The sequence below is a fragment of the Eubalaena glacialis genome, chromosome 8 (assembly GCF_028564815.1).
Source record: "Eubalaena glacialis isolate mEubGla1 chromosome 8, mEubGla1.1.hap2.+ XY, whole genome shotgun sequence".
NCBI lineage: Eukaryota > Metazoa > Chordata > Mammalia > Artiodactyla > Balaenidae > Eubalaena > Eubalaena glacialis.
Genome location: NC_083723.1, coordinates 90,690,499 through 91,843,931, shown reverse-complemented (window position 1 = coordinate 91,843,931; position 1,153,433 = coordinate 90,690,499). Strand labels below are relative to the sequence as shown.

Below are 1,153,433 nucleotides of genomic sequence, written 5' to 3'. Positions count from 1 at the left end.
GAAGCTATCAAAAACACTGTATTTCTATATTTCATGAAATATTTACAGATAATGACAAGTTTGCTGAAATTATGTAATCAGCAATTCCTAAATTGGTACCATTATAATTAATGTTTATTTGAAAATCCTGAGGGACGGAAGAAACATCTCCAGTTTTGTAATGATATGAGGTATTCTCCTGGCTGCTCTTCCAAACACCTGGGCTAACACAAATGTAAATCACACAGTGCTAATTTCTCCATATTAATGAGGGTCAAGTTTTACTGTTCCCATAGCTAATTTAAAAAAAATTTCCTCCCTTTGACACTATTATCAACAGATTCTCAAACATAACACTGAAGAATAGAAACCTCCTCCATCATGCTTCTAATATCTCATCTCTCTTAAAGATCCTCTTGATTGCCATTTCTAATAGTTTTGTCTGATGTATTGTGCTATAGTATAAAGAACCTTGTACTTGGGTTCTAAAAACCTGAGTTTCAATCCTTTAGCTTCTATTAAAGGCAAACACTGCTCCTTTGAATTGCAATCTCCACATCTGTAAAGAAAAGATGATAGCTTGGTGAAAGGGACCTTTAAAAAGTCACTTGCTGGAGCTGCTATCAAAACAAAACAAAACTTCAAAACAACCAGAAAATAACAAGTGTTGGCAAGACTGCAGAAAAACTGAAACCTCTCTGCACTGTTGGTAGGAATGTAAAATGGTGCCGTCACAATGGAAAAACAGTATGGCAATTCCTCAAAGAATTAAAAATAGAATTACCAAATGATCTGGCAATTCTACTTCTAGGTATATACACAGAAGAACTAAAAGCAGCATCTCAAAGAGATATTTGTACACCCATATTCATAACAGCATGATTCACAATAGTCAAGAGGTGGAACCAACCCAAGTGTCCATTGACAGATAAATGGATAAACAAAATGTGATACATATAATGGAATATTATTCAAACTTAAAAAGGAAGAAAATTCTGACTACACATAAACAAATCTTGAGGACATTATGCTAAGTGAAATAAGCCAGTCACAAAATATATACCATATGATTTCAGTTATATGAGGTATCAAGAGCAATCAAACTCACAGAAACAGAAAATAGAATGGTTGTTGCCAGGTGGTAGGGAGAGGAGGAAATGGAGAGTAGTTGTTTGATGGGTATAGTGTTTCAGTTTTGAAGATGAAAAAGTTCTAGAGATTGGTTGCACAATAATGTGAATATACTTACTACTGAACTGTACATTCAAAGAAGTTAAGAAATTAAAACAACAATGAGATATCACTGCACACCTATTAGAATGACCAAAATCAAGAACACAGACAACACTAAATGCTGGCAAGGATACAGAACAACAGGAATTCTCACTTATTGCCGGTGGGACTGCAACATGGTACAGTCACTGTGGAAGACAGTTTGGCAGTTTCTTACAAAACTAGACACACTCTTACCATACAACCCAGCAACTGCACTCCTTGATATTACCCAAAGGAATTGAAATGTTATGTCCACACAAAAACCTGCACATTGATGTTCATATAAGCTTTATTCATAATTGCCAAAAACTGGAAGCAACCAAGAAGTCCTTCAGTAGAAGAATGGATAAACTGTGGTACATCCAGACAATGGAATATTATTTGACAATAAAAGGAAATGCACTATCAAGCCATGAAAAGCCACGGAGGTACCTTATATGTATATTACTAGGTGAAAGAAGCCAGTATGAAAAGACTACATACTGTATGATTCCACCTACTGTATATAACATTCTGGAAAAGGCCAAAGTATAGACAGTAAAAAGATCAATGGTTTCCAAGGGCTGGGGGAGGGAGGGACGATAGGTGGAACACAGAGGATTATTTAGGGCAGTGAAACTATTCTGTATGATACTGTATTGGTGGATATATGTCACTACAAATTTCTCCAACATAGAATGTACAACACCAAGAGTGAACCCTAATGCAAATTACGGACTTTGGGTGATAATGATGTGTCAGTGTAGATTCATCAATTGTAACAACCATACCACTGTGGGGGTGGGAGGGGGAATACCCATATATATGGGGGGGCAGGGGTATATGGAACATCTCTGTACCTTTCTCTCAATTTTGCTACAAATCTAAAATTCTTCTAAAAGAATGAAGTTTTTAAACTGAAAAAATAGTTAAGAAAATGTTTGTTATTTGTATTTTATCTCAATTAAAAATAAAATCAGTTGCTATATAAAATTTAACTTCTTGAAAGTATTCCATATCAGTTTGCTATTTATCATTATCCCTCAGTGTTATTATCCCCCCAAAAGAATAATCATAAAAGTATAATAAAAATATAATAGGGGACTTCCCTGGTGGTCCAGTGGGTAAGGCTCCCCGCCCCCAATTCCGGGGGCCCGACTTCCATCCCTGGGCGGGGAACTAGATCCCGCATGAATGCCACAACTAAGAAGCCTGCATGCTCCAACTGAAAAAGATCCCGCATGCCACAACGAAGATCCCTCATGCCGCAACTAAGACCCAGTGCAGCTAAAATGAAATTAAATAAATAAATAAATGTTTTAAATATATATATATATAATAAAAGTATAGAGCTATATAGAATGTATCTAAGTATAGTTCCTTTATATGGAAAATCCAGTGGAGCTTCAGAAATGTCACAAGTCTTCTACTTAAATTGACTCCCAGACTCCGCACTGGAGACAGGAGCAAGTGGAGTATTTCTATGAAGAGAGGACATTTCTCCAGTGGCAGAGGGGCTCTTTTTCCACTCACCAACCTAGTCTCTTTTTTCTGTCGGTCTGAGGGAGTGCGCAGTCCACAGGGCACAGCACTGAAAACGGCTGAGAGGACAGGTGGAGGCGATTGTAAGAAGCAGGCTCCATGAGTGCTGAGTGACTATTTGTCACAGCACTCTTCTTCTCTTCCTCCTTTGTCACAGCACTTCCTCCTTTGTCACAGCACTTTTCTTCTCTTCCCTTCCTTTCCCCCAGAATGAAAGTCTCATGAATGCAAAAACCAAGATAAGGCAGTGACCTTTCTCAAGGCTCCAAAGGCAACCATGGTGACAGTTCAGCTATTCTCTGGAGAATTCAACAGATAACCAGTTGGAAGAAATGTTCCCCCCCCGCCCCGCCCCTTTTTAGCCGTCTTTGCCATAAAGAGAAAACCAAGGTAGTAAGTTGGGCTGGCTCTCTGTCTTTCACAGGTGGGCTAACTTGTAAAGGAGGTCCAGTTTCTTCTCTGTTGACCGTACACCACTACCCGCCACCACCACAGTCATGAGCACCTTCTCTGTGCCAGTCTCCCATTCAGAGAGGGTCTCCACCCCAGCCAGCCCTCTCCTTCCTGCTCCAAAGACTCTGTAGACAAACATTCCAGATTCTAAACTTTTCCCCCCTCCATTTCTCATCCCTCTTCTTCAGAAATGAAGGCTTTTTCTGTGCTAAATTTCTCCGACTGATGACAAACTAGCTAAAATGCCATACTGGTTGACACTAGGTTTTAATTATTAAGATTTATCTCCAGAATAATTTCCATTTTATAACAGTATTCAAGGCCCAAACATAAAGTAAATATTTGTAAACCTAAGGTGAGAACCCCAGGCACTATATTACATCTGCCAAATTAAGGGACCAGGCAGTCTTTTTAGTGCCTTTCAAATCACGTCAAGTGATTAGCGGTCTGCTCTGCTACGCTAATCCACTTTACTCTTTCAACTTTGCTCATGCAGCTGTTCTTTCGTCACCAGAAAAGCCCACGGGGATCCCCGGGAAAAATAATAAGATAGCGTTTAGGTGATAAAATAAGGTCTAACCTCTTCTTCTCGGTCCAGTTTCACCTGCTTATAGTGGGTCGTGTGCAGAGGCTTTGTGCCTAACGCGTCAGGTCACAGTTTCCAGAGCAGACTTCTGCACGACACCTTATTCAAGATGGCGGCGGCCTGCCGTGTGCAGAGACGCTGTACCCCGCACTTCAGTCTGAAGTGCCGCGGGAGCAGCATAGCCACGCCTGACCCACGAGAACGCTCCAGTTCTCCCCACCCACCCGCGAGAACTCTATAAACCAGCCCCGCCCATCGCCTATTGGGGAGAGTTGTGCTCTATGGTGCGAGCTCGCATCTCTCCCTTCTTTCATCAAAGAATCAAGCTTTCTTTTGCTATGGAACCGAACTGCGTCTCGTTCTCTTGGCTCGAATAACACCAAGCAGGAGCACCCTTCCTGGGGACTGACTCGTGAGGGTCGGTAACACTTTCAATAACTACGTACTAAGCCCATGCTGAGTACAGGGTACTGTACTTCAAGCATTTCCTCAGCAACCCTACACACAGCCTTTGCCCACTGCTCACCAAAATGCGAAATAAAGACACAGAAAGAAGAAAGGAACTCACTACCACACTGGTAATCAAGACGGAAGCTAGCCTAACTCTAGTATGTGGGAAAGAGTAATGCTAATTCCAAAGCAGGGAGAAGATAGAGGCATCTTCTCAGAGATAAGAACATAACATTTCCCACCTCCAGTGTATAAAAAAGAAAGCAATAAATAGTGCACTGCTTTTAAGGCCTGGATCCTAACATAGAATACAGTAACTATTTTACACAAGTAATTAAGATTCGTGATAAAAACTGTTTTCCTGTTCAATGTTACCATTGTCTCCAAATAAGCGTGGTTCTTCTGCAGTTCCTTTACCTCTGGTTTAAAATAAACAATTGAACAGGCTTTAATTTCTCCATTTTTATATTATACTGCTTACTTAATCCTTTATAATAAAATGATAATAAATTCAACATATTGTTGCCAGATTTGCATAGATGCCTCATTTATGCATTCTCTTTTTTGATAACAGCATTTCATGGCTGACTCACATCCAGTGTAAAGTATGCTAACACTCCCAGAGCTTACAGTTTCTTTCCAATATCACCATTAACTATTCTTCTCCTATAACTGATTTTTATTAGTTTCTGCCAGCCCTATGTTTTTAAAATAGTATCTGAAGTGCAGAACAGTTGCACAATCAACACAATTCAAGTGAATTCGGTTTTTTAAAGAGAGAGCACCTCAAAAATGTAAATAAGAAAACAAAAGCTGACCTCTGTTCTCAAGCAAATCCCACCTTAAAAAAATTGTTTTTATCTAGATGCATTTGAAACAAGTTAACAATTACTGGAGATGACAGTGAACTGGCATGAAAATTACTTAAATTATTCCATCTGGAGAAAAGAAAATGGAAGATAATCATAGATTTAAGACGTAAGGGATTATTTTAAAATGTATTCCAAATAGCAAACCTGTCCAAAAATGTATGCTCATTTATAGATGAAGAAAGAGAAGTGTAAATTAATCATTGATCAATATAGAGAGAGGAACAGAAAACTTTCTGAATCTGAGGGTCTTTTTAGTTTGTTTTGTGCTCCAACCAGTATGCACTTCTCCATTTCAAATGTATCGCCAAATAATCAGAATGCAAAGAAAAGAGACATGAAGAAAGACTTCAAGCTTAAAATGACATAAGAACAAAACAGGAACATATTAGTAGCTTAGGCATAGCCACGTTTGCAAGCAACAATTTTGTGGAAGATAATAAACTATCATATGGGTACAAAGGACTAAATGTTCACTGCTGACTCTCTAATGTTATGGAAAACGTTCACTTTTACAGCACTGTTTCCTTTATTAAATATTATGTGCCATAGCCCAGATGTAAATCTGACCTAGCTTTTGGTACAAGATAGCCCATGAGAATGCTAGAAAAGCTAAATGTCAGGATTATGCAGAGCCAAAATTAGCTGAGCAGGGATAAAAGTGTGGAAAGATATACCCCAAATTGCTAACAGTGGTTGCCTCTGCAGGATGGAAGTAGAGCTGGGGAAAGAGAATTATCACTTTTAAATCATGTATTTTCTGTTTAAAATTTTTTGTTTAGATTGGTTAAAATGATCATATGTTACTTTTATAATTTAAAAAATTCATTACTGAAACTTCTGACCAGATGTCAAATAATGTTGCTTCTCAGTTGAAGCAATATCTGACTTAAGAGAAACAGCACTTACTGATGATACACAAATTCCATTCCCTGAATTGTATCTCTACCTTTTCTCCCTCTATTTGGACATATCAACAGCCCCACAGAAAAGTCCCAGAACTATTGCCAGGTGAGCTATCATAAGACGTAGAAAAGGAGAAGTACAGGCAGGCAGAATTTTTTTTAGACAATCCTTACATTCAGAAGAGTAAGGGAAGAAGTTGTGAAAACAGTGAACACACCCTGAATCCAGTTTCCCAAATGGAACTTCTTGCTTGAATATTGTCCTGCATGCCCAAAATATTTCCTGGTTTGTTTGGGTTTTTTACACTTCAGTTATTACACCATAGAATGGTACTATAGAATTCTACCAAAAAGATAATCCTCTGGTTTACATCTTTCTTTAAAATACAAATTCTTCTTGAAAGGGTAAATGGCTCTCCACTCTTCACACACTAGTAAATGTTAGTTTAATCACATGTCCTCGTAACAGCCAGCTGAAATTAGACTTGCTGATGAGAGAAAAAGCATATGAGAGAGCGTAATTACCAATGGGAGACCTGGATGAAGAGGACTTGGTACAAATGAAAGCATGTAAGCCTAGGAACTACAAAAGGGCCCTGGAAAGTCATAACAAAAGATGGGTCATAAAGGAAGGTAGAGGATACCAGAAAAACTGTGGACTGCAGAAAAAAGCACCCAATGAAAAAAAATAGACTCCTTCTGTTTCCTTCACCTTCTCTTCTTTCCTCTCCTTCCTTCTCTTTTACTTCAAATACTAAAGCAAGTATGAGTACCACATGTGAGTTATATACAGTGGCCTAAATAAACTTCAGCTGAAGCTCCCTCCTCCATCCCTCTACCACAAAGACTCACCATCACCTCCCACAGACTAAACACACAGTCGTTTGTCCACTGCCCAGGAAAAGGTTTGAGAAATAGCTCATTGAACACTGCCAGACAGAAGTATATTTTGTCAATGATGTTTCTATGGACTGGACGTTTATGCCCCCCCCCAAATTCATATGTTGAAACCTAATCCCCAATATGATGGTATTTGGCAGTGGGACATTTGGGAGGTAATTAGGTCATGAGGATGGAGTCCTCATGAAAGGAATAAGTGCCGTCCTTATTCTCCATCCTGGCCTGAGTCATATTGCCTCTGCCAAAGACTCATATTACACTCCATTGTAGGTTTTAGAGCTCTTTGGAACACAGACCTGAAACAAGACTCAGGGATTCTAAGATGAGCCTTCTGTGCATCCCAAGGACAAAGCAAATCAGCCAGGAATAGAGATGGCTGTGCCTTTTAAAACTGTGGTCATGAAATCCAAGCAGGACAGCCAGGGATAGAGAACTCACTACACACACCATCAAAAGTGGTTGATAAAGTGAGCTAAAAGAAAGAGTGACATTCACTAGAGGTGTTTTCTTAGTTTCCCAGTGTCATCTCTTAATTGAGGATGCCTAATACTTTTAAGGAGGACTGGGAAGATAAGTGAGATAACACACAAACTGTTTGGAGCACTCAATTCAAGGCCAGGTATCCTAGGATTAGCTAGAAATATTTACGTATTATATATAGGCCATGGGGCCTATATAAATACGGGACTTGAGGACAGGGGGAGGGGGAAGGGTAAGCTGGGATGAAGTGAGAGAGTGGCATGGACATATATACACTACCAAATGTAAAATAGGTAGCTAGTGGGAAGTAGCCGCATAGCACAGGGAGGTCAGCTCGGTGCTTTGTGACCACCTAGAGGGGTGGATTAGGGATGGTGGGAGGGAGACGCAAGAGGAAAGGGATATGGGGATATAGGTATATGTGTAGCTGATTCACTTTGTTATAAAGCAGAAACTAACCCACCATTGTAAAGCAATTATACTCCAATAAAAATGTTAAAAAAATATAAATAAATAAATAAAATAGATTTAAAAAATCATTAAACAATTTTTGACCACCAATTTACATTAACCGCCCTCATACTTATGCTTTCCCAGATATTTCACCTTTCTTCTTCTCAGTATAAATGCACTAAAAGAACAAAAGCATTCTGCTGAAGCAAAAGTAGTAAAAGCATTCTCATAGGCAATGGCTTTTATGCAAACAAAATCCAGAGGACTTGGGAAAAAATGGAGCTTATGCAGTTTCTTTTGGGGACACTTTGGTTTCCCTTGTAGCCTTTCTGATCTCAATCTCAATTTTTGTAGTCCATTTAACATATACAGGTGATGGGAGGATTAGAACTAGAGTCCCCTAGTGGAGGAACAGAAAAATGTGTGTGAAGATTATGGAATTGTAGAATAATGGGTAACCGAGAGCCAGATGGTCCAGATTCAAAATCTCAGCTCTTCCCCTCACTAACTGCATGACTGTGGACAAGTTAACCTCTCTGTGCCTCAGTTTCCTCATTTATAAAGTTGGGATAATAAGTACCTGCTTTCCAAGTTTGGATAAATTGAGTAAATTCATATAAAGTGCTTAGAACATAGTCTAACATATAGTAAGACCTCAATAAACTTGACCATTAATATTGGAAGCATCATATTAACTTTTGTGGCACTTTAGGAACTCATACTGTGGTTTACTTGGAGTTGTCACTGGAAGGTAAGAAATGAGACTGCAGAAAAAGGCTGTCTTTACTCTCACGATCCTTTTGAGAGCATTTCAGCTTGTAAATGGAGAAATATAAAGGTTTCTTAATAATGATTATGATTAATAATAATGATTATTATAATAATAATGATTCCATAATAATAATAAAGCACAAAATTTATAATTTACTTATGAGTCAATGAGATTAAATTATCAGTGTGAAAACTGAATAAAAAAAGGAATAAAAATTTTATTCCCTGTTAACCAAGTGAATTTTAGCATTGGAAATGACTTTCCACTTCTTTACATAACTATAGCAAGGACATAAACATTAAAAGATTTCTGGTCTTGCATAATTTTAGGTTCAACCATAGTTAAAGGAAACAAATAGGAATAAATGTGGATACATGCTGAAAAACTTTGCAATAAGCAAAGAATGATTTTTAACACTAGAAGAATTATTCATTTTACCGGACAACTTAATGTCTTACATAACAGTGAGATAGAAACTAACACCTGCAGGTAAGACAGGGTGGGTGAGAGAAGCTGATATTGAACAATTACATAAAATGACACTTGGCAAACAGAGAAAACCAAAGAACGACTGCAAATGTTCCATCACTGGTAGTTTGATACTAAGGAGTAGATAAATAAAATAAGAGAGGAAATTGGGAGGCATGTGAGGAATTGCTAAAACAGAGCTATGAGTTAGGAATACAAAGTTGCTTTAAAAAAGCATCAGAAATTTTCCAAATAACATGGATTCCCAAGTATTGCTTAATAAGAACTTTGGATGGAATAATACTATAATAGTCTCTGCAGCTTCAAGCTTTCTTGCTGTCCCCAAAGGCAAACACATAGGGCTTCTGGTTTAAGGGGATGACAGAACCAAAATGCATGGGAAAATCATGAAGTTTAAGTAACCTTATTATGTTCTTATGACTAGGTTTCCTGATCTATGGTTGTTGACTTCTGAGTGGTCATTGGAAGAACCACTGGACTTCTGCTTCTTAGGACTTACTCTTGAATATGATTCTTTAATCTTCCCCTGTCTACTAGATCTTCAGCCCATGTCTTTTGCCTAGAGAGAGACAACGACAACCGTTCATTCAAGAAGGACCCCCATGCAGACCTGAGGACCCAATCAGTGAAGAGCAAATATCAGCTTTTCCATGCAATGGATGACAACCAATTCAACAGGTTCCTATCCTTCATGAGCATGTTGTCTTTGGAGCATTTCCTTACAAGGAGTCCTATTGTCATTTGATCACCAGTTTGAAATATATTATTGCAATTGCAATATTTGTTGTTAACTCTTTAAAAAACACAAAGTGATGAAAATCACTGGATGTGATCAAGTTCAAACAGTCTAAACTATGCTCCCAAACTCCAAATTGATTCAAATTAAATGATGATTTTAGGGTTAAAATATCTCAATAAGAAATCTAAAAGTTAAAAATAAGCAAAATAACAAAAACATCTAAATACCAGAGTAGTCTTCTCTTTAGTTTAATCTCATATTGATGTTGTTTTTTTTTTAATTTTTATTTATTTATTTATTTTTAGCTGCGTTGGGTCTTCCTTGCTGCGCGCGGGCTTTCTCTAGTTGTGGCGAGTGGGGGCTACACTTCGTTGCGGTGTGTGGGCCTCTCATTGCGGTGGCTTCTCTTGTTGTGGAGCACAGGCTCTAGGCATGCGGGATTCAGTAGTTGTGGCACACAGGCTCAGTAGTTGTGGCTCACGAGCCCTAGAGCACAGGCTAGTTACACCACAGCATGTGGGATCTTCCTGGACCAGGGCTCGAACCCATGTCCCCTGCATTGGCAGGCGGATTCTTAACCACTGCACTACCAGGGAAGTCCCTCATATTGACGTTTTAAATGTACATACCATCTTTATACTTCTGAGCTATTAATCAACACTTCTGTTTTCTTTAATTTTTTGCCTCTTTTGATGTAAAATAAATTTTAAATGTAATATTTAGATATTAAAATTTTCCACTTTCACATTTTTGCAATTCTCTTAATCTGTGCTTGAAGTTAAGGAATCTTCAAAAATATTTTCATACCTTGAATGAGTAGCATTGCCCTTATTTACAAAGGGTCTTTACTCTGAGATAATTGATAACAGAATTATATTTATGAGGATCCAAGGCCCACAGTACCAAATGAGTAAATATGCATTTTCTACAGTTCATCATAAAGCTTAGAGCATGTAAAAATTTTCTCTAAGAAAGTAATTAAGATAAGTTGAAAGAATAATTAATAATTGTATGGGTTCATTTTATCCTGTGGTTCATAACTTTATTCTGAGCCAAATATTTTTAATTTGTAAAGTTTTATGATTAATGTCATTTGATCTAAATCAAATTCATCAGTCCAAATTAAGGTATCAATGTAAGAAGCTTTAGTAATCAATCTTTGGTTTATTGCAGCCATCAAATCATTTATCCATGAATAATTTAGATCAATTCAAAAGAATCATATCTTTCAGCTATACATTTCCCAAATATGTGTGGTGAGGAATAGCAATAATTGTTCAATATGCTACTAATAACATTATTTTATTTTCACAAAAATCGACTTTATATCAAATTGTTTTTCATTTTTATTCTTTTCCCTCTCTTGTTAAAAAAAAAAGAATAATATACACTTTCAGATACCTGCATTCATGGCCAGATTTTTTTAATGAGTCAGTTAGTTGGTGGATCCATATATTGCTTGAGATCACCATCAACTCTTCTTATTAGGCATTTATCTCATCAAGGCGTATATATCAGATGATTGTCAAAACAATCAAGCTTCTTGAGGGCAATTTAATGTTTCCTTGTAAAATAAAATACCACACAGAGAGAAGTCAGTCAAACAATAAAACAATAAAAATTTGAAGCTAAAGTGTTTTAAATTCTAGTAAGAAATAGCATGAAATGCCAAAATGTATGAATAGAATGTCTCCTTTCATGTGAAAATACTGCTAGGCTTGGGGGTGGGGGTGGGGGTGGGATGAACTGGGAGGAGATTGGGATTGACATATATACACTAATATGGATAAAATAGATAACTAATAAGAACCTGCTGTATAAAAAATTAAATTAAATAAAAATAAATAAAATGGCAGATATGTTGATGGAATATTTATATGGGAAAATATGTGAAAAATGTTTAGCAAAGCTATGTGTCCACTGATAAAAAGGGCCAAGGAAAAAGAATTGAAGAATATGAATAGAGGACATACCGTTGACTAGAAAAAAAAAAAATTACTGCTAGGCTTAAACAGCTATCATACTGAGACTTGATATTTTACAACTTAGGGCTCTTCCATAACTATGCAGCCAATAAGCTCCATCTCTAAACATATTAACAGTTTATATCCATGAAACCTAGGTCATAGAACATTAATGTGTATCAGATGCAGATGGACAACTCAACAGGTACAATTCTTAAGACAATTATAATTGGTGCTATCCTGAGGGTATGGATGGAAAAGGAGGTTGCCAGGGAAACAAAACCAACTGACTGGACATGTATGGCTCTCAGATGCTTTATGATACCACTGAGTACACGAGGGCACATACAGAAGAGCATACACAGAGGGTGCATTGATGTATGTGCAAGAGCTCATTGGCTGTTGCCATGGAGGCAGCCAGTAATGGTGTGCAGGGAACAAACAGAAGGACATAAAAAGAGATGACTGTGCCACATGTACTGAGAAAGAAACCTGTGAAATTCTCTCCGCTCATTGGCCATCACTATGGAGACAGCCTTTAAAAGCCCATAGGAAATGGAAATTAGATTCTGGTTTAAACACACACACACACATATACCTCATAGAGGTGAGTATAAGCATGAAAAATATTTAAGGTCAATTTCATAAGCTGTTTTCAGGAACAATTACTAACATATAGCAAAATCCCCCTAGACAGAAAACATTGACATTATTCAATAATTATAGAGAGTATCTTTTTTCCTACCCTGGTATTCATTTCAAAAAGTTACCCATTTCACTCAATTTTATCTCTAAGTTGTATGTCAGATGCCAATACCACTGTATGCTGTTAACAGGTCACTCTTTCAAGTAATGAATACAACCCCTTGCTGCAAAGCAAGGGCTTAGAGACCTTGAAACCCTGATGTTTGGCAGGTAGACATATTTCAAGTTTTATCAGCTCTTTATACATTGGGTAAATGTTTTTTTGTGATGCATTATTAACAAGGCTCGTCAGCACCCTGTTATGTAAAAAAAAAAAATCAGTTGAGCTTTAACTGGCTACTCATGAGGCAGAAAGGAAATCGAGGTTTCTTAAATTATCCTCTTTTGCTTTTTTTTGCATGATAGTAGTTTGCCCTGACTCAATTACCAATACAACCATCATCTCTTGAATTCTTTTCAATTTTTCATTTGCTCTAACCTCCTGCTATGTGTAGTAGCTGAGCGGCCTAAAGCTTAGGTTTATCTTGGTCCCCAAAAATACACAGACATATACAACTTGGTCTAAGAAAAATACGTATTGTAGGAAAAAATACAAAAATGATGACTTTTGAGAATATGGAAATTAATCGCCACTACTTATTTACTAAGAAAAGGAAAAGGACTATTCTAACCATGGAATGGAGCTTGAGAGAGAGGAAAAAGAGAGTCACAGGTGGCAAAACCCCCTAATTTACTCCTGGCAACTTTAAAATGGAAATTCTACAACCAAGGGAGGCACATACTTCTGTTGCAAAAGTCAAAATATTAATAGAGGTATAAGTTACTGCAGAATGTTCTGAGTTTCCCCTCTAGCTGGGTGGAAGGGTTATATCTTCTGCCTGAGAAAGAGAGCACTAGAGAGAGAAAGGCCGAAACAAGGGTAGACTTATCTACCAACTCTATGCAGCCAAACATTTAAAACAAACACTTCTGTCACCCAAAGGCATAGCCAAATGAGCTAGTTGATGGCAACGTAACTGAGTCCTCATTGTAAGTCAGGATGCCCCAAAATTACAAATTTTCTTGGCTAGGGGTCAGCCTGTATTTGGAACTGATAAAGTTCTATCCACGTACTTGGTGTCAGAAGCAATCGTGATCCCAGTATACCCTACTAACAGTTGTCGAATACATCTGCTGCAAGCTGCCTGCACAACAGTGTGACAGATAAAGAAGCATCAGAACTATTAAGAGGATAAACTGGATCTTATCAGTTAGACTGAAAAGTGTGCTTATATGGGCTCTGAAATGTTCCACAGTATCTAACTTTATTTCCTCTGATGCCTAAAAAATGTGATTCGGCCTTTAAGCATGACTGGTATGTTATTTTTAGGCAGAGGGGGAAATCTAGTTCAGTGTCACTATTAAGTACCATGTTTATATAGGTCTTTTTATACTAGGATTTGACCTGAACTTTTAGCAAGTTGAGGGGTGGGTTGTGAAGCATATTATCTCATTCCTTTGATCCTAAACACTATCCCCAAAAATTTCATTTGCAGAATGAGTTTCATTTTCAAAGGACTTACTATAAATAATAATAATAATAACTTATTTCATGCTATCATAAAGGTGTAAAAAATTTTTAGAGAATTGTTTCATTTTCCTGGGGGAGTCTAATGCTCTTATTTTAGGTTATTTTGCACAGAGATCATTAATATATTTTAAGCTGATAGACTTTTCATGCTCTAAATTTAGTTACCACTCTACAGATCTTCAGTTGAAAAAAAAAAAACAAAACTCTAGGGGTTATTTCTAAGATACATACCTGAAATTCCTGTAATTAGCCAGCCAATAAATGGGAACACCTAGGCTATGGCTTCCAGATCCAAAAAGTCTGACTTTCCATTACTGTATAATAAAAATAAAACATTTATTTATACTCAATTATGTTACTTCTATAAAATATTTACTCACATTGTGATGTTATATTTCAGCAGTAAATATAGCAAAGTTTTAACATTCCTACAAATATATTCATCAAATCAGTAAGAAAAGACACAAAAATCACAATAACAGATGAGAAAGGGCATGAATGAATCAACAGTTCACCTAAGATGATGACTAGAAAAAATGTTCAAACTCACTAAAATCTAAATATGCAAAATGAAATAATATTTTAGCATATTATAGTTAAATTGCCCAAAATAAATAATGATACATCTTAGAGCTTACAAATTTAGAACAAATGATAAAATGAAAACGATAGCTTTTAAAGATCAGATAATTTAGATCAAAGTTTGAAAAAGTACAAATATTTGGGCAAAAATTTTTTTTTTTGGCCGCACCGTGAAGTTTTATACGCTGGACCACCAGGGAAGTCCTAATTGGGCAAAATTTGAGAGCATCTTCATTAACTTGTAACAATTATGAATCTTAATCCAATTATATTCCCTACAGATTTAAACAGAGTATTGTTGTTGTCAAGTTTTGGAAGTCCAAAGTTCCTCAATTGTTGGAGTTAAAATTTTACTGCACCTTTTCTCATTTTAATAGTTATCTATGATCTCAGCTTACCTTTGACTTAGCTAGTGAATTCCCCAGAGGTTTAACTCCCTTTGCCTCCGAGTTCTAACTTTTCCTGCCTTATAGGATTTGACAGAAAGAGCCCAAGGTTGAATATGTCCTATATTTCCCAGTATAACTTCCATGTGACAGCATTTTTCAAATCAGCAGAAAAATTTCCTCTTCTGAACATATTTCTTTTTCATGCCCATTCTTCTTCCTTTATGAAGCCAGGACTGGTTTAACTCCAACTTTGCACTGTATACTTAGGCTCATATTGCATTGTCCCTTGGTAATGGGTACAGGAGGTTTTAGATCACTCATAAATCTACTTGTTTTTGTTGTTATTTAAAACGGCATGCCCTTTCCATTTCAAAACAGACTATAACATACATTTAAACAGATATATAAAATTGTTTCTTTCTCTACACCAACTAAATAAACTGTCCTCACAGTTGCTCAAAAGCACAGATTCAATCTACTACAACATTTTCCTAATTCAGTGTTCCTTGAAAACAAACTACAAATTCAGAAATTTCATCATATTTCTTAATGATATGACTATATTAAACTTTTCATAAAACAAATAATGTTCCATATTTGGAAACAGATAAAATATCTGTGATCCCACACTAGCTTACCAGACACTTTCAGTCATTGGAAATAAACTCTGTATTTTCAGTAGATAAATTATTTTTTTAATTCCTATTTAGATAGCACCTAATAGCAAAATTATAGTTTCTAAAAACAGTAAACTTGATATAGTCTTCTCCATTTTTAGTTAAAACATTTTAGTTTTGATGGTTTCCTTTATTCACCAGGAAAAAAATTCTAACTTTGTCATAATAGGGGAAAAAAATTACCTTTTCAGCCTTACTTTTTGCTAACCCTTTCCTGCCTGCTATTATATCCATCTGCCTGAAATACCCTTGAGTTTTTTCTTCACATTTGACAGATTTGGTATTATTTTTCAAGGCCAACTCAAAGGTCCTATATGAAGCCATCATTAACGACTAGATTTGAATTACTTACTGCATTGCACTGCTGACCTAAAACAAATAGATTGCCAGTTATTTCTCCATCAAAAATGGGTTTATTCGAATTCAGCAAAGAATTGTAATTCGGGGGGATTGGAACGAAGATGGTAGAGTAGAAGGACGTGCTCTCACTCTCTCTTGTGAGAAAACCAGAATCACAACTAGCTGCTGGACAATCATCAACAGGAAGACACTGGAACTCACCAAAAAAGAGACCCCACATCCGAAGACAAAGGAGAAGCCACAATGAGATGGTAGGAGGGGCACAATAACAGCAAAATCAAATCCCATAACTGCTGGGTGGGTGACTCACAGACTGGGGAACACTTATACCACAGAAGTCCACCTACTGGAGTGAAGGTTCTGAGCCCCACGTCAGGCTTCCCAACCTGGGGGTCCGGCAACGAGAGGAAGAATTCCTAGAGAATCAGACCTTGAAGGGTAGTGGGATTTGATTGCAGGAATTGGACAGGACTGGGGGAAACAGAGACTCCACTCTTGGAGGGCACACACAAAGTAGTATGCACATTGGGACCCAGGGGAAGGAGCAGTGACCCCGGGCGAAACTGAACCACACCTACCTGCTAGTGTTGGAGGGTTTCCTGCAGAGGCAGGGGGTGGCTGTGGCTCTCCGTGGGGACAAGAACACTGGCAGCAGAAGTTCTGGGAAGTACTCCTTGGTGTGAGCCTTCCCAGAGTCCGCCATTAGCCCCACCAAAGAGACCAGGTGGGCTCCAGTGTTGGGTTGCCTCAGGCCAAAAAACCAACAGGGAGGGAACCCAGCCCCACCCATCAGCAGTCAAGCGGATTAAAGTTTTACTGAGCTCTGCCCATCAGAGCAACACCCAGCTCTACCCACTGCCAGTCCCTCCCATCAGGAAACCTGCACAAGCCTCTTAGATAGCCTCATCCACCAGAGGGCAGACAGCAGAAGCAAGAACTACAATCCTGCAGCCTGTGGAACAAAAACCACATTCACAGAAGGACAGACAAGATGAAAAGGCAGAGGGCTATGTACCAGATGAAGGAACAAGATAAAACCCAAGAAAAACAACTAAATGAAGTGGAGATAGGCAACCTTCCAGAAAAAGAATTCAGAATAATGATAGTGAAGATAATCCAGGACCTCGGAAAAAGAACGGAGGCAAAGATCGAGAAGATGCAAGAAATGTTTAACAAACACCTAGAAGAATTAAAGAACAAACAAACAGAGATGAACAATACAATAACTGAAATGAAAACTACACTAGAAGGAATCAATAGCAGAATAACTGAGGCAGAAGAACGGATAAGTGACCTGGAAGACAGAATGGTGGAATTCACTGCTGTGGAACAGAATAAAGAAAAAAGAATGAAAAGAAATGAAGACAGCCTAAGAGACCTCTGGGACAACATTAAACATAACAACATTCACATTATTGGGGTCCCAGAAGGAGAAGAGAAAAAGAAAGGGACTGAGAAAATATTTGAAGAGACTATAGTTGAAAACTTCTCTAATATGGGAAAGGAAATAGCCACCCAAGTCCAGGAAGCGCAGAGAGTCCCATACAGGATAAACCCAAGGAGAAACACACCGAGACACATAGTAATCAAATTGGCAAAAATTAAAAACAAAGAAAAATTATTGAAAGCAGCAAGGGAAAAACAACAAATAACATACAAGGGAACTCCCATAAGGTTAACAGCTGATTTCTCAGCAGAAACTCTACAAGCCAGAAGGGAGTGGCATGACATATTTAAAGTGATGAAAAGGAAGAAACTACAACCAAGATTACTCTACCCAGCAAGGATCTCATTCAGATTCGATGGAAAAACCAAAAGCTTTACAGACAAGCAAAAGCTAAGAGAATTCAGCACCACCAAACCAGCTCTAAAACAAATGCTAAAGGAACTTCTCTAAGTGGGAAACACAAGAGAAGAAAAGGACCTACAAAAACAAACCCAAAACAATTAAGGAAATGGTCATAGGAACATACATATTGATAATTACCTTAAACGTGAATGGATTAAATGCTCCAACCAAATGGAGCTGAATGCTCCATTGCTGAATGGATACAACAACAAGACCCATATATATGCTGACTACAAGAGACCCACTTCAGACCTAGGGACACATACAGACTGAAAATGAGGAGATGGAAAAAGATATTCCATGCAAATGGAAATCAAAAGAAAGCTGGAGTAGAAATACTCATATCACATAAAATAGACTTTAAAATAAAGAATGTTACAAGAGACAAGGAAGGACACTACATAATGATCAGGGGATCAATCCAAGAAGAAGATATAACAATTATAAATATATATGCACCCAACATAGGAGCACCTCAATACATAAGGCAACTGCTAACAGCTATAAAAGAGGAAATCGACAGTAACACAATAATAGTGGGGGACTTTAACACCTCACTTACACCAATGGACAGATCATCCAAACAGAAAATTAATAAGGAAACAGAAGCTTTAAATGACACAATAGACCAGATAGATTTAATTGATATTTATAGGACATTCCATCCAAAAACAGCAGATTACACTTTCTTCTCAAGTGCACATGGAACATTCTCCAGGATAGATCACATCTTGGGTCACAAATCAAGCCTCAGTAAATTTAACAGAATTGAAATCATATCAAGCATCTTTTCTGACCACAATGTTATGAGATTAGAAATGAAATACAGGGGGAAAAACGTAAAAAACACAAACACGTGGAGGCTAAACACTATGTTGCTAAATAACCAAGAGATCAAAGAGGAAATCAAAAAATGCCTAGAGACAAATGACAATGACAACACGACAATCCAAAACCTATGGGATGCAACAAAAGCAGTTCTAAGAGGGAAGTTTATAGCTATACAAGCCTACCTCAAGAAACAAGAAAAATCTCAAATAAATAATCTAACCTTACACCTAAAGGAACTAGAGAAAGAAGAACAAACCAAACCTAAAGTTACCAGAAGGAAAGAGATCATAAAGCTCAGAGCAGAAATAAATGAAATAGAATCAAAGAAAACAATAGCAAAGATCAATAAAACTAAAAGCTGGTTCTTTGAGAAGATAAACAAAATTGATAAACCATTAGCCAGACTCCTCAAGAAAAAGAGGGAGAGGACTCAAATCAATAAAATTAGAAATGAAAAAGGAGAAGTTACAACAGACACCGCAGAAATACAAAGCATCCTAAGAGACTACTGCAAGCAACACTATGCCAATAAAATGGACAACCTGGAAGAAATGGACAAATTCTTAGAAAGGTATAACCTTCCAAGACTGAACCAGGAAGAAACAGGAAATATGAACAGACCAATCACAAGTAATGAAATTGAAACTGGGATTAAAAATCTTCCAACAAACAAAAAGTCCAGGACCAGATGGCTTCACAGGTGAATTCTATCAAACATTTAGAGAAGAGCTAACACCCATCCTTCTCAAACTCTTCCAAAATATTGCAGAGGAAGGAACACTCCCAAACTCTTTCTATGAGGCCACCATCACCCTGATATCAAAACCAGACAAAGATACTACAAAGAAAGAAAATTACAGACCAGTATCACTGATGACTAGAGATGCAAAAATCCTCAACAAAATACTAGCAAACAGAATGCAACAACACATTAAAAGGATCATACACCATGATCAAGTGGGATGTATCCCAGCGATGCAAGCATTCTTTAATATATGCAAATCAATCAACGTGATACACCATATTAACAAACTGAAGAATAAAAACCATATGATCATCTCAATAGATGCAGGAAAAGCTTTTGACAAAATTCAACACCCATTTATGACAAAACTCTTCAGAAAGTAGGCATAGAGGGAACCTACCTCAACATAATAAAGGCATATATGACAAACGCACAGCAAACATCATTCTCAATGGTGAAAAACTGAAAGTATTTCCTCTAAGATCAGGAACAAGACAAGGATTTCCACTTTCACCACTATTATTCAACATAGTTTTTGAAGTCCTAGCCTTGGCAATCAGAGAAGAAAAAGAAATAAAAGGAATACAAATTGGAAAAGAAGAAGTAAAACTGTTACTGTTTGCAGATGACGTGGTACTATACATACAGAATCCTAAAGATGCCAGCAGAAAACTACTAGAGCTAATCAATGAATTTGGTAAAGTTGCAGGATACAAAATTAATGCACAGAAATCTCTTGCATTCCTGTACACTAATGATGAAAAATCTGAAAGAGAAATTAAGGAAACACTCCCATTTACCATTGCAACAAAAAGAATAAAATACCTAGGGATAAACCTACCTAGGGAGACAAAAGACCTGTATGCAGAAAACTATAAGACACTGATGAAAGAAATTAAAGATGATACCAACAGATGGAGAGTTATACCATGTTCTTGGATTGGAAGAATCAATATTGTGAAAATGACTATACTACCCAAAGCAATCTATAGATTCAATGCAATCCCTATCAAATTACCAATGGCATTTTTTTACGGAACTAGAACAAAAAATCTTAAAATTTGTATGGAGACACAAAGACCCCGAATAGCCAAAGCACTCTTGAAGGGAAAAAACGGAGCTGGAGGAATCAGACTCCCTGTGTCTTCAGACTATACTACAAAGCTACAGTAATCAAGACAACATGGTACTGGCACAAAAACAGAAACATAGATCAAGGGAACAAGATAGAAAGCCCAGAGGTAAACCCACGCACCTATGGTCAAGTAATCTATGACAAAGGAGGCAAGAATATACAATGGAGAAAAGACAGCCTTTTCAATAAGTGGTGCTGGGAAAACTGGACAGCCACATGTAAAAGAATGAAATTAGAACACTCCCTAACACAATACACAAAAATAAACTCAAAATGGATTAGAGACCTAAATGTAAGACCGGACACTATAAAACACTTAGAGGAAAACATAGGAAGAACACTCTTTGATATAAATCACAGCAAGATCTTTTTTGATCCACCTCCTACAGTAATGCAAATAAAAACAAATGGGATCTAATGAAACTTAAAAGCTTTTGCACAGCAAAGGAAACCATAAACAAGACGAAAAGACAACCCTCAGAATGGGAGAAAATATTTGCAAACATATCAATGGACAAAGGATTAATCTCCAAAATATATAAACAGCTCATGCAGCTCAATATTAAAAGAACAAACAACCCAATCCAAAAGTGGGCAGAAGACCTAAATAGACATTTCTCCAAAGAAGACATACAGATGGCCAAGAAGCACATGAAATCTGCTCAACATCACTAATTATTAGAGAAATGCAAGTCAAAACTACAACGAGGTATCACCTCACACCAGTTAGAATGGGCTTCATCAGAAAATCTACAAACAACAAATGCTGGAGAGGGTGTGAAGAAAAGGGAACCCTCTTGCACTGTTGGTGGGAATGTAAATTGATACAGCCACTATGGAGAACAGTATGGAGGTTCCTTAAAAAACTAAAAATAGAATTACCATATGTCCCAGCACTCCCACTACTGGGCACATACCCAGAGAAAACCATATTTCAAAAAGACACATGCACCCCAATGTTCATTGCAGCACTATTTACAATAGCCAGGTCATGGAAGCAACCTAAATGCCCATCGACAGACAGACTAATGGATAAAGAAGATGTGGTACATATATACAATGGAATATTACTCAGCCATAAAAAGGAATGAAATTGGGTCATTTGTTGAGAGTTGGATAGATCTAGAGACTGTCATACAGAGTGAAGTAAGTCAGAAAGAGAAAAACAAATATCGTATATTAACACATATTTGTGGAACCTAGAAAAATGGTACAGGTGAACCGGTTTGCAGGACAGAAGTTAAGACACAGATGTAGAGAACAAATGTATGGTCACCAAGGGGGGAAAGCCTCAGGGTGGTAAGGGCAGTGGTGTGATGAACTGGGCGATTGGGATTGACATGTATACACTGATGTGTATAAAATTGATGACTAATAAGAACCTGCTGTATATTAAAAAAAATAGAAAAAACCTATTTATTAAATAAAAAAGAATTGTAATTTAGGATCTGCAACCATGGCAAGCCATGTGCAAGTCCCCAGAAAAAAATGGAGAGGAGAATTCTTTCATAGAGGGGAAAAGGAACTTGGGAGGCCTATAGTAAACAAAGACTCCATGTCTTTTCATTGGCTGAATTGTGACTGTCTCTCATTGGCTGAGCTCTTGCCAAGAAGGAGGAAGAAGTCTTCTTCCTGTTGGGCTCCCACTATTGTTGGTCATAGGGCATGAGAGCTCCCGCTTCTGGTCACCTGACTCTATTTTTTTGTTTGTTTGTTTTGGTTTTTCATTTTTTTGGCCACACCCAGCAGCTTGCAGGATCTTAGTTCCCCAACCAGGTATTGAACCTGGGACCCCTGCAGTGGAAGCACGGAATCCTAACCACTGACCTGCCAGGGAATTCCGTGACTCTATTTAACTGAGGTTTCCTTGTATTAATTTTTTATAGCACTATCTGTGATCTCCTAGGTCTTTGTCCACACTTCTTTTCTAAACACTTGTTTTCTTTTATTATATTATAGACATATGTGTCATCTCACATATGTCTATATCTCCTTCTAGACTGTAAGATCCTTAAGAGTAAGCGACATACCCTGTTTACCTTTATATTTTCAGGATCTTGCAAAATAGCCGCTATATCAATAAAATACTGCCACATAAACATTTAATGAAAAAAAAATCATTATTGAGATTATAAACAGGCAGAATGGTAAAACCTATAAGGGAAGCAAAGTACTTCTTTCTCTGAAACAAGAGGAAAGAAAGTTGTCCATATATAGCATTGCTCCTTCATGAAGGTGTTTTTACCATTTCAAAGTTAAGGTTAAAAATCTTGGGGGAAATACTGGTTCAGCTAATTATGAATTTGTGTCCTAGATATTCATACTTTTAGTTTGGTCAAACTACAAATAGTTGTAAATAAATTTTACAAGATATTCTCCAAGGAAGCAGGAATAAACAAAGAATGTGGTCCAGAAAATTAGAGAATAGTTCAATGGGGTGATTAACATCCCATTCATTATCAGACCAGGCTGTCCTGAGGAAGAACACACTCAGCTTAAACCTATTTTAGGACCAGGGCTAGGAAACAAGAGTCTATGAAATCTTGAATGCCTGCAATATCTAAATGTACAGGTATCCTTTTCTTCTTCAAAGGCACTGAGTATTTATTTTGGCTGAAACTTTTGAGTGGGCTGTGTGATACTGTGATTTATAATAAGAAATATATATCTGGTCTTTATCCCCATTAAAGTCATAGAGCTCCTAAAACCCTTGGAAATTCCTAGGTGACAAAGCAATAAAGGTGTCTTTTGTTATGTTCTTGATGTGACTTTTGGAAAGCCCTTGAGTAACCTAGGGTGGGGACTGATTGCCAAGGGAATCAACAAGGTGATTAAAGGGATGGACCTTTCAGTTGTACATCCTGACCTTCCTGGGAGGGGAGAGGATCTGGAGTTCAATGTCCAATGGACAGTGATTTAATCAATCATGCCTATGTAATGAAGCCTTCAAAAAACTCAAAAGGATGGGGTTTGGAGAGCTTCTGGGTTGGTAAACATGTGGAGATTCAGGGAAAGTGGAACTCCCAGAGAGCATGGAAGTTCTGAGCCCTTTTCCCGTACCTTACCCTGTTCATCACTTCCATCTGGTTGTTCCTGAATTATATCCTTTTATAATAAATCAGTGATCTAGTGAGTAAACAGGTTTCCTAAGTACTGTGAGTCGCTCTAGCAAATTAATCAAACCCAAGGGGAGAGTCGTGGGAACCTCTGATCTAAAGCCAGTTGGTCAGACATACAGGTGATAACCAGAGCTTATGATTGGCATCCTGAGTTGGAGGAGGTTGTTGGAACCTCCAATTTGTAGCCAGTTTGTCAAAAGCACAGGTAAAAACTTGGACTTGTGACTGATTGGCATCTCAGATGAGAGGAGGCGTGATCTTGTAAGACTGAGCCCTTAACCTGTGGAATCTGATGCTACCTCCCAGTAGATAGAGTCAGAATTAAAGAACACCCACCTGGTAACCTGAGCATTGCTTGTTGGTGTGGGGAACACCCCTCTCCAACACACATACACAAATTGGAATTGGGTCTAAGAACCCCAAAAGAGAAGATTTTAGATAAACTAGTTCTTATTCTTCAAGCTAGTCAGTAGCCATTCTTCCACACAAGCAATTGTAAAACTGTGCCTATGCTTTGAACAGAGTGAGCAGAGTGTGCAAGTAAACACACAGACTCTTGGTCCTTTTCTCCAGACCCCTTCAAATTTTCCCTCTTCTGTAAACCAATCTATCTTCAGATATGTGTTAATATCATTAGGCTCTAGCTTCTTTCATATTTACTCTTATTTTAAATATATTTCTAGGTGTAATTCTCTTAACTTGACCCACAGATTTGCTAATTTAGTCAATTATATGAAGGTGTTAGTAATTTAGCTCTTAGAATTTCACTTTAATTTTTCTAGTTGTAAGATCATCTCACTCTAGCCTTTAATACACTGTCTCTAATTCTCAGTGGATTACATAAATTATATCTGTACAAACCTAATGTTTTAAGCCTTTATGAAGACTACAGTTGGACAAAAATAATGTCCTTAGGCAACTCTCATAACCATTTCCTACAGTCAATCAACTCCATTCTTACTGAAGGGGAAGATTTTTGCAAAACTTGACATTGCCCAAGTTAGGCAGCTTGTTCAGCAACCCTGAAGTGTAGACATCTAATCATCATTAATTGAGGAATCTTCCAAGATTTATTTGTTCAGCTTAGACTTTCTAACCCTTGGAATTAGATGTATCATGGAGACACTGTTTTATGGGCCTCCAGATAAGGTAAAAAGGTTTTTATAATATATTAGCCATAAGAGCTACAGAAGATAAGTTCTTTTGAAAACATCTACATCATTTCCTTTGGAGTCAACCTTGATCCTCAGTTCACATTCAATCTTCAAGAAATTTTGATGGCTCTTCTTTCAAAATATATCAGAATCTGACCATCTCTCACTCCTCTCCCCCTCCCATGGCAGTGCCAGCACCTCTCTAGACCACTATGAATTACTACACCTTGAATTACAATCTGCCCTCCATGTGCACCAGTTTTGCATCCACGGATTCAACCAACTGCAGATTGAAAATATTTTTTTAATTCCAGAAAGTTCCAAAAAGCAAAACGAGTTTGCTGTGGGCCAGCAGCTACTTACATAGCATTTACATTGTATTAGGTATTATAAGTAACCTAGAGATGATTTAAAGTATGTAAGAATGTATGTATATTATATGCAAATACTACAACATTTTATATAAGGTACTTGAGCTCCCTCAGATTTTGTTACCTGCTGGGGCCCTAGAACCTGTTCCCCACAGTTACCGAGGGACGACTGGACTATAATGGCCTCACAACTGCTCTATTTCTATACTTTCTCTCCTATAGGCTGCCTTCAACACAGACATTAAAACATTAATCTGCTCTCCTCTGCTCAAAACCTTAGAGGGGTTCTCCTTCATTTAGGGAAGAGAGAACTCCTATTTCTACCAAGAATGTGGAAGAATAAAAGACCAAGCATTGCCAAGCATTCTGGCAACAAAGGCTGATTTTAAGACCTATTTTAGAAATTTTCACTAAGAAAAGAATATACAATTTGGGAAAAGATGCAAAGAAGACATACATACACATCAAGATCTATGTGCCTTCATGAAAAGATGCTCAACATCGCTAATTACTAGAAAAATGCAAATCAAAACTACAATGAGGTATCACCTCACACCAGTCAGAATGGCCATCATTAAAATGTTGACAAATAACAAATGCTGGAGAGGGTGTGGAGAAAAGGGAACTCTCCTACACTGTTGGTGGAAATGTAAGTTGTTGCAGCCACTATGGAGAACAGTATGGAGGTTCTTCAGAAAACTAAAAATAGAACTACCATATAACCCAGCAATTCCACTCCTGGGCATATAGCTGGTGAAAACTTTAATTCAAAAAGATACTACATGCACCCCAACATTTATAGCAACTCTATTTACAATAGCCAAGGCATGGAAGCAACCTAAGTGTCCATCAACAGATGAATAGATTAAGAAGATGTGGTATATATATATATATATAATGGAACACTATTCAGTCATAAAAAAAGAATGACGTTTTGTCACTTGCAAGAACATGGATGGACTTGGAGGGCATTGTGCTAAGTGAAATAAGTCAGAGAAAGACAAATACTGTATGGCATTGCTTATATGTGGAATCTAAGAAGTACAACAAACTAGTGAATATAACAAAAAAGAAGCAGACTCACAGATATAGAGAACAAACTAGTGATTATAGTGGGGAGGAGGGGTAGGGGCAATATAAGGGTAGGGGAGTGGGAGGTACAGACCACCGGGTGTAAGATAGGCTACAAGGATGTATTGTACAACATGGGGAATATAGCCAGTAATCTGTAATAACTGTAAATGGAGTGTAACCTTTAAAAATTGTTTAAAAATTGTATAAGGACTTTCCTGGTGGCGTAGTGGTTGGGAATCCGCCTGCCAATGCAGGGGACACAGGTTCGATCCCTGGTCTGGGAAGATCCCACATGCCGCAGAGCAACTAAGCCCGTGCGCCACAGCTGAGCCTGCGCACCACAACTGCTGAAGCCTGCGCGCCTAGAGCCTGTGCTCTGCAACAAGAGAAGCCACCACAATGAGAAGCCCCCACTCGCTGCAACTAGAGAAAGCCCGCATGCAGCAACAAAGACCCAATTCAGCCAAAAATAAATAAATAAATTTATTTTAAAAATATTGTATAAAAATTAAAATTAGAAAAAAATCCTATGTTCCTATATTCTGGTGAGGAGTGGTCCTTACAAAGGTCTACTGCCTGACTCTCAGGGACTGGGGCTTACTTCCTGGTCCCCACTTCTACCCCAGGATACCCCAGGCTACCTGGGTGGCACTCCTAACGCAAAAGCCTCTACCTCGGTCTCAGTCACTTCTGGCCTGAAAATTGCTGCTCCCCATTATAGATTTATTTAGTGGAGATGGAAGGAGCTTTTTCTGCCCTCTTTTCAGTTATGACCTGGGTGTTTGCATCTTCTGCTCATTTTTTCCCCTTTGCCCATGATAAAAGCAAAGAATTTTTTTTTCAAAAGGTTCAATTAAAAACCTAGAGTAAGGCTAATGGACAAATTAAGTTATGTTGTCAGACTTAAATCTTGAAATAATATGTCAGAAAGTCTGAAGAATTGGTTAACCTATTACCTTTTCCTCAAACTGTTCACAGAATTGCAGTGTTTCAATCATAGTTATAAATCCCAGGCCTTTCAGACAAAGAGTTCAACCACAATAACAATGCTGTAAATAGGCACAATTCTTTTTCTCTTTTATCCAATATAGTCATTACCTAAATAAAATATACGTATCTGGTCTGTCCATTCTGCTTAAGGTGGAAATAAAGTTTTACAGGATTTACCTTTTTAGCGTTGAATTTTGTGGAGATTCAAAATGTCATACATGGGGCTTCCCTGGTGGTGCAGTGGTTAAGAATCCACCTGCCAATTCAGGGCATATGGGTTTGAGCCCTGGTCTGGGAAGATCCCACACACCGCGGAGCAACTAAGCCCGTGCACCACAACTACTGAGCCTGCGCTCTAGAATCCACGAGCCACAACTACTGAAGCCTGCGTGCCACAACTACTGAAGACCGGGTGCCTAGAGCTCATGCTCTTCAACAAGAGAAGCCACAACAATGAGAAGCCTGCCCACTGCAACGAAGAGTAGCCCCCGCTCGCTGCAACTAGAGGAAGTCCACGCGCAGCAGCGAAGACCCAACGCAGCCAAAAGTAAATAAATAAATAAATTTATAATAAAAAATAGTTAAAAAAAAAATGTCGTACATATGTCCATATCTCTACTGACAATTTCCACGTCAGGGAATGTGTGTGTATTTAAGGGTAACTGAAACTATTAGAAATAATAAGAAAATTCATGTCCATGGGTTACAGAGCTAATATTAAAAATAACGTTAACTTTCCAATATTTAAGCAACAACGATACAAACTGCAGTGGAAGAAATTATCTTTTACAAGAACAATAATAAGATTAAATGTCTAAATATTAACTTACAGGAATTTTATAGAATCTCTATTCCTAAAACTTTAAAACTACACTGAGGAGTGTATAAAAAGATTTAAAAAAATTATTATGCACACTATCCACTTGTATACAAGGGAGACAATATTGTCATTTCCTTTCTAAATTACTCTATAGGTTAAATGCAGTCACAAAACACCAAAAGGATGATTTTTGCACCTAGACAAAGTTATACTAAAGATCATTTGGAAAAATAAACACACAAAGATGTTGAAGAAAATTCTAAAACGGAAGAGTGAATGGGGCTAGCCCTATTAGCTCTTAAGACATCGTGTAGTTTCCATAATTAAACAGATTGGAACATGAAAAGAAATAGATCAATGAAACAGAACAAAGTCAAGAAATAGTGTGCAGGACGCACAGAGATGTCCTTTATATTAAAATTGTGTTTCACATCGATGTGGAAAAACTTCTATATGGCTAAAACTAAAATTATAACTGTAAACAAAGTTAATGAACACATAAGGAAAAATATTTGTAACATGTTAAAAAAAGATTAATTTACAAAGAACTCATATAAATTAATAAGGAAAGAAAAGATCATTTTGTAAGAGAGAATAAGAGGAATGAGTTGATTTTTTTTTCTGGAAAAAAGCACGAAAATGGTGCCTATCATTACTTTACACAAAAAAGACTGTGGTTGTGAGTGAAGCTGTTTAGAGAGAGATGGGAAAAAGAGGCTCTACCTTTCAGTTTGTATCTTTCTCTACAACATGGATTTTTCTAATTATATTCAAGTATGTATTCATTTAACATGTCAACATATTACCTGGGTGATGGGATTTTAGGCCAGTATTTATTTTCATTATTTTATTTATTTATAAATAAACCCATATTATTGTTATTTTTAACATTTTAAGGAAATTGCTCTATATTGTCTATAATTTAATTTAGAATACCACAGTGTAAATGGAGAGATATATATGAGTTTCGATTTAATTTTACCGTAGGAGCAGGTAATTATCATTGAAGTGTCCTAATCAGGAACATACACTTCATGGGTGGTTAACTGGCTTTGAATAGCTCTAACTAAAACAATCCAGAAACACCTACACCAGCCTTTCAAATATCTTTATCTCCAATCAGCACAAGAGGCTTTGATACATGTTAGAAGTAATTTTTCACCGTGAAATGAATAGCGTTTAAGATATATGCATTGGCTAGAAATATTGTACAGATTTTCATACCTTTGAATGAATAACCTAATATCTAAGCAATCCAATACCCTACACCTTTTAGAATAAAACACTGATTTAGGATTATAAATAAATTGTTTGGCTGCCTAATGGCAGATTTTCTCAACTGACTCTAACTAAAATGTTAGTTATATTTGACATTAAAATATAATCACATTCATCTATATTGAAACTTGTATGCAAGATTCTGTCAGAGTGCCTAAAATGATACAGTTTATAGAGCATGATGACTTTTCCCAATAAACATTGCTATGTAATGTTTGTATGTGTGGCAAATTTGGGCTTGCTTTCATTATGACATTACACCTTACGGTGAAGCTATGTGGGAGAAGACCTACAGTCTCACCTAACTTTTAAGGGAGGTCACTCCACTTATCTACCTCAGAAGCTTAATTATTATGAATGACCAAATTACCTTAGGTCAATTTACAACACATTTATAATAGGGGTCTTAGAGGTGGCAGCTCTGAGAAGGAGAAAGCTTGGAAACAATCTCAGCATGGTATCCTCCCTCCCAGTTATCATAATTAGTCTCCAGAAATATAGACATAGAATTCAAAATGTAAGATTTAATCATGGCTTTGATAAGGGTCTTTGTATCTCTTTATTAAGCTTATAGAGATATCTATCCTCCTTTTTCTATGTCACTATTATATTCCCAATTCTCCACTCCAATGAGCCTCTTTGCCAGGTGTATTACCAAATCTTCTCTGGAGATATGCTAAGTATTCTGCTGGTTTCTGAATTTGCATACCCAAGGGCTTGTTTAGGGCCTTTGATCATTCTGCTGAAAGCCTTGACAAACTCTGCTGACTTGAAAAAATTCTGAATTAACAGTAAAAATAGAACCTTCATAATGTAAATTTCTCTGTTTTCATTCCATTTGTCCACATTTAGAATTGCCAGGCTACCTGAATTATCTGAAATAATAAACATTTGGGCAAAGTTTATTTTCTTGCTAACTTTATAGGTATGTGTCGTTTCTTAATTCCCCATACAAAAATTTAAATTATCTAATTCTTTGTACATTTATTAATCAACTCTTGGAATTTCATTTAGGTCTATTTTAAAAGTATTTTCTTAAAATCTAATGTAGTGTCTAGAATAGTTCACAGAAATTTGAATGCCCTACCTTTGCAAATCTAAATCTTCTGTGTATTTGATGGATAGTTTCAATCTTGGCATCTCAAGTTTCAATCTCTAGCATTATTAATTCAAATTATAATCAGAGTTTCTTCCGTCTCATACCATCCTTCCCTATGTCCCTTAACAAAACAAATTTAATCTTTTCATCTGGAAACAGTTCATTCCACATCTTGCCATGAGCTCATTACACTCTCAGATCACCTGATATCTGTGAAAACAGATGTCTGACAATTATTGGAAACAAAATCTGTAAAAGGTCTCTGAGATATCTGGTTCAGCATCCTTATTTTAGAGGTAAACTGTGTTTCCCAGAGAGGTTTAGCAAGTCTCTCAGTTATTCATCAACTTAGAGTCAAAGCTGAATTATTCAGAACCTAAATTTCCTTACTCCCTTAGGCCATTTCCCTCAAGGATACCACACCACTTCCTTATTCAATTGTCTGAATCACTAAGAGCCAACATTTCAGCAGTGGAAATATGGTGAAGTTGAAATAAAATCTATATGGAAATTTCAAGCTTTATTGTTTAGATCTAGAAAAATACCCTAAGGAATAGCAACATTAATTCTTTGACATTTTTTAAAAACAACAACAAAAATACTATCTCTTTTATACTTTCTTCTTTATATTCCCAGATTATAGGAGGTGGAGAGGACCGTAGTCTTATTTCTCTTTCCTCTCTTTGGAGCCATCACGTAAAGTTAGGAACCCTTAAGCTCTTGCTCTGATCGAGCCATTCCTGAAGCATCTTTTTTACGTTCCATTCGTTGTGTAATAATTTTGCTTCTAACCCTAAAACTGTCAACATTTTTCCTTGTCCTGTTTTTCAGCTTTACATGAATTGACAAAGGATGAACAAATAGGTCAATAAATGAATGAGACTGTAAAATGGGTTCTTCTATTCTGAAACCAAGGTAATTTTTCCGTTATATACAATTAATGCTTTCTGATAATTGGCAAAGAACCTGAATGGTATTGTATCCAAATGACTGACTGACTCCATAGCATCAGAAATGATGGTGATAATATGGGGTATGCTACCCAGAAAAAGCAAGGTTGACATCTACCAAATTATGTACGAAATCTAACATCTGTTAGAGCCATTCAAGGTGCAAAATAACTTAGTGAGTTAACATATACAATAACTTAGAAATGTCTAAATATTGTTAAGTTGTTGCTGATTAAATTTTTAAAGATTTAGTTTCGCATTTTCTTCTTTTATTTGATCATATATGTTGTATTGAGCTTTTAAGTATCCCTCTCTTAAAAACTCTAAGTTATTTTTGCTATCTAATCTGCACTGTCAATGCAATCCCATTTCTCACTCTTGTAGTGTAGCTCTTTTTTCTTTTCAAGTACCAGAAATAAACATTTAACATTTGCAAACAGAAAACTCTGTGTTTCTACATGCATGAGACATGATACACTTGGAGAAATGATTATCAACTGAATTCAGATATGGGAGAATGAAAGATGTCAATTTTTAAATGTTTTTTCACTTCCTTAAGGAATCTCAGTGATCAGCTTCTGTGAACTTTCTTTTCTCATCTGTATAACAGGGATGCTAAACTATATAACCTAAAATCTAATTATAGGAAATTAAAATAGCCACTTCAATGTCTATCCCATGATTTATCATGGTAATATAATCAGATAATAATATGGTCCAGCAATTTGTTAGTCAGCAAATGCATCTCCCCTTTCATGCTGCTTTACTAAATTCAGGTTTTTAATAAACATTCATTTCCGAAAGGTCCATAAAGGTATAATTATGAGATTTTCCCATTATGGTGGCAGGTCTACAGAAGAATGAAGTGATAGTCTCTGATTATAAAATTATAACACATGCAATATGAGAGACACTATGGTAAGCCTAATCAGCTTGCTATAAAGTATTCAGAATTTTAAAGATGACATACGTGGACATTCTATGAAGTTGCAACTGTCTAATCCATGTAATTGCTCTTTTTTTCCACTTAAATTTTGAACTATTTCCTTTGTGTGGTTAGAACTGGAAAAAGAAACTGATAATAAATCAGCATTATACCATGTATTGGAACACTCAGTAAGTAAAACATCATACATTACTATTATAAAATTATAAAAAATCAATTATGGTATTGGGTTATAGATTCTTATGATAAAATATTTATTTTGTTTAGCAATACTAGCAATATAGTAAAATGAACTAAACTGGAAAAACTAAAAATCCCCCTCACCACTTTGTCAAGAGTACACACAGGAATGATGAAAGATTCCTTATTCTGTTTGTTTAATGTTTGGATTTCAGTGATGCCTATCTCTGAAGATAATCTTGAGTGGCACATTTGACATTATATGAATCTAAAGTAAGTTTGATGCCACATTTTCAAATACAATGAGATACTGCATTTCAATGTCAGTTTCCATGTTTCTAGAGAATTTCAGAATCATGCAAGAAATCTTAAGAATCAGGTCCTATCTTCTTATTTGTGAATATGAATGATTTCACAATATAAAGCATAGGGAGAGGAAGAGAAAATTTAAGGAAAATAATAGTATTACCTGGTCAAAGAAATCTAAATAGCTTTCAGTTAGAAACCCTAGTAATTAACATCATGTGTTTAATAATGAATAGTCAAGAAGGTTTCAATCTTGATGTATTATACTTCTTGGGCTACTATAACAAAGTATCACACACTGGGTGGCTTAAACAACAAAAATTCATTTTCTCACAGAAGTCCGGGAGCAAGGCACTGGCAATTTTTGGTTTCTGGTGAGACCTCCCTTCCTGACTTGCAGAGAATCACCTTCTCAGTGTATCCTCGCATGGCCTTTCCTCTGTGCATGTATGTGCAGAGAGAGTGAGCGAGCTGTGGTGTCTCTTCCTCTTCCCATAAAGACATCTGTTCTGTTGGACTAGAGCCTCACCCTTATGACCTCATTTACCTTCAATTACTTCCTTAAAGGCCTTATGTCCAAGTACAGTCACATTGAAGGTTAGGCTTTTTTTTTCCTTTCTTTTGTGCTGTGCCATACAGCTTGTGGTATCTTAGGCCATGCGGCATGTGGCATCTTAGTTTCCTGAACCTGCGCCCCCTGCAGTGGAAGCACGGAGTCTTAACCACTGGACCGCCAGGGAAGTCCCAGAGGGTTAGGCTTTTAACATAAGAATTTTGTAGGAACATGATTCAGTTTATAATATTTGGTATCCATTGGAAATCCCTCAAAATATTTCTCTCTCTACTTTATGTCAAGCTAGCAATAACTGGTATAAGATATTTATTAATTCTGACAATTGCAAGAAATTTATTCTCAATTAGCAAGAACATCTCAGTATTCTCATATTATGATTTTAGCCTTTACCCCCAGGAGAAGAATACAGAGGCATTATAACACAATCTAGAGGAAATACATTTTAAGACATTTTTTCCTATTGCTGAGTAGTATTCCATTGTATAAATAGATCATAATTAGTTTATTAAACTGTTGTTGGCTTTGAATTGTTTCTGCTATTAATATTTGTTTGCAAGTATTTGTGTGGACATATGTTTTCATTTCTCTTGATTAATTACCTAGAAATAGAAATGTTAGGTCGTAGGGCATATATATTTTACTTTATAAGAAACCGCCCAAAATTTTTCCAGAGTGGCTCTATCATTTAACACTCTCACCAGCAATGTATGAAGTTTCCAGTTGCTCTACATCCTTGTTGACATTTGGTATTGTCATCTTTTAAATTTTAGCTATTTTAAGGGTATGAAATGGTATTTCATTGTGTTTTTAATTTACATTTTCCTGATGACTAATGAAATTGATCACTTTTTCATATGCTTACTGTACTTTTTAGTTCTAGAATTTCCATTTGGTTCTCTTATATAGTTTCATTTCTCTGCTGAGATTTGCCTATCTGTTCACTCATTTTGATCATCTTTTTCCTAAGTCATGAACATCTTAATAATTATTTCTCTAAAGTACTTGCCTGATAATTTTAACATCTATGTCAACTTGGGATTTCTTCCTATTGATTCTTTTTTCTCTTGACTAGGGATTATACTCTTTGTTTCTTGGTATGTCTATTACTTTTTGATTGCACACTGAATATTATGGATGATGTATTGTAAAGACTCCAGGTTTCATTATATTTCTCTGAGAAGTGTTGATTTTAGTGTGACTAGGCAATTGTTACTGGCTGATATCCATGAACTTGTGGAGGCTTGATTTGAAAGAAGCCAGACACAAAGGCACATTTACAGTATGATTCCTTTTATAAGAAGCTGAAGAACAGGAAAAACATTCCTATGGTGACACAATCAGAACATCAGTTGTATATGGGGAGTGGAGACTGAATGCAAGGTGCACAGTATAATTTCCTGGAGTGATAAAAACATTCCAAATCTTATTTGAATTGATGCTTACATGATCGTATTCAACTGTTGTAACTCACCAAACTGTATGTACATTTTTCTCAATAAAAATGGTATCAGAAGGTATCTGTAGACTACATATTCACTTATAAAATTTAAATTCCTCAATACCATTAGAGAATATGGACCTATTGCATATAATTATCCTCCATGAATAGTTATCACTATATATAGTTTTCCATGCAATCAAATATAAATTCTAAATATAGAAAGCAATGAGAAAAAAAAAAGGAACAAGAAATTTTTCAAACTTACAAAACAGTGCTTACTTGGGAAAGGAAAACTGCAAAGATATTTTCTGTTCCTTGTTAAGACTCTTTTTGCCTTCAGGATTCAAAGTTACATTCTAAGAGGGAGAGAATTCAAATTGTTCCACTCCTCTGGAATGGATTCTGTGTCCAGCTAAAGAGAATAATTCTTTATAACATGGCATTTTATCTTGCATATTTATCTTATCCTAAAATATTTTAAGTTAAAAAAATAGTGACATATTGAAAGCAAACTCACACTCTGATAGAAAAAGTTGTCACTAGTGGTGCATGGTCAAAAAACAAACAAACAAAAGGCAATAAAGGAGTATGTCATCCTAAAGCAATGGTTCTCAACTCCAGCTGTACATTAGAATAACCTAGGCAGATTGTAAAATAATAAATACAAAGTCTTAAGCCTCACTAATTACAGCAGAATCCTTGAGTTATTATTCTCACTGAAATAAAAACTTCATGAGGGAAGAGCTGTTTTTTGATTTTTTTCTCTTTTGTTCATTCTTATATCCCCAGAGCTTAGAACAGTTCCTGGCACTAGTATGCTCTCGATATTTGATGAACCGGTGAGGAGTAAACAAGTTATTACAAGACAAGGACAATCTTGGTCTTGTTCAAAATGGCAGAATTCTTCTAGATAATAAAGAATACAGCAGTGTGAAGAAGTTATTTTACAAAAATGTCTGATGATTTGTATTCATTTTATTTATTTTATTTTATTTGTTTATATTTTATACAGCAGGTTCTTATTAGTTATCTATTTTATACATATTAGTGTATATATGTCAATCCCAATCTCCCAATTCATCCCACCACCCCCACCCCCCCACACACATACGTCCATACGTTTGGTGTCCATACTTTTGTTCTCTACATCTGTGTCTCTATTTCTGCCTTGCAAACTGGTACATCTGTACCATTTTTCTAGATTCCACATATATCCGTTAATACATGGTATCTGTTTTTCTCTTTCTGACTTACTTCACTCTGTATGACAGTCTCTAGGTCCATCCACGTCTCTACAAATGACCCAGTTTTGTTCCTTTTCATGGCTGAGTAATATTCCATTGTACATACATGTGTACATACATGTACCACATCTTCTTTATCTATTCGTCTGTTGATGGGCATTTAGGTTGTTTCCATGACCTGGCTATTGTAAATAGTGCTGCAATGAACATTAGGGTTCATGTGTATTCATTTTAGCTGAAAATTATTATACTAAGCATTTATTGAGCATTTCCTATGTATCAGGAATTATGCTCAGAGTAAGGTATACAAATGTTAATAAGGCATAGTTCTGCATTTGAGAAGCTTCCAGTCTGTTAGGGATTAGTGGTAAAGAGAAAGTCTAGCACAAAAACATACATCTATTTATTCATTCATTCAACACTTATTTATTAAGCATTTACTATGCATCATGGACATATGTGCCAGTATATGCAGTGGTAAACAAGGCAAATATGATAACTCTCCTCCTGCCTAGTGAAGGAGAAAGATAATAAACAAGAAAAAAAAGAATTACAATTTGTGATAAATATTATGAAGGAAATGATTATAATGTTGTGATGGAGAATTTGGGTCAGAAAAAAGGCACTGTTTTGTATTGGATGGTCAGGAAATATCTCTCTAGGGAGAAACTTTAATGATGAGAAGAAGCCAAGAATGCAAAGTACATAGAGAGTTTCTAGCAGAAGAAATATGTTAAAAATACTTGAGGTTGGAAAGAACTTAGCATGTTCAAGGACCTGAAAGAATCCAATGGCTAGAGCATAAATAGAAAGTAGAACAAGTTGAAAGTGGAATAATAGATGGGGATATTAAATTCACAGCCTTGTAAGCCATGGTGGAAAGTTTGGATTTTATTCTAAGGGCAATATGAATCTATTAAATGGTTTTAAACAATAAAATGGCATGATACAATTTATATATTTAAAAGATTAAAAAGATTTCTTTTTCCAAATGTAAAATAGATTAGAAGGTAGACAAAATGGAGGTGTGAATATTAGTTAGGAAGCTTTTACAGAAGTCCAGGTGAGTGATGACAGAGGCAGTGAATTACAGAGGTTCCAGTGCAGATGGAGAAAAGTGAGCTGCTCTGAATATATCCAAAGAGAGATTTGATAGGACTTGGTGAGGAATTGAATGTGAGTGAGGGAGAGAGAAGAATCATTAATGACCCGTAGGTTTCTGATTTACAAGAATGGGAGGATCAAGTAAATATGTACATAGATGGGGAAGAATAGGTCAACTCCAACATTTAAAGTTTGGATAGAAAAGGAACCAAGGAAGAATAAAGAATAACCAGAGAGGGAGCAGAGAACTCCAGAGCATGAGGTATCTCAGAATCTAAAAATCTCCCTAAAAGAGGAGAGTATTTCAAGAAGGAAGAAGTGATCAAATATGTTCAATGGGGCTAAGGGCAGAGAAGTATCCACTGGGTATGGAAAAGTGAAGGTTGTTTGCAATCTTGATTAAAGCAATTTCAGTAGAATTATTGGAACAAAATTCAGATGAAAGAGGACTGAAGAGTAAATGGGAAGGAAGGCAATGGAGGAAGCAGGAGTAGAAAACAGTTTCAAGAAGTTTAGTTTCAAAGGGAAGCAGAAAAATGGAATGAGAGTTGGTATTGAATCAAGAGGAGATGCCAGAACATATTTGTACATTGATGGGGATGCTCTAGTACAAAGAGACTGATGGTTCAGGGAAAGAGGGAGTATTAATAAAGAAGTCTGAGGAAGGAGCATGGTAATTGAGGATGTCCTTGAGAGAATGATGACCTGTGGAATCTAAGCTGGACAAGGAGGGGAGAGGGTATGAAAGCTAAACAAAACTATGAATAAAGAAAGCTAAAAATAAATAAATAAATAAATAAAAATTAAAAAATAAAGAAAGCTAGAAAGAGCAATGAATACTTGACCTTCTGAGAAGGAAGCATGCTTGGAAAAGGAAGAGGACGACCCCATGGAGACATAAGGTTGAGCGAATGTTGTATTGTCTTCTGAGGCTATTATGGAGAATGGAGGCAGCGAAAAGAGATGAAACTTGAAAGCTAGTTTTTGAAGAACACTGCATGCCTGCCAAAGAATTTGAACTTAATTTGTTAACAACCATAATTATTAAGACTCTTAGAGTTGCAAATAACAGATATCTACTTGGGTGGTATCTACAATGAAAGGGGATATTTAAAATAAGGATATAGGTGTCTTACAGAATTCAAGAATGAAAAAGAAGTAACGGCCTGTGAAGCACTGGCATATAGTGTGTTTATTGTCACTCATTTCTCCTTTTCTTTTCTTTTCCAGTCTGTTTACTTCTTCTCCATTTCATATATTAGAATATGGTGACTCCATTGCTCATAAGTTTTTACAGGAGGGAGAGAGATTGAACCAGTTCAGGCATCTACTTCTGTTTCAATCAACTATGGCTGGAGAGTGGGTTGTCACTGAATAAATATGGTTTCTGGAAGCCCATTCCTGTGGATCAGTAGCTGAGCTCATAGAAGATAATATTTTTAGAAGTTAAGCAGGCAACCCTCAAATCATCAAGACATGGGAGGATTTTTTTTTTTAATACGGAAGTAACATGATCAAACCCAACATTTAAAAAGATAACTCTGGCAGCAATATAAAGAATACATAGATATAGAGACAAACTAGATTCAGAAAGGTAAGTCGAGTTAGGAAACCACTAAGAAAAATGCCAAGCAAAAAAATAAAACGAACTCGGTTTGGGACAGCAGTAGTAGCAATGGAAAGTCATGGATGGATATCAGACACATTTCAGAGGTTGGATGGACCAGACTTTAATATAAGCAGTGAGGAAAGGTGAAAAAGGACCAGACTTTAATATAAGCAGTGAGGAATGGTGAAAAAGAAAAGATTACTCCAGGATTTCTAGCTTGGGCAACAGGGTAAATATGATTGCTGATAACTGAGACATGGAAAACAAGAAACGCAACAAACAAAAAAACCCCACCAAGGTTTGAGGGGGCAATATCGAGACTGAAGAGTTACAGTAAATCCAATGACAGATCCAAAGCTCAAGAAAGAGTTGAAAAATCAGTATTTAAGAGGCACAATGGCAATAGTTGAAATGTTAGGATTGCATGAGATCATTCAGGAAGATCATGTAAAGTGAGAAAAGATAGTAACTCCCTTGGGAAACTCCATCAGAAGAGATGGAACTAGGAGAAAAGTAAAGAGCAGTCAGAGACGTTAGGGAAGAATAAGAGATAACTGTGTCTTAGAAGCCAAGAAAGAGCTTTACAGGAAAAAAAAAAGATCAACGATATCAAATTCTGCTGGAAGGAAATATAGACTGAGAGCTGAAAAGAGGCTAACATATTTGGCAATCACATGATTGCTAACCTTTCTCACAGCAATTTCAGTAGAGTGGTGGGGGTGGAAGCCAGAATGCAGTGGTTTGAGAAGTGACTGAGAGAAGAGGAAGTGGAGGCAGTGCCTATGACCTGCTCTTTCCAAAAGTCACCTATAAACTAGAATATATACCAGCATAGAATGATTTATTCTATTAAAACTTATTTTTTTCACTATTTTGGATTGAACTAAAACTAAATCATTGACAAAGCTCCAAATGAATCATGGACTCCTTACTCCCAAATATCTAGAGATCACTTTATCTTTAAATAAGTTAATTCTGTGGCCTCTTAGAGAGGTAGATAAAATGATACTATATCTCGTCTGTATTTTTACTGGTTTTCATGCCATGGTCTTTAATGATTTCTCCCATCATCATTCCTTTTTACTCAATCTCAGCTCTCAGACACATGACCTTTTTGCCAATCTCATTAAAGCTTGTGCTCATTTTCTCAAGTTTCCTATCAATCCGGGTAATTTCTTCCTACACAAAACCCAGTCTCTTATTAACTGGCTCATTACCTTGAGTTAAAAGTTTAGAAACTTCAAACTGAAATCACTGCAGTGTCCTGAAAAGAAACTACTTTTGAAGACGCTGACACATCTGTAAGCCAAGACATTTTTTAGATTGAATTCATTGTTTTACAGCTCCAATTTATTCCTTGTCAGGTTCCTATTTTCACCCGTTTTCCTTCCTCACCGTAATGGTACATTTATTACTCTCCAGGTCATAACAGTTGCAAACATCTGGAGTAGTAGAGGACAAAAATCAGTTAATGTGTTGATCACAGCTCTGCCTGTGTTGATAGAGCTAATGTGGTTCAGAAAATGTATACTATTAATGTTCCTCTAGTTCTCTCTCCAGTTGAAGACAACTAGGTTAATAAACATTTCTCCTCATTTATTTGCATGCTAACTAGTTTTATCTTTGCATTTTTTTGGCTTACCTCACTGATGCTGAACATCCTAAAAAACCGTTGCTACTTTGGATCAGTGAGAAAGACCAAGAGACATGAAGTGAAAAAAAAGAAAAGGTTGAAAAAAATGTAATAAAATAAATGATCCAAACTCATTATACCTAATGGTAGTTAAAAATCTTCTTTGGTAGTACAGGTAAACGTCTCCTCAAATAGATTTTTTTACAAAGCATCTATGATAAGTTCAAGACATACATCACTTCAAGCAGAATAACGTCTCCTAAAAAGAACTAAGATGCCCCAGTATTCAGCTGCCCTTTCTATCAAACATTTATTTAGTACATATTTCATGGTGGTCACTGTGATATAGAGATATGGGCCTTGGTTTGTGTTTTTGAGAACCATATCGTGGGTTGAGGAGAAAGAATATGCTATCCATAGGAAAGTAAATAATAATATAAGACAGTATATTTTCAGTGACAAATGAATTTTACAGATTATAAGAGCTGTCAGATTCCATATTGGTATTAGCATACCGATATGGAATAATTTAGAAAAGATTTCATGAAGGAAGTGCTCCTTGTGCTGGATCTTGGAGGAAGTATAAGACGTAGGCTAGCAAAAAGGTATGGGGAAGACATTATAGGCAGAGGACCCAACTTAAACAATGATCCAGAGGAGATGTAGAATTGCTGAAGAATCAGGCCTGAAGGCCTGCAAGTGTCTTTTGTGCTCTGGAGGAAGTTAGCCACCATGAATAAAGTCTAACCACCCTGAGCCTATCATCATGCTGTGAGAAGCCCCACCTACCCATGTGGAGAGGTCACATAGAGACCTGAGGCCACTGGCCCGGAGCTCCCAGCTGAAACAGACAGCACCAGTATGCCAGAAACATGAGTGAGGCCACCTTGGAAGTGGGTTTTCTAGGAGTAATTGAGCTACTTACTGGATACCATTGCTCAGCCCTGCCTAAATTTTGGAATTTTGAGCAAATAAATGATTGATACTATTTTAAATCATTAAATTTTGGAATGAATCACTGCCTCTTTTCTTGATATGGGTTAAAATAATAACAAGCAAAATTTATCTGTGAAGATCTCTTGCTTCAGTATTATTCACTTTCCCAACTTTGTCTTCTCTACCATGTAGCATAAATCTTTATCCTCAAAATCCATATCATATGATGACTGGTTAATTTATTTTTAAAAAAGATCAAAATGTTCCTTCTTTTTTTTTTTTAACATCTTTATTGGAGTATAATTGCTTTACAATGGTGTGTTAGTTTCTGCTTTATAACAAAGTGAGTCAGCTATACATATACATATATCCCCATATCCCCTCCCTCTTGCATCTCCCTCCCACCCTCCCTATCCCACCCCTCTATGTAGTCTCAAAGCACCGAGCTGATCTCCCTGTGCTATGTGGCTGCTTCCCACTAGCTATTTTACATTTGGTAGTGTGTATATGTCCATGCCACTAGGGGAAGGACAGGAATAAAGATGCAGATGTAGAGAATGGACCTGAAGACACGGGGAGGGGGAAGGGTAAGCTGGGACGAAGTGAGAGAGTGGCATGGACAAAATGTTCCTTCTAATGTTATTTATCTTTTAACAAAGGAAGATAGGAATATCTTTTTATTTATTTATTTATTTTTGGCTGCGTTGGGTCTTCGTTGCTGCATGCGGGCATTCTCTAGTTGCAGCGAGCAGGGGCTACTCTTCGTGTGGCGCACGGGCTTCTCATTGCAGTGGCTTTTCTTGTTGCAGAGCACAGGCTCTAGGCGTGTGGGCTTCAGTAGTTGTGGCGTGCAGGCTCAGTAGTTGTGGCTCGCAGGCTTAGTTGCTCCATGGCATGTGGGATCTTCCCGGACCAGGGCTCAAACCTGTGTGCCCTGCATTGGCAGGCGGATTCTAACCACTGACCCACCACGGAAGTCCCAGATAGGAATATCTTTAAGATGCAAGTGCTGAAAAGGATGTAGGGTGGGAATGTAATGAAAAAGAAAGAAAAGGAAAAGTATAAAATCACCATATAAAAGCCCCAAACATCCAATTTAAGCTATATTGCTTCAGGTTATCTAGATCACAATTTTTCTTTGCTTGATTTCTCTACTTAAAAGTGTATGTCACTTCCATAGGTTTTTTTTTTTCAGTTGAGAAAAGTTAATTACTAACTATGATTGCTTTATAAACCTCATATGCCAATTTATTACAGGCTAAAATCAACTTGACAGATAAATATTTTAAAATAATAAACAAACAAAAGATTTTCCCCATCTCATGCTTTTTCTAAAACATGTAAAGTGAACCAAAGAGTAAAACAAAAATGTATTATACTTCTCTTCAACTGGTCTGCCACTAGTTCTCTTTAACTAGTCTGATACTTTAATGGGAATTTTCTTTTTCCATTTAAGAAAACATATTCTCCTAAAATTAAGTAGCACATATTTCAATTCAACACAAAAATCCAGTCTCTATCCCTATCAACTTTTGGGAATTAAACCAAATTAAGAATTTAAAACTTTGTCTATCGCTTTCTATTTTAAAGTTATGGACACTGTTAAGAGATATAGTCAAGAATTATTTGATATCTCTCTTTCACTTTTATATATCTTCTCATTTAACAGATATGCTAAGTCCTTGCTATTTTTACACTAAATTTATCTAGGTAGCAAAATAAATAACTAGTTTGTATCAAATTTCCACTTACTTTATTTTACAAATAGTACATAAATAAGAATTCCACTGGTTTGCATTCTCTTACTAGTAACTGCTAACTTCATGAAAATATAGACAATCTCTCTTTTTTTTTTTTTTTTTTTTTGCCACTGAAGCCACAATACCTAGCAGAATGTCTGGCATATAATAGGGCTGAATATATTATTTTTAACAGATTTATTGAGGTACAATTAATATACAACCAAGAACATGCATTTAAAGTATACAGTGTGACAAATTTTTACATCTGTACAGACTCATAAGACTATCACCAAATTCAGGATAATAAACATATCCATTGCCCTCAAACGTTTCCTCATGCTCCTTTGTAATCCCTCCTATCATGACTACTGACCCACTTTCTGTCACTATAGATTAGTTTTCATTTTCCAGAGTTCTATGTAAGTGAAATAATAAAGTATGGTTTGTTTTCTGTCTAGCTTCTTTTACTCAGCTTAATTATTTTGAGATTAATTTTTGTTGTGTGAATCAATAATTTATTTCTTTTTATTGCTGACTAGTATTCTGTTGTATGGCTAAACCACAGTTTGTTTATCCATTCATCTGCTGAGGGATATTTAGGTTGTTTCATTTGGGGCTGTTACACATAAAGCTGCTGTGAACATTCATGTATGTCTTTATATAGATATACACTTTGATTTCTCTTGGGTAAATACTTAGGAGTGGTATGGCTGGATCATATGGTAGGTGTATTTTTAGTTTTTTAAGAGTGTCAAACCGTTTTCCAAAGTAGTCGCACCATTTAACATTTGCACCTGCATTGTGTGAGAATTCTCCTTTCTCTATGTTCAAGGCAATACTTGGTATGGCCAAACTTTTAAATTTTAGTCATTAGCACTGATGTGTAGTGGTATCTCATTGTGATTTTAATTTGCTTGCCCCTAATGACTAATGATATTGAGCACTTTTTCACGCACTTTTTGCCAACTATTTGCCCAACCCCAGGTCATAAAGATTTTCACCTAAAAGTTTTACAGTGTTAGGTTTTATTTTTAGGTCTGTGTTCTATTTGGAGTTTAATTTTATATATGGCATGAAGCAGGGACTGAAGAACATTGTTTTGCACATGGATGTCCAATTTTTCCAGCAGCATTTGTCAAAAACACTATCCTTTCTCCACCAATAAGCTTTGCAACTTTGTGGAAAAACCAGTTGTCTATACATGTGTGGGTCTATTTCTGAATGTTCTCTCCTGTTTCATTGATCTATTTGTTTCTCTTTATGCCACTGCCACACTGTCTTGATTATTGTGGCCATATACTAAATCTTGAGATCTCCAACTTTGTTCTTCATTTTCAAAATTGTTTTGAATCTTCTGAGGTTTTTTTTTTTTTTTTCCACATGAACTTTAGAATCAGCTTGTCAAGTTCTACAAAAAGGCTTGCTTGGATTTTGATTGGGATTACCCTGAATCTTTACATCAATTTAGGGAGGATCGACATCCTAACAACATTGAGTCTTCTGACCCATGGCTGAATACATTTTTAAGGGATAAAAGAAGAATTGTTGAAGTTCAGTTTTAGAATAAAGAATTTTCAGAAGCTCTAGGTAAATTAGAAATATCATGTTTATTAAAATATTATGGGAGGAAATTTTGATTTGGCTTTGCAAAAAACATTCTAATTATACTTTTAAAATTTGGGGGAGATAACGGTCAACTTTAGGAAATGTATTGTAATTGCTTCATTCTTTGACATATAACACCTTGTAATTTCAGAACTAATACGAGATCTTTGGAGCATGCTCTACCTTTAGAAAAAGAAAAAGAAAATGGTGATTTGGTGACAAACTATTAAAATCTAAAGGGAGACTGATGAACATTCAATAAAAGAAAGTCTAGATTTAGCTTCCTGCATCCAGGCTATTTCACTTTTTCAGGCCCCTTAAAAACAAATAATACCTATCACATTCATTTGCTTTTGTAATTTTTTAACTTTTCAAACACTTTCAGTTCACGATTTTCTTTTATTCATACAACTTTGTGAAGTAAGAATGACAAGTCGCCATCATTGGCAGCTGAGGAAATTGAGGAACTCAGCATATAACAGATCACCAAAAGTCACAGTGAGAGCTAGTGAAAACTGCTTTCAGGTCACCTAATTCTCTTCTGAGATGTTTCTTCACTAGACACTTCTGTGCAAAAAATAGAACTCACTCTAGCTGTTCGAATAGAAAAGGCATTTATTAAAGGATGTTAGGTGTCCCCCTAATCTCCAGAAGGACCAGTGAGGCAGACTTGCAGACTACCCAGCCCAGATCAACACCTAAGTCAGACCCAGTGACTAATGTGCTAGGTCAGACCTCACTACCTTTGTTTTTTGGCTTAAAGGGCAAATGTTGGACACTAGAAGACAGGACCTCGGTCACTATGATCCTAAAAGACCCACACCAGCACAGTCTCCCTCAACGAACCAAAAGGTTCCCTGTAGCTTCTGCTTCATTGTTCTGCCCTTTTCTGAACAGACAGGTCTCTCCAGAGAATATGATTAGCAGAGTCCAGTCACTTATTTGAGCCTACATTCATAATGGGGGAAATTCCCCAAACATAAAAATGAAATTTAAAAGGCAGTGAGTAGCCTCAACATGGCAAGGTACATGTCACAAAGCATTCTTAAAATCAGTTGAGTCACCAAATGACAGTGGTTTGGGGGTTGACAGGGATCTTTTAAATTGCCACTATTTTCCAAATTTTAAGCCATGACTCATTAGAACACCATAAAAATCAATGTAGTGTGCTCCATAGTTTTAAAAATTAAAATAGAATTGAAAATACCACCATGGATTGCACTTAGGGAAGGTAAGTACCGTCTGGTGAAACTTTTGTCCTCATTGTATGTGTCTACATGTCTATATATATGTATATGTACAATATATATGTATTCATACATATGTATAATATATATTTATATTTGTATATATATAGTGCATATATATATATATATATTTTACTGTGAGTCGTGGTGAATATAAAAAATTGAAAAATGCTAGTCTAATCCAATCTCTTCATTTTACATTTAAAGGAGAAAAAATAAGGCTCAGAGAAATCAAGTACCTTGCTCTGGCGGTTAGCATAAAGCTGGAATCAAGATGCAGAAAATCTCTCAGTCCTACTCTGCATTATAAGGACATTATCTATCACCTAGAAGAATACTTCCCATTTCCTATGTAGATCTTCTCCTACATTAGCCTTGTTGTAGTAATTAAATGTATTTCATAATTAGTAAATCACAAAAATATTGTAAATTTCATAGTTGCATTTGGAGTGAGGCAGTAGTTAATTGTTACCACTTGCTGTAGTTAATACTAGTCTTAACACCATTCTGCATATTAACTCTGGAAAGACAGCTAACCTCTGTTATTTTAAAGATTTTTATGTTGGCAGATATGTTAAGAATTGCAGGTGACACATTGTACTAGTAACTATAAACAAATTTTTGAAGAAAATAATTTTATTTTCAATAAATAGAAGGAATTTTAAAGTTGTAATCTGCCATACTGAATGAAAACATATCAATGAAAATATTTCTTTTCTTGCTGGTTCTCTGCTATGTTTGTTTCTATCCAAACATTAAATACATATTCCAAAAAAAGTTTCTATGATTTGAAATAAAATTTGAAAAACAAAAGCTTTTCAACAGTTTCTCTAAATGTGCCCAATTAATGATACATTTACACTTTAAAAATTTGAATTACTAGAAACAAAGTACTTAAACTTCATGGATATTTTTATATTAATGGGTAAGAGTTATACAAATAATATATAAATATTTTTAAAAATAATATAGATTTTACTTTTCCGGTCCTCATTTTAACTGAATTTCTAAAAATTCTATTTCTAAATAGCCATGAGCCAAAGATTTAGCCAGCTTGTAATATCTCTATCTTCAATAATAAAGAGGTTCATCAAGTCTTTTTGCACTATTGTACACCACTGTGTATTTTATAAACAGAAATTTAATATAAATACTTCTATCACACATTAAAACCTAATTGCTTTTAAGATTTTGATGATAAAGAGGGTCAAAGAGGAGTAAAAAATACCAATGATTAATGCTTTAGATAATCAAAGAACCCCAACTTCCATTGTGTAGGCTTCTCCCTCCTACAGGAAAACTCAATAAATGTAGCAACGAAAAGTACACTTTTGCAAAGTGCACCCAGAATCTTTCTATTTGCTAACTCAGCGCCACCACCCAGATTTTGATATGGATTCTACAAGTTTACTTTTCATCACCAGTTAATATGTTTTGAACTCATACTGAAAATAGAATGCACTTTACTTTTACATGTTGACTCTTCTCGTTGCCTGTGGGAACTTGTTTTCCTTACAAAGAATATAGCTGCAAACAAAGAAGACACAGTATTTTTCTTGCCAAGGATATTTTCCTATACTGAGTGGTTCTTTGACATAGGAAGCTTACTATGACATACCAAATGTGCATGGGAAAGGGTGCAAAAGTCCATCAGGTAAGGTAAAGAATGAGGATGAGAAATTTAGTTATCAGGGCTTTAGTTTAGTGCAGTCGTTAGAAATGTCTCTTCCTCCCAGACTGTTTTGTCCCGTTCAGTGAATACTGTTTTATTCCAACATCCCTTTTCCCAACAGCCATTTAAAATAATGAGAAAAAAATTTTAAAGATATTTACAGTAAATGAAATTCTGTCACACATAGAGAGGGTAGGGGGAAGATGCTGATATTTTCCTGAGCATAGGATATGCTCTTTGAATATGGCACTAAACCTACTTTCTGCAGTGAATTCTTCTTACCAGCAATTGGGACAATTATTTTACTTAAATGGAAAATCTTGTTACCATTCTTCTGCTACCTTAACAGCCAGAAAGCTTTTCCCAATATTACTAATCACACTGGAGGAAGATTATAAACTCCTTTTTATACTGTGGTCTATGGCTGGTTGCCATAGCCCTCCAAAGAAAATTCAGTATTGATGTATCTCAGGACATGTTGGCCTTTGCCCTATGTGAATTCATTCAAATTTAGAATAAAATCTAGCTGTTTAGTTTCTAATCTTGAGTTGCTTCTCGAGAAAGTATGAAATCAAAAAACAAATTAAAAATGTGGAGCTCTTCAATTTGCTTGAAAAATGACAACTAGATAGTCTTAAATAAGTTCCTTTTACTAGCTCTTATATTAGTATTTAGTGTTAAAAATTATGCCAACCAGAATAGCCAGTTAAGAAACAGCAGAAAATTCCCACATGTTTCTTAAAAATAGAGACCTTTAAAAAAAATCTCATTAATGACTTTGTAAATTGTACTACCTATAGTTGGTAAGGGTGCAATCAAATAGACACTCACAGTTACTGCTGGAGGTGACGTAAACTACTACCACTTTTCGGAAAAGACAATTTGACAATATACGTAAAAAACCTTAACATCTTCGATCCTTTGATTCAGGAATTCAACTTTTAGAAATTTAGTCTAGTGAAATGTATAATTAAAGAAATGGACAAGCATTTGTGTACAAGGGTGTTCATCAAAGCATTACTTGGAATACAGAAAAACTGGAAAAAACCTAAATATACAATAGCTGGGAATTGGTTACTAAAACAATAGGCTATTCATATAATAGATTATCACATAGCCATAAGAAATATCTCATTTGAAATAAGTATGTACAAGCAAAGGAAAAAAAAAATCACTGTTATCTTTCAATGCTGGGTTTCCAGGTGACTTTTACTTTTTCTCCACCAGCTTTATTGAGATGTAATTGACACATAACATTGTGTAAGTTTAAATTTAAGGCATCCAATTGACTTGAAACTTTTATAAACTGCAAAATGATTACCACCATAGTATTAGCTACCACCTCCATCCCATCACATAGTTACCACTTCTTTTTTTGTGATGCAAACATTTAAGATCTACTCTCTTAGCACTTTTACTTTCTTTACTCCTTTCTGTATTTTCCAGGTGTCCTTCAGTGTAACCTTTACTTTTTAAAAGGACTTTAAAATTCATATGCTAGTAGTCGCATGGAGGGAAAAATTTTTTTTAACTACAATTCAGTACAAATGAAATTTAATGTTCTCTTTACTATGATTATAACTTCCAAATATTTGCACCTCTTTCTGCCTCCGATAAATATTAAAATATGTAAGAGCCAAACGAGGTTATGTCTTTTCAAGCTCCCTTTTTTCCCAAATGAAATCCCCCCAAATAAGACCCCATATTCTCATGAGGCATATCCTCATTTTATTAGGCATGTCCATGTAATTTCTCCTCATAATTACAATTAGTTCTTATGAAGTTTATCTTGTGTTTCATCTGCTTCTTCTCTGTGCGGGTAGGGACATAATCTTCCATCTTAAATTTCACCAGTCTTCTCCCTTCACTTCCTCCCTCTTGCTCCTCCTATGTTCTGGAGAGTGTATGCTACGTTCTTCAGGGTCTTCTTTATTCAGAAGGTGCCATACAAAACGGTTACATAACGCAGGCTTCATTCATATTTATAAAATTACTGATCAGATAGTTATTGCAACAATTTCCAAACAACATCACGTAACCGACAACTGCAGTGCGGTGGGTGGAGTGCGGGGGCTACAACCTAACACAATTCATTAAGGGCTCTCAGCTGGTTGACTCTCTGACACTCCAGCAGTCTCAGTACCACTTTCGAAGCTAATGCGGAGTCCCTCTCTCTCGCTCTCTCTCTCTCTGGAAAGCAGCGCTCCACCTTTCTGGGGCAGAAGTCAGTAACCATATTCCCCACAAGCTTCCCATGAGAAGACAGAAGAGGAGGGAGGTAGAACAGGTTGCCAAACCCACTTAGGCGTTCGCATAGATTAACCTACCAATTAAAAGGCGGGAGGTCACCCAAGCCAACTTTAAAAGCGCTCAGAGTTCTGACGCAAATTAGACCAAGGCAGGCTTTCTCTGACACCCGGGCCACCACAAAAGTTCTTGAGGGCATCTGTTGTGGATTCCCCATCTTTTCTTTCCCCTCTTCCATCTTATATTGTTTTTATTGGCCCGCTCCTCTCCCCAAGTTCTGTGTTTTTCGCTCAGCGCTAGCACTAGAGGCATTAACCATTGTTGACCCGTGAATTAAGCCAGTACTTGGCAGCCAGACCTCTCCTTGCGCCCACCAAAGCATCCACGCCTGGGTCCCTTAAAGTGTAAAATTCTAGTGCTGCCAAGTCACCTCTAAAGCACTTCTCAGGCCTACGCAGCTAAAGGGAACCTACAACCGACAAGGTGCAGCGGGGGCTCAGGTAGAGGACCCTGGCTGCAACACACCAGAATATAACTCGCAAAGGGGGGTAAGAGCTAGAAGACGAAAGAATGCTGGGCGGTACAAAGATGCCCAACCTAAGCAAGCTCAGACGCGCAAGCGCGTGGCTCACGGCGCGTCTCCGTGGCCTCACCACAGCGCCTGCGCACAGGATCCCCGGAGCGGCGGGGAGAGGAGAGGAGTAGTCGGGCCTGGCGCTCCTACCGCCTCAGCAACTCCAGCCTGCAAGCTCCGCCTCCTTCAGCTGCTCGCCTTCCCAAACAAGCGGGTGCGTCCCTGGCGCTCTCCGTCCATTGGCCCTTGGCCTTTTCCGTTTCCGCCCAGCCCTCCAGAGTCCACCAATCAGCTTGTGCGTTTGGGTAAGTGGCCACCTCCTAGGCTGTCGCTCCAGGTCCTCTGCCTCCTCCCGCTGCTGCCTCCGCTGCTGCCTCCTCCTTCCCCACCTCCTCCGTCAGGCGGGTGGCTGCGGGGGCCTGAGGGGCGGCGGCGGCGGCGGCGGCGGCGGCAGCGATATGGAGCCGGGGGCCGGCGGCCGAAGCGCTGCTCGCGGGCACGGGGCCAGGCCCCCGAGCATTCCGCCGCCCAGGGAGCAGGAGCGGAAGCTGGAGCAGGAGAAGCTCTCCGGGGTGGTAAAGAGCGTCCACCGGCGGCTCCGCAAGAAGTACCGGGAAGGTAAACAGCGAGCTGAGCGGGGGGAAGGGGAAGCCTCGTCGCCCCCAGCCCCTTGTCAACCGCTCCCCTCCCCCCAAGGGGCCACCATTACAACCTGAAGGAGCTGCACGTCAGCCCCTGCTAGGGCCGCTCTCCCAGGTCCGGACGCCCCCTTCTCGGTCGAGTACTCGGTTGGCGTCAGGCGTGCTCCTCCCGCCCCCTTTTCTTCGAGGGCCCTTCAGGAGAGTTCCAGGCCTGTGGAGGAGCCGAGTGCCCACCTCCCCCATCCCCTGTGCCCAGCCGGGGTGCTGAGATTGTTGTCACCACACACACAAGCACGTAGATCCTCACACAGGAGGTGGAGGTCGCTCGCTGCGAGAGACATGAAGCTAAAACACGAAGGCAGGTAGAATCCATTCGAGAAAGACGAACTGAAAGAAGCCCGAGTTACCCTTCGCTGCCTCGCGCCTGATCAGCCTGTTTGATTTGCTGCCCCGTCAGACCCCCTTCCTAGTACCTAATTCCTGCGGCTTTAGCCCGGGCCGGAGCTTCCTCGCATTGGCTTCCAGGGCTGCGAAGTCAGCAGGCCTTAGAGCTGACTAGACTTCACCTTGTTAAAAGGGGGAGGGGTTCCATCCTTGCCACCCCCCCCCCCATTCTTCAAATGCTGCATCTTAGGGTTTACTTAGGCGGGAGAGGAAGAGATGTGGGGCAGGTTCTCAAAATACTGTTTAGATTTGACTAATCCGTAACTACCAAGCCTCCTAAGGATACAGATCCCGGTGAAGCCGACCGTCGCTGGGAACCCTTCTTATGGAAGGTCTTGAGCAAAGGAAGAAGCCATAGTAGCTTTTGCTTGGGCCTGAGGAGGGTTTATAGTTGGGATCTACAGTTATCCTTGGTATTTTAAAATATAGGCTCTTTTACAGAGTTATTTTATAAGAAACTAACAGTGAAAATTCCCAGTTTTTTCATGTGCTCAGGAGACATTTCTTCTAAAGATCAAAACGAGGGATAACTTTCTTCTGTCTTTAGCTTAATTGCAAACAAAAGTCGGCAGTCTTATACTTAGTTAAGTTAGGATTAGAAGCAAAATTATGACAGTGAAGGAACAGATAGGTAAGATCATGTTACTTTCGAGTTACAAACACTTTTCAATTACTCTGGAAGATTAAAACTAAGTGTCTTTTGTTCTCTTGAGTGTAGGTGATGTGTTTCATTTTTCAAACTTTAAATTCAGAGTTTTTTCCCCTTGGCAACTCAAGCCTCGATTTTTAACATAGCTGCTTAAATAGTCGTCCTCAAAGCTAACCTATAGTTATTGTTTAATAGGTAGCAATAGAAAGAGACTTATCGGGCATACTGAGATGTTGAAATTTGTTTTTTAAAAGAATGCTTTAAACCCCAACCCACAATTTATTCAATAAAATGAGTAGTTACCATAGCAATCGTTGCATCATTCTTGATATTCAGAGAGTGCACTTACATAATGGCATTCAATGTAGGTTCTTGTGTTGTTTGGAGAAATGAGCAAATAAACGGACACACTTTATCATGCTATTTTGTATAAACTTAAGCAAGTACATCTTTTTAAAGAAAAATGGGTAACATAATTCAATTTCCATTTTTACCTTTTTATAATTATTATTCATTATTAACTTATTCATAAATGAATAGATTCCACTTAATATACTACTAATGTGTCATCATGTCTTCAAGAGCTGTTTATATTTGCTTAGTTCTCACATGTTGAAACATGTCTTTAAGCCTGAATATTAACCAAGGGAACACTTGTTTATAATGAGAATTAGTATTTGGAAGTTATGAGAGCTAGAATAGATACATGTAGTGCATAAGTGAATGATCTAGTGTGCTTTAGGACAAGTAAAGCCCTGGCAGTCTGTAAACATATGAATGAGACTGTTCTTTAGGCGTTTTAATGCCCTGAATTCCACCAATGATCTAGACTTCTCTAGGCTTTACTCTAATGATATACAAAGCCCCATCAGTGAACTAGCAAAGTAAAAGATCCTTAAGAGCATGCCCTTTCTACCTTTATTTCTGACCTGTAGGTCAAATCTTAGTTGTGATTTGACAAAAATCCATGAAAAAGCCATCTGTGAAAAAGTCTGATTATGCACATAATAATACCAAAGAAGTAATTTTTAGTGCTTTCCTTTGAGGTCTTAGTATCGTTATAATATCATTTGCAAAGTCATCTCTGGTTATAAAATAATAATATAAATGGTGCTTAGGTTCTAGGTCAGGTTACAAAGGCCTATTTGATCAGTAACATGCCTGCACTGTAACACCAATAACTATGGAAACTTTACTCCTTTTATAACAATATTCCTATCAGAAAATGCAGTGAAAATTCCAGCTTAGAATCTTGGAGTGTTAAACTAGAAGGAACTTCAGCATTTATCAGTGATTCCCAAACATGGATAAACAGTAGACTCATATGGGTGCCTTTTAGAAAATTACTCCATTCCACCTCAGATGTACAGTTTCAGAATCCCTATCAATGGTGCTTGGAAATTGGTCAGCCAGATTTTGGACTGATAATCTAAACTACTTCCTTCCTTTTTACACATGAGTGAGCTGAATCCTAAAAATAGTAAAATAACTTGCTTGAAGTTTGGATAGTTTATCATTAGCACAGAACATATTTTATGGGAATAATGTGTTTTTCTTTCCAATTCAAAGCCTAATGGTGTCTCCAAATGTTGTTGGAGTGGGAGGGAAAATGGGAAGCAGGAAGTAGCCCTAGAATTTGTGTTGGGTAAGAGGATGTAAACTGACGGGAATGGGGCAATCCCTGGGATAGGTATGGTTCGCTGAGTTAGGGCTATGTGAGGTGTGGGTTTCTTAGGGAGTTATGGCAAAGAAGGAAATAAGTTGGGGTAGAATAAAGAAGGAGGCAAAACATTCACTGGATAGTAAAGACAGGAGTGAGACCTGGATAAGGAGTGTAGGGTTGGATAATATAGTTTTCCCTTTCTTTATCTCTGGTAGTGGAATTGAACATGAAGCAGGAATAAGATTGAAAATAAGATTTTTCTGATGTGGTAAAAAAAGGTTTCTCTCCATCATTCCCAGTCCATTTGTCCAAACTGATGCTTATTGTGGCAGTGAGCAGGCTTGGGGTAGGGGGTAGTGGATAGGATTGTAAAGACTAGCAGGTAAGTTTAATGCACTCTTTTACCACTTTTCCCCTCTCTGCTCCATTTTACTGCCTGTCCTGTGTCACCACTTAGAGATCCTTTCCCTATTTGTATAAGAGTAGAGTGAGAACTGGAGATAAACGTCAGTGTTCCAGGCAGTCCTGATATCTGAAGTAGTTACCAGAAGGAAATGGTAGGGAAATGTTTAGCAATGGTGATGAGAAGGGGTGTTTCTGGTATCAGCCATTTATAGATAAGGGACAGTCTTTTAGACTGAGTTTATATAAATGGAAATATGCTTGTAGATGTAGGTGTTTTCTGTCTTTGCTATACAGAATTTTCAAAATAATGGCCTTGATATAAGCCAAAAATATTTTAAAATATATCATAGGATTGGAAACAGCTTTTAAATAAGAAACAGCTAGTTTTTCTTTCCAAACAGGGAGTTTGGAACAGGGAGTCATTGTTTAATCAAATCTGCCTGATAAGTGCATATCTAATTGAGAACTGAAGTAGAGCCGTGTGTATTTTCAGTTGACTTTGTATGATTTTTTCCATAATCCTAGTCACATAATCTTATTCTTGTAATGATTGTTATTATGCTTGGCATCTCTTTTTAAATTGAAAGTATCCGTGTAAAAACTACAAGAAAATGTAAAGGCTACAGCTGTTAGGAATAAAAGTATGATCCCCATTCCATTTAGTTTTGATTTTTTAACTTATCTTGTGAATGTCTTTACTTTAGCAATTTTCATCAACTTAATTAAGTCTGAATTTACTTATTCTATATGCCAAAACAGGTTAAACAAGTTTGTCACATAAACCCGTGTAGGTTATCAATCAGACAAAAATAAAAATGCACGTTAACCTGTTAACAGTGATATTCTCAAAGTTATGGTTTAATGGGAGATCTTTATTATACTTTTCTACATTTAAAAAAGTCAATCTTATTAGTAGCAATGATAATATTATAAAAGTAGTTAGAGTAAGTACGACAGATTACTGATACTGAAACAGAAAAGGAGAACACAGAGTAGGTTGGTTCTGTAGACTAAGTCTGGAAAACACTGTGTTACAAAGGTTAACAGCTGTGAGCAGCATTTTAAGAGTCAACTATTAAATAGCCTAGTTTAGATGTTTAATTCTTATTTATTATTGAAATTATTCTTCCTTGTTTGAGACAAAGAGTGAGCTAGAATAGCAGTTTAGGATAAGCTGAAAAATACATTTGTGATTGAGTTTTCTTTAGCATACATCTAAAATGAGAATTGTAGGGGGGAAGGAAAAAAACCTTTGAATTAGAAATAATTTTAAACTAAAACCAAAAGGTCTAAAAATGAAAGAATAAATGTATCGTTAGAGTTTTTCCTGAAACAAAGTTTTGAAATTGTTTTTAAAATTAGGATAACAGACTATGTGTTTTTAACTGAAATTTTCTAATTTTTTTTCCTTCGGTGGCTTTCAAAACTGTTTCAAAATACAGACAACTCCATGACCCCAAGACACTTTTCACAGGTTCTCCTTGTTTTACTTTTTTATCAAGTGAAGTTTTACTCTTTTTTCCTTACGTGGTCTTTTCTGATTCTGATATAGAATCTGAAAGTGCTGTTTTTTGTGGTAGAATCTTTGCTCAATCAACAAAATAGGTGAAAAATGTCCACAGAAATGCTTGTTAACTTTGCCCTAGGAGAGTTTGAACTGCCATTCTAGCAGGGGAAAAAAAATGAAAAGAGTTTAATAATTAGTAACACTAAAAGATAAAGGGAACATTGATAAACAGTCAGCTCAGTGAGGTACACATAGTATATTAACTATTTGATTTTGTTATTTCTAGTCATCTTTGTATCTTTTTAGGAATTTTTTGTATTTCAAAAGATACGGTAAAACTGAAAAGTATTGGTATAGATCCTTTGATTGTTTTGTGGGAAAAAATATAACAACAAATGCAGTGGATATTAGCCTTGATTCCACATCAGTATCATCTCTGGAACTTTGTGGAACACAGGCATCTGTATTATTTAAAAGCTCCATAGATTATACAGTGGACAAAAGGGTTGAGGAACACCTAGCTAAAGTACTATAGATTGGAGTAGGAAGGAATCTAGAAGAAAGTAGATCAGCTAGGAGACTCTTAACACTAATCTATTTTTTAAAGGTGAATAATAGCATAAATAACAGTGGTGATCATGAAAATAGAGAAAGATAAGTCAAATAGTCAAACATAAGTCAAAGTGAGAGTGAGCAGTTTTAGTGAAAGTAAAGGGGAAAAGAGTCAATGATGATGCCAAGATTTCTTGCCTGGAAAAATGTAGATAGCCATTTCCATCCAGTTTGGAAATGTCTGTGTTGAGGTGGGAGCAGGGAGAAAAGAGTAGACAGGCAGGTTGGCTTGTCATAGGGATAGTGGTAATGATTTAGTTTGGAAGGTATCCCTTGGAAGTGAAGGATTGGAAACTCTCTCTTGAAGTTGCAGCTTTGAGGGCAGATGAATGACCCAGTGGAGTGATGATAATGTATAACTGAGGACAGATCCTTGGAAGATACCAGTAGTGTCCAATTTTACATAAGTACTGCCCATTCTACCATATGCTCCCATGGCACAATTGCCTTGCTTTTATCATAGTTATCACTTACCAGTTCACTTGTCTTTCTCACTGAATTTAGTTACTTGAGTAGGACTCTGCCTTTTATCTTTGTATCCCTAGTACCTAGCACCTTGCCTTGTAGATTTAAGGCACACACACACAAAAGAAAGAAGCTGATATACATATTTCCTTATAGTTTGAGTCTAATCTTTTTGTATTCAGAACTTTTACATTTTAACTTTGGATACAAATTTTTTGTAATGAATTTATGGTCATATCTTTTTAAGTGAGTATATTAGATTAACCTTTTGAAAATGGTCCAAATTATCATTATTAGTATCATTCCATTTTTTTATTAAAAAAACTGTAAATAGTGGCAAATATAGATTAAAAAAAGTTTTTGTTCTCAGAAAATGAGAACTAAAAAGGATATTGTGTGTGGTATAATGTGTCTTTGTGTGTGTGGGTATTAAGATGATAATTTTGTGTATGTGTGTATATATTATATACTCTAACTTCACACACAAAATTTTGCAACCCCAATATCAATTGCCTAAATTTTGGAGGTGAAATTTGTACTAGTTGTAAAATCCAAACATCTGAGAACCACTGATCTAAACTGTACTAATTTATTGTGCTTTAAGTGTAGATACATTGATGCTCATTGCAAGGGTTATTTTAGAACCCCATGCCTTTAGAGAGACATCTGAGTATCCCCTATTCTCACTTATACAGAAATTGCTCTACTTATATAGAAATTCCTATTCCCATTTATATAAAAATTTAAGTCCCAGAAGTTTCTCCATAAGTCCTTTGCTTACACTAAACAAGAGATCTGTGTGATGGTACACATTTCGGTAAAGTTGTTTCACAGGGGAATAACAGATACTGATGCCATTGATTCTAACTTTTCTTGATTCTTTTCTATGTCTTGTACAGGATGTGTTCAAAGTTTTACATTTCAATTAACTGTTTTTATCATAAATATGTTTATAATAAGAGAGTGCTCCATGCACAGAAGATGCACCATGGGCCAAACTGTGTTTATAAATGTGAACTTTTATCTATGCAGTGTTTTGTTTTTTAATTAAATTTGACTCTTCAGTTTGCCCCAAGTCTCAATTGCTCTGTGTATTATTTCACCAGACTTTTGAGTTTACAGTCTTGCCATAGACCCATGGCTTTAAGCCATGGCTGCACAGTGGATTCATTTGGGGAGCAGTGAAATAAACGACCAGTTCCCACTTCAGACCAATTAAATGAAACTTCTAGGTGATTCCAGTGTGCAGCCAGAGTTGAAATCACTGCCAGAAATCTGACAAATAATGCAGTTGCAGAGACTAAATAACTGTATTTGACTGACAAAAGACCATTTGTTTGTGGCTAGTAGAGTCAGTGTACTTTGCTTTAGTACAAAGCTTTGCTCATATCCATGAAAGTTCATAAATTAAAAACTCATAAAGAGAGGCAAGGTGGTATAGCGGTTATGAGCATGGACTTTGGCCCTTGACTGCCAGGTTTGATGTGTGCCCTTGAGAAGGTTACTTAATCTCTCTATACTTCAATTTCCTTATCTGTAAAGTAAAATATCTGCCTCAGTGGGTTGGTATTAGAATTAAATGAATTAATATTTGTAAAGTACTTAAAACAGTATCTGGTACATAGGAAGCATTACTTGTGTTAAATACATAATTTTGAAAATAAAAGGTGTATCTGTAGCTACCACCTGGATGCATTAAGGGCATTGAAGATTGAATGGTTTCTGGAATTTCTGTCTAGACTGTTCTATAGTGTCTTTCTTCTTCAGTATTAGGATGGTTGTAGTGTTTTTTCTTTTCTTTTTTTTCTTGACCACCTTTGCTTTTTGTATTTCTAACTTTTTATGTGAAAGGTCCAACCTTTTTAGCACATTAGAACACTAGGTTTTTCCCCTTATCAGAGAAATGACTAGTCGCAACACGTTAGGTGTAAGATGCAGGTTTGCAGGTGGTTCGTTTGTTTGATTCTCAGGAGCTGCTTCAACACCAAACATCTTGGATGTTTTTGTCCCACATCTATGTGTGTCACTATATCAGATGCTCAAGAATACTGAGAAAGCTGGTCTGTGTGTGGTTTAACTATGTTCGTGAGACAATCGTGTCCTGATCACTTTGTTTTAATGTCTTGGAATGGCTGCTGAACTTGTTTCCACTTGGTCATGAGTTTCTCTGCTTACTTCATATTAGAGAAAATGACCTTTAAATGTTCTTTGAACTTGAATTTGGTAATCTGGTCATCTATTTGGTAATATACCTAAGTAAAAGTGAAAATTTTCTGAATTTCTAAAGGTTTAAGACTTGTTTGTGATACTCAAGGTAACTCCTTGTTTTTGTTTTCAGAGTATTTGATGACCCTCAAATTTAATGAAATATAGTTTTTATTTTGTAACTTATGCTGTGTTCACAGCACGTCATATTTTAAAATGAAATTTATTGAGGTACAGTTTATATACAATAAACTACACACAGTTAAAGTATATAATTCACTGGGTTTGACAGATGTATACACCCTATATATCTTTTACCACAATCAAGACACAGAACATTTCTGTTGCCCCCCAGATTTCCTCATGCTCCTTTGCGTCATTCTCTCACTCTATTCTTGGTCCCACTGATCTCTTGTCCCTGTAGATATGTTTTCATATTTTAGAATTTTATATACATGGAATCATGTGATACCTTCTCCATTGCATTGTATGCCATTTAAGGACCACAATAGTGCAATGTTAATCTTTGGTATCGTGACTCACAAGGCTAAACTGACAAGAATGACATGCTATTCTTATCTTAAATTGGCCTCAGATTTACACTTGCTAAATGTCTTATCTTCTGTGCTTTATATTCTGTCTTTTTATACTGAGAATTAGAATAGAGTTATTGAAAAAATAATATTATTTCTAATGTACTTCTAAACGTCAAATGGTCCCAGCATGTAAAAATGCATGAACCTTAGCACCTCTTATTCATTTTATTCATTTACAAGTAATTCTTTATCTATGTAATGTGTTACCAATAATTTCTTCTTAATCTTATAGATTTTCCAAAAAGACCTATGTACTATAATCAAAGAATTTAATAGATGTGATTGCATTTCCACTTGCAAGTTTGTTTTTTTTGACAATAATGTGAAGTGAAAAAAAAAATGATATATTAGCTTAAAACAGTGGAGAGTCTTCAGAAAATTGACTTTGAACCTATTGGTTTCCTAAACGTCTTGTAACTAATGTTTTGAGAACACTGAAGTATTCAAATTTTACTGCTTATTCATCCCTATTATCTACTGACAGTTATGAACTGTAATTTGAATTTTACTCTAGCAACTATTTAATTTGTAATTTTTGGTGTTTCTTATAATTTTTGAGCATGGTGAAAATTTAAATATTTTCTCCCCCATTAATGGGGCACCATGATTAACTTCTATAGCTTATATAAGTTATAAATCAAAAGTAGTCTTTGCCTTTCAATTTATACTTTCTAATGGAAAAAATCACACCTGGTTTTAATAGAAAACTCTATATAAACAAGTGACAGAGTACTATAAGGATGGCAAATGCATATAGGGGGGAATTGTAAGATGATCAAATGGGAGGCAGGTAAATCCTCTTGAAGAATATGGGAATTCAGTTATGTTTTGAAGGAAAGAAATTTGCTATACCAGATGGCATTAGAGAGGTTAATTCAAAAAGGAAGAATAGTATCCATTCTAAAGAGACAGTTTAGAGATTCCATTGGTTCACCTGAGTTTGGACCTGTAATACAGCTGTTCTTGAGCAACAATAAATAACTCCTTAACTTATTATACTTGGTTCTTACAAAGACAGCTGCAGTCAAAGTAATAATATCTTAACTAATCACAAAATTCTTAAAAATGGAACTCTTTTTTTTTTTTTAACAGCTCTATGACGTATTTATTTTATAACTGGAAGTTTGTACCCTTTGACCCCCTTCACCTATTTTGCCCACTCACCTACCCTCTGCCTTTGGCAACTACCAGTCTGTTCTCTGTATCTATGAGCTTGCTGTTTGGTTTTCCTTTTTGCCTTCTTAGATTTCATAGAACTTTGTCTTTTTAATCAACTAATGAATGTGCTATTTTTTCCTAGTTATTGTCTTTTCATAGGAAGTAACTTATATTTATTCTTCAGTTGTTGCATATGTTTGTGAAGGTGAGTTTAGTCAATAATTATGGTATTATCCTGACAGTAGGACCATGCTTCAGAATAATTTGGTTCATCCGATTTCCATACTGAATTTGGTTTGGCAACTTTAAGTTGACATCACTTGTGTTTTGAATTATTAATTAATTTTTTAATTAGTGTTTTTAAAAATTTAAATGTAAAGAGAATATAATGAATAGAAGTCATGTTAATGTGAACTTCATTCTAGAATTTTATGAGACCATCAGGTGACTTTATCTTTAAGACCTGGAAGAGCTTTAAGTTGATCTTAAAACGATGTATTTGAACAAATGAATACTGATTTCTTCTCTAGATTTATTATTTTAGTCTGACTATAAAATGTTTATTAACTATTAATTTCAAGTTAGGCTGCAGGACATATATATATTTAATTGTGCTTTCTAAATATAATTTTTTAATTACCCAGATTTCTCTGTGTTAGGGCAAAGTCAAATGTATGCATTAATAAGAGGTTTTCCTCTCCTTCTCTCCATTCCCTTCTCTTCCCTTCCGCCCTCCCCCCTTTTCTCTCTCTCTCTCTCTCTCTCTCTCTCTTTTTAACTAAGATACATTCATATTTTTATAGGATGCCTGTAAGAAATAAGTAAGAAAATAGATTATTAATCACAATGATTTTGAGTCATCACAAATACCAATATATAAAAATCATTATAAAGCTAATTATTAATTCATTGAGACCTCCGATTGATTGAACTTTAATACTTAAGCATTTCTTGTTCTGTTGAGTAGATTTTTGATGCAGACCTCAGGAAGTTCTTAGTTCTTGATTTACCTTTCGATAATGAAAAAGTATTTCCTTTTAAATAAGACAATCTTTTAAATATTGGGTGACCTAATAACTAAAAGATAACAACAACCAAAAAATCCTCAGAATTGAGTTTCAACATATTTTTTTGCATATGCAGTTTGACCAAGTTAGCAGCAGAGTTTTGAATTTGTATACTGAGCACTGGTGAACTTTAACTTTTTTTGACTTTTAGAACCCAAATCATAAATTATTTTGAAAATACAGTGATTAAAAGGTAAATAGCATTATTTTGAATACTGTAAAAACAAATAATGGGCTGTTATGGAAAAAACCTGAATTTTCCCATTCTGTTTTTAATAAATTTATTTATTTTAAAAATAACCTTTCAAGGGTATTCTGGAAAGTGGAATTTCTGAAGGCTAACTATATTTTTTGTTCAACTTTGTAACCACCAGACATGTAACATAGTGTATACCTAGTAGTTGGGGTTTGATACTTTTTGTTGAATAAATACATGATTTAAAAGTTCTGGATCCAGAGTGGCTTACATGGACCATAGTGAATATGTCAGGTGCATATCTCTATTAGAGCAGATACCACATTTTAATACATCTTCTCCCCTTCCTTTGATGCCAGTGCTTGCTCGTTAACTTTATTATTCTCTGTAGTGTTTGACCTAGAGTATTTTTTCAGCAAATCTGTTGAAGGAATGAAAAGTATGTACAATTGCATTTAGTTTCAATTATATATTAAGTGTACTGACTATTAATCACATTAATCTCAGTATCAGCATATTTAGAGAGTCTGGAGACTCTTAAATGTTAGTGAAAACATTAAATTGAAGTTTGCAATCAGTTTGATAGGCTTACAGACAAAATGTGAATCCTTCCTCAAAACTTTAGTAGAGCAGATAGTAAGCCTTAAAACTACATAAAAAATTGAAGTATTTAAAGAGAATTTAGTTAAATTTAGTTTAGGATTTAGTTTAATTCTAAATTTAGTTTAGAATTTAGTTAAATAGTTAAAATAGTTAAAGAGAATTTTGAGTGTGAGAAACTAGAGGTCATCTAAAAAGCTGAAGGGCAGTAGGTTTCCATATATATGTAAACTCATCTTTGTATCTCATAACTAGTAGAATAATTCTAGAGTAAATTGAATTTCACAGTATACATGTCATAGTAAGGACTCTAAGAATTTATAGTAGATGCCTTTGGCGGCTCACATAGCATACCATTGGTCCTGGGGTGTGGTGGACAAACACTGTGAGCCCAGAGGCACTCGGCCCTGACAGAGTCCCATTTTAAATGTGTGTTGCTTTCTTTTCTACTTTTCACCTTTTTCCAACACTGATGGAGCCCACTGAGGGCATCCCCTTTTTCAGTGCCTAAGTGTAGACTAGAGGTACAGGTTGTTAACAGCCTTCAGTTAACGGGGGATAGTAACTGATAGATAAATGGTCCAGCCTCCCATCCTTTCGGTATACAATTCCAGAGGCTTTCTGTATGCTTCTGTGTTGCCCACAGCAGCAGCCTCAATAATGCACCCTTGTATTAGCATTTTCTCCTCCCTTAACTTGCTCTCCCACTCCCTCACTCCTGTTTCATAGGGTTCCCTCCTAAATAGACTACTTGAACCCAGGTCCTTGTCTTAAGTTGTACCTTCTGTAGAATCTAAACTAAGAAGTCTTAAAAAAAGGAAATCTGTTTAAGTATGTTAAACATAGCTTTTCCCAAACGTATTTTTTTTTAATTTTATTGCATTTTTATTTATTTATTTTATTTATTTATTTTCATATTTATTTTTGGCTGTGTTGGGTCTTCGTTTCTGTGCGAGGGCTTTCTCTAGTTGCGGCAAGTGGGGGCCACTCTTCATCGCGGTGCGTGGGCCTCTCACTTCGCGGCCTCTCTTGTTGCGGAGCACAGGCTCCAGACGCGCAGGCTCAGTAGTTGTGGCACACGGGCCTAGTTGCTCCACGGCATGTGGGATCTTCCCAGACCAGGGCTCGAACCAGTGTCCCCTGCATTGGCAGGCAGATTCTCAGCCACTGCACCACCAGGGAAGCCCTTCCCAAACGTATTTGATCATAGAACTTTTGTTTGAATGACTTCTATTACCAGAAAATGTAGTAAATTTATGTATTTATAATATGTACATTACATAAGACAGTGAAACTTACATATTCAAACAATGGACCTTTTAGAGTTGACGATATCCATCTCAAAAAAAAGATAAAGCACCTTTAAAATAATACTGTACCTTAATGAATCATTTGACATCAAGTCTGATGAGTAAAGTCAGGAATAGTCTTATGAACATCATAGGTTTATTAAAGTATCATTAATCAAAATATTTGTTTCAAAGACTTTACTTCCTGTAGTCCTACTTAGATACTTGATAAATAACTACATCTGAAAGATGTTACCAAAACTGAGGGGTTTTTCTTTGAGAATGTAGAAAAATTTGTTTGCCTGCTTGTTTTCAGTGGACAGTTATTGCCAACCTGCTGTATAACAAATTGAGAGCCCTGTCACTACACAAATATTAGTGATTAATGAAAATATTATTGTATAAGAACGTAACCATGAAAAAAGAGAAAGCTTTTCATCCTTTTGGGGTTTAAAGTTAATATTCAGACCAAGGCTGAGACTGATACATATTCATCTTAACTGAGCAATGTGTGTGTGAGGGCATGTTTGTACCCTTATTGCTCTTTCTGGTATTGGTCAAACTAGAAGGCTAATAGTTTGGTTTTCAACTCAGTACGTGCTGGGCTAAGTGCTTAAAATAACCAGTAAAGTTTTTCAAATTTTGAATAGATAAGTGTTGTTAACTTTGAACTATTATAATTCCTTTTCTGTTAAAAAAAACCCAACTCTTAAATACTGGAATCTAATTGTCTCACCTGGGGAAAGAACTTGACTATAATTACCATCCCCAAATTTGGTTGTTGTGTTTATGTTTTTAAGTTTATTCTGTCACTAGACAATTGCCTATATTTGAACATGTGGCAAGAGAACCTAAATTATGTCTAAGAACATTGATTGAGGCCAACTTGATAATTTTTGTTTACTCTTTTACCTTTACAATTATGTAAATGTTATTTATTTGGCTGTGGCATATTCATACCTTTCTTTATCAGAACTCACATTGACTTTTCAAATTAAATATGATGACTGATCTAATTTAAAAAGAAAAAAGGTAGTAGCTGGAAGTAATGCTGTGGCCAGATAATGTAGTCAGCTTATAATTTTTATTCATCTTATAAAGACTCAAAACTTTGGAGAGGTTTCCAAGGTAATTTCTCTAGCAACGTTTTTGCACTAGGATTATAATTTTTTAAGTGTATGCCTACAGCAAGTCCAAGTGTATCAATACACAGCCATTTAACTTGCATGCTAATTTATGTTGCCATCTCACCTATCAACCCCTTTTAATATAGAAAACTGATAAATTTGTAGAGATCCAAGAAAATAACATACAAGAAGAAGGATTAAGTGGCTTCTCTGTTGCTGCGAGGTCATATTGCCCAATGGTAGCAGGACAATTAACGTTTGAATGCCCAGCCATACTTGTCCCCTACCGGGATGTTTTTGGTTTATAAATTGATAACTTGTGTATGTCTACTTATATTTATTAGTTTTATTCAGCTTCACAAATCCATCTGTTTAAAATGGTAAAATTTATTTGGTTATCAAATCATCATGGTTAAAATGATGAATCTATTTGCATAAAGGAACTTCGAAAATTATGAAGTTTAAACTTCATGGAATTTTACTTCATGAGTTTGCTTTTATTCATCTTTAAATAATTGTAGATTATGCTGAAGCTTTTAAGAGCCTGACGTATTTTAAGTCAACTTAATTTATTTTTTTCCTTGTTTTTAGTGGGAGATTTTGATAAGATCTGGCGAGAACATTGTGAGGATGAGGAAACACTTTGTGAATATGCTGTTGCAATGAAAAATTTGGCAGATAATCATTGGGCAAAAACTTGTGAGGGCGAAGGTCGTATTGAATGGTGTTGTAGGTGAGTGTTTTTATGAACTAACATTTTTGGTTTCTAATGTATTATTTAAATTCTTAAGTCTAAATAATGCCGTATATGATTCATTGTACCAAAATAGAAATGTTTTAAAACAGATGATGTCTTTTAAATAGCTTCTCCCCATTGCCTCACTTTCTCTCTGTTTATTTCATTCACCTTTTTTTAATCAAAATGTTTTTCTTTGATATAACTTAAATTTCTTTGTTTCAACTTTTTAAACGTATAACTTTAAATACATTTAATATGTTTAATTAAGCATTGGTACATTTAAAATATGAGATTTAGCACTTGACTCATCATTAATAAGTTATAGTATAGAAATTTCTTTAGACAATTATATTTGGATTCAAGTAAAAATGAATACTTTCAATTCTTTAAAGCTGAAAGCATCTTAAAAGTTTCCAAATCCTGAATTTTTATATGTGATTCAGGGTATTCCAGCACTTATATTGACTTTGGATAATGTTTATTTTCTCATAGCAGAGCTTCTAATTTTAAAAACATCAGAAAATGGAATACTGCTGATCATTTCTCTCAAGTGGTAAAATAATAAGAATGAATTTGTGTATTGACTGAATTTAAAAATCACTTCCCAGAAAACAAAACATTATCTTTCTGCTTGGACAATAAGTTTATGGTAACTTCAGGTTTATATTTCATTTCAATTATTATTATTTTTTTTTTTTTATTTAAATTTTTTTTTTTTTTTTTTTTTTTATTTATGGCTGTGTTAGGTCTTCATTTCTGTGCGAGGGCTTTCTCTAGTTGTGGCAGGTGGGGGCCACTCTTCATCACGGTGCGCGGGCCTCTCACTATCGCGGCCTCTCTTGTTGCGGAGCACAGGCTCCAGATGCGCAGGCTCAGTAATTGTGGCTCACGGGCCTAGTTGCTCCACGGCATGTGGGATCCTCCCAGCCCAGGGCTCGAACCTGTGTCCCCTGCATTGGCAGGCAGACCCCCAACCACTGCGCCACCAGGGAAGCCCTCAATTATTTTTTATTCAAAGTTTCTGTTTTGATTTCATTTAAAAGTTATGTAATAGTGCCTATTTCATTTATTCAACAAATAATCCAGAGAAAAATATGTATTTTACTTCATTCTTTTATTTATTCATTTAATAAATAATTTTAAATGATTGTCTACTGTGTACCAGTCACATCATAGGCACTGTGAGTATAGCACTCAACCAAACAGATAAAATCCTTGCTCTCATTGAACTTACATGCTAGTGAGGGTTAGAAGCAAGAAACAATACATAAATCAAATATACACTAGGTCAGATAATGGTAAGTGCTGTGAGAAAAATAAAGCAAGGAGAAATAAAACAGTTTTAAATAGGGTAGACAGAGAAGGCCTCACTAAAGTGATGTGTAAAAGACATGAAGGAAGTAAGAGAGCAAGCCTTAACAAGTCCAGAGGACTTGAGACAGGAGCTTGCTGGCATGTTTCAGAAACAGCAAGGAGACCAGTGTGGCTAGAACAGAATGAGAAGGGGAGAGTGATAGAAAATAAGATAACAAACAGCTAGATTTTGTAGGATCTTGTGGACCATGGTAAAGACATTGGCCTTTATTCTGCATGAGATGCGAAGTCATTAAGTGTTTTAAGAAGAAGAAGTAACAGGATCTTATTAATCTTTTGAAATGTGTCAATGATTTTTAAGAACTAATTGTACTGTTAAGATAGACTATAGAAAAGGCAAGGATGTTAGTAAGGAAACCAGTTAGGAAGCTGCTACAGTAATCAAGGCACAAAGTTATAGTGAAACAGTTCTCTTGGAGAAGGAGAGAGTGAATGGACAGACGGTGTGGTAGGATTAATGCTCAAATGAGTATAATGACTTAAGAGAGGAGCAGGGGAGATGGTGATGTATACATGGTGGTGATTATGATGATATGTAAGAAGTGAGCTGAAAATGTGAGGTAGGTGAGGAACAGTGAAAAGATTGTTATTATCAATGGATTGTGGAGCCAAAGAATTGTGGAGTTGAGGAACTAAAGGAAGGAGCCAGAATAATAAGAAATGAGATGCTTGGGATTAAAATGTTTGGGGTTTTTTTTTTTTTTTTTTTTTCTTTTTCTAGAGGAAAAATGGTTATAAATGTGACTATTCTACAAAGTATACATTTCTCCTTCAAGCTAAGAAACGCAAATTGAGGCATACTACTGAGCCAAATATTTCCCTTGTGATACAAAGTAATAATGTAATCCAATCAGAAAGTCAGTACCATCGCTATTTAAGACCAGCATTCTTTGCTCTTAGCAGCACTGCTTTTAAATTAGTATTCCAATACATCAGGCAAGCTCTCAGACTTTATTTCAAATACCACTTTGATATGTGGTATTCTCATAGGAGCATTTGCTTGTACCTTCCAGTTGAATAATGAATATGCCTCCCACTTCACTCTTCTTTCTTTTTCCTCAGATTTGTGTTTTTATCAATAGTTTTTGTATCTACATGTGTTCTGAAAGAGGTCATTTTTAGGCCAAACTGCTGAAAAAGAACATTAATAAGAATTTAGGTCAAACTGCTGAAAAAGAACAGTGGCAAAATATGGTAAAAAGATTTTACTATGGAAAGTAATCCCAAGAGAAGTTTTATAGTGTCTTTACTTTAAAGTTAAAACTAGGTTGGGAAAAAAGGCTTCAAAGCAATATTGAATTTTGAAATGAGTTATCTGTAGTTCTAACTTGGGTTATATGTATTTCCTTTCCCTGTTGACAGTTCTAAGAGAGCAGTGTCACTCTGAAAAGCTAAAATCAGCTTTAAAACGGGTTTGACAAAAATTCGCTTCCAGTAGTTATACTAAAAACTTTAGAGGAATTTGATGTGTGAAATAAGTCTTACTGACATTCCCTTGCTGAGATTTTGTTGACTGTTTAGCTTGAAGAATTATACATAAGATTTCTTTCTAAAAATTAGTAAAATTATATTTGTAATATGAAGTATTTAAATTAGAAACAAAACACAATATAAAGTTATAGTTGTATGTTTAATAAAAGAATTTGCCTTTTCTAACTCTCCACACAGAGGAACATATAAACACACCATTTCCTGAACCATTTGAAAGTAAATTGCAGATGACATGACATTTCATCTACATCTCCTACATAACCACAATACTATAAACACATTAAGACGATTAACAGTAATTTCCTAAAATATCTAGTGCATAAAATTCAGATTTTTGTTATTGTCCCCATAACATACTTTATAATTTTTTTCTCCTAAATCAAGGCTTGTGCTTTGGTGGTTAAATTTTTTAGGTTATTGTTTTTGTTTTCCCTAACATTGTTTTTAGAGATATGTCAGTTGATTTGTAAAATATACCACATTCTGTATTTTGTGATTGTTCGTTCGAGGTGATTAGTAGCATTGTTCAAATATTCTATATATCCTTACTGATTTTTCTTTTTGGCCTTCTATCAGTTACCAAAAGAGATGTTTCCAAAATATCATTTTACTTAATTTTTCTATAATAATTTGGCTCTTCTTTAAAGATTTCATTTTTCTATTGAAGTTCTCCATATTTTCATGTATTCAGTTAATATTTTTCTCTATTAAAAAAATTTATAATAGTTATTTTAAGTCCTTGTCAGCTTATTCCAACATAAAATTAATCTGTGGTTCTGTTTCTTTTGGCTGTTTTTTCTTTTGGTTATGGATCATTTTTTTCTGCTGCATTGTATGTCTGGTAATTTTTTAAAATACACTGGGTTGGCCAAAAAAGTTTGTTCGGGTTTTTCCATAACAGCTTACAGAAAAACCCAAACGAACTTTTTTGGCCAACCCATATATACTGGCATTATGTTTAGAAGAGACTGGGGTAAATATTATTTTCCCAGAGAGGGCATGGTTTTTTCTCTGATAGGCAGCTGGGATAAGAGATTGAACACTTCGATCTCATCAGGAGTTAGGCTGGGTTGAAGCTGGATTACCACTTTAGATAGTTTCAGTTCACATCTGGCTTCAAATGCCTTGAGAGTGAGTCCTGTTCTGTGTATATTACAGGTACCAACCTGTAGCAGGACTCTGGGACCTAAGCCCATGGAAGAGTGCAGAGAATTTTCTTTGCTTTTTTAGTCCCACTCCCAAGTCTCCAGTGCTCCCCCCTCCCCCACCTTTTTCTTACTTGAAAAAAGACCTATGGGGGGAAGGCAGGAGAATGGGGTGAACAATCTCTGCATTTGGGTTTCTTAAAGTTTCCAGTGTGTCACTCCATTCTAAGCAGCCATTGAAAGCTCTGCTGCTTTTCCTTTAATCAAACAAAATTCCTCTACCTTGGAAGGCTTGATCCTTCACCACTCATGCTCCTTTTCAGCAAATGCACAAAGTGCCTGTGGTCCCTTGCATTAGACCTCTTTGCATACTCAGTTCTCTTGATTTCTTTTTAATACATTATTTTTTAGATTGTGTAGGTTTTTTTCTTTTTTCCTAGTTATAGCACAACCAGGGGTCTGTTGTGATTATCTGTATCCTAATCCAAAACTAGCTTTGTGTCTTTTTTTTGGATTTATTTGATTGTTTTATCGTGGTGCCATTTAACTACTTCCTCAGTCTCCTTTATTATAAACTGAACGTTGAGTCTAAAGTGTTGATTCAGGTCCCAGATTTTTGCCAAAATATTTATTAGGTGAAACTGCATACTTCACATTGCATCACATTACCAAGTTCTTATTGTCAGGTTATTCCACTATTAGAGACGCTAAATTTTGCCATTTGGTTAAGGTGGTAACTACTAGATCCTTCCATTGTAAACTTATGTTTTCCCTTTGTAATTAGCAAGTCATACGTAGAGTGACATTTTTGGCTTGTGGATCAATCCTGTCTCCCAACAATCTTTCAACTAACAGGTTTACTCCATTTATTAAATAAATTGGGGGTGGTAAAATGATTTTTTTAATTGTATCATTCGTTGCATTTATTAGCGGTCATTCTTCTGTAAATAAAAACTTTCCCTTATGAACAGGGAATGATTACATGTTTTCTGGAAAGGCTAGGTAAAAATAAACATATACATGTAATTCTTTCTGTTTAATTAGCAATTTTCAGAGTAAGGAGTTGGTGTAATAGTCAATTCCAATTATGACAAATGAGTTGTGGTTTTGTTGTTGTTTGGTTGGTTGGTTTGGTTTTGGTGGGTTTTGTCTGTTTGTTTTTGGAATATCACTGTAGGCTCCTGGATTCACTTTTTCCATCAGTCTTTGATTTGTGTGTGTGTGTTTGTCTTCAAATTAATCCGTATTTAGCCAGTGGGAGCCTCTTCAAAGCTGGCTTCTTGGTTCTGACATCACCTTTGAGCACTTCTTGCTATCTACTACAAGATAAGCTTTACCTTCCCAGTCAAGACCTACAATCAAGGAGCCTTAGTTTCTTGTAGTGAGAAATAGAAATTAAGATCTGGGCACTAGATACGCTTCTGGGGTGTCCTTCCTTCTAGAATTTTTCACTGAACAGAAATATATATAGTCTTAAATTCGTAATTGATATTTACTATTCAAATGTAACATTACAGGGTTTTTGCCTAACTTCTTTGTTTTATATTTGTATATTATCTCTTCTGTTACTCTGAAGGACTTAGTTTGGAATAACATCAACATATTTGCTTTGTTCTATAGGTCACATAAAATGGTTTCAAAATTACAGTACCAATTCTACTTCTAACAATAAACTGAGTGAAGTTTAAGATTTCTTTGCAGTTAGTTCTTTCATCTTTAGAACATATCTCACTAAGGGTCACAATACTGTGTTTAAAAGTTACTTGAAACAATTCTTTTGTGTATGGTTATGTTACCAATTTACTTTGCAGTTAGTTTCACTTTACTTTGTTTTATGGGCTTTTTTCCTATTTTCTTTTAATCTGGGGGAATATAAGGCATTTACATGGTTCAAAAGTCAAAACTTGGGGCTTCCCTGGTGGCGCAGTGGTTGAGAATCCGCCTGCTAATGTAGGGGACACGGGTTCAAGCCCTGGTCTGGGAAGATCCCACATGCCGTGGAGCAGCTGGGCCCGTGAGCCACAACTGCTGAGCCTGTGCGTCTGGAGCCTGTGCCCTGCAACGGGAGGGGCCGCGATAGTGAGAGGCCCGCGCACCGCAATGAAGAGTGGCCCCCGCTTGCCGCAACTAGAGAAAGCCCTCGCACGAAACGAAGACCCAACACAGCTAAAAATAAAAAAATAAATAAAGTAGCTATTAAAAAAAAAAAAGTCAAAACTTTACAAAAAGGTATACTCAGAATAGGCCCCCTTCCATTTTCTTCGTTTCTTGTTTCTCCTTTTTGCAGAAATAAGCAAATTCATACAATGTATATACATGTATCCATCCTGTCTTATCTCTTCAAGTGGTACATGTCATATACTCTCTTTTGTACATTTCATTTTTACTTAATATTATGTCATAGAGATCATTCTATTTGATATTGTATTAATCAGGGTTCTCCAGAGAATTGGCTCATGTGTTTGTGAAGGCTGACAAGTCCCAACATCTGCAGGATGAGTTGACATGCCAGAGACCCAGGAGAACCAAACCAATGGTGTAATTCCTATCCTGAGGCCAGCAGGCTCGAGACCCAGGAAGCGCTGCTGTTTCAGTTTGAGTCTGAAGGCAGGAAAAATTCAGTGTTCCAGTTCAAAGGCAGTCAGGCAAGAAGAATCTCTCATACTCTGGGGAGGGTCAGCTTTTTTGTTTTATGCAGACCTTCAAGTGGTGGGATACAGCCTACCCTCATTAAGAAGGACAATCTGCTTTACTCAGTCTACCCATTTAAATGTTAGTCTCATCCAGAAACATCCTGACAAAAATACCCAGAATGTTTGACCAGATATTTAGGCACCCTGTAGCCCAGTCAAGTTGACACATAAATTGACCATCACAAGTATATAGATGTCTTCCTCATTTTGTTAAGTTACATACAAGCTTTTTCTGTTACAAATAGTGCTGTAGTGAATAACCTTGTGCATATTCATTTTGTATTTTTGGCCTTGTATCTTTGTAGATTTGTAGACATGGAATTGCAGAGTAAAAGAGTAAATGCATACGTGATTTTGTTGGATATTGCCACATCACCCTCCATAGACGTTATATCATTTAATTCCACCAGCAAAAATGACAATACCTGTTTCTCCAAAATCGTACCAACAGAGTATGTTGCCTACCTGTTGAATTTTTGCCAGTCTGATAGATGGGAATTGATATCTCTGTGTGATTTTAGTTTACGTGTCTCTTATAAATGATGTTGAGTACGTTTTCATATACTTAGGAAATATTTGCCTTTTTTTTCTGTGAATTATGTGTTTGTGTTTTTGATGCTTTTTTTCCTAATGGTTTTTGGTCCCTTTTTTCTTGATTTTTTTTAGAGCTCTTTATATAATTTAGAGATATGTGCCCTTTTTCTTTGAGTTTGTATCTTTTGCCATGCAAGTTTTTGTTTTGCCATGGAGAAGGTTTTTGTTTTCACGTAATCAGATATATCTGTCTCTTCTTTTATTGCTTCCAGATTCCAGTTGTCTTAGAAAAGCTTTTCTGATTCCCAGACTGTAGGAATTCCTATTAGAAATTCACTCATGTTTTCTTGTAGTACTTTTATGGTAATCATTTTTTTTTTACATTTAGATCTCTGACCTCCTTGGAATTCATTCCAGTGTTTGTTGCAAAGTATAGATCTAACCCCCCCCCAATAGTTATTTATTTCTCCAACATCATTTATGAAAAGGTCTACCTTTTCTACAGTGATTTGACATATACTTACGTGATATACCAAGTTTCCCCACAAAATTGGTTCTGTTTTAGGACTTCCTGTAATGATTCCTTGTCTATATCATTTAATCCATGCTATTCTATAACATTCTTCCCCCTCCCCACCACCATTCTTCTTTCTCAGGATTTTCTTGGTTATTCTTGTTTTTTTTTTTTTCCATATGTACTTTAGAATCAACTGGTCTAACTAAATTTTTTAAAGTTTGTATTGTTATTGGGATTACATTAAATTTTTTAATAACTGGAGAAAAGTGGAATTTTTATAATGTTGAATCATTGTATCCATGAAAAAGTTATGTATCCTTCCATTTGTTCTAGTCCACTTTTGAATTTTCAGTCGTGTTTTAAGGTTTTCTGTATACTGATTATGCACATTTCTTATTATGTTGATTCCTAGGTACTTTATCATTTGTTGCTATTATAAATGAAATCTTTCCTTCCGTTGTATATCCTAACAGGCTATTGTTTGTATACATGTGGAGGCTTTTGATTTTTGTATGTTTTACATCCTGTTTTACTGAATTCTCTTACTGTTTGGATTACTTTGTGATTGATTCTTTTGGATTCTCTAGGTATATTATCATATCTGTGTATACATAGAGTTTTATTTCTTTCTCTCCAATTCATTTGACTAATTATTTTTCTCTTGTCTATTGCATTAGCTATGTTTTACTCATTCAGTGATGTGTGTGGTATGTCCCCATTATATAAGTTGCTGGCTTTTTTGGCTGATATATAGATACAATTTAACTGTTAGGAAGTATTCACCAAGCTCTGATTGATTGATTTTATTAGGAATAGCTGTTGGATATTGTTGAATGTCCTTTCAGCATCTATGGAAATGAATAAGTTTTCTCCTTGATTTGTGAATATAGTGAATTATATGGAAGGATTTTTTATATTGAATAATCCTCATATTCCTGAGATACATACTCCTCGGTCATGTTTGATTCTGTTTGTTAAAATTTTATTTCATATTTTACATTGATATTTATTTTTGTATTTTGTATTTTATATTTCTGTATTTTTTGTAGACATTTTCACACCTAATTATCATTGTATTTGCTCCATAAAAAATGACTTTAGAAAAGTTTCCTTTGTTTATATGGTCTGGAACTGTTTAAATAGTTTTGGCGTTGCCTAATTTGTACTTGTGTGTTTTATTTATAGAGGTGACTGAGTGATGGCATGGAGAGGTCATTGCCATTGAAAGAATTTATTACTTACATTTCCTGAGAGAAGGGGGTATGCCATGTCACACAGGGAAGCACCACATTTGGTCAGGAGGCAGAAGCAGGAGTGAGGGGAAAAAATAGACCTACCTGATCCTTTATAGGGTTTACATGGGAAAGGCAAAGCAGGGTAAACAGTATAGGACTGGCTAGTTTGAATAATTTTGGTGGGCTTTGGAACATAGGAGCTGTCCCTAACTGTCTGGTACCTGGACCTGGGTTAATTTAGGGTATGGGAAACATGGACTTGTGTGAGAGTTAAATAAAGGAAATGGTTGGGTTGCACATGAGAGGCGTGCTCCCAAGTAAGTTGTTTATTATCTTTAGGAATTAGCTAGCCTTGGGAGAGGCAGTTTCTCCCTGGGTCTGTAAGGCCCTCCCAGATATCAAAACATCCTAAGTTACAGAAAATTAAAAGCTTGATAAATACAGGGGTTATCTGGTTTTTGAAGCCTTGGTAGAATTCCTCAGTGGATACTGATGCTTTTTGATGAAGCAACTCTTTGATAACTTTCTCTTATTTCATCTATGAATTTTGGTTTTGTTTAAATTTTGCAATTTAACTGCAAAATTAATTGCAGTTTCTTAATTCTACCAGTAATCAAGAGTCAAGTTTAATAAATTTTCCTATATTCCTATATCCTATATTTAGTATACTTACCTAGAAAAATCACGTTTCATCTAAGTTTTCAGCTTTATTTGTATAAAGTTATGCAAATTAAAGAACCAGTTTATGTATTTATCTGTTGGTTCTGTTTTTTCCTAACATTAATATCTTACTCCCTTTTTTTGGTTTGTTTACTCTTTTCCCCTAATCCTTTGAGTTGGATATTTATTTTATTTATTTTGATTCTTTCATTTGTATTGATATAAATATTAAAGGTCTGAATTTTCCTCAGGTCACTGTTTTAGCGCATTTCCTAGATTCTGACCTGTGGTGGTTTTGTTATTGTTTTTTAGAAGTTCTGTGATTTTTACTAGTACTCTGCCTTTGACTCCAGAGTTATTTAATTTTTAAAAAAATTTGCAGGTGAAATGAATTTTTTGTTTTATTTTGTTATTAGTTCTAGCCTTATTGCATTGAGATTGGATGATTTTGTCTGTATTATTTTTCCTATGGCTCTTACTGTAGTTTTATTTGTGACCTAATACATGTATATGGTAATTTTTGTGAATATTCCATGTGCACTTGAAAAAGAATAGAGAGAGTGAAATTTGTTATGTAGTGATAAGATAAACCTTATTATGCTCTTTAGGGCTTCTGTAACCTTACTTATTGTTCATTTACTTGATTGAGAGTGGTATGTTAAAGTTCCCTGTTTTTAGTTTTGCCTGTTTCTCCATGCATCTCATGGAGTTTCTGCTTTGTGTGGATGGCTGCTATGATACGTAGTACATGGCTTCACTGGGAATGGTGGTCTTCAGCATGATAAAGTATCCTTTTTTAATTCATTTAATGCTTTTTATTCTCTACCAGCCTCTTTGTCAACATTTCCCAGTCATCTCATAGATGAAGTTCATGCTTTAATAATCTTGCAACTGTGATATTCTGTGAGTTCTTACATACCAAAAGCTATTTTTCTATAGTTTTGTTACAAGATGCATAACTTGGCTAGATATAAAATCCTTGACTCACACTTTCTTTCCTTCAGTTTTGAAAAAAAAATGTTGCTCTATTTTAGTCTCATTTTGTATCGTTTCCCCTTTTTCTCCCCCCCCCCACACCCCTCTCGCCTTTTCCCTTCACTCTCTATTGAACCATTTGAAAGTCAGTTGCAGAAATCACAAGACTTTTGCTCCTGAATACTTCAGTGTATCATTGCACTTAGTTGTTATTCCTCTTTGGTCTTCTTTAATCTAGGAAAATTCTCGGTCTTTTATGACATGGACATTTTGTAAAGTCAAAGTTTTACAGACTGTCTCAGTTTGGATTTGTATGGTTGTTTCTTTGTGATTAGGTTCAAGTTAAGCATATTATTAGCAAGAATATCACATAGGTGATATTGTATCCTTCTCAGGGTACTACATCAGGAGGCACATGGTATCTATTCTGTGTTTTTTTTTTTTTTTTTTTCTTTCAAATAGTCATTATTTTTTTAGAGCAGTTTTAGGTTCACAGCAAAATTAAGCAGAAAATACAGGTAGTTCCCATACACCCTGACCCCACACATGGGCAGTCACATCACTATCAACATCCATCTATAGTGCTACCTTTGTTACAGTTGATGAACCCACACTGACACATCATTAGAATCCAAAGTCTATAGTTTACATTAGGGTTCACTTTTGGTATTATATATTTTATGGGTTTTCACAATTATATAATGACAAGTATCCACCATTATAGTATCATACAGAACAGTTTCACTGCTCTAAAAATCCTCTGTGCTCCAACTGTTAATTCCTTCTCCCCCCAACTTCCCCCCGCACCCAGCAACCACTGACTTTTTTACCGTCTCCATAGTTCTGCCTTTTCTAGAATGTATATAGGTGGAATTACGGTATTTAACCTTTTCATATTGACATCTTTCACTTAATAATGTGCATTTAAGGTTCCACCATGTCTTTCTTGGCTTGATAGCTTATTTCTCTTTAGTGGTAAATAATATTCCATCGTCTAGATGGACCACAGCTTGTTTATCCTTTCAGCTACTGAAGGATATCTTGGTTGCTTCCACATTTTGGCAGTTATGAACAAAACTGCTGTAGAGACTTCCCTGGTGGTCCAGTGATAAAGAATCCACCTTACAATGCAGGGGACGCAGATTCGATCCCTGGTCAGGGAACTAAGATCCCACATGCCACGGGGCAACTGAACCTGCGCACCACAACTATTGAGCTCGAGTGCCTCAACTAGAGAGCCTGCGTGCCACAAACAACAGAGGCCATGCTCTCTGGAGCCTGTGCGCCACAACTAGAGAGAAGAAACCCAAACGCCACAACTAGGGAGAAGCCTGTGTGCCACAATGAAAGATCCCACATGCCTCAACGAAGATCCCGCGTGCCGCAACTAAGACCCGAAGCAGTCAAAAATAAATAAATAAATAAATAATAAATAAATAAATCTTTAAAAAAAACTGTTGTAAACATCCATGTGCAGGTTGTTGTGTGGAAGTAAGTGTTCAACTCTTTTTGGTAAATACCATGAAACTTGATTGCTAGATTATATGGGAAGAGTATATTTAGTTTTGTGGGAAATTACCTGTCTTCCAAAGTGACTATACCATTTTGCATTCCCACTAGCAGTGAATGAGAGTTCTTGTTGCTCCACATCTTCACCAGCGTTTGGTGGTGTTAGTGTTCTGATTTTCGGTCATGCTAATAATGTGTAGTAGTATCTCATTGCTATTTTAATTTGCATTTCCCCGATGGCATGTGATATGGAGCGTCTTTTTCTTATGCTTATTTGATATCTGTACCTTCTTTAGTGACATGTCTGTTAGGTCTTTTGCCCATTTTTTAATCAGGTTGTTTGTTTTCATAATGTTGAGTTTCGAGGGTCCTTCATATATTTTGGATAACAGTCTTTTATTAGATATATCTTTTGAAAATATTTTCTCCTAGTCTATGGCTTGTTTTCTCATTCTATTGACATTGTCTTTTGCACAGCAGAAGTTTTTTATTTTAATTAAGTCTAGCTTCTCAATTTTTTCTTTTAAGGATTGTGACTTAGATTTGGCAATGACTTTTTAGATATAACACCCAAGTCATCTAGATTTTCTCCTAAAAATTTATAAAACTCTCTTAAGAGTTTTAGAGTTTTGTGTTTTACATTTAGGTCTGTGATCCATTTGGAGTTAATTTTTGTGAAGAGTGTAATGTCTGTGTCAGGGTTCATTTTTTGGCATGTCGATATCCAGTTGTTCCAGCACTATTTGTTGAAAAGACTGTCTTTACTCCACTGTATTGCCTTTGCTCCTTTGTCAAAGATCAGTTGAATGTATTTACATGGATCTATATCTGGGCTCTCTCTTCTGTTCCATTGATCTGTTTGTCTATTGTTCTGCCTACAACATTACTGTCCTTGATTACTAATAGTAATAGTATAGTTATAGCTTTATATTAAGTCTTGAAATCAGATGGTGTCAGTCCTCCAACTTTGTTCATCTCCCTCAATATTGTGTTGGCTATTCTGGGTCCTTTGCTTATCCATGTGAACTTTAGAATCCATTTGTTTTATCTATAAGATATTTTGCTCTGCTTTTGATTGGGATTGTGTTGAATGTATAAATCAATTTGGGAAGAGCTAACATAGTGACAGTATTGAGTCTTCCTATCCATATTCATGGAATATCTATTTATGTAGTTCTTTATCCTCAGTTTTCTATTTAATTTCAAATTTGAAATGTTTTTTCATATCTGCATTGCTTAATTATATATAATTAATATTGAAGTGTTATGTTACAATTTTTTTCTCTTTTATAGCTGTTATTTTCTGCGTTTTTGAGAATTTTCATCCACTGAAAAATTTTGATATCTTTCTCTCCCCTTCTAATAGAAACTTATATGATTGCTGGATTCATTGGACATTTCTTTTATGTGTTTTGTCTTTTATGTTGGACTGTCTCTAGAGGTATAGGTAGAGGTTTGGGTGCTTGCTTTGTTTCTTAATTCCAAAGATCCTTGCTTGATTGCTACAAATATGAAAGTGGAGTTCCTTTAATAAATATTGTCCTCTTTTGGCTGATTTATGAATTTTTAACAGGTTTAACTTATGTCAATTTGCTCCTTATTCTTAATTGCGTCATTCTTTCTCTTTATCAACACACCTCCAGAGATACCCTCTTTTTTCAAGGTGCTTCCTTTCTCCCTCAGAAATAATATCTTCACAGGGCTCTCACCTTTGGTGACAGCCCTTCCCATATACTTTCCAAACTTTTTCCTTTTGGTCTTCCTGTGCCTAATGCTTTGTTTCACTACGTCCCATAAGTCTTAAGATCTCTCCATTCAGAGTTGGACTCTCTCTGTGGTGAACCTTAGCTGGTATTATCTATTTTTCTGTGCCACCTCTAAGACCCCATCATACCTTCCTCTCTTACACAGTCCTCATCTGACTCTGTACTTTGGGTAACTCCAAAGCCAACTCAGTTGGCCTCAGATTTTTATTTCCCCAATTACATGTAAAATAAGGTGCTATTCCTGTTTCCTAGTTATGCCATAGGTGTGAACTGTGTGTGCTTTTATTTGCTCTTCCTAATGATTTGTATATTTTTTGGAAGTTTTGTAGGGAGATTGGGGTTTAGATGGCAGTTATTTTCCTATGAGTATCTGGAATTCTAGCCCTTTAAGTATTTTGCAGTCAAGTCTCTAGGTAACATTGAGATGAACCACATAAAATTGCAATTTTTGTGGGTCAAGAACTATTGAATATCAGCAGTTCTTTGTGGTTCCACCTAATAGAAAGGTAAGCAATCTCTTTACCCTTGTGTTTCATGCCTTAGTGAAATATTATATGATAAAGGTATTATTTTTAGTATTAATTCCAAGGTGATTCAGGCTATATTTTTCAATCAACCTTACTGAGGTTTAATTAATATACAATAAAATATACCCATTCTAGTGTACAGTTCAGTGAGTAATGACAGTTGTTTACACTTGTGTAACCATCACCACTGTCTAGATACAGAACTTTTCCATGACTCTAAAAAGCTCTAGTGTACACCTCTGTAGTCAGCCCACCCCCCACTCCAAGAAACCACTAAACCATTTCTGTCATTATATTAGATTTCTAAAAAAGGCCACATTCCTAAATTGGCCTGTCAGTCTTGCATGATCTGAAGTTTGCTTACCTCTCCAGTGTCATGTGGGTATCATTCCTCTCTATATGTGTGTTGGCCTTAGGACCTTTTCACTTATGAGTCCATCCATCCATTTTCTGCCTGGCAGTTTAAATTTCACATGCCTTGAACTGATGTCTATCTCTGCGGGATCCATGTTGCTTTTCTCTTCCATGCCTTTGCTCATGTTCTCTCTGCCAGGGAAGCACTTTCCTCCTTAACTAACATTCTTCCTAGCCTGATTTATTCCTACTTACCTTCCTAAAATCAGCTTATACTACTGATTTTAGATTGGGCGTTAGGTATTTATCAATTATATTTTCTTTACTATTGGGTTGGCCAAAAATTTCTTTTGGAAACCGGAACAAACTTTTTGGCCAACCCAATATATAATTATTTGTCTCCTTCACTAGTCTGAGCTCCTTGAGGGCAGCAATGCCTTCTTCAATTTGTTTTTCCATCACCTATGTGCCTGGCACATGATAGGTACTTAATAAATGTTTGATTAATGATAAATGAGTTTCAACTCCTGTATATAATTTGAGTTAAAATTAAATCTCCATAGGATAAGTTAAAGAAGTCTTTAATAGATACTTAGACAAACTGAAATTGAACTAATAGCATCCTTTAAGTGTGAGGAGAAATGGGCATTGTTTCGTTAGACACCATAGTTCTACTTGCAGAAATCAGTTTTAAATTAATTTTTCAGTTCTTCTCTAGCCATGTGTTTTTGAAACTGCACCAAGCAGTGTCTATGGAGAAAAATAGTCTAGCTTGTTCAGAGTATGAGCTATATGGAATAATAACGTGGTTTAAGAATCTAAAAAGAAAGAAAATTTGTTTAGTTTCCATTTACATTCACTTTAAGCTTTGATAAGTATATCAGTTAATTGTCTAAGTATGTATCTCCTGTCATATTGTAAGCTCAAGGGCCAGAGGCAGATCATACCAGTCTTTCTTCCTTTAAGTTTCTTGTCTTTAATAGCTAGTAAGTGTTTTGAGTTGATTCTGTGGTTCATGTTTATTGTCCTGTTACATACCCAGGCATGGTACCCTACTATTTTCACCCTAAAATTGTATTAGGTATGAAGAAAATTGTTTAATCTTAATGCCAGTCATCAGTTTCTGATTACAGATAACAACCTGATATGGGCTAAACTAAATGAGCTTGAAATAATACATCTTGAAAAATCTGCATTTTAATATCCATTTATATTATAAGAATTGGGACAAGTGGTAGTGGTCTCTTGATGGACAGGAATAATTTCCAAGTGTTATAAAAATCACTATTATGTTCAAACCTTTGTTCTCTCTGAATGTATACCTTTATAATATGATACCATTTTTACCTTAACCAGATTTCTATGCTCTTCTTTCAGAGCAAATAGCATGATTCTTAATATGTTGGCAACCTGATTTTGTGACTTTTTTTTTTTAACAGCAATTAGGTATAGTTTAATGGAGCTTCTCTTTTGTGTGATAACTATACATATATATATTTTTTTTTATTGGGGTATAGTTGTTTTACAATGTTGTGGTAGTTTCTACTGTACGGCGAAGTGAACCAGCCATATGTATACATATATCTTGCTTTTTTGGATTTCCTTCCCATTTAGGTCAACACAGAGCACTAAGTAGAGTTCCCTGTGCTATACAGCAGGTTCTTATTAGTTATCTATTTTATACGTATTAGTGTATGTATGTGTGACTTTGTTTTTATAAACCAGGAGGGATCTGAAAAACAACTGTCTACTACCAGCAGAGCTGGCTCAGAATTAACTGTGACTACTATTCTTTTTGGATTCTGTCACTGAATAACAGAGTTATCTAAGCTTTTCTGGAGGAACTTATGTTTTAGCTAAGAATAAAGTTCAGCAAAACATACAGGCACATTGTACTTCTGAAAAAACACTTTAAGCATAATCTATGATCATGCTTTGTTGTATGGTAATTTTAAAAATTTGAAAATGCTACAGGTGCTCAAATTTCCTCTGTGTGACATTTTAAAAATAGGACACTATAATTTGAAAATTTCCCGTTTTGATTAATAAAGGTTAATATTTTCCCATTTTATTTTATATTCATACCTATTGTTTTAAAATAAAACTTTATTTTGCCTTGTAGTGTATGCAGAGAATATTTCCAAAATGGTGGGAAGAGAAAAGCACTTGAAAAAGATGAAAAAAGAGCTGTACTCGCCACTAAGACCACTCCAGCCTTAAATACGCATGAATCTTCTAAACTTGAAGGTCATTTAACCAACCTCAGCTTTACAAACCCTGAATTTATAACTGAGTAAGTATACTTTTCTACTTAGATTATTAACATTATCCTGGATAGCTGTGTTAATAATGTAAAATAGTGTAATGGTTTACACCAAGTAGTGGGCAGTTTGCTTGCTTCTCTGGTAGTATGTTAGTCTGAGAAATGTAAATTTGTAATATTATTAGGTAGGAAAGTAGCATAAAATTTTAAGGGATATCTGGGAAACTAGTAGTTCCATAACATCGATTGTTCTCACTAAAAATGAGAAAGAATCATTCATTAAATGTTACATTTTATGGTAATACAAAGAATCAAAACAGTGAAATCCAATTAAATTAAATTTAAAGTGGCTATCCACTGACAAATCACAATAAGGAATTAATGGAAGATTATTAATAGAACCAATTGCCATTATTTTATTTTCAATATAAAAATCTGCCTGCTGGTAATATATGTATATATGCATATAGGCATAAATTTTATTTAATAAGTACATGAGTATTTTCCCAGTTTTATTGAGATATAATTGACATGTAACACTGTTTAACACATACAACAAAGTGATTTAATATATGTATATGTTGTGAAATGATTACCACAGTAAGTTTAGTTAACCATCCCTCACCTCACCTAATTACCATTTTTTTTCCTTATGAGAATTTTTAGCAATTTTCAAATATACAATACAGTATTGTTAACTATAGTTACCATGCTGGACATTACATTTCCAGAACTTATCTTATAATTGGAAGTACCTTTCACCCAATCCCTAAATTTGTGATCTGACAGTCACAAATCGGATTTTGTTTCTATGAGTTTGGCTTTTTTTTTTTTTGACTCTACATAGAAGTAAGATCATACAGTATTTGTCTTTTCATGTCTGACTTACTGCACTTAGTGCAATGACCTCAAGGTCCATCCGTGTTGTTGCAAATGGCAGGATTTCCCATTTTTTTATGGCTAAATAATATTTCATTGTGTATGTATTATAATCCAATTATTTATATACCATAGTACCAGAATAAATTTGTGGAATCAAGTAATATTGTATTACTCTCTTGAAAATGTTAAGCTCGAATAATTCTAGAAACATTCCTAATAGACACTGCAGGCTAACCATGGAAATAAAATTAAATTAACCTCTTAAAATATTTCCAAACCTGTAGATATCAACATAACATTACCTTTGGTTACTTTGATTTTATACCATGTTGAAATATTATCTAGTTAGGTATAAGCAGTTTCATTCAAAAATTAATATACCTTTGATTAGTTCTATAGGTAAAGATCTTTACCTTTATTCAAAGGTTACTACAAAGCTTACAAAGCATAATGAGTTACTAAACATTTTATAACTCAGGTGTTATGAACATTCTTAAATATTTTTAAAATATTGACCAGCATAAGAAATTATATAGTTAACAGTGCTATCAAAAACAGGTACATATGGAAAATGTGAACCCTAGAATTTCTATATCGTTCTTTTTTATAGTCTCTGTTTCATTGTTGAGATTACCTTGTTTGTTAAGTCATTGTCATATTTTCCTTTTCCTCTTTTGAACGTGGTTTCTTTGAATTCTTTGAACATTTTTATAATAGCTGATTTGAGGTCTTTGCTAAATACAACATTTGGGCTCACTCAGAATCTATTTACTGCTCTTTTTCTTGAATATGGACTACACTTTCCTGTTTTTCTCTGCGTGTCTCATAATTTTTTGTTGAAAACTGTCCAATATATTTTTGAAGTTATAGAAACTCTTGTTTTGGACTTTTCCCCAAGGAGGGTGGTGGCGGTGGTGGTTTTTAGTAATCTCCCTGCACTTAATCTGTGGGGTCTGTTTCCCTGGTAGTTCGTACATTACTATTATTTTTATTTTTTTAGGCTGGTTTCCTACGGTTTGTACCTGTGTCTGCACAGATTAGGGGTCAATGATAGGTCAGAGGTTGTGCTCAAACACCTCTCCAGCCTGTAAGGTTCCCACCCTCTGCCAGTGGATGTGTGTTGATTTGGGAGTACATTTAAAATTCAGGCAGTCTCCAAGTCTGCCTCACTTTTTGCTTTCCATCAGGCCCTTGTGGGTCTCCCGTGCATGTTCATTTAGCCTCCCAATCAGCCAAGGCTATGTGGAAAGCTTATCTAGTGCTTCTGTGCCTCTCTCATTTCTAGGATATTTCTGGAATTTCTAAATTTCTGCCCAGTCTTCCAGTCTACAGCTCTGGCCAACCAAAACTGCAGCCTGAAGCTAGCATAGCTGCTGACTTGCCCTGTTTGTTTCTTACCATGTTTGTTACTTTTACTGACATTGTTCTGTGGGTTTTTCACCCTGTGCTCCAAATCCCATTAACCCCTTCCAGCAGTGAAGTTGCTGTTTTTCACAGCCAGCCCTGTCCTCAAAGAACTTCCATACCAACGGAGCAAAGGGTGGGGATGATGGGAGTGGCTTCAGGCAAAGACACCACAGATCCCCACTGTTGTTAGCTAAGATTTCGCTGGTTTTCATGAATAAACACTTTGCAATGTGTTTGGTTGTGTTTGATGATTGTGTTCTTTGTTATAGTTGTTTACTGAGGAGTGGATTTGCCAGCCTCTCCCCTGCCATAGTCAAGAAATTTCAGTCTCTGATTTAATTGTAAAGGAGAAAAAGTAGTTTTAAGTATTTAAAGGAAATATGATTGTTATAGGTCAGGACTTACTTAGTATTGAAATTAAGCATTGAAACATCTTAGCCTAGGATGGCTAGGTTTAGATTTTCTTCATTCTAGAAACTACTTTGTGTAGCATCTGGCCCCAACATGTGTATGTAGACTTATCCCTCCCGCTCCTCCTACCATTATTGCAGCCCATATTCTAGTCTTATGGAACTGTTTAAATTCCCCTAGTGGCACACGCATGTTCTCACTTTCTGGCATTTGCAAGTACAATATATCCTCTTTCTGATCAACTATTGCTGTATTATATTAGGCTATATTTGAAGCATCTTCCCTTCCAGAACTTAACTTGAACTTCTCAAAAGAATTGGTACTCTGGTACCAATATCAAACCTTTTAATACTCTATTACAGTACTTATCATGTTGTATTAAAATCAGTATTGTATATTTTCCTGACTGCAAATGAAATAAGATAACAGTATGAAAAATTTGCATGTAGAGAAGATTATAGGTGTAGAAACATTATTACTCAATCCTGGTTACATTTAGATATATTTCTTCCCAGTCTTTTTAATAGGCACTGTTTTCTTACACAATAGAGACCATGCAGTATAAAAAATTTTGTGTAAACTGCTCTTTCTGTGCTATTAAAACACTCATTCTGCATTATATTTTATCATAAATATCTACCACTTTATGTGTCTAAATATAAAGTGATCCTCATATAAAATAAGAATCAATTTTTCCAAAGAGAATTTCTCGCTCTCTTACACATACACATTTTTAGAGAGGTAGATGAAATAGTCAAAGGTCAGATGTTTACTCTCTTTATTTATAGATATTATTATGTAGGAAGATATGTATTTGTTACTATCTAAATCTGTTTGACTTCCAACTTTGGATAGCAAGTGTAGCTAGCAAGGGTTATCTTTTTCCGGGTTCAGATAGTGAGGGCTCACATAGCAAAAATACCTTGGGTTTTTTCACTTACATTTTACGAAAACCAAAAATTTATTACTACTAGAGTCACTTTTTAAAGTCATCTATGGCTCAGAATTGAGACGTGACACTTTTTGAATCTGTATATAATGTGATAGCTGGAAATTTTATCCCAAGCCCCAATTACTACCATTCCTTCTAATACTAAGATAGCTGTGTCCCGACCCTCCTTCATGTTGTACATATATACTTGTAAATGATACAAAATAAGTACTTTGCTTTCTTTTAAAAAGTATTATTTTTTCAAAACATTTACAAAATAGGCCATATTCTGGGCCATAAAACACACCTTAACAAATTTAGAAAGATTTGAGTTGTATAAAGTATTCTCTCAGACCACAATAGAATTAAAATATAAATCAATAACAAAGAGAACTGGAAAATCCCAAAATATTTATAGATTATCTAATTAGCACATGGGTCAAACAAGAAGTCTCAGGAGAAATTTTAAAATACTTCGCACTAATTGCACTAAATGAAAATGCATCTTATCAAAATTGAAGAGATGTAGTGAAAGCATGCTTAGAGGGAAATTTTTAACATTGAATGCATATATTAGAAAAGAAGAAAAATGTAAAATCAGTAATCTAAACTTCTACCTTAGGAAACTAGAAAAACAAGAGCAAATTAGATCCAAAATAAGCAGAGAAAAAGAAATAATAAAAATTAGAGCAGAAATTAATGAAATTGAAAACAGGAAAACCATAGAGAAAATCAGTGAAACTAAAAGCTGGTTCTTTGAAGGTCAATAAAATTGATAATCCTCTGGTCAAGCTAACCAAAAAAAAAAAAAAAGACAAATTACTAATATTAGAAATGAAAGAAGGGCCATCACTACTGATCCCATTGACAATAAAAGGATAATATAGGCATATTATGAATAACTGTATGCCCACAAATTCGATAACTTAGATGAAATTCCTTGAAAGACACAATCTACCAAAATTCACACAAAGAGAAATAGATCATCTGAATAGGTTTTTATTAATTAAAGAAGTTAAAGCAATAATGAATAGTCTTCCAAAACAGAAAGCGTCAGGCCTAGTTGGTTGCGCTGGTGATATCTACCATTTAAGGAAAAAAAAGACCAATTCTCTACAATCTGTTCCAGAATATAGAATCAGAGGGAACACTTCTGAATTCATTCTGTGAGGCCAGCAGAATGTAATTTAAGATGTCAAACCAGTCTTCCCATTTCCCAATCTAAAGTAAAAAAGAAAATTTTTAAATAAAAGAAAAAATCATATGAAATCAGAAAAATAAAATTCATTCTGTGATGTTCTAGTACTTGCCATGGTAGAAACATGGCATACATGCTTTCATAATACTTTCCAAAATCCATGATAAATGTAGGTAGTTGGTCATTGGATCTTTCCTACAGAGCCTGGACTTGGCCTCAGAATCCCTTTTACACAGTACTCTAAGAAGCTGTTACCAATTAATCAGTCAATATAAGAGAAGAAACTCATCTGCAATTTATGTCCATTACTGTTGTTACAAATAGAACACACAGTTTTGACTCTAAGTTTCTTAGCATCTAAGCCAAGGCTTCGAATAGGATCATTTCATTATTTCTTTTTTTTTAAGGATTGTCTGTTCATGTCATTTGCTCACTTAAGTTTTATGATCTTAAGTCTATCAATTTGTGTGAGCTCTTTAGTACTCAGGATATTACTGGACATTTATAGTGATTTGAGTGGGGGCTTAACACATGCTTCATGGGTAAAAGAACAGACAGATGGACGGATGGATGGAAGGAAATGAAAGAAGGAAAGACATATTTAGGACAGTAGAATCAGGTTTTTCTAATCATCTACTTGACATTTAGTTAACTGATAGAGAAGGGGGGAAGGAAGAGGTGGCACTGAGCAAAAGGAAAGACTATTTATTAGATGGTCACTGCCAATCCAAGAGTCTTAGGGACCTTACCTCCATACTGCCTTAGGATGTAAGATATTGGACAGATTCTTAAAAGGCTTGTGACAGAGAGAGAATACAATACATGATGATAGGTAATATCTAATAAAGAGGACCTAATTCGACATATTAATGCTGGTTTTGAGAGTTCGGTTTATAATAATTAAATAGTGGTTTTGAATACCATTTTAATGTTCTTTTTTTTCAAAGTTTTAGTTAGCAGTTGATTTTTATTCAGTTTTTAGCATTCTTCGTATTTTCTTTGGCTTTTAACGTTGAAGGTTATCCTAGTAAGTAAAAGATATTACAGTAGTAAAGGAGGAAGTTAAATGTCTTTTGAACATAATGCAGTATATAAATGAAAAATTTGTTTCAGTAGTGCTTTTCAAGTGTTTTCCTTTTAGTTTGAAATGCATTACATATTAATCAAAGCATATATACAAATATAAATTTGAACCTGAGAGTAAAATTCTTCATTTATTTCACTGAAACACTAAATGGATAAAATTGTGATTACAAATATCGAATATGGAGTTTTAGAAATATTAAGATATTAAGTCCCACTTCCCTGGTGGTGCAGTGGTTAAGAATCCGCCTGCCAATGCAGGGGACACGGGTTCAAGCCCTGGTCCGGGAAGATGCCGCATGCCATGGAGCAGCTAAGCCCGTGTGCCACAACTACTGAGCCTGCGCTCTAGAACCCGCGAGCCACAACTACTGAAGCCCGTGTGCCACAGCTAATGAAGCCTGTGCGCCTAGAGTCCGTGCTCCGCAACAAGAGAAGCCACTGCAATGAGAAGCCCACGCACCGCAACGAAAGTAGCCCCCACTCGCTGCAACTAGAGAAAGCCTGTGCGCAGCAACGAAGACCCAACGCAAACATACATACATACATATGTACATACATACATAAATAAAATTTTTAAAAAAGAGACAGACATGGTGGCTGATGCCTCTTGTTAAAAAAAAAAAGATATTAAGTCCCATTTAAAGCCATGTATATTATAATATTTTAAAGCTATTTCTACAGAAACAATGTGTATTAATTACCAATTCAAAATGTAAAGTTTTCCTCCATAGGTTTTCTTGGTTTAAAATATATATATATTGGAGATTATGAATAAGCTGAATGCTAATAATCCATGCTTATCAGTTGCTCCTTTTTAAAATGTTAGATAGTTCCTTTCCCAATTTTAACACTGGCTCAGAGAATAACCTTGGGAAAATATCTAACATTCCTGAGTCTCCCTTTATTTATAAAAATAAAATAATGCTGTATAGTCTTCTGTTAAAAAAAAATAGGAAGAACTATGTATAAAAACCCCAAAGGTCTGAGCTTTCAGATAATGACCCAAAGTACTAGATGTTGAGAATGAAAGTAGTGATGATTATATAGGTTCAAAACATCATTTGGGTAACAATAGCACAATGGGCACATCGTCATAAGAAGAATACCGTGATCCAGACCTCTATAATCTGACTGTATATGTAAAGGAAAATGATGACCAAAAAATATTTTCTACCAAAAATTCTGTTTGGAGGCATTCTTTTTTTTTTTTTTTAATTAATTAATTTATTTATTTTTGGCTGTGTTGGGTCTTCATTGCTGTGCAGCGGCTTTGTCTAGTCGCGGTGAGCGGGGGCTAATTTTCGTTGCAGTGCACGGGCTTCTCATTGCGGTGGCTTCTCTTGTTGCAGAGCACAGGCTCTAGGCATGTGGGCTCAGTAGTTGTGGCTTGCGGGCTCTAGAGCTCAGGCTCAGTAGTTGTGGCTCATGGGCTTAGTTGCTCCATGGCATGCGGGATCTTCCTGGACCAGGGCTTGAACCCGTGTCGCCTGCATTGGCAGGCGGATTCTTAACCACTGTGCCACCAGGGAAGTCCCTGTTTGGAGGAATTCTTAAAGTAAATGTGCTTCCTTAGTAAGATTTAAAGCATTCCCCCAAAATTCTGTTAACTTCAGTTTATAAGATTTTTATTATAGTTCTGTATATTATGTCCTCAACAGATAGTAAATTAAAGATTTACTATCTAAAACAAGTTGTTTATTATTTTGGTAACTGGAATTGAATCTAATTTGATCTAATAAAAAATATAAAGCTAATTAGACTTACGTGGAATTATAGAAACATAATTTAGGAAATAATGTCTTTGGTGTTTTAACTAACAAATTACCATTTTCTAGTGAGTTACCTAAAGCCTAATAAAACTCGTCCTGAAACAAATATCAATGAATGTTATTCATTTTATGGGGGTGGCAGAGGCATGTGCTATTACCTATTTTATGAGTCTTAATGGTAATTTAGTGGTTATTAACAGTCAACTTATGTATTCTTCTCCTTATGACTGCAGTGTTATCTTTAAAAAATAAATGTCTTCATCTTAATACATGTGCTGTAAGGACACGTCCTTTTATCAGTCCATTTCTTGTCATTTCTTAATAGCAGTACATCCCCTTTCTTTGCCTCTTAAATGCTGGTCCTGTGCTCTCTTCATTTTCATATCCTCTCATGGCAGCTTAATTTACTTCCATAGTTTTGGTTACCACGTATATGCTGGTGATACCAAATCTGTATTTCCAGTTCAGAGCTCTGATCTGAACTTCATATATCTAGGTGCCTACTAAACTCTGTTTGCGTTTGTGCCTGTGAGATACCCTTGTATCATGAGCAAGCTAATATTCTCCCCTTTCCTACTCTCTGAATCACCCAGATTTGTTCCTCTTCCAATGTTCCCTGTTTCATTAAATGCATCTGTATGCCCAAGCTAGAAACTTAAAGATTTTATCTTGACTCCTTCCCTATCTCACTTCCCACATCCAGTTAATCACCAAGTCCTATTATCATTTCTAATTTCTCAATATCACTTCAGTCAGTCTACATCTCTCTGTCCTCTTCTCCCACCAGGGCAATTACAGTAGACTTCTATTTCCAGTTTTATTGCAATTCATTCTCCACAGTTCAACCTGAGAATTTTTTTCTGAAACATAAACCTGATAATGCCAACTCTCTTACCTAAAACTGTTCAGGGATTTTCTTTTGCTCTTCAGATAAAATGCAGGCTCCTTAACATAACATAGAAAATCCTTCATTATTGACCTCGGCATCCCTCATTTCCTCAGTACCTTTTCTTTTTAACTATATGACTTAATAATACTGATCTTTCTTTTATTCATGTAGAACTCCAGCTTCGGCCTGGTGTTTTTCCTTCTGCCTAGAGCATCCTCTCAGAACCCATCATTCAACCCCTTCACCTGGATAATTTCCTGTTAATCCTTACATATAGTCTTAAACATTCAACACTCTGAGGAGGAACTTCCTTTACTCCTAGATTTGGTATCATCATCAAGGCTACAGAATCCTCTAACATAGCAGATTTCAAAGTGTGATCCATGGATCTCTAGGAGTCTCTGAGGCCCTTTTGGGGAGGTCTGTGAGTTCAAAGTATTTCCATGTTAATATTAAAATATTGTTTGCCTTTTTTACCATGTTGCTATTTGTACTGATAGTTCAGAAGCAATGGTGGATAAAGTTCCTGACATCTTAGCACAAATCAAGGCAGTGAAACCAAATTATATTAATAGTCGTATTCTTCACCATGCACTCACAATTTAAAAAAAAAAGAAGTCCAGTTTCAACTTGATTGTTGGCGATGAAGCAATAAAAATTATAAATTGTATTAAACTTAACTATTGAGTAATTGTCTTTTTAATATGTCATGTGATGAAATGGGAAATACACAAAAAGCACACTAAAGCATGATGGCATGATTATCCAGCTATTATCTCTGTTTAGCTAGACAACAGAGATTTGCAAAAAAAATGTAAAACAGTGTCACTTTTCTCATTAATTTTTTGTTTTGGAAAATATAATTTTTTCCAAAAATGCTATTAATAAAGTTAGCCTGTGATGATTTTATTATTGCCATTTTTTATGAATAAATTTTTAAAAATTTACTCAGCTATAATTTTTATACAGTAAGTATCAATTGATATAACCCACATAAACAAAAGTTCTTTGATGTCTTCAGTAACTTTTAAGAGTAGAAAGGTATTCTGAAACCAAAAAGTTTGAAAACCCCTGCTCTAACTCATTGTATTTTCCTTATTCTGTTTATGGTTTGTCTTTCCTCTTAGACCACATTGTAAACCCTGTGAAGATAAGGTCCACCCACGTCTGCCTTGTGGGTAACTCAGCTCCTAGCATAGTGCCAACACATACAAGGTCCCCAATAGATACTTGTTAAATTAATGAATTCAACAGCATGTGTTTATTATTATCCTGCATATTGTTGAAATGTGAGTCTAGAGCTAAGAAAAAAATTTTAAAAATCAGAAAGTAGATATAGAAGTATCATCTGCATTTGGGGATTATTTTGATTGTTGGAAGTACATGATATCATCTGAGAGTATCACCTGAAACAGTCTGGAGAAAAATTGTAAAGTAGAAAGAGAGAAGGAAAGAGAGAAACCTTAATTATGGAACTTTAGGGAATGCTTATGTGTAACAGGGATGAAAAGGAAGGTATAATGAATGTAAGAGTTAGGAAGATAATCATTAATTGGATACAGATTGAGAGGATGTTCTTCAGGGGGTTTAAAGAGTAATGATACTCTAAAGAGAAGCATGATAGCAAGTGAAAAGGTTAAGATAGGATAATGTCTTTAGGGAAATTCAGGAGTTCTCCCCAAGTGACTACAACACACATATTATTTTGTACTTGTAAGTCTATAGAGTAAATTTTTTTATTATCTTGAATCATCTAAATAAGAATTTAACTGGATTTATTTTTAATGCTAATACAACAGCATTAACTAAATTAGAGGATGGAGATATACAAGCTATTGGCTAAAGTCAAGGAACAGAAGATGTATGTATATGTATAAAATTGAGTGGGTTGAAGAGTAAATTGTGTTGTTTGTGCTGCAACTTTAAATCATCACCTCCTTCTTATCCATGGGAGAATCACTTTCTTAATAAAAATCTCCTGTTTAGTACTTCTCCAAAAGAAATGCTTTACTTGAAAGCTTTGTTCTTATCCCTCCCCTCATTTGTAGGTAAGTCTTTCTGGTCCGTAATTTTTAAAATCACTCATTACACTCAGAGAATGGATTTTCCATTAGTTAGTGCTATCTTTCCTAGTTAACTAGGATAACTTGGTTTTTTGGTATTGAACCTTAGAAAACATTCACTAATATTATATGGAGTGTTTGAGAGTGATGGTACTTATGTTTTCTTTGACATTTTTTTTCTTCAGTCACTTGCCTTTTGATAAATATAACTCAATCTTTGTCACAGCATTTTCATATGAAAGTGTCAAAATATTGCTGTGATAACTGTCATGGTTAAGGATAGTACCCTACAGATTTTATAAAGCTCTTCTGAGATCTAGTACTTAGGCCTAGACAGGATCTATAGTTTGAGATCTATAGTGAAGAATAGAGTTAGTGTCTTTGGCTTTCTAAACCTTCAACCATGAAGCTTGTGGGAAAGCTGCTATTTAGAGATAAAATAGGAACTGAAACTCTGTAAACAATAAACAGCCGCCTTCCTGGGTTTCAGCCCACTCCCTCCTGACCTCTTGTGTTTCACCAGGCAGCAGCAAGTAGCTCATAGCTTTCCTTCCCTGATTCTCGCCCATTCTCCGTGCTTCACTTGGCCCATGGAGACTGCCTACCTGCGGATCTGCCTAAGTCAGAGCTGGGGTCTTTAGATTAGTAACAGTGTTGCACAGAATTCTGAAATGTTTCCCTGCACCAAATTTAGTAACACATTGTTACTAAGTTTATTCTTACTATACTGATAATAGCCAAATTAGTGATACTGAGTAACTGTATATGGAGGAGTGAACAGACACTTCAGTTCCCAAATCATATACTATTTATGACCCTTTTTTGAAGTGGTGGTCCTCATGTAGTACTATATGTTTATTATATTGTGTGTATTTCCCATTCTCACTCAGTTCAGCTCTACTTATAGAAAGCCATATGAAAATAATTGATGATGTTTTATTTATACAGCACTTACCTAAATTAGATTCCTGCTGTGTAAATTTAAGGACAGTAAGTTTGCCTTACCACTGTATCATCAGTACCTACAGAATACCTGGCATACAATAAGTACTCAGTATATATTTGAATAAATGAAAGAAAAATGGAAACAATTGAGTAATCTAATATAGAAAGTATGAGCGTAATTGCTTTACTTCTGGAGAATATTTTAAAGTTAAGAATGTGGCCTTAAGAACATGACCAGAGATGAAATGTGAATCTGAGGTGGAAGCCTTCTGTGAAATATGTAAGTTGTTAAAGAACCTTAGCCAGCTGGATTCTTTTCTACCTCAGTTTTCCAAAGCAGTGGTTTTTAGCCTTCATAGAAACAATGTTACCTGTGTTAATTTTTATCTAAGCCAACAGTGATAGAGGTCACAGCCTAGAACTTAAACTATAAATATGAGTATAGAGTAGTAAGGTATTTCAGAATGACATTATCTACCTCACTCAATCTCTAAGCCTTTAGGCAATGTTTATTTGCTTTAAGAACCGTTTAAGAGGAAAAGCTTATTCCTCCCAAGATCTCTGTACTGTTATGGATTAACTCTAGATTGAATACATATTCTCAAAGGTAGAAACAATTTAAAAAACCTGGGGAAGTCTGTATGTTTGGCAGAATTCACAGTAAATTAATCTAAGTAAAATAATCTACTTTATCATAAAATCACAAGAGAACGTGTGTCTGTGTCTAAAGGCCAGGTTTTCTTTAGGCTTTAATAGTAGTTGAGAACTTTAAAAAAGGGTTAGAAAAATTCTAAAAGAATTAAGTTATTCACTTTAGTAACTGGCCCAAGGGGCATTATAATCTTACTAACCATTATAATTTTCCAAACCATGTACTAGTGTATAAAGCATCATGAGGACAGATGTTCAAACTCTGTTATTCTCTGCTATAATTTGGGGGCTTAACACAGTAACCTTGCACATAAAGGAACACAGTAAATCAGTGAATGAATGCACATAAAGGAACACATAAAGGAACACAGTAAATCAGTGAATGAATGAATTCTGTTAGAAGGGACTATAAAATTAATTTTAACCAAAACCCCAAATAGTGCCAATCTCATGATTAAGTTAACTGTGACTTTAGAACAAAGATGACTTAATCGAGGTTAGAAACAGGGAAGATTAGTAGTACTCTGTTTCCTTTATTTTCTTTTTATCCCTAGAATATCTATTCAGTTCTGTATACCATTGAGTACGGTGATGTTGGCCCAAAGTATTTAGAGTAGGATGGAGCCATAAATACAACAGATTATGGGTGATCCCAAGGAGAAAAAACAAAGGATTAAAATGTTAGAAGTAGACTAAGAAAAGGTTTTAAAAAGGGGGTGCAGGTGTTGGGGGGTGTTGTGTGTGACACTTTATATCTTCAGAAAACATTGGTAATCTAATATCTCTACTATTTGGCTTCTTACCCTGGTTAATAAAAGACAGTATATCTAGTTTTAGCCGACTTATATTTAACCACCCTGAATAAAGATGAGATCAGTTCAAGTAATTGCCATGGAATTAAGCCTTCATAACACAAAAATGAAGGAGAGGAAATAAAGGAGAGTTTTTCAAAGCATAATAGATTAGAAACCTTAAGAAAACAGAAGAGTCAGTTTACATAATAACAAAATGTGACAGAGAAAAGACCAACTATCTTAAAGAAAAGCAACAAATAATTCTAGAAACAGGCAAATTTTTTGAAGGGGCAGAGTCCTGTATATCTATAAAAATGATTAATGGTCATGATGAATACCTCTGATGTCCAGAAAAGATAATGTTCAAGTCATTTTTAAGAAGACAGGTAAGACTATATTAACTCTTAAAAGATTTCCATTACATATAAAATATATTGTCACTCAAGCACTAGATCCTTGCCTTTAAAGAATCATGCCCTATCACAAAATTTTGAGTTGTTAAAAAATACTGAAGTGTAGGTTACCAACAAATTGTTTATTTCATAAATAACAGGTGAGAAAGTTGAAATAAACAGTATTTTATTTTATTTTTTTAATTTATTTTATTTATTTATTTTTGGCTGCATTGAGTCTTTGTTGCTGCGCGCGAGATTTCTCTAGTTGCGGTGAGCAGGGGCTACTCTTCGTTGTGGAACACGGATTTCTCATCACGGTGGCTTCTCTTGTTGCGGAGCACAGGCTCTAGGCGCGCGGGCTGAGTAGTTGTGGCTTGCGGACTCTAGAGCGCAGGCTCAGTAGTTGCATGGGCTTAGTTGCTCCGCGGCATGTGGGATCTTCCCAGACCAGGGCTCGAACCCATGTCCCTTGCATTGGCAGGTGGATTCTTAACCACTGCGCCACCAGGGAAGCCCTAAACAGTATTTTAAAATACCACTTAGGACAAGGTCATGAGTGAATATAAATCTGCATTTCAATTAACTTTATAATTTTGAATTTTTCCAGTTTCTTGCCAGATCTGATTTAGTCTTTTTTTTTTGCTTGCTTCAGTCTAGCTAAGAAATGTTTTTACTAGGAATCGAAGTGTCAGGTCTGTTTTGTTTTGTTTGTAACTCCCTTGCGTTTGCATTTTTAGATTACCTTCAACCTTTAAGCTTTTTTGCCAGGAATCTTGATAAGCTACTCTTTCATGAGGCTTAGTTTAATTAAAACCAATAATTCAGTCTATCTATTGACTTACCTGGGAGCAAGGAAACTCAATATGTTGTGGTATGCTGCTAGGGAACAAATAGCAGGGATATGCCACTGATATTCCTCCGTGTTTTGGAACTCCCTCTCATCTCTCAGGTAACCCTACACAAAAACAGGAAGCTTGACCACCAGATACAGGGATTCTTTTGGGGAGTGTGTATTAGTCAGTGTTCTCCAGAGGAATAGAACCAATATAGTATGTGGGTATGTGTAGAGGATCAGAGATTTAAGGAATTGGCTCACGTGATTGTAGGGACTGGCAGGTCCAAAATTGCAGGGCAGGAAAGTGGGCTAGAGACCCAGGGAAGCGGTAATGTTGCATTTTGAGTCTAAAAGTAGTCTGGAGGAAGAATTCCCTCTTCCTCATGTGACCTTAGTCTTTTTTCTGGTAAGGTTACTAATCCATTGATTAAGATGGGAAGATTATCTGGGTAGGCCTAATCTAATCACATGAGCCCTTAAAAACACAGAACTTTTTCCAAATGCAACAGAAGAGGAGGGGAAAAGAGGGTATCAGGGAGATTTGAAGCATAAGAAGGATTCAGTATGCTGTTGTTGGCTTTGAAAATGGTGTGGGCCACGAGCCATGGTATACAGGTGGCCTCTAGAAGCTGAGCAGACAGCCAGCAAGAAAACAGGGCTCTCAGTCCTACATCCACATGGAACTGGTTTCTGCCAACAGCCTGAATGAGCCTAGAAGTGGATTCTTCCCTCACAAAACTCTTAAATAAGAGCCTAGGCCTGCTGAAACCTTGATTTCAGCTTTATTACACCCGGAGCAGAGTTCCAGCCAAGCATACCTGCACTTCTAACCTATAGACTTAGGTTGTATTTTAAAGTTAACTTTGTGGTAGTTTATTACATAGTAATAGAAAACTAATACATATGATTAGGTTGTATTCAAAATGAAGAACTACATTTATAGTATATATTTCCATAGCATCTTTATTTTATGCATGGACAACTGTTAATTTGTATCCAAACTGCTACTTCCTTCTATGCTAAACATAGTGAGCATAATTGTTAAAAGCTCAGGCTGCTGAGTCAGACAGATTTTAATTCCACCTGAAATCACTTACTAGCATATGACCTTCCATGTGTTCTTTAACTTCTCTAAGCCTCATTCCCCTCATCTATAAAATGAGAGTAGTAGTACCTACTCATAAGAATTTTACATTGCCGATATAGTGACCATTGTAATATGATTACAACGATCACCATGATGGCAACACAAAGAATGTTGTCAATAAGAGCGGGAATCTGGGCATTCATGTGAAACCATGCTGAGATCTTTTCACTTAATTCTTTATACCCTTCTCTGATCTCTGTATATGGATTTTCTGGGTTATCCTTTCAGTTTTTTTCAGATGTTTTGCTTAAAAACTAGATATCCGTGCCTTTCTCATGAATCCCTATCTCGTCTCAAAAGTTTCCCAGAGAAGTTCTGTAAAATAAGTAATACATAATTTAAAAGGGAGTTTGTCAACAAAATAAATTTGGACATTAAAATTAAATTGAGTTTCTTAATTATAGAGCTATTATATGGTTACATGCCTGTAGCTCTTCAAAAAGAGATTATATTTTCCACATTCATTGACCTATTGACAAAGAGGCGACTATTCGTGAAGACTATTTCGTGAAATGCACTTTGGGAAAAACTGTCCCTCCAGATATAAATCAACTCCATGAGCTAACTCTTGTTTTCTCTTTTCCTTGTTAAAGCCTGACTTCATTTACTTAGTGCAGATTATTTAGTCTATAAACAACCTTTACTCACACACTTAATCTCCCTCCAATATATTTTTTGTTCTTTACTACCAAAATATGGAGGGGAAGCTGTTGTCTGGCTTTTACACATTGCCATCAAAATCAATAATCGTTAGCAGTCATTTCAGGGATTTGTGATACATATAGAAATGAAGTGGATTATGTACAATGCTAAGAACGAGTTGCTAAATAAATGATAATAAACCAAGTCATCAGAGTCAGAAGTTTTCTATTTAACTGTTTTTTCTGCTGTTCCTTGAAGGAATGATTGAGACAAGAGGATAGGTGGAACTAAGGATTTTTATATGATCCAAGGTATCTAGTAATAAATTTTCCCCACTTATTTGTCATCTATCAGCCCTAAAAGTTGGCTTTAGAAAAATTTCCATATATATGACTGTCATGAATTCAGAGTCAGAGTGACAGTGCTGTTTTACATACTGACTCTCAAAAATGCATTTTCTTCTTGTTTTTTCTTCTCAAAAAGATAAGATATGGAAATCTAATTTCCCCCTTCCTCTACGTCAAACCAGCAGGGATAATTAATAAGGCCTAGATCATTGATTTCAACCATTTTAACCATAGAACCTTTTCTTCAGCGGAAACATTTTATGGTACGGTCAAAGGGTATAGAAGTTGTAGCCTCCAGATATCTCCCATACCTGCCTTTGTTGGCCCTTGAATGGACTCTGGAAAATACCTACAGCTTTGTAGAGAGCACTTTGAAAAACTGTTGTAAACTGCATACTTGGGTAAATATTGCCAGATTTTCTTATGTAATGAGCAAAAAATTTTACTTAGAGTTTACAGCTCCCTCTTAATATGTCTTGAGGAGTTCAAGATGCTGTTGTTGACACTGGCAGTATGCCAGACAGAAAATTTTGTAGGAAATAAAATCCTGCATTTCCTTACTAAACTTCTTAACCAATGGATGGGAATTGAGGGGGAGAGAGTAAAGAAATGTGATGTTTTACTATAACTGTTTTGGAAAAGAGAACAAAGACAATATTGAGTAAACACCAACATGGGAAATTTAAATAGAAAGTTATCATTTGACCAGCCTATACATTTTTACATATAAGATTTTTTTCTTAACACTTTTGAAAAACTGCAAATGAAGTTAGAAGACTATGAATTCTTAAGTTTTAAAAATGTTTTTAAATAATACAATTTTAAGATTCTCTGCTTAAATCTGCCTAAAGAAGCAAAATGAAAATTTACTGAGGAATGTAAATGAACATTTGAAAGAGACATTAAAATGTAGAGGAAGCATTACAAACTTTCTAGCTAAACTTTGTTTTCTAATCAGTATGTTTTATCACTTTACAGAATGTAAATGAAGAGAGTGCATATATGCTGAAATTAGGAACCAGTCTAACTGTATTTCAATTAGCTGTCCTTTAGAAAACCGTTTGTTTCCTGACTAGTCAGACTGTTGACCTGTTATATTTTCCTGATTAGAAAAACTAATTTTTTTTTTTTTAATTTATTATTTTTTTTTGGCTGTGTTGGGTCTTGGTTTCTGTGTGAGGGCTTTCTCTAGTTGTGGCAAGCGGGGGCCACTCTTCATCGCGGTGCGCGGGCCTCTCACTATGGCGGCCTCTCTTGTTGCGGAGCACAGGCTCCAGACGCGCAGGCTCAGTAGTTGTGGCGCATGGGCTTAGTTGCTCCGCGGCATGTGGGATCTTCCCAGACCAGGGCTTGAACCTGTGTCCCCTGCATTGGCAGGCAGATTCTCAACCACTGCACCACCAGGGAAGCGCTAGAGAAACTAATTTTTTCCAAGTATTTGCCTTACCAACATTAGTAAATTCAGCCATTCCTTTTTGTTTTGTTTTCTCATAAGGTATAATGACTTTTTTTTTTTTCTTTCCCTTGATCACATTTTACGTGTCAAAAAAAGGGTTTAAAATCTAAGGCTTACATACGGCCTAATGCACATTTAGAAAAATGTGTTCAAATGCCCCAGAGTAGTCTCCAGAGAACACTAACATGTTCCAACAGTGCTGCCGTAGACCACAAAATTTATTACAACTGTTTAATGAAGTTACAACTCCTACATTGCATTTCTTTTAAACATTCTTAATGGTGGCAAATTGTCTATTGTGGTTGAGTTTGATGTTAATTTTTGGAGAGATGTTTCAGTAGAAAATGATATAGCTGTAATAAGTCCTAGGTTGCTATGGGAAGAGGGATAAAGCGTGAAAAGTATAATCTGAGAAGGGCTATCTGAGAGCTACAAGTGTCTTGGAAGGGATTTAAAGAGCACATCCTAACAAAGAATGCTAAACATTAACTCAGAGAGGAGTTCACAAATATTACTTTATTAATCTAGCTCATATCCTGACTGTGTATGTAAATACTAACTACTCTAAACTGAAGTGAAAAATAATTATACTTTAATAGTATAGTTCAGGGATATAGGACCATGTCTATTTTTGTCATCAAAGTCCAGAAATTTTTTGTAGGCAACTGAGGCAGCTTTCTGGAAAGAAGAAGGAGACAGAAGACTATCTCCTTGGTAACTTTTCTGTTCCCATGAAGACCAACTATGCTTCTTAAAGTTGAATTCCATGAGATATCTTTTCATATGTAAAATAAATTTGCCTTTACTTAAGCTAGTTTAAGTGGTTTTCTGTTCCTTGCAACAAAACTATACCAGACCAAGACAATGATTCTATAAAACCTTATCTTCATCATCACTGCCTATACATGGAAACTCAGATAATCCAAGCAGAGTCTGTGAACCACCCTGAATTATATAAAAATGTGATTTGTGTATCATATGTGTATTGTTGTCTAGGGGGAAAAGGCCATAGATTTCATCAAATACTCAAAGAAGTTTGTTACCCCAAAAGATTAAGAACTACTGGTAGAGAGCCTCATGCAGAGGCATCCTAAGTGACAGAGTCCCTTTCCATTTTGCCTCCATGTTGAGGCAGTGAAAGACTTTGGTTCATTATTGTTGCATCTGACAGTGCCATAATTACGCCAGTTTTTATCCTATATATGGAACGTTGAAAAAAGTGCCCCTTAGAGCTTTGCTGCTGTTAGATGTCTATTAACAATCTGACAGAATAGATTTTCATGAAATTTGGACCTCAGGAAAATTCACTAGGTAGTAATTTTTTTAAGAAGTCTTAGTTTTTGTTTATTTGATTATTTTCAATGGGACATTGATACAGACAGGTTTCAAATCTGCAAGAGGGTGGTATTTTATTCTATCAAGAACTGATCTAGAATTTTAGAATTAGAATGGCCTTTCATTTTACAGATGAGGAAACTGAGACGCAAAAAAGGGTAAGTAAAATTTCTAAGGTCACTTGGTAGTAAAGCACAAGTGAAGATAGAGTTCTGTTGACTGTCTCCAGAGCCTTTTTTTTTTTTTTTTACTGTACCAAACTTTTGACAATTATTACTTCTCTACTCCTTGTCCCCATCTATGATGTGTAGGCAACTCATTTAATGTTTATACAACACTATGAAGAAGGTGCTATTACTGGCATTTTAGCAACTATTTCTTCTGGGGAAATTTTCTTGGGGAAATTACATTGTGAATGTTCTATTAAAATATGTAAGTCAGTTTGAAAAATAGTGCCATATACATATATGTACTTATTCATGGTAGTGGAATTAGATTTCAAGTCTTGGATGAATCAACGAAAGAGCCATTTCAGATAATATTCTTCTCTGTTTTATAGGAAATGTGTTTAGAGGCTTTTTTGTTTTTTTGCTTGTTTTTAAAATTCAAAGTTTTAAAAACGTTAAGGGCAGAAAGAACAAAAAATTGTCACTCTGGACTTAAAAACTACAATACAGTGAAATCAGTTGCTGGACATTTCAAAAGGCACTTTATGAGTTTCACAGATTTTATGGAAAGTCCACACCTACTTGGAAACATGTACCTTTGCACTTACTATGCTTTCTGACTGGAATGACAGTCACCTACCTCAACAGTCCTTCCCTTTATTCTTCACCCCCCATTTCTCATTTTCTCCTGGGAGAGGCCTGCTTATCCTGCAGGTCCCAGCTATGGATTTCCCTTCTCTTCTACCAGTGTTCTTCTACTCCTATAACATTTTATACACTCCTTTACTATACAATCATTGCATTGTTTTCATGTTGTATTTGCATGTGTGTCTTCTTTACTGAACTGAATTACTTGGGAATCTCAAGCTCCTAAACAGAGGTAGACAGGTACAATAAGTATTCAATAAGTATTTGTCAAGTTTTAGTTATGTATACATTTAAAGTATTTTTTAAAATGATACTAAAGGTATTTGGGTTTTTTGTAGAAGATTTGAAATACTGTTTCGATGAATAATTTCAAATTAAAATAACTTCTAAACTAAGATTAAACAGTCTTAACTATATATTTATGATTATAGCTATTTAGTATAAACTTGAAAATTTCCTTCCAAAATCTAATCTTATTTCTGATTTTAGAACCTTGAGGCTTCAGATTTACATTTCCACATCAAAAATTAGAGCATACGATCTGACAAAGATTTTGTTTTGTTTTTGTTTTCTGTGAGTGAAAGGTATTCTGAAATATAATTTGGATGCCAAGATACAGGAATTTCAAGATCTTTCAGCTTCAGTGAGGAAGAGTAGTTTGTTGGTACTATTGAGAAAAAAAAAACAACACCCTATTATACTGTTTAAGTATTTCTTTTGTTAAATGAATTATTCTTACTTTGCTGAGGCCAATGTTTTGAATTCCAGATACCTAACCACCACCTTATCCATCATTTAACTTGCAAACAAAAGGGGCTTTTCCCCCAAGTAAATTTATAATATGAGAATTTGCATAAGTAGTAATGTTTGTTGCTTAATTTTGAAGTATTGGTGCTTCAAATACAGAAATATAGGTGCCAGGATTTAGTCATTATCAATAAAAATCATCTTGATGTGACAGTAGTCCTTATAAATTTTATTTATTTTGGACTATGGGATTACAAATCCCATAAGAATTTATTAAGGGTAAACCTGAGAGAGACCAGGATAGCTTTTACATAGTATTAACATAAAAGACTTGCTTATTTCTCTTGCAGAAAAATTTGAAATAGTGATTAAAATGAGAAAATTGAGTAATTCAATGTCATTTTAGTCATATCTGTATTTGGCATTTTAACTATGAAGTCTGTCATTTAAGGTCACTTAAGGTTGGCTCTCTGGCCTTTTTTGATTAAGAAGCTTCAAAGTCATTTGATAGATTATTCAGAGGCTATTTTTGCTCTTAGCACACCTAATGTATTCCCATAATAAGTATTTTCATATCTGTGAACAATAATGAAATACTTGTTCTACTTCTTTTATAATTTTTTTAAATTAATTAATTAATTTATTTATTTTTGGCTGCGTTGGGTCTTCATTGCTGCGCGCGGGCTCTCTCCAGTTGTGGCAAGCAGGGGCCACTCCTCGTTGCGGTGCACGGGCTTCTCACTGCGGTGGCCTCTCTTGTCGCGGAGCACGGGCTCTAGGCGCACGGGCTTCAGTAGTTGTGGCACGTGCGCTCAGTAGTTGTGGCTCATGAACTCTAGAGTGCAGGCTCAGTAGTTGTGGCGCACGGGCCTAGTTGCTCCGCGGCATGTGGTATCCTCCCGGACCAGGGCTCGAACCCATGTCCCCTGCATTGGCAGGCGGATTCTTAAGCACTGCGCCACCAGGGAAGCCCCTCCTTTTATAATTATTGACTCTTTTTGTCACAGACTGATTTTATGCTGACCAGCTAGACTAAATTAATTTTATCTGTTTATATATTTACTTTGAATGTTAACTAGAATATGCTAGCAGAATATTCTAACTAATCTCTCAAACTTGAAAAGAATAATTTTTTTTAAATGTTGGATAAATCTTAAAAACACCAAAGAACTGGTAGGGCCAAATGCAAATGCTGGCAGGAACCCAGAAAGGGAGGCAGAGCACAAAGCTTCTTTTGCCTTGAGAGCATTTTTCCAAACTGCAGACTTCAACTTTAGTTTTTATACTCCACTGATTGGAGCTTCAACTCTGAAAATTACTGTCTCAGTTTAAGGGTGAACCAGAATAAATCTACCCCGTTCACCCACAGCATGAGAGACTCTGACAAGTTGAAACTACAGGACATCCCAAGCATAAACTCCTAAATTCACATCACGAGGGTGGTCCAAAAAACTTTAAACCCTGAATTTATTTGGTTGAAAGTGGTCCGGCACTGGTGGTATCCCAGATTGCCTGACAGAGCAAAAATGAATACTTCTGCTCAAAGAAACTTCGTAAATAATTTTTTAAGAAAAACCGCTCACAGTAAGAAGTAATTATGAAGCATGTATGGAAACAAGGAACCATGATCTAAAATCAGTAGGCATCAAGAATAGATATTTAAAGGCCTCAGACACTAGAATTATGAGTCACTGTTTATAAAATAATATTTAAAAAATAAAAGAATGCTTGAAAGTTTCTGCAGGGACTAGAAACTTTAAGAACCTACAAGCCATTTGGAAAGCCAAAATTAAAAAGAAAACTTCTAGAGATAAAAAATAAAATAATTAAAATAACTCAGTGTATGACATGAATTAAAGAGGAAATTATTGAACTGAGTGAGACAGAGTAAATGAAATTATCCAGAATGCCACATACGGACAAGAAAAAAAAAAAATTAAAATGGTTAAAGACATAGAAGATAAAATAAGGTTTAACTTCTTAATGGAGTTGCAGAAGGAGAGGAAAGAATGGGAGAGAGAAATCTCTTACTAAAAGAAATTCTAGAGATGTATTTCAAGTAGAAAGAAAATGATCCCAGATGGAAAGTCTGAAGTGAAAGAAAGAATGAACAACAACAACAACAACCAAAAAGGTAAATATGGACAAACATTTATAAAACAGAATACACAAAAAGACTAACATAACCACACAACAGAATTGTGGTCTCAAGCATTTGTATGGTTTGAGAGAAGGCTAAGATTATTCAATAGTTAAGTATACATTTTTCTAAAAGAACAAACTATAAATTTTTGAAATTCGTAAAATGAAACAATATGGAATTATTAAAATTTAAAAGGAAAATTCTAAAACCAATTCTCAACCTTGGCTTACACAATACATTCACTTGGGGAGCTTTTAAAAACCCTAATGCCCAGGCTCCATCCTAAACCAATTAAATCAGAGTCTTTAAGTAATTTTGAAGCTCCCAGGGTGATTCTACGGAAAGCAAGGAGCAGAGGAAAAGAAACAGAGAACAGATAGAGCAGATAGAAGGTGCAAGGTAAGATACTATATATAAATCAAAATATGTTAGTAAATCACTTTAAAAGTAAATGATCTAAATACTCTAGTTAAAAGAAATTTTTTATTGTCATAAAAATCCAGTTTATGTTGCTTATGAGAGACATATCCAAAATATAAGATGGTAGAATAAATATAATTTCTAGAGATAAAGTATATTCCTCATAATAAAAGGTGTGATTTAACAGGAGAATATGTGTTTAATTTGTACGTGCCTAATAGTATAGCTTCAATATACATAAAGCAAAAATTGACAGACCTACAGTTGTTTTGAAGAGGTTTGTTTTTTTTTTCCCCAGCATTAAAGTTTGATAAGTTTCAAAACTCTAAGGGAGATTTTAAGGGTAGTACAACCAATACCCTCATTTATGTTTGTTACCAAGATTCATTAACAGTTAATATTTTGCTACATTTACTCCATAAATCTATGTGTGTATATATAGACACATTTTTCTTTTTGTTTCTTTTCTGAACCATTTGAGTTACTTCAGCCTTAAATACGTTATCATGTATCATCAAAGATTGAGGACATTTTCCTAGTAACCACAATATAGTTGTCATCACATTCAGGAAATTTAACATTGATATAGTTACATGTTTACATAGTTCACATTTGAATTTTCCAGATTGTTCTAATAATGTTCTTTATAACTGTGGGTTGGTAGTTTGATCCAAGAGCCAATCAAATATTATATATTGTATTTAGTTGAATATCTCTTAGGCTTGATTAATCTAGAAAATTCCCCATGATTAGATCCATGTTAAACATTTTTGATAGGTATAGATGATACTGTGTTCTCAGTATATCACTGAGGGCATATGTCAGTTTGTCCCATTATCATTCATGTTAAGTTTCATCATTTGACTAAATTGGTATCCACCAGATTTCTTCACTGTAAAGGTACCTTTAATCTCTAATCTGTTGGGTTATACGTGAAGACCGAGACAATTTCCTCTTCCTTGACAATTTTCACTGTAACTTTAACATGGTCTTGCCTGAATCAAGTTTTGTTTTGGTTTTTTTTTTTTACTATAATAGTTGGAAAATGGTGATTTTTCTATTTCTAGCTCGCTTACACATTCATTGGTTGGTATTCTTCTATAAAGGAGAACTTCCCCTTTTCGTCCTCTTTTTTAAAGTTCTGTAGACTGATAGATTTTTAAAAAAATTCGGTGTGTTATAATTCATTCCTATCATTATTATGATGCTGAAATCATCTCACATTAGGCCAGTGGAAACTCCTGTAAGCTAGCTCCTTTGACCTTTTGATATATTCCTATTAGTTTTTGAGCGTTACCTTACTTTCTTGTACAACAAGATAGTCGAAGCTCACCTTGTACTTTCTCTGCTTCAACCCTGGAATAAGCCTTCTGTAAGAAGGGCAGGTTCCTTTTAGCAAGGGACCAAATTCTGGCATTAGGTATCCTCACTGCTACTGGGGTGTCATTGCATCTACACCCTTTCATATGAAACCTCTAATTCTAGTCTATCACCGAAGGATTCTTTCTCTCCTTTCCCTCATTCTGAATTTGTATCTCCAAGCAACTTTAGTTTATTTCCCTATTTGCTCAGCCCTTCAGTACACACAAAATAATTTTTAAATGGCTGCACTAGTACCACAACAACAACATACTAAGTAAAATTCAGGATTTCTTTGCAGTTTTTTGTCCTTAAAATTTCACCCATTGAGATTATTATAATCAGAACACTGTGTTCAGAGTTATTGAATTTCAGTAACTATCATTTCAAATCAATTTATGGAGATCTTTATCTGCTTTAAAAAAAAGTTGGAAGATTTTTAACACACCTTCTCAATAACAGAGCAAGCATTCACAGTGAGTAAGACTGTAGAGGATTTGAACAACATAATTAACAATCTAATAGCCATATATAGAATAGTGTACCCAAAAACTACAAAGTAATATTCATTTCAACCATACAGGTAACATTTATAAAAATGTTTCTTAAAAATTAATAAATTTTAAAAATTATATTAAATATTTAAAATATTATTTAATTTATAAAAATTTATAAGTCAAATGTTAGTAAGATTCAAAGGGTTGAATTATGTAGACAATGCTATTAAGCTAAAAATTGGTACCAAACGGCAATAAGGAAATACCCAAAGGTTTAGAAATTAGTAAATAACCTTCCAAAAAAAAAAAAATTCATGAGATGAAAATTTATAATAAAAATTAGAAAATATTTTCAACTAAATAATAATGATACTTTTTGTGAAGAAATTTTTTTGTCAAAAAATGTTACAAATATGCTTTTTATTAAAACTTGTGGATATAGCTAAAGCATCACTTAAAGGAAAATTTATAGCTTAAATGCATATATTATAAAGAAAAGCTGAAACTAGTGAACTAAGAATCTATCTCAAGAAATTAAAGATAACTCAGCAAATAAGGCCCTCTCCCCCTCCAAAAAAAATGAAAAGGAAATAGTAAAGAGCAGGAAGATAGAAAAAGTCAGAGATAAAAGTTGGAATTTTGTAATAATATTAAAGAAATTAAATCAGTGGTTAAAAATCTCAGAAATAAAACTCCAGGCCTAAATGGCTTTACCAGCAAGTTCTAGTAAACATTTAAGGAAAAATGAATTCTGTTCTTACACATACTCTTTAAAAATAGAATGAAAGGAATTATCCCACACTCATCTTAAGAGTCTAGCATAACCTTGATATTAAAACCCGTCATGGACAGTACTAGCACAGAAAATTATAGTCTGGTCTCACTTATCAACATAGATGCAAAAATCCATACACACACACACACACAGTTTATCCTAATTATTCAAAAATTCCATATCTGCAAATTCACCTACTCACTAAAATTCAACTCCAAGGTCAGTACTCATGGCAGTTTCAGACTCATTTGTGGACATGCTGAGGGTGGCGAAAAATTTGTCATCTGACACACACCTTCCCAGCTGAAGTCAAACAATGCAAGCTCTGCCTTATTGTTTCAGCTCTCAAGTATAAAAATGCCCCTTTTTCAGTCTATTTAATATCACATTTTTTGTGCTTTATTGATTTTACTTTTATTTTTAAAATTTTATTTTTGGCTGCATTGGGTCTTCATTGCTGCGCGCGGGCTTCCTCTAGTTTCGGCAAACGGGGACTACTCTTCCTTGCGATGCGCAGGCTTCTCATTGCGGTGGCTTCTCTTGTTGCAGAGCACGGGCTTTAGGCGGGCGGGCTTCAGTACTTGTGGCTCGTGGGCTCTAGAGCGCAGGCTCAGTAGTTGTGGCACATGGGCTTAGTTGCTCCGCGGCATGTGGGATCTTCCCGGACCAGGGCTTGAACCTGTGTCCCCTGCATTGGCAGACGGATTCTTAACCACTGCGCCACCAGGGAAGCCCTATTTTGCTTTAAAAATGGCCCCTAAGCATAATGTTAAAGTTCTATCTCGAGCCTATCTAAGCACAGGAATGCTGTATTATGCCTTAACAGAGAAAATAGTGTATTAGATATGCTTCCCTTAGGCATGAGTTGTAATGGTGTTGGCTGTGAGTTCAGTGTTGATGCATCATAATACATATTAAATAAGGTAACTTTAAACAGAAATACACATAAATCCAAGTTATGTGTTGCTCTGGTGTTGAAAGTATTGTAACCAGAGGCCTAGTCTTGTATTTCCCTTAGGAGCATGGTTCGGTGTTTGTGGTGACTTTATAGACCAGACCCATCACAAATAGAACCAACTATATATACATATATAAAACAAATCCTTTAAATTATGAAGAGAATAATTTATCAAAACCAAATTAGATTCTTCCCAATAAGGCAAGATTGATTTAATACTACAGAATTAATGAGTGTACTGTATCACGTAAACAGATTAAAGAAAAGTCATATCTCAGTAGCTGAGTGCATTTGATAAAATCCAACATAGATTTGTGTGAAATTTTTTTTTAAAAGGAACTAGCAAAATATAAAAGTAGCTTCATCAGCTTTATCAAGGATTCTATATAAAACCTACAATAGTCATTATATTTAACGGTGAGTTATACATTAATGGTGAACATTATACTTAATGTTCCCTCTGAGACTGGAAACAAAATAGTACCTGCTTGTATTAGTCCTGTTTAATATTGTATTAGAAGTCCTGGGCAAAGCAGTGAGGCAAAAATTAGATGGATGGGTGGGTGCATGGATAGATAAGAAAGAAGAAATAATATTATTTTTCACAGATTATGTAACTACTTACCTAGACTAGAATACCCAAAATAATATACAGATAAGCAGTTGAGATAACAGGAATTTAGTAATGCTGCTGGATACAAATCATTGTACAAAAATGAATTGCATTTCTGTAACCAACAATGAAAAATTAAATTTTAAAAAATAACAAGGTTTATCCATAGGGGAAAAGCAATAACAGCACCAAAAAATATGAGTTAACAAGAAGTATAAATCCAACAGAATATACATGGGACCTTTTAAGAGAAATTGTTAAAGCTATTGAGAGACAATGAGGAACTAAATAGATGGAGAACTATGCCATGTCCATGGATTAAAAGAGTCCATATTGTAAAGACGTTAATTCTCCCAAATGATCTTTGGACTCAGTGCCACTCTAATCAAAATCACAATGGGATGTGTTGTATAAAGGTACTATCACACAGCAATGTACATGAATTAACTACAGAAACACAAATGACACTCACAAACTTAATATTAAATGAAAGAAGAAAGTCACAAAAGCAAATGTGTAGTGTAAAACTAAACTATGTTATTCAGAAGACGTTCAGTCATAGGTAGCAAGACTATAAAAGGAAATCAAGGGAATGATTATCACTAAAAACAGGATAGTGGTTACCGTTACAGAAAGGGGTAGGGGATGTCGTCAGGGAGGATCCTGTTTCTACGGTGCAGGCAATGTGTTATTTCTTGACCTGGGTGATAATTACTTGGATGTTCTGTTCACTTTGTGATAGTCTTTAAACTAAATATATGTTTGATGCAAAAAAAATTACAGAGCTCAACCGAAGAATTTGAAATGGATTAAGTGTATTACTGAGAGTTAATGTTATTAAGTTAATCCATGATATTAAGTTATTGGTAATTATAGTTTAAAGTTGAATTAAGTTGAATGATTTGGAATACTCCACCCAGGTAGAAAGGTTAATTTCTAAGAAGCACTTTTTTAAAGACTATCAGAAATTTTTTGTTACCCAATTTACTAGAGTCTACCAGTATAGAATTTAGTGTGAGGCAAATTCTGCTTTTACTATGTTCAGGAAGATCATTAGTGGACAAACGACAAAAGATTTTATATATAACATGATATTAATAGCTAACAATGATATCTACCACTTTTTGAGCGTTTACCATGTACCACATACTAGGGCAAGAATTATAAACGCATTATCTCATTTAATCCTAGAAACGACTCTTAAGTGTGGGTACCATTGTTGTCCCCATATCACACAGGTAAAGGACAGAATCAGGTTTTGATTTTAGTCTCTCTGATTCCAGAACTCTTGTTCTTAACCATAGCCCCACATAAGGATTAGAATGGCAATCTAGTAGTGTACTTAGTATTACATATTTTTATAGATTCATTTATTCAAACTGGTTATGATTTGAGTATTCAAATTTGTTAATTCAGCAGTAAATGTCAGCTATATGCCAGGCATTTCAAGGTACCTATCTACTGGATCTTTTGCTCTGTTTAGCAACTTGGAACCTATACCACAGTAGTTCGCTGGCCTCCTTCTTCCTTAGAGCTAGTGTATTGTGATATTTCAAGTATCGCTAAACTTAATTCAACTTTACAGATGATTATTTGTTATACACATCACCCAAACTACATAATAATCTGCTTCCTGATTTGGCTGCAGTACAGAAAATTACCTTTTGAGCCCTAGGATCAGCTCTTGTTGCTGAAGGAGTTTCTAGCTATTCCTTTTATTTCCTTATACCCTCATAACCCCTTCTTTGGATGAGTTCTTAAATAAAATTTTGTTGACAAAAATCTTTTAATTGGTTCATATTGTTTTTATGGTACTATAAAATGCCATGTACTGTATTAAACAGGTCCTGTATACAGTTTATTTATAATCAAATGGTGATTATGGTCATTTCTATAAAATGTTAGGACATCACGCTCTTGGTAAAAAATGTAACCCCTATTTACTGCATTCCTTTTATGAAAAAAAAACTTTATATTATATTATTTTATTTTGACTTACAGTGCCTTTTCCAGGAGCTTAACTACAGTCTGTAGTTTAACACCTCTCTAATGGACACTATGGCAGTATGCTAGCTGAGGTATAAGGAACAGAAGCTGGGCAGATTTTCTCTGCCCTATAGGCTTTAAAGAACCAAGATTCTGTTTTTACCCAGTTATTTCACTATATTTCTTTCCTTTATGTTTCCAGTATCTACTCATAATTTTTTTTCAGCAAAATTGTCTTAATATCAATAAAATGGCATATGTCTTAAGTTGGTTTTTATTATTGCTTTACTGTCTGAACACTAGGACTATAGGCTTCAGACCAACAAAAATCCACTGTTTTCCTTCATCCTTATTTGCTGCTATGTAGATCCATATTATCAATAGTTGCATTTGACTAACTTTAGTGGTCATGTCCGGTTTTGTTTACCTTCTTTTTTCCTACTACTTTTGGACACAAGGAACGCTCCTGCACAAAATAAAATTTTTCATAACTTAAGAAATACTATTCTATCATTGCTTTGCTCTTTGGTCCTTTTAAATCATTGAGACAAATTAAAGTTAAGTCCAAAGACATCATTATATTGACTACTGAGAATTAATCTGTGAATGGATTCTTTCATCTACAAAGACAGTTTTCAAAGTGTGGTCTGGGGATCTGAGACCCTTCTAGGGTCTCTGTGGGGGGAAGATTATTTTCATAATAATACTAAAATATTGTTTGCCTTTTCTACTCTCATCCTCTCTTGAGTGTAGGGTTGAGTTTTCTAGAAACTTCATGGCATGTGATGTTGCAACAGCTTGAATGCAAAGCAGACATGCGAATCCATCTGTCTTCTATTAAGCCAGACATTAGAAAGACTTGAAAAAATGTAAAACAGTAACTCACTTTTACTATCTTTCTAATCTAGATTTTCATTAGAAAGTGTAATTTACATTAGCATATACTATAGTGTTATCGTTTTATAAATGAATTGATGTTTTTAAACCATTCAGTTTTAATTTCAAATATGGTATTATTGATAGAACCTACATAAACAAAAGAGCTTTTAGGCCCTCAGTAATTTTTAAACATGTAAAGGGATCATGAGACCAAAAAGAGAGCCAATAATCTATATGATCTTTTTTATTCTCAAATGTTTGAATTTTTCTTATATTTTATTTCATCTTATAAAAGGCATAATGAAAATAATCTATTTTTAGGTTGCTACAAACCTCAGGAAAGATCAGATTACTTGATGTTGGCAGCTGCTTTAACCCATTTCTGAAGTTTGAAGAATTTCTAACTGTTGGCATAGACATCGTACCTGCTGTAGAGGTATGCATAGTTCTGTTTGTTTTGAGATGAATATTTTACATGTATATATTACAAAGGAAAGCACTGTCTTTACATTCCTGAAATAGCAAATATATTTCTTGTGTACAAGTTGATAAGAGACTATTTCTATTCAAAACTAAATGTATATTCTGTGAAAATTTGAGCATTTAGTTAACTAATATTAATTTGACCAATACCATATTTGTCTTCATTTTGTTTTGTTCCCTGTTTATCATCTATCATTTCAATCAAGAAACTTCAGTAAGTTGCAAAGATTCCTTATTTTATTTTTTAATGCATCTCTTTCTGAAATGTACTCTGATGTAGAGCTATTATGGAATAGTGGAAAGAGCAGGGGCTTTGGAGACAGCCAAAACTTTATTAAATCCCAGCTATTTGTACTTAGTAGATAAAACTACTTAACTTTACAAAGAATGTTTCCTCTGCTTTTAAAATTAGATTTTTTTCCCTCAATGACATAAGTTTATAACATTTGCCATTTTACTTTTGATATGGCACCAGGCACAAAAATTTTTTTACAAATTTTTATTGCTATAAAGAGATTGTGGTAGAGTATAAACTCAGGCGCAGAGATTTTTTTTCCTCCACTCCTATATTCCCAGCACCTAGAAGAGTGCCTGGCATATTAAGTACTCATTAAATATTTCTTGAATAAAAGAATGAAATCTTATTTTCAACCTTGATTTGACTCTCTGAGCCTCAGTTTTCTCGTCTGTGCAGTGGGGTTTGTAGTAGACCAAACCTTATAAGATTGTTGTCATGTTTACTTGAGAAAAAGTATTTAAAGCACCTAACAAAGCACCTGTTATATAGTGAGTGCTAAAGAAATGTTTACTGTTATTAGTGAAAAGTTCCTGCATGAAGAGTCAACTTTCATATGAATTTATTCTTTAATTTTTATGAGCTTGACTGTCTATATTGAATCTATATGACTAACAATGACGAATAAGAAAATGCTAAAAGCGTTACTATTATCTCCTAAATGTAGACAGATACTTGCTTTATGGTAAAACAGCTGTTCTTAGCTTACCACTGCAGAGAATTCCTGGGCCATTAGAAGCTATAGTTTTAAAGTGCAGGTGGATTTGTACATGGATTCTCTCCCCTTCCTTCCTCAAGACACACATTAGAGATGTCCTTCAGGGACTGGTAAGACATGATGGCCATTTGATCTAAACCTAAGGCTCAAATATTAAAATATTAAGCTTATTTATAGATAGGGCTATAAATTTTCAACTGTAAAGCCATTAGAGAAGGCAAAAGAACTACTATACATGAGTTCAGTAGTAGAATCAGACTTTGATAGTTCCAGAACCCTATAACTAATTTTAAAACAAAGGGAAGAAACTTATACTTCCAGTCAAGATGGAGTGACAGGGACCAGACTGATCCTCTTTCCCCCTGCCTGCAGCAACTAAAAAGTGGACAAAATATTCAAAATAATATACAAGACACTGGACATCAGTTAATGAAGGACAGTGATCCCCAAGAGATGGAAAACAAATGAGATGAGCCATATGGTTGCACCAGCACATAGCCTTCAGAGAGTTTCCAATGTGTGGCACAAACAGGGGATCCCAAACAGAGTCCAGCTGATACTGAGTTGTAGAGGCAGATGTGAGAGTCCTGAGAGACCAAGACAGCTAGGGCTCATGGACAAAGTACCAAAGATATGAGAGCTGCACAGAGAGAAAACTCCAGGGGTCTGCAAAGAATCCTCCCTGAGTACTCAGCTGAGTACTTATCTCAGTACATGTCTGTGAGAAAACTACATGAGACTGAAGGAAGTACCACCTCAAAGATCTAGAGGTTATAGTGCCCAGCACACTCACACAGGCTGGAAGTAGCACCCGTTCCCACCAGCCACACTGGAAACCTCAAGAATCAGTATCTTGGGTAGAGTACACAGAAAAGCCTTGCATCAGTAGTGGAGAATAATTAGCCTTAGACTGAAGGCTGCTCTAGTCCCACCTAACAAATCTTGAAACAAAAACCAAAACGATCAAACTGTCTCCAAATAATTTAACTATATCCTAGAGCAAAGTTAGACTATTTATAGCAATACCAAGTCATCCAGGACCCAGCAAAGTAAAATTCACCATGCTTAGCATCCAATAAAAAAGTAATCAGCCAAGTAAAGAAGCAAGAAAATAGGACCCACAATGAGGAGATCCGTCATCCAGCAGAGACCAACTGTGAACTAACACAGATGTTAAAATTTGGAAACAAGGACATTAAGATAGGGACATTATGACTGTATTCTGTATGAACAAAAAGTAAAGTAGAGACGTGGAAGATAATTAAAAATACCCAAATCTAACTTCTGGAGATGGATACTATGATCTATTATATGAAACATGTACTAGATGGGATTAATGGTACATTAGATATTGAAGAAGAAAAGTTAAACTGAGGACATGGCAATAGAAACTACCCAAAATTAAACTGAGTTTTTTTTTTTTAATGGAAAAGCATCAGCAAGCAGTGAGTTAATTTCAAATGGCCAAATATAAGCATAATTGGAGTCCCCCCAGAAAGGAATGAAAGAAGTAATGGTCAGAATTTTTCTGAACTTGATAAAAGCTAACTAATAGTAGAGCTGACCCTTAGCACCCAGGGGAATTGTTCCAGGACACCCCACCACCACCACCACCACAGATATCAAAGTCTGTGGATGCTCAGGTCCTTAGAGTCAGCTCTTCATATCCCTGGGTTCCATGTCCACAGATACAGAGGACTAATTATATATTTCTTGGAAAACTCCATGTATAATTGGACCTGTGCAGTTCAAACTCGTGTTGTTCAAGAGTCAGTTGTAATGTAGAGTTTATAATCTATATAAAAATAAAATGTATGATAACAATAGCACAAGAGGGGAGAAAGGGAAATATACTATATGTATAGTAATAGGTTTTTATACTATATATGAGGTGGTAAAATACTATTTGAAGGTAGACTATGATAGGTTAAATATGTAGACTATAAATTCTAAAGCAACCAGTAAAATAAAGAGTTACAGCTAATAAGGCAGCAAAGGAGATAAAATAGAATTATAAAGAAATTTCTTTAATCCAAAAGATGGCAGAAAAGAGAAGGAAACAATGAACCGATGGGAAACAGAGAAAATAAATAGCAAGATCATACATTTAAACTTAAGTTTACCAATAATCACATTAAATAGATGTGGCCTAAATACACCAATTAAAAGGTGGAAATTGTCAAATTGGATAAAAAAAAGCAAGACTCAAATATATGTTGCCCACAAGAAATGCACTTCAATTATAAGCACACAAATAGGATGTGTAAAAGAAAGGCACTGTGGCACTATTACAGTCAGACAAGTAGATGTCAGAACAATATTACCAGCAATAAAGATGGCCATTTCATAATGATAAAAAGGTCAATTCATCAAGAGTACAAAACAATCCTCAATATATACGCATCTAATAACAGAGCTTCAAAATACGTAAACCAAAAACTGATAAAGTAGCAATTACAAATAGACATTTATAAAATTATAGTTGAAGATTTCATTACCCCTCTCTCAATAATTGATGGAACAATTAGAACATTGGTCAAAGAAGAACTCACAAGGAAAGTTAGACCATATTTTGGAATGAAGATAAATAAAAACATAAGATATGCATAGGATGCCACTAAAATCACTACAATAGTACTTAGAGGAAATTTTACAATACTAAACACCTTCATTAGAAAAATAAGAAAGGTCTCAAAGCAATGACATCAACTTTCCAACTAGGAAAAAAAACAAGGCCACATTAAATCCAAAATACAAGAAAGAAAATAATAAAGATTACAGCAGAAATCAATGAAATAGAAAACCTTCAGAAAAATAGTAGGGAAGAACTGATGAAAGCAAACACTACCTCTTTGAGAAGATCAATAAAATTTATAAATCACTAGCCATACTGATTAGGAAATAAAGAGAAAGGTGTGACATCATGTATATTTTACCAATATTAAAAGAAAGGAAAATAAATATTACAAAAAATTTTATGCCAATAAATTCCACAACTTAAGTGAAATGGTCAAACTCCTTGGAAGACACATACTGCCAAAGCTCACTCATGAAGAAATACGTAACCTCAGTAGCCCTAAATGTATTAAAGAAATTTGAATTGGCAGTTAAAAACTTTCCCACAAAGAAAATTCCAGGCTCAAATGGCTTCACTTCCCAACTTATTCTATGAGGCCATTACCCCAATACCAAAACCAGAGACGTTATAGAACAACAACAACAAAAACTTACAGACCACATCCATCATGAACATAGACAGAAAAGTTGTCTACAAAATTCTAGCATATTGAACCCAACAGTATTTCAAAAGGGATAATACATCATGGCTAAGTTTGATTTATTCTAGGAGTGTAAGATTGGTTTAATGTTAAAAAAAATACTCAATCTCTAACACCTATACAAAAATCTACTCAAAATGGATTAAAGACCTAAATATAAGACCAGATAATATAAAACTCCTAGAGGAAAACACAGGCAGAACACTCTGACATAAATCGCAACAATATATATTTTTTTGATCTGTGTCCTAGAGTAATGGAAATAAAAACAAAAATAAACAAATGGGACCTAATTAAACTTAAAAGCTTCTGCACAGCAAAGGAAACCATCAACAAAACAAAAAGACAACCTACAGACTGGGAGAAAATATTTGCAAACAATGCTACCAATAAGGGATTAATCTCCAAAATATACAAACAGCTCATACAGCTTAGTATCAAAAAAGAACTCAATCAAAAAATGGACAGGAGACCTAAATAGACATTTCTCCAAAGAAGACATACGAATGGCCAACAGGCACATGAAAAGATGATCAGTATCACTAATTATTAGAGAAATGCAAATCAAAACTACAGTGAGGCATCACCTCACACCAGTCAGAATGGCCATGATTAAAAAGTCTACAAATAATAAATATTGGAGAGGGTGCAGAGAAAACGGAACCCACCTACACTGTTGGTGGGAATGTAAATTGGTGCAGCCACTATGGAGAACAGTATGGAGGTTCCTTAAAAAACTAAAAATAGAGTTACCATATGATCCTGCAATCCCACTCCTGGGCATATATCTGGAGAAAACTCCAATTTGAAAAGATACATGCACCCCAGTGTTCATAGCAGCACTATTTACAATAGCCAAGACATGGAAGCAACCTAAGTGTCCATCAACAGATGAATGGATAAAGAAGATGTGGTATATATACACAATGGAATATTACTCGGCCAGAACAAAGAATAAAATAATGCCATTTGCGGTAAAATGGATAGACCTAGAGATTGTCATATTAAATGAAATCAGACAGAGAAAGATAAATAGCATATGATATCACTTATATGTAGAATCTTAAAAAATAATGATACAAGTGAACTTATTTACACAACAGAAACAGATTCACAGACAGAATACAAACTTATGGTTACCAAAGGGGATAGTGGGAGATGGGTCTGGGGGGGAGATAAGTTAGGAGTTTGGGATTAACATATACACATTACTGTATAGAAAATAGATAAACAACAAAGACCTTCTGTATAGCACAAAGAACTCTACTCAGTATCTTGCAATAATCTATAATGGAAAAGAATCTGAAGAAGAATATATATATAAATGAATCACTTTGCTGTACACCTGAAACTAACACAACATTGTAAATTAACTATACTTCAGTTTAAAAATGGTTAAAACTAAAATTACATATACCATAAAAAAAAAACCCACTTATTCTTTTCATCACAGTAATACACTAAAAAAGAAACCTACAGCTAACATCATACTTAATAGTGAAAGAAAAATGTTTTTCCAATAAAAACTGAAAAAAGAACAAGATAATGTTATTTACTCTCACCACCTCTATTCAGCATTCTCTAGAGGTTTTAACCAGTGCAGGAAAGCAAGAAAAAGCAATGATAGGCATCCACATTGGAAAATAAGATGTAAAACTGTCTTTATTCACAGATGACATTGATCATCTATTACATTATTCTGTGGAATCTACAGAGAAGCTACTAGAACCAGTAAGTGAGTTTAACAAGGTTGCAAGATGTAAGATTAACATATAAAAATCAATTCATATATACTAGCCACAATCAATTAGAAATTAAAAATAGTACCATTATAATAGCATCAGAAATATGAAGTATTTAATATATGAACATATATGAAATATAAAGCTGACAAATATATAGCAAACCGGTATATTGAAAACTATAAATTATCAAGAGAAAGTAAAGAAGACCTAAATGAGTAGAGATATATACTGTGTTTATTGGTGGAAAAACTCAATATCTTTAACACATCCATTTTCCCAAAATTGATCTATAGATTCAGTGCAATCCTGATCAAAATTCTAGCAGGTGTTTTTGTAGAAATTAAAAAATGTATTCTAAAATTTGTGTGGAAATCCAAAGGTCCTAGAATAGCAACTTTTTAAAAGGACAGTGTTGGAGAGTTTCAAAATTTATTTTAAAGTTACAGTAATGAAAACAGTGTGGTATTAGTGTCAGGATTATCAATGAAATATAACAGAGAGTCCACAAATAGGGCTAAGCCCCTTATAGGCGTCCCAGAGGGAGAAGAGAGAAGAGGATCAAAAATGTATTTGAGAAAATTATGGCTGGAAACTTCCCAAACCTGAAAGAGAAAATACTCATATCCAGGTACAGGAAGCACAGAGGGTCCCCAAAAGATGAACCCAAACAGACCCATATCAAGACATATCATAATAGAAATGACAAATTTAAAGAGAGAATTTAAAGACAGCAAGAGAAAAACAAAGAGTCATATACAAGGGAATTCCTGTAAGGCTATCAGCTGATTTCTCTGCAGAAATTTTGCAGGCCAGAAGGGAGTGGCATGATATATTCAAAATGCTGAAAGGGGAAACCTGCAAACTAGGATACCCAGCAAAACGATTATTTAGAATAGAAAGCGATAAGAGCCTGCTGTATAAAAAATTTAAAAAAGAAAAGAAAAAGAAAAAGAATAGAAAGCGAGATAAAGAACTTCCCAGACAAGCAAAAAATAGTTTATCTGTACTAAGCCTACCCTAAAAGAAATGTTAAAGGGTCTTCTCTAAGTGGAAAGAAGTAAGGATCTACAGGAAAGGGAAAATCCCACTAGGAAAGGCAAATATATAGTAAAGACAGAGAATCAATTGTGAAAGCAACTGTAACTGCAATAAACAGTTAAGGGAGAATCACGAAGATGTAAAATATGACGTCAAAACACAAATGGGAGGGGAATTAAAAATGTAGATCTTTTAGAATGTGTTTGAACTTAAATGACTGTAAGTTTAAAATAAGTAGATATATTATAGGTCAATACATATGAACACTGTGGTACCACAAATAAAAAAACTTACAATAGATATACAAAAATTAAAAAGAAAGGAACACAGGCTTACTACTAAAGAAAGTTCATCAAACCACAAGGGAAGAAACAAAAGAAGAAAAGAACAGAACTACAAAAACAGCCAGAAAACAAGTAATAAAATGGCAATAAGTACATACCTATCAATAATCAGTTTAATGCCAATAGACTAAATGTTCCTATCAAAAGACATAGAGTGGTTGATTGGCCTAAAAAACAAGACCCATTTATATGCTACCTATAAGAGACTCACTTCAGAGCTAAAGATACACACAGAATGAAAGTGAGGGGATGGAAAAGATATTTCATACAATGACAAGAAAGTGGGGGTAGCAATACTCATATTAGACAAAATAGAATTTAACGGAGTGTATAACAAAAGACAAAGAAAGGCATTATATAATGATAAAGGGATCACTACAAGAAGTTTTATGCTCATTAACATATATACATCCAACACAAGAGCACCTAAATATATAAAGCAAATAACTAACAGACATAAAGGGAGAAATTGACAAGAATACAATAATAGTAGGGGACTTTTAACACCTTACTGGCATCAATGGACAGATCACCCAGATAGGAAATCAATAAGGCAACAGTGGTCTTAAATGACAGAATAGACCAGTTGGACTTAATAGATATCTACAGGACATTCCATCACGAAACAGCAAAATATACATTCTTTTCAAGTGCATGTGTAATGTTCTCTAGGATTGATCACATGCAAGGCCACAAAACGAGTCTCAACAAATTTAAGAGAATAGAAATTATATCAAGCATTTTTTCCAGCCACAACAGTATGACACTAGAAATCAGTTACAGGAAGAAAAATGGGAAAAGAACAAATGGGGAGGCTAAAACAACATGCTACTAAAAAAAACAACGGTTCAATTAAGAAATCTAAGAGGAAATAAGAAAATACCTCAAGACAAATGGAAATGGAAACACAACTTTCCAAAATCTATTGGATGCAAAAGCAATTCTAAGAGGGAAGTTTATCACAATACAGGCCTTCCTCAAGAAGAAAAATCTCAAACAACCTAATCGTGGACCACCTAAAGGAATTAGAAAAGGAAGAACAAAGCCCGAAGTCAGCAGGAGGAAGGAAATAATAAAGATCAGAGAGGAAAAAAATGAAATAGAGACCCAAAAAAATAATGGAAAAGATAAGTGAAACCAAGAGCTGGTTTTTGAGAAGACAAACAAAATTGATAAACTTTTAGCAAAGGTCACCCAAGAAAAAAAGAGAACCCAAATTAACAAAATAAGAAATGAAAGAGGAGAAATAGCAACTGATACCACAGAGATACCAAAAAAAATAAAAGAATACTATGAACAGTTATATGCCAACAAATTGGACAATCGAGAAGAAATGGATAAATTTCTAGAAACCTACAACCTGCCAAGACTGAATCAAGAATAAACACAATTTGAACAGACTGATCACTGGTAGTTTAACTGAATTTGTAATTTAAAAGAACGCCCAGCAAACAAAAGTCCAGGACTGGATAGCTTCACAGAGGAATTCTGCCAAACATACAAAGAAGAGCTAATACCTTTCCTCTTCAAACTAGTCCATAATATTGAAAAGGACAGAACACTCCGAAATTCATTCTACAAGGCCACCATTATCTTGATACCCAAAACAGCAAAGACACTACAAAAAAGAAAATTGCAGGCCAATATCTTTGATGAAAATAGATGCAAAAATCCTCAACAAAATATTAACTAACCAAATCCAGCAATACATTAAAAAGATCATACACTATCATCAAGTGGGATATAGTCCAGGGATGCAAAGATGTTTCAGTATTTGCAAATTAATGTGATACACCACATTAACAAAAGGATAAAAGTCACATGATCATCTCAGTAGACACAAAAAGCATCTAACAAAATTTAACATCCATTCGTGATAAAAACTGTCATCATAGTTGGTATAGAGGGAACATTTCTCAACATAATAAAGACCATTTATGACAAACCCACAGCTAACTTCATACTCAACTGTGAATAGCTAAAAGCCTTTCCTCTAAATTCAGTAACTAGACAAGGACGCCCACTCTCACACTTCTATTTATCATAGTATTGGAAGTCCTAGCCACAGCAATCAGGCAAGAAAAGGAAATAAAATGCATCCAAGTTGAAAGGGAAGAAGTAAAATTGTCATTACTTGCAGATGACATGATAGTTTATATAGAAAACTCTGAAGTCTCCACCAAAAAACTATTAGAACTAATAAATGAATTTAGTAAAGTTGCAGGATATAAGTTTAATATACAGAAATCTTATGCTTTTCCATACACTAGTAATGAACTGTTGGAAAGTGAAAGTAACAAAAAAGAAGTCTCATTTAAAACCACATCAAAAGGAATAAAATACCTAGGAATATACTTAACCAAGGAGGTGAAAGACCTATACTTCGAAAACTATAAAAAACTGATGAAGGAAATTGAAGATGATGCATAAACATGGAAGTATATCCTGTGCTCTTGTATTGGAAGAATTAAGGTTGTTAAAAGGGCCATACTACCCAAAGCAAACTACAGATTTAATGCAATCCATATCAAAATTCCCATGACATTTTTCACAGAACTAAAACAATCCTAAAATTCATATAGAATCACAAAAGACCCCAAGTTGCCCAAGCAATCTTGAAAAAACAAAAACAAAACTGGAGATATCACGCTCCCTGGCTTTATACTACAAAGCTACAGTATTCAAAACAGCATGGCACAAAAACAGACACATAGATCAATGGAACAAAATAGCCCAGAAATAAACCCACACACCTATGGTCAATTAATCTATGACAAAGGAGGCAAGAATATAAAATGGGGAAAAGACAGTCTCTTCAGCAAGTGGTGCTGGGAAAGTTGGACAGCTGAATATAAGCCAATGAAGTTAGAACACACCCTCACACCATGCACAAAAATAAACTCAAAACGGCTTAAAGACTTAAACATAAGACATGATACCATAAAACTCCTGGAAGAGAACATAGGCAGAACACTCTTTGACATAAATTGTAACAATATTTTTTCAGATCTGTCTCCTAGGGCAAAAGAAATAAAAGCAATAATAAACAAATGGGACCTAATTAAACTTAAAATCTTTTGCACAGCTAAGGAAACCATCGACAATACAAAAAGACAACCCACAGAATGGGAGGAAATATTTGCAAATGATATGACTGACAAGGGGTTAATATCAAAATATATAAACAACTCATACAATTCAATATCAACAGAACAAACAGCCCAGTCGAAAAATGGGCTGAACACATGAATAGACATTTTTCCAAAGAAGACATACAGATGGCTAATAGGAACATGAAAGGATGCTCAACACTGCTAATTGTTAGAGAAATGCAAATCAAAACAACAATGAGATATCACCTTATACCTCAGAATGGCTGTCCTCAAAGTCTGCAAATAACAAATGTTGGAGAGGATGTGGAGAAAAGGGAACCCTTGTACACTGTTGGTGAGAATGTAAATTGGTGCAGCTACTAAGGAAAATAATATAGAGGTTCTTCAATAAACTAAAAATTGACAACCATATGATCCAGCAATTTTACTCCTGGGTATATATTAGAAGAAAATGAAAACAGTAGTTCAAAAAGATACATGCACCCTTGTTTTCATAGCAGCGTTATTTACAATAGCCGAGATAAGAAAGCAACCGAAGTGTCCATCAACGAATGGATAAAGAAAATACATACACATATATACACATACACACAGGTATATACACATACATACACACACAATGGAACCTTACTCTGCCATAAAAAAGAATGAAATTTCTGCCATTTGCAAAAACATGGTTGGAACTAGAGAATATTATGCTTAGTAAAATAAGTCAGACAAAGACAAATACTATATGATATCACTTATATGTGGAATCTAAAAGATAAAACAAATGAATGTATATAGTAAAACAGAAACAGACTCACAGATATAGAAAACAAACTAGTGTTACCAGTGGGGAAGAGGGAAGGGAAGAAGGGCAAGATAGGAGTATGTGATTAATAGATACAAACTACTGTGTATAAAATTGATAAGCAACAAGGATATATTGTACAGCACTCTGGAATATAGCCATTATTTCGTAATAACTTTTAATGGAGTATAATCTCTAAAAATACTGAATCACTGTGCTATACACCTGAAACTAATATTATAAATTAACCATATTTCAATAAAAAAAGAAGACATTGTTAAAAGAATGAAAAGACAAGCCATAATCTGAGAGAAGTATTTTCAAGTTATATATCAGATTACGGACTTGGATGAAGAATAAAGAACTCTCAAAATTCAATAAGAAAATAGGTTTTTAAAATTTAAAACAACCCAATAATTTTTCACTATGCAAAAAAATTGAACAAACACTTCACCAAAGAAGATACCCAGGTAAACATCACTACTCATTAGGAAAATCCAAATTAAAACTTCAATATACTACTACACACCTGTGACTATGATTAAAATTTAAAAGCCTGGCCATTCCAAGTGTTGATGAGGATTTGGAGGAACTGGAACTCCAATAAACTCCTGGTAGAAATGTAAAACTCAGTATAAGTGCTTTTGAAAATAGTTTTGAAGTTTCTTTAAAAGTTAAACACGCACGTACTGTATGATCCAGCCACCCCTTTCCTCGGTATTTGCCCAAGACAAATGAAACATGTCCATTCAAAGACAAACAGGAATGCTCATAGCAGCTCTAGTTGTAATAGCCAAAAACTAGAAACAACCAAGTTATCTATGAAAGGTATATGGATAAACAAAGCATGGTATATCTTAATATAGTAGCCTACCTCAGCAATTAAAAAGGAATAAACTATCAATACATGCAAAAAAAATGGATTAATCTGAAAATAATTGTGCTGTATGAAAGAAGCCAGGCAAAATAAGAGTACATTATTCTGTATTATTCCACTTATGTAAAATTCTAGAAAATACCCACTGATCTATAGAGATAGAAATCACATCAATGATTGCCTAGTGGCAGGGGAAGAGCAGGGAGGGTACAAGGAAGGGATTATATAAGGGGCACAGGAAAACTTTGGCAGGTGTTGGATCTATTCATCAATTTGACTGTAGTAGTGGTTTCATGAATGTATAAATGTTAAAACTTACCAAAGTGTACACTTTAAATGTGTGTCAGTTATACTGCAGGTTGTACATCAGTTATACTTCAATAAAGCTATCCCCCTGCCCCAAAAGGAGCAAAAGGAAGAAGAAAAACAATCTTTTTTCCACGTAGTTCCACGTAGTAGAACTTTATGTGTCGCATTTCCTAATAGATAGTCCAGATGCTTATGTGACCAGCTTGTCTACACACTAACAGAATTGAGGGACTAAGGTATTAGCTCATATCTTTGATAATTAATTAACTATTGTTATATATAAGGGTAACTAATTTTTATCTAATTTTAAAACTGCTTTCTTATTCTGGATTATTTCCACAGAGTTTTTTTTTCCATCTCCAAAAAAGTTTATTAGCATGATTAAAAACATTTTTTGAATAATGATAGAATTTCTAAACATAAAAGAGTATCAGTGGCTATATCCTATAACCAGTATTTGCAACTGGATGGACAGCTTTATTGCCAGTCTTCATTTTATTAAAGACAATCCATATTTATTGGTTCCATGTGAAGTCATGACTGTTGCTTTGCCTGAGAATGAGTCCCTACTGCAATTAAGTATAAAAAAAATATCTTCCAGATGAACCAGTTTGCAGGGCAGAAATAGAGACACAGATGTAGAGAACAAACATATGGACACCAAGAGGGGAAAGCGGGGGTGGTGGGGGAGTGCTGTGATGAATTGGGCGATTGGGATTGACATGTATACACTGATGTGTATAAAATGGATGACTAATGAGAACCTACTGTATAAAAAAATAAATAAAATAAAATTCAAAAATTCAAAAAAATATATATATCTCCCATAATCGGAGTGTGACCTGCATTACTGAGTAAAGAGTTAATAAAAATCCTCAAAGAGTTGGGGTTTTGTTTTTCAAAAACATTTTTTACACACTACAAAGAAATAATTAGTATTTTGGCTTTTAAAATTCCTGCATGATATTTAGAATGGCAGTCCCCAAAGGTCCTCCCTTCACAAAATTGAGAACACAGACCCTCTTCCGGAGCATACATTCTTGGGGTGGACTCTGAAGACTTCAACCTCCACGTGTTTATACTGGTTTGAGAACAAAGCGTCATCCAGAATGTAGTAGTCTATACATGTCACCTTCACACAGGTATGGCAGTCTGGTGAAAGCTTCGATAACAAAACCAGCTTTTCTGAAAACTTCAGGCAGAGACTATTCACTTGTTCTTCCCAGTTCTATCCCTTGATTTCCAAAATTTCTGATGGTTTATCCCACTTGCCATCTATGTTTTCCACATAGGGATGAAAAGGTAAGACCAGAGCAAGGACGACCCTGCCTCTAGTTGGCTACAAGACACTTCTGATATCTTTTAACAAAGTCAGGGGCTGATCACAGCGGTCCAGCAAATTCAAGCAGCTGATGATACCATACTGGAACCCTGTATTCTGCCATTCATTTTTACCAAGCACTCTGTATTTCTTCTTCTGAAGCTGCCATATCATAGTTTCAGACAGCTCAGTGGCATAAATTTCTTCAAAATGAGGGCTCATGATTTTTGTGACTTCTCCATCTCCAGCACCTAAATCAAGAAGTCTGTGGGTTTTCCAGTCTGGATTAATTTTAAGCAGTCTCTGAAACTGATCTGGTGAAAAACACAAACATTGAGCCTCTTCCTAGCAACCCATTGATAGATGTTCTAGACATAAACTGGCTAAAAACAGATGACACAAAAGAGTGATAATTGGATACAAAGACAGCCTGGAGTGATTCGCATAGTTTCTCTCTGTTGCACACAAACCACTGGTGGTTCTTCCTGCCGCCTGCGGCCGCCGCTAGCCCACCCCAGTCCGCTCGTCATGTTCATGTACAGGGAGCGGGTGAGCGGGCTCCGCAGGGTCCACATTCTCCGCGCCAGCCACACGGACGCCAGGCTCAGACACAGCCAGCCCGCGAGCAGTCGCATCGGCGGCCGCGGCCACTCGCTCCGATCACCGCCGGTGCCGGGGCAAGGAGGAGGACGCGCTGCCGCCTCCAGCCGCCGCCCCCGCTGCCGCCCAGGATCGAGCCATCGCGCCAAACTCGCCCATCCAGCCCCTTCAGGGCAGAGGCGGAGGGTCTCCATAGAGTTTTAAAATTCAGCAAATGATACAGTGCTGTTTATTTCTTTACTTGTAGTGTATCTCATGGTCATTTGACTCAGTTAATTAAATTTAATACATAGTTTGTTTCAAGCTGGAGATTAGCTTTTTAATAGAATCAATATATTATTAAAATTACTTCTGAGATGGTTAAAGTTAATGGTTGAAAAGATGTTTTTCATGACCTTAAAAAAGTTTAAGGTATTTTGCTTTTACACATTTATAACTGCTTTCATTATCCTCTTTGACTTCTTTGATTCATCTTTATTTCATGGTATCTCTTGTTTAAAGTTATTTTTATATTAACCTGTTTTTTGGTAACTATAAATGTTTAAGTGAATATAAATATGACTAAGTTTAGAAATAAATCATCCCTGTAAGCTCTTACCCAAATTAAATTTCAAATAAACCCTTATTATTTTTTAAAAATATATACTTAAACATTATTTCTAATTTTTAATTAATTGTTACTCAGAAATATTTTTTTTTAAATGATGACTAGAAATTGTTTGGGCTTAATTACTCTGAGATTTTTCTGAGTAAAAGTTTTGGTTGAATAAGTGTGTGCAAGTGGAATATTTATAACGGAAAGGTACATAATTAAAGCTTGAATTATGTAGAAATGCTGTGAAATAGTTTGGTTTAAAATTTATGTAATTAGGTGGAGGTAATCTTAAAATTCTTAACATGCCTTGTTTTTCCCTTTCTGCAGAGTGTGTATAAATGTGACTTCCTGAATTTGCAGCTTCAGCAACCACTCCAGCTTGCACAGGATGCTATAGATGCCTTTTTGAAGCAGCTAAAAAACCCTATTGATTCTCTTCCTGGAGAACTTTTCCATGTGGTTGTTTTCTCTCTCCTTCTTTCCTATTTTCCATCACCTTACCAGCGATGGATTTGCTGCAAGAAAGCCCATGAACTGTTAGTGTTAAATGGTTTATTGCTTATCATCACACCTGATTCCTCCCATCAGAACCGTCATGCTATGATGATGAAAAGCTGGAAGATTGCTATAGAGTCCCTGGGCTTTAAACGTTTCAAGTATTCAAAATTTTCACATATGCATCTGATGGCATTTAGAAAAACCTCCCTAAAAACCACAAGTGACTTGGTTAGTAGGAACTACCCAGGGATGTTATATATTCCTCAAGATTTCAACAGTATAGAAGATGAGGAATATTCTAATCCTTCCTGCTACGTTCGATCAGATATAGAAGATGAACAGCTAGCATATGGTTTCACAGAGCTCCCTGATGCTCCATACGACTCAGATTCTGGAGAAAGTCAATCCAGCTCTATTCCTTTCTATGAGCTAGAAGATCCCATATTACTTTTAAGTTAATATAAAAGCAAAAGGCCCTTTCAGTCCAGACTCCTAAACTTAATTGCTTACACTAATCAGAAATACTAACATGAACTCAGTACTTAAAACCTGCTTTGCATAGAAGAAATGCAAAGGTTTACAGAGTTTGCTATTTTTTTCTACTTCTGGATTTTAAAATTTATTCTTATATAGAAAGCTTAAAGTTTCACGCAGAGTGACTCCTGTCATAGCAGAAACCACTGTTATTTTAGCATTTAGCACTAAGATATTATAGAAAGGTACCTTTTTCTCTTTAGTGCTATTGTGAAAAATGAAGCATAATTTGCTATGTATTTTTCTTGTTTTCATCTTTTCAGTGTTGACTTTAAACCATTGCAATGAGAAACTAAGATATGTAGAAAGCTGTAGATTGCACTTTGATGACTCACAAGTTACATGTGACAGAGATAGATTGGTTTAGTAGTTTTGTGATGCACTTATTCTTTTTTCTAACTAAATTGTTACCTGTTATAGAAAGCCATTTTGGCTCAGTTTTGTCTGATGATTGAACATTCCCCAAACTTTTTGGAATTGATAATTCTTATTCTTTCTTGCTTGCTCATTTGGCAGCATCAGACATTGGGGAGATATTTCCCCCGAAGTATGTATTCTAATTTGATTAGCATAGTACAGTAAACACCATTGCCAAAATAGTTTTCATATCTTTCTTGTTGATTTGGGCCTTGGTGTTAAGTATATTTAACGGTGAGAATTCACTTTTACTTTTTTACATTTAGATTTCATTTACAAAATTTTCTATTTAAGCAAGGAACAATGTAATACTCAATACTGACCCGAAACACATTTGTGAAAGGGTTTGCACTTGTAAGAGAGCTTATGTTCTACCTAGACCAACCTTAATAGGGTCCTCACCTTTCCATTAAGGAGGTGCTGCACTACAAGTCTGGAATTATATAGAAAAATTTTAAATTAACCCTCTGCTGGTAATCTCATAAAATGGTTTTGACGTTTCGGTATTCTAATTTCTATCTAAATCCTAGCAGAAATTTTTCTTTGAATATAGAAACCATTAGTTGGCTGTGGGAATTTTCCCTTTCCACATTGATAAATGCCTTTCTGTGTTTCTGAATCAGAAGCAAATGATTAAGGAGAAATATATGTCCAACAAGACAAGATTAGTTTAAATGGCTAAGAACATTTAGTCCACATTGTCTTGTCAGCCAGCAATTGTCATGTAAACTATCATTTTTAAGAGTGCCACTGTGTGGATTTTTTTTCAAGTGGTTATTACATTAAAATTACCTCATACTGAGGTTTTTGCACTGAAATATCACAGTTTCAGATTTCATGGTTAATGTTGTGTGTGTGCGTTTTTAAAGGAAATTTGCATTTTCAATAGTTGATCCTAAATTCATAAACTGAACTTCTTTACTCTGATAAAAGTGTTTTTGTGCTTATTGTGAATTGCTGTAGTTAACTCTGAATGTCACTTTATTTAGAAATAAAAAATTTACCCTTTAAGATATAAATGGTTGAGTGTGTATACCCAATATTTCAAATTAAATTTCACATTCTAAATTAATGAAAGTAACAAGATTGTAATTAACCTAAAAGTCAGTTGAGTAAATGCAATAAAGTGGTTGCTCAAATATGCCAGAAGTAACTTGAAGTTTTTCGTTTACTTTCAATAGCATAAGATTACTTAATTATTTAATAAGGAATAATTAGGACTTTCTTTCCAATTAAGCACTACAGGTCAAGTCTTGTAACTCGCCCAAAAGAAGAAAAAAAACACTGTGTTCAGGGTAACATAGAAATGTGTGTTGTTAGTACCTCCTTTACCATACGGTCCGTTTTCTGTGATTTGGCTAAATGCTATCTTAAAGGCAAAGAAAAGCAACATACCAAACAAAAGTGCTTTGAAAGTAAATGGAAACAGTGCTTTTGAGAGGCTGGTGTAAGTATTGATATATGACCTTGGAGTTAGCCCATGTGTTACAGCTAAAATGTTGGTGCTATAAATTCTTCTGATTGTTTACAGATGTTGATTCTGCTTATGCTCCAAAGTGTGCATGATGTATTTTAAGTAGTACTTTAAAGAAAAATCTCTTTATAAAAACCTATACTCTCACTTAGTATAAATTTGTTTGGATTTATAAATCTCATTTGTTACTGTAAATTCATCTTCAAAATTAGGTTGGCGCAGAATTTAAACTAACACGTATTCCACCAAAGTCAATTCAACATATAAATGTTAAAATATAAGCAGTCATGTGGCTTGGTGCCAGATTATATATGTAATGACACAAGAAGTTATTAGAGCCTTTAATACTGTATGGGTACTCTTGAGAATGATTTTGTTTGGATATGAAGAAGTTAAGGGGCCTCCTGTCACATTCACAACAGTATTCTCCAAAATAATTTGCTGTTTCAAAAACAAATGATCATTTGCTTGGTTTCTTCAGGATTATGACTAGATCAAGTGGTTTATATGATAGTTGCCAAGTGGTGGGAGGTGGCTTACCTGAAAATGTATGTTTGTGTTTGTTGTATTTTTTCACATTTTGTGAACAAAGCACATTTATTAAAAATTTTAAATTTTCTAATATTCCTTGTCTATTATTTACGAACTGAAAGTTTTGTGGTCTTGACCTAATCTCACTAAGTGATTTCAGAATTGGGAAGCAATTTAAAACTTAAATGACTTAGAATTTTCTATCTGGTTTCATCTAGTCCAGTCCCTTAATTTCATAAATTCATTCACTGAGATCCAGAGAGCGCAAGTGACTTCCCCATTATCATGCTATTTACTGATGAACAAGGACAACAAACAACAAATTCTAGTTCATTATATGTCAACTATATCATACCCTGCTTTCCTTGAAAGTTAATTACATCCAAGATAATTTACCTAAGTATATCAGTTATTTTAGGGCAGCAGATGGCTTTCTTATGATGTGAAAGAGTTCTTTATTCATTAAACAGATATTTGAATTCTACCAAGTGCAATATGCTGGGGAAACAGCAGGGCTTGGTGTGTTCACAGTCCCCTGCTTTCATTGGAACTTAGGATCTAATGAAGATGACAAGCATTCTACATGGAGTTAACATCTGTATCTAGGAATGATTGCCTACTGATCCTACACGTTTGCTCCTGCTTAACTTCCTTAATTTGTTTCCTAAATAGAACAGGAGGCAAAAAAATTTTTAAACACAACAAAAACTGTTTAGCAAATCACATACACATTGTAGATAAGAGGGATGTATTGCTCATCCCTCCAGAAAAGTGCAAACTGAAAATAAATTCTGATTGTTAAAGGCAGGGAAAAAATGGAATTGAGCTTTTGCTCCATTTTCCCACACTTTCTGAGCACAGTGCTGCAATGGTGTTCCTCTTCAAGAGTCCACATACTAGGTAAGTAGAATGTAGACTTAAGATCTGGCTCCTTCTTGGTGTTGGAAATTGTTAGACAGCAAAGGCGAAAAACAAATACCTCTAAATTACTAGTCCCAAAAAACATAATACAAACGTTTATTACAAAGAATGTTTGTATTATAATTATTTTATTCGTTCCAAAAACTTGATTTGCAGTAACTGGCATGATAGTTCACAATAAAAAATTCATGTCCATGATCAATTGAACACAAAACTCCCCAAAATTATTACTGGTGGCCTATATTACATAATACCCAATAAACAAGCATGCTACAATAGCTAACAAATCAAGACCTCTAAATGTTATAAAAGGAGAGAAGTATTAGGTTTTCTAAACCCTATTTTGTCTTAGAGATATTCAAACCTTAACAATTGGAATCTCTTAATTCATTTTAAACTCAAGTTTGAATGTATGTTTTATCCCAAATTTGTTTCAGAATGAGCTCGGTAGTTTAGTATGTATTTTTCAGATAAGAATTTGTTACAGATGGCACTACTAAGTGGTAACTTTGAGTCTACATAAGCAGTGTTCAACTGTGAATTTTATTTTTAAACAGAACACCTTTGCTCAATTAATGGAAAGCTATTCCACTTTTTGCAATAATATAAAGCACTTGTTATTCATGTCACTGCTTGTCTTTAGTAATTGAATATATTGATAACTCTTTTGCACTATAGATTTTAACAATTTCTAAGATTGGGCCCATCAGTAGTACCAAAGATGGTACCTATGTTTTTTAACTTACAGGAAAATACAAAAAATTAGGTCATAGGCGTTGACTGCAGGATTGTTTCTTGAATTTGTCATCAATAATAAGACTGTAAAACATAAATTTGTTAATATTGTTGGATTGGAATACCCATGTAAACAATAAAAGTAGTAGGAAGCATTACTCAAAAGACAAAACAATGCCTGGTAGCATTTTCTGGCACTGGGCCTATTTGCACCTCTTTACAGAGAATAGCCAGGAGAATGTACATGCATTTTTATTGCTTGTATGTCTTACCTATTGAAGGCAGACACAACCAAGTAAATCAGTAATCTCCTAATGACAACATTCTTGCCATATACCTTTGAGCTGGTGTGGGGGGAATCAGATATCTAGAAGAATATGACTTGTCACAGATACAGTCTCTATGAGGCTATTATGGAATCCACATGTAAGTCATTCACATTTATTCCCTAGACCTACAAATCTTTCCTAGAGTTAACTAATGCCACTCTAGCTATTCCCATTGCCTTCTACCAAGGAAAAAGAATACAAACATGGCCATGGCCAGTATTAATTTAGTTCTCCCTCAAACTCTTGTCCTGTAACACATCCCCTGTTTGGAGAGAGTTTGCTGAGACAGGCTAAAATATGTAGGAAAGATAAAGTCATCCAGAAACAATTATAGTTTTTAAATCGCCACAGGCCTTTTCACTAGGAATCTAAGAGATAACATTCCCAAAGCCAGGCCTAGAAGTAAAGTAGATGCATGATTACTGGAAAGAAGAGAGGTAAGCAGGCTAAATCCCTGGAGCCTGGCTGCAAGTAGAAAGATGCTTAGGAAACAGACCTGAGACAGAAAGAGGGTCTAATGGCTTGACTGTAAAAAGGAGCTTTTATGTTTTTCAACCCCATTGAAATATTAGCACAGATTAAAGTACCAGAGTGCAGGTTACTGTGGAAAAATAGAGACCTGGGAATTTAAAAGTTAAGATAACATTTTGATAGGAAAAGTTCTGGATCTTGTGTGACCAGAAGTATTACCAAGGTAGGAGAGACCCCAGTGGCCTGGAGAATGATGCCAATTGGAATGAGCTATAGAACGGGAGTTAGAATGTCACAAACCATCTCCTTAATCCTGCTTGATTCATCATTTGAGGCTTCATTACTACACTATTACACTAGACTAGGTACTGTAAGGAATAGGTAGGTGTCTGTTGTGCTCTTCAGAGCTAACAATGTAACTTAAGAAAAAAAAAAGAGAAATACATTTGCATTAATATGAAGCAAGAAAAACTTTAAAATTGAAGAATCGTATATTCTGGCACTGCTGCATTTGTTGATACATATCAGTGAAATCTGTTCATGTGATTGTGGCACACTGTTCATAACCAATCTAGATGCAATTAAATATGGGTATCTCTCATCATGGAAGTACCAAATATAAATGATGCCCCTCCCTGCCTCTCCCAACTCAACCTCCTACACTCTCTCCTTCACCTTCTATGTTAACCTCCTGGGGGTGGGGGCAGGGGAGAACCAAGCCTGTGCTCACCTTTGCAACAGCTAGTCCCTCTGCCTAGAATTTCTCCCTCTTATATTGGATTTGCATGGCTAGTTGATTTTTGCTAATCAGATCTTAGCTTGCATGTCACCTCCTCAGGAGGACCTCCCCAGTCCACATAATCTAAAGTAGTCTCTGCATCACTCACCTGAAGTTTATCCTTTTCCTTGTTTGTCTATATATATGGGCAAGGCCCTCTTCCATCCTATTCTGTATCTTCAGCTGAGAAAAGTGCCTTGCACAAACAGGTGATCAATAAATATTTGCAGATGAATTCATTTTACTTTATAGAATGCAAGCGAGATGACACAGCTTCACTACCAATACTTAGTTTATGAATTTTTTTGCGGGGGAGGGGAGAAGGTCTGTTTTATATTGTTTATTACTTAATGTATTCTCAGAATCAGGATATAGCTCAATTTATACTTCAGAAAAGTCTGAATTGGTTTGTATAAAATGTAGCTTAGATCAATACTAAGTAATTTCTCCCCACCCCCCGCTTGCTTACTCCTACCCATTTAGATTTCTTGTTTCTTAATCTCAGATCCTTTCTCACCATGTCTCTGTGACATCCAATCCCCACCTCTCTCTCATTGCCAATAAAATAATTTAAGTTTGTAAGCCATCATTACCTTTACTACATACTAAAAAGGAAGATTTAGCTAATTGATGTCTTCAACTCCACAAGAGAAGTGGTACTCCAGCAGTTTCTTAATTTGTGTAAGGGATACATTATTCCAACTACTGCCCAATGACTTTATATCCAGATAGGTTTCCATCATTAAATACTATGACATCTTGGGCAAATTTCCTCAGGACTTATTTCTTAATCCACACATTTTGCTGTGTTGAAGATAGGTTTAAAAACAATTTATATAAAGCAAGTAACACAATCTTGTCACATAGTAGGGATATAACACATAGTGAGTATTATTTGTTTTAGCAAATAGGCTTTTTTTTTTAATAAATTTATTTATTTATTTATTTATTTTTGGCTGTGTTGGGTCTTCGTTTCTGTGCGAGGGCTTTCTCCAGTTGCGGCGAGCGGGGGCCACTCCTCATCTTGGTGCGCGGGCCTCTCACTATCGCGGCCTCTCCTGCTGCGGAGCACAGGCTCCAGACGCGCAGGCTCAGTATTTGTGGCTCATGGGCCCAATTGCTCCGCGGCATGTGGGATCCTCCCAGACCAGGGCCCAAGCCCGTGTCCCCTGCATTGGCAGGCAGACTCTCAACCACTGCGCCACCAGGGAAGCCCGCAAATAGGCTTTAATAGCCCTGTTACTTTCTCTTAGTCTTGTCTGTTCTGTGCCTTCCACACACATTAACCATTTCACAGCCACCATCACCACTCGATTCAAGATCTTGATATCCACTCCTTAGAACCAACTGAGCAAGTTAAATAGTGTTAATTTTATCTTGGATTTTCTCCCCTATGAATTCCCAGCAAATGACATAGAAGATACCCAGTTCGTTACACCTACCCTGCAAGGTTTCAATGGAAACCACAAAACAAATCTCAACACAAGATTGTCTTGTCTTTTTAAAATATGATTTCATAAAGATGGGTAACCACTTCAGTATGTTTGATTCAACTGTCTAATCATTAAGCACGAAGGAGTTTCCATAAATACAAACGATGGCAGTTAATATGAACTAGGAGAATCACCAATTTATTTAAGAGTAGGAAGGGATTAGGGATATTACAGCATTAAACGGGAAAAAAGCCTTTGAAACATAGTTCAGTTGCTAAAGTACCGACTTCTCTAGCTCTACAAAAGCACACCTACTGTTGCTTCTATCACATCCCAAGTTATGAGTGTAACCTCATCCATGGAGAGTACTTGTCTGAAAACCAACTAGAGCTCTGGAACCGCAAAGGCCTTGTACACAAAAACAAATTGGAGACTTGGTACCCACTTTTGACATGACAACAGCCTAGAAAATTACAACAGGAGCAACAAAAAAGACACATTTTTTAAAAATACCATTCAGTTCTAAATAAAATCCTTTCAATAGTCATTATAACAATAACAAGCATGATTGAAACTACTGCATATCAGGTATTATGCTAAGTAAGCATTCCACAAACATTGCCTCAACGAGCCTTTCATCCTCTCAACAAGCCTACAAAGTAAGTACTATTATTATTATTATTGTACTAGTGAGGAAATAATCTTTGAAATATTAAGCAGTTGTCTCAAGTTACATAGATAGAAAAGTGGCTCAGCCAGAATGTAACTTGGGTCTGTCTAACTTCATATCTTACGTTCATTCACCACATTACCTGAGGTGCCTAATAAATGTGGTTGACTGACTGTATATTTTTGAAACTAGTTTCATAAGGAGTGGGCACTGTATATGGTGCTGTGAGGATGCAAAGTTGAATAAGATATGCATACAAGTGTTTGCATTACATTGTGCAAAGCATTCTTTTACATTCTGAGTTCTGATACCAAGATAAATCAGACAGATTATGCCTTCAAGAAACTTCCAGTCTAGTAGGAAAGACAAAATATGTACATGAAAATTATAATACAAGGTAGAAAATGGGATGCCACAAAAGAAATTGAAAACTGAGTCAAATATTTTCTCCTTTAAAAAGGAGAAACCTTTAAACCAGGCAGTTTTACAGGTGAGTTTTATCAAACTTCTATGAATGATTTTTTCTAAAATCTGTTCCAAAGCATTCAAAAAGAACTCAAGAGTTCAAAAAGAAAGAGGAAACTTTCAGTTATAGTTAATTCAAACTTGGAGAGCACACAGATACAATTACAAGCTGTATTAATTTTCTATTGCTGCTGTAACAAATTGCTATAAACTTTGTGGCTTTAAAAAATACATATTTTGGGCTTCCCTGGTGGTGCAATGATTAAGAATCCGCCTGCCAATTCAGGGGACACGGGTTTGAGCCCTGGTCCGGGAAGATTCCACATGCCGCGGAACAACAAAGCCCATGTGCCACAACTACTGAGCCTGCACTCTAGAGCCCGCGAGCCACAACTACTGACCCCGCACGCCTAGAGCCCATGCTTCTCAAGAGAAGCCACCGCAGTGAGAAGCCCGCACACCCTGTGCACCGCAATGAAGAGTAGCCCCCGCTCGCCGCAACTAGAGAAAGCCTGCACGCAGCAACAAAGACCCAAGGCAGCCAAAAATAAATAAATAAATAAAAATAATAAAAAAGTTTAAAAAAAAGTAAATAAAATAAATAAAAAATACATATTTATCATGTTACAGTTCTGTAGGTCAGATGTCCAACATGGGTCTCACTGAGCTAAAATCAAGGTGTTGGACAAAGTTGCATTCCTTTCTGGAAACTCTAGGGAAGAATCCATTTCCTTGCCTTTTCCAGCTGGAAACCACCTGCAACCCTTGGCACATAGCTCTCTTATTCCATCTTTAGAACCAGCCATGCAGATCAAGTCCGTCTCCCATCACAACTTTGAACCTCCTTATCTTTGCATCTCTCTCTGTCTCTCTCTAATTGCAGCTAGTAAAGGTTTTCCCCTTTTCAGGACTCGTGATTAGATTAGGCCAATGAGAATAATTCAGGAAAATCACTTTAGCAAAATGTCTTTAACCTAAATCACATGTGCAAATTCCCTTTTACCAAGTAAAGCAGTCTATTCACAGGTTCCATGAATTAGGACATCATTGGAATACTATTATTCTGCCTACCTCACAGACAATTTTACTTATAAATATTAATGCAAAACTAGTAAATAAAATACTGTAAAAAATAAAGTAAAAGTAATATATCGACACAATTCATTGTCACCATCAAGGGTTCTTTTTCTTCCAAGCATTAATCCAGGTAAATAATAATGTAAGTCACTATATGCACCAATTTAAAGAGAAAAACCATATACTCATCTGGATGCTGAGAAAAGCATTTATTAAATCCAACACCCATTCATGAATAAGCTCTTAGTCAGATTAATAGAAGAAAGCCTCCATAACATGACAAAAAGTATCTACCAGAAACCTATAGACAAACCTCATAATTAATGAACAAACACTAGAAGATTTGATGAACAGTGATGCTCAATTGCGCCAGGTCTATTCAATGTACAAACAGACTTAATTTAGTAAAATGAGATAAATTAATGAGGTACAATAGTAGAAAGGAAGAGATAAAGCTCTAAAATGAGATAAATTAATGAGGTACAATAGTAGAAAGGAAGAGATAAAGCTCATTATAGGTGATATCATTGACTAAAATGTATAAGAGAAATGACCAAAAAACTATTAGAATTAATAAGAAAGTTTAGTAGGTTAGCTTTCTTATATGTCATCAAAAACCAATTATCAAATATAGTAGAAAAATATCCCATTCATGATTGCAAAAATAAAGAACAAAAACTAAAAAAATACTTAGCAATAAACTAAATATTAAAAAGTTGGACTTCCCTGGTGGTGCAGTGGTTAAGAATCCACCTGCCAATGCAGGGGACACGGGTTCGAGCCGTGGTCTGGGAAGATCCCACATGCTGCAGAGCAACTAAGCCTGTAAGCCACAACTACTGAGCCCGCGTGCCACAACTACTGAGGTCCGCGTGCCTAGAGCCTGTGCTCCGCAACAAGAGAAGCCACCGCAATGAGAAGCCCGCACACCACAATGAAGAGAGTAGCCCCTGCTCACCACAAGTAGAGAAAGCCCACGCCCAGCAATGAAGACCCAACACAGCCATAAATAAATAAAATAGAATAAAATAAAAAGTATTGAGACTTATGTAAAGAAAATACTACCACTTTACCAAAGAACGTAAGTGTGAATAGCTGCAGACACTGTCAAGTTCCTCATGGGAAGACTAAATATCAGAGATAAGTCTGTGGTTTGGGGAGATATCAAGATTTGGAAAATGTCAGATCTTCCCATCTCAATCAAAATCCAAATAATATTTTTGTATCAATTTTATTACCTGATTAAAATTTCATATGAAAAAGAAAATGGGCAAGGAAAACCAAAAAAATTTTTTAAAAGAATAAAGAAGATGCTGGTATAAAACACATAAGCTTTAATAATATAAATTGTAAGGTATAGGTGCAAAAGGATTAATAGAACAGAATAAAAAGTCCAGAAAGTGTCCAATGTACATATAGGAATTTAGTATAAGACAACATGACATCTTAAATCAGTAGAAAAAATATAGACAATAGTGTTGGTGGTAGACAACTGAATAAATGGTAATAAATATGAACGAAAACTAGGAACTGACAGTTCACACAAGAAAAATACAAATAGAAAAAAAAAATGACAAAGGGCTCAACTCACTAGTAAAGAGAAAAAGAGCAAATTAAAACAACAGAGAGATACTGTATTTCACCCATCAGCCAGACAGAAATGAAAAATGAGAATTTGCACTACTGATATGGGTGTGGGGGGAATAAGAATATTACCTTTCCTTATTGGTAGAAATATAGTATAAATTCAAAAAGGATTTTTGGTGAACAATTGAATATGCACTTAATCCAGCAATTTCTAATTCATAAACATGTCACTGTGTCTGCAAATTTTACATATTCACTGAAGCATAGTTCTTAACGAAAAAAATGGAAAGTCTAAATGTCCATCAATAGAAAAATAGTTAATCTGAATCATAGTACAATCATCTTATACAGTTGTCTAAAAATTTTTTAAAAAACCAAAACCCCTAAGGGATCTCTGTGTGCTATCTTGAGAACATCTCCAAGATAAATTGCTAAAAATAAAAAAGCAAGTCAAGGACTTCCCTGGTGGCACAGTGGTTAAGAATCCACCTACCAATGGCAGGGGACACGGGTTCAATCCCTGGTCCGGGAAGATCCCACATGCCGCAGAGCAACTGAGCCCGTGCGCCACAACTACTGAAGCCTGCACGCCTAGAGCCGTGCTCCGCAACAAGAGAAGCCACTGCAATGAGAAGCCCGCGCACCGCAACGAAGACCCAATGCAGCCAAAAATAAATTAAAAATACATAAATTAAAAAAAAAAGCAAGTCAAACAACAGTAGTAGGAAAATAACAACCAAAGAACAGAATTATATGTTTGTATAAGAATTCTTATTAACACATGGAAAGAGGATAAGATCAATGACTCACAAAATTTTAGTATGATTAAGAATCATCAAAGTGCAGCTTCCTAGGTCCCACTTCCATGCCACTCTGATTCAGGAGGTCGGGGTTGATGCACAGGTGCCTCCATCTGTAACAACTCTCCCCCCAACCCCCCACCTGCCATGATTTGAAGTAGAGTCTCCGGCCAACATGTTGAGAGTAATACTGTTTTCCTCTATGTATGGGAGTGGCTTTGGCAAAGTGCTGAAGAGGAACTTCCACTTTTTACTCTGTGTAGTTTAACTTGTTTGAATTGTGTGAATTAGTGTAGTTTGCACATTTTAAAAGCAATTAAGCAACAACAGAGAAGGAAAATACAAAAAAGATGAAGTGTCTTCAGTCACCTAACAGAAAAATCTATGAGAAATCAAAGGAAGAAAATATTTTCATCTGGGGCAATCAGGGAAAACTTCCTAGAGGAAGTCACATTTGAAATGAGCTTTGAAGGAAAAGCTAAGGTTAGGACAAGTAAAACTGAGAAAAAAAGTATCCTAGGTAGAGGAATGAGATGAGAGCACAGAGGGGGGAAATGAGGGCTCTCAATTAGGGAATATTGCCATTTGATAGAGCTAATGACACTGAAGAGAAATTATTTGGAATTAAGAGATAATAATAGTTAAGGCAATATTTTTGGAGGGTCTTGGTTATCAGGCTAAAGTATTTGAACACTATAAACAGTGAAAATGTAAAACAATTGAAAGATATCGAACTTAAGAATCTTGTAAGAGTAGGGACTTCCCTGGTGGTCCAGTGGTTGAGACGTTGTCTTCTAATGCAGAGGGTGCAGGTTCGATCCCTGGTCGGGGAGCTAGGGTCCCACATGACTCACAGCCAAACAACCAAAACATAAAACAGAAGCAATATTGTAACAAATTCAATAAAGACTTAAAAAAAAAATCTTGTAAGAGTAGAATGATATTTTAAGAAGGTTAATTGGATACCAGGATGCATTGAAGAAGCAGAAGCTAGAAGTGGGAGGCCACAGTCCTTTCCAAAAAAATGAGCACGAATTATGGTAGAGACAGTAGATACAGAGGAACGTAGAGCCAGGGCTATGAGTAGAAAACATATAAAGAAAGAGAGATGAGGGGAAGAGCTCAGTTTGGGAGAAATAGCATTTGGGCAAGTTTACAACATGGCGTGGAGAGCTTGAGGTATATGGGCTTGGGAATCAGCTGTACAGAAGTGAAATTAACATCAATATCTAGCTAAGGGAGCAAAAAAGGAAAAGAGAACCAAACTGGACTTTAGGAAAAATCTATTCAGGAGGAAGTGGGACCAGTGTTTGAAGCAATTCAAACAAATAAAGCAAAGAAAAAGTAGTCAGAGATGTAGGATGAGAATAAGGAGAATATTGGCCTTCCAAGCTAATGGAGAAGGGATCTTGGTCAACCAAACCACCACCTCTCCCCCGCTACTCTCACCCGTCTTGAGTTTTTAATTTCATTTCTCTATTGGCTACAACAGTGGTTCCCAAACATGGCATTTAATTGGAATCACCTGGGAATGAGGATTTTAAAGAATATAGGTATGGAGGCAGCAATTCTAGAACTTATAATTCAGTAGGTTTTATGTGGAGCTTCAAAATCTGTGTATTCCAATAGTTTCCTTACAGTTTGGGGGCCACTAAGCCAGATATAATTTGGGGCATAGTATGAAAGGAAAGGTAGGGAACACTGAAATCAAATAAACACATATAAATAAAACATAAATAACTTTCATAAAAATTGTTGCAAAGTTGAAAGAAAGCTATTAATTTCTTAGGATATATGGTAAAGTAATAAATGGATATGTGAGAGGATAAAGATGAAGCAAAGTTGGGTTGAATCCCTCTACATGTGAAAGTCAAAGGTTATTGTTTTGTCTATTTTATAATTAGATGTGACAAAGATAAAAGGATATTAAGAGTATTTGTAGCCTTCACCCCTCCCCCTGCTTCCTAAAAAGGTTTCTGGCCTTCTTGCTGAGCTCTGGGTATTAAGGAGCTGATCTGAAAAATGAGGGAAGGAAAAAATGGAAAGAAGCCCTGAGACGCTATACTGATCTATATAAAAATGAAAATGGCTAACAATTGAGAACTTACTAAGTGTCGGGTACTATTTTAAATACTTTACCTATGTTAATTCATTTAATTCTAACAACCATATGAATAAATACTATTTCCATTTTACACATGGGGAAACTCAGAGCTAATAAATATTCCAGATAGAATTCAAAGTCAGTCTCGCTCCAGATCTCTGTATCTTAACCACTACCCTATACTGCTTCTCAAAATAAATAGCAAGCGGCCGAGTCAAGGAATGAGGTAGAGAGGAAAATAAACTAGTGGAACACAGATATTTTGGAGAGTATATGGGGAACAAGTAAATAGAAGATATCAAGTAAGTTCTCAGAAATTACATTTTAAAATATAAAGTGATAGGACACACTTTTTAAACTATCTCAAAAATTAGAAAATCTTGATTAAGTGGTCAGTATTATGAAAACATATTAGTTACTAAAATAAACTCAAAGAGGAGTAAAAACTTGAAAGACCAATGAGCATAGAATATGTTTTAATAAGGAATTACCTCTCAAAAAGAAAAACACACAAAAAACCCACAAAACTCAAAAAAAAAAAAACAAACTCTAGTTCTGAATGCTTGAGGATTGAGTTCCTTCAAACTTAAAAGAAGATTTCCATACCAAATAATCTGATGCACAAATAGAAAAAAATAAGGAAGCCTACCCAATTTTTTAAATAGAACAAATATACCACTATACCAAAACCTAAAAATATAATACTAAGAAAATAAAATCATGTACAAATCTAACTTAAAATTATATCAAAAATAAAATATTGGGTATTGAATTCAACAGTTAGTTAAAAGACCAATGATGATTTATTCCAGAATTGCAAGGATAGATTAATATTTGTACTTAATATGGTAGACTGATATATCAGTTTGTCAATGAGGGAAAATCATATAAACACCTCAAAAGATCCTTAAAAAGAACTTGATTGACTTCAAAATCAATTTCTAAGATAAAACATACAATGAAAAATTTCTTGGAGTTAACTGAGAATGAAAGAACATATTCTTTAAACATTCTACTTAAATTATCCATCAAGAATATGCTCAATGGTGAAAATACTAAAAGCTTTTCCAATAATGTCAGGAACATGACAAGAAGGCCTATTTTTACTACATATTTAAAGTTAAACCAAAATTATTAAACAATGCTTTAAATTTTGATTGAAGAATAAGAGGTATAACAAGTAGAGAGAAAATAAATGTTCATTATTTTTAGAAAAAAATTGCTATAGATAATATTAAAAAATTAAGTGAGATGGCCACATTTTAAAAATGTAATATATTTTCAATAAAGTCATACTCAGTTAGAAGGTATAAAACAAAATTCAAGAAGGCAAAATCAGCAAAGGCAAAAATACCCCTTTCTGACACCAAATCCAGAAAAATAATAATATGTTCTAAATAATATAGTATAAATATAGCTACATTGAAAACTGGAAGGTAACTCTCAACAGGGAACTGTGAGCACTCAAAGTAAGGAAAGCAAGAAAAAACCCTATCAGACTGAAAGACTAAAACAGGAAGGCTCAGGGATCCCAGCAGGAAAGCTACTGTGGAAAAGCAAAAATTCCTAACACTTGAAGAAAGTCAAAGCCATGAAAGATAGATGACAAATCCAACAAATGGAAGAAGAGATGATAAAATACAGTAAAATGAGCATTCAGCACAGGACTTAAAACATGTATGTTCGATATCCTCCAAGGAGGGAAATGCCATAAAATGAGAAATAGATTATAAAAAGATAATAGATATTTCACAGAAAAAAAGAAAACAAAGAGGCCTAGAAAAAAAATTTAATAGCTTGAGTAGTATATTACTACCTGTAAGATCAAACTGAGGAATTCTTCCATAAAACAGCACAGAGAACAAAAGATAAAAAATATGAAGGAAACATGAAGTCTATATACAGTTCTAACATATATTAGAAACAGGAATTCCAGATAAGAGAATAGAGAAAATGGAAGAAAGGAAATACTGGAAAAAATAATGGCGAATATTTTTCCAGAATTTAAGAATGATCAGAATCCTTCAATTAAAAAAAAAAAGATTGCTAAATAAAAATATAGCGTTTTCCTGAATTTAAACATAATGAAATTTCAGAAGATTTAGGATAAAGACAATTTTCTAAAAGGTAAGAGAGAAGACAGATTACCTTCAAGGGAATGGGAATCAAATTGTTATCCAACTTTTCATTGGCATCTTTAGATTTCAAGAAGACAGTAATGCATTTGGCCACTCAAAAACATGGCACATTTCCCAGACTCTATAAATGCTAAATACTGGTCAATGTGACATAAGCTGAAGTGTCTTATACAGCTTCCAAGAAGTGTCATTAAAGTAGGGGTGAGGGGAATAACTTTGCCTCTTGTACTTCCTCCTTTTTGTTGACTAGAATTCAGAAGTGACAGCTGGAAATTAAGCAGCCATTTTGGACTATGAGGAGGAAGCCATGCCCTGAGTGGAAGGACCAAAAGGCAGAGGGAATCAGGATCTTTAACACTGAGGAGCACCACATATGCTCTGGAACACCTCCTTCTAGAAATAAACTGCTATTAAGCCACAGTTACTGAGCTTTCTGACACATGCATCTGAACATAATCCTAAAATCTGGACTTTATGCTTTGAGTTTCTGATTCAGTAGATCTGGGGGTAGGGCCTGATAATCTGCATATCTAACACTTGCAGAATCACTACACTAATGGAAGTAATAACTCAGTGGTTCTCAACCCTTGCTTCACATTAAAATCACTAGGGAGGGGGAAGGGAGGGCGTTTTAAAAAGCACACAATCTACCTGGGACTCACTCCAGAGGAAACTAATTTAACTAATCTAGGCTGGGCCTGGGTATGGGTGTGTAGGTTAAAGATCTTCCAGATGATTAACAAGAAGTGTACCAAGACTTAACACTAATCCTTTCCCTACTTACTGTGAACAGAAGAAATGAGACTGAAATACCTTTGTTTCACGTACAGGGAAATGATAGAAAGTTGCACTTGTGGCCTAGGACTTGAAGTCCAAAGATCGAGGTTTAAGTCCCTGCTATGGGACAGTGTAGTTTCTCTGGACCTTGGTTATTTTATCTAAAAAATGGTGATGAAAATATTTATATCACCATGTTTTTGTAAAGATTAGATTACATGATAGAGGTGAAATAAGTCTGTAATCTCAAAGTATTACATAGAAATAACAAGGAATCAGGCCAAGAAAATCGTTTATGGAGAACCTGAGTTGGTTTAGCTCTAGAACAGGATTGAAGGATTGAAAGAAGTAGGAGGAAAATAAGAGAGAACTTAGAAATAATGTAGGAGTCATCTGTGAACCCCTGCCACAGAGGATTGAAATGGATGATAGGATCATCCATTTCTCCTACCATGGATGCTGTCCCCTCCTCCTTTCCTTGATTTTTTTTTTTTTAATCATGATTCTATTCTCAACAGGTGTTCTTAGTCTGAAGTAACTCCTCTGGTGAAATTCCTGGCCCGAAGCACACAGACCTTGCCTGCAGAGAAGCAAGTGTTGAAGAATGGATGGTCCAGCTATTAGGATCATTACACTGCCATCAATAACTGCAGCTTGAAATCTGTCACTGAAATGGTTCCCAGGCAGCTGTTTTATATCCAGGTGTTTGGCTATTGATGTGCCAGATCTCCAAGAACTGACCTTGATACTTCTAATTTCAAGATAAACGGCACCAGGCAAGGGGGCATATGGGTAGATCATACACCAGAGGCCTCAGGTGCCAGATTAAGGAGTTTGGACTTTATTCTCGAATTCGTATAAATCGTTGGTTTTAATCCAAGACTGACACAGAGTGGTACCCTGGGTATATCAGTCAGGGGGACTGTAGAGTAGGTTAGGCTGGGGTGAGGCTGACATCAAGATGACCAGCATAGAAGTTACTGAAGTAATTCAGGGTCAGGACCTCAACTAGGGTAGTGGCAATGGAAGTTGATAGGAAATGATAAATGCAAAAAGTATGGTGGATGAAAATAAGCAACACTTGACCTTCACAATTGTCAGGTCCTTTTAGTAAATGCTGGCAGCCTTCAACAACTAAAGACTGATGAGAGCTACCCATCTCCTCCCTTGGTACTAGGTAGTGTCCTACAGTGAAAGCAACTCTCGGACATAATAGTACTACACGAATATTCATCAACAGTAGGCACACACGAAAAAACAGTACACAAAAAATATTTTGTGACAAAGTATGAAACAGAGGTCTAGACTCTAGGGAGCCACTCTGATGAGTGGCAGTCTGCTAGACTCAGCAGACATACCACATTTATGCAAGGACAGAAGTGCCTGTACAATATTCTAACCAGCCACATATCCTGACCACCAGTTATTTCCACAATGAAAAATTCTAATCTTTTATGCTAATTAATATACCTCTAGTGCAGATTTACATGGTGATATTGGAAGCACTTGTGCATCCAACTTTGTAGAGAAGGTTCCTGATTAGGCTTTCAAATGCTAATTACCTGCCCTGGAGCATGCAGATTAAAGTTAACTCTCAAACACATACACTTCTCACTGAAGTATTCTAAAGTATATTGACAAAGATAACAAGCATCAAAAATGGTTGCAAGGTCACAAGGCAAAGGATCATGTTTGAGGAAGATGAAATGCTCTGTTTTAATGAGGGGTCTTAGTCCTAAGGAACAGAAAATAGCTGTGGTTGATTTATACAGGAAAGAAATTTATTAGAGGATATTGGGTAGCTCAGAGAATTGCTGGAGCGCGAAGCTTGAACTTGCATGGCCAGAGACTACAATCAATAATAAAAGACCACAGAACTGATGAGAGAAAGCTCTGGAGTTGCCGTCACCATGCACAGGCACCTTGAATCAATGACACTGCTAATACTGGATGTCACGACTAGAACCACTCTCACTACTGCGCCAGGAGCTTACCTTGCTGCATTCCTGCAGTTACCCAGGGAGCACAGCTTTCTGTGCCTGCTTTTTTGAGTCAATAGCTTCCAGCTGGTGCTCATGATTGGTTGAATAAGTACTTGGCATTTCAGTTTCAGCTACTAGACTCATAAGGTTGGGGGGTGTGAGTGAAAAATGTTGGCTGCCATGTCAGTAAACAAAGAATGTTGCAGCCATCAAATTACAGGTCCCTCCCCACCCTCCGAAGGTGAGCCCTGAGGAGACTCAGGATGGGAAAACACAGGATACTGGCCCAAGGTAGCTGATGTACATATCAAAGAAATGATTTCAGTAAGCCCAGACTATTGCATCTTCCCATACATAGAAAAGTGTTAAATTCATTAACTTGAGATGTCTGGTTTTCTTTAATTAACACTAATCTTTTGAAATTCCGATTACTTGGTCTTTGTTGCGAAAACTCCTATATATTGAGGCTCCTCCCTTACCTCTTTGGAGCAGTCTCTCAGAGCAATCTGAGACTGTGTCCTGGGCTTAAGTCCTCTGTTTTGTCTGCCAAATAAAACATAATTCTCAACTTTTAGGTTATGCATTTTTTTCAGTCAACAGGGGAGAATTCCCCACACACGGAAACAGGGTTCAGGTGGTGGGAATCTACTAACGGCAAGTTGAATTAGAAGTGAGGACAATATATTCAAGTAGAAACATCTAGCAGGTAGTTGGAAATGTGACACTGTATTCCCCAGAGAGACAGAGTTACAGATTTGGGAGCTGGGTACTGATTGAATTTAGAGTTAGACAGGAGTCTGGAGAGACTCAAACACAAAATTTTCATTTACAAATGAGGAATCTGAGTCTGAGGGTGCTTCATCACTTATAGACGTGCTGTCCACTCCAACCCCTCACCATCTATGAAATGAAAATGAAGAAATTCATACTCTGTTAGGGGAAATAGGACAAGAATATAGAAGACACTAATAGAAAATAAGTGGGAGGAGAGGACCTTCTCTGTTCTATTATTTCATTTAACAAATATTTAAGTACCAACTATGTATCAGGCATCATGTAGGCCTATTTAATGGTGAGCAAAACTGGACATGTCACTGCATTTGAGGAAATGGAAGCAGGCTAGGGTGCAGAGTTGGGGGAGTGTGGTGGTGAAATCGTGCAACTCAGATTGGGACTTGAACCCAGCCAGAACCCAGATTGGGACTTGAACCCATGGTCTTTTATTGAGATCACACACCTGGTCTCAGGACTTAAAAAGAAGCTCAGGTTCTTGATGTCTCCTTGCAGAAAGAATTCAGTGAGAGACAAAGTGATAGGTAAGAAGTGGATTTATTTAGAGAGAAACACTCTCCACAGAGTGTGGGCCATCTCAGAAGGCGAGAGGCCCTGAAATATGGGGTGGTTAGTTTTTATGGGCTGGGTAATTTCAAAGGCTAATTAGTGGGAGAATTATTCCAGTTATTTTGGGGAAGGGGTGGAGATTTCCAGGAATTGGGCCACGGCCCACTTTTTGACCTTTTATGGTTGACCTCAGAACTGTCATGGCACCTGTGGGTGTGTCATTTAGCCCGCTAATGTATTACAATGAGCGTATAATGAGGCTCAAGGTCAACTGGAAGTCAAATCTTCCACCATCTTGGACCTAGTTGGTTCTAACCAGTTTTTGTCATGTCCTATGGCTATGTCATTCTTTTAAAAGTTGTGCCCTGCCCCCCTTTCCTACTGTTTCAGTTGGAGGTCAAGCTGCTGTATAGTCTGTTGTTGCACTTTGTCCCAAAGGGGATAAACCATGTAAAGGTTTTAAGGTAATTTTTACATACATCATCTCATTTAATCCCTACAGCAACCCTGTAAGGTAGGTATTATTAGCATTCTACTTACATATGAGGGAACTGTTGTTCATAGAGACTGACCTCGCTAAGTGCTATGAACAGTAGAAAATTATGGTAGGGACAGAAGGCTGGCAGGCAGGAAGGGCTTCTTGGAGAGGGAGGGGGAATTCATACTTTTTGAGGGCCTACCTTATGATGCCAGAAATAAAAAATGTTTTACTGAATATTCACAACATGGAAGGAAGGTTTCCTTCCTTTGCAAGGAAGGTTTTGTTACCATTTCTTAGATGGAGAAACCTAGGTGGCACATAGGAAGGGGAGAAACCGGAATTCAAACCCCAAAATCATCCGCTCCACAGCTGTTGTGAAACGCTGCCGAGTAATAACCCCTTATGTTTATTTAGTGCGTTCAGATACGAAGAAGAATTAGCCCTGGAATGTGAAGGACCCTCAGGATGCGGGGCCGGTGAACGTGTAAGGGACGGTGGGAGAGGGGTAATGGAATGGGTCAGGACTGGGGGAGCTTAGCGTTGTCGGTGGAGTAAAGACCCAGGCGGTTTATGAAAGAGAGTCTTAATTAGAAAAGGAGGCGAGAAGGGCTTTGAAGGCGAGCCTAAGGAGCTTGAGCTTTTAGCTGGTCAGTGGACACAAAGCTATATATTATGCGATAGGTATTAAGGAGCAGCAACGCCTCCTGCAGTATTTACTGTTCTTGTGTGGCCGGCCGGCCCGGCCGCTTTGCCCCAGTCTCGGTCAAGCCCGAGGTGGCGGCCTAGAGGCTTAATGGTCACGGTCGGCCTGATCCTTCGTGGTCTCCCAGCTCCCTGTTCGCCGCCCATTCCAGGTCCAGGAAGGCGACAGCTTGTGCCCCAGGTGGGGCCGTTTGCGCTCACGCAGCGCCGAACGCACCTGGGTCCGCGGCCGCTCGGAGGGTTTGGGCGGGGAGGGGGGCAGGGCCTGGGCCGTCTCTCAGGGAGGAAGCGCGTCGCGCGGCTTGACCCCGGCGGCGTTCCGTACCGTCGCGGATCCGGCGGCGGGAATATGGCGGCCGTAGCCGCGCCAGTAACGGAGAAAGTTTCCGACGAGACTGGCCTGTGCTAGAGCGTGCGGCCTCTGGCCCTCGACTCCCCTGGCGTCCCGCCTCCCCGCTCCGAGTCGCAGGCTCAGCCGCAAGGGCCCTCCCTTTACCGTGCTGGCCCCAGCGCCGACTCCGAGGGTTGAGAGAGCGTTGGTGGCAGCGGCCGAGTCAGGTAGGTGGGCCAGGGGGTCACTGGCGAGGCGGTGAGACCTGGGCACAGTCACCGCCCAGGGCTCAGAGTGGTGCGGGCCCCAAGCTCCGCCCAGCCGGCCTCCCGGGGCGGGGGTAGGGATACCTGCCTGGAGAGAAGTTGATGGTGTGGGGTGGAGGATGGAAGGCGGGGCGCCTCTCCGTATCCCCCAGCAGTTCCCCACTCAGCTGGATGCCCGGTTATGGTCGACAACAGCGAGGCTTCTTCTTGGGTCTCCCACATCTTGCCAGGAGGAGGCAGAATGGAAGAAGAATTGTTATTGCTGCCCTATTGCTGTAGGATTTAGTATTCGAGGTGCCATTCTCCTTGTATGAGATGGGTCCAAAGAGTTATTATCATGAATTCATAGAACCGAAGCACTGGAATTCCCCGACCCTGGGTGCTCAGTATGTTCTTTCAGCTTTTGACACTTCGACCTAGATGGGACGGAAATAGCTTCTGAGTCAAAAGACGCTGCACGTGATATAGTGTGTCTTGGATTCCCTAGAGGTAGGGCAGGAAAGAGAACTTGTTGGTTTGGAGGAACTTGGATGAATTAAGTGAAGGCTGGCATAAGGCCGAGAGAGAAGCAAACCAATTAGACAACTTGTTTACTCTTTGTATCTTAATACGTGTCCTATAACTGATTGGCATTGTTGTTAAATATAGTTATTTCTGCATCAGTCTTTATTTCTTCAACAAGTACGTGTTGAATACCTACTTGGTGCCGAACTTTCTGCTAAACAGTATTGTCTTTAATACTGGTGTACAGTATTGAAGACAAACTTTCAGAGACCTTGTGATCTAATGGGGAATGCAGATTTTAAAGTTGATGATCAATATTTTGCTGTTACAGAGGAAGTACATGGATCATATAAATGAGTCAAGGTGATTGCCCTAAGAAAATCATTTAAGCTGAGGCGTAAAGAGTAAAGAATAGGAGTGAGCCAGGTGTGAGGACTGGGATGGGGCCAAGAGGAGGGAAAGGAGTGCACCTGCAGAGGGAATAGCATTAGTACAGTTCAGAACTGGAAGGTCCGTATGGCTAGAATACAAGTTCAAGAGGAAGAATGGTAAGAGATGAGGCAGGAGAGTTATGCATCCAGTGAAGAGAGTGTTATAAGGCATTTTAAGGAGTTTAGACTTTGTTGCTTAGAGTGATGGGAAGCCGCTGGGGGCCTTTACGTAACAGAATGATGTGACAAATTTTGGCTTTAAAGAAGATACTTCTTGGAGAAGGGCAAGAGTGGATGCAAGGAGACATTCAACCATGAGATGATGGTGAATTGGGATTGTAACCTTGAGGATGAAAAGAAGTAGAAACATCTAAGAGGTGTGCAGGAAAAAGAGTGGACAAGACTTGGTGACGATTACGTACAGGTGGTGAAGGAGAAGAGGGTTTAGAGTAGTATATAGGATTTTATAAAACAGACTCTGGCAGTTGTTAGTTAACTTTTCTTGTATTCAGATTGACTCTTCTGTGCTCTTTTTTTTTTTTTTTTGGCATATTTAAAATTTTTTTTTAAATTAATTAATTTATTTATTTTTGGCTGTGTTGGGTCTTCGTTTCTGTGTGAGGGCTTTCTCTAGTTGCGGCAAACGGGGGCCACTCTTCATCGCGTTGCCCGGGCCTCTCACTATCGTGGCCTCTCTTGTTGCGGAGCACAGGCTCCAGGCGCGCAGGCTCAGTAGTTGTGGCTCACGGGCCTAGTTGCTCCGCGGCACGTGGGATCTTCCCAGGCCAGGGCTCGAACCTGTGTCCCCTGCATTAGCAGGCAGATTCTCAACGACTGCGCCACCAGGGAAACCCCCTGTGCTCCTTTTTTATCTGCCTCTCAAGTAATTTCCCACTGAATCATTAGTGATGGCAGACCCACTGAAAGGATTGCAGTGCTTTGTTGTTTTACTCTGATTCAGGCTGTTTGTCTTTTGAAGAAGGTCGGAATGGGGAAAGACTTTTGTAAATTAGCTATTTAAAGATAATATTCTGTCATGTTGGTTTTGGCCTACAACAGGGTGGCTGCATATATTCCATGCTATGAATGTGCTGTACTTTATTATTTACGTGTTTTCCGTTACCTTTTTCTAAGCTTTTACCTCAGTGCAGAACCGAGCTAGTGCTTTTATTTCTGTCAGGTAGGTTAATATATATGTGTTTAATTGTATAGTGAGAGAAGAGCCTAGGCTTGGGATTGAACATCCAAAGGATAGATTCAGAATGAAGACCCTGCAAGGAGACAGAGAGGAGAGATCAATGAGTTAGGAAGAAAATCTGGAGACTGGTCTTTGGAAGCTAAAGGAAGGGCAGGTTTCAGAAGGTGAAAGGAGTCAAAAACGTCAAAGGTTGTTTGAAGAATGTGCAAGATAATGAGTGAAAAGTACCTATGGGATTTAGGAATTTGCAGGTTATGTTAGAACTTGGCAGAACAGTTTGTTGTTGTGTGGTGGAAACCACGGTTTAGTTGGTGTGAGAAGTAAAGCAGTCAAATATTGGCTGTCAAGAGGACCAAAGATTGAACTTGGAAGAAGAGATGAGGATTAGCGAGGATTGTTTTAGTTTTGTTTGTTGTTTCTGTTTCTGTATTTTTTTTTTTTTGGTATCATTTTTTAAAAAGAGCTTTGCAAGTGGTTAAGTGCCAATGGATAAGAGAAGAGTTGGAGTTTAACGCGAGAGGAGAGAATGTGAAGTTCTGGAAGAGGCAGAGGGGAAGAGATACGTGTGTGGCTAAAAGATGTAGCCTTAGATAGGGAAGGGACAGCCTTCTTTTCTTGAATCAGGAAATGTAGATAGAGGTGAGTTTGTGGTGTTGGAAACTCAAGTAAGCTCCCTTCTGATGACTTCATTGGAGGCAAAGGCATCTGGTGAGAATTTGGCAGGAAGTGGATGTCAGCGATTTGAGGATAGGGAAAAGAGGTTTGCATAATCACAGAGAATGAGAGTGTGTTGACCAGAGAAACACAGAAGTATGTCTCATGAGTTGAGTGGCAACCCTTTAGTCTGGTGTGTGATTTTTTTTTCTCCAACAGTGTTCAGTGATCTGAGCCCAGACTGTACCATCGACCTTTTGAGGACATATATTCCAACATATTTGTTGAATGATTATATAACACATAGAAGTAATGTTTAAAAAAATGCAATGCACTCTAGATACTATCAGTTTCTTAAGTAAAAAGATAAAACCTAAATATACCAAGGAAGATATTTTCTTTAGTGGTGTGTGGTTTCTTAAGAAATGATTGAATGAAAATGTAATTGAGGAAAAATAAGCATTCTTAGTTAATGAAATAAACGTAGCTGTAAAAAATATACATTTTGAACATGTAAATTAGTAATAATACTTGGAACCTCCCAGAGACCCTAAAGCTGTCACCTGGTGACATTCTTTTCCAGCCAAATGGGTAATTAAGAGTTAATTCCAAGTTATCTCATATTTCTCTTGGGTCTTTCTTTTAGTGTCCTGCTATTAGAAAGTATAAATAAGCTTATCACAAACTAGTTACTTTTTGAGTTTTTATTGATTGAGTTCTCTATGGATATTCAGTGTGACCATGAGCCATTGCATGGATCATTTCTTCTGAAATAGCATACTAGAAAATTTGAAGAATTATGTAGTAGATAGTTAAATCATTTTTTGACTACATCATGTTTGAAGTGCAACTTGAAGGGGCACTTAAGATTGAATTAATTATCTGGGTCCTTTAACAAATAATTGTTATGGTAACTTTTTAAAAGTAAAATTATAGTTTTTAAAATTTACCTTACAATAAATATTGGTTAGCATTCCAACTTTACAGTTTTGACTAGAAAGGTCCAGAATTGGTTTGCTACAAAGATTGTAGGTTTGATAATCAAAGTAATTTAGTAGAGGAAAAAGTACAGGGAGAATTATGGATCAACTTTAGTGACTGAGTAACTTTAATACAGTTAAACTTCTAATAAGTTTATTAGTTAAACACTGTTAAACTAAGATTTCATCTCATTTTAGAGGTGACTGGTAAAAAGATGTAGATGATTTTAGGCAGGTAGTAATGGTTGCTATTATTGGATACTGATGCTTTTCAAATTAGAGGTAATGATGAGGTCCCTTGTTTCATTTAAGAGTTGAGTAGCTTTCCATTGTGCCAGACGCATCTGCTACATCTAAGTTGAATATCTCATCTTTGCATGTTGTTGAAATACCAGATATCGGAGTAAAAATGAATTAGGTGAATTCCTCACCATCTCTGGAAAACAGTTTCATTGATGGTGACTTAGTCATACAATCCTAGCATAGGATGAGTAGAAAAAAATCTCCATTTTTGTTTGGATAAACTGCAGAGGTTTTAAGCCAGAGACAATTACCATTAAGATACATGCAAATCACATTTTAAGCTGGGTTTCAGAACAAACTTTATTGCTCACTTATTTGTTATTTTGTATAAGGAAGATACATGTGAAAGGCAAATTACATAAAATTAACAACGAAATATTTTTTCTTCTTTTTAGATCACTACAAACAAATTCTACCAGAGAAAATGCTGAAATAGGAGTTACAGAAACATTGGATTTGCTGGATGAAATACAAACAGTTAATTTTTGTAACGTGGGGAGAAAGCCCAGATTGACAGATTAATGTGTAAATCACTGCGTTATTGCTTTAGTCATTGTCTCTATTTAGCAATGACAAGACTGGAAGAAGTAAACAGAGAAGTGAACATGCATTCTTCAGTGCGTTATCTTGGCTATTTAGCCAGAATTAATCTACTGGTTGCTATATGCTTAGGTCTTTATGTAAGATGGGAAAAAACAGCAAATTCCTTAATTTTGGTAATTTTTATTCTTGGTCTTTTTGTTCTTGGAATTGCCAGCATACTCTATTATTATTTTTCAATGGAAGCAGCAAGTTTAAGTCTGTCCAATCTTTGGTTTGGATTCTTGCTTGGCCTCCTGTGTTTTCTTGATAATTCATCCTTTAAAAATGATGTGAAAGAAGAATCAACCAAATATTTGCTTCTGACTTCCATAGTATTAAGGATACTATGCTCTTTGGTGGAGAGAATTTCTGGTTATGTCCGTCATCGACCCACCTTACTAACCACAGTTGAATTTCTGGAACTTGTTGGATTTGCCATTGCCAGCACAACTATGTTGGTAGAAAAGTCTCTGAGTGTCATTTTACTTGTTGTAGCTTTGGCCATGCTGATTATTGACTTGAGAATGAAGTCTTTTCTAGCTATTCCAAACTTAGTTATTTTTGCAGTCTTGCTGTTTTTCTCCGCATTGGAAACTCCCCAAAATCCAATTGCTTTTGCATGTTTTTTTATTTGCCTGATAACTGATCCTTTCCTTGACATTTATTTTAGTGGACTTTCAGTGACTGAAAGGTGGAAACCCTATTTGTACCGTGGAAGAATTTGCAGAAGACTTTCTGTTGTTTTCACTGGGATGATTGAGCTTACATTTTTCATTCTTTCAGCATTTAAACTTAGAGACACTCATCTCTGGTATTTTGTAATACCAGGCTTTTCCATTTTTGGAATATTCTGGATGATTTGCCATATTATTTTTCTTTTAACTCTTTGGGGATTCCATTCCAAATTAAATGACTGCCATAAAGTATATTTTACTCACAGGGTAGATAACAATAACCTAGATAGAATCATGGCATCCAAAGGGATGCGCCACTTTTGTTTAATTTCAGAGCAGTTAGTTTTTTTTAGTCTTCTTGCAACAGCAATTTTGGGAGCAGTTTCCTGGCAGGTAAGCTTACAGTTTGTTTATTATGTCAGTGCCTACGATATGTGATTAAATGCTTGCTTCAAGAGTTGAATTATTAGAATTGAAAGGTCAAGTTCCTGATTTCAGAAGTAGATGGCGGGGCACTTACTTAATTTTGTTCCTGGAATTGAAGTACTGAATGAATATTGACAGGATAATTTCATTTGCTTTCTAGCAAGAGGAACCAAAATATTAGGAATACTCAGCATGTGACATGCCTCCTACCTTCTGATTGTTCATTAATGAAACACTCATGGATTAAAGATCCTTAGAATATTAACATTTGAAGGGTGCTTAGAGATTGTTCTTTAATTTTTTCACTTTACACATGAGGAAACTGAAAGCCAGAAAACATATCCAGAGTCACTGGTACTAGCCAGAACTAGGTTACCTAGCTTCTGTCTAGTCCATTGGTCTCCTCACTACATTTCTTTTCTATAGTCATTTCCCTAAGATTTTATGTAAAAGGTGATTAGTTATATAATAACATATCAGATTCTTAATTACAGATTAGAGCCTCTCCTAAGAAAGAAAAAACTAGTTTTACAATACATTTGCTGCCCACAGTATGTTTTTTTTTTTTTAAAAAAAGGTCTTTTGTAGACAAAGACATTCAAACTATATGGCTAGAGTTTATATCTATAGTTTATATCAGTCTTCCATTCTCTGAACATTTATTGACTGTACTGTATATCAGGTACTGTACTGGTGCTGAAGATCTCGAGATGAGTAAAAAATGTCTCTGTCATTAAAGAAGGCACAATCTCTAATGGGAGGCGGAAGAGGCAAGGCACGTAAACCAATAATTATTATTACAGTGTGACAAATACTATAATTTGGGTACATCAGGTTGTGGTGTAGGGCAAAAATGAAGGTGAATTTTGCTTGGTGCAGTTCTCTGCTTTGCACCAGTTGCAGCAGAGTGATTTGTCGATGTGAGTGTCTGAAGAGGAGATGTGGAGACTTGCCTGGGAATGGTACATTTTAGTCATTGTGGGCTAGGACATGGAGCCTGTGTGGGAGTCAACAAGATGATTTAAAAAAAAAAATCATGGGTGTTGCCTGAGGATATCTTACTCTATTTGCCAGTGCTAGGGACTATCAGAACAATGATGATGGATGAGAACTCTACCAAGAGTTCTACTTCCTCTTCCTCTCTTCTCTCCTTCCTGTTAGCTCCTTTCCCAACCCGACTTTTTTTCATTTCCAAATCAGCCTCATTCATGCTTGACACCTTTCTGATCATCAAATCCTGAAACCAAATATTTTGTAAGTCACCAAATTTTTGTTTTCTCATACAAGTGGTCTTAAACATGGTGTGTGTACTACTGGAGATACACAGAAGCTTTCCAATGAGTCTGTCAACAAAGATAATTTTAAGACAGTTTCCAGATTCTCACCGTCCAGTCAACTCTTAAAGTTTATCTACTTGAGAATGGCCCTTAATGTAGGTGTGCAGTGGTATCTTATTGTGATTTTAATTTGCGTGTCTCTAATGACTAATGATGTTGAGCATCTTTTAATGTGTGTATTAGTCATTCACTTACCTTTGCTAAAGTATCTATTCATATCTTTTTTTGATCTAAATTGGGTTGTCTTCTTATGATTGAATTTTTTTTTAACATCTTTATTGGAGTATAACTGCTTTACAATGGTGTCTTAGTTTCTGCTGTATAACAAAGTGAATCAGCTATACATATACATATAGCCCCATATCTCCTCCCTCTTGCGTCTCCCTCCCACCCTCCCTATCCCACCCCTCTAGGTGGTCACAAAGCACCCAGCTGATCTCCCCGTGCAATGCAGCTGCTTCCCACTATATATTTTACATTTGGTAGTGTATATATGTCAGTGCTACTCTCTCACTTCGTCTCAGCTTACTCTTCCCCCTCCCTGTGTCCCCAAGTCCATTCTCTACGTCTGCGTCTTTATTCCTGTCCTGTCCCTACGTTCATCAGAACCTTTTTTTTTTCTTTCTTAGATTCCATATATATGTGTTAACATTACAGTATTTGCTTTTCTCTTTCTGACTTACTTCACTCTGTGTGACAGACTCTAGGTCCATCCACCTCACTACAAATAACTCAATTTCATTTCCTTTTATGGCTGAGTAATATTCCATTGTATTTATGTGCCACATCTTCTTTATCCATTCATCTGTCGATGGACACTTAGGTTGCTTCCACGTCCTGGCTATTGTAAATACAGTTGCAATGAACATTGTGGTACATGACTCTTTCTGAATTTTGCTTTTCTCAGGGTATATACCCAGTAGTGGGTCGTATGGTAGTCCTATTTTTAGTTTTTTAAGGAACCTCAATACTGTTCTCCATAGTGGCTGTATCAATTTACATTCCACCAACAGTGCAAGAGGGTTCCCTTTTCTCCACACCCTCTCCAGCATTTGTTGTTTGTAGATTTTTTAATGATAGCCATTCTGACTGGTGTGAGGTGATACCTCATTGTAGTTTTGATTTGCATTTCTCTAATGATTAGTGATGTTGAGCATCCTTTCATGTGTTTGTTGGCAATCTGTACATCTTCTTTGGAGAAATGTCTGTTTAGGTCTTCTGCCCATTTTTGGATTGGGTTGTCTGTTTTTTTGATATTGAGCTGCATGAGCTGCTTGTACATTTTGGAGGTTAATCCTTTGTCAGTTGCTTTGTTTGCAAATATTTTCTCCCATTCTGAGGGTTGTCTTTGCATCTTGTTTATGTTTTACTTTGCTGTGCAAAAGCTTTTAAGTTTCATTAGATCCCATTTGTTTTTGTTTTTATTTCCATTTGTCTAGGAGGTGGGTCAAAAGGATCTTGCTGTGATTGATGTCATAGAGTGTTCTGCCTATGTTTTCCTCCAAGAGTTTTATAGTGTCTGGCCTTACATTTAGGTGTTTAATCCATTTTGAGTTTATTTTTGTGTATGGTGTTAGGGAGTGTTCTAATTTCATTCTCTTACATGTAGCTGTCCAGTTTTCCCTGCACCACTTATTGAAGAGGCTGTCTTTTCTTCATTGTATATTCTTGCCTCCTTTATCAAAGATAAGGTGACCATATGTGCGTGGGTTTATCTCTGGGCTTTCTATCTTGTTCCATTGATCTATATTTCTGTTTTTGTGCCAGTACCATACTGTCTTGGTTACTGTAGCTTTGTAGTGTAGTCTGAAGTCAGGGAGCCTGATTCCTCCAGCTCCGTTTTTCTTTCTCAAGATTGCTTTGGCTATTCGGGGTCTTTTGTGTTTCCATACAAATTGTGAAAGTTTTTGTTCTAGTTCTGTGAAAAATGCCATCGGTAGTTTGATAGGGATTGCATTGAATCTGTAGATTGCTTTGGGTAGGATAGTCATTTTCACAATGTTGATTCATCCAATCCAAGAACATGGTCTATCTCTCTATCTGTTTGTATCATCTTTAATTTCTTTCATCAGTGTCTTATAGTTTTCTGCATACAGGTCTTTTGTCCCCTTAGGTAGGTTTATTCCTAGGTATTTTATTCTTTTTGTTGCAGTGGTAAATGGGAGTGTTTCCTTAATTTCTCTTTCAGATTTTTCATCATTAGTATATAGGAATGCAAGAGATTTCTGTGCATTGATTTTGTATCCTGCTGCTTTACCAGATTCATTGATTAGCTCTAGTAGTTTTCTGGTAGCATCTTTAGGATTCTCTGTATATAGTATCATGTCATCTGCATACAGTGACAGCTTTACTTCTTCTTTTCCGATTTGGATTCCTTTTATTTCTTTTTTCTTCTCTGATTGCTGTGGCTAAAACTTCCGAAACAATGTTGAACAATAGTGGTGAGAGTGGGCAACCTTGTCTTGTTCCTGATCTTAGTGGAGATGGTTTCAGTTTTTCACCATTGAGGAAGATGTTGGCTGTGGGTTCATCATATATGGCTTTTATTATGTTGAGGTAAGTTCCCTCTATGCCTACTTTCTGGAGAGTTTTTATCATAAATGGTGTTGAATTTTGTTGAAAGCTTTTTCTGCATCTATTGAGATTATCATATGGTTTTTATCCTTCAGTTTCTTAATATGGTGTATCACATTGATTGATTCACATATATTGAAGAATCCTTGCGTTCCTGGGATAAACCCCACTTGATCATGGTGTATGATCCTTTTAATGTGCTGTTGGATTCTGTTTGCTAGGATTTTGTTGCGGATTTTTGCATCTATGTTCATCAGTGATATTGACCTGTAGTTTTCTTTTTCTGTGACATCTTTGTCTGGTTTTGGTATCAGGGTGATGGTGACCTCGTAGAATGAGCTGGGGAGTGTTCCTCCCTCTGGTATATTTTGGAAGAGTTTGAGAAGGATAGGTGTTAGCTCTTCTCTAAATGTTTGATAGAATTCGCCTGTGAAGCCATCTGGTCCTGGGCTTTTGTTTGTTGGAAGATTTTTAATCACAGCCTCAATTTCAGTGCTTGTGATTGGTCTGTTTATATTTTCTATTTCTTCCTGGTTCAATCTCGGAAGGTTGTGCTTTTCTAAGAATTTGTCCATTTCTTCCAGGTTGTTCATTTTATTGGCATATAGTTGCTTGTAGTGATCTCTCATGATCCTGTTTATTTCTGCGGTGTCAGTTGTTACTTCTCCTTTTTCATTTCTGATTCTGTTGATTTGAGTCTTTTCCCTGTTTTTCTTGATGAGTCTGGCTAATGGTTTATCAGTTTTGTTTATCTTCTCAAAGAACCAGCTTTTATTTTTATTGATCTTTGCTATTGTGTCCTTCATTTCTTTTTCATTTATTTCTGATCTGATCTTTATGATTTCTTCCCTTCTGATAACTTTGGGTGTTTTTTTGTTCTTCTTTCTCTAATTGCTTTAGGTGTAAGGTTAGCTTGTTTATTTGAGATGTTTCTTGTTTCTTGAGGTAGGATTGTATTGCTATAAACTTCCCTCTTAGAACTGCTTTTGCTGCATCCTATAGGTTTTGGGTTGTCGTGTCTACATTGTCATTTGTTTCTAGGTACTTTTGGATTTCTTCTTTGATTTCTTCAGTGATCTCTTGGTTATTAAGTAACATATTGTTTAGCCTCCATGTGTTTGTATGTTTTAAAGATTTTTTCCTGTAATTGATATCTAGTCTCGTAGCGTTGTGGTCAGAAAAGTTACTTGATATGATTTCAATTTTCTTATTAAATTTACCAAGGCGTGATTTGTGACCCAAGATATGATCTTTCCTGGAGGATGTTCCACGAGCACTTGAGAAGAAAGTGTATTCTGTTGTTTTTGAATGGAATGTCCTATACATATCAATTAAGTTCATCTTGTTTAATGTATCATTTAAAGCATGTGTTTCCTTATTTATTTTCATTTTGGATGATCTGTCTGTTGGTGAAAGTGGGATGTTAAAGTCCCCTACTATGATTGTATTCCTGTCAATTTCCCCTTTTATGGCCGTTAGCATTTACTTTAGGTATTGAGGTGCTCCTATGTTGGGTGCATAAATATCTACAATTGTTATATCTTCTTGGATTGATCCCTTGATCATTATGTAGTGTCCTTCTTTGTCTCTTGTAGTAGTCTTTATTTTAAAGTCTGTTTTGTCTGATATGAGAATTGCTACTCCAGCTTTCTTTTGATTTCCATTTGCATGGAATTTCTTTTTCCATCCCCTCACTTTCAGTCTGTATGTGTCCCTAGGTCTGAAGTGGGTCTCTTGTTGACAGCATAAATATGGGTCTTGTTTTTGTATCCATTCAGCCCGTCTATGTCTTTTGGTTGAAGCATTTAATCCATTTACATTTAAGGTAATTATCGATATGTATGTTCCTATTACCATTTTCTTAATTGTTTTGTGTTTGTTATTGTAGGTCTTTTCCTTCTCTTGTGTTTCCTGCCTAGAGAAGTTCCTTCAGCATTTGTTGTAAAGCTGGTTTGGTGGTGCTGGATTCTCTTAGCTTTTGCTTGTCTGTAAAGGTTTTAATTTCTCTGTCAAATCTGAATGAGATCCTTGCTGGGTAGAGTAATCTTGGTTGTAGGTTTTTCCCTTTCATCACTTTAAATATGTCTTGCCATTCCCTTCTGGCTTGCAAAGTTTGTGCTGAAAAATCAGCTGTTAACCTTATGGGGATTCCCTTGTATGTTATTTGTTTTTTTTTCCCTTGCTGCTTTTAATATTTTTTCTTTGTATTTAATTTTTGATAGTTTGATTAACATGTGTCTTGACGTGTTTCTCCTTGGATTTATCCTGTATGGGACTCTCTGCGCATCCTCGACTTATTTCCTTTCCCATATTAGGGAAATTTTCAACTATAATCTCTTCATATATTTTCTCAGTCCCTTTTTTTTTCTCTTCTTCTGGGACCCCTGTAATGCGAATGTTGGTGCGTTTAATGTTGTCTCAGAAGTCTCTGTGACTATCCTCGATTCTTTTCATTCTTTTTTCTTTATTCTGCTCTGCGGTAGTTATTTCCACTATTTTATCTTCCAGGTCACTTATCCGTTCTTCTGCCTTAGTTATTCTGCTATTGATTCCTTGTAGAGAATTTTTAATTTCATTTATTGTGTTGTTCATTACTGTTTTTTTGCTCTTTAGTTCTTCTAGGTCCTTGTTAAATGTTTCTTGTATTTTCTCCATTCTATCTCCAAGATTTTAGATCATCTTTACTATCATTACTGTGAATTCTTTTTCAGGTAGACTGCCTATTTCCTCTTCATTTGTTTGGTCTGGTGGGGTTTTACTTTGCTCCTTCATCTGCTGCATATTTCTGTGTTTTCTCATTTTGCTTAGCTTACTGTGTTTGGGGTCTCCTTTTCACAGGCTGCAGGTTCGTAGTTCCCATTGTTTTTGGTGTCTGCCCCCAGTGGGTAAGGTTGGTTCAGTGGGTTGTGTAAGCTTCTTCTTGGAGGGGACTGGTGCCTGTGTTCTGGTGGATGAGGCTGGATCTTGTCTTTGTGGTGGGCAGGACCGTGTCCAGTGGTGTGTTTTGGGGTGTCTGTGACCTTATTATGATTTTAGGCAGCCTCTCTGCTAATGGGTGGGGTTGTGTTCCTGTCTTGTTAGTTTTTTGGCATGGGGTGTCCAGCACTGAAGCTTGCTGGTCGTTGAGTATATCTGGGTCTTAGCGTTGAGATGGAGATCTCTGGGAGTGCTCTTGCTGATTCATATTACTTGGTGCCGGGAGGTCTCTGGTGGTCCAATATCCTGAATTCGGCTCTCCCGCTTCAGAGGCTCAGGCCTGACACCCGACCGGAGCATCAAGACCCTGTCAGCCACCCGGCGGTTGATCAGCCCCCTTAGAACCAGTCTACCCTCCTGTTAGGGATTCGATATCCTGCTGGTGTTGTAGGCTCTCCTGCAGAGGCAGTGGGTGGCTGTGGCTCATTGCGGGGACAAGGACACTGGCAGCAGAAGTTTTCCTTATGATTGAATTTTAAGCATTGTTTTTATATTCTGAATACAAGCCTTTTATCAGATATATGATTTGGACACTACTGGGCATATACCCTGAGAAAACCATAATTCAAAAAGAGTCATGTACCAAAATGTTCATTGCATCTCTATTTACAGTAGCCAGGACATGGAAGCAACCTAAGTGTCCATCATCGGATGAATGGATAAAGAAGATGTGGCACATATATACAATGGAATATTACTCAGCCATAAAAAGAAATGAAATGGAGGTACTTGTAATGAGGTGGATGGAGTTAGAGTCTGTCATACAGAGTGAATAAGTCAGAAAGAGAAAAGCAAATATAGTATGCTAACACATATATATGGAATCTAAGGGAAAAAAAAAATGGTCATGAAGAACCTAGTGGCAAGACGGGAATAAAGACACAGACCTACTAGAGAATGGACTTGAGGATATGGGGAGGGGGAGGGGTGAGATGTGACAGGGTGAGAGAGTGTCATGGACATATATACACTACCAAATGTAAAATAGATAGCTAGTGGGAAGCAGCCGCATAACACAGGGAGATCAGCTCGGTGCTTTGTGACCACGTAGAGCGGTGGGATAGGGAGGGTGGGAGGGAGGGAGATGCAAGAGGGAAGAGATATGGGAACATATGTATATGTATAACTGATTCACTTTGTTATAAAGCAGAAACTAATACACCATTGTAAAGCAATTATACTTCAATAAAGATGTTTTAAAAAAAAATCAGAAAAAAAAAAAGATATATGATTTGGAAATGTTTTCTCCTAGTGTGTGGCTTATCTTTTTTTTTAATGATATCTTTTAAAGAGTGCAAGTTTTCAGCTTTATGAAGTCCAGTTTATCAACTTTTTCTTTTATGGGCTGTGCTTTTAGGATCACATCTAAGATATTCATTGCTCAGGCCTAGGTCACAAAGATTTCTCTCCTATAGTTTTCTTCCAGTAGTTTTATCATTTTAGGTTTTACATTTAGGTATATGATCCATTTTGAGTTAATTTTTGTTATGGTATGAGGTAAGGATTTTTTTTTTTAATATGGCTTTCTAATTGGTCCAGCACCATTTATTGAAAAGACTATCCTTTCTCTGTTGAATTGCCTTGGCACTTTTGTCCAAAATCAGTTTATGAGCTCTCTTTTTCGTTCCATTGACCTGTATATCTATCCTTAAAACAGGACTATGCTGTCTCCCAAGATGTGTTCTAATTTTCTTTGCAATTTCTTCTTTGACCTATGTTAAAGTTAAAAGTTTATTGTGTGATAGTTTAATATTTGGGGGATTTCCCACATTTTTTCTATTATTGATTTCTAATTTAATTCCAGGTGATTGGAGAACATAGTTGTATGATTTTAGTCTTTTATTAAGACTTGTTTTGTAGCGTGGCGTGTGTTGTATTCTCAAGAATACACTATGTTTCCTTTAAAAGAGTAAGTTGCTGATGTTGTTGATTAAAGTGTTCTATAAATATCAGCTAGGTTATGTTGGTTGGTGGTGGTGTTCATGTATCTATATCCTTGTTGATTTTCTAATTCTGAGAGAGTGATATTGAAAATCTCCATTAAAATTAACTAAATTGTGTACTTCTCATTTCAATTCTGTCATTTTCTTTCCTCATGTATTTTGGGGCTCTGTTTCTAGGTGTATGTACATCTTTAATTATACCTTTTTAATGTATCGACCTTTTTATCTTTATGATAAACAGCATAGTTGAATAGTTACAACAGTCACCTAATGGCTTGCAAAATGTAACATTAACTAGCTAGCTGTTTACAGAGTTTGCCAACTCCTGTTTTAGACCAGTGCTTCTCAACCTTTAATAGACATAGGAATCATGTGGGGATCTTGTTAAAATCCCAAAGACTGGAATTAAGTAATTTTGGGGGAGAGCCTGAAACTCTGCATTTCCAAAAATCTTAAAAGTTATGCAGAAAGTCCTAGTCAGCAGTCCACCCACTGAGTGGCAAGGTATTAATTTAGCTATTCAAGACTAATGTGTATCTATCAGAGTTTTGTATGCATTAGTTGCTGTTTGGTAACTGCTGCTTGTGGTGTAGGCATTGTGTCTTTGATGCAATTAACTTTTTTTTTTTAAATTGAAGTATAGTTGATTTACAATGTTGTGTTAGTTTCAGGTGTACAGCAAAGTGATTCAGTTTATGTATATGTATAAAATATTCTTTTTCAGATTCTTTTCCCATATAGGTTATTAAAAAATATGGAGTATAGTTCCCTGTGCTATACAGTAGGTCCTTGTTGTTTATCTATTTTATATATAGTAGTGTGTTTGTTACTGTCAAATTCCTAATTTATCCCTCCTTCCCACATTTCCCCTTTGGTAACCATAAATTTGTTCTCTATGTCTGTGAGTCTTTCTGTTTTGTAAATAAGTTCATTTGTATTTTTTTAGATTCCGCATATAAGTGATATTATATGATATTTGTCTTTCTCAGACTTACTTCACTTAGTATGATAATGTCTAGGTCCATCCATCTTGCTGCAAATGGCATTATTTCATTCTTTTTTATGGCTGAGTAGTATTCCATTGTATATATGTGCCACATCTTCTTTATCCATTCATCTCTCAGTGGACACTTAGATTGCTTTCATGTCTTGGCTATTGTAAATAGTGCTGCAGTGAACATTGGGGTGCATGTATCTTATTGAATTATGGTTTATATCCTCAGGAGTGGGATTGCCAGATCATATGGTAGCTCTGTTTTCAGTTTTTTAAGACCATCATCAAAAACTCTACAAATAATAAATGCTGGAGAGGGTGTGGAGAAAAGGGAACCCTCCTACACTATTGGTGAGAATGTAAATTGGTACAGCCACTATGGATAACAGTATGATGCAATTAACTTTCTAAACTTAATTTTTTAAAAAAACCATTTATTTATTTATTTGGCTGCGCCAGGTCTTAGTTGCGGCACGCGGGATCTTCACTGCTGAGTGTGGGATCTTTTTTTTAGTTGCAACATGGGGGATCCTTAGTTGCACCATGTGGGATCTTTTAGTTGCAGCATGCAGGGTCTATTTCCCTGAGCAGGGATCGAACCCGGGCCCCCTGCATTGGGAGCGTGGAGTCTTAACCGCTGGACCACCAGGGAAGTCCCTAAACTTAATTTTAATTTAACTAATCTGTGCTCTGCCCAGTGTTCCGTGAGATCATCTCAAATTCTTCCAATTAGATTTTTCTTGAACTATTTTTGCTTAACATTCCTAAATGATATTGATACTGATTAGCTTTTTAATAATGTAATCTAAACCCATTTTTCACATTTCTGTGAGAGTAATACTAAAGTGTAAAACTGATTTTCCCCTCTGTCCCATTAAAATATCCTTCAGTGGATGGATTTCCACTGGAAAACTGATTGGGTGGGGGCAGACCCAATGTGGCAGGAAAAAAATGAGAAACTAAAGCCTTTTGAGTAGATCAAATAGTCAGCCATAGGTAGGATCAATGAAAGTAGAGGTAGACTGAAATCTAGAAGACTAGCTAAGAGCAAGAGATAAGGACCTGGACTAAGGTGACAGGGAAAAATTGCTGAGCTAAGGATATAACTGATAGAAGTATCAAGGGAAAAACAGATCTTGTTGAAAAGTAAAATTTATAGAGAATTTGAAATAAATTGATGAAATTTAGAGATGAAGAGTGTTTTGACATGGTATTTAGATAGTCTAAATATTAAAAAGATGTTGAGAGACTGAAGGGAGTGGATGGGAATGTAGGATGATGGATTTCATTGAGTTGATGACCTAGTGGGCATTTGTTATTAACAAAACATTTTAGAGTAGGTTTATTTTTTAAAGTATATTTTTAGGCAGTCAAATGTACTCTCATTTTACTACCAGAAAAGTAAAACCAAACAGACACAGACATGAGACTAATCTGCCTCATGGAGCACAATGTGGCTTAGACCTTACTTCCCAAAATGGGCTTAGCCACTTTTTCTTATTTTAAGCTTTTTTGCATGTCAGTAGTTTGGGGTTTTTTTTTTTTTTTTTTTTTTTTTTTTTTAAACATCTTTATTGAAGTATAATTGCTTTACAATGGTGTGCTAGCTTCTGCTTTACAACAAAGTGAATCAGTTACACATATACATATGTTGCCATATCTCTTCCCTCTTGCATCTCCCTCCCTCCCACCCTCCCAGTTTGGGGGTTTTTTAGCTTTACATAACTTAACACAAAATTTTTATTAAGGAAAAATTTGCATACAGTAATATTCACCCTTTTTAGTGTACAATTCTGTGAATTTTGCAAATGCATATAGTTGTTTGACCACTACATTCAAAATATAGAGCAGTTCCATCACCCCCCAAAATTCCCTGCCGCCCCTTTGTAGTCAGTCCCACTCCCAACCCCCAGTACTTGGCAACTAAACTGTTTTCTGTCCCTAAACTCTTTTATGGGGTGTCATATACATGAAATCATACAGTGTATAGCTGTTTGAGTCTGGCTCCTTTCACTTAGCATAATTCATGTGAGATTCATCTATGTTGTTGTGTTATAATATCAGTTTATTCCTTCATATTGCTGAGCAGTATTCCATTATGTGGATGTCTCACAGTGTGTTCATTACTCAATGGAGGGACATTGAAATTAGTTTTTGGTGATTATAAATAAAGCTGCTGTAAACATTCATAGACAGGGTTTTGTGTTAACATAGGTTTTTATTTTACCTGGTGTGGGTTGTATGATAAACGTATGAGCCATGTTTAACTTTATAGAAACTGCCAAACTCTTTTCCAAAGTGGCTGTACCATTTTGCATTCTCACCCACAGTGTATGGGAGTTATCTCTTTGTTTTGTTTTTTAACTATTCTTATAGGTGTGTAGTGGTAACTCGTTGTGGTTTTTATTTGCTATTTCTGTAGTAGCTAAAGACGTTAAGTATCTTTTCATGTGATTACTTGTCATGAGAATTTCAGATCTCGGCAATTTTTAAAATTGGGTTGTTTGTTTTCATGTTGTATTGAGATATAAGTCCTTTATTAGATGCATGACTTGCTAATATTTGCTCCAAGTGGCCTTTTTTCTTGTTTTCTGAAGAGCAGTTCTTAATTTTTCTATACTCTAATTTATCCATTTTTTTCTTTTATGAATTATCTTTTGATGTCATACCTAAGAAATCTTTGACCTCATTTGAGTAGAATCTCTCGCTAACCCCACATGGATAGCTTTGTTTTTTGTTAGTTTTACTGAATTTAATAACATTTTCAGAATGAGTCAGTAGTATCATTCCAAGTCATGTACATTAAAAAGCTGGAATTTTACCATTAACTTCTGTTGTGTTTTGTTCATAATCTCATTCCAATTTTAAAATGCAACGTTACAGCTGTTTCCTGCAATTTATGTTATGTTCATTGAATTTGCTGCTTGCTTTCCTCTTTTGTACTTTTTTTCCTTAAATAAGTCAATAAGAAGTACTTACACAGTACCATAGCCATTTGGTGCTAGTTTTATTGCTCAGCCATAGGCTTTTCTGAAATTGATACTTGACAATTCACACAAGGATAAAAAGGGAGGAAAGTGTCCAGATACCCAAGGAAGCATACCCCATGGCTTGCTCTTTTGTTTAGGAATTTTCTGTGAAATCTTTCACATGAGATTTTATGTGCCTTTCCTTGCTACCCACTGTCATTTGCAGATTCCATGGGGTTCTGATGCAACTTTTGGAGGAGCCCTTTGACCCAAACCAGAAAAACCATAATCACCGTTAATTTCTCTGTAGGGGAAGCACTAGCAGTCACTGGGTTTGACAGATGTAACAAGACCAGCTTCATATCCAAGGAAGGGAGGGAATCCACAGATGCAGCACGGTTTCATTTCTAGCAAGATGGCTGGATCAGCCATATTATCTCACTTGACATGGGGAGCAGGGAGTTTTCAAATCTGTTGCCAAAACTAGAAGTTCACGTTTCATAATTTTTTGTTTTGTTTCATTTCTCTTCCTAAAGTTTTGAGATATTTTAGTCTAGATGAGAGGAGGGGACACTAAGTCTTTTTAGCTTGAAGTTATGCTTTTAATTTGATGTTTTATGCATTCTGCCAGAACACAATGAAACAGGGGTAGATGCTTTTTTCCTCTAAAACAACAATAACAATGATCTGAATATTATTTTATTCATGAAACAAGAACATGAATTTCTCCTTTGCCCTGATTTTCCAGCTTTTAAACAAATTTTTTTAAAATTAATAACTGGAGATATTTTCATTTTGATAATACAGCTTACCAGTTATTAACTGTTTTTTATGTGCTATCCACCATTCTATGTACTTTGAGTGTATTTATTTAATCCTCATGACACTCTGAGATAGGTACCATTATTATTCCCATTTTGTAGAGAAGAAACATGCTTGAGAGATTAGGAAACTTGCTTGAGGCTACACAGCTGGTGTGAATCCAGGCAGTCTGCCCTCACAGCCTTTACTCTTAACACTTAGTTCCATGTATTTTTAGAGTTGGAAATGAGCATACAGATTATTTAAAATAACATCTCTATTTTGTCCATGGGAAGAAGTAAGATTCAACACACTGTACAAGTTTGATTCCCATACCAGTGTTTTACCTTTATCAGGATTGTGGTCTACAAAAATTTCTATTTTTGCTACTACCTCTTTTGAGGCTACTCAAAAAAAAATTTTTTTTCTAATGCATCTACTAGGGCCTTAACTCTGTAAGATCTCCTAAATAGCAGTAGTCATTTAGATGAAAAGGTAATCGTCATTTAAATTTCTATTGTTTTGTTCATAATAACCTCATTGCAATTTATAAATGCTTCATTGTAAATTACAGCTACCATTTTATTGTACTAGACATATTTCACATATTTCTAATCTATGGAATAAGCTCATAAAATATCCCTCTTTTATAGATTCAGACTGAAAAGCTTAATTAATTTGTTCATGTACACGCAGATGGTAAATGACTATGCTAGGATTGAACCAAAGTCTAACTCCAAAGCTTGAGTCCTTTCCCCTACAATTTCTCTATTGCCTCTACTTAAAGAAATCGCTGCTTTAAAACTAACTGTAAAATAGCTTTCCTAATGTTCTTAAAGTTCTGGAACTAAGCAAAGTTTTGGAAGTTGGCTATTGTTTCTTTTTTCTTTTTTTTTTTTTTAATCAGTCATCAATTTTATACACATCAGTGTATGCATGTCAATCCCAATCGCCAAATTCAGCACACTACCATCCCCACCGCACCGCGGTTTTCCCCCCTTGGTGTCCATACGTTTGTTCTCTACATCTGTGTCTCAACTTCTGCCCTGCAAACTGGTTCATCTGTACCATTTTTCTAGGTTCCACATACATGCGTTAAGATATGATATTTGTTTTTCTCTTTCTGACTTCACTCTGTATGACAGTCGCTAGATCCATCCACGTCTCAACATATGACTCAATTTCGTTCCTTTTTATGGGTGAGTAATATTCCATTATATATATATACCACAACTTCTTTATCCATTTGTCTGTCGATGGGCATTTAGGTTGCTTCCATGACCTGGCTATTGTAAATAGTGCTGCAATGAACATTGGGGTACATGTGTCTTTTTTAATTACGGTTTTCTCTGGGTATATGCCCAGTAGGGGGATTGCTGGGTCATATGGTAATTCTATTTTTAGTTTTTCAAGGAACCTCCATATTGTTCTCCATAGTGGCTGTATCAATTTACATTCCCACCAACAGTGCAAGAGGGTTCCCTTTTCTCCACACCCTCTCCAGCATTTGTTGTTTGTAGATTTTCTGATGATGCCCATTCTAACTGGTGTGAGGTGATACCTCATTGTAGTTTTGATTTGCATTTCTCTAATAATTAGTGATGTTGAGCATCTTTTCATGTGCTGCTTGGCCATCTGTATGTCTTCTTTGGAGAAATGTCTATTTAGGTCTTCTGCCCATTTTTAGATTGGGTTGTTTGTTTCTTTAATATTGACCTGAATGAGCTGTTTATATATTTTGGAGATTAATCCTTTGTCCGTTGATTCGTTTGCAAATATTTTCTCCCATTCTGAGGGTTGTCTTTTCGTCCTGTTTATGGTTTCCTTTGCTGTGCAAAAACTTTGAAGTTTCATTAGGTCCCATTTGTTTATTTTTGTTTTTATTTCCATTACTCCAGGAGGTGGATCAAAAACGATCTTGCTGTGATTTATGTCAAAGAGTGTTCTTCCTATGTTTTCCTCTAAGAGTTCTGTAGTGTCTGGTCTTACATTTAGGTCTCAAATCCATTTTGAGTTTATTTTTGTGTATGGTGTTAGGGAGTGCTCTCATTTCATTCTTTTACATGTAGCTGTCCAGTTTTCCCAGCACCACTTATTGAAAAGACTGTCTTTTCTCCATTGTATATCTTTGCCTCCTTTGTCATAGATTAGTTGACCATAGGTGCGTGGGTTTATCTCTGGGCTTTCTGTCTTGTTCCATTGATCTATGTTTCTGTTTTTGTGCCAATACCATATTGTCTTGATTACTGTAGCTTTTTGTAGTATAGTCTGAAGACAGGGAGTCTGATTCCTCCAGCTCCGTTTTTTTTCCCTCAAGACTGCTTTGGCTCTTCGGGGTCTTTTGTGTCTGCATACGAATTTTAAGATGATTTGTTCTAGTTCCGTAAAAAATGCCATTGGTAATTTGATAGGGATCGCATTGAATCTGTAGATTGCTTTGGGTAGTATGGTCATTTTCACAATATTGATTCTTCCAATCCAAGAACATGGTATATCTCTCCATCTGTTGGTATCATCTTTAATTTCTTTCATCAGTGTCTTATAGTTTTCTGCATACAGGTCTTTTGTCTCCCTAGGTAGGTTTATTCCCAGGTATTTTATTCTTTTTGTTGCAATGGTAAATGGGAGTGTTTCCATAATTTCTCTTTCAGATTTTTCATCATTAGTGTATAGGAATGCAAGAGATTTCTGTGCATTAATTTTGTATCCTGCAACTTTACCGAATTCATTGATTAGCTCTAGTAGTTTTCTGGTGGCATTTTTAGGATTCTCTATGTATAGTATCATGTCATCTGCAAACAGCGACAGTTTTATTTCTTGTTTTCCAATTTGTATTCCTTTTATTTCTTTTTCTTCTCTGATTGCCATGGCTAGGACTTCCAAAACTATGTTGAATAATAGTGGTGAGAGTGGACATCCTTGACTCGTTCCTGATATTAGAGGAAATACTTTCAGTTGTTCACCATTGAGAATGATGTTTGCTGTGGGTTTGTCGTATATGGCCTTTATTATGTTGAGGTAGGTTCCCTCTATGCCCACTTTCTGGAGAGTTTTTATCATAAATGGGTGTTGAATTTTGTCAAAAGCTTTTTCTGCATCTATTGAGATGATCATATGGTTTTTATTCTTCAGTTTGTTAATATGGTGTATGACTGATTGATTTGCATATATTGAAGAATCCTTGCATCCCTGGGATAAATCCCACTTGATCGTGGTGTATGATCCTTTTAATGTGTTGTTGCATTCTGTTTGCTAGTATTTTGTTGAGGATTTTTGCATCTATATTCATCAGTGATATTGGTCTGTAATTTTCTTTTTTTGTAATATCTTTGTCTGGTTTTGGTATCAGGGTGATGGTGGCCTCATAAAATGAGTTTGGGAGTATTCCTTCCTCTGCAATTTTTTGGAAGAGCTTGAGAAGGATGGGTGTTAGCTCTTCTCTAAATGTGTGATAGAATTCACCTGTGAAGCCATCTGGTCCTGGACTTTTGTTTGTTGGAAGATTTTTAATCACAGTTTCAATTTCATTACTTGTGATTGGCCTGCTCATATTTTCTGTTTCTTCCTGGTTCAGTCTTGGAAGGTTATACCTTTCTAAGAATTTGTCCATTTCTTCCAGGTTGTCCATTTTATTGCCATAGAGTTGCTTGTAGTAGTCTCTTAGGATGCTTTGTATTTCTGTGGTGTCTGTTGTAACTTTTCCTTTTTCATTTCTAATTTTATTGATTTGAGTCCTCTCCCTCTTGATGAGTCTGGCTAATGGCTTATCAATTTTGTTTATCTTCTCAAAGAACCAGCTTTTAGTTTTATTGATCTTTGCTATTATTTTCTTTGTTTCTATTTCATTTATTTCTGCTCTGATCTTTATGATTTCTTTCCTTCTGCTAACTTTGGGTTTTGTTTGTTCTTCTTTCTCTAGTTCCTTTAGTTGTAAGGTTAGGTTGTTTACTTGAGATTTTTCTTGTTTCTTGAGGTAGGCTTGTATAGCTATAAACTTCCCTCTTAGAACTGCTTTTGCTGCATCCCATAGGTTTTGGATGGTCGTGTTTTCATTGTCATTTGTCTCTAGGTAATTTTTGATTTCCTCTTTGATTTCTTCAGTGATCTCTTGGTTATTTAGCAACGTATTGTTTAGCCTCCATGTGTTTGTGCTTTTCACGTTTTTTTGGTAATTCATTCATTTTCACGTAATTCATTTCTAATCTCATAGCGTTGTGGTCAGAAAAGATGCTTGATATGATTTCAATTTTCTTAACTTTACTGAGGCTTGATTTGTGGCCTAAGATGTGATCTATCCTGTAGAATGTTCCATGCGCACTTGAGAAGAAAGTGTAATCTGCTGTTTTTGGATGGAATGTCCTATACATATCAATTAAATCTATCTGGTCTTTTGTGTCATTTAAAGCTTCTGTTTCCTTATTTATTTTCATTTTGGATGATCTGTTTATTGGTGTAAGTGAGGTGTTAAAGTCCCCCATTATTATTGTGTTACTGTCGATTTCCTCTTTTATAGCTGTTAGCAGTTGCCTTATGTATTGAGGTGCTCCTATGTTGGGTGCATATATATTTATAATTGTTATATCTTTTTCTTGGATTGATCCCTTGATCATTATGTAGTGTCCTTCCTTGTCTCTTGTAACATTCTTTATTTTAAAGTCTATTTTATCTGATATGAGTATAGCTACTCTAGCTTTCTTTTGATTTCCATTTGCATGGAATATCTTTTTCCATCCCCTCACTTTCAGTCTGTATGTGTCCCTAGGTCTGAAGTGGGTCTCTTGTAGACAACATATAGATGGGTCTTGTTTTTGTATTCATCCAGTAAGCCTGTGTCTTTTGGTTGGAGCATTTAATCCATTCACGTTTAAGGTAATTATCGATATGTATGTTCCTATGACCATTTTCTTAATTGTTTTGGGTTTGTTTTTGTAGGTCCTTTTCTTCTCTTGTGTTTCCCACTTAGAGAAGTTCCTTTAGCATTTGTTGTAGAGCTGGTTTGGTGGTGCTGAATTCTCTTAGCTTTTGCTTGTCTGTAAAGCTTTTGATTTCTCCATCAAGTCTAAATGAGATCCTTGCCGGGTAGAATAACGTTGGTTATAGGTTCTTCCCTTTCATCACTTTAAGTATATCATGCCACTCCCTTCTGGCTTGTCGAGTTTCTGCTGAGAAATCAGCTGTTAACCTTATGGGAGTTCCCTTGTATGTTATTTGTCGTTTTTTCCTTGCTGCTTTCAATAATTTTTCTTTGTCTTTAATTTTTGCCAATTTGATTACTATGTGTCTCGGCGTGTTTCTCCTTGGGTTTATCCTGTATGGGACTCTCTGCGCTTCCTGGACTTGGGTGGCTATTTTCTTTCCCATGTTAGGGAAGTTTTCGACTATAATCTCTTCAAATATTTTCTGTGGTCCTTTCTCTCTCTCTTCTCCTTCTGGGACCCCTATAATGCACATGTTGTTGCATTTAATGTTGTCCCAGAGGTCTCTTAGGCTGTCTTCATTTCTTTTCATTCTTTTTTCTTTAGTCTGTTCTGCAGCAGTGGATTCCACCATTCTGTCTTCCAGGTCACTTATCCGTTCTTCTGCCTCAGTTATTCTGCTATTGATTCCTTCTAGTGTATTTTTCATTTCAGTTATTGTATTGTTCATCTCTGTTTGTTTTTTCTTTAATTGTTCTAGATCTTTGTTAAACATTTCTTGCGTCTTCTCGATGTTTGCCTCCAGTCTTATTCCGAGGTCCTGGATCATCTTCACTATCATTATTCTGAATTCTTTTTCTGGAAGGTTGCCTGTCTCCACTGCATTTAGTTGTTTTTCTGGGGTTTTATCTTGTTCCTTCATCTGGTATATAGCCCTCTGCCTTTTCATCTTGCCTGTCTTTCTGTGAATTTGGTTTTTGTTCCACAGGCTGCAGGATTGTAGTTTTTCTTGCTTCTGCTGTCTGCCCTCTGGTGGTTGAGGCTATCTAAGAGGCTTGATGGGAGGCTCTGGTGGTGGGTAGAGCTGACTGTTCTGCCTATTGTTTCTTAAATATGGGTTTCTCACATTGAAGAGCATAATATCTCCATTTACATATTGCATTGTAACATACATTTATAAATTTTGTTTCTTAGTTAGCTTTCTATGTATAATATTTCCCAAACCTGGTTACTAATGTGACTCATACAAAAATATTTCTAAACAAACAATATTCATATCTCTTATGTAAATACCAGGTTTTTTTAAAAAATGAAATTCCGACATTGGATAAATATATTTTGTTCCTATTAGCTGAGAAATTTTTAGGATATGAAAATATTGAATATTTTGACCATGACTTGAAAGCCCAGATGAATAGAGAATAACTAGTAACTACTTTTTATGGAAAGAATATTACTTAAAGTTGTTTATTGGTCTGCTATTATGTTCAGCTTATATCTGCTTTGAAATTTGAGCCATGTCTTAAAAGTTTGCTAGTGAGCTTAGGGTGATTTGTAGAAACAATGGAAGAAAAGTATCTGTACTTACTAGTTTTGGTCAAGTAAGTTGATCTTATTTGTTACAGGAAGTTGTTTAAAATGTAAGGTGTACTCTAAGTCTCAAATGACTTGTAGGTTGATGCTATAGAATAAAGGGTTGCAGGCCAGTAAAATTGAAGCTTTCTGAATGTGGCAAATGGACAAAACATCCTAAATTTATTTTGGCTCCCCTGGACATATTTGCCATCTGTTAAGATTGCAAATTTTTTGTATTGCCAAACTGTTCACTTTTATCTATGTTATCTTTTTTTAAATTAAATTAAATTAAAATTTTTAAATTGAAGTATAGTTGATTTACAGTGTTGTGCCAATCTCTCCTGTACAGTGAAGTGACTCAGTCATACACATATAGACATTCTTTTTTATATATATTCTTTTCCATTATGGTTTATCACAGGAGATTGAATATAGTTCCCTGTGCTATACAGTAGGACGTTGTTGTTTATCCATCCTATATATAATAGTTTACATCTGCTAATGCCAAACTCCCGGTCCTTCCCTCCCCCACTTCCCTTCCCCTTGGCAACTACAGGTATGTTCTCTATGTCTGTGAGTCTGTTTCTGTTTCTGTTTTCTTTTTTTTAAATAAATTTTATTTATTTATTTTTGGCTGTGTTGGGTCTTCGTTGCTGTGTGCAGGCTTTCTCTAGCTGTGGCGAGCAGGGGCTACTCTTCATTGTGGTGTGCAGGCTTCTCATTGCGGTGGCTTCTCTTGTTGCGGAGCACCGGCTGTAGGAGCATGGGCTTCAGTAGTTGTGGCACACGGGCTCAGTAGTTGTGGCTCACAGGCTCTAGAGCGCAGGCTCAGTAGTTGTGGTGCATGGGCTTAGTTGCTCCGCGGCATGTGGGATCTTCCCAGACCAGGGCTCAAACCCATGTCCCCTGCATTGGCAAGGGGATTCTTAATCACTGCACCACCAGGTAAGTCCCTATTTCTGTTCTGTAGATAGGTTCATTTGTGCTGTATTTTAGATTCTACATGTAAGTGATATCATACGGTATTTGTCTTTCTCTTTCTAACTTCACTTAGTATGATAATCTCTAGTTGCATGTGTGTTGCTGCAAATGGCATTATTTCATTTTTTTTTAATGGCTGATTAGTATTCCATTGTATATATGTACCACAACTTCTTTATCAGTTCATCTGTCAATGGACATTTGGGTTGTTTCCATGTCTCGGCTATTGTGAATAGTGCTGCTTGTGAACATTGGGGTATGTGTATCTTTTTGAGTTATAGTTTTGTCTGGGTATATGCCCAGGAGTGGGATTGCTGGATCATATGGTAATTCTATTTTTTGTTTTCTGAGGAACCTCCATATTGTTTTCTATAGTGACTGTACCAACTTATATTCCCACCAACAGTGTAGGAAGGTTCCCTTTTCTCCACACTCTGTCCAGCATTTGTTATTTGTAGACTTTCTAATGATGGCCATTCTGACATGTGTGAGGTGGCACCTCATTTTAGTTTTGATTTGCATTTCTCTAATAATTAGTGATGTAGAGCATCTTTTCATGTGCCTACTGCCCATCTGTATGGCTTCTTTGGGGAAATGTCTGTTAAGGTCTTCTGCCCATTTTTCGATTGGGTCGTTTGTTTTTTGTTGCTGTTGTTGAGTTGTATGGGCTATTTGTATATTTTAGAGATTAAGTCCTTGTCTGTTGCATCATTTGCAAATATTTTCTCCCATTCCGTAGGTTGTCTTTTCATTTTTTAAATGGTTTCCTTTGCTGTGCAAAAGCTTGTAAGTTTGATTAGGTCCCATTTGTTTAGTTTTGTTTTTATTTCTCTTGCCTTGGGAGGCTGACCTAAGAAAACATTGGTACGATTTATGTCAGAGAATGTTTTGCCTATGCTCTCTTCTAGGGGTTTTATGGTGTCATGTCTTATGTTTAAGTCTTTAAGCCATTTTGAGTTTATTTTTGTGCATGGTGTGAGGGTGTGTTCTAACTTCATTGGTTTACATGCAGCTGTCCAACTTTCCCAGCACCACTTGCTGAAGAGACTGTTTCCCATTTTATATTCTTGCCTCCTTTGTCAAAGATTAATTGACCATAGGTGTGTGGGTTTATTTCTGGGCTCTATTCTGTTACACTGATCTGTATGTCTGTTTTTGTACCAAAACCACACTGTTTTGATTACTGTAGCTTTGTAGTACTGGCTGAAGTCTGGGAGAGTTACACCTCCTACTTTGTTTTTATTTTCCCCTCAGGATTGCTTTGGCAATTCTGGGTCTTTTATGGTTGCATATAAATTTTTGGATTATTTGTTCTAGTTCTGTGAAAAATGTCATGGGTAATATGGTAGGGATCGCATTAAATCTGTAGATTGATTTGGGTAGTATTGCCATTTTTACAATATTAATTCTTCGAATCCAAGACCATGGGATAGCTTTCCATTTCTTTGAATCCTCTTTTATTTCCTTTATTAATGTTTTATAGTTCTCAGCGTATAAGTCTTTCACCTTCTTGGTCAGGTTTATCTCTAGGTATTTTTTTTTTTTTGGTGCAATTTTAAAAGGTATATATATATATATTTTTTACATTCCCTTTCTGATATTTCATTGTTAGTGTAAATAAATGAATGTTAATCTTGTATCCTGCTACTTTGCTGAACTCATTTATTAGATCTAATAGTCTTTGTGTTGAGTCTTTAGGGTTTTCTATATATAGTATCATGTCATCTGCATATAGTGACAATTTTATCTCTTTCCTTCCAATTAGGATACCTTTTATTTCTTTTTCTTGTCTGATTGCTGTGGCTAGGACTTCCAATACTATGTTGAATAGAAGTGGTGAGAGTGGGCATCCTTTTCTTGTTCCAAATTTTAGCAGGAAGGCTTTCAGCTTTTCACTGTTGAGTATTATACTGACTGTGGGTTTGTGATAAATGGCTTTTAGTATGTTGAGATATGTTCCCTCTATTCCCATTTTGGTAAGAGTTTTTATCATGAATGGATGTTGAATTTTGTCACATGCTTTTCCTGTATCTATTGAGATGATCATGTGGTTTTTGACTTTTCTTTTGCTACTGTGGTTTATTACATTGATTGATTTGCGAATGTTGAACCAGCCTTGTGAACCTGGGATGAATCCCACTTGGTTGTGGTGTATGATCTTTTTCATGTGTTGTTGGATTCGGTTTACTAATACTTTGTTGAGAATTTTTGCATCTATATTCATCAAAGATATTGGCCTGTAATTTTCTTCTTTGGTGATGTCTTTGTCTGGTTTTGGTACCAGGGTGATGGTGGCTTCATAGAATGTCTTTGGGAGTGTTCCCTCTTCAGTCTTTTGGAAGAGTTTGAGAAGAATTGGTATAAGTTCTTCTTTGTATGTTTGGTAGAATTTGCCGGTGTATGCATCTGGTCCTGCACTTTTGTTTGTAGGGAGTTTTTTTTATTACAGATTCTATTTCACTTCAAATGATCAGTCTGTTCACATCATTTATCTATTTCTTCTTGATTCAGTTTTGGTGGGCTGTATGTTTCTAGAAAGTTGTCCATTTCTTCTAGGTTGTCAAATTTGTTGGCATATAATTGTTCATAGTATTTCCTTATGGTTTTTTGTATTTCTGTGGTATCAGTTGAGATTTCTCCTTTTTCATTTCTTGTTTTGTTTATTTGGGTTCTCTCTCTTCTTGGTGAGCCTGGGCAGAGGTTTGTCAATTTTGTTTACCCTTTCAAAGAACCAGCTCTTGGTTTTGTTGATTTTTTTCTGTTGTTTTGAATCTCTGTTTTTTCCTCCCTGGTCTTTATTATTTCCTTCCTTCTGCTGACTTTAGGTTCTGTTTGTTGTTCTTTCTCTAATTCTTTTAGGTGGTAAGTTAGGTTGTTTACTTAAGATTTTTCTTGTTTTTTGATGAAGGCCTGTATTGCTATGAACTTCCCTCTAAGAACTGCTTTTGCTGCGTCCCATAGATTTTGTATGGTTGTGTTTTCATTGTCATTTGTCTCAAGTTATTTTTTAATTTCCTTGTTGACCCGTTGGTTTTCTAGTAGCATGTTGTTTAGTCTCCATGTAGTCATTTTTTTTCTCATTTCTTTTCCTGTGGTTGATTTCTAGTTTCATGCCATTGTGGTCAGAGAAGATGCTTGAAATAATTTCTGTACTCTTAAATTTGTTGAGGTTAGTGTTGTGCCCTAGTATGTGGTCAATCCTAGAGAATCTTCCGTGTGCGCTTGAAAAGAATGTGTATTCTGGTTTTTTTGGATGTAATGTCCTGAAAATATCAATTAAGTCTAACTGTTCTATTGTATCATTTAGGATCTCTGTTGCCTTATTGATTCTCTCTCTGGAAGATCTGTCTGTTGATGTGAGTGGAGTGTTAAAGTCTCCTACTATTATTGTATGTCCATTGATTTCTCTTTTTATGTCTGTTATTATTTGTTTTATGTATTTGGGTGCTCCTATATTACGTGCATATAAGTTGATGAGTGTAATATCCTCTTCTTGTATTGATCCTCTTATCATTATATAGTGCTCTTCTTTAGTTTTCTTCATAGTCTTTAAAGTCTATTTTGTCTGATATGAGTATTGTAACTCCTGCTTTCCTGTCATTTCCGTTTGCCTGAAATATTTTTCCATCCCCTCACTTTCAATCTGTCTGTGTCCTTTGCCCTGAGGTGGGTCTCTTATAGGCAGCATATTGTAGGCTCTTGTTTTTTTATCCAGTCTGCCACTCTGTGTCTTTTGATTGGACTATTCAGTCCATTGTCATGTAAGGTAATTATTGGTGCATATGTATTTATTGCCATTTCAACCTTTTTTTCCAGTTGATTCTTTGTTTCTTCTTTGTTTCTTTTTCTTCTTCTTCTTGTGGTTTGATGATTTCTTTTCATTTTATGCTTGTGTTCTCTTCTTTTTGGTTTTTGTGAATCTACTGTATGTTTTTGACTTGTGGTTGCGCTGTTTTTCAAGTATGTTAAACCCTTCCTATATCTGCTTGCTTTAGACTGATAATCGATACATGGCCTTTATTATGTTGAGGTAAGTTCCCTCTATGCCCACTTTCTGGAGAGTTTTTTATCATAAATGGGTGTTGAATATTATCAAAAGCTTTTTCTGCACCTTTTGAGATTATCATATGGTTTTTAGTCTTCAATTTGTTGATATCACATTGATTTTCAGACATTGAAGAATCCTGGCATCCCTGGGATAAATCCCACTTGATCATGGTGTATGATCCTGTTAATGTATTGTTGGATTCGGTTTGCTAGTATTTTATTGAGTATTCTTGTGTCTATGTTCATCAGTGATACCTGTAATTTTCTTTTTTTTATTGTATCTTTGTCTGGTTTTGGTATCAGGGTGATGATGGCGTCATAGAATGAGCTTGGGAATGTTCCTTCCTCTGCAGTTTTTTGGAAAGGTTTCAGAAGGATGTGTTAACTCTTCTCTGCGTGTTTGAAAGAATTTACCTGTGAAGCTCTCTGGTCCTGGACTTTTGTTAGTGGGAAGTTTTTTAATCACTGTTCCAATTTCAGTACTTGTGATTGGTCTGTCCATATTTTCTGTTTCTTCCTGGTTCAGTCTTGGAAGGTTGTACTTTTCTAAGAATTTGTCCATTTCTTTTAGGTTGTCCATTTTATTGCCGTATAGTTGTTTGTAGTAGTGTCTTATGATCCTTTGTATTTCTTTGGTGTCAGTTGTAACTTTTCCTTTTTCATTTCTAATTTTATTGATTTGTGCCCTCTCCCTTTTTTTCTAGATGAGTCTGGCTAAAGGTTTATCAATTTTATTTATCTTTTTAAAGAACCAGCCTTTAGTCTCATTGAGCTTTTCTATTATTTTCTTCATTTCTATTTCATTTATTTTTTGCTCTGGTCTTTGATTTCTTTCCTTCTACTAAGTTTGGGTTTTGCTTGTTCTTTTTGCTCTAGTTGCTTTAGGTGTAAGATCAGGTTGTTTGTTTGAGGTTTTTCTTGTTTCCTAGGTAAGATTGTATTGCTATAAACTTCCCTCTTAGAACTGCTTTTGCTGCGTCCCATAGGTTCTGGATCGTCGTTCTTTTGTTTTCATTTGTTTCTAGGTATTTTCTTTTGTTTTTAATTTATTTTTGGCTGCATTGGGTCTTCGTTGCTGTGCGCAGGCTTTCTCTAGTTGCGGCAGGTGGGGGTTACTCTTTGTTGCGGTGTGCAGGCTTCTCATTGTGGTGGCTTCTCTTGTTGCAGAGCATGGGCTCTAGGCATGTGGGCTTCAGTAGTTGTGACTTGTGGGCTTCATTAGTTGTGACTTGCAGGCTCTGTAGTTGTGGCTTGTGGGCTCTAGAGCACAGGCTCAGTAGTTGTGGCGCAGGGGCTTAGTTGCTCCGTGGCATTGGGGATCTTCCCAGATCAGAGCTCGAACCCATGTCCCCTGCATTGGCAGGTGGATTCTTAACCACTGCGCCACCAGGGAAGCCCATGTCTCTAGGTACATTTTGATTTCGTCTTTTTCTTTCTTCAGTGATCCATTGGTTGTTTAGTAGCATAGTGTTTAGCCTCCATGTGTTTGTGTTTTTTACCTTTTTTTCTTGTAGTTGATTTTTAATCTCGTAGTGTTGTGCTCAGAAAAGATGCTTGATATGATTTCAGTTTTCTTCAATTTACTGAGGCTTGCTTTGTGGCCCAGTATGTGATCAATCCTGGATAATCTGCTGCTTTTGGATGAAATGCTCTATAAATATCACAATCATCTGGTCTAATGTGTCATTTAAGGCCTGTGTTTCCTTATTGATTTTCTACATGGATGATCTGTCCACTGATGAAAGTGGGGTGTTAAAGTGCCCCACTATTATTGTGTTACTGTTGAGTTCTCCTTTTATGGCTGTTAGCACTTGATTATTTATTGAGGTGCTCCTATGTTGGGTTCATATATATTTACAACTGTTATATCTTCTTCTTGGATTGATCCCTTGCTCATTATGTAGTGTCTTTCTATGTCTCTTGCAACAGTCTTCATTTTAAAGTCTATTTTGTCTGATATGAAAATTGCTACTCCAGCTTTCTTTGAATTCCATATGCATGGAATACCTTTTTCCATCCCTTCACTTTCAGTCTGTATGTGTCCCTAGATCTGATGTGGGTCTCTTGTAGACAGCATATATCTGTGTCTTGCTTTTGTATCCATTCAGCCAGTCTATGTCTTTTGGTTGGAGCATTTAATCCATTTACATTTAATGTAATTATCGATATGTATGTTCTTATTGCTGTTTTGTTCATTGTTTTGAATTTGTTCTTGAAGGTCTTTTTTCTTCCCTTTTTCTTTTGTTCTCTTTTGACTTGATATCTATCTTTAGTGTTGTGTTTGGATTGCTTTTTCTTTTTTGTGTGTGTATCTATTGCAGATATTTGGTTTGTGGTTCCCATGAGGTTTTGATATAGCAGTCTATATATGTACAATGTTGTTTTAAGTTGCTGGTCTCTTAATTTCCAGTGCATTTCCAATATCCTGCATTTATACTCTCCTCACGATTGCTAGTTTTGATATTATATTTGTGTGGGGGTGATTTCCTACCTTTGTTTTATGTTTGCCTTTACCAGTGAGCTTTCCCACTCATAATTTTCTTGTTTCTAGTTGTGGCCTTTTCTTTTTTGCCTAGAGAAGTTCCTTTAGGATTTGTTGTAAAGCTGGTTTGGTGGTGCTGAATTCTCTTAGTTTTTGTTTGTCTGTAAAGCTTTTGATTTCTCCATTTAATCTGACTGAGGGCCTTGCTGTGTAGAGTATTCTTGGTTGTAGTTTTTTCCCTTTCATCACTTTAAATATATCATGCCACTCCCTTCTGGCCTGCAGAGTTTCTGCTGAAAAATCAGCTGAAATGGGCATTCCCTTGTATGCTATTTGTTGTTTTTCCCTTATTGCTTTTAGTATTTTTTTCTTTGTGTTTAATTTTTGTCAGTTTGATTACTATGTGTCTCAGTGTGTTACTCCTTGGGTTTATCTTATATGGGACTCTGCACTTCCTGGACTTGAGTGTTTCCTTTTTCATGTTAGGGAAGTTTTCGGCTATAATCTCTTCAAATATTTTCTCAGACCCTTTCTCTCTCTCTTTTCCTTCTGGGATCCCTATAATGCAAATGTTGGTGTCTTTAATATTGTCCCAGAGGTCTCTATAGACGGTCCTCATATCTTTTCATTCTTTTTTCTTTACTCTGCTCTGTGGCAGTGATTTCCACCATTCTGTCTTCCAGCTCACTTACTCGTTCTTCTGCCTCAATCATTCTGCTATTGATTCCTTCTAGTGTATTTTTCAATTCAGTTATTGTATTGTTAATCTCTGTTCTTTAAATCTTCTAGTTCTTTGTTAAACATCTCTTGTATTTTCTCGATCTGTACCTCCATTCTTTTTCTGAGATGTTGGATCATCTGTACTATCATTACTCTAAATTCTTTTTCAGGTAGGTTGCCTATCTCCTCTTCATTTGGTTGTTCTTATGAGTTTTTAATCTCATTCCTTTGTCTGGAGTATATTTCTCTGCCTTCTTATTTTGTCTAACTTTCTGTGTGTGTGGTCTCCTTTCTGCTGGCTGCAGGATCGTAGCTTCTCTTACTTCTGGTGTCTGGCCCCTGCTGGGTAAGGTTGGTCCTGTGGCTTGTGCAGGCTTCCTCATGGGAGGGACTGGTGCCTGCCCACTGGTGGGTGGAACTGGGTCTTGTCCTTCTGCTGGGCAGGACCGTGTCAAGGGGTGTGCTTAGAGGTTGCTTTGAGCTCAGTACAGCTTTAGGCACCCTGTCTGCTGATGGATGGGGCTGTGTTCCTATCCTGATGGTTGTTTGGCCTGAGGCATTCCGGCACTGGAGCCTGTAGGCTGTTGGGTAGGACTAGGTCTTGATGCCAAACTGGCGATGACCTCTGGGAGAGCTCATGCTGATCAATATTCTCTGGGGCCTCTGCCATCAGTGTTCTTGCTCCCCCTCCCCACTATTTAACCACAGCTGACCCCCATCTCTGCCGGAGATCCTCCAAGTCTCGTAGGTAGGTCCAGCCCAGGTTCCTATGGAGTTACTGCTTTGTGCTGGGTCCCAGTGTACATAAAACCTGTGTGCACCCTCCAAGAGTGGAGTCTGTGTTTCCCCCACTCCTCTGGAGCTCCTGCACTCAAGCCCTGCTGGCCTTCAAAGCCAAATGCTCTGGGGGTTCCTCCTCCTGATGCCAGACCCTCAGGCTGGGGAGCCTGACATGGGGCTCAGGACTTTCACTCTTGTGGGAGAACCTCTGCAGTATAATCATTTTCCAGTTTGTGGTTTGTCCACCCGGCAGGTATGGGATTTGATTATGTCACAAAAGCACTCCTCCTATCATCTTGTTGTGGATATTTCTTTGTCTTTGGATGTAAAATATCTTTTTTGGTAGGTTCCAGTCTTTTTTTGTTGTTGGTTGTTCAGCAGTTAGTTGTGATTTTGGTATTTTTATGGGAGGAGGTGGGCTCAAGTCCTTCTACTCCGCCATCTTTTCTGAAATAGAGGGGCTGCTTTTAGTATGGAGGCTTGCTATCTCTTTCCTCAACGTGTGCTGGCCTTTACCTTTTGATGTGGGGTGTGTGGGTTCAGCGGCCCTTGTGCTCTCACAGGACAGTGAGAGCAGGGCTTGGCACCTGCTTGGGGGTCTCCTATGGGTGGCTGCTGTCCGTGCACTCCTGGGATAGCGAGGGCAGCCTGCTTTTAGGTCTCATAGCGGCAGCCTGTGCCCACCTCTGGAGCCCAGGATGGCGGTAATGACTTGCACACCGCGCCCCCCCCCCCCCCAACGGAGCTCCTGTGGGCAGTGTCCTGTTGCCTGGGAGCACTCACAGGGAAAGGAGCTCTTAATGGTGGTCCCACCCCTCTCCCCCTGCACCCCCCCAACAATGGCGCCTTGCCTCTGTGGCAGGCCCTGGCTTCTTCTGAGTACCCCCTCTGTTGCCACAGTCCAGCCTCTTCAGGCTGTCTCCATGCAGCCAACCCTGGTCCCTTCCCTGGGTCTGACCCCTGAAGCCTGTACTTCAGCACCTAGCCCCCACCCTGACCAACAGCCGAGTGTCTCAGGTGGGGGAGCACAGGGTGGCAGTGATGACCTTCTGTGCAGGTGACTGTCTGTTTTGCCTTCTGCAAACCGGTTGTTGCGCTCTCCTCCTAGGCTCCAAAGCTCCCCTCCATCCAGGCTGATTTCCCTACCAGTGAGGGGACTCCCCAGGATTCAGGAACCTTTTCTCATTCACAGCTCCCTCCCTGGGGTGCAGGCCCTGTCCCGATTTCTTTCTTTTTCATTTCCCTTTTGTCCTACCCTGTTACGTGGAGGTTTTCTTGCCCTTTGGGAAGTCTGAGGTCTTCTGCCGGTGTTCAGTAGATGTTCTATGTGAGTTGTTCCACTTGTAGGTGTGTTTTTAATGTTTTTGTGGGGGGAAGGTGAGCTCCCTGTCCTACTCCTTCACCATGTTGATCACCCCACCAATAATTATTTTATATAAATGGCTGACATAACTTGAATGTACAGTCCTCCCTCGGTGTCCACAGGGGATTGGTTCCAGTACCCCCTGTGAATACCAAAATTCGCAGTTGCTCAAGTCCCTTATAGTTATGGTGTAGTACAGTTGGCCATCCATATCTAAAAGTTCCCTATCCACTTTTATGTGAATAAGGGTTTAATTGATCAAAGCATTTTCTATTATAATGGAGCAACATATGCAATAGAAGGTGTAGAAATTGAAAAGAAAGTAATGAAATTATCAATATTTGTAGATAAGATGATTACCCGTTAAACCTAAGAGTTAACTGAAAAAGCAGTTGAAGTTTCTGTAGTAATAGTTGTGAGAATTGTTCCATCTTTTAAGTTGTAAGCTATGTCAAAAAAGTGTAATTTTGCTCACTGATACAGTTATCATTAACCCAACCTATATACAAACTATGTAAATTCTCTTGGACATACATAAGTTGTATGAGAAGAAATGGTGTTTATAGCGGAAATATATTTTTTAATATGTACATTATGTCCTTTAACGAATTTGCCTCCTGACATTGTATCCTATTAGTGATCCAACCTGGATTAAGTGGTCAAACCTGGATTCAGATATGTAGACTGTTAATAACCCCCAGCATCCTGGAAGAAACAAACATTCTCTTGGAGAAGGCATAATTATTCTAGGTCCGAAATTAATCATAAAATAGTTTTTTTGCATACAGTGTTCAGCTCATAAATATAACCAGATACACACACACACACACACACACACACACACACTCTCTCTCTCACATGGCATTGAGAGCAAGAAGCAGCAGAACCAACAGATAATAGGCAGACCAAAAAGTCTTGAGATATTGGAATTATCAAACAAAGAAAGCCATCATACTTAGCAAGTTGAAAAAAAGCAAAGATAGTACATAATGGTAGGAAGTTAGAAACTATAAGAAAGTGACAAGGCAGATTTGAAAAAGAACTAGACAAGTTTTAGAATCAGAAAATAAAATACCTGAAATTCATTCAGTGTGCTAGTTTAACAGATTAGACAAATGACAAGTGAGCATTAGTGAACTGGAAAATATAGTTCAGACGAAGTTATGAAAGAAGGAGCTTAAAGAGGAAAAATAGAGAAAATACTATACAGAGAAAAGGATAAGACTCATTGAGGATACAGAGAGATATCATCTGTGTTTTACTGGAGTCCCAGAAAGAAAGGAGGAAATGTAGGCAAAAGGAAATATTGGAAAGGATAGACAGATAGGCCAGTGGAACATAAGAGTATAAAAGTAGATATCAGAATACTTGATTTATGACAAAGATGGCACAGTAATGTGGAATGGTTGAGATTTTCAATAATTAGTAATTAGATAATTGGGTGTTCACATAAAAAACTTAATTTGGACTGTTATTGTAAAAATAACTACATTTGGATTATAGACCTAAAAGCAAAGTGCAAAACAACAAAGCCTTTAGAGGATAATGTACAATACCTTCTTGACTTTTAGGTGGGTGGAGAAGATTTAACAAGATGCAAAATGACTACATTACACTTAAGAACTTATGTTAAGCAAAAAACAGCATTAACAGAGTCACAGAGAGGGAAAGGTATTTGCAATACAACTGACTAAAGACTTTTTTTTATACATCTTTATTGGAGTATAATTGCTTTACAATGTTGTGTTAGTTTCTGCTGTACAACAAAGTGAATCAGCTATATGTATACATATTATCCATATCCCCTGCCTCTGGAGCCTCCCTCCCACACTCCCTATCCCACTTCTCTAGGTCGTCACAAAGCACTGAGCTGATCTCCCTGTGCTATGCGGCTACTTCCCACTAGCTATCTATTTTACATTTGGTAGTGTATATATGTCACTGCTACTCTGTCACTACATCCCAGCCTCCCCTTCTCCCGCTGTGTCCTCAAGTCCGTTCTCTACGTCTGCGTCTTTATTCCTGCCCTGCCACTAGGTTCATCAGTACCATTTTTCTAGATTCCATATATATACATTAGCATACAGTATTTGTTTTTCTCTTTCTGACTGACTTCACTCTGTATGACAGACTCTAGGTCCATCCACCTCACTACAAATAACTCAATTTCGTTTCTTTTTATGGCTGAGTAATATTCCATTGTATATATGTGCCATATCTTCTTTATCCGTTCATCTGTCCTTGGACACTTAGGTTGCTTCCATGTCCTGGCTATTGTAAATATGCTGCAGTGAACACTGTGGTACATGTCTCTTTTTGAATTATGGTTTTCTCAGGGTATATGCCCAGTAGTGGGATTGCTGGGTCATATGGTAGTTCTATTTTTAGTTTTTTAAGGAACCTCCATACTGTTCTCCATAGTGGCTGTATCAACTTACGCTCCTGCCAACAGTGCAGGAAGGTTCCCTTTTCTCCACACCCTCTCCAGCATTTATTGTTTCTAGATTTTTTGATGATGGCCATTCTGACTGGTGTGAGGTGATACCTCATTGTGGTTTTCATTTGTATTTCTCTAATGATTAGTGATGTTGAGCATCTTTTCATGTGTTTGTTGGCAATCTGTATATGTCTTCTTTGGAGAAATGTCTATTTAGGTCTTGTGCCCATTTTTGGATTGGGTTGTTTTTTCTTTTTTGATATTGAGCTGTATGAGCTGCTTGTATATTTCAGAGATTAATCCTTTCTCAGTTGCTTCATTTGCAAATATTTTCTCCCATTCTGTGGGTTGTCTTTTCGTCTTGTTTATGTTTTCCTTTGCTGTGCAAAAGCTTTGAAGTTTCATTAGGTCCCATTTGTTTATTTGTGTTTTTATTTCCATTTCTCTAGGAGGTGGGTCAAAAGGATCTTGCTGTGATTTATGTCCTAGAGTGTTCTGCCTGTGTTTTCCCCTAAGAGTTTTATAGTATCTGGCCTTACATTTAGGTGTTTAATCTATTTTGAGTTTATTTTTGTATATGATGTTAGGAAGTGTTCTAATTTCATTCTTTTACATGTAGCTGTCTAGTGTTCCCAGTGCCACTTATTGAAGAGGCTGTCTTTTCTCCATTGTATATTCTTGCCTCCTTTGTCATAGATTAGGTGACCATAGGTGCATGGGTTTATCTCTGGGCTTTCTATCCTGTTCCATTGAGCTATATTTCTGTTTTTGTGCCAGTACCATGCTGTCTTGATTACTGTAGCTTTGTAGTATCATCTGAAGTCAGGGAGGCTGATTCCTCCAGCTCCCTTTTTCTTTCTCAAGATTGCTTTAGTTATTGGGGGTCTTTTGTGTTTCCATACAAATTGTAAAATTTTTTGTTCTAGTTCTGTGAAAAATGCCATTGGTAATTTGATAGGGATTGCATTGAATCTGTAGATTGCTTTTGGGTAAAATAGTCATTTTCACAATGTTGATTCTCCAATCCAAGAACATGGTATATCTCTCCATCTGTTTGTATCCAACTAAAGACTTTTATCTAAAATATACTGAGAGCAAAGTAAAACTGTAAATCAGTGACAGAAAGGCAGCCCCATGGCAAAATACTTCACCAAAGATGAAACCAAAATGATCAAAGGTATTTAACATAATTAATAATCAGAGAGCTCCATACTTATTCTGGTTTTGTTTATCATAGGAGAAAATTAAAAGGACTCTAAATACAATAAATAGGAAATCAGCTAATTAAAATTTTATAAATATGATAGTAACATCATTTGGTATTTACAAATGATTTAGAATTACATTAATAGGCTTTAACATATTAAAAAGTTTGCAGAACATTATGTATCATTGCACTTTGGTAAGAAACTAAATAAATATTTGTGAATATTTATATATATTGTATGATGTCTGAACATATTTTTAAAAGTTAGCTGTGTGTGGATGATGGCACTTGGAATTATTCTAATCATAGTTTTACTCATTTGTATTTTCTGTTGTTTCTAAATTGAGCATGTACTGTATTATTTATGTAATTGATAACACAGAATGTACCAAAAATAGGGCATTATATCCATTTTTCCATTATGGGAGTCAACTTCATTTTTTAATTAAAATTCTGATCAAATGAACCACTTATTAGTGTTAGAAAACTGTATTCATGCACATAGACACATAACTGTGTAATATGTGCAGTAGCAACACAAAAAATGTGGGATACTATCCGTATTGTAAAAATATAGGTCAGTACTGGTGACTCATCCTTCCTTTTCCTTTTCATTTAAATGGGTCCTTTAATATTTTGTTTGTTTCTTTTAATTGCAAATACTACTTAAATCTTGTCTTCTTTTAATATGTCTCCTGCCTCCCTTTTTCCATTCTGTTTTTAGGCTGCTTAAATGTCTTCAATATATGTCTTTTATATATATATATATATATATTTTTTTTTTTTTTTTTTTTTACAGTTTTGAATTTATAGTCTAGAGCTTTTCAAAGGAAAAGTTTGTTATAAGTTTAATTTAAGAATGGAATTCATTTTGATAGCTTTAAGGAGCTTACAGTTTAAGATTTTCTCTTGATTTCTGGACATTTCACAGGGGGGAAAAAAGCCCTTTCTAAAGTACCTTTTCTGATAAAGTAAATGAGCGTGTTATTTGTAAAATGATTTAGAGCGTGTGGGTTTTAACAGGAAAGGATTTGTTTTCTGGCTTTTTCTCTGTCATATCAAGGGTGTGGTTATATTTTTGTTTTGTTTTTTAGTTTGAGTGGGATGTTATTTGACATCCCATCATAAAAATACAGCACATCATAAAAATACAATGTGCTGTATTTGTTTTGCCATGACTTCCAAGGAGCTTAGAGATAAATTTAGGGTTCATTGCTCATCCATGTATACACTTGTCTCTTTCAACTTATAACGGTTTTTAGGTCATTAATTATCCTTTTTATCCTTTTTGGAAGTAGAGGCAAAAAAATGAATGAATATGCATTTATGTAAATATATATGCATATACACATACATAAGTTCAGTCACACACTCTATGTAAACATGCTGTTTTAAATTTTTTTTAGCCAACAAATGGAATCTTCCTGAGCATGTTTCTAATTGTTTTGCCATTGGAATCTATGGCTCATGGCCTCTTCCATGAATTGGGTACCTGTTTAGGAGGAACATCTGTTGGATATGCCATTGTGATTCCCACCAACTTCTGCAGGTACAGTAACCTAGTATAATAAGTAATAGCTACTTGACTCTTAATATTTTGCTAATATTGGTATAAGATGATAGCTCATTTTTTCAAAACTATAATATTCTCAAAATATAATACTCTTGCTTTTTTATTTTCCATTTATCCCAAATGTTTAAAAACCTTTATCTACTCTGAGTAATAATATAATTTTCAGGGTTCAATGAAAATTTTATTTTTGATAAATGTGATTAGCTTATATTTTAGCTAAAAATCATAAAATATGAATGGATTTTCTAAGTAAAGTTCCTACCCTTTCTTTAGAGAGGGATATCTTGTTTAAGAAAATGTGAAACAACATGGTGAAGTATAATAGAATGTACACTGGACCTCAGCGTCCTAAATTCTAGTTCTGTGTTACTTTTTTTTTTTTTTTTTTTTTTAAAGAATTTTTTTGGTTCCCAGTGTCCTTTTTCCTTTATGCCTTTAATTTATTCTGTTCATTCGTGAGGAGATTTCCCTACATTTCTCAGTGGCTCCTCTGCCTGGGTTCCCTCTGAGTCTCTGCTCTTTTTTTTTTTTTTTTTTTTTTTTTTTAATTTATTTTATTTATTTATGGCTGTGTTGGGTCTTCGTTTCTGTGCAAGGGCTTCCTCCAGTTGTGGCAAGCGGGGGCCACTCTTCATCGCGGTGCGCGGGCCTCTCACTATCGCGGCCTCTCTTGTTGCGGAGCACAGGCTCCAGACGCGCAGGCTCAGCAATTGTGGCTCACGGGCTCAGCTGCTCCGCGGCATGTGGGATCCCCCCAGACCAGGGCTCGAACCCGTGTCCCCTGCATTGGCAGGCAGATTCTCAACCACTGCGCCACCAGGGAAGCCCAGTTCTGTGTTACTTTATGCAGATCATAACTTCTCTGGACCTCAGTGTCTTTATCTAAAATGCAAACAATACCATTCTGCCTGTATAGAGAAATGTTATGAAGAGCTAATGAGACTGTAAATGTAAAAACACTACTAGAAAATGTCATACAAATACCACAAATTCAAAAACATTGGCAGTGAAGTTAAATATTTGATTGCAGTTTTATTTGGAAATATTTTTGACCCCAAATGTATGGCAAATCTGTTTCAGTCTGTAAATATTGCCAAATTTTAGTTTTTCTTTTGTAGTTAAGTACCTTTGAAGTAGAAAAAAAATATTTCCTTGCCATTAATGAATTCTGTTGACCAAGCAGTCATCATACTTTCCTTGGCCAGGGGTGGGAGAGGGCTTGAAATGAAGTTTTTATCTGATTTCAAATATTTGACATAAAAACACAAAGTAGACTCTTTATAGTCAATATTTTCTCTATACTAAAGACTTGATATATAAGTTGAAGATTCTCATGAGAAGTAAAAGAAATACGTTTAGAAGGATCACATAAAGTAAGGTGTGACAACTCTGCAGGAAGAATATGTGGAAATAGTAATTTGCACAGTTAGATTTTTATTCTGTTATAATTTTTGATTATGCATTGCTTTATTCTTTTGCTGTTTTGTGGCTGTTAAATGATACAAATATGGGACAAAATGTTTTGTTCTTTTAATGAAAACTTTTATAGAATTATTAGAATAGTATTGATAATACATGAAGCAAAATATAAAGTTTTCAAAATTCCTACTAGAAATCTCTTTTCTGGATAGGAGTTATGATTTTTTTCTCCCTCAATATTGATTTGATCCTGCTAGTTTTAAGACTTGGTTTATTATCTTTACTAAAATACCATTTTACATTTTACATGTATTCCAGGATCAGGTCTAAGTCTTCAGTTAGTATTCAGTAGTATATAAGGCAGTGGACCTAAATTGTAATAATTTTTTAAAAATAAATTTATTTTATGTATTTATTTTTGGCTGCATTGGGTCTTCGTTGCTGCACGCGGGCTTTCTCTTGTTGCGGCGAGCAGGGGCTACTCTTTGTTGCGGTGTGCGGGCTTCTCATTGCGGTGGCTTCTCTCATTGCAGAGCACGGGCTCTAGGTGCGCAGGCTTCAATAGTTGCAGCGCGTGGGCTCAGTAGTGTGGCTCGTGGGCTCTAGAGAGCAGGCTCAGTAGTTGTGGCACACGGGCTTAGTTGCTCTGCAGCATGTGGGATCTTCCCAGACCAGGGCTCGAACTCATGTCCCCTGCATTGGCAGGCGTATTCTTAACCACTGCGCCACCAGGGAAGTCCATAATAATTGTTTTAAAATGTCATTTATTAAAAGGTAAGTTCTATCATTTAGGTACCTTAAGTTAGTAAAACTTGAACACAACTTTATAAAGACTGTCTTTTTCAACACCGAAATTAAATAAATAATTTAAAATATCGCTTCCATATTTTGTTTAAATTTTTTTCTCAAGAAAAAAGTACTTTCATTATTGTCCCCACCCAGGTATTCTTGAAACATTTTGGGGGTAGAATTAGTACAGTCTTGCTTTTTAAAGTTTTGTTTAATATCTGTCATTTGGTGAGAAGATATGAATAAAGAATGAAAAGTAGTACTATCTACATATGGAGATATTCTCCCAGCTTCCAGTTTTATTGATAAGAAATACAATTTTTAGAAACTAGGCATTGATTTTCCAAGCTTAATTCTTAGCACTGTAGAAAATTTAGGAAAGATTTTTTTAAAAAAAATATCCTGCCATTTAATTAGCCACTTATGATTCTTAGATAATTTATTATAAATGAAGAATAGGAATGTGACATAGAATGAACACTTCATAAACACTAAAATGATCTTTTTATCTCCTTCTTCAGTCCTGATGGTCAGCCAACACTTCTTCCACCAGAACATGTACAGGAGTTAAATTTGAGGTCTACTGGCATGCTCAATGCTATCCAAAGATTTTTTGCATATCACATGATTGAGACCTATGGATGTGACTATTCTACAAGTGGCCTGTCCTTTGATACTCTACATTCCAAACTGAAAGCTTTCCTTGAACTTCGGACTGTGGATGGACCTAGACATGATACGTATGTTTTGTATTACAGTGGGCACACCCATGGTACAGGAGAGTGGGCTCTTGCAGGTAAATCCACCTCTGGCAATTTCACTATTGTAAAAATACGCCTATTCATGGAAATCTGTCCTTCACACTGAAACATTAAGTTTCCAGATTCTCAGTTTTCCACTTCACAGATTACCAAGTATACATACAACTGTTTTGTTTGCCTTTTCTCTGGCATACTTATTTAGCATAATTTTAGTAATCTCTAAAGGTTTTGAAAATTATGTTTTATGTTGATTGGAAGAAAAAAATCTGACTGCTTGATCTGAGACTTATAATTAGTTTCCCTTTAAAGTATTTTCAGAATTATTAAATGTAGTTACATTTTTCAGAAGCTGATTAACTTATTTGACTAATACTTCTAAGTCTTTAAGGTGTTACAGGATGCTGATTTCAATAGTTCTTCACATATGCAGTTTTATTTATGTTAGAAAGCTCACCATAGTTTTAAGCAGCAGGTGATATGATATGGTTGGAGTAGTGCTTAGGTCAGTGCTTGGTCCTCATTTGCCCCAACAGTGTTGTTTGAGGCAAGTTACTGTCTGTTTCAGTTCTCTCATCTGTAAATAGAAGGGATAATATTAAGTCTTCTTGCCAAGGGAGAAATGAGGCTCTGTAAGTCAAAGGCTTTGTTTTATGAATTACTTGCTTAGTGCCTGGAAGAGAGTCTGGCATATAGTAGGAGATCCTTAAGTAATATAGATAGATGGATGAAATCATTGAATGAATCATGAAAAAAGGTAATTTCTTATTTTAGATTAGAAATAGTTCTTTTAGATTTAATTATATCCTACTTTTTTTCTATAAAATATTTCAGATGTTTTACACCATGAACACAAACAATAAAATAATCATAAAATATAAGGAGAAAAAGATATTCAGAGCAAAGAAAAATATAAACAAAAGTATTATGGAAGGACAGAGGTAGAGTGCCAATACAAGAACTCCAGAAGAAAGGAAATAAACTCAAGGTTCAAGTAGACATGATTTCAAACCATCATGGTCTCACTGATTTCATGCCAGATTGGTTTTCAGGGTTTTATTATAAATACATTTTTGTAATTTTTTTGGTTTTGCAAATAAATATTGAATAACTCAATGGCTGTCTAGAAGGAGTAAAGGCAAACTAATACTTAGCACATTTGAAGCACAGCTACTATGCTTGGTACTTTATACACATTATTAGATTTAATCTTCACTTGAAATTTCTTGAAGTAAATACTATCACCTCTATCATCTTCATTTTTCAGAGGGTGAAATGAAAGCTGAAAGTGGTTACATAACTTATCTATGGTCATGCTACTACTAAGTGATGGAATCATGATTCAAGCCCAGATCTCCCTGACCCCTAAAATCTTCCCCCTATTGCACCATGTTGCTGCCAAAGGTGAAAGCCATGAAGATAGAGAAATGGCATGTTCTGGTTCAGTAGATATTTTTGTTAGCATGGTTCACCCATTTTCAAAATACAGTTATATAGAAGCTAGTCAACATTAAAACTACTTAAGTATAATAGTTTATAAAATCATTTACTTGACCTATACTTTTTAATAACACAATGTGTAAAATAACTTTTTAATCTTTATGGCTATTTCAAGTTCAGGTAAAGTATAGCATTCTGTGTACTTCAGAGCACAAGAGAAAAAGTTCTAGTCTGTTCAAAAATCTTTACAGAAATATATTTCAGACCCAAAAGCAGGGATTGATTATTGAAAGCTACTGCAATGCTTATAATAATAACCTCTTCCCTAAGCAAATGGGGCGAAAAAGGCATAACTTTGGTAGCCATGCATATATCCTAAGTTATTTTTAAGTTTTATAAGAAAGTAATTTAAGAAGCAAGCATGTTATACGTTTCTATGAAGGATTTATTACTTAATGTAAACATTTTCCCAAAAGTTTGCATTTTTCTTAAGTCTTAAAATTTATCTCAAGTATTTTTTAAAAGGTGGCTTCGGAAATAAATTCTAGATGTTCAGTTTACTGATTTTTTTATTTTTAAGTTTATTTTTGTGTATGGTGTTAGGGAGTGTTCTAATTTCATTCTTTTACATGTAGCTGTCCAGTTTTCCCAGCACCACTTATTGAAGAGGCTGTCTTTTCTCCATTGTATATCCTTGCCTCCTTTGTCATAGATTAGTTGACCATAGGTGCGTGGGTTTATCTCTGGGCTTTCTATCTTGTTCCATTGATCTATGTTTCTGTTTTTGTGCCAGTACCATATTGTCTTGATTACTGTAGCTTTGTAGTATAGTCTGAAGTCAGGGAGTCTGATTCCTCCAGCTCTGTTTTTTTCCCTCAAGACTGCTTTGGCTATTCAGGGTCTTTTGTGTCTCCATACAAATTTTAAGATTTTTTTGTTCTAGTTCTGTAAAAAATGCCATTGGTAATTTGATAGGGATTGCATTGAATCTGTAGATTGCTTTGGGCAGTATAGTCATTTTCACAATATTGATTCTTCCAATCCAAGAACATGGTATATCTCTCCATCTGTTGGTATCATCTTTAATTTCTTCCATCAGTGTCTTATAGTTTTCTGCATATAGATTTTTTGTCTCCCTAGGTAGGTTTATTCCTAGGTATTTTATTCTTTTTGTTGCAATGGTAAATGGGGGTGTTTCCTTAATTTCACTTTCAGATTTTTCATCATTAGTGTATAGGAATGCAAGTGATTTCTGTGCATTAATTTTGTATCCTGCTACTTTACCAAATTCATTGATTAACTCTAGTAGTTTTCTGGTGGCATCTTTAGGATTCTCTATGTAGAGTATCATGTCATCTGCAAACAGTGACAGTTTTACTTCTTCTTTTCCAATTTGTATTCCTTTTATTTCTTTTTCTTCTCTGATTGCCATGGCTAGGACTTCCAAAACTATGTTGAATAGTAGTGGTGAGAGTGGACATCCTTGTCTTGTTCCTGATCTTAGAGGAAATGCTTTCAGTTTTTCACCACTGAGAATGATGTTTGCTGTGGGTTTGTCATATATGGCCTTTATTATGTTGAGGTAGGTTCCCTCTATGCCCACTTTCTGGAGAGTTTTTATCATAAATGGGTGTTGAATTTTGTCAAAAGCTTTTTCTGCATCTATTGAGATGATCATATGGTTTTTATTGTTCAATTTGTTAATATGGTGTATCACATTGATTGATTTGCATATATTGAAGAATCCTTGCATCCCTGGGATAAATCCCACTTGATCATGGCATATGATCCTTTTAATGTGTTGTTGCATTCTGTTTGCTAGTATTTTTTTGAGGATTTTTGCATCTATATTCATCAGTGATATTGGTCTGTAATTTTCTTTTTTTGTAGTATCTTTGTCTGGTTTTGGTATCAGGGTGATGGTGGCCTCATAGAACAAGTTTGGGAGTTTTCCTTCCTCTGCAATTTTTTGGAAGTGTCTGAGAAGGATGGGTGTTAGCTCTTCTCTAAATGTGTGATAGAATTCACCTGTGAAGCCATCTGGTCCTGGACTTTTGTTTGTTGGAAGATTTCTAATCACAGTTTCAGTTTCATTACTTGTGATTGGTCTGTTCATATTTTCTATTTCTTCCTGGTTCAGTCTTGGAAGGTTATACCTTTTTAAGAATTTGTCCATTTCTTCCAGGTTGTCCATTTTATTGCCATAGAGTTGCTTGTAGTAGTCTCTTAGGATGCTTTGTATTTCTGCGGTGTCTGTTGTCACTTCTCCTTTCTCATTTCTAATTTTATTGATTTGAGTCCTCTCCCTCTTTTTCTTGATGAGTCTGGCTAGGTTTATCAAATTTTATCTTCTCAAAGAACTGGCTTTTAGTTTTATTGATCTTTGCTATTGTTTTCTTTGTTTCTATTTCATTTATTTCTGCTCTGATCTTTATGATTTCTTTCCTTCTGCTAACTTTGGGTTTTGTTTGTTCTTCTTTCTCTAGTTCCTTTTGGTGTAAGGTTAGATTTTTTGAGATTTTTCTTGTTTCTTGAGGTAGGCTTGTATAGCTATAAACTTCCCTCTTAGAACTGTTTTTGCTGCATCCTAAAGGTTTTGGATCATCGTGTTGTCATTGTGATTTGTCTCTAGGTATTTTTTGATTTCCTCTTTGATTTCTTCAGTGATCTCTTGGTTATTTAGTAACATATTGTTTAGCCTCCAAGTGTTTGTGTTTTTTACGTTTTTTTCCCTGTAATTCATTTCTAATCTCATAGCATTGTGGTCAGAAAGGATGCTTGATATGATTTCAATTTTCTTAACTTTACTGAGGCTTGATTTGTGACCCAAGATGTGATCTATCCTGGAGAATGTTCTGTGTGCACTTGAGAAGAAAGTGTAATCTGCTGTTTTTGGATAGAATGTCCTATAAATATCAATTAAATCTATCTGGTCTTTTGTGTCATTTAAAGCTTCTGTTTCCTTATTTATTTTCATTTTGGATGATCTGTTTATTGGTGTAAGTGAGGTGTTAAAGTCCCCCACTATTATTGTGTTACTGTTGATTTCCTCTTTTATAGCTGTTAGCAGTTGCTTTATGTATTGAGGTGCTCCTATGTTGGGTGTGTAAATATTTACAATTGTTATATATTCTTCTTGGATTGATCCCTTGATCATTATGTAGTGTGCTTCTTTGTCTCTTGTAATAGTCTTTATTTTAAAGTCTATTTTATCTGATATGAGAATTGCTACTCCAGCTTTCTTTTGATTTCCATTTTCATGGACTACCTTTATCCATCCCCTCACTTTCAGTCTGTATGTGTCCCTAGGTCTGAAGTGGGTCTCTTGTAGACAGCATATATATGGGTCTTGTTTTTGTATCCATTCAGCCAGTCTGTGTCTTTTGGTTGGAGCATCTAATCCATTTACATTTAAGATAATTATTGATATGTATGTTCCTATGACCATTTTCTTAATTGTTTTGGGTTTGTTTTTGTAGGTCTTTTCCTTCTCTTGTGTTTCCCGCCTAGAGAAGTTCCTTTAGCATTTGTTGTAAAGCTGGTTTGGTGCTGCTGAATTTTCTTAGCTTTTGCTTGTCTGTAAAGCTTCCGATTTCTCCATCAAATCTGAATGAGATCCTTGCTGGGTAGAGTCATCTTGGTTGTACATTCTTCCCTTTCATCACTTTAAGTGTATCATGCCACTCCCTTCTGGCTTGTAGAGTTTCTGCTGAGAAATCAGCTGTTAACCTTATGGGAGTTCCCTTGTATGTTATTTGTCATTTTTCCCTTGCTGCTTTCAATAATTTTTCTTTGTCTTTAATTTTTGCCAATTTGATTATTATCTGTCTCGGCATGTTTCTCCTTGGGTTTATCCTGTATGGGACTCTCTGCACTTCCTGGACTTGGGTGGCTATTTCCTTTCCCATGTTAGAGAAGTTTTCAACTACAATCTCTTCAAATATTTTCTCAGGTCCTTTCTCTCTCTCTTCTCCTTCTGGGACACCTATAATGCGAATGTTGTTGTGTTTAATGTTGTCCCAGAGGTCTCTTAGGCTGTCTTCATTTCTTTTCATTCTTTCTTCTTTATTTTGTTCTGCAGCAGTGAATTCCACCACTCTGTCTTCCAGGTCTCTTATCCATTCTTCTGCCTCAGTTATTCTGCTGTTGATTCCTTCTAGTGTATTTTTCATCTCAGTTATTGTATTGTTCATCTCTGTTTGTTTGTTCTTTAATTGTTCTAGATCTTTGTTAAACATTTCTTGCATCTTCTCGATCTTTGCCTCCATCCATTCTTTATCCGAGGTCCTGGATCATCTTCACTGTCATTATTCTGAATTCTTTTTCTGGAAGGTTGCCTATCTCCACTTCATTTAGTTGTTTTTCTCAGGTTTTATCTTGTTCCTTCATGTGGTACATAGCTCTCTGCCTTTTCATCTTGTCTGTCTTTATGTGAATGTCGGTTTTGTTCCACAGGCTGCAGGATTGTAGTTCTTCTTGCTTCTCAGTTTACTGATATTTATATTAGCTTTTTCATTTCTTAGGAAATGTAATAGACACTAAGATAAATAGCATAAAAGTGTTATTAAATTTTCATTCACTATGAATTAGGAATAATTTATGAAGACAAACTAAAGTAGGGTTATATTTTGGGTAAATGTCTAGCAGTTACATTCTGCAATGTTATCTTATCTTTATAATATTTTTTAAAGTATGTCAATAAGTTAACCAACCATTATAGAATTCTTCTATTAATTAGCCCAGAAGATCTGTTCCTGTATGTGTAACTTTCTTTGTGAGAGTCTTTGTTGTAAAAGTAGGGAAAGAAATGGAGAAAGCATAGCTTGACAGGCCTTCCCTTTCCCAAGAAGGCTAGGTTTTGTCCCATAATAATTCAGCAACTGTATACTCCCCCATGGCCTGAGGCACCCGGCCCAGTGGATGAGTCCTCTTTTCAGTCAGTTCCTGCTCTTGGCCTGCCTGAAACAACCCTCAAAGGTCGATTCTTTCTCAGAAGTAGTATTGAACACCCCTGCTCTGAAGAAAATGCTTTAATTCATTCCAAGCCAAGTGACAAAGAACTCTAAGCACTGAGGTTTATCAATAGGTATTTTTCTAAAAACCTCTAAATAGGAAACATCACGACTGGATTTTACTTGAGCAAGTTAAGAGTAGGTCCAGAAATCACTGTGAGAAAGAGAATCTGTATGTGCCCTTTATCCCATACCTTTACTCATAGTACTTTGTAGAATATGTAGTCGTCTTACATTTATGGGGCTTCATAATGTAGAACCTGATATTTTTGCCTCTTTGTTTGTGGGTAAAAAACAATTATGATAATGAGAAGAGAGACAGAAATGCATTAAAAAATGTAGATAACCTATAAAGCAGTTTATCACAGGTAAACAAAGTCTTTAAAAAGCAGTCTCAATTACTTGAACTGTTGGCTTGAATTAGATTACTTGAATCAGATGGCTGCTATCTGAGATAAATGTAAATATTTTGCATCCGGGCCAAAAGCCAAATGCAACATAGAAACTGTTCATAGGAGAAAGCAGAGCAAAACAAAACAAGAGAAGAGAAATAGTATAAAGGGCTTTGATACTGCTTTAAATTTCTTGCTGGTATCTAAAGAGTGTGTTTATAAGAGAATTAGTGTAGAGTGTGCTGAAGAATATTTATTGAAATAGTTGTAGAAGGCAAGTTAGAACGATGATACAGGCAAGTTAGAACAATGATGTTTTGTGGCAGATGGAATTTGTATAATAACTCTTGTAATCTGTGTTGTCCTGTCATCTCCAGAGAAGTTTAATAAAACTGGCCATAAAGAAAAGTGAGCTTGATCATATTTAAAAAGATATCTCCTGGAGGTCTTTGTGAAGCAATATGTTAGTAATATGTGAAAAACAGTGCCTCTGAGATAATAGGTATGAGTGTAAGAACAGTTCATGAAACAAATTTTTCATTGTCACAGTCTAAGATACAGCAGGCTGATGAATAAAAGAATATTAATTATTCATAAAAAATGTCATATACCCTGACTTTATAGGTCATATTATTAATAGAATCCAAATTCTAAAGGATTCTCTATCTCTCCAGTATTGTCATTTTGATAGTTTAGCAAAGAGCATGGTTGCTCTTGGTAAAAATACATATTCTGAAGTTAGGTTGTTGGAACTTGTATTGGTAAATTGTAGCATGTTAAAACTTTTTTCTAATTATAAAAGCAACATATATTCAACATAAAAATTTTGGAACATATAAAGAAGTATAATAAACACCACCTGAAATCCAAATACCTGGAAATAACTACTGCTGTTATTTTTGTAGATACACTTCTGTGTCATGCTTTTTCTAATATCATAGATATTTTTGTCATTAAAATTTCTTTATAAATATCATTTATTATAAAACTCTTCTCATAAGGTTATACCATAATTTATATCCGTTCCCCCAGTAGTTTCAGATTTTACACTCTTAGATAACAGTGGGAAGATGATCTTTATATGTAATTTTTTGTCTGCATTTCTGCCCTTTCCTTAGGGTAAATTCCTAGAATTGGAATGACTGGATTAGTATACCATTTGAGACAGAGCCAGGACTAGGGTGAGGTGAGAATGGCAGTTGCTTGGGGCACAGAATTTAAGAGGGTGCTAAAAAATTAAATGATGGAGATAACATTTTAATGCAATATATTTAAAAATCAAAAGTAATGCAAAAAAAACCCATCCATAATGAACCACATGTAAATACTAGCTATAAGACAGATTTCTAAGTCAGAAATATATTTACTTTAGACCTTTCTGGTATATGTTTTTTTAATCCTTTGTTGTTGTTCAGGTATAAAACGGATTTAAAAATAAACCCATTCCAAACTCATTCTTGTTACTGGTAGGAGGAGTGTTTTTCATCTTGTAGGTACCTACATATGAGGATAAGTTAATTTATCAGAAGTGTAGAATGGGGTGAGCCAGCTTTCTCTGTAAGGACCAGATATTTTTGGCTTGGTAGGCCATAAAGTCCCTGTTGCAACTACTTAGCTCTACCATTGTAGTATAAAAGCAGCCATAGACAGAATATAAATAAATGAATGTTATTTATAGAAATATGAAATTTAAATTTCCTATAATTTTTACATGTCACAAATTTCTGCTCTTTAAAAAAATTTTTTTTACCATTTAAAAAATATAAAATCAGTTCTTAGCTCTCAGGCTATGCAAAACAAGTGGCAGGCTGGATTTGACCACGAGCCATAATTTGCTGCCCCTGATGTAGAATATTTGCTTTGCTGTATAATTTTAATTTTTTTCACTAAATTTAACTTTATAAAATAATTTTCTGATTTTATCATAGCATATCCCTTTAATGTGAATAACAGGATGATTGGGGGGTTGGGAGTGTTTTTTTTTTTTTTTTTGGTTTGATTTTTTACCTGAAGCTGAAAGTCTGTTTTTTGTTTTTAAAAATTCTTCTGAAAAAGATACTTTGAAAAAAAGGCTCCCTCTTTTTTTTTCTTACATATTTTAAGAACTTAAAGAAAATACATTTAAGACAAAAGAGTATTCTTAGTAAGACACTTCAGAAATTCTTGCTCTACTGAACTTTCTGTTGTTCACAGGTGGAGACATACTACGCCTTGACACACTTTTAGAATGGTGGCGAGAAAAGAATGGTTCCTTCTGTTCCCGACTTATTATCATATTAGACAGTGAGAATTCAACCCCCTGGGTGAAAGAAGTGAGAAAAATCAATGACCAGTATATTGCAGTACAAGGAGCAGAGATGACAAAAACAATAGATATTGAAGAAGCTGACCCACCACAGCTGGGTGACTTTACAAAAGACTGGGTAGAATATAACTGCAACTCCACTAATAACATCTGCTGGACTGAAAAGGGACGCACAGTGAAAGCAGTGTATGGCGTGTCAAAACGGTGGAGTGACTACACTCTGCATTTGCCAACAGGAAGCGATGTGGCCAAGCACTGGATGTTGTACTTTCCTCGCATTACATATCCACTAGTGCATTTGGCAAATTGGTTGTGTGGTCTGAACCTTTTTTGGATCTGCAAAACTTGTTTTAGGTGCTTGAAAAGATTAAAAATGAGTTGGTTTCTACCTACTGTGCTGGACACAGGACAAGGCTTCAAACTTGTGAAATCTTAATTTGGACCCCAAAGTGGAATATTATTGAGAGTTCATTTTACCAGTTATCACTAACTTGCCATTTTTTGCATATTGTATTTTTATTTGTAAAAAATATCTTGCTACTTCTGTAGCTGTTCTCATTTTGTCTTTTCTCCAGTAATTATGGTATATGTAAGGTGTTGGGAATAAGCATTATTTTATACTAAAAATATGTAGGGAGTCACAAATGTTGACTTTGTAAATGTATAAGAGATGTTAACAATAATAACAATGCACTTTGAGGAATGTTTGCATATGCCTCTGATTAGAAAGAAGACACTCATCTCTGCTCTGCAGTGGCCAATGAAGAATTACTAATGCCTTATTTTCTAGGCATAGATTAAAGAATGTAAACCAGACAATTTGATTACTATTGTACGAAAACTACCAATTTGCTTACAGAAGATTATTTTTTGTGAACAGTAGGTTTGAGTCCAAGGCCATTTGAAGAATTACAAGCTCTCTCTTAGAAAAGGGAAAAGGAAGAAGTCTGCTTAAAAATGAATGCAAAATTTGCTTGTAGTCCATCACGTTTAGTTACTTGGCTATGACCTGTTATCGGTATCACAGAGAAGCCCAAATCACTGTTTAGGTCAAGACATTCTTCATAGAGGTAACTGTAAGAAGCTAGAGCCTACAGCTTGCTCCTTCATGCATTGTTGGGGGCCTCTGAAAGCACTGGCAGTTTTAAGAGTCTTTCTCAGGGTAACAATGTTTTCTTAATGAACAATGTTTTCAGCTACAAATTCCTTCCAAATAGTCTTCCCTTTCAAAAAGTAATCTAAGAAATTTAGCCATTTGTCATTGATTTAGGCTATTTTCAGTACTGAGAAATGATTTTGAGCTCTAAAGAGTTAATGCTCTGTCATGAAAACTATTTTTCAGATCCCCGTTAGTGGTAACATTTTTTTCTACTGAAGGTCAAAGGATTGGAAACAGGTCATTTTTTCTTCTTGTATACATGTAATGTGTTATGTAAAAAAGTATTCATATTGGCAATTTTACTTAAGCATAATGGTGTGGTTGTAATTTTTAAAACTTAATTCAGTGTTTTCTCGGATTAAAGCAGGCATGGATCAGGGTATCTCCTAAGAGGTAATTTGCCTCCTATTCCCTTCCAATAATCCTTACATTCTAAGTTTTCATCTCTGAGAAATAACAAGAAGGGAATAGAATTAAATTGGGGGATAATTTAATCTTTGTTGTTTAAATGGTGTGACGTCCCACCATTAAAGCCATTTTTTCCAGCCTCAGAGAGAGGAAATAATGCCTCTACCATCTTCTACCTGGTGACTTGAAGTTTTAGTTAGGAAGAAGTCACTTAGCGTCAGGGAACTTGTATACCACTATCTATCTATGCAGCGTTGTTATAGAGTCTGATTATTTCTGTGTTTTGAGTATGATTTTCCTAATGCTCTGAATAAAATTTTGTCAAAAATTAATTTTTCACATAATGTGCAAATAACAGTTATTGAATATTTTAGTGTATTAAGAGAGATAGTCATAAAAAATGTCCAAGTATTAGAGTTCATGGTTAGTAGCAGGTTGATTTAAAATTTTCCAATATTTGGTTACAGATTTATTTATATAAACATCATCCAAATGAAATAGTATAGTGTTTCATTACTATTCAGAAATAGTGTAGCAGACAAGCCAAGTGTTAAAATTATGAGCTTACAGCTACAAAACACAGTTTAATTAACGTTAAGTAAAATCATCTTTTAAATTCTGAGCCAGTATTAAGCCAATTAACTTTAACTAAAGCGTATCTCTTTACTCTGAGAAAGCCAAATATAAAAGTATATCCTGCATTCTTTATAAAGTGATACTAAGATTTTACTAAAAATCACATTCAAAAGGTAGCAGACATTTTTACAGCCACAAAGCTAATATTTTGATAAATATTTTCTATAAAGTACAACCGAAAAAGGTCTGGGCTAAAAATGTGACTTGAGCCTATTTATTAAATTTGATGAATTCTCCTACCCAAACAAATAAGACACTATAAATGACTCTTAGGAGATGGCATCCTAAATTAAAGATGCCTATTTAAAAACATTCAAGTATGTTAAATGATAGTATGGAGAAAGAATATTACAAGAAGGGTAAATTGATTGGTTATTTTTACCTAAAGATTAAAAAACAGACCTGACAATGAGACTAATTTTCTTATGGCTTCCATTTTATATATCATATGTTTAGGAAGGAGTTACTTGAAGTGGTAGAATTTATGTTAGGGCAAAATTTTACCATTCTACTAAAAAAAAATAGATAACATGGAGATGTTTTTCAACATAATGTTGACTTAATTTGTTTCCTTATATGATACCTTGCTAAAACCATAAAAGACTTCCCTCTAAAAACATCTTTTTTAAAAGTATACTGTTATGTGATAAATTAAGGAGTCAAGTTCTTTTTCTCATAATTTTTCAGTTATGCTATTATTTCATTCAAAATTTTAATTTGCTCTGACTAAACTCTTCCGGGATATTTGGATTTATCTTTGCATAGCTTTCTATCTCTTCTTAATAAATATGAAATTCTGTAGACCTTTTTCAGAAAACCATTTTTATGAACAGTGTTTTCATAAGTTACATACTTTTTAAAAGTTACATTGCTAATTCAAATGCATTTATATTTAATGCATTAGTGGGTAGAATTTTTTTGGAGTAAAATCTTCACTAAAGTCTATTTGTAACTGTACGTTTTGTTTGTAAATTTTGGCTTGAATATATTTGCTGTTTTGGGTACTGCATTTTTTATAGGTATTCTTTCACATTTAGAGCATAGTCTCTTTCAAAATAATGTTCTACATTACCTTTCCACAGGTGATGTGATAGTTAATATTATGTATGCCAGAAGAAAAATGGCTTAATTTTAAGCATGTGATTAAGTATATTTGATAGTAAGGGCTCAAAGGAGTTAGATCTGTCAGTACTTTTGAACATCTCCTCTGTTGGGAAGTTACTAGACTGTCATCTCTTTTCAGGCAGAGGCTTGCACATCTTGGTATTTCGGGTACACAATTACCCAGAAGAGTGCCTTGCCTATAATTCCTATTATTTAAAAAATATTTTTGACTGAGTGAATGAATTTAGACTCCTAATGAGAAATTGGAATAACTTGATTGTAAATTATTACATTTTCTTGACAGTTTTACCTTAAGTGGATATTATTTCAAGATCCTCATTAAATTAATAATTACCAAAGACAGTTACAGAATCAGTGAAATGAAAACTAATATCACATTTGTAGTTAAAGAGCCATAGGATCAAGATTAGGGAAGGAAAAACTTTAAGATAAGTTTGAATGAAAACATAGCTGCTATCAATCACCAAAAAGTGGCTTTTTGTGGGTTGAGTCCCTTTTCATCATGTCTCCAATATGATTAAGGTTGAATCTTTCATTGATTTCCCTTTAGAAACATATAGACAGGTTGGAGATTTATCACAAATGGAAATTATTGAAAGAAAGTAAGTCTGACAGATGAACAAAGAAAGAATTTGGCTGTGCCTGTCACTGACAACTAGACTGTAAAATCAGAAAAAAATGGGCCTGCGAACATAAGCAGGTTCAGGACAAGCTAGGGAAACTAAAATTTTATCAGCTTTGGAGTATCCTCATTAGTTGCAACACATAGGTGTACAGTATGATACAATGAAATTTAAGCAACAATTGTTCTGAGCAACTATTTTGTTGATAAAGTAATTTACATTTATGTTTTTTAGGAAATATTACTTAGACCAAAGATGATTCAAAATTGAAATCTGTAGGCTAATCACTAAGCTTTCTTTAATATTAATATGTAAAAACCCTTTTGATTGATTTAAAACTCAAATTGGCCAATCATCTTGTGTGATGACCTCACAGTATTTTTTTTTAAGTATGAACTTAAAATAAGAGTAAGTAGACAAGTTTAGTAAACTTCTGTTGTTACTGTTTGGTCTGGACCTAAAAATCTCGATCTGTCTTAAATCAGTGTGGCAGGGTCAGTGAGGAACATGGCATATCTCCCTAGACCAGCAATATTTACTCCATGTGAAGTAAAAATATTTTTATATTAAAACATACTAATGTACTGAGCAATATTTGCATTAATTTTTAGTGTAAATCACACGACTTCAAAGCAATTTTAACATTGCACTAAGTCCTTTGTTCTCCTTACCGCAGAACACTGAAGATTCTTTGGACACAATTTTGGACGTTAATGATACTCTATATTAAAAAGAAAAAAAAAATCCTTTGTCTTATGTCTTGGAAACATGAATAGCATGATGAATTTTCGCTAAAAATATAATTTTGTTTGAATATAGATGGAATTTCAGGTGGATACTGTTTTAATGCACTTTTATAATAGATATTTCTAGGTTCTTTGGAGTCCTTATACATATTGATTTCTTGTTCTACACAACTAGGTATTGGTAAGGAAAGTGGGGTGAGGATTTTGATTTGTAGTCTACATCCCCGTGCATTCATACCCATTTTCACCTATTTCTCTGCTACCTAATTAGAAGGGATACTGCTCTTTCCAAAACCTAAACTTTGGATTCCTTTCCTCCTTTCTACATAAAACTAATCCATCAATAACAATAAAAACGACAATGGCTATCATCTGCTGAATGTTTATTATGTTCTAGGCACTGTGCTAACCACTTCTCTATACATGATTTCATTAAACCCTCACAACCACCTTTTGTGATGGATGTACTTTTATTTTATGAATGAGGAAACTGAGGCAATGAACTTAAGTAACTTTCCCCACATGACACATCTATGGCTAAGAAGTTGGGTCTCAAACTCAGCTCTAAGCCAGATTTTATGTTGTGGGGACTCCCACATACCAAGAAAAGGAAGGTTTTACTCGGGTATATATACCTACATGCCCTTTAAAGAACTGTTTGCGTATTTTGTCAAGGGGGTAGACACCTGGCTATAAGCACGTAAGCATAGGGAAGAGGGGCAATTGGTCAATATAAAGATCTTCAATTATTAATTGTACTAATATCAGCCCCACTTCTCAGCTACTTCCTTAATTTTCTAGCAGTCTCTGGTGCTAGAGCCGTTCTGGGGTTGTACTGGACTGCTCAGACACACCTCCCCAGAAGCATATTCTGGGAGGCTGCTAGGCTACTGCTTGCTTTTCTCTGCCACCCAGTTCATACTCTTTTATCCATTTTGTCTTTGGATGTGTGCTGAAATCTCTGGTCTGATAATAGATCCCCCCCATTCCCTACGTCTTGATGGTATAGTCACCTGTTTATTCCTTTACTATTAATATAATGGGAACTGGAGGAGAAGATATGGAGGCATGTGTTCACTATCTTGAACTCAAAGCCAAAGTAAATTTCATTAAAAAAAGAAATGGTGAAATTGACTTTTACTTCTGGTTAGGATATAAAATACAAAAGAACTTTGATCCAGTGGAAACATTAGAAAAATTCCAGGTTAAAATAAACATACTCTATTGGAGCTGCTGCAGAGTAGTACATACAAGCAAATCTAGGTGAAATAAATCCCAGAGAGCAATAAATTCTTCATAAATAAGCAGAGACTGCAGCAGCTTCTATACCTGGGACAAATGCCTGTCTTGAGTGCTAGTGTGTTAGAATCGGAGCTGCCATGGACTGGGAGATTTTGCAGGAAAGAGGAAACCAGGCAAACTTGTGACAGCATTATGGGCTGGTGAGATGGGTCTGCAAGGGCAGTAAGCACTTGACCCAACAATTCTGCCCACTTTCCCTGGAATTTTGCCAAGAAAGTGGCAGTGGAGGAGGGCCTCATAAGCAAAGAGAATTCATGCAGCTTTGCACATCACACTTAATTGCCAGGGTTGGAATCAAATATGAATCTGAACTATGTAAAACAGATTTATTCCAGTTCAAACACTAAAAAGATCAAATCAGTATCTTGGCAGATGAGGCATGGGAAGTTACGGACTGGGCTAACTGAAGGTGAACTCAATCTGATTAAAGCTTCTGCCCAGCTCTGGCTCAATTAAACCTGTGGGAGATTCAGAAGGGTAAGTCCCTCACCTAAACCACCTAGAATGAAAGGCATGCCGTCTCTGAACAGACACAAATTACACTTTTCACTGTTCTTATATGCATAATACAGAATACATTTTTTAAAATTATAAGACATGAAGGGGGAGGAATTGGACCCATTATCAAGAGTAAGCAGTCAAAAGATAGACTTGTAGATTACTAGCACACAAGAATTTTGAAACCAAATGCATATTCTAGGATTAATAAATATGTCAGAAAACTTTTAAATCACTGGATGGTACTTGGGGGTGAGGGTCAGTCCCTAGCATAGGGTGTCAGAGTGTATGGCAGGAACCACAAAGTGGAGCTATCTGGCATGGACTAAGGAGGGCATCCACACCAGGGACAGGGGAAACATGATAACTGGAGATTGGTTACATAAGCACGAATTTATCAAACATGAAAATATATTTAAGATGATGGGAACAGATTCTTCTGTTGAAGGGAATTGCAAACATAGAAATAGAGCTAGAATAGTCACTAAGGTGTTGGATTCGAAGAGGCAGTATTAGATATAGAAATTAATAAGATGTAAATATATGTAAGGATATGTGTTTATGTTTTTATACATGTAATCCCTAGCTTTGTTTACTAAGAAGGTCTGAGATTACCAGTGCCCCCATAGCAATGAACACACCTAGATCCCAGATCAAGGCTTCTGAATATTATTCTCCACTGAAAGGATCCAGGGCTCTTTGGAGAAATAACTGATTACTTCTGATGAGCCTGGAGTATGTTAGTTCCAGAGAGCTGGGACGATTTGAGCGTTAGGAAAGTAAGTGCCCTTACTAAGTGCCCATACACACATATATGTATATCTATATGTGTATATGTATACATATATACATATGCATACATACTTCATGACCTTGATGAACAGGACAATAACGTTAAAACAAAGAGGCAGAGGAGGAACCAAGATGGCGGAGTAGAAGGATGTGCTCTCACTCCCTCTTGCGAGAACACCAGAATCACAACTAGCTGCTGGACAATCATCGACAGGAAGACACTGGAACTCACCAAAAAAGATACCCCACATCCAAAGACAAAGGAGAAGCCACAATGAGATGGTAGGAGGGGTGCAATCACAGTAAAATCAAATCACATAACTGGTGGGTGGGTGGGTGACTCACAGACTGGCGAACACTTATACCACAGAATTCCACCCACTGGAGTGAAGGTTCTGAGCCCCACGTCGGGCTTCCCAACCTGGGGGTCCGGCAACGGGAGGAGAAATTCCTAGAGAATCAGACTTTGAAGCCTACTGGGAATTGATTGCAGGACTTCGACAGGACTGGGGGAAACAGAGACTCCACTCTTGGAGGGCACACACAAAGTAGTGTGCGCATCGGGACCCAGGGGAAGGAGCAGTGACCCCAGGGGAGACTGAACCAGACCTACCTGCTAGTGTTGGAGGGTCTCCTGCAGAGGTGGGGGGTGGCTGTGGCTCACCATGGGGACAAGGACACTGGCAGCAGAAGTTCTGGGAAGTACTCCTTGGCATGAGCCCTCCCAGAGTCTGTCATTAGCCCCACCAAACAGCCCAGGTAGGCTCCAGTGTTGGGTTGCCTCAGGCCAAACAACCAACAGGGAGGGAACCCAGCCCCACCCATCAAATTGGCAAAAATTAAAGACAAAGAAAAATTATTGAAAGCAGCAAGGGAAAAACGACAAATAACATACAAGGGAACTCCCATAAGGTTAACAGCTGATTTCTCAGCAGAAACTCGACAAGCCAGAAGGGAGTGGCATGATATACTTAAAGTGATGAAAGGGAAGAACCTACAACTAAGATTACTCTACCCTGCAAGGATCTCATTCACATTTGATGGAGAAATCAAAAACTTTACAGACAAGCAAAAGCTAAGAGAATTCAGCACCACCAAACCAGCTCTACAACAAATGCTAAAGGAACTTCTCTAAGTGGGAAACACAAGAGAAGAAAAGGACCTACAAAAACAAACCCAAAACAATTAAGAAAATGGTCATAGGAACATACATATCGATAATTACCTTAAACGTGAATGGATTAAATGCTCCAACCAAACGACACAGGCTTGCTGAATGGATACAAAAACAAGACCCATATATATGCTGACTACAAGAAACCCACTTCAGACCTAGGGACACATACAGACTGAAAGTGAGGGGATGGAAAAAGATATTCCATGCAAATGGAAATCAAAAGAAAGCTGGAGTAGCAATACTCATATCAGATAAAATAGACTTTAAAATAAAGAATGTTACAAGAGACAAGGAAGGACACTACATAATGATCAAGGGATCAATCCAAGAAGAAGATATAACAATTATAAATATATATGCACCCAACATAGGAGCACCTCAATACATAAGGCAACTGCTAACAGCTATAAAAGAGGAAATCAACAGTAACACAATAATAGTGGGGGACTTTAACACCTCAATTACACCAATGGACAGATCATCCAAAATGAAAATAAATAAGGAAACAGAAGCTTTAAATGACACAATAGACCAGATAGATTTAATTGATATTTATAGGACATTCCATCCAAAAACAGCAGATTACACTTTCTTCTCAAGTGCACACAGAACATTCTCCAGGATAGATCACATCTTGGGTCACAAATCAAGCCTCAGTAAAGTTAAGAAAATTGAAATCATATCAAGCATCCTTTCTGACCACAAAGCTATGAGATTAGAAATGAATTACAGGGAAAAAAACGTAAAAAACACAAACGCATGGAGGCTAAACACTACGTTACTAAATAACCAAGAGATCACTGAAGAAATCAAAGAGGAAATCAAAAAATACCTAGAGACAAATGACAATGACAACACGATGATCCAAAACCTATGGGATGCAGCAAAAGCAGTTCTAAGAGGGAAGTATATAGCTATACAAGCCTACCTCAAGAAACAAGAAAATCTCAAGTAAACAATCTAACCTTACACCTAAAGGAACTAGAGAAAGAAGGACAAACAAAACCCAAAGTTAGCAGAAGGAAAGAAATCATAAAGATCAGAGGAGAAACAAATGAAATAGAAACAAAGAAAACAGTAGCAAAGATCAATAAAACTCAAAACTGGTTCTTTGAGAAGGTAAACAAAATTGATAAACCATTAGCCAGACTCATCAAGAAAAAGAGGGAGAGGACTCAAATCAATAAAATTAGTTAGAGTCTGTCATACAGAGTGAAGTAAGTCAGAAAGAGAAAAACAAATACAGTATGCTAACATATATATATGGAATCTAAGGGGGAAAAAAAAAAAGGTCATGAAGAACCTAGTGGCAAGACAGTAATAAAGACACAGACCTACTAGAGAATGGACTTGAGGATATGGGGAGGGGGAAGGGTAAGCTGTGACAAAGTGAGAGAGTGGCATGGACATATATACACTACCAAACGTAAAATAGATAGTTAGTGGGAAGCAACCGCATAGCACAGGGAGATCAGCTCGGAGATTTGTGACCACCTAGAGGGGTGGGATAGGGAGGGTGGGAGGGAGGGAGATGCAAGAGGGAAGAGATATGGGAACATATGTATATGTATAACTGATTCACTTTGTTATAAAGCAGAAACTAACACACCATTGTAAAGCAATTATACTCCAATAAAGATGTTTTAAAAAAATAAAAATAAAACAAAATGAGAAATGAAAAAGGAGAAGTTACAACAGACACCGCAGAAATACAATGCATCCTAAGAGACTACTGCAAGCAACTCTATGCCAATAAAATGGACAACCTGGAAGAAATGGACAAATTCTTAGAAAGGTATAACCTTCCAAGACTGAACCAGGAAGAAACAGATAATATGAACAGACCAATCACAAGTAATGAAATTGAAACAGTGATTAAAAATCTTCCAACAAACAAAAGTCCAGGATGAGATGGCTTCACAGGTGAATTCTATCAAACATTTAGAGAAGAGTTAACACCCATCCTTCTCAAACTCTTCCAAAAAATTGCAGAGGAAGGAATACTCCCAAACTCATTCTATGAGGCCACCATCACCCTGATACTAAAATCAGACAAAGATACTACAAAAAAAGAAAATTACAGACCAATATCACTGATGAATATAGATGCAAAAATCCTCAACACAAAACTAGCAAACAGAATCCAACAACACATTAAAAGGATCATACACCACGGTCAAGTGGGATTTATCCCAGGGATGCAAGGATTCTTCAATATACGCAAATCAATCAATGTGATACACCATATTGACAAATTGAAGAATAAAAATCATATGATCATCTCAATAGATGCAGAAAAAGCTTTTGAAAATTCAACACCCATTTATGATAAAAACTCTCCAGAAAGTGGGCATAGAGGGAACCTACCTCAACATAATAAAGGCCATATACGACAAACCCACAGCAAACATCATTCTCAATGGTGAAAAACTGAAAGCATTTCCTCTAAGATTAGGAACGAGACAAGGATGTCCACTCTCACCACTATTATTCAACATAGTTTTGGAAGTCCTAGCCACAGCAATCAGAGAAGAAAAAGAAATAAAAGGAATTCAAATTGGAAAAGAAGAAGTAAAACTGTCACTGTTTGCAGATGACATGATTCTATACATAGAGAATCCTAAAGATGCCACCAGAAAACTACTAGAGCTAATCAATGAATTTGGTAAAGTAGCAGGATACAAAATTAATGCACAGAAATCTCTTTCATTCCTATACACTAATGATGAAAAATCTGAAAGAGAAATTATGGAAACACTCCCATTTACCATTGCAACAAAAAGAATAAAATGCCTAGGAATAAACCTACCTAGGGAGACAAAAGACCTGTATGCAGAAAACTACAAGACACTGATGAAAGAAATTAAAGATGATACCAACAGATGGCGAGATATACCATGTTCTTGGATTGGAAGAATCAATATTGTGAAAATGACTATACTACTGAAAGCAATCTACATATTCAATGCAATCCCTATCAAATTACCAATGGCATTTTTTACGGAACTAGAACAAATCATCTTAAAATTTGTATGCAGACACAAAAGACCCCGAAGAGCCAAAGCAGTCTTGAAGGAAAAAAAGGGAGCTGGAGGAATCAGACTCCCTGACTTCAGACTATACTACAAAGCTACAGTAATCAAGACAATATGGTACTGGCACAAAAACAGAAACACAGATCAATGGAACAAGATAGAAAGCCGAGAGATAAACCCACGCACCTATGGTCAACTAATCTATGACAAAGGAGGCAAAGATATACAATGGAGAAAAGACAGTCTCTTCGATAAGTGGTGCTGGGAAAACTGGACAACTACATGTAAAAGAATGAAATTAGAACACTCCCTAACACCATACACAAAAATAAACTCAAAATGGATTTGAGACCTAAACGTAAGACCAGACACTACAAAACTCTTATAGGAAAACATAGGAAGAACACTCTGACATAAATCACAGCAAGATTGTTTTTGATCCACCTCCTAGAGTAATGGAAATAAAAACACAAATAAACAAATGGGACCTAATGAAACTTCAAAGCTTTTGCACAGCAAAGGAAACCATAAACAAGACGAAAAGACAACCCTCAGAATGGGAGAAAATATTTGCAAATGAATCATCAGACAAAGGATTAATCTCCAAAATATATAAACCGCTCATGCAGCTCAATATTAAATAAACAAACAACCCAATCCAAAAATGGGCAGAAGACCTAAATAGACATTTCTCCAAAGAAGACATACAGATGGCCAAGAAGCACATGAAAAGCTGCTCAACATCACTAATTATTAGAGAAATGCAAATCAAAACCACAATGAGGGGCTTCCCTGGTGGCGCAGTGGTTGAGAATCTGCCTGCCAATGCAGGGGACACAGGTTCGAGCCCTGGTCTGGCGGGATCCCACATGCCGCGGAGCAACTGGGCCCGTGAGCCACAACTACTGAGCCTGCGTGTCTGGAGCCTGTGCTCTGCAACAAGAGAGGCCACGATAGTGAGAGGCCCGCGCACCACGATGAAGAGTGGCCCCCACTTGCCGCAACTAGAGAACGCCCTCGCACAGAAATGAAGACCCAACACAGCCAAAAATAATAAATAAATTAATTAATTAAATTAAATTAAAAAAACAAACAAACAAACAAAACCACAATGAGGTATCACCTCACACCAGTTAGAATGGGCATCATCAGAAAATCTACAAACAACAAATGCTGTAGAGGGTGCGGAGAAAAGGGAACCCTCTTGCACTGTTGGTGGGAATGTAATTTGATACAGCCACTATGGAGAACAGTATGGAGGTTCCTTAAAAAACTAAAAATTGAATTACCATATGATCCAGCAATCCCACTACTGGGCATATACCCAGAGAAAACCATAATCCAAAAAAACACATGCACCCCAATGTTCATTGCAGCACTATTTACAATAGCCAGGTCATGGAAGCAACCTAAATGCCCATCAATAGACGAATGGATAAAGAAGATGTGGTACATATATACAATGGAATATTACTCAGCCATAAAAAGGAACGAAATTGAGTCATTTGTTGAGACGTGGACGGATCTAGAGACTGTCATACAGAGTGAAGTAAGTCAGAAAGAGAAAAACAAATATCATATATTAACGCATGTGTGTGGAACCTAGAAAAGTGGTATGGATGAGCCGGTTTGCAGGGCAGAAGTTGAGATGCAGATGTAGAGAACAGACATGTGGACACCAAGGGGGGAAAACCGCGGTGGGATGGGGATGGTGGTGTGCTGAATTGGGTGATTGGGATTGACATGTATACACTGATGTGTATAAAATTGATGACTAATAAGAACCTGCAGTATAAAAAAACAAAAACAAACAAAACAACTAATACTAGAAATAACTAAATTTCCTTGTCAATTGCATTATTATGAACTTTCATCAAATCTTTACCCATGGTCATTTTTAAGTCTTTTGTCATTTACAGACAGTTCTGGGTGTACTCTGATGCTTTTGCAAATATGTTCCTTTAAAAGGGTTTCATCTTCAAGGAATTCATGGAATAGACTCTGACAAGTACAGGTTTCTGGTAACTGACCATACTGTTGAACTGAATGAATAAGCATTTTCAGAACTCTAATGGAAAACTGATGAACTCATAAAAGTGCTAACAAAAGATCAAGATGAAAAAAAAAATTAATTACACGGGACTGAGTGAACTGATGAGGATGATTATAATTTTTGTGACTTTCTGTTTGAAAAAAAAAAGAAAATCCCACAAGGACTCAGAGGCAAAAAATACACAAATCAATTTTCACTGCAAAGTAAAGGAGCTGTTACAGTGGAGGATTATTGGACTGAATGTCAATATTATGACATAGTATGAGTGTGTTTCGTGTTTGGTAATTGCAATTATTGTTGCCTTTGTTGTGGTCATCCATTTACAATGCTTGGTGTCAGTCTATTTATCTCTTGTAAAAATAAAATACAGTGTGTGTGTGTGAAAACAAAACAAAACAAAACAAAAAGAAAAAGAAAAAGAAAAATAATGCTCTATTTTACATACTTAATATCTAATTTACAATACATATTATATAACACATTTATAGCATATATATTATATATGCATAAATTAGAACATTATTTTCCAAATGGACTAGACTATATATATAAAAGACTACACACACACACACACACATACCAAGGAGAAGACTTTTTAAAGAATGAAAGGACTGCTTCACTTCTTCAAAAAAAAAAGCAACAACAGCAAAGAGGCATATTTTAAAAAATCAAGAGGAGATAAAATAGAATACTAAATATATATATACATATATATATGTGTGTATATGTATATATTTGATTAATTCCAAAGAAAGTAGGAAAGGAAGAACAGAGAACCATTAAGAAAAATAGAAAACAAATAGCGAGATGCCAGATTTAAAATTAATCTTATTGATAATTATACTGAATATAAATGAACTAATGGCTTCAATTAAAAGTCAGAGATTTTCAAACTAGATCAGAGTTTCTCAGCCTCAGCACTACGGACATTTTAGGCCACGTAATTGTTGTAGGACGTGTACTGCAGGCTATTTAACAGCATCTGTGGACTCTACCCACTAGATACCAGTAGCACCATCCCTTTCCCTTCAGTTATGACAACCAAAATTGTCTCCAGGTATTTCCAAATGTGCCCTGAGGGACAAAATCACCCCTGATTGAGAACCACTTGGCTAGATGAAAACCAAGATCCAACAATATGCTGTTTACAAAAAAACCACATGTTAATTATAAAGACACAGATAGTTTTAAAGGAAACGGATGGGGAAAAGATACAAATATTAATTATAAGAAAGCTGGTATGACTATATTAATATCAGACAATGCAGATTTGAAGACAAAGGGCATTTCCAGAAAAAGAGATATTTCATAATGATAAAAAGAATCTACCTATCAAAAGGACTTAAATGTGCATGCACCTAGTAACAGAGCTTCAAAATACATGAACCATAGATTGACAGAAACAAAGGAAAAAGACAAAATCTATAACCATATTTGGAGACTGAAACACTGCTCTTTCATTAACTGCTAGAATAACTAGATGAAAATCAGTAAGGTTATACAAGATTTGACACTTTTAACCAACTTGACCTAAATGATACTTCTAGAATATTACAGTCAACAACCACAGAGTATGTAGTCTTTTCAAGTGCACCTGGAATGTTCACCAAGATAGACCATATGCTGGGCCAAAATACGTGTCTCATTAAATTACAAATGACTGCAGTCAAGCAAAACATTTTCTATGAAAACAGGAATAAATTAAAAATCAAAAATGAAAAGGTATCTACAAAAATCCTCAAATATTTTAAAGTAACATACTTCTAGATAACTGCTGGGTCAAGGACAAAGTCACAGGGTAATTTAAAAATATTTTAAATTCAACGTCAAAGTTCTTCAAAATAATGTGTTTTCATACACCCTTTCTCAGGACCAATTGGCTTTGGATGGTCAAAAAAAAAGCTTCATTAAAACCATTCAATTGCTTTCCTTGAATCCTTGGGCAGTCAGTCACCCTTCGTTTTTAACCTCACACCTATAGGAATGGAAAGCTAAAAAAAGCGCTGTTATATTCAGTTTGTTATTCAGGGAAAGGTGGAAAATAAATAAAAAGATTTCCAGCTTCCCTTATTTTATAAGTCCAGGAATTATTGTTTTCTTTGAGTGTAGTGGGTATTAGGATTGTAGAAAATTATGGTTATAACTAGCTTTTTGCAAGTAAGGTGTTTGCAAGTAGGAATGATCTTATAATGTTAACTGTGATGTGAAAAGGAATTATTTTAGTGATGGATTTTGATCAAGATAAAATTTTTAAAAATCTACATGTAGACATATCAGTGAAATTGCAGAAAACAAAACAAAGAAAAATCTAAAGCAACTAGTTTTTTTTTTAAAGGATAGATTACCTTCAAAGAGGCAAAATGTATACTGACAACTCTACTTAAGCAAGGGCAGCAAGAAAAATCAAAGCAGAATAGAATTATGCAATCAATGTGCTGAAAGAAAATAATGACCAACATAGAAGTCTACACCCAGCACAAATATCCTTCAGGCATGAAGATGAAATAAAGACATTGTTGGGCAAAAATTTAGAGAATTTACTACCAGCAGACCTTCAGGAAGGAATTAAGTATATTCTTTGGGCAGAAGGAAATTTTAATGGTTAGAAGGTTAGCTATGTAGGAAGGAAAGAATTCCAAAGAAAGCCATGAATACATGGTAAATCTAAACGAACATTGACTATGTAAAGTAATAATAATAACCTGATGTTTAAAGTATAGAGAGTATTAAAATAGAAAGCATATGTAAATAATAGCATATTGGTTGTATTTTCCTGTGGAGGGTTAAAGTACTAATTAACTTACCATTTCTATCTAGGGTAAACAAAAATTGCCTAACTTTCAGACTAACAGAGAAAAAAGTGGAATTAAAAAAATTAATGACTTCATAAAAAAGCAAGAAAGGGGAAAAAACAGAACATAGCATGAGCAGAATAAACAGAAAACAGTAAAATGGTAAATTTAAACCCACATTTACTGTTTCAAGACTCTTGAGGACAGTACATGGGTGTATGATAGAAAAGAATAACTGATTTAATCACTTTACTTTGTCCTAAGAAGTTCTACTTAATAAGTTCCCATAAATGGAAGTTTAAAAATGCTACTTCTTGAATACTTTAGATACCCTCAGCACCAGCAAGGCACTCTGCATGCATCCTGTCTTTTTATCCTCACAATGAACCTGCAAGGTGTGTTTTGTATACCCAAATTGGAGGTGAGGATTGCCTGAGGTTGCTCAGGCAGTAAGTGACCAAACAGGATTCAAAAGAGTTCAAACTCATCCCAACCAGAATATGCATCCAACCATGACACAATTCTTACCATTTAATAAACAAGGTTTGGTCATGTTATTTAAATATATCTTAAGTTCTTAACTGCCCAGAAGAAACAGAGGGACAAACGTTTTGCAACAAACCCAACTTTTAAAAAGTAAAATTCCTGAGATTCCTTAAGTTAAATAAATAGATCTTTAAAACAAATGTACCAAACTTAGCCTACAGTCCTGTGCAAAGATACTCATATTCAAAGCAAGCATTTATGGAGATGCTATGCATCCTATATTTTTCCATTTTGTGGCCCATGGGGCATATGCATTTCAATTTCTACTTAGATCTTCATGTAATTCTGCCAAGAATATGCATTCATTTCTTGTTAAAATTAGTTTTCATTTCTGAAATGATTTATACTGGAGGACAATATAATTACATTAGAAGACATTTTAATTTGCAAATTCATTTCCAGCCAAGATTTGTGCAAAATAAAATCTAATTTATGCCAAAGGATATCAAACTTGCTAATCAATTCTTTTTTAATGACTTCCCAGGAAGAAACTCGTGTTGGCTATGATTCTTTACACAGCACTGGTATCTTCCAACCACATTGCTTTTTACAAGTATTCAATCTATTTTTATGCTCTTTCAGAAATGAGGGTTGCATTATCTATTTACCACAAAATGAGAACTTTGTTGCTCAAATGATAAAAAAGGAAGATTTTGATTGTTTTCCTTCAAGTCATTTATTTCCAGGTATGTTCACTTTTATTTCCATCACTTCTTTACTGCTTGATCCCTAATGCCTTCTATACTGATCTGTTAACTGTATTTTAATATTATTCAACATAATGCTGAAGTGACTGTAGCTTGTCCCAAGACCATTACAAGAGAACAAGTTGGAGAAAGAAAAATCGTCACTAGAAAAGATAAATGGGTGACACACTGGACCTTAAACTCTGTTTCTAATGGAAATTCCCATGCAGTAGATGAAAAGTTACCAGAAAACATGAACTGCCTCATTAACTTTATGCCCAAGTTCTATCAGCAATTGATTTTTAATGCCTATGTTCATCATTTATGAGCTCTTCCCATTCTTTATATACATTTAAAATTAAGCTTTATAAGATGAACTAGTTCCATGGTGATGCTCACTGCATCATCTATATAAAGCACTTTAAAGAATAATTCACAGAGAAGAAACATAAAGCTGATGAGGCAGTATTGTTTTGTGATACAAATTACTGATTATCAAAGTCAAATGTGGCAGCTATAATTGCCACTCTATTTGCAATAACCTTAATAATCGCCAACATATCATGAAGATACTTTTGGAAAAATGGGGTAATATTGTTTTCTTTTTTTGTATTTCCACAGCATCTTTCAGCCAAGGTTTCTGACAATACTACAGTGAGGCCATCTGCATCACCAACATATTTGTCATTGACAGAGAGATAACAGATTTGGAAATTGTTGCACATCAAAACAAAGCAGATTAAAGTGAGCCAAAGACATCAGTTTTCAAAGTGGGTTCTAAAATGCCAATTCTATAGACTCAGTAAATAACCCATTGAGCTCTGTAGAGTTGTTTGGAATAGTTTTTTTTTTCTTTTAATAGAGAGCCATATTTTTAAAAAGTAAGTAGAAAACTAGGTTTTAAACATGATTTTGTTAGTTTACTTATAGTTGGTGGTGAACAAAACTGTTAAGGCTAGCTTTGCTGTTACTGGAACTAAGTTAAAAATAAATTTCCAGAAGCCAGGTTGATATGGGAGATATTTTTTACTTTACCCCTAGAGGATAGCTAACATTGGCTGACATAGCCAACCTCTGTTGTAAGCCTCGATATATGTTAACTCATTTAATCCTTTCAACAATCCTGTGAAGGAGGTACTATTATTATCAATATTTCAGGAATGAGAAAATGAGGCAGAAGGGAAAAATAAATCACCTGGATCCTTCAGTAAGAAAGGGAAGGATCCCATCTAGTTGGTCTAGCTCAGAAGCCTAATTCTAACCAAAGTGCTATCTCTCTTCAATTGAAGTGTTCAAATTGAGTGTAAAATGTTTTCTTTCATCAAAGGCATAGAAGAATAGTTGGAGGAATTCTAGTATATTGCAGGAAGCCTCAAAGAATCTTTAAAATGGAGCCACTCATTAATTGGATTAGTGAACCATCAGTGGGTTCTTCCATCTCTAACAGAAGACTGACCTGCAGACTTTCACTCTGACAAAGTCTTGCTCAGTGCTCTACTTTAATCATTTAATCCTCACAACAACTTTATAGAATACAAAGGAATTATTATCTTCATTTAAATCAACACATGATGTGGACTTCTGTGAAAATGAGGGCAGAGGACACTACAAATATTCTGAAAATGCCAAGGGTTCAATATAGTTCTACATCCCTTTTATATATTTGTGAAAAGTTTTGCCTTAAAAATTTGAGACCTCAAATATCAACAGATATTCTGATAGTCTGTTCTATAACAAAGTTTTCTTTTTCTTTTTCTTTTATTTTTAACTGAAGCATAGTTGATTTACAATATTGTTAGTTTCAGATGTACAGCAAAGTGAATCAGTTGTGTGTGTATATATATATATATATATATATATATATATATATATATATTTAGATTCTTTTCTTTTTTTAAAATTATTTATTTAATTTATTTTTGGCTGTGTTGGGTCTTCGTTGCTGCTCACGGGCTTTCTCTAGTTGCGGCCAGCGAGGGCTACTCTTCGTTGCAGTACGCGGGATTCTCATTGCAGTGGCTTCTCTTGTTGCGGAGCACGGGCTCTAGAGCACAGGCTCAGTAGTTGTGGTCCATGCGTTTAGTTGCTCCGCAGCATGTGGAATCTTCCCGGACCAGGGGTTGAACCCGTGTCCCCTGCATTGGCAGACATATTCTTAACCACTGTGCCACCAGGGAAGTCCCAGATTCTTTTCTAAGTTATTACAAGATATTGAATATAGTTTCCTGTGCTATACAGTAAATCCTTATTGTTTATCTACCATATATATAGTGGTGTGTATCTGTTAATCCCATACTCCTAACCCAACCCCTTTCCCCTTTGGTAACCGTATGTTTTTTTTCTCTGTCTGTGAGACTGTTTCTGTTTTGTAAATTCATTTGTATTATTTTTTTTTAGATTCCACATATAAGTGATATATATAATATTTGTCTTTCTCTGTCTGGCTTACTTTACTGTGATAATCTCTAGGTCCATCCATTATAACAAAGTTTTTCTAACATAGATAAGTTAATACAGGAGATATATGGGGTGACGATGTTAAGATAATGTGGAAACCGGGTTGGTTCATAGACTGTTTTTCCAAGTCAAGGGCATTCGAAATTGCAGAAATAGAAAAAGGTAAAGAAAAAGCCCTCTGCTGGGCTGGTAACCTGGCAACATGAGCCTTTTTTGGCTGTATTTTAGAAAAATGAGCAACAAGAGCGTATTCTCAGGGTTCTCTCGGAGAGAGGCACCACAGCCTCGGGCAGTTCTTGGCTGCTGGCAGGTCCACTGCCTCCTGTGCCTGCTGTGAATGCAGCCCCACAAGTTCTGATCTCCATGTCGTTCGGCTTCGTCTCAGCAGAGACTAGTCCTTGACTAATAAAATTTTGTCCTCATTCCTAGTCTACTGTTTTGTGCGATCTATATTCCTTGTGTCAGATTCCAGCTACACTGAGCTGCCTGCCTTGATGGGCCATTTTAATCCCCAGTTATGAATGAGGATTATTTTTTTGGTGATGGTTGATGTTATCAGCGCTCTTCTTATCATTATGTAGGATAGCTTATAATGCAAAACAATAAAATAATCATAAACATCATCAGATGGAAAATCTTTTTTTAAAGGGTAACATATTTTCAGATATTGCAGTTCTCTACCTCCATGTTTGCTTTTTTCCACCAGGTTCTAAACCTGGTGTGTGAGAGGGGAGAATATCAAAGTTGACAAGGAAAAATTCTGTATAACTCGTACCTTTCTACCCTTCCCTTCTGCAAGACTATGTTATGTTAAAAACCACTATTCTTGGGGAGGAAAAGTGGAGAATAACCTACATTTCCCTAATCCCTCAAAATTTTAAACTCAAGAGTTTCAGGATCCTTAGGAATTTATATATATATATATTTTTTTGATGTCAGGGAGGAAGGTTCTATGTTTAAATGCACTTATGTAACAAGCTTTCCTCAGAGTAAGTAAAAGCATCCTGTTTCATGTTAAGTATTACCATGTAAGATGTATATATTTTTTGCAGCAATTTTAAAGATTCTTTCAAATCTAGATTGACAAAGAAGCTGTTAGTTTTAAAAATATCAGTTAAAGGGAAAAAACTGAAGACTCCTCCTAATTCTCTGAAGGTTTTCAGAGTAAAATTATTTCCATCTTGCTTTTCATTTAAAGAAATCTTAGCTTTTTTTTCTTACTTTAAATATGTATGTACTTTGTCATTTTCTGTATCTTCCAAATGGCTTTTCTATCCTGAAGTTGGCAGGCATTCCTTTAGACTGGTGGCCCTCAGGTGAGTAAGAAATGCAGTTGAGATTGAAGAAATGCTGTGTCTGCTCAAACTATCTCCTCTTTCTTCCATTGTGTCTTGCTATCTAGCTTGAAATATTCGCTATTAAAATCGTACCCCCCATCCCCAAGTTAGACAATTGGGGAAATGTTGAGAATCTCTTTTATTAGTTGGGACAACTGAGTTTTCTTTATTTACAATTTATATTCCACATATCGCCAACATATTTGAGACAGTCAACAATAAAACTGTGTCCATTATGGAAATGAAAAGTAATCCTTCCCTTCTTTCGTACTTATCCCTCCTAATAATAAAAAAGCAAAAGTCAACTTTGAATCAACATTTGTTAAAATTGTCAGAAAACATAAGCCAAAATAACATTTGATTATTTCATATCAGAACATTCTGGTAGTCTTAGGCAAAGGGGAAACTGGATAGGTAGGGAAAAGGTTTTATTTAGGATTAAAGAAATGTGCCAGTTACTAAGATTTTGCCTCTCCTTCCAGCTGTTTTACGTGATACTGGAGTGGGGACTTTGCAAACCTCTTTGCCAGCTGGCTCCCTATTAAGCTCTGCCAATTGTGCTGTGTGTGTGTAGGTGTGTGTGTGTGTGTGTGAGAGAGAGAAGTTTTAAATACGTCCAAGATCTTTCCTTTGTTCTTCCAGCTCTAAGGGAGGTAGCTGCTTCCTCATTTTCTCTTTTTTGCCTTTTCAGTCACCCAATTAACTTTATACCTAATTGATAATTACTTATATGTTCTATTTTCTCTGTTAAGTGACTAGTCTGACTGCAGTCTCCTGACTAGATCTTAATGGATACCAGGCAGTGTCTCTTAACATGTTTACTTACATGAAGCAGTAAGCCTCTTAAGACAGTCACACACTCTTCCTGAGCTATTAAGGCAAAGGTCTTCCCATAATATCCATTTTTTGTTAAATATAATGTTTCTTTTAACAAAGAAGCATGTAAAGCATTGTTTTATTCCCTTTTTAATTTTTGGTAAAATACTTATTGTAAAGATTGTAATTTGCTTCCTTTGGATGTGTAAATGGACTATGTTAGTCAGACCCATGATTGCATGAATCACACATGGGTAGGAAAGCTCCAAATCACCCCCCAGTGCTAATTTTTCTGTATGATAGCTTGGTAAATAAAATGAGGATTGTGGTCCTAGAAGCTTAAAAACTAAACCCAATTGGAAATCTGGTTTCTTTAATAATTCACTATCAGAATATTTAAAAACAAAAAAATTTTAAAGTTGTTAGAAAGACTGCTAGTTCTATAAAGAAAGGTGATTATATTAAGAGTCAGTGATTATTTTTTGCATGAAATTTAACTTTCAGCTTTCTGACAAGCCACAGCAACACCACTGTTGTTATGGACAAGTAAAGTTCACTTTTTCTTCCACAGATTAGTCCATTCATTATAGGAAAGTACAGTCACCAAGGCTCAGGGGTTTTCAGGACTGCTGTATAATGAAACATATGGCCAAGGAGTCCAGAAAAAAGGGCAATATACGGGCCAAGATTATGAGGCAGGAAGGACCTGGAATTTGAGTTCAAAAAGAAGGTAGAAGCCAAATTTACTTAGGATTACCTTAACAGTGGAGTGCAGAGGACAGAGGAATAGCATATTTAAAATGCTGGAAGAAAAAACTATCAACCAAGAAATCTATACCCGGCAAACTTTGAGAGAACTTAGATCTGCCTAACAAATATTTACTAAAGAAAGTCCTTCAGACTACTAAGAAATGACTCAGGATGGTGACTTGAATCCACAGGAAGAAACAAAGAGCACCAGAAATGGTAAATATGTGGGTAACTATAAAAAAGTGTATAAATATTCCTTTTCTTTTCTTATAATTACTTTAAGAGACATAAGATCCAAATGTCCATTGGCAAGTGGAGGGGTAAACAATGATACGGAATATTTTCATTATGACAAGGATCCCTATGTTGCCCTTTCATAATCACACTCAACTCCCTTCCCCACTGTACCTCCCACTCCACTCCCTGCCCTGTCCCTGACCCCTGGCAACCACTAATGTCTCCTCAATTTGTATAATTTTGTCATTTCAAGACTGTTGTATGATGGAATCACACAGATATTATGTAACCTTTTTGGATTGGGTTTTTTTCACTCATCACAATTCCCTGGAGATTCATTCAAATTGTTGCACGTATCAATAATCCATTTCTTTTTATTACTGAGTAGTATTCAAGGTTATGAATTCCAGTTTCTTTAGTCATTCACCCACTAAAGAATGTTTATTTCCAGTTTTTGGCTATTCCAAATAAAGCTGTTATAGACATTTGTTTACAAGTTTTTACGTGAGGATAAGTTTTTATTTTTCTGGGATAAACACCCAAGAGTACAACCGCTGGATATTATGGTAGTTGCATGTTTAGTTTAAGAAACTGTCAAACTGTTTTCCAAGAGTGGCGAGGAATTATCTTTTAAAAACTTCTAGGCTGGGAACAGGGAGCAGATCAAGTCTGTTGAATGGGGTTTGCTGCCAGGCTATGGAGCAGGTAAATGAGCTAAAGTGAAGGGCAATAAGGCCCTGAGTGCTGGCAACATGGATGGTGCATTACAGTGCTGCTCTGAGGCAGTAAGTCAGATCCCCAGGCCCATGTGCTCTCCAGCAATCGCTCAGCATCCTACACCAAGAACAGAGACCGCCAGAAGGCTTATGAGGATGGTTGCAAAACCATTGACTTAAAACCTGACTGGGGCAAAGGCTATTCCCAAAAAGCAGCAGCTCTTGAGTTCTTAAACTTATTTAAATCCGCCACTCGAACCTATGACAAGGGTTTAAAACATGAAGCAAACGATCCTCAGCTCAAAGAGGGTTTACAGAATACGGAGCCTCAGTCAGCAGAGAGGAAATTCAAGAATGCTTTCAACATGCCCGATCTGTACCAGAAGTTGGAGAGTGATCCCAGGTCAAGGACACTGCTCATGGATCCTACCTACCAGGAACTGATAGAACAATGTCAAACAGGCCGTCTGACCTGGGCAAAAACTGCAACATCCCCAGATCGTGACTACCCTCAGTGTCTCCTTCGAGGCTATCTGGGCAGTATGGATGAGGAGGAAGAAGTTGAGACACCTCCATCACCACCTTCTCCCTAAAAGGAGACCAAGTCAGAGCCAATGGAAGAAGACATTCCAGAGAATAATAAGCAGGCACTGAAAGAAAAAGTTGGGGAAGGATGCCTGTAAGAAAAAAGACTTTGACACAGCCTTGAAACAGTATGACAGAACCAACGGCCAGGACCCCACCAACATGACTCACATGACCAATCAAGCGGCCATGTATTTCACAAAGGGCAACTAGAGTGAATGTCAGGAGCTTTGTGAGAAGGCCATTGAAGAGGGGCTAGACAAGCAAGAAGACTATCATCGACAGATTGCCAAATCTTATGTCAAATTGACAGAGCCTATTTCAAAGAAGGGAAGTACAAGGATGCCATCCATTTCTACAAATCTCTGGCAGAGCACTGAACCCCAGATGTGCTCAAGAAATGCCAACAGGCAGAGAAAATCCTGAAGGAGCAAGAGTGGCTAGACTACATAAACCCTGGCCTGGCTTTGGAAGTATCCCCAGGCCAGGAAGCACTATACAGAAGCCGTCAAACAGGACCCCAAGAGATACCAAATTGTACAGCAATCGAGCTATCTGCTTCATCAAACTCCTGGAGTTTCAGCTGCCACTCAAGGACCGTGAGGAATGTATCCAGCTAGAACTGACCCTCACCAAGGGTTATACATGGAAAGCAGCTGCCCTAAGAAGCAATGAAGGACCATACAAAAGCCATGGATCTCTGCCAGAAGGCACTAGACCTGGACTCCATTGTAAGGAGGTAGCAGATGTTTACCATGGCTACATGATGGTCCTGTACAACCAACATGACAGCCTTGAAGATGTGAAGCGATGGGCCATGGCCAAGGTGCAGCAGATGAGTGACCTGGCCATGTGGCTCATCCTGCAACAGATGCAGAAGGACCCCCAGGCACTCAGCGGACACATAAAGAATCCTGTAATAGTGCAGCAGATCTAGAAGCTGCTGGATGTGGGTCTGATTGCAGTTCAGTGATGACTTGCTGATCATATCCCTTCCCTTCACCCTCATGTGGAAAAAGGAGCTGGAACTGTGGCAAGCAGCATAGAGCAGAAGGGAGAGAAAGGGAAAAGGGAAACATCTTCTCTCTATGTTTATACAGACCTATGTGGAAGATAGAGAAACTTGTACTGGAGTCATTTGTGCGGCCTCTGGGCCCTCCTAGCACACACACAGTCTCTCCTGCTGCCCCGGAGTTTCATGTGTCCCACCCCTGGCGCTCAGTCGCTGTCCCAGCTGCTCTCGCATAGTTGGTGATTTGGGGGCGGGGAGTAGGCATGTATGTGGAGGGGAGGGTGTTCTTCCCAACCTCAGGCCCAAGTGTCTTCACACTATTAGCTCCATGACCCCTTCACCAACAACACAAGCCAGTCCGGCATGGTTACATGTTTAAAAAAAAAAAAAAGTAGCTCTGTTTATTGTTAGTACTGACCAGACAAGAGAAAGATAAAGAAAATACATCTTTGTTCAAGCTTAGTTCTTTTACAGGAATAGGAAACTAGAAGTCTATTCAGATCCTCTTATCATAGCTTAATTAATGAGAAAAGGTGACAGTGCATTATTATCAAGGTGTCTTTGAAAAAAAAAAAGCAATTTATTAATAAAAGCAGCTTAAAACTTCACAACTATTTTTAACGTTGACCTAGGAGCTCAGTACCTGTAGTGCTTTCATGGTCTACTGATGTAATATTTGGCACTGAGCAGACTCTGAATGTTTTACTCAACGTTTTGGGATTAAAATACAGAAACGTTCTTCCCATGTTCCCAAGTATGTAAACCTATTTATCTTGATTTATTTTTATAAAAGAACAAGGCCTCAGAAATACAGATACATGTTCTCTTCCCCAAAACAAAATAAACTGTATCCTTTGAAGCTGAAAACTAAAAATTTCAGAAGATTTTTGAATAATTTAGAAGGTTCTAAACCTTGAGACATAATATTCCAATTATGAAATCATTACTGCACAGCAAGTAATTTTGGCCCAAATCTGTTCTCTTGAAATCTGAAGTCAACAGGAGTTCTGTGCAGGAGAAAATCACGTTCAACCAGTACAGGGCCACTCCTAACCTTAAAGCTTTTCAGTTCATGAAATATTTATGCATCCTAAACCGGATTTGAAAGTCATCACAGGCATCTACCTGCAGGCAAACTATTCAGTGTTTTCTGCTTTCTCCACATACCAGCTGCCTAGGGTCCCACCCACTCCAGTTGAGTAGTTCATACTATTCTCTATGCAACTCTATTCCACCACATCTGAATATCTGAATGCAAGAGATCATAGCTCCCAAGATATTTGGTGCAGGAAGGTCCCTAGAAGTCCTATGTATAATCACTGTGAGGTCTTCAGTTTCTTTCATAGAGACAAAAGTCACTTCTCATCATTGATGACATTTCCCTCCTCATTCTATCCAGGTTGGAGCTGCTACAATGTCTTTCTTTGTTCCTATCAGTTATGTATTATCAACATTCATTTTCCCCTGTAGCATTTTGTATTAATTCACTATTCTTATCCGGAAAATAAAAATCTTATTTAATTTTTTTCTAATTAGTCCAGTAGAATTCCTTCCTTTCCCATAATAACCCTCTTAATGATGAGTTTTTATTTCTTATTAGTTGTTATAATACTGGCTTACTTGAAGGAGTTGTAGCCTTTCCTTATATTGAATAAATATAACACATATTCAATGAGTGCCTACTATTTTCACTGTGATATCACTGGAAATTCTGTGGTTTAAAAGATGGATCAATTTCCTACCCTAATGGAGCTTACAGCCTAATGGTGAAGAGAGACATTAAACAGATCATCACACAAGTAATTAATTACAATGCTAGCAAGCATAAGAAAAAAAATGCTACAAATGTACACATAAAGGGACTGGTAATCTGTCAGGAATTGTAGGCTAGCAAAAATGATGCTCAGCCTGAGATCTGATAATGATTAGGAGTTAACAGAGACAAACGGAAGAAGAAGTGTGTCACTAGAGTGAAAAGGATTTTGGCATAGTTAGGAACCCACAGAATGTCACTGTGTCTGGAACTCAGAGCATAAAGGGGAGAAAGCTGCAAAAGAAAGCTGGAGCCAGATCCTGCTGAGTCTAGTAGGCTCTGAATTTTATTCAAGTTGCATTTGAAGTATTTTTAAGCAAGGGATTGCCATGATCAGCTTTGTACTTTGAAAGGATCACTCCTGGAAAATGAAACAAAGTAACCATTTGACTTAGATGCGGGGCGGGGGGGAGGTGAGGTGGGGAGAACAAAAGTGGACGAAGGAGCACTATTAGGGGCCTTTTATAGATGCCTAGGAGAGAAATGATGGATTTCTTGGATGATTGTGTTGGTATTGAAGAGGAAAAATACCTTAAACGTAAAGCTAATGAGATGTGGTTTTTAACCAGAGCAACTGAATGGCTTGGATAGGTTTAAGGTATATGATTTCTGTTTGGGACATGTTTGAGTATGGGCTAGAATATGAGTTCCAGGATGATAGATTTTTTTTTTTTTTTGGCCTTTTTTGTTCACTGCTGCAACCTGTGCCTCCGGAGACATTCAAGTGGAGATGTTGAATAGGCAGCGAGATTATATGGAATTGCAGCTCAGAAGAGAGATTTGGGTTGGTATTAAAAATGTGGGAGTCGGGACTTCCCTGGTGGTCCAGTGGTTAAGAATCTGCCTTCCGGGCTTCCCTGGTGGCGCAGTGGTTGAGAATCTGCCTGCCAATGCAGGGGACACGGGTTCGAGCCCTGGTCTGGGAAGATCCCATATGCCGCGGAGCAGCTGGGCCCGTGAACCACAATTACTGAGCCTGCGCGTCTGGAGCCTGTGATCCGCAACAAGAGAGGCTGCGATAGTGAGAGGCCCGCGCACCGCGATGAAGGGTGGCCCCCGCTTGCCACAACTAGAGAAAGCCCTCACACAGAAACGAAGACCCAACACAGCCATAAATAAATAAATAAATAAATAAAGCATGACACAAATTAAGCAATGTGAATACCATCAAGCTTTCATCATCATTTAAAAAAAAAGAAAAGAATCTGCCTTCCAATGCAGGGGACGAAGGTTCGATCCCTGGTCGGGGAATTAAGATCCCACATGCCGAGGAGGAACTAAGACCAGCAACTAAGACCCAACACAGCCAAATAAATAAATAAACAATTTTTTTAAATGTGGGAGTCTATTGTATATTAACGCATATATGAGGAATCTAGAAAAATGGTACAGGTGAACCAGTTTGCAAGGCAGAAATAGAGACACAGATGTAGAGAACAAACGTATGGACACCAAGGGGGGAAAGCAGGGTGGGGGTGGTGTGATGAATTGGGAGATTGGGATTGACATGTATACACTAATATATATAAAATAGATAGCTAATAAAAAAATAAAAATAAAATAAATAAACTTTGTACCCGTTTTTAGAAAAAGAAATGTGCGAGTCAGCAGGATGTAGAATGTAGATCCTCTCAGAAGCCAGGACAATACCGAGCTCCTCTAGGGGAAGGCTGAAGAGTGGGAAAGTCAAGATCAAGGACCGGTGCCCAGCTCACCTTCTAACAGCTCTCTGCAGCACCATGTAGTTGCCAAAGCGTTTAATCATTCTCGTCATGATCTCTGTGAGACCCAGTCCTTGTGCTGAAGATGTTCAGGCCCCAGTATCTCCCATTACAGCATTCAGTTTAGACCTGTTCCACAGGAATACTAAGCCCTTCATCTCTCTCTCTCCACTCCTTCCTTCAAGAGCAGTGGATGGAAGGAAATTTAGGAAAATGGGTTACAGTATAAAACGGAACATGATGCTGAATTGTTGATGGAAGATACAGACTTTTAAAACATTAATTAATTTTAATTTTAATTTTTTTGGCTGCGTTGGGTCTTCGTTGCTGCGTGCAGGCTTTCTCTAGTTGCAGTGAGCGGGGGGCTACTCTTTGTTGTGGTGTGCGGGCTTCTCATTGTGGTGGCTTCTCGTTTCGGAGCACAGGCTCTAAGTGCGCGGGCTTCAGTAGTTGTGGCACGTGGGCTCAGTAGTTGTGGCTCGCGGGCTCTAGAGCGCAGGCTCAGTAGTTGTGGTGCACAGGCTTAGTTGCTCTGTGGCATGTGGGATATTCCCAGACCAGGGCCCGAACCCATGTCCCCTGCATTGGCAGGTGGATTCTTAACCACTGTGCCACCAGGGAAGTCCAGAAGATACAGATTTAATGCTAGACCCTTTCTAGCTATCAGAGCCCAAGTCAGGGTGGTAGGGTACATTTTTTTTAGCCAGGAAGTCATTTCTACGCTCTTTATAACTCAGCATACATTTCACACTTAATTTCTCCTTAATACAATACCGGTTAATAAAATGAGATCTCTTCATAGTATGACGGTTGCTAAAAAGGCAAAACTTCTAAAAACCAAACTGGTTAGAACCAGTTTAGAACCAGATTCATTTTTAGAAGTACCTATCTTATACAACAATGAATTCAAAAGTGTAATTTGTTTATTCTATCTATGTGCTTATCAGAATGTAAACTGCACTAGGTAACCAGTACAAATTGTCACCGACATGGGGAAACCAGAAGTCACTGAGAGTTATGTTAAAAGGCAAAAACAACCACCAAACACTCTGCTCTGTGTCCAGAATAATTGAACATTACTTCTTTCGTAAGCAAGTTGAAATGATTTCTTTTCAAAAGACAGAGTTTAAAGATGCAGTCTGCATAAGATGCTCTTCTCAGTACATGGCCCCCAAAAAATCTCTAGTTAATGAAGTTCATTGAATAAATATGGCTATCATCATAACTGATATCATTAGTTGAAGAGAGTTTAAATTTTTTCTTAATATTATTAATATACACATTACATGACCTTAAAAAAACCTGTTAGTCTAATGAAAGGGTTGTTAGGCTGGTGACACACAAACAGGTCATTCTATACAATGGGAATAATGATGCTTGCCTCAAAAGATTGTTGTGAGAATTAAATGAATTAATGTTTGGAAAGCATTCAGAACAGCCTCTGACACATAGCAAGCCAAATTAGTGCTGGCCGCTATTGCTGCTGTGACTACTTACAGATATAGTTCCTGTTTATCTGCATTAGAGAGATCCTCAGGGTGGGGATTACAGCTATGTTGGAATTACAGTGATTATTACGGTAGTCCCCCCTTATCCTTGGGGGATAAATTCTTTTTTGTGTGTGTGAGTTTTTTTTTTTTTTTTTTTTTGGCTGCGTTGGATCTTAGTTGCTGCACGCGGGCTTTCTCTAGTTGCGGCGAGCGGGGGCTACTCTTCATTGTGGTGCACGGGCTTCTCGCTGCTGTGGCTTCTCTTGTTGTGAAGCACGGGCTCTAGGGCACATGAGCTTCAATAGCTGTGGCGTGCAGGCTCAGCAGTTGTGGCTCGTGGGCTCTAGAGAGCAGGCTCAGTAGTGGTGGCTCACGGGCCCAGTTGCTCCACGGCATGTGGGATCTTCCCTGACCAGGGATTGAACCCGTGTCCCCTGCATTGGCAGGTGGATTCTTAACCACTACACCACCAGGGAAGTCCCAGGAGATAAATTCTAAGACTCCCAGCAGATGTCTGAAACTGCAGATAGTACTGAACTCTATACATACTATGTTTTTTCCTATACACACATACTTATGATAAAGTTTAAGTTATAAACCAGATACAGTAAGAGTTTAACAATAATAGCTAATAAGATAGAACAATTATTACCATACAGGTGAATTATTACCATACAGGTACCAGGTAATAAAAGTTATGTGAATGTGATCTCTCTCTTTCAAAATATCTTATTGTTCAAATTTAATACCTGTTCCATCTTAACTAAGCATGTAATGTGCACTGTGGCTGTAACATGTGTGGTTTGAGGTACACCAGGAAAACTACCATGAATTTCTTTTTCCTTTTTCACAAAATCACAAATAAAAGGTCTTTGCAACCTCAGCACATGATTTTTTTTCTTAAGTTGAAACTTTCACCTTTTCACTTAAAGGAAGCACTTTATGACTCCTCTTTGGCATATCCAAGTTGCCAGCATCACTACTCTTGCACTTTGGGGGTGTTATTAAGTAAAATAAAGGTTACTTGAACACAAGCACTAAAATATTCTGACAGGCCATCTGATAACCAAGATGATGCTAAGTGACTAATGGGCAAGACATGCTGGACAAAGGGATGATTCACGTCCCGTGCAGGATGGGGCAGGTTGGTGAGAGAGAACGGCATGCAATTTAAAACTTACGAATTATTTCTGGAATTTTCCATTTAATATTTTTGGACTGTGGTTGACTGTGGGTAACTGAAATAGTAGAAAGCAAAACTGTGGCTAAGCAGGGACTACTGTATTTTTAAAAATGTTACATTGGGTACTAAGCAGGAATTCTGTACATAAATCAAATATTTCTAAGACACTAGAAGAGCCACTATTCAAAAAACTTCTTTAAGCGCATAATTGCTTTTTCGGGACTACCCCTAAGAAAGTAAATTTCCCTTCCGCCACCACATTCCCCTAGCAGCTGTGCCAGTTTGCCTGTGTCAGCCTATTTGAGAACTGGTTCCAGCCTGTGTTGGAAGGGAGTTTGTGGCAAGAGCTGACATGGCCAGTAACCTTGGCTAATATATGTCTCAACTCTGAAAATCATTGATTGACATTTTCCATTATCAGTCATTCTTACCTTTCCTGAAATGGTCAAAAGCCGGTTCTCTGTCTCCTGTCCCACCCTTCATATTTCCCTAGGCCTACTCAAAGTTTGTCCTCGTGACCCTCAGCCAATGTTTGTCCTGGCTCCTCTCAACGCTTCCTGGGATATCAGAACAGGCCGATCACTGGATTCTATCTCTGGACCGTTCTGACCTCTGTCAAATCTACAGTCTTTACTTAGGCCCTTTGACAGTTTTTCTGGTCCTGCCGTCCTGTAGGCCTGTCTGTTGCTGGCTGCACCTTAGTATGAAAGGTGATTGAGGAAATTGCTGTGGACCCACAGGTTTCTGTATCTTTGAAGACAATTATGAGTCCTCCTGAACTCTTTCCTTGCCTTCTGTTCTGTGTCCTCCTCTCCCTGCGTGAGCATTTCGTCAGAAATGAAAGGAATGATGAGCATGCTAGTAGGTAGATGGGTATAAATCATTGTGGCCCATTTCAAAACTGTTTTCTCTCCTTCCCTCCTTCCCTACAATACAACCTTCAGCAAAAAACCTGGGTTAGCTTCCTTCTGGTCTCCCATGATGGAGCTGGGAGGGGCCCAAGCCTATCCAGAGTTGATTGACCAAGCTTTTTCATCTTGGTTCTTCAGAAGAAATCAAGAAGAAAATCCAGCCTGTGTGGCAAGGTCCCCCAACATGCCCACCAAGGAAACACCTAGGAGCACAGCACAGGAACCCTGTTTCCTGCCTCACTGCAGGCACAAACCAGGACAAGTTAGAGCCACAGACCTACTTCCAATAAGAGCTCTACTCACTCCAAGGAGATGATCCAAACTTAAGGATTATTGGTGCTTCTGAATTCACACAGGCCTATGGCTGTCGAGCCAACTCTCAAGAAGCAAGTGGAGGTCTTTCCTATTCTTCCATTGCCCGTTAGCTTCCAGCATTGCTAGAGCCCACTCAACTAGAGAGGACTTACCAGTGAGCCAACTTTCTAAAGTGAGCCAACCATTGTAACAGCATTTAGCAATAAATAAGAATGAATTCCTGACACACAAAACATGGATGAACCTCAAAATAATCATGCCTAGTGGAAGCCAGACAAAATAAGAGTACAAACTTACTATGTGATTCCACGTACATAAAATTCCAGATAATGCAAACTAATCTATAGTGACAGGAAATAGATCAGTGGTATCAAGAGGATGGGGAGGGAACCCACAAGAAGGAAAGGGAAAAAAGGATCACAAGGTGGCAGGAGGAAACTTTTGGGGGTGATGGATATGTTCATTACCCTGACTTTGGTGCTGGTTTCATGAGTATACACATGTGTCAAAACTTACAAAACTGTCCATTTAAAATATGTTCTATTTATTGTAGGTTAATTATATCTCAATAAAGAAGTGTATTTAAGAAGTGTATATCCACCTTCAACTATTAATATGATAAATTATATTACTGAATTTCCTAAAGTTAAACCAACCCTGCATTCATGGGAATATATCTCATGTGGTCATGATGTATTAGTTTCTTAATGTGGTATTGGATTCTGTTTGCCAATATGTTTTTGCATTCTCAAACTTTTTATTTTGTCTTTTATTTCTTTAGGTAGTTATTTTATTGCCAATATTGGAAAATCCCATTATCTGAATTCCATATGATCTAAATCTATCATTTGTTGTGTTTGCAGACTTTCAAACAAGAGTTGTTGTGTTTGTTAATTTTTCACTGGGAATTTTTATTTGTTTTAATCTAATATGTTGGAATTCTCAAGGCCTCAAGGAGGAGATGCTGTCTCTAGGATTTGTATTTGTATATGGCAGGTACCAGGAATACTTCCAGTCTGGAACTATTTTATTTTTCAGTTTGGGATTTTCCTGTTTGTCAGTAGTATAAATTCAATGAATAGTATAAATTTAAACCCCCAAATCACAAATGGATAAGGTTAAAAATTCTCAGAAGGGATGATATTGTTATTTTGTTATTATTGTTTTTTATCCAGTGCTGCAGCCCAGATAAATTTCCTATTAGCTGCCCTTTGCTGGCTGTCAGATTTGTTTTCTTACACATTATTTCATTGGTGTCACAGCCCCTTCAAAAGGGTCCTGACTTTATATTTGCATCTCAGGCTCTGTTTCCCTGTTTTGCATGGAAACAAAGCTTACCCCTTCATTTCTTTAGCAATTATAAGCCCCAAAGCTTTAGATTCCAGGTATTAGCATTTGCTCCGGGATAGGGCAGGCTTTTATTTACTTATAACCTTGATTTCAGCTCACAGTTTTTTCTTTTGGTTCTTGGGAATTTACTTTCTTGCAAACTCAGTCATTTTTTAAAATATATTCGTTGTTCAGGATCTATGTGTACTTCAGCAGGATAGCTTTTCAGAATATCTGACCCATAATACTGCCCCAAATGGAGCCCCACTATGAGACCTCTCTTTTCATTAAATTGGACTTCTGTGTAACATATAATCTGGTCTGAAAGCAATCAATAGGTGAGTAGAAGTCTCATTCACATTTCCTAGGCTATGCTCTTGGGCTTTTTAACATCCTAAGAATCTTTAGGGTTTTATGAATAATCTTTCCCGGATTTTCTAAACTGTTGATTGTGGCCAGTGGGGACAGCAGACACAAATAACAAATGCTTATGGTGCTCTATAGCATGTTACCAAGAATGAGAGTTGTGAATTTCTCAGTTCTATGATTCTCTTCTCTTAGCTTAGACAGCCACTGGTCATTAGGCTTTGCATGCTTTACTAACCATTCACTCACTGCATCATGACCAGTGACCACAATCACTACGCCACTAAAACAATTAACTATCTCAGAAGACAACTGAAGTCCAGCTGGCTTTCTCACAGAGCAACATAAACTTTGCTTTAGCATGAGTTCAGTGAAACCTGAAATACTTCTATGAGGTTGAACCACATAAACTAAGTCGTTCTGTCACAATGATTGCAGATCATGTGTGAGAAGCAACCTAAAGGGTTCACACGTCAATCAAAGTTTGCATTTCCCACCTGGGATGGATGGAAAACCCAAGCCAGAAAGAAGGCAAAAAACAGCCCTGGTGCTCGGGTTATTGGGCTATTACCAGGTACCAATATTAAGAGCCACACCTGTCCTGCTTTTTTTTTTAGCCATTCTCAATTACATTTAATGGGAATTAAATGGAAATCCCCACACAATTACAATTTCTTGTGTTGTTTCCAGGCTAGATCTCACCAAAGGTGGAAGATTCCCACCTTGAAAAGAGGGGCCTAAAACCTAGTAGAGTGGGCATGGGGCTCAGTCAGCCTTGCCTTGGTGCTCAATGGCCTTGCCATTGCCTGGTCTCTCTGGTTGTTTCTGACCTGCTCTCTTGCTCCTTCCTGACCTCTTCATCTAGTGGTTCTCAAATTGTTGTCTGCATCAAGATCACAGGGGAACTTCCTAAAAACATCTTTTTAAAAAAAGTCCTGATTCCACTTTAAAACTAGTGAGTCCTGAGGATATATCCAGAGAAAACCATAATTCAAAAAGATACCTGCACCCCAATGCTCATTAAAGCACTATTTACAATAGCCAAGACATGGAAGAAACCTAAATGTCCATCGACAGATGAATGGATAAAGAAGATGTGGTGTGTGTATACACACACACACACACACACACACACACACACACACACACTGGAATATTACTCAACCATAAAAAAGAATGAAATAATGACATTTGCAGCAACATGGATGGACCTGGAGATTATCATACTAAGTAAGCCAGACAGAGAAAGACAAATATCATATGACATCGCTTATATGTGGAATCTAAAAAAATAATACAAATGAACTTATTTACAGAACATAAAGAGACTCAACAGACATAGCAAACTTATGTTTACTAAAGGGGAAAGGGGGGTGGGGGAGGGAAAAATTAGGAGGTTGGGATTAACATATACACATTACTATATATAAAATAGATAACCAACAAAGACCTACTGTATAGCACAGGGAACTACGCTCAATATTTTGTAATAACCTAAAAGGGAAAAGAATCTGAAAAGGAATATATATATGTGTATATATATATATGTACATATACACACACACACATATATATATAACTGAATCACTGTGCTGTACACCTGAAACACCATATTGTAAATCAACTATACTTCAATAAAATACAAAATAAAGTAAAATGAAAAAACAAAAAACTAGTGAGTGAGAAACTGAGAGTGGGGCTGGGAGTGCTTAGCAAGTTTGTCAGGTGATGACACAGATTGTCCCAGCACTACACATGGAGAAACGCTCTAAGGTCCCTGTTTCTGACTGACTGGGGAATTACTCTGGCTCTTGGCCCTCTGATATTTGCTCACCTTGTTCACCTGACGTCCTGTGTATGTCTATCTGAACTGATCTATTTGGCCCTGCCCTCCGTTCCCCCTGCACTCTTCATCCAGCTGGGCTGTAGCTTCTTGCTTCAGCTGCTCTGTGACTGAGGCCTGCCTTTTGCATGCGGTGTGGTGCTACCACCCCAGCAGATCACATCTGGGGTAACTGAGGAGTCCAGCTCCTGACGAAAAACCATGTGTGACTTTTCAGGCCTGACTATAGGCAATTACAAAGGCTTTGCTTGGTAGGCCTTACGGGGGATTGGTGCTCTCCCTATGCCAGACTTGGTGCACAACCAAGGCATTACAGTCTCTGAAGGGCGTTTCAGTCAAGAACTGGAGCCCGTCTGGCCAACCCAGGCACATTTCAGCCAAGGCATTCCTCAGGTGCCTCTATGGGAGAGGACTTTGAAGATACTTTTTTCAGACTCTGACTCAGTACCCTGAACTTTTCCACTCCTAGCCCTCATTTCCTCCCTGCCTCATGCATGACCAGCACAGTCCCCTATGGGAGAAAATGGAATGGGGGCAGTTGACACCTTTTCCAGGTTTAGACTCTTGCTTCTACCATAGCAGTAAGTGATTAAAGGGTCCACTGTTAATTCTTTTTGGGCCTGTGCTTTAACCAGCTACTCCAACACCTGTCAGCTCAGCTCTTTCTCCAGCTTAGCTAAGCTCCTGACACCAAGAGATCCTGAGCCAAATCCACTTAGTTTCAGAAACTGTGTGAGATAATAAATATTTGTTATTTTAAGCTGCTAACTGGGGTCATTTGTTACACAGCATTTGATAGCTAATACTAATACTTTTCACTTATCTTATGTACATCTGGACTTTCAACCATTTCAAAGTGTTTTCACATCTATTATCTCACATCTTCCTAAATATAATAGCCTACATTTACAGAAAACTTCCTTTGTGTCAGGCACTGTATTAAGTACTTAGCAGGCAATATCTGAGCAAACTGCCACAACTATTCTGAGATGGGTCCTTTTATTATCGCTGCTTTATAAGTAAGGAGATCGAGGCACTAGGTGTTCAATAATTTGCCCAAAATTACACAAATAGTAAGTGAAGTCATGATTCAAACCCTTGATCCTACCACTAAAATAAAATAAAGCCCAGAGAAGTGATGCTATTTGTGTAAGGCCATACAGCTGGCTAGTCCTGGAGGCAAAACCAGGAATCTCCTGATTCCCCATCCAGGAGTCTGGGATCACCAGAGGTCGTGAACAGACTTAGAAAACAGTTTTAGCTGCTAGCTGGGCAGAGAGACTTGCTCAGAGGGCAGGTGGTAGGAAATGCACTTGGGTGGCAAAGTCTTATGCACCTGCATCTTCACCTATAGCTGGAACAAGAATCTGACTGGATGTAGAATCCTTGCCTTCTGATGAAGTGGATCAAGGCTTCTCCTCACTTCCCAACAACACCAGACAAAAGTCACTTCAGCATGACATGAAAGATAGTGAAGAATAAGGTACACAAAATAAAGATACAGATGGGATTATTCAAGGACATTGTCTCCATGGAAATATGCACCCCAGGGGTGGATGGTGCAACTGCAGAGGAATAGGAGGATTTTAGGGGGATGATTTTCCGGAATTAAGAGTTCACTAATTTAGACTCACTAAATTGGAATTCATGATAATTCTGGGAAGCACTGAGCTAAAGCTACACACTGTGGTATAACAAGAAGCTGTATTTATCTGTGTATTTATTGGATACTATTGGGAAAGGAATGCTTAAAATACTTGTGATAACAAAATCTTCAAACTTTCAAACTCTTAGAAGCACTTGAAATGCTATGTGGAATAAACCTGACAGGGCTCTAAGGGGAGTTGTCATTAGTTCCTGGGGAGTTTGGAGAAAATTCAGATTTCTAGGCTTTCTCTCAGATACTGATTCCGTAGGCTTTTCGTGGGCCTGAGAGTTAATGTCTTAAAGCAACACCAGCTGTTTCAGATGCAACTGACTCATGCACATTTGTGGGGGATCTCTGCTACTTACACAACCATGCATCTTATCCATTTATTATTATCTATTAGTTATTAACAGATATCTTAAGGACTTCCAGTCCTGTAATAATTGAAATCTAGGAATGCTTTCAAAAATGCCCTGTGAAATTTGCAATTACTAGTTGTTCACACTGGAACTTTATCAATTTATCACCACTGCAGTTATACCAAATTAGTAAAATTTCATTTGCAACTGGCATTCTCCCGCTCCCCTCAGAACTTGTAACTATGACAATGTACCTGGAACCTGAAGACTAAGCCCCAGTCCAGGCTCTCACAACAGTCCTTAATCAGTAGAATTTAAGAAACAAATGACCACCACTGTACCTTAGGTCTGGATGTCCTGGAAATTGTCCTTGTACCAAGTTCCTGCCTGAGCCCCAATTCCAATAGCAGCATCCTTGTACCCATGTCCCAGCACAGGGGTCTTTCCAGATTCCTTTATCAATTTCATCAGTGACTTCTTTGTGTTCTGATCCCAAGGGCTGAAACTCCACCAATGAGCCGGCAATGGGTCTTTTGAGCTTTCTGGCTTGACCTCTGACCCTCACATGCTACGAGATTGCGCCGATGGTCCAGCTGCCTTCACTGATTACCTTCTATCATCCATTTAAGGAACTTCCTTAATCACCTCCCACCTTCTACTGGATGACTATTCACTATGGCCCTCCTCCAACCCAGTTCAAGTTCTGATATTGGTTGTGTTTCTTACAGCCTTGGAAAACACCCAAATGGAGTGTTTTTTGAAATAATACCTACGGCATACTTAAGATATATTAAATCTCTTTGGTTGTAATCACTTAAAAAAAAAAACCTCTGAATTAATTTAAGAAATAAAATAAACTACCAAAATAAAACCCTCACATTTCTGAATATAACAACAAAAAAAGCAGACTCACAGATATAGATAACAAACTAGTGGTAACCAGTGGGAAAAGGGAAGGGGGGAGGGGCAATAGAGGGGCTGGGGGATAAGAGGTGCAAACTACTATGTATAAAATAAATAAGCTACAAGGAAGTATTGTGCAACACAGGAAATATAGCCAATATTTTATAATAACTATGCATGGAGTATAACCTTTGAAAATTGTGAATCCCTATATTGTATACTCTCAACATATAATATTGTACATCAACTATACTTCAGTAAAAAAGAAAACCTCTCATTTTTAACAGAATTTAAATTTTCTGGTTTTTCGGGAGATTTCTTTGTATTTTATTCAAGTTCATGAATAATGGATCACATTTCTTGTAAGATGTCTCATTACGTTTGCAGCATACAAATATACAGTTTCTTAAAATGGCCTCCTGTCACATACATATGATTTCTATTTGTCTGCTGTTAATGTAATTGACTAAACACTAGATTCCACTGATTATGCTTTCCCTTGTAAGCCACTTACTTTATAGGCATAAGCAGCTGTGTTTATGCTTCTGTGATTTGGGTTTCATTATGAAGTTTTCAGCACACGATTCAAAAGCAATCGTCAGTCTAAGCACCCAGGCACCAACTGGCAGTTCTTTACCAATTAAGGCAGTATGCCATCAACACTTGTGTATGTCATGTAGAAGGATACACAGATGCACATAAAACCACTGCAAGCACGATGATTGTGAATTTGAACAGGAAGAAAAACACTGTTAACTCTTCAGGAAGGAATTGATCAACAAAGACCTGAATTTAACCAAGACCATCAATGCTTCCTCTCCTGCCCCTCCCTCAACAGAGAAGTATGAAGAGTTCTGTTTTTTAACATAAGTGTGTGGTATAAGTATTCAGAAAGGTGGAGTTAAGAGAGGCAGGCAGACAGAGGGGAAAGGGAGAAAGGCTGCAGAAAGCAGCCACCAAGAAGATGAGGAGAAAATCCATGCAGAGAAATGGCAGGAAAAGGAAGAGCCAAGGGAAGGAAACTGAGGGGAACTGACAAAGGTACAGGAGAAATATTGTGGCAAAGAAGCTGCATAGTCACCCAGGAGGTGTTTGTTAGCCAAACCTCCGTGACACGTGATTACAGTTATTTATTTCGACAACCTCGTGAAGAAGAATATTAGAGGAAGGGCTGGTTTAAAACCTGGTTCTGCCTTCCACCATTAGCGTAACCTATGCCAGTTCCACAGCCTCTGCAGGATTCAGTTTCCCCATTTGTAAATAATGGGTAGTAGGTGGCCAGGTTTGGGTGAGGATTAAACGAGATAACAAAGTAGTATTGGTTAAGAAGCTAGGCTTTGTGATCAGCTGCATAGTTTAAATCCCAGCTTCTAGCTGGGGGACCTTAAGCAAGTAACTCACCTGTCGGGCTTAGTTCCTTATTTTTAAAACAGGGATAAAAAAAATAATGCATACGTCCATGTGGCTGTTATGAGGATTGACTGGAAAATCACGTGTAAAACATGACGAACAGGTTAGAATAGTGCCTGGCATTTTGTTAGCACTCCATAAACACTGACGCTTAGGAATAAAAGCAGGTGTGAAGAGTATGGTATCGATGAGGATGTCTCCATCTTGGGAGGGCAGACACCATTTTGCTTTTTTTTAAAAAATACATCTTTATTGGAGTATAATTGCTTCACAATACTGTTGTACAACAAAGTGAATCAGCCATATGCATACATATATCCCCATATAACAAATGGTGTGTGCTAACGCATATATATGCTTCTTTTTTTACTCCTAGTATCTTGCTGGCACATCGCAAGCATGTACCAAACATGTATTATGCTATCAGAAATGATAGAAAGCTTTTCTTTTCACACTGATGTTTTGCACTCTTATGTTAACAACACTTACCTTTGCCTTGTGTATTGTTGATTAGATGGTTGTCCAGGCTTTCAACTGTTCTTTTCTTTGGAAAATGCTTTTTAATTGCACAAGAAATCTTCTCTTGCTTTAAAAAAAGAATGATGCCTAAAACCCAATTCTAAGTTCCAACTCTAATCCTGGTTCTTCCCCCCAAACAACCATTTTATTGACTTTGGTGAATATCCTTTCACACCTTGTATTTTACATACATGTATGAACTTAATGTATGTACCTTTGTTATTCAGGATCCCACCAGAGAAACAGAACATTTTAATGTCCATGGGATCAATAATAATGGCCCCTCTTTCATTTCTGATAGTAGTAATTTGGTTTTGTCTTTTTTTTCTTGGTTACCTGGCTAGAGGTTTATCAATTTTTTTTTAATCTTTTCAAAGAACCAGCTTTGATTTAGTTAATTTTCTCTATTAATTTCTTATTTTCAATTTCATTGATTTATGCTCTAATTTTTATCACCTATTTTTTTCTTCCTGCTTTAGGATTATGTTACTCTTCTTTGTCTAGTTTCTTAAGGTGGAAGCTTAGATTACTGATTATAGATCTTTCTTGTCTAATATATGCATTCAATTCTATAAAATTCCCTCTAAGCACTGCTTTTGCTGCATTTCACAATTTTGACAAGTTCTGTTTTCATTTTTATTCTCCTCAAAGAATTTTTAAATTTCTCTTGAGCCTTCTATAACCCACATTTTATTTAGAAGTCTGTTGTTTAATCTCCAAATATTTGGGGATTTTCTGGCTCTCTTTCTGTAATTGATTCTTAGTTTAATTTCATTGTGGTCTAAGAGCCTACTTTGCATGATTTCTATACTTTCAGATTTGCTGAGGTGTGTTTTATTTGTATTAATTACCAGAATGTAGTCTATCTTGGTGAATGTTCCATGTGAGCTTGAGAAGAACGTGTATGCTGCTGTTGTTGGAAGAAGCATTCAATAAATGTCAATTAGATCCAGTTGATTTACATTACTGTTCAGTTTAACGACATCCTTACTGATTTTCTGCCTGTTGGAACTGTCAATTACTGATACAGGGGTGTCGAAGTCTCCAACTATAACAGTAGATTTATCTATTTTTCCTTGCAGTTCTATCAACTTTTGCCTCATGTATTTTGACACTCTGTTGTTAGGCAAGTAGACATTAAGGATTTTTATGTTTTCTTGAAGAATTGATGCCTTATCCTTATATAATGCCCTTCTTTATCCCTGATAATTTTCCTTGCTCTGAAGTCTGCTTTGTCTGAGATTAATATAGCTACTCCAGCTTTCTCTTGATTGCTGTTAACTGTGGTATATCTTATTTCATTGCTTTACTTTAAATTACCGGCATCTTTTTATTTAAAGTGGTTTCTTGTAGACATACAGTTGGATCTTATTTTTGTATCCACTCTGATGGTTTCTGTATTTTAATTGGTTTATTTAGCCCATTCACATTTAAAGTGATTATTGATATTGTTGGATTAATATTGGCCATATTTGTATCTGTTTTCTATTCATTGCCATTACTGTTGTTGCTGTTATTTGTTGCTGTTGTCCTTCCTCTTCCTCTTTCTCTGCCTCTTCTTTTCATTTACTCTTTTTCTGCCTTCTCTGATTTCTGCTTTTAATTGCATATCAATAGCCTTTCTTAAAATTTTTTTAGCTGTTGTCCTAGAGTTTACAAGATACATTTACAACCAATCCAAGTCCACTTTCAAATAACACTGTACAGCTTCATGAGTAGTATGGGTACCTTCTAACAGAATATTCCTAATCCCTCCTGGCCCCTGTAACATCACTGTCATTTACTGCGCTTATCCATACGCTACAATCACCAAATACATTGTTGCTATTATTATTTTGAACAAATTTTTATCTGCAGGATTAGTGGAAAAAAGAACACAATTTTATTTTACCTTCATTTATTCCTTCTCTGACACACGTCCTTTCTTTATGAAGATCTAAATTGCTGACCCATACTATTTTTCTTCCTTCTCAAGAGTTTCTTTTAACATTTCTTGCAAGGCAAGTCTACTGGTAATAAATACCCTCAATTTTTGTTTGCGTGAGAAGGTGGTAATTTCTCCTTCACTTTTGAAAGATAATTTCACTACATACAGACTTGTAGGCTGGTGGTTTTCAGCTTTACTAGGGTAGCTCTAGAATAGACTTTCTCTAACAGCATAGGCCTTGGTCTTAAGGCCTGGCCTTTGTGGTGCCTCATCTGGATGCCTGTCATTCGTCAACATTCTTTCTGGGCTGGAACTCCAATGTCTCCCAGACTCTTTGTTTCAATCTCTACCTCACAGCAAATGCTCTCTGGTGAGCCCGTGTCATCTTACCCAGAACTTCTGTGCCCTCCCTGACTCTGCTCCCTCTTCAATTCCTACCCTGCACATTCCGGTGACTATATCTACCCCAGTTCTTATTCTTCTAACTGGGACTTCCATGCTCTGCTCAGACTTTAGCTCACTGAGCCACAATTGATTAAGTGTCTCCAGGCAGAGAGCTGGAATGATTATGGGATATTACCTGATGAGTTTTCTTTTCAGGGATCACAATCTTGTGCTGTCCCTTGTCCAATACCTGAAAACAATGGCCTCATATATTTTACACAGTTATATGGCTTTTTATAGCATAAATGCTAATCTAGTGCCAATTACTCTGTAATAGTCAGAAGCAGAAATGCTTCTTATTTGTTACTGTTTTCCCATTATCTGGCACAGTTCTTGGTATATAGAGGCAATCAAGAAGAAATCAACACATGAAATGATACGTAAATCAATGAATTCAGGGAAGGGAGAAAATAGAGGAAAGGGAGAAAGAATGAATTTGAGAGAGTTTGGGAGGAGTGACGATATCAGTGTACTCAAGCAAATGAAACCTTTTAGTATGGAATCTGACTCAAACTCAGAACATTTAGGAGTTAGGCTTAATACTTTTAAAGTTTCATTTTTTTAAAAAATTTAATTAATTAATTAATTAATTTATTTATTTTTGGCTGTGTTGGGTCTTCGTTTCTGTGCGAGGGCTTTCTCTAGTTGTGGCGAGCAGGGGCCACTCTTCATCGCGGTGCGCGGGCCTCTCACTATCGCGGCCTCTCTTGTTGCGGAGCACAGGCTCCAGACGCGCAGGCTCAGTAGTTGTGGCTCACGGGCCTAGTTGCTCCGCGGCATGTGGGATCTTCCCAGACCAGGGCTTGACCCGTGTCCCCTGCATTGGCAGGCAGATTCTTAACCACTGCGCCACCAGGGAAGCCCCAGGCTTAATATATTTGGGGGGAAAACTTACTCAGTAATGGCTCAGGTATTCTCCATTTGTCAATATAATATTTATTGAAAAGCCTGAGCCAAGATTTCTGGCTTGAAATTCACTTTACATATCATATAATTAATAAACTAGTTCCAAGATAAATCAAGGCATATATGTATTTTATAATATTCTGATTTATAGTAGTTGTTAGACTTCAATGTTCTACTCATGCGTATTTTTGAATGTTGACAACTGACAGGATAGTGCCAGATTTTGAAATCTTTTAAGTTTTGAGGAAATCGATCTGTCTTTAAGGATTTTTAAAACTTTGCTCCCTACTTCAGACATATTTTTCTGGGCATTATAATCAATCAATTAATTATGTCATTAAGATACATTATTATTACTATGTGATGAAATAATCAATTTGCTTTTTAGAGATAAATTTTAGAAGAATAATTTACCTAGTCTTTTATTTCTGTTCATCCTTTTATTTTTTTTAAAGTATATTTAGATGAGCTTATATAAAAAATAAGACAATACTTTTTTTTTAAAACCATTTTCTTCAAGCTATTTATTTCTATAACATCAGGTAGTTATCTGTTTTCAAGGTAAAATTTCTAGATGCTGCAGTTAATTTAAATAAAAGCCATTTCATTCTTTTTGGGTCTAATTTTATTTCTCAATTAATAAGCTCTGATTTATCTCTTACAAATACTGTCTTGCTAATATTTGCTGAAAATGAAATGAATATATATCACAGAAAATTTTTAAATATGATATTATTATAGAAAAGGCAGAAGATCTTTTCTTAAATGTAAGCATAATCCAGTGAACTATTTAAGGGAGATAAAAATATTTTATAATGAAGAAAATAAGATAAAGAAAACAAGAAAGAAAGAGATTTGCAGATAAGGAATTAGGATTGAAGGGTAAGCACCTGACCTGACTTTAAAAGTCTCCAGCTACTCGCCTATTATAAAATCTTGTGGCCCAGGTAGTGGGAGAATTTAAGTCAAAAAATTTTTTTGTCTTGAATAATATTTTATTTTCAAGTAAAGATTGAAGGAGACAGGGAAAGTTATCTTTGGGTAGTCCTGAAGGAAACAACAAAAATTATTCATTTATAGAAACTGGACTTCAGGGAAAAATTATGCGAAGAAGAATAGCCTGAAGAAGAGACAGTTGAATAGGAAGGTCCAACATCCTTCAAAGGTATGTACCTGTGTTAGAAAAGATCCTAAGTGCACCAAGATAGAGGAAACAGATGAGAAAGACCGGACCTAGAGACCAGATATTCCCTAAACCTCATAGCACAGGTAAACCTACTGATATTGACACTGTCTTGCTTGATAATATTGCAAAAGTACAATAAAAAGATGTTCGCTTAAAGGAGCTGAAATAGTGGGTAGACTGAGACAAAACAAAGAAAAACTAAGATAGAAGCTCAGTTCATGTGTCAGACATTTAAATCATTCCAGCTTAATTTTTGTAACCAAAAATATCAAATATCAGTATCATAAAGTACAATATTGCTAATATCATGGTTGCTGTAACATAAATTGCCAAGTGGAAGTACCAGCTGAACTTGACTGTTTTCCAAGGAAGATACTGTTACAGAAAAAGCACATGAATGGCTCTCTTTTGGCACACTACATACATGGTGGCCTTTAATTTCTCCTCTTCCTGCTTCTCATTCTTTTCTCCTTTGCTTAGTATCGCTCTTCTGAGTCTCCAAAAGGAAAAAAATTGAAAGAGAAAGACATTTATTTTTATTGCCTTATGGAAGTCTGTTGCAGCTTACAGTCTATTTTAAAATATAATTCAATCAAAATATTACATCTTTTTTATCTGGGTGGAGAACTTATAGTGATCTCTATTCTTTATTCTTCCTTGGGTTTTTCCAAGTTTTCTACAGTGATCATACACTACCTCTACAATCATAAGCAAATAAATTTAAAGGAACTTACGGATTTATTTCTCTCATTCCAGTTAGGCACTTTATGATTCTATTGTCTCTTTGATACTCTGATCACACCTCTTTTAAAAATCTGGAATTAGTTAAAAAAAATTATTTAGGGAATTCTAAATAAATTGCTTGGCTTAAAGACATTATAATTGAGCACATTTGGTAAATTGAAGATCAAACACAGCAATCTCTCCCAGGTTTAGGGGGAGGGGAGGACAATGAGGGGAAAGTTTTATACTACAGAGTGATACTTGTAAAGATCTTCCAAAAATTTAAGAATTCTAAAAATAAAATGGATGGTGAAATAGAGAGAAAACCATTTAGAAAAATTCTGAGTAGAGCTGAAATGAATTAAGGCTAATCAGTAGTTTTGTAATTGCAAGATGGAATGCCTTATGCCCTGACAAAACCATAATTCAAAAAGAGTCATGTACCATAATGTTCATTGCAGCTCTATTTACAATAGCCAGGACATGGAAGCAACCTAAGTGTCCATCGACAGATGAATGGATAAAGAAGATGTGGCACATATATACAATGGAATATTACTCAGCCATAAAAAGAAACGAAATGGAGTTATTTGTAGTGAGGTGGATGGACCTAGAGTCTGTCATACAGAGCGAAGTAAGTCAGAAAGAGAAAAACAAATACTGTATGTTAACACATATATATGGAATCTAAAAAAAAAAAAAAAGGTCATGAAGAACCTAGGGGCAAGATGGGAATAAAGACGCAGACCTACTAGAGAATGGACTTGAGGACACGGGGAGGGGGACAGGTAAGCTGGAACAAAGTGAGAGAGTGGTAGTGTATATATGGACATATATACACTACCAAATGTAAAATAGATAGCTAGTGGGAAGCAGTCGCATAGCACAGGGAGATCAGCTCGGTGCTTTGTGACCACCTAGAGGGGTGGGATAGGGAGGGTGGGAGGGAGGGAGATGCAAGAGGGAAGAGATATGGGGATATATGTACAACTGATTCACTTTGTTATAAAGCAGAAACTAACACACCATTGTAAAGCAATTATACTCCAATAAAAATGTTAAAAATAAATAAAGAAAAAAAAAAGAAAAAAAAAAAAGACGGAATGCCTGATGAGATTATAAGAGTTTACATAAGGTGTTAGCCTCCAAGAAATTAAGAAAATCAGTTATATTCTGATACATTAATACAAGGTGGAGGAAAAAGCTAAGTTGAAATGATTTTAAAGTTTTCAGGTTTTATTGTTATTACTATAAAGAGCAAAGCAATAAGATTATATCTGTATTGAGAGAGATCATAGTTCTTGGTATACATACTACATATAGTGGATTGTTTCCATGTTCATTCTGTTTTCAATCAGAATATTTTTTTATTATTTTTTTATCTGAAAAAATAGTGGATAATTTTGTCATTGGTGAGTCATGAAAGCTTTATTATTAGATACAGAAGATGGTACTGGAGTTCTTTGTGTTGTCTTTGAAAACTTGAAAATCATAAATTTTCTATATCGTATCATTTTTATACTTCAGTATTTGTTAGCAGTGTTCAATTTCAAACTGTGAATTTTTTTCTTTAGTAATGATTATTCAGTATGTGTTTTGTTGAAATGCTAAACAACCAATCTGACATAAATTTGTTTTCTAAGAAATAATAATTTCCATAATATTTTAACACACCACTATAAGCAGAATCTTTTAAAAAATTGGGTAGCAAATGTAAATGCAAATACACAAACACTTATTGTTAATGATTTTACTGCTACATTTCAGATTAGCCCTGCTTATTATTTCAGTAAGATAGCGAGCTGCCCCTTTCAACAAAAATACTTTACTTACATCACTGAACTATCACTAAATACAGAAATGCCTACATTATAAAATAACTTATATTCAGACCAGTACTTTCTAACCAAGGAGATTTTTTACAGATCTCATTAACTATAAGGTGTACATGCACTAATTTACTAACATTTGATCTAATAATGACATACACAGAGATAGAATTGCTGTTACTCTCTCACTAGACACTTGACTCACCAATGCCTAGAAAGCTGTGCAAATACAGACTTCTCCAACTTAGCTATCAGACCCAGAAAGGTTTAAGAATGTTTAAAGGAAGTTCAGGACTAATACACTGGAATTTTCAGTGGTTAAATGCTCCTATTTCACCTACATTTTGTATTAAATAGGCTTCGATTAGAAAGTTGAATATGAATATGTTATCTAAATTCCAGACAAATGACATTTGGGATTAAGAAATATGGGAGTCTTTAGGGCTTTCACAAATATTCCTGTTTTCTCTACTTCTGGGTAAAAGGCAATAATGCACTTCCTTGTCCCCTTGAAGCTCAGGTGTGGTCAAATGATTTGCTCTGGCCAATCAAATGAGAATGGAAGTGATCAAGGTCATTTGTTGATATTATGGTCTTCATCTATCTTATTACTTTCTCTTATTGGGCAGCAAAAGGAATGCCATTTATTGGGTCCTCTTAAACACTGCAGTAAGAACTGCTTAGTATCTTAATTTTTCTTCTTTTTCTTTAATAATGAAAAAGTTAAGGCTTTAAATTTTCCTCTGAGTTTTCAATGGGTCTCTAGTTATGAAGTGTAATGAAATGTTCTTCTTTTCAGTGCTTTCTAAAAGTTCATAAATTTTCTTTTGATTTCCTTTTTGATATAAATAAGGTTTATAAGAATAGATTACTTTAGGGCTTCCCTGGTGGTGCAGTGGTTAAGAATCCTCCTGCCAACGCAGGGGACATGGGTTTGAGCCCTGGTCTGGGAAGATCCCACATGCCGCGGAGCAACAAAGTCCGTGAGCCACAACTACTGAAGCCTGTGCGCCTAGAGCCCGTGCTCCACAGCAGGAGAAGCCACCACAATGAGAATCCTATGCACCACAACGAAGAGTAGCCCCATCTCGCGGCAACTAGAGAAAAGCCCACACACAGCAACGAAGACCCAAGGCAGCCAAAAATAAATAAATAAAATAAAATAGATTAAAAAAAATAAAAGAATAGATTATTTCCAAGAATTATGATATTTTCAGTCACTCTTTTTAACATACTTTTAGTTTTATTGGCTCATGACAAAAGAATGTGACCTGTAAATATCTACTTCTTCAAATTTATTAAGGTTTTCTTTTTAGTTGATAACACAATCAATTTTTATAAATCTTTCAGAAATACACAGTAAAAAGCTTATTTTCTAGTAAAGGGCTAGAAAATATGTATACACACACACACACACATACACACATTATCCATCACATTATGTTTTTAAATTATGTGATTCAGTTCTCTAAGTTGTGCTCATTTTGTCCAATCATGTATTAAAGTTTTCCACTATAACTTTATTTTTTAAAAAGCTCTCTTTGTATATCTGCCAGTTTTTGCTTATATATTTATCTGTTATGTTGTTTGATTCATACAGAATTATGACTGTGTATTTTCTGTAGACTGTATCTTTTTCATTATGAAATTACCTCCATATCTTTAGTAATTTTACTCTAAATTCTACATTATCTCATATTAACATTGTCATGTCTACATTTTTAAAAATGTATCTAATATCTCTTTTTCTAGTGTTATATTTTCAACATTTCTTTAGTATTTTAAGTGTGTTTCTTATAGAGAGTTCACAACTAGGTTTACTTTTTAACTCAACTGGATATACTCTGCCCTTCAATAGGAGTTAGTTCATTCATATTTAGTGTAATGACATTAATTTTACTCTTCCATCATGTATGTTACCTATTACTTATTTTACATTGTTATTTTATATTTCTTTTTTCTTATTTTTTATTGGATTGATCAAGTTGTACTTCATTCAATTTTTTCCTTTATTAATTTGAATGTTAAAGTTTTTAAAAATTCTTTTAATATTATTTTCCCCTTCTCTGGTCTCATAAAATGCATATACTTCTCTACTACCATTTGAAAACAAGATGCCACAACAACACTGTTTTTTTCCTACTTCTCTTCTCTTCAATGAAGTGAGACTTTTAAATAATTTTATTTTCAATTACGCCACTGATTTCTTCTACATTAGACTTTTAACTGAGAGAAATAAACATTGCAGCTGATCTCTAAGCTGAAATTTCCTGAGTCATGAATCCTTATCCTTCGTGACCTGGGAGGTAGGGCAAATGCTGAGGAGGGAGGCGGGGAGAGGCTTCCAGTTAAGTTATCATTTATGTCTGGAACACTGAGGCAGTTTTCATGTACTTATCAGGCATTTGTGGGAAGCATTGTCTCCTCTGAGAGACCAGGGGCTGAGGCTGTGCTGGAGAAAACGGTTACAGAAGAATGATGGAAGGCATCATAGCTCTCAGAAATGAAGGGATGGAACATATTTTGGCAAGGGAAAAAAATGGCTTTCTTTAGCAAGTTCCTATAGAACTGAATTTTAAAGTTAATTTTCTTTCCAATATCCACTTTTGCTTCTGCTTGAATTCAAAGAAGTTCAATTGTAAAGTAAAATAATAATAACATATATGTTATCCCTTCTTCCCTCTTCCACTTTCCCTATGAATGAGTGCTTTTACTTTCCCATCCCTACCCTTCTGTACTCTTCACTAACTCTTGAGTTTTGCTAAGGTAGTTTAATACATATAAGTTTAAAAACTTTTATTAGAATTTCCCTTATTGTACATTCCTTCTGTTTCTAGGGTTTTTGCTTAGCATTTACCTTACAATGCTCTTTCTTATCCATTTGGATTTCAATTGAATAAGCAATGTTGATTTAATGTATAAACTTTTGTCTCTTATCACTGTCCTCTCATGTCTTTGATTCCCCATCTTAGGCTTCTGTTGTGTTCTGTGACATTTCTTTGTTTTCATTAGTCTTTTCTTGAGAATTATCCTCTCTGAACACTAGCATATCCTCAAATATCTTTAGTTTGTTCTGACAGGTGGATAATTTCTTGACTGTATATAGGAGTTTCACATTGAAATTCTTTTCTCTCAATAGTCCTCAGATACTGTTCCATTGATGTTTAGCTTCTGGTGTTGCAAATGAGAAGTTCAAAGCCAGTATTACAGGCTTTTTTTCCCCCTTTATGGTTGGCTTGTTCTTTTTGACAGAAAGCTTTCAATATTTTCAACTTATCTTTAGAATTCAGAAACTTCCTAGGATATATCTAAGTATATGTCTCTCCTCATGAATATGGCTAGGTACTTGGTGAACATTTCAATATAAAAATTCAGATCTTTCTTTACTCAGGGACACTTTCTTCCTCTCTTGCTTTCACTACAGCCTTATCCCTATGTATGGATTTCTCTTTCAGCTGGAACTGCTTTTGTTTCCATGTTTAGCTTCCTAGATATATATCATCCAATTCTCTTATCTTTTCTCTAATGATTTGTATCTCATTATATTTCTTGCTTTGTGCTTTGAGATATGTTATGGGTTGAACTGTGTCCCCTAAAAAGAAACATTGACATCTTCACCTCCAGCCCCTCTGAATGTGGCTTTATTTGGGAATGGGGTCTTTGCAGATGTAAATAAGTTATGATGAGGTGGACCCCAAATCTGATGACTGATATCCTTATTGAAAGAGAGAAATTTGGAGACATAGAGACACAAAGGTAAGAAAGCCACGTATTGATGGAGGCAGAGACTGGAGGGATGCAAGTCAAGGAATGCCAAAGACAACTAGCAACCACCAGAAACTAGGAAGAGGCAAGGAAGGATTCTTCCCGAGGGCCTTCAGAGATAACATGATCCTGCCAACACCTTGATTTCAGACTTCTAGCCTCCAGAACTGTGAGAGAATAAATTTCTGTTGTTATAAGTCCCCAATTCATTGTAATTGGTTACAGCAGCTCTAGGAAACTAATACAAGATAGTTCTTCCACTAAATGTTTCAGGTCACTAATTTTAGTCTACTTCATTTTATTTACTGAGTCATTTTATTTAAAAAATATGTTTTGATTACTGTTTTTAAATTTTAAATGGACTCCACTAGAATCTCCTTAAGTCACTTTGATATTTTATAATTCAAGGTTTTTTCTTTAATTAATTAATTAACTTATAGCTGCCTTGGGTTTTTGTTGCTGCACACGGGCTTCCTCTAGTTGCAGCGAACAGGGGCTACTCTTCGTTGTGGTGCACGGGCTCTAGGCTTCAGTAGTTGTGGCACACAGTCTCCGTAGTTGTGGCTCACGGACTCTAGAGCACAGGCTCAGTAGTTGTGGCGCACGAGCTTAGTTGCTCTGCAGCATGTGGGATCTTCCAGGACCAGGGCTCAAACCCGTGTCCCCTGCGTTGGCAGGTAGATTCTTAACCACTGCGCCACCAGGGAAGTCCATAATTCAAGTTTTTAATCTGTCTTATCTAACAGCTGTCTTTCACTAAGCATTTGGTTTTGCAATGTGACTAATTTTCATTTCTGGGTGGTAGGCTCCCTTCAGTGGTATTTTTCTTAATTGACTGACTGGAGCTCAGGTCTGATTCTGGGGTACCCTAAGTTGGTGGCAATCCTGTGGGTGGTGGCAGGCAAAGTGATCTCTACCCCTGTGGCGGCTGCTGTTGGTGGAGTAAAGGAAGAAGCCAATTTCCTGCTAAGGTATTTGGTGAAAGTCTCTCGGCAACTTCGTCTTCCTGTATCTGACCCCCAGCATCAGGGGCAAGGCAGGCTTGGCTCACCCATTCAGCAACTTCTTGGACTTTGGGGAGTCAGGACAGTAGGTCATGTTCATGCTGGACTAATGTTTATCTCTCCAGGGAGGTCCATAGCTTTCTGAGGCCAAGCTCTTCCCAGGGTCCTCTGCTTTTTGGTCCTTTACCTGGGAGTTTGTTCTGCTCTCCAGGTGTTTTCCCAATCAAGTGGAAGAAAACTCCACACCAGTTCTCCCTCCTGTACCCCAGCAGCATTATTGCTGTACCCACAGTATTTCAGCTGCTTTAATTCTAAATTTTGAAGTATAATGAATAGAGTCCAATGGATATATGTATGTTTAAAAATAAATAACTTGCTACATCTGACATTCTAGAGTGGTTACCAGCTAAAACTTTCAACATGGAGCAAGTATAGGGAAACTGGTTGCAAAGTATTATAATATGGAACATCTAACTAGAGTAGATAGGAAAATGTAAGAGTATTTATGTAAGCACTTGTTTGGTAAACTTGATATAATGCTAGTCCCTCTGTTTTATAAATAAACTTTGCCTCTGCTTTAACATGGAAGAATTTTAATTCTACATAAATTTGGTAGCCTCTTTAGAAAAAGGCAATTTGAAAATAATCTCATGATTTTAGTAACTGTGGTCTTTATGACCTTGATATATGCTTTCCTAGAAAATAATTTTCTAAAATATTTGTGTAAGTCATTTAAATATCTAGCACTCATGCGTAAGTTGATAGCCTAACACCCAGTGTAAATAGTTGGATTTTTTCCCATAAACTCTGATTTCCTTTCAAAAATAAATTTTCATCTTTAGTTGGATCAAGATGGCAAGTTTCCCTATGCCTTCCAACCTCCAGGAAAGAAAGACAAAATGTATTTCTGAAAAGAATAAATTATTAACAGCACTAGATAATAATAAAGGGATCAAAAATTCTGAGAAATACTTGAAAAATAGAAAGTAGACAAGATCAGATCTCTGGGGGAAATATAGGAAATGATAGCCCAAAGCAAGATGCAAAAAGAAGGATGCTATGGCCATGGGGTTAGTTTCAGGGAAGTTGCAAGTTCAGAGTCAAAGGACCCAAGAAATGAAAGGTCATTGGGCACATTTTAGGGTGGCCAAGTGGGCAGCTGAAGTTGGAACCCTGCCCCCTCCCTCGCTTGCACCTGCTGAGCAGAGTGTGTCTTCTGGCTGTGGGACTCTTATTTTAGTTTTTTGTTTTATTTTTTTTGTTTTTGTTTTTGTTTTTTTTTGATGGAGGGTGGAGTGGAAACTAGCTGGTGAGTGCTATCTTCCTACAGGCCAAAATGGGAACTATCCGCTCTGGTATCAGCAAGGCAAGTTACTGTTTTCCTACTAGCTTTATGGCTTACCATCCCTCCAGGAAATAGCTACCTAGAAGATAAATTATGGCACACCCTTTTCAGCATTACGTCTTGTCCTTCTCCTACAATTACCAGAGCAGGTTAATAGGTCACCAGATTGAAAGATGAGAGGAGGTTGCACTTATTCACATTTCTCATGATTCTATATGAAATTGTTTTGGCTAAACTAATATGCCTGGCCTCCTCTATGCCAAATTACCCACACACTTTTTCCATGACTTAGTCTATTGATGTCACATCTATCCAAGAATTAAGAATTCCTATTTGTTTCTTGTTAACAGTATCTCTACGAAGCTTTTAAAACAGAACAAAGGGATATCAATATCAGTACAAACTGAATTCAGTGTAGCATAAAGATGTTAAGAATCATGCTGCATTAAATAGCAGAGAGTTAACAATAGTTGGTTTTTGTCTCCTTTTAAACAAGCTTGCTCGGAGGACATACCAATCTAGATTTTCCCCAGTGTCCATAACTGCATCCAAAGGGGCATATCAGTTCTGTCTATCTATTACCCTCTCTCTCTATATATGCAGGACAATGTTCTATTTCTATGCAGAGGGAAACTAATCCGAGTGAGGCATTTCAGGAGATTTAGGACTCACCAGTTAAGAAAAGGCTTAAACATCTCTGGGGGCACAAGACTAGAGTCTTGTCTGACCGACAGGTTTTGCTCTCTTCTAGGGTAATTGGCAGCCACCAAAGTGAATTAGTCATGCATGTCAAACAATTGATAGTATACCCAGTGGGGAGCCCTAAAGATCCTACTGCAATCTTATCAGTCTCAACTGGAATGAGTCCATTGACCAGAGGACAAATTTTATTTAAGACAAACTTTCTTTTCAGTTTAAGTAATCCTAATTCTTGCCCTTGCCATTTGGTAAATTCCTTTTTCTGATTCAAGAGCTCTTTTTAAGATAATCACAAAAATGATAAATGTACATAATCTCCCCCCACCACCATATCAATGTGTTTGTCCACTGCAATTCTCTAGATGCTTTCCCTATCTTGTTTCCATTCCTTATCAATGATCTTTTGAAAAATAAAAATGTAGTCTGAGGAGAGTAAGGAGACTAAATGGGGAAAAGTACGAACCTTAAGAATTAACAGTACAAAGGAGGAAACAAAAAGTACTATGACTAGATTTTGCATGTTAGAGAAAAGCAATGCCCTGCACGCTTGATAATCATCTGGTAAATGTGAAAGAAATCTAATGGTAATTTGGTAAGTTAAAAAGAAAAAAAGCTGCATTAAATGGTTTTTTACTTGTTGGCTCTCCAAAATCCATTTTTACTTCTCAGAATACATCAATTTCCTTTTGGTTTTTTTTCCACATTGAATCAGCCTTTATTAAATGCGCCCTGTTTTCTCTGATGACTTCTCCAAAGAGAGCTGCGCTGACTTCAGGGAGGGCACTTATTCAGCCTGAAGGGACAATTCTGTGCTCTCCAGTAGAGTGGTACCTGAGGCCATGATTATTTATGCTCCTGCAGCTGTGGCCATTGCTGTAGGGAGCCATATTCCAATGTCTGCAGGATGCAAATGACTTTCACAAGAGGGTACTTGTATTAGTTTGCCAGGGCTGCCATTAAAAAGTACCACAGACTGGGTGGCTTAAACAGTAGAAGTTTATTTCTCACAGTTCTGGAGACTAGAAGTCCAAAGTCAGGGTGTCCGCAGGGTTGGTTTCCTCTGAAGGCCTCGCTCCTTGGCTTGTAAATGACTGTCTTCTCCACGTGCCCTCACATGGTCTTCCCTCTGTGTTTCTGCATCCCCAATCTTCTCTTCTTAATAAGGACACCACTCATATTGGATTAGAACCTACACATATGATCTCATTTTACTTTAATTACCTCTTAAAGATTCTATCTCCAAACACAGTCACATTCTGAGGTACTGGGGTCACGAATTTCAGGGGATGGGAAAGACACAATTCAGCTCATAGCAGTAGTCTTCTCCTCTCTAGTAGAGGGTGTTCAAATGGTGAGATCTGCTCCATGTTTCAAAATTTACCAGAGTCAGAGTCAAGCAGATCATTTATCAGAGGGTGAAAAGTTTCAGAAGAGCATAGAAGTTTGCACAAACTGAAATTTGCCTCAGCATGAGCACCAAAGCAAGATGGCTTGAACAAAGTGCTGTGAGGTAGTTTTTTAAGTTCAATATTTGGACACATACTAACTCCTCACTTCTTTGTCCCTCAGGTTGGTATTAATTACAAGGTTAGGAGTAGAGAACAGGGTTAGCAGGAAAAAGGACTATTTACTGTTCTTCACGTCCCCAACCTTACCTTCACTCTCCTCGTCTCTTGGGAGGTGAAGGCTACTCCATGTGGGCTCCCTCAGCTTCCCTTGCTCTCCACTACAAGCACTTTGTTCCTTCATCCATCCTGTGTCACTTCCCTCTTCACTCAGAGGGTACAGGCCCTTCTATCTTCCCAAGGCCAACTCCTCTACATGTGTCTTTGCTTCTGTGGTCAATCAGAACCTCCAAGACCTTTTTCCTTCAGTGACTTTTTCCTATCTCCACTGTCTCTCCCTCTCCAGGGAGAGGCCATAAGTCTCTCCTTCTCCACAGGTTATTTCTCCTGAGTTCACCAGAGTTCCAGTATTCTAAAAGCAAAACAAAACACAATTCCCTCTAATTGTGTGCTATCCCTCCTCTTTACTGCCAAAGATCTCAGAATAACTGTACACTTGAATTCATTGGTCAGTCATCTTCCTTAGTCCTGGTTCAGAGATGGGCACTACTGACAACATCTCCTGAAGAACTTCCCTCCCTTGGTTTGTTCTGGCCCTGCCTGTCCTCGCTTTCCCCACAGCCCAGCTCTTGACCCAGTCCTCTTCTTGCCCTGTGTCCTCTCAGGAGGTGATCTCATCTGCTCCTATGGCTGCAATATAAACCTCAGTTCAAATATTTACCGGATCAATATGATTCGCCTTGACCTAAGCTCCTGACCCACACTGTCAACTGTTTACAGAGCAGTTCCATCTGGATGGTCAACAGGCACCTCCAACACAACATGAGCAACACCAAATCGATCATTTTACCCTAATACCCAACTCTTTTTTTTTTAACAAGTAAACTGCAATTAAAAAAAAAAAAAAAAAACCAAGAGAGAAATGTAAGGGAAACCTATAGATTAAGAGACTTAAGAGACATATCAACTGTGTGGATCATATGTTGAACCTGATTCAAAAAAGCTGGAAAAAGATATGGTACAATCAGAGGAATTTGTAATATTATGAACTTACTGCTAAAGTTTATGTGTGATGATGGTATTGAAGTTATGTTTTAAAACAGTCCTTATCTTTTTGAGATGCACACTAAAATATTTATGGATGAAATTATGTGATGTGTGAGATTTTTCTTTGAAATCCTCTATCAGGAAAGGGACTGGGGGTTATAGATGAAATAAGATAAGGCATGAGTTGAAGCTGGTGATGGTTACATAAGGGGTCATGCACATAATTATCTTTACTTTGGTATTTGTTTAAAATCCTCATCATAGAAAGGTTTTAAAAAATAAAAGATTAAAAATGAAATTAAGTTTTAAAAATCTACACCTCCTTCTCATGTCTCTAATTTTGCTGACAAACCCTTTTTCCTTCATCTTTGTCATTTTGCTATCCTTCACCTCCCCACGACCTCAAACATATAAGAAATGTACTGAGCCCTGCTTGCTTTCCCTCCAAAACATACTTGGTTTTCTTCCTCCTCTCTCTTTTTTTTTAATCACCTGGGTGGACAGGTTCTCTTTTTTCTTTCATTTGTAATAACTTCCTGTCTCCCCAACCCTGATTTTCCTAAGAGCAGAGTTTATTCTACCAAGAATAAATATTATTTTAACCAGAATAAAATAATATTCTAATTCCACTTGTATTCTCAGACCATTCCCTAGAACAGACTTATTCTGAGAAAACAGAATAATCTCTGAGAGGGTTTGCTATCCAGAATGAAGCACAAAAGGATTTCTGACTTTGTAATTGGTGGGAGTGAGATTGGGAAGGAAGTTCAGGACTTGATTTTCCATTTGCATTCCAAACTTGAGTTACACTTTTCTAATAATTGTTCAATAGGCAGAGATAGCTGAGTGTACTAGTTAAGAACCAGACAGCCTCCCAGCTCCAGGGGTTCGGTTCCCTACTAAGTAAAGTAAGAAAATAATTGTGCTTATGCCATAGGATCATCATGAGGATTAAATGAGATAATAAGTATAAAATGCTTAAAATAGACCCTGGCACATAGTAAGTGCTATATAAAGTTGGTAAAATACAACTCCTTTGGTGAGTTAGCAAATCCTTCTGTTTTGTTTTTTAATTAATTTTTATTGGAGTATAATTGCTTTACAATGGTGTGTTAGTTTCTGCTGTATAGCAAAGTGAATCAGTCACATGTATACATATATCCACTGTTTTTTCGATTTCCTTCCCATTTAGGTCACCACACAGCATGGAGTAGAGTTCCCTGTGCTGTACAGTAGGTTCTCATTAGTTACCTATTTTATACACAGTAGTGTATGTATGTCAGTCCCAATCTCCCAATCCATCCCACCCCTCCACTCCAGCAAATCCTTCTGTTAATAGAAACTGCCATACTTCATAGAGTTTCCAAGTTATATTCTCTAATTTTAATGAAACTAACCTTCACAAAATGAATAAACATCTTTAAAAGATGTCTGCAAAGGAAATGAGGAATAAAGACAGACCTAATAATGTAAGTACAGGCAAACAGTAAGAAAATGGCAGACCTGATTCTTCTATTCCTAATATAAGCCCTTCGTAGCCACATTGCAATGTAGAAACAATGATGATGAAATTAGATCTGACAGGAAGTCAGCTGAAGAAGAAGAAGAAAGAAGTAACCAATAATACTATTTGAAATATGAGTATATACATCCACAATGGTTAGGAATGAGCCCCTAGGTTCTGAAACACACAGAGCTCCTATTTTGTGAGTCAACAAATGAAAGATGCATCAGAAAAGATATCGTCTCCACAGTAACTTCTTAGGTTGAAAAAATGTTTTGTGGGAAAACTGTGTTAGTTGGAGCTGCAACTTTAACTGGAACAATTTTCAAAAGATTATTCTAGGTCAATATTACAGGAAAAGTATTAAAGTAAGGAGTGAACAAAATGCTAAAGCATATAGCAATGTAATTAATTATATAAAGACAGGACATTGAAATATAGTATATTCCTAATATTTTATAAAAAGATGAGCAGCTGATAGTGAATTTTAAATTTCAAGCAGACGTTGACTGGCTATCTCATACTTAAGAGAACTACTGGATTTAAAGACGATGGATATTTCTCTTTTTCAGAGACAAATGTGATGACTGGTGGCAGTTTGATAGTATGCTATCCATCAAATGTTTTCAAACACATGAACACACCTAATCCGTCCTTTAAAAGTTAAAGAGAGAGAGAAAACATCAGATTTTTGAAGGAAAGTCTTTCAAAATAAATTGTACTACAGAAACAGTACTATGAAAACACATATTTGAAAATGTTCCCATTGCTATGCAATGTTTGGGGCAAAACCAATGTAATTTATCACTCTGATACATTTTTATGTCTGAACAATTTAAAAACTTGGAAACAATTTTATTATTTGTTTTAAAATCTTTCAAATGAAGAGTTTCATTGAGCTTGAACCCTTTTCCAAAAAAATATTAAACTGCAAAACCATCCAACTTAGTTTGCAAAAACAAGTGATAGGCATGATGGGAGATGAAAATTTACTAGTCATGTTTCAACAAGTCTTTCCTTCATTGCCGAATAGGATTAAGAGTGATTTGGTAAGTACATCCAGCCATGTACTTCTTCCATTCAGATCTAGAGTTCTTTGTTAGGTATTTTCCCAGCTAAGGCACCATTAAAACCAAGCATCAAAATAAACTGTATCAGAACTAGGACTTTAAAAACAAAGAAGCATTTCAATCACACTACTCTCACTAAAAATATTAGTATAATTTAATCACTTATAATATAATAACCTATTTTTTAAAAGAGCAATACGATACTTTGTACAACAAATACAAAGTACCTTTTAAAAAGTTTATTTGAAATAATTTTATCATTCAAAAATTTATATAGTAAATTATAAATATTTATAATATGCATAATGTATTAGTAAAGCATGTGTGTATGTATATACATGTACGTACACACAGATGTGTATGTGTGAGTGTGTGTGATTTCCAATTAATTAAAATCAAATACTACTTCCAGCAAGATATTGTAAGGAGTTCCACAGACCCAATTCCATTTCACCAGTGAAATTGGTGAAAATTATTTTTAAAAAAACAACCCACCATTTAAAGTCACGGGAAATGGTCTGAAGGATATACCGCAAATAAAGAATTCAAAATCTACTAAAATTTAGTAACAACAGAGGCTGTGGTATTTGAACCAATATTTACTTCCTTGCTATTCCCTCCCAGCTCAGTGAGACAAAACTCCTCTCCAGACTGGTTCAGACAATTACACAGGGCTCCCTCTCCCCACAGGTCCCAGCTAGAGGGCTGTCATCCAAGAGAAGCACAATGTCAACATTTCTCATCCTGCCCCCAGCTACCTGGTGCTGAGGTTAAGTTCTGGGTGAATGTAGCTGAGAATTGGGGGTTCTCTTCTATCCATCACCCGCTGGTGTGATGCAGGCTCTACCTTGAGTACGGAATACTAAGAATGCTGGGGCCCTTGCCATGACTCATTTGTAGTCTGTAAATCAGAGGTTCCAAGCCAGGAGAGGCAAGCTGAGAAGACCTGAAGCTACTGTCACCCGGTCCACCAAGTGCTCAGCTCCTGGAATGAAGGTATCACTCAGAGAGAAAAGCAACCTTGTCCCCACCTCCAGCCCAAGCTCTGGCTCAGAGACTTTGCTCAGAGTAAGAAGCAGGCCATAAAATAGACAGCTCCAAATCTTGTCCTAAACTAACTGACTCCATTTGTAACAGATTGTAGAGAAGTTAAAGTCTAAGCATCCTCTCAAAAGCAGTGAAGGTTTAGTGAAAGAAAACTGGGAAGAAATTGATAGATTCATTGGAGATAAAAGCTAAACTGTACATCAACTAGTTTGTCAGAGAGAGCAGACAGCTGGGAAGAGACATCTGGGAGGAGCCCTCCTGGGCTCAGTAAAAATCTCAATCACCCACATCTGGAGCACCCCTTCAAAGAAGCCTGAATTTGATTGGATCAGAGGATGGTACAATCTATGCCCAGGGCATGTTGAAAACAATAGAGCAGTCAGCCAGCAACTAGTACTGAAAATTAACAGATAGGTGTAGTCAGGAAGAAGACAAACTAAGAAAACCCTGGCAAAACCCAGGGTGATTGTGGCCTACCCAAGCCTGGGCCCCTAACCCCCTACCTCCCATCCCCCCTGGAGTAACATCAGAGACTTCACATGGCAGGGAGGAAATAGACTTCACTAAAAAAATGCAGCCAGCCACTCAACAAAGAAACAGCAATAACAAACCCTGGCATGGGATGAGAGGGACCAGCACCCAGAGTTGCTACAATATATTTTCTAAAATGTTCAGTTTCTAACAACAAAAAAAAATTATGAGACACAGAAAGGAACAGGAAAGTATGATCAATATCTTAAAAATGCATGCAACAGTTTAACTACCTGTGAGAACAACCAGATCACTGGAATTAACAAAGACTTCAAAGTAGTCATTATAAATATGTTCAAAAACTAAAGGAAATCATGATTAAAGAAGTAAAGAAAGGTATGATAGTGTTGTATCAAATATAAAATATCAATAGATTAAAAATTATTTTTAAAAATGAAGATTCTGGAGTTAAAAAATGAAATGAAAAATTCACTACATACAAGAAAAGAAAACTGCAGACCAATATCTCTCATGAGCATAGACAAAATTCTTCAACAAAATATGAGCAAATCCAAAAAGGTTTAAAAAGAATTATACTCCAGGACCAAGTGGGATTTATCCCAGGTATGCAAGGCTGATTCAACATTTGAAAATCAATTAATGTAATCCATCACATCAACAGACTAAAAAAAAAGAAAAAATCACATGATCAAATCGATAGATGCAGAAAAAGCATTTGACAAAATCCAACACCCATTCATGATTTTTAAAAAAAGCAAAACAAACAAACAAACAAACAAAAAACACCTCTAGGTAAACTAGGAATAGAGGGGAACTTTCTCAACTTGATAAAAACCTACAACTAAAATCACACTTAAGGTTGAGAAACTACAACATTTCACACTAAGATTGGGTACAAGGCAAAGATACCTCCTTTTATCACACCTTTTTATCATCACACTGGTAGTCCTTGCTAATTCAATAAGGCAAAAAAGGAAATAAAATGTATACAGATTTGGAAGGAAGACATAACTGTCTGTTCATAGATGACATGATCATCTATGTAGAAAATCCTGAAGAATTGCCATAAAAAGCTCCTAGAATCAATAAGGAATTATTGCAAGGGTACAGGATACAAGGTTATTACACAAAAGTCAATGCCTTTCATATACACCAATGAAGAAATTGAATTTGAAATTAAAAACACAGTATGATTTACATTAGCACCCCTAAAAATGAAAACCTTAGTATGAATCTAACAAGATATATTCAAGAGCTATATGAGAAAAACTACAAAACTGTGATGAATGAAATCAAACTAAATAAATGGAGAGATAAATGTTCATGGATAGGGAGACTCAAAATTGTCCAGTTGTCACTTCTTCAGAACTTGATCTATATATTCCATGCAATCCCAGTCAAAATCACAGCAAGTTATTTTATGAATATTGACAAACTCATTTTAAAATTTACATGGAGGGGCAAAAGACCCAGAAGAGCCAACACAGTATTGAAGGAGAAGAGCAAAGTTGGAGGACTAATGCTATCCAACTTCAAGACTGCTATGAAACTGCCTTGATTTTCATCCTCTTCAACTGAGTGAATTTTATATTCACTGTAATCTTGAAAACTAGACAGTGGGGGAAGAAAAAATCATCTAATCATTCCCAGGGGGCCCAGATAAGAAACTTTCTTCCTTTTCTCAAGTTCTTCTTTCTCTCTCTCTCTCTCTCTCTCTTTCTTTCTTTGATTTATTATCATTCGTAACCTTACACTTCCAATCACTGTGTTACTTTCTAATACATAGGTTGTAGCTAAGGAACATAAAACTGGTTAAAAAAAAGTGAAAAAAATCAACCTACCAAATTATAAATTTACTTATTTATAAATTAGTTTCACTGGATTTTCAAAACTGAACTGACACTAAACATCATCACCCATACGCACAGCTGGGACCCAAACTTGTCTTTTTTTTTTTTCCTGCAGAGACTTCTGGTAGCTTTGCTTCTGGTTGGAAATACACATTACCTTCTTCATTTAGTCATCATTGGTTTTAATAGCTTGAAAATCAACATTTATCTAATTAACATTTACCCCCAACTTTAAGCATACGTACCTAGATCTGAATACATTCTGCTAGAAGATGAAGTATGTCTTTCTGATAGTTTTACCACTGTGATAGTGTGAGGGACGTCCAGAGACCACTAGAATCTAGAAGAAAGACAATTTTAGTAAGCCAAATATAACTGCTTTCTTTACTTGCCTCAATTTTCTTTACCGTTTTGGCTATTTTAAATGTAATATGAACTCCATATATTTTTAACACAAAAAGATTAAATGCTACTCACAATAGGAAAAAAGAAAAACATTAAAACTGGAAGAAATTGTTATCTTCTCCAAACATAATTCAATATAGCAATAAGAAGGCAAATCACATTGATATACATGGGAGTGGGGGGTCATTCAGGTTATGCTTCATGTTATATTTTGTTCCAATACATTCACATTTATTTGGCACGAGCATACCTATGGCTCTTTTCTGTGGGTTTACTGAAGTATATTTGCTTTTCTGGTATCATTATCCTTTTCTATCTTAAAAATTTTTTTTTCTCTAGCCCTTTTGGACAAATTTAGAACAGAATGTGTTCTAACTATGGTGAGTCAGGAGTGTAATCAGTGTAAAATGGGTTATCAGAATGATTTTTTTTTAATGTTCACAATAATCTCTTCAGTGTATTGTGATATCTTTATGAAAATGGTTAATGAGACTTTATAGTTAAATGACCCGTCGTGGGGAAAAATGCAACAACAACAACAAAAATTTGATAGTATATGAATTAGACTCAAGCTTTTCTGGGCTTCCAAAAAACTAATGGGAACTCCTGAATTATGAATTTCTTCCCTAGGCAAGTCAAGCTCTAACTTTAGGAATTTCTGTAAGAAAATTACAACCTTGCATTATTTTCAGTCTGAAGTCAAAATATTCTTCTGAATTTTGGCTTAAAAACTTAAATAATTTTCCTAAAGTCACCAGACACCAAGCTCAGGGATGTTGCACAAATTTAATGTAGACACATTTTAAGTTCTCCAAGAGTGGCAAAGATGCAAATGGGCATACAGTTAATTGAAACAGACTCTCCAACTGTTCTAGAGATTTGGGGAAAAAAAAAGAAAACAGTCTATGAGATGCGGCCATCAAATATACAAATGTTAGGTATTCATGCCCTACATGTGTTCTCTCTCAACCCATGTGTTTGAGTCATTTATAGTTGCTTGCTCTGACATGCAGTTCATAGTTCTAATAGTGACTCAAGGGAAATAAAACCATTTGATGATGGTCTAAAATCATTATTATGAGTTCTCATACTTTTTTTTAAAGCAGAAAAACTTTATTTTCAAACAAAATTATGCATGGAATTCCCAGGGTAGAGTGTTGATTTTTAAAAATAAGAGCTTAGAGTGTAGATTTTTTTAAAATAAGAGCTTACTTCATAAAACACAAGCAAGCAAGATAGATTCTCTAAGTTAAGGGTTACGCACCAAGGCCTCAGGGCCAAATCTGGTTTATCACCTGTTTTTAATACAGCCCACAAGATAAGAATGGTTTTTACATTTTAAAGCTGTTGAAAAGTATCAAAAGAAGAATAACATTGCATGACACATGAAAAGTGTATGAGATTCCAATTTCAGTGCCCATAAATAAAGTTTTATTGAAACACAGCCATGGTTATTTGTTTACCTATTGTGTATGGCTGCTTTCACATTACAACACAGACTTGAGTACTTGTGACAAAGACATTATCATCTACAAGACAAAAATGTTTACCATCTGGCCCTTATAGAAAAAGTTTGCCAGCCTCTGCTGTAAGTGAGAACATTGTAGCTCACTTCCTATAAACAGGTTTTGCAACAATTTACTTGCCTCTTACATGTGGGTATGCTATCTATTCTGCCCGTTGTAAATACCCCTGGGAACTGTTCATCACATCTACTTGAGGGCCAGTTTTGTCATTGGTAAATTGGGTAGGTGACTGCCTAGCTCTGTGCTTCACCCTGTGAAGAATCTCAAGGAAGTTAAGTTGTAACTTCTGCCCTCGAGGAGCTTAAAATCTAGCTCAGAAGAAAACAATATTCTGTTCTGCATTGAATCAAAGGAGAAACAGCTCATTTCTGTGATTTCTATCAGGAAACCCTCATACTAGGCCTGTGTGTAAAGAGAAAGTCAAAGTGAAGTTTGCGAAAAATGAGGAGGGAGTTTCCATCACCGCAAAGAAAAGAATTTCAAATTGAATATCAGACCTCCCTGTTCGTAAAACATTCCACCTGTTGCTTAGGCCGCCCCTTTGCTCTCCTCTGCTCTTTCCATTCCTAGTTTTGCCCATCTCTAATGCAGAGGCATCAGGTATTCCTTTTCTGCCTTACCTGCTGCTGACCCATGCCCCCAAGGTCCCATCTTTCACTCCAAGCAACTTATCAAAGTTTAGTTTTTATGTTTCCTAAACAAAGATGATTCTCTTCCTAAGAGAAACTCTGATACCACCTGTTAGGATAATACTACTTAAAAAAAAAAAAAGGCATTTCAACTGAGCAGGGGAGGGAGGAAGGAGAGCATCCTTGGTGAGAGAAAAGTTTGGAGACAGGTACGGGGTGGTAGGAAACAAGCTAAACAAGAGTGGAGTTTGAATAATAGAGGTTAAAAGGAAATAAGAGACAAGCAAGCAAGATATGGCCAAAGGGCTTGGCAAAGGTAAAACTTAGCAAACGAATGGAGAATCATTGTAAGTTTTTGAGCATATGAGTAGCATAATGAAATTCGCACTTACTGAATGTGGGTATTGAGACTAGATTCAGGGGGACACACTTAAGGCCAAGTGGTCAGATAGGAGGATGTTGTAATAACCCAGGTGGAATATGGTAAGAGCCTGGCCTTCAGTAGGAGCAATGGGGATGGAGGGGGGGAAATGGCTATAAAGATTTTCTAGAGAAAAAACTGATATGACATAGCTTTAGGGAATGAGGGAGGTGGGGAAGAGAGGAGTATAAGATTTGACCCTGGATGACTTGAAGAATCATGAAGACATTATCAAATATATTATCACCTTAAAAATAAATGTATAATTTATATCTTTCCTACTTTCATAAAAAGAAACCAGTCTTCTTATAGAAAAGGCACGTACATAGGGAAATAAAATTAAGACAGACTCTAAATTAACAGAAAAAAAGGGAACTGAGGATGATGTAATCTTCTGACTGAGTACTAAATTTAGCTCTGAACTTCCTTGCAGCTGAGACAGGTGGCTTCACAGCTGTAACTATCTATACTATTTTCTCCAGAGACCATCACTTGCCTGGCAGTAAATTCTGGAAAAAAATCACAGTGATCTTTACTGAGTAATGTAATAGATACAATCTCAGTAGTGGTTCCTTAAAAAGATGCAAAAATGGGCATATATACACTACCAAATGTAAAATAGATAGCTAGTGGGAAGCAGCCGCATAGCACAGGGAGATCAGCTCGGTGCTTTGTGACCACCTAGAGGGGTGGGATAGGGAGGGTGGGAGGGAGGGAGATGCAAGAGGGAAGAGATATGGGAACATATGTATATGTATAACTGATTCACTTTGTTATAAAGCAGAAACTGACACACCATTGTAAAGCAATTATACTCCAATAAAGATGTTAAAAAAAAAAAAAAGATGCAAAAAAATGCTCTTCATGTGGCCAAAGCATTGATCACCACTTAAGAAAATCTGTGGGCATGGTGTTGTCATAGTTCTGTGAAGGCTTTTCTAAATGAAATGAGGCTGGTATGGATCAAGTAGGGTGATAAATGAGCCGGTTCAGGACTAGGGCGTGGAGCTGGACTAAGGTGGAGTTGCAAGCCGTAGCGTATCCCTCCTTGCACCAGAGATACCCAACCCACGTTCTAGAGAAGAAGGCAGATGCTGGACTTGACTCAAGAGTCAAGGAACAAGAGGACAAGGTGAAAGTGAAGCTAGCTGGCCACAATTCTTCAAGAACCTCTGGCCATTTCTCCATCTTCTCTGGAATCTTATTGACAGAGAACAACTAGTCCATTACTTTCACAGAATCCTCACAAAGTTAACCAAAACCACCTTTCATTTCAATGGGAAGTTATCACACATGGCCCCTTCCCAACCTGTTCCTTGGCATGGTGTGGGAGTGAAGGAATGCTGAGGGAGTGAGCTTGGCGGCATTCATATGCTCCACCTGGAGATAGCGGGAAAGAAGCATGACCCATGTGAAATCTTAAGAAGAGGGTATTTAATAGTTACAACTTTCCTCCCTTATAGTTGTTACCATTAAAAATTTTTAAACACTTCCCTTCAAAATTTTCAGAAAAACATATAGTGAATTTTAGGCTGAACACAAAATGCGTGCCCTCAAATCACCCTGTCCTTCTTAACACACTGTAATTGCTTGTTCTCTTGTCTGTCTTTCCAGCTGAATGATACGTTTCAGAGGTCAAGACCTTGTCATCTCATTCATCACTGCATCCCTGGCACCTATCACTGTGTTCAGTAAATACCTTTTGAATAATGTTGAATGAAAGTCTTCCCACATTTTTCTCCTTTAGCTATTTCTACTGTTCTTGATCCTGACCTAATTTCTTCCTAAGTAAAGGGACTGTCTCTCATTCTGACTCAAGAGTCCTGAAGCTGGGTATTTGGAGTCATAATTATTAATTGCATAGAATTTTGTCCTATTATTTTTGCATTAACAATAAGGGTATATATCAAATATTCTTTTCTCTTCAATCCCCTCTATTTCCTTCTCTGTAGTTCCTCCCAAAGTCATCAAAAAATCCTGTGTTTCGTGGAAATCCCTATTACCTCTTTGCTTACCTTGTAAAGAAAATTAATGACATGTCATTTATTGGATGTTTACCATATGTCAGCCTTTGTTCTAAATCCCTCATTTACAAATAAGGAAAAAGAGGCACAGAATAATTTTTAAAGGTGCCCAAGATTCAGGGCTATACATGTGCAGATTGTGCATTGCACAACTCCAGGGCGTGGCATTAGACACCCTACACTGCTATATGCAGTTTCTCTGCCAAGGTGATAGAGCCAGTAATCAGTGTAGCTATGATTCCAACCCAGGCACTCTGGCTCCAGCCCCAACCCTTAACCATTATACTAATCTAGGACTTTTTCCTTTTACATAATTCCTGTCCCCATGGGCTTATTCCTAGGAATGTTGGCAATACCAACCCCTCCAAGCTCACTCTTGGTAAGTCCCTGATTCCATCCAGGTCAATTCTTTTATATTATTCAGGGACTATTCATTATCATGCATATTGATTTTATACTCTAGTTAAACAGACCTTCAAGTGACTAGAATGGTAACTGGTAGGTCACAGGTAGAAGTTGAGGAAAGCAGAGAGAATTATTCTTTAACCTAAACTAGAACTCTGTCAGGTAAATTAGTTCCTTTCCTCATATACTTATAAAATAATTTTGTTTATTATGCTAGCAGGATGCTTGAGGTCTCCTTTATGTTCGTAACAATAAATATACATTTATATTGCACTTGTACTTGGCAGGGAAATTTTTTAATTGATATTTAAAACAAACAAAAACAACAAACTGACTTCAGCTGCTTCTGCCTTCAAATAAAGGGAGAGGAGATAGAAGGGGAAGATGGACTCTCCACATAGAAACTAGCAGCTGAGCTAAGGAAGCAAAGCCTCAAAGTTGAATCCTATTAAAACTTAAAATCACCACATAAATGTTCTTCTAAGGGTGGAGACACTGGTAGGTGGTCTTGTATTCAGCAAAGTAGTTTCGAGTATTGGAGTAAATCCAGGTTTGTAAACCACAGCACTACAGGCATTTTGGACTGGATAATTCCTTTTGGGGAGGGGTGCTGTCCTGTGCATTACAGGATGTTTAGCAGCATCCCTGGCCTCTACCATGAGATGCAATTTGCACTCTCCCCCCAGTTGTGACAATCAAAAATGTCTCCAGATGTTACCAAATGTCCCTCGGGGGGGCAAAATTGACCCAAGTTCAAAACCACTAGGATAGACAAAGGTAGGCTTAGACATGGATAGAGACCAGAGTTAGACTGTTCCAGGCCAGTAGTTCTAAACGTGTGGCCCTTCGACTTGCAGAACCAACATCACCTGGGAGCTTGTTAGAAATGCAGAATCTCAGGCCCCACTCCAGACATATTAATCAGAATCTGTATTTTAAAACGATCTCCAGGTGATCCATGTGCACATTAAGCTTGAGAAGGACTGCTTTAGTCTATGCAAGAAAAGGAAGGCACTTCTAGAGAGAGTGGCATGGACATATATACACTACCAAATGTAAAATAGATAGCTAGTGGGAAGCAGCCACGTAGCACAGGGAGATCAGCTTGGTGCTTTGTGACCACCTAGAGGGGTGGGATAGGGAGGGATGGAGGGAGGGAGACGCAAGAGGGAGGGGATATGGGGATATATATATACACGTATAGCTGATTGACTTTGTTATACAGCAGAAACTAACACAACATTGTAAAGCAATTATACTCCAATAAAGATGTTAAAAAAAGAAAATGAAGGCTCTTCTGAAACCCTTTAGGTATTAAGGGATTCTAGACAGCTGAGAGAAGGGGAGACTGACAAGGGTCTGGAGAAAGGGGGAGGGGGAGAGCAATATGGTGTCGGGCAAAAATTTTCTATGGCAGATGGTTAAAGACCTCCAGAAAAATAATGTTTCATTTTCAATTAAATTGTTTGCTGTGCTGTGAAACAATCCCTTGCCCCTCACATCTTATGTCCTCTATGTATCCAAACCTGCTCTACTACTCTGCTATAGACAAGAGCCCTGCATTTGTATTGAAGAAAAGCTGGCTGCTCTGTATTTGTGTTGGTCTGGGGCAGACAGAAGAAGCCAGCTGCAGGAGGCAAGACACAGAGGAGAGCAAGAGCTCAAAGGAAGCAGGAACTTAAAGCAAGAGAAACACAGGCCCCCAAATCTCCAGCAACGTGAGAAGGGGCGGGGTTGCTGGTTCCATGCATGGAATGGGGTTGATAGTAATTTTCACGTTAAAGGAAGAAAACCCCATAAAGCAGGAGAGCAGGGCTGAGGACAGGCATCTGTAAATTTGCATTCAACTCTCTCTATGTTCTATGGCTTGTGTGTCAAACTTGATTACTTACTGTTTCTAAGGAGATGTGTATTTCCAGAAATAAATCTTTTTCTGAGATTCCTCATTTCAATTAATTTGTATTTATAACTAAAATCTCCATATGATGCAAATCTTAATGTGGATATTTTAGTAACGATCTTTCTATTAACCTCAAAATAAACAAGGGAAGAAGCAGAGCAAGTGACTGACATATTTGTGCAACAGCCCACGCAATGGAATGGGTGCTGCAAATGGATAATGAGATTATATTTGGCATATTAGCTCTAAATAGATTGAAAAAAATCTATTCGAGCAAACTTTAGCATGTCAATCAAAAATTCTAAAACGTGTATCAACTCAATTAAGACTAATTGTATTAATTAATTTGAACAATACACACAAACACACCAGGAATCAACTGTTTCAAACAGTGGCAAGTTAAAATTTATGTTGACGAAATGTTTGTTTTTTAAACAATCTGCTAGATTTCCATTTTTAGAAAACAGTTTGGCAGTCTCTTAAAAAGTGAAACATACATTTACCATATGATCCAGCTATCCCACTCCTAAGACAACTGAAAGAATATAGCCATACCAAGACTTGTACATAAATGTTCATCGCAGCTTTACTTGCAAGAACCCAAAGTTAGAAAAAACCAAATGTCCATCAACAGGTGAATGATAACCAAATCATAAACTATCTATCTAATGGAATACAACTCAGCAATAAAAAGAAAAGAACTATGTATACACATTAACAGCATGGACGAACCTTAAATTATTTACACTGGGCTTCCCTGGTGGCACAGTGTTAAGAATCCGCCTGCCAATGCAGGGGACACGGGTTCGAGCCCTGGTCCGGGAAGATCCCACATGCTGTGAAGAAACTAAGCCCGTGCGCCACAGCTGCTGAGCCTGCGCTCTAGAGCCTGCGAGCAACAACTACTGAGCCCACGCGCCTAGAGCCCACGCTTTGCAACGGGAGAAGCCCGCGCACCGCAACAAAGAGTGGCCCCCGCTCACCACAACTAGAGAAAGGCAGCGCCCAGCAACGAAGACCCAACGCAGCCAAATATAAATTAATTAATTTAAAAAAATTATTTATGCTAAGTGAAAGAACCCAGACCAAAAGAGTACATATTGTATTATTCTATTTATATAAAACTCTAGAAAATGCAAACTACTCTGTAGTGACAGAAAGCAGATCCATGGTTGCCTGGAGAGGGGGGTGTGGTAAGTGAATTACAAAGGGGCACTGAGAAAATTTTCAGGGTGATGGATATGTTCATTATCTTGGCTGTGCTGATGGTTTCACGAGAGCATACGTATGTCAAAACTCATCAAAGTGTACGCTGTAAATATATGCTATTATATGTCAATTAACCCTCAATAAAGCTGTTAGAAAACATTAGGCCAAAAACTGTTTTTAAATGATGATCAGCCAAAAATTAATCACAAAAGGAATGAGTGCTAAGTACATTTAACATTTTTCAAGCAAAAATGAGCCACACTTTCCTACTACATAGGAATCATTCCAATTAGTCTTCAGCAGCAGTGGAGCTCGTTGTACTTTTCTTTAGCACAGTCCAATGCTCAGCATGTAGGCCACTGTAATTTTGGATGTTAAACTGCTCTCTTTGTGTCTCTCATATTAATCAAACCTGTTATTCATGTTGCAACTGATATTTGGTCCACATAAACTTTTTATCGAAATAGGCCTTGGGACAGAAGTCGATCTCTATGGTTGTGAGAAAAGGGTTACCTACTCTTATTTAAATATATCATTTTGTTTACGTAAAGAGCCAGTCGAAGGCATGCTGCACTCATTGCATGCTCATTTATCCAATGAGATAAACCTGTGAGAGTGCTTTGTAAATTGTAAAATACTAGAGAGCTGGAAATGGTTACTGCTACTGCTTCTGCTGCTGTTAATTAACTAGGATGGTGACTGGTGCTTATTAATTCATTTGGTCAATATAATTAGCTAATTTAGAAGACTCGAATTCCAAAGTGAGCTGATGCATTAATAATAAAGTTCACATGAAACTGACATAGGAGTAAATGAGCTACGTGCTCCACAGGCACACTCCCAAAATGGGTGTGATCAGCACTGCTTTTTCCTTCTCTAAAAGAATTATTATATTTATACACATATACACAGGTGTGTGGCGAGGGGCAGCGGTGGACTGTGTACATATGGCAGCCCCGGGGATGATTAAGATCGTAAAGAAATGAGAAAGGTTAGGTACAGGCTAGGTATTTTTCATGTCAAATAAAACTCTGGTCAATGAGTGTCATAAAGGTTTAACATGAGGTCAAATAAACATCTCAAATAACAACCCCTCTTTTACTTTTCCGCATGTTAGAGAGTATCATCTTGAAGCAAAGGTATCTCACAATCTCCTGTTTTACAGAAGCCTCTACAGCTTCTTTTTCTACACCCTACATTTGACCTTCCCTGTTTCGTTCCCAACCTCCTTTCTTTAATTCCCTCTGGTCTGCTGGGCTCTTGTAGGACAAATCACAAGTTCAGTTTCTCTGCCTCATTCTCTCCCTAGGCTTTTTCTTTCCTGCAGGGATAATCTGTGTCAATCAAATCCTTACCCAACTCCTTCTTTCACATAAATTTTTTCAGAGCAATGTCACAATGGTAAGTTTTGCTGAAATCTGTAGTTTTTCTTGCTCATTTTGAGCACATCATATACACAGAGATCCTTGCATGCTTATTTATTTGCACATTCCAAAGGGTTTGAAATGAAAACATAGTTTCCTACTTCTCAACTGAAGCCTTTAAAAACCTGGAATTATCTTTGACTCAGGCCTCTCTCTTAATCCTGAGCCTGCAAATGGTCTGGGATTATCACTCTTGGGCCTGATTTCCCTTCTCAGTGCACCATATAATGGATTTTTAAAAAAACACAACCACAAGAGTACTGATTTAATTAGTAGAAGCCTATAGACTCAAATTTGTAAACAATGTAATATGATGATATAAATATTGGTTTGCATTTCAAATAATGTGAATATTGGTGTGGAGCAAAGAGTAAATGACTGGATCATCTGGTAGTAATTGGTAAGAGCCACAAGACCCCATCAGCCTCATAAAAAGAAGATTCCTTTCCCATGAACTTGTTTGGATTAGCAAGGTCTCTCTGGCCAACCATGGACACTGCCTTCTCTGCTGGAACCTGATGACAGAAGGAACTATAAGCCAGGGTCCCAGGGGACCGGCAGGATGCTGAGGCCTGACTCTATTAGAGCAGACTGAATACCACTCAGCTGGAGAGATTGCAGGATGCACCTTTTACTGGGAAACCCTCCCACCCACAGGAGAAAGGATCAAATCTTATATTTTTAATGTAACATATATGATATGACTGCTCTTTGCTGCAAGGCACAGCCAAAAGATAAACATCCAAAGTGACAGTCCACGTCCACCATCAATACAATCCACAAACCAATCCAAGTCTGTCTGATTTTCCTTCGAAATATTTATTTCATTAATTTGCATTACTGGTATCCAGCCTGGGTTTTTTCACGTGCAGACTACATAGCTGACATATCTTGAAGGCCTGAGATGGGACAGACACTTTATATGCATTATTATTGTTATTATTAATTATTATTAATACTCACATTTACATTATAACGCAATAGTAAAGCTTTTACAAATGAAGAATGGAAGAAAGCTATTGCTTTTGTCTGCCTGCCACCCCTTTCTTCCCCTCATAGTCTTTTGGGGCATTATCTCCCACCCCCACAATGGTGCCAATGACAGTGCACTTTATCCCTCCTCCCAGGCATGTTTAGATCAACCATGGAACCATAATGATGGTCTAGGGATGAGCTAATGACAATTATACAACAGCAACAATGATAGCTTTGTGCTGGTAACTATTCCAAATATTTTAAATATTTTAAGGCATTTAATTCTCACAACAACCTTATGACTTAGGTCCTAGTACTTTTCCCATGTATCAGATAAGGAGACAGAAGCACAGAGAGAACTTGCCTAAGGTCGTAAGCTAGTCTTTTCTCAAAACTTAAGAACTGTAGCTATGGAAAGAGTCCTTTTCTCTTGGTGAAGGAGCTAAGAAGAGCTACAGTTACCAGTAGCCACATCCCTTACTTCACAGTGAAATCTGCTCACACCCCTTCCCCAGAGAGGAAGAGAGAATCCGGGCAGTTTTAAATCTCTAGTTTCATTTCTTGAGTCCCCCCCAGTTGCCTTGGTTTGTGTTTCCCAAAGCTTGGTTGTTCAGCTTTCCCTCAGATTTGGGAGTCAGTCCAGTTTACTGTCCAACACTTTTTTTTAAACATAGATTGAAGTGAGATTCAGTCACTTGCCAGCAAAAGAGTACTGATTAACACAAGGAAAAGGAGGTTTAGAGAGGCTAGACGGTAGAGCTGGGAGTACAGCCAGGCTTTTCTGATTTGAAAGCCCCTGTCCCGTCCACATGATCAATCCTCAGCTGGCCTGCCCTTCACAGAATCTCACCACTGTAGTTCCTTCCACTCACAACTGCACAGTTAGCTTTTCTTAAACAATGCTTTCATCACTCTTCAGTTTCTCTAACAGCTTTCCGCATTTCCTGATGCATCAAATCCACACCCGTCTGCCTAGTTTTTGATGTTTTCCAAATCAGGCGTCACTTAAATTTGGACTTTCCCCACCATCCACCACCCTTCAAGAACCCAGCCCAAACCAGGTCGTTCACACTTCTGTGATTTCTTTACTCAAGTTCTTTCAAATGACTAAAATTAAACTCACTCAAGACTGAGTTCAAGTCTTGCCCTTTTCCGGGAATCCTGACTAGTTTAATCATTATTAATTTATTTAACCAAGAGCGTTGGAACTATTTTGTCTAATAGAAAGTTAGCTTAACAAGGCAAGTGGGACCAGTAAGTATATTTATCTTCATATCTATATATACTTTTATTCCATCTGTTAGATATTTCATGAAAGTATTACTAATTGGAAGTGTAAAATAGGAGTTGTTAAAAAAAAAAAGAAAAGAAAAAGAAACCAAATTGTAGAACTGATTCCATTTTAAGTAAAAGTGAAGTTGATTTCCCTTAATACTTTTATCTTTCAGGTAAATGGCTCATGTTTTATTTTCTGTTCAGTGATATATACACCAGAATTAAGATAAAAATCCAACTGAATGGAAAAAAAACAAGGACTATGATTTTTCTCCAAACACATATATCTTAGTTGAGATGTATTACCTTTCCTGCAAGTTCAAAGCCCCTCCTCTGTATGAGGTATGCGGCTCCCCATTGATGGTCTTCAGTGAAGCTGGGCTTGCATTCCTGACATGTCCAAGCAACTCACTCTTTAGCACACTCAGGAATATTGTAATCCAATTAAGTGGAAAATCACAAAGCCCACAGCTGCCAGGATGAACCACCATTGTTCCTAAAAATGCTATTTATATCTTCCTTCTTTTGAACCTTGGAGTATATAAATTTTTGTTTAAGTAAAAACTGCTTGAGCCCTTGACTTGGAGCCATTTATATCGAACTTAAGATCCTCCACTTTTCGTAAATAATGTTCCTACAAGCCTTGTTTGGTTTGTTCTTTAATTCCCACAACGTCCGGAAGTGATTTTTAAAAGGTAAATCAATAAAATATTTAGACAATATAGGAAATATTCTCATGCCTTCGGGATGAGAGACTGACTTCTTTAACAAAATATAAAAAGTGCTAACAATAAAGGAAAAATTGACAAATATGACTTTATTGAAATTAAAAATGTATGTTCATCAAAAGACACAGTTAAGACAGTAAAAGGCAAGCCACTGACTAGGAGGAGATATGTGTACACATATAACCACAAACCAATAAGAAAAAGACAAACAACCCATTTTAAAAAAATGAGCATAAGCCTTGAACCAATGCTGCACAAAAGAGGAAATCCAAGTAAACAACAGACTTGTGAAAAGTGACATTTCACTAGTAATTAAGGAAATGCAAATAAAACATGCAATGAGATATATCTAATCACCTACCAAAACAGTTAAAAGTTAAGACTCAAAATAAGGTTTTTATAGAACCCTATAGCTCTGGTGGAGACATAAATTGTTATCACAATTTTAAGAAACTTTTTGGTACTGTCAACGACAGTTGAGAATATTCATTCTATGACACAGCAGTCTACTCCTAAATATATAACTCAATAGAATATGTGCACAAAAGTGACCAGCCAAAACCTGGTCAAAGGCCAAATGTCCCACAGCAGTAAAATGGGTAAATTATATTCTATAAAGGAATACTCTATAGAAAGATAAATAAATAGCTACACCTAATAACATAGAAGAATTTCAAAAATACAGTGTGGGGTTTCCCTGGTGGCGCAGTGGTTGAGAATCTGCCTGCCAATGCCGGGGACATGGGTTCGAGCCCTGGTCTGGGAAGATCCCACATGCCGCGGAGCAACTAGGCCCGTGAGCCACAACTACTGAGCCTGCGCGTCTGGAGCCTGTGCCCCGCAACAAGAGAGGCCGTGACAGTGAAAGGCCCACGCACCGCGATGAAGAGTGGCCTCCGCTTGCCGCAACTAGAGAAAGCCCTCGCACAGAAACGAAGACCCAACACAGCCAAAAATAAATAAATAAATTAATTAAAAAACAAAAAACAAAAACCTTCAATGTTTTAAAAAAAAAAAAAATACAGTGTGGAGTAAAAGAAGCAGGGGTGAGGGGAAGCTGTATGGTTGTACTTACATAAATTTCAAAAATCAGGCAAAACTAAACCATAAAGGTAAAGGTTAGTGGTTACCTTTAGAAGAGAGAATTCATTGAGCTATATAGTTATGATCTTTGCATTTTTCAATGTCTTATGTTAAACTTGTTTAAAACATATTAAAAATTAGTGGCACTGGCAATTAGAAAAATCACTGGATTTCTCAGAACATTTTCAACAGAGTAATTTGGTTAAAAGACAGATTTAAAGTTTTTATATAAGGTGAAAGTAAGAAAGAAATGGAAGCTGTTGATGGATAAATGTTGAAAAGATTGAAGCCACTGAGATAGGCTGGGACCCGGGGCCCTTTACTGGAGTGCTTGTACCTGGACAGATGTCTCCTAGAGCAACAGAACACAAGGAACTATAAGGGACTAAAAATAACCACATATTGTACATGTGCAGTTGGGGCAAACTATGAACAATAAGATACAAAAAGGCCCAAACCTACTGCCACCTCTGAGGTGCCGGCAGCAAAAGCAGGGTACTGCACAGGATCCCTGCACACAGCACCACCAATGAGGTGGGCAGACCAACTAAGCCACCCCTCCAGCCCAACCCACCTATCAGCTCCTACCCGCCCTCCATTTAAGGAACCAGCACACGCTCCTCAGGGAGTGAGCAAGGACACCTGTTACTTGTTTTCTCTCCCCTTTGCTGCAGCAGGAGTCTCAATAAGGCCTTGCCTGAATTTCTCCTCTGGACTCTTATCAATTTCTATTGATTAAAAGGTCCAGGGACCCGAGTTGGTAACACACCCAGTAACAGGTCATCCCAATATAAACAGTGGTAAGCATACCTGTTTATGTGCACATTAAATTTGCTGATCACTCAATTATTAATTTCACTTGAGTGCAAATCTTCACAAAGTTGCTCTGGTTCCTGTTGTTTAAATTAATCATAGTAACCATAAACTCAGTAATGAACATCCAAAACCCTATCCACAGAAATGAGAAATATTTTCAGTTTTGAGATATTAATGGCTAATTTTGGAGGAAAAATAATTTTGACTTTAAATTAATATTACATCTGGCTTAAAAATTTGTTTTTTAAAATAAAGCATATTGAAAGTGAGTTTTAATCAACGCACATAAAGTTTACCTCAAGTCCCAATAACAATTTAACTTCAGTATTCTTATTCTATTTTTCACATCCTGAGTAGGATGACTCAGAAAACCCTACTGTAATTAAAAACTTAATATAAATATAGGAAATACACTCTACTTATAAAAGTTAATACAGAGGCAAATGGAACAAAATAAATTTTCATTAAAGAAAGCAATTAATAAGAACTTTGTTGTCTGTGTTCGTAAGTCTGATTTCCTCATTAGAATTAGCTATTCAGTCTTCCATTTTGGAATTTGCTTACCTTCTTTTTATATAACACAAAAGCCATTATCATTGAATTAAAACTATTCCATTAAATTAGCTGACTTTTCACTTCAGAAGACTTGGTGCTAAATTTGATTCAAATTCCAAGTTAAAAGCACTCTCAGCTAAAGGCAGAGGTATGTTTGTGAGTCTCAGATTCAGGGAGCTGGCTCTAAACCAGCTCTCTGTGCATTAAGGTTCTCTGCTTGAGTCAACGATTCATATTTTGCACATCTTTGGGAATGGTGCCCCTTGGGAGTGGTTACTGCAACTCTGAGTCACAAATTTGAGAGTGTTAAATTCCATGGTCACTCTTGAGGGGAAAAAACGGAGCTGGAGGAATCAGACTCCCTGACTTCAGACTATAGTACAAAGCTACAGTGATCAAGACAATATGGTACTGGCACAAAAACAGAAATATAGATCAATGGAACAGGATAGAAATCCCAGAGATAAACCCACGCACCTAAGGTCAACTAATCTATGACAAAGGAGGCAAGGATATACAAAGGAGAAAAGACAGTCTCTTCAATAAGTGGCGCTGGGAAAACTGGACAGCTACATGTAAAAGAATGAAATTAGAACACTCCCTAACACCATACACAAAAATAAACTCAAAATGTATTAGAGACCTAAATGTAAGACTGGACACTATAAAACTCTTAGAGGAAAACATAGGAAGGACACTCTTTGACATAAATCACAGCAAGATCTTTTTTGATCCACCTCCTAGAGTAATGGAAATAAAAATAAAAATAAACAAAAAAACAAAAAAATTCCATGGTCACAGAGCTATCCAAAAAATATTTTGAAATGTTGATTAAATGTTGAATTCCACCGAATCATAATTTATGAAGGTATTCTCCAAATGAAAGTCAAGGTTAAATGCATTTTGAAAATTTACCAAAAATGTAAATTTAATAAATAACAAACTTTTTTGATGGCTACAGATTAAGATTATGTCAAAGGGCATGATCATTTTCCTAGCTATTAATACACATTTCCAGGTTACCTTCCCAAAACAGGAGTAACAGGTTCTTTTCTGTGTGCTAGATTCTGTTTTACTTGGATTTCTTTCCCTGGGGGTGAGTTTTTTAAATTACATTTATAGTGTTAAGATGAGGCCACTGCCACAATACATTAATGTATTAATCTTTCAAATACATGAAGCAAAATGGTCTGTTTCTTTTTTTATTGGCCTGTTGCTTGCAACCAACAACCTCTAACTGATACACCTTCCCACATGTAGAACACTTCCAAATAGTTTACCTGCCATTCTACCTGGATCTGAAACCGCAAAGCAGTAAAGGTGAATTAAGGTAAGACCCAAGATAGAGAAGGGTGAGCAAGTAAATATTTGGTTGTGGGATTCTATTTTTCTTGTCCTACTTGCACATTTTTCCTGAGACCCGGATATGGGACTGAAAGAAATCTGTGTAGGGCAGCCTTCTGCAGGTTTGCATTTCTGCAAAGACCTACAGGACCTGATAAAGGTATAGGCAGCATTCCATGCAATTTCCTCTCCTCACAGGATTATAGGTAGACCCAGAATGTTTGCCCTAGTAACCTGCGGATGACCTTGGATTACACTGCTCTTCCTCTCTCAAGGAAAGCATTGAGGGCTGCCACACACAAATAGGACATGCTTTGAATCTCTCTCTAGGGTTACCAGAAGAAGACAGATAATGAGAAAGTAATGGTTTTACATGTTTCTGTTTTCTAATTCCATTAGATTCCAGATCAAATATCTAAAAACCTGGGTGCAGAGTATGGTTCCGAGCAGGCTACTGAGAACAAAAAAGACCACCAGTTTAAAGATGTACCAGTACTTTGTTTCTCAAAGAAAATGAAATTAGCAGCTTTTTGGAAAATGGAATGAAATAGAAATGGAATGGAAAAATGCTTATTTTAAAAACAACAATGCAGAATTTAAATTTTCTATTGCAAAAATCTTGACAAGACATTGGAAATACCATCTTGAAATGATAATGATTTAAGATAAACATAGTGTTTTCCTGGTATAGTAAATAAAATGTCATTGTTAACTTTCTTCCATGGAACAGCTGTATAGGTAAAACACATTTTAACAATTTCAGACTATACCATTTATGCCTACACCTTACCAAGTATACCTAGCAATTTGCATACAGCATTCACTTTCAAAGAGCAAGGGAAAAATAAACTAGTAATTAAGCAGAAGACACAGCTATTAAATTCAATGAATTGAATAGCTGGTGTGAATCTTTGATTTTTAAGTGCATACAAAAGGGACATTAAAAGATTCCTAACCACACAACAATAGATATTCACGTTGCCAAATATTTTTTTCTCATTGAAGCCCAGAAATTTTATGCAAAACTTTCATTTGAATTTCAGGCAAAATTTCGAAAGCATTTTGCTTTTAAAAAACAATCACAAATCTGTTCCTCCAATCTGTAAGGGAATAAAACATAAAGACTTCTCTGAACTTTCATCTCTATTATCAGTAATCCCTGAATCCTGCAGGATGTATCTAATTTGAAATTTTTTCACCCAATCCATCAAAGCAGGTTGCAGATGTATATAATTTGTATTTACTTTTTTCTCTCACTCAACCATAAACCCTCTGAGGGCAGAGATTATTTTAGTCATGATTGTACTCAAGGCCAGACATAGAGCAGGCAGGCAAGGCACATCTCTCTTTAGTTGATACACACACAATTGTTCACACTGAGAAAAAAAATATTACACAATTGAGGAAGAACCGTTTCTACATCTTCTGCAGAGGAACTGTATATAAATATTTAATATTTAGCATACAGTGTTCATTTGAGTCAGGCCAAGTGCCTAAAATGGAATTCAGCCCTTGCAATTCCCAGTGCTTGGCTGAGATTTGAGGGTGTCCAGAGGCAGCCTTTGGTGAGAAGGAGGATGGTCAGGAGAGACCATGGATTGGAAAGAGGGACTGTTCACCTGGATGAGGAGCTGTAGGTTGTAATGGAAACATCCATACCCTGATGCTTTTAGTCTAGTAGGTCCACGTCACTCACTGAATATAGTTTCCAGAGACTTGTAGGATAACTGATTCATCCTGTCACATTCAATATACCCCTAAAACTATTGTGTAAGACTCATTCATTATTCAAAATTAGTCTGGTACTGGGCAGAGAGTGGAGTATAAAACAAGATCCCTGCTTTCAGGGAGCTTGTATTTTGGTAACTGGTAGTTTGGTGCAGAATTGAAGAAGCCCATCCCCCAAATCAGATGAAAAACAACAACAAAAATAGCAAATAACAATCAGCATTGCCAATAGGAAAGAGGCCAAAACTCAAACTTCACATTTTGAGAAATACTATCTAAAACCAGAGCAATTTGGAACTAAGTGAAAAAAAGTGCCAGAAATCAACACGCCTCTTGGGAAAACAGTACAGTGGGCTGAAGAAGGAAGACAAAATTCTGAAAAAAAAAAAAAAAATATATATATATATATATATGTATATATATATATATATGTATATATATATAAACTCTACTTTGAGGGATGAGACTGGGGCATGTGGCTATCTGTGAAAAAACAAAGTACACCCCGAGAAGAATTCTTCCTTACGATCAGCAGACAGTGACTTGGCCTGGGCTGAAAGAATCACACAGATCCTGCTCTCTAAAACTTTCTAGCAGGAGAAGACAAGCAAAGAGGGTATAAGAAAAAGAATTTTCAGGATAATGTTCTTGACAGTATACATAAGCTTGACCAAATGGAGAGGAGAAAAATGAGAGTAAGGCAAAGCCTGAAGCCACTGGAGGCTTGTGCATCAGATCAGAATGAGAGCCCTTCTGGGGAAGACATAGACCTCAAGTCATGGGGTGGCCTTTGTGTGGGTCTGGAACATAATTTCAGGATAAAAGAACATGGCAGATCTGATACAGCTGCTCAGACAGGCCTGAGTCCCCTTCCCTCCCCAGGCTCTCAGGCCTTGGTGTTGACGCATGTTTATACTAACAGACTGAAAAATAATTAAGCTGATTTCATTATAACAATGAAATTTTTTAAAGTAACTTAAATTCTTCTCATCTGTTACACCACTTACTTGTCATAGAAATCAGCCATTTTAGGACTGTTGAAGTCTGTAACATCTAAGACATGCTTATTAGTTGGGCATAGTTTACAAACCTATTAAAGAAAAAAATGGCATCTCAACTGCATTAATGTGAATTGCTAATGCTTCATTAATGATGCTTAAATGCACTGATCACTGAGTGAACAAAAGTGTGAGAAATTTTTAATCTCAAAAGTCATTACTGTTTTAAGTCATCTGTTTGTTTATGGTGACTAATTGTATACTTATTATTATACAAAGTCTATTTCTGTGGTGCAAAAAGCTGTTTTCCAATTACAAGGAATCTAATAAATGAATCTGAATAGTTTGATGGTAATGTAAGCATCCAGTGATTCACTTTTTTACACATCGCATTGCTTCACTGCAGTAGGAAACATCATTGTTCAGTAATACATGGAGAAGAAACTTTTTAGACCCATGATTATTAACTTTTTCAGAAAACAGCAGACTGAGTTTTTCTACTTATAACTCAATAAAACCAAAATAAGCTGCTGTATTTACTTAATTGGAGCAAGAATTCCAGCAGCCAGGGTTTATGATTGGATGGCTTAAATAACTCTCCATTCCACTGCATTGTCAGAGGGTATTCATTTATCTATTGCTTCTGAGCACATGAAACTTGCACAAGGAACATTTTCTCTTGTTTTTCCACATTTTCTCTTCTGGAGATTGAGAAAAACATTGTGGCTGGTTTTCTATAACCCTCAGTTTTGGCAATTATTAAATCTTTAAGCTAAGGTCAGAGCTGATTCTCCAAGTATTCATTAATTGAAATTCATTCATTGAAATTGAAATTGCTTCATGTTTGGTAGCTTCTTATTCAGTATATCATTGGGGGGTGTGTGTGTGTGTAAACAGAGCATTTTAAAAAGACTCATCTGAAAATTGGAGCGCTGCTTAGACTTTGAAGTTTCAAATGCTATGAAGTCATAGAAAAGAAGAGGTCAATGTGTATATATTAATATGGAAAGACGTACTGTTAAGAAAGCAAGTTGCAAAATAATATTGTGGTATCTTCCTATTTGGATTTGAGTATCTTTAAAGAATATGAATCCTCTAGGAAAAAACTACCTGCTTACACCTCCTGGAAGGATATACCCAAAACCGCTACTGACAAGAGAACTGGAAATCAGAAGTAGAAAGAAGATTCACCTCTCATTATACATCCCAGACTCCCAATCTCTCTGTTTCTTCCTACCTCTCTGTCTGCCCTTTGTCAGTTTCCTTTGCTTGTTCCTCCTACTGTACTCACATTCTACATGTTGGCAAGCCTCAGAACCTATCCTAAGCTCCCTTCTCTTCTCCATTCTCCAATAATGACCTCATTTAGGATGATGGCTTTCAATATCCTCAAAAACTGATGACTATCCAGTCAAAATTTCTATTCCTTACACCTTTCTGGAAAATTTGAATCATATAGCAAATTGGCCACTTAATATAACTGCATGGTTGACGAATGGCATCTCAAATTTAATTTGACAAAAACAAAAACTCTTGTTTTTATCTCTGAATCCTTTTCAGCTAAATACATTAAACTATTATTCCTCCAGGTAATTAAGTCACAATCCAGGAATTATCCTTCATCCCTCTTTTTTCCTTACACTGAATATTCTATTTATCAAGGAGTCTTCCAGTGTTATCTCTGAAACATCCTTAACCCATCCATTTTCCTCCATCTCTTTGACTACAGTCCACAATTAAACAGCTATCATATCTCATACGAACTTCTTATAGGACTACTCCCTGATTCTGCTCTTGTTTCCCCATAACCCATTTCTCCCATGGTAGCCAGAATGATCCAAGTTTTTTTCCCCTTCTCCTTAATATATGCCAATGGCTTCTCATTGTTCCTAGGACAAATCTGTACTTCTTACACTGGCTAGAAAGCCCGACTAGAGCTAGGCCCTGCCTACCTCTGTGACCTCATCTCAGATTGCTCCTCCCCTTTTCCACTAAGTTCCATCCACGTTGGCTTTTTTTTGGTTCCTCAACTAGACCAAGTATACTCCCACTCTTGCACCTTTCTACTAGCTGTTCCTTCTGTTCAAATCTTCTCCTTAACCCTCAAAGGGCTTATTTTTTCCTGTAACAGAGACTGATACTCAGAAGTGGAGTGCTGTCATTATAAAAGCCTAAAATGTGGTACTGGCTTAGCAGTGTGATGGCAGGGATAAAGGACACAGACATTGCAAGCTAAAAATCTTGTGACTCGTTATGCTACAGCAAAACTTTTGGTAACAGTGTCTCCCATGATAATCTGGATGGCAAATCATATGCCTACATGCCTACTGCTTTAGGGGAAGCAGCTAAACAAAAAGCCAGAATGTCACCATGCACCTGCAGCTTCTTGCCACTTTTTGGCAAGTTATTACGAGAGAGAGAGAGAGAAAGAGAGAGAGATATGAGATCAGGCAAGAACTGGCCAGTTTGCAAGAGGTAAAGGGCTACAATATCTAGAAATCTGGGGCTTGACAAGGTTGGAAAAGGTTAACTATGTGTGCACTCCCAAACATCAGGAGATAAGATTGTTTTTACTTAAAGCCTTTTCCGAAAACCTTACATGAATCCAAATAGGGGAATAAAGCAGTGATTTTCAACTGGGGGGGAAGTTTTGTCCCCCAGGGAACACTTAGCAATGTCTAGTGACACTTCTGGCTCTGACAACTGAGATAGAGGGTGATACTGGCATCTACTAAGTAGAGGCCAGGGATGCTGCTGAACATCTTTCAATGCACGGAAAAGTCCTACACAACAAAGACTTAACTGAGACCTACATAAAACTCCTAGAAGGAAACACAGGAAAAAGTTCTTTGCCATTGGTCTTGGCAATGATTTTATAAATATGATACCCAAAACACAAGCAACAAAGCAAAAGTAAACAAGTGGGACTCCATCAAACTAAAAAGCTTTTGCACAGCAAAAGAAACAATCACCAAAATAAGGTAACCTCCGAATGGGAGAAAATATTTGCAAATGACATATCTGATATGGGGTTAATATCCAAAATATATAAGGAATTCATACAGCACAACTGCAGAAAAACAATAAATAAAACAAAAGCAAAAAAACCAATTCAATTCAAAAAATGGGCAAAGGATATGAATAGACATTGTTCCAAAGAAGATATTCAAACAACAGGTCCATGAAAAGGTACTCAACATCACTAATCATTAGGGAAATGCAAATCAAAACCACAATGAGATGATTACTCACACCTGTTAGAATGGCTATTATCAAAAAGATAAGAAATAACAAGTGTTGGTGAGGATGTGGAGAAAAGGGAAACCTTGTGCCCTGTTGGTGGGAATGTAAATTGGTGCAGCCACTATAGAGAACAGTGTGGAGGGTCCTCATAAAATTAAAAATAGAACTACCATATGATCCAGCAATCTTGTATCTGGGTATTTATCCAAAGGAAACAGAACACTAACTCAAAAGGGTATCTGCACCCCCATGTTCACTGCAGCATTATTTATAATAGCCAAGACATGGAAACAGCCTAAGTGTCCATTGATGGATGAATGGATAGGCATACACACATTATATACTGGAATATTATTCAGCCATAGAAGAAGGAAATTCTGCCATTTGCAACAACACGAATAAAACTTGAAGGCATTATGCTAAGTGAAATAAATCAGAAAAAAATACCATGTGATCGCACATAATTGTGGAATCTAAAAACCTGAACTCATAGAAACAGAGAACTGATTGGTGGTTTCCAGGGTCAGGGGATGGGGTGGGAGAAATGGATGAAGGGGATCAAAGGGTACAAACTTCCAGTTATGAGATAAATACATTTGGGGGATGTAATGTACAGCGTGGTGTCTACAGTTAAGAGTACTGTACTGTATCTTTGCAAGTTGCTAGAAGGGTAGATTTTAACAGTTCTCACCACCAAAAAAAGCTACTATGTAACTATGTGAGGTGATGGATGTATTAACTAACTTTATTGTGGTAATCATTTTGCAATATATACATATATCAAGTCATTACATTGTACACCTAAAACTTACACGTGGTTACGTGTCAATTGTATCTCAATAAAGCTGGGGATAAAAAAGAAAACTGGTTCAAAATGTCAGTAGTGCTAAGACTGAGAAGCCTTGTAAAGATGTGTGGTGAAAATCAGATTAGATCTGCCTTCTCCCAGTAACAGAGGTGAAGGAACTATGTCCATAAAAGAGCTTTGAGTATGATTACTGGCAATAGATCCAACTGAAACAAAAGAACTAGAAGTCTAAGCTTTCTAAGTGTTTTCAGTTGAACTCAAAAGCATTCCATGAGATTACTTCAGAGTCATCATGGGAGTGCCTCTTCCATAATGCCAAAAGGTAGCTTCAGACTCTGCAAAGTGGGCTTGCGGTAAAAGTAGAAGGACTATTTCCAACTCATTTCATGCTTAATTAATGGATAGATGCCATAAATGTGACAATGAAATAACAGGTATAAAAATAAACATTTCTTTCCAAGATATTTATAAGTGTAAAGATTTAAATATCTTCTTTCAAAGGTAATTAATATATAAAAGTATATGTTAGTGTATTATACTTTGAGAGTTTATGTGATATACCTTTACATCACTCATGTATACAATGCCTTACTTTGTTTTATAATGTGGCTTGGGTAATGCTATCATGATGCAATAATTTCTACATTTCTCCCCACAAATTTATAATTACTAATTTAGTGCTTTTCATATCATATTTCTTATTAGAGTTAAAACTTTAGACATAATAGAAGGAAAAAGTATTAATTTCAAATTTGTGATGTCAAAAGCTTTTTGAAAATTTTACCTTTTCATGATCTTTATTCTCATCAAACTGATCATTTTCATTTCCAATAGACTAAGTGATAGCCCCTCTTAATATTAAGGTACAAATGTGAGAAGGATTTAGCTTGAAGCCATAGTTTAAATCACAAATGGCTCTTTTGGTTTCTTTGCATGAATTCCACACGAGAGCTCTAACAGTACACATCCTGGAAAACATAAAATTCATTTTTTAAAATGTGGTTAATCTTTAGGCTTAAAAAAAAAAAAAAGAATCAAAACAAGTAAAAAAGACACAGGCAGGTTAGAGTAACATAGTTTAAAGAGCCCCAGCCCATGAGTTCAGAGATCTGGATTTCGTCCCATGAGTTCCATTAACTAACAGGGTTGCACTAATGGTGCAGCCATGCAGGTTGTGCACTGGAAACTCGGGAGCACCATTCACATGCTCCAGACTTAGATCATGTGAACCATGCCCCTCAGGGTTGCTGTCATTCACAACCTGGTGGCCCTGGAGCCCACATAACTTTAACCAATCAGTTCCCTGGATTTACTTTCTTCATCTGCAAAGTGAGACAACTGCAACAGATATCATTCAGGCTTCTCAAGTTATAGACTTACGACCACCTTCTCCATGCATTTTCATTCACTACATTCCTTAGCTCTGCCTATGTTTTCAGAAAACTGCATATGCCATTTGATGATAAATTGTTAATAATGTTAATGCAACATTTTATCAATCTATTTCACAGAAAGTGAAGTTTTTAGAGGCACATTTTATGAAAATGACATATAGTAGTAAATGAGCTATAGTATAGTGTTACCGATTATAATAGTTTTTAACTTAAGTGTTCCTAAATTTCATCGGGATTTCATTGTGCATCCCAAGGTGCACAATTTTCACTGACTTAAAAACTAGTCAAGGAGATACTTAGTGGCACAGACGTACATAAAAATAGGGAGAGGTAATTACAGTATCTAAAAACTAGCAAGCAGAGATGACAAAGGAAAGAATCATAGGAATAGTACACTATTACTAGTCATTTATTTACATTAAAATTTACCAAACCTACCGGGTTAAGAATGTCCAAAGAAATAGCTTTATTAGCATCCTTTATTGCTTCTCTCATCTGTCCTAAATCAATGTAGAGAAGGTGGAAAGTAAGTATATTTTTCCATAGTCTCTCTTTACATTTCATTGCCAAGGATAAACTGGATAATAAATGCATATAATATTCTGATAAATATTCATTTATATGACATGCATAGATGGTTTTGATTTACTGAAAAGTACTGCAGGACATGCTGAAATTCTTACAGATTTATAAAGTGAGAAAAGGTTTTTTAAAATAAAAATGAGCCACTGAAGTAATCTAAATACAGTTGATGGTAGTAAAGGGCCTACCACCTCAAATCAGACCAGGAGGGTTGGCTTTGGACATAGCTTGAATTGGAGATGAAGATAAGCAATGTAAAAGAGCTAGAGAAGAAAATAGAAGATTAATCTGAGAGGAAAACTGGCTTTAATAATTCTTTACTTCTTTGAATAGAAGCCTACTAAAATGCTTTAGAAAGATTTGACAAATCTTGATAAGATGAAATATAATTGTTTCCCCCTCAAAACTTAATATTTTAGGGGTTTGGGCAAGATGGCGGAAGAGTAAGACGCAGAGATCACCTTCCTTCCCACAGATACAGTAGAAATACATCTACACGTGGAACTGCTCCTACAGAACACCCACTGAATGCTGGCAGAAGACGTCAGACCTCCCAAAAGGCAAGAAAATCCCCACATACTTGGGTAGGGCAAAAGAAAAAAGAAATAACGGAGACAAAAGAATAGGGACGGGACCTGCACCAGTGGGAGGGAGCTGTGAAGGAGGAAAGGTTTCCACACACTAGGAAGCCCCTTCGCGGGCAGAGACTGCGGGTGGCGGAGGGGGGAAGCTTCGGAGTCACGGAGGAGAGCGCAGCCACAGGGGTGCGGAGGGGAAAGCGGAGAGCTTCCTGCACGGAGGATCGGTGCCGAGCAGCACTCACCAGCCCGAGAGGCTTGTCTGCTCACCCGCCGGGGCGGGCGGGGGCTGGGAGCTGAGGCTCGGGCTTCGGTCGGATCGCAGGGAGAGGACTGGAGTTGGCGGCGTGAACACAGCCTGAAGGGTCTAGCGCACCACAACTAGCCGGGAGGGAGCCCGAGAAAAAGTCTGCAGCTGCCAAAGAGGCAAGAGACTTTTTCTTGCCTCTTTCTTTCGCGGCGCGCAAGGAAAGGGGATTCAGAGTGCCGCCTAAACGAACTCCAGAGACGGGCGCGAGCCGCGGTTATCAGCGCGGACCCCAGAGACGGGCATGAGACGCTAAGGCTGCTGCTGCCGCCACCAAAAAGCCTGTGTGCGAGCACAGGTCACTCTCCACACCGCCCCTCCCGGGAGCCAGTGCAGCCCACCACGGCCAGGCTCCCGTGATCTGGGGACTGCCGCCGCAGGCTCGCCCCGACTCCTCCGTACCGCTCCCTCCCCCCGGCCTGACTGAGCCAGAGCCCCTGAATTAGCTGCTCCTTTAAACCCGTTCTGTCTGGGCGGGGAACAGATGCCCTCAGGCGACCTACATGCAGAGGCGGGTCCAAATCCAAAGCTGAACCCCGGGAGCTGTACGAACAAAGAAGAGAAAGGGAAATCTCTCCCAGCAGCCTCAGAAGCAGCGGATTAAAGCTCCACAAACAACTTGATGTGCCTGCATCTGTTGAATACCTGAATAGACAATGAATCATCCCAAATTTAGGAGGTGGACTTTGGGAGCAGGATATACTAATTTTTCCCCTTTTCCTTTTTTTGTGAGTGTATATGTGTATGCTTCTGGGTGAGATTTTGTCTGTATAGCTTTCCTCTCACCGTTAGTCCTAGGGATAGGTCCGTCCGGTTTTTTTTTTTTTTTTTTTACTTAAAAAAATTTTTTTTTCCTTAATAAATGTTTTCTTAATAATTTTTTCCTTATTTTCTATCTTTTAAAAATTAAAAAAAAATTTTTAGTAAGTTTTTTCATATTTTTTATATTAAAAAATTAAACTTTTTTCTTAATAAATTTTTTCTTAATAATTTTTCTTATTTTTTATTATAAAAAATTAATAAATCTATTTTTAAAAATTAAAAAAAAATTTTTCTTAATAAATTTATTCTTAATAATTTTTTTCTTATTTTTTATTATAATAGCTTTATTTTATTTTATTTTATCCTCTTTCTTTCTTTCTTTCTTTCTTTCTATTTCTTCTCCCTTTTATTCTGAGCCATGTGGATGAAAGGCTCTTGGTGCTCCAGCCAGGCATCAGGGCTGTGCCTCTGAGGTGGGAGAGCCAACTTCAGGACACTGGTCCACAAGACACCTCCCAGCTCCACATAATACCAAATGGCGAAAATCTCTCAGAGATCTCCATCTCAACATCAAGACCCAGCTTCACTCAACGACCAGCAAGCTACAGTGCTGGACACCCTATGCCAAACAACTAGCAAGACAGGAACACAGCCCCATCCATTAACAGAGAAGCTGCCTAAAATCATAATAAGGCCACAAACACCCCAAAACACACCACCAGACGTGGACGTGCCCACCAGAAAGACAAGATCCAACCTCATCCACCAGAACACAGGCACTAGGCCCCTCCACCAGGAAGCCTACACAACCCACTGAACCAACCTTAGCCACTGGGGACAGATACCAAAAACAACGGGAACTACGAACCTGCAGCCTGTGAAAAGGAGACCCCAAACACAGTAAGATAAGCAAAATGAGAAGACAAAAAAACACACAGCAGGTGAAGGAGCAGGGTCAAAACACACCAGACCTAACAAATGAAGAGGAAATAGGCAGTCTACCTGAAAAAGAATTCAGATTAATGATAGTAAAGATGATCCAAAATCTTGGAAATAGAATAGACAAAATGCAAGAAACATTTAACAAGGACGTAGAAGAACTAAAGAGGAACCAAGCAACGATGAAAAACACAATAAATCAAATTAAAAATACTCTAGACGGGATCAATAGCAGAATAACTGAGGCAGAAGAACGGATAAGTGACCTGGAAGATAAAATAGTGGAAATAACTACTGCAGAGCAGAATAAAGAAAAAAGAATGAAAAGAACTGAGGACAGTCTCAGAGACCTCTGGGACAACATTAAATGCACCAACATTCAAATCATAGGGGTCCCAGAAGAAGAAGAGAAAAAGAAAGGGACTGAGAAAATATTGGAAGAGATTATAGTTGAAAACTTCCCTAATATGGGAAAGGAAATAGTTAATCAAGTCCTGGAAGCACAGAGAGTCCCATACAGGATAAATCCAAGGAGAAACACACCAAGACACATATTAATCAAACTATCAAAAATTAAATATAAAGAAAACATATTAAAAGCAGCAAGGGAAAAACAACAAATAACACACAAGGGAATCCCCATCAGGTTAACAGCTGATCTTTCAGCAGAAACGCTGCAAGCCAGAAGGGAGTGGCAGGATATACTTAAAGTGATGAAGGAGAAAAACCTACAACCAAGGTTACTCTACGCAGCAAGGATCTCATTCAGATTTGATGGAGAAATTAAAACCTTTACAGACAAGCAAAAGCTGAGAGAGTTCAGCACCACCAAACCAGCTTGACAACAAATGCTAAAGGAACTTCTCTAGGCAAGAAACACAAGAGAAGGAAAACACCTACAATAACAAACCCAAAACATTTAAGAAAATGGGAATAGGAAAATACATATCGATAATTACCTTAAATGTAAATGGATTAAATGCTCCCACCAAAAGACACAGACTGGCTGAATGGATACAAAAACAAGACCCATATATATGCTGTCTACAAGAGACCCACTTCAGACCTAGGGACACATACAGACTGAAAGTGAGGGGATGGAAAAAGATATTCCATGCAAATGGAAATCGAAAGAAAGCTGGAGTAGCAACTCTCATATCAGACAAAATAGACTTTAAAATAAAGACTATTACAAGAGACAAAGAAGGACACTATATAATGATCAAGGGATCGATCCAAGAGGAAGGTATAACAATTGTAAATATTTATGCACCCAACATAGGAGCACCTCAATACATAAGGCAAATACTAACAGCCATAAAAGGGGAAATCGACAGTAACACAATCATAGTAGGGGACTTTAACACCCCACTTTCACCAATGGACAGATCATCCAAAATGAAAATAAATAAGGAAACACAAGCTTTAAATGATACATTAAACAAGATGGACTTAATTGATATTTATAGGACAGTCCACCCAAAAACAACAGAATACACATTTTCCTCAAGCGCTCATGGAACATTCTCCAGGATAGATCATATCTTGGGTCACAAATCAAGCCTTGGTAAATTTAAGAAAATTGAACTCGTATCAAGTATCTTTTCCGACCACAACGCTATGAGACTAGATATCAATTACAGGAAAAGATCTGTAAAAAATACAAACACATGGAGGCTACACAATACACTACTTAATAACGAAGTGATCACTGAAGAAATCAAAGGGGAAATCAAAAAATACCTAGAAACAAATGACAATGGAGACAAGATGACCCAAAACCTATGGGATGCAGCAAAAGCAGTTCTAAGAGGGAAGTTTATAGCCATACAAGCCTACATCAAGAAACCGGAAACATCTCGAATAAACAACCTAACCTTGCACCTAAAGCAATTAGAGAAAGAAGAACAAAAAAACCCCAAAGCTAGCAGAAGGAAAGAAATCATAAAGATCAGATCAGAAAAAAATGAAAAAGAAATGAAAGAAACAATAGCAAAAATCAATGAAACTAAAAGCTGGTTCTTTGAGAAGATAAACAAAATTGATAAACCATTAGCCAGACTCATCAAGAGAAAAAGGGAGAAGACTCAAATCAATAGAATTAGAAATGAAAAAGGAGAAGTAACCACTGACACTGCAGAAATACAAACGATCATGAGAGATTACTACAAGCAACTCTATGCCAATAAAATGGACAACCTGGAAGAAATGGACAGATTCTTAGAAATGCACAACCTGCCGAGACTGAACCAGGAAGAAATAGAAAATATGAACAGACCAATCACGAGCACTGAAATTGAAACTGTGATTAAAAATCTTCCAACACACAAAAGCCCAGGACCAGATGGCTTCACAGGAGAATTCTATCAAACATTTAGAGCAGAGCTAACACCTATCCTTCTCAAACTCTTCCAAAATATTGCAGAGGGAGGAACACTCCCCAACTCATTCAACGAGGCCACCATCACCCTGAAACCAAAACCAGACAAAGATGTCACAAAGAAAGAAAACTACAGCCCAATATCACTGATGAACATAGATGCAAAACTCCTCAACAAAATACTAGCAAACAGAATCCAACAGCACATTAAAAGGATTATACACCATGATCAAGTGGGGTTTATTCCAGGAATGCAAGGATTCTTCAATATACGCAAATCAATCAACGTGATACATCATATTAACAAATTGAAGGAGAAAAACCATATGATCATCTCAATAGATGCAGAGAAATCTTTCGACAAAATTCAACACCCATTTATGATAAAAGTCCTGCAGAAAGTAGGCATAGAGGGAACTTTCCTCAACATAATAAAGGCCATATATGACAAACCCACAGCCAACATTGTCCTCAATGGTGAAAAACTGAAACCATTTCCACTAAGATCAGGAACAAGACAAGGTTGCCCACTCTCACCACTATTATTCAACACAGTTTTGGAAGTGTTAGCCACAGCAATCAGAGAAGAAAAAGAAATAAAAGGAATCCAAATCGGAAAAGAAGAAGTAAAGCTATCACTGTTTGCAGATGACATGATACTATACATAGAGAATCCTAAAGATGCTACCAGAAAACTACTAGAGCTAATCAATGAATTTGGTAAAGTAGCAGGATACAAAATTAATGCACAGAAATCTCTTGCATTCCTATATACTAATGATGAAAAATCTGAAAGTGAAATAAAGAAAACACTCCCGTTTACCATTGCAACAAAAAGAATAAAATATCTAGGAATAAACCTACCTAAGGAGACAAAAGACCTGTATGCAGAAAATTATAGGACACTGATGAAAGAAATTAAAGATGATACAAATAGATAGAGAGATATACCATGTTCTTGGATTGGAAGAATCAACATTGTGAAAATGACTCTGCTACCCAAAGCAATCTACAGATTCAATGCAATCCCTATCAAACTACCACTGGCATTTTTCACAGAACTAGAACAAAAAATTTCACAATTTGTATGGAAACACAAAAGACCCCGAATAGCCAAAGCAATCTCGAGAATGAAAAATGGAGCTGGAGGAATCAGGCTCCCTGACTTCAGACTATATTACAAAGCTACAGTAATCAAGACAGTTTGGTACTGGCACAAAAACAGAAATATAGATCAATGGAACAGTATAGAAAGCCCAGAGATAAGCCCACGCACATATGGTCACCTTATCTTTGATAAAGGAGGCAAGCATATACAGTGGAGAAAAGACAGCCTCTTCAATAAGTGGTGCTGGGAAAATTGGACAGGTACATGTAAGAGTATGAAATTAGAACACTCCCTGACACCATACACAAAAATAAACTCAAAATGGATTAAAGACCTAAGTGTAAGGCCAGACACTATCAAACTCTTAGAGGAAAACATAGGCAGAACACTCTATGACATAAATCACAGCAAGATCCTTTTTGACCCAGGTCCTAGAGAAATGGAAATAAAAACACAAATAAACAAATGGGACCTAATGAAACTTCAAAGCTTTTGCACAGCAAAGGAAACCATAAACAAGACCAAAAGACAACCCTCAGAATGGGAGAAAATATTTGCAAATGAAGCAACTGACAAAGGATTAATCTCCAAGATTTACAAGCAGCTCATGCAGCTCACTAACAAAAAAACAAACAACCCAATCCAAAAATGGGCAGAACACCTAAATAGACATTTCTCCGAAGAAGATATACAGATTGCCAACAGACACATGAAAGAATGCTCAACATCATTAATCATTAGAGAAATGCAAATCAAAACTACAATGAGGTATCATCTCACACCGGTCAGAATGGCCATCATCAAAAAATCTAGCAACAATAAATGCTGGAGAGGGTGTGGAGAAAAGGGAACCCTCCTGCACTGTTGGTGGGAATGTAAACTGATACAGCCACTATGGAGAACAGTATGGAGGTTCCTTAAAAAACTATAAATAGAACTACCATACGACCCAGCAATCCCACTACTGGGCATATACCCTGAGAAAACCATAATTCAAAAAGAGTCATGTACCAAAATATTCATTGCAGCTCTGTTTACAATAGCCAGGACATGGAAGCAACGTAGGTGTCCATCATCGGATGAATGGATAAAGAAGATGTGGCACATATATACAATGGAATATTACTCAGCCATAAAAAGAAATGAAATGGAGGTATTTGTAATGAGGTGGATGGAGTTAGAGTCTGTCATACAGAGTGAAGTAAGTCAGAAAGAGAAAAAGAAATACAGTATGCTAACACATATATATGGAATCTAAGGAAAAAAAAAAAAAGGTCATGAAGAACCTAGTGGCAAGACGGGAATACAGACACAGACCTACTAGAGAATGGACTTGAGGATATGGGGAGGGGGAGGGGTGAGATGTGACAGGGTGAGAGAGTGTCATGGACATATATACACTACCAAATGTAAAATAGATAGCTAGTGGGAAGCAGCCGCATAGCACAGGGAGATCAGCTCGGTGCTTTGTGACCACCTAGAGGGGTGGGATAGGGAGGGTGGGAGGGAGGGAGATGCAAGAGGGAAGAGATATGGGAACATATGTATATGTATAACTGATTCACTTTGTTATAAAGCAGAAACTAACACACCATTGTAAAGCAATTATACTTCAATAAAGATGTTTAAAAAAAAAAAATACTACAAATCTTTTCATGGCTCTTGGTTCCTGTTACCACATTGCTTTTCATGAGGGTTGTATCATTTGTCTTCCCACTTGCAAAGTATAAAAATACCATTTTCATTGTCTCTTCTCAACCATTTCCTTTAACTAATCTGAGTAGAAAAATAACTTGTTCTGCCTTTTAATATTATTCTATGATTACTAGCAACCACAAACATTTTTACTGTTTCCTAAATAGTTCTACTTCTCTTTGGATGAAATTTTGTTTTTGCCAATTACATTGGGGTACAACTTTTTGCTTCCAACTGAATGCACTTTTCATACGTCATCTTTAGCTCTGATTACATACACTAAAATAGTTTTCTTTGTCATTTCTTTGGTGGCACAGTTTTTCAGAACAATTTAATGGTCAGCTAGAATTGCCAAATATAAAAATCCCTCGCAACAAATCTAACAATAATTTTATACTGTAATGGATGAGCACAGTTGGTTGTTTTAAATCACCATCCTTATTAATCTTAACAGGTCTCTACAAAACCACTCCAGGACTTTTGCTATTCCTTTAGGGTTGACTTATGCCATCATTCCATAAATGTTTCCTATAATAACACTCGCTTTTTAAAAACAACATGAAAATCCAAGAGGTTGTTTTAAAAACTTGTAATGTTAGCCACACATTAATATAAATCAATTCACATCCTTAGAGATAATAATTTTTAAAATACATTTAACAGACATAAGAATTACAGTTAACAGTAAATATACTTTCAAAACACAAATGCATCACAGAAAAATTTATGAAAATGAAAAATAAGCATTTATGTTAGGATCATTTGCAAGCAAATATTATCTTCAATGTCTGTCCAAGGGTGATCAATACCCATGGGAAACGTTACAACTGCAAAGTGAAATGATACCATCACGGATTCTAGAGTCAGAAAAACTGATTTCAAATCCTGTTTTGCCAATTAGCAGTAACTGAGTGAACTCAACCTTGTTATTCCACATCTGTTTCTCATCTATAAAATAAAATATAACCTTCCTCTCAGTACAGGGAGCTTTGGATACTTTTATTTATCCCACATTCTTACAACATTGCTTTAAGGCAGAAATTGTAGCTTCCATTTTACATGGGGATCTCTGACTTCTCTATTTAAACAATAACCTCCCCTTACACTCCAGACTTCCTTTCCCCCATTATCCATCTTCATTGTTCTCCATAGCACAGCTCACCATCTGATATACTATTTATGTTTACTGTCTGCATTGCGCCACTAGGAAGTAATCTCCTCGAGAGCAGGGATTTTGCTTTTTTCACTGCTGTATCTTCAGCGCCTAGAAAAGTGTACTCAATAGATATCTGTTGAATAAACTATGATACCAGTCTTAAGCCAGGTTTCTCATATCACTTTTCTCTACTATTTATAATTTCTTTAAAAAATTATTTTATAGGCAAAAATATATTCTAAGTTATGACAAATCTATTTATTTTTCATTTGTTATCCAATCGGTAAATGAGAGAACATTTTTTTTTTTTTTTTTTTTTTTTTTTTTTTTGGCCGCACGGCATGCGGGATCTTGGTTCCCCGACCAGGGATCGAACCCGCGCCCCCTGCAGTGGAAGCGCAGAGCCTTAACCGCTGGACCACCAGGGAATTCCCGAGAGAACATTTTTGACTGGGGAAACTTCAGCAATGTGCTTGAAATCCCTCCTACACATATTTAAAACGCTATCTCTTATAAAGTGTCAAATCTATTCTTTCCAATTTATTTTAAATTGAGATTCAACATTAAAATATCAAGACATTAGATTGTGCATTCAATATAATCTTCGGGCGTTATGTTGAATCTGTGGTGAAATTCTCCAAGATGGACCTCAAAATCCAAATCAGCATGAATCTACAGGGCTAAAGAGTTTTCAAATCCAGTGTGCATATTATCCTGTACAAATTTATATATATAAAAAAAGGAAAGCCATTTTTGTCCTATAAATCCATGTGGGAAAAAGAGATACAAAAATAGTTTTTTGTGTGTGTGGTTGACTAGGAATGACAGCTTTGGAAACAGCTGAGTCTGTCTCCTAGCTCTTGCCACTTATTAGCTGTGTGACTTTTAATATAGTATTTAATCCCCCGAAGCCTCAGTTTCCATGGTTGTAAATGACAAATGTAAATGACAAGCCTTACCTTGTGAGGCTGTGAGGATGCACCGAGATCAGCAAGGGAAGTAACCAGTACAGTGCCTTACATAATGGAGAAGCTCCATAAATCACCTCCTTCCCTCCATTCCTTTCACAATTAGGTAGTGGAATGATTGCAGAGGACTGAGTGTGAATCCACCTTCCTTCTTACCAGCTGCCTGACTTTGGGCTCGTTATGCTATCACTCTGCTTCCACTAATCCACCTGTATTAAGTTACTGGGGATCCTGCCTATCTCCTAGGTTTCTCGTGAGGGCTAAGTGAGATAATTCACATGCCGTGCTTAGCATGCTGCCCCAAACCTGCCAAGTGCTCAGGGAGAAAGTTTATTTTTAGTAGTAATAATAATATAAGTAAATGTAAGTAAAATGACACTGCAGAACAGTCAGAAGAGCCAATTTCTCCCTAAACTTACTCTACTAGACACAAATTTAATGGAAAAGAAAAGAAAAATTCCACTCGTAACGAAAGTCTCTCATTTACTTATTTGAGAGTGATACCATTGTTTTAGGAGATGCAGAAGATAATATGGTTGATGAGATTTGTACCGTTCTTCATTTTCCAAATTCTCAACACAGAATACATATGACCTCTACAACTGGAAAAATAGTTACTTAAAACAACAACAACAACAAAGCATGAAGCAGCATAAAATATTCAGAAAAATGGTTGATGGTGATGCCTGATACGAACCACGTAATGTGCTGTGTTTTCTGGGTTGGAGCATTTCATGTTTTTTACATGATGCCATGTATAGCTGCTGGAAACACATGGCTGTCATCAAATAGCACATTGCACTCCTACAATTTGCACCTTCTTGAAAATTCTAAGCAACAGCCCCCCAGGTTTACCTTTGGTATGGAGGCAATCCTTGAGGCATTTGTTAATTGCTGGATGGCTTTCTTATGGAGATTCAGGTTCTGGAGAGCAACGGCTAAATGAAAATGACCCTCATAGAGCTGGAAGAGAAAAACGGTGTCAAAATACTCAAGGTTTCTGTGTTTTTGTTTTATTTTTTGAAGTAGCAAGCTTTTGGCTAAGCTTAAACTATAAAAAAGAAGTTCTTTCTGCCCTTTTACTAATGTCATCCATGATGTCGGGGAAGTTGCCTCAGTCTCCCCAGTGCCACTGAGAACAGACCAGTCCAAAGACACATAAACCAAAGTAAGCTCATGAGTCTATGGTGACACGCATCTATAGATCCCTACACAGTACAGCTCCAAACCCTCACTAGTCTAGGAGTTTAGTGGTTTGAAATGGCAGACACATTCTCTTGTAGTACAAAGCTTACAGTTCCCTCTTGAAACTCTGACAACACATTTCCTATAGGTTCCTGGATACTGTGAAAGTTTTTGTCCGTCAGTTTACATTCCTAACCATGTAAGAGCAAATATCCTGGCTTGTGAGTAAACAGATACATTAACAGCCAGAAGGACAGTCAGCAGAGGTAGAAAAATAACAGGGCTGATTCCAGAAGCTTGTCTTCTACCATGATGTGCTAAACTACACAAAATTACACAGAAATTCATTCTTAAAATCTCAACCACTGTTATTTTCAATATTTTCCAATGCTGTAAGTTATGTGCCACAATTTTAAAGTCTTTAAATAGATACCTGTTTCCAGAAAAAGTATGTATTTCATTCTGACACTACTGATTCTAAATACGTTATTATGTCTAAAAGAGGCACTGAGGCAGTCAAAGCATTGAACCAAACACAGTTCAGTGTTCTGACTCAACAATAAAGTTTTTTTTTTTTTTAATATCTTCCTTTGGTCTAGGGTCTCCCTCTGTTATGTGACAGTGGTGCAAGTTGAGATACAGTCCGCCCTCTGAAACTGTAGGTTCCACATCCACAGATCTACACTGTATTTACAGCTATTTACATAGTATTTACATTGTATTAGGTAATACAAGTAATCCAGAGAAGATTTGAAATATATGGGAGGATGTGCATAGGTTATATGCAAATACTATGCCATTTTATATTAGGGGCAGATTTGAGCATCCAAGGATTTTGGTACTGGTTGGGGAAGCAACCCCTGTAGAAACCAAGGAAGGACTGAATACGTAAGTCAGAAGAGAGCCTAAGGCTTTTAGCTGATGCTACCGATTGTTCCAAAGCCACGTGGAGACACATCAGAAAGAGGAGGGACCTGGATCTGGCTCAGACCTCCAGGCTCATCTCAGGGAGCTTCTCAGATGGGAGTCACTCAACCACTCTGTACTTCAATTTCCCCACCAATAAGATGCAGTGAACCAGGACACACTCCTGAGGGCCTTCTCAGTGCTAATATTCTGTGGTTCTCCGACTTTGCTGGTGCCTAAGTTCTGGGCAAGATTTCTGGGGCTTGACCCAGAAACACTCTGAGAAGCAATAATTCACTCTTTCTGTCTGCCAAAAACAAACAATAAAATACCAGAAATGAGACAAAATACAATTTAAAAATGAATAAGACAAAATAAAGTGGTTATATCTACTGCTACTTATACTTAGTATTTACAAGTTCGTGGAGGTCACCAACTCTGTTTTTTCTCATTCGTCACTCTCCTTCATTTCTTTGAAAGACTTAACCCTTTTTTATTCCTTGCTCATCTTTCAAGAAATTCTCTCCCGGGTGGGGTCTTAGCCCTACTCTCATTCTCTTCCCCCTTTATGACTGCTTCTCTCTGACTTTTCTTCCACTTCTCCCATCTTAACCCTGTATTTACCATAAAGGTCAGCTCTTTCTCCTTTGCTCTTCTGTCTGTATATTTACTTGCTTGGAAAAATCATACTTTCTCATCTATTAACCTACCTTTTCCATGTTAAAGATTTTTCCAATCCACATCCACAGTGCAGGTTCTGCCCTAAGCACATATGTCTATCTATAGGACAGATATTTATATATCCTGACATCATGACATTCTAACATGTCCCAAATTAAATTAATAATTTCCTCCTTCTCTGTTCACCAAGAAAAATCCAGGCTAGTTCATCTCTCAAGTTCTTCCTTTTTTATTAATAACACTGCTCTTCTCTCTTCTCTCAAGCCACTAGACTCAAAAGCTTTGGACCTTTTCTTTTTTCTTGTGTGTGTGTGTGTGTGTGTGTGTGTGTGTATTCTGTCATGGTTAGGGGGAGTTAGACTGTCTTTGCTTAAATCTCAAGGTGGCCACCTGCTGGCATTATGACCTGGGCAAGATATTCAACCTCTCTGTGCCTCAGTTTCCTCATTTGTAAAATGGGGATGATAACAATACTTATAAGAGAAGCACAAGAAGAATTGTTACTATAGTGTAATGTGTTTAGTACAGTGTCTGCCATATGCTAGGTGTTCAGTAAAGAACAGCCAACCAAGAAAAAAAACCAAAGTATACTAATGCCAGGAAAAACAAAAGGCAGTACAAGAAAGGAAATGTGATAGCTATATACTATGTGTGGTTCATCTGTGAATGTGTCATATGATGTAAATATTGAATATGGACTTAAACTACACTGGAAGGATGAGGAAGGGGCAGTATGTGCAGGGTATTGCAGCTGGGAGTGTGTGTGTGTGTGTGTGTGTGTGTGTGTGTATGTATGAGAGAGAAAGAGATTCTGTGAGAGATGATATAAGAGAACTAAATCATCATATCATCATCTTCCAGAGTAGAAAGCCAATATGTGATGTCTGTAACAGAAACATCAAGAAATAGTAATATAAACATGTTATTGAGAAGCATAGAGATAAATGCTAGGAGAAAAACATTAAATTAAAAGACTAGGCCCAGGAACCAGGGTCGGGATGGGATATATCTGAGGGCTACTCTTTTTGTTCCTTAAAAATCTTTAGTAGTATCTGACTTTAAACACTAAACCCAAAGATTACTTTGATAAAAATAAAAAATTTTTAAAGTAACTCATTAAATCATGGAGTACATGTTCAGAGGTCACATAAATCTTGGGAAAATTCTGGTACCTGTAGAAGGTACATTTTGTACATTTTGATTTCCCACACTGTAACTTGTAGTCTAAGCTAAAAATATAAACTAATCCAGAAAATGGTTAGGGAAATTCATGCTAAATTTATAAGTGAGGCATAAAAAAGGTAGGTATGTCTGAGTGACAGCTTAGCTTTTTGAGGTATCATGAAAGGCAACCATGATCTCTGAAAAATGTCCCTTATCACTGTGAGGAATAGAAAGCCAGGTTACAAGGAATTCTAAATCTGACCGGCAATTCAACAAACAGGGTTTTTTCAATAGTGATCAGGCCCAAGATGGTTTTGGTAATATGGCCCCAAATACTTTTTATTTAAGCAAAACAGTTGCCATTTTTAGTTTTATAATATTTCCATCAGATATCATTGCCAATACATACTTGGAATAATATTTATGGAAACCAATTATTTACAAAGCATGTTGAATTTCACTGATTGAAACTACAGCTTCAGCACAGTTAAAAAAAAACTTCGAAATACGTGCTATCTAATAAATTTAGGTGGGTTTGTTATTCTTTCCTGAAAAATGAAACCAACAAAATTTATGGTATTTAATAAAAGTGAGGAATTCAAAACCTCCAATTAATAATTTTTAGTAATTAATGGGTTAGAAGATGATTTGTTAAAACTGTCTAAACCCAACTTGATGGTGGTAGGACTGGAAGAGACTTATTGGGGAAAATGCCTTGGGGCTAATTTCCACTTTGTTATGGCTTGTTCCAATGAGCTTTTGAAAACCAATCATGGCTCATAAGCACGAAAACCTCATCTCTTGCTACTGAGCTCAGAATAAGTGGATGGCTTTCTGAGGAGGATAAGTACCACTAAGATTCTAAGAGAAGAGCGGGTTGGCAAAACGAAGGGTATCATCACAGAAGATACTCAGATACAGCCCTCGAAGTGCACATTCAAGCACGTGGTGTAGCTTTAATTCTACCTCTTCAATATCTTTAAGAGGAAGAAAATAAGTTAATCGGAAGAGTTATTTCAGCCTGAATATGTGAATAAATGAAAATCATCTGGAGCCCGAGAGCGAAAAAAAACAGTGAGTGCTTGTAAAATCAACAACCTTAGTGTCTCCACAAAAAAGACAACAGGATTGGATGAGACTTCTTTTCACACTCAGGGTTCAAGTCATGGTGATGAGCATGTTTCCAGAGACTGCCATGAAACAAGTTTTCCTCAGATGTTTCCTTCCCGCAATCTAAGGAAGTGGGTTTTGAAGTATCACAATGAATTAAGAATCTTTTTACACATTGCTCTCTTGCCTAAAATTCATACCATTTTCGTTCCTAATTCTTCCCCTTCTCAGTCAGAGAAACAGTATTAAAAGAACTCCACATTTGCTTCTGTGATCACCACATTAAAATTTATTTTAATAAAATAAATGTATTTTATTTTATTTTATTTTTTGTGTCTCTCACATATATATATATACATATTTTTATACAGCAGGTTCTTATTAGTCATCAATTTTATACACATCCGTGTATACATGTCAATCCCAATCTCCCAATTCATCACACCACCCCCCGCCCCCACCGCTTTTCCCCCTTGGTGTCCATACGTTTGTTCTCTACATCTGTGTCTCAACTTCTGCCCTGCAAACCAGTTCATCTGTACCATGTTCTAGGTTCCACATATATGTGTTAATATATGATACTTGTTTTTCTCTTTCTGACTTACTTCCCTCTGTATGACAGTCTCTAGATCTATCCACGTCTCTACAAATGACCCAATTTCGTTCCTTTTTATGGCTGAGTAATATTGCATTGTATATATGTACCATATCTTCTTCATCCATTCGTCTGTAGATGGGCATTTAGGTTGCTTCCATGACCTGGCTATTGTAAATAGTGCTGCAATGAACATTGGGGTGCATGTGTCTTTTTGAACTATGGTTTTCTCTGGGTATATGCCCAGTAATGGGATTGCTGGATCATATGGTAATTCTGTTTTTAGTTTTTTAAGGAACCTCCATACTGTTCTCCATAGTGGCTGTATCAATTTACATTCCCACCAACAGTGCAAGAGGGTTCCCTTTTCTCCACACCCTCTCCAGCATTTGTTGTTTGTAGATTTTCTGATGATGCCCATTCTAACTGGTGTGAGGTGATACCTCATTGTAGTTTTGATTTGCATTTCTCTAATAATTAGTGATGGTGAGCAGCTTTTCATGTGCTTCTTGGCCATCTGTATGTCTTCTTTGGAGAAATGTCTATTTAGGTCTTCTGCCCATTTTTGGATTGGGTTGTTTGTTTTTTTAATATTGAGCTGCATGAGCTGTTTATATATTTTGGAGATTAATCCTTTGTCCGTTGATTCGTTTGCAAATATTTTCTCCCATTCTGAGGGTTGTCTTTTCGTCTTGTTTATGGTTTCCTTTGCTGTGCAAAAGCTTTGAAGTTTCATTAGGTCCCATTTGTTTATTTTTGTTTTTATTTCCATTACTCTAGGAGGTGGATCAAAAAAGATCTTGCTGTGATTTATCTCAAAGAGTGTTCTTCCTATGTTTTCCTCTAAGAGTTTTATAGTGTCCGGTCTTACAATTAGGTCTCTAATCCAGTTTGAGTTTATTTTTGTGTATGGTGTTAGGGCGTGATCTAATTTCATTCTTTTACATGTAGCTGTCCAGTTTTCCCAGCACCACTTACTGAAGAGACTGTCTTTTCTCCATTGTATATCCTTGCATCCTTTGTCATAGATTAGTTGACCATAGGTGCTTGGGTTTATATCTGGGCTTTCTATCTTGTTCCATTGATCTATATTTCTCTTTTTGTGCAAGTACCGTATTGTCTTGATTACTGTAGCTTTGTAGTATAGTCTGAAGACAAGGAGTCTGATTCCTACAGCTCTGTTTTTTTCCCTCAAGACTGCTTTGGCTATTCGGGGTCTTTTGTGTCTCCATACAAATTTTAAGATTTTTTGTTCTAGTTCTGTAAAAAATGCCATTGGTAATTTGATAGGGATTGCATTGAATCTGTACATTGCTTTGGGTAGTACAGTCATTTTCACAATATTGATTCTTCCAGTGCAAGAACATGGTATATCTCTCCATCTGTTGGTATCATCTTTAATTTCTTTCATCAGTGTCTTATAGTTTTCTGCATACAGGTCTTTTGTCTCCTAGGTAGGTTTATTCCTAGGTATTTTATTCTTTTTGTTGCAATGGTAAATGGAAGTGTTTCCTTAATTTCTCTTTCAGATTTTTCATCATTAGTGTATAGGAATGCAAGAGATTTCTGTGCATTGATTTTGTATCCTGCAACTTTACCAAATTCATTGATTAGCTGTAGTAGTTTTCTGGTGGCATCATTAGGATCCTCTATGTATACTATCATGTCATCTGCAAACAGTGACACTTTTACTTCTTCTTTTCCAATTTGTATTCCTTTTATTTCTTTTTCTTCTCTGATTGCAGTGTCTAGGACTTCCAAAATTATGCTGAATAATAGTGGTGAGAGTGGACATCCTTGTCTTGTTCCTGATCTTAGAGGAAATGCTTTCAGTTTTTCACCATTGAGAATGATGTTTGCTGTGGGTTTGTCATATATGGCCTTTATTATGTTGAGGTAGGTTCCCTCTATGCCCACTTTCTGGAGAGTTTTTATCATAAATTGGTGTTGAATTTTGTCAAAAGCTTTTTCTGCATCTGTTGAGATGATCATATGGTTTTTATTCTTCAGTTTGTTAATATGGTGTATCACATTGATTGATTTGCGTATATTGAAGAATCCTTGCATCTCTGGGATAAATCCCACTTGATCATGGTGTATGATCCTTTTAATGTGTTGTTGGATTCTGTTTGCTAGTATTTTGTTGAGGATTTTTGCATCTGTATTCATGAGTGATACTGGTCTGTAATTTTCCTTTTTTGTAGTATCTTTGTCTGATTTTGGTATCAGGGTGATGGTGGCCCCATGGAATGAGTTTGGGAGTTTTCCTTCCTCTGCAATTTTTTGGAAGAGTTTGAGAAGGATGGGTGTTAGCTCTTCTCTAAATGTTTGATACAATTCACCTGTGAAGCCATTTGGTCCTGGACTTTTGTTTTTTGCAAGATTTTTAATCACAGTTTCAATTTCATTACTTGTGATTGGTCTGTTCATATTTTCTATTTCTTCCTTGTTCCATCTTGGAAGGTTATACCTTTCTAAGAATTTGTCCATTTTTTCGGGGTTGTCCATTTTATTGGCATAGAGTTGCCTGTAGTAGTCTCTTAGGATGCTTTGTATTTCTCCGGTGTCTGCTGTCACTTCTCCTTTTCATTTCTAATTTTATTGATTTGAGTCCTCTCTCTCTTTTTCTTGATGAGTCTGGCTAATGGTTTATCAAGTTTTTTTATCTTCTCAAAGAACCAGCTTTTAGTTTTATTGATCTTTGTTATTGTTTTCTTTGTTTCTATTTCATTTATTTCTGCTCTGATCTTTATGATTTCTTTCCTTCTGCTAACTTTGGGTTTTGTTTGTTCTTCTTTCTCTAGTTCCTTTAGGTGTAAGGTTAGATTGTTTATTTGAGACTTCTCTTGTTTCTTGAGGTAGGCTTGTATAGCTATAAACTTCCCTCTTAGAACTGCTTTTGCTGCATCCCATAGGTTTTGGATCGTCGTGTTTTCATTGTCATTTGTCTCCAGGTATTTTTTGATTTCCTCTTTGATTTCTTCAGTGATCTCTTGGTTATTTAGTAACGTACTGTTTAGCCTCCATGTGTTTGTGTTTTTTACGTTTTTCTCCCTGTAATTGATTTCTAATCTCATAGCATTTTGGTCAGAAAAGATGCTTGATATGATTTCAATTTTCTTAAATTTACTGAAGCTTAATTTGTGACCTAAGATGTGACCTATCCTGGAGAATGTTCTGTGCACACTTGAGAAGAAAGTGTAATCTGCTGTTTTTGGATGGAATGTCCTATAAATGTCAATTAAATCTATCTGGTCTATTGTGTCATTTAAAACTTCTGTTTCCTTATTTATTTTCATTTTGGATGATCTGTCCATTGGTGTAATTGAGGTGTTAAAGTCCCCCACTATTATTATGTTACTGTTGATTTCCTCTTTTATAGCTGTTAGCAGTTGCCTTATGTATTGAGGTGCTCCTATGTTGGGTGCATATATATTTATAATTGTTATACCTTCTTCTTGGATTGATCTCTTGATCATTATGTAGTGTCCTTCCTTGTCTCTTATAACATTCTTTATTTTAAAGTCTATTTTATCTGTTATGAGTATCGCTACTCCAGCTTTCTTTTGATTTCCATTTGCATGGAATATCTTTTTCCATCCCCTCACTTTCAGTCTGAATGTGTCCCTAGGTCTGAAGTGGGTCTCTTGTAGACAGCATATATATGGGTCTTGTTTTTGTATGCATTCAGCAAGCCTGTGTCTTTTGGTTGGAGCATTTAATCCATTCACATTTAAGGTAATTATCAATATGTATGTTCCTATGACCATTTTCTTAATTGTTTTGGGTTTGTTTTTGTAGATCTTTTTCTTCTCTTGTTTCCCACTTAGAGAAGTTCCTTTAGCAGTTGCTGTAGAGCTGGTTTGGTGGTGCTGAATTCTCTTAGCTTTTGCTTGTCTGTAAAGATTTTGATTTCTCCATCGAATCTGAATGAGATTCTTGCTGGGTAGAGTCATCTTGGTTGTAGGTTCTTCCCTTTCATCACTGTAAGTATATCATGCCACTCCCTTCTGGCTTGTAGCTTTTCTGCTGAGAAATCAGCTTTTAACCTTATGGGAGTTCCCTTGTATGTTATTTGTCATTTTTCCCTTGCTGTTTTCAATAATTTTTCTTTGTCTTTAATTTTTGCCAATTTGATTATTATCTGTCTCGGCATGTTTCTCCTTGGGTTTATCCTGTATGGGACTCTCTGCACTTCCTGGTCTTGGGTGGCTATTTCCTTTCCCATGTTAGAGAAGTTTTCAACTACAATCTATCTCTTCAAATATTTTCTCAGGTCCTTTCTCTCTCTCTTCTCCTTCTGGGACACCTATAATGCGAATGTTGTTGTGTTTAATGTTGTCCCAGAGGTCTCTTAGGCTGTCTTCATTTCTTTTCATTCTTTCTTCTTTATTTTGTTCTGCAGCAGTGAATTCCACCACTCTGTCTTCCAGGTCACTTATCCGTTCTTCTGCCTCAGTTATTCTGCTATTGATTCCTTCTAGTGTATTTTTCATTTCAGTTATTGTATTGTTCATCTCTGTTTGTTTGTTCTTTAATTCTTCTAGATTTTTGTTAAACATTTCTTGCATCTTCTCTATCTTTGCCTCTATTCTTTTTTCCGAGGTCCTGGATCATCTTCACTCTCATTATTCTGAATTCTTTTTCTGGAAGATTGCCTATCTCCACTTCATTTAGTTGTTTTTCTAGGGTTTTATCTTGTTACTTCATGTGGTACATAGCCCTCTGCCTTTTCATCTTGTCTATCATTCTGTGAATGTGGTTTTTGTTCCACAGGCTGCAGGATTGTAGTTCTCCTTGCTTCTGCTGTCTGCAATTTATATCTATTTTAAATTCAGGTTCATATTTTAAGGGCTTTTCTCATGGTTTAAAAGAAGGAAATTCATTAATAAGGTGATACAGTTATACTTAATTCTCCAGCTTCACTGCCCATTGAAATTGCTTGGGGAGCTTTAAAAAATGCACAACCCAGGTCACACCCCCAGAGATTGTGATGTATAGCCAGGGCATCTGAACATTTACAAGTTCCGCAGGTGAGTCTATTGTGCAGCCCTTGTTGAGAAGCACTGCTCTGGAGGATTGGTGCTCTTCAAAATACAAAGTTTATATGTTTATCAGCCTCATTAGGTTGCACACTCTTTGAGCAGAGTGGATAGATTTGGTTTTTCTGTCTACTACTTTGATTTCTATTTTGTTCTATTCTTTGCAAAGGTGAATCCAACAAAATGATGCTGCATAAACATCCTTTAAGGAAGGCCTAATAATGGCACTGATCCAGTCTCACTAGTTTTTCTGAATCACAAACAAAGAAACCCTACTTTGTATCCACAACTGAGTACTTCTTAGAATAATAATAATAAACAACACTCAATAATGAAAATCATAATACATAGTTCACACTTTTCATTCTAGAAATTCAACTCTATTTTCAAGGATCATCTCAGTACCACCCAAAATAATACTCTTTGGCAAGAAAGTTAAAAATTACCAGTAGGGCTAAAGGAATGTCAGGGTTGTATATCTGGTATATTTCCACTTGATTTAGAATGTCCAGTAGTTCAGTGTAATATTCAACAACCTAAAATTGGAAGGGAAAAAAATTAATAAATTGTCTAGCTTGGTCATATTAATTGCTAGAGTTTGATTGTCACCCTTATAATTACCATGGCAGAGCCTTATTTTAATAGCAATAAGAAGTTTTGGCTTCACCATCGAATCTTAATGTGACTAGATCAGGGTTCCAAATGATATCTTTCTGATATTAATGTACATAATTATTTTTCTTAAAAGAGATTGCAGTCTCTTGTAATGCATTACATTTTGAGATATTATAGACTAAAAGTACTTTTTCTGTTTTACAAGTGGTTCCTGCTCTGTATAATACCTTCAGATCCTATTGCCATCTCCAGCTTCCTACTGCTCCACTTAAAAGGTCAACACGTCTCCTTGTGTAGAAATGAAAGGACCCCCAACTTTTACTTACTCAAGATAGTTGGCTTTGCCTCCTATGAACTTGTTCCAGCAGTTATGGAACAAGTATATAACTTGTATACCTTCAAGTTATACACTTGAAGCAACAGTTGCTTCCAGTTGCTTTCTTGGGAGAATGAGTTAAAGCTTCTGCTTGAATTGGAATCCTGGCAACACTCCTTACAACCTGCAGGTTCTTTAACCTCTCAGGTGCCTCAGTTTCTTCATCAGTACACAAGTGATAAAAACTAGCTACCTCACACAGGTCATTGAGTAAGTACTATAAATGTTAATTATCATCATTGTGCCCGGTTGTCTTTGCCATTGCTTTTCAGTTTTACTGTTTGCTTGTTTGTTTGTTTGGGGGTGGTGGGTGGAGGTGAGGAACGTACTATTTGCAACTCCATCCAGCTTACAACACAGCCATGGTAGGAGTAGTGGTCCATCCTTTCTAATTTATTGGCCTCGCTGACTCAGGGACTGTGATTTCAGTGTGCCCTGGCTTGCCAAAGCAAAAGCAAGGTCCATGGGAATTTCTGGCACTCATTTCCCAGAGAATGTAAGTGACACGATGTGTACACTCAGTCTACACACCAGTAAACACGTGAGTCTGTGCATATAAAATTCAGCCTCTTCCCCCAAAGAAATAGATAAGTCATAGGATCCCTCTCCCTCTCCCCTTCAAACACACACACCCCTTTTTTGGTGGGATACTGATGAATAAATCTGAGAGCAAGCCTGAGGCTGGGAGGCCAATTGGAAAACTAGTGCAGTCATCTCTGGGAATTTAGGGAGATGGCGGTGCGGCTGCAAAGTTAAGTATAGAAACAGAAAATGATGCATTTATAGCAGCAAGAAGCTGAACAGTACATTTTACCTGTTTTTAATGCACTGGTGCTTCTAAAGTACACAGGACATTGGGAACAGGGCTATAATCTCCACGATCCACAGGGCAGAGAGGGCTTTATGGGAATTGCGACAGCCGAGCCCCGCCCAGCCTTAGCCCCTTGCAGCACCTGGGGGCCCGGCCTTCCCATCGCAGCCCCGCGGGTCCCTCACGGTTACCTTTGTCCAGGAGCGCTTGCGCTCGCTGACCAGGGCCCTGCGCAGCGCCACGGAGGCCACGTGCTGCAGCTGGGACTGCCTCCGCCAACGCTCCGAGACCCACGACCTGCTAGACAGGGACATCTGACCCCCTGGGGCTGGGCCTGAGGGTCAGCGACAGGGGAGAAGACTGAGGATGGGAATGGAAGGGAGTCGTCGTTACATCCCCCTCCTGGGCACCTTCATCAGCATCACAAAGGGACCCTGGGGACCTGGCTCACCTGGGGAGGGGCAGACCCTGAGAAGGGACAGCGCCCCTCTAGGAGGCCACCTAGACCCCAAAGGCAGGGCCTGCGGGGGGCCACCCTGAATTCTTTAAACAAAAACTCTTTCCTCTAAGCACATCTGGACCAACATTTCCATTTATTAGCCTACTGCTGCCCCCTGTTCTATTAATAATGAGACAAATCATTGTTGTTACCTTGCTAATTTTTCCTTTGCTACTCCCTTATATTCCAGGGCTAGTGTCCTGGAACTCCTCCTCCCAGCCTGCCTGCGGGGCCTCCAGGTGCAGCGCATCAGTGAAAGGCTTCTTCCTACGTTGCTTCCCCCTCACCCGCCCTCCCCCACCGCCCCCACGCTGGTTGAGGACCACAGCCTCGCCCACACCTTTGGGAACTTCTTTGAATGTCTCCTTTGTTTCCAGCCTGAACCCCGACTGATACTAATATTTGCCTGAAATTCTTCACTGTCATTATACAGTCTAAAATTCACCTACAAGCACTAAGCTTTCTATTTAAAATGCAGACGGTCTTTTTTACCCAAATTGGATACGTTCAATCACGTTTTTTTCTAAAAGGCTAAGAGAGCGGTTTCAGAGGGAAGCTGGTGTAGCGGAATCAGTGAACTTTGGTGGATAAGGTACTGGGGGCGGATAGCCCTGTTCAGCACGCCAAGCAGGAGATTATATTTGCTATGGACAGCATGGACCTCATAGGCACCAGAGGCCATGGAAAGGAATCCCAGGCTAAAAGAATCACTTTCCTACTTTACCAGGTCCCGGTGGTGTTTAGGTATTTGGCATAAAAAGTCAGGAAAAGGAATCACAGGTTATGATACAAACGCTAACATGTTAATTACAATCAAAGATTTTGAGCCAAAAATAATCATTAAAAAGTAACGTAAGACTTTACCAAAATCTGCAAAACATGGAGGGAAAACTTCATAATCTACAGTAAAATTTAGTAATGTCTGTTCCCATCTGCCCTTTCTGTATCTCATACACACACTATAGATGCCCCTTCAGGTCCTCTCTCTAGAACCTCACACTCCCCCAAACTTTTCACCCCAACTCAGAGAGACCAGGGCTTCTTTTGTTTTCTTAATCTTTGAAAATATTTGATCTGTTGGAACTAAAGAAGAAATGTTGGCTCTCATTGTAATTCCTTGACAAACTTTTATCTAAACTGTCAGTAAATGTGTCACTATAGACAAAAAGAGAAAGGAAGACTGACTTTATTTTTTAATAGGACATGGGAGTTGATTGTCCTGTCTCCCTAATTTTCTTTCTTCATGACTACTGGCTTTGCATGTTTTCTGAGATGCAAGACACATATTCCAACCTGCTTATTAGCATAAGAGCAGCTTTCTTTTCCATCTGAAGAATCACACAGTGTTTGATTTTTACACTCCAGAAAGCTAGAGATGACATGACCATCTTCAGTTCCTAAAAATAAGGAGATATATAAACACATAAGCAAAAACAGGAGACTACATTTATTTGCAGATATTTCACAAAGTTCTAGCAGAGACTGCAAATATAAAGACTTGTGGAATTATCAGTGACAGTGGCCCATGGGAACAAAATAGTTTTTAATCAAATTTTTAAAAATACATTTTAGAAAGAACTGACAGAGACTACAGGTCTCCTGACTTGGTGTAGAAGACTGATCACCCTCCCTTTGGACTGAATAAGCCCAGCGTTATGGGACGATCCTAGGAGAAAGGCCAATACTAGACATTCTAGAAGATCACAACTTGCTGGGTGTCCTGCCGTTCCAGGCAGGTGAGGACAACAGGGAGAGAAAGCATTGGTGCAGTGTCTCAGGAGTTACCACTCCATTCCTAATTGAAAGCCACATCAAGGAGTTCCTCTCTCCTCCACTTTCAGCTGCCTCACTCAGGGATCATTTTGGAACACAATATCATCACTGCTCCAAATTACTTTTTATTAAGCTCATTTTCCTCTGCTGGAATCTTCTTCCTAATTATTTAGCTAGAAAAAACTTACTGTATGCAATTTGTAAAATTCCTTATATGTACAGGACCAGGAAAAATAGAAAACTATAGACAGAAAGAGCAAGGTGAAGGGGAGAAGAGTAGGAAGGAGGAGGAGTGGGAGAGGAGGATAAAGAAAAAGAGAATGATGGTTTCCTGTGTTGCCTTTGTCTTCCATTAATACACAGTGCTTGTCATTACCATGCCCAGAATACAACATGCATGAGAGAAAGAGAGAGGAGAGAGGGAGAATTACCCTTGAAGTAGTCATCTATTCACATAACCTCAACTGTCATACTCTTTGGAAGGTCCCACAATGTTTATCTTCAGCCACAAGCTTTCTCCTAGTTCCATATCTCCACTTGTCTGTCTACTAGATTATTTCCACTTGGATGTCTTACTGTCACTTCAAAGTAACCATTTCTAAAATCATGTTAACTGGCTTCATCCCCAAACCAGCTCCCTTTCCCTGCATTCCCATTTCTATAAATGGCACCAAAACTTCCTCAAACACTCAGCCTAATCCCCAGTGCCAATGCTAACTCTCCCTCCCTCTTCTCACCTTTGTACCATCAATGTTTTTTTGTTTTTTTGGTTTAAAGATTTTTTTTTCTGATGTGGACCATTTTTAAATCATCCATTGAATTTGTTACAGTATTGCTTCTGTTTTATGTTTTGGTTTTTTGGCCACGAGGCATGTGGGATCTTAGCTTCCTGACCAGGGATCGAACCCAGACCCCCTGCATTGAAAGGCGAAGTCTTAGCCACTGGACCACCAGGGAAGTCCCCTGTACCATCAATATTTTGATCTTCCTGATATTATCTCTCTCCTCCATCCCTTGCTTCCCATTCTCAACCCTATCAAGCCTTATCACTTCATGGGCACCTGAAGTTCTAAAGATAAACAATAACTTCACAGTTTTTTTTGAGCTTATCCTGATTGAGGATATTCTGAACTGAAAGGAAAAATTACTAAAGGGGATAAATTAAAGGAAAAGTAAAAATTGTAATAATGATAATAATAACAGTTAATATTTCTTGAACACTATTTGTCAAGTACTTCTTAAAGGTCCTTTACATAGATTAACACATTTAAGAGTCACAATAAAAGTCTGTGAAATGGACACTATTTGTACCTTCCTTATAATAGGCAGAGAAACAAAGCAGTGACAATGAAATTTGCATGGTGTACTGGAAGTCAGAGGACCTGGATTCAAGGTCTCAAAATCATTCTTTTTAAAATTTCCCCTTGGAAACAATCTTAAGATTCTACCTCATAGCTGAGATAAGAAATTCGGTATGAAAAAGAAAGGGAATCTTAGAATTCTCCAAATTCTATTCAATTCTCAAGGGGTTATCTGTAAAGAAACAATGATTCAGTCATTCAAAACATTCATTGAGCATCTACCAAGTACCACTGGAGATGGATGGTTGTTGCGTCATTTCATATAGACTTCTCGTTTATGTCAGCTCTTCCCTTATTACTGCTAAAGTCTTACCTGTGGCAGATAACAGGCCAGAGGAAAGAAGAGCTAAGAAAAGGTAATGAATCTTCATAGGAAGGCAGCTCATAGACAACTAAGTGTCTCAAAAAACTAAACCAATATAAATAGAGATGATTCTAGAATCAGTCTTCCTGTACTTAGAGACTTTCAAACTTGAGCAGGACCTTACATGTCTTGGTCTCCCTCAGATTTGCGGGGAAGCCAACTCCCCACCACCTCTGTGTACTTCCTATTTGTTTAGATCATATTATGACATGGGTAAGCCCTTATTACATCTTTAGAACACTTCTTGCTCATCTGCATCCCTCCACACTGTCTCGGTGACCCACCATCAGGGCTTAACTGTGGGGCCTCTTATCACTTAGCAGATCTCTATTTTGATGGCCCCCTTCAAGGTGGCACCACCTTTCTGGACACCTATTCCACTCCCTCCACACAGGAGCAGTGCTTTCCCTTAGTCTACACATCTCCTTTCCTAGTCTGGATGTCGTGTTCACAAAGGTCAATGTTGCCTTGAATAGTCCCATAAGGTTGTTAGTAAACCTGAATCTTCATAGACTTTAACTTCCTCTCCTCCTAAATCCAACAAACATTGTTGAAGATCGTCATGGGATTATGCTAATGTTTCATTTTCACTTGCTTTCAACTAGGCCCTGGTAGTGGCTTTCCTCTTAAGCGTGACACCCATGAGAAAAGGGATTGTATCTTCTGTGACCCTGTGCCTACACGGTATCTTACCACAGTAATGCTCCTAGAAAATTTGTTGAACTGTTGAATTGACCTCCCCACTTTTTTTGTTACTCTTTTATTGAGTCCTCTCACCTCAATGAGACGTTCATATCAGCACTAAGACCAGTCCCTCCCTTTTTCACACAGATTACTTAAAATCTTCCCCTTACTTCTTTCTTTCCTGAAAATATTGAGCCATCACTTGTGTATTTCTTCATTTCACCTTCTATCCACATTAGAATATCTCTTTTTACCTCCACCCTTTCTTTTGTTTCAGATATGATATCACTGCCTCCTTCAAAATCGGTCATCTTCCAAGGTTCTCTCTCCCATCTTTTTCTACCATTTCCCTCCATCCTGAACTTCAAAATCCTTTACCCATTAGGTAGACCACAGATGCTTACAGATTGATATCATCTTGGATCACAATTGCTTTAAACATTCCTGACAATAAATGAGGAATTTAAAGTTGGGCATAGTTAATGCAACCCTTAGCACAACATTAGAGTCTGTCTGACACAAGGAATTAATGATAAATCCTTCAAATAAGTTATGATTATATATATTTGTCTCATATATCCTTCAAAAAAAAGAATTTAAGGCAGCTTATTTAACATACACATGAGGTGAAAAATGAGCAGATTATAAAATTGGGTTGTGTATCACAGAAATTCCTCTGAGAATTTAATACATAGTAGGCTTTCCACCTTGAAGAAAAAAAAAAAGAAATGCATCCATGCATATATCCATAAAAGTCCATATACAATGTAAGAAGTTTTCACAGGCTCCCCCTACCTTGATCCAATGCCTTAAGAGTACATGATCCCAGGTTGATTTCTGCTGTAGAAGAAATCAGATAAAGGAAGAAATAAGAAATCTAAGAGATCAAAAATTTGGGCCATGCTGGGGAGTCAGAACCCAGGCCAATAAGCTGGACAGCTAGGGATCATGAAACAGAACACTCAAAAAGACTGAAGGTCAAGGCATGACCATCATTTTGTCCTCAGGATACAAATTCACGCAACCCACTGTCACAGTGGAAAAATAACCCTAAAGGCCAAGGAGTCACAAAGCTCTTCCAACTCCTCACCCCTGCCTTCTCCAAATAAACTGTACAATAGCCACAGGGCAACAATCACAAACCCTCCTTAATAGTTAGAGATCCTTACTATCCTATTCAAAATCCCCTGGTACTTCCTAAGGCATCAGCCAATTCCAGGGCAGGACCATTCTGAGGCCTTGAAGGCAGGATAAGTAGACTGGGGTGAAAAGTGTTTTGGAAGTTCAATAACAAAGACTAATGGTGGTTGGTGGGGAGGCGGTAGTGCAGGGGTTAGAGCACAGATTCTAGAGCCATACTACTTGGATTTGAACCTTGAGTTCTCCAACCACGTGACCTTGGGCAAGTCACTAACCTCTGCATGCTTCAGTTTCTTCGTCCCTAAAATGGGATTAATTAAGAGGGCATCCTGTGTTATTTGAATCTGTTTGGTTCCTGAATTAAGATAGAAAGGCAAACTCTAGCATCTACCTCATGGGGCTGTGATGTGGAGTAAACAGGTTAATACATGCTTGATGTTATTTACACCTGGAACATATTAAGTGCTATGGAAGTGTTTGCTGTTATTCTTAGGCACTGTATTTTGCCCATTAGATGAGATATCAGCCCTCCAACATGTATGGGTCCTCCAGTGTCTGTCTGGTGCCAGGGTATGGGAAGAGCTCACACTGTGCACATTCCCAGCTGGCTGTCTTACTGCTATTAACTGGGTTATGCTCATTGAGTCTGTCTCTGGAAGACCACTAAAGACGACAGAGAACACATTTATCCTTTAAGCAGAAGACAAATGACAGTTTCCAGATCTTTAATAGAGAAGCAAAGCAGTAAAAAGCCTCCAGTCTAGAAAGAAGAGGTTAAAAAAAATAAAACTCCTGCTATACCCAAACAAATGAATGGCTCAGACAGGAAATCCCTTTGTGGGCAGGACCTATATCTATTCAATTCACCAGTGTATACCCAGAAGATAGCACAGGGGCTGCCTGACACAGAGGAAACACTCAACACATCAATGACTTAAGTCTCAGCAGTTTACTTCAATACTATGATTTAAGTCACAAAGAAGTGAGTAGGAACTTCAGGCTATCTTCCTGAGTTCTCCCAAGTCTAGCTTTGCTGCCAACAGAAGGCAGTAAAGAGAAACCCACCTCTCTGCTCTCCTCACCCGCTGGCATCTCCTCTGAGGAACATTTATGAATGACAGAGATTCTCTTCAAATTCTCTGACCCCTTCCCTTGGAGCCTAACTTTTTCTTTTAAGTTTTGTTTTCAAATTTAAAATATATTTTGATAATACATTTCAAAATGCTATAGCTCATTCTTTTTTTTTTATGGGTTAAACTTTGTATTTATTTTAAATAACTTGGAGTGGGGAAGAAGGGAGAAAGACAGGTGCCAAAATCTGTTCAGTGCGCTATAGCTCTTTCTTATTCTCCATGTGTCAACCATTTTTGCTTAGTCTTCCAGCATTAGCAACATATAGTTAGTACTTTGTTTTTGGCTCTACAATAACATGCCTAAAGTTAAAAAAAAAGAGAATCCATTCTTAATAATTTGTATATATTTCTTGAGTCCTAAATGCCTAGGGACAGAGAGTTGTTTTGAAATCTTTAAAAAAATACATATAAATATGCATGTGTGTATATATATATATATATATATAATTTTGATGTGTAGACATTGCAGAATTTTTTAATGAAAGGTTTGATGCCATGATACAGACAAACCATCCAGCTTAGGTCAACCCTATAGAACAAGGCTTCTGTGAAGCAATACAAGCCACCAATTTCAGGTGCTTTATTTTAGTTTCAAATCCTTAAATCAGATGACCCACATACATACATTTTTAAATTGAGGTTTCTGACCTAAGTAAAAATCCATCAAAAAGCAATTTTTACACTAAAGAGGAAATAGAAATATTCTGTATTAAATTTAGAACAGGGAACATCAAGCCATTCTATATTTTAGCTCTGTACTATATTCAGGTTAAGGTAGAGTGTAACAGATGAGAGAGAGAGAGAGAGGGGAAAAAAAAGGAAAATCTAAGAAAGTAGGTAGATGAAAATTCGGTATTCATCACATCCTGAAAGGACAAAAGTTGAGTGGATTCACCAGTGTTACTTGAAGTCATCCCTACCTAACCTCAGAAAATCCAACCATTTTGAAATTATTTTTGTTTTTCTAATTTTAAACTGGAAATAAACAGGCTTTACAAAATTTGTAACCATTGTGTAAAAAATAAACTTTAATACCATTAATTACATTATCTAAGTGGCTTCCATTTGGATTCCACAAAAAAATTTCTGAATCTTTTGACAAAGAAACAGCAGAAGAAATTCGTCAATTTCCAAACATGATGCCAATTGAAGTTCTGCCTGCACTCTTATAGCAATGTCTGAACTCTAATATCTTTTTCTACAGGCATTCTTCTGCTCCTTTTAGTATTATTCTAGATAAAGCATTTTTTCCCTCAAACTCATCAACATGGTATTGTAAATAAATTGTGACTCATTCATCAAAGGAAACTATAGAGTAGCCAAAATTTATAAACCGGAGCTACATTTATTTTGATAGATAAATCTTAAACATAATGTGTTTAGCAAAAGCAATTTGCAAAAGGATACATACAGTATCATCCAATTATATAAAGCTTAAAAACTTTATATAAACTCTATGTTGCTTGTGGGCACGTATAAATGTAGTAAATAGAAAAGCATGATAGATAGCTTAGGATAGTAGTTTTCTCTTGTGAAGGATATATAAGGGACTTGCTGGCTGAAATATTTTATTTCTTTAAAAAACTATCTGAAACAAATTTGGCAAAATATTAAGATTTGTCTAAGTTGTATGAGGAATATAGACATATCCTTCTCTAAACTCTTCTATTTGCTTGATATAATTTATAATTTTAAGGAAAAAATAAAGTAAATAAGTTAATTTCTCAGGTCAGGTAGCTAGAAAAACAATAATAAAATATCTTCAGAGAAAGAAGAAAAAGGAATTCATAAAGTTAAATTAAAAAGAATGCAATAGAAAACATAAAGGAGTAAAATTGATCAATAAAATCAAGCATAGGACTTTGAAAAGTCCCATAAAATAGATAACAGCTTTGAATCTTTTGTTTAGAATAAATGAGAAAAAATAAATACCATTCATAATGAGAAAAGAGATATATCTACACATACAGAGGAGATTGTTTATACTATAAAAGAATACTGAGTTTCTAATACCAATTAATTTTAAAATATAGATGAAATTATTTTCTCCTAAAAATATAGATTATCAAACTAAACCAGAGAGAAGAAAAAAGTGTGACTATAGCAATAACTGTAAAAATAATTGCAAGAGTTGTCAAAGCTCTATCCTAAAAATAGGCTCCACTCCCAGGTGGTTTTATAAGTTTTACTAAACCTATAAAAGGCAGGTAATTACTATGTTATATAAACTCTTTCAGAGCATAGAAAGCATGAAAATCTTCCCATATCATTCTATAAGAACAGCTTAACTTTATATCAAAAATAAATAAGGATGGCTCAATAATAGAATGCTATAATCTCATTTATCTCATTTTAAAACACTGAGGTAACAATCCTAAATAAAATATTATCTAACAGAATCCAACAGTTTTTTTTTAAAGTAATATGTCAGAACTATCAGGGACATTAGTCATTCTCTGGGCTACCTGGTATCTGACAACCTGTCCTTTGTTTAGGGAATTCCCAATCTCCTATCAAAGAGGTTTCCCATGCCACATATTTTCTTTCCCAGCTTCCCTCAAAGCTAAAGCAAGAGGTACATGACCTAGGCTTTGCTCATCAGATAGCACCACTCTAGACTTTGAGTTGAAAGCAACTGACATGAAGAAGCAGAGACTGCTCAGAATCCATCTGTTGGGCAGTAGAGGCTACATCCAAGCACAAGGATGATGGGGACAAAGGAAGTATCTGCTGACCAGCTTAAGTGATAAAAATTGTGGTATCTGTGCTCTGCAGTTTCTGCAGTGTATCTTTGCTGGACCACTTCTATGAAATGATGTGAGGCTTTGTCCTGGACCATGTAGCCTGATTCTTTTGACTTCTCAGAGATTCCAGGAGTTCTCTGATTGCTTTCTATAAATTGCTTTTCGGCTTAACTTAGCATGAGTTGGTTTTGTTGCTTGCAAATAAAAACATGGACTAATTTGCTGACAAAGTAGAGTTTATATCAGTAATGCAAGGATAATTTAACATTAATATATCTATGTGATTCACTACACAAACAGATTGAAAAAAGAAGAGCCATCAATTTTATAGCCCAAGACTGATGACGTTCAACATCTCTTACTGACTAAAAATAATACAAAATAAAATCTTATCAAGGTAGGAATAGTTGGAAATTTTCTTAATTCATAAAGGATATCTACCAGAAACAGACAGCAAATAGTATACCAAATTTTCTTAATTCATAAAGGATATCTACCAGAAACGGAGAACAAATATCATACCAAAGTGGAACACATTGGAAGTAATTCCACTTGATGTCATGAACAGGACAAAGATGTCCACTCTTACCAGGACTATTCAGCCATGTACCTGAGATCCTGCCCAATGCAATTAGGTAATTAGATAAATGAGATAAATAATAGAAAAGATCAAATTTTCATTATTTTCAAAGAAATACAGTTGCTTACCTAGAAAATCAAGAGAAACAACTGAAAAATTGTTAGTTTTTTAGGGGGTTTAGTAACATAGGCAGATATAAGATAGGTGTATAAAAACATGTATAACATTGTGATATACTAATAATAATCCATTATTTTCATATAGTAAAAAAAACTACCATTTATAATAGCCAAAGAAATATAAAATATATAGGAAGACACCTATCAAAAATGCTCAAAAAGTATATGAAGTACACAAAACTCAACTGAAGGACATAAAATTATATTTTAATAAATTCAGAGGCCCACATTGTTCTTGAATGGTTTTCTCCAAGGGAATTATTATTAATTTAATTAATATAATTTTATTCAAAATCCCAACAGGATTTTTGTTGTGTATGTAACTTAACAAGCTGATTCTAAAGTTCACCTGGAAGAAAAAATACTCAGCTCTATCAAAAAATGTTTGAAAATAGAAAGAATAAGAGAGGAGCTGCCCTAACATGTATTCAAATATACTATGGAGCCCCAATAATAAAAACAGAGTGGAATTGGCATTGAGATATACAAACACAGATCAATGAACCAGACTAGAAAGTCCAGAAATCGCTCTTCAGATGCTCCATGGTATTCCATGGTATTCCATTTCCATAATGGAATACTTGATGAAGCTGATGTTTAATATCTGTGTGGAAATGATGAACTTTCCTAAATATAATAACAGGCTATACCTTAAAGTAGGGGAGAATTCAATCTAAATATCTAAGCACAAAAGAATTTGAAAAAAAAGAAAAGTTTCAAAATCTTGGTAAGGGAAAGATCCTGCTAAGCAAGACACAAAACCCAGAAACTATAAAGAAAAAGTCTAATAAATTGGACAACACCAAAACATAAACTTTTATATGGTACAAGGTACAAAGTTTTTAAAAGGGGAGAGTGAGGACAGAGTATCAGAATAATAACAGACAAGGATTTGTGTCCATAATGCATAAGGAGAACAAACTCATACTCCATATACTTCTGTATTGTTTAATTATTTAAGAAGAATTTTCTCAGACCTGTTTTTAAGATTAAAAAGCTAAAAAGAAATTTTAATGTAGGAAGTAACATCACTTCCTCACCAAGATTGTCTATCTCAGTTTTTCTATTTAAAAATATCTCAGGTTCAAGACTTCAAAGTCTATAAAAAATATTGCTCCATCTACTCAGTTATTTCAGTTTAAAATAATCTTACTTAAAAGGAGTAAATTGTGCATTATATGTCTCTTCCCTGTTGCAGCATTAACAAAGAAAAATAACATTGCCATTACTTCCAGTCAAGATGAATTTGCAACTTGGGCTGCCTTAATATTCTTAAACTAGAATTCAAAAATGCTCAATAAATGGTTTGTAAACAGTGGTGCTATATCATCAAAATAATTTAGGATACCAGAAATAAATTAGTGGCCTTGTCTCTTGTTAATATGACTGCTTAACTACCACAGTGACAAACTTGGTAACAAATTTCCACAAACCTGGTGGCTCAAAATGACAGAAGTTTATTCTCTTACAGTTCTGGAGACCAGAGTCTGAAATCAAGGTGATGGCAGGGTTGGTTCTTTCTGGAGGTTCCAAGGGAGAATCTGTTCCATGACACTCTTCTAGTTTCTGGTGGCTGCTGGCAATCTTTGGTATCCCTTGTCTTGACTTGTGGCTACCGTCCAATCTCTGTCTTCTTCTTCATATGGCCTTTTCCTCTGTGTCTCTCCTCTGTATTTGTGTGTGTTTGGGTCATCTCCTTTCCTGTCACTTGTAGGAATACCTGTCATTGAATTTAGGGCCTACCCTAAATCTACGATGATCTCATCTCAAGATCCTTAACTTAATTAAATCTACAAGACCCTATTTCCAAACAAGTTTACATTCACAGGTACCAGGTTTAGGACTTAGACATGTATTTTAAGGATACACGATTTAACCCACTACAGGTATCAAGGCAGGAGTGGCCCCTAGGCTGAGAAGGTTGGAGAAGGCTGAATGGGGGAGGTGACACCTCACCTGGTCCTTGAAGTATGTCCAGGAATCTGAGAAGATCAAGAGGAGAACATAAGACTCTACGGAAGAAGGAAAATGTTAGAAATGGGGGGTGTGGGTGAAGAGCAGAGTCAGGACGTAGTATTCCTCGGGGGAGAGCTGGAGGCTCCACCAGCTTATGAAGAATGTGTCAAATTATGTTTGGTATTTATCAGGAAGTCAGGTTTTCTAAAAAACAGAATTGACCAAACATATCCTTTTGTAATAAATTAAAGTTATTTGTTTCTATGAAAAAGAAAATCTCCACATGAGGGGGCTTTTGTCTTGAAAGTTTTATGTCTATAGATTATTTTTAAATATCTTAAATAGTTATTGGTGGGAAAAATCAATTTCCATGGAATATTAGAGAAAAACTGGTTGCCCTGAAAGTCTATTGCTTGAGCAGGGAGGTTAGGCTTATATATTGAAATGCTACACTTGGACAGGATTACACAAAGAATAATTCCATCTCATTAGCAGGTGCAGGCTAGCTGATGACCTTTTGGTAACTAGCATTGGGAAATAATGTCAGCTCTTACATCTGTGGGAGCCATTGAGGTTGGTAGTTAAAGACAACAGTTATTAAACAGACTTGCTTCAAATCCAGGCTCTACTCTCGTCCCTTTACCAGCTAGTTAATTTTGAGCAAGTTACTCCATTTCTTGGTCTCTAAAAATGGGGTAATAATATTACCTAACTCATATGTTTATTGAGAGGATTAAATGAGATAATGTGTTAGTTTCCTAGGGCTGCCATAACAAAGTACCACAAACTCGTGGCTTAAAATAACAGAAATATATTGTCTCACAGTTCTGGAGGCTAGAGGTCCAAAATTAAAGTTTTTGTGGGACCATTCTCCCTTTGAAACCTGTAAGGGAGACTACTCCCTTGCCTCTTCTAGCTTCTGGTGTTGGTTGGCAGTCTTCAGTGTTCCTTGGTCTGTAGATACATCACTCCAATCTCTGCCGCTGTCGTCACATAACCAACTTCTACCTGTGTCTTTTTCTCCTCTTCTTATAAAGACATCAGTCACCCTGGATTAAGGGTCCACCCTACTCCAGTATAACCTCATCTGAACTAATTACATCTGCAACCACCTTATTTTTTTTAAAAAAGTCACATTCTCAGGTACTGGGAGTTAGGATTTCAGCATATGTAGGGGGGTGGGGTACACAATTCAACCCATAAGAAAAGGTATCTGAAAATCTCTTGGCACTCAATAAATACTCAGTAAGCTTTGCTACTACCACAAAGGCAGAAGAAGTTAACAATTATGATCCAGATTGACACTGTATTATCTCACACTTGGCAGGCACTTAGTGAAAAGATTGTTGATATGATGATTTCGTGTGTATTTATACTTTTATGTTAGGAGTATAAATAAGCTCAATGTAGCTGTCTGCCAAACTAGAAACAGTATCCATAAGTATAAGAGCTATGTCCTCTTCTTCTCTTGTATGGTCCAGAGTTTACTAAGATATCTTATAAGAGTTTAAATGCCTGATGAATAGACACACCTTTATAGCCACAGCTCTGCAGTTTCAAATGGATGCACAAAATCATTAAATAACATCGTTATTAAACTTGTTTATGTTTAGAAGCAAAAGGCTGACAACCCCACCTTCCTTGAGGAGAGATGAGGCTTCTTCATCTTTTTCAGTGGCAGAATCCTTCTAACACATAGAATTTAGTAAGTTTTTTTATAGTCCAGACAGTTTCTTCCATAAGACATACCTCTCCCCATGTTGCTATACCCTTGGCATTGCTCATCTTCCATTTCCTCAAGTGAAAAGGAGAAAAATGAGTTTCTTTATAAATATTTTGATAGTGATTTTAAAATACAAAAGACTGATGGGAAGAGTGCCAAAATTGAACTAAATCATAAGATTTATCAAGATGAAAAACTTCCATTCAGATTTAAACGATTTTAGGGGTTCTGGAATCTGCTGTACGTAGAAAATTAGTTCAGTTATCAGACTAGAAAATATATGTGAAAAAATTCTTCTTATCAAAATCTTATTATATTTCCTTAAATGTACTTTTAAAAGTTATACCTGGGACAAACTGCCATTTTGTATCTCAAATGTCTTTCAAAAATCAATCACAAAAGACAGACTGAAAAACTTTAGGAAAGATGCATTGATAAAGGAAATGTTAAATAAGCCAATTTAACCATTATATGGTATCTTTAAGTAAATATATAATGGAAAGAAAGAGGAGAACTAGATGGAAGGGAAAGTGAAAAAAAGAAAGAATTGCTGTTTCTGTATGGGGAAAAAAAATTAGGTATAGGAATTCAAGTGGAGAAGGATGACCCAGGCAGGTCTGGGAGAACATTTTGCTAGCAAGACACCTTCCACAGAATAGGAATTCTACGAATGTTAAAGAGGAAGAAGCCAGGGAGAAGGAGATGGAAGATGAGAGAACTGTCATTGAGAGGAAAATATCCTACACTGATGTATTTGTATCCACTGTTGTTAGCTGTAGTTAAAATACCAAGGTCGGAAAAACCAAAGCTTAGAATAAAAATGATTGAGATCTGTTAAAAGGTAGAGGGCAACTTACCTAAATATACCTAGATGTTTATCTTTCTTTAAACCTGGATATTCAATGGAAGTTGTCAAGAGAAAGCAGAGTGCCATTGAACTAGAGACGAGGCAGATATGGGTTACAGGCTTGATTCTGTCTCTTATTAGTTCTGTCTCCTTGGATAAGCCATGAAAACTCTCTCATTTCCAAATGCTGCCACTGATAGTTTGTTTCTCATTGGATGGTTCAGAGTATATAAATCTAAAATCTAAAATTATATGATTCCAAGTTTATGGATTTGTTATTTTAATGGAGATAGATATATAATTCTGTGAGTACACATATACAGGAATGATATTTTAAATATTTCAACTAGTGCAACATCAATTAACCATGACAGAAGCTGGTTGCACACAACCATTATGGTCATACCAATATAGGCCTCCTGGATATCAGCTCTGCAAGGAAAATAAGATATAAATAGATAGGTAATAGATAGATGGATAAATAGATTGATTGATTTGAGTGTAAAGATGGCTACTCGTATTTTCAGTGAACCCAATCTATATTCACACCATAAAAATGCAATCCGTGTGCTACTGTTCACCTGATGTAACGTTTCTGCCCTGTAGGAGTGAGTAGGAGAAAATACAAAACTTCCAGGAAGGAAGAAAGGAAGAAAAGGAGGAAGAAGAGAGGAAGGGAGGGAGAAGCAACTGCATTTTAGGATTGTGATTCCTACATGTAGCAGAGGTTCTGGTTAGACTATAGCCAGAACTTGGAATTGCTTGGCAAGTAAATACTTATTTTCATCCTCTGATTTACATAGGAGTAAAGGAGCCTCTTGGGGGAAAAAATTTCAAACCACAAGTCAAATTCAGCTGTACAGAGTTCAAAGATTCATCATTATCATTGTCAAGTCACTCATCTGATGAACCAGAGCCAGAAGCAGGGAAGTTAAGAGAATCCAGGTGTGTCCCTGAGAGAGAATTCACCCCTAGAGAAGGAAGAGTCTGGCATGGGTCACAGAAGAAAGGAGAGGTTCTGATGCAGTCAGCAGTTGGGTGCAGCTGCAAGGCATTTGTCTTGGAGGTAAGAACATGGCCCCTGGACCCTCCTGATAGCAGCTTCTGAACTGCCTGTGGCATCACCTCCTGTGTGACCTTGGCAACTCCTCAGCATCTCTAGACTTCGGTGTCTTTATCTGTGAAATGGGGAGGATGATGGTAGCAGTCCCTGTACCATCCCTCAGAGGGTCGCTGTGAGGATAGATGGAGGTATTGCATGTAAAGCCCTTAGAGAGAACTTAACACGTATTAACTGTTGTTACCCTGGAAGCTCAGGTGTGTTTGGAAGAAAAAACAGTTTTCTGAGTGCAACCTGAAAAACCTAACAATGAAAACAACAATAACAGCAACAGCTATGACAAGAGCCTCACTAGATTTTGCATCATTTAGGGAACCTGCTCGGGGTGCCCCACCTCCACTCCATCCAGTCCTGTCTGTCCTCATAGGAAAGCATTTTTCTTTTCCCGTCCAAGAGAGTAGCTTGGGCTTGGAGTTGGAGAATTTGGAGCTTCCCTCACTGTGGATGAGAATATGAAGCCTTTGATTTGAAAGCTGAGACGCCCCCAGAGCTGGATGGTCTGAGGGAAAAGAGCTCCTAGCATTGAAGCAGGTAGAAACAACCTACCCAAGAGAGACGGAGAGCACTAAGGGAGCCGAAAGGGACACTTGCTCCCCATTCCCATTAACACATCAACATTTCCAATTAAAAAGAACAAACTGTTAGGAGAGAAGAACATCTTTATAATGATTTAAAGCTGCTACCTATCACCTTTTAGAACAGGTTGAAGAACTGGCTTGGGGTTGATGCCAGGGTTGAAGAAATAAGAACCATCTGCAGAACAATTGAGGCTGCCTGGCACTGCCCAGAGTCCAAGTCCAAGTCCAAGTCCAAGTCCAGGGTGGATTAAGTCTAGAAGTTAGATGATGGAACTAGGGTCAAGGTCATGTAGAATCAGGTGCCAGATCATCATCCAGAAACAACACAGGAGGTAGCTGACCAACCCTAGGTGCACCTGGCCTGCTGGCACTCCAAAAGGGAGCCAATAAAAGACCAGCCCTCTAAGAAGGGTCCATCTCATGACATAGGGCTTAGTTTGCCCTGGAGGGTTGGGAAGAGGAAAGGAGCTTGCAGGAGGTCACTTTTAAAAGATTAGAGAAATAAATTGCTTAAATTATTAGTTCAGAGGTTGATTATTTTGAGGTTTTTTCCAATGTCATGCATTGATATAAAAAATAATGCTAATTATAGCCAAAGCCACTGCTTTAAATTATTAAAAATGTCATAAGCAATTTCTCAAAATTAATTAATCAACTAGAAACATGTGCATGCTTTTATCAAGTTATGTCTGCAGTTTGGGGTGAGGATGTGGGACCATAAGATATATAATCATGAAAACATTTTTGTATGAAAGGATTCACTTTTGTTTTTGAAATGTAAAAATTGGCATCTTTATTATTTCTAGTCTACTCTGCATCCTTATGTGATAATGAGTTTTCATATAGAAGCAGTTACCATGGTGGCCCCTCCCTTCTCGGTAGATGAAGCATGAGTATTAATGTTTCAGATCCATTGTTTTCAACTCTGTTCCTTCTATGTGTGTCTTCCCCATTAATATTACAACATGAAGGTGATCCACAACACACTTAAACTCTTTGCTCGACTATCAAGATGACTGAGCCACACTGTCCTATAAATAATAAGGTTCCAACATTTACAGATTATTCCTGTTAACTAAAAAGTGGTTAAAGTGAACATTACCCAGTCCTGGCAGACGTTCATGTGACCTAAGGTCTGGGTTTTTTCTTGGGATTTATAACCTTGATAGTTAATTTTGCGGGCCTCTTTTAAAGCCTGTAATTTAGCGCAAATTGACATTTAAGCAGCTTTTTAAAGCTCTTGTATAAAAATGTTAAAACAGCCTGGGTTTTTTTTCCTATTAACATCGCCTATTATTTATTATTGTCGTCAGAGAATTGAATCGTCAATTTTCCCCTTTCAACATTTTCTTAGGAACTAGAGGCAGTGGAGAAGATAGAACATCCTCAGTCAATTTTATTTCCTTCTTCAAAAAGAAAAAAATAAGCTACTTAGATTAACATTTAAAATTTGTGTACAGCAAAAGACACTACAAAAGGAAGATAAACCACCAACTGAGAGTTATGATGCATTAACAATAAAGGGTTGGCTACCATAAAAAAGACAAGAGATAATAAGTGTTGGTGAGGATGTGGAGAAAAGGGAACCCTTGTGCACTGTTTGGGGGAGTGGAAATTGGTGCAGCCACTATGGAGAACAGTATGGAGGTTGCAAAAAAATGTTCTTAAAAAACTATCATATGATCCAGCAATCCCACTCTGGGTATTTATCTGAAGGAATCAAAACACTAATTCAAAAAGATATCTGCACCCCCATATTCATAACAGCATTATTTACAGTAGCCAAGACATGGAAACAACCTAAGTGTCCATTGATGGATGAATGGATAAAGAAAATATGATATATATGTGATATATACACATATACATATACAATAGAATACTATTCAGCCATAAAAAAGATTGTGACAACATGGATGGCCCTTGAGGCCATTAAGCTAAGCGAGATAAGTCAGAGAAAGACAAATACTGTATGATCTCACTTATATATGGAATCTAAAAAAAAAGATCAGATTTGTGGTTACCAGAGGCAAGGGGAGGGGGATGAGGGAATTGGATGATGGTGGTCAAGAGACACAAACTGCCGGTTATGAAATAAATAAGTACCGAATGTAATGTACAACATGATGACTATAGTTAACACTTCTATATGGTATATTTGAAAGTTGCCAAGAGAATAAATTCAATAGTTCTCAATGCAAGGAAAAAAAATATTTTTCTTTCTCCTTTTTTGTATCTACATGAGGTGATGGATGTTAATTAAATTTACTGTGGCAACAATTTCACAATATATATGTCAAGCCATTATGCCATACATCTTAAACTCATACAGTGTTGTATGTCAATTATATCTCAATAAAACTGAGACAACAATAACAAAGGGTTAGTCCAGAACATATATATTTATATTTGTAGAACAACTACAAATATTTAGAAAAAAATAAACAATCCAACAGGAAAATGGGAAGGAATAGATAGTAGCAATTTTAAAAAGAGAGAGAAGGGCCATATAAAAAGATGCTCACCTACTAGTCATTAAAGAAAGTCAAATTAACACAATCAAATGCCATTTTATGCTCATTACGACTGGCAAAAACTTAAAAGTCTGAGAGAGGAAGGTGGTGGTTTGAGCTGGTCTCTGGGCTCTCATACTCACTGGCCCTCACCTCAGTCTAACTGCCACACCACTTTCCAGCCAAATGGCTCCTGGGCTTAGAGGGTGTGGGCGGGCTGCAGCTCTGGCCAGTCCTGAAGGAGAGAGATGAACCCAAGGAACAGCTGGGGACCAGTAGCGAAAAGGCTTAGGAGGAAGAGCAGACCAGGCCGAGTGTTCCAGAGAAAACTTGGCAAGTGGAGATCTTTGGTGCCCTGGGTGAAGGCTGCTGTTTCCTCTGTCCCCTGAGGAACTACAGAGGAGCCAGGCAGTCTTCCCTGTCCTGAAAGATGGGAGAATGACACCCTTTGCTAGCATTTTGCTTCTTTTAGGAAGACTGTATTTTATTTTTCTTGAACTCCAAGAACACAGAGTTTAGTTAATTTAAAGGGATGCACGTTTATTACAAAACGCCACACAGGAACACCACAGAAGGACTTCAGTTTCATCAGCATAGAACTCAACCTCCTTAGAAAGAAAAGAATAAGGTCTGGTTGATGAAGAGTGGGGAAGTAGGAAGGAACTTGCTATGCATCATTCCCACTCTCTGTCGTCATGTACAAAACACCATCAAGGCTGCAACATCGGTCTTTCATTACAAGGTGAGGTCCGTGTATGCTTACTTCCCCATCAGCATCATTATTCAGGAAAATTGTCTCTCTTCGTGAAATCTGAAATTGCTTGGGTGAAAAATATATCCACAAATTTTGGATAAGGCCAGGCTATTACTTGTTTAATATCTCAAGCTGAGAAAGATGAGTAAGTTCTTGAAGGAAACAGCTTTAAACTTGTATTGAAGCTGCTTCAATTTAAAAAACCATGCTAGTTAAAAACAAGGGTATCAGAAAGGTTTTGGATGGTATCTGTCTCTGATAAAGGAACAGTTCAGTGGGCAGATGAACAATATCTGGGAGTTGCCGAGCTACAGAAACAATGAAATGCTGAATGACACTCACTACCTGTTTGTGATATTTCAAGAGCACAATTGAAATCATCTATTGAAAAACAGGTGGGAGGGTAAAATAAAGGCATTTTGAGATATTTAAAATCATTTCTAAGTAATTCTTGCATCAAAGGAGAAATCACATCTAAAATTACTGATAAAATGAACATCAGTGAGTGTACAGCACTTCTCCTGTATGGCATGCAGCCAAAGCAATAATCAGCAGAAATGTACATTCTTAAGTACATTTACTAGAAAACAAGAAAGACAGAAAATAAATGCATTATACTTTTAACTCTCAATGATAGAAAAAGAACCAAACAAAACAAAAAAATTAGGAAGGAATTTAAAAAGATAAAAACAGAAATAAATTAAATAGAAAATAACCCCCAAAGGCAGATTGGATTAATTAAAATAAAGTTAGTTCTTGAAAAGCCCAGTAAAATTCATAAGCCTCTGGTAATTCTGATGACAGAGAGGAAGAGAGAAATAAGAACAGAAATAAGAAATAAAACATAGCCAAAGATACAGATAATAATTGCAAAATCAAAAGAGAATTATATCTAATACTTACACCAATAAATTTTAAATTTTAGAGGAAAGAACTGTTCAGGACATATAGACTACCAGAACAATATCAGAAAATATGTAAAACTGGATAAACAGCCATAGAAAAAAGATTGAAAACATAATTTTTAAAAATCTACAATTTAAAAAAGGCATTGGTCCCAGACTGTTTTATGGGTGAGTTCTACAAAACCTTGAAATAATGGATTGTTTTTTCATGTTTTATTTAAATTGTTTCAGTGCATAGAATATAAAATTCCTTTTTTTGTTCTGTAAAGCTAGTTTAACACCAAATTGAGCAAAAACTGCCCCAAACAGCCTTTTCACATAAAATTATAAAAGTAAAAATCTTTTTAAAAATTATAAATCAAAACTAGCAGCATATTACAAGAAGAATGCATCATGACCAGGTAGGACTTTTTATAAGAATAAAAGTGTGGTTAAATGGTTAAACAATGGGGTATGTATTAATCCCTTGTATACATAGAAAAACAGAGAAATTCTATATGATTTTGCAATAGATGCTGAAAAAAGGAGTTAAAAAACCCCAAACCTACTCCTGAAATAAATTTAGGAATAGGATGAGAATCGGATGCTCTGTAAGAAATTAATGTGAATTTTGTTCCCTCTCCTTTAGACTGGTTAGCTAGGAATAAAAGAAAGTGTTACCCCTTCCCAACAGGACAACCAAGCTATGGCCTATGTTCTCCCTAACCCTAGCATGGATGGAGCTTTTGTGTTTCCAGGCTAGTGAATGAGAAGTTAGCACTCAAGTACTGGCTGCCCTGGATATAATCAGTCAGTCTCTGTGATTAGAAGATCTGGTTTCCCACCAGCCACCCCACCCCCACCCCCGCCGGGGTATTTAAACTAAACTATCCAAGAGAAGGGCTTTGACTTGATGGAATTTGAAAGGAATAACAGCTCGACTGAGAACTCAAGCGAGGAAAACACTGCAGTTTTCAGAGAGGTAGTGACTTGAAGGGTGTGGAATGACCTGAGCCAACTGGTATGTTGCTCTGGTTCGGATTTGGCAGGGATCCTATTGCTGGAGGAATAAATGTAGACACTGAGCCAGCAGGGCTGAGACCCCAGATGCCTGTTGAGGTCCTTTGTGCTCTGCAGCATACCGTACATGCTCATGTGTGCTTGTGTATGCATGTGTGTCCTTTGGGTATGCATGTGTGTGCACACACGTTTATGTGTATGTACACAGCTGTGTGTGATGTTCTGGATTTCGTTTATCAGTTATCACAGTGAATATATAATACTTGCAAAAATATTTTAAAACTATGAGAACAGGAGAATTTTGTCAGATGGCCAAATATAAAAGCAACATGTCAATGTGACTTGCTTTTCTGCATGCCAGCATTAACAAATCTGCAAAGTAATGGGGAAAATATTCACTCACACTGGCAACAAAACTTATAAAACATCTTGGAATAAATATCACAAGAAATGTCTTAAACCTATGAGAAAAAATCATAAAACTTTATTGAAGGAAATATATAAACACTTGATTAAGTGAAATGACATACTATGTTTCTGGATATACTGTTTTTCTAGTTTTGTAAGTAGGGTAAATTATTTAACCTTTCTGTGTCTTCTCTCCCTTGTTGGTAAGATGGAAATGAAAATAGTATCTACTTCACTGGGTTGTTATGAGAATTAAATGAATTAATTTATGTAAACTATAATATAATCATTATTATTATTAATAAAAAATATGTCCATTCTCAAATTCTATAATTTCAATGCAGTTCTAAATAAAATTCCAAAAAGACTTTTATGAAGCTTGAAAAAGATAACTCTTATTCATCTACATATATATAAATGTTAAAATTATCTATGGACATTATGAAAACTTATGAATATGATGGGTAAGTTGCCATGCTGGATTTCAAAGCACACCTTGGAGAACTTCAGTAATTAAAACACTGTAGTATTTCTTAAAATAATAGACAAGTCTTTCAAGGAATAAATAGTAGAATAAAATAAAGGACATAAATGGACTCATATCTGTATAGTGGGATATGATGTAAGATAAATGTAACATTTGAAATCCACGGGAAATAATTGATTATTCAAAGAATTTTGTTGGAACGAATAACTATCCATTATATCTTTACCCAACACCAAACACAAAAATAATTCCAGATATAGTCCCAATTTAAATGAAAAACCACAACTACAAAAGTATTAGAAGAAAATACGAGAATGAGTGTCCAACTTTAAGGAGGCATTGCCAATATATTAATCAGGGTTCAGTTGAACATAACAGAAATTATTCTATCTGGCTTAAGTAGAAAAAAATTAAATATAGAGAACCTAAAGCTTTGAAAATTATTAGAAGGGATTTGTGGAGCAAGATCTAAGTAGAACTTTCAAAAAGATTTCTAGAACATCACTGCAGATCTGGCCCACCAAAATTATCACTAACTAACTCTGCTGTGATCAGAAAACTCCATGATCAGAAAGTGGGTGAATTGGCTAACTTTAAGACAACTCCACGGATAAAGAGGATGTGGTACATATATACAATGGAATATTACTCAGCCATTAAAAGAATGAAATAATGCCATTTGCAGCAACATGGATGGACCTAGAGATTATCATACTAAGTGAAGTAAGTCAGAGAAAGACAAATATCATATGATATCACTTATGTGTGAAGTCTAAAAAAAATGATTCAGATGAACTTATTTACAAAACAGAAACACACTCACAGACTTAGAGAAAAAACTTATGGTTACCAGGGGGGAAGGGTAGGTGGGAGGGATAGATTGGGAGGTTGGGATTGACATGTGCACACTGCTATATTTAAAGTAGATTGCCAAAAAGGATCTACTCTATAGCACAGGGGACTCTGCTCAATACTCTGTAATAACCTAAATGGGAAAAGAATTTGAAAAAGAAATAGATACATGTATATGTATAACTGAATCACTTTGCTATACACCTGAAATTAATACAACATTGTTAATCAACTATACTCCAATATAAAATAAAAATTTTAAAAAAAGGACCACTCCACCTCAGCCTTTCCCATACAAGCTAACTGAACCCTTCACCCCATCCACCTTGTTTCTTGATATTCATGAAAGTAAAAACCAGGAATTGGGGTTTCTACTACTGTTGTCTCTGAAAACCAAGTGCCCCTTCCACCGTGCCCACCTGTGGAACCAGCTAGAATAGCACAGGCATGGATCCACCTCATTTCCATCTTCTAAATCTTGGGGAGAAAGTGCTTGTCTGCTAGGAATTACTAGCTCACGTGTAGAATTCAAGCTTTGATAGATTTTATAAAATGTAGTCGTTTACATTCTAGCCTTTCTACTTTCTAGCCTTTAGCATGAAAGGCATGCTACAAGGGGCCTGGAATTTCACCAAGGGGGTTTATTTACAATTCATTTCACAATAAGATAGATAGAAAACTCAGAAACCATAAGGGAAAAGATTGATAAATGAACTACATAAAATTTAAAATTCTGATATAGCAATAGAAGCCATAAACAAAATACAATAAACAACAAAAACAAGCAAAATACAGAGGGAGAATATTTACAATATATAGAGCAGATGAACATCAATGCTCATAATATATTATATAATGATCTCTGCATCACTAAGAAAAACAATACAGTAGAAAATGATCAAAGCATCAGAGCAAGCAATGAAGAGAAAAAGAAATATACATGAAAAATAAACAAAGAAAATATTCTTAACCCAACTAGTAAAGAGTAAAATGCATATTGGAACAAGGTAATGTGATTTTTATCAATCAGATTAGCAAAAAAAAATTTTTTTAACTGGTAATATACACAGTGGATGGAAGTATAAATTAGTGTTGCCTTTTTGGAGGGTCATTTGATAACATCTGACAAAAATTTAAATGCACATGCCATTTAACTGAACATTTTCACTTCTAAGAATCAGACTTACAGAAATCTGTTTATGAAGCATGATTTGTGATTGTGAAAAATGTAGACAAGTTAAATGCTTTCAAGAAGAAAAAGTGTTAAATAACTTAGGTATGGCCATTACACAAAATAACAAGTGATCAGTTTTTAATCTCTATATGTAGTCATAGTATCCTAAAAATAGACAAAAATTTTCTAGGGCAGGGACAGATTACTACTTACAATAACCACAGTGTCTCTCCTTTGTCCCAATTCCTCCCCTTTTCGGGATGATAGAATGAGAGCCCGACAGATGTCATCCCACATATGTGGTGAGGAACCCCATAAACATGAATCTGGAACAGCTGCTCACCCTGCTTCTCTCCTGAGAAAGAAAGAAACCTTTGTTCCCTAAAATAAGCAAACTCTACTTGGGAACAAAAGGGAAGGGATGCTAGGCTCTTTCCCTTTGGAATATAAATAAATGTCTCCAGAGGGACGATAGGACAAATATCCCTAAGTTTACAACCTTGGAATGTTTCCACAGTTTGGAGGAGATAAGTTTGTTACTCTTTGGATGGGAGTAGATGGCTGCAGGTCTAAAATCCTTGAATGTGAGGAGCAAATGGATGTGGGAAAATGGAGACATTCTGTAGCTTGTCAGTTTCCTTTGCTTAGGAGTTCGAACTATGCAGAAACATGAGAATATTCTCATCCTGACAGTAAGCAGATGAATAAAATGTAAATTTATGATATTGGCACCCAGAGTAATCAAAATATAGAATATTAAGTGAAAAGTCAAGTGAGAGAACAATGTATAAATAGGATCGCATCCATGCGAAACTGGTAAACCAAATCATTAACATGGTATATCCGGGGGGAAAGGAGACAAAAAAGGGACTTTTGTTTTAACTATATATATTTGTTATTGAATTTGAGTGTGGAACCAGGGGTGACTTTTTAAATATCATCCTTTCTGTATTTTTCAGATTTCCTACAATAAACATGTATTAGTTTTATAATAAATGTCGCCATTTTAATAGTCGAATCCAGTTCATTCATCACCAGTTCACTCATCTTTATACTTCAAAACAGTCACAAGATTAATCAGCTGTATCTGTTACTGAGTTTATGATTTAGTCCAAAAGGGAAATGGTATACTATTATTGATAGAATGTGGTTCTCCTCTTCTGCTGTTTATCAATGTTTGCCTCACAATAACTTTTAAAAATCCCATTCATTTAGCAACATTTGTTACATATCTATTACATACTTGGCATTATAATTGGCCCTGATGTTACAAAAAATGACAGTTGGTCCCTCCTTAAACAGTTCACAATCTACTGAAAGGTAAAAGACCTGTGGTAGAATGTACTGCAGTTCCCTGTGAGGGACTTCCCTGGCAGTCCAGTGGTTAAGACTCCATGCATCCCGGGTTCAATCCCTGGTTGGGGAACTAAGATCTCACATGCTATGTGGCGTGGTCAAAACAAAACAAAAAAACAAACAAAAAAGCAAAGTCATTTAATATATTGTAGTTCCCTGTGATAAACAGCAGCGTATGAACTAAGTGTGGTGTGGACCTTGCAAGGGAGGCTCCCTCTTGCCTGAGAGAAATGGGGAAGCGTTCATGAAAAGGTGACATTTGAAATGGCTCCTGAGGAAATTATATCACAAGCAGCTGAAGGGAATTGTGACACCAGGTAATTTGATCTTTATCAACCCACTAAAGAGTATTGACACACCTTAAGCTCAGTTTGCAATTTAATTTTTAAACCAAATGATAACACAAGTTTCCAACATGTCAGAGAAACTTAGTCCATGAGTAGACAGAGAAGTACATTTGATTGAGCTCTGTGGGGTCTCTAGAACTGGTATTATAACAAGTTGGGAGAGTTGTCTAGGTGAATACAATTCTTAACTCTTAAAAAGTAAGTCATGTGAAATGGATGTTCTCGACAAAATTAAGGTAGGGAATAATTTAGGGATTAAGTTTTGAGACTTAAGGTCCTTTGGTTCAAAGTGAAAAGTTCTGGTTCCTGCAACATCCACTCTTCATTATTCCAAAAGAGACTCAAATGAGGGGAGTCAGATGAGAGTGAAGGTTAGGCCAGTAGACCTCAAAGTGTGGTCCTCAGATGAGAAGCATCAGCGTCACCTCAGAACTGACAAGAAATGCAAATTCTCAATGCCCACTCCAGACCCCCTAAATCAGAGACTCCAGAAATGGGGTCCAGCGATCTGTATTTTACCAGGCTCTTTGGGTGATTCTGATGCACATTGTACACTCAAGTTTGAGACCCACCATGCTAAAGTAAGCTCTCAGTCATTGACGTACAGCCAGGTATTGGCTTTAATTTAACCAGCTATCTTTATTTATGTATCACTGGTAAGGAGGAAGCATGGCAGAAAGGAGAATTTAAGAAAGAAACATTTTGCTATTTTTCTAAAATACATGTATGTAAATAATATTTAATAGAGGGTGCTTCAGTAAAAATACTCTTTTTGTTTTACAGAAAGCCCTACAAGTGAAGGGGTGGATATTTCAGTCTCTATTGTTCTTGGGCTTCAAAGAATCAATGGAAGATGCACCAGGACCAGTCTTTACAATGATAAAGCTGTCCATCTTTGATTCGTCATGACTTGGGGAACCAGGAAGATGCCCCTTGTCTCAAACACATGTCCAACCAGAGGCCATGTGACTAAAAGTCCACTATCAAAGACTCATTTTTTCCCCTTAAGCTAAGCATTTCCCTGAGTATATACTCTTAAAATTTTGAATCCTGTCTGAAGGAATAACATTTTAAATTGTGACTGGTCTGATTCAATCATGAATTCATTAATCATAACCTTTTCTTCTGAAATGAGAGGTCCAGGAAGCGTACACAGTAAGGCCCTGGTCCACTGGGGAGGGGAATGATTCAGATAAGGGAGGTGGGGTCATTAGTCATTGGAAGTAAATTTCCACTTTTTTACCCACAATAGACTTAGATTCTTCAGAGTCTAATTCCAGCCTAATTTTAGATAATCCCCCCACCCCTTCAATGCCTCAAATTCTCAGCTGTCAAAAGTCTCACAAGTTTAGGGTTTTAAAAATGCTTGACGGTCTTTGAGTGTTAAATATGTGAAGAGGAAAAACATCCACACCAGTGTATGGGGGATAATCATTCTGACTGACTTCACTCATTACTCCTATTATTAGCATCAATCTAAAGACCATCTAGAGTCTTTGACGAAATCAGGGAAGTCATTTGGCACCCAAGTATCATCTCCTGGTGACAGCTTATTTTACCACAGTGGATGAATGGTTGAATAAATTATAACCAAATGTTAATGGATGCTCAAAGCCTTGACTTACTTTTGTGGAGACAACTGTGGCGAGGAGAAAAGTATTATTTTTCAGTAACCTACACACTCATATTGCTTATTTGATATATTTTGCTTTCTTCAATATTCCTATAAGATGAGGAGAAAGAATTCCTTATACTTTAGTATAGAACTGAGCTAAGTGGCTAATTAATAACTTAGACAGGGACATTAAACCACTTCTCCTGCCACCTAATGAAGAATAAGATGTCTCAGGATTTTCTTTCTATTTCTGGCAGCAGCGTTGCTGAAGAGATAAACAACCAGAGCTGCTAACATAAATCATTCTCGAGGAGATACACTGCGTGACCTTTGGGGGAACCAGTTGCACTTGTATAACACCGAAACCCGAGGAGCTCAAAACTCTTGGGGAAGGTTATTGTGCATACACACTTTTATGTATTTAACCTCGCCTCCTTAAGAAAGGAAATAGACACAAAGCGTTAAGAATATACTTTCCTGGACCTACATACCGCAACAGGGAGAGATCAAAGAAAGCCCCAATCTTCTGACATCCTAGTTCTGCCCGTTCTTCAGCTTCTCACTTTACAAGCAGAGTTTTCTTGGCAGCAAGGATGCTCTTGGGCAATAATTCTTTTTTTTCTTAATTTTTAAAATTGAAGTATAGTTGATTTACAGTGTTGTGCCAGTCTCTGCTATACAGCAAAGTGACTTAGTTATACACATATATACATTCTTTTTTAATATTCTTTTCCATTATGGTTTATCACAGGATATTCAATATAATTCCCTGTGCTATACATTAGGACCTTGTTGCTTATCCATTCTAAATGTAATAGTTTGCATCTACCAAGCCCAAACTCCCATTCCATCCCTCTCCCTCCCCCGCCACCCCTTGGCAACCACAAGTCTGTTCTCTATGTCTATGAGTCTGTTTCTGTTTTGTAGATAAGTTCATTTGTGTCTTGGGCAATAATTCTTGATTCTCCATCCCCACCCCATACACACAAATCCTGTTCCTCAAATGATGACACAACCAGCCACCTGTTGCTCAAGCCTAAACCCTAGGAATCATCCTGGATTCATCTCTTTCCCTGCGCCCCCCTCGCAGTCAATCAGATCAACCAAGTCCTACCTCTAGTTTGCACATATCAAACTCAACCACTTCTCGCCACCTCCACTGACACTCTCTCTGCCCCGCCAGCAACATCCCTCACTTGAACCCACTTCCCTTGCCCCCCACAGTCCACTCATGACACAAGAGTCTAAATCATCTAAACTATAAATCAGATTTATGACTACCTTGCTTCAAACCCTCCCACAACTTCTGAGTATAGTTAGAATAGATTTCGAATTCCTATCATGGTCCATAAGGCCCTGACTAGCTCTCCATCCTCCCCATGTTCTTCTTGTACCTCAGTTAGGACACTCCAACTTCACTGGTCCTCTGGGGTTTTTGGTCCCTCAAACACACCCAGCTGGCTGGTGGGAAGCAGCCGCATAGCACAGGGAGATCAGCTCGGTGCTTTGTGACCACCTAGAGGGGTGGGATAGGGAGGGTGGGAGGGAAACGCAAGAGGGAGGGGATGTGGGGATATGTGTATATGTATGGCTGATTCACTTTGTTATACAGCAGAAGCTAACGCACCATTGTAGAGCAATTATACTCCAACAAAGATGTTGGAAAAAAAAAAACCACCCAGCTTATTAACTTCTAAGAGTCCTGTCCTGGAAATCTCATCACCCAGATCTTTGCACAACAGGCACCATCATATCATTCAGGTCTCAGCACACGTTACCACCTCAGCACACATGTCATACACATGTTACCACCTCAGAAGGGAATTTTCTGAAATGCTTGCCCACTTCCTGGCCCGGTCATTTTATTACCTGATTCATTTAAATTTTCTTTGGATTGCTCGCCATTTATGACATTTTCTTACTTATTAAATATCTGTTTCTCTGTACTAGACAATAAGCTCCATGAGAGCAGGAACCTTTATCTCACCATTGAACTCCTAGAGCCCAGAGCAATGCCAAGCACAGAATTAATGAATAAACTCTTCTGACTAAACCTACTCTATAAAAGTTTCAATCATATATGTAACACTAATAACAGTGAATTCAACATATGTTTTTATGTGTCTATCAAGTGCCAGGCACTGTTCTAGGCATTTCAGTGAGGTTGGCTTGCATTCATCTACTAAAGTTGAATAGAACATGATTTTGATCATAATGATATGCCAGTTAATTGCCACCTGAAGAAAAGCCCCATTCAAGGTGCACAGGCTGTGCCACTCACTCCCTAGACATGGGTATTGCTAATGGGGCTCCCAAGGCACCACTAAAAAGCACAATCTTATCATCACTTATGGAAAAACAAATCACAGAGCACCTTCCCTGAGGATGGTGGCAGAGAAGTGCCTCTACAGGCATGCAAGAGTAAGGAGACAGGGTACAAGTCCCAGGTCTGTTATTTACAACATCTGTAATTTTGGCCAAGTTACTTTATCCCTCTGTGCCCCAGTTATACATCTGTTAAAGATAACAACATTAATAACTTCCCTGCCTACCTCAGAGAGTTATAACCATCAGTGAAATATTGCAGCTAAGAACACTCTGCATCCTGAATACAAATGAGGCTTAGGACTATAATCATGCACCTGCTCACCTACACAGAAAGGATAACAACCAAATATTAAATGAATTATAGTTGCCACTTATAATCAATTAGGTCATCTTCAATGCAACTGATTCCTCACTAGAGGAGTAGTTGAATCTTTCCAAACACATTAGTAATGGATTTCCCCAACACAGCCTCATTTCTGGAATCTCTTTCTTGATCTGTCCGTATACATGAGTCCCCTACCTAAGAAGGAGTCCCAAGCATTCAGGATGTTCCTCTTCGGTAACAATGTCTCCTTCCTAAAGAGAAACTGAGCTAAGAACACAGACTAACCTTCAGTTATGACAGCTATGGCATGCTTAGTGAACTAAAATTCCCCAAACTGTTCCTTCCTGAAGCTAAATTTTAACCACTGATGGTGATACCAGTCAGAGAGAATAGCTGACACACTGAATCCCTAGTGTGAGTGTAACATGTAGATGGGCCGGGAGAGTCCACCCTGGTGGAACAGTCTATGTGGATAATTCTCAGGCCTCTCTGGACGCAGTGTAGATACTCATAATCAATGAACTTCTCAACTGGCCTAGTTTTTCCCGCTACAGATTTGATAAAGGGAAGAGAAAACAGTGCCATCTTAAAACTCTAACTTTAGTGACTTCTTGACAAATGTCCCTAGACAAAACCCAAACGATATTTTCTAATGCTTCCTCTTGACTATCTTCCCTTGGAGGCTAAATCTGCCGTTGCTCTGTATTTCTAGTTCAAAGTCATTTGTATTTCATCAATTATTAGGTATCTATTTCATTTGACAATTTCTTGGGGCTCCTTCTTAATTATTTAAATAACTCAGGAATATAAACTAAATAAGCTTGTGTGAACATCCAGCTTAAAAAAGACTTTTAACAGTTTTCTCAGATGGGCAAGTTTAAGAATTAGATCATAAAGGAGCCAGAAATGTGTGAGGAGGATAAGAATCTGTAAAGGAAAAAATGAAAGGTAGTTCCACTTTAAGTATCTATCATATCTGCTTGAGAATATAATCTAGATATTAGGACTCACCCTTCTTCCTATCTTACATGCATAAGCCCATCCGCTGTAATCTCACTCCTTCTAAACCTTGCAGGGGTCCAGCTGTAAGACTGACTTCTAAATGACCAGAGTGTATAAGATTCTTGGTGAAAGAAGAGGGTAACTTCAGAATCAAGGATAGTGGTGCCTGTTGCTGATTGCTGCCCCATTATGGTTCTGTAGGTGGTTTCAGGGCTTGTCCCTGAATTCTGGGTCTGCATCTAATCCAGAGCCTGTGTTGGGTGACTGCTGATCTAAACATTTGTACAGAGTCCCAATTCCTATAGGATCCAGAATTAAATACAAGTCTGTATGTGCGGTTTTGTATGTGTGGTTTTTTTTTTTTTTTTTTAGAAAGGGAGACGATAGGTTTTATTAGAAGTGAGGAACCACTGATCTCCATTATCTGTGTTCTCCTGGTTTCTGCATTCTTTCTAGCTTCATTCATTGCCTTGCTTCAAACTCAAGCTTCAGGATGTGCCCAGATATAGAAGCACAACCTCACTCTGGCCAGTTTGGACAGCTCGTCTCATCCCAGCCCTTAGCTATCCTTAGCCATCCTCCCCTTGGCACTTTGCTGGTCTTATCCTTCTCCTGATTCTCCCCTCTTCTTTGCACACCTTGCTATAGTTTTGTTCTTGGTCCCAAGGTCAATATGCAAATCCATAGTTCAACCATACATGCTAATCTTTGACCCAGTTCTTATGATTCTACTCATTGTAAAAGCTATTTTCTCTCACAGACTTTAAGTACATTATCGTAAACAGATCCCCTTTACTTGTCACTCAATGCTACTGAAGAAAAAAAATGTATATGTTTAGTAAGAACTTTGACACAGTGTGCTAGCTGACCTGTGGAAGTGGTCAGGAAAAGGACTTCTCACGAAATGTTACTGGTTTTAAACATAATATAAGCCAATCAGAATGGGAGTTTTATATTAGCTATCTTGGTCCATAAATGAATTCTCGATACTGGGCAACAGACTTAGGAAAGAATGAGCCCTCAGGCCTGGCAGGTAACTATTGGGAAATTTCTAGGAGATTTCAGCATTGAAGTGAGCATTTAGATGACCTGAAAGTCCTGCCTGTAGAGATGAAATATTTCGTTCAAAATTCAAGAGGGAGTATACCTTTAAATTTGGTAAAAGATCTTACATTCTCATACCCTAATTTCTGGCTCATGTATAATATACCAATGATATTATATACTGTCACAACTAGTATTTTTCCCAAAGATAGCAGCCTATTATCAGCCAATTAAAACCGAATAATATAGGTTGCATATATAATATAGATTACATATATTTATAAATTATAATAATTGTTTTATCATTTAAATACTGTCCCTGTCTGTTTTAGCCAGAATTCCAAGATGGATTTCCAAAATTCCTGTCCCCTAGTTATTCAACTGAACACTAACCTAGGTACTGCTGTAATGGAATTTTTAAGTTGTAAAGTCCCAAATCAATTGACTCTAAGATATAGAGGATATATGGGTAGGCTTGACCTAATCACATGAGCCCTTTTAAAAGCAGGATTTTTGCTAGCTGGTAGCAGAAGGTAGTCAGAGAGATTTGAAGCATGAAAAAAATTTTGATGCACCATTGCTGGCCTTGAAAATAGAGAGGGTGCCATGCAAGGACTAGATAGTTGCCTCTAAGAGCTAAGAAGACCCCCAGCCAACAGCCAGCATAGCAATGGCAACCTCAGTCCCACAGCTGTGGGGAACTGAATTCTGCCAACAACCTGAGTGAGTGTGCCAGCAGATTCCTCCCCAGAGCCTCCAGATAAAAACTGCCCCTCTCCCACAAGGCCACTGCCTTGATTTCCATCTTGCAGAGACCCTAAGCAGAGAACTCAGCCAAGCCCCTGCCAGACTTTTGACCTATGGGTCTCTGAGCTAATAAGTGAGTGGTAAGCCACTAACTTTGTGGAAATTTGTTACATAGAAATAGGTAATAATCCACTATCCTTCCGTAATCTTATATGTCAGGCTTCTTTTGTATCTAACATTTTCATGCAGCTTTGTACAACATTCAAAATCTGATTCACATGAAGAAACAGCAAAGCCCCCAGGTGAGCATTAGGAACGGTCTGTTGACTATTCTGAAGATCATCTGTTAAGTTACAATGAGCTATAATAAGAAAATGACTCACTTGGCTTCAGTAACAAGCCTAAATAGAAGAATCAGCAGAACCATCTAACTAAATGACTCTAACAATCATTTTCAAGACTGGGATGCATATTCGGAAGTTTTAGCGGAGGTCTCCGCTGAAGTTAAATGCTTAATTTTAGAATAACCAATTTTCCAATAAAAGCAAGTGATTGTGAAAACAAAGAGGCAGAACTATACTGGATGATTCCATGGAAACACACAAGTAGATTCCTACCTACAGACATGCAAAAGTAGGTTTTAACATTCTGCTACCTAGCATATCTCAACATTGCTCAGCTGTGCTTACCTTTCCCCAACTTTCTGCCTTCCTCTCCACAGAATAAATATAATTGGAGGATGAGGAAGTTGGTGGTCCTCAGGGACCACAGAGACGGTGCATTAATGAGAATTCCACCGGGAAAGCAATACTGCGCTGTCTCCACTCAAGAGTCCGGAAGTAGCTCAGCATGATTCTCTGATGAAAAATTAATCAAGTGAATAAGGCCCTGCAATACAAAACAGCAAACGAAAGTTAAACATCTCCCCAGGGAAAAGCTGACAAGTCATAAAAAATTAAAACATAAAACTGAATATTTACAAATATCATTTACAAACTTAAGATCGTTAATGACTCATGCCCATGGCAAGATCACAAGTCCTCAGGGAGCTTCAAGACTTTTCAGGGATCAAGCAAAGCTTCTCTTGCTAGAGTGTGCACCAGAACCACCACCTGGGGGTTCGTGGGGGCAGATGCTGAAACACAGACTTTCAGAACACACCCCCTGTGGTGCTGCCTCAGAAGGTCTGAGAAGCAGAAGGCCTGGCTTCAGTAAATGAGCTAAGTAACCTGAAGGGATTCTGATGGGCATCTAACCTGGATAGCACTGGCAGAGCCAGTGTCCTCACCATTGTCTCACAAGTCTGGAGTCCTCACAATGCAACACGCTGGCTATTGTTCTGCTGCTTATTTGGGACCTACACTGTATTTGTAAATTATTCAGGCACTTTGCAATTTTCTTTCACCTTTACAAATGAGATCATCCTAAGCAGAACTAACTTGAGAATAAATATCAGTGAGTAAAGTTTTTCCCATTGCTATTTCCTTCATTCATTTATTAATTCAACAGATAATGAGAAGCTATTATATGCCAAACACTGGAAAAGGTCCTGGAGATTTAATGACAAATAAGTAAGAAATAGCCCCTACTCTCAGGGTGTTCACAGCATAATGTCATTAGTAAGCAAATATAATACAATATGGTGAGTGGCGGGAGGGGAAAAATACAAGGAGCAGAAAGTGTTCCTGGCAGTAGGAACAGCATGTGCAAAACAGAGTTAAGAAGGAGGCTTAGTATGGTGGGCGGAGTGTGTCTGTCTGAGGGTGTGTGTCTGGTGTATGCATGTGCACTATGGGTGTTAGAGTGAATAACGCAAGATGAGATTGAAGAGAAAGTAGGGGCCAAATTACTCCTCCTTCAAGGTAATCTCATCTTGGCAAAGCCATCTTGGTTAACTCAACAAGAGCCATTATCCAATGGACTCTAGTCACATGAAGACAAAGCTAATATGGCTGCATAAGATGTGTTTTTAAGACTCAGAATCTTCTAACAGCTTAACACTTCCTGATACAGCAGTTCCTGTGTAAATTTAAGATGTATGACTTTTTTTCTTTTTCCCCTTTGCGTGACGGTTTCAGGAGAGGTTGGTACAGTGGATAGTGATCTGTAAAGACAAGTATTGTGTACTTTGGCATGCTACCAATATTGTCATGCTTCTAACTCACAGTATTCATAGACTTCAGAAGTCATGGTTCGACTGTCCACCCAAGGCAACGATCTCTTTCTTCTAAGTTTTACATATTCTTTTGGGAGTGAAACATCAGATAGAACCTCAATTCCCTTTGAGTGTCTTGTCCCAAATTTAGGAAGCCAAGCTCATCCAGTTCAAGATACAGCTTTTCTGAACTGGAATGAAGATTTGAGCTATAGTTCTAGAAATAAATGACTTGGGTGGAAAAAAGGTAGGTGAGATAATCCAGTATGTACAATAGAAAGAATAGAAAGTGTGAGAGTAAAAGAAACATTTGTCAAGAAGGAAGTAATTGGTGACATTCAAAGGAAGGAGTGATTCTATCCGGGCCAATAAAAGTTAATTGACTCCAGATGAATTGATATAGGCCATAGATATCAGCCTGGCCTGTGAGCCGGATGTATTTACTTGCTCTTCCAGAGCAAATTCACTCTTGATGCTTCTCTTCCCTACTTTGTGTTCCAGAGGCTGATGTACATGAAGTGCACCAATGGGCTGTGTTGTCTTCTGGCCTCCATTTGGGTCCAGCCAATGGGAGACACTAGTAGATCAAAGTGAGCGAGAGGAGAGTGAGACTAGGTATCTGTTCTCTTGACCATGGTTGGACTCTTTCCCTCTACTAAAGACCACAACACCTGTCAAAAAGACTCCTACAGCTGCTTTCTCTCTCTGGGTTTGGGTAACTTCTCCCTTGTCTTGTTGCTTCAGGCCTAGGGAGGTGATATTTCCCTACTATTGCTAGTTCTGTTGTGCCTCATCATTCCCTGCTGGTTCACTTTGACCTTGCCTACTTTCCATGCATCTTTGTAAACAGTCCTTTCATTAAGCTCTCCTCTATTTCTTGGTTTAAGCGAGCCATTTATTTTTTGTCTGCATCCTGACTGATAGAAGCTGCCACAGACTACATGCTTCTTCCATTGACTACAGAGAGTTAGCCTGTCTGTTAAAACAATAACTGTTGTTGTTAACAGTTACATAGAAATTACAGTTCACTAAGTGTGTTTGCATGTGTTATCTCTTTTTTCACTCTTTATTCATGGCTAATAAAACTCAGACCTTACCGGCTCTACCGGAGTAATAATTATACATAATGAATGTAAATGTGGATATTTACTACCAAATCCAAGTCTAAACCATATTCTTAAGAATTCCAGAACCCAAATGTTGTATAGTCTTTTAAAGCTGAATAAATTGGAGCCTCATTATATGAATTGTCTCTATTTCCTTCATCTGGGTTCCAAGTTCTTCAAATTAGCTAATACTTATTTTTCAAGATTTCATTTCTATCGGAAAATTTCTAAGGGCAAATTGTCAGAAGAGGCAGCATTATGAATCAGAAATTAATCATGAGTTGGTAGATATCTAAGACCATATTTTACAATGATAATTGAATCAATTAAGAATAGAAGTCTGGGGGCTTCCCTGGTGGCGCAGTGGTTGAGAATCTGCCTGCTAATGCAGGGGACACGGGTTTGAGCCCTGGTCTGGGAAGATCCCACATGCCGCAGAGCAACTAGGCCCGTGAGCCACAACTACTGAGCCTGCGTGACTGGAGCCTGTGCTCCGCAACAAGATAGTGAGAGGCCCTCGCACCGCGATGAAGAGTGGCCCCCGCTTGCCACAACTAGAGAAAGCCCTCGCACAGAAACGAAGACCCAACACAGCCAAAAATAAATAAATAAATAAATAAAAGTCTCATTCTCAACTTTAAAAAAAAGAAGTCTGACAAACCAGTTGTTTACTGCCATATAGATAGATAAATGACCATATTAACTGTTTCCCCTCTTTTCAACCACTTATTTCTTCTTTATATGGACACAACCCAAATCTCTTTACTATGTCAGTAAGTAAAACCTACAGAATCATTTAAAAATGCAAAATTTTGTAATTCTAAAGAGAGAAGGGCAAAGAGTAACTATATCTATAATAAATTTGATAACCTTCATGGGATATTCAATTCCGAAAATAAGTAACTCCAAAATGAGTAACTCCACACAAAATGGAGAAAAGAAATATGCAAAATGTTACCTAATATTTGAGCAGATAGTCTGTGCCTTTATAGTAAGGATATTGTTGTTCAAGTTCTTATGGTAAAATCCAGGGAGTTTGGTGGTCTTCCTGCTAAAGTAAGAGAAGGTGGATGAGACAAAGTTAGAACTCAATTTAGATTACTTTTAGCAAAGTTGGACTTTTCCCCTGGACCCGCAAACCCTATACCCAGAAAGCCAAAAAGCCTGAATCATTGGATATCAAAAAATGAGATTTCTAATTTACAATAACCAAGACATAGAAACAACCTAAATGTCTATCAACAGATGAATGGATAAAGAAGATGTGGTATGTATATACAATGGAATACTACTCAGCCATAAGAAAAGAATGAAATAATGCCATCTGCAGCAACATGGATGGACCTGGAGATTACCATACTAAGTGAAGTAAGTCAGAAAGACAAAGACAAATACCATATGATATCACTTATATGTGGAATCTAAAATATGACACAAATGAACTTATCTATGAAACAGAAACAGACTCACAGACATACAGAACAGACTTGTGGTTCCAAGGGGGAGGAATGGGGTGGGGGAGGGATGGAGTGGGAGTTTGGGTTTAGTAGATGCAAACTATCATATATAGAATGGATAAACAACAAGGTCCTACTGTATAGCACAGGGAACTATATTCAATATCCTGTGATAAACCATAATGGAAAAGAATATGAAAAAGAATGTATATATATGTACAACTGAATCATTTTGCTGTACAGTAGAAATTAACACAACATTGTAAGTCAGCTACACTTCAATAAAATTAATTTTTTTAAAAAGTGAGATTTCTAAAATCCATGTTTACTTCTGATATATGTGTATCAAATATAAAATAATCCCCCCAGCTGAAAAATTGCACACAAGACCCTATCTCCTTTCAGGAGAGAAACCATCATCATTTGAAGGTATATTCCAGATGTAAAGGAATGAAATCTATGACCTGAATATATGACTTAGAATACTCAGAACCTCAACTTGAGTGGCTTGCCCCAAATTTAGCAAGCCAAACTTAGATTGTTCAAGATAAAGCTTTTCTAACCAAGCTTATCCAGTTTGAGATAAAGCTATTCTAAACCAGAATGATTTGAGCTACAGTTCTAGAAAGAAATAATTTGAGAGTGGAGAGAAGCGGTGAAGGAAATCATACAATATATACACACAATGTGTACAATAGAAAGAAGAGAAGGTATGAGAGTAAAAGAAACATGTGATTTTTCAATAAGGAAGTAATTGGTGACATTCAAGGGTGCAACTTAGAAGGGGGATAGTCATGTACCAAACTGTCACAATGAGAGGACAGAAAGGAAATGAAGAAAGTAATCACAGTCCACAAAAAGAAGAAATAAGTGGTTGAAAAAGGGAAAACAATTGCTATGGTAGTTGATCTATCTACATAACACTATAAGCTGGTTTGGCAGATTTTTATTCTTAATTGATTTATCATTATAAAATATGGTCTTAGATATATCTACCTGCTCATGATTAATTTCCAATCATTCAGAAAGTTTGCTTATGAAAAGGAAAGAGCCCGTCCTGGTGCTTCTCTGTACCCCTAGGGCTTAGCAGCTAATGCCTGGTAAATGGATGCCCAGACCTTGTTCTCAAGTCAATCACTAATTCAACCAGTGATAGAAAGGGCTCAAGACCAAGGGAAGGTTTCTTCATGTTAGAAGAGAGCTGTGTATTTTTGAAGGCAAAGAAGATGAAGTCAATGGAGGGAAGAAATTGATCATATTAAAAGAAAGAACTTGATTAAAGAGAGACATGGAAAAAATTCTCAGTGGTGAAGGTCAAAGATGGTACAAGAGCCTTCCTCACTGTTTCTAGGAATTGTTTCCATGCTTCCTTTTCTCACTCCCATCAATCTTCCTTTCCCCTCAACTTCCTCGTCATTCCTTTTCATTTCTCCTTTTCATCTTCTCTTTGCTTCACCTTACTTCTCTCTCTCCCAACCAGCTGTAATATAGAAGTAAAATAAAAATAATAATGTTCACTTTTGTAAAATTATATTGCTTTATGACTGTTCTTAAGCTAAAAGTAGGTGAATTGAATGTTTTATATTTATCTCTTTTTTTTTGTATGTAGCTCTAGAATAAATAGCTTTCCTTTAGATAAAAGACAATATAAGAAAAACCTCACCTTAACTTAGACTTGGAAAAAGAATTTGATTTTTGGTAGAAAGGGGGTAGTTTGTGACAGGAAGCATTATGATATAGTTTAAAACATAGTCTCCAGGGTTAAGCAGAGCAAAGTTGAAATCACAAATCCACCACTTACTGGCTGGGGGATTTGGGCAAATTTCCTCATCTATGAAGTGGTGCTGTTATCTTCCTCTATAAGAGTGGTTCTATAGTCGTAAATGCAGGAATGGTTTTAGCCTAGTACCCAGCACACAGTAAGCACTCAGTAATGGTAGCCATTGCAATTATTCGCTGCTTTACACGCCCTAAACTCTCTGAAGAGATTAATTAAGCCAAGAAAATATTCTTCTAGCCATTTAGCTTTCTATGGCCCCAGTTTGTACTGGTAAATTTACCAATACTATAATTCTCATTATCCTTCTCTAAGGTCAAAAACAAGAAGAAAAGAGAAAAACGAACTCAAATCCCATCTCCTGCTAAAATGCACAGAATTAACTACGGATTGCAGCCAACTGCCCCAAGCTGTAGCAGTGCTGAAAAAGCAAAAGGTGCTTGTGTTGATTTGACAGTTCAAGAGACAAATAAGCATATCAATTTTAATTTAACTTCCCAAGTTCACAAGCTGTCAGTCAAGATCATTGTTATGCCAATTATCTGGTATTAAATATTGTTATGATTTCTGATATCAAATTTATAGTAAAACACTGTCTTAAGAGTGACATTTCAGTGGAAAATTCCCAGTACTTTCTCTCTGCAATCTGGGCTGGTAAGGTTTAATTAAAACAGCCAGGATTCTGGGCAGCCGAGAGCGCGGCGCAAGCGCCACGCCAGCGAGCGGCCGGCGCGCGTCCTCCTCGGTGACCGTCGCTGCCTCCCGGAGCGTCTTCGTGCCCTCGCGCGCCAGGCCCGCGGCGGCCGGGACCCGTGGTCCACAGCATGTCCTCCTCCGGCCCTGCTGCAGAGGGAGAGGGAGCCCCCGCCCAGCCCGCGTCCGAGAAAGAGCCCGAAATGCCCGGCCCGAGAGAAGAAAGTGAAGAGGAGGACGAGGACGACGAGGAGGAGGAGGAAGAGGAAGAGAAAGAAAAGAGTCTCATCGTGGAAGGCAAGAGGGAAAAGAAAAAAGTAGAGAGGTTGACAATGCAAGTCTCTTCCTTGCAAAGAGAGCCATTTACAATTGCACAAGGAAAGGGGCAGAAACTTTGTGAAATTGAAAGGATATATTTTTTTCTGAGTAAGAAGAAAATGGATGAACTTAGAAATCTACATAAACTGCTTTACAACAGACCAGGCACAGTGTCCTCATTAAAGAAGAATGTGGGTCAGTTCAGTGGATTTCCATTTGAAAAAGGAAGTATCCAATATAAAAAGAAGGAAGAAATGTTGAAAAAATTTAGAAATGCCATGTTAAAGAGCATCTGCGAGGTTCTTGATTTGGAGCGATCAGGTGTAAATAGTGAACTGGTGAAAAGGATCTTGAATTTCTTAATGCATCCAAAGCCTTCCGGCAAACCATTGCCAAAATCTAAAAAAACTTCTAGCAAAGGCAACAGGAAGGAACGGAACAGTTCTGGAATGTCCAGGAAAGCTAAGCGAACCAAATGTCCTGAAATTCTGTCGGATGAATCTAGCAGTGATGAAGAGGAAAAGAAAAACAAAGAAGAGTCTTCAGATGATGAAGATAAAGAAAGTGAAGAGGAGCCACCAAAAAAGACATCCAAAAGAGAAAAACCCAAACAGAAAGCCACTTCTAAAAGTAAAAAATCTGTAAAAAGTGCTAATGTTAAGAAGGCAGATAGCAGTACCACCAAGAAGAATCAAAATAGTTCCAAAAAAGAAAGTGAATCTGAGGATAGTTCAGATGATGAACCTTTAATTAAAAAATTGAAGAAGCCTCCTACAGATGAAGAGTTAAAGGAAACAGTAAAGAAATTATTGGCCAGTGCTAACTTGGAGGAAGTCACAATGAAACAGATTTGCAAAGAGGTATATGAAAATTATCCTGCTTATGACTTAACTGAAAGAAAAGAGTTCATAAAAACAACTGTTAAAGAGCTAATTTCTTAAGAGGACAGAAACAGATGACCTGTACCCATGGATTTAAAGATCTGATTTATACCATTATACCAGCAAAGAGAATGTATTTCCTTTTCTAAATCTTTGCAAGCGTTGTGTTGGTAGAACTCCCTTCTGACCTTTTTATCTTGAGTGTTAGGTGAATTTGCGTTTGCCATTTTAAATTGCATTTCTATGCAGTTTTTAGTTTAAATTTTTGCATGGCAGTAATTGTCCCTTGCTTTTATAGTTGTATTTTGTACATTTTGGATTTCTTTATGTAAGACTATAGATTCTTGAACTGTTGTAGTTTTTAGTGTGCGCGCAATATTAGCTTAAGACATACTTTTAATCATAGAACAGAAACGATCATAACTGGCATTTATACGTGCAGAGACTATTGCAGTATTTAGCATATGAAATATTTTGAATACACATCTGTCAGTGTGAAAACTCAGTGGCAGTGTGTTCATCATATTAAAAACACACAAGCTTCAGCCGTCCAGATGACTGAATCGGAACTTTTCTCCTGCATGTGTATATATGTCAAATTGTCAGCATGACAAGAGTGACAGATGTTATTTTTGTATTTTTAAAAACGAATTTGTTGTATATAAAGTTTTTTTATTTCTTTTGTGCAGATCAATTTTTAAACTCATATAAGTACATATCTTTACAGTTATTATAAACTATGAAATGTCAGTGTTCAGCCAGATGGTATGACGGAGCAGTGAAAGTCAGAATTCAGTGAAGAAAATACTGAAGGAACAGATAGTTCTCTGCTTTGCCTTGGAAGTGTCATCAATTTATAGTTTTAGTGTTAACCCTACAACAGTGTCTGTAGATACATTTTATAGTGAGGATAGACCAAAATCAACACATCAAAACTTCAAAAATTTGGGAGAGTTGGATTAAGTAGAAGCACATTTGGCTTATAATAAATGCACTGATTTTTATTAACTGCTTTTGCCCATATAAAATGCTGATATTTACAGGAAACCTGGCCACCTTTATAATTATGGTGAAAGTACCAGTTGTAATTCCAGATTAAGATAATGTGTAGACAGTAGTGGGTATCTGACAAAGTATTTCTCAAAAGTGATAATAGACTTATTTTTAACATTAAAGAAACTTAATGTATTTGTGGAATCAGGGGTGTTAAGCGTTACATTTTGGCCAATTAGGATTCTAGGTGATCAACATATGAACCACTCCTGAATGAGACTAATTTTGTCTTTTAAATTAACTGTCTTAATCGGTTTATTAAATAATCTCTTAATTTTAAAATAAAACATGCTGCTTATACAAGAATTAGGCCTTTGATAAACCATTGAATGTTTAAAATATCTTTGCATCATAGAACAGAAATATATAAAAATGATATATGTTGACTGTTAACAGGTGTTTTCACAGGTTTGACTTGTTTCTTGATAAAGTTATTAAGACATTAGAGAAAGGTATACTTAATACAAATGAATGGAATAAACAACTAAATGAGACTTAATAATTGGCATTTGGTTTTAAATATTTAACTTGTTCCTATAAACCTTGTCAATAAAAATAATAAATCACCAAAAAAAAAAAAAAAAACAGCCAAATTACAAACTGCCTCAGAAGGTTTTGTAACAAAATTGCTGGCTGGCCTGTAGCGATAATGGTGTTACAGATCACTGCTTTCTGTCACATGGGCTTGCTTAGATAGGAAAGGATTGGTCATCGATTAGAATAGAAGCCAAGACTTTTTATTGCTGTCATTTCTGCCGCTTTTACTGACAATGAAAGTAGGAGATTTAAAGTTTCAGTTGTTCTCATAAATATGCCCAATCATGGAAAAGCAAAGGGAAGGAATGATACTTTAAAGTTCAGGTATCTGAAAATCTATTGAAGGCTAAATAATATAAAATCTTAAGGACTTCGAATTCTATTCCAAACACTAACAGAAAAACACAGTGTGGTCTGGGCTCAGGCAAGTCATTGTTCAGCCATCCTGCCCCTGTTTGCCTCTGCAGCTTATTCCCAAGCGCTTACAGAAGAGGAAGAGGCCAGCCGGTGCTTCAGGACTGTTGAGTGAGGATGTAAATAGGACATCAAGGGACTTCCCTGGCGGTCCAGTGGTTGGGACTGTGCACTTCCACTGCAAGGGGCTTGGGTTTGGTCCCTGGTCGCGGAACTGGGATCCTGCATGCTGTGCAGTGCAGCCAAATAAATAAATAAATTAAATTAAATTAAATTAACTACTGGTTCTCAAACATTAAAAAAAAAAAAAAAATGTCTATTGAATTTAAAAAATATCAAGCTTCTTGCTTCAGCAACAGCTTGTTCCCCTGTGAACGCTCTGGAACTTTAGAGCCAGAGAAGCCTATCTAAGGGTACTACGTATTATTCCTCTCATCCTAGTGAAGTTAGCTTGCAGTCTTGCTAATTAATATCTATTCTTCAGCACCTTTCTTTACTGTTCTTCACACAACTCTGTGTAAGTCTTTCAAGGCTTCCGTCCACTTTTTCAAACTAGTCTCAATCCTCTTCTTTCCTAACTTGCTCAGACTAGCTGCCTAGACGTCAACCAAATAGTCCAGCTCCACCCTTCTTCATTTCTCTAGCCATAATGCTAGCATCTTACTACAGCTCTGAAATTGTATATATTTATAAATTACATGAAGAAGCAATCTCCAATTCAGGTCAAAGTGTGAAAAATAAGCAAAAAAAAAAATAACATTTCTTTGTATTATAGTAAATGGATTTAATGTAACTCCTTTGGAAATATAATGTCTAAAAGCTTCTACACCCATTATTACCACTCAGGAATGTCTAACATGGCATTATATCCTTCTATTTACTCTTTATCAAGATCTCCACTCTTTCAAATTTTTAGAATTAAACTGTGAAAGAAAAATATATTGACAGAATAAATGATCACACTCCTTGTTTTAAAAAATACATAAACATAACAGTGAGAATTGTCATATTGGTCTACAAAGAGAAATTTTAGTCCAAGAATCTTAAGTACTAGTGTCAAAACTTTCACCCAGTGTCTAGTAAGAGTCACTCAATTATTCAAGCAATACACGTGAAAAGATTTCTGATTGACAATGGACACTAAATTACTATAAAACTTTCACCCATTAGTAAAATAGTTGCCCATTTGGAGTTTCATCACCAAACCTATTCCTATTTTACTTTCTCCTGTAGTCATAAACAGGTCACAGAGACAGCTCTGGAACTGTACTGCCTGGGTTTGAACTTGTCAGTTCCTATTAACTGTGTGACTATAGGCAAGTTTCTCCAACTTCTCTGACCCTCAGATTCCTCATCAGTAAAATGACGATGGATAATAACAGCACCAACAATATAGAGCACTTGTGGAGATTAAATGGGTTAATATGTGTAATGCACTAGAACTCTGCCAGGCACTAACTAAGCACTCCATCAGGACTAGCCTGATACTCTAGGATGTGAGTGCCTTAAGGGTAGGAACTTGGGCTCCACTGTGTCTGTATCTGCGGTTCTGGAACAGTGCCCAGCACAAAGTATGTGCTCAATAACTATTTGCTAAATGAAAAAACCAGAACATTCAACTATAAAAATAGGTTACAAAATCATTTTTCTTCATCATTTTTCATTTGTTCACTTAATATTTATTAAACACCTATTGTGTACATTTCCCCAATACATTTCTGTTAATGAAATCCATACAAACAAGGAAAGAAAGTAATGGGAATATGGACTCTACCAACACCAGGTAATATGACTAATTATAAATTCTGCCAACATCTATTAATTCTGTAAGAAAACTTGGTCTTTAAGCAATTTCTTATGGCTCCGAGTTGTAGACCTAATTAACTCAAATTTTTAAAAAATGTATTGAAGGTTTTCATTCCTAGTAACTACAACCTAAATGCATTTCCCCTCTATTCGTCCTTGAAATACACTTGTAATAGTAATTTCTATCTTTCATAAGATTTCCCCCCAGTTTTGTTGAGAAATAATTGACGTACATCACTGTATAAACTTAAGGTATACAGCAGGATGGTTTGATTTACATATATTCTGAAATGATTACCACAATAGATTCAGTTACCATCCATCTTCTCATATACATAAAAATAAAAGAAAGAAGGAAAGAAAAAAGGAAAAAATTTTCTCTTTGTGATGAGAATTAGGATTTACTCTCTTAATAACTTTCCTATATATCAGACAGCAGTGTTAGCCATAGTCATCATGTTGTATTGGATATATCACATCCTTAGCACTTATTATCTTATAACTGGAAGTTTGTACCTTTTGACCACCTCCTTGCTCCAATTTTTCCTCCCCTGATTCTTTACCTCTGGTAACCACAAGTCTGACTCTTTTTCTATAAGTTTGGTTTTTATTTTGTTTTGCTTTGCTTTGTTTTCTTTTTAGGTTCCACATATAATTGAGATAATACAGTATTTGGCTTTCTCTGTCTGACATATTTAACATAACTCCTCCAAGGTCCATCCAAGTTGGTGCAAATGTTAGGATTTCCTCATTTTTTATGGCTGAGTAATATTCCATTGTATATATATATCATAACTTCTTTATACATTCGTCTGTTGTTGGGCACTGAGGTTGTTTTCATGTCTTGGCTATTGTAACTAATGCTGCTACGAACACAGGGTTGCAGATATCTTTTTGAGTTAATGTTTTTGTTTCCTTTGGATATATTCCCAGAAGTGGAATTGCTGGATCATATGATAGCTTTGTTTTTAATTTTTCGAAGAACCTCCATACTGTTTTCCCTAGTGGCTGCATTAATTTACATTCCCACCAACAGTTCACAAGGGTTCCCTTTTCTCCACATCCTTGCCAGCATTTGTTATCTCTTGTCTTTTTGATAATGGCCATTCTAACAGGTATAAGGTGATATCTTATTGTGGTTTTAATTTGCATTTCCCCAATGACTAGTGATGTTGAGCATATTTTCATGTACCTATTATATATTTTATTTGAAGAAATGTCTATTCATGTCCTTTGTCCATTTTTAAATTTGGTTATTTGTCTTTTTGCTGTTGAAACGTATCACAAGATTTTTTAGATATAGAAAATCTGGTTGGTGCACCATGATTTACTTCACTATTTGGTACTTCTTCATCCATATGTAAATAAGTAAAAATTGTTATAGTATTTGCTGATCATGTACAGTTGGCTTACAAAATGCACACCAGTCAGAAAGCCCTTAATTCTATATACCAAGTTAACTGAAATATGTATTTTTAATTATATATAGTTTGAGTCACAGAAAAAGACTTAGAATACGTCTCTCCAAACTGACAGTGTTTTCTAGACATGAAAAATGTGTGGAGGAAACTTGCATAAGCGTCTTAGATAGCCTCATCCACCAGAGGGCAGACAGCAGAGGCAAGAAGAACTACAATCCTGCAGCCTGTGGAGCAAAAACCACATTCACAGAAAGATAGACAAGATGAAAAGGCAGAGGGCTATGTACCAGATGAAGGAAAAAGATAAAACACCAGAAAAACAGTCAAATGAAGTGGAGATACGCAACCTTCCATAAAAAGAATTCAGAATAATGATAGTGAAGATGATCCAGGACCTCGGAAAAAGAATGGAGGCAAAGATGGAGAAGATGCAGAAATGTTTAACAAACACCTAGAAGAATTAACAAACAAACAAACAGAGATGAACAATACAATAACTGAAATGAAAACTACACTAGAAGGAATCAATAGCAGAATAACTGAGGCAGAAGAACGGGTAAGTGACCTGGAAGACAGAATGGTGGAATTCACAGCTGCAGAACAAAATAAAGAAAAAAGAATGAAAAGAAATGAAGACAGCCTAAGAGACCTCTAAGACAACATTAAATGCAACAACATTCGCATTATAGGGGTCCCAGAAGGAGAAGAGAGAGAGAAAGGACCAGAGAAAATATTTGAAGAGATTATAGTCAAAAACTTCCCTAACATGGGAAAGGAAATAGCCACCCAAGTCCAGGAAGCACAGAGAGTCCCATACAGGATAAACCCAAGGAGAAACACGCCGAGACACACAGTAATCAAACTGGCAAAAATTAAAGACAAAGAAAAATTATTGAAAGCAGCAAGGGAAAAACGACAAATAACATACAAGGGAACTCCCATAAGGTTAACAGCTGATTTCTCAGCAGAAACTCTACAAGCCAGAAGGGAGTGGCATGATATACTTAAAGTGATGAAAGGGAAGAACCTACAACCAAGATTACTCTACCCAGCAAGAATCTCATTCAGATTCGATGGAGAAATCAAAAGCTTTACAGACAAGCAAAAGGTAAGAGAATTCAACACGACCAAACCAGCTCTACAGTAACTGATAAAGGAACTTCTCTAAGCGGGAAACACAAGAGAAGAAAAGGACCTACAAAAACAAACCCAAAACAATTAAGACAATGGTCATAGGAACATACATATCGATAATTACCTTAAATGTGAATGGATTAAATGCTCCAACCAAAAGACACAGGCTTGCTGAATGGATACAAAAACAAGACCCATATATGCTGTCTGTAAGAGACCCATTTCAGACCTAGGGACACATTCAGACTGAAAGTGAGGGGATGGAAAAAGATATTCCATGCAAATGGAAATCAAAAGGAAGCTGGAGTAGCAATACTCATATCAGATAAAATAGACTTTAAAATAAAGAATGTTACAAGAGACAAGGAAGGACACTACATAATGATCAAGGGATCAATCCAAGAAGAAGATATAACAATTATAAATATATATGCACCCAACATAGGAGCACCTCAATACATAAGGCAACTGCTAACAGCTATAAAAGAGGAAATCAACAGTAACACAATAATAGTGGGGGACTTTAACACCTCACTTACACCAATGGAAAGATCATCCAAAATGAAAATAAACAAGGAAACAGAAGCTTTAAATGACACAACAGACCAGTTAGATTTAATTGATATTTATAGGACATTCCATCCAGAAACAGCAAGTTACACTTTCTTCTCAAGTGCACACAGAACATTCTCCAGGATAGATCACATCTTGGGTCACAAATCAAGCTTCAGTAAAGTTAAGAAAATTGAAATCATATCAAGCATCTTTTCTGACCACAACGCTATGAGATTAGAAATCAATTACAGGGAAAAAAACGTAAAAAACACAAACACATGGAGGCTAAACAATATGGTACTAAGTAACCAAGAGATCACTGAAGACATCAAAGAGGAAATCAAAAAATACCTAGAGACAAATGACAATGACAACACGATGATCCAAAACCTATGGGATGCAGCAAAAGCAGTTCTAACAGGGAAGTTTATAGCTATAAAAGCCTACCTCAAGAAACAAGAAAAATGTGAAATAAACAATCTAACCTTACACCTAAAGGAACTAGAGAAAGAAGAACAAACAAAACCCAAAGTTAGCAGAAGGAAAGAAATCATAAAGATCAGAGCAGAAATAAATGAAATAGAAACAAAGAAAACAATAGCAAAGATCAGTAAAACTAAAAGCTGGTTCTTTGAGGAGATAAACAAAATTGATCAACCATTAGCCAGACTCATCAAGAAAAAGAGGGAGACAACTCAAATCAATAAAATTAGAAATGAAAAAGGAGAAGTTGCAACAGACACTGCAGAAATACAAAGCATCCTAAGATATTACTACAAGCAACTGTATGCCAATAAAATGGACAACCTGGAAGACATGGACAAATTCTTAGAAAGGCATAACCTCCCAAGATTGAACCAGGAAGAAATAGAAAATATGAACAGACCAATCACAAGTAATGAAATTGAAACTGTGATTAAAAATCTTCCAACAAACAAAAGTCCAGGACCAGATGGCTTCACAGGTGAATTCTATCAAACATTTAGAGAAGAGCTAACACCCAACCTTCTCAAACTCTTCCAAGAAACTGCAGAGGAAGGAACACTTCCAAACTCATTCTATGAGGCCACCATCACCCTGATACCAAAACCAGAAAAAGATACTACAAAAAAAGAAAATTACAGACCAGTATCACTCATGAATATAGATGCAAAAATCCTCAACAAAATACTAGCAAACAGAATCCAACAACACATTAAAAGGATCATACACCATGACCAAGTGGGATTTATCCCAGAGATGCAAGGATTCTTCAGTATACGCAAATCAATCAATGTGATACACCATATTAACAAATTGAAGAATAAAAATCATATGATCATCTCAATAGATGCAGAAAAAGCTTTTGACAAAATTCAACACCCATTTATGATAAAAACTCTCCAGAAAGTGGGCATAGAGGAACCTACCTCAACATAATAAAGGCCATATATGACAAACCCACAGCAAACATCATTCTCAATGGTGAAAAACTGAAAGCATTTCCTCTAAGTTCAGGAACAAGACAAGGATGCCCACTCTTGCCACTATTATTCAACATAGTTTTGGAAGTCTTAGCCACAGCAATCAGAGAAGAAAAAGAAATAAAAGGAATACAAATTGGAAAAGAAGAAGTAAAACTGTCACTGTTTGCAGATGACATGATAGTATACATAGAGGATCCTAATGATGCCACCAGAAAACTACTACAGCTAATCAATGAATTTGGTAAAGTTGCAGGATACAAAATCAATGCACAGAAATCTCTTGCATTCCTATACACTAATGATGAAAAATCTGAAAGAGAATTTAAGGAAACACTCCCATTTACCATTGCAACAAAAAGAATAAAATACCTAGGAATAAACCTACCTAGGGAGACAAAAGACCTGTATGCAGAAAACTATAAGACACTGATGAAAGAAATTAAACATGATACCAACAGATGGAGAGATGTACCATGTTCTTGGATTGGAAGAATCAATATTGTGAAAATGACCCTACTACCCAAAGCAATCTACAGATTCAATGCAATCCCTATCAAATTACCAATGGCATTTTTTACAGAACTAGAACAAAAAATCTTAAAATTTGTGTGGAGACACAAAACACCCTGAATAGCCAAAGTAGTCTTGAGGGAAAAAAACAGAGCTGGAGGAATCAGACTCCCTAACTTCAGACTATACTATAAAGCTACAGTAATCAAGACAATATGGTACTGGCACAAAAACAGAAACATAGATCAATGTAACAAGATAGAAAGCCCAGAGATAAACCCATGCTCCTATGGTTAACTAATCTATGCAAAAGGAGGCAAGGATATACAATGGAGAAAAGACAGTCTCTTCAATAAGTGGTACTGGGAAAACTGGACAGCTACATGTAAAAGAATGAAATTAGAACACTCCGTAACACCATACACAAAAATAAACTCAAAATGGATTCGAGACCTAAATGTAAGACCAGACACTCTAAAACTCTTAGAGGAAAACATAGGAAGAACACTCTTTGACATAAATCACAGCAAGATCTTTTTTGATCCACCTCCTAGAGTAATGGAAATAAAAACAAAAATAAACAAATGGGACCTAATGAAACTTCAAAGCTTTTGCACAGCAAAGGAAACCATAAACAAGACGAAAAGAGAACCCTCAGAATGGGAGAAAATATTTGCAAACGAATCAACGGACAAAGGATTAATCTCCAAAATATATAAACAGCTCATGCAGCTCAATATTAAAAAAACAAACAATCCAATCCAAAAATGGGCAGAAGACCTAAATAGACATTTCTCCAAAGAAGACATACAGATGGCCAAGAAGCATATGAAAAGCTGCTCACCATCACTAATTATTAGAGAAATGGAAATCAGAACTACAATGAGGTATCACCTCACACCAGTTAGAATGGGCATTATTAGAAAATCTACAAACAACAAATGCTGGAGAGGGTGTGGAGAAAAGGGAACCCTCTTGCACTGTTGGTGGGAATGTAAATTGATACAGCCACTATGGAGAACAGTATGGAGGTTCCTTAAAAAACTAAAAATAGAATTACCATATGATCCAGCAATCCCACTACTGGGCATATACCCAGAGAAAACCGTAATTTAAAAAGACTCATGCACCCCAATGTTCATTGCAGCACTATTTACAATAGCCAGGTCATGGAAGCAACCTAAATGCCCATCGACAGACGAATGGATAAAGAAGATGTGGTACATAGATACAATGGAATATTACTCAGCCATAAAAAGGAACGAAATTGGGTCATTTGTTGAGATGTGGATGGATCTAGAGACTGTCATATAGAGTGAAGTAAGTCAGAAAGAGAAAAACAAATATCGTATATTAACGCATGTATGTGGAACCTAGAAAAATGGTACAGATGAACCAGTTTGCAGAGCAGAAATTGAGACACAGATGTAGAGAACAAACATATGGACACCAAGGGGGGAAAGAGGCAGGGGGTTGGGGTGGTGATGTGATGAATTGGGCGATTGGGATTGACATGTATACACTGATGTGTATAACACTGATGAATAATAAGAACCTGCTGTATAAAAAAAAAATGTGTGAATAATTTGTTATATTTTCTCACTCATTATAGAAAATATTTCTTGAGCACTCACGAGCCAGGCCCTCTGTTACATATAGGGAATAAAAGACGATCTAGCTCATATTATACAGATCGTTTTATATTTGTATCCAAATTTTATTATTTTAGCTTATAAGATTATACAGTTTGATTTACCTTCATTGTCCTAAGAACAGTAAAATAAAACCTTAACTGAAAACTTCAGTTTATCGGCTGGTTGGGCCGCCAGGGCCGTGAAGGTAGGACTGCCAGTCCCAGGCGGCGAGTTCCCTGTCTCCAGCTCTCCGCAGTCAGAGCATGGCCCCCTGACCAAGGACCCCCGGCCGGCTTGCTTAGAGAAGACGCGGCTCCCCAGCACTTGGGCGGGGGCATCCCTGCGCGCTCCTCCTCTGTCGCTGGAGAACCGCCGCGCTGAGTAGCTGGGAGAAGCAGGCCAGAGCCTTCTAGGGCCTCGGGCCCGGGCACCCGTGGAGGATGGGCTGGCTCTTTCCCTGACCAAGAGCGCCTCCTCCCCCGCGGCGGGGTCCCCCGGTGGTCTCCCCACCCTCCAACAGCAGAAGCAGCGCCTGATGGAGTCCCTCCGGAACTCACACTCCAGTAGAGCTGAAATACAGAAAGGTGTGGAATACAGGTTGCCATTCACCGTAAACAACCTGACAATTAGCATTAATATATTGCTTCCTCCATAATTTCCTCAGGAAAAACCAGTGATCAGTGTTTATCCACCAATACGACATCACTTAGTGGATGAACAAGGAGTGTATGTTACCTCTCCATTAGGAAACAATTTTACAATGCGCTCAGATCTTCGGAGTCTATTGGATGAGTTTTGGAAGAATCCTCCAGTTTCAGTTCCTGCTTCAACAGCATTCCCATACCGGCACGGTAACCAGGTGGGATGCCTCCTTATGCTTCTCAGCGTTTTCCATTTCTTCCTCCATATTCCCCACAAGAAGCTACCAGGACTATCAGTTCTTTATCTGTTGCTGACACTGTTTCTTCTTCAACGACAAGTTATACAACAGCCAAACCCGCTCCGCTGCTCCTTCATTTGGTGTCCTTTCAAATCTGCCATTGCCCGTTCCCACAACAGACACTTCAGCACTGATAAGCCAAAATGCTTTTGGTTACAAGATGCCTGATATTCGTGATGCATTTCCAGAACTCTCAGAACTAAGTGTATCACAACTTACAGATATGAATGAACAAGAGGAGGTATTACTAGAACAGTTTCTGACTTTGCGTCAACTAAAACAAATTATTACTGACTAGGATGACTTAGTAAGAAGTATTGAGAAGCTAGCAAGAAAAAAAATCTCCTTTTGGAGCCCAGCTTGGAAGCCAAAAGGCAAACTGTTTTAGATGAGTATGAATTACTTACACAAATGAAATCAACTTTTGAAAAGAAGATGCAAAGGCAGCATGAACTTAGCGAGAGCTGTAGTGTGAGTGCCCAATAGGCAAGATTGAAAGTAGCTGCACATGAAGCTGAGGAGGAATCTGATAATATTGCAGAAGATTTCTTGGAGGGAAAAACTGATATAGATGATTTTCTCAGTAGCTTCATGGAAAAGAGAACAATTTGCCACTGTAGAAGAGCCAAGGAAGAGAAACTTCAACAAGTGATAGCAATGCACAGCCAATTTCATGCTCCACTATAGATTTTCCTGAAAACATGAACTGCCAAGAGAGGAATGGGACACAAAACTAAGCACATTTATATTTATGATTTGCAAATTGGCATTTCATCCCAGTGGCTGAATTCATAGATAAACTATACAGATTGTATACAGAACTGAGACTAATTTGTACAGATTAGAATGATTGCTATGATCTTTGCTTTGAGAAATTTTTCTGCACTATTTGCACTAAAAATGTTTATTTATTGCTGATAAATCCTAACATATTTAAGTTCCACTGCTGTTCCTCTCTTACTATTGATTAAATACGTATGCATGTAATTTTAGCTAGTTTCAATGTTTTATAAAATTACTTCATTTAACTTTGTAATTTTAATTTGAAACGGCCTCATTGCTTTATCAAGAATGGTTTATATTTTTTCCTCTCAACCTTTTTTGAAAAATTACCATTTCAACTGTAGAAAAACTCTTATTCTTCCTGTTTCTTTCTGGATGATAAAACTTTCAAAAATAATTTGTTTTTAAATATTCACAGTGTCAGGAAACACCAAACCTACCAATGTGCCATCTCAAGGAAGTAACTTTTAATACATACAATAAATCAAAAGAATAAACCAGCTGTTTTTACAAACAAAAGCAAAACAAAAAAAGTTCAATTTATCCAACCATATATGAATCGTTTCAAATCATTTGAAATTATCACAAGCCAAAGGAAACTATTAGTTTCAGTAACTCACAAGCCTGAATATGTGTGTCAAAATAGTCTCTTACAATAGAATTATTGCCTATTTTTATATTTATGGATTTGAGAGAAAAGAAAAACTTAAAATTGATTAACTGTAATAAATTTACACTAACTGGAGGGTGCATGTGGGGCTTATAGCGTGAGGACCTACAGTTACATTGCTGACTGGCAGGGGAGTGAAGTAGGGCTGTGGTTCTTAGAAAATGTTTATGAGTTCTTTAGTAAATAAATAACCATTTGTCATTAACATATTCATCGGTACTATTCAAAAACTCTATGGTTTTCCAAATGCTTTTGAAAATAGCTTATTGGACTAAAGGAATTCATTCAAATAAGCTGTTCATTTCCTTTGTTTACATGATTAATATTCATATCAAGCACATTTTTCTTAATGCAAAGACATAAAAATTCTGACTACAGGTCAGAATTATCGATTCCAATGAAGTCTGTTAATGAGGTATTTGTTTTTGTGCAGAGTACTATTCAAACCATTAATGTACATCCCAAGTAGTTCATGGAGGCTTTTTTATTATGCAATCAAGCATATTCATAGGGACAACATGCCCTTGTCTGTTAACCATGTCTCTTTGTTTATTTACTCATTGATTTATGAAGTGCAGTACATTGAAAAGGCTCTCTTAGGAATTATGGGAAATTACTAATGTTCCTCTGCATAGTATTTCTCATTATACTCCAACAAGAGTTCACAGAGAACTCGATTATGTAAACTAAAGATTAACATTTGTGTCCAAGTGACGACAAAAAGCTTGGTAAATCCAGTCTGAATTTCAATTAATTCAGAGAAAAAGAAACTCACCCACTGTTTGATTGATCATGTAGCAGTGGTTGGTAATCTTTTGGAGGTTCGAAGACTGCTTTGAGAATTTAGTGAAAGTTATGGATTCTCCCTCCTGAAAATCTGGACCAGGTGAAGAACTTATGGTGGAGAAAAAGAAACAGTGATTTTTCACTTATCAACCAGTGATATTGTATGTTATTGTATGTTATTAGATAGTCTCCTACTGCCAATGCCTTATCATTTTCTGAGCTCTAACGGTTTCTACCAGTATATTTATTAAATAAGTTCTACTAAACCACAAGTTCATAATTATAACTTGAAAATAAGTTCATGCCCCAGAGGTTTGCTTTACTCCTACTCTTACCTAAAAGCCTCCACAATTCAGCATAGAAAGTACAGAAGAGTAAGGTTCCTCATCAGTAAACGCTGTATCTTCAATGTCTTCTCTGAACATTCCCTTCTCTTTGCCTTAAATGAAACCAGGTTACCTCCTAACGGCATTGTTTTTTCTGTAATCTTCTCAAGTAGAGGTGATTTTTTTCCCCTCTCACATTGCACATACAAAAGGGTCAGAAGGTAGATTATCCTCCATGCTTTCCATTGCAACGTCAAATCATTTCCCCCTTCCTTCTATGAATTTGAAGCTCATGCCATTCCACTATACTAGCTGCTCTACCTCCTCAATGCTATCATACTCTTATCTCCTAGTTACCCCGCTCCTTCTTTGACAGGATTAGATCCTAGATCCTAGACCAGTCTTCCTTATCACTCCGACTTCTGTCATCATTCTTGGTGATGACGACATCCATACAGATGACCCATCATAAACCTCAGTCCCTCAATTCCAGGGACTTTTTCTTCCACAGCATCTCAGCCAGCCATTCCCATAATCTGTTTCAAACATCCCATTTCTAGCTCCCACCTTCTATTTCTTTGAGCTCACTTATTCTATTAACAACCTCCTCCACTGCTACAATTTTCAATCTTGACCCTTCTATCTATTGCTAACATACCCATGTTCTGTCTTCAGCTATCTATTTTGGTAATCATCAAGACTATCACTCCCTTTATGCTTTCACCTTTGAGTGTACAATCCTAACAAAACCCTGGTTGAACCTGAATAGCCACTTTTCCTGTATCTTGGTGATGCTAGAGCACATCACTTAAATTCATGAATACATATCTCAAATGGGCATGCAACACATCCTGGAAAGTCTACAGTGTTTCCCTAGTAAGCTCACTTTCCCACTCTCTAAGACAATCATTTCATACCCCTCCCCTCTCAAAAAACCTCCTACACCCGCTTCCCTTTTCATTCGCAGCTGATGACCTTGACTCTTGACTTTTTGAGGAAACAGACATTATTAGATGGGAACACCCTCACATTCTCACCTCCATATGTGAAACCTACCTGTGTCAATACCTGTTTCTCCATCCTTCCTCCTGTTACAGTGGAAGGTGTGTCTCTCTGCCTTCAAAGGCTCATCTTTCCCTTGGACTCCAGTTCCCATCACATCACTCTTTCAAGTTAGACAGGCTGCCCTCTCACAAATCTCACAGACTGGTGAAGACAACTACAGGCTGGTGAATCCTAAATGCCAGAAGAAGCACTGCTCTGTCTAAACCACAATCCAAACCCTACTACACTCCCCAAAGGATCTTGTCTGGCTCTAATTATGGAGCCACTCCAAGACACAATCCATGTGTACCAGCCATGTGGCAAATCTGGAACCCTTGCCATGATTATTTTGTTTTTCCCCATTCCTGGCTAGGTATCCATTCTGTATAGAAATGGACAAGGGAGCCCAGTGTCTCCTGTGACTTGGGGGCTAAGGTACCAATCTTTCCTCCTTGGAAGGCTACATAAATATTTTGACTAACTTTTACAATTTTTTATTCTCATTTTGTAGGGAGACGATCTGTCCATGTACTTTCTAAAGTCTTTCAATACTTGTTAGACTCAGGAACTTTAGAGTGAGTGAGGAGATTAGAGACTATTCATTTAACTCCCATTTTAAAGCCTCAGCAAAGCAAAATGACTTGGCTAAAGTCACACTTTTGATACTAGTGAACACAGTATTAGAATCATGTTCTCTAAGACAGAAGCTATTTCTACTGTGCTACTTGTGATTGTGAACTCCTTGGAGTAATAATACCCTAGAAGTATTATTATGTAAGCATCTGACCAAAAGAATATGAAATAGATTTATGGATTCACGTAGTGGATTCCATATGGATACCCAAAAGAGATCCATAATTACAGACTGGAAACCACTCACCCATGTGTAAAATTAACAATATTCCAGGAGTGGACCGACTCATTAACTACGTTGTGTATTACTTCTCCTGAACAGTAAGCTCTTTCATGGCCTTATTGTGAAAGGAAACCCAATTCTAAAGAACTCTGGCCTTAGAAGCTGCCTCCATTAGACAGCTGGACATATCTGGAGATAGTTACCCTCAGTCTCCTTTTTGTTTTTATGAAAACCCAGGGAATTGTAAAAAAATTAATCTTATTTTATAATTCATCATCAGCGACCAATTAAACAACCACATACTGAGCACCTGCTACTGTCAGAAAATGTGCTAGACACTGGGTTTACAGAGACAGCTGTGATGTAGCTCCAGCTCTTGGGAACCCATGATTCTGCATAGAGACACCCATAAAACATTGGTATAGTGCAGCCACCCAAGAGGGCTAGCACAAGTGATTTGCTATTAATAACAAAGTACTGAAATACTGGTGAAATATTTACTTTAAAAGATTAGAATGGATTCGGTTATCCTTATAATAACTTTGTACTCATTTACTGGCATCATGATATACATTCTTGAGTAGGAATAGAAGGGATAGAGTTATGATTCATCTGGATAAATCCATGGAGGTGTGTCAGCAAATGAAAATCACTATCATGTGTCAAAGTAGAAAAAACTGTTGACAAGCTCTAGCCTAGATCTAGTGGGAGAGGGAAACAGGCAGACAGACAATGATTACAGGATAGTCCATTAGGTGCAGTCATAAGCGGCTGGTGTAAACACAGGATGCTGTGGGCAGGCAGAGAAAGAGAAGGGGTCACACAATTGCCAAAGCAATCCTGAGGAAAAAGAACAAAGCAGGAGGCATAACCCTCCCAGACTTCAGACAATACTACAAAGCTACAGTAATCAAAAGAGTGTGGTATTGACACAAAAACAGACATCTGGATCAATGGAACAGAATAGAGAGCTCAGAAATAAACTTACACACCTATGGCCAATTAATCTTTGACAAAGGAGGCAAGAATATACAATGGGAAGAAGACAGTCTCTTCAGCAAGGGGTGTTGGGAAAGTTGGACAGCTGCATGTAAATCAATGAAGTTAGAACACACTCTTACACCATACACAAAAATAAACTCAAAATAGCTTAGAGACTTAAATATAAGACATGACACCATAAAACTCCTAGAAAAGAACATAGGAAAAACATTCTTTGACATAAATTGTACCAATGTTTTCTTAGGTCAGTCTCCCAAGGCAATAGAAATAAAAGCAAAAGTAAACAAATGGGACCTAATTAAACTTACAAGCTTTTGCACAGCAAAGGAAACCATAAACAATATGAAAAGACAACCTATGGAATGGGAGAAAATATTTGCAAATGATGCAACTGACAAGGGCTTAATTTCCAAAATATACAAATAGCTCATACAACTCAACAACAAAAAAACAAACAACCCAATCAAAAAATGGGCAGAAGAACTAAACAGACATTTCTCCAAAGAGAACATACAGATGGCTAACAGGCACATGCAAAGATGCTCAACATTGCTAATTATTAGAGAAATGCAAATCAAAACTACAATGAAGTATTACCTCACACCAGTCAGAATGGCCATCATTAAAAAGTATACAAATAATAAATGCTGGAGAGGGTGTGGAGAAAAAGGAACATTCCTACACTGTTGGTGGGAATGCACAGCCACTATGGAAAACAGTATGGAGGTTCCTCAAAAAGCTAAAATTAGAATTGCCATATGATCCAGCAATCCCACTGCAGGGCATATATCCAGACAAAACTATAACTCAAAAAGATACATGTACCCCTATGTTCATAGCAGCACTATTCACAATAGCCAAGACATGGAAACAACCTAAATGTCCACTGACAGATGAATGGATAAAGAAGATGTGGTACATATATACAATGGAATATTACTCAGCCATAAAAAAGAATGAAGTAATGCCATTTGCAGCAACATGGATGGAACTAGAGATTATCATACTAAGTGAAGTAAGTCAGAAAGAGACAAATACCATATGATATCACTTACATGTGGAATCTAAAATATGACAGAAATGAACTTATCTATGAAACAGAAACAGATTTGCAGACATAGAGAACAGACTTGTGGTTCCCAAGGGGGAGGAGGAGGAGGGATGGAGTGGGAATTTGGGGTTAGCAGATGCACACTGTTATATATAGGATGGATAAACAACAAGGTCCTAATGTATAGCACAGGGAAATATCTTCAATATCCTGTGATAAACCATAATGGAAAAGAACATAGAAAAAGAATGTATATATATGTATCACTGAACCACTTTGCTGTACAGCATAAATAAACACAACATTTTAAATCAACTATACTTCAATTTTTAAAAAGATTCTGAAAGGGTATTATTTTTTTTAAAAAGACAGAAAGGGTCAGAGAAAACTGTGCTGATAGGAGAGGGTGCGGTTAGGATTAGAGGAAACTGTGCCAAGCCACAGCTAACATGGGATAACCCTGACTAAGAACACAGAACCAGGAGCTGGGTTGGGACAGCTTGGGCAGTGCTCAGGTTATGGATCTTGGTCCCACCAGTCTTAAATCAAAGCAGAGTTGACAGCTGAACTGGAGAGACCTGGCAAAGTTCACAGTCCAGTACAAGTTCTGCAGTCAACTTCCAGAGGTATATGTTCAACAGACACCAGCCACGGTGCACAGCATAGCCAAACGCTTGCTGGCATGGGTCAGGGTTCAGATTCAGATTCAGATTCAGCATTTGGACAGATAATCTGGAAGGAGGCCCTCTGCAATCATCAGAACACATAGGACCACAGAGCAGCAGGGGCAGGGTGTGAGGTAAACCAAGACAGAACTGTCTGATCTTTCTTCTTAAGCTTCAGTTTCAGTATGTGGCAGGGATGAGCCAGCAGATGTCAAACAGAGTCAAGCAGTGAAAAGATGCAGAAGAAAAACACAGTGGCAATATCTTTGCCAATGAAAAGCTCACAGTCTAAATAGGGAGAAAGAAACACATGAGCAAACAAGCTCCAGAGATGCTGTGATAGAAGTTTGTAGAATGGACCACAAAAGCCAGAGTGGTCAATTCAGCCTGGGAAAGTTGGGTAAACGTTTTGAAATGGAGGTGACCGGTGAATAAACCTGGAAATAGGTAGGTGTTTCCCTGGCAGAACTCAGAAAGAAGGGGCAATTGGGAAAGACGTTCTGAGCAAAGGAAACAGCATGAACAAGAGTTAACTGGACCCATGGAGCAGTCTGGAACATCCAGGGACAGTATGGGGATGAAACACTGAGTCAGGACTGATTACGTAATTGTGGAGCCCAGTGATGGCGTACTGCTAAGCATGGGGCCATGAAGCCAGCCCTGCACAGAATGCAGAATGGGTGAGAGGAGGTTGGGCTTTACCATGTAAATCACTAAAGGTTTTAAAATTTTTATTTATTCTAACAGCTTTACTGGGATACAATTCACATACCATATGATTCACCCATTTAAATGTACAATTCATTGGTTTTTAGTATATTCACAAATGTGTGCAACTATCACCACAACTTTAGAATATTTTCATTACCTCAAAAAGAAACCCCACAACTTTTAGCTATCAAACCCCATACCCTATGTCCTCTGCTAGCCCTAAGAAGCCACTAGTCTACTTTTTGTCTCTGTAGATTTACCTATTCTGGACATTGCATAGGAATGGAATCATATAATATGTGGTCTTTTGTGACTGGCTTTTTTCACTTAGCATAATATTTTCAGAGTTCATCTGTATTATAGTATGTATCAAGTATTTCATACCTTTCTATGCCTAAGTAATATTCTATTGTATGGATTTACCATATTTTATTTATCCATTCATCCTTTGATGGACATTTGGGTTGTTTCCACCTTTTGGCTATTATGAATAACGCTGCCATAGGCATTTATACACAAGTTTCTTTGTGGACATGAGTTTTCATTTCTCTTGAGTGTATACCCTGGAGTGAGATTGCTGGGTCATATGGTAACTCACATTTAATCACTCAAGGAACTGCCAGACTATTTCCCAAAGTGGATGTACCATTTTACAATCCTACGAGTGGTGTATTAGAGTTCCAACTTTTCCACATCCTTGTCAACACTTGCTATTATTGGTCTTTTTTATTCAAGCCATCCTACTGGGTATCAAGGAATACCGGTAAAGTTTTTTAAAAAGGGAAGAAATAAAAATTTTAGTTTTAGGAGGATGACACTGACATCAAGATTTGAAAAGAATTAAATAGAAGTGGGACTAGAGACAAAGGAGTCTAACAAAGAATGAACCTCTCTCTGTCATTGGCTGCTTAGAAAAGGTAAGAAGTTAAAATGGCACTATTGCTCCAACTACTTTCTCTATATCAGAGTCTTTACTTCACATTGTTTCTTCTAAGAATTTTTCATCATCTGTTGCAGGAAAAATGGGGCACCACTTTTTGAGAATGTGCCCTAAGGGAGCCTCCGCTTCCCAGCTACCATCAATTCCAACTTTCCCGTCTGTCCTTCCAGTGTTCACCCACCCTCAGCGATGCTTCTGGACACAACTAGAGACAGTCCAGTTTAAAATGTATTAGCAAGAGTTGGCAACTGTTTGGCTCTGGAAAGTCAAAAGAGAGAAGAATATTCCTCTTCTTCTAGTAACTTCCTGGTTTCTAGCAGGGGTGACTGGGTAAAGTAGCAGTTCTTGTTACTAAGATGCAAAAATTAGACCAGGAGAGGGAGTTAAGGAAAGAGGAAGCGTTTGGATTGAAGCACACTGACACGGAGGTGTCTAGGGGATAGCAAGGGGAGTGGCTTGGCAGGTAGCTGGATAGAAGTCCTGGAGGTAGTAGTTCAGTTGTCTGTTTCAAATATTTAAACTACATAGACACACAGAAGCTCAATATTTGTTATTTTAAATGCCTACAATGAGCCTTCCAGCTTGTCCTTTGTTATAGGAAATGGATTTTGAAATTAGGAAATTTTGGGACTTGCCTGGTGGCTCAGTGGTTAAGACTGCACATTCCTAATGCAGGGGGCCTGGGTTTGATCCCTCGTCAGGAAACTAGATCTCACATGCATGCTGCAACTAAGAGTTTGCATGTTGCAACTAAGGAGTCGGCGAGCCACAATTAAGGAGCCCTTGAGCCGCAACTAAGGAGCCCATGTGCCGCAACTAAGGAGCTGGCAAGCCACAACTAAGGAGCCGGCGAGCTGCAACTAAGGAGCCTGCCTGCCGCAACTAAGACCCAGAGCAACCAAATAAATAAATAAATAAATATTTTTAAAAGAAGATATTAGGAAATTTTCCCAGGTACTCAGTCAAAAGAAATTTTGGGGGGAGTTTTTAGTTAAAAAACAATAGCTATGCATTTCCCCAGTTCTCGTCTGTTCTTTGCTGGTGGTATATGTTTCAAAATCCATAACTAATCACAGACTTCCCCCAGTACCTGAATTCATTCATTCACTCAGTCAATCATTCACCAGAAGTTTACTGACTGTCAGGTTCTGTTCAGGTGCTCAAGATGCAATTTGTTGAACAAAACACACACGGCTTCTGCCTCTCCATGGAATCATCTCCACGTTTTTTCTCACTCAAAAGCTATTCATTTTTCTGGGAAAGGCAATCATCTAGCATCTGGGAGTTGAACTAGAGAGGAATATTTTATTTCATGCACCAAATAATTTTTAAATAACTGCTTAAACCATCTTAGAAAAACATTTAAATTGTTGGCAGTTCTCTTAGGATATTAAACTTTATGAATAGCATTGAAAAATGATTACAAAATTGTTTAAATCTCCAAAGGATATGTTTTTAATTTTCTAAAGCAAGATAAGAATTGAAAATCTGGTGTAAAAATGGAAATTCAGAATAAATGTTAACACAAGACTGTAAAGCACTGCAGCACTGCTTGACCCTGGCTCAAAAAACAAACAAACAAAAAGGTGGGAGGCAACATTAAGCTTTGCAAGACTTTTATTTAATGGCGCAATTTCAGTGATAAAAATGACTAAAACCCTAGATTAGCCCATTAACACCTTTTCAATCAAAGAGTAATTTTTATTGAAGTGTAACTTATATACAACAAAACTCATTCATTCTGAGTGTACGATTTGATGAGTTTTGATAAATATATACAGCAGTGTACCATTCAACACAATGAAGATATAGAGCAGCGCTATCCAATAGAATTTTTGGTGCTGGTGAAAATGTTCTGTAACTGCCCAATATTGTAGCCATTGACCACATTGGCTATTGGGCACTTGAAATGTGGTTTGGGGACTGAGGAACTGAATTATTAACTTTAATTTTAATTCATTTAAATCTTAATTTAAGCAGCTACATGTGATGTGGGACTACCATATTAGTGCAGAGCATTTCCATCACCCCAAAATGTTCTTGTTGCTATCATCTTACAATGTTACTCCAGTGCCCTCTACTGAGCCTAGCATCACACTAACTGGCAAGGAAATGTTTACCAGTTGCAGCTCCATTATTACAAAGCCTGGACTAGAAGAGTGGGTTTGGAGCTGAGAGAAAATAGATGACTCGACAAATACATGTATTTTTAAATGTAATGGATTTCAACTTATCAATTTTTTTCTTCATGCTTTTTGTGTTCTGCCTTAGAAGGCTTTGACTAATAAACGGTCATAAATATTTCCTTCTATGTTTTCTTTTAGAAGTTTATAGTTTTAGCTCTTACCTTTAGGACTATCATTTAACCTGCGTCGAAAATTTTATATGGTTTGAGGTTAGGGTGAACTGTACTATTTTCACATATGGATATTCAATAGCTTTAGCACTTGTTGAAAAAACATCTTTTCTTTCCATTATTGAATTACATTAGCACATTTGTCAAAAATCACTTGAATGTATGTATACGTCTATTTCTGGACTCTGATTTATATGTCTAACCCTACACTAATTAGACTATCTTGATTACAGTAACTTTTATAGTTAATCTTGAAATCAGGTAGAATGAGTTCTCCAACTCTGTTCTTTTTTCTCACTCAAAAGCTATCCAATTTTGCTCACTCAAAATTGTTTGGTTATTCTAGGTAGTTTATACTTTCATATAAATTTTAGAATCAGTTGTCTATTTATATTTTTCAATGCCTACTGAGATATTTGGTTGGGGTTTTATTAAATCTATAAGTCAGTTTTAGAATAATTAACATCTTAATTATGCTACATCTTCCAATCCATGAACATGGCCTTTCTTTCCATTTATTTAAATTTTATAGAAAAGGGAAACCTCCAACACTGTTGGTGGGAATGTAAGTTGGTGCAGCCACTATGGAAAATAGTATGGAGGTTCCTCAAAAAACTAAAAATAGAGTTGCCATATGATCCAGCAATCCCACTCCTGGGCATATATCCAGACACAACTATAACTCAAAAAGATACATGTACCCCTATGTTCATAGCAGCACTATTCACAATAACCAAGACATGGAAACAACCTAAATGTCCACTGACAGATGAATAAAGAAGATGTGGTATATATATACAATGGAATACTACTCAGCCATGAAGAAGAATGAAATAATGCCATTTGCAGCAACATGGATGCAACTAGAGATTATCATACTAAGTGAAGTCAGAAAGAGAAAGACAAATACCATATGATAGGGCTTCCCTGGTGGCACAGTGGTTGGGAATCCACCTGCCAATTCAGGGGACACAGGTTCAAGCCCTGGTCTGGGAAGATCCCACATGCTTCAGAGCAACTAAGCCCATGCGCCACAACTACTGTACTGAGCCTGCGCTCTACAGCCCCCGAGCCACAACTACTGAAGCCCGTGTGTCTAGAGCCCATGCTCCGCAACAAGAGAAGCCACTGCAATGAGAAGCTCACGCACCGCAACAAAGAGTAACCCCCACTCACCACAAGTAGAGAAAGCCCACGCACAGCAACGAAGACCCAACTCAGCCAAAAATAAATAAATAAATTTTAAAAATACCATATGATATCTCTTATATGTGGAATCTAAACTATGGCACAAATGAACCTATCTACAAAACAGAAACAGACTCAAAAGACATAGAGAACAGACTTGTGGTTGTCAAGCGGGAGGTGGAGACGGAAAGGGATGGACTGGGAGTTTGGGGTTGGTAGATGCAAACTATTACATTTAGAATGGATAAACAAGGTCCTAATGTATAGCACAGGGAACTGTATTCAATATCCTGTGATAAACCATAATGGAAAAGAATACAAAAAAGAATGAACGTGTCTATAACTGAGTCTCTTTGCTGTACAGCAGAGATTGGCACAGCACTGTAAATCAGCTATACTTCAGAAATAAATAAATAAATAAATAAATAATTAAATTTTATAAAATCTCTCTTAACGGTGTTTTGTAGTTTTCCTCAGTTGCTATTCTGGGTTTTAGACAAACTCACACTTCTTACCCCTTTAAACACTCCTCTGACTTTCATCTGCTTTGGATAATTTCCCTAATCTTTAATTTTTAAACTATTTAACAAGATTTTATAATTATCTGCTCAGAATTTATGGGACCACTTCATGTCTCCATTATTACTAAAAGCAAATTCCTGAAAGTTTTTAAGTAATCATTAATAAATCTAGAGCAAAAATTAGAGATCCTTTCTGCTCTAAGTTCTATCAACTTTTTCAGGGTTCAAACTGTTGAATATTATCTATTCATGTGCTTGCACTAAGATAACGTCTTAGTTTTAGTCAGCTACGATCTGAAATGGGAAGAACAATATAAACACAGAGAACAATTTCTACCAAGTTTCTTATATTTGTGAATTACACAGATCAGAACAGACTCACTGATCAGGAAGCCCAAATAATGCAGTCATCCTCTTGAAACACTAGATAATAAAACATAGAAATATCCTCGGGGAGGTAAGGTAGTGAGGAGAGAGGGGCAGTCTAGGTAAGTATCTTGAAATATTATGCAATGTGTTTTATTTCTCACTTCCAGTATTTCCTCTTGCCCTACTGTAATTCCCCTCCCCCACCTCCCCATTCAGAGAGCAGCAGCAAGAACAAAAAAAGTCTTGTATTCACTGCCTTCAAGTTTGCGCTGTTACAGCAGAAATGAAGCTGGAAAGAAATGAGTTAGCACTCAGCTTTTGAAGTAGAAATTAGACTTGACTGTTCGGGCAAAGACAATATCCTTATTAACTATTTCATTTTATTAGAAAATATCTCAGAAATAACTAAAAGAAAAAAAAGAAAATATTTGACTAGGTAATACATGTTCATAGTACAACATTCATAAAGTACAAGAGTCTACAGTGAAAAAAGCCTCCTTGACTCCTTATCCCCCAGGAAGTTCCCTCTCATGTTTTCTTCTATAACTTTGATAGTTTTATTTTTACATTAAAATCTTTGACTCATCTGAAAGGTATTCGTTTCCACCTTTACTGAGATATTATTGACACATACATGTAAATTTATGGTTTACAATGTGATGACTGGATACAAGTACATATTGTTAGATGATTCCCACAATAATGTTAATTAACACACCTGTCACCTCACATAACCTGTGTGTGTGTGTGTGTGTGTGTGTGTGTGTGTGGTGATAACATTTAAGATCAACTGTCTTAACAACTTTCAAGTATGTAACACAGTATTGTTAATTATAGTCACCATGCTATACATTAGATCCCCAAAATTTACATTCTACAGCTGGAAATTTGTACCGTTTGACCAACGTTCCCTTTCTCCCACTCATCCAAACCCAACCCCTGGCAATGACCATTCTACTTTCTATTTTTATGAGTTTGGCTTTTTTAGATACCACATATAAGTGATATCATATAGTATTTGTCTTTCTCTGTCTGACTTATTTCACTCAGTACAATGCCCTCAAGATCCATCCATGTCGTCACAAAAAAGGAGGGTTTCCTTCTTTCGAGGGGCTGAATATTATTCTATAGTGTGTGTGTGTGTGTACTGCATTTTCTTTATCCATTCATTCATCATTAGATGCTTTGGTTGTTTTCATGTCTTGAATGTTGTAAACAATGCTGTAATAAACACGGGAGTAGAGATATCTATTCAAGATAGCAGTTTCATTTCCTTCGAATATATACCCAGAAGTGGGATTGATGGATCATATGGTAGTTCTATTTTTAATTTTTTGAGGAACCTCCATATTGTTTTCCATAGTGGCTGCACCAATTTACATTCCCACCAACAGTGTACAAGGGTTCCCTTTCTTCCACATCCTCACCAACACTTGTTATCTCTTGTCTTTTCATGATAGCCATTCTAACAGGTGTGAGGTAATATTTCATTGTGGTTTTGACTTGCATTTCCCTGATAATTAGTGATGTTGAACATCTTTTTGTGTATTGTTTGACCATTTGTACATCTTCTTTGGAAAAATGTCTATTCAGTTACTCTGCCCATTTTTAACTGGATTTTTTTTTTGCTATTGATGAGTTCTTTATATATTTTGGATATTAACTCCTTATCAGATAGATGGTTTGTAAATATTTTCCCCCACTCCACAGGTTGCCTTTTCATTTTGTTGATTGATTCTTTTGCTGTACAGAAGCTTTATAATTTGTAGTTCCACTTGTTTGTTTTTGCTTTTGCTGCTTGTGCTTTGGTGTCGCATCCAAAAAATCATTGCTAAGATCAATGTGAGGGGGAATTTTCCCTATGTTTTTTTTGCAGTAGTTTTACAGTTCTGGGGCTTAAATTTAGATCTTCAATCCATTTTGAGTTCATTTTTGTGAGTGGTGTAGTTTCATTATTTTGCATGTGAATATCCAGTTTTCCCAACACCACCTATTAAAGAGACTCCTTTCTCCACTGGGTATTCTTGGCTCCCTTGTTAAATATTAGTTGACCACATATGTGGGAGTTTATTTCTGAGCTCTTGGTTCTGTTCCATTGATCTATGTGTCTGTTTTTATGCCAATACCATACAGTTTTGATTAGCATAGCTTTGTAATAAAGTTTGAAATCAGGAATAGTGATACATCCAGCTTTGTTCTTTCTCAGGATAGCTTTGGTTATTTGGGGTCTTTTGTAGTTCCAAAAAAATTTTAGGTTTTCTTTTTTTTATTTCTGTGAAAAATGCCAGTGGAATTTTTATAGGGATTGCACCAAATCTAAAGATGGCTTTGGGTAGTACAACATTTTAACAATATTAATTCTTCCAATCTGTGAACACAGATTATCTTCCCACTTATTTGTGTCTTCTTCAATTTCTTTAATCAATGTCTTGTAATTTTCAGTGTACAGATCTTTTACCTCCTTGGTTAAATTTATTCCTAAGTATTTTATTATCTTTGATGTTATTGTAAATGGGATTTTTAAAAATTTCCTTTTCTGATAGTCCATTGTTTGTGTATAGAAACACAGCTGATTTTTGTTTGTTGATTTTGTATCCTGCAACTTTACTGAATTCATTTATTAGTTCTAACAGGTTATTTTTGATAGAGTCTTTAGGATTTTCTATGTATAAGATTATATCATCTGCAAGCAGAGATAATTTTACTTTTTTCTTTCTAATTTGGATGAATTTATTACTTTTTCTTACCTAATTTCTCTGGCTAGGAATTCCAGTGATATGTTGAATTAGAGTGGGGAGAGTGGGCGCCCTTGTCTTGTTGCTGATATTAGCAGGAAACCTCCAACTTTTCATTGCTTTTTCTTTGTTTTTTAAAATTTTATTGGAGTATAATTGATTTACAATGTTGTTAGTTTCCAGTGTACAGCAAAGTGAATCAGTTATACATATACAGATATCCACCCTTCTTTAGGTTCTTTTCCCATACTTTCATTGTTGAATATGATGTTAGCCTTTGGTTTGTAATAAAGCAATTCAGACTATGTACACGTCTTTTTCACTGTTATATCATTGCTTATTTTTGTGTAGTTTTTGTTTTTATGTGATGACAAAAGGGGAATTTTAACTTGGAAAAAAATACTTGGGAATTCCCTGGTGGTCCAGTGGTTAGAACTCGGATGCTTTCACTGATACAGGCCTGGGTTCAAACCCTGATCAGGGAACTAAGATCCCATAAGTCGCTCACTGCAGCCAAAAAAAGAGAAAAACTTTCATAAAATTGGCTAAAACATCCCTCAGAATTAGATTCCTTTAATCAGTATTTATAGAATGCCTACTAAAAAACAGGCAACACATTAGGTATTGGGGAAATGGAGAGGCTTATTTTGATAAAAGCTTTAACTCAAAATTCATCCTATGACAGACTATATCTGTAAACACAAGAAATTGTTAACAGGTTTACCTCTGGGGAGGAGACAATTTTTATAGTATACCCTTTTTCACTTTTTGAATTTTGTATTCTATGTCTGTGTATTACTTACTCAAAAAGATTGGTTTCTAAAATCCTATGCATTCCATAAATCCTCTAGAAAATAACTTGTAACATGTAATGGGTTTTTAATATCTCATTAAAAGTCATTCCACATTGTAGCAAGTTAACAAATTCTGACAAACTTTTCTGTTTGTTCATCTTAATTTTTTTCTAAAAAAAGAAATTTTACCTCAATTTTCCAACCACCATACAGTAGTTTATCGCTGGTTACTGAGGATATTATGACCCTGAACATATTCTTAATTAACGACGATAGCTCCATGGGGAGGATTCTAGTATGTAGCATTCATCTCTACTTGAAATCAGCCTATCTGTGCTTAGCATCAGCTCTTCTGAAGCTTTCCCATGGTTCTCCACCGAGTCCTCCTTCCCATGGTAATGTAGCATCTCAATCCCTGTGTCAATGGAGATTATGAGATGATTTTTCATCTATTCCCTTGCCAACAGCACTCATCTCCATCAATGAGACCTGTAGCTGGGAGGAACTCAGCAAGGTGCTGAGAAAAGCTGAAATGAACCCTCTGTGAATACTAAATACAGTGAGACTAAGCTCTGAAAGAACAGCTGATTAGCTAATGTTTCAGTTGCTTAAAATGAATTAAAATGTTTATCACGCTGGGGTTGTAGAAGAAAAGAGAAGATGGGTAAAGTATTACATGAGACATTGCTTTGAGGGTGTATAAAGGAGTAGTCTAACACAGAGGGGTATAAGCCAAAGGCTTACTTGGTTTGTGGTCAGTCTCAGAAAGGGGTTCAGATCTTGCTGCAGTGTGGAGAGGGTTGAAAGAGGACAAAATGGAGTAGAGAGACCATTTAGAGGACTGGATTAAGGCAGTAAGAGTTGGATAGAAAGGACAGGTCAAATATGTCACTCATTAAGAAGAAAGGTCTAAAATATAATAGCCAGGTAGAGTCAGTAAGACCTGAGAACTGATTGGTAGTTAAAGCAGAGCGATTAAGAGCAGGACTCTGGATCCAGTGAATTGTGGCTCTGTATTATTAATAATTCTGGCTTAGTAAGACTAACAGAAATAGCAGCTATTAGTATTATTAGGTATATTGCATAGAAACAGAGATAGGGATGACTTCCAGGTTTCTGGATTACATGACTTTTAAATAGACATGCCTTTCACTGGGCTAGAAATACAGAAGGAAAAACAGGTTTGGGTGAGAGGAAGGAAAGATGAAAAAGATGCTGAGTTAGAGGTGCTTGGGAAACACACATATGTTGCATATGTGAAAACTAGTCAGGAGAGGGGTTGCGGTCTAGAAACATAGATTTGTGAGTGGCCACACATAATGGGTAGTTGATGCCATCAGTGTAAATGAGAATGAGAGAACCAAGAGGAACATACAGCGTGTAGAAAAGGGAGAGGGGTGGTGGGAAGGAAGACCAGAGAGCTTGCAGGGAAACCAGGAGGAGACAGTGACACAGGAGAAAAAGGGGAGCATTTGAGAGAGAAAGGCCTGATCAGGTGTTCCTTCCTCATCAGATCAACCCAAGCAAAGTTTTGTCTAGAAATGAACAAGGTTTGAGCCTTCTCTAGAACCTCAGGCCCAATTATCCAAGAGCAGCCCCTGGGGTGCGGGCTTCCTGGAAGCCTCCATGACAGCAATGGTCCAGGACAGAAAATCCTCCTCTGCACTCATATCTCAGGTCAGCCAGAAGGCCCGTGGCTTCCTTGAAGCAGAGAGAAGAGTTTATCCCACTGTTCAGCAGCTGGCCCACGGCAAGCTTCAGTTCAGTGGGAAAATTCTTAAAAAGCATGGAATCATGGAAGGTTGACAAAACCACCTACCTATTAACAAATAAGTTAGAGATTACAGTTTTGTTGGAAATATAAAGTTGGCACCCTCAAATTCCTCTATGTTATACTAGTAGAGCAATGCCTTATTTGTATGAGTGAATTTTCTAGATAAAGTTTACTACTTTAGGAAATAAACCTTTAATTTTAGCCATCGTTCTGTCAAGCTCACTAAAATTTCCCTACCTTCCCAATACACAGTACACTAGACATAATATAATCTTGCTTGCAAACTCAGGATCATTGTTATGATCATTATTTATTATGGTAAAAGATGTAAAGGATGACAGGTAACATTTATTGTGCACTTACTATGTGCCTAATGCATAACACTTAACTTCCTCAATGATCCTATACACTAGGCACCATCTCCATTCTACAGATAGAGACACTGAGGTTTAGAAAGATTAACTTGTTCAAAATCAAACATATCTTTAGTTAGAATTTATATCTAGTGTCTGATTCCAAAGCCTTCCTATTTCCCTTCCTGCACTTTCCCCTCCAACTTTTGAAAATTGTTTTTTATAGCTATTTCTTGCTGGGGGTTCCCTCAGGGACTGTTTACCCCATAACTAAACAGGCCAGGTTACTGAGCTTTTACAGGATGATTTACCTCTCTCCTCCCTTGATACCAATGATCACTTTTCAATATATCAGCTTCAGCAGTAATCCTTCCCTTCTCCTAATATCTTTTTTCTGAAACCTAAGCAACTTGCCAGGGAAAACCAAATTACCAATTTTATTAAATGAGTAACATAATTTAACACAATATTTAAGAATGTCTTCACATCTCTCTTGTGAATATTATTTTCATCCCTTCTTAGAGACTTGTTCTTACTGTCAGGTTTATGACTATACTCAAGAAGGTTAAAGTTAACCAAAGTCTAAATGTTAGATAAATTACTCTCTCAGTTTGCCCAACAAGCCTTTCCCCCAATCACCTGCCCATATTTGGGCCAAACTGATTGGTTCAGAGGAGGATAGGCACACAAGTCAAGCAATCAGAACCTTTCTTGGGGACTTCTCCTGCTGGAGCTATCAGGTAAGAGATGCTCTCATCACTGAAGCTATTACAAGATGAGTTCAGAGCTTTCCACTAGTCTTTGGAGATAGCCCACTGCTGTAGTAGAGAATGATTGCCACTCACAGAGAGGGCAGAGACAAGAGATGAAGAAAAAGAGGATCCAGACAGCCTTAGTCTCTGGATCCAATTATTCCTAACTCTGCAACTGCCATGACCTTATAAACTTATAAATCTTTCTCCTCTTTATTTTTCTTAAGCTAGTTGTACTTGTACTTCTGTCACCCATCACTAATAGACTTCTGGCCAATAAATGTAGGCATTAATCAAGAACAGTAGTTCTCAATTGTGGCTGCATATTAGAAGCATCAGGGGAGTTTTTAAGAGTCTCAAAGCCCAGGCTGCATCACAGACCAATTAGACCAGAATTTTTAGGGTTGGAACCAGGCATCGGTATTTTTATAAATCTCCCCAGGACAGCCCAATGTACATCCAGGATAAGAATCACTGCTCTGGAACAACTTTAACTCTAAGTAGTCTATCAAAAACCAACAGCAAAGGATACATCTTTGGCAACATTCCCTCACTGAAGTAAAAACCAGAAAAATCGCCACTATTCCCTGTACTATTCAAGGTATACTGAAAGTCATAATTGATTCAAGAACACTAAAAAATGTTGTATGAAGTTTAAAAATAGGATGTGGAGAGATGAAGTTGTCTTCTTTCAGAGAATATATGATTGCCCACACAGATATCCAAGAGACTCTATAGACAAAATATTAGCATTAGAAAGGTGGTTGGATACAAAATCCACACATGTACAAAGTGTCAGTTCTCTCCAAATAAGTATGTGCAATCATTGCAAATCCAACAGGACTTCTCACAGAACCTGATCAGCTCATCCTAATATTCGCTCAGAAAAATAAAGGATCAAGAAAAGCCAAAATAGTTTTAGAAAATAACAAGTGGGAGACTTGCCTTACCAGATATAAATTCTCCCATCCTCTTCTAAATTTTTACTTACACACACACACACACACACACGTATACCTACTCACACTCCAGAGATTAAAGCCATTACAAATACAGTAAAAAAAAAAAAAAAAAAGGACACATAGAAAACAATAGAAAGGCCAGAAACAAGCCAACACATGGGCAAAAACTTGATAAATGACAGAGGTAGAATTACAAATCGGGGGTGGGGGGGGGAAATGGAGTATTCAATAAATGGTATTTTATCTAGGGAAAAATAGGTTCCTATTCCCACAATTAGTATCCAGGCTATATAAAGGATACTCCTACCAATCAAGAAGAAACCCAGTGGAAAAATAGGCAAAGATTAATGGGAATGGGAAAATCACAGATTAAACCACATCAACAAATAGACAAATAAAAAATATAAATTTTAAATGAGATGTATTTTATACCCATCATGTTAACAAAAATTTAATAACATGACAGTAACAAATTTGGGAAAGGATATGGAAATAGGAACTCTCACAACCAAGTGGAAGTATAAATTGTCACAACCTTTTAGAACAATTTGAACGTGTCCTAGGATCCAACAATTTTATTCAGAATATACACTAGAGATACTATAGCCCACATGGACTAGAAGATAAGTGCAAACATTTCATTGCAGTGTAATTTGTAATAGGAAAGGAGGAAGGAAGGAAGGGAGGAAGGAAGGGAGGATGGAAGGAAGAAGGAAAGAAGGTGAGGGAAGAAGAGGCGGGACAGGAAGGAAGGCAGGAAAAAAATTTAACTTATGCATAAATTATGGTATATTTATATTAGAAACTATAAAATAAATGAACCAGAGTGACATACATCAATATGGATAAAACTCAAAAGCATACTATTTACTCTTCATGATAAAAACATTCAATATTCATGATAAAAACATTCAATATTCATGATAAAAACATTAAACAAACTAGGAATAGAAGAGCGATGAACCTGATGAAGAGTATGAAAAACCCACAGCTAACATTATGCTTAATCATGATCAACTTGATACTTTAGGAATAAGACAAGGTTGTCCACTCTTGCCACTTCTATTCAACATTGTACTGTAGGTTCTAGACCAGGAAATTAGGAAAGAAAATGAAATAAAGCCATCCAGATTGGAAATAAAGAAGTAAAACAATCTCTACTCAAAAATGGCATAATCCTGTGTATAGAAAATCCTAAAGAATCCACTAAAATCAATTAGGAACAAAAAACAAATTCAGCAAGATTGAAGGATACAATATCAATATACAAAAATTATTTTTATATGCACTTGCAATGAACAATCTAAAAATTAAATTAACAAAACAACTCTACCTACAAAAGGATCAAAAAGAATAAAATACTAAGGAATAAATTTAACAAAAGAAGTGCAAAACTTATAATCTGAAAACAATAATGCATTGTTGAAAGAAATTTTAAAAGATCTAAATAAACAGAAAAACATCCCATATTCATAGAATGGAAGGCTTGACATTGTTAAGATGACACTATTTCCCAAATTGATCTACAGATTTAATATTTATTAGAATTCCAGCTGACTTCTTTGTAGAAATTGACAAGCTGATTCTTAAACACACGTGGAATTGCAAGGGACCCAGAACAGCCAAAACAATATTAAAACGAAGAACAAAGTAGCACTCACACTTTCTGACTTCAAAACTTACTACAAAACAATGGGAATCAACACAGTGTGTTTCTGGTAAAAGGGTCAATGGAATAGAATTCAGAGTCCAGAAATAAATCCCTATTTCTATGGCCAGTTGATTTTTTGGCAAAGATGCCAAGATCATTCAACAGGAAAAGAATGGTGTTTTCAACAAATGGTGCTGAGAAAACTGGATAGCCACATGCACAAGAATGAAGTTGGACCCTTACCTCACACAAAATACGAAAATTAATTCAAAATGGATCAAAGACATAAATGTGAGACCATAGACTCTTAGAAGGAAACACAGAGGTAAATCTTCATAACCTTGAATTATGCAAAAGATTCTTAGATATGACACCAAAAGCATGAGAAAAAAAAGAAAAAAGAAACTGAACTTCATCAAAAGTGTGCTTCAAAGGATACCACAAAGAAAGTGAAAAGACAATTCATAGAATAGGAGAAAATATTTGCACATCATATATTTGATAAGGAACTTGTATCCAGAATATATAAAGAGCATCCACTAGAATGGCTAGCAAAAAAAGTCAGATAATAACAAGCGTTAACAAGGATTTGGAGAAATAAGAACTCTCATACACTACTAATGGGAATGTAAAATGGCACAGACAGTTCCTCAAAATGTTTAAATGTGAAGTTACCATAAGAACCAGCAATTCCATTTTTAGGTATATACCCAAGAGAAATGAAACATATGTCCACACAAAAACTTGTTCATAAATATTTATAGTAGCATTATTTATAATAACCAAAAGGTAGAAACAACTCAAACGTCCATCAGGGACAAATGGATAAACAAAATGTGGTATATCCATACAATCTAATATTATTTGGCCATAAAAAGGAACGAAGTATTCATACATGCTACAATACTGGTGAACCATGAAAACATTATGCTAAGTGAAAGAAACCAGTCACAAAAGACCACATATTATATGACTCTATTCCTGTAAAATGTCCATAATAGGGAAATCTAAGAGACATAAAATATATTAGTGGTTGCTTAGGACTGGGGGAAGAGCAGAAGAGGAGAGATAGGGTGGCAATAGCTCGTAGGCACAGGTTTTCTTTTTTTAGATGATGAAAATATTCATGTTCTAAAAATCATGGCCATGGTTCCGTATATTTGTGAATATACTAGAAACCATTAAATTCTACACTGCCATTGGGTGAACTGTATGGTATATGAATTATATCTCAATAAAGCTGCTAACATAAGGCTGTTATTGAGTTAAATAATATGTAGGATATGATATTTATACTACAGTATCATTTATTTATACTTTACAAACATAAACAACTGTAACATTTATGGATGCAAATATAGTATATGTCTTAAAAGTAATTTAGGCAGAAAAACACACACAAGATAATGAGTTAGCTTTGGGAAATATTAAAAAAAGCATAAAATTGCAGAGGGTGACAAGGGGGCTTCAACCATATCTGTAATATTATATTAAAATATTAAAGCAAAAGCAGACTAATTATGTAAAAGTATGATGGTTTTCTTTAAAACTTTTCATAAATCTTTCTTATTGGCTTTAGTAAGGGCCAAACTGACACAAGCAGCACTTACCCTAATTGCTAAGTCAATATTGCCAAAATTTATCTTAAGAGAAACATAAAGTCTATGAGATACCTTTACTTGGTATATTTTGAACAAAAATAAGGACCTGGGTCTATGGCTAATGAGGACTTGCTATACTTTACATCTTTTGATCTTAGTCTCTTTTCAGTTTCTACCCGATTTTCCTAAAGTGCTTTGGCCAAAAATAGATGTAATATAATCTAACAAGTGTCTGACTAACAGAGGGATTTTGCATATGATCTTATTTTCATACAGTCCAGAATCTGACACTTTTCCCCCACAAATGACCTGGCCTATAGGCTCAGTCTCAGTCTGCAGGCCATCCCCTGTGTTGATGCTGAGATACAGAAACAACCATAGGTACCAGCATGCAAAATATCCTGACCTGGCAGCTATAAGACCAAGAATTAGCTTCACTAGATTCCTTGTTGCCACAAAACGGGAATTATTACAACCCTTCCAGAGTGTTTGAAATGTCTCTTGTAAACAGAGTTAAAAATCCACTCTAGATCTCCTGTTCTTTTAGTTCAGTAATTTCAGTGCAGGGATCTTCACGCCTTCTTTTTCCTTTTCTCTTTCTCTTTCTCTCTCTGTCTCCCTACCCGCCACCCCACATCGTTTACTATGGTTCTCAGACGCCACAGTGCCTCGGCAGAAGAGACCCTCAATACATTATAGATAATGCCTCAAATGTGTTCACAATAAATATTCCTAGTTTCAGAGAAAAAAAAGGGGGGGGGACAAAAGAACAATTTTTTTTTACCGTGCTGGCTTCCCAGACAGAAACCACAACTTTGCTAAATGACAAATATTTAGAAGATAATATATTCATTTAATGAACATGATTTAAAACTCTCTTTTAGAGTGACACTAAAGCATTTTTTAAGTGTTTTTTTTCATGGCCAGTTTGCATCCTGTATGATTGAGTCCTTGGTTCTTTCAGTGACTGGAAATATATAGCCTGGGTCAGTCTGGAAACACAGAGAAGACAGTCATCTGGGGTGATCTGATGTCACCACAAATGTAAAAAATGCCTCCCAACCCTCCAAAAACAATATTTCAAATAGATCTGTTTCGAGTGCACCCCTCCTCCACACTCAACAAGATTGAAAAGAAATTAGGTATTTGTGGATTCTGAACCATACCATCTCCTCTCTTCAGATCATACAGGAATCCTAGGCCTCACAAGATCTGGAAAAATGAGGGGGGAGACCTGATTCTCAGTCCACGTGGGTAGCACCCCCGGCCACTGGAAGGTAACAGGTTTCAATGGCAACTCCACTCCCACCATCCCAAACTTGGCCAAGAAAACCTTCACCACAGTCCACATTGCCAAGTACTTCATGTCAGCCGTCTCCAGGACCTTTCTAAGGCCTTGCAACCTCACAAGGTGGCAATTGTCCTCTCACAGGCCCAGATGTTTTCCTCCAGCAGAACTAGAGCCCCTCCATTTCCCTTCTCTGTCTGGAAGGCGGGTGGACGGTATGTTACCGCCCACTTCAACTCTTCAACCTCCAGGGTCTTGACCTCCACGCACACAAAAGCCTGTCTTGATTTGTCCCCAGAGTGGGTTCTCTTGCTTCACCACCCTTTGCAAAGTCTCCTCTTTCTAAGACACACACACAGGATCTCTCCTTCTTGGGGAAGTAGAAAATGGGCAACAGAGGAATTATCTTTCTCTGGTGAGTCTACAATATAAGGCAGAGAGAGAGAGAGAGATTTTTTAATAAATCACAGTTTTGTTTCCAAGATACAGACTACCCCACATCACCTAACAGCCTGAATTTTCCTTAAAACTTTCACCATTAGATCCAGTTCTTTGGATTACAGCACTGTCTGCAGAAGGCCGCAATTCATTTGTTTACTCATTCAAAGGAGCAGGTTTAAGGATAAAGATGAAGAGTCCAGTTGGAGATAAGTTAAATTTGAGGTGCTGAATGGTGATATGAAGTAGGCAATTAAATATAGAGCCTGGACATAGATATAAGTTTGGACACCTTGTTCCAGTGTTTAAAGCTATAGGCATGAATGACAGGCTATGGATTAAAAGAGAATATGGCCTCAGACCAAGGCCTGAGGCACCCACCAGCACAGGAGTCTGAGGAGGAAAGGCCTCAGAGGCATAAAGGAAGGTAACTGTGTGGCCACAGAGGACCAGGAAGACGGAGTTTCAAGAAGCAAAGTATGGACAGCTGTTTCAAATGCAACTAGTCAAACACTCCCTTGTGGGGATGGGAGAGAGGCCTCAGGAGCTAGCTCTTTCCCATTAAGAATTTAGCCACCGCTATCGTATCCAAGCCAGCTACTTTAGCTGATTAGAGCTAAAACTTTGGAGAGCAAATGGGCCCTGAGGGAATTGGATGAGACGGGTATAAAAACACTCTGGAACAAGTCTGAGTGCAGACAGTCCTGGGTGGACTTGAGGGTAAGCCTCATCCACCCCACACCCTTCTTTTATCTCTCTATATGGTAAAATGACAATCTGGCTGTCAGGCCTTTCCCCACTTCCTAATTGGCTGTCACACTCATGCAGCTTCAACAACAGCACCTAGAGGTTTCCGTCGTAGCCCCCAAGTGAAAGCTTAGGCTGCAGGCAACTCTAGCCCTTCTCCCTTCTAGAAATAAATTTCAGATCTTTGAAATATTTCTTGATTTAAAAATAAAAATTAATGTGTATACATGATATAAATAAGTAAATAGGCCCAGAACTTCTAATGAAAAAGAAGCGGGGGGTCTGGGCAAGATGGCGGAAGAGTAAGACGCTGAGATCACCTTCCTCCCCACAGATACATCAGAAATACATCTACACGTGGAACTGCTCCTACAGAACACCCACTGAACGCTGGCAGAAGACGTCAGACCTCCCAAAAGGCAAGAAGCTCCCCCACGTACCTGAGTAGGGCAAAAGAAAAAAGAAATAACAGAGACAAAAGAATAGGGACGGGACCTGCACCAGTGGGAGGGAGCTGTGAAGGAGGAAAGGTTTCCACACACTAGGAAGCCCCTTCGCGGGCGGAGACTGCGGGTGGCGAAGGGGGGGAAGCTTTGGAGCCACGGAGGAGAGCGCAGCCACAGGGGTGCAGAGGGCAAAGCAGAGAGATTCCCGCACAGAGGCTCGGCGCCGAGCAGCACTCACCAGCCTGAGAGGCTTGTCTGCTCACCCGCCGGGGCGGGCGGGGGCTGGGAGCTGAGGCTCGGGCTTCGGTCGGATCGCAGGGAGAGGACTGGGGTTGGCGGCGTGAACACAGCCTGAAGGGGGCTAGTGCGCCACAGCTAGCCGGGAGGGAGTCCGGGAAAAAGTCTGCAGCTGCCGAAGAGGCAAGAGACTTTTTCTTGCCTCTTTGTTTCCTGGTGCGCGAGGAGAGGGTATTCAGAGCGCCGCCTAAACGAGCTCCAGAGACGGGCGCGAGCCTCGGCTATCAGCGCGGACCCCAGAGACGGGCATGAGACGCTAAGGCTGCTGCTGCCGCCACCAAGAAGCCTGTGTGCGAGCACAGGTCACTCTCCACACCGCCCCTCCCGGGAGCCAGTGCAGCCCACCACTGCCAGGGTCCCGTGATCCAGGGACAACTTCCCCGGGAGAACGCACGGCGCGCCTCAGGCTGCTGCAACGTCACGCTGGCTTCTGCCACCGCAGGCTCGCCCCGCATCCGTACCCCTCCCTCCCCCCGGCCTGAGTGAGCCAGAGCCCCCGAAGCAGCTGCTCCTTTAACCCCGTCCTGTCTGAGCAAAGAACAGACGCCCTCAGGTGACCTACACGCAGAGGCAGATCCAAATCCAAAGCTGAAACCGGGAGCTGTGCGAACAAAGAAGAGAAAGGGAAATTTCTCCCAGCAGCCTCAGAAGCAGCGGATTAAAGCTCCACAAACAACTTGATGTACCTGCATCTGTTGAATACATGAATAGACAACGAATCATCCCAAATTCAGGAGGTGGACTTTGGCAGCAGGATATACTATTTTTTCCCCTTTTCCTCTTTTTGTGAGTGTATATGTGTATGCTTCTGTGTGAGATTTTGTCTGTATAGCTTTGCTTTCACCATTTGTCCTAGAGTTCGGTCCGTCCGTTTTTGTTTTTTTACTTAAAAAAAATTTTTTTTCTTAATAAATTTTTTCTTAATAATTTTTTTATTTTTATTTTAAAAAATTAAAAAAATTTTTTTCTTAATAAATTTTTTCTTAATAATTTTTTTCTTATTTTTGATTTTAAAAAATTAAAAAATTTATTAAAAAAATTTTTTTGTTCTTAATAAATTTTTTCTCAATAATTTTTTTCTTATTTTTTATTATAATAGCTTTATTTTATTTTATCTTACTTTATTTTATTTTATTTTATTTTATCCTCTTTCTTTCTATTTTTCATCCCTTTAAATCTGAGCCATGTGCATGAAAGGCTCTTGGTGCTCCAGCCAGGCATCAGGGCTGTGCCTCTGAGGTGGGAGACCCAACTTCAGGACACTGGTCCACAAGAGACCTCCCAGCTCCACATAATACCAAACGGCGAAAATCTCTCAGAGATCTCCATCTCAACACCAACACCCAGCTTCACTCAATGACCAGCAAGCTACAGTGCTGGACACCCTATGCCAAACAACTAGCAAGACAGGAACGAGGCTGCCTAAAATCATAATAAGGCCAAAGACACCCCAAAACACACCACCAGACGTGGACGTGCCCACCAGAAAGACAGGATCCAGCCTCATCCACCAGAACACAGGCACTAGTCCCCTCCACCAGGAAGCCTACACAACCCACTGAACCAACCTTAGCCACTGGGGACAGATACCAAAAACAACAGGAACTACGAACCTGCAGCCTGTGAAAAGGAGACTTCAAACACAGTAAGATAAGCAAAATGAGAAGACAGAAAAACACACAGCAGATGAAGGAGCAGGGTCAAAACACACCAGACCTAACAAATGAAGAGGAAATAGGCAGTCTACCTGAAAAAGAATTCAGAATAATGATAGTAAAGATGATCCAAAATCTTGGAAATAGAATAGACAAAACACAAGAAACATTTAACAAGGACGTAGAAGAACTAAAGAGGAACCAAGCAATGATGAAAAACACAATAAATGAAATTAAAAATACTCTAGAAGGGATCAATAGCAGAATAACTGAGGCAGAAGAACGGGTAAGTGACCTGGAAGATAAAAGAGTGGAAATAACTACTGCAGAGCAGAATAAAGAAAAAAGAATGAAAAGAACTGAGGACAGTCTCAGAGACCTCTGGGACAACATTAAACGCACCAACATTCGAATTATAGGGGTCCCAGAAGAAGAAGAGAAAAAGAAAGGGACTGAGAAAATATTGGAAGAGATTATAGTTGAAAACTTCCCTAATATGGGAAAGGAAATAGTTAATCAAGTCCTGGAAGCACAGAGAGTCCCATACAGGATAAATCCAAGGAGGAACACGCCAAGACACATATTAATCAAACTATCAAAAATTAAATATAAAGAAAACATATTAAAAGCAGCAAGGGAAAAACAATAAATAACACACAAGGGAATCCCCATAAGGTTAACAGCTGATCTTTCAGCAGAAACTCTGCAAGCCAGAAGGGAGTGGCAGGATATACTTAAAGTGATGAAGGAGAAAAACCTACAACCAAGTTTACTCTACCCAGCAAGGATCTCATTCAGATTTGATGGAGAAATTAAAACCTTTACAGACAAGCAAAAGCTGAGAGAGTTCAGCACCACAAAACCAGCTTTCCAACAAATGCTAAAGGAACTTCTCTAGGCAAGAAACACAAGAGAAGGAAAACACCTGCAATAACAAACCCAAAACATTTAAGAAAATGGGAATAGGAACATACATATCGATAATTACCTTAAATGTAAATGGATTAAATGCTCCCACCAAAAGACACAGACTGACTGAATGGATACAAAAACAAGACCCGTATATATGCTGTCTACAAGAGACCCACTTCAGACCTAGGGACACATACAGACTGAAAGTGAGGGGATGGAAAAAGATATTCCATGCAAATGGAAATCAAAAGAAAGCTGGAGTAGCAATTCTCATATCAGACAAAATAGACTTTAAAATAAAGACTATTACAAGAGACAAAGAAGGACACTATATAATGATCAAGGGATCAATCCAAGAAGAAGGTATAACAATTGTAAATATTTATGCACCCAAAACAGGAGCACCTCAATACATGAGACAAATACTAACAGCCATAAAAGGGGAAATCGACAGTAACACAATCATAGTAGGAGACTTTAACACCCCACTTTCACCAATGGACAGATCATCCAAAATGAAAATAAATAAGGAAACACAAGCTTTAAATGATACATTAAACAAGATGGACTTAATTGATATTTATAGGACATTCCACCCAAAAACAACAGAATACACATTTTTCTCAAGTGCTCATGGAACATTCTCCAGGATAGATCATATCTTGGGTCACAAATCAAGCCTTGGTAAATTTAAGAAAAGTGAAATCGTATCAAGTATCTTTTCGAACCACAACGCTATGAGACTAGATATCAATTACAGGAAAAGATCTGTAAAAAATACAAACACATGGAGGCTACACAATACACTACTTAATAACGAAGTGATCACTGAAGAAATCAAAGGGGAAATCAAAAAATACCTAGAAACAAATGACAATGGAGACACGACGACCCAAAACCTATGGGATGCAGCAAAAGCAGTTCTAAGAGGGAAGTTTATAGCAATACAAGCCTACATCAAGAAACAGGAAACATCTCGAATAAACAACCTAACCTTGCACCTAAAGCAATTAGAGAAAGAAGAACAAAAAACCCCAAAGTTAGCAGAAGGAAAGAAATCATAAAGATCAGATCAGAAATAAATGAAAAAGAAAAGAAGGAAACAATAGCAAAACTCAATGAAACTAAAAGCTGGTTCTTTGAGAAGATAAACAAAATTGATAAACCATTAGCCAGACTCATCAAGAAAAAAAGGGAGAAGACTCAAATCAATAGAATTAAAAATGAAAAAGGAGAAGTAACAATTGACACTGCAGAAATACAAACGATCATGAGAGATTACTACAAGCAACTCTATGCCAATAAAATGGACAACCTGGAAGAAATGGACAGATTCTTAGAAATGGGCAACGTGCTGAGACTGAACCAGGAAGAAATAGAAAATATGAACAGACCAATCACAAGTAATGAAATTGAAACTGTGATTAAAAATCTTCCAACAAACAAAAACCCAGAACCAGATGGCTACACAGGCGAATTCTATCAAACATTTAGAGAAAAGCTAACACCTATCCTTCTCAAACTCTTCCAAAATATTGCAGAGGGAGGAACACTCCCCAACTCATTCTACGAGGCCACCATCACCCTGATACCAAAACCAGACAAAGATGTCACAAAGAAAGAAAACTACAGGCCAATATCACTGATGAACATAGATGCAAAAATCCTCAACAAAATACTAGCAAACAGAATCCAACAGCACATTAAAAGGATCATACACCATGATCAAGTGGCGTTTATCCCAGGAATGCAAGTATTCTTCAATATACGCAAATCAATCAACGTGATACACCATATTAACAAACTGAAGGAGAAAAACCATATGATCATCTCAATAGATGCAGAGAAAGCTTTCGACAAAATTCAACACCCATTTGTGATAAAAGCCCTGCAGAAAGTAGGCATAGAGAGAACTTTCCTCAACATAATAAAGGCCATATATGACAAACCCACAGCCAACATTGTCCTCAATGGTGAAAAACTGAAACCATTTCCACTAAGATCAGGAACAAGACAAGGTTGCCCACTCTCACCACTATTATTCAACATAGTTTTGGAAGTGTTAGCCACAGCAATCAGAGAAGATAAAGAAATAAAAGGAATCCAAATCAGAAAAGAAGAAGTAAAGCTGTCACTGTTTGCAGATGACATGATACTATACATAGAGAATCCTAAAGATGCTACCAGAAAACTACTAGAGCTAATCAATGAATTTGGTAAAGTAGCAGGATACAAAATTAATGCACAGAAATCTCTTGCATTCCTATACACTAATGATCAAAAATCTGAAAGTGAAATTAAGAAAACACTCCCATTTACCATTGCAACAAAAAGAATAAAATATCTAGGAATAAACCTACCTAAGGAGACAAAAGACCTGTATGCAGAAAATTATAAGACACTGATGAAAGAAATTAAAGATGATACAAATAGATGGAGACATATACCATGTTCTTGGATTGGAAGAATCAACATTGTGAAAATGACTCTACTACCCAAAGCAATCTACAGATTCAATGCAATCCCTATCAAACTACCACTGGCATTTTTCACAGAACTAAAACAAAAAATTTCACAATTTGTATGGAAACATAAAAGACCCCGAATAGCCAAAGCAATCTTGAGAACGAAAAATGGAGCTGGAGGAATCAAGCTCCCTGACTTCAGACTATACTACAAAGCTACAGTAATCAAGAGAGTTTGGTACTGGCACAAAAACAGAAACAAAGATCAATGGAACAGGATAGAAAGCCCAGAGATAAACCCACGCACATATGGTCAGCTTATCTTTGATAAAGTAGGCAAGCATATACAGTGGAGAAAAAACAGCCTCTTCAATAAGTGGTGCTGGGAAAACTGGACAGGTACATGTAAAAGTATGAAATTAGAACACTCCTTAACACCATAAACAAAAATAAACTCAAAATGGATTAAAGACCTAAATGTAAGGCCAGACACTATCAAACTCTTAGAGGAAAACATAGGCAGAACACTCTATGACATAAATCACAGCAAGATCCTTTCTGACCCAGCTCCTAGAGAAATGGAAATAAAAACAAAAATAAACACATGGGACCTAATGAAACTTAAAAGCTTTTGCACAGCAAAGGAAACCATAAACAAGACCAAAAGACAACCCTGAGAATGGGAGAAAATATTTGCAAATGAAGCAACTGACAAAGGATTAATCTCTAAGATTTACAAGCAGCTCATGCAGCTCAATATCCAAAAAACAAACAACCCAATCCAAAAATGGGCAGAAGACCTAAAGAAACATTTCTCCAAAGAAGATATACAGATTGCCAACAAACACATGAAAGAATGCTCAACATCATTAATCATTAGAGAAATGCAAATCAAAACTACAATGAGATATCATCTCACACCAGTCAGAATGGCCATCATCAAAAAATCTAGAAACAATAAATGCTGGAGAGGGTGTGGAGAAAAGGGAACCCTCTTGCACTGTTGGTGGGAATGTAAATTGATACAGCCACTATGGAGAACAGTACGGAGGTTCCTTAAAAAACTAAAAATAGAACTACCATACGACCCAGCAATCCCACTACTGGGCATATACCCTGAGAAAACCATAATTCAAAAAGAGTCATGTACCAAAATGTTCATTGCAGCTCTATTTACAATAGGCAGGACATGGAAGCAACCTAAATGTCCATCATCAGATAAATGGATAAAGAAGATGTGGCACATATATACAATGGAATATTACTCAGCCATAAAAAGAAACGAAATGGAGTTATTTGTAGTGAGGTGGATGGAGTTAGAGTCTGTCATACAGAGTGAAGTAAGTCAGAAAGAGAAAAACAAATACAGTATGGTAACACATATATATGGAATCTAAGGGAAAAAAAGAAAAAAAGGTCATGAAGAACCTAGTAGCAAGACGGATATAAAGACACAGACCTACTAGAGAATGGACTTGAGGATATGGGGAAGGGGAAGGGTAAGATGTGACAAAGAGAGAGAGTGGCATGGACATATATACACTACCAAACGTAAAATAGATAGCTAGTGGGAAGCAGTTGCATAGCACAGGGAGATCAGCTCAGTGCTTTGTGACCACCTAGAGGTGTGGGATAGGGAGGGTGGGAGGGAGGGAGATGCAAGAGGGAAGAGATATGGGAACACATGTATATGTATAACTGATTCACTTTGTTATAAAGCAGAAACTAACACACCATTGTAAAGCAATTATACTCCAATAAAGATGTTAAAAAAAGAAAAGAAAAGAAAAAGAAGCTTCTCTCAACCAACCCCCCCTTTTTTTTTTTAACATCTTTATTGGAGTATAATTGCTTTACAATGGTGTGTTAGTTTCTGCTGTGTAACAAAGTGAATCAGCTATACATATACATACATCCCCGTATCTCCTCCCTCTTGCGTCTCCCTCCCACTCTCCCTATCCCACCCCTCTAGGTGGTCACATCACCCAACCCCTTCTGATTCCCAGTCCTGTTCCTCAGAGACCAGCACTTGAAACCATTTCCGGTTTGAGTTCTCTTGCTGATTACCTCCATATCTTTAAAGAATGTGCCCATACTGCTATTTCCTGATTTATCAACTTTAGACCACACGTATCTGTTGACTTTCTGCCACAATCGGTAAGGATTCAGCTCACACCATTGCCCAACTTCTCCTCCTCCTGTCTCCTCTTTTTGACATTTAGATAACTATCTTTAATTCATCCACTGCTTATCTTTGTAATTTTAAATGATTTACTAAACTGCTATCCATTTTCAGCACAATGTCTAGACTCCAGAGTTTGTAAAATTTGGATATTATCACCCATACCCTCACTGGCCCCTCACCTTCCCCTCCCCCTCTCATCTATGGACAGCTCCCTCCTTGCCTTTCCATTTTCAAAGTTGATACCATGTATACTGTGTTCTGTATCCACAACTGGGTGTTCCACACTTTTTTCTTTTAATAGATCTTTATTGGAGTGTAATTGCTTCACAATATTGTGTTAGTTTCTGTTGTACAACAAAGTGAATCAGCCATATGCATACATATATCCCCATATCCCCTCCCTCTTGAGCCTCCCTCCCATCCTCCCTATACCAACCCTCAACTGAAGTGGTTTCAAAAGCAGAACATTAGAGCAGAATCCATTTGCAATTGTTGTTTTGGTTTAGAGGGATATTTTGATGTAGTTATTTGGGTGGAGCTTCACCAAAATGTAAAAAATCTCTGTTTTTTTAAACAAGAATTAGAAATGTATGCAATAGACTTCTCTAAGCCTCACCCCACGCCTGGGCCTAAGACAGTAGGAATGGAGTGAGAGTGCTTATGACACACATTGCTTGATTTTAAGACAAATGCATAGAGATATGTATATTAGGCCACCTCAAAATGCCATGTACCTTCTGTCCTCCCCATACTCATTTATCAAGGCTTATATCCAGAGGAAAATATTGGAAATCTCAATTATCTCCTGAATTTCGGACAGGCTAGGCAGCCAATCTAAAGAATAACAGCAAAATCTCACAGGAAAATATATCTAGCCATGTAAACAGTCCTATGGGGAAACGTAGTAAAATTACAAAGACAAGTCCGTTCTAAAAATGACATCTAGTCTGAAAAAGCCAGTGTTATATCTCTTCAGTAAAATATAAACAGCTAAAATAAAACACTGTAGCCCTGAACCAAGATGGCGGAGTAGAAGGACATGTTCTCACTCCCTCTTGTGAGAACACCAGAATCACAACTAGCTGCTGGACAATCATCGACAGGAAGACACTGGAACTCACCAAAAAAGATACCCCACATCCAAAGACGAAGGAGAAGCCACAATGAGATGGTAGGAGGGGCGCAATCACAGTAAAATCAAATCGCATAACTGCTGAGTGAGTGACTCACAAACTGGAGAACACTTATAGCACAGAAGTCCACCCACTGGAGTGAAGGTTCTGAGCCCCACGTCAGGCTTCCCAACCTGGGGGTCCAGCAATGGGAGGAGGAATCCCTAGAGAATCAGACTTTGAAGTCTAGTGGGATTTGACTTCAGGACTTTGACAGGACTAAGGGAAACAGAGACTCCACTCTTGGAGGGCACACACAAAGTAGTGTGTGCATCGGGACCCAGGGGAAGGAGCAGTGACCCCAGGGGAGACTGAACCAGACCTGCCTGCTAGTGTTGGAGGGTCTCCTGCAGAGGCGGGGGTGGCTGTGGCTCACTGTGGGGACAAGGACACTGGCAGCAGAAGTTCTAAGCGTGAGCCCTCCCAGAGTCTGCCATTAGCCCCACCAAAGACCCCAGGTAGGCTCCAGGGTTGTGTTGCCTCAGGCCAAACAACCAAAAAGGAGGGAACCGAGCCCCACCCATCAGCAGTCAAGCGGATTAAAGTTTTACTGAGTTTTGCCCACCAGAGCAACAGTCAGCTCTACCCACCATCAGTCCCTCCTATCAGGAAACTTGCACAAGCCTCTTTGATAGCCTCATCCACCAGAGGGCAGACAGCAGAAGCAAGAAGAACTACAATCCTGCAGCCTGTGGAACAAAAACCACATTCACAGAAAGATAGACAAGATGAAAAGGCAGAGGGCTATGTACCAGATGAAGGAACAAGATGAAACCCCTGAAAAACAACTAAATGAAGCGGACATGGGCAACCTTCCAGAAAAAGAATTCAGAATAACTATAGTGAAGATGATCCAGGACCTCGGAAAAAGAATGGAGGCAAAGATCGAGAAGATGCAAGAAATGTTTAACAAAGACCTAGAAGAATTAATGAACAAACAAACAGAGATGAACAATACAATAACTGAAATGAAAACTACACTAGAAGGAATCAATAGCAGAATAACTGAGGCAGAAGAATGGATAAATGACCTGGAAGACAGAATGGTGGAATTCAGTGCTGCGGAACAGAATAAAGAAAAAAGAATGAAAAGAAATGAAGACAGTCTGAGAGACCTCTAAGACAATATTAAACGCAACAACATTCACATTATAGGAGTCCCAGAAGGAGAAGAGAGAGAGAAAGGACCACAGAAAATATTTGAAGAGATTATAGTCGAAAACTTACCTAGCATGGGAAAGGAAATAGCCACCCAAGTCCAGGAAATGCAGAGAGTCTCATACAGGATAAACCCAAGGAGAAACACGCCGAGACACATAGTGATCAAATTGGCAAAAATTAAAGACAAAGAAAAATTATTGAAAGCAGCAAGGGAAAAATGACAAATAACATACAAGGGAACTCCCATATGGTTAACAGCTGATTTCTCAGCAGAAACTCTACAAGCCAGAAGGGAGTGGCATGATATACTTAAACTGATGAAAGGGAAGAACCTACAACCAAGATTACTCTACCCAGAAAGGATCTCATTCAGATTCGATGGAGAAATCAAAAACTTTACAGACAAGCAAAAGTTAAGAGAATTCAGCACCACCAAACAAAGCTCTACAACAAATGCTAAAGGAACTTCTCTAAGTGGGAAACACAAGAGAAGAAAAGGACCTACAAAAACATACCCAAAACAATTAAGGAAATGGTCATAGGAACATACATATTGATAATTACCTTAAACGTGAATGGATTAAATGCTCCAACCAAACGACACAGGCTTGCTGAATGGATACAACAACAAGACCCATATATATGCTGACTACAAGAGACCCACTTCAGACCTAGGGACACATACAGACTGAAAGTGAGGGGATGGAAAAAGATATTCCATGCAAATGGAAATCAAAAGAAAGCTGGAGTAGAAATAATCATATCACATAAAATAGACTTTAAAATAAAGAATGTTACAAGAGACAAGGAAGGACACTACATAATGATCAGGGGATCAATCCAAGAAGAAGATATAACAATTATAAATATATATGCACCCAACATAGGAGCACCTCAATACATAAGGCAACTGCTAACAGCTATAAAAGAGGAAATCAACAGTAACACAATAATAGTGGGGGACTTTAACACCTCACTTACATCAATGGACAGATCATCCAAAATGAAAATGAAGAAGGAAATAGAAGCTTTAATTGACACAATAGACCAGATAGATTTAATTGATATTTATAGGACATTCCATCCAAAAACAGCAGATTACACTTTCTTCTCAAGTGTGCATGGAACATTCTCCAGGATAGATCACATCTTGGGTCACAAATCAAGCCTCAGTAAATTTAAGAATATTGAAATAATATCAAGCATCTTTTCTGACCACAACGCTATGAGATTAGAAATCAATTACAGGGAAAAAACCGTAAAAAACACAAACACATGGAAGCTAAACAATACGTTACTAAATAACCAAGAGATCACTAAAGAAATCAAAGAGGAAAACAAAAAATACCTAGAGACAAATGACAATGATAACATGACGATCCAAAACCTATGGGATGCAGCAAAAGCAGTTCTAAGAGGGAAGTTTATAATTATACAAGCCTACCTCAAGAAACAAGAAAAATCTCAAATAAACAATCTAACCTTACACCTAAATGAACTAGAGAAAGAAGGACAAACAAAACCCAAAGTTAGCAGAAGGAAAGAAATCATAAAGATCAGAGCAGAAATAAATGAAATAGAAACAAAGAAAACAGGAGCAAAGATCAATAAAACTAAAAGCTGGTTCTTTGAGAAGGTAAACGAAATTGATAAACCATTAGCCAGACCCATCAAGAAAAAGAGGGAGAGGACTCAAATCAATAAAATTAGAAATGAAAAAGCAGAAGTGACAACAGACACCGCAGAAATACAAAGCATCCTAAGAGACTACTACAAGCAACTCTATGCCAATAAAATGGACAACCTGGAAGAAATGGACAAATTCTTAGAAAGGTATAACCTTCCAAGACTGAACCAGGAAGAAACAGATAATATGAACAGACCAATCACAAGTAATGAAATTGAAACAGTGATTAAAAATCTTCCAACAAACAGAAGTCCAGGATGAGATGGCTTCACAGGTGAATTCTATCAAAGATTTAGAGAAGAGCTAACACGCATCCTTCTCAAAGTCTTCCAAAAAACTGCAGAGAAAGGAGCACTCCCAAACTCATTCTATGAGGCCACCATCACCCTGATACCAAAACCAAAGATACTACAAAAAAAAAAAATTACAGACCAATATCACTGATGAACATAGATGCAAAAATCCTCAACAAAATACTAGCAAACAGAATCCAACAGCACACTGAAAGGTTCATACACCATGATCAAGTGAGATTTATCCCAGGGATGCAAGGATTCTTCAATATACGCAAATCAATCAATGTGATACACCATATTAACAAACTGAAGAATAAAAACCATATGATCATCTCAATAGATGCAGAAAAAAACTTTTGACAAAATTCAACACCCATTTATGATAAAAACTATCCAGAAAATGGGCATAGAGGGAACCTACCTCAACATAATGAAGGCCATATACGACAAACCCACAGCAAACATCATTCTCAATGGTGAAAAACTGAAAGCATTTCCTCTAAGATCAGGAACAAGACAAGGATATCCACTCTCACCACTATTATTCAACATAGTTTTGGAAGTTCTAGCCACAGCAATCAGAGAAGAAAAAGAAACAAAAGGAATACAAATTGGAAAAGAAGAAGTAAAACTGTCACTGTTTGCAGATGACATGATACTATACATAGAGAATCCTAAACATGCCACCAGAAAACTACTAGAGCTCATCAATGAATTTGGTAAAGTTGCAGGATACAAAATTAATGCACAGAAATCTCTTGCATTCCTATATACTAATGATGAAAAATCTGAAAGAGAAATTAAGGAAACACTCCCATTTACCATTGCAACAAAAAGAATAAAATACCTAGGAATAAACCTACCTAGGGAGATAAAAGACCTGTATGCAGAAAACTATAAGACACTGATGAAAGAAGTTAAAGATGATACCAACAGATGGAGAGATATACCATGTTCTTGGATTGGAAGAATCAATATTGTGAAAATGACTATACTACCCAAAGTAATCTACAGATTCAATGCAATCCCTATCAAATTACCAATGGCATTTTTTACAGAACTAGAACAAAAAAATCTTAAAATTTGTATGGAGACACAAAAGACCCCGAATAGCCAAAGCAGTCTTGAGGGAAAAAAACGGAGCTGGAGGAATCAGACTCCCTGACTTCAGACTATACTACAAAACGACAGTAATCAAGACAATATGGTACTGGCACAAAAACAGAAACATAGATCAATGGAACAAGATAGAAAGCCCAGAGATAAACCCACACACCTATGGTCAACTAATCTATGACAAAGGAGGCAAGGATATACAATGGAGAAAAGACAGTCTCTTTGATAAGTGGTGCTGGGAAAACTGGACAGCTACATGTAAAAGAATGAAATTAGAACACTCCCTAACACCATACACAAAAATAAACTCAAAATGGATTAGAGACCTAAATGTAAGACCAGACACTATAAAACTCTTAGAGGAAAACATAGGAATAACACTCTTTGACGTAAATCACAGCAAGATCTTTTTGATCCACCTCCTAGAGTAATGGAAATAAAAACACAAATAAACAAATGGGACCTAATGAAACTTCAAAGCTTTTGCACAGCAAAGGAAACCATAAACAAGACGAAAAGAGAACCCTCAGAATGGGAGAAAATATTTGCAAACGAATCAACGGACAAAGGATTAATCTCCAAAATATATAAACAGCTCATGCAGCTCAATATTAAAAAAACAAACAATCCAATCCAAAAATGGGCAGAAGACCTAAATAGACATTTCTCCAAAGAAGACATACAGATGGCCAAGAAGCATATGAAAAGCTGCTCACCATCACTAATTATTAGAGAAATGGAAATCAGAACTACAATGAGGTATCACCTCACACCAGTTAGAATGGGCATTATTAGAAAATCTACAAACAACAAATGCTGGAGAGGGTGTGGAGAAAAGGGAACCCTCTTGCACTGTTGGTGGGAATGTAAATTGATACAGCCACTATGGAGAACAGTATGGAGGTTCCTTAAAAAACTAAAAATAGAATTACCATATGATCCAGCAATCCCACTACTGGGCATATACCCAGAGAAAACCGTAATTTAAAAAGACTCATGCACCCCAATGTTCATTGCAGCACTATTTACAATAGCCAGGTCATGGAAGCAACCTAAATGCCCATCGACAGACGAATGGATAAAGAAGATGTGGTACATATATACAATGGAATATTACTCAGCCGTAAAAAGGAACAAAATTGGGTCATTTGTTGAGACGTCAATGGATTTAGAGACTGTCATACAGAGTGAAGTAATTCAGAAATAGAAAAACAAATATCGTATATTAATGCGTATATGGAGAACCTAGAAAAATGGTATAGATGAACCGGTTTGCAGGGCAGATATTGAGACACAGATGTAGAGAACAAACGTATGGACACCAAGGGAGGAAAGCCACAGAGGGATGCAGGGGTGGTGTGATGAATTGGGCGATTGGGATTGACATGTATACACTGATGTGTATAAAATTAATGACTAATAAGAACCTGTTGTATAAAAAAATAAAATAATTAAATTAAAAAATTAAAAAGTAAATAAGAAAAAATAAAATAAAATAAAACACTATAATCATGAGTTCATCTCTGGTCTTTCAAGAAGATTGTAAAAGAGTCATTTTTCTCTTTTTTACACATACCAGCCCACCACCAATTTAAGTGACTACCCTAAAACCACAAGGAGGGTGCTAGAGGGCTACCACTATAACCCAGTCCCATAAAGGTTGAAAATTGGTATAAGACAAAATTCAGTCTTGGATCTGGTACCATAGATTGTAATTCTCAAAAAAAATCACTTCACTATATTTTAGTGAATCCATAATTCTTTGACACAACTCCCAAAGTCTGTATTACGGTAAGGCTTCAGAGTATTTGACAATTCATTAATTCTACAATGTTCAGTACTGTATTAAATAAAAATTTAGTTTCTCTTCAGACATGAAAGAGAGTGGACACTCCCTTGTAAAGATATCCATCCACATATGAGTTGCCAGGGTATTTTTGAAAGAGAGCAGAAAAGGAAAAAGATATAAAACAAAGAGTGCAATAGTAAAAAAAATTTTTTTGTTTCAATGGGTTTGACATCCAGGCGAACATTTGAGGCTGAAATTTTGCTTAAGACCCCTCAAACAGAGCCTGTTGCCACTTCTGCTTAATCTTAAAACAAAAACCTCTTCAATGCCAAATCAACCAAACAGCCTGATTTTAAAATGAGCAGAGGATCTAAATAGACATTTAAAAAGATATACAGGTGGCCAACAGGCACATGAAAAGATGCTCAACATCACTAAGTATTAGGGAAATGCAAATCAAAACCACAGTGAGATATCACCTCACACCTTTTAGAATGGCCATCATCAAAAAAGACAAGAAATAACAAATGTTGGAGAGGATGTGGAGAAAAACCTCGTGCACTGTTGGTGGGACTGTAAATTGGTGCAGCCACTATGGAAAACAGTATGGAGATTCCTCAAAAAGTTAAGAACAGAACTACCATATGACCCAGCTATTCCACTTCTTAGTATTTATCCAAAGAACACCAAAACACCAATTCAAAAAGATATATGCACCCCTATGTTCACTGCAGCATTATTTACAATTGCCGATATAGGGAAGCAAACTGTGTCCATCAACAGATGAATGGATAAAGAAGATGTGGCATACACACACACACACACACACACACACACACACACACACACAAATGGAATACTACTCAGCCATAAAAAAGAACAAAATTTTGCCATCTGCAGTAACATGAATGGACTTGGAGGGCATTATGCTAAGTGAAATAAGTCAGATAGAGAAAGACAAATACTGTCCAATATCACTTATATTTGGAATCTAAAAAATACAACAGACTAGTGAATATAACAAAAATGAAGCAGATTCACAGATATAGAGAACAAACTAGTAGTTACCAATGGGGAGGGGCAGGGGAGGGGCAATACAGGGCAGCTAGGGGATCAAGAGGTACAAACTATCAGGTATAAAATAAGCTACAGGGCTTCCCTGGTGGCGCAGTCGTTGAGAATCTGCCTGCCAATGCAGGGGACACGGGTTCGAGCCCTGGTCTGGGAGGATCCCGCGTGCCGCGGAGCAACTGGGCCCGTGAGCCACAGTTGCTGAGCCTGCGCGTCTGGAGCCTGTGCTCCGCAACGGGAGAGGCCGTGATAGTGAGAGGCCCACGCACCGCGATGAAGAGTGGCCCCCACTTGCCGCAACTAGAGAAAGCCCTCGCACAGAAGCGAAGACTCAACACAGCCATAAATAAATAAATAAAACTAAAAAAAAAAAATAATAATAAGCTACAAGGATATATTATACAACATGGGGGATACAACAAATATTTTATAATAACTATAAATGGAGTATAACCTTTAAAGTTGCAAATCACTATCTTGTACCCCTGTAATATATAATATTGTACAGCAACTGTACTTCAATTAAAAAAAAAAAAAGGACCTGGAATAGGGAACCGGGAAGTCATCAGAACTCTCTATCCCTCCTTTCTGATTCTTTGTATCTGCTTTGTTCTTCCCTCTCAGGGCAGATGCATTCTGTCTATTTTCTAGCCCACATGGAGGGGTATGTGGGCCACCCCACAGATAAACCCAAGTTCACGTGTGTAATAGATTACATCATTGGCTTTGATTCTTCTCACCACCCACCACTCACCCCTTGGGCCTCATATCCATGCAATGTGCCTTATGACTACAGTTCTACCAAAGGGCAGAGTATATGTATCTACATCTTAATGCTGGGTTCAACGCTTGACTTGTCAGGCAAACAGAATGAGGCAGACGTGAAAGCGTGCCAGTTCCAAACCCAGGCTCGTAAGGCCTGCCTCACTTCCGTGTGTATGTTTGTGCTCTGCCATTGCCCTGTGTCCTACTCCTTTCAGGCTGCTGTAACAAAATACCATAAACCAGATGGCTTATAAACAAGACAAATTTATTTCTCACAGTTCTGGAGGCTGGGAAGTCACTCACAGAGACTAAGCGTCTGTGTCCGAGTCCCACCCTCACTTTCTGAGGAGAGAGACTACAGTAGACCCAGTGTGGGTCAAGTGTCAACCCTTATGGCTAGAGGAGGTGGTCAAGACGCTTAGTAATCAACCTGGCTCCTGGGGGCCACCCTACAGATCAGGAGGCAGTTCCCAAATGAAAGTGGAGGTGGGGTGGTCATCGTGAGCTGAGCAGGTACCCCAAAGGAGTCTACCTCTACTTGATGTACAAAGTGCTTCCGGCAGAAAGAACTGCCTGAAGGTAAAAACTGTTTCCTGCGAGAAAAACTGTCTCCTACAAGAAAGCTCTGAATTTCAGAGACAACTTAACTTGGAAGAAAGAAAAGAAGAAAAAGAAAAACAGCCATGTTCTTTAAAAAGGGAAGATAGAGAGCAAGAAGAGATATTCAAATGCTATTAACAGGATTTGGGTAGAATGTGATCAATGGTTCACTAGGAAATCAAGTGTGAAATAGAAGGGGCAGCAAGTAATTTCAGCACTCAGTTTTCTGTGAGTCCGGAAACATCGCTGCTCCTGGCCACTCATGCAATTGGCTATCAGGCACGGATCTGCACCTGACAGGGGATGGAGAGGTGTCTCCTAATAAAGAAAATGGTCCAGGGTAGAAAAAAGAAGTTGACATAATCAGAACCATTTCAAATTTAATGAGTACACAGGTGATGTTAGTCCTTTAGTTGAATGGTGAGTTTTAAATCAGAGTTATTACACTGTAAAAAAAAATTTATTCAAATTAGCTTCACAGTAACAGGAAAAACTGATAAGTTTCTAAGTTGTTTTTGCCTTAAACAGAGGATTCTATTTCCTCTAATCACTCTTCGAAGAGATAACGATGAGAATTTTTAGATTTTTGAACATTCAAATGGAGAGAAATGTTCATAAAAATGCACATTTGCAACTAATATTTAAATAACTGATTTCCAAACCATTTCTCAAAATACTAACATGAGGATAGAGATTACATTTTTCCTTTATGTCACTTCTAGAGAAGAAAAGACTGATTATGTTTTTACCTACTTATATAAAGAGAAGCAAACATCCATATATACATATTTTTGAAATACCATGCTTATTACAGACTCTGTGCTGAAATTTAAATTGAATAAATAACATCATAAAATAAATCATAGCCAAATGGACTAGAAATAGTTCTTAAAATAACTGATATAATTCTGAAAGCAATGCACAGTACTTGACAAGAAGCAATACTTTCTGAAGGATTCTATTTGGAAACAATTAATTAATAACAGTCACTAATGATAATGAAGGTATTTGGGAGGTACATGGTGTCCCACCAATTATTTGCCAGGCAAGCAAGAAAATTTTGAACAAAGAATCTAATTTAAAGAGAGAGTTGCAAGAAAGTTGAGAAGAAAGGGAAAGCTGTTCCAAATATTTTACAAGAAATCATACTGGGACCAGAGTCAGCTAGCAGACCAGCTCTAGGCTTTGGGTTGTGTTTTCTCCTAGGCAAAAATCCCAGAGGGGGACTTCCCTGGTGGCGCAGTGGTTGAGAATCTGCCTGCTAATGCAGGGGACACGGGTTCGAGCCCTGGTCTGGGAAGATCCCACGTGCCGCGGAGCAACTGGGCCCGTGAGCCACAACTGCTGAGCCTGTGCGTCTGGAGCCTGTGCTCCGCAACAAGAGAGGCCGCGATGGTGAGAGGCCCGCGCACCGCGATGAAGAGTGGCCCCCGCTTGCCGCAACTGGAGAAAGCCCTCGCACAGAAACGAAGACCCAACACAGCCAAAAATAAATATATAAAAATAAATAAATAAATAAAAGACTACTATTAAAAAAAAAAAAAAAATCCCAGAGGGAAGGAAATTCAAATGGCTGCTACCTACCCTGAAGATAGCATAGGTCCTTACGTCTACCCCAGACCTACTGAATCCGATATCCCAAACTGGACTAAGAAGCTGTATTTTTAATAGGCTTTTCTGGGTGGTTCTCTTGAGCAGCCAGGTTTGGAAACTATTGCTCTGGAGAGAAAAATATCAAGCTAATGTTGACACTGTTGGTAACCTCTCTGGTGACAGTAAAGCAGGACTTCAGAACACTCAGGGACCATGTGGTCAGGAATCAGCTCTTTGGTTTAATGCTCCCCACACCCTCCCCTGCCTCCCAGGGATTAAGAATCTCCCTTTTTTTTTTAGGTATACAGTAGAAGGTGTTTCTATCGCCTTCTACAGTAGAATACTATGGGTTTTTTTTTTAATTGTTGGAAAAAGTCTCAAGTGAAAATCAGATCCCTTCAATGACATGAATGATTTGGGATTAAACTGGCATAGGGTCAGTACAAATGAATCTCTAAATTATTTATTCGGGACCGTGATAGGAAGAGGAACAACTGAGCACAGACATGGCTTCCCTTTAAATGTGTGTTTTACATCTACTTAGGTGCTGTTTTAACTTTGAAAAAAACCCACAGCACACTTAATTCACAACTCCTTCATTCTTTGTTCATTGATCTTTTAAATTACAGAGCCCGAACTGCGCCAAGTTGCCTAAGTGGGATTATGCTACGTGACAAACTGCTAATAAGTGGGAAACTGAAAAGAGCCTCCATCTGTCCACCCAGCTTCCTGATGAGCAATCAAGGCAGCGAAGCCGTGCGCAAAGCCCCACTCCACCTGCACGACTCCTGGCAGCCTCTGCAGCCCGCGTGCACCCCCGGCGCTGCGAGAAGGGCGGCTCCGCTAGAAGCAGCGCGCCTGAGGGCTGGACAGGGCCAGGCGGGTGGAGATGCCCTTCCACCGCGCTCTCCTCAAAGCTCAGGTTGCAGTTTGGCTCTTTCCCTCAACGTAAATAAAGCCAGTAAAATCTGAAGAACCTGTGCTCAGAGGCCTAATGGGCTTTAGAGTTCCAACATGGTTGGAAGGACAAAATCTACTTCTCTGACTTTCATACACTGTTTTTGAAGGTAACCAAGAACAATTCAGGACAGTCCAAAAGGAAGGGAGGCAAGAAGTGGAGCCTACTCCTGGATTTTATTTATGGTGTGATGCAAATAAAATGGAGAGAAGTAGGCATATAATTTATATATAACACACATGCACGGAGATGTGAACATTTATGTCCATGTTGGGGGGCAGGTAAGCAAGAAGCTGGGCTCACCCCAGGAAGAAAACAAGAAAGGACAGTGTGAGACAGACCCCCATGGTTCTATATGTATGAGCAATCAGAACCCACTTTTTAAAAGTCTTCCTAAAGAAAGGAGAATAAAGTCATACAAACTTGATCCAAGAACACCAGGTAGGGGTAGGAAGGGAGAGGAGATTTAGGGACAGCTGTTTGCCTGAGTCCCAGAAAAAGAGGCTGAATTGCAAGAAAGGAAGAATAGAAGGTTTTTTCACTAAATTTCCAGTTAGATGGAGAACATAAAAAACAATATGGAGGAGTTCAGCACCCTTTCATATCCCTTGTCAGAGGAATGTGGATGGAGCTTGTTAGATCAGAGGGATAGAGCAGGCTGGTCACAAAGTGGGACTCACCTCTCTCTGGGACAGAGAAGTAGGAGAGAATGACATGCATCTGTGCTCCTCTCTGGGTGACAGGCGAGATCGCCACAGCCAAGGCAGGAAGAGTGGGCAAGTTGGCAGAGAGGACCGGCTCCTGAGCACACGCAAAGCATTTCAGCATCTCCCTGAACCAGCTGGAAAGACCTGGGAACCATTTGAGTTTCCATAATTATTGATGGGAGCAGACCTAGAGAAATACCTTTCTATCCTCTCTTGCATTATGACCCCATTATAACCTCCAGGATGGCATGGCCCAGGGAAATAGGAATCATCACGTTTTTTCAAGAAGAATGTGATGATGTAATCAAAGATGGCTCATATCTTGGACTAGCATATGGCATATAGATGGATAAAAGGAGATATACATATATTTATGAGCCATAATACACATATGTATTACGGCTGTTTTCATGTATATCTAAGTGTATACACATACACACTTTTATACACGCCTTTTTTTTTGGCAGAAATGACAGATCTTGCTGATGAATTTGATGACAGTCCAGGCGGTGGATGGTGATGCCATTTACTGAGAAGAGGAAATCAAGAGAAGAGTCAGATTGGGTCAGTAGGGAGCTGTAAACATGAGTTCAGCTCAGGATGTGTTCTGTTTGAGATGAAAATGCCACGTAGGCAGTGGATACACTCTGTAGAGTTCAGAGGAGAGACTGGGTGGAGATGTCAAACTGGGTGTCCATCCACAGTTAAAGCCATGGCCTTAGATGAGCCCTCCTGTGAGGAGAGGACAGATAGAAAAGAAAAGCCTCTCAGAATTGAGCCCCAGGGAACACCATTTCTGTGACTAGATAGAGGAAGTGGAAGAATGGAAAACTAAGCTTTATATTTAACTCAGCGGAATTTCATAGAATTGTGTTTTTCCAACTCTAGTCTGTGGGATACTCAGTGGGAAAAGGGTTTTAATGAACAAATCAGTGTGTGATGTGCCGCATACATAGTTCTCCCTGGGAGCTTCAGAGTACCAGAGTAATATTTGTAGATGAAAGATTCAGAGATGTCCTACAATGAAAAACTTGGTTTAATTTTATTGAAAAGAGCATTTCCTAAGCCAGAGGTCCTTGAAGTGTGGCTCCAGCCCAGCAGCAGGAGCGTCACCTGAGAACTTAGAAATGTCAATTGCTGTCCCACCCAAGACCCACAGAATCCAAGGTTTTGGGATAGGACCCTGAAGTCTGTGTTATCACAAGCCCGCCAAGGTGACTCTGATGTGTGGTTTGAGATTCACTGTCCTAAACATTGTCCCTTTTTCTACTTTTGGCAAATAATAGCGTTTTCCAAAGTGATTTATTTGGAAAATATTGTTATTGCAAACTCTAGCTTTTAGATTCTTAGTTTAACAAACCTTCAAGTGAGGACTCACTACTGAGGATTAAATCCAATATCTCACCATTCACTTGTTTGTTGTTAAATCAACATGCCACGAAATATTTCTATCAATAAAGGCTTTACTTGCCAAGAAGCAACAATTGATTATAAGCTAGTCTGTGATACATTTAAAAATATTTTTTCACATTAAAAAGAAAAGTGATCCCTTGTGCCTTGCTAAACAGTCAAATTATCTAGACCTGCACTATCCAACAAGGTAGCCAATAGCCACCTGTAGCTATTTACATTTAAATTGATTAAATAAATTGATTAACATAAATAAAAATTCGGTTCCTCAGTCACATTAGCCACCTTTCAAGTGCTATCCATGTGTGGCCAGTGGCCAGTGCAGATATAGAACATTTGTTGAACAGCACTAATTTGGACAAGGAATAATTCCTTCCTTTTCTTTGTTATCAATGAATGCCTCACAGTCAACAGTTCAGAGAGGAGAGCACTTGTGATGTGAGCACGATCCTCACTTCTCCAGACAACATCCCTCTTGATATGGAAGGGACAGTGTCGGGCACAGGTAAGAAAAGCAGGGGTCTAGAACTCTAAGCTCGAAAGTCTCCCTCATTGTTTCCACATAGTCTTAGAAGTTGCCCACTCCAAGTCTATGAAAATTCTCCTTCTGCTGCCCAGGAAACCCTCTCCCTCCACCACTTCACGACCTTGTTCATCCATCACCCCTTCACCACTACCGCTGCCACTGGTATAAATTCTGGCCATCATTGCCATTCTAGCCAAGACACTCTGGCCCCTCGGTACCTTTGAAACTCCTTTCTTTGTTGGGTATGCCCAGTAAATGAACCCATGCTTTCTCAAAGTAGATGCCTTCCCCTTGCCGGCCTCCCTTGCAGGCTACAGAGAGGCGTGTGACCTACACTCCACCAATCAGGTGCATCCATGGGGATTTCAATGTGGGAGAAAGCCACACAATTAGAAGGCAACACCTGGGCACTGCATGACAACCTGCTGGCAAGGATGGGGGAGGGTGGCAAGAGAGACCGTCAGCTTACAGAGGCAGCAGTGGGGATGGTCTGGAGGCAGTGCCCACACTCAGTGTCAGGACCAGCATGGTAGGAAGACCTCCACCGGAACAATGAACTGCCATAGCTTGCATCATGTTCCTGGCTATAAAAAACATCCAAGTCCCGTTCTCCAGCTTCTTGGAAATCCTGTGAGCTACCTCATATCTTTTAATAAATTCCTTTTCAGCTCAAATTAGCAAGAGTGGATTCCGAATAGCATCTGAAGCAGAAATTCCTACCAAGTAGGAAAGAATTCTCTCCATAGCATTTACCCACACACATTAATTATGTGGCTTGTGTCAGACTCTGCCAGGGAGCGGGGATGCAAACACTGACAGGACGTTCTCAAGGGCCTTAAAATTCAGGGAAAGAGACAAATCAGCAAACCAAGAAGAACTTTAAAATATCGTAGATGGCCATGACAGAAATACAAATGCAGCATCATGGGGGCCCAAAAGATAGGGAGAAGGAGGGCAAGCTCAGAAAATCTTCAAGGAGATGGCTCTTGAGCTGCGTCGTAAAATATAAACAGATGGTCGACATGCAGGCGGGCAATAGGACAAAGGAAAAAGCATTAGCAAAGACAAGGAGGCTACCATGGTCTTCCTCGTTCTGGGGGGACAGTCGAAGCCTGGGGTTGGGGGGAGAAGGAGGAGTCTGGGCAACAAGAGAAAAGGTTCGAGATATCAAATCAACACACTGTACACCTTAAACTTACACAGTGGTATGTGTCCATTATATCTCAGTAAAGCTGGGTGATATTTTTAAAAGGCTGGAGAAACCCTAATAATAATATCACCTGAGTGCTTATCGTGTGCACTAAATAGCCTACACTGCTTTAACTCATTCACTCCTCACACAACCTCAGGAGGCAGATGACTCCATTACCCTTATTTTACAGACAAAAAATAACCCGAGGCAGAGAATACGTTACATGCCCAAGGTCACACACACCTAGGGAGCGGCAGAGAGGGGGCTTTACCCCCGACCCAGCTCGAGTCCACACTCCTAAGCGCCGTTCTTGTAGTCAGGCGAGCGCCGGTTGGGAGAGGATTTTACACCCCATCCTAAGGAGCTTGGACTGGACTCTCCAGCAGCACTGAAAGGCTTTAAGCAGGTGAGCAGCGTGATCAGACTTACGTTTCAGGACAAACGTAAAGCGTTTCCAGAACAGAGGGCAGAACAAGTGTGGGTAACGCAGCGAGAAGACGACTCCACTCTCCACCACACGCCCACACGCACTCTCCTCCTGGGGCCTGCCACACAAGCCAGGATAACAAAAAGGGGAGCTCTGGGGGACGTGATTCAAAACCAAGGCAGAAATAGCAACTCTTAGCCGAATTGCTCGAAACAGACCTATGCTGGAACCATAGCTCTCAATGTAGCAGCTTTGTGACCCCAGACAAATTACTTAACCTCTTTGAGCTTCAGTTTTTCTACAAAAGCAGAGGATGGAATGAAAATCCCTCTTCCAAAACTCAGAGTGGAGTCAGATGTGTTTCCAGAATTCAGATTTTCTGGATTATAGGACAGAAACGCATTGCCCTTATCATATGTTACCTACGCAAACAGCGAGGTCTGACACAGTCCTGTATAATCAAATCCATCAATATTTCTGCAGCAAAACATATGAATATTCACACTGAGTGGGGTAAGTCAAAACTATAAATAGCCTCACATAAGTTCAAGTCAGATTTTCCTGTCAAAAGATTTCAGGTCAGTTTTACATTCAAATGAGTTAAGAAAAACTCTCAAAGCTTTTGGGATTTCAGAATTGCAGATAAGGGATTATGCCCTTCTTATAACAATATTATTTGTTTCAAAGTTGTTTTAAGACTTAAATGAGGTGAAGCATACAAAGCACTTGGAATCTGATATTCTCCTGCCTGACAACAAACATGATGCAGTATCCCACTTACAGAGCCCAAGCTTCAACTCTGCTATCTCAAAGAGCTCCCAAAGCTGGGGACGTCTTCAATCACTCCTTTAATCGTGGATTCTAATCTTTACAGTCTCTGAGCCCTACCACCAATCATAATGCCCACCACCATTTTTATTGGAAGCCCTAGTAAGTCTGTGCAAACAGTCTCCAAATTCCTAAGGTGGGTCTTAGTGACTAGCCCTACCCTCACCCCCATGAATAGACCTGTCTGCAGGGCCATCGTGGGAGGTGTGAAGCTGGGGTGAATCACACCATGGGAGACCTTCTCCTGCATCCAAAATGTTTTAAAAGCAAAATATTGTTAAAATCAACAAAAGTGAGCATGAAGTGTAAAAGATGGGGGGAAAATACCAGGAAAACCACATAAAACCTCAGTGAGACAATGGTCAGCAAGGAAACATTTATTGACTGTATACCATGGACCAGGCATGGCGTCGCCTGTCCGCCCGCCCTACCCTAAGACAGCACAGCGTCTTCCTCCTATCTTCTCCGGTCCTCCATTCTGCTCCCTTGCCTCAATCAGAGTTCTGCTAAATCATCATCACCATCACCATCGTCATGCTTCCATGATACAGTGCTTTAAAATCTACTTAGGATTCTTACACGCGTCACCTTGTTTCTGCCTCCCAGCCACATGGGGTTGCTATCATTATATCTATTTCACAGGCGAGGAAACTGAAGCTGTGGGAAGTCTGGTGGTTGGTACCTATGTCTTATCCTTCTTTTCTATGGTCATGACCTCCTCAGTCAGCCAGCCTTCTCACAGCTGGTAATTTCCATAAAATGCTGGTTGTTTTGGTGGGCAGAAGCCATAGAGAAAAAAAAGTCAAGTGATGCAGACAAAGACCTCTCACACCCACAAACCAAGCCATTTTGTGTGTCTGCCTGGGGATCAAGGGACCTCTTGGACTGGAGATCAGGCCTGACCTGAAGAATGACAGCAGGCTACCCGTCAGCAAAGAACAGGAGAGATGCTAAGTATTGCCATTTCCATGGTTATTACAAAGATCAGTGGTTCCCGAACTTGGACTGAGCATCAGCCTAACCCTGGGAGATTTTGTAAATCCAGATTTCCAGGCTCCATCCCCAGAGACTGTGAGACCACGGATGTGAGGTGAAGTCCGGGAATCTGCACTTTATTATGCTCCCCGGATGATTCGCACACATAGGCAGTCTTGGGAACCAATGACCCAGAAAATCAGGAAACACAAATTACACAAAAAAATCACTTTAAACATACCAAATTCTAATTTCTGGCAACTATGAACCCTGTGGCCACACGGGAGACAGAAAGAAATGACCTTAGAATATTAATACATGCAGCTGTAATAACTATTCACGTTGGATAACTTGTGGAGAAATGACATAGAGGCTTTGTGAGGGAAGGACAAAATTGTAAAATGCAAAGCCTAAAATAGGGCAGAATGACAAATGAATATTGGGCATCTAGAAGATGCTCTCCAGCAGCTTTGTGTGCAGGCTTGTTGCCTGTTCCTCACCTCTCCTCGCCCCTCTGGCTCCCCACTGCCCTCCCCCTGCTCTCCCCAGGTGGAAGCTGCCTTGGGTTGCAGGATGACGCTTCAGAAATCAAACAGAAACCTAAAAATTACTTCTCTGGTTAGCATCTGTGTGGCAATATGTTTACTGCCTCTATTCAGCCCTGAGCAATTGCCAGTAAAGCCAAAAAGAGGGCAAGAGCTCTATTCATCTAATTGCTTCAGCAGAAGAAAAATGTGTTAATTAACTGACCTTAATAATTCATATATATCCAAACCAAGGGATCATTACATTGCACACAAGGGCTGGCATCTGAAGAAAGGATCAACGAAATGATCTCAGGGACAGCCTCATTTTGGAGAGGTGATCTATTTTTGTTTTCTCAAGAACAAATCTACCACCTTCAAAATGATTGAAGAACCTCTCTGGTAATTACGGGTTTGCTATAATACCTTGATTCCTCCAATTTCCTCAGCCCCTCCGAGGGATGTGAAATATTTTTAGAATCACAACAGCCTAACACATTAATTGGATTTCATTATGCTGGCTGCTGATTGGAACATTCTACAGGAAAGGGGAATGTGTGTGTCCTCTGCAGACTTCCAAATCAGAAAGACGAGGGACAACAAAAAGGCTGGCTTTTCTGGGGAGTTAACAGAATCATTCAAATCAGTTTCCTATCAAATATGCTGCTGCATAGAAACCAGCCAGGAAATTAGATCAACAGGCCTCCGCTCTTAAAGTCAGTCGAAGAAAGAGAAAGGATGCTTATAATTTCATTCTCAAAGACAGTGGGACCCCCAAGCAGGTATGCTGTTTACATGTGCCTTCCTGGGGTCTTAGCAGGTGGAGGAGGAGACCCATTTTAAGGCCACAGAGAGAAAGGGGGAAATGGATCATGGGGCACTTGCAGTTGGGATGAAGTCATTTTCCAAAAGCATTTATTAAACAATTACACAGGCATCACAGACACACAAGCACACAGATGGAGGCTGGGAGTCTATTTTGCAGATGACAAACAGGAATGGTGAACAAAGAATAGCAGGAGGTTCTCCAGCAGGTCAGCAATACATGATGGTGATGACAAAGATGCAGCTGGCGATGATGGCAGGGGAAGAACATTTGTCCCTGGCAGAGACTCCAGTCTATCCAGCCAAGGCCATGGCCACAGCATGCATGCCACAGCTGAGCCCCAGAGCCAGCAGCAGAGCCAGAGGGACACCTGCTTCTTCAGCAAAGGGGACCTTGCCAGAGGCCCAGTCAGAGGTGGGAATAGGCCGAGAGGACTGCCTAGACGCAGGACCCCTGTCTGTGGGTCCCTGGGTGTTATGGGTTGAATTGTGTCTCCCCAAAATTAGTATGTGGAAGTCCTAATCCCCAGTGCCTCAGAATGTGACCTTATTTGGAAACAGGATTGTTGCAGATGTAATTAGTTAAGATGAAGTCATCCTGGAGGAGGGTGGGTCCCTAATCCCCTATGATTGATGTCTTAATCAAAGAACACCATGTGAAGAGACAAACACATGTATCAGAAGGATGCCTTATAAGGATCTGAGTTATACTGCTCCAGCCAGGGAACGACCAGAAGCTAGGAGAGAGGCCTGGAGCAGATCCTTCCCTAGCACCTTCAGAGGGAGTATGGTCCTGCTGACACCTTGATTTCAGAGTTCTGGTCTCTAGAACTGTGAAAAAATAAATTTCTGTTGTTCTAAGTCGCCCAGTTTGTGGCCCTTTGTGATGGCAGCCCTGGGAAATATACACTGAGCCGACGAAGGTCTGAGTGGGTGGAGGAAGGCTCCATCCCCTGGCACTGGAATCCAGCCACCATGCTCCAAAACCCAGCCTGTGATCTTACACAATTGGCTAGCTCTTCAAGCCTGTTCCTCCAACCATAACATAGGGCTGCTTAGATAGTGCCTTTCCAGAGGGTTGCTAGGAGGATTAAATGAGATAATCCTGGTCACATGGTTAGCCCCGTGCCTGGCACATAGTAAACATTCAATAAATGTGAGTTAGCTCCTGTTAAGGGGCCACAGAATCAAATTATCAAATTACAGGTGACAGTGGACATCCATCTGCAATCTTTCCCATCCTGTGTACTTTGTACACCCCATAAATTGTGATGTGCATTTTCTACCACGACAGCTAAAATTATTTATCTGAATGGCTGATTCACAAACGTCACAACTCTCCTCAAATCCTTTTTTCCACATGGCTGCTTCACTAAATCACTCCTGGCTGGCAAATCCTCCATCGGCCCCTCTTTCTGCACCTTCCCCTCTCTGTGCATCTCCATCCATCTCCACCCATCTCCACCCACAGCCTTCTCTCCCGGGAAGATGCCTTTTCCTCCTCGCCCTTTCTGTTGGCTTCACTCACCTCCAGCTATAAATCTTCCTTGCTCTCTAGCTGCTCTGCCTGGAGCCATCTCCCATCGTGGGTCCTCCTCTCCTTTCTTTAAGCCCCCTCTCATCCTACCTTCTCCTCAAAAACCCATCCACATCCAATTACAGTGAATGGAAATAGGAGGCAGGTTACCACTCAAACCTAAACCGTGTCAACTACCTTCTAACTCCGAATCACCCACAGCTGATAAAAATAATCCTTTAAAAAACAGAATGAATCAGATTAATCCAGTGTCTCCTCATTGCACCAGGAGGAGCTCTGTCTCCAAACCCTGCACAGAAACAGCGTGTGCAAGACAAGGGAGGTCTGTGTGGGTGACAGTTCACGAGACAAAGCTGCTGGGAGGTGGCCTGGGCCCCTCACCTTCCCCGCCCTGCACCAGTGTCTACTAGACACTCCCAGGGGAAAGACAGAGACAGCACCCAATAATTCATCTGCAAACCCACAGAAGGAAAGCCAAGTCACATAGGCGGTCCCTCCCGCCCTTCACCACTCTTATCTCCAGGAGTCAACCTTTGGGGATTCCCCCCACCTATTTTAGAAGCAGCATCCAAGATATGGGTTGAATCTACTGCCACAGCTCACAGGTCTGTGGAGAGAGAAGCTGTTCAACTCTTTACCCAACATCTTGCTATCAATCAACAACAGTAGATGGTTCTTATTTTTGCCCACCGGCGACTCTATTTCTTTGGGGGAACAACTCCTTTTCTGTTGCGTATGAATCTCATGACAATCAGGCAGTGGAGTCACTCCACTGACCCGTCAATGAAAGGTCTGGTCCCATGTGATTCCATTCACTAAGAATACAGCTGTCAGTTTCTCTCAAACAAAAAAAGACTCAAGGAAAGCAGCCTATGGGACACCTTGTTATACAAGGGGAGGCAAAAGGATGCATGAGGGGAAGGGTTGTCACCCCATATGCCAGATACAGCTGCATCTCTGTTCTAGGCCTTGTGACACAGATACACATTTACCAGTCTGGCCTCTGCCATGTTGAGACCTATTAATTAAATTTATGTACAGGTAATTCTGGGAGAAGAGTTGAGGGCACGTGGGGAGGCGGCACTTGGCAGGGCACAGCGAGGATGTTAACAGTGGCCGGGTACCTGGAGAGTGTGTGAGAGACACTGGCTTTGGGGGACCCCTCCTCAATAGGTCCCTTCCTCCCAACTTAAGACTCTGCCAAGGGTATGGGAAGTTCTGAGAAACAGCACGTAGAGGGGGTCATCTCCTTTCCACACTCTGAGAGGCACGTAGCCAGCCCATCCCTGCAAGGATGGAAGACAGTCAACAGCAGGGAGATTCGCAGTCTTTCAGGAGAATGAAAGATTCGGTGCATTGTTTCCTCCGCGCCCCGCAAGGAAAGGGGAGGAGAAGTTCCCCCGTCTCCTGCCTCAGCCCAGCCTGTTACCTCCCTGGGAACTTGGGTATGTTTGTTTTCCAAGCTCCAGGAACATCTGCGTGGGGCTTTGCAGAGTCCCATTTAAATCCCTGGCTTTGGCTTTTACTTAATTTATGGTTTTGCTGCCACCATCAGGAAGGCTCTGGGCAAAAGCAATGGCAATTCAATGGCTCTGTAGACGAGAGGGCCCAGGGGTCTTGGGAAATTTTGCTTGGTTGGGGGAAACACAGAAAGCAGAAGCATACCCAGGGAAGGCATTTTAGCTCTGTTCATCCCCAAAGCGTCTTTACAAAGAGAAATTAAAGGCAAATTTAAACTCGAGTTAAGTAAGCGATATTGTAAACACAAAGTGTTATGGGTCTGCTAGGAAAATGAACATTTGGAAGTTACTGAGAGAAGCCAGATCTGTATACCCTGTGCTCTGGATAAAGACTGAATTATCTGGCAGATACCACTGATATTGAAGAAGCTGTAAATTGAAATGGGCGGGGCGGGGGGGTGGAATACCTGAAGAGAAATAAACCTCAAAGCTGTTACTGATGTTATTGATTAGAAAATCATTCACATCAATATGGTGGATAAAACTTTCTTACAGCACATCAGAATGGCCCAAACAGAGCGACAGGTTTGTCACTGGAGGCATTTATCAAGAGCAATTCCCCCCACAGTGCCTGGTAGGAGGACTATTCAGAGGTCATTTTCCTAATCTGAGACTTGTGGGTGGGCTAAGTGGTGGTTCCTGGTGCCCCAGAAACTACTCCATTCACTGTCTCTCTTCAGGGCCTCGACACCAGCTGCCCTTCCCACCTGAGCCGCTGGCCTCCACCTCCGACGCTACTGGGACAGGGCCACCACCTCCACCACCACTGCCATTCTGAAGTCAGTTAACATTCTTGGATGCTGGACCGTGTCAAACGCAAAAGCTGAATTCAGGAAAATACTCCTTTCCTCCTGTCCTCATCTCATAACCAGGTCCACTTCTTAGCTCTGCTTCTGACAATAGCACCTGAGTTCTCTCAGTCACCAGATTGAAACCATCAAGTGACTTTTTACTTTCTCTCCACTAACCCTACCCGTAAACCCATTGTGTAGTAAAGAACTAACCTCACCCAAACAGAGGTCTGGCCTTTGCCCTTGGCTCCTGGAAGGTGATCTCTAGGCCCTTGAAATGTCCTTCCTGATGAGAGTGCCTTCATTTAGCTGGAGGCCTTGGGCTACATCAGATAAGGTAATGTGTGGTTTATGAGGCACTAGATAGTAACTGAGTTAGGAAGGATTTTCCAAAGATGGCCACAATGATATCTTTTACCCCACATGCTCTTTGGAGCCCTGAGCTGACCTCATAAGGGATCCAACTATTCTAAGGCTGTCATGTTGTGAGGAAGCACACATGTGGGTGTTTCAGTTGATACCCTCTGCCCAGGTGCCAGACATGTGAGTGAAAACACCAAGGATTCAGCCCTCAGCCATTGAGTTGCCTCCAGCCATTTGAGTCTTCTTGGCTGAGGTCCCACACATTGTGGAACAGAGAAGAACTGATCCCACTGAGCCCTTCCCAAATTTCTGACCAACAAATTCTGAGTGTAATAAAATGGTTGTATTATGCCACTAAGTTTTGGTCCAATTTGTTACCCAGCACTAGGAACTGATACACTTTCCTGGTCACCCAGGTATGAATTAGACTCCCATTCTCTGGACTCCCATGGCAACTTGTGCCTTTCCCATCCTGACTTTTCATACTGAATTATCACTGTCAGCTCACTCATCTTTACCCCATGCTAGATATTATCTGTGAAGTCAGAGACCACATTACACATCTATGTCTCCTTAGCACTCTGCAGTGTCTGGCAAAAAAAAGGCAATCAATAATAATTTTCCAACAAATATCCCATAACAGAATGCCCCAAGAGCACCAGACGATCTCCCCAAAACATCATACAACAGGAAAAAAAAGTCCAGAACATGCACCCAGTGAGTCAGATGTATCATTTTACTGTATGAAGGGAAGCACCTCAAGTCAGTGTGAGGGTTAACAAGAGCCTAAGCCCAATTCCACTACAAAAATAGCTTTCAATTTGTGAATTTTTCATGAAAGGAAAGCAAGCTCTGCCCTGGAAGAAAGACCCAAATAGCAGAAAAGCCAAAAGTTTGGGGCTATGGCTCTGGACGGCAACTTATACTGTGAGTTTAGACCACAAAAGGATTCAGAGAAACAATGTCTAGCCAGCCTTTATCTAAGGCCTGAAACTATTAGTCATAGAGCCTGACCCAAATGTATTGAGGTGAGAGCTGAATCCTGTTTTCAACAGAGTCTTCTATGGTGCTCAAAAGATCCAGGGAAAAGGGCCAGGGTGTCACCAGGGGAATGATGAAAGGAAAAGGAAAACTAAAGGAGTTTAGCTAAGGAGACAAGATTTTATTCAGAGAAACTAGATGGAAATATAAACACTTTAATTCCTTGGCCAAGTAAAAAACTTTAAAAACAGGGAATATTATCTTATTTCTTCATTAGAACTAGGAATAATGGATTAAAAGTATGTTTTGTGGGATGTACAGTAATTACTGCTATCAACACAATAACATTTAAGTAAATCAGACAAAGGAGGTTGATTTAGAATGATTTCCTTAACAAGAAACTAGATGTTCAATAAAAACTATTTTGATAGTAAAGAATTTTATCTTTTGAGATTTTTCTCTCTCCAGTCTTCTGAGTTTTCATTCTCAGAAGTACTAATATTAAAAAGATGTTGTTAATAAAATAGTCAATTCTGGCAAATGCTAGTGACATACTTGCTAAAAGACACTCAACAATCAGAGAGGACTGAAGTCTTGCAAAGATTCAAGATGGTTCTTTAAAAAGTTAAAAGAATCAAATTTTTTGAATATGTAAAACACACATGATATAAAATTCAACAGGTGTAATAAATCATAATGGAAAAGAATATGAAAAAGATTATATATAACTGAATCACTTTGCTGTAGACCAGAAACTGACACAACATTGTAAATGAACTATACTTCAAAAAAAAAAAAAAAATTCAATCGGTATTAAAGAGCATAAACTACAAACTAAGTCTCCCTCCAAGAGTATTCTTTAAAGTCACAGTTTTATTCTGAAATTTTAGAACCTTTGAATTGCGTTATTTTGGGCCTACTTCAAGAAGAGCATTAGGAGTAATTTTCTGTGTTTGTACCAAGAAAAAAAAAATCTATTCGATCAATGTGCAGTGTCATTATTACAGTCACTTTCTTTCTTGATTCAACTCTTTCTAATTTTAAGTTACTTTCCCTCCTCCCAACATTTTGAGACTTAGGACCATGGCAAAATCCTACCACCTAGTAGAAAAACTCTCCATTCTTTACTCTAAATCCTTTTTAGAATTTAGAATGCATTAGCTGTTAGCCATTAGCTACACATGCAAGTTTTAAGGGAATGAGCTGCTAAAAACACCTTTAATCAATGAAAGATTGTGTAAATTTTGGCCTCAGAGACTTCAGCAATGTTACCACCTCTTAGGTGGGCAGTAGTTACTGGGAACTGCAGAGATCTACTTCCATTGTTAGGACTTTTTTCCATTTTTGTGTTTTGTGTTGATAACACAAGTGGGTGACATCAGGCATGGTTTTAACCTCTTGCAAATATTAAGCATAAATTCACATCCACAACTGTCTCTGGGAGTCAATCAAACTGAGAGAAAAGACAAAATCTTCTCCTTCAAGTCTGTGAAGCAGGGTCCCATTCTTTCAATAGATTTTGAGGTTACACGTTTACAGTGAGTAAACAATTCTGTTTATTCATAGATATGAATTTTCCGATGCTTTGTTTAGTTTGGCTACTCCATCACAGGCAATAGTGTTGAAGGCACAAAACTTGCCACAGAAATTATGGACCAATGATCTGATTAAGGCAACAGAGAAGAGAAAGAGAGGAGAAGAGGAAGAAACTGATTAATTTTCCTGGGAGACCTCAGTCTATTTCAACACTAAATCATCATGGGTTGACATTGATAGAAACACAAGGTCTTTGCACTTCTCCACATTTCCTTCCATCTTCCAGATGGAATTTTAGGTTTAGTTCATGCCATCACTGGCCCCAGCCCAAGGTGACTCCAGACAAGGTAGAAGAAAAAAACACCTGTCAATAGGGACATAGGAATAATACTTCTGGTGTTCCAACATCCTGCCTGGTATGTGTTATGCCTTGTCTGCTTATCTGCTGGAATATCCAGGTGCTTACACATCTCCTGGCATTTGATTCATTCACCTTGGGATTCCTACACCATGAAATAGAGTGTCCTGTTTCCCCGTTCATCTTTTACTTTCACATTTTACACTCTAAAAGTCATCTACCTCCATTCCCTACACCATGTATGAATGCCCTGTTATCTTAAATGTGTCTTCCCTTTCTTCCTGCCTCCTCTGTTGAGGAAAATGCTGGCTGCCTCCTGTCAACAGATTCCCTCCCTGCCTTTTAAAATGGAGCTTTAATCTCTTCTGGATTATATTGTCTTAATGAGGAGATGAGATCACAAATATCCTCTTCAACTCCCATCTTCTGAAGTCCATGTCACAGCACACTTGGAGTCACCAACACCAATGTCTACCCACATTCAGAGTTTATGTGCTTGCTTCTGGCAAATCTGAGCCCAAACTAATGTTCTCTCTCCCTTCTCACCCTCTGCCATAAAATTTGGTCACCAAATATCCATGATGATCTCTCCTTGGCATTCCTATTTCTCAGTAGATTTTTAGGATTGATTCAGATCGAGGTATTTCTAGGACACTTTCAATGAAAGGATAGGATATAAGGCAATTAAAGGCTCAATCAGTCACCTTTAGGTGTATGTCCAGCTCATAATAAAACTCTTTCTCTGAGAACTACCCCTCAAAAGCCATGCTTGTATAGTATGACCCCACACCTCAATTCAGCCACAGGTGAATGGACCAGAAATAGTCGGTCACTTGGTAAAAGCTGAGCCACAGATTCTCCTAGAAATTTGGAATGGGGTCAAAGAGAGCCAGATTGTTTCTGAAGCTAAGGACATATAAACTCAGAAGCTGTTGAGAAGTTATTCCACAGTAAAGCCAAGATTGGTCTGCAGAGACAGAAGAATGAAGCAGAGACAGAAGAACCACATATTCCCACAGGAAACAGACTGATGAGATGCCTGTGTTCCATCAGTCTTCCTTGTCTCTAGAACCTCTCAATTCCTTCTGGTAAGGACTTTCTTTAATGTCTTGTAGTGTGGATCTATTGGTGCTGAATACTTTCAGCTTTTGTATGTCTGAAAGATTCTACTTCTTTGTTTTTAAAAGTCATTTTTTCTGGGTTCAGAGGTTTTGTGTTTTGTTTTAAATTTTGGTACTTTAAAGATGTTGTTTCACTCTGTCTTTTTTTAAAAGATTTTTATTGGGGTATAGATGATTTGCAATGTATTAGTTTCAGGTGTACAGCAAAGTGAATCTGTTATACATATACATATATCCACTCTTTTTTACTTTTTATTTTTTTAACATCTTTATTGGAGTATAATTGGTTTACAATGGTGTGTTAGTTTCTGCTTTATAACAAAGTGAATCAGCTATGCATATACATATATCCCCATATCTCCTCCCCCTTGCGTCTCCCTCCCACCCTCCTTATCCCACCTCTCTAGGTGGACACAAAGTACCGAGTCGATCTCCCTGTGCTATGCGGCTCCATTCCTTTTTAGATTCTTTTCCCATATCGTCATTACAGAGTATTAAGTAGAGTCCCCTATGCTATACAGTAGGTCCTTATTAGTTATCTATTTTATATATAGTAGTGTGTGTCAATCCCAATCTTCCAATTTATCCCTCCCTTCGCTTATATTTTTCCCAATGAGAAATCTACTGTCATCCTTATCTTTGTTCCTCTGCATTTAACTTGTCTTTTTTTCCTCTGATTGCTTTCAAGATTTTCTCTTTATTACTGGTTGAGAAATTTTATTATAATATGCTTTCTTCATCTAGCTTGTGCTTGGGTTTTGTCAAGCTTCTTGGATCCGTGGATTTTTACTTTCCATCAAATGTTTGGCCTTTATTCCTTCAAATATTTTTTCTCTCCTCTCCTTTGAAGACTCCAACTACACAAATATTAGACTGCTGCAGTTGTCCTACAGCTCTCTGATGGTCTATTTCCTTTTGTTGATTCTCTTTTCTCTGCATGTTTCATTTTAAATAGTTTCTATTGCTATGTCTTCAAATTCACTGATAGTTTCTTTTGCAGTGTCTAATGTGCTGTTAATACCACATACTGTGTTTTCATCTCATACACGTAGTTTTTATCTCTAGATGCTTTAATTTAGGTCTTTTCAATATTTTTATTGTCTCTAGTTTTTTAAACATATGCAATACAGTTCAAGGCAGTACACTGGGACAATTGTAGGCTCACCTTGTTTGTTTCCAGTCTCTAGAAATAACAGTTGCTCAATGCCTGATGCCAATTGTCTTAAAATCATAGCTGCATATAGTTTCAGGTGGCAGGGGAGGGGGGAATCCAGTCCTAGTTACTCAGTCTTGATCAGAAGCAGAAGTCCCATCTCCCATTTCCTAAGGCTTGTTGTCAATTTTTTCTTGGATTTCTTCATATTAACCAATGTCCTTCAAAGAAATTCCATTTTTTGCCTAAGCAAAATATCTGATACATTGAACAAGTAGAATTCATGTGCTTTTTAAATGAATTTTTTAAATAAAAATATGCAAAACTATACTTTTTTCTCCTGTACCTTTAAATCTCTTCATGGGAAGGTAGCCATTCTTCTCCTGATCTTGGGGGGAAGGATGCAGACCAGACAGTCTGCATGGGAATACTCAACATTAGCATCCTTCCATGTATACCTAACTTCCTAAAAAGGGGCAAAAGAGAGCTGATTGCAGGGGACATTTTATATCCCTGGTATAGGTCATAGTTTGGCAGGGGATGTCAGGAAGTCAAAAATCAAAATAAAATAGAATATATAAACAAGTAACTACAAAGAAGAATACAAGTAATATCATAGACTACAGATCCAGAATGTGTTTTTAATTTCTAATCACTCAGATGAGCTATGGAGAACCACTGTATTCACCCATAAAGTATCCTTGAGAGTCAGAGGCAGAATTCTAAGCTAAATAAATCTCTGATCTAACCCTTTCTTAGAAAGGGTGGCCTTTCTTAAATTAGGACAACAATAAAGACCAAAAAATAAGTTGATATGGAGCCAAAGACCGTAGAGAAATAGACACAAAAATCAATCAAAATTTAACTAAAGGTGAGTGCTAACAAAAATAATTGGAAGTGAAACTTTATGTAGGAAACTGATACTGAATAGATATAGGAAAAGCTTGAAAAGAGGAGATGCCAAGTATATTGTGAGAGAGAAGCCAATTATGAGAAAAGAGTGTGGATATAATTTGGGTCATAACAATGGTTAGGAGTTGGTGAGCCATCCACTGATAAGCTGGGTCTCCTGAGATAAGGCAGCCTAGCACTGCCTACACATCCACTTTATTTGCTGAAGACCAAGTGAAAATTGGAAGGAATCCAAAGAAAACTAAAAGTGACCACAGAAGGGTAGATATTTTAAAACAATCTAAATGAATTAAAGATGGAAAATCTGGTTTAAAGACAGCAAAGACAAAGAAGGAAGGATGCACAGATAAAATCTAATAATAAAAACAGTACACAAATTCTTAATAGAAAGGATGAGAGCAGAACAAGGGCATGAGGACAAAAGAATTAAACCTGCAAAACCCATAATACAAGGACTTTGAGGGTTTGGGGCAAGAAAACAAACAAACAAAGAGTGTGAATCATAGGGAACACAGCCTAGCTTTATGAAGGAGAGAGGACTTGCTGGCTGGGTATTTATTTTTCTAAACTTCATGGGTCAGGAATTGAGCTGAACACAGTAGAAAATGCCAGGAACACACCAACTTTCTTATCTGCCAACACTGTTACAGCCTCTAAACCTGGGCAGTTTCATGGGTGGTCACCTCATGCATTTGCACAGGACCCTGGGCTTGGTTTAATGCTCTACTGTTGCCATCTTGAAATTTTTAGTAATTTACAAATAACGGGCCTGCATTTCCAATTTGCACCAGACCCCACAAATTATATAGTTGATCCTTCAATACACTCAGATTGTAAATAACTTCACCACTATTAGCAAAAGGTCTTTTTTTCCCCACCTCTGAAATAACAGACAAATCTGGAGAGAGACTAAAGCAAGAACAAGGGCAATCCATTCACCTCCTTTCTCTGCAAGATCCCCTTCCTGTCTTCCCTGTTGACTGAGCTTCCCCCAGTCATCCTGCCCCAGGACAGCAGACACATGTTTAAAGAGGATGTGCCTTAACAGCAAAAACTGCCTGGTCAGAGTCCACTAAGTCCACCTCTGTGGACCTCTTCCTCCACAGAGGTCACTACATGTTAATAAAGTCTTTCTTTGGTCAACTGACATCTCTAATCTTTCCATATTAAATCACCTTTCTTCTTGCAGAATGAATGTGATGAGTAAAGAGCTACACTATTAAACAGGAGAGTGGGCCTTCAAGGCCTAGGAGAATTATAGATTTCTTATCCCAAAACATTATGAATAAGCAGAAAATTGTAGGACAGATACATGTACATAAAAACATTCCTAATAGCTACAATTTCTTTATTCTTTTATTTAAAAAGTCTCCTTCTGTTGCCAGAAACTGTCAGGCACTGAGGATTCAAGGGTGAATAAGATAGACACGGTTTCACATTAAGGCAGGAGTTGCTGGTGCCATAGTTCCAATACCTGGAAGGATCAGTCTGCAGGAGAATAAAAAATAATTAAAAAGAATAAAACCGACACACGGAAGAAGAGGACCGAGAGGGGAGTGGGATGGTCCTGATGGCTTTTGAGTTCCTAGTCTCAATTGTCCCTGAGACCTAGGTTCTGTGAGCCAATAAAGTCCCTTTTTTGCCTTAACTGGTTAAAGAAAAAAAAAGACATGGTTTCTACTGCCATGGTGGCTAGAGTCCAGGGTAAAACTATGAGCCAAGACCTGTGCTAAGTGCTTCACGAACATGTCATCTCCCTTCAAACACACCATGGGGTTGATGATTATCATTCTTACCTATATAGAGGAGAGAACTAAGGTGGAGAGAGGTTAAGTTTCCTTCCCAAGGCCATGCAACTATCAGGAAGTAGACCTAAGATACCAATCCAGTGTGCCCGACTCCAAGTCTTTCTGGTGCCTGAAAATATTAGGGTAGGTCTCCTTGAGGTGATAAATCCAAAAATGTTTTAGAGACTATGTCTGAGAAGCCTCGATATCTGAAGAAGAGGTGTTGAGATGGAGGGATTAGAAAAGGTCCCCCAGACAGAAGGGACTCTGTGAACGAAGGCATTGCAGTGGAAACAACATGCTGTAAGGACACACAAAGCAGGATTTGGGAACTATTAAAGATTTTTCACCGGGGAGAATATGGATTTATATTTTTAGAAAGATTATTCTAATGATTTTGCAGAGTGAAAACTTGAAAGAAATAAACATTGAGTCTGATAGACCAGTTAGGAGGATATTGTGATCATTCAGACAAAGGACAATGATGGCCTTAGGTAGGGCACAGGTCGGAGGGATAGGGAGGAAAGGATGGATTTGAGAAATGATTTAGAAGGTAAAATAAAAAATCCTTGATGACTAACCACATTTGGTAAGTAAGGAAAAGAGAGAAGTCAAAGGTGACCCCCCAGGTTTCTGGCTTGGGTAATTGGGCAGTTGGTGATGCCCCCAACTAAGCAAAGAGATACAAGAAGAGGAGAAATTTTCATGAGGAAAGGCAATCTGTTTTGTGTTGGACATGTTGAGTTTATCTAGGTCCAGATACTGAGCAGGCAATTTGTTCTATATCTGAAGCACAGTAGAAAGATCTGGATTGAAGAAATAGATGTAGAAGTCATCTATAAATAAAAATGGTATTTGAAACCATAAAATGAACTAACCCAGAAATAGTGTGTAGAGACAGAAGAGCAGGAACAGCAACACTGAAGAGGCAGCTAGAGCAAGAGGGGCCCTAGGAGGAAATAGAATAGAAACCCTAGAAGTATCCAAGGAAAACCAGGAGAGTGCTGACCCAGAGGTCAAGGGACTAAGGAGTTTCATGAAGGGAATGATCAACAATGTCAAATGCAACATAAAGATCCATTAACAACAAGTTTGAAAAATGGTCATTGGATCTGGCAATGAGGTCATCAGTTATAACCTTAGCAAGGACAGTTTCAATAGACAGGTGGGGGTGAATGTCACATCTCTGAGGAATGGATGGGAGGTTAAACAGTAAGAGACAATGAGTGTAGCCTACCATTTTTGACAAGTCTAGACAAGGAAAGTAAGAAAAAAAGATAGTGGCCCTTGGGGGTAATTGGAGAAGGATTTAAAAGGATAGGAGACACTTAAATGGGTATCTATAAGAAAAGGAGCTAGTGGAAAGGGACAGACTGACTAAATAGAACATGGTCCCTAATAAGGAAAAGAGATTGGGATCAAGGATAGAAGGCAGTTCACCTTGATCTGATTCTTGAGGAAAAGCCATGGCTGGGGTGAAGTTGTAGGTAAGTCTGCAGAGAGATAAGGTGGCCATCCAGAGGAACGCTTCTGGCGGCATCAATATTCTCTCCGAAGGTAGAATGATCAACCATCCCAGCTTGCCAGGGAATGAAGACTTTCCCGGGATAGATGGCCAGCCTATTGTCAGCTCAGGAAGATGCCTTCCCTCCCCTGAACTGTTCCAGCTCTTATTCTCTGGATCACAAAATTGGGAACTTAACCATGCCTTATTTCCTGTTTTGCCTCTGTCTGGTAATCTTGTCTCCCCACTTAGGGGTAAGCTCCATGAGTCAGCATGTCTGCATGGTGAAAAGACATTGGAAATTAATGAATTCCTATTGCTTCATGGGAAGATACTTCCCAACAGAGGCCTGACAATAAGTTACCTTCTGTGGACCTTCCTAAAAGTAGGATCAGAGAGGCCCCTTCCAGGGAATTTCTCCAAATTCGAAAGAACTATCAGCCCTTCACTAGAGCCAGCAGAAAACCTCGCCCTCACCTCAAACCTTGCTCTCACCTTCTTTATGTGAATAAGGGAAGTAACAGCCACTCTCATTAATCAAGAGCTTACCAAGCACCAGGTGTTTCGCAGCAACGCTGTGAGGCAGGTATTATTCCCATTTTACAGATGAGGTGACCAAGGCTCAGAAAAGGTAAGTAACTTAGCCAGGGTCACACAGCTTGTGAGCAACAGAGCCAGATTCAAAGGCAGGTCCTTCGACTCCAAAGCCCATGGTCTTCACCACCGTCAAGGTGCCCTCCTAGCCTGGTGGCCATTTCTCCCACATGTAGCCCCCAGCTGTCCTATGTCTGATGCAACCATTCACTCTCCCTCCAGCATCACACACTATATTTTAACTCTTGCCTTCTTTCTTCCTTTCAAATTGACCTCCTTCCCCTGAAATAACCAACTGCCACCAGGTGTCTCTCCTCTTATTAGTGAGCAGCACTTGGCTCTATTGCAAGTCAGAGGCAATGCAGGCAGCATGGAAACCCGTCCTAGATTAATTACACAAATTCCCATTACTGAGCCATCACTATAGCCCGAGGATGCCCAGATGAGAACATCATGCAAAGGGTACAACACAGGTACACAATGACAAGGCAAAATCTGAGAGGTTCACATGAAGTTCTAGGCTCAAAGGAGGAACAGATTGATTGCACTGAGGCCATTGGGGAAACAATTATGAATGATTCCTTTGTGACTTCTACAAGTAATATGGAAAGAACCTGGGTTTTCTCTCATCTGTACTAAATGAAGGTTAAACATAGGTCCGGGAATGTACCTCAAAGCCTACCTAATGTCTTTTCCATCATTGTTTTTTCTGAGCCTGTAAGAAACTGTTTGAGCCCCTGAATCGATTTATAGTAATTCAGAAGTTGACCCCAACTCATCAGTATTAAAGAAATTTGCTAAATTGGGGGGAGGGACGAGGATGTGGAGTAGAATTCTAATTTAGTCTATTTGTGGCAATATTTAAAACCACTTTGGGACATGGAACATTAGACATTTTTAGCATTTGAGAGGCCATAATTAGATTATTAATTGGTTTTTTTCAATTGTTTGACCTGCCCCATTTGTTCATCAGACAATAAATGCTCTGTGGCAGCAGTATTCCATACTCAGGAAGGATATTCCTCATGGAATAAGCTGTTACAATCCATTTCTTTGAGGATTCATGCATGAAGAATGAATCATGTTTCATAATTTGAAACGGGATGTGAGAGTCAGAGAAGGCCAAGAAACAAAGAGAAATTAGGATCATGACTTCCTTTTCTACAGCCCATTCGTTCTTCACGTAAAAGGAAAGACGCGGGACAGAGCTCATCTGCCTTCATCCGGGAAGACTTAAAACGCCACAGCTTCACAGGTGGGATCTATACTTCACTCCAGGGCTGCTTTCTCTGCCCTTATTTACCCTCACATCCTACTTCCCACATTCCTGGTCTAAAAGCAAATGTCTACAGAAAAATCACTACGTATTTTATTGGCAAGACCAGCCTTGAAGGCAAAAAAAAGAGAAAGAAGAAATGAAACAGAATTAACAGTTTCTTTGATTTCTTTTTGACCAATAACGTGCCTTCCTCTAGGGGCAGTTTGATTTCTCTTAGGTGGTGAGAAATTTAGGGGTAACACAAGTTGTGTCCAAATGAACTCTTGCAAAGACAGAAAATGCACCTAAACTGAAGACAGGTTTCTAATCCTAGCAGTTGTAAGAGTTGCACCTCGCCTAGTTCCTGTTTCAACTGTTGATTTTGCTCCTCAGGTGCTGAGGATTGAACTAATTATTTGCCTCACTTCATGGCCCATGACTGTCATTGGTTTCAGGTGATTATTGAATATTTGGGTATTGATTTTTTTTTTTAATCCCACCAACTCCGAGTCATTTATAACTGTTACATCAAAGAGGAAGGCGACCATTCCCAGACATGATTCTCAATGTCCAGGGAATGTCAATATTCTGTCAAAGGACCTATAAAATGTCTTCAGATGAAAATATTCAAGACAGGAGGTTCCCATTCCAAAATGACCAGGAGGCAGATTCTGACTTAATTGGGGCCAGGGCAGGGGGGACTCTAAGGTGCCACCAGGTCACCCACAGGTAGGGCCCTGAGCAACATTAGTTTTCTTAAAAACAAAACAAAACTGAAATCTGAATCATTTGTGTCTTGAGATCAAGATTGACCACAATTTTTCCAAAATGTGAAAAGACAAACTGCTGGGCAGTCTACCAGCCTGGCCAGGCCTGCGTGTCTCACATTCCCAGGAAGCCCCTAGGTCATGGCGCCACAAAGCTTCTACGGCAAGAATAATTCTCCTCTGCTCTCCTGGGGCAGGAAGTGGAGCAGACCCCTCTGCGTGGCTTCTCCCTAGGCTCCTCGCCCTTCGGCACGCCCAGGTTCTCACTGACACCTTCTGCTCTCAGAGCAGCCCTCAGCCAGCTCTTCAGGCAAACTGAACAGCCCCCTAAACTGGATCTTCAGCCAAGCACAGCTGAGAAGGGGGAGAGGAAGGGGGAGGAAAGAGAAAGACAGGTGAGGGAGGAAGTGGAGGGTTCTTCCTTCTGAAGACTTGTATGGTTCCTTTGACAAGAGATTAATAGTGTTCCCTGAGGATTAAAAGTAACATCCACAATTGGGCCCCCTCTTTAACATACAATTTATTAGCCACTTATAAACAACACAGAGCCTGAAAGACTTTCTGTCAACTTCGCTGTTCTCACCAGCAGCAACAACCCTCCCACTATACAGACGAAACTCCCAAAAGTCAGGGAGGTTAAGAAACAGAGTCAAGGGACTTCCCTGGTGGCACAGTGGTTGAGAACCCACCTGCCAATGCAGGGGACACGGGTTTGAGCCCTGGTCCGGGAAGATCCCACATGCCGCGGAGCAACTAAGCCTGTGCGCCACAACTACTGAGCCTGCGTTCTAGAGCCCATGAGCCACAACTACTGAGCCCGCACACCACAACTACTGAAGCCCGTGCGTCTAGAGCCTGTGCTCCACAACAAAGAGAAGCCACCGCAATGAGAAGCCTGTGCACCGCAACGAAGAATAGTCCCGGCTCACCACAACCAGAGAAAGCCCGCATGCAGCAACGAAGACCCACTGCAGCCAAAAACAAAGAAATTAAAAAAAAAAAAAAAAGAAGCAGAGGCAAGAGAGGTGAGGGCCTCACTGTAACTTGTGTGCAGAGCCAGAATCCAAACACAAGTTTACTCCGAATACATCATTTGTCCAGCCACTCAACCAAACTGAGCATCAGACTCATCACAGCAGCTTTTTAAGATCATGAATTCTCAATCCCACCCGCCCTGCCTGCTAAGTCAGAATATCTGAGAATAGGATCCAAGAACCTGGGTCTTTCTAAGCCTCCCAGCTGATCCTTGGACAGCCACATTGGGGAGCTGCTTTCTCCTGTTCATTATTAACAGGTCATTACTGGCTTCTCGCATGTCTTATTTGCACGACCAATTAGCCTCCTCTTGAATCCTCTGTAGCATCAGCCCACACAGGCAGGCACCACATATACGCTCAACACCTGCTTGTTACAGGGAATTAAGTTTGTTCTAAATTGCTTGTCACTGCTTTTTTTTAAAAAATCCTTTTCGTCATCGTGAAAAGCAGAATTATATTTCAGTAAGGTTTTGCCTATAAAAAAATTTACTGAGTTTTTATCTTTACCAAATGAGAATAAGTAGACACATGGGTTCCAATAAGAATATTTTTAATTTCCTCTTTTTAAAAAAAATACACTTCCCGATTCTGTGGAAAGACAGCTCATAGTCCTAATGCCCTTTCTCCTTTTCACAGCTTCTTCTGAGCAAACTCATTCACAGAGGGGATAGATTACCAGTCTTTTCTGATGATGTTTCTTTTGGTCATCCTCTACTGAATTTAAATGGGGTCATTATTTTAAGCGGGAATAAAATTATTTTATACACCATGACTCAGAGAGATCTTGTTTCCATTAAAATTCTCTTTCTAAGCAATAAAAATGGATTATAACAATGGTTTGTGCAATATTTCCCAAGACACCTCAGTCCAAATGTCATGCACACCAAAATTTTTCTCTTTTCCACCACAGACTGCTGTTAGAAAAAAAAAAAGCAATTGTGTTTTTCTTTTTTTTCTGGCCCCCTGGCATGTGGGATCCTAGTTCCCCAACCAGGGATCAAACCCACCCCACCCCCACCCCACCCCACTGCACTGGAAGCGCAGAGTCTTAACCACCGGCCAGCCAGGGAAGCCCCTGCAATTGTGTTATTTTTAACCCTCCTGGTTTTCTTGTTCTTACCCCAGAGCCTTGCTTTGGAGACTGGTGTCCACTGGCGGAGTCCTGGCCAGATGACCCTGGTCTTTCCAGGAGAGAGAAGTACCCCGTATTCCCTAATCTGCGGCCGGGCAGCCACGCTGGGAAGCTGAAGCCTCCTCCTTCCGGGTTGTTCCACACCCCAAGGGCCTCCAGGTGTCACAGCAGAGTGTGGTGGGCGGGCCTGGGGCCGGCTCACCCACAGGGGGTTGCCAATCAGAACAATTTGAGGAGCTGTAGGAAGGCTCTCCCAGGGTCCTCATGGTGGACTGAAAAGTGCATGGCATTGTCCCTGGGGTCAGAAGACGTGGATAATCCTTCCATCACGGCAATGCCAGGAAGGGCATGCAGACAGAGCCCATTGCCAGAAAAAAATCACCTCTCTCTGAGCCTCTTGTGAACATATACAAAGTCCAAAGAAAGATGCAAAACTTTCTTTTCTTTCCGTATCAGGACATGTCTCAGTTCAGCAGTCCCTTCTTTCTTTTTCTACTCCTTTGCCTCACATTACTGTCCCGGCTCCCTCCTGCCACTGCGCCTTGTGCTTTGGTCCAGGACAGACCTCAGCGAGGCAAAGTGTGGATTGTTATGTTCTTCAGACTAGATCGTTTGGAAAACAACAAACCCTCCTGCTTATATTGATCACCTCTTGTAAATTAGCTTAACAAGTTGTTCTGCCAAAAGCTCTTACCCCACCACCCCTGGTCAGATCAGATCAGGATGCTATGGTCTTAAGTGCAGCAGAAAAACATTTGGCCCTAAGTCCCCATCAGTAGATGTTAAATGTAGTGGGTTATTTCCCTTATACAACACCTACTACTTTTAACATTAATAAGTACAATAACTAGCATTTATTGAGTACTTTGTTTCTGACACAGTGTAAGTCATTTATCACCTCTGTTAAGCCTCACGACAATACTAAAAAACATTTTATAATGATCTAATTTTACTGATAAAGGAGGAAAGAGGTTAATTTCCCCAAAGCCACAGTAAATGGTGGCACCAGGATTCGAACCAGACAGTTGGGTTCCCCAGCCCATGTCTCAACCACCATATTTGACTGCAGTGAGACTACATATAACCAAAGGGTATGAAGGTTCAGCTATGCAAGATGAACAAGTTCTGAAGACCTAATGTCCAGATGGTGATGATAGTTTAACTATACTGTATTGTATACTTGAAATTTACTGAGTATAGACCTTAGATCTTTCCATACACTCCACACACACACATTCATACAAATAGTAACTATGTAGAGGTGATGAATATGTTAATTAGCTTAATTATGGTGATCATTTAACAATGTATGCATAGATCAAAACATCGTTATACACCTTAAATATATACAGTTTTTATATGTCAATTATATCTCAAAGCTGTTTTTTAAAAAAAAGGAAAGAAAAAACTGGATGATTTTATTAAACAAAAATTCTCCAAATGTTAACATTTACCATAGTGGCTTTACACACACATAAATTTTTTTTGAATTTTTGAATTTTATTTATTTTTTTATACAGCAGGTTCTTATTAGTTATCTATTCACACACACACACTTTTATTTTTCTGAACCATTTTGGAATTGAAGACATGATGTCCCTTTATCCTTAAATGCTTCCATGTGTGTTTCCTAAAACCAAGAACTATCTCATGAAAACCCTGATACTATTAGTAAAATCAGGAAATTAACATTGATATAATACTATTATCTAGTCTACAGACCCTATTCAGATTATTCCAGTTGTTCCAATAATAGCTTTAATAGCAAATTTAAATCCCTGTGTTGAAAAAAAAAAAAAAAGACTACATGTAGCCAGCCAATATTTTAAAACAGGATCAACAGAAGTTGCGAATCTGTGAATCCAAATACCAGGAGCTGTAATGCCTGGAGTTCCCCAGGCTGTGTATATGACCATGGCTCCATCGATGTCATACAGGCAGGACAGTGCAGATCCAACAAGATGGATGCAAAAAGATGGATGAAATGATTTATCAGACACTACACTACTTCATGTTATAAAAATCATAAATTCCTTGGAATAAAGATCATTTATTACTGAGCACAAAATATCCACTGTGTAGGGGAAAGAAAAAAAAAAGGCATAACAAGACCAAACAGGTTCAAAGAAAGAAATGGGTATTTTTAAAAAGAGTTGTTGCATCAGCTCATCTGTAGTTTGTGAAACAATGTTATAGCAAATCCTGATAACAGGATTAATAAGAATTTTCCAATAAATACAAATCAGATTTTTAAAATATTCTGCATGATATCAATTTTTTAAAATTAAGTATGCAGTACAAATGTTTTTGAGTGCAAAAATGGATAGGTGAAATGTCTTGTGTTTATTTCATTAACTATTTAGTGTTATAAAATGTGTGTTTATGTATGTAACTTTAGAATAAACCCAGATGTTTCTGATGAACCCAAAATGATAGAATTGCAATAGACTTCACACAACAGACTTACACAATATATTTATATTAAAGATTTTCTAAGACTCATGCTTTTAAAGCTGATTTATATCACAACATATCCAATTTCATAAATTTTGTGCCTTACCTTTTGTGCTAAAACAAGGCAGGTTCCAAATATTCCAAATATACAGTTTCCCACTGTAGTTTAATAAAGGCTACAAACCTACCAGATTTCCTCACAATTAATCAGCAGGGTACTGAAGGACTTTTTTTCCCATCAGAAACAAAGTCAAAAAGCTTATATGTCTACATATAACTATATATCTCCTTTGTTCCTCACTTGAATGTAAGCTTCTCTAGAGTATGGTGGTTTGTACAAAGCAGCAGCTCAAAAAACATTAGGTGAATAAATAGGGCTCTCTCTTTTGACCACACCCTACCATAGGCACATAGCTACTATTAGCAAGTACCAGTAGGCAACTAGCTTGGAGGCCGCCCACACCCTGTCCCTGGAGAAATGAGTCAAAGTGTAATCACCTGAGCAGAATCTATTTTATTGAAAAGAGTTATCACCTGATTCCCTTGAACACAAATAATTCAATGAATTCCTTAGGCTTTCCAGGGAGTTCATAAAGTTACATGAGGTGCCATGAAATTTACTGGCCACAGTGAACTTATTCTGGTGCCAAAGCTCCTTTCGTAAAAGAAGCTGTACACACAGAGCCAAATTCCCGTTCTTGTTTCCTGTTGGTTCTCTTCCATGCCAGCCACTATTAACCCCATGAAAGCTGAAGGACCCTACCACAAAATCAGCCCCCTTCTGGCGGCTGTCCCCAGCCCCCCTTGCCTTGGAGCTGCTCTCATCCCTGTAGTGGAAAGTTGGCCTTTTGCTGCCTGCAGATATGCCCTTGGTCGGTTCTTAACCCTGTACCCTCCCAGGGCAGCGAGACGCTCAGGTGTTGGCAGTTGCTCTTGGACGATCATTCCTTTAGCTCTGTTCAGAGTCCAGTTGGTTGAGTCGCTTTACAATGATGCTGTTGATTTTCTTAAGATCATCTATGTCCTTTCCCTCAGCTGCTAGTCTTCTTGACACATCTTCCATCTTGTTGCCAGTTTGAACTTTAAAATGAAAAACAGACAGTGTCACACTGGTTTCCAGTGTGTTCCATCGGGACTCATCAGAGCCCCATTGGGGTGCTCGGCTGAGAGCTGAGAGGCCCCCTTGGCAAATCCCCTGCTCCAATATCCCAAGCAGCCCAGAAGCCCAGAAGAGAAATTGATGAAGACTGAAGTTACCTATCAAGTGAATTATTTTTACGACTTCTTGGTGAAAGACTTGACTACCTTTGGCAGACTCCACACAGCTTTTCACTAAGAAAGACTTTGCTGTGAGCAACCAAAGGAAACCACCAGTGTCTGATTATCCCCACAGAAGTGACTGTTATGTTGTCTCATTTTGAGACCCATTCTCAGAAAAGGTTTTTCACTCCACATGTGGGAGGTGGGATATTTTGGGTTCCAGACTACTTTGATATACATAGCTCTCCTGGTTCTAAATTACCAGCCCATAATGAATGTATAATAATTCCCCTCAGACCACCCTGAGAGCAGAGAGTCCATATTTCCAAAATAAATAGAACCCCTAGTTATTGAGTAAGTCAGGGAGTGGAACACTCTTGAGGTCTGCTTATGAGTTAAAATTTCCAAGAAAAGCAGCACAAAATCAGTATTTAATATGTGAGCTCCTTATCATTTCCATTGCAGGCAAGTTTTTTCCAAGACATCTTTCAGGAACTAATCATGGTGGTAACATGCTACTGGGTTTAGCCAAAAACTAATGTGGGAAAGTGTTAGAGCCTCACCTTCCAGGCTTGGGACAAACTGTTGCCCAGAAGCTGCCTTTCCCCCATATCTGAAAAATTATGTTGGATGAATTATGGTCCAAGACATGACAGAAAGGTTTTAATTGAGCTTTGATGCAGAGCCAGGCAGAGATACCACTTGCTTCTGGAGAAAAGTGTGACACAAATAAATCCATAGCATGTGACATACTTCCCCTCTTGGGAACCTTCTACGTTAGTCAAACACAGAAGGAAGTAGCAGCCATGTTGGACTAAGTCTGTTCCACAATACACTGGTTCCAAGTTAAATTCCAAAAGAGAAAAAGGTTTCTGTATGCAAAAACGTTAGAGAAAAATCATGCCTGACCTGCCTTTTGGAAATTCACAAGAAGTAAAATAAAATACCTTAAGTATTACTAACCCAGCAATTCTCAAACTCATTTGACCATAGAACCCTTTTTAAAATTAAGGCAATACTTAATCACATCCCACATATCTACATTGCTTGGCCGCTGGAAACTGTTACAGAGGCAGGTAGGCATCCACGGTAACCTATCCTTGCTGCCCGTTATTCCTCTTTAGGACAGAGATTGTGACAAAAACACAAGGCCCAACAGTTTATTCAATGTAATCAGTATAAAATAGCCTTATTTCTCTTGCATAAAAATGTCAGGGTTATAAAGACGATAAGTTCTTACACTTCAGTTAAAATGACACAAATTTGCACTGAACCCCACTGAGAGCAAAAAGGTTTCCTTGTTAAAGGTGAGCCCAGGCCAAGTTCATTTATAGCTGCCTGTGCCAACTCTGGTCTTAGGTTGGGCTAAGGTTTATCTGAAAACCACAGGAAGCCTTTATTATTACTTCAACACAGGCAGTGGAGGGCCAGGGAGGTCTGGAGGCAGACAGCTCAGGGTAGGAATCCCAGTGCTGCTTCTGACTAGCTGGATAAATGTGGAGAGTTAAACTCTCTGGGCCTTAGTCTTTCATCGGTAAAACAGAAATATTAGACACTACCTTGAAGGGTAGAGTAAGGACTTAAGATAATGAATTTAATGTGTCTGGCAAAGAGTAACTGTCCAATAAAAAGACACTCTTCTTTATTCACATTTTCTTTTTTTTTTTTTTCTAAGATTTTTTTGATGTGGACCATTTTTTTAAAAATCTTTATTGAATTTGTTACAATATTGCTTCTGTTTATGTTTTGGTTTTTTGGCCGCAAGGCATGTGGGATCTTAGCTCCCCGACCAGGGATCAAACCCGCACGCCCTGCATTGGAAGGCAAAGTCTTAACCACTGGACCACCAGGGAAGTCCCTTCTTTCTGTCTCTTGATATGACTTTGCCCTCAATATAAAACACTAGAAGCAAACATAAAATAAATCCTATTCATACAAGGGGGTATAATATGGTGACAAAGTGAATGGTCTTTGATGTCAGGCAGGGGTGTCTCTGAGCCCTGATTAGGCACCATTGTCTGTTGGCCTTGGGCATATTAATTAATCTCTCTAAGCTTCAGTTTCAGCATTGATAAAACCAAAATAACAATAGGTCCTACACTATAGAGTTGTTATGAGGTGGTGAGCAAACAGACATAAATGTTTAGCACAGTGCCTGGGACAGAGTGGGCACCCAATACATAACATTTTTAATTATCAATGCCCTAAATCTTACTACTTACTTTCCCACAAAAAACAGCAGTCCCTTTGGGTTGCTCCCAAGGCGGTAGGCATACCTAAACTTTCTCAATAGTTTAACTTAGTCATTTCCCGGGCAGGTGAGGCAGGATGATATTTGGAGCATCAACTTAGGTGGGATAACATTTCAGAAGAGTAATTCATGTGCTCTTTCCTGCAGGTTCAGGGCCAACCCTCCTCCAAAGAATAATCACATGCAAGGGCACCATTATCGTAAGGAGAGTTCACACTGTAGCTTCTAAGTGCAAAAGGGCATCAGCAGGGTGACAAACAAGCAATTAAACATCACCCCTTCGCACCAGCTCTGAAACCTATACCAGGAAAAGACCTTTAAGCTGGAAGGGAGACGAAGTTTTGGGGAGGAAAAGGGGTTAGAAGCTGTAAGTAAGAGTCATGCCCTCTGCCCACTTCCCATCACCACCACTGCTACCTCCACTGATCCTGAATGAATTTGAAATAGAGGCATTTCAGAGACATGGGATCCACCTCTCATTTAGGAGTTCTGAAGGCTACAAGGCCTGCAGGGCAGAAGAAATGACAGTGTGGTGGATCCAGGCAAAAGGGTATAAAGCATGACTCCTTCTCTCAGGCTCCGTCCACTCTTAAGAGGGGTGGGAGGGAACTGAAGTAACTCCAGATGGTGGTCTGCAGGGGACAGCTCAGAGAGGATGCTGGTGGGCTTTCCTGAAAGGGCAACATGCCTCAGGATGGACAGCACCCCTCCCCCACCTGAGGCAGAGAGGAGAGTGGCACTGAGACCTCAGGGGATCTCTTGGCTGAGAGACTGTGTGGGAAAGCCTGGGTCACCGCTCAAGGGCGGACACGCAGGGCCCAGGCCAAGGGCAGGCAGGACGCCAGCCTGGGCAGTGTCAGACAGGAGAAGTCTCCTCCCATCCCAGCACTGCCTCTGGGCCCTGGCACAAGCCCAATTAGTGCTTCTAATGGATTTCAGGGAAGCGAGGGAACCTGGAAGAGGGGGTGAACCTGACTGTGACTGAAAATTATAGACCTGAGTTCATGGAGAGCTCATGTGCTGGATGAAGAAAACCCCGAGTTAGCTAGAATAAGCTACCTACCATTGGCAGCTAGGGACTCCAGGCGAGAAATTAAAGCATTATAAAAACATTTAATGTCCATGTTTGCGAACTGCTGGCACTGAGGGCTTATGTGTGCCCCAGCGACCCGGCCCAGAGCAGCAGGTACCCTAGGCATTCACGCCCCCTCAGCCTTCAGTGGCAGCACTGGCTGCCAGGAAGCACTGCCTCGTTACCGGAGCAAAGCTAAACAACCAGCTACAAAGTAAGTGCATAGCAGTGATGAAAAGTGTCGATGGTACTTACCTATCAGAAATATCACGAAGGAAACCAGTGCCAGGCTGACAATCAGCATGATGATCAGCCCCACCAAAAACAGACTGTGGTTTCCATTTCCTGAGTTAGTGCCGATGTCCGGGATTTTCTCCTCTAGAGCTAATGTGAAACAAACAACAACAAAGACAGAAACTCCTCAGCATTAAAAAAAAAGAGAGAGAGAGAGAGATGTAAGGGATATGCTCATTTTCCCTCTGATCACTCTGGAAAGAGACTTATGTTTGAGGAATGTCTTTGGATCGGGTGCTCTTTGAGAATTTTTCACCTTCTTCTATAACAGTATTCAAAGAACAAGCCGGGTCAAGCTATCTCCTCAGCCCCTATTTGGAAAATTCTTTGAAGATCATGTTAACACTGATATAGCCGGACTTGGATTTTTCTTTTGCTTGGGGGAGGGGGGTGGTGGGCAGGGAATAAGTTAAGGGTTCAGAGTGATGGAGGCTCTATTGCCCTTTTCCTAAAGTGAGCCAAGAATAAAACACAGCTGGCTGTGGGCCACTTACTCTGGGTGAAAGGCTGAACACTCTGAGATATTGCCCAGAAAACTTTATTTCCTATAAAAATAACCAGTTATGCTTATAACCATTTAAACAACAACATCAAAATGACCCTGATGTAATTTGGTTTCTAAAAGCTGTTTCTAGGATGGACACGCTCTGGAAGCAAGGTTCTCTTAAATGTTTTACAGTTGAACTGAAAATGCAACCATGCTTATAAAACAGCTTGGTTCACCCAAACCATGAATTGTCTGCATTTGGTCACTGTTTTGTAAGGCCTATTTGCCTAATAACACCCAAATTAAATTGAAAAAGAAATACAGAAACTTGCGGTAATGGAGATCCTTGAATTGCCTTCTGTAATCCCTCCTATTTTGTATCAGTCCCACACCCTCTGCTACTTGATTATGGAGAGATGGGGGCTTAGGTCCCGTGCTTTATAGGGACATCCTGTGTCACACCCTCCAGAGCTTTTCCTTCCTAATCATAGCCACGGCATAAGCTGGCACCCAAACACCTGCATTTATTGAGACCGACTGCAGTAAAAACAGGTGAAAATCTGAACAAATTAAAATGAAGAGAAAAACAAGAATTCAAAAAGGATTTAGGGGGCTTCCTTGGTGGCGCAGTGGTTAAGAATCCGCCTGCCAATGCAGGGGACACGGGTTCGAGCCCTGGTCCAGGAAGATCCCACATGCCACGAAGCAACTAAGCCCATGCGCCACAACTACTGAGCCTGCGCTCTAGAGCCCACGTGCCACAACTACTGAGCCTGCATGCCACAACTACTGAAGCCCATGCGCCTAGAGCCCATGCTCCCCAACAAGAGAAGCCACCGCAAGGAGAAGCCCGTGCACCGCAATGAAGAGTAGCCCCCGCTCGCGGCAACTAGAGAAAGCCCACGCGCAGCAACGAAGACCCAACGCAGCCAAAAAATAATAATAAATAAATAAAATAAAAACAAAAAGGATTTAAAAGGGGAATAATGGACATAAAATTGGGACAGTAAGAGTTTCGAGTGTATGTGAAACAAACAGCAAGTGGGCATCTATCACCTGCGTTGGAATGTCAGCGTTTAAGCTAGAAAAGACGGGGCTCAGAATAACCTGATAGAACTCATTTATAATATTTAGGGGGCAAGATACACATGTAGTATTTAGTATTCAGCAGTTTTTTATTTTGTTTTCCCCCTCCTCTTTCTAATGCTTTAATTGAGGCAATTTGTAATCTAAAAAAATGAAGCTGACTTTTTTGCCCAACAAAATCTTAATGATTTTTTTTTAAACTAGATAAACGTGTGGAACAATCCACTAAGAAGTAAAACCTCTCTAGGAAAGTGGGCACCCTCGGTGACCTGGCTGTGGTCACTAGAAGGCACAAAAGCGGCCAAGAGGGATGAGTAAGCCTCATCTCAGCAGCCTCCACCGTTTTCCAGGGAGATAAACTCCACAGGGAACTTCTCAGAACTTTTAAAGACAAGAGTTCAAATCTTGCTTAAGAGCCGAGAAAGCCCACAAGCCTGGCAAGTATTCAGAGAACAAAAGCAAAAATTGCCTAATACTAAACAGCGTCTGTAACGCAGAGGCTTCCTAATGCCCACACCGCCCCCAGCCCACGACCACAGGTCCAGCTCAGCATTCGCTATTTTTAGGTGGCCTAGAAGCCCGGACGGGCCGCCAAGCCTGGGAAGGCACACATACGGAACAAACGCTGCGATCCGGCAGGACAGGGGTTTAGTTTGTTTAAGTCATTTATGGAATCCACAACATAAAGCTTTCTATCTTCAGGAATGCCGCCAGAGCCGGTGTCCTGGGAAGGATTCATTGTCCCTGGAAGAAAACACTGCTGTTAAACACGAGAGGCGGGGCTGGGGAGCCGGCCTTCACACAGATCACAGCCCACAGGAAGTTGGGCTGGCACGTGAAGACCCACCCACACATACTACTGCCAAATGAAGGGCTAGAAAAGTTTAGCTGTTCCTTTTGGGGACAACATTGAAACTCTTCTTTTTGCTTTGCTTGCCAGGAAGCTCAGAGTCAAGTGTGTGTCCCAACTTTAACGCTTTAATACCCTGCTTATCTGCACTTGCTCTTTCTTCCTGCTCAGATTTCTCAATTCTGTCTATATTTTCCCTGGGCCTCTTTTAATTTTTTGTAATTGAGTTTTGAATGTTTCTCTTTATTACACTGTTCGTATTCTGGTGAGACTTCTCAAATCCTTTGTGCAAGAAGACGCTGTATAAACACGTAAAAAGATAAAATTAAGCTAGGCAGCCTGTGGCCATAAAGATTCTGAGAGAAGAAGAAAATGTTACTGTGAACCATTCTAATTGATGAGGCTTTAATACAAAACTATACTTTTTATATTCTCCCTCAATATGGTATAGGAGTCCCTACCTTAAAGGTATCCTTTAGTCATTACAGACTGGCTCTGAGACCTCAAGACAAAAATCTTAGCAAACTGAGTACGGAGATGAATACTGCAGTTGTTGGAGGCTAAACTTCAGAACCTCTCAGGTCTCTTCCTTCTGTGTTTCCTTAGAGTGCGGTCACTTACGTAATAAGTAATTCTAAAATTGTGGTTTACATTGAAGACAATATTCTCTAATGATAGCACAAGTTCAAGCTACACTGAAAAATCTGAATGGATTAAAACGTTCTATTTTAAGATGTCTCTCTAGCACAACAGAGAACTTGTGACCTTTTAATTATGTGAAAAGAAGGTTCTAGGAAGACAAATTCCGATTGCTATCAAAGCTTTCTCCTTCACAGTTATCTCTTTTCATAAAATGAGTCTAATAATGGATGTGGGATTTTTTGATCGGGAAAGGATTTTAGACATGATCTCATCTAGCCCCCATCCTTTCCACAAATGAGAAAATTGAAGCTCAGAAGGTAAATGCCCAAGATCATACATTAGCTAGTTGCCAGGCTGGAAGCAGGCCTCACGCTTCAGAGTTCACTGCCCCTTCCTTTGTGCTACCTTTCTTCTCCACACCCTTCCCGAATCCTTTGTCAAGACTCAGCTCAAACCTCACCTCCATTAAGAATCAACCTGTCTTTCCCTTGTGCCCTTGCTGGATACTGTACATTCTTCTATCAGAACATCTGTTCTATTTTATCGCATTTATTTGCTTACATCTTTGATTTCCCCAACTGACTGAACACTCCATAGGGTAATCTCCAATACTATTCTTCAAATGCCCAGTGCCAAGTTTAGAAGCCAGTGATTTATGTTAAGTTGGAACACCTAAAATATTTTATTTACGATTTAAATCTCACTATTTCCAAAAGAATTTGAGGCAGTTAATAATAAGTACACTAACATAAAACTGAGGTTAAGAATCCTCGTGTCATATCTATCTGGACTTTACTAAAAGCAATGCAGAAAACTTCACATCTGCCTATATGTGGCAACACACTATTGACTTCCTCTTAACATTTAAAAAATTTCCTTTAATGTCCAGCTACAAAATGAAGGCAAATATGATTAGAGTTAGGAGAAACCAAATTCAGAAAAAAAAAAGATGAACACCTATAGAAGATCTGAAAAAAAAAAGTATCAGCCATTTACTAAACAGATTAAACTGCACGCTAAAATATTAAGACCGAACAATTTCCCAGTAATAACTAAAAACCTACTAGTACTTGTAAAAAAAAAAAGTTTCCCCAGAACCCTAGCTAAGAAAACCAGTGAGCTCAAAAAGTTATGAACTAGTTAAATTTTTTTTAAAGTAAAAATCTAAAAGGATGTTTCAGTTATGCTGAAATTTTAATTAACAAGAACACCTAACTCCGTGAATATTTTAGGTAAGATACTACTGAAGCACTTTATATATTGATATTACTGAATTCCAAATATACTTCATGGATCATTCCTAAGGGAATGACTTGAAGTGACCAAAAAAAAAAAAAAAAAGTAACAGCATATAGAGCAGAGGGGCCTTAGAGATCAATCAAATCTCATCCTTTTACAGATAAAACTAAAAGTGTTGACTGATGCATGGTCACAGATTCCTAAACTATTCTTTTAAAAATGTTTTATATTTTATCGTCTCTTTATATATTATCCCAAACACTAATATCTGATGAGGCATAAAGGTTGTGTCCCATCACAGGATCATCGTTCCAGACACAGCGTCTATTTTAGGCTTGGTGGCTGACACATGGTTCATTTTTGGATCTCTGACTTGACATCCTTGAGCCTTAGCTTCCCCTCTAGGGATGTAATTACTATTGCTTAAATCTCATACTGAGGCTTGAATCAGTGTTTACAAAGTAGAGGACTAGCTAGAAAATCATAGCTACAAAAACTGACTTAAGAGCTGCACAACTAATAAAATCTCCAAATTACTGGCCTTGCTGCTAACTCAAAAGGTGATTCAATGCGACATCAAACACAGAAGCACTAACATAACAACTTAGAGTGAACTCTGAAGTGCTCTGAATGGAAATCTCTTCATCTGGGTAAAGTCACAATGTAAATGGATGCTATTTCAATGCATTTTTAATTAAATGCAACATGCAAATGAAAAATAAAGAGCCAGTAGAGAAAACTGAGTTGGGTGTGGTTCACGGACGCCAAGAGCCTGCAAATGACCCTGCGAGTAAATGGATACAAGATCACATGGCCCTCAAGCCAGGACCCATAGCTGTTTGACACCCAGTTGTTGCTATGTTTGCATCTCCACATGAGAGCATCTGGCAACAACCAGCAGCGCTGGAGCAGCCAGAGTGTTACTAAATTCTGCATTGCACTAACTTGACCCTCCTTCTTCACTGCGGTGTGCAAATTTGCTCAATAAGCAAGATGACCAAAGTAGCATCCTTTTCATGGAACCCTTTCTAATACCTTGAGCTGAAACATGTAAGTAATTTTATTTTCCTCCAGTTTAGATCAATGCTAACAGCTGATTCTTTTTGTCATTTAAGAATTCTTTGACTACCTGCTAATAAATATTCTGACCAATATCATCGTCTATGAAAATTTGCTTTGCTCTTTACTTTTTCCCATAGGTGCGTGGTATCAAACCAGAGAAATAACTCAAACCAGCACTGCTTGCCACAAAATCAGAATTGTTATAATAGGATTTAATTCAAAGCTAATAGGAAGCTTTATTGAGCGAGTCATGGTAATTTGTTCTATAATTCCATTTCAGAGTCAGTGCCTCTTCACATCCAGGAAGTAATTTTTAAAATCAAGTCTAAATCATCTGTATCAAAAGTTCAAAAAGCACAGAGTAGGGCTTCCCTGGTGGTGTAGTGGTTAAGAATCCGCCTGCCAATGCAGGGGACAAGGGTTCGAGCCCTGGTCCCGGAAGATCCTACATGCCCCGGAGCAACTAAGCCTGTGCGCCATAACTACTGAGCCTGCGCTCTAGAGCCCGCGAGCCGTGACCGACAACTACTGAGCCCGTGTACCGCAACTACTGAAGCCCGTGTGCCACAACTACTGAAGCCCGTGTGCCTAGAGCCCGTGCTCCACAACAAGAGAAGCCACCACAATGGGAGCCTGTACACTGCAACGAAGAGTAGCCCCCGCTCACCACAACCAGAGAAAAGCCTGCGCACAGCAACGAAGACCCAATGCAGCCAAAGATAAAATAAATTAAAAAATTAAATTAAAAAAAAGCACAGAGCACATGCAACAAAAATCATCCCAGCCTCAAGAATCATAATTCATATATTTATATTTATCTTTGAATGCAATGCAAATGAGAGAAAGTAATCCCTTTTTTTTAGTTGAAAATATATGTGAAACCTCTAAAATTCCTAGCTTGATTTTCTTGGACCAGAGAAGCTCCTTATACTCTGACACAAGGGAGGACATATTAAAAAGATCCTTTCTTGGAAGCCTTACTATATACAGGACTATTCTTGCTATAGATATGCTACAAGATACTAAGTTTGCTGGCTTCTGGAAAAGTGAAAACATGAAACACTTTGTATGATACCATTCTATTTGCTTCTTTAATAATGTAAAACATACAGTATTTACAGCTAGAAATTCTATTTGTGCTTATCAAGCCAACTCTCCAATTTTACAGATGAGTCAACTGAAAAAGATGTTTACTTTTTTTTTCTCTAAGTGGATTGTAAAATGCATAAACCAAAGGATGCATTTTAGATGTTTGATAGAATGATTGTTGAACTAGAAATTAAGTATAATAAAAAATACATTATACAGTAAAAAAAAAAAATCATAATTCAGTCTCAGTAGAGTAATAGCATGCAAATTACTTTGCATGCAAATAGTAGCATGCAAATTACTTACAAAAATGTGAGCTTTGACTGCTAGGTTACCAGGAAAAACAAGTTATTCAGAAGCAACTACAATGACTTTCTAGATATTCTGTAGCTCTTTCTTTGCCTCCCTTCAGCACACGGTGCTCCTATAAGGCCCATAAACCCCAGCATGAAACTGCTGGTCTATATTTAGTGTTAACTTAGCCAAGCAGTGTAAGATTCCAAGTACTGACTTTTTTCATAGTGCCTAAGGTTTTTAGTAAATATAGTACTGGGACTATGCTTTAAAAAGAAAAAAACCACCATGCCTTGATTTAATTGGTAACTGACGAGGTTCTTATTGGACTGAGATTTACATCCTTATTTGGCGGATGTGTAAACCGACACAGTTCCTGCACTTCTGCCAGGAGGTGCTCCCATATATAAGTATCGGGTAGCAGGCTGGAGCTGCCACTCTGACAACTAACTTGCACAGGACTCCAGTCAACAGGAAAAGAATAAGGCTGACCGTCTAACCAGGATGAGGGCAGATCAGAGGACGCCTAGGGCTTGCAGTAGCTACAGAAGCGGACTGTGCGTGGGAGATTGCATGGCTACAGACCCAGTGCCCCCACTGCCGGCAATGGAAGCACTTTATCTCATCAACTTTCTTTCCTTTTCAAAGGCTTTATTCTATGAGTTTTTAATGCATCCTCCTTTCTCAGGAATGTCAGCCTCTGACGTGGTTCCCTCTCACACATGCCAAGGACCACCTGCCCTCTGGGGTACATAAAAGGAGCACAGTGAGGAGTAGACTATACCACAAGCCCACCCCCCTGACTGACTATCCGGGCAGGATACTGAGCGTTAAGTGGTAAACAGATACGTAACCCTTTATAATCCTACCCTCCATTGCCATCGCTAGACAGACATTAACTCATCCTTGAAACATATTGTACGTCAATTAGAAAATGTTTGCTCCACAAAATTCCTTTTACGTCTGTATTCAGTATGGACCTCACTCTCCTTTTGGGGGAAAGGAGTGTCATCTTTCAAAGCTTCATCTATACCTGAGGACCAGTTCATGAAGAAAGACAATGTAACTAGTAACTGTTTTTCTCAGAAGCATATAATACATTAAAAGCTATGCCAAATTTCTTGGAAAATGAGAATGTTTGTTAGCTATTATTTTAATTATCATATTCAGCTTTAATCTCCCAACAACCTCATCTGTTTTAAACCATCTGTTCTTTGAAAAAATAATAGGATGGCCTCATTTTGAACATTGACTGTTTTTCTCTCTCCTGTAAACCTAACCCTTGAAGTATCAGTCACCTCCACTCCGCCTCAAAGGTGAGGAAAATGGAGACTAAGCAACGCCTCCTGCCAAAGTCTGAATTCAACCCTATTTTACACCAGTGAGGGGGATGAGACTTTTTATGGCTTATGAGCCGTTAGACTTCTGGAGAACCAGTGAAGAACAAAACAAGACAACCTACCTCATTTTATCTACTCTGTATCTGAAAGGCCACATCCAGAAGAGTTTTGAGTCACAAAAAGAAAATAGGTATTCTCACATGAACTGTTCAATCTGGGGATATTTTCAAGTATTTCTTGCTTTTTCTTTCAAATATTATATCTCATTCCCAGGAAATTAAAACATGCTACCAAAGACTTGAGTCAAAGATACCAATTGGTTCAAAATTAATGACTGAACCTCAAAGAACTTACTAGGTAGGGACCATTTTAAATTCCTTTAAGCCAGCAAGATTAACCAAGAATCAAGGAATGAATTGGTCTCTCATATACCATTTTACTGCTCTGAAGAAAACTCAAGCATTCTTTCACATTGAATCCCCAGTTATCCTGTCTAGCAACTACCCATCAATTTGACAAAAAAGGCACCCGTCTATAAATTTAATATACAAATTAACACTTGCTTATATCTTCTTCCTCGTAAAATCCCAGTAAAAAGGCAGAATAAAAATTATAAAACCACAAGTATAAAAATAGGAGGAAACAACACTGAGCAAGATTTCAACAAATGTATCAAACATGGGAAGGAGAGAGTGGTTGGTACCTGCCTTAGCAGACCTCCGGAGGACCATCACTGCTGAGTGAGGTGACAGACCCTGCAAAATTCAGGCAGGCTCAGGAACTGGAGGCAAAAGTGAAGTATGGAGCTAAATACAGGCAGGTTATTTCACGTTAGCCAAAAATATAATGCAATAAGAAGACTGGAAAACCATGTTACAGAAATCTCCCAAGAAAAAGAAATAAGGCCAGAGGCTCAACCCAGCAGCTCTAGTATCTCATGGGAGTTCCAGATCAAAGAAAACGTGTATGTGTGTGTGAAGGGGGAGGGGAGGTCAAGAACTTAGTATTTTCCAGATTGCCAGAGTCCACCAAAGCACAGTACCACCCACTTTTAGAACAGTAGAGACGGATTCAAAGAACAAAAGAAACAAATCAGAAATTAAAATCCCATCAGATATCGCAGCAACACTTTAATTAGAATAGAGCAATGCCTTCAAAATCCTGAATTTGGTTTTCTACCTAGAATTTTATATACCAAGCCAAAGTATCTGTCAGACATTTAAAGTCCCAAAATAACTGACCTCCCACACACTCATTTCCAGAAGTTACTGAAGGAAGTGTTCCACTTTAACAGGAAAGTAACCTAATAACGAAGACAGGGGGTCCAGGAGATGTGTAATCCAACTGGCGAGAGGAAAACAAATCTCAGGATGACGAAGTCTCAGGAAACAGCTGTATACTAAGATGAGAGAGAAGTTAGTCTAGACTGAAACAAGTACTCTGTTGGGCTTTGACCATGTGGAAGATAGATTAAAGAAGAATTTTACAAATTTACTTGGGACTATTTTGGAAAAGTTTGCGATGTGTGTGTAAAACCAAGACAAGATGTCCTATGAGCATGGAAATGTAAGCAGAGTAAACCATCTAGTTCAGAGATGAATAGAAATATGGTCACTATAATGCAAACGATGCTGATTTAACCAAAAAAAACAAAAAACAAAAAAAAATGGGAGAAGGGAAAAGTAAAAAGGCAGAAATCTTCGCCTATCAAATAAAGAAATAGCTGTGTAAGCATACTACTTAGAAATCTGAAACCAAGGTGCTAGGAAAAAATTATAAAGGCTGGAATGAAATGCCTCCTGAGAAATGGGAAAGGATGGCACAGGGAGCTAACTTCCTTATAAGCCTTGAAATACTATTATACTATGTATATACATCACTTTAATAAAAATTCATTAATATTTTAAAATATACATATATGAAATTGAAAATTTAGAAAAAAATATTACTTGCAATCTCTTCTCCATGGTTCTAACCTACTTGGAATATAGAGGTGACAACACACAACACCAGGTTCGAGATTACAAGTCTGTTTTCCATTGCACCGTTTCTGAGGGATGGAACTCATACTCCCAGAAGCAACAGTGGTTGCACAGGCTGGCCAATGATTTTCAGTGAAGGGGGCACATCAGACCTTCCAGGAGAGGTTGAAGATGTGGCAGAGGGATGCTAGTTTAGAAAAAATACCTCTATTTTGGTCCTTATCTACATGCTTCCCCACCCCTCTTATCACTATTTTCTGCATTAATATAAAGACATAAATCTATGAATTCTAAACTGCAGGTATTACTTGTGCAATGTAATTTTAATATAAAGTTTAATAATAACAAAACCCTAATGCATTGTCAAAATGCTTACAACTTGCCATAAAGTAAAAAAATCACCTCATGGGCAACCAAGCAGCAATAGTCTTAATAGTTGGAAAGCCAATGATATATTGCTACATTTTTTCATTTATTTTCATGTTTCCAAATATACAAAGCAAGTTCTGTTTCACTCTCTCCCTACCCCATCATTTTGAACTTGAACTTCAAACCCATAAATGTTTTCTTCTATTAAAAAAGAAGCACTTTTAGTGTGAAAAGATCTTTATTTCAAAATAAAGAGCACAAGGTCTTACACAGCAGATAAAATTAGTGTTACTGCCCTCAGAGGTCAAGGTTAGCAAATTTTCTGGCATATACAAATTCATTATGAATAACAGATGGACTGAACGGCCTGTAAGTGCAGCTGTCAGGTCTCACGGTATAATTCCCTTTGTTGATCCCAGTGACAAAATTATTAGGTTCCATTTAAAATTGAAAATAATAGCAGCTTTTCCAGAAGATCTAGCTCCCAAAATTGTATCCAGAACTCATCTAAGATCTTAAGTTAAATACCTTGTATATCTATATCATTATAATCAATATTTCTGACAACCACAGCGTAAGAAATTTAACCTCAGCTAATAGTTTTTCTCATCGTGAAATACTATATTTTTGCTCTCTTCATAAATAGAAAATGACCACACACTACAAACACTTTATTCATGTTTACTGATTATGTATACAGAGAATATTCAATAACCAGAACTCACCATTTGCAATACTATACATTAAATTATAATATAACCCCTACTACAAAAGCTATCTGTTGACCCAAGATAAAAAACTGTCTCTAGAGTTTAAATACATTAGAAATTATTAAAAAAAAAGGGGGGGGGGACTTAGAAAGTGGTCTTCAAATGCTAAAAACCTAGAAGAATTCTCCAACATCTGCTCTCTTATCTCGACATTTGCTTCGAGCTTTTGTTCGAGCTTTGAAGGCGGCAGAATTATATAAATGCTGAAATGAAGAAAAGGAAAATACAGGTGAGCCACTATGGCTTCAGATATTCTTATAAAGTTAAAAAAAAAAAGATAAATAAAAATATCACAAAGGAAAGAAATGAACTAATTTGACTCTAGAAATATTTTAAATGTTTATAAGACAGACACAAAGAATGAGGGGGAAAATTAACACATTATAGTTCATGACTATTCTGTATGAAAAAAAAGTCAAACATGTAAAATAAAATACCAAGAAAATTCCAGCCAAAAAAATTTTAAAAAGTATATAAACATTTATTCTGATCAAGGAAAAGACAAATCATGAATTAATGTGAACAAAATACTCAAATTTGCTGTTAATTAAAATAATAAGGAAAAATATCATAAGGTTTCATTCAAACTAACAAATTTTTTAAATTATAAAACCCAGTGCTGTCAAATACGTGTGTCATCGCTCCATGCTTTCATTCACCACTGAAAATAATTAAAAATGATAGATTTATTTTGGAAGGTAATTTGGCAATGCACATCAAAAAATCATAATCAAGCCCTGTAGTCCCATGCAAGGATTTCTTCCAAGAAATAATTCAAAAGAGAAATTATGTAAAAATATTAGTATTTATTTAAAACAGTTTTAAAATACCCAACAATCAATTATATGGCCATCAAAATGATTAAATATAAAGATTCTTTATAATATACAATTAAACAATTCAGACCCACTAGGATGGCTATAATTTAAAACAAAAATAAAACCAAAAAAGTGTTGGTAGGGATGTCAAAATTTGAACTCTTATACTGCTAGTGGGAATGCAAAATGCACTACAGTCACTGTAGAAAAGTCTGGTGGTTCCTTAAAAAGTTAAACACAGAATTACCACATGACCAAGCAACTCCACTCCTAGGTATACACCTAAAAGAATCAAAAACAGGTGCTCTAACAAAAACTTGTACATATATGTTCATAGCAGCACGATTTAAAAGGGCCAAAAAGTGGAAACAAGCCAAATGTCCACCAACTAATGAACAGATAAACATGTGGCATATCCACACAATGAAGGATTATTTGGCCACAAAAAGGACTGAAGTAATGACACGCTACAACATGGATGAACCTTGGCAACATTATGCTAAATGAAAAAAAACAGTCCCAAAAGGTCACATTATATGATTCTATGTATATGAAATATCCAGAATAGGTAAATCCAAAGAGATAGAATGCACATTAGTGACTGTCAGCAGCTGGGGAGAGAAGAGGGGAGGGGAACGGAGAATGAATACTTAATGGACATAAGGTTCCTTTTGAGGTGGTGAAAATGTTTGGAAACTAGATAGTGGTGACAGTTGTGCAACACTGTAAGTGTACTAAATGCCACTAAATTGTACAGTGTAAAATAGTTTATTTTATGTTATGTGAATTTTACCTTAGTAAAAAAAATAAAAATATAAGGGTTTTTGAAATGTTAAATAAAAATAATATTAACCACTATTTAATGTTACAAACTCTCTGAGCACATTTGTTTCCTCATTTGTAAAATGAATCTGGTACTTACTAAGTTTAGGCTCAGTTATCTGATATGAAAGAGGCACTGTGTAAATATTTATCCTTAAATATATAAACTTCATAGAGCAAAAGGAAACAAAAAATGAAAATAGCTTCTATGTTAATAGGATTATGGATAAAAATTTTTCATCATAACCCTCCATACTCTAAATGCAGTGAAGTTTCTATACTTTTAGTCCAGCTACTCTGTGTCCGAAACATCATGAGAACTAAAATCTCACAGACATAGCTAAATATCTATCACCTGGCAGAATCAAAGCTTTGGCTCCACTTTTCTTCTGTGAATTTAGTTCTATTGAAAACAAAACCAAACCTACCCTTTCAAAACGAGAAATCTTCATTGTTTTAAGTGTTGCAGCATCAAGCATCACTGGGGGTCCAAGTTCAAAAACATTGCGAAGGAATTCATTTGACTTAAATAAAAGAGAAAGGTAATAAGGCTCAGTATTAAATATCAGCTCTTTTTTCTTAACTACATAAAGTGAAATCTGGTTAACAGAAGTTATGTAGAGCTTATAAATATGAACGTAAGTTACTTATTTTCTTTGTTTCTCATAAGACCAAATTGTTTTCCAATGCCTTGAATTCAAGAAAGCTATGTCAAACTATCTGCTTTCCTACAAAGATATCAAGTGTTCCAACAGCTATATAGATGCTCCACTAGGCTTACACAATACAAAAACAAAAAGAAGAGTTTCATATTTATTCAATTTAACTTTCAAAAATAAATTCGCTATTTTGCATATCATATGCTGAAAACATTCTGTATATTCAAACTAACTTCAAAAGCCAGTTAAGTAAGGTAGATTTAAAACTCCTCCTTAATTTAAAAGCAAACATACAGAAAGGATGTCACCCACTCACCTGCAAGTGGTACTGCATCCCTGATCCAAGAACCTCCTTAAAGGTGTCATATGTATGTTTTTTGACCCAGCAATCAATATACATGCGTTCAGGACCAAATTTAACAGTTTCTGTTGGAAAATCCCGTTCCTGGCCAAGAGAAGAACAAAAATTATAAGAGGAACCAAAATGATCTAAAGAGGTCCTACATAAACACAATTTCTAAACAGACATATATATGTTGAAATGAATACTATGGTTTAAACCGATACCTCCATCCCTGAAATATGAATAGACTAGAAAGTGCAAGTACTATCCCACATATAAGGGTGTAGAATTTGCCTAGTTGTGGTAGACTTGAAGACACAACTAAGTTTGGATAAATATTAACGGCAAAACCACCTTGTTGTGAATGTTTTTAAATTTCAAAAGCACTCAACAAACTTGGTGAAAAAGTCAGATATTTGTACTGGTCTAGGATTGGCAGGGGCGGAGGGAGGGGAGGTTACAGGACGAGTCAGAAAGACAAGATATCCTCACAAGCCAGTGGTGCAATTGGGGGAAGCAGAAATCTAGGAAAGGAAGGGAAGACATATGGGGTTTACAGACCAACCATCAAGGAGTACCTATTACAGCATTAAGTGGCCTACCTCTACCGCCCTCAGGATGTCTCTGAACACCGACCGCTGCTTTCTCTTGTCCACTTTGGCCCGGTGCTTATTTCCATCTGTAGCCAAAGCCCTAAGCATCTGAGTCAAAGACTCCATGTCTTCGTAAAAAAAGTCCTGGTCAGAAAAAAAAAATTTGATTTTGTTTGTGGTTTGTTGTTTCTTTCCCCCCAAACTCTTCTAGAGTTAACAAAAAACAGTCCACCTTGGAAATATCCAACAGGGTTACACAGAGCAATGCAAATCTTTGAGCTATTTAGAGATCTTGACACAGATACACACATAAACACTTATTGTCATGCAAAAATTTAATCCAGAAATGTTGCCTACAAGATGATACACTACCACCAAACAATGAACATTCCTCTTCCAAGTATAACCACATGCATTCAACCAATGCTTACTGTGTTCCTACGGTATTCAAGACATTACTGGGATTTCCAAGTTCAGTGATAGTCAGATACACATAAACCAATACAGCTTCTACCCCCTGGCTCCCTAGTCCCCAAAGCACATATTCCCAGAATTCCAAATATTCTTATTCCAAAAGGGCAAGCTATCAGTAATGCTTTTTAAAGCACCTAATTTCTAATTTATTGGCCATATTTCAAATAAGCAACCGAGTATTTACATCAGGTGCACAACTCAAGTGATTAAATTATTTAAGAAAGGAAGATATTTTAATCCCTTTTGGAGGGAAGCCACAAAATGTATTGCTATTTGCTATGACCTTAAGTTGACTATGGGCTTCCTTTTTACAGTTTAAGTGGCTATACTTTGAAAGTCTCTTTATTTTGGGTGTTTTTACTCCCTGATTAAATTTTACAACCACATTAAACTAAAAGATGATTCCAAGTTCTTTAGCTGACCAAAACTAGAGCAGACACTCATGGAAGCCAGAAGGTGACCCATCTCCAGTTCTAGTTATTAATGCCTATGTAACATTTTTTGCATTGGTGGTAACAATCATTTAACTTATTCTATTAAAACAAGCAGCTCAGACTTTCCTGGTGGCGCAGTGGGTAAGAGTCCGCTTGCCAATGCAGGGGATACGGGTTCGATCCCTGGTCCGGGAAGATCCCTCATGCCATGGTGCAACTAAGCCCATGCGCCACAACTACTGAGCCTGCGCTCTAGAGCCCGAGAGCCACAACTACTGAGCGCGCACACCACAACTACTGAAGCCCGCACACCCTAGAGCCCGTGCGCTCTAGGGCCCGCATGCCACAACTACTGAGCCCGCGTGCTGCACCTACTAAAGCCCGTGCACCTACAGCTCGTGCTCCGCAACAAGAGAAGCCACCGCAATGAGAAGCCCGCGCACCACAACCAAGAGGAGCCCCCGCTCGCCGAAACTAGAGAAAGCCCGTACGCAGCAACGAAGACCCAACGCAGCCAAAAATAAAAAAATAAAACAAGCAGCTCTTATTGTAGGCATTCTTCACACTGTATACATAATTGTTCAATCTCAAAAAATATAATTTCTTTTAATGTCTAAAATGAAAAAACTTATTACACTCATGGAAAATAAGCTTGAAATTAACACAGATATTCTTAATTTAAAGTATTTTTCTCATTGCCAGTATTTTAGAGATTGTATATTCTTAAATGTTCTAACAAATGTTTTCTTCAAATGTTCTGATTCAACTTCCTATGTCTGAGTTAGCTGGAAATAACACCTGTTAAGAAGATTTTCATCTAGAAAAGCAGGTACCAAAGCTGATAAGATGTTATTAAAACAGTCCAACGATACTTTGATCTGTACATTTAAATTCCAATAAATTTGATTCCATCATAACAAAATGGGAACCATTTTACTGCTAGAAACAAATACATTTCAGGGACTAGAAGTTCTCTACTCATTTCACTGACTACTTGTTCTTTTGTATTATTCTCAAAAAGAAAATTTATGGAAGATTTAAAAATATATATATGGGAGAATACACCAAAAATTAACAAGACTCTATGCATTACCTTAATTTGTTCTAAGAACTGGGAACTACTGCTAGTGGTCTCAACAATCTTACCTCCCAGCATACATCTGGCCATGTCTAAAGACATTTTTAGTTATCATCATCTGCCAGGAGGTGCTACTGGCCTCTAATGAGTGGAAGCTAGGGAAGCTGCTAAACATCCTAAAATGTACAAGACAGCGCCCCCTCCAACAACAAAAATTATCCAGCCCAACATATCAACAGTGCTGAAATTGAGAAACCCCACGGTAAATAATCTTAGCAATCAATAAAACTCAATCAAGTTTACAGAGTCTGAACCACTGAGTTGAATATAGTACTTGTGAAAATAAATATTAAGTACTGTAGGGAAATGTCTCCATAAAGTGCCTGTGCTTTAAAAAGAAAGAAAACATAAAATATAACAAAAATAGTCCATAAACAGCATCCAAAAGCCAATTTACTGAAGTTTGGGATAACTGCATAGTAAAACTCTACACTCAGGGACAAATGAAAAATGGGCTCCTAGAGGGACAAATACCTAACTCTTACCAATAATGAAAAGAAAACTGCATAGTCATTGCCACACAACGGGGTCAAAAGTCCTAGATCAGAACCTCAAGCCTACTACTCACTACGCCAAGTTTTAAAAATTACGAATCTGTTTCATCACCTGTAAAATGAAAATATCCACCCTCCCACCACATGATAGTTTTAAGGATTAAATAAGACAGGAAATATAAATTTGCCCAATAAATTATGAAGCATGAACTATTATATCAAAATTCTAGATTTAGAGGAATTTACATAGAGTTAGACTTTTAAAAAATCAGTGTAATAATTACAGCTATATGAGGAAGTTTATTGTCATACAAAACAGGTTTTGCAGTCAGAACATCTATGTTTGAATCACAAACATCCATTACTTAGACATATATAACCTTGGGCATAATTACATTAGCAATCTGTGTCTCAGGTCCTCTGATATAAAAAGGGGATAGTTAATACCACCCACATCTCACAGGTTTATTTAAGGCCTAAGTAAAATATATTTATATATTCTAAAAATATATAAAACACAGTACATAAACATCCATTATGCTACAGCTCTTTTATGATATAGCCTGTTTCAGTCTAACAATATAAATGCTTCAAACAGGTCAGCTAAAGATAATTATTTCATACTAAAACAACTGTAAGTTAAATGGTTTCAAAAGCTGAGTGGCGTTAGAATGAAATGAAACCACAGAAAACTTTTAGAAGAGTTTAAATACACAGGATGAGATGCTTAAGGTCACAAAAATCATCCCCCAATCTAGTATTTCTATACAGAAGTCACTGGAGCACTGACTGTAAACAAAATGAAATAAGCTGGATCTTGCACAGCTGTCCTACATGTTAAAAAATAATCATAGGGAAGCCTAACATTAAAACAGAATTTGATCTCTCCCCACTCACTGCAAAGCGCTGACTACTATTTCTAGAATGGTTTTATCTGACTCTACTCAACTACAAAGACTTTTATTCCTTTCATTCCCTGCTAACTGAGGCAGAATGTCTCCATCAGGGTATGGAGACATTTTTACATGAGTCAGTTATCCTATAAACAAAGGCAAGAAATGAGAAGCACGTGGGGTTGTCCTTTCTCGAAATATAAAATATAAGTGATTTATGGCCTGGGGAGTGTGTTGTGAGTCTTCAGATTTTCTTTTCTTTGTTTCCGCTCTGTCTCTCTGTCCTGAAGCACTTCCCCTGTCAGCTTAGGTGGGGGATAGAGCAGGGAAAATTAGGGAAGGTCTGACTATACTATATTTTGGTATATTTTCCTGAATCAGCGTATCACATGGCCCTCAGACCTATAATTCCACTCACTAAATAGTCCTTGTCTTAGTTTAAGTTACCCTACAGAGCTCCTAAAAGGCCACTACTAGAGTATTAGCAAGAGGGAGGTAATACATGATTCAGTTAATAGTGCAGGAACTGCTACCACTTACACTGTACTTGGCATGTGTTCCCAAGAACCGTATTAGGTAGTGACTATTATTATCTCCATTGTAAAGATATGGACACTGAGGCATAGAGAAGTTGCCCAACATCATCCAGCTAATAAGGGTGGAAGACAGAATTTGAACCCAGGCAGAGCAGCTCCTAAATACACTCTTTACCTGCTTGGTTACATGGCAGACACACAAAGTAAACTAAGGGAGCTCTCACAAACGAAGGATTACTAATCCTAATTCTTCATATCAACTTTGAACAAATAGCTATTATTAATATTTCACCAACTCATTCTTTAAAACCCAGCTCTTCAGAGAGTTTTTTTACTAAGTCTCCCAGGCTGATTTCATCACATTGCTAGATTTCCAGGTTAATAATAACACAAAATAATTAATGTTAGCAAAAGGCTCTGAATAATTTGATGCCACAAATGTGCTACAAAAACCTAATTTAAATCAACCTATGGTTTAACTAACTTTTTGAACACCTTGTAACTACACTAACCCACCACCAAACACTCCCCTCCTTTCAAAAAACCTAACAAAAATAGCAAAGAGTGCTCACTTCGGCAGCACATATACTAAAATTGGAACGATACAGAGAAGATTAGCATGGCCCCTGCGCAAGGATGACACGCAAATTCGTGAAGTGTTCCATGTTTTTCATCATAAAGATCAGATCAGAAATAAATGAAAAAGAAATGAAGGATATGATAGCTGAGTTCAATAAAACTAAAAGCTGGTTCTTTGAGAAGATAAACAAAATTGATAAACCACTAGCCAGACTTATCAAGAAAAACAGAGAGAAGACTCAAATAGAATTAGAAATGAAAATGGAGAAGTAACAACTGACACTGCAGAAATACAAAGGATCACGAGAGATTACTACAAGCAACTATATGCCAATAAAATGGACAACCTGGAAAAAATGGACAAATTCTTAAAAATGCACAACCTTCCGAGACTGAACCAGGAATAGAAAATATGAACAGACCAATCACAAGCACTGAAATTGAAACTGTGGTTAAAAATCTTCCAACACACAAAAGCCCAGGACCAGATGGCTTCACAGGAGAATTCTATGAAACATTTAGAGAAGAGCTAACACCTATCCTTCTCAAACTCTTCCAAAATATAGCAGAGGGAGGAACACTCCCAAACTCATTCTACGAGGCCACCATCACTCTGATACCAAAACCAGACAAAGATGTCACAAAGAAAGAAAACTACAGGCCAATATCACTGATGAACACAGATGCAAAAATCCTCAACAAGATACTAGCAAAGAGAATCCAACAGCATATTAAAAGGATCATACACTATGATCAAGTGGGGTTTATCCCAGGAGTGCAAGGATTCTTCAATATACGCAAATCAATCAACGTGATACACCATATTAACAAATTGAAAGAGAAAAACCATATGATCATCTCAATAGATGCAGAGAAAGCTTTCGACAAAATTCAACACCATTTATGATAAAAACCCTCCAGAAAGTAGGCATAGAGGGAACTTTCCTCAACATAATAAAGGCCATATATGACAAACCCACAGCCAGCATTGTCCTCAATGGTGAAAAACCAAAACCATTTCCATTAAGATCAGGAACAAGACAAGGTTGCCCACTCTCACCACTATTATTCAACATAGTTTTGGAAGTGTTAGCCACAGCAATCAGAGAAGAAAAAGAAATAAAATCCAAATCGGAAAAGAAGAAGTAAAGCTGTCACTGTTTGCAGATGACATGATACTATACATAGAGAATCCTAAAGATGCTACCAGAAAACTACTAGAGCTAATCAATGAATTTGGTAAAGTAGCAGGATATAAAATTAATGCACAGAAATCTCTTGCATTCCTACACACTAATGATGAAAAATCTAAAAGTAAAATTAAGAAAACACTCCCATTTACCAGTGCAACAAAAAGAATAAAATACCTAGGAATAAACCTACCTAAGGAGACAAAAGACCTGTATGCAGAAAATTATAAGACACTGATGAAAGAAATTAAAGATGATACAAATAGATGGAGAGATATACCATGTTCTTGCATTGGAAGAATCAACATTGTGAAAATGACTCTACTACCCAAAGCAATCTACAGATTCAATGCAATCCCTATCAAACTACCAATGGCATTACAACAAAAAATTTCACAATTTGTATAGAAACACAAAAGACCCTGAATAGCCAAAGCAATCTTGAGAGAGAAAAAAGGAGCTGGAGGAATCAGGCTCCCTGACTTCAGACTATACTACAAAGCTACAGTAATCAAGACAGTATGGTACTGGCATAAAAACAGAAATATAGATCAATGGGACAGGACAGAAAGCCCAGAGATAAACCCACGCACATATGGTCAGCTTATCTTTGATAAAGGAGGCAAGAATATACAGTGGAGAAAAGACAGCCTCTTCAATAAGTGGTGCTGGGAAAACTGGACAGCTACATGTAAAAGAATGAAATTAGAACACTCCCTAACACCATACACAAAAATAAACTCAAAATAGATTAAAGACCTAAATGTAAGGCCAGACACCATCAAACTCTTAGAGGAAAACATAGGCAGAACACTCTATGACATAAATCACAGCAAGATCCTTTTTGACCCACCTCCTAGAGAAATGGAAATAAAAACAAAAATAAACAAATGGGACCTAATGAAACTTCAAAGCTTTTGCACAGCAAAGGATATCATAAACAAGATGAAAAGACAACCTTCAGAATGGAAGAAAATATCTGCAAAGGAAGCAACTGACAAAGGATTAATCTCCAAAACATACAAGCAACGCATGCAGCTCAATATCAAAAAAACAAACAACCCAATCCAAAAATGGGCAGAAGACCTAAAGAGACGTTTCTCCAAAGAAGATATACAGATTGCCAACAAACACATGAAAGAATGCTCAATATTATTAATCATTAGAGAAATGCAAATCAAAGCTACAATGAGATATCATCTCACACCGGTCAGAATGGCCATCATCAAAAAATCTACAAACAATAAATGCTGGAGAGGGTGTGGAGAAAAGGGAACACTCTTGCACTGTTGGTGGGAATGTAAATTGATACAGCCACTATGAAGAACAGTATGGAGGTTCCTTAAAAAACTATAAACATAACTACCATATGACCCAGCAATCCCACTACTGGGCATATACCTTGAGAAAACCATAATTCAAAAAGAGTCATGTACCAAAATGTTCATTGCAGCTCTATTTACAATAGCCAGGACATGGAAGCAACCTAAGTGTCCATCAACAGATGAATGGATAAAGAAGATGTGGCACATATATACAATGGAATATTACTCAGCCATAAAAAGAAACGAAATGGAGTTATCTGTAGTGAGGTGGATGTACGTAGAGACTGTCATACAGAGTGAAGTAAGTCAGAAAGAAAAAAACAAATACCATATGCTAACACATATATATGGAATCTTAAAAAAAAAAAAAAAGGAAAATGGTCATGAAGAACCTAGGGGCAAGATGGTAATAAAGATGCAGACCTACTAGAGAATGGACTTGAGGGTATGGGGAGGGGGAAGGGTAAGCTGGGACAAAGTGAGAGAGTGGCATGGACATATATACACCACCAAACATAAAATAGAGAGCTAGTGGGAAGCAGCCGCATAGCACAGGGAGATCAGCTCGGTGCTTTGTGACCACCTAGAGGGGTGGGATAGGGAGGGTGGGACGGAGGGAGATGCAAGAGGGAAGAGATATGGGGACATATGTATATGTATAACTGATTCACTTTGTTATAAAGCAGAAACTGACACACCATTGTAAAGCAATTATACTCTAATAAAGATGTTAAAAAAAAGAAATCACAATGAGGAATCACCTCACACCTATTAGGATAGCTGTCATCGAAAAGACAAGAGATAACAAATACTGGTGAGGATGTGGAGAAAAGGGAACACTTGTGCACTGTTGGTGGGAATGTAAATTGGTGCAGGTACTTTGGAAAATAGTATGGATGTTCCTCAAAAAATTCAAAATAAAATTTCTACTGCAAAAAAAAAAAAATAGCAAAGAAAACACTAGGTTCTGTTTTATAACCCAGTTATATATTCCATATATACAATGGAATATTACTCAGCCATAAAACGGAACGAAATTGGGTCATTTGTAGAGACGTGGATGGATCTAGAGACTGTCATACAGAGTGAAGTAAGTCAGAAAGAGAAAAACAAATATCGTATATTAACGCATGTATGTAGAAAAATGGTACAGATGAACCGGTTTGCAGGGCAGAAATTGAGACACAGAAGTAGAGAACAAATGTATGGACACCAAGGGGGGAAAGTGGCGGGCGGTGGGGGGGGGGTGTGATGAACTGGGAGACTGGGATTGACATGTATACACTGATGTGTATAAAATGGATGACTAATAAGAACCTGCTGTATAAAAAATGAATAAAATTCTAAAATTCCGAAAAAAAAAAAATAGCAAACAAAATGCTAGGTTCTGTTTTATAACCCAGTTCATTTTTGTCTTTGACAAGGACTTCAGTCAAATTAAATACATCTGGATGAGTTCTCCTGGCCATCACATATTATTTATTAAGTCAGAGAACATAAGATATGTAGGTAGTAATATATTTACATTTACACAAATTTAAACAAATTCAACACATATACTTTAAACTGCATCATTAGTTCACTTTTAAGATGCATTTCAAAGGAAAAAGAAAAGAAATTACCATTTCTAGTCAGTAGAGGAATACAAGATTAAAAACGGGGACATCTGGCTTCTGTGCCTTGAGGTTAAGGAGCCATTAACTAGCTCAATAAAATTAAATGGATTGCTAAACTTCAGTCCTCCAATTTCTCACATAAGGAGACTCATTAGCTACTGACAGCATTAATAACTTACTTTTACCTCGTACCTGCTCTCTTTCAAAGTAAGGAGGGATTGGGGGGGGGCAACGAAACACAGGCCTAGAATGGAATGTGAATAAGCAAGGCAACCCAGAACATGTATTAATCTTATTTAGAATTATCCACTGTTAAATAAGTTCTTTAATTGCAGACAAAGTTTCATTCCAGAAATAGTCTTTCTCCTTAAATTAAGAAGCAGCTACTAAGTAACCCAAGATTCACAATAGAGGTCACAAACCAGGGTGACCAAATGTCCCATATAGCCTAAGACAAAGGGTTTCCTAGAACACAGGACTTTTCAGTGCTAAACTTGGAATACCATCAGGATGGTGGAACACCTATTGGTCACCTATCACAAACTCAAATACCTTCAAAAGCCAAACTGTGGTTTAAAAAAAAAACAACTATGAGTCGACAGTGGTAGAGAACTGCAAAGCACATGTCCCAGACTAAAGGGCCATGTTTATTTCCATCTTTGGCTTAAAAGTTAAACATAACAGTAACTAAACTCATCTGACTTAACCCCAAACCTATGCTGACTTAATATTTCATCCATCTGTCCAACATTTATTATAAAGCATCCATGCATGAATTACCTTAATGTGTCTGATGTCTGACAAATCCAAGCAGATCCAAAAGATTATACGGGACAACTCTCTCCATGAGTAATAAGAGTATACCTAAACTTCAGTTCTGTAGGCAGCAACAATTAAGTATAATGAACTACACTTAAATATTGCTCTAACAACTCCTATTGGTTTATGCTCTTAAAAGTATTACATCACCACTGCCAAGAAGCAGGACGATCAATCACTAGGTTCTCAGTGGGCCATGCTCTAAAGTTATCATCCACTTCTTAATTGTGAGGTTATGATGAAATAATGGTCCTTGTGATACAAGCTTTTTGTTTTACCTATCAGATACTTACACTCTCTATTCCTCTGGCCAATTCAAACAGAAGTGCCAGAGATTCACCAGCAGCTATTCTCATGTTCACATCATCAGAAGAGAGGAGGCTTGGAAGTTTATGGAAATGCCTAGAAAATAGTCAGTCATTATTATGTGAACACAACTGATTATGTCAATAAATGTTGATTTTATAAAATAAGAAACTAAAAATACATACACCTCAAGCTTTTTCTTCACTTCATTGATTGGGCATATGGTCAGTAATAATGTCCACACGAGAAGCGAGCTGATATGAAGCGCTGCAGTAGGGGTGATGCAGACATTAGTGTCTTTCTCTTTGAGATAGGACTTGGTGAAGATATTTTCCAAACACTGCAGAGTTGAATACAGCTCCTAATGTATAAGAACAGGAAATAAGATACCATCTTAAATGAGAAATGTGCAAACAACTGGATTCAAAAGGTTGTCTACTTACAGTAATGTCATCTGTGGCAATAAAACAGCAAACACCAAAGCACGTTGCACACTAAAAAAAGCAAAACGAAAACAGACATTAATGTTTGCCATTTTCTTATTAATTCTACATCTTCCTGCTTTTATAATTCAATGTGAAAAATTTCTCAACTACATGACTACTTTAGGTCCCAAGTACAGTATTAAAAAGAAAGAAAGAATATAAGGTCAAAAGTTAAGGGAAGTGGGTTTTGGCTAAAACCCACTAAGGTCTGCTACTAAACTCAGAGTACGACTTTAGGAAAGTTACTCCATTTCTCTCAGATTTTCCTTCATTAATCTAGCAGATCATTTCAAACTTCAACTCCAACTCAAAGACAGAGATGAAGTGTGGACATTTGAGATAAAGAAACCTACTCTATTAAAAACCTTTAAAACACAAATCTCAAAAAATTTAAATAGCTGTCCTCAAACTTCCAACTTAAAGAAGGATCTCATTAACTCAGATTTTACTTATTTTGGAATATGTTGAAAAGAGGGTGGGAATCCTATAATTGTTTATTTTTTGGGGGAGAGATGCTAAACAAGTGAGTACACAGTCCAAGATTACCAAGGTAAAGCTTACCTAATAAAACAGATTCAGAATATCTATATACAATCTACCTGCAACACAAATAGGAGCCATGAATTCTCAGAACACTGCTCTAACAAATTAATCATATAAAAACAGAATTTGAAATCCGTAAGGCTTTATTATTCTTCATTTCCCTTTTCCCCATATGTTATCACTAAAATTCCCTCATGTTGTTCCAAGTACCATTAAAGCTTAAAGCTTAAGTCTTTAAAGTCATCATTCATATGCCCAGGTTTCAGCTAGTTCTGTTCCAGTAATATCAGGACACTTGTAATATTACTCTGCTTGGTGTCACTATTTTATTTTCATTAGTTTATCCTGGTAAAAATTGGACATTGTTAAAATTCAAAAGTAGCCTACACATTATTCTTAGTAAAGAAAAATTTCAATCTATCATCGCTTCTCCTAAGTAAGCAGCAGAAGCAAGGCCACATCTCTCCTTTTGATTACTAAGAGAAATAGCAGATTAAAAATTAGAACTGCCTACATTTAATAAAGATTCCTTCTGCTAATATGCAGAAGAATGTTAGTTTTTTTTTTTTAATTTTAATTCACAGCAAGAGTGAGAAGGATGAAGAAAGGGCCTTTAGATGACCACAACAAACTCACATGCAACCAAAATTAAGTGATCACCTCAAATATCTAATCAATAGTGTTTTCTGTCAAACATTTCAAATACCCCTATACTCCTGCACAATTTAAAAGTTGCATGAAACTACACAAAAAGGAAGAACAGAAAGGTAAAGAGCAAAAGCGTGATTAAATATCTTAGGATTACTAACTATTGGGGGACAGAGATTCCTATAAAGTCACCGAACTCCTATTCCTTTGCCTCTGGGAGAAAGAGCTAGACTATTCCCAGCATCCATACAGTTGGTAAACCAAGGAACTCTTGGCAGAAGCGATGTGTCTCTGTCCTCTAGCTTTCCCCATCTAGCTACCATAGTTGCCATCTGAAAGGACCTATAGGTAGGGCAGAGCTGCAGGATGGATGCCTAGGGACCCTGCTGACTTGACTGGGCAGTGATATGAACAAGAAGTAAACTTTTATTAAGCCACTAAGACTTCAGGGTTTATCTGATACAAAGATTAATGTCATTTACTGTAAGTAATACTAAAGAGGAAGCTAATTTGAATAATCAGTATTAAAAAGTTTTAAACTTAAACTGGTTCTCTTGTTAGGAAAACAGCTTAAGATTCAAATCCACTAAAATTAAATTTTTAAGATCTATTAAGACTCTTAAGATTCTTAAGATCCATAACATTCAAATCTTAAAATCCATTAAGATTCAAATCCACTTTCTAAATCCACTACAACCAACTCGTGTTTCTGTGAATAAAGCAAAACATGTTCATGTGATCATTTAAATCACTTATTAGCACACCAAAAACCAACAACCAAAAAAAAAAAAAAACAAAAACAAAACCCCCAAAACCCACAGTCTGAAGTGTTGCAAGTGGTATGTATCAATTAGAGAATGAAAGCTTTTCCAAACCCCAAAACCAGATGAATATTTCACAAGTCAGAGTTTCAGAGTTTCCTACATCTACCAAATCCACCTGTGTAACTATAGCATTCAGCTCTCTCATAAGGACTTTTAGGCCACAACAGCCAGAATTTTTTTTAAAAAACCGGTCTATTACATTTCTTAGAATAAAAAATAACCACACAATAAACATTGTCTAGACCATTTCTTTAAGCTCCAATAAAAACTGGATCATCCTAAATAACTCAACATAGCACTGTATTTCATATCGGCAAATGATGTTCAATTTCAAAGATGTAGAAATCTTCTCTATATGGGATGCTCTACTGAGTCTCAGAAAATTTAAGAAGGCAATTGTCATATTGAGCCTGCTCAGTAAAATTAAAGACAAATGGGGGTGGCGGTGGGATGAATTGGGAGACTGGGATTGACATATATACACAAATATGGATAAAATAGAGAACTTATGAGAACCTGCTGTATAAATAAATTAAAAAAATAAAATTCAAAAAACAAAGGGACAAATGAGAATAAAATGTTAATAAAAAACCTGCTATATTTTTTAAAGATGCTATTTTCCTAGATCATTCATCACAAGGTCTGGCTGTCATGCCTAGATAGATCTATAAATTTAAAAATCCTATACTTACAGTTTGCCTAGCCTGGATACTAGCTGCTCCATCACAAATTATTTTCTTCAGGATTGGTCCAAGAGTCTTTAAAATCTCTTCACTTTCAATTCCAGGGCCCAACTGAATACAAAGAACAGATGCTAATGCTGCAGCAGCACGCTGCTCATCACCTTTACCTATAAAAGAAGCCACAATGCAACTATGACAAATCATTTTCAATAGACTTATTAAGGCAGCAATCTCCCAAATTTGTTCAATTTCAAAATAGCATCTACCAATTATGAAACTCATAATATGCTCAAGGCTTTGACATGAGCTATAAATCTAGTGAGGTTAAAGAGCTCAAACTCTGGAAACAGACCTCACTCAAATCCTAGATCTACCACGTATTAGCCAAATGATCTTCAACCAATTACTCTTATTCTCAAAACATTTCCTCATCTGTGAAATGGAGATTAACACCAATTTTAAGGGAGTACTGTAACAGTTCAGCCAAATAATGCATTTCAAGCTGATCTGACCTTCCAAATCCTTCATGTACTCATAGAATAGTGCTCAAGTAGCCCTTGAATTAATCTGACAAGCATTTCAATGTACACAGCCCATGAGGTAAACTAAACTTTCAGGGCTTCCTCCACCAGTGTTTTTTTTTTTTTTTTAATAAATAAGGGATTAAAAATAAGGGATTCTTGTGAATTTCCTGGTGGTCCAGTGGTTAGGACTCCGAGCTCTCAGGTTCCATCCCTGGTCAGGGAACTAAAAATCCCACAAGCTGCATGGTACGGCCAAAAAATAAAAATAAAAATATTTTAAAAATAAGGGATTCTTTAAAACTATAGAAAATACGTTAATATAAAGGTAAATGTAAGTTAACTCTTGAGAACTGTATACACCAAAGGATTTGGGCAAATTTTGAACTTAAGTTATTATCTGATACGTTAAATGTTTATGCAGGTTTTAAGAAATTGTTAAAGGTCACCTAGTCCAACTACCTTGTGGATACAGTTTCAGTGTAAACACTTTTAACAAAGCCATTGTAATATCTCAAAAAAGTTGGCTCTGTTATCAACTATACCAGTAACAAGGTATATAACTTTAGACCAGTCTCCTGTTTCCTAGGCCTTTCTTTTTCCTATACAGTGAGAGGTGGATTAGATCAAAGGTTTCCAAACACCCATTCTTGACAAAGCTTTCACCTGAAGCAAAATGAGAATAAGAATGTAAAGCTAAGCACATTCAATTTAAAGGAACATGTGTGCTTCCTACACTTTTGGTGCTAGAAATATTTTGTTGATAAAGTGATAATGATAGTTGAAGCTAATTATTTTCATAATGTTCTTACTTGGCAAAATAATTAAGCTGGCAGCCCTAAATCTTTTTAAATCTGGCAGTTCCTAAAATTGAAAGTTTGATAATACTAGACTTAATCTTTAAGGTCTCTCTTCATTCTTAAAAGTTCTATGATCATAAAAGTTCTATGATCATAATATGAATTCCAGAATCTCCATTACAAAGTTCTAGAATTCAAATATTCCAAGGGATATCCTGAAATGATGTCATTGACAGGTATGATTGATGTTTTAAATAAGAAGATGAGGTAGATAATTATGATACTTTTTTAATTTTAGAAAAATGAAGTAGGATGGCTTATAAATAATACTTTTTGTTGACATCTGACACATGGTTTCAAGCCTTTCTTATATACAAAAGAATGGCAAACACCTCTTCTGATACAACTAAAGTTGATAATCCACCCCAATCCTTCCTAGTTTCAAACTGTTTATTACATAAACAAAACAAAGCTAACAAGTTTGATTTTGAGTTCTAACAAGCCTGGCATATTCCCTGACAATTACAAAGTTATAAGAGTGAGCCAGACTTCTAAGTGCTATTAACAAATATTACTGCACAGAAGGTAGCAAATTCCTTTTTAGTTCTGTGACTGTGACTCAAAAATATGGACATTACCTTTTTTCAGGCAGCGTTCAATGCTATCAGTTAAAGTCATTCTTCTTTCCAGAATAAATTCATAAAGCATCTTTGAAGCCAGTACATTTTTAATACCTTCAAGAGCTGCCTGCCTTGTCTTCGCACTATTTAAAACAAAATGTAAGAGAAAGAATATCCAATTGGAGTATACCATCGGTCAATGAGACTTTTAAAAACTTACCTTATTTCCCTCTCAACTTTTTCTATTTATAGATTATTTAAAATCTAATTTTCATCAAGCTCTCACAGTTTTTCAATAATAATTTAATTTTCATCTACAACTCACCTCATTACACAAAAGATTTTAAGCTACTCTATATCATAATGTTTTCTGTTTATTAGTTTAATAACCACAATGTTAAACGACCACATAGAATTTTATAGTTTCAATGTATAAGACATGTTCTCCTACATTACATACTCAGGTAAACTCACACTTTTTTTAACACTACAGAAGTCTAGAGTTCTTGTTTGAATCTTCTGGGCTTTTTAATTCCATTTGTTTTAAGTTGGTTCTAGAGCTACTGTTGAGTAAGAAAACAATTTAGCTTTGATACTTTTTGAAGTTTAGTTATACTTTCTAGTTGAAGATTAACTTTTAATTCAACAAATCGACTTCAATTATCAAATACAGTTATGTGCTCTTATGCTGAACAACGACTAATCTTAGGCTATTAATCTAAATTCTAGTGGCATGTTCCTATCTACTGATACATTAAAAGTCCAAAGGAATAAGAAACACTAAAATATACAAAGTAAACAAATCGAGCTTTAGAAAAACATAATGTTAAATGAAAGAACTGCACATATTTTAAATAAAAGGTGGCTGACAGAAATCACCCAGAAGAAAAGAGTTTCCAATAATTCCTACCTCTTATCCAGGGTCAGGTCAATGAATCCCTTCAACTTATACTCTAAGTCTTCTTGAGATCCTTCCTCATTGAGGACTTCTGGTCCTAAGGAATAATAAAAACCAACCACTGTAATTTAAATAGAAAAAAGCAGATAGGGAGCGGTAATAGTATACTTAGCTACAAGAATTCCTCCACCTAAATCATCCTTTTATCTAACGTTGCAAATCTTAACTGAAAACTCATACCATCTTCAGTGAAACTGGAAGGATCACTGTAACCACTGCAATGGCTCATTGTTTCAATCGATGCATCCTCATCACTAAAAGGTTGAACATTTCGATGCTGGCCACCTAATAGGTAAAAGAGGGTGAGGGTAAGTGATTTTGTTGTCATATATGCAAATACTTAACTTGGGATTTTAAAATTTACTTACGAAAAATCCAGTAATAAAAACCCAAACTTATTTATGAGATGATTTTTTACAAAAGAATACACTTAAATTCCTAACATAAGTCAATTCACCTAATATGTATTTCAGAGCACCAACTGTTTACAATATACATCAACTTCATAAATATATCAATCATCTAACATGCAGCACCCGTTTTTGGTGATACAAAAAGTGGTATTACAGATGAAAAAACTACTTCAAATCATGACGACAATGAAAACAGACCATCATAAGAATAAGACGAATATATGTTCCAATGAGAATAACTGGGCTTAGGAAACATTAACTGGTGAATGGGTTAGTTTTTAGGTTACACATGTCTTATGTGAAGGGGAATTTAAGAAGTTAAGGGATGGTAGTTTTAAAGACAACTTGAATTGAGAGGGTCAAAAAAGGCTTAAAATTGAAGTTTTGGATGGGGATGTTGACAAGTGGATCCAAAATGGCATAGAAAGTAATGATAGGAATTGGATGAAGTAATTGATCACTAAAGAACTACAGTGCTGATGAGATGTGTATGAAATTTTAAAGAGTTCTGATGGGCTATTTGGGTGATACCCAGTGCAGTGAACTACAGGATTTTTGTTCCTGAGTCATGGAAGTCGGAAGAGCTGAGAAGTCGTGTGAACTAGCGTGTGAATCACTTAAGAGGCAGGGCTTCTTAAGTGAGGACCACTTAAATGGTCCTCAAGCACTGCACAGAGGTCCTCCTTTCTCTTGGCCAGTACTCTATGGCGGACTTCACAGGGCCAAGTCCACTGGAGACAGAAAGCATCAATTTGAGAGTCTTTACAGAACTGCCTCATTTTTGCAAGTAAAGAACTATGGGCAAGCTGCAAGCTGATCAAGACTGTAGACATGGTGTGTTTAAAACTGGGACTTTGCTTCGAAGATTTTGAATTATTTAAGTGAGCAATGTTTAAGATTTGACTTTTTTCACATGCCGATTTCAAAAGTGACTACAGTATTTTAAAAACCCACTTCACTGTGGTGACTAGTGACTAATTTGGATGATGACTTTCCTACTACGATGGGTGCACACGTGAACATTTGTTCCTAGTCACAAGTGCTGACACTCCTGTCACTTCCTTGGGAAAATTGATAGTGCCCTTTTAAAGTTTGTGTGGGTATTTTCCAGCAATAAAGAGCCAAGATTTAAGAACTAAAAAAAAAAAAAAAAGTTTTGGTATTTGATGTAGCATAAAAAGATAGATAAAAGCCTGACAGATAAATTACCTTTAAAAGAAAGGTTCTAACAAATCCAACAGTTTTAAAATATCAGCGCTATTACTAAAAAATTAAAATCTTTTTTTTTGGGTGGGGATGGTGGTGTGCTGAATTGGGCGATTGGGATTGACATGTATACAGTGATGTGTATAAAACCGATGACTGATTAAAAAAAAAAAATCTTTTTTTTTAAGCTAGAATCTCTCACCTTCATTAACTTAAGGAGTAAATGTACATTCCTGGTCACTGTCATTTCTAGTCACTTTTGTTTTGTGGGAATTTCGTATTAATAAAAAGATTACCTAGTCATCAATTACACTGAGCACTGAGTTAAAATAAGTCCCAAATTCTGCCCCAAAAGTGACTTGAGTCATCTGATTTACCTCCGAGCTCGAATCAAAGATTGTAGCTAAAATTGTATCCTTAGGTACAAGGATACAATACAAACCTAAGATTGTATTCACTTAGGTCTCTATATTCAAGAAATCTGTATCATTTACTATATCATAAGATAAGCTTTTCAAAAATTCTCTAAGTTTAACTAAGCCTGTTGCTGGTTTTTTTGTGTTTTTTTTAAATGGGGGTTGTCTTTTTTTTTTAATCAAAACAGAGGTGAGACTTTAGCAGATTTTTAAATCAACACAGGAAGCAAGTGGCCTTCAAATCTGCCGGCTATCTGAAAGAGAATAAAGTGTGCCAATCAAAGTAGTGAGGCATAAAGAATAAGCAATGAAACCAAGATCCCAAAACTTCTTAATCATAGTGCTTAGGACAGGAATAAACAAATAAACAAAGACCTATGACATTATACTCTATTTCTGGATCTATCTTCATGTGTTTTCATGATTCGAAGTCATGCCAACAATTGAGTCATCTACTTAACTTTTACTAACATTTATTCACAAATCAATTTATGTTTTTTATTTTTCATATTCAGCCTATTTTTAAACTGTCAAGAAGAGTTTCCTATCCAGGTCTTACACAGCTCCCGTCTCTAAGTTTCAATGATTTCCCAACGCTCAAGGGAAAAAGAGATTAAAAAAAAAAAAAAAAAAAGGAAAAAAATCCTGTATGAATGTCTGATATCTAGGTCACACTCACCCACCTTGTGATCCTAAGTACCATTAATGAGGTGGCACTTAGACACATAAAGTCCTTATTTCTTAGAGGGCTTATGTATTAACAAAGTTTTGTTCTTTCCTAAAAATGCTCTCTTCAAATTAAGTGCCACGAAAAATAAGCACACTTGAACAAAAGGTCAATTTTATTAGTTTCCTAGACTTGTCCACTAACTTAAAAAGCAGAGAATTTAAATGGGAAACCCAAAGTGATAGAGAGAAGTTGGTTATCTTTCGGCTGTACATGGGAAGATCTCATTTGAATCCCATTTCTTCTAGATGTCACTTAAAAATACCACTAAGATAAGTGACTTTTAAGTACAAGTTTGTGACAATTTTCCACCTCTTCTACTCAACTATTATTTATTCATTTATTTATTTGAGTTAAGTAATATTCACAAAGAACCAAATGAAGCTTTTCAAAAAGTAAAGCTCACCCCCCAGGCCCAATCAGAGGCAAGCACAGTTAATAAGTTCTAGTGTAAACTTCCAAAGATAGTCAAAGCATGTATAGTTTTATAAACTAATCAAAGAATTCTTTTCCTGATGATGAAAGGTCACAAATGAACCTCAAGGTAAAATCTGAAAGGCAATCCCCCACTGCCTCCTGATGTTATTCTCTAAGTACAAGGAAGGAAGGAGGCTGGACAGGAAAAGCTCCAGAAGGGAATAAAGGTTTGTTTGTGATTCAAGGAAGCCATTAGTAACATCATTACCATTTTCAAAATGACTTTAGCTTGCTGCATCTCCATCATTTGTTCCATCAACAAAAGGTAAACTTAAAGAAGAATAAAATTAATACGGACCTTCTGGACAGAATTTAAATGTTTACTTCAGATGAGGAAAGCTGAAGCAGAAAGGTAGAGAGGTATGTATCCTCAATTCACACAGAGCAACTAGATGCCACAACAAACTATGTATTTTATATCTTGATCAAGAATGAATTTCATGAACACCGAGAGCATTCAATGAAAATAAAGAGCGATATAAAGAAAAAGGAAAAAACTACATTTATAATAATTCATTCTTGTCAATTATTAAATATTTAATACATGATCACAAAGTTTTCGTGCTGCTATAAATCCTATAGGAAAGCTTTTAAAATACCAGCTTCCAATCATCTTTAACAAGAAAACTGGCCTATTTACTTGCTAAAGAACAAAGGCATATCATTCTGAGGGTCAAAGTGGCAACTGTGTTGACAAGTATATATGGCTGGTAGTAGTTCCGATGTGATAACATCTGAGGATATTCCAACATTTAATTTCAAAGTTTCAACAAAGCAATTATTAAACGTGCTGATTTTACCCAGTTTAACACTAGCTTTCAGTATGCTGTGTCTCGTAGGGCTTTCTGCTTTAAGTCCTTTTCTCTTAGCCGTATAGTTAGGAGTAAAGAATCATTAATTCAGTTAAGCACCTACCCATCCAGGAAAAGCTTCAACTTTTTTTCAAAGAGGCGACAAAAAAACCCTGAACTTTTGGCCAATTGCAATCTGAGCTCCTCACCATTCCCGCCTATCCCGGGCTCCCATCAGAGAACCTATAGAATACAGCACAAAGGAGAACGCGCTTTCTGCCCCGGGGAATAGGAAGTCGCCTCGACTGGTCGCAGGAGAGCTGGGGGCTCGGGATTTGTGCGGGTGCCAGATAGGGACAGGAGCAGAGCCTACTCTGGGACAGTAGCCCCCAGCCTCCGACGCCTCCGCCAGGCCAGGTGGACACGCGGGATGCGCAAGAAGGCAGCGGAACGGGATACCACATGGGCGCCTCTGCGTCACCAAGCCCCACCACGTAAGGCCCAGGCCGCGTGACGCAAGAGCCAGTCCAAACCCGCCAGACGTTTAGCATTCCCGAGAACTCCATGTTGGAGCCGGGTGGTCACAGTTGACCAGTGACAGCATGGACGGAACTCCGAGCCCGGCCCCACCCTCCGTCAAGGAGAGCTCTAGAGAGCCAGCACCTGCCTCTGAGAACAGTTCCTCTCCTGCCAGCTCCCGGTCACCCCCGATGCCAACCCCTTCCCAGACCCAAGGACCCATTCGCCCCTCCCAGCCTCCACGGCCGGTGCCCGAGTTCGGCTCGCATGCCAGATCCAAATCGCGCGAGGTACGGCCACCGGGGCACGCTGGGAAGTGTAGTTCGCCGGCCACGGCAGGTGCCCCGCCGACGCAAACGTCTAGAGGAAAAGAACTACACCTCCCACGGTACCCAAGGCTAAGAGACTTGCCAGCCTGGCCGGCAACTGGGATACCGGCGGCGGGGATACCCTCGTACCTGCTGTCGCCGCCGTCGCTGCAGCTGCCCCTGAGCCGCCGCCACCACTGCCACCGCGATGGGGAGTGTTCCGCTTCTTATTTTTCGGCATCGTGGGACGCCCGGTGCCGCCTAAACTCGGAGCTTAGCGAAGATCAGCCGATGGAGCTGCACTTTTTACTCGTGCGTCTGTGCGGCGGGCGGCTGAGAGGCGAGTTTTCGACTAACAACAGAGGCGAGAAGCGGCGCGGGTAAGAGTGGGCGGTGGCGGCAGCAGAAATCCCCGTGAAGAGCTGTGATCGGAAACGATACATGTTTCTCTCTAGCGCGGAAGCTAAGGCGGGGCAGGCGAGGCCACGACGCCTTAAGTAGCAAGACCGCCGCCTGTCGTCACCATACGTGGGCGGGACTCGAACTCTCACTAGCCAATCCCTATAGACCTCCCACCAGAGGCGGACTTAGGGCGGCGGAAGGATGCTGACTACCGATCCCATGCCGCAAGTCTTCCAGCGGCGGGCAGGGAGCCGGTCTTCATTGCCGTCTTGAATTCTGGGAAATGTAGTCAGCCGGCTCCTCCCAACGGGCTTTTCTACGCGCTTGCTTCGTTTCTCGGGACCCTTCCCCTGCCTCCCCGTGGCCCCGCCTTAGAATTGACGGAGGTAGCCAGTGAGGAGCATGCCAAATGACGACAGCCCGCTTCCAACTGGGATTGCTTCCAACTGGGAGCTACACAATCCGCATTCCTGGTCTGTCTCCAGAAGCTCGTGTTCTTCTCCTTAACCTTTACTCTACTTGCCTGTGGGCTCTGCCCAGGCTCAGCCATACCCCTCTTTAGGTACGTTTCCATGGTTTTAGTTGTTGAATTAGTTTAGCGATCATCAATATCTATCATTGAATTGTGGTTCAAAACATAGGAGCACCTCAATACATAAGGCAAATGCTAACAGCCATAAAAGGGGAAATCGACAGTAACACAATAATAGTAGGGGACTTTAACACCCCACTTTCACCAATGGACAGATTATCCAAAATGAAAATAAATAAGGAAACACAAGCTTCAAATGACACATTTGAAGACAGATGGACTTAATATTTATAGGACATTCCATCCAAAAACAACAAAATACACTTTTCTTCTCAAGTGCTCATGGAACATTCTCCAGGATAGATCATATCTTGGGTCACAAATCAAGCCTTGGTAGATTTAAGAAAATTGAAATCATATCAAGTATCTTTTCCTACCACAATGCTATGAGACTAGATATCAATTACAGGAAAAAAAACTGTAAAAAATACAAACACATGGAGGCTAAACAATACACTACTAAATTACCAAGAGATCACTGAAGAAATCAAAGAGGAAATCAAAAAATACCCAGAAACAAATGACAATGAAAACACAACAACCCAAAACCTATGTGATGCAGCAAAAGCTGTTCTAAGAGGGAGGTGTATAGCAATACAGTCCTACCTCAAGAAACAAGAAAAATCTCAAATTAATTGTGGTTCAAGGCTATGTGCCACCCCCCCTTGAAAAAGATGTGCTTTAATCTACTTAGTCATGTAGTTCCTGTATTTCTCCTACTCTAGACTAGAAAGATCTGGCGATTCAGATTTCTATACAAGAATGTGTCCTTTGTCAATTTTTCCTGCCAGTTAGGAGGTCAATCTGAGATAAGGATTGGGTTTTGGGAATTTAACAGCTGGTAAAACAAACATGAGCTATAAATACCAATACTCTCAGTGTTTTTTATTTTCCAAGGTGCGCCTAAGATCTCTGTCTTCCTTGGCACATTCGTCATGTATTTAGGACCTGTTTTTAAGTTCATGTATTATGCTTATGACAGACCAAACTCACTGACTCACCTCAATGTAGGTGATTCATCCCCCACTCCACCTCTCTCCTGAGTCCTTCTCTAATTTTCTTTTCAATGGCAAGTAGCACATTTCCACCTGAATGTTCCATATGCACCTCAGTCCAGCATCTCTAATACTGTTTCCCTCTTCCTGTCTTCCCTTTGTGTGTTCACAGTACTACTGTCCTCCCATATGTCCAAATTCAAAAACTCAAAGTTATACCTGTTTCCCTAAAAACAATCAGTTTTACCATAAAACACCTAAATTCATGTCCTCTTCTCCGATCACACATGACCTCAGTTGGTGCCTGAGTATTTTAAGGGATCTTGCCAGTCATTTCACCATATTTAATGCATGATAATATTGCCAGATTTATTCGTACATCCCCTATTTTACTAATTCACATGGTTTAGTAGTTGCTCAAAAACATTCCTTGGTTCCCATTACCAATATATCCAATGCCAATCTTCTTCCCCTGGCCTGGACTCCCTCTTCAGCCCATCTTTCACTGCTTCCTGGTACACACCCTGTGCTTCAGCCACACTGCACTGCTCCTCGCTTCCAGTACACAGCTCTGCTGTCCTGCCTCATTTTATCATTCACATTGTCCAGTGCTCTGTAATGTCCTTCCTTCCACGTTCACCTTGGAAAATTTTATCCATCTTTCAAGATCTAGCTCAAATTCAACTTCTTTCCTTCCTAAAGCCTCCAACCAAAATTGTTTCTTTTTCCTCACAACTCTTAAAACTCTTTGTAATGCTCTAATGGCACTTATTACACCCGCACAGGCCACACAGCCTATTCAAGGATGCTATTCAAAGGGCAATATTTCAGGGTTGCTTTTACTTTGTTTAATCCTGAAGCCGCAAGTAAACCAGATAAGGATACAGGTTGGTGGACACAGCTCCCACTGATGCCCTTATATCATCCCTTCAGATGACTGTACGTCTGAAGCCCAGTGGCCTTGGCCCACATTGAGTGAGATGACCCCAGACTGGAGGATCATAGAATTATACCTTTCATAACCCCAGGCTCTTGGTCATCCAGAAACAACTCATACTACAAGTAAGGCAATAATTTTGCTACTCTGTGAGCCACATCACCCAGGCTTAATGTCCAGGTTCAGGCCTTGAAACTTGTGCTTTGCCCACATTTGGGGCATGCTCCTTTTATCTACATCCATTCACATCCACTTGGACGTTTTTATTGGGCAGGCCTAGCTATGACCTACCACATCATATACATACTTGCTTTACATTTGTTTGTAAACACATCCGTCATCTCATGAAACTGTCAACTCCCCCAAAACAAGAACCCTGTTTGCATCATCTCTTTCCCTCATGGCATGTAGAGAAGTGTTATCTTTGTAATTATAGGGGGTCAGTATATGTTAAATGAATGTTTAAGAAATATTTGTTGACTAGATTTTTCTGGGTCTAGAAAAGGCAGCAACATTACATACATGGAGTGTTACTTTTAGTATAATGAACTCTGAGAGATATTTTTGATAAAATCATCTTACTGTCTTTATGTCCATAGTTTAGTTCCAGATCAGTACAAGTACCAGAAACATTTAGCCATAGACGTCATAAAACAGTGGTCCTTAACTAAACGTATTGGTTTTGCAATATATTTGAAGAAATTAGAAGACTCCAAACAATATCAAATAAGCACAGAATAACTACAAATAACCAGGAGGGAAGAGGAACAGGACAAAGGGATTTTCTCCTAGCCAGACTTTGCCTCTGCAGGGACTTCTGCTTATATCTCATTGGCTACACTTTTGTCAAATACGATTCCTAGTCACAAGGGAGTCTAGAAGACAAGTATTTTTAATTAAGTTCGTTGATAATCAAATCTGAGGTTCTGTTGATGAGAATGAAGATCACGCCTATAAGACAGGCAGCTAGCAGTGTCTCCCTCAGGTACTATGAGGCAAAGGTCTCCCTTGAAATGCTCTAATAAATATCACATATTTGTTACCAACTTGATGTTATGTGCTCCCTCATACCTCTTACTCATAGGAAGATGTATCCTCCTCCAATAAACACAACCTAATCCAGTTTAATATTCCACCTAACAGGTATCACCATCATGGTACGTATATTCAGATGTTGCAAAAATAAATCTTACATTAATCTGAATTTGTAGACTTGAGAAGAGTTCTAATCTCTCATGGGGTATATATATTGAGGATTTTGGTTCAAAAACAAGTCACACAAGACTTGGTATTCAAACCTCCCTTGAAGACATGAACATGAAGGATTTCTTTGACTGACTTTAGTCATGGCTTCCTTGGGATTCTTTGCATAGCTTTAAGCAGAAATAAATGCCTCCCAGATTCTCCATCTAAGACTTGTCATCATCCGGTTCCTGCCTGTCTCTCTCAACTCACCTCTTATCCCCTAACAAGGCCCTTCCTTCCTGCCAGATGGGATGCCTCGAAGGTCTGTGAGGTCACCATGCTCACACAGGTTTGGTACCTGCCCATCTCTCCTTCTCGTCTCAGGAGCCTCTTCTCACCCATGCCAATTCAGACACACCTCAAGCATCTTCTTTGCCAACTCAAAATACAGAGTTCATTCCCCCTTAAGACTTTTGTAACAGCTCCTACCCCCACCTGATAAGATAATCAGCTGAGCTCTCTACAGTTGCCATTTAAATCTCAGCCTTAATGACAGCTCCCTAGCGGTGCCTGTCCCACCCTCCACTCTCATATGCCCCCTCGCCCAACCCATCACCACCCTGCCTGTGTTATTATCCCAAAGCACATCTCACTACCTAATATTTTTCTAGTTCAATTATCATCGTCTCTCTGCCCTACCAGAATGTTAAGATTATGAGAAAGGAGGTTTTGTTTGTTTTATTTACTGCTCTTTCTTCAAGTTCAGTATTGGAAGTTAGTAGCTATTCAATTTGTGTTTACTGAATGAATAAATGGGTAAATAATTGAATGTCACTGCTCTGCCTGAAACATTGTCCACAATCTCCCCCCTCATCCTTTAGGTCAGGGTTCCCCAACCCCCGGGCTGAGGACCGATATTGGTCTGCGCCTGTTAGGAACTGGGCCGCACAGCAGGAGGCGAGCAGCGGGCGAGTGAGCGAAGCTTCATCTGCTGCTTCCCAGCGCTCGCGTTACCGCCTGAACTATTCCCCCACCACCACCCATCTGTGGAAAAACTGTCTTCCACGAAACCAGTCCCTGAAGCCAAAAAGGTTGGGGACCGCTGCTTTAAGTCACAGATTCTGAATATCCCATCCCTCACCCCATCTCATTTAAGTGTCTCTCTTCTGTGTGCCTATAGTACCTTCCCTATAATAGCATTAATTATATGTATTATAACCCTTGATTACTTGTCCGTGTCCCATCAGTCACAAAGTGGGCAAAGTTCAAATTTATTATCCCTGAATCAGATGCCGGGCTTTACAAGCACACGTAGCACGTTTCTGCAAATTAGAAAGAGAGGCCAGGGCACCCAGCTTGACGAGTGCTAATGGGCTGGAATGTACCCCCCTCACTTCAGCAGGGAGCAACCTGTACACCTGTACATAGTGGCCCTGGTAGACACTAACTGTTTAATTCAATGAGGGAGTGAATTTCCTCTATATCTTAGTTTCTTAAAGGCAAAGAAACTAAGGTGGGGGAATGAATGAGACTTAACAATTATCAAAAGCCTGCTCTGTCGCTGGTACTATTCTAGAGTATTTTTTTTTTAAACCACTTTATTGAGGTATGATTGACATATAAAAAACTGTACATGTTTAATGTATACAATTTGATGAATTTGGATATAAGTATATACCCATGAAACCATCAGCAAATCAATACCGTAAACATATCCATCATCCCCAAAAGTTTCCTCTCACCCTTGTGTGTGTGCACACACACGTGTGTATTTGTGTGTTAACATTTCATTCTAGGTTCTTTCCACACATCTCATGTACTTCTTACAACACCCCATGAAGGAAAGATTAGTCATTCCATTTTGTGGATGAAGAAACGGGCTCAGAGAAGTTTTGCAACTTTCCCAAGGTCATACCATTGGTAAACAGTGAGCCTGTGATTAAAACCCAGGCCCATCTGATTTCAAGGTTGTCCCTGGCTGGCCTTGGCTACACGGGAACCTGACTGCGTGTTCCCAGGAGTCACAGGTTATGTATGAAGTCCTGCTAGGACAGGCCCATCTGGGCAAAATCTTGCCTTGTTCCTTTTTTTCAGTGTCTCTCAGCCCCTAGTGTTGTTGACTGCCTGATGACTAGCAGATTTAGATTTTTCTGATATTTCTAAGGCTGTAGCAGAATTGTATTATCAAATAGCAATGTTAATCAACTAATTTTTTAAAAATGGATTATCACTTGTTATGTTTTTGGTTACATTGCTTTCTCAACATTTACAAGTTTTGCTTTATTGCCAGGAATGGTGATAATGCAACATGCTAAATTTGAGGTCCCTATTTGTTTCTTTTAAGAAAGGATACAGTGGCAAATTTAGTTAGAACTCTTAAGCCTTAAAATATATTTTGTTTGCCTTTTTTCTTATTTAGGAGATATTTCTTTGTGGTGTTCAGTTTTGAAATTGCATACACTTTCTCTAATGAAATTTCTGACAAATAAAAGACAATAAGGGTAAGTTCAATTATCTTTTTCTAAAAAGAGAATGTTGCTTATCTCACAAAGCTATGGTATTATCCCTACTAGAGTATAAGGCTGTGTTAGAAAAGTAACGTGAGCCGTAACTACCATTATATGCACAACCAGGCAGTAATAGTTATGACTTCCTGTGTTGGAAGAGCTTTTCATGGCAACAGCACACGTATGAATTATCTTTTCTTTCAAGCTAAAGATACCGTTAGACTTTTTTCATTTGGATATCCTCTGACACTTCATACCAAACATAATCAGAATCAACTTGTTCTCTACCGATCCCTCTATCCTTATACAACCAGTTCTCCTTCCCTGCTTTCTCTGTATGTGTTGGCACCAATCTCCTGGCCAAACAATCAGGGAATCTTAAAGTTGAAAAATACTTGAGAGCTAATCTACTTCAATCTCCTGCCTCATCTAGAAACACTTGGACAACATGACTAAGATCCAGATCTCTAACTCAGTCTTCTAGGGTTCAAATCATGGCCACACAACTTGCAATGGATTCTTAAGCAAGTCACTTCACCTCTCCATGCCTCGGTTTCAATGAGGATAATAATAGAAACTGTTTCGGGGGATGGAGTGAGGAATACATGGAATAATACATGTAGAGCACTTAACCCAGTGCCCAGCACATAGCAAATGCTCAATAAATGTTAGCCTTTATTATTAGCAATCAGATATTTATCTATCTTTTCTTAAACTCTGCCAGTGCTAGGAATCACCCAACTTTTCAAGGCAGTTCATTCCAATATTGAAAAGTTATCATTTTTAGGAAAGTCTCATATTCCTTCAACAAACATTCATCAAGAGTCTGCTATGTACCAAATACTGTGCTAGAACCTGAGAACAAGGAGATAAGTGAGAACAAGGTATCTGGCCTCATGAAGTCCCCAGTCTAGCAAGAAAGCTTGGCACCAGGTGGCTTGTGGCTGTCCTGCCCTGTCAGCCCACTTGGGTCCCCCAGGGACATGACCAAGAAGATCCTTCATCTACTCCTAAGCAACCAATCCACCTCCCCAGGGAATTTAGTCCTCTCTACTAGAGCAAATCACCTTGCCCCTGTGAACCTCCATTTCCTTATCTGTAAATGGGAGTAAATAATTCCAGCCAACCACATCACTGGACTGTTGTAAAATAAAAGGAGATCATCATGTGGTCTTTGGAACCTGTCAGGTACTCTATAACGATGAGATACTCCTTGTGTTAAGAAAGAAATGACTCTGGGCTTCCCTGGTGGCACAGTGGTTGAGAATCTGCCTGCTAATGCAGGGGACACGGGTTCGAGCCCTGGTCTGGGAAGATCCCACATGCCGCGGAGCAACTAGGCCCGTGAGCCACAACTGCTGAGCCTGCGCGTCTGGAGCCTGTGCTCCGCAACAAGAGAGGCCGTGACAGTGAGAGGCCCACGCAACGCGATGAAGAGTGGTCCCCGCTTGCCACAACTAGAGAAAGCCCTCGCACAGAAACGAAGACCCAACACAGCAATCAATCAATAAGTAAATAACGTGAATTTCTTAAAAAAAAAAAAAAAAGAAACATTTAATGAAAAATATTTTTTTCATTCCATTCAAGAAAGGCTTTTGTAGTTCCTTTGTAACAGACACCATTGATTGCCTACCCCAAAACTATCCAACCCTCCTTCATTCACAAAACCCCAGTTTTGTCCAGATTTCCGACCTGCTATGAGTGGCCATGTGCTTCAGGAAAAGCTGGACCTGGCCTCAGCTCCAGGAATTGGGTCATAACTGATCCCATGATTGATTCCTCTTACAAATGGTTGGTGTAGTCTTAGACATGCAACGTAATTCTAGCCAATGAAGTATAAGAGTTGAGGGGTTTTACAGAAGGATTTCTCTTTCCAAGAGAAATACAAATGAAAAGATGGTTTTCTGTTTCTCTGGATGTTGTCATTTGTGACCATGAGGGCAAACAAAGCTAAAACACCAGGAAGGGCCAAAGGGAAGGATTAAAGAACCCATAAGAGATTTTTGTATCACTCACCGAATCACTCACCAACTGGCATCACCTACCACCTCTAGACCACCTATTTTGTGAGATAATGAAGGCCCTATATATTTAAGTCAATTTTAACTGGAGATTTCTGTGACTTGGGGCTGAAAGTATCCCAACTGATACTGTTATATCTAACAATCCCCTTAAAAAGATGGTAGCATTTGACAATTTCTAACATTCTTATATGTGTTCAAAAGTGAGTTGAAAAAAAAAATCCCCCAACTATTCCCCTGCAACCCTTAAAAGTCCCATATGTTCTAAGAGAGGAAATGTCTTTGAAATCCTCATTCCTGTCATCTGCTGTTTTGTACCTAGAATGTACCAACACAGCACCACTGTCCACTTCATGCTGCCTCCACAGAATTCTGTCCAAGAACACCCCGTTAAAACTCTTTCTTTGGAGAATTTCCTTTCCTCCACTCCCACCATTATCACGCACGAGTGTTTTGTGGGCTTTTTTCCCAGTATCCTTTTCTTTCTCCATCTTTGGCATTCCTAATTAAGAGCTTTTATTTCCCTTAATGTTCTTAATAGGGTCGTTTGTTGCTGTTAACTGGCATCAGAATTTTTGTAACTGAAACATCTTTCAATGAGAAGAATCAATTTTTCTGTCAGTGGTATCCCAGGTGGCTAACTTTCATTATGCTTAGGTTGATGATTCATGAATGGTAGTTTTCCTTCTAAACAAGGGCTGCCATGATGGGTGAGCAATGATGCCCTCTCTATATTCTAAAGACCAAGGGAACAAAATATATTCTACCCACATGATAATGGGGTTAATTTAATTCTAAATATATAGGTCATAACTATAATTTCTCTGAAGAGTATTTTTTTGTTGGCTTGATTTCCATAGCCTAGTCTTTTTTGTATAGGAGATATCTTCTAGTCTCAAATTATTTCCATTCATGCATCCATGCAAATTTGCCTTTGTCCCCTGAGGCTGATCAATGAACTCTCAAAATAGGAAGTAAACCAACAACTTTTATACTTTTGTGCTTTCCATATGATTAAGGCAACATTCAGTAATGTTCTTTCCCTACTCTTGTTCTCTGAAGTTCTACCTCTTATATCTTAATCCACCTTCTCCCCATCCCTGGTGTTCGCCCACCCAAAGTTATGCACAGTACAATACCATTTGTTCACAGCCCCGGAAGCTAGAATACCTGCCTACATGTTTTCTTTAAAATGGGGTGGTCCATTTTGCCAGCTTCACTATTTGCTTTCTAGTGGTATTATCCATTTGTTGTATTTGACCCAATTTTTTGGATAGAATCAATAGTTATGATTTGACATTTAGAGAGATACCTTTAATTAACTAATATATTAGTTTTTAAATCTTCAAAGTGACACCCAATATAATATCTAGCTTTGATATTTCTCCTAAACTCCAGAACTGTATATCCAGTCACTGGCTTTTACTTGTATTTATTGCCCTACAGACTCCACAGATTCAACAAATTAAAAATGTACATACCTACTCTACCCCTACCCCACACCTACCGGTTTCTCCTTTGGTATTATGAATCATGGTTAACGGCTCTACCATCCACCTTTATATCCAAGTCAGAAACCTAACCTCATCCAGCACAATAAACCATTTCACATCTAAAATATCTCTGGATTCTATCCTCTCCCCTCATTCCCACTGATACTACCAACTGTTACCCAGCCTCTTAACTCACATTCCCACTTCTGGTCTTGCCCAGCTCCAAGCTGACAGAGTGATCTTCCATAAGACAAATCCCATGACTATCTCCATGAAGACTTTCCAAACCCTACCTCTGTTTCTGCAGAATGGATAATGTGGCCCCTAGTGCTCTTAGAAATCAGAGAGATTTCTGTCATGGGGAAGCAACATAGTCCTTATTGGTAAAAGTGTATTTTCTGGAGTCAGACCACTAGGATTTGAACCTGGCTCCACCACTTACCAGAGGCAAGGTATCAACTTTCTGTGCTTCAGTTTACTCTACTATAAAATGGCACTAATCAATAGTGTTTTTTAGGGTTATTGGGAGAATTAAATAAGACAATGCATTTTAGCACTCAGCGTATACCTGACACACAATAAATACTCAATAAATATAATAATAATGATACTATTTCAGAAAATCTATGACTTCCATTGCACTAACTTGTTTATCGTTTTCTTTAGTAGGCTTTGAGTTTCTTATATCTAATTCATCCTTGTAGCTCAGCACCCAGCACTGGTCTGAAAAGTTGTGGTTACTCCATAAATACTTTTTGATTGAATGACCATGTTACTGCCTGGCTCATAACCCTTCATTCGCTCCTGATTGCCTGTAGTATAACATCCATACTCTTTAGCATGGTTTGCAAAACCTCTGAAATCTGGCTCCTCCCCATCTATTCTGCCTCATCTTCTACACTCCAGCTAAACAAGATCACTTGCAGTTCCCCAAACACACATTTCCTTCGATCGCATTGAATGTCTTTCCAGGCCCTTTCCCCAAACCTGGTGAACTTCTTTTGGTATTCAAGACCCAAATCAAGTATCTTCTCTTTAAAGTCTTTCCTGACCTTCTTACAGATAACCAGCAAGTCTAAAAACACAGGCAAGTACATAATAAATATTTTGTTGGCATTATATTACAATACAGGATGAAATAAGGTATCTTCATTTCCAGACTTCATGGCCACCCTGTAGCTAAAACTGATCCCTCCCTTCTTCATGCTCCCACATCACTCTTTGCCTCTTTTGCAAAGCACGGGTGACTCAAGACTCAGCACACAGAGGCTCTGCCTTATTCATCTTTGTATCCCAACCACCCATCTCCATGATTGACACAGGTGAGGCACTCACCAGATATTTTTGAATGAATAAAATGTCAATAAATATTTATGGATCCTCTATGTATAAGGCAAGGAAAACAGCCACCCACTGAATCATTGACAGTGAATAACCCCAGCACAAATCCCCCCCTGCAATCACTTTCATCACTGCTGCTCTAGGTGGTGAAGCAAAATGCTTGGCATGTGCCCTGGTGATCTCATACTGCATTTCTTGCATTCATGATGTCATTCATGAATATCATTCATGATTAAAACATGTCTTCTTTGAACAAATATTCCCCTTTTTTTTTTACAAAGGAAAAATTTAAGGAAATAGCGTCTACTTTAATCAGTCACCATTATTCGATACCTTCAAAAAGAAAAACATTGATAGTGAGTAAAATAAATAAAACATTTCAAAATTAATGACACATTCAAGTATGAATGTTCATATTAATAAGAGTCAGTTAAAACTTTATAAAGAGCTGTTCTCTAAATTGACCAGATAAGTATATTGCTGTTAAGGTCAGCTTTAATTTATACTCTCTGATGCAGCTCACGGGGCATTTTCAACTAGTAAACTAGTTAGTGGTCCCCCACCCCATCCACCCGCAGCAGATTTCATCTGGCTCATGATAAAAATCCCAAGCCAGTCTCTTCTCAGCAAACTCTCCAATGAAATATTTCTTAAAGATGACATGTGACCAGGAAAATAAACGCTTAACATGACAGTTTCATGACATAGCCTGTGATGTGGAATACAGCCTCTGGCTAGTGACGATAACCACAGTGCCAGAGGCGTGTTTTACAGTCGCACACTGGCTGGTCTAGTAAGGGAGCCATGCTTTAATAATGACTCATTGTCCAGGAAAACTTCCCTTTCTATGAGAATGAGCCCTGGAGTAGCTCGTAATTTCATGGTCACTGTGACAACTCTGAACCTTTCAGAGACACTCTGGATCTGTGGATCTGACCTTGAGGGAGCGTTGTAGTGGGAGGTAATGGCACCATCACTCATTGAAATCTAAAGGAAAATTATTGTCATCCGATAAAGCATTATTCTGTTCACCATTAACCCAACCTATAAAAGGCACCCTGCAAAGTGAGCCACAATAAATATGTATTCATGGCACACTAGCACCCAAAACTCGGAGTGCTGAGTTGCCATTTAAACACTCTCAGAGGAAGTTGTTAAATGACACAGGGTGATTCAAAAAGAATTAAACACTTCCAAAATGGACTACTCAGTAACCAGTAAATATACATCATGTGGGTGACCTTTTAAGTGTCTAGCCATAGGGAAAGTATTAGGTTTTGACCACATGTTTACATTTGTTATAAACAAATACTACAAACACATAAACACATTATATTGTCAATTCTTTTTTGAATCATTCTGTACCATAATATAGGTATGCTAATCTGAGGTCCAAAATGGGATTTAGATGGTCTGTGAAATGCCTGAAATTATATGCAAAAATACTGTGTAGTTGAGAATTAAAGTTATAATATTTCATTTTATCCCACATTACAGTGTGGTTTTATGTAATAACATGGATTCAATAAAATTTTTCATTAACAGAATCTACAGTGTTGTTAGTTATTACTTAATTACTGAGTTAATCTTAAATTTAATTTAGAATTTAATAAACTCCTACAGTATTTTAAAGTCTACAGTAGACATATAAAAAAACTGTCATATTTAACACCACACTTCAACCATGGCTGCTACAGCACCATTACTATTGCTCTTGCTGTGGGACCCAGGGTCACTGCAAACCCATAAACAATCTTTTCTAACTCCTACAAAATTTAAAAAGGCACCAAGATGTCCTTCCTTTTGGGAGGGAGGCAGTCTTGCAATGGGGAGCATTGTTTGGCATGGGAAATGCAGACTGGATTTCAGCCCCCTCTCACCCCCTCAACTGGGTACTTTTGTATAGTACACAAATTGTACAACTGTACACAGCAGTCCCGCTGGGACCCTAATGAAAGTGAAAATATATTATGACTATTTTCTACTTTCTCTACTTAAAATACCTTGAACATAGACCAAGACATACTCTTACTAAAAAAAAAAAAAACTGTATTTAATTGATTTTAAGATGCACATTTTTTAGCAATTTAATATCTCTGAAATTGAAATGTTTCTTACAGTTTTATACCCAGTCAGCCACTCAATAAATTTTATATAATGAATATACTTACTAAGCCAAAAAAAAAAAGTAAGTGAAATAATTCTAACTTCTATTTATTATGTTTTCACTCAGAATAACAGATTATTTCCTGCTTGAAAAATGATACCTGTAGATTTATCGCATAGAGCACTTCCCCTGTCCTCTGTTTTCAAGTACTCCTTAGACTAAAATAATCCCTCCTCAACCCCAAAGCACTTTGTTTATACACTTCTTGTGGCCTTATTCCTTTCTGCTTTGTACTGTAATTGTATTTTACTTCTCTTGCCTATTGTCCTGTAAGCTCCAGCAGGGCAGGGCCTGTGGACCATGGTCTTCTCTGCTACATGGGGCAGCAGCACGGTCAAGTGGAAGCAGAATGGGCTCTGGAGCCGGGCCGCCCCGCATCCAGATCATGGCCCTGCTGTCTACCAGCTATAAGATCATGAGTAAGTTACTCAGCCTCTCCAAGTCCCATTTCCTCACTTGTAAAATGGAGATAATAACACCAAACACATGAGATTGGTCTGAAGGCTTGAAAACGAGTGAAGTTGTGAAGGACTGGCACTTAGGGTCTTTGTAACTAACTATCGCTATGTTTTGGAGGCAGCATGAGTTTTGGAATCAGATAGATTCGAATCCCAGCTTGGTCACTCAGTGTGTCCCCTAAGTACAAGTCACTTCTCTAAGCCTCAGCTTCTAAGCCTTGTGAATGTTAGATTTTGTCTGTCTCATCGACTGATGTGTCCTTAGCATCTAACAGCGACCCTAGCAGTTGATGAATGGACCAACGAATGAATGAAAAATGAAGGTAATTCCTTACAGCACTATTGCAACAATTACAAAGAATGTATATATAAAGTGCCAGTCAGGGTTACAGTGTCCGGTACATAGTCAGCCACACTGATTTTTGATTGTCAAAACAAATGGATATAAAAAAATAGGATTAAAAATGCTATGAGCATCCACGCCCACGTATTTATCACATACTCTTACTAAAAAAAGAAAATTGTATTGAATCCATGTTATTACATAAAACCAAACTGTAATTACAGGAAGAGGCTATAAGAGGACATGGCTACATGGCTGGCCAATGACTAGTGCCTTCTACTATTAAATTGTGCTCATACCCCCAATGCAACACTGATACAGGCAGCAAGAATCATTTGTTTAGTAACTATTTATGGAGCACTGAGGATGTGGAGAACACCAAGGTGGATAAAATATTTAGGAATAAATACATCTATATCAGGGACAGAACATGGAGGTGCTTGCTTTCCAAGAATCTGAGATCACAGATGACTGGAATTTCCAGGTAAAAAGAGATTCCAAAAAGAGCATAATGAACAGACAGAATACCTGTCTTTTCTCTCTTTATTTCAAATACTACTTTCATAACTGTGACCTTTCTTCTCCCACCTATTTAGGCAAATGGAGGTAGCCCCTATGACTTTTGTCACAAATACAGATAGCATAGAAACACAGATTATGGAGGTCAGGACAAGGGAGTTTCCTACCGCCCTGGATACTACCCTCCCATTAGTACAAGATGGGACTATGTAGATATGAGGACTGGGTGGAGGGCGGGTAAATCAAAGCTGGGAGTCTGAAGATAAATGATTACACTTCATCTGTAACCTGGCTCCTAGGTGATCTCACCGAAAACATTCCAAATCGATGCATGTCATTCTTGTCCTCCAAGATAGGAAAGCAGACTCCATAAACCATACTGGAGTACTACTGATCGAAGAGGAGGGAAAAGTCCAAGGCTGAGTTAACAATTTGAATTTTACATCTCTCTATATTGAGATTCTTAACGCAAAACATATAATAGGATATAGAGTTAAAACAACGTTTTATGTCTTCATATAATCATTTCTAGGCAAAAAGATCTAAGCAGTAACCTTGAAGCCTAGACTAAAGCTTCCTCGGCTCCCTTTGTGCTCTCTAAGCCTTTAATGATGGGAGCAGATCTCTGGCCACTGCAGGGAACACAGGACACTGGGAACAGCAGCAACACTGCTTGAAAGATAATGAGCAGAAAACTTCCTAGGACCAGGGATGTGAGAAGGAAAGAAGGGAGAGCAGAGAGAAGGTGGGAGGAAGAGGAGAAGAAAGATGAGAGAAGAAAGAGGGAGAAAGGAAAGAAATAATAAATGAACCTAACAAGTTCCATCCATCTCAAGGATTAATTATGTAAAACATGGAGCTGAAGGAGCTCTGAGAAATAGCCCTTCCACTCCCACTGGCCTTTGGGGGTTGTCTTATCAGCTAGCTGAGAAACATGATGCTGACCTATATGAAACAGGATGCTGGGAGAATCCTCGATTCCAGACAGCAGGCTACACGAGTGCCCAGGGCCACTTCTGGGGGTAGCCAGCTGCAAACAGGTGATGTGAGCCTTTGATATTCTCCTTGCTCCCTTTATGTAAAATACCTTCTAGTTTTCTCCTCCTGCTTGGGCAGCCGCCATTGGAAGAGACAGAAGTGGCATGAAAGGCAGCTAGGAGTGAGTGTGTGTGTGGATGGGAGGTGGGAAATAGCCCCATTCCTGGACATGGGCTCAGCAGTGTTTATCCTGGGCAGGCCAGATGTCAAAGACCTCTCTAGTCTTCCAAGGGCAACAAGGATCAGAGCTCATGTCATGGGTGACAAAAAGGAACTGAAGACGCTGAGAAGGAAGAGATGAGAAAGATCCGGTATGAAACATCAGCACTCTGCTCTAGGGCTCAGAACTGTCTCCTAATAGTAACATTATAGCTTTATTTTATTTATAGAACAACATTTCTCCATAATAAGTTATCTCCTTACAAAAAAAACTGAAGGACTATCAGTGGAAATTTTAACCAAGCTGCAATTTTTGTAACATGAGGCCATACAGTATGTTCTTTTTAGGAAGATGCTAGGCCCGCCTTATCCCTGAAGAAAAAAGAACATGGTGAGACTGCCTTGTTTACTGAGACTGCTAAGATAATAAATCGATATTATGAGTCCCATTTTGGTGTGTCTGAGTGAGAATCTATTGAAGCAGAAGGGACATTATGGGAAAAAAGCTTAGGAAGTGAATTAGATTTTTCGTACCCGGAGTAGGAGCTATTCAGATAACAGAAAAATCCTATGAAGTCACTCATCAGGCAGCAATGCAGCGAACACTGAAGACAACTCTTCTTTCAGATGACAGGATGGTCCAGGACAGCTCTGTGACTGCAGATGACTGCATGTCATATTCCAGATATCAGAACTATTGAATAACTAATGTTCAAGGGTTTATAGCCGAGAATGAACACTCTAGAGTACAAACTGCCTTTGACTCAACATTATCAAAAACCAGAATTTTAGAGTGTCATCACATGTTGGATGTACACCAGGGCCACACGATACAGTGATGTTTGCTTATGCCAGAGGCTTTCTGTGGATATGAGACATTCCCGACACCAGTCACCACTGAAAGGCCAAGTCAGAGATTAGACACATATTTAACGTAGAAAAGCCACAACTGGTATAAAAATAAAGCAAGAAGACTGGTAGTAAACAAAGTTCAACAGAGCACAGTTGGCCCTTGAACAACGGCATTGAACTGCATGGGTCCACTTATACGCGGATATTTTTCAATAGTAAATACCACACGGTTGGTGGTTGGTTGAATCTGCAGATGCTGAGGAACTGAGGATACGGAGAACTGACTATAAATTATACACGGATTAACTTCCGTGTTGTTCAAAGATCAACTGTAATTGCAACTAAAGCAGCTTTTTTTTTTTTAATCAGTCATCAATTTTATACACATCAGTGTATACATGTCAATCCCAATCACCCAATTCAACACACCACCATCCCCACCCCACCACGGTTTTCCCCCCTTGGTGTCCATACGTTTGTTCTCTACATCTGTGTCTCAACTTCTGCCCTGCAAACCGGTTCATCTGTACCATTTTTCTAGGTTCCACATACATGCGTTAACATACAATATTTGTTTTTCTCTTTCTGACTTACTTCACTCTGTATAACAGTCTCTAGATCCATCCACGTCTCAACAAATGACTCAATTTCGTTCCTTTTTATGGCTGAGTAATATTCCATTGTATATATGTACCACAACTTCTTGTTCAAAGATCAACTGTAATTGCAACTAAAGCAGCTCTACTAGTAGATAGGTCTTAAAGGGCCAAAGACCCTTTGGTAGACAGGGATGTCTGAAACTATAAACACTTGTTGGAGAGCATTTCAGTAAAAGGCAACCTCAAAGTAAAAGTGTCAAGTTGGCAAAGGGCCACTGACACAGTGACAATAGCTTTTGAGGAGAAGAATGACAACGGTTTTCTTTGGAGGATTAATCTAGTGGTTATCAGCAGAGTGAATTGAAAGAGGATGGGCAGGGGTGGATTCAGGTTCTGTGCATCTGAAGTTAATACCAGCTTAAAGAGGGTCTGGGCCCTCTTTAAGAAAAAGAATACAGACTTAAGAATACAAAATTGCTAGGGCCAGTCCCAGAGACCTTGAACGGGCATGCCTGCAAGGAGGCCTGAAGGTTAAGCTTCCTTACCTTCACAATAAGCTACCTCAGGGGTGACAGCTAAAGCCACTAACGCCATCACCCCCCTCTATCCAGCACCCACACTAGAAACCTGGGAGTCATCTGTGATCCTTCCTGTTATTTTCTCTTCAGTCACCAAGCCATGCCCATTTTATTTCTTGAATGTTTCTCAAATTCATTTCCTTCTTAATTTTTCCTGCCAATACCTTGGATCTAGCCATCACCACCTCTTACCTACTCCACTGCAAATAGTCTCCTAACCAGTACCCTGTTTCCACTTCTGTTTACCTCCCAGAAATCTATCCTTCACCCAACCACCCAGAATACAACGTCTATCTAAAAGGTAGATCTACAGTTTCACAGTTCTGCTGAGTACCCTTCAGTAAGGCCTCCTCAGAAGAAAGCCCAAGCCTCCTTAGCATGACAAGCAAAGCCTCCATGACCTGCATCTCTCCACCCGCAGCAAAACTTCTCAGAGTATCAACACCTTGTGGCCTATAGTTCCTTGCAAACACCTTGAAAGTTTTCATTTCCAAGCTTTTGGTTCCTCGCTGACCTCTTAGCTTGGAATCACCTCCCTTTCTCCTCATCCCTCCTTCTTTCTTTACCTTTCTTAACCAGGCTCACCTTCTCCTGGAGGCCTTCATCAATACCCAGCCCTCCACACCAACAAGCCGGTCAGGTGCCCTCTGTAATCTCACATGAGAGCTCCATCAGGTACTCAGCACACTATGTTCAAAGGACTTGTTTATAACCTGGCTTTTTCCTTCTCCTCTCCAGCTGGTGATCTTCTTGGGGGTAGGAGACATGTCTAGTTAATTTTTAGCAGAATGTAGGTCCCTGGCACTTAGCAGAATGTAGGGCCTCACTACATTTTTTGAAATGAATGAACTAATTAATGACTAAATCAATCACTATATGAGCCATTCTCTGTGACAGAGTACAGAGAGACAAGAGAGTAGAGAACTTAGTGCTGGGCTATGCCCAAGATTGTAGGTGGAAGAAACAAAGGAAGGCAATTAGGTATAGGCTAGTGGGAATAATCAATCAGAAAAGGAGGAGGATCAACAGGAATTTTTGGGTCATCTTCTTTCTACTTATCATTAAGTTTCTACAGTGAATGCATATTACTTTTTAAATAAGAAAAAGGAGTTTATTAGAGTACAGGCTAAGCTGCTTAACAAAAAAAGACCCCCAAATAGAATGATTAAAATACAGTATAAGTTTATTTCTCTCTCATGTAAAGATCCAGAGGTGATCTGTCCCAGGCTGGTGGAGCAGTACTGCTGTCCTCAACATGCCAACCCTGCCAACTTGACCACCAATTTCCAAGGCTGCTTTTCTAAAGAAGAGTGAGAACAAAACAGGAAAGACAGGACAGTTAGCTCTCAGAGCAGGAATTTGCCCCCAGCTTATGGCCAAATACCCACATCCAGCTGCAAAAATAGACTGAGAATTGTAGTCTCTAGTTGGGCACCCATATGCCCAGCTAAAACTCGGAAGAGTTTTATTCATTAAAAGGAAGAACAGGAAAGGAATACCAGGGACAACTAGCGTTCTGATGTAATGTTCTGTTCTGTTTGTTTTCTGTAAAAGAGAGAGAAAAAGAATGTTTTAGTAAAGTATTGTAGTAGAAACGGAAGGAGAAACCAGATTTCAAGGGATTAAGAGTTTTAGATAGTGGAAATATGAAGATAAAAAGTGCAGATCATTTATTCAAGTTTAACAGTAAATGGAAGAAGAGAAATAGGGTGATGACTTAGAAAGAATTACAGAGTCAAACCAGGTTTTGTTTTTGTTTTGTTTTTCTTGAAGGAGGAATACCTGTGCTTGTTTGAAGATGTCAGTGGAAAGAAAGATCAAAAATGCTGGAGAACGCCTAAAACTAGTGATTTAAGCCTTGGTAAATCAGAAATCTGCTGCTGAAATTGAAGGAAGGATGACAGGACCGTACAGAGTACCTTGATATTGAAGTGGGGCGGAAGGTGGATTGGGAAGTTGACACTTCCCACCAGCTCTCCAGGGTCTCCTGCTCTAGAGCCCCAAGCTCCAAAGTTTCCTGTCCCTAATCCTACCCAAACACACCTGCCCCCAACATATTACCTGTGACCCATTCCTCCTCATTTTCTACTTTGCAAAGTCAATGAATCAGCTAGACAAGAGTATCAACAAAGGCTTCAAGGGACACTCCGCCTACTGTTCACTTCTTGAATTCATTTATTTATGCATTCTTAATTTCATACATAAATATCACCTTCTACATTCCTAGGGATATGAGGCAACAAGACAAAATCCTTGCCTTCATGGAGTTTAACATTGAGGACAACATGTACATTTCAACAATAACCTTCTGAAGACAATGCTCAGCCTCCGCAGCCTCACCAGTTACTTTAAGAGTGAAATTTCAGGGAGGGTATGAGATCGGGCAACAGTATGACAGATGTCTCTCCAGTCACACTGAATACACACCAGCCCCTTGGTAGCTGGAAGAATACAGATCTAGGTAATAAATCCATGGAATGCATACATGGAAAACAAAGATAACAAAACCTGTCCATCTTGAAGACATGTTAACAAGGTAACCTAGCCTCTAGGTAGGACCTTAAGGGCCATAAAGGGCCAATGGTTTTCCCACCTTGATTTTCTGCCAGCAGCATATGCTTCCCCCTCTATTCTTCTCATCACATTCCTGCCCCACTGTTTGCTTTTCATTTTCTCCATGCTCTCCTGCCTATGATCACCTTCTGATTTGTGTTTCAGCTCGGTAAACCACTTCTAATCTCTGCCAAGCAGTAGAGGGTACAGGTGAAGAACACAGACTCTTAAGTGAAAAGGCTTGAGTTAGATTCTCAGTCCTTGAGCAATTAACATCTCTCAGCCTCAGCTTTCTCATCTGCAAATGGAGATAATAATACCTACCTTGTGGCCTGCTTCTGAGAATTAAAGGGGATGTCTCTGTAAAGTCTTCACAAAATGTCAGCACCTGATGATCACAAATAAAGGTTACTTATTATTATGTGACAATGCCACCAGATGGAGCAGCAGATGTCAGCCCAAAGCCTGACCAGTTCAGGCTATTGGCTGAAGTTTTTTAAAAAAGTAATAAAAGAGCATTAAATACCGGGATGAATTACACATCCCTTCTGGAATAGCCTTCTACTATGTAGACCTAGAATGAACCAGGGGCCGGAAGAACAGTCCTGTTTAAACAGCAGTCAGCCTTGCTAGGGCCTCTGGGGTTGGCCTTAATAATAGTAATAGGAAATGCTGAGTCATCCTGCCCCTGGAGTGGGGTAGGGACTGAAATCCTCTGTGGCAGGCCTCCCAGCAGTACCTTCTAGGGCCTACGTCCACTCTGATCTCCTGACCCACTTGCAGCTGACCTTTTCTTTGTCTCAGCCCTATTTATGCTCTCATCTCTCACCCACTGATCCAACTGGTTATTTTCCTTCCGTAGGCACAAGCCTCCCGACCTCAGTTCTTGAGCCACAGCCAAATGGGCAGGTGCTCTTATCTGGGGATTTCTACCTGCTAATTAGGGGAGGCCCTGAGCAGAGAAAGGTGCTAACTTTCTTCCTGGGAACATTGCTCAGGTTCTTCCTTTAAAAGAGTTAAATGAGAGGAAGGAGGAAGCACATTTAAAAACCTGCTCATAGTGGAAATGGATGAAAGCGAAGGAAAGGGAAAAAGTTCAACGTGTTTTGCAGAAGATAGATGAGTGAAACTACTTTATTAATTTCCTAATTCTATCTGTGCAGTCTGAGGGTGCTGCCAAACTTATAAAGGTGGCTTGCCATCTCCTGTTAAAAATTCTCCCCATAATAAATATCAATTTTGCTAACTAACTGACCCTTGCTTTATGTGGTAGGCCTGTGAGATGAATGGTTGGTTTGGGTTTTCAGGCTGCAAAGCTCTGCGACAGACTGCAGATGCCCAGAGTTAGAGAGCTGGTCAGCACTCTATAAAAGAAGCCACACGGGAAATGAATTTCAGCATCTTCACTTACCGGAGAACTGTACTGGCAAAAACACTTGCCTTTGAAGTCCTGAGTGTATGGCTGCCAGCCCCATGTCCCCTTCTAGGCCCTCACTTCCTATTTCCTCGCTTGTGAAATGCGGGGTGGTTAGAAGTCTCACGCACGAGGTCTGTGCGGCCACCAACGCCTCCTTTCTCCCCAGTGCGTCTCTTGCAACCCTGACCACAGCCCCTGCAAGTGACAGCACGGGGGGAGTGGCTGGCAGGTCCGAAGAGCAGCAGCCACCAACTCTGCCACTTCCTTCCCTCTCGGGTTCCAATCACTGATAACTGTCCACTGCCCCCTGCCCCCCACCTGGCTGTGACATCTTTCTCCATGCTGATCACCAAGGGTGGCTGCAGCGTGGCTGAGTGCTTCCCACCTGGCCGCTCCATGCATGACCCTCCGAAAGGGCCACTGAAGAGGATGCCTTCCCTGCAGAGAGAGGGTGCTGCTCTCGACAGGAGACAGGTACCCCACTCTGCTCTCCGCCTCACAAAGGCCACTCTGTCGGCCAACGCTTTAAAAGACTCGCCATCGGCGCACTAAGTCCTAAAAGTTCCAACTTCAACGTTTCTGCCAAAGATCAAGTCCTCAGTTTTCATTCTTATTCACATTTGTTTGCAGGCTGCTTTTTTTTCGGGCCCTGGGTCTGTGTGTTCATATTAATTCTTTTGGTGGTACATGAAATGAACCAACACGAATTCTCTTATTTAGTTTGATTTTTCTTTTTGTTTTTCTTTGGACTGCTTGTGGGATGTTAGTTCTCCGACCAGGGATCGAACCCAGGCCCTTGGCAGTAAAAGCACAGAGGCCTAACCACTGGACTGCCAGGGAATTCCCTTATTTAGTTTGATTTTTGTTGTGAATTATTACTGAGAAATGGGACAGAATCACGGAAGGAGAAATAATTTTTAACTGTTAAGGATTATACAAATTATCATTTTTATTCACATTTTCTGATTATAAAACTACTATATAATCATTTTACAAGATATGACAAGCCCAGGAAAGTTTAAATCACCAAGATAAAAAAGCACAATAATCTCAACACGCCACAGTAACAACTGTCCACAGTTTGATATATTTCCTTCCAATCTCTTTTTCCTACAATTTTTAGTGGGAATAGGAGGCCTTATTTTATTAAAAGCACTCTTCAGCCAAGAACGGGCGCTGTGCTAGGAGAGTGACATATATATTTGCTTGCATTTCCAGCAACTTGGAAAGATAGGTGTTGCTGAAATTGTGGAAACTGAGCCCCAGGAAGATGAATTAGTTCAAAGCCACATGTCTTACTCCCAGAGCAAAATTTTCTAAGAAGTAGACTCCAAACCGAAGCCTTTTAGTCAGTTTTATGGAGATAATGAAATGATGAGAGAGAAATGTGGGAAGATTGATGTTATTCTTTTTTTTTTTTTTTTTTTTAATTTTTTGGCTGCACCACGTGGCATGTGGAATCTTAGCTCCCCGACCAGGGATCGAACCCACACCCCCCTGCATTGGAAGCACAGAGTCTTAACCACTGGACCACCAGGTTGATGCTATTCTTAGTGAGACTGCACAGTCAGATCTATCCAGTTTATTATGAAATCCGACCTACTGAAAGAAATTTCTTCATCTGTATATAGTCATTTTAAAAAGAGAGATTTATTTCTTTTTGAATCCAAAACATCACTGCTTGTCACTGTAAGCTGACTAGAAAGAAGTGGAGAGATACCTCTGAAATTGCAAAGCAGCTCAGCTGGAAGTGTGTATACTAAAGGAGAAAAGAGAGTAAATCTTCAGCAGTTTGGGCCGCAGTCAACACAGCACGGGCCTGGGCAATATCTTGGCTGCCAGGGACTGCCAGCTGCAGATAAAGTCATGGCAGTGGGGTCCCAGGCTATTGGCCAGACATGAATAATGACAGTGAGGACAGAAATGTAGTTGGAGTTCTGCTAAAAACATCTGGGCTCAGATAAAAATATATATTTAGTAATTCCTGTGCTAGCCCACTACCAGCTTTGGGGCATTAAATAAAGTACAAATAAGACATGGCTTCCTTCATGTGCAGCAGCATGGATGGACCTAGAGATTATCTTATTAAGTGAAGTGAGTCAGAGAAAGACAAATATCATATGGTACCACTAATATGTGGAACCTAAAAAAATGATTTAAATGAACTTATTTACAAAACAGAAATAGACTCACAGACATAGAAAACAAACTTACGGTTACCAGAGGGGATAGCTGGGTTGCAGGCAGGGCCGGGGATAAATTAGGAGTTTGGGATTAACACATATACACTACTATATATAAAACAGATGCACAATAAGAACCTACTCTATAGTGCAAGAGACTATATTCAATATCTTATAATATCCTATAATGGAAAAGAATCTGAAAAAGAATATCTATCTATATATAAAAAACTGAATCACTTTGCTGTACACATGAAACTAACACAACATTGTAAATTAACTATACTTCAATTTTTTTAATGTTTTTATTCTTTTATTTTTTGGTTTTTTTAAAAATGGGAATATAGCTGATTTACAATGCTGTGTTAGTTTCAGGTGTTCAGCAAAGTGAATCAGTTATACATATACATATATCTACTCTTTTTTAGATTCTTTTCCCATATAGGCCATTACAGAGTATTGAGTAGAGTTCCCTGTGCTATACAGGAGGTCCTTATTATACTTCAATTTTTTAAAAAAGGATTAAAAAAAAAAAGAAGAAATGGCTTCTTTGCCCACAGGAGTTTCATTCATTCAACAAATATTTATTGAGCACTTACTATATGCAAAACACTGTATATGCTGTTTGGATACATCAGTGAACAAAACAAATATAGATCCCTGCCCTGTGGAGCTGACTGTTCAGTAGGAAAAGATAGACAACAGACAGTAAACATAATTGAGGCAAGTTGTGCAAATTCCACAGCTTTCCATGGTTTGGGCATGAAGAGCAAGACTTACTGGGGAAGCTCCCAAGTGAAAGGTCAACAAAAAGACTCTCATGGTCCCTCAATCTGCTATTCACATGAAATTAATTTGTTTTCAATGTTAGGGTTTGCTTTCCCTCTTTCATTTTATTTTATTATTATTTTTAAAGTTAGTAAGACTTTCCATTGTTCAGTATATTTAGAGAAGTGTCACCTCCATCTCTGTCTTCTCAGGCCCTTTTTCCTGCCCCTTCTAGGAAACCATTTTTACTAATTTTTGGCTTAACATTCCGAGACTTTAATTTGGGGCAAAAATAAGTAAACATTCTTATTTCTCCTCCTTTCTTACATAAAAGATAGTGTTCTATACCTATCTTTTACCTATCTATCTAATCTGTGGTTCTGAATCTTGCTTTTAGGGAGCATTTCTTCTCATTCCTTTTCTAACAGCTGCTCTGTTTTTTATGTAACAAGTCCCCTACTGATGGATATTTGGATTGTTTATAATCTTTTGCTACTATAAATAATGTCAGAATGAATAACTCCCTGCACATAGTCATGAATTTATCGAGATTCCTAAAAGTAGAACTGCTAAGTCAACAGGCAAATGGCATAGGTAGCTTTATTAGTTAATTCCAAATTACTCTCTCTAGAGGCTGGACCATTTTGCACTCCCAACAATTAGGACAGCACCTGCTTCTCCACAGCCTCACTCACAGAGGGTACTATCAAACTTTTTGAGTTTTGCCAATCAGATAGGTGAGCATTCATATTTTAAAATACTTATTAATTCAATTTTCTCTTAATATAAGCAAGACTGAGTAGCTTTTTAGCTATGTAAAGGCCATTTTCTTTTCTTTCTTCTTCTTTGAAGAGCCTATTCCTATCTTTAGTCCACTGTGCCTCTTTTTCAGGGCTTTCCTGAGTATTCTTGCTTGGAATCAACTTTTCTGATTCCAGAAAAAAAATAAATGGCCGCTTCTAACACAATCACAATAAATGTACGTATTAGCTTGGGAAGAACTGGTGTCTTCCTGACGCTGTGCTGTCTAATCCAAGAACATGGCATGTCTCCCTATTTGTTCAACTCTACTTTCGTGTTTCACCAGAGTGCTCTGAAATTTTCCTCCTAGTTGTTTTGCACATTTCTTTGTACTCATCTGGCAAAACCACAACAGGATGCAGCTGAACTGAACGTGGCTGACTGGTCTTACTTTACATTTATTACCACAAACCTCAAGTGTTGCCTTCATGCTCCTAGGCAGTCATACTGTCCTTCAGTCTCCGGCTCTCCCAGACAGCTATTCATACCCTCTCCTCTCTCCTCCCACATCCTCATTCAGCTGATTGACTTGTTTTCTACCTCACCGAGAAAACAACACAAAACAAAAACTCGGAAGAAATCAGAAGAGAACTTCTGCAGCTTTTCCATAGGATAATAATGCCAGCCTCCCGAATTCAAATCTATCCACCCACCCTCCCTCTGGGAAAAAAAAAAAAAAAAAGGTACAGATTAATAAAAAGAGAGAGAGAGAAGCTTGCACCTTCAGAATAACTAGGAGGCAGCATAATGCGGATCGCAATTTAGATGTAAATGGGAAAGTAGAAATCCAGAGCAGCAGTCACTCAGAGTTTCCCCAGAACATCAGACTTGTGAGAATTAACGTGGAAGAGAGGAGAGAGCAGCAGGTTCTCAGGGATAGCAGAACCTAAATAACATCAGCTGGGGTTCCCCACCAGCAGGAGAGTTGGGGGGGGGGATCAGATCTAAGACTGTGAGCTGGTTCACTCTCCTCCACTGGGCTCACCAGGGAAGGGCTGACCTTACCCAAATGTGTGTGCTCCATCTTGACCACTGCAAGTAGACTGGAGGATGCCTGGTCATGGCAGGGTCACAGCAAGAACGAGGGCTCCCTCATCACTCCATGAGAGTGTAGGGGATGTGTGAGGGCTTAGTTTCCATGGCCGAGGCCTCTTTTAAATTCAGCTGAGGGGGTTGAAGTCCTAGAGAATTGATAGTCACACTGGGAAAACAAGACAACCACCAAGCAATTAATAACCAAGACAGAATGATACAGCTTATATTTACACACTGATATATCTGTTAAATCATTCAGTAGAGACAATTCAGGAATAGTACAGTATATAATAAGGTGCTAATCATAGGGTACATACAAAAGATGCTTGAGAATGGACAGATGTCCTGAGCTGGTCATGGATATCTTGATGAGAAGTGGTGACCTCAAGCTAGATTTTGATCTCTGGCATAAAGACTGTTAAGGTGGCTTTTGTCAAATGGACCTAAAAATGAACAAGATGGAGGGTGTATATTGGTAACCATAACGTAGCTGATGGACACGTTTCCAAAGAAGGTCTCAATTTAGCCAGCAGAGGGCAAGAGAACACAGAAACCATTCCAGGATTTATAATCTTAGAAATGTTTGGAATTGAAGGACTGTATAGGTGTCTTTGCAAAAGCAAACAACAAAAACAATCACAAATGTGGCTCTTTTGAAACAAATATATATTAAAACTGCATGTCTAAAGCAGAGACTTATTACTGTTGATGCTGCAACAAATTCTTACTCTTTTATAAAAAGTCAGACTTTGTTTAAATGATGCATGCATTTCTTTATAAATCCTTAACTGCTTGACAAAAATATGAGAATATATCTGAATACATGACCTAACATTTTAAGAAACACTTTCATTTGAAGATCCCATAAAAATGACACAGTCTCTAAAAACTTTAATAAGCCTACATAGCAGTGATTAATTTGATAAGTCTCAGAAATAGATTTCTCTGAAGAACATGATGCTATTGTAAATATAGCATGTTTGTTAAAATGGGCTAACAAATGTCAAAACGTTAAATGGGTATTTATTAAAAACAAACATGTTTAATCTACCAGGTAAGTAAGAGTGGAGGTGGGAGGAGTGAGAGGAAGAGCTCCCCTTTCCAGTGGGTAGAGGGCAAGAGCAGGCTTAGACCTCAGCAAAATCCTGAGGCCACTGGCCATGTGTCTGCTCTCTCCAGGGTCCATCAGCTCTCCTCGTGTTGCAAAAACTATACTTAGTATTCAAATGAAGCTTCAAGCCCACAGATTCCAGACCCAGTTAGAGAAATTGCAGCAAAGTTCCTCCAGGTGTTTAAAATGTGCCATCCACTTAACTTGGGGATGGTAGGAGAGTATAAAATCCCCTGGGTTGGAAGTCTAGAAACCAGGCTTCTGGCTCTAAGGTGGAGATTATCTGGGTAAACCACTGAACCTCTCTGGTCCATAGTATTTTTCATCTACAAAAGAAAGGTGTGAGGCCAGGTGACCTCAAAGATCCCAACTAACTCACAGATCCCAAGATTCTGTTCATTTTGTCCCCATCTTACATTTCCCCATCTCAGTTAACACTTGAGCTAATAAGAGTGTAAGATGCTAGTCTCTGCACAAGCAAATATGTAGTTTAAAAAAGGACTCTTGAAGACCCTGAGAAAATTAATCTCTACCAATAGAATTTCAGACCTGAAAGCAGGATATAAGGAAATTCATTTTATTTTATTTTATATGCTGGGTGGAGGATTTTGGTGCCTTTCAAACCACGTTTTTAGAGGCCAGCTTCAGCTTGGATATACAGGCTGCTTTTACACATCCCTGAATCTTACTGAACCATAATCCTTAGGGCTCTTAGGTCGCTGAGCAATCAAAGTAGCAACTAAGAGAATGAATAGAAGGTAGGACAGCCAGTTCTAATACTCCTGTAGGCTGTGGTGTGAGGACGCATGATCTCCTACCCAGACATTAGACCATCTGTAGTGGCTGCAATGTATTCGGCTCTAATTAACAGAATAGTCAACCACAGAAGCTTAACCCATAAGGAACAAGAAATTCAGAGCTAGCTCTTCCAGGGTGGTCAGCAGCTCAGTGGTTTCATCCAGAGAATTAACACCTGATGGTCACCAGATGTCTGCCAGGTTCGAGGCAGCCCAGCCTCACATACCAGCTCTATAAGCAGAGAGGGATGAGTGGGCAAATTTAACTTTCTTCTCCTGCATCTCTTGTTCTTATCAGGGAGGAAAATCTCTCCCCCCACCCCACCCCCTGACTCCCTCTTATATTTCATTGGCCAGAACTAGATCACAGTTATTTTTCACAGTTCTAGAGGCTGGGAAGTCCAAGATCAAGGTACCAAATGAATGCAAAATCCTCAACAAAATACTAGCAAACCAAATTCAACAGCATTATATAAGGATCATACACCATGATCAAGTGGGATTTATCACTAGGATGCAATGATGAGTCAACAATCACAAATCAATAAAAGTGATATACCACATTAACAGAATAAAGGAGAAAAATCATGTGATCATCTCAATCAATGCAGAAAAAGCATTTGTTTTTTTCTTTTTTTAGATTTTTATTTTATATTGGAGTATAGTTGATTTACAGTGTTGTGTGAAAGTATCTGTTTTACAAAGGCACTAATCCCATTCACGAGGGCTGTGCCTTCATAACCTAATTATCTCCCTGTGACCCTATTCCAAATACCATCACACTGGGGACTGGGGCTTCAACATATGAATTTGGGGGGAAACAAACATTCAGCGCCTACCAAAGGAGTTTTAACATATTTTGTTTTCCGCTCTATTGCTTAGCTTATTGGGTTTCTCTTGCACTTCGGCTGAAAGTAGTCTCTGCGTTGAATAAGCAGCCAGATTATTCCCAGGGAAGTGACTGGGAAAATTTCCTCGGGAAGACTTTCTTGGCAGACAAACAAAATGCATCCTGTATGTTTCTGCAGCGGCCCGACAGAGAGCAGCACTGCACTGCTCACTCCCTCCTGGGGACAGAACTGTACCAACTGTCAAATTAATTTCTTTCTTCTTTCTTGAAACGCACAACGCAGTTCATTCTTGGCTTCTATCTATTCAAGAGTTTAGAGCCAGCACCTTAGACAAAGGGACTTTAATTGCATGCTGATAAAATGTCAAAGCTATTGTGCATAAGGTAACTGTGCATTTTTTTTTTAAAAAAAACAATGCCTTCAGGATTACAAGAGAGATTTGCCCCTGTGAGTGAAATCTCATTTATAACTCATCAAAAAGTCTTCAACCTATGAGCAAATTCTCCACTGTAAGCCATTAGACTGTATCTTTCTACCTTTCAAATTGCACAGTAATACAGTACACTAAAATGAGTAGTCGGCAAATTTGGTTGACCTATTTTTAACTGTGAAAGCCTTAATGATGAATAAGGGTCCTTGTTTGGGAAAGTTGCTTATTTCACAGAACACAGCTGCTGTGCCTCATGTTAAACCATGAGGAGTATACCAGAAGGTCACCTTCTCTAACCATCTTTCTTTAAAAAGAAACACCCAAAGACAACAAGGCCGTGGTTTGACTTTCAAGGTTATCCAATGAGATAAAGAGGTGCTCTAGGTTAAGTCAGAGATACTCAACCAAAGCACGGTACCACCACTGGTACCCAGACAATTGCTAACACTTAAAATACACAATCATCTCCCCAAAGGGAAGTTTTTGTTTCTATTGGGGTAAGACACTTTCTTTGAGGGAGTGATTAATGAGAGGCAAGATATAAAAGGTCTAACGCATTTGTCACTATCCTTAGTATTTAAGCGATAAGGCAAAAATGTGTATATATACATATACATACATACATATACATAAAAGTAGATATTTCTATTTGAGGTGATAAAGTGCCCTTCAGTCACCTAGCTTACTTTTCAGTCGAACTGACTCTTCTTGATTTCAACAAAAGAGTTCATATACATCTCAGTTCTAAAAAACCTATTCAACAAGTCTGAAGTTACAAAACAAAAAAACACAAATACCCCAGCATTCTCATTATCAAATCACAAGCCTTTTAGCTGCTGGAGTTCTTTCACTTGCAGCTTGCAGCTCTTGAAAACCTCTAATTCCTCTGTTACACTCTCCAGGGTACGCAGACATTGCCTCATTATTTTGGTTAATGGTGATTGCAAATGAACCCCTAGGTCACATAAGTATGCTCACCACTGCTTTAAAGAAACCCTGTGGCATGTCCTCGTATAGCTAATGACACTTCCTACTCACACGTGTGTGTTCCTAAGCTTGTCAGGGGTTGTAGCTGAGCAACTAGAAGCTAAGTTGTAACTGCCAATGCAAGATAAATGTTCAAATAAACTTCTTTATTGAAGTTTAGCATACTTGCAGAAAATTACAAAAATACTGAGTACAGGTCAACGAAAAATTACTATCACAGGACTTCCCTGGAGGTCCAGTGGTTAAGACTCCGTGCTTCCCATGCAAGGGGCACGGATTCAACCCCTGGTCAGGGAACTAAGATCCCACATGCCATATGGAATGGCCAGAAAAAAAAAAAATTACTATCGGGAGGAGGGATAAATTAGGAGTTTGGGATTAACATATACACACTACTATATATAAAATAGATAACCAACAAGGACCTACTGTATAGCACAGGGAACTATACTCAATATTATGTAATAACCTATAAGGGAAAAGAATCTGAAAAAGAATATACATACATATATATATATATATTATATATATATATATACACATATATATATGAAGCACTTTGCTATACACCTGAAATTAACGTGGCATTGTAAATCAACTATACTTCAATAAAAAAATTTTAAAAAGAGTTCCCCAGCAACTAACAAAAAAAGAAGAATTACTCTCAAGGAAATTGATCAGAGAGAACTTTCGTGAAGGAGCTGGCAGCCTACAGTTTTACAGGAGGAGAGAGAGGCCAGTGAAGGGACTGCCATGAGACCAAAGTAAGACTGCTTGACACTCGTCCCCCAGAGACTGAAGAATACGGCAATTGATACTTGATTCTCACCTGCGGGGATGTAACGTGAGGGACTGGCTAGAGCTGCCAGAGCAAGAAAAGAGACATGCAGTGGAAGCAACATTTCCACCAACGGTGGGCAAGGGTACTTGTTTCCCACGGGCCGACTTGACATCACAGAGGGCCACCATGCTGTAATCATCTTCCTAAGACCCCAAAGGAACGCCAGTTGGGATGAGGATGTCAACAAAAAATTAATCAATAGTCAATCTAAAAAAGAAATGGAAAATTTTATTAGAGCCGACCTGAGGATTATAACCTAGAAGGTGGTCTCTCAGAGAGCTCGGAGAACTGTTCTGAAGAGGTAAGAGGGGAGGTCGGTATAAATGTGACTTTGGTGAAGGGGGTACATGCAACCAAGCATACATCTTGGTAGAAGGTCACTGCTACTCAGGAGGAACAGACATCTTAGTTAATGTCTTAGTGCTTTTCTAAGTACAGGAAGATGCAAGAATCCAGATTCATGAAAAATTTCTCCTGAAAATATCTCACTACCTGAGGGCCAGTTCTGTCAGTTTTCCTAGAGCACAAAGTGTTTGAATTCTTGGGCAGGATTTTGGGTGACATGGAGAAGACTTTTAATTCAAGAGAGTGGCTAATGGTAGGTGACATCAAGTTCTCCCTGGAACTTCAAAGCAGGAAGATGAAAATGACAGCTTGGATACCTTAACCATCCTAAGAGTAGACAAAAGTATTTATTGAGTATAGTCTAGTCTAGGATTTCTCTACAAGATTCCTGAGCAGAAATAATCTGCCTCACTGATTATCATTTATCTACCTGGCCCTGTCACAACACACCTGGAGTCAAGGATTTCATTCCAGGGGCCTCACCTTTAGAGGCAAGTGGCCTCAAAGTAATATAAGAATTGTAAACAGGAGAGGGAGAAGATTCCAAGCCCTGATGCATGAGCAAGTGGAAGGAACCTGGGATGTTGAGCCTGTAAGAGACTTAAGGGATGCATTTTGAGAGCTGTGGCCTGTCTCACAGTGGCAGTCATATGTGTGCTTCCAGATGGCACGCCAGCCACTGTGAGTGTTAGAGGGTGGCGAGTTTTGTCTTAAGAACCTTTGTGTCAAATTGACCCCAAGTTATCTTTTAGGAGAGATGGTTATCCTCAGACCTAACGCGCGAGGCCATTCCCTTCTGGTGAGCTCCATCTCCCTTGAAATGTCCAGTGTCAAGGAGAGAATAATTCTTCAGACATGGAACTAGAACTCAAAGGTGGGCTGAGAAGCAGGCAAGGATGGAATTGCATATCTTAGGTCTTGTTCTCCTCGGTCTGCATCTCAAGAAAGAAAAACATTCAGAATTGACTCCTGGGGAAGAATGGGAGGGATTCTGCCTTCTAATCCGTAGTGAGGTTGGCCAGAATGGAAGAAAGAAATATTAGCAAATCTAAGCAGGTCAAATAGGATTTGATTTACTGATTTCAAGTTACTTTCAAGGCCCCCGAATTCCCATATTCCCTGTTGATATTACCAATTCGGAATTCCAAAGGAATATAGGGGTTTCTGGTCCCATGGCTCCTTGGTCTTTGGGGGTGAATGGTGGACAGTAGCAGAGCAGAGGCCCTGGAGTGTCAGAGAGAACCGTATGTTTTTCTCATCTGCCACTCAACCAACTTCAAGATGTCGCTATTGAGACTTGTGGGAAACAATTTTGAAATATAAGAACGCAAGACCAAAACTCTTTGGCAAGTAATATCTTAAATCTCATCTAAGAACTCCTGCCTCCCACTTCTTGTCCTTGTTCTTCATAGCATCTGTAGCATATTACAAGAACCGGCATGAAAAATAAACTACTTTTATGCCCTTTAGAAGAATCATTTCAAAACCTGTGTGGTAGATTGATGTCAGTGATTTTATATGGACGATCCACCATCACCCACCTCGTCTTTTGCTGCAAGGGTGACCCACCACTATTATCACAGGATTCTTGAGCTGTTTTATTTTAGTAATTTGTAGTGGTGATGAGTTTAAACTGATCCACTCAACACTCTCCTAATGAACACATATTGCAAGGCAGCCAGCTAAGCTTAGAAGTATAATCAATCCACGGAGGGGAGCAAATACCCATGGATAAAGAAACAATCATTATAAAGAATATTTATTGAATGGTTGGTATGTGCCAGGCCCCGTTCTACTATTTTATTCACGTGTATAATCTCATTTTATCATCACAGTAGTCTAATGAGATAAGAGCTATCATTATCCCTCCTTGCTATGGATGAGGAACCCAAGGTACAGAGAGGTCAAGTGACTATTCCAAAGCCAAACAACTTGTAAGGGCTGCCATCTGGATGCTGCCCAGCCAGGCCTGTTATTTTGTTATTCATTTGCACAGTAACATAATAATTCAGTGCTCCCGGTAACAGCACTTTCTGGACACAACCAATCTGCTCCAATATATGCAATTCTAAAATTTCCCCAAATACCTACATCTTCTGCCAAGCATTCAGCCTTTTGAAAACAGAGTAACAGAGCCAGGCGAGTCTGACTTAATGAAAATCTTGAGAATGAGTTCAAGGTTTCTCATTAATATTTCTGAGCATGAGCTGATCTGTTTGACATCTTAAAATGACACTTGAAAGTGTGTGTTAAGAGCGAGTCCGTTATGCTGTTTTTCTCTTTAAGACAAATGAAAAGTCCAGATATGTCAGTTGTGTACTGTCATTAAGTTCACTATTCAATTTCCTCTGAAGACAATATGTTTTTCCTGCCTTATAACACCCACTCTTCACTGCTAGTTTCAATGTTGGCAACGTTTACATCAAATACCACCAGTCTCATTGCTCTGCCCATCCCTGAGATTTCATTCCTCCCAATTTGCCCCTCCCTCTGTCCATTTGACCCAGCTTGGGCCAGGAGAAGGAGTTTTGGCACATTTTAAATGAATTGGGACAAGTTATAGTTAAGAATCAAATTTCTGAAACAACAAAGTGGGCCTAAAAAAACAGGCCGTTAGGGTCAGATTGCTACACTTAGGGCAGAGAGGTCTAGCTCTGAGAGAAATGGAAACTCGACAGGCCTTAATGTTTGTAGGACCAAGGGCCCAAGTAAAACTAAAAATTATTCTTTATTGGGCTGGTCAAGATTTTCTCCGAACTGTATTGCAGTCTGAGACTTTTCCTACCCAAACTTCCTTCCTTTCCTCTCTCCTTTCACCAGTGTTAGATCTACTTTGTGGTCTGAAGGCTTTTCCTGCCCACTCTTGCTCCCTCTTCCCTGTATCTTTCACAGGCATCTCCCCAAACAAATCTCTTGCTCTTCTGACTCTGTCTTGGCATTTGCTTCCTGGAAAACTCAAACTGGCACAATATTATCCATTTAGTCAACAGTGTAAAGCATTGGTATTGCATTTTACTCATGTTACATCTAGGCCTACATACAAACAAATTTTAAAATAATACGTATTAATATTGCAAACTATTCCTTGGCCACCATATGCGATTGCTGTGAACGCTGTGCTCTGGAACCACAGATTGGAACATGAGGAGAAGCAAGAACATGAACACACGGCACTACTGGAAAATGATATTTCATTGTGTGAGAATCTATTGCATTCAAGTTATCTGAGAGGAGGCATTCAACAGTTAATTTGTCTTCTCTTTACTACACATTTCTGCTACTCAAATCCTCATGCCAAAGCAGCATCCATCTCTAACGTCTGCTGTGGTAAAACACAGACCTTCAGGGCACCCAGATACCATCACCTTGTTTAAAAGCACTTTGGGCAAAAGTTGTGGATAAGTGTTTCCCTGGGTTCTGAACAGTATTAGTCACGAGAGTAGATGTGTAATGCTACACGTTGTACTACGCCAGAGCTGAGCTCTGGATCCCAGTGACAGGATATGGTGTGTTTTTAATAAATGTATGTTTTCTGTATCTGTGAAATACAGATGTCAAAAGCACAGGGCTCAGGACAGAAAAACCATCTTGCCTGGATCTAAGGATGGTGCTGATCCTTAAAAATGGCATCCCGAGGATGAAAAGAGGGGAGCAGCCACAGCAGCTCCTGAGCACAAGGGGAGCACCTGGTAGTCAAAAGTTTCCAGCTGCACCTGCTCCTTAGCTTGCTCCAGGCTGTGGGAAAGCCAGGATAACAGGTACTTGGCAAAAATGTTTGCTGAGGGAATACTTGTGGAATCAATGAGCCCAGCCAATGCAACAGTCCCCTTGACATGGTATCTTCTTCCATCCTCTTCTTAACACTTTTCCACTCTTTCAAAAACCTCCTACACACCCTCTTCCTATGTGAACTCCTTGCTATTTAAGACATAGAAAAGCAACTACACCCTAATACTTAGCACTAGCTATATATTTGAAAGGCAGACTAATCAGAGTTCAATTAGACCTAAAATGAAGATTATTCTATACTCTAAAAGTTCTTAAAAGTAAAATTCTATATTTATTTTGGTTTCATCATAAAAATTCCACTACAAGCCAAGATGGAATAACAGGGACCATATTTATTCTCTCACCTTAAACAGCTAGAAAAATGGACAAAATATATGAAACAACTATTTTCACACATTGGAGAAAAGGCAGAGCAGATCTACCATCTCTGAAAGAAAGGAAATAAACAAGGTCAGCCCTACAATTGTACCAGTTTACTGTCTGGAGGTAGTTTCCAGGCTGCAGTACAAAAGCAGGGAAGCCAAGCAGACCACAGAAGTCTTGCTGGGTTGAAAAGCAGATATTGGCTAAGGCAAGTAGAATTTTCAAGACAAATTACCAGAAAGGAGGGAGCTCCTGAGAAAGAGAGAGCTCTGGAGATCTGCAGAGAAACACCCTCAAGTATTTGGCTGAGCTCTACTGTTTGCTTGTGTGAAAGGAAACTACCCAAGGCCAGGAAAAGACCCACTGGAAAAGCAAAGGCATAACAATTCCCAGAACTCACACAGGGCTGGGAATGGTTTGTGTTGCACAAGCCTGAGTGGAAAGGTTTTTAATACATGGGGCATTATGAAGAATTATCAAAAGTGTGCCACCTTAGTGGGAGGGCTAAATTATTTCCTGACTGAAGGCAGCTCAGGACTTGCCCTGACAAAGCTTAAAGGCAAAAGTTGAAAGGATCCAACTGACTCCAAGTAACTTAACTGTGTGCCGAAACAACATCCAACACAATTTAAAGGAATACAACAAAACCAAACATTCAGAGATGTAAAATTCACAGTGTCCAACATCTAACCATAAATCACCATGCATGCAAAGAGGCAAGAAATATTATCTATAACCAAGAGAAATTTTGATTAAAAAAAACATAGAACCAGAAATGAAAAACATGATGGAATTAGCAAGGATGTTGAAACAGTTATTATAAATATGGTCAATATTCAAGAAGGTAGAGGAAAACAGGACCATTATGAAGAGAGAAGTGGAAGTTTTTTAAAGGACCTAAATGGTGCTTTTAGAGATGAAAAATACAATGTCTGGATAGAAGATATACTAAATGAGATTAATAACAGGTATGATGCTGCAGAAGAAAAGATAACTGAACTTGAAGAAATAGCAGTAAAACTATCCACGGGAACCATAATTCAAAAAGAGTCATGTACCAAAATGTTCATTGCAGCTCTATTTACAATAGGCAGGACATGGAAGCAACCTAAATGTCCATCATCGGATGAATGGATAAAGAAGATGTGGCACATATATACAATGGAATATTACTCAGCCATAAAAAGAAACGAAACGGAGTTATTTGTAGTGAGGTGGATGGAGTTAGAGTCTGTCATACAGAGTGAAGTAAGTCAGAAAGAGAAAAACAAATACAGTATGCTAACACATATATATGGAATCTAAGGGAAAAAAAAAAAGGTCATGAAGAACCTAGTGGCAAGACGGGAATAAAGACACAGACCTACTAGAGAATGGACTTGAGGATATGGGGAGGGGGAAGGGTAAGATGTGACAAAGTGAGAGAGTGGCATGGACATATATACACTACCAAACGTTAAAATAGATAGCCAGTGGGAAGCAACCGCATAGCACAGGGAGATCAGCTCTGTGCTTTGTGACCACCTAGAGGGGTGGGATAGGGAGGGTGGGAGGGAGGGAGATGCAAGAGGGAAGAGATATGGGAACATATGTATATGTATAACTGATTCACTTTGTTATAAAGCAGAAACTAACACACCATTGTAAAGCAATTATACTCCAATACAGATGTTAAAAAAAAAAACAAAAAAACTATCCATGGTAGGCAGAATTCTAAGATGTCTCCCCAAGATTTTGTGCCCTGGGTGTACACCCCCAACATAATCCACAAGACTATGAATATGATGGATTCCACCCTGGTGATTGTTATATCCGAGGACACAGATGATGTTAAGAAAGAGGGATTATCCAGGTGGGCCTGACCTGAGCACCAGAGCCCTTTGAAAGCAGAGAGCTTCTCTGGGTGATCACAGAGAGGAAGTCAGGGATCAAAAGCAGGAGAAGTATTCAAAGTACTGCTGCTGGCTTGATTATGGAGGAACCAATGTGGTAAGGAATGTGGGCAGCCTCCATGTGCAAAGACCAGCAACGTGCTGAGAAGCAGCAAGGAAATGGGGACCTCAATTCTATAACCCCAAGAAAATGAACCAGTCAGCAACCGGTGAGCTTGGAAGAGGATGCTGAGCCTCAGATGAGAACCTCATGCCCAGTCAACCCTTTGATTTCAGCCTTGCGAGATCTTAAGGAGAGAATCCAAACATACTGTGCCAGACTTCTGACCTACAGAACTGTGAGTTAATAAATGGGTGTTATTTTAAGTCTCAAAGTTTGTGGTAACTTGTTACACAGCAATAGAAAACTTACCCATGAAGCAGAGAGAAAAAAGACTAACATACATGTGCACACACACACAGCATCAGTGACTAAGCAATATCAAGGATTGTAATACATGTGTAGTTGGAATCCCAGAAGAAAGGGGGAGGGGAGATAGTTGAAGATATAATGGCTGAAATTTTTCCAAATTTGATGAAAACTATAAATCCACAGATCCAAACATCTCAACAAACTCCAAGGAGAACATACATTAAAAAAAAAAAAAAAAACCAAATTATTGAAACATATGTACAGAGAACAAAGATAAGAATGAGAGCAAACTTTTCATCAGAAACTATGCAGGCTAGAATAGACTGGTACAATATCTTTAAAACACTGAAAGAAAAAATTGTTGTGCTAGAATGCTTTACTCAAAGAAAATATCAAATAAATAAAAACAGAAAATTCATGCCAGAGGACCTGCGCTAAAAGAAATATTAAATGAAGCTCTTCAGGCAAAGAAAATGATATTGGTTGGTTTTATCATAATGTATCTTCTGTTAATTGATATAAGTGCCTAGAGATTAAAGTCATGAACACACAAACACACATTTGTCTTACGTTTAGGAAGAATATATAACATTTAGCCCAGTCATGCCAAATATACAATAAGCCAAATTCTTACCAAGTAAAATGTACTTTCTGTTCATTAATTTTAAAAAAATGGGAGTAGAAATTAGTTCATTATTTAATTTACTGAAGGAGAATTTACTAGATGAACTGTAATGAACCTATTAAAAATACTATGTAGATTTTACAGGCTCAGTGCCTCCATAAAACTTTAGCCGACATTAAGCACGTTCTAGGAAATTATCAGCAGATACGTAACTTCACAGAGCCTCATTTCATTAACAAATATTCAACATTAGCTACTATGTAAAAACAAAATAATTTATAAAAATGAAGGCCATCTGCCAAACAATTATTTCAAAATTATAAAACTCCAATGCCATTGCTATAGGAAGCCTCTATGAAAATCCCTAATGCTTCCCACTATCTAATATTCATACCCTTGTGTACTCCCTCCCAGTTCTGTGGACTGGACTTATTGGCTCATTTCTAATGAACGAAATATGGCAGAAGTGATAACATGTTACTTTGGGGATTAAATTATAAAAGACTAGCTTCTGGTTCTCTCTCTCACTGGCCCCATGAAAAGCCAGTTGCCATGTCATGAGGCAGCCCCATGGAAAGGCCCTAATGGCAAGTGACTGAGGCCTGTCAATGACCATGTGAGTGAGCTTTTAGGGTGGACCCCAGCACTACCACCAGCTGAGCTGTTAGATGAGATCACAACCCCGGCTGATAGCTTGATTGCAAACTCCTGATAGACCTGGAGCTAGAGGCACCCAACTATGCTGTGCTCGAATTCCTGACACACAGGAATACTTTTAAGTCTCTAAGGACTGGGGTGATTTGTTACACAGAGGAGGATAACAAATACAGCTATTATTCAGCAGTTTCACTATCTTATTCATAAAGAAATCCTGAAGACCCTTTCTACATAATATATGGGGCAATCATTCTACTTGCTACTTTGTGTATGATGGTATTTTCATGGATTGGTAAACAAGTCAGCATGTGGCAAGCTATTACATGGAGATTCAAAATCTGTAATAATTTGGCACCACGATCTATTCAACTACTGTCACCAATGAGCAATGTGGTAAGAGGACAGTATTTACCAGGAACCAAAGTAATTCTGGCATTATCCAACTCTTGTTACTGTTTTATAATCTTAGAGAATTATTAGGTTCTTTTAAAAGTGCTCCAGAGAGATATCTTTAATTGCTGATGCTAGGTTCAAATTAAACAACTTTCTACCCACACAAATGGGTAGAATTCATGATGACTCACTAATTCTCCCACTGAACAGAGCTGCACACAACCTTTTGGCCATCTGGCTAAGATAGCATCTTTGGGACTAATAACCTAGGACTCTCTAGGACCTAATAATTATATCAGACTAATACATATAACTCCTGCTGGCTAAATAGTAACATCTGGGCTGGAGCCATGACACAAAGAAGATGATGATTAAAATAACACTGGTGGAGCAGTCTAAAGTTGATAATATTATTTGTCATTCACAGTTTCATTTGTTTCTCACCAAAAATCTTACATACTAGATACCATTTTTATTATAAGCCCCTTTCACCATGCTACATTCTTTGTCATGTATCTAAGACAAGGTTTGATAACTCTAGAATTCAAAGACAATTTGCCACAGAGTAGCTGTTGATCCCTTAAGCCATGAAATGCCTGCATAAGAAGTAAATAGATCCATCATAATGAGAAAAATCCTGATACCCTACCCCCTTCCCAAACTACCCTTGGCTGTACTTTGAAATTGTTTCTATTCCACATCGCTTAAGTTTTTTTTTTTTTTTTTTTTTTTGGTTGCTTTACACTGACTAAATGAGCCAAATTCTTTGAGCCAATGACTACCTTCCCTACCAGCCCCATAAACAAAATTGACCGCATTTGTTATGGGAAAAGGCAGTCCAAAGACATGGTAATGAGTGCCTACTGTGGGATTTTCATCTCCTGCAGAAATTTATGGCCCCATTCACCACAGCATCATATGCCTCCTAGAAAAAGAAGCAATGGGTAGTTTATTCCTGTCTAGAAATTGATGTGTAGCCAGGGGTAACATGTGCACATTCACATCTGCCTAAAGCAGGGTGTAAAATGTGCCCATGCATCAAAGATCCTCTAGAATTTTTAAATCACAGAAAGTCAGAACTAGCTGCAGGAGGCAGGCTTTTGCAGCCAGGCTGCACTTTGCTGAAATATGTGCCTTGACCTGTCACTCTTCCATCTCCCAGACTGGATGTTCTCTATAGGTCCTTTTGACTCTAATGTTGTAAGATCTGTGGAGTTGAGCTGAGTTGGTTTAAGAAATCTTCCTAAGCCGTGCTAGCCGTGTGTTGGATCCTTGATGTCATCTAATATTTTTCAAGGGTGCTTTGGATTAGAAGACACAGTACATACATGGAAGGATATTACAGCATAGCTATGACTGGTAAAGAGTCATCAAAAGTTGGAAAAAAGTTTGAATGAAAAAGAAAACAAGTTACACAATAACATGTTTGGCAAAGACCACTAGTGGTGTCCCAATTTCCATTCTCCCTTATTTCCTTTATATTAGAACTCCTGGTTTTATGCTGGGCACACAGCCATCTGAAGCAAAGATATTCCTCAACAGCTCACCAGTAGATATGGTCATATATCTCAGTTCTGGCCAATGAGATGTAAGTATCGATATAAGTGTTATGTGCAACATCTGAAAAACGTCCTGCTGGCTGGAACGCAGACAAGATGACTGGAGCACAAGTAGCCATCCTGAACCATGAAGTGGAACTTGTATGCTGAGGATGGTGGAACCACAAGATAAAGGGACCTTAATCCTTAAACCATGAGTTCTGTCTATACCAGCCCTGAACTATCTCCAAACTTCATTTACGTGATAGAGAAATAAACTGCTACCTTGTTTGTGTTACTACCATTTTGGATTTTCTGCCACTTACAGCAGAATTAATCTTGCTGACAAAGCAGAAATATGTGTATCCCATTTTAATAAACGTATGTAGGTGTATATGCATACATGTGTGGATGTGTGTGTGTGTGTGTGTTGTATCCAGCCACCCAGCATCCATTCTCCCATTTTAATATCATTCTGATTTCCCTTTAGTGAACTGTCCCTCTCTTGCTGTGTGATGCCATGGTGGATGGTCAAGACTAGATGCCTAGTCTCCCTTTAAATGATCCAAGGGGGTCCCCAGAGGCTCTGTTCAGTGAGGCTTCTTCTCACTGCCCTGTTTCAGTGGGAGGCAAGGTAGAGATTCTTGAAGCTCTATCCTAAACACGCTCCACTCTGTTCCCCCACAAAGGAGTTTAATCTCCACATCTGCTTCTGCTACATCTGTAAACAGGTGATTCACAAAATACGTCTCCGGCCTGAACCTGTCCTTTGAATTCTGTATGCATGTATCAGTCAGGACTCTGGCAGAAATGAATAATACCCTCAGATTGGTGCAACTTTAGTGGGTGGACAGAATATAGGGAAATTAACAGAGGTAGCACAGTATTCTGAAACAAGCAAGAGCACAGCCAGACCCTGGAGAGAGAGGGCTTGGTGGAGAAGGCTGTCCGACAAGAGCTGTGGTCTTCGGTTCAGGGTTGCAGCCAGCCCACAGCAACTCTGCAGGGAAGAAGCCAGGAAAATAAAGACCCACTTCACTCCTTTTCCTCCTCTGATCTCCTGCCATTGCTCTCCATTGAACCGACCCAATCTGAAGCCAAAAGCAAAGGGAGTTGGTTGCTGCAGGTCAGCCTCCCAGGGCTGCAGGCAGGGTAGAGAGGAGGCTGGAAATGCAGATAGAAAAGCTGCAGCACAACCTATGTATCTGGTTGCCTACTTCACATCTTTTCATGTCTCAAGGCACCTCAAATTCAGCATGCACCAAACCAAACCATTCATCTAACCTCTCCCAAGATTTAGCCAGCCTGGTCCTCTTTCATGTTCCTAATCTTAGGAAATGGCACCATTGGCAATGTATTTATGGAAGCCAGAAACGTGGAGATCATTCCTGGTCCCTTTCTTTCCCTCTCCACCCATAGTCAGTCTATCATCAAGTCCAATCAGTTTTTTTTTTCTTTTCTTTTTTTTTGCGCACTTTGCAGGATCTTAGTTCCCCAACCAGGGATTGAACCCAGGTCCCCGCAGTGAAAGCACCAAGTCCTAACCACTGGACCACCAGGGAATTTCCCCCAACTAGTTTTATACAACTTAAATTCAGCAAAAGAGAACAAAACAAAAACGACTCTCTCCTGGTACTTTGATTTTTGAGGGGAGATGTGCAAGCAAGGAAGGCAGGCCAGGCCAGGACCTCTAGATCTCTGTCCATTATAAGCCCTGTTCTTCAGCTTCTCTTCAATCTCAGGAGACACCTATATTCTTCTGGTAGAGTCTCTTTTTGCTTAATCTATCAAGAGTTGGTTTCTGCTGCTTGAACAAGAGCCTTAAGGAATAAAGCAAAATGTCTAATTAGGAAACTAACTGAAAAAGTACTTGCTCCTCAGACATGTCACCACTCTTCAGAACTCATAAGGTGTCTGAAACTATTCTCTATTTTTAAATATATTCTCCAAAGGGAAGCAGTAAAAGAGAATTTTGTTAATTAAAATATGTAAAGTACAGCTATATATAATTCAATCATAGCACGGGTTCATATGTGAACAATAGGCATCTCTTGGAGGAGGGATTAGAGGTGATTTGTATTTTCCTCTCTGGGTCTTTGATCCCCGTGTTTTTTATTCTGAGTACCTATTATTTTTGTAATTGGGTTTTACAAAGCAAGTAAGTGTTACCTTAAAAATAAACTAAATAAATTATAGTGTATTGATGCTGGAAAAAATAGTAAGAAAGCTTGATACTGCATACCAAGGCAAATAGCAAGAAACAGCTATTATAGAACTGTATTAAAAAACAAAACTAGGGACTGGGTCTGAGGCAAAAGACAAGAGAGGGGTTCCTCTAATGACAGAGAGCTATCACCAAAAGTGACTTTTTCACCAGGTTTCTAACTACTCAAGAAAATGGTTATATTTCTTCTACATATTTAAGAGTTGTTTCTGAGATTATCAACAAGTAAGAAAAAAAGTGTTTTCTTTTTCCAAATTAGGCTGTGGAAATTCATTTTTAACCAGCCTAAAAGAGGTTAATCACACTTGGGATGCTTCCTTAGAGCATAAGATGGCAACATCCCCGGGTTGAGCCTCCAGAGGGAAATGATGGTTACTCCTACAGCGGAGGAGACAAGCTATCAAATGCAGACAGTGATCCATGGCAAAATCTCAGTAGAAGACTTCTCTGCAGTGAGCTAATCGAGTAATAACAACCTTGTAGTACCAGTTACACAGCAACAGCCATGCGACTTTCTAGAAACTACCTACTAAACCTCAGGGCATTACATGTACTTCATGTTTCCTTACCCAAATGAGCAGTTTCACTAACGGGTTTTAATTGATAAGGTAGAACATTTGCCTCATACAAGGATGAAATCTGTGAAAAAAAATTAAATATGTGTGTGTGCGCATGTGTGTGTGTGTGTGTGTGTGTGTGTGTACATACATATGTTACTGTAGAATTTGGCACTTTTATCATCCACACTAAAATGTCTAGGCAGAGAGCCAAAAACCTCAGAGTATGCTTTCTTTTGGCCCAAATAAATAATAATAATGTATAATTTAAAAGAGTTCATTATACTGGATTATAATTAGCAATATCTAAGCATGAGATTATGATGTTGCATATTTCATGCACTGTTCAATCAACTAATTATAGTTTTGGTTATGTTTTCTGCAACAATAAAAGAAAAATATCACATGTACTAGTGGATTATACCAACAGGCATAACAATGTTAAGAAGCAATGAATGCTTGAGTGTGAATCCATAAAGGAAATTTATATATGCTGTAGCCTAAGAACATTTTAGAAAATATTGCATCAATATGTATTTGAATGGACTCATAATAATAGGCAAACAAATACTAGCAAAGAACCAAACATTCCCCTTACTTGATGAAACAAACAATACAATGCCAATTAGCAAAAAACTTTGCAAGAGAGAGAGAGACAGAGAATCAGGAGAGAAAGAATAAGAGAGAACAGAGAGAGTCTGAAAGATGAAATTCCAGGGATCAGTTCCTGGAACAAAATGATCTTTAAAATGTTCTCTTTTCCAGATATGCCATGGCACCCCAGTGGAGAAGAGCAGGGGAAGCGTGGGAGAAGAGAGAAAGGAGAAAAGAAGGGAAGGCAGGCAGCATGGAGACAGCAGGGGCACGGGTGGGAGGGGTGTTATGAGGAGCAGAGGAAAGAACACGGGGTCCACATTTGCTGACAGTGAGGCAATGTTAGCTGTCACGGAGATGGAGGGGATATGAACACAGGTGTCGCAGAGCCAAACCTCTAGCCCACCTTATAACTCCGGAGGGTTCTATAGCCCAGGAAAATTATGATTTTGACTCATAAAGAAAAAGTTAAAATGTGACCCAAAGAAATGAGTTGTTTTCACTTTATTGTATCATGAGTTGACACTATCTTTGGGAACATTCTGCCAGACGTGCCCCACCACTTGTAGCATTTGTGTTCCATGCAGGGTCTGCTTTTAGTTAAAATTTTAAGCTGTTTTACATATAAGCATACACTGGTTACTATTGGTGAGATACAAAATATCCATTTTATAATCAGCCCTTGGAATATTCCAAGACAGATTAGTATATAAGGGAAGAAGACAAAGAAATTCCAAGGTCCAGTGCTGGGCAAACCCAGAGAGTGAAAGGGGATTTCCGACAGGTAATCTCAGACAAACTGACCAGTCGGACATTGGCCCCTGTCCCTGGTAAAGAAGCAGAGGATGGAGGACAGAAAGAAAGCCCCTGGGAGAGGAAGGTGGGTGGGAGGTAGAGATGGGTGTCTTCTGCAGGGCCCTATTATATCTTCTCTGTCTATTTCGTTCCCAAAGTCATGTTCATTCATTGTAATTTTTTTCCTAAAAATTAAAGGAGGATATGAATTTTAAAATCCTTCCTCTCTAATCTCTCTAACCACAAGTCATCACAGTTAACAATTTGATGTTTATCTTCTAGAAGTTTTTCTGTGCATATATGATGCCTTACCTATGAATGTATATTTCATATATACTCACATTACAGACACACACACAAAATTATTTAGACAATGAAAAATGAGGTATGCTTTACTTACTGTTCTCCCCTTCCCTTTCCACTTACTTCATGGTCTTCTCTCCAGATTAGGATGAGATCTGCCTCACTTTATGTTTTTTCCTGTTTTTTTAAAAATAGGATTTATAAAAAATATTGTGGTAAAATATGTATAACATACAATCAGCCGTTTTAACCATTTTTAGGTGTGCAGTTTAGTCGTGTTTAGTACATTCACACTGCTTTGTGCCTCACGCTTCTTAAGAGAGGACAGAGGAGGGGTCAAACATGTGGGCTTTGAAGTCAGACTGCCTGGGTTCCACTCCCAGCTCCCATGCCTATCAGCTATGTGGCCTTGGGCAAGTCATTTAATCTCTGGATCCAACAGTTTCTACGTCTGTAATACGTAACAACACCATCTATCTCATACGAGTATCTTGAAGATCAAAGGCATATTAAGAGTTAAAGTGCTCAGAACAGAACTTAACATACAAGAACGTTTAACTACAGGCCAAATGATATTTCGTTATAAGGATATATCATAATTTATCTAACCAACTGTTAGCTAACCTACAAATGGTCCATTAGTACGTTTTGGTAGGTAGCTGCTCTGAGGCAGCTGGAAAGGTGAGAGGGCACACATCAGCTGACCTCTGAGACTAGAGGGTGTTGTTGGCATTTAGCAGAGGAAGAACAGCTATGGCGAACACGCTACAATAAGCAGGACAGTCCTGAACAATGATGAATTTGCACTCCCTTAAGGTCACTAGCAGAGAAACACTGCCATAACTCTTAACGCTGCGTTCCCACTTCTTGTCATTTTTTCCCCACAGATTTACTTGCACACAAACAAAATGATAAATGTAGAAGTTTATTCAATGTAGTTTTGTTTATAATAGTAACAGATAGGAAATAAACTAAATGTCCTTCTTGACATGGGACTAAATAATAATTTGCAGTACTTTCAAACGATGGAATGCTATGCAGCTGTTTACCAAGATTCAGAAACTTCCCCGTATGCTAATATGGAAAGATTTGCAAAATGGTATATTACGTGGAAAAAGAGTGATGTACATAGTATGCTAATATTTGGGGGTAGAAAAGAAGCATATTTACATATAGTTTTATTCATGTACAAAATATAAGAGATTAATAAATATGGTTATGTGGGAAAGGGTTTGCAGGCAGAGGTAGGAATGGGGTGGATGGGACAGGGTGGTAATTAGACTTTTCAATGTTTGCCTTTTTGTAATTAAAAAAAAATTAGAGTCATGTGAACATTGTGCTTTTTTTTTTTTTAACTAAGGAATGAGGGGGTAGGCTTCCCTCAAGCTTTTGTGGAATCTGGGCCAAGAGCACAAATGAAGGCCCAGGGACTCTAAGTCTAAACATGTAGAAGTTACATGATGAGACCAGGCGTGTTCAGGGCGGTATGGCCATACACTATGTAGAAGCTATAAATCAAACTAACAAACTGTTAAATAAAACATGTTCTCTTCTCCTACCTTGAAAAGTAAACTTTCTTAATGACAAAAACAGATAAATAAATGTGAAATTGAAAGTTGGCAAAATACCAAACACAAAAGAATTAAATTATTGTGTATAATGGATGGTTTGGTGACGTTTGGAAGAGTAATAAAATAACGATGCGCATAATTTGCAATGTGTTTTATATTTATTTCACACTATTTTTTGGCCTTTATTTCAATAGAACCACTAATTATGTAGTTTTAATCAAGATTTTCACATATTTTCAGTTCTATTGATAGTATATTAGACAACCTTTCTTGAATAATTAAAGTTTTTTCCTTAATTAGTTTCAATTTGAGGAAACTGCCCTGCTGAGGCAGAAACAACTAGAATTGTCAACAACTTTTTAAAGCAATACTTAGATTGGAAACAAACCGAGGAATTTAAATATTATGTCCAAACATTATAATGGGGTCTTTATTGCAAAAATTATTTTAAAATATTTAAATTTTATCATATAAATCAATAACACTCAATTGCCCTTTTCATCATCTCTCAAAGTGATATCTATATCTATACAATATTTCTTAAATTCTTCTCATTTCCAAATTTTCAATGCTGAGATATTACAAAGAAAACTAGAAATAGCACACCTCCTTCAGTGCCCTACTTCAAAGGGCTCAAAAATCTCAGAACTTGCCCAGGTCTTCCTGAAATATGAATACCATTGGTTTCTTTTAAATTGGGAGACTATATAAATCAAAATAAAATAAATTATGGAAAAGCATCTGTAATATTTAAAATCTCGAGATTGATACTGTGGTTAAAAAAGGAACTCTGAAGTAAATTGATACAGGTGAGGATGTGGTCAACATAATGCAGACAGCAATGAACTACTCTTCTTTCAAAGTATCTCAAATCATGACAGAGCTGAGGAAGTAATGGAAAACAATTTCACAGAACCACTAAAAGCACATAGGAAAACCCAAAACAGCCATCTAAGACAGATGGAGATAAATACATAGGGCTAGGCAATAAAACTTTCTCTAAAGAAAGTTACTAGGGGGAGAAAAATCCCAGGTCTCAGAAGAGAAGGCAATTAATACAATTATTTCAATAAACTTGATATTCTTGCTACAATATTTCTAGAACATCCATGTGACTGTGATCTTGACAGTACGGTCATCTATTTACAATATAGCAGCAAGGATCTGACACAAAATTATAATATCACAGGAGTACTTTATTAATATATACAGTTAGAATTTGGTATTCTGATTACTCACTAACAGAATATATCTTAAAGTTAACTGAATAAGGGAAAATGGTTATTAAAGAGCAAGAGGAAGAGAGAAAATTGAAGGAGTTCATCTATACAGGAAGATGATTGGATGAGGTGAGCACTGAGTGGATTGATTTATCAAGGTGGACCTATGTTTATTCATAACTCCTATGTTCACCTCTTATAGCATGTGAACTACATTGCGTTGCAATGATCTTTTTATCTGATTTCTTTACCACTATAGTCTAAGCTTAAGGAGAAATATGGTGACTACTGTGTTCTTCATTGTGTCTCCAATAATCACACAGGGTCTAACACACGGTAGGTACTGGTATCTGGATGGATGAATGGATGGATGGGTAGGTGGGTGGATGAATGGATGGATGGATGGATGGATGGATGGATGGATGGATGGATGGGTGGATGGGTGGATAGGTAGGTGGGTGGATGAATGAATGGATGGATGGACGGATGGATGGATGGATGGGTGGATGGGTGGATGGGTGGATAGGTAGGTGGGTGGATGAATGGATGGATGGGTGGGTGGATGGGTGGATGAATGGATGGATGGGTGGGTGGATGGGTGGATAGGTAGGTGGGTGGATGAATGGATGGATGGATGGGTGGATGGATGGATGGGTGGATGGATGGATGGGTGGATGGATGGATGGATGGATGGATGGATGGGTGGATGGATGGATGGGTGGATGGGTGGATAGATAGGTGGGTGGACGAATGGATGGATGGATGGATGGATGGATGGATGGATGGGTGGATGGGTGGATAGGTAGGTGGGTGGATGAATGGATGGATGGGTGGGTAGGGGAGTGGATTAGCTCATGCATCTCTGGTGTTAGGGAGCTGCACAATCCTTGGCTACAATAAATAGGAAAGTTTCCTCATACCCATGGGAAGCTCAACTGCCAACACCACAGTCACAAATATCTCTCAGACACCACTAACCTCTTTGCAACAGTTTGCTCAAATTTCTGGTGTTTAACTTTAAAAAATTCCAAGTATTGGAAGAGAAATCTTAGAAATCCAAACTTAAAAACTGATATAAAATATACCACATTCTCACAATTGGCAACACATTATCTCGAGTTTTTAAGTATTACAGATGCTTTTCCATAATTTATTTTATTTTGATTTATATAGTCTCCCAATTTAAAAGAAACCAATGGTATTCATACTTCAGGAAGGGCTGGGCAAGTTCTGAGATTTTAAGGCCTTTCAGAGACAGATCTGGTCAGGGTCAATGCAAAGCCATCTTTTTGTAGTTGAAATATTTTCTTATTTTAAAGCTTTATTGAGAAATAATTCACATACCGTGTGAATTACCCATTTAAAGTACACAATTCAATGGTTTTTAGTATTTTCACAGAATTGTGCAACCACCACAATGAATTTTAGAACATTTTCATCACCCCAAAAAGAAACCCTGCACTGATCACCAGCCTCTTCTCATTTCTCCTTTCCCCAGCTTCTGGAAACCACTTATCTCCTTTCCGTTTCTATAGATTCCCTGTTCTGGACATTTCATAAAAATGCAATCAGAGAATATGTGGTCTTTTGTGACTGGCTTCTCTCACTTTGCATAATGTCTTCAAGGTTCATCTATGTTGTAGTATGTATCCATACTTAATTCCTTTTTATTGCCGAATAATGTTCCATTGCATGAGCATATCACATTTTGTTTATCCATTCATCAACTGATTGACATCTGGGTTGTTTCCATTTTTGGGGTGTTATTAATAATGCTGCTGTAAACATTCATGTGCAAGTTTTTGTGTGGACATACATTTTCAGTTCTCTTGGGTATATAATGGAGTGGAATTTATGTGTCATTCGTTAACTCTATGTTTAACCTTTGAAGAACTGCCAGACTCTCTTCCAAAGCAACTGCACCATTTTACATCCCATCAGCAATGTATGAGGGTTCCAAATGCTCCTCATCCTCATTCATTCCTGTTTTTATCTGTTTTTTTTTTTTTTTGAACACAAGGCAGTCTTGTAAGGTAGGCAAATTCTGACTCCTGGACCCTCCTCTTCCCCTTTCTTCCCTCTCCTTCCTAACTAGGTCTTCTGCCAAGAACCCAGTGCCTTTCCCAGTGCCCTGTCTCTTTCCATTCCTATAAGCTGCTGTTGCCCAAACTCTAGAGCACTGATTCCTCCTCAATTCCTCAGCCATTATGCTTTTTCCTTGAAGACTCTGAGGGGTGTCACATTCAAGAAGCAAAGGTTAACAAGCCAAAACATCATTTTACAATAACTCAGGCTCTTTCCTTGACCAAGAAAGGGGCTGGAGTAGACACACAGATGGGTGGCCCAGACCCCCTTTAAAGAAGGACTTGCTTCCCAGCTGGGAGTTGGGGGAGGAACATGTGGTGCAGTCAGCTGCAGGGAGCTGCTTCTCCTGAGTTCTCTCCCGTTTCAAGGCAGCCCACACTCTGACTGAGCAAATTGGGGATTTAAAGGCACATTCATTCTGGTTCGGCACGGAACACTCGCTCCACAGCTCCTTGCCAATTGGCCAAGGCTATGTTGAGCCTGCACTGCAGCTCAACTTTGTCCTCTTCCAGTCCTGTTTTTGCCTTCTTCTCTTCACAGGTGTTGATTCCTAATAAACACCCTACATGCCAAACTCCATCTCGGCATCTGCTTCCAGAGAAGCCAAGCTATGAGAGTTGGTACCAGGAGTGGTCCAAGAAAGTAGGCAATAAGATGGGGTTTTGGAGCAGTTTATCAATCAATCACCTTGGGCTGTGTGAGGACGCCAATCACTGGTGGTAGGAGGAACACAGACAGCCTTGGGGCAAGGTGGCAGCCCAACTGTTAAAATTTTCACCTGTGGGAGCATGTACTGGTAGAAGGGAATGAACTAGCTAGAATGATTTATCAGGCTTTTGAGATGTATGGAGAAAAGAGCAGCTGCATGGATAAGAGTACTGGAGCGATTGCTAAGTGCCCATGATGCTCTACAGAAAGATAATGAACACTGAAGGGCTGAGTAAGAGGCAATTGAAAGCCAGGCATGGAAACCAGAGGGCTTCTTTAGGTGTATACAAGAAGGTCTCATCTCCTCTAGGAGGGTGGAGAAAGCCAAGGGCCAAGTTCAGGAGGCTTCAATACCCAGTGAAGGCCCCTGAGATTTTGACTCTCAGACTTCTCTGAACTTGCTGAGCCTACAGACTTATAGAAGCTGCTCATCTACACTACCAAGAGCTATTACCCCTTCATCTCCCCACCCCAGAAGACAAAGCAGAAGCCTCTCCCTCTTGAAGGCATCATGTGGCATTTGTCACATAATTGTGCAATGGAGAAAGGGGAATTCCTAGACATTTAAAGGACTGTTGGAACAAGATCTGAGTAGACATTGATACACAGAGACTTGAAACATTACCATAGGCCCTTGATTACAGTGAAACGATATGGAGACTAGATAATAAATGAAATCCTAGCCAAGTCCTGGCTTAGTGGTCTACTGTGTCAGTGAACCCACCCTCTGCTCTGTTCCCCTCTCACCAAATGTACAATTGGATCAACATACTTGGCAGTTGCTGTAACTCCCAGTCCTTGGTCTGTGGGGTAGCAGTTGTCATGGGAAAAGCCATACGGAAGGCTCTGAACCCCTTCTCCCCTCAAGATAGTGATTCTGCATTCTGGGAGAAAAAGCAGAGATTAGCGTCACTCTTAAGGATAAAAAAGATGCAGGGGTGGTGGTCCCCAAAATATCTCCATCTAATTTGCTAATCCAGGCCCTGAAGAAACCAGATGGATCGTGGAAGATTACTGTAGATCAGGGGTCAATGAACTTTTTCCATAAAGGGCCAGATAATAAATATTTAGATTTTGCTGGCCATAGAGTCTCTGTTTCAACTACTCCATTCTGCTGTTGTAGCATGAAAGCAACTATAGACAATTTGTAAATGTGGCTGGGTCCCAATAAAACACAGTAACGTATTTTTAAAATAAAATAAATTTTATATACAGAAATAGCCAGAGGGCTGGATTTGACTCTGAGGCTCGAGTTTGCTGACTCCTGCTACAGACCACAACAAGCACGGCCAAACAGGAGCCTAAATTACAGCCACCAGGCAAGCTGTGGTATCTGTGCTAGAGAAAGTAACATGGCCTCAGGAATATGGCATGTGGTCTTGACATGGTGAATGCATTTTTTTCTATTACAGTCAAGAAAGGGGATCAGAGATAGTTCACATTCATAACAAATGGACCACAATATACATTTTAAGTTTTACCCCAGAGCTATGTAAACTTCTGCCCTCTGTCATATATATTACATAGATATATTACAGGAGATCTCTGGACTATCCTGGTATTCCTCAGAACATGATATTTACATCTATGTGCATTATGTTGATTAGGCCAGATGAGCAAGATGTGACCAGCAGCCTAGTGGCCTTGGTAAGACCTTCACAGGTGCTCCAGAAGATGGGAGATAAACTGAATATATAGGGGCCTGCTTCATCCTTTAAACTTTTATGATCCAGTGGTCAGGGGCATGCTGAAATCCCCTCCTAGGGGAAAGGCAAATTATTACATCCTTCACCACCTACCATGAAGAAGGACACACAATGCCTGGTACGCCTCTTTGGGTTCTAAAGACGTTGTGTTCTATAGCTAGTGAGAGTTTCATGGTCCACATACTGAGTGAGGTGAGTGGCTATGGATTTGAGGGCTGCAAAGCAGGAAAGGGCTCTACAGCAGGCCCAGGCTGTGATGTAAGCAGCCATTCTGGCCACAGTGGCAAAGATGGAGGTGACGCATGGGCCAGCAATATGCACTCTCATTTTCCAAGACTGAGCTTCCTACTGGTCATCCCTTTTCAGACGAAGAGAAAAGGCCTACGGTTAAAATTGCCACTGTTGAACAGAGACCAGCACTGAGCCCCCAGTATGGCACCATTCCTTGAAGAGAGCAAGTGGCTAACTTGGCAGCAAATTGACTATACTGGGCCCTTTCAATCCAGGAAAAGCCAGAAGTTCAGGAATATACATGTGTTCTGGATACAGATGTGTCTTTCCCACCTGTAGGCCTCAGCCAAGACCACTATCTAAGGGCTTATAGAGTGTTTGATCCACTGGTATGAGATTCTATATAACATCACATCAGACCGTGGGACAACTTCCCAGCAAAGGAGGAGCAAGGGTAGGCCCAGGATCATGGGCTCCATGGGCTGCAGCACATTCCACATCTCTCAGAAGCTGCTTGTCTGAGAGAGCATTGAAACAGCCTGCTGAGGGCACAGCTGAAGCGCCATCAGAGGCATTACTCTGATAGGGTGGGGTCCCAATCTCTAGGGTGCAGCATACTCATCAAATAACTTACATGCTTTGTCTCCAAGAGAAAGAATAGATGGGATCAGGAACAAGAGTGGAAGCAGGAGTGGACCCACTCACTGTCACTCTCAGTGACCCAGCTCCTTCAGTTCCGGGCTCTGCAGGGTTAGAAGACCTGGTACTCAAAGCAGGCCCACTCTGGCCAGGGGACACAGCAAGAGTCTCTTGAATTACAAGCTATAGCTTCCACTGGGGCAGTTTGGGCTCCTTGTGTCCAGGGACCAACAGGAAGAAGAGAACTTAAGCCTCTTGGTGCAGGTAATTGCCTCTGTCATCAGAAGGAGGCTGGCCTGTTGTCACGCAGTGGGGACCATGAGGAATATAAGTGCGCCCCCCTTGGGCACTCGCTGGCATTCCCTTGCCCAACTGTGATGGTAAAATGGGCATGTGTACCAGCCCCCACCCAAGAAGAGCATGGTGACCAGAACCTGAGGCCTCTTGGTAATACAGGTCTGGGTAGGTCATGGCACCAGGTAGGCCACCGAGGCCAGCAGAGGGGGTGGCTGGGGACGAGGGGAGCTTAGAATGGACAGTGAAGGAGGACAACAGTGAATAGTAGCTGCCACTGTGACCAGTCCAGCAGTGGTGGCTGCCTTCTGTCCACTCACCTCCCTCTTCCAGGTTTCCCTCAGGAAGCGAGGCTCACGACGGAGCAATGGAGGAACCGCGCAACAAATGGGTGCGGAAATGGGGCTCCCAGCCCTGGGCTGGGAGGATGTGAGAGTCACAGAGCCGAGGAGTCTAGTCAGCAGCCAGCTCTTCCCAGACGGACGGAGGGACTGAGGGACGGATGGAAACTGAGAGAGGCGGAGTGGGAGGGCCTGGGGGAGGTGGCCTCGCCTGAGTTCCACACTGATTGGCTGAGGCTTGGACGAGCTCCACGCTGATTGGCTGAGGTTTAGACGAGCTCCACACTGATTGGCTGAGGCTTAGAGGCCAGGCCAGTCCTTCCTTCAAGGGCACCCACGTCCCTTCTCAGGTGTACAGACTGATAAATCTTCGCAACCCAGGCTCCATCGTAGCCCTGCTTCTGGAGAACCCCAACTGAAACAAGGATTATGTCCATCACAGCAGTGATTCATCAGAGTCCCTTTCCCCCCTTCTCCCAATTTTCTTCCTAAACTTTAACCGCTTCAGGTTTTCTCTTTTTAGTGCTTCTCCAAAGCACTCTTTCTTCCTTCTCAGGCCGCACAGTGGAAGGTGGGCTCCATATTTCAGGCCTACCTGGCAGGGAACCAGCGGGGGCTCCATGACTTCAGGCCCGCCCCTCCCCCCATTCTTTCTCTCTCAAATCATATTTCACCTCATTCACCGCCAATCCCCAGGGGAGGGGAAGCTCTGGACAATCACATGTTATATTTTTGTCCCAATCACACATATCCTATCAGTGCAAATGAGTGCCAATAGTTTAATGAACTACACCCTAGAGTTATCTGTGTTTCGGAAAAAGTTATTAACCCCAAGAATGCCTCTCTAATGGAGAATTTCAGGCAACAATGACATAATGACAGGGTTGAGCCTTCCCTGTATCCTTCAAAATGCACCGTTACTTTGCCTGCACTCAGCCCTTTGGCTCAGTCAAATACCAAAGAGCATTAAGACAACAAAAATAACAAATGACTGGGTCTTTATTATATGCTAGCCATTGGGCTGGGCCTTTTACATTCCTCTAAACCCCACACCAACTTCGGGTGAGATAAATAGCTGAGGCTTGGAAACCGAAATGTTTCCCCTGGGGAAAGCAGCTTGGAAGTGGCAGAGAGAAAATCCACTCAGCTCTTTTAACTTCCAGTGCCCAGCCCACTGAAGCAGCCGCAAAGCCACTCCCGGCCGGCACACAAGCACGGCTGCCTTAGCAACAGCTCAGCAGCACACCACAGAGATCGGTGCACATTTTATTGTTGGATAATGTCCAGAAGGCATTGTTCATCATTTAGGGTCTGAAATAATATACCAGACTGCGAAGAAAATGTTTGGGTGGGACCTTCTTGGATCGACAGAGAAATTTCCAAAGTTTTGTGTTAATTTCCTTACTTTAAAGCAAGAATGAAGCCATCTACCTATACGTGTGCTGTGAGTTAGGAAAAAGGCCCCCATTTCAGGGTGGGAGGTGTCATAGGTGGTGCTGGAGAGCTGCTATTTAGCCACTTTCACTCAGAGATCCGAGTCTAGATTTTAGTAAACGTCAGTTGTTTTAGACATGTGCTCAGAGCCAAGGAGAATGCCATGGCCTCAGTCCTCCAAGGACCACAGTGCTTGAGCCCCAGTGAGAGGTTTGGTTCAGTGAATGACAGCTGACATGGTAGAGGCAAAGTGCCTATGAGCTGCCTCCCCTTCTATGCAACATTGCCCTTCCTTGTGAATTTCATTCAGTTCATCCGGTGGTAGTATTTTTAGAAAAATGTAGGGAAGTGACACTGGGGTCCTTTACACAATCATCTCAGCAAGTACTTTCCCTTGTGAAAGTGGCAGAGATTTAGGGGCAGGGGAGGGTAGCTATGACCATGAGGACAGTCAGAATATTTCAACACTATGGACCCAATGAGGCCATGCAAAAGTGACCCTTGAGGGAAGGCAAGCAGGACACTACAGACTTGGGGTGTCCAGGTGGGCACTGGGCATATTTCCCTACAGGATGACAGTCCCTCTCCCAGGAGGGCTGGGCTCTGACATGCTCTGGCAGCAATGGTAGAAGGTGGGTGGAGGAGGGGGGACATGCAAGACAACCCCAGGCGGCTGGAGACTTAGCCAGTTCCAGGGTTCCTCCGCTTTAGTGCCCACGAAGGCTTCCCGGGGCCAGGGTGTCTGGAGAGGTGGGAGGGCACTCAGGGAGCTCGGGCCAGTGCCTATTCACTAACCAGTAAGGAGCATTTAATATTTTCTTAATGCTTGTTGCTGTACTGGGAGCAGCCCTGGTTATGACACATGGACACAGGATGGCTTCCTGAGGAACACTGGAAGATCTTTGCACAGTGCTGTGACCAGAAATCCCTGAGTGACTGATCATTCCTTCCAGGGGCCAGTCTTCTTCAGGAGTTTTGTGGACACCTGGGGACTCACTGCAAATACTCAGCAAAAGTTCAAAAAGCTTCCCCATTGGCAGAAGAATCCCAGGACAGATATAATAATCCAGGGCTATGTCTTAACCTCCAAGTGGACCTGAACCTTATAGAACCAGGAGATGGCCTGTCACTGTGTCAGTTCATTCTTACTGACCAGAGATGGTAAATAGACATCATCTCAGAGGCCAACTCCAGTTGATTGCTGCTGGTTGTCCGATGCACTGTGTGGAGTAGGATTCTGAAGTTAAATCCAGTCTCTGAGAGAAGGAGTCCCATGATTAGTGCAGTGGCGACATCCTTCCTCTAGACTTGGGCTTTTTTTTTAAAGCTTTTTTGGCATGTCATGGGCCCGTTGCCACCTGGTGAAGACTATGGACATTTTTTCAGAGTAATAGCTTTCAAAAATAAAATTAAATACAGAGGAAACAAAGTATGTTAAATATAGTTATAAAAATATTAATAAAAGTTAAGATACGGTAATATATGTGCATCTTTATTAAAGCATTCAACAACAAGATCCAGTGGTGGGTACAGTAATTGTTCAATTAGTAATGAGTGTAAATGATATTTTGAGATGTCTGCAACAGCTGAGTGTGATATGAATATGTCTGTGGTTTCTATTATCAAAAGCACTGTTAATTCTACTGTGATTTGTTGCCTACCTTCACAGTGGAAGGAAGTGCCAAATTTGACTTTAAGGTTATTGACAATGTAGAGGTCATTTTTTCCCATTCATATTCAGAGACCCCTTGGGGAGAGCCCACGGACCCCAGGTTACTAACCTCCTGTTGAGACTGTAGCACAGACCCAGCCCCTGATGTGTCAGGTTCTGTAAGACATCCAGAACTCATGTCCACTGAAGTCCAGAGTTGTGCACACCAGCAGCTGGTACCTATTTATTTACCTAAATGCTTATCATCCCATGACTCCTTGGCGGGTGGTGAGGGGGGCGCACCAGCGTCATTCTGATTTTCATCATGGCCCAGTTCCTGGGAAAACAGAAAACTCTCTCTTTGTGTAAATTCCCTGGAAAGCTCAGGTTGCCTTAGGGTCTCCTGTATAGAGCTGCAGACACCAAGGATCCGGGTAATAAGTGAGGTGACAGCTCCCTGTTATAGTGTGTGAGTGTGGGAACAGTCACCAGCTGCCTCGGGTAGGGTTTAGCCATGAGAGAAGGGCAGCTCCAATAGAATCCACCTGTGATGGCATCGACAGCACGTCAGGGCTGGCACCCCTTCCTTGGCTGTGTTTGTAAGAGTTATACCTGCTTGCAGGTTGATGAATTGATAATTACCTCCTGGTGAAAAATAGGACTGAAGACAGACCATCTCCCACACATAGACCTTTAAACAAAACTCAGCAGTAGTAGACTTTTACAATGGCATGAGTGAAGTAAACTGGGACTAACAAATTTTGCAACATGAAATGAAACTCAAATTTGGTCATTACAATTGACTATATTTAAGTTGTAGCTATTATTTTAGGGAAGAAAAAAGCAAACAGCTTCTACCTGGGACATCAAATAACATTGCTCTCTGTGCTGTACACTTCAAACTTACATGATATTGTAAATCAACTATACTTCAATAAAAATTAAAAAAAAAAAAAACTGCTCGGAGGGAATGTCAACCCAGAATTCTGGCAGTTGCTGATAAACCTCGGAAATTTTCTTGGCTCTTGTTAAGCCCCTCTGGAATTCCAGGAGTAGTTGTAGCTGAAGGCAGTAAAAAACACATGTGCAGGCCTTGACGTCTGAGTAGTCTGACCAACATTTTATTCCCTGACCTCAAGGATGCTCTGAAATTACCTGCACAATAAAATTCTCCTTTAGACTGTTTGTTTCATTCTCTGTGCAGTCAGATATTGAGAATGTACCCAGGAGTGTGACATTTAAGAGCACAAACCTCATTTGGCCTCCCATATGCTGAAGACTCTATATAAAGTTGTGAAGAGCACCCAGGGGTCATAATTGGCTTTGTGTGAGCTATGGCTTTGCCTATAGACTTGCTGACTACCACTGCTCATCCAGTAACTCCCAACAGTGGGACAAAGATAAGTTCCCTCATGTCTATTCAAAACCCTGGAAGGTAGAAAAGATTCTGTCAGGTTGAGTCCTTCGGGGCCTAATAAGATTGGAACCTGTTCTTCATCACTTAATCCCTGCCCGAATCACAGGTCTCCTTATACCTACTCAACACTTGCCAAACTCAAAGTCTATAAAAGAAGTGAAGAAATGAACCTGAATTAAATGACTGGCATCAGTACGCAGCATACTGAAAAGGAGGCTGGGAGAAAAATGGGTAATTATAATCAAGCTTAGTGACAGTGATGGTGGTGGTGATGATGATGATGGTGGTACATTTATTAAATGCCTTATACATACATGCTGGAAACTATGTTATTTCTGAGCTCCCTATTCTATTTTATTGATCTTGGTGTCTGTCTTTATGCTACCACCACCCTGCTTTGATTATTGTAGCTTTGTGATATATTTTGAAATCAGAAAGTGTGATATCTCCAATTTTGTTCTTCTTTTCCAAGATTGCTTTGGCTATCTGGGTCCCTTGAGAATCCATATGAATTTTAGGATAGCGTTTTTCCATTTGTGCAAAAATGCCATTGATATTTTGATAGGGATGCACTTTAAAAATACAACCTCATTTATTTCTATGACAACCTGTGAGATACGTTCTATTGTTATTTCCAAAATACACATAAGAAAGTGGAGGCACTGATCTAGTACCTTTTTACAAAAATGTTGGCACTGAGCTATGGAAATTCAGGCAAGTACTTTAAATTTCTTTCCCACTAGTAATAATGAATATTATTATCATCATCATCTGTCTACATTCTTTTTACCTTGTTCCTATAATCATCCGCTTTTGTCTGTGGGGACTTTTTTTTTTTTAATTTATTTACTTTATTTATTTATTTTTGGCTGTGCTGGGTCTTCATTGCTGCGCGGGCTTTCTCTAGTTGTGTCCAGTGGGGGCTACTCTATATTGTGGTGAGCAGGCTTCTCATTGTGGTGGCTTCTCTTGTTGAGGAGCATGGGCTCTAGGCGCGCGGGCTTCAGTAGTTGTGGCATGTGGGCTCTAGAGCGCAGGCTCAGTAGTTGCTCCGTGGCATGTGGGATCTTCCCGGACTAGGGTTCAAACCTGTGTCCCCTGCATTGGCAGGTGGATTCTTAACCACTGTGCCACCAGGGAAGCCCATGTGGGGAGTCTTGACAGGAGTTGGAGATTTGGCCCCAGGGCCCCAGACAGGTCCTTGCGAACTGGATTATCCCAGCAGTGAGATCACAGTCTGCCTGGAAAAACTGATTCCCGTAGCTCTGACAAATTGGCATTGTATGTGCTGGGATGGTTGACATTCTTCACAGAGGGCCATGCTAGGGCCATGAATAAGCCTCACATCTTGTATGTATTGTTGTCATATCAGCTCTCCAGTGATTCACATGTGGTAGGAGTTCCAGAGATGGTGCCTGAAATTCATTGCCCAGGTGTAAATTTCACATGCTATTAGTCAGAGCCATCCTTAGGGAGGGTGTTTGGAGCACTTGAAGTGAATAATGAGTTTTAAAAACTTATTATTAAGCAAAAGTTCTAACATATTCATAAGTAGAGACAGTAGTATCACAAGTGCCCATGTCTGAATATTTTTATGTAGATGAAATCAAGTTAAAAAGAACTTCAAGGGCAGCTTTGAAGAGGAAAATAATTTGAGAAAAAAGAGAAAAAGGAAGGTGGGATAAAAGGGACAGGTCACACACAAAGTCTCTTTGTAAGATGGATGACAAAGGCCACAAGGGTGATGGCTCACCTTGCCCTAGGAACATTTGTGATGCCTCCCACAGGATTTAAAAATAAATCCATCATAACGAAATAGTTAATATTTATTAAACCTTTGCTATGTGCTAAGCACTGTTTTACAAACTTATGAGGTAGCCATTATTATTATTATGCTCATTTTACAAATGAGAAAATTGTGGCTTTGAGACGTTAAAGTTCACTTGCTCAAAGCTCTGTGGCCGATCAATGTCAGAGGCAAGATTTGAACCCAGTATCTTTTGACTGAAGAGCCTCTGCTAACAATATGCCTGTGTTTATTAAGTCTGGTCCATGGGCTTTTTGACTCAAAACCACTAGGGCACTTGTTAAAAAGGTAGATTTCTCACTCCCATCCTAGATTAGTGCATGAGAATACCATGGTGTGAGACCTAGGAATATGTGTCTGAAATAAGTTTTTTAGGTCCATCCAAGTTTGAGAACTGTGGCCCCAGGACTTCTTCATCAGAAGTTCTCTGAACTTTCTGGATTCTACACCTTTATCTGTAAAATGTTTTAAAATATGTCTTCCTCAGTGTGTTCCCATTCTCTCTCCAAATTATATCTATTCTTTATAAATTACTCTTTACAATTTAATATATAGATGCCATTGTTCTAATGTATTATGTATGCCATATATATATATATATATATACACATAAATACAATTTTTTTTAACATCTTTATTGGAGTATAATTGCTTTACAATGGTGTGTTAGTTTCTGCTGTATAACAAAGTGAATCAGCTATACATATACATACATCCCCATATCTCCTCCCTCTTGCGTCTCGCTCCCACCCTCCCTATCCCACCCCTCTAGGTGGTCACAAAGCACCAAGCTGATCTCCCTGTGCTATGTGGCTGCTTCCCACTAGCTATCTATTTTACATTTGGTAGTGTATATATGTCCATGCCACTCTCTCACTTCATCCCAGCTTACCCTTCCCCTTCCCCGTGTCCTCAAGTCCATTCTATATGTCTGTGTCTTTATTCCTGTCCTGCCCAAGGTTCGTCAGAACCATTTTTTAGATTCCATATATATGTGTTAGCATACGGTATTTGTTTTTCTCTTTCTGACTTACTTCACTCTGTATGAGTCTCTAGGTCCATCCACCTCACTACAAATAACTCAATTTCGTTTCTTATTATGGTAATATTCCATTGTATATATGTGCCACATCTTCTTTATCCATTCATCTGTCAAAGAACACTTAGGTTGCTTCCATGTCCTGGCTATTGTAAATAAAGCTGCAATGAACATTGTGGTACATGACTCTTTTTGAATTATGGTTTTCTCAGGGTACATGCCCAGTAGTGGGATTGTTGGGTTGTATGGTAGTTCTATTTTTAGTTTTTTAAGGAACCTCCATACTGTTCTCCATAGTGGCTGTATCAATTTACATTCCCACCAACAGTGCAAGAGGGTTCTCTTTTCTCCACACTCTCTCCAGCATTTATTGTTTGTAGATTTTTTGATGATGGCCATTCTGACTGGTGTGAGGTGATACCTCACTGTAGTTTTGATTTGCACTTCTCTAACGATTAGTGATGTTGAGCATCCTTTCATGTGTTTGTTGGCAATCTGTATATCTTCTTTGGAGAAATGTCTATTTAGATCTTCTGCCCATTTTTGGATTGGGTTGTTTGTTTTTTTGATATAGAGCTGCATGAGCTGCTTGTATATTTTGGAGATTAATCCTTTGTCAGTTGCTTCATTTGCAAATATTTTCTCCCATTCTGAGGGTTGTCTTTTCGTCTTTATGATTTCCTTTGCTGTGCAAAAGCTTTGGAGTTTCATTAGGTCCCATTTGTTTATTTTTGTTTTTATTTCCATTTTTCTAGGAGGTGGGTCAGAAAGGATCTTGCTGTGATTTATGTCATAGAGTGTTCTGCCTATGTTTTCCTCTAAGAGTTTTATACTGTCTGGCCTTACATTTAGGTCTTTAATCCATTTTGAGTTTATTTTTGTGTATGGTGTTAGGGAGTGTTCTAATTTCATTCTTTTACATGTAGCTGTCCAGTTTTCCCAGCACCACTTATTGAAGAGGCTGTCTTTTCTCTGTTGTATATTCTTGCCTTCTTTATCAAAGATAAGGTGACCATATGTGTGTGGGTTTATCTCTGGGCTTTCTATCCTGTTCCATTGATCTATATTTCTGTTTTTGTGCCAGTACCATACTGTCTTGATTACTGTAGCTTTGTAGTATAGTCTGAAGTCCAGGAGCCTGATTCCTCCAGCTCCCTTTTTCTTTCTCAAGATTGCTTTGGCTATTCAGGGTCTTTTGTGTTTCCATACAAATTGTGAAATTTTTTGTTCTAGTTCTGTGAAAAATGCCATTGGTAGTTTGATAGGGATTGCATTGAATCTGTAGATTGCTTTGGGTAGTATAGTCATTTTCACAATGTTGATTCTTCCCACCCAAGAACATGGTATATCTCTCCATCTGTTTGTATCATCTTTAATTTCTTTCATCAGTGTCTTATAGTTTTCTGCATACAGGTCTTTTGTCTCCTTAGGTAGGTTTATTCCTAGGTATTTTATTCTTTTTGTTGCAGTGGTAAATGGGGGTGTTTCCTTAATTTCTCTTTCAGATTTTTCATCATTAGTGTATAGGAATGCAAGAGATTTCTGTGCATTAATTTTGTATCCTGCTACTTTACCAAATTCATTGATTAGCTCTAGTAGTTTTCTGGTAGCATCTTTAGGATTCTCTATGTATAGTATCATGTCATCTGCAAACAGTGACTGCTTTACTTCTTTTCTGAATTGGATTCCTTTTATTTCTTTTTCTTCTCTGCTTGCTGTGGCTAAAACTTCCGAAACTATGTTGAATAATAGTGGTGAGAGTGGACAACCTTTTCTTGTTCCTGATCTTAGAGGAAATGGTTTCAGTTTTTCACCATTGATAATGATGTTGGCTGTCGGTTTGTCATATGTGGCCTTTATTATGTTGAGGTAAGTTCCTTCTATGCCTACTTTCTGGAGGGTTTTTATCATAAATGGGTGTTGAATTTTGTTGAAAGCTTTTTCTGCATCTATTGAGAAGATCATATGGTTTTTCTCCTTCAATTTGTTAATATGGTTTATCACATTGATTGATTTGTGTATACTGAAGAATCCTTGCATTCCTGGGAGCCTTAATAAAATTTAGATCTGCAAATATTTGTCTAGGGAAATTGGATTTGATAAAAACACTGGTCACAAAAGAAAATTTACAATGGCAGAAGCTATAATGGATGTAATTTGATAGATGTATTAAATACTTCCTGTACAATTTACACAAAACAGAAATAAATCCTTTGAAAATAACTTCAGTAAAATAAAAAGTAAAAAGTATTAGATACAAGTTTACATGACAGAATAGGATTGATGCAGGAATTAAACTGGCTTAATGGAATTCACTTCAGAAAATGTATTACATTTGCATTCATAAATATGGAGTACAAGGGACTGCAGCCAAAACATCCAGCTGGTGTGAATGGTCAAGGCCACGCTCTGGGGAGAGAATGCCCAGTTCCCACCAGAAGGCAGTTTCCTGAACCCAGTGGAACTCAGGCACAAGTGTGGAGACAGCCTGGTTAATTCTGCTCAAACCCCACAGTCTACCAGTTAAGACAGCCATGCATGGGCATGATCCATCTCTCTAGCCATCCCTCCTGCCTTCCCCCAACCTCCTCCAGTTAAACTGGGTGATTCCCCAGCCTGGGTTCCCTAGCTCACACCATTCTCCCTGCCTGGCAGGTCTTTCCATGCCCTATTTCCTACCCTTCCTTCCAGATGCAGGTCCAGCTCTTCCTCATTGCCTCCCTTGTGGCCTCCATCCCACTGCGATCCAGACCTTGTCCCTCCACAGATATACTTCTCCTGCCAAGGTCACCAAGGACCTCTACGTTGCCAAATACAATGGAGTTTCTCAGATTGCCTTCTCTGCCCATCACTCCCTCCTTCTGGCAGAAATCATTTCTTCCCAAGTTTCCACGACCTCTTGTACAATGCAGCTTCATTTGGCCAACGGCCATGTCCAGAGAGGGCTGCAGCTGTGGGCTGTTATCAACCTGCATCCAGGCCAGCTGAGGGAATGAAGACCTCAGCCCTGATGGAGAGAGCTGGGCAATATCCACCACACGCCTCAAACTCAGCAGGTCCAAAACCAAATGCTTTTGGTCCTGACCATTCTATTTCTAATTTTCCCCCTGACTTTCACTGCTCTAGTTGAAGTTCTCATCACCTCCTGACTAGATTAATGTGCCAGCCTCCTTCTTGGTAAGTTTGACCTACTCCAGTTCATCTTATACACAGTTAGCTAGTTTTTAAAAAAATCTCTTCTTTTTTGGTATTTTTAAAAACTGTGGTAAAATATACATAACATACAATTGACGATTTTGACATTTTAAGTGGCATCAATTACATTCACATGTTGTGCCACCATCACCATTGTCTATTTCTAGAACTTTTTCATTACACCAAACAGAAACTCTGTAACCATCAAACAGTAACTCCCATGCCCCCTCCCTCACCCCTGGTAACCTCTAGTCTGTTTTGTTTCCCATGGAATGTTTTTAAGGAGACAACTGTGCACCAGGCATCGTTCATCAAAATATCTTCTAAGTCCTCTTCAAATCTCTCCGGTGCTGAATGGTCTGCTCTCTCTGACCCCTGCAACCTCCCTCACCTTTCAGTGCCTTGCTGCTGTCTCTCCCTCCACCTTCTCCTCGTGTCCCACCTCTATCAGCTCTCAGCCGAGACCTGCTAGACCCACACAACTGGCAGCAAAGTGCAGTTTGGCTTTTGTCTCATGGGGAGCAGCCTCTTGGAATTCTTGGCAATAAAATTCTCCATCTTAACCCCAGAAAAATTTGATGTCCCCACAAATCCATTGTATAATTTCCTCCCAGAGGTGACAGTGGAAGGAGAACAAATGCAATATTTGCTTGTGGTACCCAAGATTATTATTTACTCACAGCCTGACCGCCCCCCTCTGCTTGTCTTACGGGGTTGCTGAATTTGAAACTGCACTGGCAACAGAAGAGTTAGTGCGGGTTAGAAAGTGGACTGGGCCAGCAGGTGGGGAGAGTCAGAATGAGGCCTGGACGACAAGGTGACATTAAAGAGCTGGGGCAAGAGTACAGAGAGAACAGAAGTGCTGAAAACACAGAGGTGGGAAAAGAATGCTCGGTTCAAGGAACGCAAGGAGGCCTGGTTGCCTGGAGAGTAGCAGGCACAGGACAGTGACATGAAACAAGGGTGGAGATGAAACTCCTGAGGGCCTTGCAGATCCTGTAAGAAGTTTAGACTTGCCGCCATGTTCGATGGGAAGCTCTCACTGTATGAGAAAGAAAACCCCGTGTCAAGGGTTTAAACAATAAAGGGGATTTATTGACCTGAGTAACCGAAAAGTTCAGAGGACCTTGAGGTGAGGGCTCTGGCTTCATTTCTCAGGAACTCTCTTCTTTGCTCTTCTGGGAGAGTCCTTGGGCTAGTTTCTCTCAAGGTGGCAAGATGATTTTTGGCAGCAACCAGGGTACGGGTGTCTTTTTTTCAACAGGAAAGGGAGGGTCTAGCTTCTTTAAGCAGGTGAGGAATGTAACAGAATTCCTCACCTTCACTCTGATTGGGTCAGCCCAGACCAGTCACTGTGGGCGGGCCCTTGCTATGCACCTCTCTGCATAACTCTGCAGTGAAGTTCTTATTCCAATCAGGAACCCCCTGAAGCTAGGGCTGGGGTCAATCCCAGTGGCATGGCTGCTACTTAGTAAGGGTAGAATAGGTTCCCCCAAATAACTTGGAAACTATTAGCAAAGGAAGAAAGGGGAAGATGCTGGGTAGGTAATCAAGAAAGTTCATTATACCAGAGAAGGATTTTTAAAGCTGCTCTGAGGACAGGTTGCAGGAGCCAGCAAGGAAGGAGGGAGACCAATTAGGAGACTGTTGCAGTAGTTCGGTCCTGAGATGATGGTGGTAGAAATTGAGATGCATTTTGGAGATAGAATTGACTGGACTTCGTGATGGATGGGGTGTTGGAGGAGGTAGTTTTGGCCCGACTCTGCGGGATCTCAAATACCAGGTTTTGGACTTCATCTTTGTAGTCAACGATGGAAGTGTTAAAGTGGGTTGCCTTTTGTGAGAGTAAGAGATTAATAATTTTTATTTTTTTGGTTTGTCTTTCACTTTCTCTTCCTCCTTAAATTTTTTTTTTTTACTTTTTACAATTTACCACAGCATATTCTTTTGTTCTTGTAATGTTTTCCAGATGATGAAAACACCAAAATCAGAATCTATGGTTTCACAAGAGTTTTATTTACTGCTCACTGTGTATCCAAGTGACTGAGAATATCCTCAAAAATCTGTTTTTTGTAGTCTAATTTTACAAGGCCCAAAGGACACATCTTCAGTTCAATCTTAGAATACTCTGAGATTAATATTAACTTAGCTGAATGTTTCCAGTTTGAATTAGCATGCTGCAATGTCATTCAGTCTTGCAAATTGCTATCCTCAGGAATTGAATGTGCTTTAGCTTTTCAAGATATCAATTGTAAGGCATAAGAGTTCAACGGCAGCTTCTGGTTTAACCCTTTAGCTATCCATCATCTAAAGCTTACAGAAATAGTTGAATTAAACTTCAAGGATATAGGGTGACTATTTTTGCAGCCTAAGCAAACAATAGCTGCAATTTGATGCCCTTGATGGAAGTGGACTGGTATGTTAATTCTGCATATGAATTCAGCAAAGCACTTACATTAAAGAATTTACTCTTGTTCTCATTGAAGTTCGACTCCATCCTCTCAAAAAGAATTGCTATTTCTCCATTCACTGAAGAAGTCCGGGACTTGGCTTGGTCTCATTTTAAGCTTCCATATATTATTTTGTCATTTATTATTTTGTTGTGCTTTGCCCCATCTCTCTGATCTTCAGTGTTCTCATCCTCTCTTTACCCCTGATTAGGATCCAAGTTCCTGACTAGATATGTCACAACATTGTTTTGAAGGTCAAGTGAGATGATACATGGAAAAGTTGTGAGGACTGCTAAGGTCTCCATAAAACATTTACTTTTGTGATAATGCAGCATCTGCAGTTGTAGCAGTTACCATTGGGACCCTTTTGCATTACAGCTTCCTCAGTCTTTGTATGAGGGACTTCTCCAGCCTCCTGAGGACACTAGACCAATGTGCAAGGCAGGGTGAAGTGCCAGGGAATTTATGCCCCTGAGAGCAGTCCTCAACCCATGGCCAGTGGAGTTGGTGGATACATATCCCAGCCTTTTGCCCCTTGGTGGTGCTGGTAGGTGTGGCACAACTCGAAGAAGTGTCCTATGCAGTCTCCCAGAGGTCCTCAGTAAGCTAAGCCCCATTCCCATAGTAGTAACTTCATTAATGCACAGTTCTGTGTTCCATTTTATGTTTTACTTCCTCACTTTCTGAACTGGTATTTCCTGGGTTTACCTCTCAAACAAATGACCTGCCCTCAAGTTCTTATCTTAAGGTCTGTTTCTGGTGGAACTCAACCTAAGACCCTAGTTCTAATGGTCTTTCAAAAAGTATATGTGCAGCTAGCTCACTGATGACATGCTAGAATTCTCTGGCTTTATCGCCCAGCCTTAGTCCTGGATGGAACTAAGTCTATTTTGCTTCCTGATTGCTGGGACTTAGTGTATTTAGTGGTAACTCTCTGAGAGGTGGTCTCCAAGTAATTCTGGCCACACCTACCATACCCTGAGAGACCATGTACCTTATAGAAGGGCCAGCTGAAACATGAGTCAAGCAGACGGAGATTAAATATCACCACTATTGCTAATAAAGATGATATTGGAGAACGTGGCTTGTAGCTGTGGGCAAGTGAGCTTTCTAACACTGAACCCCAAAGTCAGGCAGACTTACCCACACAGTCGTAGAGCATTGGACAACTGAACGCCTCCAACTGCGCCGGCAGAGCCTGCCACTCTGAAGTTTGCAGAAAGTAGGAGCAGAACAGGATGTGTTCCCTATGCAGAGACAGATCCCAAAGAGAAAAAGGAGGAAGGGGCTGAGTCACACATGCCAAGCCCCTGTTCTCCCATTCCTCCCTTTTAGGAATGAGAAGGGCCAGAAAGAAACCCAGAATGTTATTGAAATGGATTCCTTTCTCATGGAAACAAGATGCTAGGGGAAAGGAGTTCTCCTTTTCCCACATTCCCCAGGTTTGTGTTCTCTTAGCTCCTTAGGCTTAACCATTAAACTCCAGGCCAACTGAGAGTGTGCCTGTCTCCCCTGCAGGAGGAAATCAACAATCTAGGATGACAGTGCAGCCCTTACCATGAGCACACCCCAGACCCCTCCCGCCCAAACGCCAACTACTCTTCCTTCGTGTGTTCTCCTGAGCCTGGTGGTGAAGAGGGTAGCTATTGCCCTCGGAAGGCAATTTATCGACTGAAGTAATTACAGGCCACGCTGAACTCCAGCTGAAAGCTCCCCGTTCACTTTTCATTCTGAATTACATCTAACCATGTTGTTTAAAACAGTCTATCAGAGGTTCTGCAAAGAGATTATATGACACTGTAAAGATGCTTCAGTAAAAAACATTCCAGTAAAATACTGATGTCCCCAATTTAAAAATAACCCCTCTACTATTGTGAATTTCCCAGGGAGAAATTAAAGTTCTAAGATTAGATTCTCTTGTCTGCTTGAGTTAAAGTTAAAAGGCATTAAAGTCTAAAACTCATCCTTCCCAATTTCTGATTCTGCTCGTTCTGAACCAGAGGGCTTCTTCATACCTGAAGAGCACTGTGGTTCTTTCAGCAGCCTGGACAGGGTCTCACTAGAACCACTGGTGTGGCTTTTTTCAGAGTCTCAGAAGTTAAACACCAAATTTCTGTTACACCTCACTTTTTAAAGAGTATCATCAAAGCACTCAACACCAACAAAATTAAACAACAGAAAAAAAACCAATACCAAGATTTTCAAGTAATTATCAGGACAAAGTGGTGCTCCCAGAACCTTGCACTTTCCATAAAACAGACAGTGACATCTTGATTTGGGCTTCACCAGGATGTTAGTCCATCTGTGTAAGTCATCTGAAATCCTTGATCCGTAAACAAACTCAACTAGGAGGAAGCTCCCTCAAGAAGTTAACGTCGGCAACATGTTTTATCATTCCTATGGGAAGGAAGAATCAACACATATTTCTCTCAGGGTGACATATGAGACTGTAGGAGGTCAGAATACACCATCCCAATATAGGCCACTCTGGCGTAAGGATTATTCTGAGCTGAAGGCAAATGAGAAAAAGCAGGCACAGGATGAGCTCTCTGCTGTCCCCTATCTTCTGGAAAATAAGATCACAAATTCCCCTTGTGAAGGTGTCTCCCCACTGCCACCCCCCCCCCACCCCCACCCACTGTCCATGGGAAGGGAGTAACAACTTTCAGTGATACAGGAGACAGGATGGCCCCGCGAGAGTCTACACAAACAAACCTTACCAACTAGGCCTTATCTACCATTAATTTCCCATATATTTGCCTTCCTATAATTTGCTGCCCCTAGAAGCTCAAAGTCCTTTCCATTCGTCTTGACACTTCTTTTTAAATGTAACCTCTTATGTTCAAATGCTATAAAGGCCTCCAAGTTTAGCTGTTTCTTTGTAAGTTTTCTCTCTTTCTAGGAAGACCCCACATCATGTAAACCTTTTAACATCAAAGAAATTTGTATGTCTTTTCTCATATTAATATGTCTGTTGTCAGATTATTTTGCAGACCCAGCCAGAGAACCTAAGAAGGCAGAAGAGAATTTTCTTCCCCAAAAGATTTTTACACTCTTGCAAAGTTTAGAAATAGCAGTGATGGCAAGCCCGGTCATTAGTCTGTTTTGAGATCTTTCTCTCCCATCTTGAACCTTTTTAAAAAAAAAAAATTTATTTATTTATGTGGGTTATGCTGGGTCTTAGTTGCGGCTCCAGGGCTCCTTAGTTGCAGCATGTGAACTCTTAGTTGTGGGATCTAGTTCCCTGACCAGGGATTGAACCCAGACCCCTGCATAGGGAGCACAGAGTCTTATCCATTGTGCCATCAGGGAGGTCCCTCTCCCATCTTGAATCTTAAACACCTCTTAACTTCCATTTCCCCTTTGAGCCCTCCGTCTCCAACATTCCCTGATCCATGGAACCTGGGCTCTAAATAATGACACAGTGGCTCCTGCTGTTGCCTTTTGTTGTGAAATTGCTTGGGCATGTGAAGCCTGCCATGCAAGGTGAGTTTCTCCTTCATTTCCTCATTTGTTTCAGCTGGAAAACATCCTCAGCAGATTCCTGAACTAAAGCTGTTGTTGACATTTCTGCAGTTTGAATCTCTAGGTGTGTTAGGATTAGTTTCGGATATGAGTGACAGAAAACCCAAAATAACAGGGGGAAAGTTGAAGTTTATTCTGCTCACATAAATGTCTAGGTCAGCATTCCAGTGCTGGTATACCATTCCATAGTGTCAGGGATCCAGATTCCTTTGACACTGTTGCCCTACCATGCGTGGCTTGGACCTCATTGTCTCATATGCAGAACATCTACATCCTAAGGGAAAGAAGGTAGGAAACGATGAAAGTAAAGCAAACGGTGCTTGTGTCCAGTTTCTTAAGGAAGACACACGAGTTCAGGCATACCTTGGAGATACTGCAGGCTTGGTTCCAGACTACTGCAACAAAGCAAGTATCTCAACAAAGCAAGTCACACAAATTTTTTGATTTCCCAGTGCATATAAAAGTTATGCTTACACTATACTGTAGTCTATTAAGTGTGCAATAGTGTTATATCTAAAAAAACAATGTACATACCTTAATTAAAAAACAAGTTATTGCTAAAAAATGCTAACCATCATCTGAGCCTTCAGTGAACCGTAATCTTTCTGCTGGTGGAGGGTCTTGCCTTGAAGTTGACAGTGCTGCCTGGTCGGGGTGGCTGCTGAAGGCTGGAGTGGCCGTGGCAGTTTCTTAAAATAAGACAACAATGAAGTTTGACGCATTGATTGACTCTTCCTTTTATGAATGATTTCTCTGTAGCATGCATGATGTTCGATAGCATTTTATCTACAGAACTTCTTTCAAAATTGGAGTCAGGGGCTTCCCTGGTGGCGCAGTGGTTAAGAATCCGCCTGCCAAGGCAGGGGAGCTGGGTTCAAGCCCTGGTCTGGGAAGATCCCACATGTTGCAGAGCAACTAAGCCCATGCACCACAACTACTGAGCCTGCGCTCTAGAGCCTGCAAGCCACAACTACTGAGCCCGTGTGCCACAACTACTGAAGCCTGCACGCCTAGAGCCCGTGCTCCGCAACAAGAGAAGCCACCACAATGAGAAGCCCGTGCACCACAACGAAGGGTAGTCCCTGCTCACTGCAATTAGAGAAAGCCTGCGTGCAGCAACGAAGGCCCAAGGCAGCCATAAATAAATAAACAAAAACAAACAAATAAATTTATTAAAAAAAAATTGGAGTCAATCCTCTCAAACCCTGCTGCTGCTTTATGAACTAAGTTTATGTAATATTCTAAATCCTTTATCAACCTTGCTGCTTTATCAACTAAGTTTATGTAATCTAAATCCTTTGTTGTCATTTCAACAATCTTCACAGCGTCTTCACCGGGAGTAGACTCCATCTCAAGAAACCACTTCACTTTCATTGCTCATCCTTAAGAAGTAACTCTGCATCCATTCAAGGTTTATATGAGATTGTGGCAATTCAGTCACATCTTCAAGCTCCACTTCTAATTCTAGTTGTCTTGCTATTTCCACATCTGCAGTTACTTCCTCCACTGAAGTCCCGAACTCCTCAAAGTCATCCTTGAGGATTGGAATCAACTTCTTTCAGTCTCCTGTTAATGCTGATATTTTGACCTCTTCCCGTAAATCACAAATACTCTTAGTGGTGTCTAGAATGCTGAATCCTTTCCAGAAGGTTTTCAATTGGCTTTGCCCAGATACATTAGAAGAATCACCATCTATGGCTGCTATAGCCTTAGAAAGTGTATTTCTTAATAATAAGACTTAAAAGTTGAAATGACTCTCTGATCCATGGGCTGCAGAATGGATGTTGTATTAACAGGCATGAAAACAACATTAATCTGATTGTACATCTCCATCAGAGATCTTGGGTGAACAGGTGCACTGTCAACAAACAGTAATATTTTGAAAGGAATCTTTTTTTCTGAGCAGATCTAAACAGTGGGCTTAAAATACTCAGTAAACCATGTTGTAAACAGATGTGCTGTCATCCAGGCTTTGTTGTTCTATTTACAGAGCTCAGGCAGAGTAGACTTAGCATAATTCTTTTTTTTAAAAAAATAAATTTATTTATTTTTGGCTGCATTGGGTCTTTGTTGCTGCATGTGGGCTTTCTCTAGTTGTGGCGAGCGGGGGCTACTCTTCGTTGCAGTGCGCGGGATTCTCATTGAGGTGGCTTCTCTTGTTGCTGAGCACAGGCTCTAGGCACGCAGGCTTCAGTAGCTGTGGCATGCGGGCTCAGTAGTTGTGGCTCACTGGCTTAGTTGTTCCGTGGCATGTGGGATCTTCCCGGACCAGGGCTCGAACCCGTGTCCCCTGCATTGGCAGGCAGATTCTTAACCACTGAGCCACCAAGGAAGCCCAGACTTAGCATAATTCTTAAGGGCCCTACAATTTTGGGAATGCTAAATGAGCAATGGCTTCAACTTAAAGTCACCTGCTGCATTAAGCCCTAACAGGAGAGTCAGCCTGTCCTTTGGAGCTTTGAAGCCAGGCATTAACTTCTATGAAAGTCCTAGATGGCATCTTCTTCCAATAGAAGGCTGTTTTGTCTACACTGAAAATCTGTTGTTTGGTATAGCCACCTTCATAAATTATCTTAGCTAGATCTCCTGGATAACTTGCTGCAGCTTCTCTGTCACCACTTGCTGCTTCACCTTGTACTTTTATGTATTGAAGATGGCTTCTTTCCTTAAACTTCATGAACCAACTTCTGCTAGCTTCAAACTTTTCTCCTGCAGCTTCCTCTCCTCTGTCAGCCTTCAGAGAACTGAAGAGAGTTAGGGCCTTGCTGTGGATCAGGCTTTGGCTTAACAGAATGTTGTGGTTTATTTGATCTTCTATCCAGACCATTACAACTTTCTTCACATCAGCAATAAGGCTGTTTTGCTTTATTATGCATGTGTTCACTGGAGTAGCACTTTTAATTTCCTTGAAGAACTATCCCTTTGCAGTCACAACTTGACTGTTTGGTATAAGAGGCCTAGCTTTTGGTCTCTCTCACCTTCCAACATGCCTTCCTCATTAAGCTTAATCATTTCTAGCTTTTGATTTAAAGTGACAAATGTGTGACTCTTCCTTTTACTTGAACACTTAAAGGCCATTGTAGGGCTCTTCACTGGCCTAAGTTCAATATCGTTGTGTTTTAGGGAATAGCGAGGCCTAAAGAGAGGGAGAGAGATGGGCTGGTTTGGGGTGCTCATGGCACCCCAAAACAATGACAATAGTAACAGCAAAGATCAATGATCACAGATCACCATAACAGATATAATAATAATGAAAAAGTTTGAAATACTGTGAGAATTACCAAAATGTGAGAGACACAAAGTGAGCAAATGCTGGTGGAGAAACGGTGCGGATACACTTGCTTGACGCAGGGTTGCCACGAACCTTCAGTTTGTAAAAAACACAGCATCTGAAAAATGCAATACAGCAAAGTGCCAATAAAACAAGGTATGCCTATACCCTGAACTACCAGAGAGGCTGAGAAATGTAGTCTTCATTCTAGGCAGCCATATACCCAACTAAACTTATTATTATTATTGAAGACATATATAAATACTGGGGGCAACTGGACTACCAGACTAATTGCACTGGCGAGGACACATACTTCTGGCGAGCCCTCCTCAGCACACCACCTTCTCCTGCTTCTGATTGGTCCAGCCTCCAGCAGTATTCCTCTCGGCTCTGCCTTTTCCAGCAATAGTGGATATGTCCTAGGGCTCGATTTCCCTCTACACCTTTCTGGGAGGAACAGCTGAGTTTGTCACAGTATAATTTATTTCTTAAGTTGATCCCTTTCCTTCCCTAACACATATAGGCCTAACAGTATTTGTAGGATCTGATGCTTCCTTCCTTCTTTCTTTTTCTTAAACTTTCTCTCCTTTCTGGCCCAGATAATGTTACCTTTCTTGTCTAGATTTTGTCTAACTGGCTCTTCTGTTTTGAGAGATAAGCCACTAGGTTGTGGTCTGTCAAAGGCAACTACTGTCCAAAAAAAATTTTGAGCGCTCTCACTTTTCCGAGTGAGATAATCAGCATGTATTTTCTGACTGGGCCGACAGCCAATCCAGGGTTGGATTCCATTTATCACTGCCCTGCTCACTCTCTTCTATTATGCTTCATCTTTCTTGCTGCCCTCCTTCAGAGTCTTAATGCTCAGAATTTCTCAGGTGTGCCCACTCTGGGCACAGGCAGCACTTACGTCCTTACCTACAATCATAGCAACATCTGGACTCTCATTCAATACCCCCCGAATAGTTTACTTGCATTTGACTGCTATTCCTCTCTCAAATGGTCCACACTTTCAGGTACACTTGGCACCACTGTCCCAGTCTTTAAGGCGCAACTCCCCAGTGGTTCTTCCCAAGGAGTCTCTGCGTGGCTCTAAGAGAGCACTTTGCCAGTAGTGGCCTGTATCCGTGCTCCCTCTGGGACAGTCAGTACAGTTTGCTGAGACTTTGCTTATATTCTTGTTCAATTTCTTTGGAACTAAGTTATTATTTCTGTCCTTATGTTCCAGATGATCCCTCCCAAATATCTACCAACCTAAGAAAAAACCTCTTAAATGAAACTCCAAGTACAGTATCCCATCCCTTTTATCTTGTCTTTCAATTTCATTTTTCCTTTAATATTTGTTGGATCTGTTCTCTAAAATCTCAACTTTATCTCCAAAAATGCTTTCTCCTTCTCAAGCTTAATTACTCTTCATTTATTTTGTTCTCATCCTGTCATTGCTCCTGTTCTAAGACTGAAGCACATTCTAGAAACACCCCAGACATTCCTTGATTTTCTGAACAAATCTGATTCCTAGAGACACAAGTTTCTAGGCACAGGACTAACTGCCTTCTTGATCTTTGGTTTTAAAACAACTTAATTGTGTCTTCAACTTCGGTAGCTTTTTCATTAAATAAGGCTCCCATTTATTGTTTGCTGGTTTTCAATGAAAAGCATTGTACGGGTGTCTGCACAGCTCGAGGCTTGGATTCTAAAGCGTTGGCCACAGCTCATATAATTTACAAATCCAGTCAATTTTGGATCACATGGTGGGAAATTACTCTTGAGATTGTGGACAGGCCGTACCACATGACTTCAAGATTAGTCTTGGTGCACTGCCTACACAGGCTTGCATTAACAGTTGAAAACTAGAACTTCAGACTCCAGTGCTCTCTAGCACACATGCTGTGTAAAGTACCCATTTGTAAAGAAATGATAGAATTAGAAGATCACCATTTTGCAAGCCCTAAAAAAAATTCTAGATAGCATAAACCAACGGGTACTAAAATGGTTTGATGGGGAACTTTATAGTGATGGACCGGACTGACAGCACCTGAACGCACTGATCAATTGTGACATCTCTAAAAGTGGCACATCAGATATCATGTGCCTGATGTGATGTGAGAGAAAGCACACAATATCTCTTATGAATTATTTTTGTAAAAACTTTTTTGAACACAAATTTTTAATGGAGCTTCTAGATCTACCAGTTTGCAGGAAAAATTGGTGATAGAGGAACATGTTAAGTGACACAAAGAGGATATGCTATCCAAATTCAGAAAGTGAGAAAGATGATCTAATTTCTTTAACAAGTAAGTGGCAGTTAAAATGAAAGGGAGCATAAACTGTTATACATAAGACCCTTAAGGACCACACCAACCAAATGCAAAGTACATACCTCACTAGAATCCTGATTTAAGCAAACCAAGTAAAAAGACATCTTGAAAAGTTTTTTTTAATCTATTTTTACTTATAGAAAAGTTGCCGTAGTACAAAGAATTCCCACATACCCTTCACTTAGATTTCCCCACATGTTAACATCTTACTGCATCTACTTTATCATTTTCTCTCTATATACATACCCATATTAGGGGGGTGGGTGTGTGTGTGTGTGTGTGTTTTCTTTTTTCTTTTTTGGACTGCGCTGCATGGCATGCAGGATCTTAGTTCCCCGACCAGGGATCAAAGCCGGGCCCCTGGGTTCCCCTGGTGGCACAGTGGTTAAGAATCTGCCTGCCAATGCAGGGGACATGGGTTTGAGCCCTGCTCCGGGAAAATCTCCCACGCTGCAGAGCAACTAAGCCCATGCGCCACAACTACTGAGCCTGCGCTCTAGAGCCCGTGAGCCACAACTACTGAGCCCACATGCCACAACTACTGAAGCCTGTGTGCCTAGAGCCTGTGCTCTGCAACAAGAGTAGACACCACAATGAGAAGCCTGCACACCACAACGAAGAGTAGCCCTTCGCTCGCCACAACTAGAGAAAGTCCACGCACAGCAACAAAGACCCAATGCAGCCAAAAAAAAAAAGCCAGGGCCCTTGCAGTGGAAGCCCGGAATCCTAACCACTGGACTGCCAGGGAATTCCCCATATTAGTTTTTTATTGCCAACAAAGTGCTCCCTTACCTTTAACAACTTCAGTGTGTATTTTCTAATTGTACAAGAACATTCTTACACATACTACAGTACAATTACTGAAATCTGGAAATTAATATGAATACCCTAACATTTACTACAGACCTTACTCAAATTTTGCTAATTGTCCCACTAATATCTTTTACAGCAGAAGAAAACCATATTTTCTTGGTCCAGGATCCAATCCAGGATTACACAATGTGATACCTCTCTAGTCTTCTTTAATTTGGAACAGTTACTTCAGTCTTTGTTTTTCATGACCTTGATTTTTTGAAGAGTAAAGGCCAATTATTTGTAGACTGTCCCTCACTTGGGTTTAGTTGATGTTTCTTCAGTATATTCACATTATACATTTTGGGGAAGAACCCTGAAAAGTGATGTTTTGTCTTCCTCATTGCATCTTATCAGGAGGCATACAATATTTGTCCTGTAACTGGTAAGGTTGTAAAAAGACATTTTTGAGACAACTAAGGAAAACTGAAAACATATGATATTAAGAAGTTATTGTTAATTTTGTTAGATGTCATTATGGTATTGTGGTTGTTTTTTAAAAAATGGTACTTATCTGTTAGCCGTATATACACTGTAGGGGAAAGTGAAGTTATTTGTCTTGATGTCCATTTCTAGGGAGTTTAGTAACTCCAGGTGGAAAGCAATAATAATAATATAGTCAGATCTTGATTTTTCCGAAATAGTGTCCAATTTGTGCATCATCCAGGACTTTGACCACTGTTCCTCTCTTCTGTGGCTCCTCTTTTGGTCACTACATTCACAGCTGACCCAATGTAGTACAGAAAGCACACGTCTGTCAAATTTTGTGACTTGCTGGATGATGAAAGCCTGTGGGGAAGAGACTGAAACTACCGGTTGAAATTAGGTTTATAAGTAATTTGAACATTTCACTTCTTTGTGATTTGCACGTCTTATTATAGATAAATATGAGTCTAATGAAATGAGATCATTTACAATGATTACATAATAAAACTTTGGAGCCCATATACAAAAAGTCTTCATTTTATTTAGTTTCTACTTTATTTTTGGGAAAAAATTTGTTTTTTAAAAGTTTATTTTGGACTTCCCTGGTGGTGCAGTGGCTAAGAATCCGCCTGCCAAAGCAGAGGACACGGGTTCAATCCCTGGTCTGGGAAGATCCCACATGCTGCAGAGCAACTAGGACCGTGTGCCACAACTACTGAGCCCGCGCTCTAGAGCCCACGAGCCACAACTACCGATGCCTGCGAGCCTAGAGCCTGTGCTCCGCAACAAGAGAAGCCACCGCAATGAGAAGCCCGCGCACCGCAACGAAGACCCAAGACAGCCAATAAAAAAAAAAAAAAAAGTTTATTTTACCAAAGACTAATCCTTTGCTGATGTTCAAATTTAAAGTATTCTTTTGCGTCTGTCTCATAGGAGAAAACATGAAACATTGCTTCTGTGGCAATTTCTTCTAGTTTTTCAAGGACTCATGTAGTAGCAACTGGTTCAAAATACTGCTTTGTTTCAAAGCATGCAGTTTAGATGTATCTTCACTAATGATGGCGATATTTCCATTTTGTTCCTGAGCTGTCAGGTCACTTTCACTGTCAGACAGGGTACATAGCAGAGTGTCATTTTCATAGGTTGGAAAATAATACCTGGAAACAACCACAGATATACTGAATAACCAAAACTATATATTATCTAGAAAATTTCTAGGCAGCTGAATGTACACATCACTATAATTTTGCTAGGTTTCCTTGCCAACAATTTCAACTGCATTTTGCAAAGGCTGTAAGGGAGAGAACTTCTGAATTACTTTTACTTTGACCTTTACTGGTTGACATCAGTCTTACTAGTATCCTTGCTAGCTGGCAATTCAGCCTTTGCTTGATATCTACCATAACAAGACACTTACTATCTTAAAAGGCAGCCTACTCCACTATCGGGCAACTCTAGCTATTAAATAATACCTCCTTGCATAAAGCTAAAAATGACATCTCTCTCATTTCTACTCAAAGGTCCCGGTTCTTTCCTAAGGTTAACAAAGTTCAAATACAGTTACTCTTTCATACACTACTCCTTCAAATATCTGATAAAAACAACTGCTTCTGCTTGTGAGGTTTTTTTTTTGCCTCCCCCAACCTAATCATCACTATTTCCTTCATTATAAATTATCAAAAATTAAAACATCTAAAGAATTTTAAGCCTATTACTCTGGTTCCTTCTCTGGACACACTTTGTAGTTAGTTGTGAAATCTAAAGGTTTTGACCTGTATGAGAAGCATTATAGGAACAGGGTCTCAGGTCAATCCAGGGCTGACTTTGCCTCTCATAAATCTGGGATTTTCTAAAGAGGAATTAAATAAAAGGATGAAATAATGGAGAAGGAGCAAAGAAATGTATGTCTGGTTGAGCAGTACTCACTGTGGTTGATCCCATGTCTGTCTTTCAGGAAGCAGTGAAGTATGTTTAGCTTCCTCCATGTGAGTCCTTAAGTCTGCTTTGGACTTGAACTTCTCATGGCAGCCATAACATCTACATTGGTGAATTTGCCTCCGAATGAAATTGACTAGTTTCACTTGCTGATAGAAATTCAGTCCTGAAAATGACAGTACATAGAATCATCAGACAACTGGTCAGACCCATTTTTGCATTTTTATAATTTTTTAAAAGAACCACTTCTCTTTATTAACCAACCTGAAGAGGCAGTGCAGTTTTAAAGCATATTAATAGATACCAAATAATAACAGCCAATACTTATATAGGGCTTATGTGCTAGGCACTGTTCTAATCACTTTCCATTCATTAATATGTTTAATCCTCGCAATACCCTATCACATAGGTGGTGTTACCATATCCACATTATACATTAGGAAACTGTCCAAAATTGCAGAGCCAGTAAGTGTAGAGCCAGGATTTGACACCAGGCTGTTGGCTCCACAGCCCATGTTCTTGACTATTAATCTATTACATACATAACATATACACATGCCTATAAGAGCGGTAAAGTAACATGTCCAAGAGTCTAGGAAAGTAGTCGGTGAGTTGAGGTGTGGGAAGTGAGCTTTTTATGGTCTTGGATACATTAGCAAGTCAGTACTCTATGTCTTCCTGACCCTAATCTTTCTATCATAGTGATCCAATTGGGTACATCTATAATAAATAATCTAGCTACACTACCAAGCAGCGCAGCAGGTGTTTTACATACTCTATCCACTCTCTGTAACATTCTGCTGACCTGAGGCCCAATGTCACACAGCCACTAAGTGCTAGAGCTGGAATATGAACTCTAGTGTGACTTCAAAATCCACGTTTTTTCCACTAGTCCCCACCATATTATGATAGATATTAACCATTAACTTGTATTTTATTTGAAGCAATCATATATGTAGAAAAGAAGAAAGACTATATGAAATCAAAACCATATGTGAATATTATAGTTCAAAATGGTTGTGAAACACTGCTTCAGGCAGTTCTGTTGAGACCATCTGTGGAGAGACACATTTTGGCTGTGCACTCTCCAATCACAACTGCACAACGCAGGCATCGTTTACGGGATGGTGTATAAAAAAACGCAGCATCATGGAAAACAACTTCCGAATCAAACTTACCAAGTTCTGACTTTATTTTGAGGAGATCAAATTCATGTGCATCCTAAAAAAAGGAATGAATATATCTGTGAGCATATAAATTATTTAATCTTTCAGGCTGAAGTTATAAACAGACAGCTTATTCACAGGAGTTTGAACACTGTAGAAACTCAGTCTCGGTTCATCATCTGCTTTTGAAGTCTTCGAAATCTAACTGCTTCCCCCCACATCCAACTGCTTTATAAAGCACAGTCCAAACAAGTCATGTCAATCAGTTAAAACATTTTAATTGTTCACAGCTTGTATCTACAGTCTTTACAATTTACTCGGTATGCATTCTGCAGTCTGACAGAAGTGTCCTCAGTCGCTAGGTAAGATGTGGCCCTACTGTACTGTGTGTCTGGACTAGAATTATGAATATAGGTCCTTTGCTCCACAAGCAGATAGGTAATTTAAAAAATTCTGCTCTTCGTTTTATGCTGTCAAATGTTTAAACCTGCAAGTTTCTCTTCACTCATATCTTCCCACAAATTACATGTCTTTTGATTTTCACAATGCATAGACTTATTTTTATTCTGTTCCATTCCTGCAATCGCCAATCTGGGTAAATGCTTCAACTTATAAGCTCACAGAGAATAAAGACCGTCTAACTCCCTGTGAAGGTATTCAGGGTAGCATCACAGTCAGGATAATTAAGAATCGCATGATATGTTATCACTGAAAGTAACTGAGCAGAGGTTGAGGACACCAGTCAAAGATACTGCAAAGGGAATTCTTACACAGGATAGGGGGACCAAGGCTCCTTTCAATTCAAAGATACTAGGATATCATGAGTTACATTTAAACACTGGAAACTATACACACATACTAGTGGCAACCTGTTTCAGACAAAATGACTCTCTTTTCACTTGAGTAAATGCCCATAGCCTTTTGAACACCTTTCAGGTCCTTGTTTTTATGAATGAGAATGGAATGAACGTGGGTGAAAAAGGAGAGTCTGCTCCACTGTGACAGAGCTGAGTGGGGGGAGGGGAGGGAGGGCACATCAGAATAACACAGTAATATTATTCTATTACACTCAACTCTCTACTCCCAATATAACATAAAGATGGCCTCCAGAAAGGAAAGCGCAAACTGGAAATGTCCTCAGATTTCTTCTCTCCAAATCCTTTTAACTGAAGGAGCTGCAAGACCACACCCTGTGCCCTCTCCACCTCCATGGCTCCCCCACCCCCATTTTCCCCAAGGGCTCTGTAAGCGGCAACTTTTTCTCTTCCTGCTCTCCTTGTTCACCAGCATGGGAAGCACTGGAAAAAGACTCAGAACCTGTCCATATCCTGGGTACTGTTCATCGTGGCTGCAGATCCCACAGTCTAAGCCAGAACTATCCCGTAAGCATCTCAGAGGTGGGATGGCATCAGTGGTCTGTGAAGTCCCAAACTCACAGTTCACCCAGGTCCAGTCAGTTGTACTTAACTGCCCTGAGTTCTAGTTCTCCTCGATGGACCTGCCCTGTCTCTTCTGTTTTGCTTACAGCACTTTTAGGAAGGGGAAAATAATTGAGAAACTAAAGGTATAAGATGATGAGGCTGCAGTTACCATCAGCTTCTCCCTGTTGGAACAACGAAGCAAAATTCAAATGAACAAAAGCGTCTCACCTCCATGTGGACACATAATTTCTCAATTGTTTCTGCTTGCTTTTCACAAAACAGGCAGACAGCAGAGAGAGGGTGTCCTTCCCAATCAGACCAGTCACTGTGTTAGAAAGAAAACAGCAAACATGGAGATTCTCTTCATGAAGAGGGCGTCCTGCACAGTGACTTGGTATTACTTTCGGCTCCCTAGGAAACCCTGCCATTCTCTTTCAGCTCTGACATTTCTGTAAAGACTGTCATATCATATTATGACTTTTTGATAGTTTTTGACATTCAAAGTAGCACCATGAAATCAATATAAGTAGCAAACAGGTGCTGCTCCATTTTCTTACATTTGCCTCTCCGAGCAGCTATTTCACTACGAGATCAGTGCAATGTCTTTCTGAGACAACCAGCTTCAATTTGCAGAGAAGATGTATCAGGAAATGTAAGCTCTCTCTCATTAACCATGACCACTAAGTGCGCATGCTGTGAGGCTGGGAGTGTGTTTCTGCATGACAAATGGCGTTATTTTAAAAAGGCAAACCTTTATCCATCATGTGGGAAATACTGATCATTTTAAATGGGGCAAGTGTTAAATGTGATGGCAAATAGAGAAATCAAAAGGCATACAGGGCCCTTTTTACCATTTTCTCCCCTCCCTGCATTTATTTCTTGAGATACTGTCAACTTCTTGTCATTCCTAAACCAGGAGAACCAAGATCCCGGGAGAGACAAAAGGCTGAACAGCTTTGAATGAAAAGAGGATGAATAACAGGGAATCCTTTTAGGTTGAAAAGAATACTTCTCAAGCTTATAATTTCAAACAAAGAAGCTGTGACTGTTTTAAGTTAGTCATCAACGGGATGAACACAGAACAAGGTTAACCTCAATTTAGTTATATTCACTACTCCAATGGCAAGCTAGCATGGAGAGAGAGTTCAAAGATCATTATCACTTTAAGGTCTAGGGACCAATGGACTAATAAGCAAAGCACTTTGGAATATATTTTTCTCTGAATTATATACTACCTGTGTGTTCAATGAATAGCTTTAGTAGCAAAACACTATTTAGTTGGAATAACAATTGCTTTAGTGATTCTTACGTCAAAGTTATTTTGGTATTATGATTATTATTTTTTATTGAAGTATAGTTGATTTAAAATGCTGTGTTAGTTTCAGGTGTACAGCAAAGTGATTCAGTTTTTTATATACATATGTATAAAATCTTTTTATATACATATATATTTATATACGTATTATTTTATATATATATATATTTATATACATATATATTCTTTATCAGATTCTTTTCCATTATAGGTTATTACAAGATACTGAATATAATTCCCTGTGTTATACAGTACGACCTTGTTGTTTATCTATTTTATATATAGGACTGTGTATCTGTTAATGCTGAACCCCTAATTTATCCCCCCCTTCCCCCTTTGGTAAACATAAATTTGTTTTTTATGTCTGTGAGTCTATTTCTGTTTTGTAAATAAGTTCATTTGTATCATTTTATTAGATTCCACATACATGTGATATCATATGATATTTGTCTTTCTCTGTCTGACTTACTTTACTTAGTATGATAATCTCTAGGTCCATCTATGTTGCTGCAAATGGCATTATATCATTCTTTTTTTTGGCTGAGTAATATTCCATTGTTTGTATACCACAAACAGTTTATCCATTCAACTGTCCGTGGACATTTAGGCTGCTTCCATGTCTTGGCTACTGTAAATAGTGCTGCTATGAACATTGGGATGCATGTATCTTTTTTCTTTCTTTTTCTGTTTTGTTTTTGGCCACACCTCACGGCACGTGGAACTTCCCCGACCAGGAGTCTTAACCACTGGACCACCAGGGAAGTCCCATTTATCTTTTCAAATTAGAGTTTTCATCTTTTCCAGATATATGCCCAGGAGAGTGATTGTTGGATCATATGCTAACTCTATTTTTAGTTTTTTAAGGAACCTCTATACTGTTCTCCACAGTGGCTGCACCAAGTTACATTTCCATCAAAAGTGTAGGAGGGTTCCCTTTTCTTCACACCTTCTCCAGAATTTATTATTTGCAGACTTTTTGATGATGGCCATTCTGACTGGTATGAGGTGTCAAAGTTATTTTGAATTCAAGTTTTTGCTATATTACATGAAATGATGCATGGCTTAGAGAGAGGGTTCTATTTCTTTTTATGCTGTCTTTTCAGAATGGTAATTTTAAATCAAACTAAAGAACTGTTTTCCTTCTCTTAAACCACTGTAATTAAGTAGCATCAATAATAAGTCTTACTCTTCCTGATGATCTAGCAACTCCCGATCATCTTCTAGTTGAACTTCTTCCCAGGATTTTCCAAGTTCCTTTGTAGGAAGAACAGAGGGATTAGAGATAAACAGGAGGGGTGAAGGAGGAAGAGGGGAAAGGAGAAAGTAGACACAGAACTCAAAAACAAAACAAGACAGAACCCAAACGCAAATGGTTTCAAAATAATACAAGCAGAATATATTAAAGCTGTTATTTCAGGGATAAGAAATGATAGTCAAATTTTAGGATTTAGGATATATCCTAAATGGTTAGGATGTGGGATGTATCCTAAATCAAACATTTAAAAAATATGCAAAAATGTTTAATAATATTTTCATATGTTTTTCTTTTTGAAGAAGCAGCGATAACCTTTCAGTGAAATTCTTTTCTCTTAAATGTTAATCAGCGTTTCTCAACCCTGGATCCACATAAGAATCTCTTGGGGATCTTTTAACAAAAACCACTAATATCTTTTGACAGAGACTCTGAAACATCCTCCTAGCCGGACTCTGTTTCTATTTGAGGTCCCCTACAGTCTATTTCCCAGACAGCAGCCACAGTGAGCTTTCTAAAGGGCACCTCCCTGTTTGTATGACCCCTCCCAGGGCTTCTCACACACTCAGAACAAAATTCAGAGGCCTTACCATGGCTTATAAGGCCTCCATGTTCTGCCTGGCTCCCTCTCCATCACTATGTCCCACCACTTTTTCTCTTGCTCAGCTGGCTCCAGCCAGACTGCTCTTTTGCTATTGCTCGAACACAGCAAGCTGACTTCCACCCAGCTACTTCTGTACTTGTCGCATCGTCTGCCTGAAACACTGCTCCCTCACATATCCTAACGTGGCTCCGTCATCCTGGTCTCTGCTTAAACGTTACTACCTCTTTTTCTGACTACTCTGTCTAAAACACCCCTCCTTCAAGTTACTTTTTATTCCTCTAGGATGTTTTATTTTTCTTCAAAGCATTGATCACACCCTGAAATCATTTTGTGTATCTATTTGTTTTCTTATTTGCTCTCTGTCTTTTCCACTAGAATGTCTGTTTGGACATGGCCTTTGTTCATTGTTACATTTCCAGGGCTGGGCACACAGTGGGTACTAGAAGTATTTTTTTGAATTGAATTTTAACTGAAAACATCTAAAAAATGTGATGTCAATTTAGATCCTACCTCAAAAGGTTTCTGTAATGTGGTTAAATAGTTAATGTATAAAAAGCACATGGTACATGGTACCAGGTAATAGTAGGTACTCAAATATCTACTCAAATCCCTTTTATCTCTTACAGTTCATGAAGGAGTTCCACCCTTTTAGGGCTATGTCTGGCAAATTTAGTCATAGTTTCAGCAGCACTTTATGTAGTGATGAGAAGGAATGATTTCTTTGGGCCCAACCATGTCTCTTTTATCCCTTGAGTCCTTTCTTTCTTTCTCTTGTCCTTTCTTCTCTCTCCACTCAATCTTCCCACCGTGCCATGCAAAAGCAGACAGCGCATTAAAGAAGGATGCAGAAATACTAGTGGGCACTTTTTCAAGCAGCTAAACTATGGCAACTGTCAAGTCCAACCTCACCTGATATAATACAGATATCCTTGTTTGATATCCTTCTTTTGGAAAAACATTACCAGAATTCACCTCAGGAACATTTTTTTTCTCTAAAAAGGTATTCATTTAACTAAAAACAAAGAACTACAAGAGCCATTATGATTTAGAGAAAAAGAAAATCTATCATTCATCAACTTAATGAGAGGTTTTGAAGCTGTCATTATCTATCAGCTAAATGATGCATAAACTCAGACATGCAGAGATTTACCATAACATCATTAGAGATAGTTAATTTGGACTCTATAATGTACTTCCCAGAGTCGTCATGAAGTGTCTAAGCTTCATTATGAACATCAAGAATGGCCTCACCATTGCCAACATGATCCTTGTTAGATGGAATTTTTGGTGATGAATTAAATTTTTTATGTATTACGTAGTCTCTCTGGACTTGGACTAATACCCCGATGGGCCATTTGGGGTACTATCATTCTCAACAATACAGGCAAATGTTACTTATCAATAAATGTTTTGAGCCCAAAATGATGAAAAATATCTTTCACTGTCAAACTTCCAAACTCAAAGCATTACTTTGCAGCTTTCTCAGTATTAAGTACAACATGGGGATTTATCTAGGCAATACAGCACTAACCATTTACCATTTGAGAGGAAAATGGAACTCTGTGTTCATTAGAATAGGAAACAAGTGATTTGCAAGTGACAGTGGCTGAGACTTTCCTAGAGTGCTCTGCCTTGGTACAGTTAACTATATGACTTATTACAGGAACAAGACCCAAAGAGAAAAAAAATTTAGTCTCTAATTAAGACACTGTGCCTGCTAGTGAATCATGTTAGGAAAGAAAAGAATATCAGAAAAACAAAGTTTGGAAGGCATGTCAGTAAAGATGTTCAGAACACTTCCTCAAACCTCTGCATCAGTTGGCTTATGATCAATGACACGGTGCAAAAAAACATGGAAAAAACTTAACACGTGCTTACACAAGAAATCCATCAGAAACAGAGACAGTGTTTTAAATGTAAATATTAATAACTGTAGTAGAGAGAACTATAACAAAACTGAAAAACAGGTTAAGAGCCTACTTTTGTTACAAATGGCTTTGTGTATTTTAAAAATAAAAAAAATTTAAGTCAAAATGATAATATCACTGTAAAAATAGATCCCTTTAGAAAAATTCAGGGCTTGAAACGTGAGCACTTTAGGAATATGTAGGTGAAGCCTCAATGATGATGTTAAGCAGTCTGCTGCCCTCTGAGGCAGGGGTATTTGAATGTGAAACTGCCTGGGACCTTGTCCCCTTAGCTTGCCCCAACTCTCCACTGAACCCTTCTGTTTGTGAGAAAATAAAGCAAGAACTCTAAGTAGATAATCTAGACTATGCAAAAGACCTTTAATATACTTATTTGCAAGTCTGTTAATATTAAAAAATTGATATGAGTAATTAAACATGGAAATTATTTCACCCAAGAAAGAAAAAGGAATCTATCAATTTGCTGAGCTGAGAAGAGACCAAAAACAGCCTCATGTGCCGACTAGGGATCGGGACACCTTTTATGGCTCTCCCACCTTTTATAACTCTCAGAGTGTATCTTGCCAAGAATATCCTGGATGCTTCCATTACTGCTGGTCTGAAAATTCTGCTTGGAGGTGAGACACTGTGGATGCATGACTCAATGGCTATATAGATCTGCTACAGGAGAGGTTGAAACATTAACTCTGTACACACCATTACAAAGTGTTGAAATTAATGTGCTTACATGTCTGGTTCTCATACCAACCTCTAAATTCCTTGAAAGTAGTGGCTTAAATCAACCACCTGTTCTGTCATATTTTTCTTTCTGTTCCACCAGGGTCTGGTACCTAGAAGTCACTCAAACATTTGTAGGATGTATGCAGCCAATGAAATTGCTTCTGAAGGGAAGAGGATGTGAGAAATGGATGTGCAGACACCAGTTACTAATACAACAATTCAATCTTTTGCCCACATCCACATACTCATGTCAGCCTTTTCCCTCAGAGGAATAAACAATGAATGTCTCTCATTTCTTTTCTTTTTCTTTTTTTTAGCTTTTTAAAAACTAAAGTGGGAATTCCCTGGTGGTCCAGTGGTTAGGACTCTGAACTTCCACTGCCGGGGCCCTGGGTTCAATCCCTGGTCGGGGAACTAAGATCACGCAAGCCGCGCAGCGCGTCCAAAAAAGAAAAAAAAAATCTTATTGTTGGCCTCAATGGGAAAGCATATAGAGCTAAGATGGGTAAGGTTGTGGGTTAGAGCCCGTAAGGGGCTGATTAAAGTTAGTTTTACCTTGACCTTGGCTCACTTTCTAGGTTGGTGTAAAAGATAATAGGCAAAAGTGTGTGTGTGTGTGTGTGGAGATCATTATGAATTTATCACCATTAATTGACCAAAAAACCCAACCCAAAGTATAAGAGGTAGGTACTACTATTATTTCAATTGTAAAAACTGAGGAAAAATTGAAGGAAACTGATGCAGAAAGCTCCAGCTATGTGACCCTGGGAAAATTACTCAACTTCTCTGTGCTGTAGTTGCCTAATCTATAAATGAGGATAATGACAAAACCTGTGTCATAAGGATGTGGTTAAGAGTAAAAGACTTAATATAAATATCAAAGACAGTACCTGGCACATAGCAGGTACTCAAATGCTGCTAGTTAAAACCAAACCAAAAACTTCTATCGCTATTACCCTAAAATGATTTAATTTTCATTTTATATGTTACTGAAGCCTTTACATTCTCTTGAAGCACTTCTCTCAAGCCATGATTCATCCCACATGAAATCTGGGCACTCTGTGGGCAGTACAATCTAGCACACTCATCTAGAGACAGCTGGTCCTCACGGATAATTTCAGTTTTCACAGTCACACTACTTGATGCCCAGGGAATGAAGTAACAAACTTTTCTAAAAGTGACAGCAGAATTTGAGCGAGCAGTTTCTTTGAAGTCTCCTCTAAAAGATAAACACTTCCAGCTATATACAATGTTCTGCTAGTCCCAAGCTCTGGACTATTAGTTTAAAAGAGCCCCAGAAGGAAGTACTGTTAAATTGCTTCCACAGCTTTCTGCAGTAGCTGAATATTTCTTAGACTTAACACTGAAGTCCACCCCCTGTAGGATTGGGCTGGGCCCTGAAGCAGCGTTTGCTCTAGGAATTAACAACTGAGTGATTTCAAGAGTAGACTGAAAGACTCAAAGGGTGCCTTTGCCTTTAGCTAGTTGTAAAACATCTGTAGCAAACCATGGCAACCTCTCAGAGCCAATCTTCAAACACACGCTAATTCCACTTGTTTCTCAAGGGGAATTTTATTTTAATATGCTAAGGATTAGTTAGAACACGCAAAAATTCTATCCTAAAAAGCAGAGATTTCCAACATAATTCAGGATATGCTTGTTTCTGTCCAATAGATAAAATGGCTCATTATTATCAATTTTGCCTTTCGTGGCCAATGGGTGTGGATTAAAATGCTTTCAAATTTAAGAGTGAAAAACAATTTCCATTTGCTTTAGAAAAGTGTCAGAACCAGAACTCCCCATCTTTCTTTTTTTTTTGAGCATTTAAAAAATTTTTTTAAATTTAATTTTATTTATTTTTCTACACAGCAGGTTCTTACTAGTCATCCATTTAATACATATTAGTGTATACATGTCAATCCCAATCTTCCAATTCATCACACCGCCCCCCCACCCCCCACCGCTTTCCCCCCTTGGTGTCCATACGTTTGTTCTCTACATCTGTGTCTATATTTCTGCCCTGCAAACTGGTTCATCTGTACCATTTTTCTAGGTTCCACATATATGCATTAATATACGATATTTGTTTTTCTCTTTCTGACTTACTTCACTCTGTATGACAGTCTCTAGATCCATCCACGTCTCTACAAATGACCCAATTTCGTTCCTTTTTATGGCTGAGTAATATTCCATTGTATATATGCACCACATCTTTATCCATTCATCTGTCGATGGGCATTTAGGTTGCTTCCATGACCTGGCTATTGTAAATAGTGCTGCAATGAACATCGGGGTGCATGTGTCTTTTTGAACTATGGTTTTCTCTGGGTATATGCCTAGTAGTGGGATTGCTGGATAATATGGTAATTCTGTTTTTAGTTTTTTAAGGAACCTCCATACTGTTCTCCATAGTGGCTGTATCAATTTACATTCCCACCAACAGTGCAAGAGGGTTCCCTTTTCTCCACACCCTCTCCAGCATTTGTTGTTTGTAGATTTTCTGAGGATGCCAATTCTAACTGGTGTGAGGTGATACCTCATTGTAGTTTTGATTTGCATTTCTCTAATAATTAGTGATGGTGAGCAGCTTTTCATGTGCTTCTTGGCCATCTGTATGTCTTCTTTGGAGAAATGTCTATTTAGGTCTTCTGCCCATTTTTGGATTGGGTTGTTTTTTTTTTAATATTGAGCTGCATGAGCTGTTTATATATTTTGGAGATTAATCCTTTGTCCATTGATTCGTTTGCAAATATTTTCTCCCATTCTGAGGGTTGTCTTTTCGTCTTGTTTATGGTTTCCTTTGCTGTGCAAAAGCTTTTAAGTTTCATTAGGTCCCATTTGTTTATTTTTGTTTTTATTTCCATTACTCTAGGAGGTGGATCAGAAAGATCTTGCTGTGATTTATGTCAAAGAGTGTTCTTCCTATGTTTTCCTCTAAGAGTTTTATAGTGTCCAGTCTTACATTTAGGTCTCTAATCCAGTTTGAGTTTATTTTTGTGTATGGTGTTAGGGAGTGTTCTAATTTCATTCTTTTACATGTAGCTGTCCAGTTTTCCCAGCACCACTTATTGAAGAGACTGTCTTTTCTCCATTGTATATCCTTGCCTCCTTTGTCATAGATTAGTTGACCATAGGTGCGTGGGTTTATCTCTGGGCTTTCTATCTTGTTCCATTGATCTATGTTTCTGTTTTTGTGCCAGTACCATATTGTCTTGATTACTGTAGCTTTGTAGTATAGTCTGAAGTCAGGGAGTCTGATTCCTCCAGCTCTGTTTTTTTCCCTCAAGACTGCTTTGGCTATTTGGGGTCTTTTGTGTCTCCATACAAATTTTAAGATTTTTTGTTCTAGTTCCATAAAAAATGCCATTGGTAATTTGATAGGGATTGCATTGAATCTGTAGATTGCTTTGGGTAGTATAGTCATTTTCACAATATTGATTCTTCCAATCCAAGAACATGGTATATCTCTCCATTTGCTGGTATCATCTTTAATTTCCTTCATCAGTGTCTTACAGTTTTCTGTATATAGGTCTTTTGTCTCCCTAGGTAGGTTTATTCCTAGGTGTTTTATTCTTTTTGTTGCAATGGTAAATGGGAGTGTTTCCTTAATTTCTCTTTCAGATTTTCATCATTAGTGTATAGGAATGCAAGAGATTTCTGTGCATTAATTTTGTATCCTGCAACTTCACCAAATTCATTGATTAGCTCTAGTAGTTTTCTGGTGGCATCTTTAGGATTCTCTATGTATAGTATCATGTCATCTGCAAACAGTGACACTTTTACTTCTTCTTTTCCAATTTGTATTCCTTTTATTTCTTTTTCTTCTCTGATTGCCATGGCTAGGACTTCCAGAACTATGTTGAATAACAGTGGTGAGAGTGGACATCCTTGTCTTATTCCTGATCTTAGAGGAAATGCTTTCAGTTTTTCACCATTGAGAATGATGTTTGCTGTGGGTTTGTCGTATATGGCCTTTATTATGTTGAGGTAGGTTCCTCTATGCCCACTTTCTGGAGAGTTTTTATCATAAATGGGTGTTGAATTTTGTCAAAAGCTTTTTCTGCATCTATTGAGATGATCATATGAATTTTATTCTTCAATTTGTTAATACGGTGTATCACATTGATTGATTTGCATATATTGAAGAATCCTCGCATCCCTGGGATAAATCCCACTTGATCATGGTGTATGATCCTTTCAATGTGTTGTTGGATTCTGTTTGGTAGTATTTTGTTGAGGATTTTTGCATCTATATTCATCAGTGATACTGGTCTGTAATTTTCTTTTTTTGTAGTATCTTTGTCTGGTTTTGGTATCAGGGTGATGGTGGCCTCACAGAATGAGTTTGGGAGTGTTCCTTCCTCTGCAATTTTTTGGAAGAGTTTGAGAAGAATGGGTGTTAGCTCTTCTCTAAATGTTGGATAGAATTCATCTGTGAAGCAATCTGGTCCTGGACTTTTGTTTGTTGGAAGATTTTTAATCACAGTTTCAATTTCATTACTTGTGCCTGGTCTGTTCATATTTTCTGTTTCTTCCTGGTTCAGTCTTGGAAGGTTATACCTTTCTAGGAATTTGTCCATTTCTTCCAGGTTGCCCATTTTATTGGCATAGAGTTGCTTGTAGTAGTCTCCTAGGATGCTTTGTATTTCTGCGGTGTCTGTTGTAACTTCTTTTTCATTTCTAATTTTTATTGATTTGAGTCCTCTCCCTCCTTTTCTTGATGAGTCTGGCTAATGGTTGATCAATTTTGTTTATCTTCTCAAAGAATGAGCTTTTAGTTTTATTGATCTTTGCTACTGTTTTCTTTGTTTCTATTTCATTTATTTCTACTCTGATCTTTATGATTTCTTTCCTTCTGCTAACTTTGGGTTTTGTTTGTTCTTCTTCCTCAAGTTCCTTTACGTGTAAGGTTAGATTGTTTGAGATTTTTCTTGTTTCTTGAGATAGGATTGTATAGCTATAAACTTCTCTCTTAGAACTGCTTTTGCTGCATCCCATAGGTTTTGGATCATCGTGTTGTCACTGTCGATTGTCTCTAGGTATTTTCTGATTTCCTCTTTGATTTCTTCAGTGATCTCTTGGTTATTTAGTAACGTATCGTTTAGCATCCATGTGTTTGTGTTTTTTATGTTTTTTCCCCCTGTAATTGATTTCTAATCTCAGCGTTGTGGTCAGAAAAGATGCTTGATATGATTTCAATTTTCTTAAATTTACTGAGGCTTGATTTGTGACCCAAGATGTGATCTATCCTGGAGAATGTTCTGTGCGCACTTGAGAAGTAAGTGTAATCTGCTGTTTTTGGATGGAATGTCCTATAAATATCAATTAAATCTATCTGGTCTATTATATCATTTAAAGCTTCTGTTTCCTTATTTATTTTCATTTTGGATGATCTGTCCATTGGTGTAAGTGAGGTGTTAAAGTCCCCCACTATTATTGTGTTACTGTCGATTTCATCTTTTATAGCTGTTAGCAATTGTCTTATGTATTGAGGTGCTCCTATGTTGGGTGCATATATATTTATAATTGTTGTATCTTCTTCTTGGATTGATCCCCTGATCATTATGTAGTGTCCTTCCTTGTCTCTTGTAACATTCTTTATTTTAAAGTCTATTTTATGTGATAAGAGTATTGCTACTCCAGCTTTCTTCTGATTTCCATTTGCATGGAATATCTTTTTCCCCTCACTTTCAGTCTGTATGTGTCCTGAGGTCTGAAGCGGGTCTCTTGTAGACAGCATATAGATGGGTCTTGTTTTTGTATCCATTCAGCAAGCCTCTGTCTTTTGGTTGGAGCATTTAATCCATTCACGTTTAAGGCAATTACCGATATGTATGTTCCTATGACCATTTTCTTAATTGTTTTGGGTTTGTTTTTGTAGGTCCTTTTCTTCTCTTGTGTTTCCCACTTAGAGAAGTTCCTTTAGCATTTGTTGTAGAGCTGGTTTGGTGGTGCTGAATTCTCTTAGCTTTTGCTTGTCTGTAAAGCTTTTGATTTCTCCATCGAATCTGAATGAGATCCTTGCTGGGTAGAGTAATCTTGGTTGTAGGTTCTTCCTTTTCATCACTTTAAGTATATCATGCCACTCCCTTCTGGCTTGTAGAGTTTCTGCTGAGAAATCATTTGTTAACCTGATGGGAGTTCCCTTGTATGTTATTTGTCATTTTTCCCTTGCTGCTTTCAATAATTTTTCTTCGTCTTTAATTTTTGCCAATTTGATTACTATGTGTCTCGGTGTGTTTCTCCTTGGGTTTATTCTGTATGGGACTTGCTGCGCTTCCTGGACTTGGGTGGCTATTTCCTTTCCCATGTTAGGGAAGTTTTCGACTATAATCTCTTTAAATATTTTCTCGGGTCCTTTCTCTCTCTCTTCTCCTTCTGGGACCCCTATAATGCGAATGTTGTTGCGTTTAATGTTGTCCCAGAGGTCTCTTAGGCTGTCTTCATTTCTTTTCATTCTTTTTTCCGTATTCTGTTCCGCAGCAGTGAATTCCTCCAGTCTGTCTTCCAGGTCACTTATCCTTTCTTCTGCCTCAGTTATTCTGCTATTGATTCCTTCTAGTGTAGTTTTCATTTCAGTTATTGTATTGTTCATCTCTGTTTGTTTGTTCTTTAATTCTTCTAGGTCTTTGTTAAACATTCTTGCATCTTCTCGATCTTTGCCTCCATTCTTTTTCCGAGGTCCTGGATCATCTTCACTATGATTATTCTGAATTCTTTTTCTGGAAGGTTGCCTATCTCCACTTCATTTAATTGTTTTTCTGGGGTTTTATCTTGTTCCTTCATCTGGTACATAGCCCTCTGCCTTTTCATCTTGTTTATCTTTCCGTGAATGTGGTTTTTGTTCCACAGGCAGGCTGCAGGACTGTAGTTCTTCTTGCTTCTGCTGTCTGCCCTCTGGCGGATGAGGCTATCAAAGAGGCTTGTGCAAGTTTCCTTTTGGGAGGGACTGGTGGTGGGTAGAGTTGATTGTTGCTCTGGTGGGCAGAGCTCAGTAAAAGTTTAATCCGCTTGACTGCTGATGGGTGGGGCTGGGTTCCCTCCCTGTTGGTTGTTTGGCTTGAGGCAACCCAACACTGGAGACTACCTAGGCTCTTTGGTGGGGCTAATGGCAGACTCTGGGAGGGCTCACGCCCAGAACTCCTGCTGCCAGTATTCTTGTCCCCACGGTGAGCCACAGCCATCCCCCGCCTCTGCAGGAGACCCTCCAACACTAGCAGGTAGGTCTGGTTCAGTCTCCCCTGGGGTCACTGCTCCTTCCCCTGGGTCCTGATGCGCACACTACTTTGTGTGTGACCTCCAAGAGTGGAGTCTCTGTTTCCCCCAGTCCTGTCGAAGTCCTGCAATCAAATCCCACTAGCCTTCAAAGTCTGATTCTCTAGGAATTCCTCCTCCTGTTGCCAGACCCCCAGTTGGGAAGCCTGACGTGGGGCTCAGAACCTTCACTTCAGTGGGTGGACTTCTGTGGTATAAGTGTTCTCCAGTCTGTGAGTCACCCACCCAGCAGTTATGGGATTTGATTTTACTGTGATTGCGCCCCTCCTACCATCTCGTTGTGGCTTCTCCTTTGTCTTTGGATGTAGGGCATTTTTTTTGGTGAGTTCCAGTGTCTTCCTGTCAATGATTGTATAGCAGCTAGTTGTGATTCTGGTGTTCTCGCAAGAGGGAGTGAGAGCACATCCTTCTACTGTGCCATCTTGGTTCAGGGCCCATCTTTCTTTCAATTCTACTGGAGAATTACTTAACTCCCTCTCTTTTCATGAGTAGTTTTGTTAGGGAACCACTGACTGAAACTGTCCACCCTGGATAGGCACGATAACCACTTGCATGAGTTATTGTACAACAGGAGATCCTGGTAAGGAACGTGGAACTAACAAGCTACCACCAACTGGAAGAATTTGAGAAAGGTCAAAAGGAGAGAGGAGATGCCAGTCCATATGTCCTACCAACCTCCCAGAATCCTTCTTGCTGGAATCCATCTTGGCTGAGAGATGTGCATGCCACCATCAAGTACCATGAGTCAGAATGATTGGTAGAGACAACCCGGAAACTAACCACATCACCATAAAACCTGAGACTGTTAGCCACGTGGCAGAGTACTTCTCCTGGGTTCCCTCTGCTGCTCTCCACCCAGGTGCCTCTTCCCACTAAAGTCTCTTGCTTTGTCAGCACATGTGTCTCCTTGGACAATTCATTTCTGAGTGTTAGATAAGAGCCCACTCTCGGCCCTGGAAGGGGTCCCCCTTCCTGCAACAGTTTCCCTCCTTTGTTATGTATGCCTAAAAAAATCAGCAGACTGGGGGCACTCTCCAGTGTGTCAATCAAAACTCCCTTCTTAAATTTCCAAATGCCCCTGTAGAGCTGGACATTTGCCTCCAACTGAATACCTCTTCTTAAATAAAAGGGACTGTAATCTACAGAGGCCAGCAAATGGTACTGAGGTTTCTGGCCTAGGAGAGCTCTGAAAGTATTTAAAATCTTTGACATGGTATCCCAATTAGTCCATCCTACTAGTCCAAAAATGAAAGTCCTCTTGCTGAGTGAAATCACTTGGTTTCTCTAAAATTTCCATTAAAAATAAGCTGGCCCAAGAGAATGGAAAAGACAAATTTTTATTATTTATTTATTTATTTGATGGGAAAGGGGAAGATATTTTAATGGGGGAAAAAGGAATCAGTGAAGAGACTGTCCATAAACATTTATCTAGCCTAGCATCTAGCACATCCAGAAGTCAACAACGTTTTTTGAATAGAGTACAGAAGTCCCTGTACTCATGGTAATAGACAATCAGTGAGGGGCAATGCATGGCTATCCAGGTATTTATGGTTATTTATTTATTTATTTATTTTATCAAGATCACTGTGAGTTGTAGAGACATGATCTTTTTACTATATAAACATCTGGCAAATGAAAGACAAATCAAATCAAGTTACGCTTTGTAAACTAACCATTTTAAAGATAATCATTGCTTGCAAGAATCCCTCAATTACATTTTGATGTTTGTAGATATGCAATCAAATTGTAAATTATGAAGAGAAATGAAAGCCTTACCAAATAATTGATGACATAAAATCGGTCATACTCTCTGTTCTTAGGATTGATCCTACGATGCTGTTTTTTCCTCATGTGATCTTTAAGTGTATTTTTGTCCCTGAAGGTCTTCTCACAGTACAAGCACTGCAAGCTACAAGAAAGACACAAATGCTGAAATTAAATAAGTCTCTCGAATAGTTGTTGCAATCGCCCTTTATTACTATTATTATTGGGTCTTATAATTTATTCATTTTAGGTCTCACAGAATCTTCAAATGGGATATGATATCCTTCTGGAATCCCTCTCATTTTATTCATTTGGCTTTAGAGGATGCACGTTGTGGTTTATTTTGTAGTCAGCTAACTTGGCCAACTTGGCTATTTAGTTAAAACTGTGATTTAGATAGCAATTATCCAAAAGTGATTTTGGTGCTTTACTAATCGAATTACCTATTCTAAAAATGAAAATGTATGTATGTTCTTCAAATAAATATATGATAACTAGCATTGGTTGCCTCCATTGAGTATAACAATTAGTCCATGGTTTAGTATATCCTGTGACCTAATTTGCAGGGTCTGATTCCTAGCTCCAGCTATGGGACTTGGTCAAGTTACTTGACCCCTCTGTTACCACTCATTTTCTGCTCTCTAACCTGATGATAATACCTTCATTTTAGAGAATTTTTAAGATAATGTATACATATATGTGCACATAAATTCATAATCATTAGAATAATTCACACAAAATATAAATATACGTATACATGTTTAATTTATTGATATATATACAAATAAAATACCTAGCACATTCATAGCATACAGTAAGTGCTATTTTTACTATCTTATCATTCACATGTACCTTCTGCTAGAATATTTCCACTGACTGGGAATTCATTACCTAATGAGGCAGTAATGACCAGTTTTGAACAGATTACTAACAAAATGTCTTTCTCATACTAAGCTTGACAGTTGATACTGTCTGGATTACCCAACAGTCATTAGAGTTCTACTTTCTGGAGTAACACAGAATAAGTATACATGAAAACACTGAAATTGCAACTGAGCAGGACCCTATGGGGTCTTCCCAGGACACACTCCTCCCACCCTGTCCTCTGCCTACCTCTTGTTTGTAGAAAACAAGCCTCCCCTGAGTCACAAAAGCCTAAGAATTAATGATCAAAAGGATGTGAACGTGTAATGACAAAAATAGCAGTTGGGCCAAGAGAACTTGTAAGAATTTGAATAGTAAATCAGCCATATGGCAGTCACTGAATCTTTAGTTCCTTCCTGAAGTACCTAGATAATAGTGTCTCATGTTGATGCTAAAACCGCCACCAAAAGGAAGAAATTAACTACCTGATGACCATGAGCACATAGGCCCCAGACCTACTGGAGCATGAGGACTGATAAAGTTAACCCTTGTAACACTGCCCTGTTACCTTACCATCAACCAATCAGAGAACTGTGCACAAGCTGATCAAAGAACCTGCGACTCCCCTCCCTCACCTTGTCTTTAAAAATGCTTCCCTGAAACCCATCAGGGAGTTCTGGTCTTTTGAGCATGAACCACCTGTTTTCCTTGTATGGCCCTTGCAATAAACCTTTCTCTGCTCTAAACTCTGATGTTTTGGTTTGGCCTCACTGTGTGCTGGGCACATGAACTTGGGTTCGACAACAAAATGACTGAAATCAGTTGTTTCTATTCTGAATTCTTTTTCATCTTTACTAAACACCCATTCAATTATTTCTTATGCCACAGAAGTAACTATATTCTTTTATAGTAAACAATTTATGGGCAATAAGGTGATTAGGGATATCATTACTGCTAATCTTGCTAGAAAGCACACCTGGTATTATTTTATAAATGAAGGGTCATTCAATAAAAGAGTGAAGAGACTTGTTTTAATGTACTGTTGATACCAGAATTTGAATTCAGAACTTTTTATAATGGGTATTTCTTTCTCAATGTTATTGCTCCAAATGTTGTGGTCTGAGATACCACATTCATTAGTATTATATTAAATGAATAAAACTAGGTTTTGAGAGTAAAATCTTGGGCCCTTTCCTAGAAAGAAAAGTGGATAGATTTTTGAAAGCCATTTTGGTGATGTAGAGAATTTCCTTCCCTATTTCTACAAGCTAAACTCTAGATACTCAAGGTTGCCGGAATATGACCTTGAGAAAAGTGGCGTGTTATGATATATAAATGTGAATAAATACTAAAAGGTAAAAGAATGCAATCAGTATGTTATGTTTCACATAAAACTGAATAACATCTAGCAATGTGACAATATATTTACTTTACTAAATGTGTAGAAAAATTATAGAGAAAAGTAAAGAAATGATGAATCCGAAATGAAGAATAGTGGTTTCTGGGGGAGATACTAATGAGGAAGGGCACACAGGGAGATTCAAAGGAAATAATAACATTCTCTTTCTTAGGCTGGTTAAGTATATTTTTCATACCCTATATAATAACATACCTTATAATGGCATATACATTGTTTGGTATATATGACATTTATATTTTAAAACTACTAAAAGGTAATATGATCTACAAAAAATAAGGATTGTCATACAAAACGTGAACTCCTCCAACACGAGAAATGAGAAAATTCCATTTCTTGAGTTACTTCTGACTATTAAGTTAATTTTTAAAAATTCACAACAAAATCCAAGATTAAGACAGCTTCAGGTCGTGTTTCATAAAAAAGTACTTACTTGTCAAGCTTTTTCTGTAATGTACACAGAAATTCATTGCAGTTTACAATGTTGTCTGGCAACCCAATGTTGAAAGTGTGTTCTCTGGCCATGTGGTTCAAAAGAACAGATCTAGGAAGAAATTTGAGCAATCTGCATTATTTATAACTTATCTAGGAACAAATCAGATCATGAGTAGTGTTTGTATAATGATAACAACACTAATTAGAAGTACAAGCAAAGGTTAAACACTGAAACACACATTTGGGCTATGAAAGAGTACATGTTATAAAGTAAGTATGCATATAAACACTATCATACGAAAAGAAAGTCAACAGAAACTGTCGCTGAGGAAGCCCAAATGTTGGACTTGTCAGACAAAGACTTTAAATCAGACAATAAGAATATGTGTAAAGAATTAAGGAAAACCATGTCTAAAGAATCAAAAAAAGGTATGAGAATAATATCTTATAAAAAAGAGGATACTAATAAAAAGACAGAAATTTTAAAAAAACATACAAATCTGGAGATGAAATGTACAGTAACTGAAATGAAAAATTCACTAGAAGGGCTCAAAAGAAAAACTGAACTGGCAGAACAAAGAATCAATGAACTTGAAGATCAATTTAGATTTTCTAGTCTGTGGAATAGAAGAAAAAAGAACGAAGAAAAATAAACTGAGCCTCAGACACCATCCCATCTACCAACATCTGTATAATAGGATTCCCAAAAGGCAAAGAAAGATAGGGGAAGAGAGAATATTTGAAGAAATAATGGCCAAAAACTTCCCAAATTTGATGGAAAGCATTAATCCAAACAGAAGAAGCCCAATAAACTTCAAGTAAAATAAATCAGAGAGACCCATACCAAGAAAAAAAATGAAGATGAAATCAAGACAGGTCCCAGATAACAAAACCTGAGAAAATTCACTGCTAACAGACCTGCCCAACAAGAAACTAAAAGAAGTCCTTTGGGCTAAAATGAAAGGATGCTAGATAGTAACTCAAATATACATAAAGAAGTAAAAATCTCCAGTAAAAGTAATTACACAGTCAAATATAAAAGGCAGTATTAAATGAATTATTGTTTGCAAATCTTTTCTTCCCATATCTGATGTAAAAATAACTGCATGAAGTAACAATTTTAAAGACATGTTAATGAGCTTATAATGTATAAAGATGTAGTTTGTATGACAATAGCACAAAGGAGTGAGGAAGGAGCTAGCTACGTTGGAGCATAGTTTTTGTATACTGTTGAAATTACATTGGTATTAATCTGAACTCAATTGTTTTAAGTTAAAATGTTAGGGGCTTCCCTGGTGGCACAGTGGTTGGGAGTCCGCCTGCCAATGCAGGGGACGTGGGTTTGGGCCGTGGTCCGGGAGAATCCCACATGCCGTGGAGCAGCTAGGCCCGTGCGCCACAACTGCTGAGCCTGCGCTCTAGAGCTTGCGAGCCATAACTACTGAGCCCTTGTGCCACAGCTACTGAGGCCTGCACGCCTAGAGCCTGTGCTCCGCAACAAGAGAGGCCACCGCAATAAGAGGCGTGCGCACCACAGTGAAGAGTAGCCCCCGCTCGCCGCAACTAGAGAAAGCCCATGAGCAGCAACGAAGGCCCAGTGCAGCCAAAAATAAATAAATTTATAAAAAAATAAAAATAAATAAAATGTTAATTGTAATCTCCAGTGAATTGTAGTGGATAGTGAATGGGCCACTAAGAAAATAACTCAAAAAATATAGTAAAAGAAACAAGGGAATAAAAATGGTGCACTAGAAAATATCTATTTAACAAAAAAGAAGGCAGTAATGGAGGGGAGAAATAAAAAAAAAAAACTTAAAACATAAAGAAAACAAACAGCAAAATGGTCTAAGTAAATCCCATCTCATCAGTAATTACATTAGACACTCCAACCAAAAAGCAGAGATTAGCAGAATGGATTAAAAAACATGATCCAACTATATGCTGTTTACAGGAGACACATTTTAGATTAAGGTTGAAAGAAACAGCTTCATACATTCCAGAGTCAAAAGTGTATAGGAGAGGGGAAATAGATGTAGGATAGCAAGAAAGTACTTATTCTTCTACCCTTATCATTAACCCATGTCCTTTGTCTTTCTATTCTTTTTATGTCCCTAGGCTGGAAGGACACAGATATAATCCCAAAACATTGCTAATAAAGTACATAGCTGGAATCAGGCTATATCTTTAATGTTTTATTATAAACTGACCTTTTCATAAACAAGAACTGCAGAAGGGAAGGGGACATTTTATAAAAATGAGATGCTGCTTATCTTTGTCATTGGTTAATTTCTTAAAAATTTCATTTATTAGAGAACAATGACATAGTCAATCAAAACTACTGAGGAGTTCACTTAACTCCCATGTCACCCCACTCAACAGAGAATATAGATATAGGTAGAAAAGAACAGGAGGATTATATTAGGAATTACAGGAGCACCAAGATTCAGTAAATTGAAATACCAGTATTATCAGAATTTCATATCATATGGACATATATTTCAAATCACATCAGTACCTACATTTATCCTAAAAACTTAAGCTGTAGAAAACAAAAATATTTATAGCTTTTTAATACTAGAGATTCCTAATAATAATCACACGTCTCCTCACTAGGTTAGTAATAGTTTTAACATAAAATCAGAAATAACATGCTAAAAAGAAGTAGCAATGCTTGGTAAATTTTTTGATAGTGAGGTGGTCCTCACTGCCATCCCCATAAAGCCCTTTGAAACTGACAGGGTTAGAAGCATAATTAGTGACCTTGGCACAGATTTTTCTCTATGCTAACTGATCTATATGAGAATCAAATCTTCATCACCGGTGTTTTCAACATTGATGCTTCATCCAAACCCTTTTCTAAATTCAAACAAATAGCTACCCTCTCCTCTTCAATGTTTTTCAGACAACGATGTCAGTTTGTGCTAGGCTTTTCTTTTTTTTTTTAGAAACTGAAGACTGCTTTCTTTCAAGTGGGTGGAAGAATGATATTTTTCTGATTGTCCATTGTATGCTGTCACTGAAACCATTCCCATTTCCTAGAGGTTACAACTTCATGACTTATATTTAAGTGAATGTACATTTGTAAATATTACTGTTGTATAAAAAGAAATTTGTCTGGCCTTTGTCCCTGGTTCCAGGCACTGAGCTTCAAAAATCCTTGGAATTTCTCTATGATAAGATTACCTTTGCTAATAAAGTGACTTGTGGTAGGCCTCTAGAAAGCTTCAGGATGGGGATTGGTTACCAGAAAGACTACAATGTGATCAAAGGGTTGGGACTTAGAGCCACCCTGACCTCCAGAAAGGAGAGAGGGGCAGGAGATTAAGTTCAATAATTAAATCAATCATGCTTACATAATGAAGCATGTAAAAATTCTGGATACCAAAACTCAGTGAAGATTCTTGGTTGGTAAATACACTGATGTGCCAGGAGGATGATATATCCTGATTCTTTGAGGAGAAGGCATAGAAGCTCTGTGTTCAAGACCCATCCAGACCCTGCTTTATGTGTCTCTTCATTTAACTGTTCCTGATCTGTATCCTTTACGATAAACACTTTCCTGAGTTTTGTGAGCCATTCTAGTGAATTAATGAACCTATGCAAATTATTGGTGGGAAGCCATGAATTTGTATCCAGTTGGTCAAAAGTGCAGGTGTTCTGGGGAACCCCTGAACTTGTGGCTGGTGTCTAAAGTGTGGGCAGGCTTGTTGGGGATGATGCCCTTAAACCTGTAGAGTCTGATGCTAACTCTGGGTGGTTAGCATTAGAACTGAATTACAGTACACCAGTTGGTTTTGGGCCAGCTGGGGTTGGTGACAGAATTACCAATTCCCCATTTTTTTCAGTCTTAGATCTTTATCATTTTTAATGTTCAAAAGTGAAACACCAAAAACTGCTAAAGGATTTTTTTTTTTTGTCCACTCGGCTCAGCATTTGGGATCTTAGATCCCCAGCCAGGGATCAAACCTGTGGCCCCTGCAGTAGAAGCACAGAGCCTTAACCACTGGACTGCCAGGGAAGTCCCAGCCAAAGGTTTAGAGTTAACAGGTTAATACAGAAGGGCACGTCTGTTGTAGTTTGCTGCAACAGTGGTCTTGCCTGTTGGACAATTTTAAAAGCCCTACAACATTAAACACAATTCTATTTCTGGCATTTAAAAAATTTATCCCCCTACTCTGCTTAGAGCAACTACATTCCATCTTTGATGTCTGGTGGATTAAAAAAAAATTACTGTGGATATATGAAAGGGTTCTGAGCCAATCCATAGAACTTATTCTATATAGCTGTTGTGGATGTTCTGGTAAGTTTTCAGATGAAAAACAGTAAAATTTAAAGACATACATAATTGCTACCTGTTTCCGAGGAATTCCTCATTGCAAAACATACAACTGCCTTGAAAATTGTTATCATTTCGTTCTTGTTGCTGTTGTTCCAGAATTTCTTTCTGTAAAGTAGAAATACAGATATATGATATTATCTTTAATAAATCCATAGTTAGCTAATGAAAAATGTCATAGTCTGGATGGGAGGAAATTGGGGTAGAAGCATAAAGGAAGTATGTGAACACTGATGATATTTTGAATTTCTCCATTCCTGTCCTTGTACCTAAACTCCAAGTCTATACTGTGAAATGCCAGACAACATACCATTAGGATAGCTATGTAGGAAACTTAAAGTCAATAGGGTCTCACCATCCTTCACTACTCTGTCCTTCCTCCTGTCTTTATTAATCATCTCCCAACCTCACTCTCTTCCAAGAGCAAAAATGTGCTCCTTTCTGTAATTCTCAGTTTAGGTTGTAATCAAGTTCTGATCAATTTTTCACTTGGACTGTCTTTCATATTACTTCTCTCGACCATTCCCAATGCCATCATCCTGAATCCAGTCTTTAATCAGTCATTATGAGATTACTATAAGTAAGTCTCTTAGAGGGTCTGCCTTATTTCAATCCCTTTTTTCTATAATATCCATCCTCTCTTTTGTTGCTAGAAAAACTTAAAATTATTTTCATGTACAATTATCCTGTTACTCTCCAACTCAAATAATTTAAAATATACATTGGTAACACCCTATTCTAATCAGGGTGGTTCTACACATTGTTTTTCCATGAGGTAATTTTATTTCTCTTTGCTTTTTCACTCTTACAAATATTAACTGTTCTTTAAGGTCCAACTTGATTCCCATTTCTGCCATGTAGTCATTTCTGGACTACAATACAATAGTTAAGAGCTCAGACTCTGAAACACCAAACAGAACTAGATTTGAATCTGGCTCTCACTTGTACTCAATATTTTATTTAACGTCTTTAATACTCAGTTTTCTCAATTTTAAGATGAAAATGAAAATATTACCTCATAGCATTGTTTATAGGATTAGATCAGAAATTTATGTAAAGAATTCAAATTGTGCACGTGTATGGTCAGGCCACTCAAGATGGCTGTTCTCTTGCTCTCTGTACATCCCCTGCCCAACCAGTGCCTGCTTCACCTATACCCTACGCACATGACTGACCTTCCTGTGTACTTGCCCCAGGCCCCAGCTAGTGACTGTTCTCATCAAAGGGGCGCTGAGGGGTGTGCCCCTCTACTGGTTTCCTTGGTAACTAATGAGCTCACCTGATGTCAATTCCCCAATAACTGGTAACTTGCTTTACCATCATCTCTTTTGCTTGCTTTTATCTTCTGAACGGATATGAAAACTCTTTGAAATTAAAAGAAAGTCTTTATGCTGTTCTTATTTTACACCTGCATACGACTCTCCAGCTATTCTTATAACATGAAGCTCAAAATATGAACTTCATAAAGTTTATTGCTGATTCTGTAAATATTTGTAGGACAGCATAAAAAATGAGCTTGTATCTAGAAGCTTAATAAATTCCATGTGGCATTTCTGGAAATGTATCACCAAACATTTAGAAATATTAATCCACTGAAGAAAAAAATTAAGAAGCTGCCAGGATAAAAATCAATTCAATCAACTTCTGGTTTCAGCCATGATGAAATAATGGATATCACACTTCTCCTCCCCTTGTAAACTATTGTAAAACAAATTGCTTCATATATCTTATCTTTTTTCAGAAAATCTATAATAGGGACTTCGCTGGTGGCTCAGTGGTTAAGAATCCGCCTGTCAGTGCAGGGGACAAAGGTTCGAGCCCTGGTCCAGGAAGATCCCACATGCCGTGGAGCAGCTAAGCCCGTGTGCCACAACTACTGAGCCTGCGCTCTAGAGCCTGCGAGTGACAACTACTGAGCCTATGTGCCACAACTACTGAAGCCTGTGTGCCTAGAGTCCGTGCTCCGCAACAAGAGAAGCCACCACAGTGAGAAGCCCGCACACCACAATGAAGAGTAGACCCCGCTCACCACAACTAGAGAAAGCCCACGCGTAGCAACGAAGACCCAACACAGCCCCCCCGCCAAAAAAAAAGAAAATGGATAATAGCATATGGCTGTGATCAATGAGTAAAAAAAATAAAACATTGCCAGTTTTCTGTTGGGTAGTGTTTTCCAAATTGCAACATAGGGAAGTTAAACCCAAATGAAGGTTATGTATCTACCTCACTTGGTGGAGAAGAAAAAAAAGACTGGCATTCAGGATACAAAAGCAAGAGGAATTTGTGGGACAAGGTACTAGAAAGAAGAGAGCTGCAGAGGAGGAGCTCAAGAAACCTGGACTGGGGTTCTTTTAACCTTTGTCCAAATACTGAGCTGTACATGTATAGGGCAGGACTCTGTGAGACTTTACAGAGGAGTTTCCAGAGGCTGTGAAGCTTAATGGGGATTCTGGAAATTACAGCACTGGAATATGTTGGAGCTCTGACATACAGAATGGAGAGACCTTGCTTAACACTTTAGGCACACAGCAAATATAAAAGAACACTGTTTACTTCATGAAGTTTAGGGCTTTATGCTGGCAGCAAGTGGATAGATAAAAGCAAAAGAAATAAAGGGAGTAAGGTTGATGTATCAGACAATTTTAATTATTGCTTTTTAAGTTTAAGTGAATCTTACATAAAAACTCAAAGTGACAGTAAAAGTCAAATGAAAGGAAAACCGAACTTTTACAAACATGTATAGTTCGACTAAAAAAGAGAAAACACATTTCAGAGCCCTATATCTACAACTTTGGTAGCAGCAAAAACAAAAACCCAATAGATAAAGCTCTTGATAAAGATCACTATAAATATCCCACAGTAAGGCTGAGCAATACTGTCTCTGCCTGCTCCTGTTTTCAGCCTACAAGAACTGTTAATGCTTATTAAAAACCATCATCTCATATTTCTCAGGCTGGTGATGATATAACCCAAAGTTGGCTAAAGAAAAATCTTATTCAACTTAATATTTCCTTGGTTTTGACTCAGCGCAAATATAACAGATTTGTGAGTCTAAACCAGAGTGATACTAAGCCATCTACACTTTTCTTTGGCCAAATTTAAGTTTTATCAGTTGACTCTGAATTGCACAACCTGAGTGTAGACACCTGAAGTTGTGTATAAACTGATTCTTCTTAGGAGAGCCTAACTTACATTTTGGTGAATTAGAAGGAGCATGGAGTAGACAGGGCACTAAAGCAAGAAGCCACTTTTTTTTTTTAATTAATTTATTTATTTTTGGCTACGTGCGGGCTTTCTCTAGTTGCGGCGAGTGGGGGCTACTCTTCGTTGTGGTGCGCGGGCTTCTCATTGCGGTGGCTTCTCTTGTTACGGAGCACGGGCTCTAGGCGCGAAGGCTTCAGTAGTTGTGGCACGTGGGCTCATAGAGTGCAGGTTCAATAGTTGTGGCTCATGGGCTTAGTTGCTCCGTGGCATGTGGGATCTTCCCGGACCAGGGCTCGAACCTGTGTCCTCTGCATTGGCAGGCGGATTTCTAACCACTGCGCCACCAGGAAAGTCCCCAAGAAGCCACTTTTTAATGGCAAGTAACTAAAACCATGCTGTTCTTTTGTTCACATTCTGGAGCTTGTCTCACATGGTGATGAGGTGGCACTGTGAATCCTCTGCTAGCTTATCTGCACTACCTACAACCACAGTAAGAGAGACAAGGGCTTTAGAGTACCTGTGTCGTCCCTAATCTGGCAGGTTCCATACAACTCCTTTCATTTTTATCTAAGTTCATTCTTTCAAGATCTGCCTTTTGTTCACTGCACAAACTCTTTTTAAACTCTTTCCCAGACCTTCCACCAAGGGGAGCTAATTAAACCATTTGTTGTTTCACCTCTGCTTTCTGTTTATTTCGTTTGCATAAGACTTTTCTCATTTTAATAACATCAATGTAAGAAAGAGTTCTATAATTGGGAAAAATGGACATGGCCACCAGGTAGTTCAGCTTTGGTTGGGTTCTCTGCTGCAACTGTTCAGCTCCAACTTGTATTCTTGCCATATTTGACTCTTGTGGTTGCAATAACATGAATACTCTACCTATTCCTTCTTGGCTATTTTCCTGTCTCTCCATTAACATATTCTATTTCTACTAACCACATCTAACCTCTCCAGTAAGATTTCCTTCTGACCAATGCTGCTCAGTACTGGCATTTTAGAATTTGAGAACTGAAAGGGATCTCATGAAACTACGGACTAACTCCCTATAAAGAGATGTTAGGGTGACCTGTTTAAAGCTACAAAGCTACTTGGTGCCATATCTGGATACCACGTTTGCTTTTTTTTTCTCAGAACGTACCCACTGTAGCATATCTAGACACATAGCATATAACAATAACCTTTCTATTTAGTGAACAAACAAGTTCAGAATCCAGGGGATAGATATCTGGAAAGGTAGGGCAACATAAAAATCTTTCTTATATCCACACAAAAACTTCATTTAGTTCAATCTTAGATGGATTACTTCTCAGCATTTGAGGCTTTAGAACACGGTAAAATAACAGGAGATATAATATATACAAATGCGATCATACCTTATTTCTGACAATTATAAAAAGAGGTATACTGGCTAAGTAGATTTTCTTGATCGTAGAAATTTTAATTTGGTATTTAAAGGGTTAATAGTTTTACACAAAGTGGTTTCCAAGACACCTCTCATGTTTCCCCTACTTTCAAAACTTGAGATATGATTTAACCTTTTCTGTATGATGTAGGGTCCTTGCAATGAACAATTACTACTATATCGTACTGTAACGTATCAATTTACTTTCAGGATCTCTTTGTCCCTACAAATGACTCTAAACTGTTGTGCTCTTCTGGTTGGCCTTCCTTCTCACTCTTTTATGGTCATCGCTGTCAGTGAGTCTACTTCTGTACCCACCAATTGGCTCTGCCATCTACACCTCCTTTTCATTTGCTATCCTCTGCATAGACCTCCTGCTTTTCTCCTTAAACTAGAACAAGATTATAGGAATTCCTAAAATCCAGCTAAAGAAAAATAGATAATCAAATTCTATGGATAAAATTAAGTCAAATTTGTTCGGTATCTGAGAAAGAGTAGCTCCCAGTATTTGGATGGGCTTTGTGGAAGTTATTTTTACCTCATAGGGATGCTTTTTCTCTGATTTCTGTCTTCTGTGCTATTTGGATCTACTGAGGTTACCAGATACCAGATGGACAGATTTATAGGAAAGACTTTCCCTGTACACACACATTTAAAAAGTATGTTTATCCGAAGCATGTCCAGAGAGATGGAAGTCAAAATCTGATTGTAAATGGACCTTAAAAAAAAAACCTAGTATATAAATATGTAATGACTTTATCTGAAAGTGAAACAATTAGAACTGGTACTTAAAGTAACATGAAATAGCTCCCTGTTTTCTACTGAATAAAATCCACAATCTTTAGAATGGCATTCACATTGCTTTGTACCTGATTCTACTCTAGGTTTTTAAAAGCCTTCTCTTGCATTGCTTCCCCATATAAACTCTGTTACAGGGAAAAACAAGAACATCTGCTATAATCTGTGTATTACTCTTCTCAATAGCAGTTCTCAATTACTTATTGTGATTCCTCAGGCCACTCAATGGTCTGGAGTAACTGTTCTCTCTTTTTTTCATCCATCTTTGCCAACTGGAGTTCTCTTCCCTAATCCTTCAGAGCTCAGTTCAAACACTACATCTCTGTGGTGAGTGGGAACAACAACTGATGGGGACTCAGGAGATGTGTATTCTTGTCCTGTTTTAGTGACTGACTAGCTCTAAATGTGGTCTTGAGCATGCCACTTCTCTAGGACTTAGGTTCTGGTGATCTCTAAATTGCTTCTGAAACATTCTACAAATCATAACGTGGATTGACCCTGACCACTTCTGTGCTAGAAATATCTTCTTTTGCCACCACAGTATGTAGTGTTCCATAGACATCTATATTGCTTGGTCTTCAAGAAAACTATGTCCCAACCATCTCCACTAAGAGAACATGAGCTTCTTTATGTCACATGTACATAATTTATTACAGTAGAGTCTTAAAAATACATGATAACTAAATTTACACCCCCAGTGCAACAACATACACACTACAAATCTGAATGCTCTCCTGAAAATCAAAATGAAATTCTCAAAGGAGAGGAGTTTATAAAACACTTGATTATCTCTTACTCATATAGGACTGGCACTTCATATAGACTATAAAATGGAGAGCTTTCCACAGCAATAGTAAGTTGATATTTATTTAAACAAAGACAATACCCTACTGTATATGTAAACTATCCTAAAAAATGGAATTTATTATTGGTTATTAATTTAAAAGTTCTAAAGTAGCTGTTTTTTTTTTAAACTCACAACTGATAATTTTTAGAAATATAAAGAGTTACATAGAGAATTTTATATTGCTATGGGATAGGAATTTGGAGAACAAGTTTTTACTTTTTTTCACTTAATCGCTTTCATTTTAATATAGTATATATACTTTTAATAAGTATATACCTTAAAAGCATAACTATCAATTCATGTTTCTCACTAAGATGACTTTTTGAGAGAAACAGGAAATGCAAGTCAAGATAAGGAAATGAACTAGAATGATAATTATTAAATCCAACAATTAAGGAAACTAAGTATATTGAAGTAGAACATTATTGTTTTTGTTTTATTCTTTAAACATATTAAGAAATAAAATAATGGCAACATGCTCTCCCTCTTATCTACTCTAATAAAGCCTACTCTGTGAAATGTCTGTACATTATAAAATAAATAGTAAATTATTTCTTATTTCTTAATATAGGAACACGAAATATATAGATATACTTTTAATCAAATTTTACTTATACATAAAATAAATCATGTGAAGATGAAAAAGAAATCATTTTATTTCTGTAACTATTATATCCTATAAGAGCTTTCATCATCCTGTTGTAATCAATTCAGTAAATTAAGAAGATAGTTCTCATTTATTTGTTGAAATTGGCTTTGCTGACAGTTATGTCATGATATGCCAAATGAGTTAGTAAACCTGGAAGCTATTCAAGTCACGTAACTCTGTCAGTGTCTCTTATTTTCTTACCATTTTTTATTATAAAAAGACTAGTACAATGAACATTCTTATACTCAATATATATATTCCATAATTGTTCACATTTCACCACAGCTTCCCTCTCTCTCTTCACACAAACACAGACACACACACACACACTATACACACATATATATTGAGCACTAAACATCTTTTGTTTTGCTGAATCATTTGAAAGTAAGAAAGTGAGCTGCAGACCTCATGACACTTCACTCAAATACTTCAGCATCCCTCTTCTAATAAGGACTTTCTCCTATATACAACCATGGTGCCACTATCATTATACCTAAGAAAATCAATAATAATTCCAAAATAGTATGCAACATCCAGGCAATATTTAAATTTCTTCAACTGTCCCAAGAATGTCTTTTAATGTTCTTCTCTTCCCCAACTCCCACCAAGACCATCCTCAGTTCACACATTTCATTTGGTTGTTGGGTGCCCTGCCGCCACATCTTTGTCCCCCTCCCCTTCCTCTTAAAAAAAATTTTTTTTTCATCCATCCGATTTCCCCACTCTCTAAATCATAAACCACAAAATAACTAACCAGACTGGGACTTAGGCTCTGATGTCTGGCAAAGGGAAAATTTTCCCAACTCAATAATGGTCTTCTAAAGTATATGGATGACTGCTAGGAAAACCTTGTCAATTTTACTACTTTTATGTAATGTACCCCACCAGATAAAAAGCTTGCTAAGGGGCAGAACTGCTTGGTTCATCTTTGTAGTCCCTACCGTGCCTCACCGACAGGAGTAAGCAATAACTGTTGAATGGACGTGCTCTGTTTCCTATGGTCTCTACTTCCTCAGACCCCTTGAACAGTCAGGAGGAATCTAGGTAAAAGAGAGCCACATCACCACTATGTCCCTCCACCCTTATTCCCACTGCTGCTAACTTGGTATGATGTGACAAAACAACACTCAGCTTTAATGATTCTGTATCTCCTTCTTCTGTAGCACACATGTTGATTGCTGCTGATCAAGCATTAGTGAGGAAGAAACTGGGTGGAAGACACTTGGGCAATCAAGAACAAATTTTTTTTTCTTTCCTCCTGCCCTTCCTTCCTTTCTTCCTTTGTTAAGCTTGGTATCTGATAGGATTAATCATAGCATATGTTTGAAGTCACTTATGAACAGAAAAATATTAGGAGACAATCCATAGAAAGCATCACAAAGATGTGCAAATCCAAGCCACCATTTTTGTGCTTTTATTTTTCTAAAAAATGCCATGCTGGGTAGATATACTAGATTTTATTCATGGATTTATAGAATAGAGGGATGAAGAGAACGTCACAGATGTTATACGTTGGAACTTCCCAAAGCAGCTGATGAAATCAGATAACAAATAGGCTTGGATAAAAACCATAGCTGTAAGAATACAGCTGATGTATTAGGCAAAGAGTCATAATAACAAGCTGTATGTTTATGTAATTGGTTTAAAGCGTCAAGAATGGTAGCAAAGGGGTCAGTACATAGTCTCTTATCTTTATTCATAAGCCAAAGCAGAGGAAACATTAATGAAACAGCAGACACAGCAGATGGCATGCAACGTAGTCACAGGGGACTGACATATAGGTAGAAAATGAAATTTGTGAGTTAGGTTGGAAATTATAAAAATCATCCAATTTGGGAAAAAGCAATTTAGAGAATGTCAATTTAGGTAAGTATTTGTACACAGGAAAGAAAAAACTGATGCTTAAATGACAAATCCAATGGAAACAGCTTGCATTAACATAAGGAAGTAAAACTAAGGCTGATGTTATTAATTACAGATATCAAAAACATTTTATTGATACTGACATATTAGATTCACAATAGTTTCCTGGCTAAATGGCTGTATGAGTGACTATGAGAGAAAATCGCACACTCCGAAGGTTCCCTCCCAACCTAGCTCAAAGGCAGCAGCATGGCAGAACTTGCCAGGAATTCTCAGTCCAGGAGCCCAGTTGCCCTCCTCCAATAAAGAACACAACAAATCTCCCTAATAAAGGTAGAGCAGTGGACCAAAGGCTCCACAGAAGGGCAGTAGAACTCCTTATTCCTCCTGCTTTCTATTTCTAGAACCATGTATTATCTCTGAGGTATTTGGAATGATTTCATTTAAGTATTTCAGGTGATTACAAAACAATATAGCATAAAAATGAGTAAAGGAAGAGAGAAAAATTCGGGTGGGATGGGCACATAAATTGAAGATAAAAAAATAAAAAGAAGAAATATACATGTACACTTATATACACACCCAAACCTACATATTCAAACTTATAGGTGGGCCTCAAATTTGGCTATCAGTTTTCTTAGATGAGGGAAGCAGATGGACAGGAGTTTGTGTAACAAAGAATTTGGCTGGCTTTTCCCCCTGTTCCTAGGAGATAACCTCTAAAGCCTTGGAATTTCTTGAGTGGCTGGAGTGGCTCTGTTATTCCTGGTGGGCCCTTTGACTCCACCTGATAGTTTATGCTAATGAGATAACTCAGAATGGGGACTGCCATGCCACAAAGACCAACCATATGATTAGTGGGTTAGGGCTTTGAGCCACAGGATATCAGTCTGACTTCAGGAAGGGGAGGGGAACTTGAGTTTGAGTTTAACAATGTGGTCAATTAGTCAATCAGTCAAGCTTAATGAAGTTTCAGTAAAAACTCTGGACACCAAAGCTCAGGTAAGCTTTCCTGGTTGCCAATACTGTGTGTATGACACACACTGATGTGCCAGAAGGGCAATACATCCCTGGGAACAATGGAAGCTTTGTGTTTGGGGCTCTCCCAGACCTCACCCTATGTATCTCTCTGGCTGGTTCTGATTTGGACCTATTTCTACAATTAAACTGTAATCATAAATGTAGTGCTTTCCTGAATTTTGTGAGTCATTACAGCAAATTAGTGAACCTGAGGGGTTAGTGGGAACCCCTTGAATTTGTAGCCAGCTGGTCAGAAGCGAAGGCGGCTGGGGATCCCCCAACTTGTGGCTGATGTTTGAAGTGAGGATAGTCTTGTGAAGTTTGGCCTAACGCTGGGAAGCTAGAAGTCATTGAAAATAAGTATACTATGTGATATAATGGGCGATATACCAAGAATAAATAGACCAAACAAGATGGACTGTTTCTCACATTGATTCTCCAAAGCTGACTCTGGTGCCAAAGCATATCCCAAAACTTAGTGAAAGCAACGCTTTCACTAAGATAAGATAAGAACTGTCATGATACAGTACAGATACCTGCTTCCTCTTGATTGGAGGTTGAGAGTTTAAGATTTCCTAGAAAAATTATGAACTTCCTTAAACAATTTTCCCTGAACATCGTTTTTATAAATATCGGTTGATAATATTCTTGACTTTGTCCTTCCAGTCAAGTAGCTGGAATGTTACTTTTCTAAGCTCTCACTTGGATGCAGAGCCACTGGACTGAGAAGGTAACCAGGAGACATTTGAGTTGACACTCTTATAAAAACTGCATAGTCCTAAACATGGACTGGAGTTGACATGGAAAGTCATTTAATTTTTTGTCAAAAATGACTCAAGGGGATAGCCACACACTAGACGAAAGAGTCCCCTAGAAAAATCATTTTAAACCCCCACCTCACCCTCCCAACACCAACTACTAGCCTCCAAAGTTGTACTTCATTTATCATGATCACAATTTTTAACATGGATTAAATTTTAAGGAAGGTGTCACCAGTTGCCCAGCCCTGACTGGGTGGGTGAGTGGGGGGCTGTCAGGAATGTACCCAAAGAACACCTCACAGTGAGTGACATAATTTGCTGGCATATACTCCAAAGACAAACTTCTAGCAAAATGTATACCAAGGTAACTAAATGTGGTAATTTACTGATACAATATTCACTGATACCTTGGTCAAAAGTCCAAGATTAGATACTAAACAATAACAGGTTTTGGAATTTATTTATGACAACTAGTTAGTAGAGCCAATTGTCTCTTTTAGTAGACAGATACATATGTATGTATATGTCTTTTTGAATTGTATGAAAAGAGGAAAAGCATCTACTTTAACCAAAAGTGGCACTTAATCACTAAGATATTAATTAAAATAAAGCAGAAGGAGGAAGAAATTCACTCTGCTTAGGATGAGGAAAGCCACAAGAGAATATCCTTACCATGAGAAAAAGGTGGATAATAAAAAACCCTAGAAAAGTAAACAGAAAAACCCCCACACAACTTTTTTTTTTTACTTTTGGCTGCGTTGGGTCTTCGTTGCTGCGTGCGGGCTTTCTCTAGCTGCTGGGAGCAGGGGTTACTGTCATTATACTCCATTATATGGATAAACTGTAACTTATTAAAGCATTGCCCTATTGTTGACCATTTGAATTTCACGCAACTTTTGATTGTTGTAGCTATAAGCTAAGCTGGGATAAACACATTTGTGCCAATCATGTTTGTCTTTTTTTTTTAATAAATTTATTTTATTTTTATTTTTGGCTGCGTTGGGTCTTTGTTGCTGCTGTGCACAGGCTTTCTCTAGTTGTGGCGAGCAGGGGCTACTCTTCGTTGCGGTGCACAGGCTTCTCATTGCGGTGGCTTCTCTTGTTGCGGAGCACGGGCTCTAGGCGCGTGGGCTCAGTAGTTGTGGCTCGCGGGCTCTAGAATGCAGGCTCAGCAGTTGTGGCGCATGGGCTTAGTTGCTCCGCGGCATGTTGGATCTTCCTGGACCAGGGCTTGAACCCATGTCCCTTGCAGTGGCAGGTGGATTCTTAGCCACTGTGCCACCAGGGAAGCCCCACACAACTTATTTTGACTCCAAAAAGCTGAACTCAAAAGGTACCCAGACAAGGGACTTCCCTGGTGGTCCAGTGGGTAAGACTCTGTGCTCCCAATGCAGGGGACCCGGGTTCGACCCCTCGTCGGGGAACTAGAGTCCTGCATGCATGCCACAACTAAAAGATCCTGCATGCTGCAAAGAAGATCCTGCGTGTCACAACTAAGACCCGGCACAGCCTAAATAAATAAATAAATAAATAAAAATAAATCTTAAAAAAAAAAAAAAAAGGCAAAAAGACAAATTGAATTCCAAAAGGTGACAAGCTCTCTGAAGAGAGGCAGGGACTGAAGAACTATTTCACCTTTGGCAGAACATGAGAAGAAAAGGGCAAGTAGGAAGAAAATAGCTGAAATTTCAAAGAAGTTTTAAAGGCTAAGTCCCTGGGAGGCTTGGACACAAAAGGATCCAGCTCTTTTCCACAGGTTACTTCCAAGTTCTCGGGAGAAAGATTGGGAGTAGGGCAAAGAAACATGAGGATGAGTTGCATGTAGAGGCAGGAATAACTGTATTAAAACAAGGATTATCAATGACACAATACAGTTTCTTAAAATAAATCAATAAAACCCAGTGTTCTCAGCATTTTGAGATGAGGGAGACTTAAGTTTATGGCAATATAAAGACATCTTAAACGAGTAAGAAAACACATGTCAATGACTAAATAAAAACAGTAAAACAAAAAAGCCAGAGAGAAATTTCTTAACTGGATGATGATATACTCCCCCAAATCCATGAGATTTGATCTGACTAATATCTCACCTTTTTGAAAGATATCAGTACATCCTACCCTTTTTGAAACTGCAATGATAAAGGCAATAACCATCTGCTTGCTACATAGGATACACAGTCAGTATATTTCTCCTACTTTGAATCTCCGTGAGGTGGCTTTTGAAGAGTAAGGAAGAAACAGAATAGACAGAACATCTTTCAAAAATTAACTAGCGGAGAACAAAATTATATAGATTTAATCATTTACATGGAATAGGTCATCACAATGAAAAAAAGTTGAAATACAGAACAAAAGAATGTAAGAGTTAAACACATGAGAGCTAGAAAAGCCTTATTTCTATTTGTATTAAAGATAAAAGGGAATCCAGCCTAGGCAAGAAGAGGAGGACTTTTAAAAATGGAAAGGTGGCTATGGGAGACTGCAAAATAATTTACACTGAAGAAGAGAGAAGCTATCAGCATGGCATGGATCAGTATAGTATTATCTGCCTGAGGAAGTATTTTACTGGCTAAACTCAAGCTCAGGTATAGCCCTATGTTTCTCTAAAGATAGAGGCAACTCCAAAAACACACTATCTTCAAGTGTTAAAAGAAAATATAAGCAGCTTTGGCCCAAAGGAATAAGAAATTCCTATCTATGACTGACCTAAGATAATAAGAAAGTAGATGAAAAAAATTCTTAGCAATGGAAACAGAACACTATTATTTGTTTACACATGTATTTATGTCCTGTTCATCCATTTTTATTAATTCTAAAACTTGACTATTTTGAAAATGTCACATTTGCTTATAGAGGAAGATCCAATTTGATAAAGAATCCTGATAGAGAATGGTGCTTAGAGTTGGAAAACAGGAGTTTGAGTTCCTCCCTTCCTATTTAATACATTATATAACTGTGGCCTTGAGCATATCTCCTAATACCTTCAAACTTGTTTTTCCATCTGAACAGAGATAATGATATTTCCTTAGTGATCTCACAGAGCCAATGTATATAAAAACTGCCATGCAAAATTTAAGTTCTTGTTGAAGAAGTTCAAAGTGGTAAACTTTAGGATTCAGTTTAGTATTGTTTCAGACTGGGTTTACATTTGTCTCCTAAATGAAAACATTAATTAATCTGAAGGTTAATATTACTCAGTGGTCACTCTAGCTAACTTGATCTTTGTTGCACTGTTAATAATAACGTTACATTCAATGGGAAACATCATCTTATATTTGGGAAAGTTACTATGGGTGCAATTAGAAAATTTGTGCTACAAAGCTAGGAATTATGCAGGAAAGGTATAAATATAAATTGACATTACACTTTATAAGTCACTGAGATAATGTGATCCTTTATTAAAAACCTCTGAAATCTATACAGAAAAGTGGCACAAGGGAGAATAATCCTCTTAGTGGGAGATATGTAATTTCATTTTGTTGTTTTACTGTCGGGGGAGGTGGGATATATGAAGTAGCATTAAAAAAAAAACAAAAAACAAAAACACTGTTTCTCTCCAGAGGATCAAATTGTTATATAGGTTAAAATTTTCATAAAATATTTATAGCTGTCATGAATGACCTCTCAAGCTGACATTTATAATAGTGATTAAAAAAACCCACTTTGATGCAGCTAAATGGATGTTTCCCCTCGTCCCAGTTTAATTAAAAGTTATATCTTGCTCTGGGAGCTTATGACTGCCATTTATCTTCTATTGTAGGCAAATGTAAAAACTAGTATTTTTTTATGCTTAAGTGAAAAGTGTAACCCGTGATTAAAGATGTCTGCCTCGGTTATTTCACCTCTCTTCTTTAAATCAGGGAGATCTGACTATATGGCTCTATAGATATGCCACACAAATACTTCAGGATCAAATTTAAGTTAATACTTTATGAACAAGGCTCAGAGAAGATACAAAACTGAACATGATAGTCCCAACCATTAAGAGGCATCTAATCCAGTAAGAAAGAAAGATTTTTAAACAACTAACTATAATTGAAAAGCCAAATAAAATACTGTATTAATAGAGCTTAGAAGAGGTTATTTATTCTGATTGGTGGCATCAGGAAGCTTTTGTGGAAAGTGTGGTATCTGAACAATGTCTTGAGGCGTAAGTTATTTACACAGGTGGGGCTGGCATTCCTGATTGATGAAGCAGATTCCTGAAACCACCTAACATACCAGTAACTGTGAGACAAGTAGTGTTGTCACTAGAGTGCAATCTCTAGATGGGCAGGGGCTGTGGCTTATTTCATCCACCTCTATATCAACAGAATTTAGAACAGTGTCTGGGGCAACATAAATATTTATTAAATAAATGAATAAACTGGACCCTGGGTAATTGAAAGAAAAAATGGGGAAGGATACTGGAAATGTAGTTTGAGCCCAGAAAAGCTTAAGAATATGTAGATGAAAAAGATCACTGCAGGTTTTAGGAGAATAAAATGATCTGCTATGTATTTTAATATTAAAATTCTGGAGGCAATGCCAATTGATTAGAGAAGTGATTCCACATACAAGGTAAAAGGCACTAGGAGTGCAAAGAAAAGGATGTATATGGGACTCAAAGGTGGAACTGACAGGACTTGACAAATGACTTAGGTATGGGGATGAGTTAAAGATGATTCCAGAAATTTCCAAACTGAGTGACCAGGGGAATGGTGGTACTATTATATAAGAAAAGGGAAACAAGCAAACTATAAATTTTGGTAGAGAAAAAAATAAGTTCAGTTTTAAGCACATTAAAATTAAGGTGTTGATTGAAAACTCATATGGAAAAGTTCAACATAATGCAAGTTAGAACTGGAGTTTAGAGGTAAGCCGGGAAGAAAGCTGGAGATGAACCAATCAATGGATATTTACTCTGACTGCCTATTGTGTGCCGGGACCAAAATTTAAGCCATCAGCATAGCAGTGGTATTGATGAGAGTGCATCCCCTGGATGGGGGACCTTGGAAAACTTACCCATTTAAAAGAAAAGAGGGAAAAGAACCACTGGAGGAGATTAAGGTAGAATGATGGGATCAAGGGAATATTTTTAAAGAAGGAAGCTAAAAGGGAGGAAGGTATACAAGCTATTCAAACCCTCAAGAATCTTTCCTAATTCTGTAGTTCCACCTTCAGAGTACAGATGAAAAATTTCAAAAAGTGTCAAGTAGGAATCAAGCTCTTCAAAAAGAAAACTGGGAACTCAGACAAATCTCATAAATGTCACAAGGAACCAGTGAGGTCTAAAAAAAAATGGAAAAAGTGGATCATTTAGATTCTATATGCCTCCAGCCACTCACACAGAAACAGATTTTTATTTTTTTCAAAAAAATGGGGCTTGGAAAAAACACCAATGTGAACTTAGCAATATAGTGAGTGCTAATGAAGGATATTTAAATATAAGACATAATTCCTACCTCAAAGAAATTACAAAGTCATTTTGAATTAACAGCAAATCATACACAGGTATTTACAGTAAATCCTTTATTTAGAGTTCCAAATGATTTTTTATTTAAACATTTTTTTTGGCCATGCCACATGGCTTGCGGGATCTCAGTTCCTCGACCAGGGATCGAACCTGTGCCCCCTGCAGTGGAAGCACAGAGTCCTAACCACTGGACCGCCAGGGAATTCTCTAGAGTTCCAAATGAGAGAGTACATATGAACGATACCTATGCAAGTCATCACTAATGCAAATCAGGAGAGCAAATGCCACTCTAGTTTGAGGGTCCTCTCTCATGGACTTGAGATCTTACTGACACTGAGCTGAGTTCATTGAAAAACACAGACTGGATTATATACCCATTACCATGAAGCAATTTAAATGGTTTAAACTACATTTAAGTGCCTTTCAGGAATGGTATACCAATTCACACTCTTTTAAGTGGCTGAAAAAGTGCTTGTCTTTTAATATTCTTGCCACCATTTAGTGTTATTGTTCTCAAATCTTGTTAACTTGATAGAAGAAAAAAGGTGTGTTATTACTTTTGTTGAAGACTGGTTCATTTGATCATTGGACTTCTTTCTGGGAATGTCTGTTAACTGACTTGGAGAGCTCGTTGTACATAAAAGAGAGACATCCTGTCGTCATTGCCAACTCCCAAAGGAAGATCACCCACACCAACCTCCTGCTTCCACACTACAGAGCATAAAATTATGATGAAATGTCTGACTGCAAATTCAGCCTGTCTTCCTGTTACTTGGCAAATCTTTTCTTTTTGTTGATCTTCTAGCCACCATTCCCAGTGGTAGCCTATTGTAAGCCTCCTCTGCTTTCCTGAAAGTCCAATCCTAGCCTGATTCCCCTCCCTACACAGACCTATAAGATCATGAGCATCCAGGACAGAGCAACTATCAGAGCCTAGAATAAAAAAGAGTACAAGAGTTGTGGGAAGCAGAGTAAATAACTACTAGACTTGCACGGCGTGGCATGGCTTAAAAAGGCAGGTATTAGGCACACCACTTAGCTTAAAGCCTCAGCTTTGCTTCTCATTCACTAAGTGCTCCTGGGCAAAATCATCTTTCTATGCCACAGTTTCCTCATCAGTAGAACAGCATTTAATAGCTATCTCACAGGGTTGCTACGAAGCAAGGATCTAATGCAAAGGCATGGCATATGGCTGGCACTCAGTAATTGTTAGTTTCTTTCCACATCTCCAAGTTGGTCTGTAGTCAGAACTTGCCAGCTTTAAATGGATTTTTTTTTTTTTTAAATGGATTTTTATACAGCTACATTTATCATCTTTTCTTCATTTCACTCTCACGGGAAATGAAGAGACATCAATGGGTCTTTCTCATTAGAAAGTCAATCCTGGCACCAAAGGATTTCCATGATTTAGCTTCATCTTACCTCTTCAAACCTATCTCACACTCCTCCAAAAATCTTTCAGATCAGACTTAACTTTCCTGAATATACCTTGAACATACAGATCCATATGTATTTTCCTCCCTTTTCTACAACTCTCCAAATACCCAAATCCATCTCACTGTTAAGACACAATATATTGTTATTTGTATTACTGGCAACATTTATTGAGTGCTTTCTACATAGCAGATACTATCGTAAGTACATCACATGCATTATCTCAATCTTCACAAGCCCTACATTCTATCATTATCTCCATTCCCAAGATAAGAACACATATTTGCACTTTTTCTCTAGATTGTACACTCTTTTATGACATGAACCATGCCTTGTGCTTCTTTGTATGATCATCTAGTTAAGTAGGAATTCAATGAATATGAATGTATGTATACACTGACTGCAATTTCATCATATTTTGTTTCTTTTAAGCTGCCATAACACTCACTTTCATCAAATCTACTACTTTGACAAAGTATAAAGTTGGTAAAAAGATGGGATGTTGTGATTTGTCATAAGAAATGTATATTTGGCTTTAGCCCCCATTCCTGGCACTTAGCTCCTAAAATCCAGGGAATTACTAAGTGTTGAGAGCTATAAATGTGTTTCTTGTTATGTTAATGAGCTGACTTTTGGAGAGTACTAGGTAACCTAAGGATGAGGGCCAACCATGTCATTTTGAGGGTTGGAACTTTCATTCCCCTCAATGGTCAATGATTTAATCAATCATGCCTAAGTAATGAGGTTTCCATAAAAACCCAAAAGGACATGGTTCAGAGAGTTTCCAGGTTGATGAAGCTCTCTGAACTTCATCTACATGCTGCCTTGTGGGCCTCAAATTCCATGGGGACAGAGCTTCTTTGTTCAGGATCTCACCCTATGTATTTTTTCATCTGGCTGTTGATTCACATTCATTAATCTCCTTTGTAATAAACCAGTAATCCAGTGAGTAAACTAGTTTCCTGAGTTCTGTGAACCACTCTAGCAAATTAATCAAACCCAAGGAAGGAGGGTCATGAGAACCCCTTTATAGGGGTTCACAGCCAGTTGGTCAGAAGTACAGGTGACAACCTGGATTTGCAATTGGTATATGAAGTGGATGGCAGTCTTGTGGGACTGAGCCCTTAACCTGTGGGATCTGACGCTATCTTTGAGTAGACAGTGTCAGGACTGCGTTGAATTGTAGAACATGCAGCTGGTGTCAGAGAATTGCATGGTGGTGTGGGGAAAGAACCCACATGTTGGAGTTGGTTTCAGAATCTTAAAAGGTTATCTAAGTTTTATAGATGTAGATATTTCTAGGGACTTGAGTCTGTCTACAGACATACAATAAAGATTCTGTGTATTGAGTAACAGTAATGGCTGCTGTGTTACAGTTTGAGTTCTTATAAAGAAATACATAGGGGTACTAGGATTATGTCAGTTTGATCATTTTTGATTAAGACCACTGTGAGTAAGAGTGAAAAAACTCATGGAAATAAAAAATTATGAATAAGTACTACTAAACAAAATCCAAAAAATTTTATAGTCAATTTATCCTTATTCTGCAGATTTCTTAGATATTACAATAGGGAAAGAAGAGAAACTCAGGAAGTCCTGTTTCTTCACTGGGTTTGTTGCTATAGGAAAAGCATACTTTTTCTTACATAAATCAGTATCCAACAACATCATCTCATGTTTACATAATATAATGTGCTTCAGGGGACTTTCTCAAATCTTATGACTTTGGTAGACAGGATTTATTTTCCTCCTAGATCTCTTGAGGATTTAGCAGAAACACTGAAATCATAGCTTTCTTTCACAACATATCTAGCCAAGTCCAAAGATACAGGGAACACTTATAAGTAGCCACTAAAGGAAGAGCAAGTCATTTTCAAGTAATAGTTGAGATTTAGTGACAAATAATGGAAAACTGGGTACTTTTAAATAAAATTAGTAACTTCAAAAAATTAACCAATTTCTGTTCAACTTCTGAAAATGAAAATTTTCACACCTGTGTATGCTGTTATCTTTTTAAAAGACTAAAGATGCTGAGATTTTCAAATCAGCGTCCTTATCGTTAAGGCTGAAAATGAGAAAGACTATTACGATCAAACTATATGCTTAATTCATAAAGGGGAACAAAAGAAGTGCTAGTGCATAGCACATTCCAGAGGGAGAAAAAAAGTTAATCAATTCAACTCAATTTTAGCTGAGGGCATTCTTCCACGATTGCTGAACCCTAGCATGTGTCAGGCAGCTAAAATTACACTAAAATGTGTAAGCTCTGTTGTTATTTTAGAGATAATCCAGGAAGCAAAACAAAGCCAAAAATTCTCTCTGCATTTTTAACATGAAATGCTTTAATCTTCAATCAAGTGTCTACCTTTTCTGTTTTAAGATCTTTATGTATTATCTTCTCTTCTGTGTATGTTTGAAAGTTTCCAGAATAAAAACAAACAAAAAAGGGCAATAACAAAAATGATTTTGTATGTGTTTCCAACACACTGCTCATTCTTTAAAATAACTCTTACCAGTCTCTGCTTCTGAAGTTCTTCTCTAAGTATTCTATCTTCTGGTAAAACATCACACAGCAAAAAATAATTGTCTTGTTCTTCTGTTGAGAGATCAGGAAAATAAGTAAGAAATGATATTTATCACTTTTTCAAAAAAAATTTATCTTTCTTAAGAGAAATATATCTATCTATGTCTATGATGATCTCTCTTCTGGTATATAGTTCTGTTTTAGCTTTACTGAAGTTATACAACATGAACAGAGCAATTTAATTTTAGCTATTATTTTAGAGAATTATAATTTAAGAAAGATTATCCCTTTGAATTTTTGGATTGCAGGGAAAAGATGGTAGTCAAGATGTACACTTACCAAATGGAGCTGTGGAATTGATTCTTATCACACTACAAAAATCTGTAATGGGCTGTTCAGTGAACCTTTTCCTCCAATATGAAATGTACCTTAGAACAATCAAAAAGAAAGAATGGTGAGAAGACTCAATACACTACTTACTTTAGAATGATAGGATTTTATAAGAACATTTAATTACCCTAAAGCAATAAATCAAATGTTGACTGAAAACTGCTAGCTAGAAAATTTGTAAATAGAAAGGCAGTAGAGCATTGTAGAAATATTAAATAAATATTTAATGAAATGACATTACCCTGTAAAGGCATGAAAATGATTAAATTTTACCATCCCCAAATTCAATAAACAGACATATGGGAAAATTTAAATGAATTATTTTTATGTGATAATGAAGTCTTTTTGAAATCACATCTAAGTTTATATGAATTTAAAATGCAACAATGATTAAATAGGCTTTATCACACATTTTCCAATAAATTGAAAGTTAGGTGGTTATCTTATACATCAAAAGAACAGATCATGATAATGCAATGAGAAGTCAGTCTAAATTCAATATCTATATAACAAGATAGAACAATTCCATACGTCCACACTGTGTCTGAAATTTAGCTTTTAGAAAAACAGCCAAGCTTGCAAATCCTGTATCTAATGAGCTGAGTTAGAAGAAGGACACTGGCTAAATGTAAAAGCAAAGCGTAACACCCAGACCTGCATTATTTGATGAAAGAGGGAGTAAGATGACAGGATTCAACAAGCTGTTCATCTTTCCATTTATCTAACAAGATTTATATGGACAATTACAATCTCATTTATCAAAGAAGAAGAAGAAGAGAATGTGATCTGCTTCAAGGGGGAAAAAGGAAATGGAAAGGTTGACGCTATAGTTGACAATTTATCAGGCTACATGTGGATGGATAAAAAAGGAAACTTACAACAAAGGACCAAAACCTGCACAAGAGATGGAACTTAGTTAAACAGACAAAGCACACAGAAAGAGTATATTTAAATGGCTTGATACAGCACCTGTGTTCTGCACATAGCAGGTCCACACTAAATGTTTTAAAGAGGTAGAAGAGCGTTTGAAGATTCCTGTAAGGTTCTCTAAGTAGCCTCCAGCTCCCAGTATTTTGACTCCTTTTTATTCTCCCTTTTTCTTAATTTCCCAACCCATGGTGCTCTACAGAAAGGGCATTCATTATACATTAGGAAAAAAAAATGTGCCGGGAGAGAGGTCTGAGAGAAAGAGAGAAACGTGACATGAGCTAATATAAAATATAAACGGATGACAACACTGAATATAGAATATATAAGTAAAAGAAGTAAAAGATGGGCTTCCCTGGTGGTGCAGTGGTAAAGAATCCGCCTGCCAATGCAGGGGACACGGGTTCAAGCCCTGGTCTGGGAAGATCCCACATGCTGCGGAGCAACTAAGCCCGTGTGCCACTACTACTGAGCCCGCGTGCGACAACTACTGAAGCCCATGCGCCTAGAGCCAGTGCTCCGCAAAAAGAGAAGCCACTGCAATGAGAAGCCCGCGCACCGCAACCAAGAGTAGCCCCCACTTGCCGCAACTAGAGAAAGCCTGTGCGCAGCAGCAAAGACCCAATGCAACCAAAAATAAATAAAAATAAAAATAAATAAATTTATAAAAAAAAAGAAGTGAAAGAATAATGTATAACAATAGAACCACATGCTTTAGTTCTTCCTTCTCATGTATAACCATGCTGTCAACCTGGATGGGTAAGAAGGGGTAGAACTCTTTCCTTATAAAACAGTGCTAGACCTTATTTTAAGAGATCTGAAAATGATGTATCTTAGGCTCCAGCTCAGCCTCAAACCATAAATACTATAAATGATGAACCATGACCCTATGTCTAGCTCCCTGGCTCCCACATTAGAAGTGTCAGGGCAGAAGGCATTTCAGGTCCATCAGAGTACACAAAAAGAGGAAAAGCACCTACAAAAGGCTGACACGTTATTCCCTTTGCCATCCTGGCCAGCTTCAGCACCCTCCACTCCCCAGTTATCTTACACAGTTACTCTTATTCTCCTCTTTTCCATTCCCCACTAGTTGCTTTTCTTTCCCCTCCGGGCGAAAGAGAAAGAAAAGGGAGTCAAGTTTTATCTGGAGTTTCCTCATGGCTACCACTAGAATACACCAAGGAGAGGTTCATCACTCTTGATTACTACTCTACTGAAGGCTGTGTGGGTGACACCCTCTGGAGAAAACAGAATAGTTGTTGTCAGCCCTTTATAATATTATTTCCACTATGAGCCTACAGTTCGTTAAAAGGCAGTGATAACTATATGAACCAGATGACCAGGTAAGAGCAGATACTAGTGACCAGACTGTCCTTTGAATTGTCATTGACTAAGTCTGTAACAGAGTCAACACAATAAGAGTCTCTTATCTGCACAGATCTTGAGCTAGAAGTAGTTGTGCTTTTTAAATTAAGACTATGGTCCAACCCTTGTGGTTGACGTTTTGTTAACTGACTCCACCAGCCCTGCAGGCAACAGGGAAGACAGGAGCAGGGACTTTGCATTCAGAGATATGAACCTGAATTAAAAGATTTTTTAACCTTTCTGACACTCAGCTTACTCATTTGCAAAATGGATTGTTGATAATTAAACAGGATAACACATGTAAAGCAGTGTCCACCATGCTGGGTGTTTAACAAATGAAAGTTATTATTATAAGAAAAAGTAACATATTTAGATAAGATTAAAGTAGTAAAGAATGTGTTTATTCCAGAGAAATATTGGTATCTAAAACAACAACAAAAACAACAATGATAATGTTTCATCAAACACTTAATGAGCAAGTTAAAATAGTTATACTAGTGTCAGAGGGCACACACAAGTGGCTGAGGTGGGGAAGAGTAGAGTGATGATGATGATGATGATCATAAGGATATCAATTATTAGCAGCTACCATTACTGAGACCCTACCTGCCCAAGGTCACACAATTAGAATGTTAGAATTGGGATGAGAATTGGGACTTGTTGTCTCCAAATCCAAACTCAAGTCTTCTACAACACAATGCCTCTCGTGTCACGTGAGGACCAATCTACACAAGAATTTCAGAAAAAGGCAGAAACAGGAGAAAGCCTCTAGAATTACAGTTGTAATGGATACTTGAAGAATTTTCTTCCTTAGAGACCACGGAGAACGCTTTTTGACATGGCAAAACTGAAGTACAGACATGAAGTCTGAAGGGAGAGGGAAGGTCTTCCTTTTCTGAAAAGCATATTACCTAGAAGCAGCTCTTGGTCTGAACTGCTCCTAACTTCCTGCCCAAGTATTGAAAGTTGACACCAGCTGTTTGGGGCTGTTGAATTGGAACTGCTTGACTAGGCAAAAGGTACAGTGCCTACAGAGGCACTGATTCCTCTGATGTCCTGATTCCAAAAGTCAATGGCTCTTAGTCTCTAAGGACTTCCATGTTGGGTCCTATTCTCCTTGATCTTTGAAGAGAAGGTTCACATCACCTACTTGTTTTGTATCACAGTTTACCTCAGTGTGGTAGGCACAAGGGAAGTGATTACTAACATCGGCTGACTTAAAATCATGGGGAGATTCTGTCTGACAGAACCTCAGTTACCCTCCTCAAATAGTTAAGACTTCCAATGGGATGAAGAGAGAAAAGATACTGTTATATGCTCATGTCTGGTAGTCTTTACATTGGTTAAAAGCTATTTTATTGCTCCATGAACAAGTGGTCATGAATTCTGGAAAGGATGTTTTTCAGATACCATCTCTAAGAGCATCTCTGAGATGTTGTTAGGTAGCTTCTGGGGGAAGAAGGATAGAGCAGGTAACAGGCCAGTCCAATAGGCACAAAGGTGTCATCTGAGTGGTCTCCTCCTGACCAAAGGCTGGGTGACAATAACATCAAAGGGAAAAAGAATCATGTTACAAAAGCAAAATACAACCATAAACTACCATATAACTTAAATATATACAATTATGTATCATATCTTATTGTGGTGTACTATATAAATAGATCTGAATTGCAACAAACTTTTAACCTAAGTCTAAATTTAAGATGTATCCTAGTTATCACATAATAGTACTTTTTTAGTTTATAATTAAAATTAAGAGGTATCAATATATCCATTTCCCTGTGGTTGGTAAAAGCATTCAGATAAATTCTATTCAATTGAGAGATGTCTTAAAGATAGCAGATGTTCAATACATGCACTGGTGGCATTTTTTCCCACCCACTAAAATTTATTGTTCCATGTTAAGAAATCATTTAGTACTTCTTCATTTTTTCCTACTTCTTTAGTTTGTTTAAAGCAACCACTCAATATATAAAGGAAGCCAAGGAATAATATGTGGTATGAACTCTTTATTTGGAGGACAGTTATCACAGCATTTCATATTTTATTAAAAAGCCATGAAAGTAATTATTAGGTCATCAGCAAATACTTTCTTTTAAAAGAACTTTAATCACATCTCACAAGAAATCCGTGTAGTAATATCATCTTGCTTGCCCAGCTCTCCATTGTAACTGGTGTGCTTATTGACAGAAGCAAAAAGATTTGAGATATAGTCGTTAATTAAGTAGCACTGAATGAGTGGACTCTAATATAGAAAGGGGCAAGAATTAAGGAGTTAACATTTTTCTTCTGGAAAAATTTTATCTACTGAATAAAGCTAGCAAGTAGCTCAGTATCAATAACTATGTTAATAAACAGCTCAAAGGAGAGACTTTTACTTTTGTTTTATTTGCTCTGAGAAAATTTTACTGTTACTTTGTTCCAATAAAGAAAATGTTAAATATATTTAAACGGAAACTTTAGAGCTTATTTCTTACAAAGGACAAGGTAAGTCCATCTCTTATCTATTATTTATCGTCTTTATTTTATTTTATTTTATTTTATTACTTATTGTACTCGGAAGCAACAACTCCTCTCTGAGAAGTTTTATATATATATAAGAATTATTCAACCTATAAAGAAGTTCTGAGTGAATTAACTCATGCCGATAGAACCTCTCACTATCCCTCCCTCCCCTCAATAACTGCTAAGAAAAAGTCACATAGGTTGTTACATAATATTGAGCAGAGTTCCCTGTGCTATATACATTAGATCCTTGTGGAACCTAAATGGGAAAAGAATTTGAAAAAGGATACTTGTATATGTGTAACTGAACCTCTTTGCTGTACACTTGAAACTAACACAACATTGTTAATCACAACATTGTTAATATATTAAATGGTATTTAAAAACAACAAAGTTTAGTCATATCCATTCCAGGTCAGTGTGAATTAATCACATTTTTACTTCCTGAGGGTGAAACTTTTATTTAATTAGGAGGAGAGTTGACAAGGAAAATCTAGGTTTCCAAATTTAAAGTACATGTTAACTACACACTTTATTTAGAAAGCACTTATATCAGACATGCATCTTTTTAATTAAAGCATCCATTGTATTACATAACTGCATTTATAGTGTGATTGATCTCAATATTTAATTATTAACTCCTAAGCCCTGAGACCTAGTAAATAATTTGATTTTCCTGCCCACATACAGATGAGATTGACAACAATGATAAAAGAGAGATTGATTAGTACAAATATAGCCACTTAGCTATCATACATAAGTACAAAGGATAAAATACGAACTGATTCACATTTCTCACAGATTTTAGAAGAAGAGAAAGAAAATCTTAACATTACTCAATTATCACTGGTTGATCATCATATTTTTCTGCAATTCCTGAGGGAGAATTTGCATTTATGTGGTAAAAAAGAGTAAAAAAAAAAAAAAAAAAGTTTTACATCAAAGAAAAGCCAAGTGATACAAAATTTATAAAAGAATAACTCATTTGATAGTCCTGTCAATGGTTATTTGAATAAGAAAAGAATTCAAAGCTCTCTAGCCTAAGAAGTGTCTAAAACAAAATCGACAGATCTGACCACCTATAACTAGGTATCATATAAAACTCCCAGAATACTCCCAAAACACACACATGTGTATATACATATATACACACATACAAATTTTAATTGAAAATAAAGAATAATGAATGAGAATGAGAAGCACAGAATGTTTCCTCTGAAAGCATGTAAGAATTAGTTTATTCCAGTAGTTGGTGGCATATATTGTTCATGTAACTCTCCTTCCCTATTCTGTCTCTGCCCCCTAGCCATACAGCCCCAAAGTCTACTCACAAGTAGCAATGCTGAGTGGATATAAGGGGTCATAACACAGAAGGCACACAGCAGACATTCATTATTGGTGCTATGCATCTGAGAAGGACAGGAAGGGCTAGAGAATAGCTAATATTACCCCTCTGAGCACTGCAGCTATTTGTCGTTAAAAACAAACTGCCATTCTAGAAGTTTAGAGTACTTAGAACCTTAAATGAAAATTTCTCAAAACAAATTTTACAAACGATAATTAGGTCTTCAGACCAGCATAAATGCCTATTGAAATCTTAAGCTACAGTTGCAGGAAGCTAAGACTTCAAATATATCTTTTGTAATCAAAATATAATTAAAAATTTGGCTACCATTTATTGGGTATAAAAGATATCTCAGACACTGGTGCTATACATGCCCTGTTTTATATAATGCTCAATAATATTATGAGGGCTGGTGTTACCCCCATTCTATAGATGAGAAAGCTGATGCTTAGAGTGGTAAGTAGCTTGCTGGAAGCCATGTGGTAATAAGAAAGTCACCGAGTCTGCATTCAATCCTAGGCCTTCCAGGTTTCACAGTCCACTCTTAATAATACAGCTTGCTGCTTGCAAAACCCATTCTAAGAAAAAAGTTGCTTGCTAAGAATAATGTGGTCTGGGAGATACAGAGTTTAGATGCAGGGATATTATAATATCTGGGCTACTCTAACGTTTTGTAGGGAAATCAATGCAGAACATCTCAAAATGGGACCCTACCAGATATACCAAAATATGTGCTTTCAATAACTATACAAAGCCAGTTAACTACACTGATATTGTTTATATGGAAAATGATTCCAAATTTCAACTAATAGTGACCTGTACATAACTACTCCACTATACCTGCTTAAGAGAAGGCATTTCTCTTAGACAATCACTACCAAGAATTAGTCTAGAATTAGTGACTATAATTAGCTCACTTTGGGCCCTGGCTGTATAGGTCAGGTTCCTACATTTCACACATGCCCAATGTTGGCAGTTCCTCAACTACTCACCTCTATCTACTCTTCATCCTCTTCCTCTAAGTACCTCAGTCACTGATCTTAATTGCTGTCTACTCTTATAGCCCTCTGGCTTGTTGAAAGACTCAATATTTTCCTGGTTTTCAACCATATCACAGCATTTAAGCTGACAGTTGTTTGGATGATAAGCTTTTGGCTTAAAAGTCTCCAAGTATCTCTTTCCCCCAAAACTGCCCTTTGGGTGGCCTTTTACCAAGTCTATTCTCACCTTTCTGGAAGAACTCACTTAGTTGGAGAATGCATATGTCCTGAAACATGAAAAGAACATCAATCTGATAGAGATCAACAATGTCCAAAATTTCATGGAATGTGGTAAAGGGAATATTATTGACTCTTTGGAAAGTTGGTCTGCTTCCAGAATTTGTAGGACATGCAAAGGTATGTGACATTTTCAAACATAACTTACAAACTCAAGAAGGCAAATAAGTACAAAGCTTAAAAAAGACTAAGGTGAAACCTGATAATATGAATTTTCATATTTCTATAGGAATAATTTTATATATGTTATGCCTTTCCTTTAAGAAATAATAATTCTTTTATGGATAAAAACAAAATTTACCTTTGGAAATCAGCAACCAACTTAACATCAGCTATGACAGTCTTATGTTCAATGATCATGTGCTTCAGAAGTTTGTCTTGTTCATCTATAAGAAAATGTTCTTCACAGAAAATACAAGGCACAGATGGAGAACCTTCTAAACTGGTGGTGCCACCTGGACTTTCTGGCAGGGAAAGCGGCTCCAGGATACAATCCTTACTGTCTGGGAGAGACAAAAAGAAAAAGAAAAAGAAAAAAAAAAGCTGAAATCAACTCTCTTTAGAAGGATGATTTCTCACCTCCTGCATTAAAAGGATCCTAAAGATATTTACAAAATTCCAAAAAAGAAAATACACAGTACCCGAGAGCAGGATACTTTATTACTGTTTTAAATAGCTTTAACCCAGAGGCAGGGAGTATAACAAAGCAGCTCAAACTCCCCATTTGCCAGCTTGAATTGGGAAAACCCACTTGTCAGGACAGCTGTTCAAGCCTTCTTGTTGGATACCGGCCAATGGCAGCAAATCTAGGGGTACTTGGAGGGGGAAGGCTGCAACACACTGGGTTAAGGTTCTAAGGCCCATTTGTGACCTATGGCTGAAAGTCATCACGCTGGGAGGCAAATGGTATATACTGAGGCTACAGGTGATGCCAGCACAATCTTTTAAGCTGCTTCCTGTTACACCTGCAAACTCTTTCCTGTTTCTGATTATTTGTCATGTGCGAAGAAGATAGGTCTCATATTGGGTTAACACAGCATGTGCTGGGTGGCCCAGGTGGCAATTTTTGGTGTTGATTTATATCTATCATTTGATTATATAATTATGTATCATAATTCAAGTTCTTGCAAACAAGAGATGAATGCTCAATTACTAGACATACATGATAAACATTTTTCTTGTCTACACGATTCCTTTTCCTAACATCACCTATAGTATCCTTAAGAGTTGAAGTATGTAAGGTCTACAGCTCTGAATTCTGGGCCTCAAACTATAGCCAGTTGTGTCAGGAGTCCTCTTCAGTCTTCTAGGTGGAAGGCTGGACCTGTCACCTTATGCAGGCTACTGAGTAGTCAGCAACAAGGTAACTAGCGTAAGGCATTTGGCATCTGAGGAAGGGCAGGAGACCTTCTTTGGAAAGAAAGACAGCTATTTCACAGACAGCAGTCTTTGGAATTAGGTTACTATTAATTCTACTGTTAAATTTTATTTCTTATTTTTATTTTACTTTACCTATTTCTAAAGGCCTTCTTAACTGAATAATTAATTGAATCAGTTACTGGTACACTGCTGACCATGGCCTAAGAACAGGATAAATGATGTAAGAGGGCAGCATTCATTCACTCACTTAACAAAAATTAGCTGAGTATCTACTGAAGTTTTTCCTGCTTGACTTTGCATGACACTATTCTTACCATCAAGGCCTAAGTGCTTGAAATTTGTTTGAAGGTACAGATAAGTTAAAAGGATAAAGAGAGAGAATGTATAGGATTTATGGGAGCATGGGGATACAGCAGTCACCTAAGTGAGCTGGAGAGGGAAGGTGTCCCATAAGGGATGTCCTCTAATACATCATTCATAATAAAGTATGCTAAATCAAACTGTTTATCTTAGCTACCTAAAATTATTAAATACCAGGAAAGAAGAAAACAGGGTACACATGACAATAGGGAGAATATTAAAAATATTTAAGCACTTTAGAAGCACTATTAGTAAGACTGGTGTGTTACCCATTATTATATTCATTAAATTAGGTAGTGAAAGCAAGGAGTTCTGGAATTCTATAGCTCTTTAGTTGCAGGATACATTTTTCAGTTATAGGTTAAGTTCTGCAGGAACTTAAACCTGCATGTGAAAAATAGGATGGGGAAAGAGGTAAGTGAAATACTTATGAAACTCTGTAATAATATTTTACGTTCCCTAGAATAGGAAAACAAAAGGCAGCATATTCTAAATAAATGTTAGGAACATTACCTGCCATCTAGGAAATAACAAGTACTGTACTATATTCTTCTTCCCAATTTTGACTGAGGTATCTGTAAATTCATTTTTCTTAACTGAAGAAAGCAAACACTATATTAATAATCACCACCAATAGCAAGAACTAACCTTACTAGGTGTTTGCTATTTGTAAATTACTAGCAAAGTGTTTTAGGGCGCTTTCTCAATTAATCCTAACTACCTTATTCGATTAGTACTATTACAACCTCCATCTTCCAGATGAGAATTGAGACTTAGAAAAGTTAAATAATTTCCCCAAGTCACAGTGTTAGTAAATGGCCTAAACTTACTAATTTGAGCCTAAATTCAAATACTACATTTTTCTGCCTCCAACCCCCAAAGGCAATTCCTCAACTGTGTTTCCTGTTTAAACTATGTTCAGTGCTGTTTTGAATTCATATGTACTTATAAGTCATACTAAATTTATATGCATTCTGCCGTGTCCTGCAGCCTCCCCCATACCACCTCCACCAGCAACTCTTAAACCTCAGTAGCCCACATCCTTCAAAACCACTGGGTACTCTACCATTGTCTTCTTTCCTGAGACTTTACTGCAAACTCTCTACTATTCTTCTGTGGCTCATGTCTCTTCCCTTTTGTTTGTTCAACGCAAGTTTCTCTTTTTTCAAATTATTCCTCAGAGAAGGGACCTAAATGTGCACACATACTAGAACCAAATTGCTTACTGTCACTGTAAGGGTATACAGGAGCAAAATCATGAATCTACAGATTTCATGTATGAGGAACTTGTGGTTTGAGAGGTGCTAAGTTGTATTTGGAAACTTGAGTTGCTATACATCCATAAAATAAAAAAATTTAATAGAAAAAAACATTTTTAGATCACAAGATTCTACAATTTTCTCCTGATTCCATAATCATTTAGCATTGTGTTCAAATCTATAACAGCATTGATCATAAGAAGTAATGTTTACCTTCAGACTGTTAGTCTCTGGAAGACAAGGTGAGTCCTGGTCATGTTTATTTACTTGGCACAAATACTGTGTATTATTATCCTACCATGAGTACCCACCATCACTGTGTTTACTTTGTGCCAGGCATTGTTAAGCACTTTACATGTACAGTATTAATTCAATTAACCCTTACGGTAATCCTATGACAGAGAGTCAATTTCTACTCCTATTTTACAGTTGAGGAAACTTAGTCACTGAAAGGCTAAGTGACTTGCCCTTCAGATAGCTAGTAAGTGGTGGAGTCAGGATTTGAATCCAGGCAGTTCGGCTCAAGCATTTGCACTCTCAACCTATACCTAACTCTAAGGAGTTTAGACCTTTCCCTATAGGAAGAAGTGTCTCTCCTGTTTTAAACTGATATGGGGAGAATGGATTGGAAAGAGGCCAAGTCTAAATATGGGGAGACCGACCAGTTAGGAGACTACTGCAGATGTCCCAGTTTGAGAGCTTGTCTGAGGCAGCAATGTTAGCAGTGCTTAGAAGAGAGGAACAGAGAAGAGGCTACAAAGATGAAACTGACAGTTCCTGATTAATGGTTGGCCACAGGGAGTAAAGGAGAAGGAGATGAGGAAGCCTCCCAGGTTTCTGGCTGGAAAGACTGTATGAATGGGGGTACCAGTCACAAATCTAGGAATACATGTAGACAAGCAGGATTTTTGTTTTCTGAGAGGGATAGATAATGAGTTAAGTTTTAGATAGCTCAGGTGATCTGCTCAGAATTTAGATATTCCTGACAGGGCTTATGGACAAAGGCAGCAGTAACTGGTGTCTCATGCGATGCACCTATGCTATTCTTTGTGTTTGCCAGCTGTCCCTCACTCTGTCCCCCAACCCTCGCCCCATGGCTGCTTGTGGGCTTGACCTACTCCATCTCTCCATGCTCAACAATACAAATATCTCTGTTGTAATTAATTGTTTTCATGTATATCTCTGCCACTAGGGTAGTCTGTGAATTCCTCAAGGTCAAGGACTAAGTCTTACTTATTTTCAGGTCTCTGGTATAGATTATACAGTGCCTGAAACATAGATTGTATTTGATAAGTGTTTGTTGAACAAAGAAATAAAAGAATGAATAATGGACCAGAGGTACTTACAACTAGAGTTACACCTTTAACTCAGTTTCTAGGTAAATTCTATTTTAGGAAACACCTGTGGCTGTCTGTCTTTAGGAGAACTTTCTCTGCCCAGGATTGAGAGTAGTCCAACTATAATTATAGCCAGATATTCAGTCCTGTGGGCCTTGGTATTAACAGGCCCACTGCTAATTAATAAATAATGATGTAAAAATTACATTGAATTCTGAGATAACAATAAATACTATTGAGTGTAATAAAAGTATTTCATCTTTAATTAGGGATTTAAAAATTATTTTTAATTTTTCATGTAAAGATACTCTCTAGTAAACAAGGAACAAGTGTCATTTGGAATGCTGAGTCAGTTATAACCACTCCATTTGAGGATGTTTCTATGGGATAGACCCCAATCCTCTGTATATATTTTACTTTAGAGCAGCGATTTCCAAATTAAGTTTCATCATCTGGGAGGCTTTTTAAAAGTACCGATTTCAAGACCTTATTGTAGACAGAAGAACTGTAATTTTTACCAAGCAGTAGTCTCTGCACTGAAGCCTGGGAATCAATGGTTCAGAGGATGATCTCATGGGGACTGTGGGTCTCCTGATCATATATATACGAGAGTGTGGATACCTTGGACTCATGGAAAAATCCATAAATTAGGTGACAGTGCCTTGTGGCAAAGCTAACTTTATAGTGTAGTCTGTCCTAAAGAGAGCCCCTCAAATGCTAAGCACTGTGTCAGCAGAGGAAACTCAGTAAGATCTAACAGTTTATTTCCAGCTGTCACCACAAGAATCATATCTACATCTTACCACATGGTAAAAAGATAACAGACACAGAAATACGTAATTCTTTGCTACAAGAACTTTGAACTCTAAAAGGTCAAAGGAAGTAAATTATATCTAGCTCCTTTCAGCAAAGAGGCAAAGTATCTTGGAAATTCTGCTTTGGCTCAAAATCTGCTTCACACATTTGTTACAAATTAACAACAAATTATCTGCTCTAGTTCTCACTTTGAACAGCAACCCTGTTCAAATGAACTGTAAAAAATACCACTCCGAAAGAGCTGAGTTTTTGAGGAGATCCTATGCTGATTATAAACAATTTTATTGACTCTGGGTAAGATCCTCAAAGTGGCAAATTATTATTCTAGGGTAGTGCTTCTCAAAGCTTAATGTGCATATAATCACCTGGAGATTTTGTTGAAATGCACCTGATTCAGTAGGTGTGGCGACCAGGGAACTGTGCCAATCAAATCTCTGGCTGCTGTGACCATAATGGAAAGGCGGCCTTGGGTGCTGTGCTCTGAAATCCCACTTGCACTGAAGCTAAGCTTTTCATACACTGCTTTCATTAAATGATTGGAGGCAGCAGAAATAGCAAGGCAGGCTCATTCCTGTGAGAGATGGAACTTCACTGACATGGGACACTGGCTGGAGGACTCCCCACTGGCTTGCCAGAAACTTGCTTAGAACTGTGCTGTACTCTGAGCTCCTACACAACCCTCCTTTCCCTCTTTCCTTCACACAGGTCAGACCTACCTCTTCTTTTTCCCTCTGGCATCTTCCCTAACAAATCTCTTAAACGTCAAATTCCATCTTAGTGTGTGCTTCTTGGAGTACATGAACTAACAAGGTTGGCCTAAGAGGTAGACAGGATTGAAGCTCTGCATGTCTCAGTTCCCAGATGTTGTCAGCCCACTCATCCACAAACCACACTTTGAGTAGCAAAGTTCTATCTAGAGAACAAACCAGTCATGAATTCATAATATACCTATATGCTAAAATAGGCAGCTCTAGACTTTGCAATATATCATTACTGCCAAACAAATAGCTGGCTGCTGGTGCTTTGAAGAAAAAATAAGACTGAGGTTTCTGTCTCCCTTAAGTTGAATGAGAGAAGAAAAGCCGAAATCAACAAATAATTGATAAGAACTTTTACAGCATTCCATCGTAAGGAACTGTAGAACACCTCACACATCATTTCCCCTTTAAAGAAGTCCCTGCAACCTGTTTTGCACACTATCACCACACCACTACTGAAACTGTGAAAACAAAGCAGTAATTTGGTGATATACTCAACCCAGATAAAATTGGTTTAGTTGCTACTCTCTTCACACTCTGATCATCTAATTGATATCTATCATAAAAACTGGAATATCGATAGGTGGAGTGTTTTTGTTTGTTTTTACTGTTTTAATTCTGAAAACACTGTAAACATACTCTAGTTTCCAAAGTAAACATTTCCTTTACATTTGTTCTTTATATATATATTAGTGTAATTTATTTGATTATAGCTCACTTATGTATTTTAACAAGTCTGGATAATATTTTCAGGCCTGTTCTCTAAGCTTTTGATCTGACAGATATCATATATTTTCATAGGATTTCAATGCCTAATCAATCTCACTGATTATATGTTGATTTTATTCTAAAAATTAAACTCCAAGAAGGTAACTTTATTTCTAAATTCTTGAGAGGACTTTGCTCTTACACCAAAAAATGGCCTTTTACTTCCTAAACAAGTCAGTTCTTTGATTTCTAAGAGTGGCTCCCCAGCAGATGCATTTGGAAAATTGCAAAGACTAGGTCTAGTCTTTTTAACCATAATCAATCTCTAAAGTTCAGAGTAAGAATATAACACCCTTATTTAATTACCCCTGGGCTAATAATTCATTTTGTAAATTAATGAGGCCCCAAATTTAAAAGATTAATTTACTATACTCCTACTAAAAGTGGGAATGTGGGGGGATGGACTTAGATCAGCATTGTTACATAGTCTCAGTACCACACTGAGACTGCTGATGAGGCTGTGCTGGATTAGTACTCATCTATACAGCTGGAAAGTATGCCACTTCTTCTGGTATGAAAACAGTTACAAACATATTCAACCCTTAAACCTAATAAACCCATGCTTGAAAATTTAAGGAGCTAATTTAACAGGCAAAAAGCTATGAAAACTTTATTACAGCATCACCTATAAAGTCAAGTAATGGAAACAACCTAAATGTCATGCAAATGAAAACTGTTCTATAATATCTGGCATATCTGTGCTATATAACATTATGCATTTGCTAACTGGCAATTATAAACATACATGTACATACACTCAAATACAAGTACAAGGTTTGAAAGAAAATATACAAAACAATAAGATTATGAATGCATTTATTTACCTCCAATGTTTTTAACATTGAAAAATTCTTAGATAAAAAGCATGCCAACTGATGAGTTCCTAAATGTGACTGTGACAGATAAGAGAAAGAAGTAGAGCAAGCACCGTTTTATTCAGTCACTGTCTAAGTCTTAAGATCTAACATGAAAAATTTTGATTAAATTTACCATTTAAAAATTGAATGCCTATTATGCATAATGTAAATTCTAGATACTAAAATACAAAGATTATTAATAAAAATCCCTATCCTGAAGAAATTGTTAGTCTAGAAGAAAATACGAGACAACTGTACAAACAATTATAATACAGGTTAATATATGTGAAGTTGACCACATAAATCAAGGGCTTAGAATAGGGAGGAAAAAAATAACTTAAAACTGGAGAAATAAAGGGTAGTCATGATAGAGGATTCCTGAAATGGTAAAGAATTCCAGCAAGTACACATGGGTAGTTAAAAAATCAAAATAGTCCAAATAGTGCTAGAGTCTAAGTAAGAAAAAGCTGTAAAGGTAGATGGATCACATGTTGGTGAGCCTTAATGCCAGGCCAAAGATTTATATTTAATTTGAAAGTTGTGAGTAGATCCTGAAGGTCTTTAATCAAGGAAGTAACACAACATATTAAGTCACAAAACAAGTCTCAACAAAAGGAAAACACAAGATACCAAAACCTGTGGGATGCAGGAAAACCAGGGAAGTTTATAGTGGTAAATGAGTATGTTAAAAGGAAAAAAGATCTCCCATAAACAAACTTTGTAACTCAAGGAACTAGTCAAAGAAGAGCAAACCAAGCTCCCATTTAGCAGAAGGAAACAAACAAGATTGGGACAGAAATAAATGAAATAGAGAATAGAAAAAATATAGAAAAAAATCAACAAAAATAAGAGTTGGTGTTTTTTGAAAAGGTAAACTCAAAATCAGGAATGAAAAGAGGGAGATATTATAACTGATAACACAGAAATACAAAGGATCATGAGAGGCTACTATAAATAATTATACTCCAACAAACTGAATAACCTAGAAGAAATGGATACATTCCTAGAAACATACAATATTCCAAACCTGAATCACTGAAGAAATAGAAAATCTGTAACTATAAGGAGACTGAATCAGTAATGAAAAACCTCCCAACAAAGAAAAGCCCAGGAACAAATGGCTTCACAGGAGAATTCTATCAAACACTTAAAGAATTAGTGCCAATTCTTCTCAAACTCCTCCAAAATACTGAAGAGGAAGGAACACTTCCAAACTCATTTTATGAGGCCAGCATTACCATGATACCAAAGCGAGACAGACACTACAAGAAAACTACAGACTAATATCCCTAATGTATAAAGATGCAAAAATCTTCAACAAAATACTAGCAAACCAAATTCAACAGCACATTACAAGGATCATACACCATAATCAAGTGGAATTTATCCTTGGGATGCAAGAACAGTTAAGCATATGAAAATCAATCAATATGATATACCACATTAACAGAATGAAAGATATAAATCACAGGATCATCTCAATAGATGGAAAAAAGCATTTGACAGAATTCAACATCCTTTCATGATAAAAACACTCAACAAACTAGAAAAAGAAGGAAACTGTCTCAACATAATGAAGGCAATATATATAAAAAGCTCATAGTTAATATTTACAACTGTTAAAAACTGAAAACTTTCCCTCCAAGATGAGGAACAAGGTAAGGATGCCCACTCTTGCCATTTATATTCAACATAATACTGGAAGTCCTAACTAGAGAAATTAGGCAAGAAACAAACAAGAAACAAACAAACAAACGAAAAAGGCATCCAAATCAGAAAAGAAGTAAAATTATGTTTGCAGATTACATGATCTTGCATGTAGAATACTATAGAGAGTATACACACACAGAAAAAAATGCTTAGAACTAATAAACAAATTCAGTAAAGTTGCAGGACAAATAATCAACATACAAAAATCAGTTGTGTTTCTATACACCAACAATGAACTTTCTGAAAAGGAAATTAAAACAATTCTATTTACAATAGTATCAAAAAGAATAAAATATGTAGGAATAAACTTAACCAAAGAGGCAAAAAGACTTGTACACCGAAAACTACAAAACACTGATGAAAGATACAAATATAATTGGAAAGATAGCCCATGTTCATGGATAGGAAGATGTAAAATGTTAAATTGTCCAAACTACCCAAAGCAATCTACAGATTCAATGCAATCTCTATCAAATTCCTTTGGCTTTTTTTTTTTTTCCAGAAATAGAAAAAAAAAAACTTAAAATTCATATGGAAACACAAAGGACCATGAATAGCCAAAACAACCTTGAGAAAGAAGAACAAAGATAGAGGCCTCCCACTTCCTGACTTCAAAACATCCTACAAAGCTACAGTAATCAAAACAGTATATACTCACTTAATGAGAGATGTATATAGATCAAGGAACAGAATAGAGAGCCCAGAAATAAACCCAAACACATAGGGTCAAATGACCTTTGACAAAGATGCCAAGACTACAGTGCAATAGAGAAAGGATAGTTTTTTCAACAACCATTCGTTAAAAAATACTATTATTGGGTAAACTGGATATTCATGTGTAAAAGAATGAAATTGGACCCTTACCTTATTCCACACACAAAAAATCAACTCAAAATAAAATAAAGACTTAAATATAAGACCTGAACTTATAAAACTCCTAGAAGAAAATATAGGAAAAAAACTTCCTAACATTGGCCTTGGCAATGATTTTTTTTTTAAATTTTTATTTTATTTATTTATTTTAACATCTTTATTGGAGTATAATTGCTTTATAATGGTGTGTTAGTTTCTGCTTTATAACAAAGTGAATCAGCTATACATATACATATAACCCCATATCTCCTCCCTCTTGTGTCTCCCTCCCATCCTCCCTATCCCACCCCTCTAGGTGGTCACAAAGCACGGAGCTGATCTCCCTGCGCTATGCAGCTGCTTCCCACTAGTTACCTATTTTACATTTGGTAGTGTATATATGTCCATGTCACTCTCTCACTTTGTCCCAGCTTACCCTTCCCCCTCCCCGTGTCCTCAAGTCCATTCTCTATGTCTGCATCTTTATACCTGTCCTGCCCCTAAGTTCTTCAGAACCATTTTTTTTTTTAGATTCCATATACATGTTAGCATACGGTATCTGTTTTTCTCTTTCTGACTTACTTCACTCTGTATGACAGTCTCTAGGTCCATCCACCTCACTACAAATAACTCAATTTCATTTCTTTTTATGGCTAATATTCCATTGTATATATGTGCCACATCTTCTTTATCCATTCATCTGTCCACGGACACTTAGGCTGCTTCCATGTCCTGCCTATTGTAAATAGAGCTGCAATGAACATTGTGGTACATGACTCTTTTTGAATTATGGTTTTCTCAGGGTATATGCCCAGTAGTGGGATTGCTGGGTCGTATGGTAGTTCTATTTTTAGTTTTTTAAGGAACCTCCATACTGTTCTCCATAGTGGCTGTATCAATTTACATTTCCACCAACAGTGTATAGGGTTCCCTTTTCTCCACACCCTCTCCAGCATTTATTGTTTGTAGATTTTTTGATGATGGCCATTCTGACTGGTGTGAGGTGATACCTCATTGTAGTTTTGATTTGCATTTCTCTAATGATTAGTGATGTTGAGCATCCTTTCATGTGTTTGTTGGCAATCTGTATATCTTCTTTGGAGAAATGTCTATTTAGATCTTCTGCCCATTTTTGGATTGGGTTGTTTGTTTTTTTGATATTGAACTGCATGAGCTGCTTGTACATTTTGGAGATTAATTCTTTGTCAGTTGCTTCATTTGCAAATATTTTCTCCCATTCTGAGGGTGGCAATGATTTCTTGAATATAACACCAAAGTGTAGGCAACGAAAACAACAATAGATAAGTAGGACTACATCAAACTACAAAGTTTCTGCATAGCAAAGGAAAAAAAAGACAACAAAATGATCTATGGAATGGGAGACAATATTTGCAAACCGTATATCTGCAAAAGGGTTAACATCCAAAATACCCAAGGAACTCATACAACTCAAAAGCAAAAACAAATAACCCAATTAAAAAATGGGCAAAGGACCTGAATAGACATTCCTCTAAAGAAGACATACAAATAGCCCACAGGTATATGAAAAGGTGCTCAACATCACTAATCACCAGGGAAATGCAAATCAAAGTATAATGAGATACTACTTCACATCTGTTAGAATGACTATCATCAAAAATACAAGAGATAAGTGTTGACAAGGGTGTGGAGAAAAAGAAAATCTGTACATTGTTTTTGGGAATGTAAACTGTTGCAGCTATTGCAGAAAACAGGATGGAGGGTCCTCAAAAAATTAAAAACAGAACTACCATATAATCCAGCAGTATTTATCAAAGAGAACTGAAAAGAGGATCTTGAAAAGATTTGCACTTCCATGTTCAACAAAGCCTTATTCACAATAGCCAAGAGGTGCAAACAGCTTACGTGTCCATCGACATGTGAACGGATAAAGAAGTTGTGGTACAGATATACAATGAAACATTATTCAGCCTTATAAAAGGACATTCTGTCATACAGTACAACATGGATGAACCTGAAGGACATGTAAGTGAACTAAGCCAATCACAAAAGGATGAATACTGCATGATTCCATTTATATGAGGTATTTAAAGTGGTGACACTCATAGAAGCATAGCATAGAACGGTGGTTGTCAGGAGATGGAGGAGGGGAAAATGGGGAGTAGTTGTTCAATGAGTATAGAGTTTTGGTTATGCAAGATGAAAAGGTCCTAGAGATCCACTGTACAACAATGTGCATATACTTAAAAATACTGTACACTTGGTCCCATTAACCAATCCTGGGTGAGTTACTTAACGTCTTCAAGTCTGTTTCTACAACATAAAATGGATTAATTATAATATTTACCTGATGGAGTTGTTATGAGGGTTGAGGAAACTGATGTAAAGCACATGGGTGGTCGACACATCAGTGCAATAAAGGTTAGCTCCCATTAATACTACTGATAATAATGAGTATGGCTGTAAGTTCGAGGATGGAGAGAGACAGGCATCATATGCACTGAGGTGTATTGCAATTCCTGTACATTAATTCAAAATACACATTCCATAGTCCTCAAGTAGATCTAAAGCACCAAATCATGTAAGAGTGGAGCCCAGACTTCTAACAAAGAATAAGCTCACTTCGTAACTGTCTATTTACTCTTAGGTCCTGATTATATCGTTAAAATTCAAAGGCTTTTGCATTCTCTTGATCACCTTGCTATTTCTGTAGCACATTACAATAAAAGAAAACACGATGAGATTTTTATACAGAGATAAGGGAAGTTGAAGGAATTTATACTGATAGCCTCAATTTTCTGAACATAGGAGGTGAGGTCTCGAACTACACTGAAGACAAGAACTTAAGGAAAAAATGGAAAAGATTTAGAACTACTACTAATGGAAAATGCAATTTAGATAAAAATCATTGTAGAATAGTCCTGAAGGTCCAGCTGAGGTTAGCTAGCTGCCTTACTTTGAGTCCTATTTATATTTCGGGAACAGATCTGTATTGTGTCAAAAAGAGCTTGACTTTTCTTACAACATATATGTTCTGGGTTGTCAAATCATGCAGCTCTACACAAATACTTATACATAAATACACATAATGATAAGATTCTTAAATAGAGTATTTTAGAAACACCTAACCCAGTGCTGTCCAAAAGAACCTACTGAGAGAAAGGAAATGTTCTATATCTGCTTTGTCCTATTGGCTATTGTCCATGGTGGCCATTAGCTACATGTGGTTACTGAGCATTGAGAATGTGGACAGTGAGACTGAGGAACTTCAATTTTGTTTAATTTTAATTAAATAGCCACATGTGATTATTGGCTATCATATTTGACAGAGCACATCTAATTAATGCAGAAGACCTTAATCTTAGGTCCATGAACACCTACATGATTCAGACTCAATCGGTAGAGTTCAATGTGAAATTGTATTCAAAATTATGTGTGTATGAATTTTTCTGGGAAGGTCTTTTGATTTAATTCTGAAAGCGTTCTGGGGACTCCAAAAAGTTTTAAAACCATGCATCTTGTCACTTACACTATATTTTTTATCATTTAGTCTAACATTTTTATTTACGACGTGTATGTGAATAGTGTCCTTATTTTGGGATTTCAAGCAATTACATAACTAAATTAACCACCATTCTCCAACAGGATTTAGATGACCTCACTTTGCAGGCAGAGCAGAAGGAGACACCCTGAAGACAGAACAGGCAATACTTATATAGGGTATAATATAGAAACTACAAACAAATCCCCCGGCAAAAGTAATTTTTTAAATTGGTTATCACAGTGCCTGAAATCTCCACCATTAACATTAACCCCTGGACTACTGTTTTTGAAAGTAAAATATACGGTATCTTTTATATAAATACAGGAATTTACTGAGAACAGATGTAATAGGAGGGATTCTTTACCTGTGGGGATATATATTCCAAAGAGTCTCTAATAGGACCAGATTACTGCATCCTGTATACAGTGAAGATTTATTTGAGAAAAGGCAAAATGTTTTTCACATAGAATTAGGATTAACAATTAACTCTCCTGTTCCTCAAAGATTTTCCTTTTTACATTCCCATTCTATAAAGAGAAACTGTAAGTGTTGTAAGTGTTAAGTTCTACAGCATATGCTATCAACTGATTATTTCTAGTGAGGCAGGTTTGTTCAGTTTGTATGCAAGCAAAATCAATAGCAAAGAGAAGTCAGGAAAAGATTGAGAACATGTGGCAACCATCCTACTGTTATATTAAAGCTATTAACAGGTCCAATCTTTCTAGAAATACTCAGAAATTGCTTTCTCATACATCCCCAAACCACTGTCCATCCTACCAAATTCCCTGAGGGTGGGCTGGGAAGTTGGTTATTTGTAGATCTACTCTTTTTTAAAACATATTTATTTTTTTTATTTGGCTGTGTCGGGCCTTAGTTGCGGCACGCAGGCTCTCTAGCTGTGGCATGCGGGCTTAGCTGCTCCGCAGCATGTGGGATCTTAGTTCCCCGACCAGAGATCAAACCCACATCCCCTGCATTGGAAGGTGGATTCTTAACCACTGGACCACCAGGGAAGTCCCCTGTAGATCTACTCTTTTTGTCTAGAAAACTCTCAATTAGTTTAGGAGTTACTAAAAAAAATGGAACTCAGGAACAAATGATGTAGTAGACTAGAGGATGCAGAAATGACTTGATTTCCTGCTCAGATTATGACTGAGATTATATTAATTAAGCTCCTTTTCCTTACTGTAATATGAAAGCACTGCAGAATCTAAAATATTGGCTGGGGCCTCCCTTTCCATGCTACAATTCCTACTTTCAAAACTACTTAACAGTGAAATGTGATTAAGTTTCCTTTCTCAGGCAGCTTTTTTGGCTATCGATTACTTGTTTCTGGTTTACACATGATACCTTCTTATCTTAATCCATTCCATAAAGAGGAATTAGTAGTGTCTACTTTAATAATGCAGTAGTAACAATAATGTGAAAGCAACAGCTGTTTGAAATATAAGTTCATGACATTTCAGAGGGAAATAAATCCTAGGAAGAGAAAGTAAATGGATAAAAATAAATCCTTCCTTATTAATATGATAAATGATTATTTGTAAATTTAAATCAGATTAAGATTTCTACTGTTAAAAATGTACTTTAAGAAGACCTAAAGAGACATTTCTCCAAGAAGACATACAGATGGCCAACAGGCACATGAAAAAATGCTCAACATTGCTAATTACTAGAGAAATGCAAATCAAAACTACAATGAGATATAACCCCACTCTGGTCAGAATGGCCATCATTAAAAAGTCTGCAGGGGCTTCCCTGGTGGTGCAGTGGTTGAGAATCTGCCTGTCAATGCAGGGGACACGGGTTCGAGCCCTGATCTGGGAAGATCCCACATGCCGCGGAGCGACTAGGCCCGTGAGCCACAATTACTGAGCCTGCGCGTCTGGAGCCTGTGCTCCGCAACAGGAGAGGCCGCGATAGTGAGAGGCCCGCGCACCGCGATGAAGAGTGGCCCCCGCTTGCCGCAACTGGAGAAAGCCCTCGCACAGAAACGAAGACCCAACACAGCCATAAATAAATAAATTAAAAAAAAAAAAGTCTACAAACAATAAATGCTGGAGAGAGTGTGGAGAAAAAGGAACCCTCCTACACTGTTGGTGGGAATGTAACCTGGTGCAGCCACTATGGAGAACGGTATGGAGGTTCCTTAAAAAAATAAAAATAGGGTTACCATATTAAAAAAAAAAGTACTTTAAAACATACATGGTTAAGTATATTCATTTCTTCAGAAATATTTTCTCTAACTCTAAAGTTTACTGGCAATGAGAGATTTAGAATCCAAAAGGAGTTGGAATGAAAGATAAAAAACCATACTCTGTGTTATTACTTTATTCTCTCACATCACTGATACTTCACATCTTCTACTGCTCCTACTCTACACTATCAAAGATACTTCAGAGTACTTAAATGTAAAACTACTACAAGTTTTTATTTGATAGGAATGCTGGGACTCCAACTGGAATTCAAGGCTTGGTATATATATATTTCATTCTAAGTAACAGAATAAATCGGAACTAAGTCCTCAACATTATCTCCCACCTACCAGTAGAAGGCAGTAGTAGGCAGGAGGCAGACATCAGGAATTTGGGGATATAAATCTGGAAATAAACAAAAAAGGTAATAAAATTTTCACCTCAGTTAATGGAAAATTTAATTAACCAGGATAACCTATTTGAAACATAGGATCATCTCCTGGTGATCCTGACAGGAGACCAATGTAACAAAAGACACTGACAAATAAGAGTTTTTGGCAGGAATGGAGAAACAAAGCAAACTGATGAATACTCTTATTTACTGAAATCTATGGGGGAAAAGATGGAAAGGAAGGAAGGGTAAATTCTGACTCATAAACACCTGATTGGTTATTGGCCTACCTTATGCTTTCTAAATAAGTAGTGCCCAGTGGAGATTTCACAGTGCATCCACAGAGGCTGGGTTTAACCTAATTTAATTGATTTGATTTGACAGGCAATTACTTTGGAATTAGTATTCTAGGCAATATTTTAATGAAATGGGCTGGCAACTAGAAAATTGTAAATTACCTATCTGATATTTCCCTATTAAGTATAATTAGTGTTTTTGATAGAATCATAAATTTTCTGAGTTGTGGGACTAACATATCTCTATTTAAAAAATTAAATAGCTATGTCATCTTTTAATTTTAATGTTTGATGTCTTAATTCATCAATATGAATAATTTGTTAGTACAATAAATAGTTTTGTTAAGAATAATTATTTTTAGGCACAGAAAAGCACATTAATAAATAGGAACTTTTCAAAAGTACCACATAATCACCGATTTAAATTCTTGTTTTAGAACAGTTTAATTCCTCACACTTATATACATATATATGTATGTATATATCAGATATCAATTAGCTCCTTGAAAAAAATTAGTTTTTGTCTTTCACTGAATGAAAAGTGTTGTCTTGTTAACAACTCTACAAACGCATTCTCTCTTTGGCTTATGTCCCAAACATAATAATTTAGAATAAAATCAAGCAGTAGTTTCAAATCAGTATCTATGCTGAACGGATTTTTCAGGTGGAGAAAAGTCACTGAATACGTTCTCTGCCCTTCTGACAAGCAATTTTGCTATCTTAAGCACTAAATATCATGGCAAATTATAAAACTAAGAAAATTTGCTAATTCTTTGGGTGATATGTTAAAGTTAACAATTACTAATTTATTCTAACTTCTTTAGAAGAAAATCTATTATTAATACAGTGAACCTTGGCTATGACAGTATTTACTAGATTATCCAGCACTGGTTAAGTCAGCTGAGAGTCCATCTGACGGATTTTAATTGTTGAAATAGTAAAAGACCTCTTTATAACAGCCTTCTCAGCAATAAAGCAGCTCTGTAATAGCAAGGCTCTAAAGGATTTGAGGATGAAAATAATAACAGATTACTTCTCAGCCCTGATATTGAAATAGAAACTTTCTGAAAGTTAGGCGAAGTCTTGGCTGATATTCATTGTATCACTCTGTTTTATAAAAATATTTCCCTAGAAACTAATTTTTCCTTCCAGCCCACTTTCAGGCAAAAGGCTGTGCTAGATACTAGGGAGCAAATAAAGAAGAATAAGAACGACCCTGCCCTCAAGGAACCCACATCTTTTCCACCAAGGAGGCTGGTCATGTTCACAGATACATCTCACACGACCTAGAATGTAAGAAGCACCAGAGGAGAGAAAAGAACAAAGCACAATGGTAAGGTAGCCTATATCCAGCAAGTGAAATACTGAAGCACTGGATGCACTTCCTTAGTTCCAGTTACATGCCAGACTGCTTGGGTAGTTGTTTGGTCTTACTTTGAGGTATTTAACAAATCCTTTTTCTTCAAGTTATCTGGAGCTGCTGCTTTTATAAAGACAGTTGTGAGTAGTCTTTTAAAGCTTCTGCAAAACACTTGTGATCCAATCATTTTTCAGGACATTTAAAAAAATATAATTCTCAAAAAAAAAATATATATATATAATTCTCAATTTACTTGTCTACCGACAACCTCTCCCATTATCTTCAGTGAGTTTAGTATAAATCCCATCTCCATGATGTAAAATAACCTTCTCTAAATGTGACTACATCACAAAAAATCACTTGACTTCCAATACAAAGGAAGAGGAAATAAAAAGTTGCTGGACAATAAAATACAACAGATTTTAATCCTAGAATTTCAGATGTTGTAGTAATTTCCCATGGTTTACCTCATAATTACAAAAATTAATCCAAAAAGTGATATATATCTTGTATCCCTCAAAGAATGGGTGGAAGTTAGTTAACATAAGATAGTACATGTTTCAAATTACTCATGCAACAGCAAACACAGAATTTTGTCAGCAGTTCATCTGACTAGCACTGGCTTCACTGGATGTCCAAATGCAACTTTACTAAAAATGATACTTGATGAATATCTTTAGTTATTTTTATTTTCAGGAAGTGATTCTCAAACCTGATAGTACATATAAATCAACTAGGGAGCTTTGGAAACATGATGTTTTTCACACAGTGATTCTAATGTAATCATTCTGTGGTGACTGGTACATGTTTTATGTGAATCCACAAACTACTGTTCTAAGGAAAACCTGTTATGATCAATTCTATGACTTCATAATTTAGTGTAAGAGTAAAAAAGATAGACATTTTATGGGGGAAGATTAAAAAATGGTTTCTGGTTTTGGGAAAAACAACATCTTTGCTACAGGTTTTAGAAGGGATATTTTGTGATAGATAAAATTATATTTTGTAGAAAATAAGCTGACTAAAAAGAGAAAGCACTTTATTTATGAAAGGTAATCAAATTAAAGTCATTGACACAATATGTTTCTTTACTGTAAATCTGTTCATACACATTTGATAAACTGAAGAATAACGTCAGCATAACACAGAAGTTGTATTAGTTCACGTGTATTTTTTTCCAGCAAAATAGTGATTTGAAGCAATCACGGCATGCTTTCTCATTATTTAAAGAAAGCCTAAGCAATATACAACAATCTTTAACAAAACTCCTGAAAATCTAGTTAAGTTCTTCCTTACAGCAAGTAGGGACTTCAAGAACTGCTACTCTTTCCATTATGTTAAGCTATTCAAGGAAGCTGATGATACAGACGAACAAGGTGCAATGGCATTTCTTCCCGTGTTTAAATAACACCTGACTGACAGAGTGTCTTTTCAACAAATGGTTGGAACAAATGGACATTCACAGGCCCCTCCCCACAAAAAAAAAAAAAAAATCTATCTAGGCACAGACCTTACACTCTTCACAAAAATTAACTCAAAATGGATCACAGACCTAATCGTAAAACACAAAACTGTAAAATTCTTAGACAACAATGCCAACTAAAAAATGTCACTGGCCATCCAGCTCCACAAGGATTGAGTCATTAGCCACCGCAGTTGCTGATCTTCAACACATCCTGAAAGGAGTTCAGGGTGGAGATCAGGAATGAGGTTCTCTGTGCTCTGGGAAAACTGGCAGAACAGGCCTTCAGATAGTGAGATATTTTCAGAAGAAACTTTTTTATGAACCTGGATTCTTGCATCTTCCCATACTTAGAAAAGCACTAAAACCATGAACTAAGATATCTGCTCCTTGTGACTACCAGCAACCTTCTACCAAGAGGTGTGCTTGGTTGCACAGACCACCTTTGCCAAAATCACAAATACACTGACCTCCCTGCTTACCTCTTTGGAACAGTTTCTCAGAGCTATCTGAGAGGCTGTCTCCAGGGCTACAGTCCTTAGTAAGAAACTGAATAAACCAGACTCACAGCTTTTATGCTGTGCATTTTTAAGTCAATAATAACATAGGAGAAAACCTTGATGACCTTGAGCATAATGATGCCTTTTTAGATACAACACCAAAGACAGGATCCCTGAAAGAAATAACTGATAAGGTGAACTTCATTAAAATTAAAAACTTCCACTCTGAAAAAGACAGTATCAAGAAAATTAGAAGCCAAGCCACAGAATGGGAGAAAAGATTTGCAAAAGACACACCTGATAAAGGACTGTTATCCACAATATACCAAAAAACTCTTAAAACTCAACAATAAGATAACAAACAACCTGATTAAAAAATGGGCTGAAGATCTTTATTATTTTTTAACTGAAGTATAGTTTATTTACAATATTATATGGGGCTGAAGATATTAACAGTCATCTCATCAAAGAAGATATACAGAAGGCAAATAAGCATATGAAAAGATGCTCCACATCATATGGTATCAGGGAAATGCAAATTAAAACAAGATCCCACTATACAGCTATTAGAATGTCCAAAATCCAGAACACTGAACACACCAAATGCTGGTGAGGATGTGGAGCAACAGGAACTCTCATTCGTTGCTGGTGGGAACACAAAATGGTACAATCACTTTGGAAGACTGTGTGGCAGCTTCTTACAAAACTAAACATACTCTTACCATACAATCCAGCAATCGTACTCCTTGGTATTTACCCAAAGGAGCTGAAAACTGATGTCCACACAAAAACCTGCACACAGATGTTTACAGCAGCTTTAATCATAACTGTCAAAACTTGGAAGCAACCAAGATGTTCTGCAGTAGGCGAATGGATAAATCAATTTTGGTACATCCAGACAATGGAATATTATTCAGCACTAAAAAGAAATGAGCTATCAAGACATAAAAACACATGGAACAATCTTAAATGCATATTATTAAGTGAAAGGAGCCAATCTAAAAAGGCTGCATATCTTAAATGTATATTACTAAGTGCAAGAAGCCAATCTAAAAAGGCTGCATACTGTATGATTCTAACTATATGCCGTTCTGGAAAAGGCAAACCTATGGAGACCATAAAAAGATCAGTGGTAGCTGGGATGGGGGTGGGAACAGATGATTATGCAGAGCACAGAGGATTTTTAGAGCAGTGAAAATACTCTGTAGGATATTATAATAATGGATATATGCCATTATACATTTGTCCAAACCCTTAGAATGTACAACACCAAGGGGGAACCCTAAAGTAAACAATGGACTTTGGGTGATTATGATAGGTCAATGTAGGTTCATCCTTGGTAAAAAATGTACCATTCTGGTGAATAACGTTGATAATGGGAAAGGCTATTCATGTATGGGGGTAAGGAGTATATGGGAAACCTCTGTACCTCTGAGATTTTGTTGTAAATCTAAAACTGCTCTAAAAAAATAAAGTCTTAAAAACAAAACAAAACCTGATTGACAGAAGTCTACACAGTGAGTTGGGTATTTAATTTTGATAAAACTGGTCTTCATTAGGAGTAAATGTCTCCAAAGAACTACAGTTTGAAGGAGGCAGCATGAATCCCAGAGTTCAATGATGCAAAGAATTAACTGGACTGTAAATCCAGTGGAGACTTAACCATGCTGCTCTTTTTATTAGGATTGCTCTGGTTTACAAAGTTCTATTGGTTTTGAGTGATCTATCCCTAACCCAATCCCCCACCCCCTGCCACGCGCAAGACCTGTTATTTGTGTCGCGTACTTTTGTAGAATGCAGTTTTTCAGGAATGCATAAGGTTACTAGAGTAGAAGCACCTCTGTTATTTGTATATAACAAAGTATTTTTAGGGCTGAATACACCGGGACAGACAAGGGCATCTACTGATAACATAGCTCAGCTTTTAGACTTAAAAACCCTTAATAAAAGAACGTGGGACTAGGGAATCACGGTACTCTACATATTGAAAAAGTGCTTCTGGTATAGCATATCACAGCTTATAGCGAGTGAGGACCTAGAATCAAAACTCCACTTCAGGGATGAGAAAACTATAACCTAGAAGTTTTTTTCTACTTCGCATCTTGCCTCCCTAGTAAAGTGTTACAACAAGCCTTCCTGTATAGGCCAATGCTCATTATGCCAAAGAACTGGCCATCTTAACAGTTTCTGCATCACGTTACAGCCAAGTCAACAAGGAGGCTTTGTCCTTCCCCAATGCAGTTCCAGTTTTATTCTGCAAAACAATGAGAAAATAGCACTTGTTTTATCAAAACATGCTTTATAACCAATTTTACTGGAATGGATTTATCCCCCAAAATCCAGATATAAAATTGCCATTCTGAGAGAGAAAAATACTAAATAGAGGAAGATAATAAGTATCACTCAAGAGTGCCAGTCTGTAAGATTCAGGGTATTGACTCATGGAATAAAAAATCACTGATATCAAAGAGGTGCAGAGTCTTAACAGTGAAGAAACCTCTCAAGAAATCTATATTAAAACAAAATGCTTAAATGACTGTGTATTTGAAGTTATTAAGTGGCAAACAATGAAACCTCACCAGATGTTTATATAAACCACCTAAAATAGATACACAAAATTATCTTCAAAAAATTGACAGCAATTCAAAATAAGCAAGCCAAGGAAAGAGTATATGTACTGACAAAACAGCAGCAACCCATTCATAGTTTCGGTATGCTTTACTTTGATCTGAAGATATATAATTCCACAAAATCCACTTTGGATTTTAATTTTGGATGTGCCAAAAAAAAAAAAAAGAAGTTCAGAAGCAATGATCTATAAATTATTCTTTGTACTTCTTGTGTTATAAATTCATTCCAAATTTTGAGTGTTCACCAAATGATCCTATGTGGGATAAAGTTCTGTACAAAAAGAACAGAAAAGACAGAAAAGCAACACGGTGTAAATCCTTAAGGAACATATAGATAAATTCACCTTCAAGTCAAATTGTCATAAGGTACTTTTGACTTTCCAGAAATGACACTCAAAACCATTCAGAATCATCTGGATGGGTCTTACACTGGGCTAGAGTTAACAAAACTATAGCTTTCCCCATGAAAGGAGAGGGTGAGTTCCAGTTGCTTGATAATTTCAATCATCTGAGGGAGCATCCAGGGAAATCTTGGGGAAGGTCTCTGATAGGGCAAGCTGCCACCATTGTTATTTTGAAAGTGCAGTGGGCTCAGATCCCCTCTGTGGAATTAGGAGATGTCAACAGTAGAGAACACCCTGTCTTCCTCTATGCTTCCTGGGTCTGATGACTCAAACCTCCTAGTCCTCTTCCAGTCAGCAGATATTCCCTAGCAATTAGAAGTGCACTAACAAAAAAGAATGGAAAAAAAGGAAAGGGAAAAAAAAATGAAAGGGACTTTTGGAATCAGACAAGAGATTAAAAAAACAAAAACAAAAAAACCCCAAAACAGCCAACAAAGCCAGTCAAATGTTAGCAATTCTTAAAAGGGCTGTTCATCGCCCTTGCTCTCTTCTGCCCATTCCCCAGCCTCTTCTCATTCTCAGCTCTGACCCTATAAAGCTGTAAAGCACTTAAGAAATAAGATTTTTTGAACAGAATGTATTTAAAGTTAAAACACAATAGGGAAATATTTGACTGATAAAATCAATAAAGATAAGATCAGCATCAAAAGACATTAGGTTTCCCAAATCCTAGCACTTCACTGAACGTTGGTTATTGATCATGCATGATAGCTACTAAATAAAATATAAAACACAAAATAAGTTATTTGGGCTGTATAAAATAAGCTAATGGGACAGTAATTCTATTCAACATACCCAATATACTTAAATATAAGAGGATATAGCAGTGGTCAAAGGAAGCTATTACAGAGCAGAAGGGTGCTTCACTCTGAATCTCACTGCCAGCTGTCATTTCTGCTGTGCTCCAAACATGTAATTTACAGTGGGGGGAAGGGATATTGTTATAATAATTTGGGAAGCTTCATAAACCACTCATCCAGATGAAAGCCATTGGGTTGAACAAACTCTTACTTAAAAAAGAATAAAGAGTAGAAAGTTTATTAATATTAAAGAGATGAGTCCTACATTCATTAAAAGATATACTTTTTTTGTTGCATTAAGGGATTATTAAGAAACTTCAAGGATGAGCTCTTTAAATCTAACATACGTGTGACACCAAGAGCTCCATAAGAGAAGACCTACAACTACAAATAGCCAAGGGATATTTTACAAAACAAATTATTGGCACTGCTAGTTTCTGGTAAGCAATTGTTTTAGGAGTACAGTAAAACTTTAGAGCTTTCAGTGAGGTTTTCAGTATTCAACAAACCTAAATCTTATAATTATTTTCAAAAGTTTGTTATGATATGCTGGTGAGGTCTTCAAATATCTTACTGGAAACTGCCGAAGTTATTGCAACTCTTACCCAATGTCCAAAAAAAGTCTTCATTTCTTGGTCTGTGATTTTATAGCCAGTGATAACCCTGGACCATTGTTAGTGATCCACTGGCCAGACAGTAACTGTACAGTCATCTTAAGAATTAAACTAATAAGTGTAGAAATGTTGGTAATAGGCAGAGTTCTCTCTGTAGTTCGATGTCAATACTACACTCAGCTCTGTCTGCCTTTACCATTTAAAGGCTAACAGGGCAGTCTCCAGCAGCTTCCTTCTGCACCCTTCCCTCTCCCAGCACTGACCTTTCTTTTCTACAGAGAAGCATCCAGTACTGTTCTGAGACTTTCACTTTTTCTTCTTATTCAAAATGTAAGAAAGTGCTCTCAGTTATTTTCTGTACTTCTTGGTTGACTGGTGTAATACTTGATTACAACTCTCACTAAAATAGTTTAAATCGTACAGATTTCTAAAACAAAATTTTCAGACAACAAAAATGAGTACACTGTAGAACTTTTAAGCAAAACAAAGGGGAAAGGCACCCATAATCCCACGATTCAGAAATTAGCACAATTAACATTATGATGATTTTTCTTCATATATATCTCCACACATTTTTAATTAAAAATCCCCAAAATACTTTCCTGATACATGTTTTTTTCCCTCCACTTAATATGCCATAAGGAACTTTCCACACCACCAAATATCCTTCTATAAAATTACTTAAAATAACCAGAGTATTCTAACAATGGAATGTAACAATTTATTTAACCAATTGTACACATTTCTTGCTATTATAAACAAAACTGCAGTGAATATACCTTTAGCTAAATCTCTGCTCTTTTTAAAATAATAATTTTCTTAGGATTAATTAGAAGTAGAATTTCTAGGTCAAAGGGTACCAATATTTTAATGTGGATCATTTATATCTTTAGTTATGGAAGTGGTTAAAGAAAGTCTGGTCATGGGACTTCCCTGGTGGCGCAGTGGTTAAGAATCCGCCTGCCAATGCAGGGGACAAGGGTTCGACCCCTGGTCCGGAAGGATCCCACAATGCCGTGGAGCAACTAAGCCCATGAGCCACAACTACTGAGCCTGTGTGCCACAACTACTGAAGCCTGTGCGCCTGGAGCCCGCACTCCTAAATAAATAAATAAATAAATAAATAAATAAATAAATAAATAAATAAATAAATAAAATTGATTCTTTTAAAAAAAAAAGTCTGGTCATTAGCAATTAGGAGGTGAGATTAGCAGGGGTAACCAGATATCATAATTGTTGACTTTGAATATGAACTTGATTTCTTTCTTTTATTGTGATATGAAGAGAGTCAGAAAAGATGGTCAACTATCTCTCTAGCTATAGAGAGATCGTCTTATTGTCTTATTTCCTTTCTAGGGAAGCATAACCTAGGTAGGGCCATATTATAAGTGTGACCTATTCCCGGTTACGGATGCAGCCTTTGCTCAAAAGTTTCTCTCAACTAGAGTCAGGCTAGGGTCCAGAGGAAGCACTCTGCATTTTAAAGTCAGGGTTGCTGTGGTTCCTTTTTTTTTTTTTTTTAATCTTACTAAATAATTTACTTAAAAGTTTCTTTCTGCCCTTGTCCCATTCTCTCAAGCTTGAAGACATTTCTGCAACACTTTTATTGACTGTTAGGCACTAACCAAGAGCAATTATCCCTATCAACTGACCTAGAGTTATTACAAATAATTACTTAACACAAGTTAAATTATTGAGTTTGAGTGGCTGGTATAAACAATCTCGTGTTTGTGACCAGTGGTAAGTGGGCCTAGAGGACCAATGACGCATCAACGCCTTGAGCAGTAGTCCTCGAAGTGTGGCCCCTGGACCAGCAGCATCAGCATCACCTGAAAACTTGTGAGAAACGCAAATCACTGGGCCCCAGACCAGGACCCACTAAATCAGAAACTCTGGGGGTGGGGCCCAGAAATTTGCGTTTTAATAAGCAACCTGTTTTAACAGGTGATGCAGTTTAAGAACCAAAGGCCTAGTGACCTGACACCGCAAAATCTTCTAGTGAAACGCTTATGTTGTTTCAGAGGATTCCTTACGGTGCAAGAGAGACAGATATTAAAAAAAAAAAACTGGACTGGAGAGGAAAGTGGGGAGAACTTGCTATATCATAACAATGTTTGGATTTGATAAATTCAGTTTTCCTTTAAGAGTAGTTAGGACCAGAATCATCCAGTGCCAGATCTAATTAATCAAATTTGGGGCGTTGGGCCCAGAGCAGGATCCCAGGTGTGCTTCTGTATACTAATGTTCAAAAGCTACTGCCCAGCCTGCACTGTTGCCTAGAAAGGGCCACTGTGGCCTCTAGGAACTGGCACCTTTTTGTCTAATCCACTTCAACCTTCACCCTCAATCTCCAAGATACATTTTATGTTTTCTATCATAAAGGGCTATTTTTATTGGTATTACCCAATGTCCTACAACTGAAACCCATGCTTCTAGATGTAAAGATTCTCACAGAAAACTATCTTTTGGAACAGAGGTAGTTTTGAAGAGCAGGGCCTGAGCCTTCATGGAATCTGAGAATGTAAGAAATTGTATATAAAAATATGTATATGCACACAAACATCACTCAGGGGAAGAGTTCACAGCTTCTACCAGGTTCTCAAAGAGATCTGTCATTCTCATAAAAGCTTAAAAACCAAACCAAACCCACAAAAAGCTCACTGGTCTGGAAAGCAAATGATATCTATTTAAAAGTGAAATAAACACTGCATAAAATGTTGACACTGTAGAGCCGTGTATTAAGCACACATAAAAGTGAAAATGGCGACTTCCCTGGTGGCGCAGTGGTTACGACTCCACGCTCCCAATACAGGGGGCCTGGGTTCGATCCCTGGTCAGGGTATGAGATCCCACATGCATGCCGCAACCAAGAGTTTGCATGCCACAACTAAGGAGCCCATGTGCTGCAACTAAGGAGTTGGCAAGCCACAACTAAGGAGCCCGCCTGCTGCAACTAAGACCCAGCACAACCAAATAAATAAATAAAAATAAATATTAAAAAAAAAAAGTGAAAATGAACAGTATGTATTATATAATATTGGGGAATGAGGCCAATGTGAGGTGCTATACTGACCCAATATGATGATCGAATGCTCTAAAGGCTTTACAGTCTACCCTCTTAAAGGCCAGACTGATGAAGATGATGGCTTATTTTTTGTTTTTTTAAAAATTTATTTATTTATTTATTTAATTTATTTTGGCTGTGTTGGGTCCTCGTTGCTGGGCGCAGGCTTTCTCTAGTTGCGGCAAGCGGGGGCTACTCTTCATTGCAGTGAGCGGGCTTCTCGTTGCGGTGGCTTCTCTTGCTGCAGAGCATGGGCTCTAGGGGCGTGGGCTTCAGTAGTTGCAGCATGCGGGCTCAGCAGTTGTGGCTCACGGGCTCTAGAGCACAGGCTCAGTAGTTGTGGCGCACGGGCTCAGTTGCTCCGCGGCATGTGTATCTTCCCGGACCAGGGATCGAACCCGTGTTCCCTGCACTGGCAGGTGGATTCTCAACCACTGCGCCACCAGGGAAGCCCCGATGATGGCTTGTTTTTATTAGGCATTATGCTAGGACGTTTATACACAATCTCTGATTTAATTATCAAAAAAAGTTCTATGAGGAAGGCAGTTTTGTTATTGTTAAGTAGTAGAAGAATCACAGTTTTAAACTTATTCCAGTGGGTCAGTGACAACTCAATCCGTTACCATACTTCTGAAAGTCAGTTAACTGGCAACGGCTTCATTCAGCGACTATACTGCTATAGCTAAAGGTCTACCAATCCCCACACAATACTGCTTCTGAGAGTCCAACGGTCTCTGATCCCTATGATTCCCAAAACCCAAAACAAGATCAGCAGTCTGCTTTGTCAGAAAGACTATGCCTTTTAAGTACAGGTCTCCACTGTCCAGCAACAGTAAATCCAGCTTTTTGATTCAGAGATTGAGCAATGACCTCCTCGACCAAAGGGTTCCACAGAGGACTGGAATGCAGGCAGTCTGATTCCAGAGCCTAACCTTGGAGTCATTATACTTTCCCTGAGCAAATATCCTAATATCTGGATTATGATGGAGAGACCTTGATGCCCCCACCCTTTCATGACCATAGAAATGTTGTTATTTAAATGCGGTGTATAGTAACTTATTATTGCTCCTTTCTAATTTTATTACTATTTAATGGACACCGTGAATGGCAGAGTCCCCATGAAGTTAGGCAGTATTATTCATCAACATTTACAACCAAAAGTATCCATATTTTCAATTGAAACAAATCTAAAACAAAATAGCCTCTTAAATACTAAGCTTTGAAGAGTATCTAAATATGATTAACAGCATACTTTTGTACTAATAAGACAAAATGTATGTTAAAAAATATATAATCCTCTATATCGTTTATAAAACATTCTGAGAGATAATCCCATGGAACAAATGTTTTATGTCATTAAATTACCTTTATTAATATAATTCACTTATTAGGCTTTTAACATATTAATTGAGAAAATAAATCACATGCAGTAATTTTTTCGTAAATAAAAAGTATTTAAGGCAAATAGACCAAAAAAAAACAACTCTTAAAAAAATTGAAACTAAAAATATTATTTACAATGGGAACTTTAAGTCCAAAGTTCTCTTTGTAAGACAATACTCCCTGCATTGTTATCCCCTTGGCTTTCTTTCTGAGCTTTAATATAGGCTGAATATTCCTGGCCAGGAGCTTGACAATTTTAAGATCCATAAATTTGGGCAAGCAGTCTATACACATGGCTCAATAATAATATTTTTAAATTTAATTGCTTTTAAAAATGTCTCAATAATTTGGAAGACAGAACATGAAGGGAGATGAAATCTATTGAGGCCACAAAACTAGAAGGGCAGATTGTAGGAAGGAGGAGAGCTATGCAGGCAGGCTGAGAGCAGTGTACAGAACTCACTGTAGAGAAATATAAAGTAATGAGTTAGGGAACACCAAATTCTACAGAAAATGAATACACCCTTGGTACTCATATGCTACAAGACACTGAACAGAAGAATAAATGTTTAGTAGACGGTAAGACTTTAAACTTTTAGCACGGCACTTAAAAAACTAAGTAGATTTTTTAAAATGTTTATTGTCTTGGTATAAGTCAAAAGATGTTACTTAAAAATGAAGCAACTTTATTTGGAACAAAGGGTAGTTCAGGTCACCTTGCTTTAAAAAAGTCTTCTATTACAGAATATTCAAGTAAAAGCAAGCAGAATGACACAAAAGCTTTGACTAGAGGCTTTGATATTCAAGAGGATTAAACAAATGAGCACTGGTGTCTTTTGATGGAGAGCAGATTATGAAGAAACTCCTAAAAACACAATTCTAAAGGGACCATGAAGGTTAAAGAATATAAGGATTTGGGGCAAAATGTTACATGTGGTAAAATTCAGACAAGAAGCACAAAAATAAATTAGGGGAGAGGTTAAAAAATCTCTAAAAAATGAGATTTTGTTTCCACCTTCGATACAAGTTATTCTTTCCTCCCAGAAAAAGCAAGAAATAAGGACCCAAATGAAGTAGAGTTGACCCTTGAACAAGGCGGGGATTGGGGCGGCCTCCTCACAGCTGAAAATCAGCCTAGAACTTTACAGCAGGCCCTCCTCACCTGTGGTTCCACAGCAACCTCAGCAACTGCACATCATGTAGTACTGCAGTATTTACAGAAAAAAAAATCCAGGTAAAAGTAGACTCTCACTGCTCAGATCGCTGTTGTTCAAGGGTTAACTATAATCACCTTTCTCAATCTGAAAAATCAAAAACACAGCCACAAAGTAGACATAGCTAGGCATATAAAATGTCATTCATTAGCTCTTTATGGGATTTAGCAAATGTATTTTGCATCCTCTCATTTTTTTTTTATAGGCAGAAAACCTAATTGTTGGCCGTTAGGTAAAACAGACTTTACAAATTGTGAAATGAGACACAGTTGGTCTCCAGGTACATTATTACTAGTTTTGAAGGCAAATAAACGTCAAAGCTGAACGTTCATTCCAATCACCCAAGCACCTGGTTGAAGCTAACACCACCAGACAGCCTACAGTATTGAATATAGGGGAAGCCCAGAAGGGAATTCAAAGACGCTAGTGCAGCGCCCAGAAAGATACTCGAAATTCACAAAGCTACTCAATGCCTCAAGTTTTTATGGTGGTTGGAATCTTCTCCAAGCTGCCTGAGCAAACTTGTAAGTAGGAGAACCACTGAGACAAGTTCTACTTGGAGACTATTAAGTATTAGGGATTATGGTAGCCTATCATTACAAGGTCTAATCTCTATGTCTCACACACATTTCTGTGGTTGTATATGAATGATATTAACAATCTTACCAAATCCTTGAAAGAACTGTTAAAACTAAAAGAAAAATATTGCAAAGTTGTAAGAAGTGAACCTCAGATGAAAAAAAAGCAATCACTCTATGCTGTAACTTCATTGCAGAAGTTGGGATGGTACAGAAACCAGAGTAGGTACAACTTTATGTTCCATCACCGTTGCTCTCTGCCTGGCCTACCTGCCTGATTTCATTCTCTTCTTGCCCTAGTTTTAGAAAACTGTTGCATTCCTTACACTCTGAAATGTAATGTGAAAATCAAAATTTACTGGTACCTAAGGCTGATCACTTCCCAGAAATAACTACCCTATAAAAGCAAGATTGGGGGGATTACTAAAGAATACCTATTGATGTTAATTTAATGATAGAAAAAAATAAAATGACCTAATATCCAACAATAAGAGAATGATTAAATGAATTACAGAAATTAAACAAGTCATTAAAAATGTGTTTTGAGAGATTTAGTGGCATGCGGAAATACTCAGGAAAAAACTGTATAAATCCATATTTATACTATGATCCCTATTTTTAAAAAAATACATATTTTTAAACAAAAGGAACTACCAAAGAAAAAAACAAAAAAAGCTGAGCTGGAAGGGTGAAAGGAATTACTATTGTCTTCTTCCTCCTCTTTAGCTCCTCTGCAAGTCTTTATACCCCTACCTCAGGAAGTGTGCCCAGGATGGATGAATTTACCCATTTGGTAATTTTTTTAAGACAGTTTTTTCCTAATGTATCTGTAATTTGCTTTGTATCTGAGTATTGCTTAATTCGCGTCATCTACTGACTTGGTATCTGGGACACTGCATAGAATCCTTTCATTTCTTTTCTAGGAAGGGCATGCTAGAGGCTGAAGGTCCAAAGTGAGGACTGCTCAATTTGTCTGAGCTGTTACTTTTGTGCATGCACTAACACATTTAAAAGCTTCCCTACCAATTTCTCTAATAAAAGCCCTGAACATTAAAATCTCTCCTAAAACTTTGCCTTTTTCTTTTTCTCTTTTTTAAAGTAAAAGTCCCTTTGTATACTGCAAGCAAAACCATGAAAAGCAAACAATTAAAAAAACTCACTAGATAGTGTCTCTGGAATTACAGTTCTTAAGTTACTTTTTTATTGGTTAATTAATTTACAAGATGCATCCCCTATCAAAGTACTGACAGAAAAAAAAAAAAACCCAACACTTTGGGATGCATCTATGGCTTAGTTTCCTTTATATAGATTTGAGGGTCAGGATACTCTTTACTCCTCGACTCTACTCTTGTGCCAGTTAAGAGTTAGGTGAGTGTTTTTAGAAGGAAACTGATTTCCCTTCTGATACTTGGAATACAATGGTAACAAAACTCCATCAGTTAGCCTTTTATAATACATGATAGAGTAACAAATCTTGATTTAGTTTAATTTATGCAAAAATATAAAAATTCATTGTATTTTATTATATTTGGGGACAATTAAACAAAACCAGAACATCTGCTGGCATGTTAAATGTCTTTCTAATTAAATCTAGAGTTGAATGAATCGATTCATTAGCAACAAGCCTGGTTTATTATCTCATTAATACAGATGGTTAATATCACGAAGGGAAGAATAGGAGAATCTCAAAAAGTACAAAAGAAATTGCACAGTGACGTGGGCATCAGGGAGAATACTAGTTGAAGCAAAGTGCTCAGAACTTAGCTTTTCAAAGATTAAAATAAAAATCAATGTGCTAACATGGAAAGGACATTTACAAAGATATGTTGTTGTTTTTTCTTTTAAAAGGTCATAAAAGCAAGTTGGTAGCATGGGGATAAATACTTAGATAAAAATGTTCATTTGGACTATAGAAAGAATTATTATTTTTGTGCCAAAATAATAATACACTGTAAAAGCATTTTTAGAAGTTTATATATAAAGGCTAAATAAGAAGGCTTCCCCATAGATAGCCAGATTTTAAAAACAAAAAAACAAACAAAAAAAACCTATTCCTATTTGAAGGTATGCCCAGCTTGGCATACAGCCATCACTTAATAACAATTAAAATTTTAATTATTTACATTAATTATTAATAAATTGGGAAAACAATTAAATATTTCACCCATACGCCACTTATTTGGCAAACTTAAATTCAAAACAGTAGACAGTACTAGGAATAGGATTGCCAGATAAAATATAGGATGCCCAGTTAAATTTGAATTTCAGATCTACAACGAATACTGTTTTAGTATAAGTATGTCCCAAATACTGTATGGTATTGCATAGTATAAACATATCCTGTGCAATATTGGGGGTATATACTAAAAACGTTATTAGCTGCTTATCTGAAATGCAAATATAATTGGTCCTCAATCTTTATTTTCATTTGCTTAATCTGGTAATTCTAACAAGGAAGGACGAAAACAAGGCTTCTGTGTATTCAAATTAGATGCTAAAACTCATGCAGTTTACTCACAGGGAGCTCAGACTCTGAGTCTATACACTGGCAACCCTCATGCCAAATCTACCCCCCTGATATATTTTACTTGATATGTACAGTATTTTAATTTCAATTAGCTACCATCATTAAAACTGAAAAAGTACACATTAAAAAAATTTCCAGACTCTGATAACACTGGGAGTCCATTTCCACATGTCAATAATCCAGATCTGGATGGCTGCTTCCTCAGGCAGGGTAGGTATGTTCCCATTTGCCATGATCCTCACCACCCCCTATTATTCCAAAATCAAGCTGAAAGTAGCAGTAATTCAAAGTGGTTGTTTTCCATCCCACTTCCATCACTTCTGTTACCTGGCAGTCCCTTGAATTTCACTGAGTTTGTGGCCTGGGTTCTGCTATATATATTCATTTTATACCCAGTTCTCTCCACCAAAGATCTGAAGCCACAAATTATGATATGGAGAGAAGATGAAATTCTGTTAAAGTCTATTTCTCCCACTAGTTTTTTTTTTTAAATAAATTTATTTATTTATTAATTTATTTAATTTTTGGCTGCGTTGGGTCTTTGTTGCTGCACGCGGGCTTTCTCTAGTTGCGGCGAGCGGGGGCTACTCTTCGTTGCGGTGTGTCGGCTTCTCATTGCGGTGGCTTCTCTTGTTGCGGAGGATGGGCTCTAGGCCCGCGGGCTTCAGTAGTTGCAGCACGCGGGCTCAGTAGTTGTGGCTCACAGGCTCTAGAGCGCAGGCTCAGTAGTTGTGGCACACGGGCTTAGTTGCTCCGCGGCATATGGGATCTTCCCGGACCAGGGCTCGAACCTGTGTCTCCTGCATTGGCAGGCGGACTCTTAACCACTGCGCCACCAGGGAAGTCCCTCTCCCACTAGTTTTAAAATTTGAAGAAGGCAGGAAGTTTGTCCGCTTTATACATTCTTCTGGTTCTAGCCCCCCAGCCCAGCGTGCAGCATACAGTAGATGCTAAGTGAATATTTGTTTGATTAATAAATGAATATCATCAAAGAGGGAGAAGAATAACTATGGCAACAAAAACCAAAACAAGTAAAGCTATTTAGGAATATTTGAGTGGAATCAGTAAGTAAAGATATGTGTGTTTATTCTGCTGATAGTCATCAAGACATGATGTTTGCAGTCAGTTATGTATAGCCCTTTGAAAAACTACTCAATGTAATAATCTTCAGAAACCTGGTAAGCTACTTAAACAAAACATCATATTTTTTTCTGAGATGCTGCCAGATAAATTAAAGGGCATTATAAACCATTACCCATGGAAAGAATCTAGAATTTCTTTTCATCTCTCAATTCCAACCACATTCCCCTAGTACTCTGAATTTTGGAATAGCATGGAAATGCAAAGAGAGGAAAGAACAGAAGAGGTTTTCTATAAGGTTTGAACAATTTGGTCCAAGAATTATATTAATTAAATACCTCAAACAAGCACAGAAACACCCTATTCCAACATCCCATCTTCAGATTTTACTAATGGACTTCCCTGGAGATTTTCTTAAATGGCTAACATACCCTTCCCCAAGGGCAGAGATATACTTTTCCATCTTTCCATATCCCTGGTATATAGTAACTTTAAAGGATTTTTGTTATATCTGCATATAAGACACTTAGGAGATAAATTTTGGGGCAGTGAAACAGCTGAAGTTACAGCAGCTGAGAGAAACGGGAAAAAAAATTTCAAATCAGATTTCAGAAAATCCATAATTTGTTTGCCATGCCTATGATACATAAAAATCTCTTAAACATTCATTTAAAAAATATTTATTGAAAATCTACAGTGTGCTAGGCACCAAGAGAAGAGAAAGGATTAGAGATGAAGATATGGATCCAGCTACCAAAGCACAGGTAGAGACACAAACAATTACAATACATGGCATTTGTTATAAATAACGGTAAGTACAAGGTATAAGGGAAATCCAGGGTATAGAGAGGACCTAAGTCTGCCAGTCAAAGGTGAAGAAGTTCATTATTTGAACTAAGACTTTAAGGGCAAATAATGAGTAAATGAGAGGAGCAAACTTAGCTGGAGAGAGCAGGGTGCCCCCAGGCACTTCAAGGAGTAATATGGCAGAAAGGCAGAGACAGTATATTCAGGGAACTATGAATATTACTAATATTCAGGGATCTGACCCCAATATGGAAGCAATATTACAGTCTTGGTGATACAGAGAGGATCTGAAATAGGGCAGTGGTGATCAAGAGGTAGGAGCAAATGTCAGGTGCTGATAAGAATCACTCTGCTTGTATTGTTTGCTTGGACTCTCTGGATTCCTGACCAGGGGTATCTTACTTATCTTGGTTTCTGAACCCCATCTGGTTCTTTTTTCATAATGCCTGACAGCCTGGCTTTCAGATTGGACCTGACCACCAACAAGTACAACTTCCTTAGGTTCTGTTCCAACATCCTGGTATACAGATGGTTCAGCTTTGTGATAACCAGCAGTTTAAAATAACTTTCAGAGTGCCTCTCTCCAGCTCAAATTTCTGCCTTGATATCCATGTTTTGGGGCCTACCTGCCACTTAAACTTTAGATAACAAAATAAACTTGTCCTTTTTTGTAATTTTCTACTACATCTGATTCCTATTTTTTGTTCTCTATATCATGGCCTAAAAAAGATTCTTGCTTTTACTACCTGCTTTTGGTGTGTTTCTGCACGTAAAGGATGAATTACTTACTACAAGCAGAAGAGGCACTATTTAAAATACAGCTGACCCTGGAACAACATGGGTTTGACCTGCGCAGGTCCACTTACACTCGGATTTTTTTCAATAGTAAATACTATAGTACTACATGATCTAAGGTTGGTTGAATCTGGATGTGGAACTGTGAATATGGTTATACTTGAATTTCCAGCGTGTGGAGGGTCAGAGCCCCAACCATGGTGTTGTTCAAGGGTCAACTGTACTCCTTTCTAAAAGGCGAATACTTGTCAGCATCCATACATTAAACATAAGAAACAGAAAAAAACACATGCTTTTATAGTCTGAGCCATTACGTATCACCATAGACTTACTGGCAATTACTTGGCCTTTCTAATGCTTGTTAATAATGGATAAATAAGGATCAGGAGACATTTTCAGTAGCTCAAATCAATTACACTCTCCACTGCCATATTTTATCTTAACACAAATTGACATTTAGCTAATGTTTCACAGTATAAATAAATCTAGGTGATATAAAAAACAAACAGCAAAATAATTTCTAATCGTGTTAGCAGAATCCATCAAACTGGATGTGATGTTGTTGCCCACTACAGTTCTATCCTCTACACCAGTGGTACTCAAACTTCAGTGTGCATCCAAATCACCTGGAGGACTTGTTAAAACAGAGCACTGGGCTCCATCCTGACTAGCTGATTCAGAAGGTCTGGGGTGTGGCACATGAATCTGCATTTCTAACAAATGCCCAGATGCGGCTGCTGCTGCGGAATCACATTTTGAGAACCACTTTCATACTGTACACCAACATGGGGCATGAATGAAGGGGAGGAAGTGGTATTCTAGTTGTGGTTTATCACCTTCGAAAAATCTTCTCTAAATTAGAGGCTCCAATTCTAGCCAGAGAGTTTGGGAAGTTAAGCCTCCATCATGGGAAAGATCCCAAAATATCGATTTCTTTTAAGCAAAGAAAATAAAGCAACTGTGTTTCATGGCTGTTTTAACAGAGATGCTCTGTGGGAGAGCTTAAGATGTTGCAGTTTCATTAGCATTATCCAGTGTTGCTATGGGGACCAACTGGAGAGGAATCATCAGTACACAAGAAAATGAAAAGAGGGAATTGATGAATTAAAAAAAAAAAAAGAACTTAACATTTCTGAGAAAATAAAAGTCAAGTCATATCGCTAATTTTCTGACATTTATGTAACTTAAGGTATAAATTCTCCTTTAATAAGGAGATCTATAAAGATCCACATATAAATCTTTCCAAATTCAGAAGATGCATAATCCCTTTGCAATTCTGGGAGGGAAATAAAAACAAAATCTTTTTAAAAAAAAAGGAAAAGGAAAGTGGCATCATGGGGTTTATTAGGCATCAGTTAGGCATGATGACCCTGAAGCCAGGGGCTATGTGGAAAGGATGCGCATTTTGCTCATCTGGGTTCAGCTTTGCACAGAATGAGAGATAGAAGGCTCAGGCAGGTACAACACACAGCTCTGGGGATTGAGAAAGGGGGAAGGATAGGTAGATCGCCTCCTCTCAGTTTCTCAGATAATGAAACTGAGAAAAGCCAGAGAGGAAGGAATAACTTGAGAATAAGAATCAATTCTCTTTCTAAACCATCTTGCACCTGTTACCAGTCTTCCTTCTTCAAGTCTGCTTTCATCACATCAGTTCCTAAGATTAAAACCCCAGTGTCTCCCTATTTTCTGTCTCAACAAATCTCAACTTTTCTGCCTCCTTTTCCAGCTTGAGCTAATGTCTACCTACCTTCTTTACCCAACTTTTTTCTCACTATCCCTATGACTTTTTTTACACCAACTCGGGGAGGAATTCCTACTTGGGATTTTCCTCTCTTGTTCAGACCCAGAGTGGATTTTCCCTTCTGTCAACTTACCCCATGTTTATGTGCTAAATTTAATGATTCTTAACTGTGATCCCAGATGCCTTAGATTTCAAGGAGTCTCATCAGGGATGAAGGGACAACTGGAGCAGACGGCTCCCTCGGCTTCCCCTCACCCTCTCGAACCAAAGAAGCCCAATTTTCATAGGTTTTATATATTGGGATTTTGTGTAAGATAATTTGGAAAACAGGTCCATTGCTCAAAGAAAAAGTTTGAGAAATACTGCTCTCTAATATACCAAACCATTTGTCACTCAATAAAATATTGTTACTGGCATTTTTGTTTTATGTGTATATGTTTTGTCTCATAAATTATACTGGAAGCTCCTTAAAATAAGCTGATCTTTCTTTTCCCCATTGTGCTCAGCTCAGCAATGAGTAAAATGCTGTTTTGTTGACCGACTCATTTAAAAATTCATCTTGTAAATGATCTGGTAAAATTCATACTGAGGTGACCTCTACTGAGGTGAGTGACAATGTATTGCCTCCCTGCGACGAATATTTCACATTTTTAAAAACAGTGCTTCACAGGGGGTGGTGTGTAACGCAAAGCAATGGATTGATAAAGATATGATTTTTTAATAGCAGCAAACAAGAAAGATTTTTGAGGAATGGAGGTTTTTCCATGTCTCTCAAATCAGGCCACCTAAATTAGCAGTCTGTGGTAGTGGATCAGTTTCGGGACATATAGTTAACTTACCGATCCTATTCATGCCTTTTGGGCTTACATAACTTTTTGTACATTGATGCACAAATATATGAACTGCTACATTTTGCTAAACTACATGCATTGCCGAGACCCGTTATTTATGTTTTCCTTAGCTCATTAAGAAATATACAGCTAATAAAACATTCACTTTGGTTATTTCCTTTGGATTACAACTACATTTGAGATGCAAGAGGTTAGCTTATTGCAATTAAGGAAAAGAAAGACAAGGCTGCCAAGTGGAATACTGAACAGAGAATAAAGTGCCTTTGTCACCATGGGGCCCTGCTGTTCTTTAAGCATTTCCTTAAAAGGGTGAGTGAATAGAGCAGGACAGCATGGTAATATTGTTCCTGCATCCAGTACAGGAGTAGAGCTGTGGTTTTCTTGAGTCACTGAGAGAAAACAAAACAAAACAAAAAAAACAAGAACAAAACTCTTTTCTGGCAAAAGGGTACATTATACATATATGCCCATACTGTCTCCAGGAGAAAACCAATTTTGCCTGATTCCTGAAGTCTGTCAAGGTAGAAGAGCAAACCTAGAATCTGGGGACCTTCAATGTTCTCTGCCAGTGATAGCCTTGGACCTCAGACAAAACATTTGATCCTTCCCTGCTTCTATTGCCTTACCTGAAAAGTAGTGACGAGGCACACTCCTCAAATGTGTTTAGGCCATTGTATTCAAGTGCAGTGACAATATGAATAAGATCCTGACCATGAGATCCAGTAAGACACTAAAGATATTCAGCATTTCAGGCTTTGTAAAGTCGGAGAGTGAGTGCACAGAGAAACAAACGAACTAAAGAGTATTTCCGAAGCACCTAAATAGAATGTCTCAGGAACTGGGCTAGTTACTGGGGATAGAACAATGAAAGAAACATTGATTTTGTCCTTGACAAAGTTCCAGAGCGGAAAGCAGGCCTGTAACCAGGCAAAGCCCAAGATGGTCTAATGAGTGGTGTCTTGTGAAGGCAGGTGACAGGCAGGTATCTTTGACAAGGAATGCTCATGGAGGAGGTGAATATGATTTTGAAGTCTTCACAGAGGAGAAGCCTCCAAGAGGAGGTTTATTTGAAGTCTACTTTGCTAGGCATTCAACATCAAATTTGAGGTATGATAAATCTTGGTTCTTTGTTGTATAAATATAATTAAGAATTTAGCGGTTTGATTTTCTTCTAAAATCAAAGAACTAAAATTTGAAACAGAAAGTGTGGAGAAACTTCCATGGAGACTGGCATTTTTGTTTGCTAAAATTGGGTGAAGTCTAAAATTCTACTATAGACATCCTTCTAAACCATAGGCAAACTATTATGCATAAACAATCAAGGTCCACTAATTTTCTTTTCTCCTTTTTTTTTCCTTTTTATTTTATATTGGAGTATAGCCGATTAACAATGTTGTGATAGTTTCAGGGGCACAGCAAACCGACTCAGCCACACATACACATGTATCCATTCTCTCCCAGACTCCCCTCCCATCTAGGCTGCCACATAACACTGAGCAGAGTTCCTGGTGCTATGCAGTAGAAGGGCCACTAATTTTCTAATGACACTTGCCCTCAATCTCCTTCCATGGTGGTAACTGCTTATCAAAGAAAGAAGGTGAGTGTCTCAGTTTTGGATGCTATGGGCACTGACTATTATAAGATGTCCAAAGTTATGGGTTGAATCGTGTCCTCCCAAAAAGATACATTTAAGTCCTAATCCCTACTGTACCTCAGAATATGACCTTATTTGGAAACAGCGTCTTTACAGAATTAAGTTAAAATGAGTTCATTTGAGGTCATAATCCAACATCACTGGTATCCTTATAAAAAGGGGAAATGTGGACACAGAGAAAGCCACACACACACAGGGAGGATACAATCTGAGGTTGATGGCATAGATCAGGATGATGCACTTATAAGCCAAGAAATGCCAAAGACTGCCAGCAAACCAGCAGAACCTAGGAGAGGTAGGAAACAGATTCTCCCTCACAACCCTCAGAAGGAACCAACTCTGCTGACACCTTGATTTCACACTATCAGCCTCCAGAACTTTTGAGACAATAAATTTCTCTTGTTTAAGCTACCCAGTCTGTGGTACTGTGTTATGGCAGCCATAGCAAACTAATAAACCCACAATCGCGGACCTGAGCTTCTCCCTTGTAATGACGTGAAAAGGACATCAGAACAGGATCTAAGAGGTTGCAACCACATACAGCCCAAGTTCCTCTTCACTTCCTTCCCTCTGCCTGCTCTTCCTTCTTCCGCTTTCAACCTGTGTGAGAACCCCAGGAAGAGAGAAGGGTGGTTGGAGCTTCAGCTAGCATTCTCTCTCATCTTCACCCAGCTGTACTGACCCTCAGAGCCCATGGATCCCGAAGCAATGTATGGGTTAACTGCTGTCAGTGGCTTGGGGTGGAGGTGAAGGAACAACTGAAAAGAGGAAATGAGGACTTGAAGAACCATGAGCCAAAATAACTGGGAGAAGAGTAGTTACTAAGTCATCAGAAAGCCAGGAAGAGGAGTAAGTTTCTGAATGGAAAGTTAGTTAAGAAGAGCATGTATGAGAAAAAAAAAATTATTTTGGACATTATAAACAGAAATAATTGTTCAAAAGACATATAATTTGACCTCTTCCTTGCCAGTAACCAGGTATTCAAAGTGAAATAAAATAACAGGATTTGTGCTTCTTTTCCTAGGTTAGCAATGTGTACAACACATTACATTTCATTTTTGAAAATTGTTCATAATTGCCTTTTGAAATTTTTTTCTAATCACACAAATAACTGCACATTATTAGGCTTTAAACTACTAAATTATAAAAATTATGTTTAATGCATATATCAAGATTATAATAGAAAATGTAGATTAATGTTTTAAGAAGCTTATCAACTAATCACATGACCATAAATTCTAATCTAGATACATTAATACAATTAGGCAACTAAGTGACTTCATAAAGATAGATATCATCAGGTATCTTATCAGAAAGATATAATAAAGAAAACTATATACATATATATATTTAAAAACCATCTGGTTAAAGAAAATGTATCTATTCTTTTTTTAATCTGTGTATCTTCTCCGTATATAAAAATTCACGTCTAGTAATTTTTCTGTTTTAATTCTAAGGAAGTTGAAGTCACTGGTACCCAGAATGTCAAAGGGTCCAACTTGATGAAGAGAAGTATATAATGATCTAAAATTACAACAGAAAACACTACTTCAAACCTCAACAGGTTACATAAATAGAGAACCTAGAAGAATGCCTGTTAGGAGACATATGGTTGACAAAGAAATATAAATATCATACATAATCAGGTTTAATACTGCATTCATTTTCATAGGAACTATATCTTACTTGCACAGAGAGACCCCCTTTTACAGTGTAAATGTTTCTAGAAGTGTCATTTGGGTTCTAGTTTAAAATATTAGATTGTGCTTAATTACAAACATGGAAGGTGAATGATTGTTAGTGAAAGGATTTGTAGAATTTTTAGGGTCAACAAAACTTAAGCTATTTACCATAGCACTCACAACCATTTAAGCTTTTCATTCTAATACTTACTGCGAATTGTACAACATGGGTGCTCCATTAATACTGACTCACCAAGAAATCCTCTTTCTTGCCTATACTTTACTTACCTGTTCACTAGAGAAGAAAGGAAATAGAAATTACTGAGCCTGAGTTTTTTAAAGGCTACCGGGGGCCTGGAAGTGTATCTGACTCAATGTCTAACCACCAGAAAAAACTAAAGCCCAGAAAGGTTCAGATACCACCTGCTCCAGATTACTCCCTGGGTCTAGTGTAATCAAAGAATAGTACCTGAAAATAGCCAATTAAGAAGAGATTTCAAGAGATTATTTTTATGGTAAAACAAAGGGTTACTGCTGGTATTTGTCTTTCTTTTGATGTTCTTGAATGCTAAAAAATCAGCAGGTAAGTAAGAAAAAAGAAGAACAAAGTTGAGGATCTCACACTTAATTGACTTCAAAACTTTCTAAAAAGCTACAGTAATTAAAACAGGGTGGTACTGGCATAAGAAAAGATCAATATAGATCAATGGAAGAGAACCGAGAGTTCAGAAATTTATCCTCACAATTTATGATCAATTGATTTTTGACAAGGATGCCAAGACAATTCAGTTGGGGAAACAATAGTCTTTTCAACAAATGGTGCTGGAACACCTGGATGTCCACATGCAAAAGGATAGAGCTGGACCACTTCCTTATACCATACACAAAAATTACCTAAAAATTCATTCAAAGCAGAGATATTTAAAACGATAGCATGAGAGAATTTGTGGTTTGGTATAATGATAATGCACTAAGAGTAAATAGATATAGGGGTTCCAATGATAGCACTGCTTGCTAAAAACTAGTTGTGTAACTTGTGCTTTTTGCTCAGTAACTTGCTTATCTTCTAAATGTAGTTGAAGTGATAGAATGAGATCAAGCATGGAATCATGCTCCAGAAAATATGATTGGAGGATTGTGACTTTCCATATGACTTGGAAAATATGGGGAGGATTGTGGAGGACAGTCAGTGTAGTATTGGCTCTGCAAGGACAGTAGCTTCGAATAGCTAAAAGGCAGGAGAAAGAAGATGAATCCAGGGGTGCCTCAGCCCTGGATATACAGCAGACCGATGTCTAATCCCATCCAAGTGTCAAGTGTCAAGTGTCAAGTGAGGAGTAATGCTGACATCACTGACTGAGCATCTGAACATAAAATACAGGAGCAAAGTGTATTGAGGTCACAATCCCAAAATGGCAGCTGAAACAAGAAACTGATGATGGAAACAAAACATTAAGAGAAAATGTGGGACTTCTCTGGTGGTCCAGGGGTAAAGAATCTGCCTTCCAATGCAGGGGATGCGGGTTTGATCCCTGGTCAGGGAACTAAGATCCCACATGCTGCAGGGCAACTAAGCCTGTGCTCCACAACTATTGAGCTCATGCGCATCAACGAGAGAGTCTGAGGGCCACAAACTACAGAGCCCATGCGCCCTGAAGCCCATGCGCCACAACCAGAGAGAGAAAACCTGCATGCCACAACTAGAGAGAAGCCTGAGTGCTGCAATGAAGAGACTGCACGGTGCAATGAAAGATCCCGCATACCTCAACGAAGATCCTGTGCGCCGCAACTAAGACTTGACGTGGCCAAAGAAATAAATAAAATAAATAAATATTAAAAAAAAACCCCAGAAAATGCTGGGTTAACTTTTCGGTGGAGACAAGGAGTCAACAAGAACATTTCACAGAAAAGGTGAAGGTGTCATCTAAACTAATTCTTGAGGAATGAGTAGGGTTTGTAAAGTAGAAAGGCAGGGAAAAGATACTCTAGTCAGAGAGAATATGAGTTAGGGTTAGACTGGTCAGAAGATGACAAAATTTCTCAAACTATGCAGGGATAATGGAAGTGGACTATTCAAGTAACTGTAGGCTTTTGGAACCACCAGCCATCACTCTCAAGATTATAAGGTACTCCAGTGACTACACACAAAAGTGCAGTGTAGTGAGGTTGATAGGGTAAGAACTGCATCACTAGATTCTTGCTTTGGACACTGCATACAACAGTTGATTCAGAACCGCTCTAACGACAAAACTGCTATTAAATTATTACTCAGATTCAGGACTCAAGGGGATCTTGAGGAGAGGACATCCCAGACAGCAGGCAGTTTCAACTCTTGCCCATTGCTTGCAGCACTTACATTATCATCAACTAGTAGTTGTGCTATTGTTTGTTCACATACACATGTCTACACTTCTAGTAACTTCAGAGAAGTGGCCTCAATTCTCAGTATTTCATTTGTAATCTGGTTTTCAAATTAATTCAAAGAAGGCAAATCAACTCAAAACAGGTACTACAGAGGAACAATTGAAAATTCAGAGCATTATCCTACATGAATTTAAGTGTTAATCTACAAACTATTCCAGACAGACTACTTTGTTCTAATTCTCCAAATGAACACATCTTGATTTCACAAGGTTTCTTCTATTGTCTCATTGATACCTTGTTCCTTTTTCCTGCAATTCATGTTGTCTTCCCCTGAGACTTTAATTCCAATTATATTGACTCCCAATCTCTATCTTAATTTCCCAGATCTCATTATTCACTTTTCAAATCATCTGTCCAGTCTTTAATATATGACACTTATGGGACAAAGGCTTTGAAATCACTGTAGTTAAGGGGGAAAAAACCCTTTTTTTCAGCGGAAGGGGGTGGCAGTCCCTGGATACTACTCCGTTTTTACCAAGGGAACTAACTGGAGAAAACAGCAGACTATTTTAAATTGATACCAATCTTCTTTCCTAATGAAGTGGAAACTACTATCTTGTCTGTGTTTCTGAAATAGTAGATTAGACTCCCCTCCCCCAAATTACTGATTTCCAGCAAATACACTTGATATTAGGAAGGAATATATAAGATAAGCTGTATAATGATCAACTGAAAGATTCCTTTAATTAGTAAGTCCTATGGGTGACTTGATCCTAATACATGATATAAAACAGTACAATGCTGATGTCTGATTACTTTCAGAAATGAAAGGAGATGTCATTCATGTTAAAGAAAATTTAAAGAAAAACAGTAAAGAACACTTATTGGCGATGAAGTAATCGTTACGACAATAAATTATCAAAATGGAAAAAATAGGGGAACATGGAGATGGAAGCACACAAAAAAAGCAATCTGAGAAGTTGCAATCCATCATTAGGACCAGACGGCATTCATCAGAGTCTTCAGAAGTAACTGGGCTACTCACAAAAATGCAGTTTATCGTTAAAAAGAGGTACTACAGTGGAGGATTAAATGCCTCTGAAAGGATGATCTTGGATTTATCAGTTGTGCTAAATCAGAATTAAGGATTTGCAGTAGATAGGTATGTAAAAAGTTTTCAATAAGAGAAAAATTACAGCAATAAAGCAGCATTTCCCCTTTCTGGTTAATCAGACTAAACTTCACTCCAATTAACACATCAACATTTTAAAATGTTTACAACAAATCAACTTTTTTTTTTACATATACACATGTGCATGCACACAATTTTAAAGATACACAATCACCCTCTCTCCCAAATGATGTAAGATCTTGTTTGAAAATTCTTAGAAGATTTGTATAAAATCTGGAGCTTAATTAGGAGTATCTGGTAAAACTTGCCATGGATCAAAACAAAAATACAGAATTGCAGGGGTATATAGCCATTTTTAATTATGGAAAAAATACCAACTTTTCTTAGAGAACAAAAATTTCTTGGAAATAATAAAGAAAAACATAACTTTAAAAATTCACTTTCATCTAGAAAATAAAATTTAAAAGTGCAGATTTCCACATGACAAAGTCAAGTGAGCACGCAATGAACAGGCTTTACTCTTCCATCTGTGCCCCTTAGATTATTCTTCTAGTGTGGGACTCACACCTGAGGTGTGGTTACAAACAAGGCAGTAAAAGAAAACTCACAGCCATCTCTGTGGTTGAGAAGCAGGAGATTAAATTAGTGGGGTCAGGCAATGAGGAGTCCTGAATAAAGATATCCTTTCATTTTGGGATTTTTCCCATAGGCCCAGAGAAATTATAGCTGGTTTCTGAGCTGGAAGGTTACATGATGGTTTACACTCTTTAGAGAGACTTATTTAGCTTGGCACCCAGTTTGGACTACGTAAGGAATGTGTTTTTCTCACAAGAGCCTCTGAAGTCTGTATTCATCTTCACATTAGAACTGCCACAAGGCTGTTCCTATCCAGCAAATCTGATTCATGTTTCTCACCCGCCTAAAACACTCCCCGTTATGTAGGCCATAACCCAAGTTCTTCTGCATGGCCCACAAGCTCCTTTTTAATACAGCCCGTGTGCCCTTTTTAGCCTTGTCTCCTTCTCTACCACATCATTTCAGGCATTGATAGTATGCAGGTATAGAGGTTCTCCAAGCCCTTCCTCATGCAGCGTCCTCTATCAAGAAGACCTACCCCACCTGGCAAAGACCACTGCTTAGGTCTCACCTCCTCGTGAAGCCTACCTAACCTCTCAGACAGGTTGAAGACGGAGGTCGAGACTGCAGTTATGCTGCCACAAGTCAAGGAATGCCTGGCGCCACCAGAAGCTGGAAGAGGCAAGGAAAGGGATTCTACTCTAGAGAAGAGGGAGTGTGGCCCTGCTGACACCTTGATTTCCACCTTCTGGCCTTAAGAACTGGGAGAGAATAAACTTCTGCTGCTTTAAGCCACCCGGTTTGTGTAATTTGTTACAGGCAGCCCTTGAAAAGTAACATAGTATATATCAATGGAACTATTAGAATTAAAATTTCTCTCTCTACAAAGCAGGTAATGGGATTCTCCTAGATAATTATATAGTATAATATGATTAAGCTAAAAGAAGTGTGTAGCTAATTCACACTATGGTTCAAGAATAGCTTCACATAAAAAGTGACATTTAAGCTAAGATTTGAAATACGATTATGACTAACCCAGAAAGAGAAAGGGAGGAGGTTATATATTTATGAGGATTATAATATTTATGAAGTATAACTTATGAAGCATATAACATTAAAAAATGTTGCCCATAAGTATATGAAAATGTGTATGAGTTTCCACAAGTATGTGTGCACTTCACAGCAGGGTCCAACGGTCAGCTAATATTAATAACAATAATTTTTGATAACTATAAATAAGATGAATTCAGAATCTGATTCATTAATGTATTGTCACAAAGGATATCAGCAAACGTAATTTTTAGAAAAGGTGAGAAGATGAAGAGAGCAATCCAGTTATTTCACTTATACGCTGCTTGCCTAAATCAGTCTACTTTGAAACCACATTTAATATAACAGTGAGAATCCTGAAGAAATGGAGACTTGCCAGTTGGCTCTGAATACTGCTAACTAGACGTGAATAACAATGGTCCCATGAATCATTTCTAAGCTGTTTAAAAAAACCTTTCACTAAAAAATTCCTCTATATCACACTAGTTGTGGATTTTACATCAAAGAGATGCCTGGATTCATCATTTCATTAATAAACAGTAATTCAGAAACTGACATTTCTGACAATGATGCCAAACACAGGCAATTAGAAAAAAACTGCAACTAACCTACATTCTTGAAGTCAAAGAAAGCTGATAGAAGAATGTGAATTAAAATTTTATAACCTTAAATAATGCATTAAATAGCTATGGTTACCTGGCTTAAAAAGAAGCACAGGCTTGAGCGCTCTGGAACAGTAGATCAGAAATTGGTTACTTGGGAACAATTTCCTTTTTTTATCGTTCAATATTCAAATCTTAATTCTAATGTACTAAGGAAGGGACACTGAAATAAACAAAAGACAACAATTTGAAGAGTCCTCATACTGTGCTAAAGTGGTAGGTTTTATTTATACAAATATTTATTTCAATGCTATCTTGAACGTTTTCAAAAAAATTCTAGCTTTTGAAAGGGGGAAAAATGCTACTTAGAGGATGTCACATCTCTCTGAGATAGAACAAATAGTTATGTTTGTTGTGTTTACCTTGGGCTTAATACTCTACATTTATTCTTTCCCCACTAAGGGCTGGAAGTAAAACAGGAAAGCTATAAAACGAACGACAATGGTTATTATTATAGATACAGGGTGAATGATCTCTTCTTGAAGATGGTTACAGATGGAACTGTTGGGTGTGTCTAAGTTCTTAATAAATATGATATGTTTAAGGGAAGATGACCCTGATTAGCATTTGCCAAATCAAATTCCACAGAACACTAGCATCCCATTAAATGTTAATAGGTGTTATTTGAGAAAAAGGTAGTGTAGTTAAATATTTGGGAAACTGCAGTGTAATATTTATCTCTTGGATGGTCACAAAAATTTGCATACTAAAAAGTCCTGAAGTAAGAATGCTACGTAGCTTTATTTACCTCAATATTTGCACATGAAAATTTCTTTGTGTAAAACGGTATTAATACTTTTTCTGTCGTAGAATTCAATGGAGTCCTGAAATATTGTCCCTAAAAACATAAATAGATATTAAATTTACATTAGCCCTACCTACTTCCATCACATAGATGAACAAAAACAAGAACACAATTTTCTATGAATGTATCTCAAAAGTATGATATCAAAGAAATGAATTTCTTTTCAGTCCATTACTTAAAGGTTTTATTCATTTTAAATTCATTTAGACTCTAAGAACATGTAAATCTATATGGTTGGATATACTCTGGGACTCATGTAATGAAAGGAAAACAGGATTGTGCTCTATTTATGGAAACAACTATAACAACTGATACTTAAACATACCTTATAAACGAGGGAAATAACATACTTTAATCTGTTTTGTCAATAAACTCTAAGATGTTTCAAAAGGAAAAAGATCAAGAACAGGAATCTTTCTCTGTGGTATCAAATACTCATGTAGTCTAGGGGTCATGAAAAAGAAAGGGTATTATCACCCTATACTTGAGAATTATATTACAACTGGCTGATTATTCGGGATTAATGAGCACAGGGTTAGGAGTTCAGTGGCCATATGGGCAACTGTAATGAGTTGCCTGCAGCTAGGCCCCTGCTAACACTGCCAATCAGCATCCGCAGGGATCTCTAAGCTCACCAGCAGTTTGGCTCTGCTCCAGCAGGGGACCACCTCAAGCCAGTGGCTCTATACCAACCCAGTCTTCTTGGCTTCACCTCCATCTGGGTCTGGGATGCTAGTCACTGGGCATGTGACTAATTTCTTGGAACCAAGCCTCAACTTGTATACCTTTTCTAGTAAATGAGTCTTCAACCTGCTGCCCTGATACCATAAACCAGAGTCCATGCCTCACCCAGAATCCATGTTCCTCTAAACTTGTTTCTCTAAGGCCTTTGAACTGACTTGAATCCTGTCTCTAAAGTCCAGTTTACTGTGGTTGTGTTCCTGCTAATGACAAAGGCTCTCTCCTTGACCAAACTTTAGTCGGGATCCTCTGAACCCTTTTCTGGATCAGGCCATGCTAGACCTGCATAGCCAGGTTTTAGCAAGAATCCTGCTAAATCAGTTTGGAGAGAATCCCCCACCCTCCATCTCTGATGGGGCTCTTCTGCCTCTACTATCCTCCAGGTGATATTACTCGGGCTGGCCTGCAGCAAGAACCTTGTCAAGTCTATTTAGCCAGGGAAACCATGTCCCCCTAAAATGGAGTTGCGCTGCTGAGTTTAAGATTAACCTCTCTATCTGAAACTTTATTCCCCTTCTTGTCCCCCTCTGACCTCAATCCTGTGCTAACTGAACACTAATCAACCAGAATCAGATGACTAAAACTGCTGTCGTTGATATCATCATTAATGTACAAACTCAGGTTATTTCTCCAGGGTATGAGCTAATAGACCCCCAAGCCATGGACCACATGGCCAGAGAATTGTAAACCAGAGACATCCTAACTCCCAAAATGACGATTGAGAAATGTCACAGAAATGTCACAAGATGATGATTATTACCCCCAGCTTCCTTGTTCTTTCCCTTTTAAAAAAACCCCTAACTCAAAGACCAAATTGGAGTGGATTGAGGCTTGTCTCCCACTCCCTTGCTTGGCGCCCTGCAATAAATCCTGACTTTGCTGCAAACTCCCACTGTCAAGAGTTTGGCTTTCTGCACCACACGCACATGAACACTTTGCTCCGTTACACCAGAATCCCCCTGATGTTTCCTATTAGTAATTTTCCATCACCCAACCTCCCCAACCTGCTCCTTGTCTAAAAATCTCCACCTTTTCTTGAATCTGGAATTGAGCCTAATTCTATACAGAGGTCTCTTCCCTTCTATTGCAATTGTTGATGAATAAACTCTGTTCTTTACCACTTTAACTACTGTCCAGCTCTGGTTTTCTTTAATACTACCTGCTCCCAGATCTCTCCACCTGTCTGTACTCTGATGCCTGTTTTGTCATCTTTATGGTGTTCTCTGCCTGCACTCCCTGGGCCTTCCTTATGACAGAGCCCAAGCAGACCTCAACCTATCAAAGAAAGAATCTTTATATACAACCTGTTCTGTCCTGGCATATTTCTCTAATCTCAGGAATTTCCTTACAGGACTGATTAATCACCTGACTTCATTAACAAGGGCATATTATTAAAGTCTAGTATGAGTCTTCATTATCTTTTTCTTTGGCAAATACCCCTGCCTCCTGACTCAACTTTCCCTCTTCAGGACATTGTTATCTGATTAAACATTGATCTTGTCATTCCCTTTCCTCAAGTCTGCAGAGTCAGGGTCTAACGTCTGAGGCTATATGATCTAGCTTCAAACTGTCCAAACTTCTTTTCATTGCTTCCATTTACCTAACATTTTCTCCAGACAAAATGAATTTGACTTGTTACCTGCTGTAGATGCCCTTAGTTTTTCTATTGTTCCCTCCCTTTGCCTAGGTCTATAACGCTTTTCCTTATTTCTGCATGTCCAAATCCTATTCAACTTCAAGACCTAGTACCACCTGTTGTGCACAATCTCTTTCTTGCTCAACTCCATCTTGATCACTCTGATGGTCCTTAACACTTTCTACTTTGTAATACAGTTATTTATGCACTTATTATCTTCCTATTAGGCCATAAGATCCTGGATGGCAAGACCTATCTTATTTTCATCTTTGTATTCTATAGCATCTAAAATATAGAAGCTTGCACACAGCAGATGCTTAATAAAATTTTCTGAATGAACTAATTCTCAGTTCTATCAAAGCTCTTTCAGATTTGCATCGTTTATTAAAACATGGAAAGGAGAGGAGATGGGGAAGATGGGATGCATCATAATGATCTATCCATAATCTTTTGGATTAAGAGACCCTAGAAGTTATCTATTGCCAGTGGTTCTCCACGAATTTTCTAACTTGATACACCTGATTAGTGACATTCACATGTGCAACTAATGTGTAACTAATTCTTAAGGGAAAAATCCAGATATATATTCTTTCTTTCTACACAGACTCTAGGGTATGTATAATTGGGCTCCCTAGCTGTAAGTCTACCTTCTCTTTCTTTTATTGATGTTTGGAAGATCAGTTGAAAGGATGCTAATATAAAGAATTCTCTCATTTACAAACCAGGAAATCTTAAATACAAGTGCAAATAACTTCTCTAAAATCACACAGCCAGTCAGAAGCAGAAGTGGGATTAAAACCCGGGTCTTTTAACTCCTTGTCCAGTGGGCTTTCCACTAAACAATATAGTCTATGATCATTGATGTTGGAAAAATAACTCAAAGTCCCTGTAGATTATCAGCATTACTTTCCTTCATGTGGGTGCTTATTTATAAAGCTTTCAAAAGCCATCCATCAACTAGTTTGTAAGCAAGTCCAATAAGCTTTCAGACTCTTTTTCACTGAACTTCCTCTCCCCTCCTCCATTTGTGGAAATTAGTTGTATGGTGCTTTAGCAAAGACAGCCTGATTGATGTTACGTTACTGTTCAGCAACAGTTCCTGCTATTAATTGCTTTAAAATGGTAATTACGATTTGTGGTACAAGATATTTTCCTTTCTAATTGGCTATTACTGGTGAATAGCAGCCTGTTACATAACAGAAAGATTGTGTTAAATCAATAACCACAATTACAATTCCGAAGTCTTTCTCTTAAGAAACAAATCTTAAGTTTTTGAATAAAAACACTAAAAAAAAAAAAAATTGTTAAAGGCAGGGCCTCTGTAATTACTTGTAATTACTCTGTAATCATCTTTCAGTTTAGAAAAAAACACGAAATAAGGACAGTGTTAGGGAAACCAGGAGATGAGCATGCATTTCCTTTCTTTTAAAAATAACCACATTTAAAAGCTTTACTCTGCTCAGCTCCTCAGTCAATGAATACAAATTGCAGATTCAAATGTATCCAATTCTTCCCAGAGTGTAATATGGAAACAGAAAGGACTCTCCAATTAGCTCTGGTAAAATATGAATGTGGAGCCCCACCAATTACACTGAAAAGTCCCCAAGGATAAGGCCAGGGGTTCTTCTTCATTTGTGCCCCATACAGCACCCAACACGGAGCCCATCCACAGTCACCACTCAACCAACACCAAATGCCAACAACACAGCATGGCACTGTCCCAGAAGATGAGGTGATCCAAAGCTATATGTGACAGTCCCTGTCCTCAAAGGGTATATTATAAAATCTGGGATATGTCTTGATTCAAACTCTAATGTTAATTAGTCTGCAATCATTTTAAAGTCGTATCTCCAGATTATTGTAGTAGTAGCAGCAGTTGTGATGATAATAATAGTGAGGTCACCTAACTCGCTCAAGGTTACACAGGTTTTAACCTACAGCTACTCTGGAATCCAGTTTGTCCAATTCCAAAGACTCACCACTGCCTCTTGTGACAGACCTTCATCAGCATCATTCATCCTTACATTTTCATAGTGTATCAAAGTTTAGAGTGCTTTCACATACAGTGTCTCACTCAACCTCCCAGTAATATCAGCAAGGTACTTACCTGCAGCATTTTTATGAGACTGAGGCTCAGCGGGGTTAAAGGATTTTCCCCAAATTCACACTGCCACAAAGCAGCAGGCTAAGAACCCAGATTTCTGACTCTTAATCCAGGTTTTCCTTCCATACATTTTCACTCAATGTATTGATGAATTTAAATATATTACACATAAAGAAAGCCCCAAAGTATCCCACATCAGCTTATGTCACTTAAAATATTCTACCACTTATTGTTGAACACCCCTCCCAACCTCCCTCCACCCCCACAATCGAGCAAAGGTTTAAGTCCTGTTTAATTCCAGAAACTACTTGATGCCTAGAGCTAAAGACAGCACCCAGTCCCAGTTGGCTATCTTACAAATAATGACACTGGTCACAAAGACCATTGGTTGAGATGTAAAGAAAGGCAGAAGACTGATCAGTCAAATCCATCACCACTCACTGTCCTGCTCACCTTTGGGTCAATGAAGTCAGTAGAACACACTTATTTCAGCAAGAGATGGCAGTTCTTCAAGGAACTGTCAGTGAAATGCCAATCCATTCAGTCTCATAAGTTTATTAAATAAATCACAGCAAAACTGAATCCTAACTCTATGGTAAAGTTTTCCATGAACAACTAACAGAAGTATTTAAAAATTCAATCACTGGAAGGGCAGTTTAGGTGTACTTCTTATTTCTATATACTCATGGATTTACATTTAGAAGAAAGTATGATTTTTATTACATCAATCTGGTCAATATCATCTTCAGTTTTTCAAGATGGGACGTGTATGAGAATGTGCTGTGGAGGACAGTGCTATTCTTCTGCATGAACGCAAGATCTATGTCAATACAATTAGAAGTGTATGTAAACTCAGTGTCTGATACTACAAGTACCTACCAAATCCCGTAACAGAAACCTGGTCTTAAAATGGAAAAGACGTGTTAAGATTGTAGCACTCAAAACCATCACCTGTATCACCTCTGGCACACATGCCAAAGATGTCCCTAAACCTATGACTGAAGTAGAAGTCACCATTTATTGAAGACTAGGTACTATAATTATGATCTCACTACTCAATTCAACATTCCAGCAAGACAGATACGATTATTACCCATTTCACAGATGAGAAACTAAGGTTCAGAGGTTGCTTAACTTGCCTGTGGCTGGTGAGTAACCAGGATTTGATCCTAAGTTGTCCTGACCTCTTTTCTCATAACATATTGTCTTTCTATAGTAACATCAGCTTTAGAACAAAGTTATGTTTTTTTTTAAGTTTTTTTTTTTTTTCTATTTATTTTATTTTTGGCTGTGTTGGGTCTTCGTTGCTGCATGCGGTCTTTCCTCTGGTTGCGGCAAGCGGGGGTTACTCTTCGTTGCGGTGCACGGACTTCTCATGCAGTGGCTTCTCTTGTTGCGGAGCACGGGCTCTAGGCGCGCGGGCTTCAGTAGTTGTGGCACGTGGGCTCAGTAGTTGTGGCGCACAGGCTTCATTGCTCCGTGGCATGTGGGATCTTCCTGGCCCAGGGCTCGAACCCGTGTCCCCTGCCTTGGCAGGCAGATTCTTAACCACTGCGCCACCAGGGAAGCCCCAAAGTTATGTTTAAGGAAAGTATGTTTCAGACCTCATCCAACGGAATTTAGTTACTATGAGACATCTTTATAGTCGTAATTGGGTTAAAAGTTCTCTTTCAGTTACTGTGTGGCCTTGTGCAAGATGCTCTTTGCACCAGTTTTCTCATTTGTATTAAATAAAAAGGGGATAATATGAGTATCTATCTCAGGGATGTTGTGAGACAAAATGATCTCTAAAAGCATTTGAAACAGTACTTGGCACTGTTACTGCTCTACAAATGTTAGCTACCATCAGTATCATCATTGTTATAATACCTCTTTTATAATAGCTTCTCTTAATATCCTGCAAGCTGGGTCCCATGTATGTTTTAAAGGAAAACAAAAGGATGTTCTGAAGTAGGCCCCTTCAGAACCTTACACCAAACCTAGTATCTATAATTCTTTTTCTTCCTTGACACCCTCTGGCCTGTACCTTGCAAGGCCATCTGAGTATGTAAGATTATCTAAGCTTCTTGCTGACTCTGAATGTGGGTGTATGTGTGAAGAGCTGGGAGCTGGGTATGAGGGGGCAGTGCTTGGCAGGGGTGAGAGAGGGTATAGAAGATAATATAAAAGGCCTTCAGAGCACATAGTTGCAATATCAGTACAGAGCACCAACAGACACCCTGACAACCCCTAGGAATGCACGGGCAGCCTAAGCAGTTATCACCACCACATTCCTAAGCTTCCCCTTGGTTACACCGCAATTTAGATTGCTTCTAAGTTAATCAGAGCAGGCAGTTTTACAGTTCAATTAGGCATATCTTTATACTGAATGCAACTGATATTTACTGAGTTCCAACTTTACGAAAGGAAATATGTTGGGCTTTCCTAAATGTATAATTCAATGCAATAATCACAGTAACTCTGCAAGGTGGCTATTATAGCTATATTTTCATAAACGTAGCAGATATGTAATAAATCTACATTATACAGCTACTAAATATCAGAATTGAAATTTAAATACAGTTTTTCCAAGATAGGGTCTAGTCCTCTTTCCACTGTCATGCCAAATATATAAGACTGGACTTAAGCCTTAATGCTGGAAGTAAGATGACAACCTGTGGAAAACTGGATAAGAGCCACACAGATGATGGAAGACAGATTTCAAAGTCTCTGTAGCAGTTTACTCAGTTATGGGTTCAAGGTTATAAAGGACAGATGTGAAGTATTCTCTTAAATATTTAATCATTATCTAAACACTAACACTTCACTTAAAAAAAGACTGAAAAGCTATGCTTAAATGCTAACTATGATTATCTCTGATAAAGTTGATACTTCATGATGACATTCTGAATTTTCCAGTTGGTATGCATAACTTTCACAAGCACGCAACATCTACTCAGTTTTTTATTCTACTTCAATTCCTGTTTAAAATAGCAGTCATTCTAAGTACTTTGGATAAACTTCAAAGATTCTAACCATTAAATTGTTATGGAGTGTTTACTACATACAGTTCTGATAGGCACTGGATGTACAAAACTAAAATAAGACAACTCTTGCCCTCAAGAAGTTCAGTCTACTGGTGTAGACAAAACTGCCAACAAATAACTACAATGTGATATGGTGTAAGTGTGATAATGGAGATTTGGGAGGGGAAGCAGGGTGACTGAAGATGAGGCTGGAAAAGTAGATTGGAACCTAAATGCAACACGTTAGCGTTACACTGAAGATTTGAAGTGAAGACCCATACATAATACATTTGAGTTTTGGAAGGTGGATTAAGAAAGGGAAAATCAAGAGTCAGTGAGATCAGGGCTTCCCTGGTGGCGTAGAGGTTAAGAGTCCGCCTGCCAATGCAGGGGACACGGGTTGGAGCCCTGGTCTGGGAGGATCCCACATGCTGAGCCTGCGCCCTAGAGCCCGTGAGCCACGATTACTGAGGCCTGCGTGCCTAGAGACCCTGCTCCGCAGTGAGAAGCCACCGCAATGAGAGGCCCGCGCGCCGCAACGAAGAGTGGCTCCCTGTCACCGCAACTAGAGAAAAGCCCACGTGCAGCAAAGAAGACCCAATGAAGCCAAAAAAAAAAAAAGTCAGTGAGATCAATGGGAAGGTTTTGCAATCATCCAGGCTAGAATTCAGTTCTGGTCAAACATTTATTAAACACTGACGAGGTGCCAAGAACAGGGTCAAGCAGACAAAAACAAACGACACGGTTTTGGTCTCCAAGAGTACAGTTTGGAGCGTGGGGACACAGGTAATTCAGCAGCAACGGTGAGGGTTAGAAACAGAATAGTGGCTACTTGAAGAGATGGAGAGAAAGAACAGATTCAAAAGACTCTTTCAGGCACAGGAAAATAAGGCATGGTAACTGATCAGATTCAGGACCTGAGGGCAAGACAGGAATCAAGGGTGCTTCCTCGGTTTCTATAAAAGGCTTGATGTCATTTATCAAAATAGGAAATACAAGAATGAGGAGCTGACACCACCTGCTATCCCCATTTCTTCTAGAGACATCACAAATGAATTAATAAGGTCTCCAGACGAAAAGCTTTATAAATCCAAAGAGGCATTACCATGATCATCATCTACTGGACATGCATTTGTAGGGAAAAAAGTTGACTCTGTCAGAATACTACAATATGGAAGCACAGGTTAACACTGTCAGACGAAATCACTGCCATCAGAAAAATTTCCCCAGTAACAACCCCAAATGTGAGAAATGTTGAGTCTATTACCTGTTCTTAATTTTAGGAGACAATATGAAATCCTAGTTACCATTCAAATGTTTGGAAAGCAAGGGCTTCCCTGAGAGATGGAGCCTCAGGAAGTCTGGCACACAGACCTCAGGGAAGGCGTACCTGCCTGCATACTGCCCAGCGACTCATTCTAGCAGAAATCTTGTAGAATTGCACAGATTTCTATAAAAAGACTCCCTAGTCCCTTCTGTCCCAGAATATTAAACACACAGATTGACATTTTAATTAGAATTAGAGGGAAACCTCTTAAAAGAGGCAGTTTTCAAGAAATTAATGATTTTAAAAAAGACATGCTTGATAACTGAAGTGGCTGCTTAACAAAAAATATGAATATGCATACTTTTAACATCATTATTTCCACCCAAAATTTGTATCACACTTTGCAGGCTTTGAAAAGAATGTGGATAAAGTCACAGAATGATACATAGGGTATTAAGGGAATTTTTTTTTAATTTTTAAATTTAATTAATTTTTTTATATAGCAGGTTCTTATTAGTTATCCATTTAATACATATTAGTGTATATATGTATTAAGGGAATTTTTAATGACAACTTTACCTTGTAAGAATGACATAAAAATCAGCCATTAAGCTCTCCCATTGATTGCTACAAATTACTGAGAATACTGATTCTCACTAATCACTGATGGGCAGTTCTGAACCAGGGTGAGGAATTTTTTTGTTACAGATACAGCAAATTCACTGCTCAATACTTCTGTTGAAAACAAACTGGAACCTAAAATTATGCTTTCTATCAGTTACTCAATTCAATCTAATGGTCATCTAAACACTGATCCTGAATTAATACTGGTCATCACAGCTTGGTAACGATATGGAGAAAAGGACACTCATATTATTACTGGTAGGAATGTCTACACACACCCGTTAAGAGGAAAATCTGACATCACAATTTTAAACATGTGTCACCTTTGACCAAATTCCTCAAGAAATACACACCCGGTGGACAAGGATATGTATAGAAAGCTGTTCACTACATCACTGAAAAACTAAAGCTACACTACATGTTCATTAACAGAGGAATGGTTAAAGTATGGGACGTCCATATTATGAAATACTATGGGCACAGTCCTTAAAAAGAATTAACAAATATACTGATATGGAAGGCTGTCTATAATAGAACATGGGGAGAAAGATGGTGGCAGATCTTTAAGCTTACATAGAATGATCCCTTTTTATTTAAAAAAAATCAAAACCATACAGATGTGTGTCATATACAAAATTTATTAGAAAAAGCACACACCAAACCCCCAAGAGTTGTTACTTTGGGGGTGGGACTGTGTGTGGTGCAGGAACTTTCATTTTTTTACCTTACACATCTCTGAATGGTTTGAACTGTTTATGATGAAAAGTTTTATAATTTTAAAATAACTAATGATATTTAAAAGTTATACAATGTTTTTGAAAGGCATACCCAATTTTCTTTTTTATGAGTTAATCTGTGAGATAAATTCACCAAAGATTTCACCTTCAAATGTTAAACTGGTAGCCCTCTGGTACTTTGAGAATATGGAAAACTTTTAGCATGTTACTACAAGATAAGAGTTGACTATATGGCCAACCCCAAAATGAACCATTTAGGGTATGAATATAACACAATATTTAAGTATGGAGCTTAACCAAAGATTTCTTTGGTAGAGGTACTGAAATAATTTCAAAGCTAGGGGTTCCATTGATAAGAAGTGGGAAGAAATCTCTGTGCTAAGACAAAAACTTAACACTAAATGTCAATTTAACTGTGAAAGCAAAAACAAAGAAAAAATTTTAAAAACCCCAACAAGGACGGAGAACCAAATTTAAGCCCCAAACCATGTCCATTAGAAAAAGGCAACTAGCTGTGTTAAATGATCAAATCAAAGAAGAAGAGAGTGGGATGGGGATAGACAGACTAAAGGTAAAAGAATGGGACTAGGAATTCTAAAGAAAATCCCCCTGCAGCTTTCAAAGTGTGATTTTTGCTCTCTACATTGGATCAGAAGACAACTTGAAAGTCAAGTGAAGCCAAAGTAGCTGTGATGATTTTCTCTGGAACCATGACTGCAAATTACCACTTCCCTTCTTCTCGTTCTAAGGACCCAGTCTGGGAAGATCTCCCAGGCTCCACGTTCAATCCTGGAGAACGCCCGGGGCAGTCAACGAGCGAGGGGGGTAAACTGTGAGAACCACACACACTTTCCCTTCAGAGGCTACTCCAGCCAGCAGTTGAGAAAATCTGTAGAGTGGATAGCAGCAACCAACCAGTCTGCAACTGGAAATCCGCCCGAACCCAAATAAAACCTATCTCCCGAGGCCAAACCAAGCAAACCGAGGCAGGGGTAGGGTACTGGCGAGGAAAGAGAGTGGTTAATCCCAGAGTTACAATAACCCACGCACGAACGTGACATGACTCACGCCCACTCGGCAGCGAGCGCAAAGGTGGGAGCTCCAAGCGTGGGACAGACGCCCAGGGAACTTCCCTGGCTGCGGAGGCTATGGCATCCCATTTTCTCTTCCCTCCCCGACAGCCCCCAACAAGTAGCCGCCTCCGACCCCACCCCGTCCCGCTGGGCCCTGCCCGAGGTTCCCTCGTGCTCAGGTGGCCTTAGAGCTAGGGTCCGCCCAGCAGTCAGCGGCACTCCAGGTCGGAGAGAAAGGAAGACACCTCAGAGGCACCGTACTCACCCTCATAACTGACACCCCCAGTTCCGCCACGGTTGCCATCACCGTCCTCCTCTCCTTGGGTAGCAGCCCCCTGTGTCTTGGGAGCAGCCATTACGCGGCTGAGAAAAAAAAGGGAGCGCTGCGGCCAGGCGCGGAACCAATGGAAACGCGATTGGAAATGAACTCCCCATCGACGCGGCGTCTCCTCCACTCCCACGCCGCGCCGTCACTATCTGGGCCAATAGGACGTGGCGAGCGGAACGTATCCCCGCCCCCAGCTGCTAATTCCCCGCCTCATTCCGGGATGGAGTGGCCCAGAACTACAATTCCCAGGGTGCTGCGGGGGCGCTAGGCAGGGGGGGCTGGAAGAGGCGCTGGCGGGCGGGGGTGCGCCCGAGAGTGCCCCGGCGTGTTGGCTTAGTTCAGTGAATCAGAACAATGACTGCGCCTCCGGGTCCCCGGGAGCGCGTCGGAGGACTGTGAATAGCTGCCGCCGGGAGAGCGGCGGGTGGCGCAGCCTCGGCCGCGCGGTGTCAACGCCGGGCTCGGAAGCCTCCAGCGCAGACCTTGCCCAGCGCCCGCAGCCCGCGCGGAGCCGCTGGGCTCCAGCGCTGTAACCGCTACTCGGAAGCTGTGCATTGTTGTGAGTCGGAGAAGGGGCGCGGGGATTCCAAAGCCCGAAGACCCCGGACCCCTCTCTAGCCATGTGGATACCTACGGAGCACGAGAAATACGGCGTGGGTGAGTCTCAGCTGGGCGAACTTTTATTCCGCTCCGGCCAGAGCGTGTGCGTATTTCGCGTCCTTGCCCCCGCGCCCCTCTCTCTCCACCCGGCTGGAAATGCCTAATCCTAGCATCGCGCTGCAGGTTCGGGGCTTTGCCCAGCCAGCTCCGGGCAGAGGGGTGCGCGCCGGGGTCTCGCGCTTTAACGCCGGATGGGCGCTCCAGGCACCGGCTCCCGGAGGGAGCGCTCGGACGGCTGAGGGGAGCGCGCCGCCAGTCCGCCTGCTGCGGGCTCTGCCTGCGGAGTTTGGAGTGGCGACGGGGCGTGTGTATGTCAAGTTGGAAGAAGAGGGCGAACGGCGTTCCTCTCCCTCCTTCTCCTTTTTCCCCAAAGACGGCAAGGGCTGTGACTATTTCCCAGGGTGGAAAGGGAGGCAACAACAATCTCGTAGAGAGAACATCCCCAAAACAGAAGGGAGGCGCAAAACCTTCCCTCTGCCTCCCTTCAACATTCCCGGAGAGCGGAATGTGGCACCGTCCTCGAAAGAGCCGCTCTGACAGAGTCCGGCCCGAGCCTCCCTCCTCTGTTCCATCCCGGGTTACCGAGTGTGTGTGTTGAGAGGCGGGGGGAAATTGGTAAATTTCAACATCTGCGCAGCTCTGCTCTTTGGTCTTTGGAGGGGAACGGGTATTTCAGCAATGTTTTTACTTCTGACCACCTTCTCTGCCCGGGGTGAGCCCGGTGTGGGGGGGTGGGGGTGGAGGACAGCTGTGGAGTGTTAATGGGGAGAGGGAATCGGAAAGCTTGGGTCTTCGAGGCAAGGAGACAGCTCTTATGAAAGGACTACCCAGACACTGGTGTTCGGAGGAAAAGGAGCAGGGTAGCGCTCGCTCTTCTGTGCAAAGGTGAACAACAAAGGACATTAATGTTGACTAATGAATACAGGAGTCTCCCTTCCTTTCCCTCCTTCCATTTAAGGCCGATTACAGTTCCCGTTTTTGTTGTTTGATTTCAGCTGAGTCGCTCCTTGGCAGTTACTCCTTTTAGGTTGCGACTGTTAAGCCAGGCTCTCTGACAAGCCTGCAGCAGCCAAATACAATTATAACCTCTCAGAAGGTTTAACAGAGAAAAAGCATTATGGATTTTACTAACAATCTCTATTTCCTATAATGCCCCGTCCTGCTGATTGGTGTACTTTATTTTTTTTTAATTGGGTATAGAGCTAGTGATTTAGATGATGTGTAGGTATCTGCTTATGTTCTAAATTCATTTTCCTGTAATTTAAAAAATCTGGAAAGCCTTTCCAGGGAGTCATAGTTACAGGGAATTTTTTTTTTTTCCAACTTCGCCTGGGGATAGGACTTTGGAGTCCCCTGAAAGGTTTAAACAAAGTCATTCCTGTATATTACATTAGCTTTCATTCTGGATTTTGACTGGTTAGCAAGACAATAGTTTGTCCAGGACCCACCTTTGGGGAGGTGGTTCCACCTTTCCCTCTCTTTGAAGTGTAAGGGGAGCCTTTGCCAGGCACTCTACTGGCAAGGAGTAGATGTTTCCTTCTCTTCACTTGCCCCTTTTTTGGAGTAGATTACCCCTGGCTAGGAAAAGACATTGCCTTTGCTGAACTGGTGAGGACCTGGAGTGTTCCCTTGTCACCGGGTTATCACTCAGTGCAGGAGGCACAGACACATCCAGTAACACTGTCCCGCTTGGAGTTGATCCCAGATGTTGCTTTCTTCCAAGTGTTAAATTATACAGATTATGGATGGGATTTACTTTCTTGATTTCTTTATGTGCCAGGTCACAGCTGGGGTGCTGTTATCGATTAGTTCTTCTCTCACCTTTCTTTGCAAGCTGTGGGCAGAGGATTAAAACATACTCTGGGATTTCCTGGAATGGCAAACTGGATGTTATCACTCAAGTGTTTTGGGCTGCAACAGACACCTCGCCTTTGGGTGGCTGTGATTTGGTTGCAGAGTAGGGGAGGCGGAAGGATGAGCACACATTTGGAAAAAGGTTGAGTGAGATGAGTGGCGAAAGCGGGTGGAGGGTCTGTTGTGCTCATTTATACAATACCACACATAACATGGAATGTTAACCATCTTTTATTATTAAGTTTTGAGCATTTGGCGTATGAAATGCTTAGCTGTTTTTTAGAATCCATCTGTTAGGTGTGTGTGTGTGTGTGTGTGTGTGGTGAAAATTTTGCTAGGATTCTTATGTGTGTACTTTATTTCTCACCACGGAGAGCACTATTTGTAGCTGCCTATGCTGCAAGTTGTTATTGATTTATTTATTTTTATAAACTTGGTTAGTGTATGTGATTTTCTTGTCTAGTTTTTTATAAATACTAAGGAAAAGATATTTTATGGGCACAAGTGTTTGGTTGATATCAGGTGTAGTAGTAATTCACTTTCCTCATTCTTTGAAATAAATTGGTCTTTGTGACTTTGAGTGCCTGAAGTTTCCATGCAAATTGTATATTTCTAATATACTTCTTATCTACCATCAATTATGTGTGAGATAATTATGTGTCTTTATATATTAGTGTTTCAGTTTCAAGCAACATATTGTAAACATGGATAAAATGACTTAAATTTCATACCTGTAGTAAGGTGTACCAGAGATAGAAATTCCTTTTCAAACCTGATGTGTGGGCACTATCTCCTCCATTTAACTGATGAATAGTCTTAAAACAATGTGTACATAGTCATATACCTAAGTGTTCTAAGGAATTAGACAGGTATAGTGATAAAGCTAGAGTCCTGATTGATAGGGAACCTTGTCTCTTTAAAAACATGTTAGTAGGCACAATGATAGGCATATTTTATCTTGGGAGATTCTGTTTAGCTTTTGGTCTTAGTCTAGACAATGCTGCCAGCTGTGTGACCTTAGGTAAGTTGCTTAACTTTTCAGGGTCTCAACATCATGGTCAAATGATATCCAAGGTCCTTCCCAGTACTAATTCTGTAGAGCTCTTCCAAACAAGTGTGTCCTTTGGTAAGAAAGACATTTCTATTGTGTCAAGATTGTTATGAGAAAGACACTTTTGCTGTGACACATCCCACATGGTTTTCAACTAAGATCACAGGTAAGCAAACTACCTGGTAAGCTGCCAGAACCAAGGTGATGGTTGCTTGCTTTTTCAGTCTGTTTGATTCTCCAGCAGGAACTCCGTGGGCAATGACTAAAGCATTCTTGATCACCTCTTCGCAACTTTCCTCACGCCCACTGTCTGCCTTCTGCCTGTCCTCATCTGTCATACCCTCTGTCCCCTCCCTTAAAGTGGTGGGAATTAGTCACCAAGTTAGGACCATTGCAGATCTGTTTCTATATTCATTTGCTCAGCAGGCATTCATGTAGCATTCCCAGGTGAGCCAGTAGCCTTACTGAGCTGCAAACTGCTCCTCTACATCCAGCCAGATGTTTTACATGTGTGAATCCAGTTAAGCTTAGAGGGGGAATATGGGCTGGATTGATCACTGCAAAAAATCCATGAGGCTTACAAGAAACAAAACTCAGAACAAGCTGATCTGAAGGTCATGGATGTCATTTAAAAAATGAATTATTATAGTACCAGTATCACTGAGTACTCACAAACATTCCTGTCCTCCATTTATCCTGAAGTGCTTTTTGAACTCATCCAAGTAGGAATTCTGTTCCTTTTTAAAGCCCCTTATATTTTTAGGAGGAGAGGTACCGTCTCTTATTTACACAGGATCTTTAGAATGTCTTTTCCTTCAGAAGCGTGCTTTAATGGTAGCCTGTGTGGGAGAGTTATGAGGGAGTGTACCTTTCCTCTTAGCTGTTTTCAGTTTGTTAGCTAGCAGCCTTAAAATGTTTCCTATTTGTGGTACTGTGATGTGTGCAGATAACATGTGTAGCTAGATAAAGATGTGCTGCCTGGAATTGTTTGTGGCATTTAGAGCCTGGCACAGGATTCTAAACTTTCAGTGAGAAGCAAAGAGGAGTGATTTATACCTCCAAGTAAAGTACCATTGAAGGGCTGTGCAGACAGTGGGATGGCAGCTGACGTTCTTGATCTGGCCTCCTGTGGGAATAGCCAATAAACGTTTCCCCCTTTTGGTCATTCTCCTAAGTGATGATTCTTTCATGAGGCCCCATAGTAACACAGAGATGCTGCCTTTCTTCTTTAGTCTTGTTTTTTCCCCAGAGGCTGTATGGTAAGTACTACAAAGGAGTTAATAAAAATTTCAAGAAACTTAAGGCTTTCCTGTCTCTAGCTCAATTTCTTAGGAGACTCATTTTCAGAATTATCTTTGTTACCGTATGTCCAAATTTCTAGCATAGTGACTTTATGCTGTTAGCATATATAGCAGAGAAACATTAAACTCTAAGGAAACCCAACCAAGATGCTATAACCTTACCATATTAATACAATGTTTAATAGGTAAAAAAATGTTGTGAAATTATTTTACTTGGGTCTGCTCTCTGAAGTAGAATGATAACTTCCATTTAAGACATGAGGAAACAACTTCACAGAAGTTAAGTGACTTATAGGCATACCTTGGAGATATTGCGCGTTCGGTTCCAGACCATTACAATAAAGCGAATTATCACATAAAGCAAGTCACACAAATGTTTTGGTTTCCTAGTGCATATAAAAGTTATGTTTATACTATACTGTAGTCTATTGAGAATGCAATAGCGTTATGTTTAAAAAACAATGTACATACCTTAATTTAAAAATACCTTATTGCTAAAAAAAAAAAATGCAAACCATCGTTGCAGGGTGGCTACAAACCTTCAATTTGTAAAAAAAAAAAAAAATAATGCAGTATCTGGGAAGCACAATAAAATGAGATATGCCTGTACTCTAGATCAGTGGCTTTTAATCTTGTTTAACTGTCATCCGTAATAGGAAACACATTTTATTTCCTGAGACCACCAACACCACCCCACACACATATAAGTGAAACAATATTTGCTCATACTTTCTGTGATGTTCTATTGTTTTTCATTTTAAAATATATATACAAATATCAAATCATTATGTTGTATACCTGAAACTAATATAATGTATGTCAATTATACCTCAATAAAATAAATTTATTTATAAACTTAAAAAAAGAAAGGTTGTCATTAATGTAATGACTCATTCATGGGTCCTGACCCATAGTTTGAAAAGCGCTGCTCTAGATACCACATTTGTGAAACAGGAAGGACTGGAATTAGACCTTGTTGGGTTTCTAGTTAAGTTCATTCATGATGTTGTTGTTGCTTTTTGGCAAATGTGTATTTGTGTTTATTTTAACTTAAACTTTAATCATACTTTTTTCTTTCAATATAAGTCAAAATCTGTCTTTTTATATAATATTTCTCATTTACGATGGAACAAGTATACAAAGCCATCAGATACATTGTATAAATTGTCTCTTTAACATTACATGTGTCTTTCTACTAGGATCTTTTTGACAAGGGCTGGGATCAACTGCATAATGACCAATTTTGGATTTTTCTATATAATTTCCTTTGACAGTGATCTCTGGCCACTATAGCAGAAGAATAAATATAATAGATCTAATGAGCTTGCCAATTGTAGGGTTACCAGCACCATTCTTTTCTACCCTTTTACATATTGTTGACCACTAGTAGAAGAAACAAGGCAGCTCATGTAACTTGTTTTCTTAAAAATCTAAACTGGTAAGCTTATTTGGTCAGAGTATATATAATATTAAAGAATAAAGAAGTAAAGTTCCTCAAGCCTATTTTTATTTAAGCAATTTAAATGTACTTAAGGAACAACTGTTTTACTTTCTGGCATTTAAAAAAAATGTGTGCTAAGATACACTGGATATTTACTAAGTAAATAAGAATCACCAAAAATAGTGTTAATGCCTTTTGGTGACAAAGTTGCAGTAAAACTGATATGCATTACCCTGCTGGTTGTATTGAATATTAATGTGATCCTTTTGGAAATGAATATATGTATTTAATAGCCTTTGTGGAGCACTCTCTATTTGCCAAGCATAGTTCTGAGAGCTTGTCATGTGTTTTCTGTCTAATCCTCGTGACAGCTCCATGAGGAAAGGTTCAGTTATCACTCATATTTTACAGGAAACTGAGTCATAGAGAGGTTAGGTAACTTGTCTGAGGTCACACAGAAATGGTGGAACTAGGATTGGAACCCAAAAAGTTTTAGACTGAGCCTGCTCTCTTAACCACTATTCTGTATTGCCTAACATGACAGTCATTAGGAGGAGTTTGAATCAGTAATCCCACCCCTCAAAGTTTACATGAAAAAAAAATCAATAGGGACACAACACTTTATGCACAGAGTTATTCCTTGCCATGTTGTCTGTGAAACAACATCAATTCCAATACAGGAATACTTTAATCACTTCTGATTATCAGCACAGCAGGGTATTTATAGTCAAGAAATGGAATAATTCCATAAATAATGCTATTTCTAAAATACATTCCAGGTATGTAGTGTCAAGTGACAAAATAAATCAAAGGAAATACAGACAGTGATTGAAACTACATAAAATGTGTAGCATTATAGAGAAGATGTAGTTAATGTGTAGCATACAGAGAAGATGTAATTAATGCACAGATGAGAATTGTTAGACTATAAAGATTACCAGCAAATTCTTTTTTTAAGAATTCCTTTTGGTTGGAAATATGAGCAATATTCACACATACTGTTGCTTTTGGATGACAGGGGTGGCATAAAAATGATCTAAGAGAGATTATTGCGGTAGATGAGGTGAGAGATAAGTACCTGAACCCGGTGAGCCATACTGCATGGTGAAATGTGGATAAATCTAAGATGTTTAAGAGATGGAAACAACAGTAATTGGATGTGAGGAGTTAGGGAAAGGAAGAAATTTAGTGTCTTCCTGGTTTCCAGCTTGAACAACTGGGTAAACATAGGTGCTGTTCAACGACAGAGACGTTTTTGTAGGTGGGGAAGGTTTATGGTGTAAGATTAAGAGTTTGTGATGGCCTAGAGTTGTCCATACTCATCAAACATTCAGGTGGCGATATCTGCATAGACAGGAATAGGATATCACTCTGGAGCAAAGCAGAGAAGTTCTAGACTAAAGAGCATGATTAGAGAGTCATTTAGTTTGTGTGTGATGACTGAAGTGATCCACTTTATTAACTGTATTGACTTTGATTATGTAGTCAGCTTGTCTAAGTTTTAAAGTGACAGGTCCTAAATTTTCAAAGCGCAGTCATCTTGAAGCACTTTATTAATATGGGTATGGGGACTGTAAAATAAGAAATATTAGTTGTCCATGTGGAGTTGGTAGGAAACTAGATTTTATGGTCTTTTCTTGCTTCCCATTAGTGCATTGCCTGGTTAAGGCATAAGTTATTTCTATTTCTGTGACAGTTCTCTCCCAAGCAAATGTCTCGTGCCAGATTGTGCATGTTTGTGAGATTTCCCCAACAGAATGTTGAAAAACAGAAACCACAAATAATATTTCAATAAGCAAGATTTATACATCCCTCAAACAGCATATAGGTGTCTATACACATCCACAAATGGGAAAATGCTCAGATATCCAAAGCAATATATTTGTGCATACAGACTGTGTGTGTGTGTGTGTGTGTGTGTGTGTGTGTGTAGTAAATATGTAATAACTCTTAGGAACCCCAAGGTCAAATTTAGAATTCTTAAAGTTATACCACTGTACTCCTGAAAACTATGTGATTTTAAGTAAGGGATACCAGCTTAAGATAGCATTAGGCTCCCTTCCCCTAATATAGCCTGCATTACTTCCCACGGAAAGATCGATAAACGTACGCAAAGAGGCAAACATTGATAATATTAGAAATGAAGTCTGACAGAAAACCTATTGCCAAAATTTGGGAGGAATTTCTCCAAGGCAGGTAGAACTGCATTATGAAAACCAATTGGTGACTTCCCTCTGCTTTCCCTCATTAAGCAGAGCAGCCTCAGTGACCTGGGCAGGAAGACCGTTGCCCCTCCCCACTGTCACCACCTTCGAGGCCAGGTCAATACATTCAACTTGGTGTGTGTCCTTTACCGCCTGAGGCCTCTATGGTCCTTCTCGTTCCATCTCATCTTTGTATTTTCTTGAGAGATGGCCACTTGGAGAAACAGCTGGGGCAGGAAGGTGGGTGGTTGGGTGCGTGGAAAGGAGTCTATGGAGAATACCATTTTGTCTTTGACAGGTGTACTGCGGTCTTCGTAAAAAATGTGATTTTATAGGCACCTTTGAAGTACGACAGTAACAAAGCATGCTGGATTTTATAGTTTTGCTTGCAATCTATTGGTGACAGAGAAAAGCGTGGTGGGATAAGAGATAATCTTGTCTGAATTGCCAAAAACCATGGTCCATGGCACCTGATGACTCATCACTGGGAACTTGGCTTGGAGCTGTGCACTTCCACCAGGAAGGAAGACTTATAAGTGGGACCAAACCCACACCTTTATTTTTAGCCCCATCCTTGGTACTGCAGAGAGGTTCAAGACCCAGGCTGCATCAGTCAGTGATCACATTTGTACCCCTATGGAAGAAGGAAAGCCGCTAAATCCAGAAACAGGCGTCTGTCACTCCGTAATGAACTAAACATTGCTGCTTCTCAGCTGGGGAGGAGGAGAGAAAGCATGACATTCACATGGGAGGCTTTGGGAAGCTGCCAGTTACACATGTGTATTTCTTTTCCACCCCTGTTCGTGTCCCCTGTGTGTGTGCCAGAAAGAGAAGGTTGGTGGGATGGAGGCTGGTGAGAACCCTTCTGGTTATGAAAGTCGCACGTCTTCCTGGGTGAACTTGATAACCATTACTCCCCCAAGTTGTGAACCGTTTTGTTTTTTTTGGCTGCTCTGCACGGCATGTGGAATCTTAGTTCTCCGACCAGGGATCGAACCCACGCCCCTTGCATTGGAAGCTCGGAGTCTTAACCGCTGTACCGCCAGGGAAGTTCTAGTGAACCGTTTTCTTAACCAAACAATTTATTGTTCGATTTTATGAGAATGTTAATTGGGCATTAATCTAAACATAAAGATCTCCTTGAAATCTTTAAGCAGAAATGTAGAGATTTGGTTCTTTTTTTTTTTTTTCCTCCAAAATGAAAGAATCCTGTCTGCCTTGGTGACTGGAGGTGAACATGTTTGGGAACATGGGCATGCATGTTTGTGAGGCAACTAAAAATAGCCCTAACCCAGGTTCCGGAGAAAACAGTACTCACTATCCTGGGGAGAGGAAAGAACCTGTTGGCTTTTCTCCGAGGGTGTCCAGAGTTGGTTGAAGAGTCTGTAGGTCTTCCTTGTTAACAGGCTTAGGGTTTAGCCAGGCTCTCGAAGAAATAGGAAAATCCAAACATGCATAGGCAGTTCTGTAAAGACCCAAGAGAGGAGAAATATCTGAGATTTTTCTCCAGAAATCTGGATGATAAACACTAACGACAAGATAGGAGGATTCCTATAAAACTCCACACACAGGTAAAAGTTGTTTTTTTCAGGAAAATTATATTTGTATTAATTACATCCTACATTTCATTTAATAGTCCCATCTATAGTTTATGTAAGTTGATTCAGAAAACCAACCATTTATGTTCTTGGCCCCAAGTTGGAAGAGGAAATATTATGTATAAATTATGTAAAAATTATGGTAATGAGTTTTAAAATGAGAAAATACTTATGAGAAGTGAAGAATTGGGATACAAAATTACATGTTGCAGTGTTGTTACAACCAGTTGTTACAGTTGAGAGGTGGCATTTTTTTTTATACTTTCTACTTTTTAATAATTTCCAAAAAGTAACATGAATTGCTTTTGTAATCAGAAATAATTATATAAACTCTTTTTATAAACTGAGCTTTATTTCCTATATAGAGTTTTCCTCTCAGGATTAGAGGTTAGACTGGTGGAAGCTGAGTCGGGAAGGCCTGAATTTCGTTTCTCATTTATTCCCAGGAAGTACTGTGTTCCAAAGTTTCAAAGTGGCTTTCCTTGCTATACCTGCTTGATTACTTGTGATGTTGCAGCTTTGTTTATTTCCCAGTAGTCACAAAGCTGTGTTTTCAGATGGCCGTGGGGTACAAATCTTTGGAAAAGAGCCCTAATCCCTCTTTGAGAAAGAGCTTCAAACAAATCATCTAAGATAAAAATACTGTTCTCTACAAGAAGTGTTTGTTTAGAAGATGAATGTTGGTGTCACTGCTCACTTTCCATTGTCTGTAAACTCTGTCCAGTGAGACTGTGGGTCCTGGGATAATTTATGCAGGAGAAATTGATCAATGTAGAGAGTCAAGAACTTGAAGAGGTTTTATTTAGCAATTATGGGGAATAACTGCTTATTTATGGGTGTCACGGACGGAATGTTTGTGTCCCTCCAGAATTCTTATGTTGAAGCTCTGACCCCCAGACTGGCTGTATTTGAAGTAAGGAGGTAATTAAGGTTGAATGAGGTCATAAGGATGGAGCCCTGTTCCAATTAGATTACTGTCCTTATAGGAAGAGACCCTAGAGAGCTTACTAGCTCTCTTCAGAAACTCAAGCATGCACGTACCTAAGAAAGGTCATGTGAGGACAGAGTGAGAAGGCGGCTGTCTATAAGCCAGGGAAAGAGCCCTCACCAGAAACTGACCCTACTGGACCTTGATCTGGGACTTCCAGCCTCAAAAACTGTGAGAAAATAAATTTCTGCTGTTAAGCCACTCAGGCTATGGTATTTTATTATGGCAGCCTGAGCTGACTAATACAGTGGATTAGAGCAGTTTTAGGCACTGTAGGAAGAGGCACGAAGAAAATAGAAGCAGAATCTTGAGCCTCTGTTTAATAGATGTAATCACTGTAGCCCCTGTCTATGGTCTGAGATCTAACTCCCTTGGTCCACCCTCGGAAGCACAGACTTAATTGAGTCAGAGTGTTTGATGTTGGTCATCTGCTGATAACTCCAGGAATATGTTTATTTGAATAATGGCATTTGTGCGAAGTTGCTCATATTGTCTTAAGTCATTAAATCAGTTTGGGTGCCTTCAAAGCAACCAATAGAAGTAGGGTCTTGAAATGAGTCATTTCTCCCTGCTACAATTATTTATGAGAAACTCGGGGTAATAGTTTTGACCATGTGGGTTAGCATTTAGAACAGGTAGTTGAAGTTTTATTATATGGAAATTTGGTTGGAGACATCACTTTAGGTGTACTTCGTTTTTGAAAGGCCTGCCTGGGGAGTAAATGCCAAGTCCCTGAGGAGAATAAAGCAATATTGGGGGAATTTTTTGTCCATTTTCTGTCCTTAAATATGCGTATCCTGATAGGTAGTACGTCCCTCTAAGAGTTTACCTGCATATTTTTTTTTCCTTAGTGATAAGTATAAAGGCATATCTAATGACACATTGATGGAAAAACTTATGTTGGGTGATTATTTATTGGGTATGCCTGCTGTCTATAAGGCATCATGCTAGCTTTTTGGGGGCACACGAAGAGGTATAGAACTGAGTCCCTGGACAGGTGAAGAAGGTAGAAATGTTTCATAGTTTTCTATTTAATTTACACAACATTTTTTTCTAAGTAGGTGTTATCCTTTTTTTTTTTTTTTTTAAATATTCACTTAGTAAGGCAGTATATAAACGTATCACAGAGAAATCAGTGTGAAGGTTAAGACATATTTTCCCTCAAGCTTTAAAAGGAAGATAAGGACTCGGGATGGTGATGCTATTCACTTGTGAGCCTGAGGAAATAGACCCGAGGAGGGAGTGTCTCATATCCTGGAAAACTCAGAACTTGTCCAGAAGAATAGAGGTTTCATTTTTAAGATACTCCCCATAGAGTGAGTCACCAGCTGCTGAGATTGTCCAGTATAAACACCTGAGTGGAGTTGTACTTTAAATAGCTGGAAAACCTTCTTCCTCTTCCTACTGGGTAATTTCCGCCCCCATCCCCCCCCCACCCCCCACCAACCCTGGATTCATTCCTGTCACCTGACCAATGTTAAGTATCTTGGACAATGGATTGTCTTTTTTTGTGATTTCCTTCTAAGACTGGGCAGAGGAAGAAAGATAGATTCACTATTAACTAAGAGTGGGTAGGCAGAGGAAAAAACAGCCTTAAAATGAATGTTTACCAGGGGCTAGGCCTGTGTGATTGACCCCAGATATACGCACTGAAGCCTTAGCAAACCTAGAGAGGGTGAGTGATTTGTTCAAGGTGAGATTTGGACACATTATCTAGGTCTGAAGCCTGTGGCCCTGTCATGGTACCACACTCTTCTGCACACACAGGCCTATGGCCAGAATCTGGAGGCCCAGCTTTGGAGCCTGTGGACAGTGGTGAAGAAATTGCTCACCATACTTTACTATTTGAATAAGATGCTTGTATTAATTCCAGTATTATATGAAATAAGTACCTTCATTGTCTTTTTACTTCAGCCTTAGTCTCTGGTGGTCATGGTCAGGCCCCTCATGTGCTGCCTGCATGTGGGTGGGGGATATGGAGCACAGTGGTGCTGGAGGCGTCATGAGGTGGGTCAGGAGATGGATGGGTACCAGAAGGGGTGGGGGGAATGGGGGAATGAGAGCCAAGGACGGAACAGGGCTGCATGACAGGAAGGGAGTAAAAATGTGCATCTGTGAATGAGGATGGACCTTGGCCAAGTGTGACCAGGACCGAGGAGGAACCCTGGAGCAAAATGAAAGTTCTTAGTGATGGGGGTACTAGAAGAAAGAGCTAGAAGGGAGGGCCGAACAGCATTGATTGGAGCAGCCATGAAAACCCTAATCTCTGAGGCTGGTGGTTCTGATGTTGGAAGTCCTTGCTCTGCATGGACCTGGGCCCCATCCACGCTCAGGGAAGCCTCGTCCTGCAGGGCCAAGGATCCAATGCCATGGCAACCTGGGTGTGCTGGGTTGGTACCTCTTGTCTGATTACTGTGGTAGCCTCCTCATTTGTCTCCTACCTAGAGTCTCTTCTTTCTCTAGCACATGCCTTGCATTTTAACCACAAGTGATCTTTTTTATAGAGCAACTTTGTTGATGTGCTTCATCTGAAAACACAAAAATACCTGTAATGTTTCCTTTGCAGTCAGGATAGAGTCCAAAGTCATTTCAAAGCACACCAGGCCCTTCCTAAATTGGCCCCTGACTGCAATCCAGTCCCGTATCAGACAGTTCTTCCTCCTGCACCCTGTGCTCTATCCTAGGGAACCAGGTAGAGCTTTTCAGAGGTGCCATGCTGCTTCTGAACTCTCGGTCTCTGCACTAGCCGGCACTCTGCCTGGCCGGTCCATCCTCCTTTGCCATCTTTACCTGGAAAACCTAACTGTGGTGTCTCTTCTCTAAGAGTTTCCATATCTGACTCCTCCTGGCAGAAATTAAAACTGCTCTTTATTCCACATCTGTGCCCGCAGCTGCCTCTCTCAGGGCTCTTGTTACTACCATTTGAAACTGTCTACCTCTGCTACAGGCTTGTGAAGCCCTAGATGCTGTGCTGTCCAGCTTTGATTTCCTGTGGGGGTAATACAGAGCTAGCTTTTAGTAGGCTCAGTAAATCCATGAATCAATGAATAAATGGTATTCTAGTCCATTCAGGCTGCTATAACAACATACCACAGACTGGGTAGCTTATAAACAGAAATTTATTTTTCACAGTTCTGGAGGCTGGGGATCCAGCCTGGCTGGGTTCTGGTGACGGCCCTCTTCCAGGTTGCAGACTTCTTGCTGTATCCTGACGTGGTGGAAGGGATTAGGGAACTCTCTGGGGTCTTTTTTATAAGAGCATTAATCCCATTCATGAAGGCAGTGCCCTCATGACCTAAGCACTTCCCAAAGGCCTCACCTCCTAATACCATCGAATTGGGCATTAGGATTTCAACATATAAATGTAAGGGGGAAACGATCATTGAGACCACAGCCAGTGGGTTCCTTGGATGAGGGAGAAAACTCTAAGCTCAGTGTGTTGTAGTTTTTTGTTAAGTTTGTCTACCAGGTTGTCCAGACTGTATAAACCAGGCTCTGAGGACATGAGGTCAACCAGACTAGCCAGGGCCTGCCCCCCACATCCTACAGGGCTGATCTAGACGAAGACAAATATTTGTCAGAGCGACAGAACTTGTCAAAAGTATATGAAATTACCTACAGAAATCCCGAAGCATATGGCATGGTTCTGTTTGTTCTGTGACTGTATAAAGTTGGCATCCAAAAATCCAGATGGAGAATAAAAACCAGAAAGTTGTGAGTGCTATTTCATGAAGAAACCTACTGCTAACCACTAAACTCCATGAAGACAGGACTGGATTTTTTTTTTTTTCATTTGTACTTTCTGTTCTTAGGATAATATTTGCTACGTAAGAAATTGTAATTTATAATAAATTATAATATAAAAATAAATTTTGTTTGAGTCAGCATGGGCAGGTCTAAATTTTTAAGAGTGTTTATAAGTGAAGTCTTCACAATAACATATGGCTCTTGGACTCCACTTAAAACACCAGATGTTCAGGCACATCTGTTTTTCACATGCTCTGGTCACCATGTACTGGTCAATTGTAGAAAATTTTCTGGCGAACAATGTATCTTAGACATTTTTAGCAAACTTCCTGCAAGTTTGGGGTGCATTTCCAACTTTTTAGTGATTCAACTTTGCAACAAAAGTTTCCTACCCCTGCTTTTTCAGAATAAAAGTATCCTGAGATTGCAAGGCAAGCTACTATCAAAAGACAGAAACAAAACTGCTACCAAATACGCAATTAGCCGTTGGCGAGAAACAGCATTTTTCACTCTCCTGTGTAACCAAAACAAAATATAGAGATATGTGGCCTGCTGAAGAGATAGACTACAGTTGTCATTTATAGCTTCCCATTTAAAAGTTTTGTTTTCATGGGAACAGCCTTATTCATTAGAACATTTTATTAGAAGCCATCTGTCATACCCCACGTATGGTGTTGCAGGATGTGCTCTACACAAGGTGACTGGATTTGGGAAAGTCTCTGCTGGGAAGGAGAGATGTCCTCTCTCTGATTTGCACAGCGGTGTGATATGGGCTCACAGGAACCCTGATCAGTGTCCTTCCTCACTGACTGATTTGATGCTGAGCAGATAAAAATTTGAAAATATAAATCGATTAGGATAAAATGCTGATTTTATTGATGTTAGATGTTGAGGTTCTATCTAAGAGTTCATTAAAAGACAAAAAACAGGAAAACTTTACTGCGAAAACCAAAATTTGAAAACCATTGACATGGCAGAATGCCTTGAAATGAGACTGGAGTATCACAGGTAAATTTCTGTTACAGCAAACGTTGAAATTCCTGTCAGAATTCTCCTGATCAGCTGATATCTTTCTGCTTTGAGTGGTGGTGGAGAGAAATCTTCTGGTTTGGGGTTATGAGTTGTAATGGAATTATTGTATTTTCCAGAGCACATATGCCATGTGGCACATTTTGCACCATTTATATTGATGTAATAAAGCTATTCATGTCTGAAAAAACCATTTGATACCATCATGCTATAAATTACCTATTTGAAAGGATTAACATAAGTTTATCTTATGAAAGTAAGAGCCTAGGGTTCTAATTTTGGTTCCTTCATTATAACTGTCTGAACTGTATGAAAGCATTTATCTCTTAGGACCTTCTTAGGGTGATTTCCAAGTTTCCTTGAAATTCTAAAATTCACTGTAAGTTAGAGATTTCCTTGGGCACTCCTCTGACTAGATATCAGTGGAACTGTCTTATTCTGTATCTGAAATGTTTTGGTTTGTGTTTAGGTAACTGAAGGTGAAGTGTATGAGATATTTACCCATTGTAGTGTTCTCTTCTGCCAGACAGTTTAGTGCATTTGCAGCCTTGTGTGTTTCTTGATGCTCTTGGGCAATTCCCTATGGAATTTGGTTCTGTGAATTTTGGTAAGTGTTTATAAATATCATATAAAACCACTCTATTCCCCTAAGTCTTTCTATCCCTATTAAGGGATTGCCAAGGTTATTAACATATTCAAATGAATAAACTAAGCCCCATACTCCCTATTTGAGTCACATTGTACCAATTCAAAGAAAGCCAATTTGTGAAAAGGGTCAGATTTGGAAATAATTTATTTCTGAAAAGCTTCTTTTCTTTTTCAGATGTGAAAAAAGAACTCAAGGATGGAAATACAATATTACACTTAGCTGTCAAAAGGAAAAGAATCATCTTAAATCTTATTCCACATTGAAATTATAGCACTCACAGACCACACTGTACAAGATTGGTCAGATTCTATCGACTGGTTGCGATTACTTCCCTAATTGGAAAAAATTAGGACTATTAATCATTGTGACACAAGGCAAAATGTCATCATGGCATGACAATCTTATTTTCCACCTGAGAAATGGTGGCTTCTAAGGGCAAAACCAAACCCTCCTTTCTCCACTTTCTCTTCCCATTTTCTTTCTGGCTGTAGCTCTGTGGAGTAGATCAGACAAAGACTTAAAAAAGCAGAGGGCACAGAAACAGAAGAAGAAAGCTTTCCTTCGTTTTGTATTCCACAGAAACATCTGTGAAAATGAAAATGGGGGAAGGGAAGGAAGATCTCACAAACCAAGGAAATGTGGCTATTGCATAGACATTTAAAATTATTGCAGGTAGCTAATTGACGGAGATAAAATCTTCTTAGGCATGGAGACATCAAAATGACTGAACTCTGAATTTTCATTTTATTCCTCCTAGATCCACTCAGAAGGGAAACGTTTTAAGCAATTTGCCAGGATTTTCTTATGAAGATAATAATTTTCTAACTATAGAAGTAATTATGGTTGTAACACATGAATTATTTTGGTGTTGAGTTTTGTAATTTCTTAGTGTTTTAGCATACTTAAAATTTACTTGGGCAATTGCACGTTGCACATTTTAAGCAGGATTTAAAAGAAAAAGGTAACTGACAAGTGCTAGTCTATCTCGTGGTTAGCTTTTAAAAATATATATTTTTTTCTCGGCATCAATATTAACTTGTATTAGCTTTTTTAAAAAAGAGAAACAAATATAAGCATGTGTACAAAAATGTGTGATTAGAGACCACCTCTTCGTCCCCTTACCACTTTTTTTTTTTTTTAATAGTAATGGCATTTTTGCTGGAAGACTTTTGTTTCTCTAATGTAAGCAACTTCTTTTATATGTCCCTGAAGTTCTGTCCCCCTTCACACAGAGCTCTTGCTGCACTCTAAAGAGGGTACTGACCTTTTTGGAGTTTTTAATCTCTCAAAGAAGGAAAACTATTGTGACATATTTGTCATGATACTGCTGTGTTTTTTTTTTTTTTGAGTGTCTCATTAAGCACAATGGGAAGTTTCTTGCATTTATATTTTTACCTTAGTGCTAATGTTAATTTGATGTCAAATTGTTGTTGCAACCATATTTTGTGATGATATAGATGATTACAGGCAGTACCTTGCTTTTATAATAATAGTATTTACTGAGTTCTTAGTATGTGTCAGGCATCATGCTAAGGTTGTGTACATGTTATTTCATTTCATGCTCATGACAACTGCATGATGTGGGTGCTGTTCTTATTATTGCCTGTAATTTTACAAATGAGAAACTGAGGCACAGAAATGTTACAGCACCTGCCCAAGATCTCAAGGCTAATGAGGTGTGGAGCTATGATTTGCTGTCATGCCTTCACCGCTATGTCACAGTGTCTCCCGTTTCAGGTCTTTGTTGCTGATTTGTTTTGGTTTTGCTGGTGGTAGTATAGGACTGGAGCATGTCAATTACCCTCAAGTTAAGCTGTCAGCATAAGGCATAGTTATTACTGCAGCACTTAATTTTTTTTTTTTTTTTTGGAAACAGGCAGGTCCACTGGGATAGAGAGATGTAAGGTGGCTCCTGACACAGAGCCAAGGCTAGTGGTTGGACAGCCTGTGACTTTGAAACCTTTGCATTGGGTTGGGCCCTTGACTATCTGTTCCCTTTGAGAACCCCCATGATGTCCCAGAGAGGTTCTCCAGCCCAACCCAGCCTAGCCCAGCCCAGCCCAGCCCAGCCCATCACTGCTACAGTGTTCATCAGAAGTGTGGGCTGAGACTCAGCCAATCAGGGAGTGCTTGCAGGAGCCTGGGGTTGGAGCATCCCTAAGTGTGCAGCTGAGATGGCCCCTCCATCAAAGTGACCCTTTCCCTCAGCTGCAGCCAGCAGTGGCAGGTACCCTCCCACCTTGTGGTAGTTGTCATTTGTCAGGTGCTGTATAAAAGATTAGGTGCCGCTTAGGAAAGGCAGTTTAGGACTATGTTGTCATAATGTGGGAAAGGCAGGTTAGGAAAATAGAATGCATGACAGTAGAGACCTGCTGGGCCTTTGGGTGGGGTCGGGGGGATCTGGGCAATACCAGGGAAAATAACCATAAACCATCATGCAAGGATTGTGGTCAGACTGAGTGTCTCTTTCATTTCAAGTGACTTTTGCCCCAGATAGCCCTCTGAGGGTGTGACCCACGTTCCAACTCCCTTGTGAATTCACTGGGCCTGATAGATAGAAAATGACTTGACTGCTGAAATCATAACTTTCCTGTGTGTAGAATAATAATACCCCGTTCCATTGATGTGGGACTTTTAACTATTTGCGGTGCTTTCTCACTTGTCCTTTTAGATCCTTTCAGCCTCCTAGAACATGGCTAGGAGGGAGTTGTTCCTATTTTAAGGATGAGATGGTGAAGGCACAGCAAATGAAGTGACCCGTGGAGTGTAAATCAAATGTCACCGGTCAAGACAGCCCAGCTCTGCTGTTCATTTGAAGAACTATCTCAGTTTGTTTCTCTGTATACTCATTTTCCATGTCTGCAGAACTTTGACCATCTACCACATGGCTTTGTGCATATGTGTGTCTAGGTAGTGGATCCAATAAGATCCTGATGGGTAGTCACCATCTTTAGATGTAAACACCAGTGTGTAGCCCGTACTTCGCTGCTGCGTTCCCCAGACCAACCTCAGCACCACACTGCCAGTGCTGTGTATACTGGCTGCTCTGTAGTTCAGTATTACTGGTGTCCTATGGATTCTTTATCATTTTTATAGCCCATGTCAGGTTTTTATTACTTTCTATTTTTTTATTTTTGGCTGTGTTGGGTCTTAGCTGCAGCACGCGGGATCTTCGCTGTGGCACGCGGGACCTTTCGTTGCAGCGCATGGGCTCTTTGTTGTGGTGCACGGGCTTCTCTCTAGTTGTGGTGTGCAGGTTTTCTCTCTAGTTGTGGCATGTGGGCTCCAGAGCGCGTGGGCTCTGTAGTTTGTAGCACGCGAGCTCTCTAGTTGTGATGCGAGGGCTTAGTTTCCCCACAGCATATGGGATCTTAGTATCCTGACCAGGGATCAACCGGCGTCACCTGCATTGCAAGGTGGATTCCTTACCACTGGACCACCAGGGAAGTCCCAGTTTTTGTTTTTTTTTTTTGTGAAGTGTGGGAAGGGTCCTTTTAAGGGAAACTAAAGGAAAGCTTTAGTTCCTTGCTCTGTAAACAGGGATAGTAATACCTGCCTTGCTTATTCACAGTGTAATTATCATGATCAGGTGAGATCATTCTTGTGAAGCCACGTAAATTATAAAGGACTTTACAAGCATAAGGAATTATTATGGATGACCTTGAGTTCAAGATGGAAGTCCACACTAGTCAGAATAATTGGTCATGATACCATCCATATCTCCTTCTCTCAAGACCTTCTCCAAGCCCCATGGGGAGGTATGGGGGTCACACAGGTGTTTGTGAAGGAGCAGAGAGACTTCTAAAACCCCTTGGGAAAGACCTGGCTCACACTTCTGGGAGCCAGTATCCAAGGCATGTGACGGTAGGAACGGAGATTCACTGTTAGGAAGGAGTCACCAGCTGATTTCCAGGGATCAACTGGGTGTTGGTAAGGAGGGTGAGTGCCATGCTGCCTGGAACGAGGCAAAACAAATATAGTAGCTTGTACCTTTTGCTCAAAAAGGAAGAAAGAAGAGAAATGAAAGAAAAGTTGGAGCACATGCTTTATTAAACCTTGAATCAGTTGGAGTTAGTCCAAACGCTAGTGCTTCCTATGTATTGCTCCTGTATGAAGCTGAGGTGGAGAGTACAGTGCAATGTGAAGAAATTGCCCAGAACAGTACCCACGGGAAGTGCCCACTGATCATGCAGGGGGAAGGGAGGGAGGGAGGGAAGGAAGGTTTGGAATAACCTGATCCTACCCGGATGTATTAGCAAGTGATGGTCACCCATGCAGCTACATCCCTGCGATAGTCACTGATTTATGAGTTCCTCTTTTGCGAGGCACTGTGCTGGGTTAACATGGGGCTGGGAAGGCGTTTTGGACCTCAGGAAGCTTAAAAATTCACTCCTTCATTAAATATGTGTTAGGTGCATGCATTAGGCATATGCAGTGTGCTGTGGGTACAGAGATGAATGGTGAATTCCAAGGACCTCAAACCTGCATGGAGAAGGCAGAGAAGGGATCACTGATTGTGGTCCTGGGAGAGACAGGCATGCCCAGAGGAAGGGACCCTTCTGTCTGGGCAGACAGGTGTCCTGGAGAAGGTAGTATCTGAATAGAGTTGAGTGAAATTGTAGGAGTTAACTAGGTGGAAGAAATCGGAGAGGACTTTCCTGGATACAGAAATAGTATAAATAAAAGCAAGTAAGCTAAAGGTGTGTGTGGAATGGCTGGGGAGCTGCACATTGGTGACTCTCATATAAACTGTCATCATCTTAATACTGCTACATGTAGCTGACACATTATCTTATTCCAGTTTAGATCAGTGTCTCTCAACTTGAATCACTCACCCTCTACCCCTACTCCCAGGGGTATTTGGAAATGTGTTGTTTTTGATGAATAATTGGGAAGTCCTGGTGGCCTTCATTGGACAGGGCCAGGAATGCTATTTACATGCCTTCAGAAGGAAGAACCCTCCCATCTCAAATGCCTATGACGTACTCTTTGCAAAGCCCTGATAGACATAATCTCATGACTGTAACAAGGCAGTGAGTATGCCTACTGTTTTTTAAGACACAAAAGCCAAAGTCCACAGCTTATAGGTCATCAGTAGGGTCTGGAATGCTTTTTGCATTACTATTCTTATGTTTGAAATTGCTTTTGCTCTTTCTAGTTTCCATGTTTTATTGCTATTCTGTCTTATAAAATTCTAGATAATACCTTATGTAGCTGGTATCTTTGTTAAGAGCAAACACTTGATTTTCCTCCTGTTCCCAAGTGGAGAACTCCATTAATGAAACAGTCTGCCCTTTCTCTGCCCCTTCTCTCCTTCCCTCCCTGCCTGGTTTGATTGGCAGTTGTCTGGCTAGTTTGAGACTGCGGACCGGGTTGGCCTGGCTCAGTCTTTCCTTTCCATTGGGAGCTGTCCTCTGCAGAGAGTCTGCCTTCTGATTTGTGACGTTAGTGATGGTGCGGGAGACCTGCATGTTCATGACCTAAACTCAATATCGGGGAGTGTTAGCTGGGTCCTGTGTACAGTGGTGTGGTTTGTGTACTGCACAAAGGGGGAAAGTGGCGTTTGGAAGCCATCCAGAGCTCCGCTGGGCCTCGCCAGCTGTGCTGGGACCCAAGCAGTTCCTTTTGCTCATTTGAACGAGGGCATCGTGTAGTCCAGTGGCCACCCTGTTGTGCAACCCCAGAGGGCACCTTTGTGTTCTCATGTGTTCTGTGTCAACTGTTCTAGGTCTTGCATGCCCTGCCTTGGTAGTGAGCCAAAGGTCTACACACCCAATTTTGTCCTTCCGTCTGGTGTTGAATGTCAAAAGCTGAAACTTTGATCCCCATTGGTTTGACCTGCTTCCTCTATTTCTTCAGTGGATGAAAGGGGTGCTACTTTTTACTTTATATGGTCTTTAGTTTCTTTAGTGAAATGAGGCATTGGTGCTCTGTGAGCTCGAAATTTTGTCTCTCTCACACACATGCAGTTTATACATGCTTGTGATTAAAAGTTTAACAGTATAGAAGAATGTAAATTATGACGCTGAAGTCTCCCTTTACCTCTTTCTCCCACTCTCTTTTTTAGAAATTATCATTGTAATGCTTTGGGGTGGAGCCTTAGATCCTTTTCTGTTCTGTTGGTGTGTATATTTTTAGAAATGTGATCACATTTTTTATGTTCTGCAACTTAAAAAAAAATATCTGTCCATGTAAGTGCATTATAAATCTAGCTCTTTTAAAAACTAATATATTTTAAAATTTATTTATTTGAAAAATTATTTATAATGATAATAATAACCATAATATAATACTTAAATTTGAGGCTTACTGTGTGCCTGCACTGTTTTAAGACCTTTACGTGTATTAGAACAACCTTACAGGATATGTACTGTTAGTACTATTTTTTAGCTCAAGAAACTGAGGCACAAAGATCAGGTAATTTGTCTAAGATCCTGCAGGACAACAGTATAAAATCGGTATTTGAAGCCAGGTGGTATGGATCCAGAATGCATACTCTTAAATATACTTGACAACATATGGTATAAAATTCAAAAGGTGCACAAAGTTAGTGATATAGGGACAATTGAGGTTCCCATCCATTTCAGCCATGTAATCCTGCTTCCTGTTACCTTTTTTTTTTTTTTTTGGTCCCAGGAAACCACCATTCTATTCTGTATTCTATGTGTTTGAATATTTTAGATCCCACATATAAATGAAATCATGTGGTATTTTTCTTTCTGTGTCTGGCTTATTTCATTTACCATAATGTCTTCTAGGTCCATCCATATTGTTACAAATGGCAGGATTTCCTTCTTTTTTTTTTTTTTTTTGTTTCACACACACACACTGTATTTTATTTTTACAAGAGATAAATAAACTTTTCTTTGTCTTTAATTTTTGCCAGTTTGATTACTATGTGTCTCGGTGTGTGTCTCCTCGGGTTTATCCTCTATGGGACTCGCTGTGCTTCCTGGACTTGGGTGGCTATTTCCTTTCCCATGTTAGGGAAGTTTTCGACTATAATCTCTTCAAATATTTTCTCTGGTCATCTCTCTCTCTTCTCCTCCTGGGACCCCTATAATGCGAATGTTGTTGCGTTTAATGTTGTCCCAGAGGTCTCTTAGGCTGTCTTCATTTCTTTTCATTCTTTTTTCTTTAGTCTGTTCCACAGCAGTGAATTCCGCCATTCTGTCTTCCAGGTCACTTATCCGTTCTTCTGCCTCAGTTATTCTGCTATTGATTCCTTCTAGTGTAGTTTTCATTTCAGTTATTGTATTGTTCATCTCTGTTTGTTTGTTCTTTAATTCTTCTAGGTCTTTGTTAAAGATTTCTTGCATCTTCTCGATCTTTGCCTCCATTCTTTTTCCGAGGTCCTGGATCATCTTCACTGTCATTATTCTGAATTCTTTTTCTGGAAGGTTGCCTATCTCCACTTCATTTAGTTGTTTTTCTGGGGTTTTATCTTGTTCCTTCATCTGGTACATAGCCCTCTGCCTTTTCATCTTGTCTATCTTTCTGTGAATGTGGTTTTTGTTCCACAGGCTGCAGGATTGTAGTTCTTCTTTCTTCTGCTGTCTGCCCTCTGGTGGATGAGGCTATCTAAGAGGCTTGATGGGAGGGACTGGTGGTGGGTAGAGCTGACTGTTGCTCTGGTGGGCAGAGCTCAGTAAAACTTTAGTCCACTTGACTGTTGTTGGGTGGGGCTGGGTTCCCTCCCTGTTGGTTGTTTGGCCTGAGGCAACCCAACACTAGAGCCTACCTGGGCTCTTTGATGGGGCTAATAACAGACTCTGGGAGGGCCCACGCCAAGGAGTACTTCCCAGAACCTCCGCTGCCAGTGTCCCCGTCCCCAGGGTGAGCCACAGCCCCCCCTGCCCCCTGCCTCTGCAGGAGACCCCCCAACACCAGCAGGTAGGTCTGGTTCAGTTTCCCCTGGGGTCACTGCTCCTTCCCCTGGGTCCCGATGCGCACACTACTTTGTGTGTGCCCTCCAAGAGTGGAGTCTCTGTTTCCCCCAGTCCTGTCGAAGTCCTGCAGTGAAATCCCACTAGGCTTCAAAGTCTGATTCTCTAGGAATTTCTCCTCCCGTTGCCGGACCCCCAGTTTGGGAAGCCTGATGTGGGGCTCAGAACCTTCACTCCCGTGGGTGGACTTCTGTGGTATAAGTGTTTGCCAGTCTGTGAGTCACCCACCCAGCAGTCATGGGATTTGATTTTATTGTGATTGCGCCCCTCCTACCGTCTCACTGTGGCTTGTCCTTTGTCTTTGGATGTGGGGTATCTTTTTTGGTGAGTTCCAGTGTCTTCCTGTCAATGATTGTCCAGCAGCTAGTTGTGATTCTGGTGTTCTCGCAAGAGGGAGTGAGAGCACGTCCTTCTACTCCGCCAACTTGGTTCCTCCTCGATGTAACTGCTAGTGTTGGAGGGTCTCCCGCAGAGGTGGGGGCTGGCTGCGTGTCACCGTGAGGACAAGGACACTGGCAGCAGAAGCCCTGGGAAGCACTCCTTGGCGTGAGCCCTCCCAGAGTCTGCCTCCTTCTTTTTTTAAGGAGGAAAAGAAGAAGTATGTATATACTACATTTTCTTTATCCATTCATCTCTCAATGTGTATTTAGGTTGTTTCCACATCTTGGTTATTGTGAATAATTATTCTTTTTAATAGTTGCATACTGTTCCACACTAGGAAGTGTCATAATTTATTTAAACACCTCTTTTTTGTGGTTTCCAATATCATGTTCTTCTAAACAATATTGCCTCAAAGATGTCTGCATTTATATTAATATGCAACTATATGCAATCATGTAATTACACATGTGTGAATATCTCTGTAGAAAATATTCTTGGAAGTACAATTGCTTGGTCAAAAGGGATGCACATTTAAACTTTTTATAGGTCTTGACAAATTATATTCCCCCAAGTCTCTACCATTTATATTCTGACTGATGTACTTGTTTCCTCTTCCTGTGCCAACATTGGATATTATCGCTAGTATTTTATTAGTCTATAAAAGTGATGTCAGTACCCCAAATGAGCAAAATCAGTAACATTTGACATTGGTGATCTTTTAGCTTATCCAGTCATGCTAGGATTCACTTGCTCAAGAAGAGTTATGTGTAAGTTATGCAGAAACACATTGTGTTACTAAGAATTATCTTCCATTCTTTTTCCTTTAAAGTGCAGCTATCATGTGTCATTTTCACCTACTTTAGGAAAACTGCCTTTGCTGCATCACAACCAGGGAATGCTTCCTAAACTAGGGCCAGGCAGTTATTATTGATTAGGGAGGGAGGCTATACTTAATACAAGCAGCCCACTTTGCCAACCCCTCCCTTGAAGGCAGAGAAGCAGTGTGTAACCACAAAGTCCCAGGCGGCACTGTGGGCCCCCCAGCTACTCAGAGAAGGATGCTGTCATTGGGACAGTGCCTCACACAAACTGACAGGAAGCTCATGCTGTCATCGTGGAATTGAGAAAGCTTCGTAAGTGACTCTCCAGCTTGTGCTTTTATCACCAGCGCCTTTCTTCTCTGAGCGTTTTCTAAGGAAACGCCAGTGCCTTTAACTACATGCCCACAGATTCATTTCGGAAGACCTGGGCTCCAGAGGATCAACTCACAGTAACTTTCAAGCCTGGAAGAGCAGAATTTCCAACTGATCTGCCTGGCAGATCCCAGATTGTGTTCTGTGGGGTACAAGGTTGTTTGCTGAAGGAAGAGGGGAATTTTGTGTATCAGGGTGTGCTGTGCCTCTGAGGTCTTCGGTCCTTTGAGTGCTTGTTAGGTGATTTGGGAGGGAAGAGGTTTTGCAGCCACCAGGGAGTTCTGGGTTGGGGTGAGCTGGGTCCTTCCTTGCTGTGTTCTGCTGCTGCCCAACCTTGGGCTCAGTGGATGCCGTTTCTCTTGTCTGGTCAGTTTTCTGCCTAATGAACTCCAGGTATGTGGTACTGACAACTGCTCAGGTTGAATTTTTTTTTTTTTAATTTTAAATTTATTTATTTATTTTTGGCTGCATTGGGTCTTCGTTGCTGCGCGTGGGCTTTCTCTAGTTGTGGCGAGCGGGGGCTACTCTTCTTTGCGGTGTGCGGGCTTCTCATTGCGGTGGCTTCTCTTGTTGCGGAGCACGGGCTCTAGGTGCGTGGGCTTCAGTAGTTGTGGCTCACGGGCCCTAGAGCGCAGGCTCAGTAATTGTGGTGCACGGGCTTATTTGCTCCGTGACGTGTGGGATCTTCCCAGACCAGGGCTCGAACCCGTGTCCCCTACATTGGCAGGTGGATTCTTTTTTTTTTTTTAAATCCAGGTACTTGTCTTTTTTTTTTTTTTTTTTTAAATTTTTTATTTATTTATTTATGGCTGTGTTGGGTCTTCGTTTCTGTGCGAGGGCTTTCTCTAATTGTGGCAAGCGGGGGCCACTCTTCATCGCGGTGCACGGGCCTCTCACTATCGCGGCCTCTCTTGTTGCGGAGCACAGGCTCCAGACGCGCAGGCTCAGTAATTGTGGCTCACGGGCCCAGCCGCTCCACGGCATGTGGGATCTTCCCAGACCAGGGCTCGAACCCGTGTCCCCTGCATTGGCAGGCAGATTCTCAACCACTGCGCCACCAGGGAAGCCCCGGCAGGTGGATTCTTAACCACTGTGCCACCAGGGAAGCCCGTTCAGGTTGACTTTGAAGTTCTCAAGTTTTAGTTTTTACTTTGGAATTTTGTTTGCTAGTCACGTTCTATGAAATTTAGACTTTTGGACTTGCTACAGAACAAGGAACTGATGCTGTGCCCCTTCCCTCCACCTTTAAAACTGAACTGACAACTTGTCAGTTTCCTAACGACATGCCAGAAGTACATATAATAGGAAGAGTCTAAACTGAAAAGTGTTTATGCTTATGCTAAGGTGATACGAGTGTAAGTTTAATATTCATCACACATTTCAGGTACCTGTTTCATTGGCACATTCCTGATTTTGAGGCTTTTCAATAAAGCTATCCTAATCTCCTAAATCTTGACAGAACTGCCAGTTTTATTTCCATATTTCGAATTAAGCTAGGTTTTTGTAAGTTGTGGAAGAAAGGGTTTTGAGGTGCCCTTATGTGTCAGTTAAAAATCATGTAGTGATTCTAGAAAAACTTCCTTTTGAAGCAGTTGTTTTCTTGAAGGGTTTCTTTGAGTGCCAAGCATCTTTCATTCAGGTTTTTGTATGTGTGTGTCTAGGTTTAAAAGAAAACTCTTTTGTGTTGGGTGTTTTGCTGAAACTCTCTAATGGATAATGATACATTAACACTGTATTACTCAGTATCTGTAAGGGAGCATTTCTAGAGAGTTCACATAGAAACTTTTCTCCTGTGGTCACCTCTGTCTATTTCTATTCCTAAGTAAGTGTTCTAACTTTTTGGATACTTACAACTTTTGAGGAGTTGGCTATAGGCAAACACAATTTTAAAAAATTTTTATTCTTTTTACCATCATAGGTTCATTTTATGTCTGAAGTTGCTGCATCTTTCAGGTAACCTTTATAATGAATATTGTCCTGATTTCTTGTGGATCGGTAAGTGTATTGAGATCTTACAAAAGCCTCTAGTTAAGCAGCCTGCTGCTCTTTGCACGTATATTCCGTGTGTGAGCTCTTCTGTGGTTCTGAACTGAGAATGAAAGGGACGATTAAAGGGAAGTGTGATGCGTGATGGATAGAAAATTTATTTTTATTTCTTGGATCACTTTTTTTCAAAGCATGCAAGCGAATCATTTCCACATGACCAGCTGCTAGCAGCAACAAAATGATGTCCTTGTCATTGTAGTTCAGGCAGCTCCTTTGTAAGGCTGGGACTCAGTGTATGATGTGTGTATCTGGTACTTGCAGATTGATAGGAGGAGATGGTATATTCTCAGTTCAGCTCTTTCGCCAGTGTTTCTCTGCAGTTTCCTTCTGGTAGGTGTCTCTGTTCCTGGCTAAATTGTAGAGGCTGGAAGCAGAGAAGTTGAAAAGTTTTACTAAGTGCGTCTTTTGAGTAGGTATGGCTGGGAGACAGAGGTACTATAGCTGCTGATTTTCTCTCTCATATCTCCCTCACTCCCTTGCTAATGTCTTGTCTTCTCCCCTCCTTGACTCTCTTCTGGGAAAGCTCTTTATTCATTTACGTTATAGAATGACTTAGGACCATTCACAATTAAATAAGCAGAAAGGCATACCATAAGCTTCGCTTTGTAAGTACAGTGGCGAGTGATATGGCCAGGCTCCTTCTTACAGCTTGAAGCAGAAACACTGCAACTTTTAGTGCATCCATGACTGTAATACTGTGTTGCATTTCATCTATAAATGTGATGAAGGAAGATGAGACCAGAAGCAGTCTTCAGAAAGGTCTTAGGGAATGAGAGAATGCTTCTGGCATCAGTAAGCATTTTGGGATTCTCCTTAAAACAATTTGTTTATTGGATTGACCATGGTCCCACAGCTGTTTTACTATCACTGTGAAAGTCTCAGGGGATGAGTGTCTTAGGATATGTGTGTGCATGCCTGAATGCGCAAGCATGCACACACACACACACACACACACACACACACACACGCAGCTCATGCTAAGCAGATGATGGCTGGTGGCAGCCAAGGGGCTGCCCATGTGTCCCCATAGCATGAAGAAGAACAGAATTTCTGTAAAGCAGGTATCCTTTCTTTTAAGCAAACCTAATGTCATGTTGATAAAGATCTGGATTTCCCCAAAAGGGTGACTCTTTTTTTTTAACCTTGTGAAAGGGCTTATTTCAAATTTCTGTGAAAAAAAACCCAATATTCCCCTATTGTATTTGACATATCATTTATGAATTACTTTTAAGAAAAATTGGTTTGCAAATGTGTAAGAATATTTTGTTTAACAACAATAGCTACTGCTAAATGAGTAATTCTATTTGTCAGTCAATGGGTTAAGTGCTCTTAAATGGATTATTACCTTGTCTACTTCCTCACAGTAACCTTGTGAAGTAGGTGCTATTAATATCATCCCTATATTTCAAGAGAGCTGTCTAAGGTTGGAAAGGTTGCTTGACCAAGGTAAAGTCACAGGTAAAGTAAGGGATGATACCAAACCTTGCACCCGGGGTTGTCTTATTCCTGAGCATAAACTCGTAACAAATCCCTCAGCCTGTCCTGATTGTGGCCTGGTGTGTTTAACTGCAAGACAGGCGCCACTTCTTAGGGACAACACATATTCCCACTGTCTCTGCCTAACTACTTGGTCTGACTGTGATTATGTGCCCAGGAGCTTAATTGTCTGACAGTAAAGACTGGAATTGGAAGTTGGTTGGCAGGAGAACTCTCTTCCCTCCTACCCTCACCCCACCTCACTGTCTCTATAATCTAGGGCAACCTAGTTCCCAAAAGGATGACTGTACCCAAGGTCTTGATGCAATAATGGTATAGCAGGCTGCTCACACCTAGATGATCAACATCTGTGCAGCAATTTTATTAAACAAACAACCAACAACAATCACTAAACTTGCTTTTGTCTTAAGTGCAGTCTCAGCACTGAGTACAGTGCTCTCAGAGCAAATGCACTTGGTTAAAGAAGTAGGTACTCAGGAGACAGCTTACTATAATGAGACAGTTCCAACATTGTTACTGAGCAGGACTTGGTGGTTAGAAGACTCCGGGGGGTAAAAAGTGCTGTAATTAAAATACAGTAGGAGGTAACGCCAGCATTTTGAGCCAACAGCATTCTTGGTCATGCACTTGAGTTCTTGGTTGGAAAGCTTACATCTCCCTTGACCTGAATGCACACTTGCAATGGAGAATACATCATACAGTAAATACTGAATATTCATTTTAAAAGATTCGTTTGAGGGGAAATGCTCTTTCTTCCATATGGCTGACAGGGTCTTGGTGCTCCGGCCTTGTGTCAGGCCTGAGCCTCTGAGGTGGGAGAGCTGGGTTCAGGACATTGAACCACCAGAGACCTCCGGGCCCCACGTGATATCAAACTGCAAGAGCTCTCCCAGAGATCTCCGTCTCAACGCTATGACCAGCTCCACCCAACGGCCAGCAAGCTCCAGTGCCAAACAACTAGCAAGACAGGAACACAACCCCACCCATTAGCAGAGAGGCTGCCTAAAATCATACTAAGTTCACAGACACCCCAAAACACATCACCAGATGCAGCCCTGCCCACCAGAAAGACAAGATACAGCCCTACCCACCACAACACAGGCACCAGTGCTCTCGACCAGGAAGCCTACACAAGCCACTGAACCAACCTTACCAACTGGGGGCAGACACCAAAAACAACGGGAACTACGAACCTACAGCCTGCGAAAAGGAGACACCAAACACAGTAAGCTAAGCAAAATGAGAAGACAGAGAAATATGCAACAGATGAAGGAGCAAGGTTAAAACCCACCAGACCAAACAAATGAAGAGGAAATAGGCAGTCTACCTGAAAAAGAATTCAGACTAATGACAGTAAAGATGATCCAAAATCTTGGAAATAGAATGGAGAAAATACAAGAAATGTTTAACAAGGACCTAGAAGAACTAAAGAGCAAAGAAACAATGATGAACAACACAATAAATGAAATTAAAAATTCTCTAGAAGGAATCAATAGCAGAATAACTGAGGCAGAAGAACAGATAAGTGATCTGGAAGATAAAATAGTGTAAATAACTACCGCAGAGCAGAATAAAGAAAAAAGAATGAAAAGAATTGAGGACAGTCTCAGAGACCTCAGGGACAACATTAAATGCACCAACATTCGAATTATAGGGGGTCCCAGAAGAAGAAGAGAAAAAGAAAGGGTCTGAGAAAATATTTGAAGAGATTATAGTAGAAAACTTACCTAACGTGGGAAAGGAAATAGTCAAGTCCAGGAAGCGCATAGAGTCCCATACAGGATAAATCGAAGGAGAAACACTCCAAGACACATATTAATCAAACTATCAAAAATTAAATGCAAAGAACATATATTAAAAGCAGCAAGGGAAAATCAACAAATAACATACAAGGGAATCCCCATAAGGTTAACAGCTGATCTTTCAACAGAAACTCTGCAAACCAGAAGGGAGTGGCAGGACATATTTAAAGTGATGAAAGGGAAAAACCTACAACCAGGATTACTCTACCAGGAAGGATCTCATTCAGATTTGACACAGAAATTAAACCCTTTACAGACAAGTAAAAGTTAAGAGAATTCAGCACCACCAAACCAGCTTTACAACAAATGCTAAAGGAACGTCTCTAGCCAGAAAACACAAGAGAAGGAAAACACCTACAAAAACAAACCCAAAACAATTAAGAAAACGGTAATAGGAGCATACATATCGATAATTACCTTAAATGTAAATGGATTAAATGCTCCAACCAAAAGACACAGACGGGCTGAAAGGATGCAAAAACAAGACCTGTGTATATGCTGTCTACAAGAGACCCACTTCAGACCTAGGGACATGTACAGACTGAAAGTGAGGGGATGGTAGAAGATATTCCATGCAAATGGAAATCAAAAGAAAGCTGGAGTAGCAATACTCATATCAGACAAAATAGACTTTAAAATAAAGACTATTACAAGAGACAAAGAAGACATAATGATCAAGGGATCAATCAAAGAAGAAGATATAACAATGTAAATATTTGTGCACCCAACATAGGAGCACCTCAATACATAAGGCAAATGCTAACAGCCATAAAAGGGGAAATCAACAGTAACACAATAATAGTAGGGGACTTTAACACCCCACTTTCACCAATGGACGGATCATCCAAAATGAAAATAAATAAGGAAACAAAAGCTTTAAATGACACATTAGACCAGAGGGACTTAATTGATAATTATAGGGCATTCCATCCAAAAACAACAGAATACACATTCTTCTCAAGTGCTCATGGAACATTCTCCAGGAAAGATCATATCTTGGGTCACAAATCAAGCCTTGGTAAATTTAAGAAAACTGAAATCATATCAAGTATTTTTCCGACCAAAGTACTGTCAGACTAGATATCAATTACAGGAAAAAAAACTGTAAAATGTACAAACACATGGAGGCTAAACAATGCACTACTAAATAACCAAGAGATCACTGAAGAAATCAAAGAGGAAGTCAAAAAATACGTAGAAACAAAGGACAATGAAAACACAATGACCCAAAACCTATGGGATGCAGCAAAAGCAATTCTAAGAGGGAAGTTTATAGCAATACAATCCTACCTTAAGAAACAAGAAAATCTCAAATAAACAACCTAACCTTACACCTAAAGCAATTAGAGAAAGAAGAACAAAAAACCCCCAAAGTTAGCAGAAGGAAAGAAATCATAAAGATCAGATAAGAAATAAATGGAAAAGAAATGAAGGAAACAATAGCAAAGATCAATAAAACTAAAAGCTAGTTCTTTGAGAAGATAAACAAAATTGATGGAGAAGACTCAAATCAACAGAGTTAGAAATGAAAAAAGAGAAGTAACAACTGACACTGAAGAAATACAAAGGATCGTGAGAGGTTACTGCAAGCAACTATATGCCAATAAAATGGACAACCTGGAGGAAATAGACAAATTCTTAGAAAAGCACAACCTTCTGAGACTGAACCAGGAAGAAACAGAAAATATAAACAGACCAGTCAGAAACACTGAAATTGAAACTGTTATTAAAAATCTTCCAGCAAACAAAAGCCCAGGACCAGATGGCTTCACAGGCGAATTCTATCAAACATTTAGAGAAGAGCTAACACCTATCCTCAAACTCTTCCAAAATATAGCAGAGGGAGGAACACTCCCCGACTCATTGTACGAGGCCACCATCACCATGATACCAAAACCAGAGAAAGATGTCACAAAAAAAGAAAACTACAGACCAATATCACTGATGAACATAGATGCAAAAATCCTCAACAAAATAGTAGCAAACAGAATCCAACAGCACATTAAAAAGATCATACACCATGATCAAGTGGGGTTTATCCCAGGAATGCAAGCATTCTTCAATATACGCAAATCAATCAATGTGATACACCATATTAACAAACTGAAGGATAAAAACCATATGATCATCTCAATAGATGCAGAAAAAGTTTTTGACAAAATTCAACAAAATTCAAATTTATGATAAAACCTCTCCAGAAAGTAGGCATAGAGGGAACTTACCTCAACGTAATTAAGGCCATATGTGATATTCCCACAGCCAACATCGTTTCCAATGGTGAAAAACTGAAACCATTTCCTCTAAAATCAGGAACAGGACAAGGATGCCCACTCTCACCACTGTTATTCAACATAATTTTGTAAGTTTTAGCCACAGCAATCAGAGAAGAAAAAGAAATAAAAGGAATCCAAATTGGAAAAGAAGAAATAAAGCTGTCACTGTTTGCAGATGGCATGATACTATACATAGAAAATCCTAAAGATGCTACCAGAAAACTACTAGAGCTAATCAATGAATTTGGTAAAGTAGCAGAATACAAAATTAATGCACAGAAATCTCTTGCATTCCTATACACTAATGATGAAAAATCTGAAAGAGTAATTAAGGAAATGCTCCCATTTACCATTGCAACAAAGAGAATAAAATACCTAGGAATAAACCTACCTAAGGAGACAAAAGACCTGTATGCAGAAAACTATAAGACACTGATGAAAGAAATCAAAGATGATACAAACAGATTGAGAGATATACCGTGTTCTTGGATTGGAAGAATCAACATCGTGAAAATGACTATACTACCCAAAGCAATCTACAGATTCAATGCAATCCCTATGAAACTACCAATGGCATTTTTCACAGAACTAGAACAAAAAATTTCACAATTTGTATGGAAACACAAAAGACCCCGAATAGCCAAAGCAATATTGAGAAAGAAAAACGAGCTGGAGGAATCAGGCTCCCTGACTTCAGACTATACTACAAAGCTACATTAATCAAGACTGTATGGTAGTGGCTCAAAAACAGAAATATAGATCAATGGAACAGGATAGAAAGCCCAGAGATAAACCCACACACATATGGTCACCTTATCTTTGATAAAGGAGGCAAGAATATACAGTGGAGAAAAGACAGCCTCTTCAATAAGTGGTGCTGGGAAAACTGGACAGCTACACGTAAAAGAATGAAATTAGAACACTTCCTAACACTGTACACAAAAATAAACTCCAAATGGATTAAAGTCCTAAATGTAAGGCCAGACACTATCAAACTCTTAGAGGAAAACATAGGCAGAACACTGTATGACATAAATCACAATAAAATCCTTTTTGACCCACCTCCTAGAAAAATGGAAATAAAAACAAAAATAAACAAATGGGACCTAATGAAACTTCAAAGCTTTTGCACAACAAAGAAAACATAAGCAAGACGAAAAGACAACCCTCAGAATGGGAGAAAATATTTGCAAATGAAGCAACTGACAAAGGATTAATCTCCAAAATATACAAGCAGCTCATGCAGCTCTATATCAAAAAAACAAACAACCCAATCCAAAAATGGGCAGAAGATCTAAATAGACATTTCTCAAAAGAAGATATACAGGTTGCCAACAAACACATGAAAGGATGCTCAACATCACTACTCATTAGAGGAATGCAAATCAAAACTACAATGAGGTATCACTTCAAACTGGTCAGAATGGCCATCATCAAAAAATCTACAAACAATAAATGCTGGAGAGGGTATGGAGAAAAGGGAACCCTTTTGCACTGTTGATGGGAATGTAAATTGATACAGCCACTATGGAGAACAGTATGTAGGTTCCTTAATAAACTAAAAATAGAACTACCATATGACCCAGAAATCCCACTACTGGGCATATACCCTGAGAAAACCATAATTCAAAAAGAGTCATGTACCACAATGTTCATTGCAGCTCTATTTACAATAGCCAGGATGTGGAAGGAACCTAAGTGTCCATCGACAGATGAATGGATAAAGAAGATGTGGCACATAAATACAATGGAATATTACTCAGCCATAAAAAGAAATGAAATTGAGTTATTTGTAGTGAGATGGATGGACCTAGAGTCTGTCATACAGAATTAAGTAAGTCAGAAAGAGAAAAGTAAATACTATATGCTAACACATATATATGTAATCTAAAAAAAAAGAAAGAAATAGTTCTCATGAACGTAGGGACAGGACAGGAATAAAGATGCAGACGTAGAGAATGGACTTGAGGACACGGGGAGGAGGAAGGGTAAGCTGGGACGAAGTGAGAGTGGAGCATTGACATATATACACTACCAAATGTAAAATAGATAGTGGGAAGCAGCTGCATTGCAGGGGAGATCAGCTGGGTGCTTTGTGACCACCTAGAAGGGTGGGATAGGGAGGGAGAGAGACACAAGAGGGAGGGGATATGGGGATATATGTATACATATAGCTGATTCACTTTGTTATACAGCAGAAAGTAACACACCATTGTAAAGCAATTATACTCTAATAAAGATGTTAAAAAAACAAATATAGTAATTGGCAGGTTTGTACAAAATACAGGGTTTTCAATTCTGATTCTGAAAAAGCCCAATAAGGGCATTGTTTATATGAGCTTTTTTTCCCTAATAAACTGAAAGCCATTAAAAGTTTTGTATTGTTAGTAATGGGAAGGTAAAATGAGAGGTGATGCAGACAGAATTGCATTACTGTAGGAGGGAAGACCAAAGCTCCCAGCCCCGTGTTGTTTTTGAAGTCATGACCAAATAGAACATTGCAACGTCAAGGGGAGATCTTCAGACAGGGGTTCACGGACCCGTAGACTATTGAGTACGAGGTCATGGTGAGGGGTATGAGCGGATTTCAGGGAATCTATTTCTAGATCTCAACTTTCATATATGTTCTTTCTTTATTACCTGTAGTCTCCTTTCCCACCGTACTCCCTTCCCTGATAGATCTACCTCTGGACAAGAGAAAGGCCAATCTCCCACCCATCTCTAATCTTACTAGGGGACCCTTCAGACCCCGAGGTAGAAAAACTCCTGTGTTCCAAACAAAAGGATGATTGAAATAGTGTTGTTGGTGTTGATGAAAATTAATGAGTCTAATGACAGGATAACAAATACTTTTGCAATTCAGGTGGCGTCCATTCCTTTATTTTCCACAAATTGAAAGAGGACTTAATTGAGTTTTCAGTTGATCATTAAAAATAATTTTGATGATAGATCACCCTGAGATTGTTTTTGGCATATGTCCCAGAAGGAATTCAAACTATTGAGGAAAATTACTACAACAAATTTGAATTTCCATGTAGTTATTTGTGTGAAGAAGATTTCTCAGCTTTTAGATTAAAAAAGGGGGAGAGCCAGATAGGAATAAAACTAATGCTGAATTTTGTCTCATTTTAGCAATATTTATGTACAGATGTATAATTTAATTGGAAAAAGTGGCTCATTCATCTCATTAAGTGATGCATTTCTAACAACTAGTTTTTATTTTAATAATCATTTATAAAATTATAATGTTTATGGTTTTATCAGTTGTATGTGACTAATAACTAATGTACATTAATTAAGATGAAAAAAATGAGACATGGTTACAGGAAACTTAGATATTCACATTTGTATTTTTATGTATGTAAATTTAAAAAGATCCTGTCACCACACAATATTTATATTTATATGTAAATTTTTAAAGTTTCTTGAGACTGTAAGATATTTACAAATATATAAAATTTTCTGTAAATTATGCATATATATTGTTCATACTTAATTTGCAGAGATATATGATAGAATGATAAAATTTTCAAACAAAAATATTTTACGTTAAGATAAATTTCTGTGGGAATGCTGGAATAGACAAATAAATTCAAAGGGAATAAGGAACAATGAAAATGTTTGTTATACAAGAGCTTCTCAGTTTTTTTTTTTAATGAATAGTGGTAGATAGCAAATAGCTCTGGTGTTTTGATTCAGTTGGATACATTTTAGAGAATCATGTTACACTTTAAGTTTCAAATGTCATTATATGATTCCTTGGAAATTAGATTCTTTCAACTATTGAAATTTGAGATGAAAAAACTTAGGTGTCAACTTAAACCTGTGCAAGGGGAAACATAGTTGTCATAGTTCTTTTAGCAGACATACAAGCGAAAACTTTTTGGAAAACGTTGAGATAAAGCATCATCTAGTGAGAACCAGGTGCCAGTCATCCTGGAATATAATACGGAAGTGACAGAGCCTTAAAATCAGGAGATGTTACAAGTCTCTGGAGCCCTTTAGGGTCACATGAAGAAAGGTGCTGGGAGAAGCATCTTTTACTCTCCTAAGGAGGTGGTGAAAACTTCTAATTAAAATAGTAATAATAATAATTATTATTATTGCTGTTATTTAAGACCTGCCTTTATTCCCTAAAATCATGCTTTCTTTCATATATATGGATGTGTGTCTATATGTGTGTGTGTGTGTGTGTGTGTGTGTGTGTGTTTGTGTGTGTGTGTCATTGTTTGGTGTGATGGTACAGAGAAGGTTTTGGGGTCCTTTTACCAAAAGTAAAAATCAGTGTGTTTGTGATTGCGTGTGAGGCGGCACTCACATATCTCTCTGTGATGGAATGTCCACAGCTGACCCTTAAGCAGTGAGTTGGAAGAGTTTCTGAGTCATTAAGGTCTTTGGGGGAGAACAGGTCAAGCTAGGAAAGGTAGAGTGCGATTCAAGGATCATGGCGGTCTTTTCCAGATGATGCTTGCATCTGTGAACAGTTTCTGTTTTTAGATGATAGGGGCCATCTCAGATTGTGTACTAATGTCTGATGGGATCCCACAGTCTCTCCCGGCCAGCTGAAAGGTTGAAGGGCTTCAGCTGGTCAAGACTGGGAGTCTGCAGATGGCATGGTCCTGGCCGTGGTCCAAACCATACCTGGCAGGCCAGAGCGGAGCAGGACAGAGGTGAAGAACCAGGAGGGAATTGGTGTAGAGGAGGGGAGGTGGGGAAAGGCAAAGAGGAGGGGACAGCCTGCATTGGGGGGACCAGAGCTGTCCTCTCTGAGGTGTCCTGTGGGTCACCTGTTGGGTTTGCTCCTGGAGGCCCAGTCCCCCTGTTGTCAGGTTGTACAGATACCCTGCTTGCTCTCTTGACTAATTTTGGTCACTGTATTGTTGGATGTAACGCTGCTTAGGTAACTTTCTTGGGGGCCATTTTCCACTTGGAATTGCCAGTGGAAAGTGTCTTGCTGTGGGGTTGTGCTGGGCCAGCGCCTGCCCTTGGGCGTTTCCAAGCCTTCCCTCAGCTGGTATAGCTATGACTCGGGCCTCTGGCAGGTCTTTGTAGTGTATTCAGAGTGTTCGGTAGCCTTTGGGAGCAGGTGATTTCTAAACATTGCCCAACTAGTAACTATTTGGAAAGCCAGACTGGATCCCAGTGGAACCCTTTTGAACTAAGTGCTGCCTGCCTTTAAAAGAGCAGTGTAGGCTTCGAAGCCACTTCTGTTTGGCTCTGTTATTAATCTCTTTAGGAAGTGATTCCTTAGGGATCCGGGTTAAGAGGACCTGCTGCCTACAAGACAGCTGCCTCGCCACTAAGTCTTTAGAAAGAGACAATGGAAAATAATCTAGTACAACAAGGGCTATTGTCCAGAAGTGACATTTCCCTCCTTCCCTTGAGTTGAAACAGTTGTGTTGAAACATGGAAAAGTAATTATAAATTGGGGCATGGGGGTTGTCATCCCTTGTGCTGTTTCTTTCTTGCACAGTGCACGAGGGAGATCATGCTTTTTAGCGGTTTGTTTCCTCCCTGGTTTTTGAACAGAATCCCCGTAAAAATCTGACACTAAATTAATCAGGCAAATGTATAGAATGTCAGAGGGATTACATTGGATTCTGGGTAATCATTGGTTGGCCTTTGAGCTGTTGACGTGCCAGATGTCTTTGTATCAGTGAAATGATAAATGTCCATGTGATCAGACTGGTTGTCATGAAAGGCTCACAGGAGGTGATTAAGCTTCTTTCTAGTTCCCAGATTTTGTTTGGATATGAGACTGTGTCCTCTGGGCTAAGGTCTACCCATGAGGGTCCTTCAGGACAGTAGGCTATCATTTTGACCTGTGCATCCATATAGCCGAAAATAAGATTTAACACTTCATGGATGAAAATGTGGAACTATCAAAAAGTGTAAAGGAGAGAGATCAAAATCTATCTGTGATCCCACCACCAGAAATAACCTACTGTTATTTTTTAAGGTCTATTCTTATATTCTTCTGTCTTTGTGTTTTTTATTTCTATATTTGATATATTCTCTCTAGTAACAGTATTGTATAATATTTACCGTTTGGTATTATGGTTCTTCCACTTAACGATAGATTGCAAGCTAATGAATTTATCTCCATTGCAGAAGATAAACACTTGAAAATGTGAATTACTGTAATTTTAGTTAATTAGCATAGCCTGGCTTTGGAGGGAGCAATCTGCCCTGATTTTTACCTCTGTTTCTAACACTGACAGTGAGGAACTAAAAGTCACTTGTTTTCTTCATACACTGGAAATGGCATTACGTGGGCTTTATTTGAGATCACGTGCTTCCAATGGTTTGCTTTCTAACAGAGGTAGAGAGAGGATAGATCTCAGAGATTTGGTCAAAACCCTCTTCTTACAGGGCCCTACTACAGGACCCAAAGAGAGAGGCTGGCACAGTAAAGTAAGCCCACAAAGAAGAGATACATTTTTCTTATTCTGGAAGTGCTTCTCTTGTTTTTGTGGGCATCTCTTGTGGCCGAATGAATGTTAGCCTTCTAGATGGGACATTTCCTTAACTTGCTTTGAAGAATCCTGAGATGCACAGCACCAGAAACTTACTGGAATATTTGCTTTGAATTTCATTTGGGCAGTGGTATGGGATGAATTGTGTTCCCCCAAAATTTATATGCTGCAGCCCTCGTTCCCAGTACCTCAGAATGTATCAATAACTGTCTTTGGAGACAGAGCCTTGAAAGAGATGATTAAGTTAAATGAGGCCTTAGAGTGGGCCCTAATCTGATCTGACTGGTGTCCTTATAAGGAGAGGAAATTGGGATGCACGCAGAGACTCCAGTGGTGTGCGTGCACAGAGGGACAGCCATGTGAAGACACAGTAAGAATGTGGCCGTCTGCAAGCCAAGGAGAGAGACCTCAGAGGAAACCAACCCTACCAACTGCCTTGACCTTGGACTTCCAGCCTTCAGAACTGTGAGAAAGTAAATTTCTGTTGTTTAAGCCGTAGAGTCTGTGGGTTTTTTTTTTTTTTTAATGGCAGCCCAAGCAAACTGATAAGGCAGGTAGAAGAATCGTTTGAAATATTTGGTAGTATATTTTCCAAATATAATAATATGGGAACATTTCTATATAGATGTGAACAAATCACCTTAGGAGCCAGGGGTCAGGGAGAGGTGTACCTGGATGATGCAGGTTTTTGGTAAAGCTCCACCTCCTGGATCCTGTGGTCTGTTCATTGTGTTCCATGGCATTATCATGCTTTATAACTTACATCTTTTTAACATTATGTTATTTTCCATGATCAAATATTATATTAAAGATAAAGACAAAACCCATTAAATATAAAAAAGAAAAAAAAAACATATGGATTATATTTAGTGAAATAAAATATGACATGGTCAGACTACTTTCTCATTGCTATCATTTACATAGTTTTTCTTTTCAATAGCTAGTCTGTTCTCTCAAGCGAGTCATAATGGTATTCATTAGTTATTTCTTTATGGGGAATAGATTAGTTATTTTTCCATTTAAGGAGAAAATTAATATCTGAAGTGAGCCATTCAGCCTTGCCAATGTGATATGAAAATGCAGAAGCTTATGCCGTTGAAGCGTGATCCTAAAATATCTGCTGTGAAGGAGGGTCAGGACTGTTTATGAAAGTTTTTCTAACATTTAGAATTGAAACTATTTCCCATAACCTGGAGAGTAAGGTGTCGGGGTGTGGGTGTTTAGTGAAAGGGGGTCCAATCCACGTTCATGTCAGTTTAGCCTTTTTTTGGTACTGTGACTCTAGAGATTTCGCACATTGATAAATTTGAAATTTGAAATTCATGGCAGTGGTTTCAAGGTAGAATTGACTGGAGCATTGTGCTGGAAAAACACCCCTTTTGGCACGGTACTGCTTCTGAGTATTCTATCCTCTGAGGCAGTAGCTGACAACATTTCTGCGTATCTCAATATCTAGATAATTATTCATAGGGAGCTTTGGGCTTTAACATTTCTTAGATTACTAACATTTCTTAGATTAAAGCATTTTATCAGGCTTTCTGGATACCTAAGTTTCTCCCTTTAGCACCCTAATTTAAAAATATGTCTTAAGAAAATTTTTGTAAAACATGTGAATTATCCTTTCCCTCTTAGCTATTCTGAATGTAGCGTGACCTTTCGTGTAATTAATCAAGATCATCATTATTTATGAAAGCAACTCTTGTTCTGCAATATAGTGATGTCTTTGGAGGTACTGAGATCAGTAGAGTTTGCTCCTACAATAAATAACCCTAAATATATATGATTTTTGAATGTTTTCCTTGCCCTTTTACTTTTTTCCTTTCCCATTTTGTTATCAGATTATCACTTGGAATTTTCTTTGCTGCTTTTTGTAGCCGCTTCCCTCTTTGTAGTTTGCTGCTTCTGCTTTGCTTGTGGGGATGGAGATTGTAATAATTGAACTTACAGTGGTTGTGTATAAATCAGTGACCTGAGAGGCCTAAGAAACTCTGCTTCAGGAAGAAGTGCTAATGGACTCTGTGGTATCTAGTTGAGTCGGTCACCTGTTCAGATTAATATAACTTCTACCGGGTGCCTGTTATAGGTGAGCCCCACCCAGTGCTGGCGCTGGTCAGCTCCCTGAATTGGAGCTGGTGAAGCACAGAGGTCATCTGTCTCCCTGCTCTCTTATCAGCTATGACCATTTATGCAGTTGAAAAATAAAAGTTTCTGCTTCTCTAAGTCTTGATTTGTACTTTGGAATAGAGGGCAAAAGTCTCATCCAAGGCTATACGGGAAAGGCCTTAAATGGTCCACAAATGCATAATTTAGACTTATCTGCTTAATTCCACATCCCTTAGCTATTGGCATATTTTTCAAAAATTTCTTCATGGAATAAACCACAGAATAGTTTATAATCTTCCTTCACAGAAGGTGCTTCCTTTAAAAAATCAAATATTTGGGCTGTAAAATTCTCATTTTAATCCTTCTAAGACTTAAATGAGCTTGTTCTAAGAGGCATCTTAATTTTGGTTTATAAAATTTCATCCTTCAAGCTGTGTTACTGACGTTTTACTTGGAAAACTATAGCTTTGGAGTGATAGTGATAACATAAATGTATGTGTGTGTACCTTCCTAAAAAGGACCACCCAGGGTACTGGGTTTTTTTCAGATCACCGTGGTTAACTTGCAATTTTTCATGGACTTCTGACCCAAATGGGGGAAAACAGATGTACTTGATTTTCTTCTTCAGTGATTTACAAATATAGCTGTAGGTAGAATTAAAAATTATTCTTTTCATCAGCCATGGGCAGCACTTCCCTTGCCTAATTCCTTGTATTGCTTAACCGTGTTTATAGAGGAACATCTTGTATACGTGCTGGCAGTTCGTCCAAAATTGACGAGTCTCTTTCTCTGGACACTTTGACTTATACAGCTCCAAACAGTATATCCAGACACCAGAATGGGTGTGATGGGTCTAAGATGTTGCATTTAAAACTTGATTAATACTTGGGTTTTTTTTTTACTGGGAAGTACCAGATAGGTTTTATTCCAAACTGAGAGATTATCTTCAAATACTCATGAAGAGTAGTATTTTTCTGCCTGAGAATGTAATGTGTGATGGATTCAATGATTCAAAACTGTGGTATGGTTTTCAAATTTTAATTTAAGTGAACCATGACCATGACTGTATTATGCATCCTAGTCAATAGGTTTTAAAGTCTAGGACAGTTGTTATGTAGAGTCATGGAGTGAGGAGGGGCTGGTGAGGAATTTGCTGGCATAGGAGAAAGTCAAGATGTTTTAATTTTATAATGATGAAATGGAAAGGCTTGAACAAGTCTTAGTGATTATTTAGTCTAGTACAGCTGACCCTTGAACAATGCAGGAGTTAGGGGTGCCGACCCTCTGTGCAATCGAAAATCCAAGTATAATTTATAACTGGCCCTCCGTATCTGCAATTCGGAATTTGCTGATTCATTCAATCAACTGCAGATCCTATGGTACTGCAGTATTTGAAAAAAATCTGCATATGTGTGGACCAGTGAAGTTCAAAGGTCAATTGTACCTCATTTTTTTTTTTTTTTTCCTGAAGAAACTATCAAGGCCCAGAGTGGGTAATGGAATTTCTTAAGTTTACTCAGGTATGTGTGAACCAGCAATCAAGGCAACAGTACAAAATCCTAGAGGCACGTAAAAGGAACTATGAACTGTATAAAGGATGATCACTAAGAGTGAGGGATGGACAGATGGAGTTTTGATGATTGATATCTTAAAATAAATTCCTTGAATATAAATTACCCATCCCCACCAAGAATTTCTGTGCATCTTTGCTGTTCCTTCTTTTGCCATGAGCATTTTAAATCAATGGGCTGATCTTCTAATGGCCATTGTGACACTAGCAGATTCTATGTTCAGGTGTGTGTTTTCTTGGCCATGCCTTTTCTTGTCTTTCACAAGCATTTTTCTAAAATTTATTTATTTATGTATTTATTTATGTATTTATTTATTTATAGCTGAGTTGGGTCTTCGTTGCTGCGCGCGGGCTTTCTCTAGTTGCGGTGAGCGGGGGCTACTCTTTGTTGCGGTGCGCGGGCTTCTCACTGCAGTGCACAGGCATTTTCTTGTAAAGGAAGGACTGACCACTGTACAGCTGTGCATTGGGGAGTCACTGGTGACCTTGGCCAAGACTGAAGTCAGGCCATCCGGCTACTGGCTAGAACCGTTGCCAGTTTAGCTACTTGACCACCTGCTTCTGTTTTTCTGTTCCACTTGCAAATGGAGGTTGTTTGTTGTTCTTCGGGCATCAACATCAGTTTCCAAAAAATTCCTTGGAAGAACTTGGAAAGGGGAGCCAAAAGGTTGATTGTTGTTCCTGGCTTTGTTCCCTGAAGAATAACAACTCTTAATTGAGACCCCAGGACATTGGTCCAGCTATAGGCCATTTGACTGAATGAAATTTTGTCCAAGGAATTCTTTTGTAGTTGTGAACTATTGGAGATGTGTCTGATGGAAACCTTGAAAATTATAAACCATTTCACCTGTTTTTCTTCTACACCTGCCTCAATAAATATGCAGTAGGTTTCATTAAAGTAATGAGAATTTAAACAGTTATAATTATCAGAATTTATTCTTCCAAGCAACTATTGTGACCTAAGAGAAGTTACTTTAAATATTTAATCTGTTTTTCATTGCTACTGCCATTATTGAAAACAGAAGAATTTTTAAAAATTGAAGTATAGTTGCTGTACAATATTATGTAAGTTATAGGTGTACAATATTATGTAAGTTATAGGTGTACAATATAGTCATTCACAATTTTTAAAGGTTATATTCCATTTATAGTTATTATAAAGTATTGGCTGTATTCCTGTATTGTACAATATATCCTTGTAGCTTATTTTATACTTAATAGTTTGTACTTCTTAATCTTGTACCCCTGTATTGCCCCTCCCCACTTCCCTCTCCTCACAGGTAACCACTGGTTTGTTCTCTATATCTGTGAGTCTGCTTCTTTTTTGTTATATATATATATTCACTAGTTTGTTGTACTTTTTAGATCCCACATATAAGTGATATCATACAATATTTGTCTTTCTCTGTCTGACTTATTTCACTTAGCATAATGCCCTCCAAGTTCATCCATGTTGCTGCAAATGGCAAAATTTCATTCTTTCTTATGGCTGAGTAGTATTCCATTGTATATATCTGTACATCTTCTTTATCCATTCATTTGTTGATGGACACTTGGGTTGCTTCCATATCTTGACAATTGTAAATAATGCTGCTATGAACATTGGGTACATTATCTTTTCAAATTAGTGTTTTTGTTTTTTTCATCTACATTTACAGGAGTGGAATTGCTGGGTCATATGGTAGTTCTATTTTTAGTTTTTTGAGGAACCTCCACACTGTTTTCCATAGTGATTGCACCAATTTACATTCCCACCAACAGTGTAGGAGGGTTCCCTTTTCTCCATATCCTCTCCATTACATTACATTAATAATTACTCATTATTATGAGTAATCTCATACCGGAGTTTATCACCCAAAGAAAGCAATCCACTTTATAGACCATGTAGTGGACAATTTTTGTCTGTATTCTTAGACTGAAACCCAAGGTTATACTCTGCTTAATATTAATTAATAGTCATATTAACTAATATTACAATTAATATTAATTAGGCAGTTTATGCTGATGATAGTATTTAGAAAGATAAAGATTATTTTACGCCTTAGCAGATAGTTCTTTGTCCCATGAGGTTGTAATAACATGTCTATCACAGTGGGTGACATTTTCCCAATAGTCTATAGTGGAGCTCAAGCAGATCCTGGTTTGTATTCTGGCTTTGCCGCTTACTAGGTGTTTGAGCCTTAGCTTCCTCATCTGCATAAAGGAATAATAGTACCCACCTTAGGATGGGCATGAATGTTAAATGAAGTAAGACATACAATGCATTTAATACATTGTGGGGCACGCTATGGAAAGGTTTTTTAAATTAATTGTAAATAATGAGCATGAGATAGGCTCTCAGGACAGTTGCAAGATTGGGTAGATTAGATGTCCATCTATTGAACTTTAGATAGAGCACATAGGCTTGGAGTATATATGTATAAATTAAAGAATGCACACTTAGTATAGTTTCTGACAGAGTGAATAAGTAATCCAGATAGGTTAGAGCAACAACTCTGATTGTTGTTACTTAATCAGTTTTTCGGAAGTCTAACAAATACATACCTTATTAATATGGCTATATATAGACTATAGAACAAGAATAAAAGTATGTATTTAAAGCACACTAAGTGTGCTACACAACCAATAAAGATGAGCAGGGTAATCTTAATGTGATCAGATATAAACTCCTTCAAGGCAAGGTCTTTGTGTGTTTTGTTCACTGCTGTCTCCTCAGAGACTAAAATGTGTCTGGCACATAATAGATGCTCAAAAGGTTTGAATGAGTGAATGAATGAATGGGTGAATTAATGTATACTAAAGTCATTTCAGAATGTGTGCATGCCCAGCTTCATGCAGTCCTAACTGATCGTGAAATTTTCTGTGGCTTAGTGATTAACAGTATAAATTCTTCCCCCCGAGACAGTCTCATCTCAGATCCACTTATTGACTGTGAACCTCGGGGCAATTATTTACTTCTGTATGCCTCAGTTTTCTCATCTGTGTAATGGGAAAATAATTGTACCTACCTCATTGGTTTATTATGAGTATTAAATTAATGAATATTTGAAGAGCACTTAGAAAAGTATTTGCCTTGCCTCTACTAAGTTCTGTGTAAATGTTTGTTAAATGAATTATTAAATAAATAATGAATGAATAAATAAAAGGGAACTCTCTTTGGCTACCACTGATCGTGTCCAGGTGGACACACAAGCCAGAGATAGCTGTCCATAAGCTGATTTTGGGTGATGTTGGCAGGATGTTGGTCTAGCTCAAAAAGAAGAGCTAAACCACATTCCTCTTCCAGGAAGTTACACTTGGGAAGCTGAGAAATGAAGCCAATTAGCTGTGAGAAAGGTGATTCACCGCCCAGAGAAGGGTGGCCATTAGAGGCAACAAGGGCTGCCAGCGGCCCGGGCAGTGGTGAGGGTGGTACGTGTTGTGCAGACAGAAGCAGATGGGGGGCAGAAGGTGGGGGGCTGGGCTCTGTTACAGTGGCTGCCTTTGGGTAGCCTGTACTTCCTGCCCCCCCATCTTTTTGTTTGTTTGTTTGTCGTTTAACTTGAGTGAAGCTCTGTTCCTTGTGTAAACGAAGGGCGGGGTGTGATTAGTCATTCACAGCAACTAGCTTGGCATGTCTTAATTTATTCCCCTTTAGTAAATGGTTTCTGGTCAGTAAATGGTCTGTTGTCGTGGGATATGGCAATAGAGACAGCTACAAGGGAGGACAAATTCAGAAATTTAGGTTTCTGGCTCCCACACACTCAGGCAGTGTTATGTTGCTTACAATGTCATAAACACAGGCATCTGTTACAAAGCAGTACTGACCTATGTAGTGAAGAGTCAGTTATCCCTGGATAATACAGTAGGGCTTGAGAATATCATATGTTACGATGTAAGTGACTAAATGAATAAGAAAAGGTTAATTTACGTTGACTATGGCTTTTTTTTTTTTTTTAAACTAAGGTAGAGAAGCATGCAGTTTGTTTGGGGAAGTGTTCCTGTAACATCAGGTAAACTTTAAATCAGATGAAGTCTAGACATTGAATCACAATTCTTTTAGTTGCAAGCGATAAGAACCCATCTTGAAAATGTTGATCATGTAACTACTATTTCAAAGGCATGGCTGGCTTGGGGCAAAGCAGTACTCAGGAGGTTAAGTGGAATTTCTTAGGGTTCGGTTGTTTTTGCTCCAAATCTACAAGGTTGGGGCTTTTGGATAAAGAAGAAAACAAACTCTCTTCCTCTCAAGGTCCGTACACAAAATTAAGTGAAAGGGAACAGACCTTGTTTGGGTCACATGCCTACTTCTAGATGTACCACGATATCCAGGGAGTGTTGGCTGTGATTGGTCCAGTTTGGGTCACATGCTACTTCTGAGGCCAGGTGACTGAGATGCCATGAGTGACAGCCAGCCTGGCCAGGCAGAGTGGAGGAGGGGAGGCACAGAAGGGAGGAGTGCTGGCAGGAGAGACACTTCCACTACAGGCAAATGAATGGCAGAGTGTTTGTTATTCAGGAAACCACTCCTCCAGAGCTCTACCCTCTTGATGCCAGATAAATAAGGTTTCACACTGTTTGGAGTTACTCCCTTTGGGAACATGCAAAATAAAAATTGTGATGCATTAAAAAAAATTACACTATCATTTTTAATCAAACTTTATTACATATAGTATAATGGAAAGAGAACCTTTTTTCACGAGCTTTTTAACCACTACATTGGAAATGATGTATCCTCTTTCCACCCTCCAAATCTTAAGAGAAAAGTTGAAACCAGTCTGGGTGGGTGTAGCAACTATGACTTCAGTATACTGTACTCTTTAGTTAGCATGCTCAGGATGAAGGCTTTTGCCATCCTTTTCTTACAGTCACAGAGGAAAAAATTACTTTGGCGTAAAGATCCTCCAGTTTTGTTATGCCACATTAACCAAGATGTGTAAATGTCGTAAGTGAACTATTGATATTGCTTAAGTGGTCCAGAGCGACTGTTCCAGAGCTGAAGTTGTTACCTCTGGAGAGCTTAACCTACCTTCCTTCCATAAATAAAGCATCCCTTACATCACGTAAATTAGCCCAATCTCTCTAGACAGTCAGCGTGGACTGCATTTTGTTTTAGCCTAAAAGGCTTTGCTGTGTGAAATTGGAATGCAGAATTAATAAGCTGCTTTTGTGTTACACAGGTTGATACTATGATAAAGACAGATCCCAGGATCAAAGCAAAATCTTCTGATTTCCCTTTCTCGTCTAATTAGAATTTATAGGAAATGTAGCCTTCCATTAAATTTTCCATGCCAGGCACGAAAGATGTATTTAGCTTTCCTTCCTGTTACTGTGTGCCTAGCCAGATTGTTTCGTGCTATTAGCTACTAGGTTACGTGGTAAAGTGAAGTAAACTGTCTTATTTGGATTCTGCAACAGGCATATGTGCTATTCAGTTTTCTAAACAAGTACAGCAAGCTTACTAGTCCGCAGAAGTGTTTTCTCAACCTTTTCTTTTATATTAAACTTATATAGGTAGTGATAAGCATGTTATACAAATATTCTAAAAATATTTATGTATGGGGTATTTTTGGAGAGTAGCTAGCTATCACCATGTAGACATAACAGGAAAGGCAACAATAGGAAATTTGCCACTGATTGGCCTTTTCTGTACGTCTGCTTTCAAAGCTATTTTTTCGTAATTAAAATCCTATGACTCACCTTAGTTGTTAATTCTGTCTCCCTGCGAATATTAGTTCAGTGTCTATATCGGAGGAAATGCAGGATCATGGTGGTGATCCTGATGGTGGGCTTCGGGTCCTGCTTTACAGAAACCAGAGTCCATGTTGGCCCCTGAAAATATTTGCTAAGCCTGCACTCTCAGGAAAAAGTTGTGAAATGCAGGCTGATGAATGCAATGATAGGTTCTTTAATAGAGGCCGTAGCCAAGTACAAGTAAGTCATTTAGAAAGATAAGTGTATAGAAAGCTAAAGTTTAACAAATTTATTGTTGTTCCCCACTGAAGGAACATTCTGTTTCCTTTCCTGCAGTGGCCGCTGACCTCTGGCTGGGGAAGTGGTGGTGCTTGTCTAAGGAGACCACCCAGTGCTGGTCCAAAGATTTCTAAGTAACCTCTGACTGCCGTGTTCAGATTCTCGATGACTAACTAGGGGATTAAGATGTTTCAGAGAGGCTGGGCAGGCTTGGTAGGTTTCCTTTGTCCTAGCTGCTCCTCTTCTGTTTGTTAATAGAGATCCTATACCCCCCTCAGGGCTTACCTCAAATTCTTCTCTCCAGAGAAAACTTTCCCCAGGAATCCTGGGGAGCCAGGAGTGGTCCTTGCTGTCTTGGAATTCCTGTGCCATCTGACACCATTAGAGCTTGAGGGCATGCGGTCTTGTTTGGGTCTCTGGTATTGTGTGAATGCACATTTGCGTCCCCAATTATGTTATCCTTCCAATTCAATTTGTAGAGTGTTTTCAAAAGAAATGTTTTGTTATGTCATTTGAAGTTCACCAAAGCCCTTTGAGAGAGGTACCACAGGAGCCTAGTTTGCAGAGGTACTGAGGCCCAGAGATGTGGTTCCTGGGATTAGGTATTTATGGAGAATTACTCTCAATGCAAGTGCATTGTGCTGAACAGATGGATGGGTGTTGTTAAGTGTGACACACAATCCTTGTTGTGTAGAAGCTTACAGTCACGCCAAGAAGAGACGTGTGCACAGTTATCTGAAATATGTGACAATTTACTTTATGGAAAGTGGGGAGGAGATTGTTTATTGGGATAAGGAAGTCTCTTGGGGGAGAAGGGGGTCATACATGTGCTAGATCTCAATAGATGGGTAAGACTTTTACAGATGCAGGGCATCATTGTCAGGGAGGAAACAGAGCAAAAGAAATATGGAAGCAAAAGGCATGTTTTGATCAGAGGAAGTAGGACAGTTTGGCTGGAGTGAAGAGTTTGGAGAAGCAGGAAGGAACTAGGTCGGAAACTCAGGTTGGGATCAAATGATGATGGACCTTGGTTGCCAGATCAAGGCTCTCGGTTGGCCCAGGAATGTGTCTGAGGGAGAGAGTGATGTGATAAAGGCTGTGCAGTGGGAGTGCAGCAGGGAGCTTCTGGGGAGGAGGAGAAAGATAAGGGACAGCCGCAGAGGCCTGCCTGATAGGTACTGATGATGGGGATGATGGGAGCTGGTGGGGGGGAAGAAATGCAGATGTGAAGGAAAAAAAGACAGCCCCAGGCAAGTGATGGGGTGGGGTTGTGTAATTTGTAGAGTGGTGTTGACTTGGAAAGGTCCTGGAACTTCATTCCAAGGGAAGATAACATTTCAGAGAAGGACGGGTTTGTGGAGATACACCTATTGGTAGAATACCAAAGGGATCTGGTAACGCTGCTCACAGAGCTGAATTGTCGAATTGTCGCTGACTTTCTCTTTGGCTTCTGTAATCTCCGTAGCAACCAGCACAGAGCAGGCCACCTTACAAATACATGTGGACTTCAGTAGTGGGTTTCTTTTAGTTGGCTTGTAGTAACTTAGAGGAAGCTGGGCTAAATCTTACCTGAGTGTCAACTTTACACTGTGGTTATAGTAAATGAAAACGAACCAGAATACTTAAAATATTATGGAAACAAATGCTTTTTTTAAGTGCTGTCAGGAGCTAGAGAAACATCCATTTATTACTAAACTATTGAGATGCTAATTGAAAATAGTTTTCAGCCATTTATTACAAAAGATTCCCTAAAAACTTTTTACTGGGCAATTCTTTGAACTGTGCTGAGTTTGTTAAAAGTGATAGTTTCTTTGAAGTTTTCAGTGTTTGACCCTGTAAGCCTTAATAAGAGAGAGATTCCTTATATATGAATAAAGAGGATTCAACATTTTTTCACGGATTGCCCAAGAATTATTTTGAAATGTAAATGCGTACTCTTGAGTGTTTATCTTATTTATAGAGGAATATAACTGACAACTTGAAGGTCATTTTTTGAATCTAACAAGGACTTGTAAATTAGATCAAAACAGTGTAATCCACTGTCGTTAGGACTTGCAAGGATTACAGAAAAAGCATAACAAAAACCAAGTGAAGCTATAACTTAGCCAAACATTAAGCACTAAATTCACTATTGTATCTGTATTGCTGCTTCATTTGTTCACAAAGTATTTATTGAATTCATACAGCGTACCAAGCTATACGCTCTAGGGATACAGAGGTAAGTAAGCATATCAGTAGTACCAAGTCCACTTAGGTTTCTAGCCAGAAACCTGGGCATCGCCCTAGTACAATGGTTCCTAAGTGTTTTCCCCAGGCCAGCATCATCAGCATCACGGGAACCTGGAGGTGGGGGCCAGGAATCTGTTTTATTTCTTAATTGAGGTGTAGTTGATGTACAATGTTTTATAAGTTTCAGGTGTACAACCTAGTAATTCACAATTTTTAAAGGGTATATTCCATTTATAGTTATAACATATTGGCTATATTCCCTGTGTTGTGCAATATACCCTTGTAGCTTATTTAACCAGCAGTCTGTTTTTTTAAACATCTTTATTGGAGTATAATTGCTTTACAATGGTGTGTTAGTTTCTGCTTTATAACAAAGTGAATCAGTTATACATATACATATGTTCCCATATCTCTTCCCTCTTGGTCACAAAGCACCGAGCTGATCTCCCTGTGCTACGCGACTGCTTCCCACTAGCTATCTATTTTACATTTAGTAGTGTATCTATGTCCATGCCACTCTCTCACCCTGTCACATCTTACCCTTCCCCCTCCCCATATCCCCAAGTCCATTCTCTAGTAGGTCTGTGTCTTTATTCCCGTCTTGCCACTAGGTTCTTCATGACCTTTTTTTTCCCCCTTAGATTCCATATATATGTGTTAGCATACAGTATTTCTTTTTCTCTTTCTGACTTACTTCACTCTGTATGACAGTCTCTAGGTCTATCCACCTCACTACAAATAACTCAATTTTGTTCCTTTTTATGGCTGAGTAATACTCCATTGTATATATGTGCCACATCTTCTTTATCCATTCATCCAATGATGGACACTTAGGTTGCTTCCATGTCCTGGCTATTGTAAATAGAGCTGCAATGAACATTTTGGTACATGACTCTTTTTGAATTATGGTTTTCTCAGGGTATATGCCCAGTAGTGGGATTGCTGGGTCGTATGGTAGTTCTATTTTTAGTTTTTTAAGGAACCTCCATACTGTTCTCCATAGTGGCTGTATCAATTTACATTCCCACCAACGGTGCAAGAGGGTTCCCTTTTCTCCACACCCTCTCCAGCATTTATTGTTTCTAGATTTTTTGATGATGACCATTCTGACTGGTGTGAGATGATATCTCATTGTAGTTTTGATTTGCATTTCTCTAATGATTAATGATGTTGAGCATTCTTTCATGTGTCTGTTGGCAATCTGTATATCTTCTTTGGAGAAATTTCTATTTAGGTCTTCTGCCCATTTTTGGATTGGGCTGTTTGTTTTTTTGTTATTGAGCTGCATGAGCTGCTTGTAAATCTTGGAGATTAATCCTTTGTCAGTTGCTTCATTTGCAAATATTTTCTCCCATTCTGAGGGTTGTCTTTTGGTCTTGTTTATGGTTTCCTTTGCTGTGCAAAAGCTTTTAAGTTTCATTAGGTCCCATTTGTTTATTTTTGTTTTTATTTCCATTTCTCTAGGAGTTGGGTCAAAAAGGATCTTGCTGTGATTTATGTCATAGAGTGTTCTGCCTATGTTTTCCTCTAAGAGTTTGATAGTGTCTGGCCTTACATTTAGGTCTTTAATCCATTTTGAGTTTATTTTTGTGTATGGTGTTAGGGAGTGTTCTAATTTCATACTTTTACATGTACCTGTCCAGTTTTCCCAGCACCACTTATTGAAGAGGCTGTCTTTTCTCCACTGTATATGCTTGCCTCCTTTATCAAAGATAAGGTGACCATATGTGCATGGGTTTATCTCAGCAGTCTGTTTTAACAAGCGCTCGTAGTGATTCTGAGATGGACTAAATGTTGAAAGCCATAGGCTCTTAGGGCTTCCATGGGGAGAGCTGTATTTCGGTGTTATTAGTTTCTTTTAATTCTACGTGTCTTATTTTATGCACTTAAAAACATTTTGAGAAACATTCTTGGCCTCACCACTACAAAAGCGCTTCATGGCACAGAAGAGCTTAGTTAGGGATCCCATAGGCATACATTCCTTCCGTTCTCCCTCCTTTTCTCTCTTATCTATCAGTTCATCACATCCTGTGGATTCTACTATTGAGGTATCTCTCAAATCTGCCCTTTCTTCTTTATCCCCACATTGTTTGTTTAGCTTAAGGCTCATTTCCTTCTTAAACTATTGCAGTCACAACCTAAGTACCCTGCCTCTCAGCAGGCTCTCTACTCCCCCAACTCATCCTCCCCACTGCAGCCAAAGGGATGGTTCTTAGCTGCCAATCATTTAACTCCTTCAAATCAGTTGCCGATCAGATGGGATCAAGTCCAAATTCGTTAGAATGGCTTGCAAAAAGTTTTCATGGCCTAGACGTTGTCTGCATTTCCAGGTTCCCTTCTTAGGCTTTTCAGCACATACCTTGTACCTTGGCTTCAGCCGAAGCTACTCCACAGTTCTTTGACTGTCCTGTGACATCTCGCCTTTGCACTGACTGTTCCTCTACCTGGAACATTGCTCCCTTTCTTCCTTGCCTGGTGAACTTATATTCACACAGAAGTTCTATAGCCAGGTATTCCTCAGCAACCCAAGCTGGGTTAGAAGCTCCATTCTCTGAGCTCTTGTAGTGGTTTTCCTCCAAATAGTCATTCCAAAAATTATTAGACCACAGACTTCCTATCTTAAAAAATTTGGGGACCCAATGAAGACTTTTCACGCAGGTTACTTAGGTGTGTATTCGCTAGAGGAGGGTACTTCTTCACCCTTAACATGTTCCTGTCTCTGGGGAGCAAGCCAACAGCTGGTGCAGAACCTGGTGTGCCACCATTCAGGGCAGGGAGGAGAAGGTGATGTCGCCAGTGGTGGCCACAGGGAGGGTATGGGCTGAGCGCTCTGTAATCGCTCTCATTGCCTGGTTGCCAGGCTGCAGGGGACCAAAACACATTTGAGGTATTGTGGTTTGAGCGCTTGTCTTTCCGCAGTATGGTGAGCTGCTTTCAAATGACGGGAAACAAAGATGACTGGGGCTCCACCAAAATGAGTAACTTTAAAAGCATTTGTGCCCCACCACCCACTCTCATAGTCATATGTACTCATTACCGAAATCTAGGAAGAGAGACGTGTGAGGGAAAAATTACATGTTGCTCCATCTCTTAATGAAAGTAGCTGTTATTATTAATCTTTTCACCTTTTTTCTATGTATATTTTTAATTTAAAGAATTATGCTGTATATAATTTTATAATCTTATTTCTTTATTATACTGTAAGCCTCTCATTATAAACTCTTAATGATGACATGAAATTCCATTGAATGAAGGTCTCTTTGCTTACTTACATAATTCCACTGTAGTGGAATGCTTAAGTTGCTGTCCACTTTATTCATTGTAAATAAAACTACACTGAGGGCTTCCCTGGTGGCGCAGTGGTTGAGAATCTGCCTGCCAATGCAGGGGACACGTGTTCGAGCCCTGGTCTGGGAAGATCACACATGCCGCGGAGCAACTAGGCCCGTGAGCCACAATTACTGAGCCTGCACATCTGGAGCCTGTGCTCCGCAACAAGAGAGGCCGCGATAGTGAGAGGCCCGCGCACCGCGATGAAGAGTGGCCCCCACTTGCCGCAACTAGAGAAAGCCCTCGCACAGAAACGAAGACCCAACACAGCCAAAAAAAAAAAAACAAACAAACAAAAAAAACCAAACTACACTGAATATCGTGAATAATGTACGTGTGTGTGAATAGTCTTTTAATAATCGCTAAGGCCAGGTATACAATTAAGGATGTCAGTAATTACTCTTGAACTCTTATCTACTTTACAATCAATCAAGCATTTATTGAGCACTAGAGCAATGCTGGATAGTTCATCCCTTACACAGGAATGTAGAGAATTTTCAATCTGCTTCTTGTGAAGACTGTATCATATAAAGTAATGTTTAGACAACATTATGTGGTTTTTATAGTCTCTATTATAGAATGTTATGCTTTGTGAGATAAGAGAGGAACCTGCTTTGGCTTTCTGGCTCATTACTAAAGCGCAGTTGTAATTAACCAAATATTGAAAAACGAGTACCGTTTATAATGCTTTGATGCCATAAAACTTTTTGCCAAGTTAAGATGTAAGCCCAGATGTGATTTTCTTTTTTCTTTCTTAGCTTACTTCTAAGAAGCTCTGATGTTTTTATTGATTGTTCATGACATTATATCTCATAATTGCCTGGTAGGTTCCAAGTGTACAGTTCTTTTGGATTGAGGGGATAGAGGGGGCATGGTAGGGGAGAGAAACTAATGTTTTACAGTGTTTTGTGTGGTAGACATAGTGGGAGGGAAGCCCTTTCCTCCCAGCCATCCTGAGAAATGTGTTGAGATCCCCACTATAGAGATGGAGAAGCTGAGGCTCAATAAAGTAAACTTTCAAGGTGGTACAGCTTGTAAGAGACCCTAGTCTGCCAGCCTCCAAAGCCCAAGCTCGTTTCGTTACATGGGTCTCAGCCCTGTGATAACAAACTGGGCTCTACTTCCTGTGTAGAGTGATGTCATTACTCTTGAGAGAGGCTGCTCATATGTGGGTCTTTACATTTAAATTTAAGTTAAGTAAATTTACATGAAATTGAAAATTTATTGGGTTAGCCAAAAAGTGCCTTCGGTTTTTAAGAAAAAATAAAAGACACATTTTTCATTTTCACCAAGAACTTTATTGAACAATGTATTCACTCTTTTGTTCCACTACCTTCTGCCATTTTTCAGGCAACTTCATAATTCCATCTTCCCAAAACTTTTTATCTTTTTGAGCAAAGAACTGTTCCAGGTGCCTTTTACAGTCTTCCAGGGAATTGAAATTTTTTTCCATTAAGAGAATTTTGTAAAGACCGAAATAAATGGAAATCGAAGATGCAGTGTCTGGTGAATATGGCGGTTGAATCAGAACTTCCCAGCCAAGCTGTAACAGGTTTTGCCTGGTCATCAAAGAAACATGTGGTCTTGCATTATCCTGCTGGAAGATTATGCGTTTTCCGTTGACTAATTCCAGACGTTTTTTGTCGAGTGCCACTTTCAGTTGGTCTAATTGGGAGCAGTACTTGTTGGAATTAATCGTTTGGTTTTCTGGAAGGAGCTCATAACAGAGGACTCCCTTCCAATCCCACCATATACACAACATCACTTTCTTTGGATGAAGACCGGCCTTTGGTGTGGTTGGTGGTGGTTCATTTCGCTTGCCCCACGATCTCGTCCGTTACACATTATTATACAGTATCCACTTTTCATCGCACGTCACAATTTGTTTTAAAAATGGAACATTTTCATTGCGTTTAAATAGAGAATCACATCTGGAAATATGGTCAAGAAGGTTTTTTTCGCTTAACTTATATGGAACCCAAGCATCAAAGTGGTTCACATAACCAAGCTGGTGCAAGTGATTTTCAACACTTGATTTGGATATTTTGAGTGTGTCAGCTATCTCCTGCGTGGTATAACATTGATTGTTCTCAATTAATGTCTCGATTTGATCGCTATCAACTTCAACTGGTCTACCTGACCGTGAAGGATCGTCCAGCGAGAAATCTCCAGCACGAAACTTCGCAAACCACTTTTGACACGTTTGATCAGTCACAGCACCTTCTCCATACACTGCACAAATCTTTTTTTGCAGTTGTGTTTTTACCTTTCTTGAAATAATAAAGTGTAATAGGCTGAAAAAGTTACTTTTTTTCTTCCATCTTCAATATTAAAATGGCTACACAAAAATCCACCAATTGTGATGTCCTTTTTTAAAAATGCATGCTGATATGACAGCTGTCACAATACAGTCTAGCAAAATTGTTTGGAATGAAGTTAAAGACAACTAAGCTCTATTAGACCCATCTTACAGAAAAAAACGAATGAACCTTTTGGCCAAGCCAATAGTTTTCTGCCGCACTGACCATATTTCAAGCTCTCAATAGTCACGTGTCACTAGGGAGTACTACATTGGATACTGCAGATATGGAGCATTTCCCTTGTCACAGAAAGTTCTGTTGGACAAGGCTGGCCTGGAGGCTGCCTCTGGAAAAGTCCTTATAGGCTACCATCCACTATCTTCATTGGTAGAATTACTAATACAACTAGAAATACTATTTGGGACTCTGAGTTCTACTCACTCTTAGCTACTCATGCACTCTCATATCTCTTTGAACTCTGGAATCTACATTGTCCATAGTCTGGAGCCTCCTGACTGAGGAGGGGAGAGGGCTTGCATAACCCACTGGTTGGGGATTGCACCATAACCATAATACTAGTATATGTGGAATATTACCCAAAGAGCATTTTTATTTTGAGTAGGTCAGACCATGAGAAGAGTAATGATTTGTTTCTTTGCCCAATAAATGATAAACTGTGTATCTCCCAGGTACAAATTATTCTTTTACATTTGCTTAATACTTTCTCAACATGGGGTCTTAGTTGGGGAAGGATAAACCAAAATGGGGAAGAATTAGTGAGAACTGAAATTCAGAGTGTACTCTGGCGAATACTAAAATCCTTAGCATTCTCCTCAGGAGATTTTTCTGATATAGGGAATAGACTTTTTATTTTTAATTTTTTAAAAATTTATTTATTTATTTTTGGCTCTGTTGGGTTTTCGTTGCTGTGAGAGGGCTTTCTCTAGTTGTGGCGAGCGGGGGCTACTCTTCCTTGCGGTGCACGGGCTTCTCATTGCGGTGGCTTCTTTTGTTGCGAAGCACGGGCTCTAGGCGCGCGGGCTTCAGTAGTTGTGGCACGCGGGCTCAGTAGTTGTGGCTCGTGGGCTCAAGAGCGCAGGCTCAGTAGTTGTGGTGCACGAACTTAGTTGCTCCGTGGCATGTGGGATCTTCCCAGACCAGGGCTCGAACCCGTGTCCCCTGCATTGGCAGGCGGATTCTTAACCACTGCGCCACCAGGGAAGCCCGGGGATAGACTTTTTAAAGGACTTTTTTTGGGAGGGGGGTTACATAAAAGGAGTTTTAACCTAATGTCTATGTATTTTATTATTATGGCTTTCAAAAGTAGTTCAGTAAAAGAGATCATTTTGACAAGTGAGACAGTGTCCTATAAAAGAAAAAATGCTTTACTATGGATCTCTAAGAAGTCATTTAACTCCTCTAAGGTTTATCAATTTCCTTATCCATTTCTTCATCAATAAATTGGAACAATAATGTCTGCCTTGCTTGTCAGAGTCACTGGAGACTCAAATGAAGTGATGTTTGTGGTAGTGCTTGGGAAATTACCGGTGCTTTGCAAATGTCAATATGGCATCATGTCATGGATCCTTTATTTTCTGAATCCTTTTAAAATCTAAAGAACAGCAAGGTTTTGCATGAGGTCCAACTCTCCTTCAGGGCACTCTGTTGTTTCATGTCTCTGGCATGCACTTGCAGTGATAGATCTTGTTCTTGAGAGAGGGTCAGTAGTGATACGATTGACATGATGAAAAATGCTTTGGGGAGGAGGAGTCTTGATGCCATGGACTACATGAGCTGTCTTCACTTTATGAACTCGTTCACCCTGAGCCAGTGTTCCTGGGAGATGAGAGAGTCTTTCTCTCATGGAAGAATAAATACCAGTCTCCATCTTAGCACATCTATAGCAGAGAACAGTTTTCTTGATATGTAGTAGACAGTGCTCTATGTATCAGCTGCCATCTTTATTCATGAAAGGGGGGAGTTATCTAATACTTTCGCTAGTTAGGCCTAGAAGGATGTGTGACAAATGTAGAACAACATTGTAGAATTTCCCAGTGATCTGTATTTCAGAAAGCAAGTGCAAAGAAAAAGGAGTCATTCAGACAAAATCTAAGCAGAATGGAGATGTTGCTCTTAGCTGGGAAGGCAGCAGAGTCTTTATTAGCGATAACTGTAACTCTCAAACCTGGGTTTTCTTCAGGTATGGTGTCATTTAAAGATTACTTATTCTTTTAACCTAGAACAATATTAAAAATTTGCTACATCATTATTTTGACAGGAAGTTTGTTATCTCTATCTCAGGGGTTCGTTTTTATTATTTCCAGCTTTTAAACTGAAGGCTGACTTTGCCGAAATATTATTGCTTTTGGTCCTCCAAAGTACCTCGTATGATGCCTTGCACACATCGCTTGCTGATTCAATAACTGCGGTTGGTAGAAATTGGAGGGTGATCTCTTTGTTTTGCTAGGACAATGTATCCTTCACACACATCCCGCATTCTATATTGGAACTGGCAATTAATTTTCCAGTTGGAATAATATTATAAATAATGGGTTCCCAGAATGGTCCACCAAGCTAAATTAACCCCTAATATGGTTTAGCTGAAGGAGAAACATATTTGCTAGAATCTGGAGGTGCTCTCAAAAACTGACTCAGAGCTAAATTTTACACAGCTAATAACTTAATGTTGGTAAGTTGGGAATTACCTATTCATTTTTATAATATGATTTACAAATAACTATCGTATCTCTTACATTTTAAGTTATTTCTGACTTCTCAGTGTATGAATTGCCTTCCTTCGTAGGAACTTTAACCTGCAATCTAAAACAAACCAAAATTTAGCAACTGGTGGATGCTGAGCTAAATTTAATGTTGCCTGTTTATTTGTCAAAGTTCTGCTAAAAACTGGTGCTGTGGTTTTAAAATTTTTTTCTGCCTTTTGATTAGATATAATTTTAAAATGGTCTCATTTCATTGATTTACACTGTTTTTCCTTTGTTGTAAAGAGAATTCCTTAAAAATTCAACAAGACAATACATAGTAGTGGTAGCAAAGACATAAATCTGAGAATTTATTGTGCTACATCCTGAAAAGGTAAATACAATTTATTGTAAAATAATGTTGATCTCTATAAAGACTACTTTATATAGATATTTCCCATCTGCCATTCCAAACTGTAGTCCTTAAATTACTCTTGAAACTGACATCAGTATCCTGTGTGAATACTGATCCTATTTGTGACATGTTTTTGAAATGGCTCAACATGAAAATATGGTTAAATTCTTATTACATCATAGACTCTATACATTTACTCTCACAGGACCTTAGTTTGAATAAACGTTGATGGTTTCATTTTTTACTACTTAAGATATATCCTTCAGCTTGATGGATATAAACTGCAAAAGTACTCTTAAGAGTCAATCTTTGGCATGTTTTGAGTAACAGATGAGTTTTTGTGGTTTGAAATCTGATGGGAACATTGGGACTGCATATACCCCCCTTTGTTTATTTTTAGTTGAATTGAGGAGACAGAGCCTTTTCAATACTGCAAGCTAAAAATTGCTGTACACACGGTCTTCCTGTGGGGCTCTGTGGCTTGCCCCTATCACACCACTGAGCTTTGTCCTTAGGAGGCACGTGGGCCCAATTATCATACTCATGACTATTTCACTTGATGGAAAAATCTGTAGTAAATCAAGAATATTAAGTCTGTTTGTTAATATTGAAGTCTTCAGAAGCCAGCTGTGCTGAAACTGTTTATTGCTTATATTTATAGAAGAGTTTGTTAAATGCTAATATTCTCTGTCATGCAATGGTCTAATTGTCCATTTTCTGAGATTGTTACTTACATAGTAAATGGAAGAGTTATTTTTTTTCTTGTGGTCTTCTAAACTTAAAGTTGAGCATGTGCCTTTATATAAATAGAGTATTTGGGAAAATAGCATTCATTTTTCATTTGTACGTCTTTGAATGGATTTTAGTTTTCCCCTCTGTCTCAAATACAACTAGGCATCAACTTATTGCATAATAGCTTCAATCAGTTGGAGTTTGTTTTCTAACAAATCAGCAGCAGTTTGGTGCTGTAGTTAAATATATTCTACATTCTGCATTTGTGTGTGACTGCTTACAGCCAGACATGGGTCCTTTTTTCATCATCAGATTTGTGTAGGTGGTTGGTTCTTAGAAACCTTTATGTTCAACTGCATGCCTGCAGTTTGCTGAACTTTCCTCATTATTGAAAAAAGATAACCATTTGATAAAAGCAAAAACAGCAGAGCCCTCTGTGAGAAAAGCATTTAGAGGCCCACAATAACAGAAGTTTATGTTTGCTGGATTTAACCTCGGCATGAAAGCGGGATTTGGGAAAAGATGCTCCACTACTGTGCATGACTCAGAGGTGTGTGTTGGTGGTGAGCTCCAGACACAGGGGTGTCCATCTGCATCTCGAATGTGCCTGCCTTCCCACTGAACTAAAAGTTAAATGAATCTTGCAGGTGTCTTTCTTACCCTGGCTGTGTGACCCTTGTAGGGCAGTGTGTATGTATTGAGTTACTCCTTTTTTTTTTTTTTTTTTTAACTACTGCTAGTAATATCTGCTATATTTTGAGTGTTAAGTACTTAACATACATTATTTTATTTGCTCTCTACAGTCCTATAAGGTAGGTATTATTATTTTTGCCATTGTACACGTGAGGAAACTGAGGCTGCAAGAAGCTAAGGTAGTTGCTGAGTATGGGCTACCCGCTCAGGTTCAGGTGCCATAGCCTCAGGCTTCAGCCACTAAACTGACCTAGCTGTAAGTGCAGATCTTTGCTATTGTAATACTGCTTCAGGGATGGCTGTTGCATCATCCCTCCTAGGAACTGGCTCCAGGGTATAGTAAAAGTGTCCAGAATTAAGTTACTCCCCACGTAGTTGAATGCCACTTACTGTATGTTGTGCTGTGCTTTAGATATGGAAGTGGTGCTCCTAACCTCTACTTAATAACTCTGTAAGGCTAATCTTGAAGATATTCCTTCCTAAGGTTTTCAGTCTGGCTGGTGCCAAGCGGTGCCTTGTAAATAAGTTGTGAAGATGATGTTAGTGTTGTTAATGTTTTAGAAGAAAGTGGCTAGGAATTGGCATCTGAACGTATGGAAGCCCCGAGAAGGCACGGTTAGTCCCACATTGGGACTTTGAAGGTTCTGGGGAGGTTAGGGATGGGGTTTGTTAAGTCATCCTGGAGCTTAGGGCTGTGAGGCATGCTGGAGCAGAGGACTTGGTGCCATTCAGAAACTAGGCTCAAGGGCTGAGCAATAGCGTAAGCTGACCAGATGCTGGGAAAGTGGGGAAGGTCTGTTAGTGGAAACTAGGATGCTGAGCAGTCCCACATCAGAAGGTTTGCAAGCGGGAGCAAGATTGACTTGCTGTTGAAATGGTGGACTTTGTTTCTGTTTTTGAAGCAAACAGTTCAGTACAGGACTCTGTGAGGGGTAAAGCAAGACTAGACAAGGTGGGACTTCCCTGGTGGCTCAGTGGCTAAGAATCCGCCTGCCAGTGCAGGGGACACAGGTTCAATCCCTGGTCCGGGAAGATCCCACATGCTGTGGAGCAGCTAAGCCTGTGCGCCACAACTACTGAGGCTGCGCTCTAGAGCCTGCGAGCCACAACTACTGAGCCCACAAGCCACAACTACTGAGCCCGCATGCCACAACTACTGAAGCCCGCGTGCCTAGAGCTCGTGCTCCGCAACAAGAGAAGCCACCGCAATGAGAAGCCTGCGCACCACAACGAAGAGTAGCCCGCGCACCACAACGAAGAGTAGCCCCTGCTCGCTGCAGCTAGAGAAAGCCCACGCGCAGCAAGGAAGACCCAATGCAGCCCCCCCCAAAAAAAAGACTAGACAAGGTTATCTTTAAGGATGGGGGTGGAGGGTTTTTTTATTTTTATTTATTTTTTATTATTTATTTATTTATTTTGGTGTGCCGGGTCTTAGTTGCAGCATGTGGACTCTTAGTTGCAGCATGTGGACTTTTAGTTGCGCCATGCGTGCGGGATCTAGTTCCCCAACTAGGGATGGAACTGGGCCCCCTGCATTGGGAGCGGGGAGTCCCACCCACTGGACCACGAGGGAAGTCCCTGGAACCAGCGTTGACAGGAAAAATTCTTCCTTCTTTCCTTTCTCCCTCCCTCCCTCCCTGCCTTCCCTCCTTCCTTCCCCTTCTTCCTATACTCCATTATAGGCTATTACTAGATAATCGCTACAGTTCTCTGTGCTGTATATACAGTATATCCTTGCCGCTTATCTATTTTATACATTATAGTTTGTATCTGTTAATCCCATACACCTAATTTGTCCCTCCCCACTTCCCTCTCCCCTTTGGTAACCACAAGTTTGTTTTCTATAAAAGTCTTTGAGGGCTTCCCTGGTGGCGCAGTGGTTGAGAGTCTGCCTGCTGATCCAGGGGACACGGGTTCGAGCCCTGGTCTGGGAGGATCCCACATGCCACGGAGCAACTGGGCCAGTGAGCCACAACTACTGAGCCTGCGTGTCTGGAGCCATGCTCCGCAACGAGAGGCCGCGACAGTGAGAGGCCCGCGCACCGCGATGAAGAGTGGCCCCCGCTTGCCGCAACTAGAGAAAGCCCTCGCACAGAAACGAAGACCCAACACAGCCAAAAATAAATAAATAAATTAATTAATTAAAAAAAGAAAAAAAGAGATCCATTAAGCAATCCCTCCACACTTTGGCTTTCACAGAGTCACCACATTATACAATAAAGTTAATTATATATAAAAAAAAAAAAAAAGTCTTTGAGTCTGTTTCTGTTTTGCATATACATTCATTTGTATTTTTTTTTTAGATTCCACATAGAAGGGATATCATACAGTATTTGTCTGACTTATTTCACTAAGCATAACATTCTCTAGGTCCATCCACGTTGCTGCAAATGACAGTATTTCATTCTTTTTTACAGCTAAGTAATATTCCATTGTATAGCTGTACCACATCTTCTTAATCTAATTGTGTGTTGATGGGTACTTGGTTTGCTTTCATGTTTTGGCTATTGTAAATAGTGCTGCTATGAATATTGGGGTGCATATATCTCTTCAAATTAGGGTTTTTGTTTTTTCCAGATATATACCCAGGAGTGGAATTGCTGAGGCATATGGTAGTTCTATTTTCAGTTTTTCTGAGGAAACTGTACTGTTTTACACAGTGGCATGAGGGTTCCCTTTTCTCCACATCCTCTCCAACATTTGTTATTTGTACACTTTTTGATAATAGCCATTCTGACAGGTGTTAGGTGATATCTCATTGTTGTTTTGATTTGCATTTCTCAGAAAGACTCATTCTTTTTTAAACAGTTTTTTAAAAAATTGAAGTATAGTTAATTTACAATGTTGTGTTAGCTTCAGGTGTACAGGAAAATGATTCAGTTATATATATATATTCTTTTTCAGGTTCTTTTCCATTATATATTACAAGGCATTGAATATATAGTTCCCTATACAGTAGGTCCTTGTTATTTATCTATTTTATACATAGTAATGTGTATATGTTAATCCCAAACTCCTATTTTATCCCCTAACTCCCCCTCCCCCCGCCCCCACACACACCACACTGTCCCCTCAGGTAACCATAAGTTTGTTTTCTATGTCTGTGAAAAAAGACTCATTCTTGAAGCAAAGATAGTTGAGAATATTGAAACCATTTATCCATAAACTACCTAATCGTTGGGTAATTTGTACTGATATTTCTGCCAACTATAATAAAACATTTGCATGTTTTTATGCATTTACCACTGCAATTGCAATATGCAGTGGTCATTTTGGGAGTTCCTTGGTTAAAAAGGTAGTGTTAGGGTCCTATGAGGAGAAATTCCTCAGGCAGGGAAGTATTTCAAAGCTTTGGAGTCCCAGTTAGGTTCAAATCCAGACCTAGGCTCTTACTAGTATTGTTATTTTAGGAAAATTACTTAACTTCTCTTAAGTCAATGTTTTCTTTTCTAAAATGGTGGACAGTAGCGCTTTTGTGAGGGTTAGATAGTGCATGTGAAACACTTGGTACCTTGCCTGGCCCATAGTAAATGTTCAGTGAACGTCAGCAGCTATTGCCTCTTCCCATCCTCCCCGAGGAAGTGCCAAGCACAGCCGTTGAACCTGACCCAGACACCTCTGGGGGTTGCCCTTAGGGCATATTTCAGAAGCCTCTGCGTACTTGCCAAGCAGATCTGGTGGCTTGGCCAGATTCTATTCTATTCTGTTCCTGTTTTCTCTAGCAGTATGTTTCATCCTTCCTCCAGATGTACTGAATCCAGGGAATAGGTACCTTAGAAACGATATCTTCTAATATGAGATTAATCTTCTTTTCCCAGCTTATGTGAACTTCTGTTCCCCTGTCGGTGATAGAATGTTCTCTTCTTTGGTAGTCTTATTTTCTGCAAAATAAGGATACTCTGTATACTTTTTATAATGTTGTTTTCTTCTCCTTTTCTTTTAATTTTCCTTGTAAGACGTTTCTTTCTTTTCTGTAGAAACTTTAAGACCCGATATTTTCATACACAGAGAGACAGACCCATGTTGGCATGTGATAACAGAGAAGTTATTATGTGTGCTCTAAATCTGTACTCTGAAGGGCCCAACTGCTGAAAACATGATTGTTTTGCGTTTTCCCCCCTTAGTGCCTGGGTTATATCAACCTACGGGCTCAATCCTTGAGCATAGAAATAGTGATATATTCAAGTGGGAAGCCAAGAATTCATAATGACAAAGGGATGGCAGTGACACTCTCTTGCAGAGCCTGGGACTGGTCCTGCAGCTGCACCATCTTTTACTCCACAGATGTTAAAGAATCATAAATCCTTGTTGACTGGCATGAAAAATTTCCATGGAGAGTCTCTATATCCACATGCCAGAAAGAGAAGTGTTAGCAAATAGCACTTCTTAAAATGTGAGGAAAAGAAATTAAAAAGTGTTGTTCAAATAACCAGGAACTGAGCAAGACAAAGCAATAGAGCATAATTGAGAATGTGGACCCTGCAGCCATACTGCCTGTGTTCGAATCAAGTTCTGCAACTTAGTAGCTGCATGACCCTGAGCTAGTCATTCAACCTTTGTGTGCCTCAGTTTCCTCATCTGTATGATGGGGATGTTAGCTATTATCTCATAGTCTTATCTTGAAAATTAACTGGGTTAACATTTATAAAGCGTTTAGAATGATACCTGGCACTATATAAGTATTTGTTAAATATTAAATACTGAAAATGATAATAATGGGTATTTGCTGAGCTGAGTGGTTGGCATGTTTCTGTGTAAGACTAAAACACAATTAAGCATTGGTTAAATAGATTCCATGATTCAAAAAATCTATTGGCTAATATTTTGAATTTATTTATTTATTATTTATTTTTGGCTGTGTTGGGTCCTCGTTTCTGTGCGAGGGCTTTCTCTAGTTGTGGCAAGCGGGGGCCACTCTTCATCGCGATGAGTGGGCCTCTTACTATCGGGGCCTCTCTTGTTGCGGAGCACAGGCTCCAGACGCGCAGGCTCAGTAGTTGTGGCCCACGGGCGTGGTTGCTCCGCGGCATGTGGGATCTTCCCAGACCAGGGCTCAAACCCGTATCCCCTGCATTGGCAGGCAGATTCACAACCACTGTGCCACCAGGGAAGCCCTGGCTAATATTTTGAAACTTCATACTTTTCACTTCTTAAATATTTATCTTCAGCCTAAGCACAATATTTGGCATACTCAGAATAACATAAAGTCACTTATATTTTTTATTCAATTCTAAGTCTGAGGCATTCTGCTCCTTCCCACAATCTTTTTATTTTTTTATTATTTTTGGCTGCACCGGGTCTTAGTTGTGGCATGTGGGATCTTCGCTGTGGCATGTGGGATCTTTTGTTGTGGCGTGCGGGCTTCTCTCTAGTTGTGGCGTGTGGGTTGGGTTTTCTCTCCCTAGTCAAGGCCTGCGGGCTCATTAGTTGTGGCGCGGGCTTAGTTGCCCCGTGGCATGTGGGATCTTAGTTCCCCGACCAGGGATTGAACCTGCGTCCCCTTCATTGGAAGGCGGATTCTTTACCACTCGACCACCAGGGAAGTCCCCCCACAATCTTTAATGTCTGAAAATTGTATGTATCTTAAAATCCATAGATGTACTTAATGTTGTGTTCCCCCTACCCCCATAAAGCTCTTATTTAATTAATGTTGCAATTTTTTAAAAAAATTGATCTTGTCTTTGAATAGGAAACATAGTGATTCATGAGTCCACACAAATGTGCTTATGTATCTTCAGTTGGAAAGTACAAAATTAATGTCTAGGAATAAGGGAGTTGACACACCTACCTGTTGAAGGGAGAAGCAGCATACTCAGTGGCCAGAGCCTTCACCTTAGTTCCAGGGCATCAGACTTTAGAGCTCCAGAGGCTTCACTGTATTCACAAAACACTGGAGTTAATGTTACACCTTTTGGTCCAGTAGTTGTGAGACCCGTAATCACTGAATTGGATGTGGCAATGGATTTGTATTGACATGAACCTAGAGGTCATTCCTTTAAGAACTTTAATCATTTTAGGATCTGGGAAGAATAACTGTGGCAGGGGTTCATAATCAGGGAGCCCATGGATAGAATTCTAGAGTCTCTGAACATGGATGGGAAAAAAAAAAATCTTCATTTTCACTAATTGCTAAATAAAACTTAGAATTTCCTTTAAGTATGAATGTAGGCAACAATCATAGTAGCATTTAGCCTTTGAAATTATAGTACTTATGAAATATGCCACTACATCCTGTTATTCACTGTGGCAATAAGGAAGCACAAATACAACTATATTAGAATTTGTTCTTTTAAAATAATTTTATAACTGTATTTCAATATAATTGTGTTCCTTTTTAATCCTGTGTTTTTTATGCTTGTAAAAACATTACTCTGAGAAGTGGTCCCTAGATTTCACCAGATTGCCAAAGGGTTCTGGGGTAAAAAAGTTAAGAACCCTGTTTTCTGGTAGTTTGCTTCTCTGTTGGTCCTGATTCTTAGCCATGCTTATGTTTTCTTCTGCACCATGTCTCTCTGCCTGCACTCTGGAGAGCTGAGATACGGACTTTGAAAAGTTCAGCATCAATCCCATCTCTAGAATCTGTTCTATGTTCTTGACTCTGGCAACAAGGATTCTTTGTCTGGCTTTGTCTGTGGTTTACATGTCTTAAATAAGAGGAGACTTTAGCTTTTCTGCCTCTCTAGGACAGTACTGTCTACAGAAACTTCTAGTGAAAGGTGTTGATTCATGACAGTTTATTGGAAAGCTGGACGCTGTGAAAGCAAGACACAGAAAGCAGAGAACATTTAGCCATGGGAGTGCAGAGGAGGGGAGCGAGAGTGTGTGCTTGTACAGAGGGATAATATGAGGCCCAAGGGGAGAGCTGGTGGAGGCTGTGAAATGAGATGGGGAAATAGGCAGTCGGGTGGAATAATAAGAAGATGGAGAGGTAATTAAATTGAGGCTTTCCAGCCTACTCCTGATGGAGACTTCTCCTTATCAAAATCTACATTTGCTCCTGGGAACTGTTCCTGTGTAGTTAAGGATGGATTCTTCACCTGTGTCTATAATTACTTCAGTTATGGAGCTTTTGTGATTCAAGGCTTTCTGTGAAGGCTCCCTTACCTTCCAGATAACTCCCTTATTTTAGCTCATTTAGTTGTTGCCAGAATCTTCTGATGTGGTATTACCAGATTTTATACCAAACCGGGCAAAATAGGCAAACTGTTGACTTGTAGGAAATACTGTCTACCTTTGAGGGTATTTCGAGGTACTGGGCATGGAAATGGGTAAAAAATAATTCCAGAAGAAAATATTTTTAGGCAGACTATCCAGTAACAGTAAGAATGTTGAGTCTTTGTGACGCCAAAAGAGAAAAGTTACAGGTCAATTGGGTGAGGCCAGAATGTAAAGTGACACGAATGTACTGATATATCTATAAATGGCTGTGCTTAAAAATTAATTCTGGGGATTAATTATTCTAGGAATTAAAAAAAAAGTTTATTCCAGTAATAGCAATGTTTATTCTAATAATAGATCTGAGCCTAGGTTCAGATCTCCTTGAAATTCCTGCCTTTTGTTTGGCATTCCTGAAGTTGGGGTGACCAGAAAGCAGGGGGATCGAGTTTTGCCAGTTTATTAAGGAAAGCCTTGGTAAACCCCTTGCAGGATGACCAAGCTCTGGGGACTTCTGTAGCTTTGTGTTGGAGATTTCAAAACTCCTCCCCATGCCAGCCTTAGAAAAGGATGATTTTACAAAATCTTTCTGGCGAAGCATTTAATATCCAACTGCTTCCCAAAGCTGAGTCCCTCTGTAAAGTCACCTTGGATTCCTGCTGCAAAAACTGATGGATGTTGTAAGTGTGATAAATGCTGCCACACTGTGATTTTAGATGTCGGATCTTCGGATTTGTTACGTGGGCCACTCACTGTAGGAGGCACATTTTATCCTGTTAGACTGTTATGTCTTCCAGTCTATTTCATTTTCTGTTTTGGAAAGAAACCTTTGAACACATTCTAATGAAGTATGCAGTTTAAGAGAAGTTAGATGACATCAAATAATAGATTGTCATAAATATATTTTTGCATACTTGCTCTCCTACCCTTCCCCCGCTTTGTTTTAATTTTTTGACTTGGATGCTGTGACCTGGGCTTCCGACTTGAAAGGCAAAGTCAGATGAAAATAAGCATTTCCATGCATATCATGTTTCTAAAATCATCCCTGGAGTGCCTGTATGTCTAGTGGAATGCAAAGCTTACTAGAGAAAAGGATGAAATTAGGTGAGCCTGAAGGAAGTATAAAAATCCTGTTTAATGACCCTGTTAGGTTTTTATACAGATTAACTGTTATCAAGTAAGGAATGGTAAGTCCGTCTGGAATTTCTCATCCTCTGAATAGCCAGTTTTGGCACTATAAACTGAGAGGACTTCTGTTGTATCTCTGAATATAGAACACGGCAGTATTGGAAACCCTGAGGCCCTTTTCCTGAACAACATATGCTTGCATGTAGCTCGGTTTTACGTGAGCTGAACCAATCTCAGGTCTAGGATGGGAGTTTATTAGTCTGTGTGTATGTGCCTGTGTATGTTGTTGAAGAGAGGTTTTAAGGCCTGGAGTAATGAGACGTGGCCAGTTAGAGCAAAACATCGCTTAGGGATGTGGTTTCATGATCACAGCCTGATCCTGAACACTTATGTTTACCGAATACCCTCATTACAGACCTTGAGTAGACGAGCTGTCTTCCATTCACACTCGCCTTGCCTTTCTGCACTGCTTTCTTGCTGCTCGTTCCCTCCCCTCTGACACCTACTACCTTTATCGCTTCCCAAGGTACCCAGCCCCGGCCTCGGCTCCTGCAGTGTCCCTCCTTCTCACAACATAAATATTGTTTCCTCACAGAGGGAGCTGCCCTTACAGAGGCACAAGAAGAGGTCTGAGTTTATAGCTTATAAAGTATAGCACTCTTTAAAATTTTAACAAGCCAAAGTGTTTCATAACCCAGTAGGAAATAAATCTCTGATGATGAAACCCAGGCTTTTGGAAAAGGAGGTCGTTTGGGGGTGGGATCCCTCTTTTCACACCTTGGTGCTTTGTCTGTCCTGATAGTCCCAATAGCTTCCTTGCTGTTGGCAAGCATTCCAAGGAGAGTGAGCATACCGCAGAGCGCTTCAGAGGGATGGCATTTCGGCGTAGGGCGCGATTACGGGATACCTCTGATGGAAAGACACTTGGTTCCAAAACCACCAGGGTATTTTCCCAGCTGTGCCAGAAATCTGGATAAATGAGCATTAGATTATTAGTTTTGGCATCGTGGCGCTGAACCACAAAGCCCTGTGGCCGCTGCTCTTGCTACTTGCTGACCTGGCATCCTGGAGAGCCCCTGGTCCTCCCGGACCTGACTGAGGCTGCAGCTGTGAGCTGGGTGCCTGCTACCATCCGCACTGGCAAGTGCGGGAAATGCCAAGCGGCCTGGCAAGTTTTAGTGTGGCCTTTGGATCCTCACTGAGCCATATGGTGCTAAAATGTCAAACTGTTCCTGAGTGTGGGCCACGATTGAGGAGGCTAGATAGAGAAAACACACTTCACATAAAGGATCGGCTGAGATTGTTTATTCCCCAGCCACTGGCTTTATCGCTTGGTTACTTTAACCAACATTTATTAAGTAGTCTTTGGTTGATAGTGAGCTACTTATATTATGGGAGGTATCAAAAAAAAAAACATCTGATGTTTCTTATTGGCAAGGATTATATCTCCCAGGGTTCATGTATCTTGCATGTGATAAACTGTCAGCAGCAGAGGGTGAAATGAATGGATGATTTATTAATAGAATTGAATGGGAAACAATCGCATTAGAAACTGAAGAAAGATCTTGAAGAAACTAAGTCCCCACAAAGATGATAACATACTTAGGCTGTGGTTGCAGAGATCTTACTGGAAACCAGGCCTTCTCCTCGTTTCCAGTTCGGCTTCTTTCTGCTGTATTCTGGCAGTTGACCTTGTTGGTGGATTGACATAATGCCTTGAGAAGTTTACAATCTGTGTAGGAAGAGAAAACATAACAGGGACTTACAGATGATCCAAATCAAAACATCTACAAGTGCTAAGTGATTGAGGCCAAAGGGAATGTGCAAGTCCGAAGGGAGAGAGGAGGAGCTGAGTGATGTGGTTCAGATGAGGTTAGTCCTGGCAGGCTTCCTAGGGGAGGTGGCTGGGCTTGGATTTGGCCCATTAGCTCTTTTCAGTCCCTCTCTCTGGACCTTTACATAAACACAGTTTTCTCATAGCACAAGGAATCTGCCTGGTTGGAAAGAAGAGGAAGAAAAAGATGTTTGAACTCAGAGGATTTTTTCCCCCCTCATACTTGAGGGGACCTCAAACTTTTAGATGTGCCCCTACATGCATAGAGTTAAATCTTAGATTCAGTTTAACCCTATGAAAAAGGCAAGTCATGACATATATTGGACAGAGAAGTGCTATAACTTGAGAGGCTTTTTGACGCTAATGAATTTTTGCTGTCTTTTCAATTTAAATAACTTCTTCCTATCTTGGTTCATAAATAGTCAAAGAATTGCTTTGATTTTTTTACTTAACATATGTAAGCTCATATGTAAGCTTGACCATATGTAAGCTCAACTATTTGAGGCATTCTAAACAGCCGTGTTCACATGGCGGAGTTGTGACATTTCTGGGCTTGGGTGCTGAGGAGCCAGCCTCTTCCTGTTCACAGGCCTAGTCTGTGTCTGGTATTTAGCCCACAGCTTTGTAGTCGTATGGGGAGATTGCTTTGAGTGGCCCCAAAGAATGTGTTCTTTTTCTTTTTTAAAAACCGTTTATTTTGAACTAATTTTAGAATTACAGAATTGCAAAATTATACAGAATCCCCTTACATCTCTCAGTCATTACCGTAGAATAATCGTCACCTCCACTTGTCCACCCCCAGAGGAAGTCTCATACTTGTCCACAAGAAGACACGTGTAAGAATGTGCTTTCTTGCATTGTGCATAATGTGAACTAAATATCTAATAGCAAACAAATGGATAAATACCCTGTGTTATTTTCATGCAATGGAATGTTATACAATACAGAAGAAATAAATGTCAAACGCATCACAGCGAGAAAATAAAAGCAAGTTGCAGAAGGGTGTATACACCTTACGATACCATTTACTTCGAGCTTAAAAGCATGCAAAGTGGTATTAGATGCTATACATGCATGTGACGTAACAGTGTAAACACTGCCACAGACATGTGAATGATACACACAAAATTCAGGATTCCGGTTTCTTCTATAAGTGGTAAATACTTACGAGTATGGTGCACCTTCTGAGTTGAAAGGCAGAGGAGAGAGGCGTCGGTTGAATTACTGGCTCATTTACATGGGTGAGCCCTTCAGTATGTCTTTAGTTTTCTGTCACATTTTCTCCACCTGTAAAGTTTCCATGGCTGCCTTTACGAGCCTATTATAACATCCAGAAATGATAAGTCAGAGCATCAAACTCTTGAGGATGAGGACTGTAGACAAATGGTAAGCAAAATTGTCTGTGGCCCTGTATTCTGCCAGAATTGATGTCCTGGCTGCCCCACTTACTAGTCATGTGACCTTACCTTCTATGCTGCCATTTTCTGATCTGCAAAAAGGGCATAATAATAGTAGCTGCCTATGGCGATGTTTTCAAGACTAAATGAATTACTGCATGTAGAATCCGTAGAGCCTGTTTTCCTCCTCTCTCCCATCTGGCTTACAGACTTGTTTTATTTGATCTCCGTAGGACTGGATTACAGGATGCTTTAAATTTGACTGGGAGGAGGTTACCTTTAAAAAGTATGGATTTCTGGTTTCTCTTGAACAAATGGAACATCTACTGGCACTGGTTCCCCATTGCAGCCTGGCAACACTGCTGTCCCCTGTAGGTAGAAGTGTCCACTGTTCAGTGTAATTCCCAGCAACGCCCTCATGTCTTCTGGGCACTGAGGCAGCCTGTTCATTGCTATCTGATGTCTAACAGCCACTCTCCCCAGTGACATTATCTACTTGGCCCCCATTGGCATTTGGGTTTACAATCCTGATTTTTAAAGGTCTGTAGTGATGCAAATAGGGAACTGGATTATGTATCAGTAATGGGGCTTTCCAAAGAAATAGAACTGGTGAGATTTATATATATATATATATATATATATATATATATTTTTTTTTTTTATATTTATATTTATGTTATATCCCTTTATATATAAGGAAACCCTTGGACAAGAATTGATGCTGCAGTTTTGAGGCAGAATTTCTTCAGGACCTCAATGTTTTCTTTTAAGGCCTTTCAAATGGTCAGATGAGGCCCCATCCACATTATCAAGAATAATTGTCTTAAAGTCAGCTCATTATAGATATTACCATATTCACAAAATACCTTCAGAACAGTTAGTTTTGATTAGATCAGTGTTTGATTGGATAACTGGGTACTATAGCCTAGCCAAGTAGACACATGAAACTAACCATCACAGATTACATTGTTTGGAGCAATCTTATGATACATATATGTGGCACCTATAGACTTTTTTCTTTGCTTTATAGTAGAGGATGGTGGTGACATTTAGGATGTTTTGAAGGAGTTGAGTGTAAAAAACTCTGAGAACCTCTGGGCTTTGCAAATAAAGCTGTTATGTCTGGGTTGGGATCTAAGAGGCTGCATGTTGGTGATTGATGATGTAGAATGCTTCCTCCAGGTGGGGTGTGACAGGAGATCCTGGGTTTGGCAGCACTGCCTATGCCACTCAGGGTTGGAAATAATCATGCATAGACTCTCAGGGGAGTTTTGAAGGAAAACAGGGTGTTTAGCTTCCTAGTTGTAGAGCCTCCTACAAACCAGGTGTACAGGTGTGTGCTATTCCTGCTTCAGGTCAGATATTAATGCAGGTTCTGAGTACCTGTGTCCACTGTTAGCCTCATATGGCTTCGTGCATTGGAAGGCTGCCAACAAAGCTCAAAGGGAATTCTCCCAAAGCCTTCTTTGTTTCTCAGAGCTTTTTGCAAAGCTGCTAAAGAGAAGCTGAAAGGCAAGGCAGAAACAATCTTCCATGTGTGTTTGTCTCTGCATTATTATTTTTTGTAATGTATCAGGTTAGATGATTTTGAGCTTAGTTTTTTATTTGCAGAGAGTAGGTGAATAGGGAGTTTGAATAAAGCCTCAAGACTCCATTTCTACATGTCTTGTGCTAATTCACGACAACTTAAAATCCTGAATATTTGTGTTTTATTTCTGTGAAAAAATAGACTGGCCAGAAGATCCAAAGTTAATCTTAAGGAATGACACAAAAACCCCGGCATCTCAGCCTCAGAGTTTTAATCTCAAAAAGTATGTTCTGTGTGGGACATACTAAGACGCCGAGGAGCAAGCATGTAGGAGCCAAGGTCGTGGGCTCTGGGTGTCGTCTGGACATTGGCTGCTCGGCGTGAGGGACAGTGTCCTACAGATGGCGGGTAGAGGCACCAATGTTTCTACATTTCAGAGCTGCCTGTTCGAGGGGAGAGCATAAAGCCTTGTATTGTAACTGATCTTCTACTTGTATCCTTCATTAGGACCATGCAGGTTAGCCTTGATTTTTCTTGGGAGAATTCCCAACTGCATTAATTTTTATTCTTGGACTCGGTCAGTAGGAAGGAAGGGCAGTGAATTTGGACTTGGGAGCTGGGTGTCCTATCTTGGCTTGAGTGGTACCTTAACTTCGCAGCCTTCGGCAGGTCACTTGGGCCTTTCCTTCCTCTTCTTAACCACAAGGGGGTTGAATGGGATGGTAACTAAAATTCTGGAGATACTATATTTTCCTTGCTCTATAAACTGCGCCTTGGCAAAAACTGGTAGATTGGTTGGAGCCTCTCACAGTGCCTTGATTCCTCTACTTTTCCTTCAGCTAGCATCCTCTCTTTATTTAGTGGTGACCTGGGGTCTAGCACATCAACTGCTCTCTTGTCAGTATTTCCATTCTCTTGCTCTCTTCAAGCCCCAGACTCAGCTATCTCCGTTTCTCCTCCTCAAGAACTTTACTGTCCTTTCAGGATATCTTTGTTGGTTCCCTTAGTAGTATGGCTTTGACTCCCCGCCGCCGCCCCCTCCCCCCCAGGAAAACTTTTAATTATCACTGTTAACCTGTAAAGCACTTACTGTTTTGTCACACCAAGCTACAGAATTATCAGCCTGCTGCTGAATTTGTTAATGTGATACTTTTCCCATTCCCTCTCATTTTAGATTAGATAAAATGAAATTGCATTCTCACGTATTCTAAGGTTAGACTTAGCTATTGCCCCTTTCCTAAGCTGTGTCTTGTCCACATGTTGTACTTAATATTTCAGAAATGATATTTTTGAGGCCACTGCTGCATAAAGAAACAATGGGAGCGCCTGCTATTGTGATTAATGGTTACTGGAACTAGAACTTCCTTTTTCTTGTGGCAGACTGCCTGGCTTTGGGCACTCATAATGGTTTTATTCAAAGGAATCACCCCTCTTGGGGGGTATTTTCGTGCTTCCTACTTTACACCCAGGAGGTAGCTTCTTTGTCAGTTTAGAGGTAGCTAGACTCCATGCCATTCGCAGTTTGTTTCCTGAATCCCTGAGAACCGGTTTGTTTTTGTTGTTTAGAAAGTGACATAGGTGCTTTTATTGTCCCCACTTTACAAAGACGGTTACTGAGGCATGGAGGGGCTTCGTGACATGGCGAGGGTCAGAGTCAGCAGAACCCTTCTCGGGGTTGTTAGGCAGGTGAAATGACGTATGGAATGAAAACTGCTTATTGAACTGTTGTTCTGTCTGCTTCATCCAGGGCTGAGCAAGCTTCACATGTTCTGTTTTTTCTAGTCTAGATATACCATCTGGCCTGAGACCCTGGCACCTTTATGAAGTCCTGTTTGGACTTAGCTGATTATCTAGGTGGGTGTTGGAAGCCAGTCTGACATGTAGGCCCTGGACTTACCATCCTCTTGCAACGGCCCGGGAGTCGCTGCTTGTCTGACTTCAGAGCTGCTACCAGCTGGAAGCCGAGGTTTTGAATGTGTATGAATTGGTTGCGGGAGCTGCTGCTGCCAGCTTCTTGCAGGGCAGGCAGGTGTGGTGGAGTTGGGTGTGGCCAGGGTTGCTGCGAGCAGCTCCTCTCACAATCGGGATGTGGAATGAGCTTTTCCAATCTATTTGGAGTCAACCACCACTCATGGCCTCTTCCTGTGGGGTGTTCTGCCATTCTGGTATTCATCCTTGAGCTCCACGTGTGTGTTACCTGAATATATAAACTGTAACATTTCTTCTGCAGATTCTCTCTTGGTCTTTCTACATTAGCTCTACCAAAGAGAATAAAGCCCGTGCTCTCTATTCAGTGTCAAGAGTAAGGGCAATAACTGGCCTTCTGTATAATATTCCAGCCAAACCACTGAGGGTATATTGGTTCCTTTTTGGATAAAACATATCTTAGGAGGATGTTGACAGGTTGGAGTGACCCAGAAGTGGGCAGGTGTTTTATTAGAAACCATGTCATGTGGAGGATGATTGTAGGGAGGGGATTATTTAGTCTAGAGGTAGATGATGATAATGGCTAACACTTTACTGAATGTTGATTGTGTGTCAAGCAGTGTGCAAAGGATTTTACGTGTGTTATCCCATGTACTGATCATACAAAAAGCCTGTGAGGCAGGTATGGCTGTTAGCCCCATTATGCAGATGAGGGAACTGAAGTACTGAGTTCCATTTTTCTTTCTGGTAAAGTTCAGACTTTTTGGCTCAGCACTGGGGATATTCTACACTTGGCACTCACCTCATCTTGCTTGCCTTTTTGCTTCTTTCTCAGATCCTACAGCTGAATCCCATTGTGCTTCCCCATTGAAAAGGAATTATGAGATATCATAAATAAAAGCTCATAGCCCAGAGTCAGCATACATACTAGACCTCTGGGAAATGTCAGTGGTCTCTTCTCATTTTTCAAATTATCCATCCATCTCTGCTTTTCAAAATCCTATTCATCCTTCGAGACCCAATTTAAATGTGATCTCCTCCAGAAAACCCTGCCTGATCACATAAACCGGTGATAATCTGCCTCTTCTTGACTCCTGGAGTACTTTGTTTATTTCATTCTGATGGCGTTTACAACATTTGACCTTGAACTCTCGTTTCCAGTCTTTTGTCCACCACCTGATTATAAACTCGGAGGGGCGGAGGCAAATCTTGTTCCCCACGTCATCCTGCAGCAGAGACCTTGACACGTAGCAGGTGTCACAGAGATATGTGGATAAGTGAACGAGTTATGGCATTTCATGACAGACTTATCTTTTCATAAATGTCTGGATTAAGCTAACAAAAATTATTTTGTGTTCCCTGAGTGCATTGTACTTGTCTGTGGGAGTGGGAATTGTGGCATGATTTTAGGCTGAGTGATTTACAAGCCAGCCTGGGATTGCAGACATGAAATAAACCACAGAGAGAAAAATCCACAAGCAGATAATGGCTTTTTGTGTGTTGCTAGTCCTTCATAGTTTCTATTTAAAAAAAAAAAAAAAATGAAAACACTTCTATTAGACATAAAACAAGTTTCATTTATTTTGTTCTCAATTTCTTCGGAGCTTTGAAATTATGCAAGCTATTGATTTGGGTTATAAACTACAGTGAGCTAAAAACTTGAGAGTATGTTTAATTTACAGTGACATCTTTGGAAATTGGCCCAAATAATTCTCCTTTAAACCTATGGCAGTGGTGTATGACACGAGAGAAAAATCTGATTAGTTCTTGACTGTTGCCTAATGCTTGGTTTTCTCCTTTTGGCTGCAGATTTAGATGATTATTTTGGGGCAGGTGGCCTGTGATTAGGATGAATGTGGAAGAGAACTGATAGGGATGGTTGAGGTTTTATATTATTTTCTATACCGACTGGCCTTTTCAGTTGGCCTTTCAGATATTCCTGGGAAAGCACCAAAATTGTTTTTCATCATTATATATTTGGGGTAATTTAGAGTGGTTTAACTTTTTGATGAGAGGAATGATTAGAATTTTATAACCCTTGAAAAAGAGAGTTAGAAAAAGCTTTTTTGTTTGCTTTTTAAACATTTCTGATGGTTGAATTTCTATTCTATATGCTCTTTAATTCCTTGCATAATAGTCTGCATGCAGCTTAAGACAGCAGGCTGTCAACTGAGCGGATATAATAGTCAATGCTTGGATTGATGGCTTTCTGTTGATTAAAGGAGATAGGATGTAGAGTGAATAAGAACTTGCTTTAGGGAATAAAATTTAATAAATAAGTTAGGCTAGTTGGATATTAGAATAAATTTAATGTGTCTGATGTAATCTTTCCATTCAGAAAGTAATTTTTTTCTCAAATACCTACTATATATATGGTTGTATGTCAGGGAAGTGTAAAGAAAGAGATAGATGATAGATAGATAGGGATATTTTAATGCCCTAGTTTTGACAAAAGCATAAAGAAGGAGAGAAAGGAAAAGCTTAAATAGATAATAATAAGCCATTTACTTTCATGGTTTTAGCTATCTTTAAATGACTTAAAGTTCAGTCCATCTGAATCAATGAGCTTTATCAATAAGCTTGAATCATATTTACTTGAAAAATACACTGACTTTTAATTTAGCGATGTAAAAGAATCAATTTAAAGAGCCCCAATCAGAATAATTATGTCATAGTTAAAGCAAATTATATCCTAGTTAAGGCAAAATTGATTGACTAAGGATTTAGAAATAGTGAATTATACAGAAAGGACTTTATTCAATAAAGATTGTATTTTTATTTAAAGTTTATTTGTGTATATATGTTCTAAGGGTGAAATAAGTTTTATAGCAATCAAGGATAAATGATTAAGAAAATTATGGAAGTAAATGTTTTCTTATCATGACACATTACTGCTACTCTGAGATATGCCTGATTGAATCATAGGTCAGGCATTTTTCTTACTAAAAAGATAACACACATGAGGATTTTTGAAACATACCTTGATATACTTAACCATTTTAGTATCCACTTCTTTACTCTTCTGGTCTTAGATATTTTATCTATTTTAATTTTTTAAAGTCATTTGAAATATTAGTAAAAACCCTTCTACGGTTCATTGGGTCAGTCCCACAGTTCATGGGGTCAGGACGCCATGTTCAAGTCTGATGTCTTTAGAACAGATCGCTTTAAGAGATATAGGATCTTGATGGTTTTGGATGGTGGATTTACCCCTTCTTCAATGTGTTGCTGTTATGCAGGCTTTCCACGCCTCAGGGACGAGGAATGTTGTTATTGTTGTAAAGTCTCAGCCCATTTTATTAATTTTCTTTATCTTGAGACTAAAGTGTAAAGGGTTTGGGGCTTTGTCTAATTACAGCTGAAATGATTCTGAAACATCGTAATGGAGTGAAGAATTCAAAGTAATGTGAATAGTATGAATAGTGCATTTATATTTTTCAAAATGTCAAGTTGACATCATCCAAAGTAGTGGCTTTTTATCTTAAAAACCAAATCTTGTTCAGCACTATGGTAAAAGTTTCACCAAATAATAGCTAACCTGACAATATGTGATACATTCTAATATTTTCCTTTCCATTCTATTCCATTCCATTGCACTTTATTCCGTTCAAAAAGTTGATTTCACGAACCATTTTAGGAACCATCAATGAGATACAACTCACGGTTTGAGAACCATCGATTCAGAGTAATAAACACCTGCCTGTATATGATGCTTTTCCGAAAAGCAATCTTTGTCCTTTATAAGTGTACATCCAAGCAGCCTTTTTATACCATATTCTTTTTTCATTCAGGCAAGGAGATGTAAGATCCAAAGCCTCATTATAAGATTAAACAAGAAAGCATGGCTTATGTATTTGAGGAAGTTTGAGAAGACTCATAACAGAAACATTTATGGACTGGCAAGATACGTTCTGCCTCCGTCAGTCCTGGATTCTACTCTGGTTTCTTTCTAGACATGCTTCTGCACGTCGGAGGCTTGGTGGCTCCCGCAGGTAGCCACATCTTCCTCATCCTCTAACACTTGAGAGAAAGAGGTATGACCTGTGTCCGTATTCTGGGAATTAGGTTGGAATGAAGCAATAGAAGTCTCAGGGGTACTTCAGTATTAGAGATGTCAATAATTCTTCTGGAATTTAAGGGTATGTGGTGATTCTGGAATTTGGGATTTTAAATTCTAGGGAACCTGAATACTAAACGTCTGGATTCATCCATTTCACTTCCATCCATTGTCAATTGAAACTTGGGAGTAAAACTTGGAACTTCTGACGAAGAATAAGGATGGGTTTGTGTGGGCCTCTCTGCTTAATGAATCCTGCAAGGAGACCGGGTCTGTCAAGCCGTGGGACCAAGTGCCCACGGAGCAGTATAAACCAGGAATAAATGTCCCTAATGTCAGAGAGTATTCTACTCATCCTTCAATAATCTTCCTCTGTCTGTCCCATGCTCCCTCCTACTTTGTAAACAAGCATATTGAATGTAGGTGAAATAGCAAAACCAAAGGCCTGGGCTTCCCTGGTGGCGCAGTGGTTGGGAGTCTGCCTGCCAATGCAGAGGACACGGGTTCGCGCCCTGGTCTGGGAGGATCCCGTATGCCGCGGAGCAACTGCGCCCGTGAGCCACAGCTACTGAGCATGCGCGTCTGGAGCCTGTGCTCCGCAACAAGAGAGGCCGCGATAGTGAGAGGCCGGCGCACCGCGATGAAGAGTGGATCCCGCTTGCCGCAACTAGAGAAAGCCCTCACACAGAAACGAAGACCCAACACAGCCAAAAATAAATAAATAAATAAATAAAAATTAAAAAAAAAAAAACCAAAGGCCTTTTTTTTTTTCTTTCTTTAAAGTATTTCTCCAAATGTCTTGCTGTGTGCATGCATGCCTGTGGTCTGTAGCTTCCTCCTTCAAGGTCCTTTCAGGGGAGGGATGCCGTCAATCTTTGTGCTGTTTCTAGATACCATCTCCATGTGAATGTTTGTTGATTCTATTTTTAACATTGCATCCTTTGTGCGAGCTGCCACCGGTCTGGGATGACCAAATGTCCTGTTTCCGCCCCCCCCAGGTTTTTCCTGGTTAAGTTCCATTCTTTTGTTCATGATAGCTCGAAGTCCTTTTGGGATGACAGTCTGTTTTTTGACTGTGTTGAACCGAATTTCAAGCAAAACTGTGCCTTTGAAATTGTGTGGCTGAAACCTCTTTAAGAAACCCTGTAGTTAAGACAAACTGACCACAGAGAAAATGACCTCTGGTTCTGAAGTAGGGGGCCAATTTACATGGGGTTAAGGGATCCTATCAAAGTGAGACTCCTAAACCAGACACCACGACAGGCCACTGTTTTCCTAGTGGTCTGAGGAGCTGCCAGCCCCCCTCCCCACATCCCTTGTATCTTAGCCCTCATGCAGTATTAATAAATACTTCTGAAATGAGATTTTTGAAGCTTTCAGACCCACGGTGATGATGAAGGCCCTTTGTGTGTGAGTTAGTCTTCTGCCCCTAGACCCTGCATGTTCTCCTCCACAGAGGAAATCAGCCTCTTTCCAGGGACAGAATTTAAAAGCATCTCCTTTTGCCCCTGTATCAGTTTGAAATCGTGACATTTGTTCGAACCATACTTAGTCCTTTTCCCTTTCTCCTCTCTTGGGTCCTATCTTTCTCTGCTGTCACCTATCTGCTCTTTCCTATTGTCTCTTCCTCGTTAGCTAGGATGGTACTTGGCCCATTGCAAGCACCTGATAAATGTTTATAACAAAAATAAGTGAATTAATAATGTATGTACCACCTTTTAACTGTTTTTTTTGCATTGCACCATGCATACATTCATTCTATCAGTCACTCATTTAGTCCACACACATGTATTGAGCGGCATCATATTAGGGGCTGAGAATATGAAGAGGGATGAGAATTATTCCTAATGAAGCCTGTGGTTTATTAGATGTGAAGATAGTTGCTTCCTTCCTTTCTTATAAAGCTGGGGGCCATTTAGTACCTCACGTAGGTGAATGACCCACTCTGATGTTTGACCCTTAAGTTGGCATCCCTGTATCCTGTTGGAATTGCTTGCCTCCTCCTGCCCTCCCCAGGTAGACAGGGGATCACATGACTGCATGTACCTGATGCTCTCTAGTCATTGCAGAGTGATTGATCAATCACGGGCCAAAGCACATTTGAAAACAATCTAAAGTGCTGAACATAGAGCTGATCTCATTCAGCACACAGCATATATTTCATACTCGGAGTTTTAGGCTAATTCAAAGAACAGAAGACACCTCAAAAACTACAAGAAGCAGAATCACATTTGTTAGTTTTGAGATGTATTTATGACATATGGCATGCCATTTCTTTGATATCACGGAGGTTTTCACTATTATAAGCCTGTGTATTTCAAAGCTAACTTGACATCGGGAGAAACGGCTCTATTTATTGTCTAAAATACTGGAAGTCAAATGGATTTATTTTTGGTAACTTTTACTGATGTAGTGACTTGACATAAAATAAAGACTCTTCCAGAAATTGTGAATTACTGCCCATGTGAATTCAACTTTGCAATGCCATTAATATTTTACTGCCACGGTGAACAAAGCTGTTAAATTTAAATCAAGAATTATTGGTTCTTTTTGGTAGGATGTTCTCTGTATTTTTACTCACCCCCTGTACATTTTTTTTTTCCAATTTACTAACTTAAAACATGGCTTATGTTTATTTTGCAAGTATAGACAAGCTTTGAGAAAGGGCAAGATTGAATAAAAATAAATATGCTTGGAATATGTTACATGAGATTCCTTTAGCTTTTGTGTATAATTTGGGGTAGTGATTTTGATATCATTCCTCCTTGGCTTAATTTTACTTCCCCAGAAGAATCTACTTGCTTTGCTTAGAAGACAAACTGACAAAGCATCACATTATCATAATTATTGGGAGAATTGTTAGAACCATGATATCTTGTTTATCTTAACGAGCAGAAGGGATGCATGTGAGGAAAAGAAATATCATGCAGGTATTGTAAACAAAATATAAAGAGAAGAAGTGTTAAGAGACTTCCTGTCATCAGTGGAGTGTGGTCGGTGTGTGACCTTGAACTTTAAAACTTTCTGCCTGTAACACAGCACTATGGACCTTTAAGACCTGGTGCCTGCTTCTTTCCCACGGCTACGTTGCACTTTTGTCATACCCTCTTCCCTCTTCCTTGCAGCCCTCTAAACCTGGGATGCTGTCCCAGGCCTGTTGCTTCCTGGAATGCTCTTTCCTTCCAGTTCTGCCAGGTGACGTCCTACTTAACCTTCAAACTCAGCTCAAATTTCTCTTCTTGGAACAAGCCTCCCCTGACCTTTTCAGGCAGAGTCAATTGCTTCCAAGTCTAGATGTGTTCAAGGGCTTGTTCATTTGGGTACGGATTCCCAAGGACTTGACACCAAGGGAATGGCATTACTGGTACGGATTCCCAAGGACTTGACACCAAGGGAATGGCATTACTGAAAGCCAGAGACTATGGCTATGTTAATACGTTTGTGTTCTCACTGTCTTCCATTATAAAAGGTGTGATGGAGAACTGGATGGTGAGTTAGGTGACATGGGTTCTAGTCTTCAGGCTGCTGCTAGTTTGAGGAGTTCTGGGGAAATTGCAACCTCATAAAAAGAGGAGTGCTGCTCAGCCTGTTTAGAGGTATCCACATAAGGATGAGCTAAAAAGCTGCTTGGGATTTTTTTTTTTACTTTTACTCTTGAAATAACTATAATTATAGACTCATAGAAGGTTACTCCTACATGAAGAGGCCCATGTTTCCTTCACCCAGTTCCCCCAATGATGACATCTTACGTAGCTGTAATACAGTATTGAAACCAGAACATTGACATTGGCATGGGCCTTGTTCAGTTTGTACATGTGCTAGTGTGTATGTGTATAGTTCTGTGCAATTTAATCCCATGTGTAGATTCATGTAACCACCACCATAATCAGGATATGGACCATTTCATCACCACAAAGGACCTCCCTTAAGCCTCGCCTTTATAGATTCACCCATCTCTCCACTGGCCCTGGCCTCTGGTAGCTACTTGTCTGTTCTCCATCCGTATAATTCTGTCATTTTGAAGATGGTATCTAATTGGAATCATACTGTATATAACCTTTTGAGATTGGCGCTTTTTTTTTTTAACTAAGCATAATGCCTTGAGATCCATCCAAGTTGTTGCACAGATCAATAGTTCATCCCTATTTATTGCAGAATACTGATCCATAGTATGGTTGTACCAGAATTTGTTTAAGCATTCATCCCTTGAGGGACATTTGGGTTGTTTCTAGTTTGGGGCTATAAGGAATAAAGCTGAAAGGAGTGTTCATATACAAGTTCTTCTTCTTTTTTTTTTTATTGATTGATTGATTGATTTTTTTGGCTGCATTGGGTCTCTGTTGCTGTGAGCGGGCTTTCTCTAGTTGCGGCGAGCGGGGCTACACTTCGTTGTGGTGCGCAGCCTTCTTATTGCGGTGGCTTCTCTTGTTGCGGAGCACAGGCTCTAGGCACACGGGCTTCAGTAGTTGTGGCTCGTGGGCTCTAGAGCGCAGGCTCAGTAGTTGTGGCGCACGGTCTTAGTTGCTCCATGGCCTGTGGGATCTTCTCGGACCAGGGCTGGAACCTATGTCCCCTGCATTGGCAGGTGGATTCTTAACCACTGCGCCACCAGCGAAGTCCCCATATACAAGTTCTTGTGTGCACATAAGTTTTTATTTCTCTGGGGTAAGTGCTCAGAAGTACAGTTACTAGGTAATATTGTAAGTGCATGTTTAGTTGTATAAGAAACTGCCAAACTGCTTTCCAGAGTGACTCTACCATTTTAAATTTTCACCAGCAATGTATGAGAGGGCTCAGTTTTCAAGGTGGTAGTAATTTGTACACTAAGAAAGTCATCTGGGTACAGGATTCAGAATCTTCTAGGATTAGAGAAGGATAGTACTGGAATCTTCCCTTGCCAAGAGATATTAAGGGACTGTCTAAATTATGTGTTATGGTGCTGTTTGTCTAATTGAATGTTGCTTTAAGTAAGTGAGCCATAGCTTAGACTTTCTTTACAAAGACACATGTGCACGTACTTGTTGGTTATATAATATTGATTTATTTTGTTGATATTATCGTGTTTTCATTGGCAAACATTTAGTCTAATATGCTAGTATCAGACACCAAGGGGGCAACCTGATTTCATGTACGGATATAGATTTGGAAGTGAAAGAGATGGTGTTTAACTCACAGCTCTTCCCCATTTTAGCTGTGGTTATTTTTCTGAGTTTTAGCTTCATCTTTAATTTGGAGATGATAATACCTAATTCACTGGGCTCTTGGGAGGATTAAGCAGGATAATAGCCTGTTTTCCTGGATTATGGTAGGTACTCAGAGATTCTCTGTCTTTGAGGATTTCAGTGTTATGCCTTTTTGATTAACTTTTATGGTGATTAGAAATAGCTAATATTTTGATTAGCTCTAGTTTTCCAGAAGAGAGGAAAATTCACTGATAATTCTTTACGATCAGAATAGTGATGATGATGGACTTCCCTGGTGGTGCAGTGGTTAGAAATCCGCCTGCCAATGCAGGGGACACAAGTTCGAGCCCTGGTCTGGGAAGATCCCACATGCCGCGGAGCAACTAAGCCCATGCGCTACAACTACTGAGCCTGCAATCTAGAGCCCGCGTGCCATTAACTACTGAAGCCCGCATGCCTAGAGCCCGTGCTCCTCAACAAGAGAAGCCACTGCAATGAGAAGTGGTCGCCGCAACTAGAGAAAGCCTGCGCACAGCAACAAAGACCCAACGCAGCCAAAAATAAATTTTAAAAAAAGAAAAAATAAAAAGAATAGTGATGATGAGCCTTCCATTATTGGTAGCATATTGAGTGTGATGCCATGCTTGATGAGTGGGAATTACCTGTCTCATTTAAGCTTCACAGCAGATCCATGACTAGGTATTCTTATAATACCCATTTTTCAGATGAGGGAAACTGAGGCATAGAGAGGTTAATTAACTTGACAAAGGTCACATATCTTGGGAAGCTGGAATTTGAACTTAGACAGTCTGAGTCTAGTTCTTTCATCATTAACCTGTACTTCTTCCTTAGCATCAGTTGCTTTTTCAAATGCAGTTCTCTGCCTGGTGTAGTGATAACTGAAGTGCCAGGTACACTTGCTGCATTCATTAGGAGCCAACTCCACTAAGAAGTGCTTTTACGCTTTGTCTACAGGTCGGTGGAAGCAACCACACATACAAAATCACCTCACATTTCAGAAAGAAAGAAACCAACTAACCTTAGTATTTTTTAAATAGCTGGTTTGGATTTTTGAGAGGCAAGATAATTGCTGTAAATGACGTGATAGAGAAGGCTTTAGGTCACCCTGTTGCGGGGGGGGCAGGGAGGCATTGTCTCTAAAACATATGATTTTCCCCACACACTGTAATTTAAATCATAAAGATATTATAGAAAGTACTAGATATTACAATTACCTGAGAGTCAACTCACCCATCTCTTTATCAGGCACAGAACTTTTAAAATGTATAATTCACTCTTATTTATAATTTCAAACTTGGTGGAGCTGTGGGCTTTCAGGTTTATTCTTTTCACAGGGAGGCCCGGTTTAACTCAGTGTTTTAGGGCTGTCCTCACACAGGAAGCTTCCTTAAGAAAAGAGGTTTTGATACTTGGTAAGCCAAACTCATTTTTGGTATGAATGTCTCATCTAAGTCTGTTCATTTCTTATCATTTATCAACATGCTAATAGATCCAAATACAGCCTATCTTTTTTTTTTTTTTCAGTGATTCAATTATACATGAACATGTATCTATTCTTTTTCAAATTCTTTTCCCATTTAGGTTGTTACATAATACCGAGCAGAGTTTTCTGTGCTATGCAGTAGGTCCTTGTTGGTTATCCATTTTAAATATAGCAGTGTGTACATGTCAATCCCAAACTCCCTAACTATCCCTTCCCCCCACCCCGTAACCCTAAGTTCGTTCTCTAAGTCTGTGAGTCTGTTTCTGTTTTGTAAATAAGTTCATTTGCAAACGCAGCCTATCTTTTAAAAGATTGAGCAGGTTGTAGTTAGGAAAGTGACAGAAAAAAAAAAAGAATCGAAGTTATACATGAAATGTGTCAATGAAGGTATTACCTTAATGAATGTGGGTTTGTTCTTTATATTAAAAACAAGGAAATTGACCAAATGTTGTTTATTTTTTAAGAAACAGTATTTAATGAATACCTGCTATGGGCCAGGCACCATACTAGGTGGTCGATAATACATTTTTTTATTTTATCCTTAAAACGATCTTATGAAGTAGTTGGTAATATTATATCCTCATTTAATAAATGAGAAAATGAGGTTTCCCAAGTCACGTGGCCAGTGTGTGGCTAAACCTTTCTTCATTTATTGTTCTTCTGTGTCCAGGCCATGATCTTCCCTCTGTTACACTGGAGGAAGGAGAAATAGAGCTGGGATTTGGTCCTTGGCCAAAAGAGGCTGGTGGAGTATCCTTTAATGTGGTCACGAGGTCACAGGTGGAATACTCTAACCAATTCATTTCTTATCTAAATGATAGTGACAAATGTGTCCATGTTAACCACTTCTCACTTATCAGATGTGTTACACATAAAAATAAGTTGTAGAGAATGTTGGTTTATGATGTCACCTAAAATGTCTTCTCCATGATCAGAAAAACGGATACCCTGTTCTCATGATAAACTCCTGATTGTAATTAGTACCAGGACAGAGCAGTAGGGGTGCTACCTAAATGTGGATGTCCCTTCTGTTACTTCTAGACAAATTCCTTCTATCTAGACAGAGTCCTTCTATTAGGATTTAGAATATATTCTTTAGTTTTTAAAGCAGATTTTCCTTCCCTGTTACAGCTGATTTAGGGGAGAATGAAAATTAGTTTGACTGCCTTGAATTCTAACAGGAGGACATAGTAAGAAGATAGTTCAAGGCCATACTGGATCCAGAAAGTACAATTTACCATGAATATTCCATGGGTAAATGGTGGACAATTTATTGAGTAGATAATTGATACAGTGGGTAGAGTCATTTAGAAAATTATTTCCTCTTCTATACAGGGGTAAGAGGTTTCCTATCTTGATAGGTAAAACTCCAGATGCTATTTGCTTGAATTATAGAAACGATTGATGGAAACTAAATTTAGTTAACTAGACCTTTATTTTGATTTGGGGTCAAAAGTTTGTTCATGGTACTTTTTACAAAGACCGTCCCTTCAGGTCACTCTTTTGTGATCCTAAATTTCTTATCCCTGCCTGTGAGACAATTGCAAGTGATCTTGATCTTGACTTCATCATTAGAGGGTTTAGTGTCTATATGAGAACTTAAAGATAGCCACCAGTAAAATAAAAACAAGATTTCAACTTCCAAAAGACTAAAGTAAATAAAAGCAGACAAAAACCTAGTCTTTATAATGAAGTGGAAGATAAAGTCCATAGTGTATAAACACACAAAAAGGATTCAATACAATATCAAAAATAAATGCAAACATATCTGTCATCTTAATAAATGTATTTGGGCTAAACACTAGAAGGTTCAGACTTAGATTGGGTTTTAAAAAATCCAATTAAATACTGTTTATAAGACACAGTCTTAAAACATAATGACTCAACTCTTAAGTAATCAAATTCATAGAACTAGAAAGTAGAATGGTGGTTTCCAGGGGGTGGGGGGAAGGAAGGAAGGAATGGGGAGTTGCTGTCTAATGAGTATAGAGTTTCAGATTTGCAGGATGAACAAGTCCTGGAGATCTGTTTCACAACAATATGCATATACTTTACACACTGCACTGACACTTAAAATTGGTAAAGATGGAAAATTTTATGTTGTATTTTTTGCCACAAGTAGACAAATATAATGACCTGTCAAAATTAAAAATAAAAAGACCAGTTCAGCTTTATTAGCAGTGACCAGTGAGAATCAAATGTGACAATATCAGACAAAGCAGAATTTAATTAATATTGTTTGCAGCATTTTTTTTTTACTCAGGGATAAGTGTAGATCAAATACTAATAGAAGTAGATGGAGAAATTGATCAAAGTATAGTAGTGCTGGAGAATTTTTTTTTTTTCATTTAAAGTTTTTATTAAATTTGGAAATTTTTCAGCAATTACGTCTTCAAATATTTCTGTCCCCATCCCCAATCCCTTCTCTCCTATGAGACTCCAATTCCATGTATATTAGCTACTTGAAGTTCTCCCACAGCTACTGATGCTCTTTTCATTTAAAGCAATTTTTTCTCTCTGGTTTCATTTTGGATAGTTTCTATTTCAGTGTCTTCAAGTTACTTATCTTTTTTTTTTTTCACACACACACACTGTATTTTATCTTTACAAGAGATAAATAGACTGACACCAAGCATTGTACATGGATGACCACAACAAAAGCAACAATGATTGCAATTACCAAACATGAAACACACTCATACTATGTCATAATATTGACATTCAGTCCAGTAATCCTCCACTGTAACAGCTCCTTTACTTTGCAGTGAAAATTGATTTGTATATTCTTTGCCTCTGAGTCCTTGTGGGATTTTTTTTTTTTTAATTCAAACAGAAAGTCACAAAAATTATACTCATCCTCATCAGTTCACTCAGTCCCATGTAATTAATTTTTTTTTTATCTTGATCTTTTGTTAGCACTTTTATGAGTTCATCAGTTTTTCATTAGAGTTCTGAAAATGCTTATTCATTCAGTTCAGCAGTACAGTCAGTTACCAGAAACCTGTACTTGTCAGAGTCTTTTCCATGAATTTCTTGAAGATGAAACCCTTTTATAGGAACATATTTGCAAAAGCATCAGAGTACACCCAGAACTGTCTGTAAATGACAAAAGACTTAAAAATGACCACAGTTAAAGATTTGATGAAAGTTCATAATAATGCAGTTGACAAGAAAATTAGTTATTTCTGAGATATACATTTTAAAGTAATAACTAGGATTATGACTTATAACATTATACCAGAACATATAAGATTTTTAGAAATTTCATGTAATGTCTGAAACATTTATATTAACATATTTCCATACAAATAACCCAATGAAAGTTTAGTATTAGTTGTTTTGTTTGTTTGTTTTTTATACTGCAGGTTCTTATTAGTCATCAATTTTATACACATCAGTGTATACATGTCAATCCCTATCGCCCAATTCAGCACACCACTATCCCCACCCCACCGCAGTTTTCCCCCCTTGGTGTCCATATGTCTGTTCTCTACATCTGTGTCTCAACTTCTGCCCTGCAAACTGGCTCATCTGTACCATTTTTCTAGGTTCCACATACATGCATTAATATACGATATTTGTTTTTCTCTTTCTGACTTACTTCACTCTGTATGACAGTCTCTAGATCCATCCACGTCTCAACAAATGACTCAATTTCGTTCCTTTTTATGGCTGAGTAATATTCCATTGTATATATGTACCACGACTTCTTTATCCATTCACCTGTTGATGGGCATTTAGGTAGTGCTGGAGAACTTTTATACTCTATATTCAAATACAGGGTAACTTCATCTACATTAAATAAGAGTTCAGTTATCATTTTGCACCAGAACATCATCAGCGACTTCGGTGAGAGCAGTTTTGGTGGATGGGTGGGGTCAAAACCACATGCCTTATATCCTGAGAAAACCATAATTCAAAAAGAGTCATGTACCACAGTGTTCATTGCAGCTCTATTTACAATAGCCAGGACATGGAAGCAACCTAAGTGTCCATCATTGGATGAATGGATAAAGAACATGTGACACATATATACAATGGAATATTACTCAGCCATAAAAAGAGATGAAATTGAGTTATTTGTAGTGAGGTGGATGGACCTAGAGTCTGTCATACAGAGTGAAGTAAGTCAGAAAGAGAAAAACAAATACTGTATGCTAACACATATATATGGAATCTAAAAGAAAAAGAAAATGATTCTGAAGACCCTAGGGGCAGGACAGGAATAAAGACGCAGATGTAGAGAATGGACTTGAGGACACAGGGAAGGGGAAGGGGAAGCTGGGACGAAGTGAGAGAGTGGCATGGACATATATACAGTACCAAATGTAAAATAGATAGCTAGTGGGAAGCAGCCGCATAGCACAGGGAGATCAGCTTGGTGCTTTGTGACCACCTAGAGGGGTGGAATAGGGAGGGTGGGAGGGAGACGCAAGAGGGAGGAGATATGGGGATATATGTATATGTATAGCTGACTCACTTTGTTATAAAGCAGAAACTAACACCATTGTAAAGTAATTATACTCCAATAAAGATGTTAAAAAAACCACATGCCTCATGTAGAGGAATGAAAGGGAACCATAAAGAAGGGACCCACAAACTAAAATATCTTCGTATCGGTCTGTGAGTCTTCCTGCCTAGAATTATTCTCTACCGATCTGTGCAAATGCAATCTAATTTGTGAACAGTAAAGGTCTTCAAACAGTGTGTTTCTGTTCTCTCTCATGTAAGAGTAGGTGAGGGTTCCTAGACAAGGAGGATGAAATAATAGAAGTGAGAAGTTTCTGAAAGTTCAAGGGAATTGAACCTAATGCCAGCATCTGGCATGGTGTCTGGTATACAGTAGGTGCTCAATACGCGAGCGCTGCTAGTTCACTAATCCATCCTTTGTAAGTTGACTGCCTGAAGCCAACGCCACAGAGGGTGGAGCTAGAAACTGAACCCATGCTGTCTGACTTCAGAGCCCACACTTCATCACCGACCTGACTGCTTTTATATGAAAGGACTGCGTTTCCAAAATTCACTTAGGATGCAGTTGAATGGATTTGGCACACACGTTGCCGTAGACGCTGTGTTCTGATCAGTGTTAGGTTCTTGGGACAGCCTTAACATTTCTGAGGCATCCAAGTGTCAACAGCACCATAGATCTTAAAGCCATTCTGATATCCTGAGACAGTGTTTGCTTTCTCACTTTGGAGGGCCAGGAGCTACTCTCTCTACAGTGCTGTCCTGTTCTCAGGCATTTCTACCTTCTCCCGCACCCCTCCACCTACTGCCTGGGCTGGTGGTGGTCTACTGCAGCAGAGGAGTGGAGACACAGGCTAAGGGCTCTGGGCTTTGGTGGGGGTGGGATATAGGCTTCTAACAAAGCCTCTGGGATTCTGCAGTTCATTCAATGCCCTATCTTCCTCTGCCTTTTATTCTCCTCTGCGTTTTCTGCTATGGTTTCCAGTTCTTCTCTTGAGTGGAATTCCTGTCTCCTGTCCCGGGGCCTGACGAACTGACATAACTCCTTGGCTGTTGTCTAAGGATGTTTCTACTGCCAACAATTGTTGGAAACAGGCAGCTAACAGGAGTGACTATCTCTGGCCCCATCCCGTCTCTTTTTAGATGCACAGGGTCATTAGGAAAAGATGAAGACATACGAGAGCCATCTGTGGGGACAACATTTTGATTTCTGGGGAAAGACACATCTACATTGAGGGGGAAATGAAGATTTTGTGCAATCTTCTGGGTAGTCATTGAAGCAGTTGGGCTGCAACTCCATGTACACAGCAGATGTAAAGTTTGGGAAGCAGCAGGAGGGGTGGAGTAGAGGACTGACAATTACCAGACCTTCTCCCCTCCTTGCCGCTGCCTGTGTTTGACAAGTAGGCCTGTTTGATTCATAGGTTGAAGACAGGCCCTGGACTGGGGTTCTAGGAGTTAGAAAAGATGATAGTCTTAACCTCTTGGGCTGCAGAGAGCAGGAAGGCAGGAGGGGAATTCGTAGTAAGCAGAGAAGTCCTAGTGGCCACCCGACTATGGGTCTAGGAGGAAGGCTTTTGGGGCAGTTATTACTGTGTATGATGTAGAGCCATTGAGTATTTTTTACTCTACTTTTATGTGAAGTATGAATTTCATTTTAATGGAATATTTGGGTACAGTGGGAGGCTGAAATGTTCTTCCCGAATTAATCTGAAATCTCTAATTGGCACCTTGCCTCTCTCTGGATGATTTTCATTTGAAGTAGTCCAATTAAGTCTTGTTAAGTGTGGCAATAAATTACTCAATAAATTCTCTAAAATTTAAGAAGGAGAAAATGGAGTACAGCATAAGTAAGCCCCAGGGATTTTCAGAGAAACGATTTTTTAAATTTTGTGTCTGTGGTTCTGCTGTCATTCCTTTGTAAACAAGAGATCTGCAAGCAGATCACAGATTTTGTGGAAAGTGGGGATGATTTGATAAGCACGAAGAGTTTCTTCACACAACAGCTCTGCATCTTGTGCAGGAGAGATCTTGCACAGATTTTTTCTGACTGTGGAGGAGGAGGCCATTCCTACTTATGGTGATGTGAAAATAAGTTGTAAAGTGAGTTGAATGCACTTTTAATAAGTGCAGTGACATCTTTGTTTGGATGTCCAGGACTGAGTCAAAGGAAGAAGCAGGTCATGAAAACTTGGTCTTGGACCCAAGCTTCTACTCTGAAGTAAAAGCCATCCAGTCAGTTCTGCTATAATGCAACTTCTGCCTTCTCCCAAATCACCATGCTGCACAAAGTTGCACAATCCAAACCACAGCATTTATGGGAAAAATTGGGACCCAACATTCAAAAACGTAATCAATGACACATTTTTAAAAAAGACAGGAACCAAATAAAAATGGGGCATGGTTTTACACATGTTAAATGGTTAAGACATACATAAATACTACAAAAAATATGGCACTTTCACTTGACAAAGACCTGAAGTTTGCTTGTGAAGGTCGGCCTCGGAGGGCTACAGTGTGGGAGTTATTGTAGAAGGAAAAATATGAGACTCTTGAGGGAAGTCATCAATGTGTGTGGCTTATATATATCATATATCATATGGAGATATATAAAATATATTATACAGTTGACCCCTGAATCGTGGGGGTCAGGGCACCTACCTTCCACATAGTTGAGAATACACATATAATTTATAGTTGGCCCTCTGTACCTGGGTGCTTCCGTATCTGAGGTTCCTCATCCTTGGATTCAACTGCCAGCGGATCGCGTAGTACTGTTGTATTTACAATTGAAAAAAATCTACATATAAGTGGACCCTTGCAGTTCAAACTCATGTTGTTCAAGGGTCAACTGTATATAGATATACACATGTTGGCTTATATACCATATCTCTGTATAATCCACAGAGACAACAGATTAGTGGTTGCCAGGGGATGGGGGAGGTAGGGTATGGGGAATGGCTGCTAATGGATATGGGGTTTCCATTTGGGGTAATGAGAATGTTCTGGAACTAGAGAGTGGTGATGGTTGCAATAGCATCATGATTGTACTTTGTGCTACTGAATTGTATACTTTAAAATGGTTAAAATGGTAAACTTTATGTGATGTGTACTTTACCACCAAAAAAAAAAAAAAAAGCAACAGCATAACTTTAATCTGTGTCCTGGGCAGGGCTCTGTCCTTGTCAGTACGGGGAACACAGTGAGGAGTGTGGTGAGGTCTGTCTCGAAGGATTGTTTGGCTTAGTTGGGAGATGAGATAAACGGAACAAGAGCTAGATTACAAGGCAGAAATGAAATGTGCCACAGAGGGGGTGAGAATAGTCAGCTGCACGTGTGTAAAAAAAAAGTGCATCTGTTTTTCTGGAGGAATCTAAAAGGCTTTCCTTTAGGCAGTAGCACATAAGATGGAATCACTGGGTCTCAACTGAGTATCACCTAGGAAGCTCTAAAAAATACCTATCCCTAGGCCTGGCCCCCATTCAAATAAAATCAAAATCTCTGGAAGGAGGGGCTTAGTAATAGACCCCTATGGGATTCTCATATGCAGCTGGAGTGAGGACCACAGGTTTAAGAACAGTGGGATATTGACAGGTGCATTCCGGGCAGAGGAAATTAAAGAAGCAAATGCCCAGCTGGGAAGAACCTAAGTTCTGTTTGACTAGAGAGAAGGATATGAACGCAAAAGATGGGGGAGCTAGGCAGGAAAAGCAGCTTGAGCAACCTCACTGGGCATCTTTCATGTCAATGTGGGAATCTGCAGTTAATTTTGTTGTCAGTGGGAAGGACTCAAATGATTTTGACGGGGGAGGGAGGAATAGATATCCGTACTTGTGCTTTAGATAGGTGAATCTGGCAGCATTTTGAGATAAAAATGATCTGCTGTATAGATCACTGGAGAAAGGAAAGCCCGCCCGTAAAGGATGAATTTTAAGGGTCTAGACCCGAGTTTCTCAGAGTAAAATCTGCAGGCTCCTAGGGGTCCCCCTAGACCCTTTTTGGGGATGGTCTGCAAAGACAAAGCTATTTTCATAATACTAAGATGTTATTTGCCTTTTCCACTGGGTTTGGCATTTGTATTGATGGTGCAAAAGCAATGCTGGGAAAACTTTTGGTGCCTTAGTACAAATCAAGGCCATGGCGTGGAGCTGTAGTCCGTGTATTTTTCACCTCCATGCACCTACAGAAAAAAATACTAGTTTCACTTAAGAATATCCTTGATGGACCAGTAAAAATCTCAAATCTCAGGTTCACATCTTTTTAGTATTCTGTGTGACAAAATGGGAAACACTTCTAAAGCACTTTTTTTTTTTTTTTTTTGGTTGCTCTGCGTGTGGCATGAGGGATCTTAGTTCCCTGACCAGGGAGTGAACCTGTGCCCCCTGCGTTGGAAGCATGGAGTCCTAACCATTGGACCACGAGGGAATTCCCTCCTAAAGCCCTTCTGCTGCATGCTAAACAACATTGGTTGTCTTGAGGAAAAGCACTTCTGCAAATGTTTGAGTTGCAAGCTGAACTGGCTGCTTTTTTCCAAGGAACGTCCTTTTTACATGGACGACAAACCGACATATTATAGTCCCTCAGTCTTGGGTATTTGGCAGACATTTTCTTAGAAATGAACATCACGAGCCTGTCACTTCAAGACATTTGACAGCAGTTATTGCCAATGATAAAATTTGTCCTCTTGAGAAAAATTAGAGTTAAAAAAGTTTTGTATCTGACTCTGTGATCCTAATTGCGTACCAATACTTCAAAACTTTTCGGATGAAATTTGCGATATTTTGATATTGTATAATGAGATGCATCAGCATTTGCAAGTGCTGTATTACTAAGTGAACCAGTGTTTTCCAATATTAGTCATTGGGAGTGACTGTGTCACGAGGACTTGACCGGGATGGCTTGTGTATTCATGCCTTAATTCAGGGAACACAATGAGGTAGGTCAAATTTGCAGGATTTGGCCCCTGCATGGGAGATGGTCAGTCAGAAAGCCCAAAACCACACAGATGTTTTGAACTCATGGACTTAGAAAGCAGTAGTCCTTTTAATGAAAAATGGAAGTCAACCAAGGGAGCTGGTGGCGGAGGAGGCAGGGTAAAGGAAAATGATGTTCTGCTTTTGGCTGGATCCTGATATGAAATTTTCTTAATCCTTCATCAAATCTTCTGAAAAGAAACTAAACTTATTGAAGCTTTTCTGCTTGGGGATGACTTTATGGAGTTAGATATAGAGAAATCAATTTTCAAATGTTTTTTCCTTTTCTTACGTTAATAGTCATAATTTTCCTTTTTTTTGCCTTTTAAAATCTTTTATGGTGCCAAAAATCAACCCACTTTGGGCTACTGACCTCGTTGTCTGAACCCCTGAATTTTGCGTAGCTGCCTTCTCAGCCCTGCTGGTTCACCAGGGTCCCAGCTTTTCTATTGCCTCACTTGGGACTTTTCTTCCTGGTCTCAGATACTGGTCATTGTATTTGAGAACTCCGGAGCAGATCTCCCTGGTTTTTAAATTATTAGAACTGGCCTATGCCCCACTTTGCCTCAGGAATTCCCTAATAATGGAGTCTTTCACCATAGCCTCTGAACTAATTTGTTGCGGGTTTTTTTTGTTTTTGTTTTTGTTGTTGTTTTTTTTAATTTGCAAGCTTGTTTTTATCGAATATGCGGTAGTGTAATTTTTTATTTTCCCATTGGTAACCCACCACTGCCTTCCAAGGACCCTAATTGTGGAAAATCTGTGGTTTGCTGAACATAGAATCAGCTCTCTCACAGTGATAGGCTGTCATGTCCTTGAAGACAGTGTTAAGTGCCAGGTGAAGGGTACAAGATAAGAGGTAGAAACTGGGATAGAACTAAGTTTTTCTGTATAAGGAAGTGGGGGAGATTGAGAGGTCCCTGAAAAGGTCCCCGAGGGGGGACAGAAGCCAAGGAGATTCAAAGACCTCTTATGGAAAGGTGAAGAGAGAGGAGACTGGTGGCGGGAGGCTGAAAGGAAAGAATTGAGAAGAGCTCTGCCTGCAGGGCTTGCTGTGACCATGTGGGTGTAAACACGCTGGCACTTCTCTCTGTGAAATCTTTAGTAAAATTCACTTCCTCACAGTTTACTTGGAGGAATCTTCTTTTTTTTTTTGAAAGTAGCTCATGATTTTTTAAAAATTAATTAATTAATTATTTATTTTTGGCTGCGTTGGGTCTTCATTGCTGCGCGGGCTTTCTCTAATTGCGGTGAGCGGGGGCTACTCTTTATTGCGGTGCGTGGGCTTCTCATTGCGGTGGCTTCTCTTGTTGCGGAGCACGGGCTCTAGGAGCGCGGGCTTCAGTAGCTGCAGCACGTGGGCTCAGTTGTTGTGACTTGTGGGCTCTAGAGCGCAGGCTCAGTAGTTGTGGCGCATGGGCTTAGTTGCTCCGCAGCATGTGGGATCTTCCCGGACCAGGGCTTGAACCCGTGTTCCCTGCATTGGCAGGTGGATTCTTAACTACTGTGCCCCCAGGGAAGTCCCAGGAATCTTCTTGATGAATGTGGAAAACTCTTCTTCCAGGTTGGGTCTGAGGAGCAACGTGGAGGCCCTTGGAGAGTATTCTGAGGATTATGTAGACCATGGAGTATTATGTAGACTACTCATTCCTCTTCTTTATGAATGAAGAAGTCTGTGCTTAATTAAAATAGCTAGTGATCTGAGGTTAGACAGGCAGGTCATGCTCTGTCCAGAGTAAGAACTTCAGCCCTGACCCTTAATGTAGAACCAGGGCCTCTCCAGGTCAGGGTCCTATCACTGGAGTTCTGAGAGCAAAAGCCAAGGATGGTAACTGAAGTATCATGGAGTGATAGGTTTTCTGAATAAACACTTCAGAAACATTAAAACTATTCAATGAAAAATTGCAAAAGATGTCTAACTATGTAAAATAGAAATTACTGGTTGGAATTAAAATAAAGAGATAACAAATGACTAGCAAAAATGCCCCATTTTTGGGGCATAGAACTAGGCAGAAGTTCTATGTATGGTAACTGATGTCAATGCGAACTAATGATTTCCACCAGTTTGTAAAATGGCAGTTTTTTTCTCAGCCTGATGGAAACAGCATTGAGACCAGGACTCCCACCTATGTCCTGAGGACAAGCAGGCAGAAATAACTGGAACTAAGGCAGTCCCTTATCCCCTCCCCACATAAGGGAGTGTCTTCATGTCCACTGCTCACACCTCAAGACATTCCTAGCCAGTCTGGGACCCTTGAGGTGGCTCCATTCTTCCCCAGGGAGCTCGCATCCCCTCCTTAGTGTCATCTGGTCTACGTGAATGCTGTCAAGAACGAGCTATTGAGGCAGGACCAGGTGCCCCAGATGTGAAGAGCTGAAAGGGCCAACTCTTCCTGTGCCCAGGTGACATCACGTGCTGTGGGTGCTTTTCAGAAATGGCTGCACCCTTTTCCTCATGTGAGTCACCTGCACATCCTGCACTCTGCTATGTGAAGACCCGAGGGTGGATGTCGGAAGGGTGAGGGGAGCTTGGAGGGGAGGGATAGATGGGATATAGGTGGGACTTCTTGCTGAGGTCCAGGCACGTTCCGAATGGGGAAGATGCAGGCAGCGGCACCTGCATTTCACTGTGGGAGGTGAGTTGCATGGAGCCCATGGGCCAGGCTCCTCCTGCAGCATGTGAACTGCACCCACGCTCCAGCTGAATACCTGTCTGATTTCCCTGAGCACGGACCCTGGGTCTATTGTAAGAGTGTCTAAAGGACGGGGGTGGGGAGTGTCTGATCTGAAAAGGCTACAGTCAGCAAGTCACCCCAACCAGGAACTACGTTGCCTCTGAAAACAGGGCCACTGTCTTCTTGACTCAGAGGTTTCTGGATGACCCCCACTGTGCATGATGCTTGCCAGATTCAGCCTTTAACCTGCCTCCTCTGCTGATGAAGGTGGCCTGGAGATCTGTCTGCCATGTGGCCCTTCCCTAGACAGGCCCAGTGTCCAGGGCCTGATACCAGAGTAATAACATAAATGTTTCCTATTCTGTTTAGTTTAGTTTCTTGACATATAATAATCTAGTCATGTCTTTGAAGCCTAAGGCTCTGAGATGGATGGGTGGGTGGTAGACCTGCATCACCGCAGACTCAGTCCACAGAGTGAGGCACGTGAGTGGAGAGATGCATGTCCCTGTACATATTTTTATGAAATATTCTTTGCCTTGGAATTTTATTCTAATCATAATGGAGTTCTGCAAGTGTTAACAGTGTTTTAAGACAAGATTTCTTAGTATTTGAATTTTTTTTAAACCTTTATTGGAAAGATATCTGTTAATATATTACATTTTAATGAAAAAAGAAAAAAAACAAAACCCAGTATCAGGAGATTGGAGGCTCATATTCATGTTTGGCGGTCCTTTGGCTTTTCTGGGAGGCCATCCACAAATGACTTTCCTTTTGGGTACAATATTGCGTCCAAAGATGATTTTTAATGCAGCTTAACAGAAAAATATTGCTATATATAGAAATGCACCCTGGTTGCTCACAAATATGTGGCTTTTGTTCAATAACCAGCCTCTCTCCAAACTTTCTTAAAACCTGAGGACCTTTCTTTTCTGCTGAGATGCAATATCCCTAAAAATCAATACATTCTTATTTTTAGTTCAGTAGTTTTACCTTGAGAGAGCAGGTGGCCCAGGAGTCTCTATCCTGAAAGCTGGTCGCATTTATGTGAGAGTTGGATTGCCTGACTTTGTAGAGCATTTTCTTCAAGAGAACAGTCCTGCTTTTTATATTTTAGGCTTACCATATATTTTTTTCCTTCTCTGTGTCTCATTTGGGGCTGCGGAGGAATTGACTTGGCCAGTGGCTTAGCTCTCAGTGTTGTCTCCTCCTTAATCCTAACTGGAGGGAAGAGGCCTGATCGGCAAAGATCGTTCATCTTGTCTGTTTGGCAATCGGGAAAGGGTTCCCCTGTTGTTCACCTTTGGGTGTGTGTTTGTTTTGCTTGGGGAAATGGCAGCGGAAGGCGGGAAGAGGGCTTTTGGGAGCCAGTGCTACAGTGCTCGTGGGCACCCTGCCTGCCCGTTTGCTCCACTTGGGGAACCTCGGCCTCCTGGCCACGCCACTGGGATGTTGTCAAGTGGCCAGGGAGGTGGTTTTTTTCTCTTCAATGAAGGAAACTTCTCTTTCTGAGAGAAATCCTTCAAGAACGACAAAGCACTTTCTTCTCACATCAGTCATTTGAAATGGGGTTATGATTGGGGTTTTTTTCTCTCTCCTTTTCTCCTCCTCCAATAGATAAAACTAGATCAAGTACTGGCAGTGATTGGTCACCTTTACATCCCTGGTTCCTAGCAGCATGCAGAAATAAGGTGTCTGACTTTATTTACTGTACATTAAAATTCCCTACATTCTACTAGATTATATCCCTAAGAAGCAGGATTACAGCATCCATTTTCATGGATGCGATTTAGCAGTTGTTGGGTTTCTCCTCACATTGGAATGCAATAATGTGGGTATTTTGATATTTGTCTTCAATAAATAGAAAGGATGTGATGAAAGGTTAGCTCCTGAAGCAGGTTTTTAGTTTGTTTTGATATCAGTGGAAACTTACTGTGTTTGGCAAATGTTTTTCTAATGACCTAAGTTTTAAATACCCTTTTAATTATCAAAGTTTCACTGGGATCTGCAAATTAAGGGAGTATAAATAAATGTCTTGTTGCCAGGAGAGTTTTCTAACAGTATCCTCAGTGCTCTCATAATAAATAGTGTAGTTAATGGTCTAAAATATTACACCTTCTCATTTATCGAGAAGGTGTAATAATCGAGGTGGAAATTTCAGTTCTGAAGGAGTGTGTCTCTTTGACTTGTACTGTCAAGCTTAGAAGCATAGCACGCTTCTAATGAGGGATTTGTTTAGTTCAGTCATTTTCTATTCAGTTTCCTAGAAGGATATGTATCACTCCAGTGTAGTGTGTGACACCTAACGGATTATGTAACGAATATGAATTTAGAATTCGGGTTAGTATCCTTTTTTAGAGAGTGACATTTATTTTTGCAAGCTCTTCAGAATTCAGATGAGCTTGCAGTGAAATAGTATCACTGTCTATCTAAGGATGTAATCCCAGAAATGTTTGTATTATGCTGATCTTAGACTCTTTGTGATAAATGTATACTTAGAACTTTAGTGTGTGTGTTTTGAAAAAGAAAAACTGAGAAACTTTATTAACTTCATTGCCCTATGTAAGACTCTTCTCCATATTCAGAAATAATCATTTGTGTTGCACTCGAAGGCTGTATAATTGACAATTTATTTCTTTCATGTGCGGCCCTGCCTCTACGAAATTCAGGATAAATTCCTCATGCTGACATTCAAAGCCCTTTGCTGTATGACTTTAATAGGGTCTCACTTCCTTGCCCACAGGAAAACAGAGTGTCACCAAACTGGGCAACTGGCTGCTTTCCAAATGGCCCACTCTTTGCTACCCTGGAATTGTGGCTTATTCCTGGAATGATTTCTTTCCCCACTCTTCCCGCACCTTTATGTTTCAGAATTCCACCCATCCATCCCATGAGCTTCTTCCATGAAATCTCTCCTGATTCCTTTAATTAAATAAAATATCACTTTCCTCTTATGGTATGTATCATTACTCCCCCTACAGAGTGGCTTTATTATTAGTCTTCCAGGGTGACCATAACAAAATACCACTGACTGGGTGACTTAACCTACAGAAATTTATTTTCTCACAGTTTTGGAGGCTGGAAGTCCAAGATCAAGGTGTCAGCAGGGTTGGTTTCTCCTGAGGCCTCTCTCTTTGACTTTCAGAGTTCCCTTTGTGTCCTCACATGGTCTTTTTTTCTGTGCATGCATCTCCCTTGTATCCTGGGATCTCTTCCTCTTAGAAGGACATCAGTCAGATTGGGTAGGGTCCCCCCATATGACCTCATTTAACTTTAATTACCTCTCTGAAGGCCTTGTCTCCAAATACAGCCATATTCTAAGGTCCTGGGGGTTAGAACTTCAACATATGCCTTTTGGGGAAACACAGTTCAGTCCAAAACAGTGGCTCTTTGTATACATTACATGTCTTCTCCTCTTTCATTTCTCTGATTAGATTGTGAGGTATTTTAAGGTAAGGCCTTGTACAAATGGGCTTATCGGATCTTAGTATAATGCCTTATACATAATAGATAGTCAATAAATATCTGCTGGATTTAATGTTAATTAAATCAACTCTTCAAAAATTTAGTGTAGTTATTATGCTTTTAAGGAAATGATCTATGGCCAAAACAGGGTACTTAAAATTTCTTTATGGATTTAGCCAAATGCTGCCAAGTAATTTATAAAACAAAACATTGCCAGAATACTATGTTACTCTTCTCTTGCTTTTTCCTTCAGACTTAAGTAATGCTTATTGTTCTTTTGCACACATATCCTCTCTCTCGGTCTTCTAAACTCAAGGTGAAAATAGAAGTCAAAACAGAACTTAATACATGTACCTTTTAAATCCATACAGGAATCTTCGCTGCCTTTGGCAGTCGTTCTCTGCTTTCGACTGGCAAATGTTAAATAATGCTTGGGTGTAACAAGCCAATACACTCAGCTCTCTGGAGCTAGTGACATCAAAGGCCTCATCAGCAAGCCATGCTACTCAGAATTAGATGTTCCTTGGGAATATTTTTGAAGTTATCATTGGTTAGGTTAAGGAAGTCATTATTCCCATTTAAAAAACCCGTAAGGTTCCAAGCATTTCTGCCAACCTCCAATGTGTGGATTCCTGGATGCACTGTCAAATACATGTCTGTGTGTCAGAGGAGAATTTTTGCTGCTGCCCAAGAAGATGTATTGTTCAGCCCACAGTCTCCTCAGCGCCCCACGTCTGTGTGGATGCTTTGCTTGGAAAGGTCTGGTTCAGTTTCTCAACTTGATTTGCAAGGTCCTGCTCTGCCGTCTGCTAGTCTGATCTTCTGTGTGTTTATAGAGTTGTCCTCACCAGAGGTTTGGAATATCAATTTCTGGGCGCAGATTAGAGTGTACCCTCAACCTTTCTGACAACCAGCTTTTATCGGAAACCTGCCTTAGGAGAAAGGGGCATTTAGCGTGCCTAAAGACTTGTATCCGTTCACGCCTCAAAGTATCAGGTCCCTTTAGATTCCACGGCTGCCCCCCTGAGCTGAACCTGAATGTTATGCTCTCTTCTCTTGCTAAAGGCTGCGTACGTGTCTTAGTCTGATCAGACTGCTGTAACAAAATACCACAAACGGGGTGGCTTATAAACAACAGACCTTTACTTCTCACAGTTCCGGAGGCTGGGAGGTCCAAGATCAAGGCACTGGCAGGTTTGGTGTCAGGTGAAGGCCCACTTCCTGGTTTAGAGAAGACTGTCTTCTCACTGTGTCCTCACATGGTGGAAGGAGGTAGGGCGCTTTCTCGGTTGTCTTTTATAAGGGCACTAATCCCAGTCATTAGGGCTTTGCGCTCATGACCTAGTCACCTCCTAATACCATCATGTTGGGGGTTAGGATTCAGCATATGAATTTTGGGGGGAAATAATTATTCAGACCGTAGCAATTAGGAACTGCCCATTAGAATCTGCTGTGGAGTCCACTGCCCATTACATGCCTTCCCATCCTTATACTCTTATAGTATAAGATTCTTATATTTCTCGTAATGTTTGGAGGCTTTATGCCTTTGCTTCAAGGAAGCTTAGAACCAAATTTGAAACTTCACCATGGTTATTCAACTCATCTAATTATAATGTTTGCATTTTAATTTTGTTCTCATGATTTAAAAAGATTATTTTCAGATAATTATACACTAGTAAAAAGTTGTGAAAATAGTACAAAGAAGTCCTGTGTACCCATTACTCAGCTTTTCTCATGCTTTGTGTCTACTTTTTTTATTTATTTATTTTTTTCTTTTAATTTATTTATTTATTTTTGGCTGCGTTGGGTCTTCGTTGCTGCCTCCAGTTGCAGCGAGTGGGGGCTACTCTTCGTTGCAGTGCGTGGGCTTCCCATTGCGGTGGCTTCTCTTGTTGTGGAGCATGGGCTCTGGGCGCACGGGCTTCAATAGCTGTGCGCGGGCTCAGTAGTTGTGGCTCGCGGGCTCTAGAGCGCAGGCTCAGTACCTGTGGCGCACAGGCTTAGTTGCTCCATGGCATGTGGGATCTTCCCGGACCAGGGCTTGAACCCGTGTCCCCTGCATTGGCAGGCGGATTCTTAACCACTGAGCCACCAGGGAAGCTCTGTGTCTACTTTTTTTTTAAAAAAAAAATTCATGTTTTATTTTAGGAGATTTTAGATTTTCACATTGATTTTTAAATTTGTTTGCATAAACTTATTGCTCGGTTCTTGATTGTAATTTTCCATACTTTATTTAGAGAAAGGTTGAAAAAAGCTGATAAATAAGGAAAAATAATAGGATCTGTCATGTATGAGTTAATTTAAGCATGTTTCAGATCACCTTCCAAGGTGAAAGGGATTAGGAGTTTTTCTCCTCAGATACAAGCACAGAATAATGTCCTCAATATGGTCTCTGACTTGTTTCTGTTAATGGCCAGTCTTTCCTGTTTTTTAATGATCCCAGTAGATTATTAAGCTAATAGTCTCAAGGTAATAATCTAAAATGATGCTTTAATCCCTTTCTTGAGTCATAATATTCTTGAAACCGTCATCCCCCAAACATTACTGATCTCACCCTTGTTGGAACCCATTTACTGTTTAGTATTGATAGGTCACACCGTTTGGCACTGGGGTAATTATATACTATCTTATATTTTTCCGAAGTTACTTTTTAGTCTTTTCTCCCCCCTTCCCCCACCCCAGATTATAAGCATTTTGAAACTTCTGCCTTATACTTTTTATATTCTTTCTCTATTCCTTAGCACAGATTTAAAATACAGGAGGTCATTTGGATATTTTTCTCCTAAAAAGTGGTGTTTTATACTTGTCCATTCTAAATCGTGCTGTACAATATGTGGGAGCGGGTAGAGCACATTCCTTCTGATGACTGATTCTCTGGGGTTGTTAGCAGCCAAGGTTAATTTTGAGTTTTGGCGCTTCCCCTGCAGTCAGAGAGCCAAGTTTCATAAGCCGTGGCCTACAATTATGTGCAAAGAAGCTGTAAAGGTTGTGAGTTGGGAGTTTTACCCCCCCTTCCTCTTAGAGGGCCCTCCCTACTCTATGATTAATTTGCTAATGGAGAGAGCAGGGCTGGCTAATGAGGCATTCTATTTCAGTGGTGTACTTAAAAGTAATTCAGTAATAATTGCTGCGTGTTATGATTCATATTCCAGAACACACAGTAGCAATAACACATGTGTTGTGAAAGTACCATTATAAGATCGAGAGGGCATAAACCTACCTACCCCGTGTTCTCTAATGACCACAATTCCAGGAAAAAATTCAATACTGTCGTCTTTCTAAACAGCCTGCCCTGCAGCACTGGCCTCAGCAGGGAGAAGTGTGTTGTGGACGGGGTGCAGGAGCTTGGGTTTACTCTCCTTGTCCTCAGGCTGGTAAGGTGGGTCCACCTCTGAGAAGTTGGCCCTGTGTCGTGTCCCGAAGGGGTAGGCAGGACTGGGCCCCTGGTCTCAGAAAAAGGGAGCGATTGTTTAGGGCTATTCTTAGGGCAAGAGCACTCATGAGTTTATCTTTTTAAAAAAAATCCTATAAATGGACCATCTTTCACCAATCTACCCTATCCCAAGACTGAGCCCTTGGTTTTAAGGGCCATGAACAAATATTCTGCAGCTCTGATTCCCCTGAGTAAATAAGCCTCCTGCCCAGGCTAGGAGGTGGCCCTTTGGGCTTTCCCACTGGCTCTCAGGGGCCTGGGGCTGGGATTAGAAAGGGAGGAAGGAGATGATATGAATTTGTGATTATGACTTCTCTGGACTCAAGTTCCCATTCATTTTTCAGTACTTTTATCCATAGTCATAGGAAAATTCCACCTTGTTCTTACTTTACATTGGCTCTCTGAACTTTGAGGGTTGTAACCTGAGAATTACAAAAACTAATCATGTGCTATTGTCCTGTAGTATTGTGGGAAAAATGGGTATAATTGATAAGTTTTAAAAATGGCAATGTTTCATGTAACTTGAGTTAATTTTGTAGCTATTTTAAGTGACTTCTTTGCCGTCGTAGGTGAACTCATGCGTGTGCACAAGTCAGCATTACCAGAGGCAGAAGTCTAGGCATCTGTGGGTTTGCTTCCTTTCAATAAGAGAACTCTTTAAAAAAATTTGAACTTGTGATTTTATTAATACTTTAAAAGATTTTATTAGTATAGAGTAACCAGAATTCTTAAAGGGCTAATCCACTGTGTAAATGTTAATTTCCAACACGCAGCATGTTTATAAATGCTTACAGACACCTTTCTAAGTGTTTAACATGTATTAACTCAGTTATTCCTCATGACATTCACCAGCTAGGTACCTTTCCTAAGGATTAGAAGGTGGCAGGGCTGGGATTTGAACCTTGGCAGTTTGTTCTGGAGTTTTTCTTCTTTATCACCGTGCTGTGCTTACTTTTAGAACTCACAGTGTTTCTAGCTTTCTCTTTCTTCCTCACCCACTTCTCAGTGTCTCAGCCACTTGCTCACTAATCTTACTGAGACCTGCTATTAATTAGGTGGTGTGGTTGAGTATATGTCCTGTCCTCAAAAACCTCAGACTAGCAGTGGGAGACAGATACATAAATAGTTGTAGAGCAAGGAGCATTTGAATTCGGGAAGTAGAGCAAGAACTGTTGGAGAGGTTGAGAGGAGAAAGACAGACCCACTCTGTTGGGGAAAAAGGGGGAGCATGTGAATCTCAGGAAAGACCTCAGAGCATCAGCATTTAAAGGAAAACGAAGGATAATGGCTGGGCAAAAAAAGACCTTAGGAAAAATTAGTCAGTGGGCATAAAATGTAGAAAGTTCAGGAATGAACTACAGTTCTATTTGAAGGCAAAAGGAAAAGTGAGTGTATTTGCCAGTAGGGGAAAGGCAAAAAAATTATGGTTGGAAAGTGAAATATTGGAATTAAAAATACCAAGGGAGAGGGGTTCTGAGGGATTTCATTGTGTGGAGAATCATAACAACAATAAATATCAAATTCAACCGAGAATTGCTTCGGGAAGTTGGCACTGGGTCATGACTTTTCTAGGGCTGATTGGTAGCCTTTGTAATAAGCTGTTTTATTGGTGCCATTTGTCTTTTGACATGAAAGTACTTGGTGCTAAGCAACCGCATGTAAAAATCAAGCCTTCCTTCTTCATAGCACATACTTCAACTCCCTGGGGACCAGAGCTATGATATAGGCAGGGTCACCATCATCTTGATTCAAAAGACATTTTGAGATATGTATTATAGACAAATTTCTTAACTAGCATGTGAAATATATAGTAAGTCAGCATGACCTTATACTGGGATAATGGAGCTGAATTTATACCTGGGCCCTCTTTGCCTGTGATAAAATTGCTTGTTAATTCTTAGTAGGTGATTTTTTTTTTTTTTTTTTTTTGGTGGATTGCTGACTGTAATAATTCTTATCTTTAGAAGTGATACCAAAAGTGAAATCTTCTCACTGTGCGTGTTCCCTCACCCTATCCTTCCATAACACACACACACATTCAGTTCCTGGGAGACCCTCACACTTTTAACAAGTGCTTTACATAGTTACCAATACATGAATTGTAACTATATCAAAACATTCTATGAAATGCTTCATGCATAATATAATATTCCTTATTCAAAGTTGGAAGGAGGTATGATAGTTGGCATATGTAGGTTTGAAACACAGCTCATTTTCATTGCCAGAATTTATTTTTGTTATACTATTCCATGGAGTCTAAAAATAAAGATATGATTGTAAAATTATAATAACCTAGAATTAAGAGGATAAAATACTGTTTGTGAGTCCTTGTTTTGCAAATATTTATCAGTGTTTAATTTGTACAAAAAAATCCACAAAAACAACACCTGTTCATTATTTTTTGTTGATTTTTAATTTTTACATTTTTCTAACAGTTATGTCAGTAGTAATATATTAATGGGCTCAAATACCTCCAAATATATTTATAAATGTGAGTGAGGGGGTAGTTTTATCTGCTATTGTGTCCATCTAGCTACTTGTCTATTTAATTGCATCTGTTACTTTTCTTTTCTTTTTTTTTTAATTTATTATTTATTTTTGGCTGCGTTGGGTCTTCGTTGCTGCGCGCGGGCTTTCTCTAGTTGCGGTGAGTGGAGGCTACTCTTCGTTGCGGTGCACGGGCTTCTCATTGCAGTGGCTTCTTTTGTTGCAGAGCATGGGCTCTAGGCACGTGGGCTTCAGTAGTTGTGGCTCGTGGGCTCTAGAGCGCACGCTCAGTAGTTGTGGCACGCAGGCTTAGTTGCTCCGCGGCATGGGGGATCTTCCCAGACCAGGCCTCGAACCTGTGTCCCCTGCATAGGCAGGCGGATTCTTAACCACTGCGCCACCAGGGAAGCCCTGTTACTTTTCTTATGTGTACATATTATGGGGTTTCTTCGTACTTTGTTGATTTAAAAGACAAGTTTTTCTGATTGACGTGTCTGTATAAGGTCTGTCAACCTAAAAGAAAATAGTGTTTTTTCATGGATTCAGTCAATCAATCTATCAATGTTAATGAATGCCCACCATGTGTTAGGATAGTTGCTTAGTGGTGAACAGAACTGTCACCTTCCCTTACCTCATGGAACTTACAATGAGGTCCTGGAGACAGGCATTGAATAAATTAACAAACAAGTAAATACAAATTATCAATTGTGCTTAGGAATACAGTAAACTATTTTTTCCTGTTGAAGAGAATAAGGGGCTATTATTAAAGAGAGGCATGTGTCTGGAGGATCCTACTGTAGACGTGGTTATCAGGGCTAATGTCTGCTGCATTTCTGTGGACTTTTATTTATTTGCCTTTCTAGACTGTAAATGGTGGTAGTCAGTTTTAGGAATTTAAATTTCTTCTGCACTTTTTCTTTTTAGGTGTTGTGAAAGTATTTCTTGGATTATTTAAAGTTCAGTATATGTTAATTTGGGTCTAGTATTTATCTTATCTCAAATTGTGTGATGTGTATATTAAATTATTCACTGCTAAAGGAAGTGATATAATTTAATTATAAAATATATATAATTTATAGAATAAAAAATAAAATTTCCTTTAGTGGTAAATAGTTTATTTTTTCAAGAATTTAAGTATAGGAATGTGGATTATCTTTGTTTTTTGTTCTTTTTTTTAGCACTTAGGACTTTTAATTTTGGCATTTGCTCACATGTAAGCAGTTTTTAATAATTGTGCAGGATGGAGACATTTGAGACACAGGCGGAAGAGAAAGAAAGCATTTCCTAAAAGAGCATACTATTTGCATGGCATATTTAAAGCCCTGGTTATATAACAAAATTTCCATGCTGAAATACACAGTGGAATCCTTTGAGTTCTACCAGAACTTTTCAGCTTCCTATGGGCAAACCTCTGGTGTCCTAAACTCTGTTAGAATTGGGAGTTAGTGTGGCATTCTGACATTCAGCATTCCCTCCTGCATCTTGGCCTAATGACAGGAAAATTATTAATAAGCTGTTCTCAGCTTAGGGGGTACCAATTGGCCTTGAATTTATAGATGCACAGCTTCTTAAGAGTTCTGTTCACATGTTCACCTCTGCAATCTCCAGAAGTATGCATGGCTAAGCATACCGCGTTGCTATTAAAAAAATGTTCAAAACATAAGTTTAGTCTACAGAAAGCTTATAGAATAACCTGAATCCTCATCCTTTTACCTACAGCTTTTTATTTTTATTTTTAAATTTTTATTTATTTGTTTTTTAAAATTAATTTATTTTATTTTATTTTTGGCTGCGTTGGGTCTTTGTTGCTGTGCACAGGCTTTCTCTAGTTGTGGCGAGCGGGGGCTATTCTTCGTTGCGGTGCACGGGCTTCTCATTGCAGTGGCTTCTCTTGTTGTGGAGCACGGGCTCTAGGCACTCAGGCTTCAGTAGCTGTGGCTCGCGGGCTCTAGAGCGCAGGATCAGTAGTTGTGGTGCACGGGCTTAGTTGCTCCACGGCATGTGGGATCTTCCTGGACCAAGGATCAAACCTGTGTCCTCTGCATTGGCAGGCGGATTCTTAACCACTGCCCCCTAGAGCTTTTTAAACATTTCAGCAGTTTGGACCTTCCCTCAGATCTGAAAGTAATCCTTTTCCTAGCCAAAAAAGTCTAAGAATCCTCATTTTTATGACTTAGGACCAGTATTCTTCACCACTTGTTTTCTTCTGATTGGTTACTTGGATTCTATTGAGTAACCTTCTTTTTTTTTCCTTTCAATGCGAGTTGGCTCTAGTTGTAGTTACCAGGTCCCGTGTTCATTCCTCTGCCCTGCCTTGGTGTGTTCTATCTGATATGCATTCCATTTATTCTGTATTGGTGCCCTGCTTTCTATAGACAGACCCCCTCAGTGACTGAATCTTGCCCCTAACCCCTGCCACTGTGCCTCTCTTACACGGACTGTTTACTTCTCTGTTGCAGCACCAGTTGACTTTCTGTTCCTGAATTTCCCAATGCTGTGCCCTGTGGCCCATTGCTGGAACGTCCTGTTGCCCATCTCCATGCTGGCTTGGCTTGTGTCGTTCTGATCTTCTCACTGGGATCTTTACCAATCAGCTACATCTTGGTCTTTGGGTTTGGCCAGCACCAAATCTCACTCACTGTGGAGTACCTCATTGACATTTAATATTGTCTTGGCTCCTGGGTGGAATTCAAAGGTATTAGAATTCATTTTGGCTGAATAAACATTTGTTGAGCACCAGCTGGATATAAGGCAATGCTTTGTATCGTGACAGAGAGTTGAGTGAGACCTGATCCCAGTTTCTAGAGCCACATAATCAGTTGAGAGGACAAAATAAAATTGGTACATGATACATGATGAGTAAAGGAATGGCCTAAAAAAATGAAGCACACACACATACACACATAATTTTATATAATTGTAGAACTTGCTTCAGAAAGACCTAATTATACCCATGCTTTATCAGTTCTGGATACACCTGAATTTATGAAACTTGCTTATTCAGTCTTCTTAAGGGAATTTGGTGAAATGTTTCATGATTTCTTAAAATTTCTTGCTTTTATTTTTGTCCCTCTTTACACCAATGAGCTTTATAGAGGTATTTCAAATTAGCATGCATGTTTTAGAAAGAATGAAGCCATTTTTTGATGGGTTTATCCCTGTAACAATAGGAGAAAGAAGACTTCTATGAAATGTTTGCTGAATTCTCTATCCATAGGATTCATAGAGCTCAATAACTTCAAGAGATGTCATGGGCCACTTAATTACATATTCTGTCTCTTAATAGATTAAAACTTTGGGGTTTAACTCTCTTTTGTGTCCTATTCACCATTCTCCTTTGATTTTTAAGTAAATCTAAACTAAGTATTTCTTACAGCATTTGAAATGCCTTACTGTCTCCTAGTTCTTCCTTTTTAAGCCTTTTATTTTCTTTTAGCAACTGAATGTCTTTATCCATTCCTCCATAATTCAGCATTATCCTCTCAACTCATTGTATTGCCTTTCTTTGCCTCCATCTTGTCCATGTTCTGTATAAAATAAAGAAGCTTTTGAAGGCTGATCAATGAATGGTAAGTAAAATAGAGGGATTTTTTTTTTCAGGATTACAAATTATTCTATTGCTGTACAAAAGTTAACAATAAAGCCCCTATTATAATCATTGATATATAGCCTTAAGAGTTGGTCAGTTTTCAATTTTAGAATTTTCTTTGTTGCTAATTCTGTCGTTTTCTATTAAATATATATTTTTTAATCCCTACATATATGTTTTATTTTAATAGACAGTTGTCATGTTTCTATCTTTCAAGTTAGCTACAACTAAGCTGGTGTAATTTACAAAACTGCATTTCAGCTCTATTTCTCATATTCCCATTTCATCTGTATAACTTGTCACTGTGTCACAAGAGAAAATTCCCTGTGGCTCATCCCTGAGCCCTGACCTGATATTATTGCATTTTTCCCCTTGTGATGACTATTAATTTAACCTATGATGGACCAATGTTTTTGAGGAAAGAAGTGTATTATTTTAGTAGGATTAAATAAATTACAATATTTTTTGAGAGAAAGATGGCATGAATGTGCTTTTGTTTTTAGGTTTTGTGAAATTTATTTATCTTATTTATTTATTTTGTGGCTGCGTTGGGTCTTGGTTGCTGCGCGTGGGCTTTCTCTAGTTGCGGCGAGCAGGGGCTACTCTTCGCTGCGGTGCGCGGGCTTCTTTTGTTGCGGAGCACGAATGTGCTTTTGAAAGGTCCTGTTAATGTATATTTTAATGTAGATATTTTCTAATCAGTTGCCAATATTTAAGTACGTTTTTCTGCCTGCTTCAGGTAAGTCAAATGGCCTTATAATATCTAGGCTCAGTATGTTTTTCTAAGATAGAAACTAAATTTACAGTTTTTAGATTTCAAAAATAACTATTTAGACAGTTTTTTTCTTTTATTTTTCCTATATTACAGAGAGTCATTAATTTTTTTTTTTTTTTTTTAATAAGGACCAAAAATCCTGATGGTCATTTTTTTTTTCCTTTTATTTTTTTTAGATTTTTTTTGGTATGGACCTTTTTTTTTTTTAACATCTTTATTGGAGTATAATTGCTTTACAGTGTTGTGTTAGTTGCTGCTGTATAGCAAAGTGAATCAGCTCTATGTATATATATATCTGATGGATCAATTTTTAATCTCAAATTTTCAATAGAATTTTTTTAAAAGGCAAGGTTTATAAAGCTAACTTCATATTAGATGGGTATGGGACATTCTGTTTCTTGTAAATGAGGAGCAAAATCACTGGATTTTTTGTACTAGTCTTTGAGATTAGCCTTTTATTTTCTTTTAGCAACTGAATGTATTTATCCATTCCTCCATAATTCAGCATTATCCTCTCAACTCATTGCATTGCCTTTCTTTGAGGTAATACAATTGCCTTTCTTTCTCATTGTATTGCCATTATTATCTTTAATAATCATTATATTACACTAATGAGAGTTTCCTTATGGAAAGGTAATTTTGCTTTTACAGCATTTCTCATTTAAAAGAAACAACATCTTTGCTGACTGCCAGCTCCACTGCAGGAATGTTTTAAAACAGAGAATACAGTCCTGCTTAGACTTGTTGGCCCACATGAATCAATCAGGGGTATAGTCATAACTAACTCCCAAGTGCTAGTATTAATATAATTGTTTTTTTCCCTTTTTGAAACATGTGATGACTTTTTATTTTATCTGTAGTATTAAGTAATAGGTTATTTTTGTGAAGAGGGTACTAATGATGGTTTGCAGACCAGCTTAAATGATACTTTTAACAAGTTAGTTGCCCAGCGAGAATTAATTACAGCGTTAATAAGAACAATGATTTGTGGAGGAGTAGCAGGGGGAAGGGGCATTGAGAAAGAGCACATATGACAAGAAGCCCTTAATGTTTGTTTGTGATCAGGTGACCATTAAGCGATTTCTGGGTAATAATATACCCACTTGTATCCTTTCAAGCAGCAGGGTAACTATCTGCCTATTTAAGAATTCAGCAATACACCTTCACTGTGTTTGGGCTACTTTCTTTCCTGCCTTCTGATATAATTATCTCCACCTGTGCTCAAATCTTCCATAATGACACCAATATGGAAAAGATAGAAAAGGTAAATCCTTTGTTGTTAAAGTGGGGTTTGATTCCTCAGGACACCTTGAGTTTCTAGGCTGGTAGGGATTTCAGTATTCCGTCCCTACTCCTCCCAAATGCCCGCTGAGAGCAACACCTCTTTGACATGCTGAGGTGCGTGGGGATATAATTTACCAGTACCCAGAGCCTGCTGGCTGTGTTTTTATTCCGTCTTCTTGGGGAAGGAGAACAGTGCAGTTTCAAAACTGGAATGGTGATTATGGCTTTCTGATCTACTGCTGCCTGTCCGGCATGTTAAACAAGAAAAGGAAGGGAAGTTTAATGCAAATCACCGTCTCTTTGAGGCCAGGTCATCTTTAGCTGTTTCACACTGCAGTACCCTTTGGAGAAACTGTTTTTCACTTGGGTGCTTTCAGATGTTGCTTTGAAGAAACTGGAAGCTTGGGGCTGAAAGTCCTCGTGTAGGTCCAAGGACAAGCCAGAGCCCAGATTCTTCCTGTTCAGGTGGGGACAGGCTGTCGCTCCCTTGGCTAGAGTTCTCTGATCCTTGACACCAAAAGTATGCACAAGTCAGGTCTACAGGGACCTGTTTTGTGGACATATAATTGAATTTTAACATCTTCATCTGTGGTAAAGTGTAGGTAAAAATATCTCACAGCGTTGTTGAGGGGATTAAAAAATAAAATGTGATAACCCAAAATAGTTCTTCATACATGATAAGCACTCAGTAAATGTTCATTTATTTCCTTGCATGTGACAGACCAGTGTAGCAAACATCTTCCATGGTGGATGAACATGAGGCAGAATGAGAATATTTACAGTGTGTTAGTCAGGCAAGAAATAATTCATGGCAGTCCCTGACATCTTCACTGATTAAACAAAGTTAATGCACAAGCAGCCTTGGTGAGGTTGTGGGTTGTTAGAGAGCAGAGCTGAAAGTAGGCCTGACTCTATTAAGGACACACACAAAAATCTCTAGCAGTTTGCTTGCGGAATGCTCAGGTTTGGTTTCTTTGTGAGTCATTGAGAGCATGCCACGTAGGACAGAATGACTTGCTGATGTGATCAAATGGTGGGCAGGGGAGGCTGGTTAGGTTGCTCTGATGATACTCAGAAAGAGATAACAAGCTTATGAAATGGACTTCATAGGTTTGATGCTTTTCAGCTCTTGATGCCTTCAGAAGGTGCAGGAAAGATTCTGGGTGTCAGTTATGGACCGCCATTCATTTCAAATCTCAAGAGCATGTACATCGTTAACTGGGGGCTTAGATGGGTAGAGCCTTCTTTAGGTGAAGAAAGACCTGGGAAAGATGATTATGAATATCTTCTGTTCTTTTCAGGGCTGTGGAATGGGTGGGTGTTGTGGAGATTACCTTATTGATCATATATACACAGGTATTCTTAAATTCAGGTAAACCTAATTTGCAGCTCTGCATAGGAGGAGAGATGATGGATCTCTAGTTTCAAAGATCAACCTTCTAGAGAAGCCCTGACCAATAGAAATGAAATGCCAGTCACACATATTATTTAAAATTTTTTAGTAGCCACACTAAAAAGTAATAGAAGTAGAAAAGGTGCAAATAATTCCGATACTATTTTATTTAACCCAGTATATTCAAAATATTATCATTTCTATATGTAACAACATAAAAAAATTTAGATATTCTATATTCTTTTGTTTTTTTAGAATCAAATCTTCAAAATCCAGTGTGCCTTTTACATTGACAACATATGATAACAAGTGCTGTTGAGCACTTAGTACTTGCCAAGCATCATTGTAAGCTCTTTAAACGCATTAAGTTGTTTAATCAGACCTTAAATGTCAGACCTTAGGTACTAGTATTATTCCCATTTTATAGATGAGAAAACCTCAGAGAGGTTAAGGAAGTTTCCTCAGGTCATAGAGCAACTAGGTGGCAAAGCTAGGATACAGTCTCAGGCAATCCAGCTCCAGAATGTGTGATGTTAATAGCAGGTTATCCTGCCTCAGTTAACACCATCCTTCGGGGTAGGACACTGAATGAGTGGAACTTTGCCGTTGAAAAGAGAGATCAATGCTGGAGGCTGACATCATCTAAACTGGCATCTGGGAATGTACAAACTGGAATCCTTTACCACAGCCCCGCTGTAGTGAGCTGTCTCGTCTGCACCACAAAATGTAGAACCGATAGTCCTAAGAGTTTCCTCTTTGTTTTTCTGACTTTTCTTCCTTCTTGCGCTGGCTTTAGCATGCAGTGTTCCTCATTGAAATCCTGTCTTTTCTGGATCTTTTTTTCCTCTGGGAGTGGGGTGGTAATGGTGGTGGTGATGGTGATGGTAGAATGTTCCAGCCCTCCTGAGTGCTTTTGCTTTCCTATCCCTGGTGCTCCTGACCATGTAAACTGTGACAAAAGCCCATTCTGATCTTTGAATATTATTTAATTCCCCTGTGTGTGCTTCATTCACAGTTATCATTTAATGAGCTGGGGCAGAATGGCCTGGGCTCAGCATAAACCCTGTCAGGATCAGTTTGATGTGACTTTGGAGTTAGGTTTTATTGACATTTTACATGCCAAAGTTGATTTGGGAAATTGCATCTGTTACCACATTCTTATTCCTGACCCTAATGGCGAAGCTGATATTTGCCACATTTTTAGCAACCACGATTTTAACAAGAAGGACCTTTGTCTTTTCCACTGAGGTTTCCCCACAGCCCTGGACTGGTGAGGAGAAAGTAGAGACTCAGTGAGTATTTATTAAATGAATGAATTTTGGTGCTCTAAGTTCTATTTTTTTTTTTTATTATTTCTGTTTCATTGACACTTTGTTATAGAAAACACAACTTCTCCCAAATTTAGTTATTTTAATACAAAACTATAATTTTGAAAATAAAGAAAAAAACAAGAGAGACAAGCAGGTAAACACTAACTGAAATGTGACTAACAATCCCCAGATTTAAAGAGCATTAGCTGTCGTGGGTTAATTTTTTTTTTTTTAATTTCCCTTTCTGCCTTATTTTATTGGGCAATTTGAACACATATGTATACAAAGGTAGTATAATATATCTTCACATACTTTCTGAACTTCAAGAATTAGCTACAGTTTGCTAATCTTATCTAACATCACATCATGTTCTTTTTTTTTTTTTTTCCTGTTTCTGGAGTATTTTAAGGCAAATCCTTGATAGTATGTCATTTTACCTCAGAAGTCTTCAGTATGCATTTCTAACTGAGAAGGACTGTTTTTTAAAAATTAATTATTATTTCCTCATCACACCTAATATAATGAACATTAATTTCAAGGGTTAATATAGCAGTCCATATTTCCGGTGATCTCAAGGATATGTTTTTATCGTTGTTCCATGTCCCTGTCCCAATTCAGGATCTAAACAGAGTCTACATTTTGCAGTGCTTATTGGGTCTCTTAAGTCTTTTCTTTTATTATTTCCTTCTGTCCCCTGGTATTCTGGTTTTTTCACCTTATGCCTTTGACTTGTTGGCAGAAAAGCTCATTTATAGGTTCAGATGTGCCATATTGTGGATTTGGCTGATGGCTTTCTCATGGTGTGTTAACCTTTCACTGGTTCCTCTATAACCTGTATTTTCTGTAAGTTGGATATTAGGTCTAGAGATGTGATTAGATTCAGCCTTTTTGTTTACTTACTTACTTTGGGAAAAATATCTCATAGGTGGTGCTGTGTATGTTTACCTTCCTTCAACAAGGACAAGATGTTTGGCTGTCCCTCCTTCACTGGCACTACTCAAGGAGGTGCAGAAGCTGTCAGCCTGATTCCATTATAAAGTTCCCCATCATTCTCTCACGTGATGGACTTGGTATCCGTTGATAATCACTGCCCATTCTTTCTCTTCAGAATTAGAAAATGGTGATTTTTCTAATTCTGTCATTTCTTCAACATTTATTGACTGGAATTCTATAAAGAAGAATTCCCTCTCATCTACTGTTTGATTACCTTGACATATAGTTTGCACAGAAAAGGCAAGATAAATACTTGATTCTTTTTCCATATTTATAAATTTGGGGAGTAATAAATTTGTGTCCTTGGAACGTCTAGTAAGGAGTAATTAACTTTTCCCCATAAGTATTATCATGAACTCATGCATTTTTAGACATTGAATATCTTTCAATCCATTGTAGTCATTATTCTTTTTGCTCAGGTTGCCCTGTCTTAGGCCACTTAGACCCCTATGTCTTTTTGACACAATCTCATCAATCTTTGATCAGGTATGGATTTTTAATCTCTAATCTCGTTTACTGATTTCTAAAGGGTGCTTGAAATAACTCTGTGGGCATCTTGACTATCTGATGACAAGTAGGCATTTGGGGATTGAGAGGGAGCAACGAAGTATTTCTCCAGATGTTACCATGTTAGATCTTCTTCATTTTGAGGAGAAAAGATTAGAAGGTAGCTTTGTGGTAAGATCTCCATGGCAGGTTCTGATGTTAAAATGAAGATGCTGGAACTGTTTTCTCATAGAATAGGGTATGAGTAAGGGCACTGGTCTGGAGTAAGACATACTGACTCCAAATCCCTGCCTGGCCACTTCCTGGTTCTACAGCTTGGTCAAGTTATTCATACTCTTCACATTTCCATTTTTTCATTCTCTAAAGTGCAGATGGTAATAATACATACCTCTTAGAGTGGCTGCATGATTTACTTGAAGTAGTAAAACACCCAGCACAAAGCCTGCCACACAAGGGAGATGTTCAGTAAGTGGTAGCTTAAAAACAGCAGCAAGTCACATCCATGGGATTTGGCATTAAGTCTGAATCTGTTACTTCACTTTGTGCAGACATGAAGGAGGATTTTCTGAGAAAACAAGGATTTTCTTTCATTTTCATTATGCAGGTCTTGAAGTTTCCTGTGTTGGTTGATTTGTGGGAATAGAAGAAAACATTTTCTCAGTCCACAGCATCATGCGACTGTTGCTTATTTCTGGCTAACAATGTGAAACCTCAGATGGAAGTATATTAACTCAGGGTTCAGTACAACTGTTCAGCAAAGCTAAGCAGACTTTATTTAAAGAAAGTGCTTGTTCTCTTTTTCTGGACACACAACTCTTAAGAACTATGCATTACATTGTTAAGTAGTGGCTTGGGGATGCTTTTCATATAAATGAATTTTCCAGTCAGTTGAAAGTTACACTCTTCAAATGATAAACTTTAAAAATATTTTGATAGCTTTTGATAAAAGTTTTACTAAAAATGTAACTGCCTTAAGCAGAGACAATTGAAACATCTCTTAACCTTTTCTTTATGACTGCATCAGACAATTATTGCTACGTAACAAATCCCACAACTCAGTGGCTTAAGATAATTTTCATTCATTCTGTTTTCCCCAGATGCTGATTGGCTGGGGGTCATTCTAGGTTATGTTGCAGGCCTATCTGAGCTTGTGTTCTCACTGTGGATTGGGCTTGGGTCTGGGGCCCAATCTGAAGGGGCAGCAAACCAAGGAAAGCTTTTCTTATGGCGATGGCAGAGATAAAAGAGGGCTAGCCCAACGGCGCAAGCACGTTTCAGATCTCTCCTTGTATCACATCTGATTCCATTCCATTGGTCAAAGTAGGTCCCTTACTGAGCCTAACATCAGTGGCACAGGGAAGTATATCTCTTTCATAAATGTGGGGAAGGGAAGAGTTTGCTAAACAGTAGATCATACTAACCAAGGTCATTGATATGATTATCTAACATGGTTTTACCTTATATGTACAATTATTTTTTGTACATTTAGTAGCCTGGCCATCAATCCTACCTTTCACCTTGTTCATTCTGTACCACAGATAACTAAGTCTTTTAAGAATCATTTTTAGGTAAGGATAAATAAATTCTATATAAGGCCTTCTCCTGGGAAGTGAAGCATTTTCATGGCTATTTTGGATACTTGGTAAACTTTTCCTTTACTTTTCTGTATATAATTTGTTCTAAAAAGAATCCCTGATGTTGCCAGAAATTTGACTTCTGGGAGTAAGAGGTTAACTCAGTCTGTAAAGGTAAACCTCTAGGAAACAGAGGTTAATTCATTTTGTTACAGTAACTGGGTCATGCAATCTACCAGTAACTCTAGATTTTCAGATTCTAATCTTTTATCTTCAGCCAACTTATAGAACAACAGGGGCAAATTGCCTGGGGGGTGCTGGTAAATGTAACCAGTGGAGATGATCAATATGAAAGCTTGAGGAGTTGTGGTAGCAATCAAATATCAAATAAAATTATTTTCAACTATTTTAAAATCATATTAATATAAAATTCTAATTCCTAATTATTTTGCCTGAGATGCACTGAAATTTACTTTACCTTAGTGCAATTAATGGAGAAAGGCATTATTAAAAAAAATTAGTGTTATGAACCTACTAAAAAAACGTACATTATAAAAATTAGAACATTTATTTGGGGGTATAATCATTGCTAATTATAATTAGTGCTAATTTCAAGTGTGCTTAATCTGTTCACAAAGCAGACCCAATGGACTTTAAATTCACAATCTCCACAATGAATTAAAAGTAATAGAGTGTTTTTTATTTAAATATGTTCCACAATAAATCATATTTTCTTAATTCAAAATTTATTTTTAACTAAATCACATGGGTAGGATTTTACCATGTTTGCAAAATTACGTATTTTTCAGACACAAGGAAAGCACCGCCAATCTCATAGTTACGTTTGATATGAAATGGCTCAGCAAGTGATATGGTTGGTGGCTAGTATTTTTCTCTCCCTTCGAGTTCTCTCTCTCTCTTTTTTTTTTTTTTTTTGTGTATAAAGCCTTAAACATAGCGAATGTAATGTAATCTAAGTGGGAGAGAGGAGGAGTTGTCACCTCCATAAGTACCTCCCTATCTCCATTAGCTAGGGGTTTAATTTAACAGTACATTGTCCTACAAACGTATGGACACCAAGGAGGGGAAAGTGGCGGGGGGGGGGTTGTTGGTGGTGGTGGAATGAATTGGGAGATTGGGATTGACATCTGTGCACTAATATGTATAAAATAGATAACTAATAAGAACCTGCTGTATAAAATTCAAAAAAAAATAAAAACAACAGCAACAACAACAAAAAAACACAATAAATTCTCCTTAGGCCTTTCAGTTTCTTACAGGAAGAAAAAAGAATTTTGTAATAAACTACTATGATGTTTGATTTGACGGGAAATCCCAGCCTGCTGAGGGATTTCCAATCTTGTCATCCCCCAGTAGAGATTTTTTTAAAAGGTAGATTTTATACCACAGAAACCACTACCCCTATTTTTAGCCATTCTTCTGTCCATGACTTTCCTGTGGAATTACCAATCCCTACCTGGTGTGTTCTCAGTCTTCCAGACCCACAGATGAGGGCATGGTGATGGCTGTTATTTCCACTGCTGACATTATGATTTATGAGAATTTCAGTGTAAAATATGTATTCGAGATCCCACAAAGCATGGTTCAATTGGCATTGATTTTCTCTCATCCCAGTCATGACATAGGTTTTTTAAAAGAGGTTTTTTGTTTTCCAGTATTTTATTACTATTCATCTTATCATTTATTGAGGGGTTATTCCATGCTGGGCACTGTGCTAAGGATTCTTATACTGTGCATGTATAGAAATCTCATTTAATTCCCACAGCTCTCTTCGGTAAGTGTTCCTCCAACCCACTGGATGCACGAGGACTTGGAGGCACAGAGAGGGTCAGCAGTTTGCCCAGTTTGTCACATGGCTGGTAAGAAGCAGAGCAGGGCTCCAGTTTAAGTGTGTGTCTCTGTCGAGGCTGTACCCGTGAGCACTATGCCATGTGCCCCATTACTCTGTGATCCGCTTCCTTTGGTCTTCACATTTCGAATTATGGTACTTCAGGCAGTTTTCCCTCTTTTCATTCTTGAGTCCCAAGTTTAGTTACCATCTTTCTTTTTGGTCTGCTAAAGGGAACAATCATTATTTAATCATTTAATTTAATAGACATGTATTAAACATCAGCTGCGTGAGGAGTACTGTGTTAGGAACTGGAGCTACAAAAATTTGGGGTTTTTTTTTTTTTTTCTATTACAGTCTATAAAACATTTGAGGTAGCTGATAAAATAAGAAAGATAAAAATAAATCTCAAAGGCCATGAAGATGTAATGGCTTCCTTCAAGGGAACTATCTAGAAGAGTCCCACTTGCAGGTCATTTTTTCATGTTCTTTGTCTATCTGGTCTGTTCTGCAGAACATAAAGAATACTTCTGTGGGCACTTTCCATCTCAGACTTTACTTAGAGGTCTCTACCCTCACCTTGAGCCCTGGGTTCAAGCCCTCCTGATTCATGATCATGACGACCAGCATCTCCTGTAGATTTTGTAGTGTGCAGAATGTTTTCACATGGATTGTCTTGTTGGTTCCCTACAACTTTGAGAAGCAGCAGTCATACCGAAACTGAGTCATGTAAATACAGCTTGCCCACATTCTGCCAGGCTCCTCCAAACCTCACTGCTTCCTTGAATTATCCACTGGACTTGCATTCTTCTGACTTGGGGTTCCTTCCTCCTGTTTCGCTTCTTCTTTCGTGGGCTTTTTGCAGCAGCCCCACTCCCCTTCACGTCTCAGCACATTTGTTACTGGTTTCACCCTTGTCTCCTCAGATGGCAGCTTCTCCTCCATGGCCTAGGGGCCACCTGGCAGACCCTCCAGAAGTATCCCTCGATGGTCACTTGTATCTTTTTTAAAAATTAATTAATTAATTGTATTTATTTTTGGCTGCGTTGGGTCTTCGTTGCTGTGCGCAGGCTTTCTCTAGTTGTGGCGAGCAGGGGCTACTCTTCATCGTGGTGCGTGGGCTTCTCATTGCAGTGGCTTCTCTTGTTGTGGAGCACGGGCCCTAGAGCGCAGGCTCAGTAATTGTGGCTCACGGGCTTCGTTGCTCCGCAGCGTGTGGGATCTTCCCAGACCAGGGATCAAACCCGTGGCCCCTGCATGGGCAGGCGGATTCTCATCCACTGCGCCACCAGGGAAGCCCTGGTCACTTGTATCTTTAAAATTTTTTTACATTGTTGAACAATAGCTAGAAGTTACCTAAATCTACTTTTTCATTTCTCACTTCCCACAATATAACTTTTTAATGACATAAATATAAATGTTGTTGATACATCAAACTATCTTACTGTCTCCATTTACTAGTTACTAGTTTATAGTGTTCAGGTAACGGTGGATCTATTTGTAGAGCCTGAGGAAAATGACAGAAGATGTGTTCTTTGACAATGGTCATTTCAAATATTTGGACACATTGGTCGTGTAAATATTCCTAGAGCAGAGGAACTGTGTTATCTGTGCCTAACAGAGGTGAAAACAGAAATCGACCACAAGGTCTGTCTTCCTTTAGCCAAGTGGGAAGTGATGTTCCTACAAGTTGTCACAAGTATGTGGCTGATGATAACCTCTTCTTGATCAGTTTCAGCTGGCACTGGAAATCTGAGATATGACTAAAGGATGTGTCAGGGAGGAAAAATTTCTTAAATGATGTTTAAACAAAAAGTGGTAGGTACATAACATTACCCTATCCATGTTAGAAAACATCCTAAATGTAAAAGGATCTTCCAAAAATTTGTTTAAAAAAAAAAATGTTTTCAGTTACTTTGCGTTTTGTTAACACTTACCCTTTTAAACCCTTGCCAGATTTAGCAAATAAAAGTACAGGACACCTAGTTAAATTTTAATTTCAGGTAAATAATGAAAACTTTTTTCGTAAAAATATGTTCTGTGCAATTTTGGGGACCCTCTTATACTAAAAACTTATTTGTCATTTTTTTGAAATTCATAATTAGCTGGGCATCCTGTATTTTATCTGGAAATCCTACTTTTAAAAAAGTTTAATGATCTATATTTACCTACTAGGTGAGTTAGAGTATTTATTCTTTTTTAAATGTAAATAATGTTTACAGAAGCAACTGCTGTAAATTTAGTTCTTCTGATAGAAATTTAACTTAGATAACCAAGGAAGCGTAGGCATTTAAAAGCTGATATGACTGCAACTTGATTAGATTAAAATGAAGAGACGGGACGGAATCCCTGATATAGGAAAGTAGGATTTATAGTTAATATTCAGTCAATATTTGTTTTTCTTTAACGTTTCCCCATTGTTCCCAATTTTGTCATCTGGAGGCCATAGAAGAAAATAATGAAGATGATATTATTAATGATAGCACTTGCTGAGATCAATTACATGCTAGGCACTGTTCTAGTGTTTGCTTTAATTAATTTAATCTTTACAACAGCCTTATAAAATAGGTGCTTTTATGATTTCTGTCTTACAAATTAGGAAACTGAAGCACAAAGACATTAATTAGCTTAACCAAGGCCACATCTCTCTGTCAACTCTTGAAGTATTTTCTTTTTTGTAGTCTTTTAAGTTTTCAACTCCTTTTATACCTTACAGGACAAGGTCTCTAGACCCCTTTCTGTCTTCGCTCAACTCTGGGCTTGCTGTGGTTTGCCAGTGCCCTTGAATATGTTACGGTCAAAATTTAAAAGTTGGCTTCACATGTAGTATAATTTATAAGCAGGGAACAGCAGGATTTTTAATGGCCTTTGTACTGGATGCTGTGGTTCTAATAGTGGCCCAAGCTTTACATGAGATTTTGTTTGTTTGTTTTTGTGGCGACTATACTTCCACATAACACCATTGCCTCAGACTGAACTTTTAGTCAGATAAAACTTCTAGGGTCTCTATCTACACAAAATGCAAGTAAGTTAAGTCTCCCTCAGTTTGTACACATACAGTTTTGTTTTGTTTATTTGTATAATTTTTAGGAAGTGTTTGTTGTACCTCACTCTTCCTGCCTGATACCATCTTGTATAATGCTTTATAAGATATCGTAATGGTAGTAGTAATATGTGTTCAGAACAGAGACCCAGACTCCGAGGGAAAGCATGTGTATGATGTGTGAGCCCCTCCTGTGCTCTTCTTCACCCTGGACCATCTATAGCCTCTGCCTGTCTTCGCAGTTGGCTTATGTAGACATCCTATAGAGTGACATCAGTGTGTATGTACTATTTGACCATATCGTCTTTGGGTAAGAAGGTTGGATCTATGTTATAGCATTTTTCTCGCTTATAATCTGACAAACTCTCAAATCACCTTCCTTTCATAATCCACAGCAATCTTGCCTATTCAGATACACTATTCCTAAATCACCATGCCATTCTGTGCCCTGCATGCAGCTGTGAAGTTGCTCCCAAAATAATAAAATTGTTGCTCATAATACTTTGCTCATAGTAATCAAAGTGGGAGAGTTAATAATAGGAAAATGTATTTTCCTGGGCAAGTGTAGACTATTTCTATTTCATGTAAGGAAATATAACAGCTTTAGTGTTACTAAATATAGCTGGGGGCAGAATATATTAAGAGAAATGGGGTAGAATGTGAGACAAAGGGCACTTCTTGTTTGTTTTAAGAAAAGCTCCAATTTAGGTGTCAATTAATTGAGCATCTTTTAACATCTCTTAATTAAAAAAAATGGAGGAGAGAGAAAATTATATTCATTAACTGATAAGCCTAAAATTCTAAGAAGAATTTGATAAAATCCATCTATCAGTATCCTATTTAGTAGAGAACAGTTTTATATATTTGTCAGCATTATCAATAAATAGTGTAGCATCTATGAAAATGTGTTCAATAAATAATAGTAGTCAGAATTTCACTCACTTTGGCTTGTACTTTTAATTCATACCTACCACAGCATAATTGATGTTTATTCTCTTTCTGGTACTGCTTTGATATTTCTTAGCTACCTTTTATCCATTAAGTTTACTGATTATAGTTTTTACTTCCCAAAAGTATTAAAATGAATAATATTTTATAAAAATTTGAGAGGATTATGGAGAAAATTATAAGTATTACTCAGTGCTTTCTAGTATCATTCAGCTTAAAATGTTGCTATAATATTGCAGACAAATAACTGGCATATTAAAAAATGCATACACATACACGTATATAAATAAATGATAGGTACACTCTTTGAAGATAATCTGTTAACAAACCATGGTTTAAAATAAGATGTTATAATACATGGTACCACAACTCATTACAGAATGCTTAGAAATTAGTGAAAGACTTTTTCTAAATACTTATTCCATCATTCTTTACTTTATTGGAGTATAATTGCTTTACAATGTTGTGTTAGTTTCTGCTGTATAACAAAGTGAACCAGCTATATGTATACATATATCCCCATATCCCCTCCCTCTTGCGTCTCCATACCACCCTCCCTATCGCACCCCTCTAGGTGGACACAAAGCACCAGGCTGATCCTCCCGTGCGATTCACCTGCTTCCCACTGTTTGTTTCACATTTGGTAGTGTATATATGTCAACGCTACTGTCTCACTTCGTCCCAGCTTACCCTTCCCCCACCCCGTGTCCTCAAGTCCATTCACTACTACATCTGCGTCTTCATTCCTGTCCTGCCCCTAGGTTCTTCAGAACCTTTTTTTTTTTTTTTTTTTTACTCCATATATATGTGTTAGCATACGGTATTTGCTTTTCTCTTTCTGACTTACTTCATTCTGTATGACAGACTCTAGGTCCATCCACCTCACTCCAAATAATTCAATTTTATTTCTTTTTATGGCTGAGTAATATTCCATTGTATACATGTGCCACATCTTCTTTATCCATTCATCTGTCCATGGACACTTAGGTTGCTTCCATGTCCTGGCTATTGTAAATAGAGCTGCAATGAACATTGTGGTACATGACTCTTTTTGAATTATGGTTTTCTCAGGGTATATGCCCAGTAGTGGGATTGCTGGGTCATATGGTAGTTCTATTTTTAGTTTTTTAAGGAACCTCCATACTGTTCTCCATAGTGGCTGTATCAATTTACATTCCCACCAACAGTGCAAGAGGGTTCCCTTTTCTCCACACCCTCTCCAGCATTTACTGTTGGTAGATTTTTTGATGATGGCCATTCGGACCGGTGTGAGGTGATACCTAATTGTAGTTTTGATTTGCATTTCTCTAATGATTAGGGATGTTGAACATCCTTTCATGCGTTTGTTGGCAATCTGTATGTCTTCTTTTGAGAAATGTCTATTTAGATCTTCTGCCCATTTTTGGATTGGGTTGTTTGTTTTTTTGATATTGAGCTGCCTGTGCTGCTTGTATATTTTGGAGATTAATCCTTTGTCAGTTGCTTCATTTGCAAATATTTTCTCCCATTCTGAGGTTTGTCTTTTCATCTTGTTTATGATTTCCTTTGCTGTGCAAAAGCTTTTAAGTTTCATTAGGTCCCATTTGTTTATTTTTGTTTTTATTTCCATTTCTCTTGGAGGTGGGTCAAAAAGGATCTTGCTATAATTTGTGTTATAGAGTGTTCTGCCTATGTTTTCCTCTAAGAGTTTGATAGTGTCTGGCCTTACATTTAGGTCTTTAATCCATTTTGAGTTTATTTTTGTGTATGGTGTTAGGGAGTGTTCTAATTTCATTCTTTTACGTGTAGCTGTCCAGTTTTCCCAGCACCACTTATTGAAGAGGCTGTTTCTCTCCACTGTATATTCTTGCCTCCTTTATCAAAAATAAGGTGACCATATGTGCGTGGGTTTATCTCCGGGCTTTCTATCCTGTTCCATTGATCGATATTTCTGTTTTTGTGCTGGTACCATACTGTCTTGATTACTGTAGCTTTGTAGTATAGTCTGAAGTCAGGGAGCCTGATTCCTCCAGCTCCGTTTTTCTTTCTCAAGAATGCTTTGGCTATTCGGGGTCTTTTGTTTTCATACAAATTGTGAAATATTTTGTTCTAGTTCTGTGAAAAATGCCATTGGTAGTTTGTTAGGGATTGCATTGAATCTGTAGATTGCTTTGGGTAGTATAGTCATTTTCACAGTGTTGATTCTTCCAGTGCAAGAACATGGTATATCTCTCCATCTGTTTGTATCATCTTTAATTTCTTTCATCAGTGTCTTATAGTTTTCTGCATACAGGTCTTTTGTCTCCTCAGGTAAGTTTATTCCTAGGTAGTTTATTCTTTTTGTTGTAATGGTAAATGGGAGTGTTTCCTTAATTTCTCTTTCAGATTTTTCGTCATTAGTGTATAGGAGTGCAAGAGATTTCTGTGCATTAATTTTGTATCCTGCTACTTTACCAAATTCATTGATTAGCTCTAGTAGTTTTCTGGTAGCATCTGTAGGATTCTCTGTGTATAGTATCATGTCATCTGCAAACAGTGACAGTTTTACTTCTTCTTTTCGGATTTGCATTCCTTTTATTTCTTTTTCTTCTCTGTTTGCTATGGCTAAAACTTCCAAAACTATGTTGAATAATAGTGGTGAGAGTGGGCATCCTTTTCTTGTTCCTGATTTTAGAGGAAATGGTTTCAGTTTTTCACCACTGAGAATGATGTTGGCTGTGGGTTTGTCATATATGGCCTTTATTATGTTGAGGTAAGTTCCCACTATGTCTACTTTCTGGAGAGTTTTTATCATCAATTGGTGTTGAATTTTGTCAAAAGCTTTTTCTGCATCTATTGAGATGGTCTTTATCCTTCAGTTTGTTAATATGGTGTATCACATTGATTGATTTGCGTATATTAAAGAATCCTTGCATTCCTGGGATAAACCCCACTTGATTATGGTGTATGATCCTTTTAATGTGCTGCTGGATTCTGTTTGCTAGTATTTTGTTGAGGATTTTTGCATCTGTGTTCATCAGAGATACTGGCCCATAGTTTTCTTTTTTGTGACATCTTTGTCTGGTTTTGGTATCAGGGTGATGGTGGCCTCTTGGAATGAGTTTGGGAGTGTTCCTCCCTCTGCTATATTTTGGAAGAGTTTGAGAAGGATAGGTGTTAGCTCTTCTCTAAATGTTTGATAGAATTCACCTGTGGAGCCATCTGGTCCTGGGCTTTTGTTTGTTGGAAGTTTTTTCATCACAGTCTCAATTTCAGTGTTTGTGATTGGTCTGTTTATATTTTCTATTTCTTCCTGGTTCAGTCTCGGAAGGTTGTTCTTTTCTAAGAATTTGTCCATTTCTTTCAGGCTGTCCATTTTATTGGCATATAGTTGCTTGTAGTAATCTCTCATGATTCTTAGTATTTCTGCAGTGTCAGTTGTTACTTCTCCTTTTTCATTTCTAATTCTATTGATTTGAGTCTTCTCCCTTTTTTTCTTCGTGAGTCTGGCTTTATCAATTTTGTTTATCTTCTCCAAGAACCAGCTTTTAATTTTATTTATCTTTGCTATTGTTTCCTTCATTTCTTTTTCATTTATTTCTGATCTGATCTTTATGATTTCTTTCTTTCTGCTAACTTTGGGGGGTTTTTTTGTTTTATTCTTCTTTCTCTAATTGCTTTAGGAGTAAGGTAGGTTGTTTATTTGAGATTTTTCTTGTGTCTTGAGGTAGTATTGTATTGCTATAAACTTCCCTCTTAGAACTGCTTTTGCTGCATCCCATAGGTTTTGGGTCATCATGTTTTCATTGTCATTTGTTTCCTGGTATTTTTTTATTTCCTCTTTGATTTCTTCAGTGATCTCTTGGTTATTTAGTAGCATATTGTTTAGCCTCCATGTGTTTTTATTTTTTCCAGTTTATTTTTCCTGTAATTGATATCTAGTCTCACAATGTTGTGATTGGAAAAGATACTTGATACGATTTCAATTTTCTTGAATTTACCAAGGCTTGGTTTGTGACCAAATATATGATCTATCCTGGAGAATGTTCCATGAGTACTTGAGAAGAGAGTGTATTCTGTGGTTTTTGGATGGAATGTCCTATAAATATCAATTAAGTCCATCATGTTTAATGTATCATTTAAAGCTTGTTTTTCCTTATTTATTTTCATTTTGGTTGATCTGTCCATTGGTGAAAGTGGGGGTTAAAGTCCCCTACTATGATTGTGTTACTGTCGATTTCCCCTTTTATGGCTGTTAGTATTTGCCTTATGTATTGAGGTGTTCCTATGTTGGGTGCATAAATATTTACTGTTGTTTTATCCTCTTCTTGGATTGATCCCTTGATCATTATGTCTTCTTTGTCTCTTGTAATAGTCTTTATTTTAAAGTCTATTTTCCCGGATATGAGTATTGCTATCCAGCTTTCTTTTGATTTCCATTTGCATGGAATATCTTTTTCCATCCCATCACTTTCAGTCTGTGTCCCTAGGTCTGAAGTGAGTCTCTTGTAGACAGCATATATACGGATCTTATGTTTGTATCCATTAAACCAGTCTGTGTCTTTTGTTTGGAGCATTTAATCCATTTACATTTAAAGTAATTATCAATATGTATGTTCCTATTACCATTTTCTTAATTGTTTGGGTTTGTTTGTGGGTCTTTTCCTTGTTTTGTGTTTCCTGCCTAGAGAAGTTCCTTTAGCATTTGTTGTAAAGCTGGTTTGGTGGTGCTGAATTCTCTTAACTTTTGCTTGTCTATAAAGGTTTTAATTTCTCCGTTGAATCTGAATGAGATCCTTGCTGGGTAGAGTAATCTTGGTGATAGGTTTTTCCCTTTCATCACTTTAAATATGTCCTGCCACTCCCTTCTGGCTTGCAGAGTTTCTGCTGAAAGATCAGCTGTTAACCTTATGGGGATTCCCTTGTATGTTATTTGTTGCTTTTCCCTTGCTGCTTTTAATATTTTTTCTTTGTATTTAATTTTTGATAGTTTGATTAGTATGTGTCTTGGCGTGTTTCTCTTTGGATTTATCCTGTATGGGACTCTCTGCACTTCCTGGACTTGATTGACTATTTCCTTTCTCATGTTAGGGAAGTTTTCTACTATAATCTCTTCAAAAATTTTCTCAGACCCTTTCTTTTTCTCTTTTTCTTCTGGGACCCCCTATAATTCGGATGTTGGTGTGTTTAATGTTGTCCCAGAGGTCTCTGAGACTGTCCTCAATTCTTTTCATTCTTTTTTCTTTATTCTGATCTGTGGTAGTTATTTCCACTGTTTTATCTTCCAGGTCACTTATCCATTCTTCTGCCTCAGTTATTCTGCTATTGATTCCTTCTAGAGAATTTTAAATTTCATTTATTTTGTTGTTCATCATTGTTTGTTTGTTCTTTAGTTCTTCTAGGTCCTTGTTAAACGTTTCTTGTATTTTCTCCATTCTATTTCCAAGATTTTGGATCATCTTTACTGTCATTAGTCTGAATTGTTTTTCAGGTAGACTGCCTATTTCCTCTTCATTTGTTTGGTCTGGTGGGTTTTTACCTTGCTCCTTCATCTGCTGCATATTTCTCTGTCTTCTCATTTTGCTTAACTTACTGTGTCTGGGGTCTTCTTTTTGCAGGCTGTAGGTTCGTAATTCCCATTGTCTTTGGTGTCTGCCCCCAGTGGGTAAGGTTGGTTCAGTGGCTTGTGCGGGCTTCCAGGTGGAGGGGACTGGTGCCTGCGTTGTGGTGGATGGGTATGGATCTTGTTTTTCTGGTGGGCAGGGCTGCGTCTGGTGGTGTTTTGTGGTGTCTGTGACCTTAGTATGATTTTAGGCAGCCTCTCTGCTAATCAGTGGGGTTCTGTTCCTGTGTTGCTAGTTGTTTGGCATGGGGCGTCCAGCAGTGGAGCTTGCTGGCCATTGGATGGAGCTGGATCTTAGCTTTGAGACTGAGATCTCTGGGAGAGCTCTCGCTGATAGATATCACATGGGGCTAGGAGGTCTCTGGTGGTCCAGTGTCCTGAACTTGGCTCTCCCATCTCAGAGGCTTAGGTCTGACACAAGGCCGGAGCACCAAGACCCTGTCAGCCACATGGCTCAGAAGAAAAGGGAGAAAAAAAGAAAGGGAAAAAAAATAATAAAAAATACAATAAAAGTACAAAAATAAAAAAATTATTAAAATTTAAAAAAAGTTATTAAAAAAAAGAGCACAACCAAACCAGTAAACAATTCCACCAATGATAACGATCACTAAAAACTATAGTACGATAAGCATGAAAAATCAGAAACAAGTCAGTCGCAGACAGCAAACCCTGAGTGTACAGTTGCTCCCATATCCACCGCCTCAGTTTTGGGTTGATTATTTGTCTATTCCGGTATTCCACAGATGCAGGGTACATCAGGTTGATTGTGGGGATTTAATCCACTGCTCCTGAAGCTGCACAGAGAAATTTTCCTTTCTCTTCTTTGTTCGCATTGCTCCTGGGGTTCCTCTCTTGTTTTGGCCCCACCTCTGCATGTGGGTTGCCCTCAGGCATCTGTTCCCACCCAGTCAGGACAGGGTTAAAGCAAGGCTGACTTGGGGCTCTGGCTTACTCAGGCCCCGGGCAGGGAGTGGTAAGGAATGCAGGACGAGCCTGCAGTAGCAGAGGCCAGCGTGACATTGCAACAGCCTGAGGTGCGCCATATGTTCTCCCGGGGAAGTTGTCCCTGGATCACGGGACCCTGGCAGTGGCTGGCTGCAGAGGCTCCTGGGAGGGGAATTGTGGATAGTGACCTGTGCATGCACACGGGATTGTTGGTGGCTGCAGCAGCAGCGTTAGCGTTTCATGCCCGTCTCTGGGGTCCCAGCTGATAGCCGTGGTTTGCGCCCGTCTCTGGAGCTTGTTTAGGGAGTGCTCTGCCTTCTGTGAGCAGACAGGGAAAGGATCCCCTCTCCTCGCACAGCCCAAATCAATGGTCTCTTGCCTCTTAGGCAGGTCCAGACTTTTTCCCGGACTCCCTTCCGGCTACCTGTGGCACACTAGCCCCCTTCAGGCTGTGTTCTCGCAGCCAACTCCAGTCCTCTCCCTGGGATCTGACCTCCGATGCCCAAGCCTCAGCTCCCAGCCCCCACCCGCTCCGGCGGGTGAGCAGACAAACCTCTTGGGCTGGTGAGTGCTGGTCGGCACTGATCCTCTGTGCGGGAATCTCTCCGCTTTGCCCTCTGCACCCCTGTTGCTGAGCTCTTCTCTGTGGCTGCGAAGCTCCTCCCCCCCGCCCCCCCGCCCAGCCCCCATCTCCGCCAGTGAAGGGGCTTCCTAGTGTGTGGAAAGTTTTCCTCCTTCACAGCTCCCTGCCAGAGGTGCAGGTCCCGTCCCTATTCCTTTGTCTCTTTTTTCTTTTTTCTTTTGCCCTACCCAGGTACTTGGGGATTTTCTTGCCTTTTGGGAAGTCTGAGGTCTTCTGCCAGCATTCAGTAGGTATTCTGTAGGAGTTGTGCCACATGTAGTTGTATTTTTGATGTATTTCTGGGGAGGAAGGTGATCTCCAGTTCTTACTCCTCTGCCATCTTGAAGGTCCCCCCAAAATCCTATTCCATCATTCTTAAGTACATGGCACTACCAATTTATAATTTTCTGTTTTGTAAACAATATATTTTTAAAAAGACATGCTAACTTCTACAAATATTAAAAAAATTTTTTTTCTTTTTTTTTGGCTGCACTGCGCGAATTGCGGGATCTTAGTTCCCTGACCAGGGATCGAACCCAGGTACCTGGCAGTGGAAGCACAGAGTCCTAATCACTGGACCACCAGGGAATTCCTAAAGTGTTTTTATACTATAAAGTAAAGAATGTTCTAATTTGGTTTCCTTTTATATGGTTTATTTTTCCCGTTGTGTAGATGTGAATACCATTGCATTTTTGTTCTTAATGTTCCAAGAAGCCCAAATACGTTGCATTTTTTGGCTAGTAGGATATTTGGCTAAGTCTTTTAGCATTTTTCCTTTTTGGATAACTTAATTTATTCTGTAATCATCCATGTTGGGGTTGAGGGGAAGATTTATCCCAAAGGTTAATTTTGTCAGAAAACTGTACTGCTTTTGGATTTCAAACTTCTGGCTACTGACAGAGATTAACCTTACTTGTTGCATAGTGGTTGGCATTCAATGGCTCTTTCCCTGTCCTATTGACTTTTCCTTTTTCTCATTTGGCATCACATTGAATAAAATCAAATGTGTAACTACTTTACTTACTATATACACCTTGACATTTATGTTTAACAGATCTCTTGGAGAAAAGAATCTCCAAACCATACTATTTTGTTGTATACTATTGGAAATAATACTTGTACTTGTCAACCTTTAAGAAGTAGTGTATTTAATTATCTCTTGGTTAAATGTATTTTTTCCTGAAAAATGAAATTCTGTGTAATGTTTAGTTCTTCCCTACCTCATACACAGGAAACTGAGACTTAGGACAAATTAAGCAGATCTAAGCTTAAATTCAGTTTTAAATTAAAAATGAATTTTAAAAAATCTAATTTTGCTTCATAAAACCCTAAACACACTTTACCTAGAATTTAGGACTTAATTGTAATCATAAAGAAATAATAAACTTCCCAATAAGATGAGTGTTTGGGGAAATGTGAATTAAACCGGCCACCTGGACGATGTCCAAATATTGCAAAACATATTTTGGAAATATCAAGTGGGCCTTAAGGGTGGAATTCCATAAATCATCAAAGAAGCCAGATGTCCTTGATCATCAAATAATCTGTGGAAGTGTGCCAGTGTGTCCTAAGCTTTCCTCATCTGTTTTTTTTTAAAATAAGCTATTTAATATGAAAATGAGTTCCAAAAGTTTTAACTATTTTTCTCAAGTCAGTTTGTCTTTATTAACTCTGGTTGTCCAGATCCTAAATTAATGAAGAATTTGATTTCAGAATATTTAAATGACCCTTGATTCTCTTCCTCAGTCAACTCAAATCAGCATATATTTATTGCATTCCTACTATGAGCAAGAGGTTATGCTTGTTTTCAGGGACTATAAAAGTAAATAAATCACACTATTCAAATTACTGAGAACTATTCTAACAAAATAATTTCACATGATATTTGTTATAGAGTTCTTTAAGTGGATATCTGAAAATACTATATATTTTAGCATACAAATCAACAAATATTTTAGGAGTTTCTACTCACTGTGACAGATTCTAGGAGAATATAGCAAAAGTGTCATGTGTGATTCTTCCCCTTGACAGAGTAATTTTGTGATCTAGCTTAAAAGAGAAGATAAAATAACAGATAATGCAAGGACATGAGTCAATGATAATTGTATTAAAATTAGAAGTGCTACAGGAGTCCAAAGAAAATCAAGTTAGGAAATCAGTAGTCACTGAATTTATTTGGGTACTTCTTTTGGACTGGAAGAGTTTATTCCTGTTATATTACATATTTATTTCTCTAGAGGATTTTTCTTTCTTTCTTTCTTTTTTAATAAATGCAGATTTTAGCCCTACTGACATTTGCATAATCACAAGTTTCATCATGGTTATGTGTGTATGTGGGAGGGTGGTTGGATCTATGTGAAAGTACTTTTTAATGAAAATCTTTAGTTTAGAAATTAAAGTTGTCATACCACTTTTTGAAGTGGACTAAAATTCCATTGTTTGCTTCCAATGAGTGTGGCTCAACATTTGGGATCTATTTATATTTAATTATACAGTATTTAGTGAGTTGTGTCTGAATTTCCTGCTATTATATAAATTTTTAGAGGAGAGACTTTGTCTTAGCACATAGCTTTCTACCTGATTTCCAAGTTCTCCCCTATGCTCTACTCCCCTGTTAGCTGTCCTCTACACTACCCTCAGTGCTGTGCCATACAAAGCAGGGAACTGCATGTGAACCTCCAATAACTCTCTACTGTCACCAGAAAACATTTCTTAGCACTAGCAGAAAGTCTCTCCTGCAGCCTTGCCTCCTTTCCCTCCCTCGCAAAAATTCTTTCTGTGAGCAGGGCTTTGCCTTTACTGTGTGGTTGCTTTTGTTGTATGTTCTATCAGAATGTCCCTTTCCCCCGTTTTCTTGTCTTGTAAGGTTCTAGTTCAACTATCGATAATTAGCCCCTCAGAATCTTTCCCTGGTCCTGCTGTTGTAATATTTTCTTTCATAATCTGTGTTTCCAGACTTATTATAACAAGTTGGGAATTGCATATCAGCAGGAGTCCAATCAGGGGTAGTAACCACACTAGTTATCTGAACAGCGATACTTTAATATAAAGAATTGTTAACTAGGTATAAAGGTGTGACGTGGCAAACTGACAAGGCAAGAAGAGAATACTAACAGTGTCAGGGATGTAGCAACTGGAGGGAAGAGGTTAGGTTACTAAAACTTAGAAACTTAGAGGGGGCCTTACAGAACTGAAGCAGACCTGAGGAGAGGGTGCTGCCCTGGCTGAGTTTAGAAGAGAGTCCCAGTGGGCTGGGGTCCAGCTCCTGCTGAGGTCTCTGGGTGTGGCGGGTTCTCCTGTTGTGGAGAAACCAGCCAACTGGATTCCATTGCTGCTGGAGGGACCTGCCACTGCCCAGGGGAGAAGCGTTGCCTGGATGATACTCACAGGAACTGCCAACAGACAGGAGGCAACATGGGAACATCCATCCACCGGAAGGAATGTGTCCCTTCTCCCTCTCTGGTCTTCCAGTCTCCCACGACATCGTTTGTTGGCAGACAGAGGAGCCAGCAGCTTGCAAAGCAGAAATGGGGTTTGCTGAGTCAAGCATCCCAGAACAGATGTAGAAGGCTGAACTTGGGGCTGATTGGTACTGGCTTATTAACTGACTCAGAGGGATAAATAAATATCTTCCTCTTATCTGTGAGCTCCTTGATATAGGAGTAGTATATTATTTATCTGTCATCCCTAGATCCCTCTAAAATCTACATCTTTCCATAACTCATTTGACAGTAAAACCTAATCTAACTTGTTGATATGATATTCATACATGTTGGTGCAGAGATATTAACATTGACCCACATCTGCTTGGGAGAGTTAGTAAAACATGATATTTAATCCATCTTACTTGGCAAAACCTGGAAACATACTGAATTACACAGTACATCTGATCCCGAGGTTTCTGGTAAGTGATCCTGGATCACAAGGGCCTAGCATCCCTATCTTCTTGTGGAGGTGTTCAGTAAAGATTCAGTGAAATGCAAATAAATTGCTGACTGACTTGCTATTGTCATGTTATTTTGCAAGCTGATAATCTGGTCATGGATAGTTTTTTTTAAAATAGGAGAATTTCTGAAGAGATAATTTATGAGCACTTTGTACTTTCTGAGTACACAGAACTATTAAGGTTTATTAGAGCTTTCCTACTGGAAATGGAAGCTCTTTAGTTAGAGCCCTTGAGAAAAAACCTGAAGGTATTTTGGATTCCCAGTCTGTATGACGTTTGGCAGATTATGACTCAGGAATGAATTTTCCTAACAGTTTATAGTAAAGTGATTTCAGCAGGATGAAGGGATATGTATTTCACTCGAACCTTAGAGAGTCAAGAAAATTCCACTAAAATTTTAAACATGTAGGAAGAGGAGTAATTTGGGGTTTCATCAGTCTAATCTTTTTAACTGAAAATATCAAGTAAGGCTCCCCTTACTTTGACAAGGCTCAGTTGGTAATTTCCTTCTAGCTTTATTTCTGACGGTATTGAATATTGCTCCTGGTACATTTTTCTAAAGCTAGTGTACTTTTAGTTTTCTATGCTAAGGGCAAGGACATGCAAGCAAGAAGGTAAGTATTTAGCAGGTAATTGTGAATAAAAATAAATTCAAAAGTTAGAAAATATTTAAGAAGATTATACTTGCATTCCTTTGAGAAGATTGAAGACTGCTCTGGGAATGTAACACTTTGACAGTTCGTATAGCCTTCCTATTGAAATAAGGATCATTCTTTTTTTTTTTTTTTAACATCTTTATTGGAGTATAATTGCTTTACAATGGTGTGTTAGTTTCTGCTTTATATAAGGATCATTCTTGAGTTCATTCCAATTAGAGAAGTAATAGAACTATAATTTTAAAAAAAAATGTTTTTGCCTTCGGGTGGTGGAACCATAAAGGTTTGTAACTTAAATCTGGTAGAGTCATTTAAATTTCAAACTATCCTTAATGATGCTAAAAAATTCTTTTTTTTTTTTCTTTAGACAACATTTATTGATGCTTCTCACATGTTTAGTACACTCTGCCAGGCAGGTGCTTTGGAAAATACAAAAGGTAGAAGAAGTTCCTGATCCGAAAATACTTAAAACTGCTAGTTGGGAGGAAGATAAAATGAAGGAGAACTAAATAATAATGGTTAAGAAGAGCAGAAAAAAGTGGTGTAAGATGCCAGTATCAGATATCAATAAAAATGCCAGCTATTTTAGAAGAAGAGCCCCATTGTGGGCTGTGGTAAAATCATAGTATAACCAATGCCGTTATTTTAAAAAACAGAATGGCTTTGTAGAACAAAATGTTTTTCCATCTGTCATGTAACCCAAAACACTGATTTGTTTGCAAGAAATTCTATAGAATGAAGCATCTTCTGCCCCAGTGCTTTACTCTAAACACCTGCCTGCCTGAGGTGAGCAGTGGCAGCTTCTCAAAGAAAAACCCAAGCAAGTGTGGACCACCCAGCTACATCCTCTTCCTACCTTCAGAGTAAAAAACCCAAGCAAGTGTGGACCACCCAGCTACATCCTCTTCCTACCTTCAGAGTAAAAAACGCCTGCGGGCAAATGCCATCTTTGGTTTGCCATCTTTCCTGTTCCCTCTTCTTTGCCTTTTTGACTATTTCTAGGTAAGTAGTTCCTTTTCCAGGAAGTCTTTTTTGTGACTTCCCACTGAATTGGGTACTCTTGGTCTGTGCTCTGACCCCAGCATCCTCTTCCTACCTTCAAAGTAAAAAACGCCTGCGGGCAAATGCCATCTTTGGTTTGCCATCTTTCCTGTTCCCTCTTCTTTGCCTGTTTGACTATTTCTAGGCAAGTAGTTCCTTTTCCAGGAAGTCTTTTTTGTGACTTCCCACCGAATTGGGTACTCTTGGTCTGTGCTCTGACCCCAGCCCACGTCTGTCAGTGGCACATCCTCCTGCACCACCACCACGACTGCTAATGATAATCATGTCTTAGTTAGTTCGGGCTGCTCTAACAAATTAACAGAGACTGGATGGCCTAAACAACAAGCATTTATTTCTCACAGTTCTGGAGGCTGGCAGTCTGAGGTCAGGGTGCTGGCACGGTCGGGGTCTTTAGTGAGGGCCGTCTTCCTGGTTTACGGAGGGCTCTTCTTGCTGTGTCTTTACGAGACAGAAAGAGAGCTAGGTAGCTCTCTGATCTCTTCTTAAGAGAGTGGTAGGTCTTATTTCCCCCATATTATATATAAGGAAACTGAGAATTGGAGAAGTTAAGCCATTTTCTCTAAGTCTTCCAACAAGAGGCAGAATTGAGATTTCAAGAAGTTATTCTTACTGTTGAGCCTTGCCTTTTAACAATGACCCCATGCTGCTTCCCTCATTGGGCTGAGAGCCCCTTGAAAGCAAGAATTGTGTCTTTCATTAATAGCTGGTCAAATGACTGCTTGAATGAGACTAGCAAAGGTGTGAGTGTTATAAATGTATTTAGCCTACAGAGCCAAAGATAACTCATTCTTCTCAGGAGAAAAGCATTGAGCCTGCATCCACCTGGTGATTTGGTTTATTGGTTTATTCATTGTCTGGCAGTACTCATGTCAGGAAACAGGTAATCATTTGGGTGCTCAGAATAGCCAGTCAGTGTTATTCAAGGCTCTCAGAGTGCGTTTTAAATGGCAGGCACATTTACTGCTCAGAAGGAGACACATTTTTGTATAGCACGGAGGAATTAGAGATGAAAGTTGGGAAATCATCCTAATGAGATCATTCATTAATATCGCTCTTTTTTGTTGTTTTTAACTGTTTCACTCGGGTACTTTCATTTTAACTCATTAAAGAAGTGATTCCCTTGTGAACCACTTGGGGGTAATCCAAGGAGACAGAGACCCTGCTTCCTATCAGAGGGTCTCTGAATCAACAAGAAGGATCTTGGGACCATTAATTGGACCAGAGTATGAACACCCACCAAGTGCAGGGCCCTGTAGGAGATGCTCGGGGATACAGGGATGAATAGGACACCACCTCTGTCTCTAGAAAGGTGAGTCTCCCTCCAGCCAGAGGGGGGATTCCTGAAAGTATCTATCTGGGATGGCATGTTTTGCTTTAGGTTGCCTTATAGCTGATCCTTGCTTTAGACAGAAGTTATCATTAGTATAATAATTTTTATGTATTTGTAATGTGCCTGAAACTGTACCGAGCACTTTATGTGAATTATTTTTTTAAATTTCATAATAAACCTATGGGATAGATATTATTATCTCTGTCTTACAGATGAGGAAACTGAGGCTTAGAGAGAGGTTAATAACTTGTCCACATTCACATACCTAGAAGGGATGGAGCTGGAATCACACTCAAAGCCAGTGCTCTTAATCTCTGTATTAGTCTACCTCCTTATTTGGCCCAAAGCAATCTAGGAAAATAGAACTTTCAGGGTCATTACAGGATGCTTTAGCATCATTTGATCATTTCAATGATCATTTCAGTGAGGGATACAAGACACTCTTTCCATTTTACAGTTGAAGAAACTGACCCAGAGGGATTGTCTGGAGTGAAGTTATATTCCTGTTACTAACTGGTGATACTGGGTTGTGAACATAGCAGCCCAGTCTTTAATACAACTCGCAGTAGCAATGAAACAAACAGGAACAACTTATTATGCAGGAACAAAGCAATCTAGAGTTTATTATGTTTTCCTTCAATTCATTTTTTCCTTTCCCTTATTGTGTGGGTCATGCATAATTTTCTTGGCTCTGTATATAATTACATACCTGCTTTGAGATGAACACTGTAAGTGCAGTGAGTAATGGGCTGAGTTGGGATGTAGTCACCCTGCAGTCAAAGTCATTCAATATCTTTCACCAAAAATGCTAATAATGCAGCAGACACTAAACAGCTAGTGGCAGCAGACAGCCAGAGTTCATCTGATAGGTGTATGTTATAGATTTCTATGGCAATCACAAGGCAAGGGTGTAAGAATTCCCGGGGATTTCAAGTGGTGGCCTTTGAAGGCATGTTTTGTACATCTCTGCTGCTCTGGGGAGTTTTCCTTTTCCCCATAGGTGCTGGAGGCGAGTCAAAGCTATCAGCTCTAGAACGGCTGGCAGGAAACCCATCCCTGCCTGTTTCCTGCAAGAAATGAATGCCTCTTAGCTGCAGTCAGCAGTCCCAGTACTTTACCATGTCATTTACACGTATTTTGTTTTGTTTTTTAGCCTTCCAGTTATCACCCAATGAGCATGTGAAAGACTTAATTTTTTTGCTCAGTACATTTTCCATTCCTTTACAACTTAGCTGAAGTTGAACCTCCTCTTGGAATACCTCCCCGGCTGACTCATACCCATACTCCTGTCTCCTGCCCATCTCTGAATGCCTCATATTGCTCTGGCCAACCATTCAGGGGGTCGGATGCACTGCCTCCATGGCCTTTCTGGCCAGGCCCTTGACATTCGGATGCCAGTGTGTCTTGTTTGCTTGGTGTCATGGCACTTTCCAGTTTGATTCTAGGAATAGGATTATTTTTAAGTAACGTGATTATTTTTCCTGATTATAAATGTAATAATGTTCATTGTGTAACATTTTTTAAAGAGATAGAAAGAAAGGATATGAAATCACCCATGAACTCACCATCTGGAGATAACCAGAGTTAACATTTTGGGCCATTTGCTTTTAGTGTCAGGTGTGAATGTCACTGTTTATGTTTGTTCTGTCTTTGGACAGAAGCTGAACACCTGAAGTTTTATCATGTGGGAATGCCATGGATTTCTTTTAATTTTTTTGATCCTTGGATGGAAGCCCCATTTTGCACGCTTGGTGTCATTACATGGTGATGACAGTGATTCTCCCTTCATAATTCTGCCAACAGTGTTTGTTTTATCTTAGAATAGCTTATATGATGACATGAGGGAGGAGAAGTACCATGACATGAAAGTACCATGGAGACAAATAAGTTTTAAAGTGGATCTTGGAAGTTGTCTCATCCAGTGGCTCCAAATCCAGCTGTGCATGAGAACATCTGGGGAACTTGTTAAATTGCTACCATCCTGGGCCAGTTGAATCAGAATCTTAGTGATGGAGCCTGAGAAGAGTAAGGTGCCTAGGCAGTTTCTACCATCAGCTCAGCTGAGCACCATTCAGTGGTCTGGAGTTTGAGAGCCAGTTCACTGATTTATTCACCAAATATCTATCGGCAGCTTAATGGGGAGCCAGGCACTCTGCTAGGCTTTAGGAATACAATGACCAGGGTAGACATGGTATCCTCCCTCTTGGAGTTTATGTCTTACCAGGGAAAACAGCAAAATACCAAATAAACAAAAATAATCATTAAAATCATGGTATGTAGTTTGAAGATAAAGCAGTAAGAGAGAGTGACTTTAGCTACTGTGGTCGGGCATAGCCTCTCAGAAAAAAGACACAAAGTCTCAGAACTTGAGGCTGAGAAAGAGCCAACTGTATGAAGAGGATGGGAAAGAGGCTTCCGCTGAGGAATGGCATACACAGATGCCCTGGTAGGAGCGAAAGCTTGGCATGTTTCAGGAACTGAGAGGGCAGTGTGTCGGAAGTGTAGTGAGAGAAGAAGAGTTCAGAGACGAGCTCAAAGTTGCTTTAACTAGTTACCCAGGAACCAGCACTGGTAACTGGCAGAATAAAGGCCAGAACCTACTTTGTTGATTGCATGTCCAATCAATGTCTTTTATGTTGCTGTATTAGGCAGCTCTGGCTGCCATAATGAAAGACCACAGGCTGGGTGGCTTAAATAACATTTATTTTCTCATGTTTCTGAAAGCTGGAAGTCCAAGATCAGGGTGTCATCAGGGTTGCTTTCTCCTGAGGCCTCTCTCCTTGGCTTGCAGATGGCCACCTTCTTGCTGTGTCCTCACATGGTCTTTCCTCCTTGGTGTCTCTTCGTGTGTCCAAATTTACTCTTCTTAGAAGGACACCAGTCAGATTGGATTAAGGCCCACCCTGGCCTCCTCATTTTAGTCACCTGCTTAAAAATTCTATCTCCAAATATAATCACGTTCTGTAGTACTAGGGATTAGTGCTGCAACATATGAATTTTGAGGTGGGGGGAACACACAATTCAGCCAGTAAGAGCTGCCTTCTTGTAGTTGACAATCCCCCATCATCATAGGAGCTTGTCTAACAGGACAAAGCACCTGTTTCTCTTCTGCTATCAGCACCAAGAGAGAAATCTGTATTACTTTTTTGGATTAAAAGAACCCTAAGCAAAAGACTGGCTTAGTGTCCTTACAACCTTTAATGTAGATGGAGGGGTGGTGAGTGGTGTGGAACTGGTTTATGAAATTTTTGCTCCACTGACTGAGATCTTTTGCAATTTCAAAACCTTTCATTACCAGAGAGTTCTGTATCTGCTAGAGTTCTTTGATGCAGATAATAGAATCCACCCTAGCTGGTTTAAATGGGATTTGTTATGGGATATTAGCTGGCTTACAGACTCTGAAAGGATGCAGAAACACGCTGTAGGCTAAATTTCCATGAACATTTCCTAGAACCACCCCACGGGACTAGTCTGACAAGAGAGCTGCCGTTGTTGCCAGCCCCTGAACCACATTGCCTCTGCCGTGACCCACGAAGCTGCTGCACGTCTGACTTCAGTACCCCCGCCTCTGCCATCACCTGTGCCAGCACAAAGGGTGTCCAGGGCCTAGCTCTTTCCTCACACAGTTTACTTCCTAATCAAAACTCACATCTGAGTGATAGAAGGGAGGATTCACAGTATGGGGAGCTGTCAAAGATAGCCCCTTCCTCTTCAAAATAGACAAGAAAGAAGAAGATTTTGGATGCCCCAAATGTCCTATAACAGGTGTCCTCCTCTCTAATCCCCACTTCCAAGATTTGCTCACAGTGTAAGTCTCCCAACCGTACCCTGGCAAAATTGTAGGGCATGAGCAGAGTCTATATTCATTATCTATTCATCTTTACGAGGGTGCAAATGAGATACAAAGAGCATCAAGTAGGAGATGAGACATGGAGAGATCTTAAGCGTCCCATCAGTAAATGTCTTTCATGTTTATGATTGTATTATGCAGGAGAGAAGGAGGGTAGAAGGCTGTGAGAGAAAGGCTGGCAGGTAGTAAGTGCAGACTCAGCATTCTGGAGCCCCCCGGGCTTCTGTCTTGAGGCTTCTCTAGAACCTTAGCTTTATCTTCAAGATAGTCTTTTCCAGTTTGGTCGGAGTGGACGGTATTGTAGATGTCTTCGCCTTTTGTGGTTTATTTTAAACTGGGGAATTTTTCATGCTTTGTGACTTTTAGGTGGGCTCTGTTAATGAGTTTTCTGCTTATAACTTCTCTATCTTTTGGTGGGGAGGGGAGGAGGGGGGACCACCTGTGTGCAGATGCTCAGCCACACCTGAGTATACACGTGAGGTCAAGGCAATGAGTGCTGTTGTCCTATCAGGAAGGACACAGTAAAACCCACAGAACATATACTTCTATTTATGCACACGTTTGCAAATAGAATTGTTTAATATTGACCCTCAGCTGTCACTCAAGGTATCACTGTTTTTGGTGCTGGAGATAGAGCAGCGATAAAGATATATTAGCACATCTTAATGATCCTTCCAATATATTCATCAAGAGGTGCTGTCTAAGGCATGAGCTAAATATACACGTATTGACAACTGCCTTTACTTTGGTATAAAATATAAGATTTAAGAAATTAGCCTTGCTTTTATTGGAGACAGAACTGACCCTTCAAAATGTCTTCTGAATGTTTAGTGCTTTTTCCCACTTGCGTGACTTCCTTATGTTCTTTTCCTCTTTGAAACTTACTTTACTTTATACAAAGTGAATTCCACCGGCAGGAGGAATGGATATTCATTGGGGTTTTCTTTTAAGCTTTTTCATGTAAGTTTGACATTTTTAAAAATATGAAGTTGGTAGGAGGAAAGATGTTGGTCATAATTAGCAACATTATTATTAGAGAAAAATACATCTTAGGAGTGTCCTACACATAGTAAATATTTACCAGCTCACTGCATGAATGAATGAATGAATGAATGAATAACAGTACTCTTCAGCCAGATCTGGGTTCAAGTTCCTGCTTTGCTCCTTATTAGCTGCGTTATGATGATCTCTCTGAGTCTCAGTTTCCTCCTCTTTATACTGTACAATTTTACTTACTAAATAGGTCTGTTTTGAGGATTAAGTAAGCTAATTCATGTAAAAAAGATAAGATGATGTTGATCTGGTTTCTGTGGAACCACTCAGTAAATAATTCTATCACCACCACCATCACCACTTTATTTTTCCCTGGGAAATTCCCAGTGAAGATTAACATAACAAAGACACTGGGAAGTTCTCCAGCAAAAGAATCTCTTAACGTCTTAAAAAATCTTATACACCTGTTTGTGTGTGTGTGTATGGAACATTATTAACATCTTCCTAGGGTATTGTTCCACAAAATAAAATTTGGGAAAGGCTACTATGAGTCAAAGTTACATTCATAATTCTTTTTAAAGGAAAACTTTGGTGTATTTATTTTGAAGACGTTTTAAGTGGCCAGAGGGAGCTTAAAAAGACTTTGCTGTGTGTGCTGACCCTTGATCTGTATCACATGGAAGGATGGGATAGTGGAAATCAGGTGACAGGAAGGCTGGTGTGTAGCAGGCCCAGGGTTCACCTCCCTTGAAGGAAGGTCTTGTCTGCATCCCAACTCCTGGGCATCTGTCTTGAGCTACCCCATAAACCAAAGCCTGTCACTTCGGGACAGTCTTTTCCAGTGTGGCCCTCATTCTCTTTGTGACTGTGAATGTTTCTGTGGTTTAATTCTGCCACTGCCTGCTCGTCTGACCCACTTCTTCAGTCCTCCGGGCACTGGGCAGGCCAGCTGGGGCAGGATGCAGCTGTCCTCCAAAGGGTGCACAGCAGTGCATTCTATCCATGGGCTGCAGCCTCGAATCCATCCATAGTGGTGACTAATGGAAATGATGATGTACACGTGTGTGACCATCACTTTGTAGGAAAGACACGCAGATGGGTCGGGGGAGATGAGTAGTTTTTAACTCCATCCGTTCCCTTTTATACTGGAAAGTGTCCATTTGTGTGCAATGAAGGAATGCAAAAAAAGAGAACAAGTGGTAAAGCAGGACATGAGAGATTATTAACAGTTATCTCAAATACCTCGTAACCTTATGAACTCAGGCCATTCTTTTCCTGTTAGATTGTACGTTTAACCTTTAAATGGCTTAAAATCAAGGAGGGAAGCTCATCCATGCTTTTTCTCTGTAAGTCTCCTTGAAGGAGTTGAAGATGAAATCGGCTTTCTATTGGAGTTGGCAGCGCTTTGCAGATGTGTTTTCTCTCTGCCTAACTGTGAAACGTGGTACACGGGCTTGATGTCAAGCTTGTGAAGTTCCTGAATTAAATGTGGTACTCCTTTTAGCCACCACCTTGGAAATGATCTTAATTCTTTCCGTTACAACTAAGAATTTTTCTAAAGTTTGCTCTTAAAAGTTAAAGAAATTCTTAATTTTAATTTTAAAGAAAAAACTTTATTGGCTCTTAAATGTATTCTCTTTCTTCTTCTTCTTGAGTTGGTGTAGACTTTGACAACAGTACCTGTGAGTGGTTATATCTGTGCAGTGCACGGTGAGGGAGTTTAGAAAATGCTAGTGTCTGAAAAGGAGGATTTCTCAAAGTTTTAGACACAGCCATGGGAAAGTGTTCATATCCTCACCTTTATAACTGTGTCCATGTCCCATGGCTTTCATCTTTTTTCTTTTCATGTGTCCATGTTTATCTTAAATTAATTTTTATATTAATCAAAAAACTATTCCTTTAGTCAACTATCCCTGTTAAATCCAGTGGTGAGACTTCTGTTGAGGAGACAGGGTTGGTTAGGGCTGCATATCTAGAATTCTCTTTGATCAATTATATCATGAGTTGGTGAAATAATTGTATATCACTTTTGCTGTTAAATGAAATTGAAGGTAAATATAGGATGATTGTTATCATTACATCTTGACTTGATACATGATAGAGAATAGGTTCCTAAGTTTGGCCGTGATGGTTTTATATTCACTGAAGTGAAAAAATTCTGAAATGTAGTGTAACTTTATGAATGTGAAATTGTTACATGTATTTAAGAACATTATTGTGATTTCATTTGCCTAAAAATAACAGGAGTGGTTCAAAAGAAGATTGAACTCCTGAATCCTCTGAAATTCAGGCCATGTTGGACGAGGAAACCCCTGATGTCCTCAGAGTGGAGCTTAATCTTTCACCCAAATCAGCTTTTCCTTCAGAGTTTTGACCTATGACTTAGAAAGAGCTTTTCTCTCCTCTCTGAACCATAGCTCCCCACCTTCACTACCCAGCTTCACAGTGTGATCCTTGGAGATGTGGGAAGAGGAAGAGGAAGCAGTCTTTGACCTTTGACCTTTGTCAGTGTATTCCCATAGAGCCCACTTCCAGAGTTGGCTTTTTTCCTTTCCTCCTCTCTCCCGTTCTTCTCTCGTGCTTACTTTATTGTCTTCTTACTCATTATCTGTCCATGTTTCCTCTGAGACAGCAAACAAGCCTGTAATCAAGGCACTTGCCTTACTGAAGCTCTGAGAATTGGTTACATGAGGCCTTTGCCCAAGGGACTCAATATTTAATGTGTTCATGATTGGGTTAATGAAACAGGGAGCAGGTGACAAATTTAGTTTATGGAAGTCCCATTCAGGACAGTAAGCATTTGAAAGGGCTGAAAAGACATACCAGAGATCCTAATCAAGCAGGGTGGCTTAGATGAAAGGTCACAAATGAAATTTAATGTGAATTATGCTAGGGTAATTCGTATTACGAAAATAATTTAGGCACATGACATTATGTTATCACTGCATATTGCTTTTGGAAACTTCCAGGAGTAGTGGAGGCTATGCTTGCTGTTCCTTATAACAGACGTTTTAATGATTTATTAAAAAAAGAATTAGCTAGACCATATATTATAAAAAAAATTTGCCATGGTAGGGGTGAAGATAGAGGAATAAAAACGGTGGGGGGGGGGATGCAAAGATAAGGTGCTGTCACTGCTACTGGACTTCTTTCTCTCCAAGGACCTATCCAAACACTTTCCAAACATTTCTATTTCACATAATTCATACAATATCTCCTGTATTAGTGAAATTCCATTGGTAGAACATTGGAGTCTGCACTCATAAAACATGTATTTTTATTTACAAGTTATGTGTATATACTATATACTCTTATTAAGCATAATATAAAGCACTTCCAAAAACAGATTTTATAAGAGGAGATAAAGGTAGAATAAACTTTATTATTTAATTTTTATTAATACTATAAAGCCCTTTTAATCATGTAACAAAATCATATGATTTTAGTGAGAGCAATGTGATTAAATATGCTTCATTATTTTTAACCTAAGCTTACTTCTTTGTGATACAGGCATTTGAAGGTTATATCTTTTGCCTCACTATTTTTTTTATAATTTATGTACAGAAAACTGCACCTATTTTAAAGTATGTAGTTTGATGAGTTTTGGACCAAGTAGTTTATTTTGATATCTGGTTTTAATAGCTGATGTCTAAAACACAAGTGATAGGACACAATGCATAATTAATGATAGTGGGTATATAATCCGTATTTCAAGTAGTTTTCCTGATGATTCAGCCTGTGTTGCATGATTTGTTTTTGCCCTCTTATTTTCAGATCTGATTAGATATTCAATTTTTACCTATAACATATGGCTGATTAAGGTAAATCCATAGAAGGGTCCATTTTACCATTTTTTGTTTGTTTGCACGTGCTTATGTTATTAGTGCTATTCTTAATCCATGTTTCCTTTGCAGGAATCTTTTTAAGCCATTTGTAGATTTGTAAAAGAGTTCAGTTAAACTGATGTAATCTTATTTGTACATCCTCTTAGCCAGGCCCAGGTGTGTTGCAGTCTTTTACCATATGCTGGGAGTGAAGAACTGCATAGATTCGTCCCTCCAGGCAGAATCCGCTTTTCTCTCTCCAGGCCTCACAGTTCCAGTATCATGTGATTTAGGGAATGCACCAGGGAAAATTCAAACAAGAGACTTTAGGAGAGCTTACTTTATTTTTAAGGTAAAAAAAATTATATATATATATATTATCGTACCATACACACAGACACACGGTAATTCTAATCTGTTCTCCTGTCCCGCAGTGGCTCATCTTGTGGACCCAACTCTATCAACGGTTGTCAATTTATTGTTTAAAGTAAAGCCACCTAACCTTCCCCCCACCCCAATAACTTCTTACGCAGATGCCAATTATGTAAGATTACCCAGAGCTGCTATTCTTGGGGCAGCAGCATTGAAGGGCTGAGGTCTCATCTGATCTCACATGCCTCATCCCTTTCCCACCTGCCTCCCCCTCCCCCCTCCCCTCCCCCTCCCCTCCCCCTCCCCTCCCCCTCCCCTCCCCCTCCCCCCTCCCCCTCCCCTCCCCCTCCCCCCTCCCCCTCCCCTCCCCCTCCCCCCTCCCCCTCCCCTCCCCCTCCCCCCTCCCCCTCCCCTCCCCCTCCCCCCTCCCCCTCCCCCCTCCCAGGCAAAGGTAGCAGAGCACAGTTTGACCAAGATAGGAAGGAAAAAGTCTTCTCTGATCTTAGTATCAGATCTCACTGTGCTTCTCCTTTGCTGTCTCTTTGTTTTTCTCCCCCAGATCCTGAGATTCTTGTCAGTGATCACATTTTCCTCTTTGCCTTCCTTTAGGAAGAGGTTAGCGCCAGCTCCATCTTTGGTGCCGAGCAGTACGGTGTTCAGTTCCATCTGTCGTATCTTTTGCAGTATATGGAGATGCATGGGATACAGTTTTGATACCAGGCCTGCTCCTGGCTTTATCTTGCTTTCATACCTTTCTTTTCCTTTGTTTCATATTTAATTTACATTTTCTTTTTGTATTAAACAAGTTAAATTTATTTTAATTTCCCATTATATATATATATATATATATATATATATATATATATATATATATAGCTTAAATTACTTTAATCTCTTTTGGAATAAGCACAAGGGCTCTGAAAATAGCACCTGTTTTATTGTTATTCAAAAATCAACCTTATGACATTTGGAAGGAAAGTTCTAAATAAATGTAAAATAAGCGAATTCAAAATGTAACGAATGACTTAGGCTTACTTTGAGAGCAAAGGCAGGTAAATTTGATGTTACATGAAAATTTTTTTTCTCCCTGTAAGAAATGGAAAATACATCATTTTTTATTTCTTTATTTTGTAGTTCTTTTTTTTTTTTTGGTCAGTAATTCTTGAGTTCAGAGGCTAGTTTAGAAAAGAGGAACATCCAAGTCATGACTTCTGTGTTGTTTTGGGTCAGGGGTTTAATGCTGGGATTACTTGGAGAACGGAGGTTGTGTTCTCTGAAAATTGGGATCAGTTCTGGTGGGTACAAATGGAGATTTACCAAAGTATATGTAATGATAGATCTCGTTATTTTGGAATAGGAAAGCAATATTAAATAACTTTTATCCGAGGAATTAAAGGTTGTGTAGTCCCAAACCTGATGCTGAGCGAGTCATTATTTTGTGACCCAGCTCAGAAGTGGAGGAACTTGTATTCTGAACCTCCCTTCTGAATACATTAATTTGTTCATTGGTCCCATCAGAGGAGTGCTTCCTAAGAAGCCTTGAGACTTCACCTGCAGAGGGAGCTGGAGAAGCTCGGAGGCTGAGGTCCTGGACGTTTGTTGTTGGCCCCTCCAGCAACCATTGCCCCCTCTCCTGGGACCAGCTCCCCTCTTCATTTGCGATTTGTCCTTCTTTACTCCTTACTTACCCAGGTGCTTGGGTCAGATTGCAGCCCAAGGGGTTGACTCATGGTGTGATGATGATGACATTGCTTGGCACTGCCTTTCCCTGGGACCTTTCTCCTACAGGTTCTGACACAACTGGTTTTGCAAGACCTAGTTATTGCAAGCATATCATTGAGTGGGAAAGCAAGCAAAATTCTAAATAAGCTATGGAAACAAATTCTCCTATTTTATAGCCTAAGTTGAGTATTGTCAATTGTTTAGAAAGAGCCTTTTTTGTTGTTGTTATTGTGATGTTTGTGACACTTTGTAATTAAGCTGGATAATGCCTTGTTGGGTTGTACTAGTCAGTGGTGCTTTCTTTCATGAGAGAGGGCAGAGTTACTTCTTGAACTTTTGAGAAATAGGTATTGGAGAAGGGAGGAAATGAGTGGAATAATTTTTTTTTTCCTTACAGAAAACCCTTTTAAAGATATGCACGTGGATTAAGTCATAAAAGTGAGATGAACAAGGGTGTTTTTACTTGCTTTGTGGTATGGTCTGCAGTGGTGAAGTCTGATTGTGCCACCTCGCGTGTTCTTCCCTTGAACTTCAAACCCTTGAACTTGATCTGAGGAGTAGGGTATAAATAGCACCCTAGGGTCTTGCATGTGGCCAAATATTATACTATAATTAGTAAGGTTCATAGCCTGCTCTTGCCTCTCCAGAATGATGGCCGGTCAGTAAGAATCAGTGCTTTTGTTAGCTCCAGGCTTTGAATGGTTAAGAGAATTGAGTCTCTTTATATATGAGTTCTTTGAAATAACAATAATTGAAATGAATAAACACTGGGTAGGAGAAACTGTAATATTTAACTGGCTTTTCTATTGGCTTTTTAACTCCTGTCAGTTTGGTGATATAGAAAGCAGAGCAAGAAATTGGAATCATATGGGTGTGTTCTGTCAGTTGATTCTAAAACAGACTGACCTTATATGTGGTGTGACTTAGGCAAATTTCATTGGGCTTTAGTTTGTAAAACAGTAACATGAGAGTGTTGAGAGGAAGAATGAAGAGCTTAATAATAATATTGGAGAGGAGTGTGAAATCAGTGTAGGGACATATCAAAGGGGAGTGGTGGGAGGGGGTGGGTGTACAAGTCCAGCTGCTGTTGTGAGGAAGCTGTAACCATTATTGCTGGTAGGTGAGAGGGAAGCAGCAAAGCTTTTTTTTTTTTTTTTTTTTTTTGGCTGTGTTGGGTCTTCGTTGCTATGCCTAGGCTTTCTCTAGTTGCCACGAGCGGGGGCTACTCTTCGTTGTGGTGCACGGGCTTCTCACTGCGGTGGCTTCTCTTGTTGCAGAGCAACAGGGCTCTAGAGCACAGGCTCTGTACTTGTGGCGCACGGGCTTAGTTGCTCCACAGCATGTGGGATCTTCCCAGACCAGGGCTCGAACCCGTGTCGCCTGCATTGGCAGGCGGATTCTTAACCACTGTGTCACCAGGGAAGCCCAGCTTTTTATACAATAGTTTGGGGCTGTGTCTAGGGCATTATGACAGAATGTGGAGATACAAATGGTAAATTGATATGTTTGGAAACAGGTCTGACCCAACATAGGTCTGGTGATCCAGCACAGAAATAACATAACCTTGTAATGGATTTCAAAGACATATAGCATGAAAATCTATAATACATCATATGCCCCGAAAAGGGGAAGAAAGGGGACATAGGAAAGACTGTTGAATGAAAGTTTAAAATTCTACTGAATGCAAAACGTATTTACAGAGCTTTCTTTAAGAGTATTGGGATTTGGATGTTAAAAGATAGCTTAAATATACATGTGCGTGTGTGTAATATATATATATATATGTATGTATAAAACTACCTGTCATATATATATATGTATAACTGAATCACTTTGCTGTACAGCAGAAATTAACACAACATTGTAAATCAACTATACTTGAATAAAACTTAAAAAAGACCTGTCTCTCTCTATATTTACATAAATATAAATATTATGGATATAGATCTATAAATATAGATATCAATATATACAGATCTATCTAGATAGACCTTTTTTTAGGTTTTAATTAAAAGTAAGTCTTCTGAAAAATAAATTGGAATAGCCTGGGGAAACTGTAAGAGTATTTTTTTTTTGCCTTTTTGAAAAATGCCAGAATAACTTTCATAGCAATATCAAATCATCTCATGATCATTTGAATAGCTCCCGAGGTTCTTTCTTTCATACCCTCAAGTTTTTATTGAAAAAATATTTGCAGCCAGGTGCAAATTAAACTTTTTTATTATTACAAAATGTCATTCTTTTCTCTTATCTTTTCTGACTTATTAATGGCTTCTCTGAAAATGATTGCAATCATTTTTAGATATCTTATTTCAGAACTTAACATCAAAACGTATTGAGCCCGCTTATTCTTCTCCTAACTCCTTCTTCACTCTTCCTGGCTCCTCTTCTCCTCAATAAAAGAGGTCCTTTAAAAAGAATCTGTAATTTAGTGTCATTGATACTTCCCCATCTAAAATGTGTAACTAATGTGTATGTAGAAACTTCAAGGTGTTTTGTAATCTGATGCCACTGAATTTACCCTCCATCATATGACTAAATCCTGCTGCTGAAATGTCCTACCTCATCTTCTCTGAGAGTTTTTAACCTTCCTCCCGCAAAGCCTTGAGGAATTCCCAACATGTTCGTGAAACTTTTCATTACGATGCCCATCCACCCTCATTTTGCTATTTCATTGCCCTACCTTTCTAAACCTTAAAAATAACCTTATTTTTTGTTGTTCCACTAGTTGATGCAGGTACTGTATAGTACTGTAGTATTACATAGCACTAATATATATGTGTACCTAATAGTGTTTTTTTTTCTTTTTTTTAAACTTTGGGTAATGGCCATATTTTACTCTTAGAATTAAATACCCGATAGGCCATATTGCAAATCCACAAAGAATTTTCGCAAATCATTGATTCATCTGTATATTGCCATAATCAGAAATTATTAATTGTGAAATACTGAGCTAAACAAAAAACAGCCCATAGATATTCTAGCTTCAAAATTTGCATTTTAGTAATATTTGGCAATCTTAGTTTGTCTTGATGAGATGAAATCTTATGTAGACTTTTAAATCAGTGAAAAATCAGAATTGAGACCAGCAGTTTCCTTACTGTGATAGTTAATGGTGAAAGGAAATTTGCACTGGGAGTTAGAGCTCTCCGTTTTGTTTTTTGTTTTGTTTTGTTTTTTTAAATGACTCCCCAGTGAATTTCATTTGGCTTTTGTTTAAAGAAGTATTATCATGACTACTTTTATAAGTCATTCATATCAATGGCTACCTTTAATTTTCTACATAAATAGTTGTTTGACAGTGTGGAAGAACAATTTGAATTCAATACCCAAAAGTATTTCTTTCTGGATCAGTGTAATGTTCTATAACCTGTGCAGATGAAACAGAATACTAAACGGGTGTTTGAGCAAGTAAACATCAAGTTGAGGATTGTTCTGATTTGTGTACAGTTAAAGTCAGGGAATAAACCCAGTGACCTTAGCATTGGATGGCAACAGAGCTACCACCCTAGTCCACTTTCCTTTTATCTCAGTTGGAGGCTGCCCATAAAATTTAAACAAAAACAAAGCTGGTCCAAACATGACCAATACTTTAAAGACTTTTAGGAGAGGGAAGTCTCTTTAAGTTCTGGGGGGAAATGCCAGATTTTATTTCTGATGGTGAATCTCTTATTTTAGAAGGAATGCTGCAACAGACATTCCAAAAGGAGGGGAGAATAGCCAATTTTGAGTTCCTGCTCTGTATCAGACATGCTAAGTGTTGAGACAGATCCTCCTAAATCCTTAAAATAGGTAGGTTTGAGGACGTCTGTAATATAGACAAAGAAATGATGCTCTGAGGGGTTTTATCATTTGCCCTGGGTCACAAAAGCAGTGGTAAGGCTAGTATTCAGATTTAAGTCTCTAGGCCTCTAAGCACCATACTCTTTCCAGCTCATATGACTTGATAGAACTGTAATTAGATGTATTTTGAAGATCTGTTGTTAGGTATGTGAATGTTTAGGATTGTTATATCCTGTTAATGAATTGACTCTTTTATCATTATGAAATGACTTTCTTTATTCATGCTAATATTTTGTTCTCTGAAATCTACTTTGCCTGATAGCTACTCCGGCATTCTTTTGGTTACTGTTGCCATGTTAAAGTTAACTGGTGCCTTTATAGTGAAGTGCTTTTCTTATAGATAGCATATAGTTGGGTCTTGATTTTTTTTTTTTTTTTTTTCAATCTGACAGTCCTGCCTTTTAATTGCGGTGTTTTGACCACCTGCATTTAATGTGATTGTTGATATGTTTAGATTTTAATCTATCATCTTGCTATGTTGTAGTCTATTTGTCCCATCTGTTTTTTTGTCCCTTTCCCTCTTTTTCTGTCTTCTTTTGGATTGAGTATTTTTTATGATTGTATTTTATCTCTTCTATTGACTTATCAACTCTAACTCTTTGTTTTGGTTACTTACTGGTTGCTCTAAGGTTTTAGCATACGTCTTTAACTTATCAGAGTTTACCTTCAAGTGATGTACCACTTCATATATAGTATAAGAACCTTACAGTAATATACTTCTATGTCTCCTCTCCAGACCTTTGCACTATTGTCATATATTTTATTTAAACATATGTTTTAAACACTAGAATACATTATAATTATTTTTGTTAAAACAGTCAATTAACTTTTAAAGTGACTTAAATAATAGAAAAATTTTAAAATATATCTACCCACATAATTACCATTTCTGGTGCTCTTTATTCCTTTGAGTACATTCACATACTGATCTGCCCGAAGGACTTCCTTTAATATTTCTTGTAGTGCTGGTGATGAATTCTTTCAGCTTTTGTATGTCTGGAAAATCTTTAGCCTTTGTTTTCTGAGAAAAGTCTGCTGTCATTCTTATCCTTATTTCTCTGTACATGTTTTTTCTCTGTCTGCTTTTAAGATGTTCTCTCTACCACTGGTTTTAAGCAATCCCATTATAATGTGGGTGGTGTAGTTCTCTTCATGTTTCTCATGCTTGGGTTTATTTAAGCTTAATGGATATGTGGGTTTGTGTTCTTATCAAAATTGGAAACATTTTAGCTATTATTTATTCAATACATGTTTTTTTCTTGCCCCTCCTTTGGTGACTCCAGTTACACATGTAATAGGCCACTTGATGTTGTCACGTAGATCACTGATACTGTGTTTATTAAAAAAATTTTTTCCTTTTTATTTCATTTTGGATCATTGCTATTTTTATATCTTCAAATTCTTTAACCTTTGTTCTGCAGCGTTTACTGTTAATCCCATTATTGTCTCTTCTCCCTCTGTCCCCCCACCTTGCATGTGGTAGTTTTCAACTCTAGAAATTTGTCTTTCTAATATCTTCTTTTTAATGTTTCTACTTAACTTTTGAACATATGGAGTGCAGTTATAATACTATTCCAATGTCTTTGTTAATTCTAACATTTGTGTTATTTCTGAGTCATTTTACATTGGTTACCTTTTCTTAACATGAAGGGCCGTATTTTCCTGCTTATTTGCATTCCTGATAATTTTTAAATTGCATATCAGTAGATTTTACCTTTTTGGGTGATGGACATTTTGATTTTGTATACATATTCTTAACCTTCATTATGGGATGCATTTAAGTTAATTTGATCCTTTTGGGTCTTGCTTTTAAGATTTGTTTATCAGAATAGAGAAGTGGTTAGTCTAGCGCTACTTTTGCCTCTCTACTGAGGGAAAACCCTTCTCTACCTAATACCCTATGAATTATGAGGATTTCCAGTCTGACTATTGGGAACAGGTCTTGTGTGAGTTCCAGACACTATTCCTTCTAATCCTTCAGGGTGGTTTTTTTCCCCAGACTTACCTAGTTTCCTCACTGATTAGTATTCTGAATACTTGAGGTAGACCTTCTGCAGAGCTTTGCAGTTCTTTCTGTGTATCTCTGTCCTCTCTGCTCCTGTAAGCTTCCTTGATCTCCCCAGACTCCCAGCTCTATTTCCTCAACTCAGAGAGTCTGTTGGGCTCCATTCAGGCTTCTCCTCAGGGTGCCATGGCCTGGACCATCTTTTAAGGCAGAAAACTGGAAAAATCATAAGGCTCACCCCATGTGTATCTCCTCTCTCAAGGATTACTGTCCTTTGATGTGTCATGTCCACTGTCTTGAAAACTATCGTTACATATATTTTATTCAGTTTTTTGGTTGTTTCAGGTAGCAGGTTATATCTATCTCCTATTACTCCATCTCAGTTGGAAACAGAAGTATCAGGTGTAAATTTTCACTGAAGGATTTTTTTTTCTTTTCCACTTTGGCAGCTTCCTGGGAGACTATTTACCTTTACCTTGGTTTTTACTTTTTTATTGCTGGCGTTTATCTTTTATTACAAGAATACAATTTCCCTAAATCTATTTTTTCTACTGTCTGAATTTTCTTAAATATTTCAAGGTGGGAACAAAAGAAACAGACTTTTGGTTCTTGGCACCAGCACCAGACTTGAACAAAGGCTAACTGGTACCCAGTGCTCCCCGATGGATGCTCTTTTTGTTAATTCCAAGGTTGTATGGATGATGATTGCTTGCATGGATGTGATTAATCAGATGTAGGTTTTCAGCTGACAAGTTTTTCTGTTTTTTTAAAGTACAGTTGTTATTCAAGAGACAAGGTACTGAACAATGATTTCCCTAAGCAGTAGTTCAATATACCATGAATATAAACATATGAATGATAAATGATAGCTAAGGGGAACCTGCTTGCTTTTTGTTCCATGGAAAAAGTACTGTTATTTTTCTTAACTTCATATCATGAGGCATACATTTTAATGTACTTTTTTTTTTTGCCAAATGGCAATTGACATGTATTCCCTCATCTTTTTAATGGTATTTTCTATTTCAGTGCCTTTGATATCTGTTAGGGCTTTTTTTGGGGGATGGGGCGGGGCAGTAACAGTGCTCTCTTGAATAAAATGGCAAACTTTCACCCCTATCAGATTTAGAGGCATGACTTTTGAATCTACTAGTTCTTAACATGTCATAGAAAAGAGTTAGTATGTTTCAGGAGGAAAATGCCCTGACATGTTTGATAAATATTATTAAGCAATTATTATCTTTCAGGTAAGTGCTAAGTTTTGGGTGCATCTGGATGAAAAGACTTGATCCTTGTCCTCAGCCAAGGAACGTTTAGTGTCAAATGATCTCTATAACACATTGTGATAATTATTTACTGGTTTATTTGTTTAAAAAGTATGTATTGAGAATCTTCTATGTGTCAGATACTATTACAGTCTGTGTGTTCATAGCAGGAAACAGTTCCCTAGTCTCATGGAGTAACATTTCAATGAGGGGATGATGGGAAGGGGAAATAGTAAATGCTGTGAAGTTAAATTAGGGTAAAGGGATAGATCTTCACAGTGCGAAGGTTCTATATATTTTCCTCTAGTTAGGAAAGCCTTTCTTTGTAAGGTGACATTTGAGCAGAAACCTTAAAAAAAGTAAGAGGACAAATCACGCAGCCATCTGAGGAAAGAGTGTTCTAGACAGAGGTAGGTATAAAAACTAGAAATGGGAGAGCGTGCTTGAGGCTGATTGTAGAATCACAAAGAGAGTGGAGCGGCCAGTGGAATGAGCAAGGGGAGAATGGCAGAAAGTGAGCTCCACAAAAAGAAGGGGTAGAGTGAGGAACCAGATCACCTGGGCTTTATTACCCCGGTGGGAAGGATGTGAGCTTTCGTTGTGAGTGAGATGGGAAGGCACTTGGAGGATCCTGCGTAGAGAAGAGATCTGAGGAACTTAGGTGTTAGAAGGAATCCCGCTGGTCGATGTCCTGTGAAGCAAAGGAGGAAGCTTTGCAGGTGGTTGGGGGCAGTGAGAAGCTATGGAAATAGTCCAGGTTAGAGAATATGGAGAACTCTGGCTCGGGTAGGGCTAGTTGTATGGTGAAAGTGGTCAATTCAGGAATTCAGGATATATTTTGAAGAACCCATCCTTGGGTTTGCTGAAGGACTGGATGTAGAGTGTGGAAAAGGAAAGAAATCAAGGATGGCGCTAATGTTTTTGGACCTCACAACTGGTAGAAGAGAATTCTGTTTAGTAGGGAGTTTAAGACTGGGGTGGGATCAGGGGATTTGGAGGGGGTGGGTAGGAAGAAAGATTGTGATTTTCGACCTGGTATGTTTGAGATATAGGTTAGACATAAATGGAGATATCAAGTAGATACTTGGATATATGAGTGTAAAGTGAGAGGAGAAGTTTGGGCTAGAGATAAAAATGTGTTATGGCATATTATCATGAAAGTGGAAGAAACAAATTCATGCACATTGATGAGCACTAGACAAAAACAATATTTGGCATTATCTAACACAGAACACACTTTTTGCAAATGAAGACTCTAAAACCAGGAAAGTAGAGTGAGTTGCCCAAGGACACACAGGATGTTGGTGGAACCCATGTCACTCAACTCATCAGCTAGTACTATCTCCATCTTAGTGCACAGCCTACCATCCATGTTGCTATAGTAATAGAATAGGTGGAACCCCACTAACATAAAAGCCAAGGATAGTGGGCAGTGGTGAAGAGCGTAAATTCTGGAGCAGATTTCCTAGGGTTCTAATCCTGGTTCTCTCACTCACCCTATGTGTGACCTTGAATAAATAACCTAGGTTCTCTGTGCTTTAGTTTCCATATCTGTAAGTGGGATTGATAGTAGTACTTAACTCATAGAGTAAATGGGAAGATTAATTGACAGGATAGATATAAAGCACTTCAAACAATACCTTAGTGCTAGCCAAGTGAAGCTGCAGCAACAATAATAATAATAACAATAAGAATAATTATTATCATTAATTTTATTATTATTCTAATTAACTAGTTGGAGGATCTTCAGAAAGTCTGTTTTTTAACCTGAGTGTACATGGCTCACATGCAAGATAATGTATCCTGCTAAATGTTGTCTTTAAGATTCTTATTTCACAGTAAGAAATACTCTGAAGCTAAGAGCTTTTATTACAACTTCTGGGAGACCCAGAATTGGCTAGTATCTGGGGATATTCAAATATTACATATAAACCATATTGAAGTCATATATTCTCGTATCCCTTCTATCCAGGCTTTCCTGTTCTCTTCGTGACATTTGGACATACTGGTGCTCATAATTAGTTGGTAACAAACTCTGCTCTTGTGCATCATTTTGTTCTTTAAATTGATTGTGTTCTGTGAGAATGGCTTATCTCCCTCTTCATTAAACATTCATGATTCCGTGACACCTCATTCTTTCCATTGATGGCTTTTATGGATGCCTTTTTAACAGAGATCTTAATCTTGCCTTTAACATTTTAAACAATGTCTTGGTTATCTACACCATAACCTCTCACTGGTGCGGGTTTTGTTTTGTTTTGTTTTGTTTTTTCACATCTTTATTGGAGTATAATTGCTTTACAGTGGTGTGTTAGTTTCTGCTATATGTATAACAAAGTGAATCAGCGATACATATACATATATCCCCATATCTCCTCCCTCTTTCGTCTCCCTCCCACCCTCCCTATCCCACCCCTCTATGTGGACACAAAGCACCGAGCTGATCTCCTTGTGCGGCTGCTTCCCACTAGCTATCTATTTTACATTTGGTAGTGTGTATATGTCCATGCCACTCTCTTACTTCGTCCCAGCTTACCCTTACCCTTCCCTGTGTCCTCAAGTCCATTCTCTACGTCCGTGTCTTTATTCCTGTCCTGCTCCTAGGTTCTTCAGAACCATTTCTTTTCCTTTAGATTCCATATATATGTGTTAGCATACAGTATTTGTTTTTCTCTTCCTGACTTACTTCACTCTGTATGACAGTCTCTAGGTCCATCCACCTCACTACAAATAACTCAATTTTGTTTCTTTTTATGGCTGAGTAATATTCTATTGTATATATGTGCCACATCTTCTTTATCCATTCATCTGTCGATGGACACTTAGGTTGCTTCCATGTCCTGGCTATTGTAAATAGAGCTGCAATGAACATTGTGGTACATGACTCTTTTTGAATTATGGTTTTCTCAGGGTATATGCCCAGTAGTGGGATTGCTGGGTCGTATGGTAGTTCTATTTTTAGTTTTTTAAGGAACCTCCATAGTGGCTGTATCAATTTACATTCCCACCAACAGTGCAAGAGGATTCCCTTTTCTCCACACCCTCTCCAGCATTTATTGTTTGTAGATTTTTTGATGATGGCCATTCTGACTGGTGTGAGGTGATACCTCATTGTAGTTTTGATTTGCATTTCTCTAATGATTAATGATGTTGAGCATCCTTTCATGTGTTTGTTGGCAATCTGTATATCTTCTTTGGAGAAATGTCTGTTTAGGTCTTCTGCCCATTTTTGGATTGGGTTGTTTGTGTGTTTTTATGTTATCAATGCATCATCGTATTTGGATCAAAACAAGTAAGCTCCTGTTTTTAAGACCCCACTTTTGTGGTTAAGAATTGATTTGTGGCAGTTTCTTGAGTGTAGAAGAATTGAATATGATTGTTAGTGAAACTAAGTATTTCAGAGGGAATAATGAGATTATTGATTAGGTTCTTTTTGATTATAAAAGAGATTTAATGACATTGTTTTGGTCAAGATACTGAAAGTCCCTCTATTTCATTGGGTAGGTGATGATGTCTGTTTATTTTCCACTTCTGCCTGACATGCTAATTGTCAAGTAAGGTGAGTGAATAGAGCCATTATTGTCCATGGATAATTGGTCATTCCTGTAGCAAGCAGTTGGACAGCAAAGATTTAATTTTGTAGAGTGTGTACATTATCAACTAAATACCTTCCCCCCCACCCCCCCATTGTATTAGCTCTAATTTTTGTCATGTGGCATTCATGGAATTTTCATTCAGCACATACTGGCCTAGCTTTTTCCCATATAACTACAAGTTTTATTAATCTTTGCTGTCTTGGATGTGAGTTTTACCAGTGGTGTTTGCTAACTTCTTGATCCTTTCTTGTTGTCCATGGTCCACTATCCTCTTTCATATTTTTGACCTGATCTTCCTGTCCCAAGGCAAAAAAGGCATGAGAATAATGTCTTCATCTCCCCATCATTGACCCCTCTGGACTACAGTGATGTCTGTACCAGTGAGTAGAGTTAGGGAGTCACTAAAATGATAGGTTAACATCCTCAGAGATTATTACTCTTTATCACCTTGCAACTGGTTGTTATTTTCATTCTATCATGGACTGGAGAATATTTATTTTGGCAGCCGCTCCCCTATGAGCCCATATGCTGGCATTCTTAAACCAATGGGGGTACAGCTTGGCACTCCAGAAATAGGCTATGCAGTGCAAAAGGGGGCAGTCTGGGGCCCAAGCAAATGTCTTCTGTTTGGCATCGAATCATAGAATTCTAGGACTGGGAGGGTCATGGATATCATGTAGGTTTGCTTCTTCATTTTACTGATGAGGAAAGGAAACTCATAAATGAGAAGTGTCTTTGGCAAAATGAGAGTTAATAGCAGTACAGGAACCATAACTAAAAAGTTTTTTAGTCCTGTGTTACCCTGATGGTGAAATGGAGCAAGAGATAGAGTGATAGAGTAGGAACAGTATCAGGTTTACTGGGGGTTTTATGCCCAGGTCTGTTGTTACATAGTAGTTGTATGACTTGAAGTAATTAACTGAATCATTTTTGAAATTGTTCTTTATCCATTGAATGGTAGATCTGTCAATGACCCTGCCTTCATCTAAAGTTTGTCTGTTGTCTGTTCATTGAGTTATATCATATTTTGATACTTAAAATTTGTTCAGGCTGTGACTGGATGAAAAATGTTGACTAATATGGAAATATACTTTGACCTCATTTTCTTCTCTTCCCCATTTCCTTGAGGTCAGAGGAAATACATTTTTTAACTCCTATAATTGTGTATTCTTATCTACTCTGACAGCTACACCTCAGGGTCTCACCTCTCCTGAAAAGAATTATAATAATTGGGCATTCTGTGACCTTCCTGTCACAATAGATGGGTACTTGAGACTCTGGAAGGATTTTTATCAGCAGTGTTCATCAATGTTTTCCTGTTAAACCCAAGGAAAATAGTTCATAAGATGTTTCATCTAATGGTTTCAACTTAGGGCTTCATCTCAGCCTGAGCTGGTATGTTATTGTCTTACTAAAAAATAATATTTAGTTACTGTTAAAATGTAAAAAAAAAATAGAAAAATAATAAGTACTTCTAAATCCACCACCCAGAGATAACTACTTTAGACATTGTATGTACTTTCTCTCTTTAAATGTGTGTTTATAGAGTCTAATATATACAACTGTACATTCTTAATGAATGTATGTATAGTTTATACATTTTTTTTAAAAGGGGTTACATTGAATATACTATTTTAGAATGTGATCCTTTCACTGAATGATACTTCTTGGTCAGTTTTTCATGTAGTTAAATTTCCTTCTATAACATCATTCTTAATGCTAGTATCCTTCTGTATGGAATGTGATGATTTATTTAATTAAACCTCTATTATTGGACATTTTAAAAGAAAAGTGCAGAGTCTACCTGTGACATAACTTCCCATATTTATGTCACTTAAATATGAAAGCCTTTCTATTTAGAATTCTGATCAATTAGAAGATTAGATTTGATAGCATAGAAACTAGAGATTTAATCTCGATCGTTTGAGAATCCTGTTGGAGGATTTCCATTTAATCACTTATTGGTTTTCGTATTGATTTCATTAAATTTTCTCTGTAAAACATTTTGACCTCACTTTAAATTGGGTCAGCATACATATGTGGAGAGTCTTTACTTTTCCAGCTAGTGGGCTACATACAAGATGGCTTGAGGCCGTGTCTAAGTCACTCACATTGTATTAATGAACATGTATGCGGTATGAACAAGGTAGTTACCAGTAGAATACACCTGACATGTGGTGAGGGGCTGGAAATTCAAATGCTTATTGGTGCCAGGCCTGAGTGCAAAGGGCCAGGGGTAAGCAACGGGGGTAGCTGGAGAGATCTTTTTCATCTGAAGAGGTCAGCTGTTATTTAAATCAAATTAAGTTGTTAGCATGGGAAATAAGGACTCAATTAACTGGATTTTCTCATTTTTCAAGAAAAGCTGAAAATTAAATTTATTTATGAAAAACTCCTAATTCTCAAATGTTGGTAGTAACTATAATTGTTTTAAAACACAGTGTAGGTGAAACAAGAGACATCTGTGGATCTAATCTAGCCCACAGGTCTATGTAGAGGTAGCCCCACGGGCAAGTCTTCAGCTCTTTGGAGATCAGGAAATCCTTCAGAAAGAGAGCGCTTTGCTTCCTACATCCATCTTTCCAGAGTTACTTTAAGGATAGGTATAATATTCAGATGATGAAACCTCCCCAGGTACCACCTTCCAGAAACTTACCAATTACCCTGAGATGTGACCTTTGCAGTGGGGAGTGTCCCTGCAGCCAACAGGCATCAGACAAAAAGGGGCTGTGGAAACCAGTTGTCTTTAACATCCTGCCACCTGGGGCACCTTCACATCCAGGTTTCTGGTTCCCCTGGCCTCTGAAGTTTTCTGGAAAACATGAATGACATGTAGCCAAAGTTAGATGTTTATGAAAACTATTATTGGCAATGGTTAATGGAAAGAGCTCACGATTGAGAGTACGAAGACCGAGGTGTGAATCCCCATTTCACCCGGAGATGTGAAATCCAGCAAGTCCAGTCATCTCTTTGTGATGCCATCTAGATTTTTATTTAATGTTGACAATCATACCTTAAAAAAAAAAAAGATAGGTATATAACCTTCAGTTTTCTATGTAGCACAGTAAATACTTGATAATTCAACCTTATCAGCAGAAATTATGGCAGGGTTCCTTACACTGTGGGTAATCAGTAAATATCTTTCCATTGAAATAATAATGTAAGAGTTGGAGACAATTTTGACATCCTTATACTGGAGTGGAGTGCATTTGAAGTCTGTGTTTAAATATGGATGATGATTCTGGGAGATCTTGGAAATTCACTGAGCCTAAAACAATACAATATATCATGATGTATGAATGTTAACGCTCAGCTTCTCTGTTCTGGCTCCCCTGTTTAAATCCCTTTCCTGTTATTTACTCTGTGTTGTGAAGAGACTAAACCACTTCTCAGAAGCCAAGGACCTGACTAAAGTGGACGTGAGCACATCCGTGTGAGTGAACTTGTTGATATGCACTATTTCTTAGGCCCAGAAGGTAGTGACATTGGTCCAATATGCTGCTTTTCTAAAAAGTTCCTACTGAGTGAAATAGACATGATCCTCTTTATAGTCACAAAACATTAGAGTTGGTAACTAAGAGCAAGGGTTGAAATGGGCTCTAGCTGGTGCCAAAAGTTATGTACTTTCCACAGAACTAAACAGAGTTTGATTTACATCTCTGATTGAGGATTATTCACCTTCTACTTGGATTTTATATTTTTGTCACCTGGAGGAGAAACATGTTCCTACTGGTGTTGGTTTTCAGGATACAAACTCAATGACAGAGTAGGGTGTAGCCTGTCCTGAGTGCAGTTGAAGCTCCCCAGCCAGCGGTGGCACTGGCGTGACAATTCTGCCACGTCCAAGCTGTTTGTTCTTGACCTCACTTGGCATATTGATCTGTGTCCTCATCCATTTGTGTGGCAGGATGACATTAGTATTCATCACCACTAAGCCTCTTCTGTTGCTCCTCCCTACAAAGTCTTTGAAGAATCACAAGTCCCCAAAACATAGATGACCTGTTGATATGTCTGTTAATTAATTTTTCAAAAGTACTTAGATTTCACCTCCATATTTTTCTCTCTGTGCCTTTATATGGTGTCCAATCCCCACTAAACAAAAAACAGCTTTACAGTTTTTCTAAAGTATGAGACATGCTCATTTTTCTAAAATTCAAAGAATATAGAAAAATACAAAGAAGACAGTTAAAATCACCTCCAAATCTTACCTGCCAGAAATAACATGTTATCATTTGGGGAATATGAGCGTCTGAAAATTTATGGATAGAAGGATGAATGAATGGACATAGGTAGACGGGCACCAATAATTTTATAACAGTGTGTGTACATGTTATTTTAACATTTAAAGCATTATATTTAATGAAATGAAACTGGAGGAATTTTTGAACTTGTGATTAAGTTTCTTTATCGTAAAAACAATAATGTCTAAACTAATGCCTCCAAGGTAAGGAAGAGAGTTAAGCATTAGGAGGTTGGAGCCGTCACAGTATTACCACTGTGCGCCCATTAGAATGGCTGAAATTAAAAATACTGAAAATACAAAGTTTACATGGGGATGTGGAACAGCTGGAATCCTTGTACACTCTTGGTGGGAATGTAAAATGATTCAGACCCTATGAGAAAGTGTTTCTTATAAAATTAAATGCACTCGTATCTTAGGATCCAGTAATTCCAGTTATTTCCTCCCCAAAATGAAAACCCATGTCCTCAAAAAGATCTGTGTAAGCATGTTCATTTCAGATTCATTCATAAGCACTTAGAAACAATGTACATAAATAAACTGTGGTACATTCATACAATGGAATAGCATCCATCATAAAATAGGAAGGGACTGTTAAGACATGCAACAGCACGGATGACTCTCATAGACATTGTTGAGCAAAGAAGACGGACGCAAAAGAGTATATATTCCATAAATCCATTTATATTATGTTCTAGAACGTGCAGAGCTTTTCTCTGGTGATAGAAGTCAGAAGAGGGGTTGCCTATGAGGTGAATGGAGTATAGACTGGAAAGGAACTTTCTAGGGTGATGTCAATGTTCTATATCTTAATTGGGATATTAGTTAAATGAGTGTATATATATATGTCAAAACCCATCAAATGTGCACTTAAGATCTGTGTACTTTATTATATATAATTAAATCTCAACTTAAACGTTTTAAAAACAAACTAAATTTAAACATCTTAGATATTATATGGATTGTCTCCCTGTTAGGAAACGAGAGGAATTAACAAACTTGTGCTTCCTCCCACCTCCCCTTATGTTGCTTATATTAGTTTTTCTTTTTTCAGGCTTCACAACGTTCATACTCTGATTTGCAATCATAATGCCCTAGTTGTTTAGCCTTAGTTTTATACTTAAATAGAACCATGGGTCCTTTGGCCACAGTTTTTCCATTTCTGAGTTCTTTATTTGGATTCATCTCGTTTATCCAGATTTCATGGTCAAGCAGTTTTTTTTGGTTTGTTTATTCTAAAGGAAGACTCATGGATATCCTATTTCCTGAGTTTTCAAATGTTTGCAAATGTCTGCCTTTTGCTTTTACACTTGAACTGTAGGTTAACTGGATTTAATATTCTTCAGTCATACGTTTTGTCGTTTAAAGACATGGCCCCACTGTCTTCTGACACTGAATATTATTGTGACAATGTCTGTAGTCAGCCTAGTTTTGTTGTCTTTCTCCCTCTAGTAGATGACTTGCTTTTTTATACTTGATGTCTGAAAAATTTTTAATTCTTATGTTCAATAACTTAAGCTATTGCTTGATTTTTTTTCTTTTCTTTTTTTAACTGTGTATAAATTTTCCCTGGCATAAGAATGTCCTTTTGGGGCTTCCCTGGTGGCATAGTGGTTAAGAATCCACCTGCCAATGCAGGGGACACGGGTCTGAGCCCTGGTCCGGGAAGATCCCACATGCCACGGAGCAACTAAGCTCGTGCGCCACAACTACTGAGCCTGCGCTCTAGAGCCCGCGAACCACAGCTACTGAGCCCGCGTGCCACAAGTACTGAAGCCCGTGCACCTAGAGCCTGTGCTCTGCAACAAGAAAAGCCACCGCAATGAGAAGACTGCAGTGAAGAGTAGACCCCGCTCACCGCAACTAGAGAAAGCCCACGTGCAGCAATGAAGACCCAATGCAGCCAAAAATAAATAAATAAATTTATTTTAAAAAAAATATCCTTTTGATCTGCAGTTTCAGTTCTTTATTTTAGAGAGCTTTGGGGGAGTGTGTTGTAAGTCTCCACTTTTTGAATATGAACCCTTCTTTTCTCTTTCCTGTGTGTGTATATGTGTGTGTTGCTTCAAGAACAACAATCATCCTTACATTTGCTTATCTTGATTCTCCATGTGTCACCTTCTCTCTAGTTCCCTTAATTCCTTTGTCTTTTCTTGCCACATTCAGTGTGATTATCTCTAACCTTTACTCTGGGCCATTAATTAGGTTTTCTTCTCTTCTGACCCTTGCTATTTCTAATTTGTTTATTAAGTACCTAATACTGTTGTTTTGTATGCATCTCCTTATTTCTATAATCTTCCTTTTATTTTGAACTTTTGTTCTGTCATCATCTAGTCTTTGAGTCCTTGTTTTATAGAATTCATAGTCTTACGAAGTTTTTAATAGAATGTGAGAGTCTTCTGTTTCTAGGGTTATGTTCCTTACAGTCTTTTTTTTAATATATATAAATTTACTTACTTTTGGCTGTGTTGGGTCTTTGTTGCTGCACGTGGGCTTTCTCTAGTTGCGGTGAGCGGGGGCTACTCTTTGTTGCGGTGCGTGGGCTTCTCACTGCGGTGGCTTCTCGTTGCGGAGCGTGGGCTCTAGGAGCATGGGCTTCAGTAGTTGTGGCACACGGGCTCGGTAGTTGTGGCTAGCGGGCTAGGAGCACAAGTTCAGTAGTGTGGCGCACAGGCTTAGTTGCTCTGTGGCATGTGGGATCTTCCCGGACCAGGGCTCGAACCTGTGTCCCCTGCATTGGCAGGTGGATTCTTAACCACTGTGCCACCAGGGGTGTCCCCCTTACAGTCTTAGTTCCACATCTGTCATTCACATGCTGGATCCTTTTCTTACATTTTTTTGTTTTAGCAGAGTTTTATAATTGTTGTTATTTCTTCTCACTCATACATGATAGAGGCCACTCTCCACATCATCTATTTGTTCTGATCAAGTAGAAGTGAATTCACTTGATCCTGTTTCTACTTTATCTGGGACTAAATTGTCTTCTAAATTCCTATCTACAATTTGAGGGCTGGCTGTCAGCTTCACTGCAGTACTCATAATCCAAGGGCACAAGAGTGGTAAGATCTCAGCTGGAGCTGAGTACAGTCTTTCCTGGAGGACCTGGATCTAGGATGACTAATCATCCCAGTATGTCCAGGACTTTCCCAAATTTCACACCGGAAGTCCCACATCCCAGAAAACCCTCTCAGTCTCAGGCACACCAGGATGGTTAGTCACCCTATCTGGATTGACTTTATTTTCTACTAATTTTTAAATATTTTAGGCCCCGTCCACTCCATCTAGCTGCAGCTGTTTCAGCTTGACCCCAATTCTCCTTAGTATCCTGGAATGTGGCAAGCCTGGGGCACTTGAGGAAGTACAGGACTCTTCTAGTCTCATGGATTTTTTTTTTTCTTTAGGACTTCTAATTCCAAGTCAGCTTCTCTCCAGTTGCGATCATTTAAGTGAGAATGTTGAGAGTTTCATCAGCTCATCCTTTTCCTTATTACCACTTCTGAGGCAGAGTATATGAATAGGACTCAGAGCCGTGCTGGATGGAGCTCGGAGTCTTGCTCCATCCCTCCAGTTGCGCTTTTCAAAAGATGGTACATAGTTAGTTTCCTTTCTTTGTTTAGTTACTTTAAAAGGATATTTTTAAATTTCCATTTAGCCATTTGAGGAAATAGATTCAGTAATCCTGTTTGATTCCTCTGCTGTTACCCAGTCCATTATAAAACTTTGATAAAGTTGGTCAAATGATTCATCCTTGTATATTCTCTCTTTCGTCTTCTTCTGTTCTCCCCCCTCCCAAAACACACATCTCTCTCGTTTTCTCTTTGTCATAGATGTATGCAAGTGAAAATATTAGGCCCCTTAAATAAAAATAGAGGTTTGTGAGTGGGCTTGTAACCAAAACCCAATCAAAAGCATAATAGATTAGCCCATGAATTGAAAATGAGCTCCTTTATTGCAGGATTTGTCAATTGAGATGCTATCATTTGAGACTTCTATTTCTAGGGATTTTTCCAGACTGAGCACTATATTTAACACTGAAACATTAATGCCAATGTGGGTTTTATGTTGAGCTTACTTATTCTCTTAAGTTTTTTTTTTTTTTTTTAAGTATAAAGAAGATTACGATCCCCCAATAGTGAAGTAGTGGCTCAAATTTCCAAGGACTGTGCTACTCGGGGCAGTGAGTATGAACTTTGGAAACTAGTGCTGGCTCTCTGTCCATGTCCTTTGCACAACTGCTTGAAGAATTTTGTGTCCTCTAAAGTTGATCAAGCAGTCATAAGCGGTGAAGTCGAAAGAGAAGCCCAGTCTTAAATGTTAGGGTCAGGAAAACAATTCTACAGTGATAACAGCCTGAAAGAGGGGAAGGTTTGAAGTATTGAATGAAGGTGAGAAAGCATTGCAAGTAAATTTCAGGAAGAAGTTGAAGGCACACTTTGAAAAGTATTGCTGAATTTGTTAGTAGGACATAGCATGTGCCATCAGAATAAAAGACATTTACCTCTACCCTCCTGAAGAGGGTTTTGTGTTTGGCTTTCTTTTGTTTTAAGGGAAGGGGCTGGGAGGATTGAAACTTCACATATAAATTTGAAGTTTTATGCTTTTTCATCTTTCTCTTCAAGTTTCAAACAATAGCTAACAAGGGAAATAATTGTTTTTATATTTGCTTTTGTTAGCCTGTTTTTTCTAGTCTAGAAAGGTAAGGGAGTTTGGCCTATTTTTTAATTCTGTTTTATCTGTCTGTTTGTATATTGTATTTCTTTTGGAATTATTTACTTTATATTGAGCTTTTCAGAAATACGTACAATTATTTTAATTAAAATAAAAAATTAAAATGTACCTTTATGTCTCATTGGATTGTTTGTTCAGATTTATTACAGCTAAAAAAAAAGAGATACATTTAGAATGTAATCAAAGGTGATTCCAGTGAGTTTTATTTTGTTTACATTTGTTAGCTAAATAAATAAAGGCCCTTGACCTTCCCTTTGGGGATATTGTAATAAAGATTTTTTTTTTCTCAGAGGTTAGAATGTGTTCTTCTTATGGAAAGTAAAATATATTAGAGAAAATTATTCAATTAATACTTAAATGTTAATTTGAAGCTACGAATAAAAGGCAATATAGTAGGCCCTCTATATCTGTGGAGTCCGCATCTGTGGATTCAACCCACCGTGGATACAGAGGGCCAACTATACGACTCCATGTTATAGAAGGGACTTGAGCATCCTCAGATTTTGGTATCTGCAGGAGGTCCTGGAACCAATCCCCAGCAGATACTGAGGGACGACTGGACATTTGTTTTCACCCCTTCCTTACCCATCCTCCCTTTTTAGGTGAGTGAGGGACATTGGGGTAAAATGAGAGAAAAGTAACTAAGGTCGGGTCACAGTGGAATGGAATAAAATCTAGGGTCACAGTGGAATGAAATAAAACCTAGTCTACCTTTCAGACACTTCCTTACTTGCTGTTTTATATGGTGTTCATATAACACAGAGGAATCTGACTGTAACACACTATCATGTAGGGAGGAATTCAGATTAAGACAGATCTTTCCTGAATAGTTTGGTGCCTTGCAAGGAATACCAAAACACCAAAAGGCCCTTATTAAGAACAAAGCAAGCAGCCCTAGATGTGGAAGCCAAGGACAGCATTTATGTGACATGTCACTCTAATAAGACATTAAAGATTTAGTTTTATTTAATCAGCTCATTTGTATAAATAACTTCTTAATTGTATTTGGTGTTTATTGTCATTCACTTAGGATTTCTAGTTTTAGATAAGCAGCACCTTAAGCCTAATTAGTTATCAGATATTTTAGTTGAAGGTGGTATAATTCATCTTTCAGTTTCTCTGTTAGAGTAGATATTTTTGTACATGCTCTTCCTAAATATTTAATAATTTTAATGCAGCTGAGGTTTGGTCAGAATAACAAAATACTGACTTTCCCTCCAAGATGATGTACACATTGTCACCCATCACACTTTCTTGCTGTCAAAATTTTTTAAGCTTGCTATGACCTACTTAAGGGTCTTATATCAAGATTAAAAATTCTGGTGAGTTGCATGCGGCAGACTGCAGTGGATTCAGCAATTGCACTTTGTGTTTTCCAGTCTTGTTCCTATGGAGATAATGGCCAGGCTTGTCATGCAAACCCACTGCCTTCTTTTTTTGGTAGACATGCTTTGTGCTGTGACTCTCAGGAAGCAATATCATTTGATTTGGTTGATTTCAGTTTCTAAGGTACCCTGCGTGTATCTTTTGGTATTTTGACTGGAAACATTTTAATGATATGTTCACCTCACTTGAATTCTGGTTTGTCAGCACTTTTACTTATAAGGCTGTATTTTTCAAGGGTTAATCTAAGAGTTCCAAAAATGTTCTTGGAGTAAAGCAAGAAATCACCCTGTAGCAATGAGATCAATTTGAAGAGGCTTGAAATGATGAACTACACGTAACGAATTCTCTTTGAAAAGAAGCCAGTCCATGAGTTACAGCTCAAGAGAGGAAAAGGAGGAGGGTGAGGAGTGAGGGAAGAGGCTCCAACTTGATTAAAGGTTAGGAAGCAGAGCACACTCTGAAAGTTTGTAAAAACCAGGGCTGGTTTTCTTTTTGAGAAGTTTGTAAGAAGATTTAATCGTTTTTTTTTTTTTTAATTTTTAAATTTTATTTTATTTATTTTTTTATACAGCAGGTCCTTATTTGTTATCAATTTTATACACATCAGTGTATACATGTCAATCCCAATAGCCCAATTCATCACACCACCACCCCCACCCCCCCGCCGCTTTCCCCCCTTGGTGTCCATACATTTGTTCTCTACATCTGTGTCTCAATTTCTGCCCTGCAAACCGGTTCATCTGTACCATTTTTCTAGGTTCCACATATATGCGCTAACATACGATATTTGTTTTTCTCTTTCTGACTTACTTCACTCTGCATGACAGTCTCTAGATCCATCCACCTCTCTACAAATGACCCAATTTCGTTCCTTTTTATGGCTGAGTAATATTCCATTGTACATATGTACCACATCTTCTTTATCCATTCATCTGTCGATGGGCATTTAGGTTGCTTCCATGACCTGGCTATTGTAAATAGTGCTGCAATGAACATTGGGGTGCATGTATCTTTTTGAATTACGGTTTTCTCTGGGTATATGCCCAGTAGTGGGATTGCTGGATCATATGGTAATTCAATTTTTAGTTTTTTAAGGAACCTCCATACTGTTCTCCATAGTGGCTGTATCAATTTACATTCCCACCAACAGTGCAAGAGGGTTCCCTTTTCTCCACACCCTCTCCAGCATTTGTTGTTTGTAGATTTTCTGAGGATGCCCATTCTAACTGGTGTGAGGTGATACCTCATTGTAGTTTCGATTTGCATTTCTCTAATAATTAGTGATGTTGAGCAGCTTTTCATGTGCTTCTTGGCTATCTGTATGTCTTCTTTGGAGAAATGTCTGTTTAGGTCTCCTGCGCATTTTTGGATTGGGTTGTTTGTTTTTTTAATATTGAGCTGCATGAGCTGTTTATATATTTGGAGATTAATCCTTTGTCTTTTGATTCGTTTGCAAATATTTTCTCCCATTCTCAGGGTTGTCTTTTCGTCTTGTTTATGGTTTCCTTTGTTGTGCAAAAGCTTTGAAGTTTCATTAGGTCCCATTTGTTTATTTTGTTTTTATTTCCATTACTCTAGGAGGTGGATCAAAAAAGATCTTGCTGTGATTTATGTCAAAGACTCTTCTCCCTATATTTTCCTCTAAGCGTGTTATAGTATCCGGTCTTACATTTACGTCTCTAATCCATTTTGAGTTTATTTTTGTGTATGGTGTTAGGAAGTGTTCTAATTTCATTCTTTTACATGTAGCTGTCCAGTTTTCCCAGCACCACTTACTGAAGAGACTGTCTTTTCTCCATTGTATATCCTTGCCTCCTTTGTCATAGATTAGTTGACCATAGGTTCGTGGGTTTATCTCTGGGCTTTCTATCTTGTTCCATTGATCTATGTTTCTGTTTTTGTGCCAGTACCATATTATCTTGATTACTGTAGCTTTGTAGTATAGTCTGAAGTCAGGGAGCCTGATTCCTCCAGCCTCGTTTTTTTCCCTTAAGACTGCTTTGGCTATTCGGGGTCTTTTGTGTATCCAAACAAATTTTAAGATTTTTTGTTCTAGTTCCATAAAAAATGCCATTGGTAATTTGATAGGGATTGCATTGAATCTGTAGATTGCTTTGGGTAGTAGAGTCATTTTCACAATATTGATCCTTCCAATCCAAGAACATGGTATATCTCTCCATCTGTTGGTATCATCTTTAATTTCTTTCATCAGTGTCTTATAGTTTTCTGCATACAGGTCTTTTGTCTCCCTAGGTAGGTTTATTCCTAGGTATTTTATTCTTTTTGTTGCAATGGTAAATGGGAGTGTTTCCTTAATTTCTCTTTCAGATGTTTCATCATTAGTGTATAGGAATGCGAGAGATTTCTTTGCATTAATTTTGTATCCTGCAACTTTACCAAATTCATTGATTAGCTCTAGTAGTTTTCTGGTGGCATCTTTAGGATTCTCCATGTATAGTATCATGTCATCTGCAAACAGTGACAGTTTTACTTCTTCTTTTCCAATTTGTATTCCTTTTATTTCTTTTTTTTCTCTGATTGCCATGGCTAGGACTTCCAAAACTCTGTTGAATAATAGTGGTGAGAGTGGACATCCTTGTCTTGTTCCTGATCTTAGAGGAAATGCTTTCAGTTTTTCACCATTGAGATTGATGTTTGCTGTGGGTTTGTCATATATGGCCTTGTATTATGTTGAGGTAGTTTCCGTCTATGCCCACTTTCTGGAGAGTTTTTATCATAAATGAGTGTTGAGTTTTGTCAAAAGCTTTTTCTGCATCTACTGAGATGATCATATGGTTTTTATTCTTCAATTTGTTAATATGGTGTATCACATTGATTGATTTACGTTTATTGAAGAATCCTTGCATCCCTTGGATAAATCCCACTTGATCATGGTGTATGATCCTTTTAATGTGTTGTTGGATTCTGTTTGCTAGTATTTTTTTTTTTTTTTTGTAAATGGATGACCACAACAAAAGCAACAATGATTGCAATTACCAAACATGAAACACACTCATACTGTGTCATAATTGTTTGCTAGTATTTTGTTGAGGATTTTTGCATCTATATTCATCAGTGATATTGGTCTGTAATTTTCTTTTTTTGTAGTGTCTTTGTTTGGTTTTGGTATCAGGCTGTTGGTGGCCTCATAGAATGAGTTTGGGAGTGTTCCTTCCTCCGCAATTTTTTGGAAGAGTTTGAGAAGGATGGGTATTAGCTCTTCTCTAAATGTTTGATAGAATTCACCTGTGAAGCCATCTGGTCCTGGACTTTTGTTTGTTGGAAGATTTTTAATCACAGTTTCAATTTCATTACTTGTGATTGGTCTGTTCATATTTTCTATTTCTTCCTGGTTCAGTCTTGGAAGGTTATACCTTTCTAAGAATTTGTCCATTTCTTCCAGGTTGTCCATTTTATTGGCATAGAGTTTCTTGTAGTAGTCTCTTAGGATGCTTTGTATTTCTGTGGTGTCTGTTGTAACCTCTCCTTTTTTCATTTCTAATTTTATTGATTTGAGTCCTCTCCCTCTTTTTCTTGATCAGTCTGGTTAATGGCTTCTCAGTTTTGTTTATCTTCTCAAAGAACCAGGTTTTAGTTTTATTGATCCTTGCTATTGTTTTCTTTGTTTCTATTTCATTTATTTCTGCTCTGATCTTTATGATTTCTTTCCTTCTGCTAACTTTGGGTTTTGTTTGTTCTTCTTTCTCTAGTTCCTTTAGGTGTACAATTAGATTGTTTATTTGAGATTTTTCTTGTTTCTTGAGGTAGGCTTGTATAGCTATAAACTTCCCTCTTAGAACTGCTTTTGCTGCATCCCATAGGTTTTGGATCATCGTGTTTTCATTGTCATTTGTCTCTAGGTATTTTTTGATTTCCTCTTTGATTTCTTCAGTGATCTCTTGGTTATTTAGTAACATATTGTTTAGCCTCCATGTGTTTGTGTTTTTTATGTTTTTTTCCCTGTAATTCATTTCTAATCTCATAGCGTTGTGGTCACAAAAGATGCTTGATATGATTTCAATGTTCTTAAATTTACTGAGGCTTGATTTGTGACCCAAGATGTGATCTATCCTGGAGAATGTTCTGTGCGCACTTGAGAAGAACGTGTAATCTGCTGTTTTTGGATGGCATGTCCTATAAATATCAATTAAATCTATCTGGTCTATTGTGTCATTTAAAGCTTCTGTTTCCTTATTTATTTTCATTTTGGATGATCTGTCCATTGGTGTAAGTGAGGTGTTCAAGTCCCCCACTATTATTGTGTTACTGTGGATTTCCTCTTTTATAGCTGTTAGCAGTTGCCTTATGTATTGAGGTGCTCCTATGTTGGGTGCATATATATTTATAATTGTTATATCTTCTTCTTGGATTGATCCCTTGATCATTACATAGTGTCCTTCCTTGTCTCTTGTAACATTCTTTATTTTAAAGTCTATTTTATCTGATATGAGTATTGCTACTCCAGCTTTCTTTTGATTTCCATTTGCATGGAATATCTTTTTCCATCCCCTCACTTTCAGTCTGTATGTGTCCCTAGGTCTAAAGTGGGTCTCTTGTAGACAGCATATATATGAGTCTTGTTTTTGTATCCATTCAGCAAGCCTCTGTCTTTTGGTTGGAGCATTGAATCCATTCACGTTTAAGGTAATTATCGATATGTATGTTCCTATGACCATTCTCTTATTTGTTTTGGGTTTGTTTTTGTAGGTCCTTTTCTTCTCTTGTGTCTCCCACTTAGAGAAGTTCCTTTAACATTTGTTGTAGAGCTGGTTTGGTGGTGCTGAATTCTCTTAGCTTTTGCTTGTCTGTAAAGGTTTTGATTTCTCCATCGAATCTGAATGAGATCCTTGCCGGGTAGAGTAATCTTGGTTGTAGGTTCTTCCCTTTCATCACTTTAAGTATATCATGCCACTCCCTTCTGGCTCGTAGAGTTTCTGCTGAGAAATCAGCTGTTAACCTTATGGGAGTTCCCTTGTATGTTATTTGTCATTTTTCCCTTGCTGCTTTCAATAATTTTTCTTTGTCTTTAATTTTTGCCAGTTTGATTACTGTGTGTCTTGGTGTGTTTCTCCTTGGGTTTATCCTGTATGGGACTTGCTGCACTTCCTGGACTTGGGTGGCTATTTCCTTTCCCATGTTAGGGAAGTTTTCGACTATAACCTCTTCAAGTATTTTCTCGGGTCCTTTCTCTCTCTCTTCTCCTTCTGGGACCCCTATAATGCGAATGTTATTGCATTTAATGTTGTCCCAGAGGTCTCTTAGGCTGTCTTCATTTCTTTTCATTCTTTTTTCTTTGTCCTGTTCCACAGCGGTGAATTCCTCCAGTCTGTCTTCCAGGTCACTTATCTGTTCTTCTGCCTCAGTTATCCTGCTATTGATTCCTTCTAGTGTAGTTTTCATTTCAGTTAGTATATTGTTCATCTCTGTTTGTTTGTTCTTTAATTCTTCTAGGTCTTTGTTAAACATTTCTTGCATCTTCTCGATCTTTGCCTCCATTCTTTTTCCGAGGTCCTGGATCATCTTCACTATCATTATTCTGAATTTTTCTGGAAGGGTGCCTATCTTCACTTCATTTAATTGTTTTTCTGGGTTTTTTTCTTGTTCCTTCATCTGGTACATAGCCCTCCGCCTTTTCATCTTGTCTGTCTTTCTTTGAATGTGGTTTTTGTTCCACAGGCTGCAGGATTGTAGTTCTTCTTTCTTCTGCTGTCTGCCCTCTGGTGGATGAGTCTATCTAAGAGGCTTGTGCAAGTTCCTTGATGGGAGGGACTGGTGGTGGGTAGAGCTGACTTTTGCTCTGGTGGGCAGAGCTCAATAAAACTTTAGTCTGCTAGACTGCTGATGGGTGGGGCTGGGTTCCCTCCCTGTTGGTTGTTTGGCCTGAGCCAACCCAACACTGGAGCCTACCTGGACTGTTTGGTGGGGCTAATGGCGGACTCTGGGAGGGCTCACGCCAAGGAGTACTTCCCAGAACTTCTGCTGCCAGTGTCCTTGTCCCCACAGTGAGCCACAGCCACCACCTGCCTCTACAGGAGACCCTCCAACACTAGCAGGTAGGTCTGGTTCAGTCTCCCCCAGGGTCACTGCTCCTTCCCGTGGGTCCCAATGCACACACTACTTTGTGTGTGCCCTCCAAGAGTGGAGTCTCTGTTTCCCCCAGTCCTGTCGAAGTCCTGCAGTGAAATCCCACTAGGCTTCAAAGTCTGATTCTCTAGGAATTCCTCCTCCCATTGCCACACCCCCAGGTCAGGAACCTGATGTGGGGCTCAGAACCTTCACTCCAGTGGGTGGACTTCTGTGGTATAAGTGTTCTCCAGTCTGTGAGTCACCCACGCAGCAGTTATGGGATTTGATTTTACTGTGATTGCGCCCCTCCTACAGTCTCATTGTGGCTTCTCCTTTTTCTTTGGATGTGGGGTATCTTTTTTGGTGAGTTCTGGTGTCTTCCTCTTGATGATTGTCCAGCAGCTAGTTGTGATTCTGGTGTTCTAGAGGATTTAATCTTTAACAAAATAAAGCTCATATGAAGGGCAGATTAGAGGGAAGGAAGGAAGGGAGGAAAGGAAGGGAGGGAAGGAAGGGAGGAAGGAAGTAAGGAAGGAAGGAGAGTACTGTGAAGAATAAGAGAGTGGAATTAAGGTTCTCTAAAGAAAACACCCTCTGGCATGTAACCTTAATAGGTGGGAGAGTGATACTCCAGCTCCACTGAAGATCAGCAGAGAAGTAAGGCAATCCATTGACTGCATGGAAGATATCTTAGTTGGGTCAGCAGTGAATTGAGGTGAAGGCCAACCTTACTTGCTGGGGATCTTACTTGCTGAATGTTTGTGTTCCCTCCAAATTCATATGTTGAAATCTAACCCCAATGTGATGTTATTTGGAGGTAGGGGCCTTTGGGAGGTAATTAGGTCATGAGGGTGGAGCCATCATGAATGAGATTAGTGCCCTTATATGAAGAGGCCACAGAGCTAACTCACTCTCTTTTCACCATGTAAGGATTCAATGAGATGTTGGCCATCTGCAAACCAGGAAGATGATGCTGGCACTCTGATCTCAGACTTCCAGCATCCAGAACTGTGAGAAGTAAATTTCTGTTGTTTATAAGCCACCCAGTCCTTTGGTATAGCAGCCCAAACTGACTAAGACAGGATCTGAACCAGCTCCTCTTTCAGCATCCATGGATCCAGTATCATCGCTACATGCTTTTTTATGGTTGCTGGTATCCCTGATTTTGTTGCCTAGTTGTTATTAGGTAATGACCATGGTTGTATAATGCCTCTGCTACTTACATAATATTCCTGCTATTTTCCCCTCTGCTCTATTCTGGTTTGGTGGCACTAAATGAAGGGCACCGACATGCATGTGTTCGGCATGATGAACTCTTAAGTCATAAGAGAATACAAGTCGTAAGAGAATACAATGTCTTCTGCCTCATAACGCTCCATCCCTTGTCTTCCATTGCATCCCTTTCTGTGTATTTGCCATGGTATATGGCCAGTACTCTTAGTTACAAGTGTCAATACCCCCAAATTCACACGAGCTTAAAAAATGTTCATTAAAACTGTGAAATCTGAGGTGCTGACTCGTGTTACAGCAACTACTGGATCCAGGAGTTCAGTGTACCATCAGAGCTCTCTTCATCCCGCTAGGAAGACTTCTTTTTCTAGTAAGCTCTGTCTGTGTGGCTCTAGCCTTTCACGTCTCAGACCTCCAAGTCCCAAAAGAATGAAAGATCTTCTTTCTCATCAGCTCTGGCTAAAGGGGAAGGATCTGTTAGACCTTGTTCATTGCTGGGCTGGAGGGGGTGTCAGATGTGTGGGGCATTCCCCCTTAAACTACATGGACCATGTAGAGTGATTAGAAAAGATGAGAGGCACACCGTACAAGTGTGTTCACTCCAGCCATCTTGTTAGCGTTTCATGATTTTTGTACTTTCATTGTGGTTTAGAAACACTTGGGAAACGTGAATCCATTATTTAGCTGCATTAGTTGAGGCAGTATTAACATAGCCAAAGGTTCTCTGTGCTTGGCTTTGGACAGTGACTGTATTTGTACAGTGGGATGTGTGTGTCACAGATGTGAGCATTCACTGTTCAGACCCAGCCTGAGCTACCAGGCTGGCCCTCTTCTCCGTCTTGATGTGTGTTCTCCTCAGGAAACAGATACCTGTAGAACTTGCTGTTCCATGCCCACATGCTAGTTTAGGCTTAAAAGTGCATCTTTATTGCTTTCTGCAAAACCAAGGTCCTGGTTCTTTGGGTTGGTCAGTATGACTCCGAAGCCAGCATTTAAATTAGAGACACGATACACCAGTATCACAGTTCTTGACATCAGTAGTTTTTCCTGCAGATGTAGTGGTTTGTGCACTTAACTGCTTTGCTTATATTAAGAAAGTGAATTCCTAAAGTCGTTTTGAACCAGAAAGTTACATTTGCAGTGATTTAGACATCTGGATCTTTTTTGAAATATTACAGCTATTTAATTGTCATGAATGTTTAGAGAAACAATTATTCGTGATCCTGTTTAGGTTCAGCCATATCACAAATAATTTCTTTCTGTAATGCATCAGTAGTTTACCCTTGTACTTCCAAGGATTAAGTGGGATCAGAGTCGTTCATAATAGTATCTCCTGTCGACACAAGCAAACACACCACCCAGTGAGTACAGTTATCGTCTTTATTAACACTGCTGTCTGTTGGAACTAATGAATTTCCATGTAAGTTCAAGAGCGACTGTTGGCTGACATTTTAGATTATCCAAACTCAAGTGACAAGTTCTGTCCTTCACATTAGCATGGAGGTTCAGGGGTTAATAAGAGTTCTCATCCAATGTCAGTTTGACTTTGCAGAAGATGTTGCCAACACCAGCCGTTGATCCTGTGCAGAAAATGGATGATGACATTTTATGAATTATATTTCCCCATTTATTTTCATCCCTTGAGGCTGCTTAGGATTTTCATTTTGACAAAGCAGATTCATATCCAGGACGTACCTACGAAAGAAGGGGTTCTATGCTGCATAGTTTGAGAGGTCCAAAAGGCTCTTCCTCCTGCTGTGGGTGCCCAGGGTGTCAGATGTGCTGGAGTGGGAGCGTGGGTGTGTGTTCTTCACCCAGAAGGCTATCGTTGAGGTGACTGTGCTGCCTCAGTCTGGTTAGCCTTTCTGTACTTGCACATTCACAACAATTAAGTTATCAGATTTGCTTTGGATCCTGGGGGTCCAGTGATGGGACACAGAACCAAGGAATGAGAAGGCATATTTCTGAGCTGGGGGCCACCAGCTCAGTGATAGATCCTTCAAGGGCAGCTAGAAGGAGCTGGGTGCTGAGAGAAAGGAGGAAAAACTCAGAATGTACCTTGCTTGCATCATAATATTGCAGGACCAGCCTGGCTGGGTATCTGACTTATGTTTTGGGTAGTCAGTTGGAAAATGCTAGCTCTAGAATTATTATTTTTAAATGATTAGAGTTGTGGTATGATTCAGTGTGAAATGTGTGTTGTCCATGCTGAGAGAGAAATGGACGAAGACAGCCCAGGGAGGCAATTAGACTCAGAGCACCGCTGTGACTTGCTGTGTAGAGGATAATTGGAGATGTTCATTCTTCTCGAAGTTTTCATTTCACTTGATCCAGGTTCTTTCAGAAAGCTCTCCTTCTGGGTTAAATTTTTTCCCGCTTGATTTCAGCCATGTGATGATTAAGAGAAGAGGTTAACTACATCTTTTTAAGGCATTACCAGGCAATTGCAGTGTGACCAATTACTTACGCTGAGCTAATGCTAGTGAGATGAGATAGTCCTGTGTTAGGAACAGTGGAGTAACAGTTTTCAAACACATACTGATTGGTCCTTTTGGTGCATGCTCTGGCCTCCACTCTGCCAACAAAATGCTTTTGCTCTTGGAAAAGTAATATGTTTTCATAGCGTTCTAGGAAGATTGGGATCCATTTCTTACCTTTGCTGTCACCTGTTAGGTTGTCAGCCTAAGGGAATAAAGAGAGAGCTCTATGTGTGTACAGATGGGCAGGGAAGGCTGCCTGGGTGGAGGTGACACCCTCTTAGCTGAATTTAAAATGATTGAGAATAAACCGAGCAGTGAATGGGCTGAAGGCTCTTCCCAGCAGAAGGGCCCACATGAGCCAGTAGGAGTTAAGAAACAGCATCATGTGTGAGCAGAACTGTCAATACAAGGAACTGATGTTGCTGATGGAAAATAAAGGATGGTGAGAGAGGAGGTCCCCAAGTAAGGCAGGCAGCGGGGCCCGGCCACAGAGGAGAAGAACGTTATGTTAGCAGTTGTGGAGGGCCATTGAAGGGTTTTGTGTGGCAGAGACCTGATCAGCTCAGCTTGGGGTAGATTATGCTGGCACCTTCATGGAGACAGCATCAGAGGTACTGAGGCAGGAGACAGCCTGAGGGTGGCCGAAAAAGGAGTTTATCATCCTGGTAAAGTAGGTTATCCTCTCCTTGGCTGGTCTGATAACTAAGCACTTTGAACTGAGACAGAAAGGTCAAGAAATATCCAAAGCAGCTCAAATGAACAATGTGTCGCTACCATCCACAATTTAGATCAGAGGCTGGGTCTGTTTTTAATCCTTGTCTTCATCCAGGGCGTCTCTGAGCTGGTGGTGGTTTCACACGCATAGTATAGAGTTGAACTGGAAGTTCCGTGAGAGCTTAGGAAACTCAGTGAGGATCAGGTAGAAGCAGCAGCTTTTTTTAATCCATCACTGGATCCCTAGCCCCCAGCATGGTGCTGCCATATCGGTGGTGCTGAGTGAACGTTGAAGATTTGGCTTGTGTCAGCATTTGGAAGACATCTGTACTATCATCAATGTCACTGAAGACTTCAGGTTGGTCTTCAACATTTCTGTTGATTAGTGCTTTCTCAGTGACCAGCTGTGTGTGTTATGCAAACCAAGTTTCTAAACGTGGAAATTTGGTTATTTTGTAAATGTATTTAGTAGCATGAAATACCAAGGAAGGAGTTGTATCACTTTGCTAATTTTGTGAAAGATTTTGTATCACTTTGCTAATTTTACATGGCTAAGAACACAAGTCTTGATGGCGGCCCTGTGCGCAAGAGCAAAATGTATGAAAATAACCAATGTCAGTGGACAGTCAAGGAAGAGATTGTGTTATTTTGAGCAGAGGCATGGCATGATCTGTCTTCAGTTTTAGAAGAATCATTCTGGCTGCTATGTGGAGAATTGACTGCTTGAAAGTCAAGGTTTTGGAAGCAGGGAGAGCTTTAGGAGGTGAATGCAATAATCCAGGTTAGAGATGATGGTGGTTGGATCGGGTAGGTATTGGTGGAGAGGGTAAGAAGTGACCAGACTTGAGATATGCTACAAGTAGAGGACAGGATTTGTTGATGGGTTGGTTAAAGGATGTAAGAGAAGAGAGGCAAGGATGACTCTTAGGTTTGGGCTTGAGCAGCTGGAAGGATGCAGTCCATTTCCTGAGATGGACGGCTGAGAGTAGAACAGCTTTTGGACTGTGGAGTCAGGTAGTGTGGGAAAGAGAGATTAAGAATTCAGTTTAATGGAGAAATCAAGCAGAAAGTTGAATATACTAATCTGGGATTCAAGGGAGAGGTCCCAAGTCGGTAGATCAGTTTGGGAATCAGTAGCATTTAGATGATATATAAAGGCAGGAGGCTGAGAAAGGTCTCTTGAAACATTTGGATTATATACTTATTAAGTTTTTAGGGCAAGTTGATTATTTTTATGAAGTCATTTTATTAGAAAATTGAAAGCGTTATATCCTTGATCATGTCTTTTAAAAGATGTGCACATAAGTAATCTTTCTTGAAGACAAACCAACATGTACATGATGAACATTTTCTTGCCTATGAAAGGCATAAACAAAGCAGTTTAGGAAGGAAAGCTATTGACCAGCATATGACTGACAAATCAAGGGAAAGAAATACTTTTATGTGCTGGTATCACTTGGTCTCCTGGCTAGCAGTTAGTAACAATAAATATCAGTTTTATTTTGTAATGACATGAAAAGAGCTAGAATGTGAATTAAAGAACAAGTCTGTCTTTGAGGAATTAACAAAAATAATTCTCAAAGACATATCATGAATTGACATGTTGAGGATTTTCTCTGTGGATTTTCAAGTTGCAGAAATAATGCTGCACAAGTTACATACTACCATCATTCAGGGGATGGAGTACCAAATGCCCGTCTCTCTTTCATTAGTATTCTAGTGAAATTCTAGTTAGATTCCAAGGACAAAGTTTAGGGGGGAAAAAGCCTTCACCATTACTGATTTTAAGAATAGTAAGCACAATAACCTAAAATCTCTGTTCTCGGATTGAGAAGGCATAATGTTATCTAATAGTTTACTTTCTTACTGAGATTTCGACCCATGAGAAGCAGATGATGTGTCTTGATGAGTGAGAAGTGCAACTCTGCCCCGTATCTTAGATGGTTTTCTAAGATGCTGGTTTTCTTAGATGCTCTTTGCAACTTGAATGGGCGTAAACACCAAATCTTTAGTGGGGAAACAGAGGCCTTTGCAATGTGCCCTGCAGGAAGCCGGCACCATGTCATAGTACATGTCACAGCTTCCGGGCTTCTACTTCTACATGCCTCCCTCGGCTTCTGGTAGCGACTCTGGAAGTTCTGTCAGGAAGGCTCCTTAGAAAACGCTTCTTTTTGATAGAAGTTGTACTTTGTTTCTGGAGCAACTTGTGGACCTTTAGCTTTGAGTGCTTATTAGTAGAAAATTATAGCCAATAAATCACAGAGGTTGGAAATTTAGGAAATGAGCATTTTGTCAGGGAAACATTCCTTGACGTTAGTGACTTGCCATGTGATTGTAGTAGTGGTGGTAGGAGAGATAGCATGGTGACAGCTCACAGATACTGACTGTGCGGGTGTGCCGGTCACTGTGCTGAACGCCTTCCCTGTTCTCCATGGACACATAACCCTGTGAGGCAAATAACTGTTATCACCTCACTTTTACAGTTTGAGGAAACTCAGGCACAACAAGATTAATAGCTTGCTTGAGGGCACTTGGTGAATAAGTAACAGAAATGGGATTTGAGCTCACCTATGCAAAAGTCCGAACGATGCTCTTCCCCGTGGCTGTGGTACCTGTTCTCCTCTCAAGCAGCAGTAATCACAGCTGGGACATACATTAACCAACTGAGGTTTGAACCCCTCCTGGGTACCACCTTCAAGCCTTGTGACCTTAAGCAAATGGCTTCACTTGTCTAAGCCCAGCTTTTCTCCTCTGTGAGATACAGATAAAAGTGCCTACTGCAGAGTTGCTGAGAGGAGTCATTATAATACATTTGTGGATGCTCCTGGCTCAGTACCGAGAGCAGTGCCCAGTCTATGGTAGATCTTTTTGTTTTGTTTTGTGGTAGATCTTTAATAAACATTTACTGAGGGGGTGATTCTAATGTACTAAGCACATACCATAGCATCCTCTGTGGGGAAACCCAGGTGGGGACACAGGAGATTGCATGTGAAGAGGGAAAGGTATAACTTTCCATTCGAAGTGTCTCTCACACCATCATGATACAGACTAGCACTAAGTAAAGCATGTCCCTGCAATTAGCTAGTGGTCTTTCTCTACTTACAATTTTGACATTAATTAGCATAAATAATCAAATACATATTTGATAAAAATAGCATTTCGTATGCCCTGAACATGATGTTGGGCTTTTTGGAGATTGTCCCAGCTGCCTGCCCGGTAGTCTGTGGGTGGTGGGGACCAACTGGCTTATTTAAGAAAGAGCCATGGTCCATTTGTGTAGAGCCATGTTTGACACATAGGAATGGTTTGGGGATCGTCTAAGGAAATACTAGACCAGAACTCTCTGTGCAGTAGGTAAACGAAAAGACATAGATTTTAAGGAAGCTGTTAAAAGATGCAGGAAAAGTAGCTTACTGAGCAGATTTGGGTGAATTTATGAAAATGATGATGAGACCCTTTGTGGATGATAAAAAATGCTTAAGTTAACACTCAGACTCATGGAGTTGGATTAGTCTAACTTGCCTGATGGAAGATGTTATACTTCCTCCTGAATTGCAAGTAACCTAGGAAGTTTTCATTCAGTTTATACTGGAGAACTACGTATGAAATTCATGTACTACTTCTTTCCTTTTCTAATAAGCTAGTCAAAGGATTGACAGGATTGATTTTTTACTTATTTTTCACTTGTACCTGCCCTTTTCTTCACCTAGGTAGAGGCCCTTTAAGGACAGGTACCTAGTCGTATGTATCTGTAACATCCCATGTCTCTGAGACTCACCTCGCCTTTATACCACATAGACAAGAACTAACAAGTAATTTTCCAAACTAACAGAATAGATCTTCTGAACTCCATGCTCTAAAGCTCATGATACTCATTCTAGCAGTTTATTGATTCTCTGTCATGTCTAAATCTACAGGGATAATTTCTGGACCAAAATAATTTAGAGGAGAATAATTACAATGGCTTTGGGTATTACCCCTTGCCCTCTGTGCACCCTCCGTGTTTGTCTCCCAGCATGGGGGGACATGGTGATGGGCCCTTTCCCATCCTCACTTGGCCTCCACCTTAGGTCTAGCAGGTGCTGTTGACCCTTCAAGACTCAGCTTGCAGACTCCATCCAGCGCAGGCTCTGGGCTGTTGACTCTGCAGACCTGGCAGAAATGTGATTTTTGTGTTCTCAGCTGCCTTCTGCTGTCCCCTGGAGAGGGGAGGGAGGAAGCTTACCTTACTGAGACCCCATTCATTTCTACTGTACTTTGGCTACTGTTCTCATTGAGGTCCTTTGCAAAGTACCACGGAACAGGAAGCTCAGACCGCTTTGCTTTGGAATTTCCAAACTCCATTAGGGAATCTATTCAACCTTTCTTCCCATTCCTGGGTCTTGGCCCCAGCAGGATACCAGGCAGGCGCTATGCTTGTATACAACCCCCTGGGTCACATCTTTCTTTCCCCCATCCCCTTCTCTCCTTTTCTAGATTGGTAGAGATTTTCTCCTTCCAATGTTGGGAAATCGTTCTGCATCTTTCATGCTCGGTGGTTTATACCAAAAGTCTGAGTTCTCCAGATTCTCATCTGGATATTTAAAGGACAGCCTTCGGAATTTAGGAGACGCTTCTCCCAGTAAAGCTAGGCTCTTTTTAATGGAAGCCTTGGCAAATGGAAGCCTTGACTTTCCCTACTATCGCCTGGGAAATGAGCCACGTCTGTTTGGGAAGTGGAAGACTGAGCATCGTCTCCTTTGTTTTGTTGTCCCCATGAAGCAATGCAGCTGCCTCAGTGGGAGGAGGGCTAAGGAGCACAGGAAATGACTGGGAATGAAAAACACAAATGATATTGGGCTGACCAAAAAGTTCGTTCGGTTTTTCTGTAACTTTGGCCAACCCAATGATATGTAAACATATTGTCCAGCTTGAGAATCAGATGTGGATGGGTAGATCCAAGAACCGTCCTCCCAAATTTCCTGATGTTGAAATTTACTGATGACAAGACCCTGTTGAGTAGTGGGAGTGGAGAGTGGAGAGAGCAGAAATACAAAGTGAGGGATGTTCTTTTTTGATTATATGAGTCAACTGCAGTTTTTTAAAACTACACTATTGTATAGACCCTAAAGTCTTCAGGACCTAATCTCTAGACGTAATGTTCACCTAGAGCCAGGCCATTGTGATGAGTGGCTACCACACCCTCTCATTATTTCTAGCTCCCTCTCTTGCCCAGCTTTTTGCTCATCCATTAAATTTCTTTAAAAAATTTTACGTGTAGGCTATGAGTGGGTCTTTAGCATAAAAACAAAATCAATTTCAGCCTATTTTCTTTGCCACATGATCTTATAAGGCCCTCGGGTTTGGGATACTGAAGTTTTGATCATTTAAGCCTAAGACTAGTTTTCAAGAAATGATTGACATCTATTCATTTTCCAAAAACAAATGTAAGTCAGACATTTGTTTTTTGTAAGGCCAGGAGGTGCAAGCTGCAGACTAAATGAAGGGCATCAGAGATTCAAACTGAGATTTGTTTTGTTTTGTTTTGTTTTTTAACAAACAGAAGGACCTGCCACGGCTAAGGAATTGTATGAAGCTGAACTTTTTCACCTCGGGGCTTTGAGATGCATGCACATTAAGTAGTTTGACATACGTTACTTCTAGCGGGACCCCACTAGTCTTTGGGAAGCTGACAGAATGATTTATTATTTTTACATATGTCTCAGGAACTAAAAAAGTTTCAGTCTTACGGCAAAGAAAGAAAAATATTAGCTTGATGGAGGGAAGAATAGGTACATCTTAACTTATCTATTTTGATGAGATTTTGGTTAATATGTCCTATTTGCTTACTGTGTTTGTCAGAATTGGGGCAGGTGGTGGGGAGGAGATGATTGAGAAACAGTTAAGACATATATCTGTCGCACAGCTTCAAGTACAGTGTAGGAAAGTTTTTCCCTATAATGTTTGGTATTTTTAACTGTGTAGTTCTAATTGTAAATTGGAATTTCCTGGCATGAAATAACTTAGTCCTACAAATATCTCCTATATAAACAAACAAATAGAAAGTTGACCTTGCTAGCTGTGAATGTTTTTAAGAAGAACTCGTAGAAAAATGCAGGATTTTTTAAAACTGCGTTCTCTTTTAGCCAGATCTGCTACTCTGGATTCATTGAAAATCTTAAAAAAAAAAAAGCACAAATATTTAGTACACAAAATGACCTTAAAACTCAATGATTGAAAACTCTTTGAAGAAGTATCTTAATCTTTTGCTAATATTTCACTCAAATGTCAGAGCTAGAGCTAGGAGAGATGGCAGGAACATTTGGTTACTTATTTGTTTAAATTTTTGTATTTGAAGTTTACAAGAAGTTCATAAATTCAGGATTTTTAAGCATATTATTATGGGATCTGGAGAGCCTATGATCAGTTTTTTGGTCCATTTATTTATATTTAGAAATACCTAATTTTTCATTTATATAGATGAATATATAGCTTCTTAACTTCAAGAATTCACTACACTTACTTACATTAATTATTATTATTATTAATAGTGAAACTTTTAGTAAATTGTCAATACTTTGTAAAGCATAACTAACACATGGTTGTTATCAGAGGTTCTAAAACAAGATACTTTTAATTATAGACATGAATAAAAGAAGAAATAGCCATATTTTCTTATATGTACTTTTCATGTAGATGTAACTTCTTCTAGTGATGTTTAGGAATTTGACGTACTCGTTTTTCTTTCTGTTAAATGGAATTATCTTTAAATTCCCACACACCTGTAGAAGAATCCATTCCATTTTCAATTTCATTTTTTACATTGAGGTTGTTTTTTGGGAATTTGAGTTATCTTCCAAAAAATAAAAATTTCTATGTTGTTTGAAATGTTTCTCTCTCTTTAATCTTATCGTCTTCGGGCACTTGTTATTTCACTCTGTGTTGGCTGGAATATTAAAGGCACTCACTTTGTACATAACCCCCAAGGACATTCACATTGTCAGATTTAGTTCATGAACAGACTGAGTCACCTCCAGTAAAACTCAGAAAAATAGAAACAAGTGCAAAATTATCCTTCAAACCAAAGAATCGCAATAGATGGATTCTTCCTAATTAACATGTTGTGAAACAAATGACGGGGTTTGGCGCTAACACCAGGCCTGTTGTCTGTTTTTGAAGATATTTTGGAAAACTTAGCGAATTTGCTTGGCAAGTTTCATTGTAGAGGGGGGCAAAGGACAAATATTTACAAAGATTTTTAACCCTAGCCAAGCACAATGATTTTTAATCTCTATGAAAAAAAAAAAAAGGAGTATATTTGGGGGGGGATAGTTTTTAAAAGTTTCTTTTCAGTAGTGCATCAATTTGCTAACAAAGAATGCAGATTTCAATTATTGTAGACAACATCTGGGAGCAATAGTTAGCTGAAATTTAGTGAGAAGAAAGGCATGGGAAGCAACTGCTTCATTAGTTTATAAAATTGGAAGAGGCGAAGAACAGAGGGCATGATCCCCAGGGGAACTTGGTGCCCTCTAAAAACCCTGAGGAAGGATTTAAAAGTTCATTTATAATTGATAAGTGCTGAGTCAGTAATGTTCATTTTTATCCTGGTTCCCTGATTTGGCTATTACAGTTTCCTGAGTTTTGCCTTAACTTGTCGTTAAAATCTCAGTGATAAACTAGCAGCATTCTTTTCTTAATATCTTTTAATTTTAAAAATAGTCATTGAGGAGAAGCAGAAAGGTTTCATGGAGAATTTATAAAGTGGAAATAACAGGCTTAGATGAATTTCCTGGATAATATAAGCCACATGAATACCAGGTTTACAAATACCACGTCTATAATGATGTGATCATTCCTATAAAGTCCTTCCAGTCCTAATACTTTGTAAATCTAAAGAATGGCTGGGCTGGGCTTCTACCAGATTCCAGAGGACATGGATGTTCAGTCACTCCCACCCCACTGGTCAGGCAGCTACTGGCTTTGCCCTGTGGGTAGGGGTGGGAGTGAAGTTGAGAGAGGTGTTCTAATACAACCATGTTTCCCGGGGGAAAAGGAAATGATGGAAGAAGGCCAACATGTATTCATAATTATACAATCTGTACTGGGGGCACTGACTGGTGTGGATAGATCACCAGGTCGTGGCAAAGCTGAGGTACGGTGGCCCTCTCTGGGCTTGGGGTTTTCTAGGAGACCAGGATGAGGAGCATGGTGTTGGGAAGGAGTTAGCTTATGCCTACTGTCTCTCCACGTTTGCCAGTACCTCTCCACCTCTGCCATAGTATACCTCCCCTACTATAAGTGCCTCCATCCCCTAGTTTTCATTGCATGTGAAATGATTGTTTCAGCTGCTTCGTCAATAAAGTATACTATTATGTGGTAGCTTGAGAATCCGTTTGTTCTAAGTAACCAACTTTATAAAATTTCAAAAATGCAAATCACTTGTAAGTTAAAGACTTACTGTAGGTTGTAATCAATGTCTTATTTTAAGTAAGATTTTTATAACCAGTTCTAATACAGTATGCAACAGAATTAATAACTTAAGAACTGTTGGGAACATCAGTAAAACCCAAGATGTTAGTTAAAAATCAGTATTATCGTACAAAATTATTAGGAGGGTGTATCAGGGTTCTCCAGAGAGACAGAACCAACAGGATGGATATGGAGATATATATATATACATATACATACATATATATGTTCATATACATACATACATATAAATGTATATACATGAGTACGTATGTATATGTATATACATACACACATGTATATGTATATATGTGTATGTGTATGTATATATGTATATGTATATATGTGTATGTGTATGTATATATGTATATGTATATATGTGTATGTATATGTATATGGTTTACTATAAGGAATTGGCTCATATGATTATAGCAGCAGAGAAGTCCCACGATGGAGGTTGGAGACCCAGGAAAGCCAGTGATATAGTTGTGAGAACCAGAGGGCTGATGATTTAAGTCCTAGTCAGGGTAAGAGAAGATTGATGTCCCAGGTCAAACAGGCAGAGACATCAAATTCCTCCTCCCACCTTTTTGTTATATTCAGGCCCTTCAGCAGATTGGATGGTGCTTACCCATATTGGGAAGGGCAGTGTGCTTTACTCAGTCCGCTGATTCAAATGCTAATTTCTTCCAGAAACACCCTCACAGGCACACCCAGAGATAATGTTTCATCTGGGAACTCTGTGTCTCAGTCAAGTTGACACATGAAATTAGCCATCACGGAAGACTAGATTCCTTCCCTGAAATAAAAGAAATTGAAAATTTTACCACAATTCCCTTATCAGTGACCCATAAGTACTGTAAAGACAGAAAGGCTTAATTCACATCTGTGGATGGTTATAGTTAATGACAAGATCCATTCAGTCTTTCTTGAAAATGTTGGCTGAAACAGTTCAAAAGTTGTCTTTTACCAAACACACATATATCCATTCTTCGGTTAAGAAAGTAGTATTTAAGGAGACCATGTACTGTACTGGAAATTAAGCAAAAATATTAATTCTGTTGATTTTCTGAAATGAATGAAATGTTGAGATTGAGGTTTTATTTGATATGATGAGTAGGTCATCTCAAGAATACCTATGGTAGTAGTGGTGTTAATTTTATGCTTTATGCTTAGTAAATCAAGGCTAAAGTCAGGATAATGTGCCACCTTCAAAAAGGACCCATTACAGATTTTAACTGCAATTAAAATAAACCAGCTGTGTCTGGATAACCCTATGAAAAAATGTCAGAGTTAAATTTGCTAAGGTTGCAGGCAAGAGTCATTAATGGTTGCTATAAAGTATGATTTAAAAAAATGGTATATTTGCATAGTCTCAAAGTATGTCCCCACGAGATACTTGTTAATTACAAAGGAAGTAGTAATTCTACAGTGGAGAAATCATCTTAACCAAGCGATCAAGGTTAACATCACCAGCAGTGAGACACATTACCATCATATGTCTTCTCTTAAGGTACACTGAGCAGGTACACATCATCCCTTCTGTGGTATTCTTGCCCAAATTGTACATCCTACACTTGATCATGAGGAAACATCAGACAAAACTAAATTTAGAGACATTCTGCAAAATAACTGGACAGTATTCTTGAAAGCATCAAGGTCATGAAAGACAAAGAACCTGTCAAATGAGAGGAGACTAAAGAAATATAACAACTGAATGTAATGTGGAATCCTGGGTTGGATCTTTAACCAGACAAAGGACATTGGTTGGACAGTTGGTGAAAATTGTATACGATCGGTAGGATAGTTAAGAATATTGTATCAACGTTAATTTCCTGGTTTTGGTAAGTGTGCTTTATTTATTTAATATCTTAACATTTGCTGAAGCTAACTTAAGGCTGAATCAATTTTTATACTATTTTTGTAAGTTTTTTATAAATCTTCAATTATTTCAAAATTAAAAGTTAAAAAAAAAATGGACAATAATCTTAATTTTTTCCCCCACACAAGAATGATAGAATTATAAGTGTGTCAGTTTTGTGCATACATTTAAAAATCACTGGGGATACAAAATTCAGCATTGTATTTTGTAGGAACCAAAAGATATAGGAAACGTTCTTTCTCGTGACTAGTGAACTAGATGAAACAGATGCAAAGTGTTACCTTCACTGTTGTCTTTCCAGTGCCTGCCACAGTGCTGGCACGTAGAAGTGAATGAATGAGTAAACTACATTGTGCGTTCGTTCATTATTTATTGAGTAGCCACTAGGTGGCGTTGGGAGCATAAAGGGGCCTCAAACCTAGAGACCCTGGGTGTAGTCAGTGTTAGAGGGACAGAAATGGGAGGGGTACTGTGGAGTCAGGGAGGCTGGAGTTGATGTGAAGAACACCCTGTGGGGAAGGGCAAAAGGGAATCCCAACTAGAGCGTAAAGCATTTGCAGCACTTGCTAAGGCCCAGATAAGAGGTTCAGTGTGACTGTTGAATGTGGTTTGTAAAGGCTGAGATTAGAAAAGTGTGCAGGAACCAGATTTTTAGAGAACTTTGAACTTTGTTCCTTTTCTCCATTGACCTGTTCACTGGTTCCCCTTTTTCTAGAGAAATTGCTTTTGACTGGCTTTCAGTGGTCAAAACCAGTCAAAACTAGTGTTTGTTCAAAACTGGAAACTGGCTTAGTCATCAAAGCAGAAGAGGGAGTGATGAATAGTAAGAATGTAGGGTTTGATTCTCTTTAGGTGGAAGTTACACGGTTTGTAGGTAGTATCCTAGCAGACTTCTTGAGAAGCGAGCATTGGGAATGGAAGTCAAATTCAAGTTGGAAAAAGAAAAGCCTATGGAGGGAAAGTTAGACATACGAGTGCTTTATTGTGTGGGCCAGATGAATGACCAGATGAGACAGGGCTGAATATTAGCTTGGAGAGGGCGTTAGAAGAGGCTGTGAGAACAAGCTGACCTCTCCCCATTTGGGGGCACACTGTGAGTCCCTCTGGTGCAGGGGGAGAGGGCTGCGTGCAGGTGTACCACTTCAGCTCTCCTGTGCTGTTTTGTGACTTTGAGTATTTAGTACTTGGAGAGATAAATCAGAACAAAGCACAGAAGGATGTAACCTTTTTTTTCCTCTCTCTTCCCTTATAGCAAGACATTAAGAAAAAAAAAAGGGTCAGGAAACTTAATCCGGTGTTTCAAAAATTCTCTTAAATAATATAATTTTAACATTAGCCATCTCACACTGGAAAAAGGATATGTATTTGATTTAAGTAGATTTATATATGTATATAAAATGTATATATAAATTTTGTAAACCAAATACTTGGTGGTAGATTTATTATGCTTGCTTGGAGAATGGTATTTTACTTCTTAGTGAAAAATTTTGCCTTGGAGTGTGGGGAAGGCAATTATTATTTTCTGTAACTTCGTTCCACTTTGTGACATGAAGTCTGTGTTGTAATTTTTCCTCCTAATGCTGTTTAGTATCCCTTGGACAAATATTGTGCTGTTTGGCAGAGTGAGTATTAAAAGCTGAATCTCCTTCCCTTCCTATCTCTGCCTTAGCATTTTAGGAAAATCTCTTTCAACTCTGTTCCTTTTTTTTTTTATCTGTCTCATTTGCCAAAGATTTTTTTCCCGTTTTATTAGAAAAAACAATAGTGTCAGCCTTTTTCCCCTCTGGAGCGGTTGAACCTGAATCTTTCTAAGTCTAACTTGTTAATAATGATTTCCAAGAATCTGTAATAACAAAATAGAGCAAGGGTTTTTGATTTATGCAATTGTAAACAGAAACCTTATTTTCACCCAAGACAGATTCAGATCTAGTCTCCAAGCTTCCAGTTAGCAGTGATGATGGAAAAATAATATCCTATATTTACTTACATTTATAGACTTACAAATCCAGTTCTCATACATTTATTTGATCCTCATGACATTTCTGTGAGGTAGGCCAGGCAGATAATGTCATCCTGCCTGCAAACGGTAGACCCAAAAACTATATGGTTCGTAAGTAGTGGAGCTGAGCCCCGGGCCTCCATCTCCCTGTTCAGTATTTGTCTCCCTAGGGGACCTCCCTGGCCGTCCAGTGGTTAAGACCTCCCTGGCGGTCTGTGCTTCCAGTGAAGGGGGCGCACGTGCAATCCCTGGTTGGGAGCTAAGGTCCCACATGCTGCACAGCCAAAAAAATTTTTTTAAAAACGGGGGGGGGGGTGGGCTGTGAGCTCTTAATATTATCTCCCTTTCCTATGTGCTGGGATACTTCTGAGATAATTGTTTAAACTCTGTCTTTTCCAAGATGCTCCTCTTGACTGACGGTTGGCCAAAACCATAACCTTTTCTATCATATTAAGTTGTTTTTAAAAGTACTGATGGGTGGATGCAGTCATCAGTTCGGAGTTTTACTGTTTGACCTTTAGTTGTTCTTGTAGCCACTTAGGAAAGTGCCTTTGCATTTGTAACATTAAAACCAAGGGGAAGAGTATGTTTATGACTCTTTGGGGAATAAAACGGGTTCATTTACTGCTGCAGTGACAGTGTCTTCAAATAAATCTTAATGGGGAACAGTTCCCTCTTGATGTTCATTCGTTCCCTTGTTTGCCTCTTTCCTCTTCTTTATCTCTAAAATGGGAATAGAAACACCTACATCATAGAAGATTAGAAATAATACATAAAGAACTTACTAAAACCACAAGATAGTACTGTAGTCATGCTACTTTCCTTCTCCCTTGAAAATGCATCTGGCAAGAAGTCAGTTCTGAATGGGTGATGTTGTAAGCTTGGAGCAGGTTTGGCTCTCCAGAAAGCAGACTCTGAGATGGAGATCAGCTTGCAGGATGTTTATCAGGGAATGTTCTTGGGTGTCACACCTATGGCAGGGATGGAGGAGAAGAACTGGGCAGAGCGAACAGATGACCTGTGATGCCGGCCCAGTGACAGCCGTCCTCACTTCAGCTGGAGTGGCCCTTCAGAACTGTACCAAGTTGTGGCCGGAGGGCCTGGCCCTCCTAGTCACTGGGTGCAGGCCACCCTGGGAAGAGGACATGGCCTTGGGCAAAACAGCTCTCTTCAGCTGAGGCAACCCCAGAAGGCTGCCCCTTGGCCGCATGCCCTAACGCTCTCGGCAGCTGGGAAAATAAGTCATCCATTTCTGAAGAGGGGTGTTGCTGTGGCAGCACCCACCACTGTCCTTTACGTTTACCTCGAGTCCAAAGGGCAGTGGTTCAAGCAGAGTGAAGGTCTGCAGTTGGTAGAAATGTCCTCTTAACAGTCAAGGACAGCAGTATATTTTCAAGGTGGTACTTGTAAAATGTCAGAAAATGAATACATTTTATTCAGTGTGCTTCTGATTTTTCAAAGTCACTTAGGGCCGGAGAGAGTCCTGTGACCTGTCTCAAGGCCTGACCGTGGTACCTGTGGCATAAGAATGGGGTCCTATTTGTAAATGTGCATGTGTCTGCCTCTCAGGCGTGCCTGCAAGGTGTGTGAGACCTGCATAGACAATTACCAGAGTGGAGGCTGATCTCAAATGCACGGCAAGTCCAAGGATGGGAAGATGGAGCCTAGCAAGCGTTTCTTTGATTTTCCTACTGAGTTCATTTTCAGCATCAAAGCAGTGTTCAGGAGCTAGCACCCCATCTCCCCCTTGCACGTTTCCTTTGAATTTCTTTTTTTCATTCTTTCTGGACAGCCTGCTCCCATGGCCCTACTGTCATACTGATGACCAGCTGGGAGTCCCTTCAAGTTAGAAATGACACTTTGCTCTTAACTTCATCTCATGAGGGGTAAGATGGAAGGGGATACGAGAGAAAGACAGTTCCCTCCTGTGCTAGTGATCGTACCAATAGAAATCTCCAGATGACTTCTATTTCAGCCTCCCTCAAGCTCTATCCAGACAGCTAGAAAAAAGATAGTGTCTTTGATAAGACTATTAACTTGTTTTTCCCCACCGTATTTCATCTTTCCCTACAGGAGAATTTTGTGCATGTGTAGAGGAGATGACCCCTTGTCCTCTTTTTCCACAGTTCACTATTTTATGAAATAAAATCCCTGAAAAGAATTTAGTTCTCCTTAATCCACTTCCCCTTTTCACTGTTTCCTCCAGCTCTTATCCAGAAAAAAATCTTCTTATCCTTCAGAAATTCTACCTTTTTCTCCCCTTTTTTCCATTTGTGTCCCCCCCACTGCAATGATACTCATAAAAACTGATAAACCTAAATGTAGATACATCCATGACAAACCAAAGCCAAGTACAGTGTGAAATGCACGTGGACATAGGAAGGACCACTTTTAAATGTCCTCTGAGAGACGGAGTTCCTTTACAATGCCCTGCTTTCTCACTGCCTTCTCATTGTCGCTGCCATGTTTCAGGTACCAGCTTTCAGAATTTTACAACTACTCACATAGAAATGTTTATTTAAATTCTCGTGCAATCATAGCTCATTTCTGTTGTGAAAAACAGGAGTTTCATTTTTTGTATTAAATGGGATTCCATGGGATAATCTCAGAACTTGAGAATAATAGCATCGTGTTCTGTGTTGTAAATAGCTCACAAGTGACCTTTCAGACCACAGCCTGTTCCTGAGTTGGAGATCCTTTTATCAGAAAGATGAAGCCAGAACTCTGACTTTGAGGGATGAGTTTCCTTCCTTCGTGTCACAAGGGACAGAGTATTTCATTATTTTTTTTTCCTGCATTATGTTCCATTCGTCTTAAATGGTCAACCCATAAAGGGCAAGGGCAGCATTTGCCAGGCTTGACGTGAATCGTGGTGTGTAGCATCGTGGTAAATATTATTTTGACCATGATGATGAATATGTAACCATCTGTGATGTAGAGCTACATGATTGTCATCTAGTAGTTTTTTTATAATTTGTTTCTTTTTTTGCTTTTAAAGGTCATAGAACTCTGTGATTGAGTTTCTCTGTACTAAGTATAAAAGTTTTAAAGTACGAATTTGTTCTTTGCATGAGCAAGCTGTGTCTCTGAAACTGAGAAATGAGTCCCTGTTTCACAGCACAATTTTGCTTTTTTTTTCACCATCTTCATAGAAAACACTCGTGAATTATATATGAGGATGTTTCTCACAGACATTTAATTTTTAATAAACTGTCACTAGGTACTAAACTGATATTATATAAATGAATAACATTATAAGTGGTAAGAGGCAGCTGTTTATGATATGATTTTCAATATGGTTACCCTATACGTTTAACACTTTCAGCTTACACATATAAAGTTAGCCAGTGTTTTTGTTTTTGTTTTTGTTTTGGCCGTGCCACGTGGCATGCAGGATCTTAGTTCCCTGACCAAAGATCTAACCCGTGCCCCATGCAATAGAGGCATGGAGTCCTAACCACTGGACCTCCAGGGAATTTGCCACATACAATTTTAAAGGATTTGAGTAGAAGCTATGTTTATATGCATGTTTGTTAATCCAAAGAAATTTTTATATAGTAGCAAAGGGACAGAGATGAAAACAATACCATATAGTAGTTTTTATGTGCTGTTTAAAACTGTACTCCCAGGATCCTTAGGACTGAAACAATAGTATTGAACCTTTATGTTTCCAGCTCTATGAATGATTCATTCTCTATGATCTTTTCTGTAGCTGCTAAAGTTGTTCAATTTATAAGAAAACAAACAAGAAAAAGAAATCAAGGGATCAAGACAATGTGTGGTCATGTTCAGTAAACCCAAATATTATTGGTGGAGAAATGCCCCTGGAAAGGGTAGGATGAGAAGACCTTTGGATAAAGACAGAGCTACTTTACAACAACTGGGGACAAGATGAATTTTCAGCTGTGGACTTGTTTCATGCAAAAATGCTTGGAGGATTTTGGGATTTAGTTGGAAAGTTGTATCCAAAATGGAATCTAAACATAACATATTCTTCAAGTGCACTTGATGGAAATGCAAATTGAGGTTTCATGAATGCCTGTGTTTTCTTTGAATCTTTGCTTTACTAAACCAGTTTTCCTTACTTAATGATACATTGTATGCTACCACTAGTAAATTTGAGCCAGTCATGTATTCAGATCTTTTGCTCTTTTACCTAGAACTGCCTTCCCCTTTCAACTTTCTCTTTCATAACCTGAAACATAAAGAGGATAGCATTCATCCATCCATTCATGACTTTCATACATTGCAAGGCAGAGTTACTTGTGTAATTGAAAGGTTGGAAATGCCTTGCCATTTTAGAAGGTAAAGATCAAAGTCATGCCTTGAACTATAGCCTAAAAAAGTGTTACTCTCCAATATGATCTGCAGTTTAATATTTATTTTAGATGTTTTAAGTTATGAGAGGTGCCCCTGACATTCTCTGAATCCATTAAAACCTGACTACCATTTTTCAGTGGCTTCATTCATTCATTCCATGTGTGTGTTCATTCTCCATTCACGCACTGACACATTTGTATGCTGGTTTATGGAAGATGAATTAAAAATAGTTCAAGTTCTCAAGTAGAAAGACACAGATAAATGAAGTGCTAAATAGTATGTGATACCTTGCCCTATTTAAGGTGTGGTCAGAGCGCCCTTGGAGCACAGATGAAAGAGTAAATGATTCCATTTGGTCCCAAGGATGGGGAAAAGGAAGGGGGTAGCATCAGGAAATTGAAAGGGCTAACCTTGGAGCTAGACCTAAAACTAAGGCTACTTTGCAGTATCCAGTGTAGAAGGGCTGGGGAATGCAACTCCCGCAAAGGGGATAATATGTATAAAGGCACTGAGGCCTGCATGAAAGAGCTTGATGAGAATTTAGGTATGACAGTGTGGAGGGCAGTATGTGGAGAGGTAGCTGGAATGGGAGCCTGGAAAGGTAGCAGGAGAGCAGTAGTAAAGGACTTTGTAGGAGATACTGAGAACAGGCTTTCCCTCAGATGGCTGTTGCAGGTGGGGACAGATGTCCATTCTTTCAGAACTCAGGCAGTGACTAAAACCAAAGCAAGACTGGTCTGGGGACAGAGTGCTTCAATTATATATCATGCTCTGTAGTGCTGAGCTGAAAGGCCTCTTCCAGACTCTCAGAATTGCAGGCTGGCAGGGACCTTTCAGTTCACCTTGTCTAGCTCCTTGTTTTATAGAGGAGCCATCTGAAGCCCAGTGAGACTGAAGAACTTAATAGCTTGCCTTTAATAGTTATCAAATATGATATAGCTGAAGAGTGAAGTCAGAATTCACCCACATAGACTTCTTAGGTAAGAAATGAGGTGTGATACACAGTTATGACCCAGACAACCTGTCATCCCAGTTTTAAACAGCTCCTATGAAAGAATGAGTTTTCACAGGTAATATAGTTTGGTTCTTAGAATTTTGAGTGCCCTCTTAAAACAGAATTGCCCATAATAAAGGAACCTGACTGCCTAAGACCAGAACACGTAACAGTAATGGCTCTGCCCTCATTCATCCCCTCAGTGATTATTTACCGAGTTCAGTTTGTGTGCCAGGCTCTGAACTGAATCAGGTAGACAGTTGGGAGCTAGAACTAACCTAGTCCTTATATCCATGGAACTTACAGTCTGTTGCAGGAGACATCATTCAAAAACTTGCACAAATAAGAGGGGATGGTTGAGTGGTATATGGTGCTATGAGAGTATGCAGTTGGGATGAGGGGATGTGTGTCGAGGAAAGCTGCTCTGAGAAGTGGCCACTGAACCGACATCTGTAGGGTGACTACAGCTTAACTTGGTGGGGAGGGAAAGGAAGAGTATTCCTTGCAAGGGGTCGATCATGGGCAAAGTCCTGTGTGGGAGGGAGTATAGCAAGGAAGGTCTTTGTGACCAGAATGTAGAAAGTCAGGGTTGAGAAGTACAGGATGAAACCAGAAAAGGGCAGGGCCTTACAGGCTGTAGTACTGATTTTTTCTATTGTTCTCAGAGCTTTGATATATTTATGAGGATGATGACATCATCAAATGTGAATTTTGAAAAGACTTCTCTAACTGCTGTGTGAGAAATGGATTGGAGAGGAACCTGAGTATATGGGCACAGCCCTATAAGGAGACTGCTAGAGAAGGCCAGGCAAGAGGTGATAACGAAGCTAGGGCAGTGGTGGGAGTGGAGATGTTAAGAAGAAGATGTCTTCGGGAGATATCAAAGAGATAAGGCCATTGTGATGTGGGTCTTGGACTGGATATGTGGGTCAGGGGGCATGTGAATGACTCCTGGGTTTCTGGCTTGTAGAGTCGTTGGACACAGTGCTACCATTCGACAGAATTGGGGGCAATGGACGAGGATCTGGCTTGGAGACATGTAAGGATTGTATCAGCTAAATGGTGGCATGAAATAAAAGGAAAACAACCCCATCAAACTGTTGTCTGATATGGCGTGATATGTCTTATTACCTTTTCCTTTAAAGAAAAGAAATTGAACCTAATAAAATTTTCCTGATGCCACATATCCAAAAAGCATTTAAGTACAAGTGTGACAGAATCAAAGGGACCTCTGGTGGTCTCATAGATACTGTGTTGAGGAAGGACAACCGTGGAGACAGGGAGCCTTCCGGGAAGGCTTTCCAGTGGCCCTTTGGAGCGATGCAGAGAAATCCACCTAGGAATAGCGAGATAAAGCAATACTAACAGCAGAAGAAGACTAACATTTTAGAGTGGGTGATTGGGAGAGAGAAAATTGCTTAGGTTTGGCTGGAGGCGGAGGGGAGGTAATGAATTCAGTTGAAGCCATGCTAAGTTTTAGGTGCTTAGACCTCTAAATAGAGATATACAAGTCGGAAGTTGGTGTCAGCTGCTCAGGCCACAGATCAGGACTGGAGAGAGACTTGGCAAGTCCTATAGCGACAGGTGATTCTGGAAGTCTTAGCACGTTCTCCAAATAGGGAGAATGTATATGGATCGAAGGAAAAAAAGTATAGTTTCACAATTGAGATATTTATTAAATAGCTAGAATATACCAGACAGTGTGGTAAATTATTTCTGATAGGTGCCTTATTTAATCCTTCACTGCCCTTTGCAGTTTCTTCATTGTTACCCCCATTTTCCTAATGAGGTAATGGAGATTCTGAGAGGTTGGTATATTGACCAAAGTCACACAGCTAATAAGTGGTCAGATCTGGGTTCAAACCCACGTCTCATGATGCCAAGTTTGATGTTATTTTCCTACACCCAGGCTTTTTGACACCAACATTTAAGAAGAGGGTTAAGGAAAGAAGGTCTACAGAAGAAGGCTGGAGGGTATGAGAGAAGCAGTAGAAGATTCAAAAGAAGATAGACTCCTGAAAGGCAATATGAATGTGGTCGCAGTGAGGGACAGAGCAGTTTCAGAACACAGTGAAGTGAAAGGCTGAGGCATGCAGGGATGGTGAAGAAATGGAATTCGTGAATGGTACTGCCATTTTCAAGAAGGCGATGAGGGGTAGGAGAGAGCGACCAGCAGTAGAGGAGGTATTCATGGCAGCCTTGGGAGTTACAATAACATTTGTGAGTGGTAAGAGCTGTACACAGAGCTGGGTTGGGTGCCCGTACACTTAGACCTCTCATAGAAGCATCAGTAGTGCAGGGTTGAAACACTAGGGTTGTGAGAGGTTAAGGTAACTTCATGAGTGTAGACAGGCAATTCTGGGTACAAGCTTGCTTTGGAGTCTTTTAAATTGTACTCAATCTGCTGTCTATTCAGTTGTTGATCCCTTATAAGAAGAGGTCTCTGAATTATTATTTGAAGTAATCTGTCAAGATATACAGACCTTTGATTATTTTTCAAGCAGACATGTCTTCTAGGACATCAACATGAGGTCATAGGGTATTTATGGTTATAGTTAGAAAATGACATCATGAACTAGTGCTTATCTAAAATGTTCTAACTTGGTTACTATGTAGTTATTTTTATCTATCTCATGTACTTTAGGTTATGTTTTCTGTCCTGTGTTTTGACTGCTACCGCTAATTTTGTTTTGAGATCGTAAAACAGCTTTAGACTTCTCTGGAAGCCCATTACTTATGGGCATGTTTTGATTTTTTGACAGGTTCATGTATTCCTTCAGGCTTTTAAAACACATTCATAGCAATAGCAATAATTTATTTTGGGGATTGGAGTTGTATCTAAGTCTCACCATCTGAAAGAGAATTATAAAATTCACTTCCAAAATTTTGGGCTTTTAAAAATCATGCAGTCAAAGCATTTACTATCATTTTTTTGGATGTGAATTGCAAGGTGGTTTCAGCGTGTATAGTATTTAACAGGAGATGTCTCTTTCTCTTTTCGCGTGTTGAGGTACATTTTTAAAATTTTCTATCCTTGTCTCCTTTATGACTCAAGTGTTACTTTCCCGGGGAGAATCACTGTGCTTTTATTCTCCCTTAACCACTCACATGGCCTAGGGATGGTTAATCTATGCACTTTCTCTCTGGTACCCTAGTCCTGCTCAGCCCTGTGAAATGTTTCAGAAATCAGTCAATCTGTAACCATTAGGTAAGGCTAAATGGTGACTCCCCCCAATTCCAAATGGTCTGAGAGCTGAGGCATGTGGGAACTGTCACGGTGGCCGTGTGTTTAGACCTAGGGGAGAGGTCCAGGCATCACCATTGCTTACTACAGAAGCAGAAGACTGCTTTAATGCCACATACTGGGCTAGGCCCTGGGGACATATTAATGAGCAAATAGGTGCAGTCCCTTCTCTTGAGGACTTTCTGGAAGAGAAATATCCTGCAAACAGCATAGCAGAAAGGTAAACCAAGCTTATTAATGAGTAAGAAATATATTCCTTACTTATTATTGAACACATATTTATTGAGTAACTACCGTGGGGTGGGCATGTGGATGGGGAGTGATTGTAGCAGTGAGCAAGAGGGGCACATCTCCTTGCGAAGCTCTTCAGGCAGTATCTTTGTTCACGTATGCTATTGGGTGATGTTGTTGATATTTTGTCTACTCTCTTGGTAAATTCCACATCTTTGAAATTTGTATTAATAACACTTATTCGACCAAGAAGTTGGCGAAGTATGTAAACTTAAAGATTGACTTTCTTCAAGAATCTGTCAAATTAGAATATGACAGCCGGCTCTAGCTATCAATGTGTATTTCCTACTCACATTCATTTTTCTTAGTCAATAACATTTAATAGTAAGCAGTATAACTGGCTATAACTGATATGATGATCATCTCCATATATTCTATGTCATTTCTTACAGTTATTGCCAGTTTTCGAGGAACTGTCCCGTATGGCCTGTCATTGGAAATTGGAGATACAGTTCAGATCCTGGAGAAGTGTGATGGTAAGTAGACTAGTGTTGATTGTTTGAGGTTGTATAAACAATCTCCTGCAACATTGGACAGCTCATAAAGTTTACAGATTGTTTCCATACTTCTGTCAATCCGTGGAATTTCCCCAGTAGTCACAGTGAACCATTTTTAACAAAACTTTTTTCTTGCATATTGAATGTTTGGCTTATGGGAAAGCATTATTTGGTATTTTTAAGCTGATTGTATTTTTTTCCTAATATAATTTACTTATATTCACTAGATGCCAACATAGAAAGCAATTGAGACTATTGAATTTGTGAGAGTTCATGACTCGGGGCCAAACAAGAAGGCCTTTCTTAGAATGTCAAGAGTCTGGTGGGTTCCCCAGGACAGAAAGAAACAGAGGTCCAGAGCAGAAATGCCTTACCCCGGGTTGGGTAACCAGATGCCTCCAGGTGGGACTCCTGCCCAGGCCAACTCTGCTCTAGTCCTGCAGCCATCTCCTCCTCACCTCCCTCAAATTTGGGCTGAAGTTATTTACTGCATTTGAAATGTTAAATGAGCTTGTATGATTAATTTATGTAACAGGTATCTCGTTCAATCAGCCTAATATGTATGTTCTCAGATGCTTCTATTCCTGGTCAGCAAAACATCCTTAACTCTAGTCCTTAAAAAGATCCCAGATGAAATGACTACTCTTTTTTTCTTACCAAAATGGCCACATTGTAAAGTCCTATCAGTATATCCAAAGATAACTGCTTTTCCTCTTAATATGTTGTCCTTGTTAGTAATTTATAATATGGTAAGATTCTATCATATCAGGGTTCATTATTGGCAAAATTGTGTTCTCCCAAATAGAACTATTACTTTTAGTTAGAGCCTGTCATTAAATGCTGGTGATACATGGACATTTATTTTGTCCAATGTAACTAATGAAAATAAAAGGTTTTCTCTGTCATTGCCAGATATATTTTGTTTCTATTTTCTTTACGGATAAATATAAAGTCTGTTTTGAATTGGTGAAAATGGGCTTCACAACTAATGGCAGCTGTTTTATAACCTGAAAACCTTTCTGTATGATGTAGTTGGACAGAGACCTCTCTATGACATATCTGCAATTCTCAAAAAGTTTTGGTTTCTGTTAAAATAGTTGTTTAAGAATGGCTATATTTCTTGGATGGATGTCTTTAAGGGATGTAGTAAACCCTGACATTATAGAGATTCCAATTCTCAATTCATTCTGTTCTCTCCAGATTGATTTCAAAATGATGTTTTACAATATATTTTTTTGAGAAAACTTATGAGGAACAAAAATATTTAAATACAAATCTCAAATACTTCTTTCTAAAAGTTCAATTAATCAAAAAAAGATTCAATTCCATAGAACATTTGTTACATGATAAAATAATTTCTTACCAATAAGCAAAATGGTTTCTATTCGTGAAGAAAAAATAAATTGAAAATAATACATTTATAAGGGGCTATATATTAACCATCTAAATATATATGTATATGTATCTCTCTCTATATATATATACACACCCTGTAATTGTTTTAAACTATAAAAAGTTACGTTCCCCGTTAAGGATAGTGCCATAAAATTGATTCAGAGTTCCTTGGAGGTTAAGTAATAGGCATTCTACAGAATAAAAACTATGTGTGGATGAAAGAGTGCCATTAGTTCTCTTAGTGGATGAGACTTGGCTTCACTCTTCTTAGGCTATCAGACTGATCCTAACCCAAGATGGTAGGCTGAAGAAATGTGTGAATTCACTACAGAACTGCTGACTGAGCACTATTCTTTGATGGTAGGGTCTGGGCTTTGTAGTCAGGCAAAGAGAATTTGGAACTATGTTAAATCTTGTGTAGATTTTTGAATTTCCCTGGGATGTAGTGTAGCGTTTTATAAAATGAAGTGAAACTAAGCTCAGAGAGGTCAATTAATTTGCCCAAGATTCAACAGCTAATAAGTAGCAAAGCCAGAATTTAAGCACAATACTCTGATTCCAAAGCCTTTACTTCCGTTATGCATGCTTCTATTTTTCATGTACGTTTCCAATACAATTTGTAAATGATTTTATTAATAGAAGACTTAAACTAGTAGTCACTTGACTGTTAGTCTAGCCTAATCCCAACCCCCACTATGTTTATACCTAGAATATTTATATGTAGGGTAAAATTCCATCAGTAAAGGACAGATTGATTTCTAATCATTTCTTCAAAGTATTGTAATGATTTATTGAAATATGACCATGATTATTTCTCCACAGGCTGGTACAGAGGATTTGCCTTAAAAAACCCAAATATCAAGGTAAAAATTATTGCTTTTAACCATAATTATGGGATTTTTAAGAAAGATAGTTAATTTACTTTATTTCATTATACAATTGAAATTACAGTTGGGACTCTTAGTTGAAATACTAAATGGCAATACAGATTTTCATAATTTTGGAAATTCCTTTGAACTTGGATTATAGTTAAGACATGCTATTCAAATGATAATCCTATGTAGCTCTTGAAATTTATACTGAGAAGACCTTAATAGGCTTACTATATATAAAAAAAAAATCTTTTTGAAGTGTTAGTTTCACAGAGAGTGAAAGTAAAATTCAGGCAGGGGAAATATATATATTCCAAAAGAAACAGTGAATAGAGGTATTTAATCTTTAAGTTTACTGTGGTATCATTTGTAAAAAGTTGGTGTGGAGAAACAGGTTTATTGTAGGGTATGTTAAGAGTCCCTTTGGATTTGAGGAGCTGAAATGTGGGAAAATCATATAAAGAGTCCATCTTTCTTACCATTCCAGACAAAAACTAAGACTCATTATCCTTTATATATTTATAAAATCCTAAGGAATTATAGTAGGAAGTAATATGATTTTTCTTTTACCTTTCATTTATGTAGTTTATGATTTTGACACTAATCCTCGCTAATATCTATATTTTTCTAATACTTTGTTCTAATCTACCCATGCTACCCACATTTCTCTAATATTTTTTTACATGTCATGTTCATTTTTCGGTTTAATTCTGGTTTTACTAGGATTGTAGATAAGAAATTGTATAATTTCTCATTACCAAAGTCTAAGATAAGTAATCTAAACTCTTTTGTCTGCCTTTCTGCTTAAATATACCTTTTTTTCTGGATCATCCAACTGTGTTTATTACTTTATTTCATTTATTTTAGGTCATTCTAAAGGAGAGCCTGATACTTTAGCCCTCATTTAAAGTTATTTTTGGACATCTGCAGGCACATGCAAATGTAGCTTCAGTATTTAATTTTTCATTTAGTACATGGTTGAGAAAAAATGTGTTACGATTTGTTACTTCTGTTACTCTTTGAACCTCAAGTTCTGACTTTTTCTTGTTAACTACTATAATTACTCTATTTGTTATTCCTACCATATTAAGGTAAATTTAAATTCCAAAGGAAAAAAAAAGTTATTTTTTTAACCTATATACATATTTACTACTGTTGTATATTACAGAACTTGCTAGTTCAATTTTACATTATCCTTGGATCCACAATGGTGATAATGTATTCAAATGACATTTGCTTTCCTAAATATTTGATTGAATTTGTCATTTAATTGTACCTAAAAAATCATTCAGAGAATATTGTTGTTTAATGGATAATAAAATTGATACTCTTCTTTTTAATGTTGTGTTTTTCAATTTCTCATTTAGAACAAAGGAATAATTTCCTTGCCCTAGCTTTTTTCCCTACAATAAAAAGCTTTAAGCTAGTGTGGCTTCTTTTGATTAATTTTTATTCCATCAAAATGGCAGCCTGGTGATTAATTGCTGCTATGTTTTCATCAAAGATCTTCCCTAACATGTAATACACAGATTGTTTCCAGATTCATAGTGGTATTTTTTAGTATGTATTTTTATTTTTTATTTTTATTTATTTATTCTTTTTTATAAATTTATTTATTTATTTATTTATGGCTCTGCGTTGGGTCTTAGTTGTAGTATGTATTTTTAAATAGACACATGAGTATTTTGGAGAGAAGAAAAAGAACTACAACCAAAACAAACAAACAAAACCCCCTTCTTTCAATACTGCGGTATTAAAAAAAAATTCTTATTCAGCATGCTTTCTATATAGAATTCTTGAAAATATAAAAATTTTCTGTTTTATAAAGAATATACTTTTGAGTGGGATTTAATTTTTTGATTATATTTATTTTAAAGTATCTCTAAATTTGTAAACTGGTAAGTAGTAGAAAATAAAATGAATGGGTCTAAGCTACAATAGATTTAGCCTAAAGAATGGGTTAGAGATTCCTTCTTCCTAGTATTGTTATGGTTGTGTGGCTATATTTTATACATATGACTTACAGAACTAACTCTGGTGTAATAGACAGCTAGAACCATAACCTGCATGTTTTCTCTTCCAGGGTATATTTCCTTCCAGCTACGTTCACTTGAAAAATGCCTGTGTAAAGAACAAAGGGTAAGAAATGAATTTTATTAATAGTTGAAGGATTTTTCATGGAAGCATTACTTATTTTGGAATTTGAAGACTTAGTAAGTGTCTTGAAAAATGAACTATAGAAAATCATGCCATTGTCTGTGTTGTTTGATAAAGACAGATTACACTAAGGCAGTTGGCGGAGAAAATTAAAGAACCACGTCTGTGTGTTGGACAACAGTAGGATCTAGGGCACTGGAGGTCTCTCATTGTCCAGAAATCATGGAATAGGCCTAATCTTTTTTTTTTTTAACATCTTTATTGGAGTATAATTGCTTTACAATGGTGTGTTAGTTTCTGCTTTAAGCAAAAGGAATTGGTTTTTCTTGGTTTCCTGCTGTGTAGGGAAGCATGGCAGTCACACCCATCAAATGCTGAGTCATGTCTCAACCCCAGGAATTTCCTAGACTCACTACTGAATTATAAGCAGCCAAGTCTGCCATTATTTTCCTATTTGGGGTTAATACCATATCCTTGTGCGACCATTTCACAAAGCCGCTATTCTGCTTCAGAGAACATCATTTCTATGCTATTTGTTTGATTGAGCTCATTGATCACTTAGGATTTCTCATATATTTAAAAAGTTTTTCCCAGTCTGTGTCCAAAAGGACTTAAAGCAGCTGTTATGATAAAAGATTATTCAAATAAAATATCACAGAATGAAAGAGTAGTACTTGCTTATTTAAGTGGTTAACATAAGCAGATTATTCACTTTAAGTGAATCCAAATATTTGCTGCCAATGTCACAAGAAATATGCATTGGATCACTGAATAATTTTCATTTTATGACAGAAGAAACAATACAGGTTGTACCATAAAAATTGCATTTTTCATCAAATAGCAAAAAATAGGAATTTATTAAATTATTAAAGCACATTTTAAAGCATATTAAATTATATCTTCAAACTTTATTTTTACCAGAAAAGTTCCATGGAGGCTATTCAAATGGGTGATTCTTATATCCACTCTCTATAAAGGTAGAGTATTAAATCTTAGCTCAGTGAAATAATTTCTTCAGGTGGCTGAGAGTATATGGTATAACTACTTCGAGTATGTGGATAAAACTTAAAGCGTCTAGGAGATCCTTATGTTATATGTCTTATATATGTCAGTTACTTTAAGCAGTATTATTATGATTATTTTGATAGTAGTAGTAGTAATTATTTAAAACAGTAGATTAAAAACATAATTCTAATACTAATAATTACCACCATTACTCTTTTAATAAATGTGTGTCCGTCAGAAATGTTGTGCAGTTATAATCCACCAGAAGTGAGTCAAGCAGAGTTATCAATCTTTTTGGAATTCTCTCACCAGGCTCTATCCAGCTCCCTTCAAGTAAACCAAGGGACACTCCAGAAAACACATGCGTACTCTTTGTTCTGACCTTTCTGCCCTAGTGATCTGGTCTCGGCAATGTTGAAACCCAGGGTTTCTACCCTGTCCCTTGAAGAGTCCACCTGAACAGATCCCCTGCAGCCAGAGTTCTTTGCTGCCTTTGCCCCAAGCCCCACCCTGATCCCCTCAACTCTCCTGAGCAGAGGGCCACCCAGCCCCCATCTTACACTCTGACAGAGGAAGAGAAAAGAGAAGATGCTAGCAAAAACGTCAAGCATCAGTTCACCCAGTGAAAGTCCTCTCTTTCAAACTGTATTGGGGTGGGACATAATTTTAATTGAAACAAGTACCTTCTTTTATTTTTTTTATTTTTATTTTTGTCCCAGCCAGTAAGTGGTGAGTATCTGGCTCCCTTGAGTCCGAGGAAGTTTAAGTATGGGTAAAGGTGTCTCAGAATTTGGTCGTGTAAGTTTAAGACTTGGCTGTGGGTTCTCCACCTGACACAAGGCATGATAAGCATTATACAGCAAGAGAACTTCAGGGTAGAACCAAAATTTATTTTCTTAAAAAAAAAAAAAGTTAGAATTCATTGAGACTTTAGGTTCTAGGACTATTAACTGGAAGAAAAACTTTAGCCTGAAAACATTCAAGAACACGTATTGCCAGGTGATTGCTTTCCCAGAGAGGAACCTCTTCAGGATTTCGATGTTACCTGCCTTATTTTCAGGGGATTAGCACCCTGATTGCCCACCAGGATGAAATAGCTGCAAAGTTCATCTCAGAATAACTGAACAAAATATAATTTCAGGGGCAACTGAAATGTTTGAATGTTGATTTTGGTATAATTAAAAGGAAACAGCTGCCTCACCTAAAATGGCAATTCTGTGCTTCTTAAAAATTTACATTTTGGTTGAACAAACCCCAAATCAACTTCCCACAGACTGAATTGCCTTTATGTTCTTTCCTGGGTCTGCAGAGCAATGCAGGACTGACAGGGGTCCTTAAATTATAGTTTGTGAGGTCACTTCTCTATTGTTTAATTCCTGCTGAGGTCATTTCAGTTTTTAGATGTTAAGTAGGTTGTTGAGTTTTCCTGGAAATTCACTGTTCCCTCCTGACCTTGCATTCTATCATTTTATAGTCTCTGTCTCCAGATATTCATCCTTTAAATTGCAACAGCTGCTTCAAAAGCAAAATAAATGCACTACCATTTGAAAATGTCATATTATGTAGACTTGATAAAAGGTTCTATATATGTCACAGTTCATATATTACTGTTTACTTTTATTTCTAGTTTTACAACCCAGCTTTACATTTTCAGCCGTGTTTAAGCTCTAGAAAGGAGTAAAACATTCACAGGGTCAGTACTTTAGCAGCAGTATGAAATGAGGAGAAGAGGCTCTGTTGGTGAAGAAATCAAGGCAAGATTTTAATTCCCATACTTGCTGTCAAGAAAACTTTACAAAAAAAATTATATGCACTTTGGACATAACATCAAAAAGGAATGCAGAGCAGTTATTAGCCTCATGCTAAGAAGTAATTTTCCCTTGATCATCCATGTCACCTGGTTCAGTGTCTACATATTAGATATTGTCCTTGGAAAAAAATACTCGAATGAAGAAGATAATCCCCATCAGTACCGTCGGTTAACATTCTTTTGAGAAGCTGTAGTATTAATAGGCACTTAGCCATTTTAAGCTGCACAAAAACTGGAAGAATGTGAAAAAAGAAACTAGAGACAAGAAAAAAAGGTTATTGTATGTCAAAGGTAGAATACAGAAGACCAATTCAATCTTCTGTTTTTTCCCTCCATCTCCTTCTATATCTCCTTAATATTAGGACCACCATACATACCCTGCTAGATGTTGGTATGAATATTTTCCAAGTATAGTTTCTGACGTTTAGAAAAGAAATAGGAGAAATATATTACCCTAATCATGGAGTGGAGCATTCTGCAATGGATATTCAAATATCTGTGATGTCAAACGCTTAATAAGTTCTGTGATGCATGACAACATTACTGATAGTAGTAATCATTTTTCATGGTCTTGTTGGCAAGTCATGACAATGAAGTGTTAATGAGAACAAGTGAGTGTTCAGTCAGTATCTCAGTGTCTAGTTGTTTATAACGGTGAGTTAGTTTAGACGATTGCAGCCATCAAAGCCTGATCGTTGAACGAGCCTGTCCCTCCCTTTGAGTCCTATGGTCATAGAGCTTGGAAGGCAAAAGCCATCTCACAGTTTATGTAAGCCTGGTGACCTCATGTTACACACAAGGACTTTGGGACTTGGAGAAGTTAAACGAGTTGCTCTTTAGAGGTCAAACTGTGGCTGGAGCAGAACTCTTCTGCTATTGTTGCTTTCCACCACACTGCTCAGACTCGACCTGGATAAAGTGGCTGGTCGCTGTGTTATGGTACTGCCGTAACCCACTTTACCTTCCTCACACAAGTTCATAATCGGATCCTGGTTACTGCCTGCAGAACCAAAAATAACTCTGCAGCTTCCTTTCCTGGTTGGTCTTTTAGAGTGTTTAAAAGAAGATTATTGTCTATGTCATTTGCATATACACTTTGATGTTGTCGTTCAATTTCACAGGCAATTTGAAATGGTTATTCCCACTGAAGACTCTGTTATCACAGAAATGACATCAACATTAAGAGACTGGGGAACCATGTGGAAACAACTCTATGTGGTACGTAACTTTTTAATGGCATCATGTTTCCGATACAGAATTGTTTTAAGAAATATCTGAACAGGAGTGTCAACTAGCATTTGAGCTCATGCTGTAGGTCACTAGTACTCCTCCAGGAATTGGGGATAGAGAGCTTAATAAGACTCAGTGTTGTTTTAATCCCTGTGTCCATCTAGCATGGATTTTGCAAGTTCTTTTTCAAGCCGCACGAAGGTAAAAGATCACTTTCCTGGCATCTAATCAAATAGGATGGTTTACATGGAACCAGGGTTAGGCTTTCTGAATACATTTAATTTTCAGGGGGAACTAAACTTATTTTCAATGCAATTTTCATATTGGTGGTATTTTTTATGTTCTAATTCTCTATGAATTACTCAAGTCTAATAAAAATGATAGGCTGCTTAGCCAGAATCAATGAGAATATTCTAAATATACAAGAGAAAGGAATGTTTCTTGGGGAAAAAAGGGGTCAGTGTTTTGGGTATATATATATACCTATTTACATGTTATACTTACTGAGAGTCTTCTGTGGTGCAAACCCTGTGGGAAGTACTCTATATGTAGTATCTCATTTAATCCTTACTACCACTCAAGGAAATAAAAGACTATGATCATCCTGAGTTTACAAATGAGCAAAATGAGGCCGAGAGTGAAGAACTTGCTGGAGGCCAAGTAGTTGGAAAATGGCTGAGCTGGGATTCAGATGTAAATCTAGCACCCTCCCCTCACTCTGAACCACTGTATATGGGGAATTGGGGGTGACATTTTGGGGAAGATGAATTTATTTCTTCTCTGATTTTCAAAGGAATTTATAGAACAGCTTAATCATTTGAAGGGATGTGCTCAAAATACAAAGGTATACTTATCCTGACAAAATGATTTGAAATAGCCTGTCAAAGAGAAAATCCAAATTAGTGAGGGACATGGGCACAGAATGACCGTTTTTATCTTCTGCTACATAGAAAATGCAATAGGGAGACTTCCCTGGTGGCGCAGTGGTTAAGAATCCACCTGCCAATGCAGGGGAACATGGGTTCAAGCCCTGGTCTGGGAAGATCCCACGTGCCGAGGAGCAACTAAGCCCGTGTGCCACAACTACTGAGCCTGCGCTCTAGAGCCTGTGAGCCACAAGTACTGAGCCCGCGAGCCACAACTACTGAGGCCCACACACCTAGAGTCTGTGCTCTGCAACAAGAGAAGCCACCACAATGAGAAGGCCACGCACCGCAACGCAGAGCAACCCCCGCTCGCCACGACTAGAGAAAACCTGTGCACAGCAATGAAGACCCAGTGCAGCCAAAAATAAATAAATAAATTAATTAATTAATTAAAAAAAAAGAAGATACAATAGGATAGTTCATTGAGGCAAGAAAATCTTTAAAAGCCACTAATAAAAACCCTTTTGATGTTGGATTTCTCTGACCATGCCCTCCTGGAGCTGGTGGCGTTAGGGCTCACTACTAAAATCCACAAGATGATCTTAGATGAAACACAGTGTCTAGGCTTTGCTGGGGTGAGGTAAATGCACTGTCAAGATAACTGAACTCAAGGGCTCTGTGCTGGGAGACTACAAAGGAAATGCAGATCTCCTTTTTAGATTTAAAAAAATTTGTGTTGGAAAGAATATAAAACCCAAGTATTATTTCACTTAATATTGTACATGACACTAACATGGAAAATGAAACTGTGTGAAATTTTCAAATCACTGCATCCTAAATACCCACTATAAAAATAATGACAGTGTAAGTGTCAAACATTAGCTGAGCTAAGGCGCCAGCACTTTTCCTTTTATGTAGCTGCTGGTGAGGAACAGAGTTGAATTTCCACTTGATTCTTCCTTATCTAGCTATTTTTACCTGCTTTTGAGGCTGTGAGCATCTATTTTGGGGACATACTTGATTGGCTTGAAAACCTATGTGTTGTAAGCTCTAGGAGTAACCTTCTCACCTCCTACTGTCCTAAGTGACGGAAACAGAGAGAGAATTATTTCAGAGTTTCCTTGGATACTGGAATGGTAGTCAGTTCTATTAGGAAAAAATATAAAGTTTAACCTGGAAGTACCAGATTTTTGACCTTGAGAAGGAGGCTGACTTGGCTCTGTTGGACCTTTTTGTTTCTCTTTTCCTGATGTAAACGTTTTTGCTAAATGTTTTGGTTCAAGTTCATCATGCTTGAGTGTATCGGGGTACTGTCTGTGGTCTTTCCTAACAGTTTTAAGGCTAGCTTCTCCACTGGAAGGTGCTTGATGAGCCACTAATATCTTGTCAATTGTAAGTAGTATATGAGATATACTTAATATATGTAGGACATTTAGCATAAAAAAGCACATGGCAGATGCTTGAGAAATGCTATTTGCTCTTTTTAATAACATTGGTAATGGCCTAATTAATGTCCTTTAAAATATCACTTAATAATGTATCAGTAATCTAACCACAAAATGTTTAGGAGAAATACAGCAGCCATCTTTTACCAAGTACTTTTGTGCAGGCCTTTGGGTGGGTATTTCACATCTCTCTTCTGTGGGACTCTGCCAGGTAGTTTTTATTCTCGAAGCTCATCAAAGACAATCTATCCAGGGTCCCATGCTAAGTGGGAAAGCCTGGCTGTAAACCGAGGTTTGCTGCTGCAAAAATTATATTATTTTCATCTTGAGGCAAATCAAAACTTACCCATTCTCTACAACACTAAAGTACTTACAGTTCACTTTTTGCAGAAAAACATTGCAGAAATTTTCTGATATATTGTAAAAATGTTTAGATATTTTTCTATTTTAAGTGTTTAATATTGTACCCTACCTTTTTCATTTGACATTAAATCAAAAGCATTCTTCACGTTTTGAACAGTCTTCATAACTATCCAATTTTTAAAATCCAGTTTTTAAAGAAGCATCATTTTCTGACTAGCTGTCAAAACAGATATGTACTGTTTTCATGCACTAGTAGGGAGGGTTTGCTGGTCAGGGCTGCAGTATGTCACTCTTCCTGCCACCCCTTCCTGAAAGGGAAAGCAGACCAACTTGTTTTCCTTTTATAAAGGATCTGACTTCTTCTCAGCTCAATGTTCTCTTAGACTTAAGAACTAGAGGTGACATTATTAGGAAATCAAGCCCATTCTTCTGGACAACTTCAGAATGCCTTCCCCAAGAGCAGGACAAGTGACTTTCACACTGTGACAGTCATTTTAAGCAGAGCTGACTCTCTCCCCGGCTGCATGAGATTTGACTTACATTTTCCTTATGTAATTTCTTTGACTCAAGTGAACTTTTCTTTCTGACCACAGAGTTCCTCAAGTTTTTTTTATTTAATTTTTTAAATTAATTTTTTAATTGAAGTATAGTTGATTTACAGTGTTGTGTTAGTTTCAGGTGAACAGCATAGTGATTCAGTTATATATATGTATATGTATGTGTACATATACATATATATATATTCTTTTTCAGATTCTTTTCCATTATAGGTTATTACAAGATACTGAATATATAGTTCCCTGTGCTATACAGTAGGTCCTTGTTTATCTGTTTTATATATAGTAGTATGTGTCTGTTAACCCCAAACTCCTAATTTATCCCCCCCACTTTCCCCCTTTGATAATTGTAGGTTTGTTCTCTGTGTCTGTGAGTCTCTTTCTGTTTTGTAAATAAGTTCATTTGCAACATTTTCTTTAGATTCCACATATAAGTGAAATCATATGATGTTTGTTTTTCTCTGTCTGGCTTACTTCACTTAGTATGATGATCTCTAGGTCCATCCTCCTCAAGTTTTTCTTGATCTTCCCTGCTTGTTCTTTTATATGATCTAAACAGAACCCACCTCTCAAGATCCACCAAAACTAACAGCTCTAAATCAAGGTATTCCTTCCTTCATTCTTCAGCTGCTGGGACTACGTAGTGCAGTCTCGGCCTTTGTGGTTGGGAGCTTACACCAGGTGAAGAACACAGACACTGACCAGTGACTTACAACATTATAGCACCTTTGTAATGACTTGTATGGGAGTGTATAACGTGAGTAAAGAGTGAGAGGTTATAGAAGAACAGGCTCAAGAGAGTGCTCTGGGAGTTGAGAGCAAGATTATTGATATCTCAGAGGATCAGGGGTGGTGTCATGGAGAATGCTTCTTGGTCAGCTGGCACATTGGCTAACCTGCACAGTACACGAAAATGCTTTTCTAGTCACCAAGCATTGATAAAGCAGAAGATCCATCACTACTTTTTACCCAAAAAAAAAAAAAAAAAAAAAAGAATATTATGACTGACCATCTTTACCCATCACACAGAACTTGGTATTTCTGGCAGCTTATCTCTGTAGAGGACTTTAGATGAACGATAATCTCAATACTTTCATACCACTCTTCATATAGCCTACTAATAATTTTTGTAGAAAGTAAAAGCATGGCTTCTGCTTAAGAAAGATGAAGGGTTGATGGAAGATGAAATACTTATAAAAGGTTTACCCTAAATACCTCTGGGGAAGAGACATACACTTAAATTTTGATAAAGACAATATTTATAAGAGGGTTTATTCTGGATCAAAACCATAATGATAACAGCATTAGTAGCAGCTGATACTTACATGATATTTATTCTGGACCAAGCATTGTTCTCAGAGTTTTAATATATGAAGTCATCAATCCTTATAGCAAGCCTATGAGATAGGTACTATGATAGCCACTCTACAGATAAGAAAAGAAGCACAAAGAGGTTAATACACTGCCAAAGGTTTTTCAGTCAGTGAAGGGCAAAATTAGAATGCAGATTGAGGTAGTTTGTCTTTCAAGTCTGTGCTCTTAATCAGTGTACTATCGGGGTCTCTTCACAAATGTTATCTCTAATCCATAAAATAACCTTACAGGAAGTTAGTACTGTGCCTGTTTCACAGATGACAAAAGCCATACTCAAAGCCTATAAAACTAGTGAGTGGCAAAACCAAGATTTGAAGCCAGGAGTTTAACCTGTCTTTTTTTCAACTAAGCCTCCTCGCTTGGTGAATTTCACAGGAGATTAGCCTGAATTGACATGAATGTTTAAAAGTAAGCAAGAAAACATTTTTTTTAAAGTCTAAATACTGACCAGATAATAGCAGTGAAAATTCATCAATGAACGAGTGTGAGAGCCCTCTGTGTACCCAGCTTCTGATGGGAACACAGTAAAGCATTAAGACCAACATGCAAGAAATAATTGGAAAACAGTGTTTTCTGTTGAATTGGCTTTAATTGCATGCAGGTATGCTTCGGAGAAGGGGAAAAAAGAATGTGAGCAAGAGTTGTAAGGGGAAGATTTCCTGAGGGAGGTGGAAGTCGGTTGGAGCCTTGAAGGGTAGTAGAATTGGATGGAGCTAAAGAAAGAGGATTTGAGGTGGAAAGGGATGCAGAGTAAGTAAAGCCAGAGACCAAGCTTGGGTGTGGAGGCTTAGTGAGGACCCTGGGACATGGGGGGTCTGAGAAGTGAAGTTGGATTCTTGGGCAGGAGAGCAGCATTGTGAAATGGAATGAAAGCATGTAGAGCAGTGAGTGCCTTTGAGGACCTGAGGGGAGAGTTTGTCTGTTAATGGAAAATCTGTCCACAGAGTGGCCAGCACACAGAGGATAAGCAGGACTGCCCCCCATTTCCTCTGTGGTTACCCCATGTCTCAGTGACTGACCATTGAATTTCTGCATTTGCGTATTTCCCAGAGAAATGAAGGCGATCTTTTCCACCGGCTGTGGCACATCATGAATGAAATCCTGGATCTGCGGCGGCAGGTGCTTGTGGGGCATCTCACCCACGATCGGATGAAGGATGTGAAGCGCCACATCACCGCCCGCCTGGACTGGGGCAACGAGTGAGTACTGGCCACTGAGGGGGGTGGTCTCTGGTGGCTGAACACGACAGATGTGACTGCAACACACGTGTGAGCCACTGTGCAGTCATATCGCTGGAAGACACCAGAGGAGGCTTTTCCATCTTTCCCCTTTGGGGGGCTTAGTGCAAACTCTCACTAGTAGAGTCGAGAACTGCATCCTCTAGGGCTGGTATGGGTCCCAGGATGTTGTCGGTTCTCTACTGCCCTGTGTGCTCTGACAGTGTGCAAGTGCTCATGAAATACAAAATATTCACTGGGGTCAATCAGATATGGCGTCTGCTAAAAATTCATCTTGTTTCAAGGCTTTAGGTTTGGCATGTGAATTTCCTTCTAAATATATTCCTCTTCTTTATTGTGGTAGTAGGTCGTTGGTGTAATCTGGAGGGAAACACTAATGCTAATAGCTTCTGTTAAAAGTCTTAGGACAGGTACCCTGGGTGGGAGGGGGGTGCGCTCTCCTTATTGCCCTGATTCTGCCTGTGTATACATATTAGTCTCTTTGAGGAGCTACTTGGGAGAGCTCAGTAAAAAAGCTGTTCTTGACCAAGATTTACTTTTAAATAAAACTGTAAGTGACTAATCTAAACTAACAGCCAAGCACTTTAAATAGTATATCTAATCACTTAAAGCTCTGATGAAGGCTGATATTGTGCTAAGTATGAATGTTAATATATGGGGGAGAAATTAGAATAAACCAGCTTTGACTATGATGTTAGGCTTGTATGGGCTTAAGTTTAAGGAAGGTAAATGGTCCCTCGGTATCCTACAAGGTCATAGCCTCCCTCCCTTTCCTCTCCCCAAATCCCCATTTGCTATTTGGACCTTCAAAGGATCTTAGGGCAACAGAATAAAAGAAAAGATGACAGAAGAAGGAGAAGGCAGTAAAATGTGCACCACAGATAAATTTGCCTCTTACTGAATCTGGAAAAACTGATCTGAAACGAGAGTGTGCTTCCTCTAACCATAGCAAGTCGCTTTATCAGAAGCCAATTTTGATTCCTGCCAAGACATCACATACTACAGGTATGAGGACATGGACCCACTAACACATATTAAAGCTCTGTCTCATCCAGAGTCCTTCTGGTATTTCATTGAGTGAGCTGTGCCATTCATCCTTTTACCGACAATCGGGAGAGGAGCCCTAATTCATTTATCTCGGGGAGATTTATTCCTTCGGGGGAATCAAAAACAAGAGCAGGTTTGGAATGCAGCAAGACATTGCACTAGGAACTCTGCTCTTTTACGATGGGAGGCAAATTCCAGAGCCCTCCTTGACTTCAGTTTCCTCACTTGTCGAAGGAGTGAGTTGAGCTAGAAGAGATCCAAGGCCCCTTTCCGCTCCAGGGCAACATGATTCAAAGCACATAGCACTTCCTGAGAGAGACGATTTGCCAGCCACATGCATGGAGCCTCCGGTCTCGCTGTGTGAGATGGGGTAGCACTTTGAGGGGTAGATTTGAAGACTGTTTGACGCGACTTAGGCTGCCCATCTTTCGTGTGTTTTTTGTTTGTTTCGAAAAAACTTTGAACTTTCTCCGAATTATGTTGGCTCTTAGTCATTGTACTGGTCCTCCTTTAAAAGACTAGTCTGTAAATAGGAAGAAAGTTGGATGAAGTTAGCTTATCAAAAATAGTTTAGAAATATAGAGCAGGCAAGAAGATGATACTTTTTCAGTTTTAGGAAGGAAGATGATGAGAGAAGGAAGGGAAAGGAGGGAAAAACATTAATTATGACTGAATCATGGCTCAATTTTGACTCCTGTAAGTTCTAGCTTGTACTTTGGGCAGTTCTTTGGCTAATTTATGGTAAGTTGGTAAAACATTGATGCATGAAAGTGAGCAATATAATTTATTTAGATCATCCTCAAATTCATGAATTTTCTGAGGTCTCATTCTGTTTTCTTTGAATTTCTTTGACAACTTATTTAAAATGACTTACAGTTTACAGATTGTGCATTTACTGTATTCCTTTAAATATAGTTTTCTTACTGAATGGAAAAGCAAAAGTGGAAAGCAAATTCAGATAATTCTCTTGCATATTAAACTAAATTGTTCTGCAAAATTGTCTATCAGCATGTAGATCTCGGGATGAACATAAGTGAAAGATGTGTTCAGTCTCAAGTTGTATGTCAAACTGTTGAAGAGTGGTGAAGAGAGGCCCTCTAGATGGAGGAAGCTTGGGAGGAGGGGGAGGAGGAGGAGGAGATAACCCATCTTGTTCCCTAAAGGAGCCATCAGAAGAAGTGTTCTCACCTGGAAGCCTCGAACAGACTTAAAATAATAGCACCTGTCTCGGTTCTCCGTAGAGTCCTGTGTTGTCCTTTGACTTTCCTGTGATGATGATACAGGAGGGAGAATCAATTCATTCTTCCTTCCTGATGTCCCAGAGCAGTTCAGTGACTGAGTTAATATAAAACTAACCCCCCACCCACCCATTTCCCTTGCTGGCTTCCCATGTCCTGTGTCCTCTCCTTCCATCCTGTTCCTTCCCTCTTTGCCTCATTTCTTCTTGTCTTTTGGAGCACTGTCCTGACCCTCTTCTGTGAGCTCAGAAACCTCACACAGTGGGAGGGTTATCCTAAGGATATACCTAGGAATTAACAGAACAAAATAGAAACATATAAAAGTCTCTTCACACAGCTAGGACTCCAGGAAGCCAGCAGAAATTGAATAATCCAAGCCTTATGAGAGGAAAAGACTTGCAGATCACCAGCTCCTGGGCCCCCAAAGCTGAGGAAGGTTCTGGATCCCACACCTACTCCAGAACCTCTGCTGCTGGAGTTGGTCTTAACTCAGTCATTCTGCAGTGATGTAGATCACTTGTCCTGCATGTTTCTCAGATGGTTGATGCTATGTGAATTTCCAGGTTCAAATTCTCAAAGAAGGAATCTCGTTGACAGCCAGTATCCGTTATTCATGTTCAAACTGAGCATTTTATACCAGCCACTCATGAGCTGCTGGCCAGTCCAGGGATTATTTGTCCTTTGGTCAGGTGCCTACCTGTGGGCCAGTCAGGTGTGGCTCGGGAAGGGGAGATGGTCAGATGACTAAACTACTTCAGCTGCCCCCTGCCCCTCCCAGAAGAAAATATGGTAGGGCAGCTTCTCATGGAACGTGCCGCGGGGAAGGAGGTAAGTGCCATGAGTCACATGTGGTTGCATGCAGGCACACTGCAGAGATACTGCAGGTTCGGTTCCAGACCACCGCAATAAAGCGGACGTCGCAGTAAAGCGAGTCACAAATTTTTTTGATTCCCCAGTGCATGTAAAAATCACGTTTACACTGTACTGTAGTCTATTAATATGCAATGGCAATATGTATTAAAAATATACATATCTTAATTTTAAAATACTCTATTGCTAAAAAATGTCAAAACAATTAAGATAGTGACATCAAAGATCATTGATCAGAGATCCCCATAACAAATGTAATAATGAAAAAGTTTAAAATATTTTGAGAGTTACCAAAATGTGACACAGAGACATGAAGTGAACAAATGCTATTGGAAAAATGGCGCCAACAGGTGTGCTTGATACAGGGTTGCCGCAAACCTTCAACTTGTAAAAAACGTATTATCTGCAAAGTGCAGTAAAAACAAGGTATGCCTATATCCTCTTTCCTTTGCTAGATAATCTTTCCTCAGCAATACTCACCTGGTGTCTTCTGACATCTTACATTGTAGTGCAGTGGTCCTCTCTTGGGACGGGATGGAGAATGGGGAACAGGCCCTATCAGAACCCCCTGATGAGGTATAGCAAGGGGGATTTATTAGTCTGTTCAGGCTGCCATAACAAAATACCACAGACTGGGTGGCTTAAACAACACACATTTATTTTCTCATAATTCTGGAGGCTACTAGTCCGTGAGCAAGGTACCAGCAAATTCAGTTTCTGGTGAGTACTCTGTTGCTGGCTTGCGGATGGCTGCCTTCTTGCTGTGTCCTCGTATGGCCTTTCCTCTGTGCGTGCGTGGAGAGAGAGAAATCTCTGGAGTCTCTTCTTCTTCTTCTAAGGACACCAGTCCTATTGGATTAGGGCCTCACTCATATGACCTCACTTAACCTATATTATCTCCTAATAGTCCCTGTTTTCAAATATAGTCATATTGGGGTTAGGGCTTCAACGTACAGATTTTGGGAGGACACAGTTCAGAAACTAACAGGGAGACATGGGTATTTTGAAAATGAATTACCGAGTTTGTGCTTTGAAAGCTCAACGAAAATTAGAGAATGGGAGTGTGATTTTTAAGTTTCTCAAAGAGAAACACAATTGAAGAAAAGTGAGAAACTGTTTTAGTATCTAAAAGCCAAGTCCTACCGTCAAGAGGGCCACAGTCTTGTAATCTTAAGACCAACAATCCCTCAGGGTGGCTGGGGAAGTACCTGGCTTGAAGCATGTGCTGAATTAATAAGAGGTTTTTACTTATGAAACCTCTAATGAGGTTTTGGGGAGGTCACAGAATTTTAGGATGTTTTCAAAATACAACAGTGAGAAAGCTGTGGTTGTATAATTGGAAATGCCATGCAGGAAGGCTTCCGTATTAGAGAGAGTAATGATGTGGAAGGGATGTAGAGCAAATTATCCTCAGAGAATTAAGTGTGAGACCCGGAGTGGGATAATTGAGGGGAGTCTGATAGAGAGACGTCATGAAGCCTTTGGGATAGTTGTGATGGTTAAGGAGATGAGTAGAATTATACAGCCTTGACATCAGTGTAGTAAGGTGGATGCCTGGAAAGGAGTGTTATCAAGGTCACTAGAGGGAAACTGGCAAGATTATACTCATTTTCCTCTGTCCATGGTAAGACATCACAAATCCATTACCATACTTGGTCCCACTGAGGCTGGATATAACCTTAGAATATTTCTTAGCATAGTAATCCACGTATCAGTCACAGTGAAACCTGACGTAAGAGATTAAGCCATTTTTGCTACCCCAGGCGTAGACCTATGCTGTCCTAATTTCTCTCCCCTGCCTTTACTGAGTTTCTCCTAATGACTGACCCCAGAACTTGCCATGAATAAGGACCATGCACGTGTTGCCAGAGATTCCCACTATTAATGTGTTAGCTCTGGATATAACTAGGTATTTTGGTGCCAGGTCAAATCCTAAAGGCTACACTTCTCTCTCCTCAACTCTATTTTCTAGAACAAAATTATGTCTATCTCTAGTTTCCACCCTAGTACAAGGAGGAAGGGTTTCTGTGGTAATAGCTTGTAGGGTGCTAAAGGTTCCCCACCATAGAGTACCAAGGCCCCCAGTGGCAGGAGCGCTCCACCAAGAGTGCCAGCCCATTCCCACCCGACCCCATTTACTTGCCTTTGTCATCTTCTGTTTCTCAAGTTATGGCCAGTGTTCAGCCTAGTTACTCCAATCACGGTGAGAGGTTAATATAAGGTAAAAAATATGGGTGAGAGAAGCATGGTGGGTGATGTATCGAATGTTAGGGTGATACAGTAAAGATAATTATTTTTAATATATTCTGTCAAGGTGACTCTTCTGCCAAATGTTTGCAATCTATTTTCTAGACAACTGGGACTGGACCTGGTGCCTAGGAAAGAGTACGCGATGGTGGATCCAGAGGACATCAGCATTACTGAGCTCTACCGATTGGTAGGTATAGGAATCCTTGGCTCACAGCCTCACTGCTAATTTTGTGGTTTCCATGACACTCTTCATACTTGCTTGATTTTGTAAGAACAGGATGTTGTTCCCGGTTTAATTTGGAGCAAGTAAAGAGAATTGAGAGCTGAGGTGACCATGCCCCAAGTACAAAACTCAGATAATTTACCCATCTCAGAATGCCCTGACGTTCCTACTGAGCCCTCAATGCCCAGGCACTAGGAAGTAAAGCCAAAGAAGTTTTAAGTTTTATTTTGCGAATCTTTGTACTTTGCCTAGTCTAGTGAAATCTTTGTATTTTGCCTAGTCTAGTGGAACGGTTACAAGTCATACATATTTATCTGTTCTGTTTCAGGACATTGTTGTGACTACTGGTTTCCAGTTAGTGCTCACCAGTATGTTAGCTCCCCTCCCTGCCCTGTTATCACTGTAGGCACAGACTCCTGAAAGTATCTCTTCCTTGGTCTCCAAGTGCTAGACTTGTCCCCCACATCTCCCAAACCCCAGGCCATCCCTAAGTGCTGAAGCTTGTTAATAATCCTGAGATATTTGGTCATCTTGCCCATCATGGCATCACCCATGACTTGAGTTTTTTGTCTAGTTACATGGTAGGTTGAAGTCCAGTTATTTACTTGGCATCTAGGTTCCCCAAATCTGGTCCCATCTGCCTTGTTTTTTTTTTTTTTTTTTTTTTTTGGCTGCGTTGGGTTTTCTTTGCTGCGCGCGGGCTTTCTCTAGTTGCGGTGAGTGGGGGCTACTCTTCGTGGCGGTGTGCGGGCTTCTCATTGCGGTAGCTTCTCTTGTTGCAGAGCACGGGCTCTAGGCACATGGGCTTCAGTAGTTGCAGCATGCGGGCTCAGTAGTCATGGCTCGCGGGCTCTGGAGCGCAGGCTCAGTAGTTGCGGCGCATGGGCTTAGTAGCTCCTCAGCTTGTGGGATCTGCTCGAACCCGTGTCCCCTGCATTGGCAGGCGGATTCTTAACTACTGCGCCACCAGGGAAGTCCCTAGCCTCATCTTCTTAATATTTGTATAAAGTTTTACCTAATCTCTAGATACTCACTGAGCTATTTTAAAATCTCAAATCAAAGAAGCCAGTATCCCAGGTGTAACTTTGCTTTGCATCTTACCCCACGTTCCAAGGAGGAGTGACTGTGGTAAATAGCTGACTCCTTTTTGGAAGATCCTATCTCTCTGGGGGTAGCTTCCCAAGCGTAGAGTATTCTTCATAGAATTGCAGATTATTCTTGACCTGAGATTATCTGAAAAACGTGGTGGAAAAAATCATCAGTAAATCCATCAGGCATATGTCTGATTTGAGAAAGCAGTTCTTAATACCGCTTTCAGTTTCCCCCTTCATCATCAATCTGTTCAGATTATCTACAGCTCATTATTTCCGTTGGAATAAATTCCGTTTCTGTGGAGAATTTCCTTTGCTTTGTGTTGAGCTTCTTGAGAGTGATATTTCATGCTGCACCCCTCTGTGGCATCAGTGCTAAGCAGGGTATCAGGCCCAGAGCAAAAACACAGTTGAAGGTTGGTTGGAGGGAGGAGGGCAGAGATGAGGAAGGGCACACAAGGAGAATATTCGCAGTTAAAGTCACCACTAACACTTAGCTTATATAACAAACAAAATCTCTAGAATTTATTTGTCAGCGACATCCTCTAATGGGACATTTTTATTATAGTTTATTTAACTGTTGGGCATCAGATTTTGTCTCTCACTTTTGTTTTAATCTCTCACTCAATTTGAAGTTTCTTCAGAGTGGGCACCGTGTCCTATATTGATAGTTCCTCTGTTATGTCCAACATAATCTCGTTCAGTGATTTGCACTTAATAAGCAATCACTTAATGATTTTGATGTTATTACGGTATTATGAGAAGACCATGGGTATAGATCCAAAAAACTAGATTTAAATTTCATCTCTTCCTTCCACCAGCTCTCTGATCTTGGACTTACTGCTAAATCTTTCAGAGCTTCAGTTTCTTAGTCTATTAAATGGAGAAGTAATTCTAACCATGTTTGTTAGGACAGTTAAATAAGAAATGCATGTAAAATGCCTTTCCTTGACAGACAATGTTTGCAAAGCACCTAAGCATTCAGTCAGTTTTCATTCCTTTGTCATCTTTATTTCATCCTTATTAAGGAGGTAAGATGGCAAGAATAATTGCTGCCTTATGTGCTAAGTCTTAAGATTAGATCTGGCTGTGTTCAATGAAATAAATAAATAATAGAAGCTTAGACATGATGGAAATTATTTCTCTTTTACAGTATGCAAGCCCAGAGGCAGGAAGTCTTGGGCTTGTTTGTGGTTTCATGGTGTCAGAAGCAAAAAAAGGCTCCATCATCAAGGATACCTCAAAGTACAACATAGCTGCAAGAACTCTAGCCATGACCTTGCTCTCCAGCTGTAAGAAGGAGAAAGATTTCTCTCAGTTGACTCAACTATTTTAATGAGCCTTCCTGGAGCTACCACACAATACTTGCACTTGTATTTCATTGGCCAGAACACAGTCACATCCCCATATTTAGCTAGGGATGTCGAATATTTGAGAAGCAACTAACAGTGTCTGACACAAATATGTTTTATTTTCCCAAGTTTGATTTTGTATGCATGTGATTTTATCTCTCTTCTTTTTCCTTAATGTCATATATAGGATGGGAAATTTATTTCATCTCTTTGAACATTCCGATTTGTTAGTTGTGGCTGCTGGGAGTGTTATATTGATAAGATTCTGGGGTCTCATCCAGGCTGTGATTGATTAGCAATGACTGCCATTGGAGGGGGTTTTTCATATTTTTTAGCTCAGAACTTAGTCCACAGTCTTCATTTGACAGATGAGGAAAATAAAACATTGTAATTTTACATGAAATTGTAATTTCTCCTCCATAGTGGTTGCATTTTACTGCTTCTAACGCAAAGACAATAGCCCAAGAGAACCCCAAATGATTATAAGCTTCAGAAGGACATGTTTTTTCTTTAAGGCAGCTTCAAGTTCCTGTTTATGTCCTGGCCCAGCAATAATCAGGTTCTCTGTAGCACTGGCCCTTTTCTCTATGTAACCTAAACGTGACTGATTGTATTGACTTTGCCAGGGGGAGTTGGCAGGCACCACCACCAATCCCTTATGGTGAGGGTGGGAGTGGGGTGGTGATTTATTGTCACTCCTAGATCAAGGATCATGGCATGGAGGTAAAATGCCCCAACACAGGATGCTGGATTAATTGTTGCCACTTCTCTTTCTTTACTATGTCTTCGCCCCGTAATATTTGAAACACAGGTGTTTGCATCTTACAAACTCCCTACTGCATCATTAGAAAAAAAATGCCTTGTTTTGGGTTTTTGATAGCCCTGTTAGCAGATCTTTCTCACCTGATTCATCTAAGCAGTAAAATGCGCTAAACCTCACCGTGTTGACATATGTCCCGTTGGAACATATGGTTTACTGCCAATAACCGGAGCTCAATCCTTCTGTAGTCAAGAGGACTTTATTGGCTGGATTCTCAGGTTGTTTGGGCGTGAGGAGTATCTTTTTAGGAACCTTTCTTGGTTTTTATAAGATCAGGTTAGCTGCTTGTTTTGTGATACTTAGTGGGTAGGCCAGTGGTTCTCCAACAGAGAACAGGGTACATTTGGCAATGTCCGGAGACATTTTTGGTTGTCACAATTGGGGATGGTGTGGAGCTGGGGGTGGGGAGAGGTACTACTGGTATCTGGTGAGTAGATGCCAGAAAAAGACATTAAACATCCTACCAAGCCCGGGACAGCCCCACGACAGAGAAATTACCAGCCCAAATTGTCGGTAGTGCTGAAGGTGCGAACCCTGGTGTGGACCATTCACCCAGTAATTAATGCATTAGTGAGGGTTAATAATTTGTATCACTTTAATAAATCTTCGGAATGCATCTGTTTCTTTTCCTAATCAAAGGTCTAGTTAAACTGTAAGCACATTTAGAGTCACTGCTAGGTGCCTTTGTAACCATAAATTATTTCAGAGATGGATTTTTGTCTATGTGTTATAACTACCAAACCATAGTTCTTGAAGTGTGGACACACCTTTTAAATTTTGCTACTGCAATAATATATTCACAGAGAGATTTTTTAGCAGTTCCCAAAAGTAGTGAATTACCAAAAGATAAACAAGGCATCGTAACCTGTGTAAGTTCAAATCTGTCTCAGGCTTGGAAGGATGGTGGGTGAGGAAGAGAGGAGATTTCAGTGCCATTTGTGAGGGCCCATGTCACACGTACAAAGGGTAGAATTAAGTGGGCTTATTACTAGCATGCGTGCAAAGACCAAGGCAGTAATTATACAAAAGATGCAACAATACATTTTTCACTCTTCTAGGATTTGCATCTCTCTGCACATGATCTCAATCAGTGATTCTCAGCCCTCATTGCACATTAGAATCACCTGGGGAGCTTTTAAAACTACCACTGTCTGGACCCCCATCCCCTAGAAATTCTAATTTAATTGTTCTGGGATGGGACCTGGGCATATGTATTTTTTAAAAGCTCTCTTGGTGATTCTAAAGTGCAGCCAAGGTTGAGAACCACTGATCTAGATAGATTGGATTCTTTGCAGGAATAAGGGAGCTAATTTTTCTCCTCAGTTTTTAGTGAATGTCATGAATGATGCTGGGAACTTTGCACTGTTTGAAGTAAAGACCAGACACTTCTTTGAGGTCTGTTCTTTTCATAATTTTTTATATCTGTTTTTCCAGCTCTAGCCTTTAGTAGTTATTCATTTCTTCATAGCAGTTTGTGCATTGTTACCCTGAACTTTTAAGTAAATCAGTAAATAAGTTAGCAACTTCAGAAAATAGAAAGCTTGAGAAGTTAAAGAGATGTAGTTTTATGAATGCGTTATGTTTCCTTTGCCCTGTTATAAAGGATTTTTAAAGCCCAAAATAGAACAACTCTCATAGAAAAAAACGACAGAATTATGCTTTGTTTCTAGTTAGAATATTTCTCTGCAGAAAGCCTTTTCAAGTAATTATGGCCAACGCATACCACAATGCTGAGGTCCACTTTAAAAGAAAATGCACTTACTCTTCACTTTCACAGAGGCATGTCCAGTGTACCTGCTGAGTATACAATAATTATAGATGCATTTGGTTAATTGCATTTTTTTTAGCTGTCTACTTTTCAAGTGGTTCAATTTAAAAAATAAAAGCATGAAAAAATTCTGATGATTTTATGCTGTTGCATCTATAATTGTAAATGGCATTTTTTTGCATTCAAATCTTAGTTAGTCATTAGTTATTGAACTATACTTAGAAACATAAAAAGATGGCTAATGTAGACCTAGAGTTCTGTACCTTAACCTCAACAAAGGATATGACTCCTTTGGAGTTAATCCCTGAGCTATTAATATTTTTTTTAAATATGATCAAGTGATCCACAAGAGGTAGCCTCTTTAGTAGTCTGTGTTATGAAAGCAATACTCTTACACATTCTTAGCACCTGTTCTGTTAATTCACAGCCTTTCTGTATGTCTTCCCTGTGCTCTAAGCCTGAGTCAGTTCTGCTCACAATGTGGTCCAAGAACTAGCTGGACTGTGAACTGTTTGTAACTGGCCCAAGTACAAAAATGGCGAGTAAACGTTTAGAAACCTTTATAACATTTTGACATTGCCATGGCATTTTTATGGTATTTTATGAAAATATCAATCTGCGGTAGGTTAGGGGGAAAACCCAACCTGGTCCTTCACTGCAGGTAGTTTGAGAAGTTCTGTCCTAGATGGTTCATAATTCCCACTTACTCTTTCGCTCTCAGCTAAAGTGTCATTTTCCCAAGAAACCTTCTGACTGCCCAGACACAAGTCAACTTCTTCATTCATCACAGCTGCAGTTTTCTATCCGTTTGTGCGACAGTTTTGTTGATGTCTGCTCCCCCTAGTAGAAAAGCTCTATGAAGGCAGAGGCTGTTTCTGTGTTTACAGATCATTGCATTCCCAGTGCTGGGCTCATAATAGATACGTAACAAGTATATGTTGACTAAATGATCATTCTCATGTTCTCCTCACCCCTGGAACCATGGGTGATTCCTTTCCTTCCTCAACTTGTGGGAACTCTTCCGGTCCCGCCTCCGAAGTATAGCCTAGGCTAGCTGTATTAAGGACGGAAATAAGAGATGGACACAGACGCTATTCCTGCCTATATAGACCCCTCACTGGCTTTCTTAGGTCTGCTTCCCTTTAGCTCCGCAGCAAGTTAGAAACATTTTCTTGCTCTAGTGATTGAATATCATTTGATACTGCCCACCTCAGAAAACTACCACAAGTTTGCAATTTAGTATACTTTAAAAGAATTTTTAATTATGAGAAATGTGAAGTCATAGCTACATTGTTCAGCGAAATGATCAGCTAGATACTATTTAGTCTGATTTTTAAACTATGGCTAATAATTTGTTCTCACCCTGGGAGTTGACGAGAGACCGATAACATCCTTTGAACCTCACACTGCCTGAATCTACTCAGTGAGTTGATATCATTTTAACGTTAATGATTAAGAAACAAATCTTAAAGCAGGATTCCTTGATGGTCTGCAAACTTCAGTTTTTTATTTTAGAAGTTGGGAGAAAATTTGGAATTTAACATCCAACTAGATACCAAATACACAGCAAAAAAAAAAAAAAAAAAAAGGACAGGACATCATAATCACACCATAGCTAACTAGCTTGTTGGGTTCCATTATTTAATTCGGTCCATGCTGATGATGTTTTTTGGGGGGGGTGTCATTCAGATGGAGCATCGACATCGGAAGAAAGATACCCCAGTGCAGGCCAGCAGTCACCACCTCTTTGTGCAGATGAAAAGCCTCATGTGTTCCAACCTGGGAGAGGAGCTTGAGGTCATCTTTTCACTCTTTGACAGTAAAGAGAATCGACCAATCAGGTAACTGCATGTGGAGATATGACTTAAACTTCTTAATGTTGGAAATGTGGATATTTGCAACTGGCAGGCTTCAGGATATATGACCTTGTACATTTTTCCTCTATCAGCCTGTTTTCTCATCTGTAGAACTCTGTGAATTTCTAAGCTGCCTAACTTCTGGGCGTTTCCCCGAAAATTAGATGAAATGATGCATGCAAACGTTTTTTGAAAAACTCAAAAGGGCTGTGGAACCATAATTATTATTAAATGAAAGTATGTCATTGATATCAGGTCTGTTATTTGAGTTATTTTGTATTGATAATGCAAGGAAGACATAATATCTCTAAAATCTGAAGTTTGTTTGCTTATCAAGTTCAATACATTGTATTTTTCAAATTTTCAGTAAGCAATTATATTATTCTTACCCTGTCTGCATCAAATGATACTGAGAGACAACTAAATACTTGGAAACCTTCCCATGAGAGTTTCAGAGCTGGGAAATAATAAACAGTTTTCACCTACATTTTTTTTCTTATTCTGTCTTACCTGTTGTAGATCTCTTACGGCAAGTTTTCGATATTTAGGAGAAACTTACAGTGGACGTTTTGGTTGTTATCCAAAGGTCTCAACGTTTTTTGAGACTTTTTTTATGTTTAAAATTTTTTAAATCTTAAAGTTGAGCACAATCCACACCATCTTTTACATTAAAATTTTAAAATTTGAATTTAGAATTAAAATTGTACCACAAATTACACATACTGACCCAATTGTACCACACTTTAAAGAAATAATACTAAAATAAACGTTGACAATTTTAAGCAACAATTAGCCACATATATTGTTTTGTAAATATAAAATAATCCTGGAGTATTTTCTGGTAAAAAAAAAATCTTTTTCTAGGAAATATGTGTGAAGTTTATTTTTAGTGCATTTATAGCCATAAAATCTTTGGCGAATTAACTTATATGTTATTCATTACCTACTAGAAAGTGTACTTTCTATTTCTTGACAGTGGACTGTGTCCGTAGAATTTTTTAATTTTTTAATTTTTAAAATTTTATTTATTTTTGTCTGCGTTGGGTCTTCGTTGCTGCGCGCGGGCTTTCTCTAGTTGCAGCAAGCGGGGGCTACTCTTCGTTGCAGTGTGCGGGCTTCTCATTGCGGTGGCTTCTCTTGTTGCGGAGCACGAGCTCTAGGTGCTCGGGCTTCAGTAGCTGTGGCACGCGGGCTCAGGAGTTGTGGTTCGTGGGCTCTCGAGCACAGGCTCAGTAGTTGTGGAGCACGGGCTTAGTTGCTCCGCGGCATGTGGGATCATCCCGGACCAGGGCTTGAACCCATGTTCCCTGCGTTGGCCGGCAGATTCTTAACCACTGCGCCACCAGGGAAGTCCCGTGTTCATAGAATTTAAGGGTGGTGGTTTTGTGCAGCAAGGACAGGGTTTATGAGGTGTGGAAATAACAATGGTAATTCAGTTTCAAAATCTACTTTATATACTGTTGGAGAAAATGAATCAGTGAGTTAAAAAACCCTTCCCCCTTCCCAAATCAACACCACTAAAAAGGGAAGATAAATGCCTGAAAAAAGGATTCAAGTTACAGCTTAGCACTGGCTTTAGAAATGTGAAAGATTATTTAGAGATAATGCCTGCTTACATATTGAAGTGTGTGTTAGAAAGCTTGGTTTCCAGGTAGTGTAGTTTAACCAAAGTCTTCATAACATTGTCTGTATAATGTATGGTCTCTAAAATGTTTAACAAGCTATTGTTTGTTATGGATTGTAACAGGGAGAAATGAGGTCACTCTTTTGCTCACTGCTGTTCAGCTAAAGTTTTTGAGGAATATACATTCCCCTTTGCCACTCAAATTGCCTTTATGTAGGATTAATATTAGCTGGTCTTTCAGTTTTGTCTTGTTACAAACATTTTCAAATTTTCTAAAATGTTCTTTTAGGTTTTGATCGACAGAGTTCCCTTTCTTTTATTCCTACTTACTTGGTGAAAGTAGGAAAATAACCTGGCTGCAGAATCCCCAAAATATTGTTTTTGTGGTCCCTAGGTTCAGGCCAGGAGCTGGGCCTTTTACCTGCTCTGGATGTGGTTGGGCTACCTTATATGCCTGCCTCCCTCCTCTGCCCTCCCTCCTTCCCCCTCCCGGTTTTTTCCCCTCCACCCTCTCCCCCTCCCCTCTTGCTTCCCCTCTCCCTCCCATCTCCCTTTCCCTCTGTCGCACACACCTGATACAGAATGACCCTAGGAGAAATCAAGCCTGAGTTTCTCTCCCCTGCTTCTACTCACTGAGTTTGGCCATCGGCTCTCACCTCCCAAACTCATAATCACTATAAAGGTGATTGACAGAAGAATGAGTAAGAGCGAAAATACCCGCTTACTGGGTGTTTGGAACCATCTCAGATTTCTTTTCTTGACTCTCTGAGGCCTCAGATAGCACAGCGATTATTCTTTCAGGGAGTGTTCAAAACCTTGCTATGAGTAGCTCGGATTCACACTGTACAGGGTGGTGTTACCGTTACCTTTTGAAGAGGCCTTAGGGTGCACAGATCTGAGGACCGGGCTGGATTCTTGTCTCTGCAGTTGGCTGCTGCTGCCCTGATCCTTTCACTTACCTCTGTCTTTTCCTTCATCTTGAAACTGGTGACAAGTCTTGCTTCCTTCATTGCTTCTGGTGTAGCTGATGAGTGTAAAGTATTTGCATCTTCCCAGAAAAAGGTATTATAAATGCAAGATATGATTTTTGAGGCATTGTTGTGTTTCTTCTTATATCCAACAATGAATGCAGTGTGGGATGTGTGGGTATTTTAAAATCAGCTCGTATTACTTTTTTTTTTTTTAATAAATTTATTTATTATTTTATTTTATTTTTGGCTGCGTTGGGTCTTCGTTGCTGCACGTGGGCTTTCTCTAGTTGTGGCGATCGGGGGGCTACTCTTCGTTGTGGTGCGCGGGCTTCTCATTGCAGTGGCTTCTCTTGTTGCGGAGCACGGGCTCTAGGCATGCGGGCTTCAGTAGTTGCAGCATGCGGGCTCAGTAGTTGTGGCTCATGGGCTCTAGAGCACAGGCTCAGCAGTTGTGGCGCACGGGCTTAGTTGCTCCACGGCATGTGGGATCTTCCCGGACCAGGGCTCGAACCCGTGTCCCCTGCATTGGCAGGCGGATTCTCAACCACTGCGCCACCAGGGAAGCCCTTGTATTACTTTTTTAAACTTCTTATTTTAGAAAATTTCAGATGTATAAAAAAGTAAAATAGTGTCATGAAGCTTCATGGACCTACCACCAGTAACAAGAGTGATTGACTCAGGGCTTATCTTGTTTTAACCACATCCCGTTCTAGTCCTCCTCTTTGCCCCCAGCTTATTGGAGGCAAATCCCAGACATCAAATTTTCATATGTAACTATTACAGGGTGTACCTATCTGTTAAGAAAAAAAAAAAAAGGAACTCTAAAGAAATTGCCACCTCCAAAATAAATATTCCCTTAACATCATCAGATATCCATTTCCAGTCATTATTCAGAGTTCTGCTGTTGACTGATGTATATTGTTTTACAGATTCCAAATTCGGAATTTGTAATTTACGAGATCCAAATAAAGTCCATCCATTGCATGGTTGATAAGTTTGCCAGTCACTTTTCAGCTATAGTTTCCCTTTCCCTCTCTCTCTTAAATTCCTTGTAATTTATTTGTTGAAGAGAATGGATAATTTGATTTTTTATTTCTTTTTCAGCATTCGAAGTCCAATCCAAACCATAAAATTTACTAGGCAAAAGATGGTATAGTTCAGGGAATGCGTTTGTTGTTAAATAGAATCATTAGTGCTGTTATTTACAAAAAATAAAATACAATCTAAGTGTAATCTTTATGGTGTTGCCCTGACCATTAATCACAGGAAATTACCTTGTCCAGGTACAGGTGGAGGGGCCAACATGTACAAACCCTGTAGAGGTTTGATTAGGAAAGATAGATGTTTATTCCTCTCACAAAGCAGACAACTGGCTAGGACTTTTTCATTTAACTTACCTCCTCTAAGAAGCAAACAGCCAGCATTTTATTGAGCGCTAACCATGTGCCAGACTTTGTTCTAAATGCTTTAAATATATTATCAGCACTCATTGTACAGGTGAGGAAGCAAGGCACAGAAAGTTTAGGGAACTTGCCTAAGTTTACAAACTGGCAAGAGGCAAAGCACAGAGTGGTAAGCCAGTGATCTGGCCCCAGAGTTTGCCCTCTGAACACCCCCTTCCCGCATTGGCCTCAGCCACATTCCTCCTCAAGGGCTTCAGTATTTGTCTGAACATTTCCGTCATTGAGCAGGATTTTATTGCCCAGAGTGAGAGCTTCAGAGACTGATAGCCCTAATAATAAGTTGTTATAAATTATTGATAGTGATAACACTGAAACTAATATAGGGCCTCAGAAATATTCCATGCTATAGAAATTGATTTTTCAAATTGAGTCCTTCTCAAGATACTTTAAGAATAGCAAAAAAGCATCAACTCTTACTGTGTGCCAGTGATCAAAATCTTAGATTCAGTATACTTGGAGATGTCAAATGCAAAAGGAGTCAACACATGAAAATTACCCCCTCTAGTTCACTGTGTGGAACAATGAAGCACACGGTACTTCCTCAGTACCAGGAAGGGTATGTTTTCTGACAGAGACTTAAAACAATTTGTCATTGATGTTGAGCTATATCTAGAAAGCCCATTAATATTATTCAAAACAGTTTCTGCCTGAAGCTGACCTAGAATATTAAGCCTCTGATGCATGTTGCAGACACCTGTTACTGTACCGGAAAGATGCAGGCATATTCTGACAGCATCTTGCTAACATGCACCTACCCTGTACTTCTTTTCCTTTTTTCCTTCCTCATTTGTTCATGTAACAGCATCTGCCCAGACACAGCCCCTGGCAGGTACAGCTACTTTGGACTCAATTATCAGCAGAAATAACATACTTTAATTTATGTGAGTGAGTTTTGCACAGTCTTTGACATGATTTATCACCATAAAAGATAATTTCTTAGTTAAAAAAATGTTTGCCAAATTAAGTTTTATATGAGTAAAATATTTTCAGAGAGCATCTATCTGGTTGAAAGTTTGTAATTTCTCCAAGCTGTAAGGGTATAGCTAGAAAAGTCAGGGAATCATTTCCCTAGATAGCATCTGTAATTTCATTTTATTCAATTCTATTCAGTTTATTTAACTAACACTTAATATAATGCTTACCATGTGCCAGAAACTGTTCTAAGCTGTTTAATAAATATTAACTTATTTATCCCTTGTAACAACCTTATAAGGTAGGTAATATTAATACAGTCTTCACTTGGTATCCGTGGGGAATTGGTTCAGGATCTCCCTCAGGTACCAAAATCCACAGATACTCAAGTCCCTTACATAAAATGGCATAGTATTTGCATATAACGTACACACATCCTCCCATATACTTTTAATCATCTCTAAATTACTTATAATACCTAATAAAATATAAATACTATTTAAATAGTTGCTTTTTGAAACTTTCTGGAATGTTTTTTCCTGAATATTTTCTATCTGCAGTTGATTGAATCTGCGGATGCAGTACCTACAGATACGGAAGGCTGACTGTATCCCCATTTTTTATAGATGGGGAAAGTGAGGCACAGAGAGATTAATAACTTGCCCAAGGCCACACAGCTGGTATATAGTGGAGTTGTATTTTAACATGCAGTCTGATCAGGCATCACTATTCTTAATCACTCTTCTATACACATTCTCATGAACTTCGATATTAATAGTAATCTGTTTTCTTCCGCAACCAATTTTTTACTCACCAGTGTATAGCAAGGGGTCTGTTGAGGGTTTTTTCTTTTGTTTTGTTTTTTTAAGAAACTGAAGTGGAAGAGGCTTGAGCTTATTAAGAATTGACAGGAAGGATCCAGTAACCTGGGAGAGGTTACACTCATGGGAGAGGGGAGGTCATTGCTGGATCAAGGTCCCTTAGAAGGCATCAATCAGGAAACAACCTTGAAATTGCAGGTGGGAAGATCAGCCAAGGACCGGAGAAAGGGAGAAAGGGCAGAGAGTGGATGTGCATAAACTGGGGTATAGGACTGGGAATATCGGGGGAGAGGGGATTTGTATAAAGAAATCAAACCACAGGTTTGGTTCCAGACAACTGAAATAAAGTGAGTATCAAAATAAAGCCAGTCACACGAATTTTTTGGTTTCCTGGTGCAGACAAAAGTTATGTTTACACTATACTATGGTCTTTGTGTCTGAAAAAAAAAAGTGCATATCTTAATCAAAAAATACTTTATTGCTAAAAAATGCTAACCATCATCTGAGCCCTCATCTTTTTTGCTGGTGGAGTGTCTTGCCACCAGCAAGACATATTGATGGTGCTGACTGATGAGGGTGGTCGTCGCTGAAGGCTGGGGTGGCTGTGACAGTTTCTTCAACTAAGACATCAGTGAAATTTGCTGCATCAGTTGACTCTTTTTTTCCATGAACGATCTCTCTGTAGCATGCAATGCTGTTTGATAGCATTTTACCCACAGCAGAACTTCTTTCAAAAATGAGAGTCAGTCCTCTTAAACCCTGCCTTATCAACTAAATTCATATAATATTATAGATCCTTTGTTGTCATTTCAACCACCTTCACAGCATCTTCACCAGGAGTAGATTTCATCTCAAAAAACCACTTTCATTGCTCATCCTTAAGAAGCCACTTCTCATCCTTTCGAGGTTGAATATGAGCTTGCAGCCATTCAGTCACATCTTCAGGCTCCACTTCTAATTCCAGTTCCCTTGCTGTGTCTACCACATCTACAGTTACTTCCTCCACTGAAGTCTTGAACTCCTCAAACTCATCCATGAGGGTTGGAAGCAACTTCTTCCAAGCTCCTGTTAATGTTATTTGGACATCTTCCCATGAAGCACAAGTGTTTTCTTAATGGCATCTTGAATGATGAATCCTTTCAGAGGCTTTCAATTGACTTTGCCCAGATCCACAAGAGGAATCACTATCTATGGCAGCTATAGCCTTACAAATTGTATTTCTTAAATAATAAGACTTGAAAGTCGAAATGACTCCTTGATCCATGAGCTGCAGAATGGATGTCGTGTTAGCAGGCATGAAAACAACATGAGTCTTGTTGTACCTCTCCATTAGAGACCTTAGGTGACCAGGTGCCTTGTCAGTGAACAGTAATATTTTAAAAGGAATCTCTTTTTCCAGGATACTAGATCTCAACAGTGGCCTTAAAGTATTCAGTAAACCATATTGTAAACAGATATGTTGTTCCAGGCTTTGTTGTTCCATTTATAGAGCATAGGCATAGTAGATTTAGCATCATTCTTAAAGGCTCTACAATTTTCAGAATGGTAAACAAGCATTGGCTTCAACTTAAAGTCACCAGCTGCATTAGCCTCAAATAGGAGAGTCAGCATGTCCTTTGAAGTTTTGAAGCCAGGCACTGACTTCTCCTCTCTAGCTATGAAAGTCCTAGATGGCATCTTCTTCTGGTATAAGGCTGTTGTGTCTACCTTGAAAATCTGTTGTTTGGTGTGGCCACTTTCATGGATTATCTTAGCTAGATCTTCTGGATAACTTGTTGCAGCTTCTACATCAGCACTTGCTGCTTCACCTGGCACTTTGATGTTATGGAGACGGCTTCTTGCCGTAAACCCCATGAACCAACCTCCGCTAGCTTCAAACATTTCTTCTGCAACTTTCTCACCTCTGTCAGCCTTCAGAGAATTGACGAGAGTTAGGGCCTTTCTCTGGATCTGACTTTGGCTGAAGGGAATGTTGTGGCTGGTTTGATCTTCTATCCAAACCACTAAAATTTTCTCCATATCATCAATAAAGCTGTTTTGCTCTTTACCTTTCATGTGTTCACTGGAGTACCACTTTTCATTTCCTTCAAGAACTTTCCCTTTGTGCAGTCACAACTTGGCTAACTGGTGTGAGAGGCCTAGCTTTCAGCCTGTCTCAGCTTTCCACATGCCTTCCTCATGAAGCTTAATCATTTCTAGCTTTTGAGTTAAAGTGAGAAACATGCGGCTCTTCCTTTCATTTGAATGCTTGGAGGCCATTGTAGGGTTATTAATTGTCCTTATTTCAGTATTATTGTATCTCAGAGAACAGGGAGGCCCTAGGAGAGGGAGAGAGATGAGGAACAGCCTACTGGTGGAGCAGTCAGATCATACACCCATCTTGTACGGGCGCAGTTCGAGATGCCCCAAAAGAATTACAATAGTAACATCAGAGATCACTGATCACGGGTCACTATGACAAATATAATAATAATGAAAAATTCTGAAATATTGCGAGAATTACGAAAACCTGACACAGAGACCTGAAATGAGCAAATGCTGTTGGAAAACGGGCGCCAATAGACTTGCTCGACACAGGTTTGTCACAGACCTTCAATTTGTAAAAAATGCAATATCTGTGAAGTGCAATAAAGCGAAGCACAATCAAATGAGGTCTGCTTGTACTTAGCATCATATGCTACAAATGTTTCTTTCAGCTTGCATTTAAAATTGGATGTCGTACTATTTGGTGATAGAAATAGTCGTAGCGTTTTATGTTTTTCATAGTCTGTGCAGCTGTGGATGTGTGTATTATCTTTCCTGTGTTGATATATTAATATGTCAGTTAATCTACAACAGAGTATAAGTTACATGGGCCAATGAAAATGACATAGTCCACTTGTTGACTATTTCCCTTATGACTATCAGTACTTTGGTTACTGCTATATTCTAAGTTTCAGGAGTAATCTGTTACTGTATTTCATTCTCATCAGAGGGTCTATTTAATAGGACCTAAGTGCCACCAGTGAGCCCTCAGCCTAGTATAGGGCTGCTTATACGTGTAAGCTGTTGGCATGGGCTTTTATTTGAGAAAATAGCACAGAGTAGTACTTCTCTAAAAAGTCTTATGCTGGTGATTAAATACAAAAAGTCTTTTCATAGTAATTAAGTTCAGATAAAGTTGACTTTCTTGCTGGTACCTTATTCACATACTTCACTGAAGTTATGTGCTTTTTCTACCATCACACAGTTAAACTCTCCATTTTCATTAAATGCTTCATTTCCATATAAATTTTATATTGCCTAAAGCTACCTTCTTTTTCAGTATACTCCAGTTCTGTCATTTAAGAAAAAGTAGTGAATATTATTGGTGAGGCACAGATTTTTTTTTTTTATATGAACTCATTCTGGACTATGAAATATATCTGAATTTTTCTCCATCCTCAAGACTCAGATCTTGTATCTTGTGCAGATACCACTCTATAGTATATAAGTGGCCAGGCTCTAGAGTCAGAGGATCTGCCATTGCCATTCAGTAGCTACATCAGCCTGGGCAAATTAATTCATGTCTCTTATGTCTATAATTTATCTGCTAAAAAAGGATAATAATAGTACTTCTCTCATGGGATTATTTGAGGATTACATGAGATAATGCATATACTTCTTAGTCTAATGCTTGACACCGGGTCATTGGTCAGTAATTATAAGCTATGATGATGATGATTAAAAACGGAAACTATACTTTAACATAACCAGAAATGATATGTGGTGTTTGGTCTTGAATTCTTAAAGAAATCATATAGTCTAAGGAATTATTATTAATTTTTAAGGTATGTGTTATTATAGTTATATAAGATTTAGAGAGACTAGTAAACAGGTTGAATGGCATCAGGGATATGATTTGCTTTAAAATACTTGAGCAACAGAAAAAAAAAGAGAGAGAAAAACAAAGAAAGAACAAAGGGATAGGTAGAGGGGTGTGACAGAATTAAATGGTTGTGAATTCCTTGTGACAGGTCTATGGGTGCTTGCTTTACCTTTTAGCATATAGTATGTATGGCTAATGAATTACCTCCTTAAAATTATCAGTGTTTTATGCATGTGGGCAGTAAAGCAATGAGGGCAGGCATTTTTTTCAATCTCTTCGAAAGAAGATGGGTTCATTAATCTGGTCTAGTCACTAGCCCCATACATGGTTTGGATTCCATTCTGCCTTGAATAATAATCCTGGGTTCCTTTGAACTGACAATGATATTTTTGATAATGTTTTTGGCAGAACTTAACAGGAATGTTTTCTGAAGGTCTAGAACATTCAGTATTAACACATATATTACAATAGTATTATCTTTAAAGCATAAGCTTTGACTCATATATAAAACAAAATAGGCAACTTTTAGAAGATTAATGTTCTGTGAGAGGGAATACCTTATATGCTTAAGCAAAATCCTGTGTCTATATAAGGACCAGCTTCCCCAAAACTCTGAATTAATAAAGGTTTGTCCTAAACAACAGGATCCTACTGTATAACACAGGGAACTGTATTCAATATCCTGTGATAAACCATAATGGAAAAGAATATGAAAAAGAATGTATATATGTATAACTGAGTCACTTTGGTGTACAGCAGAAATTAACACAACATTATAACTCAACTCAACTATACTTAAATAAATTTTTTAAAAAATACTAAAAAACATAGCGATTTGTTCTCCCAAAGGTGAGGAAACCACTCACCACTCCCGTGTTCATTCATTCACACATCACACAGTGCACAGGAGCAACAGTTGTGTGCCAGCAGTGTGAGGCCCTGCTGGAGACCCAAAGGTGACTCCTGGAGCAGATGGCAGAAGGGATCCAGGACGCATGTGAAGGCAGCTATTTCGAGAAGGAGGAAGGTCGCTTCTTCTACTAATGTGGGAGGGAGGGAGGGCGTTGAAATGGGTGTAAGATATTGAAATGGAAAAGAGGGACTGGGTCTGTGGCCTTGATCTTTTATAAGGAAAGTGGGGAAACAAGATGAACTGCTGCTGGAGAGCAAAAGAGAGAATGAAAGGGAGTTCAGGGCTGAAAGTGAGTTGCAGGAACAAGGTCAGCAGCCTTTGAGCAAAAATGTGATCGGAAGTGAGTTAGTGATGAAAAATGGAACTGCTGAGTGCAGGACGGGACCTCCAAAGAGAGACATCTGAAATTGGTGGTGAATCCTGGCTCCCAAGTTAGACAGCTTTTGCCAGGTGTGCTCAGGAAAGAGGTATCAGGCAGTAGAGTTGGAGTCTGACACATCACAGTTGGAAAGAACTGAGAATGGGAATCTAGCATAATGAGGAGGAGAATTAAAGACATTACAACCATAGCTTCCATTTGGTCTCTTCAGAGGCTGATGTGATCTAATTGCCTTTCATTTTTAAGAGGAAATTAAAGAATTAGGACTTCTTTTGAAAAGACTTAGTTACTGGGAAATTTTTTTAAGACCTTACAGGAGGGAGCTGTTGGAGAGAATAGTTATTTAGCCCACTCTTGGATAAAATGCTAATATTTTTGTGTCTATATTATAGTACATAACACAGTTAAGGGAGCACATATGATTCTTTAATTCTCTGAGCACTGCGCTAGAATTTCTCATTTCATACCTCATTTACAACTTATTATAGTGTGATCACACAAGTTCAGCCTCTATATTTTTACATAAATTAGGAGCATTTGTTGTTTTGAACGTAGAAAGATAGTTGGCATAGATCTCTTTTTATAGTTTTATGTTATAAAATTAACTCAAAATTATAACCTCTCCAAAGTACAGCAATAATGGAGGGGGGAAAGGTCTGACTGGCCATGCATGCAGGGAGCACAAGTGTATTTGAGAACAGAAATAGAAGAAGGCATTCAGAGGTCCTCCTTGGACTGTGGCAAGATCAACAATTCCATGTGGCCCAGAGTGCTTCCTGCTGTGTGCAGACGTGCTGGCACAGAGTTCCCTGTGGGTGTCTGTACATCACTGACCCACAGTGACCTTCCCTCGGGCTTCCTCTTTAAAGGCATGAGTGCTTTTCACTCTCCCCCTTCTTTGCCATCATTTGATTCTTCTAGCAGGTGCATGAAAATTGGGGTTGTTGTCACTTCGAAGTTAATCAGGTTCTGTGGTTTGCTCCCCCTTTGGTCACACTTCTGTTGCATACAAAAAAAAAAAAAATTGAGATGTAGTGATGTTAATAGGAGAGATTTTAAGAAATGGACCAGGAGGAGAATCTAAATTTAAAAAAAACAAGCAAACAAATAACTTTATTCATGCTGAGAACACCCAGCGTAGAAAGTGATCCACAGTTTTTCTCTGTAGCATTTTAAGAGCCACACAATTCCAATTATTTTTGAAATTTTAAATTACTACATTATTATAAGAATAAGTGGCTGGAACTTTAAAGTGGCAGAAAACCAAAAACTCATAGAGTAAATGTATTCAGAACTGGCTTTCTCATCCCCTTTAGCTCTAAACACTTACTCAGCCGACTTGTCTCATTGTACTTAAACAGTGCAGAGTTTTAGAAATTGATCAGAAGGGCTTTCCACCCCTATTCCTGTGTTTTAAAAGATGACCAGATGGGTGTTCTTTTCACCAGGATTCTGGTTGTCTCTGTCTGTTCTCCTCTGCCCTGTGTCTGCTGCCTATAGAGAGAATTCAGATTAATTTAGTTTTCCTAAATTCACTACCAATTAAATCATGCTCACACATAGCAACCCACCTTACAAGGACTTTTTTGCTCTTCGTTGCCATTTGTGCTGTAAGGTGATTCACCATTGACAAAGGAATTATTCATGATACGGTTCTCCTTAGTTCCTTTTCTGAAGATAAGACTTTACCCTCTCCTTATCTTTCTGTTCCCAGCACCTTGCAGAGTGCCCTACACAGTCTGGGCATCGATGCAGTTAAAGGAAGTTTACAAGTCTCTCACTGTTGTTGAGGCAAAGTATTAAAAGATTGTGTCATTATTGTCTCAATTTTTTCTGTCTTCCTTCCACTCCAGTGGGGATGTGCTTATTAATAAGAGAGAGAACTCAAGCTTGAGTGCATCAGCAATGGTGATGGATTTGTTTCAGGTTCTCCTGTGTTAATCAGAACTGTACTCTCAGACATGTCTCTATGGGAGCATCATTTGCAAAATCTGTCCTGCTAAAAAAAAAAAGTAAATAAAGATTAGCAGATAAATTTATGGACAGTCCCCGACTTACAGTGGTTCGACTTAGGATTTTTTGACTTCACAGTGGTGTGAAAGCAATACACATTTACTGGAAACTGTACTTTGAATTTTGAATTTTGATCTTTCCCTGGGCTAGCCATATTCGGTACAATGCTCTTGTAAAGCTGAATGGTTTTATCAGGACGTAACCCTGTAAGTTGAGGAGTATCTGTGTAGCGTCTTCTCCTAAGTATTTCCATTTAGAGATCTTTGACTACAAGTTAAACAAAGACTGCATCTTTTTATTTCCATTGAGCAACAGAGATTTCACGCTATTGCTGTTGAATCACTGATCTTCATTCATTCAGGAAACAATTAACTGCTCGCCTTCTCGGGGAAAGGCACTGATCTGGGCACTGGGGACACATCAATGAATTAAAAAAAAAAAAAATTCTTGCCCTCCCAGAACTTACGTTCTATTGATGTTCAAAATACTATTAAGTTTTAAGTCAAGAAGTATTTTTAAAGGCTAGAGTTTCTCTTTGTATGGTAACCAGTATTGCTGTTTTTGTTTCACCAAAAATACTTGTGGTGTCTAAAGCAATGCTTCCTAAACTTTTCAGTGCCTAAAGTTCATTTTCAAAATTATGAAAACTATGGAGCTCTACAGAAAATAATGTACCTATCCTCATACACATGAATATTTGCATATCAGTGTAGAGGCTTTGTAGCTCCCTGGTTAAAAAGAAGAAGCATTTGACCTTTAGAAAGTCCAATTGCATAGGTCATCTTGTTAATAAATAGTATTTAATGATGATTTAGATACTTTTCTTTTTTTTAGATTGAAGTATAGTTGATTTATAATAATGCGTTAGTTTCAGGTGTACAGCAAAGTGATTCAGTTATACATGTACATATATTTTTTTCAGATTCTTTTCCATTATAGGTTATTATAGTTCCCTGTGCTATGCAGCAAATCCTTATTGTTTATCTATTTTTATATCTAGTGGTTTGTATCTGTTAATCCCATACTCCTAATTTATCCCTACCCTACTCCTTTCCCCTTTGGTAATCATAAGTTTTCATTTTTTTAAGTTATAATGAATATAAAGAATCTATCAGTATCAGTAAGCTGTTGAAAGGGACATTTGATTTTGGCTTCTTTCATTTTAAAAATTAGAACTTTTTTTGAGATAATAAATGTATGAAAGACATTATACTTACTGTTTTAGCAGGGCTTGAATTACTTAGATTTTTTTATTTAGTCTGTTTTCATTAAGGTTTCTTTGCCTTTGCAAAGAACTGCATGCTTCAACCCAGAGTAGTTATAAAGAGCTCAGGTTTGCTTTACTTTCAAGATTGCTTATTACAGATACTTTCTAACAAAAGAGGCATTGTTAAAAAGGTCAGAATAATTACTGTATATAAATCAGAGCGATTCCTCCCTCATGAAATGTCAAAGGTATAGTGTTTACCATAATCAAATCATGTAAATTCCAAGAAGAATAAGCATAAGACATTCTGCGTGTAAACAGGCCTTCTTATTTCACAGTCCTTGTTTCTGTTGACCAGATCCTATCATCACCTACTTTTAGTTACTTCTCTAAGAAACTTGTTTTCTAGTGAAATTCTTAATGAGTTCTCTAGAGATAGACATAAGCAAGTTTTTTCCTGAGTGGCTCAGTTCAACAGTTTAGCTGTTTCTAAGGATTTTACTTGAATTCAACAATGAGATTTTTAGGGTCTCAAGTCTTTAGAACTTATAGTCATTACTGTTTTTCTCAAATCAACAGTTGAACCAAATCGTTTCTTTAATTCATCCGTCAATCAGCAGGTGATCTGTACATCACTTATTTATAACTTTAGAAAGCATTGCACTCCTTTTTCTTTGAGCTTTACCTTCCCAAGAAGAATTCTGATTCAGTTAGCTTTATTCTCTGAAAAGAAAAATAACATGAAGTGGTTTTAAGTCATTCTAAGCAGTAAGAAAGAATCAGCTTGATGTTCAACATTGGCAATAGAGTTGACTGTAGTTTAAAAAATTATCTCCCTTTTTCATCATTCAGCTAAAGCAAAATCCTTTATTGTCCTGACAAAGCCATCCCATTAGTTGGTTGCTTAGTCCTTCAACCTCAAATATTTGTAAAGTGAATCTGGACTTGGGTATTAATATTAAAAAAGAAAACTCCGAGTCTTTCTGCTCTTTAGGCAAACTACTGTGGAAACCCTGGTATCAAGGATCCTTCTTGTTTCATTTCCCTTTAATCAGAAGAGCTCATGACCCTTGTGTTGCTTTTGTTTTAAAATTAGAAAGCACATTAATAACTTTATCTAGAAAGACTTGCTTGAGGAGTTGCTTTCATTTATTGCCAAGGAAAAACTTCATTTGTATCAGTCACATGGTTGGGAGAAGAAAGGGGAGAAGTCGTTGACCTGAAGATATCAGGCATTTGTTGCCTGTTTTCTGGTTGTATACGACGATCATAAAAGACAGTCAGCAATTCTGACTCATTAGTGCCTAGGCATTTGGGTCAAAACAGTGGTTGTTAAATATGACTGTGCTTTTAAACACATAGGGAGCTTTTAGGTCCATAGTAAGTCAGGATCCCCAGGCTAGGGCCTGGGCTTTATACAGCTGCCAGGAGAATGTTGTACACACCCATGTTCGGAGATGGCCTGGATGAGAGCCCCTTCTTCTGTGCCATGGTGAGCACCAAAACTCTTGGTCTAGCGGCCACCCCAGGGCAGCTAGCGCACCTTCCACTCACTTCCCCAGAGTATCTTGCCGGGTCTGCAGTAGCACCAGCTCCTGGGGGCGTTACTATGACAATTTAGAATGCTCCTTGAGTTGTCCTTTGCCACTCGTTCTAGGAAAGAACACAGTAACAGTTCCCTGCACGGATGGTTGGAAGCGTCTTACACTGTTAGTCAATCAGAAAGCATTCAAGAAAATGCAGGAGGAGCAGTGAAATGGAAGCATTGAGATCACCTTCTATTTGTGTATTATCGCCTTTTGGGTAGAGGGCCTAGAGTCAGCGCAGCTGAACCATTCTCCTACCTCTTCTCACTATTCTCCTTCCGTCTCGCTCCCACTGTGTGCTCCCTGACTGCTGGTGCATCTCCCTGCACTACTATTCATTGTAGAGTAGATATTAATTGTCCTCACACACAGCATAGTTAAATTTCAGACAAGGGACTTGGCTTTTTCAAAGACACTACTATTTTTTGGTATTTACAATTGTTTTATAAAGTGTAAGCGTAGGACTTCCCTGGTGGCGTGTTGGTTAAGAATCCGCCTGCCAATGCAGGGGACAAGGGTTCGAGCCCTGGTCTGGGAAGATCCCACATGCCGCGGAGCAACTAAGCCCGTGTGCCACAACTATTGAGCCTGCGCTCTAGAGCCCGCGAGTCACAACTACTGAGCCTGTGTGCTGCAACTACTGAGGCCGTGTGCTGCAACTCCTGAAGCCCGTGCTCCTAGAGCCTGTGCTCTGCAACAAGAGAAGCCACCACAATGAGAAGCCCGCACACTGCAACGAAGAGTAGCCCCGCTCGCCGCAACTAGAGAAAGCCTGCGCACAGCAATGAAGACCCAGCGCAGCCAAAAATAAATAAATAAATTTAAAAAATAAAAATAAAAAAGTGTAAGCATAAAAGAACCAGACAGTTCTTTTTCCAATTAGTGTACCAGAATACGACCACCGAAGTGTTTGCTCTCTTTTGTTACTATCACTTTTGGAGAACATAAATTTATTTCAGTGACTTAACTGTTCAAAATGATTTTGGAAATATTCTTTGTAATTTTTTGTAGATTAATCAGACTTCAACCCAAGATATTATCCAATCATATATTTTTGGATAAAGTATACATTGTGTAACTTCCACAAACATTAAACCACTAGGCAGTTTTGCTTCTTGTGAGAGGGGAGCTATAGAGTGATAAACATGAATCCATATAGAGAAATACAAAAATCTCCTTGGCGTTGGTCATTCCTAACTTTAGGTGCATTGCTCTTTGAAGGCAAATGATTGTCCTAGGAATGCCATATGGGAGAGCCACTTTATGTGATTAGTCAGAAGGCTGGGAGGACCCTCCCACATCTGGCCTGGAGGCCTCCAAGACCCTAGGTAGGGCCTTTCCTACAGGACAGCTGCTTCTGAGTGTTACGATAGGAGGAGGGGGTGGGAAGATAGGAGCATCCTATCCTGCTGAGAAGGGGAAGGAGAAGCCATTAGGGTCTTCAGAACCCTACTGTGCCTCCCATATTATTTGCATCACTGGTAAAAAGTTTTCTACCAAACTATGCTGTTGAAGTACACCCTTTATTATCAGAGGTTGTTTTGAGTACATCAGAAAGTCAGTAGTGCAGCTGAACAGGTTCACAGACATAAACTCCCTAAACACAGATATGTTTGTGACTTTATTTTTTTTGGTCTGGCTTCATGCATTTTTAATTATTATTTTTGTATTTTATTGAAAATATTCATAATAAAATCCTTGGTTCACGTGACATGGGTAGGCTTGTTCTTTTTGTCTGTTTTGAGGTGTTCTGTTATTTTGAAGACAGCATAACATTGTGGTTAAGAGCTGAAACTTTGGAATCAGACCCTGGAAATTAACTTCCTGGTTCCAACCTTGACTGACCATGCAACTTTGGCCAACTTACCCAATATCCCCAAGCCTCAGCTTTCTCATTTGTAAAATGGGGATGCGAGGGGCTCCTACCTTATAGGGTGGTTGGGAGAATTAAATGAGAAAATCCATGTAAAGCATATATAAATACACCAGGACAGGGTATATTTTGACTTTTACTATTTTTTCACCAGGGATATCTGGGAATACTCTCGCACACTCTTATTTCATTATCTTGGTTTTCTCAAATCCTTGTTAGAAGAAGGCAGGTTATAAATAATAAATAATTGTGATTTTTTTGTTCTTTATTTCCAAAGAAAGAATTTGAGATTGTTGATTTATAATATGTTGATTTATAATGGCTCACACAAGGAATTCAGGTGGACACTAAATTTCTCTGGCAGTGATATTTCCTCTGGGAGGACATGGCACTATAACGGGAAGTCAAATGATGATTTTTCTCTGCTGGTAATAATATCAACTTCATTTCTTAATGTGTCTAGAAGTGTTCTATGTGCTTATTCATTCTTTGCTGATGAAGAAGGCAGTATTCTCATTTGAAAACATATTATGTCACCATAGATATTTCCATTACTATATGTTTACTATAATAAAGACATAGGATATGCGTGGCAGACAGAGTTAAATGGCATGATCTAGAATCTGGAGGGGCCATGAAGTTAATTATGTGACTCTCACATCTGGTGGTAAGGTACCATTGATTGAAATGTCTCTGGAGAATTTTGTACATTTCACTACTGTGAAGTAAAAGATATAGGGAAGAGAGCAAAAGTTGCTTCCCAATAATTTATATTTTACTGTATTTTTTCCTAAAAGGTTGTATTTGTTCAGTCTTTAAACACTAAGGAGGTACCGAATCATTGGCTAGCAGCTGGGAATGTAAAGGTTAGTAGTCATGGGCCTGTATTCTAGTTAGTCACAGTGTAATAGAAAGAAACACACATACCTCTTATGATGAGGGGGAAAAAAGTATAAATAATGTAATGTAGGTATGCACATCTTATAATAGGACACTTCTTAAATTCACAAAAGCTAGTTCTGTTTTCTGATGAGGTGCCACTCTTTGACTTACAGTAGAGAATTGAAAATACCTTTGTGTGTGGCCACAAAAGTTTGTGAGAGAATTTTAGAAGATGTGCCAGAGTGAAATGTCATCCACTCATTTGGTCCCCCCGCCTTGAAGGCAACATTTTGGCATTCTCCAGACGTGTGTGAGCGTGTGGGTGGTATTTATTGTAATCTGAAGATTCTGAAATGTGTTGCTGTAGTTCTTTTTTTTCTCTGAAACCATTTGCTGATTAAGTGGTTGCTGTATCACCAAAGCTGAAGAGAAATTGATTGAGTTTGTATACCAACAACTTTCACCAAATGAATAAAAATTTTATTTAATTGGCCATAAAAAGTTGTGTTTTTTTTTCCTTTTAAAAGAAGTCTGGTTTTAAAAAAATTGCACGTGACTTATTTCTCCATAGTACCCATATTCAGTCTATTTTTATCTCCCCTTTAAGGCATGCTTAAGCTAAGGGATATGGCTTAGTACATATTGGTATTCTTTCTGTAATAGGATATGATAATAATACTTGCATAATCAGGATTCTGTCTAGACTAGTGAAATTAAAATAGTGACAGAGCAAAAGGAGTGTCTGAAATAGAATGCTTTAGGAAACATTATTTTACCAGAAGATTGATGAAATTTGTGAATATGGAATAGAATTTTATATCAGTATTAAAGTTAAGGTCTCAATATGTAGAATGCCATGTTGACTTTTGTATATTAATATTACTGTTATTTATCATTTTTGACTGACCTGTCAGAAGATAAAGTGACATTTGTTTCAAATGTTTCAGCAGGGATAAAGAGGAGCCTCAAACATAAGTGTGCCTCAAACATATAAAAAAGAGCACGCGGCCCGCAATCAAGAGAGGGGAAAATGGTCACACTGCTTGCGTTTGGGGCTGAAATACAATCAATAAACATTGTATGTTAGTAGGTGACTGATGACTAAGAAGCAAAACCAAACACTGGTCTTAAACCTCCGGAGTTTTGACCAACTAAAGCCAAATACTTAAATCTTTCTGGAGGTTTGCATTTGTTTAGTAAAATAATTTATTTCCCAAGTCATTTTTCTAAGTATGTTTCATTGAAAAAACTACCAAGGAACAATTTCAAACCAGGGATGGCTTTGAAACCTGCTAAATCAGAATTTCCACTTCTTCCATTCCTCTTAGCCGAGGAAGGACGTGGGGTCCCTCTTGGGACCAAGCTTGACTGTGTCAGTGGAGTCCTGGAGGATGAATGACTTCTCCCTTATCTCAGTATTCTGTAAATATTTGCTCAATTATTCTATGAAGCAGAGAAAGAATTTATTTTGTAACATTCAAATGAAGTACGAGCGTTTTGAATTATATGTGGCATAGAATTCCTACTCAGCCACACACCAGCTCTGTAATCTTTTTTTTTTAATTTAATTTAATTTATTATTTTATACAGCAGGTTCTTACTAGTCATCCATTTTATACACATCAGTGTATATATGTCAATCCCAATCGCCCAATTCATCACCCCCCCACCCCCACCCTCCCCGCCACTTTCCCCCCTTGGTGTCTAAACGTTTGTTCTCTACATCTGTGCCTCAATTTCTGCCCTGCAAACCGGTTCATCTGTACCATTTTTCTAGGTTCCACATGTATGCGTTAATATACGGTATTTTTTTTTTTAAATCAGTCATCAATTTTATACACATCAGTGTATACCTGTCAATCCCAATCGCCCAATTCAGCACACCACCATCCCCACCCCACCGCGGTTTTCCCCCCTTGGTGTCCATACGTTTGTTCTCTACATCTGTGTCTCAACTTCTGCCCTGCAAACCGGTTCATCTGTACCATTTTTCTAGGTTCCACGTATATGCGTTAATATACGATATTTGTTTTTCTCTTTCTGACTTACTTCACTCTGTATGACAGTCTCTAGATCCATCCACGTCTCAACAAATGACTCAATTTCGTTCCTTTTTATGGCTGAGTAATATTCCATTGTATATATGTACCACATCTTCTTTATCCATTCGTCTGTCGGTGGGCATTTAGGTTGCTTCCATGACCTGGCTATTGTAAATAGTGCTGCAGTGAACATTGGGGTGCATGTGTCTTTTTGAATTACGGTTTTCTCTGGGTATATGCCCAGTAGTGGGATTGCTGGATCATATGGTAATTCTATTTTTAGTTTTTTAAGGAACCTCCATATTGTTCTCCATAGTGGCTGTATCAATTTACATTCCCACCAACAGTACAAGAGGGTTCCGTTTTCTCCACACCCTCTCCAGCATTTGTTGTTTGTAGATTTTCTGATGATGCCCATTCTAACTGGTGTGAGGTGATACCTCATTGTAGTTTTGATTTGCATTTCTCTAATAATTAGTGATGTTGAGCATCTTTTCATGTGCTTCTTGGCCATCTGTATGTCTTCTTTGGAGAAATGTCTGTTTAGGTCTTCTGCCCATTTTTTGATTGGGTTGTTTGTTTTTTTAATATTGAGCTGCATGAACTGTTTATATATTTTGGAGATTAATCCTTTGTCCGTTGATTCATTTGCAAATATTTTCTCCCATTCTGAGGGTTGTCTTTTCGTCTTGTTTAAGGTTTCCTTCGCTGTTCCAAAGGTTTGAAGTTTCATTAGGTCCCATTTGTTTGTTTTTATTTCCATTACTCTAGGAGGTGGATCAAAAAAGGTCTTGCTGTGATTTATGTCAAAGAGTGTTCTTCCTATGTTTTCCCCTAAGAGTTTTATAGTGTCCGGTCTTACATTTAGGTCTCGAATCCATTTTGAGTTTATTTTTGTGTATGGTGTTAGGGAGTGTTCTAATTTCATTCTTTTACACGTAGCTGTCCAGCTTTCCCAGCGCCATTTATTGAAGAGACTGTCTTTTCTCCAACAGCTCTGTAATCTTGGGCAAAACTATTTACTATTTCTCAGTTTTCCCAAGTATAAAATGGCATAATAATAATACCGACTTCCTAAAGGCGTAGTGAGGATAAAAGGAGTTAATCCATGTAAAGTCCTTAGCAGAGTGCCCTTTCTCAAAAAAATAGTGTTTTCTCAAAAAAATAGTATTACCTAATAAAAAATTAGTATTACCTAATGACTATTTTAAAGTGTAATTCATTTATCCCAAGGTGAATTTGTGAACATTTCCTTTTAGTACATATTAAATTTGAAATAATAGTAAATATTCTTCTACTCTGAAGAGAGTTTGCAGTCCTTTGCCATGAATTATAGTAAATGACAATTGGATTAGATTGATTTAACTCTGCATCCAAGGTTGGATCTGTCATTTCCAGCCTTCACTTCAGAATTATATCCTATGGGAACTTTATAGTCTTCATTTGAGAATCCTTGCAGCAATTTATATTCTCTTCAGTCACATCTCATCAGCCACTGCTCTGTGGAACAAGACATAGGTAATAAGTGTGGAAATGACCCTGTAGAAATGTGTATTGGTTGCCCTTTCTCATGTGAGAGATCAGGGTTAGGCATAGTATAAGAAAAGGACAGGGTGAGCCAGGTAGAATCTGTTAAATATATCTATCTAGATTTAGATGGCAAAAGAGAATAAAAATGTTCCAGAACAACCATAAATTCAAATCCATATGCTTCCTTAGAGATCTGATTATGGTCCTCATTTCTCCCCCTGTAGGGGAGAAGGGTGATTTTGGATGACAGAGCCATTATTTACGGCAAGGACCAAGTGATAAATAAGCATGGAGACTTGGAAGGGTCTGAACCTTACTAATGCCCTACCTTCCCTTTCCCTGCTTGATCCCTAGGCTGAAGCTACACTGACCAAGGCCACACCATGTGCTAATGTCACATTTTGGGGATGTTGGCTGTGTGTTTTCTGCCTGAGGTAGCCAGCCATTTGATTCTATTGTAGGCACCAGGGTATTAAAATTCAGAAGCTTGTGGTAGCTGGTAGATTAATTTGGGGGCGAGGGTGATATTCATTTTATTTTTTTGAACATAAATAGTGTAATACATTATCTTGGGTATAAATGGTGTCCACAAGTATTTATTGCTTGAATTAGTGGCTGATCAACAGCATTATTTGTGTTTGCATTAAATCTAGGTGTCACTGTATTTTCAACTCAAGTTCTATAGACAGTGCGAGGTCTTCTGTTCCTTTGTGGACCAAAGAAAATTCAAGTTTCATTTCTTGGTCTCTCTTTTTGTGTTTTGGATTATAGGTTTATAAGAGCATAAAATATTAAGCCTTCTAATGAATGGTTACCACTCAGAATGGTGTCCTTGTATGATGTTTATTAAATACTATGACACAAAACATGAAAAAAAATCTTAGGTACAAACACACAAAACACATTGTCACGTGTTTTCTTTTAGTGTACTTTTTCCTACTTTTTAAAATAATGATATCACTGATATAGAAGCTTATTCTTTTCAAAGTTAATTTTTTGCTTGCATATATATTTATGTTTTCTGCTTTTGCACTTGCCTCTTTGCCAGTTTTGTCAGAAGTGAAGCAAATGTTTATTGTCTTGGGTTCTCTCCTAAATTATATCCGCAGTTTTGATGTCAAATGAAAGACCTAGTAAGTTTTGAGTTTAACTCTTAGGATGAAGAGCAGCTAGAAAAGTAATGAGTCCTTACATATTAAATAATTTTCAAAATATTAAACTTCTTTTCTCTTGTAGTGAGAGATTTTTCTTGAGGCTGAATAGAAATGGGCTTCCCAAAGCCCCAGATAAACCAGAACGACAGTGCTCTCTCTTTGTGGTAAGTGGATCTTGTTTTATCCAGGTGGCAGATTCTTTCTTAAGTACTTTATCTTATTTAAGAGATATAAGTTATTGTGAGAGAACATAGTAGATTTGCTTAAACTTTGTAAATAACACATAAATTACAGTAGTGCCCCAAAATCTGAATACCAGCATTCACAGTCACACCTTTGTCCCTTAGTGTGTATTAGAGCCTGTCACACTATGGCCAAAGCCCAATGGTGATAGGGCTCAGTATGGCAGGTGGTATTTAGTATGTACTTAATAAGTGTTTAAAGAATGAGTGAGTGAGAGACTGAAATAAGAATGGGCTTTCCTTTTAAGTCTTATTTGACATCATAGGCTTACAGTAAAGTTGATTGTAGTGGTATTTTAGAACAGGATTTGAACTTCATGCTTCTGCTACAGAAATTCCATTAAGAATGTCTATGTTTATCTTTGTCTTTCTTCTGTTATTTGTGAAGATTATGTGCTATGTATGCCTTTTAAATGCTTCTGCATAAATTATGAGTTCTAAAATGACCAGACTTTGTTTTTTGGTAGGATTTGGGTAGCAGTGAGCTAAGAAGGGACATCTACATTACCGTGCACATCATCCGAATCGGTAGGTATGATACTTGGTGTGACAGGAGCACGACAGGGAGAATTACTGAGAGGTCTCTATGTAGTTGTGATTTATGTGATGTCTAGATCAGAAAGAAGTCAAGGCCACATTTGAATCCAGTAAGTACAGAATTTGGGAATTGTTCCCTGGTCTCCCCAGACTTTCACATCACCATAAATAGATTTTGTTCTCTTTCTGTATAAGTCATTAGTTAGTTTGTTGTGTTTCATTTTGTTTTATTGGACTCTCTAAACATATTTGATTCAAACACTTGGTATTTGTTTTTTTTTAATTCTGATTTCTGTTAACAGCATAAATTAAACTTCTAGGAGCTGGATTTCCTACAAGTTTATGGAACCAATTGGCATTTTCCAAAGTGCAGAAGGCTGCAGAGCATTATTACAGAAAGTGCTGTAAGAAAAGGGTTATGAAATACTGAGAACTTTGTATATATTTTTCACTTGTATAATTTCATCAGCTTATTAAAGGGTCTGAGAAGTCCTACAGAGAAATATAAAAATGCTTCTCTAACTTTGTTGACCCTCGCTTTCTCCAAATTTGATTTGACTGTGGAAACGTTTATATGATGTAACATTCATTAACATCTTGCAGAACACACTTTGAGTGTTCTACAGTGAACTTGCACATCAGTGCCAAAATGTGGTCACTAGTTTTTACGCATATAAGGCGTCTAAAAGCAGGCATTTTATGGCAGAGGAACTACATGGTGTAGCCTACATCATTTTTCTATTACAGCTAACCAGCCGATACTGGGAATTGGTTCCCACTTCCTCATTAACTGTGCTACATGACTTGCTGGGGATACTTCTGCAGGATAGTGATATCTCACCATGCAGTCCTGCACAGTGATCTTTATTTTTATAGTTTTTTATTTTATGCACATGATAACCACATTGTGCATTGAGAGAGACTATAAAACATGTCATTTCAACATAGATTTTCTAAGTATTTTTTCTCATAAAAATCTGTTCTGAAAACCCATTTCATTTTATCCTGTTTTTATATTTGAGGGACAATAGAAATAAATTAAAAAGTAAATGGTTTTTGGTTTTGTTTTAATTTTCTTTTTATAGATGAGTATGGGGTGGGGTGGAAATTGGAAAGAATCTTTTAAAACATTGGAAAAGTTGTAATGCGTGTTGCTGTGTATTTATGAGATAAAGCCTCTGTTCCCAGGATGGCAGGGGTGCAGTTTATGTAATTCTTTGTGTTTTTTTTAAAATTTATTCAAATTTATAATAGCAATTGTTAATGTAAAATGTGGTTTTGGATATCTTCATGTAAACATTGCTAAAATTTGAATATAATCTTCTACAGCGTTGAGAAAAAAAGTAAACCACTTTAGCTTTCAGAGCTTTTTAAAAGGTGTCTATAGGTTTTTGGTGGTAGAAACACACATGGTAGAGTGACCACATGCCCTGCTTGCCCATGGCCTGAGCAGCTCTGTCCTTCACTCCCAGGGTACAGCTGAGGAAACCACTTCACAGTATTACCCATCACAGGGCTGCCTTTCAAATACCTGGCATTTGATTAGTGGTTGTATTTTTTACTAAGATTTTTATGATCATTAAGTCATCAGAATGAATGTTGAATTAGAAATTATCTACCCTCCTTCCCTGAGCTTTGGTCAAATTAATTCTTTATTGACATTACTACAAAAACTTGTCTGATGATCACTCCATAAGATTGAAGGTAAGAAACTCTAAGAAAGATTAAGACTTAGTCTGCTGCAGTGAAATTAAGGAGTGGAAGATTCTTGTCCATCAGGGACAGATACGTCTTACTTTTTCTAGAGTATTCCTCGTACTGTTTAATGGGAAAAGGGCATGCTGACCCTCACTGGCTGCAGAGAGCAGGAAGTAATAGCACCTGCCTCAGAATTTAAGCCCTGATCTTTGATTGGAAAGAAGGGGAGGAAACAAAGAGAAATAGTTTCCCCACGCCGGATTCGTGAATAACTGTATGATTTCTATTCAGCAGTGATTAGTTCAACTTACCTCAAAACAATGGCTATTCATAACTCTGAAGGACAGACTTGAACATTAATACTTACATCATTTACTTATTGGCTCAACAAACTTAGTAGGTCTTTCACCACCATTCATTTACACCCACCATGCCTTTCAATAAATTTAGGAATGGCTATCCTTGTCTGAACACGAACAGTCATTCCTGGCTTTCACCATAAAACAAAAGCATCTCTAACCTATTTTCTACCGCCAGGAACACCCATCCTCTTATCAGTATATTAGTAATTATCGGAGATATCAGCATATTCATCCAACCAGTAGCCCTAGCTGTATGACTAACAGCTAATATTACAGCCGGGCACCTACTATCTCATTTAATCGGAGGAGCAACGCTAGCCCTAATAATCGTTAGTTCTACTACAACCTTCGTTACATTTATTATTCTTATTTTACTTACTATTCTTGAATTCACAGTAGTCAAGTTTACATATTAACCCTATTAGTAAGCCTTTACCTACATGGTAATACCTAATGACCCACCAAAAGCATGCATGTCACGTAATAAACACCAGCTCCTGACCTCAGAGGAGCCCTCTCGGCTCTTCTTATAGTATCCTGTCTAGTATATGAATCCATTTTAGCTCAACATTCGTATTATCCTTAGGCCTGTTAACCAGTATATTAATAATATATCAATGATGACAAGACATCATCCAAGAAAGTATGTTTCAAGGCTATCACACATCAGTCGTTCAAAAGGGACTTCGATAGGGAAAAATCCATTATTTCAGAGGTCTTCTTTTTACTGGTATCTTCTGTGCTTTTTATCACCTTAAGTGGTATTCCAGCTTTTATTTATAAGCATTTCTCTGAAGATGATATATTGCAGAGGCAGTTCTCCTTTATTACTGAAGAATGAAAGCCAAATTGGATGTTGCCATTCCTTTTTTTTTTTTTTTTTTCTATTTAACATTGGATTTGGGGAGTGCTAGAGTCATGCAGATGTGCTGTAGGAGAATTTCACTCAGATGGAAACAACTTACGGATCCGTTACCAAGCATCTGGAAACAGACTTACAGACTTCTTTCATTATTTTTCCTCACATTAACTTGCTATATTACAGCTCCAGTGTGCTTTTTGCTTTCAGTCTTCAAAATAACCCATTGGTAATTAAATGCAATGATAAATTAAAACAGTATCTCAACCACACATTTAAAAATGTCTAACAATTTAAACAAGTTGAAACTGTGTCAGAGTAAAAACCATCCCTGGAGATTTCAGCCTGGGTACGGAGTCAGGAAAGAGCGTGCTGATTTGATCACCTGTGCTTACTCGCTATACCTTCAGGGAATCTCAAACTGCTTCCTTTCAAAGGTGAAATATTTCAAATGGTTTTTAAATATGGCAGTTTTAAAAAGTAGAAAATGAGATAGGCACCACTACTGCCTTTTTTGATGTGAGCCTCCTGGGATGCCTTCATGAATGCTTGGGGGAAGGTACCCAGACATAGGCTCAGCTCCCATCTTCATGTTTTATAGATAACAGCTGATGGCCAGAGTTCATGCTGCGTGACCTTGGGCATGCTAGGTGGTTGGAGGGGAGAGTCCAGAGCCGAAGCAACATCTTCAGTTGCCCCAAAGCAGTGTCTTTTCCATCACCCAGTTACATTTCATATGGCCTATTTTATAACTATATGTGTCTCTATTTAAGGTGGATTAATCAAATGGCTCCTTGGGCCATATGTGCTTTTTAATTGAACAGGTCGGATGGGGGCAGGAGAAAAAAAGAATGCCTGTAGTGTTCAGTACCGGCGCCCCTTTGGCTGTGCGGTTCTTAGCATTGCTGACCTGCTGACAGGAGAGACAAAAGATGACCTCATCCTGAAAGTGTACATGTAAGAAGCTTGCACTCTCTGGGGGCTGGGGTGGGCGCAGAGGTACATGGGGACCCTACATGGCGAGTCCTGCTTTTCATGGGTAATGGAAGAGCCAGGGATGGGTTGCGTTCATTCCTCAAAAACTCAATAATCTGTAGGTTCACTACAAGTGAGCCCACAGATCAACATTTGCCTGTCAGAGGAATTATGAAATCAAGAACCAGAAAATACAGACAGTTTATCAGTTGGGTGGACCATCTACTGCATAGAGTACCTCCCGTGAATTTAAAGCCTAGCATGTCTTTACCCTCAGAGAGTTCATTTGTCCTTGGAAAATGGAAATAGTTTTTAATATAAATTAATTAGAATTAGGAAAAGGAAGTTCAGGTCAGGTGATTTCCCTCTTACTCCATGTATTATTAGTTTGCTAGGGCTGCCCTAACAAAGCACCATAAACAGTGAGACTTAAACCACAGGAATTTATTGTCTCACGGTAATGGAAGCCACAAATCCTGGATCAAGGTGTTGACTACATTGATTCCTTCTGAGGGCTGTGAGGGGGAAATCTGTTCCCTGCCTCTCTCTCCTAGTTTCCGGTGACTTGTAGATGCATCACCTGATCTCTGCCTTCATCATCACATGGCTCTCTCCCTGCTTGTGCGTCTGTTTCGGTGTCCAAATTTCCCCTTTTTATAAGGACACAGTTATATTGGGTTAGGGCCCACCCTAACGACCTAATTTTAACTTTATTAACTGTGTGAAGACCCTATTTCCAAATAAGGTCCTCAGAATGTGGGTTAGGACTTACATCATCTTTTGAGGGTCAGTGGGAGCAGACACAGTTCAGCTCAAACACTCCACTAAGAAAATCACTTAATGTATTACAAATCCTACGTTTTTAAAAATGCACATGGTTTTGGATCACCCCACCCTGAGCACCTCCCCACAGGACTGAAAATTGAGAGTTGACACACAGTGACATCCTCAGAGCAGACCCATGGGGGGTTGAAGGATGGGGGGTCTGCTTTCCACATTCCTGATTTGAGGACCACACTGCTGACCTCCTCTGTGAGTGAGCTTGCTTTAGCTTTCTGTTCTGGCTGTTGAGTCGATGTATCCAACGTGTGCCAATAGTTTTTCCATATGTGGAGGGAACGCACGTGGCGCAATGCCCGTGGGACATATACTTCAAATTGCTTTTTGACCACAGCTGCAGGGTTTCATGGATTTATCCATCCTCTACCCAGTGCCCCTGGGACCCGTGCCACACATTTGCTAATTAGTTGACAGAGATTTGCTTACAGCCTGTGGTTTAGGACTGGAAACTCTCTTTATCTCTTTTAAGAGCAATAAAATCTGTGACCTTGGTTTTAAACTTGAAAACTTCTGGTGAAACTAGTGGGTAGTAAAGCACGCTACTCTTTTTATCATATGGTCGGGCTTAAATCCATGATAATCCTCTTTCTAAACTCTACTGGTGTTCATAAAACATAATTTAATTGCAGTAATACTAATGATAATAGCCACCATTTACTTTGTGCTAACTACATGCAAGGAACCGTGTTAAGCACTTTGCATGTGTCATGTCACTCTATCCTCATGACAAACCCATGAAGCAGTTGCTGTTGGCTCCGTTTCCACATAAGGAAAGAGAGAGGCTAAATAACACCCAAAGTCACCTGGCTAATCAGAACGGGAACCAGATGTGAAGTCAGGACTGTCTGACTCAGAACCTGAGCTCTCATGTTACGAGGTTGTATGTTTCCTGGTGTTATTTCACACCACTGTCTAGTGATGTGACAATGATGCTGTTAGGTGGCATTGCTTTTCAAGAAAACTAAAATTCCTTACAAGCACAGTCTCAGTGTTTCTTAGAGTGATCTTTCCAGGTGTGGGTAGCAAGTGTTAGATTTATCTCGCTACTGGGAAAACTGAGGGACCCGAAGTTCCATGCATCCCCTTAGATTATGCAGCCAGCAAAGGAAGACACATAAATTCCAGTTCTGTGGTAGACACTCACTCCCATAAAAATAAATTGTACTGCTCTTTGTGGTTGTTATTGTCTGTTTTTTCATAAGTATCAAATAAGGTTTGGGGTTGTTCTTGCTGCAAGAGAGATCCCTTAAAAATTCCAGTTCAGCAAATTACAAATCTGTTCCCGGAAGGATGCTAGGCAGTCAAAACAGTCATTGTAGATTAAGAAGAAACTATGAATATAGTGAAACATTTTAGGGAAGTGCCTGTTAGAAACAAATTGGAAGAAATTTCTATTTGTTAAGGTGACCGAATCCCTAGCCCATCTAGGACTCAAAACAGAGAACAATAACAAATACCTCATCGGAGCCCGGAAGATATTTCAGTCACATACTTTAGGAGCTTTTATTTTATTAGGAGTTTTGTAGGTTAAAAGCATGACTTCTGAAGTCATGACTTACCTATCTAATAAGAAGCAAACCGGGGGCTTCCCTGGTGGCGCAGTGGTTGAGAATCTGCCTGCCAATGCAGGGGACACGGGTTCAAGCCCTGGTCTGGGAAGATCCCACATGCCGCGGAGCAACTGGGCCCGTGAGCCACAATTACTGAGCCTGCGCGTCTGGAGCCTGTGCTCCGCAACAAGAGAGGCCGCGACAGTGAGAGGCCCGCACACCGCGATGAAGAGTGGCCCCCGCTCGCCACAACTAGAGAAAGCCCTCGCACAGAAACGAAGACCCAACACAGCCAAAAAATAAAAATAAAAATAAATTAATTAATTAATTAATCAAAAAAAAAGAAGCAAACCATCTTTCTCCCTTCCCAACTGAGTTGAACTAAGAAAACTGGGGACAGAATGTACTAAATGGCAATTTTGTATCTTACAGCTGGACAGGTGGAATGGTTTCATTCCATCTTAATTTTCCGGCCTTCTAAGAGTCAGTGGTCTGTTTGGCATCCTACTGTTAACTGGCTCAAAAACAGCCCCCATCCTGTTCATCCTGGAAAAGCCTATAGTGATGAAATAAATATGTAAACAAATTTTGAATTATTGGCTATAGACAAGATTGTGAGGAAAAGGACTCTATACTCTGGAACATTTTGATTGATAGTGTATAGAATCTTTGGTATTCAGGACTCTTGGGAGGGAGCCTTTGTGGCTAAGAGATAGTAGTGAATTCACAAACACGTCCAGATAAGGGAGGCTTTCCCTAGCCTAACTGGGGGAGGCCCAGCAGTAAGGAGATAGCAGACCCAGATATTTACGAACCATCAGGAGTTACCAGTCAGAGGGAGATCCATCCAGTCATTCATGCAGCTGGTATTTTTTAAGCACCCACAGTGTTCAAAGTACTCAGGGGAACACAAATATCTACCAGTCCTAGATTCAATCCTCAAGAACCTTCAGTGTCTCCTAGGTGAACGTACCATGTATACAAAGATAGCATGAGTCAGTGACTGACAAGAGCTGAAAGACCAAGGTATAGATGGTTGTCAGAGTGGGAAGATGGAGAGATGCCTTTTGACCTAGAAGTGGAAAATCTGGAAGGGTTACCTTAATTACCCTTTGGTCAATCCTGCCAGCCTTTTGCCAGTGCCAGTTGTGTTAACCTCAGTTGCATTTTGCTTGATTAGTTGCATTTTGATGCTAGCAAACTTGGTCATGGTATAATAGGTGGAGACTCGCTAATGAGAATTAACATTTTTTGAGCATTTACTATACGCCAGGCATTATCCTAAGCCCAAGCTTGTTTAGTGTTCTAGTGTTTTACCCCCATTTCACAGATGAACAAATCAAGGCACAGAGAGAGTAAATAACTCCCCAAAGAACATAAGAACATTAACTCAGTTAATAGTGAGGATTCGAATCCAGTGAGTCAGACTCTTAGTCTGTACTTCCTTCCAGTGTATGCGTTGTTCTCTGAGACTGGGGGGATGGGGAGCTCTCATAACCTGCATTCTTCATCCCAGCCACTTGTGGCATGAAGTAGTTGGTCATGCATTACCGGAAATGGTCATTCCTGCTCATCTTGAGGCAACTATGCCAAAACTGACAGTCACTTGCAGTGGGTTGTTGAGATCTCCAAGGAGGTTTAAGGAAGTACATTATAGTGGGTATAACAAAAAGGGCAGGTGTGCTAGTAAGGTCATCTCATACATCATCAAAACTTAACAGAATGGTCATGTTTTCATAGGTGTAATACAGAGAGTGAGTGGTACCAAATCCACGAGAACATCATCAAGAAGTTGAATGCACGTTATAATTTGACTGGCTCCAACGCAGGTGAGTAAATAGGTCTGGCTGAGTCCCTACACTTTTCATTTCAGGTGCTTTCTTTTATTTGTCTCTGAAGAAGGAAACAATCAGCCCTTTGTTTTTTTCTCTACTCCCTAAAAATGCTCAGTCAGCATTCTGGTATGTCTCCTTTTTCTACGATAGGCTTGTAGCTGTAACTCTAAAAAATATATTCTGTTCTGGTTTGAATCAAGGTAGAGTATCTGCATTTGTTCTATAGTACCAAGTCTTGGGACCTCCAAGTTGTTACTGATTGCTAAAAACCAAAGGACAAATATGCCTGGTTTCATGACTGCTGTGTGGAATGGGTTTGATAAGCAGGAATTTTTGTCAGTAGAGTCCAGGGAAAACATGCTTCACTGCCTATAGCTGCAGTTTTATGTATAGAAAAACGTATGCATGCCTGTCCAGCAGGAACTGAAATGTAATATAGCATTATAAGTTATATGTGATACATTATGTGTCACGTAGTCTTATACTAGTAACATACTATAGATTGTATTATATAGCATATCTAGATTATATAGTATATAGAGTGATGTCTTAAAGTTTGATCAGTAGACAAAAACTTGGTGAATATTGTTTGCTCCCTATCCCACCTTCAAACCCATGTTGAAGCAAAATAAACTATGCAGTTGTGTGCTTTAATTACATAAAGAAACCTCAAATCAAATTAGCTGGTATTTGAACTGAATGCATTGCTTTTTGTGGCTGATTTTTAAAGTCCCCTGAATATAGATATTTGTGTGATAGTCCCACTTGCCTGGCAATTAGAAGAACCTGAATTTAAATTTAGACCACCTTTTTTTCAGACCTGTGCACATCTTGCCAGGCCAAAACAACCCACAAAGAAAAAGTAACTGCAGACAGAAACTTTGTGGTTCGGTCCCATGAGAGCCATAAGTATCCACAGCTCACACGTGGCAGCGCTTCAGGCCGCAGTGAATGGTGAGGTCAGTTTTTTCTTCCCTCTCCCAAGAGCTGGGGAGGTAACTTGGCTTTTCTTTGATTCACACAAAGTCCTACATCTACCACTAAATAAACAAAAGACTTGCACTTACTGTTGAAGGCAGAGGAGTCTCTGAAGGACCAGGAGATTTTAGTAGTGACTATAACATGAAATAATACGAATACTTCAGAAACTGCTATGTACACTTGTCTTCACTTTTTCTGTGAAGGAATTAGAGTAGTGCTTACTGTGTAGGGACCAAATGATTTATTTTAAATGTACCTTCAATAAGATGGTAGGGCTGCTGCTTTTTAAAAACTTACCTTGCCAAATTCATTGGCAAACTTCTAGCCAAATCCATTAGTTTTGTCCAGACCTTTTGGAGTTTCTTGATACCGTGAACTATATCATGAACTGTATTCTGTACCTGTGCTGTACACTTTGATAGGCACCAGCCACCTGTGGCTATTGAGCATTAGACAGGCGAGTACAGCACTGGGATTGAGGCGTGCAGTAATCGTAAAATACATACTCGATTTTGAAGACTTGATACATATAAAATGAATATAAAACATCCCCTTAATAATTTTTATGTTGGTTATATGTTCAGAGATAACATTGTGGATATATTGGTTTAAATAAAATATATTACTGGAGTTAATTTTGTTTCTTTCTACTTTTTAATGTGGCTACTAGAAAATGTTTAATTTCATAGGTGGCTCATATCATAGTTCTGTTAGGCAGTGCTGCTCTAGACTTGATTTAAAGAATTTTCTTTTTGAGTTCTTTTGATGCCTCACACACATTCATTATGCCTTGCTCCTTTCCTTCTGCCCACTAACTTTGGGTGGAGAAGTCTATAACCATTGTATATCTTTTTCTTTCTCCCCAAGAGTCCCATTACTCTTAATTTGCTTGCATTTGCCTCCTATGTGAATAAATAAACATAAAACTAACCCTGACCTTCTGACTTTTCCCATATATTCCCTTCCCTCCTTACCATCATTGATTCAGTCTTGACTAAGCAGGGTGTGTTGGCCTGCTCCAATATACTTCTTTCCAAACTCCTTGTCAACTCCCAAGCCTTTCCTCTTTCCAATATGCCTTAAAATCCTTCTGTTATTGGGTCATTTGAATATATCATTGTCCAGACTGAGGTGATACCCAGTTGCCTCTTGAATCATGGTGAAGTACTCAATGATGGGCTTTGATTTATACGTCCATATAGATTCCTTTAACATAACTGACCCTGTATCTTATGAGATCAGGATACCAGTTAAGCCAAAGCATAAATTTCTCTCTACTTACAGATGGGAGTCATGTCTTAGAGAGTATAGCCCCAAGAGCTTTGCCTCTGGAAGTGGGATGTCCTAAGTTTGAATCGAGTTTTACTGGGATAATAGTAGTGTCTTCCTCTAAGGGTTATTGGAAGGATTAAAAGAGAAAACATATGCAAAGCATGTAGCACAGCACTTGATACATAATAAGTGTCTATTCAATGTTAACTATTATTATTTTTTACCCACTTTGGAGTAATCATCTAGAATATTCTACCCCTTCCTCTTTAGTCAAGTCACCTTGTTTCATTTTCTCAGAATGGATCCTGATTTGATCTTCTAAATGGAGACTTTGAGAATAATGCAGCTGGATTATTGATAGGTTGAATCATTGAACTGACCCTTCCTACTCTTTGTTTCTAACATCTCATCTGTGCTCAGTTGACTGCTAACGTCTCTTCCCAGGTCTTCCTTCTGATTACATAGATCAACTCCAGGAAGGAAGGGCAGCACATTCTATTTCCTTGGGAAGTTCTCCGAGTGCTTAGACATGCTCCACATGTTCCATGTGCTTTGTCACTTTTATTGACCAACTGACCACTTATTCTTCCTGGAATCCTGTGTGAGGCTACCAGAAAGTGAGATCCAAGCCCATGTTATTCCCTGGGTGTTACCTGTTGGGTTTGCAGCCATTGTACTGAAATGAAAAACTATTTGTTGCATCTTTGGAAAGAATAAAAGAAACCGTTAGACTGTAGAGCCCTGTCTACCAGGTTTCCTCTCCCTTTGGCAGAATCAGTCCTCCATTTTGCTGCCTACCATTTGATGCTTAGATTTCTCCGCAGCCGAATGTATACCCTTTATACTTGGCTTTTACAGCAAAGCCCCGTCTGCTCTCCTGTCCTTAAGACCCACCCCTCTCCATCCTCCTCCTTTCAAGCCTGAGTTCCAGCCAGCTGCATGCAGCCAGCATCTACCTGCCTTCTATTCCTTTGGTCTCCTTCTGGTCCCTTCTAGCTCTCTCAAGGCAAGGCAAGACAAGCCCTAAGCTTCATCACTCCAAAATACTGCTCCAGAGAGAGAAAGCTTGAAAGAAACTTTTAAAAATTAATAAATTAGCCCTTTACTCTTTCCATTTAAGTTTCCACTCTTCAGTCTTGGTGGGTCATTCTTCTGTTGTCACCTGTCTTGAGGGAAGGCAGTTATAAAAACAACAGATAGGGTTTTAGGAGCTGCTCGGCTTTATTATTGAAAGGGAGGCATCTGATGGCTTACTTAAGGGGGAAGCAAGGGTATGCAAAATTGAAGTTGGAAATTGGGGTGCCTGATGTTTAAACTATCACAGTGGTAAGATACGTTGACTTTTTCTCCTTGGACCATGGAGTAGTCGATTAAATGGAAGCAGTGCAGTCAAAGAGAATTTTCAAGAGAATTGAGTTCACTCAACAAAGTATTGTTTTTTCCCTGCTTTCCTCCTGCTGTTCCTTGGTCATTGTACTAAAAAAAGAAAAACATAACAACTTTGAAATTAGTTTTAGAATCAAATTCTACCACCTAATTTCCAGGCCTTTTATGCTTCATTGATGTCCTCCTATCTCTTGGAGTTGTAATCTTGTCTTTTTAATAGATAAAAGGATTTGTCTAGATAACTGGGTTTTTTCCCTCTAAACTAAGACTTATGTAGCAAAGGTACATTAACCACTATCTTTATTGAGTTTAGAAACTGGGAGAAAATTTCAAGTGATTCATTTAATTTTTAAAGATAAAAATATAATTGAGTTAACATATCTGTATGGTTAGATTTAGTTACGTTTGGTAATTCGAAATTTCCAAAGTTGTACTCTGTGGGAATTTTAAAATCCAAAAATCATATTGTGAGAGTTTGAAATTCTAAAAATAGTCATTAAAATGAGCCTGGTTTAGGTTTGTCCAGCAAATTGTTATTGTAAACATCACCTCTGATAGATGTTCGCAGTCGAATTCTAGGAATGTGAAATAAGACTGAGCCAGTATGATTTACTGAGACATATTCAGTTCTGCGACTTGAAATAAATTGTGTAAAAATCCTTGGCTCCTGTTCAGTATGTACTAAGAGAAAATTCAGAATCTTTTCATATTATCTGTGTGTTTATGAAATCCTATTTCCTGTAGTTTACATATGTAACTTACAACTAGCAGAAATCATATTTGCTAATCAGGTCAATTTCTACAGTCTACTTTTTGCCTTAGCATCATGAGTGTTGTGGTTTCATTCCTGCCGAGACTGTACGTTTTAACCCCCACAGAAGGTTAAAAGGAGTTAACCTAGATAAGGAGCCCACACATACAAGGAGGGCAGTTTAACTCTGTGGAGGAAGCGAAGAGTGTTCTTTATTTAGCTGAGGTGAAAGGAAGCTTTTGAGAGAGTTAGATTGCATTTGGGGGATTGAGCATCCTGTCTTCACATAGTCAGGTGGTCGTTTAATTCAACAGTATTGAACTCGTGTAATTCTTAAAGATTGTGTCAATGCTCCTGATTTTTTTTTTTTAGTAAATTTATTTATTCATTTATTTATTTTTGGCTGCGTTGGGTCTTTGTTGCTGAGCGCAGACTTTCTCTAGTTGCGGTGAGTGCGGGCTACTCTTGGTTGCGGTGCGCGGGATTCTCATTGCGGTGGCTTCTCTTGTTGTGGAGCACAGGCTCTAGGCTCACGGCCTTCAGTAATTGTGGCATGTGGGCTCAGTAGTTGTGGCTCGCGGGCTCTAGAGCGCCGGCTCAGTAGTTGCACACGGGCTTAGTTGCTCCGCGGCATGTGGGATCTTCCCAGACCGGGGCTCGAACCCGTGTCCCCTGCACTGGCAAGTGGATTCTTAACCACTGCGCGACCAGGGAAGTCCAATGCTCCTGATTTTTGAACACCGCCTTTAGAAACTTTGCTTTCTAATATTGTTTAAAGAAAACTGGTACTTATTGGCACCACCTATTGGCTAGACATATAGTGTGTGGTCTTTTTGCTCACTTTTGGAATTTCATAATTATTAAACCATGCTCTCTTTTTTATTCTTTTAGAGTTTTTAATTTTCAATTAATTTTACTTTCAGAAAAGTTGCAAGAATAGTACAAAGAATTCCTAATTTCTCAAAGGTTAACATTTTACTCTAGTTGCTTATCCTTCTCTCTCTTTCTCTTTCTGTGCACATACACACACACACACATGCTTTATATGTATATGTATATATGTGTGTATAATTATATATGTGTGTATATTATATAAACTCTTTATATAGTAATTTAATATTACTGAATTGGTATAATTCTTAAGGGTTACATTAATGCCCCTGATGTTTATATATATATGTATATACATACACATACAGACACATATACATATATATATACTTGTACATACATATATATCACACTTATATACATTTTTTCCCCACCTGAACTGTTTGAGAACAAATTGCAGGAATTATTCCTCTCTACCCCTGCTTACTCCATGGCATGGCAACATAACCACAGTACAGTGATCGAAATCAGGAAGGTAACATTCATATAATACTCTTATCTAATCTGTAGATCTCATTCAGATTTTGGCAATTTTCTCAATGTCCTTTATAACAAAAGAAACTCAAGCTGTGTTGCATGCAGTTGTGACACCTTTTTATTTTCCTTTAAACCATTCTCTTTTAATGACAGTGAACAAAAAAGATATAGTTCAAAATATGATATTAAAATATGCTTTAAGATATCTGTAAAGCTGCATGCAGTACTTTAAAAAAAAAAAACACGCAAATTCAACCCCAAATTATAAGCTAATGGAAGTAGTGATTAGTGCCTAATTTTATTCTCTAAATTACTTATATTTTGCTAATTTAGATATAATCACTAGCAATACTGTTTGGAAGATTTGCTGCGTAGAAAAAATTTGCAGTTTATAGCAAGTATTTCAGTAAATTAAAAGAATCAGTGGTTTACTATATGCTTCATGTCTTGAAAAAATTGCAAGTAAGTAATAATAGCTACAGTAGAAAGCAAACAAACAAACAACCTTTTTAACCTTGACATAATCCTCAGTGTATGCCACTGAAATGTTGATATCCCAAATCCGAAATAAAGATGGAAACTTTAAGGTGAAAATTCTCCTTTGTTAAAAAAGAAATGGTAATTCTCTCTGAATGGTCTCATCCAGCTTTCACTATATGCCGGTGGTCCCTCTTCATCTCTCACTTCTGGTCAATAAGTTTCTTTTCTGGTTGAGACTCGATGCAAGTAAACAACTTTAGATGTCTCTTATGTTCCTTAGTTTGACATTCCATGACTTACTATGTATTACTTCAGTCATATTTTCTCAATAACTGTTAGCCATAGGCTAACCACTTCTTTAAAGAAAACATAAAAGCCTTCCCAAAACTTTGAAATAGCAGATCTGTGGACCAGCAGTTAAAATCACAAGATCATTTGCTCATACTTACCGTACCTTTTACATGTTAGAAAGTAGGCATCCCAGTAGATAGGGTTACCTGTTCAAAGATCTCGAGGACATGATCTTCGGAAGGTTAAGCCTGTAGTTAGACCCTTTGATTAATCCTCCATGTTGTCAAAATTGCATCCTTTAAGAGTTAAGTGTGTCAACGAAAAAATTGTCAATCTAAAAAAGAAATGGAGAGGACCTTCAAGATGGCAGAGGAGTAAGACATGGAGATCACCTTCCTCCACACAAATACATCAAAAATACATCTACATGTGGAACAGCTCCTACAGAACACCTACTGAATGCTGGCAGAAGACCTCAGACTTCCCAAAAGGCAAGAAACTCCCCACATACCTGGCTGTGTGGCGGACAGGGTCTTGGTGCTCCAGCCGGGTGTCAGGCCGGGGCCTCTGAGGTGGGAGAGCCAAGTTCAGGACATCGGACACCAGAGACCTCCCGGCCCCACGTAATATCAATCAGTGAGAGCTCTCCCAGAGATCTCAGTCTCAACGCTAAGACCCAGCTCCACTCAACAACCAGCAAGCTCCAGTGCTGGACACCCCAGGCCGAACAACTAGCAAGACAGGAACACAACCCCACCCATTAGCAGAAAGGCTGCCTAAAAATCATAATAAGTTCACAGACACCCCAAAACACACCACTGGACGTGGTCCTGCCCACCAGAAAGACAAGATCCAGCCTCATCCACCAGAACACAGGCACCAGTCCCCTCCACTAGGAAGCCTACACAACCCACTGAGCGCACCTTACCCACTGAGGGCAGACACCAAAAAACAACAGGAACTACGAACCTGCAGCCTGCAAAAAGGAGACCCCAAACACAGTAAGTTAAGCAAAATGAGAAGACAGAGAAATACGCAGCAGATGAAGGAGCAAGGTAAAAACCCACCAGACCAAACAAATGAAGAGGAAATAGGCAGTCTACCTGAAAAACAATTCAGAGTAATGATAGTAAAGATGATCCAGAATCTCAGAAATAGAATGGAGACAATACAAGAAACATTTAACAAGGACCTAGAAGAACTAAAGAGCAAGCAAACAGTGATGAACAACACAATAAATGTAATTAAAAATTCTCTAGAAGGAATCAATAGCAGAATAACTGAGGCAGAAGAACAGATAAGTGACCTGGAAGATAAAATAGTGGAAATAACTACCGCAGAGCAGAATACAGAAAAAAGAATGAAAAGAATTGAGGACAATCTCAGAGAACTCTGGGACAACATTAAACGCACCAACATTCAAATGATAGGGGTCCCAGAAGAAGAAGAGAAAAAGGAAGGGACTGAGAAAATATTTGAAGAGATTATAGTTGAAAACTCCCCTAATATGGGAAAGGAAATAGTCAATCAAGTCCAGGAAGTGCAGAGAGTCCCATACAGGATAAATCCAAGGAGAAACACTCCAAGACACATATTAATCAAACTATCAAAAATTAAATACAAAGAAAAAATATTAAAAGCAGCAAGGGAAAAGCAACAAATAACATACAAGGGAATCCCCATAAGGTTAACAGCTGATCTTTCAGCAGGATTTCTGCAAGCCAGAAGGGAGTGGCAGGACATATTTAAAGTGATGGAAGAGAAAAACCTACAACCAAGATTATTCTACCCAGCAAGAATCTCATTCAGATTCGACGGAGAAATTAAAACCTTTACAGACAGGCAAAAGCTAAGAGAATTCAGCACCACCAAACCAGCTTTACAACAAATGCTAAAGGAACTTCTCTATGCAGGAAACACAAGAGGAGGAAAAGACCTACAATAACAAACCCAAAACAATTAAGAAAATGGTAATAGGACATACATATCGATAATTACCTTAAATGTAAATGGATTAAATGCTCCAACCAAAAGACATAGACTGGCTGAATGGATACAAAAACAAGACCTGTACATATGCTGTCTACAAGAGACCCACTTCAGACCTAGGGACACATATAGACTGAAAGTGAGGAGATGGAAAAAGATATTCCATGCTAATTGAAATCAAAAGGAAGATGGAGTAGCAATTCTCATATCAGATAAAATAGACTTTAAAATAAAGACTATTACAAGAGACAAAGAAGGACACTACATAATGATCAAGGGATGAATCCAAGAAGATATTACAATTGTAAATATTTATATACCCAACATAGGAGCACCTCAATACATAAGGCAAATGCTAACAGCCATAAAAGGGGAAATGGACAGTAACACAATCATAGTAGAGGACTTTAAGCCCCCACTTTAACCAATGGACAGATTAACCAAAATGAAAATAAATAAGGAGACAAAAGCTTTAAATGATACCTTAAACAAGATGGACTTAATTGATATTTATAGGACATTCCATCCAAAAACCACAGAATACACTTTATTCTCAAGTGCTCATGGAACATTCTCCAGGATAGATCATATATTGGGCCACAAATCAAGCCTTGGTAAATTCAAGAAAATTGAAATTGTATCAAGTATCTTTTCCAACCACAATGCTGTGAAACTATATATCAATTACAGGAAAAGATCTGTAAAAAATACAAACACATGGAGGCTAAACAATACGCTCCTACATAACCAAGAGATCACTGAAGAAATCAAAGAGGAAATCAAAAAATACCTAGAAACAAGTGACAATGAAAACACAATGGCCCAAAACCTATGGCATGCAGCAAAAGCAGTTCAAAGAGGGAAGTTTATAGCAATACAGTCCTACCTCAAGAAACAAGAAAAATCTCAAATAAACAACCTAAACTTACACCTGAAGCAATTAGAGAAGGAAGAACAAAAAAACCCTCAAAGTTAGCAGAAGGAAAGAAATCATAAGGATCAGATCAGAAATAAATGAAACCGAAATGAAGGAAATGGCAGGAAAGATCAATGAAACTAAAAGCTGATTCCTTGAGAAGATAAAATTGATAAATCATTAGCCAGACTCATCAGGAAAAAAAGGGAGAAGACTCAAATCAACAGAATTAGAAATGAAAAAGGAGAAGTAACAAATGAAACTGCAGAAATACAAAGGATCATGAGAGATTACTACAAGCAACTATATGCCAATAAAATGGACAACCTGGAAGAAATGGACAAATTCTTACAAAAGCACAGCCTTCCGAGACTGAACCAGGAAGAAACAGAAAATATAAACAGACCACTCACAAGCACTGAAATTGAGACTGTGATTAAACATATTCCAACAAACAAAAGCCCAGGACCAGATGGCTTCACAGACGAATTCTGTCAAACATTCAGAGAAGAGCTAACACCTATCCTTCTCAAACTCTTCCAAAATATAGCAGAGGGAGGAACACTCCCAAACTCATTCTCCGAGGCCACCATCACCCTGATACCAAAACCAGACAAAGATGCCACAAAAAAAGAATACTACAGACCAATATCACCGTTGAACATAGATTCAAAAATCCTCAACAAAACACTAGCAAACAGAATCCAGCAGCACATTTAAAGGATCATACACCATGATCAAGTGGGGTTTATCCCAGGAATGCAAGGATTCTTCAACATATGCAAATCAATCACTGTGATACACCATATTAACAAATTGAAGGAAAAAAACCATATGATTGTCTCAATAGATGCAGAAAAAGCTTTCGGCAAAATTCACCCATTTATGATAAAAGCCCTCCAGAAAGTAGGCATAGAGGGAACTTACCTCAACATAATAAAGGCCATATATGACAAACCCACAGCCAACATCGTTCTCAATGGTGAAAAACTGAAACCATTTCCACTAAGATCAGGAACAGGACAAGGTTGCCCACTCTCACCACTGTTATTCAACATAGTTTTGGAAGTTTTAACCGCAGCAATCAGAGAAGAACAAGAAATAAAAGAAATCCAAATCAGAAAAGAAGAAGTAAAACTGTTACTGTTTGCAGATGACATGATACTGTACATAGAGAATCCTAAAGATGCTACCAGAAAACTACTAGAGCTAATCAGTGAATTTGGTAAAGTAGCAGGATACAAAATTAATGCACAGAAGTGTCTTGCACTCCTATACACTAATGATGAAAAATCTGAAATAGAAATTAAGGAAATGCTCCCATTTACCATTGCAACAAAAAGAATAAAATTCCTAGGAATAAACCTACCTAAGGAGACAAAAGACATCTAAGCAGAAAACTATAAGACACTGATGAAAGAAATTAAAGATGATACAAACGGAGAGATATACCATGTTCTTGGATTGGAAGAATCAACACTGTGAAAATAACTATACTACCAAAAGCAATCTACAGATTCAATGCAATCCCTATCAAACTGCCAATGGCATTTTTCACAGAACTAGAACAAAAAATTTCACAGTTTGTGTGGAAAAAAAAGACCCCGAATAGCCAAAGCAATCTTGAGAAAGAAAAACAGAGCTGGAGGAATCAGGCTCCCTGACTTCAGACTATACTACAAAGCTACAGTAATCAAGACAATATGGTACTTGCAGAAAACAGGAATATCGATCAGTGGAACAGGATAGAAAGCCCAGAGATAAACCCACGCACCTGTGGTCAACTAATCTATGACAAAGGAGGCAAGGATATACAATGGAGAAAAGACAGTCTCTTCAATAAGTGGTGCTGGGAAAACTGGACAGCTACGTGTAAAAGAATGAAATTAGAACACTGCCTAACACCATACACAAAAATAAGATTAAAGACTTAAATGTAATGCCAGACTCTATAAAACTCTTAGAGGAAAACATAGGCAGAACACTGTTTGACATAAATCACAGCAAGCTCCTTTTTGACCCACCTCCTAGAGTAATGGAAATAAAAACAAAAATAAACAAATGGGACCTAATGAAACTTAAAAGCTTTTGCATGGCGAAGGAAACCATAAACAAGATGAAAAGACAACCCTCAGAATGGGAGGAAATATTTTCAAATAAAGCAACTGACAAAGGATTAATCTCCAAAATATACTAGCAGCTCATGCAGCTCAATATCAAAAAAACAAACAGCCCAATCCAAAAATGGGCAGAAGACCTAAATAGACATTTCTCCAAAGAAGATATACAGATTGCCAACAAACACATGAAAGGATGCTCAATATCACTAATCATTATCGAAATGCAAGTCAAAACTACAATGAGGAATCACCTCACACTGGTCAGAATGGCCATCATCAAAAAATCTACAAACAGTAAGTATTGGAGAGGATGTGGAGAAAAGGGAACCTTCTTGCACTGTTGGTGGGAATGTAAATTGATACAGCCACTATGGAGAACAGTATGGAGGTTCCTTAAAAAACTAAAAATAGAACTACCATATGACCCAGCACTCCCACTACTGGGCATATACCCTGAGAAAACCATAATTCAAAAAGAGTCATGTACCACAATGTTCACTGCAGCACTTAAGTGTCCATCGACCAATGAATGGATAAAGAAGATGTGGCACATATATACAATGGAATATTACTCAGCCATAAAAAGAAACGAAATTGAATTATTTGTAGTGAGGTGGATGGACCTAGAGTCTGTCATACAGAGTGAAGTAAGTCAGAAAGAGAAAAATACTGTATGCTAACACATATATATAGAATCTAAAAAAAAAAAAAACAGTGGTTCTGAAGAACGTAGGGGCAGGACAGGAATAAAGACGCAGATGTAGAGAATGGACTTGAGGACAGGGGGAGGGGGAAGGGGAAGCTGGGACGAAGTCAGAGAGTGGCATTGACATATATACACTACCAAATGTAAAACAGATAGCTAATGGGAAGTAGCCACATAGCACAGGGAGGTCATCTCGGTGCTTTGTGACCACCTAGAGGGGTGGGATAGGGAGGGTGGGAGGGAGACGCAAAAGGGAGGGGATATGTATACGTATAGCTGATTCACTTTATTATACAGCCGCAACTAACACAACAATGTAAAGCAATTATACTCCAATAAAGATGTTAAAAAATACTAATCATAAAAAATAAAAATAAAAAAGAAATGGAAAATTTTATTTGAGCGAACCTGAGGGTTATAACCCAGGAGACAGTCTCTCAGAGAGTTCTGAGTACTGTTCTGAAGAGGTAAAGGGGGAGGCCAGTATGTAAGTGATATATTACATATTTATCTATCTATCTATCTATATATACACACGTATATATATCAATATATATATGCACTATACATATTGCATATACCCCTTGACAAATGGGTATATGCAATTAAGCATCTTGGTAGAAGGTTACTGCTGCTCTTGAGGTAATGATATCTTAGTCAATGGTACTTTTCTAAGTATGGGAGGATGCAAGAAATTGAGTTCATAAAATTTTCTCCTGAAAATATCTAACTCTGTGAGGGCCAGTTCTGCTAGTTTTCCCAGAGCACAGAGTACCTCATCTTTATCTTCACCCTGTGCTGTAGGTCAGCAACTGCAGTGGCTAATGACTTGATTATTGTAGAACAGGATGGTGGGCAACATTCTTTATTTTATAATTCTTTCCCTTTCAGTCTTAATTTCAACCAAGATTTGGGGGGCATTTTGTGACCAGTTTGTCCCACAGTCCTAGGAATGCTCATTCCCAGGACAGGCGAAGATTTTGTTGATGGGCCACTCAGTGTATTATTCCTGGTCTAGGTCCTGTTAACAGTAGCAAAAATCCTCTTGACCACCTCTCTTATTAGTCTGTTGTGGTCCAGGACATGGTTCCCTCTTGTTGCTTCTTCCCATGTCTATCGTTACACTATTTCAATCCTTGATCTTATGGAACTATATGTTTAGTCAATTGTTTCAAGTCTCCTAATCATCATTAATTTTATCTGAGGCTCAGTCATGCATTCGGTAATGCAAGAAACAATAATCTTGTGAAATAGACAAAATAGAAGTAGGATAGCTAGTAACATTAATAAGATCATTAGTAAGTATTTAAGCTAAGAATTTCAATTAGGTTCAGCCCAGGTTGTCTGACCAGTTTGTTCTTCACCAATTGCTCTCTTTAAAAGAAATAATATATTGGCACTGTACGTAAAATTCACCAAAGATATCTACACGCACAAGGTGAGTGTTGGGTGCCTTACAGGATTGAGAAGGGAATGTTATCTTCTAAGGAGTTACATGGCTGGCACCAGAAGAAGAAAAATTGATCTTCATGGTTGAACAGTTATTTCTGCCATTGGGGAGGTCTTATTAACACATAATGCAGATGCAGAGTGCAAGCTAGAGGGGAGGGCAGAAGCCCAAAAGGGCAGAGAAAAATTTTATGTTTAAAGTTTTCTTGTCTTGCCTTAAAATATGAATTTTTATTTCATCAAACAGTTTAAATGGTCAGTAATAGGCATATTCACAAATTAAATAATACTGGCTGAAAATCAGAAATCAAGGTGTGATTCTTTAGAAAGGAGAGTAATTTTTTTTTTAACTTTAAATTGGCTTTTAAAGTGCATCAAAAAGAGGAGATACATCCCCAAATTTGAGCAGTCACAACATTAATCACATAAGTGTCTAGATTTTCAATATGAAAATGTTAAAGGTCTTTTTTTTTAATTTTTCTTTTATTGGGGTATAGTTGTTTTACAGTGTTGTGTTTCTACTGTACAGCGAAGTGGAGTTCCCTGTGCTATACAGCAGGTTCTTATTAGTTATCTATTTTGTACACATTAGTGTATGTATGTCAATCCCAGTCTCCCAATTCATCCCACTCCCTGCCCCGGCTTTCCCCCCTTGGTGTCCATATATGTCTGTTCTCTACAACTGTGTTTCTATTTCTGCCTTGCAGACCAGTTCATCTGTACCATTTTTTTAGATTCCACATATATGTGTTAATATATGATATAGAATTATGCCATAGATTTAGTGGAAAACGGTTTAATGGTAGTGGAGTTTAAAGAAGTTCGAATAAGATTAACTCCATTATTAAAATGATCATGGGGAAGGTGATGATGCTGGTAGTGTTTATAATATTTGCCTTTGCTGCAGAGTTCATAGATCATAGAGATTTTGTACAAAACGAGGAGGAAGCCAGTGCTGGGAAGATGGCCTTAGTCATACCATGTAAGCCACCAAACATCTTTTTTAGGCTAAAACACTTCTGAGGCTATCTGCCAAACTGTATTTAAAAAAAAAAAAACCAGGGGCTTCCCTGGTGGCGCAGTGGTTGGGAATCCGCCTGCCAATGCAGGGGACACGGGTTCGTGCCCCGGTCTGGGAAGATCCCACATGCCGCGGAGCGGCTGGGCCCGTGAGCCACAGCTGCTGAGCCTGCGCGTCTGGAGCCTGTGCTCCGCAACGGAAGAGGCCGCGACAGTGGGAGGCCCGCGCACCGCGATGAAGAGTGGCCCCCGCTCGCCGCAACTGGAGAAAGCCCTTGCACAGAAACAAAGATCCAACACAGCCAAAAATAAATAAATAAATTAATTAAAAAAAAAAAAAAACCAAATATGTTCCATGCATTTGAATGCTTATAACTGGAAAACCTCTGGCGATGGAAAACTTCGTTCTTTGTAAACTGATGCTGCATTTACATATATTGAGACATGGAACATATCCATAAAGTTGTATAATTCTCTATAAAATGCATTCTTATATCCCAGTTCTTAGTTTGTTAGATCAGATCCTTAAGAATTATTTTAAATGCCTTTGTTAAACCAAAAAAAAAAAAGAAAGAAAGAAATGTTAAAGAACACTTGTCCTTTGGGTAATCTGGTCCTGCTGGAGAGAAGCTTTGAGCAGCTTGGTGGCCTCCTTCATATAATGAACACACATTTCAGTAGGCCTAGAGTGCTGTCACAGCTTCCACTTTATTTCTTCATCTAACCTGGCCCATTTCTACACTCTCATCTCTTCCTAATGCTTCTGGGTTTTCCTCAGTTGACTCATTTTCCAACAGTCTTGTCTCACTTGAACCACTCCTACCAGACATTTGGCTTCCTTTCTTCCCTCTGTTCCAGAGACCCTCAGACCCTGTCCCTGACCTCCCTGTATAAACACCTCGCCTCATCCCTTCTGGATTTTACTGTTTGATGCAGCCAGGATGTACCCCTGAAAGTTATATATGCTTCTGGTGTTTTATTTTAAAAGTCAATTACCTTACCTTATAGACACAATATAGAATATTCTAGTAGCCACAGCAAAACTCAGATGACAGATTTTGTAAATCAAACACATAGAAGGCAATAGAAGTAAAAATTCTTGCTCTGATACTAATGAGGCCTTAGGATTTCAGAAAAGAACAAATTTTACTGAAGATGAATTTATGACAGACTCTAATAACATCATCTTTAGGAAGCTTTGCTGACCTCACGACGTTAGTAATTTTGTGGTTCAAGTTTAGAAGTCCTAGCAGTTACGTTTTACCCTTAGTCCCCTACCTTCCGAACACAAAGTATGCAAGTACTGTCAAGAAATAGTGTTTTTAGAGTTTTGCCCCAGAACAGCAGCACGAGGAGCTGCATGAAACCGCTCAAAATTGGAACAACTATAACTGGTAAAGATCATATTTTTAAAAAGCATTAAAGTCTGAAAATTTTCTTAAGCGCATACAGCAAATGAAGAAATACTTATTCAAGAATAATACTAAATCTTGTGCTCGCTTCGGCAGCACATATACTAAAAATTGGAACGATACAGAGAAGATTAGCATGGCCCCTGCGCAAGGATGACACGCAAATTCGTGAAGCGTTCCATATTTTTGGGATATATGTACATGTATAGCTGAGTCACTGTGTTATAAAGCAGAAACTAACACACCATTGTAAAGCAATTTTACTCCAATAAAGATGTTAAAAACAACAAAAAAGAATAATACTAAATCTTGATAAGAACAGAGAGAGTGGGTGATGCTTGTGCCACAGCCCACTTCCTCCATCCCACCTGCCCCTGCCCAGTGTGATGGAAGTTCTCCTCTAGGCACTTGTGGCCAAGAAGATGGGGCTGCTTCTCCCCTCAGCTCTCAATCAAGGGATACTGTATCTGACCAAGAGGTGAAGGCCTCCAGTGTTTCTCATCTCCATTAGTTCTGAGTTGCAGAGGCTGAATTCCTGGCAAAAGTGGCTAAAAGGCTGGGGGCTCCCTTCTACCACCCTACCCCACTCATAGGGCAGAGGCTCCATCGTAGATATAGCAAGTCAAGAATATTGGGGTGTCAATTACCCTTGCCCCAGCTCACTCACTGGGTAGAGGTTCCACATGAGGAGACCAGAGGTTACTGGCCCAGCCTAGCACTGGCTCATAAAGCAGGGGTGTCACTCTAAAGAATGGACCCACCTCCAGCTCTGGAGCAGTGGGTCAGAGACTTGGCCCAGGGAAGAGGCAGTCCATAAAGAGAGAAAACTCACAAGCTCTGCTGAAAGAAAATGATTTTATTTGAAACAGAGTCTTCAGAAATTTAAGCCTATAGGAACTCTTGAAAACAGTGGAGATTTGGGGGGAAAAATTGGTTTTTCTCAGAAAAGAAAGAAAAAGAAGAAAAATGAACAGAACCTCAGAAAAATCCCACCAGGCACACCAACATGTATAAAATGAGAGTACCAGAAGGAAAGGAGAGAGAGAAAAAAGCAGGGAACATATTTTTTTAAATATTGACAAAAAACTTTCCAAATTTGATGAAAACGTTAATCTACACATCCAAGAAGCTCAATGACTCATCAGTTTCACTCTTCCTCTTTCCAATCCCATTTTCCAGGCAACCCTAAGAATACTTTCTTAAAACACAAATTGGATCATGTTTCCTTTACTTAAAATTCTCCAATGGCTTCTTGTTGCATTTAGAATAAGAGTAATTAATTATGGCTTCCGTGACTGCTGCTTATCTTTCCTGCCTCCCCTCCAACCTCATTTGACTCCTCTTGCTTCAGACACAGTGGCCTTCCTCCAGTTTCTCCATCACCCCAAGATCTTTCCTGTTGCAGGACCTTTGCACATGCTCTTTTCTTTTCCTGGTTCATCGTCTCCCCATCTTTTGCATTGCCATTTTTTTCTGTTTCCAAGCTTGAATGTTACTCTCTCAGAAATGCCTTCTGTAACCACTTTGCCTTTATTATTTTTATCTCAGTCTCTGGTTTATCTTATTTATAACAGTTATCACAATTAAAAGAGGAAAATTGTAGGATACTCAAGAGTTTGTAAACATTGATTAATTCTAGTAAACAGAACTCAGTAACTGAGGTAGGGAAGTACATTTTCCTCCATAATAGAACCTTTTGTGTGTATGCAGGTACTACTTAAAAAAATCTTTTAAATCTAGTTAAATTTTTAAATGCCCAATGTTTAACAGACACTCAGTATCTATTTCACAAATGAATAAAAAACACAATTATCAGATGTTTGCCTCAAGTTTGTTTCTTTGGTTTCCTAGTACCAAATAGGAAACAAAAAAAATTAGAAGGTAAAAAAATTTGCTGGGTCCTAAGGAGGTTACATTATTTTCCTAGCTTTGAGATTTAAGGCCCTAATTTATGTGTCCAACCCTCACTGTTGGACTCTTAAATGCTTTGGAGTTTTTCACATTTATAAGTAATAATGTGAGGAGTGTCTGCTATATTTTGGAATATGTCTTTAAAATAAAGCCTTAGAGTGGGGGAGGGATAAATTGGGAGATTGGGATTGACATATACACACTACTGTATATAAAATAGGTAACTAATAAGAACCTACTGTATAGCACAGGGAACTCTACTCAATACTCTTGATGGCCTATATGAGAAAAGAGTCTAAAAAAATGAGTGGATATATGTATACATATAACTGATTCACTTTGCTGTACACCTGAAACTAACACAACATTGTAAATCAACTACAATAAAAAATTTTTTTTAAAGCCTTAGAAATGAGATTATTAAGGGAGAATGTGAGCTTTTTAATGAATTTTGCCACATTAACAAAATAAAAAGCAGCTGAGGGCTTCCCTGGTGGCGCAGTGGTTAAGAATCTGCCTGCCGATGCAGGGGACGTGGGTTCGAGCCCTGGTCCGGGAAGATCCCACATGCCGCAGAGCAGCTAAGCCCGTGCACCACAACTACTGAGCCTGCGCTCTAGAGCCCGGGAGCCACAACTACTGAAGCCCACGTACCTAGAGCCCATGCTCCGCAACAAGAGAAGCCACCGCAATGAGAGGCCTGCGCACCGCAGCGAAGAGTAGCCCCCGTTCACCGCAACTAGAGAAAGCCCACGCACAGCAACAAAGACCCAACACAGCCAAAAATAAATAAATAAAATAAATAAATTAAAAAAAAAAAAAAAAAGCAGCTGAGATGGTCATTTTGGAATAAAACCTGGGACAGTTTATTGAGGACATCAGAGACAAAAATCAAAGATTTTTGGAAAGTTTTGAAGCTGTAGATTCAGAATTGCAGTATTAATAAAACTGGAAAAAAGATGAAGAAATTGTTTGGGGATTGAGTGGAAGAGACTGGTTTTAGAATGTAGGTTTGCTTTCACAGTTTCTGTGTACTCACGATAATTGCTGAAGTTATTTCTCATCCTCTATAATTACTTATGATATTAAGTTTAATCCCTCTCTAATTCTCACCTAGACTGTTAAATTTATCCGTAATATGTATCCTGCCAAATCTTCCTCTGTTGTACTGCCAGAATCCTCTTTCCCAAATAAAAATCTGTTCTCCATCTCATGCCCCATTTCAAGTTTTATTGATTCATCAACTTGTGATGCCAGCTTGGCCCCTTCCTGTGGTGTTGCAAGGCAAGCTTCCCAGATCTGGCCCAATCTCCGTTTCATTGTCTCTCCCTACACTCTGCCTTCAGCCCAACATAACCCTCTTTGGATTGTGGTATTAGTAGCCACACAGAGTTGTGATACTGTAAATGTTCATACCCCAGAAGTGAATGCCTTTATGACAGTTTTATTAGAAATCGAACTAGTGATACAGCCTTCAGTAATTTTACTAGGAATCAGAAGATCTCAGTGATTTCAAAACAAAACAGGGCAAAGACATTTCTTTTACCCATTCTATGTGTTTCTGTCTTTGCTCACAACTCCCTGCTGTATTTTGTGTGTCCTCTCCCTACTCAGTTCTTAAAAAAAATGACCTCCTTTGATAAATTATTCCCTGCCTTTTTTCATTTAGATTTTGCCATGTTATATATGATGATTTTTTTTTTCAAATCTTTTTAGTCTTGTTCAAATACTCCCATTTTCTAAAATGAGTTTTCTTAAACTTTAGAATATTTTGGCTGAGTTGAGATAAAGAGCCTAATTCAGCGTTCTCTATTTGACACTTTATTTTGAGAAAAAGTAAATGAAGCAATTTTTTTGGTCTTTTCTTAGCATGTGGATATTTTTAAATACTGAAAATGGAAAGAAAAGACCATTTCAGTTTGATCATCAAACTTCATGAAAATCCTGTTTGAGAAAATTAAATGAGTAAGGATTAATAGATATATGCCAACTGTATTCTTTGTTTCCTCCCCCATAGGTCACTTCAGGGATTTGTTTATATTAGTTTGGGTTTGTAATGTGACCTTTGGATATCCCACTTGTGAAAATATTTTTGCACTATTAGCACATCTATTCTTAGCTCAGATGTTTTTAGCACATGTATTTTTAGAACATATACTTTAATATTCTACCATTTTTCTTCTATACTGGTATAGAAACTCAGGAGAATTAAAAAGAAAAATGTAATTGTGTAATGTTAAGTACTTTTTACATTTAAGTCAGTTATGTAATCAATATTGTGCCTTTATTTTATACTTTAATTTGGCACATTTGCAAATTTTTTGAAGCAAAGGACAGTTTTTGAATTAAATATTGATGAGATTGATAGTTTTTAAATACTATATAAGTAAATTTTTGCTCGGTTAATTAATTTACCCATTTACAACTACAATTTAATTGTGCACTGAAGACACACTATTACATATTCTTCAAAGACCGCTTGTGTTATTGTAAAACAATAGGGATTTCAAGGATTTTAAAATAAATTGGCTTTTGAAACATGGTAGACTGACTCTTGTAATCTCCCCTTCAAACACATAAAAATGCTGGGTAAATTACAACTAAGATGTGGTAAGAAATAGAAAATGAAGCTTCAAAGAAAGGAAGGGACATCTTGCTGACATTAAGAGGAAGCTCCATACCAGAAGGGTAAACACTCAAATAGGCGCTCCAACAGGAAAGGGGGGTGTGAATATAGGCCCTGACGACTGGGGGCTTAAGTTTTAAATGTCTCATGGAAGTCAAGACATGATTTGTTATATCTGCTCCCTCTCCCTCATTGCTGATTATTTCATGATTGATTGTTGTTTTTACCATCATTTTATTGTGACTCAACTTCAGTGGGTGTTGCATTTTTTCATAGGAATCCTATGTACCGTGGGTATGAAAGTGGCAGTATGGAGTGATTATACATTTACTGTTTTCAGGCTACTCAACTGGGGCCCGTTACTTACCTTGGATTTCATAGCTATGGATTTTTCCAAACTACTGAGTTAATTTAAATTCAGTGGCTTAAGCTTGGAGTTTCTGTCTCACCAGAGAATCATGTACCCTCATCACCTTTTTAAAACAGAGAACAGTTCTTTCAAGCCCAGTATTAGAGGACTGACTTCTAAGCATTACTTGTATGTTCCCTAAGCCATATCTCCTAGAAGTTCAGATAATAAACTATCAGGAAAAGACTAAATAAAAGGTAGAAAAATAGGTTCATAATGAAAAAGAAAACATGAAAAAATGAACAAGGAGAGTTTCAAATTCATGCATCAAAAAAATATTAAACATCTATATGTCTGCATTATTCAAGGCACTAGTAATACAGCATTTAAGAAAGCAAATACAAATCTTCATCCTCGTGGTGCTTAGCTTCTAGTGGTTAGAAAGAACTAAATAGAATTTCTAAAATTGTTTTAAAGAAGAAGTCATTGAAGAAAAATTAGTGCACTGCTTAAATACCAAATGAGCACAACTGAAAAGAGAAAGAATAATGTGATATAACAGCAGTGGCAGTGGTAGTTGTAGTAGCAGCTGCTAACATATTTGAGCACTTCCTTTATACCAGGTATTGCCCAAAGTATTTTATGGAGTTGGTGTCATTATCATCTTTATTTTACAGATGTGGAAACCAAAGCACAGAGAAGTTAACATTGAGACAGGGTCATGATGCTGTATGATAGACTTCTTAAACTGTACACTTAATCACAACATGCATTTATCAAATATATTTGTCACTATTTTCCATTTTTGTGTTGCTATACATTTGCAGCTATGTGTTATTTGGTTCATTGGTGGCAAAACGGCTGATCTAGTCTAAAATTAATTTTGCCTGCTACTTAATAAATCATGCTGTGCTTGCCTTTTTTTTATGTAAAAGTGCAGAATTTCATGAATTTAAAGAGAATCATCTTATAGAGAGTTAGCGCCGATTCCTAAGAAATTAGAGTTACCAAAGAATCAACCACATTTGGTTTAACAGATACCAAGCCTTTCTTTCCTGTAGTTCTGCTCCGTAAGCTGAGTTTAATCATGAAAAAATGTTGTTTTGTGACTCTAGATTAATTAATGACTATGCCTCTGTTTAAAATTAGATATCAAATCTTTGTAATTGGGTCTTAAACATCTAGACTGATTTTTTAAAATTTTGTTTCATGATTGTCTCTTCTAATAAGAGGAACATTTCTCCCTTAGCCATTTCATTTTTGGCATTTATATTAACAGCCAGAAAAAAATTGATTGTGGAACATTATTGATCTATTTTGTGAAATTAAAAATTTAACCTAATTTTTTAGCTTATTGGTTGTCATAACTCCCAGTTTAAAAAAAAAATCTTCCCTGCACTTTCAAATTCCCTCCATCAGTCATAATTTTTCCTTATTTTAATATTCCTATCATGCACTTAACCCTTGCTGCTTCATATTCTACTTATGTGTGTGTGTCTTACTTTCATTAGTATTGCAGTGGCTCTTGGTGGGCTGGTCCCTGTAGATTCACTACTATGTCATGTTTCTTTGTCTTCCTGAAAGTACACCCCCTCTTTGATGTTTCTTTGTTAAGTGTTGTGGTTTTTTATGGAAATTGAATTGATGATTTGGGAAGAGCCAAGTACATTGTGGTCAAGCCCTTGGCCCACTTGACCTTTCCAGTTCTTGATTATCAGTGAGTTCTTCATTCTGAAGAAATTGGATCACCTCAACAATACCTTCCCCTCCAAACTGATATCAGTAGGCCAGACAAATGAAATCATTATGCCTGGGGCTTTCATCTATATCTTTCTAAACCTTCAGATTGAAAACTACCATATCTTCTAACCAAATTTTAGGATGCATTCAACTGTTGAATGCCTAGTTTTCCTTTTTCCCCTCTACTATTTTGTCTGTTTTCCCCCGTCACTTCCTCATTGCCTTCCCTTATCCATTAGCTGGCTCCTTTCTGTCTGTTGTCTTCTACTTGGGTCCTCTCTATCCTCTTGCCTTCTCTCATCTCAGTGTCTCTGGCTGTCTCGAGAACATTGATGCATTTCTTTGTTCATGCTTACATCTATCTGTCTTTCCACAAAACATATTTTTTCTCTATTTCCTATCTTTAATTGTCTTTAGAATCCACATTGATTGAATGCCTTTCTTTTCTCATTGTCTTATCCTCTGTATTCAACTTATGTAAAAAATAAAATAAAATAAATCACTGATGGTTAAATGAATTCTGGCTCCAATAGGGCAAAACAAGAATCCTGGTCAATTTCCTTCCTCCAGTCTCTACCCTGAATAGCATGATCTCTTTGTTTTTTCATTACTGTTTAGTTCTTTTCTTACATTGTACATACCACATAAGGTTGCTAGTGTCTCTGATCAGGTCCTTTGATGAGAAGTTCTAGTAAAATGATCTGTCCTTGCAAAACATCACAGGACCTCAAGAATTTTGTTTAGTGCTTGTGATTCTCTATTTGAAAGCATTGCTTATAGTATCCTGGGGTACTAGAGTGTTCTACCCAGCAGGAGGGATGGTTATTATGTACTGTGTCTGGCACACACTGCTATTCTAGAAATACCAGCTTCTGCTGATGTTCATGATGATGGTGACAGTGTGGGTGAGTGTTTTGAAGGCAAAAGGACAGAAGTAGGAGGAGAACAGAGACACCAGTAATGAGGTGGGGGTACTGGGAGAGCGTGAGGCAGGAAGAAATAGCTGCTGGGACAGATGGATTATAACATGTGTTAGTTTATCTTCATTCACCAGCCTCTGGGTTTTAAAAGGAACCGGTAGTACCACATCAAAGCTGTCCGCATCAAACCATCCAGATGACTCATTCTCCCCTGCTTCATTCCATGTGGCTATCAGAGGACTGACGCTCCTCCACTCTATCACCTTCAGTCATCCATCTCGTGTGGGCTGGGGGCAGGGAGGGAGCTAAAGGATAGTTAGGTGAAAATCGGATGAAGATTTAATTAAAGTTCCTGAGTGCCTGCCAGATTTAATCTAATTCTCACAACTTTCTGACACCGACATTCTATTAGATCCACACACCAGAGGACACAGTGATGCAGCCACATCCTGCCCTTCTTTTCTTATGTCATTGCCTTTTTGGGTATGCCTCATCTAAGTCAGATTCGAACCCCAGGAAAGGCTCCATCTTCTCTCCGAGCCTAGTACTTTTTTTTTTTTTAATTTTATTTATTTATTTATTTATTTATTTATTTATTTATTTATTTATTTATTTATGGCTGTGTTGGGTCTTCGTTTCTGTGCGAGGGCTTTCTCCAGTTGCAGCAAGTGGGGGCCACTCTTCATCGCGGTGCGCGGGCTTCTCACTATCGCGGCCTCTCTTGTTGTGGAGCACAGGCTCCAGACGCGCAGGCTCAGCAATTGTGGCTCACGGGCCTAGTCGCTCCGCGGCATGTGGGATCTTCCCAGACCAGGGCTCGAACCCATGTCCCCTGCATTGGCAGGCAGATTCTCAACCACTGCGCCACCAGGGAAGCCCCTAGTACTTTTTTAAAAAAACAAATTTTCCTGATGTTTTACCCACTCTATTGAAAAGCAAGCAAACAAACCAACAAAACACTCCTTTTGTTGTTGCTTGTTTCTTCATATTACTGAAGACAAGTGAAAGGAAGTTTCCAATCTAGGTGCATGGCAAATGTCTTGCACTTCTGTTGCATCCCAGCATGATTGTTGCCATGCTTATGGTGTATGTTTGTAGATAGCATTGTAATGCTGTGCATTAGGAATTGGGAGTGACTACTTGCACAATAGTATGTATGTTACTGAGTGAAAAGGGTGATAAGTAATGATGTAGATGGAGGATCTTTGGAGTACAGATTTATCATTCTCTTGCTCCACCATCCATATTCATTTTAAAATTGAATTCAGGTTAATGATGATTGAAAGTTTTTTAAAAAATAAGTCACCTTTGACTGGGTTCATTTTCTATCACTAATGTAAGTGAGGGACTTTTTTTTTTTTTGTCTTTTTTTGTTTTAAAATAATAGAAGAAAAAAGGAACAGGGAATTAAAAGACTGAAAGAGAAACAGCATGTTGGAAATAGGCAAACATAATTATTCAAAAAGATAGGACATTAATTTTTTCCTATAGCTAGAGTTGGGAGAATAAGGTATGAAAAACATATCAGTCAATGTCCTCAGTATATCCTGCTGTGGTAATGTCACTGTAATTGGGGTAACAAAAAAATTTAATTTTACTATTTTACTGACTAAATTCCCTCTTGTTTATCAAAGTGGCCTGCATCCTACTCAATTCTGCTCAGTAGAAAATAATGTGATTATGAGTTTCTACGGTATGTAATATTAAGGATATAATCTTGGTTTTATTACAATCACCTTTCTTAAATTTTTTTTAAAAATCTCTAAATATCCTTAAGATCCTTGAATTTTTATGTCTTTAGATTTGTGTTCATGTTAAACTTATGATATTTGATAAGTAATTATTCACAGGCCTTACAGAGTTTTAAAGAAATTAGCACTCCCATTTTAAGATCAATGTCTTCCAGGGCTGGATAGCCCCTGCCATTTGCTAGGATGAGGTTGGTGCAGGGGTGTTTCTGTCTGGCAGGGCGCTGGAGAAGCGGGTGATGGGACTGGAAGCCAGACTTCCTCTTCTTAGTGTTCTGTTCAGGTTTTTTCCAGCTTCTTGGAACCTTCTTTGTTAGTGGAAAAACTCAGGTAGTCAAGTTGGAAAAGTGTTCTCTAGATATTTGTCTTATAGATTCCGTTAATTTTGTCTGAATATTAATCTTCAGTTTAAAACAATGATACCATAGATTTGGGCTTGTTGAAACAATTTCAGTTTCTGTTCATGCTGTTTCTGTCCTTTTTTTTAACTCTGGTCTCATTTGTTTTAGGTTTAGCAGTTTCCCTACAACTCTTGCATGGAGACATTGAACAAATCAGAAGGGAATACTCATCAGTATTTTCTCATGGAGTATCCATCACCCGGAAGTTGGGTTTTTCTAATATTATTATGCCTGGTAAGTGACTTGGGATGCACTACATGATGAAATATGGCTACTTCGTCTGCTTTTGACGCTTGAGAAATTTTTCAAATTGTCAGCTTCAAAGAGTTCAAATGGGCCATGCTTAAGAATAAAATGAGGTATTTAATTCTTTTTTTTAAAAATCTTTACATTTTTATTATATTAGGGTGGATAACTTGTGGGGGTCATGGTTGCATTTCATTAGGACCATAATAGGAAAACTGAAGTTGAATACAGAAAATATTTTACCCTCTGGTGGGAAGTGTTATTGAAGTCACTTAGGGGAAATCCTTACAGGTTTTGGCAAGAACAGTTATTAAGCAATGGTTAGCCTTTTTTGGAGGATTTTTCCACCAGAGATATGTATGTATATGTGTATATAAATAAGCAGCCATATGCAAACGCCATATGTATTTCTATACATCTCCTAGTTCTATTTGTATATATAAATCAGATCTATATTAGCAACCAAAAGAGACTCCAAAAAAGTGTTTGTTTCTGAGTGGAAATGGTAGACGTTAAGGAGATTCACACCATCAAAGTAAATGCCAAGTAATAGTCTTTCTCAGGGCTCTACATCCTACTTTCCACAACCAAGAAAAAAAAAATAGAAAGACCAAATAGTCTCAAATTGTCGACAGTATTTTTAGAAATGAGATCATTTAAATCACTGTTTAAATCCCATGTGTAAAAAGCAAGCAATGGAAGTTGCATCTGACAGGCCCCTGGTGCAGTTATGAGACTGATGGTAGGACTGTTGTCCATAAAGACCTAACATGATGCAGAAACTGACTGGCATTGACTGTCACGGCATTTTTTGATCTCCTGACGGAAATTCATTCATGCAGGAAAGCCTAAGAGAACAGCCTGGAAAGTTTCCTGAGATGGCCTGACCTAGCTTAGGGACCCAGTCTGCCTGAACATCTTCTGTTAACTATTGTCGAAAATGACTGTTTACAGCACTGTTTACTTGGTGGCATGTTATTCAGTGGCTCTTGCAACCATTCATTATTTCCTTCAGTTGCTATAAATAGCTGGTATTTCCTCTTTAACACAAAAAGAAAAAAATTTCATCCCACTGGGAAGCAAATTGATGGGTAAATCTAATATAAAAAGCATATTTTAGAACAGAATGCAGCCAGCTGCTAAAAGAATTCCTCAGCTTGGTCTCCGAGCAGTATCATTGAGAAATGGAAAAATATCAAGCAACATGACACTTCACTGGCTGAATAATTGTCTGGGGTGTGCTGTGCTCACGCAGCTCTTGTCTGGCTTTAATGATGAAAATGAGCTTTCTGTGGAATAAGGCTCGCTTCTGTCCCTTTCCCACACCACGTTGTAATGACGAGGTTCATGCTGACCAGGGAATCAATCCTCCCAGACACACGTCTGCAGTGCCCAAGACTGCAAGAGATTTTTTTTAAAGCACTTTCTTCTTTTTCTTCTCTCATTTTTTCTTCTTTGGCTTCTGAGTCTTTCAAATTAGATGGAGAAGGGAAAGATGTGTGTATTAACTTAAACAGCTGAAAGCAACTTTTGGAATGTTTTACATTGGCAAACATAACAGCCATTGTTTTGTTTTCCTTTGTTATTTTTTAGAATTTTGACTTGTCAGTTAATTCTCACTGGTGGCTCTGATGAAAACTTGAGCTGAGTTTTCAATAAGAAAATATATGTGAACAGCGTTTCTGATCCCAGTGTTGTATTGACAGTCTGCTAGCATGATGGGTTTTGTTTGTTTGTTTGTTTTTCTTTTGTTTTTCTAGACTTGTCCTTCAGAGTTAGTATTGTGATAGGGGTCAGGATGGGTGAAGCACGTGTTTATACCTACAGGACCTTCATTAACTTAGTTACTGCCTTTCTGCAGAATAAATTATCTGTGGTCCTGACACTAACAGGAACGTACACAAAACTCTTCTTGAGGGTCACAGAATGTCATCAATGCCAAACTCTTTTTGGGATGGGAAAACCGTGGAAACAGAGATTCTCCCCTTGGTCTGGCTTTTGCATGGGCTGGTCTCGGGAATGTCACCTGGTATAAGGAGACTACCTGCCCATATGCTTTCGGGCTGTCATGAAGTCCTCTGAACCCTTCCTGTTGCTAAGGGTCAGTCATTCAGCACTTTATTTCTTAGAGTACCCAGTTTCCAAAGAAGAAAAGTTACCCTCTGTGAAGCTCCATCACTGCCACCTACGAACCAAATAACTGCAGAAAGTTCCATGGTCTGACCTCTGAGCCCATGAGAGGGAGGGCAGTGAAAATGTTTCAATCAGTGCTCTCCAGTTGAAATACAGTGCGAGCCACAAATGTAATTTTAACTTTTCTAGTAACCATTTAAAAAAAAGTAGGAAGAAGGAGATGAAATTAATTTTAACAATATATTTTATTTAACCCAATGCATCCAAAATATCGTTTTAATAGGTAATCCATATAAAAAATTCGTAATGAGTTATTTTACACTATTTCAACCTAAGTCTTTGAAGGCTGGTAACTACTATACATTACAGCACATCTCTCTTCAGCCAAGTCACATTTCAAGGACTCAGTTGCCACATGTGGCAGTCGTTATGGGATTGGACAGCCAAGCTCTAAATGTCTTAACAGACTGTACAAAGCAGAGCTCGAGCCGTTGCTGAATATCAGGAAGGACTAAGTTTCCATCCACCAGACACTTTGGAACAAAGCTGGCTGATGTGTCAGGAATGTCATGGGAGGTCAGGCGGTGTCCTCCTCCCACCCTAAGGGTCCATTCTTATTCTGAGTTTATGCTTCTTTCTAGGCAATCATCATGGTCTCCCTACTTTATCTTCCCTACCTGTACCCTCTCTCCTGGAGACTTGTTGTCACATATCAACCAGTAAAACTATCCCTCTTTGTTAAGGAACACCTAATTAATACCTTCCAGTGCATTCACTTTTAATACATCTTGGCAGTTCCTAATCCTAAAAAGAATTAAGGAAAAGTGGTGGACTGATAGGGGAGGGAAGGGTTGAGATTTGGAGGCTAGAGGCTCACACTGAAAACGATGAACAGAGCCTGTGTTTCAAATGGTTGCCAGTAATAGTAGCTGTGATAGTGATTTCCAGATTTGTTTAAGTTTATTTTACAAGTATTTTCCAGAGTAAGCCTCCTTTTCCTTTGGTCTTTAGGCAGTAGTTCAAATAAGTCAAATTTCTATTTGGTCAAAGTTGACTAGATAGTGATTTACAAGACTGGGGTAAGAAGAATGTTGTAGAGGTGTTTGCCTCCCATTTAAGAAGATAAATAATTTTATTCTTTTAAATATATATATATTATTATTATTTACCACTTACTGACAGAGACATGTACATCACCAGATGGAATTGCCTCAAATAATCCTTCTTTTGGAGAAAGCAAGTGGGACCCTGCTTTATTTGATGTTCCCTAAAAATATATCCTAAATCTAACCAAAGCTCACCACGCCCCAGTCTAAGTCACTGGACCTCCATATCATATAGGTGCAACTACTCTGCTTAGATCTGAACCCCTGATCATGCCACCAAGGGGTGGTGGTCTTTCACCCAATGCATGCCACAGTGACCAAAGAGAGGGGGAGGCGTGTCACCCTGAGGTTGGATCCCAGCCCCAGATCACATTGAGGAAGAGGCTGCTGCCCCCAAATTATAAAGCTTACATGCCCCACTTGCCCAAGGTTGTAGGATTTCCCCAACAGGCACTACCAGAAATGCATGCGTTGTCCTAGAGTGTGAAGGGCAGCCCATCCCTGCTCCTATCTCTGCACCACTGTCTGGAAAGTCCTTCACGGCTGCTGTTGTATCATTTGCCATTGCTTGCTTGATAGTCATAAGCAGAAATTAAAAAGCTACCCCCTCAAAAGTTTAACATCTCAGAGTATTCTTTTAAAATAAAGCAAAACAAAAACGAGAACAGATATGTTTTACTGCAGTGTACTCTATGTGAGAAATCCAAGGTTAATTTTTCATCCCATGCGTAAGTGTTCCCTGTATTTGGTCTGCCTTGATTTCCTGTTACTTGTGAATCTTGCCCCTACCCCTTACCCTGCCCCTCCCCCCTCCACCGCTGCCCTGAAGGTATCCTGAGGTAGTAGAAGCCTAGGTGTGGATGGCATATTATATTAGCTTCCTATGGCTACTGTAACAAATCGTCACAAATGGGGTGGCTTAAAACAATGCGAATGTACTATTTTACAGTTCCGGAGATCAGAAGTTTGCATGAGTCTCACTGGGCTAATATCAGGGTGTCAGCAGGGCTGCATTTCTTCTGATGGCTGTAAAGGAGAATGCATTTCTTTGCCTTTGCCAGCTTCTGGAGACTCCCTGTACTCCTTGGCTCATGGCCCAACATCATTCAACCTCTGCTTCTCTCATCATATCCCCTTCTCTGACCCTGACCTTCTGCCTCCCTCTTATAAGGACCTTTGTAATTATATTGAGCCCACCCTGATAATCAAAGAAAATCTCCCCATCTCAAGATTGTCAGCTTAATCACATCTGCGAAGTCCCTTTTGCCGTGTAAGGTAATCTATTCACAGGTTCCCAGGATTAGGACCTGGACATCTTTGAGGAGGTAACGGGGTGCCTGCTACACACATGAAGGGCTATCCAGCTCAACCATGTGTCCAGTGCATGAATGTCTTCCTGAGGTCCCTGAGGATGGTTTTCTGGCTTGTACTTGAGTATTAATAATGGCCAAGATCACACCATCACATCTTACATCTTCTCTCAAAATGACCTCTTTCATGTTGAACTCGTCTCCCTCTACCTTCTATCCATTGTGTTGAGTTTCTCTGCTTGTAACCTTAACATTTTAAAATTCAGTTAACTCTCTTGTCTCCCTCATCTCTCCTCTGATGGGTCCCTTCTCCATATCCTTTATGGTCTGGATTATACCGTTTCTGTCTGTCTCTGTCCTAGAAATGAAATCAGTGCTTCATAATTGGTCTGACCAATCAGGGTGGGACTGATACCTTCCTTGCTCAAGGCACTAGTCTTTTGGAGACAAAGGCTGAATTGCACTAGCTTATTTGATGGATGTTCTCATCCTATTGAATTACATTTTCATGGGTAAAGCAGAGATACAGATAGTACATTGGGCATGTTTCTTAATCTCTATACTTTAGTTTCCTCATCTGTAAAATAGAAATAGTAGGGCCTTTCTATAAGGTTAATGTGAGGATTTAATGAGATATTCTACTTATAGCACTTGGCAAAGTACCTAACTACTGTCTATCTGCTACTATCTACTACTAAACATCATCATCATCATCATCATATCATCTAAGTTCACAAAAACCCGGAGTCTTTTATGTATGTTCTTTTGTTTTTAAGAAGGACAGGGGGCTTCGCTGGTGGTGCAGTGGTTGAGAATCTGCTTGCCAGTGCAGGGGACATGGGTTCAAGCCCTGGTCTGGGAAGATCCCACATGCCACGGAGCAACTAGGCCCGTGAGCCACAACTACTGAGCCTGCACGTCTGGAGCCTGTGCTCCATGACAAGAGAGGCCACGACAGTGAGAGGCCCGCGCACCGCGATGAAGAGTGGCCCCTGTTCGCCACAATTGGAGAAAGCCCTCGCACAGAAACGAAGACCCAACACAGCCAAAAATAAATAAATAAAAAAATTAAAAATTAAAAAAAAAAAAAAAAGGACAGGAACTTTTCTTTTCCAGTTCCAAAAATAACAGCAAATATCTAGCACAGAAAAGGCACTGGACTAGCCCCTGTGGCTGGGGACAGTGGTTTACTTGATGTAATGGGCATGTCCTCTGTGCCTTTATCCAGTTCATTCATAGGACAGAATCAAGGATCAGGGTTTTCAGCTACTGATAAAAACCTCTTGCCTGTTGAGGTCAAGCCATAAATCAACCCCATTTGATTATAGTCACTGAACTCTTTGAATTTGTTCCTACTGCTGTGGCCTTATCTCTATCTCGTCTACAGTGATGTTTTGAGAAGCCTTCACATGTGTAAAGGCTTCCCAGCCAGTGGGCCTGTGAAACAGAGGAAAGTGTCAAGCACATCAAATTTACAGAGTAATAAGTTTAAGATGTGCAAGGTATTAATAAACATTGTCAGGCAAGTAGCTTTTCACAATTGGTGCTATGACTCCATTTCATACTCAGTTTATGATTTCTCTCTTAATTACCCAAGGTGCTTTCTTAACACCATTTGGGCTTATTAGTGTTCTCCAGAGCCAACCTCAAGTGTATTGACTTTAATTAGCACTTGTTTCAACTTTATCCTTCTGCGTATTTTGGCAAAACGTGGCACCTTGCAGTATTAGAATATAGCAAGCTGCAGATTCCTGGGGGGACACATGTAGAATGGCATCCAGGAGAAATGTTCTTGTCATGTATTCTCTTTTCAAAGAAATCTTATTTTAGTCTAAAAGTTTTGCAAAAGATAAAGAGGGTTACAGGGACAGGGGTAGGGACAGTTAAAGAACAGAAAACTAAAACATATGTATAAGGTGTTTTAATTTATGAATGTGTTAACGGTCCAGAAGTTCTTTTGTAAGTCACAGAAACAGCAAGCATAGCATAATAGTCTCGGCCCTCCTACTGCCTCTCCCATCCCTACCTCTGCCTTTACCCCTTCCCTACTTTAATAACACAGAAACTTGAGGCCCCAAGGTTTATCTTACCCTGTCTAGACTAATGGCACAGAGAAGAGACAGTAGCAGAGAAAGACTTGAATCCAGATCTCCTTATTCCAGTCTTCCTGTGACCCTACAATTTTTTAGGCTTATTTGAATTCAGAAGAGAGAGAAGAATCCAGCTAAGTTATAAGCTAAACCAGCTCTAGGGGTCCATTTGGGAAGCACAGGCCATTTTTAACTTTGGTCCCTTTGGAAACACACCATAGCTTCCACAGATGTCTCATCCTCTTAGTGAGGGCCTCTCTCATGTGACACCCCCTCTCCTCCATTCAACACCCCGTCTCCTCTTACTTTTATCCATGGCACTTAGCATTATTCAGTGTGCTCTATGTTTTACTTCTTTGTTCAAGACCTACTCCTACTAGAATCCCTCCACAGGGAAGGCATTTTTGCTTTGTTCACTGCTGAATCTACTGGGCCTAGAATAATATCTGGCACATAGTAGGTGCTCACGGTATATTTGCTGAATGAATACACGAAGAAAGAATTTCCTGGCACTGGCAGTATGTTACTGTCCCCCCACCCCTGTTCTTCTGTAGGGCCAGCCTGCACACAGCGGGGGGAGACACGTTGCCTTGCAAACCTCCCTCACCGCCCCCCTCCCCACCCCCCGTCTTTGCTTAAGTCAGAGTTGCCAGTCCTTCCAACAGGTGAGAGTTGGAAGTCCCTCTCCCAAGAAACACTAACTCTCCGTTTTGCGTGACAGTTAATCCCCATGTGGTTTGGACAAGCTAATCACTCACTATGAGAAATTTCTAAGGTAAAAACTCCTGTAGCTGTACTTCCCATTAATCAGTGTGTGTTTTATAGTCTGTGTGTAAGCACGGCCACTCATCATGTGTCACCTACTCCAAGAAGCAAAGGAATTTTACTACTGTTAACTAACATCTTTTGCTCTGAAGTACCTTGATTTTTGTGTTGTTTTTTTACCTGCCAAGTCTGTTCGCGGGAAAACTATTGTCAAGAATTTCCTCTCGGATTGTTGAAATAGCACGTGTGCAGACCATTAGCATTGCAGACCTGTTTTGAGTTGAAATTGATGGCTTCAGAGGACAAAGTTTGTGAGCTTATTTATTCTATAATGGAATTGTTAAATAGCACTGAGAATGTGTGTTATGTATGTATGAATACATATATATATATAAAATGATAAATTTATAGTAATTAAATGAACTGGGTTATTAAAAAAACTAGAAAACTTGTAAAATTTACTGGACCATTTTCTCTTAAAATTTTTTTTAATGGATATGGTTAAAACAAAAAACCTTCAAAACATACACATATAATTTTACATGTGTTGAAATACGTTGCTTTTCTCCTGGAATTCCAAGTTCATTGCCTTTGCAGGTTGATTTGTATGAGTTGTATGAGCGGACTGAGAAATTCATAAGACAGAGACCACTGTATTAGTTGTTTCCACTAATGTATTCCTTATATACTCTTTGTAAAGGGTGGGTGAGACTTCATCCTTTTTAGAACTTATTCAGTTTCTGTCTTTTATGGCCCATCTGTTTCCTGTTCAGCCAAAGTCATTTGCAAATGATGTTCTCATTAAAAGTTGGTCTTTATGAAGGAAGGTGACCAGGCACACTGGTATTCCTCCATGGTTTTGAAAGCTAGGGTACTTTCTTATAAACACTTTGGTCAGGAAGTTTGAGAAATTGCCCAAGTGTGGGCATATTTGTATGGTTATTGTTCCTTCTGGTGATTTACTTTCTTGAGACATTTTTTATTAGGAAAAAAAAATATTGCTTTTGGGCCTTCAAATGTTTGAAAGCTATGTTAAGTAAAAGTAAATTCAACCTTGCCAACCTCACCAACATTTACGTTCAAAAACTTTCTAGTCACACTTTGTTTACTTACTTCTCATGTCCGTATCCACTCACTGCTTACCCCTAATTTAATTCTTACAGGAGAGATCAAAGCATGCTGTCAAGCGTGTTTGCCTCACTTTGCTAGTTGACATTATATTCTATTTTTTTCTTGCAGTAATAAGAAAGGGACAAGATGAAAAAGCATTCAAGTTTATAAATAGCCAATGGAGAAACAAAAATAAATGATATATGTGTACATAGACTATGTCAGTTTGAATCCAGGGCCTTTCTCATTTGTTTTATGACTTGATGGCAAGAAATATTAAGCCAAGTGTGTCTGTATGACTGACTTATTCTACATCTGTGTTCATAAACACTAATCTGGATTCTTCCAGTAGTGAGATCATTTCATCCATGAATTTTGGAAAAGATATAAATTGTAACTGTACCCTTTGCAGTCCTATCATTTTCTTCCATTTAGGTATTTCTTCTTCTCTAAATGCTGTGACTATAAAGTATTAAGACTAGTTTCTTTGAGCCACCCCTGCTAGGCTGTCATTTTGTAATCGCACCTCATAAATGAAATGAGGGAAGTATTGAAAAATGGTGAAATTTGACAACACCTTCCTACCCAGGCCCAGTACTGTCCTCCTAAATGTGCATCTTCAGTATTGCTAATTAGACTAGCAGAAGCTGGCCTTTGCTTTTCTTGGATGTTGGTAGTAAGGGTGGGGACGTTTTTATAAAAGTGTAAATATTGTATATTTTACTTTTATATGTATCCTATAACACTTTTTTATGAACTAAAGTTTTTCTTGATAGAGTACTTTATTACACTTTTTACTATATATAACATGGTTTCAATTTTCCTCTCCTACTAGGTGAAATGCGGAATGATTTATACATCACTATAGAAAGGGGAGAATTTGAGAAAGGAGGAAAGAGTGTGGCCAGAAATGTGGAAGTTACGATGTTCGTTGTAGAGAGTAGCAGCCAGACCTTGAAGGTACGTTAATGCTGGATTCTTTTTGGTAAAACAATTCCACATCCTTGCTTTGGGTTCATCTTTAATGCGATCAGTTAATTTCTGATTTGCAGTATTTCCAATCTTATTTTTCTTTTCCACCCCTGTGTAGTTTTTTTTTTAATTATGAAAATGCCTTTCAGAAAAGAAAGGAGGAAAAAAAAAGGCTTTTACAGTTTGTTTAATTGTGTCAGCAATGTCCTCATAACAGCTATTCCTTAAATGCAGTATTTTTATGCCATTTCATTTTTCCCCTTTCATCTGTCATAATTTTGAAGATGCATACTTTTGCTTTTGGCAATTGGTAAAACAAAACAAAAATCATATGTCATTCTATGTATTTTCATTTTAACCAAAATAGGGCGTGAGGATTAAGCTATTACTAATTGGGGTGATAATATCAGGTTCCTTTATGGAAGTGAGCCCGGGGCTTATTGAGTTTTACAGGAAGGCACAGAACAGGCTTTTGACTGTGGCAGGTTGAGAATTTTACCATGTAGTTGACTCCAAATTGGGCACTCAGTTGCCCATCTCACTCATGTCCCTGAGGTCCACCCTTAGCCGAGTAGACCCTGGGAGAGAAGCCTCAGGATGAAACAGACACAGCCTGTCAGCAGAAGCAAGTGCAGAAACAGGCCTGTAAAGAACTGAGGAGGTAATTTCACATGAAGTGCTCTTTGGGGAGCAGGCAGATACAGCAAAGCAATTGCTCTGCTCCTCCCCACATCATCTTGAAATGAAGCTGTCTTTAACCTGCATATTTCCTTTATTAGGATTTTATCTCCTTTGGCTCTGGAGAGCCACCAGCTAGCGAGTACCACTCCTTTGTGCTTTATCATAACAACAGTCCCAGGTGGTCTGAGCTACTGAAACTTCCTATCCCTGTGGATAAATTCAGGGGAGCGCACATCCGCTTCGAGTTTCGGCATTGTTCCAGTAAGTGTTTGGCAGGATTGTCTCCATGGCTTTGTCGTGCTGGGTAGTCTACTAACTGAGCTGAAACAACAGTGTGGGCTAATCTGTAGAAAGTGTGTGCCAAACCAGAGATCGCCACAAGGGAGAAACGAAGGTGAGTGAAGTCCTGGGAGGTGAATGGGCTCACTTCTCGAAGAACCAGTAACCTCTGTGGAAACATAGATGCAAGAGGGGAAGGAAACAAAATACCTATGGAAATCTACAGGGTTCTTCTTAAGTTGGTCACTTTCATAAAAACCAGTTCATCGCTCTCACAGTCTGGAAAGACTAGATAGAAAGAGAAGATGCAGCAGTAAAGACCTGACTGGCTCAGGTGGTTTTAGGCAGCCCTGACCCATCTGCTGTCTCTCCAGCCAAGAGCTGATCCAGCTCTCAGACAGCTCAGGGGGACCCTCGGGGACTTTCCTAGGCATGTGAAGTCACTAGAAAAGCCTCTGATTGGCTCCAATTCATATTGATTTGCATATATCTACATCACCATGCATTCTCAAACAGTATTCAAATGAGGAGCAAGTAATGTCAACTCAAACAGGTCTTAGAGATGATGTGAAGTAATTTCCCCATTTTATAGATCTAAAAAACCCAAGACATACAGACGTTACAGGATTTATTCATGTGGACATTACTTATCCGTAAAGTTATCATTTCCTGTTGTCTCTATTTTAATTCTTTTGCATTCATTACCACCCTCTGAAGCCCCCACTCCCTGCCTCCACCAGCCCCCAATCCAGGGATCTTCTGGTTTTCCCTGTGCCCCAGAAGTGTGCACTTCTGGTAGTGTACATTGTGACCAGAGAAGGTTCTGGTGAATCTTGCTTCAAGAGCAGTATAATAATCAAGAGAGGGACTTCCCTGGTGGCACGGTGGTTAAGAATCCACCTGCCAATGCAGGGGACATGGGTTCGAGCCCTCGTCTGGGAAGATCCCACATGCCGTGGAGCAGCTAAGCCCGTGCGCCACAACTACTGAAGCCCGCACACCTAGAGCCTGTGCTCCGCAACAAGAGAAGCCACTGCAATGAGAAACCCACGCACCGCAACGAAGAGTAGCCCCCTCTTGCTGCAACTAGAGAAAGCCCGCGTGCAGCAACAAAGACCCAACACAGCCATAACTCAATCAATCAGTCAATCAATCAATCAAGAGATAGAGAAGAATCACATTATTGGAGAAGCAGCAGGCTCCTCTCCAGTCTGAAATGAATGGAGGCATTGCCAGTAGATATGCGGTGACCTCGCCTGAGTGCTATGTAACTCGCCCAAGATTCATGGAGGGGAGAAGGACTTTGTCTTGTTGTTGGGACTTTGGAATGTTTTGGAATTAGCTCAGAAGCTCCACAAGGTATGCTTTTGTGGATGTTTCAGAATATAGGGAGATGGCTAGCAGGGTCTTACCATTCTTCCAAATTCCTAGAAGAGTTTCATGGGTAGGATATAAAGTGGGAAAGCATAAAGGACTTTCCATGGTGCCATACCATTCCTTCCACCAATCTTTGTTATAAATTCTCACTTGGGCCTAATATGAGCTTTGAGCTTTAAGGAAGAAAAAGAGGAAAATAAAAGTGAAATGGGAGAAAAAGGAGAAAGAACATTTGGAGAAAGTTACTATAACTCAGAACTTGGAAACTGGCCTAAAGGTGATTTTCAGTAGAACCTGTTAGATCTCTGCCATCTTGTCCTTGTACTTCAAACATTGTCCACAGGGTATTTTTTTTTTTTTTAATGTTCATTGTTAAAATTCAGAAGAAGCAGCAACATGTAAAGAAGAAAGAAAATCCCTACAAATAATCAGTGTAGTCATTTTATCACTTGAACTTCCAAGTGTTCTTTGTGTGTACATGTATTTATTTTAAAATATTTATTCATGAAACAAATACTTATTAAATACCTGCTATATGTCAACCATTTTACTGGGCATTGAAAATACATCAGTGAACACAACAAAATACCTCCTCTCATAGATATTTCACTCTAGAGAGGGAAGACAGACAACACTTGAGCAAATAAATCTATAATATATCAAGTAGTGTTAAATACAGTGAAGAAGACTAAACTGGAGTTAGGTGCTAGAAAGCAGTGGTGCTATGTTGCTATTTTACATAGGGCAGTCAGGATAGACCTCCCTGATAAAGAGGTGTGTCAGCAACAACATAAAAGAAGTGAAGGTGTGAGCCTTTGGGTATCTGGGGAAAAAATATTTCCGGCACATAGAACAGTAAGTATAAAACACTTGAGGTTGAAACATGGTTGGCATGAAACATGGTTGGCACTTTCAAGGAATAATAAGGAGGCCAGAATGAGCAAGTGAGAGAGTTTGGAGGTGAGAACCAGAGAGGTAGCAGGGGAGCCAGATCCCCTATTGTCTTTTAGGTCATGGGAAGGACTTTGGACTTTATTTGGAGTGAGAAGAGGCATTAGAGGTTTTAGATTGAAGATAAGTCTGGCTGCTATATGGATGATAGATTGTAGGTGGGCCAGATGGGAACAGGCCATTTAGGAGGCTTATGCAGTCCTCCAAGTAAGAGATTTAAATGGTTTGATTCTTTTCTACAGATTTATTGACAGATTGGATGTGAAAGAAGGAGAAAATTCAAGGTTGACCCCAAGATTTTGACCTCATTATGAAGTGGTCATTTAATGAAGTGGGGAAGACAACAGGAAGAATCTGTTTGGAGAGCAAAAATCAAACATTCCATTTTAAATATGTTAAGGCTGAGAAGTCTATTAGACATTCAAGATATCGAGTAGGCAGTTGAATGAGATCCAAGCTGAAGACTTAAACTTGATAATGAGAACATGTAGTTCAGTGGTGTGCTGTAAATATTTAACCAGCACTCAGGGTGATGGAGAGGGGAGGAGAAGCCCTAAATTATAGCATTTGCTGATTCCATGGGGTAAATACTCCCACCATGGTCAATTTCAAGCTGCCAACTTGACGTCACTGATCTTGGAGTTGGGGAAAGATGCACACTGTCAGCTCTTGTGAGCCAGTACAGGCCAGCTCCAGCACATCACGGATGTCAAAGATTTTCAAAGCCATGAGACTGGTGAGATGTCTAAGTAAGTTTAGATAGCAAGGGAAGTCCAAGGATGGATCCCTGGGGCACTGACACCTTTAGATTTGGGGAGATTGAAAAGTAGCCATTATGTGGATTAAGAAGGAATAGCCAGTGAGGTTGAAGAAGAATCGAGGAAGAATAGAATCCAGGAGACTAAATGAAGAAAGTTTTTCAAGAGGGGATTAATCAGATGTGTCAGGTGCCAGTGATAATAAGATAAGGACAGAGAAATTATCACCTGATTTGGCATCATGGAGGTCATTGAACCTGACAAGTTGTTCTAGTGGATTTGTGGTGTTGAAAGCCTGGCTGGAGTGAGTCAAAGAGTAAGCTGGAGAAAAGGAAGGGCAGGCAGTGAGTGTATACAAATCTTTTGAGAAACTTTGCTATAAAGAATACAGGTGAGCAGAGAAGTGGGATAGTAGCTATAAAAAAAAGTGGGTCACCGGAAGTTGGTTTTTTGGTGGTGTTCTTTTTTAAGATGGAGCTTTTAAAGCATGTTTGTTAGAGAGAAATCATTCAGTAGAGAGGAAAAACTGATGTAGAAGAGTGAGGACAGCTGTAGGAGCAGTGTCCTTGAGTTGGGGAAGGCGCAGGGGACCCGGTGCTCAAGGTTAAGAATTCGCCTTGGGTAAGAGCAGTTCAGGTCTAGTACAGGAAGACAGATGCAGGTGGGTAATAGGTGGATGCTAGGGCATGTGGGAATTCTCTCTACATTAGCTGAAAGTGAGGGAAGTGTCAACGTATTGGAGGCTTGAGAGGAGAGAAGAATGGATGAAATTATTGTCTGGAAAAGTAGAAGAGTGAGTTTATTAGGTAAATGTAGAAAGTTTGCCTATCCCGGGACGCTTCTGTGCTTAGTGTAGGCATGGAATGAGCCACAAATTGGATTTTACAAGGGTGCAGTGTTATTAGTGGAAGTGTGGACGGGAGAGAGGTTGAGGGTATTTTCAAGGAAGTGATTAGAATGATGGACCACAGAAATGGGAACTTGGAGTGGAGGGGATGGAGGGATGGGTCAATAAACTGGGGGTCCCGGGGGCAGAATTGTTGGAGTTGAGGTACAAGAAAGGATGAATTGGAAAGTTAGGAGGTGGAATCCATAAACTCAGGGTTTTTATTAGTAAAAGGGGATCATGTTATGCATATTATACATAACAGTCCATTCAGTTTATTAATCCTGATCTAATAGCTCAGGACAAAAGGCCATGCACTTTAAACTTTGTTTGGTATTTATTTGTATTTTATAGCAGAAGGCAAATTTGGGGAAACTGTTGCTTTGTTCCTTATCTTTGCTAATTTTATGCATCTTGGATTCTTTTTATCTTTCCGAATTGAATACCAAAAACCACACCAAAATGGCAGTCAAATCAACTTAGAAAATTATTTGTAAATAAGTCTTCTCCCCTAAATCATAAGTTCCATACCCAGCACGCTCATTGACATAAAAATCTCTTCCCAGAGATCTTTGCTGTGACTTTTGTTTAACTTTAAAGAGTACTGATATTTCCCCAGTTTACCTCTGGGGTTGAAATTAATGATTTAAGAAGAAGAACTGTTGCTATAATCACATTTTCAGGGATGTCCTCATGCTAGGGGCCTAAGCTAGCCAGCCAGAATTACTACTCTCTGTGCAGGGTTCCACGTCCCTGTGGTTAAATGCCAGAAGCAGTGTGTTTGTTGCTAGAGCCTCTTGTCTAATCCTCAGGATCACCATATCTGACACCTCTACTGAGGGTCTTACTGCATCCCAAAGCTGGACTTCTCTATCAAGTATAACCAGCCCATAATGGCTGCCAGCCCTGCAACTCTTCCCTACACGTCTAAATACAAGGAGAGGGTCCAGTTGAACAAACCAGGTTCTTTCCATGCTTTCTCCATTTTTGGAGAAAAGGAAGGTGTGTGGAAAGAACTGCAGTGGTACTGAAGAGATCTAGAACAGGTTACCTGACATTGTAAGATCTCAATTTCCTTCTCTATAAACAATTGCCAATGAACCTTGACATTTCTAGCTGTTGTAATTCACAATTAGGCATCTGAAAACCTCATTGCCTCATTTCCGACTCCCAGAATACTACTGCAGGAAGCTCTTATCAAACTATAGAATGCTGTTTATGTTTTTCAGCACGCCTTATTCCAAGGAGGTGGCTTCCGTAGGGCTCTGTGTTTACACATGTGGCTGTAGGGAGAGTTCTGTCATGGACCAAAGCAGAGCTGAGAGCCTCCCTTTCCAGGAGGAGTAAGCAAAATATTGCATTTCACATTCATTCATTCACTCGTTCATTTGTTTACTGTACATTTATTGAGAACCTACTATGTTCTTGGCATTCTTTGAGATACCAAGCATAGATTAAATTAATTAGACAAGAATCCTGCCCTCCATGGTGCTTACGTTCAGGAGTGGAGGGTAGCTTGTGAGGAGAAGAAACAGGAAATCCACAAATTTTTAAAAAAAAACAAAAAAACCCACCATAATTTCAGATAGTGAATCCCATGAAGAAAATTAGTCAAGGAATGTAACTTGCAGATTATAAGGCAGGAATATGGGGTTAGAGGGTGGCTACTGTAGATAGAGGTCCCATCATAAAAGCTGCTCTTCATTGTGTAAAAGGAGCTGGCATGTGTGCGTGTCGGGGGGTATATCTCTTGATGATCACGCATCGTCACAGTCTATGTATCTGAACACAGTTGTGTAAGCATACACTTAAATAACTGACTAATTTTCACAGGGAATTATACTCAATATCTTGTAATAACCTATAAGGGAAAAGAATCTGAAAAAAAAAATATATATATATATGACTGAATCACTTTGCCGTACACCTGAAACTAACACAACATTGTAAATCAACTATATACTTCAATTAATTCAAAAAAATTGACTAATTTATTTTTCCCCTACAGCAAAGGAGAAAGGAGAGAAGAAGTTGTTTGGCTTCTCCTTCGTCCCGCTGATGCAGGAAGATGGTAGGACTCTTCCAGATGGCACTCACGAGCTCATTGTGCATAAGGTAACGTCAGTCCGATGTTGGGGGCAGCTGTGGAAAACAGGGCTGAATTACTAACTCACTGTCTTATCCTCACTGTGGAAAGGAGAAAAAAATGACTGCAGAGATACTCTTCTGGAAGATTGCTGACAGGGAGAAATGTCTTTTGAGAATATTGTCTCTATATTCTGTCATATTCTAACACCTATTTTAAAGATGATTTATTTTTTCATCTTAATTGAAGTGTAGGTATTTGGGTAAGTCTATCGGGTGACCTTAAAGTCCTTTCCCTTGCTGTGATAGGATTAGATGAACCTTACAAATAAATTTTTAAATATTCCCAATACCTGCTTTCTTATCTGAAGATCTGTATACCCCCAGAAGCAAATTTAGCAAGGTCAGCTTTACATTTTTCTTGTCTGCTGCTCTCACTAAGCAAGCAGAGAAATGGCTGTTCTTTGTCATGACAACTTTAGTGGTTGTTACTTTCTATATTTTGCATCAAGAATTGTCATAAACGGGAATAAAGACACAGACCTACTACAGAATGGACTTGAGGATATGGGGAGGGGGAGGGGTGAGACGTGACAGGGTGAGAGAGTGTCATGGACATATATACACTACCAAATGTAAAATAGATAGCTAGTGGGAAGCAGCCGCATAGCACAGGGAGATCAGCTTGGTGCTTTGTGACCACCTAGAGGGGTGGGATAGGGAGGGTGGGAGGGAGGGAGATGCAAGAGGGAAGAGATATGGGAACATATGTATATGTATAACTGATTCACTTTGTTATAAAGCAGAAACTAACACACCATTGTAAAGCAATTATACTTCAGTAAAGATGTTTAAAAAAAAAAAGAATTGTCATAAAAACATTTGGAATAAAGGATCGTGTAGGAGGCAACAAAAAGAAGACTCACGAAACGAGATCCTTAGAAGTTATCGGAGAATACCAGTAGTAATGAAGTATAGAATAAAAACACTAGCAACTATGAAAGAGAGAATTAAAGTACATGATCTTCTCCAAAATATTTCTCCTTTGCGTTTCTCCATTTCTGTAACCACATGCTATTCCAAGCTCTTGTCAACTCTCACCCGGGCTAACTAGTCCTGCCGACCTGCACCTTATCTCCCTCTAGTTCATTTTCCAGCCAGCCAGGGCGACCCATCTAAGGTGCAGATCTCACCAGGCCCCTTTCTGATATAAACCCACTGAAAAGCTCCCCATTGCCAAGAGGGAAAATTGCAGGCTCTCAGCGTGTGTCAGGCTGCCTCTTCCCTGTTGCTTCACCTCTCACCACTTCCGGTCGTCTACCTGATGCCATAGCCACATCCAGCTCTTTCTCGTTCCTCACCTCCTGCCTGCTGGTTCCCCCAGCTCCACTTGGCACTCCTGGCACACCTGCCTCTCCCTGTCTCCCCGCAGCTGATACCTCCTCATCCACAGAGGCGCACCTTGGCCAGAACCTTTATTCAGGAGAATGGTCCCCACGCCCCAGCCCCCTACTCCCTGGATTTCCAGCTGGCTAAGTGCGCTCCCATGAGTTCCCCGGATATCTGCACACATCTCTTACCATTGTCCTCATTACATTGTCCCATGATTGTCTGATGATCCCTTGACTTACTCTGGTAGATATATGAGCCCTTCAGGAGCAACAACTGTGTCAGAGGGGTTCTGGCATGCGGCAGATGTGCGGTGAAGATATACTGAATGAATGAAGGAGATTACAAACAAAAACTTTCTTTACCTTTGGATTATTGCTAGTAAAATGAGTGTCCCTGCACAAGACACCTGGTAATTTTTGTTTGTGCATGTATATGTATGTGTATATTTCTTGAATCATTTATTTTCTAGTTGTTCGTTCAACACATTGACTACAAACCACAGGGCAGGCCCTCTTCTAGTGACTGGGAATATAGTGGCGAACAAAACAGTTAAAGTCCCTCCATTTCTGACACGTACATTCTCTAGACTTCAAAAGTGACTTAAAGGAGCTCACAATGTTAAAATACAAAGAAAAAATATTTTAAAGCAGAGTAACCACTAAAGCAAACAGAGGAGCTAAATGCACTAGACACCTGAGATGATCTATTTATATCACCTTTAGGCCTGAGGCCCCTTTATGTGATATGGGTAACATGACAGCCAATGTCTTCAGCTACAGTTTTCCAAAAGACATAAATGGTACTTGATATGAATGTCTGTGATCTTGCCTCTGCATACCATTAAATCTTCACACAGAAAAGGCAGGGCTAAGGTTATCATTAGCTTCCTAATAATATTTAGAAGAATAAATCACTTCTTTATGACATTTCACCATGTGGGCTCTCTCACCTGTGGGTCAGAGGGTGTTTTTTGGGCAGGTGCTAAGTTTCCAGTCAAGTTCAGGTTGACTTCCTCTAAACTAGTATGAATAACACCAAGATTCTTAGTTGCTAATTAGAGATACCCATATACTTAAAATGCCAGGAAGACAGGTAGCAGAGCTTCCTTCTCCATGTGAGCATTTAGGAGTCCAACTGGTATTGATTCGCAGACAATCATTCTACTCTGTTACCAGGGGCCTGTTGTGGTGCCTTTGGGAGAACCCTTTTTCTCAGAAGTAGACCTTTGAATCATCTCAAGCCCTTCCACAAATTTTCACTGAATACCCAGAATTCCAATCCATAACGCATTATGAAAATTTATTTGAGCATCAACAATTTAAACAGCAGGTGTTCCCAGTGATCTTTCTCCATCACAAAGGAGGCTGAGGATGGTATCTGTAGATCATCTAATTTGGGGCAGACCTACGTTGTGTAGATCCATCAGGAAGCATTAGCTCCACAGAAAAACCCTAAGTAGCTGAGTTGTCTTATGATTAGGGTTATTCATTGTTGCTTAAAGAGGTATGGAATACCTGCCAAGCATAACATCTTATGTTTTTCGTCTAGTTGATGCCATGGTTTTCTTTTTCATAGCACTGAGCCAAGAAGTTCAGTTTCAGCTTAAGGCCACTTGCAGGTTATGATTATAAAACCATATTATGAGCATAATGCTTATCCTTCCTCTGCCATGGTAGGAAGGAGCACAGCCTCCTGATGACTGCAGCCTTGAATTTATTAATTTAAAAAAAAAATGAACGAAAAAAACAAAAAAAGTTAGGGAGAGGAGTGGATTTCAAATTATTGGGTAAAAAAAATAGCCCATTTAATAAGTGGTGTTGAGGGCTTCCCTGGTGGTGCAGTGGTTGAGAATCTGCCTGCCAATGCAGGGGACACAGGTTCGAGCCCTGGTCTGTGAAGATCCCACATGCCACGGAGCGACTAGGCCCGTGAGCCACAATTGCTTAGCCTGCGCGTCTGGAGCCTGTGCTCCGCAACAAGAGAGGCCGCGATAGTGAGAGGCCTGCGCTCCGCGATGAAGAGTGGCCCCCACTTGCCGCAACTAGAGAAAGCCCTCGCACAGAAACGAAGACCCAACACAGCCATAAATAAATAAATAAATATATAAATTAAAAAAAAAAAATAAGTGGTGTTGAGATGACCACAGTGGGTGTTAGAGGGAAAAATAAAGAGCTGGATCACTACCTTGCTTCTTATACCAAAGCAATTTCCAGATTATATGTAAAAACTAAAACTGTAAGAGCCTATATACTATGAGTGAACATTTTTAGAAAGTTTAGGTAAAGAGGGCCTTTCTAATGATGCCTCTCAAATGTTACAAATCAGGTACAAAAAAATGTGTAACTTTGGCTAAATAAAGTTTAAAACCTTTTTATTGATAAAATCATCATAATCAAGGCTAAAAGACACAAGATAAACTGAAACATGGTTGCAACACAGCTTACAAAGGGGGACTATTCCCAATTTACCAAAAGTTATCACAAATAAGTAAAAAAAAAAAAAAAAAGAAAGAAACTGCTAAATGCTACAAACAAGCTATTCAAAAATAATAAATGCAAGAATATAAAATAAATATATGAATAATCAAAGAAATGTAAGTTAAATAAAGAATGGGAAATCTTTTGGCCTATTAGGTTGGTAAAGACTTTTAAAACTGAGAATTGGCAAAGAAGATTAAAGGGAAATGAACACTCTCTTGCATTCATAGAGGAAAATGTGAATAGTATTGTCTTTCTGGCAGACAGTTTGGCAATACAATATTTTAAATGTGTATATCCTTTGGCTCAGCCATTCCACATCTTGGTATTTATTGGGAGAAGATAATCAGATAAGGTAAGCAAACATGATTCAAGGATGATCATTGCAGATTCCTTAAAATATGGAAAACTTGAAAGTAATCTAAACTACCAATAACATAGGTCTGGTTAGATACATGAGTTAGTTATATCCATATAATGAATGAAATACTACATAGTTATTGAAATAATCCCTAGTGGAAATTGTTATGTGCATAGAAAAATGTTTATAATATATTGATAAACAGCATTTTATATATGCATACATTTAGTGTAAGACCATTTTTATAAAATTGTGTAACTGCATGTCCACATGTATATATGTGCATAGCAATGCTTGGAAGGATGTCCTAAAATATTAACAATGACTTTATTTTTATTTTTACATTTCTTTTTTTTTTTCTTCCTTTTCAGTGGTTCACATGAAAGTTTTCTCTTTTTTTTTTTTTTTACATCTTTTTTGGAGTATAATTGCTTTACAATGGTGTGTTAGTTTCTCCTGTATAACAAAGTGAATCAGCTATACATATACATATATCCCCATATCTCCTCCTCTTGCGTCTCCCTCCCAGCCTCCCTATCTCACCCCTCTAGGTGGACACAAAGCACCGAGCTGATCTCCCTGTGCTATGCGGCTGCTTCCCACTAGCTGTCTATTTTACATTTGGTAGTGTATATATGTCCATGCCACTCTCTCACTTCGTCCCAGCTTACCCTTCCCCCTCCCCGTGTCCTCAGGTCCAATTCTATGTCTGCATCTTTATTCCTGTCCTGCCCCTAGGTTCTTCAGAACCATTTTTTTTTTTTTTTTTTTTAGATTCCTATATATATGTGTTAGCATACGATATTTGTTTTTCTCTTTCTGACTTACTTCACTCGTATGACGGTCTATAGGTCCATCCACCTCACTAAAAATAACTCAATTTCGTTTCTTTTTATGGCTGAGTAATATTCCATTATGTGCCACATCTTCTTTATCCATTCATCTGTTGATGGACACTTAGGTTGCTTCCATGTCCTGGCTACTGTAAATAGAGCTGCAATGAATATCGTGGTACATGACTTTTTTTGAATTATGGTTTTCTCAGGGTATATGCCCAGTAGTGGGATTGCTGGATCATATGGTAGTTCTATTTTTAGTTTTTTAAAGAGCCTCCATACTGTTCTCCATACTGACTGTATCAATTTACATTCCCACCAACAGTGCAAGAGTGTTCCCTTTTCTCCACACCCTCTCCAGCATTTATTGTTTGTAGATTTCTTGATGATGGCCATTCTGACCGGTGTGAGGTGATACCTCATTGTAGTTTTGATTTGCATTTCTCTAATGATTAGTGATGTTGAGCATACATTCATCTGTTTCTTGGCAATCTGTATATCTTCTTTGGAGAAATATCTATTTAGGTCTTCTGCCCGTTTTTGGATTGGGTTGTTTGTTTTTTTGATATTGAGCTGCATGAGCTGCTTGTACATTTTGGAGATTAATCCTTTGTCAGTTGCTTCATTTGCAAATATTTTCTTCCATTCTGAGGGTTGTCTTTTCATCTTGTTTATGGTTTCCTTTGCTGTGCAAAAGCTTTTAAATATCATTAGGTCCCACTTGTTTATTTGTGTTTTTATTTCCATTTCTCTAGGAGGTGGGTCAAAAAGGATCTTGCTGTGATTCATGTCATAGAGTGTTCTGCCTATGTTTTCCTCTAAGAGTTTGATAGTGTCTGACCTTACATTTAGGTCTTTAATCCATTTTGAGTTTATTTTTGTATATGGTGTTAGGGAGTGTTCTAATTTCATTATTTTACATGTAGCTGTCCAGTTTTCCCAGCACCACTTATTGAAGAGGCTGTCTTTTCTCCACTGTATATGCTTGCCTCCTTTATCAAAGATAAGGTGACCATATGTGCGTGGGTTTACCTCTGGGCTTTCTATCCTGTTCCATTGATCTATGTTTCTGTTTTTGTGCCAGTACCAAATTGTCTTGATTACTGTAGCTTTGTAGTATAGTCTGAAGTCAGGGAGCCTGATTCCTCCAGCTCCATTTTTCGTTCTCAAGATTGCTTTGGCTATTCGGGGTCTTTTGTGTTTCCATACAAATTGTGAAATTTTTTGTTCTAGATCTGTGAAAAACACCAGTGGTAGTTTGATAGGGATTGCATTGAATCTGTAGATTGCTTTGGGTAGTAGAGTCATTTTCACAATGTTGCTTCTTCCAATCCAAGAACATGGTATATCTCTCCATCTATTTGTATCATCTTTAATTTCTTTCATCAGTGTCTTATAGTTTTCTGCATACAGGTCTTTTGTCTCCTTAGGTAGGTTTATTCCTAGGTATTTTATTATTTTTGTTGCAGTGGTAAGTGGGAGTGTTTCCTTAATTTCTCTTTCACATTTTTCATCATTAGTGTATAGGAGTGCAAAAGGTTTCTGTGCATTAATTTTGTATTCTGCTACTTTACTAGATTCACTGATTAGCTCTAGTAGTTTTCTGGTAGCATCTTTAGGATTCTCTGTGTATAGTATCATGTCCTCTGCAAACAGTGAGAGTTTTACTTCTTTTCCGATTTGCATTCCTTTTTTTTCTTTTTCTTCTCTGACTGCTGTGGTTAAAACTTCCAAAACTATGTTGAATAACAGTGGTGAGAGTGGGCAACCTTGTCTTGTTCCTGATCTTAGTGGAAATGGTTTCAGTTTTTCACCATTGAGAATGATGTTGGCTGTGGGTTTGTCATATATGGCCTTTATTATGTTGAGGTAAGTTCTCTCTATGCCTACTTTCTGGAGAGTTTTTATCATAAACGGGTATTGAATTTTGTCAAAAGCTTTTTCTGCATCTAATGAGATGATCATATGGTTTTTCTCCTTCAATTTGTTAATATGGTTTATCACATTGATTGATTTGCATATGTTGAAGAAACCTTGCATTTCTGGGATAAACCCTACTTCATCATGGTGTATGATCCTTTTAATGTGCTGCTGGATTCTGTTTGCTAGTATTTTGTTGAGGATTTTTGCATCTATGTTCATCAGTGATATTGGCCGGTACTTTTCTTTTTTTGTCACATCTTTGTCTGGTCAGGTATCAGGGTGATGATGGCCTCATAGAATGAGTTTGGGACTGTTCCTCCCTCTGCTATATTTTGGAAGAGTTTGAGAAGGATAGGTGTTAGCTCTTCTCTGAATGTTTGATAGAATTCGTCTGTGAAGCCATCTGGTCCTGGGCTTCTGTTTGTTGGAATATGTTTAATCACAGTCTCAATTTCAGTGCTTGTGATTGGTCTATTTATATTTTCTATTTCTTCCTGGTTCAAAAGAAGGTTGTGCTTTTCTAAGAATTTGTCCATTTCTTCCAGGTTGTCAGTTTTATTGGCGTATAGTTGCTTGTAGTGATCTCTCATTATACTTTGTATTTCTGCAGTGTCAGTTGTTACTTCTGCTTTTTCATTTCTAATTCTCTTGATGTGAGTCTTCTCCCTTTTTTTCTTGATGAGTCTGGCTAATGGTTTATCAATTTTGTTTATCTTCTCAAAGAACCAGCTTTTAGTTTTATGGATCTTTGCTATAGTTTCCTTCTTTTCTTTTTCATTTATTTCTGATCTGATCTTTATGATTTCTTTCCTTCTGCTAATTTTGGGGGTTTTTTGTTCTTCTTTCTCTAAATGCTTTATTTATAAGGTTAGGTTGTTTATTTGAGATGTTTCTTGTTTCTTGAGGTAGGACTGTATTGCTATAAACTTCCCTCTTTGAACTGCGTTTACTGCATCCCATAGGTTTTGGGTCATGGTATTTTCATTGTCATTTGTTTCTAGGTATTTTTTGATTTCCTCTTTGATTTCCTCAGTGATCACTTGGTTATTTAATAGTGTATTATTTATCTGCCATGTGTTTGTATTTTTTACAGCTCTTTTCCTGTAATTGATATCTAGTCTCATAGCATTGTGGTCAGAAAAGATACTTGATACAATTTCAATTTTCTTGAATTTACCAAGGCTTGATTTGTGACCCAAACTGTGATCCATCCTGGAGAATGTTCCATGAGCACTTGAGAAGAAAGTGTATTCTGTTGTTTTGGATGGAATGTCCTATAAATATCAATTAAGTTCATCTTGTTTAATGTATCATTTAAAGCTTGTGTTTCCTTGTTTATTTTTATTTTGGTTGATCTGTGCATTGGTGAAAGTGGGGTGTTAAAGTTCCCTACTATTATTGTGTTACTGTGATTTCCCCTTTTATTGTTGTTAGCATTTGCCTTATGTATTGAGGTGCTCCTGTATTGGGTGCATACATATTTACAATGATTATATCTTCTTCTTGGATTGATCCCTTGGTCATTGTGTAGTGTTCTTCTTTGTCTCTTGTAATAGTCTTTATTTTAAAGTCTATTTTTTCTGATATGAGACCTGCTACTCCAGCTTTCTTTTGATTTCCATTTGCATGGAATATCTTTTTCCATCCCCTTACTTTCAGTCTGTATGTGTCCCTAGGTCTGAAGTGGGTCTCTTGTAGACAGCATATGTACGGGTCTTGTTTTTGTATCCATTCAGCCAGTCTATGTCTTTTGGTTGGAGCGTTTAATCCATTTACATTTAAGGTAGTTATCGATATGTATGTTCCTATTACCATTTTCTTAATTGTTTTGGGTTTGTTATTGTAAGTCTTTTCCTCCTCTTGTGTTTCCTGCCTAGAGAAGTTCCTTTAGCTTTTGTTGTAAAGCTGGTTTGGTGGTGCTGAATTCTCTTAGCTTTTGCTTATCTCTAAAGGTTTTAATTTCTCCATCGAGTCTGAATGAGATCCTTGCTGGGTAGAGTAATCTTGGTTGTAGGTTCTTCCCTTTCATCACTTTAAATATGTCCTGCCACTCCCTTCTGGCTAGCAGACTTTCTCTGAAAGATCAGCTGTTAACCTTACGGAGATTCCCTTGTATGTTAATTGTTGCTTTTTCCTCGCTGCTTTTAATATTTTTTCTTTGTATTTAATTTTTGATAATTTGATTAATATGTGTCTTGGGGTGTTTCTCCTTGGAATCATCCTGTATGGGACTGTCTGTGCTTCCTGGACTTGATTGAATATTTCCTTACCCATATTAGGGAAGTTTTCAACTATAATCTCTTCAATTATTTTCTCAGTCCCTTTTTTTTCTCTTCTTCTTCTGGTACCCCTATAATTCAAATGTTGATGCATTGAATGTTGTCCCAGAGGTCTCTGAGATTGTCCTCAATTCTTTTCATTCTTTTTTGTTTATTCTGCTCTGCCGTAGTTATTTCCAGTATTTTATCTTCCAGGTTACTTATCCGTTCTTCTGCCTCAGTTTTTCTGCTACTGATTCCTTCTAGAGAATTTTTAATTTCATTTATTGTGTTGTTCATCATTGTTTGTTTGCCCTTTAGTTCTTCTAGGTCCTTGTTTAACATTTCTTGTATTTTCTCCATTCTCTTTCCAAGATTTTGGATCATCTTTACTATCATTACTCTGAATTATTTGTCAGGTAGACTGCCTATTTCCTCTTCATTTATTTGGTCTGGTGGGTTTTTACCTTGCTTCTTCATCTGCTGCGTATTTCTCTGTCTTCTCATTTTGCTTAACGTACTGTGTTTGGGTTCTTCGTTTCACAGGCTGCAGGTTCGTAGTTCCCGTTGTTTTTGGTGTCTGCTCCCAGTGGTTAAGGTTGGTTCAGTGGGTTGTGTAGGCTTCTTGGTGGAGGGGAGTGGTGCCTGTGTTCAGGTGGGTAAGGCTGGGTCTTGTCTTCCTGGTGGGCAGGATCACGTCCAGTGGTGTTTTTTGGGGTGTCTCTGAACTTATTATTTTTTCCAGCAGCCTCTCTACTAATGGGTGGTTTTGTGTTCCTGTCTTGCTAGTTGTTTGGTGTAGGGTGTCCAGCGCTGTAGCTTGGTGGTCGTTGAGTGGAGCTGGGTCTTAGTGTTGAGATGGAGATCTCTGGGAGAGCTTTCTCTGTTTGATATTACATGGGGCTGGGAGGTCTCTGGCGGACTAGTGTCCTGAACTTGGCTCTCCCACCTCAGAGACTCAGGCCTGACACCTGGCCAGAGCACCAAGACCCTGTCAGCCACACAGCTCATAAGAAAAGGGAGGGAGCAAGGGAGAGAGGGAGGAAGACAGATATATAGATAGATAGATAAATAGATAGATAGATAGATAGATAAATAAAATAAAGTTATTAAAATAGAAAGAAATTATTAAAAATAAAAAAGGTAATAAAAAAAAGGAGAAAGAACGAAGAGAGCAACCAAACCAAAAAACAAATCCTCCAATGATAACAAGCGCTAAAAGCTATATTGAAACAAAAACAAAAACAAAAACGAAAAACGGACAGTCAGAACCCTAAGACAAATGGCAGAAGCAAAGCTATACAGACAAATCACAGAAAGAAGCATACACATACACACTCACAAAAAGAGAAAATGGAAAAAATATATATATGTATATATATAAAATTAAAAAAGGATGAAAGCAACCAAATCAGTAAACAAATCTACCAGTGATAATAAGCTCTAAATACTAAACTAAGATAAAGATAAAACCAGAAACAAATTAGATGCAGAAAGCAAACCCCAAGTCTACAGTTGCTCCCAAAGTCCACCTCCTCAATTTGGGATGATTCGTTGTCTATTCAGGTATTCCACAGATGCAGGGTACATCAAGTTGATTGTGGAGATTTAATCTGCTGCTCCTGAGGCTGCTGGGAGAGATTTCCCTTTCTCTTCTTTGTTCGCACAGCTCCTGGGGTTCAGCTTTGGATTTGGCCCCGCCTGTAGGTCGCCTGAGGGCATCTTTTGGGAAGTCTGAGGTCTTCTGCCAGCGTTCAATAGGTGTTCTCTAGGAGTTGTTCCACGTGTAGATGTAGTTTTGATGTATTTGTGGGGAGGATGGTGATCTCCATGTCTTACTCCTTCGTGATCTACTTGAAAGCTTCAGTCTACTTGAAAGCAGTGGCCTCTAAAATCTCAGCAATGGCAGCAAGAGAAGAATCCTCTGAGCTCTCCTCTCTGAAAAGTAGGACACCGTGCCATGTGTCAGTGCAGCATACGGGGAAATCCATGGGCGGCATCAAAGTGTCCTTTGTGACTCAGGGGTCTGTCTGTCAAGACAAACAGCCGTCATGCACAGCACTATCCTCTTCTGAAAATTCTTGCATCCAGGCTTCAAATGCAGCGCTCCATCAGAAGGATCCTGAGTGCCCCCAAAATCCTGCCTGGCTTCAGCCCCAGTGACCTCTCTGAACCTGTTCCCTGTCTTCAGAACAGAGTCAGGGTTAGCACTCAGTTTTGCTGGGAGAATAAGTGCATGTAAAATGCCTGGCTCTGAGCCCTTACTCAAACCAAGCAGGACCCAGTGGGACTCCTGGACACAAAAGTATTTTTACATTTCTTAAAGGTTTTATTAGTGGGCACATGTCATTTAAAAACATTAAAATCTTCATTTTGAAAAAGTAAAAATGAGAAGAGACAGAAAGTTAGACTTAGCTTTGTTTTATACCATTTAATTATGGAGATTGATCTAACTAAAGGCCATTCTTCTGTCATAAAATCTTGACAGTATTGTTTATGGTAAGGTTTTGAAGAAACATTAATTGCCTCAGATCTTTATAAACCATATTCCATGTCATTCATTGACAGGTACTGTCTATGACATCTAAGGTTGATGAAAGACAGGAAAAAATGCTTTTAAATAAAGTGTCCTTAACTCTTTGTTGTAGATATGACACAGAGAATAACTGTGGCTCATAGTAGGCTATTTAGATTTAAAATCTACTTGCTCCTTGTGTAAGGTATTAGTTTGAAAAACTCAATCCTGTGGTGAGCTAAGAAAAAAGCTGCTGTGTTGAGGACTGTTTAATAGCTTAATTTGGGCCTAAAATTTGTGAAAGAGATAGTTTCCCTCTGTGACAATGGCTGGACTCCTCTTCTGAGTGTGTTTTAAGGAAATGGTTCTCACAGAGTTAACAGTCAGTAGTGTGGCAAGGACCTGGACTCATCCTTTATGGCAGGAGCTAAAGAATTCTAAGGGCGAAGCTCCCTTTCAAGGTCGTTTTCACCTTTACATGATTGATAGTAAGTTTGGAGTGGTGTTCAATGGAGATAAACTCTGAAATCTACAAAAATCTGAATGTTACAGGTTTAGGAAGGTAAGTGAAAGAACTTGATTAGTCAGCATTAAAGATTTTGTGCTTCCAGAGTCCCTTTTCAGCTCTCAGAACATCAGTAATATCTCCAAGTGGTTGATGGCTAAACCCAAAACCTGTCTTTGGAATTGCTAACTTGCTAGTAACAGTATTTAATCTTACTAAGTTCTGTTATTTTGCTGCATTCCGGTAGGATTGTTGTCTTAACTTTGTAGGGATATTTTTGGCTACCCCCCCCCACCAGCTACCTGCTGGAAAGCAAGTTAAGAAAAGAGATTGAAATAATGAGCTTAAGATAATTCATTTTCCTAAAGTCAAGTCTCTTAAGGAGAATAACGTGAGAATCCAAAGAAGGAGGATAGAAAGTTAATAGCTGTGCACTCAAGTCTCCATTCTGACTTATTCCAGTGAAGGATTTTTAGTTCTTAGAAGTACATTCTAAAATACCGTCAGGGGCTTCCCTGGTGGCGCAGTGGTTAAGAATCCACCTGCCAATGCAGGGGACACGGGTTCGAGCCCTGGTCCAGGAAGATCCCACATCCCACATGCCACGGAGCAGCTAAGCCCGTGCACCACAACTACTGAGCCTGCGCTCTAGAGCCTGTGCTCCACAACAAGAGAAGCCACTGCAATGAGAAGCCCGTGCACCACAACCAAGAGTAGCCCCCACTTTCCGCAAGGAGAGAAAGCCCGCGCGCAGCAACGAAGACCCAACGCAGCCAAACATAAATTAATTAATTAATTAAAAATAAAATAAAATAAAAGGGCTTCCCTGGTGGCACAGTGGTTGGGAATCTGCCTGCCAATGCAGGGGACACGGGTTCGAGCCCTGGTCTGGGAAGATCCAACATGCTGCGGAGCAACTAGGCCCGTGAGCCACAACTACTGAGCCTGCGCGTCTGGAGCCTGTGCTCCGCAACGGGAGAGGCTGCGACAGTGAGAGGCCCCCGCACCGCGATGAAGAGAGGCCCCCGCTCGCCACAGCTGCAGAAAGCCCTCGCACAGAAACGAAGACCCAACACAGCCAAAAATAAATAAATAAATAAATTTTTAAAAATAAATAAATAAAAAAATAAAATAAAATGCCATCAGGTCTAGGATGTATGCATAAACAAATAATAATAATAATAATAATAATAATACAGTCTACCTTTAAAGAAATTGGAGTTTTGCAAATTCATTACTGTTGATTAACACCACTATGGCTCAAGTGACCCAACTCAGCCAGGCTGGGGTTTTGCTCGGTAGAGAATCTGATCCCTTAGAGTGGGATCTCTTGCTTCTGAGCAAGAGAAGGGCCAGATGAGAGGTCAGCTAAATAGAGGATGATCATGTTTCCTGGTTAGAAAGGGATTAATTTAATGTATGGCCTAGATTGCAAGAGTCTTTTATGAGTTTGTTTAGTTCACTTTTGCTCCCTAAAAGTTTGTTCGTAAACCCTTTGTGGCTCCTATTTTTTCCCTGCAACGTTTCAGTTTCTTATGCTATATCCCAGTTCCTCACCTAGTCTCTGGAAGTCCAGCACAGCCCCTCTGCACTCGTTACCATCTTTGAGGTAGATTTCTCAGATTGAGTTGCTCTCCACTTAGCCTTTCCTAGAGTATGTTTACATTTATAAGTAAAATGAAAAAAATGAGAGGAATCTGAAAAATTCAGATGGACTGATAGGTTTGTCACCCATCTTGCTGTCCAGAGAACTCTGCGTGCTGCTCCAACTATTCTGAAAGAGACGCCTCTGTAACCATGATCAGTAGATCTTAGACAAGCCCGAAAGACATCTGTCCACCGTGGGCTTGGGCATAGGAGAATCGGTCATATAACCCTTGTTTTATTACACACTGTGAGAGAAATTAAATAGCAAACACCTGCAAAATTAAATTAAAAAGTAGATAACCTGGTAAGTTTAGCATGAAACCATGCCAAACTGAACACAGAAGCTGAACAGGTGAAAAAAAAAAAAAAAAAAATGCTAAGATGGGGGAATTCCCTGGTGGTCCAGTGGTTAGGACTCTGCACTTCCACTGCAGGGGGCATAGGTTCGATCCCTGGCCAGGGAACTAAGATCCCACATGCCGCACAGCAAGGCCAAAAAAGAAAAAATGTCTAAGATAATTTCATAAGTGGACTTGGTCTTAACACTGAAGGCTATTAATGTGGCGTGCAGGAAGCCCTTTCATTCTGCCTCAGCTGAACCCTTGGCTCTCCTGCTGAGAGAGCTTCCTGTGTGGCCTCTGGAGTAGAGAGGGCTCATCTTCTGAAGCCTTATGTCTAGTGTCTGGACGTCTCTAAATGCCCCAGTGCCTTTAAAGATACTGGTTTTCCACCCTCTTGTAAAGAGCTTCCCTGCCCTCCATAAGGCTCATTCCATACAGTTCTGCAACTTTCTACCCGTCCTAGTTACTGCCTTCTACCTGTATAGATATTCCTGGCCAGCAAGGAAGAGGGGAGGATGGGGTGGTGGGTGGCTGTTTACTTTCCCACAGTCAGCCTAGCCCCTAGTTCAAAGTTGTCTCCTCCTTTTGGTTCACCTGTCCAGTGCCCTCTTATTTCTTGGTCACTTCAACTCCAGCGACCTTCATTTGTGTTCTGCTTCACTGTGGTCTCTCTCTTGGCCTTCCTTCATCCCCAGCCAGCAGGACCTCCCATGTGTGCTAAATAAATACTGGATGCATGCATGCATGGGTGCACGGATGGATGTATGCATGGATGAATGAGATCATCCAGAGCCACTTCTAATCAAAAATCGTAAATTCTTGATATCCTGACCACAACCTTTCAACCTTCCAATTTTCTATTAATACTATACCTGTTTTTCAGTCTTATCCTCCTCCAATAAACCCCACCTGACTTCACTCTCTTCTTTTTATTATTCAGACTATCCCTTGGTCTTTAGTTCTGCTGTACCTGCATGGGAAGTAAAAACCAGCCCTAGACCAGTCTGTCAACATTGCCCCCTCCTCTACTCCTCCTTAAGTGGTTAAACATTAATTAGTGGAGGGAATTATACAGTTCCTATAGGTTAGCATCAGCCTGATGGGTATAGAAGCAGGACCATCCACACTGCAGGCCAACTAATCAGCTCCCCCTCTCAGTCCCCGCAAGAGCTATCGACAAGATTGTACCATTCTGCCTACCTCACCACTTCCCGTGTCCTTAACAGAGAAAACAGAAGCCATCAGACAGGAACTTCCTTAACTTCCTGTGTTCTCTCCTCTGCCATCTGCAAACTGATCTGCATCCTTCCCTTCCTTCCTGCTTCCTGTCTCAGGGGATGGGGCAAGACTCCTCCCCTCCAAGGCTGATTCTTCCACCTGCTTCCCTCAGGATCTTCCGCCCTCCTGAGTCCCCTGGGACCTTGCTCCTCTCAATGTCCGCTTTTGCTCCTGCAGCTATGTTTCCTCTCTTCTGGCAGTAGTCTCAGATTTTTTAACATGCTCAAGCCTTTTTCTTTAAAGACAAACAAAATTGTAATAGCTACCACACTGCCTCTTCCGTTCCCATCTCAGCCACCTGCAGGAAAGGCCAGTCTTCACTCACTGTCTCTGCTTCCCGCCACTCTCTTCCGTTTGTTCCTCAGGCTATTTCTGTCCCTGCAGCTCCAATGAAGTTTCTCCCTTGAGGTCACTAACACCGACGCTGGGGCCAACACTACTGGACCCTTTCTAAATCTTTCCTTATTTGACTTCCCTGTAGCATGAAACACTATTGATTACCTTTCTTGAAAATCCCATATTCCATGGTCTGTCTGACAGTATTCACCTTAGTTTCATCCTTCTTCTCCTTTGAGTACTCTTCTCTCTTATCTGCATCTTTTTTTTTTAATTTTACTGAAGTATAATTGATTTACAGTGTTGTATTAATTTCTGCTGTACAGCATAGTGACTCAGCTATACACACAGATATTCTTTTTCATGTTCTTTTCTATTACGGTTTATCACAGGATGTTGAATATAGTTCCCTGTGCTAAACAGTAGGACCTTGTTGTGTATCCATCCTATACATGTATTAGTTTATATCTTATCTGCATCTTAAATGTTGGTGTTATCGTGGATTTAATCCTTGGACACCATCTGTGTCTTCTATGCTCTGGAACCATCTCATGCACTTACGTGGGTTAACCTGCCGCATCTCTGCTGCTGACAGCCAGCTCTGGGCTTGTAGCCCAGAACTTTTCCCAGCCTACTGAACATCTTCAGTTCAGTTCACCAGAGATACCTCAAACTCAGCTTGTCCAAAACTGAGTTCTTTATGCCATCTCCATCCTCTCCTGCGGTGAACAGAGCCCTGCAGTTTTTCTTGACTTCTCACACTCACCTCCATATCTAAACGCTTGGTTTCACGATCAGTCAGTGCCACCTCCTTGGTAGTACTTTAATCTAGGGAATTTAAACCAGGTGTCAGAATCACCTTGAGTTTTTCTTATTTAAGATGTTTACGGTAGTCCCAAGGCTTTTTTGCTACTGAAAAGAATCACTGCCTTTAGCCACACTAAACTACCTATAGCTGTCGGACTACACCTGTACTTTTTAAAACAGTTGTTTTTTAAGTTATTTTAGACTTACAGAAGAGTTGCAAAAATAGTACAGAAAATTCCCATATACCCTTCACCCAACTTCTCCTTATGTTAACGTCTTACATAACCATAGCACATTTATTGAAACTAAATTAACCTTGGTACAATACTGTTAACACAAAACTTATTTAGATTTCACCAGTTTTTCCAGTAATGTCATTTTTCTAGTCTAGGGTCTAATCCAGGATCCCACAATGCATTTAGTTGCCATATCTTCATAGTCTTATATATGTACTTTTTTCCCCCCAGTGTCTTTATATGTATCGTTTCTTCCACATAACCTGCCTTTGTCTCCCTTGCCTGCCTGGCGAGCCTTACTCTTTGTGACTGAGGTCAGATAACCTCTTTCCCATAAGGTTTCTTCTCCCTTCCCTGGCAGAGCTGGAATCCAGAGATCTTTTTTTTTTTTTTTTAATATCTTTATTGGAGTATAATTGCTTTACAGTGGTGTGTTAGTTTCTGCTTTATAACAAAGTGAATCAGTTTTACATATACATATGTTCCCATATCTCTTCCCTCTTGCATCTCCCTCCCTCCCGCCCTCCCCACCCCACACCTCTAGGTGGTCACAAAGCACAGAGCTGATCTCCCTGTGCTATGCAGTTGCTTCCCACTAGCTATCTATTTTACGTTTGGTAGTGTATATATGTCCATGCCACTCTCTCTCTTTGTCACATCTTACCCTTCCCCCTCCCCATATCCTCAAGTCCATTCTCTAGTAGGTCTGTGTCTTTATTCCCATCTTGCCACTAGGTTCTTCATGACCTTTTTTTTTTTCCCTTAGATTCCATGTATATGTGTTAGCATACTGTATTTCTTTTTCTCTTTCTGACTTACTTCACTCTGTATGACAGACTCTAACTCCATCCACCTCACTACAAATAACTCCATTTCGTTTCTTTTTATGGCTAATATTCCATTGTATATATGTGCCACATCTTCTTTATCCATTCATCCGATGATGGACACTTAGGTTGCTTCCATGTCCTGGCTATTGTAAATAGAGCTGCAATGAACATTTTGGTACATGACTCTTTTTGAATTATGGTTTTCTCAGGGTATATGCCCAGTAGTGGGATTGCTGGGTCGTATGGTAGTTCTATTTGTAGTTTTTTAAGGAACCTCCATACTGTTCTCCATAGTGGCTGTATCAATTTACATTCCCACCAACAGTGCAAGAGTGTTCCCTTTTCTCCACACCCTCTCCAGCATTTATTGTTTGTAGATTTTTTGATGATGGCCATTCTGACCGGTGTGAGATGATACCTCATTGTAGTTTTGATTTGCATTTCTCTAATGATTAATGATGTTGAGCATTCTTTCATGTGTTTGTTGGCAATCTGTATATCTTCTTTGGAGAAATGTCTATTTAGGTCTTCTGCCCATTTTTGGATTGGGTTGTTTGTTTTTTTGTTATTGGGCTGCATGAGCTGCTTGTATATTTTGGAAATTAATCCTTTGTCAGTTGCCTCATTTGCAAATATTTTCTCCCATTCTGAGTGTTGTCTTTTGGTCTTGTTTATGGTTTCCTTTGCTGTGCAAAAGCTTTTAAGTTTCATTAGGTCCCATTTGTTTATTTGTGTTTTTATTTCCATTTCTCTAGAGCTGGGTCAAAAAGGATCTTGCTGTGATTTATGTCATAGTGTACTGCCTATGTTTTCTTTTTTTTTTTTTTTTCATTTATTTATTTATTTTTGACTGTGTTGGGTCTTCGTTTCTGTGCGAGGGCTTTCTCCAGTTGCGGCGAGCGGGGGCCACTCTTCATCGCAGTGCACGGGCCTCTCACTATCGCGGCCTCTCTTGTTGGGGAGCACAGGCTCCAGATGCGCAGGCTCAGTAGTTGTGGCTCACGGGCCCAGTTGCTCCATGGCATGTGGGATCTTCCCAGACCAGGGCTCGAACCCGTGTCCCCTGCATTGGCAGGCAGATTCTCAACCACTGCGCCACCAGGGAAGCCCCTGCCTATGTTTTCCTCTAAGAGTTTGATAGTGTCTGGCCTTACATTTAGGTCTTTAATCCACTTTGAGTTTATTTTTGTGTATGGTGTTAGGGAGTGTTCTAACTTCATACTTTTACATGTACCTGTCCAGTTTTCCCAGCACCACTTATTGAAGAGGCTGTCTTTTCTCCACTGTATATGCTTGCCTCCTTTATCAAAGATAAGGTGACCATATGTGCATGGGTTTATCTCTGGGCTTTCTATCCTGTTCCATTGATCTATGTTTCTGTTTTTGTGCCAGTACCAAACTGTCTTGATTACTGTAGCTTTGTAGTATAGTCTGAAGTCAGGGAGCCTGATTCCTCCAGTTGCATTTTTCGTTCTCAAGATTGCTTTGGCTATTCGGGGTCTTTTGTGTTTCCATACAAATTGTGAAATTTTTTGTTCTAGATCTGTGAAAAACACCAGTGGTAGTTTGATAGGGATTGCATTGAATCTGTAGTTTGCTTTGGGTAGTAGAGTCATTTTCACAATGTTGCTTCTTCCAATCCAAGAACATGGTATATCTCTCCATCTATTTGTATCATCTTTAATTTATTTCATCAGTGTCTTATAATTTTCTGCATACAGGTCTTTTGTCTCCTTAGGTAGGTTTATTCCTAGATATTTTATTCTTTTTGTTGCAATGGTAAATGGGAGTGTTTTCTTAATTTCGCTTTCAGATTATTCATCATTAGTGTATAGGAATGCAAGAGATTTCTGTGCATTAATTTTGTATCCTGCTACTTTACCAAATTCATTGATTAGCTCTAGTAGTTTTCTGGTAGCATCTTTAGGATTCTCTATGTATAGTATCATGTCATCTGCAAACAGTGACAGCTTTACTTCTTCTTTTCCAATTTGGATTCCTTTTATTTCTTTTTCTTCTCTGATTGCTGTGGCTAACACTTCCAAAACTATGTTGAATAATAGTGGTGAGAGTGGGCAACCTTGTCTTGTTCCTGATCTTAGTGTAAATGGTTTCAGTTTTTCACCATTGAGGACAATGTTGGCTGTGGGTTTGTCATATGTGGCCTTTATTATGTTGAGGAAAGTTCCCTCTATGCCTACTTTCTGCAGGGCTTTTATCATAAATGGGTGTTGAATTTTGTCGAAAGCTTTCTCTGCATCTATTGAGATGATCATATGGTTTTTCTCCTTCAATTTGTTAATATGATGTATCACGTTGATTGATTTGCATATATTGAAGAATCCTTGCATTCCTGGAATAAACCCCACTTGATCATGGTGTATGATCCTTTTAATGTGCTGCTGGATTCTGTTTGCTAGTATTTTGTTGAGGATTTTTGCATCTATGTTCATCAGTGATATTGGCCAGTACTTTTCTTTTTTTGTCACATCTTTGTCTGGTCAGGTATCAGGGTGATGATGGCCTCATAGAATGAGTTTGGGACTGTTCCTCCCTCTGCTATATTTTGGAAGAGTTTGAGAAGGATAGGTGTTAGCTCTTCTCTAAATGTTTGATAGAATTCGCCTGTGAAGCCATCTGGTCCTGGGCTTTTGTTTGTTGGAAGATTTTTAATCACAGTTTCAATTTCAGTGCTTGTGATTGGTCTGTTCATATTTTCTATTTCTTCCTGGTTCAGTCTTGGCAGGTTGTGCATTTCTAAGAATCTGTCCATTTCTTCCAGGTTGTCCATTTTATTGGCATAGAGTTGCTTGTAGTAATCTCTCATGATCGTTTGTATTTCTGCGGTGTCAGCCGTTACTTCTCCTTTTTCATTTCTAATTCTATTGATTTGAGTCTTCTCCCTTTTTCTCTTGATGAGTCTGGCTAATGGTTTATTAATTTTGTTTATCTTCTCAAAGAACCAGCTTTTAGTTCTGTTGACCTTTGCTATTGTTTCCTTCATTTCTTTTTCATTTATTTCTGATCTGATCTTTATGATTTCTTTCCTTCTACTAGCTTTGGGGTTTTTTTGTTCTTCTTTCTCTAATTGCTTTAGGTGCAAGGTTAGGTTGTTTATTCGAGATGTTTCCTGTTTCTTGAGGTAGGCTTGTATTGCTATAAACTTCCCTCTTAGAACTGCTTTTGCTGCATCCCATAGGTTTTGGTCGTCGTGTCTCTGTTGTCATTTGTTTCTAGGTATTTTTTGATTTCCCCTTTGATTTCTTCAGTGATCACTTCATTATTAAGTAGTGTATTGTGTAACCTCCATGTGTTTGTATTTTTTACAGATCTTTTCCTGTAATTGATATCTAGTCTCATAGTGTTGTGGTCGGAAAAGATACTTGATACGATTTCAATTTTCTTAAATTTACCAAGGCTTGATTTGTGACCCAAGATATGATCTATCCTGGAGAATGTTCCATGAGCACTTGAGAAAAATGTGTATTCTGTTGTTTTTGGGTGGAATGTCCTATAAATATCAATTAAGTCCATCTTGTTTAATGTATCATTTAAAGCTTGTGTTTCCTTATTTATTTTCATTTTGGATGGTCTGTCCATTGGTGAAAGTGGGGTGTTAAAGTCCCCTACTATAATTGTGTTACTGTCGATTTCCCCTTTTATGGCTATTAGTATTTGCCTTATGTATTGAGGTGCTCCTATGTTGGGTGCATAAATATTTACAATTGTTATACCTTCTTCTTGGATCGATCCCTTGATCATTATATAGTGTCCTTCTTTGTCTCTTGTAAAGTATATTTTGTCTGATACGAGAATTGCTACTCCAGCTTTCTTTTGATTTCCATTTACACGGAATATCTTTTTCCATCCCCTCACTTTCAGTCTGTATGTGTCCCTAGGACTGAAGTGGGTCTCTTGTAGACAGCATATATACGGGTCTTGTTTTTGTATCCATTCAGCCAGTGGAATCCAGGGATCTTTATCACAGCTTTGTAATCAGTATTAACAGATGAATGCAGAGGTCAGGCATGTAATGCCCTCACGGACAGGGACTGTGTTTATTTCCTTGTTACATTCTTTATACCGAATTAAAGGACTGTCAAATAGTAGGACTTTAATAAATGTTTAATAATAACATTAAGGATGACTAATCATATTGAAAGAATCCCCAGAAGAAGGTATTTTGCTGCAACAACTGGTTTGATTAACTGGCAATATATCGTTTCAACTGGATTGTCTAAATTACTATAGTTTTTAATTTAATTCTCTACTTCCTGCAAATTACAGGCCCCTTAATTTGATTAATATACTATGAATCTCTGTACCAGTGTATTTCTGAAGAAGTTTTTAATTTATTTCTCTCAATCACATAGCTTGCATTATTGCAGATACCACGTTTCTGGAAGAGTGTCTATGACTGACCATTGCATCTCTTGTGCCTAGGACAGTGGTCAACAAGTAGCCTGGGGTGTGATGCAACATTCAATGCTGTACCAACTGATTTTAGTTCTGGACAAAGAAATAGACTGTGAGCCATGCTATGTAATCTCACAGAAGACAGAGGCTACTCCTGCTGCCACGTAGCCTGCATTTTAACTCTTCTGTAAGAATCTGAGGGAACACATCCCTCCTGTCAGATCTGATTCGTCCCAAGTAAAGCGAAGGGCTGGCTTTCTTCTCCCTCTTCTCTAATTTGTAATAAATTAACTTCATGCAATTTTAAAATGACTTGCACAGATCCCGGCCTATCAAAGCAAACACAGAGAATAGTCCTTTCCTATGACAATGGCATTGTTTTGTTCCCACAATCCAGTAGCAGCCTAAAGAGGCTGTGGTCATGTCACCTTGTCTCTCCTAGAAAGAATGGCTCAGTTAATCGTCCCCTCATCTCTCTGTCATCATACATCTACCATAACGCCAGGAAGACTTTAGCTGTGTCTGTGTCTGTCGCAAGAGGACAGGGAGGACGGTCCTTCTTATTCTCATATCCGTATTACCTTGTTCCATGCCTGCACTGGATCTGATGAAAAAAATCGTCCCTATGCCAAAACCAAATCAGTGTGTTCCAAGTGTTCCCCGGAATGCAAGTGATCCATATTTAACCCCCCATGTAGTTTAGGGGTGTGACTAGATTTCACCGCGATGACAAAACCATCTATCAACTACATGCAGTGTAATTTTGTGCAAAACTGCAGTTTCTTGGTGTCGAGCCTACATTGCTCAGATTCGCAGGTCTTCAGACACCCAGCCACAACTCCTTTGTACTGTTTTTCCAATTAAAACACAGGCAATGCCATGCCGTCCTTTACCAGCTTCATTTCCGTGACTTCATTAACTCTTAGCCCTTCACCTGGAAGGAGATTGCTCATTCCTGTTTGTTCTCTCCCATCCATACTGTGGTTCAGACTCCTACTCACAGGGCAGACCCTTCTCCCACCTGGCAGAAGAATGCTCGAGGAATTCACTGCTGACTCTTGCTCACTCCCTGGCTTCTGCTGGTGAGCTGTGTATTTCCTCTTAAGAGTCTGGACAACCTTTTTGGCTTAAACCCTTGCTGACCACTGCCCCTGCCTTACAGGCCTATCTTCTGGAACCCATTTCTATTCTTCACTGATCTTCAACCTCATTTCTCTTCCATAAATTCTCTCTCATCAAGTGACTGAACGAATGATCTCTATCTCATCTGTTGTGTTTCCAGTCTCCCATGTCATGCCTCCTCTGCTCCTACCTGCCCCTCTTCCCCACTGCCTCCAGATCACGTGATCCCTTTTGCTCCCTGAGTGGTTTCAGAACGTCAACTAGCCATTTCACTGTAGGACTCATAGCCATTTCATGTATGAAACTATTTCAGATCCACAGACCACTCTAAGCTCTCTCCCAGGGTGTCTTCCACAAACATACCTTTTTTTTGAAAAATGAACTTTTGGGGGGTCTTTCTTAGACATACCCACCATTCAGTATGTTATCTATAAATTGATACATTTTAAATTTGTTATAGCAAAACTCAGAATCTGGTTAAAACAAGAGTCATTGGAAGAGTCAGTGGAAGAGTCATTGTAGTCATAACTACTGTGTCGTATAGTAGTTGTAAGCACAAACTTTGGTTCAGATCCTGGCTCTGATAGTTGCTAATATTGTGATATTGAGCAAATAACATAAGCTCCCCAGGTTACAATGTCCTGCCTCATAGGATTATTATCACTATAAGAAAATACACACAGAGTGCTTAGCCTAAATGGTGGTTGCTTGCATTGCCTTTAAAAGCTCCAGTGTTGTGTGATGTGTTATGGGTGCATGCTGAAAACCTCAGAGGACAAGAAAAGATAGGCCATGAGATTTTCTCTGCAGGCCACTTAAGTTCTTTGGAAATAGATTAAAACTCTAACCCCATACCTAGCGTATGGCCTTGACTCCTACTGGACAAAAAACCCAGCTCTGACCTCCTGGTAAATATTATAGCAAAGGGTTCACAGAGACCAAAGGGTAATTATGTACTTTTCTTTACTGAATTTAGGGGTAGAATTCCTACCCCCCCACACACCCCCACTTGCTCCCCACACCAACACCAACACACACAGCACACACATATGCACACCAGTATTGTTGGTGCAAGGTCTTCAGATAACTTTTGTGTCCAGAGTAATGTTTGTATTAGTTACTGTATTTTGCATTGAGTAAGGGTGATATAGAGTTTAGCTGTAAGAAGCTCTCAAGGTGTCACATCTCGGAATCAGAGAGACTCCGATGCTGAGGTCTTGGCCCTCCAGGCTGGGAGAGAAGTGCAGTGAACTAGAAAAGGTGACACTGACCTGGCCACAGTGACCGGCCCCGGTGAAGGCAGCCAAGGCTTCTATTCACGGTGCCCGCTATGGACACGACACAACAGTGACTGGTCCCTGACTGCCGGTTGAACTACATGAGCTCAGCAAGCAGGAATTCTAAGAGGCTTCCAGAAGTGCTCAAGAGCAGGCAGTTAGTTAGCTGGGGGGAAGGGGGTTAAGAGATCTATCTATAGGGGCAGGATTTCTGTGAACAGATGGCGCATACCAGACCAGGGCACACTCCAGCTTCTGGGGAGGAGGCCTGGAAATAGCTAGACAGTGTCTAGACTGGGTTTGCATGAGGCTTCAGTCCCAATAGGAGGTATGGTTCGACAAATGGAGCATGAGTCAGGCTGGGGATGGCAGACCAGAGCATGTTTCTGACCCCATAGACCAGATCCAGGCAGGAAATAGGCCCAGTATGGGTTGCTGTGGCTCAAGTTATAGCTTGCTGTGCTCCAAGCCCTGATACCAAGAACAGGATTGAGGAGAGGGGACGGTGACCCCAAGTTCCAGAACATTACTTTGTCTGAGGACTTCTTCTCAGGAAAGCATCTGAAGTGTTCGCTTTATAACTATTCTTTAAACTATATATGCATTCTTCTGTCTAAATGCAATATCTTGCAGTAATAAAAGAAAGCATTTGGAGTCATAACATGAGAAGAGAGTTATGGAGGCTGTTTATTGTGTTTATTGGTCCTCCCGTTACTGGACAGGTGTGCTGGGAAGAACATCTTGTCATATTCTGATTCTGTTTCTCTCAACTTATTAGAGAGGTCTTTCTTAAAAATTTATTATTAAAATTTTTTTGTAAATCACACAAAGTAGTCTAGAAAACCAGAGGATTCTGTGCTGAATTTCCTACGTGTTCCCAAGACACTAGCCTTGAAAATATTTAAAGAAATAAGGTTCCTAAGTTTATACTCAAAATAAGCTAAGCTATACCATCTCTGTATCTGTTACAATATTTTTTCTCAGAATTTTAATATAAAATCACCTTCATTACAAAAGCAGTATATAGATAAATAAAATAAAAACACCAGACTGTCATTACCCAAACAATGTTAACTGTTCACCCCTTAGTGTATATCTTTCTGAATGTTTTTCTGTATGGACTTCGTTTACCCAAATGATACATATTTTTAATAGAATTTTTAAAAGAGCAGTTTTAGTGTACAGTAAAGTTGAGAGTAAAGTACAGAGACTTCCCTTCCACCCATTGCCTCCACACATACGGAGCCTCCCCCATTAGCAACATCACTCATTTACCAAGGGTGAACCTACATTGACACATCATCATCACCCAAAGTCCATAGTTTACCATAGGGTAGGGTTCACTCTTGGTTTTGTATATTCTGTGGGTTTGGACAAATGTATAGTGACGTGTATCCATCATGATAATATCATACTGCCTTAGAAAAAATCTGTGCTCTGCCTGTTCATCCTTTCTCCTACTCCCAACCCCTGGCAATCACTGATGTTTTTTACTGTCTCCATAGTTTTGCCCTTTCTAGAATGTCACATAGTTGGAATCATATAGTATGTAGCCTTTTCAGATTGGCTTCTTTCACTTAGTGATATGCATCAAGGTTCCTCCATGTCTTTTCATGGCTTGGTAGCTCACTTCTTTTTAGCACTGAATGGTATTCCATTTTCTGGATGTACCACAGTTTATGTGTTCATGTACTGAAGGATATCTAGATTGCTTCATTATATATATATATTTTTTAATTTCCTTTTTTCAGTTAATGACTTTTCCAATCATTATTTTTTTTTAATCTCGTCTAGAACTTAGTCAATGTATAAATTTAAAAAAAAAAAAATCCTTTTCAGCAAGTTTGTCCAAATCCAGGACCATTACATTGTATCTGGCTATCTATCTCTTAAGTGTTGTTTAATCTAGAGCAATCCTTTTTTTCACAAAACTTGACTTGAAGAGACAAAGCCAAGCATCCTACAGAAAGTGCTGCCTTCTGGCTTTGTCTGGTTGCTTCCCCCTAACATTCAGCATGTTGCTCTGTCCCTCGTATTTCCTGTGAAGTAGAAGTTGAACCTGTAGGTGTTAACAGATTCAGGTTCCACAGCTTTGTAAGAACACATTGCAGATGATGATGTGTTTCTTTGCGTTGCCCTGCGTTAGAGGGCTGACCACCCAGTCCCCCCACAGGCAGTTACATCTGTCATCTTGCCAGTAGGAGGTAACCTGTGTGGCATCATATGAATGTTCATTTCCTCATCAATAGTTTTCCTGCTGGTTTTAGCACTTAGCGACAATCATTGACTAAAATAAGAATTACACTAGGAATATGAAACTGTATTTTTTAAAACCTGTAATTCCTTTTACATTTGTTGGCTGGCATTTTCTGTAGAGACTTCTCAACATAGTGGAGCTATTAGATTATCCTGAAATACAGAGTCCTTTAATTGCCAGTTTTCAAAGTAAGGAGTTGTTTAATATCTGCCTCAGAGGAGATGTGGGAAGAATGTAAGCACTTTTTTTAAGTGCTATGGTCACTGCAGTATGATTTCTTGAGCACTTCCAATGTATCAGGCTCTATGATAAAGGCCTTATGTAATCTAATTCTTATGACGGCACAATGAGGTTTTAGAGAGAGAAAACGGAAATCACAAGAGGTTAAACAACTTGATACAGTTACTTGTGTGGGAAGTAACAGAGATAGAATTCAAACCCAAATGGGTCTGAGTCCAAAATCCGTGCGTAATTCCGCTTAGACATTTTTGTTGCATTTTACTTAAAAGCCAAATTCTATTTGTAATAATATTTGGAATATTTCCCAGTTCATAAACACTAGCAATAGTTATCATGCTTAATAATTCTCATGAGGTCTCTTCTCCCCCCTTCCCCATTTTTAAAAATATTTTTTACAGTGTGAAGAAAACACAAATCTTCAGGATACTACCCGCTACCTCAAACTTCCTTTTTCCAAGGGCATTCTCCTTGGGAATAATAATCAAGCCATGAAGGCCACAAAGGAGTCTTTTTGGATAACATCTTTTCTCTGTTCCACAAAACTCACACAAAATGGTAATGTATAATACTGTTTTATTTGAAAGCCCTTGTATTTAAGTATTCATGTGAATTTTGATAGGATATTCAATAAACATCAATGTTATGTATAATAACTTTGCACTAGAAAAAATGTTCATCCTTCTGTGTGTGATTTCCAATAATATGAAAACAGTTGTGACCCAATGATCTCTTAAATGCATGTAGTTTAAGGACTATAGAATTATCCCAGTATTGGAACCCAAGTACACAACTCTTCAAAATAAACCGTCAAACCCAGCTGCTTTAAAAAAAAAAAAAAAAGACAAAGATTACCACCACCTTAATCTCTCTTGCTTTATAGCTCCATAGACAGTGCTAATTGCAGACTTTAGAGTGAAGGCCGTTTTTTGTTTAATTAGATGGATATTGCTTTTCTATTCTAGCATTACTTTTTATGTCAGTGATTGTTTAGCAAGTTATGATTAATAAAGCAAGTTCTTCTCCTTGGCAAACTGTTGTGAAAACATTGTCTATAATGAAGGAAGCAAATTAAACATTTTTGAGTTCTTCATGGTTACCATGTAAGCCTTCTGGAAAGCATCCTGAATGCCATATTAATAAAATCAGATTCATTATGTTGAAGAGAATCACTTCATAATAAGGCACAGCTCTTCCTTGACTTAGGATTGGGTTACATCCCGATAAACCCATGGTAACTTGAATAAGGTAAGTAGAATATGCATTTATTACACCTAACCTACAAAACATCATAGCTTAGCCTAGCCTACATTAAACATGCCCAGAACACTTACATTAGCTTACAACTGGGCAAAATTATCTAACACAAAGCCTATTTTATAATAGTGTTGGATATCTCATGTAATTTATTGGATACTGTACTGAAAGTGAAAAACAGAATGGTTGTATAGGTACAGAATGGTTGTAACTGGTGTTGCTTGTTTACCTTCGAGATCACATGGCTGTCTGGGAGCTGGGGCTCAATGCCCAGCATCACAAGAGGGTATTGTACCTGTGTTAGCATGTGGCTAACTCAGGAAAAGAGCAAAACTCAAAATTCGAAGTATGGTTTCTAAATGATTTCATATCACTTTCACACCCATGTAAAGTCAAAAAATCTTAAGTCAAACCATCCTAAGTCAGGGCCCTGTATTGTGAGTCAAAAAATGCTCCTGTGCTTAAACTTTTGTAAGTGTTGTTAGTTTTTTTTTTGTGTCACATAGTAAGAAATATATTTCTTTTCTTAGAACATGGAATGAGAAAAGAAGCAAATTGTGGCATTGTTACAATGACCACTTTTAAGATACCACTCAATTTGTCATGCATTGCCAGTGTATTTATATAGAAGTTGGCAAATGGCAAATGATTCTTTCACATTTATCTTGGGTTTTGTTTCTCCCCTTCCAAAAGTATTTTTGAGAAATATTTTAAAAAATCGACTACATAATTCATTTTTAGTAAATCTGATTGAAAGTAGCTATTGCCAAATTATGTCATTATACCAGACTTTATCAGTATTCAGTGGTTAATGATTTTACTTAAATAAAACCTTCATTGACAGAACTCTATAATGACTATAAAGCATTTACCTCGGGCATTTTTTGTGGGAACAGTCTAACCCCATGGAGGTTATGAAGATAATAAAATCAACATGTTACTGACTCCCTTCGGTGGAATTTTTATTCATCCCATGTGGATTAGTTGTGTGTCTGTTATAGAGTCTAAGTTCACATTTAACTGATTGTCTCCATTAGACTATTTTCAGCTTGTATTAGTTATCTGTTGCTGCTGTAGTAATTACTGTAAACTTATTGGCTTAAAGCAACAATAATTTATTATCTTACAATTTTGGAGGTCAAAAGTCTGCAGTCAGTTTCATGGGGCCTAAATCAAGGTGTCGGCAGGGCCACATTCCCTCTAAAATCCCTTGGAGAGAATCCTTTTACTTACCTTTTCTAGCTTCTAGGAGCCACCTGCATTCCTTGGCTCCTGGCTCCTTTCTCCATCTTCAAAGCCAGCAGCATAGCATTTTCAAATCTCTCTGACCCTAACCATCTTCCATCTTTTAGGGACCCCTGTGATTAGAGTGGGCCCACCAAATCATCCAGGATAATACCCCTATTTAAAAGAGCTTTAACTTAATCACACCTGTAAAATCTCTTTTGCCATGTAAGATAAGCATATTCACAGGTTCCAGGGATTAGAATACGGACATCTTTGGGGACCATTATTCTGCCAATGACACAAATCTAACAATAGATTATCTGCCATCAAAATATTCGGCCCTGCATCCTTAATTTTTTCTAGTTCTAGGGTTTAGGATATTAGAATTGTGAACCTAAGACAGAGGGAACAAAATCCTGATAATTAGAAGCTACTACTTTGTAAAAGCAGAGAACATTTTCAGGTAAATAAACTATTCACGAAACCATTATATTAAACATCTCACTATATGGAAGGCAATGCTTGACTCATTGTTGAAGGCTAATAAGTGCTTAATTATCATTTTGACATTGATTAACCTTGTCAGTGTAAGACAGCTCAAAATGAAGCAGGAAATGAATAGTGTGTCTCAGACATGGGAAGGAGGAAGGAAGTTAGTTGAGCTTTCTGAAATTTACATGCTAGACACATGTCTCTGTGTAGAAGTATCCAGTTCCAAATTGGAATTAAATTGTTTTGTATTCATTTTACTTGACTTGGAAAGTTTACAGATCCCATTACCATTACAATTGGGCATTTAGTAAGTGATGTGGTCTCTAGGAACAGTTTCCTAGAGCAGATTTGCATTTCAGGGTTTCTAAAGTGTGTCTGCACACTCTCTCTGTGTTCCAATGTCATTCTTAGATAGCATACTGAGGCCGGAGCACTCAGCTAGACGTCTGTGATTGCCAAATCAAGTAGATATTTTAAGCTTCTTAAAAGTGGGGATCAGCAAAGGAATTACTTTACTTGTTTGTCGGCTTCCTTGGACTGTTAAACACAACTGTTTAAAAAGTTATGAGAAAATAAAAACAGTGCTTAAATTAAGTCTAACGTTTGTGCAGGTACTGACTGCCCCACGTCCCTTTCTCCCCCCCAGTGATGGGTGGTTTATTCAGTCTCTTCCTGAGATTGTGATTAAAAAAAACAAAAGTAGGGATCATGCCATCTACCTATTTTATAGCTCTTGGTGGATTAGGCATACAGTCAGTATACACTTAAATGATAATTGAATCGAATGTATAAAATTCACATTTTTCAGTAGTATGTCCTAGCTCCAAATTTGCAACTCATGTATCTTCAAATGGCTAAAATAGAGACCTAAGAGATGACAATTTTGACTTGATTCTGAGTTCTTGGCGTGCATGAATTTTTTTTTTAAGTATTTAAATTTTTTATTTTAATTCTGTAACAATGACGTATTGCTAAGGGAAAAAAAATGTTTCCTCACACAACAGATCTTAAAATAGGCTTTTGAGGAAAATATCTTATAATATATAGAAATTAAAAGGTAACAATAATGAGAAGGCTGGCATACATGATTAATTATGTCCGGACGGACATACTGCTTTCCTCTTGGCTCCATTGGGAGCAGTCTCGAAATTCCTCAGACTTCTCACAGGAAAGATGCACAGCCCCATCCTGATCCGATTGTCTGGACCACTGTCATCTGTTGCCCGGCTCTGCTGATGACAATCCTATTCCTGGTCCCCCACTGCTGCTTCTGGTGATGCCACTTTGCAGCCAGTAGAGCTGCCTCCTTCCCCTGCACACCCTCCACCCCCCCAACCCCCACGGTGGGCAGCGCCCTGCACGCCTCTGCAGCAGCCTCACTCTAAAGGGCAGGGAAAGAGAGGGAGGGGACGGAGTGAGCGCTGGACGGGACGTGGAGTGGGAAGTGAAGAGTGAATGGCTGGGGGAATTACAAAAGAGGGGCTGCCGGGGAAGGGAGGCATCCTGAAGTTAGATGCAGGAAGTCGGAGGGAGGTAACAAACATAGGAGGAGAATCCTGGAGGGCCACGTCTACTGCGGCCGGTCTCGCCCTGTGGAATCGCTCATCTAAATATGACCAATCATTTTTTAAAAGGTTTCAATCATACCTCCAGGGTGTCTGAGTTAGACACGAATATTTAACCTTTTCAGGATTTTCTGTTATGAAAATAGTCATAAATCTCTTTTTCAATGTCAGTATTGAAAAAAATTCCCTCATTTTTCTAGTTCTAAATCCGCCTCCTCCTCTTGCCCCTATTTGTTAGAGGAAAATATTCTCATTTAGTACCAAATTTCTTTCTTTTAAGTTGTTTGTGAAGTTTTTCTTTTGAATCTGACTTTGGTGGAGGTTGCTTCTATTGTCTCTTGAGATTCTTATGCTTTTTTCACATCTTTATTCACTACATCATATTTTCTTTCTCATCATAACTACTCTTCCTTGATCTCTTGGATTGTGTTTGTTTGGTTTGTTTCTTGTTTCCACATCGGTCTTTCTGTCTCTCAGCAAGTCCCATTTGGGTTTTTCCTGAAACAAGTGCTTTGAAGTAGAAAACCCCTCCTGGCTTCTCTCTTGGCCGTTCTAGTCTCTCAGCCCCACTGAGCACCAGGAGACCAGCCCTGCCAGGTTCCCCTGCCCGGGGCACATCCTGCTCGCACGTGCCTTGTCAGTTCTTACTGCTTTCATTGGCCTCCAGACACCACCGTCTCCCTGCTCCTTTTGGAGACCAGTGAAGCAGGACACCATGTTCAGGACCTTCTGCCCAGGAAGGATGAGGGAAGGATTTATTCCCTCACGAGGTGAAGAGGTTCCCTGAGGACCCTGCTAGACTCAGGGCCCACGTGTTGTCAGTTCAGGAAAAGGAGGAAATTGAAGAGCTGGGCCAGAGTCTAGGATGGAAGATGATCATGGAGTCCAGGAACTGGCCCTCTCAGGTCCAAAGGCTCACTAGATGGTCTGACAATTGACTGGCTTTGTCACCACTGTGCAGGGACCTTCTAGTCATGCCAGGTTTGGGCCACATTGTCAAGAAGACCTTCATTGCCAAGTGGAATTTGTTGCTAGGCAGAGTGCTATATGCTGGGGGCACAAATATGAATAAAGTGGGTTCCCAGCCCTCAAGAATCTCCCACTTTAATGGGAGGAGGCAGAAAATCATTCAGCCAGTATTTACCAAGTGCCTGCTGTGTGCCTGCCCTGTTCCAGATGCTGGCACTATGTTAGGGCCAAACTCGCACACTTTCTTTTTCTGCTGGAATTTACAGTCTAGGCGGGGGCAAAGACAGATAGCTAGCCTGAGAACTGAAGGATAAGTAGGAGTTTGTAAGTCAAGGGCATTGGGAAGGGAGAAATAATTAGAATACACTGTAATAAATGCCATTTAGAGGCCTAGTGGGAGGGCCTGGGAGCCTGCAACTTGGGTGACCAAGAGGCAATGTGTGTAAGAATTCAGCGTTTACAGTAGAACACTTTCGTGTGAGAGGCTGTTCTCTATTAAGGCAACTAATTTTCCTTTTCTGTTTGGAAAGGTGATATGCTTGATCTTTTGAAGTGGAGAACCCACCCAGACAAGATCACAGGCTGTCTCTCTAAATTAAAAGAAATTGATGGCTCAGAGATAGTAAAGGTAAATGCTATTTTGTTATCCCTCTCTTAGAAATTCATGGGATAAAGAATATTTAGAGGCGAAGGACAGAGGATATTTCATTTATGCTTTTACTTCTTTATCCAACAGTTTCTGCAAGATACACTGGATACCTTGTTTGGAATTTTAGATGAAAATTCCCAAAAATATGGGTCTAAAGTGTTTGATTCTTTGGTGAGTTTAAATTCACTTTAATTATATCTTAATTTTGTCTCTTAATCTTGACTTTCCTAAGGCTATTTATAAATGTGCACATAATAGCATGAGCTTACTTGAAAAGAAACCTTCCCCCTCCCCTCTACCAAAAAAAAAATCTTGGTTTGTGTTCAGTTTTATAAAGCTCCATTTTTTTTTTTTTTTTTTTTAGGTTCACATAATAAATTTGCTGCAAGATAGCAAATTTCATCATTTTAAACCTGTAATGGACACTTATATTGAGAGTCATTTTGCTGGGGCACTTGCATACAGGTAAGGCCTTTTATCTTGTAATTGGTTTAGAAGTAGTTTCTTTTGAGCTTTTTAAAGCAGAACCAACTATATAGGAAAATTTAAAAGGGAGTGTAGGAAGAAATGAAGCACAACCACTGAAGTGTCTCTTGAGACAGTTTCTTCCTTTCTCACACACCTTCTTTTAATGGCTGGAACTTATTTTCATTAAAAGGGGGAAAAAAAGAACCTCCTGAATTCTATTCCTGAAACCTAAAATATAAGGTATTTTCTTCTTGTCTCTATTTCACTAGATATTCCTTAGTCTAAAATATCTGGTTATTTCACTTTGGCTGTCAAGAGCCCCATTTAATCACCACACTCCTTGATGATTCTAGATGTCATTAAGAAAGAAATATGATGGGAAAACAATCTTTGGCATCATACCATTTTAAAGTCATTTGTTCATTCCTCTGTTAATATTTACTGAGTGCCTACTGCATACCAGGCACTATGCTTTGTGCTGATCATATGAAGACCTGGTCCCTGGCTGCAAGCAGTTCAGTCATTGGACTCTACCCTTTGTTACCAGCTGCCATTTTAACTGCTGGTCCTTTCCTGTCAGCTCAGATTATGCAAGCAAGGCTAAAAGTGAATGAATAATGACATGCTTTAGCTGGTTCCTGCCTCCACGTAGCCCAGGTGATAGTTGCCAGAAGGTGACAATGTCCCTCTTTCTGTCCTATCGTGACATCTTCTCGGTTTTGGGCCTTGCTTAAATACAGCCCTGAAATGTACCCCAAAGTTCTGTCTCCCCATTACACTGTTGTCATTGCTATTCTGCCAAAGTTTTTACCTTATACTTTAAGCACCTATGGGTATGTACATGCACAATCATCTATTCCCAGAGGTGTGTTTTAAGAGGATGGAATCAGGGTTTTCCCCATCTATGTATTGTATAAAAGATAGTAGGTAATCAGTTAAGCGTTTGATCCCGTTCCTTTGGGTATTCCCCACCATGGCCTGGTAAGATTTATGCCTCTGACGTTTAAATGAATGGAGTCATTTTTGCAAGACTTAAGCCTCTGCCAACATGAGTTTTTCAGAGGGTGAAATGTAACAACAGGGATAGTTTTGAAATGTTGGCCCGACTTTGCCCCTTGGCCTAACAATTTGGGCTCTGGTGTGAGGTGGTCACCACCTCCGACTGAGAATGTCACTGGAAGGTGGAGAACGAGGGTGTAATTTCTAAATTTCAGGTTGGCCAGGAAGGCAGCTAATAAGTCCTAATAAGACAAATAAGGCCCGTGGAATCGTCTTGAGCTGTGGGTGGCCAGAAACTCACCGACAGATCATCTTCAAAATAGCACTCCCAGCAGCATCTACCTACTGGCACATCCATGGATTCTCTCCTGACAGGAGAGAGGAGCATTTTTTTAAAATTGCTCTGTTTCCTAGAAACCAAGAACTGACCAGTGTTAATGGTCACAAAACTGCAATCTTGAGAATTTGAGGGGATGGAGGTTAATTCAATTTTTGTTTCTTAAAACAATGCGACTTGGGTTTTCTGGAAATTACTAAGGTATACTTTGACGGTAAGCCTCATTCTTCCCACAGGTCAGAGAATTGGCTTGATAACTCCATGGGGGTGTGCTTTGAAATGGGGAGGTATTACCTTCATCCCTCCCGACACCCGCTTTTGCCTCCAGCCAAGTATTTCATCCAACTGTTTACGTAGTCGCTGGGGAGGAAATCCCAATTAGCAGTTGTCCGAGATTGACCATGACAGTCATATTCAGGCACTCCCTTGGCCACAGTCCTTTTCTCAGATATTTGTGTTCACCCATTGGAAGCACTGCCAGAAACAGCAGGGCCGATGAAACATGTCCAGATTGAAAGGAATCTCACTGGGAGGAAGTGTTGTTTCTCTCTTCAGCTTCAAAAAAGGGGTAGTGATGTTGATATGCAGACTTTGTAAAATTATTATGTTATGGCAGTTTGACAGAAAAATGTGAGAACTGTTGGGAAATGAAGCCTCCTCGTGATAAACATAAGCATTTGATTTGTTGGCATTTAATTGAGAATGAGAGCAATTCTACCTTCTGCACGTCTCCTTGTATTTTAGAGATCTCATCAAAGTGCTCAAGTGGTATGTGGACAGGATCACAGAAGCGGAGAGACAAGAGCACATCCAGGAGGTGTTGAAGGTATTGACACGCTGTCAATAACAGATCACAGTCTAATAGTGCTGTTGCATGGTGATGCCTAAATGAATTGGTTTCCTCTACACAGACAGTAATTGGTGATGATGTATTACTGACATTCCAATTCAAGGATCTTAATCAGTTTATGGCTACTCCAGAGCTGATGAAATTTGAAAGGGACTTTGCCAGGCTTGCCCACTGGAACCTGCCTGGCATTAAATCCTTACTCCTCTGGGCTCTGAACACTTGAAGTCTAGGATTGGCAGGAGGAAGGGTTGGAAAGAAGAGAAGACTGCAGATGGGCAGTTAAGCTTAGAAGTTCCTGGCTCTTGCTTTCACCACCCTGACAGAGACCATCTGAGGACCATTTGTCTTAAGAGAGGATAATAGGATGGCTTAGCAGGGATCACAGTGAGGAAACCTGCGGTTTTACTGGGTCTCATGGTTTAACACTGCCCATATCTCTGGGCCCTACGTGCTCAGTATATATGGAGATGTTGATACCTTACCTGCAAACATGTTTGTAAAGAATATAGATTCTTAAAAGGATTGTCCAGTAACAGCTCTGGCAGTCTTTTGATTTCTATAATTGAGTATACCCTATTTGATGTCAGTAGATAAAAGTAAACAGGTGTACATTTTAAAAAACAAGCATTTTACTCATTATAAATTTGTCATTTTGGGCCAATTGAAGGTAAAATTCAAGTGGCAAGAGTACCTACCAGCAAAGCAAAATAATTTTTGAAAAACAGACCGCTGTCTCTTTGTTGATTAAATTTAAAAAATCATCTGAGGATCAGAAACATTTAATGTTCATACCTCTCAAGAATCACATAGAATTTAAAAATTATACGTTTTCTCTCATTAGGCATCAGAGAAAAATGGCTCTTTCCCTACGAGTAAATACTGTTCAAAAATCTCACAGGGCCTTAGTATTTAAGTCAGTATTTTAAAAGTCTAATGTTGTGCTGTGGTTTTTGTGCTGTGTCATTGTCAAATAAATACCTTTGGTTTCCTTTGAAACTAATGTTTTAAAAATTTTGTTTTAAGGCCCAAGAATATATTTTTAAGTATATCGTTCAGTCTCGAAGGCTGTTTTCCCTCGCCACCGGGGGACAGAATGAGGAGGAATTTCGCTGCTGCATTCAGGAGCTCCTCATGTCAGTCCGTTTTTTTCTTTCACAAGAGAGCAAAGGGTCTGGAGCATTATCTCAATCACAGGTAATTTTTTTTTCATCTCTGCTGAATAGAGGAAAAATGAGTCCAATTTATTTATTTTTACACAGCCGCATGAGTGAATATTTTCTCCATCAGCAATCTGTAGCTCCAGCTTATATTTGTAGCTTAACTGACTTTGAATAGACTTTTAAAAAGTCCCTCAGCTTCCGAAAGCCAGCAGAGCAGAAGTTAGGTTGCCTTTCCTCAGACTGTTCTCGCTCTGAATGGAGAGCCTGTTGGTTTACACCAGCCTCCATTCCAGTTTCTAGAACACATACTGATAGAGACACCCTGTCACCGTCAGCCAAGGGGAAGGAATTTCGCTCTAGCCAATCTGCTGCAGTTGTTTTCCCCAGGCCTTGTGCTGCTTTTTTTTTTAGTTCCCCAACCAGGGATGGAACCCGAGCCCCGGCAGTGAGAGCGCCAAGTCCTAACCACTGGACCACCAGAGAATTCCCTTGTGCTGCATTTTAATCTGTGGACTTGAGACTCATTATACTGGTCTCAGCTAAATTGCGTGTTGTTTTGTCTTATTTAACTTGACGCTGATCGTCCTGGGACTGATCAGCTGTGACCAATGCTGAGCGGTTGCTGCCGAATTCTGTGACCAGGAGTAGCTCCCCATATTTTGTTTAAGAACAGGATCTATACACTTTCCAAATAGCGTGGCCTTGAACCTGTGCCGAGAGATAATTCTGAATATCTTTCTCTACACTTTCTTAATCCTTCTTGTACACGTTTAATTCTAATAACTTGTTTTAAAAACTTGTCAGATGGAGAAGCAACCTCTTTACTACCATCCCCTGGAGACTTGAGACTTATAATCACTGAGAGTTGGGATATAAAATGGGAGATTAGGAGACAAAACTAGATCTCTAAGAGTATTGTTGTAATTTGGTGTCATTTGACATTTGGAAGGCGTTATATATAATGGCAAAACACTAGAAATGTACCAACCCCCCCAATAATAGAGCCATATTTTTCTGACTGTTTGGGGGCTATTCTTGTTACTTTCTTCTTTGCAGAGGTGCACTCCTCTTCCATCTGGTTAAGGATACAGGCTCTTTTAATGTCATTTTGGCTTCTCTTGTCAACGGTACAGTCACTGCACGTTAGGAAACTTGCCAGAAACCTCAGTGTCAAGTTGCCCACTAACCAGACCCTACTTATCAGCCATTGATATTTGAAAAGGATACTCTAACAGTTTAACATATATTCCTTTAGGTCCAAGTTCTCAGAAGTTCACTACTTTTACAAAAGCTATTGAAAAGTTGATTTTTCATTTTGAGATTTTTCTGAAACAAAACAAAACAAGCCTTTATCAGTTACAGGGATAAAACTTACCTAATCCATAACTGAAAAATATTCTCTTACTCTTAAGAGTAACTTTAAGTCATGGTTTCTTAATGAGATGCCTTTGTAGGGACTCAAGAGATTTTTCTCTTCTTTCAAGTTGGAGAAATATTCTTTTACCTTAGTTGTGTTTCCACCAAATCCTAGCAGTCACCCTGAGATGATTTCGGCTGCTGAGCTACAACCACAATATAGAACAGCCTCCTTTTCTTTGTTTAACATACTGAGCTCCAACTGCTGTTCATTCTCTAAGTTCTACCCCTCCATCAAGAGAGTAAAACAACTTCAGCACCTTCAAAGAATCATATTTGATTCTTCTTTTTTGGCCCTTAGCTTTCTATCAAGAGATGATATATAAAACGTGTAATAGTTTCTAAATATCTTCGTAAACTCTACTGAAGTCATTCTCTATTATTTTATGCAGTATCCTATACTTGTAAATTTTGAAATGATAATTTTATTTAGTTTGATGCTAAGAGAAAATTTATACAAAATAATGAATTGGTTAGTTTTCTTCATTAAGCAGTGAGGACTTTGTTCCTTTATGTTTTGGGAGAATGCTAAACACCTCTTCCCATTCCAAGTCCCCCTTTGACCCCACACCTTTTTAGCTCTCTCTTCCAAGAAGGAAGGTGTCACTAATCTGATTGATCCAATAGTTAGGTTTCTGTTGCTGCATAACAAATGACCATCATGGCTTTAGATAACACCCATTTATTAGCTCAAGTTCTGTAGGTTGGAAGGCTTGGTCAGGTCTTGGTCCTACAGCCAAAATCAAGGTGTTGGCTTTGATGGCTTATCTGGAGGCTCTGGGGAGGAATTCACTTTCTAGATCTTTCAGGCTTTTGACAGGTATCAGTTTCCTTGTGAGTGAGATTCCCATTTCCATGCTGGCTGTCAGCCAGGGGTAGGAGGAGGAGCTGGGTGCTCTCAGCTCCTAGAGGCCACTTGCATTCCTTGGTGTGTGGCCCCTCCATCCTCAAGGCCAGGCACAGTTTGTCAAATCCTTCTCATGCTTCAAATCTCTGAGTTCCCCCACCACAAGCCAGAGAAAACTTCTGCATGGGAACAGCATCAGGGGACAAAGTTCATGGAGATCATCTTAGAACTCTGCCTACCATGTCCAGAGCCAAGGTTATCCACTGGTCCTTAAAGATTCTTAAAGATTCTTGCCTGAAAGACAAAAACCCAGTTTCATTGCTCCATTTTGCATTTTTTTCCATGTGGGCTACAATTCAGAGCAAATTCCATCTCCTGGAGGTAGAATAGCCATCCCAGCAATCCTTCAGGTTGGATCAATGGATGGCTGCTCTATAGATCTGGCCATCCTGGTACTAGGAGGTTCATTTAGTACTCCTGACCTAAGCCCAGCCTGTTAATGACCGTGTCCTTAGGAGCCCTGCCCTGGGCAGGACTGAAGGCTAAGTCAGCTATATACAGTGGATCTTGGTTTCCCATTCCAAGGACAGGTCTCTACCTTGGAAACCCCAAGAAAAGAGGAATGGCGGAAGGAGTTGAGGCCCAAGACCTTGCCCCAAGTTCCTATTAATTATCTTTCTCTATTTGCCTTGGCTACCAAGAAGGTCAAAACAAAATCATGTTTTTATTTTTATTTTCAGTAAAAATCTTTAGCTTAGATACCTATTCAACTGTCTTTCTGCCCTCATCACAATGTCCTTGTTCCTTTATCGTTTTTAATAATTGTATCTTACACTGCAAGCACATTCAAATACCTTTTTGAAATAAAGAGGTATAAATAAAGAATTGATGGATAAATTAAGGGATTCCTGAGGAAAGTCAACTTAGGTGACTGTAGTGATCAGAAAGCTGGGCTCATTTTATTTTAATTTTTAAAAATTTCATCTGGGGCTTCCCTGGTGGCGCAGTGGTTGAGAATCTGCCTGCCAATGCAGGGGACACGGGTTCGAGCCCTGGTCTGGGAGGATCCCACATGCCGCGGAGCGACTAGGCCCGTGAGCCACAATTACTGAGCCTGCGCAGCTGGAGCCTGTGCTCCGCAACAAGAGAGGCCGCGATAGTGAGAGGCCCGCGCACCATGATGAAGAGTGGCCCCCGCTTGCCACAACTAGAGAAAGCCCTCGCACAGAAACGAAGACCCAACACAGCCATAAAATTAAAAATAAATTAATTAATTAATTAAAAAAAAATTAAAAAAAAAAATTTCATCTGTATGACTCAGCTCTTTGCAGAGTGAAATGAAGGCTATATAAATATAGTCTTTACCAGGGAATATCAGATTATTAATTTTAAGTACATTTAAGAAAATCTATAATTTTTAAGAGTCAAGGGGAAAACATAGCTGTTGACCCCAGCACCTTAACCATTCTGATGGTTCTGGCATCAAAAACAGGTCTTGGCTCTTCTACAATTTCTGCTGCTGCTATACAGGTAAATACCAAACTCCATGAATTTGAATTTGATTCTGTGTTTGAATCATCAGCACTTGTAGACTTGACCTACCTTCCCCTGGTGTCAGATCTCATTGGTAAACCCACCAGCCCTTGAATCTCATATTAGAAAATGTGCCTATTCCTTCACCAGGTGTTTGAGGCTGATCGACTTTTCCTTCCACTGCCCTCCTTTTGTGGAATTTTAAAAGGCTGAGTTTGTTTCGATGTACAATCCTAGCCCAGTTTTTATTTATTTTTTTAAATTTTTATTTATTTTTTTTTTCGGAGACTTAATCATTGCTTTATTTGACTATTCTGAATTCCTGGTACATCACAAATGCAATGAATTTGTTTAAAAATTGATTATTCAATATTTTTAAGATATTTATGATATAAAGTGGAGTTAAGTGTATTTTATTTTGTTTTCTTTATTTATCTTTTTAACATCTTTGTTGGAGTATAATTGCTTTACATTGTTGTGTGAGTTGCTGCTGTATAACAAAGTAAATCAGCTATATGTATACATATATCCCCATATCCCCTCCCTCTTGCATCTCCCTCCCACCCTCCCTATCCCACCCCTCTAGGTGGTCACAAAGCACCAAGCTGATCTCCCTGTGCTATGCGACTGCTTCCCACTAGCGATCTATTTTACATTTGGTAGTGTATATATGTCCATGCCACTCTCTCACATCGTCCCAGCTTACCCTTCCCTCTCCCCGTGTCCTCAAGTCCATTCTCTACGTCTGCGTCTTTATTCCTGTCCTGCCCCTAGGTTCTTCAGAACCATTTTTTTTTCTTTTAGATTCCATATATATGTGTTAGCATACGGTATTAGTTTTTGTCTTCCTGACTTACTTCACTCTATGACAGACCCTAGGTCCATCCACCTCACTACAAATAACTCAATTTCGTTTCTTTTTATGGCTAAGTAATATTCCATTGTATATATGTGCCACATCTTCTTTATCCATTCATCTGTTGATGGACACTTAGGTTGCTTCCATGTCCTGGCTATTGTAAATAGTGCTGCAATGAACATTGGGGTACATGACTCTTTTTGAATTATGGTTTTCTCAGGGCATATGCCCAGTAGTGGGATTGCTGGGTCATATGATAGTTCTATTTTTAGTTTTTTAAGGAACTTCCATACTGTTCTCCATAGTGGCTGTATCAATTTACATTCCCACCAACAGAACAAGAGGGTTCCCTTTTCTCCACACCCTCTGCAGCATTTATTGTTGGTAGATTTTTTGATGGTGGCCGTTCTGACTGGTGTTAGGTGATACCTCATTTTAGTTTTGATTTGCATTTCTCTAATGATTAGTGATGTTGAGCATCCTTTCACGTGTTTGTTGGCAATCTGTATATCTTCTTTGGAGCAACGTCTATTTAGGTCTTCTGCCCATTTTTGGATTGGGTTGTTTGTTTTTTTGATATTGAGCTGCATGAGCTGCTTGTATATTTTGGAGATTAATCCTCTGTCAGCTGCTTCGTTTGCAAATATTTTCTCCCATTCTGAGGGTGGTCTTTTCGTCTTGTTTATGATTTCCATTGCTGTGCAAAAGCTTTTAAGTTTCATTAGGTCCCATTTGTTTATTTGTGTTTTTATTTCCATTTCTCTAGGAGCTGGGTCAAAAAGGATCTTGCTGTGATTTATGTCATAGAGTGTTCTGCCTATATTTTCCTCTAAGAATTTTATATATAGTGTCTGACCTTACATTTAGGTCTTTAATCCATTTTGAGTTTATTATTAGGAAGTGTTCTAATTTCATTCTTTTACATGTAGCTGTCCAGTTTTCCCAATACCACTTATTGACGAGGCTGTCTTTTCTCCATTGTATATTCTTGCTTCCTTTATCAAAGATAAGGTGACTATATGTGCGTGGGTTTATCTCTGGTCTTTCTGTCCTGTTCCATTGATCTATTTTGCTGTTTTTGTGCCAGTACTATATGTCTTGATTACTGTAGATTTGTAGTATAGTCTGAAGTCAGGGAGCCTGATTCCTCCAGCTCCGTTTTTCTTTCTCAAAATTGGTTTGTCTCTTCGGGGTCTTTTTGTGTTTCCATAAAAATTGTGAAGTTTTTTGTTCTAGTTCTGTGAAAACTGCCATTGGTAGTTTGACAGGATTACATTGAATCTGTAGATTGCTTTGGGTAGTATAGTCATTTTCACAATGTTGATTCTTCCTATCCAAGAACATGGTATATCTCTCCTTCTGTTTGTATCATCTTTAATTTCTTTCATCAGTGTCTTACAGTCTTCTGCATACAGGTCTTTTGTCTCCTTAGGTAGGTTTATTCCTAGGTATTTTATTCTTTTTGTTGCAATGGGAAATGGGAGTGTTTCCTTAATTTCTCTTTCAGATTTTCCATCATTAGTGTATAGGAGTGCAAGAGATTGCTGTGCATTAATTTTGTACCCTGCTACTTTACCAAATTCATTGATTAGCTCTAGTAGTTTTCTGGTAGCATCTTTAGGATTCTCTATGTATAGTATCATGTCATCTGCAAACAGTGACAGTTTTACGTCTTCTTTTCCGATTTGGATTCCTTTTATTTCTTGTTCTTCTCTGATTGCTGTGGTTAAAACTTCCAAAACTATGTTGAATAATATTGGTGAGAGTGGGCAACCTTGTCTTGTTCCTGATCTTAGTGGAAATGGTTTCACTTTTTCACCTTTGAGAATGATGTTGGCTGTGGATTTGTCATATATGGCCTTTATTTTGTTCAGATAAGATCCTCCTATGTCTACTTGGAGAGTTTTTATCATACATGGGTATTGAATTTTGTCAAAAGCTTTTTCTGCATCTATTGAGATGATCATATGGTTTTTATCCTTCAGTTTAAGATGGTGTATCACACTGATTGATTTGCGTATATTGAAGAATCCTTGCATTCCTGGGATAAACCCCACTTGATCATGGTGTATGATCCTTCCAATGTGCTGCTGGATTCTGTTTGCTAGTATTTTGTTGGGGATTTTTGCATCTCTGTTCATCAATGATATTGGCCTGTAGTTTTCTTTTTTTGTGACATCTTTGTCTGGTTTTGGTATCAGGGTGATGGTGGCCTCATGGAATGAGTTTGGGAGTATTCCTCCCTCTGCTATATTTTGGAAGAGTTTGAGAAGGATAGGTGTTAGCTCTTCTCTAAGTGTTTGTTAGAATTCGCCTGTGAATCCATCAGGTCCGGGACTTTTGTTTGTTGGAAGATTTTTAATCACAGTTTCAATTTCAGTGCTTGTGATTGGTCTGTTTATATTTTCTATCTCTTCCTGGTTCAGTCTCAGAAGGTTGTGCTTTTCTAAGAATTTGTCCATTTCTTCCAGCTTGTCTATTTTATTGGCGTATAGTTGCTTGTAGTGATCTCTCATTATACTTTGTATTTCTGCAGTGTCAGTTGTTACTTCTGCTTTTTCATTTCTAATTCTGTTGATTTGAGTCTTCTCCCTTTTTTCTTCATGAGTCTGACTAATGGTTTAGCAATTTTGTTTATCTTCTCAAAGAACCAGCTTTAATTTTATTGATATTTGCTATCGTTTCCTTCATTTCTTTTCCATTTATTTCTGATCTCATCTTTATGATGTCTTTCCTTCTGCTAACTTTGGGTTTTTTTGTTCTTCTTTCTCTAATTGCTTTAGGTGTAAGGTTAGGTTGTTTATTTGAGATGTTTCTTGAGGTAGGATTGTATTACTATAAACTTCCCTCTTAGAACTGCTTTTGCTGCATCCCATATGTTTTGGGCTGTCGTGTTTTCATTGTCATTTGTTTCTATGTATTTTTAAATTTCCTCTTTGATTTCTTCAGTGATCTCTTGGTTATTTAGTAGTGTATTGTTTAGCCTGCATGTGTTTGTATCCTTTACAGTCTTTTTTCCTGTAATTGCTATCTAGTCTCACAGCATTGTGGTCAGAAAATATACTTGATATGATTTCAATTTTCTTAAATTTACCAAGGCTTGATTTGTGACCCAAGACATGATCTATCCTGGAGAATGTTCCATGAACGCTTGAGAAGAAAGTGTATTCTGTTGTTTTTGGATGGAATGTCCTATATATATCAATTAAGTCCGTCTTGTTTAATGTATCATTTAAAGCTTGTGTTTCCTTCTTTATTTTCATTTTGGTTGATCTATCCATTGGTGGAAGTGGGGTGTTAAAGTCCCGTACTATTATTGTGTTACTTTCGATTTCCCCTTTTATGACTGTTAGCATTTACCTTATGTATTGTGGTGCTTCTATGTTGGGTACGTAAATATTTACAATTGTTATATCTTCTTCTTGGACTGATTCTATTTTAAAGTCTATTTTGTCCTATATGAGAATTGCTCTCCAGCTTTCTTTTGATTTCCATTTACACGGAATATCTTTTTCCATCCCCTCACTTTCAGTCTGTATGTGTCCCTAGGACTGAAGTGGGTCTCTTGTAGACAGCATATGTACGGGTCTTGTTTTTGTATCCATTCAGCCAGTAGATGTCTTTTGGTTGGAGCATTTAATCCATTTACATTTAATGTAATTATCGATTTGTATGTTCCTATTACCATTTTTGTAATTGTTTTGGGTTTGTTATTATAGGTCTTCTCCTTCTCTTGTATTTCCTGCCTAGAGAAGTTCCTTTAACATTTGTTGTAAAGCTGGTTTGGTGGTGCTGAATTCTCTTAGCTTTCGCTTGTCTGTAATGATTTTAATTTCTCTGTCGAATCTGAATGAGATCCTTGCTGGGTAGAGTAATCTTGGTTGTAGGTTTTTCCCTTTCATCACTTTAAATATGCCCTGCCACTCCCTTCTGGCGTGCAGAGTTTCTGCTGAAAGATCAGCTGTTAACCTTATGGGGATACCCTTGTATGTTATTTGTTGTTTTTCCCTTGCTGCTTTCAGTATTTTTTCTTTGTATTTAATTTTTGATAGTTTGATTAATATGTGTCTTGGTGCGTTTCTCTTTGGATTTATCCTGTATGGGACTCTCTGCACTTCCTGGACTTGATTGACTATTTCCTTTCCCATATTAGGGAAGTTTTCAACTATAATCTCTTCAAATATTTTCTCAGTCCCTTTCTTTTTCTCTTCTTCTTCTGGGACCCCTATAATTCGAATGTTGGTGCGTTTAATGTTGTCCCAGAGGTCTCTGAGACTGTCCTCAATTCTTTTCATTCTTTTTTCTTTATTCTGCTCTATGGTAGTTATTCCCACTATTTAATCTTCCAGGTCACTTATTCGTTCTTATGCCTCAGTTTTTCTGCTATTGATTCCTTCTAGAGAATTTTTAATTTCATTTATTTTGTCATTTATCATTGTTTGTTTGCTGTTTAGTTCTTCTAAGTCCTTGTTAAACGTTTCTTTTATTTTCTCCATTCTATTTCCAAGATTCTGGATCATCTTTACTATCATTACTCTGAATTGTTTTTCAGGTAGACTGCCTATTTCCTCTTCATTTGTTTGGTCTGGTGGGTTTTTACCTTGCTCCTTCATCTGCTGTGTGTTTCTCTGTCTTCTCATTTTGCTTAACTTACTGTGTTTGGGGTCTCCTTTTCGCAGGCTGCAGGTTCATAGTTCCTGTTGTTTTTGGTGTCTGCCCTCAGTGGGTAAGGTTGGTTCAGTGGGTTGTGTAGGCTTCCTGGTGGAAGGGACTGGTGCCTGTGTTCTGGTGGATGAGGCTGGGTCTTGTCTTTCTGGTGGGCAGGACCGCGTTCGGTGATATGTTTTGGGGTGTCTGTGAACTTATTATGATTTTAGGCAGCCTCTCTGCTAATGGGTGGGGTTGCATTCCTGTCTTGCTAATTGTTTGGCATGGGGTGTCCAGCACTGGAGCTTGCTGGTCGTTGAGTGGAGCTAGATCTTAGCATTGAGACAGACATCTCTGGGAGAGCTTTTGCCGATTGATATTATGTGGGGCTGGGAGATCTCTGGTGGTCCAATATCCTGAACTCGGCTCTTCCACCTCAGAGGCTCAGGCCTGACACCCAGCTGGAGCACTAAGACCCTGTCAGCCACACAGCCAGGTATGTGGGGAGTTTCTTTCCTTTTGGGAAGCCTGAGATCTTCTGCCAGCATTCAGTAGGTGTTCTTTAGGAGTTGTTCCACATGTAAATGTATTTTTCATGTGTTTGTGGGGAGGAAAGTGGTCTCCTTGTCTTACCTCTGCCATCTGGAAGGTCCTCTCCTAGCCCAGTTTTTAAAGTATGCCTCTCAGGGTTTGATGTTAGCATCTTTTTTTTTCCCCTTAAAATATAATTATCAGGTTTCTTTATTTATATAAAGAATACACAGAGTTCTGGGTTTTCAGTATATCTTGAAGAAACCTAAGGGGTTGTTCTAATGATCTTGTTGTTTTACAGGTGATGAAACTGAAACCTATGGGGTTAAAAAGATTTGTCCAAGGTCACAGAGTTTATTAGAAGCCAAACTAGTCCTACATATAATATAGGTCTTCTGATGCCTTCTGATGTCCTATGTTTTTTTCTTTAATCATAAATTGAGTGCTTTAGAGAATTAATGTGTTTGGCTTCTTAAAAGTAAATGAGATTTAAATGAGCACTTCAGAAAGCTTCTCCAAAAAGAATGAAACATAAATAATTACAATCCAGGTCTTAGTTGAGCATTCTTTCCATTTGATCATGCTGCATTCTGCTGATTCTCTGGGCATTTTGTCCATCATCTTGCTAATGTCAGTAGTTTTACAGAATTTCCCAGTTTTTACTATGTTGTACCTTTGCATATTTTGAAAAATTGCTCTATTTTGGTACACTTTTTTTTTTTTCTGAATTTTTCCTTTTAACCTTTTTAGTCTTTTTAGTTTCAGTACCAGAAACATTTTACATTCATTTTTCTCCCATTCAAAAATATTTGTCACGATCTTAAACTCACTGACATTTTATAGCTGATTTCTCAGGGCATATCTGGGAATTGATTTAAATTTCATTTCTTCAAGGCTGTGTTTCTGAGCTCCTTCCCAGCTGTATACTCGGAGCTGTTGAAGCTCTTTGATGTCCGAGAAGTGGCCAACTTGGTACAGGACACCCTGGGCAGTCTGCCGACCATCATGCACGTGGATGACGCCCTGCAAGCTGTTAAACTTCAGTGCATCGGAAAAACCGTGGAAAGCCAGCTGTATACCAACCCAGGTAAGGTGCTGGGTCTCTTGGATGAAACAGTGTCTCTAGAAAGCCATTATTTACATTTTGTTGTTATAGGTCAGCAGAAGCAATTAAAAAAGGAAACTAAAAACTACTTTCTCAAAAGCATTGTTTATTTGGATGGTAGAATAAGTTTATTAAATAGTCAGATACAAAAGTATGGCTCTTCAAACTTTATTTCTAGAAAGAATGAAAACTCTAATGATTAAGTTATTAATTCTAATCATAGCAAGTTGTAGTGTAGGGCATGCTTTTTTCCTTGCTATAGATTTTTTTTTAACATTCAACAAAATTTAACATTTTTCTTTCAGAGATGCGTACAGGGACCTGCTATGATCTTTGTTTATTTGTCTCTTTTGTCCTTAAAAGTTTTCCGTCAATTTGTGTTCTGAAACTGGGTGAAAGTTTCAGTGTATTGTCATTTTTTATTTTATCCTAATAGCAAGTGACTAATTACTAAATTGATTTTGTCATAATATCTATTATTAAATCCCATTGCCTCTTGTTTTCTTCTGTTTTTTCTGAAAAAAATAATAAAATACCAGTCTCATTTTAAAGTTTAAGAAGTTTCTGTCATTATCACTGAATCAAAAACTTTTAGAAATTCTTCTGAGAATTATGTTTTCACATAAATGCAGATATGTGTGTATAGTACAGTATTTTTGAAATGGTGTTTAAAATATATTTAATAAACCTTTTTTTACATTATTTTATCGTAAAACATTTTAAACATACAAACAAGAATAGAGCATAATATGAGTAAATCATTAACAAATCTCAGCAATATCAGATATTCGCTCTAGGTCTTTTAAGAGATTTGTCATTATAGAAATAGTCAGGCCCTCTTGTATATATTCGCTTCCTTCATAGAAGTTTCCACTATCAGAGATTCCATTTCTATTTTCTATGCCTTTATTCTGTAGCTATAAAAACATATTTTTTTAACCTCTTGAAAATTTTTTCATCTTTTAGTCTTTATATGATGACATTATGTTGAATGTCATTAAGTAGAGTGCTTCTTTTTGACTAATATTATACTTTTATATTTATCCATGCTACTAGATATAGCTGTAGTTCTTCTTTACTCTTGTATAGTATTCCACTGAGTAGATATATAGATATAGATATAGATATAGACATAGATGTATATATAATGGTTAATTTATTTTTTCTCCTGTTGATAGACTGTTAGTATGTTTCTGATTTTTTTTTCTGAAATAAACAATGCTTCAATCAACATGAAAGAAAGTTCAACCTTCTGATTTTTCCACATAAAAACACATCTCATCCTGGAAAAAAGATGTTTCTCATGGTAGTTTTCAAACTGTATCCCTGAGAGCCCTAGAGGTTCTGCTTCAGTGGTTAGGGCTTCCTCCAGGGTTAAGAAAAGGTGGTGTGAAGTGGAAGGGGTGAAGGTCCAGACCAAGCATCCCAATTTGACTAGACTTTCAATTTTTTTTTACCAAACTGAGAAGAGTTCATTCCCCTCTCAGAAGAATAGATGATTTTTACCATATTTCTCCCTCACTGGCCAGATAATTCTTTGTTAGGTTAAAATCTGACACCAAAAGAGCAACACAGGTAATGAAAACTGTTTTCAAATATAAGGAAATTATTTGGGGGGATTGTGTTCATTATTTGCCCCTGGGAGATGTGTTCTGTCTGTGGGCTCAGTTTCTTATTGATTACTGATGTTCAGGAGGTGGTAGAGAAATGAGAACTTAGGAGAAACAAAAAGTAGCTGCTACAAGCCAGAGGAAAAGATACCAGCTCTCTGTGGGAGGTGATGAGATTATTTACTGGGGCCAGGATAGAGGGACTCAAGAGACCAAGGACGTGTGGACCCTGGAGGGTCTGTGCTTGTGATGTGGAGGAGAGGCTCAGAGCCAGTGCTGGGATTTAGTGATGGTGACACTGGTGTGGAGGAGGAAGGGGAGGTGGGGGAACCTGCCTCTCATGATATGTGGGACAGTCGCCATGGAGGATAATTATGGGGAAGCATAAACTTTTGGGAAGCAAAGCAGCTCCCAATCAATGGAACACTTAGAAGCATGTGCAGATGCTAGTAAAAGGGTCGACTTCTGTCAGTGCCCCAGGAATACAGAATTAGCTTGCTGTTTAGTGACTCACTACTGAGGAAAATAGACCGTCGTCATGTATAAATGGCAGGGAGCATCTGGAAGGAGGCCATCTTCATGGAGAAAAGCAGCAGACATTTCTGAGAGCCTTCCAAGGCTCAAACTACCCTCTATTTAAATCACATGGGACCCAGCAATAGTGTTAGCAAACCTAGAAAGTATTTCTAGTGACTCTGAAATTCTAAGTCAGAAACTGTGGACTTGGGGGATAGATGGAGCACATCTGTGTTGTCCGGTTGAAAGATGAGATACTGGAGGCAAAGATGTGCAATGCAAATCATTGTCTCCGTAGACTGTGTCAAAGAACTGGGTAGGAGGTCTTGTCTGGCGGTTAAGAGGAGAGTGTGATCCCTACAAGGGCCATGGCAAATCTCACAAAAATAAGCAGATTCTGTCTAATTGGAAGAAGAAGAGGGACAATATAAAACTGTAACTAAGGGCATTGTGTGGATGCAGAGAACCATAGTAAGAGAGGCTCTGGTAGAGAACAACAGGTAAAGGGATTAAGTCTAATACATTTGACCTCTACTTAAAAAAAAAAAAAAAGTACACACACTTCCTAAAACAAGGAAAGGAGTTTTTAAAGGGAGTTTGGAATTTGGTTGCCCCAGTTTTGTCTTATTTCCCCAAAAATACCTATAACCAAATGACAGAGAATGGGTAAATATTACCTAGGAAGCATAACCAAAAAAAAAGAATAGCATCACCAAAATATGGTGAAATCAGACTCATGTTTTACATATAGTTTTGGCCTCTTAGTTTCCCATTGATGCTACAACAACTACCACAAACTTAGTGGATTAATGTAACTCAAATTTCTTATGTTACGTGTCTGTAGGGCAGAAGTCCAAAATGCTTCTCACTGGGCTAAAATCAGGGTGTCAACAGAGTGACATTCCTTTGTATAGTGTGTAGAGGATAATTCGTTTTCTTGCCTTTTACAGCTTCTAGAGGCCACCTGCATTCCTTGGTTTGTGGCCCCCTCCTTCATCTTTAAAGCCAGCAGTGTAGCGTCTTCACATCCGCCTCTGACTCTGTCTAGCTGCTTTCACTTGTAAGGACCCCTATGTTTACATGGCACCCACCTGGATAATCTCCCTATCTCTACATCCTTAATTTAATCATTTCTGCAAAATCTCTTTCATCTAACATATTCTTTTCACATAACATATTCACAGGTTCTGAGAATTAAGATGTAGATATCTTTGGAGGCAACCGTTTATTCTGCCTACTACATATGGGTAAAACAGTTCAGAAGCAGTGTGATGGCGTAGAAGGTCAAAAACACTCAGAAGTCTATGAATTTTATTTACTTATTGAAAGTAAAATAAATGGAACACGAAGTGCTGCAGTCATGTGAGTACACACATCTTGGCCAGATGGAAGTTACAAATGACACTTTTCTGATTAAAATTATAAATCTGAACAGGGCAAAATAAAGTAGGGATAAGTATGTTACAGGGTATCAACTGGCTGTGTATTCAGCTGAAGACAAAGTACTTAATTCTTGACTGCCTTAATGACAGTTCCATTTCTCAGAGCATTGTGTATGGCAAAGATAATTGCTACTCTGAGCTGAATTCTGATCAGCAAAGATGAACTGGTTAGTGATAGAGAAGTGAGAAGAATCTGAGGAAGTGACCTCGTTTTCTGGGGGTTCATATTAGCTAGAAAGGAATGTGGAGCACAATTGGCCCACACTTTAAGAAAATAAATTTCAAAACATTTTGGAGAACAAGACTGTAGATGTTACAAGCTCCTAGGAGAGAGAGAAAGTTCTGAAAGTTGGCTTCGTACTAGAATCCTATATTAGGGTTCTGCAGAGAAGCAGACCCAATAGTGTATGTTTGTGTGCATGTGTGTATGTGTGTGTAAGGAGATTTATTATAAGGAATTGCCCCATGTGATTATGGAGGCTGAGAAGTTCCAAGGTCTGCAGTTGGCAAGCTGGAGACTCAAGAAAGCTGATGGCGTAGTTCCAGTCTGAGTCCCAAGGCCTGAAAACCAGGAGAGGTGATTGTATAAATTCCAGTCTAAACCTGAAAGCAGGAGAAGATGAACTTCTTAGCTGAATGACAGGCAGAGAGAGTAAACCCTCCCTTTCTCCACCTTTTCTTGTATTCAGGGCTTCAACGGATTAGATGAGGCCCACCCACATTGGGGAGGACAATCTGCTTTACTTTGTCTACCAAATCACATGTTATTCTCATCCAGAAACACTCACATAGACACACCCAAGATAATGTTTAACCAAACATCTGGGCTCCCATGGCACAGTCTAATTGACATATAAAAGTAACCATCACAAATCCCAAGGAGAAAAAAAGTGGAGGAGACACACAGAGGAAGCAGCATGGCTGCAGGATACCTCTAGTTGAGCTTAGATTAGAAATTAATACATACAGAATACAAGGTCAGCACCACAGAAGGGAATGAAAAAAGCGATAGGAAGGTTCAAGCCATCTTGAGTTAAGGGCCAAGGGGCAGCCTCAGGGCTGGAGGCATTCCACAGCCAGGCAGGACTGAATCAACCCCTTTGAGCTGCACCCTCAAGGTGAGAGTCTAGGGCCTCTGGCCAGACCTGAAAGACTTAGCTCAGATTTGAAATTCAAGCAGGTTGTTATTTGATGTCTAAATCATCTGGGGTCCATCCAGACGTACTTAAGGCATAAAAGTTGAACAACTGACTTTTCCCTTTTCCCCCACAATTCTATTCTTCCTGTTTTTTGAAGACCAGGAAAAGGTCTCAATGATGTTGGAGAAGACAGCTTTAGCAATGGCAAAAAGAGTAGATTTGAAGTATAGAGGTCGGGGCAGGGAAGTGTGGAGAGCGGGAACAGAGGGATGGTTTGAGCAATGCGAGCGAGAGGGCAGGTGCTGAGTCTTCTCAGACAGCAAGGCCAGGCTCTGGGGGACTGTGGTTTTGCATCAGCTTTGCACTGGGCTCCATTGCTTGGCGCTTGAATTGTTCAGCAGAGGTCTGCAGTCATTGCTGAGCTATTTGCTTGCTAAGAAAAAGTCATATACATTTCTACTTTGGGATAATTGGGCAGTTTATCAGGCAAACCTCAGCGCAGATAATAGAGGTGAGCATAAGTGCGCTGAGTGGGTAATGATGAGAAACATGACGGTGCTACTTTCTTTTCCTACAAAATAAAGAATCAGATTTCTTAGGGTAGGGATTTCTTAAGAAAGCAGCCAAAAGTCATTTTTTTTCCTTTTCACCAGAAACTCCTCGGTCCCTGTTAGCTCTTTTGTGGATTTGATACAAGGCTGCAATGAAAGTAAAGGAGAGAGGGAGGAAAGTGGACTATTAGACTATTTTTACAGTTTATTCTGGGAATGAATGCCTCCACCTCCCCATTCCACCTCCCATTTTAGGCCATAATATAAAGGAAGGATGTGTGATGGTTTATCTATTAATTTGACAATTTTAAGAAGGAAATATTACTACAGTTGACGGGTGCCTGGTAGCTTTTATTTCTTAGAACTACAGTTAAAGCATAGTTGAGTATTGACTTCTCTGGCACTGCAAGTGATTAAATTTCTTTCTGTTTTGAAAATGCCATTTGCTTAAAGCTTTTCTATTAGCCAGAGCTTGCGCTGTAGTAGATGGGCCTTATAAAGATGAGCAGAGTTGCATGAATCAGGGCTGCTCTTTTTCCCTGGAAGTAGAATGATAATGCAGGACCACTGGAAGAAGTGTAAAGACCTCAGTTTTTTTAATGTAGATTTCATGTTGGTTAGCCAATATAAAAATAGTTTTGGTTTTTTTTTTTTTTTTTTTTCGAAAAAAATCCCCTGAGACCTCAAGAAAGCCTTTGTTAAAATATCCTTAGTGTTTTGCCCCCTCTAGTCTCAATTCCTTCATCCACTCCCTCCTCGCTGCCCTTATCTGTATTTTCCCCCAGGTCCCCTTGCTCAAAGTGGAAAAACTTAGGAGCGAAGGCCTTTCTGGGTGGCCTCCACCGTCAGGGAGCTCTGAAAGCACTTGCAGAGAGTTTCATAGTTTTCATAGTTGTTCAGTCTCTATTCTTGGCTTTTATTAAAGATTTGTACACATAAAAATTTTAAGGTGTATATATTAGTTAAAACCATGTTAAAGTGCAGGTTCTTAAAGAAGTACTTAGAAAGGGGCTACTTTGGAAAAGAATTTCCACATCTTTCCCTAGAAGAGAAAAAGATAAAATTAGGAGTTTTAGGTAATGCGTCACTCTGAACACAGAACTTAAGATGAAAAATATGCATCACCAAAATCGTAGCCGACCCTAAGTTTTATCTGTGGCGTTTGAAACTAAAGGTAAATGTACATATTTTGGGCTACTCACCATCCAATTTCAACTTTGTTCTCTGACCTTGTTTCTGATCTCTTCAATACTGATTGAGCAAGCACGTTTCTGGGGAAAGGGTGAACCCCTATCTTTTCATTTCTTATCTGTCACTCAATCACATAGGCACAGATTTCCGGGGGCGGGGTGGGGAGTGGAGCTGGGATGTGTGTCTTGTTTCCAGTGCCACAAGCAGCTGCCGTGGTTTGCGTTGAAGTATGGTGTTAGGAATAGCTGCTTTCTCCTGGGCGCCCAGGGCGAGTGCCAGCACGTGGAGTCGCTGCAAACTGGAGTGTGGTAATGTGATGTGCAACCTACTTACTTCCCATTTAAGCTGGGTTAAAACACGAACACAGAAATGTCAGGTCCATTTCAGTTGCCTGTCAGATCCAGGAGAACTCATGGTGTAGCTCATTCATTCATTCAACAAATGTTTATTGTGAGCAGACCCCATTCCAGGTATTAGGTTGCAAGTAATGTAGCAAATACAATACAGTCTGTGTGGCAACACTATCCACCTAGAGACCTCAGAGTCGTTCCTGAAGCCCTCTTCTCCCTTTGCCCTTCGTCTCCACCTACCACCGCCACTGCTCTTGGGCCTCCACAGCATCTCCCATGCCCAGCCATTTCTCCCCGCTCCAACTCCCACTTCTCCACGCAAACTGTCACCTGCTCTGACCTGCCTCAGTGGTTTCTATACTTTTTCCCCATATCTCCTTTCTCCTGTCCATCTGTGTAGCCAGAGTTCCCTTTCAGAAACTCATACCAGATGATCACCCCCACCCAGTTCCTTTGTTCACATCCCAGTTGTTTTATTCTGTTTTGAGGGCACACGCCAGGCCTTGTGATCTGGCCCGGCCCACCTGCCTGGTCCCATCTCCATATTTCTTCACTCTGCTTGGAACCCACCTTCTTCTCTTCCTTTCTGAACCTAGTTGACCCCCATGCACCCTTCAGGGCTCAGTTGAACTCTTCATTTCTCAAGAAATCTCCTATCTGCCTCACCCACCCCATTATTACTCTCATTCTTTGGCTTTTTACTTCTTGGATAACCTAACACATCTGTAATAACTAAAGAATTGGTGATTTAGTTGTTTAATGTCTGTCTCCTACCCTCATCCCAGAAGGAAAGCCTCAGAGAGCAGGGGCCATATTTATCTTGATGACAGTTCTATCTTAGCTTCCGTAACAGTGCCTGATATATAATAGTTGCTTGATAAACGTTTTGTGAATACTACGTACTGGGTCATGGCTAGGGATCAGGATGGAGCAGCGATAGCTATTGAATAAATGATGTGCATTAAAGAAGGAAAGTCTTATTACAAAAGCAACTTCGGAGCTAAGGTTGAGCATGAATATGACAACAGAACAGTGTTCAGTGCTGGAGTCCCAGACCAGGAGCAGAGCACAGTTGACAAAAGTAAAAAGTACACCTAAGGCCAGACCTCCTTGTGCTGGTAGCCCTGTGGCAGGCATTAAAAGAAATACGAGACTTCTAACCTCACTCCCAAAAGAAATCAAGAAATCACTAAGAGAAGACAGGCGAACACAGATAAAGGCACTTTCCCACTGATGGATACTTTGCATTCCTTAGGATTTTGCTTTAGGTGCGGGGTGTGGGAGGGGATTGAATCCAGTGGGTAAGAATCACACAGAGAGATCATCCTTAGCCCTGTAATTTGTTTTCCTCTGTGATCCTGACTTTGTCTGCATGGCATGTAGCCCCTAAGTCATCTGTGATCCTTTCCATTCTGAATGTTGTCTGTCCTCTAATGTCTGAAGGGCTTGTTTGCAGGTTTTGTTGCTATCTGTAACATTGGCAGTTCAATTCCTGGTGGCTTTGATCACAAAGACCTAACCCAGCTCTGATTTCAGCGTTTCCTATGCGGCTGGTGCTTCCCTGCAGCCAGCAGCTCTGCTACATGCAAAGCTGTGCCACAGCTTGACCTCTTGCCCACCTGGTTTACCATCTCCCCGTCCTGAGGCTGCCACAGAGCAGCTGCTTAGGTGTCCTTGCTGATGTCCAGCCCACACTGGGACAGTTTGTGGAGAGTGGCCAGCAACCCTGCATGCCACCACAGGACTCACAGACCTCACTCCTGTGGGGACCGATGACTACAGGGTTGTTGTCTAAAGCTTTGTTGATAGAGGAGGCAAAGATGATGACTTTTCTCGAAATTAACCGCAAGGAGGAAATTCATCAGCATTTTTTAGCTGCTTCTCCTCCTTCCTAGCCCCACACCCACTGGAAATTGCTATCAGGAGCTGGCTTTATCCACTCAAGTGTGTACAGGCAAAACAAAAAGTGAGACGCAATACAGTGAGCTTTATATGAGATACATAATATGAGTGTTTTGACCCTTTCAAGGATAGAACCTGTATAACGGATACTGTTGTTAAATGTTTAGGAAGTCAGTGTTTGTTCAACTATGGGTTTTCTTTTTTCTTTTTTTAATTAATTAATTAATTAATTTTGGAGGGGCTGCATTGGGTCTTCGTTGCTGCGCCCAGGCTTTCTCTAGTTGCAGCGAGCCGGGGCTACTCTTCAGTGTGGTGTGCTGGCTTCTCATTGTGGTGGCTTCTCTTGTTGCGGAGCACAGGCTCTAGGAACGCGAGCTCAGTAGTTGTGGCTCGCGGGGTCTAGAGCACAGGCTCAGTAGTTGTGGTGCACGGGCTTAGTTGCTCCGCGGCATGTGGGATCTTCCTGGACCAGGGCTCGAACCCGTGTCCCCTGCATTGGCAGGCAGATTCTCAACCACTGCTCCACCAGGGAAGCCCCTTCTTTTTCCTTTGAGCCTTCTTGACAAATCCAGGTATTTTCTTTTAAAGGTAAGAATTAGCATTTTAACCAGTCAGCTTGTTTGGCATTTACCCACCCATTCTATCCTGTGCATTGGCTGATATTGCCCTACTAATGGAGAAGCAGCAAATCTACACACCACACATGAATTATTTGTCTACCTTACTTACTTTTTTGGCAGTAGAGATTTTCTTAACAGTTGGCTGCAAATTGAATTTTTAGAAATCAAATCCCACTGGCTGCAAGAACATATCAGATAAGCTTTGTCTTCCTTTCTAATTAAACATCACTAGACAGTGACTCCTGTCATTTAAGCTTTCAGTTTCCTTTTCTTGGCTCTTTTTCTCAAGTAATTGATTTGTAAATAAGTATTTAAGTTCCCCGGTCACGCTTCCTGTTGAAAGGAAGCCTGCAATGAATTATTTTACAAGTTTGGGTTTTAATACTCCGCGTTCGTTTTCTTAAAGTGAAGTGTGCCTGTGCCTTTTGTGGTTTGTTTTGATGGTGAACCTAAGGCCAGACCTCCTTGTGTTGGTAGCCTGGTGGCAGGTGTTAAAAGAAATATGGGACTTCTAACCTCAATCCTAAAAGAAATAAAGAAGACAGTAAGAGAAGTCAGGCAAACGCTGATGAAGGCACTTTCCGAACCGTGAATACTTTGTTTGCATTTCTTATGATTTTCATTAAGATACAGGGTCATATACTTTTTCACCTATGGATATACCTTATTTTATTGGCTAGGAATCCAGTGCATTGTTAAACTGAGTAGGTGAAATTGGCTATCCTTGCCTTATTTTTGATCTTAAGGAGAAAGCATTCATTCTATTATTATGTTAGCTAATGGTAGGCATTTCATTAATGCCCTTTATCAATTTGAGAAAATTACCTTCTATTCTTATCTTCCTGACAGCTTTTATCATTAATGGATGCTGAATTTTGCACATTTTTCCTACATCTACTGCTAGTATGGTGAATTACATTGATTGATTGACTTTCAAATGTTAAATCAATTTGCATTCCCAGGATAAATCCTATTTAATCATTGTGTGTGTGTGTGTGTGTGTGTGTGAGTGTGTGTGTGATGTTAAAATTTTATAAGGATTTTTGCATCTATGTTGATGAGAAATGTCAAATCTGTAGTTTTGTCTTGTAATGTCTTTGGCTAATTTCGGCATAGATAGTGCTGGCCTCATAAAATGAGTTAGTTGTATTCCCTGTTTATTCTATTTTCTGGGAGGATTTGTGTAGACTTGATACGCTTTCTTCCAATAAGTGCTTCATAGAGTCCATAGAAGCCACCTGAGTCTAGAATTCTCCTTGCAGGCTCTTAACAGCAAGTTCAGTTTCTTTAATAGGTATAGAGTTATTTAGATTATCCACTTTGCCTTGAATGAGTGAAGTGGAATTATAACTTATGCAAACTCTTTATAAGACACATGGTTTTTTGTGAACCAAAATTAATCCATTTGAATTGTTGCACAGATGACATCTTTTAGAAAATCAAGCAGAGCAGGACAGGGGCTGGGGCATTTGTAAGTACACATCCCGTAAATAATATGCCCATTATGGGCCCCCGGTAGGCACTAATTTTGTGCTCATGACATCATGTTGAAAAATAAACCTTCAGGACAATAAGCGTATTCACTGTTACTTTTTCAAAAGATTGAAATATATACTGCATAAGTCAATTTTTAGATTACTATCGCCTTACTATTTCAAATACTAATGCCAAGTTAGAGATCGAGATAAGACTTCCATTTAAGGGAGGATTGACACATGTGTCCATTATTCGCAGTTTGACTCACTGAAACTTATTTGTAGCCCCCCGAATCAGTACTGTGGCACTTTTATGTTCATTCATGGGCACGCACAGAGTGGTGAGCACTTGAGTTCTGGGATGCGCACATTCCCAGCTGAGGTCGAGCAAGGCGATGCTCTGCTTCCATTTCCACTCACATGGGGATGTGCAGAGGGCAGAGGCAGCAGAGGGCAGGAAGCTCCAGCTCTGGGGCCAGTTTAATTCCCAACTCTTATCCCTGTTAGTGGGGCTCCCTCAGGCAGGTCACTTCACACTTCTGAAACTCGTTTTCTCTTTTGTAAAATAAAGAAAATAGAATCTACCTTGATGAGTTGATTTTAGAATTTCAGATTGTAATCTCTGTGAGGTATGCACAAGTACCTATATATTTCCCCTAGGAGAAATGATTCCCTTTTTGCCATTTCACTGTTCCCAGTGACTTTTTAGGAATGAACTACCATGCATAAGAGGAAATCAACTCTATTTATCTTTCTTCCCTGATGAAAGTATATGAATATGAGCTTTAGATGTTAAACAAACCTTGCTTTTAAGATAAACCTCATCTGGTCCTGAAGTAATACTTATTTTATATATTGCTGGCATTGATTTGCTAAACTTTTGAATTGTGGTTTTGTATCTATGGTTAGTAAAGGAATTTTTTAAAAATATGGAATCTCACAAGTTTAGGAGAGTGGGAGAGGAGATGACAACACATAAGAGATATCAACAGTTTTTACAAAGTCTGACAGCAGACAAGAGAAGGCTGAAACACAGACAGGTTTATGGAGTTGGGGCAGAGCCAAGAAACAAGCTAGTTTAGTACCACAGAATTGCAGAAAACTCAGGATGGTATCAGAAAGGATCAGGAATTGAAAATATGAGGTATCTCTGAAGATTAAGGGTGCTAGAAATTTTAAAAATCTTTAGAAGGAATATTTAGTATCCCACTCCACCCTACCTCAATACCTCCTCTATTTTAGCAAAAAATGGAAAGTTTACTCTCTAGAGTAAGTGAATGGAACATGCCTGGATTCAGAAGAATCAGACAATGCTAAATTTGGGGGGTGAGGCTCCCCACTGTAAACAGGGCCTCAGTAAGCAGATTAAACAGAGGGACCCCTACCAGCCACTTCCCCACCAGCCACTTACTGTCTTGATTCCACATTACCCAGGAAATGATGGGTTCATGCTCCCCAGAGAGGAGATTAGCAGATTTCTCTCTGGAGAAACTGACCAGCCCAAGAGCAGACATCTCAGATTCTGAAATTGGGGGTCCCCTGATGAAACATCTGCATGTCTCTCCTTCCTGTGGTGAAGCCTCATCAGTCCACAAGCTTACCTAGGCACACAGGTATTTTTTTTCCCAGTTAGCATTTCAGTACCTCGCTTGAAAAGATGAATAGACAATAAAAGATCACCAAATACTGGAGAAAAACCTCTAATGTGAAAGGCAGAGGCCAAAAGGAAGAAACAAACAAACAAAAAGAACTTGAAAGACAAAGATAATTAAGGGAGAAAAAAAATCAAAAAGTTGTCTCTGATTTCCCCAGAGAGAGAAGATAGTGTATCCATGAAACAAGAATGGGAGGCTCTAAAGAGATCATTCAGAGAAATAAAGACGAATGGCTGCATAATGAAAATGCAACACCTCTTGTTTGAAAATTATTAAGAATTTCATGATGGCTGCAGCAGAGTGTTACACCAAGTGTCGACTGAAAAACAAAAAACAAAAACAAAAACGCACAACCCCAGAGCTGTGAGTTAAGTTTTATCTGGGGCAAAATGAGGACCATAGCCCAGGAGACAGCCTCCCAGATAGCTCTGAGGAACTGCTCTGAAGGTAGCAGGGGAGGTCAGTATATATGTGATTTTGGCGGGTGAAGGGGGATATGTGTAGTCAAGCACACGTTTTGGCAGAAGGTGGCTGCTAGTCATGAGGAGCAGATGTCTCTGTGAATGATTTTAGTGCTTTTCTAGATACGAGAAGATGTCAGAAATTGGGCTCATAAAATCTTCTGAACAATAACTATCTGAAGGCCTGTTCTGCCAGTTTTTCCCAGACCACGGAATGCTTCATTCCTGATCTCCACCTTGAACTCCTTTCAGGGTGTGTTGAAGGTCTGTGACTGCAGTAGCTAGTGACTTCATCCTTGGAGAGGCAGATGGCGAGAAACAATTTTTCGTCCACACAAGCGTGGGGCCTTTGTGGGCACAGGGATCTGTGTGACTGCACAGGTTGTACGGCCACAACACTGGACTTGGAAATGAGAAGGACTCTTGGAGATTAAATATATGATAGTGTAAATAAGAAAATTGAATAGAAGGGTTGGAAGATAAAGTAAGGAAATTGCCCAGAATTTTAGACAAAAGATGAAAAAATATTCAAGAAAAGTAGAAGACAGCTGAAGAGATTCATGACGTGAATGTAGTCAGAGTTCCAGACAGAGGACAGAAGAAATAGTGGGAAAGAAATAATCCTAGAAATAATTCAAGGCAAGTTCCCAGCACTGAAGGACATGGGTTTATAGATTTAAAGAGTCAAGGCAAGTCATATAGTCATGAAATTTTGAATTACCAAGAATAATTTCCTGAAAGCTTTCAGAGAGAGAAAAACAAAAATACAACAACAAAAATCTGATCTTGGACAAAGGGTTGGAAATCAGGGTAACAGCAAACGCAAAGTGTTAATTTAGCCAGAAATTGTATACAACTCTTTTGAGAGGCTGGGGAGAAGAAAAGGGGGTGAAAAAACTAAATTCTCATCTACCATAGTAGGAAGTCAGTAGATGATCCATCTCGATGAAAAATCTGGAAATAGCAAGAGAAGCATGCCATTTAGGTATTGGGAAGTAAAAAAACAAAAAAAACAAAAAAAACACCTATTTCAATAAAAGAGTCAAAGGTCTCGCAAGTGCAGGAATCATGGGTTGGGGAAGAGACTACTGTTTTTCGATATCAACCTTGTAGCGCTAGTACCTTTCTAACTACATGTATTAATAATTTAGCAATTAAAATTAGATTAAAGAGTAGATAAGGATTTGCACGAGGTTTGCACGGGACTCTTCCATGCGAAACTAATGCTTCTTCTCCCTCCAGATTCCCGGTACATTCTCTTACCTGTCGTGTTACATCACCTCCACATGCACTTGCAAGAACAGAAGGACCTGATCATGTGCGCTCGGATCCTTAGCAACGTATTTTGTCTCATCAAGAAAAATAGCTCAGTAAGTAAATACAGGTTATAAGATGTAGTTCCCATCAAGTGGCTTCTGGAAATAAAATTTTAAAAGTCTTCAGATAAACCACACCAAAGAGTCATCCTTTGAGACTCTCACTTTTATTTCCAGCTGCGTTGGACTTTTTACTTTTCTTCTAAAGGAATTTTTTTTTAACCTTGTGGGATCGCTCTAACCCCAAATAACCTGGGTTTCCTAAACTTGTATTTCAAGAAAGAACTGAATACCCAATGAGAAAAATTAGAAATCTCAAAGCCTCCCACATGTGTCTTTAATCTTGATGAATGCTCTGTGGCGAGAATAAATTATTGCTTGCAAAGACAGCCTGTTTGGGCCCATTATGTGAAAGATTGCATGATGGTGGTCCAAGCTTGGCTGTGGGCCTTGGGCCCAGCCCCGTGGAGATAGAGAAAGCAAAGGAGAGCCTCAGGAGCCTGGGGGTATCTTGCACCACAACTGTTACTCACCCGACAGTAATCACTCAATTGTTATAACAGTAATCACTCAATTGTTATGGCTTTAGGAATTCCTGTCATGTTCCTGACTCTGGAGGCAATACAATTGCATTAGACAATGCAGTGTCAATAGAGAAAAACCACATGCTTGCTTATAAATGGGGACAACTTGGAGTATGCATGTTCATGGCTCAGGGGTCTGATGTGAAGTCAACATATGAAGTATGCCCTATTCAGTTCTGTCAATCTGCATCTGTTCACTAAGCAGCCTCATCTGTAACAACCTTTATTTACAAAGCAGGGTTTGGCAGTGAGTGCTAAGATTTGTTTCTCTGTCTCCGTTTTACTGCTATGCTACAGTTTCCCCATTTTTGTTCCTCTGACTTACGATCACCTTCTGAAGAGCTCAGCGGTCAGCTGGCATGGGCTTCCAGTGGAAGTGGTGGAGATAGGGCCCCAGTGCTGTGGGAACAGAGTTCGCCCTTGAGAGAAAAAGGCCAGAAGCTCTGTGTCTGAAAGTGTAGTACGATAGCACAGGGAACTCTACTTAATACGCTGTGGTGAACTAAATGGGAAGGAAATCTAAAAAAGAGGGGATATATGTATATGTATAACTGATTCATTTTGCTGTACAGTAGAAACTAACACAACATTGTAAAGCAACTATACTCCAATAAAAATTAATTGAAAAAAATAAATAAAAGTATGGTATGAGACACCTGCATGGGAAGGACCATTGCTTTTTTTTTTTTTTTTTTTTTTTTTTTTTTTTAATTATTTATTTATTTATTTATTTTATTTATGGCTGTGTTAGGTCTTCGTTTCTGTGCGAGGGCTTTCTCTAGTTACGGCAAGTGGGGACCACTCTTCATCGCGGTGCGCGGGCCTTTCACTGTCGCGGCCTCTCTTGTTGGGGAGCACAGGCTCCAGACGCGCAGGCTCAGTAATTGTGGCTCACGGGCCTAGTTGCTCCGCGGCATGTGGGATCTTCCCAGACCAGGGCTCGAACCCATGTCCCCTGCATTGGCAGGCAGACTCTCAACCACTGCGCCACCAGGGAAGCCCAGGACCATTGCTTTTTATACACCCAATTGAATAAAGCATAGCTACGCTGGGCCTAGGTAGAATGCTTTTGCTAACTCTAATTGCTGAGAGTTAAAAGAAGTTCAGAAGTTCACTGGGGAAAACTGAAAACATCAGGTGATAGTAGAGGTGATTTTTTTTTTTTCTCCCATTTCAGTGTTAAAGTTGCAGTCAATTTTTGTACTTATCTGATAAGGAATTCAGAGCAGAAACTCTGCTCTGGGGGAAAATCCTTAGTAGTTTTCTTACAAGTGTAAGAAAGTTTATCATAAAATCCTAGCCAGAAAGCTCTTTTAAACTCATACTTTCTAAAAGTTTTCTGTGCAAAGGCAATCTCCTTGGTACACAAAGTATTTGTAATCATAGTGCTTCGTCTGGTGCAGGTATAATAACTCAAATCCGCTACATACTGTCAGTGCAGAGCAATTTGCGTTTCTCTCTCAAGTCCTGGGGGCTTAGATAGTACTAATTTTGCTTTGGGGAAGCAGTCCCACCATGACCAATGACATTAAGTCCAGTCTGTAACTAACAGTATTCACCCAGACTGAATGCTGTTTGCTAACCTTTACATGTAGGGATTTTAAAAAATCATTTTTATAGAAATAGTCATTTGCACTTAAAATAGAGTTTTGGAAAATGACTGTGCAATTCCAGTGATGAGAAGAGTAAATGTAAGCACAAACTGAAATCAAAAAATTATAGACTCTTAAAACCAAGAGGGACGTTTAGTGAAGAATCAGGCCCAGAAAGGCAAACTGACTTGCACAGGGACACACACCATGTTAGTGACATAGCTGGTGTTCTGAATTAGTCTGGGGTGCTTTCCAGAACATCGCCCCATCATTTTACTTGTATCTCAGGTACCCACTACACAGTGGAGTTGCATGCTCTTGGATAAGCTGTTAACATCTCCATGCCCTTTGTTTTCTATAAACGAAGGTCATTCACTTAGGTGAGTTAGGGGAGGTCCAGGTCTGTCAAGCTCTCGAGTTCCCTGACTTTTTGATTCTATATTTGGAAATGTGCTTTTTCCCCTTTTCCAGTAAAGAGAGATTAATATATACCTTAAGCCACCATTTCCTGAACACATTATTTTTTTTCTTAAGGAAAAGTCTGTGCTGGAGGAAATAGACGTGATAGTGGCCAGCCTGCTGGACATCCTGCTGAGGACCATATTGGAGATCACCAGTCGACCGCAGCCGTCCGGCTCCACCATGCGTCTCCAGTTCCAGGATGTCACGGTAAGGCCATGAAGCAAATGGCACACCAAACAGCATAGTTGTGCTTGTCAAAGCCTCAGTTGCTTTGAGGGTGGGTTGCTGTAAGAATCTAGGGAATCTGGCCTTGGGAGGTTGATCTATGTTCATTTCAAATGTATATGAGTTTACCTTGATTTTACCAGGGGATGAGAGTAAGATGCATGTTTGTTAAAAGATCTTGGATTAAGATATTTTTAATTACAGAAAGGCCAAATTGGCCCAGTTTATTTTCACTTTGCCCAATTTAAGTTAACCTGGTTCTAAATCCCCAGTCTTCTTGATAACTTTTCATTCTCTTTTTTCACTCATCGAATTGCTTGGGGAAGTGAGAATAATGAAATAGAGCAATGGCAGCTGGGGGTCCTGAGTTCTGATTCTGATTTTCTCACTATGACTAGTAAGAATCTTAATTTGGGGTGGGGTGAGGGGGGCTCAGTTTCCTCAGCTATGAATTGAGAAAGTTTGACTTGGTAACCTCTAAGATGTCTTCAAGCTCCACTATTATGAATCTAATATAACATGATTTATAAGAAACATTAAGACATAATTTATGTGATAGTTTATTTGTGTATATATTTATACGTGTGTGTGGAGAGCAAGAGAGAGAGATACGTAGATGGATGGATTGGTACATAAATTGATTTCTATTTAAAACTCACGTTCAATTGACCAAACTTTTTTTTTTTTTAGGTCTGATTAAGAACATTCTTCCAAATACCATTTGCAAAAATGGCAGTAGATGCTATAGTTTTCACACATAGATTATTTACAAAAACGTCAGCCTTTTAGCATTATTTTTACAAATTGTGCATTATAGAACCCCTGTCTTAAGAATGTTTGCCTAGCCCCTGATGAAAATAATTTTTGTTTTTACTTAAAAAAATAAAAAGTCCACCCTGGCTCTTCTGCCAAAGTTGAATGTTTAAGGATGGCCATCTTGCATTGGATTTTATTATCTCTGCTTTCAGAGCTAAGATTTACCTGATTCCTCCTGCCAAGCCCTGGGTTTGGGAAGTAAAATTAAACTCTTTCTTTTAACAAACTAAGGTTAAAGAGAGTATGAAAAAACTTCCTAATATGTGTAATAGCTGTACTGCCTCATTGAAAGAAAAGAAGAGCAAGCAGTTAATTTCTCATGGTCTGATGGAATTTCATGTGTAAAATGCTACCTACCTCATAGTGTTGGCTTTGTGTATTTAGCAATTATTTGGTTCATAGTAAATGCTCAAAACGTCGTTTTTTTCCTGAAAACCACTGGAGTTCATTATGGGTTTGAAAGTTTGGGGGGTTTTGTTTTGAATTTTTTTGTTCTGTCTTTTCATGTTTTTCTGAACTTTTTATTTTGCAATAATTGTAGAGTCACATGCAGTTGCGAAAAATAACATACATATTCCATGTGCCTTTTCTCCAGTCTCCCCAGTGGTAACCTCTTATCGAACTATAGAACAGTATCACAACTAGGCTATTGACATTAATGCAATCAAGATGCAGAATATTTCCATCACCCCAAGAATCCCCCATCTTGCCCTTTTACAGCCAAACTCACTTCCCTCCCATCTTCACCTCCTTCTTAAGCCTGGCAACCACAAAATCTATTCTCCATTTCTATAATTTTGTCATTTTAAGAATGTTGTATTTGAGTCACTTCACTGTACAGCAGAGATTGGCACAACAATGTAAATCAACTCTGCTTCAATTTAAAAAATTAATTTAAAAAAATGTTGTATAAATAGAATCATACAGTATATAACCTTTTGTGATTGGCTTTTTTTTTTTTTTTTTTTTTAACTCAGCATAATCCTCTAGAGATTCATCCAGGTCATTGTGTGTGTGTATATATATATAATTTGTTCCTTTTTCTTAGCCAGTAGTTTTCATGGTATGGATGTACCACAGTGTGTTTAACTATCCCCATTGAAGGCCATCTTGGTTGTTTCCAGAATTTGGCTGTTACTAACAAAGCTACTATAAACATTTGTGTGCAAGTTTTTATCTAAGCATAAATCTTCATTTCTCCAGGATAAATACTCCCAAGAGTATGACTGCTGAATTGTATGGTTGTTGCATATTTAGTTTTGTAATAAATGGCCTAACTGTTTTCCCTAGTGGCTGTATCACTTTACATTCTCATATATACAGTATATGATGAATGATCCAATTTCTCAACACCATAGTCAGCATTTGGTGTTTTCACTTTGAAGAGTGGAGAGGGGATGGGGGCGTTCTGATAGGTAGGTAGTGATATCTTATCATGGTTTTGATTTGCATTTCCCTAATGGCTGATGATGCTGAACATCTTTCACATACTTTTTTGCCATCTATATATCCCCTTCAGTGGGATGTCTTTTTATGTCATTTTCCCATTTTCTAATTGGATTGCTTTTTCCTCTTGAGTTTTGAGAGTTCTGTGTATATTCTAGATACTTGTCCTTCATTGAATATGTGGTTTACAAATATATTCTCCCACTCTGTAGCTTGTTTTTTTCATCCTTTTAACAGGGTCTTTTGTAGAGCAAAAGTTTTTCATTTCAATGAAGCCCAATTTATCAAATTTTTCCTTTTACAGATCATGCTTTTGATGTCAAGTTGAAGAACTCTTTTTGTCTAGCCCTGTATCGTGAAGGCTCTCTCCTAGTTCTTTTTTCCTAAAAAGTGTTATAGTTTTCTATATTACATTTAAGTCCATGAACCATTTTGAGTTGATTTTTGTATTAGTTATATCAGATAATTTTAACATCTCTATCATCTCAGTGTTGACATCTCGTGTCTTTTTTCATTCAATTTTATATCTTGGTTTTGGGTATGATGAGTGATTTTCAATTGAAATCTGGACATTTTTGTATTACAAGACTCTGGATCTTATTTAAACCTGTTTCAGGTGGCTTTATGTCACGCGACTTGGCAGGGTAAGGGGTTGGGTGCCAATTCATTATGGCCAGATGGAGGTAGAAGTCCAGGTTCCTCACATTGTCTTCACTGACACAGACCAGTTGTCATGAAAGTACCTGCTCCCTATCTTGCTCTCCACTCTGGAGAGAGATGTTGGGTGCCTCATCCCAGCCTTGTAAGGTTGGAAGTCTTGGCTCCCCATTTGGCTTTTGCAGGTGTGAGAAAGGCCAAAGTGTTTTGCGGAATTCAGCTGCAGTAGAGCAATGACTGCTAAAAGTTTTTTCTTCTTAAACTGCCCATTTCCTGATCCTTTGGCCCAAGAGAATAGGCTTTTGGGGGGGGGGGGATTTTCGTTGCAGTAGTTGGTGTTTCAAGACGGCCAGCTTCTTCGGCTCCAGGGGTGGGATATATGAGGCAAAAAGAAAACCCAGAGAACTCAGCACTATGTCCTTCCTTGGGTCCAGGGTCTCTAGCCAGTCTTTTCTTTCCACCTTCCAGAGTCATCTTCTGTTTGTTTTATATATAATGGAGGGGTTATAGTTGTACTTGGCAGGAGGAATTGGGAAAAACATATATACTCCGTCTTCCCAAAAGCAGAAGAAAGGCTCCTTCATTTTGGTTTTGATGGTAACATTTCAACTGCTTCCTGGCAATACAGCTCGAACACAATTCTAAAATTATAATGGCAGAGCAAACAAAATCATAGGAAATGCCCCATGTGGTCAAAGACTGCCCGAGGTCAAAAGCTAGAACACTTTTTCAGACTGCTTTGTATCCATAGGCAGGGTTGAAACTGCCAAATTTCTCTGGGACATGCATGGCCTGTAGGGCTTCACAGTGTAATAATCAGTGCAAATTAAGAGACTTGAGAAGGCAATGCGTGAAGCTCGTGGATGGATTTGATCATCCGGTGTGCTACAATTTTAGGAAAATCACATAAAGTGAAACCTTCCCCCACGTAGCTATGTTGTGCCCCTTGCCGTGTGAAAAACCAAGCTCTCTCTAGGTATGTGGGATGAAGTTTGCGAGAAAACACGCACTTAAATTGTTTGGCACCTTAGATTTTATGCTTTAAGGCTCTTTTTTTTTTTTTTTTTTTTGAGTCCTCAGGCAGACCTGCTTTGAATCCTACTCTTCCCTTTGATTAACTACGCATGTTCTTGGGCAAGTTACCTAGTATCTTTAGCTTCTGTTTCTTTGCCTTTAAAATAGAGAAAATAATTGTACTTATCTCAAAGTTAGTGTGAGGGTTTCATCAAATCTGTAAAAGTGTTTAAACAATATCAGTACATTTTAGCCATTAGTAATTGTGGTAGCAACAGTGGTCCGTAATATTATTATTATTATTGCAGAAGTAATACCTGTGTTGTTGTTGTTATTGTTAACGAATTAACCAAAATCAATTACATACTCACAAGCATAGAAAAGAAAGGGGGCTTTAATCAGAATGCCGGCAATCTGGGGAGATGGTGGACTCAGCATCCCTCAAAAACCACCTCCGAAGATTCTGCTCAGCCATGAAAGGTTTTAAAGGGAAACAGGGTAGTAATCTCAGTTCATCATTGAGATGGGGGTCAGAGTCATTGCCGTCCCCAATGTGTGCAGGCTTGTCAACTCCCTTGTGATCTTCCTCTAGATGTTATCTTGTTCATACAGTTTGGTCACACATTCTGTTTGGGAGATTACTGAAGGGAAAGCTAGGGAAGAGATCTGGTCATCTGTTAATTACTTATTCTTCATTTCTACTTCTTTGATGTACGGAAAGAACGGACAAGCTAGGCAAGGTATTGTGTGATTAAAAGATTTGAAATGTGTGCTTGGGCTGGAGATGAGTAGAGCATGGAGGTCCCTGGTTTAAAAGTTAGTTACAATATAGCTTTGCTAAAGTGACAAGAAAAGAGGCTTCCTGCTTTTGTAGCAAACAGGGCAGTTTCCTGTAAAGAGCGCTTACATTATAACGAATTCTATGGTGAGAAATATGTTCTGGTCATTGACAAGGTCATTTCTCTGGGCACTGAAGACCTGTCTAATTTCTTCATCATTTTCTCTTATTTAGAGAGCAGGCTTTCTGAATAGGGAGTCTTTCCATGGCAGTCCTACACTGAGCACCCTTCAGTCTTTACAGGAAAAGTGCCCACAATAAGCAGACATAATGTAGGTAAAAGTCGGTCCCACAGTGTGTCGTGGTGAAGTGTCTCAGCTCTCTGTGAGTACCACGGCTGTCACCCTGCCTCCCAGTAACACCAACAGGACGACCGGCTTCCGCTATTGTCATAATTCCAGATAATAGTAGCCTTATTTTTACTATCTAAAAGGATTGTACTTTTTGTTCTTCTACCAACTGTTCTTTTAGCTTTAAAATACTCTCTCTAGCTGGAAAAAAAAAAAGCAGCACCATTGAATCGGTTCCTTTCAAACATCTAATTGTATGTGGAAGCAGATTTTATAAAGAGGCGTATATGGCTGTTTGTTCACACCCTCAAACTAATTGGACTCCAGAGTTCCTTACAAGTGATAAATGCTTCTTTTCTTTGCGCATAATTCTGTTCAGCACCATTTATAGTGCAGGTGAGTCAGTTCAGCAGGAGCCACCTCTAAGACATACTCTGCATTTGTTGAAAGTTTTTGTGCACCATGGGCTGTGGTTGGGGGAAGGAGAAGAAGGCAGGAGAATTCTATGAGATGTTTCTGGCGAAAATTGTGGGTATGTATAATAGAAGGTTTCTGGAAGACTGTTGTAGCCGTCTAATCATCTTATTCACAGTTATTGTTGGAAATGCCCAGTATGCTTAATCTAGTTGTGAAATGGATGCAAGCCACTATAGCATAGAGTTCTTTCTGACGGTGATTTGTACATAAAAAAGTTCCAACACTAAAATGAAGTGAATCTTGGCCAACAGTGGTTTTTTATTTATTCTTTTTAACAAATTGTGAGTCTAGGGTTTTCATGTAGACACTTAAAAATCTCTTTAAAACAAAGTTACATTACGGGTAAAAAATATGTCATTAAAATATTGGACGTCTAGGCCTCTTAACAGGGTTAAATGTTCTTGGAGTTCCTAAATTGATGAAGTGAATAAATAAAATGACATTGTACAGTAAATATTGGGATTGACGACATGTCTTAAATATGCCAAGATTAGATATCAGGATGACAAGTTGTTTGCATTGGGCCTAAACCAGATGTGACAGATATAAATAGGTAATAATATGGATTCAAAGAGGTATTCTCCTAGGTATGGTGACTGTAAAGATTTAATGAAAGTCTATTCACTTTTGAATAATTTTTATTATTACTAAAATTATTAAAAATAATGTCATTTAAGATATTTCACTATTCACAGAATGTATGTTGAAATAAATATTCTGAGAATATTGATCTAGTAGCTGCATTGGAGACAGTGTAGATAGGATGTAGAAAAACTAAGAGATGAAACATTGAATGCATTTCTACCAACTAGATTTACATTTTCATGTCAAGACATAAGAGAGGCTAAAAGGTACAGACATTGGTTATCAACAGACAGATTCTTATATACCTATTTGTATTTGACATATAACCCCCAAGCTCAGTTATATTTCCTCAATAAAATAAATCAGTCTGAGCAGCAGGAAGAAGAGCCAGAGATACCTGGGTTAACACCCCAGCTTCACCATTTTCTGACTGTGGAACATGGGATAAATATGTTGTTAACTTTAACAGATCTCACTGTAATGTTAAGTTAATAGTGTCCACCCAACAAGGCTCTAGTGAGGGATAAACTTGATAATATAATCAAAATACAGCAACTTACACATAGTGCCATTCCATAAATGATAATGTTGTCATAATATCTTATTTTTTAAAGTTTAGAGATATAATTGACATGCAAAAAATTGCATGTGTTTAAAGTCTACAGTTTGATAAAATTTTGACATAATGTATATACCTGTGAACCTTCATCACCATCCAGATAATGAACATGTCTATTACTCTCACAAGTTTCTTTGTGCTTGTTTGTATTCCCTCCTTCTTGCCCCTCTTCATTAACTCATCCCCAGGCAACCACTGACCTACTTTCTGTTACCATAAATAAGTTTGCATTTTCTAGATTTTTATATGAATGGAATCATACAGTATGTGGTTATTGTTTTTGGTTTTTTGGAGGAATGGGGGAGGAGGAGGGCATTTTGACTTCTTCAATATAATTATTTGAGTTTCATCAATGTTACTCTGTTTATCAGTAGTTCATTTCTTTTTAACGCTGAATAGTATTTTATTATATGGATATGCTATAATTTGTTTATTCATTCACCTGTTCGTGGATGTTTGGATTGTTTCTGGTTTGGGCTTTCTGTTCTATTTATCTATTTATCTATTTTTCTGTTTTGACATCAGTAATACAGTATCCTGATTACCATAGTGTTATAGTTTAGTCTCGAAGTCAGGTAGTCTAAGACCTTTAACTTTGTTCTTTTTCAAAGTTGTTTTCACTATTCCAGGTCCTTTGCACTTCCATATGAATTTTAAAATCAGCTTGTCACTTTCTGCCCCCCAAAATACCTGCTGTGATATGGAGTGGGATTGCATTGAATTTATATATCAATTTGGAGTGAGTTAACATCTTAACAATATTGAATCGCCCAGTCTATGAACATAGTATATCTCTCTATTTATTTAGGTCATCTTTAATTGCTCTCGTCAAGGTTTTGTAGCTTTCAGCAGATCTTACATATATTCTGTCATATATATCACTAAGTAGTTCATATTTTAATGGTATTATAAATTATATTATTTTAAATTTCAATTTCTAATTGTTCATTTTCATTATGCAGAAAATTGATTTTTGTACACTGAACTTACTATATTCTTAAACATTGATTAACTCACTTAAGTAGTTCTAGTAGCTCATTGTAGATTCTGTAGCATTTTCTTTGTACACAAATATGTTGTCTGTGAATAAAGACAGCTTTTTAAAAATTCCTTTCCAATCTGCATTTCTTTATTTCTTGTTCTTGCTTTATTGCACTTACTAGAACCTTCACTATAATGTTGAGTAGAAGTGGTGAACTGTTTAAGTTTTGGGATGTCTGAAAAGTCTTCATTTTCTCTATGTTTTTGAAAGAATTTTACTGGGTAACAAATTCTTGGTAGATAGTTGTTTTCTTTCAGTACTCTAAAGATGTTGCTCCACTATTTTCTAGCTTGTATTGTTTCCAGTGAGAAATCTCTCATCTTTATCTTTAGTTTGTATTGTTTCCAGTGAGAAATCTCTCATCCTTATCTTTCTTCCTCTGGATATAATGTGTCTTTTCTGTCCTCTGACTGGTGTTAAGATTTTCTCTTTATCACTGGCTATCAGCAATTTTACTGTGTTGTGCTTTGGTGTAATTTTTTTCATGCTTCGTATGCTTAGGGTTTGTTGAAATTCTTTGATACATAGGTTTATGCTTTTCAAAGAATCTGAAATTTTTTCCCCTTATTTCTTCAACTACTTTTTCTGACCCCTTCTCTTTGAGGTCTGCAATTACGTATATATTTTGCTACTTGAAGTTGTCCTAGAGTTCACTGTGCTTTTTTCTTCTCTTTTAGTTTTTTTTTTTTCTCTGTTTCATTTTGGAGGATATCTGTTACTCTGTCTTCTTCTGTATTGTCTGTTGACTGAAAAAAAATACGCAACCTAAAAGTTGAGAATTATGTTTTATTCAGCAGACTTACTGAGGAGTATAGCCCCAGATGGCAGCCTCTCAGATAGTTCTGAGGGACTGTCCCAAAGAGGTAAGGGAGGAACCAGGATGTATAGGAGTTTTTACTGAAAAAAAAAAAAAATGTAGTCGAACATCAAAAGATTATTGCTAATCACAAAAAACAGACATCTCAAGTAAATGATTTTAGTGCTTTTCTATGTATGAGAAGATTCAAGAGTCTGGGCTTATTGAAATTATTCCTTTGATGTGCATCTTCACTATCTAGGACCAGTATCCTGTTTTCTCCATCCTGAATTCCCCTCAGGGTGCACCATCAGGGGTGGCTGTAGTAGATGATGACTCAACAGCCTTTGTAGACTGAAACGGCAGGTGACATTCTTTGTCCACAGTCTAATCTGCCATTAGTCCCATTCAGTGAATTTTCATCTCATACATGACAGTCTTCATCTCTAGAAGTTTAATTTGGTTCCTTTTGAAATCTTACATGCCTCTAATTAACATGTTCAGTCTTTCCTCAAGCTTCCTGAATATATAGAATACAGCAATAATAACTATTTTAATGTCCTTGACTGCTAATTCTATTATCTGTGTCATTTCTGGTCTGTTTCTATTGATTGATTATTTTCTCTTCTCATTTGTTTCATCATTTTTTCCTATTTCTGTGTAAGCCTAGTAATTTTTTATTGAACGCCAGACATTGTAAATTTTACCTTGTTGGGAGGTGGATTTTTTTTTAATTCCAAAAAATATCTTTGACCTTTGCTGTGGAATGAGGTTGGCAGTTTCTTGGGGACTGTTAGATTGTTTCAGGCCTTGCTTTTGAACTTTTTTAGGTAGGATCAGAGCAGCATTTATTCTAGGAGTAATTTTTCCCCTCTACTGAGGAAAAGAGTACTTTTAGTACTCTAACTGATGCCCTGATGCCCTATTAATAGTGAGGATTTTTCAGTCTGGCTGGTGAGAATAAACACTATTCTCAGTCATATATGAGCACCAGTCATGTATGAGCTCCCAGTCCTTTCAGGTAGTTTCTTCCTAGCCTTGGGTTGTTTCTTCATACACATACACTAAAATATTCATGATTGTTCCCTTAAATTTTCTATTTCTTGTGTTAAGTATCAAGGGTTCCTTTGTGCATTAACAAAGTAATATGTTGAGCTTAGAGGGTATTTCTGCTAGCCCATACTGGTTAGTTCTTAAATATTTGCCCTAAAAAGTATGTAGGGATAATTACTTGTCATATCTGTGTGTGGCAGATGATTATGCACATGCAAGGAGCCAGCTTGCATCTCTGGTTACCATGCAATGGCCATTAAGTAGCATCCTCAGGCCTCCCATGGCCTTGGTGGGGATACGTTTGACTGTCCTGACTTAGCTGCCTCTCTTGGTAAATCCGATTACTCAGGGCTTTTAGTCTCAGATTTTACATGTGAGCCTATAATCTTTTTCTGTGTAAACTCAAAGAAACCAATTCCCAATTAAACTGAATTTCTCTAAATCCACAGTCAGTTACCACTGATTACTTCTCCTGTTGTGCTTGTATTGTTTTAAATGTAACTAAAAGTAGATAAATTCTTTGCTGAGCAAAAAAGTTTGCATTGAAAACATATATTTTAAGTTAGAAATGCATCAGGAAATGCAAGTGATAACAATTTTATAAGTCTTCAAATCTATGGATGCTATATATATATTTTCTTTTTCATTATTAATTTTTAATATTTGGACTTTGTAGGAGTCAATCACATAGCACCCAAGCACAAAAGGATCACAGTTAACTTAAACTGTTCTTAGACTTGTGATTGCCAAGGGGGAGGGGAGATGGGGGAGGGGTGGGTTGGGAGTTTGGGGTTAGCAGATGCAAACTAGTATATACAGGATGGATAAACAAGGTACTACCGTATAGCACAGGGAACTATATTCAATATCCTATGATAAACCATAATGGAAAAGAATATGAAAAAGTGTGTATATATATGTTCTGTATTACAGAATCATTTTACTGTACAGCAGAAATTAACACAACATTGTAAATCAACTAGACTTTAATAAAATAAATTTTAAAAAAATAAATAAACTGTTCTTAAAAGGAGATTGAAACCAACATTATGCAATGTATGGCTTTTTCGACACCCAACAAGTCAGCAGATGAGCACTCTGATGAGCTGGAGAAGGTCATGTGAATTATAAATGGAGCATGAAGGTACAGGAAGAGCTTTGGAGTAGAAAACCCCAGGAATAACTACAGCTCTGCCAGTTTCTAGCTGTGTGACTTTGGGCAAGTCTTTTAGCCCACCAAACCTATATTTTACTTTCTTTAAATTAGCATTCCCTGTGCTGTACAACAGAAATTAACACAATGTTGTAAATCAACTATACTTCAATAAAAAAAAAAGAAAAAAATTAGTATTATACCCCCTACCTTATACCACTGATATGAGGCTCAAACAGTATAATGAACGAAGACATAGTAAATGCTTAATAAATGGTCAGGAGCCTCAGTACCTTATCTTCTTTAAGTGTGTGGAGTTACTTCCCTACTGAAAAGCTTCCACCCAAGTTAAAAAAAAAAAATCCACTCTAAATTTTATTTTATTTTTTCATTATTTATTTATTTATTTATTTTTGGCTGCGTTGGGTCTTCGTTGCTGCGTGCGGGCTTTCTCTAGTTGTGGTGAGCGGGGGCTATTCTTCGTTGTGGTGCGCAGGCTTCTCATTGCGGTGGCTTCTCTTGTTGCAGAGCATGGGCTCTAGGCGCGCAGGCTCAGTAGTTGTGGCACGCAGGCTTCAGTAGTTGTGGCACGCGGGCTCAGTAGTTGTGGCTTGCAGGCTCTAGAGTGCAGGCTCAGTAGTTGTAGCACACAGGCTTAGTTGCTCCACGGCATGTGGGCTCTTCCTGGACCAGGGATTGAACCCGTGTCCCCTGCATTGGCAGGCGGATTCTTAACCACTGTGCCACCAGGGAAGTCCCCACTCTAAATTTTAAAATGCGTGCGTACCAAGTAAACGGTAATCATTACAGGGAGAAATTTGACTGTAATACTATGGTTAATTTAGATTAAGACAACATCATAGGGTAAATTTGGATCATAGTGGGTTTTCTTTTCAAGTGTTCTATTTGAGATCAGTTGAAGATAAGTTACTGATGTTCTTTTATGTACTTACTAAAAAACATGCTTCCTTTTTTTTTCAATTAGGGGGAGTTTGTTGCTTGTCTCCTGTCCCTGTTACGGCAAATGACAGATAGACATTATCAACAGCTTCTTGATAGTTTCAATACGAAAGAAGAACTAAGGGTAAGTGACATTTTTTAAAGTGTCTAATATATCTTTTTAGTTTCTCTTGTTCTCATTCATCATCGTTCAGATGGGTTTTTGACAATTGCTTTACCTGATTCCATTAAATTCTGTCTTTTATCAGATTTATCCACAGATTTGCTCTTCTGTCTTGATTCTTTAAAATTTCTGTACTCAAGCCAAGCAATTAATTCTTATTTTGGACAGGCATATAGGATTTGAAATGCCTGCCATCAAAGTCCAGTAACCTAGAAACAGAATAACAGAACTAATGAGACAAAAGCAAATAGACTGAGTCTAGTTAAGTGGACTTAGAAATATTGCCTTAATAGCAGATAAGGGAGTATGTATTACTATATTAGCTGATTTCATCCCTCTAAAAACACAGTGAGAAGTTCTGGCTACAACATTCTGACTAGGGAGGCAGAGCTGTATTCGACATTCTCTGTGGCCTTTGGTCTAATCAATATGCTGTGCTACTCTGACAGTGACATTAAATGGAAAATATTGATGCTGGGTTTGTAAAAATCCAATCTTTGCTAAGATTTAGGTGACTTTAACGCTTCCTTCATGGTGTTCACTAAAATCTTAGAAGCTGATTGTCCTCAGTCACAGGAATGATGTATCTTCTGTCCGTATTTACTTTTATTTCTCTTCCATCGCTTCAGTTTCTAGACAGCTTCATACATAAACCATCCAAATGGAAGGGTCACTTAACTGCTGGTGAAACCATACTCTTTCTCAGATGGGACTTGAACCCAGCCAAAACTCAGATTGGGACTCGAACCCACGGTCCGGGACTTGAACCCAAGTCACCCTCAGATTGGGACTTAAACGCACGATCTCTGACTTAGGAGGGGACTTGAGCCCACTGTCTTTTTTTTTTTTTTTTTAACAACTTTATTGGAGTATAATTGCTTTACAATGTTGTGTTAGTTTCTGCTGTATAACAAAATGAATCAGCTATACATATACATATATCCCCATATCTCCTCCCTCTTGCGTCTCCCTCCCATCCTCCCTATCCCACCCCTCTAGGTGGTCACAAAGCACCGAGCTGATCTCCCTGTGCTATGCGGCTGCTTCCCACTAGGTATCTATTTTACATTTGAACCCACTGTCTTTTTTTTTTTAATATTTTTATTTATGTATTTATTTGGCTGTGCTGGGTCTTAGTCGCGGCATGTGAACTCTTAGTTGCAGCATGTGGGATCTAGTTCCCTGACCAGGGATCGAACCTGGGCCCCCTGCATTGGGAGCACGGAGTCTTAGCCACTGGACCACCAGGGAGGTCCCGAACCCACTGTCTTTTAATTGAAACTACTCACCTGGTATCAGGACTTACTGAAGCTCAGGTTCTTTTGTCTCAGAAGAGAAAGAAGTCAGCATGAGGCAAAGCGATAGGCAAAGAGTGAGTTTATTAGCATAGGATGCTTGTGAGAGATACAAGCAGGCCAGCAAGGGAGCAAGGCCCCAAGAACAAAGAGGGCTACACTTTTATAATCAAAGAAAAAGTGAGGAGGGGAGAAGACGACCTTCTTCCTCATTTTTGGGTACATGTCAAGGCTTACATCATTAGTTCCTCCTTTGACCCTGTATGGTCTAACCGGGACTGTCATGGCGCTATTTAAATCATATGTGTATTAGCAAAAGGGTATTAACATATACTTAAATATGGTAGTTCATCTCAGATTTTGGTATAATGTCCCCTTTCACCTAGTTTCTTTCCCCTTTCACCTATATTCCTGTCTTAGCTACATGCAGAATGCTACTCTTCAAGGACCATTAATTCCCTGACTTCGTGTAACATGATTCAGATCCCATATCTAGTGTCTTGTGTTTTAACTATCAGGACTTGTGGCTTGAGTGTGCCTGGCCCTTGAATGCACCTGCTCTTCCTAAAAGGTAGTATAGATTGTTGCTAGGTTACTGGATTATTTTGTTGAGTGGTCATTAGCTTACAACAGTCTCCCAGACTTCCTTAAAATTCCCTTCCCTAGTGGGATTGCTAAACAAACTATTTAATTATCCTACTCTATCCCTATCACTTGGGGATGGAGAATTATAAGACAGTGGTTATAGTCATAGTGTAACGTTTGCATGATTACAAGCCTTCATAGTGCCTTAGAGGAAGATTTCTAGATTTTTTTCAATATAGGTAATGCATAGGGATCACTTATCTTTGACTTTTAACTGTTGTATCATCTCAGAAGAATCTTTCAGTTACCTTGGATCAGTTGACAAGCTGAGTCATATGAAACAAAGAATAGGTTTGGACAGATGTAATCTATCTGACAGTTGATTAGCATATGCCCAAGCCTGAAAATATCATGTTTTTCATGCTTATATTTAATCTTGAGTTTAGAATTAAAAATGGATAAAGATCTTAGAACTTACCCACTTACATACAGAAACCCATATGGTTAAAAAGGAAAATAATTGTGCAGTTATTAATTTTCATCACAAGTTGAATATTTAACACAGCTGAGGAACCATTAGGTTTTACTCAAGAAGTCTATGACTTCGTATTTCAAAATTTCACATAGGAAAAATTACATGTTTTCACAGGGCCTGGGAATAAGAAAAAAATAGTAGAAAAGCATAAGCTGAAAAACATGATTTGTTTAATCTAGGTATTGAGTTTTATGCCTTAATATTCACGTTAACAATAATAAAGCAAATGAAAGTAATGAATAAAGTGTTTTATGTGGCTTTCCCTCATTTCAGTCAGCCACACACCTTTTCAAGGGACACATGTTTCCCACTTCAAAATAGCCGGACCTAAAAAAAATAAGAAAAAAACCTGGGCCTTCAGGCCAGGGAAATTTTTTTAACAATATTAATTACTCTATCTGTCCTTCAGATCGAGCAATTCCGACGTACCAAGTGCTACCAGCACTATTGTGTAACCAGAAACAAAAAGGCCAGTTCCTGTAGGAGGAAGAGTCAAACTGGTAATGGGCAGTAACATAGGCAAATGAGAGTGGTGAAGACACAGAGTAAGCACACAGTGCTTTGGAGCATCTAGGAATTGCTGTCAGCCCCAACTCAAGGCTAGAGGAAAACTCCCCAAGGGAGGTCTCAGCTGAGAGCTGGGTGGGAGTGTGCTGTCCGTCTTTGGCTGAGACATTCAGATCTCTCAACTAAAACATCACCTGAATATCCTAACTGACATACCACAGCTGCCATTCCACCTTTATAACGGTTATTAGAATCTGGAATATTTTTGTTTATTTGTTTATGTGTATCCCCAACTCCTAGCTACTAGGTTATAAACTTCTTGATGTCTGAAACGATGGCTGGTTCACTGCTGTATCCTCAGATCCCAGAACTTGCCTAGCATGCTGTAGGCATTCAGGCAACATTTGTAGATTGATAGACCGGCTGTACAGTGTGAGGAAGAGAGATGTAAGACATAAGGCTCTGTGAATGTGCATAGACTTTATTTTGAGGATATTGGAAAACTATGGAGGGTTTTAAGAAGGGACAGACATGATCACATTTGTGTTAAGAAAGACCTATCTGGTTGCACTATTGAATTATCGAATGTTTGGTGAACTTGAGCATTTTCAGTGCATTGGTGAGGGTGGAAGCCAAGATGCCATGGACTGAGGAATTTAAAAAAAAAAAAAAGAAAAAGATATAGTGGATGTAGACAGTGTTTCAAGAAGAGGAGCATAAGGTGTCTACTGAAGGAGAACTTGGGATATCAGAGGAATGTTTATCATGGAGGAGACTTAAACATATTTAAATAAAAATGATCAGAGCTGGTGGAGAGGGAGACATTGAAGATAAAAGAGGTCCTAACTCACAGGGGGAGGTCTCTAAGAAAGCAGCAGGAGGGACCTAATTAGCCTTGACTGGGAGGAAGGACTGACTGGGAGGAAGGACACCTTCCCCAGTGTAAGAATGGAAGGGGGATAACTGGAGTGAAGGCAGACTGGAGGGCATTTATTTTACTAAAGGTTAATTAGTCAGCTGGTTTTAATCTGTATTTTAAAAGTTTAAATACCACCTTTTAACAAGTAAAGTTTTCCTGCTCTCAATTTTCTTCAAAGTCAAGTATCCATATTTATGCTACTGAAATCTATGTTACAAGATTTTCCGAAGATGATAGCACTGGTCTCTAGTCCCTTGTCTGAAATCCTTCTACCAAATGTATTTCAGAAATCAGAATTTTTGAGATTTCAGAAAGATAATATGGCACATATACTGTATAGTATCATATAGCACCTCCAGTAGAATTGGGGGTAGCAACTACAGCTGACCCTTGAACCATGTGTAGTTGAAAATCCACATGTAGCCTAGCGTCAGCCCTCTGTACACGTGGTTCCTCCCTATCCATGTTTCCTCCACATCCATGGCTCTGCATCCACGGATTCAACCAACTGTGGATCGTGTAGTACTGTAGTATTTACTATTGAAAAAAATCTTTGTATAAGTGAACCTGCACAGTCCAAACCCATGTTGTTCAAGGGTCAACTGTATAATCAAACATCTCAGTATTTCTGCAGCTAAATAAAATATTCGCTCTAGGTGGGATAAGTAAAGACTATGAGTAGTTTGGGTCAGGTTTTGCTGCCAAATGGATTATAAACCAAAAATCTTAGAGGACTGTGGGATTTGGGTATTGTGGTAAAGGAACTGACGACCTCAAACAGCAAACATTTATATAGAACTTAGTACATGTAAGGCACTGTTCTAAGAGGCTGATTAATATTAACTCATTTAATCCTGAAAAGAACCCCATGAGGTAAGCACTATTATTATTTTATTGTGTCAGTTGCTTGACTCAGTAAACATTTGTTGAGCACCTTGGCTAGATGTTGGGAATATCAAGACTAATAAAACGATCTCTGTTAATGCCTTAATGTTATCGGGGCATCTAAATCACTGAGTTGTAAATGAGTGTGATATGTATAAGCAACAACAGTGATAATGGCTAACAGTTATGTAGTACCTCCTCAGCCCCACTCCCTCAGCCATGAGGCAGATGCAACGCTAAACTCTTTCCTTGCAGCATCTCATTTCATTACTCCCTGCGATGAAGATTAATACTATCATCATTCCCAAGTAATTGGGAGGGCTAGGAATTCTGTTAACGTCTTAGTTCTTTGCTCAGGCAGCTAAACTCAGCTTTTGCCTAAACATTAATAAACCTTCCTAAATGAAAATCTTTGCTATCAAATTGTATAACATTTCCTTCATCAGCTCTTCAAAAGTAATGAGGTAGTTCTAGTCATGAAGTGAGGACGTCTAAAAAGGCTAAATTGGCAGAGGGAGAGTTTGCGATTTGGGGGGGATTTTTTTGTATCTACATTTAGGTTAGAAATTGAGTAAATAAGGGAATGATCAGTAAGGAAAGGTACAACTTAATAGAGTGATATTAATGAAAAATGATAACTGTTATTGGGATTAGACACTAAAAATCCCACATAACCCTATTGGTTTAAAGTAATAAAGCATATGTCCTCTTTTCCTCCACACACATGTATTCTGTTCCCCAGAGGTAGTTGCTGTTAACACAGAGGGGTGTATCCTCATAGACTATTTTCTATGCTATATCCACACGTGCATTTTTTTAATGGAATCATACTGTTCACACTGGTTGCACGTCTTTTCACACAATAATATACCATGGACATTATATAGCCCAGTACATTATTCATTCTTCTGAATCTCATTATATGATGATCCATAATTTAATTATTTCCCTTTTAATAGGCATTCAGGATGTTTCTGATTTTTGCCATTAGAAAGGATCCTGTGGTGTACATCTGGATACGTATATCTCTATGGATTTGTGCCCTTATTGCTGTAGAATGAATTTCTGGAAGTAGAACTGTTGGATCATGGGATATATACATTTTTTTTTTTTGTAATGAAACTCTCTAGGAGTTAAGCTAGCATTTTATTTATTTATTTATTTTTGGCTGTGTTGGGTCTTCGTTTCTGTGCGAGGGCTTTCTCTAGTTGCGGCAAGCGGGGCCACTCTTCATCGCGGTGCGCGGGCCTTTCACCGTCGCGGCCTCTCTTGTTGCGGGGCACAGGCTCCAGACGCGCAGGCTCAGTAGTTGTGGCTCACGGGCCCAGTTGCTCCGTGGCATATGGGATCCTCCCAGACCAGGGCGCGAACCCGCGTCCCCTGCATTGGCAGGCAGACTCTCAACCACTGCGCCACCAGGGAAGCCCAGGATATATACATTTTAATCTTAATTGATACTGACAAATTATATATTGAGATTTTCAAATTAATCTTTTTTTGGTTGTTCTTTATTCCTAGCATCACTGCTTTTTTTCTCTTCTTATCAATTCAAAGAGAGATTTGGCCTAGCATTTCCCCGTGGGTCTCTAAATCAAAATGAAGGTTGAAAGTCTGTAATTCTCAAGTATCTGCTAAGCCTAGTGCAGTTTTAACTTCATTCTTGCTTGGAGAACCTGGGTGTCTCCAGGGTTACTGTTGGAGTGGCTTCCAGCATCGTGAACAGTAGGCCATTTCTTCTCCTTGGTCCTCAAGTGCTTGTGAGTCACAGCGTCACCTGAAGTGTGTAGGAGCGCGGACCTGAGCGCTGGTCCTCTGCATTATTTCCTTCCTTCTCTAGAACATGCCATTATTTTAGAAATGAACAAAAGCAAAAACTAAGCAGTGATTAGGGTTTTTTTTTCCCTTCTTCTGTAGTCAGTAATGTTTTATTATACACCTACCTTCTACTGGGGCCATATCCCTGGCATTTTATGTATATAGAGAGCAGTAAGAGTCCTCTTTTTTGTTGATTGTGACTTCATATAGAACTGTGGGGATCTTGCTCTAAGCATGAGAGTGTACATGTTCTGGGAGTTATGTACAGCATTATTATTACCTTTCATTGTCTCCCTTATACTGGCCCACTAGCTTTCAACAATCATGTCTGATCAAGTCTCAAGCCAACTTTAAAACTCTGAGGACTTTACATTAACTGCAGGACAAAGTCCAGTCTTTTCGTCAAGTCTTCCTTATCTTCAGTCTACCTTCCATCCTCGTCCTCCATCCCTTTCCAAATACCTTTCATTCCAGTCACTTAAGATTACTATGATTACTTGTATATTCCTAACAAACCATATAGATAATTTTTAATTCCTCTGGATCTTTTTTTTTTTTTTGTCTACCTGAAATGCCTATTCTACCACCACCTCACTTCCATTGCCTAATTTGTACCCCGTTAATCCCTTCCCTGGTTTCAGCTTCTGCTGTAAAATCCGCCCCAGGTATCACTTTTTTTAAATGAAGCCTTCATAGACTACAGTCCCCCTCTGTGACAGCATGTGCAACAATGCATGTTATTATTTGTTGTTTCCTTGTATTCTTGATGACTATGGGCTCTCTGAGAGTAGGGGCTCTGTCTTTGTGTCCTAAGCACAGAGCCTGGAACATTAAATCTTTGTTGAATGAATCAACCCTCATAATAAATGTCTGCCTGCTTCAGAAGCCATCTTTTTCCATACAGTTATTTCAACTTGTAGTCTTTATTTTATTACAGAAAAATAGTTCTATAGTTCTTAAGGATTGAGGACCATTTGAGAGTTATTTTTGCATAATGTACTTAAATAGTCAATTTTAAGGATATTAGTTTCAATGTGATAATGATTATTAACACTCTTTAATTGAATTCAGACCTTGCATCAAGGGTGTTACACATTTGAAATTTGTGGCAAAATTTTAAAATAAGATTGACTATAGTCTAAATCATAAGTAAAGGAAATGTGTATCTAGAAGACTCTGTCCCATTCATTGCTCTTGACATAAGGAGACAGTGTCCCGGGCTGTCTACGTACCTCATGATGCTTTTTTTTCCCAAATCTCTTAACTCAAGTTTCATGATCTCAAAAGGCCTCCTTCTGTGCCTCCCCAGTTCTGTTTCATACACCTGATTTCTATCTGTGCTATTCTAATACTATAGTACGTGTAAACACAAAACAATGTGTTATATATTGTAGTCAGAAAATCTTTGTAAAACCGGAATTTGATCCTCTTACATGTCTGCATGAAACCCCTCAGTGTCTCCACATTGCCCTCAGGCTGCTAAATTTCCAAACTGCTTACCAGGGAAAAGGTATGAGATTTATTTACCTTGTATTTATTTATTTACCTTTGATTGGTCCCTATTTATCATTATCTTTCTATCTATTTATCTATCCATCTTTTTTTTTAATTTTTTTTTAAATTTTTGGCCATGCTGCAAGGCATATGGGATCTTAGTTCCCCACCCAGGAATTGAACCCACGCCCCCTGCATTGGAATGCGTGAGTCTTAACCACTGGACGGCCAGGGAAGTCCCTATCCATCTTTTATTTATCCCTACTTACCTACCAGCCCCATTTCTTGCCACTCCCCTTTGCAGCCCAGGCAACCTCTGTCTTGAGTCTTCGGCTTGGAGGTGCCCATCCCTCTGTGTGGAATACCTGGCCCTCAGATTTATCCTAGTTTGTACCACGTGTGTAAATAGATTACCATTCATCTCTCCCACAAAACTCTGAGCTCCAGGAAGGCAAAGGTCACATTCAACTAACTTAACTCTGGTGTGGCATGTTGCAGGCACTCCATACATATTATTGCATGAATAAATGAAAGAGTATATTTTACCCCACTAGGTGTCCCTAGCATCTTACACAGTGCCCAACACATATTAAAGGACCCGATATTTATGAATGAATAAATGTTAATGATAATGTAACATCATAACAACTGCTCCGGCTTTCTTTTCTATTTGGATGTGAGACTTTTTATTGTTTTTGAAGGTTTTCGCATGAACGTTCTTACTTGAACCTCTTACACTGCAGAAAAAGTGTTTCTGTGAAGTAGCACCTCCCTGTTTGTTTGTTTTTATTTTGAACCCTTATTTGAATAATTACCAGGAATACAGTTAAGTAACCATGTTGTGCTATTTGAAGTAAACAAACAGAAAAGAAACTGCTCCCAGGCGGCCAATTTTGAAATGGTGGCATATGAAATACTTATTTCTGTGTGCTGTCCAAACAGGAATATTATTGCAGCAGTGTTCTTTTTCTAGATTATAAAAAGAATCTGTTATTTAGTTATCGTTATGTGTGCAAAATAATTTCACATATCTATGCAGAAGTTCTTGTTTAGTGAAATAATCAGAGTTGAAAAGTACTCAGAACAGACAAGGAAATACCATTGTATTGGGGGAGGAAAGGGAGGGGATGCTGAATCTAGCGTTCAGGTCTTAGTGCTTTAAAACATTGGAACTGAGTTTGAAATGTAACCTGTCGCGTGGCAGCTGACAAGAAATACTTGCTAAATTACATGTAAGTACCACAGTGGAAGGTGTTTGTGTTACCATCTGCTAAAACATTAGCCTACAGTTGAGAAATAAGAAACATGTTTGCATACTGTATGAATAGATAGGTGATCATATTAATTATTTTTAATCTTCTCTAACTACAAGGGACCTTAAAGCCCCCGCATTATAAAGCCTCAGAGCTCAGTTCCAGAGAGGTTAAATAAGTTACCAAGGTCACTGAGCCAGTTAATGACAGAGGCAGGATTAAAATCTAGATTTCCTGATTCTCAGTATAATGTTCTTTTATTTTCATTGTAAGGTTTCTACAAATGAATGTCTTTGGTTCTGTAAAGGTAGATGAAGCTTAGAAAGCTACTTGAGACACTGAAAAGTTTTCTTCAGGGAAATAAAGGTTGATGTCAATACATAAGCATTGGCACAAGGTCCCATGTTGGCATGCCTTTTATTATATTTTGTGAGATAAATGGGAATAGGAAAATGAGACGGTACAGAAACAGGTTGTCTGTCTCCAATCTTATACCTGGAATAACGTCACCTTTGTCCCCTGCACTACAAAAGAATGATCCAAGTTGCTAGCCCAGAAGATAGATATCTTGCCTCCTGCCACCAATTTTTCAGCCAATTTTTTTCTCTGTGCAATGGACATCACACTCTCCTATTTCCCACCGCGAAGGGTGCTGCCTCCAATTTCCAATTCCGTTAAAAGATTGGAGGAGAAAAGATGAAACATCAGTATTTTAGAATTTATTTAAACTATTCCTAAGTACTTGTAGACTGTGAAGAAACAAGCGACTCACCACCTTCATGATTGTTTTCTTTAATATCTATCTAAGCAAATGCAACAAGACAGGAAACTAAAGTGAGCTGTTAACACTTTGAAAGGTAAATGCAAACATCATTTTTCTCAGGGATTATATGTGTTCATGTCTGGGAAACTCAAAAGAATCAACCGGAAAACCGTTTGGAATAAGTTTTAGAAATGCATTAAAAAGGGCTTCTCACAGTTTTAGTGTGCTAATGACCTCCTATCCCAAGGGAGGGCTAGAATGGGAGGTGTTTCCCAAAATTATCTGACCCGTAGTAGAATACATTTGGGAAACTGGTGATTCTGACAACACAGGGAGGATCTGTCTGGCCATTTAAAGAAAGATGACCTACTGGGCATGTTTCCACATGGCACGTACTACACATCAACGTATGTGTGCTGATGCCAAAGAAGCTAAAATAAATTCTTGTCAAAATATTTATGGGTTTGATCAAAGCTGTTAGAATATGTAAACACACACACACAGCTCCCAAATGTTTCTTAGTTTTCTAGATTCTATCTTTCTGTCTTCTAATGGTATGAGTGACAATCGTAATCTTATATTCAAGCAGCTTACGTGTTTAACATAATGTGTTGTTGGGTTTGATAAATAAAACTCTTGTGTTTGGGGTGTTTTTTCTAAGCAAAACCATAGTGTTGCCTTCAATCAGATTGTTAAATATATTTTCCTAGCAGTACTTAAGTTACAAAAAAAATTTTAAGTTTTCTAGTTAATAAATCTAAATGATAGCTAGATTGAGCCAATCTCTTTTTGAGTAGGGCAAGCTCCATTTTATTCATTACCTGCGGTGTGTTATCTTCTTGATTCCTTGTTAAGTATAATGTGCTCCAGCACTTTGGGCCTATCTCTTGTAACGTTTTAAGAAATGATATTTCCATGCCTGACTGTAGCTTCTTGTCAAGAGTGTTTCCAGGTGATCAGTTTAAAGATAACATCTCTGTAAATACCACTCCCCCTGGTATGGCATCTCTGTGAAGAATACCTTGACACTCTTAGCTTCTAAGGACTTGTCACTGGGCTCAGCTTAGCGCACATCCGTTATTTCTATTTATTCTGCATAGGACCCTCAGATTCTATAAACCTGCATGCATCCCATTAATACTGCATCTTCAGAATGCCCTCTAAGAAACATGGGTTTTTGCTTAAGATGCTTTTTAATGAACATAAAATCATCTTAAGCAAAAAATTTCTAAATTTTGGCACCCATTTAAAGGAAAGCAAAATCGAACCAGGACTATTTACAGTTCTCTTGAGTTGAAAAGTTCTGAAGTTTAGGACACTGTAATAGAAGAAAGAAAATATATTTCCCTGCTAATCTTCTGTTAACTAGTTTTCCATTTTATTTCTAAAACCTAAATTTTTGGAGCTTGTGAAGAAAACCCAAAAGTCATTTCCACTGTGCATGAGAAAGAGAAGGAAAAAGGAACATTTGGGAAGGGTAGCAAACCAGCTGGGTGCTAAGAATGGGAAGGGTAATTATTCCCTCTCCTGGGTAAACTATTGAAGTAGGGCTCCCTTCTCTGTAATTGCTTTGGAAATGGTAACAACAGCACTGTATGTGTGTGTGTGTGTGTGTGTGTTGACAGTTATAATAACTCAGTAAAATTGTCTCTTTCCTCCTTACCCAAGGATTTCCTGCTGCAGATATTTACTGTGTTCCGAATATTGATACGCCCAGAGATGTTTCCAAAGGACTGGACTGTCATGCGCTTGGTGGCTAACAAGTAAGACATTTACATTGATAATAATTGCAGCTCATTGCATAGGGGGAGAGGAGACTGCAAAACAGTCTTTTCACTTTGATCTCAAGTTTGAAACCTCCAAATCCTGGAGTTCTTTTTCTTTGCCTCTGAATTAATTTCTCACTCGTTTTTTGGGTTGTTTTTGCTTGTTTATTTTTTGTTTTTTTTTTTTTAATGATTACTATTTGTTTTAAATAGGTAATATATTAACGTAGTTCAAAATCAAACAATATAACAGAGTATGCCTTGAGAAGTCCCCCTCCCATTACCTTAGTTATCACCTACCCCCAGCCTGAAGTAACCATTTTATTAGTTTCTTGCATGTCCTTCCATTGTTCCTGTATGCAGGGCCTAGCAGGTAGCACAGTAGGTAAACTCTCCTGCACATCTCTCTTTCACTTAAAAATCCTGGCAGTCTTTCCAAATCAACACGTAGAAAGCTCCTCATTCATTTATGGTTTCTTTTTCTTTTGTAGCTGTATAATATTCTATTGACTAGATGTACCATAGTTTATTTAACCAGCCCGGTTGCTGGACACTTGAGTTGTTTCTGATCTTTCTTAATTCATTTTAACTCAGCAGAATCCATTAAGCATCTCCCATGTGCTGAGCACGGGAATAAGATCTGACCCTTGAGTGGGACACATGAAGACTGAAGATCCTGTTATACACCTGAGAAATGTGACCGGCAGAAGGCTGAAATAGTGCTCTGAAGGAAGTTCAGAACTAGATACAGACATATGGGAAGTTGCTGATGTAAAAGTGAATCTCTGAGAGTTGATTAGATTAGCTTGTATTAAGCATATCGGGGGGCGGGGGAGGTAAAATGATCTGAGGTCAATACTTGGATGAATAGGAGTCAGGAAAGGAGAGTAGGGGATGGTCAGAGTGGCAGGAGCTGTTCCTGGAGGGCACAGTGTCATAGATTTATCTGCTGTCACACTTCTTGCCTCTAGTATCTCAGGATACAAAATGAAGATGAAGTTTTTTTAGGAAAGTGGCCTGATCTCCACACTTGTAGTTTACCCTATTTCATAAGCATTCTTTCCTTCAAGCCCACATTTGCCTGCCTCTCCTTCTTCCTTTTCTCCCATCCCCAACACTCTCATGCTTAGGGTGAAGGTTAGATTCTCCAGGTATCTATTCATAGGCCAAGGACGCTGTATGTCCTCCCCAGATGCCCAGATATGATGGTGGTAACAGCCTCAGGAAAATAGGGTTTGATTTTGATTAGATATGCCTAATATGGCTTCTGCTACAGTATACATTTATAAACGGGGAGGTGTTAAAATGCTGTGTTAAAAACTTGGTGAAGTAACAAACAGTATAATATGGCATATTATATTTTACATAAGTACAGAAACAGCTTTTCCATTTTGAAGACTAATTGAGACTCCTGAAATAGCTCTCTTTAGAGTTTAGCATATTTAGTTTGATATCTGTGAGTAGAATCAAATCTCTCTTCATCTGGATGTCCAGATGCTACAGATTTAAGTGGGAGCCGTTGGTCATGTATCTGGCCTTATTACCAAAGAGCAAATATTCCGGGTACCTGGCAAGGGCTATGGAGTGGTCCAGGGAGCCACATGGGAAGGGGTCCAGGCTGCTGACATCATCATCATACAGCATCATCGTTTGGTCATTCTGCCTGCCCTGTGTGCAGAGGGGTATTTTGACTTGAATTAGAATTTTCAGTGAGGGACTTCCCTGGTGGTGCAGTGGTTAAGAATCCGCCTGCCAAAGCAGGGGACAAGGGTTCGAGCCCTGGTCCGGGAAGATCCCACATGCTGCGGAGCAACTAAGCCCGTATGCCACAACTACCGAGCCTGCGCTCTAGAGCCCGTGAGCCACAACTACTGAGCCCACGTGCCACAACTACTGAAGCCCGCACACCTCGAGCCCGTGCTCCACAACAAGAGAAGCCACCGCAATGAGAAGCCCGCACACCGCAATGAAGAGTAGCCCCCCCTCGCTGCAACTAGAGAAAGCCCACGTGCAGCAACAAAGACCCAACGTAGCCAATAAATAAATTAATTAATTAAATTGAAAAAAACCCAGCAGCTGTTATTAAAAAAAATAATTTTTTTTAATTTTCAGTGGCAGAAATTCAAACTGAAAGTAAATTTAACATTTTGTTCCTTTTGTACAAAGGCGGTGCTTGAGCTTCTGAAAACCATGACAACCATGTGGCTTTTGATATGAAATGCCATCTCGCTCTGCCCCACCTAAAAATCTCTACTCCATTTAGGAAGACTTTATGGTCACATGAGTGGGTAGCAGACTTGGAAGTCTAGATTCTGTTTTTAAGTAAACATATGATGTTCAAGATTTTCATCTAAATAGGAACATGATTTTGTTAGAGATGAGCTCTGTGTAATGCATTTAAACAGAAGATTAGTCCCATAGCAAACCCAAGAAAAAAGGCCATAAGCATTTGCTGAATGCAATAACATCATTCCATTGCCACCCAAGTCAGTGCTGATAGGAATCTGGCACTACTTTTCCACTGGCGCTGACTGGATGTGGCAGATCCAACCTAGTTCACAGACAGGACTCCAGGGCCTGGTGAAGCACCTGCCAAGTTGGAACAGACCACCTGCTCTTTGCTGTTCAGTTTCCCTCTCCTCTCCTCATTTAACTGCCATAGCCATTTCCCATTCAAATTATGAAAGCCTGTGGGATCTTTCTTGTGCTATAAATGCAGTGTAGTTCAGAGATAAGCCTTTAGCTATTTGTGCCTTATCTGTAAAAAATATTAACCTCAATAATATTGGTAGAAAAATAAATTTCTGAAAGATGTTAAAGATATTTTAAATATGTTAAAGAGCACACACCAGAAAGAAAAAGTTTTTACTTTGTTAAACTGTATAGAAGCAAGTTGCAGAAGCTAGATCTAGGTCCCTGTAGTTGACCACCTTTTCTTCCATGATACTAACTTTCTTAGACAAATATTTGATAAGGACCCCTCAAAGAGGCATTTCAACCTAAACTCCCACTTTTACTACCCACTTGTTTGCTTAATACGTGTCAAATTGATAGTAACTGGCCGAGAAGTCACCATTGCCCTACGCTTGAACTCAACGGAATAGCTCATCCTGCAAAATATGTTATTTTGTGTGCTGGTCCTTTCTTCCTGTGTTTTCAAGTCAGTTAAATGCCCTTAACTTTCTTCCATCAACTGTGCTGTCCCAAATCCTGTAGCTTCTCTGCTTTATGTGAAGTCCTGCCAAAAGCTGTGACTACAGACACCTGGCAATTAGTATGGTCTTTTGTTTATTTCTACCTGAATGTCTCACATTGTGTAACATAGTAAGTGCATCCAGGCTAAATTTCACAAGGATAAGAAACTTGACTTCTGCCTGCTTGCAAAGCTCTATTGTGCCTGTCCACTGTAATTTCTTGGTAGGATGAGGACAGCTGCTCAATCTGAGAAAGAGAACATAAGGGAGATGAAAATTAAGTACCAAAAATACAGGACACTTTGAGACAAGCTTCTCTCCACCCCCTTCCATACACATTGCAAAATACAGTACAAAAATAAAGTTACAGCTTTATACATATTTTCAAGGAGATAAATCTTGTAACAGACTTACTTACAGAGAAGAGTAAAAACTCCCTGGCCCTGCAGTTGAAATTTCAGGCCCTTATTTTGTTTATCTTGTGTGCATTTGGCTTCAAACATACTTTTTTGTGTGTGTTTTTTTCCCACCAAACACTGGTTTAGCTGATTACTGCCTTCACCAGTTTAGCATTCAAATGAGATCTGTGTAGCAAATAAGTGATTTATTGAATCAAAGATTCTTAGGGAAGGTCATCCATTCATTCTTTGACCCATTCATTCAGTACATATTTTCCAGTGCCTAACGTGTAAAAATAAATGTCATAGAGATAAAAAGAGCAGTTCTATGAGAGGGGTTATGAAAGGAACTGTGTTCTGGTCTAGGATAGGAGGAGTTTTTTTGAAGGAGTGAAACTTGAGCTGAAATCTAAAGCAGGAGTTAATAGGCAGATAGCAAAGGAAGACTGTTCTTATCAGCAGGAATAGCATATACAAAGGCCCTGTGGTCAGAGTGAAGATGGCACATTCAAGGAGCTGAAAGACTGTGTGGCAGAAATGTGAGGAGGGAAGGAACCAGTAAAAATGAGGTTGGAAGAAGACAGGGTCCAGATATTAGGGGGTAGAGAGACAAGAGAGAAACCAGGAAGGACCAGTTAGGAGCTTAATACAGCAGTCCAGGTAAGAGATGATGATGGCTTGAATAGGTGGATTGCAATGAAGGTAGTGAGAAGATCGATTTTGAAGACAGAGATGATAAGACTTGCAGATGACTGGCTGTGGGCAAGAGAGAAAAAAATTTGAAGATGGCTCTAAGAATTTTGGCCTGAACAGAAGGACAAATGGTGGTGCCTTTCACTTAGATGGAAGATACTGAGAGAGGAGCGGCATTAGGAGTGGGAGAGGTGAGGAATCCTGTATTGAACAGAAGTTTGAGATGCTCTTAGATACCGAAGTGGATATGTAGGAGAAGAAGCTGGACATGCTTGTATGGAGCTCAGAGAAGAAGTCAAGGCTAGAGACATACATTTGAGAGTCATTAGCATTGGGTAGTATTTGAAGCCATCAAACTGAATGAGAGCACCCTAGAAGAAAGTATAGATTGAAAAGAGAAGACTACTTAAGCCTGGGCCCTGGAACATGCCAACCATTCAAAGGTCAGGATGTTGAGAAGCAACCAGCAGCAGAGACTGAAAAGGAGTAGCCTGTGATGTAAGATGAGAACCAGAAGGGTATAATACCGTATGAGGAACATATTTCATGAAGGAAGGAGTATCAAGAGCTGCTGGGAGGTTGGAGGATGAGGACTGACAATTATCGCTGGGATTTGGCAATGCAGTGTGACCTTGACAAGTGCTGTTTCATGGAGTGGTGGAGATGAAAGTCTTATTAGAGTGAATTTGAGAACAGATGGGAATTGAGAAAGTGAAAGCAATAATTATCAGCTCTTTAGAAGATTTTGCTGTAAAAGGGAGCAGAGAAGTGGGGCTATATCTGGAAGGAGATATGAGGACTAGGATTCATTTCTAAATATGGAATATTATGCATGTTGGTTTACTGATAGGAAGGGCACAGAAAAGAGAAATATTGATGGTGCTAAAGAAATCAGGCCCAAGTGAAGGAACAGTGTCCTTGGGTAGGCAACTAGGGATGAGATCAAGTAAAGTATTTCTCATTGTGCCTGTCTGAGAACAGCTTTCCTAAGGGGGTGGCACCTGTCCACCATCAACTTGCACTGGAAACTAAATCAACTGCGTAAGCATGTAGTTTAGTTCAGCTGACATTGTTTTTTGTGGTGAGACTTTCTCAATGAAGGAAGCTCACCACACTCAGAGTAGCACTGATCTAGTGCACACAAGGAAGCTTGGCCTTAGCTAGGAGCATTGATACTTTATCCATAGTAATAGGAAGGAAGACGGAGTATGTGATACTGACCATGAAAAGTTTTATGTTAGAGTAGCTGATCTGTTGAACACCCATTGTACTATTGTTTTTTGTTGATGGTGGTGTTTTTCTATTAGGGTAATTATCTTTAAACGCTTTTACTGTCCAGGAGGAAAGATAGTGATTTTTATCAAAACTATATATTACTAAGATGAATGTACCAAAAACTTCCATAGTTATAGCAAATATTTACACAAGAATTGCCTGCACACTGCATCTCCAGGTGAGTTGTGAGGAGCTGGTAGAGAGAATGAATACATGAGGAAAGGCAAGAATACATTAGGGTTTAAGCCTAATAGGTCAAAAAAACTGAGGCTGTTGTTACATGAGTGATTTTTTGCCAATACTGCCCAGAGGAGGAGGTCAAGGAATTTTTAAAAATTCTTCCATTTCAATTCTTATTCAATCTTTTTTTTTTTTTTTAATAAATTTATTTATTTGTTTTTATTTTTGGCTGTGTTGGGTCTTCGTTGCTGCACGCAGGCTTTCTCTAGTTGCGGCGAGCGGGGGCTACTCTTCGTTGCGGTGCGCGGCCTCTCACTGTCGTGGCTTCTCTTGTTGCAGAGCACGGGCTCTAGGCGCGCAGGCTTCAGTAGTTGTGGCACGTGGGCTCAATAGTTGTGGCTCACAGGCTCTAGAGCACAGGCTCAGTAGTTGTGGTGCATGGGCTTAGTTGCTCCGTGACATGTGGGATCTTCCTGGGCCAGGGATCGAACCCGTGTCCCCTGCATTGGCAGGCGGATTCTTAACCACTGCGCCACCAGGGAAGCCCCTCTTATTCATTCTTTTTACCTCACCCACACTGCATGCTTCCTTCACCGAAAGCAAAATTACTGATCTTTTTCCTTCTTCCCCATTTTGGCAGATTCTGTGCCCTCCACTTGGAGTGCCTTTCTCCATCAGCTTTGCCTGTCTTAATTTCAGTCTCTTCTTCAAAATATCTATAGAAAAGTATATAAAGTTCTACAAGCTTTACATTTTATAATTATCTAGTACAGCAAGTAATTATCACAAAGCATAGATTTCAATACAGGTTTGAGGCTATAGTCATTCAACAAACACTGGGTTAGGCCCTTGGTGATGCAGTGTTTAACAAGGACAAATTCCCCAAATGTCATTGCTCTCCAAGTTCCAACCGTTGTTTGTCTTCTCTTCCATCTGTAACACCAGACCTCAGAGTGAACTGTCACGTGCATCAGAATCACCTGGCTGGGCCCCAGTGTGATCTCACCAAGCCATAGGCGCTGGTGAGGCCCTAAAGTCTTACGTGTCCTTCAGGTGCTGCTTATGTACTGACATTTGAGGACCACTAGCTCAGATCAGTTTCCCTGATGGCTGTCCAGGATGCTTATCTGCCCTAAATGTCTTTGTGGTGATTTCTTCTGCCCTCTTAACCCGCCAGGTTGTAGGGAAGTTGTCGTACTCCAAATTTAGATCTCCATAGTTTTTCAGTGCACAAGCATCAGCCTTGTTGATGCCCGGTTTATCCAAAAGGTGCTTCTCTCAATCCATTTATAATTTATGGAGATGGGCTTTTGCTTCAGCAGATTATCAGGTTGGAGTAGTTTTCAAAAGGACAGTTTATAGGAGATGAGGTTTCTATAGGAGGGATAGCGTTGCTTAAAAAATACTTTCTAAATGCCAGGAATGAAGTGGCAACTGGAAAACTTGAAGAAAGAGCTTTGATTTCTTGTGCGCCAGTTTCTCTTGTATGTATACATTTATCATGCTGTGCCATAGATTAGGGTTGTCAAAAGTGATCCTTATGCCTGCATTTCTATAGCAGACATCAGTATTTTGACCATTTGTAGTAAAAGATTGCAAAGGCTTTCTTAGCTATTGAGTTGGAGCACTGAGATTTAAAATGTTCCCATATTCAGAAACTGAGTCATGAGTAAAAGAGTAAAACCAAAGGAGCCACATGGTTTTGGATAAATTAGAACAAGTAAAGAAAAATCCTTAAACACTACAGGTATCCACTACAGTGAAGGAGTAATAATGTATATATGCCTTTATCTGGCTTGGGGACCTGTGTGCCAGGAAACTATCTTAGTGCTGAGACATAAAAAGCTTTGGGAGCTGCCTCTGTGACTTGGGTTGAATGTTATGAGCGTAAATGAAAAGCAATTGAAGTAGAGTCATTTTAAGATCTTTCTAGCCCTGAGAAGTCTTATTTTTGGAGGTCTTACCCTTCATCATATCAAACATTAAATAGACCCACATGCCACATGCCAAAATGAAAAGCAATTTCTACAGTTTGCTTTTTAAATTATTGGCCTATGGAGTAAATCATTTAATTCCAATTACCTGTGATTTCTCAGCACTTCTGTATACTTAGGAATTCTTGTTAAGTTATAAAAAGTAACCTCTAATTTTTTCAATATAAAAGAAGTTGCATGAATATTAAATTAGACAATTAATGAAAATGATAGTGTTGCATTCTGTGGACATGTTATGAACCTTTTTTTAGTTTTTATTTTGCAGTTTTAGTTTTTGATTCCATAACACTTTTTCAGGGCTCAATATTTTCCAAAGGCCCTGTGCCCTGTGCCTCTTGTGCCTGATGATAAAGCAGCCTTGATAAGATAAGAGGTTGAGGTGTTCAATCCAGAGCAAGGATGCAAGGCCCATTAAAGAACCACAGTAGTCATCGGCGTAAAATTCTAGAAGGCAGGAGAATGTGAAGCAGTGTTGTTTGGAATGTGCTTCTGACTCAGACCTCTCTAGAGCCTTGCTCTTCAAAGGGTGGATTGTGAATCAACAGCATTAACGTCTCCTGGAGCTTGTTAGGAATGCATAGCCTCAGGCCCTATCCCAGGCCTGCTGAATCATAATCTGCATCTTAACTAGATTACCAGGTACCCATGAAAGTTTGTCTCACTTTTAAAAGTCTAGAACAGTGTTTCTCAGTTTTGGGTGTACATAGACTCTTCGGGGAGCTTTACCAATCCTGATGTCCAGGTCGCACCCCAGTCCAGTTATTAAATCTCTGGGGGTGTGATCCTGACATCTGTGTTTTTAAAGCTCCCAAGTGATGCCAGTGAGTGGCCAGCTTGAGACTCACGGGTCCTTCATAAAGCCGGAGAGGCCCCATGTTGTTTACCAGCAAGCACAGTTCAAGAAGCTGTGGATTTTGTATGTGTGTTTGGGACCCAGCATATAAATAACAAGAGAGTAATCTTTGCCACGGAATAATCTCTCTCACTTGGAAGATTGAGTTTGGTGGCTCCTTTCCGGAGCATTGGGCCCAATAACCCAAATCCCAGATATGTCATGTTTCACTAACACTAGAGGTATTGTTTCTGAACAACAATCCAAGCTAGAGTTGTGGGCCAGAAGGTGGTTTTTGATGTAAAACTCAGGTGTAGTGGCACTGTGTGTGTTTCTCCATTGGATGTCAAAGCAGAACATTTAAGGAGGCAAATTTTTCTTTTTTAAACTTAGAAGCTGACACAACATTTTTAATCAACTAGGCTCCAATATAAAATAAAAATTTTTTTTTACATTAAAAAAAATAAATAAATAAACTTAGAAGCCTCACAATTTACTAGATGCTGGGCAAAGAGTCCCTTCCTTGCCTGATAGCATTTCATTTTCTGACAAGTAGGCTTTAGTTTCATATAGTAAGATTTGAATTAACTTCTTGGGAAACTTAATCAGTTACCATTACTGATTTCACCAGTGTCTATGGACAATTGCCACTTTATACACCTGTTACTTGCAGGTGATTTGTCTCTTTGATAGGAAATTCACTGTTGATATCTGCCATTTGAGGGGGGAGAAGAAACCACAGGACTTCTCAATCTCATGGGCTTTACTTATACTTAATTTTCATAGGGTGATTCACTGAAAGATGTAAATGACATCTAAAAGGCACATGTATGTAACACAGTGCTTGCTCATGGTAGAGCAAATGCCCATGAAATTGGTGATTTTCTTCTCTTTCCTCTTCTTACCTTGCGCTTCCACATTCAACCATCCAACTCCTTAGCCTCGTTAATCCTCTCCTGCCCCACAAGGAGACTATAATAGTGAGTTTTCCAGCAGATTACAATAATGAACATTTAAGTTCTTCAAAGACTATAAATATTCTTCTAACTATTAAATACTCTTCTAATCTATATTTTACCAGTAGGACAACCAAGGTGTGAGGTTGGTGGGGTTGTTTTGTTTTGTTTCATGTAGTTTTACCTAGGGTCAGACAGCTATATCCTTCAGTTACAAATCCCGTAATGGGAGCTGGGCTTTCATCACATCACAAGCACTTCCTTATGCATGCATCTTGAAAAAGGCCAAAGAGGTTTTAAAAATCAATCATTTATACATTGGTGCTTGGTTTTGGGTGGTTTGGGGAGTGACCTATCTTGTTTCAATATAATGCTATATGTAACATTAAATGAACCATTTGGAAATACATTCAATTTTGAATATATACTCTTGTAGCTGTAAAAAGGAGCAGATTTTGAACGAATTGGATAAGTCAAGAGTTAACCAAGAATACTCACCAAATCTTCCTTTTTTAATCTCCCTAACAAAATACATATGACTATATAGGCCCCCTCTGACAGGCTTTCCCTAATTTCTCCAGCTCAGAGATGCCCCATTCTCTAAATTGCTGTAACACTCACTGTCAGTTTCACATAGCTTAGTACTGGGTTATAGACAATTTCACAGTCTGTAATGGTTTCTTTAGTGGCAATCTTGTCACCATGAGAGAAGGAATCTGACTTCCATAGCTCTTATATGCCCCCTAACACCTTAAACGGGAGAGAGCAGGAGAAGATATCTAATAAATACTCAATGTGGTCTGTCGTTTTATCCTATCCATTTCATCTTTGGGCTCCATCTCTTTTTCTGTATTTTTTAAAAGTCTGACTTTCTTCCATGTTAATAAAATATAGAATATTATAGGTTTATTAAATCATTTTTGCTTTGTTTGGACATTTACAAATTACAAAACATCAAGATATTAATATAATTCTGAGTCATATGAATTCATAGATTTTTCTGCATATCATTTCAGTGATGGATTTCTTTTTCTTCTTTTTCTTCCTGGGCATCTGTTCTCTTTTTTATTTCAAATATGAATTATCCAGTATTGTTCCACAGGCTTACTGAAGGTTTTCTTCTGTCTTAGTTACTTTATTCTTGCCTGATAAATGATTTTCACTAACGTGATGTTTCCAACTTAAAATGTATTCTCTTTTATCACTAGCGTTATTATTACAACAGTTCTGTACCTGTCAGATGCACTTCGTAAGAACTTCTTAAATGAAAACTTTGATTATAAGGTGAGTATCCATTTAGATGACTATCCTACTTGGGCTAAAAGGTTTCACATTGTCCCTCAGGAAATTCCCTCAATTATTTTCTTTCTCTTAGTAGTAGAGAAATAAAGTTATTCTGTCTACCTCAAATTAATCTTGGGCCATATTAGTTTCAATTATGAATAATGTTAGAAGAGTTTTTCATTATATTTTTGAACAAGTTAGATGTATAAATATGTTTATCAACCTTGTGGAAATCATAGTGCTTAAGAGGAGAGAAAGTTCTTTATTGTTACTGTAAGTTTTAATTCTTGTTCTTTTTGATCCCCATGCATGCATGACAAAAAGAACTTAGAGCATAATGTTTTTAAGACATCTTTTAAAATAGAGTTTATATGAAGAATGTATTTACAAAGTAAACCCTTTAGTTCCTTTACTTCTCCTTCTTCCCATTTTTTAGAATGAATTGTGAAAAGAAATAAAAAATGAAAGATTAGTAAGATTCTTTAAGACAGATCTCTATGTAAGTCTACAATGTAATGTGATATGCCTGGGTCTCTAAGAATTCTCAATACACCATTTTTAAAATGGGAAATGATAAATAAAAATGGGCAGTGCCTATCCTGGTTTCCCTTCTTAGTGGTGTTTTATGTTTTTTACATCTTTGTTTCTTATTCTTTTAAAAATAACCTCTTTTATATTAAACATTTAATAAAATGTCCTTATCAGTAACTATAGAAACCAGTGAATTTTAATGGTTCCATAATATGTCTTTATACTTTACAATAATCAAAGTATGAAAATTTCATAATCACAGTGCTACTTTTTAATATTCAAGTTGTTTCTACTGTTTTATTCTTATAAATTACTTTTTCTGTGTATTCTTACAAAATAAAAGTTGGCATATATTCCTAGTTATTTCTTTGGATAAATATTTTTAAGTGAAAATATTGTTAAAGACTGTACCAATTATATTTGATTGCCTATATGTACACCAACACTAGAAGAGACAATTTTGGGGGGCAATTTGATAAAGGGAACAATTTTTTTTTGCTTTAATTTACATTTCTTACTAGTTATGTTATTAATTAGTTATTAGTTATTAACTAGTTATTAGTATTGAATAATTATTGACTAAAATTCATATTTTGTAAAGAATATGTTCTTGATTTTTGTTCATTATTTTGCTTGGAGTATTATATTCTTTTTTATTTGTGAGAGCTCTTTATGTATAAAAGATATTAACTCTTTATAATGTTTCTCCTATTTATCTTTAATTTTACATGGTGTCAGTAGAAAAGTAGTTTCCTTCCATGATGTCCTCCATGTTTTTGGTTAGGTTTATTTTTGGGAATTTTATTCTGATCTCTTTCTGATGCTGTTTTTGGTATAAGAGAGCTTAGAAGATTTGTCTTGGTAGGGAATTTTTATATACTCTCTGAATTTAAAGCAATTAGCATATCCAAAAGAGTGTACATATCTTTCTTTTCAGTTCTACATGAAAAGGGGTTCCAAAAATGAAATCACACAGGAATAAAGTAATCCAACTTATACCTCAGCCTCCTTGGAGACACACAGACATGTTATAAGAGAAACAAAATATCTGCCATTTAGCATGTACCAGAGAGCTCATGAAACTTGGGATACAACATTGAAGCAATACAAAAATAGATAGTATTTATTTAGTTAGTTTACTTCTTTGTTATAGAAAATTTCACACATATATAAAAGTAAAGAGTATAGTATGATGAATCCCTCATGTACCCATACCCAGATTCAACTATTACCAACTCATGGCCAATCTTATTGCAGCTATACCCCCCATTCACTTACCACTTTTGAAGCAAATCCAAGATATCATGTCACTTCACCTGTAGATATTTTTGTAACCCCATAGTATTTAAATATCTCATTCTCGTTTTAGATCTGGGATTCCTACTTTTACCTTGCAGTCATTTTTATAAACCAGTTGTGTCTGCAGTTAGAGATGTTTACACCTTCCAAAAAGAAAAAGGTGTTAGAAAAGTAAGTACCAGTGTATAATCGGGTAAGAATATGAGGCAAATAAAATGTGGTGCCTTTTAAAGAGTATTTTAGTTCAAGTGATTCATAAATCAGATCTCCATAACTAGAAATCATGGTGGAGAGGCATTGACCAAGAGGACAACAAGCAATCCTTTCTGGAAATTTCACTATTTTGAACTTATTTAAACATTTTTGTCCTCAATCTTTCAGGATTCAAAATTACCATAGAAGCAAAAAATTATGAGACAAATCTGTTTTACTAAAGGATTTATATGAGGATTTGAATTAGAGGCATCAAGACATGTACGTTGTACACAGTTCCAGTTATAAAATGAATAAGTCATGGGGATGGTGGGTACAGCATGGATACAGCATGGTGACTATAGTTAATAATACTGTATTGCATATTTGAAAGTAGCTAGGAGAGTGAATCTCGAAAGTTTTCATCAAAAGAAAAAAATTTTTAAGTAGTTATGGTGATGCATATTAACTGGACTTATTGTGGTGACCATTTTGCAATATATACAGATATTCAAATTGTTACATTATACACCTAAAACCAATATGATATCAGTTATACCTCAATGAAAAGTCACCTGCATTAAACGTCTTCAATTAAAAACATATTGCCTTTTAATTCAGAATGATAGATTGTGTCCTAAAGAGACACAGATAACTTCTTTGTTCTGGAGTCTTTTTAACAGGTTTGATTTTTGTTCTATTTCAGGTATGGTGACATGCGGGTAACGATGGGTTGTGAAATTTTCAGCATGTGGCAGAACCTAGGTGAGTGATGAAAAAAGAAGCACCTCGATTTTATAGCTTATCACTGTCCTTTTAAGTGAACAAATGAAGAAGGACAATTTACCAATGACAGCATTTGAAACCAAATGTCTAAATCAATAGAGAAATCTATAGAGAGTAATTGACACTTTGGCATTGAATAAGGTTACAACTAATTCTGTAAATTGGTGTCTGTCTGAAAAATCACCTTTCTTTTGTGTGTTTCATTATTACTGAATGACAAATTTTATAATCTAACATTGTTCCAATAATACATGCTATTCTAGCAATGAGCTAACCTTTCAGAGTTTGGAATTGTAGCAACTCAAAATTTCTGGAACTCTGAATTGAGGCTCTGAATGACAATAAATTTAGAATAAACTTTATGAAACATTGACTTGAGCATCTGTACTCTTAGAAACTTAAAAACCAATGACCTATATCATGAAGAGTATAGCCAAACGATTTTAAAGCATCTGCAGTTGCTAAGAAACAATTAGATCCAATTGTGTTAATCTGCCACAGCAGATAGAGCATATTATCTAGCAAATTGGTTGCGTAGAAAAGAATAATATTTAGAAGATAAATTGTTTTAAAATCTCATTGGCATAGGGTTTCTTTATTGAAAGTCATAACTTATTTAATTTGGTATGTTAATTATGCAAGTTTATAGTATTCATTTGCTGTTACTGCATTGTAATTCCTCCTTGTGATTTATTAAAGTGATGGACCTATTTGAATTGAATATATAATGACCTGAAAGTATTATATCTTTTCTCTTGGGCTCATCTAAGCACAACTTGGAGATGACAGGATTTGTTTTCTGTAAGTGAAAATAGAACCATTATCATTTTACTTCAATTCATGTTACAGAGTGATTTTTGACCAGGATATCCCTCAAATGTACAATATATACAAGGCAATTTGAGGAAGCCTTGTTATATATAACTGAGCCCAGTGTTCAATGCTTGGTGATAATTTCAGGGAAAAAAAAACAAGTTAGCATCTTGAAAGTAACCTCTGACTGTCCAAAACCAGCCAGAAGAAGCCCATGAGGTGTCTTTAGATTCAGCTCAAAAATAACATCAGTTTGTCTTATTTGAAGAGCACTCCTCTCAGTCTTCATGTTTCATTGATTCTTTGTGTGTTTGTTTTTCAAAAACAGATCAAGACCCTTAGAATGTCCCTATTGCATTTGGCATTAATTTAGCAAAGTGTTTTCCAAAGAATGCTGCATTGAAATGCTGTTGTGGTTTAGGCTCTTGTTGGAGCTCAAATGATAAGACCAGGACGGATTCGTTTAAGTTAACAGAATGTTAGAAAACATGGCAGGTTAACCTCTTCTAGATAAATCTCAGCATTGCCGTGTATGGTTATGTCTGCATAAATCTTTCTTCAAGCCGGCATACCTGTTCCCTTAGGCCCGTGATCCATGGCTTGCTGAATAAAGCTGGCACCTTTTGTCTCACTAAAGATGTCATTGTATACTTCATGAACTCTTCTCCTCTATTTTGTCTTTAACAAAAATATTTCTACCCCTCTGGGTTTTATGTTATGTCTTAGTTTTCCTCAGAAATCTAGAGAATGTGAAAAGTCTCTGGAGCATACTGGCCCCCGTAACACGTTATGAGGTCAGTGCTCTTAGAACAGTGACACTCAGTAGACAGCATCACCTGGAAGCTTGTAAGAAATGCAAACTCTCTAACTCCTCCCCAGACCCGCTGGAATAGAATCTCTGAGAATCTCTGAGACGGGCAGGGCAGGCTGAGTTTTTACAAGTTCTCCAGGTGATTCTTATGCACTTGGCTAAAGATTAAAAGGCACTGCTTTAGACAACGGTCTCCCCTTTCTTTGTTTTTCCAGCCCTAAAGGCTAGCTCTAGCACTGTGTTAGAAAAGACTTATTATACTCAAGTACAGATTCCCAGCATGACATAGTTCAAGGATAGGGTGAGTGTACATTTTCACTTCATTCCTTGGTTTCTGCATTATTTCCCAAGAGTTGAGGTCTGAGACTTCCAAAACATCAGGTGAATTTTAAAGGTCATTGCTACTATACAACAACAGGAATTGGAGAATGTTTAGAAATGTTAAAAACTCTTTTCCAACATATATTTTTATAAATATGATAATAAAAATTAAGTATTCAGGATATTTTGACACCCTTGTAGAGCTTAAGTCAGTTTGTTACTTAAGGATATAAAAATACATTAGTTATAATTTGGTTTACCTATAAATATGTCATATTGAGTATTTTGAATGCTAAAGGAAAATTTATTCAGATAATTATAGATTTTCATTTTTAATGGAACAGGCCGGTAGATTCAGTTTAACATAATTCATAAAGCACTGGCCATGTGCAAGCTATTTTGAGGGATATAAGAAAAAATGGTCCATGCCTGTTAAAAGCTTAGTTTTTAAATCTGATATTTTAAACTTTTTGTCCAGTTTGTGTGGAGCAGTAAAAAGCTTGATAAAGACATATTCACCATGTTTTCGTAAAGCAAGTAAACTGTTATGATTTCATAATTTAAAATCATCAATACTTTTTAGTAGATACAAAAAGCACTAAGTTTGGGAAAATAAATTGAGTAGAGGAAATGCCCAGAGTCACTAAATACACAGTTACTTGAAACTTTCCAGTTGGTCTAATTTAGAAACACAAATTTTACTGGACAATATATGAAAATCAGATTTTGGTCATTGGTGTTTACCTCAGAAGTGTGGAAACTCTTCCATATGCTAGAAATAAGTTAGTTTTTGCGTTCTGCTGAGGACAAGGAAAAAAGGGGCATACATAATTTAGGGACTAGTCTACTTTTAAACATAAAGCTTTTTTTTTTGATATAACATGTATATCAAGAGTTCATATATCATCGATACATAATATAAATATTGCACTATACATACAAGTTTGCATACAGAAATGTATAGACAAAACATAAAGCTTTAGGATTTTCAAATCTGATCATTATAGCTCCTAGATTTACCTGTGAGCAGTGGTTCATATAGTAATTCTATTTTTAAGTTTTGAGGAATCACCATACTGTTTTCCATAACAACTGCACCATTTTCCATTCCTACTAACAGGGCACAGGGTTCCAGTTTCTCCACATCCTTGCCAGCACTTATGTCCTGGTTTTTTTGTTTGTTCTCATCTTGTTTTGTTTTGTTTTTTTTATAGTAGCCTCCCTAATGGCTGTGAGGTGGTATCTCATTGTGGTTTTGATAAAATAATTTATTTTTGAAGAGTAAAACAAATAGTGATAAGTGAACACCTTTTCTTAGATGTGTTATTCCTCAGTATTTTCAATTTATTAGTTGAAGGACTAAAAATATTCTGTTGCAGTGGGAGGGGAGTGGAGGATAAAATACCTAGGAATAAATGTAACCAGATGTGAAAGACGTGTGCACTGAAAACAGTAAGACATTGTTGAAAGAAATTGAAAGTGGCACAAAGAAATGGAAAATTATCCCATGCTCATGGAAGAATTAACATTGTTAAGATGTCCATATTACCTAAAGCAATCTACAGATTCAATGCAATCTCTATCAAAATCCTAAGGACATTTTTCACAGAAATAGAACAAACAATCCTAAAATTTGTATGGAACCACAAAAGACCCTGAATAGCCAAAATAATCCTAAGAAAAAAGAACAAAGCTGGAGGTAGCACACTCCCTGATTTCAAATTAAACTAGAAAGCTATGGTAATCAAAACAGCAAGGTATTGGCATAAAAACAGAAACACAGATCAATGGAACAGGACCGAGAACCCAGACATAAACCCACACATATATGGACAATTAATTTACTATAAGAGAGCAAAGAACATAAATGGAGAAACTACAGTCTCTTTAATAAATGGTGCTAGGTAAACTGGACAGCAAAAGAATGAAACTAGACCACCATCTTATACCATACACAAAAATTAACTAAAAATGGATTAAAGACTTGAATGTAAGACCTGAAACAACAGAATTCTGAGAAAAAAACAGAGAGAGTACACTCTTTGACATTAGTCTTAGCAATATCTTCCTGGATATGTCTACTTAGGCAAGGGAAACAAAAGCAAAAATAAACAAATGGGACTACATAAAACTAAAAAGCGTCTGCACAGCAAAAGAAACAATCAACAGAACAAAAAGACAACCTACCAAATGGGAGAAGGTATTTGCAAGTCATACATCCAATAACGGGTTAATGTCCGAATATATAAATAACTCATACAACTCAACAACAACAACAAAAAACAATTAAAAAATGGGCAGAGGATCTGAATAGACATCTTTTTCAAGGAAGATATGCAGATGGCCAACAGGCACATGAAAAGATGTTCAGCATCACTAATTATTAGGGAAATTCCTGTCAAAACCACAATGAGCTATCACCTTACGCCCATTAGAATGGCTGTCTGTCATCAAAAAGACAAGAAATAGCAGTGCTGGACAGGTTGCGAAGGAAAGGGAATGCTCATATACTGTTGGTGGGAATGTAAATTGGTACAGCCACTATGGAAAATAGTATGGAGATTCCTCAAAAAATTAAGATTAGATCTACCATATAACCTAGCAATGCTACTTCTGGGTATTTATCCAAAGAATACCAAAAAAAAAAAAAAAACAAACACTAATTTGAGAAGATATATGCACCCCTATGTTCATCAGCATTATTTACAATAGCCAAGATATGGAAACAACCTAAGTGTCCATCAACAGATGAACGGATCAAGAAGATGTTGTGTGTACATACAATGGAATACTACTCAGTCATAAGAAAGGTGAAATCTTGCCATTTGTGACAACCTTGAGGGTATTATGCTAAGTGAAATAAGTCAGACCATGACGAATACCATATGATCTCATTAATGCAGAATATTAAAAGTAAATAAATGAACAAACAAAATTAAACAAAAACAAACACATAGATACAGAGAATGGATTAATGGTTACCAGAGGGGAAGGGAGGTGGGGGAGGGTGAAATGGGTGAAGGGAGTCAACTGTATGGTGATGGATGCAAACTAAACTTCTGGTGGTGAGCATGCTGTAGCATATACAGAAGTCAAAATATAATGTTGTACACCCAAAATTCATATAATGTTATAAACCACTGTTACCTCAATAAAAAATGAGAGGGGGGAAGGCATGAATTTTCTCTCCAAAATTTATATGTTTGTACCTATACTTGCAAGGATAGTCTACAAAGAAAGAGGTTATTCTTTACTGCTGTGTCCCACCTTTGCCATTCATCATGCTGCAAGGTTAAGTTTTTTCTTTCTATTTTTAGTTGAACTAACATTCTTACTAAATATAAAGTGGGCTTCTCTTCCACATTTGCAAACACAGTGTCTTGTAACTGCTGTAGAAAAATCAATACTTCCCTAACAGGCTGCTCTGTGTGAATAAATATACAACAGCCCAAGTAGCAGGTGCCCTAAATACTTCAAAACAAGACCATGTGGCTGACAACTAGAGATGGGAAAAGTATACTAAATATGTGATTTAAAAAGAAATAATCTAAATGAAGTTTATTTTACCATTGCTATACATAGCTCAAGATTTTGCTTTGCGGATTGGATAAGAGTAAAATTTTCTATGGTGGAAGGCTTGTACGGGTTGCACAGATTCTTTGTTCCCAAACTGTTTTCAGTAGAGAAGGCTAACCTCATACATTCCTGCACAATGATTTAAATGTGGGTATGGCTTCTCTACTGTCCTAGAAAATCAGGCTACAAAATAGAGCATATGAATTTTGTTTGCATTATGATTGAAACAAGCCAACTGTAAATGACATGTTTTAAGACAATCAGGAAAATTTTAATATAGGCTGGTTTTAGATTAATTTGAGGAATTACCGTTTGCCTTTTTAGAAGGTGTGATAAAGGCATTGTGATTCTATATTTATAAAATGACCTACCTGTTAAAGATGCTTACTGATGTTTGTACAAGTAGAATGTTATGATGTCTCTGACTTGGTTTAAAATTTCCCAGGGGAAAAAAATAGTTGGGTTGATAGGTGAAACAAGATTAGCAAAAAAATGTTGATAATTATTGAAGCTAGATGATGGGTATGTGGGGATTTATTTTACTAATCTTTGTAATTTTCTGTACATTTGAGACTTTTCATAGTAAAAAATTTTTAAGAGAAGAAAATCACATTGTAAAATGTCTATAAATGGAAGACACTTTTTAAAAAGAGATTCAAGAATACTCAGTGAAATAATGGTAAATAAAATAAGTGCATGCTAATGATGTTCTTTGTTAGAGAGGTCAAAGGATGCCAGACTCAGGAAAGATTAAAAACAAAGATCCGTAATGTAGTGGCTCTGAATCTCATTCCACCATTGCAGGTGTAGGAGTACTATCCGGACTGGCAGGAATTTTCATTTTATTTTGTATTTCCTGCTTCTCTCATCCCCTTTCCCCATGCACACCCAAAAGCTATGCAAAAGCTTGGTGTCTTACACAGTGTCAAGGCAGCAGGGAGGTCCTCCTCATTATTAGTCACATGCCAAGATGGCCCTTGTCCTGAGTACAGAGTCCCTTCAGTCCGCGGTTCTGTGGGAGCACAGCATCTGTGGCTAGACTTTGAAGTCTTGCAGCCATCTCCTGGGGCAGGGTCACAAAACAGGTGTAAGGCTCGTTAATCTCAGGACTTGCTAGCCTTCATCTCTGCAGGGATCTCCTTCCCTTTTTCTCTTTCTTCCCCTCACTTGCCAGGACATCTTGAACAAGCAGTGAGTGGGTTTAGGCTTTTCCAATTGACACTAAGAGTAATTGAGTTCAGGTTGCTTCTGCTTTCTGCCCTGACAAAAATAACTATGGAAAGGAATTGCAAATGCTGGCTGCTAGTTACCTGCTTGAAGTGTGTATGTTGGGAGGATGGGGGAGATACAGGGAGAAGACCTATGAATTGATGTTTCTGTATATTCTGCCACAGTGAGTTTGTTGGTCTTGAAAGTATTGATTCTTTTGGAGGAAAATATACAAGTGTAGGCTTAAGGAAGTTTCTTTTTTTTCTAAATCTGTTTATTTTATTTATTTTTTTATATCTTTTGATGAATAAGAAGGAAGTGTTCTTGCTCTGATGAGGAAAACTAGGTAGTCCCTTGAGAAAGATAAAAGATTACCTGGGTCAAAAATAAAGGTAAGAAAGCAAGAAGAATTACAAGCCAGCTTCTTCCTCACACTTAATGGATGTATATAAGTCATTTAGAGATGATAAGAAACAATGAAGTTACTTTTGATGCAACATCAGAAAAAGAGGAAAGGACCATGTGACTGCAGTGATGTAAAGTAAAGGGGCTTTCAGATAGAGAGGGGCCTGCCAATTGTGTCCTATTGTCATCCCATATTGAGAAAAAGAGATGCGGGCCACATTCTGAAGACGTCTGAAATATCCCAGCGCACTTCCAGTCACAAAACACAGCGACTTCACAAACACCCACTTGGGTTTGCCCATCTCTGACCCTCATCCATCATTTTTCTCCTCTTTCCAGATTCTTTCCTTCATATTCTCCTTCCTTTTACAACCCCTCTAAAGTCAATATAAATTTAAACTGTATGTTTGCTCCCTGGATTTATGTATGTCCAAGTCTGTGGCCACCTTAATGCCTTCTAGGACAAAAAACAAAATAGAGGAAGTGATAATTAACATGAAGATATATAACTCCGAAATTGGCAAATAACCCTGAACAGCGTGATTGTGTGTATGTATTCAACACTTACTACAAAAGATCAAAGGTAGAAAAGAAGAAGAAAGAAAGAAATGATGCTCTTTCATGAAGCCAGCTCTCTTCTCCTCAGCTTCCGAGCTCATTCTTTGGGTTTTCAGTGTGTGCTTTCAGTATCATATGCTTTCATCCGTGATATGAAACGTTATACATGTAATGTACATACATGAACTGTACATGGTACATTTTCCATAGCATGCAGTTTTCTTATTATAAAAATAGAAACTCTGAGATTTAACATGGATGACTAGGATAATGGACTGAACTCCACACTCATATGCTAGACAAAATCATCTACGTCCAGCCCACCCGCCACCTTCCTTTCCTCTGAATTATCAATACCATACCTTTGAGCACTTGCTAAACACCATTTTGAGCTCACTATTATCACATTGTAGTCTTTTCAGAGAATTGTTCTATTTTTTGTTTGCACCAACATTTAAATGTTTCATTTAGGCTGTATGTTTGTTATCTAAAAAAGCAAGAAAATTATATAATACAGATAGAAACCACCTTTTTCATATATAAAAATCACCAGTAATATCATCACCCAAAGATAACCACTGTGGTTAGTATTAGGGGATATAATCTTCTAGACTATTATATATATTTTCTTTTTAAATGAAAGCTATACCTGTGCATACTGTACAGTACCTTGCTTTTTCAGTTAATTATATTGAAAAACTTCATCTGTGTTATTCTTCTTCAACCTCATTTTTAATGATTGCATAAGAATTTTAATGTGTGAATGTACAATAGTATACATAACCAATTCCCAATGATTTATGTAACGTTTAATTGTATCTTCTGGCTTTTTTTTTAAACTGTGGAAAGAGTAAATCCCTAGTTTTTTAATTAAAAATAATGAAGAAATATTAACATATGGAAATCTACTGTTTATATATCTGTTTAGGGGAATATTTTCTTGCTTGAGGAGACAACTGTAGTTGAATGTCTTCTTGTGACGACAGTTTTAAACACACTGTATAATACTAATTTTCTGAAATCTTATTAAAACTAAATATACTGAAACATAAATATTGTATTCAATTTAGGAGAGCACAAGCTTCATTTCATCCCTGCCCTGATTGGCCCCTTCCTGGAAGTGACCTTGATACCGCAGCCAGATCTCCGGAATGTCATGATTCCTATTTTTCACGACATGATGCACTGGGAACAGAGGCGGAGTGGCAATTTTAAACAGGTAGGCGGGTGTGCTCCTCAGAGCAGTGGGAAGAGTTTCACTTCTCTTTGAGCATCTCTGAGCCACTGCATTCAACTCTGACTTGCGGAATGAGCACCGAACCGGATTTCAGCCTGGGCTGCCTACTCCCAAGCTGCGTAGCCTCGGACACCTCTCTGGTACTGTGTTTCCCTGGGTCTCCGAGAAGCCCTAAAAAAACATTTCATTCCCTTTCAGCTAAAAAACTCCTGTGATTTCCTAGGTCTGTGTTTAAGAACTGGCAGAGACTTTATTTGCTCCCAGCTGGACACAACACAGAGGAATCAGAAGGTTAATGATTCTTAAAATCATTGACCTCTCAGTTGTCTGCACATTGTGTTTGGTGACTGGCTTAGCTTTGAACATTTGATGCACGGTATGTTTTATTGCTCTTTGCTTGAAGCATTGAGAATTAATTTAAAGGGAAAAGCAGTAGAAATTGTTGTAAAGGCAATTCTGAGGAGATGAGCCTAACATTTCTCTTTGACATAGGATCTAATAGCTCTGCTCCAGTTTTGGAAAGACAGACGTTCTTATTCCAAAACCAGTTCTCATAGCAGAAATCAACTGCTTTTGCCATGCCAAGTCACTCCTATTGGAGACAGCAGACCTACTATCTTTACGCAGTCATTGCACTCACCTATGTGCACTCTCCTGTGTGAAGGATCCTTCTTGCTTCTCCAGATGAAGGCCTTCTCAAGTCTTAGAAATGATTGTCAACTGTACAAGCAAGCTGAATGCATACATAGGACCCTCCTGTTGCCAAAAGCATGGCATTTCATCTGTATCAATCTCTACATTTATTTTCAAGAAAGCTAATACATGAATGAAAGGCTATTTAAAAATTGTATTGGGGAAGACCCACTTTTCTTCCCTTTTCTCTTTATGCCCTTATCGAAATTTGATTCAAAGGGAATAATTGTGTTTAGTCCCTTGACAAAGTCAAATACCCCTCCCTACCCCTAGTTGTTTAACTCTCTCTGGCCAGGCAGAGATTCTTCATTTTCCGTTTCCTCTGTTGCCTCCGACAGATGAGGGATATTTACTTCTGCCTTCCTGATACTGAAGTCCTAAAGGATTTATGTTCTTGAAAATATAAATGTTTTGACTACAGTTTTCAGGAAATATGTCCTTTCTCTCTCATGCTGCCTATTGCTGACTTAGAATATGTCTATGGATCTACCATCTGTACATGGTTAGGACAAATTCTCAACTTTAGCAAAGATTTAGTGTAACCTCGAGCTGCTTTGAGAAAGAAAATAGATACAAAACACATCAAAGATTTAAATGAATGTTTGTGGATATGGTAGTTTGCTGATGTTCTTATATATATATATATCATGATTTAAAAAAAAAAAAAAAAAAAAAGAGACTTGCCAGTTTTTACAGCTCCTAAATAAAGAATTCAAACATTTAAGCTGGGCTGCAGGCATTTGTGTTTGAATCAACAAATAGAAGTATTTGGCGACAGCACATGCTACCCTACCGGGAGTTTGAAGTATGTTCCTGCATCTAAATTGGCCCCCTAGAATTCTAAGGGGTTGTCTCCTGTTAACCACAGCTGATAATGTCACTTTCACAAAATTTACTGTGGCTTTTTCCTGTGCAGAAATAAATATGTTTCAGTATGCCTAGAAAATCCTACTTGTGAAAGGGAGGAAAGAGAGTAACGTTTGGGTCTGTTTCAGGTGGAAGCCAAGCTCATTGACAAACTGGACAGCCTGATGTCAGAAGGCAAAGGTGATGAAACATACCGTGAGCTCTTCAACAGTATGTGAGTAACATGTTTATCTCAAGTTGATTCTGTTCCGGGGATTTGGTGTCAGTGCTAAGCAGCTGAGAGCTACAAAGACAGCTTGGGTCTCACAGGAGTGCTTTGTCTTTGTGGAGCGTGAAATAAAGGATAATTGCTTAACTGGCAAATGGATCTTGTTATGTTGATGATTAGACGTATCTCCTTGTATTAATCTCTGATTACGGCAGGTCACAAGTGTTATATAACAAATTCCACTCTTTTCATGCCTAATAATTTTTAAACTGGGGCTGCAAGATAATGATTTTAAACAGGGTTAAGAGTGGGAGAGGAAAAGACACAATAGTGGTGTGATTGTCGTGTTTGTGCACAGTGCTTTCCGAAGCGAGATATCCTTGGTTGATTTGCTGTTGGGAAAGTTAACCTAGTTTGCATCTGTTCTTCAACAATTGATTTAATTCATCGATCCTTATTGCTCATTCAGCATTATTAATTTCTTCCTAAATGTTTCTTATTAGAATATCACAGAAGCAAGTCGTTTTTAGTAAATTCTGTGATTAGGATTTGTATGGAGGATAGAGAAATAATATTGTAAGGAGACTTTGAGGTTGTCTTACTAAGGAAAGAATATGATCACTATCATAAGATGAAGTGCTTGCACCAAGTATTCATCCACTGTGTGAAATGGCCGGAGAGGATACATAAGAAGGTTCTAGTGCTTTAGGATTTTAATTCTAGCACTTGTTTCTTCTACAGCTTTCTATGGATCTTAGTCATTTTCAAACCTTTTATACTTATGAAGTGTTTCTTTTTGAAGGAAGAACCAGTTCATTGTGCTTGGGAAATGTTTGCAGTTCTTTCATAAGTGCAAAAACAATTTAGCAATACATTTTTCTATCACAAAATACGCTTTTACTTATATTTACACCCAAGTATCACCTAAAACTAAATATTAATGCTTTAGTACTGATAGCCAAATACAAAATTCTGTAATTCGTTTTATGATCATAAATTTAGGGCAGTGGATACATTAATATATAGGTTTGAAAAGTACTATTAGTGACTGATAGATTTCAACTTGCCTGATTCAAAATCATTCTTGAAGCTTTTAAGAAAATTATATTGAAAGGAAAAGCCAAGAAGGGGTACACAGATTTCTTGTGGTTTTAGTGGTGGATGATAAAATACATTCTTTGTACTGAGTCCTGAACAACGCCATTTTCCTCTGATACTGTAATTAAACTGGAACTTTTAATAATTATTCACCAAGCCCTCATTCATTCTAGTGTACAAAGCATCTGTCTTTCACGACAGCTGGAGTTTAGCAAGAATTCTGATTAAAACCTCATCCAATATAATAAATTGCTTTTGAAAACCACTCTCAGTTCAGTTACTAGTCCTTGGTTTGAACAAAGAACTAAAATGAGAAAGCACTCAGTGAAATGAATCTCTTGAGATTTGTGATTAATTATTTATGATAAATTCACAAGATTAATAAACACTCACATAGCTCCATAGTGCGTCTTATCGACTTTAATAAAGGCCTGATAGCATGCAGTTTGGATTGCTTGTGTGTAAATATGGCTTTGAAATAGAAGATGTACCTTGACATTAAAATCAAACCAATAATTAGAATATTAAGCCTCTATAATTAGACTATTTTAAGGTGCCTGATTCATTCAATGGAGATTTTTATTCTTTTGTTGATTTTTAACATAGTACTAGAAATATTACTATAAATATTTTTCTTTCATTACTACCTGGGCTCAGAAAAGAAAGTGAAAATCCAACTGTATTTCAGGAAACAATAAAATGCTTTTTTGGTAATAGAAATCACAATGAATTAGTATAATCACAGTGAGTCACTGCACACATTATGAATTAGGAACACATGCCACTATGGTACAGATTCTCATTTGTTCTCTGTATTTCATGTCTAAAACTTCTTAAAATTTGTTCAGAAGCTGAAAGGAGCTCACTGCTTCCTGAAAATGTAGTATGTACTTGCCAAAATAGCCTCCTTAGAATGAGACTGTAAATTTATATAGTAACTTCCTTCCTAAGAACTCATCTTTCGCTGACCCTCACGTTATCTGCATTTACCCACACTACATCTTTTTGAAATAAACAGGGGTCAGGATTGATTGTGTTTGATAATGCTGAAATTGTGGATCATTGCCGTCCATGGGATATTCAGAATAAGGTGTCAGAATGAAATTCTGCTTCCCTGGATCCACTTCATTCACTCATTCAGCTTCATTTATTGAGCATCTCCCTGGGCTAGGTGCTCTTCTAAGGCTGAAGATGCAGCAGTGACTGGGCTGTAGGAGCACACAGTGGGGTACCAGTAGCCTCGGGGGTTCTAAAGGGGCTTTCCGGAAGAGGTAACCTCCACCTCAGTCCTTTACTGTGCTCTATCGTGTGTTGCTCTAAATAATTCAGTAAGACTGCAGATCATTTCATAGATCTTTGTTTAGTGATCGCACATTTAATTATAGTTTGCAGACAGAGGATTAGCTATGTAGCACATACTTAGGTATCTAACTCTTCTCTTTGGATTAAGAAGAGTGTGCACAGACACAGGTGTTTCATATAAGTGCTGGCCTCCACACAATCCTGTTACGATACAGAGGGAGGTAGACTGAGGGTCAAATTCTACACCCTTCATATTCCTTCACAGAGTAAAAGCCTGTTGGGCAGTGTGTCATCCTGCAGGCCCGTGACTTATCCTGCTCTTCAATGTTACGGGGTCCCATTGCCTATCAATTAGCAATAAGAAATCACCTTGGAGTAGGGGGGGAGATAAATTAGGAGTTTGGGATTAACATAGACACACTTCTATATATGAAATAGAAACAAGGACCTACTGTATAGCACAGGGAACTATATTCAATGTCTTGTAATAACCTATAATGAAAAAGAATCTGAGAATGAATATATATACATATATATGTATATATATAACTGAATCACTTTGCTGTACACCTGAGACTAACACAACATTGTAAATCAACTATACTTCAGTTTTTAAAAATGGTTTAAAAACATTAGAAAAGAATGATGCATCGTTAATGCTCTTTTGACATGTATGTAAAGTCTAGTACATTAGTTCATGTAGCAACCATTTATCATTTTAGTGCCTCAAAAAAAGAAAAGAAGAAATCACCTTTCACTGTGATTAGATGAGTTCCCTGTGTACTCATCATGGGCACATCAGCATGATTCTAGACCAAATAGAAATATACCAAATTATAGATCAGTGTCACCCAAGTTATCTAGAGAGACTCTTCTCTTCTTGTCTGATAGCTTCTCCTTATCAATGTGTATCAGGTAAACTGGGAGGGCAAGCTTCCCCACACAAAGAACTAGCCTGGCCGAGAAAGTAGATGAACTGGGTTCTAGGCTTGGTCCTGATATTTGGGTCTTGAATTAGTCAAGGAAACAGGCTCTGCAGAGCTGTGCCTCTTTTTACAAGAGGATTCTGTAGCTCAGATTTCTTACTGCAGCCAGAGGCTGTGCAAATTAATGAAACTCATGCCTATAAAAGAAGTCTCTATATATTTTTAGAATTATTACCTAACTTGAGTTCTTTGTTTTTCAGCCTCTAAAGTATATGAGGTGTGGGCTGTCACTTGGGAAGATTTCTCCATCATCCTGCATTGCTTTGGCAGGCAGATTTTCATTTGAGTACTTGGTTCAATACCAGTTTGGCATTTAAGCTTGAAACAGGTGCTTCTCAGAGGCTTTTTAAAAGAAAACACATTTAGAACAAACTTGGGGACCTTTCCCTGGGGGATTAGTCGGGCAAGTTCCATCCCTTCATGTGCTATTTCTTCCCCTCTTCCCCCTCCTTAATCTAGGAAACAGTTCAGAATAAACCAGAAAAACAAATGATCAGGGATGCGTAGGCACCAGATGAGGAGATAAGACAGAGGGCTGGGCACTGGAATGGTAATAGCAAGAAGAAGCAGTGGGGAGTGGGAAGGAAGATTGAGAGAGAACGTAGCCACAGAGCAAAAAAAAACAGCTTTGACAAAATAGCTTTTTTTCTACTAAGCGCAGTATAGGATAGGCTGAGACGGTACTTGTACGAAATGGTTTCTCTCTATGTTATTCCTGAAACCAAGATGAAAGGGAAACAACATTTTAGAAATAATGATCATTAAATTTAGGAGGGCAAAGTATCCTCATATTGTCATGCCTATGTTCTTACTTTTTTCTTTTGGGGAAAGTTCAGTCGTAAAGGTTTTTGCCAAGTATATGGTTAATTTGCCGAGAGGTGGGAGTCAAAGTAAAACAGATCCTAATTATTACGATTGTTATTGTTTTGTGTTTACATAACAGTGCCTCTGCTCCGAGGTGCTTAAGATTAGGGAAGATGTAGGAGGAGAGATGTGGTTCGGTACTTGTCATCAATCTGCTGTAACAACCACATAGAAAATCCTCTGTGATTAATGACAAAATGAATGAAGCTGTTGAGTGAGTGCACAGATAGTACAATATGTATTGAGTGGGCAAATGTTAAGTGAAAGGAAAAAATGCAAAACGTCATACCGTCTGTACAAGGATTTTCCTGTAGCAGTTGCATTGCAGTAAAATTGCTTGGATGAAGATGCATTCCACTGAGAGGTAGGAAAACATTTTTATGTGAATAAAGCAAGATCTTACTTAAAAGTAAACTTAGAGGCACTCCTGTTTTCGCTTTTCGCAGTGTGGTTTGGTGTGGTGAGGCGCAAGCCTCTGTTAGTGTAAGAGAGAAGCTAGGAAACAAGGTCTTTGAGCTGTGAGGTGCTTGCATATTTTGAAAATATGATTTATATGCATGTGTTCGTATTTGATGACTTGGATAATGAAAATCAATTTGCTTTGTCAATGCTTCCTGGATTAGAATTCCACTATTTGGTCCCTATCCTAGGTAAGACATTGTTTGCAAATTGTGCTACTTGTGAGATGTTGCAGTGGTTGCTAAGGCATTTAAGGTATTGATGAAAGTAAAATGGTTGTCATGGTGACTGATAAAAATAAATGTTGAAAATGCCCTGGGTTCTTTCTTTTCCAGTCTACTAAAGAAAATTGAGCGGGAAACATGGAGGGAGAGTGGTGTTTCATTAATCGCCACTGTAACTCGTCTAATGGAGAGGTTGTTAGATTACAGGTAAGCCGAGCCCACCCCCCGCCCTCCCGGTTTTCCAGATATGCTGCGCTCCACTTAGAAAGTCAGAGAGTTAGAATACAGTCGACATTGCCCTTGAGTTAATCACTCAAAGAATTGATAATCAGACCGTGGAACCTTGAGCAGTAAAATAACAGACTTCTAACTAGCTGGTTCAGAGTTTTTTCTTTGTTTTTCCTTTTTTATGTTTTGTTTTGCAGGTTTTGACAGTCCTTTTAAAGTCTCAGTGAATTGAGAGAGTCCTGTTATTAAAGAAATCTTTTTTTTTTTTTTTTTCTTGGTGTTTAGACTCACCCATTAGAACCAGTAGATCCATTCATCTTAGGGTGACGACAGTGAAACAGACAATTGTACAACCATGCTGCTTTCTTATAAAAGGAGAGGGGGGGATGAAACTCACACCGTTAGCTTTCAGAGACATCATTTTTTGATTTTGAAATGATCTAAACTGTTGAAGCAGTTCATCCCACTTAAAGGCATGGTGTTTTAAGAATAAACGCCTCATTCTCACTGCTGATGGCCAGGCTTAGCAGATCCTTCTCACCCCAAGTAAGAGGTGTGTAATAACACACCTTCACCCCTCCTCTTCCTGGAGCCACCCCCCCCCACCCCGCGGTGAAATTCTCAGCGACACTGGTGCTCAGGAGGGTCTGACCGCCCCCCTCCCCAGCCTCTCCCAAGCTCACGCTTCCTGGGGCACTGCCTCTATTCTGCTGAGCCTTCACAGCAACTTGCAAATTGCCTCTAGTCTCTGACAGTTCCTTTTTTTTTTTTTCTTCCTAAAAGAACAAACTGTGTTCGCCCCTAGGAAGGAAGTTCTGAGTTCTGACTCTTGCTTTTTGTTTTTAGGGACTGCATGAAAATGGGCGAGGTAGATGGCAAAAAGATTGGCTGCACCGTGAGCCTCCTGGTTCGTAAACAGTTTCGCTTTTCCTCCTTATATCCTAATGTTCGCTTTTTCACAGAAATACTGTGTTTTGTTTGTTTTTCAGCCACCATGTGTCTTTATCTGGGTGTTTCTTAGAAGAGTTTAGAAGTGTTTTTGCTTCAGGTTGAATTAAATGCCAGAAAATTACGAGCTTCGAACATTGCAGAATGTTCCCACTGTAAGATCCCAGAGTGATGCCAGGCTTCTCCTGTTGCATCGCTCCTCTGCCCTGGAGTCTTTTGTTGCTCTCCTAGGGAAAAGCATGATGTCCCTGGAGAAAAGTCTTTTTACTTTTGTGTAGACAGTTTCTTTCTGCCCTTCTTATATGTATTCTACGTTTTAGTAAATATGAATGTTCTTTTCTGAACAAATGACAGTTTCCTATTTAGCACATGAATTCTCACTCTCTAGCTTCTTTGCAAATTAAATCCATAATACCGCTGTTGTTAAGTTGTGGATTATAACTAGGATGGCCACATAATTTCTCACCCAAACAAGACATTTTTGAGAATAAAAATAAATATTGGGTAAGGATAATAGGCTACACCAGAACAGTTCTAGGAACACAAAATTTGTACTGAAATGTCTCATAACTAATTACCAAATAGAATGGTATTCTCACTACAGAGCAAAAGAAGGAGTATACATTCACATTCCTTTTTCAAATTTTAATATAGTATAAATTGATGCTCTTCATAATTTACCTTAATCAGATTTAAAATACAGGAATGCGTTGTGACTGCTTTGGTTCTAAATTAGTGAATATCATGGTTTGTTTTTCTTGTTTTGCAGAATAGGTGATACTTCACCATCTATTCTAAGTACTTGCACAGACAGAATTCTAATTCTTACTCTGACCCACATGAGTCTCTCACATGCCTTTTTTTCTCTATTTGTCTGCACCTTAAAATTTGTTTTGTCCCCCATTCTGATTCTGTCCTGTCTTAGCTCATCGATTTCAGGTTTTTTTGTTTTGTTTTGTTTTGTTTATTCCCCTCACAGCCCCTCTTCAGAGCTCAGGATTTTTCGCTTTCTTATGACTGTCTTTTTAATCTGTTTCCCTAATTTGTCTTCTCACTGTACTATTCTTCATCTCTGAGTATATGACTTTATCCTTTTTTACCACGCCTACCACTTCCTCTTCATTTTTGCATTTAATTGTTACACCTCCACCTCCAATATCAGTTGCTAAAAATAGTAAGACCTGAGCATCCTCTATCAGGCCACCTCTTGTTATGCAGTTTCTTCTGTAATTTTTATCATCAGACCCAACAGTAACCTGCAGGCCATCAGGACAAGCTCACTGGGTCAACCCATTATCTCTCCTCTTAGCACTTATTTCTAACCTTGAGCACAGTCATTTCCACTTTTAAATTTCCCTTCTGTGCTTTCCCAGCTTTTTGCCAGCCTTTCACCCCTCAGCCTGATCTCCTTCCACGTCCCTGCTTGTACATCAGTATTTGGGGAGAAAAGCCAAGTGCTCTGTCAGCTTCAGGTTTTCTCAGTTTACCTCCTTAATCTTGACTCTACCCCAACTCCAAACACAAAGTCTCATAAATAGCCTCAAAGGAAAGCCTTTACCTTTTTCCAAAGGAATCGTCTTCCATTGTCTCCATCTCCTTTCACAGCGCCCTCTGTTTAGAGGTACACGAATAAATGTAGACCCTAGGTTCATTTCCTCAACCGGTATAACAGGAGAGATCATTTCCTTGGATGAAAGAATGAATACTTCCACCTAAATGTGTTTATTCTAGTTTCCCAGTAGGAATAAGCCAGAGACTTAATAAATAAAATCAGTGGCCCCATCAATATCCACTTGAGACAATGAATTTATCTTGCTAGTTTTGCACTGACCAAGAATAGTCCTTATCAGACTTTCCTGGTGGCACAGTGGTTAAGAGTCCATCAGCCAATGCAGGGGACATGGGTTTGAGCCCTGGTCCAGGAAAATCCCACATGCCATGGAGCGTGCACCACAAGTCCATGCACCGCAACTACTGAGCCTGCGCTCTAGAGCCCGCGAGCCACAACTACTGAGCCCGTGTGCCGCAACTACTGAAGCCCACGCGCCCTAGAGCCTGTGCTCCGCAACAAGAGAAGCCACCTCAATGAGAAGCCTGAGCACCGCAACGAAGAGTAGCCCCCGCTCGCCACAACTGGAGAAAGCCCGCGCGCAGCAACAAAGAACCAACGCAGCCAAAAATAAATAAATTTATTAAAAAAAAAAAAAGAATAGTCCGTATAGAAGATGCTAACGTTTTGAAAGCTGTTCTAATTTCAACCAGCACCCGACTACTTATTATTAAAGGACAAAATATATAACTTTGAAGCTAATCTTTTTAGCTTCTACTCCGTATGGAAAGTTTTTGATTTCTAGCTGCAGTATGGTTCTCTTTAACCACTCCCTCCCTCCTAGAGTTTTTTCTTAACTTTTTGGAAAGATCAATTCCAGATTGTCTTCAGGAGAGCTCTGGCTTTCTTTACAAGATCAGAGTTAAACTGTAGTATTAGGCTGGTAAAAATGGGTAATCTTTGACATGACTAATACAAGGAAATGTAATTATTGTTCTGTTCTTTGTGTCACTAGTTTTGCCAGACATATGTGAAAGATTCTCATCTGCTGACTGGAGAGAGCTTTTCTTTTTTTTCAAGAACTATTCATTTACAGAGTGATCACTTATTTGGTTCCCAAAGAAATCTGCTTCTTACCAGACAGCTATTAGAACAAATTATCCTTTAATAACATAAAAGCCTGCTATGAGGTTGTTAAATTTATGTTTATGGTACAACAATTCTTGCTAATTAAAATGATTTTGGTTATAATAGAGATATGAAGAACATTGTTTACTTAGCTTTTTAAAGAATGCCAAGATCTACAAGACACAAGACGAAAAGTGGAAGGATAATGGTATAAACTGGAAAAAAATATTTTTTATGATGCGTTCAACTAAATGTCAGTGTCTCGAGGTTAGAAGAGTCCTCATACTGAAGAATGGACACCTGTTAGGTAGTGGCCAGAAAGTACATTGACAGAAGTTCCTCAGGCTTTGAGCCCAAGTACAATTTAAGCAGCCACATTGGCTAGTTTGGTCCATTACCAAAGCACCTCTCTAGCTAATCAACTCCAAAAACGTTTAGAATTCCTGGCCTTTCCCCCTTAGAAAAACCTGTCACTGCTTCAAGTCAGCAGATTTATCCCCCCCATCACTATTCATTTTCCCTTCTTCTACACCAAGTAGCATCTGTCAAAATAACAACAGCAGTAGTAATGATAGCAGTTCAGATGGCTTAAGCAGGGATTTCATAATGTACAATGATCTGCTTTCTAAAATTGCCTTATATAGAGTCTCACAGCATCGTGCTTTTGCTGGACTCCAGCTTCTTACACTTTTGCTCGTATGTTTACTAAGTTCAGTGAGGACTAATGTACTGTCTAATGTGGTAAAGGAGTGTATGTGGATGCCTATAAAGTGTACCTTTAAAATGGCAACATAATGTGTCCAGGTAAGTCAGAGTTGAGTTTTTGGTGACAAATGTTAAAACATTTTAGAGAAGTTTAATAAGATCCAGATACCTTTTTTTAATAAACCAAATATTTTCAATAAGCATGGCCCTGTAACAGTAATTTGAAATTAAATCTCATATTAATCCCTTTATGTTATAGTCATAAACTGGAAACCTTTAAAATAAAATAAGTTTAAAATTAAAGAAATTATCCTTTGACTATCCATGATCAAATTTAACAAACAGGTTAATCTCTTACATATTTTTAATATTTTTAGTTGAATAGGCTGATTGTCCACTGGCAGTTAAACTAACAAAAAAACAACAGAAAGTAACAAATGAAATGTGAATCAGTGGTAATAACATCCCCCCAGGAATTACCAGCCTATTCAATAAATGATCGGTAATGTTTAATACAGACAGTGCTGAGTTAAAAATATGTCACTGGGTCTCCTTACTTAATCTTTTAAAGACATTTATACAGAAAAATTCATCTGTTCTCTTGGTTCAAGATATCAAACTTCAAGCAGAGTAAAAGGCAGATACTTGCCAACCTAATTGTTGAGGAATTATCCATGCTTGTACTCTTTTTTATAGAACTTCTATAAGACTGAACTGAACAAGGAAGAGATGTATATACGCTATATCCACAAACTCTACGATCTGCACCTCAAAGCACAGAACTTCACAGGTAATTGTGTCTTTTGGCTCAGGTTGGGGGAAGTGGGCAGGTCACTGGTGTAATAAAAATAATAACTCCTCTGTTTTTTTTTTTTTTTTTTAATTTTATTTATTTATTTATTTATTTATGGCTGTGTTGGGTCTTCGTTTCTGTGCGAGGGCTTTCTCCAGTTGGGGCAAGTGGGGGCCACTCTTCATCGCGGTGCGCGGGCCTCTCCCGTTGCGGAGCGCAGGCTCAGTAATTGTGGCTCACGGGCCTAGTTGCTCCGCGGCATGTGGGATCTTCCCAGACCAGGGCTCGAACCCGTGTCCCCTGCATTGGCAGGCAGACTCTCAACCACTGCACCACCAGGGAAGCCCTCCTCTGTTTTTTTAATTAGAGCTGAGGACTCAAGCATTTCTCCTTTAAAAGTGGAATTTATTTTTAATTAGATTTATGTTTCTAAGTACTCTATGTTTTTAATATATTGGCTTTTTTTTTTTTTTTTTTTTTTTACTATATCTCTTTGTGTAGTTTTTTTAGAGGTTGCTTTTGGGATTATAAAAAGCAACCCTTCACGGTCTACTTAAAGTTAGTATTTCACCACTTCAAGTTAAATATAGGAACTTTACGACCTCCCCACTTTACATTGTAGTGTCATAGGTATTACATCTAGGTACATTGAAAACTCCATCGGATAATGTCATAATTTTTAAGTCATATCTATTTTAAAGAATTTAAGAGGATAAAAATAATCTATTATATTTACTCAGATATTTACCATTTCTGTTGGTCTTTCTTCATTCCTGAAATTCTCAATTTTCCTCTGTTAACATTTCCATTCAACTTAAAGAACTTGTTTTAGTATTTCTTTTAGAGCAGATCTAATAGTGAAGAATTCTTAGTTTTCCTTCATCTTTATTTTACCTTCATCCCTGAAGGAAATGTTTGCTGGATAGTGTCTTTGTTTGGACAGTATCTTTGTTTCAGTACTTTAAAAATGTTGTTTTACTTTCTTCTGGCCTCCATTGTTTCTGATGAGAGATCTGTAGTCATTTAAATTGTTCCCCTGTATGTAATGTGTAATTGTCTCTGGTTGCTTTCGAGACTTTATCTTCGGTTTTCAGCAGTTCAGTTATGATATATATGGGCATGGTTTTCTTTAAGTTTATCCTGGTTGGGTTTGCTGAGTTTCTTGGATCTATAAACTTATTTCCTTCACCAAATTTGGGAAGTTTCTTATTATTATTATTTCTTCAGATATATTTTCTGCACTGATTCTCTCTTTTGGGACTCCAGTTTTGTGGATGGCCAGTTTTATGACCTTTTGGTATCATTCTATAAGTTTCTCAGACCCTGGTTTGTTTTTTGGTGTTTTTTTTTTTTTTTTTCAATTTTTCTTCTTTCTGTTTTTCAGATTGGATCATTTCGCTTGATCCATTTTCAAGTCCTTTGCTTCTCCTCTATCATTTCCATTCAACTATTGAGCCCTTCCAGTGAAATTTTTCATTTTTATTTTTATTATATAATTCTAAAATTCTTATTTAGCTATTTTTTTAATAGCTTCAATTTCTTTGCAAAGAACATGTATCTTTCTATTTATTTCACGGTTGTTCACTTTTACTTCAAGTAGCATGGTTGTAATAACTGTTTCTTAGTATTTGCCTATAATTTCAACAACTGAATCATCTTGGAATTGGCATCTGTTATTGCCTTTTCCCTTTGAGATTTGTTTAGTTTTCCTGGTTCTTTGAATGTCAAATGATTTTGGATTATATCCTGGGCATTTTGAATATTATGAGAGTTCATCTTCTGGAGAATGTTGACTATTTTTATTTTAGCAGAAAATCAGTTAGTTTCGGACCTCAAGTCCTGAGCCACCTTTTGAAGGTCAGTTTAGTTATCAAAGCCTTTGCAGCACTTTTCCTGGTCTTTCCTGCATGTATGTCACCCAGGGAGAGTCTGGGACATGGACATTTATCTATACCATAATTCATTTATCACAATCTTTGTTACGTTGATTCTAGTTCATTCTACACATTTGCAGCTTGGGGGTGAGCCCAGGAAGTCATACACAGAATTTAAAACTTCCTTCTTCCATCTCCTTCCTCTCTCTGATATTTCTCACTCTTCCCATCTCCCAGGGGCTCCTTTTCCTAGTACTCTCACTTGATCAGAGCCAAAGTACTCAGAGCCAAAGTACTCAGAGCCAAGGCTTGATCCTCCACACTATGATGTACTATGTACAGTTGGTCTCCCTGGGGACAAAGCAGTGAAAGGAAAGAGAAAAATGGAAGCTGCTGCTGCTGCCACTGTGATTGCCCCTGTTGTCACACTTCAGGTTTACAGCTTTGTCCCTGGGACTCAGAGTGGACCAGAAGAGTCAAAAGTACTCCATCCCACAGAAGGTCCTCTTCCCAGTCCTATGACTAGAGGAACTTTTCTTGTAGCTTTTTCTGTCTGTTTCCATTTGCAGTTCCAGGAGACAGGGGAGGCTAAGCCAGGAGATAGAAAAGGCAAAAAATAAAAACAAGGAACTCACCACTCTGTGGTCCTTCTTTTGAGTATTGATTTTCCTGTTCTGTCTACCTTCTCATTTACTGTTCAGAATTCTCCAAGAGTTGCTTTACATATTTTGTCTGGGGTTTTTAGTTGAATCAGTGGGAAAGATACACTAGAATGTGCTTACTACATCTTAACGAGAATGAGAACCCTTTAATTGGATTTAGGAACTACAGTACTTAGTCTTCTGCCACACTGTTCTTCCAAAGACCTCCTGAATCATGGTTCCTCCCTCAGCTTTAAAAGAGTAAAGGAACCTTTCTGAAGTGGTACTCATGTTCCCAGAATTTAAATATGCCTCTAGCTACAGTTCCACTGTATCACTTAAGAGCATCACTGTTTACTCTTAAACTGGAGACTTCATGATACCTTTGATGCCTCTTATTCACGAAGTGCTATCGGTTCTGCTTCCTAAACATCAAAACCATTTCCTTTTTATTATTTCCAGTTTCACTGCCTCAAATAGGCCTTCATCATCTCTCACCTGGACTGCTTCCTAACTATCCCCAGAGTTACCTCAGCAAACTTTAACCTGCAGGCAGGCCAGCTGATTTTGTAAAGAAAGTTTTATTATAACTGAGCCACACCCACTTAATTACATATCGTCTAAGGTTGCTGTTGTGCTCCACTAGCAGAGTTAAATAGTTGCAACCCAACACAGCTAAAAATAATAAAATAAATAAATAAATAAATAATAATTTAAAAAATAAAGGAATTCCTTTAAAAAAAAATAGTTGCAACAAAGTTGTAGTGTGGCCTGCAAGCCTAAATTATTTACTTTCTGGCCCTTTGAGAAAATTTTGCCAACCCCTTCTCTAGATATAACTCTGTCAGTTCATGTCTTCTACAAAATAAAGCTGAAACTCTTTATTCAGAGCCCATCATAATTGAACCAACACCTGTCTGCTCAGCCTCATCTTACCTCTCGCACGACATTCCTAATTTTTATCCTTAAGAGCCAGCCCTTATATCATCTTTTCCATGAAGTTTTTACCTTCCTTCACTTCCCTCATCAACTCCATGACCCAGCACTCCCTGCCATGGGCTGAGTTGATATTTCCAACTCTTTTCCCATTGTAATTTTTTCTGATTTCCATTAAAACATTTATCATGTTTTTATTCATAGTTATATAAGGTGTGTGTGTGTGTGTGTGTGTGTGTGTGTGTGTGTGTGTGTGTGTGTTAATAGGTACATAGGTAGGTAGTAGAGAGATCTTTAGTTGAAGGGTAAGTTCCTTGAGGACAGAGGTGATGTTTTCTTCTTCTTAGTCTTCTCAGTTCTTTGACCAGTACCTAGCAGTGTGAGATTTAAATAAATGCATTACTAATGAATGCACTCAATGAGATTTTAATACCCTGAGAGCAGATTTCTCTCCTTCAATATTGGTAATTCCTTAATCACTGAGGAAGCCCCAGTATCTCTTCACACAGATGTGCTGATAGTTTTGATTAAATAAACTAAGATATTTGAGCTGACTCTGTTGTCTGGGAGTTTTAAGTGGTCATTTTAAAGTAGTTTATAGCCAATTTTTGAGAGAAATGGTGAACCTAGTTTTTCTATCTATGAAAACAACCTAGTAGACTTGTTTTATTTTAAAGTCCATAAAAAAAAGAAATGAGAGAGGGAAGTGAGGACAAGCTCTTGCAGATATGTAACAGATGCATTTTGGTTTTCTGAAAATCCAAATCTGTCTATTTTGGAAACGAATAAATCTTTTTTCTTTAATTTGTTTACTCAGCTTGCAGTTTTTATGTTCCCCAAAGTCATAAGAAATAAGTTCTTTTCCTATATAACATTTTTCTTATTTCTCTTCTGTCCTCATTTTTGTGTGTCCTTGGAGAAAGTGAAATTGATGGAAAAACTTCTCTATCTTTATAGGATTCAGTTTAAATGGCTTAACCCTTTCCAGCCCTCTGTGACAGTGCCCTCCATTACTTGATTCATCTCCACTCTTCTCCTGTGTTATTTTTTTTTGCATATTGGTGTCCTCATTGTATACATCTCAAAACGATGGAATGAGATAGCCCATATTTAATTATGTGATGATGCCTTTTGTTCAGAATTATAAACACTTTTAAAAACATTGTCTATTGGAAATTTTGGATGTGATTCATCCTTCTCTTTTCAGTATGTAGTATTGTCTTCTAAAGATGTAGAGGAATAAGTATAGAACATATCATAATAAAACATCTACAATTTGTTAATGTGTTCAAACAACCTTAGTAGTCTGTTGTTAACACCTCAAAGGCATACATGTTTCCTTTAATGCTTCCTTTACACACACTGTTTACCTCAGGTATACATCATGATTTTCCCGAATCAAATTCTGAAACAGGTGTAATTTGTTTTCACACCTTTCCCATGTCACCATTCTGTCATTTGTCAGCTTCCTCTGCTAGCCCACCAATGCTTACTTGTTTTTCCACACTTCCCGGGGGCAAGGCACCCACACCTGACCTTCCAGCCATCCCCTGGACCTTCCCAGGGCAAACATGATTTGGAAAGCAGTTTAGGGATTAGAAACTCTTCATTGCTCCCTCTTTTTTTCACTTTTTTATTGTGGTAAAATATACATAACATAAAATTTACCATCTTAGCTATTTTTCAGTGTACAGTTCGGTGGCATTAAGTACATTGACATTGTTGTGCGACCATCACCACCATCTGTCTCCAGAACTTTTTCACCTGCCCAATCTGAAACCCTGTACCCATTAAACAATAACTTCCCATTTTCCCCTCCCCCAGTCCCTGGGAGCCACCATTCTACTTTCTGTCTCTGTGAATTTGACCTTCATTGCCTTTTAGGTACCACCCTGCGGGCAGCTGCAGGCTTCAGCTGTGGAGGGGTTCCCTCCGTCCTCACCCCTCCCCCTTTTCACTGTGACATGGTTAGTCTCAAGGGTATTTTTTGAGTGCTCAGGGAGACACACAAGAAATTTGAGAGACAAAGATGATAATTCCTGAGCTGTGTCACTAAGAGAAAATAGGAGTTATTTAGTAGCTAAAGCGGAAAGGCTGTGAAGGACCATAGGTGTCAGTTGGTGTGATAAGTGAGGGGAACCTTAGTTTGTACGGATAACAGGAGCAAAGAGTGTGGACGGAAAAACAAAGACACACATGGGGTTTTCTTAGGTGCTTGGCATGATAAGAATATGTGGGTAATTAAAGATTAGGAAATTATCTCAGGAGGCCTCAGAGAAAAGTAGAAGGCTATTCAAATACAGCACAGCTCTGATGATCTGGTTATTATCATCACCATTCTTGTCCTCTGTAAAGCAGTCTTCCATGGCAACCTACATTGTGGCGATTCAGCTGTTTTTGCATCCACTTATTAACCAACACCCTTTAGCGGGTATTCCCTCTCTCCATCTCACCACAAGAAAGGGTTTGTCCAGTGCCCAAGCAAGAGAAGCCACCTCTGTCCCTGGTGGGCAGCTGCCTCTGGGTCAGGATGCATCTTGTTTCATTCAGCAAAAGCTGATGATGGGGTCAGGGGGCTGGAGGCTTCTTAGGAGAGACAGTGGCGGGCTCCTTCTTCCCTGTAATAAGTGGGGGGACACTGGGAAAATGTGAGCGGAGGGACCATATCATGGGCAGCCTTCTCTGTCACTTTAGGAAATATGAATTTGTTCTGTTAGTTACTTAGAGTCATTGGCTAGTTTTAATCAGGGGAGCAAGGTGATCATTTGCAGTGAAGGAAAGTCATATTGGTAACAGTACACAAACTGAATGCTGGGGGATAAGAGACTGCTGGTGGGTGATGAAAGCTTTTGCTACAGTCATTGAAGCTACAGGATTGAGCTCACCAAAGGTAATTAAAGAGGAAGAACGGCCAGAGCCTGTGCCTTACAGGACTTCTACACTTGAGAGAAAAGAGAAAAGTGATAGGAATCTAGCTCTTTATCACAACTATATGTTATACATTGAGATAGCCAAATCATAGTACTAGAACTTAACATGTTACTGAAGAGCTTTATGTGTAGTTACCCTTAAAGCAAATAAGTGAAAAAAAGAATTACCATTTATGGATATTGTGGTAAAAGCTCCTGCTGTGTCTTTTGAGACGTGTGTGGAGGTGGTAGTTAAATGGATAAATAACATAAAGGTTTGTTCATTTTATTCAATGCAGTAAATGAGTTGGCTATTATAGTGTTAGATTATTATTATTATAGTCCTTCATCGGTGACAGTGAATTCTGGTTCCTATTCTTGATGTATTTGGCCATATTTATGGTTCAGGAAAAGAAGAGACCTGCAGAATGGCAAGTATTCTATTAAATACAGTAGCTGTCAACTATGCTTAAGCCTGTCGGTCACCATTTTCACGCGTGTGTATAGAATGTCATCTCTTTTCATGTTTCCCCAAGAAATTCCAACCACACCAAACATGTCATGACTTCAGTAGCCATTACTGAAGATTTGTTGGGGCTAACCATGGGGGTCATAGCACACAGCCCCCGCAGTTTGTTCTCTCTCACACACACACATACACACACACACTGCTTATCCAATACTTTTACTCTTTCTTGTCCTTCCTCTGTTGCTAGATTTAAAAAATTTTTCTTCTCTGAACTCAGCTCCTCTCTAGCTTTGCCCCTCCTAAATTCTGCCTGTACCCTGACCCCCCCAACACACACACACACACACAGCACTCTCAGATTTTTCAGCCTTTTATTATCCAGGAGAATTTAGCTATCATTTTTTGCTTCCTAAGCATGCCCTTTGGAAGATGCCCATAGTCCCACTCCAAGGGATTTACCCGTGAACTTCCTAGCAAACAAAGGCATGTCTCCCCTACCTACATCTTTGAACCAGCTACAGAGATACCCTTAAACATTTTATTATCATATGCTGGTAGCATATGAACATTATGGGGGGAAAAAAAAAAAGAAGGGAAGGAGAGAAAGACAGAGAGAATAAAGAGAACCAAAAGATCAAACACAAATCTGGGATAATTCCATCTCCCAGGGGAACTCATCATTCATTAACCTTCTGTTGCATATATTCTGGACATTTTTTTCTTTAGTATCATGACATTCAGAAAATAGTATTTTCTCCAATATGTCCCAAACCAGCCCCGTTTGAAGGGAGGTTCTTTGGGGTCCTGTCTCGATCATCACCTTCCCACTTGAATTTCAGAGGCCGCGTATACTCTCCTGTTATATGATGAGCTGCTGGAGTGGTCTGATCGGCCCCTCCGGGAGTTCCTGACCTACCCCATGCAGACAGAATGGCAACGCAAGGAGCACCTGCACCTCGCCATCATCCAGAACTTTGACAGAGGCAAGGTAGGTGGCCCCGCCCACCCGTGGCATCTCCCAAGGTGATTGTCACATTTCCTTTATTTCTAGTTCATTGATGGCCACCTCTTCAAGCAGGGGCCCTCGAATTTCAATGTGCATTAAAGACTCCAAAGAGTTTATTGAAATTAAGATTCCCAGGCCCTACTCCTGGACATTCTGATTAAGTAAGTCTGACTTGAGGCAAGGGATTCTGCAATTTTAACAAGGACTCCAGGAAATTCCAATGTGTATGAACATGGGACCCCACCTTGAGAAACACTGATCTAGAGGTTTTGACACCCAGGCATTTTATTATCTGAAAAACCATTATCACACCTCACTCAGCTCCCCAAAGTGGCATGTAGTAATCTGCCTCCTTCCACTTTTTTTTTAAGGTAAAATAAATGAAACTAAATTTGTTTACAGCATTTTATGGCATCCCATCATATACTGAGAGTTCCCATGGGGTGTTGAAAACCTCCCTGAGCTAATAAGGCAATGCAGCACATCACCTCCCTGCCCCCTGCTCCCTCTTCAAGGGTTTGCAGTGCTCTTGAAGAAAAATAATTGTGAATCTGACCCCAGTTGATTTGAACACTTGGATGCTTTGGTGATACGTGTCTTAGATTTACGTATATCTTCCAAAGTGCCAAGGTTAAATAGGAAATTAAAATACAACCAGTGGCTGTCGTTCTCTTATAAGACATAATTGGGTACACCTAAAAATTTGATGCAAGAGAATTTGCTTCTTTCCTATCCTCTTCTATTATTTATCAAACTACACTGACATATCGTTCATTACGTTAATAGCAAAGAAATGCCTCTGTGCCCTCCTGCAGTAAAGTTTCCACCCTTAAGATAAGCTGTTACAAAACCTCTGGCTGCATCTCTTGGCCCATTCTCAGGAGCTTGTGCTGGATCAGGGCTTGGAGACTACGGCCCATGGGTCACATTGTTCACTGCCTGTTTCTGTTCAGCCCACAATCTAAGAATCACTTTTACATTCTTAATTGGTTGAATGAAATCAAAAGAAGAATGATTTGACATGAGAAAATTACATGAAATTCCTTTTTCATTGTCTATAAAGTTTTATTGGAACCCAGCCAAGCTCATGTGTGTCTATACAGATGTGTTTTCATGATTTAACAGCAGTTGAGTGGTTGTGACAAAGGCTGTATGGTCCACAAAACCTAAAGTATTTACTGTTTGGTGAAGAAATTTGCCGATACCTGAGCTAGATCAAAGGATTTCTGCATTTCTCCTTAGAGTAACCAGCTGGGTTAAACCCTCACAATTTATGAGTGAAATTGGGCCAAACAGGGAATCCACTGTGCCAGTTGTGGATAATTGGGCCTTAGGGGTCGGTGGCAGTTCCCCCCACCCCAGCATTGAGGGCCTGTTTATTCATCTCCTTGACCATTGTGGAACAGCAGTTATTTCAAGATGATAATTTTGTTTCTTTGTTTTTTTACCTATACATTATTACTTTTTAAAAAAATTTTTATTGAAGTAGAGTTGATTTACAATGGTGTGTTAATTTCTTTGGTACAGCAAAGTGACTCAGTTGTACATATATTTTTTTTCATATTCTTTTCCATTGTGGTTTGTCACAGGCTATTGGATATAGTTCCCTGTGCTATACAGTAGGACCTTGTTGTTTATCCAACCCCTATATATACTAGTTTGCATCTGCTAACCCCAACCTCCCACTCCATCCCTCTCCTACCCCCAAAACCCTTGGCAACCACGTCTGTTCTCTGTGTCTGTGAGTCTGTCTTTGTTTCGTAGATATGTTGATCTGTGTTGTATTTTAGATCCCACATACAAGTGATATCATATGGTATTTGTCTTTCTCTGTCTGACTTACTTTGCTTTAGTGATAATCTCTAGGTTCATCCGTGTTACTACAAATGGCATTATTTCATTATTTTAGATGGCTGAGTAATATTCCATTGTGTGTGTGTGTGTGTGTGTGTATACACCACATCTTCAAGATGATAATTTTGAAATGACACCAGGAAATGTTGTTTTTGTGCCATATGTTAATGACTTGTGGTGGGTTATCATTTCCCACTCTCTAAAGATTTTTAATAGCTAACACGTTAACTACATGCTGTTTTCATGCTTAAAATTGCAGTGGTACCTTAAGGATAGGTTATAAAGGTTAAGAAGTAAGGCTTGATCATCTGAAAGCAGTCACCTCCTGACCTCTGGGTGGAAGTTAGTAAATGTTGTGAGATCATGAACATTTATGTCATTCACTTGTCCACAGTGTTGGGAGAATGGCATCATCTTGTGCCGGAAGATTGCAGAGCAGTACGAAAGTTATTATGATTATAGAAACCTGAGCAAGATGAGGGTAAGGTACCTGGCTGCATCCTAATCGGGTTATGGAATCCTTTTTTGCTTAGCTTTCCAATATGGCGCTATGAAATTAGCTTTGTGATGGTCTTGATATGTCTTGCAGAAAAGCTTTTTAAAGATGCCTTTCCTCTGAAGCATACTCCTCTATTTATACAGAGAAACAACATGTTGATCTGTGTGATTTTTCTGATTAATATACAAAAAGGGAGCCCTTGATCTATTCTAAACACATCTGACATATGAAATATAAAATTTAACCCAAGATAAATACTTTCAGTTTGTTAAGGAAACTCTCCACACTATTAGAAGAGCTTGCCACTTGCATACAAATGTCTGTAACAATGTACCATTCTTAGTCCCATAATCTGCACAGCAAAATAGTAAAAATGACCAGCTGACACGTTTTTAAATATTTGGGGGTTAACTTCTATAGGTGTCAAATATTTTTCACTTCAGAAATATGTTTCTATTTGCTAAACTGAAACCAAGGTCTTAGTACCCAAGAGCCCAAGGAGTTTAATATTTTGTGTCCCTGAACAAATGTTTGATACCTTCTTTTCTTTCAAATTCATGCATGTCCCTCTGGTACTCCAAGTCCTGTTCTTTAAAGTCATGAACACTTGGTGTCATCTTGTAACACTTAAGCTCTTCAGGGTTTCTAAAACAGGATCATCAGCTTTTATATATACATTTTAAAAAAAGATGGTGATGTTGCCTTTTAATTCTGAGGTAGCAATTTAAGAGATGATCTCATAAACCTTTAACAGCTCAAAATCCCTTACACCACACGTGACTTTTTCAGCTGGCAGGAGCTGGCCCTGTACTTTGGGCGTAGTATTTCATGTCAGCAATTCATCGATATTTCTCCTAACATCAAAACCAAGGAGGAAAAGCCTTGTTTTAACTTCAGTCCATCATGCTGGCGCTGGCAGGCACTGCAGTTTTATATAAAAATGTTGTTGTGCTTCTCTGGGCATCCTGTCCCTGGAACAGAATCGAGGTTACAGTGTTTGCCCATTAGAGCCCTTGGGTGCCATAGTCACTAAGATTTTTATAAACCCAAACCATTGCACTTCATGCCAACTGCTCTTTTGGGTGCTGTTACTGGGGGCGGGGGAAGGGGGAATGTTTGCAAGTGAAATATTAGTCTTTCTGTGGAAACCCTGGGGATGATAATACCATGAATGGGAAACCGTAAGCTTTATGTACTTCGTAGTTCCAACCTTGTCAGAGACACACTTAAGAGCTTTCAGCCCAGACAGCACTTTGCACTATGGGCCCCCTTTGGTTTGGTTTATTGGTTTATCCCTGTCCAACCTGTACAAGGTTGCACCTTCCAAATGTCCCAAATTACCATGGCCCAGGAAAACCGAGTCCACAGGTGAGTACGAGAATTCTCCAGAATTTGCCTCGAACAGTTCATGTTAATTTTTATCTTATTGTGAAGAAAATATTTCCTCGATAGACCAGGTGCATAGAAATCATTCTCTCTGGTGAGAACACGTAATAATATACTCGATCCTTTAAAGCAGGGGTCAGGAAACTGCAGCCTGTGTGCCTCGCAGAATTGAGTAGTTGTGACAGGGACCATGTGGCCTGCAAAGCCTGAAATATTTTATTTTATCTGGTCATTTACAGAGTAAGTTTGCTGATCCCTGCCTTAAAGCACAGAAAGGGAGTCAAACCTTCTTTTCTGCAAACTGAACGAAAATGATGTTCTCCTTTTTATAGAAGAATATCCTCTTCTTTAAGGTGGTAGAGCTAAAAGATGAGATAAAATGATTAAAGTTTCCCCTGTTCTTTGCTAGATGATGGAAGCCTCTTTGTATGACAAAATTATGGACCAGCAACGTCTTGAACCAGAGTTCTTCAGAGTTGGATTTTATGGGAAAAAATTTCCATTTTTCTTAAGAGTAAGTAATATACTATTTAATTTGCTTTTATACTTCCAATATAGATATCCCAATCAAGCAAACTAAGATCTGAATGACATTTTATCCTTTTAAGACAGGGTAAAATAACGTCATGAGATTTTCTTTTAACTTTGTAGTTTGCAAACACACTCATTTAGAATGACTTGTTTTGAGTAATTTCCCAAGATTTCAAACAATCATTTGATTTTTCTTCTTAAGTTTCTAAGCTTACTATATCTTATGAGCAGTCTCTGGCAATTATAGTTGCTTCCCCTGTGTGATAGAGAGTCTCTCTTCAGAATGCGGTTTCCGTAGAGTTAACATTCGAGGGAAATGGCCGGAGTTGCAGAAAACATAGCGGTTTCACATTATGTACAAACTCTTCCTCCAGAATCACGTGAAGAGCGTTGTTTGGCCTAGTCGATTCTGTGAAAAGCTAAATGGCACTCAGCAAAGAGATGTAATTTATTGCTAGTAGAAACTATTTCTACAAAGGAAAATTTTCCAGACTTTCTAAGGTACCTACTGGATAGTAAAATACTTGATTCCATTCTCACTGTTGTTCACACTGTACCGAGTAGTCTCTTATGTGCTTGAATACTTATATAACATTTCGATAAGTAACATCCCACTTATACTTGCTTACCTAAAAGCATTGGTTGGGAGAGGAAATTCACCTCCCCAAGCAACTAAGGAGAAGTGTCTAGGATAATTTTGTAACACTGAGTGAATTCATTACAAACTTTAAATCTCAATATACAAATATTTTGGTATTTGTGTTGCCCTAAATACCTTGCTTTAACTGTCAGTACCTATGGATAGATACAGGATGGGGGTACTTGAAGGTGAACAGAGAGGAGAAAGATTTGACTTCATTGTTTCTTTAATAATCATTAACTTACCTGCCTTTCAGAATAAAGGTTTTATATATATAAAACTTTTATTCATATATATATATAAAATACCCAAACACCATAGGCAAAGATTGATTTAGTATTACATAGAACAAATGCTCAAATAACAAATCAGTCGTCTTTAACTGATTGAAATGACCGTGTATTTGGGTGCCACGCAGACATAAGTAAAATCTCTTTGTTGGATTAAAGAGGAGCCACATGACGTACCCGACCAGGGATGGAGCCCACAACCCCTGCATTGGAAGGTGAAGTCCTAACCACTGGACTGCCAGGAAAGTCCCAGAAAAAAGTGAACTTTTAGGTTAAAGAAAATATTATAGTATATATTATAATGTATATTATACATTAGATTATTATTCATCTATTTGTCTTTATACCAAATGAGTCATACAATATGATTTTTAATATTTTTTATAGAGAAAGCAGCCCACAAAAGTGTTGTAGCCCTGATCAAATTCTGAATTCAGCTAGCAAGTGTATTATGAAGCATCCTAGATGTCTATCTAGTATGTGCAATTAGTGTTAATTAAAAGTGTAAAGTTTTTAAAAATCAGAAGCAGTTTAGGAGCCATAATTTTAAAGGGAATTTAGCAAATTAGAGGACTGCATCGGCTAATAAAATGAATTTTGTTAAAAAGTCAATTGGAATAAATCAATCTCTATATCACTGTTCTTTTGAAAACAGCTTTTCTAGAAATAAATGGCATTTCCTTCAAAATGAAAGAGAAGGGTCACCCTCTATTGGTTTCTAAAGAGCACTGTACCCTTTGGAATCATGAGGCTAGACCTTTCTTTAGGAAATCAGATTCTAGTCTGTTCTTTGATTTAAAAACAAACGAATATCAACATTAAAAATTTCCTTTCATTGTTTGATCAATTTCCAGAAAATGTTTAAAGCTCAAATAAATTAATATATTTATATGATTGTATGATCAAAGTAGGTTTTTTTTACCCTCATGGAAAATGGGTTCTTTATTGACAATGTTTTATATGCATAGAATATGTTTGAGTAATGATTTGTCTAAGGAGAATGACTGAGGTCAAGGATGGGAAAAAGATTTACTTTTTATTGTATGCCCTGTACTATTTGGGAATTCTTTATACCACAGGTATGTATTTCCTTTTAAAAAAAAAAAAAAAAAAAGACGATTAAAAAAAAGTAAGTATTAATAAATACGACCCAGCAATTCCACTCCTAGGTTTATATAATCAAGAGAATTGAAAACATAGAGCCACACAAAGACATGTACACGAGTATTCATAGCAGCATTATTCATAATTGCCAAAACAAGGAAACTGTCCAAATGTCCATCCACTGATGAATGGATAAACAAAATATGGTACAGCTATACAATGGAATATTCAGCAATAAGAAAGGAATGAGGTAATGATATATGCTACAAAATGGTTGAACCTTGAGAATATTATAAGTGAAAGAAGCCAGTCACAAAAGGCCACATGTTATATAATTCCATTTATATGAAATGTCCAGAATAGGCAAATCTATGGAAACAGAAAATAGATTAGTGGTTGCCAAGGACTGAGGGGAGGGGAACTAGGGAGTGACTGCTAATGGGCATGAGTTCCTTTTTGAGGTAATGGAAATAATCTGAAATTAGATAGTGCTGATAGTTGCACAACTCTGTGAATATACTAAAAGCAACTGGATTGCATACTTCAAAAGGGTGAATTTTATGGTATGTGAACTACATCTCAGTAAAGCTGTGGTTTAAAAAAAAAAAAAAACATTGATAGAGGAAATGCTTAATTCCTCTTTATTTCTCAGAAACTCAAATATCAGACCCAAAATTTATGTTTATTCCAAAATGATTTAATACCATTGAATGACTTTACGCTTAGAGGAACTCCCCTGATTTTACAAACTGTTGTGATGTATAAGCATTTTTTTAGAACTGTTTCAGTTTTTCGAGTATTCAGATATTTATTTGGGGACTTCTGTAAGATGCAGGAAGGTATGTATTGTCTTATTTTATCAAACAAATTTATTATCTTTTTTAAAGAAGTTTATTTTATATTGGAGTATAGTTGATTTACAATGTTGTATTAGTTTCAGGTGTACAGCAAAGTGATTCAGTTATACATATACATATATCTATTCTTTTTCAGATTCTTTTCCCATATAGGTTATTAAAGAGTATTGAGTAGAGTTCCCTGTGCTATACAGTAGGTCCTTGTTGATTATCTTTTGAGTAGAATAAAGCAAATAATACAGCATCAGAAGGTATGACTTCTATCAAGAACGTTTTAAATATAGGATTGTTTGGGGGGGTCTTAATTTCTAGGGAGTCTGTCTTAGCTTGTGTTTTTCAAAGGATCGTGATTCAGTGAGAGGCTTGTGGGGAATTGTGGCAGGTTCTCAGCACCCAGTCCTGCTGTCGTTTCCTCTGCGTGCCTGCAGCTGCTTTTTCTCAGCTGCAACCCCGAGCCCTCTACCCACGGGTGGTTTCTAACTTCCTCACTTTGGCCCAGAGTTCTTCCTCGGGGCATTTGACTCAATCACAGAAACCTCACAGAGCTGAGAAACACTGAGACCCTTGGGCCTTAACTCCCCAGACCACAAATCACTGTATTTCTTAAAGATCTGCAAGGCACGTTATCCCACAATCTTTCTTGGTCTCAGTAGTTCCTAGGAGTTTTTCCTGGACGTAGCAGGCCATGTTCAGAACAGAGAGAGCTCAGGCCTTGGACTCAGACCTGAGCTTAAATCTCATACAAAGTATGTAACGATCTTGATCCTCAGTTCCCAGTTATAAAATGGGGGGCGGAGGTAACAACCTCTCAAGTTTATTTGGGTTAAATAAGGTATGTGCAGAGAGCCTAGTCAGTGTCTGTGCTCAACAATTATAATTTCATTATCATTAAACTGTCAGAAAGAGTTCCTTCTTATCGATAACGGAATCATGAAGGCACTTGTTAGAAACGTGCCCGTCTTTCCAGCTCTGTGGCCTCCATCAAGGATGACCTTCACCATTCTTTCCTCAGTGAGAGAGAGTCCTAACCACAGAATGTTTATACATATTGTAAGAACAAAACCAAAAACAGACAAAAATTTAGCAAGACCTTAAAAGTCCCAAATCTTAGCTTCAGCCAGTTAACAGAATTCCTGGCTACAGAAGGCTGAGCTGAGCTGGGGATGGCAGGGAAGCTTCCCGTGCCAGCCCTGTTGAGAGCTGGAATGCAGACAGGCCTAGTCTTCCTTTATATGGAAGGATCTAGGAATGAACGTGTTAAGGCTGATCTCAGTGACCTTTATAGAAAGAATGCAGTAAAATGTATTTTTAGAGATTGCACTTCCTTTGCTTTCTTTCAAATGGAGAATTTATCCACTTAACTTTGATATCCAGTTTATGAAAATAATCTGTAACACATGTGTTCACTAACATTTGGAGGGAACAGGATTGCTTTGTTTTGGGCTTCAGTGCTCTGAGAATCAGACGCCCCTTTTGCACCTCATGCAGGTGAACCCAGAAGAGTGAGGCACGCTACTGGAACTTATCAAAAGCAATAGAGAGTTACGCTCATGACCTTTGCTCTGCATTTTTAATATTTGGGTAAATTCTTTAGACTGTTCCAGTGTATTTTTTTGGTTATAGTCTATTGATGTTGGGCCTATGCTTAGTTACCGCCGGTGTCATTTATTTTGGCTCCTCTCTGTAATTAAAGCACCCAATTATATGGTCCTAACTTTTTTTTTCTGATTTCACCTCCAGAATAAAGAGTTTGTGTGTCGAGGACATGACTACGAAAGGCTGGAGGCCTTCCAGCAGAGAATGCTGAACGAGTTCCCCCACGCCATCGCCATGCAGCACGCCAACCAGCCCGACGAGACCATCTTCCAGGCGGAAGCTCAGTGTATCCACACCTAGAAGGGCTGGATTCCAGTTAGATCGCACTGGCCTTTAGCTGCAGAGCATTTTCATGCAGGTGGTTCAACTACTGATCCCTTTTCAATAGCTCTGTTCTTACTCTCCCTCTTTCTCATCGTCTTAATTTTAGGTTAGCTCCTTCCAGACAGAATTATGATAGTTATTCTCAGGATTTAGTTGAAAAGAAATCCCTTAAGGATTCTGTTAAAGAATTTTCCTCCTTTTAGTTACAACTTTTCTGTATCTCAGCCCTGCTTTTAAAGCTCCTTTTTAGGGATTTCCCTTAGAATAATTTTCCTCTGGCATCCCCTGTAGAAACTACTTGAATTCAGTTCAAGGAAATGATAGCACTATGTTTATTGGGACATATCATTACCCCCTTTTCCCTTGCTATTTTTATTCTGGATGGAAGGGGAGAGAGTTACCGCCCCCCCCCCCCGTGTCTTCCAAGGACTCTTAGCCAGGGCATCCTGGACAGCACTTCATCATTTAATAATTGCCGTATAATTACACACTCCCATTGTGTAAACATGAACAATGCAACTGAAATTACCCAGGCATTAGAGGCAAAGGGAATTCACCCCAGCACTCTTTTCTGAATTCCTCTGTCTTTTTCTGAAACTGATGATCTTAAAGAAGACCAGAAACTCCCCCTGAAAATTACAGATGCCATTTCAAAGTAGAAACTTAAATGCACCAGAAGCAAGAAGTTATGTAAGGAAAACATTTTGCTATCCTTCTTTGAATGAGAAGAGAAGAAGGTAAACATACAAGTAAATATGATAGCCTTTAAAGTAGTTTTTAAAAGTATCAACTACAAATAAACACTCTGCTTATCAATACAAGATTTGAGAGAGTGGATACCACAAATGTGGGAAGGCTGGAGACAGGAGCATATGAGTTACTATCAGTACTGGTTACTATCTTTGGTTGCATGGGTATTTGTACATTGTTTTACAAACAAACAAATTTTAAGAAGACCATACGTGCACTAAAGATCAGAGTGTCTCATGACCAAGGATTAAAATTAAAACAATCCTGAGTATGTGAGATCCAAGCCATTCCCACCCACCCCCAACCAAAAAGAAAAAAAAATTAATGATAAATAAATTCACAGGACATAGAAATTTCAAACTGATACTTTGTCAGAATCACCTATGTAAAACTACTTTAAGGCTTGTAGTTTGAGAGGTGATTTGCTATGAACCGAGTTCTTGGTACCTTCTTGGCAGTTTTGACTTGGCTTCAAATAGAAACACCAGATTGTTCCCCATCCTCTTCTCTCTGCCACAGCTCAGCTCGAGCCGGACTTCCACAGAGTTTGCCAAGTCAGGTTCCCTCCTTGACTCTTGAATCCTAGATTTGCAGATATACGCCGTGACTCCCATCCCGGAGAGCCAGGAGGTCCTGCAGAGAGAGGGTGTCCCGGACAACATCAAAAGTTTCTATAAAGTGAATCACATCTGGAAATTCCGCTACGACAGACCATTTCACAAAGGCACTAAAGATAAAGAGAATGAATTCAAGGTACTAGGCCGTTCTTATGACACGCGGTTTCCTCAGATAGACTGTGAACTCCTGGGGGCAAAATGCTTGATAAATATTTACTCAGAATAGAGTCAAGTGATAAAGCTAGAAGGGACCAGAAATCATGTGGTCTAGTTGTTCTCAAACTCTACCATGTATCAGGGTGACATGGGCTGCTTTCTAATCAAGTAGATTTCTTAGCCCAGGAATTCTGACTCATTGGGTCATAGAGGAAGCCCTGAAGTTTATGACGATTTTAATGGCAGTGGTCCTCGGTCCAGTTTTTGAGCTCTCATGGTTCATCTCAGTCCTCTCATTCATTCATGTTTAACCAACTGTGGGAACCTCAGGATATTTATTCTCAGTTACAAGAGACTGCCGTGAGTAAAGGATACTGAAGGAACAGGGGATTCTGAGACAGAACCACTGGGGAGCCTGCTGGTGCAGTGGGAGAGTTCTGTGCTCTCTTTTGCTGCATTTTCTTATTAGAATGGTGTGTAACTAAGACTTCTGAGAGGACCCAGAATAAAAACAAACCATAGACTGTTTGCATGGGTTGAGTTCTCCATCCTCAGTAGTTCCAATATGACTTGCTAATTCTGTCTCAGCCGGAAAGGGCAAGGTTTCTCACAGCCACCCTGGGGGAAAGGGGCAAGATTATTCCACCGATAAATTATAATCTGCTCTTTCCTTGATAACAGTGACAAAGTGAGACCATACAGATCCCCAGTTAGTCAGTATTTCCCCCTAAACAGAATGTAAAATGAATGTAGGATTGTGGGTGACTTGGCTTAGCTTCTTTCATCACAGCGTCTCTACTTAAGCTGGGAAATGTTCTCCTATCAGCTATGATTGTCTGATGTGAACTTGCCTTGTCACCGCTGCCTAAGTGTCAGTCCCCAGTTCTCCCAGCAGTAACTTCAGGAGTTACTCACAGCCAAGTGATCAGAGGGAAAGCTGGATAGTTTCGCAGTGTTATGATGGGACTGAGCAAAGCATAGTCCTTTGGGCAAGGAGGTTGACGGGTTAAATATTAAGGCCAGGAAACCATTGGAAAATAGCACTAGGATGTTATTGAAAAGATCCATGACCATTTTCTAATCCTTTTGGATACCTTAATTTTTCTTTTGGCCTTCCAAAACCAGTGAAAGATCATTAATGTATAATATAGTTTTCATTGCAAGTTTCCAGTAGATAAAAAGTCCAAGATCCACCAGAGTTGGACAGGTGACTTGCTCAGAGTGGCGTTCTCATTACCCCAGACCCTGCACTAGGACCCACACCTTCTGATGCCGTCTCCATTGCTTCTTCCGCTGCACCACGTTTCCTCTTGGCCATCACGTTAAATATTTATCAGTGTTGTAGCAACCCCCCTAAAACAAATAAATAAATCTGGCTCCTTCCTCCTGTGCTCACAGCCCTCAGCATCTGGCTCCAAACTGCCCTTGCAGAAGCTTCATCTCCACCGCAGCCCACTCACCCACCCTCCCCGTCAGCTCCTGCAGCACCGAGCTTCTCCCTCCATCTCCTGCCATGCCCTTTCACAAGCCGCTCGCGTCTCTGTGCCTGCTGCTTCCTGCTGCCTGCACCGTCTCCCCCGCTCTCTGCCTGGCAAACTCCTACTCACTCTTCAAAATTCTGCTCACGTGTCACCTCCTCTGAGAAGCGCCGTCCTCCTCCCATAGGATGCTGGGCACGCCTGCTTTCTCCTCTGTTTTCCCCCAGCACCTGGAGCATTCCTTTCTCTTCTCCCTGAACCCTTCTTGATCTGCTTACCCCCCTGTCACCAGCAGAGCACACGGGGCCCCTGTCACCAGGCCTCTGCCCTATTCATTGCAGTAGGTCTTGGCTGGCACAAAGAAATCCTTCCATTTGTTGTTTCTGTTGAAGAAATGGCACTGTTTCAGGAATTTTGTCAAGTGTATTATCCACGCAGGAATACGCTTTGTTTAAGTAAGAAACATGAGGCAGGGATGCAGAAGCCTCCAGAAGCCTGGTTGACAAAAGAGAAAGTCGTCGTCAACAGCAGCTCTTACCAAAGGCAGCCATGGTTTCACGTGTCACGGGGGTGCTCATCCTGGCCAGGGGAGCCCTGGCTCTTAAATACAGATCCTCCTGGATCGCAGCAGTGAATGTTGGCACAAGAAAACGTGGCACAGTGCCTGTAGCAATGGAGAAGTCGGAAGTTCTAGTGCAGGGGTCCTAGGGGCAGCTCTACAGGTGACGGGAATGTAGCTTTGAGCAGGTCACATGCCTCTTGGAGACTTAGTGTTGTCATCTTTAAAACAGAAAGATCAGGCTATGTGATTCCTAAAGCCCTTTCCTCCTTGAGGGTTCTGTTATTCTAATCCCGTGTCGAATAGCTGATACTACTACTTACCTCTTCCAAATAAAAATGGCTAGACCCCTTGCAGAGTGGAGAGAGTTTAAATTAGAAACTTAGAGGAAATAGTGAAGAAAATAATGTGATGACCTGTTTTTATATTTTTAAGCTTGCTGTCTGGAGTAGATGATTTATTCTACACAGAAAAAAGTTTCAGATGATATACAATGCAATTTACATAAGCTTCAGTGTGTCTTACTGTGATAGCTTCCTGAGTGCAAAGGGGTTGCCGAAGTGCTGGAATGAATACTAAAGAAAAGCTGACAAAAACCGAAAACTTGATAAAACTGAACGGCAAACATTAGTCATAGCTCAGTAACTAGAAAGAAAGGTAACTTAGGGACTTAATTTGTTTTGTATTTCGTAGAGTCTCTGGGTGGAGAGAACATCATTATACTTGGTGCAGAGTTTACCCGGAATTTCCCGCTGGTTTGAAGTGGAGAAGCGTGAAGTGGTAAGGGTCAGAGCTTATTCTCAAGAACTTTCTCATCACAGTTGCTCACCTGGTGTCAGGCTGTATATTTATTGCTTCTGCCTTGGACTCGAAGTCCCTGGAAACACTCATAGTAAGTTAGTGAATGTTTGTGATATTTATTGACCGCTATGACCAAAGCTGGAAGGGGAACATTACCATTGACCTAGCCCAGCCAGCCAGAGGGATTCCTCAAAAATAGCTATGACTGCAGCATGTCAACACCTCGGGCCCTTGAGTTAGAAGAACTGGAATTCCAGCTCTCCTAACTACTCTAGCTATGTGACCTTCACTGCTTACCTTCAGTGCCAGGCCACTGGAAGAAAGTTATCTACATTAACTTATTTAATCACCATACCAAAGCTACAAGGTATGTATTCTTTTTTGTTTGTTTTGTTATACACATTCATTTATTTTACTTTCAGATTCCACATATAAGTAGTAACAGAGTATTTGTCTTTCTCTGTCTGACTTATTTCACTAAGTATAATACCCTCTAGGGCCATCCACATTGTTGCAAATGGCAGAATTTCATTCTTTTCTGTGGCTCAGTAATAGTCCATTGTGTGTGTGTGTGTGTGTGTGTGTATCTCAAATCTTCTCTATCCATTCATCTGTGGCCGGACACTCGGATTGCTTGTATATCTTGGCTATTGTACACAATGCTGCTATGAACATTGAGGTGCATGTATCTTTTTGAATTAGTATTTTCATTTTCTTTGGCTATATAGCTAGGAGTGGCATTGCTGGATCATATGGTGGTTCTGCTTTTAGTCTTTTGAGGAACCTCCATACTATTTTCCAAGGTGATTGAACCAATTTACATTCCCACCAGCAGTGGACTAGGGTTCTCATTTCTCCATATCTGAGGTGTGTATTCTTATCCCCATTTTCACAAGTTTTGACAAGAGGTTAAAAGCCTTTGCCAGAGGTTCCATAGCAAGATACTGAAAAAGGATAAACTCGAACCCAGATTTTTCTGACTCCAAAGCCAGTTATGTTTATCACTTCTAGCCTTATAGGCAGCATGAAGCCAGTGTCAAGCCCCAGCACAGTATCTGACACACAGTAAGTCCGCGCTGTCACAGTTCACAGTAGAAGGGATGCTGCTGTGTTAGTCTCCCTGGGCACCAGTGGAGAAATCAGCGGGTGTCATTACAGAACCTGGAAACCACAGCACCCAAGAAGCCTTCGGGTTGTAAAGCACGCCTCCCAGCTCCAGTCCCCAGTTGTGGAAACAGAGAGAGCCGTTGCCTAAGGCAGCCACATCTGGAGTGAGACCCCGCCCTGTGCCTGCGCTGCTCTTCAAGCTGATGGCACCTTGCTGTCAGCCACAGCCCTGCAATCTCAAGCATCCCTTCTCCCACCCTTGGTATATCCATTATGTCTGGGGCCAGCCACTGTCCTCTGGCTGATAGAAAATGTGCCAATTGTGAAAATATCATTTAACCCCTTCCTTTTTTTTAAGTAACAAGCCCACTCTGTCAATGAATAAGAAAGAGCAGTTCTTGCCCAAATTGTCTTCCAAGAATAGCTTATCCTACCTGAAATCTCTCTAAGCATTGAAACCACCCTCAGCTTATCCTGTTCAATCAGGCTAAGGATTTAATGGCATTTTCATTTTGCTGGGCGGAAAAATTCGTACTCCCTTAACAAATTGAACTCAATCCAGCAGATTACATCAGTGTGGTTGTGTTCTTGTCAGGTCTGAGTCAAGGGGCCACAAAGCTGGTTACTTACATGGTGGACCCTGCAGCCTTTGTGGAAGAGGAGAGGCTGCTGAATTCAGTACTCAGAAAGTCTTATTGTTATGCTTCCTGCTGAATGGCATGGGCCCAACCCACAGAAATGTTCTTAAGTCATCCATGCTGCATTAATGATTCAGAGAGCTTTGTCAGCTACTTACTACCCAGAGCATTAAATTCTGTGACACTCACCAATGTTCCTAACCTTGGAAATATTATATACACACACACATACACCCCTCTAATAAAAAGCAGCATGCTGATAATGATTAAAGGAGCATTACTAAACACAACCTTTCAAACATCGGCCGCCTACTTTATTAGAATATGCAATCTTATATTCTGTCAAACAGAACAAACCCAACTGGGCTATTTTGTTCCCTGAACATAGCCCACTTCTGACAACCTCATGTCTTTCTCTTATTCCCATTGCCTGGCCTGTCCCCACCTTCTATTAAAGCTGGTTTACTGCTTTAATTCCTAGTGTGGAAGGTCCTGAAGATCTGGGCACAGAGTAGGTACTCAATACATATATGCCACACTGAATTGAAATTCCTTATGTGCCATGCCAGAATCTAAAAGATTCTGAATACCAAAAGATGTTTTCACATCTTGAGGATTACATAATATACTATATGCACCCTATGTTACCTTTCTAAAATCAGAAATATTCTGAGTTCTGAAAACATGTAGCAGCAAAGATTTCAGATGAGACTGTGGGCCTTTATTCTCTACATCGTAACCCCAGAACATACTATTGAACATATTCTCCCATTCTTTCAAAGATGATAATGCCTTTGAACAATTGTTTCCTCAGTAATTGTTTTTATTGTTTTCAAAACAAGCAGGATCTTTATTTTTTTGATTAAAAAGTAAGCTTATTTAAAAATTTTTAAACAAGATGAAAAAGCTATAAAATAGAATGTACAAATAATCATTTTTTAAACTCTAAAGATAATGACAATATCATCACACTTCACATCATATCCATCAGAAAATCGTGTGGCTCTACGATACTTTCAAAATTACCCAGAATCCGACCACCCCTCACCTCCCTACTGATAGTGCCATCTAGTGCCTGATTTCTGCAGTAGTATAAGAGGTCACCTTGTGCCCTTCTGCCCTCCCCCTGCTGCAGTCACTTCTGTACACAGCCCCAGTGTCCTTTTTAAACTAAAGTTATATCAAATAAAAATAGAGAAAATATATAATGAACCTGGTTTACCCATCATTTTATTTCACCAGCTATCAAAAAGGCCAATTTTGTTTCATCTACACCTCCCTCCATTCCCTTTCACACTGGATTATTTTGAAGTAAATCTCAGACATCATTTCAGCTATGTAAGAATATTTTAGTCTGTATATTAACCAAAAACATAACCATAATACCATTATTCCATCTAAAAATTTTAACAATAATTCCTTGATCATAAAATAATCCAGTTTATTCACAGTTCTCCAAGTCTTTATTTTATAGGTTTTTGTTTGTTTTTGTCATCTGTTGTTTGAATCTGGACCCAAATAAGGGCCACACATTGAAATTGGTTGAAATACCTCCTAGATCCCATTTGATCTGTAGGTTCCCCCCGTATTAATTTTTTTTCCTTGCAGTTTTTTTGTTAAAGAATCCAGGTTGTTTATCCTGAAGTGTCTCCTTAAGTATGGATTTTGCAGACTGTGAATCAGTGGGATCATTTAACATGTTTCTTTGTTCCTATTTTTTTTTTTGTAAATTAGCAGTTAGATCTAGAAGCTTGATAAGATGTTGTTTTGTTTTTATTTTTTATTTTTTCATTTTTTGCAAGACTACTTCATGGGTGGTGTAATATGCTCTGGTTGGCAGCCAGTGATACTCGTTGCCCCATCCAGTCATCTCTTAAGGGTTACAAAATGGTGATATTTTATCGTTCTTTCTTTGTTTGTTGATTGGAATACTTCTGTAAAGAGAAACATGCCCTCATCACCGATTGGATTACCCTAAGGTATAGGAAAGGAAGGATAATGCTCTATTCTTTCCTTTTATTTTCCAGTTTTCATGGTTTCTTTTTTTTTTTTCCCACACCACGCAGCTTGTGGGATCTTAGTTCCCCGACCAGGGATTGAACCCTGGTTCCTCATACAGAGGGCACCCTCAGCAGTGAAAGTGAGGAATCCTAACCACTGGACCACCATGGAATTCCCCTACCAGTTTTCAAAATAATAATTTGGTTCCCTAACACCCTATAAAAGTGACCAAAGAGGGTTTTGTTTGGTTAGTTTGGGTTTTGGTATCAGTAGTAACTCATGGATTTAAACGTATTTGTTTTGTTTCAATCCATTGCAATTATGACTCTTATTATTTTTCAAATTGTTCCATTTTGCCCATTGGGAGCCTCTTCAAATTGGCTTCTCAGTCTTTTTGACAGTATCCAAGTTGTCTTTGTTACTGGGCTAACACACAGGACCGGATTATCAAATCAAGCATAGGAATCAGCATCAAGCTTTACTAATAACTTTCAGGCAATCAGGAGGCTCAGATGAAGCAGAGAGACATCTGAGACCTCAAGTCTTGTCCTCCACATCAGTAATAATCGTGGTTAAGAGACAGAGTGTCTAAGTGAAGTTCACAGAGTTCCTCATACAAAGGGCACGTTTCAATTATGAAATTTAAATTGTGAAATATTCCATTTTATACTCCAGAGAGTTGTCAAACTTCTCTGGGACATTCTCTAGGGACGTGTGCCTTATGGACTCTGGGTTTATTTACTGTAAGCAATCCTTTAGCTGGGGACTTCCCGGGCATTCCATAGATACCATCTCTTCCTCCTAGCAGTTAGTCTTAGTCTTTTTATTTGACGGTTCAATTGACAAGGAGATAAGACCAGGTCACCTGCTTTCTTTTCTGTTCCCCAAGGACATCCCTCCAGTAAAGAGAGTAAATGGACCACAGGCCAGCTGCTCTAATGCCTTCCTCCAGCTGCCTTCCTTGCTTACTGGTATGGCTGGGTAGTCCAGGCTCACTTGTACAATCCTGCCCCAGACCCAAAAGCAACCATTTCTCCAATGACTCCTGATTCTTTTTAGTGGTAAATGGGAATTAAGGATCACAAACTGGGAATAAAGGAAAATAATTCCTTGATGAACATTTTTACACATTATTCTTTGCACACTTCTTTAATCATCTCCTTAGAATAGTTTCCCTAGAAGTGAACTGAGCTATCAAAGGGTCCACAGTATAACCTTTGATTCGTTGATCAGCAATGGCATGTATCAATTTATGCCCTGTCTGGAGTATATAGCTGTTCTTGGGAATAACCATTTTCCCAGCATTCTCTTCAGCACTGGCTGTTGAATATTATTTTAAAATTTCCAAATAATAGATCAAAAATGATCACAGTAGCGTTGATATTTTTTGGCATTTGTTGAGTGCTAGTGGAGATGATATGTTTTCATATATTTATTGACTCTTTTTTTTTGCGAATGCACTGATTATATTCTTTGTGTAGTTTTCTTCAGTATTTGAGATATATTAATAATTCAGCTGAAATATATGTTGGAAATATTTTCCCAAGTTATTATTTGTCTTTTGTCTGTGTTTATTGTATTTTGTTTATTTTTAAAATTCCTTCATATTAATAACATTTGAATCTATAATGTTGAGCATGAATTTTTTTAGTTGCGGTCAAAAATACATAAAAGTCACCATCATAACCATTTTTAAATGTGTAGTACAGTGGTATTAACTATAGCACGTTGTTGTACACCATCCATTGAACAACAATTTCCCCTCCCCCCTCCCCCCAGCACCTGGCAACCACTGTTCTACTTTCTGTTTCTAAGATGTTTTGTTCACTTTTTGACTTTCAGTTCATCAGAGCTCTCAGACTTCTTCTTCATGATTTAGCTTTTGTGATCATAAAACAAAAGTTTAATGTCCTAAATAATTGGAAAATAAAATCCTGTTTACCACCACTCAGGTAAAGAAACAGAACATTGCCAGTAGCACCCTATAGGCCTCCCATGTATCCTTTCCCAATTACTACTCCCTCCCTTATCATAACTTTTATGGTATCCATTCCCTTGCTTCGTTTATTACCTATATATGCCTCTTTAAACAAGTCAGTTTAGTTTTGCCTTGTTTTGAACAGGCATACCTTGGAGACGGTGCGGGTTCAGTTCTAGACCACCACAATAAAGCAAGTCACACAGATTTGTTGGTGTCCCAGTGCATATAAAAGTGATGTTTATACTATACTGCAGTGTATTGTGTGTAATAGCATTATGTTTAAAAAAAAGTGTACATACCTTAGTTTAAAAATATTGCTAAAAAAATACCAAAGCAATTACAATAGCAACATCAAAGACCACTGATCACAGATCACCATAACAAATATAGTAATGAAAAAGTTTGAAATATTGTGAGAATTATCAAAATGTGACACAGAGACATGAAGTGAGCAAATGCTGTTGAAAAAAACGAGGCCAGTAGCCTTATTCAACAGAGGGGTCCGTGAACCCTCATTTGTAAAAAAACATAGTATCTGTGAAGCACAATAAAGCAAAGTACAATAAAATGAGGGATGCCTGTATAACAGTGTCATACTGTACATATTCTATTGTAACTTGCATCTGTCACTCAGTATTATTTGTAACATTAGTCCATGTTATTATATGGGACTTGTTTGTTTTCATTGCTGTAAAGTATTCCATTGTATACTACAATATGCTTATGCATTCTATTCTTGATGGACATACAGATTTTGGAGATGATTATGAACACTTTTGTACATGTTTCCTGGTACCCATGTACACAGATACTTTTCCTCAGATGTATGCCTAGGAGTAGAATTGCTGGATCATAAAATATAATATATAGATATCTTCATCTTTAATACATAATCCCAAACTGTTTTCCAAAGTGATTGAACCAATTTGAACTTCCAACAGCAGAAATGGAGAGATTCGGTTGCTCACATTCTCACTCTCATTTGCTAGTGTCACATTTATTTTTGCCATACTGATGAGTGCTTAAATAGTATGTCACTGTGGTATTATTTTTCAATTCTTTGATCACAGATGAGGTTCAACACTTTTCATATGTTTACTGGTCATTTGGGTTTCTTCCTTTGTAAAGTGGCTACTTTTTTTGCCCATTTTTAATTCGGCTGTTTGCCTTTCTCTTAATGGTTTATAAGGGTTCTTTATGTATTCTGGACGTAGGCTCTTTGACGGTTTTACATGTTACAAATATCTTCTACTTTCTGGTTTATCTTTCCTTCTCCTTTATTGTGTCCTTTGATGAATGTATGTTCTTAATTTTGACATAGTCAAATGATTCTAGTACTTTTCAGTGTTGGTTTAAGATGATCTAAGTGACCTTTAAAAACTCTATTTCCTTAACTGAAAGAACCAGTATTGAAATGTGCTTACAGTAAGCTTGAATTATCCTACAGCTGAGAGCTTAGCAGACCTTCTCTTCAAAGAGAACGTCAGTGACAATAACAGTCACAGTGCTACACATTTGAAGAGCACTTTCATCATTTTCACAATTAGGCCTCCCATAACCAAGAATTGTTAAGTCATTATGATTCTATTTGGCTCTCCTTCAACACATAGATCCTGCGGCATATATGATTATCTTATTTTCTATAACTCCCAACTGTGTGGCATCCTGTGCCACCTTATGGTGCTGTTATATATGCATATGGGGTTCATATGGGCATATGTTCCATCTTCCCAACTAGGCTGAAATCTCCTTGACATCAGATGATCTGTAAATGCATCTTTGTATCTCCTGTGGTACTTTGCATTAAGTATCTAGAAAGGCGCTAATAATATGCAGGGCACTTGAACACTTAGCCTTCAAAAGAAAAGAAAAACAAGTTTTAAAAGACATGCTTGAATTGTCTTTTAAGGTTTAAAATGATTGTTGCAGTGCTAATATGTAATTGATGAGTGCTGATTATCCAAACCACATTTCAGCCAATGAATATAATCGCCTTCTCTTCCCAGACCTTACAAACAGCTAATTTGTCTTCCACATCCTTGTCTATTCTACTATGGCCCCTGGTAGAGATATTGATGGGAGCCAAGGGGGAGCACAGATAATTCAGAACATGGATAATCTAATTTGTCTTTCTTCTTCTTTTTTTCTTTTCTTTCTTTCTTTTTTTTTTTTTTTTTTTTTGGCCATACTTCACGGCATGCGGGATGCAGGATCTTAGTTCCCTGACCAGGGATCGAACCTGTGCCCCATTCAGTGGAAGCGTGAAGTCTTAACCACTGGACCTCCAGGGAAGTCCCTTGTCTTTCTTCCTGAATGTCACAAAATCCAATATATATTTATGCTCATTTGTTCTCAGGTAGAAATGAGTCCTCTTGAAAATGCAATTGAAGTATTGGAAAATAAGAATCAGCAGCTGAAGACTCTGATTAGTCAGTGTCAGACAAGACAGATGCAGAATATTAATCCCCTGACCATGTGCCTGAATGGAGTTATAGATGCTGCGGTTAATGGTGGAGTTTCCAGGTATCAAGAGGTGAGAATTAGGTATTGTCGTTTGAAAGTTTTCATATGTGATTTCTTAAGGTTTCAGAAATCTTTTTTCAAAATATGCACACATCACATCAGCCTGCTATCATAGGGCTACAATTAACACAACCAGATTTCTTTGTTAGATAGAGCAAACATACAGTCATTTGTGATGCACACTTACTCTGTTTCCCAAAATGTGATATTTTGAGGATAAAAGTGTGTGTGTGTGTGTTTTCTTGGATGAATAAAAGAAGTGAGGGTATCGGGATTGTTTAATAAATGTCTACCTAAACCCATTTCCCTGAGCAAAGAGTGGTTCTTGGACATAAAAAAATTTGATCTTGTTTAGAAGATATTTTAAGTGGATTTTTCATCTGCTGTCTTAGTTTTAAACAGAAAGGTACAGTAGCTTGGAAGGTGAGGCCACCATCTTGATCATTCTGAGTCTTAAGGCAGTTTATTTTAGGATGTAATGTCATAAAGCTTATTGATTTGGATTTGCTATTTGTTTTACCAAAGATACAAAGTTTATACAATTTCTGATCTCCTGTTAACAATCATTTCCTTATATTCCCATCTGACCAGCTGACCGTACTCAGAATCATTATGTCTGCCCCCCAAAAGTGGTGTATAATGGTATCATTTCTTTAAAGATGGCTTTAAAAAACAACAACGGTGTCTTTCACTTCCTTTGTAACTCTCCTGAAGTAAACTGACTAATCCTTCTCTTACTAGGCATTCTTTGTCAAAGAATATATCTTAAGTCACCCTGAAGATGGAGAGAAAATTGCACGGTTAAGAGAGCTGATGCTTGAGCAGGTAAGGGGAGCAGAAGCCCATCACCTTCCCCCTCTTCTGCATAGATACATACTTGCTTAACTGGAGACCCATCTACATGGTTTTCTACATCAGTGATCTAACTGAAGCTAGCAGTCAGAGGTTACAGATTCACTTGTAATATATCCCAATTTGCTAATTTCTACGTTTTCTTCCCACTTTAATGCAAAACAAATACAAAAACCAATGAGTAGACTATGGCAGCCCCTTACAACAAACAACTTCATGTAATCTCTTGGAACGTTCTTTGAATGCTGTCTCCCCAAAGACTTGATGCCAACTTTTCACTCAAGATTTTGGGATCAAATGAGTTCAGGCTAACTCAAAATGAATAAATAAGTAAATGAATGAATGAGATTCTTACTTAAATGTTAGAATAAGGAAGTGGGCAGTCAATACCCTTTGCTTTAGAAGTATCCTGTTGTGCAGACTAAGCCTATAGATTATATGATATGGACAAAACTAGATACAACCTCAACATTTTCAACATTACAGAAGCATAGTTGGTTTTTATTTCTTTTGTTCCATCAAGTACAAAGAACCAGAGTGAAAAATCTGTTGCCTGCTGTGCCCCTTTTGATAGCTCTTGGCCTGAAAATGGTTTGAAAACCTCTGAGGTGGGAGACATTATGGTTGGGAGGCTGGGTTCAATAGGAAATTTTATACCCATGAAAAATGGAATATGTACGATAAAATGTGACAAAAGCATCTCTTTCCACTTGATAATACCAAATCAAAAAACAAATAAAACATGCTGTTTTGGATTAGGAAATGATGAGGTTATCTGGTTTTAGTTCATATTTTATGCTCTGAAGGCTTAGTCCACAAAACTTAATACTGAAGGGAGAGAAGTGGCCATAGACAAGGGCCATGGCTGGAAGAGGGTCAGTTGTATAGATTTTGAAAAAGAGAGAGGAATTACTTAAAGTTGACCTGCGAGGAAATATAGAATAAGTTAAATTCTCATTGTGGCCCTGGGAGTGATGTAGATTCTCGAAATGGAGTGAGCAGCTTAGGTTATCCAGTACTGAGGATTATGGAATGACTTTAGCCTTTTTTGATTTTTAAAAGTCTGTATTTTACCAGTACAGTCTCTTATGAGTGATTTGCCTCACCCCAGGATACTTACCTGCTGTATTCAGTCTGACTGAATTCTTTCCCTCGAGTTAAAATCAAAAGGGTTAAGAAGTCTCTCAAGAAAAATAAAAATCGAGGGACCTTGGTTTCCTCCACATTCTGCCTGATTACGTTCATGGGGCCTTGTGGAAAGAGCTATGGCCTAGGAAGCATTAGATCCTGTCATAGGCCATGTAGTGCAAGTGACTGCCATGTGACCTTGGGCGAGTCACATGTCTTTGTGGGACCGTAGGAAGGGGGTTGGGCACCGTCCTCTGGACCTCTGTGAGGTGGTTCAGAGAACTGTCTAGTAGACATGGAGATGCACTGCCCCAGTGCCCCTTCCAGAAGGGAGTTGTGGCCCTACCTGCTAGAAGACACCTTAGGCTCTCAGGTCCTCCGGCATTGCCTCTGCTGCAGAGAGCCACGTAGCCTAAGATCTCCACCTTCCTAGATGACCTGCATCCAGTGACTGGGGAGGAGAGACAGAGCCTGGCCATTTGGGCCCAACACAGCACAACTGTGACAGACCGTTAAAGGTCCAGAGCTCCCCTGGGGTTGGCAGGAGGCTGCCAGGCTGCCATCCAGTTCAGTTTCTTTTTTGGTCAAGTACCACTTCTGCCCCTCCCTCCCTCCCTCCCACAGGCAGTGATCCCAAGGATATACCCCAGTAAACAGCCTAATCTCCATACTGGAGCCTACTTCTGGGAGAACCCAACCTGTGACGTTATCTGCACAAAAGGGAGGGCCCCTCCCAGGTAGTGTCTAAGGTGCAAAGGACTGAGGCACCTACACTTAGGCTCAACTCCTCCATCCCTCCTACCCTCCCCACAGAGACCGGGCTCACCCTTTATGCCTCAGACATACACTCCACTCAAGCTGTTCCTTTCAAGGTGTCCTTGATGTTTATTTCAAGGTATTTTTATCTTTATGCAAATGTGCTGGTGGTAGATGGACATCCAGAGCAGAAGTTGCCGCAGTTCTGACCCCTTTGGAAGGTGCTGGATGCTCTCACCCCCCAGAGTCAGTACTGTTTGCCCTGGCTTTCAAACTTGAACCTTCACGGGCTGTAAAGATAAAGCGCCGTCATAGTGATGTGTGATTTGTTTTCCTCTCAGCGTCTGGAATTTGTTCTTTTGACCACTATAGCATGGGGAGTTTTTTAAAATGTAACAGACAGCTGCTACTCAAATCAAAGACATTAAGCACTTTTGATACCTGTACAGAGAAAACTTGAATGTTTATATTCATCTTGGTTTAGGTTCTCACAGCAGGAAAACTTTTTTAAAAATAGGAGCTGTTCCTTTTTGCATTAGAATAAGTGAACAAGAATAATATTTTTTTAACAAAAACAAGAAGCATAGCAACTGTTACAGAATTTCTGTTCACTTGTCCCTTCCTCCCTGACAGATTTTGAAAATCTGAGAGAGGGAGAGAGAAGAACCTGATGGGAGGGAGAAGGGAAACATGGCAGAGAGGGTGCCATCCAGAAAAGAGGTCCCTGGGGGAGAACCACCTGACCCTCCTAACAGGGAACCCCCATTCCCTGCTCCATCCTGAGAAGTGCAGGAAGGGGCCAAAGAAACACTGAACTGTTTTAAAATGGTTGTTGTTATAGGTTGAAAATCATGGGAAAGAAACTTGGGGTAGTAGGAAAATCAAGTCTTTGGAATCAGAGAGACCTAAGTTCAAATCCTCATTTGTCCTTTAGTACATGCAGAATTTTAGTACACGCAGAATTTTAGTACACGCAGAATTTTAGTACACGCAGAATTTTCTGATCCTTAGTGTCCTGCCCGGTAAACTAAGGATTGTTGCTATCTTGTCAGATTGAGAGATCAGCAATATTGCATGCAAAATGCATGGTACCATGCTTGAATCCCCCAGCAGGCACTTAGAGGACGTACCTACCCACTGATGTGGATTTTCTCCTTATGTTACTATCAAGGCACAGATTTTGGAATTTGGCTTGGCCGTGCATGAGAAGTTTGTACCTCAAGATATGAGACCGCTTCACAAAAAGCTGGTCGACCAGTTCTTTGTGATGAAGTCCAGTTTAGGAATACAGGTAAGTACACAAAGTGTCCATGGGGGGGCAGTCTGACCTCTGCCATTTGCTTTTTGGTAGAGGGACGATGAAATATCCAATAGTGACATCTTTTGGTTTTTCTACCAAACTGCACCATTTTACCAGAGAGCCCTCAAATACTAAAATTGCATTAACTTCTGTTTGTCACCCTCAACCTTTATGAAAACAAAAAAGTAAATGAGAGAAAGCTTAATAATAATGAAACTTACCTTTATAAGGTCCCTACAGAAAGATTTCATGACAATTACAATGCACATCTAGTACAGCGAAATACCTCACCAGTGATTTTGCCCTTGTAATTACTATTCTGAAATATTTTCTTTACTACCTCTTTAGGAATTCTCTGCTTGTATACAAGCCAGTCCAGTCCATTTTCCTAATGGAAGCCCTCGCGTGTGTAGAAACTCAGCACCTGCTTCTATGAGCCCAGATGGTAGCAGGGTAATTCCTAGACGCAGGTAAGTCATATTCTGAATTATCTGACACTTTAGCGTCCGCACAAGATGATCTGGAATGATTCTCTCGTTCTTTGCGGCACAATTTGTCAAATACGCAATTTCTTAATGAAATAATTAACCCTCGAGGCAGCTGCAGACATCTGCCACTGGTAAAACAGCAACAGCATGAGAAATAAATAAACTCAGACATTTGATCATATGGAGGCAAACAGGAGACGACAAAATGGGATGTGCATATTTTTTTTTCCCTTTGGTTTTATACCATGCCAGCATGTGATAAAGTACAATTCAGAGACTGAGTTAACAACCATTTCTTTTCCCCCCCAAAACAGCCCATTAAGTTACCCAGCTGTCAACCGATATTCTTCCTCCTCACTGTCCTCACAAGCTTCTGCTGAAGTAAGCAATATTACAGGGCAATCAGAAAGCTCTGATGAAGTCTTTAACATGCAGGTACTTGATTAGCTTTTTTGTCTGGTCCTGTTTATTCCCTTTCTGTCTCAATCATGAGTGTTTCCGTTCACTCTGCTGTGCTTAGGGACAGACCTATGAGCGAGAACTTGACTTAAGGACAAACCTTTAAACACTCGTGTTGCCTTATTGGTCTCTGGAGTCTCCAAAGATGATTCTCTCAAAGCTCCCCCATCCACTCTAAGAAGACCTGAGCGAGCCACGGGAAAGCCTGGGCAGGCCGTGCAGGGGGCGTGCTTTGAGCTCTGCCTCTGAGTCGGGTCTTCAGTTGGGACTCCTGGAGCTTGTCACCAACTGACCTCTTAGCATGTCTAAGTGTTTTGTTTTTTTCCTTTAAGAAGATATGGTTTAGGGGCCCATTGTAAGATCTCTCCACTTAGGTACATGTTGGAAATTTCCCATAATAAAACATTTTTTACAAAAGAAAAAACACAGGTTTTAGGGATTTTAGCGTCAGTGTAACTCTTGCAACCAAAATTCTTACTTAGACTCGGCTGATAGGGCGTTGATAGTAACTCGGTAAGGCTCAGCGGAAATTTTCCTCACCCCTGTCTTTGGAAAAGGGGCATAATACATATTGCCAAATTCATGCTTTGAACACATTACATTGGAGAAAATGCAAAGGCATGTTCTCTGCCTTTTAGAAGCACTCACCTATTGACCTGCCCGAGGCTGGGAGTCTTTCTGCTTGTGCTTTAGTCAGGGAGCCGCTGCTAACTGCTCCTAAGTCATAGGATGTATGTAGCTGAAATGAACACAAATGCATTCCTTTGGCAGGAGTCAAAATCTCAGATTCTTGATTAATTCAGACAGGCGTCCTTATCAGTCTGAGTTAGGGCGATTTTTCCATATTTCTTAATGGACTTTTTTTTTTTTTCCAATTTGAAAAAAGAACTGATGATTTTGTTTCAAATGTGTCAGCGTTGTCTGCAGCCTCTAAGCCGCGTTTGATAACAGCTCCCGTCTTTTCCAGCCAAGTCCATCTACCTCAAGCTTGAGCTCTACTCACTCGGCCTCGCCTAATGTGACAAGTTCTGCTCCGTCGAGTGCCAGAGGTCAGCGCCAGGGTGTGGGGTGGACCAAGGGTGCCCGGAGAACCTTCCAGCCCCCAGGAGCTGTGGTGGCCCCCGCAGGCTCGGGCTCTCTCCTCCAAACGGGCCCAGCCCACCACCACCCTGATGAGCCTCTCTTTCCTTCTCTTGCCAGCTTCTCCTTTGTTGTCTGACAAACACAAACATTCCAGAGAAAACGCTTGCCTGTCCCCGAGAGAGCGGCCATACAGTGCCGTCTACCCGACACCTGTGGAACCTTCTCAGGTAGTCCTTGTGGGATGGAAATTCTAGAAAACGAGGAAACGTCTGGATGTTGCTTACGTCTCTCTGCAGAACCTCACGGTAGCTGCCAGAGGCCACCGGATAGGCTGTGTCGACAAGTCCAGCTGGGTGAAGAGCACACCTCTGCCCTGCGCCTGTTGCTAGGGATTTCTGTGTGAGCCACGTGTCTGATGTGGATACGTGGGAAATTGCCTGAGCAGTGAAGCTGATAGGGAAATGGGAAGTGATTTTACCCACCTTGATCTGACTGTGTATTTCGTTGCTGCTACTTGAAATTAGGAGGGGTGATTGGGTGAATGAGTTGGGGGGTGTCTGTCTGCATGTGTCTGTAACAGAAATTTGGAGGAACTTCTTACATTAGCCAGAGACCCTTGAGGAGACGCATGGCTGCCCAGCAGCGTTTCTTTTTGCCTCTACCTAACTCAAGAGAGCGGCCACGGATTCCTTGCTGAGGTACCCAAGAGGGCGGAGCATGACTTTTTACCTTTGCCATTCTTCTTTGATGCACTGAGGAGGAAGCTGAATCCTAGGGCCTCCCCTGCAGCCCTCAGGAGTAAGGCACGTGGCCCTCACCACCCACCCCAGACTTGGCTTTGCAGTGATCTCTGTTAGTCCGAGTGAGAGCAGGGCCAAGGTTTTGACCCTCTGGGCCCTTCAAGCGCTTTGAAGGAGGGTTTCAAAGATAAGATTCATGTGGAGCCCTGAGTTTTACTGATCATTTGGGGATAACTTGGGGGCAGAGAATAATAGTTATTTATCCTCCAGCTCATTTCTCTGTTTTTCTACACCATCCTGGCAGAAGTCTGTAGCTACATCTGGAAAGGGATGAGAGTGAGTGGGGTTTGGCTTGATGGGTTTATCTTTGCTGATTGTGTGATCTTCCCCAGAGTTCCAGGATACCTCATCCACACGACACTGGTGTCTCGCAGAAATTATATCTGCGTGCATTTGGCTGGACCAGCTAACTGGTTGAATCTCCCTTTGTCACTTGATGTTGCAAAGGAATTTCACAGTTTGTCCCATCTGCTGCTGGAGAGCATGTCACCAGCACGCTGGTTGGCATGAAAGACTTGCTGCTTACCCTCTCGAGTTTTCTGCTTTTGGTCAAATCTGAAACAGTGTGCACGTTGCCAAAATTTCAATAATACCCATTGCTCTGGTGCATCTACTTTTAAGGACTTTGCGCCTTTTTGTTTAATATGTTAGGTAGAACCGTGTAAAACTGGCATTTTTGTGGGTTAAAAGTTGAAACATATTGACCATTTCATATCTTTTAATGTAATCTAGGATTTAAAATGTAAAGTCCATTCACTAGAGATTTTTTGAGCTAATATTCCTCCTTTAATTCTTACTTGCATTTTGTATTGCCAGTCTAGCATTTGTATTTACAAAGAGCACCATAACTTAACTGCTTACTGTTTATTTTCTCCTAGCATTTTATTACATTTGCCATTTATATTTGAAATCTGAAAACGAAACGTTTCAGTAATAAGATAATCATCTCATTTTCTAGAAGGTCTCACATGTTAGCATATTGCATCATAAAAATAGATTCTTGTGCCTTTCCAGAGGCTGCTGTTTAATCATATTGGAGACGGGGTCTTGCCACGCAGTGACCCAAATCTTTCTGCGCCTGAGAAAGGTGGGTATAAAGCCAGCCCCTTCATCAGTCCTGGAATGTGTAATGGTTTGTTTTGTCCTCATTTCCTCCAGTCTCCCGTGTGTCTGTGCGGAAGGCAGATCTCCAGACCTTTAATGATCTGGACTAATTTGCTCTTTAGGAGATGAATGAAAGACAGTTATTTCTGATGCATTCTTCACAAACTGTGTTCTTGTAGGATGTAACGGCAGAATCAGAGCAAGGTAGGGACTCCTCTGTTTAATGACTTCTGGTGTCATTCAGTGAGTCACCGAGGCAAGGCCTGCGCTACCTGAAACAAAGTGGCCAATTAGGCTACTTGTTCAGCGCAATGAAAATAAGCACCTTCTCAGATCAATTCCCTGGTCCCACTTTGTGTCTGCCTTACAAAGTCCATTCTGCCAGCTCATCTGTCGTTTGCGGTGACTCAGGTGCTCTTTAAGAATTGCAATCCCGTGCATGATGGAGTGTGCCCTGCCTCAAGGTCACCTGAAAAAATGAGAAGCAAACACATGCCTAGCAGTTCATAGCCAATTAGCATCGGTCTGTGCAACACAGCAGAGCAGGAAGAGCGGATTAAATGCGACTTCCTCGGCCAGGAGGGCCAGGGGCTGGCAGCAAGGCACCCGCTCACCTCCCAGGGTCAGGCCTCAAAAAATCAGAGCAGTCCCCAGGCCAGTGAATTAAGAGTCACTAATGAAATATCCGTGTAAAGTGTATTGTAACTGTCCTCATTAAGAGCTCGACTGCATCGTCATTGGAGTACACGGATACATTAAAACTTTCCTTGAGAAATAGAAATCAGCGGAACTGTAGCCAGTTATTTTAAAACACACATTTTGCTTTAAAGTTACAAGTCAGATATTGATCTTTGTCTGGAGAATTTAGGAACGTGGTCTTTCTTTTTCTCACCTTTTATACCAAAGAAAACCACAAAGCACATTTAAAAGGACCGGAGGAAAAGTATTTTACGAGTGGTAGTTCCATCCCATGAAAGTGGTAATATAAAGAATGGTAAAATGTTGAAATTCTAGATATGTCCATCAGGTGGCAGTGTCTGTTCAGGGAGCAAGCTACTGGAACTCTCTAAAGGCTTGAGGTTGTAAACCTCATCACAGAGCGGCTAGACACACCTTGTGTGTCTTGCCCTTGTTCCTAACGGGGTCGTTCCATATTTCTGCATCGCGCTGAAGCATGGAGCAGGCAGATTACAAAAGAGGAATGATACCGTCAGTGCTCCAAATTATTTTTTTAGGACGTTCTTCACTATAGCCCATTGACTTTAGGAACAAGGGCCAGCAGGATGATGTGGTGTGGCTCTTCCTTGCCACTAATCCTGCCAGACAGTGGAGGTATTAGCGAGCCACTGCCTTCCCCCTTTCAGGGTGCCACTAGTCCAGAAATCTCTACTAAAAATCAAGTTTTACAATAATCTAGTGACCACATCTTCCATCTGTTATCCAGCATCTAAACAGATCTGTAATTCTCAACAAGTTTCTACACTTTCGTGTAGAGATGTATAGTTCTGTTTGACTGCTTGAGGGAAAGAAAGAGACATGCTGTCACCCAATTAAATATCAACTCTAACTGTGAGGTAGGCAATTAAGTAAAAGTTTGGTATTTAGGAAGTTTGTTGTTTTTTTTAATCCAGTTGATTTTTTCATTCTGGATAATTCTGACTTTCTTCTAAGATTTCGAGTGTTTACAGGGCAAAGTAGACCGTGTGTTTTTAGCTGTGTTATTCCCTTCCAGCTGTGAATCCCACCCCTAGCAGCTGGAGCCTGGACAGTGGGAAGGAAGCCAAGAACATGTCGGACAGTGGGAAACTCATCTCTCCCCCTGTCCCTCCAAGACCCACACAGACTGGTGGGTATTTGAAGCATTTAACAATCACTTTCATAAAATAACTTTTATTGACTACTCCAGCTTATCCTGAATTCCTCAAAAAGGTAGGCATTTGGTGTCCAAGGTAAAAACCTTAGTAGTAGCTATATAATTTGTTTGTAGTGTTTCCCCTCTTTCCTGAACTCCTGTTACACTAGGTCAAGCAGTGCACCATTCCTAATAAACCCCACAGACAGATTTTGTAGAATGTTCTTTTCTTACATACCATCCTCAGAATTTAGGGGGTACCCTAACCTTGCTGAGACACTGGCATTTTTTCTATGCTATCCTGAGTCACCTCATTCTTATCAACCTTTACTAAGTCTAGCCACTTTCCTCAGGACTGACGCCCCAGTTTCAGGTAGCCCCTAAATAGGACTGACTAACTGTGATTTGGATAGGCTTGTGGAAGACAACTAACAGTGCATCTGTAGTTATCTGCTGCTTAGACAGGTCTGTATTCAAGGGTCATATTTCTCAAAGGGTTCATTCAAGGCACTGAATCCCCTAGGGTGTTGGTTTAAGAAGCAAAATTCTTGGGCTTACCCTCAGACCTACTGAATCAGAATTTTACTATTTCTGGGCCAAGACCCTAGACTCTGTATTTTACCACACCTTTCTAGACTTGAGAACCACTGAAAATTATTCTTAAGAAACTTCCTTCGTGAGTTTATAACAATAATAGTTCCCCTTTCCTCCTGAACAAGCCGTTGCTTGGTGACCTGCATATGGGGGCGGTTTTTAAGAGGGGCTACCCTGCTTTACTTATTCTATCCTGGTGATGGGGAGAGTCTTTTCAACACTTAACATATATTTAGAGTAGTTTTGAAGCTTTACAAATACAACAGCCTAAAGGCAAGAGAAAATATGACCCTGTGTTTTTCATGGATTTTTCTGGATTGATCGTCCATGTTTCATTTGCTGTATTTTAGCATCTCATTTTTCTAGTTTCTTTTTTCACTAAGAAAAATGACTCTCTCTCTTTTTGAAATAAACTATGTGCTACCCAGTTTGTTTTATACTCGCCAAAGCAAAAAGTCACCGATAGATTTGGAAAGACATGTGAGATCTCTCTCTAAACAGAAAAAGAAATAACTTTAGCCTTAATTGATACTCTGCATAAGTAGGTCAGTGTGACCATGGAAGTTTAAAACTCATCAACCAGTAATTGGTATTTTATTCATGATGTCCATATATTCAGGCAACCTCCAATTTAAACCTGGTTGTGTACCTAAAGTTGGGAACTCAAAAAGCATTTTCTAAGGAACAGTAATATTCATGGTATTTAGGTTCCGGCTCATTGAGACTTGTAGACAAGGACGCTGATACAACTATTTTAGGTCTTTCCAGAGAAACGTCACTGTAAACATGCAGTGCGCACAGGGGCTGCTGTGCATCCCACAGTGACAGTGCCGGGGAACGCCTAAGTTGAGAGGAAGAGGGTCCCAAGTAATAGTAAACCTTGACTTCTGCCAGACATACCATTCCCAATCAAGATCTGCTTCTCTATACGTGCATGTTTTTCTTCCATACTCAACAGCCACAATTGATGCCATAGGAGAGCTAACAAACAGTGGTGATGGAACATGGCACACGCTGACAGCATGCCCTAGCGTCTAAGATGGAGGCCACACAACCCCACAGTGTGGGGACCAGCCACTCTTCCTGGTCCCTTAGGCTCAGAGTGCACAGGCGACCGTACCTCTGCCCGGTTAACTTGGCAGGGCTGCCTCCCCTTCTGCACTGATTGCTGTCATGGTCTGTCCTCATGTCATCATGTGTGGTCGCTGTTGGGGGGATCTGTAACTGTCTCTCTTCCCTTCAGCATTTCTGTAGTTTTCTTATGCGTTTCAGCCCTCACTGTGACATCTGGGAGAATGGCAGCTCGTCACAGAGCCACGAACTCTGAGCTCATTGAAACCTCTGTAGGCAGAATTGGGAAATCCGGCTTATACGCACCATGTTGACGGTGTCACGGCAGGCTTTTAGTATGTGTGGTTATGCTTTACAGAGCTGGATTTGACCCACAAGCACACACACAGAGCAGTGCCATCACACAAGCTGTGTCCCGGGTGTAGGGCTTGAAAATCTGGTGGGAGAAACAAAGAGAGGGTTCTTCTTTGCCTTGATGATAAAATCCATAGGGTACCACCTCCCAGAGATAAAGGGAAGACCCAAGTACAAACATTAGGGAGAAAAATGGAAAACTTCTTACCTCTTGTATGATACGGCCAAGGGTTTCCTGTCAATTTCAGGAATATTGGGGGATGGAAGAGGAGGCTGATGTCAGTATATTTCTGGGGACCTATTCTAAGCTGTCTGGATGACTTGGGTCTTCCCATTCCTGCTCAGGGCCAAAGTCAGCAGTTATTTCCCAAAGTCTGCTCCCTGGCACCTCACACCTAAAAGCACCTTTTGAAATAGACCAAGCAGCAGAGAAGCAGCTGGACTTTGAGGAAGTGGAAAGGACCTTGGACCAGCTTGGGGTCCTGTCACTGTGGTTAAAGCATCATGTATACACTGGTGACTTTTCACTAATTACCCCATGTCTTGGAGCTGCCATCCTTTGTGAAGAATCCGTTTTGGGTGGGCGCCATTTAGTCGCTCCCCACCCCCCTTGCCTAGACCCTTGTGCACGAGATCATCTGTATGGGTTTGTACACACAGAGGGCTTTTGCAGGTAGTCAGCTGTCTGGTTTCCTGAATTGAAATGATGTCTCTCTCTTTACAGCTTCACCAGCAAGACACACGGCGTCGGTATCCCCATCGCCTGCTGGGCGATCTCCATTGAAGGTACAGGCTCTTGTTTAGATTGAAGCTAGAGATTGGCCCCATGTTACTTTTTCCCCTGGTACATCAATGAGGTGCTTTCATCTGCACAGACCAGGCAAAGAACATATAAAGAAGGGGGAGAGGAAGATGGGTAAGAAAACAGCACTAGGCTTTCCCTTTGGGGAGCCTGCCATTTGTTTTCAGATTATTAGGCTTTTTCTCCAAATGGTGGCAAGAGAATGTACAAACTAGAGTGAAAATATACACTGAATTAGGAAAGAAATGGTCCCCATGTATCTCCTAGGGCATTTTCAGCCTGGTCTTTTGGTTTAAGGGACATCAAAAACAAACACATATATTGAAAAACAATCATCAAGATCTACTAAATATTCTCCAGTGCCTTTTTCATCAGCCTCACCTATTTTGAAAACGCCAAAGCCAACTTTTCCTCTTTTAATATTTTATACCAAGGTTTCCATTTACATTAGAGATACACACTTGATCATGCAAAACAAGGCAGTAAAATGAATTTTAAAATTTCTGGGAAACAAACTGGAAAGCTTTAAAGGTCAGACATTTGATTTGATATGTAGACATAGGCTACTTAACATCTCCAAACATACAAAATCCCTCATGAAGGTAAAGAATAATATTTAGGGATTTCCCTGGTGGCGCAGTGGTTAAGAATCCGCCTGCCAATGCAGGGGACACAGGTTTGATCCCTGGTCTGGGAAGATCCCACATGCCGCGGAGCAACTAAGCCCGTGTGCCACAACTGCTGAGCCTGCGCTCTGGAGCCCACGAGCCACAACTACTGAGCCCACGCACCACAACTGCTGAAGCCCGTGCGCCTAGAGCCCATGCTTCACAACAAGAGAAGCCACTACGATGAGAAGCCCACATACCGCAATGAAGAGTAGCCCCCGCTCGCCGCAACTAGAGAGAGAAAGCCCACGCACAGCAACGAAGACCCAATGCAGCCAAAAATTTTAAAAATTAATTAAAAAAAAATAATAATAATATCTAGTCTCTATCCAAGTTGAATCAGACTGGCTGCAAGGATTGTCAGTACATTCAGAGGTAGGTGTTCAGAGCTGCTATGCCAGAGGCTAATATGAGGTTGAAGTGAGTGTTGAAAGAATGATTTTTGTACCTGAATGACTTAGGATTTACACACTCCATGTCCTTTTTGTTGATGAGACATTTCTAACTAATGTAAAAGAAAAGGACAAATTAGCTTCTACAAACACATGGGATCACATTGTGATCCCATACATCTGTGGTGCTAAGGATTGTTGCTGGTAGAAATTGAGAATCTGGAAGGAAATCCCCCCCAAACGGAGAAAATTGCAAAGAAGTGTGATTTTGTTTGCATTGCCAACATTGCTGATGTCAAAATTTGCTGGTGGGTGCAAATTATTTGCTAGTTTGGTTGTCATTCTGCAGAGCAGCTATTAATTGTAAAGTACATGGGACTGCATTCACCCTGGAAGCCACAGACTGTCATCTTGATGTGATGGGAACAAAAGCAACATGGTGTTTCCGCATCGTTACACTTCCCCTTGTTTGCAAAGAGCCCCACGTGTTGCTATGGAATTCACATATGCATTTTTTAACTTGATTGTGCAGAGTAGTAATAAGATAAGACTAGGAATTGATTCTTAAAAAATAGAAAGAATCGAAGGGCTGAAAATATTCAAGTAGCCACCAAATAGTTAGCAAAGTGGTGTATACTGTCTCTCCACAGACCTGCCTGTGTTCTTACCGGCCATAGGTAGCTTCATAGCCGTATTTTTACAAAATAGGTTTGAAGAGAAAATGGGTGGAACATTTGTGCTGTAACTCCTGGGTTACATTAGAGGGCGTAGTGCTACCAAGTTACTAGCTTTGCTGTGCTTAGAATGCAGAAAACTCCTTGACTGATAGTTTTATCAGCAATTAAATGATGGAATTAACCCCGTGAAGACTCAGCTTACCTGCCTTATTTTGAACTTAGTGTCTAGTTTTTAACAAAAAATTGCGGTGAATTTGGATCTCTTAATTGGCCATGCTTAACTTTAGGCTCCTACTAAATGAAAGGATTTGTGTCTACTAGCATTGTTTTTGTTTCAAAAGAGAAACCAAGGTAAAGTTGGTCTAAGGTAACACTTCTTGGTTTTATAGGCCGTTTATGTGATACATGAAAAAAAATTGTCTATGGTCAAATAAGTTTAGGAAACACTGGGCTGAACAAAGTCATTTAGGTTGCTTTATTATAAGACTTTAAGAAGCTAATATGCTTTGAATGGACTCAAGGAGTACACAGGGTGCAGTATTTCCCAGTGGAACCCTTAGGGAAGTAGCACATTCCAATGCCAGCGGGGCTAGACAGCTAACAAATGAGTGAAGGAGGCCAGGAGGCCTCAACATGTTGGGGCGGGAATGGTGGGAAACTGAAGAATTCATGCCCCATCCAAAGGGGACAGCCCTGCTCAGCTTCCAAATATTATCTCCAGTAAGAGAAAGTGAGCAGTTGTTGCTAGAACTTCCAGTGGTTCTGCTGAGCTAGAAAGGGAAGTGGTACCTCCAGTGGGTTTTATTTTGGTTTGGTTTTTGCCAGTTTCCTATCTATCTTTCAAACCATGGGACTAATGATATGCCTCTGCATTTCCTCCCTGAGTACTTTCATCCTCTTTCTGTCCTGACCATGATGAGGAGTAAAGTGGGCAGTGAGGTTGAACTGAATGGGCTGTCGGCCCTGGCAGATAAATGCCTGATGTATATGTACGGTTCTGAGGCACACCGGCACTCAGATTTGAGTCTGGGTGTCTGCATGAGTCTTCCAGGGCCGACAGAGCAAAACCCCGCGGACTGGGAGGGCTTCAACAACAGAAATGTATTTTCTCACGGTTCTGGAGGCTACAGGTCCAAGATCAAGGTGCCACCATTCTCGGTTTCTCCTGCGGCCTCTCTCCTTGGCTTGCAGACGGCCACCTTCTCCCTATGTCCTCAGGTTCTTTTCTCTGTGTGCATGCGTCTTTGGTGCCTCTTTGCGTCCAATTTTTTTTTCCTAAAAGGATACCAGATTGGGTTGGGGTCCACCCTGAGGGCCTCAATTTCACTTACCACTTCTTTAAAGGCTGTGTCTCCAAATGCAGGCACATGGGGGGTGATGGGTCAGGGGATAGGGCTTCAACCTGTGGATGGGTGGGGGACGCAGTGGAGCTCATCACAGTGTCAGTGACTCTCTGCTGTGTCTCCCCCACCCCTCCCTTTCCACTCCGCACAGGGCTCCGTGCAGTCTTTCACCCCCTCTCCGGTGGAGTATCACTCCCCAGGACTCATCTCCATCTCCAACTCCCCCGTCCTGTCCGGCAGCTACAGCAGTGGGATTTCGTCCCTCAGCCGGTGTAGCACTTCGGAAATCTCAGGCTTTGAAAATCAGGTGAACGAACAGTCGGTGGCGCCGGGGTCGGGGTCAGGCCACAGCGGGGCCGAGGAGCCAGTGCGCAAGGAGAGCAAGACGCCGCCGCCGTACAGCGTGTACGAGCGGACTCTGCGGCGCCCGGTCCCGCTACCTCACAGCCTGGCCATCCCCGTCACGGCGGAACCGCCCGCCTTGCCCCCCAAGCCTCTGGCGGCGCGATCGGGACACCTGGAGAACGGGACCAGGAGGACGGACCCCGGCCTGCGGCCCAGACCCCTGCCCCGGAAAGTCTCCCAGTTATAAGAAGCCCCTTTTCTATTATTTCCCTGCGATGAATTCTCTGCCGTTTACAATAAATAAGAGGTATGGTGAGAAGACATTTAGTGTAGGCACTTTAATAACTTACTCAGATTTGTCTTTAGATGAATGGAATTAAAACTCGCTTGTTAATAGAATGTTGCACAATATTAAAAGTTACTGATCTCAAATGCCAGGTGTTCCAAGTATGGCTGAATGTTCATTACAGCGTTTCTCATTTGGAAGTGATAAATAGTAATAAAGCCTTCTTTTGTATCTTTTTATGTTCACTTTTTTTACATAGTTTAATCTTAAAACCAGTACAAT

At 38.5% G+C, this 1,153,433-nt stretch overlaps 8 protein-coding genes, 2 non-coding genes and 5 pseudogenes across 14 annotated transcripts; 10 read left to right on the top strand and 5 right to left on the bottom strand.

Annotated features, from left to right (window-relative positions):
- Window positions 1-50,998: 50,998 nt before the first annotated feature.
- Window positions 50,999-130,111, top strand: BMT2 (base methyltransferase of 25S rRNA 2 homolog). The gene is made up of 5 exons (XM_061197951.1): window positions 50,999-51,211; window positions 65,809-65,950; window positions 82,859-83,029; window positions 113,696-113,810; window positions 129,211-130,111. Exons 1-5 carry the CDS (start codon window positions 51,052-51,054, stop codon window positions 129,838-129,840), a joined length of 1,218 nt encoding a protein of 405 aa, XP_061053934.1. The 5' UTR covers window positions 50,999-51,051; the 3' UTR covers window positions 129,841-130,111.
- Window positions 127,365-128,345, bottom strand: LOC133097031 (protein-L-histidine N-pros-methyltransferase-like; annotated as a pseudogene).
- A 21,354-nt stretch (window positions 130,112-151,465) lies between the features above and the next one.
- Window positions 151,466-207,166, top strand: TMEM168 (transmembrane protein 168). Of its 2 annotated transcripts, none has more exons than XM_061197950.1 (5): window positions 151,466-151,686; window positions 156,191-156,320; window positions 192,986-193,128; window positions 195,882-196,156; window positions 205,156-207,166. In XM_061197950.1, the coding sequence occupies exons 3-5, from the start codon at window positions 193,010-193,012 to the stop codon at window positions 205,701-205,703; spliced, it is 942 nt and encodes a 313-aa protein (XP_061053933.1). In that variant the 5' UTR covers window positions 151,466-151,686; window positions 156,191-156,320; window positions 192,986-193,009; the 3' UTR covers window positions 205,704-207,166. The 2 variants fall into 2 exon arrangements, with proteins under 2 accessions (XP_061053933.1, XP_061053932.1); XM_061197949.1 differs by having other exon boundaries at window positions 156,191-157,444.
- Window positions 207,167-229,138: 21,972 nt separating this feature from the next.
- On the top strand, window positions 229,139-230,716 carry LOC133096376 (stress-induced-phosphoprotein 1-like; annotated as a pseudogene).
- An 87,256-nt stretch (window positions 230,717-317,972) lies between these two features.
- LOC133096626 (large ribosomal subunit protein uL6-like) lies at window positions 317,973-337,089 on the top strand (annotated as a pseudogene).
- A 20,462-nt stretch (window positions 337,090-357,551) lies between these two features.
- Window positions 357,552-358,947, top strand: LOC133096375 (protein DEK-like). The gene has a single exon (XM_061197947.1). It carries the CDS (start codon window positions 357,675-357,677, stop codon window positions 358,800-358,802), a length of 1,128 nt encoding a protein of 375 aa, XP_061053930.1. The 5' UTR covers window positions 357,552-357,674; the 3' UTR covers window positions 358,803-358,947.
- A 10,765-nt stretch (window positions 358,948-369,712) lies between these two features.
- Window positions 369,713-371,032, top strand: LOC133096374 (vacuolar protein sorting-associated protein 37A-like; annotated as a pseudogene).
- Window positions 371,033-445,911: 74,879 nt separating this feature from the next.
- Window positions 445,912-452,151, bottom strand: LSMEM1 (leucine rich single-pass membrane protein 1). Its single transcript, XM_061197946.1, has 3 exons — window positions 452,028-452,151; window positions 449,801-449,929; window positions 445,912-446,042 (listed from the first exon to the last, which is right to left on the bottom strand). Exons 1-3 carry the CDS (start codon window positions 452,149-452,151, stop codon window positions 445,912-445,914), a joined length of 384 nt encoding a protein of 127 aa, XP_061053929.1.
- An 8,364-nt stretch (window positions 452,152-460,515) lies between these two features.
- IFRD1 (interferon related developmental regulator 1) lies at window positions 460,516-485,268 on the bottom strand. Its single transcript, XM_061197944.1, has 12 exons — window positions 485,178-485,268; window positions 480,351-480,455; window positions 480,123-480,207; window positions 479,231-479,355; window positions 477,281-477,438; window positions 474,532-474,582; window positions 474,274-474,449; window positions 474,076-474,184; window positions 464,294-464,428; window positions 463,665-463,793; window positions 463,118-463,213; window positions 460,516-461,252 (listed from the first exon to the last, which is right to left on the bottom strand). The coding sequence occupies exons 1-12, from the start codon at window positions 485,266-485,268 to the stop codon at window positions 461,163-461,165; spliced, it is 1,350 nt and encodes a 449-aa protein (XP_061053927.1). The 3' UTR covers window positions 460,516-461,162.
- Window positions 468,818-468,924, top strand: LOC133097086 (U6 spliceosomal RNA). The gene has a single exon (XR_009701960.1). It is a non-coding gene; the product is annotated as a U6 spliceosomal RNA (small nuclear RNA).
- A 43-nt stretch (window positions 485,269-485,311) lies between the features above and the next one.
- On the bottom strand, window positions 485,312-485,513 carry LOC133096371 (uncharacterized). Its single transcript, XM_061197945.1, has one exon. It carries the CDS (start codon window positions 485,468-485,470, stop codon window positions 485,312-485,314), a length of 159 nt encoding a protein of 52 aa, XP_061053928.1. The 5' UTR covers window positions 485,471-485,513.
- A 78,984-nt stretch (window positions 485,514-564,497) lies between these two features.
- On the bottom strand, window positions 564,498-677,677 carry ZNF277 (zinc finger protein 277). Of its 4 annotated transcripts, none has more exons than XM_061197940.1 (13): window positions 677,542-677,657; window positions 634,018-634,072; window positions 618,154-618,355; window positions 610,383-610,471; window positions 610,033-610,115; window positions 590,100-590,191; window positions 585,746-585,856; window positions 583,044-583,176; window positions 570,675-570,742; window positions 568,402-568,498; window positions 566,765-566,807; window positions 565,578-565,752; window positions 564,498-564,808 (listed from the first exon to the last, which is right to left on the bottom strand). In XM_061197940.1, the coding sequence occupies exons 1-13, from the start codon at window positions 677,578-677,580 to the stop codon at window positions 564,622-564,624; spliced, it is 1,374 nt and encodes a 457-aa protein (XP_061053923.1). In that variant the 5' UTR covers window positions 677,581-677,657; the 3' UTR covers window positions 564,498-564,621. The 4 variants fall into 4 exon arrangements, with proteins under 4 accessions (XP_061053923.1, XP_061053925.1, XP_061053924.1 ...); XM_061197942.1 differs by having other exon boundaries at window positions 564,498-564,754; XM_061197941.1 differs by lacking the exon at window positions 634,018-634,072 and having other exon boundaries at window positions 677,542-677,677.
- Window positions 677,678-678,034: 357 nt separating this feature from the next.
- Window positions 678,035-1,153,209, top strand: DOCK4 (dedicator of cytokinesis 4). Its single transcript, XM_061197939.1, has 52 exons — window positions 678,035-678,261; window positions 882,264-882,347; window positions 884,586-884,626; window positions 886,719-886,774; window positions 890,729-890,825; window positions 896,493-896,641; window positions 902,188-902,272; window positions 909,029-909,180; window positions 932,495-932,576; window positions 933,122-933,182; window positions 936,935-937,067; window positions 941,216-941,304; window positions 967,255-967,380; window positions 976,742-976,866; window positions 977,658-977,820; window positions 983,819-983,925; window positions 1,011,348-1,011,504; window positions 1,016,987-1,017,084; window positions 1,017,193-1,017,276; window positions 1,017,470-1,017,570; window positions 1,019,654-1,019,735; window positions 1,020,783-1,020,953; window positions 1,031,647-1,031,839; window positions 1,046,012-1,046,139; window positions 1,048,796-1,048,930; window positions 1,060,720-1,060,818; window positions 1,072,577-1,072,671; window positions 1,083,405-1,083,480; window positions 1,085,381-1,085,481; window positions 1,086,209-1,086,267; window positions 1,095,052-1,095,200; window positions 1,096,907-1,096,992; window positions 1,102,031-1,102,126; window positions 1,102,994-1,103,054; window positions 1,107,174-1,107,267; window positions 1,114,939-1,115,087; window positions 1,117,354-1,117,440; window positions 1,119,254-1,119,358; window positions 1,124,007-1,124,148; window positions 1,125,523-1,125,689; window positions 1,128,440-1,128,526; window positions 1,136,631-1,136,807; window positions 1,137,539-1,137,622; window positions 1,140,705-1,140,824; window positions 1,141,182-1,141,303; window positions 1,141,636-1,141,756; window positions 1,142,748-1,142,829; window positions 1,142,981-1,143,090; window positions 1,144,678-1,144,750; window positions 1,146,500-1,146,613; window positions 1,149,363-1,149,424; window positions 1,152,672-1,153,209. The coding sequence occupies exons 1-52, from the start codon at window positions 678,225-678,227 to the stop codon at window positions 1,153,110-1,153,112; spliced, it is 5,895 nt and encodes a 1,964-aa protein (XP_061053922.1). The 5' UTR covers window positions 678,035-678,224; the 3' UTR covers window positions 1,153,113-1,153,209.
- Window positions 935,017-935,705, top strand: LOC133097030 (ATP synthase subunit a-like; annotated as a pseudogene).
- LOC133097097 (U6 spliceosomal RNA) lies at window positions 957,532-957,639 on the top strand. The gene has a single exon (XR_009701970.1). It is a non-coding gene; the product is annotated as a U6 spliceosomal RNA (small nuclear RNA).
- Window positions 1,153,210-1,153,433: the final 224 nt, after the last annotated feature.

Bases quoted from the DNA above. Each gene is read 5' to 3' on its own strand.
- LOC133096375 (XM_061197947.1), top strand. From the start codon at position 357,675: ATGTCCTCCTCCGGCCCTGCTGCAGAGGGAGAGGGAGCCCCCGCCCAG.
- BMT2 (XM_061197951.1), top strand. From the start codon at position 51,052: ATGGAGCCGGGGGCCGGCGGCCGAAGCGCTGCTCGCGGGCACGGGGCC. The intron at 51,212-65,808 runs GTAAACAGCGAG...CCTTGTTTTTAG, and splicing joins CCGCAAGAAGTACCGGGAAG to TGGGAGATTTTGATAAGATC. The intron at 113,811-129,210 runs GTATGCATAGTT...CCCTTTCTGCAG, and splicing joins ACATCGTACCTGCTGTAGAG to AGTGTGTATAAATGTGACTT.
- DOCK4 (XM_061197939.1), top strand. From the start codon at position 678,225: ATGTGGATACCTACGGAGCACGAGAAATACGGCGTGG. The intron at 1,085,482-1,086,208 runs GTAAGTACCAGT...GTTCTATTTCAG, and splicing joins AAGAAAAAGGTGTTAGAAAA to GTATGGTGACATGCGGGTAA. The intron at 1,124,149-1,125,522 runs GTATCCACACCT...CTTGAATCCTAG, and splicing joins CTTCCAGGCGGAAGCTCAGT to ATTTGCAGATATACGCCGTG.
- LOC133096371 (XM_061197945.1), bottom strand. From the start codon at position 485,470: ATGTATCGTTTCCGATCACAGCTCTTCACGGGGATTTCTGCTGCCGCC.
- IFRD1 (XM_061197944.1), bottom strand. From the start codon at position 485,268: ATGCCGAAAAATAAGAAGCGGAACACTCCCCATCGCGGTGGCAGTGGT. The intron at 474,583-477,280 runs GTAAGTATAGGA...TGCTTTTTTTAG, and splicing joins GTATCCAGGCTAGGCAAACT to TGTGCAACGTGCTTTGGTGT. The intron at 464,429-474,075 runs GTAAGTATCTGA...TTTTCTGACCAG, and splicing joins TGGCCAGAGGAATAGAGAGT to GACTTTTTTTACGAAGACAT.
- ZNF277 (XM_061197940.1), bottom strand. From the start codon at position 677,580: ATGGCAACCGTGGCGGAACTGGGGGTGTCAGTTATGAGG. The intron at 610,472-618,153 runs GTAAATTTTGTT...GATTGTTCTAAG, and splicing joins TTGGTTGCTGATTTCCAAAG to GTACATTTCATATTGGAGGA. The intron at 570,743-583,043 runs GTAAGGCTTTCA...CTTCCTACAAAG, and splicing joins TTTATGTCATCAATTATTTG to GAACTTGGAAAATCCTGGGA.
- TMEM168 (XM_061197949.1), top strand. From the start codon at position 156,317: ATGTGTAAATCACTGCGTTATTGCTTTAGTCATTGTCTCTATTTAGCA. The intron at 193,129-195,881 runs GTACAGTAACCT...CTCCTTCTTCAG, and splicing joins ATTCCCACCAACTTCTGCAG to TCCTGATGGTCAGCCAACAC. The intron at 196,157-205,155 runs GTAAATCCACCT...TGTTGTTCACAG, and splicing joins AGGAGAGTGGGCTCTTGCAG to GTGGAGACATACTACGCCTT.
- LSMEM1 (XM_061197946.1), bottom strand. From the start codon at position 452,151: ATGAATCCTTCCCAGGACACCGGCTCTGGCGGCATTCCTGAAGATAGA. The intron at 449,930-452,027 runs GTATGTGTGCCT...GTTTCACATTAG, and splicing joins CGGATCGCAGCGTTTGTTCC to CTCTAGAGGAGAAAATCCCG. The intron at 446,043-449,800 runs GTAAGTACCATC...TTCATTTTAAAG, and splicing joins CTTCGTGATATTTCTGATAG to TTCAAACTGGCAACAAGATG.